The sequence below is a fragment of the Pristiophorus japonicus genome, chromosome 14 (assembly GCF_044704955.1).
Source record: "Pristiophorus japonicus isolate sPriJap1 chromosome 14, sPriJap1.hap1, whole genome shotgun sequence".
Taxonomy (NCBI): Eukaryota; Metazoa; Chordata; class Chondrichthyes; family Pristiophoridae; genus Pristiophorus; species Pristiophorus japonicus.
This window is the reverse complement of record NC_091990.1, coordinates 82,658,803-83,812,235: the sequence shown is the minus strand read 5'-3', so window position 1 is coordinate 83,812,235 and position 1,153,433 is coordinate 82,658,803. Positions and strand designations below refer to the sequence as shown.

General features: G+C 47.1%; 2 protein-coding genes, 1 non-coding gene and 1 pseudogene across 12 annotated transcripts in view; 1 reads left to right on the top strand and 3 right to left on the bottom strand.

Annotated features, from left to right (window-relative positions):
- Positions 1-20,182, bottom strand: part of LOC139279959 (tetraspanin-18-like) — a 358,844-nt gene extending 338,662 nt beyond the window's left edge. For both annotated transcript variants that reach the window (XM_070899320.1, XM_070899321.1), the window contains exon 1: positions 19,980-20,182. The gene's annotated coding sequence lies outside the window, so the exon portion shown is untranslated. The remainder of the gene's footprint in view (positions 1-19,979) is intronic.
- Positions 20,183-384,755: 364,573 nt separating this feature from the next.
- Positions 384,756-384,996, bottom strand: LOC139279424 (splicing factor 3B subunit 5-like; annotated as a pseudogene).
- Positions 384,997-386,224: 1,228 nt separating this feature from the next.
- LOC139279957 (low choriolytic enzyme-like) lies at positions 386,225-1,016,815 on the top strand. Of its 9 annotated transcripts, none has more exons than XM_070899314.1 (15): positions 386,288-386,304; positions 409,085-409,129; positions 425,176-425,272; positions 425,360-425,387; positions 445,727-445,804; positions 549,018-549,173; positions 681,261-681,381; positions 738,470-738,648; positions 773,687-773,768; positions 802,745-802,869; positions 939,582-939,700; positions 971,536-971,758; positions 971,862-971,971; positions 1,005,908-1,006,139; positions 1,015,215-1,016,815. In XM_070899314.1, the coding sequence occupies exons 3-15, from the start codon at positions 425,213-425,215 to the stop codon at positions 1,015,331-1,015,333; spliced, it is 1,632 nt and encodes a 543-aa protein (XP_070755415.1). In that variant the 5' UTR covers positions 386,288-386,304; positions 409,085-409,129; positions 425,176-425,212; the 3' UTR covers positions 1,015,334-1,016,815. The 9 variants fall into 9 exon arrangements, with proteins under 9 accessions (XP_070755413.1, XP_070755412.1, XP_070755418.1 ...); XM_070899313.1 differs by lacking the exons at positions 386,288-386,304; positions 409,085-409,129 and adding exons at positions 410,678-410,709; positions 421,698-421,741; XM_070899312.1 differs by lacking the exons at positions 409,085-409,129; positions 425,176-425,272 and adding an exon at positions 421,698-421,741 and having other exon boundaries at positions 386,225-386,304; positions 1,005,908-1,006,135.
- Positions 573,895-574,086, bottom strand: LOC139280350 (U2 spliceosomal RNA). The gene has a single exon (XR_011596658.1). It is a non-coding gene; the product is annotated as a U2 spliceosomal RNA (small nuclear RNA).
- Positions 1,016,816-1,153,433: the final 136,618 nt, after the last annotated feature.

Sequence of the window (1,153,433 nt, the reverse complement as noted above, 5' to 3'; positions counted from 1 at the left end):
AGGACATTCTGAAAAGGGAGGGTGAACAGCCAGGTGTCATAGAAACATAGAAACATAGAAAATAGGTGCAGGAGTAGGCCAGTCAGCCCTTCTAGCCTGCACCGCCATTCAATGAGTTCATGGCTGAACATGAAACCTCAGTACCCCCCTCCCGCTTTCTTGCCATACCCCTTGATCCCCCGAGTAGTAAGGACTTCATCGAACTCCCTTTTGAATATATTTAGTCAATTGGCCCCAACCACTTTCTGTGGCAGAGAATTCCACAGGTTCACCACTCTCTGGATGAAGAAGTCGCTCCTCATCTCGGTCCTAAATGGCTTACCCCTTATCCTTAGACTGTGACCCCTGGTTCTGGACTTCCCCAACATTGGGAACATTCTTCCTGCATCTAACCTGTCTAAACCCGTCAGAATTTTAAACGTTTCTATGAGGTCCCCTCTCATTCTTCTGAACTCCAGTGAATACAAGCCCAGTTGATCCAGTCTTTCTTGATAGGTCAGTCCCACCATCCCGGGAATCAGTCTGGTGAATCTTCGCTGCACTCCCTCAATAGCAAGAATGTCCTTCCTCAAGTTAGGAGACCAAAATTGTACACAATACTCCAGGTGTGGCCTCACGAAGGCCCTGTACAACTGTAGCAACACCTCCCTACCCCTGTACTCAAATCCCCTCGCTATGAAGGCCAACATGCCATTTGCTTTCTTAACCGCCTGCTGTACCTGCATGCCAACCTTCAATGACTGATGTACCATGACACCCAGGTCTCGTTGCACCTTCCCTTTTCCTAATCTGTCACCATTCAGATAATAGTCTGTCTCTCTGTTTTTACCACCAAAGTGGATAACCTCACATTTATCCACATTATACTTCATCTGCCATGCATTTGCCCACTCACCTAACCTATCCAAGTCACTCTGCAGCCTCATAGCATCCTCCTCGCAGCTCACACTGCCACCCAACTTAGTGTCATCCACAAATTTGGAGATACTACATTTAATCCCCTCGTCTAAATCATTAATGTACAATGTAAACAGCTGGGGTCCCAGCACAGAACCTTGCGGTACCCCACTAGTCACTGCCTGCCATTCTGAAAAGTACCCGTTTACTCCTACTCTTTGCTTCCTGTCTGACAACCAGTTCTCAATCCACGTCAGCACACTACCCCCAATCCCATGTGCTTTAACTTTGCACATTAATCTCTTGTGTGGGACCTTGTCGAAAGCCTTCTGAAAGTCCAAATATACCACATCAACTGGTTCTCCTTTGTCCACTTTACTGGAAACATCCTCAAAAAATTCCAGAAGATTTGTCAAGCATGATTTCCCCTTCACAAATCCATGCTGACTTGGACCTAATCATGTCACCATTTTCCAAATGCGCTGCTATGACATCCTTAATAATTGATTCCATCATTTTACCCACTACCGATGTCAGGCTGACCGGTCTATAATTCCCTGTTTTCTCTCTCCCTCCTTTTTTAAAAAGTGGGGTTACATTGGCTACCCTCCACTCCATAGGAACTGATCCAGAGTCAATTGAATGTTGGGAATTGACTGTCAATGCATCCGCTATTTCCAAGGCCACCTCCTTAAGTACTCTGGGATGCAGTCCATCAGGCCCTGGGGATTTATCGGCCTTCAATCCCATCAATTTCCCCAACACAATTTCCCGACTAATAAAGATTTCCCTCAGTTCCTCCTCCCTACTAGACCCTCTGACCCCTTTTATATCCGGAAGGTTGTTTGTGTCCTCCTTAGTGAATACTGAACCAAAGTACTTGTTCAATTGGTCTGCCATTTCTTTGTTCCCCATTATGACTTCCCCTGATTCTGACTGCAGGGGACCTACGTTTGTCTTTACTAACCTTTTTCTCTTTACATACCTATAGAAAGTTTTGCAATCCGCCTTAATGTTCCCTGCAAGCTTCTTCTCGTACTCCATTTTCCCTGCCCTAATCAAACCCTTTGTCCTCCTCTGCTGAGTTCTAAATTTCTCCCAGTCCCCAGGTTCACTGCTATTTCTGGCCAATTTGTATGCCACTTCCTTGGCTTTAATACTATCCCTGATTTCCCTAGATAGCCACGGTTGAGCCACCTTCCCTTTTTTATTTTTACGCCAGACAGGAATGTACAATTGTTGTAATTCATCCATGCGGTCTCTAAATGTCTGCCATTGCCCATCCACAGTCAACCCCTTAAGTATCATTCGCCAATCTATCCTAGCCAATTCATGCCTCATACCTTCAAAGTTACCCTTCTTTAAGTTCTGGACCATGGTCTCTGAATTAACTGTATCATTCTCCATCCTAATGCAGAATTCCACCATATTATGGTCACTCTGCCCCAAGGGGCCTCGCACAATGAGATTGCTAATTAGTCTTCTCTCATTACACAACATCCAGTCTAAGATGGCCTCCCCCCTAGTTGGTTCCTCGACATAATGGTCTAGAAAACCATCCCTTATGCACTTCAGGAAATCATCCTCCACCGTATTGCTTCCAGTTTGGCTAGCCCAATCTATGTGCATATTAAAGTCACCCATTATAACTGCTGCACCTTTATTGCATGCACCCCTAATTTCCTGTTTGATGCCCTCCCCAACATCACTACTACTGTTTGGAGGTCTGTACACAACTCCCACTAACGTTTTTTGTCATGGTGCACATTGGTACCAACGATATCGGTAAAAAAAGGGATGAGGTCCTACGAGATGAATTTAAGGAGCTAGGAGCTAAATTAAAACAAAGGACCTCAAAAGTAGTAATCTCGGGATTGCTACCAGTGCCATGTGCTAGTCAGAGTAGGAATCGCAGGATAGCTCAGGTGAATACGTGGCTTGAGCAGTGGTGCACCAGGGAGGAATTCAAATTCCTGGGGCATTGGAACCGGTTCTGTGGGAGGTGATACCAGTACAAACCGGACGGTCTGCACCTGCGCAGGACCGGAACCAATGTCCTAGGGGGAGTGTTTGCTAGTGCTGTTGGGGAAGAGTTAAACGAATATGGCAGGGGGATGGGAACCAATGCAGGGAGATAGAGGGAAACAAAATGGAGACAGAAGCAAAAGACAGAAAGGAGATGAGTAAAAGTGGAGGGCAGAGAAACCCAAGGTAAAAAACAAAAAGGGCCACTGTACAGCAAAATTCTAAAGGGTCAAAGTGTAATAAAAAGGCAAGCCTGAAAGCTCGGTGCCTCAATGCGAGGAATATTCGGAACCCAGGAGAGGGCTCTGAGCTGGTTAGAGTGGGTGAGAGCTCAGATGAACAGGACCCCAAGAAACAATGCAAAAGTCAGGAGGCAACAGAGCAGAGTAGCACTGGGGTTAGTGTAAACCACAAGGTGATAGGAAGGGACAAGATGTATGAATATAAAGGGGCTGCAGGATGAGTCAAAACTAAAAATCATGGTTTAAAAGCTAGTATTAAAACACTCTACCTAAACGCACGCAGCATTCAAAATAAAGTAAATGAGTTGACGGCACAAATCATTTCAAATGGGTATGATTTGATGGCCATTACAGAAAAGTGGTTGCAGGGTTGCCAAGACTGGGAATTAAACATACAGGGGTATCTGACAATTTGGAAAGATAGACAAGAAGGGAAAGGAGGTGGGGTAGCTCTGTTAATAAAGGATGATATCAGGGCAGTTGTGAGAGACGATATTGGCTCTCATGAACAAAATGTTGAATCATTGTGGGTGGAGATTAGAGATAGTAAGGGGAAAAAGTCACTGGTGGGCGTAGTTTATAGGCCCCCAAATAATAACTTCACGGTGGGGCGGACAATAATCAAGGGAATAATGGAGGCGTGTGAAAAAGGAAGGGCAGTAACCATGGGGGATTTTAACCTGCGTATCGATTGGTCAAATCAAATCGCACGGGGTAGTCTTGAGGAGGAATTCATAGAATGCATACAGGATTGTTTCTTAGAACAGTATGTTACAGAACCTACAAGGGAGCAAGCTATGAGAGATCTGGTCCTGTGTAATGAGACAGGAATAATAAACGATCTCCTAGTAAAAGATCCTCTCGGAATGAGTGATCACAGTATGGTTGAATTTGTAATACAGATTGAGGGTGAGGAAGTAGTGTCTCAAACGAGCGTACTATGCTTAAACAAAGGGGACTACAGTGGGTTGAGGGCAGAGTTGGCTAAAGTAGACTGGGAACACAGACTCAACGGTGGCACAATTGAGGAACAGTGGAGGACTTTTAAGGAGCTCTTTCATAGTGCTCAACAAAAATATATTCCAGTGAAAAAGAAGGGCGGTAAGAGAAGGGATAACCAGCCATGGATAAACAAGGAAATAAAGGAAAGTATCAAATTAAAAACCAATGCATATAAGGTGGCCAAGGTTAGTGGAAAACTCGAAGATTGGGAAAATTTTAAACGCCAGCAAAGAATGACGAAGAAAGCAATAAAGAAAGGAAAGATAGATTACGAAAGTAAACTTGTGCAAAACATAAAAACAGATAGTAAAAGCTTTTACCGATATATAAAACATAAAAGAGTGACTAAAGTAAATGTTGGTCCCTTCGAAGATGAGAAGGGGGATTTAATAATGGGAAATGTGGAAATGGCTGAGACCTTAAACAATTATTTTGCTTCAGTCTTCACAGTGGAAGACACAAAAACCATGCCAAAAATTGCTGGTCACGGGAATGTGGGAAGGGAGGACCTTGAGACAATCACTATCACTGGCGGGGTAGTGCTGGACAGGCTAATGGGACTCAAGGTAGACAAATCCCCTGGTCCTGATGAAATGCATCCCAGGGTATTAAAAGAGATGGCGGAAGTTATAGCAGATGCATTTGTTATAATCTACCAAAATTCTCTGGACTCTGGGGAGGTACCAGCGGATTGGAAAGCAGCTAATGTAACGCCTCTGTTTAAAAAAGGGGGTAGACAAAAGGCAGGTGATTATAGGCTGGTTAGTTTAACATCTGTAGTGGGGAAAATGCTTGAAGCTATCATTAAGGAAGAAGTAGCGGGACATCTAGATAAGAATAGTACAATCAAGCAGACGCAACATGGATTCATGAAGGGGAAATCATGTTTAACTAATTTACTGGAATTCTTTGAGGATATAACGAGCATGGTGGATAGAGGTGTACCAATGGATGTGGTGTATTAGATTTCCAAAAGGCATTCGATAAGGTGCCTTACTGCAGAAGATAAAGGTACGTGGAGTCAGAAGAAATGTATTAGCATGGATCGAGAATTGGCTGGCTAACAGAAAGCAGAGAGTCGGGATAAATGGGTCCTTTTCAGGTTGAAAATCGGTGGTTAGTGGTGTGCCACAGGGATCGGTGCTGGGACCACAACTGTTTACAATATACATAGATGACCTGGAAGAGGGGACAGAGTGTAGTATAACAAAATTTGCAGATGACACAAAGATTAGTGGGAAAGCGGGTTGTGTCGAGGACACAGAGAGGCTGCAAAGAGATTTAGATAGGTTAAGCGAATGGGCTAAGGTTTGGCAAATGGAATACTATGTCGGAAAATGTGAGGTCATCCACCTTGGGAAAAAAACACAGTAAAAGGGAATATTATTTGAATGGGGAGAAATTATAACATGCTGCGGTGCAGAGGGACCTGGGGGTCCTTGTGCATGAATCCCAAAAAGTTAGTTTGCAGGTGCAGCAGTTAATCAGGAAGGCGAATGGAATATTGGCCTTCATTGCGAGAGGGATGGAGTACAAAAGCAGGGAGGTCCTGCTGCAACTGTACAGGATATTGGTGAGGCCGCACCTGGAGTACTGTGTGCAGTTTTGGTCACCTTACTTAAGGAAGGATATACTAGCTTTGGAGGGGGTACAGAGACGATTCACAAGTCTGATTCTGGAGATGAGAGGGTTAGATTGAGTAGACTGGGTCTTTACTCATTGGAGTTTAGAAGGATGAGGGGTGATCTTATAGAAACATTTAAAATAATGAAAAGGATAGACAAGATCGAGCCAGAGAGGTTGTTTCCACTGGTCAGGGAGACTAGAACTAGGGGGCACAGCCTCAAAATACGGGAGAGCCAATTTAAAACCGAGTTGAGAAGGAATTTCTTCTCCCAGAGGGTTGTGAATCTATGGAATTCTCTGCCCAAGGAAGCAGTTGAGGCTAGCTCATTGAATGTATTCAAATCACAGATAGATAGATTTTTAACCAATAAGGGAATTAAGGGTTATGGGGAGCGGGCGGGTAAGTGGAGCTGAGTCCACGGCCAGATCAGCCATGATCTTGTTGAATGGGGAGCAGGCTCGAGGGGCTAGATGGCCTACTCCTGTTCCTAATTTTTATGTTCTTATGTTCTTATGACATAGTCTACGTATTTACCGAGGTGTATGAAAGCATGGGTCTTACGCTAAACATTAGTAAGACAAAGATCCTCCACCAGCCTGTACTCGCTGCCCGACAGACATCAAAATCCACGGCGTGGCCCTGGACAACGTGGACCACTTCCCCTATCTCGGGAGCCTCCTATCAACAAGAGCAGGCATTGACAACGAGATCCAACACCACCTCCAGTGCGCCAGTGCAGCCTTCGGCTGCCTGAGGAAAAGAGTGTTTGAAGACCAGTCCCTCAAAACTGTCACCAAGCTCATGGTCTACAGGGCTGTCATAATACCCACTCTCCTATATGGCTCAGAGACGTGGACCATGTATAGTAGACACCTCAAGTCGCTGGAGAAATACCACCAGCGATGTCTCCGCAAGATCCTGCAAATCCGTTGGGAGGACAGACGCACAAACATTAGCGTCCTCGTCCAGGCCAACATCGCCAGCTTTGAAACACTGATCACACATGATCAGCTTTGCTGGGCAGGTCACATTGTTCGCATGGCAGACACGAGACTCCCAAAGCAAGCGCTCTACTCGGAACTCGTCCACGGCAAATGAGCCAAAGGCGGGCAGAGGAAACGTTACAAGGACATCCACAAAGCCTCCCTGATAAAGTGCGACATCCCCACCGACACCTGTGAGTTCTTGGCCATAGACCGCCCTAATTGGAGGAAGTGCATTCGGGAGGGTGCTGAGCTCCTCGAGTATCGTCGCCGAGAGCATGCAGAAATCAAGCGCAGGCAGCGGAAGGAGCGTGCGGCAAACCAGACTCCCTGCCCACCCTTTCCCTCAACGACTCTCTGTCCCACCTGTGACAGAGACTGTGGTTCTCGTATTGGACTGTGCAGCCAGCTAAGAACTCATGCTAAGAGTGGAAGCAAGTCTTCCTCGATTCCGAGGGATTGCCTATGATGATGATGTAGGAATACAGCTCAATATTGAAGTTACATTCTGCTGAAAGTGAGAGAGGTTTGAAATGAAAAGGGAAAAGGCAAAACTGCTTAAGTGAACAGAGATGGAAGCTGGTGTGTAGGAGGAGGATTTTGTAAACATATAAACACACAATCTGCGTTTTTCTCTAACGCATGACAGATCTGGCAGCAGGGCGGAATTATCACAATCAACTTTATACATTCATTGAATAGAGCCTGACCTATTTGTATATGTGACGTGAAAATATTATGGGGGTGATTTTAAGCAGCGTATTTTGCCACTAAATATCCTCCGAAGTGGAACGCTGGTTTAGCCCGTGGTTAGCACAAGATGGAATCTTGGTAAAGGAGTTGAAGCCTACACGCGGAGGCATGTTAACAGGCTGATTGCCACTGCCTGCAAGCACTCATTAAGGAGGCTGCACGGCAGTTTGGTGGCGAGTACTTGTCCTAACGCCCTCTCCTAACACCAACCAGCTGGTTGAGAGTGAACAGGGCGTTTATGTGGATTTCAAGCATCACTTAAAGGGATACTCACCATTTCATGTTCATTTGCTGATAGAGTAGTCATTGTGAGATTTTCTGGGACACTTTACCAACACTGGAGCAACATTTATTCTGGAAATTCTCTGAGGCGACCTTACCTGTAAAGAGTCAATGCTGTGCTGCTCCACCTTATTGGACACCTTATACGAGCCGACAGGAGAAAGAGAGTGCTTGGTCATAGGTATCTTGCTAGGGGTCCCCTTAGGTCTGGACAAGGAATGGGAGGAGGACACGAGGCCAGGCAGAGCAGCATCAGCTGCTGCAACAAAGAGGGACAGGAGGGTGAGGTGGAGTACTTCGCCCCTGTGGGTACAGAACATCCCTCCTCGTCTGGACTTCCTCCACCAGGACCTCCAGTGCCGAGTCCGAGAACTTGTGTGCCCTCTCCCTCGGTCCCTGTGCCATCCTGCAAGGTGCCGCTGTGTGCCAGCCAGCGCACCCCACACCTTCAGTGGCAGTGGGTGTGTGGAGCCCATATATACTGCTCCACAGAAACTGCGTGTCATCAGCACCTGAGTGCTAAACCTGCATGTCTCTCGTTAGCGCCTCTAGGCAAGTTCAAACTTTGGTAATCAGCATTTAGGACTAAAATTGTGTGCTAAATCCAAACTTTCAAACAGGCATATCTTATCAGCACAGCACTTATTTAAAGCCTGTTTTCACCTTTTGCCAAAACAACCTCCTATATTTTGGTACAACTATTTTGGTGTAAAACGATAAATCAAGAGCCCTCTTATTAAAGGGGCACTGGAACCGACAAATTAACCAATAACACGTTTTACATTATATAAATTAAAATTTGGTTGCCGGGGTGATGATGTACTCCAGTCCCTCCAGCGTCCACATCTCGCGGAAGGCCGCGAGCGTACCAGTGGACACCACATGCTCCATCTCCAGGGACACTCTGGGTTTTGGTACAATTTTTCGTTTCGCTTCTGCATAATAATCTGCTGCCTTTCATTTTGTAATGAAACGTACTTTCCTGTCCTAATTAAAGAACGGAACTTAAGGGGATTGCTTGCTAATGAACACTGTCACAAATATTGAATGTAATATATTCTTAAAATTGGACACCACACCATTGCACAAAACAAACAATGAAATATTTCTGCATCTGTTCCCTATTTTCCTTCACACAGTAATCCTCTTTAACTCTTAACCGGTCCTTTAATTGCTCTGCTCTTGTGACTGACGAACGAAGTCATAGGAGCTGATAATCCACACATTTTCTGCCTTGTCCCTCACAGTAGGGTCTCTGCACAGGGAGTTTGAAAGGTGTCAGATCCTCGAGCAAGAACACAAATTGCTGAAGTCCCTCAGTACTGGTGAGCACAACTTGATTAAAGCCATGCTGCATCCACTCCAGCTCACTCACTCCATTCTGCTTTTGCCTGGTGAATACACAGTGCAGCTTTAAAACTTCACATACTTCCACAATGGACCACCCGCAACAACAGTTTTTTGGACACTTCCACTGCGAACATTGCAAAGCAAAATTCGACAATGTAGAAATGTAAATCAGGCAATTCTGGTGGAATTTCAGGTGGAGGCGTGGGGAAAACAGGCAGAACCCAGATCCATTATGTTTCAGTCCCCTTTAAACTAAACGTTCCAGTTAATTCAGCAGGGTAAGGATTAATGACTGTAACTGTACAGAGTTCTTATTTATTCTGTAAGGGAAGCATTAATCTGTGTAACTGTACAGAATGCTTGTTTATTCAGTAAGGTAAGGATTAATCTGTGTAACTGTGCAGCGTTCTTGTTTATTCAGCAGGGTAAGAGTTAACAACTGTGGCCTAGAAATTGAATAGCGCTAAATAACGGGTGTGGCCATCGCAATGCAAGATATGCCCACGTCGGAACAAAAAGCGGAGGCAGCACGTCAACTTGGTGCTGCCTGCCAATTAAAATGATTGCAGTGCACAGCCTTGTGTTGAACACACTGCTGGCAGGCTGTGCACTCAGCCGGGGGCCAAAGTTTATGTTGTTCAAGCAAGGCTAGCTTTACTTATGTACAGTAGACACCTCAAGTCGCTGGAGAAATACCACCAACGATGTCTCCGCAAGATCCTGCAAATCTCCTGGGATGACAGATGCACCAACGTTAGCGTCCTCGACCAGGCCAACATCCCCAGCATTGAAGCACTGACTACACTTGATCGGCTCCGCTGGGCAGGCCACATTGTTCGCACGCCAGACACAAGACTCCCAAAGCAAGCGCTCTACTCGAAACTCCTTCACGGCAAACAAGCTAAAGGTGGGCAGAGGAAACGTTACAAGGACACACTAAAAGCCTCCCTGATAAACATAAGAACATAAGAAATAGGAGCAGGAGTAGGCCATATGGCCCCTCGAGCCTGCTCCGCCATTCAATAAGATCATGGCTGATCTGATCATGGACTCAGTTCCACTTCCCTGCCCACCCCCCATAATCCCATACCCCTTATCGTTTAAGAAACTGTCTATTTCTGTCTTAAATTTATTCAATATACCAGCTTCCACAGCTCTCTGTGGCAGCGAATTCCACAGATTTACAACCCTCAGAGAAGAAATTTCTCCTCATCTCAGTTTTAAATGGGCGGCCCCTTATTCTAAGATTATGCCCTCTAGTTCTAGTCTCCCCCATCAGTGTAAACATCCTCTCTGCATCCACCTTGTCAAGCCCCCTCATAATCTTATACATTTTGATAAGATCACCTCTCATTCTTCTGAATTCCAATGAGTAGAGGCCCAACGTACTCAACTTTTCCTCATAAGTCAACCCCCTCATCCCCGGAATCAAGCTAGTGAACTTTCACTGAACTGCCTTCAAAGCAAGTATGTCCTTTCGTAAATATGGAAACCAAAACTGCACGCAGTATTCCAGGTGTGGCCTCACCAAAACCATGTATAGCTGCAGCAAGACTTCCCTGCTTTTATACTCCATCCCTTTTGCAATAAAGGCCAAGATACCATTGGCCTTCCTGATCACTTGCTGTACCTGCATACTAACCTTTTGTATTTCATGCACAAGTACTCCCAGGTCCCGCTGTACTGTGGCACTTTGCAATCTTTCTCCATTTAAATAATAACTTGTTCTTTGATTTTTTTCTGCCAAAGTGCATGACCTCACACATAAACTCTCTGTGGGTAATGGATTGACACAGACTCTCTGTGGGTGAAGGATTGACACAAACTCTCTGTGGGTCATGGATTGACACAGACTCTCTCTGGGTGAAGGATTGACACAGACTCTCTGTGGGTGAAGGATTGACACAGACTCTCTGTGGGTGATGGATTGACACAAACTCTGTGGATGATGGATTGACACAAACTCTGTGGGTAATGGATTGACACAGACTCTGTGGGTAATGGATTGACAGATTCTGTGGGTGATGGATTGACACAGACTCTGTGGGTGATGGATTGACACAGACTCTGTGGGTAATGGTTTGACACAGACTCTGTGGCTAATGGATTGACACAGACTCTGCATGTGATGGATTGACACAGACTCTGTGGGTGATGGATGACACAGACTCTGTGGGTGAAGGATTGTCACAGACTCTATGGGTGAAGGATTGACACAGACTCTGTGGGTGAAGGATTAACACAGACTCTGTGGATGAAGGATTGACACAGACTCTGTGGGTGATGGATGACAGACTCTGTGGGTGATGGACTGACACAGACGCTCTGGGTGATGGATTGACACAGACTCTGTGGGTGAAGGATTGACACAGACTCTGTGGGTGAAGGATTGACACAGACTCTGTGGGTGATGGACTGACACAGACTGTCATGTATTCAACCAGCATTGTAACCCATGTATAATCTGACCGAAGTTGTACACTGTGAGAACAATGACCACTAGGTGGTGAACTTGTGGGAGACACTCCTAACCTGGACCTTCAGATATAAAAGGGGAAGCTCCACCCACTTCCATCACTTGAGTGCTATGGAATAAAGGACAGGTCACAGACTGACCTTCTCTCAAGCATGGGCCTCGTGTGCATTTATACTGTATAGTTAGGACCTATCAATGGCGACGGGAAACTAGAATTTAAACCACGCGAGCATGGCCACGAGCAGAACAGACGAGAGGTACTGTGTTAAGGAATGGTTGGGACAGAGATTCAACATTGTTAAAGCAGCACGCAGTTCTCCAGGCAGACAAGGGCAATCGGGCATGCCCCAACATGTAGTCGAACCCAGAGGGGGAGTTCGACAGAGACAATGGCAAGCTGAACGGCGATTCACGCCTTTGCAAGGGACAATGCGGCCAGTAATGGGGCCATCAACACCTGTTAATGGCGCACTTAAGGACAATAACAGGGGCAGTCAGGGACGATCGACTGGCAAGGGACGTTTTGTTTCAAACAGCAGCTCATGTTGGAGGCGTGGAGGCACACACTCAGCCGGAGTTTGCAGAGATGAGCAAAATACCTGCAGAAATTGCAGAAATGAACGCTGGGGGAAATCGCTGGAAGCTGAAGTTCAGCGAGTTCATGTGGAGCACGTATAAAGTTCATACACCAGGACGCCACCAATAATGATGAAAGTGCACCTCAATGGCATCCCAGTATCAACGGGGGCCAGCCAGTCCCTGATGGGTATCAAACAGTTTGAAAAGTTGTGGGCGTCTAAGGCCAGGAGGCCAAAATTATCGCTGATTGACACACAGCTACAGACATACACAAAGGAGATAATTCCAGTGCTAGGCAGCGCCACGGTAGTCGTGACCCACAAAGATTCTGAGAACAGGTTGCCACTCTGGGTTGTCCCGGGGGACGGTCCCGCACTACTGGGGAGGAGTTGGCTTGCTGTCATGAACTGGAAATGGGGCAATGTCAATGCAATTTCCTCTGTGGAGCGAGTATCATGCTCACAGGTCCTGGATAAATTTAACTCATTATTTCAACTCGGCATTGGCACTTTCATGGGGGCCAAGGCAGTGACTCACATAAACCCGACGCCAGGCCAGTACACCACAAGGCCAGAGCGGTGCTGTATGTGATGCGGGAAAAGATAGAAGGCAAATTGGACCGCCTGCTGAGGGAAGACATCATCTCGCCAGTCAAATTCAGTGACTGGGCGAGCCCGATTGTGCCGGTGCTCAAGGCAGATGGGTCGGTCAGAATATGTGGCGATTACAAGGCCACCGTCAATCGGGTGTCACTCCAAGACCAGTACCCGCTACCGAGAGCGGAGGACCTCTTTTCAATGCTAACCGGTGGCAAACTTTATTCAAAATTGGACCTGACCTCAGCTTACATGACCCAGGAGCTGGCGAGTGAGTCGAAGAAGCTGACCACTATCACGACACACAAGGTGTTGTTTGAGTACAACAGATGTCGGTTCGGGATTCGCTCGGCCGCCGCGATCTTCCAACGAAATATGGAAAGCCTCTTCAAGTCGATTCCAGGGACAGTGGTTTTTCAGAACGACATCCTCATCACAGGTTACGATACTGAAGAACACCTCCACAACCTGGAGGAGGTGCTACGCAGACTGAACCGGGTGGGCTGCGACTGAAAAAGGCAAAGTGCGTCTTCCTAGCTCCAGAGGTAGAATTCCTGGGGATGAGGGTAGCAGCAGATGGGATCAGCCCTACTGCGTCCAAGACGGAAGCGATCCAGAGAGCACCCAGACCCATAACACGACGGAGCTGTGTTCATTCCTGGGGCTCCTGAACTATTTTGGTAACTTTCTTCCCAAATTGAGCATGCTGCAAGAGCTGCTACACGTGCTCCTCGGCAAAGGTCGCGAATGGGTCTGGGGGGATAGCCAGGAAAGGGCTTTTAATAGAGCACGCAATTTGTTATGTTCCAACAATCTGATAACGCTTTATGACCCATGTAAGAAACTTGTGTTAACATGCGATGCGTCGTCCTATGGTGTCGGGTGTGTGTTGCAGCATGTCAATGCCAAGGGTCAGTTACAGCCGGTAGCTTATGCCTCCAGAAGTCTGTCCCAGGCAGAAAGGGGCTACGGGATGGTAGAAAAGGAGGCGCTCGCATGTGTATATGAGGTAAAGAAAATGCACCAGTACCTATTTGGCAGGAAATTTGAGCTGGAGACAGATCACAAACCCCTAACGTCCCTTTTGGCCGACAACAAGGCCATAAATGCAAACGCATCGGCCCGCATACAGAGGTGGGCACTCACGTTAGCCGCCTATGACTACACAATTCGGCACAGACCGGGCACCGAAAACTGCGCTGATGCACTCAGCAAGCTCCACTAGCCACCACTGAGGGGGCTACCGAACATGCTGCTGAGATGGTCATGGCTGTTGAAGCTTTTGGAAGCGAAGGCTCACCCGTGACAGCCCATCAGATTAAAGTCTGGACAAATGGAGACCCGCTATTGTCTTTAGTCAAGAAATGTGTCCTGAATGGGGACTGGGCAGCCACGTACAGGGCATGCCCTGAGGAATTTAAACCATTTCACAAGCGCAGGGATGAACTCTCGATTCAGGCCGATTGCCTACTGTGGGGAAACCGCCTAGTCATGCCCCAGATGGGCAGAGAGGTGTTCATCAGAGAACTCCACAATGGGCACTCGGGCATTGTCACGATGAAGGCAATTGCCAGGTCACACGTTTGGTGGCCAGGGATAGACGCAGATCTGGAACTTTGTGTTCGCAGGTGCAACACGTGTGCCCAGCTGGGCCATGCGCCCAGGGAAGCCCCCCTTAGCCCCTGGCCATGGCCCGCCAAGCCATGGTCACGCATCCATGTGGACTACGCAGGTCCTTTCATGGGAAAAATGTTTTTGGTTGTTGTAGTCCAAATGGATTGAGTGTGACATTTTAAATTCAAGCACATCCTCTGCCACGGTAGAAAGTGTATGGGCAATGTTCGCCGCCCACGGTCTACCGGACGTCTTGGTCAGCGACAATGGCCCATGCTTCACAAGCACTGAATTCCAGAACTTCATGGCAGGCAATGGAATTAACCATGTCAGAACGGCACCATTCAAGCCGGCCTCAAACGGCCAGGCAGAGCGAGCAGTGCAGATAATCAAACAGGGGATGCTCAGAATCCAAGGGGGTTCCCTACAAAGCTGTTTATCACGCCTCTTGTTGGCCTACAGATCCTGACCACACTCGCTGACAGGGGATCCACCCGCAGAGCTGCTAATGAAAAGGACGCTCAAAACCCAGTTATCCCTTATACACCCCACCATGAAAGAAATTGTCGAGAGCAGGCGCCAGTCACAATATGACTACCATGACAGGAATGCGAGGGCACGATGTATTGATGTAAATGACCCTGTTTTTGTCCTCAACTACGCTGCAGGGCCCAAATGGCTCGCAGGCACTGTGGTTGCCAAAGAGGGAAATAGGATTCTGGTAGTTAAACTTACCAATGGACAAATCTGCCGCAAACATGTGGATCAAACAAAAAGGAGGTTCAGCAACCTCATAGAAGAAGCAGAGGAAGAACATGATATAGAGTTCACTCCTCCACAGGTGACCGAACACAGGAACCAAAGGGAGGAGAGCCCAGTCACTGTGGGCAGTCCGGACAAGCCTGAGGCACCGCAAACAGCAGACATTCAAGCCAGCGCCCAACAACCGGAGCCCCAACTCAGGCGCTCTGCCAGAGAGACTCAACCTGTGATCCCAATAAGACTTTGGGGGGGGAGGTGATGTCATGTATTCAACCAGCATTGTAACTCATGTATAATCTGACCTAAGTTGTACACTGTGAGAACAATGACCACTAGGTGGTGAACTTGTGGGAGATACTCCTAACCTGGACCTTCTGATATAAAAGAGGAAGCTCCACCCACTTCCATCACTTGAGTGCTATGGAATAAAGGACAGGTCACAGACTGACCTTCTCTCAAGCATGGACCTCGTGTGCATTTATACTGTATAGTAAGGACGTATCACAAACGCTCTGCGTGTGATGGATTGACACAGACTCTATGGGTGAAGGATTGACACAGACTCTCTGTGGGTGATGGATTGACACAGATGCTCTGTGGGTGAAGGATTGACACAGACTCTCTGCGTGTGATGGATTGACACAGACTCTCTGTGGGTGAAGGATTGACACAGACTCTCTGTGTGTTATGGATTGACACAAACTCTCTGTGTGTTATGGATTGACACAGACTCTCTGTGTGTTATGGATTGACACAAACTCTCTGTGGGTGAAGGATTGACACAGACTCTCTGCGTGTGATGGATTGACACAGACTCACTGTGGGTGATGGATTGACACAGATGCTCTGTGGGTGAAGGATTGACACAGACTCTCTGCGTGTGATGGATTGACACAGACTCTATGGGTGAAGGATTGACACAGACTCTCTGTGTGTTATGGATTGACACAGACTCTCTGTGGGTGAAGGATTGACACAAACTCTCTGCGTGTGATGGATTGACACAGACTCTCTGTGGGTGAAGGATTGACACAAACTCTCTGTGGATGAAGGATTGACACAAACTCTCTGTGGGTGAAAGATTAACCCAGACGCTCAGTGGGTGAAGGATTCTCACAGTGGGGTCGAAATTCAGTTACGCCCCGTTTTGGGGCAGTAGCCAAGACGAGGCGGGACTTTGTGCACCCGACGTGGAAGTCCCACCCTGGCCGCGAAATTCCAGTTACTGCCCCTCACAGCGGAGTGCAATGTCGAGGGCTCCACTTCATTTTGGGGCGAGGACAGAGGCACTATGCGGGTGCATCATGGAGTACATGACCTCTTCACATCGTGCTGATACATTTCATCGCCCCTCCCCTTCCGTTAAAGGGGAGGGGGGCCTCTGCAGGCCCTTTGAAGGCCTCCACTGGGCCACCAGGGTTAAGGGGTGTCATGGACGCAGCACGACACTGGGACAGTCTGCCGGGCTGCACGATCACGGCCCGCGAAAGGAGCGGCGAATGATACAACCAGTAAGGGAAGGGGGGGGGGATAAAAGATGATGGCGTGCGCTGCAGCACACCTCCCCTTAAGGTTTGCCCCTCGATGGGTAACCAGCCCGGTTCATGGTCCATGAGGCTGGCTTGAACATGGCCCACAGCTGCCTCACGGGGCGCTGGTCAATTTCCGCCGCAGGGCAAAAAGGGGTGCAATGGGTCTGGGCACTACCAGTGGGGCACGATGCTAATGCAGTTGCACCTCCGCTAACTCATGCACAATTTTGCGGGAGCCGGTAGTGTCCAACCCCCCCTTGGGGCGATAGCAGTTCCGTGCCCCATTAGTGCACCCCCACCCCCTCCCCCCCCCCCCCCCCCGGGAGGCCCTAATAGGAGGCACAGAACAGGGAAAGTTCGGCCCCAGACACTTTGTGAATGGAGGATTGGTGACCAACGATGACCAATTTCTATCCTCTCTGTCTGCAAGATCCCTTAAGTACCCAAAATTGGCTGAACCGTGATGTCACAGAATAGATCCAAGTGTTTTCTAATGTAGTTTGTACACCGCGATGGTGACACCTTCCAATACACGCCGAAGTCTTGAGCTGAAACAGCACAATGCACTGCGGAGAATGCATCGAGCTCCTCCTCAACACTGACACCCCCACACTTCATTCACTTAAAGCTGAAAACCGGATGCTTTGACATATCCATTAAGAAATTTACAAATGTGACAGAAGAATTCTGAGGGAATCCAGGGGATAGGACAGGGAAGATGGTGTTGAGGTAAAAGATCAGCCATGATTTATTAAATGGCGGAGAAGGCTCAAAGGACTAAATGGCCTACTCCTGTTCCTGTTCCTATTTCTTATGTTCTGAGAATCTCTTCACTTGAAGTGCTGCCATTTAAAACCTGTCTCCTAAAAACTGACCTTCGCACTGCTCCTGGAGATGAACCCAGATAAGAATGGAATGGCGAGGGGTTGCCTTGATTTAAAGAGACCACAGTGCTCACTGAACATATGTCCAGCAGGGTTTCCCAGAGTAACCCGCATTCTCCCTGAGTTATTTCAACATTGAAATCAACACGAAATGACGACAATCACAACTTCTTCCAAACCAGGCTTTCACAACAACCATTTACATTTATAGAATTGCTTTAACAGAGGAAAGCATCCCAAGGCACTGTACAGCAGCATAATCAAACATTGACAAAGAAGCAAAATGACCAAAAGCTTGGTCAAAGAGGGAGGTTTTAAGAAGGGTCTTAAAGGAACGGTGTAGGGAATAAATGGCAGAGCTTTGGGCCTTGTTTAAATCCGGGATTTAAATCTGCTCCGAGCTTTATAAGAAATTACATTTAGAAGTTTGTTGAATAGAATGGATGCGTTTTATTCTTTCTGCTCACTCTGAGCCTAGGCTTGTCAGGGATTAAATTGATAATCGTTTACTTTTTAAACTCCAATGCCAATTCATTCTGTCATCGCAGTGGCGGAACTAAGTGACTGACAGCAACTGCCGGTTGAAGAATATTAAATGAATTGAAAGCACTCTTTTTGCACATTCCTCTGCCCCCAACATTTTTTTAAATGTTTTTCAATTTTCTTTTTGTACATTTAATATCAGTTTTTGCTGTGAATAAATCTGCTTCAATAGCTAACAGGGAAACCGTGGAAAGCTGGAGGATATCTGACTAACAGATTTCATAGCGAGGGTCTGTGACACCATGTCAGGACTATATCAAGTAAAATCTGTAAAGGGTAAGAGGTTCTTATGAATCGGTCTGATTGTGAGCCCTCTTCGAGATCAGAATGAACACAGGTACTGAGCAGTTGCAGGTGCTGAGGACTGGTGACCTGTACTGAAGTGGACTGGATGGGTGTCCCATGGGTGCCTCTGCTCACACGTGGATTATCTGAGCAGAGACGGAGGGAGGGAGAAAGAAATGGCAGTTTGAAGACATGCCAACCCACAGCAGCTCCTTGTGGGTGTTTACAAGGCCCCGGGAAAAACCTTTGACACAGGGGCTCCGAAAAAGCAGGAAGCACAAGGTATAAATTAGAAATGAAATGATCCTGACAGAGACTATCGGAATCCCTTTAAAGAAAGTCTTAACGCTGCTGATGAGACCCAGCCAAACCACAAAAAAGATACAACACCAGCGAAAACCAGAAACATTCGACTCCAGCTCCCACAGACTCTGCTGTACCGCCAGTGAGGTGCTGCCCCTCAGGTTTACACTTCTCTCTTTGTGACTGGAATTACCTGGCTCCTACACTTCTTACTGAAGAATATATGACAAGGAAGACATGAAGTAAATCAGTTTGTACTGATTGACCTGTACTGAAGTCCTGCTCTGCCAGCTAAATCGGGCTTACCGCCCCCGAGCCCAAGTGTAACGCAAAATCTCGCGCTCCACTTCCTCTCGGGGGCGAGACCGGGGCGCTCACCATCGCAAATTTTCCAGCGCTACACGGAGAGGCATGTAGCGCTGGTGGGAGCACAGGACCCTCCCCTTCCATTAAAGCAGAGTGCCGGGCAGCAACATCGCGGCATGGAGCTCGCGATGTGAAGTCGAGAAGGCCGCGACCAGCAAGTCGGCCATTTGAAACATTTTCAGCGCCGCACCTCCCCATTAATGTCCACCCCACAAGCGGACTAAAGCCCAATACACGCCCGGTGAAGCTGCCGTGGTTATCGCCCACCGCAGCCTCACGGGGCGCTATCGAATTTTCTCTCCGGGGCGCGGTGATGGCGGCGTCGTTGTTAGAGCAGCGGAGCGGGGCGCTACCGGTTACTGCCACCGCTAAACCCCCACAGAACTTCAGTACTGCTACGTCTGGGCGAAAAGTCATGACCTGAATATTTCCCCCACATTGTCTCATCAAACCAAACAACACAGATAATGTTGATGAATTTGTAATCTCCCTTGCTCAACAGGCTGATAAAGTCTCCCTCCTGCTGTTATCAGCAGTTCAGTGTGTATACAATACAGAATTTAAGGAGCCTCCGCTCAGTCTACAACTACAATCTCCTTATCTCTGCCTTCGAACCAGAAATGCAAATGCTAACTTTGGACTGCACGGAGTTGTAGCACAATCAGAGGAGCTGCTTGTAAGTGTTAGACTGTATTTGCCAAATAATTTCTGCAGTGGGATTCATCTTCAACAAGAAAGTGAAACCGTAAGCACCACAAGCACCTCAGTCAAAACCTGCCTCGGTGAGCAAGCATATCATTCAGTAAAGCAGACTGAGATACATCAGGGTGAGAATTAAAACAATAGCAAAATATGTAATCACTGTCATTTCGACTTACCTGTGTTCGAATTACTTCAGCACTCAGGAGCCTCAGTGAAATCTCAATTATTCCTGTCAGCTTCGATCTTTGTAAAACATTTACAATTTAGATGTGTTAGCAGGACCTACAAGTGCAGCGTGTTGAGCAAGAGCTAACGGTTCAATGCTCGTCCTCGTGAGAAAAGTCTGTGTCCTTTCCTCTCAGTCACAGGATTGAGCTGCTTTGTGCGCTGACAGCTCAGCTCATTCACATACTCAGAATCCAGCAGCTTGAGCAGTAGCCCTGCCTCCTGGCAGGAAGCTGTATGTCACGATTTCTAACTAATCTCACATGACTGCCTGAGAGGGAAAGAGTGCGAGCCGACTGTAGCTCAGATGTGCCGTGAAGGAGGAGAGGAGGATGCCTCCAGACCCATAAAAGCAGCGCACACTTCCAAAACCATGTGGCTCTGTCAGAACAATCATGGTTGTGTGTGTACGAGAGAGACAGAAGATCATTTAATTATAGGCTTCCTGTGGTCTTACAGTGCTGGCCTGGTCACTGTGCCATTATTAATTTCAGCCAGCGAACAAATCTGCCAACCACTTTTAAATGTCCTGGGGCTCACTGTGATCATGGAACTTTAACATTTAGGATGGAGTCCAGCGCGAACTGAGTTTGTAAATCAATAGGAGTTCCGACAGTGCAGCCAGGCCCATGATTTTGCTGCCCACTCTGAACTGCTGCCAAGGCAATATACTTTTGTCTGTGGCCCACGAAATGTGGCAAAGAGCAAAATACTGTCAGCATAGGTGTAATGGATGTATGCCTAGGTTTACCTGCCACCAGGGGGAGCGACCGTCGGAGGTCATTGGGCCACAGACACACACGTGCAGCCCTTGTATATAAAGAAAGCCTCCATGTTTAATCCTCACTTGGAGAGCTAATAAAGTAGAGTTCACGATAATAAGTCTATTGAGTTATTGCATATGCAACATTTGGCGACGAGGCACAATCCGAACTTTCACGTACAAAAAAAATGAACACCGTTGGAATCCTGGAGCGATTCATGGAGGGAGAAGACTGGGATGATTTTACAGATCGCCTCAACCAGTAGTTCGTGGCCAACAAGATGGATGAAGACGCTGACAGAGTTAGGCGCAGGGCGGTTTTCCTCACGATTTGTGGTCCAAAAATCTATGGCCTCACAAAGAATCTGCTCTCAACTGCACGTCCAATGGAAAAGACCGATGAGGAATTGTGTGCTCTGATTCGGGACCATCTCAAACCACCATTATCTCGAGATATCGCTTTTACAAGCATGTTCGTTCTAAGGGCCAGGATGTGGTGGAATTTGTTGCCAACCTGAGACGTCTCGCTGGGCCGTGTAAGTTTGGAACCGCGTTGGAAGACATGCTGAGCGACGTCTTTGTAATAGGCATAAACCACGAGGTGATCCTGCGGAAGCTGCTGGCTGCGGAGACGCTGGATCTGAGCAGGGCCATCACGATTGCCCAGGCTTGCCTGACCACGGTCGATAGTACAAAGTAGATATCCTCGCAGAATCAGAACTCCACGGCAAGTACTGTGCACCAGATTGTGTTGTCGGTTGGCAGAGCTGCGCCTGGCAGGGCCGACCCGACTGTGTTTGTGAAACCTGTAGCTACTCGAAGTCCGCCATTTGGCACGAATCCGATTTCACCCGGTTGGCATTGTGGGGGCGATCATCGGCCTCATCAGTGCCGTTTCAGGCAGTACATTTGTAGAGGCTGTGCAAAAATGGGGCACCTTCAGCGGATGTGTCCGCAGCTCAGCAAGTGTGCTGCGACACACCACGTGGATGATGATGACCGATCCGGAACGGATCTGGCAATGCAACCCGAGATACCCGAGGAGGAAGTGTATAGTGTACATTCATTCCTGACAAAGAGTCAACCGATAATGATTGAAGTAAAATTGAACGGCGTGCAGGTATCTATGGAATTAGACACGGGTACGAGTTAGTCAATTATGAGCCAGAGGACTTTCGAAAAGCTGTGGGACACTGAGGCCGTGAAACGAAAGCTGAGTGCAGTAAATGCAAAACTGTGCACCTACACCAAAGAGCTCATACCAGTGATTGGCAGTGTAGCAGTCAAGTTGTCATACGAAGGGGCGGTTCATGATCTATCGCTGTGGATCATTCCAGGCAATGATCCAACGCTATTCGTCAGGAGTTGGCTCGAAAAAATAAAGTGGAACTGGAACTTAAGCACACGAAGCGTCATCTATCGATGACAAAGCTTTAATATTAAAGCTTTGTCATCGGTGGATAACGCTTCATGTGCTCAAGTGCTGAGCAAATTTCCCTCGCTATTTGAACCTGGCATCGGCAACTTCACGGGAGCCAAGGTGCAGATCCATCTGGACTTGGATGCAAGACCCGTCCATCACAAAGCTCGGGCGGTCCCATACATGATGAGGGAGAAGGTCGAAATTGAACTGGACAGACAGCAACGTGAAGGGGTCATTTCACCGATCGAATTTAACGAATGGGCTAGTCCCATTGTTCCTGTGCTGAAGAGTGATGGCACTGTCAGGATTTGTGGAAACTACAAGGGTACGATCAACCGAGTTTCGAAACAGGAACAGTACCCGTTACCAAAGGCTGATGACCTGTTTGCTACGCTTGCCGAGGGAAAGTCGTTCACCAAATTGGATCTGACGTCGGCCTATATGACACAGGAGCTTGTCGAATCATCGAAGAAACTTATGTGCATCAATACACATAAAGGGCTGCTCATTTATAACAGGTGTCCTTTCGGACTTCGCTCGGCTGCAGCCATATTTCAGAGAAACATGGAGAGTTTACTGAAGTCCATCCCCAGAACCATGGTGTTCCAAGATGACATTCTGGTCACAGGTCGTGACACTGCCAAACACCTGCACAACCTGGAAGAGATTCTACGTCGTCTGGACAAAGTGGGGCTCAGGCTGAAACGTGCAAAGTCCGTTTTTATGGAACTGGAAGTCAAATTCCTTATAAGGAAGATTGCTGCAGACGGCATCAGGCCTACGGACTCGAAAACAGAAGCCATCAAAAATGCACACAGACCCCAGAATGTGACAGAGCTGCGTTCGTTCCTTGGTCTTCTCAACTACTTCGGTAATTTCTTATTTAAATTGAGCACATAATTAGAACCATTGCACATGCTGCTCAGAAAAGGCGACAACAGGGTTTGGGGTGTATCTCAACACAGGGCCTTTGAGAAGGCTAGAAATCTGCTTTGTTCCAACAAATTGCTGGTGCATTATGACCCATGCAAGCGTTTAGTATTGGCCTGTGATGCTTCATCGCATGGGGTTGGTTGCGTGCTCCAACAATCCAATGAGTCGGGCAAACTACAACCCGTTGCTTATGCATCGAGAAGCATGTTTAAAGCAGAAAGAGCCTACGGCATGGTAGAGAAAAAAGCTTTAGCCTGCGTATATGGGGTTAAAAAGATGCATCAGTATCTGTTTGGGCTTCATTTTGAGCTTGAAACGATCACAAGCCGCTCATATCTTTGTTTTCAGAGCACAGAGGTATCAATACCAACGCGCCGTCCCGCATCCAGAGGTGGGCGCTGACATTATCTGCCTATGATTATTTCATTCACCATAGACTTGGCACCGAGAATTGTGCCGATGCATTGAGCCGTTTACTGTTGCCCACGCCGGAGGTGGAAATGCCACAGCCCGCTGACCTACTGTTGGTCATGGATGCCTTTGAGATGAAGGGTCGCTGTCACTGCTCAACAAGTTAGGACCTGGCCCAGCCAGGATCCGATCTTATCGGTTGTAAAACGTTATGTCCTTAGTGGTGATTTGTCAGCCATTCCCAGGGAAGTGTGTGATGAGACCAAACATTGCAACCATCGCAAAGACGAACTATCCATTCAATCTGATTGTTTGCTATGGGGTAATCATGTTCTTCTGCCCGAGAAAGGCAGGGAGAGATTTATTTGGGATTTACAGAGTATCCATCCCGGTATTGTGATGAAGAAGGCCATTGCCAGGTCTCACGTTTGGTGGCCTGACATTGACTCTGATTTGGAGTCATGTGTGCATCAGTGCAACACTTGCATGCAGTTAAGCAATGCACCAGTGGAATCTCGCTAAGTCTGTGGTCGTGGCCATACAAACCATGGTCGAGGATCCACATCAACTATGTGGGTCCTTTCCTGGGCAAAATGTTTTTGGTGTTGGTGGATGCATATTCCAAATGGATGGAATGTGTAATCATGTCATCCAGCACATCCACAGCCACCATTGAAAGCCTTCGTGCCATGTTCGCCACTCATGGCCTGCCCGACATCATTGTAAGCGACAACGGATCGTGCTTCATGAGTTTGGAGTTTCAAGAGTTTATGAGACTCAATGGTATCAAGCACATAAGGTCAGCACCATTCAAACCCACGTCCAATGGTCAGGCGGAGCGGGCCGTTCAAACCATCAATCAGAGCCTGAAACAGTTAACTCACGGTTCTTTGCAGACTCGCTTGCCACGCATACTGCTTAGTTACAGGACGAGACCCCACCCATTTACTGGGGTCCCCCCTGCTGAGCTGTTGATGAAGAGAGGTCTCAAGACCAGGCTCTCGCTTGTCCACCCTGATCTTAATGATCACGTCGAAAACAGACGTCAACATCCACAGTGGTATCATGATCGCACTGCCGTGTCACGCGACATCTCTATTAATGATCCTGTGTATGTGCTAAATTATGGTCAAGGCCCCAAGTGGGTCACTGGCACTGTTACGGCCAAGAAGGGTAACAGGGTGCTTACTGTCAGGTTCACTAATGGGCAAACATGCAGGAGGCACACTGATCAGACGAAATTGCGGCACACAGACGAACCTGAACAGCTTGAAGAAGACACCATCAATGACCAACCAATTCATATTCAGCCATCAGAAGACCCTGCTGTTATCAATGAATCTGGACCTTCAATCCCTGACATGGACACTGCCACTCCCATTAAATCGGCGACCAAGCCTCAAGTCATGAATCACTCGGAGAGCTCATCCAGATCTGGAATTGAACGGAGACGATCAACTAGGGAGCAGAAAGCCCCGGACCATCTCAATTTATAAATAGGACTGATACCAAGATCTTGGGAGGGGAATGATGTAATTTATGTATGCCTGAATTTACCTGTCGTCATCATCATTGGCAGTTCCTCGGAATCGAGGAGGACTTGCTTCCACTCCCAAAGTGAGTTCTTTGATGGCTGAACAGTCCGATACAAGAGCCACAGACCCTGTTACAGGTGGGACAGACATTCGTTGGGGGAAGGGGTCGGTGGGGCTGGTTTGCCGCACGCTCCTTCCGCTGCCTGCGCCTGGCCTCTTCATGCTCCTTGCGTCGAGACTCAAAGAGCTCATCGCCCTCCCGGATGCACTTTCTCCACCTCAGGTGGTCTGTGGCCAGGGTCCCCCAGATGTCAGTGGTGATGTCGCACTTTACCAGGGAGGCTTTGAGGGTGTCCTTATAACATTTCCGCTGGCTTCCTTTGGCACGTTTACCATGAAGGAGCTCCGCATAAAGCATTTGCTTAGGGAGTCTCGTATCTGGCATGCATACTATGTGGCCTACCCAGCGAAGCTGATCAAGTGTGGTCAGTGCTCCAATACTGGGGATGTTAGCCTGGTCGAGGACACTGATGTTGGTGCGCTTGTCCTCCCAGGAGATTTGCAGGATCTTGCGGAGACATCGTTTGTGATATATCTCCAGCGATTTGAGGTGCCTTCTTTACATTGTCCATGCCTCAGACCCATACAGGAGGGAGGGTATTACTACAGCCCTGTGGACCATGAGTTTGGTGGTAGATTTAAGGGCCTGGTCTTCAACCACTCTTTTCCACAGGCGGCTGCAAGGCTGCGCTAGCGCACTGGAGGCGATGCTGAATCTCTACATCAATGTCTGCCTTTGTTGATAAGAGGCTCCCGAGGTATGGGAAATGGTCCACGTTGTCCAGGGCCGTGCCGTGGATCTTGATGATTGAAGGGCAGTGCTGTGCGGCGATGACAGGCTGATGAAGGACCTTTGTCTTAAGGAAGTTAAGCATAAGGCCTATGCTTTCATATGAGTCAATGAATACATTGACTACATCCTGAATTTCAGCCTCCGAATGTGCACAGACGCAGGCATTGTCCGCATACTGCAGCTCAATGACAGAGGTTGGGGTGATCTTGGACCTGGCCTGGAGGCGGCGTAGGTTAAACAGCTTCCCACTGGTTCTGTAGTTTAGTTCCACTCCAGCGGGGAGCTTGTTGATGGTGAGGTGGAGCATGGCGGCGAGGAAGATTGAGAAGAGGGTTGGAGTGATAACGCAGCCCTGTTTGACCCCGGTCCGGACGTGGATTGGGTCTGTAATGGATCTGTTGATAAGGATCACGGCCTGTATGTCTTCGTGAAGCAGGCGAAGGATGTTGACAAATTTTTTGGGGGCATCCGAAATGGAGGACGCTCCATAGACCCTCACGGTTGATAGTGTCAAAGGCCTTTGTAAGATCAAAAAAGGCCATGTATAAGGGCTGGTGCTGTTCCCTGCATTTTTCCTGCAACTGGCACGCTGCAAAGATCATATCTGTTGTGCCCCGTAGGGGACGAAATCCGCATTGTAATTCCGGGAGGAGCTCCTCGGCCACAGGGAGAAGACGATTGAGGAGAACTCGAGCAACAACTTTCCCAGTGGCTGAAAGCAGGGAGATTCCCCTGTAGTTGCCATAGTCGGACTTGTCCCCCTTTTTAAAAATGGTCACAATCACTGCATCTCTCAGATCTCCCGGCATGCTCTCCTCCCTCCAGATGAGAGAGATGAGGTCATGTATCCGCGCCAACAGCGCCTCTTCACCATATTTTAGTGCCTCAGCAGCGATTCCATCCGCACCCATAGCCTTGTTATTCTTAAGCTGTTTTATGGCTTTGCCTACCTCGTGCAACGTTGGAGTTTCACTGAGTTGATGGCGGGTCGCATGCTGCGGGATGGAATTGAGAATACTCGAGTCAAAGGCAGAGTCTTGATTGAGGAGATCTTCAAAGTGCTCCTTCCATCGGGCCCTGACAGCCTTGGTGTTCTTGATGAGTGTTTCCCCGTTCTTGGTCAGGAGTCGGGTGGGGCCTTGGGAGTTTGAACCATAGGTGGCCTTGACTGCAGTGAAGAATCCTCGCATATCATGGCTGTCGGCCAGTTGTTGTATCTCCTGTGCTTTCTCCATCCACCACCACCTGTTCTTTAGGTCCCGAGTTTTTTGTTGGACCTGAGCTTTGAGCCATCTGTAATGTTGTTTTGCAGCTCCTGAGTTGGGCTGTTGCTTGAGGCTCAGAAATGTTTTGCGCTTGCGATCTATTAGTTCTTCGATCTCCTGATCATTTTCATCAAACCAGTCCTGATGTTTTCTGGTTGAGTGACCAAGTGTCTCTTCACAGGCACTGGTTATAGAGGCCTGGAGGGCAGACCAAGCGTTATGGGGATTCAGCATCTCAGGGTCATCAAGGCACGCCAGATTAGCTGTGAGGCGCTGGCTGTATAGGGCTCTCTTAGCTGGGTCTCTAAGTGCCCCGGCATTAACTTTTTTGCAGAACTACTTCTGCTGTCCCCTCTGCTTTGGGACAATGTTAATGTTGATGATGGATCGGATTAGGTGGTGATCCGTCCAGCAGTTGTCAGCTCATGTCATAGCGCCAGTGATGCGGACATCCTTGCGATCCCTGGCTCGGACGATGACATAGTCAAGCAGGTGCCAATGTTTGGAGCGAGGGTGTTGCCATGATGCCTTGTATTTGTCCCTCTGGCGGATAAGGGTAATGAGGAGCTCATGTTCGAGACATTTTGTCAGGAGTAGGGTACCGCTGGAATTGGCTTTCCCTATCCCCTCTCTGCCAATCATGCCTCCCCAGAGGGCTGTGCCTTTGCCAACCCTGGCATTAAAATCACCCTGGAGGATCAATTTGTCGCCCATGGGGACACAGGACAAGGCTGTCTTGAGGTTGGAATAAAAATCCTCTTTTGCCTCATCCGTTGCATCGAGTATGGGGCCGTACACACTGATGATTGTGGCATATTGGTTCCGAGATGTGGTTAAAACGGAGAGTCACGAGGCGTTCGTTAACCCCACAGGGGGGAATCTTTGAGGCGATCGACCAGCTTATTATTGACGGCAAAGCCAACTCCATGAAGGCGGCGTTCTGCCTCTGGTTTCCCTTTCCAGAAGGTGGTGTAACCTTCACCATGTTCAACTAGCCTTCCCCTGCCCACCAGGTCTCGCTTAAGGCAGCGATGTCGATGTCAAAACGTCTGAGTTCCAGAGCAACTATGGCAGTGCGGCGTTCTGGCCTGTTGCTGTTGGGATTGTCCATGAGGGTCCTGACATTCCAGGTCCCGAACTTCATCCTGACGGAGTGGAAGATGCCTGTCCGTGAGTTCTTTTAACGGGGGTGGCTGCTGCACACCGGCAACCACACGGGCTTAGCTGAACAAGGTCTTGGTCCAGTGGCAAGGGGGTCCAAGACAACTAGAGACCAGGCACAGATCGATAAGCTAATTGCCTATAGCGAAGTGTTGGCCGCAAGCTCAGCGCTGGGTATCGCCATTGATGGTAGATGGCCCGAGGCTAGGTTGGGGGGCAGGCATTAGGAAGGTGATTTCCAAAGTTATTTTAAAAGATTAAAAGTTGATAAAAATTCCCAATTTATTTCAAAAGTTTCTAAGAGTTGTTAAAACGTTTTAAGAAGTTTCTAAGAGTTGTTAGAATAAATCTAAGATGTAAATCAATAATAGATTATAAAAGTTTCCCAATTTAAAAAGTTTCTAAAAGTTGTTAAAAGTCAAAGATGTAAGTTAATAATAAATGTTTAAAAGTATTTCGATTGAGAGTCTGAAATGTAAGTTTTAAAAGTTCTCCCAGATTGTTTAATAAGTTTAAAAGTTGGCTAAATGTTAAAAATTAATTAAAAGTTGGTTGGGAGTATGAGACGACACCACGCCTCGGTCCCTTCAGCCATTTACCTTCCACCAGGGGGAGCAACCGTCGGAGGTCATTGGGCCACAGATACACACGTGCAGCTCTTGTATATAAAGAAAGCCTCCACGTTTAATCCTCACTTGGAGAGCTAATAAAGTAGTCAGGTCGTACCTGATTGAGTTCACGGTAATCAACCTATTGAATTATATTGCATATGCGTCAATAAGTTACCTGCAAGTTCAGAGACTCACATAAAGTAAGGACTGGATCATACACTGAGATGGCACACACTTTGCCTCATATTTCTCATTCCAACACTCGTTCTTTTTCTATCTACTTGCAGGAGCAGGCTCCACATAACAGAACCAACACAAGAGAATAACCTACTTGACCTCATCCTAATCAATGTGCCTGTCGCAGATGCGCCTGTTCTTAAGAGCTTTGGTAGGAATCACCACAGCACAGTCATTGTGCGGACCAAGTCTCATCTTCACACTGAGGACATCCTGCATCGTATTGTGTGGCACTACCACCGTGCTAACTGGGATATGTAAGGGGTTCTGGGGAGTGTTGTGCCATGGGTGTCTCTCTCTGGGCTTCTGCCCTCACAGCTTATGCCTGGCCTGTGAGGTACCGAGTGCTGCAAGAGCACTCCTGCAGAGACTGTGTCCACAGCTTATGAAGGAGGTTTTGAGACTCGTGCGTCCCTACAGCTTATGACTAGCCTGTGAGGCACCTGTGAGTGTCAAACACTCCTAATCCCTTTCTTCCCTAGCCTGTGGCACACAGTTGAGCGTTTTCGAGGCGCTCCTGGCTTCCCTTACACTGTTCTGACACAAGACTCACGATCAGGAGACATAATATAACAGAACTGAGATGAGTCGATTCCAAGAGGAACTTTAAGCTTCCAATTTATTTGACAAGGTGTATCTCAACAAACAGCAATACACCAACAAAACAATCCCCCTAAATCCCACTAAACGGACACAACGAAAGTTTAACAGCAGTGCAATGCCCAACCTCCCACCTTCCTAACCTAACTGAGTTGGGAGTTCTGGGGACCAGAGATTATACTCACCACAGCCTTTACAGTCTTTCCAGGTCAAAACGCGGTTTCGGGGTTCTGTTTTTGCTATCTTCAGGATCTTGAAGTTACTTTTTCGGTTGTGATTTTCTTGAAAACTTGGTTGCTGTTGCGTCTTGTTGTTGCTGTGGATCTACCTGAGTCCAGCTCTCAGGGGAAGATCCTTGTGGAAAAAGAAAAGGTTCAGTCTTCAGTAGAGAAAGGAGGCTGAACTGATGCTGTCTCGGGATGGTGGTTTGCTTCTTCTGTCTTCGGTGTCTTCGGACACTGGTCTTCCTTCTGTGTCGAAAGGCTGACTGCTTGCTGGAACACGAGAACGGAACCAGTTGTCGGGGCAGAAACCCCTTCTTATATCCAGTTATCCAGCCAGACTTTCGTGCTGAAATAAGTCCTTCCCATTGGGCTTGTGATTTTTGACAAATGCAGCAGTGTTGGATTTCGCGGGGGTTTTTCCACTGGCCATCCCTGATGTTAACCTAATCAAGGGTTGAGTAGGTGTTAATTGGATTGGCAGGGTGTGGGTCTCCTGTAGCCATTGTGTAGGCTCTCGGTTTGTTTTGGGTTCCCTAGTTTTCTTAAGGCCTGCATAATATCCCTCCATAGTGTAAATGTGGGGAGACAATAGCCCGGTATCGGTGATGAGTCAGTCTCGAGTTTTTGAACAAGGGCACTCCCATTGGCTTGGAGTCCCTTGCTTCGGGCTGACTCTGTCCCACCATTGGCCCTCCAGTGTCCTCCCCCATCCAATCACTGCCGTGCCAAGGCCACACCATCTCGGTTTCAATCCACATCTGGTTCTGGGTTTCCTGTTCCTTCCAGGACACTGACCTGCTGTTTTATTGTAGCACAGACAGATCCCACAGCTCTTTTCCTTCTGGGTAAAATGAGGGGTTTTCGTCCTCCCCTACATAATCCCCCAGCTGACACAGTCAGACACCACTCGAGTGTGTCAAAGTTCAGGTTGGTGAGAAAACCCCTGGTCTCCCAAATTGCCCAACTTTCCCCAGTTTAACTCTAAACCTGTCCTAGTCCATATACATCGTAATCCCTGTTTAACACAGTGCAGAACACAGAATCCAACAGGTTACAATATTTACAACAGCAATATATACATGTGCCTAAGATTACAGCAGTATTTGTCCATTGAGTCTCATTCTGGCTGCCCCAGACATTGTCATTTCAGTCTTAACCACAAAACAAACAAACCTGCTCTGTAAACTCCCCAGGGGCCATGTATGAAAACATGGTAATCCCTTGGAATAACAAACAGCCTGAGTGTTGCGGTCAAGCTTTGTTTACATGCCTTGAGTGTTTAGCAACGGCTCTCCGCTCTGTGTAGCAGCCTTAGGAACTGATTTATTTTCCTTTTTCTCCTGAGCTTACAACTTGTAACTAACAGATATGCTACAATCAGGAGTTGGCCGATCACCAAGGCGTGCGATCCCACCCGGATCCACGCAGGTATGTCTGTCCATATCCCCAAATCCCACCATGGTGGGCAATCTCCCCTGCTAGAATTTCAGTTTTCTGCTCCATGGTGTAAAAATGTTTTTGAGACAAATCCACTGCCTGCAGGAGGGCTGTAAGTTTCTCAGGTAGCGGGGCAATGGGATAGCCAAAATGGGCGACATATTGTTGTAGGTGGCTGAGGTTGTTTTGTACTGTGAGGTGAATCGTGGAAGGTTCTGGGATGGGTGTGATTCTGGTATGTGCCAATTGAACCTCTGCCCTGGGTTTAAAGCAAAAGCTGCTGTACAGTATTGGACACCACCTTCCCGGTCCGTGTTCATACTGTTGGGCACTTGTGGTGACACAATAGGTCCCACCGCCTACATATGCTACCTGTGGAGGCATGTGGTTAGGGGCCATTACCTTCATTGTGCAGTTGATAGGCTCTGCCCCAGCAAGTCTGAACCCGCACTGTGGCCTTGCAAAAGCGTTCAAGTGCTGGGGGCACAGGATTACCTCTGCTCCCCTGCTCCGACAACCTGAGTGGTCTGTACCTGTCACAGCGTGCTCCCACATTGTGACATAAGGTGGGACCTCTTGGAATTGAACATGCGCCCCTCCACGAATGACTCCCACATTCGCCACTCGGTACAGGGGTGCTGGTCGTGGGGATGCCCCCATCACGGGCATCCTGACCACCACACCCATGATGGTATGGTTTGACTTTCCACAGTCCACCGGTGCCGGGTAGGCTTCCGACGCTACGCGAAGTTGGCAAGGACTCAAAACATTATCCGAAGGGTGCAGTGCTGCTAAGTGCTGGTTGCTGATCCAGGAGGGGACCTGTCCCTGTCTCAGATCCTCCTGGTTACTCTGTCCCTCTCCCAGCAACCAGGCCCCATAGAGCACGCACACCTCATTTTGGGCGGCTTGATCGGAGGCGTTTCTATCCTCCCGTATCAAAGCGTTTACAGCCCTGGCCTGTGCCTCCAATTAAGAAATAATCTCCTTTAAGTGAACCGTCATTGCCACCTCTTCGTAGAGCGCGGATCCCACTACGGTATTCTCGTCCCCCAGGATTTTGCACAGCTCGTTCTTCAACCCATTCATCTGGGGGTCAGCTGCACATTATCCAAACTGTTTATGGCGGATGCCCCGGTGTTAAACCCTGTGAAAATGTCATTTAAAGTCCCTCGCCTCTGCCTGCCCGGTTCGGCCCTCGCCCACTGTTTATACAGGTCTGCCACACTAACATCCCCGAAGTCCAGTTCATAGAACTTCCGGAACATCTCCCGCAGCAGTGACTGATACAACAGCTCGGTTTCCTGGGACACCACGTAGGTAGGTGGACTTCTGTCAGATTTAGCATCACTGATGCCACCGCGTAGTGTATCCCCTGATAAAGTCGTTTCTCGGTGGGGACCAACACTAAACCATTCCCCGGCCCCCTGGTTGTTGTCGGGCTCCCGTGTGGGATGGTGGGCTTGGCCGTGGTGGGGGCTTCCTTTCCTGAACTACTAGTTCGGTGGCATTTACTGGTACCCAGGGATTGGGGGTCACACACGCCTCCCCGCTGTGATCCCATTCCACCCCATCCCCGACATCCTGCCACCACCTATAGAAAGCAATGGAGACCCCCTCTGAACACACGCGAGTGGATCCCCAGATACACAAATAAATCCCTTGGTCGTACGCACACCATTTCTCCCAGCGCACCGTGACCCCGCCAGATGACCCCGTGATGGTTCGGTAGGTATCATTATCCAGACGTTCCCAGTCCGAGTGTTGGTCTCCCACGTCCCTCTTGAGCTTTCTGAGCCACCACCACCGTCCCAGAGGTATGTCCCCTTGGCAAGTTAGGCATACCTTCCTGCCTTCTGTCACTCTCACTCTAGAAGTGGCCACAGTGATCTCCGGGCAGGGGATTGACGCCTCTCCGTAGTTGGAGTATTTGGTGGAGTTCGATCCCAACCACCCAGGCCATCTCCCCTCGTGGGAGTAGGTGACCCGGCCATCCACCGCCGGAGTCCCTTCTCCTGTGTTCACTGTCGGCGCTCTGCCCCCGGAGCATCCGAAAACCAGCGAGTCCTCGGTGTCCCCTCGGTGCCTGGTGCAGATCCTTAGCGATACCAGCATCACTAACGTCCAGTAGGGAGGGGTTGACATCTGAAAGGCAAGAAGAACATGGCCTTGCCTTGAGAGACCTCTCCAGGCTCGGCCCGCGTAACATGTTCCAAACGTAAAATGCTGTACCCAACAGTCACTGCCTTACCTAAACACATATGCACACAACACAAAGTAAAAAAACAGGAAGGGAAAATATATACACCACCACCCGTCCCCGGGTGGCCAAGCTACATCCTGTCACTGTACAGGCGTCGTCGACCACTTGGCTGACCGTACCCTGGGGACCAGGATGCCCTCCGCTGAGGGGCTCGTATAGTCCCCCTTAATGAGTCTGGTGCTGCCCTCCAAGGCCCTCCCGAGCCCCGGATAATCGGTGGGAGACCCTTGCTGGCACAACAGAGCACCCTTCCTGTTGTCTTTCGCCTTCTTGGTCTGGGGCGGGGAGCTAAGTAAACAGGGGACCACGGCGTCCTGGGCTGTGGCACTCTGTCACTCCTCCTTACTGTCGGTGCAGAGTCCCTTGTTATGGGCTGCAACGCCATCTCCTCCACCTCTTAGGCTAACCCCAGCTGATCCACCATGGGAGGTTCAGCTTCCTCTTGGACCTTGCTAGTGGTAGAGCCTTTCTCCCCACTTCTGTTAGTGGGCTGGGAATCCCTACCCAGTGGTGGGATAGCCTTACTGGAGCAGTGAACCATCCCCGGCTGTAAAGCTTCGGGGCCCGCTGCCTCCTCCGGAACCTCCACATCCACCTGGGTCTGTTCTTCCTCCAGTGCCTGGTTCCCTTCCCTTGCTTGTCTCCTCTGTTTGTTATCCCTTTTGGGGTCAAACAACTTACACTGGTTAATGTGATACCACTTCACTCGGCGAGGCAATTGAACTGCATAGACCATAGAGCTAGCCTTGTCGACTATGCTGTATGGTCCCATATACAGTGGTTCAAATACCCCGACCCGGGCGAAGCTTCTCACCATCACCTGGTTGGCCACCTCCCAATCATGGTGACTGCAGGGTTCCAGCAGCAGCCGATTGGCACGGTGCTGTTTACCCGTATTGTTGGTCGCCTGCCAGTGAATCTGTTGAAGCTGTTCGAACAGATTCCTGACGAAGCGGTCCCGGTTCACCTCTCGAAGCTGCCCTTCGGTGAAAACCGGCGCCAACACATGCACTGGGGTTCTCATGATCCGGCCAGTCATCAGCTCATGGGGTGAGTACCCTGTGCTCTTTGACTGACTGGCCCAGATTCCCATGAGGACCAACAGTAAGACCTCCATCCACTTGTTAGGTGAGTCTCCCGTATCTTTGCGCAGCCTTTCCTTTATGGTCTGATTCAGGTGTTCTGCGGGGCCTGAGGACTGAGGGTTGTAGACGACATGCCATTTGGCTCTTATCCCCAGCACCTTTAGGGTGGCCTGCATCACCTGGCCGGTGAAGTGGCTTCCCCGGTCGGACTCCACAATTTGAAGTAGACCCCACCGAGAGAACACCTCCCTCACCAGGATTTTAGCAGTCCCCACCGCGGTAGCTGTTCGGCAAGGGAAGGCTTCCACCCACTTGAAAAACACATCCACCAGGACGAGGCAGTATTTATAAAATCCCTGGGCGGCCGGTAGGGGTCCGATGTAATTGATCTGGATCGACTGCCATGGTCCCTCTACCCACCTGACGTATCCCATGGACACCTTCCTTTTCTAAGGGTCTGGGTTGTTTACAGCGCAAACCAGACAGCCTGCACAGAAGTCGCGGACGTCTTCCTGGAGGCCTGGCCACCACCCTGCCTTTTCTACCCGTTGCCAGGTAGACTCCGGCCCAAGATGTTCCACACCTGGACCCTCATGGGCCAGCTGAAGGAATTCCCTCCGGTGTTGTGGCAGCACTCAGCCTTTTCCCCCTTTTTGATAGCAGCCAAGGCAGCCTTCAGGACCGGATCCTGCATCTGGACTACTTTAAGGTCCAGGGCCACCACACCCCTACGCTCCCTTGTTTTCTCTGGCTTGCTTCTTGCTGCTGCTATCCTGCCTGCCTCGTATGGGTCCGATAGGCGACCTGTATGAGCTCCTTCCTTTGCCAACAGGTCTGCCTGCTAGTTACCTTCCCCCCGTGGCTCAGTTTTGGAGTGGGCCTTCACCTTATGGATATACACATCCCCAGTTTCTCCCACTGCAGCCACGATCTTTTCTAGCAGGGATTTGGTCACAAGGGGCTTCCCATCCGCAGAGGTGCACCCCCGGCGTGACCAAATCGGCAGATATTCGGTACATGAATTGCAAGTGAACATGCTGTCCGAGCAAATCGTGTATGGGGTAGGGAATTCCTCGGGGTGTGTGACCACATACATCACCGCCGAGAGTTCCGCCTGCTGGGCACTCAGGGTACATGGGAGTTTAAGAGCCAAGGCAATCCCTGCCTTGGGATCCCAAACTCCGCAGCCAGTGAGTCTTGTACCCGCGGACACAGAACTGGAACCACCAACGTAGATCTCGCGGCCTGTGGGGTGTATCCCTGCCCGAAATCCAAAGTTGATGTCCTATACCCCCTCCGCAGAGCATATATGTGGCTGCCCTGGATAGATTAGATTTGCTGCGAGCCTGGGCTCGCAGAGGCCCTTAACTTTTAATGCCATTTGGGAGAGGTTGAGGGTCCAGCGAGTTATCCTAGAACTGCTCACATCCCGTCCTTAATCCTCTCGTCCAACAGCATCTGCGTCGGGGTATGATGGGTGAGGAGTGTAATGGGGGATATTCCGGTAAAGATCTGAGCTCTTTTTACTACCCAGTGAGTGGCAAGCAAGTGCCTCTCACAATTAGAGTATCCCTTTTCTACCTCCGTGAGGATCCTGGAGGAGTACACCACCGGTCTCAGTTGGCCGTTTCGCTCCTGGAGCAACACTGCATTTAAGCTGTCGCCACTGGCTGCCACCTCCAGGAAGAATTCCTCTCCCCCATCAATTGCCCCAGGGCCGGTGCTACCTGCAGGTCTCCATTCAGATGGACAAATGCTGCCTCACAGCCCTTGTCCCATTCCCACTCGACCCCCTTGTGTAGGAGTCTGAGCAGAGGGGCGGCAGTGGCTGCATAGTCTTCTATGAAGTCCCTATAGTAGCCAGTGATTCCCAGGAAAGACCTTACCCCCGGCACATTCCTAGGGACAGGGAGTTCCTGTACTGCCTTTCTTCTAGCCTCATCAATGGCCCTTTCTCCTGTCCTTATCGTCAGGCCCAGGAATTTTACTTCCCCTAAACCTATCTGGGCTTTCTCGGGGTTAACTTTAAAACCCCCTTCCTTTCGTAAGACCAGCAGCTCGGCCAGCAGTGGACCGTGTTCCTCACTGCTGTCTGTGAACAGCAGCAGGTCGACCACATACTGGACCAGCTGGTGTGGTTGGCTGAAGCCTTTTAAGCAGTTTGCCATGCATTGGTGAAAAATGCTGGGACTGTTATTCAAGCCCTGTGGGAGGCAGCTCCATGTATACTGCTGTGCCCGGAAGGTGAAGGCAAACTTGTACTGGTCTTCCCTCTGTACAGGGATAGACCAGAACCCGTTGGATATGTCCAACACTGTGAACGTGGTTGCGGATGCAGGGATTTCCCCTATCAGATCCGCAACCACCGCTACTGTGGGGGCACAAGCTGGGATGTTTTTATTGAGCACCCTATAATCCACCGTAGCCCTCCAAGAATTGTCTGGTTTCCTAACCGGCCAAAGCGGGGAGTTGATATGTGTGGCTGTGGGTCTCAAAACATCCTGCTCAACAAGTGAGCTTAAAGCTGTCTCCAAGTCTGCTTCTGCCTCTTGGGAAAAGCCATACTGCTTTTGTGGGTGGGACATGGGATCCCCATCTATTCTAACCTCCACTCCTGTAACTCTCCCACAATCGTGTTTATGGGTGGCAAATGCTGCAAGATTTGCTTGCACATCGGCCCGGTACTGTGCCGGGGTGTTACCGACCAGAACCTCCAGGTCGTAACCCCCTTTTGGCTTCACGGTACATAGAGTCCCTTTTCCCTGTTTCTTATCAATAACCATGACTTCTCCCTCTGCTCCCGTGTCCACTGTGCCCCATAGATAGTGATTCCTCAAGTCTACTAGGATCGAGCGAGCGATGATAAAATCGGCCCCCAAGATCCCTTTTCCCACTTGCTCCCAGTTCATCAGGACGCACTTCCATTGTGTTTGTAGTGCTCCTAAATGAACTGCGAGCGGGACTGAGAAAAACCCAGCCTTCTCATTACCTGTGAACCCAACTAGTTGATACGGCACCCCGTTTGATAGAGGTGAGGTTGCAGGGTCTTCCGAATGGACTATGGTGCTGGAAGCACCGGTGTCCAGTAGGTAAGTATCCTGCACACCCTCCATCTTGACCCAGGGTCGTCCCCAGGGGTCGTATTCTAGTGGGCACAGGTATGCAGGCTGGGTCTGGGCTAGTCACGGCCTCTGTACTGGCAGGGTTGCTGGTGCTTCCCTGCCTGTTGCCGTGGCTACCTTCCCAGTCCCCTCCAGCGCTGTCCTTACTGCAGCTATTAGCTCGTCAAGGGATGGTGAGGAGCTCCCTCCACCTCCCCTACTCTGGGCGGCCCCTGAAGGAGTTCCTCCCCCATATCTCTTTGCTGGGCTCCTGCAATCCCTTTTAAAATGCCCAGCTTTCCCGTACCCGTAGCACACTCCCTCCTTATCAGATGAGCGGCCACCCTCCTGGTGCCATTCCCTTTTGGGAATCGAGTTGGGTTTTACTTCATTTACCCGACCTTTGGAGGTTTTCTCCTCCTCCCCTCCTCCATTCCGTTGGATCAGTGCCAGTAGACTGACCACTGCTTCCTCAGTGAGGTTGGGGTCCCGGGAATCGAACCACAGTTCTGCCCTGGCCTTGAGCCGGGGCATCCTCAGCCAATGGCTGGTCTGCACCGCGGAAAGATTCGTCCGGTCAAGGAGCTCCCCATAGGCTGCGTGGTATACCACCCACAGCCTGTCCGCAAACGCCTGTGGGGTTTCCCCTGCAAGCTGCCTTGCCCTTTTGAACCGTTCGAAAGGACTGCCGTCATCGAAGCCCATAGCCTCAAGGATGGCTCTTTGGACCTCAGCAAATGTGTGCTGCCCCCTCTGGCATTCTGCCAGGAGGGCCTGGTACAATTTGCTGTCCAGAGAAAAGAGCAGCAGCTTGGCTGTCTCTTCTTCCTTGTTGTTTCCCCTGCCTGCATCACCTCCATGAAGTGGATCGACGAGTCCCCGGTGCGAGTGAGTTTGGCCAAATGGGCCACCATGGCCCTGAGTGATTGAACTCCATGGGAAATAATAAAGTCGCTCTCCAGCGCTCCCCAACCTTGGCCACCTGCCTGTGGAGGACCGTACTTGCACTGCCTGACTGGGCACATCTGCCCGAGTTCAGGATCTTTCTGCACTGGTCCCTCTACCTCCGGCTGTCCCACCATACCCGGTGCAGCAGACAGTGCCTGGTCCTGCCCCCAGCCCTGGGTATGCTACTACCTGCGCGCCCCGTTCCTCCTGGTACCCCACCGGACAAACCACCGGTGCCTCAGGAGGTGGTCGGGCGTCCCTTGCCTTTGGATTCTCCTCTAACCCCCAATACTCTCCTTTGTCCCCTGTGGACCCTCCAGGTCCTATCAGGGCGACCATCCCCTTTGCCTGGGATAGAGCGTGGGTGAGAGTTTTAATCCTCTCCTGGCAGGGACCGTGATCTGCCTTTTGAAACTCACTGCTGCTGGCAACCTTATAAGCTGCCTGCACGTCTTTTAATTTATTCTCCAGTTCCCTAATTTTCTGGGCGTACCGAGAGTTCCGTTCCCAGAGGGACCCCTTACTACCCTTGGCCTCAGTGACCTGACACTGAAGATAGTCCAGGCTATTTCGGAAGGTTTCCTCGAACTGCCTCTTCCTTTGCTGCTCCTCAGCTAATTCGGCCAGCAGGTTGTCCCCAACCGCAGCCCGGATAGCAGAGAGCTCCTCTGATTTCTGAAAATTCTGTTCCAAGTCCTTCACCCACTGGTCGAGCTTTCGGACCTGGCGGGTGAGGCAGATAAGCCAGATGGCCTTTTCCACACTGCGGTTATAGTCCTTCCCTGCTGTCCACTGAGCAGCAGCATCCACTGGGCGCTCTGCCCGTGTGAGGGCTTGCACTCAAGGTTTGGTGAGGTTCACCTTGCCAAAAATGTATGATGAAATTCTCTCCTCCATTTTAGTTTCCTCTCTTATCACCTCATCTGTTATATTAACATCTCCTGTTTGCTTGTGTCCTGTCGCGGTCACCATGTTCTGTGAGGGGTTCTGGGGAGTGTTGTGCTTTGGGTGTCTCTCTCTGGGCTTCTGCCCTCACAGCTTATGTCTAGCCTGTGAGGTACCCTGAGTGCTGCAAGAGCACTCCTGGAGAGACTGTGTCCACAGCTTATGAAGGATGTTTTGAGACTCGTGTCCCCCCACAGCTTATGACTAGCCTGTGAGGCACCTATGAGTGTTAAACACTCTTAACCCTTTTCTTCCCTAGCCTGTGGCACATAGTTGAGCATTTTCAAGGCGCTCCTGGCTTCCCTTACACTGTTCTGACTCCATATTACTTCGCCCTATCTCGCTGCATAGGTTCCCATCCCCCTGCCATATTAGTTTAAACACTCCCGAACTGCATTAGCAAATGTTACCCCTAGGACATCAGTTCCAGTCCTGCCCAAGTGCAGACCGTCCCTTTTGTACAGGTCCCACTTCCCCCAGAACTGGTTCCAATGTCCCAGGAATTTGAATCCCTCCCTCTTGCCCCACTGCTCAAGTCACGTATTTATTCTAACTATCCTGCTCCCTCTACTCTGATTAGCACGTGGCATGGGTAGCAATCCAGAGATTACTAACTTTGAGGTCCTACTTTTTAATTTAACTCCTAGCTCCCTAAATTCAGCTTGTAGGACCTCTTCCCGCTTCTTACCTATATCGTTGGTACCTACATGTACCACGACAACTGGCTGTTCACCCCCCCTCTCCAAAATGCTCTGCAGCCGCTCCGAGACATCCTTGACCCTTGCACCAGGGAGGCAACATACCATCCTGGAGTCTCGGTTGCGGCCGCAGAAACTCCTATCTATTCCCCTTACAATTGAATCCCCTATTACTATCGCTCTCCCACTCTTTTTCCTGCCCTCCTGTGCAGCAGAGCCAGCCACGGTGCCATGAACTTGGCTGCTACTGCCCTCCCTTGATGAGTCATCCTCCTCAACAGTACCCAAAGCAGTGTATCTGTTTTGCAGGGGGATGACCGCAGGGGACCCCTGCACTACCTTCCTTGCACTGCTCTTCCTGCTGGTCTTCCATTCCCTAGCTGGCTGTGGACCCTTCACCTGCGGTAAGACCAACTCGCTACACGTGCTACTCACGTCATTCTTAGCATCGTGGATGCTCCAGAGTGAATCCACCCTCAGCTCCAACTCCGCAACGCGGTCTGTCAGGAGCTGGAGGCGGATACACTTCCCGCACACGTCATCGTCAGAGACACCAGAAGTGTCCCTGAGTTCCCACATGGTACAGGAGGAGCATATCACGTGACCGAGCTTTCCTGTCATGACTTAGCCCTTAGATTAACTTAAATTGGCAACAACAATGTTAAAGTTTACTCACTGTTATAGAAGAGAAAAAAGAAAAACTACTTACCAATCACTAGCCAATCACTTACCCCCTTGGCTGTGACATCACCTTTCTTTTTCTTTCTACATTTTTGCCCTCTCTCTGTAGCTGCACCGGCTCGCCTCTCGCCAACCCCGGACTCACATCTCTCCACGCACCTCCCGACGTCTCTTGCAGCCTTTTGTAGGCCTCTCACCAAGCCCGCACTCACATCTCTCCGACGCACCTCCCGACGCCTCTCGCGGCCTTTTGCAGGCCTCTCTCCTGGAGTCAGAAACAGATGGTAGAAAGGTAAAAAGCAATAGTGGAAGGCCGAGTAAAAAAAGGCAAGAAACAAAAAGGGCCACACTACATCAGAATTCTAAAAGGACAAAGGGTGTTAAAAAAACAAGCCTGAAGGCTTTGTGTCTTAATGCAAGGAGTATCCGTAATAAGGTGGATGAATTAACTGTGCAAATAGATGTTAACAGATATGATGTGATTGGGATTACAGAGACGTGGTTCCAGGATGATCAGGGCTGGGAACTCAACATCCATTGGTATTCAACATTCAGGAAGGATAGAATAAAAGGAAAAGGAGGTGGGGTAGCATTGCTGGTTAAAGAGGAGATTAATGCAATAGTTAGGAAGGACATTAGCTTGGATGATGTGGAATCTATATGGGTAGAGCTGCAGAACACCAAAGGGCAAAAAACATTAGTGGGAGTTGTGTACAGACCTCCAAACAGTAGTAGTGATGTTGGGGAGGGCATCAAACAGGAAATTAGGGGTGCATGCAATAAAGGTATAGCAGTTATCATGGGTGACTTTAATATGCATACAGATTGGGCTAACCAAACTGGAAGCAATATGGTGGAGGAGGATTTCCTGGAGTGCATAAGGGATGGTTTTCTTGACCAATATGTTGAGGAACCAACTAGGGGGGGGAGGCCATCTTAGACTGGGTGTTGTGTAATAAGAGAGGATTAATTAGCAATCTTGTTGTGCGAGGCCCCTTGGGGAAGAGTGACCATAATATGGTGGAATTCTACATTAGGATGGAGAATGAAACAGTTAATTCAGAGACCATGGTCCAGAACTTAAAGAAGGGTAACTTTGAAGGTATGAGGCGTGAATTGGCTAGGATAGATTGGCGAATGATACTTAAGGGGTTGACTGTGGATGGGCAATGGCAGACATTTAGAGACCGCATGGATGAACTACAACAATTGTACATTCCTGTCTGGCGTAAAAATAAAAAAAGGGAAGGTGGCTCAACCGTGGCTATCAAGGGAAATCAGGAATCATATTAAAGCCAAGGAAGTGGCATACAAATTGGCCAGAAATAGCAGTGAACCTGGGGACTGGGAGAAATTTAGAACTCAGCAGAGGAGGTCAAAGGGTTTGATTAGGGCAGGGAAAATGGAGTACGAGAAGAAGCTTGCAGGGAACATTAAGACGGATTGCAAAAGTTTCTATAGATATGTAAAGAGAAAAAGGTTAGTAAAGACAAACGTAGGTCCCCTGCAGTCAGAATCAGGGGAAGTCATAACGGGGAACAAAGAAATGGCGGACCAATTGAACAAGTACTTTGGTTCGGTATTCACTAAGGAGGACACAAACAACCTTCCGGATATAAAAGGGGTCTAGTAAGGAGGAGGAACTGAGGGAAATCTTTATTAGTCGGGAAATTGTGTTAGGGAAATTGATGGGATTGAAGGCTGATAAATCCCCAGGGCCTGATGGACTGCATCCCAGAGTACTTAAGGAGGTGGCCTTGGAAATAGCGGATGCATTGACAGTCATTTTCCAACATTCCATTGACTCTGGATCAGTTCCTAGCGAGTGGAAGGTAGCCAATGTAACCCCATTTTTAAAAAAAGGAGGGAGAGAGAAAACAGGGAATTATAGACCGGTCAGCCTGACCTCAGTAGTGGGTAAAATGATGGAATCAATTATTAAGGATGTCATAGTAGTGCATTTGGAAAGAGGTGACATGATAGGTCCAAGTCAGCATGGATTTGTGAAAGGGAAATCATGCTTGACAAATCTGGAATTTTTTGAGGATGTTTCCAGTTGAGTGGACAAGGGAGAACCAGTTGATGTGGTGTATTTGGACTTTCAGAAGGCTTTCGACAAGGTCCCACACAAGAGATTAATGTGCAAAGTTAAAGCACATGGGATTGGGGGTAGTGTGCTGACGTGGATTGAGAACTGGTTGTCAGACAGGAAGCAAAGAGTAGGAGTAAATGGGTACTTTTCAGAATGGCAGGCAGTGACTAGTGGGATACCGCAAGGTTCTGTGCTGGGGCCCCAGCTGTTTACACTGTACATTAATGATTTGGACGGGGGGATTAAATGTAGTATCTCCAAATTTGCGGATGACACTAAGTTGTATGGCAGTGTGAGCTGCGAGGAGGATGCTATGAAGCTGCAGAGTGACTTGGATAGGTTAGGTGAGTGGGCAAATGCATGGCACATGAAGTATAATATGGATAAATGTGAGGTTATCCACTTTGGTGATAAAAACAGAGAGACAGACTATTATCTGAATGGTGACAGATTAGGAAAAGGGGAGGTGCAACGAGACCTGAGTGTCATGGTACATCAGGCATTGAAGGTTGGCATGCAAGTACAGCAGGCGGTTAAGAAAGCAAATGGCATGTTGGACTTCATAGCAAGGGGATTTGAGTACAGGGGCAGGGAGGTGTTGCTACAGTTGTACAGGGCCTTGGTGAGGCCACACCTGGAGTATTGTGTACAGTTTTGGTCTCCTAACTTGAGAAAGAACATTCTTGCTATTGAGTGAGTGCAGCGAAGGTTCACCAGACTGATTCCCGGGATGGCGGGACTGACACATCAAGAAAGACTGGATCAACTGGGCTTGTATTCACTGGAGTTCAGAAGAATGAGAGGGGATCTCATATAAACGTTTAAAATTCTGATGGGTTTAGACAGGTTAGATGCAGGAAGAATGTTCCCAATGTTGGGGAAGTCCAGAACCAGGGGTCACAGTCTAAGGATAAGGGGTAAGCCATTTAGGACAGAGATGAGGAGAAACTTCTTCACCCAGAGAGTGGTGAACCTGTGGAATTCTCTACCACAGAAAGTAGTTGAGGCCAATTCACTAAATATATTCAAAAAGGAGTTAGATGTAGTCCTTACTTCTAGTGGGATCAAGGGGTATGGCGAGAAAGCAGGAATGGGGTACTGAAGTTGCATGTTCAGCCATGAACTCATTGAATGGCGGTGCTGGCTTGAAGGGCCGAATGGCTGACTCCTGCACCTATTTTCTATGTTTCTATGTTCTGACACAAGACTCACGATCAGGAGATGTAATACAACAGAACTGAGATGAGGCGATTCCAAGAGGAACTTTCAGCTTCCAATTTATTTGACAAGGTGTATCTCAACAAACAGCAATACACCAACAAAACAATCCCCCAAAATCCCACTAAACGACACAACGAAAATTTTTACACAAATTTAATAGCAGTGCAATGCCCAACCTCCCACCTTCCTGACCTAACTGAGTTGGGAGTTCTGGGGACCAGAGATTATACTCGCCACAGACTTTACAGTCTTTCCAGGTCAAAATGCAGTTTCGGGGTTCTCTTTTTGCTATCTTCAGGAACTTGAAGTTTCTTTTTCGGTTGTGATTTTCTTGGAAACTTGGTTGTTGTTGCGTCTTGTTGTTGCTGTGGATCTACCGGAGTCCAGCTCTCAGGGGAAGATCCTTGTGGAAAAAGGAAACGGTTCAGTCTCCAGTAGCGAAAGGAAGCTGAACCGATGCTGTCTCGGGATGGTGGTTTGCTTCTTCTGTCTTCGGTGTCTTCGGACACTGGTCTTCCTTCTGTGTCGAAAGGCTGACTGCTTGCTGGAACATGAGAATGGAACAACTTGTCGGGGCAGAAACCCCTTCTTATATCCAGTTATCCAGCCAGACTTTCATGTTGAAATAAATCCTTCCCATTTATTGATTTTTGAAAAATGCAGCAGTGTTGGATTTCGCGGGGGTTTTTCCACTGGCCATCCCTGATGTTAACCTAATCAAGGGTTGAGTAGGTGTTAATTGGGTTGGCAGGTTGTGGACCTCCCGTAGCCATTGTGTAGGCCCTCGGTTTGTTTTGGGTTCCCTAGTTTTCTTAAGGCCTGCATAATATCCCTCCATAGTGTAAACGTGGGGAGACAATAGCCCGGTATCGGTGATGAGTCAGTCTTGAGTTTTCGAGCAAGGGCACTCCCACTAGCTAGGAGTCCCTTGCTTCGGGCTGACTCTGTCCCACCATTGACTTTCCAGTGTCCTTCCCCGTCCAATCACTGCCCTGCTAAGGCCACACCGTCTCGGTTTCAAACCGCATTTGGTTCTGAGTTTCCTGTTTCTTTCAGGACACTGGCCTGCTGTTTTATTGCAGCACAGACAGATCCCACAGCTCTTTTCCTTCTGGGTAAAATGAGTGGTTTTCATCCTCCTCTACAGATAGATTTAGAACCGATCTACAATCGCAAAATTGGTATCCATGGAGCACTGTGGGCCATCAGCAGCAGCAGAATTGTATCCCACCGCAACCTGTAACCTCATGACCCGGCATGTCCCTCACTCTACCATTACCATCAAGCCAGGAGATCAACCCTGGTTCAATGAGGAGTGCAGAAAAGCATGCGAGGAGCAACACCAAGCATGCCTGAAAATGAGGCGCCAACCTGGGGAAGCATGCTAAATAGCAGAAACAACAGGCTTTTGACAAAGCTAAATGATCCCACAACCAACAGATCAGATCAAAACTCTGCAGTCTTGCCACATCCAGTCGTTAATGGTGGTGGACAATTAAACAACTAATGGGAGAAGGTGGCTCCATGAACATCCCCATCATCAACTATGGCAGAGCACAGCATATGAATGTAAAAGAAAAGGCTGAAGCATTTGTAACCATCGTTAACCCGAAGTGCCAAGTGAATGATCCTTCACAGCCTGGTGGTCCTCACCATCACAGATGCGCGTCTTCAGCCAAATGGATTCATTCCAGGTGATATCAAGAAATGGCAGAGTGCGCTGGCTACAGCAAAGGCTGTGGGCACCAACAACATCATCGTGTTGAAGACTTGTGCTCCAGAACTAGCTGCACCTCTAACCAAGCTGTTCCATTGCAGCTTCAACACTGACATCTACCCAACAATGTGGCAAATTGCCCAGAGCTATGCTGACAGCAATAAGCAGGACGAATCCAACCCGGCCAATTACTGCCCCGTCAGCCTACTCCCAATCATCAACAAACTGATGGAAGAGGTTGTTACATTGCTATCAAATGGCACTTACTCACTGATGCTCAATTTGGGTTCCGCCAAGACAACTTGGCTCCGGATCTTATTGCAGCCTTGGTCCAAAAATGGGCAAAAGAGCTGAATTCTAGAGGTGAGCTGAGAGTGACTGCCTTTGACATCAAGGCTTCATGTGATCAATTGTGACACCGAGGAGTCCTAGTAAAACTGAAGTCAATGGATTTCATGGGAAAAACACTCCACTGACTTGAATCATACCTAGCACAAAGGATGGTTGTTGGAGGTCAATCATCTCAGCTCCAGGACATCACTGCAGAGGTTCCTCAGGTCAAATTATCTTTAGGTACTTCATCAATGACCTTCCCTCCATCGTAAGGTTAGAAGTGGGGATGTTGGCTTATGATTGCACAGTGTTCAGTTCCATTCGTAATTCAATGACAGAGGTTGGAACAACCTTGGTTCTGGACTGGAGGCGACGGAGATTGAACAATTTCCCGTTCATCCTGTAGATTAGCTCCACTCCAGCGGGGAGCTTGTTGAAGGTTAGATGAAGTATTGCAATGAGAAAGATTGAGAAGAGCGTTGGTGCGAGGACACAGATTTGCTTGACCCCAGTCTGCACTTGTATTGGGTCTGTGGTGGATCCGTTGGTCAGGATCACAGCTTGCATATCATCGTGAAGCAGGCGGAGGATGATGACGATTTTTGAGGACAGACGAATTTGAGAAGGGCACACTGTTGTGTATCTGTAAAGCATGCACTCCCATGTTCCGCCACCAGGGAGTGCATCCCCTGAAGTCCCAAGGGATCCCAGCATCCCTTGTGAGCACTGTAAATAAGCTGGTCGTTAAGGCCTGTTCCTCACTCTGGAGTGTCTTAATAAAGACTGAAGTCACTGTTACTTTAACCTCCCTGTGTGCAGTCTCATGCGTGTTTGGAACACAATAACTGGCGACGAGAATACGAATCCAACGCAAAGATGCAGCAAACTGTGGGAATCCTGGAGAAGTTCTCGGAGGGTGAGGACTGGGAAGCCCATGTCGAATGGCTAGACCAGTACTTTGTAGCCAACGAGCTGGACGGAGAAGGAAGCGCTGCAAAATGGAGAGCGGTCCTCCGCACGGTCTGCGGGGCACCGACCTACAGCCTCATGAAGAATCTTCTGGCTCCAGTGAAACCCACAGATAAGATGTATGAGGAGCTGTATACACTGGTTTGGGAGCATCTTAACCCGAGGGAGAGCGTGCTGATGGCGAGGTATCGGTTCTACATGTGCCAGCGATCTGAAGGTCAGGAAGTGGCGAGCTACGTCGCTGAGCTAAGGCAACTTGCAGGGCAATGTGAGTTTGATGGCTACCTGGAGCAGATGCTCAGAGACTTTTTTGTCCTGGGCATTGGCCACGAGACCATCCTACGAAAACGTTTGACTGCAGAGACACCGACCCTCAATAAGGCCATTGCAATAGCACAGGCGTTTATGTCCACTAGTGATAACACCAAACAAATCTCTCAGCACACAAATGCTAGCAATGTCCATAAAATAATTGGAACTCGAGCAGAAATGTACAGGGCAGAAACCACGAGTCTGCAACTGCCAGCAGACCTCAGGTGACCCAGATAAATCAGAGTCCGCAACAAAGGATGAATGCAAGGCAATTCACACCTTGTTCGTGTTGTGGAGGCTTCCATTCAGTCTATTCATGCCATTGCAAAGGGTATGTTTGCAAGAGCTGTGAAACAATGGGGCACCTCCAACTAGTTTGCAGATGAGCTGCAAGCTCTGCAAAACCTGCTAACCACCATGTGGCAGAGGAAGATCGGTCCATGGTGGATCAAAGCAATTTCGAGAGAGGAGGCAGATGCTGAAGTACACGGGGTGCATACATTTTCGACAAAATGTCCACCTATAATGCTAAATGTAAAATTAAATGGCTTACCCGTGGCCATGGAACTGGACACTGGCGCTAGCCAATCCATCATGAGTAAAAAGATGTTTGCGAAACTGTGGTGCAACAAGGCACTCAGACCAGCCCTGAGCCCCATCCACACGAAACTGAGAACATACACCAAAGAGCTCATCACTGTCCTGGGCAGCGCCATGGTCAAGGTCACCTACGAGGGCACGGTGCTCGAACTGCCACTCTGGATTGTCCCGGACGATGGCCCCACACTGCTTGGAAAGAGCTGGCTGGACAAAATCCGCTGCAACTGGGATGACATCCGAGCGCTATCACATGCCGATGAGGCCTCATGTACCTATGTTCTTCCCTTTTTGAGCCAGGCATTGGAAACTTTTCCGGGGCGAAGGTGCGGATCCACTTGATCCCAGAGGCACGACACATTCACCACAAGGCGCGAGCGGTACCTCACATGATGAGGGAGAGATTGGAAATCGAGCTGGACAGGCTGCAACGCAAGGGCATCATATCCCCAGTGGAATTCAGCAAGTGGGCCAGCCCGATTGTTCCAGTACTCAAAACTGATGGCACGGTCAGGATTTGCGGCAATTATAAAGTAACTATTAATCGTTTCTCGCGACAGGACCAATACCCACTACCTGAGGCAGACGACCTATTTGCGACACTGGCAGGAGGCAAGACGTTCACCAAGCTCGACCTGACTTTGGCCTACATGACACAGGAGCTGGAGGAGTCTTTGAAGGGCCTCACCTGCATCAACATGCACAAGGGACTGTTCATCTACAACAGCTGCCCATTTGGAATTCGGTCGGCTGCAGCGATCTTCCAGAGAAACATGGAGAGCCTACTCAAGTCGGGGTACCACGCATGGTGGTTTTTCAGGACGACATATTGGTCACGGGTCGGGACACCATTGAGCACCTACAAAACCTGGAGAAGGTCCTCTAGTGACTGGATCGCATAGGGCTGCGGCTGAAGAGATCGAAATGCGTCTTCATGGCAACAGAAGTGCAGTTTTTGGGGAGAAAGATAGCGGCGGACGGCATTCGACCCACTGACGCCAAGACAGAGGCTGTCAGGAATGCGCCCAGGCCACATAATGTCACAGAGCTGCGGTCGTTCCTGGAACTCCTCAACTATTTTGGTAACTTCCTACCGGGGTTAAGCACCCTACATGTGTTATTGCGTAAAGATGAGAACTGGGGAAAAAAACCTGCATGATCAGGTAGAGAGCAGGCGGCAGCAACAAAATGTAAACGATGGTCGTGCCACTGTGTCACGGGAAATTGATCTGAATGACCCTGTGTATGTGCTAAACTATGGACATGGTCCCAAGTGGATCGCGGGCACGGTGATAGCTAAAGAAGGGAGTAGGGTGTTTGTAGTCAAACTAGACAATGGACAAATTTGCAGAAAGCACCTGGACCAAACGAGGCTGTGGTTCCAGACTGCCCTGAACAACCCACAGCAGACACCACCTTTTTCGAGCCCACAACACACACCCAAAGGATCAACGACACCACCCCAGACCAGGAAATTGAACCCATCACGCCCAACAGCCCAGCAAGGCCTGGCTCACCCAGCAGCCCTGCAGGGCCAACAACTCGCCAGCCCAGCGAGGGCACAGCCAACACACTAGAACAGACATTTGTACCAAGGCGGTCCACCAGGGAAAGAAGGCTCCCGACTGCCTCACCTTGTAAATAGTTTTCACTTTGACTTTGCGGGAGAGTGATGTTGTGTATCTATAAAGCATGCACTCCCATGTTCCACCACCAGGGAGTGCATCCCCTGAAGTCCCAAGGGATCCCAGCATCCATTGGGAGCACTGTATATAAGCCAACCCCTAAGGCCTGTTCCTCATTCTGGAGTGTCTTAATAAAGACTGAGGTCACTGTTACTTTAACCTCCCTGTGTGCAGTCTCATCTGTGTTAGGAACACAATACACACCATAATGCCTCTCGGTTGACAGAGTTGAAGGCCTTTGTGAGGTCAAAAAAGGCCATGTACAGAGGTTGATGCTGCTTTCTGCATTTTTGAATTTGTGTCTTACTGACAGTATTATGTATATGTTCTTCTTCTAATCCTATTAATTCCCGAAGTATAATGTGCATCCCAGAACATGTATCTCACATCGCCATGCATTGCATGGCAAGCATCAACCCAAATACATTCACATCAGGAATGGATGGTAATGGGAATGTTCAGTCTGTGAGCTGCAGGAGGGAACATTTGGTGAAACATGAGTGAGGAAGAGCCAGTGCAGGTGGACTTGGAGGAGCCACAATCTTCTTGCCAGCTTAGACGCTGAGTCCAGGGATTTGGGCATCACAGGGTCTATGTATAAAAGTAGTTTGGTAGCAGTTTGCTATCTGACTGCGATGCAGATCACCATGGAGAGCATGGGCACTCCAAGGTCTTCTGCGAATGCAACTCCCTTTGGCTGAGGTTCTAAGCTCAGGCATAGCTTCCATAAATAATGCTATGACAGGCATCCTAAAGACACTGGACTTCAAACTACAACAGCACCCCGTCTTGTTCTGGATTCACCATGTTGACGAACAGATAATGGAGGATTTCAGCAAGCTCCCTGCTGCCCTCCACCCTCACATATCTGTAGCTGTGCTAAGGGAATATTCTGCATCCATGGCTGCAATGGATAACTTTGTCTCCCCAGCAGCGAGTGGCCCTTCAAATGATAGATCTGTGGACTGGCATAAAATGAATGCATTATGGCATCTGCCAGCGTAACGAGTATCTAAATGAATTATTCTTTACCTATTCTCACAGACCAGCTGCATATTCATGGCATGGAACTCCTTCCTACTTATAACGCTGGGGCAGGGGCCTGAATGACCCATGTGTGCCATCAATAATACCCTGCGCTTTGGGGGAATGAGAACATGTGAATTAAGAGCAGGAGTAGACCATACGGCCCTTCGAGCCTGCTCTTTGACCTCAACTCCACTTTCCTGCCCGATCCCCATATTTCTTAATTCCCCCAGAATCCACAAAATCTATCTATCTGAGCCTTGAATCTCGCCAGGGGAGCAGGGAGCTTGTTGAAATCCTTCTTCTTTCAAGCTGCTGCATGTTTTTCTGCGATTCTCATGACAGAGGTTGGGAGATTTAGCAAATATCTCCTGCTGCTGCCTGGAAGGACCCAGTGGGTATCCACCTCTGGGTTTGTAGTGTGCAGAGTTCTGTAACGGCCTTTCTTGAGGAATTCTTAATCCCAACATGCAGGTTTCAACAGATATGCCCAGGTATAATTGTTAGATCCTGTCATCACAAGTAGCAGCATAAGAACAGGCTGTAATTTATTGCTTAAGTTGCAAATACAGTGGTCTGACATGCTATCTCTGATTCACCTCCTCTTCCTCAACTTGAAAATAGAAAAGAATGCCCACATGGTTACACATAGCTCCTGTATAGGGCTCACACAATGAAATATCTCTTTTTGAAATAGGCAGAGATAAAAGATGAGGTCCAGATTTAAGCGGGGAAAAATTCAGTACCAGGGACAGTAACACTCACGATACATGAGACTTTGCGCCAGGCGCAGAAGTCTCGCCTCTCATGAGAAATTGGGATACCGCCCCTGAAAGGACGTGGAGCACTAAATGAGGCGCTTCACTTTCTTTATGGGACGCTAGTGGGGGCGGACGCCGAGGGAGCTGGGTGCAACGTTACGCACTGGGTCACGTCACACTGCCATGTAGGAGGGGCTCTTGCCTGAAATACTTTGCAGCAAAAAAGGGTCCTGCCTGGACCAGCGGGGAGCAGGGGTGCTGTACCAACAGCCCAGCACCCAAGCAAAGAGCCAGGCTGACCGATCCTGGCATGAACCGCACCTTCAAAGTGCCAACGGGCGCACAAAAACAGTCGTGGATTTTTAAATAAAATGCAGCACGCCTCCCCTTTAAATTTCATCCCGCGAGCGCCCGACCACCCAGTATGCATCCCCTGAAGCTGCCGCTGTCATCGCCCAGTGCAGCTTCAGTGGGCGGTATCCAATTTATGGTCCTGGGCGCTAATGGGGTGCTGCACATGGTGGGAACCTATGCAGCGAGATAGGGCGAAGTAATATGTAGTCAGAAACAGATGGTAGAAAGGCAAAAAGCAATTGTGGAAGGCCGAGTAAACAAAGGCAAGAAATAAAAAGGGCCATACTACATCATAATTCTGAAAGGACAAAGGGTGTTAAAAAAACAAGCTTGAAGGCTTTGTGTCTTAATGCAAGGAGTATCCGTAATAAGGTGGATGAATTAACTGTGCAAATAGATGTTAACAGATATGATGTGATTGGGATTACGGAGACGTGGCTCCAGGATGATCAGGGCTGGGAACTCAACATCCATTGGTATTCAACATTCAGGAAGGATAGAATAAAAGGAAAAGGAGGTGGGGTAGCATTGCTGGTTAAAGAGGAGATTAATGCAATAGTTAGGAAGGACATTAGCTTGGATGATGTGGAATCTATATGGGTAGAGCTACAGAACACCAAAGGGCAAAAAACGTTAGTGGGAGTTGTGTACAGACCTCCAAACAGTAGTAGTGATGTTGGGGAGGGCATCAAACAGGAAATTAGGGGTGTATGCAATAAAGGTGCAGCAGTTATCATGGTGACTTTAATATGCATATAGATTGGGCTAACCAAACTGGAAGCAATACGGTGGAGGAGGATTTTCTGGAGTGCATAAGGGATGGTTTTCTAGACCAAGATGTTGAAAAACCAACTAGGGGGGAGGCCATCTTAGACTGGGTGATGTGTAATGAGAGAGGATTAATTAGCAATCTCGTTGTGCGAGTCCCCTTGGAGAAGAGTGACCATAATATGGTGGAATTCTACATTAGGATGGAGAATGAAACAGTTAATTCAGAGACCATGGTCCAGAACTTAAAGAAGGGTAACTTTGAAGGTATGAGGCGTGAATTGGCAAGGATAGATTGGCAAATGATACTTAAGGGTTTGACTGTGGATGGGCAATGGCAGACATTTAGACATGGCATGGATGAACTACAATAATTGTACATCCCTGTCTGGCGTAAAAATAAAAAAGGGAAGGTGGCTCAACCGTGGCTATCAAGGGAAATCAGGGATAGTATTAAAGCCAAGGAAGTGGCATACAAATTGGCCAGAAATAGCAGTGAACCCAGGTACTGAGAGAAATTTAGAACTCAGCATAGGAGGACAAAGGGTTTGATTAGGGCAGGGAAAATAGAGCACGAGAGGAAGCTTGCAGGGAACTGCAAAAGTTTCTATAGATATGTAAAGAGAAAAAGGTTAGTAAAGACAAACGTAGGTCCCCTGCAGTCAAAATCAGGGGAAGTCATAATGGGGAACAAAGAAATGGCAGACCAACTGAACAAGTACTTTGGTTCGGTATTCACTAAGGAGGACACAAACAACCTTCCGGATATAAAAGGGGTCAGAGGGTCTAGTAAGAAGGAAGAACTGACAGAAATCCTTATTAGTCGGGAAATTGTGTTGGGGAAATTGATGGGATTGAAGGTCGATAAATCCCCAGGGCCTGATGGACTGCATCCCAGAGTACTTAAGGAGGTGGCCTTGGAAATAGCGGATGCATTGACAGTCATTTTCCAACATTCCATAGACTCTGGATCAGTTTCTATGGAGTGGAGGGTAGCCAATGTAACCCCACTTTTTAAAAAAGGAGGGAGAGAGAAAACAGGGAATTATAGACCGGTCAGCCTGACATCGGTTGTGGGTAAAATGATAGAATCAATTATTAAGGATGTCATAGCAGCGCATTTGGAAAGAGGTGACATGATAGGTCCAAGTCAGCATGGATTTGTGAAAGGAAAATCATGCTTGACAAATCTTTTGGAATTTTTTGAGGATGTTTCCAGTAGAGTGGACAAGGGAGAACCAGTTGATGTGGTGTATTTGGACTTTCAGAAGGCTTTCGACAAGATCCCACACAAGAGATTAATGTGCAAAATTAAAGCACATGGGCATTGGGGGTAGTGTGCTGACGTGGATTGAGAACTGGTTGGCAGACAGGAAGCAAAGAGTAGGAGTAAATGGGTACTTTTCAGAATGGCAGGCAGTGACTAGTGGGGTACCTCAAGGTTCTGTTTACATTGTACATTAATGATTTAGACGAGGGGATTAAATGTAGTATCTCCAAATTTGCGGATGACACTAAGTTGGGTGGCAGTGTGAGCTGTGAGGAGGATGCTATGAGGCTGCAGATTGACTTGGATAGGTTACGTGAGTGGGCAAATGCATGGCAGATTAAGTATAATGTGGATAAATGTGAGGTTATCCACTTTGGTCGTAAAAACAGAGAGACAGACTATTATCTGAATGGTGACAGATTAGGAAAAGGGGAGGTGCAACGAGACCTGGGTATCATGGTATATCAGTCATTGAAGGTTGGCATGCAGGTACAGCAAGCGGTTAAGAAAGCATGTTGGCCTTCATAGCGAGGTGATTTGAGTATAGGGGCAGGGAGGTGTTACTACAGTTGTACAGGGCCTTGGTGAGGCCACATCTGGAGTATTGTGTACAGTTTTGGTCTCCTAACTTGAGGAAGGACATTCTTGCTATTGAGAGAGTGCAGCAAAGATTCACCAGACTGATTCCCAGGATGGCGGGACTGACATATCAAGACAGACTTGATCAACTGGGCTTGTATTCACTGGAGTTCAGAAGAATGAGAGGGGATCTCATATAAACGTTTAAAATTCTGATGTGTTTAGACAGGTTAGATGCAGGAAGAATGTTCCCAATGTTGGGGAAGTCCAGAACCAGGGGTCACAGTCTAAGGATAAGGAGTAAGCCATTTAGGACCGAGAGGAGCAGAAACTTCTTCACCCAGAGAGTGGTGAACCTGTGGAATTCTCTGCCACAGAAAGTTGTTGAAGCCAATTCACTAAATATATTCAAAAAGGAGTTAGATGTAGTCCTTACTACTCGGGGGATCAAGGGGTATGACGAGAAAGCAGGAATGGGGTACTGAAGTTGCATGTTCAGCCATGAACTCATTGAATGGCGGTGCAGGCTCGAAGGGCCGAATGGCCTACTCCTGCACCTATTTTCTCTGTTTCTATGTAACATCCAGTTTGTTGGCGCAGCGGTGCAGGGCGCTAAGGGTTACCGCTGCCGCTGAACTCTCGACGAATACATGAATACTGTCATGTATTCAACTACCATTGCCCCGGAGACGCTAACGGGAGGTGCAAATGAGCTTAATTTCTAGGCCAGGAACTTCTCAGTAAGTCCTCCTTTGGCAAAGTGAGTAAAGCAGCAGAACAGTTAAACGACTAGCCAGCAAAAAACACTGAAATAGTGAAACAAACACAGCAACTATTTGCAACAAGTCCAACCAATAACAGAAAAGACTCAATGAAGAGCATTCTCATGCACCAGCCGTTTTATATGGGCACAGGGTGTCTGGAACATGCTTCAGACACTTCATTTACATTATGGAGCTACGGTCTCTACTGGTTTTGGCAACCATAATAAGCACAACAGAGCTAACTTCATGCTTTCAGTCTGGATCCCTGCAGGTCAGAGAATTGGGGCTACAATGGCCTCTCCAACCTACACTCCTTTCAAACACAGCATTGTCGTTAGGATTTTGGGGCTGGAACTAGCCCTAATATGTTCAGGCTCTCTGGACCACAGGCACTTCCCCACTACACGAGGGCATCTTTTATGCATCAGGTACCGAAAAGGCCTTTGCCTTTGAATAAGGGATAAATGTTGGCCGGGACATCTGGAGAACTCCCTACTTATAGGACGTGGTCTCCAGTAGGTAGTGTGTGTGGCGATGCAGTCACTCTAGGCCAGAGACTCTCAAAGTTTTTTGATTGAAGGATCCCTTTTCAAATTGATTAGTGATCACAGGCACCCCAACTAAATGATAATACTATACAACACTCAGACTATGAAAGGGCTGCATGTAAAGAGTGTTTCAACCATGCTTTTAAGAAAACAGGTAAATAGTTACAGATATCAGTGAGATGGGTGTGCCACACTATTATTGATCAACCATTTGGGGCCCACCACCAGTCTTGGTAACTGCGGGTCAACCTGGTGATCTCCGTGCCGTTCCAAGCATTTCTCCACGTGCGCTCTTGTCCGAGGTGAGGCAGCCTCCGGCTGATGCTCATTCGCTTGCTCTTGACCATGCGCCCCTCCCCCGCCCCCATCCCCCCCACGCCCCCCCAGCCGTAAGTCCAGTCCTGCTTGGTCCATTATTTCGCAGACCCCCCCTGGAAGAACCCCAGTTTGTGAAACACTGCTCCAGCAAAGTGACATGAGAACTAACTAAAAGCATGAAGGCCCTACTGCTGAAATGTAATAACCAATTCCTGCCAACACAGGCAGGACTGTGACTTGTGTATATGGACTCTCAAAGTGTTTGATAAAGTATCACATAATAAACTTGTTAACAACTTTAGCAAATTGAAGCCCATGGGATTAAAGGGACAGCGGCTGCATGGATACAACCGCTAGGTGAAGATGTTGACGATGGCTTGGAGTTCAGCCTCTGAGTGTGCGCAGGCACAAGCATCATCCGTGTACTGTAGTTCAATGAAGAGGATGGGACGACATTGGATCTGGCCTGGAGACGACGTAGGTTGAACAGGCTCCCATTGGTTCTATAGTTTAGTTCCACTCCAGTGGGAAGCTTGTTGATAGTGAGATGGAGCATTGCAGCAAGGAAGATTGAGAAGAGCATTGGGGAAATGACACAGCCTTGCTTGACCCCGGTCTGGACATGGATTGGGTCTGTGGTGGATCCGTTGGTCAGGATCACGGCAGAGGAAATGCTTCAATGACACCCTCAAAGCCTCCTTGATAAAGTGCAACGTCCCCACTGGCACCTGGGAATCCCTGGCCCAAGACTGCCCTAAGTGAAGGAAGAGCATCTGGGAGGGCACTGAACACCTCGAGTCTCGTCGCCGAGAGCATGCAGAAACCAAGCGCAGGCAGCGGAAGGAGCGTGCGGCAAACCAGACTCCCCACCCACCTTTTCCTTCAACCACTGTCTGTCCCACATGTTACAGAGACTGTAATTCCCACTTTGGACTGTTCAGTCACCTGAGAACTCACTTTTAGAGTGGAGGCAAGTCTTTTTCGATTTCGAGGGACTGCCTATGATGATGACAACCGCTGAGGGAAAGCAGAGAGTAGTGTTTAATGGTTGTTTTTCATTAATATAGTGGTGTCCCCCAGGGGTCAGCGTTGGGACCAGTGCTCTTTTTGATATTTGTTAATGAATGGACTTAGGTACAATTTCAAATAATTTCAAATTTTGCAGATGAAACAAAACTTGTAGACATGGTAAACAGCGAGGAGGGAGGAGGATAGTAACAGACTGCAGGAGAACATAGACAGACTGGTGAATCGGGCAGACAAATGGCAGAGGAAACTTAACACAGAGAAACGTGAAGTGATTCATTTTGGTGGGAAGAATGCAGAGAGGCAATATAAACTAAATGCTACAATTTTAAAGGAGGTGCAGGAACAGAGAGACCTGGGGGTGTACATACACAAATCGTTGAAGGTGACAGGGCAAGTTGTAAAGGCTGTTAAAAAAGCATATGGGATCCTGGGCTTTATAAATAGAGGCATAAAGTACAAAAGCAAGGAAATTATGCAAAAGCTTTATAAATCACGTGTTAGGCCTCAGCTGGATTATTGTGGGTAATTCTGGGCACCGCAGTTCAGGAAGGATGTCAAGGCCTTGGAGAGGGTCCGGTGTAGATTTACTAGAATTGTACCAGGGAAGCGAGACTTCAGTTACATGGAGACTGTCATGTATTCAAACTACCATTGTAACCCATGTATAAGCTGACCTAAGTGTACACCTTGAGAACATTGACCACAAGGGGGTGAACTTGTGGGAGACACTCCAAACCTGGACTTTCAAGTAAAAAAGGGGACACTCCACCCATCTTCATCACTTGAGGTCTTGGTAATAAAGGCAACTGGTCACAGAGTGACCTTCTCTCAAGTATGGGCCTCGTGTGCATCTATACTGTATAGTAAGGACATATCATTGGTGACGAGAAACTGGGATTTAAACCACGCGAGCATGGCCACTAGCAGCACAGAAGAGAGGTACTGTGTTGGTGATGATTAGGACGACTTTATTGAGAGACTACAGCAAAGTTTTGTCACTAAGGAATGGTTGGGACAGGATTCGGCCGACAAACGCAGGGCTCATCTCCTGGCGGTTTGTGGATCCAGAATGTACTCCCTGATGAAGGATCTTCTAGCGCCAGAGAAGCCAGCGGACAAGACGTTCGAAGAGCTCAGTAAATTGATCAGGGAACACCTTAAACCGGCGAGCAGCATGCACATGGCGAGACACCGGTTTTATACGCACTGGCGGCAAGAAGGGCAAAGCGTACCAGACTTCGTGGCAGATGTCCGGCGACTGGCGAGCCTTTGTAAGTTCCCAGATGCATGCAGAGTGGAGATGCAGCGAGACTTTTTTTATTGAGGGCATCGGGAATGCTGGGGTTTTCAGGAAACTGATTGAGACCAAAGACTTGAACTTGGAAGCGGCAGCTCTGATAGCCCAGACATTTATCTCAGGGGAGGAAGAGACCAGAATGATGTATGACAAAAATCTCGGCTCAAATGCAGCAAATGATCAGGGAGTCAACATTGTTAACACGGCACACAGTTCTCTAGGCAGACAAGGGCAATTGGACATGCCCCAGCATGTAGTTGAACCCAAAGGGGGAATTCAAAAGAGACAATGGCTAGCTGAACGGCGATTCATGCTATCGCAATGGACAATGCGGCCAGTAATGGGGCCATCAACACCTGTTAATGGTGCGCTTAAGGACAGTTACAGAGACAGTCAGAGATGATCTAATGTAATGGACCTTTTGTTTCCAACAACTACGGGGTCTCCAGCTCATGCTGGAGGTGTGGAGGCAAACACCCAGCCAGAGCTTACAGGTATCAGCAATATACCTGCAGAAACTGCAACGTCAGCGGTCACTTGGCATGTATATGCAGGAAAGCTGCAACCAGGTTGATGTACGAGGAGGATGGGCCCGATGTAAGCCCTACGAGGCCAATTGAAAACTGGGGGAAATCGCTGGAAGCTGAAGTTCAGCAAGTTCATGTGGAGCACAAACACAGTTCATACACCAGGACGCCACCGATAATGATGAAAGTGCTCCTCAATGGCATCCCAGTATTAATGGAGCTAGACACGGGGGCCAACTAGTCCCTGATGAGTATCAAACAGTTCGAAAGGTTGTGGATGTCCAAGGCCAGGAGGCCAAAATTATTGCCGATTGATGCACAGCTACGGACATATACAAAGGAGATCATTCCGGTGCTAGGCAGCGCCACGGTAGTCGTGACCCACAAAGATTCGGAGAACAGGTTGGCACTCTGGATTGTCCCAGGGGACGGTCCCGCACTACTGGGGAGGAGTTGGTTTGCTGTCATGAACTGGAAATGGGGCGATGTCAATGCAATTTCTTCTGTGGAGCCAGTATCATTCTCACAGGTCCTGGACAAATTTGACTCATTATTTCAACCCAGCAGCAGCACTTTCATGGGGGCCAAGGTAGTGTTTCGCATAAACCCGGACGCCAGGCCAGTAAACCACAAGGCCAGAGCGGTGCCGTGCGTGATGCGGGAAAAGATAGAATGCGAATTGGACCACCTGCTGAGGGAAGGCATCATCTCGCCAGTCGAATTCAGTGACTGGGCAAGCCCGATTGTGCCGGTGCTCAAGGCGGATGGGTCGGTCAGGATATGTGGTGATTACAAGGCCACCATCAATCGGGTGTCACTCCAAGACCAGTACCTGCTACCAAGAGCAGAGGACCTCTTTGCGACGCTATCCAGTGGCAAACTTTTTTCAAAGTTGGACCTGACCTCAGCTTACATGACCCAGGAGCTGGCGAGTGAGTCAAAGAAGCTGACCACCATCACGACACACAAGGGGTTGTTTGAGTATAACAGATGTCTGTTCGGGATTCGTTCGGCCGCCGCGATCTTTCAGCGAAATATGGAAAGCCTCCTCAAGTCGATTTCAAGGATGGTGGTTTTTCAAGACGACATCCTCATCACGGGTCACGATACTGAAGAACACCTCCACAACCTGGAGGAGGTGCTACGCAGACTGGACCGGGTAGGGCTGCGACTGAAAAAGGCGAAGTGCGTCTTCTTAGCTCCAGAGGTAGAATTCCTGGGGAGGAGGGTAGCAGCAGACGGGATCAGCCCTACTGCATCCAAGACGGAAGCGATCGAGAGAGCACCTAGACCCCGTAACACGACGGAGCTGCGTTCGTTCCTGGGGCTCCTGAACTATTTTGGTAACTTTCTTCCCAAATTGAGCATGCTGCTAGAGCCGCTACACGTGCTCCTACGCAAAGGTCGCGAATGGGTCTGGGGGGACAGCCAGGAAAGGGCTTTTAATAGAGCACGCAATTTGTTATGTTCCAACAATCTGTTAACGCTATATGACCCATGTAAGAAACTTGTGTTAACATGCGATGCATCATCCTATGGTGTCGGGTGTGTGTTGCAACATGTCAATGCCAAGGGTCAGTTACAACCGGTAGCTTATGCCTCCAGGAGTCTGTCCCAGGCAGAAAGGGGCTACGGGATGGTAGAAAAGGAGGTGCTCGCATGTGTATATGCAGTAAAGAAAATGCACCAGTACCTGTTTGGCAGGAAATTTGAGCTGGAGACAGATCACAAACCCCTAACGTCCCTTTTGGCCGACAACAAGGCCATAAATGCAAACGCATCGGCCCGCATACAGAGGTGGGCACTCACGTTAGCTGCCTATGACTACACAATTCGGCACAGACCGGGCACCGAAAACTGCGCCGATGCACTCAGCAGGCTCCCACGAGCCACCACTGAGGGGGCTACCGAGCATGGTGCTGAGATGGTCATGGCTGTTGAAGCTTTCAGAAGCGAAGGCTCACCCGTGACAGCCCGTCAGATTAAAGTCTGGACAAATAGAGACCCGCTATTGTCTCTAGTCAAGAAATATGTCCTGAATGGGGACTGGGCAGCCACGTACAGGGCATGCCCTGAGAAATTTTAACCATTTCACAGGCGCAAGGATGAACTCTCGATTCAGGCCGATTGCCTACTGTGGGGAAACAGCGTAGTCATGCCCCAAATGGGCAGAGAGGTGTTCATCAAAAAACTCCACAATGGACACCTGAAGGCAATTGCCAGGTCACACGTTTGGTGGCCAGGGATAGACACAGATCTGGAACTTTGTGTTCGCAGGTGCAACACGTGTGCCCAGCTGGGCCATGCGCCCAGGGAAGCCCCCCTTAGCCCCTGGCCATGGCCTGCCAAGCCTTGGTCACGCATCCATGTGGACTACGCAGGTCCTTTCATGGGGAAAATGTTTTTGGTTGTAGTAGACGCCTACTCCAAATGGATCGAGTGTGACATTTTAAATTCAAGCACATCCTCTGCCACGGTAGAAAGTCTACGGGCAATGTTCGCCGCCCACGGTCTACCGGACATCTTGGTCAGCGACAATGGCCCGTGCTTCACAAGCACTGAATTCCAGGACTTCATGGCAGGCAATGGAATTAACCATGTTAGAACGGCACCGTTCAAGCCGGCCTCAAACGGCCAGGCAGAACGAGCAGTGCAGATAATCAAACAGGAGATGCTCAGATTCCAAGGGGGTTCCCTACAAACCCACTTATCACGCCTCCTGTTGGCCTATAGATCCCGACCACACTCGCTCACAGGGGTTCCACCCGCAGAGCTACTAATGAAAAGGACGCTCAAAACCCGATTATCCCTTATACACCCCACCATGAAAGAAATTGTCGAGAGCAGGCCCCAGTCACAATATCACTACCATGACAGGAATGCGAGGGCGCAATGTATTGATGTAAAGGATCCTGTTTTTGTCCTCAACTACGCTGCAGGGCCCAAATGGCTCACAGGCACTGTGGTTGCCAAAGAGGGAAATAGGATTCTGGTAGTTAAACTTACCAATGGACAAATCTGCCGCAAACATGTGGATCAAACAAAAAGGAGGTTCAGCAACCCCATAGAAGAAGCAGAGGAAGAACACGATATAGAGTTCACTCCACCACAGGTGACTGAACACCGGAACCAAAGGGAGGAGAGCCCAGTCACTGTGGGCAGTCCGGACAGGCCTGAGGCACTGCAAACAGCAGACACTCAGGCCAGCGCCCAACAACCAGAGCCCCAACTCAGGCACAGAGAGACTCAACCTGTGATCCCAATAAGACTTTGGCGGGGGAGGTGATGTCATGTATTCAACCAGCATTGTAACCCATGTATAAACTGACCTAAGTTGTACACCGTGAGAACACTGACCACTAGGTGGGAGACACTCCTAACCTGGACCTTCAGGTATAAACGGGGAAGCTCCACCCACCTTCATCACTTGAGTTCTAAGGAATAAAGGACAGGTCACAGACTGACCTTCTCTCAAGCATGGGCCTCGTGTGCATTTATACTGTATAGTAAGGACGTATCAACCAGGTGAGGAGTGTCTCCCACAAGTTCACCCCCTGTGGTCAAGGTGTGCATTTCTTGGATGTATACAGTGTACAGTGTTGTTACATGAAGGTTACATACATGACAATTTGTATTACTGACAACTTCATGCAGTGCACTAAAATGGCTGAATATAAATGGCAGGCCTGAAAATGAACAGGCTTTCCACCTTATGTTGCGTGGAAGGGCACCAGAAGACTTGTGAATTTAAGCTAGAATCCTCATCATCATAGGCAGTCCCTTGGAATCGAGGAAGACTTGCTTCCGCTATTAGCATGAATTCTTAGGTGGCTGTGCAGTCCAAGATGAGAACCACAGTCTCTGTCACAGGTGGTTTATAGAAACATAGAAAAAGGTGCAGGAGTAGGCCATTCGGTCCTTCGAGCCTGCACCATCATTCAATAAGATCATGGCTGATCATTCCCTCAGTACCCCTTTCCTGCTTTCTCTCCATACTCCTTGACCCCCTTAGCCGTAAGGGCCATATCTAACTCCCTCTTGAATATATCCATTGAACTGGCATCAACAACTCTCTGCAGCATTGAATTCCACAGGTTAACAACTCTCTGAGTGAAGAAGTTTCTCCTCATCTCAGTCCTAAATGGCCTACCCCTTATCCTACGACTGTGTCCCCTGGTTCTGGACTTCCCCAACATCGGGAACATTCTACCTGCATCTAACCTGTCCAGTCCCATCAGAATCTTATATGTTTCTATGAGATCCTCCCTCATCCTTCTAAACTCCAGTGTATAAAGGCCCAATTGATCCAGTCTCTCCTCATATGTCAGTCCAGCCATCCCGGGAATCAGACTGGTGAACCTTTGCTGCACTCCCTCAATAGCAAGAACGTCCTTCCTCAGATTAGGAGACCAAAACTGAATGCAATATTCCAGGTGAGGTCTCACCAAGGCCCTAGACAACTGCAGTAAGACCTTCCTGCTCCTATACTGAAATCCCCTAGCTATGAAGGCCAACATACCACTTGTCTTCCTCACCGCCTGCTGTACCTGCATGCCAACTTTCAATGACTGATGAATCATGACACCCAGGTCTCGTTGCACCTCCCCTTTTCCTAATCTGCCGCCATTCAGACAATATTCTGCCTTCGTGTTTTTGCCCCCAAAGTGGATAACCTCACATTTATCCACATTATACTTCATCTGCCATGCATTTGCCCATTCACATAACCTGTCCAAGTCACCCTGCAGCCTCTTAGCATCCTCCTCACAGCTCACCCCGCCACCCAGTTTAGTGTCATCTGCAACTTGGAGATATTACACTCAATTCCTTCATCGAAATCATTGATGTATATTGTAAAGAGCTGGGGTCCCAGCACTGAGCCCTGCAGCATTCTGAAAACGACCTGTTTATCCCGACTCTCTGCTTCCTGCCTGCCAACCAGTTCTCTATCCATGTCAGTACATTACCCACAATACCACATGCTTTGATTATGCACACCAATCTCTTGTGTGGGACCTTGTCAAAAGCCTTTTGAAAGTTTAAATACACCACATCCACTGGTTCTCCCTTGTTCACTCTACTAGTTACATCCTCAAAAGATTTGTCAAGCATGATTTCCCTTTCATAAATCCATGCTGATTTGGACCGATCCTGTCACTGCTTTCCAAATGCGCTGCTATTTATCCTTAATAACTGATTCCATAGAGACAGTGGTTGAAGGAAAGGGTGGGCAGGGAGCCTGGTTTGCCGCACGCTCCTTCCGCTGCCTGCGCTTGATTTCTGAATGCTCTCTGTTGTGTATGCATGCCTGTTTACTGTGTGATGTCTGTAACACTGTTATGGCACGCTGAATGTACCCTTATACTGTACACACCTTACCCGTACACCAGAGGGTGCTGCTGCTGGAGACCTAAGGATTACCTGCACACTGCAGGTAACCCAGTATAAAAAGGAACTCACAGCTTGTTGTCCTCACTCAGGAGCTGCAAATAAAGGACTACACGTCTACACAGTTTAAGTATCATACCCTGCCTCGTGGAGTCATTACTAAAGGTGCCTACATGCACTACAATTGGCGACGAGGATGGGATACGAGGTCACGAACCACATGCTCAGCATTTCGAATCTCAGCATCTTTCAGCAATTTACCGATGGGGAAGATTGGGACGCTTTTGTAGAGAATGGAACACTTAAGAAGACTGGCTGCACCATGCGACTTTGGCAACCACCTAAATGAAGTACTAAAGGACTCTAAACCGACGAGAGCAGTGCACCACATTGATACTTCTAAGGGCAGAAACGCTGCCCCAAGTCCCGCAACCCTGAGTCCGCCACATGGGGCAAACCGGCTAGTCCCGTGCTCGCATTGTGGAGGAAACCACAGGGCCTACCAGTGCCGCTACAAAGATTATGCATGCAAAGAGAAAAGACACCTTCAAAGGATGTGCAGAAAAAGTTTTACTCACCACGTCTCTGATGAGTTGGCTGGTCACCGGTTCTCTGACACAGATGAAGGTGAAATTGCTCAACCCCTGGAAGAAGAATATGGAACTCATACTTGCTCCACCGAAAGTTCTCCGTGGACGATGAAAGTATACATCGACGGGGTCCCAGTCTCCATGGAGATCGACACAGGGGTGAGCCAGTCTGTGATGAGCCAAATGACCTTTGAAAAAATTTGGATAAATCCTGCCAATTGACCAAAACTGTCTCCTGTCCAGGCGAAGCTGCTCACCTATACCAAAGGTAAAATCCAAATTGTTGGCAGCGTAGATGTCCAGGTCTCCCAGGGCGGCGTGTTGAACAAACTTCCCCTGTGAATTGTAGCCGGCGACGGTCCCACGCTGCTGGGCAGGAATTGGATGAACCCGGTCCACACCAGGTGAAGTGGCCCTGTGGAAGAAAAGACCACCACAGCCCACCTACAGGAAAGCCAGGAAATGGCTGCAAAACTAGCAGCACAAGGAGAAACACTTGTAATCAAAATGGTCGTGGCCATAGCACGAGGAGCATTGGAGGAGCATCACGTGACACCGATTGGCCAATCAGATTTGAAGGTTCCCTTAAAGGAGACCGGTCACCAAAAAAATTTAAAGGGGAAGTTTCAACTATTTGAGTACATGGACTTTAAAGCTAAAGATGTAATTAATGGGTGCAAGTATGAAAATGTATGTAATGTAACCATGAATTGTGATGCTAGTTTAACTAATGTGACTAATGAGATGAATGCAGGTGTCAGTAAGGTTAAGAACAAGTTTATTATGCTTAACAATAATGATAGAGAATGTGAAATGCCTAATGTAACCATGTCTGTTGAAGCCAGGACACCCAAAAGTGATGCAAATGCTCGAATGTATAATGCAGGCTCGACTATGTGTGATCAGAGCCAAGGTGTCATGTATACGCGTAGGACACTGCCAAAGGACATTGGGTCCTACAGGGACCATGCTGATGCCAATGGAATCCCCCTGTGGGAGACCCCCAGGTCCAGCAGGCTACCTGACCATGTAGCCTGGACCTTTGGAACGAATGTGATGCCCCTTGCAGAACACACACACAGGCAGTGGGAGCAGACCCACTACAGGGACAGTGGTCAATGGGCAGCCCAGCCACCACCAATGGAAACCTGCACCAGACCAGCACTACAACCCCTGGCCACCAGGGCCAACACCAGGAGCATGAGGCCAATACCCTCCAGCTTCCCTGGCAAACCCTGGGATGACCTGACCCTCATCCCAATTGGTGGACAAGGAGCCCACCCAGTTTTGTTGCCCTGCCCATGACCCCACAACTACCCACATCACAGAGTATACACACCACCCACTGTTGCCGTGGCTACCTCCCCGAGGGATCCCACAACAGTGACACCCACTTGGTTTGTGTGTGATGGAGGGGAAATGTACGAGGCCAGCCTCAAGCACAGGGGTCACACCTGGCAACCACACAACCCTCACCACAACCTCCCATAGCCCACCACTGATCACCTCCCCCGGTCATGACAATAAGGATATGAAAAATGTTTAGGGGGGAGTATTGTTGTGTATGCATGCCTGTTTACTGTGTGATTTCTGTAACACTGTTATGGCACACAGAAAGGGTTACCTGCACACTGCCATACCCTGCCTCGTGGAGTCATTACTAAAGGTGCCTACATACACTACACTCTCGGCATGCTCAAAGCTAGAATGCAGCTATGCTGAGTCCTGGGCCCGGCCTGTGCAATTGTTTCCCTCGGGGACTATTTGAGGTAGTACCTCTTTCTGCCCAAGCACAACCCCCTACATCAGAGAGTCATGGTCTGGGAGAGGCTCCAGTGTGGGATCTACTGGACAGCTGGTAAACCAGGAGAAAAGAAATGTCGCAGCCCAGAGTCAGTGGAATTAGGTTACACCTGGGGATCCAAGCCTGGATCCTAGTCTGGATGCAGAGGGAGCTGACAGGGTGGACTTGATATTTTAAAGTTGTCACGGAGCTGCCAGCATAATGAAGAGTTCCACCGATCTCCTGCTGGAGAACCCCATGAAGAGTCCAGTTAGTAATGTAATCTTACCCTAAACTGATAAAGTGCGCTACTGTTTTTGCTTGACTATACTTACTCTATAAAGGCAGACTGGTCATTTAAAAAGTAACTTATCTGTCCCCAACAGTTGATAGCAATGCTGGAGAGTAGGGATACAGGCCCCTATTTTGCCCAGGACTGGATGCTGATTTTTCGCCGCCCAGCGATTTTTTTGGTGTTGAAGGTCAGTTAAATGTTTTCCCAAGGTTGGGGTGCCGGCACTGACTACCAGCGGCAGAATATTTGGTGCTGGTATACGCTAAAAAGCAGTTTGCATGTCCTTTCTGGCCATAAGGCCATTTTCCCCAATAAAGTTTTTTTTTGAAACCGCACACAGACACCTTTTGAAATATCCTCACCTACACTTAAAGAAATCAGCGCTGGGCCGCTCCCAGCCCTGGCCGAAGGGCCTCCATGGCTATTCTCGATCAACTTAATGCAGTTAGAAAATAATGCAGCTTAAATAAAACTGGCATTTAATGCTCCTCCTTGTTTGAGAGAACAGCAGGCTGGCAAATAAAACAGAAATCTTTTTTAATTGCCTTTTCCATCGAAGTTCCAAGTGGCTAAAAATTTCCAAAGATATTCCAAACATGCAGCGAAGCCTTCTTATTGCAAACGGCAGCCAAAATCAGCACATCAACAGGAGGTATCCTTCAACAAGCACCCAGGGCAGCCTTTTCCAATTCTTCTACGCAGCCGACTCGGAGTGCTTCTCGTTGTTTTTAAGTGCATGCGCGGTGCACTTTAGGCGCACACTGCGAGCTCCACCCCCCCTCCCCCCTCCCCCCTCCCTCCCAGGTGGACTCGGGTAGTGCCAGTGTTACATTTCGGTTTCGTTTACCGGAAGCTTAGGTTTTTTTTCAGCGCTAACGGGTTTGAAAGAAACAGGTAAGTGGTTGCATAATTTTTGATTGGGGAAAATAGGGGCCACAGGCCCCTGATATTTACTCGGAAATGCGTTGGAGTGCGGGTGGTCCAATATCGCGTGGGAAACCGGGAAGTAAGTTCAGCGAGTCTGTCTGTTGGCTTTTTAACGCAGCCACCTTATTAGCAATTTACTTCTGAGCTTGGCATCAATTGGGCTGCAGCCGGCATGATGAGGACCCTCATGACGCAAACTCAACTCCAGTCTTTAAAGGGTTGATCCAATGATGGAATTTGCAGGAGCTTGCAGCTGGAAGTAACACAGGAAGAAAGCTCAGTATGGATTCAGGGCAATCAATAGCTGTGTTGTGCTTTAACGATCTCATTTGCTGTGCTGCTGGGGGCTGTGAGGAGTGGGAGAGAGATACCCTTCCCCAGCAACGGGAGGAGGAAACTTGCTGCTGCCACAAAGAAGGCGTGGCTGGTGATGGCCCAGGAGCAGGAGCATTGTGCCACGCTCCTGGATTCTGTGCAATAACCAAACCAGGTCAGGAAAGCTGCATACCGTTTCTCATTCACCTACGTCCTGATGTGCGCATCACCCCACTCCCTCACTCTGCCCTGTCCAGCACATCACTCCTCACACCCACTTACCTTGCAAGTGCCTCCACCCTTCTCTTTCTAAGCACTCCCTCAAATCCCCATCTGTCCATTCACCACTGCCACTCACCCTCATCCTCCTGCAATTTTATGCATCTCCTTGATAGTCTCCCTCACCAAATGCACTGCATCCATCAGGTGAACACAAGCCATTATAGTCACTCACAGGTTTGTTCTTTCCTCCATTGCAGGAGAAGAGAGCACAGAACACCAGGGCAAGGGAAAGAACCAGAGGTGGATGTCTACAAAGTTTGCAGCTCACAGCTGCAGAGGAGGAGGTGCTGAAGATCAGTGCTGTTTTGGCCTCCCTGGTCATTGGGAGACAGGGACCTCGCAGCTACCTGGTGACAAAATTAAATATCACTGACCCTCATATCATACAGCACTCAGTCATGCTGACCAGATTTCAGCAACAAGTGAAACATGATCATTTTCAGAATGATAACTTGCAACATTCTTACCTTGCCAGTAAAAATTCGGGTTACTGCCCTCGCAAAGGAAATGGAGAACAAAACCAAGCTCCGCTTCCTTCCCGGAGCACGAACAGGGCGGACACCTCAGCAGCGCTGGACATTGGGTCGTGCAGCGCTGCCGCTCTGCAAATTAAAAAGGAACTTACCTGGACCACCATGGAGCGAGGGAGCTGTGTGATCAGCCCGGCACTGAAGCCTAGTGCTGGGCTGAGCAATCGCAACCAGGACGCTGCGAAGAAAGCAGCAAAAAGCAAGGTAAGTGTTTCTTTTAGTTTTCCATCGGCCATCTCGCTTTTAATTTTTGCCCTGGTAACGGCCGGCCTCCCGGCAGCTGCCGGCGTTTCCGCCCGATGCTGCTGCAAGGGGTGAGCTTTGCACCTTGTTCCTTGCTCCTCCAGGGCACCTCCAGATCTGTCTGGGCTCCTGAAGCACATCTTCAGCATGCTGATGGTTTGTTCTGGTGGTGATATGGCATTCATTATAGCGCTGTTAGGCTTCATTGGTCGTATTTCTGATGGGTATCATCAGCCAAGTTTGAAGTGGGTATCCCTTGTCTCCGAGCGTGCTTGCAGGTCCAAAGATGTCAGGGAGCTTGGGCTGCCACAGGACAAAAGCATCATGGCAGCTGCCCAGGAATTTGGCAGACACCTGCAGAAATATCTTTTTGTGGTTGCACACGAGCTGCACATTGATGAAGTGGAAGCCCTTGCGGTTCACGAATTCTCCTGGTTGATCTTGAGGTGCCCAGATTGCCACATGTGTGCAATCAGTGACACCCTGAACCTGTGGAAAACCACCAGAGATGGAACCCCGAGTGCTCCGTCATTCTGACTGGCATGTTTGCAGGTGCTGGGAAGCAAGCCATCCCTCCGAGATACCCTGGTCCATTCCGCAGTCACCCCCAGCAGCCCCTCCCCTTCCCACGGCACCTTCCTGTGCAAGCGCAGGAGATGTAACCGCTGCCCTTTTACCTCCTCCCTTCCCGCTATCCAGGGCCCCAAATACTCCTTCCAGGTGAAACAGCGATTTACTTGTCCTTCTTTCAGTTTAGTATACTGTATTCTCTGCTCACGATGCGGTATCCTCTACATTGGGGAGACCAAGCGTAGATTGGGTGACCGCTTTGCTGAACATCTCCGTTCAGTCCGCAAGTGTGACCCTGAGCTTCCAGTCTCCTGTCACTTTAATTCCCCACTGCATTCCCACTCCGACCTCTCCGTCCTCGGTCTCCTACACTGATCCAACGAAGCTTAATGCAAGCTCGAGGAACAGCACCTCATTTTTCGTTTAGACACTTTACAGCGTTCTGGACTCAACATCGAGTTCAACAATTTCAGAGCGTAACCGCTGCCAATCTTTGGCTCCCTTTCCCCCCAACCTCCCCTTCCCTCGCCCCGCCACCTCCCCCCGCCCACCCCCTCTGCCTCTTTCTTTTTTTCTCCTTGTCTCTAATGGCAGCTGGTCATTATCCCACCATTCACATCCTATCTTGACGAATGTTTTTCCAACTCCTGGCATTACCATTTGAATGTGGCCCATCATTCCTTTTGTCTCTAATCTCTCCTGCCTTCCACCCTATCACAGACCTTCCCTTTTGTTCTTCCTTCCCCTCCCCCTTCAGTGCTTGTTAAGAATCTGTTCTTTCTGAACACACTCCAGTTCTGACAAAGGGTCATCGACCTGAAACATCAACTCTGTTTCTCTCCACAGATGCTGCCTGACCTGCTGAGATTTCCAGCATTTTCTGTTTATATTCCAGATTCCAGCATCTGGTGTTTTGCTTTTGAGGTGCAGCTGCACCTCCCTTCCAGGGTTGCAATGGGGACAACGCCTCATAGCTCTGGGGCGACAGAGATCCTCCTCCTCCTCCTCCTCCCCACTAGCTGGTGCTGCTGGCTCAACCTCTGGCCAGGTTGTGCAGCATGCAGCAGACCATGACGATTATGGAGACCCATTGAGGAGAGTACTGCAAGGCGCCACCAGAGCGGTCCAGGCACCAAAACCTCTGCTTAAGGATGCCTATGCACTGCTCGATGATGCACCTGGTGGCACAATGAGCGCCATTGTATGGATGCTCTGGCGCTGTCCTGGGGTTCCGCAGTGGAGTGAGCAGCCAAGTGGATAGGGGATATCCCTTGTCCCCAAGCAGCCAACAGCAATCCTGATTCGGGCCGGTGAAGACGGCAGGCACACTGGTCTGGCGCAGAATGAACAAATCATTGCTGCTGCCTGGGTATCTCGCATCAACTGCCAGGATCCGTGCTGGTGGTCACACACAAGCTGCACATTCAGCAAGTGGAAGCCTTTGTGAACCTTGCGAGTGGTTAACAAAGATCTCAGGGTGATGGTGTGGTGCCCTCAGCCCAACGTGTGTGCAGGCAATGGCACCCTGCACCCTCGGGAACCTGCCATTCAGGCAAATCCGGCCTGCTACTCCACCTGTTTGTCCCTTGTCATGTGGAATGATATGTATTGGACCCTTTTCCTGCACACTGCATCTGTGCCCTGCCGGATGCACCGATGTGCTAAGAATTGTGAGATGTTGCCAATGTCTGCAGTGGCAGACTGGAAAGACCCTGTGGTGTAAAAATTCAAGACGATGGTGACCTTGGTCTCCACGGTGAGGGCAGTCCTGAGGCGTGTTTGAGGCTGCAGATCTTCTAGCAGGATAGTGCAGAGATCCCTGAGTACTTCTGACTGAAATCCCAGCCTTCGCAGGCATTGCTCATCAATGAACTGGAGGAAGGAGAACTGAGATCTGTACACCCTTTGAGGGTATGGCCTCCTTCGCCCATGTCTGCGTTGGCCACCTCCCCTGGCAGCTGCCTGCTGGCCATCTCCCTGGTCCTCCTAATTCTCGGGTTCCTGTGGAGGCTCTTGCTGGAAAGGCTCCTCTCCCAGTATTTGGCGGGGGGGATGGGACAGCATTTCTCACCCTCTCCTGATGGCATCTCCCTCCTGGCCACCCTCGCTAGCTTCAGGTCTACGCACATCTGCACGCCCTTCTCTCGGTTGTGCAGCCATGGCAGCTGCCTCCCTTACCCACTGCCTCTCTGCAATGTGCTGATGGCGACACCTTCTCCTGCATGCCACCCTGCTTCTCACCAGGTTTACAAGGTGCTGCCCTCCCAACACTCCTCCCATCCTTATGAACTTAAGGAAAGGTAACTTCGATGGTATGAGGTGTGAATTGGCTAGAATAGACTGGCAAAGGATACTTAAAGGGTTGATGGTGGATAAGCAATGGCAAACATTTAAAGATCACATGGATGAACTTCAGCAATTGTACATCCTTGTCTGGAGTAAAAATAAAACGGGGAAGGTGGCTCAACTGTGGCTAACAAGGGAAATTAAGGATGACCAAGGCTGGGAACTCAACATCCAAGGGTAGTCAGCATTTAGGGAGGATAGACAAAAAGGAAAAGGAGGCGGAGGTGACGTTGCTGGTGAAAGAGGAAATTAATGCAATTGTAAGGAAGGACATTAGCTTGGATGATGTGGAATCGGTATGGGTGGAGCTACGGAATACCAAAGGGCAGAAAACACGAGTGAGAGTTGTGTACAGGTCACGAAACAGTCGTAGTGAGATTGGGGACAGCATCAAACAAGAAATAAGGGATGTGTACAATAAAGGTACAGCAGTAATCATGGGCGACTTTAAACTACATAATGATTGGGCAAACCTAACTGGTAGCAATGCGGTGGAGGAGGATTTCCTGGAGTATATTAGGGATGGTTTTCGAGACCAATATGTCGAGGAACCAACCAGACAGCTGGCCATCCTAGACTGGGTGATGTGTAATAAGAAGGGACTAATTAGCAATCTTGTTGTACGAGGACCCTTGGGGAAGAGTGACTATAAGAACATAAACATAAGAACATAAGAATTAGGAACAGGAGTAGGCCATCTAGCCCCTTGAGCCTTTTCCGCCATTCAACAAGATCATGGCTGATCTGGCCGTGGACTCAGCTCCACTTATCCGCCCGCTCCCCATAACCCTTAATTCCCTTATTGGTTAAAAATCTATCTATCTGTGATTTGAATACATTCAATGAGCTAGCCTCAACTGCTTCCTTGGGCAGAGAATTCCACAGATTCACAACCCTCTGGAAGAAGAAATTCCTTCTCAACACGGTTTTAAATTGGCTCCCCCGTATTTTGAGTCTGTGCCCCCAAGTTCAAGTCTCCCCGACCAGTGGAAACAACCTCTCTGCCTCTATCTTGTCTATCCCTTTCATTATTTTAAATGTTTCTATAAGATCACCCCTCATCCTTCTGAACTCCAATGAGTAAAGACCCAGTCTACTCAATCTATCATAAGCTAATCCCCTCATCTCCGAAATCAGCCTAGTGAATCGTCTCTGTACCCACTCCAAAGCTAGTATATCCTTCCTGAAGTAAGGTGACCAAAACTGCACGCAGTACTCCAGGTACGTCCTCACCAATACCCTGTACAGTTGCAGCAGGACCTCCCTGCTTTTCTACTCCATCCCTCTCGCAATGAAGGCCAACATTCCATTCGCCTTCCTGATTACCTGCTGCACCTGCAAACTAACTTTTTGGGATTCACGCACAAGGACCCCCAGGTCCCTCTGCACCGCAGCATGTTGTAATTTCTCCCCATTCAAATAATATTCTCTTTTACTGTTTTTTTTCCAAGGTGGATGACCTCACATTTTCCGACATTGTATTCCATCTGCCAAACCTTAGCCCATTCGCTTAACCTATCTAAATCTCTTTGCAGCCTCTCTGTGTCCTCTACACAACCCGCTTTCCCACTAATCTTTGTGTCATCTGCAAATTTTGTTACACTCTGTCCCCTCTTCCAGGTCATCTATGTATATTGTAAACAGTTGTGGTCCCAGCACCGATCCCTGTGGCACACCACTAACCATCGATTTCCAACTCGAAAAGGACCCATTTATCCCGACTCTCTGCTTTCTGTTAGCCAGCCAATTCTCGATCCATGCTAATACAATTCCTCTGACTCCGCGTACCTTTATCTTCTACAGTAACCTTTTGTGTGGCACCTTATCGAATGCCTTTTGGAAATCTAAATACACCACATCCATCGATACACCTCTATCCACCATGCTCGTTATATCCTCAAAGAATTCCAGTAAATTAGTTAAACATGATTTCCCCTTCATGAATCCATGTTGCGTCTGCTTGATTGCACTATTCCTATCTAGATGTCTCGCTATTTCTTCCTTAATGATAGCTTCAAGCATTTTCCCCACTACAGATGTTAAACTAACCGGCCTATAGTTACCTGCCTTTTGTCTGCCCCCTTTTTTAAACAGAGGCGTTACATTAGCTGCTTTCCAATCCGCTGGTACCTCCCCAGAGTCCAGAGAATGTTGGTAGATTATAACGAATGCATCTGCTATAACTTCCGCCATCTCTTTTAATATCCTGGGATGCATTTCATCAGGACCAGGGGACTTGTCTACCTTGAGTCCCATTAGCCTGTCCAGCACTACCCATCTAGTGATAGTGATTATCTCAAGGTCCTCCCTGCCCACATTCCCGTGACCAGCAATTTTTGGCATGGTTTTTGTGTCTTCCACTGTGAAGACCGAAGCAAAATAATTGTTTAAGGTCTCAGCCATTTCCACATTTCCCATTATTAAATCCCCCTTCTCATCTTCTAAGGGACCAACATTTACTTTAGTCACTCTTTTCCGTTTTATATATCGATAAAAGCTTTTACTATCTGTTTTTACGTTTTGCGCAAGTTTACTTTCGTAATCTATCTTTCCTTTCTTTATTGCTTTCTTCATCAGTCTTTGCTGTCGTTTAAAATTTTCCCAATCTTCTAGTTTCCCACTAACCTTGGCCACCTTATATGCATTGGTTTTTAATTTGATACTCTCCTTTATTTCCTTGGTTATCCACGGCTGGTTATCCCTTCTCTTACCGCCCTTCTTTTTCACTGGAATATATTTTTGTTGAGCAGTATGAAAGAGCTCATTAAAACTCCTCCACTGTTCCTCAATTGTGCCACCGTTTAGTCTGTGCTCCCAGTCTACTTTAGCCAACTCTGCCCTCATCCCACTGTAGTCCCCTTTGTTTAAGCATAATATGCTCGTTTGAGACACTACTTCCTCACCTTCAATCTGTATTACAAATTCAATCATACTGTGATCACTCATTCCGAGAGGATCTTTTACTAGGAGATCGTTTATTATTCCTGTCTCATTACACAGGACCAGATCTAAGATAGCTTGCTCCCTTGTAGGTTCTGCAACATACTGTGCTAAGATACAATCCCGTATGCATTCTTTGAATTCCTCCTCAAGGCTACCCCGTGCGATTTGATTTGACCAATCGATAAGTAGGTTAAAATCCCCCATGATTACTGCTGTTCCTTTTTCACATGCCTCCATTATTCCCTTGATTATTGCCCATCCCACCGTGAAGTTATTATTTTGGGGCCTATAAACTACGCCCACCAGTGACATTTTCCCCTTACTATCTCTAATCTCTACCCACAATGATTCAACATTTTGTTCATTAGAGCCAATATCATCTCTCACAACTGCCATGATATCATCCTTTATGAACAGAGCAACCCCACCTCCTTTCCCTTCTTGTCTATCTTTCCGAATTGTCAGATACCCCTGTATGTTTAATTCCCAGTCTTGGCCACCCTGCAACCACGTTTCTGTAATGGCCAATTCTGCAATGGTAGAATTCTTTATTAAGATGGAGAGTGACAAAGTTAATTTGGAAACTAGGGTCCTGAACTTAAGGAAAGGTAACTTTGACGGTATGAGGCATGAAGTGGCTAGAATAGACTGGCAAAGGATACTTAAAGTGTTGATGGTGGATAGGCAATGGCAAACATTTAAAGATCACATGAATAAACTTCAGCAATTGTACATCTCTGTCTGGAGTAAAAACTAAACAGGGAAAGTGGCACAACCATGGCTAACAAGGGAAATTAAGGATAGTGTTAAATCCAAGGAAGAGGCATATAAATTGGCCAGAAAAAGCAACAAACCTGACGACTGGGAGAAATTTAGAATTCAGCAGAGGAGGACTAAAGGTTTAATGAAGAGGGGAAAAATAGAGTACGAGAGGAAGCTTGCAGGGAGCATAAAAACTGACTGCAAAAGCTTCTACAAGTGTGTGAAGAGAAAAAGATTAGTGAAGACAAACATAGGTCACTTGCAGTCGGATTCAGGTGAATTTATAATGGGGAACAAAGAAATGGCAGACCAATTGAACCAATACTTCGGTTCTGTCTTCACGAAGGAAGACATAAATAACCTTCCAAATGTACTAGGGGACAGTGGGTCTAGTGAGAAGGAAGAACTGAAGGATATCCTTATTAGGTGGGAAATTGTGTTAGGGAAATTGATGGAATTGAAGGCCGATAAATGCCTGGGGCCTGATAGTCTGCATCCCAGAGTACTTAAGGAAGTGGCCCTGGAAAAAGTGGATGCATTGGTGATCATTTTCCAACAGTTTATCGACTCTGGATCAGTTCCTATGGACTAGAAGGTAGCTAATGTAACACCACTTTTTAAAAAAGGAGGGAGAGAGAAAATGGGTAATTATAGACCAGTTAGCCTGACATCAGTAGTGGGAAAAATGTTGGAATCAATCATTAAGAATGAAATAGCAGCCCATTTGGAAAGCAGTGACAGGATCGGACCAAGTCAGCATGGATTTATGAAAGGGAAATCATGCTTGACAAATCTTCTGGAATTTTTTGAGGATGTAACTAGCAGAGTGGCAAGGGAGAACCAGTAGATGTGGTGTATTTCGACTTTCAAAAGGCTTTTGACAAGGTCCCGCACAAGAGATTGGTGTGCAAAATCAAAGTGCATAGTATTGGGGGTAATGTACTGATGTGGATAGAGAACTGGTTGTCAGACAGGAAGCAGAGAGTCAGGATAAACGGGTCCTTTTCAGAATGGCAGGCAGTGACTTGTGGTGTGCCGCAGAGCTCAGTTCTGGGACCCCAGCTCTTTACAATATACATTAACGATTTCGATGAAGGAATTGAGTGTAATATCTTCAAATTTATGGATGACACTAAACTGGGTGGCGGTGTGAGCTGTGAGGAGGATGCTCAGAGGCTGCAGGGTGACTTGGACAGGTTAGGTGAGTGGGCAAATGCATGGCAGATGCAGTATAATGTGGATAAATGTTAGGTTATCCATTTTGGGGGCAAAAGCATGAAGGCAGAATATTATCTGAATGGCGGCAGAATAGGAAAAGGGGAGGTGTAACGAGATCTGGGTGTCATGGTTCATCAGTCACTGAAAGTGGGCACGCAGGTACAGCAGGCGGTAAAGAAGGCAAATGATATGTTGTCCTTCATAGCTAGGGGATTTGAGTATCGGAGCAGGGAGGTCTTACTGCAGTTGTGCAGGGCCTTAGTGAGGCCTCACCTGGAATATTGTGTTCAGTTTTTGTCTCCTAATCTGAGGAAGGACGTACTTGCTATTGAGGGAGTGCAGCGAAGGTTCACCAGACTGATTCTCGGGATGGCTGGGCTGTCATATGAGGAGAGACTGGATCAACTGGGCCTTTATTCACTGGAGTTTAGAAGGATGAGAGGGGATCTCATAGAAACATATTAGATTCTGACGGGACTGGACAGGTTAGATGCGGGAAGAATGTTCCCGATGTGGGGGAAGTCCTGAATCGGGGATATAGTCTTAGGATAACAGGTAGGCCATTTAGGACTGAGATGAGGAGAAACTTCTTCACTCAGAGAGTTGTTGACCTATGGAATTTTCTGCCGCAGAGAGTTGTTGTTGCCAGTTCAATGGATATATTCAAGAGGGAGTTAGATATGGCCCTTAATGCTAAGGGGATCAAGGGGTATGGAGAGAAAGCAGGAAAGGAGTACTGAGGTTGAATGATCAGCCATGATCTTATTGAATGGCGGTGAAGGCTCGAAGGGCTGAATGGCCTACTCCTGCACCTATTTTCTATGTTTCTATGTTTCCTCAGGGTGAACCCCTGTCAAGCAGGTCTCTGCAGTCCAGAATGTGGCCTTCAGGCCCCCACTAAAGAGTCAGACCTGAAAGTGCTCCAAAAGTCTGTGAGTACCTCTGAGCAGCACTTGGCAGGTTTAATGTGGCCAAAATAATAACAAACTATTTACCTAAGAAACGGATCTGATCGCGGCAAAACTCCAGCGGTGTCGCGTTTGTGCACCGACTGGAAAACCTCACGGGGACACGGCCTGAAAAATCCTTTATTTTTTACCTGAACATCGCGGGCGTGCCTGTTTTTCAGTGGCTCGTCCGCTGATGAGGTCACCGCGCCACTAATTTCTTTACAGCGGCTTCACCCCGCTAATTCCGGCAGATGTACGCACTGCTCAAATCCCCCCCCCGAGCTGAATATGGCTCAGCGAGGGTAAAATACCCGACCGCGCCGGCCCAACGATTTTTCCGAATGGCCGCCCAAACCCCACGGTAACAGTCCCTTCGGGGACACTGAATTTCGGCCCCGATATGTTCTTCCATGGATAAAGCAGCCAGTGCTGTGGAATGTCAAATGCTCCAATCAAATGCCTCCATGCACTCCTTCACCACCATCGTGCAGACTCTGGATGGCAGCATGTCTGCCACCTTAACTAGGTTGAGGGATAGCTTAGCCTTGGCCTTACTGATCTGCACCAAAGTCAGCACCAGCACAGTGGTAGCAGTGAAGTGCAGCTGTACCATGAGAGATGATGGCGAAAAGGGACGTGGAAGTGAGGACTCCACTCAAAGCGCTTCCACATCTCACCCACTGCCCTCACTCGCAATCTGTAGCCCACATGCTGTAGGCTGCCTGCAAATTTCCTCTGAGGGCAGTGCTCAGTGATGTGCTCCAGGGTCTGATTAGGAGCTCCACAGTCGCAAGATAGGGATGCTTTAATCTTCCACCTATGGAGAAAGTTCTGAGGCGGTTGATGGTTGTCCACTGTTTGCGAGGAAGGTTTGATCCTTCAGGTTGTACTGTGGGGTCCTCTTTAAGGAATCCATTCCGTATGTCACAGTTCTTCCAAGCATTTCGCCATTGATCATCAAGACTAAGGGGAGATTGCTGAAGGGCTTTGGTGACGGTCCAAAATGGCCTTCTAGATTTGAGACGGTTGGTGGTAGGTTGTTCAAATTGGCCTGGATCGGCATTTCTTTGTTGGTGTAGCAATTGTATTCTCTGGAGACTATATATTCACGGCGTAGGTGTGGTGGTATGATGTTTGCAAGCATGGGCAGCCAAGGTGTTGGTGTCGATAAAAGCGTACCGGTGATAGTTCTCATAGAATTCAGGTGGACATCAATGGACTTGGCATGCGAACTTGATGGCCATGCTGGAGAGCAGTACTCCACTGTAAAGTACACCAGGGCGAGTGCTGCCATATGTTTGAGTGTCTGCTCTCCATGGGGGTCCGGCGAGTTTCTGGATCAAGTTGACCCTACTCTTTAGTTTCTTCCCAAGGTTCTGGAGATTGTCTATATGACAACATGCGATCAAGCGTGACTCCTAAATAGGAGGGTTTTTTGGCATGGTTTACCTCTGTGCTGCAAAAGGAGACTTTCAAAGCTTGGATGGCATGATGAGTGTTGGGGTGGAATATCGAGGTAACGATCTTCCTTATGTGGCTCGGTGTCAAATTTTTTGTCTCATAATACTCCTGTGAAGCGCCTTGGGATGTTTCACCACATTAAAGGTGCTATATAAATACAATGTCATCAGCGTATACGAACCTGCGGAACTCTGTTTCAGGCAGGTCGCTGGTGTAAAGGTTGAATAATATGGGTGCCAGGACACCTTGGCTGCCCGTGCATGCAAATATGCGCGTTATGTAGATCTTAGATCACAACCAATGTCGTCTCTAAGGACACCGAACCTGCTGTTAAATTGACCTCCCAGACCAAACCAAGCAAATCAAACAGTCCTCTCTAGGACCAAAGAAAACTACATGCAGGCCCAACCATCCGAATATGCCAACTTAACATCTGGTGGTAATATGGCATTCACTGTAGCGCTGCTGGGCTTCAATGGTCAGGTTTCTGATGGGTGTCACCAGCCTAGTTTTAAGTGGTTATCCCTTGTCGCCTAGCAACCCCCCCTTAAGCCTGCTTGAAGGTCCAAAGACATCAGGGAGCTTGGATTGCTGCAGAACAAAAGCATCACGACAGCTCCCCGGGAATCTTACGCACTTCTCATAAAGACCTTGTTGTTGCACACCGGCTGCACATTGAAGTGGTGGTGCTTGCAGTTGACCGAAGACTGCTGGTTGTTCGAGGGGTGCCCGAATTGCCACATGTGTACAGCCGATGACGCCCTGCACCTGTGGGAAGCCAGCCAGAGACGTGGAGCGGAGCACCCGCTCAGGCTGACTGGCATCATCGCAGGTAAAGTTGACATAATTGCCGGCCCTGGCAAATAAGCCTTCAATCACCTGTCTTATGCATTTGTGGGGCACCGACTGGGAAATCCGGGATATGTCTCCGGCAGAGCCTTGGAAGTATGCAGAGGCAAAAAGGTAGAGTGCGGTGGTGACATTGTTAGCCATTGGTAACGCATGGCCACCAGGTCCAGGAGGGAATAGGTCTTCTTCCAGGAGGCTGCAGATGTCTGAGACCACCTGACGTGACAACCTGAGCCTCCTGAGACACTGCTGTTCAGACATGTCAAGGAAACTCAGCCTCTGCCTCTGTGGTGTGCAGGTAAAGGACTGTGACCAGCAAGCTGCTGGTGTTGATGCTTCTGCTGCTCATGTTGCTCCTTATTGAGGTTCAATCTAAGGCAGCTTAAGCGGCACCCATCCTGATCTGATAATTCAAACCTCCACAGTGTAGACCAAACCTCCAAAGTGCAGAAAGTCAACTCTCAGCAAAAGTACTGTGAACAAACCCTTTCCCACTAGCAGGTATGAAAGCAGCTGTGAGTACTGAGTATGCAGTGCCATATTACCCTGAGATTGATTCTGTAGTGTCCCTGCACCTTACTACAAACTCACATGAGGCATGGATATATCAGACACAGTCACTCTGTGACCTTCACCTTTATTTCCAGGACCAAGGAGTCCTGACCCTGGGTGGGACCTCCCCTTTTATGCCTGAAAACCGAGGTGAGGAGTGTCTCCCGCAAGTTCGCTCCCTGTGATCAGGGTGTGCATTTCTATGGTACAAGTACAGTGTACATGAGTTACAGTTGCATGACTATGTCATTGCAAGATGGTTAAATACATGATATCACCTCCCCCCTTAAGTCTTTTTGTTTCAGAGGTTAAGTCTGTCAGGTGGTCGATGCTCTCTCGTGGAGCGCCGCAGTTGTGGCTCTGGTGGCTGAGTCTCGGCACGCGTCTCTGTCACTTGAGGTGATTCCGGCCTGTCCGGGCTGGCCGCAGGGACTGTGCATGCTGAGGACTGTCCTCGTTGCTCATCCACTGGCAGTGGTGTGGGTGCCATCTCATGCTCTTCTTCAGGTTCCTCCGTGTCTATGCTGAACCTTCTCTTTACTTGGTCCAAGTGTTTGCGGCATATCTGCCCATTGTTTAGTCGGACCACCGTGACTCTATTTCCTTCTTTGCCAATTACGGTGCCCTCAAGCCACTTGGGTCCCAAAACATGGTTAACAACAAATACCGGGTCATCTATTTCTATACACCTCCCCCTTGAGCCTCGATCATGGAGCTCGGTTTGGGACTGGCGCTTGCCCTCAACAATGTCTGCCAGGGCTGGGTGAATGAGGGACAGCCGCGGCTTAAGCATGCGTTTCATGAGGAGTTCCGCTGGCGGGACTCCCGTGAGCGAGTGCGGGCGGGACCTGTAGGCCAGCAGGAGGTGCGATAGGCGGTACTGAAGGGAGGGTCCTTGGATGCGTAGCATGCCCTGTTTTATGACTTGGACCGCCCGTTCTGCAAGGTAATGCCGCCCAAAAATCAAGCATTAGTTAATGTCAAAATGACAATGCAATCATCCACAATAAGGCTGTGGATTGCAAGGGCCTTGTTTGTGAGCGGACGGAGATTTAGGAAGGAAATATGGAGCGGGCAGCAATTTTTGAAAAAGAATCGAAGACTTTCTAATACACTGGGTGCAATGTGCTTTTTGATTTCTGAGACAGGCTAAAAAATTGCTTATTTACACTCCACGATGAAACAACATCAAATAAATGCATTAGCGTTTGAACCACCTATCACCCGCACTTTAAAAAAAAATTGTCTGAACTCACTTGGCTGAATTTTAATCTGCAGAAGCACATGGGTTTGGAAATGGGTGTGGGATTAAAACCTGCAAAATTGACAACACATCAGGAAGCAGGCTCCAACCCACCAACAACCGCATTTCATTCCAAAGCGTTAGGCTGCGAGCGGACAACCCCCTCGGGAGAGGCGGGTCACCACTGAGGTTATGTTAATTACTCAATTAGAATGATATTGAAATGGGATTTTGTTATGTATCAATGCTTGGGGGTCACCAGACACCAGAGGGCGCTGCGGTCGGAGGTCATCGGGCTGTACACATGTGGCATGTGTGCTTGGTCACCTGTATATAAACTGGGTGTCTTTGTCATGCAGGCACTCTTGGGCTGGAATAAAGATGGCTCAGGTTGCTTCTGAGTGAGTTTACAGTAACCAGACTCTTGAGTCATTACAATTGGCGACGAGATAATTTAAGAACCTTCGCATGTACAATGGGCATGGTTGGAATTCTGGAGAGATTCGTGGAGGGCGAAGACTTGGCGGATTTTGTCGACTGCCTGGATCAGTATTTTGTGGCCAACGGCATAGAGGCAGAGGCCTACGCAGTTAAGCGCAGGGCAGTTCTCCTCACAGTTTGTGGTTCGAAAATTTATGGCCTCATGAAGAATCTTCTCTCGCCTGTACGTCCGGTGGAAAAGGGGTACAAGAAATTGTGTACATTGGTGGGTAATCATCTGAAGCCACAAGAGGGGATCATCATATCACACTACCGTTTCTACACGCATGTTCATACTGAGGGCCAGGTCATGTCGGGATTTGTCGCTGACCTGCGACGTCTTGCTGAGCCATGTAAATTCGGGAACATGCTGGAAGACATGCTGCGTGATCTCTTCGTGATAGGCATCAGTCATGATGCGATCCTCAGGAAGCTGTTGACTGCAGAGACGCTGGATTTGAAAAAGGCCATCGCGACTGCCCAGGCATGCATGACGACGGATGATAATTTGAGGCAGATATCATCGACGAGTCGGAGTTTCACGGCAAGTATTGTAAACAAGATGGCGTCGTCTTTGGGCAGAGCTGCTTACGTGAAACCTGCGGCTGCTCAGAGCCTACCAACTGGTTTGATCCAGATTTCACCCTGTTAGCGTTTTGGGGGCAATCATCTGCCTCATCAGTGTTGGTTTAAACAATACTCATGCAATGGATGTTCGAAAGTGGGGCATCTTCACAGGATATGTCCACAACGGAGCAAGCGTGGTGCAGCTCACCATGTGGTTGATGAGGACCAGTTCAGTGATTGCCTGGATACGCAACCTGAGGAGGAAATTAATGAACTGTATTCGTTCCTGACCAAGAGCCAGCCGATAGTCGTTAATGTGAAGCTGAATGGCGTGCCTGTATCAATGGAGCTGAACATGGGTGCAAGCCAGTTGATAATGAGCCAAAGGACATTCGACAAGCTGTGGGAACTAAGGCTGTGAAACCGAAGCTGAGTCCAGTCAATGCCAGGTTGCGTACTTACACTAAGGAACTCATACCTGTGCTCGGCAGTGCAGCAATCGAGGTGTCACATGACGGTGTGATCCATTATGGATCGTCCCAGGTAATGGTCAAATGCTGTTCGGCAGGAATTGGCTCGAGAAAATCAAGCAGAACTGGAATGTTGTCAAGATGCTCTCCTCGGTGGATGATACTTCGTGTGCTCAAGTATTGAAAAAGTTTCCTTCTTTGTTTGAACCAAGCATTGGTAATTTTATGGGAGCCAAGGTGCAGATTCACCTGGACTCCAATGCAAGGCCTGTCTATCACAAAGCTCAATCTGTTCCATATATGGTGAGGGAGAAGGTTGAAATTGAGCTTGACAGGCTCCAGCATGAAGGGATCATATCACCGGTCAAGTTTAATGAATGGGCTAGTCCCATTGTTCCTGTATTGAAGAGTGATGGCACTGTCAGGATTTGTGGAAACTACAAGATTAACTGATTGATTTTCGAAACAGGATCAGTATCCGTTACCGAGGGCTGATGACCTGTTCGCCATTATGCCGGTGGAAAGTCGTTCACGAAACTGGATCTGACGTCGGCCTATATGATCCAGGAGCTTATCGACACTTTGAAGAAACTCATCTGCATCAACACCCATAAAGGACTGTTCGTCTACAACAGGTGTCCTTTTGGGATTTGTTCGGCTGCAGCCATATTTCAGAGGAATAAGCAGAGTTTACTGAAGTCCGTTCCTAGAACTGTCGTGTTTCAAGATGACATTCTGGTCAACGGTCACGACACTGCTGAACATCTGAACAATCTTGAAGAAGTCCGACAGCGTCTGGACAAAGTGGGACTCAGGCTGAAACACTCGAAGTGTGTATTCATGGCACCTGACGTCAAATTCCTCGGGAGGAAGATTGTTGCTGATGGCATCAGGCCCTCTGATTCGAAAACAGAGGCCATCAAAAATGCACCCAGGCCTCAGAATGTGACAGAGCTGCATTCGTTCCTTGGGCGACTCAACTTCTTTGGTAATTTCTTACCAGATTGAGCACTTTACTAGAGCCACTGCATGTGTTACTAAGAAAAGGCGACAACTGGGTCTGGGGTGCATCTCAAGATAGAGCCTTTAAGAAAACCAAGAATCTGCTATGTTCAAACAAGTTGCTTGTTCATTATGATCCTTGTAAACAGCTTGTATTGGCCTGTGATGCTTCATCATATGGGGTTGGCTGCTTACTCCAACAAGCAAATGAATCGGGCAAGCTACAACCTGTTGCGTATGCTTCTAGAAGTCTGTCTAAAGTGGAAAGAGCTTATAGCACAGTATAGAAAGAAGCTTTGGCCTGTGTGTATGGGGTAAAAAAAATGCACCAGTATCTGTTTGGTCACAAGCCACTCATTTCATTGTTTGTGGAAAACAAAGGTATTCATACCAATGCATCGTCCCGCATTCAAAGGTGGGCGCTGACATTTTCTGCCTATGATTACGTCATCCGTCATAGACCTGGTACTGAGAATTGTGCCGATGCATTGAGTCATCTGCCCTTACCCACAACTGAGATGGAGATACCTCAACCTGCAGATCTACTGTTAGTAATGGCTGCTTTTGAGAGTGAAGGAACCCCTGTCACTGCTCCAGAAGTTTGGATCTGGACTTATTTTATCGGTTGTGAAATGGTGTGTACTCAATGGTGATTGGTCTGCCATACCTATGGAGATGCATGGGAAGACCGAAGAAAGGTCGAGAAAAATTTGTACGTGAACTTCATAGCACTCATCCTGGTATTGTCATGATGAAGTCCATTGCTAGGTCTCAGGTATGGTGGCCTGGAATTGACTCTGATCTCGAATCATGCGTGCATCAGTGCAAAACTTGCATGCAGCTAAGTAAAGTACCAGCGGAATCTCTGCTGAGTCTTTGGTCGCGGCCATCCAAACCATGGTCGAGGATCCACATTGATTTTGCAGGCCCATTCCTAGGAATGATGTCAAGAATGGGCAAACATGCAGGAAACACGTTGACCAGGTTAAACTGCGGCACACAGATGAACTGGAACAAAGTGAGGAAGATGCAGTCAGTGACCAACCAACCATTGTTCACTCATCAGAGGACTCTGCTGACATTACTGACTCTGAACCTTCAGTCTCTGATGTGGTCATGACCACTCCCATCAGATCGGCTACTCAGCCCTCAGCCTCAACGGTCTCAGAATGCTCGCCCAGAGCCAAAGTTGAACTGAGACGATCAACTCGTGAGAGGAAAGCCTCAGACCGTATTAATTTGTAAAAAGACTGTTGTTAAGATTTTAAAAGAGGGATGTTATGTATTAATGCTTGGGGGTCACCAGACACCAGAGGGTGCCGCGGTCGGAGGTCATCGGGCTGTACACATGTGGCATGTGTGCTTGGTTACCTGTATATAAGCTGGGTGTCTTTGTCACGCAGGCACTCTTGGGCTGGAATAAAGATGGATCAGGTTGCACCTGAGTGAGTTTACAGTAACCAGACTCTTTACAGATTTCTACTTTAACTTTGGGTTCACGGGTTTCCCAGGCTTCCTGGAACTTACCGGTGAAAGCAAGGCAAGCACACAGCGGCAATTAAGGGGCTGAAGATATGTGATAAACTTTTGAGAGTAGCCAAATCTGAGGAGGATGTTCCATAATCCCTCATCATTGATCCCATCCTCCACCTGCTCTACGATTACATGAAAGCTATGATCCTGACCAACGGATACATCGCAGACCCATTCCACTTTTGGACCGGGGTCAAGCAAGGCTGTGTCATTGCACCAACGCTCTTCTCGATCTTCCTTGTTACAATGCTCCATCTCGCCCTCAGCAAGCTCCCCGCTGGAGTGGAGCTAAATTACAGATCAAATGGGAAACTGTTCAACCTCCACCGCCTCCAGACCAGATCCAAGGTCGTCCCATCCTCCATCATCGAGCAACAGTACGCAGACGACACACACTCGAAGGCTGAACTCCAAGCCATCGTCAACATTTTCACCGAGGCATACGAGGGCATGGGCCTTACACTAAACATCCATAAGATAAAGGTCCTCTACCAAGCTGCACCTGCCACACAGCACTGCTCCCCGATTATCAAAATCCACGATGAGGCCTTGGACAACGCGAACCATTTTCCATACCTCAGGAGCCTACTGTCAACAAGGGCAGACATCGACGATAACATCCAACACCGCCTTCAGTGTACCAGTGCAGCCTTCGGTCACCTGAGGAAGAGAGTGTTTGAAGATTAGGACCTCAAACCTGGCACCAAGCTCATGGTCTACAGAGCAGTGGTGATACCCGCCCTCCTATATGGCTCAGAGACATGGACTATTTACAGCAGGCACCTCTAATGCTGCCTCTGCAAGATCCTGAAAATCCATTGGCAGGATAGGTGCACCAATGTCAGTGTCCTCGCTCAGGCCAACATCCCCAGCATCGAAGCACTGACCACGCTCGATCAGCTCTGCTGGACGGGTCACATCGCCTGCATGCCTGACACGAGACTCCCAAAACAAGCGCTCTACTCAGAGCTCCAACACGGCAAGCAAGCCCCAGGTGGACAGAGGAAATGCTTCAAGGACACCCTCAAAACCTCCTTGAAAAAATGTAGCATCCCCACCAACACCTGGGAATCTCTGGCCCAAGTCTGCCTAAAGTGGAGGAAAAGCATTTGGGAAGGCGCCGAGAGCAAGCTGAAGCCAAGAGTTGACAGCGGAAGGAGCGCATGGCACCAAGCACCCCACCCACCCGTTCCTTCAACCAACGTCTGACTCCATATGTGACAGAGACGATAGGTCCCGCATTGGACTCTTCAGTCACCTGAGAACTCAGTTTTAGTTTGGAAGGAAGTCATTCTTGACTCCAATGGACTGCCTATGATGATGATGAAGACATGTCAGGGAAATGTGCCAATAGATATTCAGTACTCACAACTTTCTTACTGACTTATGGGAAAGAGTTTGTTCACAGAACTTGTGCTGAGAGATTACTCTACACACTTTGGAAGTTTCTTCTACATGTTGGAGGTTACTTCAACACTTTGCAGAAGTCATCTTCACTTTGGGGATTTTGAGGTTTGATCTGCACGATGGAGCTCGGATCTATCATTTCAGCATGGGTGCCACTTACGCTGCCTTAGTTTTGACCTCAGACGAGGACGAGGATAACCAGCACCAGCACCAGCCCGCTGCTCACAGACCTGTAGCTCCACAGGAGAGAGCGGGGCAGCAGTGAGGTGCAGCTCACAGGAGGCCATACCCGGCACACAGGGTCTGCAGGCAGAGGGTCAGCTTCCTCGACATGTCTGAACACCAGTGTTGCAGGAGGCTCAGGGTGTTGTGTCAGGTGGTGACAGACATTTGCAGCCTGCTGGAGTAAGGCCGGCTGTCAGCTGGACCAGGTGGCCACACTTTACCAGTGGCTGTCAAAGTCACCTCCACTCTCAACTTTTTTGCTTGTGAATCCTAACAGGGCTCTGCCGGGAACATTTGCAGGATTTCGCAGTTGGCAAAACACAAATGCAAGTGATTGCGGCGTTGTTTGCCAGGACTGCCAATTATCTCAACTTTTCCTGTGATGACAGCAGTCAGAATAAGCGGGCGCTTGGATTTGTGGCTCTGGCTGGCTTTCCACAAGTTAAAGGTATTATCGACTGTGTTATGTCTTGAATAAAGAGTCAGACTTTATACTGCAAGCTCAAAGTAAGTGTGACCGTAGTCCTTTATTACAGATCTCAGAGCATCTCTCCAGCCTGTGAGGCCTCCTTATATACAGGTGCTCCCAAGGGATTGTGGGATCCCTTGGGACTCCAGGAGCTAAGCCCTCTGGTGGTTAGATATGGCAATTACAGGTTTACATTCATAATAACACTCCCGCCCCTCGCCCCCCCGAAGTCAATAGTGTAACTATTTAAAATGTGAGTTGATCTGGGGCCTTCCTTTCCCTGGTTGATCATTTTGGTGCAAATGCTGGTGTTGGTGAGTCATCTGTTGGGCCTTTGCTGGGCGGCTCCGTAGCTGGCCTTGCTGGACTGCTGGGGATGGTGAGTCCTGCTGGGCTGCTGCGGGTGATGGGTTTTACTTCGTGGTCAACCGCTGGGTTGGTTGCCACTTGTGTTTGTGTTGGAGGGTTGAAAAAGATAATCTATTGTGGGTTGTTCTGGATAGTCCGTAAATCTGAGTTTGGTTTGGTCCAAGTGTTTTCTGCAGGTGAGTCCATTTGCGAGTTTGACCACAGACACCCTACTCCCCTCTTTGGCTAAAACAGTGCCAGCAATCCACTTGTCCATAGTTCAACACAAATACAGGATCATTTACTTCAGTTTTGCGTGACACATTTGCGCGATCATGATGTGTATTTTGTTGAAGCCGCCTGCTCTCTACCTGTTCGTGTAGATCAGGGTAGACTAACGAGAGCCTTGTCTTAAGTGCCCTTTTCATGAGCAGTTCAGTGGGAGGGACCCCGGTGAGCGAGTGGGGTCTTGTGCGTTAACTAAGCAGGACTCGGGATAAGCGAGTCTGCAGTGAGTCTTCAGTTACCCTTTTCAAGCTCTGTTTGATTGTTTGAACTGCTCGTTCTGCCTGACCGTTGGATGCTGGCTTAAACGGGGCAGACGTGACATGTTTGACCCCATTGCGGTTCATGAATTCCTTGAATTCGGCACTGGTAAAGCACGGCCCATTGTCACTTACAAGGACATCAGGCAGGCCGTGTGTGGCAAACATGGCCTGTAGGCTTTCAATGGTGGCAGATGACGTGTTTGTCAAAATTATCACACAATCAATCCATTTGGAGTGTGCATCTACAACCACTAAGAACACTTTTCCCAATAATGGGCCTGCATAGTCAACATGAACCCTAGACCACGGTTTGAAGGGCCAAGACCATAACCTTAGTGGCGCCTCCTTGGGTGCATTGCTTAACTGGGAACATTTATTACAGTTGTGCACGCAGGACTCTAAGTCTGCATCGATACCCGGCCACCACACGTGGGATCTGGCTATCGCTTTCATCATTAGAATGATTGGGTGGATACTGTGGAGTTCACGACTGAACGTGTCCCTGCCCTTTTTTGGCACAACTACCCAATTACCCCATAGGAGGCAGTCTGCCTGTATAGACATTTCATCTTTGCGCCGCTGGTACGGCTTTATTTCTTCCTGCATCTCTAACGGAATACTAGACCAACTCCCGTGAAGCACACAGTCTTTTACTAAGGACAGTTAGGGGTCCTGGCTCGTCCAGGTTCTAATCTGTCGGGCGGTAACAGGTGATTGCTCACTCTCGAATGCTTCCATTACCATAACTAAATCTGCGGGCTGTGCCATCTCCACCCTGGCGGTGGGCAATGGTAGCCTACTGAGAGCATCGGCGCAGTTTTCTGTGCCTGGCCTGTGGCAGACAACGTGAGCGCCTATCTCTGGATGCGGGCCGATGCATTCGTATTTATCCCCTTACTTTCAGAAAAGAGCGATATAAGCAGCTTATGGTCGGTTTCCATTTCAAATTTGAGCCCGAGCAGATATTGATGCATTTTCTTTACCCCGCAAACACACACTAACACTTCTTTTTTGATCATACTGTAGGCCCTCTCAGCCTTAGACAGACTTCTGGATGCATAGGCAACCGGTTGCAGTTTCCCAAATTCATTGACTTGTTGCAATACACACCCGACTTCTTATGACGACACATCACATGCTAATACCAAACATTTACATGGATCGTACAACAAGAAGCAATTTGTTTGAACATAGCAGCTTCCTAGCTTTCTCAAAGACATTTTCTTGGCTTTTACCCCATACCCATTCATCTCCCTTATGCAGTAAAGACTGCAGGGGTTCTAACAATGTGCTAAGACCCAGTAAGATGTTACCAAAATGGTTCAGGAGTCCTAGAAACGACCGCAGCATCGTCACCTTCTGTGGTCTCGATGCGTTCTTGATTGCCTCCGTCTTCGAGTCGGTGGGCCTGATGCCATCCGCCGCGATTCTTCTCCCCAGGAACTCCACTTCAAGCACCAGGAAAACGCACTTCAAGCATTTTAGCCTGAGCTGCACATGATTAAGCCGACTAAGAACCTCCTCAAGGTTCTGTAGGTGCTCGACGGTGTCCCGACCTGTAACCAAGATGTCGTGCTGGAACACCACGGTGCACGGGACTGACTTCAGAAAGCTTTCCATGTTCCTCTGGAATATCGCCGCGGCCGATCGAATCCCAAACGGGCATCTGTTGTAAATGAAGACACCTTTGTGCGTGTTGATGCAGGTGAGGCCTCTCGAGGATTCCTCCAGCACCAGCGTCATGTAGGCTGAGGTCAAGTCCAGCTTCATGAACGTCTTTCCTCCTACTAGCGTTGCAAAGAGATCATCGGCCTTTGGTAGTGGGTATTGATCCTGCAGTGAGAAATGATTGATCGTTACTTTGTAATCACCATAGATTCTGACGGTGCCATCTCCCTTGAGGACTGGAATGATCGGACTGGCCCACTCATTGAATTCGATCGGCGAAATGATGTCCTCTCGTTGCAGCCTGTCCAGCTCGATCTCCACCCTTTCTCTCATCATATTAGGTACCGTTCTCAACTTGTGATGGATGGGTCGCGCCCCCGGAATCAAATGGATCTGCACTTTTGCTCCTTGGAACTTCCCGATGTCTGGTTCGATCAGCAAGGCGAACTTGCTTAGGACCTAGGCACATGAGGTATCGTCGACGGACGAAAGTGCTCGGACGTCGTCCCAGTTCCAGCATATCTTTCCCAGCCAGCTCCTGCTGAACAGTGTGGGGCCATTGCCCGGTACCACCTAGAGTGGTAAATCGTGCACCGCTCAATCGTAGGAGACCTTTACGGTAGCACTGCCAATTACGGGAATCAGTTCCTTTGTGTACGTTCTAAGTTTGGTGCAAATGGGAGTAAGGACTGGCCTTGAAGTCTTGCTGTACCACAACATATCGAAAGTCTTTTTACTCATTATAGACTGACTTGCGCCTATGTCCAGCTCCATGGACACTGGGAGTCCATTAAATTCAACCTTCAGCATTATTCGGGGACACTTTGTGGTAAATGTGTGCACCCCATATACCCCAGTCTGAGGCTCTGGTTCATCATGATCCACCGTGGATCTGTCCTCCTCTGCAACATGGTGGTTTGCAGGATTAGCAGGTTTACAGCTCGCCTGCACATACGTTGGAGGTGTCCCATTGTTCCACAGCCCTTGCAAACGTATCCTTTGAAGCAGCATGAATGGAATCAATGATCACCCCCGCAGTGCCAACAAGGTGTTAATTGTCTTGTATTCACCACCCTTGAAGCGGACTCTGAGTCATCTGCGGACGTGCAGCTGCAGGCGTGTAAGTCCTGCCTTGTACGTTTCGATTCGAAAACAACGTTACTTTGTTCACAGTATTTGCAGCAGGACTAGTGTGCTGGGAAATTTGTTTGGTATTGTCACTGGTGGCGATAAACGCCTGGGCTATCGCTATGGCCTTACTCAAGGTTGGGGTCTCTACAGTCAAAAGTTTGTAAAGTATTACCTCATGGCCAATGCCAAGTACAAAGAAGTCCCTGAGCATGTGCTCCAAGTGTCCTTCAAATTCGCAATGGCCTGTAAGGCGCTTTAGCTCGGCGACATAGCTCGCCACTTCCTGGCCTTCAGACCTCTTGTATGTGTAGAACCGGTACCTCGCCATCAGAACACTTTCCTTCGGGTTTTGATGCTCCCGGACCAGTGTGCATAGCTCATCGTATGACTTGTCTATGGATTTTGCTGGAGCGAGCAGGTTTTTCATGAGGCCATACGTTGATGCCCCGCAAACGGTGAGGAGGATCGCCCTTCATTTGGCAGCATTCCCTTCTCCTTCCAGTTCGTTGACCACGACGTATTGGTCAAGTCACTCCACAAAGGTGTCCCAATCATCTCCTTCCAAAAATTTCTCCAGGATGCCCACAGTTCTCTGCATTGTTGCAGCGGGGTTCATTATATGTATCTCGTCACCAGTTGTTATGTCTTGAATAAAGAGTAGACTAGATACTGCAAGCTCAAAGTAAGTGTGACCATAGTCCTTTATTACAGATCTCAGAGTGCCTCTCCAGCCTGTGAGGCCTCCTAATATACAGGTGCTCCCAAGGGATTGTGGGATCTCTTGGGACTCCAGGGGATAAGCCCTCTGGTGATTAGAGATGGCAATTACAGGTTTACATACATAACAGACTGCACATATGTGGCAATTAAGGCACCCACAGATCACCCAGGGGTATTCATCAACTGCAAGGGAAATCGCTCCATCAATGTGCAGCTGGTGTGCAACCACAAAAAGATTTTTATGCAGGTATGCGCAAGATTCCTGGGCAGCTGCCATGATGCTTTGTCCACCTTCCCAATCATCTTCACACCTGGAAGCAAAGTTAGCGGGTGGCTGCTGTGAGATAGGGGCTAATGATCTCTCAGAAACCTGAGGAATGAGGCCCAGAAGTGCTACAATAAATGCCATATGACCAACAGCTGTGTCATCGAAGAAACCACCTGCATACTGAACATGTGCTTCAGGTGCTTGGACAGATCTATGGCACCTTTCAGTACGCACCAGCCAGGGTCTCCAGAATGGTTGTAATGTGCTGTGCTCTGCACAACATTGCACAGCAGCGAGGTTTGGACCTGGAAAAGGAACAAGGCAAAGAGCTCAGAGTCTCTTCAGAGGATTCCGAGGAGGAAGTCGTGAAGGAGGAGGAAGACGAGGAGACGGAAAGTGATGCGGGAATTCACCACCATGGTGTTCATTGCTGCCTGGAATGCCCTCATTATTGTAAGATTCGCTTAGGTTCCACCAGTGCACCCATCTAACAACGCCGCTTTTGTACCCCCGAGTGCCACGAAGACAAAGCAGACCTGAAAGCATCCCTTTTGTAAGGTTACTAATCTTCAGAGAAGCAGCTCAGGAGACCACGAGGAGACCAGCAGGAGACCATGAGGAGACCACAAGGAGATCAGTTCCATCTGTCAAGCCAGAAGTAGCTCAGAGATTACTCCACCAGTCATCCAGCATTGTTCGGCGGGAAACGGAAGAGGGGTACGAAAGCGGTGAGGTACGGAACGTACACGGAAGGAACAGCACTGCAGAGAACGGCCAGAAGAAGAACCAACTGGTCACGGAACCAATGACCACCAACCTACAAAAGCTACAGCCAGGAAGGGTGATTGTATGTTTTCAGTCCATTTCTTTCAGAAGTCTAGTCCTGTAGTTTTTAGTCGGTTTTTGTGCATAATAAAACTGACACTGGGTTAAGCCTAAATTTTGTGCCGCGAGTTGTCCATTCCCACTATAAGTTCCGAAGCCTAAGAATGAGAGTAGAGTGAAAAACAAACACCCTACACTTTCACAGTCCCCCATTGCTCAGCGTCAGCTCATGTCTTGCCATTCATCATCACACAACTGAAAAGGTCACAACCAAGATGGGCAAGACGGGATAGTGATGCACAAGAATAATATTTATGTAGATCAAATATACAACGGAAACGTAACAATATAACAATGTCTGCAACTACAAATCCTTACACTTCCTTTTCCTAGTGCTTCTACATGGTGCAGCCCCTGTGTCTTCAGCAGAGGGAGAGGCAAGCTGCTCAGGTCCCTGCTGTGACTGTTGATTTTGTTATGTTCAGAATAACTCCACAAGACTGAATACTGTAAGCTCAGACTGTTGTGACCTTGGTCTCTTTAATGTAACTCCAGAGTGAGCAAGCAGCATGGTAGACTGCCTTTTATACCTGCTTGCCCGGGGTGTGCAGGTGACCCTTGGGTCTCCGACAGGTGCGCCCCCTCGTGGCAAGTCTTACACACTAGTCAAGTTTACATACATAACATCACTCCACCCCAAAGTCTTATTTACAAGTTGAGGCGATCCGGGGCTCTACGTTCCCGGGTTAATGGCCTGAGTTGAAGTCCTGGCATGGGTGAGTTGGTCGGATCATTGTTGCACTGCAGCGTGGCTGGTCTGATCGGACTGTCGGGCATGGTGGGTTCATCCTCGTGGTTGACCGCGAGGTCGATTGCTGGTTGGGTGTGTGTTGGTGGATCAATGATGGTAATGTCCTCTTCAAACTGTTCTTGGTTGTCAGTGAATCGCAATTTGGTCTGATCCAAGTGCTTTCTGCTCGTTTGTCCATTCAAAAGTTTGATAACAAACACTCTATTCCCCTCCTTGGCTAAAACAGTGCCAGCAACCCATTTGGGACCATGACCGTAATTAAGAACAAACACAGGGTCATTAACCTCAATGTCACGCGATAGAGCCGCGCGATTGTGGTACACATTATGCCGGTGATGCTGTGTTTCTACATGATCATTGAGATCCGGGTGGACTAAGGAGAGCCTGGTTTTGAGTGCTCTCTTCATTAACAATTCTGCAGGGGGAACACCAGTAAGCAAGTGGGGTCGCGTCCGGTAGCTGAGCAGAATCCGAGATAACCGGGTCTGCAGGGAACCGTCCGTCATGAGTTTCAAGCTCTGCTTGATAGTTTGGACTGCCCGTTCCGCTTGACCATTAGATGTGGGCTTAAACGGGGCAGACTTAACATGCTTGATGCCATGAACTCGTTGAATTCTGAGCTGGTGAAACATGGTCCATTGTCACTAACAAGGACATTAGGCAAACCATGGGTGGCGAAGATGGCCCGGAGGCTTTCAATGGTGGCAGTGGACATACATGATGACATTATTATACATTCAATCCATTTAGAGTAAGTGTCCACTGCTGCTAAGAACATCTTTCTTAGAAAGGGGCCAGCAAAATCTACATTGACCCTGGACCACGGTTTGGAGGGACATGACTACAGAGTCAGTGGGGCCCCCCTTGGTGCATTGCTCAACTGTGAGCAAGTGTTACATTGGTGTACGCATAACTCTAATTCTGAGTCAATGCCGGGCCACCAAACGTGCGACCTGGCGATAGCCTTCATCATGACTATGCCTGGGTGGGTACTGTGTAGGTTGTGTATAAATGTTTCCCTGCCTTTTTTTGACAAAACCACGGAATTCTCCCATAGAAGACAATCCGAATGGATGGACATTTCATCCTTACGTCGGTAAAAGGGCTTAATTTCGTCTTGCATTTCCTCGGGAACCCCCGACCAGCTCCCACTAAGGATGCAGCTTTTTACTAGTGATAGCACAGGGTCCTGGCTAGTCCAGGTCCTTATCTGGCAAGCCGTGATGGTGACCCTTCGCTCTCAAAAACATCCATTACAAGAAGCAAGTCTGCGGGTTGCGCCATTTCCACCCCGGTGCTGGGCAATGTTGGCCGACTGAGGGCATCAGCACAGTTCTCAGTGCCTGGTCTGTGGCGGATTACATAGTAATACATAGATAATGTTCATGCCCATCTTTGGATACGGGACAAAGCATTCGTGTTAATACCTTTGCTTTCTGAGAACAACAAAATGAGCAGTTTATGGTCAGTTTCGAGCTTGAACCGGAGTCCAAATAGATATCGGTGCATTTTCTTAACCCCGTATACGCATGCTAATGCTTGTTTCTCAACCATACTGTAGGCTCTTTCAGCCTTAGATAAGCTTCTGGATGCATGTGCAACCGGTTGCAGTCTGCCTGACACATTGGCTTGCTGTAACATACAACCGACCTCGTAAAAGATGCATCAAAAGCTAGTACTAAACGTTTACACAGGTCATACAATACAAGTAATTTGTTAGAACATAGAAGGTTTCTGGCCTTATTAAAGGCTGTCTCTTGAGATTTACTCCAAACCTAGTCGTCACTCTTGCGTAGCAATAAATGCAAAGGTTCCAGCAAAGTGCTCAAACCCGGTAGAAAGTTAGCAAAATAGTTGAGGAATCCCAGGAACGACACAGCTCTGTCACATTCTGTGGTCTGGGTGCATTCTTGATGGCCTCCGTCTTGGAGTCTGTGGGTCTGATGCCGTCTGCCGCAATTTTTCTCCTAAAAAATTCGACCTCTGGCATCAGGAAAACACACTTGGAGCGTTTCAGCCTGTGTTCCACTCTGTCCAGTCGCTTTAGAACCTCTTCCAGGTTGTGCAAGTGTTTGGTAGCGTTGCGACCAGTGATCAGGATGTCATCTTGAAACACCACGGTGCGCGGAACCGATTTCAGCAGACTCTCCATGTTCCTCTGGAAGATGGCAGCAGCCGAGCGAATCCCAAAAGGGCACCTGTGGTATATGAACAGTCCTTTGTTGATGCACATCAATTTTTTTTGAAGATTCAGCCAGCTCCTGTGTCATGTAAGCAGAGTTAGATCCAGCTTGGTGAACGACTACCCCCCTGCTAACATTGCGAACAGGTCATCCATTTTGGGTAGTGGGTACTGGTCCTGTAATAAGACTCGGTTGATCGTTACCGTGTAGTTCCCGCAGATTCTGACCGTCCCATCGCTTTTCAACACCAAAACAATAGGACTGGCCCACTTATTGAATTCGACTGGCAATATGATTCCCTCTCGTTGAAGTCTGTCTAGCTCGATCTCGACTTTCTCTTGCATCATATATGGAACTGCGCAGGCCTTGTGATGAACGGGCCACGCTACAGGGACTAGATGGATCTGCACTTTGGTGCTGGTGAAGTTGCTGATGCCTGGCTCAAATAATGATGGGAATTTGTTTTTCACTCGGGCACACGAGGCATTGCTTTGACCGAAGACAGTGCTTTGATGTCGTCCCAGTTCCATCGGAGCTTCCGCCGAATAGCGTTGGGCCATCGCCTGGTACAATCCACAGTGATAACTCATGCACAGTTCCATCGTATGATACCTTCACTGCCGCATTGCCAATGACTGGTATGAGCTCTTTGGTGTAAGTGCGCAGCTTTGTGTATATCGGGCTTAGTTTTGGCCTTTGTGCCTTGTTGCCTCACAGTTTCTCAAAAGCCTCTGGCTCATAATTGACTGATTCGCCCCCCGTGTCCAATTCCATGGAAACTGGAATGCCGTTTAATTTGACTTTCAACATTATCGGAGGGCTTTCGGTGGTGAAGGTGTGTACCCCATACACCATCTTCAGCCTCGGGTTGAGTTGCCTCTCTTATTCGTTCATCATGATCCGCGCCGGATCGGTCATCTTTTGCTGACTCTGCCACGTGGTGAGTTGCTGTACGTTTGCACATTCACTGGAGGTGTCCTATTGTTCCACAGCCCTTGCACACGTAGTGTTTGAATCGATAGTGATGGGCTCTATGATTGCCCCTGTAGCGCCAACACAGTACAAATGGATTCGCATTCACGCCCCACAGCTGACTCTGAGTCATCCTAGGTCTGGCCTCTGCAGGCGTGTAGGCCCTGCCATGTACAGTTCTGCCTGTTGAAGGCGTTATTTTATGCACAGTGCTTGCCAGTGAGCTTCGATGTTGCAAAGATATCTGTTTAGTGTTATCGTTCGTGGACATGAAAGCCTGGGCTATCGTGATGGCCTTGCTCAGATCTGAGATTCGGCAGACAGCATTTTGCGAAGAATGACCTCATGGCCGATTCCAAGCACGAAAAAGTCCCACAACATTTCCCCCAAAAATCCAGCAAATTCGCATGGTCCCGCAAGGCATCTTAGGTCGCCGTCATAGCTCGCCCCGTTCTGGCCCTAGGAGCGATGGTACGTATAAAAGCGATACCTGGCCATTAAGATGCTCTGCTTCAGCTTGAGGTTTTCCCGAACCAACGTGCACAACTCGACATATGTCTTGTCTGTTGGTTTCATCGGTGCTAGAAGATTTTTGACGAGGCCATATATCGTGGACCCACAATCGGTGAGGAGAATCGCCCTGCGCTTGACTTCCATATCCAGCTCGTTGGCCACTAAGTACTGGTCAAGATGCTCAACAAAGGCTTCCCAATAATCACCCTCAACAAATCTCTCAAGAATACCAACGGCAGCCATAACCGCATGAAAGTTCGTGATTTGTTACTCGTAGCCAATTGCTATGTTCAGAATAACTCCACAAGACTGTATACTATAAGTTCAAACTGTTGTGACCTTGGTCTCTTTAATATAACTCCAGAGTGAGCAAGCAGCATGGTAGACTACCTTTTATACCTGCTTGCCCGGGGTGTGCAGGTGACCCTTGGGTCTCTGACAGGTGCGCCCCCTGGTGGCAAGTCTTACACACTATTAAAGTTTACATACATAACAGATTTGCTCTTGGCTAACATCCTCTGGGTTTTGGGGCCTGTGAGAGCTCCCTACAAGACTGCTCCACTTGCACCTGTGCAGGAGCAGAGTCAGCCATTGGGACATGAGGCAGCATTTTGAGTACCAACTGAGCAGAGGGCAACGGTTGAGAAGTGGAAGCACTTTAAACCGAGGCCCCACTTCTATGTCTCCTTTCACCATCATCTCTCTCACGGCCCAGCTGCAATTCCCTGCTAGCAATGAGCTGAAGGACATTTTGCTGCAGGTCCACTTAGATTTCCAAAAAGCTTTTGACAAGGTACCACACAAGAGGTTTCTCTTTAAGATTGGAGCCTCTGGTATTAGTGGAAATATATTGAGCTGGATACAGAACTGGCTGGCAGGATGCAGGCAAAGAGCAGTTATCGATGGACTTGGATCTGTTTGGAGACCGGTCACCATGGTGTCCCGCAGGGATCAGTGTTGGGACCGTTGCTTTTGACTTTTTATAATGATCTGGATTCAGGGGTTGGCAGCACAATTTGCAAATTTGCAGATGATACCAAGATCTGTGAGAGTGCTCGAACTGTAGAAGAGGCTCGTCTGATTCAGGCAGATCTTAATGTGTTGGGAGACTGGGCTCATGACTGGAAAATGATGTATAACTTAGATAAGTGCAGTGTTATACATGTGGGCAGGGCAAATGCTCAACATTCATACACCCTCCAGGGAAAGGCATTAAAGATGGTGGCGATAGAAAGAGATTTGGCCATTCTAGTGCATACATCCTTAAAGGTACACGAGCAATGCCGTGCAGTGATAGCTAGAGCAAGTAGGGTGTTGGGGTGTATCCATAGGACAATGGAGTACAAGATGAGGTGTACTGTTTTGTCTGAGTACAAGACCTTAGTCAGGCCTCGCTTGGAATACTGTGCCCAGTTTTGGTCTCCTCACATGGTGGGTGATATTGAGGCTCTGGAAACGGTGCAGAAGAGGGCCACTAGACTCATTCCAAATCGATCTTAGTTATCAATACAGGTTAAAAGATTTGGGACTCTTTTCCTTAGAGCAGTGTAGACTTAGGGAAGATATGATTGAGGTTTATAAGATAATGAAGGGAATAGACAGTGTTCCAGCTGACCGTTTATTTCAAGTAAATAGGCTAGGCAGGACCAGGGGGCACAAATGTAAGTTGTATAAGGCTAGATTTAGGTTAGATGTTAGGAGCTGGATCTTTTCACAGAGAATAGTAGACCTCTGGAACCAGCTGTCGTTTTATGTGGTGGATGCAGACTCACTGAATTCCTTCAAGCGAACGCTAGATTTGTTTGTGGCTGCGGCGGAGATTACCTCTTACAGAAGGTAGGTACTGCAGGGAATACAATGGCCAGAGTGATCTCCTGGACTAGTTTCGATCATCTAGATCATCAGAGAGGAATTTTCCAGTTTTTTTCCCAAGTTGGCCTGGGGTTTTAATGTTTTTTTGCCTCTCCCAGGAGATCACATAGTTTGGGGTGGGGTGGAGTGTATATATTGTGATGCACAAGGTATCGCCATTGTGTGGGACAGGCTCAATAGACCAGATGGTCTTTACCTGTCCGTCATTGTTCGTTCATTCGTAGGTCAGGGCGATGAAAGGCCAAGGCTAGAGTATCAGTCATCCTATTTAAGGTGGCCTTCATGGTGAGCAAGCCATTGGTGAAGGACTGCGTGCACGCGTATGATTGCCGTGTTTCATGCTCCGTGCAGTTGGCCGCTCTGTCCATGGAAGAAGACATCATCGCAAAAGCCCTCGACATCCTGCCAATCATGCCTGAGATGGTCCTCCAATCTCCCTGCAATTGTGCACAGTGTGCTTAAAATGCCTGGCAGTACATTGCACATTCTCTGCTGCTGCTCAAGTAGTACCTTTCATCGATGGCCCCGGGGTACAGCATCTGCATCCAGCTGAGCAGAGCTTGGAGAGTCCGTACCCTCCGACGTGGACTCTCTACTGCTGCCCCTGACTCCACCAACTGCTCTTGCTCACTTGTGCGAGTCTCCATGTGAAAACCCAGCTCTCGCTCTAACTTGTCACCAAAGTACGAGAATCTGAGCTGGAGCATGGTCTGCATCAATCCTGTGACGGTGCTCCCTCAGATGGAGTGAGCTGCTCTGGGGAGTCTTCATGGTCATGTGACCTTGACCAGTCCCTGATGGACACATGAAGACCCTTTGGGATATAAAAGACATGAATGAGTAGTGTCAGGATAAGAATGCTTGAAGTTACCATTAGGCACATGATCATATTTCAGTCGCTGTTGATAACAAGTCAGCATGCCTGAGGGTTGTATGCCATGTGGCTGCCTGATATTTAATTCTGTCACCGGGTATCTGGCAGGCCCCCATCTCCCCATCTCCGATGGCCAGGCATGCCAAAACTCCACTGATGTCCAGCACCTCCTTCTCTGCAGCTGTTAGTTGCAATGAGCTGGAGAGCCACCTCTGGTTTTCTGCCTCTCCCTCGTGCTCTGGGCTCTCTTCTCCTGCAAGGAGGGAAAGAAGAGACCTAAGAGTGAGAGTAATGGTATGTGTTCACCCAATGGATGGAGAGGATTTGCTGAGGGTGACTGTGAGAGAGAGAGGCATGACATTGCATAAGGGTGAGTGTGTGTGTCACTGGTAGATGGATAGATCGGAATGCGAGTAAGTGCATAGACAGAGAAGGATGGGTGCACTGGCAAGGTAAGTTGGTGTGAGGAGTGATCTGCTGCTGTAGGCTTGAGAAGGTAGAGTGAGGGGGTTAGGGTGATGTTGGTGAATGTGCCATTGCTCTCACCTTTCCTGCCCTCCTTGGGTCAGTAATGCACTTCCTGCGTTGGATCCAGGAGCGTGGCACAAGGCTCCCACTGCTGACCCCCTGGGCAACCTCAACCATGCTGCCTTTATGTCAGCAGTAGGCTTCTTCCTCACATAACTAGGGAACAGTATCTCCCTCCAGATCCTTACAGTCCTGAGCAGCACATCCAGGGAGGGGTCAGTCAAGCAGGGGGGTGGGGGACAGCCTTTGTCTGTCTCGACTCTTTTGCAATCGTGCTTTGTGTCTCCATGGCAACTCCAACTGCAGTTCAGATCGCGTCATGCAAGTTGTCATCACACCCGCTGACGCTAATTGGACGGGAAACCCGGAAATAAAAGGATAATGAGGTGGCTGAGTTAAAAAGACACTGCCTTACTTCTGGGTTTCCCATGCGCTATTAGACGCCTCGCCCCACAACCCGACTCCCAGCGTGCCCATGAATTAAAATCAAGCTCACCATGTTTTTATCAACATTAAAAGTAACTTTTTATCCCGAGTTCTTGAAAATTGGTCCAAATCCAGCATTGCTGATTCTGGGATATTGCTGTGTGCAAATTGGCTGCTGTGTTTCTTATGTTACAACAGTGACTACACTTCAAAAGTACTCAATGGCTGTCAAGTGCTTTGGAACCTCTTGAGGCCATAAATACAAGTCTTCCAAGTCTTTCTTTGAGCCTCTGCGCCACTAACAATTTAATACTAGCTTGGGAATAGAGGAGAAATGTAAAAAAAACAGCAGCAAACTTGCCTGGAATGAATAAATTCAATAAAAGCCCCGTGAGATTTTGCAGCCTACAATTACCAGAAACTTTGGGTTAAGTTTGCAGTCATTTTTAGTTCCATTGTTCCCGCTCAGATCTTAAAGCCTCACAGCTGCAGGCCCCAACATCACTTTAATGAGAAAATGAGTTGATTGCATTGAACATTAGCCAGATTTAAATTCTGTCACCAGCACTGACTGTTGTATCTGTGAAAACTTGGAGATCCCACAAGACAAAACATGAGTGAATGAGTTCCTGTTCCGACAGTCTCCGCAGGAATTGGAGCACTGGTGGAAATTGGAAGGAAACAGGCTTTGTACAACTTGGATGGAGTTTTGCTCCAGGTGGAAGAATAGCAGGAAGAGCAGCTTCTCTGCCAGCATACGTGCCATTAAAATAAGAACTGTTTCTTCATGTGCAGACGTAGGGCTGGATTTTAGGCTGTTCGGTTCTCAGGGCGAAAATGGAGGCGGGGGGAGGGGAAAGTTTCCGGCTGGGAATAGGTTGTGCTTTAATAAGGAATTTTCACCATCTGGGCCCTGTGTTAGGGGGTGCAGCGCGAAAGGAGGTGTTGTACAATTTTCAATACATAAAAATGGGAAACTCACAAACTAATGTGCTGGGCCATGTGCACTCCAAGAGAGGCTTTGGGGGAGGGGAGGAAAACCTAAAAAAAACCCACAAAGACATTCCCAAAACGTTGCCTACGCCACCACAACACAAATCGCTAATAAAATTAAAAGAACAAACACTTGCACTAACCTTTACAGCACATTACCTTCCTCACCGGTGCCGGCATGGCTGGGCCGCATTGATTTCCCAGGCGCTCATTGCGAGGCGCGATTCCAGGCGTATGGGTCGGGGTCGAGTCAAAACTCGGACGGTGTCACAACCAGAGGCATTGCACATCTGCCGCAGCTCTTCCCGGCGATGCTGCCAAGTGGAGCCACAAAACCCGATGCGAGGATCGCGACAGGACACAGGAGACCTCGCCGCCCCATTTCACGCCGCTCCGGGGCGAAACCCAGAGCACAAAGGACCAGAAAATGCAGCCCATAATGTGGAATTGTTGCAAGTCACTGTGTGTGCAATTGCATTTTAGATGTTACTGCACAATACAACCTTGATTGGTAACATTCTGCACTGCTATATAGCTTTATAAGCTCTGAATTTACAGTCAGTATGACAGCGTATGCCGTGATACTGCCTTTGAAACTGACCACAACTTTGGCATTTGGCGCATGTGGAAATCACAAAGTTGTGATCTGTTAATGATAGCTCCAAAACTGGTTGCACTGTGCAACCCCCCCCCCCACCCCGGCCCGCCCAACACACACACAGAGCCGGAAATCAGTGAAAATTTCATAAATTATTGACACAGATGAAAACTTTGGCCAGTGCTTACGCTGTTAAATTCCCCACTAAAATTTAGACCCAAAGGAATTAGATGTAACTGGGGTTTTAACAACATATTGACTGCTGAACAAATGTTAAGGGGCTGGAAACTAATTTTAATTTTGTGCAGTGTGAAGTTTGTCTATTTTAATAAAACTTAACAGTTTTAAGAAACTCTTCAAAAGAAAATTAAAATTATGTTTTAAAATTTGTGCATCTTTATTTTAGAATTGGCTTTCCCCCTGTGAGAACCCCAATCGTTCTTTTCCTCTCTGTAACTATTTTCAAAAGTTATAATTTTAAGGGCTTACCCCTTCCATGTTTGCCATCTGTGAGAACTCTGCCTTTTGATTGGCTGCGTGACATCACAGCACTTCGCATAAGTGGATCCCAATAAGTTCTGTTGAATTTAATTCAAGTTTGGAAAACTCAAAGTTCTCGTCATAGGGATTGCGAGATCCTCGTGCAGAGCGAAATTCGGAGCCAGCAGTCAACACCTTCGCTTCGCTGCTGACCTCAAATTCAGGGCCAGAAAGATATATTTAGAATAGCTGTATGGTAACTCAAATTCATGGAGAAAATGGCAGCTTACGGCTGGGGAGGAAGATAAGAGGGATTATTCATTGCTGTTTAAATAATTGACATGCCTCTAAATAAATGTTCTGATCTTATTTTCAGACAGACTGTCTTGAGTAGAAAATCAAAGCCATTCTACGATCTCAGCAGTGAGTGTTCTGCTGTCTGTAATGCTAAATATTACAAAGTAGAAACTGAACATATTCGTGGTCACTGGCTTGATATCATTTTATACAAGAACACATATATCACACAGGAAAAATCACATGATGTTATGTCAACCTGGGTGTGACAGAGGCATGGATTGGGACAGACAGCTTATACAATTGAACTGAGTAGCATTTCTATGTTAAGATAAAATACAAAGCAACACTATACCGTGAAAATAGTGACATTGTACATGTGAGGAACATAGCAACACTGTGTAGTAAATGTTCCAAGAAGAGACAGCAGCACATTTAGTAAAGGATGTAGCAACACTATATTAGGAACATAGCAACAGCATAGAAGAACAAAGCTTGAAATTATAGTAAAGTATGCAGCATAAATATAATGAAGAACTTAGCAACACCGTACAGTGAACATAGCAACAAAGCAGAACGTAGTAACGCCATACAGTGAAAACAGCAAATGCTTCAGTGAATATAGCAATGGAGTACAATTAAGAGGACAGCAACTCGATACAGTGAGAAATAAGGCAATGCTGTCGAGAAAAAAAACAGCTACAGCTAGCGATGGAGTACAAAGAAGCATACTGCAAACTGTACATTGAAGATGGCAACACAGTGCATGGTGACATTGAACAGTTAATATAGGAATGCAGTATAAAGAAAACACAACACGGTGAATAACATCGGAACAGACATTAGTGGGGAAAATAGTTATATAGCACTGTAAATAAAAACATGCTAACACTGAACAATGAAAAATATAGAACAAGTACAGTGAAAATCACAGGAACTGGAGTAGGGCATTCAGCCCCTCAAGCCTGTTTCGCCATTCAAGCAGAACATGGCTGAACTGTATCTCATTTCATTTACCCATCTTTGCTCCATAGCCCCGATACCCTAACCAAACAAATATCTATTGATCTGAGTCTTGAAAGTTTCAATTGCCCAACATCCATAGCCTTTTGGAGAGAGAGTTCCAAATTTCCACTATGCTAAGTGTGAAAAAGTGCTTTCTGATTTTACTCTTAAATAGCCAAGCTCTCATTTTAGAGTGATGTTCCCTATTCTGGATCCTCCCACCAGAGGAAGTGGTTTCACTCCATCTACCCTGTTAACTACCTTTATCATTTTAAACATCACAATTAGATATTCCCTTACACTTCTAAACTCAAGGGAATATGAGGCAAGTTTATACAAACTGTCCTAATAATTTTACCCGTTAAAGCCCTGGGATCATTCTGGTGAATCTGCACTGCACCACCTCAAAGGCCGTCCTGAGGTGCGGTGCTCAGAACTGAATGTAGTACTCCATGTGGGGTCTGACAAAGCTCTGCACCACTAAAACATAATCCCTTCCTGTTTGTAATCCAGCCTCCTTGAGATAAAGGCCAACACTCTATTAGCCTGTTCGATTACTCTTGCACCTGTGCACCAAGTCCTGCTCACCCATCACCCCTGTGCTCGCTCACCTACATTGGCTCCTGATTAAGCAACACCTCAATTTTAAAATTTGTATCCTTGTTTTCAAATCCCTCTATGGCCTCGCCCCTCCCTATCTCTGTAATCTCCTACAGCCCCACAACCCCCCGAGATGTTTGTATTCCTCAAATTTTACCCTCTTAGAGCATCCCTGATTTTAATCGCTCGACCATTGGTGGCCGTGTCTTCAGCTGCCAAAGCCCTAAGCTCTGGAATTCCTTTCCTAAACCTTGCTGACTCTCTTTGATCAGCGCGTACTTGTCCAAGTTGTCAGTCACTCTGGCCCGGCTATTTACGGGGAGGCGAGGAGGGTGTGGGTGAGGTCAAAATTGGCCGAAGAACCCGAAAAGGCTGAGGAAGGGTGAGTGACCTGAAACGTTAACTCTGTTTCTCTCTCCACAGATGCTGCCTGATCTGCTGAGTATTTCCAGCATTTTCTGTTTTTATATTGGGGCGCAGAAGTCCTGCTGAACTTAGTGGCAGGAGTTCATTAACAACTTTTAGCTCTGATTCCCACCTGGCCATTGGCCAAATGGACAGCCAGGCTGGAGGGTATGAGGGAGAATGAGTGGTGGGGAATCATGGGGTTTGTCACCAGCAATGAAGAGGTTGGAGATACCCATCGATCGGGAGGGGGGAGATAGATTGCGATTGGGAGGGAGGAGAGAACCCATGATCGGGAGGGGGAGCGAGAGCCTGTGATAGAGAGGGGGGGAGGGAGCCTGCGATAGGGAGGGGGGGAGAGAGCCTGTGATAGGGGGGAGGGGGGAGAGAGCTTGCGATAGGGGGTAGTGGGGGAGAGAGCCTGTGATATGAGGGGGGAGAGACCCTGCGATAGGGAGGGGGGGAGAGAGCCTGTGATAGGGGGGAGGGGGGAGAGAGCTTGCTATTGGGAGGAGGGGGGAGAGAGCTTGCCATAGGGCGAGGGAGGAGAGAGCTTGGGATAGGGGGGAGGGGGGAGAGAGCTTGCCATAGCGGGGAGGGGGGGGGAGAGAGCTTGCAATAGGGGTGTGAGAGAGAGCCTGTGATAGGGGGGAGGGGGGAGAGAGCCTGCGATAGGGAGGAGGGGGGAGAGAGCCTGCAATAGGGGGGAGGGGGGAGAGAGCTTGCGATAGGGGGGAGGGGGGAGAGAACCTGCGATAGGGAGGGGGAAGTGAGCCTGTGCTCGGGGGAGGGGGGAGAGAGCTTGCGATAGGGGGGTGAGAGAGAGCCAGTGATAGGGAGGGGGGAGAGAGCTTGTGATAGGGGGGAGGGGGGAGAGAGCTTGCGATAGGGGGGTGAGAGAGAGCCTGTGATAGGGAGGGTGGAGAGAGCCTGTGATAGGGGGGTGAGAGAGAGCCTGTGATATGGAGGGGGGAGAGAGCTTGCGATAGGGGGGAGGGGGGAGAGAGCTTGCAATAGGGGTTGAGAGAGAGCCTGTGATAGGGAGGGGGGAGAGAGCCTGTGTTAGGGAGGGGGAGAGAGCCTGCGATAGGGGGGTGAGAGAGAGCCTGTGATAGCGAGGGGGGAGAGAGTTTGCGATAGGGGGGAGGGAGGAGAGAGCTTGCAATAGGGAGGGGGGAGAGAACCTGCGATAGGGAGGGGGGAGAGAACCTGCGATAGGGAGGGGGGAGAGAACCTGTGATAGAGACGGCTGGGGGAGGTCAACATTCGGGATGCCTGGGATGAGTGTTGTGTCCTTGGATGCTCTAACAATGACTCCATAAGGCAATGTGTTGTACTTGAACTGTAGTGACCTTAGTCCTGTAGTGAGGATCACACCTGGTGGCTGCCTTTTATACTCGGCCAGGCACACCTGTACAGGTAGCCTACAAGTCTCCCACTGCTGTGCCCTCTGGTGGCACACCTTGTGATAGTACCAACAGTAGCCATGTAGGATACATGACATCACTCTCCCCTGAGCCTTTAGTGCAAATCGCCTCTGCATTGACTGTGCTCTGGGCTTAGCTCTATGTGGGCTCTATCTGGTTGACCCTTGGCAGGCCTTTTCAATCTTGGGTGAGTGGTTGGTGCAATCGAGTGCTGGTGGTTGCTGTTTATGTGTGTCCCTGGCCACTCCATTCACCCCCCACCCCCCCCCACATATACATTCAAGTTCAGGAAAACAGGTTTGCATTACATTTGTGGTTCCGTTGTGAGACAAGTACGTAAGGCTGGTGCGATACCTTATAGTTGCAGTGACCGGTGTGTAAGGACAAACTAGTGCCAGAACTGCTGGATTGTGTCCCGGCAGTCTGTTAGCGGCTCAGTGCCTGGTGCTGGCAGGGATAACCCGGTTGGCTCGAGTTGCCTGCTCTTGGGGCTGTTGCCATGGTCCCTAGTGTCGGGCTGGTTCACAGATGCCTGTGACCTCCCTGTCCTTTCTTTGCACCCTGGGGTCACTACTGCTCCCTGAGGAGTTGTTGCTTAGCAGTGCAGGGGACTGCTGACTCGCTGGCCTGGGCGTTGTTTGGTTTGGGATCCTGGCTGGTCCCGGTCCCCTTTGAGGGAACTGTGGCGGGTAACCCTTCGTTTACAGGTATGGCCTTGGTGGCGATGGGGTCTGGGGACTGCGCCTTAGCACAGTCAGCTCTTTCAGGCTCGTGGCAGTTGGTGCCATCAGGTGCATGAGAGGTGGAGCCGATCAGGGGCAGGGTATCGATACCGGTGCGGTTACCCTGCTGAGGTCACTTGCTCTGCAGCTCGTGTGTGTTGGCTGCTTGTGGCCACACTCCATGGTGCATGACTTTGGTCCCCAGGATGCAGGCTGCAGTATTGGGTAGCTCGCTGGGCCTGTGTGCTCCCGATGGATGTTTGCCTGCTGCATTGGCTGCATGCAGTTGAAAGCCTGCATCGCACAACTTTTCATTACTCATGATGGACACACTGTGGGTCCGATCGCGATCGCGTGACTTCTCACTGGTTGCATGTACACAATTCAGGTTATCAATTACACATTTTACATGATCGTAGAACTTGTCCTTGCTCATTGCATGTACACAACTCTGATCATCACTTACACATTTTACATGATCAATTACACATTTTGCCTCTGACTTACAGTTACTCTTACATTGCTTGAGTGTGTGGAACTGTCCCTTTAATTGTAGAGGGTTGCAGGCCTCCTTTAAGAGAGCCTTGCTTGCTTTACCCCAATCCTCTTCTCCCTTTGGTGCCACGTGTAGCTCCATCAGCGCTGCACCTCGTGGTCTGGCCGCGGAATCTTTTTCTTCAGCACCTCACCTCGTGGTTTGGGTGCCATCTTTCCTCCATCCACGATGTCGACTGCATTGATTCTCTTCTCCCCGGGTTCTGCCACCAAAGCTGGGAAGTTGCCTTTGGATCCAATTTTCTTCCTCCGGAGTCCTGCCACTGGAGCCTGGGAGGTGCGTTTGGGTCGTCTCAGCTGGATCATCTCCACGCAGTCGTGCTGAGCAGTCTATGCCTCGGGTGCTGTACTGTTCTGCTCTCTGGTTCCGGGTCCACCCTCAAGTGAGGGCTTGCTTTGCCTCTGAGCACAGAGGATGTCGATCGCTGGAGGGGTGAAGTCTTCCCACTTCCAATGGATCTTCTCCATCCACTTTCTGCTGAGTAGCGTTGGTCCATCACCTGCAACAATCCACAGAGGTAACTTGTGCACCGTGCCATCATGGAGTACCTTTACGTTCGTGCTACCAACGACTGAGATAATTTAATCAGTGTGGGTGCGCAGCTTTGCCTGAACCGGGACCAACTTGGGTCGTTCAGATTGATTGTCCCATAGCCTCTCAAAGGCTTCTTGATTCATCACTGACTGGCTCGCTCCCGTGTCCACTTCCATGAAGACTGGAATGCCATCTATCTCGACTTCCATCTTCAGTGAGGAACACTCGGTGGTGCAGGTAAACATGCTATGTACCTCATCGTGCGGCTGGGCTGTCTCTCTGCCTATTGATTCATAATCCGTGCTGGATTCCTAGCCATCTGCAGACTTTTCATCGATGCAGTGAGTCATATTTCTCTTACACATTCGCTGGAGGTGGCCCTTTGTGCTGCAGCCTTTACACACATAGTCTTTAAAGCGGCACCAGTGAGCCCTGTGATTCCCTCCGCAACACCAGCATGGAGCTACTCGAGTAGCCCCCCTCGGCAGACTCTGAGTTAAAGGACTCAGAGGCCTGTTCTCTCTTCCCTGAGAGGGTTTGCGCTCTATAGTCTAGCCTCTAAACGGCACCACTCTGTGCACAGTACTTGCCGGGTTTGAGTCCTGAGGGTGAGACATCTGCCTAGAGCCACAGGTCGAGGTCATGAATGACCGGCTCACAGAGATGTCCTTCTGCAGTGTGACTGTGGTATCCGCCGACAGTAGCTTATGAAGAAGGCCCTCATGGCCAATTCCAATGACAAATATGTCCCGCAGCGCTTCGTTGAGGTTATTGTCGAACTCGCACGATGTCGTCAGCCTCCTGAGGTCTGCGGCGTATTTTGCGATTTCCTGGCCTTCGGGCCGTCGGTGGGTGTAGAACCGGTGTCTGGCTGTGAGGATGCTCTCCTCGGGCTTGAATTGTTCTTGGATCAACATTACAAGCTCCTTATACACCTTGGTCGTTGTCTTTGCTGGTGCCAGCAAGTCCCTAACGAGGCCATTGACGGTGGGCCCACAACTGGTTAGCCAGTGTGACCGGGTCATCTCCTGCCAGGTCGTTTGTTGTGAAGAAATGTTCGAGCCTCTTCACAAAAACGTCCCAATCATCACCATCGGCAAACTGCTGCAACATACCAAGGGTAGCCATTTTTGTGTGGAAGTTCGAAATCTCGTTGTCAATTGTGTCCTTAGATGCTCTATTAATGACTCTACGAGGCAATGTGTTGTACTTGAACTGTAGTGACCTTAGTCCTTTATTTGTTAATGCCAGAGTGCGGATCACACCTGGTGCCCTACCTTTTATACTCGGCCAGGCACACCTGTACAGGTAACCTACAAGTCTCCCACTGCTGTGCCCTCTGGTGGCACACCTTGTGATAGTACCAACAGTAGCCATGTAGGATACATGACAATGAGCAAGGTGGAATCTGGTGATAGGGGAATGGGGATACCAAAAGCTTCCTTGAGGGACCGGGGGAGCACTTCTGCTCCTCTAGGCCCAGGAAGTGGGCTGAAATTTTGTCCTCCTCCTCCTCTGAGAATACGGATACAAAGTACAAATTTAACAGTCTACTATTTCCTTATTATTCATTATAGTCTCACCTGTGTTCGTCGTTAATGAGCTCATAATTTCCCTTTACCGCTCTCATTCTCTTAATTCTATTTATAAAATTGATCGATGTTAGCTTTGATATCCTTTGTGCTTTTTTCATATTCCATTTTTTGCACCTCTAAGTACTTTCTTTGTATCCCTTTTGTTGCTTTTTATAACTCTGCCAGTCTGGTGGATTTCCACTTTCCTTGCATTTATGTAAGCTTTGTCTCTGTCAGTGAGACACTGTCCTTGACTTCATTTATTGACCATGGTTATATAACTACAAAAATGAAACATTTGCCTTGTAGGGGTATGCATTGGTTTTGAATCATGCCAAATTTGTTGGTTTACCAATTAACAGATCAGCCTGGCAGCATCTATGATGATAGAAACAGCTAATGTTTCAGGTCCTGAAACATTCAGTGGCCGAACTTGGTGAAGGCCAAGTGCAGCCCAAAAGGCCGCCGAGAGACCGGGCAGCACTTTGGATGGGAAATTGCTGAAAAATAATTTCAAAGTTGGGCCAGCCGTCAAACTGGGCGAGAGCGGGCGGGAGCTCCCAATCTTGGTGGCAAAGGCTCATGCTGCCGAAGTGCCGCCGAGGATGGAATTGGGCCCACGGAGGGTCAAAGACATTCAAATAAAAATAATTGGAAAAAAAAATGACGCGGAAGACCTTCAGGGGAACCCATTAAGGTAAGTTGCTGTGAAAAAATATTTATTAAAACCTTTTTGTCAGTTTTTTAAACTTACTATTGGGGTTAGACCAGCCTCCTCGCAGCGTTCCTCCCCCCTGCTGGCACCGACTCCCGCCGACTCTCGCCCGCACCAATCTGGCATCTCAGCGGGCGGGAGGTCACTTGCACCACTCAGCCGTCCGCTGATGTTAGCAGGCGGTTCCCGGCAGTTCTCCCCTCCCCCCGCCCCAGACCAAGTGCAAACTGACACTGGGCACAACCCGGAGAGGAGTATCGGCGGCAGTGGGCGGTAAGGCCAATTTCAGCCCCTAACTGTTTCTCTCACCACAGATGCTGCCTGGCCTGCTCGTGTTTCCAGCATTTTCAATTTTAGTTTCAGATTCCAGCATCCGCAGTATTTTGCTATTGAACAGATCAAGCCAGTATATTGTAATCAATTCTTCCTCCAAAGTTTGCCAACTTAAATTTAAAACCTTGGTTGGTGACCCTCCTTTCTCCCTCTCAAACCTAATATCAAATTCAATCATCTGATGATCACTATTTCCAAGATGTTTCCTTACAGACAGGGCTGGATTTTAAGCTTTTAGGATTTCGGGACGTTAATGGTACCGCCTGGAAAATGTTTGGGCCTCAGTCAGTGAAATTGGGTAGCTGTGCCCTGAGTGTAGTCCAGCTTTGCAAGCGGAAATCCTGAGCTAGAGAGCCGGCGTCAGAACGCTCCAAGAGAGGTGTGCCTGGGGGAAAACAAACAACCTGAGAAAAAACACCTCAAAGATTCCCCAAAAATAACTCACCACATTAATCGCAAAAAAAATCAAATAAAAAACAATCGCGCTCCCTGAGGTTGACATTACTTACCTCACTGCAGACGCTACAGCTCAGAATACCCGTTTTCACAGGTGGTCCCAGCAGGGGACGATGTGGGGAGCTACTGGTCGGTCGGGAGGCAAAAATCGATCCGGTGTCGCAACCCCAGGGGCATTGCACACCGGCTCACCTCTTCCCGGCGGTAATGCTCTGCGCCCCGCCGAAACCGGCCCCAAAAACCCCGGCGGGGCACCAGAAGCTGTCCCGCCCCGCCAGGACAGGAAAATCCAGCCCAGTGGTTATTAACTATAACATATGGTAATACTGAGCAGTGAAGAACTCTGACAAAGCTCTATAGCCTAGATCAACAAATAGGGTTGATAGTCAGGTGGTGTGTGCCCACATGAACACATCATCATCATTATCATCATAGGCAGTCCCTCGAAGCAAGGATGACTTGCTTCCACGCCAAAAATAGATGAGTTCACAGGTGTTTCAATGAAGGACCTAATATTCTAGATCCCGAATTAGATTGTGAAGGGAGGAAGATGCCCGTGCTCAACACAATGATGCAACTCAATGCCCAGTAACTTGGAAGCATTCATTATGTGGCAGTCCATGGTGCCTGACTGATTTGAAGGTTCAGATGGACTGGGCAAACAGCTGCTTGGAGATCAGGGCTATCCTCTCCAAGTCTAGCTGATAATCCTGAACAATAGCATAACATAAGTACAAGACGAATTACTGTGCGGTGCATCATTTGATGTTCAAGCAACGGTTCGGCTGTTTGCACCACTCAGATGGGCTGCTCTGTGTAGCCCAGCGAAGGCGCCTAAAGTATTCTGCTGCATGCTAAATAATTTCACAATGAGGAGTGAGCATGCAGCAGGATACAGAGGAGGCCCGTGGTCTATTTAATGGATGATCTGAAGGAAACCAAATGGCAGGCAAGACGATTGGTGAGGCAGGCATTGCTTCCAGAAATCCCAAATTTGCAAGAATATTCCAGATCAATTGATAACTTCATAAACACCATGCTATACATTTCCATTTATGGTACATATTACACTATCCTGCCCTTTGTCGATAACCTAAAATGGCTTTTCCCACAAAAGACCAGCCAGGTGTGCTTGCATAACAGGCTAGCAAACTTGAACTCACAAACCGAGCTATCATTTGTTCTGTGGCAGGAATCAAGAACAGGGGTTTTTCACTGCCATGCTTGCCAGCAGCAATTTTTTACCCATTAATGTGAATGAGAGAAAAATCATGAGCTTGTGAAGCAGGAATCTCCAGGCAGTGTTCATGATTCTTGAATTCGACCAGTTGCTCTCAGCCCGCCCCTGTTTTGTTTAGTCCTCTTAAAGGGCTTGCATAGCTTCTGGTTTTCAATTCTGACAAAGGGCCTGAAATTCCTGGGCTTGAGAGGGTAATATGGCTGTGGAATTGGACCTCCTCCACTATTTTCTTAAAGTCAGCAGATTCCACCAGCTTCTTGTACCCGCCTATCCTCTGGGAGGACATCATCAGAAGAGGTGGGACTGGCGGGATGATTGCATCTGTCAGAAATGCTGCCAGTTCTACCATTAGTGGTCTCAACACAAAGTGCGAATCTATGACACAGATGCATTGGCATAGAAAGATCAGATCTTGCGTGGTCGACAAACAGTTTTAGGACAGTCGAATCTGTGTGGGCGTCATATTGGGACCTCCTCCACCATTTCAAATCTGCTGTTAGAGATGAGTCCGAAGTTGGATGTGAATGAAAGTAGAATGAATTGCCTGCCTTGCAAGGCCAGAGTTCCAGAATGTGGTATTGGACTATTTTACAATGTGCTGCAGGATCTGCCCACCTGTAACAGGAGCTGCAGACTCAGTCCATGACCTTGCCCCTTGCGGAGCACTTAATTAGAAAGACTGTGAATCTTGAGAAGTCTCTGAAAGCTACGGTCTCAGGGAAGTTCAAGCTCTGTGCCTCTCGGTCTAAATTGGAGGCGAAGGAGCATTCATGCTGTACCGCTGTTGCAGTCTTATAAACAACACAGAGCAGCACTGTCTGCCATTAGTACTGTCCACACTGAGCAGACCTGAGTGTACTGGACTCCAGCAAATAACATTCTGTCCCAAGCACCCGACACAGCGAGAAGGAAGCGCACCATCAAACCAAGATGCCCTAAGCCCATCTGAAATGTCCAACTGCAGCCCCAGGTGAGATCAACCACTTTCAACATTCTGGTCTGTCTTACTTCATGCTGCATCCGCTGGTGTCTTTACTCACAAGGCCAGTGAGGGTTTGATCCATATTCACAAGGAGGAACCTCGTATGCAGTGAATGATAAACATGTGTCGAGCATGTGCTTTCAGTGGGTAGACTGACCCAGATTATTAAATTAACTGCTCTGACATCCCAGTGATAAAGAGTGCACTCAAAGACAGCACTTCAACACAAAGGGAAGCTTGGTTGTGAGGAATCGCAGTCTTATCATAGCATCTCTCACTGTGAGTGCCTTTTCTGCCTTTTTACATTAGCAAAGCTTACTTTATTGGCAAAGGAAATGCAAATACTTAAACACAGAGGAGCATTTTCTTTTGTGCCCGCTGCCATGTATTGGACACAGCTGTGAATCCAAAGGAAGGTCTCAGAAACTCGCCAATCCCAAAACATGACTGATCTCTGAGTTACATTGTGGAATCTCAACATAAATACCTCACAATGTGGCCACATAAAAACATACAGAAAAGTCTGAGAAGCACAGGGTTTGATTTTCTCAAAAACTCCAATCAGAAGTTTTAAAACTTTAGGAATACTCCATTTATTATTAATTTTTCAAGAAAAATATATTTTGCAGCAAAATAGGAATTGAGAGTCTGTTTGTTGATCAGTTTTTGAATTCAGCAGAATTTTCTGTGATGAGATGGTTGTGCCTAGCTATGTGGTGGCAGAGGTAGATTTGGCACATGCAAGCTTACATTGCTCTGTATTTTTATACATTTCCATCAAACACTACCAGGAGATTGCAGGTGGGGAAGGAAAATATATTTGCAGTCAATATACAGTTATGACAAATGCTTTGACCCTGGAGACTCTGTTGCATTCAGTACAAGAGCGAAACCTCAAGATGGTGAAGCAATTAAGGAGGGTGTCCATCGAGAACCAAGTATGTTTACAACAGCACACACAATCTCTCCCGAACTAACATCAGATCAAGTTCGGATAATAGTGATAACAACCTGCACAGTTAATGGAGAGGGCTTCATCTTAGAGCAAGATCAATTATTTGCTGACTACTTGTGTATGAAAAAGAGAGTGATTTCCACCTACAGCTATAGAAGGGCTCAATGCATAGCGTACTTGTCTCGGAGTCAGAAAGCTGTGGGTTCAAGTCGCACTCCAAGAACTTGAGCACATAAATCTAGGCTGACACTCCAGTGCAGTGCTGAGGAAGTGTTGCACTGTCGGAGGTGCCGTCTTTCAGATGAGACGTTAAACTGAGGCCCGGTCTGCAGACTCAGGTGGATGTAAACGATCCCATGCACAATTTCGAAGAAGAGCAGAGGAGTTAACCCCAGTGTCCTGGCCAATATTTGTCCCTCAATCTACATAACAAAAACAGATTATCTGGTCATCATCACATTGATGTTTGTGGGAGCTTGCTGTGCTCAAATTGGCTGCCACCTTTCCCACATTACAACAGTGACTGCACTTCAAAAGTTCTTTGGTTGTAAAGCACTTTGAGGCATCCAGTGGTCATGAACGACACTATATAAATGTAAGACTTTCTTTCCTTTCTTCAGATCCCCATTGCCCCATCGCTGCTGGCAGATTTCCAATTGCAAGAGATGGATCAGCATTTCCCTCCTCCACTGCCAGATTGAGGCAATGGGCGAAATGCACTGATCCGGATCCTGCCTGTTTCACTTGGAGCCACTATCAAGCAGAATCTCCCTTAATGGGAGAGGAGCAGGAACCACTCCAGTGGTGACCTCTCTACACTGTGTAACAGGCATTAGGATCATTGCCTTTGCCTGAGATGAAGAGAATTCACTTACTTTTCCTCCCCTGGACCATTTTCCTGACCATGGGAGACTCCCACTTCCACTCCACTCTCACCCCCACCCGCAATCGCTGGGCCTTGAACCTAGAAAATAGGTTTACTTTGATCCCTCTCACACCTGCAGCTGTGTCTCAGGCCCCTGAGATTGGGACCTTCTGGCTGCTGATAGAGAGGAGGAGGCCTTGATTGCCTCAAACCAACTTACATGCCTGTCTTCGGTCTACCCCTGGGATTCCTGCTAATGTCCCAGAACCTAAGATCATGGACCTGAGACATTAACGCTGCATTCCTCTCTCCACAGATGCTGCCTCACCTGCTGACTCTTTCCAGAAGATTTTGTTTTGACTTAGAGGGAGTTTGGTTTTGAACAGAAATTTAGTGCTGAGCATCGATTAAACTTTAGTGCTGAGAAACAAAAAGACCAGCAGAAAGTAAACCTGCAAACGCTAAACCTGAAACTGAATGACTGACTTCTAGGTGTTAATTGCATAACTGGGGGAGCAGCAGATAGATCGCGGGTATTTTACAAAGCCTCGAAAGAAGTAAACGAGTGACAGTCACATCAGCTGTGGGAGGACCTGAGTGAGAGACAATAGAGTGAGATTGACTCAAGGTGCACGAACATTGCAGGTACCAGTCTTGGCCAGTAGCTGTAATTCAGGCTTCAATGCTTGGGGTCGAAATTGCCCTCCTTCATTAAGCTCCATTACCACTTCTAAGAGGCAGGAATGGAGCGGAGAGGCCTTACCGAACAGGGATGGACGGATGAGCCCACCCGAATGAAATTGCCCCCGGGCCGGAAGTGGCGGGAATGGTATACCGCACCGCCCGTGTTCCCACCGCGACGAGCACGCGCCGACCCCTTCCTGACCAGCGGCGACCCCCTTCTCGACCCCCGCGTGGAATTGCCCGACAGGAGCGCCGCCGCCGGTCGGTGCCACTTTCCTCGGCGAGGAGCTGTCTGTGGCTGTGTGGTGCAGCCTCACTTAAAGGGGAGGTCGGCTGCCGATGACTCCGTGTTCTTTTTCATTGTCGGCCGAGTCGGGTGCCAGGCTGCGAGTCCGGCTGAAATCCTTCCTGGTGGCCCAGTGTTTGCCACTAAAGTGGCTGTATACTCCTTTCCAGCAGTTACAAATGCAATTATTTAGAGAGTGTGAAGAGGGGAATCTCTGGTGTCTTAACATTTAAATTGAGGTAATGTCATTTTCAAAGTGCTCAAGAGCTCCAATCGACTTGACCCCTTGAATACTTTTGTACTTTGAAAAGCAGGTTTGATACCACATCAGATATATCCTGCAGCTGGTGCGAAACCGAAATGTCCCCACCAACCCGCCCCATTTCCCACCACTCCATCGTTAGATTAAGCCTGCGTACTCTGGATAAATCCACAATCACACTGGAGTTTAGTGGTAGTACGAAGCAGAAGTCATTTCACACCAGTGCTGTTGTGTATGGAGAAAGAGTCAGATTGAAGACTGTAAGCTCAAAGTAAAGTGTGACCTTAGTATTTTATTGCAGGTCTCCAGAGTGCCTCTCCAACCTGTGAAGCCTCCTTAAATAGCTGTGATCCCAAGGGATTATGCGATCCCTTGGGACTCCAGGGGATGAGCCCTCTGGTGGCTGTACAGAGTAAATACAAGTCTACATATATAACAACACTCCTCCCCAAAGTCAATAGTGTAACCATTTGCAATGTGAGTCGATTTGGGGCCCTTCTTACCCTGGTTAATCGTCTTGGTGTGAAAGCTGGTGTTGTTGAATCATTTGTTGGGCCCTCGCTGGGCTGCTGTGCAACTGGCCTTGCTGGGCTGCCTCGTGCGTTGGGCCCTGCTGGGGTTCTGTGGATGATGGGTTCTGCTTCATGGTCAACCGTGGTGCCGGTTGCCACTGGTGTGTATATTGGGGGATCAAAAAAGGTAGGGTCCAAGGTAGGTTGCTCAGGATAGTCCGTAAATCTAAGTTTGATTTGGTCCAAGTGTTTTTGGTGAATGAGTCCATTTGAAAGTTTGACCCGAAACACCCTGCTCCCCTCTTTGGTCACGACAGTGCCGGGAAGCCACTTGGGACCTTGTCCATAATTTAATACAAATACAGGATCATTGATTTCAATCTCACGTGATACATTTGCCCTATCATGGTATGTACTTTGTTGAAGCCGCCTGCTCTCTACCTGTTCATGTAGATCAGGGTGAACTAACGAGAGCCTTGTCTTAAGTGCTCTTTTCATGAGGAGTTCAGCAGGTGGGATCCCAGTGAGTGAATGTGGTCTCGTGCGGTAGCTAAGCAGGACTCAGGATAGGCGAGTCTGCAGTGAGCCTTCAGTTACCCTCTTCAAGCCTTGCTTGATGGTTTGCACTGCTCTCTCTGCCTGACCATTGGGGCAGATGTGACATGTTTGATCCCGTTGCGGGTCATGAATTCTTTGAACTCAGCACTGATAAAACATGGCCCGTTGTCGCTCACCAGGACATCAGATAAGCCATGAGTGGCAAACATGGCCCGCAGGCTTTCAGTAGTGGCAGCGGACGTGCTAGCCGACATTATCTCACATTCAATCCACTTGGAGTACGCGTCTACAACCACAAGGAACATTTTACCCAAGAATGGGCCTGCATAGTCAACGTCTACCCTAGACCAGGGTTTGGAGGGTCAAGACCATAAACTTAGCGGCGCTGGGTACATTGCTTAACTGCAAGCATGTATTACATCTGTGAACGCAGGACTCTAAGTCCGCATCGATGCCGGGCCACCACACGTGGGATCTGGCTATCACTTTCATCATTACAATGCCTGGGTGGGTACTGTGGAGATCATTGATGAAAGTGTCTCTGCCCTTCTTGGGAACCACTACTCGATTGCCCCACAGAAGGCAGTCTGCCTGTATAGACATTTCATCTTTGTGCCGCTGGAAAGGCTTTATTTCTTCTTGCATTTCCACTGTGACACTGGACCAGCTCCCGTGAAGCACACAGCTTTTGACTAGAGATAATGAGTCCTGGCTTGTCCAGGTTTTGATCTGCTGGGCAGTGACGGGTGATTGCTCACTCTCAAATGCTTCCATAACCATGGCTAGATCTGCGGGCTGCACCATTTCCACCCCCATGGTGGGCAATGGCAGCCTACTGAGAGCATTGGCACAGTTATGTGTGCCTGGCCTGTGGCGGATGGCATAGTTGTCCGTGGACAATGTGAGCGCCCATCTCTGGATGTGGGCCGATGCATTGGTATTGATCCCTTTAATCTCGGAAAACAGGGATATAAGTGCCTTATGGTCAGTTTCCAATTCGAATTTTAGCCCAAACAGGTATTGATGCATTTTCTTTATCCCATAGACACACGCTAACGCTTCTTTTTCAATCATGCTGTAGGCTCTCTCAGCCTTAGATAGACTCCTGGATGAATAAGCAACCGGTTGCAGTTTCCCAAAATCATCAGCTTGTTGCATTACACACCCGATGCCATATGACGATGCATCACATGCTAGTACCAAACACTTACATGGATCATATAACACAAGCAATTTGTTTGTGCATAACAATTTTCTCGCTTTTACAAAGGCATTTTCTTGGCTTTTGCCCCAAACCCATTCGCCCCCATTTCATAGTAAGACATGTTGTGGTTCTAGCAGGGTGCTGAGACCTGGTAAGAAGTTACCAAAGTAGTTCAAGAGTCCCAGAAACGACTGCAGCTCCGTCACGTTCTGTGGCCTTGGTGCGTTCTCGATTGCCTCCATCTTCGCATTGGTGGGCCTGATGCCGTCCAACGTAATCTTCCTTCCCAAGAACTCCACTTCAGGTGCCAGAAAAACGCACTTCGAGCATTTTAACCTGATCCCTACGCGGTTGAGTTGACTAAGAACCTCCTCCAGTTTCTGTAGGTGCTTGACTGTGTTCCGACCTGTGACCAAGATGTCGTCCTGGAAGACCATGGTGTGCGGGACCGACTTCAGTAAACTTTCCATGTTTCTCTGGAATATCGCTGCTGCTGATTGGATTCCAAATGGGCATCTGTTATAAACAAAAAGACCTTTGTGCATGTTGATGCAGGTGAGGGCCTTCGATGATTCCTCCAGTTCCTGTGTTATATAGGTTGAAGTCAGATCCAGCTTCATGAACGTCTTTCCTCCTGCCAGCATTGCAAAGAGGTCGTCGGCCTTTGGTAGTGGGTATTGGTCCTGCAGGGAGAAACGATTGATCGTTACTTTGTAATCGCCACAGATTCTGATGGTGCTGTCTCCTTTGAGGACTGGGACAATAGGACTGGCCCACTCGCTGAACTCGATTGGTGAAATGATGCCCTCTCTTTGCAGCCGGTCTAGCTCGATCTCTACCCTTTCTCTCATCATGTACGGTACTGCTCTCGTCTTGTGATGGATGGGTCGTGCCCCCGGAATTAAGTGGATCTGCACTTTTGCTCCTTGGAATTTCCCGATGCCTGGTTCGAACAACGAAGGAAATTTATTTAAGATCAGGGAACAGGAAGTGTCGTCAGCGGGCGATAGTGCTCGGGCGTCATCCCAGTTCCAGCGTATCTTTCCCAGCCAGCTCCTTCTGAGCAGCGTGGGACCATCGCCTGGTACCACACAGAGTGGTAGATTGTGCACCGCTCCATCATAGGAGACCTTTACAGTAGCACTACCAATTACAGGAATCAGTTCTTTCGTGTAAGTTCATAGTTTCATGCGAACTGGAGTTAAGACTGGCCTTGAGGCCTTGTTGCACAACAACCTTTCCAAAGTTTTTTTGCCCATGATGGACTGGCTCGCACCCATGTCCAGCTCCATTGACACCGGGAGTCCATTTAGTTCAACATTCAGCATTATCGGGGGACAATTCGTGGTGCTTGTGTGCACCCCATGTACCTCTGCCTCCTCTATCTGAGGCTCTGTTTTGTCATGATCTTCCATGGATCTGTCCTCCTCTGCAACATGGTGGTTTGCAGGTTTAACAGGCTTTGCAGCTCGCCTTCACACTCGTTGGAGGTGTCGCATTGTTCCATAACCTTTGCAAACGTACTCTTTGAATCGGCATGAATGGAAACGATGATCAACACCGCAGCGCCAACAAGGTGTTAATGGCCTTGCATTCATCACCCTTGATGGTGGACTCTGAGTCATCTGCAGATGTGTAGCTGCAGGTATGTGTGACCTGCCCTGTACGTTATGATTCATAAACAACATTACTTTGTTCACAGTACTTGTAGCAGCACTTGTGTGCTGAGAGATTTGCTTCGTATTGTCACTGGTGGTAATGAATGCCTGGGCTATCGCTATGGCTTTACTCAAGGTTGGGGTCTCTACAGTCAAAAGTTTGCGAAGTATGGTTTCGTGGCCAATGCCAAGTACGAAAAAGTCTCTGAGCATGTGCTCCAAATATCCTTCAAATTCGCAATGTCCTGAAAGGCGTCTTAGCTCGGCGACATAACTTGCCACTTCCTGGCCATCAGACCTTTTGTAGGTGTAGAACAGGTACCTCACCATCAGAACGCTTTCCTTCAGGTTCAAATGCTCTCGGACCAGTGTGCACAAATCGGCGTACGATTTGTCTGTGGGTTTCACTGGAGTGAGCAGATTCTTCATGAGGCCATACACTGGTGCCCCACAGACGGTGAGGAGGATCGTCCTTCATTTGGCAGTGCTGTCTTCCCCATCTAGCTCGTTGGCCATGAAGTATTGGTCGAGTCGCTCCACAAATGTTTCCCAATCATCTCCCTCTGAAAATTTCTCCAGGATGCCCACTGTTCTCTGCATCTTTGGGTTCGCTATCTCTATCTCATTGCCAGTTGTTGTGTATGGAGAAAGAGTCAGACTGAACACTGTGAGCTCGAAACAAAGTGTGACCGTAGTCTTTTATTGCAGGTCTCCAGAATGCCTCTACAACCTGTGAAGCCTCCTTAAATACATGTGCTCCCAAGGGATTATGTGATCCCTCGGGACTCCCGGGGATGAGCCCTCTGGTGACTGTACAGAATAAATACAAGTATACATATATGACAAGTGCCAAACCTGCAGTGTACATGCACCCTAAAAGAGGATTTGAACCAAAATTCGGTCATGAGCTGGCTGATGCGTCAAATAAAGATCAGATAGCAGTGACAAATACTTGCAGCATCTCCAGGTGCACTCACGCGAACTTAAAATGACTGAGCTTGAGAAATAGATGGTTACACTCTGCAATAGATGGTAGGAGAAGAGTTCCTGAACTGAGCAATGTAGGAGGTAGTCAATTCACAGCTGGAAAAGAATAGTGAGGCAGAAGAAGGGTCAGAGGGACGTAGTGCAAGAAACTCCTGACAGGGCCAGTGCTAGGGTAATTGCCGCCCTCGGCAAACTGTTCACCCAGCGCCCCGCCAATCCCCTCCACCTCAACCAATCCCAATATAAAGGAACAAAACATTGCAAGATGTCTTACATGTACTGGTTTATTATCATATCCAAAGTAAAATTATTAATGATAATGATAATCACTACTTATTTCAATTTTCACTCCCTGTCGCTGGGAGGCCGGCTGGGCTACACTGGGCGGGGAGGGGGGGAGGAGGGGAACAGACAGTCCGGCGGCTCACGGGGTGCACCGTGTAAACAGTAAAACACAAACCCCACTCTCCACAAGCGAAGAAAATCACATGAAAATTAAATAAAAGGGAAAGCTGGGAACCCACTGCTAACTTTGATGCTCTCCCGTTGCTCAGCAACCAGCAGCGCCTGTCTACATCTTTTTTCCGGTTCCAAATCTTTCCACTTTGCCCTGATCTTCAAACATGTCAAGGTGTTTAAATGAAAGAACAGCGCAGGGCAGCATCAGATTAACGAGCTAGGAAGAAAGAGGGCGATATCACGTGGGTACCTTTATTTCCTCCCCCGCACCGCCCCCACCCCCGGGATCTCGGTGCATTCTATAAATGCATCGCCGTTCGCGCACTAGTTACAAAATACAAAATACTCAAGGCAGGTTCATTATTAAGGGCTCTAGTTAGGAGAATTCCCGCTGGATTTGAACCCATTTCCCAGCGCGTCCCTTGGAGAGATTCGTTTATTTCCTTTTTTTCGCGCCCCCCAAATTTTGTCACCCTAGGCGATTGCCTAGTTCACCTAATGGTTGCGCTGGCCCTGACTCCTGATAGTTTGAAGCTGTCTGATCGGTGCCCAAGGTTGGATCCTTATAATGCAGACAAGGATGGACTCTGGGGAATGAAATCACCAGCAGCACCACAGCCCCATGGATTCAGGCAGGAAGAGGTAATAGGATCGAGAAAAGTGAAGTGGTAGTTATAGAGAATTTTACCATTAGGAGATCGAGAGCCTTTTCTGTAGCTGTGACTACCAGTCCGGAATGATCTGTTGCCTCCTAGGTGTCAAGTGAAGGGAGGTAGCACAAAGAGTGGAGAAAATTTTGGAAAGGCAGTTTAACTTCTCTCCCACTGCCCTGTTTACCCTCTCTCAGCCATTAGTACTCGTCCGTTTATGTGACGCCTGTCCAATCGGCAGAACTTCCCCCGTCCCAGAACTTGTCCCATTGCCCTTCAACACCAACCATCAAGCCAAGGGTCGATGTACCTACCATGAAGTAATTGTTCATGTTTTGACTGATGATATAATGAAGAACATGATGGAGTTGGAAGAGTTAGATGTTACATTAAAAAGCAGTGCTTGAAGAATAATAATCTCACGTTTACTCCAAGGCCTCGAGCTGGGCCAGTTAGGGAGGAACAGGGTAGATACATCAATGCTTGGCTTGACATTGGCGTGGAAGGGCAATGGGGCAAGTTCTGGGATGGGGAAATTGTGCCGATTGGACAGGCTTCACATAAACGAACTAGTACTAATGCTTGAGGGTAAACAGGACAGTGGGAGAGAAGTTAAACTGTCTCGGGGAGAAATTCAGTCGCATTTCATTTGGGGCGGTAACTCATGCAGACCGGTATTTTTAGCGACTTGAAAGAGCTTGCACCCTCTGCCCAGAAATTTGTCAGAATCAGGCAAGGAGCTGGCAGGATTGTTAATTCAGCTATTGCACACCAGAGCTGGGGGTGGGGGTGGGGGAGGCGATAACGAAAGTTCGGTCGGTAAATTTGGCGGACTCATCGCGCATGCGTCGAACTCCGAGTCAGACCCCGGCAACAGCCGAGTGTTAAAGGCACGGCACAGTTATGCACTCATTAAAGTTTTCAGAATCACTTGTTTTCAACCTGCACTGTTATGTCTGTCTGCCACTGTACACTCGGAGGCTCACGCACCATGCTCTGTGTAAACGTTGCACTGACTGCGACCTCCGAGGGAAGCGATTCCTCATCCCTTTAAGTAGCCACCAGTTAATGACGCTACAAGCCTGTACCGACTGTTTTTCCAGACATTGTTCTTGGCGGCCGTTAAATGAGGCGGCTGCACCTAATTTTCCAACCGGGGTGCAAGCGTGGGTGTTGCATCAGGAATATGTCATGATCGGGGTGATCGTCAACAGCCAGGCACTGATGGTTTGCACCCCCACTGAGCCTCGAATGAATTTTCCGTCGGGGCGCTAAATACTGCGCTCCCAGTCGGTAACCTCTTAGCCTCCCATTAACGCCCCCTCTGGCCACTAACTGAGGCTTTAGACAACAGAAAATCCAGCCCTCTGAATTGAAATTCAGCATAGTGCATTGCAAAATTAAATGTGAGTCGTTCAGCCTGCTCTCTGTCTGTCCCGGCCACTTCTGGCAATTCCCACTGGAAGTGATGGAGGTGTACAATATAGCTGCCAAATAATGAGTGAGCATAATCAAACACTATGCAACTTGTAGAAATGCATCATACAATGTCATTTTGATAATTTCCACCTTAGCAGGTCCTAAAGGCCCGATCATCCTGTTCATCCAGAGCTGCGAAGGGTAACAGAGTGATCAATTTCATTGCCATTTTAAAAAATGTCCAACTTCTTTTTAAATCTTAACCAGGCAGCACGGAGACCACCCACGCTGCCCCTCCGAGGCCTGCCGCAGCCAACCTTTGCTGCCAGCCCCAGGTGGACCTCCCAGCACAGCTCACCAAAGTACTTGGACCCAAGTAAGTACAGTTGAACTCTTCAGTGTTGTGGCTGCACCTTCTACTATCGGCAGATCCTCTTTACCCATGAATTCTGAATTGCCCATTACTGGCCTGGTGATTATGGAGCTCAGTTTCTCTTCCTAATGCACAGAGTTCTTGAAATAGACAAAAGATTGATCTTGTCTTCGACACTAAAATTCCTGCCATTGATGATAAGTGGTTCCACCTCCCCCATCCCACACCCCCTCCCCCCCACCCCCTCCACCCCACCCCATCGCCCCCTCCCACACCCCATCCCCCTCCGCCCCCCCGCCCCCTCCCACACCCCTCCCCCCACCCTCCTCCACCCCACCCGCTTCCCTCCCACACCCCCTCCACCCCACCCCCCTCCACCCCTCCCACACCCTTCCTCCGCCCCACCCTCCATGCCCCCTGCCCTGCTCGCCCCCACATCCTCCCCCCACCACCCCACTCTGCCCCGCCCTCCCCCTCCGCCCCACCACCCCACTCTGCCCCGCGCCCTCCCCCTCTGCCCCCTCCGCCCCGCCCCCTCCCCCTCTACCCCACCCCCCCTCTGCCCCCACTCTGCCACACCCAGCCCCCTCCCCCCCACACCCCTCCGCCCCATACCCCTCCACCCCACCCACCTCCCCTCCCCCCGCGCCCTCTCTCCCCTTGCCCCTGCTCCATTCTGCCCCACCGTCCTCCGCCCCCCCCTCCCCACGCCCCTCTCTCCTCTCACCCCCGCTCCACTCTGCCCCACCACTGCCACCACCCAAGTCCACAGGATTATCCTTGTCTTCTTGTGCACATAACTTTTATTTGGGAGATGAGCCCATCATTTACTCACTTGCTTCAGTTATTTTTCAACATTGATCAACTTTAATGAGTTACTTTTAACAGTTGGGCTGCCAACCTCACCAGGATGTGAGCTCGTCCATTGACTTAAAGGGGAATGCAGTCAATTTCAAAACCATTTTGCTGCAATGTGAAATCATATGTTGGTCCTTTAATTGCAGCTGCAGGCAAATGCTAAAACTGTCATCAAATAATACCTCAGGTACACGTGTTCATGAAGAATGCTCCAAAGTTAAAATCCTACACTGCTGATGCACAGGAGGATAAAGTGTTGGGGTTTACCGTCAGTTTGTGCCTATAACTCGGGAGAGTGAAATCAGCTCCTGTACATTTGGGAGGACTGGCAAACATTTCAAGATGCTCTGTTTATAAAGGTCTAAGATTATTCAACCAGTCCAGTAGGATTTTCAAAACCAAACCTCGAGCCTCTTGCATTTCTATTTGCTAAAAATAGAGATGAACATGTGTGGGTCATTTTATTTTTAAACAAACAGAATCTTGTTTTCTGAGCTTCTTGGTATTTGTCAGTTCTCAAAGCGCGATCAGCAACACTGCACCAGGACCTGCACTGAATGGAACTTGACCCGAGGAACTCAATGATGCTTTTGTGCAGTCTGCAATCTTGAGGTAGCAAGGAATGACAACTATGGGGGAATCTAGAGGTCTTCAAATTGACCAACACTTCCTTTAGAATGTTTACAAAGGATTTTTCACCACCAGAACCTATTCCCATAAAGATCCCCATTTATTGCTGAAATAATGGGCACATGCATTTTAGCATAACGAGTTCACTTTCCTTATTTGTCTATTTCAGATCGTTCAACTGGAGGTTTTCCAGCAGTATGTGCTTTATTCATAGCACATGACTCCTTCGGCTGGATTTTCGGTTGTCTAAAGCCTCAGTTCGTGGCCAGAGGGGATGATAATGGGAGTATTCCGACCAGGAGCGCAGCTCTTAGCACCCCAACAGGAAATTAATTAAAGGCTCACCAGGGGGTGCAAGCCATTAGCTCCTAGCTGCTGACGATCACTCCGATCATGATGTATTCCTGATGCAATGCCCACACTTGCGCCCCGGTCATAAAATTAGATGCGGCTGCCTCATTTAACGGCCGCCAAGAACAACGTCTGGAAAAACAGTTGGTACAGGCTTGTAGCGTCAGTAACTGGTGGCTACTTAAAGGGATGAGGAAGCGCTTCTCTCGGAGGTCACAGTCAGTACAACGTTTACATACAGCACGGTGCGTGAGCCTCCGAGTTTGCAGCGGCAAACAGACATAGCAGTACAGCTTGAGAGAAACTCCTTTGTGAAACTTTAATGGAGGCATTACTTGTTCGCCAGCATTGCATTCTACATGCTCTAGCATCATCATCATCATCATCATAGGCAGTCCCTATGGACGAGGATGACTTGCTTCCACGCCAAAAAGGGATGAGTTCACAGGTGTTTTAATGAAGGCCAGTATTCCAGATCCCGAACTACATCCTGAAGGGTGGAAGATGCCTGTGCTTGGATGTTTTTAACGTGTGATGGCCGTTGCACATCAGCCACCACACGGGCTTGACACAGCCTTGGTCCAGTGGCAAGGACTACCCAAGACCAACTGGAGACCAGCTCTGCTGCACAGACCGAGCACGCACACATATTGCAGTGTGGGTTGGCCTGTGCTGCCCCTGGGTCCTTGCCTCTTCTGGGCCCCAGATTCACGCCTCTCTTGGGCCCCGGTCACTTCCCTCTATGCAAGACCATCAGCAGGCTGGGTCCATTGGAGGGAGCAGTGTGCGGCGACAGACCACTGCAGGGAGCAGTGCATGGTGCTGCAGGAGGGCAACGGATGCTCTAGCAAGGCGCCGGCAACAGAGAAGAGCTGTTGGGCATGTTGGTAGCTGAAAGAGAAGAGCCCCTAGACGTCGGGGCAGGAGGCCTTAACCCCCACGGCTTTAACGGCGGCAACACTCATATCGGGACCTGTCTGATGAGCAGTTTGTCAAAACGATGTGCCTCCGAAAGGAAGTTGTTACAGAGATATGCCGTCTCCTGCAGGAAGACCTGCAGCCTCACATCGGCACAAGGGCTGCGTTGCCCACAGGAGTGAAGGTCACGTTAGCACTCACCTTCTATCCCTCCAGCTCCTTCCAGGCTGCATCAGGGGACATATGCAGCATATCACAAGTCGCAGCACATCGCTACATCCGCAATGTCACACAATCTCTCTACACATGCAGAATGGACTTCATTACCGTCCCGATGAGCAGAGAGAAACAGGATGAGCGCACATGTGGGTTTGTCAGGATAGCGGATTTCCCGAGAGTGCAAGAAGCAATTGACTGCATGCACGTGGCTTTGCGAGCACCATTCCAGAATGCAGAGGTATTCAGAAACAGAAAGGGATACCACTCCCTAACTGTGCTGCTGGTGTGTGACCACATGCAGCCATCCTCGCAGTCAATGCTCGCTATCATGGAAATGCACATGACGCCTTTATCCTGCAGGAGAGCACTGTTCCAGAGCTGGAGGAGTGCAACAATGAGAGGCATGCTGTCACATGCAACATCATAGAACAGACAATAGGGGTGCTGAAGCAGCGATTCTGATGCCTGGACTGCCCTGGAGGCAGCCTTCAATACTCCCCTCAACAGGTCTCACTATTCGTTGTGGTGTGCTGAATGCTGCACAACTTGGCCACCATGAGGGCCCAGGCCTTGCCATTGGGCATTGCAGACCCAGCTCAGGAGGAGGAGGAGGAGGAGGAGGAACCTGGCAATACCCTTAATGTCCAGTGATGGGGACCAGCAGCAGCTACGGAGGAGGCAGCCTGCCAATTTAGGAGGTGCCATGAATCTTCGGCTGTGACTCATAAGAGAGCGCTTCGTTTAAATAGAGGGAGCTGAGCGATGCAGCTAATAATGAGCGTGCATTGTGCCACAATAATGCTACATCTCCGTTACAGCTGAACAGTCAGACTCCAGAAGCTGAAGGAAACGGTTCAACTAAAATTTTATTTAACAAACATTCCTCAAACAACCCCAAAAATCCCGCGCCCTCCAATAAAACAACATGAAGCATCCGCCCCTTCAAAAAACACAACAGATACTGAAACATCCCAACATATATACAAAGGTCCCATGAGGGCACATTTATTCAGCGCATCTTCCGTTGACATTTCCCACCCCTGTGCCTGGCCCCCTCACTCGCCTACTGCACCTCCTCAATGGGTCCACAGCGCCTGCAGCAAGGCCGCTTGAGGGCTGCTATGTGTCTGAGGGACACAAGACAGATGGGCTAGCATGACGCCCTGGACCAGCTCTGGGCCTGGAAGAACCGGCGGCTGACAGCACTGCCTGAGAAAGGGGGGCAGCATTGTGGGATGGCTGGGGTGCAGGTGCAAAGGCAGACTGGCAGTGGTGGGAGCAGAAATGATGTGCTCCTGAGAGAGGACATCAGTTTCCATCTCGACCGAATGGCTGCCACTCCCGAGGGGCAGAGACTCAGTATCTGGAGCAATCTGATGGAGAATTACCTCCCCATTGGACTGATGGGGACCCAGACACAATGGCAGCTGTTAGTGCTTGCGAGGCATCAATTTGACTCTGCATCAGAGCACACAACGCATTGATTCCTCCATGCACTGATGACATGGCAGAATGCAGGAGTAGCATGGTACATAAGAACATAAGAAATAGGAACAAGAGTAGGCCATTTGGCCCCTCGAACCAGCTCCGCCATTCAATAAGATCATGGCTGATCTGATCTTGGCCTCACCTCCACTTCCCTGGCCGCTCCCCATAACCCTTGACTCCCTTATCATTCAAAAATCTGTCGATCTCCACCTTAAATATATTCAATGACCAAACCTCCACAGCTCTCTGGGGGTAAAGAATCCCAAAGATTCACAACCCTCTGAGAGAAGAAATTCCTCCTTTATCTGTTTTAAATGGGTGACCCATTATTATGAAACTATGGCCCCTAGTTCTAGATTCGCCCACAAGGGGAAACATCCTCTCTGCATCTACCCTATCAAGCCACCTCAGAATCTTATACGATTCAATAAGATCATCTCTCATTTTTCTACACTCCAACCGGTATAGGCCCAACCTGCTCAACCTTTCTTCATAAGACAGGAATCATCCTAATGAACCTTCTCTGAATTGCCTCCAATGCAAGTATATCCTTCCTTAAATACGGAGACCAAAACCAACAGTTGCAGCAGGACTTCCCTACTTTTATATTCTATCCCCCTTGCAATAAAGGCCAACATTCCATTTGCCTTCCTGATTAATTGCTGTATCTGCATACTAACATTTTTTGTTTCAGGTTCCTCGATACCACAGCATTTTGTAATTTCTCTCCATTTAAATAATAATTTGCTTTTTTATTTTTCCTACCAAAGTGGATAACCTCACATTTTCCCACATTATACTCCATCTATCAAATTTTGTCCACCCACTCAGCCTGTCTATATCCCTTTTCAGATTATTTGTGTCCTCCTCACAACTTGCTTTCCCACCTATCTTTGTCTCATCAACAAATATGGCTACATTACACTCAGTTCCTTCATCCAAGTCATTAATATAGATTGTAAATAGTTGAGGCCCCAGCACTGATCCCTGTGGCACCTCACTAGTTACAGTTTGCCAACCTCAAAATGACCCATTTATCCTGACTCTCTGACGGGGTTGACTTATGAAGAGGAAGGACGTCCTAATCTGAGGAAGGACGTTCTTGTTATTGAGGGAGTGCAGCGAAGATTCACCAAACTGATTCCAGGAATGGCTGAACTGTCATATGAGGAGAGACTGGATCAACTGGGCCTTTATTCACTGGAGTTTAGAAGGATGAGAGTGGATCTCATAGAAACATATAAGATTCTGATGGGATTGGACAGGTTAGATGCGGGAAGAATGTTCCCGATGTTGGGGAAGTCCAGAACCAGGGCTTATAGTCTTAGGATAAGGAGTAGGCCATTTAGGACTGAGATAAGGAGAAACTTCTTCACTCAGAGAGTTGTTAACCTGTGGAATTCCCTGCCGCAGAGAGTTGTTGATGCCAATTCATTGGATATATTCAAGATGGAGTTAGATATGACCCTTACGGCTAAGGGGATCAAGGGGTATGGAGAGAAAGCAGGAAAGGGATACTGAGGGAATGATCAGCCATCATCTTATTGAATGGTGGTGCAGGCTCGAAGGGCCGAATGGCCTACTCCTGCACCTATTTTCTATGTTTCTATGTTTCTATAGGTTGAGTAGGTTGGGACTATACTCATTGGAGTTCAGAAGAATGAGAGGTGATCTTATCGAAACTTATAAGATAATGGGAGGGCTCGACAAGTTGGATGCAGAGAGGATATTTCCACTAATAGGGGAAACTAAAACTAGGGGACTTGGGGACCGAAATTGGTGGAGGTTGCGCCACTGAAATGTCATTTTTCTGGTCGATTCTTCTGGAATCGCCCAGCTGCTGTACACGTTCTGCCGGGCGGGAGATTGGTCGCGGAGAGATCCACCGGCGTGACGTCATGCCGCCCGCCCATGCCGGATGATGCAAATCGGCCATTTTGGTCAGGGATGCTGGCCTCAGATCGACCTGCCGCCTGCCAGAAGGACCGCTGGCAAAAAGCAGGTGTGAGCTGGCCGTGGGTCGGGTGGCAGGGAGAAGGGCTCCGAGTGCTGCAGCGCTGCACATCCCGGCTATGGTGCAGATGCTGGACCATCAGGAGTGGGACTGCTGGAAAAATGTTAGGTGGATGTTGCTTTACTTTATTGCTGATGGTCAGGTTTAATTGGTATGTGATAAAAGCAACTGAAATGTGTCTAGGCTGATGGAAACTTTTTTTTACCTTCATTTAGAACCAGAATGCCCAAGGCCAAATAATTATCAATAAGTGAAAAGTATGCAGCATCTCACACTTTGTACGGCCAAGCTCATTAAGTATTTCTGTGACACAGTCCTTCTAGTTAGAATAAATACGTGGCTTGAGCAGTGGTGCAAGAGGGAGGGATTCAAATTCCTGGGACATTGGAAACAGTTCTGGGGGAAGTGGGACCTGTACAAAAGGGACGGTCTGCACTTGGGCAGGACTGAAACTGATGTCCTGGGGGTAACATTTGCTAATGCAGTTTGGGAGTGTTTAAATTAATAAGGCAGGGGGATGGGAACCTATGCAGCGAGATAGGGCGAAGTAATATGGAGTCAGAAACAGATGGTAGAAAGGTAAAAAGCAATAGTGGAAGGCCGAGTAAAAAAAGGCAAGAAACAAAAAGGGCCACACTACATCATAATTCTAAAAGGACAAAGGGTGTTAAAAAAACAAGCTTGAAGACTTTGTGTCTTAATGCAAGGAGTATCCGTAATAAGGTGGATGAATTAACTGTGCAAATAGATGTTAACGGATATGATGTGATTGGGATTACGGAGACATGGCTCCAGGATGATCAGGGCTGGGAACTCAACATCCATTGGTATTCAACATTCAGGAAGGATAGAATAAAAGGAAAAGGAGGTGGGTTAGCATTGTTGGTTAAAGAGGAGATTAATGCAATAGTTAGGAAGGACATTAGTTTGGAGGATGTGCAATCTATATGGGTAGAGCTGCAGAACACCAAAGGGCAAAAAACGTTAGTGGGAGTTGTGTACAGACATCCAAACAGCAGTAGTGATGTTGGGGAGGGCATCAAACAGGAAATTAGGGGTGTATGCAATAAAGGTGCAGCAGTTATCATGGGTGACTTTAATATGCATATAGATTGGGCTAACCAAACTGGAAGCAATACGGTGGAGGAGGATTTCATGGAGTGCACAAGGGATGGTTTTCTAGACCAATATGTCGAGGATCCAACTGGGGGGAGGCCATCTTAGACTGGGTGCTGTGTAATGAGAGAGGATTAATTAGTAATCACATTGTGCGAGGCCCCTTGGGGCAGAGTGACCATAATATGGTGGAATTCTACATTAGGATGGAGAATGAAACAGTTAATTCAGAGACCATGGTCCAGAACTTCAAGAAGGGTAACTTTGAAGGTATGAGGCGTGAATTGGCTAGGATAGATTGGCGAATGATACTTAAGGGGTTGACAGTGGATGGGCAATGGCAAACATTTAGAGACTGCATGGATGAACTACAACAATTGTACATCCCTGTCTGGCGTAAAAATAAAAAAGGGAAGATGGCTCAACCGTGGCTATCAAGGGAAATCAGGGATAGTATTAAAGCCAAGGAAGTGGCATACAAATTGGCCAGAAATAGCAGTGAACCTGGGGACTGGGAGAAATTTAGAACTCAGCAGAGGAGGACAAAGGGTTTGTTTAGAGTAGGGAAAATAGAGTACGAGAGGAAGCTTGCAGGGAACATTAAGACGGTCTGCAAAAGTTTCTAGAGATATGTAAAAGAAAAAGGTTAGTAAAGACAAACATAGGTCCCCTGCAGTCAGAATCAGGGGAAGTCATAATGGGGAACAAAGAAATGGCAGACCAATTGAACAAGTACTTTGATTCGGTAGTCACTAAGGAGGACACAAACAACCTTCCGGCTATAAAAGGGGTCAGAGGGTCCAGTAAGAAGGAGGAACTGAGAGAAATCCTTATTATTCGGGAAATTGTGTTGGGGAAATTGATGGAATTGAAGGCCGATAAATCCCCAGGGCCTGATGGACTGCATCCCAGAGTACTTAAGGAGGTGGCCTTGGAAATAGCAGATGCATTGACAGTCATTTTCCAACATTCCATAGACTCTGGATCAGTTCCTATCGAGTGGAGGGTAGCCAATGTAACCCCACTTTTTAAAAAAGGAGGGAGAGAGAAAACAGGGAATTATAGACTGGTCAGCCTGACCTCACTAGTGGGTAAAATTATGGAATCAATTATTAAGGATGTCATAGCAGTGCATTTGGAAAGAGGTGACATGATAGGTCCAAGTCAGCATGGATTTGTGAAAGGGAAATCACGCTTGACAAATCTTCTGGAATTTTTTGAGGATGTTTCCAGTAGAGTGGACAAGGGAGAACCAGTTGATGTGGTATATTTGGACTTTCAGAAGGCTTTCGACAAGGTCCCACACAAGAGATTAATGTGCAAAGTTAAAGTACATGGGATTGGAGATAGTGTGCTGACATGGATTGAGAATTGGTTGTCAGACAGGAAGCAAAGAGTCGGAGTAAATGGATACTTTTCAGAATGGCAGGCAGTGACTAGTGGGATACCGCAAGGTTCTGTGCTGGGGCTCCAGCTGTTTACATTGTACATTAATGATTTGGACGAGGGGATTAAATGCAATATCTCCAAATTTGCGGATGACACTAAGTTGGGTGGCAGTGTGAGCTGCGAGGAGGATGTTATGAGGCTGCAGAGTGACTTGGATAGGTTCGGTGAGTGGGCAAATGCATGGCAGATGAAATATAATGTGGATAAATGTGAGTTTATCCACTTTGGTGGTAAAAACAGAGAGACAGACTATTATCTGAATGGTGACAGATTAGGAAAAGGGGAGGTGCAACGAGACCTGGGTATCATGGTACATCAGTCATTGAAGGTTGGCATGCAGGTACAGCAGGCGGTTAAGAAAGCAAATGGCATGTTGGCCTTCATAGCGAGGGGATTTGAGTGCAGGGGCGGGGAGGTATTGCTACAGTTGTACAGGGCCTTGGTGTATTGTGTACAGTTTTGGTCTCCTAACTTGAGGAAGGACATTCTTGCTATTGAGGGAGTGCAGCGAAGATTCACCAGACTGATTCCCGGGATGGCGGGACTGACATGTCAAGAAAGACTGGATCAACTGGGCTTGTATTCACTGGAGTTCAGAAGAATGAGAGGGGATCTCATAGAAACGTTTAAAATTCTGACGAGTTTAGACATGTTAGATGCAGGAAGAATGTTCCCAATGTTGGGGAAGTCCAGAACCAGGGATCACAGTCTAAGGATAAGGGGTAAGCCATTTAGGACTGAGATGAGGAGAAACTTCTTCACCCAGAGAGTGGTGAACCTGTGGAATTCTCTATGACAGAAAGTTGTTGAGGCCAATTCACTAAATATATTCAAAAAGGAGTTAGACATAGTCCTTACTCCTAGGGGGATCAAGGGGTATGGCGAGAAAGCAGGAATGGGGTACTGAAGTTGCATGTTCAGCCATGAACTCATTGAATGGCGGTGCAGGCTCGAAGGGCTGAATGGCCTACACCTGCATCTATTTTCTATGTTTCTATGTTAAACGTTCTCAGAGAAGATCGAGAGATGCTATAGAAGTTCAGAGGCACAGACTTAGAATGATCTATTGTAAGCCTGAGACAGCTGCAGGCTCTGACAATATTTGTATGGAAGTTAAAGGGTATAAAGTGACAGCTATTCGACTTTAGGGGCAGTGCAATTACAGACCAAACTGAGGAAGGACTATGGGCAATAGAAGACACAGCAAGAGACAAGCGCCATGGTGACTCAGTGGCCGACCATTGAGGTTTCAACAACTAGACTGTCACTATCGCTTAGTTAATGTGTTTTTCTTTGTACCTCAAGCAAACTACTTCATAAAATCTGTTCTGCTTAATTACAAAATACCTGTACCCAGCGTGCCTTGTTTTGGTGATGGACATAAGTCTATTCTGAGAGATGTAATAAATCTGACAGATCGAATAACGCTCACAGCACATAAAGAGTAATGTGATGGACCTTAACCCGAACAGAGAGAGTTCAGATATGTAATTCCATATGACTCCGTTGAAGGGAAGGTGTGGTGGACAAAGCGGCAACGAGTAGTGAAAATGGTAAAGGCTCAGTGGAGATGCCCTTCAAGAGCTTTGAGAGCATTTAATGCGGAACATATTCAGGTGCATATTGTGACTGTGCAGACGGTATGGGATTATGGCAGGCTGAATAAGCAAGAGGTTGAAGATGTTAAGAAATGGTGCATCGCTGCAACTGATAGCGGAGCATTACATGAGGTATCCCTTTCTGTGGCTCTCGTATTGGACTGTTCTGCCACCGAAGAACTCATTTTAAGAGTGGAAGCAAGTCTTCCTCGATTCCAAGTGACTGCCTATGATGATGATGATGAAATGATGACATGAGGTATGGAACACGGGAAAAGACATTTAATGTACTGGAATGTAACTGATGACCATGTCACCTCAGGGGTGGCACTCCGACATGTTTGACCTCGGAAAACGAGGGTTGAAGTGCAAGCCTTAAGGTCTGTCCTGCAAGTAGGTAACGTGAGTGTCATTGAATGGCAGCCTTCCTGCATTGGTGACCGTTCCTTGTCGTGTTTCGATGGCCTGATGACAGCACCCATTATACAGTGCAGTCATATGTGGATGGGAAGATATTCCTAATAAAGCAGAAGACCTGAGGGACAGATGTGTGTTTCTCACAAGGCACCCCACATGATGTTAAAATCAGACACTCACCAAGAGAGGGTCAACAATGTGAGTGTATTTACAAGTGCACAATAACAAAGATTACATAACATTATTACATTTACAAACATTTACACCACCAACACCCACTCCTCCACCCAGCACCACCACCTCTCTTCCCCCCCCTGCCCCTTGAAACGATGCACAAGCTCCACTTCCTCGCCCCGCCTGCACCATGGCCTCCCACTCCCCTGCCCCTCACTGCCTCTGGTTGACGAGGTTGTGCGGGATGTCTGCAGACGTGTGCGTCTTGGTGAGAAGGCAGGGGGCGTGACCAAAGGCGCCAGGATCTCCTTCTCCTCCGGATCTGTCTGCCTTGAGGGTGTGGGCTCAGGGGCTTGCACTACACGTCCAGAAACCATCTCTTGCCTCATTGCCTCAATGGTCTCGGTTGTGCGCTCCAACACATTGATGCTGCTGGGTGAAGGTGGCGATGCTGCTAGCGATCCCAGCCATGGTCTGGAGCATATCACAGCCTATCTACATGCTCGTCCATGATAGCTGGACCATCTCCAGATTTGCAGAGAGCAGTGCTGCATCCTCAGGTGGTTGCTGGCTGCCGGTGGGTGGGTCTGGTGCCTTGCTTGCCTTCGTGCCACGGCCTCTGCGCTTGGTAGAGCTTGCCAGTGTAGCGTCTGTTCCAAACCCCAGGAACTCGGAGCCCAACGCCAGGTTCTGCTGACACCTGGCTCACATGGCAGGAGGCTGCTGTCATCCTGTTCTGGCTCCTCGAGCTCAAGGGCCACAAAGACGGGCCCTTCTCCCTCCTCTCTTCTTCGTGGCTCTGGGTGGCGGAGGTGGGAGCCATGGAAATGGGTGATCTGGGGGGGAGGGGGGAGGGGGGCGGTGGAGGAAGGATCTGTTGTCTTGGGCTTGGGACAACGTCGGGGTGGGAGATGTTGCATTCTAACGGCTTCTCTGAAGGCCAGAGGTCGATGGTGTGCCTTGATCCGTGCTGTCCAAGTCATCATCTGCAAGTAGAGGACAACATTTCAGTCTGTAGGGGGGTGGGGGGTGCTGGTCAAGATGAGATGTGCCATCTCACCTTGTGCCAGCAAGGAGTTCCATCTCTACATGGGCACACCAATAATAGGTGACAAAGTGTGCGGTAAACTGCAAGTGCCTGAACATTGCATGACCATTAATGCCATGAGCGTGGCTCAGACCGGAGATTAGTATAACCTTACCATGCTGTAGCACCGGATCTGCATCAACCGTTGTGGTTGCATGGCGGCGGTCACCCACCAATGCTAACGCACGCCACTCCAGCCTGCTCCATTCGACCACCTCTGCTGGTCCCCCTCCCGTCCCACGCAGGCTTGGATGCGTTTTTGTCCTGCACAAAGAAACGTTGCAGCCTTTAGCCCCTTTGCTGATACCCCCCACACACACACACACATCTAGCGTACTACCTTTTTGGCATTGGACAGGAGGGGACGAATACATTTTTACTCACTCTTGCTGCCGCCACCAAGTCGTTCCAATGTTTCCGGCATTGGTTTGCATCCTGCCCATTGCGGATACAATCTCAACGATCTCCCTCCAAATGCATTGGTATTGGGGTGGTGGAGGCTTGCCACGACCATCCCGGGTGAGGTCTTTGTACCTGCACTCCAAGTCCATTACTAGCTCCTTCAATTCCTCTTCATTAAACCAGGGAACTCTGGGTCTGACAGTCTTCATGGCAGAATTTTGCCCACTCATCCTCAATGATTAAAGGAATCTCCTCCGGGCTGGAGAAGAACTTGGAGTGGGAGGGGGAGGATCCAGTTGTCGTGGTACACATAGGTACCAATGACATACTTGGATGAAGAAAGAGGTTCTGCTGAGGTACTAAATTGAAAAGCAGAACCACAAAGGTAATAATCACTGCATTATTACCTGAGCCACGAGCAAATTAGCATAGGGTTAATAGAATCAGGGAGATGAATGCGTGGCTCAGAGGTTGGTGTGGGAGAAGTGGGTTTCGATTCGTGGGGCACTGGCACCAATACTCGGGAAAGAGAGACTGTTCTGTGGGGACGGACTACACCTGAACTGTGCTGGGACCAGAGTTCGAGTGAATCAAATAACTAGGGAGGTAGACAGGGCTTTTAACTAAATAAGAGGTGGGGTGTGGAGGGGGAGGGCAGTCACAGTAGAGAGCAATCTAGAATGCTAAAGAGAAAAGAAAAGGAGGCAATGCAGGAAAGTGACTGTGGTAAGGATAACCAGATTATGTCAGGAAGGGACATTGCATTCAAACAAAAGAGTGCACAAACAAATAGGGTCCAGGTTAAAAAAAATAGCGATAAGACAAATAGGGCTATAGTACAAAGTAATGTTAAGATGTCTAGTAATGTTAAAAAGACAAATTTAAAAGCATTGTATCTGAATGCACAAAGCATCTGTAATAAGGTAGACGAATTAACAGCACAAATAGATGTAAACGGATACGATATAGTTGCAATTACGGAGACATGGTTGCAGGGTGACCAGGGTTGGGAACTGAATATCCAAGGATATTCGATATTTCAGAAGGACAGACAAAAAGGAATAGGGGGTGGTATGGCATTGTTAGTAAAGGGTGAAATTAGACCAATAGTGAGAAAGGATATTGGCTCAGAAAATCAAGATGTAGAGTCAGTTTGGGTGGAGCTAAGGAACAAGGGGCAGAAAACATTGGTGGGAGTTGTATATAGGCCTCCAAACAGTCGTGGTAGTGTAGGGGATGGCATCAAACAGGAAATTAGAGATGCATGTAGCAAGGGTACTACAGTAATCGTAGGTGACTTTAATCTACAAATAGACTGGCCAAACCAAATTAGTAATAATACTGTGGCAGATGAATTCCTGGAGTATGTACAGGATGGATTTTTAGACCAGTATGTTGAGGAGCCTACTCAGGAACAGGCTATCCTAGATTGGGTATTGTGCAATGAGAAGGGGTTAATTAACAGTCTTGTTGTGCGGGGTCCTTGATGGAAGAGTGACCATAACATGATTGAATTTCTTATTAAGATGGAAAGTGAAGTAGTCCAATCCAAAACTAGAGTCCAAAAACTAAACAAAGGAAACTATGAAGGTATGAGGAATGAATTGGCTATGATAGATTAAAAGGCATGATAGTGGATAGGCAATGGCTAATATTTAAGGAACGAATGCATGAATTGCAACAGTTATACATTCCTTTCTGGCGTAAAAACACAAAAAGAAAAGTGGCCCAACCATGGCTAACAAAAAAATTAAGGATAGTATTAGATCCAAAGAGGAGTTATACAAAGTTGCCAGAAAAAGTTACAAACCTGAGGATTGGGAGCAGTTTAGAATTCAGCAAAAAAGGACCAAGAGATTGATTAAGAGGGGGAAAATAGAGTATGAGAGTAAACTTGCAAGGAAACTGACTGTAAAAGTTTCTACAAGTATGTAAAAAGAAAAAGATTAGTGAAGACAAATGTAGGTCCTTTACAGACAGAAACAGGAGAATTTGTAATGGGGAACATGGAAATGGCGGAACAATGAAATAAATACTTCGGTTCTGTCTTCACAGAAGAGGACACAAATAACGACCCAGAAATGCTAGGGAACGAAGGGTCTAGTGAGCAAGAGGAATTAAAGGAAATTATTATTAGTAAGAAAATAGTGCTGGAGAAACTAATGGGACTGAAGGCTGGTAAATTCCCAGGGCTTGATGATCTGCATCCCAGAGTACTAAAAGAGGTAGCCATTGAAATAGTAGATGCATTAGTTGTCATCTTCCAAAATTCTCTAGCTTATGGAACAGTTCCTGCAGATTGGTGGGTGGCAAATGTAACCCCACTATTTAAAAAAGGAGGGAAAGAGAAAACGGTGAACTACAGACCGGTTAGCCTGACATCAGTAGTAGGGATTATAAAGTATGTGATAATGGCACACTTAGATAATATCAACAGGATTAAACAAAGTCAACATGGATTTATGAAAAGAAAATCATGTTTGACAAACCTACTTGCATTTTTTGAAGATGTAACTGATAAAATAGATAAGGGAAAGCCAGTGATCTGGTCTATTTGGATTTTTGGAAGGTCTTTGCTAAAGTCCCACATAAGAGGTTAGTGTGCAAAATTAAAGCACATAGGATTGGGGGTAATATATTGGCATGGATTGAAAATTGGTTAACTGACAGGAAACAGAAAGTAAACCCCAGCTATTCACAATATATATATAACTGATTTGGATGAGGGAATCAAATGTAATATTTCCAAGTTTGCTGATGACACAAATCTAGGTGGGATTGTGAGTTGTGAGGAGGATGCAAAGACGCTGCAAGGCGATTTAGATAGATTGAATGAGTGGGCAAACACATGGCAGATGCAGTATAATGTGGATAAATGTGAAGTTATCCACTTTGGTAGGAAAAACATAAGGACAAAGTATTATTTAAATGGTGATGGCTTGGGAAGTGTTGATGTACAGAGGGACCTGGGTGTCATTGTACACCAGTCATTGAAAGCAAACATGCAGGTGCAGCAAGCAGTTAGGAAGGCAAATGGTATGTTAGCCTTCAATGCAAGAGGATTTGAGTACAAGAGCAAGGATGCCTTACTACAGTTATACAGGGCCTTGGTGAGACCACACCTGGAGTATTGTGTGCAGTTTTGGTCTCCTTACCTAAGAAAGGATATACTTGCCATAGAAGGAGTGCAGTGAAGGTTCACCAGACTGCTTCCTGGGATGGCAGGACTGTCGTATGAGGAGAGATTGGGTCAACTAGGTCTGTAGTCACTAGAGTTTAGAACAATGAGAGGGGATCTCATTGAAACATACAAAATTCTGACTGGGTTGGATAGAATGGATGCAGGGAGGATGTTTCCCCTGGCTGGGAAGTCTAGAACAAGGGGGTCACAGTCTCAGGATACAGGGTAGGAAATTTAGGACCGAGATGAGGAGAATTTTTTTCACTCAGAGGGTGGTGAACCTGTGAAATTCTCTACCACAGAAGGCTGTGGAGGCCAAGTCACTGAATATATTTAAGAGAGAGATAGATAGATTTCTAGAAACAAAAGGCACCAAGGGGTATGGGGGAAAAAGCGGGAATATGGTATTGAGATAGAGGATCAGCCATGATCATATTGAATGGTGGTGCAGACTCGAAGGGCCGAATGGCCTGCTATTGCTCCTATTTTCTATGTCTCTATGTTTCTATGAATGGCTGCTTAACACTTTGTGGCTCTCAATTTACAAGACTGTCCCCTCTCCAACTCAGACTTCCCCCTCTGCAACTCAGACTGCCCCCTCTCCAACCTCCAACTCACAGCTGCAAGAGAGTGCTGTGCCTTTAAGCGCATGCGCAGATGTCCCATCAGCCTCAAACATGGCCAAAATGACGTCAGGTGGGTGAAAAGACAAAAAGAACCTCACCAAGTCTCGCGCGTGTGCATTCCAGGCCCTCCGAAGTTCTCTGAGTGGAGAGGCCTGCTCCTACCGCCCACTGATGACGCAGCCTGCCGACTCCCACTGCCTGCCGCTGCCGCCCACACAACATACCCAAAACAGGCTCCCGATGGGACCCAGCGGCAGCGGGCGCCAAACAGGTAGGTGCCGCCCGGGGTCCGCAGAAAAATGGGCTGGATTTACCGGTGACCAATTTTGGCCTCAGAATAAGATGCTGCCTGAGATGAGGAGGAATTTCTTCTCTCAGAGGGTTATAAATCTGTGAGATTCACTGCCCCAGAGAGCTGTGGGGGCTGGGTCATTGAATATATTTAAGGTGGAGATAGACAGATTTTTGAGCGATAAGGGAATAAAGGGTTATGGGGAGCGGGCAGAGAAGTTTAGCTGAGTCATGATCAGATCAACCATAGTCTTATTGAATGGCGGAGCAGGATCAAGGAGTCAAATGGCCTACTGCTGCTCCTATTTCTTGTGTTCTTGAGTTTCTGTTAGTTTGCCAATCCTCTATCCATGCTGATATATTACCCCCAACCCCGTGAGCTCTTATCTTGTGCAGCAACCTTTTATGTTATCGAATGCCTTCTGGAAATCCAAACCCATGACAACTACTGGTTCCTCATTATCCACCCTGCTCATTACATCCTCAAAGAACTCCAGCAAATTTGTCAAACATGATTTCCCTTTCACAAAACCATGCTGACTCTGCTTGACTGTATTATGATTTTCTAAATGTCCTGCTGCTGCCTCCTTAAGAATGAACTCCAGCATTTTTCCAATGACAGATGTTGGGCTAAGTGGTCTATAGTTTCCTGCTTTCTGTCTCCCTTTCTTAAATAGGGGTTTCTGAAAGAGTGCCCACTGCTCCTCAGCCCCAGCCATTGATTCCTTAATAGAGACTATTGAGAGGAGGTGGAATGTGCTGCAGTCTTCAGATGGAGGGAGGCCTGTTCCACGAGTGTTCCAAAAGACTTTAGAGGGAGGCGCCCCAGTACGTTTCTGCCAGGAATACGGTGGCCAGAACCGTGAAACAATGTCACAAGAAGTTCAACAACCTCATTAGAGTTGTCAGTGTGAGTACCCTTTCTACTAACGTTGCAATGCCATAATGTGAGCCTCACTGTCTCACATAATGTAATGTCTTTCCAGTACCTGCTCCTTCTCTATGTGTACCTGGTGATGATCTTCGTTGGTGAAGCCACCATAAAAGTTCAGCCTCAGTTCAGCAGCCATGCCCTGCCCATCCAAGCGTCACTTCCCTTCTTGTTCCCCATTAAGCTTCACCACTCCCAGCACTACCATTTCACTGTTGATATGCATTCACAATAATTCAGCCTCATCCTTAATCTTAGGTGGTTGTCCCCTAATCCCACCGGTCACACAGCCATTCTGCACAGCCATGCATATTCAAATGGAGATCTGCACACTTCCAGACAGTAGCAGCTATTCAACTATGCAAGGCACATGTGGCCAGGGCCAGTGCTAGGGTAATTGGTGCCCTCGGCAAACTGTTCACCCGGCACCCCGCCAATCCCCTCCACCTCAACCAATCCCAATATAAAGGAACAAAACATTGCAAGATGTCTTACATGTACTGGTTTATTATTATATCCAAAGTAAAATGATTAATGATGATGATAATCACTACTTATTTCAATTTTCACTCCTTGTCTCTGGGAGGCCAGCTGGGCTACACTGGGCGGGGAGGGGGGGAGGAGGGGAACAGACAGTCCGGCGGCTCACGGGGTGCACCGTGTAAACAGTAAAACACAAACCCCACTCTCCACAAGCGAAGAAAATCACATGAAAATTAAATAAAAGGGAAAGCTGGGAACCCACTGCTAACTTTGATGCTCTCCCGTTGCTCAGCAACCAGCAGCGCCTGGCTACATCTTTTTTCCGGTTCCAAATCTTCCCACTTTGCCCTGATCTTCAAACATGTCAAGGTGTTTAAATGAAAGAACAGCGCAGGGCAGCATCAGATTAACGAGCTAGGAAGAAAGAGGGCGCTATCACGTGGGTACCTTTATTTCCTCCCCCATCCCCCACCCCCCAACCTGCCCCTTTTTAGTTCTGCGGGATCTCGGTGTTCTATATAACACTAAATGCACTGCTGTTCGCGCCCTAGTTACAAAATACTCAAAATACTCAAGGCAGGTTCATTATTAAGGGCTCTAGTTAGGAGAATTCCCGCTAGATTCAAACCCATTTACCAGCGCATTCCTTGGAAAGATTCGTTTAATTCCATTTTTTGCCGCCCCTAAATTTTGGTGCCCTAGGCGACCGCCTAGTTCGCCTAATGGTTGTGCCAGCCCTGCATGTGGCACACGATGAGCTGCACACTCACTCACCGTCTTGTGTTTTTTATTGTAGTCGAAACTGGCTCACAGGTTCAGGTGAGCGAAAATTTAAAAAGTCAAAGAATAAGGAGAAGGCAATAGAGCAGGGTAGCACTGGGGGAAATGAAAACCAGAGCGTGAGAGGAAGGGACAGAATGTACAAGCATAAAGGCGAATCGGAAAGTGGGGTCAAAGCGGGAAAAAATGGGAAAAGAACAAATTTAAAAGCTCTTTATCTGAATACACGTAGCATTCGTAACAAAATAGATGAGTTGACGGCACAAATAGATACAAATGAGTATGATCTGATAGCCATTACAGAGACATGGTTGCTTTGTCCAATCAATATGAAGGATATTCAGGATTGGGAAATAAATATTCAGGAGTATTTGACAATTCAGAAAGACAGACAGAAAGGGAAAGGAAGTGAGGTAGCTCTGTTAATAAAGGATGAGATCAGTGTGTTACTGAGAAACGATATTGGCTCAGAAGATGGAGACGTTGAATCAGTTTGGGTGGAGATAAGGAATAATAAGGGGTAAAAGCCATTGGTGGGCGTAGACTATAGGCCCCCTAACAGTAGCTACACTGTTGGGTGGAGTATAAATGAAGAAATAATGGAGGCTTGTAAAAGTGGAACGGCAATAATCATGGACAATTTTAACCTTCATATTGATTGGACAAAGCAAATTGTCCAGGGTCACCTTGAGGATGAGTTCATAGAGTGTATCCGGCATAGTTTCCTTGAACAGTACGTTGCAGAACCAACCAGGGAGCAGGCTATCTTAGATCTGGTACTGTGTAATGAGACAGGATTAATAAATGATCTCCGAGTAAAGGATCCTCCAGGAAAGAGTGACCATAGCACTGTTACAAACATCCAGCACTTGCTTGTGTTTCTGATATCCATTTTTTCTTTATGTACAGCCAGAAAGGGATCAATTAATTTTCAACACAATGGGTGGGAAGTGTCTTTTGATTGCCAATACAAGAAAATTAATTGCGTATTATTTCCACTCTATGTGGAAACAAAATCAAAGCTAGCTCACGAGTATCACCGCGGATCTGCCATGGCATACTGCCACACCTATTGTCACTATTGCACAACAATACTGCATGGGTGGCCCAGGTCCCCTGCGAGGCATCTCGCTGCTTCAGCCATCCCACTGCTGCCGTACACCCACATCAGCATGATCGCTGATCTGAGTGGCGTCCCAGCCTGAAGGCTCTCTCAATCTAAGCACCCAGCACGTGAACGCCAGACTGGGCAGCCTCGTGTCGATTGGAGCCCAATCCCTCGATAGCAATAAATGACATTCCAGTGTGCTTAAGTCCTATGACGTTGGAAACACTGGTGCGGACAGCTCCGGATTTCCACACCTTCTGTGGTAGGCTCCTGTGCAGACAGTCTTTCATCTATCACCGCACAGATCCACTGAGCAGACTCCTCCCTCGACCTTGCAGCATATTGAAGTGACATCTGTTCAGATAGTAACTCTAATTTAGAAATGTAGGGTTAGAATCTCTGGGCAGAGACCTGAGCCGTACCGGTCATCCAGGCAGCAGGTGGCTGCTCTTCAGCTGCCAACATCACTTGCTCCGACTGAACCATTTGCACTGCAATTCCCCTCCTCATACTCAAAGTCTACATCCTCTGGAATTGTGTATAGCTGAGCTGGTGCTTGGGGAAAGTGCTGAGTGTGCAGACAACTATACTAGCGCTGGGATTTCTCTGGCTTCACTCTCCCCTTTCCATCAATGTGAATGCATCCCGTGACGTCCATTATGGCCTCTTCAATTAAAGACAAGGGCTTGCAATACTTGATAACTAACTTTGAGATTGTCCCAGTTTAGATCCCAACAACAGTGACATGCAGGTCCTCTGTTTTCTGCTAACATCAGACTCTCTGCAGTTTGTTCTTAAATCTGCTGGATTAAGCACTTTGGGGAGTGAAGAGTGGGGTGGGGGGGGGCCCAGTGTGGTGGAACGTACCATAGAAGAGAGACTCATTTCCTTCACGTTATGAATGAGTACCTCCAGCGTTTGGTCACCTAAATGCATTATGTCTCCTCCAACCTGCCTATTCCAAGAATATTGTTGTATAGACTCTTGGCCTGTCCTACTCTGTGCAAGTCCAAGGGTTTTAATGCCTCCTTAACCATTTAACTGCTGCCCCATTGATCCAATGTGTAGCCACCAGATCTTATGACTCAATACTCCTACGTTAAATATAGTACATTCAGGAGGTAAGAGGCAGGAGAAATGCCTCCCAAGTACTTCCAGTGATGCAGTTAATCCCAAATAGGCTTAAGTGTTTCTTTTTTCATTATTGTTATGTACAAGGCCACTTTTTACATTAAGTTTGCATTAGAAAGTATTGACTACAAGCAATAACCAGCCTTCACCATTTACCTTTATTAATGAGAAGTCCATGGGCTAGATTTTACACTTTTGTGCAGATCGCCAAAAAATGGGCGTTATTTCCAGCATAGGTGGTAAAAATGGGTTTTCAGATCGCCAGCTTATCGCCCATTCGCAAAGCCCCGAGTCTCCACTTTTGAAATTGGGCGTTACCGCAAGCGATATGAAATGGGCATTAACGTTAAATCTCTCTGACCTTCTGCCGTAAAGTGTCACCATCCTTAGCAACGGCATAGCAATGCTCGTTTCCTGTGATTTAGGAGGTCAAGGGTCATCATGACATGCGCATAAGAGGAGACAGAGAGAGTGGGAGCTGAGAGGGAGTGAAGGCGTGTGTGGTTGTGGTGTGGCTGCTTTGGGAGGAAGGAGGGAGAGTTTCGAGCTTTATAGCAAATTGGGAAAAAAATTTAGCTGTTACCAGCCAGATATTTGCCCAAATTTGGTGCCTATAATGGAGGGAGAGGAGGAGGCAACATAGCATGCTGTGGAGACTGATGCTGGCAAGAGCAATGAGCTGGGAGAGGAACACATTGGAGGTCGCAAAAGAGCCAGGAGGTTCTTGGACAAGGTAAATGCCTCCCTCCTGCAGGAGGTCGAGTAATGCTGGAGTGATTTGACACAGAGAGGGCGTGGGAAGCCCATCCCAAAGGCCTACCAGAAGATATGGGCCGAGATAGCAGAGGTAATCTCATCGGCGACCAACGAGATGCGTGAGGGCAACCAATGCCATAAGCAATGGAACAACTTGTTGGATCTGCAAGAGTAAGTATTACATTTATTTACATGTACTTATGTATTTATATAATTTGAGTTGTAAGATTCATGAGTGACTATCATCAGATGTGAGGTGTTTCACTTTTACTGCGAACGTTGTACTCAAAGCCTGCGGAAACGGTGCACGTCTTTAGGTAAAGAATGATAATTATCATAATAATCATGATTACATCTGTCGATTATGTGTTGTATCAGTCTCTGTGACAGTACCTAGCAATGATATCACGTAATGATCTCATGTCATGTCATCCTGTTACATTTTACAGATGAAGCTATTGACGATGAGTTCTGTGCAGAGACGAACGGGTGGGGGGCCACCAGTCACCATCGACATCAATGACATGGAGGAGCATGTGCTCGCATTTGTGGGGAAGCACCCCCGGACAGCTACGAATGCAGCTGCAGACCCTGAAGTGATGCCACATGAGTAAAGTATACACCATTGCATGATCTAAAATAAATTGATGCCACACCCACTCATGTCTGAACAATAATATATGAAAGATGGTTTCTAAAATTGTCCTATAAATAATGCTGGCCTAATGAAAATCATTGCAATGCACAATATGTTGATGGTCATGAATCGTGATGTCTGTGATGATTTTGATAATGTTGGTGCTTTTGTCGTGCACATGGTGTATGTAGCGCTGGACTCACCTTGTGACCCTAGTACCCACTTCTCCTCTAATAACCTCATTTGTGTTTTGCAGTTCAGCCAGCAGCATGGCTCCAGGCAAGACCATAGAGGTCAGAAGGTGGGGGCGCGGGGCCGGACTCAGCGGACGATCCTACATCTGGTGCTGAGGAGCTCCGATTGTCGCCCGTCAATCCGCTGGGTCTGCTCTCTACGGATGAGAACGCAAAAAAAGTGGGCGGGCAGTATTTTTTTTGCCCGCCGTTACGTACATGCCGAAAGTAATACTCAGTGATAAGTGTCCAAAAAATGGGTATCAGTTTCCATTTTGGCGCTAAATGGGTGATATCTGGGCGTTACACATCATTTCAGCGGTAAAATGGACGTTAAGTGGGTATTATGCATGCAAAAATAATGGAAACTCTAGCCCCATGTATGCAATATATTTAATGTGATGTAGCACTGTCGATTGTGCTTATGAGGATATCAGTACCGATACATCCTGGGGCCAAAACTCAGGCCCACCAGAAAGCTGGCACACCTACCTTTTCTACCTTTTATTTGATGTTTTTACTGTCAGGCCCGATGAGGCGGATTCTTAATCCATTTTCATCTCTTTAGCAATTTTTGGGGGAGCAGACCGGAAGTCGGTCATAATGGGGGCGGAGGTGCGGAGGTAAGTACTGGTGAGGGGTGGTAGTGGAGCAGGATAGAGTCTCTGCCGCTGTCACTCAGCGGCAAAGCGGTGGTGACATCAGTGCGCATGTGCGTCACCATATATTGCCCCTCATTTAAAGGGGAGAGAATCGCCGATTACTTAGGTTCGGTCACTGGGCCACCAGGGAGGGCTTTGGCCGGGCCACCACCTGGCACCCAAGAAAATGTGCCAGGCTGCCTGTTGGCGGCCTGGCCGAACCCGGGGCCATAATTGTCTGGCCAATCAGGAAATCGGCCGGCAACAAAAAACATGGTGGCCGCGGCAATGCGCCCTCCCCTTGAAGGGCCGCCGCGCTGCTATGGCTCACACACAAAAAATAAGGTGCTGTCGGGGACACCACACGGCGGCTTGTGGATTTGCTTAGGTAAATTTTGAGCGGAGTTGGATGCAGGTGTGGGAGAGCAGCGGTGTGCTCTGATGACACCATTGGGGCAGTCTGCAATGGGACAGAAGTGGGGACCGCCCGAAAAATCCACGAGGTGGATTTGGATCGTGGCGGCCATTGGACTGCGACACAGTGGCCACTCGATTCCGCCTCCTGGCCGCCGCTAAACGACGGTAATGGGCCTGATCCAGACCCTGAATTTAGGCCCACCCCGCCGTTCCTTACTACGTATTACTGCTGTACTAAGTGATCATCCTTTGGAAGCATTACGTTCAGAGAATGTCCAAAAGGCCACCCGAGGGCCTGCTTGTGATTGTACTGGCATCTACCTCTACAAAGTCATAGAATCACAGGGCAGAAGGCGACCAATTAACACATCATGCCTGTGTGAGTTCTTTGGTAGAGCTCTCCAATTAGTCCCACTCCCCGCTCTTTCCCCATGGCCCTGTAAGTTGTTCCCCTTCATGTATTTATCCAATTCCCTTCTGAAAGTTACAATTCACTCTGCTTCCAGCACCCTTTCAGGAAGTGCATTCCAGATCACAACAGCTCGCGGGAGACAATTTTTTCCCCCATGTCACCGCTGGTTCTTTTGCAATTACCTTCAATCTGTGTCCTCTTGCAACCGAACTTTGTGACACTGGAAACTGTTTCTCCTTATTTATTCTATCAAAACCCTTCATGATTTTGAATACCTGTGTCAAATCTCCCCTTAACTTTCTCTGCTCTAAGGAGAAGAGAATAATCCCAGCTTCTTTAGTGTCTCTGATATGTCCTTACTATACAGTATAGATGCACACGAGGCCCATACTTGAGAGAAGGTCACTCTGTGACCAGTTGCCTTTATTACCAAGACCTCAAGTGATGAAGGTGGGTGGAGCTTCCCCTTTTATACCTGAAAGTCCAGGTTAGGCGTGTCTCCCACAAGTTCACCCCATTGTGGTCAATGTTCTCAAGGTGTACAACTTAGGTCAGCTTATACATGGGTTACAATGATAGTGGAATACATGACATCACCTCCCCCCAAAGTCTTATTGGGATCACAGGTTAAGTCTCTCTGGTGGTTTACGCTCCCTTGTAGAGCGCCTGAGTTGGGGCTCCGGTTGTTGGACGCTGGTCTGAGTGTCTGCTGTTTGCGGTGCCTCAGGCCTGTCCGGACTGCCCACAGTGACTGGGCTGTCCTCCACTTGGTTCCAATGTTCGGTCACCTGTGGTGGAGTAAACTCTACGTCGTGTTCTTCCTCTGCTTCTTTTATGGGGTTGCTGAACCTCCTTTTAGTTTGATCCACGTGTTTGCGGCAGATTTGTCCATTGGTAAGTTTAACTACCAAAACCCTATTCCCCTGCAAGTGCCCTATTCCCAGTGCCTGCAAGCCCTTTGGGCCCTGCAGCGTAATTAAGGACAAAAACAGGGTCATTGACAACAATACATCGCGCCCTCGCATTCCTGTCATGGTAGTCACATTGTGACTGATGCCTGCTCTCAACAATTTCTTTCATAGAAGGGTGTATAAGGGATAACCTGGTTATGAGCGTCCTTTTCATTCGCAGCTCTGTGGGTGGAACCCCTGTGAGCGAGTGTGGTCGGGTTCTATTGGCCAATAGGAGGCATGATAAGCGGCTTTGTAGGGAACCCCCTTGGATTCTGAGCATCCCCTGTTTGATTATCTGTACTGCTCGTTCCGCCTGGCCATTTGAGGCCGGCTTGAATGGTGCCATTCTGACATGGTTGATTCCATTGCCTGCCATGAAGTCCTGGAATTCAGTGCTTGTGAAGCACGGGCCATTATCGCTGACCAATACATCCGGTAGACCATGGGCGGTGAACGTTGCCCATAGACTTTCTACCGTGGCCGAGGATGTGCTTTAATTTAAAATGGCGCACTCAATCCATTTGGAGTAGGCGTCTACTACAACCAAAAACATTTTTCCCATGAAAGGACCTGCGTAATCCACATGGATCCGTGACCATGGCTTGGCGGGCCAGGACCAGGGGCTAAGGGAGGCTTCCTTGGGTGTATTGCCCAGCTGGGCACACGTGTTGCACCTGCGAACACAAAGTTCCAGGTCTGCATCTATCCCTGGCCACCAAACGTGTGACCTGGCAATTGCTTTCATCATGATAATGCCTGGGTGCTCATTGTGAAGTTCTCTGATAAGCATCTCTCTGCCATCTGGGGCATGACTACTCAGTTTCCCCACAGTAGGCAATGGGCCTGAATCGAGAGTTCATCCTTGCGCCTATGAAATGGTTTAAATTCCTCAGGGCATGCCCCATACGTGGCTGCCCAGTCCCCATTCAAGACACATTTCTTAACTAAAGACAGTAGCGGGTCTTTGTTTGTCCAGACTTTAATCTGACGGCTGTCACAGGTGAGCCTTCGCTTTCGAAAGCTTCAACAGCCATGACCATCTCAACATCATGCTCAGTTGCCCCTTCAGTGGTGGCTAGTTGGAGCCTGCTGAGTACATCGGTGCAGTTTTCAGTGCCCGGTCTGTGCCGAATTGTGTAGTCATAGGCAGCTAACGTGAGTGCCCACCTCTGTATGCGGGCTGATGCATTCGCATTTATGGCCTTGTTGTCGGCCAAAAGGGACGTTAGGGGTTTGCAATCTGCCAACCTCAAATTTCCTGCCAAACAGGCACTGGTGCATTTTTTTTACTGCATATACACATGCTAGCGCTTCCTTTTCTACCATCCCGTAGCCCTTTTCTGCCTGGGACAGACTTCTGGAGGCATAAGCTACTGGCTGTAACTGACCATTGGTATTCACATCTGTAACACACAACCGACCCCATAGGACAACGCATCGCATGTTCAATCAAGTTTCTTACACGGGTCATATAACGTTAACAGTTTGTTGGAGCATAACAAATTGCATGCTCTATCAAAAGCCCTTTCCTGGCTGTCCCCCCAGACTCAATCGCGACCTTTGCGCAGGAGCACGTGTAGCGGCTCTAACAGCGTGCTCAATTTGGGAAGAAAGTTCCCAAAATAGTTCAGGAACCCAGGAACAAATGCAACTCTGTAGTGTTACGGGGTCTGGGTGCTCTCGAGATCACTTCCGTTTTGGACGCAGTAGGTCTGATCCCATCTTCTGCTACCCTCCTCCCCAGGAATTCTACCTCTGGAGCTAAGAAGACGCACTTCGCCTTTTTCAGTTGCAGCCCTACCCGGTCCAGTCTGCGTAGCACCTCCTCCAGGTTGTGGAGGTGTTCTTCAGTATCGCGACCCGTGATGAGGATGTTGTCTTGAAAAACCACCATCCTTGGAATCGACTTGAGGAGGCTTTCCATATTTCGCTGAAAGATCGCGGTGGCCGAACGAATCCCGAACAGACATCTGTTATACTCAAACAACCCCTTGTGTGTCGTGATGGTGGTCAGCTTCTTTGACTCACTCGCCAGCTCCTGGGTCATGTAAGCTGAGGTCAGGTCCAACTTTGAAATAAGTTTGCCACTGGATAGCGTCGCAAAGAGGTCCTCTGCTCTTGGTAGCGGGTACTGGTCTTGGAGTGACACTCGATTGATGGTGGCCTTGTAATCACCACATATCCTGACCGACCCATCCGCCTTGAGCACCGGCACAATCGGGCTCGCCCAGTCACTGAATTCGACTGGCAAGATGATGCCTTCCCTCAACAGGCGGTCCAATCATGTACGGCACCGCTCTGGCCTTGTGGTGTACTGGTCTGGCATCCAGGTTTATGTGAATCACTACCTTGGCCCCCATGAAAGTGCCAATGCCGGGTTCAAATAATGAGTCAAATTTGTCCAGGACCTGTGAGTATGATACTCGCTCCACAGAGGAAATTGCATTGACATCACCCCATTTCCAGTTCATGACAGCAAGCCAACTCCTCCCCAGTAGTGCGGGACAGTCCCTTGGGACAATCCAGAGTGGCAACCTGTTCTCCGAATCTTTGTGGGTCACGACTACCGTGACGCTGCCTAGCACCGGAATGATCTGCTTTGTGTAAGTCCGTAGCTGTGCATCAATCAGCGATAATTTTGGCCTCCTGGCCTTGGATGGCCACAACTTTTCGAACTGTTTGATACCCATCAGGGACTGGCTGGCACCCGTGTCTAACTCCATTGATAGTGGGATGCCATTGAGGAGCACTTTCATCATTATCGGTGGCGTCCTGGTGTATGAACTGTATACGTGCTCCACATGAACTCGCTGAACTTCAGCTTCCAGCGATTTCCCCGTGTCCATCTCTGCAATTTCTGCAGATATTTTGCTCATCTCTGCAAACTCTGGCTGAATGTATGCCTCCACGCCTCCACGCCTCCAGCATGAGTTGCGGTTTGAAACAAAAGGTCCCTTGCCAGTCGATCGTCCCTGACTGCCCCTGTTATTGTCCTTGAGTGCACCATTAACAGGTGTTGATGGCCCCATTACTGGCCGCATTGTCCCTTGCAATAGCGTGAATCGCTGTTCAGCTTGCCATTGTCTCTGTCGAACTCCCCCTCTGGGTTCGACTACATGTTGGGGCATGCCTGACTGCCCTTGTCTGCCTGGAGAACTGTGTGCTGCTTTAACAATGTTGAATCTCTGTCCCAACCATTCCTTAACACAGTACCTCTCGTCTGTTCTGCTAGTGGCCATGCTCGCGTGGTTTAAATCCCAGTTTCTTGTCGCCATTGATACGTCCTTACTACACAGTATAAATGCACACGAGGCCCATGCTTGAGAGAAGGTCAGTCTGTGACCTGTCCTTTATTCCTTAGCACTCAAGTGATGAAGGTGGGTGGAGCTTCCCCTTTTATACCTGAAGGTCCAGGTTAGGAGTGTCTCCCACCTAGTGGTCAGTGTTCTCACGGTGTACAACTTAGGTCAGTTTATACATGGGTTACAATGCTGGTTGAATACATGACACTGGTCATCCAGGTATATAAAGAGAGGTCCCACGCAGGGTCATCACTTCTTGGTCCTGTGAATAAAGGTACAGGTCACAGAGTGACCTTGTCTCCAGTATGTGCCTCGTGTTGATTTACAGTAGAGTGTAAGGACACAACAGAAATATTGAAGCAGAGGACGGAATCCTGTACTTAACTATGAATACAACAATATTGATACCACACTAAATACAGCTGTGATACAGGGAGAGTGGAGAGGTAGCTCACCGACAGAATGTGTTATAAAAACTTAACAGTCGGTGGCATATTGTAGGGAGACTCAAGACCAGTCACTAAAATTCCTTCTTCCCAGCTCCTGGGGAAGCTGTTGTTGATCTGCAGTGACTGTGCGTTTGGAAGGTACACTTCAGAAAACATGAGGGGAGCAGACACTCAGCGACAAAGTCAGCACCCATCTTTTAACACATTTATATATTTAGTATAAACTATTGAAGCAGAGGCTATCGGATATGCAGTTCAGCGTTGGCTCCAGCACTAATTGCACAGTCTCTTTGGAGATAAGTGTATTTGCTGATTAATCGCAAATCTTTCTCCTTAAAGTGGCTCAAATCTGCACTGGAATGACTGGAGCTGAGAAAGTGATTGGATTGTTTGCACTTGCCAAACAGAAACTTCAACCATGAGTTTGACTTTAGGATGAGGAGATGTGCCAGGGGCCCAAGGGGGTGGGTTTGATTAGGTCCTGGAGGAAGGATTTGCTAACAAGAGGCTAGTTTAACCAAATTGAATCTTGACACAAAGAGCAATTTCAACTGTAGATAGTTTTGCTCCAATCTGCTCTTTTCAGTTTTGTTATCTGAGGAAGGACGTTCCAGGTGAGGCCTCACCAAGGCCCTGTATAACTGCAGTAAGACCTCCCTGCTCCTATACTCAAGTCCCCTAGCTATGAAGGCCAACATACCATTTGCCTTCTTCACCGCCTGCTGTACCTGCATGCCAACTTTCAATGACTGATGAACCATGACACCGAGGTCTCGTTGTACCTCCCCTTTTCCTAATCTGCCGCCCTTCAGATAATATTCTGCCTTTGTGTTTTTGCCCCCAAAGTGGATAACCTCACATTTATCCACATTATACTGCATCTGCCATGTATTTGCCCACTCACCTAACCTGTCCAAGTCACCCTGCAGCCTCTTGGCACCCTCCTCACAGCTCACACCACCACCCAGTTTAGTGTCATCTGTAAACTTGGAGATATTACACTCAATTCATTCATCTAAATCATTAATGTATATTGTAAAGAGCTGGGGTCTCAGCACTGAGCCTTGCGGTACCCCACTAGTCACTGCCTGTCATTCTGAAAAGGACCTGTTTATCCCAACTCTCTGCTTCCTGTCAGACAACCAGTTCTCTATCCACGTCAGTACATTACCTCCAATACCATGTGCTTTGATTTTGCACACCAATCTCTTGTGTGGGACCTTTGTCAAAGGAAGGACGTTCTTGCTATTGAGGGAGTGCAGCGAAGATTCACCAGACTGATACCAGGGATGGCTGGACTGACATATGAGGAGAGAGTGGATCGACTGGGCCTTTATTCACTGGAGTTTAGAAGGATGAGAGGGGATCTCAGAGAAACATATAAAATTCTGACGGGACTGGACAGGTTAGATGTGGGAAGAATGTTCCCGATGTTAGGGAAGTCTAGAACCAGGGGACACAGTCTTAGGATAAGAGGTAGGCCATTTAGGACTGAGATGAGGAGAAACTTGTTCACTCAGAGTTGTTAACCTGTGGAATTCCCTACCGCAGAGAGTTGTTGATGCCAGTTCATTGGATATATTCAAGAGGGAGTTAGATATGGCCCTTACGGCTAAAGGGATCAAGGGGTATTGAGAGAAAGCAGGAAAGGGGTACTGAGGGAATGATCAGCCATGATCTTATTGAATGGTGGTGCAGGCTCGAAGGACCGAATGGCCTACTCCTGCACTATTTTCTATGTTTCTATGTTTCTATGTTATGTATGCAATAAAGGTTCAAACTGAGTACTGTTTAACTAAGCAAGGTACGATCTTGCCAGTGCTTTATTTAGTCCCAAAGTGCCTGACTGACAAAATGGCTGGCCTTTTATACCAGAGCAGCACCATGTGCATGCTGCTCAGTGGCCTCCAACAATGACACCATCTGGTGGCTACAAACAGCATGTACATACATGACAATACCCTCCTCTGAGATCTTATCACAGTCTTTCACATGTTGAGATGGTCCAGTGCTTTACACTCACAGGTTGACGGTCTCAGTTCGATTCCAGCCTTGGGTGAGTGTGCGGAGTCTGTTGTGGCTGGTGGCTGGATGGCTGACTTGATGGGGGTGGCAGTGGCCATGTCAGGAATTGCAAGTCCATTTTTATTGAACAAGTCCGTGATGGAAATTCCGGGTTCACTGATGACCCTCGAGTTCACTGAAGGCTGCTGGTAGGTTGGTTGGTCGTCGACGGTTTCTTCGTCCGACTGGCTCGTCTGTGTGCCTCAGCTTTGTTTGAGCTATGTGTTTCCTGCAAGTTTGCCCATTCTTGAGCTTAATAACAAATACTCTGTTGTCCTCCTTGGCCATGACCGTACCAGCGATCCATTTGGGACCCTGACCATAATTCAACACATATACAGGATCATTCACAGAAATCTCACGTGACACAGTTGCATGATCGTGGTACCCTTGTTGACTCTGTCTTCTGTATTCAACATGATTACTTAAATCCGGGTGTACAAAAGATAACTTGGTCTTAAGACCTCTTTTCATCATGAGTTCAGCAGGCGAGACTCCTGTGAGTGTGTGGGGTCTTGTCCTGTAACTCAGCAGTATGCAAGACAAGCGGGTTACTCTCCTCATGCTTTGCTGATAATTTGTACTGCACGTTCTGCTTGCCTGTTGGACACAGGTTTGAATGGTACTGACCTTACATGTTTTATGCCATTAAGTTTGACAAACTCCTGAAACTCCTGACTGGTGAAGCACGAGCCATTGTCGCTCACCACTATGTCAGGCAGACCATGTGTCGCGAACATGACATTGAGATTCTCTAGTTGCCGTGGACGTACTGGATGACATGATTATGCATTCTATCCATTCAAATAAGCATCCACCACCACTAAAAACATCTTGCCCAGGAAAGGATCTGCAAAATCTGCATGGATCCTGGACCAAGGTTTGGATGGCCACGACCACAGACTCAGCGGCGATTCCGCTGGTGCTTTGCTGAGCTGCATGCAGGTGTTGCACTGATGCACGCATGCTTCCAGCTCAGAATCAATTCCTGGCCACCACTATACGTGGGACCTGGCGATGGCCTTCATCATCACTATACTAGGATGTGTGCTGTGTAACTCACGCACAAACTTCTCTCTCCCTTTCTTGGGCATTACAACGCGATTGCCCACAATATGAAATCTGCTTGAATAGACAGTTCATCCTTGCGACAAATGTACAGCTTGGCCTCCTCACACATTTGCTTAGGTATGGCAGACCAATCCCCTTTGAGGATGGAACCCTTTACCACCGATAATATCGGGTCCTGGCTGGTCCAGGTCTTAACTTGTTGAGCCGTGACAGGGGTACCTTCACTCTCAAAAGCATCCATGATTAACATTAAATCTGCCGGTTGTGGCGTTTCCACCTCCGGTGTGGGCAACGGCAACCGGCTCAAAGCATCGACACAATTCTCTGTGCCAGGTCTGTGGCGAATGACATAATCATAGGCAGATAATGTCAGCGCCTACCTTTGGATGCGGGATGAAGCATTGGTATTGATACCTTTGCTCTCGGAAAACAACAAAATGAGCGGCTTGTGGTCAGTCTCTAATTCGAATCTCAAACCGAACAGGTATTGATGCATCTTTTTAACACCGTACACACACGCTAAAGCTTCTTTTTCTACCATACTGTGGGCTCTTTCTGTTTTAGACAAACTTTTGGATGCATACGCGACAGGTTAACGTTTCCCCGACTCATTGGCTTGTTGCAACACGCAACCAATTCCATATGACAATGCGTCACAGGCCAAAACTAAAGGTTTACATGGGTCATAATGTACCAGCAGCTTGTTCGAGCAAAGCAGATTGGTGGCTTTCTTGAAAGCTCTGTCTTGTAATTCGTGCCACACCCAGTTGTTGCCTTTTCTCAATAGCATGTTCAGTGGTTCAAGTAAGGTGCTCAATTTAGGTAGGAAGTTACTAAAGTAGTTGAGTAGACACAGGAACGAATGCAGCTCCATCACGTTCTGCGGCTTGGGTGCATTCTTGATGGCTTTGGTTTTCACGTCAGTAGGTCTGCTGCCATCAACAGAGATTTTCCTCCTGAGGAATTCGACCTCCGGTGCCGTGAGCATTTAAGTCTGAGTCCCACTCTGTCTAAACGCAGTAGAACCTCTTCCAGGTTGTTCAGATGTTCCTTGGAGTCATGATTGGAGATCAGGATGTCATCTTGGAACACGGCAGTTCTGGGAACGGACTTCAGTAGACTTTCCATATTCCTTTGGAATATTGCTGCAGCCGAGCGAATTCCAAATGAGCACCTGTGATAAATAAATAGTCCTTTTTGCGTGTTAATGCACGTAAGTCTCTTCAACGTCTCGACCTACTCCTGCGTAACATAGGCCGACGTCAAGTCCAGTTTTGTGAACAACTTCCCTCCGGCTAGCATCGCAAACAAGTCAGCAGCCTTCTGTAATGGGTACTGATCTTGTTTCGAAACCCTGTTGATCGTAGCCTTGTAGTCACCACAGATTCTGACTGTGCCATCACTTTTCAGCACAGGAACAATGGAGCTGGCCCATTCATTAAATTCGACTGGTGATATGATCCCTTCATGCTGGAGTCTATCCAGTTCAATTTCGACCTGCTCCCTCATCATATATGGCACCGCCCGAGCTTTATGATGAACGGGTCTTGCATATGAGTCCACGTGAATCTGCACCTTGGCTCCCGTGAAGTTGCAGATACCCGATTCAAACAGCGACGGGAACTTGCTCAATACTTGGGCACATGTATCTTCCTCCGATGACAATGCTCTTATGTCGTTCCAGTCACATCTGATTTTCTCCAACCAGCTCCTGCCGAGCAGCATCGGGCCATTGCCTAGAACAATCCACAGCGGTAACTCATGAACTGCATTGTTATGCGACACATTAATATGTGCACTGCCAATCACCTTTATCAGTTCTTTGGTGTACGTGCGCAGCTTGACGTTAACAGGGCTCAGCCTGGACCTCGCAGTCTTAGTATCCCATAAATGCCCTCTCATTCATGATTGATTGACTCGCCCCTGTCTCCAGTTCCATCGATACCGGTATCCCGTTAAACTTCACGTTAATCAAAATTGGTTTACTCTTGGATATGAAAGAGTACAGTCCATACACTTCCTCCTCTGGCATCTCGAATTGCATACCCGGATCCGCGCTAGTCTGACTCTCATCCTCCACGTGATGTGTCGCAGCTCGCTGCTCATCTGCGGACACTTGCGCTGGAGATGACCCACTCTCAGACAGTTTTTGCAACTATATTGCTTAAATCAGCACTGCTGGAGCCGATGATTTCCCCCACAACGCCGACACAGAGAAGTCGGATACATTCCGCTGGCGGACTTTGGGCAGCCACAGGTTTCGCGAACGCAGCTGGATAGGCCCTGTCATGTGCCGCTCTGCCGAAAGCCAAATCATTCACGAACGCAGACGGATAGGCCCTGCCATGTGCCACTCTGCCGAAAGCCAAATCATTCACGAACGCAGCCGGATAGGCCCTGCCATGTGCCGTTCTGCCGAACGCCGAATCAATCGCATTTACAGTACTTGCCGACGTTCGGTTCTTCACCGACATTTGCTTTAAACTCCTGTCCGTCGTCATACATGATTGAGCGATCTGGATGACCCTTTTTTAAATCCAACTCCTCCACCAGCAGAAGTTTGCGCAGGTTGATACCGATAACAAAAATGTTCCGCAACATGTCTGCCAAACCCTTCCCGAACTTGCACGGTCCCTCTAAACGTCTCAGGTCAGCAACGAATTCCGCCGCGCTCTGGCCTTCCGATCGAACGCGTGTATAAAACTTGTATCTCAAGATGATGGTGCCATCATCTGGCTTGAGGTGCTCCAATGTACACAACTCCTTGTACGTTTTCTCTGTTGGATCACTAGGCAAGAGTAGATTCTTTATCAGACCGTAGATCTTTGAACCGCCAACAGTGAAGAACACGGCCCGTTGCTGATCTGCATCGTCGACCCCCTTCATTTTGTTGGCCATGAAGTATTGGTTCAAACGGCTCACAAAGTCTGCCCAATCTTCCCCCTCCATCGCTCTAAAAATCCAGTCGTGCTCATTTTGCAAACAGAGGTTCTTGTATTCTCATCGCCAAATGTTAGGTATGCAATAAAGTTTCAAACTGAGTACTGTTTAACTAAGCAAGGTACGACCTTGCCTGTGCTTTATTTAGTCCCAAAGTTCCTGACTCACAAAATGGCTGGCCTTTTATACCCAAGCAGCACCATGTGCGTGGTGCTCAGTGGGCTCCAGAAATGACACCATCTGGTGGCTACAAACAGCATGTACATACAAGTTTTAAAGAGGAATTGTAACAAAACCCCTTTGAAAAAAAATCCCTCCCTGTTCAAGCCACTGGCATCACCATTCCTCCAAGCAGCTATGGATTTCTTTCAGCGGATCTCCTTCTGTTCACCATACTTCCCGCCACAAACTGCGTTCCCGAACCACTGACTCCATCACTCTCCCTAGCATCTATCTGAGGCGAAACCAGACTATTCGCAACGTAGAGGTGATCCAAAACTCAGCAGCATATGTCCTAACGCGCACCAAGTCACGATCACCCATCACCCCTGTACTCGCTGATCTACATTGGCTCCCGGTTAAGCAACGCTTCAATTTCAAATTTCTCATCTTTGTTTACAAATCCTTCCATGGCCTTGCCCCTCTCTATCGTTGTACTCTCTTTCAGCCTTACAACCCTATGAGCTGTCTGCGCTCCTCTAATTCTGCTCCCTTGAATATCCCTGATTATAACTGCTCATCCATCGGTGTCTGTGCCTTCAGCTGCTTAGGCCTTAAGCTCTGGAACTCCCTCCCGAACCCTCTCCGCCTCTCTACCTCTCTTTCCTCCTTTAAGATGCTCCTTAAAACCTACAAGCCTTTGGTCATCTGCTGTAATTTCTTCTTCTGTGGCTCGGTGTCAAATTTATCTGTTTTGTCTTATCTCACTACTGTGAAGCCCCTTGGAATGTTTTACCATGTTAAAGACACTATATAAATCAAAGTTGTTGTTGTTTTCTTCAAAGAACTGGTTACACCATAATACCAGTGTGAGCAGTATATGGTAAAGCAGATTAGATTTCTACCGAGACCGTTTTGGCATTCTTTATTTTTAATTTGCTATCTTATTTGTCAATATTTGGCAATGATCAAAGGAGCTATTTATTAAACATTTAACACACTGGAATCTTCAAGCTCATAAATTTTTCATCCATTAATATGAACTCTGGAATCTCCCTCATGCAGGCTGGCTAATTTCAGGAATGCCTAAGTGTCTCACTATGATTGCACAACTAATAACTTTACAAATAAGCTTTGTGACATCATGTTGTAGAATGTTGTGACAGGGGCAGGCTGGGCTCTAAGGAATGCCAGTATAATAAAACACTGCTTGAACCTTGTCATATTGGCCAGGGAGTAGGATTGAGCTGCTGCACACACAGTAACTGCTGCAGCCGAAACTTTTATACAGACTCTGTTTAAACAAAATCTTCTCAATTTGAACTGAAAGTGAAAAGTATTGTAGGTGGGAGTAAGGCAATGAAATTTTTGCCCATGGCCTTGTTTACAAGGTTGCTAAAGGATCGTATGAGTTAGTGCACACGCTGAAGGTATAAGCAGCGTGTTTTTAGTGTCACCGTAACAGTTGACAATATGATTTTAAGTATAACGATGGACCCAATTATGATCACTGGCCTGTGCTGAGTTAGCTAGGATCATATCAGTGCCTTACAACAGGCCTCAGTACCCCTGAGTTAGGGAGGAGATAAGCAGACAGGGTTTCTGTTTCTGATCATTATCCAGTGAGCCCCCCATTAGAAACAGTGAGACCATGATTTCGCCAACCATGGTGGGTCTGGAGCGGCCAGGATTGGTGACAGTTTGCGACCCCGCTCCTGGCTCCAGCCTGCGCTGTGAAAACAATCTTCCCCAGATTGGGCTTGTTAAGCCTGCCATGTGAGGTTCCCAGCCAATTAAAAGGAAGAGGGTCTTTTGCCGTCTTTTGCACGGCTGTACTCAGGCTCTCCCTGCGTGCTGTGACTCCCTCCTTATGCTTATGGAGGGAGTCACAGCACACAGGGAGGTTATTTTCTCTTCCTATGGGAGGAAGAGTCCTCCCCAGTGTTACGCTCATAATAAAGTGATACAACTGAGTACTGTATGCAATGAGTAAGTGTGACCTTAGCTCCTTTAATTGAACTCCAGAGTGTTGGTACAGCATGCGAGGCCTGTTTATATACAGTGCTCCCAGGAGATGCTGGGATCCCTTGGGACTCCAACAGGTAGGCCCTCTGGTGGTAGTGTGATACAGGTTGCCAAGGGTTACATACAAAACATCACTCACTCCCAAAGTTAATAGTACATTTATTTACAGGGTGAGATGATCTGGGGCTTTTCCTCCTTTGTCAATCGTCTCGGTACAAAAGCGGGTGTGGGTGAATTGGTTGGTTCTTCACTGGGCTGCTGGGCAGCTGGCCTTGCTGGGCTGCTGGGGATGGTGAGTTCAGCTTCGTGGTCAACCATGATGTTGGTTGCCACTTGTGTGTTTGTTGGAGGGTCGAAGTTGGTGGTGTCCTCTTCGGGTTGCTCGTGGCTGTTTGTGAATCGCAATTTGGTTTGGTCCAAATGCTTTCTGCACGTTAGTCCATTGGCCAATTTAACCTGAAACATCCTACTCCCTTCTTTGGCTATGACCATTCCAGCAAGCCATTTGGGACCATGTCCATAGTTGAGTACAAATACAGGGTCATTGATTTCAATATCGTGTGACAAGTTTGTACGATCATGGTACATGCTTTGTTGATGCCGCCTGCCCTCAACGTGATCATCGAGATCAGGGTGGACGAGAGAGAGCTTTGTATTGAGCATCCTTTTCATGAGCAGCTCGGCTGGGGGAACCCCAGTGAGCGAGTGTGGTCTGGTGCGGTAGCTGAGCAGGACTCGGGACAAGTGGGTCTGCAGGGAGCCTTCCGACACGCGTTTCAAGCTTTGCTTGATGGTTTGGACTGCCCATTCCACCTGGCCGTTGGATGCGTGCTTGAACGGGGCAGATGTGACGTGCTTGATCCCATTGCGGGTCATGAATTCCTTAAATTCAGCACTGGTGAAACACGGCACTTTGTCGCTGACAAGGGCATCAGGCAGGCAAACATGGCTCATAGGCTTTCGATGGTGGCAGTGGACGTGCTTACAGACATTATTACACATTCAATCCATTTTGAATAAGCATCCACAACAACCAAGAACATAGAAAACATAGAAAATAGGTGCAGGAGTAGGCCATTCGGCCCTTCGAGCCTGCACCACCATTCAATGAGTTCATGGATGAACATGCAACTTCAGTACCCCATTCCTGCTTTCTCGCCATATCCCTTGATCCCCCTAGTAGTAAGGACTTCATCTAACTCCTTTTTGAATATATTTAGTGAATTGGCCTCAACAACTTTCTGTAGTAGAGAATTCCACAGGTTCACCACTCTCTGGGTGAAGAAGTTTCTCCTCATCTCGGTCCTAAATGGCTTACCCCTTATCCTTAGACTGTGACCCCTGGTTCTGGACTTCCCCAACATTGGGAATATTCTTCCTGCATCTAACCTGTCTAAACCCGTCAGAATTTTAAATGTTTCTATGAGATCCCCTTTCATTCTTCTGAACTCCAGTGAATACAAGTCCAGTTGATCCAGTCTTTCTTGATACATCAGTCCCACCATCCCGGGAATCAGTCTGGTGAACCTTTTCCACACTCCCTCAATAGCAAGAATGTCCTTCCTCAAGTTAGGAGACCAAAACTGTACACAATACTCCAGGTGTGGCCTCACCAAGGCCCTGTACAACTGTAGTAACACCTCCCTGCCCCTGTACTCAAATCCTCTTGCTATGAAGGCCAACATTCCATTTGCTTTCTTAACTGCCTGCTGTATCTGCATGCCAACCTTCAGTGACTGATGTACCATGACACCCAGGTCTCGTTGCACCTCCCCTTTTCCTAATCTGTCATCTTTTGCCTCGGAATGGCCTGCAAAATCAATATGGATTCAAGACCACAGTTTGGAAGGCCATGACCACAAACTTAGCGGTGCCTCTCTAGATGCATTGCTCAGTTGAGAGCAATTGTTGCATTGGCGCACACATGACTCTAAGTCTGAGTCGATGACGGGCCAACACACATGGGATCTGGCTATGGCTTTCATCATTACACTATGCCTGGGTGGTACTGTGTAGGTCGCGTACGAACGTTTCTCTGCCCTTCTTAGGCAAAACCACACGATTACCTCATAAAAGACAGTCCGCCTGTATGGACATTTCGTCTTTGCGCCTCTGGAACGGCTTGATCGCTTCATGCATCTCCGCTGGGACACTGGACCAACTCCCATGGAGGACACAGTTTTTTTTAACCAGGGACAATAAAGGATCCTGGCTGCTCCAGGTCCTTATCTGGTGGGCCGTAACAGGTGACTTTTTGTTTTCGAATGCATCCATCACCAAGAGCATGTCTGCAGGTTATGCCATTTCCACCCCGGTAGTGGGCAATGGTAGCCGACTGAGAGCACCAGCGCAGTTCTCTGTGTCTGGTCTGTGGCGGATTACATAGTTGTATGCAGATAGTGTGAGCGCCCATCTTTGGATGTGGGCAGAGGCATTGGTGTTAATCCCTTTGCTCTCTGAGAATAGCGATGTGAGCGGCTTATGGTCAGTTTCTAGCTCAAACTTGAGACCAAACAGATACTGGTGCATTTTTTTCACCCCATAAACGCCGCCAGAGCTTCTTTTTCAATCATGCTGTAAGCCCTTTCGGCCTTGGACAGACTCCTGGACACATAAGTGACCGTTTGCAATGTTCTCGATTCATTAGCTTGTTGTAACACGCACCCGACCCCGTATGACGACGCATCGCAAGCTAGCACTAATCGTTTACATGGGTTTTACAGAACATGCAGTTTGTTGGAACTTAACAGATTTCTGACTTTCTCAAAGGCAGCCTCTTGTGATTTCCCCCATAGCCAGTCGTCTCCCTTGCGCAGTAGCACATGTAGCGGTTCTAGCAAGGTGCTTAACCTGGGTAGGAAATTACCAAAATAGTTGAGGAGTCCCATAACGACTGCAGCTCTGTCACGTTCTGTGGTCTTGGCGCATTCTTGATGGCCTCCGTCTTGTCGTCGGTGAGTTTGATGCCATCTGCCGCGATGCTTCTTCCTAAGAATTCAACCTCTGGTGCCAGGAAAACACACTTCGAGTGTTTCAACCTGAGTCCCACACGATCTAGCCGACTTAGAACCTCTTCCAGGTTCTGCAAGTGTTCGATGGTGTCCCGACCTGTGACCAGTATATCGTCCTGGAAAACCACGGTGCGCAGAACCGACTTTAGCAGGCTCTCCATGTTCCGTTGGAAAATTGCCCCGGCCGAACGAATCCCAACCTTTGTGCGTGTTGATGCATGTGAGGCCTTTTGAAGATTCCTCCAGCTCCTGCGTCATGTAGGCCGAGGTCAAGTCCAACTTGGTGAACGTCTTTCCTCCAGCCAGGGTCGCAAATAGGTCATCTGCCTTGGGTAGCGGGTACTGGTCCTGTAGCGAAAAACGGTTAATCGTTACTTTATAGTCCCCACAAATTCTGACCGTGCTGTTGCCTTTGAGAACCGGAACAATCGGACTGGCCCACTCGTTGAACTCCACCGGCATGATGATGCCTTCTCGCTGCAGCCTGTCCAGCTTAATTTCCACTTTCTCTCGCATCATATATGGCACCGCCTGTGCCTTGTGGTGTACCGGGAACCAAATGGATCTGCACCTTTGCCCCAGAGAAACTTCCGATGCCTGGCTCAAACAACGATGGAAATCTGCTCAGAACCTGGGCACGAGGCATCGTCAACGGACAAAAGTGTTCGGATGTCGTCCCATTTCCAGCAGATTTTTCCCAGCCAGCTTCTGCCGAACAGTGTAGGGCCATCCCCTGGCACAATCCATAGTGGGAGTTCGTGCACTGCTCCATCATAGGAGACTTTTACTTCTGCATGGCCAATAACAGGGTTCAGCTCTTTGGTGTAAGTTCTTAGCTTGGTGTGAATGGGGCTAAGCTTGGGCCTGTGTGCCTTGTTGCACCACAATCTGTCAAAGGCCTTTTTGCTCATTATAGACTGACTCGCACCCATGTCCAGTTCCATTGATACTGGAATTCCATTCAATTCAATTTTTAACATGATCAGTGGACATTTCATGGTGAAGGTGTGTACCCCGTACACTTCTGCCTCCTCGGTTCGAGTCTCTAGTTCAGCTTGATCCACCATGGATCGATCTTCCTCTGCATCGTGGTGGTTTGCAGGGTTTGCAGGGTTTGCAGATCGTCTACACATTCCCTGGAGGTGTCCCATTGTTCCACAGCCTTTGCAGGCATAGTGTTTGAAGCGGCATTGATGGGCCTGATGATTACCTCCACAGCGGCAACAGGGTGTTAACTGCCTCGCATTAACGATTCATGGTGGACTCTGGGTCATCTGAGGTAATGCAGCTGCCGGCGTGTACATTCTGCCATATGCATTCCTGCTGGAAAATGATGTTACTTTGTGTACAGTACTAGCCGAAACCTCTCTATGCTGTGAAATTTGTTTGGTGTTATTGCTGGTGGACATAAATGCCTGGGCTATCGTTATGGCTTTGCTCAGATTCGGTGTTTCAACAGTCAATAGTTTGCGAAGGATTACCTCATGGCCAATGCCAAGCACAAAAAGTCTCTTAGCATTTGTTCAAGGAATCCATCAAATTCGCAATTCCTGCAAGGCGCCTTAGTTCGACGACTTAGCTCACCAATTCTTGGCCATCCGACCGTTGACACATCTAGAACCGATACCTCGCCATCAAAATGCTTTCCTTCGGATTTAGATGCTCCCGGACCAGCGTACACAGTTCTTCATAGGATTTAGTTGTTGGTTTCACCGGGGCCAAGAGATTCTTCATGCCATAGGTTGTTGCCCCACAGACAGTGAGGAGGATCACCCTTCGTTTGGCAGCGTTCTCGTCCCCTTTCAACTCGTTGGACACAAAATATTGGTCGAGTCTCTCCATGAAGGCCTCCCAATCGTCCCCTTCTGAGAATTTCTCCAGGATACCAACAGTTCTTTGCTTTTTCGCGCAATTGTTCATTATCTCATCGCCAAGTGTTACACTCTTAATAAAGTGATACAACTGAGTACTGTATGCAATGAATAAGTGTGACCTTAGCTCCTTTAATTGAACTCCAGAGTGTTGGTACAGCATGGGAAGCCTGTTTATATACAGTGCTCCCAAGGGATGCTGGGATCCCTTGGGACTCCAACAGTTAGGCCCTCTGGTGGTGGTGTGATACAGGTTGCCAAGGGTTACGTACATAACACCCAGGACACCAACGCAGCCTGGTTTCACATTGCACAGGAGAACACAAGCAGGGATGTCATCAGGAGTAGCTGACTACAGTAGCGCAAACCTTTCAATGATCTCAGTAGATCATTTCCCACATTACAACAGTGACTACACTCCAAAAGTACTTCATTGGCTGTAAAGCGCTTTGAGACATCCGATGGTCATGAAATCCAAGTCTTTTTTTAGATCACGAAACTTAACTTCAACACCACACTCAATCTCATCCAGCTGTGCCACTCATCATATGCCCATCCCTCTGCTTTCCCTACACTACTCCTGAACATCTTTACTCACACCAACTTACCTTGCACCTCCACCCATCTATCTCGCTATACACTATCACATCTCCATCTCACTAGCTACACCTCACAGCAACCTTCATCCTTGTCCAATCAGACCAACTAACAACACACAAGGGTAGGCACTTGGGTCTTTTAGTTAATGTTCATGTAGAGTTTCTGCTAATGTGTTGTCAAACATTGAAATCTTTATTTTGAACACTTTGTGTTCTTGGGCAGATTTGTGTGCATCTTTGGAAGTGGCTTAGTGAGTTGTAGTGAATGGTGAGACTTAATGGTAAAGCCCCCCACCCACAATGGTGATGAATGAGAATGGAATGGCTTGGGCCTTGTAGGGATGCTTTATGATGGTGGTGGGGGGGGGTGGTGCCAACCCGGCGCATCATGTGACAGCCAGGGCGTACAGCATCAAATAAAGTAAATCTGGCCAGTGTGAGGCCATCCCTGGCATCCCGGGCAGCAATGTAGTCAAGTGCTGATACCCTCTGTCCTGTGCAGCATCAGGTGATTGCGTAGAAGGTTGGTGTTGTTGTTTGTGATGTTGGTGTGTTTAGTGGTGTTGGTGTTGGGACTGATCATGGTGTGATTCTAAGGACCATGATGAGATTTTTTCAAAGGCACCGACACTAATGGAATAGATGGCAGGTGAAGTTGAGATGACAGAAGCGATCTGTCAATGGTGAGAGAGGTTGCTCCAAGGAGGTGACCGTGGATAGAAAGTTCACTGCAAACACTTCCAACCTGCATACAGCTCAAAAGTGTAGTCCAAATCCTGAAAGCTTCAGCTTCTGAGAGTGTAAAGTAAACAGCTATGAAATGGTAGCTTTTATACCACTTCTGCAGCTGTCAACTAGTCAAAGCAATGGAGAGTCATTGAGAACCCGACACACTTACCTGACTTTTTCCCCAAGGGACATGAACCTCGTAAAAAAACTTGGAAAAATAGTAAGTGCCTGGTAAAATTATTTTGAAGGACTTCTCAATGACGTTACTTGACTGGCTCACCACTTGGTGTCGGGTCTGTGAACCGCAGGCAGACCTGGCACTTTGGAAACTTACAAGGAGGCGGGTTCAGAGCGGGATCCCGTCCCACTGTCAATCATGGGCATTTTGACAGCAGGGCCGCCTCCAAACCCATACTCAAAGGACTAGTAAGATATCAGCCTCTGTGTGGTTGTCTGGGGAGGACAATATTCGGCTCAGATGTGAGTCACCAGAACAACAACAACAACAACAAAACTTGTATTTATATAGCACCTTTTAAAGTAGTGAATCTTCCCAGGGCGCTCTACAGGAGTATTATGCGATAAAAATTTGATACCGAGCCGCATAAGTAGAAATTAGCGCAGGTGACCAAAAGCTTAGTCAAAGAGGTATGTTTTAAGGAGCATCTTGAAGGAGGAAAGAGAGGCAGAAAGGCGGAGAGGTTGAATAGTGAACAGTTGAATAGTGTGTTGACTCTCACTGCCAAGGCTCACACATGGATAATGGTTGCTTAAGTGAGGTCCTGAAGGGTGACAGGTGCCTGCGGGACAGCAACCCAGCAAGCAACCATCACCTTCAGGAGAGGAGAGGTGAGGAGGATGACAATTTGAACAAATAGAAACAGTTTATTAAAAGCTAGTATGGTAGCCATGTAAGGAACATCGCCCAGAATTTATTTCATGACAGAAGCAGGAAAGTTCTGGGACCGTACAGTATGGATCTGATAACCACAATCAGAAAAGGAACAGCTGTCACATCCGCAGATTTGAGAAACTGCAAAAACTTGGAAAAAAATAGGAGTTAATCAAAGTGACACGCTTCAAGGGGAAGCATAAATTCAAAGCGACAGTGCAGATATTACCCAGTGTCATGATTAAAATGAAATTTGAAAGGCCGAAGCTTCATACAACATATTAATCTTCATTTAGCTGAGTAGGGCAATTACAGAGGATGATTTAATGAGATCACTTTCCTGCAGATAATATCTCCCTTGTTAAATGTTACATTTTTATATGAAATGAGATTGTCCACTTACAAAACAGGAGCAGTTGTTTACTGTAAGGCTGATAGCCATTCGGAATGAGATTGAGACAACAGTCTTTCACATAGGACTATTACAGCGATCAGAGTGATGGGACATACTCTCATCTATCGGCTGAATCTAAACACCGATCCAAGGTGTTAGACATCAGAGTCCAGTCACCAGTTTACTCAGTTCCATTTATTCAGAAGTTAAATTAAAACCATAAATCACTTTTGTATGACTTATCACAATGATAACTAGAAACAAAAGACAAATTTAATGAAATGTATCTCTCGGACTGAATAATGTAAGTTTTAAAAGGGCACACGCCTATTTTGATTTTTACACTTTCTGGCAACTATTGTACTTCTCCATTTTAAACCAAAAATAATTTCACCTAAAGCAGAGAAACGATGGAGAAGGAAATGGCGTAAATTCGAGTCAAATTAGATGCAGAAAGATAAATAAATTGAGGAAAAGAAAGATAGATTAAGAATAGATAGAAGAGAGACAGAAAGGCAAAATACGATTTAAAATTTTAAAGATCTCCAGGTACAATTTATTACCTGCAGGAGTGAAACTCCACAGTTTCAATTGGTGTTTTTCTGGGACTTCGATATTGAGTGACATTCCAGGAACATAAATCTCATCATTAAAAGCATCCTTAAGTTGTTAAATACTCACCCTAACTTTAAAGAAAAACTTGGATTTATATGGCGCTTTTCACGACCACCAGATGTCCCAAAGCACTTTGCAGCCAATGAAGTACTTTTTGAAGTGTAGTCACTGTTGTAATGTAAGAAACGCTGCAGCCAATTTGCACACAGGAAGCTCCCATAAACAGCAATATGATAACGATCAGATAATCTGCTTTTTTTAGTGATGTTGATTGAGGTATAAATATTGGCCAGGGTAACTTTGTGATGAGTTTAATTCATTTTAACACACAAAAACAGCACTATGTTGAAATTCATGGGGAGGTTGAGGATGGGCTCCCGTTTTTACAAGCCTAACGTTGGAGCAGCACCAATCGTCCAGGAATTTGTAGCGATTCAGAACTCATGACTTATCCCTATCTCACCACAAATTGCTGGGAGTTTTACACACTATAACAGCATGGGCATTTAATTCACTGTTACTTTTGCAGCAAAGTTTAGGCCAATATTTCTCAGGCCTCTCTAATTTCTGCCCCCATTTCCCTCATGATCCTATAAAACTTTCCTTAGACAGCACCCAAACATGATGCAGAAAGTTCCTTTGAGCAATATATTTGGGGTTCAATTGGATAACCCTAAAAATGGGCGCCGGGATGGCACTGCGCAATTAACCCACGCCCATTCATTAAAATGCAGGCAGGTTGCCTGCTCAATTTCATGATTCCTGCATGCAGCCAGTGCTCTCCGCACCGTTCATTGGCTTCACGCATCAGCAGGTGGCCCAATATCGTTAATGCCTCACACTACTTAAAGCTAGCCTGCACCTCTTAAAAAGGTTAGGTGCATTGTGGCTGCTGGTGGTGCTGAGATCATTCAGAATATTGTGCTGTGGAAGAATCAATAATGGCTGACCATGGGAGAGAGCATGCACCAAGGACTTTGGATGCTGCATTGGAGATCTTGGTGGAAGAGGTTGAAAGGAGAGATGTCCTATATCCTCAGAGGGGCTGGAGACTCTCCAGATACATGCTCAGAAGGCACTAGCAAAAGATAACGGTGGAGGTCAATGCTAGGAATGCAACCCCAAGGACCTGGATGCAGTACAGGAAGAAGTTTAATGATCTTATATGAGTTGTCAAAGTCAGTGAGTGCATCTTCAAATGCCATATCCTACCAACTGCACCACTAGCCTCATTCATCGCTCAATTCACTTCATCCCCATTACTTACCTATTAACAATTTCTTATCAAACAGGACTCATACCTAACATTCATACATTTTACCTCACCCTCACACACTTAGCACTGTTGCAAGCCTTGCACTCACATCTCTTGCACACACGGGAAGCTATTCAACTACAGCAACCACATCAACCAAACATATTGCCTGAGACTCACTGACACACTTCCCTCTTGTGTGACAACAGGAGGCAACTAACTGGATCAAGATAGGTGTGCCTGCATGTTTTAACCCCATGGGGAGACAGTACTGGCCATTATGGGAAGAGCCATTGCTGAAGCTATGGCCACTGGTGATAATGAAACCATTATGCAAATTGGCATATGGTCAAGCAGATCAGAAAGTTAAATGCGTGGCTCAAAGAGTGGCGTGGGAAGAAGGGGTTTCAATTCATGGAGCACTGGCACCAGCACTGGGGAAAGAGGGAGCTGTTCATTGGGCCTGCTCCATTTAAACCGGGCTGGGACCAGCGTCCTGGCGAATCAAATAACTAGGGCTGTAATAGGGCTTTAAACTAGAAAATGAGGGTGGGGGGTTCAGATAAGGGGAAATTTAGAAAGTAAAAGAGAAAAGATAAGGCAATAGTGCAGGGTAGCGATATGGGTAATGATAACCAGGGGTGTGACAGGAAAGGACAGAACATACAAACATAAGATTGCACCAACAAGTGGGGTCAGAGTAGGGAACAATGGTAATGGTAAAAAGACAATATTAAAGTCTCTTTATCTGAATGAATGCAGCAGAAAGGCAAAAGGAGGTGGGGTAGCTCTGTTCATAAAGGATGAGATCAGTACAGTAGTGAGAAGTGATCTTGGCTCAGAAGATCAAGACGTAGAATCAGTTTGGGTGGAGATAAGAAATAGCAAGGGAAATAAGTCACTGGTGGGAGTAATCTATAGGCCCCCTAACAGTAGCTACACTGTAGGACAGAGTATAAATCAAGAAATAATGGGGGTTTGTAGGAGAGGTACTGCGATAAATGTGGGCAACATTAATCTTCACATAGATTGGAAAATTCAAATTAACAAAGATAGCCTTGAGGACGAGTTCATAGAGAGTATACGGGACAATTTCTTCGAACAAAATGCTGTACCACCAGGGAACAGTCTATTTTAGATCTGGAAATGTGTAATGAGATAGGACTAATTAATGATCTCATAGTAAAGGATCCTCTAGGGAAGAGTAATCATAACATGATAGAATTTCACATTCAGTTTGAGGGTGAGAAACTTGGGTCTGAAACTAGCGTCATAAACTGAAATAAAGGCAACTACAAAGGTATGACGACAGAGTTGGCTAAAGTGGACTCGGAAAATAGATTAAAAGGTCAGATGGTAGATAAGCAGTGGGAGATATTTAAGGAGATATTTCATAATTCTCAACAAAGATATATTCCATTGAGAAAGAAAGCCTTTATGAGAAGGATGAACCATCCGTGGCTAACTAAGGAAGTTAAGGATGGGATCAATTTGAAAGAACAGGCATACAATGTTGCGAAGATTAGTGGCAGGCTAGAAGATTGGGGAAATTTTAGAAACCAACAAAGGATGACCAAAAAAATAATAAAAAGGGAGAACATAGATTATGAGAGTAAACTAGCAAGAAATATAAAAAGAGACAGTGAGAGAGTAGCTAATGTAAATGTTGAGAGGATGAGACTGGGGAATTAATAATGGGAAACAAGGAAATGGCAGAAACTTTGAGCAAATATTTTATATCTGTCTTCATTGGATATATTCAAGAGGGGGTTAGATATGGCCCTTATGGCTAAAGGGATTAAGGGGTATGGAGAGAAAGCAGGAAAGGGGTACTGAGGGAATGATCAGCCATGATCTTATTGAATGATGGTGCAGGCTCGAAGGGCCAAATGCCCTACTCCTGCACCTATTTTCTATGTTTCTATGCTTCTATGTAAGACACTAAAAGCATCCCAATAATAGTAGAAAATCAAGGGGCAAAAGGGAGGGAGGAAATTAAAACAATCATTATTAGAGAAAAAGTACTAGGCAAACTAATGGGACTAAAGGCTAACAAGTCCACTGGACCCAATGGCCTGCATCCTAGGATCATAAAAAGTGGCTGAAGAGATAGTACATGCATTAGTTATAATCTTCCAAAATTCATTAGATTCTGGAAATGTCCCAGCAGATTGGAAAACCATAATTGTAAAGCCCCTATTCGAGAAAGGAGGGAGAAAGAAAGCAGTAAACTATATGCCAGTTAGTCTAATATCTGTCATTGGGAAAATGCTGGAATCCATTATTAAGGAAGTAGTAGCAGGACATTTAAAAAATCATAATACATTCAAGCAGAGTCAAGATGGTTTTATGAAAGGGAAATCGTGTTTGACAAATTTATTAGAGTTATTTGAGGATGTAATGAGTAGGGTGGATAAAGGGGAACCAGTAGATGTAGTGCATTTGGATTTCCAAAAGGCATTTGATAAGGTGCCACATAAAAGGTTACGGCACAAGATAAGAGCTCATGATGTTGGGGGTAATATTAATATGGATAATCAACAGAAAACATAGAGTCAGGATGAATGGGTCATTTTAGTTTGGCAAACTGTATCAGTGCTGGGGCCTCAACTATTTACAATCTATATTAATGACTTGGATGAAGGGACCAAGTGTATTGTAGTCACATTTGCTGACGAATAAAAAGATAGGTGGGAAAACAAGTTGTGAGGAAAGTACCACCCATTTTGAGGCGCTAATGACAGCAGGGTGGTAAATTTTGCTAACCCCTTTACAAATATGATGTATATCACACTTCGAAGTGTGCGTGCATGATGTGAATGCCATTTTGGTAGTTTAAGAGGCCCCGTAGTGCCCAAAAAGCGGATTTTACAGAGCCCAATTTCGCCCACAAAAAGTTTTAAAAGCTACATTTTGGCAGTTTGTGATATATAACTTCTTTGGGGACAATATACCTGATACCTGTGACTCTTAGACACCATCATCATCATCATCATCATCATTATAGGTGGTCCCTCAAACGAGGATGACTTGCTTCCACATGAGTTCACAGATGTTTCAATGAAGGACCTGATGTTCCAGTCCTGAACTCCAGTTGAGGGGGTGGAAGATGTCTGTGCGTAGATTTTTTTAACATGTGGTGACCGTTGCACATCAGCCACCACATGGGCTTGACAGAACGAGGCCTTTATCCAGTGGCAATGGATTAACCAGGACGACTGGAGACCTGCTCTGCTGCACAGACATATCGCAGTGTGGGCTGGTCCATGCTGCCCCTGGGCCCTCGGCTCTTCTGGGCCCTGTACCCTAATTCGGCGTACCTCTGCCACGATCTCTTGCCGCTCCCCAGCCACAAATATTCGCCGCACTTTCATCACGATCTCTCACCGCTCCTCCACCAAGAAAACACTCGCCGCACCTCCGCCATGATCTCCCTCCGCACCAAACATTTGCCGAACTTCTGTCAAGATCATCCATCAAATCGCAGCCACAATCCCTCATCGCTCCTCCGCCCCGATCACTCGTCGCAAGTCCACCATGACCTTCCATGCTCCTCTGCCTTACCAGGGCCCAGCCGATTTCTCTGCCCATGCTCCAAACGGCGACCTGCGTCCTGGTCATTATCAACCACACAGCCAATTTTAGTGTCGACTGCAAACTTCTTAGTCATACTCCCTATATTCAAATCTAAATCGTTGATATGTACCACAAAAAGCAAGGGACCCAGTACTGAGCCCTGCGGAACCCCACTGGAAACATCCTTCCAGTCACAAAAGCATCCATCCACCATTATCCTTTGCTTCCTACCTCCAAGCCAAGGTTTCTTAGAAACCATCAACTACATAAACAACAACTTGTATTTATATATCTTTAATGTTGAAAAAAGTCTCAAGGCGAAATTCAAAAAATGGATGCCAAGGGACGAGGTAGAAGAAGGAGTGACCAAAAGCTTTGTAAAATTAATGGGTTTTAAGGAGGGTCTTAAAGGAAGCAATGGAGGTGCAGAGTCAGAGGGGTATAGGGAGGGATTCTAGAGTATGGGGCCGAGACTTCTGAAGGCACGGCTGCCAATGATAGGCGAAGGGGGGATGCACAAGAGGTCGGATTTGGTTAGAGAAATGTAAAATCTGGATCAGATGGTTATATGGTTATAGCAGGCTACAGAGATAGGGAGAGGTGAGGCCACGAGGATGAAAATATTACATTTGAGGCACTGGAGGACCAGGAGCCAATGTAGGTTGAACGAGGACAGGATGATGGGTGAGCGGAACTTGGTGCGAGATAGGATACAGGCAGCAGAGTTTTGGATGAGATGAAGTTTCCAGAGGGTGGAAGATGGGAATCAGGCCAGAAGAGCATTGGAATAGTTGAGTATGGAGGCAACAAAGTCATGGATAAGATTTTCAGCTGCAGATTGGCTGAGGCAGGGGCTCAGGCTAGCGGAACTATAGAAGTAGCCAGTTTTGGGATGAAGAGGATTATGAGGTCAGAAGTTCAATTCGGGTTTCAATGATGAGGTTGTAAACAGCCTGTTTCAGCTTGAGACACTGGCCGCGAGGAGTATGACAAGGCTACTGAGTTTGCGATGGAGCTGAATACAATGGCTTCCATCTTTCCAATGTTTAGCTGGAGGAAGTTGCAGCTCATTCAAGATAGGCAGTGCAACTGCACAGAGGCAGCAGATTGGTGGTGGCGAGTTAGTGCTGGATGTCATCAGCATACATGTGGAAGGTGACCTCAATGTCTATAAATTGCTTTTATTTTTACACTGTGGTCAAGCAGACGCTGTGATAGGCAATAATAGAGGGCAGGTAAGGTATGGGACTATTGGTGAATGGGGAATTGGGGTTGCATTTACTAGTATCACAATCAGATGAGTTATTCAGACAGCCAGAAAGGGGCTGCCGAGGTTGCCCCTTCAAGGGGCAAGGGCTGTGCCCTCATGATAGTACGACTGTGTAGCATGCAGCAGACCATGACAAATCTTGACACCCATTCTGCCGAGTACTGCAGGGCTCTTCCTGAGCAGGTATGAGGTGTGAATTGGCTTGAATAGACTGGCAGTAGATACTAAAAGGGTTGACGGTGGATAAGCAATGGCAAACATTTAAAGATCACATGAATGAACTTCAGCAATTGTACATCCCTGTCTGGAGTAAAAGTAAAACTTAGAAGGTGGCTCAACCATGGCTAACAAGGGAAATTAAGGATAATGTTAAAATCAAGGAAGAGGCATATAAATTGGTTAGAAAAACCAACAAACCTGAGGACTGCGAGGAATTTAGAATTCAACAGAGGAGGACTAAGGGTTTAATTAAGAAGGGGAAAATAGAGTGCGAGAGGAAGCTTGCAGGGAACATAAAAACTGACTGCAAAAGCTTCTATAAATATGTGAAGAGAAAAAGATTAGTAAAGACAAACGTAGGTCCCTTGCAGTCAGATTCAGGTGAATTTATAATGAGGAACAAAGAAATGGCAGACCAATTGAACCAATACTTTGGTTTTGTCTTCACAAAGGAAGATACAAATAACCTTCCGAATGTACGAGGGTCTACTGAGAATGAGGAACTGAAAGATATCCTTATTAGGCGGGAAATTGTGTTAGGGAAATTGATGGAACTAAAGGCCAATAAATCCCCGGGTCCTGATAGTCTGCATCCCAGAGTACTTAAGGAAGTGGCCCGAGAAATAGTGGATGCATTGGTGATCATTTTCCAACAATCTATCAAATCTGGATCAGTTCCTATGGACTGGAGGGTAACTAATGTAACGCCACTTTTTAAAAAAGGAGGGAGAGAGAAAGCGGGTAATTATGGACCAGTTAGCCTGACATCAGTAGTGGGGAAAATGTTGGAATCAATCATTAAACATAGAAACATCGAAAATAGGTGCAGGAGTAGGCCATTCGGCCCTTCTAGCCTGCACCGCTATTCAATGAGTTCATGGCTGAACATGCAACTTCAGTACCCCATTCCTGCTTTCTCGCCACACCCCTTGATCCCCCTAGTAGTAAGGACTACATCTAACTCCTTTTTGAATATATTTAGTGAACTGGCTTCAACAACTTTCTGTGGTAGAGAATTCCACAGGTTCACCACTCTCTGGGAGAAGACGTTTCTCCTCATCTCGGTCCTAAATGGCTTACCCCTTATCCTTAGACAGTGACCCCGGATTCTGGACTTCCCCAACATTGGGAACATTCCTCCTGCATCTAACCTGTCTGAACCCGTCAGAATTTTAAACGTTTCTATGAGGTCCCCTCTCATTCTTCTGAACTCCAGTGAATACAAGCCCAGTTGATCCAGTCTTTCTTGATAGGTCAGTCCCGCCATCCCGGGAATCAGTCGGGTGAACCTTCGCTGCACTCCCTCAATAGCAAGAATGTCCTTCCTCAAGTTAGGAGATCAAAAGTGTACACAATACTCCAGGTGTGGCTTCACCAAGGCCCGGTACAACTGTAGCAACACCTCCCTGCCCCTGTACTCAAATTCCCTCGCTATGAAGGCCAACATGCCATTTGCTTTCTGAACCGCCTGCTGTACCTGCATGCCAACCTTCAATGACTGATGTACCATGACACCCAGGTCTCGTTGCACCTCCCCTTTTCCTAATCTGTCACCATTCAGATAATAGTCTGTTTCTCTGTTTTTACCACCAAAGTGGATAACTTCACATTTATCCACATTATACTTCATCTGCCATGCATTTGCCTACTCACCTAATCTATCCAAGTCACTCTGCAGCCTCATAGCATCCTCCTCCCAGCTCACACTGCCACCCAACTTAGTGTCATCCGCAAATTTGGAGATACTACATTTAATCCCTTCGTCTAAATCATTAATGTACAATGTAAACAGCTGGGGCCCCAGCATAGAACCTTGCGGTACCCCACTAGTCACTGCCTGCCATTCTGAAAAGTACCCATTTACACCTACTCTTTGCTTCCTGTCTGACAACCAGTTCTCAATCCATGTCAGCACACTACCCCCAATCCCATGTGCTTTAACTTTGCACATTAATCTCTTGTGTGGAACCTTGTCGAAAGCCTTCTGAAAGTCCAAATATACCACATCAACTGGTTCTCCCTTGTCCACTCAACTGGAAACATCCTCAAAAAATTCCAGAAGATTTTTCAAGCATGATTTCCCTTTCACAAATCCATGCTGACTTGGACCTATCATGTCACCTCTTTCCAAATGCACTGCTATGACATCCTTAATAATTGATTCCATCATTTTACCCACTACCGATGTCAGGCTGACCGGTCTATAATTCCCTGTTTTCTCTCTCCCTCCTTTTTTAAAAAGTGTGGTTACATTGGCTACCCTCCACTCGATAGGAACTGATCCAGAGTCAATGGAATGTTGGAAAATGACTGTCAATGCATCCGCTATTTCCAAGGCCACCTCCTTAAGTACTCTGGGATGCAGTCCATCAGGCCCTGGGGATTTATCGGCCTTCAATCCCATCAATTTCCCCAACACAATTTCCCGACTAATAAGGATTTCCCTCAGTTCCTCCTCCTTACTAGACCCTCTGACCCCTTTTATATCCGGAAGGTTGTTTGTGTCCTCCTTAGTGAATACCGACCCAAAGAACTTGTTCAATTGGTCTGCCATTTCTTTGTTCCCCGTTATGACTTCCCCTGATTCTGACTGCAGGGGACCTACATTTGTCTTTACGAACCTTTTTCTCTTTACATATCTATAGAAACTTTTGTAATCTGTCTTAATGTTCCCTGCAAGCTTCTTCTCGTACTCCGTTTTCCCTGCCCTAATCAAACCCTTTGTCCTCCTCTGCTGAGTTCTAAATTTCTCCCAGTCCCCAGGTTCGCTGCTATTTCTGGCCAATTTGTATGCCACTTCCTTGGCTTTAATACTATCCCTGATTTCCCTTGACAGCCACGGTTGAGCCACCTTCCCTTTTTTATTTTTATGCCAGACAGGAATGTACAATTGTTGTAGTTCATCCATGCGGTCTCTAAATGTCTGCCATTGCCCATCCACAGTCAACCCCTGTTAAGGATGAAATAGCAGCCCATTTGGAAAGCAGTGACAGCATCGGACCAAGTCAGCATGGATTTATGAAAGGGAAATCATGCTTGATGAATCTTCTGGAATTTTTTGAGGATGTAACCAGTAGAGTGGACAAGGGAGAACCAGTGGATGTGGTGTATTTGGACTTTCAAAAGGCTTTTGACAAGGTCCCGCACAAGAGATTGGTGCACAAAATCAAAGCGCATGGTATTGGGGGTAATGTACTGACATGGATCGAGAACTGGTTGGCAGACAGGAAGCAGAGAGTCGGGATAAACGGGTCCTTTTCGGAATGTCAGGCAATTACTAGTTGGGTGCTGCAGGGCTCAGTGCTGGGACCCCAGCTCTTTATAATATACATTAACGGTTTGGATGAAGGAATTGAGTGTAATATCTCCAAGTTTGCGGATGACACTAAACTGGATGGCGGTGTGAGCTGTGAGGAGGACGCAAAGAGGTTGCAGGATGACTTGGACAGATTAGGTGAGTGGGCAAATACATGGCAGATGCAGTATAATGTGGATAAATGTGAGGTTATCCATTTTGGGGGCAAAAACACGAAGGCAGAATATTATCTGAATGGCGGCAGACTAGAAAAAGGGGAGGTGCAACGAGACCTGGATGTAGGCATGCAGGTACAGCAGGCGGTAAAGAAGGCAAATGGTATGTTGGCCTTCATAGCTAGGGGATTTGAATATAGGAGCAGGGATGTCTTGTTGCAGTTGTGCAGGGCCTTAGTGAGGCCTCACCTGGAATATTGTGTTCAGTTTTGGTCTCCTAGTCTGAGGAAGAACATTCTTGCTATTGAGGGAGTGCAGCGAAGGTTCACCAGACTGATTACAGGAATGGCTGGGCTGTCATATGAGAAGAGACTGGATCAACTGGGCCTTTATTCACTGGCGTTTAGAAGGATGAGAGGGAATCTCATAGAAACATATAAGATTCTGACGGGACTGGACAAGTTAGATGCGGGAAGAATGTTCTAGATGTTGGGGAAGTCCAGAACCAGGGGACATAGGCTTAGGATTAGGGGTAGGCCATTTAGGACTGAGATGAGGAGAAATTTCTTCAGTCAGAGAGTTGCTGACCTGTGGAATTCCCTGCCGCAGAGAGTTATTGATGCCAGTTCATTGGATATATTCAAGAGGGAGTTAGATATGGCCCTTACGGTTAAGGGGATCAAGGGGTATGGAGAGAAAGCAGGGAAGGGGTACTGAAGGAATGATCAGCCATGATCTTATTGAATGGTGGTGCAGGCTCGAAGGGCCGAATGGCCTACTCCTGCATCTATTTTCTATGTTTCTATGTTTCTATGTCCAGGCAGCGCAAGTGTAGTTTCAGCACACCAATTGTGCGCCCTATCGTGGGACACTCCGACCTGTGTGAGAACACCACCGTAGGTCGGGGCTATAAATAGAGTTGGAGCGCCAGGCCCTGGAACATCGCGGGCGGAGGTGCGGCGAATGAGAGTATGGGGCCCAGAAGAGCCGAGGGCCCAGGGGCAGCACAGACCAGCCCACACTGCGATATGTGCGCGCACTAGGTCCGTGCAGCAGAACAGGTCTCCAGTCGTCCTGGTTAACCCTTGCCACTGGATAAAGGCCGAGCTCTGTCAAGCCCGTGTGGTGGCTGGTGTGCAACGGTCACCACGCGTTAAAAAAATTCATGCACGGGCATCTTCCACCCGCTCAACTGGAGTTCAGGACTGGAACATCGGGTCCTTCATTGAAACATCTGTGAATTCTCGAAGAATGAAGTCATCCTCATTTGAGGGACCGCCTATGATGATGATGATGTGTGCTCTATCACACTGGCAGCATGGCTTTTGCTGTAGGCATGCTGCACACGTGTGCATGGATTGCGCACTGGAGTCACCCACCATGTCATCAGCAGATAGCCCTTGTCGCCCAGTAGCCACCCTCTGGTTTGTCAAGGTGGCTCAAATGCAGAATGTACAGTGGACTACCGCAGAATGAAGGCATCATAACTGCTGCCAGAACACTGGGCATTGACCTGCATGATGAGCTGCCAATGGTCGCACATCACCTGGGCGTTGAGTGGAATACCTTTCAGTTGCGGTACATGGCAGATTTGACTTGCAGTCAATGGCACCCTGTAATATGGAGAAGCCTGCATTCCTTGCAAAGCTGCATGCTCGCTCCGTCTGCTGCTCTCTGGCAAGAGAGAATGAAATATAGTCCGCTCTCTTCGAATAGGGAGCGTCAGTGACCTCCTTTACACAACAGTGGATGGCAAACTGCGAGATGTTGCAAATATCTGCAGCACCAACCAGCAAGGAGCTCGATGCATAAAAGTTCATGGTCACAGTCACCTTCACAACCACTGACACTGCAGTCCCCGCCCTGCTCTGAGGTTGGAGTTGTGGCTGCAGCAGCTGGCAGATTTCAGTGAGGACGACCTTACTGAAGTGCAGATATCTCATACACTTTTTCTCACTGAGGTTCAGGTAGGAGAATTTCTCCCTGAACACCTTCTCCCACCCCCCAACCTCCTCCCTCTTCTAGCAGCTTGGCCTGCTATGTGTCGCCTCTGCTCGTTCTCCCAGTCAAGCTGTATTCCAAGGGGAAGGCCTATTCGTGCGCCCATATCTTGGAGCAACTGGTTTGTCTAGAAGCTTTGAAGTCAGATCAATGCCCTTCATCACCCCCTGTAGACTTTAGCAACTTTTAAGAACTCTAGAAAGAACCAAACACTTGTACAATTGTAGCAACAGCCAATAGAAATGAATTAGCTACCAACTGAAGATAGTTGATGATCCCTTTAAATAACGCTGTCGGTAGGTCCCTCCTGCTGCTGAACGCATGTTCAGCTATGCTAGTTTAAGAGAGGGCATTAGCTGGAGTGTTGAGCTCCAAAATGGCAGCACAGGTGTTAAATAAACATTACACGCTGATTGACATCACAATCTGCCTACTCTGCATACTTCTGGCAGACGGTCACTGCGCACGCGCTAATGTCCTCACCAATATGGCGTCTGGCGCAACTCATGCCAGAAGTGTGCACATATGGCAGGAAGCCATTTTGGACCCCGAAGGGCCCTCGTAGTGCCCAAAACACAGGTGCTATGGATCCAAATTTGTGCCCAAATTGTTTAATTCAAGCCCGAGGTGAACAGATGGGAAGAGAAGTATTGTTGGAGGTGCTCTGGCTACGATTAGATAGATCTGGACAACAGAGGAGAGGTGTTGGAGGAGGATGATGTCATTGACCGTGTCATCGGCTGCAGAGAGGTTGAGAAGGGATAATGCACCATGGTCACAGATATAGAAAATGTTATTCATGACTTTGGTTTGGGTTAATTCAGTGCTATGGGAGGGATGAAAACCTGATTAAAGAACTAAAGGAAATCCTTATTAGTCAGGAAATTGTGTTAGGGAAATTGATGGGATTGAAGGCCGATAAATCCCCAGGGCCTGATAGGCTGCATCCTAGAGTACTTAAGGAAGTGGCTCTAGAAATAGTGCATGCATTGGTCATCATTTTCCAACATTCTATTGACTCTGGATCAGTTCCTATGCACTGGAGGGTAGCTAATGTAACACCACTTTTTAAAAAAGGAGGGAGAGAGAAAACAGGGAATTATAGACCGGTTAGCCTGACATCGGTGGTGGGGAAAATGTTGGAATCAATTATTAAAGATGAAATCGCAGCGCATTTGGAAAGCAGTGATAGGATCTGTCCCAGCATGGATTTATGAAAGGGAAATCATGCTTGAAAAATCTTCGAGAATTTTTTGAGGATGTAACTAGTAGAGTGGACAAGGGAGAAGCAGTGGATGTGGTGTATTTGGACTTGCAAAAGGCTTTTGACAAGGTCCCACACAAGAGATCAATGTGCAAAACTAAAGCACATGGTATTGGGGGTAATGTATTGATGTGGATAGAAAACTCGTTGGCAGACAGGAAACAGAGAGTCGGAATAAACAGGTACTTTTCAGAATGGCAGGCAGTGATCAGTGGGGTACCACAGGGCTCAATGCTGGGACCCCAGCTATTTACAATATACATCAATGATTTAGATGAAGGAATTGAATGTAATATCTCCAAGTTTGCAGATGACACTAAGCTGGGTGGCGGTGTGAGCTATGAGGAGGATGCTAAGAGGCTGCAGGGTGACTTGGACAGCTTAGGTGAGTGGGTAAATGCATAGCAGATGCAGTATAATGTGGATAAATGTGAGGTTATCCACTTTGGTGGCAAAAACAGGAAGACAGAATATTATCTGAATGGTGACAGATTAGGAAAAGGGGAGGTGCAACGAGACCTGGGTGTCATGGTACATCAGTCATTGAAGGTTGGCATGCAGGTACAGCAGGCGGTGAAGAAGGCAATTGGCATGTTGGCCATCACAGCTAGAGGATTTAAATATAGGAGCAGGGAGGTCTTACTGCAGTTGTACAGGGCCTTGGTGAGGCCACACCTTGAATATTGTGAACAGTTTTGGTCTCCTAATCTGAGGAAGGACATTCTTGCTGTTGAGGGAGTACAGCAAATGTTCACCAGACTGATTCCCAGGATGGCAGGACTGACATATGAGGAGAGACTGGATCAACTGGGCTTGTATCCACTGGAGTTTAGAAGAATGAGAGGGGATCTCATAGAAACATTTGAAATTCTGACGGGATTGGACAGGTTAGAGTCAGGAAGAATGTTCCCGTTGCTAGGGAGTTCCAGAACCAGGGGTCACAGTCTAAGAATAAGGGGTAAGCAATTTAGGACCGAGATGAGGAGAAACTTCTTCACTTCGAGAGTGGTTAACCTGTGGAATTCTCTACCACAGAAAGTTGTTGAGGCCAGTTCATTAGATATATTCAAAAGGGAGTTAGATATGGCCCTTACGGCCAAAGAGATCAAGGGGTATGGAGAGAAAGCAGGAAAGGGGTACTGAGGTTGAATGATCAGCCATGATCTTATTGAATGGCAGTGCAGGCTCGAAGGGCCGAATGGCCTGCTCCTGCACCTAATTTCTATGTTTCTATGTTTCTATGTTTCTAAACATGGTGTTGCAGGAATGATGGGCATGGGTTCGGGAGGTGACAACCAATGTTCTCGGTAATTTTTTTGGCGGCCATGCAGCTTAAAGAGAACATTGATGACAACACGTTCAAGGAATTTGGATCGGAAAGGAATTTTGGCCATAGTTTGAAAGGAGTTGAGGGTATTTTTTTTTTCAATGGGAGTGACGACGGCAGTTTCGAAAGGAAGGGGGGGACAGCACCTGAGGAAAGGGAACGATTTTTAATATCAGCTAGCACGGGGGCTAGGATGGGAAGTTGCGTGGTCAGTAGTTTAGTGGGAATGGGATCACTGGAAGAGGAGCTGCGTGATGAGATGAACTTGGGGAGGGCATAGCAGGAGGTGGGTCAAAAAAAAAAGAGACAGGGGTTCAGGGCTGGGGTGGGGCATGTGGGTGGGATGTGCTGAAAGATTGCAAGAACCACATGGGGGTAGATTTTGAACTCAATGCCCTGGTGTAAAACTGGGATTGTGGATTGGTCGCCCATTATCGACACCAGCCAATGAAATGAAAATCAGATGTTTCTATAATGGACTGTGGATCCCCAATTCCACCATTGCACCTGGGCAGTAATTTGGATTAAGATCACAAAGAGGCCAAAGTCATGGGCAGAGATTTTGATTCACCAAACTTCTGGTGGCTCAATGGTGCCACTGCAATTACTACCCTGTGTTTTTCTGGGAGTGGCAGGTGAACCAATGGAATTTCAGAAAACACTTATTTTGATGTTAATAAGTTTGGATATCCTGGCAATTATTTTTTAACTTTTCAGGAGAACAATTTTGCTGTATTAATAATACAACTTGTGATGGTGCAAATCCACACTGATTTAGAATGACATTATAGTTGCAGTGTAAAAACAGCCTTAATTTGATTCTAATGTTTTTAAATACAGACATTCCAGTGGCTGTATCAGGAGGAATGGCTGATGCAGGTAGGTCAGGCTGCAAAACATTCATTCCCATGCTTAACTCACAAATCACTGAAACATTGATTTAAAAACACACCACAATACTGCAGTCAATTTTGTTAATTGGGCTTTGTACACAACAAGGCACGAGCTAAGCCATAGTTCTGAAACCCAAGCCAGGCTGTCACTAAATGCAATCAAAACTCTAAATCAGCCATCAGAATCCAGCTGAGGGCCAAGGATGGGGCAGAAGATGGCCATGAAACTAATGTGTGTGACACGATGAGGGGAAAGGGAAGAGAAAATAATTTATTGGAATGTTTGAACAGCTGGATTAAATAAGCATAAAATGGTGCCAAGCAGAAATGGCAAAAGTCCCAATCATAGAAACATAGAAATATATAAAATAGGTGCAGGAGAAGGCCATTTGGCCCTTCTAGCCTGCACCGCCATTCAATGAGTTCATGGCTGAACATGCAACTTCAGTACCCCATTCCTGCTTTCTCGCCATACCCTTTGATCCCTCTAGTAGTAAGGACTACATCTAACTCCTTTTTGAATATATTTAGTGAATTGGCTCAACAACGTTCTGTGGTAGAGAATTCCACAGGTGCACCACTCTCTGGGTGAAGAAGTTTCTCCTCATCTCAGTCCTAAATGGCTTATCCCTTATCCTTAGACTGTGACCCCTGGTTCTGGACTTCCCCAACATTGGGAACATTCTTCCTGCATCTAACCTGTCTAAACCCGTCAGAATTTTAAACGTTTCTATGAGATCCCCTCTCATTCTTCTGAACTCCAGTGAATACAAGCCCAGTTGATCCAGTCTTTCTTGATATGTCAGTCCCGCCATCCCGGGAATTAGTCTGGTGAACCTTCGCTGCACTCCCTCAATAGCAAGAATGTCCTTCCTCAAGTTAGGAGACCAAAACTGTACACAATACTCCAGGTGTGGCCTCACCAAGGCCCTGTACAACTGTAGCAACACCTCCCTACCCCTATACCCAAATCCCCTCGCTATGAAGGCCAACATGCCATTTGCTTTCTTAACCGCCTGCTGTACCTGTATGCCAACCTTCAATGACTGATGTACCATGACACCCAAGTCTCGTTGCACCTCCCCTTTTCCTAATCTGTCACCATTCAGATAATAGACTGTCTCTCTGTTTTTACCACCAAAGTGGATGACCTCACATTTATCCACATGTTTTCTCAACATGTTTTATACATTTTCTGTTTCTTCCAATTGAACCAAAGTATTATTTTACAATAATTAAAACTCATAATGTGCATAAAATCAAGAGTTGTCTGTGGAGATGGAGCATTATTGTATTAATGTGCTGTGTTGTGGAGAAATAAGCTGCGGCGTTATACCTGCGATTGTTGCTCCTCCACACCCGTATGCACTCTCTTCCTGATCCCAGCCTGCCAATTTGAGAGGTGTGGGAAGATGCTAAGGTGAGTAACCAGCTTCAGTTGTATTTTCAAAATGGAGTCTTAGCTTAGAAGTGGCCACACAATGTGAAATCAGTATTAAAGTGACGCTGGGAAATGGCTCGGAAATCCAAACTCAGATATTAAAATCCTGAAGATGTTTATTCAAACAAGACCTTCTTTACCAATGATAAGACAGTTAACATTGAGGACTGAGCTCCAGGATAGCTCCACGTGCATATGCCATACCTTATCTGGACCTGTGTAAGATCCTTTATTAAAAGGAAGATTGAAAATTGGGGAATGAAAAAGTAGAAGTAGATGTCCTTGCCTCGTTAATTTTGACATACTCCAGAACCAATATGTAACTGTTAGAATTGATTGACACCAAAAGAAATGCACCCTTTTAGACACATGTCCCAACCAGATAGGTCAATTGAATGAAGGTGGTTTGTGTAAAATCCTGTCTCCTCAGTACAGATTCACACGAGGCATGTAGTGAAGTCAAGGTCACTCTGGACCTGCACCTTTATTTCACAGCTCTGGAATGCTGCACTTGCCTGATACCTGTCCTTATATACCTGTCTCTTGCAAGTGCACCCCTGGTGGTAAGGTATGCTGGTGGTTACAGGTCATATCTTATTACAGTCATGTATAGCATGTTAGGATACAGTTATATATAATAATGTAAGATACATACCCTCCCCCAAGGTCTTATTGTCTTTATAGGTTCAGTCTCTCAGGTGGTCTACGCTCTCGCATGGAGCATCTGAGTTGTGGTTCAGTTGTTTGCCTTGGTGTCTGTTTTTCTTTGGGTGTGGTTGCTGGTATCTCGCCTGGGCTGTCTGTTTTGATTGGTGTGATTGTTGTTGACTCGCCTGGGCTGTCTGTTGGGATTGCCCTTTCCTCAGGTTGTTCCCTCTGTCTGTCCACCAGGTGTGGTGCGAGTTCCACATTGTAGTCTGCCTCTGATTCCTCAGTGTTGTTGGTAAATCTGCTTTTGACTTGGTCTATATGCCTCGGGCAGGTTTGGCCATTGTCCATTTGTACTACTAGTAGCCTGTTTGTTTCCTTGCCCGTACTGCCCCTGCAAGCCATTTGGGACCCCTGCCGTAGTTTAGTACAAACACTTTGTCCCCTATCTCATTCCATCTCCCCCTCGAATTTCTGTCATGGTACTCAGTCAGCTTACGGCGCTTTGCCTCAACGATTTCGTGCATGTCTGGGAGGATTAATGAGAGCCTTGTTTTTAAAGTCCTTTTCATCAACAGTTGCACGGGGGGGATCCCAGTCAGTGAGTGCGGATGAGATCTGTATACCAGCAGCAGTCGTGACAGGTGACCCTGCAGCGTGGGACCTTGGATTTTAAGCATGCCTTGTTTAATGATTTGCACTGCCCTCTCCACCTGGCTGTTGGAGGCCGGCTTGAACGGTGCAGTCTTGATGTGATTTATGCCGTGGTCAATTATAAAGTCTTGGAATTCTGCGCTGGTGAAGCACAGACCATTGTCACTGACCAATGTGTCAGGGATTCCGTGTGTTGCAAACATGATTGCGAGGCTCTCCACAGTGATGGAGGTTGTGCTCGAGTTTAAAATGGTGCATTCGATCCACTTTGAAAATGCATCTACAACTACGAGGAACATTTTGCCCATGAATGGGCCCGCATAGTCTACGTGCACCCGCGACCATGGTTTGGTAGACCAGGGCCAGGGGCTCAGTGGAGCCTCCCTGGGGGCATTGCTGAGTTGGGCACAAATGGTGCACCTTCGGACGCAGAGCTCCAAGTCCGCGTCAATACCAGGCCACCAGACGTGGGATCTGGCTATGGCCTTCATGAGAACGATCCCTGGGTGCTCGCGGTGAAGCTCCCGGACAAATGTCTCTCTGCCTCACAGAGGCATGACTACTCGGCTGCCACACATCAGGCAGTCTGCTTGTAGTGATAGCTCATGCATGCGCCTGTGAAAGGGTTTTAATTCCTCGGGGCAGGCACCGCGAGCCTCTGCCCAGTCACCGGTTAGAACACATCTTTTTACTAAGGATAACGTGGGGTCGCTGGCCGTCCAGGCTCTGATTTGGCGAGCCGTCATGGGCGAACCTGTGGACTCAAAGGCATTGATTGTCATGACTATCTCACAGTCCTGTTCGTCAGACCCTTCCGTGATCGCCAGGGGTAGCCTGCTGAGCGCGTCGGCACAGTTGTCTGTGCCTGGTCTGTGCCTTATTGTGTAGTCCTAGGACGCCAGCATGAGCGCTCACCGTTGAATTCGCGCCGAGGCGTTGGCGTTTATTGCCTTGCTCTCGGATAGGAGGGACATGAGGGGCTTGTGGTCGGTTTCTAATGCGAACTTGGCCCCGAAAAGGTATTGGTGCATCTTTTTGACACCATACACACACGCGAGCACCTCCTTCTCTACCATTCCGTACCCACACTCCGCCCGCGAAAGTGACCTGGAGGCATAAGCTATGGGTTGTAATTTACCCGCACTATTGACATGTTGCAAAACGCACCCGACCTCATAAGCTGACGCATCGCATGTGAGAACTAGCTTTTTACCTGGGTCAAAGAAAGTCAAAACACTGTTAGAACACAGAAGGTTGCGTGCCTTATTGAAGCCACTTTCCTGGGCGTCCCCCAAAATCAATCGCACCCCTTCCTGAGTAACATGTGGAGAGGCTCCAGCAGCGTGCTTAAGTTCTGCATAAAGTTCCCAAAGTAATTGAGTGGCTCGAGAAAGGCACGCAGTTCTGAGACATTCCGTGGCCTGGGTGCCAGGCGAATTGCTTCTCTATTGGACTCTGTTGGGCGGATTCCATCAGCGGCAATTCTTCTGCCCAAAAATTCAACCTCAGGTGCGAGAAACAGGCATTTGGATTTCTTGACTCGTAGGCCTACCCGATCCAACCGCTTTAGTACTTCCTCCAAATTACGGAGATGGGAGTCGGTGTCCCTGCCCGTGATAAGTATGTTGCCTTGAAATACAACCGTCCCCGGGATGGACTTGAGCAGACTCTCCATGTTGCGCTGGAATATGGCAGCTGCCGACCTGATACCAAATGGGCATCGATTGTACATGAAAAGGCCTCGATATGTGTTGATGGTGGTGAGTAGCTTGGATTCCTCGGTCAATTCTTGCGTCATATACGCAGATGTGAGGTCTAATTTTGAGAAAAGTTTACCTCCAGCCAATGTGGCAAATAAGTCCTCCGTTCTGGGCAGCAGGTACTGATCCTGTAGGGAGACTCTGTTTATGGTAGATTTGTAGTCCCCACAGATTCGTACGGATCCATCAGGCTTCATGACTGGGACGATGGGACTTGCCCAGTCACTAAATTCCACAGGTGATATAATGCCTTCCCACAGAAGTCTGTCTAGTTCGTGTTCAATCTTTTCCCTCATCACCTCGGGTACAGCTCTGGCCTTGTGATGGACTGGTCTAGCATCCTGTGTGATGTAGATTTTGACTTTGACCCCTTTGAAAGTGCCCACACCTGGCTGAAAGAGATGTTGAAATCGCTTTAGAACTGTTGAGCAGGAGGTCCGTTCCTCTCATGACATGGCATGGACATCATCCCATTTCCAGTTTAGTTTTGCCAGCCAGCTTCTCCCCAGCAGTGCTGGGGGGTCTCCAGGGACAATCCACAGCGGAAGTCGGTTCACTGTCCCTTTGTGTGTGACAGAGAGCATGTCGCTGCCGAGGACTGGTACGATTTCTTTGGTATAGGTCCTTAGTGTGGTGTCGGCCCTTGTGAGTTTTGGTCTGTCTCTTTTATGCGGCCACAGTTGTTCAAATTGTTGAGCACGCATGAGAGATTGACTCGCTCCCGTATCCAGCTCCATGTTGACAGATACCCTGTTGAGTAGGACCCTCATCATTATAGGAGGCGTCCTGTTGTAAGAGCAGCGGCCATTGATCGTGTTGACTCGCTGTACACCGGTGTCCCGGGTACTGACCCCACCATCTTCTGGTCCGCTTTACGACACATCCGATTCGTATACCAGCCGAGCTGCCCTTTTTTTGCACATGCGGGCCAAATGCCCTTTATATTCACAATTTCTGCAAACAGCCTGCTGAAATCGACATCCCCTTGACGAGTGCCCACCCCCACACCTCCAGCACAGACCTGTTCCATTGTTCAAAGAGTTCCCAAAGAATGAGCTGGCTGATCTCTCTTGAGCTTCTCTCAGTTTGTAGTTGATTTTTCGCATTGTGGGTTGATGAGGTGTGAACGGCCATTCCTGAGGCCCTTGATGGCTTCTGCCTGCTGTCGCGAGCCTGGTCTCCCGGTTTTGTCTGTGTGTGGGGGTAGCAGCTTGTTTAGTGCTGTGAACTTCTTGTTCCGATATTTCGCTAGTTGTTGTACCAGCATTGTAAATTAACCTCGTTTCTTCTTCCCCTGCCAAGAATATCTTTGCAACCAGTGCTACTGCTCTAAGGTCAGGTTCTTGGTCTCTATGTGTGTGACAGACACACATGTGTGGCCTATTCCTTCAATGAAAAAGTCTCTCAGCATTTCACTCCTCAGTTCATCGGAGAACTCACATAAACTAGCCAACCTCCAAAGTTCCGCCATAAAGTCGGGTATGCTCTGGCCCACACAGTGTCTGTAGTTGTAGAACCTGTGTCTGGCCATGTGTAGGCTGCTCGCTGGCTTCAGGTTGTCTCTTACCAGTGTGCTCAATTCTTCAAACAACTTGCTTGCTGGTTTCTCGGGTGCCAACAGATCCTTCATTAAAGCGTATGTTTTCGAGCCACAGCTGGTCAAGAGATGGGCTCTTCTCTTGTCTGCCTTATCATCGCCTAACCAGTCTTTGGTTTCAAAACTTTGCTGGAGCCTTTCTATAAAGTCCTCCCAATCGTCTCCCGCATTGTACTTTTCATCTGATCCGTTGTTCGCCATTCTGTAGATTCTGTAATCCCGTAACCCGTCGCCACTGTAAAGTCCTGTCCCCTCAGTACAGATTCACACGAGGCATGTAATGAAGTCAAGGTCACTCTGGACCTGCACCTTTATTTCACAGCTCTGGAATGCTGCATTTGCCTGAGACCTGTCCTTACATACCTGTCTCTTGCAAGTGCACCCCTGGTGGTAAGGTATGCTGGTGGTTATAGGTCATATCTTATTACAGTCATGTATAGCATGTTAGGATACAGTTATATATAATAATGTAAGATACATGACAGCTTGCTCTGAATTTAACGTATTAAAGGGGGTTGCTTCGAAAATTCTCTTTGTCTTTATCTCTTTCTGTTGTAATCTTTCCCAAGCAGATGTAGATGGCAGTCCATGCCCGCATGCAACAAGACCCGGATGACATTTCAGGCTTGAGCAGATAAGTGGCAAGTAACATCGGCTCCACACAAGTGCCAGGCAATGATTATCTCCAACAAACGAGAGTCTAACCCCTGACATTCAATGGCATTACTATCGCCGAATCCCCCACCATCAAAATCCTGGGGGGGGTCACCATTGACCAGAAACTTAACTTGACCAGCCACATAAATATTGTGGCTACAAGAGCGGATTAGAGGCTGGTTATTTTTCAGTGAGTGTCTCACCTCCTGACTCCACAAAGCCTTTCCACATCTACAAGGCACAAGTCAGGAGTGCGATGGTATACTCTTCACTTGCCTGGATGAGTGCAGCTCCAACAACACTCAAGAAACTCGATACCATCCAAGATAAAACAGCCTGCTTGATTGGCACTCCATCCACCACCTTAAACATTCACTCCATCCACCACAAGAGCACCATGGCTGCAGTGTTTACTGATATGTCCTTACTGTACAGTACAAATGCACACGAGGCCTATACTTGAGAGAAGGTCACTCTGTGACCAGTAACCTTTATTCCAGCACTGAATTGGTGAAGGTGGGTGGAGCTTCTCCTTTTGTACCTGAAACTCCAGGTTAGGAGTGTCTCCCACAAGTTCACCACCTAGTGGTCAGTGTTCTCACGGTGCACAACTTAGGTCAGTTTATACATGGATTACAATGACAGTTGAATACATGACATCACCTCCCCTGCAAAGTCTTATTGGGATCACAGGTTAAGTCCCTCTGGTGGTTTACGCTTCCTTGCAGAGCGCCTGAGTTGGGGCTCCAGTTGCAGAGTGCTGGCCTGAGTGTCTGCTGTTTGCGGTGCCTCAGGCCTGTCCAGACTGCCCACAGTGACTGGGCTCTCCGCCACTTGGTTCGGGTGTTCGGTCACCTATGGTGGAGTGAACTCTACATCGTGTTCTTCCTCTGCTTCTACTATGGGGTTGCTGAACCTCCTTTTTGTTTGATCCACGTGTTTGCGGCAGATTTGTCCATTGGTAAGTTTAACTACCAGAATCCTATTCCCCTCTTTTGCAATCACAGTGCCTGCAAGCCAATTGGACCCTGCAGTGTAGTTGAGGACAAAGACAGGGTCATTGACATCAATACATTGCGCCCTCGCATTCCCGTCATGGTAGTCACATTGTGACCGGCGTCTGCTCTCAACAATTTCTTTCATGGTGGGTTGTACAAGGGATAACCTGGTTTTGAGCATCCTTTTCATTAGCAGCTCTGTGGATGGAACCCCCGTGAGCGAGTGTGGTCGGGATCTATTGGCCAACAGGAGGCGTGATAAGTGGCTTTGTAGGGAACCCCCTTTGATTCTGAGCTTCCCCTGTTTGATTATCCACACTCGATTCCCCCATAGTAGGCAATCGACCTGAATCGAGAGTTCATTCTTGCGTCTGTGAAATGGTTTAAATTCCTCAGGGCATGCCCCCTACATGGCTGCCCAGTCCCCATTCAGGACACATTTCTTGACTAAAGACAGTAACAGGTCTCGATTAGTCCAGACTTTGATCTGACGGGCTGTCAGGGATGAGTCTTCGATTTGAAAAGCTTCAACAGCCATGACCATCTCAGCAGCATGCTCAGTTGCCCCCTCAGTGGTGGCTAGTGGGAGCCTGCTGAGTGCATCGGCGCAGTTTTCAGTGCCCAGTCTGTGCTGAATTGTGTAGTCATAGGCGGCTAACGTGAGTGCCCACTTCTGTATGCGGGCCGACGCATTTGCATTTATGGCCTTGTTGTCGGCTAAAAGGGAGGTAAGGGGTTTGTGATCTGTCTCCAGCTCAAATTTCCTGCCAAACAGGTTCTGGTGCATTTTTTTTAATGCAGATACACATGCAAGCGCTTCCTTTTCTACCATCCCCGAGCCCCTTTCTGCCTGGGACAGACTTCTGGAGGCATAAGCTACCGGCTGTAACTGACCCTTGGCATTAACATGCTGCAGCACACACCCGACCCCATAGGACGACGCATCGCACGTTAAAACAAGTTTCTTACATGGGTCATATAGCGTTAACAGATTGTTGAAACAGAACAAATTGCGTGCTCTATTAAAAGCCCTTTCCTGGTTGTCCCCCCAGACCCATTCGCGACCTTTGCGTAGCAGCACGTGTAGCGGCTCGAGCAGCATGCTCAATTTGGGAAGAAAGTTACCAAAATAGTTCAGGAGCCTCAGGAACGAACGCAGCTCCGTCATGTTACGGGGTCTGGGTGCTCTCTGGATCACTTCCGTTTTGGACGCAGTCGGTCTGATCCTGTCTGCTGCCACCCTCATCCCCAGGAATTCTATCTCTGGAGCTAGGAAGACGCACTTCGCCTTTTTCAGTCGCAGACCTACCCGATCCAGTCTGCGTAGCACCTCCTCCAGGTTGTGGAGGTGTTCTTCAGTATCGCAACCTGTGATGAGGATGTTGTCTTGAAAAACCACCGTCCTTGGAATCGACTTGAGGAGACTTTCCATGTTTCGTTGAAAGATCGCGGCGGCCGAGTGAATCCTGAACGGACATCTGTTCTACTCAAACATCGCCTTTTGTGTCGTGATGGTGGTCACCTTCTTCGACTCACTCGCCAGGGTCATGTAAGCTGAGGTCAGGTCCAATTTTGAAAAAGGTTTGCCACCGGATAGTGTCGCAAAGAGGTCCTCCGCTCTCGGTAACGGGTACTGGTCTTGGAGTGACACCCGATTGATGGTGGCCTTGTAATCACTACATATCCTGACCGACCCATCCGCCTTGAGCACCGGCACAATCGGGCTTGCCCAGTCACTGAATTCCCTCAACAGGCGGTCCAATTCGCCTTCTATCTTTTCCCGCATCACGTACGGCACCGCTCTGGCCTTGTGGTGTACTGGTCTGGCGTCCGGGTTTATGTGAATCACTACCTTGGCCCCCATGAAAGTGCCAATGCCGGGTTGAAATAATGAATCAAATTTGTCCAGGACCTGTGAGCATGATATTCGCTCCACAGAGGAAATTGCATTGACATCGCCCCATTTCCAGTTCATGACAGCAAGCCAACTCCTCCCCAGTAGTGCGGGACCGTCCCCTGGGACAATCCAGAGTGGCAACCTGTTCTCCGAATCTTTGTGGGTCACGACTACCGTGGCGCTGCCTAGCACCGGAATGATCTGCTTTGTGTAAGTCCGTAGCTGTGCGTCAATCGGCGATAATTTTGGCCTCCTGGCCTTGGATGCCCACAACTTTTCGAACTGTTTGATACCCATCAGGGACTGGCTGGCACCCGTGTCTAACTCCATTGATTCTGGGATGCCATTGAGGAGCACTTTCATCATTATTGGTGGCGTCCTGGTATATGAACTGTTTACGTGCTCCACATGAACTCGCTGAACTTCAGCTTCCAGCGATTTCCCCCAGTGTCCATTTCTGCAATTTCTGCAGGTATTTTGCTCATCTCTGCAAACTCCGGCTGAATGTATGCCTCCACGCCTCCAGCATGAGTTGCGGTTTGAAACAAAAGGTCCCTTGCCAGTCGATCGTCCCTGACTGCCCCTGTTATTGTCCTTGAGTGCACCTTTAACAGGTGTTGATGGCCCCATTACTGGCCGCATTGTCCCTTGCAATGGCGTGAATCGTTGTTCAGCTTGCCATTGTCTCTGTCGAACTCCCCCTCTGGGTTCGACTACATGTTGGGGCATGCCTGACTGCCCTTGTCTGCCTGGAAACTGTGTGCTGCTTTAACGATGTTGAATCTCTGTCCCAACCATTCCTTAACACAGTACCTCTCGTCTGTTCTGCTAGTGGCCATGCTCACGTGGTTTAAATCCCAGTTACTTGTCGCCATTGATACGTCCTTACTACACAATATAAATGCACACGAGGCCCATGCTTGAGAGAAGGTCAGTCTGTGACCTGTCCTTTATTCCTTAGCACTCAAGTGATGAAGGTGGGTGGAGCTTCCCCTTTTATACCTGAAGGTCCAGGTTAGGAGTGTCTCCCACCTAGTGGTCAGTGTTCTCACGGTGTACAACTTAGGTCAGTTTATACATGGGTTACAATGCTGGTTGAAGACATGATAGCCCCATTTCCAGTTCATGACAGCAAGCCAACTCCTCCCCAGCAGTGTGGGACCGTCCCCCAGGACAATCCAGAGTGGCAACCTGTTCTCCGAATCTTTGTGGGTCACAACGACCGTGGCGCTGCCTACCACCGGAATGATCTCTTTTGTATATGTCCATAGCTGTGCGTCAATCAGCAATAATTTTGGCCTCCTGGCCTTGGACACCCACAACTTGTCGAACTATTTGATACTCATCAGGGACTGGCTGGCCCCCGTGTCTAGCTCCATTAATACTGGGATGCCATTGAGGAGCACTTTCATCATTATCGGTGGCGTCCTGGTGTATGAACTGTATATGTGCTCCACATGAACTCGTTGAACTTCAGCTTCCAGCGTTTTCTCCCAGTGTCCATTTGGCCTCGTAGGGCTTACATCAGGCCCATCCTCCTCGTACACCAACCTGGCTGCAGGCTTCCTGCACATACGCACCAAGTGACCGCTGACGTTGCAATTTCTGCAGATATATTGCTGATACCTGCAAGCTCTGGTTGTGTGTTTGCCTCCACCCCTCCAACATGAGCTGCTGTTGGAAATAAAAGGTCCATTACCAGTCGATTATCTCTGACTGTCTATGTAACTGTCCTTAAACGCACCATTGACAAGTGTTGATGGCCCCATTACTGGCCACATTGTCCCTTGCGATGGCATGAATCGCCGTTCAGCTAGCCATTGTCGCTGTTGAATTTCCCTTTTGGGTTTGACTACATGCTCGGATATTCCCTTGCCGAACAACCACCGCACTAGGGACAGCTAAGATTCTAGTGAAGGAAGTGTTCTCCCGGTGGGGACTCCCAGAGTATGTGGAGTCGGACCAGGGGAGCCATTTCACCGGGCAGGTAATGCAGGCAACCCTTAAGGTGCTCGGCATTGAGGGGAAATGGCACATTGCCGACAGTCATCGGGTATTGTGGAGCGTTTAAACCGCACCATTAAAGAAAGGCTGCGGAAGGAAACGGGAAACTCACCCCAAAAGTGTTTGCAGGTCTTACCGTTGGTCCTAATGGGGATCTGAGCCAGCCAGTCAAAGAGCACGGGGTATCTCCTCGTAAAAGATCCTCTCGGAATGAGTGATCACAGTATGGTTGAATTTGTAATACAGATTGAGGGTGAGGAAGTAGTGTCTCAACGAGCGTACTATGCTTAAACAAAGGGGACTACAGTGGGATGAGGGCAGAGTTGACTAAAGTAGACTGGGAACACAGACTAAACGGTGGCACAATTGAGGAACAATGGAGGACTTTTAAGGAGCTCTTACATAGTGCTCAACAAAAATATATTCCAATGAAAAAGAAGGGCGATAAGAGAAGGGATAGCCAGCCGTGGATAACCAAGGAAATAAAGGAGAGTATCAAATTAAAAACCAATGCGTATAAGGTGGCCAAGGTTAGTGGGAAACTGGAAGATTGGAAAAATTTTAAACGGCAGTAAAGAATGACTAAGAAAGCAATAAAGAAAGGAAAGATAGATTATGAAAGTAAACTTGCGCAAAGCATAAAAACAGAGAGTAAAAGCTTTTACCGATATATAAAACGGAAAAGAGTGACTAAAGTAAATGTTGGTCCCTTAGAAGATGAGAAGGGGAATTTAATAACGGGAAATGTGGAAATGGCTGAGACCTTAAACAATTATTTTGCTTTGGTCTTCACAGTGGAAGACACAAAAACCATGCCAAAAATTGTTGGTCACGGGAATATGGGAAGGGAAGACCTTGAGACAATCACTATCACTAGGGAGGTAGTGCTGGACAGGCTAATGGGACTCAAGATAGACAAGTCCCCAGGTCCTGATGAAATGCATCCCAGGGTAATAAAAGAGATGGTGGAAGTTATAGCCGATGCATTTGTTATAATCTACCAAAATTATCTGGACTCTGGGGGTACCATCGGATTGGAAAGTAACTAATGTAACGCCTCTGTTTAAAAAAGGGGGCAGACAAAAGTCAGGTAATGATAGGCCGGTTAGTTTAACATCTGTAGTGGGGAAAATGCTTGAAGCTATCATTAAGGAAGAAATAGCGGGACATCTAGATCGGAATAATGCAATCAAGCAGACGCAATATGGATTCATGAAGGGGAAATCATTTTTAACTAATTTACTGGAATTCTTTGAGGATATAACGAGCATGGTGGATAGAGGTGTACTGATGGATGTGGTGTATTTGGATTTCCAAAAGGCAGCCGATAAGGTGCCAAACGTTACTGCAGAAGATAAAGGGACGCGGAGTCAGAGGAAATGTATTAGCATGGACAGAGAATTGGCTAACTAACAGAAAGCAGAGAGTAGGGATAAATGGGTCCTTTTCAGGTTGGAAATCGGTGGTCAGTGGTGTGCCACAGGGATCGGTGCTGGGACCACAACTGTTTACAATATACATAGATGACCTGGAAGAGGGGACAGAGTGCAGTGTAACAAAATTTGCAGATGACACAAAGATTAGTGGGAAAGCGGGTTGTGTAGAGGACACAGAGAGGCTGCAAAGAGATTTAAATAGGTTAAGCGAATGGGCTAAGGTTGGGCAGATGGAATACAATGTCGGAAAATGTGAGGTCATCCACCTTGGAAAAAAAACAGTAAAACGGAATATTATTTGAATGGGGAGAAATTACAACATGCTGGGGTCCTTGTGCATGAATCTCAAAAAGTTAGTTTGCAGGTGCAGCAGGTAATCAGGAAGGCGAATGGAATGTTGGCCTTCATTGCGAGAGGGATGGAGTACAAAAGCAGGGAGGTCCTGCTGCAACTGTACCGGGTATTGGTGAGGCCGCACCTGGAGTACTGCATGCAGTTTTGGTCACCTTACTTAAGGAAGGATATACTAGCTTTGGATGGGGTACAGAGACGATTCACTAGGCTGATTCTGGAGATGAGGGGGTTACCTTATGATGATAGATTGAGTAGACTGGGTCTTTACTCGTTGGAGTTCAGAAGGATGAGGGGTGATCTTATAGAAACATTTAAAATAATGAAAGGGATAGACAAGATAGAGGGAGAGAGGTTGTTTCCACTGGTCGGGGAGACTAGAACTAGGGGGCACAGCCTCAAAATATGGGGGAGCCAATTTAAAACTGAGTTGAGAAGGAATTTCTTCTCCCAGTGGGTTGTGAATCTGTGGAATTCTCTGCCCAAGGAAGCAGTTGAGGCTAGCTCATTGAATGTATTCAAATCACAGATATATAGATTTTTAACCAATAAGGGAATTAAGGGTTCTGGGGAGCGGGCGGGTAAGTGGAGCTGAGTCCATGGCCAGATCAGCGATGATCTTGTTGAATGGCGGAGCAGGCTCGAGGGTCTAGATGGCCTACTCCTGTTCCTAATTCTGATGTTCTTATGTTCTTATGTTCTTATGATCATGCGGACCCCCACCCATGTCCTAGCCCCGGTGCTCACAGAAGGTCAGCTCAGAGAGGTGAACCAGGACCAGTTTGTCAGGAACCTGTCTGAACACCTCAGACAGATTCACTGGCAGGCTGCTAGTAACATGGGCAGACAGCATCAGAGTAACCGATTGCTGCTAGAACCCAGCAAACACCACGAATGGGAGATAGGGGACCAGGTCATGGTGAGGAACTATGCTTGGTAGGGGTTTTTGAAGCATTATATATGGGACCATACAGCATTGTCGACAAGGCATCCCAATAGTCCATGCCATAAAGCTGGCTCGTCGTACTAAGTGGTTCCACATCAACCAGTGCAAGCTGTACAACCCAGGGTCAGCCAAGCACAGAGGGCAGCTGGGAGGAGTGAACCATCCTCAGGACGGGGACCCTCCGTTGGCCACCCCTGACGGTGGAGGACCCACAGGGAATGTGGCAGGCTCAGAAACCGTGCCTATAGGGGCGCGGTGAATTGCACTACTGGAGGGGCGATCCCACCCATCGTTTGGGATTCAGACACACCCCCAGTAACCGAAGCCCTGAGAAGGACCCTCCGTACATCACAGCCAAAGATACCGTGGTCACCGGCATCTGAGCCTCAGCGATTCTACCCTAGGAGAAGGGCAGCCCGACAGGGAAGGCCAAACGTCAGAAGTACAGAGGCCGCTCAGAGTAGGGACCCCCAGCCAACCGCCTCCAGCGGTGAGGGTCTCACAGGAGCAGTAGCAACGAGCTGTCCCAGAGACAAGGGTCTCCAGCTCACCGGCTGCGGGGAAACCCTAGCATCCAGGCGGCTATCAGGCCGCACAAGGCATGGGCCTGACAGGGATTAACCAGGCCACCCGGAGACGGGTGGCGGTTGTACATAGCTCTAATTTTTAGCTTAAGGCAGATGACTGCACCATTTTACATTTTAAGGTTTAGTTTAGAATTGAGGGTAATGTTGCAGTAATGTTTAGGTGATTGTTTTGAGTTTGTCTTGTGTGTCAGCCAGCCTGAGAGCAGTTCTCAAGGGCAGGATCCAGACATTACCGGGTGACGGACAAACCTCGGGAGACCAATTGATGTTGTTTAATTTTAATCTATGTTCTTCCTTCTGTAATGTGGTGTACGTTGCCTATATGCTGGTAAATATAATGTAATTAAAATGAAATGTAACTGTGCTGAAATGCAATTGTAGTGATTGAACCCCCCTCCAAGCTGGGAGGGTGTAAATGTAAAAAGTTTGTACCTGTAAAGGTAAAAGCATGTATCAATGGTGATGTTACACAAGTGTAATGCATATTTTGGGTATTATTTTGGTTAATTTACGGGGAAGGTTATCTCTTGGGAGTCAGGAACTTTGCTCACCTGGAAGATGATACCATAAGTGATATGGTATCACAGGGGGGAATGTAGAATTTACCAATATTTCGCAAAGATTCCTTGTACCTTTCCCCTGCAGAGGAGAAGAAGCCCTTTCTGGACTTTTAAAATGGAAGGAAAAAACTTCGGGACACAAATGAATTTAAAGGGGGAGACAAAGCCTGCAGGGGATAAAATGGGATGCATTCATGGAGCCCCCCCCCCCCCCCCAGTGTTTGGACTCATAGGAAAGGGAATTTAATTTGGAACTATCTACCAGAAAGTCTGAAATCCTAAAGTGCACATGGAAGAAACTACGAACTTTAATCAAATTTGGGATTTTTAAAAGATGAATGTTGGGTCTGCAAGAAAAGGGTTGGGGTCCATCTCTAAAGGGCCAGTTTGGACATTGGAGCTAATCAAATTGTCTGGGAACTGTTTACTCTCGAAAACTTGCCCCTAGAAAACATTAGCATTCAAACAATCGACCATGGAAGAAAGAGTATCACCCCACCCAGAGGACCCAAATGTCACATACATATTCCAACACCTTTTCAACAGGCATAGAAATATCTGGCTCAGGCCAGACTAGCACAATGGACGAGAGCTTACCAACTTCGAAAAGCCTATTAACGCCAGATTAAAACCACTTAATCAAGTTTCAGTTAGCTGGGCTGCAAAATCGAAACAAAGAGCTGAGCTAGATTTGATGGAAGATAAGGAAGCCTGTTTTAGTATAATTGAAGCCTGTTCTGGCGGTTAGGTGTGCTTCTAGGGACACTATTAAGTTAGCAGTCTCGTTGCATAAGTTCTACACCAGCCTCGAAAAGTGGGACCCCGAAACATCGGCGAAAGGAATCTCTAAAACCCAGGACAGCACCACGACTATCGGAAAGTTTCGGACCATCGCGACCAATCAAACAGTCAACCGGAATGAACCCGACAAAACCGAAGAAAAAACGAAGATTTTTCCACTCTACAAGCTGGTCCTACGCTACCAAGGGGTACAGACTACAGAACGTGGACAACTGAGGCGAACCCCAGGGACAACTAAGGCGAACCCCGGAGTTGGAACTGTCAAAAGGGGATTGGTGCGCATAGCCCCTGAACCCCCAGAGCTATAACTTAGTTAGTTAGGGGAATTGGGAGGGGGGAGGCTGGGATAACTTGTGTAACTGTATCTGCATTCTCCTCTTTATCCCATTTAGAGTTTAAGCTGTATTCTTTTCCCCACAGACTGTAATTTGACATTTTATTCAATGTGTTGTACCCCTCAGTGTGTATTGGTATTAATATTGTGTGTGTGTTATTAAAGGTGTGCCTTTTTACTTCTTGAACACAATAAGGCCATACTTGCTTCCGACCTTGAAACCGATTGTCTGTCCAAGTCTGTCACAGTCCCTTCATAACTCCAGTGTCTAGAACCAAGGGTGTGGGTGCAATTCGGAACCGCTCATATAAGGTCAGAAGGGAAAGCTGACCCCCTGAAAACCACCCCTTACACCTTTGGGAGTTTCCGCTAATTGCACTAGTTTGCGGGCTTTCGAGGCAGATGCAGAAAGTAAGCTGGATCTTTTGGGTGCAAGGACTTTAATAGGTACGTTTTGAAAGGTTTTGTATGAATTTTTTTTTTAATTCTTCATCATCATCATCATCATAGGCAGTCCCTCGGAATCGAGGAAGACTTGCTTCCACTCCTGAAGTGAGTTCTCTGGTGGCTGAACAGTCCAATACGAGAGCCACAGACTCTGTCACAGGTGGGACAGATATTCGTCGAGGGAAGGGGTGTGTGGGGCTGGTTTGCCACATGCTCCTTCTGCTGTCTGCGCTTGACCTCTTCATGCTCTTTGCGTTGAGACTCGAAGAACTCAACGCCCTCCCGGATGCACTTTCTCCACCACGGGCGGTCTTCGGTCATGGTCTCCCAGGTGTCAGTGATGATGTCGCACTTTACCAGGGAGGCTTTGATGGTGTCCTTGTAACACTTCCGCTGCCCACCTTTGGCTCGTTTACCATGAAGGAGCTCCGCATAAAGCATTTGCTTGGGGAGTCTCGTATCTGGCATGCAAACTATGTGGCCTGCCCAGCGAAGCTGATCGAATGTGGTCAGTGCTTCGATACTGGGGATGTTAGCCTGGACGAGGACACTGATGTTGGTGCGCCTGTCCTCCCAGGGGATTTGTAATCCCAATTACTAAGGAACTGACTACTATACCTTAATCTAACAAAAATAGTTTTGTATATTTTTTTAAGTCATTTTCAATCATTTAAAAGGTGTTTGGGGCAGTAGTTCTGTTTTATGTATAACTGGAAAATCAGTGATTTTTGCTGGCTTGTTGCTTGTCATTGCTGTTTTGCTCAGTGATGCTGTGTAATGTTCGAATGTACTAATTAAAATGGAACAGTTGAAAGGTGTGGTTAGGGAACTCGTGATGTACTGGAGTTGGGAGCAGATGATGTAGTGACTGGGTGAATTTAAATATTTCTTTCCCCAGCAGACATTTTGATGATAAGGATCTCTCCACAGCGCAGTAAACACATTTCCTAAATATAAATCTCCTGTCACGTTCGTCAGTCGAGACAAACGGGCAGCGAATCTTCACAGTCAGTAAGTTTTATGTTAGGAAGTGAGTCCTTTGAGGGCCAATTATTAAGATTCCTCTAGTCCTAGTTTAGTCAAAACTTCTTGACCAATGCTATAAATAATAAAGGTCATGAAATTGGCCCCGATAGAGTCTCAACATAGTGCTGAGGAATAAAATAATAAAAGTAAGTCATGAAATTATCCAGAGACGCTGTGCAGTCTCATTGGATTTGAGAAGATTTGTGAGGCAGTCAGCTGTTTAAAATACTCAATCCAGCACCTTTCCAAAGAAGGAATTCCAAGGGGCAATCAACCTATCAGCTTAATCTATTACTGCAACAGGGAAGAGCGGAAATATTTTACATCTCCAGTTTTAACCTAACAAGTAGCCTTATTAGGGCAAGACTAATATGTATGAGAACCGATCAGTGCTTTAACTGAGTAGATTATGTCTGGGTCTGAGATCCGGGACACTTCAGTCGCACTAGGAATAGGAATTTGACACACAGCAGAAAATTTAAATAAAGGAAAGTTAGAACACAATCAGGATGAGCAAATCAATCAGACTGACACCAACAATAAGAAGTGAACATATCCCAAGGGAGCTCATTCTTCCTCTGCCACCTAGTCTCCACATCACTGATGTGATGCTAAAATGTAGCTCTGCAGAGAAGCACTATAGATGGGAATATTTATGAAACAAACTGCTTAAAAAGCTTAAAATATATTAAACCAAGGCCGCTTCTATAATTAGGTGCTTTGCCTTCATAGAACTGACCCCTATTCTAGACTGCATTTTAAAAGGGCAGGAGATTCCCTTATCATGCAGATCAAAGGCTTATTTGCATCCACTAGTACTTTGGTCAATAATTGCCCAGATTTTGCAGTCGGGGCGCGCGAACACACTTGTCGTTCATTGCACTTACATACTCAGAGACTTTGTGTGTGTTTTGGGGTAATTAGAGAGCTGAAACAGCATAGAGTCCTCTACAGGGGATCTGGGACTTGTGTGAAAAGGGCAAGCAATGGCATGATTCCTTAACCAATCAGACTGAAGAATCCTTACTGAGACACGTAGGGGGCTAAATTGGATAACACCCGAAACCGGGCACTGGGAGCACATTTGCCAGATTAACCTGTGCCCGTTGATTGCACTGCAGGCAGGACTTCAACTGCGTGCTATCTGCATTTTGCATGATTTCTTCCTACAGCCAGTGATCCCCGTGCTGTTCATTGGCTGCATGAAGCAGCAGGGAGCCCAATATCGTGAGTGCCGAGCACTAAAGCTAATTTGCATTATTTAAAGCTAGCCTGCACCTCTTAAAGGGGAGGTGGATTGTGGCTGGTGGTGGTGCTGAGATCATTTTGAATATTGTTCTGTGGAAGAATCAACTATGGCTGACCATGGGAGAGAGCATGCAGCAAGGTTTTCGAACACTGCACTGGTGGTCTTGGTGAAATAGGTATAAAGGAGAGATGTTCTATATCCTTGGGGGGGTGGCACAGACCATCCAGACATACTCAGAAAGCAGTGGCAAGAGATGGCGACGGAGATCGATGCCTGGAGTGTAGCCCCAAGGACCAGGATGAAGTGCAGAAAGAAGTTTAATGATCTTACACGAGTTGTCATGGTCAGTGAGTGCATCTTCAAATGCCATGTCCTTCTAACTGGCCACTAACCACTAGCCTCATCGACTATTCAATTCATGACATCCCCATCACTTAGCTACCAACAATCTCTATCAATCAGGACTCATACCTAATATTTATATGCTTTACCTCACCCTCACACAATTAGCACTGTAACAAGCCTCGCACCCACATCTCTTGCACACACTGGCAGCTATTCAACCATGACAGCCACAGCCCCAGGACATCACTGCAGGAGTGCCCCAGGGCAGTGTCCTAGTCCCAACCATCTTCAGCTGCTTCATCAATGACCTTCCCTCTATCATAAGGTCAGCAGTTTGCTGTTGATTGCAGTGTTCAGTTCCATTCACAACTCCTCAGATAATGGAGCAGTCCATGCCCACATGCAACAAGATCTGGATGACATTCAGGCTTGAGCTGATAACTGGCAAGTAACATTCGTGCCACACAAGTGACAGGCAATGATTACCTCCAACAAGAGAGAGTGTAGCCACCTCCGCTTAACTTGCAACGGCATTACCATCACTGAATGCTCCACAATTCAGATCCTGTGGGGTCACCATTGACCAGATACTTAACTGGACCAGCCACATAAATACTGTGGCTACAAGAGCAGGTCAGAGGCTGGGTATTCTGTGGCAAGTGTTTCAGCTCCTGGCTCCCCAAAGCCTTTCCACCATCTACAAGGCACAAGTCAGGAGTGTGATGGAATACTCTCCACTTGCCTGGATGAGTGCAGTTTTAACAACACTCAAGAAGCTCGACACCATCCAGGACAAAGTAGCCCGCTTGATTGACGCCCCATCCACCACCTAAAACATTCACTCCCTCCAACATTGGCACACCGTGGCTGCAGTACCATCTACAAGATGCACTGCAACAACTTGCCAAGGCTTCTTTGACAGCAACTCCCAAATGCCTGCCACCTAGAAGGACAAAGGCGCATGGGAACAAATGACACAACATGTTGACTTAGAAATATATCGTCCTTCTTTCATCATCGTTGGCTCAAAATCTTGCAGCTCCTTCCCTAACAGCACTGTGGGAATAGCGTAATCTTACAGACTGCAACGGTTCAAGAAGGTGGCTCAGCACCACCTACTCCAGGGCAATTAGGAATGGGCAATAAATGTGATCCACACATCCAATGAATGAATAAAAAAGTCACCAAAAAAAGTACTTAAGCCACACCACTCCCTGTAGACTACGTAACTTTTAACAAGTATGGAAAAATATCCAAAATGTGTAGAATTGCAGCAACAACCATAGGATATAATCCAGCAACTAACCTGTAATTAGTTCGTAATCCCATTAAATAGTGCTGGTGTGGGGTCCTTCAGCCGTTGAACTTGTGTTTAACCATGCGAGGTTAAGAGAGGGCGGAGAGGCAGTGTGGAGCTCCAAAATGGCAGTGCTGACATCAAATCAGCGTTATACACTGATTTACATCATGACCTACCTGCTCTACATGGCTGTTGGTAGGTGCACGGACACACAAACCCCTTTACAAATTTGGATACGTGTGCGGGCATGTCATGGACCCGGTTTCCGTAGTTTAACAGGGCTTGTAACATCCAAAAAAGCGGGTGCTGCAGAGTCCAATTTCATCCACGCAGAGTCTAAACCAGGAAGTGTAAGTAAGAAGAGTTAATTAAATATAAAACCATGTATAGAAAGCAAATAAAGAGAGGGAAAAAAGGATGGAATTAAAAGAGAGAGATAAAAGAGACAGAAAGAAAAAATAAGAAACAAAATTTATTCAAAATATTTTACTTAAAAAAAATCTCCAACCATAATTCAAATCTGAAGGAATAAAACTCCACACTTGTAAAAGTTTATTTTTAGTGCCAGAGCGATTGTTTCGCAGTAATCTTTTCTGGCATGTTTAGTGGGTATTTAGTGAGTAAGTACCCCAACTTCATGCCGTTGGACATAGGGGAATAGTGAGTCTCTCGGTGAGATACTGTTATAGCGAAGCTTGTAGAGGAGCAGGGCAGCAACTTCCTGATTTCTGTGTTTAACTGCGCTTGTGTGAATGCCAGAAGTTGCTGTCTGATTTACTCCTTAATACTGCTGAGTGCTCTTAGCCTCACTGTCATGTATCTCACACTACTGTATATAATTGTATCTTACCATGCTATACATGACTGTAACTAGATATGACCTGTAACCATAAGCATACTTTACCACCAGGGGTGCACTTGCAGGAGACACTGCATACCTGTTCCACACAGGTATATAAAGGCAGGTCTCAGGCAAGTGTGGCACTCGAGAGCTGTGAAATAAAGGTGCAGGTCCAGAGTGATCTTGACTTCAGCATGTGCCTCGTGTAAGTCTGTACTGCAGGATCGGGACTTTACAGTGGCGACGAGTTACGGGATCACAGAATCCACAGAATGGCTACCAATGGCTCAGATGAGAAATACAATGCTGGAGACAATTGGGAGGACTTTATAGAAAGGCTCCAGCAAAGCTTTGTAACCAAAGACTGGTTGGGCGACGATAAGGCAGACAAGAGAAGAGCCCATCTCTTGACCAGCTGTGGCTCGAAAACATACGCCTTAATGAAGGACCTGCTGGCACCCGAGAAACCAGCAAACAAGTCATTTGAGGAGTTGAGCACACTGGTGAGAGACCACCTGAAGCCAGTGAGCAGCCTACACATGGCCAGACATAGGTTCTACAACCACAGACGCTGTGTGGGACAGAGCATACTCGACTTTGTGACGGAACTTCGGAGGCTGGCTAGTTTATGTGAGTTCTCCAATGAACTAAGGAGAGAAGAACTGATATACTTTTTTATTGAAGGAATAGGCCGCACAGGCATATTCTGAAAGCTTATAGAGACCAAGAACCTGACCTTAGAGGCAGCAGCACTGGTCACACAGACATTCTTGGCAGGAGAAGAAGAAACGAGGTTGATCTATACTGCGGGTACGACAAATAACGAAACATCGGAACAAGGGGTTCACAGCGTGAAACAAGCCGCTACCCCCACACACAGACAAAGGCAGGAGAGCAGGCCTTCAACAGCAGGCAGTGGCACCAGAAGCCATTAAGGGCCACATGAACAGCCGTTCACACCTCAGCAACCCACAATGCGAGCAATCAACTACAGACTGAGAGAAGCTCAAGGGAGATCAGCCAGACGCAGCTCATCCTTCGGAAATAATGGAAGCGGTCTGTGCTGGAGATGTGGGGGAAGGCACTCAACAAGGGGGTGTCGATTTCAGCATGTTGTTTGCAGAAACTGCAACTATACAGGGCCTCTGGCTCGCATGTGCAGAAAAATAGCAGCTCGGCTGGTATACGAATTGGAAGGTCGGAAAGCGAACCAGAAGATGCTGGGGACAGTGCCCGGGACGCCGAGGTACAGCGGGTCAACACGATCAATGTCCACTGTTCTTACAACAAGACGCCTCCAATAATAATGAGGGTCCGACTCAACGGGATACCCGTCAACATGGAACTGGACACGGGAGCTAGTCAATCTCTCATGAGTGTCCAACAATTTGAATAACTGTGGCTGCACAAAAGCAACAGACCAAAACTCACAAGGATCGACACCAAACTAAGGACCTAAACCAAAGAAATCGTCCCAGTCCTTGGCAGCGCCATACTCTCAGTCACACACAAAGAGACGGTGAACCGACTTCCCCTGTGGATTGTCCCCGGAGATCTCCCAGCACTGTTGGGGAGAAGCTGGCTGGCAAAACTATATTGGAAATGGGTTGATGTTCACGCCATGTCGTCAGAGGAACGGACCTCCTGCTCAACAGTTCGAAGTCGTTTCGAACATCTCTTTCAGCCAGGTGTGGGCATCTTCAAAGGGGCTAAAGTTAAAATCTACATCACACAGGATGCCAGACCGGTCCATCACAAGGCCAGAGCTGTGCCTTATGTGATGAGGGAAAAGATTGAACACGAACTGGACCGGCTTCTGCGGGAAGGCATTATCTCACCCGTGGAATTTAGCGACTGGGCAAGTCCCATCGTCCCCGTCATGAAGCCTGATGGATCCGTATGAATCTGTGGGGATTACAAGTCTACCATAAACAGAGTCTCCCTACAGGACCAATACCCGCTGCCCAGGGCGGAGGACCTATTTGCCACATTGGCTGGAGGAAAACCTTTCTCGAAACTAGATCTCACATCTGCATATATGATGCAAGAACTGACCAAAGAGTCTAAGCTACTCACCACCATCAACACACTTTGAGACCTTCTTATGTACAATCGATGCCCATTCAGCATCAGGTCGGCAGCTGATATATTCCAGCGCAACATGGAGAGTATGCTCAAGTTCATCCCGGGGACGGTTGTGTTTCAAGATGACATACTCATCAAGAGCAGGGACACCGACTCCCATCTCCGCAATTTGGAGGAAGTACTAAGTCGATTGGATCGGGTAGGCCTAAGAGTTAAGAAATCGAAGTGTCTGTTTTTCGCGCCCGAGGTTGAATTTTTGGGCAGAAGGATTGCCGCTGATGGAATCCGCCCAACAGAGTCCAAAACAGAAGCAATTCGCCTGGCACCCAGGCCCCAGAATGTCTCGGAACTGCGTGCCTTTCTCGGGCTACTCAATTACTTTGGGAACTTTATGCAGAACTTGAGCACTCTGCTGGAGCCTCTCCACGTGCTACTCAGAAAGGGGTGCGATTGGTTTTGGGGGGATGACCAAGAACGCGCCTTCAATAAGGCACGCAACCTTCTATGTTCCAACAGTGTTTTAGCCTTTTTTGACCCAGGTAAAAAGCTAGTTCTTACATGTGATGCGTCAGCGTACCGAGTCAGGTGCGTTTTACAGCATGTCAATGATGCGAGTAAATTACAATCCATTGCTTATGCCTCCAGGTCACTTTCGCGGGCGGAGCGCGGGTACGGTATGGTTGAGAAGGAGGCGCTCGCGTGCGTCTATGGTGTCAAAAAGATGCACCAATACCTTTTCGGGGGCAAGTTCGCATTAGAAACCGACCACAAACCCCTCACGTCCCTGCTATCCGAGAGCAAGGCAATAAACGGCAACGCCTCGGCGCGCATTCAGTGGTGGGCACTCATGCTGGCATCTTAGGACTGTACCAGGCACAGACAACTGTGCCGACGCGCTTAGCAGGCTACCCCTGGCGACCATGGAAGGGTCCGATGAACAGGACTGTGAGATGTTCATGGCAATCAATGCCTTTGAATCCATGGTTCGCCCATGACGGCTCACCAAATCAGAGCCTGGACGACCAGCGACCCCACGTTATCCTTAGTCAAAAGATGTGTTTGAACTGGTGACTGGGCAGAGGCTGGCGATGCGTGCCCCAAGGAGATCAAACCTTTCCATAGGCGCATGCATGAACTATCACTACAGACAGACTGCTTGATGTGGGGCAGCCGAGTAGTTATGCCCTTGCGAGGCAGAGAGGCGTTTGTCCGGGAGCTCCACCGCGAGCACCCGGGGATCGTCCTTATGAAGGCCATAACCAGATCCCACGTCTGGTGGCCTGGCATTGACGCGGACTTGGAGCTCTGCGTCCGGCGGTGCACCATTTGTGCCCAATTCAGTAATGCCACCAGGGAGGGCCCCCTAAGCCCCTGGCCCTGGCCCACCAAACCGTGGTCGCAGGTGCATGTAGATTATGCGGGTCCATTCATGGGCAAAATGTTCCTCGTAGTTGTCGATGCATTTTCAAAGTGGATCGAGTACACCATTTTAAACTCAAACACCACCTCCACCACTGTCGATAGCCTTAGAACCATGTTGGCAATGCACGGAATTCCTGACATATTGGTCAGTGATAATAGTCCGTGCTTCACCAGCGCAGAATTTCAAGATTTTATAGTTGACCATGGCATAGAAACATAGAAACATAGAAAATAGGTGCAGGAGTAGGCCATTCGGCCCTTCTAGCCTGCACCGCCATTCAATGAGTTCATGGCTGAACATTCAACTTCAGTACCCCATTCCTGCTTTCTCGCCATAAATCACGTTAAGACGGCACCGTTCAAGCCAGCCTCCAATGGCCAGGCAGAGTGAGCAGTGCAAATCGTTAAACAAGGCATGTTAAAAATCCAAGGTCCCACGTTGCAGAGCCGCCTGTCGCGACTGCTGCTGGCATACAGATCTCGTCCGCATTCGTTGACTGGGGCTCCCCCCCCGCAATTATTGATGAAACGGACCTTAAAGACTCGGCTCTCGTTAATCCTCCCAGACATGCATGAAATTGTTGAGGCAAAGCGCCGGAAGCTAACTGAATACTATGACTGAAATTCGAGGGGGAGGTGGAATGAGATAGGGGACAAAGTGTTTGTGCTAAACTATGGCAGGGGTCCCAAATGGCTTGCAGGGACAGTAACAGGCAAGGAAGGAAACAGGCTACTGGTTGTACAAATGGAGAATGGTCAAACCTGCCGGAGGCATGTAGATCAAGTAAAAAGTAGATTCACCAACAACACTGCAGAACCAGAGGCAGACTACAATGTGGAACTCACACCACACCTGGTGGACAGACAGAGGGAACAACCTGAGGAAAGGACAGTCTCAACAGATAGCTCAGGCGAGATACCAGCAATCATACTGAATGAAACGGACATCCCAGGCGAGATACCAGCAATCACACCGAAAGAAAAACAGGCACCAAGGCAAACAACTGAACCACAACTAAGACGCTCCACGCGAGAGCGTAGACCACCTGAGAGACTGAATCTATAAAGACAATAAGACCTTGGGGGAGGGTGATGTCATGTATCTCACACTACTGTATATAACTGTATCTTACCATGCTATACATGACTGTAACTAGATATGACCTGTAACCACAACCATACTTTACCACCAGGGGTGCACTTGAAGGAGACACTGCATACCTGTTCCACACAGGTATATAAAGGCAGGTCTCAGGCAAGTGTGGCACAGGAGAGCTGTGAAATAAAGGTGCAGGTCCAGAGTGACCTTGACTTCAGCATGTGCCTCGTGTAAGTCTGTACTGCAGGGTCGGGACTTTACACTCACCATTGTTATTACCGCAACACCCGGGCCATTATGCTTTGCCCGTAATGAATACAATTTGCAAATAGTCAGTGGGAGAACCTAGTTTATCTCCTCAATAGTGCAAAAAGCTTTAAATTCAGTCACAAGATAATTTGTTTTGAGTCAGGCAGTCTCCTTAGATGGATCCCTTCTCATCACCACATAAATAATGGGAGAAAGTACTTGGCTTCGCTTTTTTTGCCATTTTTAAAGATTTGTTGAAGCAACTATGTGTTCATGAAAAAATGTTTCTCATTTCTTTCCAAAAGAATGATAACATCACTGAAGTCAAAGAGAAAAAGATAACTAGGGCTGTATATAAGACTTTTAAGTAATAACATGGGAGGAGGGAACTGCTAGAAATTACAGAAACCTAACAATAAAAAAATAAGGAAAACAGAATACAGGACAAACTAAAGGAAGGAATAAGGATAACATGAATAGCCAGAGATCGAATGAAGTCATGGAGTGGAAATTCGGGCCCGCCTCTGTTGCAGCGTTAATGCAGCCGGAGCGGTAATTATAGCATTTGAAAACTTACAAAATATATTTCAGCAAAACTGGAGAACAAATGTCATTGCACTTGTCCTTCCAGAAGGTTCTAGAGGAACACAAATGTGACCTATTGAGAAAGAGGTCCCGCCGAGAAATTTGTTGGAATCAGACCAAGAGTTAAAGGGGGCACAGAATCAGTCATAACACATGTAACCTGGGGGAGAGTGGGGGGGGGCGGTGGGCGCTAACTTTTGCGGAACCATTGAGCATGCTCCGAAGTCCAATTCACATCCCGAGAAAAGCTGATCTTAAAGCAAGGTAAGTATGCGCATGCGCAGTTCCACCTTCCAACTGACCTGAGAGCGAGAAAATGGAGGAGCAGGGAGGAAGGCAGAGAGTGTGCTGTTTCTCGGCCAAGGCCCTTGAGGCTGTTCAGAGGCGTTACAATCTGGAGGGGGATGAAGGCCATCTCCACGAGTGTTCCGGAGGCTGTGGAGGGACGTGGCCCAGCACGCTTCTGCCCAAGACACTGTGGTCAGGAGAGCAACTCAATTTCACAAGACATACAATGACCTCATTAGGGTCGATAGGATGAGTACCCTTTACATTAACCTTGCAATGTGTTTATGTGTGCTTCACTGTCTCACACGATGTAAAGGCTTTACACTGCCCACCCTCTCTCCATGTCTACCAGGCCATGCTCCTCAACACCCTAAAAGCTCTCTATCGCCTTATCAGACATGCCCTGCCCATTCAAGCATCTCTCACCTTCTAGCTTCTGACTCAGCCTGAGTACACCCACGAACACCTTTTAACTCTTCATATGTGGTCATAGACCTTCAGCTTCATACTTACTCGTAGCTCTTTGTCCCCAAATCACACCCATGACACATCCACTGTGCGCTGCCATGCAGGCTGAGAAGGCCGAGGCTAGCTGCTCGGGGCCACCTGGCTAATGACCCCCCTCTGCAGAACTGGAGGAGTGCGACAATGACCATCATGCCACCACCCGCAACATCATAGAACAGACAATAGGGCTGCTGAAGCAGCGATTCCAATGCCTGGACCGCTCTGGAGGCAGCCTTCAATACTCCCCTCAACAGGTCTCACTATTCATTGTGGTGTGCTGCATGCTGCACAACTTGGCCACCATGAGGGCCCAGGCATTGCCAGGATCGCAGGCTTACCTCAGGAGTTGGAGGAAGAGGGGGAGGAGGAGGGAGTTGAGGAAGAGACTGGCGACACCCCGAATGTCCAGCAAGACAACGAGGACCAGCAGCTGCCACGGAGGAGACAACATGCCAATGTTGGTGGCGTCACGGCTATTCGGTGGCAGTTGAAAAATGATCAGTTTAATTAAATGGAGGGAGCTGAAGGATGCAACTAATAATGACTGCGCATTGTGCCACGATGATGCCACATCTCCATCACCAGTCCACAGTCATACACTAGAGACTGAGGGAGATGGTCAAAGTAACAGCTTATTTTTCACACATCGCTGAAATATCCCCAAAAATCCCACACCCTCCAATAAAACAAAATGGAGCGCCCGTCCCTTCAAAGAACACAAAGAAAGATCAGACATCATTACATTTCTGCAGCTGTCCCATGGGGAGACATTTGCTCAGTGGGCTTTACAATGGCATTTCCCACCACTCTGCCTCACCCCTCTCCCATGCCGACTGCTCCTCCTCAATTTGGCCTCAGTGCCTGCAGCAAGGCTGCTCGAGGGCTGCTGTGTGTCTGAGGCAGTCAGGACAGATGACCTAAGTGGACGTCCTGGAACAGCTGCGGCCATAGAAGGCTCAGCTGCTGACTGCATCGCCTCAGGATGAGCAGCAGCAGTGTGGGATGGCTGGAGTGCAGGCTGTGTCGGGTGCAAAGGAGGACTGGCAGTGGCAGGAGTCGGAATGCTGTCATCGTGAGGAAAGACAGCACCTTCCATTTCCTGCAGTACTCTGCCAGTCCTCCGGGGGAGTGCCAGAGCATCAGGAGCAATATGCACTACCACAGATTGCTGACCTTCTGCGGCACCATCTGTTCCCCGTCCGACTGTGGGGTTGACTGAGAGGATAGCGGCAGACACTGCTTGCATGGCATCGCTCTGAGACAGCATCAACGCAGGGAGCGCTTGAAACACTGCAATCTGAGATTGTATGCCAGCAACCAGTGTCTGCATGACATCACGAAGACCTTGCGTGGCTTCGCCCTGTGATGTTATGGCTGCTGCCATGTCTGCCATGGCACGGCTATCACTTCTGTCGTGTGGGGACTCTGCCTCGCCCGCTGCCACCGCCCCGACTGGTACGTCAATGAGGGCGGACACTCGCTCTTCGATGGTGGTAAGGTCCTGGAGGTCCGGCTCCTACCTCCTGTCCGCTCCTGCTCTCGTCTGTTGTGGGCGAGTTTGACCTGCAACGACCACAGCAAGAAGTTGTCAGTGGGCCTGTAGCTAATTGTGTGCCACATGTGTCTGCAATAAGTGACTCGATACTAATGTCATGAGGTGTGAATCTCTGCATGTGGCAGCACACAGTGGATGTGTCAAAGGTGGGATTTGGGACAAAGAGCTTTGAGTAAGTATGAGGCTGAAGGCCTGTGACCGAATATGGAGAGTTAAAAGGTGTTGGTGACTCAGGCTGAGTTGGGAGCCAGAAGTTGAGAGATGCTTGGACGGGCGGGGCATGCCTGCTGAAGCGATAGAGTGTGTTTAGGGTGTCTCCAGCACTGAGGAGCAAGGCCTGGTACACATAGAGAAGGGGTGGGCAGTGTAAAGCCTTTGCATCATGTAAGACAGCGAGGCTCACATTAACGCATTGCCAAGTTAATGTAAAGGGTACTCACCCTGACGACCCGAGTGAGGTCATTGTATTTCTTGCGACATTGAATCGCTCTCCTAACCACCGTGTCATGGGCAGAGACGTGCTGGGCCACCTCCCTCCACAGCCTCCTGAACATCCGTGGAGATGGCCTTCATCCCCCTCTAGGATGCAGCGCATTGTTGCGCCTCTCCACAGCCTCCAACAAGGCCTCAAGCGCCGTGGATGAGAAGCGGTGCACTCTCTGCCTTCCTCCCTGCTGCTCCATTTTCCCATTCTAAGGTCAGTGAGGATGTAGAGCTGTGCATGCGCGTACTTAACCTGCCGCGCTTTTAAGACTCGGCTTTTCCCGGGATTGGCATAGGAGATTGGAGCATGCGCAATGGCTGGAAAAATCTAGCACCGGCATTTTCGTTAGCGCTCCCTCAAGTGTGTAACAGCTGATTTTGCGCCTCCTTCAGCTCTTTATCCGATTCCAGCCAATTTCTGGGCGAGATGCGCAAACCTTTTCAAGGCGCTAAAATTACCGTTCCACCTGGGTTAATGCCACAACAGAGGCGGGACTGAATTTTCACCCCAATTGAGTTTCAAAATGCCTTTGATAAGGTACTATATGGTAGGCTCGTGCTGAAGGTTAGAGCATGTAGAATCAGAGGACAAGTAGCATAATGGCTAACAAATTGGCTAACAATAGAAAGCAGCGAGTAAGGGTAAAGGGTAGTTATTCAGATTGAAGGAAGATAGAAAGCGGTGTTCCATAAAGATCAATTCTGGACCACTGCCATTTATAATTTACATTCATGATCTGGACTTAGAAATAAGTCATTCAATATCAAAATTTGCAGCGGATACCAAATTGGGGGCCATAACTAACACAGAGGAAGAATGCAACATAATATAAGAAGACATTAGAAAACTTGCAAACTGGGCAGTTAAGTGACAAATTAATTTTAACAGATAAATGTGAGGGGATGCGCTTTGGTAGGAAGAACATAAACATCACTCACACATTAGAAAGTAAGGGCCCAAGTTTCAGGCCGCGCCTAGAACGGCACAGCCCTGACCTGGACGTCCGTTTTTCGCGCCACAAAGTGCGCCTAAAAAAAACTTCCAGATTCTCCAGCTCCCTGCTGGTCCTCTTGAGCCGGGTGCGGCGCAGTACGAGCTGTAGGGGGCGGAGCTAGGTCCCTGCGCTGAAAAAAATGCCGGGACCTCTGCACATGCGCGCTACAGTGGGCGCGCATGTGCAGTAGCTCCAGTTGCCCAAAACTGTGTGGGAGGGGCCCCCGAAGCACGCAGCCCCTAGCCCTGGCCGAATAGCCTCACTGGGGCTTGCGTGCATAAGGCTCCTCCCACGCCCAGCTCCTGCTTCCTCCCGACCCGACTCGACTCACGCTCCTCCCCCCCCCCTCCGCCCCCGGACCGGACTGGACCCGACCCCCCGGACTGGACCCGACCCGCGCTTCCCACCCGACCTGACCTCCCTCTCCCTCCCCCCTGACCCGAACCGATCTCCCTCCCACCACCCCCCCGACCCGACCCGCGCTCCAGACCCCCCCCCCCCCCGGACCGGACCCAACCTGACCTCCCTCCCCCCGCCCCCGACACGAACCGACCCGTGCTCCCTCCCTCCCCGGACTGGACCCGACCCGCGCTCCCAACCCCAAACCCCGGACCCGACCCGACCCAACGCCACCTACCTGTAAATCTGGTGGCACCTTCTCCTTCCTTCCTCCCCCCACTTCTCCTTTCCCCTTCTCTCTCCACCCCTTTCCCCTTCTCCTCTCCCCCCCTTTCCCCTTCTCCTCTCCCCCCATTCTCCTTTCCCCTTCTCCTCTCCTCTACCCCTTTCCCCTTCTCCTCTCCTCTCCCCCCTTCTCCTTTCCCCTTCTCCTCTCCCCCCTTCCCCTCCCCCTTCCCCTTTCCTTCCCTCCTCCCCCCCTTCTCCTCCTCCCCCTTCCCCTCCTCCTTTCTCTCCCCCCCCTTCTCCTCCTCCTTTCTCTCCCCGCCTTCCCCTCCTTCTTCTCCCCCCCCCTCCCCCTGCCCCCCGCCCTCTCTCCCTCTACCCCCCTCGCTGTCAGGAACACAGACACTGACAGACAGAGAGTGAGAGACGCACACAGACAGAGAGATAGAGACACTGACGGAGACACACTGTGGGGGGGCATCCCAGCACGCTGTTGGAGGGCTCCCGGTGCTACAGTCGGTAAGTAGAAAATGTTTTATTGATTGATTTAAAAAAATATATATTTATTAATTTTTTTTGATTGATTTATTGGTTGATTTATTGATGTTTTTATCATTTATTATTGATGATGGCTCTTTATTTGTAAAACTGAAGTGTTTAATGTTTGTAAACTTCCCTTTAAACCCCCCCCCCCCATTCCCTAGGCCTGATTTGTAACCTACGCCTGATTTTCTAAAGTGTAGACAAGGTTTTTTCCAGCGTACAAAAATCTTCACTTACTCCATTCTAAGTTAGTTTGGAGTAAGTTTTCACTGCCAAAACTTTGAAAACAGGCATAAGTGGCCGGACACGCCCCCTTTTGAGAAAAAAATTCTGTTCCAAAGTGAAACTGTTCTAACTGACTAGAACTGGAGCAAACTAATGGCGAGAATTTGAATTTCTAAGATACTCCGTTCTACACCAGTTGCTCCAAAAAATCAGGAGCAACTGAGGCCGAAACTTGGGCCCTAAGAAACCGAATTGAGTAGATGAGCAAAGGGATCTAGGGATACAGGTGAACAAATCATTATAAGCAGCATCGCAGGTCAGCATACCAATTAAAAATGCTAACAAAGTACTGGGATTTATTTCCAAGGGTATAGAATTTAAAAGTAGTGCAGTTATGTAAAGGATCCTGGTCAGGCTGCACTTAGAGTACTGAACATAGAAAGAAAGAAAGAAAAACTTGCATTTATATAGCACCTTTCATGACCACCGGATGTCTCAAAACGATTTACAGCCAATGAAGTACTTTTGGAGTATAGTCACTGTTGTAATGTGGGAAATGCGGCAGCCAATTTGCACACAGCAAGCTCCCACAAACAGCAATGTGATAATGACCAGATAATCTGTTTCTTTGTTATGTTGATTGAGAGATAAATATTGACCAGGACACCAGGGAGAACTCCCCTGCTCTTCTTCGAAATAGTGCCATGGGATCTTTTACGCCCACTTGAGAGAGCAGACGGGACCTCGGTTTAACCTCTCATCCGAAAGACGGCAAGAAATAGGAAATATATAAGAAATATAATGAAATATAAATAAAAATATATTTCTTATCATAAGAAATAGGAGCAGGAGTGAGCCATCCTTCCCTTTGCACCTGCTCCACTATTCAATATCATGGCTGATCTTCTACCTCAACTCCACCTTTAAAAGGATATCAAGGCCTTGGAGAGGTACCAGGGATGAGGGACTTCAGTTATGTGGAGAAACTGAAGAAACTGGGTTTTGGTTTGTTTCCTTTGCAGCAGAGATGGTTAAGAGGGGGTTTGATAGTGGTGTTAAAAATCAAGAATAATTTCGATAGAGTAAATAAGGAAAAACTGTTTCCAGCAGCAGAAGGATCGGTAACCAGTGGACACAGATTTAAGGTGATAGGCAAAAGCACCTGAGCCGATGTGAGGAAACAGTTTTTCACAAAGCAAGTAATTATGATTGGAATACACTGCCTGAAAAGGTGATGGAAGCAGATTCAACAGTAACATTTAAAGATAATTGGATAAATACTTGAATGGAAAAAAAATACAGGGCTGTGGGGAAAGAGCAGGGCAGTGGAATTAATTGGATAGCTCTACTAAAGAGCTGGCACAAGCATGGTGGGCCAAATGGCCTCTTTCTGTGTTGTATAATTCTATGATTCTACCTCATCTACCTCATCTCAGCCTTTCCGCATAGCTTTCTATTCCCTTTCCTCTCATGTACTCGTCTGGTTTCCTTTTGAAAGCATCTAAGTCACAGGCCAGGAGCAGTTAGGGAGCCTGCAGCTGGGTTAGTGTGCAGTGGGTGGGATGAACCTAAGACATGTCCGAGTTTAAATAAATTTGTCTGTTTGTGAATTAAAGCTAAATGATCACTCTGGGTATTCGAGGTCACTTCAAATTCTGAGTTTGATTGGATTTTATAACACCAATCAGGAAGGCAATATTTTGGCATGTGGAGTAACTGTGCGACACGTGAGGGTGAATTCCCTCCTACACCCCAACCCCCAGTCATCAAAATCCTTCCTGAGTAAAGGTTGAAATTAAGTCCTCGTAAGATCTCCTCTCCTTAAATTTGCAGGATTTTCTGTTTTTATTTTAGGGGCTAGAACCTCGACTTTTTTTGCCTGCTTAACACCCAATTAACACCCACTTTACTGGTGTATAACGGCCATATAATCACCCATTTTGGCACAAAATGGAAACTGGCGGGCATTTTTCGGAAACTTATCACCGAGTGTTACTTTCCCCATGTGCTTAACGCCAGGAAAAAATATTACCGCCCGCCCACTATTTTTTGGGCGGAATCAGCAGAATGGGCGATTTCAACGCCCATAATATCGCCCAACGTTACTTTCCGCATGGAATTAACGCCAAGATTCAATATTAACGCCCGCTCGCTATTTCTTGTCGTAAAGAGCATATTTACCCACATGAGCGGCCATGGATATCGCCCATCATCAATTTCACCACCTCGCACACATATCGGCCACAATATCGCTCGCTCAAAAAATCACCCACAAAAAGCGGAACTAACCAGAACGAATCACAGCGTTATGGACGTCATGTTGCAGATCACATGTCGCATCCTTTAAAAGGCTGCTGTGCTTCAACCTCAGTGGAGTTTGGATGTACTCTGCAGGTCGTTGGAGTTGATGTGAACATCTCTAAAAACATCTTGACCACACTGTGACCGATTGGAATTGAAGAGGTGTGTTCGTCGGGACATTCCTTGTTTGTGAGCAATCGGTGGAAAACAGAGAGCTGCTGCAGTGGGGCCTGTCCTTTCTCACCCTCTCGGTGGCCAAATACATACAGCAGACTCGACATCATCGAAGGAATGCTCCTCTGCATTATGTGCCCAATGTACGAAGTGACAGACAGATGAGGAGGACCAGATTTTATATCCCCCGCAAGTACAAGGAGAAGCACTCTTACCTTGACTTGCCCGACACCACCTGCCTTTGGAGACTGCGCTTACACAAGAGGTTATCACTGAGGTATGCCAGCTGATAGGGGCAGATCTTCAGTCTGCCAGCACCATCAGAACTGCACTGTCCGTCGAGGTCAAAGTCACCGCAGCACTGTCGTTCTATGCCTTGGATTCTTTTCAGGCCACAGCTGGTGACATTTGTGGACTTTCTCAGCATGTCACACATCACTGCATTAGACAGGTCACTGAAGCCTTGTACATACGACTTGATCAGCTTCCCTATGACCAGGGAGGCACAAGAGTGAGAGGGCTCTATGATTCTCCAGAAGTGCAAACTTCCCCAAGGTGCAGGGAGCAATAGACTGTATGCATATCACGATGTGGGCACCTTTTCAGGATGCTGAGGTTTTCAGGAACCTCAAGGGATTCTACTACCTGAATGTCCAACTGTTTGTTGACCACCAGAAAATTAGACTGGCAGTGAATGCTCAATTTCCGGGCAGCATCCATGATTCTCACATCCTGTGTGAGAGCACTGTATCTGACTTGTTTAACAATGAGCCACAAGGTCAATGCTGGATGCTTGAAATAAAGGATATGGCCTCGCCACCTGGCTGATGACCCTCCCCCTTCGTGACACCCACACCGAGGCCGAGAGGCGATACAATGAGAGCCACAGAGCAACTCGCAATACTGTGGAGAAAGCCATTGGACTGCTGAAGTAGCACTTTAGATGCCTGAACCACTCAGGAGGCGAGCTCCAATACCACCCTGAGCAGGGAGCTCAATTCTTGGTGGTCTGCTCCATGCTACACAAATTGGCTATCAGGAGGGACAAGAATTGCCTGTTGAGTCTGACAGTCCACCTCACCAGAGAGAGGAAGAGGAGGACGAGGAAGCGGACACTGACATCAGCCCAGACAATCATGCTGAAGCCATGACCCTGCCCCACTGTAGACTGCATGAAAGGGCCCATGGTGGCATGATAGCTGCAAGAGCCTTACGTCAGGAGATCATCAATGATCGCTTTGCCGGAAAGAACGTTGGTGTTATTTACAAGGCTGACACACTACTGGGTGTGCAGGTCATACATCAATGGTAGGCATCACCTTGGTGACAGTTAAAGTTTAAGTTGATTGAAGTTAAGTGTGATTATACCTTTTGATGTTAAGGAATCACCAGCGTGTAATGGTGCAGCTATCTGGGCCAATGTGCTACAAGGTTTTGTTAAATAAAAAACATTTAAACCGAACATTAGTCTGAAATCATCAGTATTTCTGTACTAACCAACCTTTCCCCGCACCCCTCCCCCCGCCCCGCTTCTCCTCCCCACCTCTACCCCTTCCCCTTCCCCTCCTGACTCCAAGCCGCCTGGCCAAGACAGTCCTCAGGCGATGCTTCATTGGGGGGGACGGGGGGGAACAGGATGGTGGCCAAAGCGCTGCTTGGATGGATATGGGAGAGGATGGTCCCAAGGTGGGAATGTGCTCCGAGCCATAAGCAAGATGCATGCTCTCATGTGTGATTGGCAATGGGGGTGCGTCACCTTGGGGTGCAGTGCGGCGCTCCAGGGACCACTGGGAGCCCTCTGCCACCAGCTGGCTACCATATCCAGGGCCTCCTCCATCCCTTCCATGTTATTTCTTATTTGTTGGACAAAAACTCAGCGCCAACTATGTTCATGGTGCTTAGTTGGCTTTTTGCTGCTGGTGAATCTCTGTCGTTCCTCCCACAATAGCCAAACAAGCACACACCACAGCCACACACGCTTTCAGTGTCTCTGAGCTCCCTCTCTCTCTGTCTCCTCTTCTGCGCATGTCATGATGGCCCTTGACCTCCTGAATCGCAGGAAGCGAGCGTTGCTATGCCGTTGCTAAGGACGGCCACACTTTACAGCATAAGGTCAAAAAATTTAACGCTAACACCCATTTGATATTGCTCGCGGTAACGCCCATTTTCAAAAATGTAAACTAGGTGTTTTGAGAATGGGCGAGAAACCGGTGATCTGAAAACCCTTTTTTAACACTCACGTTGGAAATAACGCCCATTTTTGGCCAATGAGCTCAAAAGTGGAGGTTCTAGCCCATGGTCTTTCTTTTTATGTTTTCTCTTCTCAAAGGATTAGATTATAAGGAGAGATTACATAAGCAAGGGTTGTATTCACTATCATATTGAAGGTAATAGGTTGATTTGATTATGGTTTTTAGTATTTTAAAAGGAATTGATAAGGTAGATCGAGATAAACTTTTTCCACTAGGACTAGTGACAAGGGGACATAACCATAAAATCAGGGTCAGGCCATTCAGGAGAGGAGTTAGGAAACACATCTTGACACAGAGTGTAGAATTGTGGCACCCTTGCCCACAAAAAGCAGTAGGTTCTATCCATAGCTTTAAATCTGAGATCGATAGATATTGGCTCAATAAGGGAGTAAAAGGATATGGAGCCAAGCTAGGTGGATGGAGTTAAGATATAGATCAGCCATGATTTTTTTGAATGGCAGAACAGGCTTGAGGGGCTGAATGGTATCACCACCCACCCTTTCCTTCAACGACTGTCTGTCCCACCTGTGACAGAGACTGTAATTCCCGTATTGGACTGTACAGACACCTGAGAACTCACTTTTTTAGAGTGGAAGCAAGTCTCCCTCGATTTCGAGGACTGCTTATGATAATGACTAACTGAGTTAAGCAGGAAAGAATGTAAAACTAGATCTCAGACGAGTGTCAGTGATTGGGACTGCTGCTTAACTGCATAAAAGTTCACTGGCAGTTCTGAAGGTCTTTCTCCTGAGGCTGAATCATCCTAATGCAATGTCACCGTAAACCTCTAAGTTATGAGTGCAACCTCTTGAATTATTCAATCCTACATTCTCAATATGCTAGTGGTACACCAAAGGAACTGTCCACTCCTCACTAGTGGCTTAATCTGTGTTTTTAGTTATCACATTGAGTTTTCAATCAAGAGCAATGAAAACTAACCTTGCCAAGCATGCATTATTGTAAATAGCTATCAATACAATCAATCCTTAAAAACAATTATTAAAGAATACTTTTGTTGGCTGAAGGAGGCTTTTTGCAGGAAAGCACGTCTTTGCATTTCCATTATTATGCCATGATTTGGGCAGAGCAGTCATCAATGGACAAATGCTAGCAGTGAAATTTATTTTTACTCAGTATTCAGCTGACAATGGCATGAAAATTATGGGCGGAGGTTTCCTGCGGGCAGATGCCTTTGACAAAATTGTTTTAAACGAAAATATCTGATGGTCCCAGAGGAATGTAGACTTGCGCTGCGAGGCCTAGCTGCGCAGTCCAGCATACGGGCCCATTTCTTCCAGGATCGGATGCGTATCCTGGGATCATGTGGGCCTGGACCTCCAATCACAATGCAGTATTCTCATTCATACTAATGGGTGCTCCAAGTGTAAGGGGGGTGGTCTCGATGAGGGGGTCAGGTTCCCTTCTGACCAACTTGAGCGGTTCGAATCGCTCCCACTCCCTTGGGTTCTAGACTCTGGATTTATTTGGCGGGGTGTGACAAACATGCAAAAGACACTGGTTTGATGCAAAAGAACTTTGTTTTTATTACAGTCAAGGAAATACAAGCTTATTACTCTAGTAAGAGAATACAAGGCCAAACTTACAATCGTTCTGATAAGGGACAATATAAGGAAAGGTACAAGGTCAAACTTATAATCACTCTAATAAAGAACCATACACTACACATTCAAAGGGGGTTACAGTAAAATTATACCTCCCACCTCCCAATGCCTAGTTCTAGCTAGGTTGGACTCCAGGGCAGGCAGGGACTATGCTTACCAATCCTTTTGACAGCTAACGGTAGATCGCGGTTTTGGGGTTTGCTGGATGCGGTAGGGTATGCTTGCCATACCCCGAACATCAGAGAAGATTTCTAACTGCGTAATCTTCAGTTGGATTGAGTCCGCTGATGCGGTGAGGTGCGTTTTGGATCTGTGGGATAAGTACCCGTTTTCTTTGGTTAGAAATAGGTTTCTACAATCTTTTAGGTAATGTTTTACCCGTTGGTAGGTCAGGATTAGATTGTAGAGTGGAAACTTGTTGATTCTTCGTTTTTCCCCCTTGGAGTTTGTTCAAGTTTGGTCGATTGCGGTGGTTTTTCCGTTGATACCACGTTGACTGTGGTCGGTTGCCGCCACGATGGTGATGTTCTTCCTTCCTTCAGGACTTCAGGACTTCGAGGCTGGAGAAGTTAGTTTACAACTGTTGTGTTGGTTTCTCTCCTTGTCGTGATGACACAGCGTAGTGTGGTACTAGTCTGCCAGTCAAAGTGTGTCAACTGTGGTAGTAGCAACCTTGCAGCTACTTAGCAACCTAACCTCTCTGAAAACAGGGGCCAGTTATACGATTTCAGTGGTTCTAATCTTGGTGCCAAATCAGTTCAAAATCCTTTGTATAAATTTGGCGAGCTTGGCTCTTCTTTGTAATATTTTGGTGGGCTCGTTAAAAGTTGATACGTTTTGGGTGAGTTGATGATCGAAAACTGTTTCCTGATGGAAGTATTAGTTTGGTAATTGCAATGTCCTTTTGTGCTTAGTTTTCGCATACAGGCTGGATTGGGCCTCTTTGTGATGTATATGCTGAAATGGTTTTCCAGACCTATGTTGATGGGTAGCAATCTCTGGGTGAGTTTGTGATGTTAATATCTCTTGTGGAGAAGGATTCTCGAGACAGGTTAACTTAGTCCTCACACCCAGGTAGCCTCACTTAATCAGACTATCTCCTGCTAGTTCCTTAGCTCCGCCCACAGCCTTGAATTTGTCTTTTAAAAAACAAAATTCTATTAAAGTTCGTAGTTTCTTCTGAAAGCACTTTAGAGTTCCAAACTTTTCGGGAGATAGTCCCAAATTAAGTTTCCTTTCGAATGAGCCCAAACACTGGGGGAGTTCTTGTGAATTTTGCACCTGCTTCAATCCCCACTGTTGACACTCCACACTTTTGAGTGTCAATCAAGGTAAACAAAATTCCTGCTCCCGAGAGTCAACCTTCCCTGCATTTATACTAGCTAAACATTAATGTGCATCCCCCGTTGAAATGCAGTGCAATTTACAAGTGAATACAATCATTACAATTCGGTTGCAGTATAGAGGGGGTATGATGTCCCTCTTTTACTCGGTTTTTCACAGTAAAAATAACGGTACACAGTCAAACACAACTTTAAGTAAAGTAAAAGCACATAGTCAAACACATTCTCAAGTAACATAAAGGTCCATAGTCAAACACATTTCACGTTCAGTAAAATAAAGGTACGTAGTCAAACATTTTTAAGTAACACGTTTACAGCACTCGCGATGTTGTGGTTTACAACAGGTAAAATCAAATTAAACATGGTATTATGGTGTCACCCCTCCTTGCGCGATTCCCAAGTTCGGCCAAGGGGCATACAGCACCCTTTGGTGTCTGACCTGACGGCCTCTGCGTTTCACTCGGCAAGTGCGACATCATAAGTAAAGAATAATTGCGAGTTGACAGATAACTAAAGTTTGGGAAGTGATTCGGATCCAGACTGGGACTTCTATATTTCTAAAAAGGTCCCACCAAGGCGGAATTGTGATCTCAGGAAGCTTTTTCCCTATCTCAATTGTTTTTTGTTCTAGAGTATAGAAGTGTTTTTTTTGTGAGATGATTACAGCTTTTAGCAGAGCAGTAAGATGTTCAGGTGGAGGACGAATTGCATAGCCAAAATGTACAACATAATCCTGCAGGTTTGTAATGTTTTCCTTCACAGTGAGGTGGACAGTGGAGGGTTCAGGAATGGGGACAATCCGTTCCTGGGCCACTTGAACTGATGCCTCAGGTTTGAAGCAAAAACTGCTGTCACTTACCGGACACCAGAAGTGTCCCTGTTGGTAGTGGGGCACACTGGTGGTGACACAATATGTCCCACCCCTTATGTATGCTACCTGTGGAGGGACGTGGTCTCGTGCCATTACCTCCATGGTGCAGTTAATAGGCTGTGCGCCAGCAGCTTTAAACCTACACTGAGACTTTGAATGGGCACTCAAGTCCTGGGGGCACAGTATTACGTGTGCACCCCGGCTCCGGCACCCGGAGAGGTCAGTACCCGTTACAGCATGCTCCCACTTTATGACATAGGGTGGGACCACTGCGAAACGAATGTGTGCACCTCCCTGAATGTTCTCCACCCGGTATACCGGTGCGGGTCGGGCTGTCCCACCCATGACCAGCATCCTTAGTACTATCCCCATAATGGTGTGGTTAGATTTCCCACAGTCTACTGGGACAGGGTAGGCTTCAGAGGCTAGGCGGAGCTGGCACGGGCTTAGTGAATTGCTGTACGGGTGGAGGGCTGCGAGGTGCTTGTTCCTGACCCAAGAGGGGACTACACCTTTTTTTAAATCCTCCAGGTTGTTGCGACCTTCGCCCAACAACCATGCCCCATATAGTACGCACACCTCGATCTGTGCAGCCTGGTCAGAAGCGTTTCTATCCTCCTGTATGAGTGCATTCACTGTCTGTGCATGTTTTTCCAGCTCGGCCACTATTTCTTTTAAATGGACAGTCATAGCCTGGTCCTCGTGTAGTTCTGATCCTACTACGGTATTCTCCTGTTTCAGGATTTTTCTCAATTGGGTCTTTAAACTGTTTATCTGTGTTTGCAGTTCTATGTCATCTAGGCTATTTATTACAGAGGATGCTGTATTGTAGGTAGTGAAAAAGTCATTTATGATTCCCCTTCTAGGTCTCCCTGAGTCCATGGTGTCCCTTGAGTTTAGAGTGTATAGGTATGCTTTGTCTACATTTCCAAAGTCTAACTCATAAAATTTCTTGAACATGTCTCTAAGTGGGGCCTGGTATAGCAGCTCTGTTTCCTTCGGGCACCATGCAGGTAGGTGTATCTTGGTAAGGTTTAATATTACTGAAGCTGCTGCATAATGTACCCCCTGGTACAACATCTTTTCAGTCGGTACCAATACTAATCCATTTCCAGGTCCCTTGGTGGTGGTAGGACACCTTTCTATTACTCTGCGTATTGGCGGGGTTGTGGGCAGGGGTTTCTTAATGTGTGCTCTTAGTTCGGTGGCGTTAATTGGGAGTGGGGAGTGTGGGACCGTACACCTGTGTAGGCTAGAATCCCACCCCATCACTTTCCCTTCATCTTGCCATTGCCTGGCGAAGGCGATCGATATGCCTACGGGACAAATACTCTCTGATCCCCACATGCAAACGTAAATTCCTGGTTCAGATTCCCACCATTTGTCCCAACACACCTTTACTCCTCCCCGTGTCCCTGTGATGGTGCGGTACGTATCATTACCGAGTCTTTCCCAGTCCGGTTCCTGGTCCCATGCGTCCTTGCTGAGTTTTCTGAGCCACCACTATCTTCCCAGGGGAATGTTCCCTTTGCAAGTCAAACATACACGTTTTCCCTCTGTAATACTGACTCAGGCAGCAATGACCCGCATCCAGGAGCTTGGAACTGAGGCCACCCCGTAGGTAAAACCTTCCTGGATGGACTAGCGGGTAGAGTTAGATCCCAGCCATCCTGGCCATCTTACCTCGTGGGTGTAAACGGTGAGTTCTTCTACGCCTGGGGTGCCACCCCTGGTGGTTACGATCGGTGCTCTTTCTCCTGAACACCCGTAAATGAGGGATTCTTCCACATTTCCTCAGTCGCTGCTGCTCATCCTTATCAGGCCGAGCAGGAACAGGATCCTTCTCATGTTGACCTCTTTTCTGTAGGGGCACATAAAACAGATTGTCTAGCCCCGAGAAAGCTCTCTGGCTTGACAAAGATGACTGAGTTCCAAATTGGGCTCTCTTCCTTTCAGACATAGTACGGTCTTTAATCGACTGGCCGTCTTATTCAGTTCCTGTGGACTGATGTCTGCTTCTAACTTTATCTCACAGCTGTCTTACTTTTATCCTACCGGTGTTTCCTTAATAGCCATACTGATAGATTCTTCTTACTCCCGGGTATTACCCGGTCTGTGTCTCTTTTAGCAGCTGCACAGGTAGATTCTTTTCCTTACCCCAGTTAACTAATACATATATACTTATCATTACACATATATCTTACACTATTCTAACTTATTGACTAAACACGCTTACATTCATATTATACTATATATGTACATCTGCCACCCGTCTCTGGGTGGCCAGGTTAATTCCTGCCTTCTTTCTTTCTTCTTCTCCCGCTGGCTGTCCAGCGAGGTCGCTAATAGGTCAGTCTGCACCGCCGGACCCGGAGTGTCCTGACCGGACATGGGTTTGAGTCCCACACTATCGGGGGAACGTCCCCTCCGGTGCTACAGCATACCGCTCCTTTGGGGGTGACTGCTTGGTTCGTTTCTTCCCCTGAGGGTTCTGCCTGATTGAGGGCTATGGGCTGGGGACTCCCACTTGGTGGCTGGTCCACCGCTATCTCTTTTGGGGGTCCCTCGTTGTCCGAGGCTACCGGCTGGGTGTCCCTGCTCGCGGGCTGGTCTCTGGCCTTAGGTACCCTTTTGCGGCTGGTTCCTTTCCCGGGGCTGAACCATTTAAATTGGAACGTTGGTGACCACGGTGTCTTTGGCCATGGTGTGCGGGGAGTCCTTCTTAAGGCTCTGGCTGCTGGGGGTGCGTCCGAGTCCTACATGATTGGGGGTTCAGCTCCTCCAGTAACACAGTCCACCGCCCCTCTTGGTACAGTTTTTGGGTCTGCCACGTCCCCTGTGGGAATTCCACAGTCGGGGGCTGCTGGCTGGAGGTCCCTGTCTTTTGCACGGTTTACAGTTTTTGGCTGTCCCTTACGTTTAGCTGCTGTTGCCCCTGGGTTGAAAAGTTTGCACTGATTTATGTGGAACCACTTTGTTCGGCGGGACAATTTTATGGCATAGACCATGGGGCTTGCCTTGTGGACAATGTGGTACGGTCCCATTTACAGTGCCTCAAAGACCCCTACTCCAGCGTAGTTCCTTACCATAACCTGGTCCCCTATCTCCCACTCGTGGTGCTTGCGGGCTTCTAGCAGCAGTCGGTTATTCCAATGTTGTTTTCCCATGTTGTTAGCAGCCTGCCAGTGAATCTGTTTAAGGTGTTCAAACAGATTCCTGACAAAGCTGTCCCAGTTCGCCTCCCTAAGCTGACCTTCCGTGAGTACCGGGGCTAACACATGAGTGGGGGTTCGCATGGCTCTGCCGGTCATGAGCTCGTACGGGGAGTACCCCGTGCTCTTTGACTGGCTGGCCCAGATCCCCATGAGGACCAGTGGTAGGACCTCTACCCACCCTTTGGGTGTGTCCCCTGTCTCTTTGTGCAGCCTTTCTTTGATAGTGCGGTTTAAACGCTCCACAGGCCCGGATGACTGCGGTTTGTGGGCGACATGCCATTTCCTTTTGATGCTGAGTACCTTAAGGGTCTCCTGCATCACCTGCCCGGTGAAGTGACTCCCTTGGTCAGACTCCACATATTGTGGTAGTCTCCATCGAGAGAACACTTCTCTGACCAGGAACCTGGCTGTTCCCAGGGCAGTGGCTGTTCGGCATGGGAAGGCTTGCACTCATTTGGTGAATACATCCACCAAGACTAGCCAGTACTTGTAACCTCCCTGGGCAGTGGGTAGGGGCCCGATGTAATCGATTTGGATCGACTGCCAGGGTCCCTCTACCCTCCTGATATATCCCATAGACAACTTTCTTTTCTGGGGGTCGGGGTTGTTGGCCGAGCACACCAGACAGCTAGCACAGAATTCGCGGACATATTCCCTGAGTCCTGGCCACCATCCTGCCTGTTCCACTCGTTGCCAAGTGGTCTCAGGTCCGGGGTGTCCTGCTCATGGACCCTCGTGGGCCAACTGGAGGAATTCTCTCTGGTGTTGTTGCGGTACTACCCACTGCTCCCCCCTGAACAGCATGACTTCTTTAATGGCAATTGCTGCGGTGCCGTATGGGCCGTCTACCTTTTCCCCTTTAGCTAGCACGTTCAGGACAGTTTTGAGGACGGGGTCTTGGGTCTGAACCGTTTTTAGATCTGGAGGCAAAGCTATCCCTGCCTTCCCTGCCGTCCCTATCCTGCCCCTGACTGCTGCAATGGGTCCTGGATTGTACAGATCCCAGAGCTTGCCCGTGTGGGCCCCCTTCTTAGCTAACATGTCAGCCTGCTGGTTTCCCTCGCTACGGGGTTCAGTGGTGGAATGTGCCTTCACCTTATGTATATAGATAGTCCCTTCCTCCCCTACGGCTTTCATGATCTTTTCCTGTAGGGGCTTAATTGCCAGGGGTCTCCCGTCTGCGGATGTATATCTGCGGCGGGACCAAATAGCCAGGTACTCCGTACACAAATTGCATGTGAACATGCTGTCCGAGCAAATCGTGTGTGGAGTAGGGAATTCTTCGGGGTGTGTGACTACATACACCACCGCAGATAGTTCAGCGTGCTGGGCGCTCATTGTACTGGGGAGTTTAATCGCCAGGGCAATGCCTGCCTCGGGGTCATAAACTCCGCAGCCTGTGAGTCATTCACCCGCAGATACCGTGCTTGAACCGTCCACATAGATCTCTCGGCCTGTGGTGTGTAACCCAGCCCGAAAGCCTATGTTAATTTCCCATACCCCTTCTACAGAACACCGGTGGGCTGTCCCTGGATAGATCATGTTGGCTGTGAGTATTGGCTCGCAGAGACCCTTTACCCTTAGGTCCATTTGAGAGAGGAGCAGGGTCCAGCAAGCAATGCGGGCACTGCTCACTGACCTGTCCTTGATTCTCCCATCTAGGAGCATTTTGGTGGGCGTACGGTAGGTAAGGGGTGTGATAGGGGACCCCCCTGTGAAGATCAGTGATCTTTTCTCAGCCCAGTGAGTGGCTAGGAGGTGCCTCTCACAGTTGGAATATCCCTTCTCCACATCCGTGAGTATCCTGGAGGAGTAGACCACTGGTCTCAGCCGGTCGTGCCGCTCTTGGAGCAGTACTGCGCTCAGGCTGTTCCCACTGGCTGCTACCTCCAAGAAAAACTCTTTACCCCCATCGATGGCCCCTAGAGCTGGCGCGGTCTGCAGGTCTTTCTTGAGTTGGATAAATGCTGCCTCGCAACCTTTGTCCTATTCCCATTCCACTCCCTTGTGTAGAAGTCAGAGCAGAGGGGCTGCGGTGGCTGCATAATCCTCAATGAAATCTCTGCAGTACCCGGTTAGCCCAAGGAAAGATCTTACTCCTGTTACTGTGTTGGGGGCGGGTAACTTCTGTACTGCTTCCCTTCTAGCTTTGTCAGTGGCTCTTTCCCCTGCGCGCACAGCCAGTCCCAGGAATTTTACTTCCTTCAGGCCGATCTGTGCCTTCTAGGGATTTACTTTAAATCCTTCTTTCAGCAGCTCCAGCAGTTCAGCCAGCAATAGGCCATGCTCCTCCCCCTCATTGGTGAACAGGAGCATGTCATCCACATACTGTACTAATTGCTGGGGTCTGCTGACATTCCTTAAACAGTTGGCCATATACTGATGGAAAATACTAGGGCTGTTGTGGAAGCCCTGAGGGAAGCAGTTCTAAGTGTATTGCTGTCCTTTAAAGTTAAAAGCAAACTTGTACTGATCTTCCCTTCTTAAAGGTATGGACCAGAACCCGTTGGAAATGTCCAGCACCGTGAAGGTGGTCGCGGAGGCTGGGATACTTCGAATGAGGTCGGCAACGGCAGCAACGGTGGGTGCACAGGCGGGGATGTTACGGTTGAGTACTCAAAAGTCCACCGTGGCTCTCCAGGAGTTGTCCGGTTTCTTAACCGGCCACAATGGAGAGTTCACATGGGTAGCTATTGGTCTCAATACCTACTATTTAACCAGAGAACCCAAGGCTGTTTCCATGTCTGCCTCCGCCTCCCTGGGGAAGTTGTACTGTTTCTGTGGTCGGGTCACGGGATCCCCATCTATGCGAACCTCGACCCCGTTTATTCTCCCACAGTCCTGTTTGTGAGTGGCAAAAGCTGCAAGGTTTTTCCTCACATACTCTTGATATTCTACAGAGGTGTTACTGACTAGTGATTCAAGGTCGTAACCCTCCTTTGGTTTCATGGTGCACATCGTCCCTTTTCCCTGTTTTCCCGGGATAACCATCACCTCACTCTTCTGTCCCATACAGACTGACCCCCAAAGACAGTGGCTTCTTAAATCCACCAGGATCCCATGGCCTAGGATGAAGTCAGCCCCCAGGATCCCTCTCCCTTCCTGCTCCCACTTCATCAGGACACAAGTCCATTTAGTGTGGAGTGTACCTAAATGAATGGAGAGCGGAACAGAGAATGAGCCAGTCTGTTCAGTGCCTGTGAAACCCACCAAGCTGTAGGGGACCCCGTTAGACAGAGGTGAGACGACGGGGTTAGCTACATAGATAAGGGTGCTTGAGGCACCGATGTCCAGCAGGTAAATCCCTTTCACCTTTTCCACCTCCATCTGTATGGTCGGTCTCCCCCAGGCATCATACTCGAGGGCACACAGGTGGACAGGCTGTGCTGTCCTAGTCACGGTTTTGGTTGGGAGGGGGCAGATGGGATCTTGGTACCGGTGGCGATGGCTACTTTCCCAGGGCCATCTAACATGGTTCGGAGCGCAGTTAAAAAGGTCTCAAATGAGTGGGGAGGGACTGGCTTATCTGTCTCGGTCTTTTGGATAGGGGCTGAAGAACTCTTTCCTGCGCTATTCTTCCAAGGATTTCTACAATCCTTTCTCCAGTGTCCACTCTTTCCGACCCGAAGCAGGTACGTTTTGTATCGGAGGGGTTGCCTCCCTCGTGGCGCCATTCCCTCTTGTTTTGGTTAGGTCGGATTTCGTGAACCCTTCCCTTTTGTGGGTGCTCTTCTGTCCCTCTGCAGTTTCTGTAATCTAGGGTCAGCTATCTAAGCACTCCCTGTTCTGTGGCTTGGGGATCTCTTGGGTCGAACCAGGCCTCAGCTTTAGTTCTTATTTGGGGTAAACTGTTAGCTACTAGGCTTCGGAGCCAGTGTGCTAATTTATCCGGGCTTAGGTGATCTCTGTCTATGTCCCCACTACAGCCGCTTTTGTACACCGGCCACAGTCGGTCTGCGAAAGCCTGTGGAATTTCTCCTGTGAGCTGCACCGTTTTCTCTACTCTAGAGAAGGGACTCCCGTCATTGCAGCCCATAGCTTCTAAAATGTCTTTCTGGACGGCAGCAAGTGTTTTCTGTCCTCTTTTGCTCTCAGTAGAGAGGGACTGGTACAGTTTGCTGTCTAGGGATAGGAGAAGCATCTTTGCCATTTCTGCATCATCGCACCCATTAATATCCCCTGCCTGTTCCACTTCCACAAAGTGAACCGAAGGGTCTCCCTTTAGAGTTAGCTTTCCCAGGTGGCTTATCATAGCCCTAAGCTGGTGGGGAGTGTGGGAGTCCACAAACTGACTTTCCAGGGGCCCTGGACCCCTGGCACTGGTGGGCACATCGGCCCTGGTTCTGGCTCTCCCTGTTCTGGCTCGCCTCCCTCTCCTCCCTGCTACCAAGCCGAGCTGAAACTCGGTGCTACAGGTGGTTCACTATCCCTGTCTGCCCTGCAACTGATTTGCCCTCCCTCCTGCTGCTGAACTGGTGCCACAGTGGCCGGGTGGTTTCCTCCTTCTCTTCCAGGTTTACCTGGGGCGTACCTGGGCTTATTAGGCATACCATGCCTTTTGCCTTGGACAGAGCAAGGTTTAAACTTTTAATTTGTTGCTGGCACAACCGTGGTCTCCCGATTCAAACCCATTAGTGCTAGCTACTTTATACGCTGCTTGCACATCTTTTAATTTTTCCTGGAGCTCTTTTACTTGTAGGGGAGGCGAGTGCTTTCCTCCTTCAGTGACTTTTCATTACTTTTGCCCTCGGTAACCTGACATTGAAAATAGTCCTGAATGTTTTTAAACCTTTCCATTATTTGGGTCCTTTCCTGTTTTAGCTTACGGAGTTCTCCCGATAATCTTTCTTCTGACATAACCCTTTCCAGGTAGTTTTCTGCGCATTCCCATAACTCTGCCTATAATGTTTCATTCATTCTGTCTAGGATTTGGATCTGTCGCTGTAGATAGACCAACCAAATTGCTTTCTCTACTGCTTCTTTGTGGTCTTTGCTTGCTGTCCACTGGGCTGCAGCGTCAGCTAGACGCTCAGCGCGCAATTAAGTAAGCACCCATTCCTTAGTGACATTCACTTTCTTATGCACATAGGAGGAAATCCTCTCTTCCATCTTGGTTCTTTGCCCCAAACCAGCACTCTCCACATCACACCCTTTGCACCTGAGTCCTGCCGCGGTCGCCATTTTGTAAGGGGGTAGTCTCTATGAGGGGGTCAGGTTCCCTTCTGACCAACTTGAGCGGTTCGAATCGCTCCCATTCCCTTGGGTTCTAGACTCTGGATTTATTTGAGGGGTGTGACAAAAGTGCAAAGGACACTGGTTTGATGCAAAAGAACTTTGTTTTTATTACAGTCAAGAAAATACAAGCTTATTACTCTAGTAAGAGAATACAAGGCCAATCTTACAATTGTTCTGATAAGGGACAATATAAGGAAAGGTACAAGGTCAAACTTATAAACTTATAATCACTCGAATAAAGGACCATACACTACACATTCAAAGGGGGTTACAGTAAAATTATATCTCCCACCTCCCAGTGCCTAATTCTAGCTAGGTTGGACTCCAGGGCAGGCAGGGACTGTGCTTACCAATCCTTTTGACAGTTAATGGTAGATCATGGTTTCAGGGTTCGCTGGATGCGGTAGGGTATGCTTGCTGTACCCCAAATGTCGGAGAAGACTTCTAACTGCACAATCTTCAATTGGGTTGAATCCGCTGATGCGGTCAGGTGCGTTTTGGATCTGTGGGGTAAGTACCCATTTTCTTTGGTTAGAAATAGGTTTCTAGTCTTTTAGGTAATGTTTTACCCATTGGTAGGTCAGGATTAGATGTAGAGTGGAAACTTTTCGATTCTTTGTTTTTTTCCCGTTGGAGTTTGTTCGAGTTTGGTCGATCGCCGTGGTTTTCTCGTTGATATCACGTTGACTGTGGTCGGTTGCCGCTGCGATGGTGATGTTCTTCCTTCCTTCAGGACTTCAGGACTTCGAGGCTGGAGAAGTTAGTTTACAACTGTTGTGTTGGTTTCTCTTCTTGTCGTGATGACACAGCGTAGTGTGGTACTAGTCTGTCAGTCAAAGTGTGTCATCTGAGGTAGTAGCAACCTTGCAGCTACTTAGCAACCTAACCTCTCTTGAAAACAGGGGCCAGTTGTACGATTTCAGTGGTTCTAATCTTGGCGCCAAATCAGTTCAAAATCCTTTGTATAAATTTGGCGGGCTTGGCTCTTCTTTGTAATATTTTGGCAGGCTCGTTAAAAGTTGATATGTTTTGGGTGAGTTGATGTACGAAAACTGTTTCCTAATGGAAATATTAGTTTGGCAATTGCAATGTCCTTTTGTGCTTAGTTTTCGCATACAGGCTGGATTGGGCCTCTTTGTGATTTATATGCTGAAATGATTTTCCAGACCTATGTTGATGGGTAGCTATCTCTGGGTGATTTTGTGATGTTAATATCTCTTATGGAGAAGGATTTTCGAATACTCATTCCTCCAGACAGGTTAACTTAGTCCTCACACCCATGTAGCCTCACTTAATCAGACTGTCTCCTGCTAGTTCCTTAGGCCGCCCACAGCCTTGAATTTGTCTTTTAAAAATACAAAATTCTATTAATGTATTTAGTTTCTTCCATAAACACTTTAGAGTTCCAAACTTTTCGGGAGATAGTCCCAAATTAAATTTCCTTTCGAATGAGCCCAAACACGGGGGTGGGGGGGTTCTTGTGAATTTTGCACCTCCTTCACGAGCTCTCATTACTATCAATGAGATTACCACTAAAATCAATTAAAACACAAACATACATTAAAAAAAAACCTCTCCACCTTCGTCTAGCTGGGTGGGACTACACTCGCCTGTGTCCATTCTTATTTATCTAATTGTAGCCAGAAAATCACCTGCAATGGCTTCTCTTCCCACTCCCGCACAGTTAACTCTGGGGTGCCCCAAGGATCTATCCCTGGCCCCCCTCCTATTTCTCATCCAAGTGCTGTCCCGTAGCGACATCATCTGAAAACACGGCGTCAGTTTCTACATGTACACTGACGACACCCAGCTCTCCCTCACTACCACTTCTCTCTGTTAGTGGTAGTGAGGTAGAGCTGGGTGTCGTCAGCGTACATGTGGCTGACAACACCAGTCGTCAGCCCTCCAGTCTCTAAATTGTCAGACTGCTTGTGCGACATTCAGTACTGGATGAGCAGAAATTTTCTCCAATCAATTATTGGGAAGACCAAAACCACTGTCTTTGGTCCCCGCCACGAACTGCGTTCCCTAGCCACAAACTTCATCCCTCTCCCTAGCATCTGTCTGAGGCTGAACCAGACTGTTTGCAATCTTGGTGTTATATTTAACCCTGAAATGAGCTTCCGACCAAATCCGTTGCATAACTAAGACCGCCTATTTCCATCTCCGTAACGTTGCCCATCTCTGCCCCTGCCTCAGCTCATCTGCTGCTGAAACCCTCATCCTTTGTTACCTCTAGACTTGACTATTCCAACACACTCCTGGCTGGCCTCCCACATTCTATCCTACATAAATTTGAGGTCATCCAAAACTCAGCTGCCCATGTCCAAATCCGCATCAAGTCAGGATCACCCATCACCCCTGTGCACGCTGACCGACATTGGCTTCCGGTTAAGCAATGCCTCGATTTCAAAATCCTCATCCTTGATTTCAAATCCCTCCATGGCCTCGCCCCTTCCTATCTCTGTAATCTCCTTCAGCCCCACAACCCCCCCCCCCCCCCAAGATAGCTACACCCCTCAAATTCTGCCCTCTTGAGCATTCCTGATTTCAATTGCTGAACCATTGGTGGCCGTTCCTTCAGCTGCCGAGGCCCTAAGCTCTGGAACTCCCTCCCTAAACCTTTCCTCCTCTCTACCTCTCTTTCTCTCTTTCCTCCTTTATGACGTTCCTTAAAGCCTACATCTTTGACCAAGCTTTTGGTCATCTGCCCCAATTTCTTCTTATGTGGCTCAATGTCAAATTTTTGTCTTATAACACTTCCGTGAAGTGCCTTGGGCATTTTACTACGTTAAAGGTGCTATATAAATACAAGTTGTTGTTGTTGTTGTTCAATGGGAGGCCACCACATATATATCTCTAATGCCCTATGACTGCTGAAAAATTTGGCACACTTGAGGGCATTACCCAGCATCTCAAACAGAAGTTCCACCCCTAAAACAGGCACAAAGCCCCTAAGTATGTAACTCGGAGGCCTAATTCCTGTTGAAGTACCCAATCAAAAATTAATTGGCGAAGAGCAGTGCAGGTGTCAGCTCTACCATGCTCAGGCTGCTTCAGCATCCACGGCAATGGAAGGTAAGATCTGTGGAACCAGGAGTAGCAATTATTCCGCCCCCCCCCCCACCCCCCAATCCATAGCCTACTCCAATTTCCCTTCGCAGGACTTACCCGAAGGCCACTGTAGGCGAGGCAGGCACCCCAACATTGATGTCTCCGCTCGTGCAAGCTGTCTGTGTGGTGCCACAACCAGTGACACCACAACCAGTGACAGCAGCTCATGCCAAGTACGCTGATTAGGCTCGAGGTCCGGTTTCCATCAATTCTCGGCCCCTTGGTTCAGGCAGGTGCTCCCCAAGCAATGCCGAGATTGAGCATGAAGATGGGACCAAACTAAAATCTATCTCACTGTATGGAATTCCAATGGACCAAACATCTTTCCATTCATTCCTGGTGTATAAATACCCAACGGAAAAAACTCCTTTTGATTCAATCCCATTGTATTGAATGTCATAGGCCAAAACATTTCCATCTGATTCATTGTATAGAATTGTAATCGAAGAAACTCCTTTCCTTTTACTCACATTGGATAGGATTTACATGCACAATTTTTCATTCAGAATGCTCCCTTTTAAATTTGTGGAAGAGGGAAAAAAACATCTAATCTCTGACAGCTGGTAAGGATCTTAATGGACATGTTTGGTAAGCTTAGTCCTCGCCCCAGTGGGTATTAACTCAATACTTCTACAAACATCATTAAAATATGTCTGACATTTTGCATATGGGACAGACTTTATTATTGTATTGTATCTTGCTAACCCCATAACATCTAAAAGGCCACATGATATAATATTTCAAACTATTTTGTAATTAGAGCAGCTTGATTTCTCAGGAAGCAGAATTAAGACATTTCTTTTTCCAGAATTGCCAGAAAATACACTTCGTCCAGTATCCTAGCGAGAAAAGCATCACACACGACACGGTTACTATGGAGCAAACGCAACTTAAAACTTTGGTATTTCATATATTTGACCTCTTTGATTCAACTTTATACTTTCAATAAATCATCTCTTGCCCTCTGATTCAACGCACAGCAGCCTGCTCTTGCTGCTATGTCCAAAAACTTAATAATTACAAAAGATTGAAATTTGTAAATGTTTAGAACTCCAGTCCCATCCCTTCCTTAAACACACAAAGCAAAGTAAATTTATGTCTGGTCCTTTGTCCTAGATGTTCAAAAAATGCCTTGAATTTATTAATTATATATTCAGCATTACAAATTTTCTGTTTAATGAATGTGGTAAACAAACATTAGTACTGAACAATGTTAATAGTTCACTGTGATTCTTAATTTAAAGGTTTGCAGCATTTATAATGACATTCCTATTTAGAGGGTACTGTGGAGGAGTCCATTGCCCAGCTTTTTTTCCTTAAATCACATGGCAAGACCAAGAGTAGTGACAGAAATGGGCAAGAGCCATGGGAACCAACAGTGGAGTTTATGAGAACTGGCAAGGGAGCGTCAATCATGTTTGACAAATTTGCTGGAGTTCTTTGAGGATGTCATGAGCTGGGTGGATAAAGGAGAACTAGTAGATGTCATATATTTGGATTTCCAGAAGGCAATCGATAAGGTGTCACATAAAAGGTTACTGCACAAGATAAGAGCTCATGAGGTTGGGGGTAATATATTAGCAGGATAGAGGATTAGCTAACTAACAGAAAACAGGGTCAGGATAAATGGGTCATTTTCAGATTGGCAAATGGTAACTAGTGGGGTGCTACGGGGATCAGTGCTGGGGCCTCAAATATTTACAATCTATATTAATGACTTAGATGGAAGGACAGAGTGTAATATAGCCAAATTTGCTAAAGATAGGTGGGAAAGCAAGTTGTGAGGAGGATGCAAAGAATCTGCAAAGGTTTATAGGTAGGCTAAGTGAGTGTGCAAAAATTTGGCGGATGCAGTATAATGTGGAAAAATGTGAGGTTATCCACTTTGGCAGGAAAAATGAAAAAGCAATTTTTCATTTAAATGGGGAGAGATTACAAAATGCTGCGGTACAGAACGATCTGGTGGTCCTTATACATGAAACACAAAAAGTTAATGTGCAGGTACAGCAAGTAGTTAGGAAGGCAAAAGGAATGGTGGCCTTTATTGCAAGGGGAGTGGAGTATAAAATTAGGGAAGTCCTGCTACAACTGTACAGGGCATTGGTGAGACTACATCTGGAGTACTGTGTACAGTTCTTGTCTCCTTATTTAAGGAGGGATATACTTGTATTGGAGGAAGTTCAGAGAAGGTTCACTAGGTTGATTCCTGAGATGAGGGAGTTAGCTTATGAAGAAAGGTTGAGCTGGGCCTATACTCATTGGAGTTTAGAAGAATGAGAGGTGATCTTATTGAGACATATAAGATTATGAGGGGGCTCGACAAGGTATAAGCAGAGAGGATGTTTCCCCTTGTAGGGGAATTTAGAACTAGGGGGAATAGTTTTAGAATAAGGGGTCATCCAGTTAAAACTGAAATGAGGAGGAATTTCTTCTCTCAGAGGATTATGAATCTTTGGAATTCTCTACCCCAGAGGGTTGTGGAGGCTGATTAATTGAAAGTATAAAGTTGAATCAAAGAGGTCAAATATATGAAATACCAAAGTTTTAAGTTGCGTTTACTCCATAGTAACCGTGTCGTGTGTGATGCTTTTCTCCCTAGGATACTGGACGAAGTGTATTTTCTGGCAATTCTAGAAAAAGAAATGTCTTAATTCTGCTTCCTGAGAAATCAAGCTGCTCTAATTCTAAAATAGTTTGAAATATTATATTATATTTGAATATATTTCAGGTGGTGATAGACAGATTTTTGAATGATAGGGGAGTCAAGGGTTATGGGGAGTGAGCAGGGAAGTGTAGTTGTGGCCAAGATCAGATCAGCCATGATCTTATTGAATAGTGAAGCAGACTAGAGGGGCCGTATGGCCTACTCCTGCTCCTATTTCATATATTCTTATGTTCTTATGATACCATTGGGACCTAGCAGTGGTGGGAGCACCAGAGGCTGAGTGGAAAATAAATCATTTTTCAAATAAGATCAGCTGAAGCCCAATGTTCCCTTTAATATTTTGGGGGTGCGCGGTCCCTTTAAGGAACTGCGCGACTCATTCAAAATATCACGGATGCCTGGTTTTTCCTTTTTAAAAGTCGGTGCGCCAGCTGCGCGGGAACTGCAGAGCGCTGTGCGGCCGTGTGGCGGCTTACAGATATAATTGCTGAAGATTACCAAAGCCTCAAGTTGGTCTCCACAGCTCGAACCTCTCTAGAGGCAGACCAAAGAAGTCTCAAAAATGAGTAGGTCTACATTGGAGACTCAGGACTGGATATTAACTCGGAGGAGGGGAGGGAGTGAGGGGCAGGGGTGTGTGGGGGAGATGCTTTCAGGTCAGGAAACCTGGTAGAATGGATTTCCCGAAGGGCCTGCTGAATTTAATGGTAGGTCCTGATTATCAGGTTTTTTTCTGCATTTCCCAGCCTCAGCCAGCCAGATTGAGAGGCTGACTAGCTGTCAGGCAGGTCACAGCATCAGGCCACAGCCGGGGAGTGGAGAGGAGGGAGAGAGGGATTGCAAAGGCTGTGTGGGTCGGGGCAGGAGATCGGAGGCCAACCTATGAGAATAGTAGGGCACTTGGGTGAGTTACATCATGACAGAGGGACTTTCAGAGCATATGTGGAACGGCTAGAAATGTTTTTCACTGCAAATAGTATCGTCGAAGTCGCGGACAATGAAAATCATAACCGTTAGTTTTAGATAGGAAATGGGCAATTTGCTTGACTGAAGCAGGCCCCGAGGTGTATGAAACACTGAAAAATGTGCTGGTTCCTGTCAAGCCAAAGGACACGCCACTGATGAAGGTTCTACAGAACTACAGTTCTGAGTCCCTGAAAATTGCTGAAAGTTATCGTTTTGGAATACAAAATCAATTAACTGATGCGAGTATCAGTGAATACTTTGTAGCTTTAAAAAAGCTATCCATGCACTGTAAATTTGGAAACTTTCAGGACCGAGTATTGCGTGACCACTTTTTTTGTAGGATGAAAAAGAAGCAATCAGAAGAAAGTTGTTGACAACCCCTAACTTGACTTTTGATGTAACTTGTCAGACAGCTGTCAATAGACATGGCTAACCAATACTCACAAGAATTTCGATCCATTAACAGTCGTCAGGCAATCGAGGTGAATCGTCTGCAGGTTAAAAGTAAAAGGTAGTTGGGCCCCACGGCCTCAGCAACTGGACAAGTTAATAGCACATTGAAATAAATTGAAGTCGTGCTATCGGTGCCTGGAACAACACAGTGCTCAAAGTTGTTCATATGTGAAGGCAGATTGTTTCTTCTGAAAGAAAACTGGACATCTTGCGAAGGCATGCCAACTGAAGAATAAACCGATGTTCAATGTTAGAAGTAGAAATCGCCAGAAATTACATAGCATTGATAGAAACAACAGGACGAGGAGGTTCTGGAGATACACATGATCAGGAGCACGAGGGTACCCAACAATGATTCGCGAAGTATCGTCATCCAAGTAGACGTTGCAGGAACCAGGATACCCGTGGAAATCGACACTGGTGCATCCGTGAGCATAGTACCAAAATCGCTGTATCTCGACAAGTTGAGTGATTTTCCACTGGAAAAGTCGAAGATAGAGCTACAAGGCTACTCAGGAGCAAATCCCTGTGGGAGGACATATCACAGTACTGGTGAAATACAGAGATCAGTTTCAGAGCTTGCCTCTATTAGTAGTGGCAGGAGACAAGCCTGCCTTAATAGGTAGAAATTGGTTGGGATCACTGAAGCTGGATTGTATTGAGATTTTTCATGTTGAAACATAATTTGCATCGCAGGATGATGTCATCAAGCAGTATCCAAAGGTGTTCCGCGAAGCGGGCAGTCTGATCCAAGGCTTCAAGGCGAGTGTCAGGGTACAGAAGGATGCTAGATCAGTTTACTGTAAGCCACATCCCATAACATACGCACTCAAGGAGAAAGTTGAGCAAGAACTCAAAAGACTAGAGACTGAGAACATTATTTCTGAGATAGATCTAAGTAATTGGGCTACACCCATTATTGTTGTACCTAAGTCAGATGGTCAGGTAAGGATGTGTGGTGATTCATCATAGGCAGTCCCTCGGGATCGAGGAAGACTTGCTTCCACTCTTAGCATGAGTTCTTAGGTGGCTGTACAGTCCAATACGAGAACCACAGTCTCTGTCACAGGTGGGACAGATAGTCGTTGAGGGAAAGAGTGGGCAGGGAGCCTGGTTTGCCACATGCTCCTTCCGCTGCCTGCGCTTGATTTCTGCATGCTCTCGGCGACGATACTCGCGGAGCTCAGCGAATGCACTACCGAATGCACTACCTCCACTTAGGGCGATCTATGGCCAAGGACTCCCAGGTGTCAGTGGGGATGTCGCACTTTATCAGGGAGGCTTTGAGGGTGTCCTTGTAACGTTTCCTCTGGCCGCCTTTGGCTCGTTTGCCGTGGACGAGTTCTGAGTAGAGCGCTTGCTTTGGGAGTCTCGTGTCTGGCATGCGAACTATGTGGCCTGCCCAGCAGGGCTGGTCAAGTGTGGTCAGTGTTTCAATGCTGGGGATGTTGGCCTGGACGAGGACGCTAATGTTTGTGCGTCTGTCCTCCCAGGGGATTTGCAGGATCTTGCGGAGACATCGCTGGTGGTATTTCTCCAGCGACTTGAGGTGTCTACTGTACATGGTCCACGTCTCTGAGCCATACAGGAGGGTGGGTATTACTACGGCCTTGTAGACCATGAGCTTGGTGACAGTTTTGAGGGACTGATCTTCAAACACTCTTTTCCTCAGGCGGCTGAAGGCTGCACTGCCGCGCTGAAGGCGGTGTTGGATCTCATCATCAATACCTGCTGTTGTTGATAGGAGGCTCCCGAGATAGGGGAAGTGGTCCACGTTGTCCAGGGCCATGCCATGGATCTTGATGTTTGGGGGGCAGTGCTGTGCGGTGAGGACAGGCTGGTGGGAGACCTTTGTCTTACTAATGTTTAGCGTAAGGCCCATGCTTTCATACGCCTCGGTAAATACGTCGACTATGTGCTGGAGTTCAGCCTTTGTGTGCGCACAGGCGCAGGCGTGTCCGCGTACTGTAGCTCGACGACAGAGGTTGGAGTGGTTTTGGACCTGGCCTGGAGGCGGCGAAGGTTGAACAGGTTCCCACTGGTTCTGTAGTTTAGCTCCACTCCAGCGGGGAGCTTGTTGAGTGTGAGGTGGAGCGTAACAGCGAGGAAGATTGAAAAGAGGGTTGGGGGCGTTGACGCAGCCCTGCTTGACCCCGGTCCGGACATGAATTGGGTCTGTGATGGATCCGTTGGTAAGGATCACGGCTTGCATGTCGTCTTGGAGCAGGCGGAGTATGGTGACGTACTTTTGGGGGCATCCGAAACGGAGGAGGACGCTCCATTGACCCTCGTGGTTGACAGTGTCAAAGGCCTTTGCAAGGTTGAAGGCGGCCAGGTATAAGGGCTGGCACTGTTTCCTGCAATTTTCCTGCAGCTGTCACACTGCAAAAATCATGTCTGTTGTGCCCCGGAGGGGATGAAATCCGCACTGCGACTCCGGGAGAAGCTTCTCGGCCACGGGGAGAAGACGATTGAGGAGGACTCTAGCGACGACTTTCCCAGTGGCTGATAACAGGGAGATTCCTCTGTAGTTGCCGCAGTCGGACTTGTCCCCTTTTTTAAAGATGGTAACGATCACTGCATCTCTAAGATCTACCGGCATGCTCTCCTCCCTCCAGATGAGAGAGATGAGGTCGTGTATTCGCACCAGTAGTGCCTCTCTGCCATACTTCAGTGCCTCAGCAGGGATTCCATCCGCTCCCGTAGCCTTGTTGCTTTTTAGCTATGCTATAGCCTTTTCTACCTCATGCAGTGTTGGGGTCTCACTGAGGTGGTGGCGGGTAGCATGCTGCGGAATGGAGTCAAGAACACTCGAGTCAAAGGCAGAGTCTCGGTTGAGGAGATCTTCAAAGTGTTCCTTCCAGCGGGCCCTTACTGCCTCGGTGTCCTTGATGAGCATTTCCCTGTTCTTGGCCAGGAGTGGGGTGGGGCCTTGGGAGTTTGGTCCGTATGTGGCCTTGACTGCGGTGAAGAATCCTCGCACATCATGGCTGAAGGCCAGCTGCTGTATCTCCTGTGCTTTCTCCATCCACCACCTGTTCTTTAGGTCCCGGGTTTTTTGTTGGACCTTAGCCTTTAGCCGTCTGTAATTCTGCTTTGCTGCTTCCAAGTTGCGTTGCTGTTCTTGAATCTCCTGATCATTCTCATCAAACCAGTCCTGGTGGTTCCTGGTTGAGTGACCGAGCGTCTCCTTGCAGACACTGGTTATGGAGGCCTGGAGGGTAGACCAAGCGCTGTGGGCATTCTGCGTCTCGGGGTCATCAAGGCATGCCAGGCTGTGAGGCGCTGACTGTCAAGGGCTCTCTTAGCTGGGTCCTTAAATGCCCCGGCATTGACTTTTTGCGGCACTGCTTCTGCTGCCCCCTTCGCTTTGGGGTTATGTTAATGTCAATGATAGATCGGATTAGGCGGTAGTCCGTCCTGGCGTGGGTGATGCGCACATCCTTGCGATCCCTAGCTTGGACGATGACATAGTCGAGCAGGTGCCAGTGCTTGGAGCGAGGGTGTTGCCACGATGCCTTGTATTTGTCCCTCTGGCGGAACAAGGTGTTGGTGATCACAAGTTCATGCTCTAGACATTTTGTCAGGAGTAGGGTACCGCTGGAGTTGGCTTTCCCTGCCCCCTCTCTGCCAATCACGCCTCCCCAGAGGTCTGTGTCGCTGCCGACCCTGGTGTTGAAGTCGCCGAGGAGGATCAGTTTGTCGCCCGCGGGAACGCATCTCAGGGATTTTCTGAGGTTGGAGTAAAAACCCTCTTTGGCCTCATCTGTTGCATCGAGTGTTGGGGTGTAAGCACTGATGACTGTGGCGCACTGGTTCCGGGATAGGGTGAGTCGAAGCGACATGAGGCATTTGTTAGTCCCGCAGGGGGAGTCTTTGAGGCGGCCGACCAGCTCGTTTTTGATGACGAAGCCGACTCCGTGGAGGCAGCATTCTGCCTCTAGTTTCCCTTTCCAGAAGAAGGTGTAACCTCCACCTTGTTCTTTGAGTTGGCCTTCCCCTGCCCGCCGGGTCTCACTTAGGGCTGCAATGTCGATATCAAAGCGCCTAAGTTCCCTGGCAATTATGTCGGTGCGGCGTCCCAGTCTGTCGCAGTTGGGGTTGTCCATGAGGGTCCTGACGTTCCAGGCCCCGAACTTCATGTTAGAGGAGTGGAAGATGCCTGTGCGTGATTTCTTTTAATGTGGGGTGATCATTGCGCGCCGGCTACCACACAGGCTTCGCTGAGCGAGGTCTTAGTCCAGTAGCAAGGGGGTCTAGGATGACTGGAGACCAGGCACTGCTATATGGGCCTAATTGCCTACGGCAAGGTGTTGGCCGCAGGCTCGGCGCTGGGTAGCGCCTTTGGTGGTAGATGGTCCAAGGTTTGTTTGGGGACAGGCATTGGGGGGGCCAGCGGTGCACTGGGGTTCAGAATGGGGGGGGCAGGAGGGTCACAGCCATTGTACTCACCAGGTGCTGGAGGAGGAGAGAAGACCAGGCCATCAGTGGGGAAGGAGAGGTCCAGGGGAAGGAGGTGGAGGCCCGATAGCCAGGTCCAGCCGCCCAGCCGCCGCAGGAGGTCCAGCTGGGAGGTGCAAGTCACGTAGAGTCGTCCAGCCACTGTAGGAGGTCCAGCCGGGGGGCCCAAGTCGTGCCGAGTCACCGCAGGAGGTCCAGCCGGGAGGTCCAGGTCACGTAGAGTCGCTGCAGGAGGTCCAGCCAGGAGGTCCAGGTCGCGTAGAGTTGCTGCAGGAGGTCCAGCCGGGTAACGCCGATTTGCGGTGTGGCGGGAGGCTTGAGGTTGGCCTGAACTTTTGGGAATCGCGGGGTTGGGTTTAGGGTGGGGATTTAAGTCTTTAAGACTCCCTATTGGGGTCTATTAAGGCTAGGGCTGGTGCTTGGAGAAATTTAAGCAGTGGGAGTGGGGAGGTTGAAGGCCGAGGAGCTGCTTAGCAGGGGAGCTCCCTATGGAGCTGCTACCCCGACTTCCATCAAATGTTACATCATAATCCTTCATCCCCCTAACCACAATGAAAACTGTTCATCTGCTCGAGTGCAAGTGACCAGGAGTCAGGCAGAGGAAGTGGCCACTCATTAGCAGAGCTGAGAGATCACTGCAAGAGCACATGCAACTGTTGAAAGCTCAGTATCTGTGGTGATTATAAAATAACCGTAAACCAGATTCTAAAAGGCAATCTCCCCAATACATTGCCGAATGTAGAAGATTTGTTCACCACGCTGACATTTTCTCAAAGTTGGATCTTACGAATGCCTACTTACAACTTAAACTCAGTGAGGATCGAAGTCAAGCTTGACTATAAATACTCATCTCAGCCTATATCGGGTTAATAGGCTACCACCTGGAGTGTTTTCTGCCCCCGCCATATTCCAAGGGCTGATGAAGTAGATTTTGCAAGGTATTGAATGGGTAGTTTGCTATTTAGATGACATACTCATTTCAGCACCAAATAGGAAAATCCATAATAACATATTGAATGAACTGCTCAAACGGCTAGAGAAGCAGAGTACGAATGACTGCTCGCAAGTGTGAGTTATTTCAAAACTTAGTGGAGTACTTAGGGCACAGAGTAGACAAAGATGGTTTATATCTAACCAAGGGAAAGCTGGATGCAATCAGAAATGTACCCACTCCCAAGAATATCACGGAACTTCGATCCTTTTTGGGTCTTTTGAACTATTATTATTATTAATAATAACTTTTATGTATATAGAACCTTTAACCTAGTAAAATGTCCCAAGGTGATTAAATTATGGGAAGATCCTACCAAATTTGGCTACAGTGTTACATCCACTGAATGAGCTGTTGAAAAAACAGGTCCAGTGGAAGTGGTCAGAAGAATGCGACCAGCATTCAATGAGTGTAAAAGCCAGTTGGTAGAGAGTAGCATGTTAGTTCACTGTAACATATTTAAGGAGATCAAACTAGCATGTGATGCCTCTCTATATGGAGTTGGGGCAGTAACCTCTCATGTACTACATAGTGTGGAGGAGAGACCAATTGCTTTTGCTTCACTAACTCTCAGTGCCAGCGAGTGTAATTATGCGCAGATCGAAAGGGAAGCTTTGGCATTAATTTTTGGGGTCAAGAAGTTCCACAAATTCTTGTATGGTCGTAAGTTTACCATCGTTACAGACCATAAGCCCCTGACAGCAATTCTTCTCCAAAGTCCCCAGTTCCAACTTTAGCTGCAGCCTGAATGCAGAGATGTGCTTTTATTTTATCAGCATATACATATGACATTGAGTACAGACGATCAGCTGATCACAGTAATGCTGATGCTATGTCCAGGTTGCCAACCCCATCATAAATTACACCCAATTGGAAGAAATGTTCTATTTTTCATACAGTGATGAACTGCCAGTCACAGCTGAAGAGATTGGTAGAGCAACCATACGTGACCCAGTTTTATATCAAAGGTGTATGATTACATAGCAAATGGCTGGCCAAACCAGGTAACAGAGAATGGTCTTCATCCATACTTCGTTCATAGGAATGAATTGTCCGTGGATAAAGATTATATTATGTGGGGTGCAAGAGTAGTTATTCCAAATAAATTCAGGTCCAAATTATTAGGAGAGCTCCATGACCAGCACCTGGGAATGTGCTTGACCAAGAGTTTTGCATGCAGTTATTTATGGTGGCCAGGTCTAGATAAAGATATAGAGTACATCGTTAGTCAGTGTACTACATGTCAATCGGTAAGCAAGAAACCACCATCAGTACCATTACAGCCATGGAAATGGCCTCCCAGGGTGTGGCAAAGGTTACGTGTAGATTTTGCTGAGCTAGAAGAACAGCAATTGTTCATTGCAATTGATAATCATTCGAAATGGATAGAGGTGTTTCCGATGCGAAAAATAACAAGTAAAACACGAGACAAATTTCAAAGATTGTTTTCTTCATATGACCTCCCAGAAGAAATTGTGTCTGATAATGGGTTGGGAACGGGAATCAGATTTTTAACATTTTAACATCCCACCTGACCCAAATCTGCTCGATTTTGGAGGTCACAATTTAGTCTTCTCTCTTGGTATTTCCTGGAGACTATAGTGAAATAAATGGGACCAATCTGCATGCCGTTTTGTGTTTTCCTACAGCAAAAGAGGACATGTCATCCAGCAGTGAGTAATATTGGGCTTAAAATTGAGGTCAGAGGCTTCGTTCGTATGAATGCCTCTGGCCTGAAAAAAATCTACGAAAGTACCTGGTGGTCTTGGAGGAACGTAAGATCACGGTCAGAGGCCTAGATTCGCTGCGCATCGCATGGGGGCCTGTCTTCGAGGTACATAAGTCCAAGCTGGAGTCACGTGGGTCTGGACAACCAATCACGATGCAATATTCTCATTGATAATAATGGGAACTCCATTTGTGTGAGTTCCCATTACTATCAATGAGAATAATCCCCTAAAACACCCAAACACAGCATAATAAATAAATAAAACAACTCGCATATTTAAAATGAATTGAAGTTAAATGTAATTAAATGTTTTAGAAAACATTTTTTGGGGGAATTTTTTTAAATGTGTTTTAATAGTGTTAAAAATAAACTTACTGTAATGGAGAGGGTTTTTACTATAAAATGTGTATTTAAATTTATTTTTTATATGTTTTAAAACTCTTACGCTGGTAAAAGTAGGCTATGTGCCTGCTTTCACCAGACATAAAAGTTTGAAGAAGATTCTCTGGGCAAGAGTTGGGCAAATAGCCCATTTTCTCCCGCGCGAATGTCCTTCTCCGGGGATGCAGAGGATCTGTCAAGAGAAACCTTGACAGATTGGAAAAGCCGTTTTTCAGCACATGCGCATTGCTCCCTGAAAACCGGCTTTTGCAAGGCCTCGCCGGGTCCGTCCGCACTTCGTATGGACCTGGCGAGACCGGAATTTTATGCCCATTTACTTGACATTCACGCTCACTGAGACCTGAAGAAATTGGCCGATGTGGACATCTGGAAATGTGAGTTTGAGATTGAGGCACTTTCTAAAAAGAATGAATGTTAAATTTGTAGCGACTGTGAGGGTGAAATTTGGCATGTTAGCATCCAGTAGCAGGCCCCTTTAAGTTCCAAAATAGAGTCCACAGCATGCGCGCTCACTTCTGATGTGAAGTGCGCTGGACGCCATATTGATAAAGGAGTTAGCATACGCGCACCTAATGACTGCTGGAATTTGCAGAGCAGGCAGATTATGACGACAATCACTGTGCAACGCTGATTTGATGCCAACGCTGCCATTTTGGAGCTCCATGCACCAGTCTACGCCTCTGTTACCTTGCACAGCTGAACATGACGTTAAACAGTATTTAAAGACTAAGTACTAACTTAACAGAGAAAAAAAAACATTCACCAATCAGCAACTTCCCTTGTGCAGACATCATTGTTAAACTCTGAAGTCCCTTTCGAATGTCCCCCAACCCACCAACCAGCTTATTTAAAGGGTTCTACGACTTAAAGGTTAGTTGCTGATTTATTTCTTCCTGCTGTTGCTACAATTCTGCACATCTTTGGTGCTTTCTGTAGTTGTTTTAAGTTTCAAAAGTCTACAGGGAGTGTTGTGGTAAGTGTTGAAGAACGTTTTGCTGACTTCAAGGCTCGTACACAAACCAGTTGCTCCCTGACATTGATGCACTAGTAGGCCTTCCTCTTGGAACCAAGCATGACTGGGAGAATGAGCAGAGACACACAGAGCAGGACAAGCTGCTAGAAGAGGGAGGAGTAGGAGGGGTGAAGGCTCTCAGCAGGAGGCCATATCTGCCCGGGTGTTCAGGGAGCAATTCTCCAAACTGAAATTAAGTGACAACCAATGTTTGAAATATCTGTGCTTCAATAAGGAGGTCATCACTGACATCTGCCACCTGCTGCAGTCACAACTCCAACTTCAGAGCAGGACAAGGACGATTGCCAGTGCTGGGAAGGTAACCGTGGCCATGAACCTTTATGCATCTGGCTCCTTCTGCATGGAGAGGTCTTAAACGGAGTGGAATTAAACAAAGTGGTTTATTCGGGAACTTGGAAAGAGTGGGAATTTGGAGAAGAGGGGAAGGTTAATTTCAAAATTAAAAATAGCTGAGCGATATTTCACAGAGACAGTGGACCTGTGTGGGAGCAGCAGCGGGAGCTGAGACGGAGACTTAAACGGCAAGGCTCAACAGGCAACATTCGAAAGGGACGTCAGAGTTTAACAATGACATCAGCACAAGGGAAGTTGCTGATTGGTGAATGTTTTTTTTTCTCTGTTAAGTTAGTACTTAGTCTTTAAATAAAGTTTAGTTAAATCAGCTGATTGCTGAATAGTTGCTGGGTGTGCTTTGCTAAGGTTTAGAGTTTATTTTTGCTTGATCGTTCCGAATCTAACTAGAGAGATGGCAGGGCAGCTCTGTCCCATGGATTGCACATCCTGTGGCATGTGGGAAGTCCTGGACACTTCGCGCAGCAGGGATGACCACGTGTGCAGGAGGTGTCTCCAGCTGCACCAACTCGAGCTCGGTGTTTTGGAGCTTGAACAGCAGCTGGGGTCACTGCGGTGCATCCGCGAGACTGAGAGCTACTGAGATAGCACATTTCTGGAGGTGGTCACCCAACAGCTTAAGAGTGTGAAGGCAGAGAGGGAGTGGGTGACTGCCAGACAGAAGAGGAGGACTAGGCAGGAGTCCCCGAGTCCATCTCGCTCTCCAACCGGTATTCTCTTCTGTGTACTGGTGGGGGTGACGGTGCCTGAGAGTACAGCCAGAGCCAAGACCACAACACCACGGGTGGCTCAGCTGCACAGCGGGGGAGGAAGAAGAATGGAAGAGCTATAGTGGTAGGGGATTCAATAGTCAGGGGAGCAGATAGGCGTTTCTGCAGCAGCAGACGTGACTTCAGGATGGCATGTTGACTCTCTGATGCCAGTGTCAAGGATGTCACTGAGCAGCTGCAGGGCATTCTGGGGGGAGAGGGTGACAGCCAGAGGTTGTGGTCCATATCGGGACCAATGACATAAGTAGAAAGTGGGATGAGGTCCTGCAGGCAGAGTTTAGGGAGCTAGGAGAGAGATTAAAAAGCAGGATCTCAAAGGTAGTAACCTCCAGATTACTCCCGGTGCCAGGTCAGGTCCAAGACCACCCCAACCTCTGTCGTCGAGCTACAGTACGCGGACAACGCCTGCGTCTGCACACATTCAGAGGATGAACTCCAGGACATAGTCGACGTATTTACTGAGGCGTACGAAAGCATGGGTCTTATGCTAAACATCCGTAAGAAAAAGGTCCTCCACCAGCCTGTCCTCACTGCACAGCACTGGCCCCCAGTCATCAAGATCCACAGCGAGGCCCTGGACAATGTGAACCATTTCCCATACCTCTGGAGTCTTTTATCAACAAACATAAACATTTATGAGGAGATTCAACACCGCCTCCAGTGCGCCAGCTTGAGTGTTCGAAGACCAGGCCCTCAAATCTACCACAAAGTTCATGGTCTACAGGGCTGTAGTAATACCTGCCCTCCTGTATGGCTCAAAGACATGGAACATGTACAAGTCGCTGGAGAAATACCACCAACGATGCCGCCGCAAGGTCCTACAAATCCACTGGGAGGACAGACGCATCAACATCAGTGTCCTCGTCCAGGCTAACATCCGCAACATTGAAGCACTGACCACACTTGATTAGCTCCGCTGGGCAGGCCACATTGTCCACATGCCAGACACTCCCAAAGCAAGCGCTCGACTCGGAACTCCTTCATGGTAAATGAGCCAAAGGTGGACAGAGGAAACATTACAAGGACACACACAAAGCTACCCTGATAACGTGCAACATTCCCACCATCACCTGGGAGTCCCTGGCCAAAGACCCCCCTAAGTGGAGGAAGTGCGTCCGGGAGGGCGCTGAGCACCTCGAGTCTCATCGCCGACTGCATGCAGAATAGAAGCGCAGGCAGCGGAAAGAATGTGCAGCAAACCTATCCCACCCTCCCTTTTCCTCAATGGCTGTCTGTTCCACCTGTGGCAGGAACTGTGGTTCTCATATTGGACTGTTCAGGCACCAAAGGACTCATTCTAAAAGTGGAAGCAAATCTTCCTCTATTCCGAGGGACTGCCTATGATGATGATGACTCCTGGTGCCACGAGCTAGTGAGTACAGAAATAGGAGGATAGAACAGATGACTACGTGGCTGGAGAGATGGTGCAGGAGGGAAGGCTTTAGATTCCTGAGGCAGTGAGACGGCTTCTGGGGGAGGTGGGACCTGTACACGCTGGACGGGTTGCACCTTAACAGAGCCGGGACCCATATCCTCACTGCTAGTGCTGTTGGAAAGGGTTTAAATTAGCTTGGCAGAGGGATGGGAACCTGAGAATAGATTCAGTAGGGAGGGGAGTAAAGCTGGAATTAGAAAGTAAAAATACAGAAAGTGAGTTTGAAGGACAGAGGAAACAAGCAGAAAAAAAGGATATGAAAACAAATTTAAAAGCTCTTTGTCTAAATGCACGTAGTATTCGTAACAAAATAGATGAGTTGACGGCACAAATAGATACAAATGGGTATGATCTGATAGCCATTACAGAGACATGGTTGCAAGGTGACCAGGATTGGGAACTAAATATTCAGGGGTATTTGACAATTTGGAAGGACAGACAGAAAGGAAAAGGAGGTCGAGCAGCTCTATTAATAAAGGATGGGATCAGTGCATTAGTGAGAAACGATATTGGCTCAGGGGATCAAGACGTTGAATCAGTTAGGGTGGAGGTAAGGAATAATAAAGGGAAAAAGTCACTGGTGGGCATAGTCTATAGGCCCCCTAATAGTAGCTACATTGTTGGACAAGTATAAATCAAGAAATAATGGATTGTAATAAAGGAACAGCAATAATCATGGGTGATTTTTGTTATGTATGTAATAACTCGATAGACTGAATACTATAAACTAACATAGGTACAAACCTGGCTCTGTTTTATTAGGGCCCAAAGTGATTACATTACATGATGATTTGCCTGTTATACCTGGGCCGCACACACGTGCTTACAGCCCAATGACCTCCGATAGTGCCGCCACCTGGTGGCTAGTAACCCCAAGCATACATACATGACAATATCTCCCTTTAGGATATTAGCAACAGTCTTTTTACAAATTGAGACAGTCCGGAGCTTTCTGCTCCCGAGTTGATTGTCTCAGCTCAACTCCAGCCTTGGACGAGCGTTCCGAGTCTGTTATGGCTGGGGGCTGGGTAGCCGATCTGATGGGAGTGGCAATGACCATGTCAGGGATTGAAAGTCCAGATTCATTGATGACAGCGGAGTCCTCTGATGACTGAGGATAGGTTGGTTGGTCACTGATTGTGTCTTCCTCAGACTGTTCCGGTTCATCCGTGTGCCGCAGCTTTATCTGATCAACATGTTTCCTGCATGTTTACCCATTCTTGAGCTTGACAATAAACACTCTGTTACTCTCCTTGGCCATAAAAGTACTGGCGATCCACTTGGGACCTTGACCATAATTTAGTACATACACAGGATCGTTAACAGAAATGTCGCATGACACAGCAGCGCGATCATGATACCACTGCTGATTTTGACGTCTGTATTCAACATGATCGTTCAAGTCAGGGTGGACAAGAAAGAGCTTGATCTTGAACCTTTCTTCATCAATAGTTCAGCAAGGGGGATCCTGGTAAGCGTGTGGGGTCTTGTCTTGTAACTAAGCAATATGCATGACAAGCGAGTCTGCAGTGAATCTTGAGTTACACGTTTCATACTCTGCTTGATGATTTGGACCGCACGCTCTACTTGACCATTAGATGCGGGTTTGAATGGTGCTGACCTCACATGTTTGATACCAATGAATTTCATAAACTCTTGAAACTCCAGACTTCTGAAGCAAGGTCCGTTGTCGCTTACAACGATGTCGGGCAGACCATGAGTGGCAAACATGACACGAAGACTCTCAATGGTAGCTGTGGATGTACTGGATGACATGATTATTCACTCTATCCACTTGGAATATGCATCCACCACAACTAAAAACATCTTTCCCAGGAAGGGACCTGCAAAGTCGATGTGGATCCTGGACCATGGTTTAAATGGCCACAACCACAGAATCAGCGGCGATTCCGCTGGTGCTTTACTTAGCTGCATGCAAGTGTTGCACTAATGCATACATGATTCCAGATCAGAGTCAATTCCAGGCCACCATACATGAGACCTGGCAATGGCTTTCATTATGGCAATACCGTGATGAGTGCTATGTAGATCATGTACAAATTTCTCTCTGCCTTTCTTAGGCATAACAACACGATTACCCCATAGTAAACAATCTAACTGAATGGATAGTTCGTCTTTGTCACGGTTGTAAGGTTTGGTCTCACCACCCATTTGGTTGGCTATGGCAGACTAATCACCACTAAGGACACAACGTTTCACAACTGATAATATCGGGTCCTGGTTGGTCCAGGTCTTAACTTGTTGAGCCGTGACAGGGATTCCTTCACTTTCAAAAGCATCCATAACTAACAGTAGGTTTGCAGGTTGTTGTGTCTCCACAGTATGTTGTGGAACCAACCAACTAGTACTGTGTAATGAGGCAGGATTAATAAACAATCTCCAAGTAAAAGAGCCTCTCGAAATGAGTGAACATAATATGGTTGAATTTCAAATTCAGTTCGAGGGTGAGAAAGTTGGTTCTCAAACCAGGGTCCGAAGCTTAAATAAAGGAGACTGTGAAGATATGAGGGCAGAGTTGGCTAAAGTGGACTGGGAAAATAGACTAAAAAAATGGGACGTTTGATGAGCAGTGGCAGACATTTAAGGAGATATTTCATAACTCTCAACAAAAATATATCCCAATGAGAAGGAAAGTCTGTAAGAGAAGGGATAATCATCCATGGCTAATAAAGGAAATAAGGGATGGTATCAAATTGAAAACAAAGGCATACAATGTGGCCAAGACTAGTGGGAGACCAGAGGATTGGGAAACTTTTAAAAACCAGTAGAGAACAACTACAAAAATGATTGAGAGGGAAGATAGATTATGAAAGTAAACTAACACGAAAATATAAAAACAGATAGTAAGAGTTTCTACAGGTGCATAAAAAGGAAAAGAGTGGCTAAAGTAAATGTTGGTACCCTGGAGGTTGAGACTGGGGAATTAATAATGGAGAACAGGGAAATGGCAGAGACTTTGAATGAATATTTTGTATCGGTCTTCACGGTAGAAGTCACTAAAAACATCCCAATATTGGATAATCAAGGGCTATTGGTAGGGAGGAAATTAATACGATCACTATCGCTAATGAGGTAGTACTAGGTAAAATAATGAGACTAAAGGCGGACAAGTCCCCTGAACCTGGTGCTTTACATCCTAGGGTCTTAAAAGAAGTGCCTGCAGAGATAGTGGATACATTGGTTGTAATCTGGATTTTGGGGCTGTCCCAGCAGATTGGAAAACCGCAAATGTAACGCCCCTATTTAAAAAAGGAGTCAGACAAAAAGCAGGAAACTATAAACCAGTTAGCCTAACATCTGTCGTTGGGAAAATGCTGCAGTCCATTATTAAGGAAGCAGTAGCGGGACATTTGGAAAAGCATGATTCAATCAAGCAGAGTCAGCATGGTTTTATGAAAGGGAAATCATGTTTGACAAATTTTCTGGAGTTCTTTGAGGATGTAACGAGCAGGGTGGATAAGGGGGACCCAGTGGATGTGGTGTATTTGGATTTCCAGAAGGCATTCGATAAGGTGCCACATAAAAGGTTACTGCACAAGAAAAAAGTTCACGGGGTTGGGGTAATATAATAGCATGGATAGGGGATTGGCTAACTAACAGAAAACAGAGCATTGGGATAAATGCGTCATTTTCCGGTTGGCAAACAGTGATCAGTGCTGGGTCCTCAACTATTTATAATCTATATTAATGACTTGGATGAAGGGACTGAGTGTAATGTAGCCAAATTTGCTGATGATACAAAAATGGGTGGGAAAGCAAATTGTGAGGAGGATATCAAAAAATCTGCAAAGGTATATAGATAAGCTAAGTGAGTGGCAAAAATTTGGCAGATGGAGTATAATGTGGGAAAATGTGAGGTTATCCACTTTGGCAGAAAAAATAGGGAGCAGCAGTCGGGAGGCGGAGCAGCGAGCTGCGAGGGGTGAGAGGCCTACTAAAGGCCCAGCAGCGTTGGGAGCAGCAGCCGGGAGGTGGAGCAGTGAGCGGCAAGAGGTAAGAGGCCTACTAAAGGCCCAGCAGCAAGCTACTGCAGAGAGAAAAGGCAAAAAAGTAAAAAAAAATAGAAAGGTGACGTCACAGCCAAGCGGGTAAGTGAGTAGCTGGTGATTGGTCAGTAGTTTTTCCTTATCTTTATCTTATTCTTTTTCTTATCAGTAAGCAACCTTTGGCATAGTTGCCAAATTAAATTAATTTAAGGGTTAAGTCATGGCAGGAAAGCCCAGTCCTGTGTCATGCTCCTCCTGTGTCCCTGACGACTATGTATGCAGGAAGTGTATCCAGCTGCAGATCCTGACAGACATTGTGGCACTGGAGCTGCGCATGGATTCACTCTGGAGCATCCGTGATGCTGAGGATGTCATGAACAGCACATTTAGTGAGTTGGTCACACCGCAGGTAAAGGGTACACAGCCAGCCATGGAATGAGTGACCATCAGGCAGAGCAGTGGAAGGAAAGTAGTGCAAGGATCCTCTGCGGTCAACTCTCTCCAAAACAGATACATCATTTTGGGTACTGTTGGGGAGATATCTCATCAGGGGAAGGCAGCAGCAGCCAAGTTCATGGCACCGTGGGTGGCTCTGCTGCACAGAAGGGCAGGATAAAGAATGGGAGAGCTATAGTGGTAGGGGATTCTATTGTAAGAGGAATAGATAGGCATTTCTACGGTCGCAACCGAGATTCCAGGATGGTATGTTGCATCCCTGGTGCAAGGGTCACGAATGTCTCGGAGCGGCTGCAGGACATTTTGGAGGGGGAGAGTGAACAGCCAGTTGTCATGATGCATTTAGGTACCAACGATATAGGTAAAAAGCAGGGATGAGGTCCTACAAGCTGAATTTAGGGAGTCAGGAGTTAAATTAAAAAGTAGGACCTCAAAGGTAGTAATCTCAGGATTGCTGCCAGTGGCACGTGCTAGTCAGAGTAGAAATAGCAGGATACCTCAGATGAATACGTGGCTTTAGGGATGATGCGGGAGGGAGGGATTCAAATTCCTGGGACATTGGAACCGGTTCTGGGGGAGGTGGGACCAGTACAAAGTGGACGGACTGCACCTGGGCAGGACCGGAACAAATGTCCTGGGGGGAGTGTTTGCTAATGCTGTTGGGGAGGAGTTAAACTAATATGGCAGGGGGATGGGAACCTATGCAGGGAGACAGAGGAAAGTAAAATGGGGGCAGAAGCAAAAGATAGAAAGAAGAAAAGTAAAAGTAGACGGCAGAGAAACCCAAGGCAAAAATCAAAAAGGGCCACATTGCAGCAAAATTCTAAAAGGGTAAATTATGTTAAAAAGACAAGCCTGAAGGCTCTGTGCCTCAATGCGAGGAGTATTCATAATAAGGTGGACAAATTAACTGCGCTGGCAGCTGTTAATATGATATAATTGGCATTACGGAGACATGGCTCCAGGGTGACCAAGGCTGGGACCTCAACATCCAGGGGTATTCAACGTTTAGGAAGGACAGACAGTGACAGGATCGGTCCAAGTCAGCATGGTTTTATGAAAGGGAAATCATGCTTGACATAAAAACATAAGAACATAAGAATTAGGAACAGGAGTAGGCCATCTAGCCCCTCGAGCCTGCCCCGCCATTCAATAAGATCATGGCTGATCTGGTCGTGGACTCAGCTCCACTTACCCGCCCTCTCCCCATAACCCTTAATTCCCTTATTGGTTAAAAATTTATCTATCTTTGACTTGAAAACATTCAATGAGCTAGCCTCAACTGCTTCCTTGGGCAGAGCTTCACAACCCTCTGGGAGAAGTTTTTTCTCAACTCGGTTTTAAATTGGCTCCTCTGTATTTTGAGGCTGTGCCCCCTAGTTCTAGTCTCCCCCACCAATGGAAATAACCTCTCTGCCTCTATCTTGTCTATCCCTTTCATCATTTTAAATGTTTCTATAAGATCACCCCTCATCCTTCTGAACTCCAAGGAGTAAAGACCCAGTCTACTCAATCTATCATCATAAGGTAACCCCCTCATTTCTGGAATCAGCCTAGTGAATCGTCTCTGTACCCCTTCCAAAGCTAGTATATCCTTCCTTAAGTAAGGTGACCAAAACTGCACGCAGTACTCCAGGTGCGGCCTTACCAATACCTTATACAGTTGCAGCAAGACCTCCCTGCTTTTGTACTCCATCCCTTTCGCAATGAAGGCCAATATTCCATTTGCCTTCCTGATTACCTGCTGCACCTGCAAACTAACCTTTTGGGATTCATGCACAAGGGCCCCCAGGTCCCTTTGCACTACAGCATGTTGTAATTTCTCCCCATTCAAATAATATTCCCTTTTACTGTTTTTTTTCCCCAAGGTGGATGACCTCACACTTTCTGACATTGTATTCCATCTGCCAAACCTTAGCCCATTCGCTTAACCTATCCAAATCTCCTTGCAGTCTCTCTGAGTCCTCTACACAACCCGCTTTCCCACTAATCTTAGTGTCATCTGCAAATTTTGTTGCACTACACTCTGTCCCCTCTTCTAGGTCATCTATGTATATTGTAAACAGTTGTGGTCCCAGCACTGATCCCTGTGGCACACCACTAACCACTGATTTCCAACCGGAAAAGGACCCATTTATCCCGACTCTCTGCTTTCTGTTCGCCAGCCAATTCTCTATCCATGCTAATACATTTCCTCTGACTCCGCATACCTTTATCTTCTGTAGTAACCTTTTGTGTGGCACCTTATCGAATGCCTTTTGGAAACCTAAATACACCACATCCATCGGTACACCTCTATCCACCATGCTCATTATATCCTCAAAGAATTCCAGTAAGTTAGTTAAACATGATTTCCCTTTCATGAATCCATGCTGCGTTTGCTTGATTGCACTATTCCTATCCAGATGTCCCGCTATTTCTTCCTTAATGATAGCTTTAAGCATTTTCCCCACTACAGATGTTAAACTAACTGGCCTATAGTTACCTGCCTTTTGCCTGCCCCCTTTTTTAAACAGAGGCGTTACATTAGCTGCTCTCCAATCCGCTGGTACCTCCCCAGAGTCCAGAGAATTTTGGTAGATTATAACGAATGCATCTGCTATAACTTCCGCCATCTCTTTTAATACCCTGGGATGTATTTAATCAGGACCAGGGGACTTGTCTACCTTCAGTCCCATTAGCCTGTCCAGCACTACTCCCCTAGTGATAGTGATTGTCTCAAGGTCCTCCCTTCCCACATTCCTGTGGCCTGCAAATTTTGGCATTGTTTTTGTGTCTTCCACTGTGAAGATGGAAGCAAAATAATTGTTTAAGGTCTCAGCCATTTCCACATTTCCCATTATTAAATCTCCCTTCTCATCTTCTAAGGGACCAACATTTACTTTAGTCACTCTCTTCCGTTTTATATATCGGTAAAAGCTTTTACTATCTGTTTTTATGTTTTGCTCCAGTTTACTTTCGTAATCTATCTTTCCTTTCTTTATTGCTTTCTTAGTCATTCTTTGCTGTCGTTTAAAATTTTCCCAATCTTCTCGTTTCCCACTAACCTTGGCCACCTTATTATACGCATTGGTTTTTAATTTGATACTCTCCTTTATTTCCTTGGTTATCCACGGCTGGTTATCACTTCTCTTGCCGCCCTTCTTTTTCACTGGAATATATATTTGACAAATCTTCTAAACATTTTTGAGGATGTAACTAGTAGAGTGGATAAGGGAGAACCAGTGGATGTGGTGTATTTGGACTTTCAAAAGGCTTTTGACAAGGTCCCACATAAGAGATTAGTGTGCAAAATTAAAGCACATGGTATTGGGGGTAATGTATTGACGTGAATAGAGAACTGGTAGGCAGATAGGAAGCCAGAGAGTTGGGATAAACGGGTCCTTTTCAGAATGGCAGGCAGTGACTAGTGGGGTGCCGCAAGGTTCAGTGCTGGGACCCCAGCTATTTACAATATACATCAATGATTTAGATGAAGGAATTGAGTGTAATATCTCCAAGTTTGCAGCTGACACTAAGCTGAGTGGTGGTGTGAGCTGTGAGGAGGATGCTAAGAGGCTGCAGGATGACTTGGACAGGTTAGGTGAGTGGGCAAATACATGGCAGATGCAGTATAATGAGGTTATCCACGTTGGTGGCAAAAATAGGAAGGTAGAATATTATCTGAATGGCAACAGATTAGGAAAAGGGGAGGTGCAATGAGACCTGGGTGTCATTGAAAGTTGGCATGCAGGTACAGCAGGCGGTGAAGGCGGCAAATGGCATATTGGCCTTGATAGCTAGGGAATTTGAGTATAGGAGAAAGGAGGTCTTACTGCAGTGAGGGAGGCCTCACCTGGAATATTGTGTTCAGTTTTGGTCTCCTAATCTGGGGAAGGACGTTCTTGCTATTGAGGGAGTGCAACGAAGGTTCACCAGACTGATTCCCGGGATATCAGGACTGACATATGAGGAGAGACTAGATTGACTGGGCCTGTATTCACTGGAGTTTAGAAGAATAAGAGGGGATCTCATAGAAACAGATAAAATTCTGACAGGATTGGACAGGTTAGAGGCAGGAAGAATCTTCCCGATACTGGGGATGTCCAAAACCAGGGGTCACGGTCTAAGAATAAGGGGTAAGCCATTTAGGACTGAGATGAGGAGAAACTTCTTCACTCAAAGAGTTGTTAACCTGTGGAATTCTCCACCGCAGAAAGTTGTTGAGGCCAGTTCGTTAGATATATTCAAGAGGGAGTTAGATATGGCCCTTATGGCTAAAGGGATCAAGGGGTATGGAGAGAAAGCAGGAAAGGGTTAATGAGGTGAATGATCAGCCATGATCTTATTGAAAGGTGGTGCAGGCTCGAAGGGCCGAATGGCCTACTCCTGCACCTATTTTCTATGTTTCCATGTGTTATGTATGTAAACCTGAAATTACAATGTCTAACCATCTTGGGAGCACCTGTATATAAGGAGGCCTCACAGTCTGGAAAGGCACTCTGAGATCTGTAATAAAGGACTACAGTCACACTTAATTTGAGCTTGCAGTACCTCGTCTGACTCTTTATCCAAGACATAACAACTGGCGACAAGATACAGATGACGAACGCCAATGCAACAATGCAGAGAACTGTGGACATCCTGGAGAAATTTTCAGAGGGAGATGATTGGGAAACTTTCGTGGAGCGACTTGACCAATACGTCGTGGCCAATGAGCTGGAAGGAGAAGGGAATGCTGCCAAACGAAAGGAGATCCTCCTCACTGTTTGCGGGGCACCAATATATGCCTCATGAAAAACCTGTTCGCTCCAGCAAAACCCACAGACAAGTCGTACGATGAGTTGTGCACACTGGCCCGGGAGCATCTTAACCCGAAGGAAAGCGTTCTGATGGTGAGATATCGGTTCTACACATACAAGAGATCTGAAGTCCAGGAAGTGGTAAGCTGTGTCGCCGAGCTAAGGCGCCTTGCAGAACATTGCGAATTTGGAGGACACTTGGAGCACATGCTCAGGGACTTATTTGTACTTGGCTTTGGCCATGAAGTAATACTTCGCAAACTTTTGACTGTAGAGATCCTAACCTTGAGTAAAGCCACAGCAATAGCCCAAGTGTTTATCTCCACCAGGGACAATACCAAACAAATTTCCCAGCACACTAGTGCTGCTGAAAGTAATGTGAACAAAGTAACGTTGTTTTCGAATCGAAATGTACAAGGCAGGACTTACACGCCTGCAGCTGCATTTCCGCAGATGACTCAGAGTCCGCCATCAAGGGTGGTGAATACAAGGCAATTAACATTTTGTTTGCACTGCGGGGGTGATCATCGATTCCATTCATGCAGCTTCAAAGGATGCGTTTGCAAGGGCTGTGGAACAATGGGACACCTCCAATGTATGTGCAGGCGAGCTGCAAACCCTGCTAATCCTGCAAACCACCATGTTGCAGAGGCGGACAGATCATGATGAACCAGTGCCTCAGATCAAGGAGGCAGAGTTATATGGGGTGCACACATTTACCACAAAGTGTCCCCCGATAATGTTGAAGGTTGAATTAAATGGACTCCTGGTGTCCATGGAGCTGGACATGGGTGCAAGCGAGTCCATAATGAGTAAAAAGAGATTCGATAAGTTGTGGTGCAACAAGGCTTCAAGGCTCGTCCTGACTCCCATTCGTACCAAACTTAGAACATACACAAAGGAACTGATTCCCGTAATTGGCAGTACTACCGTAAAGGTCTCCTACGCTGGAGCAGTGCACAATTACCACTCTGGGTGGTACCGTGTGATGGCCCCACGCTGTTCGGCAGGAGCTGGCTGGGAAAGATACGCTGGAACTGGGACGACGTCCAAGCACTTTCGTCCATCGACGATACCTCATGTGTCCAGGTCCGAAGCAAGTTCCCCTCGCTGTTCGAACCGAGCATCGGGAAGTTCCAAGGAGCAAAAGTGCAGATCCATTTGATTCCGGGGGCGCGACCCATCCATCACAAGGTGAGAGCGGTATCTGACATGATGAGAGAGAGGGTGGAGATGGAGCTGGACAAGCTGCAACGAGAGGGTATCATTTCGCCGATCGAATTCAATGAGTGGGCCAGTCCAATTGTTCCAATCCTCAAGGGAGACAGCACCATCAGGTGATTACTAGTAACTATCAATCATTTCTCGCTGCAGGATCAATACCCGCTACCAAAGGCAGACGACCTATTTGCGACGCTGGCGGGAGGGAAAACATTCACGAAGCTGGACTTGACCTCGGCATACATGACGCTGGTGCTGGAGGAATCATCGAAAGGCCTCACCTGCATCAACACACATAAAGGTTTTTTTCGTTTACAACAGATGCCCGTTTGGGATTCGATCGGCCGTGGCGATATTCCAGAGGATCATGGAAAGCTTGCTGAAGTCGGTCCTGCGCACCGTGGTCTTCCAGGACGACATCTTGGTTACAGATCGGGACACCGTCGAGCACCTGCAGAACCTGGAGGAGGTTCTTATTTGGCTTAATCGTGTGGGGCCCAGGCTAAAACGCTCGAAGTGCGTTTTCCTGGCACCTGAAGTGGAGTTCCTGGGGAGAAGATTCGCAGTGGACGGCATCAGGTCCGATTCGAAGACAGAGGCAATCAAAAACACAGCGAGACCACAGAACATGACAGAGATGCGGTCGTTTCTAGGACATCTGAACTATTTTGGTATCTTCTTACCGGGTCTTAGCACATTATTAGAACCACTGCACTCTTTACTGCGAAAAGGAGATGAATGGGTATGGGGTAAAAGCCAAGAAAATGCCTTTTGAGAAAGCTAGGAAGCTGTTAAGTTCAAACAAATTGCTTGTGTTGTACGATCCATGTAAACGTTTCGTACAAGCATGTGATTCGTCGTCGTACGGGGTCGGGTGTGTATTGCAACATGCTAATGAATTTGGGAAATTGCAACCGGTTGCTTATGCATCCAGAAGTCTGTCTAAGGCCGAGACGGCCTACAGTATGATCGAAAAAGAAGCATTAGCGTGTGTTTGCGGGGTAAAGAAAATGCATCAATATCTGTTCGGGCTCAAATTTGAATTGGAAACCGACTATAAGCGGCTTATATCCCTCTTTTCTGAAAATAAGGCGATAAATACGAATGCATTGGCCCGCATCCAGAGATGGCTGCCCACATTGTCCACATACAACTACGCCATCCACCACAGGCCAGGCACAGAAAACTGGGCTGATGCTCTCAGTCGGCTACCATTGCCCACCATCGGGGTGGAGATGGCACAGCCTGCAGATCTAGTTATGGTAATGGAAGCATTCGGGAATGAGCAATCACCTGTTACCGCCCGACAATAGAACCTGGACGAGCCAGGACCACTTACTGTCCTTAGTAAAAAACTGTGTGCTCCACGGGAGTTGGTTTAGTGTCCCGTTAGAGATGTAGGAAGAAATAAAGCCGTACCAGCGGCACAAAGATGAAATGTCTATACAGGCAGACTGCCTCCTATGGGTAATTGGGTAATTGTGCCAAAAAAGGGCAGGGACACTTTCATTAGTGATCTCCACAGTACCCACCCATGCATTATAATGATGAAAGTGATAGCCAGATCCCACATGTGGTGGCCCGGTATCGATGCAGACTTAGAGTCCTGTGTGAACAAATGTAATATATGTTCCCAGTTAAGTAATGCACCGAGGGAGGCGCCATTAAGTTTATGGCCTTGGCCCTCCAAACCGTGGTCTAGGGTTCATGTCGACTATGCAGGCCCATTCTTGGGAAAAATGTTCTTCATGGTTGTAGATGCGTACTTCAAGTGGATTGAATGTGTGATAATGTCGGCAAGCATGTCCGCTGCCACCATTGAAAGTCTACGGGCCATGTTTGCCACACACGGCCAGCCTGATGTCCTTGTAAGTGACAATGGGCCGTGCTTTACCAGTGCCGAATTCAAGGAATTCATGACCCGCAATGGGGTCAAACATGTCACGTCTGCCCCGTTTAAGCCAGCATCCAACGGTCAGGCAGAACGAGCAGTTCAAACAATCAAGCAGAGCTTGAAAAAGGTAACTGAAGGCTCACTGCAGACTTGCTTATCCCGAGTCCTGCTTCGTACCGCACAAGACCTCACTCGCTCACTGGGGTCCCTTCCGCTGAACCGCTCATGAAAAAGGCACTTAAGACAAGGCTCTCATTAGTCCACCCTGATCTACACAAACAGGTAGAGAGCAGACGGTTTCAACAGAATACATATCATGATCACGCAAATGTGTCATGCGAAATTGAAGTAAATGCCAAATGGATTGCTGGCACTGTTTGACCAAAGAGGGGAGTATGGTGTTTGTGGTCAAACTCGTAAATGGACTCACCTGCAGAAAACACTTGGACCAAACCAAACTCAGATTTACAGACTATCCAGAACAACCCACAATAGACTCTTACCTTTTTCAACCCTCCAACACACACACACAAGTGGCAACCGACCTAGCGGTTGACCACGAAACAGAACCCATCACCCGCAGCAGCCCAGCAAGATTCACCACCCCTGGAGTCCAGTAAGGCCAGCTGCACAGCAGCTCAGCGAAGGCCCAACAAACGACTCACCAACACCAGTATTTGCACCGAGATGATCAACCAGGGAAAGGAAGGCCCCAGATCAACTTACACGGTAAACAGTTACACTATTGACTTTGCGGGGGAGTGTTATGTATATAAACCTGTAATTACCATGTCTAACCACCAGAGGGCTTATCCCCTGGAGTCCTAAGGGCTCCCACAATCCCTTGGGAGCACCTGTATATAAGGAGGCCTCACAGGCTGGAGAGGCACTCTGAGATCTGAAATAATAGACTACGGTCACACTTACTTTGAGCTTGCAGTATCTAGTCTGACTCTTTATCCAAGACATAACACCATGTTTCTATGTTTCTATAGAAAAGCAAATTATAATTTAAATGGAGAAAAATTGCAAAGTGCTGCAGTACAGAGACCTGGGGGTCCATGTGCATGAAACACAATAAGTTAGTATGCAGGTACAGCAAATAATCAGGAAGGCAAATGGAATGTTGGTCTTTATTGCCACGGGGATAGAATATAAAAGCAGATAAGTCCTGCTATAACTGTACAGGGTATTGCTGAGGCCACACCTGGAGTACTGCATACAGTTTTGGTCTCCGTATTTAAGGAAGGATATATTTGCATTGGAGGCTGGTCAGAGAATGTTCACTAGGTTGATTCCGGAGATGAGTGGGTTGACTTATGAGGATAGGTTGAGTAGTTTGGGCCTATACACATTGGAGTTTAGAAGAATGAGAGGTGATGATATTGAAACTTATAAGATAATGAGGAGGCTCGATAAGGTGGATGCAGAGAGGATATTTCCACTCATAGGGGAAATTAAAACTAGGGGACTTAGTCTTAGAATAAGGGGCTACCCATTTAAAACTGAGATGAGGAGAAATTTCTTCTTTCAGAGGGTTGTAAATCTATGGAATTCTCTGCCCCAGAGAGCTGTGGAGGCTGGGCCATTGAATATATTTAAGGCAAAGATAGACAGATTTCTGAGCGATAAGGGAGTAAAGGGTTATGGGGAGCGGGAAAGGAAGTGGAATTGGATCAGATCAGCCATGATCTTATTGAATGGGGAGCAAACTCGAGAGGTCAAATGGCCTACTCCTGCTCCTATTTCTGATGTTCTTATGTTCTTCCAGGCTGCTGCCGGAGATATTAGCAACATCTTGTATTTTGCAGTGCACTATTGTATAAGGAGGTTCCATGCAATGAAAGCTAGCTACGTTTCATTCCCTCTTGCCAGAGAGAAGTAGGCAGAGTGAGCACAAGGGTCTGCAAGGATTGCAGACATCCCCATTGTGCAGGGTGCCATTGACTGCATGCATAATCGCTTGGGGTGCGTCGCATGTCAACTCTGCCATGTAGCTGAACTGAAAGGGATTTCACACCCTCAATATGCAGCTGGTGTGTGATCATAGGCAGCACATCATGCTCGGTATCCTGGCAGCTTTCATGATGCCTTCATTCCTTGGTAGTCCTCTGTGCCAGCTGTATTTCAGCCACCAAAGCAAAACAAAGGGTGGTTCCTGGGTGACATAGGCTATCCGTTGACAACATGGCATATGACACCAGTTCAGAATCCGCGCATTCGTGTGCAGCCTGCATACAATGAGAGCCATGCTACCAAGAGAATCTGATAGGGTAGACCATTGGCATCTTGAAGCAATGATTCTGTTGTTGGGACCACTCTGAAGGAACCCTGCTGTGCTCAGCTGAGTTGGTATCAGGGTTAATGGTGGTATGCTGCATTGTGCACAATCTTGCCATCATGAAGGAACACCCCATGCCACTACCTATCAGGCAAGAAGCTGAGGTGCAGGAGCTCAAGGAGGAGGAGGAAGAGGAAGAGGAGGACGAGGAAGAGAGGCTGAAATGTAAACAGCCCCTTTCTGGCCTGCCTGTACATATTCAAGTGTGATACCAGTAACCTCAACCCCAATTCTCCATTCACCAACAGTCCCTCATTCCTACCTTTTCTATCACATCGTCCTCTTGGCTACAATGCAAAAATAAAAGCCAACAAAAAATACACATTCCAATCCAAATTTTTAAATGAAATCATATTGCATACTCAAGTCCTCGTCTACTGTGTGGTGTCCCTGCACCGTACTACAAACTCACACGAGGCATGTACTGCAAATACAGTCACTACGTGACCTTAACCTTTATTCCCCGAACCAAGGAGTGCTGACCCTGGGTGGGACCTCCCCTTTTATACCTGGAAACCCAGGTGAGGAATGTCTCCCACAAGTTCACTCCCTGTGGTCAGGGTGTGCATTTCTAGGGTATAAGTAAAGTGTACAGGAGTTGCATGAAGGTTATAGTTACATGAAGATTACCGTTGCATGATGGTTGCATCCATGACATACTGCATGCAGCCAATGAACAGCACAGTTGGCACTGACTTTGCGCAGAAATTATTACAATGAGCAGGCAGCATGAAGTTTGCAGGCTGCCTGTATTTCACTGAATGGGTGAAGATTAATAGCTCATTAAGATCCTTTTGCCCATTTCTGGAGGCTATCTAATTTGTTTGTCATTTGTCATTTTTTTATTAGCAAACAAGCAAGATCATTCCTAAGCTCCCAGTGGCTTATCTGATTAAAGCAGTGAATAGCTAAACCATACAGATCAAGAAGGTCCCAGGTTTAAGCCATAGTATGTGTTGATCTCAGATGATGGAGATGTGGGGTGGAGAGCCCTTCAATCTGTCTCATCCAGAATCAATGCTCTTGATTGCTATTCAGTGAGTCCTGCTGAAGTGTGTGTGAGCCCAAGATGCTAAAAACCAGCCATTGGCATACCTAATTACCAATGACCACGGGAGATTGTGGGTCAGCAGAGAGCCTGGTGCAGAGCTGCGCCATCTGCACCATATGTTTGGCACTGCTAGTGACAGTAATAGTCAGCTATGTCCTCAAACCTGCCCTCAGCTCCTTCCAGGCATGTTGCAATGCTGACCATAGCAGAGCATTATTGTGGAGTGACCAGCAGTTCAGCCTCCTTTCAAACATGTCATGAAGCACCACCACCACTTCAACAACAGCAGTCTCATACCTCCTAATAATGGAGTAGATTTTGGTTTGGTCCAGTGTTTGTGCCCAGACTCAGTGCAATGCAGAGTTTCTAAAAGAACATTTTTTTTAAAACTTACCGTAGCTGAAGAACCCTGAGCAGGACAAGCACAACGGCTGTCCCGCTCTTCATCCAACAATTATGAAAAGGGTTCCTTTAACAGGCCCTAATTTATATGTTTAAGCGGCTTAATGACTATTTTAGGCATCCACCTGGGATGCCCTAAAAAAGAATCCCACAAATTTAGCAGTGGGACCAACGCCTGTGCAGATTGTTCATCGGCTGTCCCATTGCTAAGTTATTGGCCCTGAAATCCCGGTGGTTTCTTCGCGCGGGCATTCGACTCAATTCTAGAGAAAAGATGCGCACTTACCTTTTGCTGCTGCGTCCACCAGAAATCCCGGTCCTGAGGCTTCCTTGCCCTGCGCATCGGAGCGCGTGCACGTCTGGACGGATGTAGAGCTGGAGGTAAAGTATTTTCTCATTCATAATAATGGGAACTCCGTAAGTAGAAGTTTTCATTATTATGATTGAGAAACACCCCCACCCAAACACCAAAACACCAAAAAAATTCGGGAAAAAAATCACATATTTAACATTAATTTAAATTAAAGTTAATAAATGTCTTCGAAAAAAATATATTTTTCTGACTTTTGAAAAAGTTTTAAAATTCTGGTTTAAAATAAACTTACCTTAGTGGACAGGTTATTTAACATTAAATTGAGTTTTTAAAATGTTATTTTTATATGTTTTTGTATGTTTTAAAATTCTTGCACTGGCACAATAGTTTTAAGGACATTCGCTGGGCAAGAAATGGCCAAATAGCGCAATCTTGCCATGCATATGTCCTCGCTACCGAGATGTGTGCGATCTGTCAAACCAGAATTTGACATCAGAAAAGCCGTTTTTTGGCACATGCGCATCTCGCGCCGAGAACCGGCTTTTGCGATGCCTTCCTGGGTCCGTACATACTCCGTACGGACCCAGGGAGGCCGGGATTTTAGGGCTACTATGTTTTGTGCCCATTTTACACCCCAAAAACAGGCACAATGTATACCACTTTCTAGCCCAAGACTTCTTTGTTTTAATGTATTCCTGTTAACTTCTTAGACCTCTCCCAATGAGCCTTGGCAAAGGTTATCATTGGATGTGTTTTATCCTTTCCAGAGGCTGCACGGAAATTTGGCTCCTTTGCTACCACTTCTCGTTAATTGTCTGCATCTCTTTGAATTTCATCTGAATTGTTATTTTCTGATTCTATCAACAGGTTTCTTCTCTACACAAGTCCAAATATGCAGTTAAAGCTGCAAATACTGTTAGAAATGAGCTGAATCATGGAAAATGTATGTTATTAACAATTTGTTAACATTCAGTACTGATTTACTCTTGTACATGAAAATTGGGCCAATTACTGCGAAGGCTGAGTCAGAAAAGGGATGAAATTGGACATGAATGGTGACACAGATTAGGTGGCCCATTAAAACACGCACCCAATATTCAGCTCTATTGGAGTCTTCCTAGCATAGCAAACAGTCATCACATCATCATAGGCAGTCCCTCGAAATCGAGGAAGACTCACTTCCACACTAAAAGTGAGTTCTCAGGTGGATATACAGTCCAATGTGGGAATTACAGTCTCTGTAACGGGGAGGCAGACAGTGATTGAAGAAAAAGCTGGGTGGGACTGGTTTGCCGCACGCTCCTTTTGCTGTCTGCACTTGATTTCTACATGCTCTCGGCGACGAGCCTCAAGGTGCTCAGCGCCCTCCTGGATGCACTTCCTCCATTTTGGGCGGTCTTGGACCAGGGATTCCCAGGTGTCGTTGGGGATGTTACACTTTATCAAGGAGGCTTTGAGGGTGTCCTTGAAATGTTTCCTCTGCCCACCTGGGGCTTGGTTGCCGTGTAGGAGTTCCGAGTAGAGCACTTGCTTAGGGAGTATCGTGTCGGGCATGCAGATAATGTGGCCTGCCCAACAGAGCTGGTCGAGTGTGGTCAATGCTTCAATGCTGGGGATGTTGGCCTGATCGAGAACACTGACTTTGGTGCGTCTATCCTCCCAGTAGATCTGCAGGATCTTGCGGAGGCAGCGTTGGTGGTACTTCTCCAGCGCTTTGAGGTGTCTGTTGTATATGGTCCGCATCTCTGAGCCATATAGGCGGGCAGGTATCACTACTGCCCTGCAGACCATAAGCTTGGTGACAAATTTGAGGTCCTGATCTTCAAACACTCTCTTCCTCAGGCGACCGAAGGCTGCGCTGGCACACTGGAGGCAGTGCTGGACCTCGTCATCAATGTCTGTCCTTGCTAGTAGTAGACTCCCGAGGTATGGAAAGTGGTCCAGGTTATCCAAGGCCGAGCCATGGATTTTGATGACCAGGGAGCAGTGCTGTGTGGCGGGGCCAGGTTGGTGGAGGACCTTTGTCTTACGGATGTTTAGCTTAAGGCTAAAGTATATCAAAAGCATGTTGAATATATATCTGACAACTTCTATCAGAAGGGTGCTGAAGAGAATATCTCAATCACTACATTACAGGGTACTAAAGGCTTCAATTTGTTTTAAGCACATTATGCATGAGTCAATGCAAACAAAACCCTGCATATGCATTTCCCTGATGGTTTATAAGCTGATATCTGCTTTTCATATGAAGGTCACAGAATGTGCTGAAAGAAATTCTAGTACCTCAATCTCTGATGTCTATTGATTACCTTTGGCTTGAATTAAGAATACCAACACTGAGGTAGATTTATATACATATACAATAGGGAATAAGTAGATTAGATAATTTTTGGAGTCAGGAGTCTGACATGTGAAGAGATTCATCACCTGCTCAAGAGTCTCCAAATCAAACAGTTAGAAAATCCAAACAGGTGGAGTTTATGTTTCTTTGATAACAGAGTGCATAGTCTCACCCTATATGGGCACATCCTACCTTACTAAATTCACAAAGTTTAGGTTCAGGTTCACAAATGCCAAGGTTTAGGGATCCCCAAATGCACAATCTTCCATCAGCAAATTCAGCCCCCAAAAGATTCTGCAGACACTCTGCAGCTCTCCCCCCACCCCCACCATCCTAAAGAAGATAGGAACTAATTGGTCATTACAGACTGGACTTTCTAAAATCTGCAGATGGATCCAGTCCAGGCTGAAAAGAACAAGAGTCTTCTCCTTGTGCTGTCTGTAAGGGTACTACGTGAAATGAGTTTGGGCAGTCTCAATCAAGTTCCTAGTGAGCTTGGGCACTGGCCCTAATTTGTCACTAAATTTGCAGTCTCACTCAGAAAGGTCATAGGTTGACTGGTGATGAAAATGTCAGACTGATACAGTGGAGGGTTGGTCATGAAGCAAATTGTTAGTTTACAGCTGGAAGAGCTCTACACTGTGCATAATTCTGCTATACCTGATCTAGAAGTGTTTGATCCTTATATTGGGTGTCCAACATTTTCCATTCGCAGCATTAACATTGATAAGCTCAACAGTCACAAAACGTTTGTCGGGTATTAACTGAGGGTGGGGGGGGGGGTGGTGGGGAACAATGGGTGAGAAGTGGGAGCACATTGAGTGAGTCCCCACTTCCATATCCACTTTCGACATAATTTCTCACATGCCGAACTTCACTACAACCATTGTGCTGGAGAACAGCTTGCTGCAGACCAGTGATGCATTGTAAGGCCAAGGCAAAGGTATCTGTCATCCGATTTAAGGTGTCAGTCATGTTGATGTCCAGAGTCTGGATGGCCGTGGTCAAAGACTGCATGGACACATTTGATTGCTGTTCCATGGGGTTGGCCAATCTATCTATGGAAGAAGATATCCTCGCAATGCCTTGCGCCAGCTACCCACTCATGATTGAGGTGGATTCCTCCATTCACTCTACAAATGTGGACAGTGTGCGTGGAATCCTGTCAGTACGTCACAGCTTTTTTGCTGCCCCTCAATGATTATCCTTTTCATCTTTGCCCTGCTGAGCAGAGCTTGGAGAGTGCTACGCCCTCCAACGCAGACACTCTGTAGCTGTCCCTGCCATCACTGACTGATCTTGCTCACTTGTAAATTATGATTCACCTGATGAAAACCCAACTATCTGTCCAACTGGACTCACCAAAGAGTAAGTATCTAAACTGGTGCATGGCAAGCATGAGTCCTGTGATGATGCACCCTCAGAAAGAAGCAGCACCTCTGAGGAGTCATCGTTCACGAGGTCCAGTGACTGCAGCTGCACGCATGAATGCTCTAGTGGAGAGTAACAATAGAAATGAGGTAAGAATGTTGCAATTTATCATTATGAAGATGATCAAATTCCACTTATTAAGAAGATCATATTTCACTTGCAGCTGAAATCAAGTCCCCATGACTGAGTGTTATATGACATGTGGGTTAATGATATTCTGCCACAAGTTACTGGGAGGTTCCCATCTTCAATGGCCAGACGTGCCGAGAGGCCACTGATCTCCAGCGCTTCCTCCTCAGCAAGTGTCAGCTGTGAAATCTGTGCAGGACCACCTCTGGTTCTCTACCTCCCCCTAGTGTTCTATTTACTTTTCTCCTGTAACAGGGGAAAGAACGTGACTGCGTTCACTTGATGGATGCAGTGACTTGAAATGCTAAGATTCGAATGATCAGATAATGTGAAATAAGTGACTTGGATTAAGAGGAGTACAGTGTATCCATAAAAAGGCATGATCTTAAAATACTTAGGAGTGAAATCAGCAAGCACTTCTTCACACAATGGGTCATGGAAATCTGGAACTCTCTTGCCCAAAAGGCTGTGGATGCTGGGGATCAATTGAAAATGTAAAGACTAAAATCTAGGGATTTTTGTTGGGTAAGGGAATCAAGGGATATGGAGCAAAGACGGGTAAATGATGGAACAGGCTCAAGGGGCTGAATGAGAGGTGATCTTATTGAACCCGAGAAGAATGAGAGGTGATCTTATTGAAACACATAAGAGACTGAGGGGGCTTGACAAGGTAGATGCAGAGAGGATGTTTCCACTCGTAAGAGAATCTAGAAATAAGCAACATAGTTTAAGAATAAGAGGTCACCCATTTAGAACTGAGATGAGGAGGAGTTTCTTCTCTCAGAGGATCGTAAATCTGTGGAATTCTCTGCCCCAGAGAGCTGTGGAGGCTGGGTCATTGAATATAAGTAAGGTGGAGCTAGACAGATTTTTGAATGATAAGGGAGTAAAGGATTATGGGGAGCGGGCAGGGAAGTGGAGCTGAGTGCATGATCAGATCAGCCATGTTCTTATTAAATGGCGGAGCAGACTCGAGGGACCAAATGGCCTACTCGTGCTCCTATTTCTTATGTTATGTTCTTATGAAATGCTCAGATATGCATGCAATCAGAGTTTCTGCCAAAGTTACAATGGCAGAGTCGGAAACTCCCCATGCAAATTCCTGGAGATTATTTTTCCTGTAACAGGAATAATCTATCCTTCAAAATGAATTTATGTGTTATTGTGCTCCTCTTCAGTAGATCTCCGTTGCTACATATCAGTGTCAAGTTATCGGCATGATATATAACTGCACTATAGATGAGGTTTTACAGATCTTGATAACAGAAACACAATCCCAGGACACAATCACATCTGAACAAGCAGGCTTTGATGCAATTGGTCAACAAGACATCATGATTTTTTCATTTCTCACCAACATTCTTCCTTCTCTCCTCTCCTGAAGATGTTAACATCTTGCTGGTGTACAATTGCACAGGAGCTGATTATCTTTGGTACCTTATCCTGGTGCCCATTATTCATGTATAAGTCTTGACAGTGAATAGCAACAGGCTGTTTGACCCAGAGGAGCTATCATAGTTAAGTCTTCTAACCAAACTGGAAGCAATACGGTGGAGGAGGATTTCCTGGAGTGCATAAAGGATGGTTTTCTAGACCAATATGTCGAGGAACCAACTAGCGGGGAGGCCATCTCAGACTGGATGTTGTGTAATGAGAGAGGATTAATTAGCAATCTCGTTGTACGAGGCCACTTCGGGAAGAGTGACCATAATATGGTGGAATTCTACATTAGGATGGAGAATGAAACAGTTAATTCAGAGACCATGGTCCAGAACTTAAAGAAGGGTAACTTTGAAGGTATGAGGCGTGAATTGGCTAGGATAGATTGGCGAATGATACTTAAGGGGTTGACAGTGGATGGGCAATGGCAGACATTTAGACATGGCATGGATGAACTACAACAATTGTACATCCCTGTCTAACATAAAAATAAAAAAGGGAAGGTGGCTCAACCGTGGCTATCAAGGGAAATCAGGGATAGTATTAAAGCCAAGGAAGTGCCATACAAATTGGCCAGAAATAGCAGCGAACGCGGGGACTGGGAGAAATTTAGAACTCAGCAGAGGAGGACGAAGGGTTTGATTAGGGCAGGGAAAATAGAGTACGAGAGGAAGCTTGCAGGGAACATTAAGACGGACTGCAAAAGCTTCTATAGATATGTAAAGAGAAAAAGGTTAGTAAAGATAAACGTAGGTCCCCTGCAGTCAGAATCAGGGGAAGTCATAACGGGGAACAAAGAAATGGCAGACCAATTGAACAAGTACTTTGGTTCGGTATTCACTAAGGAGGACACAAACAACCTTCCGGATATAAAAGGGGTCAGAGGGTCGAGTAAGAAGGAGGAACTGAGGGAAATCCTTATTAGTCGGGAAATTGTGTTGGGGAAATTGATGGGATTGAAGGCCGATAAATCCCCAGGGCCTGATGGACTGCATCCCAGAGTACTTAAGGAGGTAGCCTTGGAAATAACGGATGCATTGACAGTCATTTTCCAACATTCCATAGACTCTGGATCAGTTCCTATGGAGTGGAGGATAGCCAATGTAACCCCACTTTTTAAAAAAGGAGGGAGAGAGAAAACAGGGAATTATAGACCGGTCAGCCTGACCTCAGTAGTGGGTAAAATGATGGAGTCAATTATTAAGGATGTCATAGCAACGCATTTGGAAAGAGGTGACTCGATAGGTCCAAGTCAACATGGATTTGTGAAAGGGAAATCATGCTTGACAAATCCTCTCGAATTTTTTGAGGATGTTTCCAGTAGAGTGAACAAGGGAGAACCAGTTGATGTGGTGTATTTGGACTTTCAGAAGGCTTTCGACAAGGTCCCACACAAGAGATGAATGTGCAACGGTAAAGCACATGGGATTGGGGGTAGTGTGCTGATGTGGATTGAGAACTGGTTGGCAGACAGGAAGTAAATGGGTACTTTTCAGAATGGCAGGCAATGACTAGTGGGGTACTGCAAGGTTCTGTGCTGGGGCCCCAGCTGTTTACATTGTACATTAATGATTTAGACGAGGGGATTAAATGTAGTATCACCAAATTTGCGGATGACACGAAGTTGGCTGGCAGTGTGAGCTGCGAGGAGGATGCTATGAGGCTGCAGAGTGACTTGGATAGGTTAGGTGAGTGGGCAAATGCATGGCAGATGAAGTATAATGTGGATAAATGTGAGGTTATCCACTTTGGTGGTAAAAACAGAGAGACAGACTATTATCTGAATGGTGACAGATTAGGAAACGAGGAGGTGCAACGAGACCTGGGTGTCATGGTACATCAGTCATTGAAGGTTGGCATGCAAGTACAGCAGGCGGTTAAGAAAGCAAATAGCATGTTGGCCTTCATAGCGAGGGGATTTGAGTACGGGGCAGGGAGGTGTTACTACAGTTGTACAGGGCCTTGGTGAGGTCACACCTGGAGTATTGTGTACAGTTTTGGTCTCCTAACTTGAGGAAGGACATTCTTGCTTTTGAGGGAGTGCAGCGAAGGTTCACCAGACTGATTCCTGGGATGGCGGGACTGACATATCAAGAAAGACTGGATCAACTGGGCTTGTATTCACTGGAGTTCAGAAGAATGAAAGGAGATCTCATAGAAACGTTTAAAATTCTGATGGGTTTAGACAGGTTAGATGCAGGAAGAATGTTCCCAATGTTGGAGAAGTCCAGAACCAGGATAAGGGGTAAGCCATTTAGGATCGAGACGAGGAGAAACGTCTTCACCCAGAGAGTGGTGAACCTGTGGAATTCTCTACCACAGAAAGTTGTTGAGCCTAATTTACTAAATATATTCAAAAAGGAGTTAGATGTAGTCCTTACTACTAGGGGGATCAAGGGGTGTGGCAAGAAACAAGAATGGGGTACAGAAGTTGCATGTTCAGCCATGAACTCATTGAATGGTGGTGCAGGCTCGAAGGGCCGAATGGCCTACTCCTGCACCTATTTTCTATGTTTCTATGTTTCTCTTGTTGTCACTTGCATCCACATGCGCACACTTCCAGTGGACAGCAATCGAGATGAAATTCAAATAGAATTTTTCTTTCCTAATCATCGAGGTGATGAGTTCAATTCTGGAGCTCAGCTGCTGCCCAGCTGGGGTCAGCTAACTCAGCAAAGACAAGGGGTTAATTGTAAGATTCTCCTGGCCTCGAATACTCAGATGTTGCTTACTGTATAAGCTTATGAGTCATTGGGGAACATTGTCATGTTCAATAACCATCTCCTTCTCAAGTTCAGAGTTGGAACTGGTCTGGTCTTTGCAGTAACAAATATCATTCTTTAGCTCTTCAATTATAATGTATCAAAGCAATTTGAATCACACTCATAATTTCAATTACTTACTTTTGATGTGGATGCATTATTAACGCCAGTTGTAATTATTCAAATGCAGCACTATCAATAACAGAGTGAGTCTCCTGTTGAAGAGGTCGCATCATCAAGATCGTAGACAGCACTGATGGCACCATTACGAAGCCTGAACTCCTTGATAAATTGCAAAATCCCCACTGGCACTTGGGAATCCCTGGCCCAAGACCGCCCAAAGTGGAGGAAGAGCATCCGGGAGGCCGCTGAACACTTCGAGTCTCGTCGCCGAGAGCATGCAGAAAACAAGCGCAGACAGCGGAAGGAACGTGAGGCAAACCAGACTCCCGACCCACCCTTTCCTTCAACCACTGTGTGTCCCACCTGTTACAGAGACTGTAATTCCCGTATTGGACTTTTCAGTCACCTGAGAACTCACTTTTAGAGTGGAAGCAAGTCTTCCTCGATTTCGAGGGACTGCCTATGATGAAGCCTGAATGGGAACAGTTACTGAGTGTGTCACTGTGATTTGCCCATCAGTCGAAACATCTCAAAAAAGCAGGATTGATTCTTACTGACTAATGCAAAGATAGTGCGGTTGAATTGCTGCGAGTGCTCTCTCGATTGTCCGCCGTAACTCTGGCAGAATATCCATGGAAACCCTGGAGAAACTGCGGAAATATTGTTCTCGGGAATCTTCTGATGAAGTTCTGTCAGACAATTGGGAGAATCCCCAGGAAATTACTATTGTGCCAATTATACATGTGTGCAGTGTCTCTGGTGGCTGAGGTACTGGAAGCTGGCACTGTCTATCACTGGGATTGATGCCAGATCACGGATAATTCTCACCATTGTTCATAAGACCTAAATTAGGATCTGCTACTACAACAACAATAAGAACTATTTGCATTTTGATAGCACCTTTAATGTAGAAAAAACATCCAAAGGCAATTTTCAGATAGAAAAATAACAGAAACAATAAATGCTGAACCATCGTGGGAGAGTTCGGAGAGCTGACCGGAAGCATGGTTGAAAAGATGGGTTTTAAGTAGGCCTTTAAAGGTGGAAAGAGAAGAGCAGTGGAGGAGTTGAGGGAGGCATTCCAGAGAGTGAGGCTGAGGTCCACTGAAGGTCAGGTGAAAGGCTAGGGGGGAGAAATTGGGTTACTTTGCACTTCCCATTAGCTGGGGCTGACAGCATAAATTAGCTTACGACCGGGTGCGGCGAGAACAGTGCCTCCTGCTAAATTCGGTGGGGGTTTTGCGATGGCGGTAACACGTAGCGCCATGCGCAGCGTCCCGGTAGTGCCCCGGAACAAAAATTGGCACTCACCCCCTGGTCTACCGCCTGTCGCTGACAACGACAGCTTTAGCAGTCAGTTTTCAGTTGGATGTCGGCTGAAGGAGCGCTATTTAAAGGCACCAGCATCTGGTGAAACTTTAGTCGGCCAATATTGTTTCCTTCTTAGTTTCAAATAGGCAGTCAGGCAGTTTGACTGATTGGAGCGATTTGCAGTTGATGAAGTGTTGTGGCTCTTAAAGATTCGCGACTTTCATTGAGGGCAGATTTGAAAGTCCAACAATTATATAGTTCCATGGGGGCTGTGCTGGCAAGGACAGCGCGCTTTGGAGCATCACCGTCACCATCAGAGGCAACTGAGGCACAATGAAAGACAGCAAAATGTGGCCAGAGGGAGGAGGCCTAACAGGGCTCTCAACAGGAGGCCTTCCTCTCCAGAGTATTCCGGTAACAGTTCCCCTATATCAATTTCACTGAGTGACAGTGTGTTCGAAGGCTGCGCTTCAGCAAGAATGTGATCACAGAGCTCTGCCACCTTCTGCAACCAGACCTCGTGCCTTAGACCAGGGTGAGGACGGCTCTCTCGCTGCAGTGAAGGTCACCATCGCTCTCAATTTCTACACCAGTGGATCTTTCCAGTGTGCAACAGGAGATATCTTCAACATCTCCAGTTTGCCGTCCATTGCTGCATCCGCGAGGTCACAGATGCTCTCTACAGAAGGAGGAGGGACTACATTTCCTTCCCCATCACCAGACAGAATCAGCCAAGTGTGCATCCTCACCAACATTGTCCGTTATCCTGGCAGGAGCCACAACGCATCTATCCTGCACCAGACCGATGTGCTAGCTCTCTTTCAGCCACCTTATCAAGCTCACAGCTGGCTGCTCAGAGACAAGGGCTATCCTCTCTCCACCTAGCTCATGACTCCCCTCCCCAACCCCAACACTCATATAATGAGAGCCATGCTGCCACCAGGAACATAATTGAGCAGATCATTGGAGTGCTCAAGCAACGGTTTCGTTGCCTTGACCACTTGGAAGGAGTCCTCCAGTCCCCGGCTGAGCGGGTGTCCCTTTTTGTCATTGTCTGCTGCATGCTGCACAACTTGGCCAACCTGAGGATGCAGCCATTCCCACCAGGCATAGCTCCACCACCTCAGGAGGAGGCAGAGGACGAGGATGAGGAGAATGAGGAGGAACAGGAGCAGCAGTTTTGATGAAGGAGACATGCACTCAATCGGCCTTCTACAAGGGCGGTCCGCGAGTACCTTATCAGACTTCTATTCCAATGAATTCCATGCCAATTCTCAATTACTCTGCACGTCCCCATCAGCACATCAATTTCTCATCCATACCAGAGCCTCAAAACTAAAATGACAGCACCAAATATGCAACATTGCAATAAAATTTTTATGAAAAAACATTAACCACATGTATATACAACAAGTAAAGTTACTATTCACCCTTGTGCTAAACCTTATATGCTCCGAGCAGGCCCAGGAGCGTAAGGAGCACCGTGGCGGCCTGGCCCAGCAGGCTGAGCGGCCCCGGCCTGTGAGCACCATCGGAGCAGGCCTGGGAGCAGAAGGAGCAGTGTGGCGGCATGCCACTCCAGGGAGCAGCACATGCTGGAGCAGGAGAGCAGTGAAGAGGGACGTCACCAAGGTCCAAGTCGGTGATTGGAGCGTGGGCAGGTACAGCAGGAGCGGCGAGGTCGGGGCGAAGGAGCGGCGAGAGATTGCAGAGCGATGTGATCGGGGCCCAGGAGAGGCGTGAGTTCGGGGTCCAGAAGAAGCGAGGGCCCAGGGGCAGCACAGGCCAACCCACACTGCAATATGTGTGCACACTAGGTCCGTGCAGCAGAGCTGGTCTCCAGTTGCCTTAGTTAATCCTTGCCACTGGACCAAGACCTAGCTCTGTCAAGCCCGTGTGATGGCAGTTGTATTGGGGAGGACGAAAACCCCCTCATTTTACCCAGAAGGAAAAGAGCTGTGGGATCAGTCTGTGCTGTGAATTGAAACCGATACAGTTTGACCGTGGCAGAGCAGTGATTGGACGGGGGAGGACACCGGAGGGCCAATGGTGAGACAGAGTCAGCCCGAAGTATGGGGCTTTCAAGCCAATGGGAGAGCACTTGCTCGAAAACTGGGACTGACTCACAGCCATTATCGGACTATTGTCTTCCCCATGTTTACACTATGGAAGGAAATTATGAAGATCTTCAGAAAACTAGGGAACCCAAAACAAACCAAGGACCTACACAATGGCTACAGGAGGCCAACCCAACTAACACCTACTCAAACCTTGAGTAGGTTAGAAAAACTGAATTGGAGGAAAATTATGCAGACCTTAGAAACCAGGGAACCCAAAACAACCCAAGGGCCTATACAATGGCTACAGGAGGCCAATGCAATCAACACCCACTCAAACCTTGAGTAGGTTAACATCAGTGGAAAAAAAACCCCGCAATAATCTAAAACTGCTGCATTTTTCAAAATCACAAAGTCCACCAATGAGAAGAATCGACTTCAGCAGGAGAGGCGGACTGGATAATCTGGCTATAAAAAGGGGTTTCTGATGCAGTGTGGGTGGTTCCCTGCCCTCGTCATCCAACAACCACAACCAGCAAGACTCTCGACACTGAAGAAAAACCAGTGTCCGAAGACACCGAAGATAGAAGAACCAAACCACTAGACTGCAGAAGGCACAGTAGTGAGTATAACCTCTGGTCCCCAGAACTCCCAACTCAGTTAGGCCAGGAAAGGTGGGAGGTTGGGCATTGTACTGCTAAACTTGTGTAAAGATTTTCGTTGTGTCCGTTTAGTGGGATTTAGGGGGATTGTTTTGTTGGTGTATTGCTGTTTGTTGAGATACACCTTGTTAAATAAATTGGAAGCTAAAGTTCCTCTTGGAATCACCTTGTCTCAGTTCTATTGCATTACATCTCCTGATCGTGAGTCTTATGTCAGAACAGTGTAAGGGAAGCTAGGAGCGCCTCGAAAACGCTCAACTGTGTGTCACAGGCTAGGGAAGAAGGGGTTAGGAGTGTTTGACACTCACAGGTGCCTCACAGGCTAGGCATAAGCTGTGGGGACGCACGAGTCTCAAAACCCCCTTCATAAGCTGTGGACACAGTCTCTCCAGGGGTGCTCTTGCAGCACTCAGGGTACCTCACAGGCCAGGCATAAGCTGTGAGGGCAGAAGCCCAGAGAGAGACACCCAAGGCACAACAACACTCCCTGTGAAAACCCCTTACAGAACATGGTGACCGTGGCAGGACATAAGCAAACAGGAGATGTTAATATAACAGATGAGGTGATAAGTGAGGAGACTAAAATGGAGGAGAGAATTCCCTTATACATTTTTGGCAAGGTGAACCTCACCAAACCTTGGGTGAAAGCCCTCACTCGGGCAGAGCGCCCAGTGGATGCTGCTGTCCAGTGGACAGTAGGGAAGGACCACAACCACAGGGTGGAAAAGGCCATCCGGCTTATCTGCTTCACCCGCCAAGTCCAAAAGCTCGACCAGCGGGTGAAGGACTTGGAACAGAGTCTTCAGAAATTGCTGTGCGGGAAGGCATGTTGTTTAAAGGGGATAAATGGGTAGTGCCGCCACAACACCGGAGGGAATTCCTTCAGCTGGCCCATGAGGGTCCAGGTGCGGGACACCCTGGGCCGGAATCTACCTGGCAACGGGTAGAAAAGGCAGGGTGGTGGCCAGGCCTCCGGGAAGACGTCCGTGACTTCTGTGCAGGCTGTCTGGTTTGCGCTGCAAACAACCCAGACCCTCAGAAAAGGAAGGTGTCTATGGGACACGTCAGGCGGGTAGAGGGACCATGGCAGTCGATCCAGATCGACTACATCGGACCCCTACCGGCCGCCCAGGGAGGTTATAAATACTGCCTCGTCCTGGTGGATGTGTTTTCCAAGTGGGTGGAAGCCTTCCCTTGCCGAACAGCTACCGCGATGGGGACTGCAAAAATCCTGGTGAGGGAGGTGTTCTCTCAGTGGAGTCTACCTCAAATCATGGAGTCCGACCGGGGAAGCCACTTCACCGGCCAGGTGATGCAGACCACCCTAAAGGTGCTGGGGATAAGAGCCAAATGGCATGTCGCCTACAACCCTCAGTCCTCAGGCCCCGTAGAACGCCTGAACCGGACCCTAAAGGAAAGGCTGCGCAAGGAGACAGGAGACTCACCGAACAAGTGGGTGGAGGTCTTACCGTTGGTCCTCATGGGAATCTGGGCCAGTCAGTCAAAGAGCACAGGGTACTCACCCCATGAGCTGATGACTGGCTGGATCATGAGAACCCCAGTGCATGTGTTGGCGCCGGTTCTCACCGAAGGGCAGCTTCGAGAGGTGAACCGGGACCGCTTCGTCAGGAATCTGTTTGAACAGCTTCAACAGATTCACTGGCAGGCGGCCAACAACATGGGAAAACAGCACCGTGCCAATCGGCTGCTGCTGGAACCCCGCAGTCACCATGATTGGGAGGTGGGCGACCAGGTGATGGTGAGAAGCTTCGCCCGGGTCGGGGTATTTGAACCACTGTATATGGGACCATACAGCATAGTCGACAAGGCTAGCCCTATGGGCTATGCAGTTCAATTGCCTCGCCGAGTGAAGTGGTATCACATTAATCAGTGTAAATTGTTTGACCCCAAAAGAGGTAAAAAAACAGAGGGGATGAGCAAGGGAAGGGAATCAGGCACTGGGGGAAGAACAGGCCCCGGTGGATTTGGAGGCTCCGGAGGAGGCAGCGGGCCCCGAAGCTCTACAGCCAGGGCTGGTTCATTGCTCCTGTAAGGCTATCCCACCACTGGGTAGAGGTTCCCAGCCCACTAACAGAAGTAGGGAGAAAGGCTCTACCATTAGCAAGGTCCAAGGGGAAGCTGAACCTCCCATGGTGGATCAGCTGGGGCTAGCCCAAGAGGTGGAGGAGATAGCATTGCAGCCCATAACGTGGGACTCTGCACCGACAGTAAGGAGGAGTAACAGAGTGCCACAGCCCAGGGCGCCGTGGTCCCCTGTTTACTTAGCTCTCCGCCCCAGACCAAGAAGGCGAAAGACAACAGGGAGGGTGCTCTGTTGTGCCAGTAAAGGTCTCCCACCGATTATCCGGGACTCGGGACGGCCTTGGAGGGCAGCACAAGACTCATTAAGGGGGACTATATGAGCCCCTCAACGGAGGACATCCTGGTCCCCAGGGTACGGTCAGCCGAGTGGTCGACGACGCCTGTACAGTGACAGGATGTAGCCTGGCCACCGGAGGACGGGTGGCAGTGTATATATTTTCCCTTCCTGTTTTGTTACTTTGTGTTGTGTGCATATGTGTTTAGGTAAGGCAGTGACTGTTGGGTACAGCATTTTTGTGTTTGGAACATGTTACGCGGGCCGAGCCTGGAGAGGTCTCTCAAGACAAGGCCATGTTCTTCTTGCCAATCAGATGTCAACACCTCCCTACTGGACGTTAGTGATGCTGGTATCGCTAAGGATCTGCACCGGGCACCGAGGGGACACCGAGGACTCCCTGGTTTTCGGATGCTCCGGGGGCAGAGCGCCGACAGTGACCACAGGAGAACGGACTCCGGCGGCGGATGGCCGGGTCACCTACTCCCACGAGGGGAGATGGCCTGGGTGGTTGGGATCGAACTCCACCAAGTACTCCAACCATAAGGACTTTACCTACGGAGAGGCCTCCATCCCCTGCCCGGAGATCACTGTGGCCACTTCCAGAGTGAGAGTGACAGAAGGCAGGAAGGTATGCCTAACTTGCCAAGGGGACATACCTCTGGGACGGTGGTGGTGGCTCAGAAAGCTCAAGAGGGACGTGGGAGACCGACACTCGAGCTGGGAACGTGTGGATAATGATATCTACCGAACCATCATGGGGTCATCTGGCGGGGTAATGGTGTGCTGGGAGAAATGGTGGGCGTACGACCAAGGAATTTATTTGTGTATGTGGGGATCCACTCGCGTGTGTTCAGAGGGGGTCTCCATTGCTTTCTATGGATGTGGTGGTCAGGATGCCCGAGATGGGGGCGTCCCCATGACCAGCACCCCTGTACCGAGTTGAGAATGTGGGAGTCATTCGTGGAGGGGTGCATGTTCGATTCCAAGAAGTCCCACCTTATGTCACAATGTGGGAGCACACTGTGACAGGTACAGACCTCTCGGGTTGTCGGAGCAGGGGAGCACAGGTAATCCTGTGCCCCCAGCACTTGAACGCTTTTGCAAGGCCACAATGCGGGTTCAGCACTGCTGGGGCAGAGCCCATCAATTGCACAATGGAGGTAATGGCCCCTAACCACATGCCTCCACAGGTAGCATATGTAGGCGGTGGGACATATTGTGTCACCACAAGTGCCCAACGGTATGAACACGGACCGGGAAGGTGGTGTCCAATACCATACAGCAGCTTTTGCTTTAAACCCAGGGCAGAGGCTCAAGTGGCACACACCAGAATCACACCCATCCCTGAACCTTCTACGATTCACCTCACGGTACAAAACAACCTCAGCCACCTACAACAATATGTTGCCCAGTTTGGCTATCCCATTGTCCCACTACCTGAGAAACTTACAGCCCTCCTCCAGGCAGTGGATTTGTCTCAAAAACATTTTTACACCATGGAGCAGAAAACTGAAATTCTAGCAGGAGAGATTGCCCAGATTAAACCCCCAGCATGGTGGGATTTGGGGATATGGGCAGACATACCTGCGTGGATCCGGGTGGGATCGCATGCCTTAGTAATCGGCCAACTCCTGATTGTAGCATATCTGCTAGTTACAAGCTGTAAGCTCAGGAGAAAAAGAAAAAGAAAGCAGTTCCTCAGGCTACTACACAGACAGGAGAGCCGTTGCTAAACACTCAAGGCGTGTAACCAAAGCTTGACCGCGACACTTAGGCGGTTTTGTTATTCCCAGGGATGACTGCGTTTTCATACATGGCCCCTGGGGAGTTTGCAGGGCAGGTTTCTTTGTTTTACGGTTTAGACTGAAATAAGACTCAATGTACAATTGCTGCTGTAACCTTAAGTACATATATGTATATTGCTGTCGTATATTGTAACCTGTTGGATTCTGTGTTTTGTACCGTGTTAAAAGGAATTACGATATATATCGACGGGATCAGTTTAGAGTTAAACTGGGGAAAGTTGGGCAATTTGGGAGACCTAGGGTTTTCTCAGCACCCTGAACTTTGACACACTCGAGTGGTGTCTGACTGTGTCAGATGGGGGATTATGTAGGGGAGGACGAAAACTCCCTCATTTTACCCAGAAGGAAAAGGGCTGTGGGATCAGTCTGTGCTGTGAATTGAAACCGATACAGTTTGACCGTGGCAGAGCAGTGATTGGACGGGGGAGGACACCGGAGGGCCAATGGTGAGACAGAGTCAGCCTGAAGTATGGGGCTTTCAAGCCAATGGGAGAGCACTTGCTTGAAAACTGGGACTGACTCACAGCCATTATCGGACTATTGTCTTCCCCATGTTTACACTATGGAAGGAAATTATGCAGATCATCAGAAAACTAGGGAACCCAAAACAAACCAAGGACCTACACAATGGCTACAGGAGGCCAACCCAACTAACACCGACTCAAACCTTGAGTAGGTTAACATCAGTGGAAAAAAAAACCCCGTAATAATCTAAAACTGCTGCATTTTTCAAAATCACAAAGTCCACCAATGAGAAGAATCGACTTCAGCAGGAGAGGCAGACTGGATAATCTGGCTATAAAAAGGGATTTCTGACGCAGTGTGGGTGGTTCCCTGCCCTCGTCATCCAACAACCACAACCAGCAAGACTCTCGACACTGAAGAAAAACCAGTGTCCGAAGACACCGAAGATAGAAGAAACAAATCACTAGACTGCAGAAGGCACAGTAGTGAGTATAACCTCTGGTCCCCAGAACTCCCAACTCAGTTAGGCCAGGAAAGGTGGGAGGTTGGGCATTGTACTGCTAAACTTGTGTAAAGATTTTCGTTGTGTCCGTTTAGTGGGATTTAGGGGGATTGTTTTGTTGGTGTATTGCTGTTTGTTGAGATACACCTTGCCAAATAAATTGGAAGCCTAAAGTTCCTCTTGGAATCATCTTGTCTCAGTTCTATTGCATTACATCTCCTGATCGTGAGTCTTATGTCAGAACAGTGTAAGGGAAGCTAGGAGCGCCTCGAAAACGCTCAACTATGTGTCACAGGCTAGGGAAGAAGGGGTTAGGAGTGTTTGACACTCACAGGTGCCTCACAGGCTAGGCATAAGCTATGGGAACGCACAAGTCTCAAAACCCCCTTCATAAGCTGTGGACACAGTCTCTCCAGGGGTGCTCTTGCAGCACTCAGGGTACCTCACAGGCCAGGCATAAGCTGTGAGGGCAGAAGCCCAGAGAGAGACACCCAAGGCACAACAACACTCCCTGTGAAAACCCCTTACAGTTGTGCAATAGCCACCACATGTTAAAAAAATCCACGCACAAGGGGTGGGTGGGACTGGTTTGCCGCATGCTTTTTCCGCTGCCTGCGCTTGGTTTCTGCACGCTCTCGGCGACGAGACTCGAGGTGCTCAGCGTCCCCCCTGGATGCGTTTCCTACACTTAGGCCGGTCTTTGGCCAGGGTCTCCCAGGTGTCAGTGGGGATGTTGCACTTTATCAGGGAGGCTTTGAGGATGTCCTTGTAACGTTTCCACTGCCCACCTTTGGCTCGTTTGCCGTGAAGGTGTTCCGAGTAGAGCACTTGCTTTGGGAGTCTTGTGTCTGGCATGCGAACAATGTGGCCTGCCCAGCGGAGCTGATCAAGTGTGGTCAGTGCTTCAATTCTGGGGATGTTGGCTTGGACAAGGATGCTAATGTTGGTGCGTCTGTCCTCCCAGGAGATTTGTAGGATCTTGCGGAGACATCATTGGTGGTATTTCTCCAGTGACTTGAGGTGTCTACTGTACATGGCCCATGTTTCTGAGCCATACAGGAGGGAGGGTATTATTACATCCCTGTAGACCATGAGCTTGGTGGCAGTTTTGAGGGCCTGGTCTTCAAACACTCTTTTCCTCAGGCGGCCGAAGGCTGCATTGGTGCACTGGAGGCAGTGTTGGATCTCGTCGTCAATGCCTGTTCTTGTTGATAGGAGGCTCCCAAGATATAGGAAGTGGTCCACGTTGTCCAGGGCCGCACCATGGATCTTGGTGATTGGGGAGCAGTGCTGTGCGGCAAGGACAGGCTGGTGGAGGACCTTCGTCTTGCTGATCTTTAGCGTAAGGCCCATGCTTTCGTATGCCTCAGTAAATATGTCGACTATGTCCTGGAGTTCAGCCTCTGTATGCGCGCAGACGCAGGCGTCGTCTGCGTACTGTTGCTTGACCACAGAGGTTGGGATAGTCTTGGACCTGGCCTGGAGACGGCATAGGTTGAACAGTTTCCCACTGGTTCTGTAGTTTAGTTACACTTCAGCGGGGAGCTTGTCAACTGTGAGATGGAGCATGGTAGCGAGGAAGATTGAGAAGAGCGTTGGGGCGATGACACAGCCCTGTTTGACCCTGGTCCGGACGTGGATTGGGTCTGTAATGGATCTGTTGGTAAGGATCACGGCTTGCATGTGGTCGTGGAGTAGGCGGAGGATGGTGAAGAACTTTTGGCGGCATCCGAAACAGAGGAGGACGGTTCATAGACCCTCGCGGTTGACAGTGTCAAAGGCTATGTATAAAGGCTGGTGCTGTGCCCTGCATTTTTCCTGCGCTGCAAAAATCATATCCGTTGTACCCCGTAGGGGACGAAATCCACACTGTGACTCCGGGAGCAGCTCCTCAGCCACGGGGAGAAGACGGTTTAGGAGGACTCTAGCGACAACCTTCCCAGTGGTTGACAGCAGGGAGATTCCTCTGTAGATGCCGCAGTCGGACTTGTCCTCTTTTTTAAAGATGGTCACGATCACTGCATCTCTGAGATCTCCAGGCATGCTCTCCTCCCTCCAGCTGAGAGAGATGAGGTCATGTATTCACGCCATTAGTGCCTCTCCACTATACTTCAGTGCCTCAGCAGGGATTCCATCTGCTCCCGAAGCCTTGTTGTTCTTTAGCTGCCTTATGGCTTTTTCTACCTCGTGCAGTTCCACTAATTCACAGCCTCTCCCCCGGGGCAGCATCTCAGCATCCCTACCAATCTGCTGTGCCACCATCTGACTGTGGTGGACCCAGCGACGATGGCAGCTGCCGGAGCTTGCGTGGCATCCAGCTGAGACTGCATGAGAGCAGTTTGAGACTGGATGCCAGCAGTCACTGACTGCATTATAGCACTAAGACAACACGTGGCATGCAGCTGAGACTGCATGAGAGCAGCCTGAGCTTCGATGCCAGCAACCATCCGCTGCATTACAGCACTAAGACATTGGCCCTGAAATTGCGGCCTCCCCGGGTCCGTATGGAGTGTGTACAGACCTGGGAAGGCATCGCAAAAGCCGGTTTTCAGTGCACAATGCGCATGCGCTGAAAAACGGCTTTTCCAATCTGTCAAGCTGGAGCTTAACAGATCCTTTGTATCTCGGGAGAAGGGCATTTGCAAGAGCAAGATTGTGGTATTTACCCATATCTTGCCCAGCAAATGTCCTCAAAACTCTTGCGCTTGATAAAAGCAGGTGTATAGCCTACTTTTATAAGTGTAAAAGTTTTAAAACGCACTTATTAAACATAAAAAAATGAAATTCAAAGAACACATTTTATTTTTAAAAACCCTGCCCACTACGTTAAATTTATTTTAAACCATAATGAAAAAAACTTTTTAAAAACTTGGGAAAAATTTTTTTCTCTAAGGTATTTATTAACTTTAATTTCAATTACTTTTAATTATGTGAGGTGTGTTTTTTATTTTTTATTTGCTGTGATTGTGTATGTTTTTTTTCTCAATTAATAGCAATGAGAACTCATAGATACGGAGTTCCCATTGCTATTAATTGAGAATACTTTACCTGATTGGCTGAGCAGTCACACGTGACTGCATCTTCTGCGTGGGAACCTGGAGGACGGGAGCCCGCTTCGCAGTGCGGGAAGAGAAGACCTCCCCAGCGGAATTCCATACTCCTCTGGGCCCACAGGGTACTTTCGGAAAAATTCTCAGGTCGTAGGCATTCATCTGAAAGAAGCCTCCTTCTGGGCCATTGTGCTGCTTCCGCCTGTGCTGCAATGGAAGCTGCCACATCGCCCATGACACATGTCATGAGGTTTGGATCCACACCGTCTCTCTGGGATCCACCATCGTCTGCAGACTGGAAATGATGGGCTCTATGGTGTGTGCAGAGTTCTGTGCAATGCTGGAGGTGGACTCCACCACACTCATTACCATAGTGATGAGGTTCTCGGGCATCCTTGCCATTGCCCCATCGTCTCAGAGTGCATGGCAATCACCTTTATTGTGAACATCTCCCCATCGATGTCCTCATCTGAGTCCTGTGCAGCAGAACTCATGCGCGAACTCTCCCTCCGGGGAGCTGGCCCCAGAGCTTCCCTTTCCCCTTGGCCTTGCTGCAGTCTGATCGTGTCCAATGCATCACCCAGTGCAGACCCTTCTACTAAGTTTGCCCCTAATGAATGGGTGGTGTCTGCGGGTGAGAGATGCAGTGATGTGGTGCTTGGGTCCTTCTCCTCTTTTTCTTTGGCACTCTCATTGGGGTCTCAGGGACAGGCTGGTTTTCTGCTGACTGATTATGTGAAAGCATACAGACACAAGACTTATATTAAGGTGATGGCAGGGGGCAGAAATAGAGCAGGGAATGCAGACAATATCAGGAGCTGGAAAGTGATAAAACCTTCTGATTTGAGGGGGATGAGAAAAGGAGAGGGGATGGATATACTATTGTTTCCCCCAGCGAGATCAATGTCGCCGGCATCCATGGCGCCTCCCACCTGCTGCCCAATGAGCCTCAGCACTCGCTCCTCCAGGTCTGAGAGCTGCTGGAGCTGAGGTTCACCCATGATTGTCCTCTGCTACTCCCTCCTATTGTGTGCCATCTTGGCCTGCAAAAGAAAGGCATGTGTGTGAGTCAGAGTCCAGCTATGTGTCGTTGAATAGCTGTAAATGTAGACAAGGTATGAGATGAGGATGTGAGTTTGAATAGTTGTAGATGTTTGGTGGGTGAGTGGTGCTTTGCGCAGTGTGCACAGACAGAGGTTCAGATGTTGGTATATAGGACCTGTTGAAGCATTTAATCACTTGACTACCTGACTGAGGTCTTTGAACTTTTTATGACACTGTGTCAGGTTGCGGTGCACCACACTACTGGTCAAGACCTCCAGTGCCACTTCCCTCCACATTGCCCTGAAGACCTGGGGCAATGGCTTCCTTCCACTGAGCAGGAACAGCGCTTCCCTCCTTTGTTCGACTGCCATCACCAATGCCTCCAATGTGGCTTCATTGAACCGACTAGCTCTCTCTCTTCAATTTGGATTGGGAGCAGCCATAGCCATAAGGTCTTTCAGGTCCACTTCAGTTACAGGAAGGGTGAAAATGAGCAGCTGCAGATTGATATAACCTCCCCTTTAAGAGCTGGAATGAGCCAGTTTGAAGGATTGAAGGATAATTGCTGAATGCAAGTAACCTGAAATTTGGTAGTGCACTGGTGGTAGCGCCCCTGTAGCGCCCCACTGAGGTCATTAGCACTTGATTAACCACCACCTTCCTTCCGGGGGCACTAAAGCCCAATTTAGAAGAACTTCAGAATCCTTTGCACCTGGCTCTACATTTTAAAAGTTTAAAAAGTTAATGCCGCAAATGGGCGCTAGCGAATTTCTCCCCCAAGAGTCAGATGACTGAAGGTTGTGATAGGTGATGTAATCTTGGAGAAGGTTACAAAGTTACGGCTGTAAATCTGAATCTGAAGATGTAGACGAATTCAATATACGATTGTATTTATTCATTAAAGTTTTAACTTTAAAATGTAGACTCACCCTAACGGAAAAATCATTTACCCGGAATAGCCCAATCCCCGAGGGACCCGGATAATCGAGAGTTGCTTATACTACAAAAAGGTTGGATTCTGTGCCTGTTGATAGTTTATCCCAGTTTTACAGATTGGGGAGGACATGGGGAAATTTGTTTCAACTACACAAAAGTAGGAATTTTAGGCAGTTCTTCTTTTCCCAGAGAGCATGCCTTCAAGACGGTACTGGACCGGTTCTCAACTGGACAGAGATTGCATCATATAGAAGGTGAGAAAATTAACAAATACCAAACACATGGTCCATGTGATCCCTTGGATTAGTTTTGATTGCCTGTGCTTTTTTTCCCCCTATATTGGCCCTGGATTTTTCTGTTTTTTTGTCACTCCCAGGAGATTACATGGCTTTGGTGCAGTATGAAGTGTCTAGTCAGGATGCTCCAGCCATTGTGAGTGTGGGACAGGCTTTATTGACCAACTGGTATTTTCCTGCCCATCATTTTCATATAAGAAAAAAAGATCTTGCATTTATATAGCGCCTTTCACCACCTCAGCACGTCCCAAAGTGCTTTACAGCCAATAATATACTTTTGAAGTGCAGTCAATGTTGTAATGCATGTTTGTAAAAGGCCTGATGTCTGGGTTTATGCCATGATGGACTTCTTAATTTCGAGCTTAGGTGCAGGATTGTCTTTGTACTGTTATGCTGGCAATTTCAGAATTGTGTTCGTTATGGTTTAAGCTTTCTCTCAAAATGTAAACATTCGCACCTTCAATTTACGCGTGGGTTCTTCCGATCTCCCACTGTATCTTTATTGGAAGATCAGCGGGACCCCAGAGAAATGACACACAAAAGTTAACTACGGCCACTTATGACATTTCTCCAGGGTTTCTGCTGATCCTCCGCTTAAATTACGGCAGGAGGTTGGGAGAAGCCTGCAGAAATTCCATCCCTTGTATTTTCAAATAGAAGTCTATTTATCCTTTATTTCTTTATCTAATGATATTAAGCCTTTCAATAAATAGTTGTCGTTAACAAAGGAAACATCAGGACTTAAACCATGGTGATTCCCTCCTCCCATTTTGCTCCTCAGCAAAATTTGGCGGCCCTCTTAACCCCACCATACAAATGCAGAAAGAGAATATCAAGAAGGAATTCCTCATGTTTTAGTTTAGTTTTAAAAGATAGGATATTAAAGGGAGCAGAGGAGCACAGAGACCTTGATGTGCCAATACACTGCTCTTTAAAAGTGGATACGGCCAACAGAATCCTTGGTTTTGTACCTAAATACAAAGAATATGATTGTCATCTATTTACCACGCCGCTTCAACTGAATAATGGGGCGGTCGGCAAATAAAAATTGTAAAAAATAAATTCTTACCCACTGGTCATGCAAGGACCAGCCAACTCAATTTCTGAGTGGCCCACAAAATGGACAGCCAGTATGCCTGCTCTAAACAGGTGGAAGTCTTATTTCAACAGTTACATCTGGGTCTACGCCAGTTGTAAGACCCTGATGCTATTTTCAGGTATAAGTGGGTGGAGTGTGTGCCATGGACGCACTACCCAATGGTACTTGAGGTGGAACAGTCGAACCGGTAGTCCTCAAACCAGTGGTCCTCAGTAACAGCACTGGGAAGTTTTCTAAATTATTTTTGTGTGGCCAGGAGGAGGAAGAGAAGAACAGGAGTAGGTCATTCAGCGACTTGGGCCTGCAATTCAATTAGATCATAGCTGATCAGTACCTCAACTCTATTTACCCACCTTTGCTTCAAAGCCTTTGCTACCCTTACCTAACCAAAGTCTGTCAGTCTCTGTCTTGAGAATTTCAATTATCCAGCATCCTCAGCCATTGTTCCTTTGGGAACATAGTTCCAGATTTCCACTACCCTTTGCATGAAAAAGTGCTTCCTGATTTCACTCCTAAATGGCCTACCTCCAATTTTATGCCCTTTATTCTGGAATTCCCCACCAGTGGAAATAGTTTATCTGTATCTACTCTATCGAATCCTTTTATAATTTTATAGACCTAGATTAGATCACCCATCAACCTTCTAAACTCAAGAGAATACAAGCTAAGTTTATGCAACCAGTCCATCTGTTCAGCTGCGTCTGCTTCTTCCCCTTTCTCCTTGCTCACCTCGCTGATATTGTATAGCTCGTTAAGAATCTGTTCTTTCCAAACACTCTCCAGTTCTGACGAAGGATCATTGACCCAAAACATTAACTCTACTTTCTCTCCACAGATGCTGCCTGACCTGCTGAGATTTCCAGCATTTTCTTTTTCTATTGCTGATATTGTAAATGGTTCCCTTTCCTTAGATATTGTCCCCTCCCTTTCATACCTCAATCATCAACTCCTTCTCAAAAAACCGATCCTCTAACCTTCTGTCCTTGTAAACAACATCCACTCTCTAACCAATTTCTCTATAAAATTCCTTGAACATATTTTTGTCTAACAAATCCATACCTATCTTTATTCCATTTTTAAATTTCTCCAATCAGGTTTCCATCCCTGCCAAAGCACTGAAATAACCATAACCAAGTTATAAATTGCATCCTGTCTGACTGTAACTGTGCATTATCCTTCCATCTTCCCCCTTGACCTCCCTGCAGCCTTTGACATGATAAGTTACTCCCTCCATCCTCTTCAATGTCTTTCCTCTGTTGTCTCGAGGGGCTAGATGGCCTACTCCTGTTCCTAATTCTTATGTCCAGCTCAGTGGGACTTGGTTCCACTCTTGCCTATCCAATTGTAGCCAGAGCAATTCTAGCATTGGCTTTACTTTCTATCTCCACACATTGGGCCCAATTTTCCCCAACCCCTTTTTTCGGCGCACTTACCTTAAATGCACCGACTTTGCGCGCTGGAAATGGCGCCAAAGAAAAGGGGCCTCATCCTGCCCACTCTGCCAACTCTCCGATGTCCCAGCGTGGTGTAGCTAGTGAAGCGGGGGGTGGAGCAACAGGCCAGCGCAGAAAACACTACTGGTAGCTGCGCGCATGCGCAGTGAAGTCTGCGCGCATGCTCTTGCCCTCCCAGCGTGTCCTGCAGGCTGTGAGCAGGACCCGATGCTCGCAGACTCTATCCCCGGCCGAAGGGACGCCCCAATCTTCGCCGCACCCTATCCCCGGCCGAGTGGCCTCCCGCACCGGCCATCCCGGGCCGAGGTAGGACTAAAGTTTTATTTTTTATTTATTGATGGTTGTGCTTGAGAGTTTTGATTGGGGGGGGGGGCGGGGGTGGGGGAGCAGGAGAGTTTTGGTGGTGGGGGGGAGAAAGAGTGTTTTGATGGGGGGGGGGGAAGGAAGAGTGTTTTGATGGCAGGGGAGAAACAGTGTTTTGATGGGGGGTGGGGAAACTATTAAAAAACTTGATTCTGGTATAAAAGTAGGACTTCTATTTTTTATTTGACATTGATTGATTGCTTATTACATTTTGTGGTTTGTTTAGTGCTTTGTAAGTCTTGGTGCAGGTCCTCTCAGCTTCCTTCTATTTTTTATTTGTTATTGAAGGCGTATTTTTGTGCTTTGTTTAGTGCTTTCTAAGTCTTGGTGCTTTAAATGTACTAAACTGTGCCAATTTCTTAACTGCCCACAAGGTTTTTCAGAGCTGGGCACATACGTTGACCAAGTCGATTTGGAGTAAGTTTTAGCTGGCCAAAGTGACATAAATGGCCAAAACTAGCATAAGTGGCTGTGAACGCCCCCTTTGTAAAAAAAAACTGAAATAAAAAAAATCGTACCTAACTGACTTACTCTGGAGCAAATTTTGGGGGAAAATGGCATTTTTTAACTTACGCCAGAAAAAACAACTTACTCCAAAAAAACTGATGCAAGTAATTGCCAAAATTGGGCCCATTACCTCTAGAGTTCTCTAAGGATGTATCTTTAACTCTCTCCTCTTTCTCATCTACATGATGACCCTTGGCAACATCATCTAACAGAAATGGGATCAGTTTCCACATGTACGCTGATGAGACCCAGCTCTACCACCTCTTTCAATTTTCCACTGCCTCTGTGCTATCAAACTGCTTATCTAACAGTTTGGATGAGCTGCAATTTTCTCCCGTTAAACACTGAGAAACAATAGACAACATTTATAGCCTCCACCTCTAATTCCATACTCTTGCCACTGACTCCAAGGGGCTGAAATTGGTGAAGGCCAAGGCCTGCCCAAGTGCCGCCCAAAGGACCATCGATGGCTGCCGAGAGACCGGGTGGTACTTTGCCTGGAAGATTCCTCTAAAAGAGGTGGCAGTACCGCCCGGCAGCCAAACAACGAGTTACGCTGTCAATCTGGACGGCAGCGGGCGGGAGGTCTCAATCTCGACGGCAAAAGCTCTTGTCACCCAAGTGCCACCAAGGATGGAGTCGGGTCCAGGGAGGGTGGAAGACTTGCAAATAAAAATCATAAGAACCAAACAAAAACACCAGAACGCCTTCTGGGGACCCCATCTAGGTAAGTCGCTGTAAAAAAAAACATTTAAAATATTTTCATTAACCTTTTTTTCCCTTCTTCATACCTACCGTCAGAGATAGAACAACCTCCACACAGCGGTCCTTCCCCCTGCTGGCGCCGACTCCGGCCGACTCCCGCCCGCACCAATCTGGCATCTCGGTGTGCGGGAGACCACTTGTACTACTTGGCCACCAGAGGACATCAGCGGGCGGTTCCCAGCGGTACTCCCCTCCCACCCGCTCCCAAACTGGGAGAGAGAGGAAACCGGAGGTAAAACTCGGCAGCAGTCGGCAGTGGGCAATAAAGTCACCAATATCGGGCCCCATCTCTCTTCCTAGCTAATATTGTCTCTGATTGAACCAGACTGTTTGCAGCCTCGATGTCCCATTTGATGCTAAGCTGAGCTCTCAACTCCATATCCTTTCCATCACAAAGACCATATACTTCCACATCCATAATATTGCCCACCTGGACTCTTACTCCAGCTCATTCATGCCTTTGTTACCTCAAGACGCAACTATTCCAATGCTCTCTTTGCCGGCCTCCATCCCCCACCTTCTGTAAACTTCAGCTTATCCAAACCTCTGCTGCGATATCCTATCATGCACCAAGTTCCGCTCGCCCATCATCCCTGTCCTTGTTGACCTATATTAACTTCTGGTGCCCAATGCCTTCAATTGAAAATGTTCATCCTACACCGGGAATTTCATCAGGTGTTCTTCCAATTGGCCCCTGTAACTTTGGCATCATGTTTACACATCTAGCCGGGACTTCTGGCAATGTACCGCTGGAAGTTACAGCAACCAATTAACAGAACTCCCTGCCCTCGCAGACCTAAATTGGCTCCCAATCCCCCAAAGCCTCAAATTATTTCCCTTCTGTTTCAATCACTTTGTGGCCTCTGTCTACAACATCCTCCAGCACTACAACCCCACCAGAGCTATTGGTGGGGGGGGGGGGGGCGAAATTCGGTATCCCCCCATTTGGGGATGGTAACCGAGGCAAGGCGAGACTTCCAACCACCAAATTGGGGAAATGTCGGGCGCTCCACTTCCTCTCGAGGGCGGTATCGGGGCGGTAAGCACGAGAATTTTCCAGTTCTACACGGCCTCTCCGCATAGCGCTGGCGCGAGCAAGTGACCTTCTCCTTCCATTGAAAGGGTGGGCACGCTGTGAGCTCCACAGTGGGGCGAGGGTCCTCCACTAAGCCACCGGGGATACAGAGTGCCATGGCCACAGCCCGGCACAGAAGCAGAGTGCTGCACAGCTCCCCTTTACTTTGCACCCCGCGAGTGGGTTAGCATCCCACGAGGCTGGCGTTGACATTGTCCACGGTGACCTCACAGGGTGCCAGCCAATTTCCATTACGGGGAGAAATCGAGTCGCTGTGCATGCCTATAGAAACATAGAAACATAGAAATTAACAGCGCAGAAGGAGGGCATTTCGGCCCATTGTGTCGGCGCCGGCCGACAAAGAGCCACGCGGCCCTCGGTCAGCAACCCTGAAGGTTACATATAAACCTATGAACAATGAATAATGGTGGACAGGTAAAGAGCACCCGGCACAACCAATCTGCCCCACACAACTGTGATAACCCAAGTATCGCAACATTTTACACTCCAGCCCTCCCGGAGCCATGCGATCTCCTGGGAGAGGCAAAATAACAGATAAAAACCCAGGCCAATTGGGGAAAAAAATCTGGGAAAATTCCTCTCTGACCCATCCAGGCAATTGAAACTAGACCAGGAGATCACTCTGGCTGTATTAGATTCCATGAGGTACTTACATTCGTGTCTGCGCCAGCCAACAAGAGGTTATCCAGTCTAATTCCACTTACCAGCTCTAGGCCCATAACCCTGCAGGTTATGGCACTTCAAGTGCCCATCCAAGCACCTTTTAAATGTGATGAGGGTTTCTGCCTCCACCACCCTTCCAGGCAGCGAGTTCCTGACCCCCAAAACCCTCTGCGTGAAGAAGCTTCCTCTCAAATCCCCTCTAAATCTTCCACCAACCACCTTAAACCTATGGCCCCTCGTAATTCACCCCTCCACCAAGGGAAATAAGCCCTTGTTATCCACTATATCCAAGCCCCTCAAAATTTTATACACCTCAATGAGGTCTCCCCTCAGCCTCCTCTGTTCCAAGGAGAACAAACCCAGCCTATCCAATCTGTCCTCATAGCTAAGATTCTCCATTCCAGGCAGCAGCCGAGTAAATCTCCTCTGCACCCTCTCTAGTGCAATCAAGTCCTTCCTATAATATGCGACCAGAACTGTATGTAGTACTCCAGCTGTGGCCTAACCAGTGTATTATACAATTTAAGCATAACCTCCCTGCTCTTATATTCTACGCCTCGGCCAATAAAGGCAAACATTCTATATGCCTTCTTAACCACCTAATCCACCTGGCTTGCTACTTTCAGGGATCTTTAGACAAGCATTCCAAGGTCCCTTTGTTCATCTACACTTCTAAGTGGCCTATCGTTTAATGTGTATGCTCTTTCCTTATTAGCCCTACCCACCTCACACTTCTCCGAATTAGATTCCATTTGCCACTATTCTGCCCACCTGACCAGTCGATTGATATCATCCTGCAGTCCATGAAGTTCCTCTTCATTATTAACTACACAGCCAATTTTAGTGTCATCTGCAAATTTTTGAATGGTGGATCAGGCTCGAGGGGATGAATGGCTTACTCCTCCTGTTCATCGCTGGCGCAGCAACCCGAGGCACACGGCGGGAGCGGGCGCTGTCGGTTTGCGTCTCCGCAAACTTCCGCGCAATTTCGTGGGAGGCAGTAGGCCCCCCCCACCCCCAGTCGAGAAATAATTTGCGCCCTGTTAGAGGCACAAATGATGCAAATTTGTCCCCCTTCATTTCACCAACCCTGGCCTTTTGTACTTACTCTCACTGTTTGGTCCACCAACAGCAGTCATGCCTTCAGTCGCCTACATCTCACGCTCTGGAATTTCCTCCCTAAGCCCCTCCACCTCTCCACATCCCTCTCCTTCTTTAAGACCCTCCTTAGATGCCACTTCCTTGACCAAGCTTTTAGTGAGCCTTCCAAATATTAATTTCTTTGGCTTGATATGCATTTATTTCTGTTTATGCTTCTGCAAAGTTGCTTGGGACATTTTTCTACATGAAAGATTCTATGTAAATGCAAGTGGTTGTCATTGCCATCATAGCAACAGTAGTAATAATAAAGGTACATTTGAACCCAGATCCAGGCGGATCTATTCCAAAGAGATGTTCTTGCATTTGAAATTTTCTGCTCCCACTGAGAGTATCAAGTAATCCTACATCAGCTATAAGAACTGTCATAAGAACATAGGAACATAGGAACAGGAGTAAACCATTCAGCCCCTCGAGCCTGATCCGTCATTCAATTAGATCATGACTGATCTGTAACCTATCTCCATATACCCACTTTTGGCCCATATCTCTTAATACTTTTGGTTAACAAAAAGCTATCAATTGCCATTTGCAGAAGAGAGTTCCAAACTTCTACCACCCTTTGTGTGTAGAATTGTTTCCTAATTTCAATCCTGAAAGGTTTGGCTCTAATTTTAGACTATGCACCCGAGTGCTAGAATTCCCAACCAGCAGAAATAGTTTATTTCTATCTACCCTATTAATTCCACTTAATATCCTGAAAACTTCAATCAGATCACTCCTTACACTTCTAAATTCTAGGAAATACAACTCTAATTTGTGTAATCACTCCTTATAACTTAACCCTTGATGCTCGGGTATCATTCCAGTAAATCTAGGCTGAGCTCCCTCCAAGGCCAATATATCCTTCGTGAAGTGTGGTGCCCAGAACTGCTCACAGTGCTCCAGGTCTGGTCTAACCAGGGCTTTCTATAGCGGCAGCATAACTTCTACCCCCTTGTACTCTAGTCCTCTAGATATAAAGGCCAGCATTCCATTAGCACTCTTTGATTATTTTCTGCACCTGATTCTGACATTTTAATGATCTATGTACCTGGACCCCCAAGTCTCTTTGAACATCCACTCTTATTTTGGCTTTTCAACATTTAGAAAGTGCCCTGTTCTATTCTTTTTAAGCCCAAAGTGGATGACCTCACATTTGCCTACATTGAAATCCATTTGCCACAGTTTTTCCCATTCATTTAATCTATCAATGGCCCTTTGTAATTTTATGCTTTCATCTACACTGCCCACAATGTTGCCTATCTTTGTGTCAACAACAAAGTTTGATATATGACTTTCTATGCCATCATTTATGTCATTAATAAATATTGTGAATAGTTGAGGCCCCAACACAGATCCATGTGGAACACCACTAGTCACATCCTGCCAATTTCAATATCTACCCATTTCCCTGTATGTCTCCTGCCGCTCAGCCAATTTCCTAACCAGATAAATAATTTTCCCTCAATTCTGTGGGCTTCTACCTTAGATAAAAAATCCCTTATGTGGGACTTTATCAAATGCTTTCTGGAAGTCCATATAAATAACATCCATAGACATTCCCCTATCCATTACTTTAGTCACCTCTTCAAAAAATTCAATCAGGTTTGTCAGGCAAGACCTACCTTTCAGAAATCCATGCTGGCTCTCTCTGATCGGCTGAAAATGTTCAAGGTGTTCAGTCACAATATCCTTAAGTATAGACTCTACAATTTTCAGACAACAAATGTTAGGCTAAGTGGTCCATAATTCCCTGATTTCCCTCTCTCGCCATTCTTAATAAGCGGAGTGACACATGCAATTTTCCAATCTAAAAAGGGTCAGTTCCTGAATCGAGGGAAATTTGTAAGATTACAGTTAGAGCATCTGTAATGTGTTCACCTATTTCCTTTAAAGTCCTGGGATGAAAACCATCTGGCCCTGGGGATTTGTCACCCTTTAGTGCCATTATTTTCTTCATTACTGTTATTTTATTTACATTAATTTTATTGAGTCCCTGTTCCCGATTCAATATTATTTTCTTCGGAATTTCCGGCATGCTATCCTCTTCTTCTACTGTAAATACTGACACAAAGTAATTATTCAACATGTCTGCCATTTCCCCATTGTCATTGACACTACTTTCAGTTTTTAAGGGGCCAACATTGCTCTTGACCACACTCTTTTTTGTAATGTAACTGTAATGATTCTTCGTATTGATTTTGATATCTTTTGCAAATTTCTTTTCATACTTCCTTTTTCAGATACAATACAAAGCCCTATACTAACCTGACAGTGACATGTCAGTGCAGTCTTTGCTTCCCAGAGCACATTGCCAAATTGGTCACAATGAGATCTGAATCTGTAGACTCAACTCTTTGGTGAAACACATTTCACTTAAGACTATTCCCAGCTTCCCAGGTCTCTCATGCTTTTCTAGCTGTACAAATTATATCTTCCAATTTGAATTTCACTTCATTAAATGTTACTTTATCTTAAATATAAGATGAAATCTTCAAGTAATGGGAAGGAAAAAATATGAGCTCCATGCAGTATTTTGTTATACTAAGTACACACTTTTATATTTTTCTTAAATGTTTATAAAATTTTGCCAATAAGAGCTACTATTAATATTATATTTTTTCGAGGATGAAGATATTTGCATTAGAAAATGCTCTGATTGAACATAACAACATAAGAACATAAGAATTAGGAACAGGAGTAGGCCATCTAGCACCTCGAGCCTGCTCCGCCATTCAACAAGATCATGGCTGATCTGGCCATGGACTCAGCTCCACTTACCCGCCCGCTCCCCATAACCTTTAATTCCCTTATTGGTTAAAAATCTATCGATCTGTGATTTGAATAAATTCAATTAGCTAGCCTCAACTGCTTCCTTGGGAAGAGAATTCCACAGATTCACAACCCTCTGGGAGAAGAAATTCCTTCTCAACTCAGTTTTAAATTGGCTCCCCCGTATTTTGAGGCTGTGCCCCCTAGTTCTAGTCTCCCCGACCAGTGGAAACAACCTCTCTCCCTCTATCTTGTCTATCCCTTTCATTATTTTAAATGTTTCGATAAGATCACCCCTCATCCTTCTGAACTCCAACGAGTAAAGACCCAGTCTACTCAATCTATCATCATAAGGTAACCCCCTCATCTCCGGAATCAGCCTAGTGAATCGTCTCTGTACCCCCTCCAAGGCTAGTATATCTTTCCTTAAGTAAGGTGACCAAAACTGCACACAGTACTCCAGGTGCGGCCTCACCAATACCCTGTACAGTTGCAGCAGGACCTCCCTGCTTTTGTACTCCATCCCTCTCGCAATGAAGGTCAACATTCCATTCGCCTTCCTGATTACCTGCTGCACCTGCAAACTAACTTTTTGGGATTCATGCACAAGGACTCCCAGGTCCCTCTGCACCGCAGCATGTTGTAATTTCTCCCCATTCAAATAATATTCCCTTTAACTGTTTTTTTTTCCAAGGTGGATGACCTCACATTTTCCGACATTGTATTCCATCTGCCAAACCTTAGCTCATTCGCTTAACCTATCTAAATCTCTTTGCAGCCTCTCTGTGTCCTCTACACAACCCGCTTTCCCACTAATTTTTGTGTCATCTGCAAATTTTGTTACACTACACTCTGTCCCCTCTTCCAGGTCATCTATGTATATTGTAAACAAGTTGTGGTCCCAGCACCGATCCCTGTGGCACACCACTAACCACCGATTTCCAACCCGAAAAGGACCCATTTATCCCGACTCTCTACTTTTTGTTAGTTAGCCAATTCTCTATCCATGCTAATACATTTCCTCTGACTCTGCGTACCTTTATCTTCTGCAGTAACCTTTTGTGTGGCACCTTATTGAATGCCTTTTGGAAATCTAAATACACCACATCCATCGGTACACCTCTATCCACCATGCTCGTTATATCCTCAAAGAATTCCAGTAAATTAGTTAAACATGATTTCCCCTTCATGAATCCATGTTGCATCTGCTTGATTGCACTATTCCTATCTAGATGTCCCACTATTTCTTCCTTAATGATAGCTTCAAGCATTTTCGCCACTACAGATGTTAAACTAACCGGCCTATAGTTACCTGCCTTTTGTCTGCCCCCTTTTTTAAACAGAGGCGTTACATTAGCGGATGTATTGACAGTCATTTTCCAACATTCCATTGACTCTGGATCAGTTCCTATCGAGTGGAGGGTAGCCAATGTAACCCCACTTTTTAAAAAAGGAGGGAGAGAGAAAGCAGGGAATTATAGACCGGTCAGCCTGACCTCAGTAGTGCGTAAAATGATGGAATCAATTATTAAGGATGTCATAGCAGCGCATTTGGAAAATGGTGACATGATAGGTCCAAGTCAGCATGGATTTGTGAAAGGGAGATCATGCTTGACAAATCTTCTGGAATTTTTTGAGGATGTTTCCAATAAAGTGGACAAAGGAGAACCAGTTGATGTGGTATATTTGGACTTTCAGAAGGCTTTCGACAAGGTCCCACACAGGAGATTAATGTGCAAAGTTAAAGCACATGGGATTGGGGGTAGTGTACTGACGTGGATTGAGAACTGGTTGTCAGACAGGAAGCAAAGAGTAGGAGTAAATGGGTACTTTTCAGAATGGCAGGCAGTGACTAGTGGGGTACCGCAAGGTTCTGTGCTGGAGCCCCAGCTGTTTACATTGTACATTAATGATTTAGACGAGGGGATTAAATGTAGTATCTCCAAATTTGCGGATGACACTAAGTTGGGTGGCAGTGTGAGCTGCGAGGAGGATGCTATGAGGCTGCAGAGTGACTTGGATAGGTTAGGTGAGTGGGCAAATGCGTGGCAGATGAAGTATAATGTGGATAAATGTGAGGTTATCCACTTTGGTCGTAAAAACAGAGAGACAGACTATTATCTGAATGGTGACAGATTAGGAAGGGGGAAGGTGCAGCGAGACCTAGGTGTCATGGTACATCAGTAATTGAAGGTTGGCATGCAGGTACAGCAGGCGGTTAAGAAAGCAAATGGCATGTTGGCCTTCATAGCGAGGGGATTTGAGTACAGGGGCAGGGAGGTGTTGCTACAGTTGTATAGGGCCTTGGTGAGGCCACACCTGGAGTATTGTGTACAGTTTTGGTCTCCTAACTTGAGGAAGGACGTTCTTGCTATTGAGGGAGTGCAGCGAAGATTCACCAGACTGATTCCCGGGATGGTGGGACTGACCTATCAAGAAAGACTGGATCAACTGGGCTTGTATTCACTGGAGTTCAGAAGAGTGAGAGGGGACCTCATAGAAACGTTTAAAATTCCGACGGGTTTGGACAGGTTGGATGCAGGAAGAATGTTCCCAATGTTGGGGAAGTCCAGAACCAGGAGTCACAGTCTAAGGATAAGGGGCAAGCCATTTAGGACCGAGATGAGGAGAAACCTCTTCACCCAGAGAGTGGTGAACCTGTGGAATTCTCTACCACAGAAAGTAGTTGAGGCCAATTCACTAAATATATTCAAAAGGGAGTTAGATGAAGTCCTTACTACTCGGGGGATCAAGGGGTATGGCGAGAAAGCAGGAAGGGGGTACTGAAGTTTCATGTTCAGCCATGAACTCATTGAATGGCGGTGCAGGCTGGAAGGGCTGAATGGCCTGCTCCTGCACCTATTTTCTATGTTTCTATGTTTCCAATCCGCTGGTACCTCCCCAGAGTCCAGAGAATTTTGGTAGATTATAACGAATGCATCTGCTATAACCTCCGCCATCTCTTTTAATACCCTGGGATGCCCAGGAGACTTGTCTACCTTGAGTCCCATTAGCTTGTTCAGCACTACCTCCCTAGTGATAGTGATTGTCTCAAGGTCATCCCTTCCCACATTCCCGTGACCAACAATTTTTGGCATGATTTTTGTGTCTTCCACTGTGAAAACCAAAGCAAAATAATTGTTTAAGGTCTCAGCCATTTCCACATTTGCCATTATTAAATCTCCTGTCTCACCTTCTAAGGGACCAACATTTACTTTAGTCACTCTCTTCCGTTTTTCATATCGGTAAAAGCTTTTACTATCTGTTTTTATGTTTTGCGCAAGTTTACTTTCGTAATCTATCTTTCCTTTCTTTGTTGCTTTCTTAGTCATTTTTTGCTGTCGTTTAAAATTTTTCCCAATCTTCTCGTTTCCCACTAACCTTGGCCACCTTATACGCATTGATTTTTAATTTGATACTCTCCTTTATTTCCTTGGTTATCCACGGCGGGTTATCCCTCTCTTACCGCCCTTCTTTTTCACTGGGATATATTTTTGTTGAGCACTATGAAAGAGCTCCTTAAAAGTCCTCTACTGTTCCTCAATTGTGCCACCGTTTAGTCTATGTTCCCAGTCTACTTTAGCTAACACTGCCCTCATCCCACTGTAGTCCCCTTTGTTTAAGCATTGTACGCTTGTTTGAGACACTACTTCCTCACCCTCAATCTGTATTACAAATTCAACCATACTGTGATCACTCATTCCGAGAGGATCTTTTACTAGGAGACCGTTTATATTCCTGTCTCATTACACAGGACCAGATCTAAGATAGCTTGCTCCCTTGTAGGTTCTGTAACATACTGTTCTAAGAAACAATCCCATATGCATTCTATGAATTCCTCCTCCAGGCTACCCCGTGCGATTTGATTTGACTAATCGATATGTACCTAGGTTAAAATCCACCATGATTACTGCCGTTCCTTTTTCACAAGCCTCTATTATTCCCTTGATTATTGTCCGCCCCACCATGAGGTTATTATTTGGGGGCCTATAAACTACGCCCACCTGTGACTTTTTCCCCTTACTATCTCTAATCTCCACCCACCATAATTCAACATTTTGTTCATTAGAGCCAATATCGTCTCTCACAACTGCCTTGATATCATCCTTTATTTACAGAGCTATCCCACCTCCTTTCCCTTCTTGTCTATCCTTCCGAATTGTCAGATACCCCTGTATGTTTAATTCCCAGTGTTGGCCACCCTGCAACCACGTTTCTGTAATGGCAACCAAATCATACCCATTTGTAATGATTTGTGCCGTCAACTCATTTACTTTATTTCGAATGTTGCGTGCGTTTCGGTACAGTGTTTTAATTCTAGTTTTTAAACCATGATTTTTAGTTTTGACGCCTCCTGCAGCCCCTTTATATTCATACATATTGTCCCTTCCTATCACCTTGTGGTTTACACTTACCTCAGTGCTACTTTGCTCTGTTGCATCCTGCCTTTTGCATTCTTTCTTGGGGTCCTGTTCATCTGCGCTCTCACCCACTCTAACGAGCTCAGAGCCCTCTCCTGGGTTCCGAATAATTCTCGCATTGAGGCACCGAGCTTTCAGGCTTGCCTTTTTATTACACTTTGACCCATTAGAATTTTCCTGTACATTGACTCTTTTTGTTTTTTGCCTTGGGTTTCTCTGCCCTCCACTTTTACTCATCTCCTTTCTGTCTTTTGCTTCTGACTCCATTTTGTTTCGCTCTGTCTCCCTGCATTGGTTCCCACCTCCCTACCATATTAGTTTAACTCTTCCCCAACAGCACTAGCAAACACTCCCCCTAGGACATTCGTTCCGATCCTGCCCAGGTGCAGACCATCCGGTTTGTACTGGTCCCACCTCCCCCAGAACCAGTTCCAATGCCCCAGGAATTTGAATCCCTCCCTGCTGCACCACTGCTCAAGCCACATACTCATCTGCGCTATCCTACGATTCCTACTCTGACTAGCACGTGGCACTGGTAGTAATCCCGAGATTACTACTTTTGAGGTCCTACTTTTTAATTTAGCTCCTAGCTCCATAAATTCGTCTCGTAGGACCTCATCCTTTTTTTTACCAATGTCGTTGGTACCAATGTGCACCACATGGCTTTCTATGATCACATGACCTGGTTGCTGATTGGAGAATAAGCCACACCCAGACGTTTCTCAGGAATGTGTAATTGGAACCGCCCAGCCCAGGTTCTGGGTGACTTTGCAGAGTGTAATTCGAGCCATTCTGACTTCAGACCCCAGGCAGGATAGAGCTCCCCCATCCCAGCACAAGTTACGAACAACCCCAGTCCAAGTTCCTGACTCTCCTCAGCCTAAGTTCATGCCCCTCCAGCCTAAGATCCTTAAACCCCCAGCCCTAATTCTTTACCCCCCCGAGCTCAAGTTCCTTACCCCCCCAGCCCAAGTTAATGCCCCCCCCCAGCCAAAGTTCCTTACCCCCTAGCCTAGGTTCTTCCTTCCCCACCATCCCAAGTTCATGCCTCACCCAGCCGAAGTTCCTTACCCTCCCCAGCCCAAGTTCTTTACCCCCACCAGCCCAAGTACATGCTGCCCCAGCCAAAGTTCCTGACCCATCCTAGCCCAAGTCCTTGACCTTACCATCCGCCATAGATGGGGCATTGTGTGTGGGTCACAGATGGTTAACACGTTTACTGGTTATGAAGTGAATAGTGACAGTGTTGTAACTTCCGGATTTCACCCACTCCAATGATGTCCCTTGTCACACACACACCGATCTTTCCGAGAATTTGGGTGTGGTTGTAAAGGGGGTTGGGAGAACGTGATCTGTCTTCCCTAAGTTCCCTCTCTCCCCTCCGATCCCCTCTCCCACATCCCCTCTCTCTCCCCCAGTCTCTGTCTCTCTCTCTCCCCCCCGCATGTCTCTCTCTCTCTCTCTCTCTCCCCCTGCCGTGTCTCTCTCTCTCTTCCCCCCCCCCACATGTCCCTTGCTCTTCTCCCACCCATATCTCTCTCTCTTCCCCCCATGTGTCTCTTTTTTTTCCTCCCTCCCATCTCTCTCTCTCCCCCCTCATGTCTCTCTCTCTCCCCCGTGTTTCTCACTCTCTCTCCCCCGTGTCGCTCTCTCTCTCACCCCCATCTCTCTCTCTCTCTCCCACTGTCTCTCTCTCTCCCCTCCACCCCGCTTTCTCTCTGTCTTTCTCTCCCCGTTCCCCATCCCGTCTCCCATCTTAGTCTCTCCCTCCCCATCTCTCTCTCTCCCCCGTATCTCTCTCTCTCTCCCCCCTGGGTCTCTCTCCCTCCCCCATCCCGTCTCCCCCCTCCATCTCTCTCCGCCCCCCCCACTCCAGGCCTCTCTCTTCCCCCCACATCTTCAGCTGCTTCATCAATGACCTTCCCTCCATCATAAGGTCAGATTCATCATCATCATAGGCAGTCCCTCGGAATCGAGGAAGATTTGCTTCCACTCCCAAAGTGAGTTATTTGATGGCCTTACAGTCCGACACGAGAGCTACAGACCCTGTTACAGGTGGGACAGACATTCATCGAGGGAACGGGTCAGTGGGACTGGTTTGCCGCAGGGCTCCTTCCACTGCCTGCACTTGGCCTCTTCACACTCTTTTCGTTGTGACTCAAAGAGCTCAATGCCCTTCCGGATGCATTTTCTCCACCACGGGCGGTCTTCGGCCAGGGTCTCCCACGTGTCAGTGGTAATGTCACACTTTACCAGGGAGGCTTTGAGGTTGTCCTTATAATGTTTCTGCTATCCTCCTTTGGCTCGTTTACCATGAAGGAGCTCCGCATAAAGCATTTGCTTAGGGGGTTTCGTACCTGGCATGCGAACTATGTGGCCTGCCCAGCGAAGCTGATCGAGTGTGGTCAGTGCTTCAATACTGGGATGTTAGCTTGGTCGAGGACACTGATGTTGGTGCGCCTGTCCTCCCAGGGGATTTGCAAGATCTTGCGGAGACATCGTTGGTGATATATCTCCAGCGAATTGAGGTGCCTTCTATATATCGTTCATGCCTCAGATCCATACAGCATTGCGGGTATTACTACAGCCCTGTAGACCATGAAATTGGTGGTAGATTTGAGGGCCTGGTCTTCAAACACTCTTTTCCTCAGGCGGCCAAAGGCTGCACTGGCACACTGGAGGCATTGTTGAATCGCCGCATCAATGTTTGCCTTTGTTGATAAGAGGCTCCCGAGATATGGGAAATGGTCCACGTTGTTGTGGGCCGTGTCATGAATCTTGATGATTGGAGGGCAGTGCTGTGCTTCCTCGCCACCATGCTCCACCTCACAATCAACAAGCTCCCCACTGGAGTGGAACTAAACTACAGAACCAGTGGGAAGCTGTTTAACCTATGCCGCCTCCAGGCCAGGTCCAAGATCACCCCAACCTCTGTCATTCAGCTGCCTGCGGACAATGCCTGCATCTGCGCACATTCAGAGGCTGAACTCCAGGATATAGTCAATGTATTCACTGAGGCATATGAAAGCATGTGCCTTACGCTTAACATCCATAAGACAAAGGTCCTCCACCAGCCTGTCACCGTTGCACAGCATTAGGTCAGAAGTAGGGATGTTCGCTGATGACTACACGGTGTTCAGTGCCATTTGCAATTCCTCAGATAATGGCGCAATCCATGCCCGCATGCAGCAAGACCTGGACGACATTCAGGCATGTGTTGATAAGTGCCAAGTAACATTCAGCCCACACAAGGGCCAGGCAATGACTATCTCCAACAAGCGAGAGTCTAACCACTAGCCCTTGATATTCAACGGCATTATCATCGCTGAATTCACCACCATCAACATCTGGGGGTCACCTTTGATCAGAAACTTAACTGGACCAGCCACATACATACTGTGGCAACAAGAACAGGTCATAGGCTGGGTATTCTGCGGCGAGTGTCTCACCTCCTGACTCCCCAAAGTCTTTCCACCATCTACAAGGCACAAGTCAGGAGTGTGATGGAATACTCTCCACTTGCTTGGATGAGTGCAGCTCCAACAGCACTTAAGAAGCTCGACACCATCCAAGACAAAGCAGCCTGCTTGATTGGAACTCCATCCACCACCTTAAACAATCACTCCCTCTATCACCGATGTACCGTGGCTGCAGTGTGTACCATCTACCACAAGATGCTCTGCAGCAACTCACCAAGATTTCTTCGGCGGCACCACCCAAACCCGCGACCTCTACCACCGAAAAGGACAAGGGCACATCATCCTGACTTGGAAGTATATCACCATTTCTTCATCATCACTGGGTCAATAGCCTGGAACTCCCTCCCTAACAGCAATGTGGGTGTACTTTCACTACACGAAATGCAGCAGTTCAAGAAGGCGGCTCACCACCGTCTTCTCAAGAGCAATTGGGGATAGGCAATAAATGCTGGCTTTGCCAGCGATGCCCACATCCCATGAATGAATAAAAAATATATATATATAATTAGGGCCATTGATGGATAAATCAAATTCTGTTTTCATTACATGTGCTGGTGCTTTAGGAATTCTGTTCATTATTCTGTGAAAATGTGCAGCCTTTATTATTTTTCTACATATTCCTTTACCTGTATGTATTTAATTATTATTCCTTGCCCTTTTTAAAGCCGAGTTTACACAGCAAGGTGGCATACAAGATGTGCCAGGTTGGAGGTAGTACTTTAGCAGTACTGGGAGCAGGAGTAAGATTGTCGGATTTATAATCATTGGTGGATGAGTTTTCAAATTTGGTAGCATTGGGGAAGATGTTCTTGGGGTTTGGCAACCCTGGGGTTTGGTAGAACTAGAAGGAGGAATGTGGTGTTTAGTTCACTGCCGGAATCCTGATGTATGTTATAGTGACACGGAATGTGGTGGGGTGAGCTAATTATGGAGCAATTCATTAGTAAGTTTCTAAGCAATCTACATTTTTACATTTTTGGTTTATTTTTCTCTTTACTCTAATTTATGCATTTCTGTTTAGTGTTGTAGGTGAGCCCTAGCTCCTTAGGTCCTCGAGTGTTTTCACTTACTCCAATGTCTAGGTAATGCCTAGATTAATCTAGCTATTGTTTCTATCTCAAGCTTCACTGGATTCTTCTCGTCTTCAAGAGGTAACAGAGTAACTCTAACACTAGACCTTATTTTAGGCTTTAAATGTGCAACAGATTTATTAAAACAGTAAATCAACAAGAGAATTGTAGAAATAACAAAACAGATATTTTATATTTGTAACTAAGAACATAAAATCCAAGTTGGCACACTGGACAGAAGATTACCAGGTTTTTGGTTTTATGGGCTCAAATGTCCACAGCCCCTTTTTCTGATGCCCTCACCTGAGGTGCGCCGTTTTAGTCCGCCTCCAAGTGTACCGAAAATCTTCCTCCCGATTCTGGTCACTCCCCAGCCTCTCCTCAGTGGTGGGCTTAGCATGGCCCAGTGGATTAGGGGCGGAGCCAGGTCCCAGCGCTGAAAACAGTGCCGGGACCTCTACACATGCGCGCTAGAGTCTGCGCGCATGTGCAGTAGCTCCTGGCAAGCCGAATCTGTGAGTGCGTGCTGCAGGCTGTGTGGGAGGGGCCCGAAGCACGCCGTCCCTAGCCCTGGCCGAATGGGCTCCCTCATCGGCGGCCTGCTCCGTTCCCTAAGGTATTTTTTGTTATTTATTGATTGATTGATTGCTTATTACTTTCGTCTTGGTACTTTAGGTGCAGGGTTCCTTCTATTTTTTACTTGTTAATTAATTGTTTATTACTTTTTGTGCTTGGTGCAAATGTACTGCTTTGTTTAGTGCTTGGTGCTTTAAATATATTTATGCTTATTTAATGTTGTTGTGAAGGTGTCTAGTGCTTTGTAAGGTCCCCTTCCACCACCCACCACCGCCCCCCCCCCATCTCTGGCTGCCTGCGCTGATTTCTTAAGTCACCGCAAGTTTTTTCTGAACCTACAAGAGTGCCCACTTATGCTGGCCTGTTAGTTTGGAGTAACTCTTAGCTGGCTAAACTTGCTTAAATGGCCAAAACAGGCATAATTGGCTGGTAATGCCCCCTTTTGGAAAAAAACGAAACTAAAAAAAAAAAGTAACGAACTCACTTACATTAGCACAAATTAAATGGCCAGAATTGCCATTAAAAAGATACTACAGAAAAATCAAGTTGCTCAAAAAAAAACAGAGCAACTCCTGGGGAAATTTGGGCCCTATATACCAAAAAAATAAATGAGACCTTTAACACAATAGGGCCAATTTTCATCTGCATGGCAACCAGGGAATCCTCATTTAGAACAACATAAGAAATAGTTTGCTGGAAATCTCAGTGGGTCAGGCAACATCTGTGGAGAGAAAAAAGTTTCAGGTCGATGATCCTTCGTCAGAACTGGCGAATGTTCGAAATGATCAAGATAAAAGAGCCAAATGGAAATCCTGTCTGAGGGAAGAGCAGAACTTCTTCAAGGTGGGCATTCCTAGAAGAGAAGTGGCAGTGAATTAAACACAAATACAAAAGCAAAATACTGCGCATGCTTGAATCTTTAATTAAGATTAAATGAGATTTCCAGCATTTTCTGGTTTTATTTCAGATTCCAGCATTCGCAGTATTTTGCTTTTGTATAAGAAATAGTTTGCAACTCTAGTGGAAAAATTATGATTGGAATTAACTGTTAGAATTTTTGCAGGGTTTCTCCAGCAGGAGATTGGAGGATCCCCTGGAAAAACAGCATAAATGACTAATAATAATTGTTTACAGAATTTCTCCATGCTGTTTGCCAAACTTCCACCAAAGCCATGGTGAGAAATTGGATGAACTCTGTTTAAATTCTTCCCCAATATTTCTTATGTCATGATTGTTTCCCTTTATTCATCAACTACAGGGGTAATTTACCTCAACTAACTTTGTTCAGAAGTTGCAAACAGACGAGGTAAAAATTCATCTGGGTCTGGGTCATGCACAATAATTAAAATTGGGTGGGGAGGATCACTTTCAGTAACAGAACCCTACTGATTTTTCTGTCATGGAAATTAATTTCCTAATCTGTCACCATTCAGATAATAGTCTGTCTCTCTGTTTTTACCACCAAAGTGGATAACCTCACATTTATCCACATTATACTTCATCTGCCATGCATTTGCCTACTCACCTAACCTATCCAAGTCACTCTACAGCCTTATAGCATCCTCCTCGCAGCTCACACTGCCACCCAACTTCATGTCATCCGCAAATTTGGAGATATTACATTTAATCCCCTTGTCCAAATCATTAATGTACAAGGTAAACAGCTGGGGCCCCAGCACAGAACCTTGCGGTACCCCACTAATCACTGCCTGCCATTCTGAAAAGTACCCATTTACTCCTACTCTTTGCTTCCTGTCTGACAACCAGTTCTCAATCCATGTCAGCACACTACCCCCAATCTCATGTGCTTTAACTTTGCACATTAATCTCTTGTGTGGGACCTTGACAAAAGCCTTCTGAAAGTCGAAATATACCACATCAACTGGTTCTCCCTTGTCCACTCTACTGGAAACATCCTCAAAAAGTTCAAGAAGATTTGTCAAGCATGATTTCCCTTTCACAAATCCATGCTGACTTGGACCTATCATGTCACCTCTTTCCAAATGCGCTGCTATGACATCCTTAATAATTGATTTCATCATTTTACCCACTACTGATGTCAGGCTGATCAGTCTATAATTCCCTGTTTTCTCTCTCCCTCCTTTTTTAAAAAGTGGGGTTACATTGGCTACCCTCCACTCGATAGGAACTGATCCAGAGTCTATGGAATGTTGGAAAATGACTGTCAATACATCCGCTATTTCCAAGGCCACCTCCTTAAGTACTCTGGGATGCAGTCCATCAGGTCCTGGGGATTTATCGGCCTTCAATCCCATCAATTTCCCCAACACAATTTCCCGACTAATAAGGATTTCCCTCAGTTCCTCCTTCTTACTAGACCCTCTGACCCCTTTTATATCCGGAAGGTTGTTTGTGTCCTCCTTAGTGAATACCGAAAACCAAAGCTACACGACCGAATAAGCGCAGGGCCATCCTGCTTAGCAGTTGTGGGCCCACCATCCATTGTCTCGTCAGGGACTTACTAGCCCCAGCGAAGACAACCACCAAAAGCTATGAGGAACTTGTAACACTTATACAGGAGCAACTAAAACCAAAAGAAAGCATCCTGATAGCCAGGCACCGGTGCTACACTTACCGGCGACCTGAAGGCCAAGAAAGTATGCTGCACATTTAAGAAGACTAGCTATACCGTGTGCTTTTGGACCTTAATGAAGCACTAAGGGACATATTTGTCATTGGAATCGGCCACGAGGGCCTCCTGCACAAATTGCTCTATGCCGACATCACAGTCACCCTGCAGAAAGCAATTCAAGTGAGCCAGGCCTACATGGTTTCGGCTGGTGACTCCAAGCGAATACTGACCCAGGACTCTAAACCGGCGAAAGCAGTGCACCACATGGATACTTCTAAAGGCAGAAATATTGCCCGAGTCCAGCAACGCTGAGTCCGTCACATGGGGCAAACTGGATGGCCCGTGCTGGCGCTGTGGGGGCAATCACAGGGCCGCTACAAAGACTATGCAAGCAAAGGCTGCAAAGAGAAAGGGCACCTTCAAAGAATGTGCAGAAAAAGCTGTACTCACCGCGTCTCTGATGACTTGGCTGATCACCAGGGCTCCGACACAGATGAAGGTGAAGCTGCTCAACCCCTGGAAGAAGAGTATGGAATTTATACCTGCTCCACCGAAAGTTCTCCGTTGACGATGGAAGTAGACATCGATGGGGTTGCCCAGTTTTTATAGAGATTGACACAGGGGCGAGCCAATCTGTGATGAGCCAAACGACCTTTGAAAAACTTTGGATAAATCCCGTCAATCGACTAAAACTGCATCCTATCCAAGCGAAGCTGCTCGCCTACACCAAAGGTAAAATTCCAGTCGTTGGCAACGTGGATGTCCAGGTCTCCTAGGGCAGCATGGAGAACAAACTCCCCCAGTGGATGGTAGCCAGCGACAGTCCCACGCTGCTGGGAAGGAATTGGATATACCCGGTCCAAGTCGGTCGAAGTGGTGACAGCCTCTGGGCTCCAGCAATCGACATCAAACATGGATCCACCGCTGCATCCAGAGACCCAACCGTCCAGCTCGACTGCGCGGCGATGACTCCACAACATCGCGGCGAAATCTCCAGGACTGAAAACTTCACAAACTCCACCTTCCGGGCTGGGACAGGACTCCAAGAGGTGAACATCGTCGAAAGCAGTAGATTCCTGATGCCCATGGCCGAACCTGAGGAAGAAAAGACCATCACAGCCTACCTGGAGGAGAGCCAGAAGATGGTGGCCGCACCACGAGGAGAAGAACCTGCAAACAAAATGGCCACGGCCAGACCACAAGGGGCAGCGTTGGAGGAGTGACACGTGGCACCGAGCGGCCAATCGGATTGGAAGGCTCCCTTAAAGGAGACCGGGAACCAAAAAAATTTAAAGGGACAGTTTCAACTAAATGAGGACAAGGACTTTAATGCAAAAGATGCAATAAAAGGGTGCAAGTATGATAATGTAACCATGAATTGTGGTGTAACTAATGTGACAAATGAGATGAATGCTTGAGTAAGTAAGGTTAAGAACAAGCTTGTTACGTTTGATGATTATGACAGAGAGTTTGAAATGCCTAATGTAACCATGTCTGGTGAGACCATGACCCCAAAGAGTGATGCAAATGCTGTAATTTATAATGTAGGCTCGACTATGTGTGATCAGAGCCAAGGTGTCATGTATACAGGTAGGACACTGCTAAAGGGCATTCGGTTCTACAGGGACCATGCAAATGCTAGAGGAATCCCCCTGTGGGAGATCCCCAGGTCCAGCTGGCTACCGGACCATGTAGCCTGAACCTTTGGACCAAGTGTGATGCCCCAGGAAGAGCTCACACACGCCCAGTGGGAGTCGACCCACTACAGGGACAGTAGTCAATGGGCAGCACAGCCACCACCACTGACAACCTGCCCCAGACCAGCCCTACACCCCCGGCCACCAGGAGCAAGAGGCCAATACCCGCCTGCATCCCTGGCAAACCCTGGGATGACCAGACCCTCATCCCAATTGGAGGACAAGGAGCCCACCCAGTCCTGTGGCCCTGCCCATGACCACACAATTACACACATCACAGAGTATACACCCTACCTACTGCTGCTGTGGCTACTCCCCTGAGGGATCCCATAACAGTGACACCCACATGGTCTGTGTGTGAGGGGGAGAAACGTATGAGGCCAGCCTCAAATACAGGGATAACACCTGGCACCCACACAACCCTCACCACAACCTCCCATAGCCCTACTGATGACCTCCCCAGGTCATGACAATATGGATATTAAAAATGCTTAGGGGGGTAGTGTTGTTATACATGTGATGTCTGTAACACTGAATGTACCCTTACACTGTACACAACTTACCTGTACACCAGAGGGTGCTGCTGCTGGAGACCTAAGGGTTAACTGCACACTGCAGGTAACCCAGTATAAAAGGAAGCTCATAGCTTGGTGTTCTTATTCGAGGAGCTGAAAATAAAGGACTTCATTCTACACAGTTTAAGTACCATACCCTGCTGTGTGGAGTCATTGCAAAAGGTGCCTACATACACCACACTTCCTCAGCGGTTCGACTCCATGGCCCTATGCTTGCCTGAAACATGTGAGATCCAGGTTGAAGTTGAAATCCGTCGGTTTGGAGAAGCAAGGCTTCGCTCTCGGTCCTTATCCTCGAGGGGTGGGCCAACGTGCCTTCACGTAGGATGCGACAGAACAAAGATCGAGTTTCCAAAACGCTCAACAGTTATACTCCTGTAATCCACAATTCTGGGTGGGCTTGGATGGTTCTGTTGCCTCCAGGGAACCTTTCTGGCTTCTTCAGGTCTTATTTTGCGCTGAAATATGCTGGGGTCGAAACAAAACCAGCCAATCGATGTCCGAAGGTATTGTGTTCCTAACACAGATGAGGCTGCACAGGGAGGTTAAAGTAACAGTGACCTCAATCTTTAATTAGACACCCCAGAGTGAGGAACAAGTCTTAGAGGCCGGCTTATATACAGTGCTCCCAAGGGATGCTGGGATCCTTTGGGACTTCAGGGGATGAGCTCCCTGGTGGCCGAACATGGGAGTGCATGCTTTACAGATACACAACATCACTCCCCCCCAAAGTCAAAGTAAAAACTATTTACAAGGTGAGGTGGTCGGGAGCCTTTCTTTCCCTAGTGGACCGCCTCGGTACAAATGTCTGTTATGGTATGTTGGCTGTGCCCTCGTTGGGCTGGCGTGTTGTTGCCCCTGCAGGGCTGCTAGGTGAGCCTGGCCTTGCTGGGCTTTTGGGCATGATGGGTTCGATTTCCTGGTCCGGCGTGGTGTCGTTGATCTTTGGGAATGTGTTGTGGGCTCGAAAAAGGTGGTGTCTGCTGTGGGTTGTTCAGGGCAGTCTGTGAACCGCAGCCTCGTTTGGTCCAGGTGCTTTCTACAAATTTGTCCATTGTCTAGTTTGACGACAAACACCCTATTCCCTTCTTTAGCTATCACCGTGCCCACGATCCACTTGGGACCATGTCCATACTTTAGCTCATACACAGGGTCATTCAGATCAATTTTCCGTGACACAGTGGCGTGACCATCGTTTACATTTTGTTGCTGCAGCCTGCTCTCTACCTGATCATGCAGGTTGGGGTGAACCAGCGAGAGTCTGGTTTTCAGTGTCCTTTTCATGAGTAGCTCAGCCGGGGGCACCGCTGTGAGCGAGTGGGGTCTCGTGCGTTAGCTGAGCAGTATTCGGGACAGGCGGGTTTGGAGTGAGCCTTCTGTGACTCGTTTAAGGCTCTGTTTGATTGTTTGTACTGCCCGCTCTGCCTGCCCATTGGAGGCTGGTTTAAAGGGGGCCGAGGTGACATGTTTGATCCCATTGCAGGTCATGAATTCATTAAATTCGGCACTGGTGAAACATGGCCCGTTGTCACTGACCAGTTTGTCAGGCAGGCCGTGGGTGGCAAACATGGCCCTCAGGCTTTCAATGGTGGCGGTGGCGGTGCTTCCCGGCATTATTTCACATTCAATCCATTTTGAAAAAGCATCCACCACCACCAGGAACTTTTACCAAGAAATGGGCCCGCATAGTCGACATGGATCCTCGACCATGGTCTGGAGGGCCAGGACCACAAACTTAGTGGTGCCTCTCTGGGCGCGTTGCTCAACTTAGCACATACGCTGCATTGCCGTACACAGGACTCTAAGTCAGAGTCGATACCGGGCCACCACACGTGGGATCTGGCTATCGCTTTCATCATTTCTATACCCGGGTTTGTGCTGTGGAGATCCGAGATGAACGCCTCCTTCTTGGTAGCACTACGCGGTTACCCCACAACAGGCAGTCTGCCTAAATGGACAGCTCATCCTTTCGCCGCTGGAACGGCTTGATTGGCTCTTGCATTTCAACGGGGATGCTGGCCCAGCTCCCATGCAGTACACAGTTTTTTACTCAAGACAGCAGAGGATCTTGGCTGGTCCAGGTCCTAATCTGGCGGGCAGTGACAGGTGATTTATCATTTTCAAATGCTTCCATGACCATCAACAAGTCAGCAGGCTACGCCACCATCAACAAGGTGGCGGATGGTATAGTTATACGCTGATCGCGCGAGTGCCCATCTTTGTATGCGGGTTGAGGCATCAGTATTTATCCCCTTGTTTTCAGTGAACAGGGCTGTGAGGGGCTTGTGATCGGTTTCCAGCTCAAATTTGAGGCCAAACAGGTACTGATGCATTTTCTTTACCCCGAACACACACTCTAATGCCTCTTTCTCAATCATGCTGTCGGCCCTCTCGGCCTTAGACAAGCTCCTGGAAGCATAGGCGACAGGTTGCAACTTCCCCGCAACGTTAGCTTGTTGTAATACATACCCGACTCCATACGACGATGTGTCGCATCTAGCACAAGTCTTTTACACGGGTTATACAATACAAGCAGCTTGTTGGAGCATAAAATGTTTCTGGCTTTCCCCATACCCAGTTTGCACCTTTGCGCAATAACACATGTAGAGGTTCTAAAGGGTGCTTAACCCCGGTAGGAAGTCACCAAAATAGTTGAGGAGTCCCAGGAACGACCGCAGCTCTGTGACGTTCTGTGGCCTGGGCGCATTCCTGATAGTCTCTGCCTTGGCGTCTGTGGGCCGAATGCCGTCCGCTGCAATCTTTCTCCCCAAAAACTCCACTTCTGTTGCTATGAAGACGAATTTTGACCTCTTCAGCCACAGCCCGACGCGATCCAGTCGCTCGAGGACCTCCTCCAGGTTTTGTAGGTGCTCGGCGGTGTCCCGACCTGTGACCAATATGTCGTCCTGAAAGACCACCGTGTGAAGCAATCTTCCTAGTGGTGCCGTGGCTATTATTGTACCTGTTCTGCTCAGACATGGTGGAGTTGTGTGGGCTGTCATCAGCCCAGTTTCTAGTGGGTATCCCTTGTCACCTAGCAGCCAACCTCTGAAATTTCTGGAGGGTGGAATAGTGGGGAGATGGATAAGTATCTCAAGATAAAAGCATTGTGGCAGCTGCCAATGAAACTGCACAGACATGCATGGTCCTTCAGTGGTGATCACATACCATTTAGACATTGATGGAATGAAGGCCTTATTCTGTTAAGAAAAAGCTTCTGGCTTGTCCTCTGATGCCCTTATGGCAGCCAATGCTGTCTTGTACATGACGGAAGCCAGCCACTGCAGATAATCTCCAGGCTCTCTTTCTAGCTGTTGGGAGTCAATTGGGAAAGTGATACACCATTTGGTTTTGGTTGAGTAGACATTGGTAACCTGCTTAATGCAGCTGTGCACTGCAGACTTGGACATGTGGGTGAAGTCTCCTGTAGTGGTACGGAACAAACCTGAGAGAAAAAGACTTCAGAGCAGTGACTTTCACAGCCACTGATAAAGCATGGCCCCTGTCCAGCAGGCAGCAGATCCTGCTGAAGGAAGCTGTACAGATATGCAAAGCCTTCTGACACAGCTCCTCGGAGATGTCCAGGAAAGTGACTCTAGTCTTTTTGACCCTGTGTGCTTAGCAAGGCCTTCGACAAGCAGACTTCCTCACCTGCTGTTTTCTTCCAACTGCTCCTCTGTCCAGAATAAAGAGGCAAAAATGGCAACCATGAATCACTGAAAATGCTTAGTCAGGTTGAGCGAGGCAAACAGATGAAGAAGCAGCAATCTCCAAGCTCTGAAATTGTAAAGTCCTGTCCCCTCAGTACAGATTCACACGAGGCATGTAGTTAAGTTAAGGTCACTCTGGACCTGCACCTTTATTTCACAGCTCTGGAATGCTGCACTTGCCTGAAACCTGTCCTTACATACCTGTCTCTTGCAAGTGCACCCTTGGTGGTAAGTTATGCTGGTGGCTACAGGTCATATCTTATTACAGTCATGTATAGCATGTTAGGATACAGTTATATATAATAATGTAAGATACATGACATCACCCTCCCGCAAGGTCTTATTGTCTTTATAGGTTCAGTCTCTCAGGTGGCCTACGCTCTCGCGTGGAGCGTCTGAGTTGTGGTTCAGTTGTTTGCCTTGGTGTCTGTTTTACTTTGGGTGTGGTTGCTGGTATCTCGCTTGGGCTGTCTGTTTCGATTGGTGTGATTGTTGTTGACTCGCCTGGGCTGTCAGTTGGGATTGCCCTTTCCTCAGGTTGCTCCCTCTGTCTGTCCACCAGGTGTGGTGCGAGTTCCACATTGTAGTCTGCCTCTGTTTCCGCAGTGTTGTTGGTAAATCTGCTTTTGACTTGGTCTACATGCCTCCGGCAGGTTTGGCCATTGTCCATTTGTACTACCAGTAGCTTGTTTCTTTCCTTACCCGTTACTGTCCCTACAAGCCATTTGGGACCCCTGCCATAGTTTAGTACAAATACTTTGTCCCTTATTTCATTCCATCTCCCCCTCGAATTTCTGTCATGGTACTCAGTCAGCTTACGGCGCTTTAGCTCAACGATTTCGTGCATGTCTGGGAGGATTAATGAGAGCCTTGTTTTTAAAGTCCTTTTCATCAACAATTGCGCGGGGGCGGGATCCCAGTCAATGAGTGCGGACGAGATCTGTATGCCAGCAGCAGTCGCGACAGGCGACCCTGCAGTGTGGGCCCTTGGATTTTAAGCATGCCTTGTTTAATGATTTGCACTGCTCTCTCTGCCTGGCCGTTGGAAACCTGCTTGAACGGTGCCATCTTGACGTGATTTATGCCGTGGTTAATTATAAAATCTTGGAATTTTGCGCTGGTGAAGCACGGACCATTGTCACTGAACAATATGTCAGGGATTCCGTGCGTTGCAAACATGGTTGCGAGGCTCTCCACAGTGGTGGAGGTTGTGCTCAAGTTTAAAATGGTGCATTCGATCCACTTTGAAAATGCATCTACAACTACGAGGAACATTTTGCCTATGAATGGGCCCATATAGTCTACATGCACCCGCGACCACGGTTTGGTAGGCCAGGGGCTCAGGAGAGCCTCCCTGGGGGCAGTGCTGAGTTGGGCACAAATGGTGCACCTTCGGACGCAGAGCTCCAAGTCCGCGTCAATACCAGGCCACCAGACGTGGGATCTGGCTATGGCCTTCATGAGAATGATCCCCAGGTGCTCATGGTGGAGCTCCCGGACAAATGCCTCTCTTCCTCGCAGAGGCATGACTACTCAGCTGCCCCACATCAGGCAGTCTGCTTGTAGTGATAGCTCATGCATGCGCCTGTGAAAGGCTTTTAATTCCTTGGGGCAGGCATCGCGAGCCTCTGCCCAGTCACCGGTTAGGACATATCTTTTTACTAAGGATAACGTGGGGTCGCTGGCTGTCCAGGCTCTGATTTGGCGAGCCATCATGGGTGAACCTGTGGACTCAAAGGCATTCATTGCCATGACTATCTCACAGTCCTGTTCGTCAGACCCTTCCATGGTCACCAGGGGTCGCCTGCTGAGCGAGTCAGCACAGTTGTCTGTGCCTGGTCTGTGCCTTATGGTATAGTCGTAGGACGCCAGAATGAGTGCCCACTGTTGAATTTGCGTCGAGGCATTGGCGTTTATTGCCTTGCTCTCAGATAGGAGGGACGTGAGGGGCTTGTGGTCAGTTTCTAACGTGAACTTGGCCCCGAAAAGGTATTGGTGCATCTTTTTGACACCGTACAGTCACGCGAGCGCCTCCTTCTCTACCATTCCGTACCCGCACTCCGCCCACGAAAGTGACCTGGAGGCATAAGCAATGGGTTGTAATTTGCCCGCACTATTGACATGTTGCAAAACGCACCTGACCCCATACGCTGACGCATCGCATGTGAGAACTAGCTTTTTACCTGGGCCAAAGAAAGTCAAAACACTGTTGGAACACAGAAGGTTGTGTGCCTTATTGAAGGCGTGTTCCTAGGCGTCCCCCCAAAACCAATCGCACCCCTTCCTGAGTAGTACGTGGAGAGGCTCCAGCAGCGTGCTTAAGTTCTGCATAAAGTTCCCAAAGTAATTGAGTAGCCCGAGAAAGCGCGCAGTTCTGAGACATTCCGGGGCCTGGGTGCCAGGCGAATTGCTTCTGTTTTGGACTCTGTTGTGCGGATTCCATCAGCGGCAATCCTTCTGCCCAAAAATTCAACCTCGGGTGCAAGAAACAGGCACTTGCATTTCTTGACTCGTAGGCCTACCTGATCCAACCGCTTTCGTACTTCCTCCAAATTACGGAGATGGGAGTCGGTGTCCCTGCCCGTGATAAGTATGTCGTATTGAAATACAACCGTCCCCAGGATGGACTTGAGCAGACTCTCCATGTTGCGCTGGAATATGGCAGCTGCCGACCTGATGCCGAATGGGCATCGATTGTACATGAAAAGACCTCGATGTGTGTTGATGGTGGTGAGTAGCTTGGATTCCTTGGTCAATTCTTGCATCATATACGCAGATGTGAGGTCTAGTTTTGAGAAAAGTTTACCTCCAGCCAATGTGGCAAATAAGTCCTCCGCTCTGGGCAGCGGGTACTGGTTCTGTAGGGAGACTCTGTTTATGGTAGATTTGTAGTCCCCACAGATTCATATGGATCCATCAGGCTTCATGACTGGGACGATAGGACTTGCTCAGTCGCTAAATTCCACAGGTGATATAATGTCTTCCCGCAGAAGCCTGTCTAGTTCGTGTTCAATCTTTTCCCTCATCACCTTGGGTACAGCTCTGGCCTTGTGATGGACCGGTCTAGCATCCTGTATGATGTAGATTTTGACTTTGGCCCCTTTGAAAGTGCCCACACCTGGCTGAAAGAGATGTTCAAATCGCTTTATAACTGTTGAGCAGGAGGTCCGTTCCTCTAATGACATGGCATGGACATCATCCCATTTACAGTTTAGTTTTGCCAGCCAGCTTCTCCCCAGCAGTGCACGGGGGTCTCCGGGGACAATCCACAGGGGAAATCGGTTCACTGTCCCTTTGTGTGTGACAGAGAGCATGGCGCTGCCGAGGACTGGTACGATTTCTTTGGTTTAGGTCCTTAGTTTGGTGTCAACCCTTGTGAGTTTTGGTCTGTCTCTTTTATGCGGCCACAGTTGTTCAAATTGTTGAGCGCCCATGAGAGATTGACTCGCTCCCGTATCCAGCTCCATGTTGACAGGTAAATCGTTGAGTAGGACCCTCATCATTATAGGAGGCGTCCTGTTGTAGGAGCAGCGGCCATTGATTTTGTTGACCCGCTGTACATCGGTGTCCCGGGTACTGTCCCCACCGTCTTCTGGTCCACTTTCCGACCAATCCGATTCGTATACCAGCCGAGCTGCCGTTTCTTTGCACATGCGGGCCAAATGCCCTGTGTATTCACAGTTCCTGCAAACAGCCTGCTGAAATCGACATCCCCTTGGCGAGTGCCCACCCCCACACCTCCAGCGCAGACTGCTTCTATTGTTCCCAAAGAATGAGCTGCGTCTGGCTGATTTCTCTTGAGCTTCTCTCAGTTTGTAGTTGATTGCTCGCATTGTGGGTTGATGAGGTGTGAACGGCCTTTCCTATGGCCCTTGATGACTTCTGGTGCCACTGCCTGCTGTCGAGAGCCTGTTCTCCTGGTTTTGTCTGTGTGTGGGGGTAGCAGCTTGTTTAATGCAGTGAACTTCTTGTTCCGATATTTCGTTAGTTGTCGTACCTGCATTGTAAATCAACCTCGTTTCTTCCCCGACCAAGAATGTCTGTGCAACCAGTGCTGCTGCCTCTAAGGTCAGGTTCTTGGTCTCTATGAGCTTTCGGAATATGCCTGCTTGGCCTATTCCTTCAATGAAAAAGTCTCTCAGCATTTCTCTCCTCAGTTCATCGGAGAACTGACATAAACTAGCCAACCTCCAAAGTTCCACCACGAAGTCGGGTATGCTCTGGCCCACACAGCGTCTGTAGTTGTAGAACCTGTGTCTGGCCATGTGTAGGCTGCTCGCTTGCTTCAGGCGGTCTCTTCCCAGTGTGCTCAATTCTTCAAACGACTTGCTTGCTGGTTTCTCGGGTGCCAGCAGATCCTTCATTAAAGCTTATGTTTTCGAGCCACAGCTGGTCAAGAGATGGGCTCTTCTCTTGTCTGCCTTGTCGTCTCCTAAGCTTTGCTGGAGCCTTTCTATAAAGTCCTCCCAATTGTCTCCAGCATTGTACTTTTCATCTGATCCATTGTTCGCCATTCTGTGGATTCTGTAATTCCGTAACTCGTCGCCACTGTAAAGTCCTGTCCCCTCAGTACAGATTCACATGAGGCATGTAGTGAAGTCAAGGTCACTCTGGACCTGCACCTTTATTTCACAGCTTTGGAATGCTGCACTTGCCTGAGACCTGTCCTTATATACCTGTCTCTTGCAAGTGCACCCCTGATGATAAGATATGCTGGTGGTTACAGGTCATATCTTATTACAGTCATGTATAGCATGTTAGGATACAGTTATATATAATAATGTAAGATACATGACAGAAATGATTTGCAATCTATTAATCACAAAAACACACAAATCCTAATGATCCAAATGTCTGCAGGTGAGTTCCCCTTTAAATAATTCTTCCAATCATGTCAGTCAGTTTGAAATAGCACTGGGGGGCAAAGGTAGGTGAGAATTCAACTAAACAGCTTTTTAATTTGCCATTGCAGAGCAAATAAAGTCAGATTTATAGTTAAGCATTGCAAGGAATTGGGAGAGGGAGGATACAGTTTGTATACTGTTGGCTACCTTCCAAGAAGTGCCTTGTGTAGCAGTTATTGGAGAAGGTGGTTGAAAGCAGATAGGACCAGCCCTTTACCACATGCAGCTCTTCCTCTCCTCCTCCCTCTCAAGGTGTTGATTCAGTAGGGCTCCTGTTTGTCTCTTGGAGACTCACTGTCCCTCTTGTTGCAGGCAGGCAGGCAGAAAGCAGTTGCAGCTCCTTCCTCCACAGGCTCAACTCCTAAGTGGCTAAGCCACTCTCACTTAACAGCTCTACAACTATTTTGTTGTATCTGTAAAACAATAAAACGTTAATCCAAGTGCTCCCTGGCTAAAAGGCGGGCGGGGGGGGGGGGGGCACTAAAGCCGACAAACTTAATCAAATTAAACTTTAGATTAAACTTTAAACTGGTTCAAATTAAAATTTGGTTGCCGGCGGTGATGATGAACTCCAGTCCCTCCGGTGCCCACCTCTCGCGGAAGGCCGCGAGAGCACGGTGTGCTCCATCTCCAGGGACACCCTGGCTCGGATGTACCCATGGAAGAGAGGCAGGCAGTTGGGCTGAACGACCCCCTCGACCGCCCGCTGCCTGGACCGGGTGATGGCCCCCTTGGCCATGCCCAGGAGCAGCCCTACGAGGAGGCCTTGCGACCTGCCCGCTCCCCTCCGCACAGGGTGTCCAAAGATCAGGAGCGTGGGACTGAAGTGCAACCAGAATTTGAGGAGCAGCCCCTTCAAATATTGAAAGAGGGGCTGCAACCTCACTCATTCGACATACACATGGAACACAGACTCCTCTAGACCGCAGAAATTACAAGCGGCCTGGGAGTCCGTGAACCAACTTAAAAACCGATTGCATGGGACTGCTCCGTGCAACACCCTTGAGGCCACGTCTCCAATAAATAGAGGGAGGACTCCCACATAGAGTGCACTCCATTGGGGAACCCCGCCTCCTCCGGATGGCAAGATGGTACGCCATGGCATGTCCGGATGGCAGATGAGGATGGCAAAGTGGAGAGTGTGCAAGAACAGCCCGTACAGGAATCCCCTCCACACAGAACTGAAAGGTACGGAGGGGATTTCCTGGAGAAGGCTCAAAATGTGAGGCACCGGCTCCCGAGAGAAGTTTCCGGGCTTGGCGCCGATGAGGAATTCCGTCCGGATGGGGGTCAGTTCAGACGGGATCGCCGCACGTGCTTGAGCCTCCTCGACACACCAAATGGAGTCAGGGCCCAGTGCTGTTTTTAGCGACTCGACGGCATTGGCCGCACACCAGATGTCGGCCCAGAACAGGCGCCGTGCCAGTTCTTCAGTCGCCATCCAGGCCGCTCCTCCGCTAGCGAGTAGGTCCCTGACCCTGATCACCTTGCCAAGCACAGCCCTCTCGCCCACCTGCCACCTAAAACTGTGCTCGTGGAGGTATGGATTCCCGAGCAGCGGCTCCCTAAGGACAGGGGGAGAATTGCGTTTGGTGGCGACTTTGTTCCGGATCCTGATGAGTACCTGGTAAAAGACAGGCAGCCCCCGCATGGCTGTCCAGATGCCCCCCAGGTTCACAAACAGGAGCTGCGTGTCATAATTGAGGCAGTACTGCTGGCGGAAGAAATACGTCGCCATCACACACCACCGAGGAGGGGGCTCAATATAGAGGCCTGACCGCCCTCCCTAAGCGGGAGACTCAGAACCGCAGCAGAGACCCAATGCTTCCTGTTGTTCCAGATGAAGTCGACCAGCTTCTTCTGTATCTTAGTGACAAACGCAGTGGGAGGGGTCAAAGTGACCAACTGGTACCACAGCATAGCGGTCACCAGCTGGTTTATGACTAGCACCCAATCCCTGTAGGACAGCACTCGGAGCAGTCCTGTCCAGCAACCTAGGCGAGCGACGACTTTGCCTCCAGCTCTTGCCAGTTCACCAGCCATGCTTACTCAGCAGGGCTAAGTTAGACTCCCAGATGGAGGAGATGGGATGTGCTCTCGGCAAAAGGCCTGAACTCCTCTGACAGGGAGTCCACCCGCCACTGATTCACCAGGAGTCCGGAACATTTCTCCCAGTTGATCCTGGCGGAGGATGCAGCTGAATAAATCTTCTGGCACCACGCATCCTCCGCAGGTCAACGGGATCATCGACCATGAGGAGCACGTCATCGGCATATGCCGAGAGAACGACCTCCACACCTGGCCCTTGCAGAGCCAGTCCCGTCAACCGCTTCCACAAGATGCGCAGGAAAGGCTCCATGCATATGACATATAACTGGCCGGACATGGAGCATCCCTGGGGCACACCTCTCCCAAAGCGAAGGGGCGCCGTCAAAGATCTGTTAACCTTAATCAGACACTCCGTGGCAGCCTACAAAAGTCAGATCCAGGCAATGAAATGTGTCCCGAACCTGAAAGCACGCAGAGTCCCAAAAAGATACTCGTGATCCATCTTGTCAAACGCCTTCTCCTGGTCTAGGGAAAGGAAGACAGACCAACCCTCTGGGAATGGTGGACCAGGTCCCGGGCCAGATGGATGTTATCGTGGATTGTCCAGCCTGGGACCGTGTAGGACTGGTCAGGGTGGATCATGTGGTCCAGCACGGTGCTAAGGCGAGCAGACATGGCCCTGGCAAAAATGTTGCAAACCGTGCTGAGGAAGGAGACCGGGCGCCAGTTCTTAAGTAGGCGGAGATCGCCCTTCTTAGGCAGCAGGACGATGACTGCCCTACGCATAGAGAGGGGCATCTCCCTGGTCGTCAGACTTCCCCCAGGACCCGTGCTTAGTCGCCCCCCCCCCCACCCCCCACCCCCAGGATGTCCCAGAATGCCCTGTGGAACTCCACGGTCAGCCCGTCCAGCTCCGGCGACTTTTTCCTCGTGAGCTCATCAAGGGCACCGGTCAGCTCCGCCAGGCCTAGCGGAGCGTCCAGATTTTCGGCACCCTCTGGGCCGACCTTTAGCAGGTCCTCCCACAAAACTCTGCGCGCTTCCTCGCTGGACGGATCCGGAGAGAACAGAGCCCCGTAATAGTCTCGGGCTCTGTTACTGATGCCCTCCGGATCCGAGACCAGAGATCCGTCATTGGCCAGCAGCGTCAAGAGCTGCTCATGGACCCCCTGTCTTCTTTCCAGCAAATAGAAGGAGGGAGAGCTACGGTCCAGGTCCCGGAGGAACTGAATGCGCGACCTCACGAACGTGCCTCAGGACCCGACAAGCTGCATGTCCTTCAGCGCGCCCTTCGTACACCATTCGCAGGGCTGGGTCCTCGATGACTTGACCGAGACGGGACTCCAGATTAAGCAACTCCTGATCACATGCAGGGCCCTCTGACATGCACAGCCCAAGGAAATCTAAGGCCCCCAGAATCCCAGAAGGCTGTCAGAATTTGTGGAGAGGAGATGAGTTAATGTTTTAGATTTTAAGTGGCCGAAATTGTCCTGTGCTGGGTTTGAGATGCATAATTTGAATTAAGTGAAAACTTAGCGCCAGCCAAGATGGGTGAGAGGAAGCTTATAAATTCAGCACGTTGTTGGAGTGCTAAATGGCCTCCGCGTGGCGCTAGAGGGATACTGCAGGGGCGGTGGTGGAAATGTACAGCCAAGTTCAGGTGAGTTTCATTCACTCATAGCGAGTCACCTGGTCATTCGGCTTTTTAAAGGGGATGCCTTGCAGGTTTGTTCTGCTGACTCTCTTGTTCTTCACAGTTGAGTAGCTGCTTAGTGAGGTCTGTCATGGCAGCTGGGAGAGGCAGCACAAGGGTCAGCTATTTCTCAGATGCCAATTTTCGAGACACTGGTGGGGGCAATGGAGGACAGGAGGCGCATCCTTTTCCTTCCAGCTGGGAGGTCCGCTCTACAGCTTCTCAGAGCTATCTGGGCAGAGGTGGCTGCCGAGGTGTCGGACACTTCCGTTGTTGACCGCACGCCCACACAGTGTCGCAAGAAGTTCTGTAACCTCATTCGTCTGGTCAAAGTGAGTACATGTTCCCCCAACTCTTGCCAATGAACCTGTGAGCCTGTCTGTTCCCACAACTTTTACAAGGCAGCCTCTTTGCAGACTCAGCAAACCAGCATTTAACTTAAGGATGTGTGCCTACTCACAGTTATTGCCTCATTTGCTTAGAATCACAACTGCTTAAGCTGCTCTTGCATTTCTTTCACATACATAACTGCACTGTTACTCACCAAGCTTCCTTTCTTTTGCAGGCCAAGATAACACATAACAGGTTGCAGCAGCAGCAAACAGGAGAGGGCTGCCTGAACTGCGTCAGCTCACAGTCCTGGAGGAGCGAGTACTTCGCCTTATGGGTCTGCAGGTGGCCATCCCCATGGCAGTGAGGATCGCCGAGCCTGCTGGGGCCAACATTGGTAAGTGAAAGCCTTCCTCTTATCCCCCCTTCCATTTAAAGCAGCAGAAGGCCTTATCATTTAGCTGCACCACATTCTGACCACCTTTCCTCCTGCAGACCTGCCCCCTTCCCTCACCTTAACACCACTCTTGTGCCATTTGTGCTTTCAGACAATGTCACGCCTATAGCCCAGCCTCTGCTTGAGCCACCCCAGTCTACAGGGAGAAGAAATGGGGGAGGAGGAGGTGGAGGACAATCGAAGCATTGCAACACTGCTTCTCACACTCGCACGCACCAGTGCAGATACTGGGTGTATGCAGTCATTGCAGTTGAGCTTAGGAGAGAGGTCTGCACTGGGTGATGTACTGGGGCCTAGCAAGCTGCAGGCCAGCTCCCTGGAGAGTGAGTTCGTGTGCGGGATCTGCTGCACAGGACTCAGATGAGGACCACGTTGGGGAAGTATTAGAACAAAGGGTGATGGCCTTGCACTCCAACATGATAGGGGCAATGGCAAGGGTGCCCGAGAGCCTGTCGCAAGTGCTAAGGAATCTGTCTCCCGCATTGTAGACAGCTCTGCACAAACCATGAAGCCATCATTGCCAGTGTGCAGACGATGGTGGACTCCCAGGTGGATCCAGACCCCATGAGGCATCTCATGGGCAATGTGGCAGCTTCTGTTGGGGCACAGGCGGAATCAACGCAATGTCTTGGTGCTGCAGTAGAGTCAATGGTTGCTCGCTTGGATGCTCAGACTGCTCTCATGCAGTCTCAGCATGATGCCACGCAATGTCTTGGTGATTTACTGCAGTCTCAGCTGCATACCACGCAAGCCCTGACTGCTGCCATCATTGCTGAGTCTGTCACGGTCCATCGGGGATCACACGGAGCCGCAGCAGCCCAGCAATCTGTGCTCCATCAAATTGGTGGGGATACTGAGGTGCTACCCCGGGGGAGTGGCAGTGGGTCAGTGGAACAGGAACCTGCTGTCCTCACTCAGGACGACAGCATTTCTGATCCCACCACTGCTACTCTGTAATTGCAACTATCCACGGCTGTCACCCAATCAGTCCAGACTGCTGCCGCCCAGCCTGTGGTGCTTCGGTCTGCAGCCGGACCTTCCAAGCCCAGAGCTGGTTGAGGGCATCCTAGAAGGTCATCTGTAGTCTCTGGCCCAGAAACACAGCAGCCTTCTACCAGCCATGCTTCAGCCACAGGGGACACACTGCGCATAATAGTAGAGGAGGTTTATGCAAAAGGGGATATGAGGAGATGCACAAGGGTGAATGATATATGTTATGGTAATGTTGCACTTTTTACACATAAATGTTGATTTTACTGTTTGGTCTTGTCTCTCATTTCAGTGTTGGCCATGTGGTATGGAAGCAAGAGCTCACTGATGTGTTTATGAGGAGGCACAAATGAAGCGATAAGTGGCAAGGACCTATTGGAACCAAGATCTTATGAGAAAGTCTCAGACCTCCCTTGCAGGATCAGGACAGTCTCAGCACATCCTGTCTGCCATCTGTGCCTCCTCCTGCAGCTCCTTGTTCTCTTCCTGCAGTTTCTCCTCCTCCTGGTCCTGCTGCTCCTCCTCCTCCCGAGCTGCAACAGCTATGTCTTTGGGCAATGGCTGTGCCCTCATGATTGCCAGGTTGTGAAGCATGCAGCAGATGACGATGAATAGGGACACCCGGTCAGGCGAGAATGGCAGGACTCCTCCTGAGCGGTCAAGGCAGCAGAACAGTTGCTGTCGTTGGCATCAGCAAACGTTAGGTAGAGGGACCAGGGGCAATTTAACTTCCGCGGCGGTCACGAGGCGATGCACACAGTGATGACGTTGTTTGAGCACACTTCATAATAAAAAAAAAAGATTTGCATTTAGATAGCACCTTTCATGACCTCAGGGCACCGCAAAGCAGTACTTTTGAAGTATAGTCACTGTTGGAATTATAATGGGTGCCCACCTGACATTGATACAGGGCAATGAGGCAGGGGCCACCCTTGCATCCCTTCCATCTGTTGTACTGAATTTCCATATTTGCACCTGCTGTAGGTGCAAGTACTCCTCTCCACCTTGGGGAGATTCTCAAGAAATCCGTGCAAGAGAGAGGAGATCCAACATTAGTGGTACCACCTTGGTTTCCATTGTTTTGTGCTCGGATAATAAGAGTTCCCTGGGCACGAAGTAGAAGAAAAATGCTCCTATTGTGTTAGAAATATCATTCACATTTTCCGTTAATTGTAAACCAAACTCCTGGCAACCCTCTATCCAGTGTGTATCCTTGGGTTTTATGTCTTTGTGAAATAGCTGAATAAAGCTGTTAATATTAAATGTGTTGTGAAGCACAGGAAGTGGGTTTCTATAGATGTTTGTGCACTGACCCTTACTTCCAGCCTTCCACAATTAGCTGTCAATACTCAGAAAGGAAATGTCTGTCATAATTCCTGACGGAAATAACTCCAATTAATCCAAGGCCAATTCATTAATGTGTGGGCAGACTGCTGAAGAATCAAGTCGGCAAATTGACCTAAGTTTATTCCCTTAGCTTCCTGTTAGCATGAAATAGCAATTAAGCAAAAATAATTTAAACTTCAATTAGTCACTCTTATGTCAGTCAGCTGTGTTAAAGCAGCATCAACTTAGCCTGCTAGCATTGGCATTATTTTATTAATTTCTCAACCAGTTAGTTAATGGGTTTGAGTTCCACTTTCGGCAGTCACTTGCATTAACTACACCAGCTGCACTTCTCATGATTTTTGGCATTCTCCAAAACCAGATCATCATGTTGAGTTTCACAAGAAAAGAATGCTTCATGGGAAGTGATGAAAAATAGCACTGGTTTATTTACCTCACTGAAAATATCAAGCAATCGGAGGATCATTGGCAACTATCCTAAAGAACCCCAACTGGGCTTTGTGCACTTCAGAAAAAGAGGGATAAGAGGAGTCTGTAGTCTTACTACTTAGGATCTCACTATTTTCCACGCTGAAGGTGCCTGTGTGGATCACACTGCTTTCATAATTAAAGGCTGGTGTGTGGTTAGCACTCCACCCAGTGGACCAGTTGAGAAGTAACAGAACTCATTTCCCAGCAGCAGAAATGTATTTCGATTAATCTGATACCCCATTGAATTTCATACAGCTGTTATCAGTCCCCATTAAATACAAGCAGACAGGAGCATTGAAACAGCATGGAGTCTTTTCAGGTACAAAACACTTTAAAAAAAAATGTACACTTGTAAAATTAGCTTCTTTAACAGTTTCATTGAGGCAGAAAGTTGTGAGTTTGAACCATGCCCTGCTACATCAAATATTGTGCCATATTACAGCACAATATTCATATACTGAGAAAATACTCAGAAAATTAAGAAATGTTCCATAGTTCCTTAAAATTTTGTGATTCTATATCACAATTTTAAACAGTGGAACTGGCATCTTGTGGATGCCTGCCAAACTGCATTACTAAATCACCAAAGGGTGTTTATTGCGACTCCACTTTCAATAGGTGTGCGCATCTGAAAGAAAGAAACATAGGTCCTGAACTTAAGATCAGAATGGGCGAAACCAACGCCCATAATATCGCCCAGCGTTACTTTCGGCACATAATTAACACCGATATTTAATAATGCCGCCCGGCCATTGTTTTTTATCATAAAGTTCACATTTGCCGAAACTACCTCCCACAAAATCACCCAGCATGACTTTCAGCACCTTGCACACATCTCGGCGACAAAATCGCTCGCCGAAAAAAACGCTGTGAAAAAGTTGCTCTCACCTGAACAAATCAAAGCGGTATGGACGCCATGTTCTAAATCGCAGGTCACTTCATTTAAAAGAATGCTCGGCTTCAACTTCGGGGAGTTTGGATGTACTTTGGAGGTCTTTTCAGATGATGTGAACATCTGAACTGTCATGCATTCAACCAGCATTGTAACCCATGTATAAACTGACCTAAGTTGTACACTGTGCGAACACTGACCACGAGGTGGGAGACACTCCTAACCTGGACCTTCAGGTATAAAAGGGGAAGCTCCACCCACCTTCATCACTTGAGTGCTAAGGAATAAAGGACAGGTCACAGACTGACCTCTCAAGCATGGGCCTCGTGTGCATTTATACTGTGTGGTAAGGACGTATCAGGGGCGATGTCAATGCAATTTCTTCTGTGGAGCGAATATCATGCTCACAGGTCCTGGACAAATTTGACTCGCTATTTCAACCCGGCATTGGCACTTTCATGGGGACCAAGGTAGTGATTCACATAAACCCGGTCGCCAGGCCAGTACACCACAAGGCCAGAGCGGTGCCGTATGTAATGCGGAAAAGATAGAAGGCGAATTGGACCGCCTGCTGAGGGAATGCATCATCTCGCCAGTCAAATTCAATGATTGGGTGAGCCCGATTGTGCCGGTGCTCAAGGCGGATGGGTCGGTCAGGATATGTGATGATTACAAGGCCACCATCAATCGGGTGTCACTCCAAGACCAGTACCCATAACCGAGAGCGGAGGACCTCTTTGCGACGCTATCCGGTGGCAAACTTTTTTCAAGATTGGACCTGACCTCAGCTTACATGACGCTGGCGAGTGAGTCGAAGAAGGTGACCACCATCACGACACACAAGGGGATGTTTGAGTAGAACAGATGTCCGTTCAGGATTCACTCGGCCGCCGCGATCTTTCAACGAAACATGGAAAGTCTCCTCAAGTCGATTCCAAGGACGGTGGTTTTTCAAGACGACATCCTCATTACAGGTTACAATACTGAAGAACACCTCCACAACCTGGAGGAGGTGCTACGCAGACTGGACCGGGTAGATCTGCGACTGAAAAAGGCGAAGTGCGTCTTCCTAGCTCCAGAGGTAGAATTCCTGGGGATGAGGGTAGCAGCAGACGGGATCAGCCCTACTGCATCCAAGACGGAAGCGATCCAGAGAGCACCCAGACCCCGTAACACGACGGAGCTGCGTTCGTTCCTGGGGCTCCTGAACTATTTTGGTAACTTTCTTCCCAAATTGAGCACGCTGCTAGAGCCGCTACACGTGCTCCTACGCAAAGGTCATGAATGGGTCTGGGGGGACAGCCAGGAAAGGGCTTTTAATAGAGCACGCAATTTGTTATGTTCCAACAATCTGTTAACGCTATATGACCCATGTAAGAAACTTGTGTTAACGTGCGATGCGTCGTCCTATGGTGTCGGGTGTGTGTTGCAGCATGTCAATGCCAAGGGTCGGTTACAGCCGGTAGCTTATGCCTCCAGGAGTCTGTCCCAGGCAGAAAGGGGCTACGGGATGGTAGAAAAGGAGGCGCTCGCATGTGTATATGCGGTAAAGAAAATGCACCAGTACCTGTTTGGCAGGAAATTTGAGCTGGAGACAGATCACAAACCCCTAACGTCCCTTTTGGCCGACAACAAGGCCATAAATGTAAACGCATCGGCCCGCATACAGAGGTGGGCACTCACGTTAGCTGCCTATGACTACACAATTCGGCACAGACCGGGCACCAAAAACTGCGCCGATGCACTCAGCAGGCTCCCACTAGCCATCACTGAGGGGGCTACCGAGCATGGTGCTGAGATGGTCATGGCTGTTGAAGCTTTCGGAAGCGAAGGCTCACCTGTGACAGCCCGTCAGATTAAAGTCTGGACAAATAGAGACCCGCTATTGTCTCTAGTCAAGAAACGTGTCCTGAATGGGGACTGGGCAGCCACGTACAGGGCATGCCCTGAGAAATTTAAACCATTTCACAGGCACAAGGATGAACTCTCGATTCAGGCCGATTGCCTACTGTGGGGAAACCGCGTAGTCATGCCCCAGATGGGCAGAGAGGTGTTCATCAGATAACTCCACAATGGGCACCCAGGCATTGTCACGATGAAGGCAATTGCCAGGTCACACGTTTGGTGGCCAGAGATAGACGCAGATCTGGAACTTTGTGTTCGCAGGTGCAACACGTGTGCCCAGCTGGGCCATGCGCCCAGGGAAGCCCCCCTTAGCCCCTGGCCATGGCCCGCCAAGCCTTGGTCACGCATCCATGTGGACTACGCAGGTCCTTTCATGGGGAAAATGTTTTTGGTTGTAGTAGACGCCTACTCCAAATGGATCGAGTGTGACATTTTAAATTCAAGCACGTCCTCTGCCACGGTAGAAAGTCTACGGGCACTGTTCGCCGCCCACGGTCTACCAGACATCTTGGTCAGCGACAATAGCCCGTGCTTCACAAGCACTGAATTCCAGGACTTCATGGCAGGCAAAGAACGGCACCGTTCAAGCCGGCCTCAAACGGCCACGCAGAACGAGCAGTGCAGATAATCAAACAGCGGATGCTCAGATTCCAAGGGGGTTCCCTACAAACCCGCTTATCACGCCTCCTGTTGGCCTATAGATCCCGACCACACTCGCTCACAGGTGTTCCACCCGCAGAGCTACTAATGAAAAGGACGCTCAAAACCCGATTATCCCTTATACACCCCACCATGAAAGAAATTGTCGCGAGCAGGCGCCAGTCACAATATCACTACCATGACAGGAATGCGAGGGCGCGATGTATTGATGTAAATGATCCTGTTTTTGTCCTCAACTACGCTGTAGGGCCCAAATGGCTCGCAGGCACTGTGGTTGCCAAAGAGGGAAATAGGATTCTGGTAGTTAAACTTACCAATGGACAAATCTGCCGCAAACATGTGGATCAAACAAAAAGGAGGTTCAGCAACCCCATAGAAGAAGCAGAGGAAGAACACGATATAGAGTTCACTCCACCACAGGTGACCGAACACCGGAACCAAAGGGAGGAGAGCCCAGTCACTGTGGGCAGTCCGGACAGGCCTGAGGCACTGCAAACAGCAGACACTCATGCCAGCGCCCAACAACCGGAGCCCCAACTCAGGCACAGAGAGACTCAACCTGTGATCCCAATAAGACTTTGGCGGGGGAGGTGATGTCATGTATTCAACCAGCATTGTAACCCATGTATAAACTGACCTAAGTTGTACACCGTGAGAACACTGACCACTAGGTGGGAGACACTCCTAACCTGGACCTTCAGGTATAAAAGGGGAAGCTCCACCCACCTTCATCACTTGAGTGCTGAGGAATAAAGGACAGGTCACACACTGACCTTCTCTCAAGCATGGGCCTCATGTGCATTTATACTGTGTTGTAAGGACATATCAGTGGCAACAAGAAACTGGGATTTAAACCACGCAAGCATGGCTACTAGCAGAACAGACGAGAGGTACTGTGTTAAGGAATGGTTGGGACAGAGATTCAACATTGTTAAAGCAGCACACAGTTCTCCAGGCAGACAAGGGCAGTCAGGCATGCCCCAACATGTAGTCGAACCCAGAGGGGGAGTTCGACAGAGACAATGGCAAGCTGAACAGTGATTCACGCTATTGCAAGGGACAATGCGGCCAGTAATGGGGCCATCAACACCTATTAATGGTGCACTCAAGGACAATAACAGGGGCAGTCAGGGACGATCGACTGGCACGGGACCTTTTGTTTCAAACCGCAACTCATGCTGGAGGCATGGAGGCATACAGTCAGCCGGAGTTTGCAGAGATGAGCAAAATACCTGCAGAAATTGCAGAAATGGACACTGGGGGAAATCGCTGGAAGTTGAAGTTCAGCGAGTTCATGTGGAGCACGTATACAGTTCATACACCGGACGCCACCGATAATGATGAAATTGCTCCTCAATGGCATCCCAGTATCAATGGAGTTAGAGACGGGTGCCAGCCAGTCCCTGATGGGTATCAAACAGTTCGAAAAGTTGTGGGCATCCAAGGCCAGGAGGCCAAAATTATCGCTGATTGACGCACAGCTACGGACTGACACAAAGCAGATCATTCCGGTGCTAGGTAGCGCCACGGTAGTCGTGACCCACAAAGATTCGGAGAACAGGTTGCCACTCTGGATTGTCCCAGGGGACGGTCCCGCACTACTGGGGAGGAGTTGACTTGCTGTCATGAATTGGAAATGGGGCGATGTCAATGCAATTTCCTCTGTGGAGCGAGTATCATGCTCACAGGTCCTGGACAAATTTGACTCATTATTTCAACCCGGCATTGGCACTTTCATGTGGGACAAGGTAGTGATTCACATAAACCCGGACGCCAGACCAGTACACCACAAGGCCAGAGCGGTGCCGTATGTAATGCGGGAAAAGATAGAAGGCGAATTGGACCGCCTGTTGAGGGAAGGCATCATCTCGCCAGTCAAATTCAGTGACTGGGCGAGCCCGATTGTGCCGGTGCTCAAGGCGGATGGGTCGGTCAGGATATGTGGCGATTACAAGGCCACCATCAATCGGGTGTCACTCCAAGACCAGTACCCGCGACCGAGAGCGGAGGACCTCTTTGCGATGCTATCCGGTGGCAAACTTTTTTCAAAATTGGACCTGACCTCAGCTTACATGACCCAGGAGCTGGCGAGTGAGTCGAAGAAGCTGACCACCATCACGACACACAAGGGGTTGTTTGAGTACAACAGATGTGCGTTCGGGATTCGCTCGGCCGCCGTGATCTTCCAACGAAATATGGAAAGCCTCCTCAAGTCGATTCCAGGGACGGTGGTTTTTCAGGACGACATCCTCATTACAGGTTCCAATACTGAAGAACACCTCCACAACCTGGAGGAGGTGCTACGCAGACTGGACCGGGTAGATCTGCGACTGAAAAAGGCGAAGTGCGTCTTCCTCGCTCCAGAGGTAGAATTCCTGGGGATGAGGGTAGCAGCAGACGGGATCAGCCCTACTGCATCCAAGACGGAAGCGATCCAGAGAGCACCCAGACCCCGTAACACGACGGAGCTGCGTTCGTTCCTGGGGCTCCTGAACTATTTTGGTAACTTTCTTCCCAAATTGAGCACGCTGCTAGAGCCGCTACACGTGCTCCTACGCAAAGGTCATGAATGGGTCTGGGGGGACAGCCAGGAAAGGGCTTTTAATAGAGCACGCAATTTGTTATGTTCCAACAATCTGTTAACGCTATATGACCCATGTAAGAAACTTGTGTTAACGTGCGATGCGTCGTCCTATGGTGTCGGGTGTGTGTTGCAGCATGTCAATGCCAAGGGTCGGTTACAGCCGGTAGCTTATGCCTCCAGGAGTCTGTCCCAGGCAGAAAGGGGCTACGGGATGGTAGAAAAGGAGGCGCTCGCATGTGTATATGCGGTAAAGAAAATGCACCAGTACCTGTTTGGCAGGAAATTTGAGCTGGAGACAGATCACAAACCCCTAACGTCCCTTTTGGCCGACAACAAGGCCATAAATGTAAACGCATCGGCCCGCATACAGAGGTGGGCACTCACGTTAGCTGCCTATGACTACACAATTCGGCACAGACCGGGCACCGAAAACTGCGCCGATGCACTCAGCAGGCTCCCACTAGCCATCACTGAGGGGGCTACCGAGCATGGTGCTGAGATGGTCATGGCTGTTGAAGCTTTCGGAAGCGAAGGCTCACCCGTGACAGCCCGTCAGATTAAAGTCTGGACAAATAGAGACCCGCTATTGTCTCTAGTCAAGAAACGTGTCCTGAATGGGGACTGGGCAGCCACGTACAGGGCATGCCCTGAGAAATTTAAACCATTTCACAGGCACAAGGATGAACTCTCGATTCAGGCCGATTGCCTACTGTGGGAAACCGCGTAGTCATGCCCCAGATGGGCAGAGAGGTGTTCATCAGAGAACTCCACAATGGGCACCTGGGCATTGTCACGATGAAGGCAATTGCCAGGTCACACGTTTGGTGGCCAGGGATAGACGCAGATCTGGAACTTTGTGTTCGCAGGTGCAACACGTGTGCCCAGCTGGGCCATGCGCCCAGGGAAGCCCCCCTCAGCCCCTGGCCATGGCCCGCCAAGCCTTGGTCACGCATCCATGTGGACTACGCAGGTCCTTTCATGGGGAAAATGTTTTTGGTTGTAGTAGACGCCTACTCTAAATAGATTGAATGTGACATTTTAAATTCAAGCACGTCCCCTGCCACGGTAGAAAGTCTACGGGCAATGTTCGCCGCCCACGGTCTACCGGACATCTTGGTCAGCGACAATGGCCCGTGCTTCACAAGCACTGAATTCCAGGACTTCATGGCAGGCAATGGAATTAACCATGTTAGAACGGCACCGTTCAAACCGGCCTCAAACGGCCAGGCAGAACGAGCAGTGCAGATAATCAAACAGGGGATGCTCAGATTCCAAGGGGGTTCCCTACAAACCCGCTTATCATGCCTCCTGTTGGCCTATAGATCCCGATCACACTCGCTCACAGGGGTTCCACCCGCAGAGCTACTAATGAAAAGGACGCTCAAAACCCGATTATTCCTTGTACACCCCACCATGAAAGAAATTGTCGAGAGCAGGCGCCAGTCACAATATCACTACCATGACAGGAATGCGAGGACACGATGTATTGATGTAAATGATCCTGTTTTTGTCCTCAACTACGCTGCAGGGCCCAAATGGCTCGCAGGCACTGTGGTTGCCAAAGAGGGAAATAGGATTCTGGCAGTTAAACTTACCAATGGACAAATCTGCCGCAAACATGTGGATCAAACAAAAAGGAGGTTCAGCAACCCCATAGAAGAAGCAGAGGAAGAACACGATATAGAGTTCACTCCACCACAGGTGACCGAACACCGGAACCAAAGGGAGGAGAGCCCAGTCACTGTGGGCAGTCCGGTCAGGTCTGAGGCACTGCAAACAGCAGACACTCAGGCCAGCGCCCAACAACCGGAGCCCCAACTCAGGCGCTCTACAAGGGAGCATATACCACCAGAGAGACTCAACATGTGATCCCAATAAGACTTTGGGGGGGGGAGGTGATGTCATGTATTCAACCAGCATTGTAACCCATGTATAAACTGACCTAAGTTGTACACCGTGAGAACACTGACCACTAGGTGGGAGACAATCCTAACCTGGACCTTCAGGTTCAAAGGGGAAGCTTCACCCACCTTCATCACTTGAGTGCTGAGGAATAAAGGACAGGTCACACACTGACCTTCTCTCAAGCATGGGCGTCGTGTGCATTTATACTGTGTAGTAAGGACATATCATGAACAAACTTCTTATCACACTGTGGACGATTGGAATTTACTTTAGGTGTCTTAGTTGTTTGTGAACAATCGGTGTAATACTGATAGTTATTGGAATGGGGCCTGTCATTTCACAGCCTGTCTTGATGAGTACACACATGCTGCAGACTAGGGGTGGCAGAAGATATATTCGACAGCATCATGTGCCCAATCTAAGACATGCCAGACTGATGAGGAGGACCAGACGTTACAGGGAGAAGCGGTCTTACCTCGACTTGTCCTATAACACCCGCATTAGGACACTGCGCTTCCACAAGGAGGTTATGTGAGATTTGCCAGCTCATCAGGGGAGATCTATAGCCTGCCAGCATCATTTGGACTGCACTGTCTGTCGAGGTCAAGATCACCGCGGCATTTTCGTTCTACGCGTTGGGTTCCTTTCAGGCCTCAGCTGGCGACATTTGCGCTATATCTCAGCATGCCACACATTGCTGCATTAGACAAGTCACTGAAGCTCTTTACACACACAGGGTGGACTTTATCTGCTTCCCCATGACCAGGGAGGCTCAGACTGAGAGGGCTTTAGGATTTTACCAAATTGCTAACTTCCCAAAGGTGCAGGGAGCAATAGACTGTACGCACATCGCGATGTGGGCACCTTTTCAGGATGCAGAGGTTTTTACGAACCGCAAGAGATTTCACTCCCTGAATGTGCAACTCATTGTCGACCACCAGCAAATAATTATGGCAGTAAATGCCAAATTTATGGGCAGCATCCATGATGCTCACATCCTGCGTGAGAGCGCTGTATCTGCCATGTTTACCAGTCAGCCACAGGTCAATGCTGGATGCTTGGTGAAAAAGGATATGGCCTCGTCACCTGGCTGATGACCCCCCTGATTGAAACCCACACTGAAGCCGAGAAGCGATTCAATGAGAGCCACAGAGCCATTCGCAATATTTTCGAGAAAATCATTGGAGTGCTTAAGCAGCACTTCAGATGCCTGGACCACTTCGGAGGAGAGCTCCAATACCACCCTGAGCAGGTAGCTCAATTCATGGTGGTGTGCTCAATGCAGCACAACTTGGCTAACAGAAGGGGACAAGAATTGCCAGAAGGGTCTGACGGTCCACCTCAGGAGAGAGAGGAAGCGGAGGATGAGGAGGAGGATGCTGACCTCGGGCCAGACAATCAGGCTGACACTGAAACCATGCCCCCGCCCCCTCTAGACTGCAGGAAAGGTGGCTACATAGCTGCAAGACTCTTACGTCAGGAGCTCATAAATGAGCGCTTTGTTTGAAAGAACGTTGTTGTTATTTACAAAGCTGCAACACTGCTGGGTGTGCAGGTCATACATCAATGGTGTGCATTACCTTGGTGACAGTTAATGTTTAAGTTGATTCGTTAAGTATAATTATACCCTTTCATGTTAAGGAATCGCCAGTGTGTAACAGTGCAGCTATCTGAGACAATGCGCATCAAGGTTATGTTAAATAAAAAACATTTAATCCAACCATTTGTGTGAAATCATAATTATAACAGTAAAATACACCCAACCACACCCCCACCCCATCTCATAACAAATTAATCACATTTACATCATTTGATTGATCATCATTTCCAGCAACACAGAAAACAAATGTAAACAAGCAAGGTAGCCCCATCGCCCCTTCCCCCGACTCTCCCACCAAAATATCACCAACAACCAAGTGTACCATGTCCCCACTCAGATCTGCCACTTGTGGAGCAGACCTAATGCATCGAACCAACCTCTGCTTGGTCAGCGCCGTTCTGGAGACACCTGGGGTGCCCTGTGGCAAGGTGCTTGGGCCCGGTACCTCCACGGTGGATGTGGGAATGGCCGCAGGAGCACTCGATGTCATCGGTGTTGAATGGATTATGGAGGTTGGGGTTGCAGGCTGCTCGAAGTCATCGATGTCATTCGTTGAGAAGGGATCCAGCAGATGAGAATCGGTGCTCCTCAGCACCTGATGGAGGATCGTCTGGTGAGTCCGTGCCCCCAGCTTCTGGGTCTTGGTGTTCTTGCATGGGTCACGCTGCTGGCTGAGCTCCAAAACATAAATGAGGTTATTCGAGGAGAAGGGGGTGCTAGGGTCACAAGGTGAGTCCTGTGCTACACACAGCATATGCATGACAAAAGCATCACTGCTATCAAGATCATCACAGACATCACATTTCATGAACATCACCAAATTCTGCATTGCAATGATTCTCATGAGAACATCATTATTTATCAAAGAATGTTATGATTCATCTATCATATAATATTGGTCGGATATGAGTGGGTGTAGCATCTATTGACTTTACATCACGCAATGGTGTATACTTTACTCACGTGGCATCATCACCTCAGGCTCTGCTGCTGCTTGTGTGACTGACCGGGGTGGGTCCCCACGAGTGCCAGAACCCGCTCCTCGATGTCGGTGAGGTCGCTGATGACTGGTGGCCCCCCCTCTGCTCGACCCTATTCCTCGAAAGCTTTTTCTGTAAAACGTAACAACAGCACGACATGGCATGAGGTCTTTGCATGATATCATTGCTAGGTACTGTCACAGAGACTGATACAACACATAACCGACAGATGTAATCATGATTATAATGAAAATGATCATTCTTTACCTAAAGACGTACACCGTGACCGCAGGCTTTGAGTACAATCTTCCCAGTATAAATGCAAGACATCACATACATCTGATTTTAATCACTCATTACACTTACAATTCCAATTATATAAATATATAAGTACATGTAAATAAATGTAATACTTACTCTGGCGGATCCGACAAGGTCGTTCCATCGCTTGCGGCATTGGTTGCCCTCACTCACCTCGTTAGTTGCCAACGAGACCACCTCGGCTATCTCAGCCCATATCTTTGGTAGGCCTTTGGGGTGGGTTTCCCCAGTGTGACTCGACCTCCTGCATGAGGGAGGCATTTGCCTCGTCCGAGAACCTCCTCGCTCTTATGCGTCCTCCCAATTGTTCCTCTCCCAGCTTACTGCTTTCGTCAGCATCCTCAGTCTCTACAGCGTGTTGGGTCACCTCCTCCATCCCTTCCATGTTAAATATTATTTTTTCCATGAAAACTCAGTGCCAACTATCTTCTTTTTGCTGCTGGTGAATCTCCCTCTTGCCTCTCACAAAAGCCAAAGAAGCACACACCACACCCACACACGCGTTCAGTCCCTCTCTGCTCCCTGTCTCTCTGTCTCGTCTTCTGCACATGTAATGATAAGCCCTGAACTCTTGAAATGCGGAAAACGAACGTTGCCATGCCATTGCTCTGGTCGGTGACTTTACGGCAGAAAGTCAAAAAAATTTTACGCTAATGTCCATTTCAGATTGCTTGTGGTAATGCCCATTTTCAAAAATGGAAAGTTAGGGTTTTGAAAATGGCCGATACTCGGGCAATCCCAAAACCACCCACGCTGGAAATAACGCCCATTTTTGGCTGATCTGCATAAAAGTGGAAAGTCTAGTCGAGTTAGTTAACAACATTCAGAATAAACTAGTTAACAAAATAAATGTCGAAAAATGTCGCAAGACACTTTAGAGGTACAAGACAAAAATGGATACTGAGCCAGTGAAACTGAGATTATGATGCATGACCAAAAGCTTGATCGAAGAGGTAGCTTTTAAGAAGTCTTAAAGGAGGCGAGGGAGCTGGAGGGGCAGAGGGCTTTCGGCAGGGAATTCCAAAAGATCGAGCCTAGGCACTTGAAGTCACAGTCCCCAATTGTGGGGTGAAGGGAGGGTTCATATATGAGGCCAGAATCAGAGGAAGTGAGATTTAGGGGGGATTGGGGTGGTGGGGGGGGGGGGCGGATTGGCAGCTACTGTAGTGCTGGAGTAAATTACAGAGATAGGAAGTGGTGAGGCCATGGATGGATTTAAACAAGAGGATGAGGATTTCCACCAGGACTCTCAGGGCATCACATAAACTGTTTCATGCATGACCATGGCAGATTGCAGTGTTCATAGCCACAGTGCACCTCCCCTTTAAGAGGTTAAGGCTGTCTTTAAATGACATTGCAGGCATGTCATTTTCAGGGCACCAATTTAATGAGTGGCCATGAACAGCAAAACTGGCAGCCCATTAATTCAATATTAATTAGAGTTTCACGACTTAACGGCGCCCATCAGTTCAGGCACTAATTCAATGTCAGAAAACATGCAGGGACCAATTTCTACCCCACAATCTGGATAGAATGAAATTATGAAGTGCAGTTCATAATAAAGCCCACAGGCCAGCAGAGGAATTATATTTGGCCATGAAAAAGCAGATTTCCACCCAGAACCCAAGTAAAACTAAGCCCATTGGAGTATAGTCCGGGGCCCAGTAGATGACAACAGTAGATCGGGAATGACGATGGTTTGGAGTTCATCCTCAGAGTGAGCGCAGACGCAAGTGTCATCTGCATATTGTAATTCGATGACAGAGGATGGCACGACCTTGGATCTGGACTGAAGGCGACGGAGGTTGAACAGTTTCCCGTTTATTCTGTAGATTATCTCCACTCCAGCGGGAAGTTTGCTGACAATGAGATGTAGCATTGCAGCAAGGAAGATTGAGAAGGGCATTGGTGCAATGACACAGCCTTGCTCCACCCCGGTTCGTACATGAATTGGGTCTGTGGTGAATCCATTGGTCACGATCACGGCTTGCATGTTATCATGAAGCAAGCGGGGGATGGGAACACATTTTTGAGGACAGACACATTTGAAGAGTACACTGTATAATCCCACAAGGTTGATGGTGTCAAAGGCCTTTGTCAGGTCAAAGAAGACCATGTTGGTGTTGTTCCCTGCATTTTTCTTGAATTCGTCATCGGTGAAGATCATGTCCATTGTGCCCCTTAGTGGGCGGAATCTGCATTGCGACTCTGGGAGGAGCTCTTCAGCCAGTGGAAGAAGACAGTTGAGGAGGATTCTTGCGATGACTTTTGTAAAGTCCTGACCCTGCAGTACAGACTTACACAAGGCACATGCTGAAATCAAGGTCACTCTGGACCTGCAACTTTATTTCACAGGTCTCCAGTGCCACACTTGCCTGAGACCTGCCTTTATATGCCTGTGTGGAACAGGTATGCAGTGTCTCCTGCAAGTGCACCCTTGGTGGTAAAGTATGCTTGTGGTTACAGGTCATATCTAGTTACAGTCATGTATAGCATGGTAAGATACAGTTATATACAGGAGTGTGAGATACATGACATTTCCCTCCCCCAAGGTCTTATTGTCTTCATAGATTCAATCTCTCAGGTGGTCTACGCTCTCGCATGGAGCGTCTTCGTTGTGGTTCAGTTGTTTGCCTTGATGCCTGTTTTTCTTTCCGTGTGATTGCTGGTACCTCAGCTGGGCTGTCTGCTTCGTTCAGTATGATTGCTGGTATCTCGCCTGGGCTGTCTGTTGAGACTGCCCTTTCCTCAGGTTGTACTCTCTGTCTGTCCACCAGGTGTGATTTGAGTTCCACATTGTAGTCTGCCTCTGGTTCTGCAGTGTTGTTGGTGAATCAACTTTTTACTTGGTCTATATGCCTCCGGCAGGTTTGGCTATTGGCCATTTGTACAAGCAGTAGCCTGTTTCCTTCCTTGCCTGTTACTGTCCCTGCAAGCCATTTGGGACCCCTGCAATAGTTTAGCACAAACACTTTGTCCCCTATCTCATTCCACCTCCCCCTCGAATTTCGGTCATGGTACTCAGTTAGCTTCCGGCGCTTTGCCTCAACAATTTCATGCATGTCTGGAAGGATTAACGAGAGCCTAGTCTTTAAGGTCCGTTTCATTAATAGTTGCGCGGGGGGAACCCCGGTCAAAGAATGCAGACGAGATCTGTATGCCAGCAGCAGTCACGACAGGCGGCTCTGCAGTGTGGGACCTTGGATTTTTAGCATGCCTTGTTTAACGATTTGCACTTCTCGCTCCACCTGGCCATTGGAGGCTGGCTTGAACGGTGCCGTCTTAACGTGATTTATGCCATGGTTAACTATAAAATCTTGAAGCACGGACCATTATCACTGACCAATATGTCAGGAATTCCGTGCGTTGCAAACATGGTTCTAAGGCTCTCCACAATGGTGGAAGTGGTGCTCGAGATTAAAATGGTGCACTCGATCCACTTTGAAAATGCATCGACGACTACGAGGAACATTTTGCCCATGAATGGGTCCGCATAGTCTATGTGCACCCGCGACCACGGTTTGGTGGGCCAGGGGCTTAGGGGGCACTCCCTGGAGGCATTAATGAGTTGGGCACAAATGGTGCACCGCCGGATGCAGAGCTCCAAGTCCGCGTCAATGCCAGGCCCCCAGACGTGGAATCTGGTTATGGCCTTCATAAGGACGATCCCCGGGTACTCACGGTGAAGCTCCCGGACAAACGCCTCTCTGCCTCGCAAGGGCATAACTACTCAGGCAGTCTGCCTGTAGTGATAGTTCATGCATGCGCTGATGGAAAGGTTTGATCTCCTCGGGGCAGGCATCGCGGGCCTCTGCCCAGTCACCAGTTAAAACACATCTTTTGACTAAGGATAATGTGGGGTCGCAGGTCGTCCAGGCTCTGATTTGGCGAGCTGTCATGGGCAAACCTGTGGATTCAAAGGCATTGATTGCCATGCCCATCTCACAGTCCTGTTCGTCGGACCCTTCTGTGGTCACCAGGGGTTGCCTGCTAAGCGCGTCGGCACAGTTATCTGTGCCTAGTCTATGCCTTACTGTGCAGTCGTAAGACGCCAGTATGAGTGCCCACCGCTGAATGCGTGCCGAGGCGTTGGCGTTTATTGCCTTGCTCTCGGATAGCAGGGACGTGAGGGGTTTGTGGTCGGTTTCTAACGTGAACTTGGCCCCGAAAAGGTATTGGTGCATCTTTTTGACAACGTACACGCACTCGAGCGCCTCCTTCTCAATCATACCATACCCGTGCTCCGCCCGCGAAAGTGACCTGGAAGCATAAGCAATGGGCTGTAATTTACCCGCATCATTGACATGCTGTAAAATGCACCCGACCCCGTACGCTGACGCATCACATGTAAGAACTAGCTTTTTACCAGGGTCAAAAAAGGCTAAAACACTTTTGGAACATAGAAGATTGCGTGCCTTATTAAAGGCGCGTTCTAGGGCATCCCCCCAAAACCAATCGCACCCCTTTCTGAGTAGCACGTGGAGAGGCTCCAGCAGCGTGCTCAAGTTCTGCATAAAGTTCCCAAAATAATTGAGTAGCCTGAGAAAGGCGTGCAGTTCCGAGACATTCCGGGGCCCTGGGTGCCAGACGAATTGCTTCGGTTTTGGATTCTGTTGGGCGGATTCCATCAGCGGCAATCCTTCTGCCCAAAAATTCAACCTCGGGCGCGAGAAACAGACACTTGGATTTCTTAACTCTTAGGCCTACCCGATCCAATCGACTTAGTACTTCCTCCAAATTGCGGAGATGGGAGTCGGTGTCCCTGCCCGTGATGAGTATGTCATCTTGAAACACAACCGTCCCTGGGATGGACTTGAGCACACTCTCCATGTTGCGCTGGAATATAGCAGCTGCCAACCTGATGCCGAATGGGCATCGATTGTACATAAAAAGGCCTCGATGTGTGTTGATGGTGTTGAGTAGCTTAGGCTCTTCGGTCAGTTCTTGCGTCATATACGCAGATGTGAGATCTAGTTTCGAGAAAAGTTTTCCTTCAGCTAATGTGGCAAATAGGTCCTCCGCTCTGGGCAGCGGGTATTGGTCCTGTAGGGAGACTCTGTTTATGGTAGACTTGTAATCCCCACAGATTCGTACGGATCCATCAGGCTTCATGACGGGGATGATGGAACTTGCCCAGTCGCTAAATTCCACGGGTGAGATAATGCCTTCCCGCAGAAGCCGGTCCAGTTCGTGTTCAATCTTTTCCCTCATCACATAAGGCACAGCTCTAGCCTTGTGATGGACCGGTGTGGCGTCCTGTGTGATGTAGATTTTAACTTTAGCCCCTTTGAAGGTGCCCACACCTGGCTGAAAGAGATGTTCAAAACGATTTAGAACTGTTGAGCAGGAGGTCCGTTCCTCTGACGACATGGCATGAACATCATCCCATTTCCAATTTAGTTTTGCCAGCCAGCTTCTCCCCAACAGTGCTGGGAGATCTCCGGGGACAATCCACAGGGGAAGTCGGTTCACCATCCCTTTGTGTGTGACTGAGAGCATGGCGCTGCCAAGGACTGGGACGATTTCTTTGCTATAGGTACTTAATTTGGTGTCGACCTTGTGAGTTTTGGTTGTTGCTTTTGTGCGGCCACAGCTGTTCAAATTGTTGGATGCTCATGAGAGATTGACTAGCTCCCGTGTCCAGTTCCATGTTGACGGTATCCCGTTGCGAAGGACCCTCATCATTATTGGAGGCGTCTTGTTGTAAGAACAGTGGACATTGATCATGTTGACCCGCTGTACCCCGGCGTCCCGGGCACTGTCCCCACCGTCTTCTGGTCCGCTTTCCGACCCTTCCGATTCGTATACCAGCCAAACTGCTGTTTTTCTGCACATGCGAGCCAGATGCCCTGGATCGTTGCAGTTTCTGCAAACAGCATGCTGAAATCGACAACCCCTTGTTGAGTGCCTTCTCCCACATCTCCAGCACAGACTGCTTCCATCGTTTCCGAAGGATGAGCTGCGTCTGGCTGATCTCTGTTGAGCTTCTCTCAGTCTGTAGTTGATTGCTCGCATTGTGGGTTGCTGAGGTGTGAACGGCTGTTCATGTGGCCCTTGATGGCTTCTGGTGCCACTGCCTGCTGTTGAACGCCTGCTCTCCTGCCTTTGTCTGTGTGTGGGGGTAATGGCTCGTTTCACGCTGTGAGCCCGTTGTTCCGATGTTTCGTTAGTTGTCGTACCTGCAGTATAGATCAACCTCGTTTCTTCTTCTCCTGCCAAGAATGTCTGTGCAACCAGTGCTGCTGCCTCTAGGGTCAAATTCTTGGTCTCTATAAGCTTTTGGAATATGCCTGCGTGGCCTATTCCTTCAATAAAAAAGTCTCTCAGTACTTCTCTCCTTAGTTCATCGGAGAACTCACATAAACTAGCCAGCCTCTGAAGTTCCGCCACAAAGTTAGGTAAGCTCTGGCCCGCACAGCGTCTGTAGTTGTACAACCTGTGTCTGGCCATGTATAGGCTGCTCACTGGTTTCAGGTGGTCTCTCACCAATGTGCTCAACTCCTCAAATGACTTGCTTGCTGGTTTCTCGGGTGCCAGCAGGTCCTTCATTAAGGCGTATGTTTTCGAGCCACAGCTGGTCAAGAGATGGGCTCTTCTCTTGTCTGCCTTATCGTCGCCCAACCAGTCTTTGGTTACAAAGCTTTGCTGGAGCCTTTCTATAAAGTCCTCACAATTGTCTCCAGCATTGTATTTCTCATCTGAGCCGTTGGTAGCCATTCTGTGGATTCTGTGATCCCGTAACTCGTCGGTACTGTAAAGTCCTGACCCTGCAGTACAGACTTACACGAGGCACATGCTGAAGTCAAGGTCACTCTGGACATGCACCTTTATTTCACAGCTCTTCAGTGCCACACTTGCCTGAAACCTGCCTTTATATACCTGTGTGGAACAGGTATGCAGTGTCTCCTGCAAGTGCACCCCTGGTGGTAACGTATGCTTGTGGTTACAGGTCATATCTAGTTACAGTCATGTATAGCATGGTAAGGTACAGTTATATACAGTAGTGTGAGATACATGACAACTTTCCCTGTGGTAGACAGCAAGGAAATTCCTCTGTAGTTACCACAATCGGACTTATCTCCTTTCTTGAAGATGGTCACGATTACGGTGTCTCTGAGATCCCCTGGCATGCTCTCCTCCTTCCAAATATGAGAAATAATGTAATGTATTCATGCCAATAGTGCTTCTCCGCCATGTTTTAGTGCTTCGGCGGTTATTGCATCTGCTCCTGAGGCCTTGTTGTTCTTCAGTTGTTGAATGGCCTTTCCAACCTCATGTAGGGTTGTGGTTGTACTGAGATGGTGACGTGTAGCATGCTGTGGGATGGAGTCGAGTACACTCACATCGAAGACAGAATCTTGGTTAACGAGATCTGCAAAATGCTCCCTCCAGCGAGCACGGACTGCCTCTCTGTCCTTGATTAAAACTTTCATTTTGCCAACATGTTCAATGTAGCGTATGACAGCACGGACCTTACACTAAACATCCGTAAAACAAAAGTGCTCTATCTACCTGCCCCCGCCACACAGCACTGCGCCCCCGATTATCAAAATCCACGATGAGGCCTTGGACAACGTGGATCATTTTCCATATCTCGGGAACGTACTGTCAATAAGGGCAGACATCAGTGACGAGTTCCAACACCGCCTTCAGTGTGCCAGCGCAGCCTTTGGTCACCTAAGGAAGAGTGTTTGAAGACGAGAACCTTAAAACCGGCACAAAGCTAATAGTTTACAGAGCAGTAGTGATACCTGCCTTTCTATATGCTTCTGAGACATGGACTATATACAGCAGGCACATCAAAGCACTGGAGAAGTACCATCGATGCTACCTCAGGAAGATCCTGCAAATCCATTGGCAGGATAGGTGCATCAACGTCAGTGTTCTCGCACTGGCCAACATCCTCAGTATCGAAGCATTGACAACGCTCAATCAGTTACGATGGACAGGCCACATCGTCTGCATGCCCAATACGAGACTCCCAAATCAAGCGCTCTATTCGGAGCTCTGACAGGGCAAACAAACCCCAGGTGGGCAGGGGAAACGCTTCAAGGACACCCTCAAGGCCCCCTTGAAGAAGTTCAACAGCCCCACCGACACCTGGGAATCCCTGGCACAAGATCGTTCTCACTGGAAGAGAATAATCCGTGAGGGTGTCGAGCACTTCGAGTCTCTTTTCCAGGAGCAAGCGGAGACCAAGCGCATACGGCGGAAGGAGGGCATGACAACCCAAGCACTTCAAAAAAATGGCACTTCAACCAATGTACTTTCAACCAACGTGAGTCCAACCTGCAACAGAGACTGTGGCTCCCGCATTGGACTGAACAGTCACCTGAGAACTCATTTTTAATGTGGAAGCAAGTCATCCTCGACTCTGAGGGACTGCCTATGATGATGAGATGGGGAATTGCACTATAGGTTCGAACAGATTACTTTAAACTGAAAGCTATCGGAGGGCCACTCATTTATATGATTTCTGAGTGTTGCCAGAGCTAACCGTACTGTTCATTAGCTGCACGCTTCAGCAGAGGGACTAGAATCGTGCGTTGTTTAAAGCCAGACTGGACCTCTAAAGAGGAGGTACATTGTGGCTGGACCAGGTGGTGAATGATGTTCAACAACTGATTCTGACCTGGGAAATACTCAATAATGGCACAACATGGGAGAAAGCATGCTCCAAGGTTTTCTAATGCTGCACTGGAAGCCTTGGTGGAGGAGATAAAAAGGAGAGATGAGCTGTATCCACAGGGGACCAGATGCTCTTTCCTTCACATGCTCAGAATGCAGTGGGAGCAGATAGTTGTGGCAGTCAATGCCAGAAGTCAGACCCTAAGGACTTGGATGCAGTGCCGTAAGAAGTTCAATGACCCCACACACAAATGGTCAAATGCCAAATCCCACCATCTGCACCACTAGCCTCAGCCACTGCTCTATGCACCACAACCCATCACTCTCTTCATCAATCAGGACTCATACCTAACATTAATAGCTTCACCTACTTAGCACATACTTACCAATGCTACAAGCCTCACACTGACATCTCAAGAATTGAACACACTGACAGCTATTCAATCATGGCAGCCACTTCGCCCAACAGATTGCATGTCACTCACTGACACACTTCCTCTCTATTGCAGGACAAGTTGGCACACAACCAGAGGCAGTAGGGAATAACCATTATTGGAATGGCCATTGCTGAGGCAGTGGCTAGTGGCAGGGCTGAAACAATAGAAGATGAAGGTATCCTCATTCGCACACCCCGCTTCTCCCACATCCAACAACCTCTTCTGACTTACAAGTTGCAGATGGTGTAAGTATAAATGTTTTGCTTTCCACCCCTTCCCCTCACAACCTTACCCTTGTGCCTTTCTCCTTTCAAATACCTAAGAATTGCAACCTGGCCAGGCAGTAGAAGAGAAGGAAGATAGTTAAGATGAAGACACACCGTCACTCAATTTAACACTTGCAGCCACCCCATAGCAACTGATACTGTGTGTAATTTAGAGGATAGCATGGAGGCAGAATCTGCACATGTTGAGATACTGGGCATGAGTGGCCTGAAGCCAGGGCAGGGGGCAAGGATAGCGCAGGTGCCAGCTCACCAGAGGCCAAGGTCGCACATGAATTCTGCTGCAGAGCACTCAGATGAGAACTTCGATGGGGCAGGCTACAGAAGAAGGCTGATGGGTATATACAATTAAATGCTTGCTGCATTGCGAAGCCTGCCAGATAGCCTGCGTGCAATGCCAAGGAGCATGGAGGAGTCCGGCACCAACTTGGCACAGGACTTTGCGCAGAGGTTGGAGCCTACCCTTTCCAGCATGGAAGTAGTGGCCAACTCCATTAGTTCTGATGAAAGGTCAACGGTCTGAAACATTAACTCTGTTTCTCTCTCCACAAATGTTGCCTGACCTGCTAAGTATTTCCAGCATTTTGTTTTTATGCCATTAGCACATTTGTGGAGCCAACCATGATGCAATGCTTGAGGGCCAATGTCTCAGCATCCATTGCAACACAAGCAGCAGCCACCCAAGTCCGAATCCTACAGTGGAAGCTCAGACTACTGCCATCATGGCAGTAATTAAAACAATTACTCTCGCTCACCCTGGCCGTTCCCCCTGGTAGAGCCCTAATCTTCACTCCCTTAAGTCCAAGGGATGTAGGCTTGAACGGATATGGCAGAAAGCTGGTTTAGTCATTCACCACCAGAGTTGGCTGGACCACATAAAGCACTATCGGGTCCTGCTCTCCTCCATCAAAATCGATCACTATTCCAGAATCATTCTGTAATTTAAAGATTAATCCCGGCATCTATTCTCCACTGCAAACCGCCTTTTTAAACCCATCTCCCCAGTCTCCACCCTCACTTCCAACAATAAGTGTGAGGAGCTCATGGACTTCTTTGCCTCTAAGATTGAGACCATTGGTTCGGCCGTCCATGCCTCTTCCCTTCCTTCCCCTAGCTCACCGGGTCAAACTTCTTCTAAGGATTCCTCTTGCTCTAGCCCTGACCTCATACCTTTCTCCAGTTTCTCTCCGATCTCCTCTCATGACTTTTCCGAGCTCATCCTGTCTATGAGACCCATTTCCTGCTCCTTTGACCCTATTCCCACCAAACTGCTGACCACCCAATTTCCTTTTCTGGCCCCCATGTTAGCTGATGTTGTTAACGGTTCTCTCTCCTCAGGTACTGTCCCCCCTTTCCCTTAAATTTGCTGTCATCAACCCTCTCCTCAAAAAAAAACTCTCGACCCCTCCATCTTTGCAAACTACCGCCCCATCTCCAACCTCACCTTCCTCTGCAAAGTCCTTGAATGTGTTGTTGCCTCCCAAATCCGTGCCCATCTTTCCCGCAATTCCATGTTTAAATCCCTCCAATCCAGATTCCGTGATGGCCACAATATCGAAACGGCTCTCATAAAGTCATCCGTTGTGACTGTGACAAAGGCAAATTATCCCTCCTTGTCCTTCTTGATTTTTCTGAAGCCTTTGACATGGTTGACCACTCTATCCTTCTCCAACGCCTCTCTACCGTCATCCAGCTGGGTGGGACTGCACTTGCCTGGTTCCATTCTTACCTATCTAACCGTAGCCAGAGAATCACCTGCTACGGTCTTAAAGAAATCCAAGATGTTTACAACATATGCATTAAGAATGATTAGCAAAACAAACTGTAATCCAGAAGTCAGTTGCTTTAAGCTGGTTCCTGTTAAATTGACTTGTAGTTTGTGTCTCTGTGTTCCATTTGGGAAAAAGACTCTGTTATCATACGGGGAAGAAGGTTGGTCTGTGGGGAAGTGGTGTTAGTGTTAGGGGTGGGGGGATGGAACTCTGAACAGCAGCAGCTCAGGCTCATTTTGCGAAGCCTGGAGGAACACTTTTGTTCCTCCTGTCCCTATAAAAGTACAACAAATTTACCTTGGGGCTCCTCTTTGGTGGGATGGCCAGTTGACACTCTGCCCGGTAATGTCCTAAAATGGCAAACGAGGTCTTATGTACATCATAGGATCTCGATTTACATATTAAAAGGGCATATCACCTGACTCAGTGGAGCACTCTGGCAGCCCAGGTTAAGACTGCAATGGCCACAGCCATATCAAGATAACATAAAGGATGCTGGACTTTAAGATTAACTGAAAAATCCTGAACCTGAGTTCGTATCAGAGCTCAGATGTAATATGGACAAAATGGCTTCCTTTTTTTTATTCGTTCATGGGATGTGGGTGTCACTGGCAAGGCTAGCATTTATTGGTCAGCCCTAATTGCCCCTGAGAAGATGGTGGTGAGCTGCCTTCTTGAACTGCTGCAGTCCTTGTGGTGAAGGTACGCCCACAGTGCTGTTAGGGAGGGAGTTCCACGATTTTGACCCAGCGACGATGAAGGAATGACGATATACTTTCAAGTCAGGATGGTCTGTGACTTGGAGGGGAAAGTGGAAATGGTGGTGTTCCCATGCGCCTGTTGCCCTTGTCCATCTAGGTGGTATAGGTCGCAGGTTTGGGAGGTGCTGCCGAAGAAGCCTTGGTGAGTTGCTGCAGTGCATCTTGTTGTAGATGGTACACACTGCAGCCACGGTATGTCGGTGATGGAGGGAGTGAATGTTTAAGGTGGTGGATGGGGTGCCAATCAAGCAGGCTACTTTATCCTGGATGGTGTTGAGCTTCTTGAGTGTCGTTGGAGCTGCACTCATCCAGGCAAGTGGAGAGTATTCCATCACACTCCTGATTTGTGTCTTGTAGATGGTGGAAAGGCTTTGTGGAATCAGAAAGTGAGACACTCGTCACAGAATACCCAGCCTCTGACCTGCTCTTGTTGCTAGTCCAATTATGTGGCTAATCCAGTTAAGTTTCTGGTCAATGGTGACCCTCATGATGTTGATGATGGGGGATTCAGCGATGGTAATACTGTTGAATGTCAAGGGACGGTGGTTAGATTCTCGCTTGTTGGAGATAGTCATTGCCTGGCACTTGTGTGGCACGAATGTTACTTGCCACTTATCAGCCAAAGCCTGAATGTCGTCCAGGTCTTGTTGCATGTGGGAATGGACTACTCCATTATCTGAGGAGTTGGGAATGGCACTGAACACTGTGCAGTCATCAGCGAACATCCCCACTTCTGACCTTGTGATGGAAGGAACGTCATTGATGAAGCAGCTGAAGATGGTTAAGCCTAGGACCAACCATGCTGTGTTGTATCATTCTATAATTCATAATAAAAACATATTATATCTTACGACTGAAAATCCTTGCAAAATCAAATGGTAAATAATCCCAGTTATAACAGAAGGGAAGGGAATAAACAGAAGAGCAAGTTGTTTGAGACACATTGGTAACAGGAGTGGTGTATAGGACATTTGGCACCTCAAAGCATTTTAAATATAATAGCCGGAAAATTGCGGTCGACAGCATGACTATTGAGTTCGCTGCCGACCTCTGAAAAGATTCACTTACATTGAGCAATGCCGCACAGGTATACTTGCTGTTCGGTGCTGCAGAGTTGTGCGCAGTGTATTGCAACACTAAACCACTCGGCTCCAGACCTCATTACATCCTTGGTCCAAACATGGATAAAAGAGCTGAATTCCAGAAATGAGGTGAGAGTGACTGCCCTTGACATCAAGGCAGCATTTGACTGAGTATGGCATCAAGGAGCCTTAGTAAAACTGAAGTCAATGGGAATCAGGGGGAAACTCTCCACTGGCTGGAGTCATACCTAGAACAAAGGAAGATGGTTGTGGTTGTTGGAGGTCAATCATCTCAGCCCCAGGACATCGCTGCAGGAGTTCCTCAGGGCAGTATCCTAAGCCCAACCATCATCAATGACCTTCCCTCCATCATAAGGTCAGAAGTGGGAATGTTCGTTGTTGATTGCTGTGTTCAGTTCCATTCGCAACTCCTCAGATAATGAAGCAGTCCGAATGCAGCAAAATCTGGATGACATGCAGGCTTGGGCTGATAAGTGGCAAGTAACATTCACACCACACAAGCAAGTACCAGACAATGACTATCCATAAATACTGTGGCTACAAGAGCAAGTCAGAGGGGGGCTTTCTACGACGAGTGTCTCACCTCCTGACTCCCCAAAACCTTTCCGCCATCTACAAGGCACAAGTCAGGAGTGTGATTGAATATGCTCCCCTTTCCTGGATGAATGCAGCTCCAATAACACTCAAGAAACTTGACGTCATCCAGGACAAAACAGCCCGCTTGATTGGCACCCCATCCTTCACCTTAAACATTCACTGCCTCCACCAGCAGCGCACGTGGCTGCAGTGTGTACCATATACAAGGTGCACTGCAGCAACTCGCCAAGGCTTTTTCAATAGTACCTCCCAAACCCACGACCTCTACCACCTAGGACAAGAGCAGCAGGCATTAGGCAACACTATCACCTGCAAGTTCCCCTCCAAGTCACACACCATCCGAAATATAATGTCGTTCCTTCATCGTTGCTGGGTCACAATCCTGCAACACCCTCCCTAACAGCACTGTGGGAATATCTTCACCACATGGACTGTAGCGGTTCAAAAGGGTGCCTCACCACCACCATTAATGGCAATTAGGGGTGGACAATAAATGTTGGCCTTGCCAGCAACGCCCACATCCCATGAATAAAAAAAACAGCCCAGAAGTACAGCGTACAGCCTCTGCGTAAAAGACATGCCGACAAAGTCTGTCAAAGCTAAGCTTCGCCTACAGAAATGTCTTTCAGTCTGTAGCATTGAAATTACCTTTTAAAAATGTTTAGAAACTTTTAAAGACTATTAAAGACTTTTAATGAAATGGCAAATTGTTCCTTAATATTAAATTTAGATCCAAGTATTTTAGAGAACATTTATCTTACTTATTTTATTGCGATAGTTGCTAATGTATTAAATGGAAACAAAAAGAGAAGATAGAATTAATGGCAAAATACATAGAACTGCAGTTACCTAAACTGGTACTTGTGGCTAGAACCTCCACTTTTTTTGCATGCTTAACGCCCACTTAACGCCCGTTTTACCACTGAAATGACGTATCACGCCCATATATAGCCCATTTTGGCACAAAATGGAAACTGGCGGGCATTTTTCGGAAACTTAGCGCCGAGCATTACTTTCCCCATGCTGGGAAAAAAATATTTCTGGCTGCCCACTTTTTTTGGGCAGAACCAGCAGAATGGGCAAATCAATGCCCTTAATATTGCCCAGCGTTACTTTCGCACGGAATTAATGCCGAGATTCAATATTAACACCTGCCCACTGTTTTTTGTCGTAGAGAGCATATTTACCCAAACTAGCGGCCATGGAGATCGCCCATCAACAATTTCACCACCTCGTATACATATCGCCCACAATATCGCTCGCCCAAAAAACCGCCCACAAAAAGTGGAACTAACCGGAACGAACGCCAGCAGTGTGACTGACATTTATTAAATCTCACTCTTACGTGAGGAGTTCACATCTGAACGAATTGCCTGAAAGAGCGCTGATGTGAGTGACAATGCTGACACACTGCTGTCGGTGTGCAGCTCATCATCAATGGTGCCCATCATCTTGGTGCCAGTTAAAGTTTACGTGATTGATGTTAAGTTGTATTTAACCCTTTCATGGTAAGGAAATACCAGTGTGCAACGGTCCAGCTATCTGAGACAATGCGCAACAAGGTTATGTTCAATAACAAAAATTTAATACCAACATTGGTCTGAAATCATAAGTATCAAAGCCAATAACACCCAACCCCCGACCACACTCCACTTTTTCCACCATTGACATAAATCAATGTTCAACATGTCCAGCAACACAGAATACTCAGGCAAAGCAGGACCGTGATCCCCAGCCCCCATACATTGCAACAAATTGCATATACCTAGATGGAGATATAACACAACCATCACCTGCACACATTTTCCTTTCCCCCCTCCCCTTCTACTCTCCACCTCTAGCCCTTCCCCTCCTTGCTCCACGGCGCCTAGCCGAGGAGCTCCTCAGGCAGTGCCTCATTGCGGGGGGGTGAAGGCAGATGCGGTGATTGCATGGGTACGGGAGCGGGGGCTGCTGAGGGGGCAACATTCTTTGATGCAGATGCAGGATCTTAGTCCTTGCTCTCATCTGTTGTTCACAGTGGTGGTGCGGAACCTAGGGGTGGAGTGCCGCGCTCGGGGACCACTGGGAGGCCTGTGGCAGCAGTGTTCCTGGCCATGCACGGAATGTACTCGGTCATGGTAGCCAGCTGTCGGGATATGCCCCCCAATGCTTCAATGAGCTGGTCGCCAATGTCTACAGTCCTCCTGGACAACTGTACCATCTCTCCATTCTCATGTCGAGCTCGTGGAACAGACCTGATAAGTCCTTGAGACCTCCGCGGGGACAATTGGGGTGCCCTGTGGCAAGGTGCTTGGGGCCGGTACCTCCAGAGTGGAGGCGGGAATGACCAGAGGACCACTAGATGGCCTTGGGGTGGAATGGTTTCTGGAGTGTGGCGATGCAGGTTCTTCGAAATCTGTGCTCTCATCCGTGGAGAAGAGACCCAGTGGATTGACCGACGAGAATCGGAGCTCCTCAGTACCAGATGTAGTAGTATCATCCACCGACTCCTGCCCTGTGCCCCCACCTTCTGGCCTCTGTGGCCTTGCCTGGGGCAGCACTGCTGGCTGAGCTGCGAAACACAAATGAGGTTATTAGAGGAGAAGGGGGTGCTAGGGTGACAAGGTGAGTCAAGCGCTAAACACAGCATACACACGACAAAAGTACCACCGCTATCAAATTCAGACATCACATTTCATGACCATCAACACATTGTGCATTGCAATGCTTTTCATTAGGCCAGCATTATTTCAATGACAATTTTAGAAATCATCAATCATATATGATTGTTCAGATATGAGTGGGTGTGGCATCTATTGACTTTACATGATGCAATGGTGTAAGCTTTGCTCATGTGGCATCACTTCAGGGTCTGCAGATGTGTTCGTGGCTGTCCGGGGGTACTTCCCCACGAGTGCGAGCACACGCTCCTCCATATCAGTGATATCGCTGGGGACTGGTGGGCCCCTACCCGTTTGCCTCTGCACGGACCTCATCGTCAATAGGGTCTCCTGTAAAAGGTGACAGGACGACATGGCATGAGATTATTGCGTGATATCATTGCTAGGTACTGTCACAGAGACTGATACAACATATAACCAACAGAAGTAGTCATGATTATTATGATAATTATCATTCTTTACCTAAAGACGTACACCGTGACCGCAGGCTTTGAGTAAAACATTCCCGGTAAAAGTGCAAGACCTCACATCTGCTGATAGTCACTCAAGACTGTTACAAACCAAATTATATAAATACATAAGTACATGTAAATCAATGTAATACTTACTCTTGCGGATCCCACAAGATCGTTCCATTGTTTGCAGCATTGGTTGCCCTCACGCACCTCGTTGGTTGCCGACGAGACCGCCTCTGCTATCTCAGTCCCGATCCTCTGGTAGGCCTTTGGGATGGGCTTCCCACGCCCTCCCTGTGTCAAATCACTCCAGCATAACTCGATCTCCTGCAGGAGGGAGGCATTTGTCTCGTCCGAGAACCTCCTGGCTCTTTTGCACCCTTTAATGTGCTCCTCTCCCACCTCACTGCTCTCTCCAGCGTCAGTCTCAACAGCGTGCTGTGATGCCTCCTCCTCTCTCTCCATTATAGGCCAAATTCAGTCCAATATGTGGCTGGTAACATGCACTTTTTGTTTGCCTACTTGCTTTGAAGCTCTAAAGTCTCCCTCCTTCCTCCCAAAGCAGCCACACCACACCCAGCCACGCATTCAGTCCCTCTGAGCTCCCTCTCTCTCTGTCTCCTCTTCTGCACATGTCATGGTGACCCTTGACCTCCAGAATCACGGGAATCGAGCACTGCCATGCCGCTCCTAAGGAGGGCCACACTTTATGGCAGAAGGTCAAAAAAATGTAATGCTACTGCCCATTTTATATCGCTCGCGGTAACGCCCATTTTCAAAATTGGAGACTTGGTGGTTTGAGAATGGACGAGAAGCCGGCGATCTGAAAACCCTTTTTTACTACCCACGCCGGAAATATCGCCCATTACCACAAAAGTGGAGGTTCTAGCCTTTGGACTTTTTTCATACATACCCAGCATTTTGTTAAAATTATGTAACAAAAAACCAAGATGTTGATTTTTGAAATACAATATCTGTGTAGAAAGCCTTTGTCCTTTAAAGAGTCTTGTACACAATTGTGTTTCACAGACAATATCAACATTTAAAGTTTCTTTATCGGCATTTCACTGCTTAAAATTTTTAAAGTTCTTATATTTTTATTTAAAATATGAATTCCCAAATTCTTTGAAACGGAGCATGTATGTAACTTGCACGACTATAGTTAGTGAAAACATGTGAATGTACATCATTCATAATGTAAATTTATGAAAGAAGAAAAAATGGATAAAAAAACAAATTTAAAAGCTCTTTATCTGAAAGCACGCAGCATTTGCAACAAAATAAATGATGGAACAAATAGATACAAATGTGTATGATCTGAAAGCCATTACAGAGACGTGGTTACAAGGTGGCCAAGACTGGGAACTAAATATTCAAGGGTATTTGACAATTCAGAAGGACAGTCAGAAAGGAAACGGAGGTGGGGTAGCACTGTTAATAAAGGATGAGATCAGTGCGTTAATGAGAAAAGGTGCGGATTCTGTTCACTACAGGGTACAATGGACATGATCTTCATGGTGCGACAACTGCAAGAGAAATGCAAGGAACAGCACCAACCCTTGTACATCGCCTTCATTGACCTTACAAAGGCCTTTGACACTGTTAACTGCGAGGGACGATGGAGCATCCTCCTGCATTTTGGCTGCCCCCAAAGGTTTGTCGCCGTTCTCCGCCTGCTCCACGACGGCATGCAAGCCATGATCCTGAACAACGGATCCATCACAGGCCCAATCCACATCCGGACCGGGGTCAAGTAGGGCTGCGTCATTGCGCCAACACTCTTCTCGATCTTCCTCGCTGCAATGCTCCATCTCACACTCAACAAGCTCCCCGCTGGAGTGAAACCAATCTATAGAACCAGTGGGAACCTGTTTAACCTTCGTCACCTCCAGGCTAGATCCAAGACCGTCCTATCCTCTGTCGTCGAACTACAGTACGCGGATGACGCTTGCGTCTGCGCACATTCAGAGGCTGAACTCCAAGCCATCGTCAACATCTTCATTGAGGCATACAAAAGCATGGGCCTGACACCAAACATCAGTAAGACAAAAGTCCTTCATCAACCTAACTCCGCCACACAGCACTGCCACCCGGTCATCAAAATCTATGGTGCGGCCTTGGACAACATGGACCATTTTCCATAACTCGGGAGCCTACTATCAGCAAGGGCAGATATCGACGACGAAGTCCAACACTGCCTCCAGTGTGCCAGTGCTGCCTGTGGTCAGAGGAAGAGAGTGTTCGAAGATCAGGCCTTCAAATCTGGCACCAAGCTTATGGTCTACAAGGCAGTACTGATACCCGCCCTCCTGTATGGCTCAGAGGCGCAGACCATATACAGTAGACACCTCAAATCGCTGGAAAAATACCACCAACGATGCCTCCGCAAGATCCTGCAAATCCCCTGGGAGGATAGACGCACCCCTGTCAGTTTTCTGGATCAGGCCAACATCTCAAGCACTGACCACATTCGACCAGCTCTGTTGGGCAGGCCACAATGTCTGCATGCCCGACACAAGACTCCTAAAGCAAGCGCTCGACTTGGAAGTCATACACGGCAGGCGATCCCCAGGTGGGCAGAGGAAACGTTTTAAGGACACCTTCAAAGCCTCCTTGATAAAGTGCAACATCCCCACCGACACCTGGGAATCCCTGGCTAAAGACCACCCTAAGTGGAGGAAGAACATCCGGGAGGGTGCTGAGCACCTCGAATCTCATCACCGAGAGCATGCAGAAAACAAGCACAGGCAGCGGAATGATATTGGCTCAGAAGATCAAGATGTTGAATCAGGGATAATGAGGAGAAAAAGTCGCTGGTGGGGGTAGTCTATAGGCCCCCTAACATTAACTACACTGTTGTACGGAGTATAAATCAAGAATTAATGGAGGCTTGTAAAAAAGTAATAGCAATAATCATAGGTGCTTTTGATTAGACAAAGCAAATTGGCCAGAGTAGACTTGAGAAAGAGTACATAGGGTGTATCCGGGAAAGTTTCCTTGAACAGTATGTTGCAGAACCAACCAGGGAGCAGGCTATCTTAGATCTGGTGGTGCTGTGAAATGAGACAGGTTTAATAAATGATCTCTTAGTAAAGGATCTTATAGGAGTGAACACAACATGATTGAATTTCAAATTCAGTTGGAGGGTGAGAAAGTTGGCTCTCAAACCAGCTTCCTAAGCTTAAATAAAGCAGACTACAAAGGTATGAAGGCAGAGTTGGCTAAAGTAGACTGGGAAAATATATTAAAGTATGGGACGGTTGATTAGCAGTGTCAGACATTTAAGGAGATATTTCATAACTCGCAACAAAAATATGTCCCAATGAGAAGGAAAGACTGTAAGAGAAGGGATAACCATCCGTGGCTAACTAAGGAAATTAGGGATGGTATCAAATTGAAAACAAGGGCATACAATGTGGCCAAGACAAGTGGGAGGACAGAGGATTAGGAAACTTTTAAAAACCAGCAAAGAACAACTCAAAAAATGATAAAGAGAGGGAAGATAGATCATGAAAGTAAACTAGCACAAAATATAAAAACAGATAGTAAGAGGTTCTACAGGTACAGAAAAAAGAAAAAAGTGGCTAAAGTAAATGTTGGTCCCCTAGAGGATGAGACTGGGGAATTAATAATGGGGAACAGGGAAATCGCAAAGATGTTGAACAAATATTTTGTACCGGTCTTCAAGGTACAAGATACTAAAAACATCCCAACTGTTGTGTATCTGTAAAGCATGCACTCCCATGTTCCGCCACCAGGGAGTGCATCCCCTGAAGTCCCAAGGGATCCCAGCATCCCTTGAGAGCACTGTATATAAGCCAGCCCCTAAGGCCTGTTTCTCACTCTGGAGTGTCTTAATAAAGACTGAGGTCATTGTTACTGTAACCTCTCTTTATGCAGTCTCATCTGTGTTAGGAACACAATAACTGGTGACAAGGATATGAATCCAACGCAAAGATGCAGCAAACTGTGGGCATCCTGGAGAAGTTCTCGGAGGGTGAGGACTGGGAAGCCTATGTCAAACGGCTAGACCAGTACTTTGTAGCCAACGAGCTGGACGGAGAAGGAAGCGCTGCAAAAAGGAGAGCGGTCCTCCTCACAGTCTGCGGGGCATCTACCTACAGCCTCATGAAGAATCTTCTGGTTCCGGTGAAACCCACAGATAATTCATATGAGGAGCTGTGTACACTGGTTCGGGAGCATCTTAACCCGAGGGAGAGCTTGCTGATGGCGAGGTATCGGTTCGACTCGTGCCAGCGATCTGAAGGTCAGAAAGTGTCGAGTTACATTGCTGAGCTAAGACGACTTGCAAGATAATGTGAGTTTGATGGCTACCTGGAGAAAATGCTCAGAGAATTGTTTGTACTGGGCATTGGCCACAAGACCATCCTATGAAAACTTTTGACTGTAGAGACACCGACCCTCAGCACGGCCATTGCGATAGCACAGGTGTTTATGTCCACCAGTGATAACACCAAACAAATCTCTCAGCACGCAAGTGCTAGCCATGTTCATAAATTAACTGGAACTGTGTTTGCGAGCAGAAATGTAGAGGGCAGAACCCACGAGTCTGCAACTGCCAGCAGGCCTCAGGTGACCCAGATGACTCAGATTCCGAACAAAGGATAAATGCAAGGCAATTCACAGCTTGTTGGCATTGTGGAGGCTTCCATTCACCCTATTCATGCTGCTTCAAAGGGCATGTTTGCAAGAGCTGTGGAACAATGGGGCATCTCCAAAGAGCTTGCAATCGAGCTGCAAGCTCTGCAAAACCTGCTAACAACCACATGGCAGAGGAAGATCTGTCCATCGTGGATCAATGCAATTTTGAGCCTCTGAGAGAGGACGCAGATGCTGAAGTACACGGGGTGCACACATTTTCGATGAAATGTCCACCTATAATGCTAAATGTAAAATTGAAAGGCTTACCCGTAGCCATGGAACTGGACACTGGTGCTAGCCAATCCATCATGAGTAAAAGGATGTTTGAGAGACTGTGATGCAACAAGGCACTCAGACCAGCCCTGAGCCCCATCCACACGAAACTGAGAACGTACACCAAAGAGTTTATCACTGTCCTGGGCAACGCCATGGTCAAGGTCACCTATGAGGGCATGGTGCACAAACTGCCACTCTGGATTGTCCCAGGCGATGGCCCCACACTGCTTGGAAGGAGCTGGCTGGGCAAAATCCGCTGGAACTGGGATGACATCCGAGCGCTATCACATGTCGATGAGGCCTCATGTACCCAGGTTCTTAACAAATTTCCTTCCCTTTTTGAGCTAGGCATTGGAAACTTTTCCGGGGCGAAGGTGCGGATCCACTTGGTCCCAGAGGCGCAACCCATTCACTATAAGGCGCGAGCGGTACCTCACGTGATGAGGGAGAGAGTGGAAATCGAGCTGGACAGGCTGCAATGTGTGGGCATCATCTCCCCAGTGGAATTCAAAAGTGATGGCACGGTCAGGATTTGAGGCGATTATAAAGTAACTATTAATTGTTTCTTGCTACAGGACTTCGGCCTACATGACGCAGGAGCTGGAGGAGTCTTCGAAGGGCCTCACCTGCATCAACACGCACAAGGGACTGTTCATCTACAACAGTTTAGAATTCGGTTGGCTGCAGCGATCTTCCATAAATACATGGAGAGCCGACTCAAGTCGGTACCATGCATGGTGATTTTTCAGGACGACATATTGGTCACGGGTCGGGACACCGTCGAGCAACTACAAAACCTGGAGGAGATCCTCCAGCGACTGGATTGCGCAGGGCTGCGGCTGAAGAGATCGAAATGCGTCTTCATGGCAACAAAAGTGGAGTTTTTGGGGAGAAAGATCGCGGCGGGCGGCATTCGGCCAAGACAGGAACGTGCCTAGGCCACAGAACATCACGGAGCTGCTGTCATTCCTGGGACTCCTCAAATATTTTAGTACTTCCTACTGGGGTTAAGCACTCTCTTAGAGCCCCTACATATGTTATTGCGTAAAGGTGAGAACTGGGTATTGGGAAAAAAACAAGTAATTGATTTTGAGAAAGCCAGAAACATTTTATGCTTCAACAAGCTGCTTGTATTGTATAACCCGTGTAAAAGACTTGTGTTAGCATGTGATGCGTTGTTGTACGGAGTCGAATGTGTATTACAACAAGCTAACGTTGTGGGGAAGTTGCAACCTGTCCCCTATGCCTCCAGGAGCTTGCCTAAGGCCGAGAGGGCCTACAGCATGATTGAAAAAGAGGCATTAGCATGTGTGTTCGGGGTAAAGAAAATGCATCAGTACCTGTTTGGCCTCAAATTTGAGCTGGTAACCGATCACAAGCCCCTCATATCCCTGTTCGCTAAAAGCAAGGGGATAAATACTAATGCCTCAGCCTGCATACAAAGGTGGGCACTCGTGCTATCAGCATTTAACTATACCATCCGCCACAGGCCTGGCACCGAGAACTGTGCGGATGCTCTCAGTCGGCTACCATTGCCCACCACGGAGGTGGAAATGGCGCAGCCTGCAAACTTGTTGATGGTGGCGCAGCCCACAGACATGTTGATGGTCATGGAAGCGTTTGAAAATGATAAATCACCTGTCACGACCCGCCAGATTAGGTCTTGGACCAGCCAAGATCCTCTGCTGTCCCTAGTAAAAAACTGCGTACTGCATGGGAGCTGGGCCAGCATTCCCGTTGAAATGCAAGAGCTAATCAAGGCGTTCCAGCGGCGAAAGGACAAGCTGTCCATTCAGGCAGACTGCCTGTTGTGGGGTAACCGCATAGTGCTACCCAAAAAAGGCAGGGAGACGTTCATCTCGGATCTCCACAGCACACACCCGGTATAGTAATGATGAAAGTGATAGCCAGATCCCACGTGTGGTGGCCCGGTATCGATTCTGAGTTAGAGTTCTGTGCATGGCAATGCAGCGTGTGTGCTCAGTTGAGCAACGCCCCCAGAGGGGCACCATTACGTTTGTGGTCCTAGCCCTCCAGACCATGGTCGAGGATCCATGTCGACTATGTGGGCCCGTTTCTCGGTAAAATGTTCCTGGTGGTGGTGGATGCTTTTTCAAAATGGATTGAATGTGAAATAACGTCGGGAAGCACCACCACTGCCACCATTGAAAGCCTGAGGGCCATGTTTTCCACCCACGGCCTGCCTGACATACTGGCCAGTGACAACGGGCCATGTTTCACCAGTGCCGAATTTAAAGAATTCATGACCCGCAATGCGATCCAACATGTCACCTCGGCCCCATTTAAACCAGCCTCCAATGGGCAGGCAAAGCGGGCAGTACAAACAATCAAACAGAGCCTCAAAAGAGTCACAGAAGGCTCACTCCAAACCCGCCTGTCCCGAGTACTGCTCAGCTACCGCACGAGATCCCACTCGCTCACAGAGGTGCCCCCAGCTGAGCTACTCCTGCATGATCAGGTAGAGAGCAGGCGGCAGCAACAAAATGTAAACGATGGTCGCACCACTGTGTCACGGAAAATTGATCTGAATGACCCTGTGTATGTGCTAAACATGGTCCCAGGTGGATCACGGGCACGGTGATAGCTAAAGAAGGGAGTAGGGTGTTTGTCGTCAAACTAGACAATGGACAAATTTGTAGAAAGCACCTGGACCAAACGAGTCTGCAGTTCACAGACTGCCCTGAACATCCCACAGCAGACACCACCTTTTTCAAGCCCACAACACACACCCAAAGGATCAACAACACCATCCCGGACCAGGAAATCGAACCCATCACGCCCAAAAGCCCAGCAAGGCCAGGCTCACCCAGCAGCCCTGTAGGGCCAACAACACGCCAGCCCAGTGAGGGCACAGCCAACACACCAGAACAGACATTTGTACCGAGGCGGTCCACCAGGGAAAGAAAGGCTCCTGACCGCCTCACCTTGTAAATAGTTTTCACTTTGACTTTGTGGGGGAGTGTGTTGTGTATAGATAAAGCATGCACTCCCATGTTCCGCCACCAGGGAGTGCATCCCCTGAAGTCCCAAGGGATCCCAGCATCCCTTGGGAGCACTGTATATAAGCCGACCCCTAAGGCCTGTTCCTCACTCTGGAGTGTCTTAATAAAGACTGAGGTCACTGTTGCTTTAACCTCCCTGTGTGCAGTCTCATCTGTGTTAGGAACACAATACCAACATAGTGGATAATCAAGGGGCTATAGGGAGGGAGTAACTTAATACAATCACTATCACTAAAGAAGTAGTACTCAGTAAAATAATGGGACTAAAGATGGACAAGTCCCCTAGACCTGATGGCTTACATCCTCGGGTCTTAAAAAAAGTGGCTGCAGAGATAGTGGATGCATTGGTTGTAATCTATCAAAATTCCCTGGGTACTGGGGCACTCCAAGCGGATTGGAAAACCGCAAATTTAACGTCCCAATTAAAAAAGGAGGCAGACAAAAAGCAGGAAACCATAGACCAATTATCCTAACATATGTCTTTGGGAAAATGCAGGAGTCCATTTTTCAGGAAGCAGTAGCAGGATCTTAGGAAAAGCATAATTCAATCAAGCAGAGTCAGCCTGATTTTATGAAAGCAAAATCATGTTTGACAAATTTGATGGAGTTCATTGAGGATGTAACAAGCAGGGTTGATAAGGGGAAAGCCGTGGATGTGGTGTATTTGGATTTCCAGAAGGCACTTGATAAGGTACCACATAAAAGGTTTGCACAAGATAACAGTTCACGGGGTTGGGGATAATATATTAGCATGGATAGAGGATTGGCTAACTAACAGAAGACAGAGAGTTGGGATAAATGGGTCATTTCCCGGTTTGCAAACAGTATCTAGTGGGGTGCTGCGGGGATTGGTGCTGGGGTCCCAACTATTTACAATCTATATTAATGACTTGGACGAAGAAACTGAGTGTAATGTAGCCAAGTTTGCTGATGATACAAAGATGGGTGGGAAAGCAAATTGTGAAGAGGACACAAACAATCTGCAAAGTGATATAGACAGGCTGAGTGAGTGGGCAAAGAATTGACAGATAGAGTGGTAAAATGTGAGGTTATCCACTTTGGCAGAAAAAAATCAAAAAGCAAGTTACTATTTAAATGGAGAAAGATTGCAAAGTGCCTCAGTACAGCGGGACCTGGGGGTTCTTGTGCATGAAACATAAAAGGATAGTATGCAGATACAGCAAGTGATCAGGAAGGCCAATGGTATCTTGGCCTTTATTGTAAAGGGGATGGATTATAAAAGCAGGGAAGTCTTGCTACAGCTTTACAAGATATTGGTGAGGCCACACCTGGAATACTGCGTGTAGTTTTGGGGTTTCCATATTTACGAAAGGATATACTTGCTTTGGAGGCAGTTCAGAGAAGGTTCACTAGGTTGATTCCGGGGATGAGGGGGTTGACTTATGAGGAAAGGTTGAGTAGGTTGGCCTCTACTCATTGGAATTCAGAAGAATGAGAGGTGATCTTATCGAACCGTATTAGATTATGAGGGTGCAGAGAGGATTTTTCCACTGATGGGGGAGACTGGAACTAAAGGGCATAATCTTAGAATAAGGAGCTGCCCATTTAAAACAGAGATGAGGAGAAATTTCTTCTCTCAGAGGGTTGTAAATCTGTGGAATTCACTGCCTCTGAGAGCTGTGGAAGCTGGGACATTGAATAAATTTATGACAGAAATAAACAGTTTGTTAAAAGATAAGGGGATAAGGGGTTATTGTGAACGGGCGGGGAAGTGGAGCTGAGACCATGATCAGATCAGCCATGATCTTATTGAATGGCGGAGCAGGCTTGAGGGGCCAAATGGCCTACTCCTGTTCCTATTTGTTATGTTCTTATGTAATCAGGAAGGCAAATAGAGTATTGGCCTTTATTGCAAGGGGGATAGAGTATAAAAGCAGAGTAATCCTGCTACAACTGTACAGGTTATTGGTGAGGCCCCACCTAGAGTACTGCGTACAGTTTAGGTCTCTGTATTTAAAGAAGGATATACTGGCATTGGAGGCTGTTCAGAGAAGGTGCACAAGGTTGATTCCAGATCTGAGGGGGCTGACTAATGAAGATAGGTTGACTAGGTTGGGCCTATACTCATTGGACTTCAGAAGAATCAGAGGTGATCTTATTGAAACATATAAGATAATAAGAGGGCTCAACAAGGTGTATGCAGAAAGGATATTTCCATTCAAAGGAAAAACTAAAACTTGGGGACATACGGCTCAATTTTCCCCAAAGCCATTTTTTGCCGTATTGCCAGAGTTACGCCCATTTTTCTAGGCCACAACTGCTCCAAAAATAAATGTGTCAAGTTTCCCCGTTCTATTTTTTGAAATTGGCGCCTGTCCTGTAGCCTCAGAGGGGTGGAGCCTAATAACTGTACCGAAAAAACGCTGCCGCCCCTTCTGCTCATGCGCGGGAAAAAAGTAGGTTTTTGATGTGATTCCTATGGGCGCGCATGCGTAGTACAGCTCCCGGTCTGCAATCGGTCATTTTTAAATAGCAAGCTGTGTGTGTGAGAACTTTGTGTGCTGTGTGAGATCTTTAATTATCATTGGAAAAATCAGAGCTGCAGTACAAGATGCAACGCAGTGCAAGGACCAAGAATTTCTTACAGGATGAAGTGGAGGCACTAGGTACTGCAATTGAGGGCAAATGGCAGGAGCTGGACACCAGCAGAGGTCACATTAAAGTTCCACCCAAAGAAATGAAGAAACGCTGGAACCAACTTGCAAAAAATTACTGTGTAATGGTGACCACCCCGAGGTCTGGAGGCCAGTGCAAAAAGTGGCAGGACCTTGGTCAAGTAGTTAGTGTCAGTAATATTTTCATTTTTCAATGGATTTGCAATTGTAAATGTGACCATCTATATATGTCCCACAGCAGAAAGACACCCTCTCTAAAAAGTTACATTTTCTTCTTTGCAGAGGAAGGTGGCAACACTCTCACGAAAAATGGGAATGTTGACCAGGAACGTGAGGGAGGGAATATTTCAGTCAGCAGAAATAAGGTCGGTGCACATGAGGGAGGGAAGGTCGCAGGTCGCTGATGCGTTGTCAGTGAACATGAGGGAGGGCATGTCGCAGGTAGGTGAGACACTGTCGGCGAACATGAGGAAGGGAATGTTGGAGTTAGCTGCTGCAATAAGTGAACACGCCCAAACTCCACTCCCACTCCAATCCCCAGACCAGCCTCTGAAGTGGCCCAAGCCAGGCCTTTCACATTAATGGCTGAACCCCCCACCACCCACCCCCCCGCCCCATCAAAAAGTGCGCATTACCCGAGATGTTCGAAAGAATAAGCTTGGTACCAACCCGAGAAACGCTGTGCCACTGCCTGCGGGCAGGGGTGGTGGATTCACCAAAACCAAGCGCAGTGGGCGGTCTTCGAATAAGGTGGAGGAGAGATGGGTGCAGCCTTCCTTTGCTGCTGTTGTTGTTGTTATTATTATTGTTGTTACTGTTGCAACTGTTCTCAAATTAAAAGTTTTTTGTAAGTTATGTAAATTTACAAGTTTAAAAGTTAGTCAGTGATCTTGGAGTTTGTAAATGATCTTAAGTGAAAACTTTAAAGTTAGAGACAAGAATATTTTTATTAAAGTTAAGATAAGTACAAACAAATGTTTGTTAAACTTTTGAATAAAATATATTTTAAATTATAACCGAAACTGTTACATTATTTGTTTCATTATTAACACAATTTTTGAATTCAAGAAGAATCATTTCCATTATTTGTTCCATTAACAAAGCACAAAATTATGGAACAGGTCTGTCATGTATTGATGTTTGAGGTTACTAGACACCAGGGGGCGCCAATGTTGGAGGTCATCAGGCTGTACGCGGGTGTGTGCGGACCCTGGTATATAGGTGCTGGTACCATGTCTTGCAATAACTTTGGGCACGAATAAAGTGGACCAGGTTTACACCCGAGTGAGTTTACAGTAATAAGTCATTATATACTTAACATTTGGTGACGAGGTAACTTAAGAACCATCGCATACACAATGGGCACTATTGGAATTCTGGAGAGATTTGAGGATGGCGAGGATTGGGCGGATTTTATCGACTGCCTGGATCAGTATTTTGTGGTCAACAACATGGCGGGAGACGATGATGCAGTTAAGCGCCGGGTGGTTTTCCTCACTGTTTGTGGTTCAAGAATATATGGCCTCATGAAGAATCTGCTCTTGCCTGCACGTCCAATGGACAAAGAATACAAAGATTTGTGTGCTTTGGTACATGACCATCTCAAGCCAAACAAGGGGATAATCATATCACACTATTGCTTCTACACACATGTTCGTGCTGAGGGCCAGGATGTGTCGGGATTCGTTGCCGACCTGCAACTTCTTGCTGAGCCGTGTAAGTTTGGGACCATGTTGGAAGACATGCTGCGAGATTTCTTTGTGATAGGCATCAACCATGATGTGATTCTCCAGAAGTTATTGGCTGCAGAGACGCTGGATTTGAGCAAGGCCATCGTGACTGCCCAGGCATGCATGATGACTGATGATAATTTGAGGCAGATATCATCGAAAAGTCGGAGCTCCACGGCAAGTACTGTAAACAAGATTGTGTCGTCATCTGGCAGAGCTGCTATGGCAGGGCCTACTGGACTGCTTACATGAAACCTGTAGCTGCTCAAAGTCCGCCAACTGGTACAAATCCTATTTCACCCTGTTGGTGTTGTGGGGGCAATCATCGGCCTCATCAGTGTCGGTTTAGGCAGTACATCTGTAACGGCTGTTCCAAAGTGGGGCATCTTCAGAGAATGTGCCCACAACTGAGCAAGCATTGGTGATGATGACCAGTCTAGTGCTGGCCCGGATGCACAACCCGAGGAGGAAGTGTATGGTCTGTATTCGTTCTTGGGAAAGAGCCAGCTGATAATGGTTAAAGTGAAACTAAATGGAGCTGGACACGGATGCGAGTCAAATAATGAGCCAAACAAGCTGTGGGACACTGAGGTGGTGAAGCCTAAGCTGAGTCCAGTCAATGCCAAGTTGCATACTTACAGTAAGGAACTCATACCGGTGATTGGCAGTGCAGTCGTCAAGGTGTCATATGATAGTGTGGTTCATGATCTTCTGTTATGGATTGTACCAGGCAATGGTCCAATGCTGTTCGTTAGGAATTGGCTCAAGAAAATCAAGTGGAATTGGAACGATATCAAAACATTGTCATCGGTGGATGACACTTCATGTGCTCAAGTGTTGAAGAAGTTTCCTTCTTTGCTTGGAAATTTTACGGGAGCCAAGGTGCAGATTCATCTGGATTCTTATGCAAGGTCTGTCTATCATAAAGCCTGGTCTGTTCCCTATATGATGAGGGAGAAGGTTGAAATTGAGTTTGACAGACTCTAACGTGAAGGGGTCTTATTACCGGTTGAGTTTAACGAGTGGGCCAGTCCTATTGTTCCTGTGTTGAGGAGTGATGGCACTGTCAGGATTTGTGGAGACTACAAGATTACGATTAACCGATTTTCGAAACAGGATCAGTATCGGTTACTGAGAGTTGATGACCTGTTCGTCATGCTAGCTGATGAAAAGTCGTTCACTAAATTGGATCTGACAGCGGCCTATATGACCCAGGAGCTTGTCGACACATCGAAGAAAGTCACCTGCACCAACATCCATAAAGGACTGTTTGTCTACAACAGGTATCCTTTTGGAATTTGTTCAGCTGCAGCCATATTTCAGAGGAATATGGAAAATCTACTAAAGTCCATCCCCAGAACTGTCGTGTTTCAAGATGACACTCTGGTCACAGGTCACAACACTGCTGAACATCTGAACAACCTTGAGGAAGTTCTACATCGACTGGACAAAGTGGGACTCAGGCTGAAACGTTCAAAGTGTGTCTTCATGGCACCCGAAGTTGAATTCCTGGGGAGGGAGATTGCTGCTGATGGCATCAGGCCTCCGGATTCGAAAACCAAGGCCATCAAAAATGCACCCAGGCCTCAGAATGTGACGGAGCTGCATTCATTCCTTGGGCTACGCAACTACTTCGGTAATTTTTTTTACCCGATTTGAGCACTTTACGAGAGCCATTGCACATGCTGCTCAGAAAAGGCGACAACTGGGTCTGGGTCAAGATAGAGCTTTTGAGAAAGCTAAGAATCTGCTCTGTTCAAACAAGCTGCTGGTTCACTATGATCCGTGTAAGCGTCTTGGATTGGCCTCTGATGTTTCATCATATAGGGTTGGATGTGTACTCCAACAAGCAAATGAGTCGGGTAAACTACAACCTGTTGCGTATGCTTCAAGAAGTTTGTCAAAAGCGGAAAGAGTTTACAGCATAGTAAAAAAAGAAGCTTTGGCCTATGTCTATGGGGTAAAAAAAATGCATCAGCATCAGAACCTGTTTGGTCTTCGCTTTCAACTAGAAGTGGATCACAAGCCACTCATTTCATTGTTTTCAGAAAGCAAAGGTATTAATACCAATGCATCGTCCCGCATTCAGAGGTGGGCATTGACGCTGTCTGCCTATGATTATATTATTCGTCACAGACCGGGCACTGAGAATTGTGCCGATGCACTGAGTCGTCTGCCTTTGCCCACATCAAATATGGAGATGCCTCAACCTGCAGATCTACTATTAGTAATGGAGTCTTTTGAGAGTGCAGATACCCCTGTCACTGCTCAACAAGTTAGGATCTGACCCTATTTTATCGGTTGTAAAACGTTGTGTCCTCAGTGGTGATTGGTCTGCAATACCCATGGAGATGTGTGATGAGACCAAATCTTACAACCGTCACAAAGATAAACTGTCCATTCAGTCAGATTGTCTACTGTGGGGCAATCATGTTGTCATGCCCAGAGAAAAATTTGTACATGAACTATATAGCACTCATCCAGGGCTCATGTTTGGTGGCCTGGAATTGACTCTGATCTGGAATCATGTGTGCATCAGTGCAATACTTGCATGCAGCTAAGTAAAGTACCAGCGGAATCTCCGCTGAGTCTTTGGTTGTGACCATGGTCGAGGATACACATTGATTTTGTGGCCGCTTTCCAGGGAAAGATGTTTTTTGTTGTGGTGGATGCATATTCAAAGTGGATAGAGTGTCATCCAGTACGTCCACAGCTACCATTGAGAGCATTCATGTCATGCTACTCTTGGTTTTCCTGACATTGTTGTGAGTGACAACGGATCTTGCTTCACAAGTCTCGAGTTTCAAGAGTTCATGAAACTCAATGGTATTAAACATGTGAGGTCAGCCCCATTCAAACCTGCTTCTGTTCAAACGATCATGCAGAGCATGAAACGTGTAACTCAGGGTTCACTGTAGACTCGTTTGTCACACATATTGCTTAGTTACAGGACAAGACCTCACACGCTTACCGGGATCTCCCCTGCTGAACTACTGATGAACAGAAGTCTCAAGACCAAGCTCTCTCTTGTTCATCCCGATTTGAATGATCATGTTGAAAACAGATGTCAAAGTCAGCAATTGTATCATGATCATGCTGCTGTGTCACGTGATACTTCTGTCAATGATCCGGTTTATGTATTGAACTATGGTCAAGGTCCAAAGTGGATCGCCGGTACTGTCACAGCCAAAGAGGGTAACAGAGTGTTTATTGTCATGCTCAAGAATGGGCAAACATGCAGGAAAAATGTAAATCAAGTGAAACTGCAGCACACGGATGAACTGGAACCGCTTGAGGAAGATGCCGTCAGTGACCAACCAACCAATGATCATTCATCAGAGGACTTTGCTATCATTACTGAACCTGGACTTTCGTTCTCTGACAGGGTCATTACCACTCCCATCAGATCGGCTACTAAGCTTCCAGTCATAACTGAATCAGAACGCTTGCCCAGAACTGGAGTTGAACTGAGACGATCAACTCATGAGCGGAAAGCCCCAGAACACCTTAATTTGTAAAGAGACTGATACTAAGATCTTGAAGGGAGAAGTTGTCATGTATTGATGGTTTGGATCACTAGACACCAGGGGGCACCACTGTCGGAGGTCATTGGGCTGTACACGTGTGTGTGCAGGTCCTGGTAAATAAGTGCTGGTACCATATCTTGCAGTCACTTTGGGCGCGAATAAAGTGGACCAGTTTACACCTGAGTGAGTTTACAGTAACAAGACTTTTGAGTCATAATATACTTAACAATCTCCAAACAGTAAATATGGTCCATGTGGAATAGTTGCCGCTGAGCCTTCAGGCAGCAAAGCATTCACAGATGAGCTGCTGGCGCAAGGCTCGAGCAATTGTTAAAGAGGCATGACAGCCCGCCCTCCTCCTCTGTCGTGCTCTGGGTTCAGGTAGCTGCATGGCTTCCTCGTCCTCTTCCTTATCATCAGCCACTCTCACCTCAGGTGGTCTTCTACTACTAGCTCCCGCTGCCTCATGATGGCTAAGTTATGCAGCATGCAGCACACAACAGTGAACTGACCGACAATCTCAGGGGAGTATTGCAAGTAGCCTCCAGAATGGTCTAGGCATCAGAAACGCTGTTTCAAGATGCCATTGGTCTTCTCTATTATGCTGCATGTCGCTATGTGTGAGAGGCAGTGTGGGGAGGCCTATAAATAGGCCCAGCGGCAGTTGGTGAGTCAGAGAGGCAGTTGGTGAGTCGGAGAGGCGTGCTTGTGCAGCTGCAGTAGGGGCAGAAGGCAAAAAAGTAGAAAGAAATTGAAAGGTGACGTCACAGCTAAGGGGGTAAGTGATTGGCTGGTGATTGGTAAGTAGTTTTTCAATTTCTTTCTTTATCAGTAAGCAACCTTTGAACATTATTGTTACCCAATTAAGTTAATCCAAGGGTTAAGTCATGGCAGGAGATCTCGGACATGTGTTATGTTCCTCCTGTACTATGTGGGAACTCAGGGACGCTTCTGGTGTCCCTAACGACGACATGTGCGGGAAGTGCATCCACCTGCAGGTCCTGATGGACCGCATTGCGGCACTGGAGCTGCGGGTGGATTCACTCTGAAGCATGCACGATGCTGAGAATGACGTGAATAGCATGTTTAGCGAGTTGGTCTCACCGCAGGTAAACAGTACACAGCCAGATAGTAAATGGGTGACCAACAGGAAGAGCAGTGCAAGGAAGGTAGTGCAGGGGTCCCCTGTGGTCATCCCCCTGCAAAACAGATACACCGCTTTGGGTACTGTTGGGGGGCAATGACTCTTCAGGGGAAGATGGCAGCGGCCAAGTTCATGGCACCATGGGTGGCTCTGCTGCACAGGAGGGCAGGATAAAGAGTGGGAGAGCTATAATGATAGGGGATTCAATTGTAAGGGTAATAGATAGGTGTTTCTGCGGCCGCAACCGAGTCTCCAGGATGGTATGTTGCCTGCCTGATGCAAGGGTCAAGGATGTCTCTGAGCGGATGCAGGACATTCTAAAAAGGGAGGGTAAACAGCCAATTGTCGTGGTGCATATAGGTACCAATGATATCGGTAAAAAACGGGATGAGGTCCTACGAGAAGAATTTAGGGAGCTTGGAGCCAAATTAAAAAGTAGGACCTCAAAAGCAGTAATCTCAGGATTGCAACCAGTGCCACGTGCTAGTCAGAATAGGAATTGCAGGATAGCTCAGATGAATGCGTGGCTTGAGGAGTGGTGCAGAAGGGAGGCATTCAAATTCCTGGGACATTGGAACCGGTTCTGGGGTAGGTGGGACCAGTACAAACCGGAGCGTCTGCACCTGGGCAGAACTGGAACCAATGTCCTCGGGGGAGTGTTTGCTCGTGCTGTTGGGGAGGAATTAAACTAATATGGCGGGGGGATGGAAACCTATTCAGGGAGGCAGAGGGAAATAAAAGGGAGACAGAGGCAATAGATAGAAAGGAGAATAGTAAAAGTGGAGGGCAGAGATACCCAAGGCAAAAAATAAAAAGGGCCACATTACAGCAAAATTCTAAAGGGGCAAATTGTGTTGAAAAGACAAGCCTGAAGACTCTGTGCCTCAATGCGTGGAGTATTCGGAATAAAGTAGACGAATTAACTGCACAAATAGCAGTTAATGGATATGATGTAATTAGCATTACAGAGACATGGCTCCAGGATGACCAAGGCTGGGAACTTAACATCCAGGGGTATTCAACATTTAGGAAGGATAGGCAGAAGGGAAAAGGAGGCGGGGTGGTGTTACTGGTTAAAGAGGAAATTAATGCAACAGTAAGGAAGGACATTGGCTTGGATAATGTCGAATCGGTATGGGTGGAGCTACGGAATACCAAAGGGCAGAAAACGCTGGTGGGAGTTGTGTACAGACCACCAAACAGTAGAAGTGAGGTTGGGGACAGCATCAAACAAGAAATAAGGGTTGTGTGCAATAAAGGTACAGCAGTTATCATGGCGACTTTAATTTACATATAGATTGGGCTAACCAAACTGGTAGCATTGCGGTGGAGGAGGATTTCCTGGAGTGTATTAGGGATCGTTATCTTGACCAATATGTCGAGGAACCAACTAGAGAGCTGGCCATCCTAGAATGGGTGATGTGTAATGAGAAGGGACTAATTAGCAATCGTGTTGTGCGAGGGCCCTTGGGGAAGAGTGACTATAATATGGTAGAATTCTTTATTAAGATGGAGAGTGGCACAGTTAATTCAGAAACTAGGGTCCTGAACTTAAGGAAAGCTAACTTCGACAGCATGAGGCGTAAATTGGCTAGAATAGACTGGCAAATGATACTTAAAGGATTGACAGTGGATAGGCAATGGCAAACATTCATAGATCCCATGGATGAACTTCAACAATTGTACATCCCTGTCTGGAGTAAAAATAAAACAGGGAAGGTGGCTCAACCGTGGCTAACAAGAGAAATTGAGGATAGTGTTAGATCCAAGGAAGAGGCATATAAATTGGCCAAAAAAAGTAGCATACCTGAGGACTGGGAGAACTTTAGAATTCAGCAGAGGAGGACAAAGGGTTTGATTAGGAGGGGAAAAATAGAGTACGAGAGGAAGCTTGCCGGGAACATAAAAACTGACTGCAAAAGCTTCTATAGATATGTGAAGAGAAAAAGATTAGTGAAGACAAACGTAGGTCCCTTGCAGTCGGATTCAGGTGAATTTATAATGGGGAACAAAGAAATGGCAGACCAACTGAACAAATACTTTGGTTCTGTCTTCACAAAGGAAGACACAAATAACCTTCCGGATGTACCAGGGGACCGAGGGTCTAGAGAGAAGGAGGAACTGAAGGATATCCTTATTAGGCGGGAAATTGTGTTAGGGAAATTGATGGGATTGAAGGCCGATAAATCCCCAGGGCCTGATTGTCTGCATCCCAGAGAACTTAAGGAAGTGGTCCTTGAAATAATGGATGCATTGGTGATCATTTTCTAACAGTTTATCAACTCGGGATCAGTTCCTATGGACTGGAGGGTAGCTAATGTAACATCACTTTTTTAAAAAAGAGGGAGAGAGAAAATGGGTAATTATAGACCGGTTAGCCTGATATCAGTAGTGGGGAAAATGTTGGAATCAATTATTAAGAATGAAATAGCAGCGCATTTGGAAAGCAGGGACAGGATCGGTCCAAGTCAGCATGGATTTATGAAGCGGAAATCATGCTTGACAAATCTTCTGGAATTTTTTGAGGATGTAACTAGTAGAGTGGATAAGGGAGAACCAGTGGATGTGGTGTATTTGGACTTTCAAAAGGACTTTGACAAGATCCCACATTAGAGATTGGTGTGCAAAATCAAAGCATATTGTACTGGGGGTAATGTACTGGCGTGGATAGAGAATTGGTTGGCAGACAGGAAGCAGAGAGTTGGGATAAACGGGTCCTTTTCGAATGGGCAGCAGTGACTAGTGGAGTGCCGCAGGGCTCAGTGCTGGGACCCCAGCTCTTTACAATATACATTAATGATTTGGATGAAGGAATTGAATGTACTATCTCCAAGTTTGCAGATGACACTAAACTGGGTAGCGGTGTGAGCTGTGAGGAGAATGCTTAGAGGCTGCAGGGTGATTTGGATAGGTTAGGTGAGTCGACAAATGCATGGCAAATGCAGTATAATGTGGATAAATGTGAGGTTATCCACTTTGGAGGCAATAACACGAAGGCAGAATATTACCTGAATGGTGGCAGATTAGGAAAAGGGGAGGTGCAATGAGACCTGGGTGTCATGGTTCATCAGTCATTGAAAGTTGACATGCAGGTACAGCAGGCGGTGAAGAAGGCAAATGGCGTGTTGGCCTTCATAGCTAGGGGATTTGAGTATCAGAGCAGGGAGGTCTTACTGCAATTGTACACTGCCTTGGTGAGGCCTCACCTGGAATATTGTGTTCAGTTTTGGTCTCCTAATCTGAGGAAGGACGTTCTTGCTATTGAGGGAGTGCAGCGAAGGTTCACCAGACTGATTCCAGGGATGGCTGGACTGACTTATGAGGAGAGACTGGATTAACTGGGTCTTTATACACTGGAGTTTGGAAGGATGAGAGGGGATCTCATAGAAATGTATAAGATTCTGACTGGACGGGACAGGTTAGATGCGGGAAGAATGTTCCCGATGTTGGGGAAGTCCAGAACCAGGGGACACAATTTTAGGATAAGGGGTAGGCCATTTAGGACTGAGATGAGGAGAAACTTCTTCACTCAGAGAATTCCCTGCCGCAGAGAGTTGTTAATGTCAGTTCATTGGATAGATTGAAGAGGGAGTTAGATATGGCCCTTATGGCTAAAGGGATCGAGGTGTATGAAGAGAAAGCAGGAAAGGGGTACTGAGGTGAATGATCAGCCATGATGTTATTGAATGGAGGTGGAGGCTCGAAGGGCCGAATGGCCTACTCCTGCACCTATTTTCTATGTTTCTATGTTGTATTCCCGTTCAGCTCCCATCCGGGTTACGCGTAGGGGCGTCATTAGCAAGGTGGCGAGGCCATACCCTTTGTCTCCCAGTATCCAGCTCTGTCCTTCTGCCTGTTGCTGAAACATGGTAGATATAACCATCGGACGAACACATCATGGCTGCTCCCAGGGTAACTTGCAGCAACTGACATGATGTGATGCACGTCATCACTCATGAACTGCACATTAATGAAGTGGAAGCCTTTTCTGTTCCTGTACATCTCGGAATCCTCCAAAGGTGCTCATAAGGCGATGTCGGTACAATCAATGCAGCCCTGTACCTTAGGGAAGCCAGCAATCCTGGAAAAGCCAACAGCCCTGTCATGCATTGCTTGGGCAGTTATGGGGAAATTTATGTCGTCATTCCTCGAGTCATTTAGTGAACAGTCACCTGCCGAATGCAGATATGAGTTGCATGTTGAGAAATGGCGCACACATCCCCAGTTGTAGCTTGGAATGATCCAGATGCATAGAATGAAAGTGCAGCTGTAACCTTCACTTCAACTGACAAAGCAGTCCTCCTGACGCTTCTCGGTTGCAGTACTGCTTTTACTAACTCACAGATCTCAGTTATTTTCTTTGTGGAAACGCAGCCTTCTGACAGTCTGTATCACTCAGGTGCAGGTACGAAAGCTTGTCTCGATATACCCAACGTGGGTAAGACCTCCTGCCCATCCCCCTACGTGCTCTGAGGTTCCTCATGCAATGATATCGAATCAATTGTCTCCTCCATAGCACAATCATGCAGAAGGCTTGCACATGGTATGGCACTGTCAGTATTGCCCCCATGATTAAATTTTAGCTTTGCAAGAGGCTCAAAACGGCAGGCAGGCAGAACAAGGTTCTTTGTTCTCTCTCCCCACAAGGTCTGTATGGGCCACACCCAGGTCTGAGCAGGTGCAGTGATTGGGAACTCCGCACCCTCTCCCCCGCCGGGTTGCATTTGATGTATAGTGCAGGCTTATGATGCCTTGCATATGCCTTCCACAGCCACCCCGCCCCCACCTCCCCACCCACCTGGGCTTGAGTTGATGGGTAGTGCAGGCTTCTGATGCCTTCTGTATGCCTTCCACAGACCCCCATTTCCCCCTTGGGCTCCTTTTGAAGCTGAGCCCCGAGCCTCTGTGTGCGGGCGAGTATCAGATTCTGCTGGCTGATGCTTCGACCCTCGAGCCCTGTTTGCAGATTTTCGGTGGTGGCGTATCAGTTTAAAAAAAATTAAAACTTACAGAATTCCATCAAACATCCATTTCCTGCATTTTAAGGTTAAAAAAATAATCTTTATTGTGCATATTTAAGTGTTCTTCGCTCCCTCCAAAATTTTGCTGAAAAATGGGGTATTTCTGCACCGGTTTTTCAATGCGCGCTGGTTTTTCTTAACTCACCAGAACGTTTTTTGGGAGTGGTCACATACGCCGGCCTAGGAGAATTTTTTGGGGGGCAAACTTATATAATTGAGAAAAACTGGTGCAGACATCAGGTTACGCCCTCATGACACAAAAAAAACTAAGCTAGAAAAATCGTAACTGAGTTACATTGGTGCACATTCATTGGGGAAACTTACATTTTTTTAACTTATGCCAAAAAAAGCGGCGTGCATGGCAAAAAAACAGCGCAAATCACTGGGGAAAATTGAGCCCATTAATAAATGTCTCAGAATAAGGGGCCATCCATTTAAAACCGAGATGAGGAGGAATTTCTTCTCTCAGAGGGTTGTAAATCTATGGAATTCTCTGCCCCAGAGAGCTATGGAGGCTGTGTTGAATATATTTAAGGCGGAGATAGGCAGATTTTTGAGCGATAAGGGAATAAAGGGTTATGGGGAGCGGGCAGGGAAGTGGAGCTGAGTCCATGATCAGATCAGCCATGATCTTATTAAATGGAGGAGCAGGCTTGAGGGGCCATATGACCTACTCCTGCTCCTATTTCTTATGTTCTTATGAAAAGCGCCTTTCACAACCACTGGATGTCTCAAAGTGCTTTGCAGCCAATGAAGCACTTTTGGAGTGTAGTCACTGTTGTAATGTGGGAACTATCTCCTCTCCCCTATACCCTCCCCTCTAGACCCTCTCCTCTTCCCCTAGACACCCCTCTACCTCTCTTCTCCTCCGGGGCCCCCTCCGAAGACCCGTCCCTCTCCCTCTCAGGCCTCCTTGCTCTTGTTGCATGGCGGGCCGCAGCATCTTCTCCATGAGGTTGTTGAAGCGGACGTGGGCCTTGGTCTCTTTCTCAGCCATGGCGAAGTAGTTGAGCAGGTCGAAGTGGCCCATGTAGGCGAACGAGTCGTAATGCTACTCCCACTTGGTGGTGTCGGTGTGGCCTGTGCCGGTGTACTTGGACTGCAGGTGGTCCAACTGGCTGTGGATGTTGTAACGATCTGTCATGGCGCCCCGGACCCCGGCTCAGACCGACAATAGAACACGAGGCCTTGACGACTAGGTCAGGCCGCTAACTGCAATCCAACCCAACATGGCCGCCTGAAGCCACAGCACAGAAAACCAACATGGCCACTTGAAGCCACAGAGCAGAAAACCCAACATGGCCACCTAAACCCACAAGGCGGAAAACCCAACATGGCTGCTGCCTGAAGCTGCAGCGCGGAAACTTTTTTGTGCAAAGTTTTCCGGTAACTTTCAAAGTGCACCCGCTGTCAGGAACCACAGAAAATGCCTGCAAGGTCTTCCGAGTTCCTTTCGCTGTGAAACAGGCTCCTGCGCCTGCTTTCATTAACTGTCACATTTTCGTCCATAATTGCTGGGCAGTTGGTAGGCAATTAGCCCAACTCTGCACCAGCAGTAAGTATGGGATTTAGCGCATGTGCTTTGAACTTGCTCTTCGTTCTCTCAGAGTACGCTGTCATAAACACCGCAAATCTGCCCCAAAGATTTAGATTGACAAGCAGTTACTATTGTCATGCAGCAAATGCAGCAACAATTTCACATACAGCAAGATCTCACAAGCAACAATGAGATACATTACTATTTCACTGTTTCTTGTTGATGTTGGTTAAGGAAAGAGTGTAGACCATGATAACAGGAGAACTCCTGCTCATCTCCGAATACAACTGTGGGATATTTTGCATTTGAATAACCAAACATCAAATCCTCAGTTTAATGTCTCATTTAAAAGAATCATAGCTGGAATAAAAAGCAAAACATAAAGTACTTTGCGCCAGTCCCGCAGACCTTGATTACTAACTCTGCTCTGGGGTAGGCTGCCCCATCTCCCGACGCTGCCTTATAATATGCAATAGTAACTAGACATATATTTCTATATACATCAAGTATGCAGTCTGTGATGACACCGCTATACATGCATGAGCAAGAATCATTAAACTGTATATAAAATGTCATACATTTATTAATACATCTTGTGTGAACTTGTCCCCAGACTGGCGGTTCATGTTTCCAGCAGCCCTGTTTTTACACATTTCTATAATGTCGCTAATACTTGTTTTCTGGATTGAATTCCCGAAGTCAGCTCATCCCTCCTCCCCGCTCTGCTCAGCTCCGCGGCCATTTTCCGGGCTATTGAGGTGGGAGCGGTTGAGCCCACGCGCCGGCGCTGACGGCGGTTTTTTCTTGTTAAAAAAAGCGGGAAACGGTCGTGAGCGAGACGGCGCGAAATGGTGGGAGGAGCGAGCGCGAGCGCGGGCCTGAAGGAGGCGCCGGCGGAGGACGAGGAAAGCAAGTGTGAGTCCATCGCAGTCAGCCTGAAACCCCGGGCCGTGGTGGGGGGTTTTCTCAGCTCTGTAGGGCCATCAGCAGCTTGAGCCCAACCGGCTTCTTTTGTCAGCGGGGTCTGGTTTTAAAGTTTGTTTGGTTTGTCTCCGAGCCTTTCTGGAATCAAAAAAAAACAACCGGCGCGGTCCCAGCTGCTTCACGGTCTCATGTTTCTGCCCGCCCCATTGCTCAGTCACTATAAAAGATGGCAGGATTTACCTTCTCAGGGATTCCTTCAGGCAGGATTTACCTTCTCGGGTATTTCTGCCTATCCCACCCTCCGTTTCGCATAACATCCAATCTTAGGCAGTACCAGCGACAAGATGTGACACCAGCCTCAGGTTCCCTTCTGTCGCTTCAAGGTGAATCTGAGGCAGCAGAGCCTGAGAATCCCCTCCTCCCTGGCTCTGAGGCTGTTGTAGCTACAGGTCCAGGTCCGCCTGTCTGGAGATTCTCTGGAAATCCCAAGACAACGTTAAGTTTCTAATTAGAATGGAAGGATAGTTGTGACTCATAGCCTGCAATTCTTGCACCATGTGGAAACCTTCAGTGTGTCTTGGAGGCCCATGTATGCAGGAAGTGCTTCCAGCTGTTTAAACTGATGCTGAGCGTTTGAGCTGGAGGGGCAGCTGGATTCACTGCAGGGCATACGGGTGGCTGAATGTTTCCTGGATCGCAGATTCCAGCAGGTGGTCACTCACAGCCAGAGTTCAAATAGCAAGTGGATGTCAATGCGGAAGGGTGATGCAAAGGACTGCACGGGGGATACACCAATGTGTGGGAATGTAGCAGCAATTGGAGATTCGATAGTCAGGGGGACAGACAGATGGGTAGTTCTGCTAGTCGATGTGAGACCCCTGTGGAGTGCACCCCACTCTCCTGTCCTGTGACAGTTGGAACTGGTGCTCTCCACTCTCTCTCCTGCGACAGTTGGAACTGGTGCTTTCCACTCTCTCTCCTGCGACAGTTGGAACTGACGCTCTCCACTCTCTCCTTATATATATCAGTAATTAACTTTTAGCATTGTTGTTGCCAATTTAAGTGTATCTAAGGGTTAAGTCATGGCAGGAGAGCTCGGACACATGTTATGCTCCTCCTGTACGATGTGGGAAGTCAGGAACACTTCCGGTTTCCCTGACGACTACGTGTGTGGGAAGTGTGTCCGCCTCCAGCTCCTGACGGACCGCATTGCGGAGCTGGAGCTGCAGGTGGATTCACTCTGGAGCATGCACGATTCTGAGAATGACGTGAATAGCACGTTTAGTGAGTTGGTCTTACCACAGGTAAAGGGTCCACAGCCAGATAGGGAATGGAAGACCAACAGGAAGAGCAGTGCAGGGAGGGTAGTGCAGGGGTCCCCTGCGGTCATCCCCCTGCAAAACAGATACACCGCATTGGGTACTGTTAAGGGGGATGACTCATTAGGGGAGAGCGGCAGCAGCCAAGTTCATGGCACCGTGGCTGGCTCTGCTGCACATGAGGGCAGGAAAAAGAGTGGGAGAACGATAGTGATAGGGGATTCAATTGTCAGGCGAATAGATAGGCGTTTCTGCGGCCGCAACTGAGACTCCAGGATGGTATGTTGCCTCCCTGGTGCAAGGATCAAGGATGTCTCGGAGCGGGTGCAGGACCATTCTGAAAAGGGAGGGTGAACAGCCAGTTGTCGTGGTGCATATAGGTGCGATATAGGTAAAAAATGGGATGAGGTCTTGCGAGACGAATTTAGGGAGCTAGGAGTTAAATTAAAAAGTAGGACCTCAAAAGTAGTAATCTCAGGATTGCTATCAGTGCCACGTGCTAGTTAGAGTAGGAATCGCAGGATAGCTCAGATGAATACATGGCTTGAGAAATGGTGGAGAAGGGAGGAATTCAAATTCCTGGGACATTGGAACTGGCTCTGGGGGAGGTGGGACCAGTACAAACCGGACGGTCTGCACCTGGGCAGGATCGGAACCAATTTCCGAGGGAGAATGTTTGCTAGTGCTGTTGGGGAGGTGTTAAACTAATATCGAGGGGATGGGAACCTATGCAGGGAGACAGAGGGAAATAGAAGGGGGGCAGAAGCAAAAGATAGAAAGGAGAATAGTAAAAGTGGAGGACAGAGAAACCCAAAGCAAAAAGGGCCGCATTACATCAAGATTCAAAAGGGGCAAAGTGTGTTAAAAAGACAAGCCTGAAGGCTCTGTGCCTCAATGCGAGGAGTATTCAGAATAAGGTGGATGAATTAACTGCGTAGATAGCAGTTAACGGATACGATGTGATTGGCATCAGGGAGACATGGCTCCAGGGTGACCAAGGCTGGGAACTCAACATCTAAGGGTATTCAGCATTTAGGAAGGATAGATAGAAAGGAAAAGGAGGCAAGGTGGCGTTGCTGGTTAAAGAGGAAATCAATGCAATTGTAAGGAAGGACATTAGCCTGGATGATGTGGAATCGATATGGGTGGAGCTGCGGAATTCCAAAGGGCAGAAAACGCTAGTGGGAGTTGTGTATAGACCACCAAATAGTAGTAGTGAGGTTGGGGACAGCATCAAACAAGAAATAAGGGATGTGTACAATAAAGGTACAGCAGTCATCATGGGCGAATTTAATCTACATATAGATTGGGCTAACCTAACTGGTAGCAATGCGGTGGAGGAGGATTTCCTGGAGTGTATTCGGGATGGTTTTCTAGACCAATATGTCGAGGAACCAACCAGGGAGCTGGCCATCTTAGACTGGGTGATGTGTAATGAGAAGGGACTAATTAGCAATCGTGTTGAGCGAGGCCCTGTGGGGAAAAGTGACCATAATATGGTAGAATTCCTTATTAAGATAGAGAGTGACAAAGTTAATTCGGAAACTAGGGTCCTGAACTTAAGGAAAGGTAACTTCGACGGTATGAGGTGTAAATTGGCTGGAATAGACTGGCAGAGGATACTTAAAGGGTTGACGGTGGATAAGCAATGGCAAACATTTAAAGATCACATGGATGAACTTCAGCAATTGTACATCCCTGTCTGGAGTAAAAATATAACTGGCTCAACCGTGGCTAACAAGGGAAAGTAAGGATATTGTTAAAACCAAGAAAGAGGCATATAAATTGGCGAGAAAAAGCAACAAACCTGAGGACTGGGAAAATTTAGAATTCAACAGAGGAGGACTAAGGGTTTAATTAAGAAGGGGAAAATAGAGTGCGAGAGAAAGCTTGCAGGAAACATAAAAACTGACTGCAAAAGCTTCTATAAATATGTGAAGAGAAAAAGATTAGTAAAGACAAACGCAGGCCCCTTGCAGTCGATTTCAGGTGAATTTATAATGAGGAACAAAGAAATGGCAGACCAATTGAACCAATACTTCGGTTCTGTCTTCGCAAAGGAAGATACAAATAACCTTCCGAATGTACTAGGGGACAGTGGGTCTCGTGAGAATGAGGAACTGAAAGATATCCTTATTAGGCGGGAAATTGTGTTAGGGAAATTGATGGGATTAAAGGCCGATAAATCCTCGGGGCTGATAGTCTGCATCCCAGAGTACTTAAGGAAGTGGCTCTCGAAATAGTGGATGCATTGGTGATCATTTTCCAACAATCTGTCGACTCTGGATCAGTTCCTATGGACTGGAGGGTAGCTAATGTAATGACACTTTTTAAAAAAAGAGGGAAAGAGAAAGCGGGTAATTATAGACCGGTTAGCCTGACATCAGTAGTGGGGAAAATGTTGGAATCAATCATTAAGGACGAAATAGCAGCCCATTTGGAAAGCAGTGACAGGATCGGACCGAGTCAGCATGGATTTATGAAAGGGAAATCATGCTTGATGAATCTTCTGGAATTTTTTGAGGATGTAACTAGTAGAGTGGACAAGGGAGAACCAGTGGATGTGGTGTATTTGGACTTTCAAAAGGCGTTTGACAAGGTCCCGAACAAGAGATTTGTGTACAAAATCAAAGCGCATGGTATTGGGGGTAATGTACTGACGTGGATAGAGAACTGGTTGGCAGACAGGAAGCAGAGAGTCGGGATAAATGGGTCCTTTTCAGAATGGCAGGCAATTACTAGTGGGGTGCCGCAGGGCTCAGTGCTGGGACCCCAGCTCTTTACAATATACATTAACGATTTGGATGAAGGAATAGAGTGTAATATCTCCAAGTTTGCGGATGACACTAAACTGGGTGGCGGTGTGAGCTGTGAGGAGGACGCTAAGAGGCTGCAGGGTGACTTGGACAGGTTAGGTGAGTGGGCAAATACATGGCAGATGCAGTATAATGTGGATAAATGTGAGGTTATCCATTTTGGGGGCAAAAACACGAAAGCAGAATATTATCTGAATAGCGGCAGACTAAAAAATGGGAAGGTGCAATGACACCCTGGTGTCATGGTTCATCAGTCATTGAAAGTGGGCACGCAGGTACAGCAGGCGGTAAAGAAGGCAAATGGTATGTTGGCCTTCATAGCTAGGAGATTTGAATATAGGAGCAGGGAGGTCTTACTGCAGTTGTACAGGGCCTTAGTGAGGCCTCACCTGGAATATTGTGTTCAGTTTTGGTCTCCTAGTCTGAGGAAGGATGTTCTTGCTATTGAGGGAGTGCAGCGAAGGTTCACCAGACTGATTCCAGGGATGGCTGGGCTGTCATATGAGGAGAGGCTGGATTAACTGGGTCTTCATTCACTAGCGTTTAGAAGGATGAGAGGGGATCTCATAGAAACATATAAGATTCTGACGGGACTGGACAGGTTAGATGCGGGAAGAATGTTCTCGATGTTGGGGAAGTCCAGAACAGGGGACATAGTCTTAGTATAAGAGTTAGGCCATTTAGGACTGAGATGAGGTGAAACTTCTTCACTCAAAGAGTTGTTGACCTGTGGAATTCCCTGCCACAGAGAGTTGTTGACGCCAGTTCATTGGATATATTCAAGAGGAAGTTAGATATGGCCCTTACGGTTAAGGGGATCAAGGGGTATGGAGAGAAAGGAGGAAAGGGGTACTGAAGGAATGATCAGCCATGATCTTATTGAATGGCGGTGCAGGCTCGAAGGGCCGAATGGCCTACTCCTGCACCTATTTTCCATGTTTCTATGTTTATTCGATATGGGGACAGACAGGCAGTTCTGCTACCGTCGATGTGAGACCCCTATGGTATGTTGCATCCTTGGTGCCAGGGTAAGGAGTATCACGGAGAGTGCAGAATATTGTGTGGGGAGATGTGGAAGAGCGAGAAGTCAATGTCCATGTTGCAATTAACTACATAGGGAGGAAGAAGGTTGAGGTCTTGCAGTCAGTTAAGGAGCTCGGGAGGAAGATAAAAAGCAAGATTTTAAAGGTAATAACCTCTAGATTGCTCCCTGTACCACGAGCTAGTGAGAATAGAAATAGGAGGATAAGGCAAGTTAATGTGTAGCTCGAGCCATGGTACAGGAGTGAAGGCTTCAGATTCCTAGAACATTGAGATAAATTCTGTGGTAAGGGAGGAACTTGTTCAAGATGAACAGGATGCACCTGAACAGAGCTGGGACCAATATTCTCCTTGGCAGCTTAATTAGCGCTGTGTGGCAGGGTTTAATGTATTTCGGGAGGGGGTTGGGTGCCAAGACGTAGTATTAAAAGGTAGAAACATGTTGCACAGATGACTGGGAGAGACAGAGTTACAAAATTATGCAGGGTCATAGGAAATACAAAGGTGGAAGTTAGGTTTGGAGTGCATGTGTGTAAATGCTAAAGTGTGGTTAATAAGATTGTTGAGCTGCAGGGTCAAATATGATGTATGATTGATAACTGAGACCTGGCTCAAAAGCGGGGAGGATTGGATGCTTAATATTCCTGGGACAAGGTATTCAGGAAATATTACACAGGATAAACGGCACAGAAACAGGCCACTTAGCCTAACCAGTCCATGCCAACATTCATGCTCCACTCGAGCCTTTTCCTGTCTTTCCTCATCTAAATCTGTAAGCATAACCCTCTATTCCCTTCTCCCTCATATGCTTGTCTAATCTCCCCTTAAATGCATCGATACTATTCGCTTCAACCACTCCCTGTGGTAGCGAATTCCACATTCTCGCCACTCTTTGTGTAAAGAAGTTTCTTCTGAATTCCCTAATTGATTTCTTGGTGACGATTTTATATTGATGGCCTCTAGTTGTGCTCTTTCCCACAAGGAAACATTCTCCCTGTATCCACTCTATCAAAACCTTTCGCAATTTTAAAGACCTCTAATAGGTCACCCCTCAGCCTTTTTTCAAGGGAAAAGAGACCCAGCCTGTTCATCTTTCCTGATTTGTAGACACTTGCATTTCTGATATCATCCTCGTAAATCTTCTCTGCACCATCTCCAATGCTACATCCTATTTATAATATGGTGACCAGAACTGTATACAGTGTGGTCTAACCAAGGTTCAATGGAGGTTTAGCATCATTCAAGATGGGGAAGGACAAAAAGGAAGGGGGTAGCAGTTTTGATTAAAGAAAATATTAGTGTTAGAACGAGAAAATGTCGTTGCGGGGTCCTAGATAGAATCTATTTGGTTGGAGTTAAGAAACAGCAGAGGAGCTATTCTATCAATTGGTGCATTTTATAGGCCAGCAAATAGTGGGAAGAAGATAGAGGAGCTGATTTGCAGGGAAATTTAGATGTACCATAGAGTAGTAATAATGGGCCCAAGTTTCCACAGGATAAAAAAACGGGCGCCCCTCCGAGCTGGGCGCCCGTTTTTCGCGCCTAAAACGGTGCCTAAAAAAAACCTCGCAATTCTGGAGTGTTCTGCAGCTCCTTGTCTGCTTGGCGCGGAGCCTACACTCGCGCCGATTTTGTAAGTGGGAGGGGGCGGGTACTGTTTAAATTAGTTTTTTTTCCTGCCGGCAATGCTGCGCATGCGCATTGGAGCGTTCGCGCATGCTCAGTGTGAAGGAAACATTGGCACTTGGCCATTTTTGTAGTTCTTTGTAGCTGTTTAATTTTTGAACATTTTTTTAATAAAAGCACATTAGCACTTGCAGCCTTCTCACTGTCTCCTTCCCCCCTCCCCCGCGGGAATGAAACGGCTGTTCCCTTCCCCCCCCTCCCCTCCACGGGAACGAAGCGGCTGTTTAATTCCCCCCCCTCTCCCCTCCGCGGGAACGAAGCGGCTGTTCCCTTCCCCCGCCCCCTCCCCTCCACAGGAACGAAGCGGCTGTTCCCTTCTTCCCCCCCCCGCGGGAACGAACGCCTGCAGAATTCTCTGCCTGAAGCACTTTCACACAGGTAGGAAGATGGCTTATTTAAATTTTTCTTTGCTTATAAATGTTTATTCAGGTTGGATTTATTTGTATAATATTTGTAGAAGTATAAATAAGGATTTATTGTAGAATTTAATGAGTTCCCCTCCCCCCCACCTCGTTCTGGACGCCTAATTTGTAACCTGCGCCTGATTTTTTAAATGTGTAGAACAGGTTTTTTCAGTTCTACAAAAATCTTCACTTGCTCCATTCTACTTTAGTTTGGAGTACGTTTTCACTGTGGAAACTTTCAAATCAGGCGTCAGTGGCCAGACACGCCCCCTTTTGAAGAAAAAATTCTGTTCCAAAGTAGAACTGTTCTACCTGACTAGAACTGCAGAAAAAAAAATGTGGAGAATTGCGATTTCTAAGATAGTCCGTTCTCCACCAGTTGCTCCTAAAAATCAGGCGCAAATCACGTGGAAACTTGGGCCCAATGGGATACTTTAACTACCCAATATTGAAATGGGGGCAGTGATTGTGTTCAGGGCAGAGGTGGGGAGGAATTTCTGAAGTGTGTTCAGGACACCTTTCTTGATCAGTATGTTTCCTGCCAAACCAAAGAGTTGGTGTAGGATGAAGCAGTTAAAGGGGATGTAAGGCTGATGTTAGCTTGATAATACAATGGAGTATCAAGCTGAACATTATAAAGTATAGAGGGGAAGTGAAAAAGGAAATAAGAAAGGCAGAGAGACAGTATGAGAATAAGATTGGCAGCTAACATAAAAGGGAATCCAAAGGTCTTCTATAGGCATATTAACAGTAAAAGGTTTGTCAGAGAAATGGTGGGTCTGATTATGGACCAAAATGGAGATCTATATGTGGAGGCTGAGGTACTAAGTGAGTACTTTGCATCGGTGTTTACCAAGGAAGAGGAATTTGCCGAAGTTAAGGTAAATTAAGTGGCTGTCGAGATACTGGATGAGATTAAAAAATAGATAAAGAGAAGGTACTTGACAGGCTGACAGCACTTAAAGTGGATAAGTCAGCCAATTCAGATGGAATGAATCCTCGGTTGCTGAGGGAATTAAGGGTAGAAATTGTGGAGGTGCTGCCACAATCTTTCCATCCTGCTTACATACAGGGTGATGCCAGAGGACTGGAGGATAGCAAATGTTGCAACTCTTGTTCAAAAAAGGAGAGAAGGATAAACCTGGCAATTACAGGCCAATCAGTTTAACGTCAGTGGTGGGGAAGCTGTTCGAAACAGTAATCCATGGGAAAATTAATAGCCACTTGGACAAGCAAGGACTAATAAAGGAGAGCCAGCACAGATTTGTTGAAGTCAAATCATATTTGACAAAGCTGATTGAGTTTTTTGATGAGGTAACAGAAAGGGTGGGTGAGGGCAGTGCAGTTGATGTTGTGCATAGGGACTTTCAAAAGTCATTTTATAAAGTACCACATATTGGGCCTAAGTTTCCACAGGATAAAAAACGGGCGCCCCTCCGAGCTGGGCGCCCGTTTTTCGCGCCTAAAACGGCGCCAGAAAAAAAACGCGCTATTCTCGAGCGCTTTGCAGCTCCTTGTCTGTTTGGCGCGGCACCCAGGGGGGGGCGGAGCCTACACTCGCGCCGATTTTGTAAGTGGGAGGGGGCGGGTACTATTTAAATGAGTTTTTTTCCTGCCGGCAACGCTGCGTGTGCGCGTTGGAGCGTTCGCGCACGCGCAGTGTGAAGGAAACATTGACACTCGGCCATTTTTGTAGTTCTTTGTAGCTGTTTAATTTTTGAAAATTTTTTAATAAAAGCACATTGCCATCAGCACATCAGCACTGAGGCTACCCTTCTCACTGTCTCCTTCCCCTCCCTCCCCTCCACGGCAACAAACGGCGGTTTCCTCCCCCTCCCTCCCCTCCACGGCAACAAACCGCTGTCTCCTTCCCCTCCCTCCCCTCCGCGGCGGCAACAAACCGCTGTCTCCTTCCCCTCCCTCCCCTCCACGGCAACAAACGGCGGTTTCCTCCCCCTCTTTCCCCTCCACGGCAACAAACCGCTGTCTCCTTCCCCTCCCTCCCCTCCGTGGCGGCAACAAACCGCTGTCTCCTTCCCCTCCCTCCCCTCTGCGGCGGCAACAAACCGCTGTCTCCTTCCCTTCCCTCCCCTCCACGGCAACAAACGGCGGTTTCCTCCCCCTCCCTCCCCTCCGCAGCGGCAACAAACCGCTGTCTCCTTCCCCTCCTCCCCTCCACGGCAACAAACGGCGGTTTCCTTCCCCACCCCACATGGGCATGAACGATGGCTGCAGCACTTTCACACAGGTAGGAAGATGGTTTATTTAATCTTTTCTTTGCTTATAAATGTTTATTCAGGTTGGATTTATTTGTATAATATTTGTAGAAGTATAAATAAGGATTGATTGTAGAATTTAATGACTTCCCTTCCCCCCCCCCACCTCGTTCTGGGCGCCTAATTTGTAACCTGCGCCTGATTTTTTAATGTGTAGAACAGGTTTTTTCAGTTCTACAAAAATCTTCACTTGCTCCATTCTACTTTAGTTTGGAGTACGTTTTCACTGTGGAAACTTTGAAATCAGGCGTCAGTGGCCGGACACACCCCCTTTTGAAGAAAAAATTCTGTTCCAAAGTAGAACTGTTCTACATCACTAGAACTGCAGAAAAAAAAATGTGGAGAATTGCGATTTCTAAGATAGTCCGTTCTCCACCAGTTGCTCCTAAAAATCAGGCGCAAATCATGTGGAAACTTGGGCCCATTAGGTTTGTTAGAAAAGTTGAAGCCCATGTGATAAAAGGGGCAGCAGCACTTTGCTGATGGATGTAACATTTGCTAAGAGATAGAAAACAGCACATTGTGGTGAATGGCCGTTTTTCAGACTGGAGGAAGGTATACCGTGGTGTTCCCCAAGGTTCAATACGAGGACCACTGCTGTATTTGATGTATATTAACGACTTGGACTTAGGGGGTGCTATGTACACTTTTGAAATTTGCAGATTACATGAAACTTGGAAGTGCAGTAAATAGTAAGGAAGATAGTGATAGACTTCAAGAGGGCATAGGCAGGCTGGTGGAATGGGCTGACACATGGCAGATGAAATTCAACACAGAAAAGTGAGTTGATACATTTTGGTAGGAAGAATGAAGAGAGATATTACAAGCTAAATGATGCAATTTTTAAGTGGATTCAAGTTAAAAAAGAGACCTGGGGGTGTTTGTGTACAAAACTTTGAAGGTGGCAGGACGGGTTAACAAAGCAATTAATAAAGCATATGAGCTCCTGGGCTTTATAAATAGAGGCATAGAGCACAAAAGCCAAGAAGTTATGTTAAATCTATATAAAACACTCGTTCGACCGCAGCTGGAGTATTGGGTCCAATTCTGGGCACCACAGTTCAAGAAGGACGTGAAGGCTTTATGGAGGATACAGAAGAGATTTACTAGAATGGTTCCAAGGATGAGGGATTACAATTACGTAGATAGGCTGGAGAAAGTGGAGGTGTTCTCTTTAGAAGAGAAGGCTAAGAGGAGAGCTAATAGATGTGTTGAGAAATCATGAAGGGTTTAGATAGAATAAATAAAGATAAACTGTTTCCAATGGCTGAAGGGCCGAAAACGAGAGGGTACAGATTTAAGGTGATTTGCAAAAGAAAATCAGAAGTAACATGAGGAAAAACTTTTTAACGCAATAAGTGGTTCGGATTTTGAATGCATTGTCAGGGTGGTTGAAACAAATTCAGTACAGGTACAACGTCTTAAATCTGACAACCTCGGCACCGAGACCATGCCAGGTTTCGGCTTTTACCGGATTTCGGGCAAGAAAATCAATACGTCTAAAAACTGGCAACTTCGGGACCGAGACTGTGCCGGTTTTAGGATTTTTCTGGATTTCGGACCTCGCTGATGGCGCTCCTTGGTGCCTGCCAATCCACCATTCCTCGTCGCCCACCGATCCTTGCCGCCCGCCACTCCTCGCCGTCTGCCGATTCTCGCCGCCCGCGGTCCCCTGGCGCTGGGTTTTTTACTGGTTTCCTCATCCCTCGCTGCCCGATGTCGGCATCTTGGCTGTTTCAAAAATGTCCGGTTTTCGGACAATTCCGGTTTTCGGACAGCCGGATTCCAGATGTTGTACCTATAGTAGCTTACAAAAGGCAATTGGATAAATACTTGGAGAAAAACATTGCCGGGTAATGCAGAAAAAGCTGGTGAATGAGACTAACTGAATTGCTCTTCAAAAGAGCCAAAGGACTCCTGAATGATCTCCTTCTGTGTTGCATTTTTCGATGGTTCTGCAGGGTGGAGGAGTCTCCAAAATCATTGTGCTCATGCAGGCAGACAAGAAGCTCCGGAAATTACTGGCTCAGGCACAGTTAAGAGCATCAGTGAAGGACAGGCTGGTGATATACCCTAGCAGGGTACCTACATAATACTTGTATCCCTGCTGTCAACTCAGCAGAGATGCAGCAAGCTTAGCAACTTCAATGTGCATTCTCAAGACTGTCACCTGATCACGGACATCATCTCCTCTCATTCTAACTCTTAATTTTAGGGCCTTCTCATCACAGATTCCGAACAGACCTTGGAGGAGGATAATCCTTCTGCAGATTCACTTTCGGCATTCCACCCCGTCCAGATAGCAACTCAGATATTGGCTCTCTGCATGGACTAGATAGTCAGCTGAAAGGGTCTGCATGTGATGTAACACCCAGCACGAATGGGCAGGGACTGCCCAGGAGAGACCTTGCCAGTGGGCGAGGCCCTCTCCCAGCTCTACTAAGGAAGAGAAAGATAAAAACTTCAAGAGCCCAAACATAAGAAAACTGATGGTCTCACATAAAAAGCTGTATTGGAACCATGACAAGAAGTTATACCACTGTGGCTGAGATTGTGTAGTCTGCATCCAGCCTCTGGTGCTATTTTGTATGACATCACCACTGTGCAATCTACCCTGGATACTGCAGTAAGCAAGGATGCTGCAGCTGGACTTCACTGCAGGAATCCATCCGAGCATACTTTGCAGCTTTGGTGGAAGTTTAAACCACTGGCATTCAGACTCTGGGCTCCACAATGGAAAGATTAATGGATGGAATCGATATGGGCTTTGAAGTGGTCGGTTTCCTTCAGCAATCTGCTCTCTTACAGATCAGCAGATGTGATGTGCCACAGTCCCAAGACGTGATGGGAGCAGTGTGTGCTGCTCTAACTTGGGACATGTGCACATTTGCCCACCACAACCAATACCCACCATAGTGCCAGCAAGTGAGCTGTGATAGACTGCCCCGGTAGCAGTCAAGTTACAGCAGTCTGCGGCTGGGGCCTCACATGCTCAAGCACCCAAAAGTCACTGGCCGCAAGCATCCCAAGGGTTCTCACATGAGGAATAGCAGCCTTTTATCATCGCTGCTCAGGCCTCTAAGGATGCACCTTTTAGGAGTAATAGTGTTAGGAAACCCTCTTTAAAGTAAAACACTATATGGGGGAGAAATTCGTATGTTTGGCGCCACAAGATGATGCTAAAATGGTGTTCAGAGCTCTGTTGCCAGCTGATGGCAGTTCCTGCACCGCACGCCATATCTGTCTTGCCAGAAGCACTGCCAGTAAACTCAATCACCACGGAGATCATGACGTCAGTGAGTGTGCAACGCTCATTTAACGCCTGATCTCCCAACTTCATTTTAGCCATTGAATTTGCCGTCTGGAGAACAACAGGTTGAAGTGGTGTGCAGCAGCACGAAGCTGGCTCCAGCAACACTATTTAAAAGGATCTTCACCGATCAGTCGCACCTGACAGGATTTTGAAGTTTGAGTGGCTGTGTGTTAGTTCCTGCTCTTGCAAGAGTTTTCTGAAGTAATTTCAAGGCTATTTAGTATCAGGGGGTGTTCTGGCAAGGACAAAGCTCCCTCATTAATTTTGAAATGCTTCAAACTATAACACTTGCTAAAAGTCATGCAGGCTTTACTGGCAGTCAACCTGTCCCTCCAGGATCTACGGCGGAGGAGCGAAGGCAGTGACAAAGACAAGAACATATGTGCAGAGGGAAGAGGAGGGCCATCAGTGCTCTCAACAGGGGGCCTTGCTCTCCGAGGGTCTTCCGTCAGCACTTCTCCTACCTTCAATTAAGCGAGGAGCAGTATATTAGGAGGCTTCACTTCACCAAGGAGCTGGTCACAGAACTCTGCCACCTCTTGCAACCAGACCTGCAGTATGAGACCAGGGCAACCACAGCTCTCCCAGTGGCTGTCAAGGTCACCGTGGATTTCACTATCTTCGCCAGCGCATCCTTCCAGTCTGCAGCAGGAGACATAGCTAACATCTTACAGTTTGCTGTCGGTCACTGCATCTGGGACGTCACTGAGGCTCTCTGCACCAGGAGAAGAGACCACATTGGCTTCCCTATCACCAGACGAGTATACATGTGGCTTTGCCAGGATTGCAGGCATTTCCCTTGGTGCAGGGCGCCATTGACTGCACTCGTGTCTTTGCGGGCACTGCATAACAATCCTGATATTTCTGTAACAGCAAAGGCTACCACTCACTTAATGTGCAGTTGGTGTGTGATCACACACAGCGAATCCCCAATGTCAATGCCCGCTATCCTGGCAGCAGCTGTGATGCCTTCATTCTGTGCCAGACCGGTGTGCCAGCACTCTTTCACCCATCACGTCAAGCTTGAGTGAGGCTGCTCAGAGAAAAGGGCTATCGGCTCTCCACCTGGCTCATGACACCCCTCCACAATCCCAACACTCGGACTCATATAAGAAACCATGCTGCCACCAGGAACATCCTCGAGCAGACCATCAGCCTACTGAAGCAATGGTTCCGCTGCCTTGACAGTTCAAAAGGAGCCCTCCATTACTCGCCAGAGCCAGTACCCCACGTCATGATAATCTGCTGCATGCGCCACAACTTGGCCATCATGAGGGCTCAATCCTTGCCACCTGGGATTGCGGGATCACCTTAGGAGCAGGACCGGCTCATCAGACTCTGATTTGAATGAATGAAACCCCAGATCTCTATTGCTTACAACATTCCCATTGTTATATATGTAAACTTGTATATACTCTGTACAGCCACCAGAGGGCTCATCCGCTGGAGTTCCAAGTAATCTCATAATCCCTTGGGAGCACAGGTATTTAAGGAGGCCTCACAGGTTGGAGAGGCACTCTGGAGACCTGCAATAAAAGACTAAGGTCACAGTTTACTTTGAGCTCACAGTATTCAGTCTGACTCTTTCTTCATACATAACAACTGTCGACGAGATACAGATAGCGAACCCAACGATGCAGAGAACAGTGGGCATCCTGGAGAAATTCTCAGAGGGAGATGATTGGGAAACCTTTGTGGAGCGACTCGACCAATACTTCGTAGCCAACGAACTGGATGGAGAAGCGAATGCTGCCAAACGAAGGGTGATTCTCCTTACCGTCTGCAGGGCACCAACGTATGGCCTCATGATAAATCTGCTTGTTCCAGCGAAACCCATGGAGAAATCATACGATGATTTGTGCACACTGGTCTGGGAGCATTTGAACCCGAAGGAAAGCGTTCTGATGGCGAGGTACCTGTTCTACACCTACAAAAGGTCTGAAGGCCAGGAAGTGGCGAGTTTTGTCGCCGAGATAAGATGCCTTACAGGACATTGCGAATTTGAAGGACATTTGGAGCACATGCTCACAGACTTTTTCGTGCTTGGCATTGGCCACGAAACAATACTTCGCAAACTTTTGACTGTAGAGACCCCAACTTGAGTAAGGCCATAGCGATAGCTCCGGCGTTCATTGCCACCAGTGACAATACGAAGCAAATCTCTCAGCTCACAAGTGCTGCTACAAGTACTGTGAACAAAGTGATGATGTTTTCAAATTGCAACGTACAGGGCAGGTCACACATGCCTGCAGCTGCACGTCCGCAGATGTCTCAGAGCCCACCATCAAGGGTGATGAATGCAAGGCCATTAACACCTTGTTGGCGCTGCGGGGGTGATTTCATTCATGCCACTTCAAAGGGTACATTTGCAAGGGCTGTGGAACAATGGGACACCTCCAACGTATGTGCAGGTGAGCTACACATCCTGTTAATCCTGCAAATCACCATGTTGCAGAGGAGAACAGATCCACGGTGGATCACGATGAACCAGAGCCTCAGACCGAGGAGGCAGAGGTACATAGGGTGCACACATTCACCACGAATTGTCTCCCGATAATGCTGAATATTGAACTAAATGGACTCCCAGTGTCAATGGAGCTGGACACGGGCGTGAGCCAGTCCATCATGAGCAAAAAGACTTTCGAGAAACTGTGGTGCAGCAAGGCCTCAAGGCCAGTCTTAACTCCAATCCACACAAAACTAAGAACTTTTACAAAGGAACTGACTCCCGTAATCGGCAGTGCTACTGTAAAGGTCTCCTACACTGGAGCAGTGCACAAGCTACCACTCTGGGTGGTACCGGGCGATGGTCCTAAGCTGCTCGGCAGGAGCTGGCTGGGAAAGACACGCTGGAACTGGGACGACATCTGAGCGCTATCGCCCGCTGACGACACTTCGTGTGTCCAGGTCTTGAACAAGTTCCCTTCACTGTTCGAACCAGGCATTGGGAAATTCCAAAGAAGCAAAAGTGCAGATCCACCAAGGCGAGATGATGATGAGAGAGAGGCTAGAGATCCAGCTAGTCTGGCTGCAATGAAAGTGCATCATCTCACCGATCGAATTCAATGAGTGGGCCAGCCCGATCGTCCCAGTCCTCAAGGGAGATGGCACCGTCAGAATCTGTGGCGATTACAAAGTAACTATTAATCATTTCTTCCTGCAGGATCAGTACCCACTACCAAAGGCTGATGACCTCTTTGCAACACTGGCAGGAGGAAAGACGTTCACGAAGCTGGATTTGACCTCGAGCTACATGACGCAGGAGCTGGAGGAATCATCGAAGGACCTCACGTGCATCAACATGCACAAAGGTCTCTTCATTTATAACAGATGTCCGTTTGGAATTCGATCAGCGGCGGCGATATTCTAGAGAAACATGGAAAGCTTACTGAAGTCAGTCCCGCGTACGGTGGTCTTCCAGGACGACATCGTGGTTGCAGGTCGGGACACAGTCGAGCGTCTGCAGAACCTGGAGGAGGTTCTTAGTCGATTCAACCGTGTGGGGCTCAGGTTAAAACGCTCAAAGTGTGTTTTCCTGGCACCAGAATTGGAGTTCCTGGGAAGGAGGATCGTGGCGGATGGCATCAGGCCCACCGATTCGAAGACTGAGGCAATCAAGAACGCATTGAGGTCACAGAACGTGATGGAGCTGCGGTCGTTTCTTGGACTCTTGAACTACTTTGGTAACTTCTTACCGGGTCTCAGCACACTGTTAGAACCACTGATAAGCTTGGTGTCTTTGTCATGCAGGTACTCTCGGGCTGGAATAAAGATGGATCAGGTTGCATCTGAGTGAGTTTACAGTAACCAGACTCTTGAGTCATTACAATTGGTGACAAGGTAATTTAAGAACCTTCGCATGCACAATGGGCATGGTTGGAATCCTGGAGAGATTTGTGGAGGGCGAGGATTGGGCACTGGGTGCTGCCGTCCATGATGAGGTGGCGCAGTCTGCTCGAGGTCGTCCTAGCTAATGTAACACCACTTTTTAAAAAAGGAGGGAGAGAGAAAACGGGTAATTATAGACCGGTTAGCCTGACATCAGTAGTGGGGAAAATGTTGAAATCAATCATTAAGGATGAAATAGCAGCGCATTTGGAAAGCAGTGACAGGATCAGTCCAAGTCAGCATGGATTTATGAAAGGGAAATCATGCTTGACGAATCTTCTGGAATTTTTTGAGGATGTAACTAGCAGAGTGGACAACGGAGAACCAGTGGATGTGGTGTATTTGGACTTTCAAAAGGCTTTTGACAAGGTCCCGCATAAGAGATTGGTGTGCAAAATCAAAGCACATAGTATTGGGGGGTAATGTACTGACGTGGATAGAGAACTGGTTGGCAGATAGGAAGCAGAGAGTCGGGATAAATGGGTCCTTTTCAGAATGGCAGGCAGTGACCAGTGGAGTGCCACAGAGCTCAGTGCTGGGCTCCCAGCTCTTTACAATATACGTTAACGACTTAGATGAAGGAATTGAGTGTAATATCTCCAAGTTTGCAGATGACACTAAACTGGGTAGCGGTGTGAGCTCTTGAGGAGGATGCTAAGAGGCTGCAGGGTGACTTGGACAGGTTAGGTGAGTGGGCAAATGCATGGCAGATGCAGTATAATGTGAATAAATGTGAGGTTATCCATTTTGGGGGCAAAAACACGAAGGCAGAATATTATCTGAATGGCGGCAGATTAGGAAAAGGGGAGGTGCAACGAGACCTGGGTGTCATGGTTCATCAGTCATTGAAAGTTGGCATGCAGGTACAGCAGGCGGTGAAGAAGGCAAATGTTATGTTGGCCTTCATAGCTAGCGGATTTGAGTATAGGAGCAGGGAGGTCTTACTGCAGTTGTACAGGGTCTTGGTGAGGCCTCACCTGGAATATTGTGTTCAGTTTTGGTCTCCTAATCTGAGGAAGGACGTTGTTGCTATTGAGGGAGTGTAGCGAAGGTTCACCAGACTGATTCCAGGGATGGCTAGACTGACGTTTTAGGAGTGACTGGATCAACTGGGCCTTTATTCACTAGAGATTAGAAGGATGAGAGGGGATCTCATAGAAACGTATAAGATTCTGACGGGACTGGACAGGTTAGATACGGGAAGAATGTTCCCGATGTTGGGGAAGTCCAGAACAAGGGGACATAGTTACTGATCCAGAGTCGATAGACTGTTGGAAAATGATCACCAATGCATCCACTATTTCTAGGGCCACTTCCTTAAGTACTCTGGGATGCAGACTATCAGGCCCCGGAAATTTATCGGCCTTCAATCCCATCAGTTTCCCTAACACAATTTCCCGCCTAATAAGGATATCCTTCAGTTCCTCCTTCTCACTAGACCCACTATCCCCTAGTACATTCGGAAGGTTATTTGTGTCTTCCTTCGTGAAGACAGAACTGAAATATTTGTTCAGTTGGTCTGCCATTTCTTTGTTCCCCATTATAAATTCACCTGAATCCGACTGCAAAGGACCTACATTTGTCTTCATTAATCTTTTTCTCTTCACATACTTATAAAAGCTTTTGCAGTCAGTTTTTATGTTCCCTGCAAGTTTTCTCTCGTACTCTATTTTCCCCCTCTTAATTAAACCCTTTGTCTTCCTCTATTGAATTATAAATTTCCCCCAGTCCTCAGGTTTGTTGCTTTTTCTAGCCAATTTATATGCCTCTTCCTTGGTTTTAACACTATACTAAATTTCCCTTGTTAGCCACGGTTGAGCCACCTTCCCCGTTTTATTTTTACTCCAGACAGGGATGTACAAAAGAGTACGAGGAATTATGTACTTTGGTGGGTAACCATCTGAAGCTACAAGAGAGGACCATCATATCACGCTACCGTTTCTACACGCATGTTCGTGCTCGGGCCAGGTCGTGTCGGGATTTGTCGCCGACCTGCAACGTCTTGCTGAGCCGTGTAAGTTCGGGAACATGCTGGAAGACATGCTGCGTGATGTCTTTGTGATGCGCATCAGCCATGATGCGATCCTCAGGAAGCTGTTGGCTGCAGAGATGTTGGATTTGAAAAAGGCCATCGCGACTGCCCAGGCATGCATGACGACAGATGATAATTTGAGGCAGATATCATCGACGAGCCGGAGTTCCACGGCAAGTACTCTAAACAGGATGACGTAGTTTTCAGGCAGAGCTGCTTACACGAAACCTGCCGCTGCTCAGAGCCCGCCAACGGGTTTGAACCAGATTTCACGTTGTTGGCATTATGGGGGCAATCATCAGCCTCATCAGTATCAGTTTAGACAATACTCATGCAATGGATGGTTGAAAGTGGGACATCTTCACAGGATGTGTCCACAATGGAGCAAGCATGGTACGGCTCACCACGTGGTTGATGAGGACCAGTTCAGTGATGGTCCGGATATGCAACCCGAGGAGGAAGTGAATGGACTGTATTCATTTCTGAGCAAGAGCCAGCCGATAGTCATTAATGTGAAGCTGAATGGCGTGCCTGTATCAATGGAGCTGGACACGAGTGCGAGCTAGTCGATAATGAGCCAAAGGACATTCGACAAGCTGTGGGACACGAAGGCTGCGAAACTGAAGCTGAGTCCAGTCAATGCCAGATTGCGTACTTACACTAAGGAAGTGCAGCAATTGAGGTGTCATATGACAGAGTGGTTCACGAGCTACCATTATGGATCGTCCCAGGTAATGGTCTAACGCTGTTCTGCAGGAATTGACTCGAGAAAATCAAGCTGAACTGGAATGATGTCAAGATGTTGTCCTTGGTGGATGATACTTTGTGTGCTCAAGTATTGAAAAAGTTTCCTTCTTTGTTTGAACCGGGCATTGGTAATTTTACGGGAGCCAAGGTGCAGATTCACCTGGATTCCAATGCAAGGCCTGTCTATCACAAAGCTCAATCTGTTCCGTACGATGAGGGAGAAGGTTGAAATTGAGCTTGACAGACTCCAGCGTGAAGGGATCATATCACTGGTCGAGTCCCATTGTCCCATTGTTTCTGTGTTGAAGAGTGATGGTATTGTCAGGATTTGTGGAGAATAAAAGGTTATGATTAACCGATTTTCGAAACAGGATCAGTATCCGTTACTGAGGGCTGATGACCTGTTTGCCATGCTAGCTGGTGGAAAGTCATTCACGAAACTGGATCTGACGTCGGCCTATATGACTCAGGAGCTTGTCGACACTTCGAAGAAACTCACTTGCATCAGCATCCATAAAGGACTGTTCGTCGACAACAGGTGTCCTTTTGGGATTTGTTCGGCTGCAGCCATATTTCAGAGGAATATGGAGACTTTAGTGAAGTCCGTTTCTAGAACTGTCGTGTTTCAAGATGACATTCTGGTCACAGGTCACGACACCGCTGAACATCTGAACAATCTTGAAGATGTCCTACAGCGTCTGGCCAAAGTGGGACTCAGGCTGAAATGCGTATTCATGGCAACTGAAGTTGAATTCCTCGGGAGGAAAATTGCTGCTGATGGCATCAGGCCCACTGATTCGAAAACCGAAGCCATCAAAAATGCACCCAGGCCTCAGAATGTGATGGAGCTGCATTCGTTCTTTGGGCTACTCAACTACTTTGGTAATTTCTTACCCAGATTGAGCACTTTACTAGAGCCACTGCATATGTTACTAAGAAAAGGTGACAACCGGGTCTGGGGTACGTCTCAAGATAGAGCCTTTGAGAAAGCCAAAAATCTGCTATGTTCAAACAACTTGCTTGTTCATTATGATCCGTGTAAGCGTCTTGTATTGGCCTATGATGCTTCATCATATGGGGTTGGCTGCGTACTCCAACAAGCAAATGAATCTGGCATGTTGCGTATGCTTCGAGAAGTCTCTCTAAAGCGGAAAGAGCTTACAGTATGTTAGAGAAAGAAGCTTTGGCCTGTGTGTATGGGGTTAAAAAAAATGCACCAGTACCTGTTTGGGCTTCGTTTTGAACTAGAAACGGATCACAAGCCACTCATTTCATTGTTTGTGGAAAACAAAGGTATTAATACCAATGCATCGTCCCGCATTCAAAGGTGGGCGCTGACATTGTCTGCCTATGATCCTATGATTACGTCATCCGTCATTGACCTGGTACTGAGAATTGTGCCGATGCACTGAGTCGTCTGCTTTTACCCACAACTGAGATGGAGACACCTCAACCTGCAGATCTACTGTTAGTAATGGATGCTTTTGAGAGTGAAGGAACCCCTGTCACTGCTCAACAAGTTAGGATCGGGACCAGCCATGACCCTATTTTATCGGTTGTGAAACGGTGTGTACTCAGTGGTGATTGGTTTGCCATACCTATGGAGATGCGTGAGGAGACCAAACCTTACAACCGTCGCAAGGATGAGCTGTTCGTTCAGTCAGATTGTTCACTGTGGGGTAATCATGTACTCATGCCTAAGAAAGGTCGAGAAAAATGTGTACGTGAACTTCATAGCATTCATCCTGGTATTGTCATGATGAAGTCCATTGCTAGGTCTCATGTATGGTGGCCTGGAATTGACTCTGATCTGGAATCATGCGTGCATCAGTGTAATACTTGCATGCAGCTAAGTAAAGTACCAGCAGAATCTCTGCTGAGTCTTTGGTCGTGGCCATCCAAACCATGGTCGAGGATCCACATTGATTTTGCGGGCCCATTCCTAGGAAAGATGTTTTTTGTCATTGTAGATGCATATTCTAAGTGGATAGAGTGTGTTATGTCATCTAGCACGTCTACAGCTACCATTGAGACCCTTCGTACCATGTTTGCTACTCATGGTTTGCCTGACATTGTTGTGAGCGACAACGGACCTTGCTTCACAAGTCTTGAGTTCCAGGAGTTCATGAAACTCGATGGCATCAGACATGTGAGATCAGCTTCATTCAAGCCTGCTTCTAAAGATCAAGCAGAGCGTGCCGTTCAAACGATCAAGCAAAGTATGAAACGTGTAACTCCGGGCTCACTGCAGAGACGGTTGTCATGTATATTGCTCAGTTACAGATCAAGACCTCATACGCTTACTGGGGTTCCTCCTGCTGAACTACTGATGAAGAGAAATCTCAAGAGCAGTTTTTCTCTTGTTCATCCTCATTTGAATGATCGTATTGAAAACAGACGTCAAAGTCAGCAATGGTGTCATGATCGTGTTGCCGTATCACGTGACATCTCGATCAATGATCCGGTTTATGTACTGAACTACGGTCAAGATCCAAAGTGGATCGCCGGCACTGTTACAGCCAAGGAGGGTAACAGAGTGTTTATTGTTGTGCTTAAGAATGGGCAAACATGCAGGAAACACCTTGACCAGGTTAAACTGTGGCACACGGATGAACTGGAACCGAGTGAGGAAGATGCAGTCAGTGACCAACCAACCATTGTTCACTCATCAGAGGACTCTGCTGACATTACTGACTCTGAACCTTCAGTCTCTGATGAGGTCATGACCACTCCCATCAGATCGGCTACTCAGCCCTCAGTCTCAACGGACTCAGAATGCTCGCCCAGAGCCAAAGTTGAACTGAGATGATCAACTCGTGAGAGGAAAGCCCCAGACCGTATTAATTTGTAAAAAAAGACTGTTGTTAAGATTTTAAAAGGGGGATGTTGTTATGTATTAATGCTTGGGGGTCACCAGACACCAGAGGGCACCGCGGTCGGAGGTCATCGGGCTGTACACATGTGACATGTATGCTTGGTCACCTGTATACAAGCTGGGTGTCTTTGTCACACAGGCACTCTCCGACTAGAATAAAGATGGATCAGCTTGCACCTGAGTGAGTTTACAGTAACCATACTCTTGAGTCACTACAGAACAGTAACTGTATATATCTTTAAAATCACATAATATGTATGCTTTGGAGTTAGATGACAAAAATGTGCAACATTTATATCAAGGTATGCTGGGATAAGATTCTGACTGCAACTGTTTTTTAAATGTTTCATGAGGCTCCTGTCTCTTTCCGACAGGAGCTCCGGCAGCCAGGATTGAGGTCTGCCTAAAAGCTGGAACAGGTGAGACCTTCAACGATATTAACCCAGCTTGCATCCTGATTTTAGGGGCAAATAAGGTGATAGAGACAGGAAAATTGCCCCTCTGATTTTGCACAGTAGTAAAAGGAAGGCTAAGAGTAACCAAAATACTTTACTTTTTCCTATATGCTAAGAATAGTGTGTTTTACAACATCATAGTGTCTGCTGGGTCAACACAAGTAAAAGCTGAAGGTGCTTTACCACTAAACAATATTTGACTTGCCCATATACCCTTCTGGTTGCTTGCTAATAATTCAAAAATGTAAATAAAGATATAAGCTGCAATATTAATCTGATGGTCATTTGCGAGATAGGGTTGGGGGCAGGGGTTTGGAATCTGCGATCGTAACTAAATTTGAATCTCCAAGCTGCGCAATGGCCATGTTGCGACCTCAGCTGTATTTAAAGGGACAAGGAACAGATGGAAATTGGATGTGTTCATGATGGATATAGCACATAGAGCATAGGCAGCACGCAGATTCACTGTGCAACATTTGAATTACTGATGGATGCAGTTAGGAGCAGGAGACACATTTTCGCCCATAGCTGGAAGGATGAAACCTATGGCTCTCATCACATAGGCATGGTTGAAGGTAACTGAGGAGGTGAGCAGCAGGTTCATTGTGCCTAGGTCTTGGATGCAATGTAGGAAGCGATTGAATGACCTAATCAGGTCAGAAAAATTAGTACATTTTTCTGATTCAACTGCATCCTGTGTTTTCAGACCCTGCCCCCTTTCACTATGGCCTGCTAAGCATTCTCCATCACATCACTCCTCTTTCAGCAGTACCTAGCTTTCCTTTTGTATGCACTTCATCACCATCCCATTTATTCATCCACCATTGACATTCACCCCAATCCTTATGCAATGTGATGCACCTGTCTCATAGTCACCCTCCCCAAATATACTGCATCCAGTGAGCATATATCTGACCTTATTCACTCACAGGACTGTTATTTGCCCTTTATAGGAGAAGACAACTCAAGAGGGAGAGGTGGCCAGCTAAAAATAACTGCAGATGCAATGGAGGAGGCCCTGAAGATAAGTGGTGCATTTGCGTCCCTCTCAGTCAGAGATGAAGAGATGGGGAACTCTCGGATAGCTGGTGGCAGAATTACAAATATCACTGACACACTTTTGCTGACTTTATTTCATCAATGATTGAACTATGAGAAGATGCAGTATGGTGATTATCAAGATTGTGACTTTGGCATGATACATCATAAACCATTCTTTTACCTTCCAGAGCCTTCACACATACAGCAAGTGTTGCAGGTCGTCCATAAGGACACTTTCTCAGGACTTCATTCCTTCTGATTGTACGCCTGATCTAGCCATGCACCAGTGCAAATGCTCCACTTGGACAGTTAGTTTGGTTTTCACTGGTGATTCACACCTCACATGTGAGCACGAGCAGACACCGGTGGCAGGGATAGCTGTGAAAAGTTCACGTTGGGTGGTGCAATCCTTTTCAAGCTCTGCTCAGTTAGACACAGAGGCTGAACCTCAGGAGCTACTTTTCAGGAGGAGATTGCTAGAGGTGCATCAGCAGTTTAGCCAGGTACTGACAGACATACCATGCACACACTCCACAATAGTGGAAATTATGGAGGAGTTCAACTTGATCACGAGGGTAGTGGTAGAGCAGGGAATTGCGAGAATGTCTGCCATGGAGAGAGTGGCAACCTCCATGGAGCCTCAAGAAAGGCGCTCAAATGTGTCCATGCAGGCCATGACTACGACCTTCCAGGAGATGCTTGCCACCTTAAACAGGATCTTGGCTTCACAATGCCTGGTAAAGAATTTCGAGTGGGAGGCTGAGGTTCCAGATGTTGTGGTCCACTAGGAACCAATGACATAGGTAGAACTAGGAATAAGGTTCTACAGGGAGCGTTTGAGGAGCTAGGGTACAACTTAAAATGCAGAAGATCATAACCTGAGCCATGTGCAAATTGGCATAGATATCAGAGAGTTAAATGTGTGGTGGTGTGGGAGGAAGGGATGTTGATTCATGGGCACTGGCAGCAGTACTGGGGAAAGAGGAAACTGTTCCATTGGGCCAGGCTCCATTTAAACCGGGCTGGGGCCAGTGTATTGGCAAATTGAATAACTACGGCTATGTCAATCTTCACGGTAGAAGACACTAAAAACATCCCAATAGTGCATAATCAAGAGGCTATAGGGAGGGACGAACTTAAAACAATCACTATCACTAAAGAAGTAGTATTCGGAAAAATAATGGGACTAAAGGTGGACAAGTCCCCCGGACCTGATGGCTTGCATCCTCGGGTCTTAAAAGAAGCGGCTGCAGTGATGCATTGGTTGTAATTTATCAAAATTTCTTGGATTCTGGGGAGGTCCCAGCGGATTGGAAAACGCCCCTATTTAAAAAAGGAGGAAGACAGAAAGCAGGAAACGATAGACCAGTTATCCTAGCATCTGTCGTGGGAAAATGCTGGAGTCCATTATTAAGGAAGTAGTAGCAGGACATTTGGAAAATCATAGTTCAATCAAGCAGAGTCAGCATGGTTTTATGAAAGGGGAAATCATGTTTGACAAATTTGGAGTTCTTTGAGGATGTAATGAGCAGGTGGATACGGGGGATCCAGTGGATGTGGTGTATTTGGATTTCCAGAAAGCATTCGATAAGGTGCCATATAAAAGGTTATTGCGCAAGATAAAAGTTCACGGGGTTGATGGTAATAGAAACATAGAAATATATATTAGTAATACATTTGTATGGATATAGGATTGGCTAACTAATAGAAAACAGAGAGTTGAGATAAATGGGTCATTTTCCGGTTGGCAAACAGTAACTAATGGGGTGCCGCAGGGATCGGTGCTGGGGCCTCAACTATTTACAATCTACATTAATGACTTGGATGAAGGGACCGAGTGTAATGTAGCCACGTTTGCTGATGATACAAAGATGGGTGGGAAAGCAAATTGTGAGGAGGACACAAACAATTTGCAAAGGGATGTAGACAGGCTAAGTGAGTGAGCAAAAAGTTGGCAGATGGAGTATAATGTGGGAAAATGTGAGGTCATCCACTTTGGCAGAAAGAATGGAAAATAAAATTATTTTTTAAATGGAGAAAAATTGCAAAGTGCTTCAGTACGGAAGGACCTGGTGACCTTGTGCATGAAAGACAAAAAGTTAGTATGCAGGTACAGCAAGCAATCAGGAAGGCAAATGAAATGTTGGCCTTTATTGCAAGGGGGATAGAGTATAAAAGCAGAGAAGTCCTGCTACAACTATACAGGGTACCGGTGACCACACCTAGAGTATTGCGTACAGTTTTGGTCTCCATATGTACTTGCATTGCAGGTTGTTCAGAGACGGTTCACCAGGTTGATTCCGGAGATGAGGGGGTTGACTTATGAAGATAGGTAGGGCCTATACTCATTGGGGTTCAGAAAATAGAGAGGTGATCTTATTGAAACATTTTAGATAATGAGGGGGCTCGACAAGGTGGATGCAGTGAGGATATTTCCACTCATAGAAGAAACTAAAACTAGGGGGCATGGTCTCCATTTAAAACTGAGGAATTTCTTCTCTCCGAGGGTTGTAAATCTGTGGAATTCTCTGCCCCAGAGAGCTGTGGAGGCTGGATCATTGAATATATTTAAGATGGAGATAGACAAATTTTTGAGCGATAAGGGAATAAAGGGTTATGGGGTGCGGTCAGGGAAGTGGAGCTGAATCCATGATCAGATCAGCCATGATCTTATTAAATGGCGGAGCAGGCTCGAGGGGCCAAATGACTTACTCCTGCTCCTATTTCTTATGTTCTTATGTGTATAGAGCTTTAAACTAAAAAAGGGGTGAGCAGTCAGGTGAGCGGAAATTCAGAAATCTAAGGGGCAAAGTCAAGGAAATGGTGCAATGCCGTGATTTGGGTAAAAACAAGCAGAGTATGAAAGGAAGGGACAGAGAGTTTAATGGTAGTAGTACAGCAGCAGATAACATGAAAGCAGGGAATAATGGGTAAAAATTTAAATCGAACGCTCTTTATTTGAATGCACAAAGCATTTGTAACAAGGTAGATGAATTAATGGCACAAATAGAGATAAATGGCTTTGATCTAATAGCCGTTACAGAGATGTGGTTGCAAGGTGACCAAGTTTACAAACTAAACATTCTAGGGTACTTGACGTTTCAAAAAGACAGGCAGAATGGAAAAGGACGTGGGTAGCCCTGGTAATAAATGATGAGATAAGGACAGTAATGAGAAAGGATCTTGGCTCAGAAGATCACAAAGTAGAATCAATATGGGTGGAGATAAGAAATAACAAGAGGCAAAAATCACTGATGGGAGTAGTTTACGGACCCCAAACAGTAGCTATACCATTGCACAGAGTATTAAATCAATAAATAATAGGAGCTTGTTATGGAGGTAATACAATAATAATGGGGGACTTTAATCTTCATGCAGACTGGGGAAATCGGATTGGTGAAGGTAGTCTGTAAGATGAGTTCAGAGAATGCATTTGAGACAGTTTCCTATAACAATACCTCAAGGAACCAACCAGGGAACAGGCTATTTTAGATCTCCTATTGTGGAGTGAGACAGGATTAATTAGTAATCTCCCAGTAAAGGATCCTCTGGGGAAGAGTGAACAGATAGAGAGTGAAATACTAAAATCCAAAACCATAGTCTTGAACTTAAATAAAGCCAAATACATAGGTATGAGGGTGAGTTGGCCAAGGTAGATTGGGAAATTAGATTAAAAGGTATGATGGTAGATAAGCAGTGGCAGACATTTAAGAAATATTCCATAATTCTCAATGAATTTACACTCCATTGAGAAATTAAGAATTCCAGGAAAAATGCGATCTATCTGTGGCTAACTAAATAAGTTAAGGATAATTATCTCATTACTAATCTCATCGTCCGAAGTAGAAGATTAGCCATGATCTTATTGAATGGCGGAGCAGGCTCGAAGGGCTGAATGACTACTCCTGCTCCCATATCTTATGATCTTCGGTTCAAAAGAAAGGTTCATGTAGGTCTATGTTAGGTTCTCTGGGAGCTGACATGATGTATTCATACTAGCTAACATGAGGTATTACATTTTGGAAAGAAGAATTGGGAGGTCACATTACTTGGAGGGCAAGAATCTAGGTGGGGCACTAGGGTTTATTTCTAGAGGTATGGAATTGAAAAGTAGAGATGTTATGCTTAACCTGTATTGAACCTTAGACCACAGAGTACTGCGTGCAGTCTGGCGGTAGAGAATTCCACAGGTTAACAACTCTGAGTGAAGAAGTTTCTCCTCATCTCGGTCCTAAATGGCTTACCCCTTATCCTTAGACTGTGTCCCCTGGCCATATTATAAAAAGGATATCGAGGTTCTGGAGATGGTGCAGGGAAGATTTACAAGGATGATACCAGAAATGCGAGGTGTATACATATCGGAAAGGATGAACAGGCTGGGTCTTTTTTCTCTTGAAAAAAGTAGGCTGAGGGTTTATCTAATCAAGATCTTTAAAATTATGAAATGTTTAGATAGAGTGAATACAGAGAGATTGTTTCCACTTGTGGGGAAGAGCTTAACTAGAGGCCATCAATATAAGTCACCAAGAAATCCAGTAGGGAATTCAGAAGAAACTTCCTTGCCCAAAAAATGGTGAGAATGTGGAACTTGCTACCACAGTGGGTGATGGAAGCGAATAATACAGATGCATTTAAGGGGAGGCTAGACTAGCATTTAATGGAGAAGGGGATAGAGGATTACACAGAGAGATTTAGATGAGGAAAGACTGCAGGAGGCTTGACTAGAGCATAAATGCCTGCATTAACTGATTGGACTGAATGGCCTGTTTCTGTGCTGTATATCCTATGTAATCCTATGTACATCAATTCCACTTTCCCGTCTGATCCCTATATCTCTTGATTCCTCTGGTATCCAAAAATCTATTGATCTCTGTCTTGAATATACTTAACGACTGAGCATCCACAGCCCTCTGGAGTAGAGAATTCCAAATATTCACAACCCTTTGAGGTTACACACCAGCTGTGCATTGCTGGACTGATATCCCTTGCAATTTATAAAAACTCCTGGTTTCTGTGGCAGTGCTTGGATTGCCACATGTGCTGTTGATGGCACCCTGTACCTGTGGGAATCCAGCCAGAGAGGCACATCCATGCACTTATCTTTTGTAGACCTCCCTCCTGCGCTCACCACCCTCCTGCACGCCTCCCTCCTGCGCGCCTCCCTCCTGCGCACATGCTGATCTCATGAAAGCACATCATCACTGCTGCAGATGGTTTTCCACTGCTGATGTGCTGTCAAACATATACATCACCTACCCCATCCTGATCTTATCAGTTTGAAAGCCTTCAAAGTTGAGAAAAAGCTGTATTCATGCATGTACTCTCTGCCAAATGTTTGCCAGAAAAAACGGAGACATCAGCTGGAATAAGTGAGCTTTTATTCAGATTGGGCTTAAATACCAACTGAACTGTGGCTCAATCTCGCTTCCATTTCAAAAACACCTCATAAACATCTCCTATGGTTATTAATTGCACCAAATCACTACCCACCTATCTGCACTAATTAAAGCTCCGACTTCGGTGAGTAGGTTCCTCGCTGGCATCCAAACGCACCTCTATTAAAACAGGAAATTGGAGCTGGGTTGTAGTTGCAATCAAAATACCAATTATTTTAGTTCCACGTCAGCCCCCAGCCCACCCATTCTTGGGGTTTAAAATGTCTCGCATCGTATCATCTTTTTCTTCTTTAAAAATTGGAGTTAATTTAAGCCCTCGCCTGCTGCACTCTCAATATGCATTTCTCTGCCAGTTCATGCTCCTCGACGGCTTCATTCTGGCAATTTTTTTTTCTCATCTTACTAGCGCTGTTATCTTTTTGGCTTTGAAATTATAGCTTTTTGCATCACTCCAATTCTAATTGTAACTCTAGTTCTTATAGTTGAAAACTTTGTTCTTTTAGTTCAGACTCATTCTTTTGCAGCCAACCAAGTCAGAAAGTTCTCTAGGCCTTTTTGTACTTGTCATTTTTAAGTATCACTATTTGTTACTCTTCATTTTATTTTCAATTTCATTTGAATTACTTTCGATCTACGAATGTAGATCTCCAAAGTCCTCCCCAGTCCTTAAACGTGTTGCCTCCCAAATCCGTTCCCATCTTTCCCGCAATTCCATGTTTGAATCCCTCCAATCCGGTTTTCCCGCCTGCCACAGTACCGAAACGGCTCTCATCAAAATTACAAATGACATCCTTTGTGACTGTGGCAAAGGCAAACTATCCCTCCATGTCCTTCTTGACATGTCTGCAGCCTTTGACACAGTTGACCACTCTATCCTTCTCCAACACCTCTTCACCTTCATCCAGCTGGGTGGGACTGCACTTGCCTGGTTCCATTCTTATCTATCTAATCGTAGCCAGAGAATCATCTGCAATGGCTTCTCCTCCCAGCCCCGCATCGTTACCTCTGGGGTCCCCACAAGGATCTATCCTTGTCCTCCTCCTATTTCTCATCTATATGTTACCCCTTGGCGACATCATCTGAAAACAGCGTCAGTTTCCACATGTATGCTGATGACACCCAGCTCTACCTCACGATCACTTCTCCCGACCCCTCCACGGTCTCTAAATTGTCAGACTGCGTGTCCGACATCTAGTTCTGGATGAGTAGAAACTTTCTCCAATTGAAAATTGGGAAGGCCGAAGCCATTGTTTTCGGTCTCCGCTTCAAACTCTGTTCTCCAGCCACTGATTCCATCCCTCTCCCCAACTTCTGTCTGAAGCTGAACCAGACATGTTTTCAAATTTGGTCATATTTGACCCTGAAATGAGCTTTTAACCACATCCGAAGCATAACTAAGACTGCCTATTTCCACCTCCGTAACATGGCCTGTCTCCGTCCTTGCCTAAGCTCATCCGCTGCTGAAACCCTCAATCATGTCTTTGTTACCTCTAGACTTGACTATACCAACGCACTCCTGGCTGGCCTCACACATTCTACCCTATGTAAACTAGAGGTGATCCAAAACCCGGCTGCCCATGTCTTAACTTGCACCAAGTCCCACTCACCCATCACCCCTGTGCTCGCTGACCTACATTGGCTTCCGGTTAAGCAATGCCTCAATTTCTAAATTCTCCTCCTTATTTTCAAATCCTTCCATGGCCTCACCCCTCCCTATCTCTGTAATCTTCAGCCCCACAACCCTCCGAGATATCTGCGTTTCTCTAATTCGGTCCTCTCGAGTATCCCTGATTATAATCGTTCAACCATTGGTGGCTGTGCCTTCTGTTGCCTCGGCCCAAAGCTCTGGAACTCCCTGCCTAAACCTCGCCACCTCTCTACCTTTCTTTCCTCCTTCAAGACGCTCTGTATAACATACCTCTTTGACCAAGCTTTTGGCTACCTGCGCTACTTATGCGGCTCAAATTTTTTTAACTCATACTTCTTTGATGCGCCTTGGGACGTTTCTACATTAAAGGCGCAATGTAAATACAATGTTATCCAGATCCTGGGGCGGTGTTTGTCTTTGGCAATTCTATGCAAACTTTTGGCTTGGGGTCTCTATATTTTACTAGACAGTGATGTTAGGAACTACCTACTTAATCTGGTGTCAAATGCCACATGTACGGTTTTGAAAAGGCATGTTTGCAATAGGTATCCTAAGCATAGTTAACAAAGTGATAAATAATTGATAACATAAGAGTAATGGAGCGTAAAATGGACAGTGTTCACAACCTGCCAGAGTATGGCTGTGAGTTTAACAGCTTTCATTAGTTGTGCATACATTCAATGCATTTTGGTGATTTTTCACTTTTGCTGCTGGACAGAAAACACGTAGGAGTGGATTAGTTGTTTTTACACCTTGCTGATTTTCGTTTCGAAAATTGTGTAGGTTGGCACATATTTAACTTAGTAGAAAGAAATAGGTTAATGCCCCAGTTAAACTAGCAGACATTAAGAGGTATATTTTAACTGTTCCCCTGGGTGGGAAACGGGTGGTTGATGGTCGGCTGCCTGTTTTACACCTCAACCAATTTTCCTTCCCAAGGAGACAGAAATACTCTGCACCAGAAGCCTCGGCTCATTAAGACAACACCTGTGAATAGCACTGTTCTACTTTGTTTTGCAGGTAGACTCTAAAAGAGTTTCTTTCTTGACAATTAGAAAACAAAACTATTTTCTTCGAGAATGTACTCTGGAGAGTTTTCCGGAACAGTGGCTTAGAAATTCAACTGTGACACGAAAGTTGCAGTTCTCACCACAACCGGGGGATAACGGCCGCTGAAAAGGTTGTGCCGGTAGAAGAGAAAAAGTCACATAGGGGCTAAAGATTAGTAGCCCAGCACTAAACTGACCATGTAACACCCTCCTGACGGCGTTATCCTGGCATCAGTCCCAAAAATGGCGTCCAGAAGTGGCGTTGCATCTTCTACGAGGCTAGGATTTTGCGAGGCATTATGGGATGTTCAAAGGGAAATGCATTGTTGTTTGTTTAAAAGGGCAACGTCTTCTGAACTGATTAAAAATAAAAGTGAAGTTTAAAAGTGTAGTTTACAGCCCTTGCAGTTCCACTGCCTTTAAAAAAATTAACATGAAAAAATATTTCTAAATGTGAGTCTTCAGCTCTTAAAGCTGAATTCACTTCTGCACCTCAAAAAATGGGAAAAGTGCTTCAGCACTAACACAAATGGCTAATCAAGAAAGAGAAGGGGCATGCAGGATCTCACACACGGCACTCTTGCTTTGTGCAGGGGGAACAATACTGCAAGAGAGGTTCTCTACCCACAGGGATTAGAAAGAATGATATTGGACCACATCACCAAGGCCATCATTACCAGCAGTATCAACCCCACGACCTGGCTCCAGTGCTCAAAGAAAGTTCATGACCTCAGTGAATGCATCTATGCATCTTTAAAAGCTGTCTCCTACCAACTGCATCACTAGCCTCACACACTTTTAAATGCACGACCTCCACCCCCAAACACTCGCCTACAAAATATCTGTACCAATCACGAGGCACACCTCCCATTCCTAGCTTCACCTCACCTTCTTAGAGGGGACGATGCTGGCCATTCTTGGCAGGGGCAAGGCTGGTATCCTCATATGCTATCCTCCTTCTGGCATGCACCTCTTGCTTTCCTGCTTCCCCCCACCACAACTCCACCCTTGTGCCTTCCTCATTTCACACACCTAAGAAATGTAGCCCAGCCAGTGGTTGACCAAGAAGAGGGGGAGGAGAGTGAAGAAGAAGAAGAAGGAGAAACACCGTCACTCGATTTGACACTCCAGATTACCAGCTCCTTAAGGTTGACCAACTAAACCATTTGCAGTATCCCCCACAAAGTCAGCAGCCTTCCACCAGCCATGCTGCAGCAGCTGGGATAGCACAGCGTGACATCAGTAGGATAAGCAAAGGCACATACAAGACAGTCACTAAGGGGATGCATAAGGGTGATGAGTTGATTTCTTGATGTCATAGTGGATAGATGTATAAAGTTGGATTGGAAAGTTTGCTTTATGGTGGCTCTTACTTCAGCATTGTGGTGAAGAGGGCACTGTGCTGATCAGTAACAGAGGGAAGGTAAGATATAGGACAAATATTGAAAGGTGAATTGGGGTTGTCACTGGTACCACAGGCAGATCATTCCATCCCGAATATCCCATCCAGAAAGGGGCTGCCTGGGTTGCATCTTTCCTTCTACTTCCTCCTCTTCAGCTTCTTCCTCTTTGGTATCTTCCTCTTCTGCATCTTCCTATTCTACGCCTTCCTCTTCCCTCTGTGAGTGGATGGTGTAAATCTGAAATAAATGCATAAACTGCTGGAAATACTCATTGGGTCAGGCAGCATTTCAACCAGAGATGTGAACTTTTTTTTCTCGCTCCACCAATATTGCCTGTGTATTTTCAGCATTTTCTGTCTTAGAGGCCTTTCTTTACCACCTGAGGCCTTGCAAGTGTCCAGTAGCACTCCCTGCAGGCTTAAATAAATCTTTTAACATGTATTGCAGCAAGATACTACTTCAATAAAATCAAAATCCAGTCCAAAAACGTCCATACAAATTTACCTGAAAGATATGTGTCTCCCTTTTCTGTGAGTCTGCTGACCACTGGGTTATCATGGCAAGCTTAGGACCCAGCGCTGAACTCCGTGCTAAGGTCCAAGTTCGCTGAGGTAATGTTTAGCTGGCGTTGCACGTCGACTGTTGTCACCTCGCCTTAATTTAAATTTCCAGAGGCATTACTCTTACTGGCAGCACCGCCAGACCTTGAAAAATGGTGGGTGCTGCAGGACCCACCGCCAGCTGGCGAAAGCGCGGCACCACTGTCTTTTTGCTAAATTTTGATGGTAATGGCGGTGTAAATCACCCGAATTTTTAGCCCAATATGTTTTAGAACTGATAGGGATAATGAAACGAGGAAACTGCAGACCTGTCAGTTTAATATCAGTTGTAGAAATGTTCCTGGAATTTATAATCAGGGACAGAGTGACTGAGCATTTGAATAAGTATTAGCTGATCAACGAGAGACAACATGGATTTGTGAAGGGTAGGTCATGGTGACTAATCTAGTTACATTTTTGAGGAGGTCTAACCAGGTGAACAGGAAAGTGTCTAGATGTTGTCCATATGGACTTGCAGAAGACATTTGATAAGGTTCACTTATTGGCGAAAATAAGATTGAATGGAATTGGAAATAATCTTAAGACATGGGTTCATCATTGGTTGGAAGGTAAGAGACAGAGAGTAGGGATAAAAGGAATGCACTCTGATCAGTGGACTGTGTCTTCAGTGGTGTTCCCCAGGGATTTATACTCCGGCCTATAGCTTTTCACTATATATATCAATGACTTGGATGTAGCAATAGAGAGTTGTATATCCAAGTTTGTAGATGAAATTAAATTAGGAGGAAGAGTAAGTTGGGTAGATGGGATTAGAAAGTTAGGAAGGACCAAACACAGATTAAATGAGTGAACAAAGCTGTGCCAAGAAGAGTTCATTGTAGAGCAATGTGAGGCAATGCTTTTTGGATGCAAGGAAGACAAATTGGAATATTTTCTTTATCTCGAGGGCTGAAATATAATGGAGAGCAAGTAATGCCGAAGAGCCTTAGTCAGACCCATATATGGAGTATTGCATTCAGTTATGGGCAGCACACCTCAGGAATGAAAAATTGGCCAAGGAGAGTGTACAGTGAAGATTCACCAGAACGATATTGGGGATTCAAGGGTTAAATTAGAAAGCATAACAATTTTGCTGAGAATATATTTATTTTTGTTAGTCAAGAATGTAGTTAAAAAATGTTCTTCTGAATCAAGGGTATTTATTTTCATATAAAACCTGGCAAACTACGTAAAGACAACCTTTATTGTACAAGCAACTTGCCATTTTGGCTACAGAATTCACATCTGTCCTTTTATCAGTGCTTCATGTTGTTAGGTTACGTTATTACTTTTGGCACAAGCCATTAAACCCAATCTGTAATTTTATTGTTGGCATGTGCCCAGCCTCGGTGATGTTGACTCCTGCTGACTGTAAAAGAACTTCTTTCCTTTCCAGCATCACATTTGGACAGTGAGCTATCCATGAACAGAATCTTCCTGGTACGTGGCTAAGACGTGGTATCCTTGAAATTACGCTCGCTTCTGTTGTGTTAATGTTGGCAATTTAGATTTTAAATAATGAAATGCCTGTTCAGCTTTTTGAGAAATGTGAAACAGGCTATATGACTGGCAAGGCGTGATTAGTCTAATTTCTGGCAGGAAAATGAACGCCACTGTGATAAGAATTTTCTGATTAGAAAACATGTGAAATTCCACTGCATTCATTTAAAAAGCTATTACTGCTCAAACACAAAAATAGAAAACATACGAATAGGTGAATCAAGAGATTATGATCCAGAATTTCCTTGATGTGATTTACACTGATGTTGCACCTTTAAAAAATGATATCCATCACTGGTCTCTAGAGGGAGATACATTGATGTTTCTTGGTCCTGTTCATCTGCGTATCAATTAGTGTAAAATCTGTGTAAAACCAGTGGAAACAATGAACCGGCAGGAAAGTTCTGTGTAACCTTTTAAATGCACTGTTCAGCCTGAGCTATTCAGCAGAACACTGGGGACAAAAAAGTAAAGCAGGAACACTGCTTGGCTCTTTCATATCTCTCTCAAATTATTTAACTGCACATTTTACCAAAATTTTTATTATACGTGGCACTTAAATATTCACCATTCTCTCCGTCTGTGTCCAGAGAGCAGCAGGGCATAGCACAAAGCCAGAGAAGAAGAATGCACAACTTTGCTCAATCAGACCTCTACACTCTCCAGGTGGCATTGAAGGCAGGATGAACAGATTCCTAAGTTTGGATGCCACCAAATCCTTCATGAATCACCCTGTGCCACCTGGAGGGAGGTGGCATTGGCACTGACTGCCAACTTCTTCACTCCCAGGACTTTGGAACAGTGCCACAAGAAATTCTATATCCTCAGCAAGGCAGGCAACGTAATATGTTACACACCTCTCACTTTTCTTCCTTGCCTAAACTGGGCACCAATGCTCTATTCATCCTCTTAAAGGAATATTTTCACAACTATCCCTTCAAAAAGCACTCCAGTTAAGGATGCCTGCATTATCTTGAATTATAGCTACACAACTCTCCTAGCACACAGCAGCTGGCTTGTACAACCTCAAAATGCCTTCCGCCACTTTAAATTTGCCACATTTCTAACTATACCTTTCCCATACCACTTGCCTTACAGTTAGCTGCCAGCCTTGCCCTCATTTACTTATCTCTTTACATGAGAAATTTACACAAAATTACTGCCAAAGTCAGGTCACAGAATGGGGCTTCTCCACCTTTAAACTCATCGTCCCCATCGATAATAAGGTCAGACAGCTTTTGTGGCGGTACACAACTCTTGTGGTTGGAGATGCTGAGGTCGGTAGCATTTTGTTGATGCCAGATTACTGACTGAGCACATGGACTGTTGCCCTGCTCTGATCCCTGCTCTGACTTTTGAGATTCTCTTCGCTGATGACTTCGGACTGTTGGAGCCTGTGAGGGCCCCGGAAAAGATTGTTCCATTTGCAACTGTGCAGGAGCATACTCTGTCATCGAGAGAAGAGGCAGTGGGTCGGGTACTTATTGAAGGGTCAACGGGTGAGACGTGGGAGATTTGAGTGGAATTTCCACTTCCATGTCCCTTTTCACCATCATTCCTCTCCTGGGCCAGAGGCACATTATTCCTACCTCTCTGTGGGAAGCAGCTTGGTGCAGATCAGTGACGCATTGCAAGGCCACGGATCAGGTATATGCTGGCATCCATAGTCTGTACAGCTGTGCTCAGAACCTGCAGGGACTGATTAGATTGACGTAACTGAAGTTCCACGGAGGAGGCCGCTCATGGAAGATATCCATGCAATCGACTGAGACATCAATCCACAAATTATTTACGTGGACACCTCCATCCTCTCTGCTGTTGTGGACAGGGCAGGTGGTATTTGCTGCTGACCCTATATGATTATCCTTTTCATTAATGTCCAGCATCTATGTCCAGCTGAGCAGAGCTTTGAGAGGAGTGCGCCCTCTGATGAGGACTCTCCACAGTTGTCCCTGCCACCACTCTCTGCTCGTGCTCACTTGTAAATTGTGAATCAGCAGGTGAAAACCCACCTAATAGTCTTATGAGGATCCACCAAAGTGCTTCTCTCTGCTTTGGTGCCTGCTAAACATGTGGCCTGTGATGGTGCACCCTCAGAAGGAATCATCTCCTCTGAGGAAACGCATACAGAAGAAACACAGGCTGCTATTTCTTTGCTTGATGGCCTTGGAGGAGGGAAGAGTTGATTATGAATTATTAATAGCCATTAAAAATATTGCTACTTAGCATATTTCACTTGGTGACTGAGTTTTGTATGAGCTGCAGCTTGGAGATAGTTAATGCTGTCATCATGCAGCTGCAAAGTTCCAATCTCTCCATCTCCGAAAATCACTGATGCTGATATCCATGGCCCCTTCCCTGCAGATATCAGCTGCGTTCTGTGGTGAGCCATCTTTGGTTCTCGCCCTTGTATTTTGTGTTCACTTCTCCTGCAAGGGGCAACAACAGACCTATGATTGTCAGTAAGGCATGTGTTCACCCGATGGATGCAGTGCATTCAGTGAGGGTGAATATAAGCCAGCTGTATCACGATTGCCACTGGCAGCATTTGAGGGCAAGTATTTCCAATCGGGTGAGCTAACTGAAGTGGGATTACATTGCATAAGCATTGGAGTGAGTGGCAGTGGTGGATGGATAAGTGTGGAAGTGCATTGAAAGTGAATGATCGTTGCTGTTGAAACCTAAGTGGCTGTGAGGAGTGATGTGATGGAATACGCTTCACAAGGCAGGGTGGGTGGGTGGGGGGGGCAGGCACCAAAAGATGTAAGTGAATCTACAACTTTTCCTGATCTGGTTAGGTCATTAAACTGCTTCCTGTACTGAATCCAGGTATAGGGCACTATACTTCTGCTTCTGACTTGCTCGGCCTCCTCTAACCATGCCTTCTTGGGGACAGCAGAAGGTTTCTTCGTGCCATTGCTTTGAATATTACCTCCTTCCTGCTCCTTACTGCTCCTAACAGTACATCAAGTGATGCGTCACTGAAACAGAGTACAGCCTTTAACACTCCCGACTCCATGTTTGAATTTCTATGTCTCTGTGCACCTCCAACACCTTCAAATTCCATCTTTGCATTGGCCTTTTAAATGGTCAAGTTGAGACTGCATCATGCGGATGTGCATCACGCTCGCTCACGCGCTTTGGAGATGCGAAACCCAGAAGTAAAATGATAATGAGTTATCCATAGTGAAATTGGACATTCAGATGTATCCAAACATCTTCCAGGTTTTTCACCCATCATCACCATGCTCCTCCCACTTATAACGCTTTGCCTTATTATTGGGTCCCAAGTAGTTATTTGTATTTCATGTAAATTACATTAGGAACTTTATTGTCTACAATATTTAACAAACTCCGTCTTTCACTATGTTCAGCTAAGGCTATAGGCTCATGTAGCACTAAGAAAAGAAGATGGACTTCACTATTGCAGTGCTGTTGACCTTATCCCTGACGTGCAACCATTTAGTTTCGGTAAGAGATGAGCAAGATAAAATATTGTTTACTTATACATATTTACTTACCCTTATAACAGAAATGTACCCTTTTCTTTTCATATAGATGGACAATATGAATTCAACCTTACAAGGTTTGTTTCTTGTATAGATTCTCACTTCTACTCATTGTCAAATTCAAAAACAAAATTAACAGAATGTATGAATTAATTGAAAAGCGAAGATAAAAGGAGACAGAGTGGTACTGTTAATTAGACATTGGACTTTGACCTCTGAGACCTACGTTCCAATCCACCTACACTACTGGAATGACAATTGTTTGCTTCCTGTAAGTGCCTCAGATTTTGTAGTCTTAATAGTACGGATGGTCCCAGGACAAATGGATCCACAATTGCCACAAAATTAGCAATCAGAGAAGCTTGGGATGGGGGTTTGTGTGGGAAATGGAAAATGCTCTTCTGAGGTTGGAGCTGAGTGATGTTGGGAAAAATTAAGTGGTTTTACTGGCTTAACTATGACCTGGGGGTATTTGCTGTGGATGCTGAGTAACTGAAATGGACAGTGTCCCAATCGCAATATTAATATCCCCTCACCTTGAATACATTCATATTTGTTTTTAAAAGTTCATCAGTGAAAATAGAAGAACTTCTCAATCAGGAGGGTCGATGAGGGTAGTGCGTTTGATGTAGTCTATATGGATTTTAGCAAGCCTTTTGATAAGGTCTTATATGGCAGACTGGTCGCAGAACTAAAAGCCCATGGGATCCAAGACAAAGTGGCAAGTTTTATCCACAATTGGCTCAGAGGCAGGAAGCAAAGGGTAATGGTTGATGGGTGTTTTTGTGACTGGAATGCGGTTTCTAGTGGGGTTCCGCAGGGCTCAGTACTAGGTCCCTTGTTTTTAGTGGTATATTTCAATGATTTAGATTTGAATGTAGGCGGTATGATTAAAAAGTTTGCAGATGACACAAAAATTGGCAGTTGGTTGATAGTGAATAAAAAAGCTGTAGACTGCAGGAAGATATCAGTTAACTGGTCAGGTGGGCAGAGCAGTGGCAAATGGAATTCAATCCTGATAAGTGTGAGGTAATGCATTTGGGGAGGGCTAACGAGGCAAGGGAATACACAATAAATGGTAGGACACTGAGAAGTGCAGAGGAACAAAGGGACCTTGGAGTGCATGTCCACAGATGCTTGAAGGTAGCAGGACAGGTAGATAAGATGATTAAGAAGGGGATACTTGCCTTTATTCGATGAGGCATAGAATACAAGAGCAGGGAGGTTATGCTTGAGCTGTATAATACACTAGTTAGGCCACAGCTAGAGTACTGCGTGCAGTTCTGGTCACCACATTATAGGAAATATGTGATTGCATTAGAGGGTATAGAGATTTACGAGGATGTTGCCTGGACTGGAGAATTTTAGCTATGAGGAAAGATTGGATAGGCTGGGGTTGTTTTCTTTGGAACTGAGGAGGCTGAGGGGAGATCTTATTGAGCTGTATAAAATTATGAGAGGCCAAGATAGGGTGGAAAGAAGGACCTATTTTTCTTAGCAGAGAGGTCAACAAACAGAGGGTATAGATTTGAAGTAATTGGTAGGAGGTTTAGAGGGGATTTGAGAGGATATTTTTTTACCCAGAGGTTGGTGGGATCTGGAACTAACTGCCTGAAAGGGTGATAATGGCAGAAATCCTCACCACATTTAAAAAGTACCTAGATATGCACTTGAAGTGCCGTAAGCTACAAGGAAAGTGGGATTAGGCTTGATTGCTCTTTGTTGGCTGGCACGGACGCGATGGGCCGAAATGGCCTCCTTCCGTGCTGTAAATTTCTATGATCCAAACTCCTAATACAAATAGGAAATTACTAACATTTGGGGACGAGGGGAAAATCTTAGGACACTTTCTCTTAACAAAATTAATACTATGGGGGAGAAACTCGGGAGTGCCCCATTTGGGGTGTTAACATTTGAAAGCTGTAAAAATTAGTGCTAGGTGCTAATGTTTTTCAGCTTTCTGTAAATTCGCTGTTAATGCTCCAGGAAGGAAGTGGAATGCTAAATCAAGTGTTCCACTTCCTTCCTGGAGTGCTGAAGTACGCCAGTAGGGCGGGAGTTGTGCAGCGCTGCACAATCCGAGACTCCTTCCCTCCCAAAGTTCGGGTCTGGAGCGCTACCGGGGCGATGCGCACTGCAGTGACATCACGATTTACGGACGCAGGAGATTGTGGCACAGCATCTTACTGCCGCCGCAAACCTCCCGGCCAAGTTAGTGGGAGTCGTTCATCTCGCTACTCCCGGTCGGTAAGTCATTAGTGCCCCGTTGTCGCCCCCTGGAGGCAATAACAGGAGGCGCTAAGTAGGCCAATTTCTAGGCCAAAGTATGTCTGGTGGTAGTTCCTTCACTAAGTTATACATGAGGACCCATTCTGGTCATAATCTTAATGCTGTTTCCCCTTCATCAGCAACAATATGCAAAAATATAAGTTTATGAAGGTAGTTAGAGGGATTAGACATTGCAAGAGTTTAATGACCCTCAGCTTGTTGCTCGAGCTACTGTTCTGCTTTGGACTGTCTGCTGACTTCTGGCAGGTACAGTATCGCAAGTGGCCTTTTTATTGCAAAAACTAATTGTTATTGCTAGACTAGAGGGACACTACATGGTGAGACTTAAAGCTGTCTACTGTGTGGTATCTCATCTCGTTTTTTGTCTATGGGAATACTTAAACTTTTGTAATTTGTTGAATTATAATCCCATTTTAGTAGTATTCAGTATTAAGCATTGCTAAATTGTAGTTTAATGTTAGCATTTCTAGTTTATAGTTTTATTAATTTAGTCTTAGTTCTCCTCTGTTAAAATCAGGAATTTTCACCATCTGGGCCCTGTGCCAGGGTGCGCAGCACGAAGGGAAGTGTTGTACAACTTTCGAGGTGCAAAAATGGAAAACTTGTGAACTCACCATCATAGGCAATCCCTTGGAATCGAGGAAGACTTGCTTCCACTCTTAAAATGAATCCTTAGGTGACTGAACAGTCCAATACGAGAACCACAGTCCCTGTCACAGGTGGGACAGGTTTGACGCACGCTAGTTCCACTGTCTGCGCTTGGATTCTGCATGCTCTTGGTGATGAGACTCGGAGGTGCTCAGCGCCCTCCCGGATGTACTTCTTCCACTTAGGGCGATCTTTGGCCAGGGACTCCCAGGTATCAGTGGGGATGTTGCACTTTATCAGGGAGGCTTTGAGGGTGTCCTTGTAATATTTCCTCTGCCCACCTTTGGCTCATTTGCCGTGAAGGAGTTCCGAATAGAGAGCTTGCTTTTGGAGTCTCGTGTCTGGCATGTGAACAATGTGGCCTGCCCAGCGGAGCTGATCAAGTGTGGTCAGTGCTTCAATGCTGGGGATATTAGCCTGGTCGAGGACGCTAACGTTGGAGCGTCTGTCCTCCCAGGGGATTTGTAGGATCTTGCGGAGACATCGTTGGTGGTATTTCTCCAACGACTGGAGGTGTCTACTGTGCATGGTCCATGTCTCTGAGCCATACAGGAGAGTAGGTATTACTACAGCCCTGTCGACCATGAGCTTCCTGCTCATTCCAATTCTTACAAGGGATGTAATTTCAGGCAGCACCCGGTGATTTTCATCATTGCTGGAATTCACTGAACGCTGGAAGGAAGGTCTGAGATGGCTGTTCCAATCCCTCTTAGGTCGTTGAACCGTGTGGCTCTTCTGTCATTGGAGACATTGGTGGGGGGCAGTGGAGAGAAGGAGGGATGCACTGTTCCCTCCATCTGCGAGAAGGAAAATGCCACAGAATTTTAGGGTCATGTGGGCAGAGGTGGCCGCGGAGGTATAGGCCAGCACCGTGGTCAAAAGAAGTCCAACACAGTGCTGGAAGAAATTCAACAACCTCAGTTGGGTGGTCAAGGTGAGTACATGTTTGTGCAACTCTTACATACCAGCGTCTGAGCTTCTGCCTTCATGGAAGAAGACACGAAAGACCTCTCGGAAATAGTAGAGTATCAAGGGTCTAGCGAGAATGAGGAACTGAAAGAAATTATTATTCGTGAAAAAATAGTACTGGAGAAATTAACGGGACTGCAAGCCGATAAATCCCCTGGACCTGATGGCCTACATCCTAGGGTTTTGAAAGAGGTGGCTATAGAGATAGTGGATGCATTGGTTGTCATCTTCCAAAATTCCATAGATTCTAGAACAATTCCTGGAGATTGGAAGGTGGCTAATGTAATCCTGCTATTTAAAAAAGGAGGGAGAGAAAAAACGGGAAACTACAGACCAGTAGCCTGACATCAGTAGCAGGGAAAATGCTAGAATCTAATATTAAGGTAACAGGGCACTGAGAAAATAATAATAGGATTGGGCAGAATCAACATGGATTTATGAAAGGGAAATCATGTTTGACAAATTTGTTAAGAGTTTTTTGAGGTTGTAACTAACAGAATAGATAAGCGGGGACCCGTGAGTGCAGTGTATTTGGATTTTCAAAAGGCTTTTGATAAAGGTGCCACTCAAGAGGTTATTGAACAAAATTAGGGCTCATGGGATTGGGGGTAATACACTAGCATGGATTGAGGATTTGGTTAACAGACAGAAAACAGAAAGTAGGAATAAACGGGTCATTTTCGGGTTGGCAGGCTGCAACTAGTGGAGTGCCAAAAGGATCGGTGCTCGGACCCCAGCTATTCACAAGCTCTATCAATGATTTGGATGAGGGGACCAAAAGTAATATATCCAAGTTTGCTGATGATACAAAGCTAGGTGGGAATGTAAGCTGTGAGGAGGATGCAAAGAGATTTCAAGGGGATATAGACAGGCTATGTGAGTGGGCAAGAACATGGCAAATGGAATATAATGTGGAAAAATGTCAAGTTATCCACCTTGGTAGGAAAAATAGATAAAAGCATATGTTCTTATGTCTGTGCGCACTCTGCAAACCAGCACTTCACCCAACAGGCAACCACCAACCATCTGTACCTACTTACAGTCACATCCTCATTTCACACCTTGCCTCCATTCACAGCTGTTTAACCACCGCAGGCATATCTTCCACATACATAACTGGACTCTTACTCACACAGGTTTATTTCTTTTGCAGGCCAAAATGGCACACAACTGAAGGGGGCAGCATCAGACTGGAGGTGGGGGAGCAGCTGAACTGCACCAGGTGACTGACATGGAGGAGCAAGTGCTGCGGCTCATGGGCCCACAGGTAGTGGGCACCGTGGCCGGTGGAGACGTCAAGCCCCCTGGGGAAAACAATTGTATTTTTATCACCTCTTCTCATCTCACTTCCTACCGTTAAACCAGAAGGCCTTATCACATTCCAGCTCCTCATACTGTCTGCCTTCCTTGCTCTATTCCGGCCCCACCTGCTCTCACCTTAACGTGACTGTTCTGCCATTTATGTTTTCAGATAACCATACAGCAGATGAGCAGCATGTGCCTGAGGCCCCACCAACTGAGTCACGAGGGAGAAGAAGAGGGGGATAAGAATGAGGATGGGGAGGAGGAGAAGCCAAGCACTTCGCCACTGCTTCTCTCACCCGCAGGCACCAGTTTAGATACTGGCACTACATAATTTCTGGAGGATAAGTTAATAAAGGTTTGTGCACTGGGTGATGCACTGAGGCCTAGTGGGCTGCAGCACGGTCAAGGGGAAAGGGAACCTTGGTAGCCCTCTCCCCGTAGGGTGAGTTCACACACGAGTTCTGCTGCACAGGACTCAGATGAGGACCTCAATGGGAGATGTTCATGCACAGGGTGATGGCCATGCACTCCGACATGATAAGTGCAATGGCAAGGGTGTCCGAGAGCCTGTTGGCAGTGGTAAGGAGCGTGGAGGAATCTGCCTCCTGCATTGTACACTGCTCTGCGCACACCATGGAGCCTATCATTGCCAGTGTGTAGACGATGGTGGCCTTCCAGAGAGATAGTGCGGATCCAGACCTTATGATGCATGTCATGGATGATGTGGCAGCTTCCATTGCGGCATAGGCGGAAGCAACGCAACGTCTTGGTGGTGTAATGGAATCATTGGTTGCTCGCATGGAAACTCAGACTGCTCTCATGCAGGCTTAGCTTGATGCCACACAAAGTCTTGGTGCTGTCATGCAGTCTCAGCTTCATGCCACACAAACTCTTGACTGCTGCCATCACCGACAGTTGACCGGCGACCTCACAGCGTCGCAACAGCACAGCAATCTGTCCTGTAGCAGATTGGTGGGGCTGCTGAGGTGTAGCCCCGGGGGAGTGGCAGTGGGTCAGCAGAGCAGGAACCTCTCAGGATGACAGCATTCTGATCCCATCACTGCCACTCCACCATTGCACTTGTCGCTGCCTGTCACCCAGCCAGCCCAGACTGCTGCCGAGGGAGAAGAAGAGGGGGATAAGAATGAGGATGGGGAGGAGGAGGGGCCAAGCACTTCGCCATTGCTTCTCTCACCCGCAGGCACCAGTTCAGGCACTACACGGTTCCTGGAGGATAGGTTAATAAAGGGTTGTGCACTGGGTGATGCAGTCCACAGCCGGGCCTTCCAGGCTCAGTGCTGGTCAAGGGCGTCTTGCAAGACCATCTGTAGTCTCTAGCCCTGACACACAGCAGCCTTCCACCAGCCATACTGTGGACACAGGGGACACATTGCAGAGGAGTATTAGAATGGGTCAACGAAAGAGGGGTTATAAGGAAATGAACAAGAGTGATGAATTAATACACATTTATACATTTTATTGTTGTTTGATAAATGCTGATTGGAATGCTTAATGTTTTCTGTTGTCTCTCATTTCACTCTTGTGGCTTTGATATGGAAGAGCAAATTGATGTGGTGATGGGGACGTCCAGAGAAACTGGGATGGAAATCAGTGGAAGCGAGCTCTGATGAGACAGTCGCGGACCTCCCTTGCAGGATCGTGATGGAGTCGCTGCCTCCTCCATCGTGAGTGTGGCTGCTCCTCGTCCTCCTGCTGTTGCTCCTCCTGGTCCTCCTCCTCCTCCTGCTGAGGTGGTGGGGCTATACCTGGTGGCAATGGCTATACCCTCATGATGGCCAGGTTCTGCAGCATGCAGCAGATGATAACGAATAGGGATACACGCTCAGCCGAGTACTGCAGGATGCCTCCCAAGCGGTCAAGGCAGCAAAACCATTGCTTCAGCACTCCGATGGTCTGCTCATTGCTGTTCTTAGTGGCGGCATGGCTGTCATTGGACAAGTGCTGGGCAGGAGTGGTGGGGTTGTGGAGGGGAGTCATGAACCAGGTGGATAGTGGATAGACCTTGTCTCCGAGCACCCAGCCACGAGCTTCATTTGGGGGACTGGAACAGAGCTGGCACACCGGTATGGCGCAGGATGAAGGCATCGTGGCTGCTGCCAGGCTAGCAGGTATTGACGGTAAGTATTCTGCGTGTGTGGTCGCACACCAACTGGATATTCAGTGATTGGTAGCCTTTGCGGTTATGGAAGATCTTAGGATTTTGATGCGGTGCCCTCAAAGCAATTTGGGTGCAGTCAGTGGCACCCTGCACCATGGGAAAGCCTGTTATCCTGGCATAGCCACCTGCACGCTTGTGCTGCTTATCTCTGCTCATGGGGAAGGAGATGTAGTCCCTCCTCCATCAGTACAGAGCATCTGTGACCTCACAGATGGAGCAATGGGCAGCAAACTGGGAGATGTTGCAGAGCTCATGGCTGAGCTCTGTGACCACGTCCTTGCTGAAACGCAGCTTTTGCACACACGGCTCTTCAGTGAAATTGATATGGAAGAACTGCTGCTGAAATACCCAGGGAGTGTGAGGCCTCCTGTTAGCCCAGTGGCGCCGCCTTCCTCTGGCAACATGTTGCTGTGGTTCTCCCTGTCCTGCTGCCTCTGGTTCTCCCTGTCCTGCTGCCTGTCTTATTCTGGGGCCTCAGCTATTTATAATCTATATTAATGACCTAGATGAAGGGACCGAGTGTAATGTATCCAAGTTTGCTGATGATACAAAGCTAGGTGGTACAGTAAGCTGTGAGGAGAACACAAAGCGTCTGCAAAGGGATATCGATAGACTGAGTGAATGGGCAGTAAGGTGGCAGATGGAGTATAATGTAGGGAAATCTAAGGTTATTCAATTTGGTAGGAAGAATAGAAAAAACAGAATATTTTTTAAATGGTGAGAAACTTTTAAATGTTGGTGTTCAGAAGGATTTGGGTGTCCTTGTGCAAGAAATACAGAACGCTAGCATGCTGGTACAGCAAGCAATAAGGAAGGCAAATGGCATGTTGTCCTTTATTACAAGGGGTTTGAGTATAAGATTAAGAAAGTTTTGCTCCAATTGTACAGGGCCTTGGTGAGACCACACTTGGAAAAACTGCATAGTTTTGGTCTCCTTATCTAAGGAAGAAGCAGTGCAATGGAGGTTCATTCCAGGAGATTGATTCCTGGAATGAAAGAGTTGTCTTATGATGAGTGATTGTGTAGAATGGGCCTATATTCTCCAGAGTTTAGCAGAATGAGAGGTAATCTCATTGAAACATGCAAGAGGATCTGAAGGGGATTGACAGTGTAGATGCTGAGAGGTTGTTTCCCCTGGCTAGAGTATCTAGAACTAGGGAGCACAGTCTCAGGATAAGGAGTCAGCCTTTTAAGACCGAGATGAGGAGGAATTTCTTCACTCAGTGCATTGTGAACCTTTGGAATTCTCTGTCCCAGAGGGCAGTGGATGCTGAGTCTCTGAATATATTCAAGGTTGAGATAAGTAGATTTTTAGAGTCTAGGGGAGTCGAGGGATATGGAAATCTGGCGGGAAAGTGGAGTTGAGGTCGATGATCGTGATCTTATTGAATGGTGGAGTAGGCTTGAGGGGCTGTATGACCTACTCGTGCTCCTATTTCTTATGTTTTTATGTTCTTTGTTCACCCTTTGTCTCTCCTTGTGCCTTGTTCCATGGGCCTCTCCCTGTGGCGCTCCCTCTCTTTGGCTTTGCCTTTCTCTCTCCTCTCTATGCCTTTCTGTAATTGGCGTTGCTTTGTCTACATCTAAGCATTCTCTGACGGTGATGTCGAGCAGGTCAAGTGCCAGCACAACACCCATGAAGCGACATAAATGTTTAAAGTTCAAAGTGCTGTGAGATATATAGGGGAAAAGGCAGAAGACTCCTTGAGGTAAAAATCGCTGCTATCTGTCCACCTACCACTCTGCCTATCTGTTGAAAAGCAGAAAAAGGTAATGGCCGACAGAAAATAGTTTTCAAGATGGCACCTTTAAATAGCGCTACTCCATCTGGTTCCCGACTGCAACTTGATAGTTGAGGCTGTTGTCATCACGAGGCACTAAGATAGTTTGCACGGGCACTTTTACTTCCGGGGTAGCAAGGGGGCGATGCGCAAGGCGATGACATCATCATCGCCGCAGCAGCCCAGCAGGGCGCTCCCGGCAGGAGTGTGGTGCTGCACCTCCGCAAAACCCCCAGCCAATTACACAGGGGGGTGCCGCGTGGTTTTCGCCCGTTAGTGCCCAATTTGTGTTTACTGATTCATTAGTTGCATGGAAAAGTTGATGGAGCCGAAATTCAGCCTCTCAATAAGGCCTCTCGCCATCTGAAAGCGGCATCCACGGGCGCCGGTGGCCTGGCTGACACTCGCTAAATTCACCTTGGGGCTTTTTGTTGTGGTGTGACAATCTGCCCCGCTCCTGATATGTCTTAAAGACGTCATCAGAGTGCGCACCGCAATGGAGCCACCCCAGGAGGGAAATTCACCTGCAAAAGTCTCCCGACAGCTTTTTGTTTCGGTGCACTCCTTATTGGGCCTTGTTGGTTGGGGGCGCGGCTGCCCTTAAAGTGGAGGTGGCGCTGCTGGCAATGCCATTTTATTTTTTTTGTCGGCTGACTGCTAGGTCAGCCTCTTGGGTGCCAGGTCACTGGCCCAGCCAAAACCCTCCCTGGTGGGCCAGTAAACCTAACTGAAAAAGTTGCAGAGCTCGCAGCGACTCTCCCCTTTAATTGAAGGGGTGAGATGTGTTGACGTGCCAGTGCGATGACATTATTGACGTGGCGCTGATGACTGACAGCGGCGGAGACTCCGTTCCGCCCCCAGTTCTGGTCCGCTGGTGACGCCCGCATCGCTCCTCCTCCACTTCCGCACCCATGATGAGGCCATTTCCGCCCCGCTTGAAAAAAAAGTTTGAGGAGCTGAATTTCTCCGAATAGGCCGCCGCACCATTGTGGCGGCCAGAAAACTTGTAAACGGTAGGTTCGCGCCATTTCGGGTGGAGGTGAATTTCGGCCCCAGTGAATTCACTATGTCCAGCAAACAAAACATTGATCACTTGAAGAATGTCACATTGATCACTATGTCGAGGAAACAACTAGGGGGGAGGCCATCTTAGACTGGGTGTTGTGTAATGAGAGAGGATTAATTAACAATCTCATTGTGCGAGGCCCCTTGGGGAAGAGTGACCATAATATGGTGGAATTCTGCATTAGGATGGAGAATGAAACAGTTAATTCAGAGACCATGGTCCAGAACTTAAAGAAGGGTAACTTTGAAGGTATGCGGCGTGAATTGGCTAAGATAGATTGGCGAATGATGCTTAAGAGGTTGACTGTGGATGGGCAATGGCAGACATTTAGAGACCGCATGGATGAATTACAACAATTATACATTCTTGTCTAGCGTAAAAATAAAAAAGGGAAGGTGGCTCAACCGTGGCTATCAAGGGAAATCAGGGATAGTATTAAAGCCAAGGAAGTGGCATACAAATTGGCCAGAAATAGCAGCGAACCTGGGGACTGGGAGATATTTAGAACTCAGCAGAGGAGGGTTTGACAAAGGGTTTGATTAGGGCAGGGAAAATGGAGTATGAGAAGAAGCTTGCAGGGAACATTAAGGCGGATTGCAAAAGTTTCTATAGGTATGTAAAGAGAAAAAGGTTAGTAAAGACAAACGTAGGTCCCCTGCAGTCAGAATCAGGGGAAGTCATAACGGGGAACAAAGAAATGGCAGACCAATTGAACAAGTACTTTGGTTCAGTATTCACTAAGGAGGACACAAACAACCTTCCGGATATAAAAGGGGTCAGAGGGTCTAGTAAGGAGGAGGAACTGAGGGAAATCTTTATTAGTCGGGAAATTGTGTTGGGGAAATTGATGAGATTGAAGGCCGATAAATCCCAGGGCCTGATGGACTGCATCCCAGAGTACTTAAGGAGATGGCTTTGGAAATAGCGGATGCATTGACAGTCATTTTCCAACATTCCATTGACTCTGGATCAGTTCCTATCGAGTGGAGGGTAGCCAATGTAACCCCACTTTTTAAAAAAGGAGGGAGAGAGAAAGCAGAGAATTATAGACCGGTCAGCCTGACCTCAGTAGTGGGTAAAATGATGGAATCAATTATTAAGGATGTCATAGCAGCGCATTTGGAAAATGGTGACATGATAGGTCCAAGTCAGCATGGATTTGTGAAAGGGAGATCATGCTTGACAAATCTTCTGGAATTTTTTGAGGATGTTTCCAGTAAAGTGGACAAAGGAGAATCAGTTGATGTGGTATATTTGGACTTTCAGAAGGCTTTCGACAAGGTCCCACACAGGAGATTAATGTGCAAAGTTAAAGCACATGGGATTGGGGGTAGTGTGCTGACGTGGATTGAGAACTGGTTGTCAGACAGGAAGCAAAGAGTAGGAGTAACTGGGTACTTTTCAGAATGGCAGGCAGTGACTAGTGGGGTACCGCAAGGTTCTGTGCTGGGGCCCCAGCTGTTTACATTGTACATTAATGATTTAGACGAGGGGATTAAATGTATCTCCAAATTTGCGGATGACACTAAGTTGGGTGGCAGTGTGAGCTGCGAGGAGGATGCTATGAGGCTGCAGAGTGACTTGGATAGGTTAGGTGAGTGGGCAAATGCGTGGCAGATGAAGTATAATGTGGATAAATGTGAGGTTATCCACTTTGGTGGTAAAAACAGAGAGACAGACTATTATCTGAATGGTAACAGATTAGGAAGGGGGAAGGTGCAGCGAGATCTGGGTGTCATGGTACATCAGTCATTGAAGGTTGGCATGCAGGTACAGCAGGCGGTTAAGAAAGCAAATGGCATGTTGGCCTTCATAGCGAGGGGATTTGAGTACAGGGGCAGGGAGGTGTTGCTACAGTTGTATAGGGCCTTGGTGAGGCCACACCTGGAGTATTGTGTTCAGTTTTGGTCTCCTAACTTGAGGAAGGACATTCTTGCTATTGAGGGAGTGCAGCGAAGATTCACCAGACTGATTCCCGGGATGGCGGGACTGACCTATCAAGAAAGACTGGATCAACTGGGCTTGTATTCACTGGAGTTCAGAAGAGTGAGAGGGGACCTCATAGAAACGTTTAAAATTCTGATGGGTTTGGACAGGTTGGATGCAGGAAGAATGTTCCCAATGTTGGGGAAGTCCAGAACCAGGGGTCACAGTCTAAGGATAAGGGGTAAGCCATTTAGGACCGAGATGAGGAGAAACTTCTTCACCCAGAGAGTGGTGAACCTGTGGAATTCTCTACCACAGAAAGTAGTTGAGGCCAATTCACTAAATATATTCAAAAGGGAGTTAGATGAAGTCCTTACTACTCGGGGGATCAAGGGGTATGGCGAGAAAGCAGGAAGGGGGTACTGAAGTTTCATGTTCAGCCATGAACTCATTGAATGGCGGTGCAGGCTAGAAGGGCTGAATGGCCTGCTCCTGCACCTATTTTCTATGTTTCTATGTTTCTAATGCACCAATGCACTGACTGGCTACTGTTGACTGGTCCTCTTGAAACCCCAGCCCTGCTCCCTCCAAAAAAGAAATTCAAGATCCAAGGCCACCTTCACTGTGACTGGCAATGTCATGTCAGCCCTGCACCATGGCTCTAATTCCGCCTGCAGCAGGTCACATAACTCCTGCATGTTGTCACGGTGAACCTGAGTGTCTGTACACACTGCTGGTCTGTAAGATCCAGGTGACTGCTGCAGAGGCACTAAATGTAGCCAGCAGGATATGATCAGATAGTTATACTGTTCTTCCTCAGGTTCTGAAAGTTGCTGGCAAGCTAGTCTTTACTGTCCATCTTAGTTGCCCTGAGAAGGTGGTGATGGACCATCTCCTTGAGTGGCTGCAGTCCATGGTTAAGTAGTTTGATACAACTGAGTGGCTTGCTCAGCCAGTTAAGAGTCAATCTTGTGGGTGTGAGACTGGCGTCACAGGTAGGCCAGATTGGGTTTTAATGACAATCCAACAGTGTTATGGTTACTGTTATATATGTAAGCTTGTATATGCCTTGTAGAGCCACCAGAGGGCTCATCCCCTAGAGTCCCAAGGGATCCCACAATCCCTTGGGAGCACAGGTACTTAAGGAGGCCTCACAGGCTGGAGAGGCACTCTGGAGACCTGCAATAAAAGACTATGGTCACACTTTACTTTGAGCTCACAGTATCTGCTCAGACTCTTTATTCATACACCACAACTGGCGACGAGATACAGATGACGAACTCAACGATGAAGAGAACAGTGGGCATCCTGGAGAAATTTTCAGAGAGAGATGATTAGGAAACCTTCGTGGGGCGACTCGACTAATACTTCGTGGCCAACAAGCTGGAAGGAGAAGCGAACGCTGCCAAACGAAGGGCACCAACGTATGGCCTCATGAAAAATCTGCTTGCTCCAGCGAAAACCACAGAGAAATCGTACGATGATTTGTGCACACTGATCCTGGAGCATCTGAACCCGAAGGAAAGTGTTCTGATGGTGAGGTACCGGTTCTACACCTACAAAAAGTCTGAAGGCCAGGAAGTGGCGAGTTATGTCACCGAGCTAAGACGCCTTGCAGGACCTTGCGAATTTGAAGGACATTTGGAGCACATGCTCACAGACTTTTTCGTACTTGACATTGGTCATGAAGTGATACTTCGCAAACTTTTGACTATAGAGACCACAACCTTGAGTAAAGCCATAGCGAAAGCCCAGGCATTCATTGCCACCAGTGACAATACTAAGCAAATCTCTCAGCACACAAGTGCTACTACAAGTACTGTGAACAAAGTGATGTTGTTTTCAAATTGCAACATACAGGGCAATCCCCACTTGCCTGCAGCTGCATATCCGCAGATGTCTCAGGGTCCACCATCAAGGGTGATGAATGCAAGGCCACTAACATTTTGTTGGCACCGGGGGGGGGGGTGATCATCGTTTCCATTCATGGTGCTTCAAAGGATATGTTTGCAAGGGCTGCGGAACAAAGGGACACCTCCAACATATGTGCAGGTGAGCTGCAAACCCTGTTAATCATGCAAACCACCATGTTGCAGAAGTGAACAGATCCAAGGCGGATCACGATGAACCAGAGCCTCAGACCGAGGAGGCAGAGGTATTTGGGGTGCACACATTTACCACAAAGTGTCCCCCGATAATGCTGAAGGTTGAATTAAATGGACACCCGGTGTCAATGGAGCTGGACACAGGCGCGGGCCAGTTCATTATGAGCAAAAAGACTTGAAAAATTGTAGTGCAGAAAGGCCTCAAGGCCAGTCTTGACTCCCATTCACACGAAACTGAGAACTTACATAAAGGAACTGATTCCCATAATCGGCAGTGCTACTGTAAAGGTCTCCTACGATGCTACCACTCTGGGTGGTACCAGGCGATGGTCCCATGCTACTCGGCAGCAGCTAGCTGGGAAAGATACGCTGGAATTGGGATGAAATCCGAGCACTCTCGCCTGCTGATGACACTTCGTGTGCCCAGGTCTTAAACAAGTTCCCCTCGCTGTTCTAACCAGGCATCGGGAAGTTCCAAGGAGCAAAAGTGCAGATCCACCTGATTCCGGGGGCACGACCCATCCATCACAAGGCGAGAGCAGTACCGTACATGACGAGAGAAAGGGTGGAGATTGAGCTGGACAGACTGCAACGAGAGGGCATCATTTCGCCGATCGAATTCAACGAATGGGCCAGTCCGATTGTCCCAGTCCTCAAGGGAGACGGCACCGTCAGAATCTGTAGTGATTACAAAGTAACCATCAATCATTTCTCCCTGCAGGATCAATACCCACTACCAAAGGCTGATGACCTTTTTGCTATGCTGGCAGGAGGAAAGACGTTCACGAAGCTGGACTTGACCTCGGCCTACATGACGCAGGAGGTGGAGGAATCATCGAAGGGCCTCACCTGCATCAACACGCACAAAGGTCTCTTAATTTATAACAGATGCCTGTTTGGAATTCGATCAGCCACGGCGATATTCCAGAGAAACATGGAAAGCTTACTGAAGTCGTTCCCACGCATGGTGGTCTTCCAGGACGACATCTTGGTTACAGGTCGGGACACAGTCGAGCATTTGCAGAACCTGGAGGAGGTTCTTAGTCGACTTAACCGCTTGGGGCTCAGGTTGAAATACTCAAAGTGTATTTTCCTGCTGCCTGAAGTGGAGTTCCTGGGGAGAAGAATGACGGCGGTTGGCATCAGGCCTATCGATTCGAATACGGAGGCAATTGAGAACACATAGGCCACAGAACGTGACGGAGCTGTGGTCGTTTCTCGGACTCCTGATCTACTTTGGTAACTTCTTACCGGGTCTCAGCACACTGTTAGAACCACTGCATGCCTTACTGCATAAAGGAGACGAATGGGTATGGGGCCAAAGCCAAGAAAATGCCTTTGTAAAAGCTAGAAAATTGTTGTGCTCAAACAAATTGCTTGTGTTGTATGATCCATGTAAGCGTTTGGTATAGAATGTGATGCGTCGTCGTATGACGTCGGGTGTGTATTGCAACAAGCTAATGAATCTGGGAAATTGCAACCAGTTGCTTATGCATCCAGTAGTCTGAGAGAGGTTACAGCATGATTGAAAAAAAAGCATTAGCGTGTGTCTATGGGGTAAAGAAAATGCATCAATATCTGTTTGGGCTAAAATTTGAATTGGAAACGGACCATAAGCCACTAATATCCCTGTTTTCCGAGAGTAAGGGGATAAATACGAATGCATCAGCCCGCATCCAGAGATGGGCACTCCCATTGTCTGCATACAACTACGCCATCCGCCAGAGGCCACGCACAGAAAATTGTATCGATGCTTTTAGTAGGCTGACATTGCCCACCACGGGGGTGGAAATGGCGCAGCCTGCAGATTTAGTCATGGTTATTGAAGCACTTGAGAGTGAGCAATCACCCGTCGCAGCCCGACAGATTAGAACCTGGATGAGCCAGGACCCCTTATTATCCCTAGTAAAAAATTGTGTGCTTCACGGGAGCTGGTCCAGTGTCCCAGTGGAAATGCAGGAAGAGATAAAGCCGTACCAGCGGCGCAAAGATGAAATGTTTATACAATCGGGTAGTTGTCCCAAAGAAGGGTAGACACGTTTTCATCAGTGACCTCCACAGTACTCACCCAGGCATCGTAATTATGAAATCGATAGCCAGATCCCACGTGTGGTTGCCCGGTATCGATGCGGACTTAGAGTCCTGCATGCATAGATGTAACACATGCTTGCAGTTAAGCAATGCACCCAGGGAGGCGCCACTAGGTTTATGGTCTTGGCCTTCCAAACCTTGGTCCAGGGTCCATGTCGACTATGCAGGCCCATTTTTGGGTAAAATGTTCCTTGTGGTTGTAGATACGTACTCTAAATGGATTGTATGTGAGATAATGTCGACAAGCACGTCCGCTGGCAGCACTGAAAGCCTGCGAGCCATGTTTGCCACACACGGACTACCTGATGTCTTGTGAGCGACAACGGGCCATGTTTTACCAGTGCCGAGTTCAAAGAGTTCATGACCCGTAACGGGCTCAAACATGTTACATCTGCCCCGTTCAAACCAGCATCCAACGGTCAGGCAGAGAGTGCAGTGCAAACTATCAAGCAGGGCTTGAAGAGGGTAACTGAAGGCTCACTGCAGACTCGCCTATGCCTAGTTTTGCTTAGCTACCGCACGAGACCCCACTCGCTCACTGGGATTCCACCTGCTGAACTGCTCATGAAAAGGGCACTTAAAACAAGGCTCTCGTTAGTTCACCCTGATCTACATGAACACTTAGAGAGCAGGTGGCTTCAACAAAGTACATATCATGGTAGCGCAAATGTGTCACTCGAAATTGAAATCAATGATCCTGTATTTGTATTGAATTATGGACATGGTCCCAAGTGGCTTCCTGGCACTATTGTGGCCAAAGAGGGGAGCAGGGTGTTTCGGATCAAACTTTCAAATGGACTCATTCACCGGAAACACTTGGACCAAATCAAACTCAGATTTACGGACTATCCTGAGCAACCCACTTTGGACCCTCCCTTCTTTGACCCCCTGACATACACACCAGTGGCAACCGACACCGTGGTTGGCCACAAAGCAGAACCCATCACCCGCAGCAGCCAAGCAGGACTCACCACACCAGGCAACCCAGCAAGGCGCTGCACAGCAGCCCAGCGAGGGCCCAACAAACGATTCACCAAAACCAGCATTTGCACCGAGATGATCAACCAGGGAAAGAAGGGCCCCAGATCGACTCATCTTGTAAATAATTACACTGTTGACTTTGGGGAGGCGGGTTATATATGTAAACTTGTATATACCTGTACAGCCACTAGAGGGCTCATCCCCTGGAGTCCCAAGGGATCCCACAATCCCTTGGGAGCACAGTTACTTAAGGAGGCCTCACAGGCTGCAGAGGCACTCTAGAGACCTGCAATAAAAGACTAAGGTCACACTTTACTTTGAGCTCACAGTATCTGGTCAGACTCTTTATTCATACTCCACAATTACTAGTTTTAAATTCCGGATTTTATTAACTGAATTGAGGTACTGCCATGGTGAGATTTGAATTCATGTTCTCCGGGTTATTACTCCAGACCTCTGGATTACTAGGCCAGTAACATAACCACTACCGCACTGCATTAGTCATCCAGAAAGCCTTCATTTAAGTCTTCGTTGTCTTATATGCAAAATATAAGGGGATTCTTAATGAAATATCTATTCTGCAGTCAGAGATAGGAGTATTGCAGCATGCGCCAGCAGTTATACCAACAATTAAAATGTTCCTATTGCTGTCGAGAAGTCAGTAATACTCTCAGAAAGTAGTAAAGGCAAAATCTCACTCTGGAACCAGGTGCTGCAGTTTTTTTCAAAAACGCACCCTCTCTCAGTTTTCTGAGTTGGTTAAATCTGGTCACGGACATGTTTTACATCATTCTGGCTGTGTGCCCATTTTTCCTTTCAGTTGTGCCCAAATCTTAAGAATATAAACAGGAGTAGGACTAGCCCCCTTGAGCTTGCTCCGCCATTCAATAAGGTCATGGCCGGTCTTTGACCTCAACTCCACTTTCCAGCCCGATTCCCATATCCTTTGATTCCCTTAGAGTCCAAAAATCTATCAACCTCTGCCTTGAATGTACTCAGCGACTGAGCATCCACTGCCCTCTGGTGTGGAGAATTTGTAAACCTCCAAGTGAAGAAATTCCTCCTTAGGGCCAACCCCCTATCCTGAGACTATGGGGGAGAAATTGCGCAGCACCATGTTTGTGCGATAACTTTTCTATAGTGCAAAAGTATCAGCAGATGCTACGTGAGGTACGCCGACATGAACTTTCGGTTTGGTGCTCCAGGAGAGCTAAAGTCGACAAGGTAGTGGTGCAGTGCTGCCCAATGTTGAGGGCAATGCTGCTTGGAATGGAGGCTCCTCCTCCTTGAATGGGAAGGGCAGTTGCTGCAGGCTCTGCATTTCAACGATGTCCCTCATCGCTGATGGCAGCCACGACCCCTGATGATCAGCCCCAAGCACTCAAACAGAGTGCAGGCTGATCAATCGCGGCACATCAAGATGTTCAAAACACAACCTAAGGGGTAAAAACATTTTATTGATGGACACAAACAGCCTTACCTCTAAATACCACTCCCCAAGTGTCCAGCCTCCCTAACAATGCCTCCTGCAGCTGCCGGTGTTGATGTCCGGCGATGCTGCAAGGGCATAACTGAAGTTCGGGTCCAGGGTGCTACTGGGGTGATGCGCAGCACAATGACGTCACGATCTCCGAGAGATTGTGGCGCTAGGGGTTACCGCCACCGTAAACCTCGACGGGAATTTTGCTGGTGTCGGTACTTTTGTCGCGCCCAGTCGCAAAGCCGGTAGCACCCTGTTATTGCCCCCCGGAGGCGCTAAGGCAAGTCACAAAGGAGACAATTTCTAGCCCCATGTCCCCTAATTCTAGACTCTCCTGCCAGGGGAAACAGCTTTTCAGCATCTACCCCGTCAAGACCTCTCAGAATGTTATGTGTTTCAATAAGATTGCCTCTCATTCTTCCAAACTCCAGAGAGTATAGGCCCATTCTACTCAATCTCTCCTCCTAGGACAACCCTCTCATCCCATGGATCAACCTTGTGAACCACCATTGCACCCGCTCTAAGGCAAGTGTATCCTTCCTTAGGTATGGAGACCAAAACTGTACACAGTACGCAAGGTGTGTTCTCACAAAAGCCCTGTATAATTTCAGCAAGACTTCCTTACTCTTGTATTCCAACCCCATTGTCATAAAGGCCAACATACTATTTGCATTCCTAATTGCTTGCTGTACCTGCATGTTAACTTTCCCTGTTTTGTGTACAAGGGCACCCACAGCCCTCTGAACACCAACATTTAATAGTTCTAATAATATCTTGTCACTTGTTTTTCTATTATTCCGAGCAAAGTGAAAAACCTCACACTTCCCCACATTATACTCTACCTGCCACCTTCTTGCACTCATTTAACCTGTCAATATCCCATTGCAGCCTATTTGTGTCCTCTCAGCAAACTTGGATACATTACATGGGTGCAAATTAGAATATCAGTGCCTGTTTCCTCTTCAAAGATACTTCTATTGACATTGGTGTAACATTGTATCCATTGTCAATTATAGAAAGTTCTCAGTGTTAGTTAAAAATGACTGAGCAGTAAAGACCACGGCCAAGAGTTTCCATCACATTTGCGCCCAGATACACACGTACATCGGTGATTGGTTGAGCTGGAAGGGTGGGGTTGGAGATCGGGGTTGGGGAAGCTAAAGACTTCATTGAGGCACTCCTGCTCTTCCTGGCCCACAAGAAGTGCTAACAGAGTCACTTACCTTGGGGAGTTGATAGTTGCTGTCTTGATCATCTGCTGGGAGTCCTAAAGCTTAGGCCACCCCTCACTTGCTATGAAATTTAAGTTGCGGTGCCAATGATGTCATCAGATCTTCACTTGGCTGTGTGTGCTTAACTTTAGCTCTCTCCTTTAAGGAGCTCTTTAAAACCTACTTTGACTATGTTTTTGATTCCCTGTCCTAATATCAGTATATGTGGCCCGCTGTCGAAATTTGTTTGATAACACTCTTAAACACCTTGGGACATTTTACTACATAAAAGGCACTATATAAATGCAAGTTGTGTGTAAACAGTGTAAAATTTGAGATTAATTAATAAAATTAAATGACATTTTAACCTTCGATTCATTTACAGGTGGCTTGAAAAGGGAAAACAAAGACACGAGTGAATCAGATGTGTTTAGTATCATTTTGGAAGCCAACAAAGAACTGTGTAAGAAAAGTTTTGGATTAATGTTTTTAGCAATTTATGAAGTATTTAGATAAAGTATTTGCTATTTGAACGATCCAATGGATTGAAAGTCATTGTGGTATAAGTTTGTTTTTGTAGCACTCAACTTTAGGAATGATGTCAAGGCCATGGAAAGGGTTACAAAAGTGATTCAGTGACATAATAATGATGAGAAGAAACTAAAGGAACTGGGGTTGTTTTCATTAGAGGAGAGAAGGTTGAGTGGAGATCTGAAGAAGTATTAAAAATGAAGGGTTTTAATAAGGTAATTACCACTTTCACTAGTTGGTAAATGAGCAACTAGAAGGCATATATTTAAGATCATCACCAAAAGAATCAAGATTAGGAGATTTTTTTTATAATATAGAGGAATTTTGGTACATGGAATGCCCTACAGTGGCAGAAGCAGAATCTAATAGTTTTAAAAAGGAAGTGGACAGATAGTGAAAAACATAATTTAGTGGGGGTTTGGGGAGAGGCAGAAGAATGGCACTAAATAAACAGCTCTTTCAGAGAGCTAGCACAGGACAATAGAGCAAAATGGCTTCTTTCTATGGCCTGAGTTTCCGTTCGATTGCTTTTTTCGGGGCAATTCCCCTGATATCGGCGTACCGGCGCAAAGTATTGTGGAATTTTCATTGTAACTCGAGTTTTCACGATCTTTTGTACTAGTTTTGAAAATGTCACTCTAGAAGCTGGCCCCATCCATAAAACGGTCCACCTCCCCAGGATGAATTAATCACCTTTGGGAGTTTAGGCTAATTTTGCTCATTTGAAGGCCTTTGAGGAGGCTCCAAAAGTTAAGCTGGATCTTTCAGGTGCAAGGACACTAATATGTACACTTTGAAAGATTTTGAATGGATTTTAAAAAATGTACTAAGGAATTGTCGACTATACCCCAACCTGACTCTAAAATAGTTTTGTCTACTTTTTTAAAGTATACAAAACTATTATATACTTTAAAACTGAGCAACGCTCATACCTCGACCTGTCGGAGGAGCAGTGTGTCAGAAGGCTACGTTTCTGAAAGGAGGTTGTGACAAAGATATGCCATCTCCTACTGGCAGACCTGTAGCCTCACATCGGCACCAGGACTGCGCTGCTCGTCGTAGTGAAGGTCAGTGTGGCGCTGGCCTTCTTTGCCTCTGGCTCCTTCCAGGCTGCATCAGGGGACAGGTGCAGCATCTCTCAATTTGCTGCACATTGCTGCATCCTCGAAGTGACACAGGCTCTGTAGACATGCAAAATAGAGTTCATAACGTTCCCAATGACCAAGGATAAACAGAATGAGCGGTCATGTGGGGTTGCCAGGATTGCGGGCTTCCCAAGGGTGCAAGGAGCCATTGATTGCACACACCTAGCCTTGTGAGCACCATTTGAGAATGCCGAGATATTCCGAAACCAGAAGAGACACCACTCCCTGAATGTGCAGCTGGTGTACAATCACATGCAGCGCATCCTCGCAATGAATGTTCGCTATCCTGGAAGCGCACTTGATGCATTCAACCTGCTTGAGAGCACTGTGCCACGAATGTTAGCTACCACGGGAAAGGCACAGCTGGCTACTCGGGGACAAAGAATACGGCCTAGCCATATGGCTAATAACCCCTCCTTTGCAACCCCATCACACAAGTGAAGCATCGCTGCAATGAGAGTCAGGCGGCCACCTGCAATATCATCGAGCAGACAGTAGGGGTGCTGAAGCAGCGTTTCCAATGCCTGCACTGCTCTGGAGGCAGCCTTCAGTACTCCACTCAACAAGTGTTGCTATTTGTTGTGGTGCGCTGCATGCTGCACAACTGGCCATAATGAAGACCCAGGCATTGTCAGTGGGGATTGCAGCCCCTCCTCAGGAGGAGGAGGAAGAGGAACAGGAGCCTGCCGAGGCCCTGAATGGCCAGCAAGATGAGGAGAAGGAGCAGCAGCCATGGTTGATGCAACATGCCAATGTTGCTGGTGCAAGGGCCACGCATCACGGCTCATAATGCATCGGTTCTCTTGAATGGAGGAAGCTGAGGGATGCAGCGAACAATGATCTCGCTATGTGCTATGATAATGGCACATCTCGGTGAGAATTCCACATTCATACACGAGATGGCAATGCAAACGTTCAAATGAACATTTTATTAACCATCAAAAGTTTGGCCTCAAATAGCACAACAAAACCCCTCACCAGCAACTAATAAATGTAACAAAGGCCAACTTCAACAATATTTACAAACACCCCTGCCATTTGTCATGCTACACCAGCATCCATGTGCCATATTAGGCACACATCCTTACAACAGAAACAACAACTTGTTTTTATATTGCACCTTTAACATCATAGTGAAACGTCCCAAGGCGCTTCACAGGAGTATTATGAGATAAACAATTTGACACCGAGCCACATAAGCAGAAATTAGCACAGGTGACAAAACGCTTGGTCAAAGTGGTAGGTTTTAAGGAGCTTCTTGAAGCAGGAAAGAAAGGGAGAGAGGCAGAGAGGTTTAGGCAGGGAGTTCCTGAGCTTGGGACCTGGGCAACAGAAGGCACGGCCACCAATGGTTGAGCAATTATACTCAGGGATGCTCAAGAGGGCAGAATTAGAGGAATGCAGATATCTCAGGGGGATGTGGAGCAGGAGGAGATTATAGAGATAGGGAGGAGTGAGGCATGGAGGGATTTGAAAATAAGGATGAGAATTTTGAAATCGAGGCGTTGCTTAACTGGAAGCCAATGTAGGCCAGTGAGTACAGAGGTGATGGGTGAAGGGGTCTTAGTGCGAGTTATGACACGGGCAGCCAAGTTTTGGATTACCTCTAGTTTATGTAGGGTACAATATGGGAGGCCAGCCCAGAATAGTCAAGTCGACACAATAGCAGGTGCCAAACAACAGCAACGAGATCGCTACAACATTTTTACAGGATGAGGATATCTGTCCATGGTGGGAAAAGTCTTTATTCATATTTTCTCAGGGATTTGCCACCAATTACCTTAATCCCCCTACCATATCCACTGCTCCTCCTTAATGATGCCTCAGTGTCTGCAGCAAGGCTGCTTGAAGGCTGCTGTGTGTGTAGGGGAAACAGTACAGATGGCCTAGCAGGATGCCCTGGACCCCCAGCTCTGGATCTGGAAGGCCTGGCTGTGGACTCCACCGCCTCAGCATCGGCGGCAGCAGTCTCGGATGGCTATGGTTTTGACAAGTGTATCGGCAGAGTGGCAGTGGTGGGAGCCGGAATGCTGTCACCTTGAGCAAGGATTCCATTTCCAGCGGCCCACTGCCACTTCCCTGGGGCGGAGCTTCAGCATTTGGAGCAATATTTGGGAGCACAGAGTGCTGGCCTGCTTTGGCATCATCGCTTCGCCGTTGGACTGTGGGGAATACAGGGAGGATGGCAGCAGTCACTGTTTGCATGGCATCGCTCAGAGACTGACTCAGGCCAGACTGAGTCTGGAATGCAGCAGTCTGAGAGTTGATGTCCGCAATCAGTGACTGCATCACATCATGAAGGCCTTGTGGGCACATGATGTGATAGCTGCTGCCATGCCAACAAAGGCATGCGCCAACATCTCTGGGACTCCTCTATCACTCGTTGAGTCCATTTCCCTCTGTAAGTGGGCAAGGATGGGTTCGTTGGACTGCTGAGAGTCACAGGCAATGCTTGAGGTGGCCTCGTCCAACCTCAGAGCAAGTACATCCATGTTCTGCGGGACCTTTTCCAGTGCATCCATAAGCTCATGGTGCATTTGCATGGACTCTCTGGACTTAGCCTCCAAGTCTCTAATTATCTCTGAGCAGGACTCATGGGCCGACTCACCCTCCGGGGAGCTGGCACCCGAGCTTCCCCTCGCGCTGGGTGTTGCTGCATACCACTGTGGCTAGGAGCCTCAGGATTCTCAAAGCCCAGGAAAGGCATGTCTTCCACCAAGGTGGTGTCCCCATACTTTCATCCCCTTCCTCCTCGTGTACCCTGTTGTTCGATGTGAAGGGCTCACGGGCAGGCTGCCGCGCTTCTGGCTCATCATTTGGAAGCACAAAGCAACAGGAAAGGAAGAAGGAGATGGCATTGGACATTGATATATAAAGGGGGTAAGGCATGTGGTATGAAGGTAAAGGGGCTCAGAGAAAACGCAAAGTACAATAACATACCGTCACTGTGCACAGGGGGCTCGGATTCGCCGACCCTACCGCACCAACTAGTGTGCCCATGAGGACGGACACTTGCTCCTTCACCTCCATGAGGTCCTGGATTTCAGGCTCCCCTCCTTTGGTGCGCTACTGCTCTTGCCTTTTGTGTGTGAGTTTCGACTGCAGTAAAAAACACAGGAAGGTATGAGTGAGTGTGCAGCTCATTGTGTGCCACATATGCCTTCAATAGTTGAATAGCTGCTACTGTCTGGAAGTGTGCAGATCTCCATTGGAACTTGTGTGGCTGTGCAGAGTGGATGTATGAGTGATGGGATTAGGGGACAAACAGCTAAGATTAAGGATGAGGCTGAAGTTTTGTGACCATATATCAACAGTGAAACGGTAGTGCTGGGAAGGTTGAGGCTGAGTGGGGAACAAGAAGGTGAGCGACGCTTGGGTGGGCAGGACATGGCTGCTGAGCCGAGACTGAACTTTTATGGTAGCTTCAGCAATGAACACCATGACCCTGGTACACATAGAGAAGGAGCAGGTACTGCAAACACATTATATTGTGTGACATAGTGAGGTTCATGTTGTGTATGGAGAAAGAGTCAGACTGAACACTGAGAGCTCAAAGTAAAGTGCGACCGTAGTCTTTTATTGCAGGTCTCCAACCTGTGAAGCCTCTTTAAATACCTGTGCTCCCAAGGGATTATGGGATCCCTTGGGACTCCCGGGGATGAGCCCTCTGGTGGTTGTACAGAGTAAATACAAGTTTACATATATAACAGTTCACATGATCACATTGTAACCTGAATAGAATGGGTACTCAGCATGATGACTCGAGTGAGGTCATTGAATTTTTTGTGACATTGTGTTGCAGTTCTCGCCATCATGTTTCTTGAGGAAATGTGCTGGGCCACCTCCCTCGAAAGCCTTCTAAAGACCCTCAGCACTGGCCACCTTCCACCTAGAGGTTGCAGTGCATTCCAGCGCCTCTCCACAGTCTTGATTAAGGCGTCAATGGTCATGGCCGAGAAGCTGTGAGCACACTGGCAACCTTCTTGCTCCTCCATTTTCCCGTTCTGATCAGAGTGAAAAGTTGAAACTGTGCAGGCGCATACTTATCTTACCATGCTTTTAAGAATTGGCTGCCCCTGGGATGTCTAGCGGCCTTCGGAGCATGCACATTGCTTTTTCAAATTTAGCACTGAGATTTTCGGTTCCACTGCCCTAGGAGAAATGTGCAATGACTGATTAGCGCTCCCTTTCCCTCTTGGTGCGATTACACCTAATTTCGCGGTAAGCGGCGCTAACTTTCTGAGAGTGTTACAGTTACCACCCCAACAGGAATAACACCTCAAAATGGGCCATACTGAATTTCCAGCCCTTGGATTTAGATAGCGCTTTTCCCGACCACCGGATGTCTCAAAGTACTTTACAGCCAATTAAGTACTTTTGGAGTGCAGTCACTGTTGTAATGTAGGAAACATGGCAGCCCATTTGGCCACAGCATGCTCCCACAAATAACAATTTGATAATGACCAAATGATCTGTTTTTGTTATGTTTGTTAATGGGGTCGCAGTCTGGTGGCTGGTAACATCTTTTGAATATGGATGTTCTCAAGGTGATGTAGTGAGTTGCGCCAACGTGTCCATCTCGAGAGATATTCCTCTGGGACTGGCCTGTCCCAAAGATCTTGGGGGATTTTCAGCTCCTTCTTCATGGCTGTCATAAGTTCTCATAGGATGAACTTTCCTTTGATGGTGATCAGTGCAGCTAGACCGATTGGGTAATAGATCGAGCTTGCTACTGACAGGACTCCCCGCCGTGAGAATGGTTTGTCTTGTAGGCTGACTTGGAAAGTGAAAGCATCCCACTCGAGAGACCAGTACACACCAAGGAACTTTTGGGTAGGTAACTTGTCTCGGCTGAGATCTAGACACTTCAGATCTTTGGATTGTTCTTCCTGGGTTGGAGCATTCATGATCTCCTTGCTGTTTGATACAGTCTTTTGGAAGCGTAGCTTCTTTGTGGCTTGGGCATCTTTGCTGCGTTTGATGAGACTTATCATTGTTGGAGCTTAGATATGAGGATGTCATCGACATAAAAGTCATGATGAATGAACTGTGCCACATCCTCTCCGTGAGTGGATCTACGTTCATCTGACACCATTCTAAGGCCAAATGTTGCAACCGCAGGAGACGAGATGCTGCCAAAGAGGCGAACATCATCCTGTACTCAACAATGGGCTTTGTCGGATCGTTGTCCTCGAACCACAAGAAGCGCAGAAAGTCACGGTGTTCCGGGTTTACATAGAAGTTGTGAAACATCTGCTCCATATCTCCCATCACAGCCACTTCACCCAGCTGGAGCCTGAGGAGGATCCCAAGTAGACTGTTCATTTGGTCTGGACCTTGAAGAAGTGCTTTGTTGAAAGAAGTTCCGCTGAACTCTGCACTGGCATCAAAGACCACTCTGATGTCGTTCTTTTTTGGGTGGCATACTGCGAAGTGAGGAACATACCATACCATTCTGGGTTGGGTGATTAGCTCATTCTCTGACATGATTTCTGGTCAGGATTTTTTCAGAAGAAAGTAACATAGTCTGACATCATCTTCGGTTTATGCTAGAGAGTACTCAGGAGGCCTTTGAGTCTGGGAATAGTTGTTCGGAAGGGTCATCTGGTCCTTACTGAGGGGTAGAGGGAACTCCAAGTTTCATTCTGAGTTGGTGTGAGCACTTTCTGTCAAGGGGCTAGAACCTCTACTTTTGTGCTTATCGCCCAAATATGGGCGTTATTTCCAGCGTGGGCGTTAAAAAAGAGTTTTCAAATCGCCGGCTTCTTGCCTATTCTCAAAACACCGAGTTTCCATTTTTGAAAATGGGCGTTACTGTGAGCGATATCAAATGGGCGGTAGCATTACATTTTTTTGATCTGCCGTAAATTGTGGCCGTCCTGAGCAATGGCATCGATTCCCACGATTCAGGAGGTTAAGGGACATCATGACATGCGCAGAAGAGGAGACAGAGAGAGAAGAAGCTGAGAGGCACTGAAAGCATGTCTGGCTGTTGTGGGAGGAATGATGGAGATTCACCAGTAGCAAAAAGCCTACTCAGCACCAAGAACATAGTTGGCACCGAGTTTTTGTCCAACAAATAAGATATAACATCGAAGGGATGGAGGAGGCCCTGGAGTTGGTAGCCAGGAACATTGGTGGCAGAGGGCTCTCAGTGCTCCCGGAGCGCCGCACTGCACCCCAAGGTACCGCACCCCCATTGCCAACCACACGAGAGCCAGCAGCAACATCTTGCTTCTGGCTCGGAACACGTTCCCACCTTGGGACTGTCCTCTCCTAAATCCGTCCAAGCAGCGCTTCGGCCATCACCCACCCCAATGAAGCAGCACCTGAGGAGCTCCTGGGCCAGGAGGCTTGGAGTCAGGAGGGGAAGGGGGAGAGATGGGGAGGAGAAGCAGGGGGGGGAGGGGGGTTGGGGAAAGGGTTGGTTTGTACAGAAACACTGCTGAGTTTGGGCTCAGATAGCTACACCATTACACGTTGGTGATTCCATTGCATCAAAGGGTATAATCACACTGAACTTCAATCAACTTAAACTTTAACTGTCATCAAGATGCCCACCAGTGATATATGACCTGCACACCCAGCAGAGTATCAACTTTGTAAATAACACCAACGTTCTTTCAGGCAAAGCAATCATTGATGAGCTCCTGACGTAAGGCTTTTTATAGCTATCATGTCACAATGGGCCCTTTCATGTGGTCTACAGGGGGGCGAGGGCATGGCTTCAGCGTCAGCCTGATTGTCTGGGCCGATGTCAGTGTCCGCCTCCTCGTCCTCCTCTTCCTCTCTCTGGTGAGGTGGACTGTCAGACTCATCAGGCAATTCTTGTCCCCTCCTGATAGATAAGTTGTGCAGCATGGAGCACATCACCACGAATTTAGCTACCTGCTCAGGGTGGTATTGGAGCTCGCCTCCTGAGTGGTCCAGCATCTAAAGCGCTGCTTCAGCACTCCAATGGTTTTCTCTACGATATTTTGAGTTGCTCTGTGGCTCGCGTTGTATCGCCTCTCGGCTTTGGTGTGGGTGTCACGCAGTGGGGTCATCAGCCAGATAGCGAGGCCATATCCTTTGTCACCAAGCATCCAGCATTGACCTTGTGGCTCATTGTTAAACAAGTCAGCTACAGTGCTTTCACACAGGATGTGAGAACCAGTGGATGTGGTGTATTTGGACTTTCAAAAGGCTTTTGACAAGGTCCCGCACAAGAGATTGGTGTGCAAAATCAAAGTGCATGGTATTGGGGGTAATGTACTGAAGTGGATAGAGAACTGGTTGGCAGACAGGAAGCAAAGAGTCAGATAAACGGGTCCTTTTCAAAATGGCAGGCAGTGACTAGTGGAGTGCTGCAGGGCTCAGTGCTGGGCCCACAGCTCTTAACAATATACATTAACGATTTAGATGAAGGAATTGAGTGTAATATCTCCAAGTTTGTGGATGACACTAAACTGGGTGGCGGTATGAGCTGTGAGGAGGACGCTAAGAGGCTGCAGGGTGACTTGGACAGGTTAGGTGAGTGGGCAAATGCATGGCAGATGCAGTATAATGTGGATGAATGTGAGGTTATCCATTTTGGGGGCAAAAACACAAAGGCAGAATATTATCTGAATGGCGGCAGAATAGGAAAAGGGGAGGTACGACAAGACTTGGGTGTCATGGTTCATCAGTCACTGAAAGTTGGCATGCAGGTACAGCAGGTGGTGAAGAAGGCAAATGGTATGTTGGCCTTCATAGCTAGGGGATTTGAGTATAGGAGCAGGGAGGTCTTACTGCAATTGTACAGGGCCTAAGTGAGGCCTCACCTGGAATATTGTGTTCAGTTTTGATCTCCTAATCTGAGGAAGGACGTTCATGCTATTGAGGGAGTGCAGCGAAGGTTCACCAGACTGATTCCAGGGATGGTTGAACTGTCATATGAGGAGAGACTGGATCAACTGGGCCTTTATTCACTGGAGTTTAGAAGGATGAGAGGGGATCTCAGAAACGTATAAGATTCTGACGGGACTGGACAGGTTAGATGCAGGAAGAATGTTCCCGATGTTGGGGAAGTCCAGAACCAGGGGACATAGGCTTAGGATAAGGGGTAGGCTATTTAGGACTGAGATGAGGAGAAACTTCTTCACTCAGAGAGTTGTTAACCTATGGAATTCCCTGCCACAGAGAGTTGTTGATGCCAGTTCATTGGATATATTCAAGAGGGAGTTAGATATGGCCCTTACGGCTAAGGGGATCAAGGGGTATGGAGAGAAAGCAGGAAACGGGTACTGAGGGAATGATCAGCCATGATCTTATTGAATGGCGGTGCAGGCTCAAAGGGCCGAATGGCCTACTCCTGCACCTATTTTCTATGTTTCTATGGGCCCAAGTTTCCACACGCGCCTAGAACGGCGCAGTCCCGACCCGGACGCCCGTTTTTCGCGCCACAAAGTGCGCCTAAAAAAATCCTCGGTATTCTCCACCTACCTGCAGGTCCTCTGGCCCTCGGCGCAGCCAGCACGAGCTGTGGGGGGGCGAAGCCAGGTCCCTGCGCTGAAAACAGTGCCGGGACCTCTGCACATGCACGCTACAGTGGGCACGCAAGTGCAGTAGCTCCAGGCGCCGAACTGTGTGGGAGGGGCCCGAAGCACGCAGCCCCTAGCCCTGGCTGAATGGCCTCACTGGGGCTGCGTGAATAAGGCTCCTCCCACGGCCAACTCCTGCTTCCCCCCCCGGACCAGACCCGACACCCTACCCCCCCCACCCTGCCTCCGGACCAGACCCGACACCCGCACCCCCCCCCGCGACTGACCCGACCCGACCCGCGCTCCTGTTCCCGCTCCCCGCCTCCCCGACTGGACCCGACCCGACCCGAGCTCCTGTTCCCGCTCCCCGCCCCTCCGACTGGACCCGACCCGACCCGCGCTCCTGTTCCCGCTCCCCGCCTCCCCGACTAGACCTGACCCGACCCGCACTACTGTTCCCACTCCCCGCCCCCCCGACTGGACCCGACCCAACCCGCGCTCCTGCCCTCCGACCCGACCCCCCCCCCCCCCCCCACCGACCCGACCCCCCCCCCCCCGCACTGGACCCGACCCGACTTCCGCTCCCGGACTGGATCCGACCTGACCTCCCCCGCTCTCTCTATCTCTCTCTCTCCCTCCCTCTCTCCCTCCCTCTCTCTCTCCCTCCCTCCCTCTCTCTCACCCCCTCTCTCTCCCCCGCCCCCCCCCCCGACCCGAACCGAACCGAACCTCCCCGACCTGACCCAACCCAACCCAACGCCACCTACCTGTAAATCTGGTGCTGGGGACAGGCCCTGCCCGAAGTCTCGGGCCAGCCCGTTCAGCCTTCGGTCCCGAAAGGCCTGTCTGAAGCACTTTCACACAGGTATGAAGATGGCTTATTTAATCTTTTCTTTGCTTATAAATGTTTATTCAGGTTGGATTTATTTGTATAATATTTGTATGAGTATAAGTAAGGATTTATTATAGAATTTAATGACTTCCCTTCCCCCCCCCCCCCACCCCCCCCCCCCCACCTCATTCTGGACGCCTAATTTGTAACCTGCGCCTGATTTTTTAATGTGTAGAACAGGTTTTTTCAGTTCTACAAAATCTTCACTTGCTCCATTCTACTTTAGTTTGGAGTACGTTTTCACTGTGGAAACTTTCAAATCAGGCGTCAGTGGCCGGACACGCCCCCTTTTGAAGAAAAAATTTTGTTACAAAGTAGAACTGTTCTACCTGACTAGAACTGCAGAAAAAAAAATGTGGAGAATTGCGATTTCTAAGATAGTCCGTTCTCCACCAGTTGCTCCGAAAAATCAGGCGCAAATCATGTGGAAGCTTGGGCCCTATGTTACTATGTATCATGGATGCTGTCTGGAAATTGAGCATTCATTGCCAGTATAATTTGCTGGTGGTCGACAACCAGTTGGACATTCAGGGATTGGAATCCCTTGTGGTTCCTGAAAACCTCAGCATCTTGAAAAGGTGCCCGCATCACAATGTGCGTACAGTCTATTGCTCCTTGCACCTTGGGGAAGTTTGCAATTCTGGAGAATCCTAGCACCCTCTCACTCTGTGCCTCCCTGGTCATCGGGAAGCTGATCAAGTCCCTCCTGCGTGCGTACAGGGCTTCAGTGACCTGTCTAATGCAGTGATGTGTGGCATGCTGAGAAAGTCCACAAATGTCTCCAGCTGTGACCTGAAAAGAACACGAGGCGTAGAACGTCAGTGCTGCGGTGACTTCGACCTCGACGGACAGTGCAGTACTGATGGTGCTGGCAGGCTGCAGATCTGCCCTTATCAGCAGGCATTCCTCTGTGATAAGCTCTTTGTGGAAGTGCAGTGTCCGAAGGCAGGTGGTGTCAGGCAAGTCGAGGTAAGAATGCTTCTCCTTGTAATTGCGGGGGATGTAATATCAGGTGCTCCTCATCTGTCTGTCATGTCTTACATTGAGCACATAATGCAGTGGAGTGTTCCTTCGGCGATGTCGAGTCTGCTGCATGTTCAAAGGAGGGTGAGAAAGGACAGGCCCCATTTCAGTAGCTCACTGTTTTCCACCGATTGGTCACAAACAAGGAATGGGGTATGTAAAGCTGTAGTTACCATGTCTAACCACTTTCGATAAGTTGTGGTGCAACAAGGCTTCAAGGCCAGTCCTGACTTCCATTCGTACCAAACTTAGAATGTACAGAAAGGAACTGATTCCCATAATGGGCAGTGCTACCATAAAGGTCTCCTATGATGGAGCAGTGCATGATTTACCACTCTGGGTGGTACCGGGCGATGGCCCCACGCTGTTCGGCAGGAGCCGGCTGGGAAAGATACGCTGGAACTGGGACGACGTCCGAGCGTTTTCGTCCGTCAACAACACCTCATGTGCCCAGGTCCTAAGCAATTTTTCCTCGCTGTTAGAACCAAACTGCATCGGGAAGTTCCAAGGAGCAAAAGTGCAGATCCATTTGATTCCAGGGGCGCGACCCATCCATCACAAGGCGAGAGCGGTACCTTACATGATGAGAGAGAGGGTGGCGATTGAGCTGGACTGGCTGCAACGAGAGGGCATCATTTCGCCGATCGAATTCATGAAGTAGTCCAGTCCGATTGTTCCAAGGGAGATGGCACCATCAGAAACTGTGGTGATTACAAAGTAACTATCAATCGTTTCATGCTGCAGGATCAATACCCGCTACCAAAGGCAGATGGCCTATTTGCGATGCTGGCGGGAGGGAAAATGTTCACGAAGCTGGACTTGATCTCGGCCTACATGACGCAGGAGCTGGAGGAATTTTCGAAAGGCCTCACCTGCATCAACACGCAAAAAGGTCTTTTCGTTTACAACAGATGCCCATTTGGGATTCGATCGGCCGCGGCGATATTCCAGAGGAACATGGAAAGCTTGTGAAGTCGGTCCCACACACTGTGGTCTTCCAGGACGACATCTTGGTTAGAGGTCGGGACGCCATCGAGCATCTGCAGAACCTGGAGAAGGTTCTTAGTCGGCTTAATCATGCGGGGCTCAGGCTAAAACGCTCGAAGTGCGTTTTCCTGGCACCTGAAGTGGAGTTCCTGAGGAGAAGAATCGCGGCGGACGGTATCAGGCCCACCGATTCGAAGACGGAGACAATCAAGAACGCACTGAAACCACAGAACGTGACGGAGCTGCAGTCGTTTCTCGGACTCCTGAACCATTTTGGTAATTTCTCCCGGATCTTAGAACATTGTTAGAATCCCTGCACTCCTTACTGCATAAGTGAGTTGAATGGGTATGGGGTAAAAGCCAAGAAAATGCCTTAGGAAGTTGTTCTGTTCAAACAAATTGCTTATGTTATACGATCCATGTAAACGTTTGGTACTAGCACATGATGTGTCGTCGTACGGGGTCAGGTGTGTATTGCAACAAGCTAATGAATTTTGGAAATTGCAACCGGTTGCTTATGCATCCAGAAGTCTGTCTAAGGCCGAGAGGGCCTACAGTATGATCGAAAAAGAAGCGTTAGCGTGTGTTTACGGGGTAAAGAAAATGCATCAATATCTGTTCAGGCTCAAATTTGAATTGGAAACCGACCATAAGCCGCTTATAGCTCTCTTTTCTGAAAATAAGGAGATAAATACGAATGCACGGCTCGCATCCAGAGCAGCCAGAGATGGGCACTCACGTTTTCCGCATACAACTACGCCATCTACCACAGGCCAGGCACAGAAAACTGTGCCGATGCCCTCAGTAGGCTACCATTGCCCACCACCGGGTTGGAGATGGCAGAGCCTGCAGATTTAGTTATTGTAATGGAAGCATTCGAGAGTGAGCAATCGCCAGTTACCGCCCAACAGATTAGAACCTAGATGAGCCAGGACCCCTTACTGTCCTCAGTAAAAAAACTGTGTGCTCCATGGGAGTTGGTCTCGTGTCCCGTTAGAGATGCAGGAAGAAATAAAGCCATACCAGTGGCGCAAAGATGAAATGTTTATACATGCAGACTACCTCCTATGGGGTAATTGGGGAGTTGTGCCAAAAAAGGGCAGGGACACTTTCATTAGTGATCTCCACAGTACCCACCCAGGCATTGTAATGATGAAAGCGATAGCCAGATCCCACGTGTGGTGGCCCGGTATCGATGCAGACTTAGAATCCTGTGTGCACAAATGTAATACATGTTCCCAGTTAAGCAATGCACCCAGGGAGGCGCCACTGAGTTTATGGCCTTGGCCCTCCAAACCGTGGTATAGGGGTCATGTCAACTATGCAGGCCCATTCTTGGGAAAAATGTTTTTAGTGCATGTAGATGCGTACTCCAAATGGATTGAATGTGGATAATGTCGGCAAGCACATCCGCTGCCACCATTGAAAGCCTATGGGTCATGTTTGCCACGCACGGCCTGCCTGATGTCCTTGTAAGTAACAATGGGCCGTGCTTTACCAGTGCTGAATTCAAGGAATTCATGACCCGCAATGGGGTCAAACATGTCACGTCTGCCCAGTTTAAGCCGGCATCCAACAGTCAGGCAGAACGAGCAGTTCAAACAATCAAGCAGTGCTTGAAAAGGGTAACTGAAGGCTCACTGCAGACGCGCTTATCCCGAGTCCTGCTTATTTACTGCACAAGACCCCATTCGCTCACCGGGGACCCTCCCACTGGACTGCTCATGAAAAGGGCACTGCAGACAAGGCTCTCATTAGTCCACCCTGATCTACACGAACAGGTAGAGAGCAGGCGGCTTCAACAGAATACATATCATGATCGTGCAAATATGTCACGCGAAATTGAAGTAAATGATCCAGTATTTGTGTTGAACTATGGACAAGGTCCCAAGTGGATTGCTGGCACTATATTGGCCAAAGAGGGGAGTAGGGTGTTTGTGGTCAAACTCGCAAATGGACTCACCTGCCGAAAACACTTGGACCAATCCAAACTCAGATTTACGGACTATCCAGAACAACCTACAATAGACTCTACCTCCAACACACACACAAGTGGCAACCGACCCAGTGGTTGACCACGAAGCAGAACCCATCATCCGCAGCAGCCCAGCAAGGCTCACCATCCCCTGGAGTCCAGCAAGGTCAGCTGTGCAGCAGCCTAATGAAGGCCCAACAAACAACTCACCAACACCAGCATTTGCACCGAGACGATCAACCAGAGAAAGGAAGGCCCCAGATCGACTCACATTGTAAATAGTTACACTATTGACTTTTGGGGGTGGCAGGGGTGGGTAGTGCTGTTATGTATGTAAGCCTGTAATTACCTAGTCTAACCGCCAGAGGGCTTATCCCCTGGAGTCCCAAGGGATCCCACAATTCCTTGGGAGCACCTGTATATAAGGAGGCCTCACAGGCTGGAGAGGCACTCTGAGATCTGCAATTAAGAACTATGGTCACACTTACTTTGAGCTTGCAGTATCTAGTTTGACTCTTTATCGAAGACATAACAGAAAGCTCATATGGCAAAGCTGGACCTGGGAGATCTAGAGCATTGAAGATTTCAGGGTCTCCCAAACAGGCATTAGACTGGTCATCCAGCACACGTAGCCAATGATAAGTTTTGAGGGATGATCCTTGTGGTAGATTTTGCATACAACGATCTAAGAGCAAGATCATGCAGAAGGGCAAGCCAAGTATCAGATGCACCTTGTGTTGGCCTCTATGACCTTGTGGTCGTCTACTGGCTTCTCATTCTGGGTATCCCTGCCATTCTGTCTCAGCACCACGTGCATGAAGGAGGTATGCTCTGTGCCTTTGCATTTCTTACATAGCATCTTGGTTTCGCAGTCTTTTATTCTGTGATTGTTGCCACATTTGAAACACAGGCCTTTGGCTTTGCAGAATTCTCTTCTCTCTTGAATGGGCTTTCTGCTGAAGGCAGTGCATTCCGACAGATGATGGCCTTGCCTATCATGGCATTTCTCTGAGGTTTGCAGCGTAGGCGCTGACTTCGTGGGTGTAGATGTTGCCAAGACGCGAAGAGAAGAGCTGTGACTTCTCTTTATTCTTGTCCTCTCCGAGGTTGGTTGATGGACCTGGCTTGATGGGTAAAGCTTGGCGTCATTGCGCAGTCTGGCTTCATCTTTCAGGAATATTTTGAGTTATTATCCTAGGGTTTTGAAAGAAGTGTCTATAGAGACAGTGGATGCATTGGTTGACATCTTTCAAAATCCCACAGACTCTAGAACAATTCCCACAGATTGGAAGGTAGGTAATGTAACCCCGCAGTTTAAGAAAGGAGGGAGAGAGAAAACAGGGAACAACAGATCAGTTAGCCTGACATCAGTCGTAGAGAAAATGCTAGCATCTATTTATTAAGAATGTGGGGCTGGATTCGGGAAAGAGTAAATTTAAAAGCAGCAAGAGAAATGTCAAGGCTCTAGAGCAGAGCAGAGTTAATAAGCACTGAGAAAATAATAATAGGATTGGGCAGAGTCAGCATGGATTTATGAAAGGGAAATCATGTTTGACAAATCTGAGTTTTTTGAGGTAACTTGCAGAATAGATAAGTGGGGAACCAGTGGATGTGATGTATTTGGATTTTTAAAAGACATTCGATAAGGTGCAACAACAAGAGGTTATTAAACAAAATGAAAGGCTCATGGAATTGGGGGTAATATACTAGCATGGAATGAGGATTGGTTAACGGACAGAAAAAAGAGAGTAGGAATAAACTAATCATTTTCGGGTTGGCAGGCAGTAACTAGTGGGATGTCACAAGGATCGATGCTTGGGACACAGCTATTCACAATCTATATCAATGAGTGGGATGAGGGGACCAAATGTAATATATCCAAGTTTGCTGATGAGACAAAGCTAGGTGGGAATGTAAGTTGTGAAGAGAATGCAAAGAGGCATCCTCCTCACAAAAGGAGCCTGAAAACAGCACGAAACCATACCTCAATGGGAACTACAAAAAGAGCTAGCTCAGAGAGGTGCCAACCGACATGGGAGGGTAAGAAGTAAAAAGAATCAAAGTGTGACATCACAGGAAAGCAGGGAAGTGATTGGTTGGTCAGTATTTCTTCTGCTTGGGCATTGTTTTGAATTGGAAGCCAGGATTAAAAACTAAAAGTTCAAAACTTGAAAACGTAATTAATTAATTAAATACATTAGCGATGTCAAGGGAGGCGATTGTGTTACTGCTGCAGCATGTGGGACCTGGTGGACACCATTGAGATCCATGGTGACCACATCTGCAGTAAGTGTTGGCTGCCCAAGGATCTTTGGCTCTGTGTTGATGAACTGGAGGCCAAGCTTCAAACACTGCGACACATCAAGGAGGGGGAGAGTTACATGGATGCTGTGTTCCAGCAGAGAGTCCCTTCAAGATCTCGACTTGAATATAGTGAGTATGATTAAGAAGTTTGCAGATGATACTAAAATTGGCTGTGTGGTTGATAATGAAGATGAAAGCTGTGGCCTGCAGGAAGATGTCAATCAACTGGTCAGATGGGCAGAACAGTGGCAAATGGAATTTAATCCGGAGAAGTGTGAGGTAATGCATTTGGGGAAGGCTAACTTGGAAAGGGAATACACATTAAATGATAGGACACTGAGAAGTGTAGAGGAGCAAAGGGACCTGGGCGTGCATGTCCACAGATCCCTGAAGGTAGCAGGACAGGTAGATAAGGTAGTTAAGAAGGCATATGGAATGCTTGCCTTTATTAGCCGAGGCATAGAATACAAGAGCAGGAGGGTTATGCTTGAACTGTATAAAACACTGGTTAGGCCACAGCTGGAGTACTACGTGCAGTTCTGGTCACCACATTACAGGAAGGACGTGATTGCACTGGAGAGGGTACAAAGATTTATGAGGATGTTGCCGGGAGTGGAGAATCTTGGCTATGACGCCAGATTGGATTTGTTTTCCTTGGAATAGAGGAGGCTGAGGGGAGATCTCATTGGGATGTATAAAATTATTAGGGGTCTAGATATAGTGGATAGAAAGGGCCTATTTCCCTTAGCAGAGGGGTCAAAAACCAGGTATGGCATAAATTTAAAGTAATTGGTAGAAGGTTTAGAGGGGATTTGAGGGGAAATTTCTTCATGCAGAGAGTTGTGGGGGTCTGGAACTCACTGTCTGAAAGGGTGATAGAGGCAGAAACCCTCATCACATTTAAAAAGTACTTGGATGTGCACTTGAAGTGCCGTAACCTGCAGGGTTACGGACCTAGAGCTGGAAAGTGTGATTAGGCTGGATTGCCTCTTGTTGGCTGGCACGGACATAATGGGCCGAAATGGCCTCCTTCCGTGCTGTAAACTTCTATTGTCATGTAGGTAACCTTTATGTAACAACACTGCAATACCGTATATACGTAAGAAATACACACCTTGACCACAGGGGGTGAACTTGTGGGAGACACTCCTCTGCTGGTTACCCAGGTATATAAAGGGAGGTCCCACGCAGGGTCATCACTTCTGAGTCCTGTGAATAAAGGTTCAGGTCATGGAGTGACCTTGTCCACAAAATGTGCCTCGTGTGGATTTGTGGTATTGTGTAAGGACTTTACATTGGCGAGGAGAAACGGGAATCAACGACCCACGAAAATGGCCACCGGCAGCACAGATGAATGGTACTGTGTTGGTGAGGATTGGGACGATTTCATTGAGAGGCTCCAGCAGAGGTTTGTCACGAAGGACTGGCTGGGAGACGCAGTGGTCGACAAGCGAAGGGCTCATCTGCTGACCAGCTGTGGACCTAAGACTTACGCACTCATGAAAGACCTGCTAGCACCCGACAAAACCTTCGAAGAGCTCAGCAAACTAATCGGTGAGCACCTCAAACTGATGAGCAGCGTACACATGGCCCAACACAGATTCTATACACACCGACGTCGGGAAGGACAGAGCATACCGGATTTCGTTACGGACCTCCGGCGCATGGCCAGCCTCTCTTAAGTTCACAGACGCCTGCAGGGGGGAGATGCTAAGGGATTTCTTTATTGAGGGCATCGGTCATGCTGGGATTTTCAGAAAGCTAATTGAGACCAAGGACTTGACCGTGGAAGCGGCGGTGTTGATGGCTCAGACTTTTATGGTGGGGGAGGAGGAAACCAAGATAATATATGCGTGCAATTCTGCCTCCAACGTGGCGATGGATCAGGAAGTCAATATCATAAACGCGACACAGAGCCCTGCAGGCAGGCAAGGGCAGTTCGAGACACCCCAGGCAGCAATACACCCAAGAGTAAGTCTCCAACAGAGACAATGGCAGGCTGAACGAACATTTACACCCCCCCAGTGGCCAATGCGGCCCGGGAGGGGCCATTGACACCCACTAACAGGGTGCTCAAGAGCAGTCAAAGGGACAATCAGCGAGGAATGCCTTGCAACAGCTCTTTTGTTCACAATGGGAATCTCAGTTCATGCTGGAGGTGTGGGGGCAGACATGCTGCCAGGACTTGCAGGTTTCAACAATTCGTCTGCAGAAATTGTAACCTCAGTGGCCATTTAGCCAGAATGTGCAGAAAACCTGTAACCAGGCTAATATACGAGGCGGATGAACCAGATGAGGGGTCTGCGAGGCAGGATGACGCTTGGGACAAATCAATGGATGCTGAAGTTCAGCGGGTTCATGTGGCAAACATTCACAGCTCATATACCAAAACACCACCAATGATGATGAAAGTCCTATTAAACGGCATCCCTGTACGCATGGAGCTGGACACGGGGGCCAGCCAGTCACTCATGAATGTTCAACAATTCGAAAAGCTGTGGCCACTCACAGCCAGCAGACCCAAACTAGAATGCATTGAGTCGCAATTACGGACGTACACCAAAGAAATCATTCCAGTGCTTGGCAGTGCAATGTTGGCGGTCACACACAATAGATCGGTGAACTGGCTGCCGCTCTTGATTGTCCCGGGCAATGGTCCCGCACTGTTGGGGAGGAGCTGGTTAGCTGAGATGAACTGGAAATGGGGGGATGTGCACGCCATGTCATCTGTGGAGCGAAGTTCATGCTCACAGGTCCGACAGCAATTTGAGTCACTATTTCAACCTAGCGCCGGGACGTTCAAAGGTACCAAAGTGGTGATACGTATCACCCCGGACGCCAGACCAGTGTACCACAAAGCCAGAGCTGTGCCGTATGTGATGCAGGAGAAAATTGAGAGCGAGCTGGACCGGTTGCTGAGAGAGGGCATCATCTCGCCTGTTGAATTCAGCGACTGGGCAAGCCCCATCATTCCCGTCCTAAAAGTGGATGGCTCGGTCAGGATCTGTGGCGACTACAAGGTCACTATCAACCGGGTGTCCCTACAAGATCAATACCTGCTCCCGAGAGCGGAGGACCTTTTTGCCACGCTGGCAGGCGGCAAGCTGTTCACCAAGTTGGACCTCACTTCAACCTACATGATCCAAGAACTAGCCGACGAATCTAAACTACTGACCACCATCACCACGCACAAGGGACTGTTTGTTTACAACACGTGTCCGTTTGGCATTCGATCAGCGGCTGCGATTTTTCAAAGAAACAAGGAAAGCCTACTCAAATCCATTCCTGGAACAATCGTATTTCAGGACGCCATCCTCATCACGGGTCGTGACACTGAGGAACACCTCCACAACTTGAGGAGGTGCTACGCTAACTGGACCATGTAGGCCTGCGACTCAAGAAGTCGAAGTGTGTGTTTTTAGCTCCCGAGGTCGAGTTTCTGGGCAGGAGGGTTGCTGCAGATGGGATTCAGCCCACCGAATCCAAAACGGAGGCAATTCGACGAGCGCCCAGGCCCTGCAACAGATCGGAGTTGCGTTCATTTCTGGGACTCTTGAACTATTTCGGGAACTTTCTGCCAAACTTAAACACATTGTTAGAGCCGCTACAAGTGCTCCTGCGTAAGGATTGTAATTGGTTTTGGGGGGATTATCAGGAACGGGCTTTCAATCTGGCGCGGAACCTACTTTGTTCAAATAAGTTGTTGACCCTGTACGACCCCCGTAAGAAATTGGTTCTGACATGTGATGCATCGTCTTATGGGGTTGGGGGCGTGTTGCAGCAGGGTAATGCTGAGGGCCAACTGCAACCTGTGGCTTATGCCTCCAGTTCGCTCTCTCAAGCGAACGGGGTTATGGGATGGTTGAGAAGGAAGCACTCGCATGTGTCTATAGGGTGAAAAAGATGCATCAATACCTTTTTGGCAGGAGGTTCGAATTAGAAATGGACCACAAGCCGTTAACATCCCTGCTGTTCGACAGCAAGGCCGTCAATGCCAGTGCGTCAGCTCGCATACAGCGATGGGCTCTCATGCTCGCTGCATATGACTACACCATCCGGTACCGGCCCGGCACTGAAAATTGCACTGACGCGCTCAGCAGGTTTCCACTGGCCACCACCGAGGGGGCAGCGGAGCAAAGCGCTGAGATGGACATGGCTGTCGATGCCTTTGATAGTGCAGGCTCCCCCATCACAGCCCGCCAGATCAAAATCTGGACCAACAGAGATCCCCTCCTATCCTTGATTAAGAAATGTGTCCTGACTGGGGATTGTGCGCCCGCACACGGAGCATGCCCTGAGGAACTCTGTTGGATGGATGGGCTTTCTTTCCAAGCCGACTGCCTACTCTGGGGCAGCCGGGTAGTTATGCCCCAGAGGGGCAGGGAAGCATTCATCAGGGAACTCCACAGCGAGCACCCGGGCATCGTGCTGATGAAGGCCATTGCCCGGTCACATGTGTGGTGGCTGGGAATTGATTCAGACCTGGAACACAACGTGTGCTCAGCTAGGTAATGCCCCCAGGGAGGCCCCGCTCAGCCCGTGGCCCTGGTCACGTATTCACGTAGACTATGCGGGCCCGTTCATGGGAAAAATGTTTCTCATTGTGGTTGATGCGTACTCGAAATGGATCGAGTGCATCATTTTGAATTTGTGCACGACATCCACCACCATGGAGAGTCTGCGCGCGGTCTTTGCGATCCACGGCTTGCCGGACATCCTTGTTAATGATAATGGCCCGTGTTTCACAAGCTACGAATTCCGGGAGTTCATGTCGGATAATGGCATTAACCATGTCAGGACAGCACCGTTCAAGCCGGCCTCCAATGGCCAGGTGGAACATGCGGTCCAAATCATAAAGCAAGGCATGCTCCGGATTCAAGGACCCTCCCTTCAATGCCGCCTATACCTCCTGCTGGCCTATAGGTCCCGACCGCACTCGCTCACGGGGGTCCTGCATATGGAGCTACTCATGAAACCAACACTGAAAACTCGGCTGTCCCTCATTCATCCAGTCCTGTCCGACATTGTTGAGGGCAAGCGCCAGTCCCAAAATGAGTACCATGACCGAAATTCAAGGGGGATATGTATAGAAATTGATAACCCCGTATTTGTTCTCAATCACGCTTTGGGGCCCAAATGTCTTGAGGGTACTGTAATAGACAAAGAGGAGAATAGGGTCACAGTGGTTAAACTTAACAATGGGCAGATATGCCGCAAGCATCTGGACCAAGTAAAAAAAAAAGGTTCAGCATGGACACTGAGGAACCTGAGGAAGATCATGTGATGGTACTCACACCACCGCCAGTGAATGAGCAACAAGAACATTCAGCAGCATGCACAGTCCCTGCGGACAGGCCGTAATCACCACAGGTGACAGACACGCATACCAAGGCTCAACAACCAGGGCCTCAACTGCAGCGCTCCACGAGAGAGCGCAGGCCACCCGAGAGACTTACCCTATGATCCCAATAAGATGTTGAGGGGGAGGTGATGTCATGCATGTAACCTTTATGTAACAACACTGCAATATTATATATACGTAAGAAATGCACACCTTGACCACAGGGGGTGAACTTGTGGGAGACACTCCTCACCTGGTCACCCAGGTATATAAAGGGAGGTCCCACGCAGGGTCATCACTTCTTGTTCCTGTGAATAAAGGTTCAGGTCATGGCGTGACCTTGTCCATAGAATGTGCCTCGTGTGGATTTGTGGTATTGTGTCAGGACTTTACATCTATGATTCTATGATTCACTTCTGTCAACTAATTCAAATTTGGTTTTGGTCAGGGACAAGAAGGTGTGACTGCGAGTGAGGCAGATATGGGGACTCTGGAGGTAGTGATAGAGGAGTGTAAAGGGAAAGATTCAGTTGTCGTGGTCCATGTAGGTACCAATGACATAGGTAGGACAAAGAAAGAGGTTCTGCTGAGGGAGTATGAGTAGCTAGGGGCTAAATTAAAAAGCAGAACCACAAAGGTTAATAATCTCTGGATTACTGCCTGAGCCACAAGCAACTTTGCATAGGGTAAATAGGATCAGAGATTGGTGTGGGAGGATTTTGATTCATGGGTCACTGGCACCAATACTGGGATAGGAGGGAGCTGTACCGTCGGCAGACTTCACTTGAACCAGGCTGGAGCCAGTGTCCTGGCGAATCGAATAACTAGGGCTGTAGATAGGGCTTTAAACTAAATAGTGGAGGGGGAGAGAGATCCGATGAGCGGAAATTTTAAAAGTCTCAAAGAGAAAGGAGAAGGCAAAAGTGCAGGGTAACAATAGGGATAATGATTGAACCAGAGTGTGACAGGAAGGAACAGAGCGTATGCACATAAGACAGCATTAAAATCTCTGTATCTGAACGCATGCAGAATTCGTAACAAGATAGATGAGTTGACGGCACAAATAGAAATAAATGAGTCTGATCTGATTGCCATTACAGAGACATGGTTGCAAGGTGACCAAGAATGGGAACTGAATATTCAGGGGTATTTGTTATTTCGTAAGGATAGGCAGAAAGGAAAAGGAGGTGGGGTAGCTCTGTTAATAGGGGATGAGATCAGTGCAATAGTGAGAAATGATATTGGCTCAGAAGATTAAGATATCGAGTCAGTTTGGGTGGAGATAAGAAATACTGGCCCAGAAATTGCGGTCGGAGGATTCCCGCGGGCAGATGCCACTGACCTGATAAATTTCTACGAAAGTATCTGGTGGTCCCAGAGGAGCGTGGGATTCCGTTGGGGAGGCCTTCTCTTCCAACGTTGCGAAGCGTGCTCCTGTCGTCGAGGTTCCCACACAAAAGGTGCGGTCACGTGTGACTGCTCAGCCAATCAGGTACAGTATTCCACAGCTTTCTCATTAATAGCAATGAGAACTCTGTATCTACGAATTCTCATTGCTATTAATGATAAACAAAAACACGCTAAACACCTTAATAAAAAATAAAAAATACGCCTCACATAATTAAAATTAATTGAAATTAAAATTAATAAATGCCTTAGAAAAAAAAATATTTTTCCGATTTTTAAAAAAGTTTTGTAATTAGGGTTAAAAATAAATTTACCTTATTGGGCAGGGTTTTTAACAATAAAATGTGTTTTTTTAAATTAATTTAATTATATTTTTGTATGTTTTAAAACTCTGGAGCATGTCAAAGTAGGCTATGCGCCTGCTTTTATCAAGCGCAAGAGTTTTGAGGACATTTGCTGGGCAAGATATGGGTAAATCCCGCAATCTTGCTCTTGCAAATGTCCTCGCTCCCGATATGCCTTGGATCTGTCAAGCCTATCGCAAAAGCTGGTTTTCAGCCCCTGCGCATTGTACGCTGAAAACCGGCTTTTGCGATGCCTACCCGGGTCTGTAGACACTCAGTACGGACCTGGCGAGGCTCGGATTTCCAGGCCAATAAGGGAAATAAGTCACTGGTGGGAATGATCTATAGGCCCCCAAACAGTAACCACACTGTAGGACAGAGTATAAATCAAGAAATAATGGAGGCTTATAAGAACGGTCATTATCATAGGCAGTCCTTCGGAATCGAGGAAGATTTGCTTCCACTCTAAAAATGAGTCCTTAGGTGGCTGAACAGTCCAATACGAGAACCACAGTCCCTGTCACAGGTTGGACAGATAGTCATTGAGGGAAAGTGGGGATGGGACAGGTTTGCCGCACGCTCTTTCCGCTTGATTTCTGCATGCTCTCGGCGATGAGACTCGAGGTGCTCAGCACTCTCCCGGATGCACTTCCTCCACTTAGGGTGGTCTTTGGCCAGGGACTCCAAGGAATCAGTGGAGATGTTGCACTTTATCAGGGAGGCTTTGAGGTTGTCCTTGTAATGTTTCCTCTGCCCACCTTTGGCTTGTTTGTTGTGAAGGAGTTCCAAGCAGAGCACTTGCTTTGGGAGTCTTGTGTCTGGCATGCGAACTATGTGGCCTGCCCAACGGAACTGATCAAGTGTGGTCAGTGCTTCAATGCTGGGGATGTTGGCCTGGTTGAGGACGTTAACGTTGGTGCGTCTGTCTCCCAGGGGATTTGTAGGATCTTGCGGAGACATCGTTGGTGGTATTTCTCCAGTGATTTGAAGTGTCTACTGTATATGGCCTGCATCTCTGAGCCACACAGCAGGGCGGGTATCCCTGTAGACCATGAGCTTGGTGGCAGGTCTTCAAACATTCTTTTCCTCAAGGGGCCGAAGGCTGCACTGGCGCACTGGAGGCGGTGTTGAATCTTGTCGTCAATGTCTGCTCTTGTTGATAAGAGGCACTCAAGGTATGCGAAATGGTCCACGTTGCCCAGGGCCGCGCCATGGATCTTGATGACTGGCAGGCAGTGCTGTGCGGCAGGGACAGGCTGGTGGAGGACTTTTGTCTTATGGATATTTAGCGTAATATTTTTCCTAGGCTAAGCCAGTGGGCATTTGTATGACAATGTAAGTCCTGGTTTTCGGCATCAGTGTCTTCAAGAAGGGAAATGAATTGGCAATGATTAAGTTCCTCTTATGTAGTTCGCTATTTTTACTACATTGCGAACAACATGATCGATGACCAGGACATTTTTGCAGAGGGCCTCCTGATGTATAACACAATGCAAAAAAATAACCTCTTTCTCTGGATCTTCTTTTACTTTGTTCTTAATTCTTTCTAAACGTCCAACAATGTTTCCAGTTAAATTTGGCGATCCTTCTTGGTCACATTTGCCAGCTTACTCCAGGAGAGCTCCAGACGTTCAATGCATCCAGACACCCTCGCGTACAAATCTGATTCCTCTGTTGTGCCTTTCATTGATTCAATTTCAAATTTGTCGTTAATTCCTCTGAAAAAAATCAAGAGCTAAAAAAAATCATGCATCCTTTCAAAAAACCCTTCAGCAAAAGGCTTATTTTGTTTAGCGATTTTAAATGTCAGAACATAACTTGCCATTGTAGTGGCTCCCTGAACTGTAGTTTGTCACACAAAAATGTTTTGCTGAGCTTTTAAGTTAGTAGCGATTTTCTCAGCTTTCCTCAGTTGCTAAGGTGCTGCCATAATTAGGATGTTTCATTGAAAAATGGCCATTTAAATTGTACTCCTTGTACACCGTGATGCTCTCCTGACAAATCAGGCATACAGCCTTTGAGTCCACATTTGTGAAAAAATATTTTGCTGTCCATTCTTTGTTGAAAACCTGACACAAACTGTTATATATATAAACTTGTATTTACTCTGTACAGCCACCAGAGAGCTCATCCCATGGAGTCCCAAGGGATCCCATAATCCAGATATTTAAGGAGGCTTCACAGGTTGAAGAGGCACTCTGAAGACCTGCAATAAAAGACTAAGGTCACACTTTACTTTGAGCTCACAGTGTTCAGTCTGACTCTTTTGCCATATACAACAACTGGCCACAAGATACAGATAGCGAACCCAAAGATGCAGAGAACAGTGGGCATCCTGGAGAAATTCTCAGAGGAAGATGATTGGGAAACTTTTGTGGAGCAACTCGACTAATATTTCGTGGCCAGCAAGCTAGATGGGGAAGAAAACGCTGCCAAACGAAGGACGATCCTCCTCACCGTCTGTGGAGCACCAACATATGGCCTCATGAAGAATCTGCTCACTCCAGCGAAACCCATGGAGAAATCGTACGATGATTTGTGCACACTGGTCCAAGAGCATTTGAACCCGAAGGAAAGCGCTCTGATGGCGAGGTACCGGTTCTACACCTACAAAAGGTCTGAAGGCCAGGAAGTAGCGAGTTATGTTGCTGAGCTAAGACGCCTTGCAGGACTTTGCGAATTTGAAGGACATTTCGAGCACATACTCAGAGACATTTTCGTATTTGGCATTGGCCACGAAACCATACTTCGCAAACTTTTGACTGCAGAGACCCCAACCTTGAGTAAGGCCACAGCGGTAGCCCAGGCGTTCATTGCCACCAGTGACAATACGAAGCAAATCTCTCAGCACACAAGTGCTGCTACAAGTACTGTGAATAAAATGCTGTTGTTTTCGAATCGTAACGTACAGGGCAGGTCACACATACCTGCAGCTACACATCTGCAAATGTCTCAGAGTCCACCATCAAAGGTGATGAATGCAAGGCCATTAACACCTTGTTGGCGTTGCGGGATTGATCATCGTTTCCATTCATGCCGATTCAAAGAGTACGTTTGCAAGGGCTGTGGAACAATGGGACACCTCCAATGAGTGTGCGGGCGAGCTGCAAAGCCTGATAAACCTGCAAACTACCATGCTGCAGAGTAGGACAGATCCACGGAGGATCATGACGCACCAGAGCCTCAGACCGAGGAGGCAGAGGTACATACGGTGCACACATTCACCACGAATTGTCCCCCTATAATGATGAATGTTGAACTAAATGGACTCCCGGTGTCAATGGAGCTGGACATCGGCGCGAGCCAGTCCATCATGGGCAAAAAGACTTTCGAAAGGTTGTGGTAAAACAAGGCGTCGAGGCCAGTCTTGACTCCAGTTCGCACAAAACTAAGAACTTACATGAAAGAACTGATATCTGTAATCGTCAGTGCTACCGTAAAGGTCTCCTATGATGGAGCGGTGCACAAGCTACCACTCTGGGTGGTACTGGGCGATGGTCCCATGCTGCTCGGCAGGAGCTGGCTGGGAAAGATATGCTGGAACTGGGACGACGTCCGAGCGCTTTCGCCCGCATTGACACTTTGTATGCCCAGGTCCCCAGGTCTTTAACAAATTTCCCTTCGCTGCTCGAACCAGGCATCGGGAAATTCCAAGGAGCAAAAGTGCAGATCCGCCTAATTCCTGGGGCGCGACCCATCCATCACAAGGTGAGAGCAGTATCGTACATGATGAGAGCAAAGGTAGAGATTGAACTAGACTGGCTGCAACGAGAGGACATCATTTCCCCGATCGAGTTCCAACGAGTGGGCCATTCCTATCATCCCAGTCCTCAAGGGAAACGGCACCGTCAGAATCTGTGGCGATTACCAAGTAACTTTTCAATTGTTTTTCCCTGCAGGACTAATACCCACAACCAAAGATCGATGACCTCTTTGCAATGTTGGCGGGAGGAAAGACATTCACGAAGCTGGATCTGACTTCAGAAGCTGGATCTGACTTCAGCCTGCATGACGCAGGAACTGGAGGCCCTCACCTGCATCAACACACACAAAGGTCTTTTTGTTTATAACAGATGCCCGTTTGGAATCCGATCAGCGGCGGTGATATTCCAGAGAAACATGGAAAGCTTACTGAAGTCAGTCCCGCACACCGTGGTCTTCCAGGACGACATCTTGGTCACAGGTCGGAACACAGCCGAGCATCTGCAGAACCTGGAGGAGGTTCTTAGTCGACTCAACCGCGTGGGGCTCAGGTTAAAATGCTTGAAGTGTGTTTTCCTGGCGCCTGAAATGGAATTCCAGAGAAGGAGGATTGCGGCGGACGCATCAGGCCCACTAACGCGAAGATGGTGGCAATTGAGAATGTGACGGAGCTGCGGTCGTTTCTGGGACTCCTGAACTACTTTGGCAACTTCTTACCGGGTCTCAGCACACTGTTAGAACCACTACATGTCTTACTAAGAAAAAGGGACGAATGGGTTTGGGGCAAAAGCCAAGAAAATGCCTTTGTAAAAGCGAGAAAATTGTTATGCTCAAACAAATTGCTTGTGTTGTATGATCCATGCAAGCGTTTGGTACTAGCATGTGATGCGTCATCATATGGCGTCGGGTGTGTATTGCAACAAGCTAATAATTTCGGGAAACTGCAACCGGTTGCTTATGCATCCAGGGGTCTGTCTAAGGCTGAGAGAGCCTACAGCATGATTGAGAAAGAAGCGTTAGCATGTGTTTATGGGGTAAAGAAAATGCATCAATTCCTTTTTGGGCTAAAATTCGAATTGGAAACTGACCATAAGCCACTTATATTCCTGTTCTCCGAGAGTAAAGGGATAAATACCAATGCATCGGCCCGCATCCAGAGATGGGTGCTCACGTCTGCATACAACTGCGCCATCCGCCACAGGCTAGGCACAGAAAACTGCGCCGATGCTCTCAGTAGGCTGCCATTGCCCATCACGGGGGTGGAAATGGCACAGCCCGCAGATCTAGCCATGGTTATGGAAACATTTGAGAGTGAGCAATCACCCATCACTGCCCGGCAGATCAAAACCTGGACAAGTCAGGACCCCTTTAGTCAAAAACTGTGTGCTTCATGGGAACTGGTCCAGTGTCCCAGTGGAAATGCAGGAAGAGATAAAGCTGTTCCAGCGGCGCAAAGATGAAATGTCTATACAGGCAGACTGCCTTCTGTGGGGCAATCGAGTAGTGGTCCCCAAGAAGGGCAGAGACACCTTAATCAATGACCTCCACAGTACCCACCCAGGCATCGTTATGATGAAAGCAATAGCCAGATCCCACGTGTGGTGGTCTGGTATCGATGCGGTCTTAGAGTCCTGTGTTCACAGATGTAATACATGCTCACAGTTAGCAATGTACCCAGGGAGGCGCAGCTAAGTTTATGGTCTTGGCCCTCCAAACCGTGGTCTAGGGTACACCTCGACTATGCAGACCTGTTCTTTGGTAAAATGTTCCTTGTGGTTGTAGATGCATACTCCAAGTGGACTGAATGTGAGATAATGTCGGTTAGCACATCCGCTGCCACTACCGAAAGCCTGCGGGCCATGTTTGCCACAAAAGGCCATGTTTTACCAGTGCTGAATTCAAAGAATTCATGACCCATAACGGGATCAAACATGTCACATCTGCCTCGTTTAAATCAGCGTCCAATGGTCAGGCAGAGAGAGCAGTGCAAACCATCAAGCAAGGCTTGAAGAGGGTAACTGAACGCTCACTGCAGACTCGCCTATCCCGAGTCCTGCTTAGCTACCGTACGAGACCCCACTCACTCATTGGGATCCCACCTGCTGAACTGCTCATGAAAAGAGCTCTTAAGACAAGGCTCTCATTAGTTCACCCTGATCTACATGAACAGGTGGAGAACAGGCGGCTTCAACAAAGTGCATACCATGATAGCGCAAATGTGTCACGCGTGATTGAAATCAATGATCCTGTATTTGTATTAAATTATGTACAAGGTCCCAAGTGGCTTCCCGGTACTGTCATGGCCAAAGAGGGGAGCCGGGTGTTTTGGGTCAAACTTTCAAATGAACTCATTCACCGGAAACACTTGGACCAAATCAAACTCAGATTCACGGACTAGTCTGAGCAACCCACCTTGGACCCTGCCTTTTTTGATCCCCCAACATACACACCAGTGGCAACCGGCACCACGGTTGACCACGAAGCAGAACCTATCATCCACAGCAGCCCAGCAGGGCCCAACACACCAGGCCCAGCAAGGCCAGCTTCATAGCAGCTCAGTGAGGGCCCAACAAATGATTCAACAACAGCAGCTTTCACACCAAGACGATCAACCAGGGCAAGAAGGGCCCCAGATCGACTACATTGTAAATAGTTACACTATTGACTTTGCGGGGGGGGGTGGTGGGGTGTTGTTATATGTGTAAACTTGTATTTACTCTGTACACCAGAGGGCTCATCCCCTGGAGTCCCAAGGGATCCCACAGGCTTCACAGGTTGGAGAGGCACTCTGGAGACCTGCAATAAAAGACTAAGGTCACACTTTACTTTGAGCTCACAGTGTTCAATCTGACTTTTTCTCTGTACACAACACAAACTATCCAGTTTTCTTTTTTATGCAGCGCTCATTTTTCAAAGGGAAAAGAAAAACCTAACTGCCCAACTTTTTTCAAATAGCTGTATTTTAAAAAGAACGGATTACTCACATTTGCCACTTATTGCCTTCCATTTGCATTGTTTAAAGATTGAGTGATCAGTACAGATGTGACGCAAGGTTTTTTATGTAACAGAATGTTTTGCTGTTTACTCTTTCATTGGATCAATAATTTGTGGAGGATTGTTTATACATAAAGGCGCAACGTGTCTTTCAGCGGTAAAACTAATAAGAGTCGTCGAGATGAGCAGCAATGATTCGACGGGGGAAGAGCATCCAATCCACCCGCGCCTCCACCAGCATATATTGAGTGTCGGATTTGGCGGAATTTTGAAAAGCGGTTGACGCAGTCAGAGTGTGGGAAAACTGCAAAAGGATGTTGGGCCAGCTCCCAGACACAAACGGAAGTAAATCTGCATCAGGCAGTCTTGGTAGCTTTATTGTTTTAATTGCCCTGGTTCAGGGTCGCAGCCTCCTCCCACGCCGCAGTAACCATGAGCGAGCTCACCCCTCTGGGGGGGCCCTCGCAAGATTGGACGATTGCATAGCTCGAGCGGCTGTAGGCTGGATAGAATGTAATTGAGGGCCGGATATGCCCCGCGGGCCGTATTTTGCACACTCCTGCCTTAGGGGATGAGCCTGGGGAATTAATAATGGGAAACACGGAAATGACGGAGACTTTGAACAAATATTTTGTATCGGTTTTCATGGTAAAAGACACTAAAAGCATCCCAATTATTGATAATCAAGGGGCTATTGGGGGGGCAGAATTTAAAACAATCACTTTCACTAGACAAAAAGTAGCAACAAACTAATAGGACTAAAGGTGGACATGTCCCCTGGACCTGATGGCTTGCATCCTAGGGTCTTAACAGAGGTGGCTACAGAGATAGTGCATTGGTTGTTATCTTCTAAAATTCCATGGATTCTGGAGAGGTCCCAGTGGACTGGAAAAACATAAATGTAACGCCGTATTTACGAAAGGAGGGAGACAGCAAGCAGGAAACTATAGATCAGTTAGCCTAACATCAGTCATTGGGAAAATGCTGGAGTCCATCATTAAGGAAGTAGTAGCAGGACACTTAGAAAATCATAATACAGTCAAGGAGAGTCAGCATGGTTTTATGAAAGGGAAATCATTTTTGACAAATTTGCTGGAGTTCTTTGAGGATGTAATGAGCAGGGTGGATAATGGGGAACCAGTAGATGTTGTGTATTTGGATTTTCAGAAAGCATTCAATAAGGTGCCACATAAAAGGTTACTGCACAAGATAAGAGCTCACTGGGTTGGTGGCAATATATTAGCATAGCTAACTAACAGAAAACAGTGAGTTGGGATAAATGGGTAATTTTGAAGTTGGAAAACTGTAACTAGTGGGGTTCCACAGGGATCAGTGCTGGGGCCTCAACTATTTCCAATTTATATTAATGACTTGGATGTAGGGACCAAGTGTAATGTAGCCAAATTTGCTGATGAGGCAAAGATAGGTGGGAAAGCAATTTGTGAGGAGGATGCAAAGAATCTGCAAAGGGATATAGATAGACTGAGTGGGCAAAAATTTGACGGATGGAGTATAATGTGGGATAATGTGAGGTTATCCACTTTGGTAGGAAAAATATAAAAGCAAATTAGTATTTAAATGGGGAGAGATTACAAAATGCTGCGGTACAGAGGAATCTGGGGGCCCTTATGCATGAAACACAAAAAGTTAACATGCAGGTACAGCAAGTAATTAGGAAAGCAAATGGAATGTTGGCCTTTATTGCAATGGGGATGGCATATCAAAGTAACTGTACAAGACCTGGAGTACTGTGTACAGTTTAGGTCTCCTTATTTAAGAAAGGATCATCATCATCATAGGCAGTCGATTGGAATCGAGGAAGACTTGCTTCCACTCCTAAAGTGAGTCCTTTGGTGGCTGAACAGTCCAATACGAGAGCCACAGACCCTGTCACAGGTGGGACAGACATTCATCGGGGGAAGGGAGGGGTGGGACTGAGTTGTCGCACGCACCTTCCGCTGCCTGCGCCTGACCTCTTCACGCTCGTGGCGTTGAGATTCAAAGAGCTCAATGCCCTCCCAGATGCACTTTCTCCACCTAGGGCGGTCTTCGGCCAGGGACTCCCAGGTGTCATTGGTGATGCCGCACTTTACCAGGGAGGCTTGTAACGTTTCCGCTGACCTTCGGCTCGTTTGCCGTGAAGGAGCTCTGCATAGAGCAATTGCTTCGAGAGTCTCGTGTCTGGCATGTGAACTATGTGGCCTGCCCAGCGAAGTTGATCCAGTGTGGTCAATACTTCAATGCTGGGGATGTTAGCCTGGGCGAGGACACTGATGTTGGTGCGTCTGTCCTCCCAGGGGATTTGCAGGATCTTGCGGAGACATAGTTGGTGATATATCTCCAGCGACTTGAGATGTCTTCTGTACATCGTCCATGCCTCTGATCCATACAGGAGCATGGGTATTACTACAGCCCTGTAGACCATGACGTTGGTGGTAGATTTGAGGGCCTGGTCTTCGAACACTCTTTTCCTGAGGCGGCCAAAGACTGCACTGGCGCACTGGAGGCGATGTTGAATTTCCGCATCGATGTCTGCCTTTTTTGATAAGAGGCTCCCGAGGTATGGGAAGTGGTTCACATTGTCGAGGGCCGCGCTGTGAATCTTGATGACTGGGGGGCCAGTGCTGTGCAGCGAGGACAGGCTGGTGGAGAACCTTTGTCTTCGGATGTTAAATGTAAGGCCCATGCTTTCATATGCTTCGGTGAATACATCGACTTTATCCTGGAGTTCAGCCTCGGAATGTGCGCAGACGCAGGCGTCGTCTGTGTACTGCAGCTCAACAACAGAGGTTGGACCTGGCCTGGAGGCGTCGTAGGTTAAACAGCTTCCCACTGGTTCTGTAGATCATTTCCATTCCAGCGGGAAGCTTGTTGACTGTGAGAGGGAGTGAGGAAGATTGAGAAAAGAGATGGAGCATTGACGCAGCCTTATTTGACCCAGGTCCGGACGTGGATTGGGTCTAGTAATGGAACCGCTGGTAAGGATCACGGCCTGCATGTCGTCGTGGAGCAGGCGAAGGATGTTGACAAAATGTTGGGGGCATCCAAAATGGAGGAGGACCCTCCATAAGCCCTCATGGTTGACAGTGTCAAAGTCATTTGTAAGATTGAAAAAGGCCATGTATAAGGGCTGGCACTGCTCCCTGCATTTTTCCTGCAGCTGTCACGCTGCAAAAATCATGTCTGTTGTGACCCGTAGGGGACGAAATCCACACTGTGATTCCGTGAGGAGCTCCTCAGCCACAGGGAGAAAACGGTTGAGGAGAATTCTAGCGACAACCTTCCCAGTGGCTGATAGCAGGGAGATTCCCCTGTAGTTGCTGCAGTCGGACTTGTCCCCCTTTTTAAAGATGGTCACGATCAGTGCATCTCTATCTCCCAGCGTGCTCTCCTCCCTCCAAATGAGAGAGATGAGGTCATGTATCCGCGCCAACAGCGCCTCTGCGCCATGCTTTAGCGGCTCAGCAGGAGGCACGAAGGAAGGATATACTTGCATTGGAAGCAGTTCACAGAAGGTTCACAAGGTTGATTCCTGAGAAGAAGGGATTGTCATATAAAGAAAGGTTGAGCATGTTGGATCTATACGCATTGGAGTTTAGAAGATTGAGATGTGATCTTGTTGAAACGTATAAGATTCTGAGGGGGCTTGAGAGGTTAGATGCAGAGAGGATGCTTCATCTCGTGGGGGAATCTAGAACTGGGGGCTTGGTTTCAGCATAAAGGATCGCCCATTTAAAACAGAAATGAGCAGGAATTTCTTCTCTCAGAGGGTCGTGAATCTTTGGAATTCTCTATCCCAGAGAGCTGTGGAAGCTGGGTAATTGAATATATTTAAGGTGGAGATGGACAGATTTTTGAACAATAAGGGAGTCAAGGGTTATGGGGAGCGGGCGGGGAAGTGGAGTTCAGGCCGGGATCAGATCAACCATGATCTTATTGAATGGTTGAGTTGGCTCGAGGGGCCAAATGGCCTACTGCTGCTCCTATTTCTTATGTTCTTATGTTGTTCTTAGGCTTCAAGGGGATATAGACAGGCTAAGTAAATGGGCAAGAACATAGCAAATGGAATATAATGTGGAGAAATGTGGTTATCCACACATAAGAGAAATAGAAAAGCAGTGTATTTTATAAATGGTGAGAGATTTGGAAATGTTGATTTTCAGCGGGAGCTGGGTGTCCTTGTACAATAATCATTGAAAGGTAACATGCAGGTACAGTAAGTAATTAAGAAAGCAAATGGTATGTCGACCTTTATTGCAAGCGGATTTGAGTATAAGAGTAAAGACATCTTATTGCAATTATATATATGGGCTCGACTTTCAGCATTTCACCCATTTAGCGCCCATATAAAAGCTGAGATGCAGGCTATCGCCCACTTTTGCTGAAAAAAGTGGAAACTAGCGCCCGATTATTGCCCATTTATCGCCAGCCCAACTTTCGGCACACATGAATGTGCTGCATCGCCTGGCCTCAGTTTAAAAAAAAATATGACGTCATCCGCGTGCAAGGCCAAGAATAGTGCTGAAAATGGAAACTTGCACCCAATTATCGCCCAGATTATCAATGACCTCAACTTTCGGCTTTCGTCCACATTCGCCGAAATGATCACTGGCCGAAAAAGTCGCTGAAAAAAAGCTGCACTCACCTGACCGTAAGTCAGCACTACTCGGCCCTACGGACGCCATTTTGAAAGTTGGAACATCTGTACTGAAAGGCTGCTTCAATTGCTTCTGAGGAGAAGCAAGTTGTGAGTGATTTTTAGGGCCTTTTTGACTCTTGCCAAACATCTAATCACATTTGTATTAAGGCCATTTATCGTGATGGGGCCTGTAATTTCTCAACCAGAATTGGTCACGAATCACATGCTGCAGACTAGAGATGGGAGAAGATATATTGAAACATAGAAAATAGGTGCAGGAGTAGGCCATTCGGCCCTTCGAACCTGCACCACCATTCAATAAGATCATGGCTGATCATTCACCTCAGTACCCCTTTCCTGCTTTCTCTCCATACTCCTTGATCCCTTTAGCCGTAAGGGTCATATCTAACTCTCCCATGAATATATCCAATGAACTGGCATCAACAACTCTCTGCGGTAGGGAATTCCACAGGTTAACAACTCTCTGAGTAAAGAAGTTTCTCCTCATCTCAGTCCTAAATGGCTTACCCCTTATCCTTAGACTATGTCCCCTGGTTCTGGACTTCCCCAATTTCAGGAACATTTTTCCTGCATCTAACCTGTCCTGTCCTGTCAGAATTTTATATGTTTCTATGAGATTCCCTCTCATCCTTCTAACCTCCAGTGAATACAGGCCCAGTCAATCCAGTCTCTCCTCATATGTCAGTCCTGCCATCCCGGGAATCAGTCTGGTGAACTCCCTCAATAGCAAGAATGTCTTTCCTCAGATTTGGAGACCAAAACTGAACACAATATTCCAGGTGAGGCCTCACTAAGGTCCTGTACAACTGCAGTAAGACCTCCCTGCTCCTATACTCAAATCCCCTAGCTATGAAGGCCAACATGCCATTTGCCTTCTTCACCACCTGCTGTACCAGCATGCCAACTTTCAATGACTGATGTACCATGATACCCAGATCTCACTGCACCTCCTTTTCCTAATCTGCCGCCATTCAGATAATATTCTGCCTTTGTGTTTTTCCCACCAAAGTGGATAACTTCACATTTATCCACATTATACTGCATCTGCCACGCGTTTGCCCACTCACCTAACCTGTCCAAGTCACCCTACAGCCTTTTAGCATCCTCACAGCTCACACTGCCACCCAGCTTAGTGTCATCTGCTAACCTGGAGATATTACACTCAATTCCCTCATCCAAATCATTAATGTATATTGTTAAGAGCTGGGGTCCCAGCACTGAGCCCTGTGGTACCCCACTAGTCACTGCCTGCCATTCTGAAAAGGACCCATTAATCCCGACTCTCTGCTTCCTGTCTGCCAACCAGTTCTCTATCCACGTCAGTACATTACCCCCAATACCATGTGCTTTAATTTTGCACACCAATCTCTTGTGTGGGACCTTGTCAAAAGCCTTTTGAAAGTCCAAATACACCACATCTACTGGCTCTCCCTTCTCCACTCTACCAGTTACATCCTCAAAAAATTCCAGAAGATTTGTCAAACAGGATTTCACTTTCATAAATCTATGCTGATTGGGCCGATCCCGCAACTGCTTTCCAAATGTGCTGCTATTTCATCTTTAATAATTGATTCCAACATTTTCCCCACTACTGATGTCAGGCTAACCGGTCTATAATTACCAGTTTTCTCTCTCCCTCCTTTCTTAAAAAGTAGTGTTACATTAGCTACCCTCCAGTCCATAGGAACTGATCCAGAGTCGATAGACTGTTGGAAAATGATCACCAATGCATCCACTATTTCGAGGGCCACTTCCTTAAATAGTCTGGGATGCAGACTATCAGACCCCGGGGATTTATCGGCCTTCAATCCCATCAATTTCCCTAACACCATTTCCCGCCTAATAAGGATTTGCTTCAGTTCCTCCTCACTAGACCCTCCGTCCCCTAGTATTTCCAGAAGGTTATTTGTGTCTTCCTTCGTGAAGACAGAACCAAAGTACTTGTTTGACTGGTTCCCCATTATAAATTCACCTGAATCTGACTGCAAGGGACTTACGTTTGTTTTCACTAATCTTTTTCTTTTCACATATCTATAGAAGCTTTTGCAGTCAGTTTTTATGTTCCCAGCAAGCTTCCTCTCATACTCTGTTTTCCCCCTCCTAATTAAACCCTTTGTCCTCCTCTGCTGTATTACAAAATTCTCCCGGTCCTCAGGTTTGCTGCTTTTTCTGGCCAATTTATATGCCTCTTCTTTGGATTTAACACTATCTTTATTTTCCCTTGTTAGCAACGGTTGAGCCACCTTCCCCGTTTTTACTCCAGACAGGGATGTACAATTGTTGAAGTTCATCCATGTGATCTTTAAATGTTTGCCATTGCCTTTCCACCGTCAACCCTTTAAGTATCACTCGCCAGTCTATTCTAGCCAATTCACGTCTCATACCATCAAAGTTACCTTTCCTTAAGTTCAGGAACCTAGTCTCTGAATTAACTGTGTCACTCTCCATCTTAATAAAGAATTCTACCATATTATGGTCACTCTTCTCCAAGGGGCCTCGCATAACAAGATTGCTAATTACTCCTTTCTCATTACACATCACCCAGTCTAGGATGGCCAGCCCTCTAGTTGGTTCCTCGACATATTGGTCTCGAAAACTATCCCTAATGCACTCCAGGAAATCCTCCTCCACCGCATTGCTACTAGTTTGGCTCAATCAATATGTAGATTAAAGTCGCCCATGATAACTGCTGTACCTTTATTGCACGCATCCCTAATTTCTTGTTTGATGCTGTCCCCAACCTTACTACTACTGTTTGGTGGTCTGTACACAACTCCCACTAGCGTTTACTGCCCTTTGGTATTCCGTAGTTCCACCCATACCGATTCCATATCATCCAAGCTAATGTCCTTCCTTACTATTGCATTAATTTCCTCTTTAACCAGCAATGCCACCCCACCTCCTTTTCCTTTCTGTCTATCCTTCCAAAATGTTGACCACCCTCTCTCTTCAAAATGTCCTGCATCCGCTCCGAGACATCCTTGACCCTTGCACCAGGGAGGCAACATACCATCCTGGAGTCTCGGTTGCAGCCGCAGAGACGTCTACCTATTCCCCTTACAATAGAATCCTCTACCGCTATAGCTCTCCCACTCTTTTCCAGCCCTCCTGTACCGCAGAGCCACCCACAGTGCCATGAACTTGGCTGCTGCTGCTCTCCCCTGATGAGTCATCCCCCTCAACAGTATCCAAAGCAATGTATCTGTTTTGCAGGGGGATGACCGCAGCGGACCCCTGCAATACCTTCCTTCCACTGCTCTTCCTGTTGGTCACCCATCCCCTATCTGGCTGTGTACCCTTTACCTGCGGTGTGGCTAACTCACTAAACATGCTATTCACGATATTCTCAGCATCGTAGATGCTCCAGAGTAAATCCAGCACAGCTCCAGTGCCGCAACGCGGTCTGTCAGGTGCTGCAGGCGGATGCACTTCCCGCAAATGTATTCGTCAGGGACACTGGAGTTCTCCTGCCATGACTTAACTCTTAGATTAACTTAATTTGGCCACAACAGTGCTTAAAGTTTACTTACTGATAAAGAAAAGAAAAAGAAAAACTACTCACCAATCACCAGCCAATCACTTACCCCCTTGGCTGTGACGTCACCTTTTGATTTCTTTCTACTTCGTTTTAGCCTCCCTACTGCAGCTGCACCGGCCGGCCTCTTGTAGGCCTTACCACGCTGCCGCTCTGCCTCCTCGACCTCCCGCTGGCTTCCGACACCTTTTGGGCCTCTGGTAGGCCTCACCACCCTGCCTCTCCGCCTCCTCGACCTCCCGCTGGCTCCCGACGCCTGTTGGGACTCTTGTAGGCCTCACCACGCTGCTGCTCCGCTTCCTTGCTCTCCCGCTGGCTCCCGACACCTGTTTGGCCTCTTGTATGCCTTACCACACTGCTGCTCCACTTCCTCGACCTCCCGCTGTCTCCCGACGCCTGTGAGCGTTATTGAAGAGCATTATGTGCCCAATCAAAGAGATGGCAGACTGCTGTGGAGAAGGAGACATTACACCCAACGCATTTACAAGGAAAAGCGATTATATCTAAACTTATCCGATAACATGTGCGTTAGGAGGCTGTGCTTCCAAATGGAGGTAATCGCTGAGATATGGCAGCTCATCAAGGGAGATCTGCAACCTACCAGCATCATCAGGACAGCACTGTCTATTGAGTTTAAGGTTTCCGTGGCACTTTCCTTCGACACATTGGGCTCCATTCAGGCATCAGCTGGTGACATTTGCGGTATCTCTCAGCATGCCACACATTGCTCCATTCGACAGGTGACTGAAGCCCTTTATGCACGCAGAATAGACTTTATAAACTTCCCTATGACCAGCGAGGCACACACTGAGAGGGCTTTGTATTTCTTGCCAATAGCAAACTTCCCCAAGATGCAGGGAGCAATAAACTGTACACACATCACTCTGCGAGCACCTTTACAGCATGCAGAGGTGTTTCGGAACCGAAAGGGATCCCTGAATGTGCAGCTCGTTGTAGACCACAAGCAAATAATCATGGCAGTAAATGCAAAATTTCCAGGCAGCCTCCATGATGTGCACATCTTGCGTGAGAGCACTGTCTCTGACCTGTTTAAGAGTCAGCCAGAAGGTCATGGTTGGATGCTGGGGGATAAAGGATATGGCCGTGCCAGCTGGCTCATGACACCCCCCCTGCGTAAGTCCCAGAAGAAGCCGAGAAGCTCTACAATGAAAGCCATATAGCTACATGCAATGTCATCGAAAGACAATTGGAGTGCTTAAGCAGCACTTCAAATGCCTGGACCACTCAAGAGGCAACCTACAATACCACCCTGAGCAGGTCGCTGAGTTTATTGTGCTTTGCTGCATGTTGCATAACCTAACTATGAGGAGAGGACAACAATTGCCAAATGGGACTGCCGGTCCACCTCAGGAGGGGAGGTGGATGAGGAGGAGGATGCCGAGGACCTCGAGAGGACAATTAGCCTGGCAATGAACCCATGCCCCCATGCCCCCCCCCGGTAAGACTGGAAAAGCCCTGTGGTAGTTACGCAGCTGCAAAACTCTTGCATCAGTAGCTCATAAATGAACGCTTTGCACGAAATTACATTGGTGACAGTTGCGTTTCATTTCATCCTTGCCTGGCCTGGCCTGGCCATGGCCATGGCTATTGTTTCGAAGCATTGTATTGATGTTTTACCTTACGTTATTAGAAGACACTTCAGGACAATTGTAAAGTTAAATAAAAATATTTAATAGTTAAATACAAATCTGAAAATTTTTACAACAGGCATATATAACCTCCCCTCACCCCAACCCCGAACGTTCAACAATATTTTTAACAGACCAACAACATAACAGTGAACATTTAACAAAAATGTATTTAAAAAAAAAAGTTAACAACTATATACAACACCGCCCCCCCCCCCCCCCCCACCCCTGCGCCACCTACCTGCGGCCACGCTTCCTTCCTGAACCTTGACCCCCCCACCCTTCTAATAAGCCTCCTTTTCAATCCCCGAGTAACGGGACCAATACATCTTTCAGCAGGGGACCTCAAGGCCTGCTGCTGTGGTGGGGTGGGGGGGATGACGTTGGCAGAATCTTCTCAGTGGATGGAGGAGAAAACGTTTCGGAAGAAACGTCTTCCGAGTCAGAAGGAAGTTCTTCCTCCTGACTCGCATCTGTCCTGGTGCTTGGTAGGACGGCACCTTGGGGTACCTTGGGGTACAGTGCATGGACAATGTCGGTCGTTCAGCCCATTGTCACAACTATCCACTCCATGCCCTCCGTTATTCGTGCGGATATTGCGGCAATGTTTCCAGTCAACCCACCATCGCCTAGAGGAGCTCTCGCCCTATGTCGACGCTCGCCTTTGACAGTGCTACCATGTCCTTGTTAGAATCTGCCTGTCGTTGTGCATGCCTACCTCGCCAACTGAACCTCCGTGGGGTCGGTGTGGTCACTGTACGCCTTGGAGTCGCCTGCTGCAAGCCGCTTGGCCCTGCTACTTCATTTGTCGATGAAGACGTGGCCGCAGGTACAACTGATGACAATTGGTCATCTTCTTCCTTCTCAGTAGTCTCCTCTGCACCCATGGTGATGACCACCTGCAATGGCACAGGCCTTCATGGAGGTGCCTCCCTTTGCGCATCGGGAGCCTTGGGACATGCAAAACATAATTGAGGTTACTCGAACAGAAGGGTAGACATGAGAATGCTTGCGCTGTGCTGGCATATGAACAAGGAGCAACACTACTGCAATAAATGTGAAGGTTACATATGATTACATCATCTGGTTGGACATCTATGGAATTCTCTGCTCCAGAGAGCTGTGGAGGCTGGGTCATTGAATATATTTAAGGCAGAGAAAGACAGATTTTTGAGTGATGAGGGAGTAAAGGGTTATCGGGAGCAGGCAGGGAAGTGGAGCTGGGTCCATGATCAGATCAGCCATGATCTTATTGAATGGTGGAGCAGGCTCGATGGGACCAAATGGCCTACTCCTTCTATTTCTTATGTTCTTATGTTGTTAACCTGAGAGTAGTACAGAAGCTGCATGCATAACATGACATCATTCATATATCAAAATGAAATGCCGTTACATTACTTTAAATTACCACTGATTTATCACTGCTTTACACATTACCCACGTGGCACAACAACGGGATCTGCACCACCACGGGTGGCAGAGTGACTGGCTGCCCACTAGTGCTGCTGCACGTTCCTCCAAGTCAGTCAGGGTTTCTATATCAGCAGGGCCTCCTCCAGTTCGCCTTTGCTCCGCCTGATTCTTCGATATGTTCCTCTGCAAACGTAACAAGAGCGTGGCATAAGCTAATTGATTAGATACTATTACGGAAAGACAACAGATTCAAACATTATATGCTAATGCAGTTTGTATCCACAATGGATGCATAGTTATAACATCTACATTTAGAGAAAATATTGAATAATAATTGACACCAAACATCCCGCGTACAATCTCCAGGAAGGGCCCCATCCACGGGCCGTTGCATTCAGCGCCTGAGGGGAGGTAGGCGGTTTATTTGACCCGATGTGGAGATCCCCAGCGGGGGGGAAATCAGGATCGCTGGTGAGCTTGCAAATGACAGGAGTGTAATGGCAGGAGGCACCGTGTCCATGGGCTGTGCTCAGAGACCTCCGTGTGGCTGGAGCTAATGTGCCAAAGTGTCCCAGGGCAGACCGTGAGCCAGGGCAGCTTTCCCCCACTTCAGACTGGGTCACTGTGTGAGTGACAGCAGCCGGAGAGACTGACACGGTCTGGGTAAAGGTGACCGGACCACTCATTGCTCAGTCGTGCCCCATCCGCCAATGTAACCCAAAAGGAGGCGGTGCCCAAATTAGACTTAAAGGGCGCAGGTTCCGACCCCAGTCCAAATCTTAGCAGGGAAGCCATGCAAGATTACCCAGCTTCATTATAATCTTGCAGATTTACATATTCAGTGGATCATTACAATTTAAAATCTATTTCATACTTACTCTTGCAGAAGCAACCAGGCTGTTCCACCTCTTGCGGCACTGGTCAGATTCACGCTTATCGTGGGACACTGATAACACCACATCGACGATCTCGCCCCGTATTTTCTGATACATCCGGGTGGAGGTTTCCCATGCCCACCCCGGGTTTATTGGCCCCATCGCGTCTCGACTTCATTTACCAATGAATCATTTGCTTCATCAGAAAAGGGTTTTCTCTCCTTCTCCCTACAACCTCCTGCAGACTCTCTCCTGAGTCCTCGTGCGACATCACCACAATTTTTATCTTTCTAACAATTTACAACAATCTTTTTACTTTATAACTAACTCCTTCACAACTAAAGCATTTGAAAAATCAGCAATCCTTCACTCCTTCAAAAATCAGCAATCCTTCATGTAGTGTCCCTGCACCTTACTACAAACTCACACGAGGCATTGATATATCAGACACGGTCACTCTGTGACCTTCACCTTTATTGCCAGGACCAAGGAGTGCTGACCCTGGGTGGGACCCCCCCTTTTATACCTGGAAACCCAGGTGAGGATTGTCTCCCGCAAGTTCACCCACTGTGATCAGGGTGTGCATTTCTAGGGTACAGGTACAGTGTACATGAGTTACAGTTACATGACTATGTCATTGCAAGATGGTTAAATACATGACATCACCTCCCCCTTAAGTCTTTTTGTTTCAGAAGTTAAGTCTATCAGGTGGTCGACGCTCTCTTGTGAAGCGGCGCAGTTGTGGCTCTGGTGGCTGAGCCTCCGCACGAATCTCTGTCACTTGAGGTGATTCCGGCCTGTCTGGGCTGGCCGCAGGGACTGTGCATGCTGAGGACTGTCTTTGTTGCTCGTCCGCTGGCAGTGGTGTGGGTGCCATCTCATGCTCTTCTTCAGGTTCCTCCGTGTCTATGCTGAACCTTTCCTTTACTTGGTCCAAGTGTTTGCGGCATATCTGCCCATTGTTTAGTCGGACCACCATGACTCTATTTCCTTCTTTGCCAATTACGGTGCCCTCAAGCCACTTGGGTCCCAAAGCATGGTTAAGAACAAATACCGGGTCATCTATTTCTATACACCTCCCCCTTGAGTTTCGATCATGGAGCTCGTTTGGGACTGACGCTTGCCCTCAACAATGTCTGCCAGGGCTGGGTGAATGAGGGACAGCCGCGTTTGACCGTGCGTTTCATGAGGAGTTCCGCTGGCGGGACTCCCATGAGCGAGTGTGGACGGGACCTGTAGGCCAGCAGAAGGCGCGATAGACGGTACTGAAGGGAGGGTCCTTGGATGCGTAGCATGCCCTGTTTTATGACTTGGACCACCCGTACCGCCTGGCCATTGGAGGCCGGTTTGAACGGCGCTGTCCGGACGTGCTTGATATCATTGCCCGACATAAACTCCTGGAATTCATGGCTGGTGAAACACAGGCCATTGTCGCTGACCAGGATGTCCGGCAAGCCAAGGGTCGCGAAAACCGTACGCAGACTCTCCACTGTGATCGATGTCGTGCACGAGTTCAATATGATGCACTCGATCCACTTCGAGTATGCATCGACCACGATCAGGAACATTTTCCCCATGAATGGGCCCGCATAGTCTATGTGAATATGTGACCATGGTCTGGTGAGCCAGAGCCACGGGCTGAGTGGGGCCTCCCTGGGGGCATTGCCCAGCTGGGCACACGTCGAGTACCTGTGAACCCAGTGTTCCAGGTCTGAATCAATCCCCGGCCACCATACATGTGACCAGACAATGGCCTTCATTAATACGATGCCAGGGTGCTCGCTGTGGAGTTCCCTGATGAATGCTTCCCTTCCTTTCTGGGGCATGACTACCCGGCTGCCCCATAGCAGGCAGTCGGCTTGGATGGAGAGCTCATCCATCCATCTCTGAAATGGTCTGACTTCCTCGGGGCACACCCTGTGTGCGGGCGCCCAATCCCCAGTCAGGACACATTTCTTTATCATGGATAGGAGGGGGTCCCTGTTGGTCCAGAGTTTGATCTGGCGGTCTGTGATGGGGGAGCCCGCAGTGTCAAAAGCCTCAACGGTCATGACCATCTCGGCGCTCTGCTCCGGCGCCCCCTCGGTGGTGACCAGTGGGAGCCTGCTGAGCGCGTCAGTGCAATTTTCGGTGCCTGGCCGGTGCCGTATGGTGTAGTCATACGCAGCCAGCGTGAGGGCCCAGCGCTGTATGCGAGCTGACGCATTGGCGTTGACAGCCTTGCTGTCGGACAATAAGGATGTTAACGGCTTGTGGTCTGTCTCTAACTCGAACTGTCTACCAAAAAGGTACTGATGCATCTTTTTCACATCGTAAACACACGCGAGTGCTTCCTTCTTGACCATGCCGTATCCACGCTCTGCCTGGGAGAGCGACCTGGAGGCGTAAGCCACTGGTTGGAATCGGCCGTCATCGTTACCCTGCTGCAGCACACACTCAACCCCGTAGGATGACGCATTGCATGTTAAGACCAGTTTTTTACAGGGGTCATACAAAGTCAACTGTTTGTTGGAACACAGCAGGTTCCTCGCCTTATTAAAAGCCCGTTCTTGACAGTCCCCCCCAAAACCATTCACAACCTTTACGCAGGAACATGTGTAATGGCTCCAACAATGTGCTTAAGTTCGGCAAAAAGTTCCCAAAATAGTTCAAAAGTTCCAGGAATGATCGCAACTCCAACGTGTTGCCGGGCCTGGGCACCCGGTGGTTCGCCTCCGTTTTTGATTCAGTGGGCCGGATCCCGTCTGCGGCAACCCACCTGCCTAAAAACTCGACCTCTGTGGCCAAAAACACACACTTGGCCTTTTTCAGCCGTAAGCCTACCTGATCCAATCGGCGTAGCACCTCCTCCAGGTTGTGGAGGTGTTCATCGGTGTCTCGACCCGTTATGAGAATGTCGTCTTGGAATACGATCATTCCAGGAATGGATTTGAGCAAGCTTTCCATGTTTCTTTGAAAGATGGCTGCTGCCGAACGAATGCCAAACGGACACCTGTTGTAGACAAATAATCCCTTGTGCGTCGTGATGGTGGTCAGAAGCTTGGATTCTTCAGCCAGTTCCTGAGTCATGTAGGCCGAAGTGAGGTCCAACTTCATGAACAGCTTGCCACCTGCCAGCGTGGCAAAAAGGTCCTTCGCTCTCGGAAGCAGGTATTGGTCTTGCAGTGATACTCGGTTGATGGTGGCTTTGTAGTCACCACAAATCCTAACTGAGCCATCTGCTTTGAGGACGGGAACGATGGGACTTGCCCAGTCGCTGAATTCAACGACCAAAATTATGCCCTCTCTGAGCAGCTTGTCCAGTTCACATTCAATTTTTTCACGCATCACGTACGGCACTGCTCTGGCTTTGTGGTGCACTGGTCTGGTGTCCGGGGTGATGCCTATCACTACTTTAGTGCCCTTGAACGTTCCGACACCAGGTTGAAACAGTGACCCGAATTTTTGCAGAACCCCCCATTTCCAATTCATCTCAGCTAGCCAACTCCTCCCCAAAAGCGCGGGGCCATTTCCCGGAATGATCCAGAGTGGCAGCCGGTTCTGTAATCCATTATGTGTTACCACCAAGTTTGCACTGCCCAGCACTGGGATGATCTCTTTGGTGTACGTCCGTAGCTGCATCTCAATGCGTTCCAGTTTGGGCCTGCTAGCTCTGTATGGCCATAGTCCCTCAAATTGTTGGGCGCTCATGAGTGATTGGCTAGCTCTCATCCAGCTCCATGTGCACTGGGATGCCATTCAGTAAGACTTTCATTATCATGGGTGGCGTTTTAGTTTATGAGCTGTGGACGTCAGCCACATGAACCCGCTGAACTTCAGCATCTATAGCTCTACCCCAGGCCTCATCCTGCATTGCAGACCCCTCGTCTGGTTCCCCCGTCTCGCAGATTAGCCTCGCTACTGCCTTTTTGCACATCCTGGCCAAGTGTCCACTGAGATTACAAATCCTACAGGTATATTGCTGGAACCTGCGGCTTTTCGCAGTGTCTACCCCTGCACCTCCAGCATGAGCTGAGATTGAGATTGCTGTTAACAAAAGGACTATTACCAGGCATTCCCCTCTGATTGCCCATTTGGCTGTTTCTAAGTACTCTGATGGTGGGTGTTAATGGTCCCATCGCAGGACGCATTGTTCTTCGAGCTGGCGTGAATTGCCGATCCCCTTTCCATTGTCCTTGTTGCGGGCCCACCCGAGAGCCTGTTGCTGCCTGGGCGGTTTCAAAATGCCCTTGCCTGCCTGCGGGGTCCCGAGCCGCGTTCACCATGTTAACTCCCTGGTCCGTCGCCACATTTGGACCAGGGCTGTGCGTAAATTAACTTGTTCTCCTCTTCCCCTGCCATAAAGATCTGAGCTATCAACGCCGCCCCTTCTAAAATCAAGTCCTTAGTCTTTATGAGCTTCCTGAAAATGCCGGCATGATTAATGCCCTCGATGAAAAAGTCCCTTAACACCTCCCCCCCCGCAGGCATCGGAGAACTTACAGAGACTACCAAGCGCCGCAGTTCTGCCACGAAGTCCGAGTCGTTTTGTCCCTCCCGACGCCGGTGAGAATAGAACCGGTGCCGGGCCATGTGTACGCTACTCGCCGGCTTGAGATGCTCACTGATCAGCTGGCTGAGCTCGTCAGAGGACTTGTCCACCGGCTTTTCGGGTGCGAGCAGGTCTTTCATCAGCGCATACGTCTGTGGTCCGCTGCTGGTCAGTAGATGCGCCCTCCGCTTGTCAGCCACTGTCTCTTCCAGCCAGTCCTTTGTGACAAAGGAGTCTTTCCGCGAAGTCGTCCCAGTCCTCACCCACACAGTAACGTTCCTCTGTGCCACCAGTGGCCATCCTCGTGGTTCGGTGATTCCCGTTTCTCGTCGTCAAATGTAGTGTCCCTGCACCTTACTACAAACTCACACGAGGCATAGATATATCAGACACGGTTACTCTGTGACCTTCACCTTTATTGCCAGGACCAAGGAATGCTGACCCTGGGTGGGACCTTCCCTTTTATACCTGGAAACCCAGATGAGGAGTGTCTCCCGCAAGTTCATCCCCTGTGGTCAGGGTGTGCATTTCTAGGGTACAGGTACGGTGTACATGAGTTACAGTTACATGACTATGTCATTGCAAGATGGTTAAATACATGACACTTCACTCCTTCACAGAAGCACTTCTCTCTCTCCACAACAAACACTCTTTCTCCCTCCCTTTGTCTTCTGAGCATGCGCAGATGACCCTTGACCTCCCGAATCGCAGGAAAAGTTCTTTGCTAAAAAAAAAGCGCATGCTCAAGAACGGACGTTGCTATGGACGCCAGCCTTGCACGACTGAATACATTGCTAAGGCCCATTTCACATCGATAAGGTCCATTTCACATCGCTAAGGCTATTGCCCAAAATAAAAAGCCGAAACTAGCGATCAAAAAAATGGGTGATATTTCAGTGATGCTGAAAAATAAAAAATCACTAAGGCTGGAAATATTGCCCATTTTTGGGGCGATAGCAATCTTAGTGGAAAGTCTAGCCCTAGGGCCCCTAGTGAGACCGCACCTGGAGTATTGTGTACAGTTTTGGTCTCCTTACCTAAGGAAGGATATACTTGCCATAGAGGGATTGCAACGAAGGATCACCAGACTGATTCCTGCGATGGGGGATTGCCTTCTGAGGAGAGATTGAGCAGACTAGGTCTATATTCTCTAGAGTTAAGAAGAATAAAAGGTGATCTCATTGAAACATACAAAATTCTTACAGAGCTAGATAGGGTAGATGCAGGGAAAATGTTTGCTCTGGCTGGGGAGTCTAGAACCACAGTCTCAGAATGAGGGGTTGGCCATTTAGGATCGAGATGAGGAGAAATTTCTTCACTCAGAGAGTGGTGAATCTTTGGAATTCTCTACCCCAGTGGGCTGTGGAGGCTCAGCCTTTGAGTATATTCAAGTACAGAGCTCGATAGATTTTTGAATATTAAGGAATCAAGGGATATGGGGACAGTGCAGGAAAGTAAGAGGTAGAAGATTAGCCATGATCTTATCGAATGGCGTGCAGGCTCAAGGGGGCGAATGGCCTACTCCTGCTCCTAATTCTTATATTGAAAATTGGGTTAAAGACAAACAAAGAAACTCATTCAATGGGAAAAAAGAAGCCTCTGATTTTGGGGGGGGCGGGGGGAAAGCCACTGATGTGCTTTAACCAGAGAATTGAAATCAGGCATCATCTCCGTTGTTGGAATGCGGAGCACTGCTGCAAGGTGGTCATTGCTCATCGAAGGTCTATATCTTGATTTATTGAATTTCATCACAGAAAATGTCTGCTCGCGTATGTATGTTGATCCAAACAGCACAAGCATCTTCCGGACATGAGCCTTGATCGTTGGCAAACTCTGTGAGTTTGGCAAATTGAGTGAGGTATAAAACTCTAGAAGCAGCACTGATTTTTATTGCTCTGCAAGCAATACGTCACAAGCAATGCTCGATCAGCTCTGTTGAGCGGGCCACATCGTCCACATGCCCGACACGAGACTCTCAAAGCAAGCACTCCACGTGCAGCTTCGACACGGCAAGTGGGCCCCAGGTGGGCAGAGGAAACACTTCAAGGACACCCTTCAAGTCTCCTTGACAAAATGCAACATCCCCACCGACTCCTGGAAATCCCTGGCCCAAGACTGCCCAAAGTGGAGGAAGAGCATCTGGGAGGGCGCTGAGCATCTCAAGTCCCATCGCCGACAACAAGCAGAAATCAAGCCTAAACAGCGGAAGGAGCCTGCATCAACCCAGGCTCCATGACCACCTTTTCCTTCAACCACTGTCTGTCCCACCTGTGACAGACTGTAGGTCCCGCATTGGATTTTCCAGTCACCTGAGAACTGTTAGAGTGGAAGCAAGTCATCCTCGACTCCGAGGGAGTGCTTATGCTGATGATGACGGCACATTGCAGATCGATAAGCTCGAGTTGGAGTCTGGAGGTCACATAGAGCATTGTCAACATCAAATTTGAACGGTGAAGATACCAAACACAGGTAATTTTCTATTATGTTAAAATCCTGGTATTGGTGAGAAAATTTAGCATGCAAGTCGAGTTGTGATGACGAGTACTTTTTCTGCTTTTCATCGCAAACTGTTGCAAAGTGGGAAAATGGCTGAACTGCTTGTTTTCTATCTGACGGGGAAAAAAAGGAGTACCTCTGTCATAAATGACGACACTGAATTGAAAATCATGAGCAAAAAGCCTCTTCCCTTTCAGTCTTCAATTCAGTTTGTTCAATTGGCCCATGACATCAACGGTGAATGAAAAATCAGAGAGCCAATCCGCTTTGTTCAACTGTGGGAAATGCAAATCTTTTTCATTCGTTTTCAAAAACAAAAACAATCTCAGTTCCTATACTCTTATCAAAGCTTTACCCAAACTAAGCCATCTTACATTGGTATGATATAGAATATCCATCAGCTCATATTCAGATTCCTCAAGCAGATTAACAAATTGCTTGTAATTTATACCTTTAGCTCAATTGTAGTTGACCACTTTTGTAACTGTGTCCATAACATTGCTTAGTTTTCGAGCACTTTTACAGAGAACCTGATGAATAATGCAATATAGAAAAATAATTTTCTATTCTGGATTCTTTTCTGTGACTTGATCTTGAATTCTTTTCATTAATCCAACACGTTTACCTGCCAGATTTGGGCTTCCCTCAGAGGTAACACTCGCCAATTTTTTCCATTCCACTCTGACATTCATTGATTTACAGCCTCCAATAAATCTTTTCCTGTTGTCGCATCTTTCATTGCCTGTATTGATGCCAATTCTTCTTAGATCTCAAAATTTTTGGTGATACCGCGAATGAAAATCAACTACTGGGCTGTGTCTTTGGCATCATAACTCTCATCGAGTGTCAATGCAAAATAGGAGAAATTGTTCACCTCACTTTTCAACTGCAGGTCCAGGTTCTCAGAGATATCCTCGACACATCTCACAATAGTTCGCCTCGACAAGTATTTGTTCCTGAACTGCTATTTCTTGCCTGGGCACAAAACTGTGGCAAATTCAACCTTACATTCCTTAATAAATTCTCTTTCAGAGATTAGGTTTCTGTTGTTGACGATATTGTTGTTAGTTTATTTCCTAAATTTTAAAATGCAAAGGTTTATAGATATACAGCTTACAATCCCTTAAAATATAATAAATTATAATAGAGATTGCAGATCACATTAGATTACTACCTGCTTAAAACTGCAAAACATGTTTTCCTTCTCAAGACCTTTAATCAGTTTCAAATACACTAAACTGGCCATTCTGCTACCTGTAGGTGACAAAGGATTGCTGCAGGCCCAGAGACTGCAGTCTCTTTCTACCAATCTTCCCCCACACCCTCCCCCCACCCCCCATCCCTCCCGTCCCCCCCCCCCCTTCCAGAGCCATGTGGCGCGCACACTCTCCATTGGTGGCACTGCAAGGCTACAGCATCAAATTGATAACAGCCAAAGAAGGCAGGCATTGATGCACCTCACCATCTTACCCTCCCCCCCTTACCCTTAACATCATAGCTATATGAGGCACTGAGGTCAGATGTCATTTTCAGCAACATCAGGGAGATTTCTACTCAATTTGATCTGGCAGCATTACTGAAATCTGGAGCAGAACTCCAGCTAAGGTGTAGGCAGGGACAAGCCTGAGCCTTCATATTCATAGCAACTCTGAAAGCAGTACTGGAGAGATTAGATAGTACCCTGTGCTTCATTCAGACCCTGGGATGCAGGATGCTGTCTTTGGGAATTCAAGATCTAATAATAGCCCAGATCTGGGCACCACAGGAAGGATATTTTGGCCTTGGAGTGAGTACAGAGTAGGTTTAAGAACATTAAGAAATAGGAGCAGGAGTAGACCATTTGGTCCCTCGAGCCTGCTCTGCCATTTAATAAGATCACGACTGATCTGATCATGGTCTCAACTCCACTTCTCTGCCCGTTCCCCATAACCCATTATTCCCTTATCGCTCAAAAATCTGTCTACCTCCGCCTTAAATATATTCAATGACCCAGCCTCCACAGCTATCTGGGACAGAGAATTCCATAGATTTACAACGCTCTGAAAAAAAAATTCCTCTTCATCTCAGTTTTAAATAGGCGGCCCCTTATTCTGAGACTATGTCCCCTAGTTTTAGTTTCCCCTTTGAATGGAAATATCCACTCTGCATCCACCTTGTCGAGCCCCGTCATTATCTCATATGTTTCGATAAGATCACCTCTCATTCTTCTGAACTCCAATGTGTATAGGCCCAACTTATTCAACTTATCTTCATAAGTCAACCCCCTCATCTCCAGAATCAACCTAGCGACCTTCTCTGAACAGCCTCCACTGCAAGTATATCCTTCCTTAAATACGGAGACCAAAACTGTATGCAGTACTCTAGGTGTGGCCTCACCAATACTCTGTACAGTTGCAGCAGGACTTCTCTGCTTTTATACTCTATCCCCCTTGCAATAAAGGACAACACTCCATTTGCCTTCCTTCCTTACTTGCTGTACCTGCATACTAACATTTTGTATTTCATGCACAAGGACCCCCAGGTCCCTGTATACTGCAGCATTTTGCAATTTTTCTCCATTTAAATTATAATTTGCTTTTCTATTATTTCTGACAAAGTGGATAACCTCACATTTTCCCACATTATACTCTATCTGCCAAATTTTTGCCCACTCACTTAGCTTTTCTATATCCTTTTGCAGATTTTTTGTGTCCTCACAATTTGCTTTCCCACCCATCTTTGCATCATCAGCAAACTTCGCTACATTACACTCGGTCCCATCATCCAAGTCATTAATATAGATTGTATATAGTTGGAAAAGCATAATTCAATCAAGCAGATTCAACACGGTTTTATGAAAGGGAAATCATATTTGACAAATTTGATGGAGTTCTTTGAGGATGTAATGAGCAGGGTGCATAAGGGGGAACTAGTGGATGTGGTGTATTTGGATACACCACATCCACTGGTTCCCCCTTATGCACCCTGCTCATTGCATGTGAGGCCCCAGCACCGATCCCTGCTGCACCTCACTAGTTACTGTTTGCCAATGGAAAATGACTCATTTATCCCGACTCTTTTTTCTAATAGTTAGCCAATCCTCTACCCATGCTAATATATTACCCCTAACCCCATGAATTTTTATCTTGTGCAGTAACCTTTTATGTAGAACCTTATCGAATGCCTTCTGGAAATCCAAATACACCACATCCACTGGTTCCCCTTTATGCACCCTGCTCGTTACATCCTCAAAGAACTCCATCAAATTTGTCAAACATGATTTCCCTTTCATCAAACCGTGCTGAATCCGCTTGATTGAATTATGCTTTTCCAAATGTCCTGCTACTGCTTCCTTAATAATGGACTCCAGCATTTTCTCAACGACAGATGTTAGTCTAACTGGTCTATAGTTTCCTGCTTTCTGTCTGCCTCGTTTTTTAAATAGGTGCTTTACATTTGCAGTTTTTAAATCCGCTGGGATCTCCCCAAAATGCAGAGAATTTTGGTAGATTAAAACCAATACATCGATTATCTCTGCAGCCACTTTTTTTTAAGAACCTAGGATGTAAGCCATCAGGTCCAGGGGACTTGTCCATCTTTAATCTAATTATTTTACCAAGTACTACTTCTTCAGTGAAAGTGATTGTATTAAGTTCCTCCCTCCCTATAGCCCCTTGATTATCTACTATTGGGATGTTTTTAGTGTCCTTTACCGTGAAGACTAGTACAAAATATTTGTTGAACATCTTTGCCATTTCCCTGTTCCCCATTATTAATTCTGCAGTTATCCTCTAGGGGACCAACATTTACTTTAGCCACTCTTTTCCTTTTTATGTACCTGTACAAACTCTTACTATCTGTTTTTATGTTTCGTGTTAGTTTACTTTCATAATCTATCTTCCTTGTCTTTATATTTTTTTAGTCGTTCTTTGCTGGCTTTTAACATTTTCCAATCCTCTGGCCTCCCACTAGTCATGGCCACATTGTATGCCCTTGTTTTCAATTTGATACTATCCCTTATTTCCTTAGTTAGCCACTGATGGCTATCCTTCTTTTACAGTTTTTCCTTCTCATTGGGATATATTTTTGTTGCGAGTTATGAAATATCTCCTTAAATGTCTGCCACTGCTCATCAACCGTCCCATACTTTAATCTATTTTCCCAATCCACTTTAGCCAACTCTGCCTTAACAGCTTTGCATTCTGCTTTGTTTAAGCTTAGGACACTGGTTTGAGATCCAACTTTCTCACCCTCCAACTGAATTTGAAATTCAACCATGTTATGGTCACTCATTCCTAAAGAATCCTTTACTACAAGATCATTTATTAATCCTGTCTCATTGCACAGAACCAGATCAACGTTAGCCTGCTCCCTGGTTGGTTCCGCTACGTACTGTTCAAGGAAACTATCCCAGATACACTCTATGCTCTCTTCCTCAAGGCCATCTTGGCCAATTTGCTTTGTCCAATCAATATGAACGTTAAAATCAGCTTGATTATTGCCGTTGCTTTTTTACAAGCCTCCATTATTTCTTGACTTACACTCCGTCCCACAGTGTAGCTACTGTTAGGTGGCCTATAGACTGCGCCCACCAGCGACTTTCCCCCCTTATTATTCCTTATCTCCACCCAAACTGATTCAACATCTTGATCTTCTGAGCCAATATTGTTTCTCACTAAAGTACTGATCTCATCCTTTATTAACAGTGCTACCCCACCTCCTTTTCCTTTCTATCTGTCCTTACGAATTGTCAAATACCCCTGAATATTTCGTTCCCAGCCTTGGTCAGCTTGCAACCACGTCTCTGTAATGGCTATCAGATCATACGCATTTGTATCTATTTGTGCCGTCAACTCATCTATTTTGCTACGAATGCTGCGTGCATTCAGATAAAGAGCTTTTAAATTTGTTTTTTTTACCATTTTTTCCTGCTGTTTACCAGAATGATACCCGGACTTAAAGGGTTAAGATACGAGGAGAGATTACACAAATTAGCGTTGTATTCACTAGAATTTAGAAGGTTAAGGGGTAATCTGGTCAAAGTTTTTAAGATATTAAGGGGAACAGATCAGGTCGATAGAGTGAAACTATTTCTGCTGGATGGGGATTCTCGGACAAGGGGACATAATTTAAAAATTAGAGCCAGACTTTTCAGGAGTGAAATTAAGAAACACTTTAAAACAACAACTTGTATTTATATAGCACTTTTAACATAGTGAAATGCCCCAAGGCGCTTCACAGGAGTATTATGCGATAAAAATTTGACACCGAGCATGCATATGTAGAAATTAGTGATGGTGACCAAAAGCTTGGTTAAAGAGGCATGTTTTAAGGAGCCTCTTGAAGGAGGAAAGTGAGGTAGCAAGGTGGACAGGTTTAGGCAGGGAGTTCCAGAGCTTGGGACCTAGGCAACAGAAGACACGGCCACCAATGGTTGAGCGATTACAATCAAGAAATGCTCAAGAGGGCAGAATTAGAGGAGCACAGACATCTCGGGGGCTGGTGGGGCTGGTGGGGCTGGATAAGATTACAGAGATAGGGAGTGGCGAGGCCATAGAGGGATTTGAAAATAAGTATGAGAATTTTGAAATCGAGGCATTACTTAACCAGAAGCGAATGTAGGGGTGATGGGTGAGCGGGACTTCGTGCGAGTTAGGACACGGGCAGCTGAGTTTTGGATCACCTCTAGTTTATGTAGGGTAGAATGTGGGAGGCCAGCCAGGTGTGTGTTGGAATAGTCAAGTCTAGAGGTAACAAAGGCATGGATGAGGGCTTCAGCAGCAGATGAGCTGGGGCAAGGGCAGAGATGGGCGATGTTATGGAGGTGGAAATAGGTGGTCTTATTTATGGTGCAGATAAGTGGTCGAAAGGTCATTTCAGGGTCAAAAATGATACCAAGGTTGCAAACTGTCTAGTTCAGCTTCAGACAGGAGTTGGGGAGAGGGGTGGAGTGAGTGTCTAGGGAACGGAGGAACGGCGGGGACCGAAAACAATGGCTTCGGCCTTCCCAATATTCAGTTGAAGAAAATTTATGCTCATCCAGAACTGGATGTCAGACAAGCAGTTTGACAATTTAGAGACCGTGGAGGGTCGAGAGAATTGGTAGTGAGGTAGAGCTGGGTGTTATCAGCGTACATGTGGAAACTTACGCTGTGTTTCCGGATGAAGGTGCAACATGTAGATGAGAAATAGGAGGGGGCCTTGGGGGACACCAGAGATAATGATGCAGGGGCCAGAAAATAAGCTGTTGCAGGTGATTCTCTGATTAGACAGATAAGAATGGAACCAGGCAAGTACAGCTGGATGACAGTGGAGAGATGTTGGAGAAGGATAGAGTGGTCAACAGAGTCAAAGGCTACAGACAAGTCAAGACAGATTGGGGGAAAAGTTTGCCTTTGTCACAGTCACAAAGGATGTCATTTGTAACTTATACACAAGAAGGGTGGTGTTTGGAACTCTCTTCAGCAAATGGCAATTGATGCTCGATCAGTTGTTAATTTTAAATTTCAAATTGGTGGCTTTTTGTTAAACAAAGGTATTAAGGGATATGGGGCAAAAGACGGGTACAGCAAAGCTATGGGCCCTGTCAACATCCCAGCTGTCGTACTGAAGACTAGTGCTCCAGAACGAGCCATGCCTCTAGCCAAGCTGTTCTTGTACAGCTACAACGCTGGCATCTTCTCAACAATGTGGAAAACTGCCCAGGTGTGTCCTGTCCACAAAAAACAGGACAATTCAATCCAGCCAATTACCGCCCCAGTAGTCCACTCTCAAATCATCCGCAAAGTGACAGAAAGGTGTCGAAGACAGCGTTAAAAAGCCGCACTTATTCATCATTAACCTCCCCACCGATACTCAGTTTGGGTTCTGCCGGGACCACTCGGCTCTAGACCTCATTGCAGCCTTTGTTCCAAACATGGTCAAAAGAGCTGAATTCCAAAGGTGAAATGAGAGTGATTGCCCTTGACATCAAGGCAGCATTTGACTGAGTGTGGTACCAAGAAGCCCAAGAAAAATTGAAGTCAATGAGAATCAGGGGAAAAATCTCCACTAGCCGGAATCTTATCTCGCATAAAGAAAGATGGTTGTGGTTGTTGGTGGCCAATTTATCTCAGCCCCAGGCCATTGTTGCAGGAGTTCCTCAGGGCAGTGTCCTCAGCCCAACCTTCTTCAGCGGGTTCATCAATTACCTTCCCTCTATCATAAGGTCAGAAGTGGTGTTGTTTGCTGATGATTACACAATATTCAGTTCCATTCGCAACTCCTCAGATAATGAAGCAGTCCATGTCTGTAATAGCATTATTTAGTGACTGCTGATGTATGTAATAATAAAGCACACGGACAGTAAGTTCTTACTGGAAGCCATGTTGTGCTGTTCTATATTTATGCTGTGCCTTCGGATCTCACACAATCGGCGACAAGGATGGGAATACGGATTCCCTCGTTGAAATTTTTGTCAGAGTTTAATTTTGGCAAACCATGGAGGAACTGTTGGATGTTCTTCATTTTGCAGAAAATCTTTTGAGTACACATGGCTGAACTGTTAATGTTGCCAGAGTGCAGATGGCCATGTCTATGGGAATAATAGGATGCTTTGGTGAGTTCAGTTGTGACCAAGAGACTTTCAGAGCATATGTGGAGTAGCTAGGAATGTTTTTCCCTGCAAAAAGTATCATCAAAGTCCCCAAAGTAAACCGTAACCGGGTGGTTTTAGAAAGGAATTAAGCTATCTTTATTTGACTGAGGGAAGTTCCGAGGTGTATGAAACCCTAAAGAATTTGCTTGTTCCCGTCAAGCCGAAGGCCACACCACTGAAGGAGATTCTAACCAAGTGAGGACATCACTACAGTCCCAAGCCCCTGGAAATTGCTAAAAGTTATAATTCTAGAACACGCAATTAATTAAATGACGAGTCATTTTGGAAACTTTCAGGACCAAGCTTTGTGACCATGCTTTGTTTGTGGGTTGAAAAATGAATGTCTCAGAAGTAAATTATTGACAATCCCTAATTTGCATTTTGATTTCGCTTGTCAAGTGGCTATGTCGATGGATATTGCCAACCGATACTCCCGAGAATTTCGCGCCATTTCCAGTCATCAGACAATCGAGGTGAGTCGGCTGCAGGCTAAAAGTAAAAGGCAGTTGGGCCCCAAGGTCTTAGCAGCCACCAGAAATTGTCAGACACTACATCATCATCATCAGGCAGTCCCTTGGAATCGTGGAAGACTTGCTTCCACTCTTAATGAGTCCTTAGGTGGCTGAACAGTCCAATACAAGAACCACAGTCCCTATCACAGGTGGGACAGATAGTTGTTGAGGGGAAGGGTGGGTGGGACAGGTTTGCCGCACACTCTTTCCGCTGCCTGCGGTTGATTTCTGAATGCTCTCGGTGATGAGACTCGAGGTGCGAAGCGCCCTTCCGGATGCACTTCCTCCACTTAGGGCAGTCTTTGGCCAGGGGCTCCCAGGTGTCAGTGGGGATGTTGCACTTTATCAGGGAGGCTTTGAGAGTGTCCTTGTAACATTTCCACCGCCCACCTTTGGCTTGTTTGCCATGAAGGAGTTCCGAGTAGAGCGCTTGCTTTGGGAGTCTCATGTCTGGCATGTGGACAATGTGGCCTGCCCAGCGAAGCTGATCAAGTGTGGTCAGTGCTTCGATGCTAGGGATGTCGGCCTGGTTGAGGACGCTAATGTTGGTGCGTCTGTCCTCCCAGGAGATTTGTAGGATCTTGAGGAGACATCGTTGGTGGCATTTCTCCAGCGACTTGAGGTCTCTACTGTACATGGTCCATGTCTCTGAGCCATACAGGAGGGCGGGTATTACTACAGCCCTGTAGACCATGAGCTTTATGGCAGTTTTAAGGTCCTGGTCTTTAAACACTCTTTTCCTCAGGCGGCCGAAGGCTGCACTGGCGTACTGGAGGCGGTGTTGAATCTCGCCGTCAATGTCTGTTCTTGTTGATAAGAGGCTCCCGAGGTATGGGAAATGGTCCACGTTGTTGAGGGCCACGCTAAACTACATACCGTTGAAGAGAAGCAACATGATGAGGAATTTCAGGAGCACAATGGTATCTAACAGCAATTTGAAAATTATCGTCGTCCAAGTTTTTGTTGCAGGAACCCATGAAAATCGACACTGGTGCATCAATGAGCATGGTACCGGAATCGCTATATTGTGACAAGTTGTGTGATTATTGATTACAGGAATCAAAGGTAGAGCTGCGAGGCTACTTTGGAGAGCAAATCCCTGTAGTACAAAGTGTCACCACACCAGTGAAATACAGGAATCAGTATCAGAGATTGCCTCTTATAGTAGTGGCAGGAGAGAAGCCTGCCTTGATAGGTAGAAATTAGTTGGGATCACTGAAGCTGGATTGGAATGAGATTTTTCGTGTGGAAGTGAAATTTGCATCGAGATGATTTCATCAAGCAGTATCGAAGGTGTTCCGCGAACAGGCAGTCCGATCCAAGATTCAAGGCAAGTATCAGAGTGCAGAAGGACGCAAGACCAGTTTACTGCAAGCCACGTCCCATACCATAGACACTCAAGGAGAAAGTTGAGCAAGAACTCAAAAGACTATAAACTGAGAACATTATCTCTACAGTAGATCTGAGTAATTGGGCTATACTCATTGTTGTTGTATCGAAGTCAGATGGTAAGGTGTGGTGATTATAAGGTAACTCTAAATCAGGTTCTAGAGTGTAATCTACCCAATACGTTGACAAATGTGGAAGATGTGTTCAGATCTTTTAAAAGTTAGATCTAACAATGCCTTCCTACAACTTGAGTTCGATGAAGAATCCAAATCATGCTTGACTATAAATACTCACCTAGGTCTATGTCAGTCAACAGGCTACCATTTGAAGTGTCTTTCGCCCCTGACATATTCCAGGAGGTGATGAACCAAATTTTGCAAGGGATTGAAGGGATAGTGTATTATTTGGATGACATACTCATTTCAGCACCAAACAGTTGTTCAGTGAAGTGCTCAAATGGCTAGAGAAGCACAGAGTATGAGTGACTTGCTCACAAGTGTGAGATGTTTCAAAACTCAGTGGAGTACTTAGGCCACAGAGTAGACAAAGATGGTTTACATCTAACCAAAGGAAAGCTGGATGCAATCAGAAATTAACCCACTGCCAAGAATGTCTCTGAACTTTTTTGTGTCCTTTGAATTATTATGGAAAGTTCCTCCCAAACTTGGCTACATTGTTACATCCACTAAATGCGCTGTTGAGAAAACAGGTCCCATGGAAGTGGTCAAAAAAATGCAACACAGCATTCAAAGAGTGTAAAAGCAAGTTAGAGAGTACCATGTTAGTTCATTATGATGTATCTAAGGAGATCAAGCTAGCGTGTGACACCTCTCTGTATGGAGTTGGGGCAGTGATCTCTCATGTACTAGATCGTGGGGAGGAGAGAACATTGCTTTTGCTTTACTCACACTAGTGAGCAGAATTATTCGCTGATCGAAATTGAATCTTTGGCATTAATTTTTGGGGTGAAGATGATTCACAAATCCTTGTTTGGTCGTAAGTTTACCATAGTTACTGACCATAAGCCCCTGAAAGCAATCCTCCATCCAAAGTCCCCAGTTACAACCTTACCTGCAGCCCGAATGCAGAGATGGGCTTTGATTTTGTCAGTATAAATGTATGACAATGAGTACAGACAATCAGCGGATCACAGTAATGCTGATGATGTTATGTATTTAACCCTTTGTAACCTGCATGACACCTGACCACAACAGGGCCCACCTGTTGGAGTCCCAAGGGATCCCAGCATCCCTTGGGAGCACAGTATATAAGCAGGCCACCCACGAGGTACCTGCACTCTGGAGTCTTATTAACAGGGCTTAAGTCACACTTGCTCATTGTACACAGTACTCAGTTTCATCCTTTATTATAAGTGTATCAATTGATGACGAGGTAACGAACAACCGTGCAAAAATGCAAAGAACAGTCGGTATCCTGGAGAAGTTCTCAGAAGGGGACGATTGGAAGGCCTTTGTGGAGAGACTTGACCAATACTTCGTGGCCAACGAGCTGGAAGGGGACGAGAACGCTACCAAACGAAGGGCGATCCTCCTAACTGTCTGTGGGGCAACAACCTATGGCCTCATAAAGAATCTCCTGGCCCTGGCAAAACCAACAGAGAAATCCTACGAAGAATTGTGTACGCTGGTCCGCGGGTACCTAAATCCTAAGGAAAGCGTTTTGATGGCAAAATATCGGTTCTACATGTGTCAACGATCGGAGGGCCAGGAAGTGGCGAGCCATGTTGCCGCACTAAGGCGCCTCGCAGGACATTGTGTGTTTGAGAGATTCTGAGAACAAATGCTCAGAGACTTTTTTGCACTGGGCAGTGGACATGAGACAATCCTTCGCAAACTGTTGACTATAGAAACTCCGAATCTAAGTAAAGCCATAACGATAGCCCAGGCATTTATGTCCACCAGCGACAACACCAAACAGATTTCGCAGAGTAAAGAAGTTTCGGCCAGTATTGTGCATAAAGTAACGTCGGTCTCAAGCAAAAATGTACATGGCAGAACGTACATGCCGGCTGCTGTGGCTCAACCTCAGTTGACCCAGAGTCCGCCATCAATCGTTAATGCGAGGCAGTTAACACCTTGTTGGCGCTGCGGAGGTGATCATCGCCCCCATCAATCCCGCTTTCAGCACTATGCGTGCAATGGTTGCAGAACAATGGGACACCTCCAACAAATGTGCAGGTGATCTGCAAACCCTGTGAGGAGCTGGAGCTGAGGGTGGATTTACTCTGGAGCATCCACGATGCTGAGAATGACGTGAGTAGCACGTGTAGCGAGTTGGTCTTACCGCAGCTGAAGGGTCCACAGCCAGGAAGGGAATGGAAGACCAGCAGGAAGAGCAGTGCAAGGAAGGTAGTGCAGGGGTCCCCTGCAGTCATCCCCCTGCAAAACAGATACACCGTTTTGGGTATTGTTGAGGAGGATGACTCATCAGGGGAGGACAGCAGCAGCCAAGTTCATGGCACCGTGGCTGGCTCTGCTGCACAGAAGGGTGGGAAAAAGAGTGGGAGAGCTATACTGATAGGGGACACTATTGTAAGGGGAATAGATAGGAGTTTCTGCGGCCGCAACCGAGACTCCAGGATGGTATGTTGCCTTCCTGGTGCAAGGGTCAAGGATGTCTCGGAGCGGCTGCAGAGCATTCTGGAGAGGGAGGGAGAACAGCCAGTTGTCGTGGTACATGTAAGTACCAACGATATAGGTAAGAAGCGGGAAGAGGTCCTACAAGCTGAATTTAGGGAGCTCGGAGTTAAATTAAAAAGTAGGACCTCAAAGGTAGTAATCTACTAGTGCCATGTGCTAATCAGAGTCGAGGGAGCAGGATAGTTAGAATAAATACGTGGCTTGAGCAGTGGTGCAAGAGGGAGGGATTCAAATTCCTGGGACATTGGAACCAGTTCTGGGGGACGTGGGACCTGTACAAAAGGGACGGTCTGCACTTGGGCAGGACTGGAACTGATGTCCGAGGGGTAACATTTGCTAATGCAGTTCTGGAGTGTTTAAACTAATATGGCAGGGGGTTGGGTACCTATGCAGCGAGATAGGGCGAAGTAATATGGAGTCAGAAACAGATGATAGAAAGGTAAAAAGCAACAGTGGAAGGTCGAGTAAACAAAGGCAAGAAACAAAAAGGGTCACACTACATCATAATTCTAAAAGGACAAAGGATGTTAAAAAAACAAGCCTGAAGGCTTTGTGTCTTAATGCAAGGAGTATCCGTAATAAGGTGGATGAATTAACTGTGCAAATAGATGTTAACAGATATGATGTGATCGGATTACAGAGACGTGGCTCCAAGATGATCAGGGCTGGGAACTCAACATCCATGGGTATTCAACATTCAGGAAGGATAGAATAAAAGGAAAAGGAGGTGGGGTAGCATTGCTGGTTAAAGAGGAGATTAATGCAATAGTTAGGAAGGACATTCGCTTGGATGATGTGGAATCTATATGGGTAGAGCTGCAGAACACCAAAGGGCAAAAAACGTTAGTGGGAGTTGTGTACAGACCTCCAGCAGTAGTAGTGATGTTGGGGAGGGCATCAAACAGAAAATTAGGGGTGCATGCAATAAAGGTGCAGCAGTTATCATGGGTGACTTTAATATGCATATAGATTGGGCTAACCAAACTGGAAGCAATACGGTGGAGGAGGATTTCCTGGAGTACATAAGGGATGGTTTTCTAGACCAATATGTCAAGGAACCAACTAGGGGGAAGCCATCTTAGACTGGGTGTTGTGTAATGAGAGAGGATTAATTAGCGATCTCGTTGTGCGAGGCCCCTTGGGGAAGAGTGACCATAATATGGTGGAATTCTACATTAAGATGGAGAATGAAACAGTTAATTCAGAGACCATGGTCCAGAACTTAAAGAAGGGTAACTTTGAAGGTATGAGGCGTGAATTGGCTAGGATAGATTGGCGAATGATACTTAAGGGGTTGACTGTGGATGGGCAATGGCAGACATTTAGAGACCGCATGGGTGAACTACAACAATTGTACATCCCTGTCTGGCGTAAAAATAAAAAAGGGAAGGTGGCTCAACCGTGGCTATCAAGGGAAATCAGGGCTAGTATTAAAGCCAAGGAAGTGGCATACAAATTGGCCAGAAATAGCAGTGAACCTGGGGACTGGGAGAAATTTAGAATCAGCAGAGGAGGACAAAGGATTTGATTAGGGCAGGGAAAATAGAGTACGTGAGGAAGCTTTCAGGGAACATTAAGACGGACTGCAAAAGTTTCTATAGATATGTAAAGAGAAAAAGGTTAGTAAAGACAAACGTAGGTGCCCTGCAGTCAGAATCAGGGGAAGTCATAACGGGGAACAAAGAAATGGCAGACCAATTGAACAAGTACTTTGGTTCGGTATTCACTAAGGAGGACACAAACAACCTTCCGGATATAAAAGGGGTCAGAGGGTCTAGTAAGAAGGAGGAACTGAGGGAAATCCTTATTAGTCGGGAAATTGTGTTGGGGAAATTGATGGGATTAAAGGCTGATAAATCCCCAGGGCCTGATGGACTGCATCCCTGAGTACTTAAGGAGGTGGCCTTGGAAATAGCGGATGCATTGACAGTCATTTTCCTGCATTCCATAGACTCTGGATCAGTTCCTATGGAGTGGAGGGTAGCCAATATAACCCCACTTTTTAAAAAAGGAGGGAGAGAGAAAACAGGGAATTATAGACCGGTCAGCCTGAAATCAGTAGTGGGTAAAATGATGGAATCAATTATTAAGGATGTCATAGCAGCGCATTTGGAAAGACATGATAGGTCCAAGTCAGCATGGATTTGTGAAAGGGAAATCATGCTTGACAAATCTTCTGGAATTTTTTGAGGATGTTTCCAGTTGAGTGGACAAGGGAGAACCAGTTGATGTGGTATATTTGGACTTTCAGAAAGCTTTCGACAAGGTCCCACACAAGAGATTAATGTGCAAAGTTAAAGCACATGGGATTGGGAGTAGTGTGCTGACGTGGATTGAGAACTGGTTGGCAGACAGGAAGCAAAGAGTAGGAGTAAATGGGTACTTTTCAGAATGGCAGGCAGTGACTAGTGGGGTACCGCAAGGTTCTGTGCTGGGGCCCCAGCTGTTTACATTGTACATTAATGATTTGGATGAGGGGATTAAATGTAGTATCTCCAAATTTGCGGATGACACGAAGTTGGGTGGCAGTGTGAGCTGCGAGGAGGATGCTATGAGGCTGCAGAGTGACTTGGATAGGTTAGGTGAGTGGGCAAATGCATGGCAGATGAAGTATAATGTGGATAAATGTGAGGTTATCCACTTTGGTGGTAAAAACAGAGAGACAGACTATTATCTGAATGGTGACAGATTAAGAAAAGGGGTGGTGTAATGAGACCTGGGTGTCATGGTACATCAGTCATTGAAGGTTGGCATGCAGGTACAGCAGGCGGTTAAGAAAGCAAATGGCATGTTGGCCTTCATAGCGAGGGGATTTGAGTACAGGGGCAGGGAGGTGTTGCTACAGTTGTACAGGGCCTTGGTGAGGCCACACCTGGAGTATTGTGTACAATTTTGGTCTCCTAACTTGAGGAAAGACATTCTTGCTATTGAGGGAGTGCAGCGAAGGTTCACCAGACTGATTCCCGGGATGGCGGGACTGACATATCAAGAAAGACTGGATCAACTGGGCTTATATTCACTGGAGTTCAGAAGAATGAGAGGGGATCTCATAGAAACGTTTAAAATTCTGACGGGTTTAGACAGGTTAGATGCAGGAAGAATGTTCCCAATGTTGGGGAAGTCCAGAACCAGGGGTCACAGTCTAAGGATAAGGGGTAAGCCATTTAGGACTGAGATGAGGAGAAACTTCTTCACCCAGAGAGTGGTGAACCTGTGGAATTCTCTACCACACAAAGTTGTTGAGGCCAATTCACTAAATATATCTTACTACTAGGGGGATCAAGGGGTATGGCGAGAAAGCATGAATGGGGTACTGAAGTTGCATGTTCAGCCATGAACTCATTGAATGGTGGTGCAGGCTCGAAGCGTCGAATGTCCTACTCCTACACCTATTTTCTATGTTTCTATGTTTCTAAACCAGCATGCTGCAGAGGAAGATTGATTTACCGTGGTTTCGGCTGAATTGGAGACTCGCACTGAGGATTACACTCATTCACTACGAAATGTCCACCAGTAATGTTGAAAGTTGAACTGAACGGTATTCCAGTATCTATGGAACTGGACGGGGGCAAGTCAGTTTTGCCGGGGCCAGGAGATTCTTCATGAGGTCATAGGTTGTTGTCACTCAGACAGTTAGGAGGATCGCCCTTCGTTTGGTAGCGTTCTCGTCCCCTTCCAGCTCGTAGGCCACGAAGTATTGGTCGAGTCTCTCCACGAAGGCCTCCCAATTGTCCCATTCTGAGAACTTCGACAGGCTGTGGGGCAAAAAGGCACACAGGCCCAAGCTCAGCCCTATTCACACCAAACTAAGGACTTACACCAAGGAACTAATACCTGTAATTGGCAGTGCAGAAGTCAAAGTCTCCTATGACGGAGCAGTACACGAACTCCCGCTGTGGATTGTGCCTGGGGATAGCACACGTTGTTTGGCAGAAGCTGGCTGGGATAAGTCAGCTGGAACTGGGACGACATCCGAGCGCTTTCGTCCGTTGACGACGTCTCATTTACCCAGGTTCTGAGCAAGTTCCCATCGTTGTTCGAGCCAGGCATTGGAAGCTTCTCGGGGGAAAAAGTGCAGATCCATTTGATTCCCGGTACGCGACCCATCCACCATAAGGCACGGGCGATACCGTACATGATGCGTGAAAAAGTGGAAATTGAGCTGGACAAGCTGCAACGTGAAAGCATCATTGCACCGGTGGAACTCTGCGACGGGGCCAGTCCAATTGTCCCGGTACTTAAGGAGGACGGCACGTTAGAATTTGTGCGGACTATAAAGTAACGATTAACCGTTTTTCGTTGCAGGACCGGTATCCACAACCCAAGGCAGATGACCTATTTGCGACCCTGGCTGTAGGGAAGACGTTCACCAAGCTGGACCTGACCTTGGCCGACATGACACTGGAGGAGTCTTCAAAAGGCTTCACCTGCATCAACACGCACAAAGGTCTGTTCATCTATAACAGATGCCCGTTTGGTATTTGGTCGGCCACGGCTATCTTCCAGCGGAACATGAAGAGCCTGCTAAAGTCGGTTCCTTGCACTGTGGTTTTCCAGGACGACATATTGGTTGCAGGTCGGGACACTTTGGAGCACTTAAAGAATCTGGAAGAGGTTCTTTGTCGGTTGGATCACGTGAGGCTCAGGTTGAAACACTCAAAGTGTGTTTTCCTGGCACAGGACGTTGAGTTCTTGGGAAGAAGAATTGCAGCAGACGGCATCAGACCCACCGACGCCAAGACAGAGGCCATCAAGAACGCGCCGCGACCACAGAACGTGATGGAGCTGCGGTCGTTCCTGGGACTCCTTAACTATTTTGGTAATTTCCTACCTGGGTTAAGCACCCTGCTACAACCCCTACAAGCGCTACTGCGCAAGGGAGACGACTGGGTATGGGGGAATTCACAAAAGGCTGCCTTTAAGAAAGCCAAAAATCTGTTGTGTTCAAACAAACTGCTTGTCCTGTATAACCCTTGTAAACGATTAGTGCTAGCTTGCGATGCGTCGTCATACAGGGTCGGGTGTGTGTTACAACAGGCAAATGATTCGGGGATTTTGCAACCGGCCACTTATGCGTCCAGGAGTTTGTCCAAGGCCGAAAGGACCCACAGCATGATTGAAAAATACGCTCTGGCCTGCATTTATGGGGTAAAAAAAATGCACCAGTACTTATTTAGCCTCGAATTTGAGCTTGAAACTGACCATAAGCAGCTCATATCGCTGTTCTCTGAGAGCAAAGGGATTAATACCAATGCCTCTGCCCGCATCCAAAGATGGGCACTCACGCTGTCGGTATGCAACTATGTGATCCGCCACAGACTGGACACATAGAACCGTGCAGATGCTCTCAGTCAGCTGCCAATGCCCACCACCGGGGTGGAAATGGCACAGCCAGCGGACTTGCTCATGGTCATGGAGGCATTCGAGAACGAGAAGTCCCCCGTTATGGCCCGCCAGATCAGGACCTGGACCAGCCAGGATCCTTTACTATCCTTGGTAAAAAACTGTGTCCTCCATGAGAGTTGGTCCGGTGTCCCAGCGGAGCTGCAGGAGGCGATTAAGCCGTTCCACAGACGCAAAGACGAGTTGTCCCTGCAGGTGGACTATTTATTGTGGGGCAATCGCGTGGTCTTGCCCAAGAAAGGCACAGATACGTTCACATGTGAACTGCACAGCACACATCCAGGCATCGTATGATGAAAGCCATAGCCAGATCCCATGTGTGGTGGTCTGACATCGACTCAGATTTAGAGTCATGCGTGCGCCAGTGCAACACTTACTCTCAGCTGAGCAATGCACCCAGAGAGGCACTGCTAAGTTTGTGATCATGGCCCTCCAAACCGTGGTCGAGGATCCACGTTGACGATGAGGGCCCATTTCTAGGAAAAATGTTTTTGATTGTCATGGACGCTTACTCAAAATTGATTGAATGTGCAATAATGTCTGTAAGCACATTCACGGCCACTATTGAAAGCCGACAAGCCTTGTCACGCACAGCTTGCCTGATGTCCGAGTCAACGACAATGGGCCATGCTTCACCAGTGCTGAATTCAAGGAATTCATGACCCGCAACAGGATCAAACACATCACATCTGCCCCGTTTAAGCCCGCATCCAGTGACCAGGCAGAACGGGTAGTTCAGACCATCAAGCAAAGCTTGAAACGTGTGTCGGAAGGCTCTTTGCAGACCCGGCTGTCGCGAGTGCTGCTCAGCTACCGCACCGGACCCCACTCATTCACCGGGGTTCCCCCAGCCGAGCTGCTCATGAAAAGGGCGCTTAAAACAAGGCTCTCTCTTGTCCACCCTGATCTCCATGATCACGTGAAGTGCAAGCGGCATCAACAAAGTGTGTACCATGACCACGCAAATTAGTCACGCGATATTGAAATCAATGATCCTGTCTTTGTGCTCAATTATGGACATGGTCCCAAATGGCTCGCTGGCATGGTCACAGCCAAAGAGGCGAGTAGGGTGTTTCAGGTCAAATTGGCCAATGGACAAACGCACAGAAAACATTTGGACCAAATCAAATTGCGGTTCACCAACAGCTACGAACAACCCGAAGAGGACACCACCAACTTTGACTCTCCAACACACACACACAAGTGGCAACTGACATCATAGTTGACCACAAAGCCGAACTCATCATCCCCAGCAGCCCAGCAAGTATGGCTGCCCAACAGCCCAGTGAAGAACTGACCAACTCACCCACACCTGCATTTGTACCGAGACGATCGACAAGGAAGCGTAAAGCCCCAGATTGTCTCACCTTGTAAATAATTGTACTGTTGACTTCACGGGGGAGTGATGTTACATATTTAACCCTTTTTAACCTGCATGACACCTGCCCATTAGAGGGCCCACCTGTTGGAGTCCAAAGGGATCCCAGCATCCCTTGGGAGCACAGTATATAAGCAGGCCACCCATGAGGTACCTGCACTCTGGAGTCTTATTAAAAGAGCTAAGGTCACATTTGCTCATTGTACACAGTACTCAGTTTCATCCTTTATTATGAGTGTATCAGATGCTATGTCCAGGTTGCCATCCCCATCACACGTTACACTCAAAGGGAAAAAGTGTAATATTTCTCAAACATTGATGACCTGCCAGTCACAGCTGAAGAGATTGGTATGGCAACCAAACGTGACCCAGTTATGTCAAAGTGTATGATTACATAGCAAATGGATGGTCAAACCAGGTATCAGAGGAAGATACTCATCCATACTTCGTTGGTAGGAATGAATTATCAGTGGATAAGATTGTATCATGTGGGGAGCAACAGTGTTATTCCAAATAGGTTCAGGGATAAATTGTTGGGAGATCTTCATGACCAGCACCTAGGAATGTGCTTGACCAAGAGTTTTGTACGTAGTTCCATATGGTGGCCAGGCTTAGATAAAGCATACATCATCAGTCAGTGTATAACATGTCAATCGGTGAGAAAGAAACCACCATCAGTACTGTTACAGCTATGGAAATGGCCTCCCATGGTGCAGTGAAGGTCACAGGTAGATTTTGCAGAGATCAAAGGACAGCAATTGTTCATAGTGACAGATAGTCACTCAAAGTGGGTAGAGTCTTTTCTGATGTGGATAATCACAGCAAGCAAAACACGAGACAATTTGCGAAGATTGTTTTCTTCATATGTCCTCCAAGAAGAAATTGTGTCTAATAATGGGCTGCAATTGTGTTCAGAAGAGTTCACACAGTTCATGAGCAGAAACGATGTTGAATACAAGTAATTTTCACCGTACCACCCTGCTTCAAACGTTGCAGCAGAGCGCACAGTACAAATGATCAAATATGCCTTCATCAAGCAAATTTTGGATCCAAATCCAAAGAAATGGCAGTGGACCACAAACTGGTAAATCTTCTGATTACCTATCAGAATTCTTCTCATACCACTTCTGGTAGAATACCAGCAGATTTGTTTCTCAAACGACAGCCATGAACCAGGTTCTCGTTGTTAAAGCCAAACTTGGCACAGTCAGTAGAAGAAAAACAATCAAGACAGAAATAAAGTCATGATAAAGGTAGAGTAAGAGAGAAACGTAGAAAACATAGAAAAATAGGTGCAGGAGTAGGCCATTCGGCCCTTCAAGCCTGCACCGCCATTCAATAAGATCATGGCTGATCATTCCTTCAGTACCCCTCTCCTGCTTTCTCGCCATACCCCTTGATCCCCTTAAGCGTAAGAGCCATATCGAACTCCCTCTTGAATATATCCAGTGAACTGGCATCAACATCTCTCTGCGGCAGGGAATTGCACAGAAAACACCTCTCTGACTGAAGAAGTTTCTCCTCATCTCAGTCCTAAATGGCCTACCCCTTATCCTAAGACTGTGTCCCCTGGTTCTGGACTTCCCCAACATCGGGAACATTCTTCCCGCATCTAACCTGTCCAGTCCCGTCATAATCTTATATGTTTCTATGAGATCCCCTCTCATCCTTTTAAACTCCAGTGAATAAAGGCCCAGTTGATCCAATGAACAGCCAGCTTTGAAATCAGTCTGGTGAACCTTCGCTGCACTCCCTCAATAGCAAGAACGTCCTTCCTCAGATAGGAGACCAAAACTGAACACAATATTGCAGGTGAGGTCTCACTAAGGCCCTGTACAACTGTAGTAAGATTTCCCTGCTTCTATATTCAAATCCCCGAGCTATGAAGGCCAACATACGATTTGCCTTCTTCACCGCCTGCTGTACCTGTGTGCCCACTTTCAGTGACTGATAAACCATGACACCCAGGTCTCGTTGCACCTCCCCTTTTCCTAGTCTGCCGTCATTCAGATAATATTCTGCCTTCGTGTTTTTGCCCCCAAAATGGATAACCTCACATTTATCCACATTATACTGCATCTGCCAAGCATTTGCCCACTCACCTAACCTGTCCAAGTCGCCCTGCAGCCTCTTAGCGTCCTTCTCCCAGCTCACACCGCCACCCAGTTTAGTGTAATCTGCAAATTTGGAGATATTACACTCTATTCCTTCATCCAAATCATTAATGTATATTGTAAAGAGCTGGGGACCCAGCACTGAGCCCTGCGGCACTCCACTAGTCACTGCCTGCCATTCTGAAAAGTACCCGTTTATCCCGACTCTCTGCTTCCTGTTTGCCAACCAGTTCCCTATCCACGTCAGTATATTACCCCCAATACCATATGCTTTGACTTTGCACAACAATCTCTTGTGCGGTACCTTGTCAAAAGCCTTCTGAAAGTCCAAATACACCACATCCACTGGTTCTCCCTTGTCCACTCTGCTAGTTACATCCTCAAAAAATTCCAGAAGATTCGTCAAGCATGATTTCCCTTTCATAAATCCATGCTGACTTGATCTGATTTTGTTACTGCTTTCCAAATGCACTGATATTTCGTCGTTCATGATCGATTCCAACATTTTCCCCTCTACTGATGTCAAGCTAACTGGTCTATAATTACCCGTTTTCTCTCTCCCTCCTTTTTTAAAAAGTGGTGTTACATTAGCCAGCCTCCAGTCCATGGTAACTGAACCAGAGTCGATAGACTGTTGGAAAAAAATGATCACCAATGCATCCACTCTTTCTAGGGCCACTTCCTTGAGCACTCTGGGATGCAGACTATCAAGCCCCGTGGATTTATCGGCCTTCAATCCCATCAATTTCCCTAACACAATTTTCCGCCTAATAAGGATATCCTTCAGTTCCTCCTTCTCACTAGACCCACTGTCCCCTAGTACCTTCGGAAGGTTATTTGTATCTTCCTTCGTGAAGACAGAACCGAAGTATTGGTTCAATTGGTCTGCCATTTCTTTGTTCCCCATTATAATTTCACCTGAATCCGACTGCAAGGGACCTGCGTTTGTCTTTACTAATCTTTTTCTCTTCACATATTTATAGAAGCATTTGCAGTCAGTTTTTATATTCCCTGCACGCTTCCACTCGTACTCTATTTTCCCCCTCTTAATTAAATCCTTAGTCCTCCTCTGTTGAATTCTAAATTTCTCCCAGTCCTCAGGTTTGTTGCTTTTTCTAGCCAATTTATATGCTTCTTCCTTGGCTTAAACACGATCCTTAATTTCCTTTGTTAGCCAAGGTTGAGCCACCTTCCCAGTTTTATTTTTACTCCAAACAGGGATGTACAATTGCTGAAGTTCATCCATGTGATCTTTAAATGTTTGCCATTGCTTATCCACCATCAACCCTTTTAGTATCGTTTGCCAGTCTATTCTAGCCGATTCACGCCTCATACCGTCGAAGTTACTTTTCCTTAAGTTCAGGACCCTAGTTTCTGAATTAACTTTGTCACTCTCCATCTTAATAAGGAATTCTACCATATTATGGTCACTTTTCCCCAAGGGGCCTCGCACAACAAGATTGCTAATTAGTCCCTTCTCATTACACAATACCCAGCATAGGATGGCCAGCTCCCTGGTTGGTTCCTCGACATATTGGTCTAGAAAACCATCTCTAATACACTCCAGGAAATCCTCCTCCACCGCATTGCTACCAGTTAGGTTAGCCCAATCAATGTGTAGATTAAAGTCACCCATGATTACTGCTGTACCTTTATTGCACACATCCCTTATTTCTTGCTTGATGTTGTCCCCAACCTCACTACTACTATTTGGTGGTCTATATACAACACCCACTAGCGTTTTCAGCCCTTTGATATTCCACAGCTCCACCCATACCGATTCCACATCATCCAGGCTAATGTCCTTCCTTACAATTGCATTGATTTCCTCTTTAACCAGCAACGCCACCCTGCCTCCTTTTCCTTTCTGTCTATCCTTCCTAAATGCTGAATACCCTTGCATGTTGAGTTCCCAGCCTTGGTCCCCCTGGAGCCATGTCTCCGTGATGCCAATCACATCGTATCTGTTAACTGCTATCTGCGCAGTTAATTCATCCACCTTATTCCGAATACTCCTCGCATTGAGGCACAGAGCCTTCAGGCTTGTTTTTTTAACACACTTTGCCCCTTTAGAATTTTGCTGTAATGTGGCCCTTTTTGTTTTTTGCCTTGGGTTTCTCTGCCCTCCACTTTTACTATTCTCCTTTCTATATTTTGCTTCTGCCTCTTTTTTATTTCCCTCTGTCTCCCTGCATAGGTTCCCATCCCCCTGCCATATTAGTTTAACTCCTCCCCAACAGCACTAGCAAACACTCCCCCTAGGATATTGGTTCCGGTCCTGCCCAGGTACAGACCATCTGGTTTGTACTGGTCCCACCTCCCCCAGAACCGGTTCCAATGTCCAGGAATTTGAATCGCTCCCTTCTGCACCACTCCTCAAGCCACGTATTCATCTGAGCTATCCTGCGATTCCTACTCTGACTAGCACGTGGCACTGGTAGCAATCCTGAGATTACTACTTTTGAGGTCCTACTTTTAATTTAGCTCCTTGCTCCCTAAATTGGCCTCGTAGGACCTCATCCCGTTTTTTTACCTATGTCATTGGTACCTATATGCACACGACAACTGACTGTTCATCCTCTCTTTTCAGAATGTCCTGCACCCACTCCGAGACATCCTTGACCCTTGCACCAGGGAGGCAACATACCATCCTGGAGTCTCGGTTGCGGCCGCAGAAACGCCTATCTATTTCCCTTACAACTGAATCCCCTATCACTATCACTCTCCCACTCTTTTTCCTGCCCTTCTGTGCAGCAGAGCCAGCCACGGAGCCATGAACTTGGCTGCTGCTGCTCCCCTCGATGAGTCATCCCCCTCAACAGTACTCAAAGCGGTGTATCTGTTTTGCAGGGGGTTGACCGCAGGGGATCCCTGCACTACTTTCCTTGCACTGCTCTTCCTGTTGGTCTTCCATTCTCTATCTGGCTGTGGACCCTTTACCTGCGGTAAGACCAACTCTCTACACGTGCTATTCACGTCATTCTCAGCAGCGTGGATGCTCCAGAGTGAATCCACCTTCAGCTGCAATTCCGCAACGCCGTCCGTCAGGAGCTGGAGGTGGATACACTTCCCGCACATGTAGTCGTCAGGGACACCAGAGGCGTCCCTGATTTCCCACATAGTACAGGAGGAGCATAACATGTGTCCGAGCTCTCCTGCCATGTCTTAACCCTTAGATACATTTAAATTGGCAACAACAGTGCTAAAAGTTACTCACTGATATAGAAGAGAAAAAAGGATAACTACTTACCAATCACCAGACAATCACTTACCCGCTTAGCTGTGACGTCACCTTCCTATTTCTTTCTACTTCTTTTTTGCCTTCTTCCTGTAGCTGCATAAGCTGGGCTTTTATAGGCCTCTCGCTGACCCCGGACTCACGCCTCTCAACGCACCTCCCGACTGCTGAACTCGCGGCCTTTTATATGCCTCTGCCGAGAGAAGTGTTAAGTTAAACCAGAAGGTTAGAGTGAAGAACCATCACCATAAATGGTTAAAGTGGTTACCAGGAAGAATAGTGAAGATAGGTGGCCCTCACACATATTTGGCCAAGATGTTTGATCATGGAAAGTTTCAGTTTGTTCACATTGATCATATCTTACCTACAGATGTGGAAGGAGTTGAATGTTAGGATGATTCAATTTAATATGATGAGTCAGATAGTCTTGTTACAAGTCGAGTACCTATAGCAAATCCTTCATCAGATGTACCAGAAACAAGTCCAAGAGAAAGTCAGTATTTAAGTCTTGAGACTGAGTGAGTCAAACAAATAGTCTGAAAGTTTAGAGAGTCCAAATGTAGATCAAGGTCAGTCCTTGTAGAAAAATCACCTAGTGACTACTGATGTATATAATAATAAAGCACATGGGCAGTATAGTTCTTACCGGAAGCTATGTTGTGCAGTTCTATATATATGCTGTGTCTTAAGATATCACATTGCCCATTTTCAGAAAGACCTGGATGGCATTCAGGCTTAGCCTGATATGTGGCAAGTGCCATGCAATGACCATCTCCAAGAAGAGAATCTAGCCACTTCCCCTTAATTTTCAACAGGATTACCATTGCTGAATCCCCCACATCTACATCTTGGGGTCTCCATTGACCAGAAACTGAACTGGACCAGCCACATAAATACTGTGGCTACAAGAGCTGGTCAGAGACTGGCTATTCTGTGGGGAGTGCCTTATCTCCGAGTTCTAACTCATCAAAGCCTTTCCACCATCTACAAGGCACAAGTCAGGAGTGTGATGTAATACTCTCCACTTGCCTGGATGAGTGCAACTACAACAACACTCAAGAAGCTCGACACCATCCAGGACTAAGCAGCCCTCTTGATTGGTACCCCATCCACCACCTTAAACATTGACTTCCTGGCACAACGTTGCTGCAGTATGTACCATCTACAGGATGCACTGCAGCAACTTGCCAAGGCTTCTTTGACAGCACCTCCCAAACCCATGACCTCTGCCATCAAGAAGGACAAGGGCAGCAGGTGCATGGGAACACCACGGCCTGCAATTTTCCCTCCCAAGTCACAAACCATCCTGACTTGGAAATATATCGCCGTTCCATCATCATTGCTGGATTAAAATCCTGGAACTCCCTCCCTAACAGCACTGTTGTAGTACCTTAAACTCATGGACTCAAGCAGTTTAAGAAGATGGCTCACCACCAATTAGAGCTGGGGAATAAGTGCTGGCCTTAACAGTGATGCCCACATCCCACGAACCAATAATAATGAAAACAAAATGACTTGCTATTGAGATCCTTTATTATCAATTCGGTGAAACAATCAGATTTTGCACCTGGAGAAATCCAGGCACTGTAAAGAAGTTGATTGCTGTGCCTCTGCTGGGACAATGATAAAGTTAATGAACTTAACGGTGTGCTTAATAGAGGCATATATCACCTGTGTATTATGATATCAATCATTTATCATCTATCACTGATGCATTGCTAATTGATTGATGCCAGTGATGTGAAGAACATTTTGTGGGGAATGGGGAAGACCATGTCGGAACCAATGCCATAGGGAGGTAAAGAGTTGAGGTCATGCAGTCAGAGTTTAAAGAGCTGAGGAAGAAGTTAAAAAGCAGGACCTCAAAGGTAGTAATCCAAAGTGTCAGCTGTGGCTCAGTGGGTAGCACACTCACGTCTGAGTCAGAAGGTTGTGGGTTTAAGTTCCATTCTGGAGACTTGAACACATAAATCTAGGCTGATACTCCAGTGCAGTGCTGAGGGAGTGCTGCACTGTCGGAGGTGCCGTCTTTTGGATGAGACATTAAACTGAGGTCCCGTCAGCTTTCTCTGGTAGATGTAAATGATCCCGCGGCACTATTTTGAAGAAGAGCAGGGGAGTTAACCCTGATGTCCTGGCCAATATTTATCACTCAATCAATAGAACAAAAATAGATTACCTGGTCATTATCACATTGTTGGTGTGGGGGCTTGCTGTGCACAAATTGGCTGTGGTGTTTCCCACATTACAACAGTGACTACACTCCAAAAGTAATTAATTGGCTGTAAAGCGCTTTGATACATCGTTCATGAAATATATAAATGCAAGTCTTTTCTTTCACATGCGAGTGAGTGTAGAAATAGGTGGATATGGCAGATTAATGCATGGCTAGATACATGGTGCAGGCGGGAAGGCTTCAGATTCCTTGGGCAGATTGCCAGTGAGCTTGCAAATGCAATGGGCGCAATGCTGACATGGAACGCCATGTGCACACTCTGCGTGGTAGGGAGACACACAGGAGAAGGCGGCGCCGTCAGCAATGACTCCAGAGGCAGTGGGCAAGGGAGACAGCGGACATGGATGGCAAACATAGAGAAGAGCGTGGAAATGGCAACAGACCTCAAGGTAGAGAGTGTGGCCAGCAACTGAGCACCCTCCCTGCACCAAAGAAGGAAGGATGCAGACGAGGCAGATGCTTGCCAGCAGCAGGCTGCAGGTGCTGAGGAGCATGAACAAGAGGAGAGAGAAGGCAGTCAGCCAGCTGCCATAGGAGGAGCCCAACATAGAGTTGGGGGAAGAATGCCCTATCGTGCAAGGGTCTACAAGCAGCAGTTTTCCTTAATGGAGCTCACAGATGATCTCTGCAGGCTCCGATTCAAGAAGGACATCCTCAGCGAGATGTGCAATCTCGTGCGGCCAGATCTACAGCCTCAGACAAGGCTGAGGAAAGCTCTGAGCGTGGAAACCAAAGTGACCACTGCCCTAAACTTTTATGCACTGGCTCTTTCCAATCTGCCATTGCAGACATCTCTAACATTTCTCCGTTCTCTGCTCATCGCTCCATCCAACAAGTTACAGATACTCTCTATAAGAGAAGGCTCGAATACAATTTTTTCCTGATGAGCAGGGAGAAGCTTATTGAGCGTCAGACCGGATTTGTGCACATTGCGGGATTCCCCAGGGTGCAGGGCGCCATTGACTGCACACACATCGCATTGAGGATGCCACAAACCAGTGCGGAGATGTTCATGAACCGAAAGGGATTCCACTCCCTCAACGTGCAGTTGGTGTGCGACCACCAGCACAAGTTCATTGCAGTTGATGCTTGGTATCCAGGCAGCAGCCACGATGCCTTCATCTTGCGCCAGACCACTGTGCCCTCCGTGTTTTCGGGCCCAAACCAAGATTGCAGATGGCTGCTTGGTGACAGGCGATATCTACTGTGCATTTGGCTGCAGACTTCCCTTCGCAACCCCAAGACTGCTGCACAGCATGCCTACAACTCTTTTTGGGGGACAAAAATAAACATTAAATCAAGTGCCCCCTGATCTGGGGGGCACTTCAAATATTCTTCAGGCCCTTTTTTGTGTTTTTTTTTTGTATTTTTTTGTAGGTTTTTTGGGGGGGTTTTTTTGGGCACTAAAATCATGATTTTTACAAGTGTCCCCATAAAAGGGCAGGGGGTTTCTAAAACCGGCAATTAAAACAAATTAAACTTTAAAACATATAAAATCAAATTAAAATTTGGTTGCTAGGGGTAACGATGCACTCCAGTCCCTCCGGCGCCCACCTCTCGCGGAAGGCCGCGAGCGTACCCAGCATGCCTACAACTCTTTTGGGGGGGGAACAAATAAACATTAGATCGAATGCCCCCCGATCTGGGGGGCACTCCAAACACTATTAACTGCCCTCTTTTTTTTGTTGTTTTTTTTGTTTTTTTTGGGGGGGGGGGGTTTTGTGATTTGTTTGGGGGCATTAAAACCATATAATTTACAAGTGCCCCCTATAAAAGGGGAGGGGGACACTAAAATCGGCAAATAAAACAAATTAAACTTTAAAACATATAAAATCAAATTAAAATTTGGTTGCCAGGGGTAACGATGCATTCCAGTCCCTCCGGCGCCCACCTCTCGCGGAATGCCACGAGCGTACCCAGCATGCCTACAACAACTCTCATTCAACCACCAGGTGCATAATTGAGCACTGCATCCGGATCCTTAAGCAGAGGTTCTGTTGCGTGTAATGCTCTGGTGGTGTGTTGCAGTACTGCTGCGTGCTTCACAACCTAGCAATGATGAGGGGCCAGCCGCTGGAGGCTGAGCCAGCAGCAGCACCTCAGGAGGAGGCACAGCAGGAGGATGTGCATGAGGAGGAGGAGGAGGAGGAGGTGGACCAGGAAGCGTGTTGCCAGCCACCCAGGAGGCGTCGTCGCTACCCCAACCCTGCAAGGGAAGTGCAGATCCATCTCATTGCTGCTCATTTCCGATGAGTTAATGCTCACTTCACCCTTCATCTTTGCATTTCCATGGCCATCCCAATGAGTCCTTTCACACATCATTGCCCACAGTCAAATGATACACCATCCCAGATATGGGTACATAAAATAAAGATTTATTACAGAATAAAGAAAGGTGCAAAAAACATGCACGTATCATTTGTCATCCCTGTGTATCTCCTTATAATCCCTCTTACGCAAATATATTATGTGACTATGCCGCAGTGTCTCCCCTGTGGCTGCCTCATGGGTCTGGGAAGGCTGGTGTCTTTCAGGTGCAAAAGCCACAGATGTCTGAAGATGTCCTCAACCAGCTCTGACCCTGGAAGGGCCGGCTGCAGACTGGTCAGCACCCTCCTGGGAGGATTCAGTCATCCTTGGCTTGGGCGACTCCATGCTTGGAGACAATGGTGGAATGACAGGTCTGGGATCAGGGATGTTGTGATCCTGAGAGAGCACATCAGCATCACCCTGGTCCGAGGAGCCTGCACCACTCCTCGGGGGTAGCACACCACTTCCGGCACCAATCTGAGGGAGCTCAGGTCGGCGAAGGCAATACTGAGGTCTCGTGTGGCATCCAGCTGAGACTGCATGAGAGCAGCGACAGTGTCAAAATCACCAGAGGTGACAGCAGTAAGACGCTTTGGCTTGTTGCCCAGATTGCATAAGAGCATTCTGAGCTTCCAGGGCTGTGGCCATCCTCTCCAAAGCAGCACTGATGTGCTCGTTTACTTGCACCTGTACTGTAATGGCAGCTGCTACATCCCCAATGAGTTGCGGCATCACAGCTGGATCCGTACGGTCAATCTGAGAGTCCACCATCACCTGCACACTGGCAATGATGGGCTCCATGGTGTGCGCAGAGCTGCCGACAATAAGAACGTAAGAAATAGGAGCAGGAGTAGGCCATTTGGCCCCTCGAGCCTGATACGCCATTTAATAAGATTATGGCTGATCTGATTCTGGGCTCAGCTCCACTTCCCTGCCTGCTCCCCATAACCCTTCACTCACTTATCGCTCAAAAATCTGTCAATCTCCACCTTCGAAAAATTCAATGACCCAGCCTCCACAGCTCTCTGGGGCAGAGAATTCCATAGATTTACAACCCTCTGAGAAATTCCCCCTCATCTCAGTTTTAAATGGGCGGTGACTGATTTTGAGACTATGGGCTAGACTTTCCATTATTTTTGCATGCATACCGCCCACTTAATGTCCATTTTAACACTCTATATCGCCCATTTAGCCACAAAATGGAAACTAACACCTATTTTCAGTCACTTATTGCCGAGCATTACTTTCGGCATGAACTTACCGGCGATAAAAAATAATACCGTCCACCCACTTTTTTGGGGCGGAAAGATCAAAATGGGCGAAACCAACGCCCATAATATCGGCCAACGTTACTTTCGGCATGGAATTAACGCAGAGATTTAATAATACCACCCGCCCATTTTTTTTTGTCGTAAAGATCACATTTTCCAAAACTAACGCCCAGAAAATCACCAAGCGTTACTTTAGGCACCTCGCACACATATCGGCGACAATATCGCTCACCGAAAAAAACCGCAATGAAAAAGTTGCTCTCACCTGAACTAATCACAGCAGTATGGATGCCATTTTCTAAATCGCAGGTCGCTTCATTTAAAAGGCTGCTTCAACTTCGGGGGAGTTTGGATGTACTCTGGAGTTCTTTTAAGGTGATGTGAACACCTGAACGAACATCTTATTATACTGTGGACGATTGGAATTTAGTTTAGGTGTCTTAGTGGGGACATTTATTGTTTGTGAACAATCGGTGTAATACTGATAGTTATTGGAATGGAGCAAGTCATTTCTCAGCCTGTCTTGTTGAGTACGCACATGCTGCAGACGAGAGATGGCAGAAGGTATATTCGACAGCATTATGTACCCAATGTAAGACATGCCAGACCTTACACCCTCCGCACTTACAGGCAGAAGCGGTCTTATCTCAACTTGTCCGATAACACCTGGCTTAGGAGACTGCGCTTCCACAAAGAGGTTATCAGTGAGATATGCCAGCTCATCAGTGGAGATCTGCAGCCTGTCAGCACCATCAGGACTGCACTGTCCGTCGAGGTCAGGATCACCGTGGCACATTCGTTCTATGCGTCAGGTTCCTTTCAGGCCTCAACTGCCGACATTTGCGCTATATCTGAGCATGCCACACATTGCTGCATTCACTGAAGCTCTTTATGCACGCAGAATTGACTTTATCAGCTTCCCTATGACCAGGGAGGCTCAGACTGAGAGGGTTTTAGGATTCTACCAAATAGCTATCTTCCCCCAGGTGCAGGGAGCAATAGACATACGCACATCGTGATGCGGGCACCTTTTCAGGATGCAGAGTTTTTTTGGAACAGAAAGGGATTCCACTCCCTGAATGTGCAACTCGTTGTCGACCACCAGCAAATTATTGCGGCAGTGAATGCCAAAAATCCGGGCAGCATCCATGATGGTCACATCCTGTGTGAGAGCGCTGTATCTGACATGTTTACCAGTCAGCCACAAGATCAATGCTGGATGCTTGGTGACCAAGGATATGGCTCGCCACCTGGCTGATGGCCCTCATGCATGACACCCACGCCGAAGCCGAGAAGCGATGAAACGAGAGCCACAGAGCCTCATGCAATATCGTCGAGAAAACCATTGGAGTGCTTAAGCAGTGCTTTAGATGCCTGGACCACTCAGGAGGTAAGCTTCAATACCACCCTAAGCAGGAAACTCAATTCGTGTTGATGTGCTCCATGCTGCACAACATGGCTATCAGGAGGGGACAAGAATTGCCAGAAGAGACTGCTGGTGCACCTCAGGAGAGCGAGGAAGAGGAGGACGAGGAGGTGGACACCGACCTCGGGCCAGACAGTCAGTCTGACGCTGAAACCTTGCCCCCGCCCCCCTCTAGACCGCAGGAAATGCCCCATGGTGGCTACATAGCTGCAAGAACCTTACGTCAGCAGCTCATAAATGTTATTTACAAAGCTGCAACACTGCTGGATGGCTCATACATCAATGGTGCGCATCAGCTTGGTGTCAGTTAAAGTTTATGTTGATTCAAATTAAATTTAATTATACCCTTTCATGTTAAGGAATCACCAGTGTGTAACGGTGCAGCTATCTGAGACAATGCGCAACAAGGTAATGTTAAATAAAAAACATTTAATCCGAACATTTGTGTGAAATCATAATTATAACTATATAAAACACCGCAACCCACTGCACAACAAATTTATCACATTTACATCATTCAAATGGTCACCATTTCCAGCAACACAGAACACAAATGCAAACCAACAAGGTAGCTCCCTCACCCCTTCCTCCAACCCTCCCAACAAAATAGCACCAACAACATAAACATAGGCCCAAGGCAACATCTGCGGCCATGCACCTCACTTTCCTTTCCCTGCCCCGCATCTCCTCCCCACCTCTACCCCTTCCCCTTCCCCTCCTGACTTCAAATCAGCTCCTCAGGCGCTGCTTCATTCGGGGGGATGATGGCAGAACTGCTGCTTGGACGTATACGGGAGAGGACGGTCCCAGGGAACGTGCTCCGAGCCAGAAACAAGATCCTCCTGGCTCTCGTGTCATTGGCAATGGGGGTGTGGCACCTTGAGTTGCAGTGCCGCGCTCTGGGACCACTGGGAGCCCTCTGCCACCAGTGTTCCTGGCTATCAGCTCCTGGGCCTCCGCCATCCGCGGCACGTACTCCGTCATGGTGGCGGACATGCTGGCCAGCTGGTGGGATATGCCCCACATTGTCTGGAGGATCTGCTAACCTATGTCAACATGCCTCCTGGACAAGTGTACCATGTCCCCGCTCAGATCTGCTGCTCGTGGAGCAGACCTGCCACGTGGAACCAACCTCCGCTTGGTCAACGCAGTCCTGGAGACACCTGGGGTGTCCTGTGGCATGGTGCTTGGGCCCAGAGGTGGGAATGGCTACAGGAGCACTAGCTGTCATTGGTGTCGAATGGATTAGGGAGCTTGGCGATGCAGGCTCCTTAAAGTCAGCACTGTCATCCGTTGAGAAGGGACCCAGCAGATCCACGGGTGAGAATCGGGGCTCCTCAGCACCAGATGGAGGATTGTCCGGCGAATCCGTCCCCACGCCCCCACCTTCTGAGCTCAGTGTTCTTGCATGGGGCCGTGTTGCTGGCTGAGCTGCAAAACATAAATGAGGTTATTAGAGGAGAAGGGGGTGCTAGGATCATAAAGTTTGAGATCCAACTTTCTCACCCTCCAACTGAATTTGAAATTCAACCATGTTATGGTCACTCATTCCTAGAGGATCCTTTACTGGGAGATTGTTTATTAATCCTGTTTTATTACACAGTACCAGATGTAAGATAGCCTGCTCCCTGGTTGGTTCCGCAACGTACTGTTCATGGAAACTATCCCAGATACACTCTATGAACGCTTCCTCAAAGCTACCCTGGCCAATTTGCTTTGTCCAATTAATATGAAGGTTAAAATCGGCCATGATTATTGCCGTTTCTTTTTTACAAGCCTCCATTATTTCTTGATTTATGTTCCGTCCAACAGTGTCGCTACTGTTAAGGGGCCTATAGACTGTGCCCACCAGCAACTTTTTCCCCTTATTATTCCTTATCTGCACCCAAACTGATTCAGCATCTTGATCTTCTGAGCCAGTATCATTTCTCACTAACACACTGATCTCATCCTTTATTATCAGTGCTACCCCACCTCCTTTTCTTTTCTGTCTGTCCTTCCGAATTGTCAAATACCCCTGAATATTTAGTGCCCAGCCTTGGTCAGCTTGTAACCACGTCTCTGTAATGGCTATCAGATCATACCCATTTGTATTTATTTGTGACGTTAACTCATTTGTTACGAATGCTGCGTGCATTCAGATAAAGAGCTTTTACATTTTTTTTTTTTACCATTTTTTCCTGCTTTGACCCCACTTTCTGATTCACTTTTATGTTTATACATTCTGTCCCTTCCTGTCACATTCTGTTTTTCATTTCCCCCAGTGCTACCTTGCTCTATTGCCTTCACATTATTCTTTGACTTTTAACATTTTTGCTCACCTGGACCCTCCCCATACCACCCACCCCCCCCCCCCCAACTAGTTAGTTTAAAGCCCTCTCTGCAGCCCTAGTTATTTGATTTGCCAGGATCCTAGTCCCAGCACGGTCTAAGTGGAGCCCGTCCCACTTACCCCAGTACTGGTGTCAGTTTCCCACAAACAGAAACCCATTTCTCCCACACCAGTCTTTGAGCCACGTGTTTTACTCTCTGATCTTATTTACGCTATGCAAATTTGCTCGTTGGTTTAGGTAGTAATCCAGAAATTATCACCTTTGTGGTTCTGCTTTTTAATTTGGCCCCTAGCTGCTCATACTCCCTCAGCAGAACCTCTTTGTTTGTCCTACCTATGTCATTGGTATCTCCCCCTCCCACTCCAATTTTATCTCCAGCCCAGAGATGTCCTTACCTCCTGGCACCGGGCAAGCAACAAAGCCTTTGGGTCTCACGCTCTCAGCTGCAGAGAACCTTAACTATCCCCCTAATGATACTGTTCCCTATCACTACAACATTTCTTTTTACTCCCCCCATTTGAATGACCCCCTGTACCATGGTGCTGTGTTCAGTTTGCTCATCTTCCCTGCAGTCCCTGCTCTCGTCCACACAGGGAGTAAGAGCCTCAAATCTGTTAAACAAAGGCCTTCACTTACCCATACTAGCCACAGTGCGATCAGCAGTACCGGAGGCCACAGGGAAGGCAGCATGTCTGCCCACTAGCGTCTCGATCCTCTCTTCCAATGGAGTGAGCTGTATGTTAGGCTCGCCACCACCAGTCCTCCTTTGCTGCATTCGTTTGGAGCAAACTTGGCCTGTAAAACAAAGAATGCTTGCTGAGTAGCAGTGTCATGAGGCATCAGAAATGAGTGCACATTAGTGTATCCCTGATGTGCAGCTGTAACTGTGACATGAAAGGGAGCCTCAATTGCCGTTACATACCAGCCACCATACGGGCTTGACAGAGCTAGGTCTTGGTCCAGTGGCAAGGATTAACCAAGGCAACTGGAGACCAGCTCTGCTGCACGGTCCTAGTGTGCACACATATTGCAGTGTGGGCTGCCCCTGGGCCCTTGCCTCTTCTGGGCCCCGAACTCACGCCTCTCCTGGGCCCCCATCACGTCACTCCACGATCACATGCTGCTCCTGTGCCCCAACCTTTCCGCTCCTGCTGTCACCTTCGTGACGTCCAATCCGGTTGGCCTCCAGCACGTTCTGTACCTTGAAGTGGTATGGTTCTTTGAAGGCCCCGACCTGCAGATGGTCCTTGCAGGTCGGGGCCACCCAGCACATTTTATCACTATTGCAGTGTACACAAACATATTACCCCCAAATCCTCTTGTGTTTTCTGCTGTTCTGTTATTAACTTATAGGGCAGATTGCACTGAATGCAATGATATAGAATTTGCTTTACTTTGTTTGAAATAAATGGGTCTCCTAAAAGTTAGTTGATGCTTCTAAAATATACAATATGCTGGGTTACCAGCACTATTTAAAACCTTCAATTTTTCTTTTAAAAATGATAGTAACATTGAGGGGGAAGGGAGCCCATACAATGTGTCCTCTTCAGCATATTTGGAGTATTAGACCTTAAGAGAGGAATTTAGAAATGGAGTTTGTTGATGAGGACAGAGGTCTTTTCAAGGAGGTGGGTATTGATCGCTGTTCTGAAGGAGGAGGGAATGATGCCTGTGCAGAAGGAATTGAAGGAGCAGAAAGTGGGTCTTCTAGAAGATATAAGCATAATGAGGCTGGGGGAGGGGAACATGCTTCAGTGATTAGTGAAGGTGGGAAATAAGAGAATGGTTAACAAGAGGCTCACAGATGAAAGGTTAGCAGTTGGTGGAACAGATACTCACTTTCATCAGACGAATGATGTCGTTCATCCTTTTGCGGCATTGGGTGGGGGTGCAGTCATGAATGGAGATCCCTGACACCTCCATAGTTATCTCTCTCCAGACATTAGTGAAAACTTCCGGAGTCAGTCTGCCTGCATCGGGATACAGGACTCTCCTCCTTCCCTCCAAAGCATCCATAAGTGTCTCCAGTTCTGCATCCGAAAATCTGGTTGCCCTCCTTGCTACTGCTGCATTATTCATGGCATCCATTCAAATGCCTTCCCTGCTCAGAGCCTAGCTGCAAACCCTGGCCTTTAAGAAGGCCAGGGACCAGCTAGCTCATTAGGAGTAAACCAGTAGTAGGTGAAGTTTGCGGTCCAAACGGCACACCCCACTCAGACCGCTGCAAACTGCCGATTCACGCCAGACAATACCGCTGGGTGCCATTTTCTGTTTCAAGATGCTGAATATCGATCTAATGGCGGTTATGGCTGTCAAAAAGCAGTAAGTGCGCCCCATTTCGGGTGGACCTAAATTTTGGCTCTGATGTGTACAAATTGTGGTTGATGAGGTTAGAGAGTTGCAGGCACAAATAGCCATGTGGGAATATGATGTAGTGGCGATAACTGAGACCTGAATCAAAAAAGGATATTTAATATTCCTGGGTAGAAGTTATTCAGGAAAGATAGGAAAGGATAAAATGGAGAGGTAGTATTTTCATTAAAGAAAATGTTACAGTGCTAGAGAGAGAGAATAGAATTGAGGAACAGATGCAGGATCTACACGTGGAGAGACACTTGACATGAGTGACCTGCAACCAGGGCATGGCGAAAGGGTTGCTCAGGTGCCAGCTCTCCAAAGGGGCGAGATCGCACACGAGTTCTGCTGCACAGGACCTCGATGGGGTAGCCTACAGAAGAATGCTGATGGGCATGCACAATGAAATGCTTGGTAAATTGGCAGGCCTGCCAGAAAGCCTGAATGCAATGTCAAGGGGCATGGAGAAGTCCAGCTCCAGCCTTGCACAGGGCTTTGAGCAGAGCTGGAGCTCATTCTTTCCAGCAAGGAGGGGCTGGGCAGATCCGTTAATGCACTTGTGGACCCAACCATCATGCTACGTCTGATGGCCGAAGTCTCAGCTTCCATTGCAGCAGAAGCACAAGCCACTCAATGACTGAGTACTGCAATGGAAGCTCAGACTGAATTCATGCAAACACAGACTGCTGCCATCATGGCTGGGTTTACCAGTGTTGAAAGAAGCTTGCAGGGTGACATGGCAGTCCAGCATCTGTACCCTATCAGATTAGTAGGATTGCTGAGTCGCTGCTCCTGGGGACTAACAATGGATCTGTGGAGGACGATCCTGCTGTCCTCTCAGAATTACAGCATTTGTCTTCCCACCACTGCCACTCTGCCAGTGCCCTAGTTGGGGCCTGTCTTTTATTGCAGGTCTCCAGAGTGCCTCTCCAAACTGTGAGGCCTCTTTAAATATCTGTGCTCCCAAGGGATTATGGGATCCCTTGGGACTCGAGGGGATGAGCCCTCTGGTGGCTGTACAGAGTATATACAAGTTTACATCTATACCAACACTCCCCCCCCGCAAAGTCAATAGTGCAACTATTTACAATGTGAGTCGATCTGGGGCCCTTCTTGTCCTGGTTGATCGTCTCGGTGTGAAAGTTGGTATTGTTAAATCAATTGTTGGTCCCTCGCTGGGCTGTTGTGCAGCTGGTCTTGCCTGGCTGCCTGGTGTGGTGGGTCCTGCTGGGTTGCTGTGGATTATGGGTTCTGCTTCGTGGTCAACTGGGGGGTCAAAGAAGGTAGGGTCCCAGGTGGGTTGCTCAGGATAGTCCGTGAATCTGAGTTTGATTTGGTCCAAGTGTTTCCGGTGAATAAGTCCATTTGAAAGTTTGACCCTGCTCCCCTCTTTGGCCCCAATAGTGCCGGGAAGCCACTTGGGACCTTCTCCATAATTCAATACAAATACAGGATCATTGATTTCAATCTCGCCTGACACATTTGTGCTATCATGGTATGTACTTTGTTGAAGCCGCCTGCTCTCTACCTGTTCATGTAGATCAGGGTGAACTAACGAGAGCCTTGTCTTAAGTGCTCTTTTCGTGAGCAGTTCAGCAGGTGGGATCCCAGTGAGCGAGTAGGGTCTCGTGCAGTAGCTAAGCAGGAATCGGGATAGGCGAGTCTGCCGGTACCCTCTTCAAGCCCTGCTTGATGGGGTTTGCACTGCCCACTCTGCCTGACCATTGGACACTGGTTTAAATGGGGCAGATGTGACATGTTTGATCCCCTTGCGGGTCATGAATTCTTTAAACTCAGCACTGGTAAAACATGGCCTGTTATCGCTCACCAGAACATTAGGTAAGCCGTGTGTGGCAAACATGGCCCGCAAGCTTTCAGTAGTGACAGCGGACGTGCTAGCCAACATTATCTCACATTCAATCCACTTGGAGTACGCAACTACAACCACAAGGAACATTTCACCCAAGAATGATTCTGCATAGTCGATGTGTACCCTAGACCATGGATTGGAGGGTTAAACTTAGCGGCGCCTCCCTGGGTACATTGCTTAACTGTGAGCATGTATTACATCTGTGAACACAGGACTCTAAGTCCGCATCGGTACCGGGCCACCACACAAGGGATCTGGCTATCACTTTCATCATTACAATGCCTGGGTGGGTACTGTGGAGGTCACTGATGAAGGTGTCTCTGCCCTTCTTGGGAACCACTACTCGATTGCCCCACAGAAGGCGGTCTGCCTGTCGAGACATTTCATCTTTGCGCCGCTGCAACGGCTTTATCTCTCCCTGCATTTCCACTGGGACACTGGACCAGCTCCCATGAAGCACGCAGTTTTTGACGAGGGACAATAAGGGATCCTGGCTCGTCCATGTTTTGATCTGCCGGGCAGTGACGAGTGATTGCTCACTCTCAAATGCTTCCATAACCATAGCTAAATCTGCAGGCTGCGCCATTTCCATCCCCGTGGTGGACAATGGCAGCCTACTCAGAGCATCGGCGCAGTTTTCTGTGCCTGGCCTGTGGCGGATGGCATAATTGTATGCGGACAACATGATGCGTCTGGATGCGGACGGATGATTTGGTATTTATCCCTTTACTCTCGGAAAACAGGGATATAAGTGGCTTATGGTCAATTTCCAATTCGAATTTTAGCCCAAACAGATATTGATGGACTTAGACAGACTCGTGGATGTGTAAGCAACTGGTTGCAGTTTCCCAAAATCATTAGCTTGTTGCAAGATACACCCGACGCCATATGACGACGCATCACATGCTAGTACCATACGCTTACATGGATCATACAACACAAGCAATTTGTTTGAGCATAACAATTTTCTAGCTTTTACAAAGGCATTTTCTTGGTTTTACCCCATACCCATTCATCTCCCTTACGCAGTAAGACATGCAGTGGTTCTAGCAGTGTGCTGATTCCCGGTAAGAAGTTACCAAAGTAGTTCAGGAGTCCTAGAAATGACCGCAGCTGCGTCACGTTCTGTGGCCTTGGTGCATTCTCGATTTCCTCCGTCTTCGAATTGGTGGGCCTGATGCCGTCCGCTGCGATTCTTCACCCCAGGAACTCCACTTCAGGCACCAGGAAAACACACTTCGAGCGTTTTAGCCTGAGCCCCGCACGATTAAGCCGACTAAGAACCTTCTCCAGGTTCTGCAGGTGCTCGATGGAGTCCCGACCTGTAACCAAGATGTCGTCCTGGAAGACCACGGTGCGTGGAACTGACTTCAGCAAGCTTTCCATGTTCCTCTGGAATATCGCCATGGCCGATCGAATCCCCATGGCCCAGGGCATCTGTTGTAAGCGAAAAGACCTTTGTGCGTGTTGATGAAGGTGAGGTCTTTCGAAGATTCCTCCAGCTCCTACGTCATGTATGCCGAGGTCAAGTCTAGCTTCGTGAACGTTTTCCCTCCCGCCAGCGTTGCAAATAGGTGTCTGCCTTTGGTAGCGGGTATCGATCCTGCAGCGAGAAATGATTGATAGTTACTTTGTAATCACCACAGATTCTGACAGTGTCGTCTCCCTTGAGGACTGGAACGATCGGATGGTCCACTCATTGAATTCGATCGGCGAAATGATGCCCTCTCATTGCAGCCTGTCCAGCTCGATCACCACCCTCTCTCTCACCATGTAAGGGAGTGCTCTTGCCTTGTGATGGATGGGTCGCGCCCCGGAATCAAATGAATCTGTACTTTTGCTCCTTGGAACGTCCCGATGCCTGGTTCAAACTGCGAGGGGAACTTGCTTAGGACCTGGGCACATGAGGAGTCGTTGACGGACGAAAGCGCTCGGACGTCATCCCAGTTCCAGCGTATCTTTCCCAGCCAGCTCTTGCCGAACAGCATGGGGCCATCGCCCAGTACCACCCAGAGTGTTAAATCGTGCATCGCTCCATTGTGGGAGACCTTTACAGTAGCACTGCCAATTACGGGAATCAGTTCCTTTGTGGACATTGGAACCAGTTCTGGGGGAAATGGGACCTGTACAAAAGGGACGGTCTGCACTTGGGCAGGATTGGAACTGATGTCCTAGGGGTAACATTTGCTGATGCAGCTCGGAAATGTTTAAACTAATATGGCAGGGGGATGGGAACCTATGCAGCGGGACAGGGCAAAGTAATATGGAGTCAGAAACAGATGGTAGAAAGGTAAAAAACAATAGTGGAAGGCCGAGTAAACAAAGGCATGAAACAAAAAGGGCCACACTACATCATAATTCTAAAAGGACAAAGGGTGTTAAAAAAACAAGCCTGAAGGCTTTTTGTCTTAGTGCAAGGAGTATCCGTAATAAGGTGGATTAATTAGCTGTGCAAATAGATGTTAACAGATATGATGTGATTGGGATTACAGAGACGTGGCTCCAGGATGATCAGGGCTGGGAACTCAACATCCAAGGGTATTCAACATTCAGGAAGGATAGAATAAAAGGAAAAGGAGGTGGGGTAGCATTGCTGGTTAAAGAGGAGATTAATGCAATAGGTGGAAGGACATTAGCTTGGATGATGTGGAATCTCTATGGGTAGAGCTGCAGAACACCAAAGGCAAAAAACATTAGTGGGAGTTGTATACAGACTTCCAAAAAGTAGTAGTGATGTTGGGGAGGGCATCAAACAGGAAATTAGGGGTGCATGCAATAAAGGTGCAGCAGTTATCATGGGTGACTTTAATATGCATATAGATTGGGCTAACCAAACTGGAAGCAATACGGTGGAGGAGGATTTCCTGGAGTACATAAGGGATGATTTTCGAGACCAATATGTCGAGGAACCAACTAGGGGGAGGCCATCTTATATTGAGCGTTGTGTAATGAGAGAGGATTAATTAACAATCTCGTTGTGCGAGGCCCCTTGGGGCAGAGTGACCATAATATGGTGGAATTCTACATTAGGATGGAGAATGAAACAGTTAATTCAGAGACCATGGTCCAGAACTTAAAGAAGGGTAACTTTGAAGGTATGAGGCGTGAATTGGCTAGGATAGATTGGCGAATGATACTGAAGGGGTTGACAGTGGATGGGCAATGGCAGACATTTAGAGACCGCATGGATGAACTACAACAATTGTACATCCCTGTCAGGCGTAAAAATAAAAAGGAAGGTGGCTCAACTGTGGCTATCAAGGGAAATCAGGGATAGTATTAAAGCCAAGGAAGTGGCATACAAATTGGCCAGAAATAGCAGTGAACCTGGGGACTGGGAGAAATTTAGAACTCAGCAGAAGAGGACAAAGTGTTTGATTAGGGCAGGGTAATTAGAGTACGAGAGGAAGCTTGCAGGGAACATTAAGACGGACTACAAAAGCTTCTATAGATATGTAAAGAGAAAAAGGTTAGTAAAGACAAACGTAGATCCCCTGCAGTCAGAATCAGGGGAAGTCATAACGGAGAACAAAGAAATGGCAGACCAATTGAACAAGTACTTTGGTTCAGTATTCATTAAGGAGGACACAAACAACCTTCCGGATATAAAAGGGGTCAGAGGGTCGAGTAAGAAGGAGGAACTGAGGGAAATCCTTATTAGTCGGGAAATTGTGTTGGGGAAGTTGATGGGATTGAAGGCCGATAAATCCCCAGGGCCTGATGGACTGCATCCCAGAGTACTTAAGGAGGTGGCCTTGGAAATAGCGGATGCATTGACAGTCATTTTCCAACATTCCATGGACTCTGGATCAATTCCTATGGAGTGGAGGGGAGCCAATGTAACCACACTTTTTAAAAAAGGAGGGAGAGAGAAAACAGGGAATTATAGACCGGTCAGCCTGACATCGGTAGTGGGTAAAATGATGGAATCAATTATTAAGGATGTCATAGCAGCGCATTTGGAAAGAGGTGACATGATAAGTCCAAGTCAGCATGGATTTGTGAAAAGGAAATCATGCTTGACAAATCTTCTGGAATTTTTTGAGGATGTTTCCAGTAGAGTGGACAAGGGAGAACAAGTTGATGTGGTGTATTAGGACTTGCAGAAGGCTTTCGACAAGGTCCCACACAAGAGATTAATGTGCAAAGTTAAAGCACATGGGATTGGGGGTAGTGTGCTGATGTGGATTGAGAACTGGTTGGCATTCAGGAAGCAAAGAGTAGGAGCAACTGGGTACTTTTCAGAATGGCAGGCAGTGACTAGTTGGGTACCGCAAGGTTCTGTGCTGGAGCCCCAGCTGTTTACATTGTACATTAATGATTTAGACGAGTAGATTAAATGTAGTATCTCCAAATTTGCGGATGATACTAAGTTGGGTGGCAATGTGAGCTGCTATGGGGCTGCAGAATGACTTGGGTAGGTTAGGTGAGTGGGCAAATGCATGGCAGATGAAGTATAATGTGGATAAATGTGAGATTATTCACTTTGGTGGTAAAAACAGGGAGACAGACTATTATCTGAATGGTGACAGATTAGGAAAAGGGGAGGTGCAACGAGACCTGTGTGTCATGGTACATCAGTCATTGAAGATTGGCATGCAGGTACAGCAGGCGGTTAAGAAAGCAAATGGCATGTTGGCCTTCATACCGAGAGGATTTGCGTACAGGGGCAGGGAGGTGTTACTACAGTTGTACAGGGCCTTGGTGAGGCCACACCTGGAGTATTGTGTACAATTTTGGTCTCCTAACTTGAGGAAAGATATTCTTGCTATTGAGGGAGTGCAGCGAAGGTTCACCAGACTGATTCCCGGGATGGCTGGGCTGTCATATGAGGAGAGACTGAATCAACTGAGCCTTTATTTACTGGAGTTTTGAAGGACGAGAGGGGATCGCATAGAAACATATAAGATTCTGACGGGACTGGACAGGTTAGATTCAGGAAGAATGTTCCCAATGATGGGGAAGTCCAGAACCAGGGGTCACAGTCTAAGGATAAGGGGTAAGCCATTTGGGACCGAGATGAGGAGAAACTTCTTCACCCAGAGAGTGGTGAACCTGTGGAATTCTCTACGACAGAAAGTTGTTGAGGCCAATTCAATAACTATATTCAAAAAGGAGTTAGATGCAGCCCTTACTACTCGGTGGATCAAGGGGTTTGGTGAGAAAGCAGGAATTGGGTACTGAAGTTGCATGTTCAGCCATGAACTCATTGAATGGCGGTGCAGGCTCGAATGGCCGAATGGCCTACTCCTGCACCTATTTTCTATGTTTCTATGTTTCCATGTTTCTGAGTTGGGTACGAACGGGAGTTGGGACTGGCCTTGAAGCCTTGTTGCACCACAACTTATTGAAAGTCTTTTTACTCATTATGCACTCATCCAGTATCCCTTCTCCCGTTCGTACCCAACTCAGAAACATGGAAACATAGAAACATAGAAAATAGGTGCAGGAGTAGGCCATTCAGCCCTTCTAGCCTGCACCGCCATTCAATGAGTTCATGGCTGAACATGCAACTTCAGTACCCCCTTCCTGCTTTCTCGCCATACCCCTTGATCCCCCGAGTAGTAAGGACTTCATCGAACTCCCTTTTGAATATATTTAGTGAATTGGCCTCAACTACTTTCTGTGGTAGAGAATTCCACAGGTTCACCACTCTCTGGGTGAAGAAGTTTCTCCTCATCTCGGTCCTAAATGGCTTACCCCTTAACCTTCGACTGTGACACCTGGTTCTGGACTTCCCCAACATGGGGAACATTCTTCCTGCATCTAACCTGTCTAAACCCGTCAGAATTTTAAACGTTTCTATGAGGTCCCCTCTCATTCTTCTGAACTCCAGTGAATACAAGCCCAGTTGATCCAGTCTTTCTTGATAGGTCAGTCCCACCATCCCGGGAATCAGTCTGGTGAATCTTCACTGCACTCCCTCAATAGCAAGAATGTCCTTCCTCAAGTTAGGAGACCAAAACTGTACACAATACTCCAGGTGTGGCCTCACCAAGGCCCTGTACAACTGTAGCAACACCTCCCTGCCCCTGTACTCAAATCCCCTCGCTATGAAGGCCAACATGCCATTTGCTTTCTTAACTGCCTGCTGTACATGCATGCCAACCTTCAATGACTGATGTACCATGACACCCAGGTCTCGTTGCACCTCCCCTTTTCCGAATCTGTCACCATTCAGATAATAGTCTGTCTCTCTGTTTTTACCACCAAAGTGGATAATCTCACATTTATCCACATTATACTTCATCTGCCATGCATTTGCCCACTCACCTAACCTATTCAAGTCACTCTGCAGCCTCATAGCATCCTCCTCGCAGCTCACACTGCCACCCAACTTAGTGTCATCCGCAAATTTGGAGATACTACATTTAATCCCCTCGTCTAAATCATTAATGTACAATGTAAACAGCTGGGGCCCCAGCACAGAACCTTGCGGTACCCCACTAGTCACTGCCTGCCATTCTGAAAAGTACCCATTTACTCCTACGCTTTGCTTCCTGTCACCCAACCAGTTCTCAATCCACGTCAGCACACTACCCCCCAATCCCATGTGCTTTAACTTTGCACATTAATCTCTTGTGTGGGACCTTGTCGAAAGCCTTCTGAAAGTCCAAATATACCACATCAACTGGTTCTCCCTTGTCCACTTTACTGGAAACATCCTCAAAAAATTCCAGAAGGTTTGTCAAGCATGATTTCCCTTTCACAAATCCATGCTGACTTGGACCTATCATGTCACCATTTTCCAAATGCACTGCTATGACATCCTTAATAATTGATTCCATCATTTTACCCACTACTGAGGTCAGGCTGACCGGTCTATAGTTCCCTGTTTTCTCTCTCCCTCCTTTTTTAAAAAGTGGGGTTACATTGGCTACCCTCCACTCGATAGGAACTGATCCAGAGTCAATCCAGAGTTTAGATGCTCCCGGACCAATGTCCACAACTCATCGTATGACTTGTCTGTGGGTTTTGCTGGAGCGAGCAAGTTTTTCATGAGGCCATACGTTGATGCCCTGCAAATGGTGATGAGGATCACCCTTCGTTTGGCAGCGTTCACTTCTCCTCCCAGCTCGTTGGGCATGAAGTATTGGTCAAGTCACTCCACGAAGATTTCCCAATCATCTCCCTCCGAAAATTTCTCCAGGATGCCCACAGTTCTCTGCATTTTTGCGTTGGGGTTCATTGTCTGTATCTCGTCACCAGTTGTTATGTCTTGGATAAAGAGTCAGACTAGATACTGCAAGTTCAAAGTAAGTGTGACCGTCGTCCTTTATTGCAGATCTCAGAGTGCCTCTCCAGCCTGTGAGGCCTCTTTATATACAGGTGCTCCCAAGGGATTGTGGGATCCCTTGGGACTCCAGGGGACAAGCCCTCTGGTGGTCAGACATAGTAATTACAGGTTTACATACATAACAGTCATAGTCAGCAACAGAGGGAAGGTAAGAGTGGGACTGTTGTTGAATGGGGAATTGGGGTTGCTTACACTGGTACTGCAGGCAGATGATTCAATCCCATCCAGAAATGGGCTGTCTGGATTGCCTCCCTCCTACCACTTCTGCTTCTTACTTTTCCGTCTCCTTCTGTTCCGCCTCCTCCTCCTCTTCCTCCTTCTTCATCTGCTCCTTAACTGGTAGCCATATCCCTGGTGCAAGGGTTATGCCCTCATGATGGCCAAGTTATGGAGGATAAAGCAGACCGTGATGAATCAGGACACATGGGACCATCGTGAGTACTGTCTGTCTCCTTCAGGGTGGTCCAGGCAGTGGAAATGTTGTTTTAGGATGCCATTTTTCTGCTCTATGATGTTTTGTGTGGCAGAGTGGCTGGGTTGTGGAGTGGAGTCATGAGCTAGGTGCTCAAGGGATAGCCCTCCTCAATCCTCCATCTGAAGTAATGGCCAAGAGCTGGGACAGGAACCCCCATTTCACCTGCTAATGCATCTGCTATCTCTGCAACTGCTACTTTTTAATCCCTAGGATGTAGACCATCAGGTGGCAGGCAAGATCCAAGCACACTCCACCTGGCGCAAGCACCATCACAGATTCAAGCACCTGGAAATTTAGGTCATGAGGTTGCACCAGATGAAGCACCTATCACAAGTGTTGAGGAGCAAGTGCAGGCAGCCGTCACAAAACCTAGCAGCTTATTAGAGTCATAGCTCAAGGGATGCGTCTTATGTATGGGCAAGAGATTGGAACTCCATTGAACCAATCTTCAGAAGCAAAGTTAATCAATGAGCAAAAGGCCTTTGTGACATCCTTTGACACTATGCCTTTGGAGAATGTATCGCAGTGTATGTCCAATTTCTCAGTAGTAAAACAAAAGAGATTTACACAATCACAGTGCACCATGGAGTGCATAGAAACTTTATAGTCTTCTACAGGCGAGCCCTAGATCAGAGAGAGACCAAGCATAGACACAGTTTCGCTCAATAATGCTGTGACCGTAGCTGTGGAGACCTTGAGCTCCAACTTACAGCAGTCTATGTTGCAAGATTTGTTAGACTGGGAGCTTGTCTCAAAAATAAAACACAATGATGGACTTAACTCTTCACCCTATTGTCTATTCTCATACAGATTGCAGGCCATTTACATGAGTAATAATGGGGAACAGGGAAATGGCAGAGACATTGAACAAATATTTTGTATCGGTCTTCATGTCTGAAGACATTAAAAACATCCCAATAATGCATAATCAAGGGGCCATAGGGAGGGGGGATTTTAAAACAATCACTGTCATTAAAGAAGAAGTACTCGGTAAAATAATGGGACTAAAGGTGGACAAGCCCCCTGAACCTGATGGCTTGCATCCTAGGATCTTAAAAGAAGTGACTGCGGAGATAGTGGATGCATTGGTTGTAATCTATCAACATTACCTGGATTCTGGCGAGGTTGCAGCGGATTGGAAAACCGCAAATGTAACGTACCTATTTAAAACAGGAGGCAGACAGAAAGGAGGAAACTATAGACCAGTTAGCTGAACATTTGTTGTTGGGAAAATGCTGGAATCCATTCTTAAGGAAGCAGTAGCAGGACATTTGGAAAAGCATAATTTAGTCAAGCAGAGTCAGCATGGTTTTATGAAAGGGAAATCATGTTTGACAAATTTGCTGGAGTTCTTTGAAGATGTAACGAGCAGAGTGGATAAGGGGAACCAATGGATGTGGTGTATTTGGATTTCCAGAAAGCATTTGATAAGGTGCCACATAAAAGGTTACTGCACACGATGAAAGTTCACGGGGTTGGGGGTAATATATTAGCATGGATATAAGATTAGCTAACTAACAGAAAGTAGAGAGTCGGGATAAATGGGTCATTTTCCGGTTGGTAACCAGTAACCAGTGGAATGCCACAGAGATCGGTGCTGGGGCCTCAACTATTTACAATCTATATTAATGATTTGGATGAAGGGACTGAGTTTAATGTGGCCAGTTTGCTGATGATACAAAGATGGGTGGGAAAGCATGTTGTGAGGAGGATACAAAAAATCTGCAAAGAGATATAGACAGGCTAAGTGAGTGGGCAAAAATTTGGCAGATGGATTATAATGTGAGAAAGTGTGAGGTTATCCACTATGCAGCAAAATTAAAAAAAGCTAATTATTATCTAAATGGAGAAAAAATACAAAATGCTTCAGTACAGAGGGACCTGGGTGTCCTTGTGCATGAAACACAAAAAGTTAGTATGCAGGTACAGTAAGTGATCAGGAAGGGAAATGGAATGGTGGCTTTTATTGCAAGGAGGATGGAGTGTAAAGGCAGATAAGTCCTGGTACAACTGTACAGGGTATTGGTGAGGCCACACCTAGAGTACTACATATCGTTTAGATCTCCTTATTTAAGGAAGGATATACTTGCATTGGAGGCAGTTCAGAGAAGGTTCATTCGGTTGATTCCTGAGATGAAGGGGTTGACTTCTGAAGAAAGGTTGAGCAGGTTGGGCCGATACTCATTGGAGTTCAGAAGAATGAGAGGTAATCTTATTGAGATATAAGATAATGATGAGGGTCGACAAGGTGGATGCATAGAGGATGTTTCCACTCATGGGGGAATCTAGAATTAGGGGGCATAGTTTTAAAATAAGGGGTCGCCCATTTAAAACTGAGTTGCGGAGGAATTTCTTCACTCAGAGGGTTGTACATCTGCGGAACTCCCTGCTCCAGAGAGCAGTGGAAGCTGGGTCATTGAATATATTTGAGGCAGAGATAGACAGATTTTTGAGCGAAAAGGAAGTAATGGGTTAAGGGGAGCGGGCAGGGAAATGGAGCTGAGCATATGATCAGATCAGCCGTGATCTTATTGAATGGAAGAGCAGGCTCGAGGGGCCAAATGGCCTACTCCTGCTCCTACTTCTTATGTTCATATGTGCCCAGCACCCACTGCAAAGCAGAAAAATAAATAGATGAGGCAGGTTCCTTATACAATGATCACACATTGATTCAACCCAGTCCAGCTCCTGAAAGGAAGTGCCAATTAAAACAACAGGGAGACCTCAAAATCTGTAAGACACCTTGAATCTCCAGGTTAAACAGAAAACTGGGCCCCTTAATGGTGCCAACTTGTATAGTGAGGAAGAATGTGGTCGGAATTTCCACGATCCACAACACTTCCATCGGCATTGATCACAGATTGTCTTTACCTTTGTGTATAGCCATTCAGCCTATGCAACCCAGTTTTTCTGATCCACTACCATGGCACTGTGCCAATATTACAAAGTGGTACAATTACTAGCATATTATGGACACTCCCAGATCTTTTATTAAGGCTTACTAAATTTGGTCGTGCAAACCTCTTGTTTCCCTAGCATAGAACTAAAACAAAATCCAGGATGGGTGCAGACATGGTGCAGGGATAAAATTACAGATTTTCTGGTCCTTCTGCACTTCACCTGAGCGAGCAAAACAAGATAAAGCAGTTTGATGCCCAATATTGGTCAAAGGTTTTGTAAAGTCCTGTCCTCTCAGTACAGATTCACACGAGGCATGTAGTGAAGTCAAGGTCACTCTGGACCTGCACCTTTATTTCACAGCTCTGGAATGCTGCACTTGCCTGAGACCTGTCCTTATATACCTGTCTCTTGCAAGTGCACCCCTGATGATAAGGTATGCTGGTGGTTACAGGTCATATCTTAATACAGTCATGTATAGCATGTTAGGATACAGTTATATATAATAATGTAAGATACATGACAGGTTTGACATGGTATCAGTCAATGAAGAGGATGTTCTTGTTGCACCCCATGAAGGAGATGCTGGTGCCTAGCTGAGTCACTTGAGCATAATGTCCATTTCACTGAGGTACAGCAACAACAACAACTTGTATTTATATAGTAAAATGTCCCAAGGTGCTTCACAGGAGTGTTATCAGACAAAACAAATAAATTTGACACCGAGCCACATAAGAAGAAATTAGGGCAGGTTGGTCAATGAGCTAGGTTTTAAGCAGCGTCTTAAAGGAGGAAAGAGAGGTAGAGGGTCGGAGAGGTTTAGGGAGGGAGTTCCAGAGCTTTGGGCCCAGGCAGCTGAAGGCACAGCCACCAATGTTTGAACAGTTATAATCAGGGATGCTCAAGAGGGCAGAATTTGCGGAGCACAAGGGATTGTGATGCTGAAGGAGATTACAGAGATAGGGAGGGGCGAGGCCATGGAGGGATTTGTAAACAAGGATTAGAATTTTGAAATCGAGGCATTGCTTAACCGGGAGCCAATGTAGTTCAGCGAGCACGGGGTGATGGGTGAGCGGGACTTGTTGCGAGTTAGGACACGGGCTGCCGCATTTTGGATGACCTCCAGTTTACATAGGGTAGAATGTGGGAGGCCAGCTAGGAGTGCGTTGGAGTAGTCGAATCTAGAGGTAACAAAGGCATGGATGAGGGTTTCAACAGCAGATGAGCTGAGGCAGGGGTGAAGTTGGGCAATCTAATTACTGTTTTTTCTCTAAAGAGAAAAAAATTTCCTTCGGGGCGGAAAAGGTATAATCCAATTATTGTTTTTTCTCTGAAGATTATGAAGAAAGAAAAAAATGACTTGGATTTATATAGCGCCTCTCATGACCATCAGACATCTCAAAGCACTTTACAGCCAATTTTGGAGTCACTGTTTTGTAATGTAGGAAACACAACAGCCAATTTGCACACAAACAAGTTGTCACAAACAGCAATGTGGTAATGACCAGATAATCTTTATTTGTCATGTTGATTGAGGGATAAATATTGGCCAGGGTACCAAGGATAACTCCCCTGCTCTTATTTGAAATAGTACCATGGGATCTTTTACATCCACTTAAGAGAGCAGACGGGGCCACGGGTTAATGTTTCATCTGAAAGACAGCACCTCCGACAGTGCAGCACTCCCTCAGCACTGCACTGGAGTGTCAGTCTAGATTTTTTGCACTTAAGTCCCTGGAGTGGGACTTGAATCCACAACCTTCTGACTCAGAGGCGAGAGTGCTACCCATGGAGCCACAGCTGACTCTGATGGAGAATCCGTTGCCTTAAGAATATTTGATACTCCACGAGAAGTTCAAGGACCGTAGCTGTCTTACCATACACATCTTGAAAGGTATAATTTCCAAAGGGGTTCAAGCTCTAGCAGAACAATGGACACAAACTAAAGCTTTAAGAACAAGAACATAAAAAATAGGAGCAGGAGTAGGCCATACGGCCCCTCGAGCCTGCTTCACCATTTAATACGATCATGGCTGATCCGATTATGGACTCAGGTTCACTTCCCTGCCTGCTCCCCATAACCCCTTATTCCCTTATCGGTTAAGAAACTGTCTATCTCTGTCTTAAATTTATTCAATGACCCAGCTTCCACAGCTCTCTGAGGCAGCAAATTCCACAGATTTACAGCCTTCTGAGAGAAGAAATTCCTCCTCATCTCAGTTTTAAATGGGCAGCTCCTTATTCTATTATGCCCCCTAATTCTAGTCTCCCCTATCAGCAGAAACATCCTTGTCAAGCCCTCTCATAATCTTATACGTTATAATATCACCTCTCATTCTTCTGAATTCCAATAGAGGCCCAACCTACTCAACCTTTCCTCATAAGTCAACCCCCTCATCTTCGGAATCAACCTAGTGAACCTTCACTGAACTGCCTCCATAGCAAGTATATCTATTCTTAAATATGGAAACCAAAACTGCATGCAGTATTCCAGGTATGGCCTCACCAATACGCTGTATAACTGTAGCAAGACTTTCCTGCTTTTATACTTCATCCCCTTTGTAATAAAGGCCAAGATTCCATTGGCCTTCCTGATCACTTGCTGTACCTGCATACTATCCTTTTGTGTTTCATACACCAGGTCCTGCTGTACTGCAGCACTTTGCAATTTTTCTCCATTTAAATAATAACTTGCTCTTTGATTTTTTTTTCTGCCAAAGTGCATGACCTCACGCTTTCCAACGTTATACTCCATCTGCTAAATTTTTTCCCACTCACTTAGCCGGTTTATGTCCTTTTGCAGGTTTTTTGTGTCCTCCTCACACATTGTTTTTCCTCCCATCTTTGTGTCGTCAGCAAACTTGGCTACGATACACTCAGTCCTTTCTTCCAAGTCGTTAATATAGATTGTAAATAGATGGGGTCCCAGCACTGATCCCTGCGGCACCTCACTAGTTACTGATTGCCAACCTAAGAATGAACCATTTATCCCGATTCTCTGTTTTCTGTTAATTAGCCAATCGTCTATCCATGCTAATATATTACCCCCAACCCCGTGAACTTTTATCTTGTGCAGTAACCTTTTATGTGGCACCTTGTCAAATGCCTTTTGGAAGTCCAAATACACCACATCCACTGGTTCCCCTTTATCCACCCTGTTTGTTACACCCTCAAAGGATTCCAGCAAATTTGTCAAACATGACTTCCTCTTCATAAATCCATGCTGACTCTGCCTGACTGAATTACGTTTTTCCAACTGTCCTGCTACTGCTTCTTTAATAATGGACTCCAACATCTTCCCAACCACAAATGTTAGGCTAACTGGTCGATAGATTCCTGCTTTTTGTCTGCCTCCTTTTTTAAATAGGGGCATTACATTTGCAGTTTTCCAATCTGCTGGGACCTCCCCACAATCCAGGGAATTTTGGTGAATTATAACCAATGCATCCACTATCCCTGCTGCTACTTCTCCCTAGGATGCAAGCCATCAGGTCCAGTGGATTTATCCACCTTTAGTCCCATTATCTTACTGAGTGCCACCTGCTTAGTGATTGTAATTGTGTTAAGTTCCTCCCCGCGATAGCCCCTAGACTATCCACTGTTGGGATATTGTTAGTGTCCTCTACCGTAAAGACTGATACAAAATATTTGTTCAGAGTTTCTGCCATCTCCATGTTCCCCGATCTCGTCCTCTAAGGGACCAACATTTACTTTAGCCACTCTTTTCCTTTTCATATACCTATAGAAACTCTTGTTATCTGTTTTTATATTTCGTGCAAGTTTACTTTCATAGTCTATCTTCCCTTTCTTAATCGTTTTTTTAGCCATTCTTTGCTGGCTTTTAAAAGCTTTCCAATCTTAAGGCCTTCTCAACCATTTTGTGGACTGCAACGAAAATTGTCTGAAAAAAATCTGTTGAGGGCTGGTGGGATTCCTTTTGAAAAAGCTGTACCATGCCCTCAAATTGAAGAATGGAAGCTATTAGTACAGATTTCACCTAATTCATCTGTAGTTTTTAATGTGTAGCTCAACCATGGCAAATCCTATTATAGAGTGAAAAGCCTGAATTCTGTCTAAAGAGCAGTCATAACAACTGAATACATCGGATGAGAAATCTACTCAGCGAACATTCCAGATGTCCTCATGCTAGTCATATTGGGTAAAAAAGGAATCCAAGTCTAGCGAGAAGAACATAATCATTTTACAAATTGATAACTGTTGAGCGATGAATGAGGTTGCATTTGTACAGATTCTTTCTGGACAGTTTCAGAACAGTTTAATTTCACAAATCATAAAATGATGTATATTTTTTCTGTGAGGAATATCTCACTATTAATATTTAAACTATGGAAACTAACTAGTGCTACCATGTAATTTCTTTCCATTTTGGAGACAAGACGCACAGATCGAATATTAATCATTTTTAGATGACATTGTTTGGAAGGTTGGAATAACCTGCTAAATAAATGGTGCATTCTAATACAAAGTTAGTTATTACTTCATAACTTGAATAAGAAGTATTGAATGTTTAATATGGATTTAACAGCTGTAGATATTTTTAACTTAAGATTTTGTCTTTCTCATTTTGCAGTAAAGCGTACAGGAAAAAAAATAATTCAATATGGAGACGTTCTAGTTGGTACTACCAGAAATGCTATGATATGTAACAATGAACCAAGAAGCTGCTTATGGCCTTCTTCAGACGATGGGAATGTTTATGTACCATATATGTTCGAGGCAGACTACAGTAAGTTACTTTCATTAATATTTGTTCCTGATGATAAACAAATATAACAACTTATAGAAGCTTATCGTGGAACTTGGTGCACTCATGATTATTTATGTATCTTATCAAGGAGCTGGATAAAGGGCTTCTCTGATGATCCAGTTAAGCCACTGAGTTACTACAGCATGCAGACCAAGAAGGCTTCCAGTTTTGAACTCTAGTTTGTATGAATTAGATACCTTCAGTTGGGACTGTGGTAGAGAGTCTACACATTCCTTTTGTTGCCTTGATTCAAGTAGGGAAAAATTGAGCAGGGATTCTGTTCCCGATTACTGTCCAGCAACTTCTGCTGGAAGAGTGAACATTGGCTGAGTGGAGGATTAGGGTTTGACTGTGATGCCTCTTCCTCGAGAGAAAAATAACCTACAACTCACATTTGAGGAATAGCTAGTTGGGTGAGATACTGGAGGGTGACTAGTGTCCATGGAACTCTATTCCTTCAAACAATCATGTTTCAAGAGAGCACAGAAAAATGGCAGGAAAATATAGAGGAAAAAATAGTTAATTTAAATATTAAATACATCTATATACCACATATTATTGTACATTGTCCATTGCTGCTTTGTGTTTATTTGTCATAAAAGCACATAGAGGTCATCATCCTGCCTAACCATTGGGGCTGGTTGACTTACGTCGAATGTCATAGGCTAGAATTTTCCGGGAGGGGTCAACGGGTGGGATCGGTGGCAACGCACCTTTCCAAATGTCAGGTCCAACAGGCACGGGTGGGTGACCCAGTTAAACTCATTACCATCTAGTTGATAGGTCATTAAGAGGCTTTTTTAACTTAGCTTTTCATTTTAACTTCATGGTCATAGGAACTACAATGTTCGGGGACCACGGCTGTCAACCTGAGGTGGGTGTTTAGTGGCCATTGCTTGAGCTGATTATTTGACAGCTTCACATGTATAGTAAATGCTCCCACCCGACAGATCATCAATTTCCTCAGCCACAAGCTGTTTCTCAGTCCATTCTGCAGGTCTTCAACTCTCCAGTCACTCTCACCTCATTGGAAGAACTCTCACCATTGACAGAATGCTTCTGTTATCTCTACTTCACCTGCCTCTATTCCATCAACATGGGTGCCCATTATACTGTCTCACCTTGGATATGTATTTAACCCCTTGCAACCTCTATTACACTACCACCAGAGAGCCTACCTGTTGGAGTCCTAAGGGATCCCAGCATCCCTTGGGAGCACGGTATATAAGCAGGCCACCCACAAGGTACCTGCACTCGGGAGTCTTATTAAAGGAACTAAGGTCACACTTGCTCATTGTACACAGTACTCAGTTTCATCCTTTATTATGAACACATCAATTGGCGATGAGGTAATGAACAACCGCGCGAAAATGCAAAGAACAGTTGGTATCCTGGAGAAGTTCTCAGAAGGGGACGAATTGGGAGGCCTTCATAGAGAGACTCGACCAATACTTTGTGGCCAACGAGCTGAAAGGGGATGAGAAGGGTGATCCTCCTAACTGTCTGTGGGGCAAACAACCAATGGCCTCATGAAGAATCTCCTAGCTCCGGTAAAACCAACAGCTAAATCCTATGAAGAATTGTGTACGCTGGTCCAGGAGCACCTAAATCCTAAGGAAAGCATTTTGATGGCGAGATATTGGTTCTACACGTGTCAACGGTCGGAGGGCCAGGAAGTGCCGAGCTATGTCGCCAAACTAAGGCGCCACGCAGGATATTGCGAATTTGAGGGATTCCTAGAACAAATGCTTCGAGACTTTTTTGTACTGGGCTTGGCCATGAGGTAATCCTTCGCAAACTCCGAAACTAAGTAAAGCCATAACGATAGCCCAGGCATTTATGTCCACCAGCGACAACACCAAACAGATTTTGAAGAAGAAAGAATTTTCGGCCAGTACTGTGCACAAAATAACGTCGTTTTCAAGAAAGAATATACATGGCAGAATGTACACGCCGGCTGCTGCTCCCCGACCTCAGATGACCCAGAGTCCGCCATTAATCGTTAATGTGAGGCAGTTAACACCTTGTTGGCACTGTGGAAGTGATCATCGACCCCATCAATGCCGCTTCAAGCACTATGCGTGCAATGGTTGCAGAACAATGGGACACCTCCAGCGAATGTGCAGACGAGCTGCAAACCCTGCAAAGCACCACTTTGCAGAGAAAGATCGATCCACTGTGAATCAGGCTGAATTGGAGACTCGTACCGAGGAGGCAGAAGTGTACGGGGTACACACATTCACCACGAAATGTCCACCAATAATGTTGAAAGTTGAACTGAACGGAATTCCAGTATCTATGGAACTGGACACGGGTGCGAGTCAGTCCATAATGAGTAAAAAGGCCTCCGACAGGCTGTGGGGCAAAAAGGCCCAAGCTCAGCGCCATTCACACCAAACTAAGGACTTATACCAAGGAACGAATCCCTGTAATTGACAGTGCAGAAGTCAAGGTCTCCAGTGATGGAGCAGTACCCGAACTCCCGCTGCGGATTGTGCCAGGGGATGACCCCACATTGTTTGGCAGAAGTTGGCTGGGAAAAATTCGCTAGAACTGGGACGACATCCGAGTGCTTTCATCCATCGACGACGCTTCATGTGTCCAGTTTCTGAGCAGGTTTCCATCGTTGTTCGAGCCAGGCATTGGAAGCTTCTCGGGGGAGAAAATACAGATCCATTTGGTTCCGATCAATCCACCGCAAGGCATGGGCGGTACCATATATGATGCGTGAGAAAGTGGAAATTGAGCTGGATAGGCTGCGGCAAGAAGGCATCATCGCGCCGGTGGAATTCAACGAGTGGGCCAGTCCGATTGTCCCGGTACTTAAACAGGACGGCACGGTCAGAATTTGTGGGGACTATAAATTAACGGTTAACCGGTTTTCGCGACAGGATCAGTACCCACTAACAAAGGCAGATGACTTATTTGCGACTCTGGCTGGAAGGAAGACATTCACCAAGCTGGTACTGACCTCGGCCTATTTGACGCAGAAGCTGGAGGAGTCTATTGTGTTCCTAACACAGATGAGACTGCACACAGGGAGGTTAAAGTAACAGTGACCTCAGTCTTTATTAAGACACTCCAGAGTGAGGAACAGGTTTGGGGGCCGGCTTATATACAGTGCTCCCAAGGGATGCTGGGATCACTTGGGACTTCAGGGGATGCACTCCCTGGTGGCGGAACATGGGAGTACATGCTTTACAGATACACAACATCACTCCCCCCCCCAAGTCAAAGTGAAAACTATTTACAAGGTGAGGCGGTCGGGAGCCTTTCTTTCCCTGGTAGACCGTCTCGGTACAACTGTGTGTTCTGGTGTGTTGGCTGTGCCCTCGCTGGGTTGGCGTGTTGTTGGCCCTGCCGGGCTGCTGGGTGAGCCTGGCCTTGCTGGGCTGTTGGGCGGGATGGGTTCGATTTCCTGGTCCGGAGTGGTGTCGTTGATCCTTTGGGTGTGTGTTGTGGGCTCGAAAAAGGTGGTGTCTGCTGTGCGTTGTTCAGGGCAGTCTGTGAACCGCAGCCTCGTTTGGTCCAGGTGCTTTCTGCAAATTTGTCCATTGTCTAGTTTGACTGCAAACACCCTAGTCCCTTCTTTAGCTATCACCATGGGATCTGGCTATTGCATTCATTATTACTATACTCGGGTGTGACAACGGGCCATGTTTTACCAGTGCTGAATTTAAAGAATTCACGACCCGCAATAGGATTAAACATGTCACCTTGGCCTCGTTTAAACCAGCCTCCAATGGGCAGGCAGACAGTACAAACAATCAAACAGAGCCTCAAACGAGTCACAGAAGGCTCACTCCAAACCCGCCTGTCCCGAGTACTGCTCAGCTACCGCACGAGACCCCACTCGTTCACAGGGGTGCCCCCGGCTGAGCTACTCATGAAAACGACACTTAAAACCAGACTCTCACTGGTTCACCCCAACCTGCATGATCAGGTAGAGAGCAGGCAGCAGCAACAAAATGTAAACGATAGTTGCGCCACTGTGTCACAGGAAATTGAACTGAATGACCCTGTGTATGTGCTAAACTATGGACATGGTCCCAAATGGATCGCGGGCACGGTGATAGCTGGGTCCTTTACTGTCCTTGGTAAAAAACTGTGTCCTCCATGGGAGCTGGTCCAGCATCCCAGCGGAAATGCAGGAGACAATTAAGCCGTTCCAGAGGCGCAAAGACGAAATTTCCCTGTAGGCGGACTGTCTGTTGTGGGGCAATGGTGTGGTCTTGCCCAAGAAAGGCAGAGATACGTTCATTTGTGAACTGCATAGCACTCACCCAGGCATTGTAATGATGAAAGCCATAGCCAGATCCCATGTGTGGTGGCCCAGCATCGACTCAGATTTAGAGTCATGCGTGTGCCAGTGCAAGCTGAGCAATGCACCCAGAGAGGCACCGCTACGTTTGTGGTCGTGGCCCTCCAAACCGTGGTCGAGGATCCATGTGGACTATGCGGGCCCATTTCTAGGCAAAATGTTTTTGGTTGTCGTGGATGCTTACTCAAAATGGATTGAATATGCAATAATGTCTGTAAGCACATCCATGGCCACTGTTGAAAGCCTACGAGCCATGTTTGCCACGTACGGCCTGCCTGATGTCCTAGTCAGCGACAATGGGCTGTGTTTCACCAGTGCTGAATTCAAGGAATTCATGACCTGCAACGGGATCAAGCATATCACATCTGCCCCGTTCAAGCCTGCATCCAATGGCCAGGCAGAAAGGACAGTTGAGACCATCAAGCAAAGCCTAAAACGTGTGTCGGAATGTTTGACAGCACAGAAATTTTACATGAACATTGGATAAAACACCCAACTGGCTACCTTGTGTGTTGTTAGTTGTTATGATTGCACTAGGATGAGGGTGAATGTGAGAGGTGGCTAGTAAGATGGGGATCTGATAATATAGATTGAGAGAGAGGGATGGGTGGAGGTACAAAGTAAGTTGATGTGAGTAAGGATGTGCAGGAGTAGGATAGGTAAGGTGGAGTGATGGGGATGTGATGAGAGGCACAGCTTGATGAAAGTTAGTGTGTCGTTGTAATAATATTTCATGATATAATGAGAACATTGAAAGGTTAGCGCCACTGCACCCAGATCCTCCTGACGACATCCCTGAATGTGTCCTCCTCTGCACTGTGCAACCAGGCTGTGTTTGTCTCTTGGGGAAGTGTCTTCTGCCCATTGGAAGGGAAAAGGACCTCCCTGTGTGCTGTGATTCTCTCCATAAGCATATGGAGGGATTCATGGGAGAGCCTGGGTGTAGCCCTGCACTTTAGTGCAGTCATTGTCAGTGTTTGCAACATTTCAATGATGCAGAGCACCGACAGGACAAATGTTAAAAGAAAGTTGGCCATGGTCCGTTAAAGGAAACTGGCTGATAACATGTAAATGATGTCACCAGACCCTCTTCCTCTAATTGACTCAGAAAATATGCTGGGTTGGCTTGTCAAGCCCTATCAACGGAAAATCATTTTCCAGAATGGGATGGAGCCAAAAGCAGAGTCAGGTCCGCCACTGACAACGCCCACCCTGGACCCGCCAAGGTGGGGATAATCTCGGTTATAGATTATATAGCACAAACCAAAATGGCTTCCAAGCAGCACGCGCACACTTCTGGAACCTGCCTCACCAGACGCCATCTTGTTGAGGGAGGTAGGGTGGCCATTGGAGCGCGAGTTAAAAGTATGGTAAGTAGGTAGATCGTGACTTCAGTCAGTGTGCAAAGCATTTTCAACATCATTGCTGGAGCTAACACACTCTCCGAACCTAGTGTGGTAATGAGGGTTCATATTTCCTAGGTACCTCGCTATTCTTTCTGTGAAACCAGCACATGATGAGTTAAAACTTACAATAACCTTCTGCTGAACAAGGGTTGTGCAAGGGGATTTTAAAGCAAGAGTATCTTCAAAGGAAAGTAAAATAGTAGAGTGTGTAAGCATCATTCAGCCATATCTGTTATAAGTTGGAATTTGTCAGATTGTGTTTAGGGAGGTGGAAAGTTTATGACATCAGGTCGTTGTGTTTATGGAAATATATGTTTGTTTAGTTCATGCGTTATTCTGTTGTCATTTGTATGTATCTTTGATGTACTATGATTTCTTGGCTGGTATGTATAGAATCTAGTAATCAAATATGGTATAAGATTGTGAGTGAGTCTGTGTCATAGCAGCTCATACTGGAATCAGGAGAGTAGGATGTCTCAAGAGCTCATACTGGAATCGGAGAGCATAACATCTCAACAGCAGCTCGCTTTTATACTGGAATGGTGTAGCATGGAAAGACCTGAGCTCTCATACTGGTTTTGTAAAGTATGAAAATATCTGTGTACTCATAATGGCTGTGGATTGTAGGGGGTTTTTGACCCCCAATTACGGGGGTCTTTGGTGGCTGTTGGTGTATTGGCCCTCTCTGTCCCTTCCAGGGGACGGTCCAGCAGCTTATGGCTCGCTGACCACTAAACTGGCGGTTGCGAAGTGCCCTAGCACTCCTATCTGGTTCTAAGCTCAGAATTTTGGTAGATTATGAGCTTGCACAAGGGAAAACAAAACACTCAGAGACAAGTGGTACTTGGAACAAAAAAACAGGTAAGTCCAATTTATTAACCACGGTAAGTTTCCAACAAGGTCAAACTTCATCAAAACACATATCTGACACACACTTATAAACTATGAAAATCTATGGGAAGAAACGGACAAAACGAAAACCTTACACAATTTTATCTTTACAAGACAGCTCCAACACCACCCCCACCACCCCCCTTTTTACCTGACTGACCTAAGCTGGCAGTTGGGCAAAGAAAACCCCAGGATAATACTTAAGATCCCTTTTGACAGTTATCTTTTTAGCCTTAGGATGGTTGGTTTACGGGGTAGCTGGAGTGAATGTTGCCTCTCCCAGTTACTTCGGTCTCCAGTTGTTCAGCTGGTTGGCCTTGGAGCATTGTTCGGTGTGCGGCTCGGCTTCTTGAGACAATGTTGGGTCTCTCGGTAGTTGGGTTGTATATTCTGCACACAAGTCGAGTCCAGGGCCCATACGATGGTATGTTTCACAGCCGGTAACAGTCTGTCTCCGTTCTCTCTCAGTTACTGTCTTGCTGCTCCTCGACTCCTTCTCCGACTGCCCCAGCTGCTTTCTCTCTGTTGTTTGTCTGTGGTTCTGTAGGTCCTACTCCTCCAGCTGCTTTTCCTACTATATTCAAACTGAGCCGGGTAGTGCCTATTGGTTGAGGATTTCCCCGCTTCAGGCCCGACTTGACCCCTGATTGGCCTGCCAGAATGCACTTTCCCCCCATTGGCCAGTGCCTCTGTCTCACTTTTGAACCAGACTCCACAATGTAATCAGAAGATGTCACAGGTAGGTATGAGGACCGGTGTATTGTTTCAGTGCACATTGGTGCCTCAGCATCTGTTGGTCCATTGTAACGTCCCGGGAGTCAATTACCACAGTAATCGCTGGGCTATTGTCCATTGTCCATATTAATTAGGTAGATAATGGTCCACATTGATAATTTGATTATGGGTGAGTCATATTTTCAAACTGGGCCGGGTAGCCCCATTGGTTGAGGATTTCCCCGCTTCAGGCCCGACTCGACCCTTGATTGGCCTGCCAGAATGCACTTTTCCCCCATTGGCCAATGCCTCTGTCTCGCTTGTGAGCCAGACTCCACAATGTCTGTATCCGCTCACACGTTTCCCAGCCTGCCTGGTTTGAGGGTTTGACTTGGCCAAAAATGTTCATTTAAAATACATAGAGTTAAAACAACAGTGCACTACTTGGCCAAAAATGTACATTTTAAAATGTATAGGACGATCCCTTTTAGTTTTCTTGTCCTTAGGGTGTTCCAATAAAATGCTACCGTGGATTTTCGAACCTTACACTCCCCCATCTTGACACAACCGGATATAGACGGAATGTGTCAAAAGGTTTGCAAGAAAATCCTAGAGCTCCCCAAGTGTCAGCCATCCCCATAATTACTCTAAACTATAGACCCGCATAAACGAATGTGCACAAACAATATTTCTATCCATAATTGGTGCACTACCCATGCTCCTTTTCAGGTAAACTACAAACAAGGTACCATTTTTGCTTTTAGTTACATAGAGTTAAGTACATAATTATGACGCATCATGCCGCGTGTTCCTTGAGTTCCTTGAAAGATTATTCCGCCATCACAATATATCGAACAGATGTATTTACACTGTGCAAATGTCTATCTGTGATAAGTAAGTCCTTATTGTGTTCTGTCATAGTCGACAGTGCCAGTCAGTTTCCAGGTACGAGGTTTCATGGTGTTACGGTAAACCAGAATGTTCCCTTTTGTTTAAACCACCTGGAAACAAAAATGTCATTCTTGTGTGTTAGACTGGGCTATCTTTCTGTTGTTTCTGGAATATTTTAAGATAACTCCGTGCTATTCGGGCTCTTTTGGATCTGCAGGCGTTGATGAGGAGATATAGGACAATGACCAGTTGTACAATCGTCAGTGTGTGGGAGGCCATGCGAAGCCAAACCGGGATATCTACTCTCGTACCCCATTCCCACCATGCTGGTGACTGTATGTCCGCAATTTCGAGGGCTATGTCTTTGGTCTTTTGATGTCGGGTGTAATAATGTTTTTGGCTGAGATCCACTGCCTTCAACAGGGCGGTGAGTTTCTCAGGTAGTAAGGGTATGGGGTACCCAAAATGGACAACATAGTTCTGCAGATCACTCGCGTTATACTGTACCGTAAGATGGACCGTGGAGGGTTCTGGGATCGGGATGATCCTTTCCTGGGCCACTTGAACTTCTGCCCTAGGTTTAAAGCAAAAACTGCTGTCCGGAATATCACACCACTTACTCGGGCCGTGTCTATACCGGTGGGCAGTCGTGGTGACACAATATGTCCCACCACCTACATATGCTATCTGTGGAGGTATATGGCCAGATGCCATCACCTCCATCGTGCAATTTATAGGTTCTGCCCCAGCAATGCTAAACCCGAAGGCGTTCAAGTGCTGGGGACACAGGATGACCTGTGCTCACCGGCTACGGCAGCCAGATAGGTCTGTACCCCTCATTGCGCGCTCCCACACAATGACATAGGGTGGGACCATTGCGAAACAGACGTATACCCCCCCGCGAATGACTCCAATGTTCTCTACACGGTACAGGGGTGCTGGCTTGGCGGATAGCCCCATTGCTGGCATCCGCACAACTACACCCATAATAATATGGTTGGATTTCCCACAGTCAACAGGGACAGGATAGGCTTCCAACGCCACGCGGAGTTGGCAGGGACTGAGGATGCTGCTGTATGGGTGTAGTGCCTCCAGGTGCTTGTTGCTGATCCAGGAGGGGACCCGACCTTACCTAAGGTCTTCCAAATTGCTCCGTTCCTCTCCCAGCAACCAGGCCCCATAGAGTACACACACCTCGTTCTGTGCAACCTGATCCGAGGCCAACCAGTCCTCCTTGATCAAGGTGTTTATTGTCCGGGCGTGAGCGTCTAGCTGGGCAATAATTTCTTTCAGATGCACCGTCATAGCCACCCCCTGAAGCGTGTAACCCAACACGTTATTCTCTTTCCCAAGGATGCTGCGCAGCTGTGACTTTAACCCATTGATCTGTAGGGCTAGCTGCACATCATCCAGGCTGTTCATGACGGATGTCCCAGTGAATCCGGTGAATCCAGTGAAAACGTCATTCATGACCCCCCTGCGTTGTCTGCCCCGCTCGATTGTATCTTCTTGTCTATACAGGTCTGCCACATTGACGTCCCCAAAGTCCAGCTCGTAGAAGCTCCTGAATATTTCCTTCAGTAGACCTTGGTACATCAACTCGGTTTCTCTGGGGCAGAAGGCGGGTGGGCGAACTTTTGTCAGGTTTAGAATTACTGAAGCAACTGCATAGTGTACCCCCTGGTATACTAACTTACCTTCGGTACTAACACTAACCCATTCCCAGGTCCCCCAGTGGTGGGGAGACATCCATAACTGTCAATGGACTTGGGCGTGGGCAGGGGTTCCTTCACCTGAGCCAGCAGCTCGGTGACATTGACTGGTACCCGGAAGCGAGGGAGCACATAGTCTTCCCTGCTGCGATCCCATTCCATCCCCTTCCCCGCGTCCTTCCACCATCTGGCAAAGGCAATGGACCAACCCGCTGGGCACACCTGGGCCGACCCCCATAGGCATGTATAGATCCCCTGATCATAGGCCCACCATTTCTCCCAACACACAGTGATCCCCCCCGGTGACCCCGTGACCATTCGGTAGGTGCCATTGCTCAGATGTCCCCAGTCTGAGCTGCTGTCCTCGATGTCCGCGCTCAGTTTTCTGAGCCACCACCAACGTCCCAAAGGTATGTCCCCAACACACGTTAAACACACTCTCCTTCCCTCTGTCACCCTAACCTGGGACGTAGCCATCTCGATTTCGGGGCAAGGGATGGAGGCCTCCCCATAGGTAAAAGTCTCGTGGCTCGAATACCGGGTGGAATTTGAACCCATCCACCAGGCCATCTCCCTTTGTGGAAGTAGGTGGCCTGGCCTTCTGCCTCCATTATCCCTTTTCCCGTGGTCATGATTGGCGCCCTGCCCCCGGAGCACCCATATGTCAAAGACATCTCGATGTCGAGTTTCTGTCCGGTGCAGGTCCCCAGGTAGGTAAATAACATCACGGTCCGGAGCATCTTCTGGAACACAAGATTGAACACAGTCTTGCCTGAGACTTCTTCAGGCGCGACTGGAGTAACATCACAAAATAAAAACACCATCACTTCACTTTAAAATCTCCCTAAACTATATACAGAACACCGGGCTATATACAATGCCACCCGTCTCCGGGTGGCCAGGTCAGTCTTTGATACTGACTTGGCTTTGTCGGCCATCTTGCTGACCTTGCCCCAGGAGCCGGACTGCCCCCTTTTGTAGGGCTTGCAGGAGGACTTCTTTTAAATGTCCTGCTTCCATTTCTGTGAGCTCTTCGGTGTCTGGGATCTTTCCCAGGTATTTCGGTGGTGTCCCTTTTACCACACAGTCTGCCACTCTTGTGCTTCTTTTCTTGTTTGACTCTGGGATGGGCGGGAAGGTATACAGGGGACCAAGGCATCCTAGGCTGCCTCACTCTGGAACTACGCCTAACCAGGGGCGCGGAGTCCCATGTTACGGGCTGCACCCCTTGGTCCTCCCACTGGTCTATCCCTTCCTCGACCTGCCCTGTCGTTATACTGCACAACTTCTACTGTGCTAAGTCCCTTTCCTGCCTATCAGGCTGTGTCACTTCACTCTACTGTGTGATGGTCTTACTGCGGTAGTGGACTATTCCGGGTTGTGGGCTTCGGGGCCGGGGTTGACCTCTGCTACAGCCTCCATATCCACCGGAATGATCTCTGCCTCCCGTGCGGTTTCTTTACCTGTGGGAGCCTTCCTTTTCCCTGCCCTAGTAGGGTCGAACCGCTTGCATTGGTTTATGTGGTACCACTTTACCCAGCGGGGTAATTGGACCGCATAAACCATAGGGCTTGCCTTGTCCACTATACTGTAGGGCCCCATGTACAGTGGCTCGAACACCCCCACCCTGTCAAAGCTGCGTACCATGACCTGGTCGCTTATTTCCCAGTCGTGGTGGCTACGGGGTTCCAGCAGCAGCTTGTTACTAAAGTGCTGTCTTCCCATGTTGGTGGCTGCCTGCCAGTGAATCTGCTGCAGCTGTTCCAGCAGATTCCTAGCAAAGCGGTCTCGGTTAGCTTTCTGAAGCTGTCCTTCGATGAGACCCGGCACCAATGTGTGTACTTTGGTCCCCATGAGTCTCCCAGTCATCAGCTCGTGGGGTGAATACCTTATGCTTTTCGACTGACTGGCTTGGATCCCCATAAGGACCAGTGGTAAGACCTCTACTCATCTGTTGGGTGAATTCCCTGTCTCCTTGCGGAGCCTTTCTTTGATGGTGCGGTTGAGGCGCTCTACAGGGCCTGAGGACTTGGGGTTATATGCCACATGCCACCGTGCTTTAATCCCCAGCACTTTTAAGGTGGCCGTCATCATCTGGCCGGTGAAGTGGCTTCCCTGGTCGGACTCCACAAACTGCGGCAGACCCTACCTTGAGAACACTTCCCTGACCAGGATCTTGGCCGTCCCCAATGCAGTAGCTGTTCGGCAAGGGAAGGCTTCCACCCATTTGGAGAATACATCCACCAGCACTAGACAGTACTTGTACCCCCCCTGGGCGGTTGGCAGGGGCCCTATGTGGTCAATTTGGATTGACTGCCATGGTCCCTCTACCCATGGATGCCTTTCTTTTCTGGGGGTCTGGGTTGTTGGCTGCACACTCCAGACAGGCTGCGCAGAAATCATGGACATTGTTCCGGAGCTCTGGCCACCATGCTGCCTGTTCCACCTTCTGCCAGGTGGACTCTGGCCCGGGGTGTCCCGCACCTGGACCCTCATGGGCCAGTTGTAGGAACTTCCGTTGGTGTTGTGCTGGAACCACCCACTTATACCCTTTGAACAGCATCCCTTCCTTGACAGCTATATCTGCGGCACTGTATGGGCTCTCTGCCTTTCCTCCACTTAGGATGGTTGCGATGGCAGCCTTGAGGACGGGGTCCTGCGCCTGAACCGTTCTCAGGTCCGAGGCCACTGCTACCCCTGCGCTCCCTTGTTTCCTTGGCTTGCCTCTAGCTGCTATCACCTTGCCTTTCTCATACTGGTCCCAGAAGCGACCTGTCTTGGCTCCTTCTCTGGCCAGGAGGTCCGCCCTCTAGTTACCCTCTGCCCTGGGCTCTGTCTTAGAATGTGCCTTAACCTTGTGGATGTAGACGTCCCTATTGTTCCCTAGGGCTGCCACTATCCTTACTAGCAGGGGTTTGGTTACCAGGGGCTTCCAATCTGCGGCTGTGTACCCGCTGTGTGACCAAATAGCCAGATACTCTGTACACGAATTGCAAGTAAACATACTGTCTGACCAAATCATGTACGGGGTGGGGAATTCCTCGGGGTGAGTCACCACATACATCACCGCTGACAGTTCAGCCTGCTGGGCGCTCAGGGTGCTGGGGAGTTTAAACGCCAAGGCTATGCCTGTCTCGGGGTCCCAAACTCCGCAACCCGTGAGTCTTGTACCCGCGGACACTGAACTGGATGCATCGGCGTAGATCTCGCGGCCTGGGCTCGCAGAGGCCCCTGACCCTGATGGCCATTTGGGAGAGGAGGAGGGTCCACCGAGTGATCCTGGCACTGCTGACTGTTCCATCCTTTATTCTCCCATCTAACAACATCTGGGTCGGGGTGTGATGGGTGAGGAGTGTGATAGGGGATACTCCTGTGAAAACCTGTGCTCTTTTCACAGCCCAGTGAGTGGCTAACAGATGCCTTTCACAGTTGGAGTACCCCTTCTCCACCTCTGCAAGGACTCTAGAGGAGTACACCACCGGTCTCAGCTGTCCGTGCCTTTCCTGTAAAAGCACTGCACTCAGACTGTCCTCGCTGGCTGCTACTTCTAAATAGAAATCCTTTCCCCCATCAATAGCCCCCAGTGCAGGTGCCTTCTGCAGGTTCTGTTTCAACTGAAGAAATGCAGCTTGGCAGCCTTGGTCCCACTCTCACTTGACCCCTTTGTGTAGGAGCCTGAGTAGAGGGGCTGCGGTTGCTGAATAATCTTCTGTGAAATCTCTGCAGTGGCCTGTGACCCCTAAAAAAGATCTGACTCCGGATACGGTGGTCGGTACCGGGAGTTCCTGCACTGCTTGCCTTCGGGCCTCATCTATACCTCGTTCCCCTGCTCTGAGTGTTAGACCCAGGAATTTTACTTCCTTTAACCCTATCTGGGCCTTCTTGGGGTTGACCTTAAAACCCCCCTCCTTAAGCACAGCCAACAGTTCTGCCAGCAGGGGACCATGCTCTTTACTGTTGTCAGTGAAAAGGAGCAGGTCATCCAAATACTGCACCAACTGTTGTGGTTGGCTGAAGCTCTTCAAACAGTTCACCATGCACTGGTGGAAGATGTTTGGACTGTTGTAAAATCCCTGAGGGAGACAGCTCCAAGTATATTGCTGTTCCTTAAAGGTGAAAGCAAACTTGTACTGGTCCTCTCTCCTCACAGGGATAGACCAGAAGCCATTTGAAATGTCTAGGACTGTGAAGGTGGTTGCAGATGCAGGGATTTCCCTGATCAGGTCTGCCACTGCTACCACTGTAGGAGCACAAGCCGGGATGTTTCTGTTGAGCCCCCGGTAGTCCACGGTGGCCCTCCACGAGTTGTCCGGTTTTCTGACCAGCCACAGAGAGATCATGTGCATGGCTATGGGTCTCACACACCCTGCTCCACCAGTGAGCTCAGTGCCACTTCCAAGTCGGCTTCTGCCTCTCTTGGGAAGTTATATTGCCTCTGAGGTCGGGACATGGGATCCCCATCTATCCTGACCTCTACTCTGGTGACTCTCCCACAGTCATGTTTGTGGGTGGCAAATGCTGCGAGACTGGCTCGCACATAGGTCCTGTACTCTGCCGGGGTGTTCCTGACCAGAAGCTCTAAGTCATAACCCCCTTTTGGCTTCACAGTACACAGAGCCCCTTTGTCTTGTATTCTTTCTATAAGCATCACCTCGTTGTTTGTACCTGGGTCCACTGTTCCCCATAAGCAGTGATTTCGCAGATCCACCAGGATCTGGTGGGCTATAATGAAGTCTGCCCTCAATATACCTTCGTTAGCCTGCTCCCACCTTATTAGGGCACACTTCCATTTGGTGGTCAGTGCTCCCAACTTAAGGGTCAGTGGGATCGAAAAATACCCTCTTCTTTCGTCCCCCGTGAAGCCGACCAGCTCGTAGCGCACACCGCTGGACAGGGGCGAGGATGCCGAGTCCTCTGTGTGGACAAGGGTGCTTGAAGCCCCCGTGTCCAACAAGTAAGTTCCCTGGTTCCCCTCCACCTCCATTTTTACCCACGGTCTTTCCCACGAGTCATAGTCCAGCGGACACAGGTCGGCAGGCTTGGTGGGTGCTAGTCATAGTTCCTGCCGTATGGGAGCTGTGGGGATCTCTCTACCCAACGCTACATTGATGCGGCTGGAACCTGTCAGCAGCTGCCTGAGGGTTTCTACAGTGGTTTCAAACACTGTTATGGCACCCACTTTCTCATTACCCGGTTTCACCTCCGTGGATGTTTTTACTTCTTTCACGCGGTAGGGGTTGGCCCTGCAGTTGCTGCGGTAGTGGCCAGGCTTACCGCACCCGTAACACAACCCCCTTCTATCGGGAGGATGTCCACCCTCCTCATACCACTCTCTCCTGGGGGTTTGGTTGGGTTGCACCGCATGCACCCGGCCTTTTACTGTTTTCTCTGACTTCCCCTCTTCCTCCCCATCCCGCCGCTGTGTGGTAGCCAGTCTGCCTATCATGATGGCTTCGGTGAGATTGGGATCTCCCGGGGTGAACCAAGATCTGCCCTTTCCCTGACATTGGGCAGGCTGTTCGCAATTATGGTGCGAAACCATGCTTCCCTTTGGTCCGCTGTAAGGTTGTTTCTGACAAGCCGGCCCCTACATGCTGTGCTGTAGACCAGCCATAACCATTCCACATATATCTGTGGGGTCTCCCCTACTAATTGGCGTGTTTTTGCTATCCTTTCAAAGGGACTCCCATGGCCTCTAGGATACCCCTTTGTAATGCTGCAAGGGTGCTTTGTCCCCCGTGACAATCTGGGGGAAGAGCCTGGTAGATCTTCCCATCAATGGAAAAAAGGAGCACTTTAACTGCTTCCGCGTTATCGCATGTGTTCATGTCCACTGCCTGCGCTATCTCCAGGAAGTGAGCATACGGATCTCCCAGCCTAGTGAGCTTTGGGATATGTGACACCATGGCCTTTAATGCAGCAACTGAATGCGGAATGATAAACTCGCTGTCCAGCGGTCCTTGGGGTTGTGCACCTTGTGGGGGACCGTACTTCCTCTGCACAGCCGGGCACATCAGTCCCGCGGCAGACACCACCACTGGCTCCCCGCTTTCCTCAGCCTCAACTGCCTTGAATTTAAATCTGCAGACTCGACCCTTTCTGCGGGTGTCCCATACCCCTTTGGCTGGACCGGCTCTACCTGGCCGATCCCATGCCCTGTGGGTTTCTTGGGCTGCACCCTCTGATCCTCCGTAAGGCCTGCCGGACACACTGCCGGCGCCTCAGGAGGCGGTCGACTGTCCTCTGCCGCCGGATCCTCTTCCATTCCCCAATACCCTGGATCGTTGGTTGCCTCCCTGGGCCCCAACAGACAGACTGCCCCCATTACCTGGGACAGAGCCTGGAGAAGGGATTGGATTCGCTTATGGCAGGGCGCATGATCTGCCTTCTCATGGCTTATTTCGGTGTTAACTTTATAGGCTGTGCGCAGATCCCTTAATTGGACCTGAAGCTCTGGGACCTGCTGGGCAGAAGCTGTGCTTTGCTCCCTGTACTTCTGTTCCGTAGCCCGTGACACCGTAACCTGACTCTGCAGGTACTCCTGATTGTTGCGGAACATTTCCTCTAACTGTGCCCTTCTATTCCTTTCCTCTATTAGCTCTTCTGTGACCTTAGTACCCGCCGCCCCCCTGGCTGCTGAGGTTATAACAGCATCTTTTAATTCCTCCTGTAATTTTCCTACCTGGAGGTCTAACTCCCGAACCTGCCTAGTTAAATATATCAGCCAAATTGCCTTTTCTACCTTTTTGTTATGTGTAGGCCCTTCTGTCCACTGGGCTGCCGTGTCCGCTGGACGTGGTGCCCTGGTCAGGTTCTGAACCCATGTTTTGGCAAAATTGACCTTGGAGAAAACATAGTCCGTGATTCTCTCCTACATTTTAGATTTTCCAGTACCACCTTCTCTGAGGTTGTAAGCTCATTCTCCCACTGAGCTCCTACCTGGCTCGCCATGAGTGTAGGGGGTTTTTGCTCTGCCCAATTACAGGGGTCTTTGGTGGCTGTTGGTGTATTGGCCCTCTCTGTCCCTTCCAAGGGACAGTGCAGCAGTTTATGGCTCGCTGACCACTAAACTGGCGGTTGCGAAGCACCCTAGCTCCCCTATCTGGTTCTAAGCTCAGAATTTTGGTGGATTATGAGCTTCCACAAGGGAAAACAAAACACTCAAGGACAAGCGGTACTTGGAACAAAAAAACAGGTAAATCCAATTTATTAACCACGATAAGTTTCCAACAAGGTCAAACCTCATTAAAACACATATCTGACACACAATCAAAAACTATGAAAATCTATGGGAAGAAACGGACACAACGAAAACCTTACACAATTTTATCTTTACAAGACAGTTCCAACACCACCCCCACCACCCCCCTTTTTACCTGACTGACCTAGGCTGACGTTGGGAAAAGAAAACCCCAGGATAATACTTACGATCCCTTTTGACAGTTATCTTTTTAGCCTTAGGATGGTTGGTTTACGGGGTAGCTGGAGTGAATGTTGCCTCTCCCAGTTACTTTGGTCTCCGGTTGTTCAGCTGGTTGGCCTTGGAGCGTTGTTCGGTGTGCAGCTCGGCTTCTTGAGACAATGTTGGGTCTCTCGGTAGTTGGGTTGTATATTCTGCACACAAGTCGAGTCCAGGGCCCATACGATGGTATGTTTCACAGCCGGTAACAGTCTGTCTCCGTTTTCTCTCAGTTACTGTCTTGCTGCTCCTCGACTCCTTCTCCGACTGCCCCAGCTGCTTTCTCTCTGTTGTTTGTCTGTGGTTCTGTATTTCTACTCCTCCAGCTACTTTTCCTACTGTACTCAAACTGGGCCGGGTAGTGCCTATTGGTTGAGGATTTCCCCGCTTCAGGCCCGACTTGACCCCTGATTGGCCTGCCAGAATGCACTTTTCCCCCATTGGCCAGTGCCTCTGTCTCGCTTTTGAGCCAGACTCCACAATGTAATCAGAAGATGTCACATGTAGGTGTGAGGACCGGGGTATTGTTTCAGTGCACATTGGTGCCTCAGCGTCTGTTGGTCCATTGTAACGTCCCGGGAGTCAATTACCACAGTGATGGCTGGGCTATTGTCCATTGTCCATATTAATTAGGTAGATAATGGTCCACATTGATAATTTGATTATGGGTGAGTCATATTTTCAAACTGGGCCGGGTAGCCCCATTGGTTGAGGATTTCCCCGCTTCAGGCCCGACTCGACCCCTAATTGGCCTGCCAGAAAGCACTTTTCCCCCATTGGCCAATGCCTCTGTCTCGCTTGTGAGCCAGACTCCACAATGTCTGTATCCGCCCACATGTTTCCCAGCCTGCCTGGTTTGAGGGTTTGACTTAGCCAAAAATATTCATTTAAAATGTATATGACGATTCCTTTTAGTTTTTTTGTCCTTAGGGTGTTCCAATAAAATGCAGCCGTAGATTTTCGAACCTTACAGGATAGTATGAGGTTTCAATTGAGTCCTGATCCTGCATTGCGACAACTGTCTGTTTGTGTAATCTGACATTTAAAGTAACAAGATGAAAAAGAACAGGAAAGCAGTTCAACATCTTTGTGACCCCGACATGATATTTTCAAATTTTGTTAGTCAGAGTTGATCTGATGTGATTTTTATTCAAATTTCATTGTCTGAGTTGGTCCAATGCGATATTTTGTGAAATTTGTTAAGTTGAAGTTGGCCTAATGTGACTTTTTCAAATTTCGTTAAAGTTGGAGTAGGTTTGAGGGTGTGTTTCCCACACATCAGTTCGAGAGGTGAGTATTCTCTTAGTTATCGTGATTTAAAAGGATCTCCAGTTAGCAAAAGAAGGTACAGGGAATATTCCGGACATGGTTTGGTCATTTCTTAATAAATGGATTGAGTCTAAAGTGGGGCCCTACAGGATAGTTCGGGAAACAATGACAGGAGGATGGTGAGAGACACGGCAGTCTTTAGTGGAGTGTGTCTGGTTAAAGAGGTTGAAGGTGTTAAGGCTATAAAGCGATAAAAAGAGAAAGGTGTCAGTGTTACAGTGTCTAATGCTGGGAATTCGGAAAAGAGGCTGAGGCCAGAGATGGAGAAGTCTTAGAACTTATACAGCAGTGAGCGGAACGTAAGAGCAGCTAGCAGCAGCCAGGCAAGAGTTAGAAAACTGGCAATTACAGGCACTAGGAGCAGCCAGGACTATTCTGACGCTGGATCAACACCTTACAAACATACAAACAATGGGTAAAGACCATCTGGTCCATCGAGCCTGTCCCACACAATGGCGATACCTTGTGCATCACAACATATACACTCCACCCCATCAGAAACCATGTGATCTCCTGGGAGAGGCAAAAAAAACAGATTTTAAAAACCCAGGCTAATTTGGAAAAAAAATCTGGGAAATTCCTCTCCGACTCATCTAAGTGATCGAAATTAGTCCAGGAGATCACTCTGGCTTTGAATTCCCTGCAGTACTTATCATCTGTAAGAGGTGATCTCTGCCATAGCCAGAAACAAATCCAGCTTTTGCTTGAAGGAATTCAGCGAGTCTGCATCCACCATAGGAAATGGCAGCTTGTTCTAGAGGCCTGTTAGTCTCTGGGAAAGGAACCACCTCCTGACGTCTATAAGTAGGTGAACCCGCATCTTCCCTTTTATACTTTAATTCCAGAATCTGACCTGAACCCTTCCGGTTGGGGTAAAATGGTCAAGGCTCACAACTCAATAAAACTCAGTATTCATTTACCTGTTTATTGTACTATGGATAACAAACGCCAATTCCCTGTTCTCTTTAACTTCAAACAGTACTCACATACACTGTTCCATTTAACTTCCTTTAACTTCAAACATCAGTCACTCCGACGATCATTCAGAGGAGCATGTTTCCATCTGAAAAGTTGTTATGTATGTAACTATGTAATACTTGCCACCAGAGAGCACTGTTGGAGTCCTAATGGTTACCTGCACACACGTGCAGGGACAGTATAAAAGGTTGGCTGCCATGTTGTTTAGGCACTCTGGAGTTGTAATAAAGAAGACTAAGGGCACACTAAGTTTAGTTCACAGTACTCAACCTCGTGGAGTTCTTCTACACACAACAACTGGTGATGAGTAACAGAATACGAACCTTCACGCAATCATGGCTGCCGTTGGAATATTAGAGAGAGTCGTAGAGGGTGATGATTGGGACGCCTTTGTTGAGTGTCTCGACCAGTACTTCGTGGCCAATGAGCTGGAAGGAGACATTAACGTGACCAAGCACAGGGCGGTTCTCCTCACTGTTTGTGGACCTAAAATAGACGGCCTCATCAAGAATCTGCTCGCACCGACAAAACCAACGGAGAAGGAACATACAGAGTTGTGCATGCTGGTTCAGGACCACCTCAAACTGAAGGAGAGTATCCTCATTGCCAGATATCGTTTTTACACGCACCATTGCTCCGGGGGCAGGACATGGCGGATTATGTCACCGACCTGAGACGCCTCACAGGACCTTGCGATTTTGGAGTTGCGTTGGGGCAAATGCTGTGGGACTTTTATGTGCTCGGCATCAGCCATGAGGTAATTATTCGAAAGCTGCTGGCTGCTGAAATCCTAGACCTGAGCAGGGCCATCACGGTCGCCCAAGCATGCATGGCACGGACGATAACACCAAACAGATGTCTTCTCAGCATCAAAGCTCACCGGCAAGTATTGTGCATAAAATGATGTTGCTAGCAGGCCAAACTGCATATGGCAGGGCCTATACATCTGCGGCTGCAAGACCTGTGATGACTCAGAGTCCGCCATCGGGGGTGAATGTGATTCCATTAGCACCGCGTTGGCGCTGCGGGGATAAACATCGGGCCCATCAATGTCGATTCAAGCACTACGTGTGCAAAGGCTGCGCAACGATGGGGCATTTCCAGCGAATGTGCAAACGTGCTACGACATACCACGTGGCAGAAGATGATCGATCTGGCGCGGATCACGCAGCACAGGCAACTCAACCCGAGGAAGAAGTGTATGGGGTACATACCTTCACCACCAAGCGCCCTCCTATAATGCTGAAAGTCAAATTAAATGGAGTTCCAGTATCCATGGAGTTGGACATGGGTGCGAGTCAGTCAATAATGAGCCAGAAGGCTTTTGAGAAACTGTGGGGCAATAAAGCACAAAGGCCCAAACCAAGCCCGATTAATACAAAGCTGCGTTCTGTAGGGGGTGGTCTCGGGGTCAGGTTCACTTCTGACCTTCTGAGTGGTTTCAATCGCTCCCACTCCCTGGGTTCTAGACTTTGGATTTATTTGGGGATGTGACAAAGTGCAAGAGACAACTGGTTTTGGTGCAAGAAACTTCGATTTATTAAGGAAAAGAAAGTACAATGTCAAAACTTACAATTACTAGAATAAGGAACACTTTATCACACGTTCAAAAGAAAATAATACACATCCCACCTCCCAATCTCTAACTCTGACTAGGTTGAACTCTAGGGCAAACAGGGATAATGCTCACCAATCCTCTTATAGTCAGTTAGCGGTGGTTCGCGGTTTCGGGGTTCGCTGGACTCTGTAGGTTCTGCTTGCCATACCCCGAACGTCGTGGAAGACTTCTTACTGCGTAGTCTTCAGTTGGGTGATGTCCGCTGATGCGGTAGGGCGCGTATTGGATTTATGGGGTGAGTACCCACTTTCTTCCGTCAGCAGTAGGTTTTAAAGTTCTTTTAGGTAATGTTTCACCTGTTGATAGCTAGGAACAGATTGTAGAGTGGAAACTTTCGAATCTTCGGTTTCTTCTTAAGGAGTTTTGTTCTTAGAATTTGTCGATCGCGGTGGTCTGATGTTACCACGTTGGCTGTGGTCAGTTGCTGTTGCGATGATGATGTCCGAAGTTACTGGGAACTGTTTTTCTCTGCCTTGGTGATGTTCTTCCTTCTTCTTCGGTAGCAGAGCAGTGTAGCCCAGGAATGTCGTCGAGGCTGAAGATGTTGATGCTCAGAGGGCTGCATAGAAGGCTGTGTAGTAAGCAGTCTGGAAGACTGCCTTAACCCGTAAAACATGGCCTCAGTTATACTTTGGGAGCTGTGCTAATCTGCGCGCCAAACCAACACCGATTCATTTTCTTAATTTTGGCGGGCTTAGTAATTCTTTGTCATATTTTGGCGGGCTCGTTAATGATAATTCGTATCGGATGTGTCGATCTGTTGAATTTGTTTTTCGATTGGGAAAAATTAGGTTGGTATTTATGTTGTCTGCCTAGGCCTGGGTTTTCCATGTGGGCTGGATGGGCTATTAACATTATGCATGCGCTGGATGGGTTTCATGCTTCGAGCTATGACTGGCTATCTCTGGGTCGATTGTTGCTTTGTTAATGTCTCCTGGAGAGTAGGGTTTTTGAGTTTACACAATTGTCCAGACAATTTGTTTAGCTTCAATACCCCAGACAGCTTCAATACCCAAAGACTGGCTTCTTTAGAGGCTAGTTGTCCCCTGATTTTTGCAGCCTTTTTCCTCATTGACCAACATGCCTTTTAAAATCCCAAACTTGGTTAAAACTTGTAGTTTCTTCCATATGCATTTTAGGATCCCAAACTTTCTGGTTGATAGTCCCAAATCGAATTTCCTTTTCAATGAGTCCAAATAGTGGGGGGGTCGTTCCACGAATTTTGCAATCTTACAGTACCTACACCAAAGAGCTCATACCAGTCATTGGAAGTGCGACAGTGAAGGTATCATATGATGGAGCTGTGCATGACCTGTGGATTGTTCCAGGCAATGGCCCAATGCTGTTCGACAGAAGCTGGCTAGAAAAGATTAGATGGAATTGGGACGACATCAAAGCACTATCTTCAGTCGATGACGCCTCGTGTGCTCAAGTGCTGAGCAAGTTTCCCTCACTATTCAAACCAGGCATCGGCAACTTCACAGGCGCCAAGGTACAAATCCATCTCGGCCCCAATGCATGGCCCATCCATCACAAGGCTAAGGCGGTTCCATACATGATGAGGGAGAAAATTGAGATCGAACTGGACAGACTCCAATGCAAAGGAATCATATCGCCAGTCGAGTTCAACGAGTGGGCCAGTCCAATTGTTCCGGTGTTGAAAAGCGATGGCATGGTCAGAATCTGCAGAGACTACAAGGTAACGATTAACCAAGTCTCACTACAGGACCAATACCTACTGCCCAAGGCGGATGACCTGTTCGCAAAGTTAGCGAGGGGGAAATCGTTCACCAAGTTGCACCTAATCTCTGCCTACTTGACACAGGAGCTGGCTGAATCTTCGAAAAGATTCAACACACACAAAAGGCTGTTTATATACCACAAGTACCCTTTCGGATTCACTTAGCTGCAGCCATTTTCCAGAGAAACATGGAGAGTTTGCTGAAATCTGTTCTGCGCACCGTTGTGATTCAAGACGACATCCTGATCACTGGTCGTGACACCATTAAACATCTACACAACCTAGAAGAGGTTCAAAGTCGCCGAGACAGAGTGGGACTCAAGCTGAAATGCTCCAAGTGTGTTTTTCTGGTGCCAGAAGTCGAATTTTGGGGGAGAAAGATTGCAGCAGATGGCATCAGGCCCACGGACTCAAAGACACAGGCCATCAAGAATGCACCCAGACCATAGAATGTGACGTAGCTGCGTTCGTTACTGGGACTCCTCAACTATTTTGGTAACTTTCTACCTGGGTTGAGCATGTTGTTAGAACCTGTGCACATGTTGTTACTTAAGGGTGATGACTGGGTTTGGGGCAAATCTCAAGACACAGCCTTTGAGAAGGCCAGGAACCTGCTATGTTCAAATAAGTTACTTGTACACTATGACCCATGTAAACGCTTAGTGCTAGCTTGTGACGCCTCATCGTATGGGATCGGCTGTGTGTTACAGCAAGCCAATGTATCGGGCAACCTCCAACCGGTTGCATATGCGTCTAGAAGTCTGTCTAAGGCTGAGAGAGCCTATAGTATGGTTGAGAAAGAGGCGTTAGCATGTGCATATGGGGTTAAGAAAATGCACCAATACCTATTTGGACTTCGGTTTGAGCTTGAAACTGACCACAAGCCACTCATTTCACTGTTTTCAGAGAGCAATGGTATAAATACCAATGCTTTGACCCGCAGCCAAAGATGGGCACTAACATTATCCGCTTATAGCTATGTTATTCGCCACAGACCAGGCACTGAAAACTGCCGATGCTCTCAGCCGGCTACCATTACCCACCACTGGGGTTGAAATGGCGCAGCCGCAGACTTGTTACTGGTCATGGATGCTTTTGTGAGCGAGGGGTCACCCGTCACAGCTCGCCAGATCAGGACCTGGACCAGCCAGGATCCTGTGCTATCATTAGTAAAGAGTTGTGTCCTAAGTGGGAACTGGTTGGCCATTCCCGGGGAAATGCAAGATGAAATTAAGCCGTTTCACCAACGCAAAGATGAAGCGTCCATCCAGTCGGATTGTTTCTGATGGGGTAATCCTGTGGTTTTGCCAAAAAAAAGGCAGGGAAACTTTAATATGCAACCTACACAGTACCCATCCAGCATTGTCATGATGAAGGCAATTGCCAGGTCGCATGTTTGGTGGCCCGGCATTGACTCTGACTTGGAATCATGCACGCATCAGTGCAACACTTGCTCGCAACTGAGCAATTTTTTTTTAAATTTTTTTTTTTTAATTCGTAGCCAATCGTTCCAATTCTTTGTCAAATCACAAACGCCAGAGGTCACCTTGCATATGCCAAGGATCACTCTGCGCCAATGCTCTTAGCCAAAAGGCCTAGAGCCACTGCACCGTTCCTGGAAGTACTGCAATACCAGGTTCGTGCCATGGAGGTGGATGGGTCAAGCCACCCCACACACCTCCGTGGAGGTGGATGGGTCAAGCCACCCCACCCACCTCCTGTTTCCAAAAAAGCAAGCATATACCTTCCTGACCAGGGAGAAACCACCCGGAGGTCATGGTGGCTGGTCAGGTCAGTTACGCATGATCTTAGCCAAAAGGCCGAGAAGCGAACCAAGGGAGGCTCCACTGAGTCTGTGGTCATGGCCCTCCAAACCGTGGTCCAGGATCCACATAGATTTTGCCGGCCCCTTTCTAGGAAAGATGTTTTTAGTAGTTGTGGTCGCTTACTCAAAATGGATTGAATGCGTAATCATGTCATCCAGCACATCCGAGGCCACTATTGAAAGCCTCCGGGCCATGTTCGCACCCATGGCTTGCTCGACGTCCTTGTCAGTGACAATGGACCGTATTTCACCAGCTCGGAATTCGAGGTTATGACCCGCAATGGCTCCATTTAAGCCCGCATCTAATGGTCAAGCAGAGCGGGCAGTCCAATCAATCAAGCAGAGCATGAAACAAGTGACAGACGGCTCCCTGCAGACCCGCTTGTCTCGCATTCTGCTCAGTTACCGGACGTGACCCCACTCGCTCACCGGAGTTCCCCCGGCAGAATTGTTAATGAAGAGAGGCCTCAAAACCATGTATTTGTCTTTAATTATGGTCATGGTCCCAAGTGGGTTGCTGACACTGTTTTGGCCAAGGAAGGGAATAGGGTGTTCATAATCAAACTGTTAAATGGCCAAACGTACAGAAAGCATTTAGATCAGACCAAATTGCGATTTACTGACAACCAGGAACGACTTGAAGAGGACATCACCATCGACAATCCACCAACACACACCCAACCAGCAGTCGACCTTGCTGTCAATCACGAGGATGAACCCACTGTTCCTGATAGTTCGGTCAGACCAGCCGCAGTGCAGTGCAGCAATGGTCCGGCCAACTCACACACGCCAGGATTTGAACTTAGACGATCAACCAGGGAGCGAAGGGTTCCAGATCGCCTCAATTTGTACCAAAAACTTTGGGGGGAGTGATGTTATGTATGTAACTATGTAATACTTGCTACCAGAGGGCATGACGGTTGGAGTCCTAATGGTCACTTGCACACATGTGCACGGTCAATGTAAAAGGTTGGCTGCCATGTTGTTTAGGCACTCTGGAGTTGTTATTAAGAAGACTATGGTCACACTAAGTTTAGCTCACAGTACGCAGCCTCTTGGAGTTCTTCGATACAAAACAAAAGTGATCAAATCCGTCCAAAGTTCCCTTGCAAGTTGCTGAAGTTTGTCCTTAAAAACACCCCTTTTATAATAAAGTTTAATGATTGACGCTCCCCCTCCCCTCCCCCTTTTGTTTGTACCATCTTAATCTTCTCTGTTTCTGCAAATCCATAGAGTACTTGGCTTGATCATTTCTGCATCCTGGGTCAGAGAATAGTCCATTTTCGCACAAAGGTGTTTTGATGGGAAAAGTCCCGGGTTGAAGGTTGGCAAATGGGTTTTTCTCCAGCAACAATTTTGATATTAACATCTCCAAAGGATGAGAGAATCTATCCAGACTCGGCGGAGCCATGGTCGTTACCTGTCATGTTGATTTGCAAGTCTTGTTAACAGCCTGACCACAGGAGTTCAATGGACTGGACAGTCAGTTACATTTAAACAAACACATGTCATTGTGTGGTCTGATCACTCCAGCTACTTCCTTGGTTAGCATATTTGTTAAGTCAATCAATCATGTCTGCATTCAGTTCAGCTCAGACAGCTTGTTTTAAAAAGTCCCATCGGTTCCTTGAGGCATTGGCCAATTTACAAAACTGCCGTTACAGTACAGCCACTTAAACCTTTCAATGTCGGTTTACTTTAAGTTAAGTGCATTCTTCTCATTATCATCATAGGCAGTCCCTCGGAATTGAGGAAGAATTGCTTCCACTCTTAATTTGAGTCCTTAGGTGGCTGAACAGTCCAATAAGAGAACCACAGTCCCTGTCACAGGTGGGACAGATAGTTGTTGAGGGAAAGGTTGGATGCGACAGGTTTGCCGCACACTCTTTCCGCTGCCTGCGATTGATTTCTGCATGCTCTCGGCGATGAGACTCGAGTGCTCAGCGCTCTCCCTGATGCACTTCCTTCACTTTGGACGGTCTTTGGCCAGGGACTCCCAGATGTCAGTGGAGATGTTGCACTTTATCAGAGAGGCTTTGAGGATGTCATTGTAATGTTTCCTCTGCCCACCTTTGGCTCGTTTGCTTTGAAGGAGTTCCGAGTAGAGCACTTGCTTTGGGAGTCTCGTGTCTGGCATGCGGACAATATGGCCTGCTGAGCGCATCAGCGCAATTTTCGGCGCCGGGCCAGTGCCGGATGGTGTAGTCATACGCAGCGAGCGTGAGAGCCTATCGCTGTATGCGAGCTGAAGCATTGGCATTGACGGCCTTGCTGTCTGACAGCAGGGATGTTAACGGCTTGTGGTCCGTTTCTAATTCGAACCTCCTGCCAAAAAGGTACTCATGCATCTTTTTCACCTCATAGACACATGCGAGTGCTTCTTTCTCAACCATGCCATATCCCCGTTCAGCTTGAGAGAGCGACCTGGAGGCATAAGCCACAGGTTGTAGTTGGCCCTCAGCGTTACCCTGCCGCAACACGCACCCAACCCCATAGGACGATGCATCACATGTCAGAACCAATTTCTTACGGGGGTCGTACAGGGTCAATAACTTATTTGAACAAAGTAGGTTTCGCGCCCAAATAAAAGCCCATTCCTGACAGTCCCCCCAAAATCAATCACAACCCTTACGCAGGAGCACGTGTAGTGGCTCCAACCATGTGCTTAAGTTCGGCAGAAAGTTCTCGAAATATTTCAAAAGTCCCAGAAATGAACGCAACTCCGATGTGTTGCAGGGCCTGGGCGTTCGTCGAATCGCCTCCGTTTTGGATTCGGTAGCGTAGCACCGCCTCCAGGTTGTGGAGGTGTTCTTCGGTGTCACGACCCGTGATGAGGATGTCATCCTGAAATACAATTGTTCCAGGAATGGATTTGAGCAGGCTTTCCATGTTTCTTTGAAAAATCGCGGCCGCTGATCGAATGCCAAACGTAAACCTGTTGTAAACAAACAGTCCCTTGTGTGTGGTGTTGGTGGTCAGCAGTTTAGGTTTGTCGGCCAGTTCTTGGGTCATGTAGGCTGAAGTGAGGTCCAACTTGGTGAACAGCTTACCGCCTGTCAGCATGGCAAAAAGGTCCTCCGCTCTCGGGAGCGGGTATTGGTCTTGTAGGGACACCCGGTTGATAGTGGCCTTGTAGTCGCCACAGATCCTGACCGAACCATCCGCTTTTAGGACAGGAACGATGGGGCTTGCCCAGTCGCTGAATTCAATGGGCGAGATGATGCCCTCTCTCAGCAATCGGTCCAAATCGCTCTCAATTTTCTCCCGCATCACATATGGCTTTGTGGTGCACCGGTCTGGTGTCCGGGGTGATACGTATCACTATTTTGGTACCTTTGAACGTCCTGATGCCAGATTGAAATAGTGACTCAAATTGCTGTAGGACGTGTGAGCATGAACTTCACTCATAGATGACATGGCGTGCTCATCCCCCCATTTCCAGTTCATCTCAGCTAACCAGCTCCTCCCTAACAGTGTGGGACCATTGCCCAGGACAATCCAGAGTGGCAGCCGGTTCACCGATCCATTATGTATGACCGCCAACATTGCACTGCCTAGCACTGGAATTATTTCTTTGGTGTACGTCCGTAATTGCGTCTCAATGCATTCTAGTTTGGGTCTGCTGGCTGTGAGTGGCCACAGCTTTTCGAATTGTTGAACACTCATAAGTGACTGGCTGGCCCCCGTGTCCATGCGTACAGGGATGCTGTTTAATAGAACTTTCATCATCATACGTGGCGTTTTGGTATATGAGCTGTGAATGTTTGCCACATGAACCCACTGAACTTCAGCGTCCATTGATTTGCCCCAAGCGTGATCCTGCCTTGCAGACCCCTCATCTGGTTCATCTGTCTTGTATATTAGCCTGGTTACAGGCTTTCTGCACATTCTGGCTAAATGGCCACTGAGATTACAATTTCTGCAGACGAACTGTTGAAACCTGCAAGTCCTGGCAGCATGTCTGCCCCCACACCTCCAGCATGAACTGAGATTTCCATTGTTGTGAACAAAAGAGCTGTTGCAAGGCATTCCTCACTGATTGTCCCTTTGACTGCAATGGCCCCATCCTGGGCTGCATTGACCACTGCGGGGGCATAAATGTCCATTCAGCCTGCCATTGTCTCTGTTGGAGACTTACTCTTGGGTCTATTGCTGCCTGGGGTGTCTCGAACTGCCGTTGCCTGCCTGCGGGGCTCTGTGTCGCGTTAATGATATTGACTCCCTGATCCATCGCCACATTGGAGGCAGAATTGCATGCGTATATTATCGTAGTTTCCTCCACCCCCGCCATAAAAGTCTGAGCCATCAATGCCGCCGCTTCCAAGGTCAAGTCCTTGGTCTCAATTAGCTTTCAGAAAATCCCAGCATGACCGATGCCCTCAATAAAGAAATCCCTTAGCATCTCCCCCCTGCAGGCGTCTGTGAACTTACAGAGGCTGGCCAAGCGCCGGAGGTCCGCAACGAAATCCGGTATGCTCTGTCCTTCCTGACGTGTATAGGATCTGTGTTGGGCTATGTGTACGCTGCTCGCCAGTTTGAGGCGCTCACCGATTAGTTTGCTGAACTCTTCAAAGGTTTTGTCTGCTGGCTTCTCGGGTGCTAGCAGGTCTTTCATGAACGCGTAAGTCTTCGGTCCACAGCTGGTCAGCAGATGAGCCCTTCGCTTGTCGACCGCTGCGTCTCCCAGCCAGTCCTTCGTGACAAAACTCTGCTGGAGCTTCAATGAAATTGTCCCAGTCCTCACCAACACAGTACCGTTCATCTGTGCTACCGGTGGTTACTCTCGTGGGTCCCGTTTCTCCTCACCAATGTAAAGTCCTTACACAATACCACAAATCCACACGAGGTACATTCTATGGACAAGGTCACTCTATGACCTGAACCTTTATTCACAGGACCCAGAAGTGATGACCCTGCATGGGACCTCCCTTTATATACCTGGGTGACCAGGTGAGGAGTGTCTCCCACAAGTTCACCCCCTGTGTTCAAGGTGTGCATTTCTTACGTATATACAGTATTGCAGTGTTGTTACATAAAGGTTACATACATGATAGGAACCATTCCAGAGCGCAGTGAGCTATTAAAAATACAGGCCAGGGGCTTGCACATCACATGTCCCATCTCCCGGAAGACCCTCGGATGGATATCAATGTCCTCGGGGGAGTGTTTGCTAGTGCTGTTGGGGAGGAGTTAAACTAATATGGCAGGGGGATGGGAACCAATGCAGGGAGATAGAGGGAAACAAAAAGGAGGCAAAAACAAAAGACAGAAAGGAGATGAGGAAAAGTGGAGGGCAGAGAAACCCAAGGCAAAGAACAAAAAGGGCCATTGTACAGCAAAATTCTAAAAGGACAGAGGGTGTTAAAAAAACAAGCCTAAAGGCTTTGTGTCTTAATGCAAGGAGTATCCGCAATAAGGTGGATGAATTAACTGTGCAAATAGATGTTAACAAATATGATATGATTGGGATTACGGAGACGTGGCTCCAGGATGAGCAGGGCTGGGAACTCAACATCCAGGGGTATTCAACATTCAGGAAGGATAGAATAAAAGGAAAAGGAGGTGGGGTAGCATTGCTGGTTAAGGAGGAGATTAAGGCAATAGTTAGGAAGGACATTAGCTTGGATGATGTGGAATCTATATGGGTAGAGCTGCAGAACACCAAAGGGCAAAAAACGTTAGTGGGAGTTGTGTACAGACCTCCAAACAGTAGTAGTGATGTTGGGGAGGGCATCAAACAGGAAATTAGGGGTGCGTGCAATAAAGGTGCAGCAGTTATAATGGGTGACTTTAATATGCACATAGATTGGGCTAACCAAACTGGAAGCAATACGGTGGAGGAGGATTTTCTGGAGTGCATAAGGGATGGTTTTTTAGACCAATATGTCGAGGAACCAACTAGGGGGGAGGCCATCTTAGACTGGGTGTTATGTAATGAGAAAGGATTAATTAGCAATCTCGTTGTGCGAGGCCCCTTGGGGAAGAGTGACCATAATATGGTGGAATTCTGCATTAGGATGGAGAATGAAACAGTTAATTCAGAGACCATGGTCCAGAACTTAAAGAAGGCTAACTTTGAAGGTATGAGGCGTGAATTGGCTGAGATGGATTGGCGAATGATACTTAAGGGGTTGACTGTGGATGGGCAATGGCAGACATTTAGAGACCGCATGGATGAACTACAACAATTGTACATTCCTGTCTGGCATAGAAATAAAAAAGGGAAGGTGGCTCAACCGTGGCTATCAAGGGAAATCAGGGATAGTATTAAAGCCAAGGAAGTGGCATACAAATTGGCCAGAAATAGCAGCGAACCTGGGGACTGGGAGAAATTTAGAACTCAGCAGAGGAGGACAAAGGGTTTGATTAGGGCAGGGAAAATGGAGTATGAGAAGAAGCTTGCAGGGAACATTAAGACGGATTGCAAAAGTTTCTATAGATATGTAAAGAGAAAAAGGTTAGTAAAGACAAATGTAGGTCCCCTGCAGTCAGAATCAGGGGAAGTCATAACGGGGAACAAAGAAATGGCGGACCAATTGAACAAGTACTTTGGTTCGGTATTCACGAAGGAGGACACGAACAACCTTCCGGTTATAAAAGGGGTCGGGGGGTCTAGTAAGGAGGAGGAACTGAGGGAAATCCTTATTAGCCGGGAAATTGTGTTGGGGAAATTGATGGGATTGAAGGCCGATAAATCCCCAGGGCCTGATGGACTGCATCCCAGAGTACTTAAGGAGGTGGCCTTGGAAATAGTGGATGCGTTGACAGTCATTTTCCAACATTCCATTGACTCTGGATCAGTTCCTATGGAGTGGAGGGTAGCCAATGTAACCCCACTTTTTAAAAAAGGAGGGAGAGAGAAAACAGGGAATTATAGACCGGTCAGCCTGACATCGGTAGTGGGTAAAATGATGGAATCAATTATTAAGGATGTCATAGCAGTGCATTTGGAAAGAGGTGACATGATAGGTCCAAGTCAGCATGGATTTGTGAAAGGGAAATCATGCTTGACAAATCTTCTGGAATTTTTTGAGGATGTTTCCAGTAGAGTGGATAAGGGAGAACCAGTTGATGTGGTATATTTGGACTTTCAGAAGGCGTTCGACAAGGTCCCACACAAGAGATTGATGTGCAAAGTTAGAGCACATGGGATTGGGGGTAGTGTACTGACATGGATTGAGAACTGGTTGTCAGACAGGAAGCAAAGAGTAGGAGTAAATGGGTACTTTTCAGAATGGCAGGCAGTGACTAGTGGGGTACCGCAAGGTTCTGTGCTGGGGCCCCAGCTGTTTACACTGTACATTAATGATTTAGATGAGGGGATTAAATGTAGTATCTCCAAATTTGCAGATGACACTAAGTTGGGTGGCAGTGTGAGCTGCGAGGAGGATGCTGTGAGGCTGCAGAGCGACTTGGATAGGTTGGGTGAGTGGGCAAATGCATGGCAGATGAAGTATAATGTGGATAAATGTGAGGTTATCCACTTTGGTGGTAAAAACAGAGAGACAGACTATTATCTGAATGGTGACAGATTAGGAAAAGGGGAGGTGCAAAGAGACCTGGGTGTCATGGTACATCAGTCATTGAAGGTTGGCATGCAGGTGCAGCAGGCGGTTAAGAAAGCAAATGGCATGTTGGCCTTCATAGCAAGGGGATTTGAGTACAGGGGCAGGGAGGTGTTGCTACAGTTGTACAGGGCATTGGTGAGGCCACACCTGGAGTATTGTGTACAGTTTTGGTCTCCTAACCTGAGGAAGGACATTCTTGCTATTGAGGGAGTGCAGCGAAGGTTCACCAGACTGATTCCCGGGATGGCGGGACTGACCTATCAAGAAAGACTGGATCAACTGGGCTTGTATTCACTGGAGTTCAGAAGAATGAGAGGGGACCTCATAGAAACATATAAAATTCTGACAGGGTTAGACAGGTTAGATGCAGGAAGAATGTTCCCAATGTTGGGGAAGTCCAGAACCAGGGGTCACAGTCTTAGGATAAGGGGTAAGCCATTTAGGACCGAGATGCGGAGGAACTTCTTCACCCAGAGAGTGGTGAACCTGTGGAATTCTCTACCACAGAAAGTTGTTGAGGCCAATTCACTAAATATATTCAAAAAGGAGTTAGATGAGGTCCTTACTGCTAGGGGGATCAAGGGGTATGGCGAGAAAGCAGGAATGGGGTACTGAAGTTGAATGTTCAGCCATGAACTCATTGAATGGCGGTGCAGGCTAGAAGGGCCGAATGGCCTACTCCTGCACCTATTTTCTATGTTTCTATGTTTCTATGTTTCTATATCATACAGCCCGACTGCTCTATCTATTTTCAAGTTCTGAATTTGTTCTATAACAAAACTAGCATTATTCGATTCTAAGATTCGAGCATCATCTTCAAGGATGAAAACAGATGCAAAGTACTCATTTAATATTTTCACCATACTTAGTGAGTCCTTTGTAACCTATCCTTGAACACTCTTCAGTGGCCCAATGCAGTCTTTGTCAGTTCTCTGACTCTTCATATTCCCATCACTGCCACAGTTGTCTGCAATCCTTTTTTCCATCAGCCATTTTGCTGATCTAATAGCAGCCTTTGTTTTCTTTAGTTTAGCTTGTATTCAACCCTGTTTATTTTGGTATTAAATGTTTTTAATTTATAGAAACATTTCTGTTTACACCTTATTTGTTTTTGTATAGAGCCAGTCAGTCACCTTGGCTTTTTCTTACCACTTTCCCCTCTTTTGATTTTGGGTACATATTTGTTTTCCACATTTTTTATCTTGTTCTTGAAAACTTTACATTTATACTCAACATCGGTCTCAACACCACCGAGGAGGGTTGGCCAATTTACCCGTTCCAAATCATCTGCCATTTTGGAGAAGTTGCTCTTCTGAAATCCGGTATGAGTTGCAGGTTCTCAGTATTGTATTTGTATTGTATTAGGCAATCCCTTGGGGTCGAGGATGACCTGCATCCACACCAAAAAATGAGCTCTCAGGTGTTTCCATGAGGGACCTGAAGTTCCAGGTGCCGAACTTCATTCTGAAGGGTGGAAGATGCCTGTGCGTGAATTATTTTAACATGGGATGGCCGTTGCAAACCAGCCACCAGATGGGCTTGGCAGAGCAAGGTCTTGGTCCAGTGGCAAGGGGATCCAAGATGACTGGAGACCAAGCTTCGCTGCACAGGCCTAGTACACACACATACTCCTATGGGATTCATAAGATGTAGTGTGGGCCTCACAGTCTCGCTGCTGGCCCATGCTGCACCTTCCCTGGGCCTTGACCACCTCATTGATACACTCTGCGGCATTCCTGGGCCTCGATCTTGCCACTGACTCCAGCTCGCTCCTGGCCCCTTACCTCGCCGCTCCTGGACCTCGACCCCACCACTCCTGTGTCACAACCTTGCTTCTCCTGGGCCCCGACCTTGCCGCTACTGGGCCCCGATCTCGCTCTGTTCCTGGGTCCCGACCTTGCCACTCCTAGGTCCCGACCTTGCCACACCTGGGCTCCAACTTCGTTGTTCCTCCGTTGCTCGCCGCTTCCAATCGGCACTCCCTGCCATTCCCAACCTCTGCTCCATGCTGCCTCTGATTGCTGTTTCCCAACGGTCCTGACCTCTGCTCCACGCTGCCTCCGATTGCCGTCGGTCCTGACCTCCGCTTCACACCGCCTCCGATCGGCGCTCCCTCCCAGTCCCGACCGCTGCTGTACAATCACCTCTGATCGCCGGTCCCGACCTCTGCTCCACACCACCTCCGATCGTCGCTCCCCACCGGTCTCGATCTCTGGGCCTCAGATCGACGTCACTTGGGTCCAGGTAGCCGATTGGAGCGTGGACAAAACTAGCGGTGGGGTTGGGACCCAGGTGCGGGAGAAGGTTTTCATTACGTTTATTTTTACTAGCCAATTGGAATCGTATAATGTTGTGGTCATTGTTGCCCAGGTGTTCCCCCACATAGAGGCCTGATACGAGGTTATACTCACTACTAAACACCAGACCCAATATATGGTTATCCTTAGTTGCTTCATTAACATGTTGAGTCAGGAAACAGTCTTGTATATTTTCAATAAACTTTTCAGCTGTACTTCCTAGCACAACCATCGTGCCACTGAATGCCAGGAAAATTAAAATCACCCACCAGACAAAGGTGGCTTTTTATATTAAAAGCTTTAGTGATCTGTTTCCATAATAACTCACCACGTTCAAGTGTCTGACCCGGGGGCCTATAACAATTTCCGATAATTAATCGCTGCCCGAGAGTTGGGTCCACTTGAACCCACATAGCTTCAGCTGTACCTGATGAGGCAATATCAAGTCTCCTTCTAGCTGTTAGATTCTCACTGATAAAAATAGCAACCCCACCTCCCCTTTAACCTACCCTATTCTTTCTGAAACCCGTGTAGCTCTTTAGGTGAATTTCTGTGCCATAATTTTCATCTAGCCATGTCTCAGAAATGCACAATGGGATCGAAATTCGGTTGTTAACACCTGTTGATAACACCGGTGTTAGATGTTAACTGGGAGTTAGGCAGTTGGGAGTGACGCTGGGTGCTGGTCACTCCTGGTGTGAAATTCAGTGGTCCTTTTTTAAGGGCGCAAAAACGTTACGCCATGCCGGCGAACGCCATGGAAATCATGATGTCAGTACGCGTGCAACAACCTAGCCATCTCTGTTGACGATGAAGCAAGCGTTTGGTGGGTCATACAAATATTATTAGTTTTAAAACCTGATGGGCTAGACTTTCCACTTTTGTGCAGATCGGCCAAAAATGGGCGTTATTTTCAGTCTGGGCGGCAAAAATGGGTTTTGAGATCACTGGTGTATCGCCCATTTTCAAAACCTTAACTTTGCGTTTCTGAAAATGGGTGTTACCGTGGGCGATCTGAAATGGGAGTTGGCGTTACATTTTTTTGACCTTCTGCCATAAAGTGTCGCCGACCAAAGCAATGGCATGGCAACGCTCGTTTCCCACGGTTCAGGAGGTCAGGGGTCATCATTACATTCGCATAAGAGGAGACAGAGAAAGAGGGAGCAAAGAGGGACTGAAAGCGTGTGTGGGTGTGGTGTGTGCTTCTTTGGCTGTTGTGGGAGGCAGGAGGGAGATTCACCAGCAGCAAAAAGCCCACTAAGCACAAAGAAGGTAGTTGGCACTGAGTTTTTGTGGAAAAATATTTAACATGCACGGGATGGAGGAGGCGACCCAGCACGCTGTGGAGACTGAGGTCGCTGGCGAAAGCAGTGAGCTGGGAGAGGAACAATTGGGAGGACACAAAAGAGCAAGGAGGTTCTTGGACGAGGCAAATGCCTCCCTCATGCAGGAAGTCGAGTCATGCTGGGGTCAATTGACCCAGGGAAGTGTGGAAAGCACACCCCAAAGGCCTACCAGAAGATATGGGCCGACATAGCCGAGGTGGTCTAGTTGGCGACCAACGAGGTGAGTGAGGGCAACCAATGCCGCAAGCGATGGAACGACCTTGTCGGATCCGCCAGAGTAAGTATTACATTTATTTACATGTACTTATATATTTATATAATTGGAATTGTAAGTGTAATGAGTGATTAAAATCAGATGTAATGCCTTACACTTATACTGGGAAGGTTGTACTCAAAGCCTGCGTTCACGGTGTTGTCTTTAGGTAAAGAATGATAATTTTCATTATAATCATGATTACATCTGTCGGTTATGTGTTGTATCAGTCCCTGTGACAGTACCCAGCAATTATATCATGCAATGATCTCATGCCATGTCATGCTGTTGTTACCTTTTACAGAAGAAGCTTTCGAGGAATTGGGCCGAGCAGAGGCGAACGGGTGGAGGGCCACCAGTCATCATCAACCTCACCGAAATCGAGGAGCAGGTGCTGGAACTAGTGGGGATCCACGTCCGGTCGGCCACACAAACAGCAGCAGAGCCTGAGGTGATGATATGTGAGTAAAGTATCCACCATTGCGTGATGTAATGTCAATAGATGCCACACCCACTCATTTCCAACCAATATTATATGCTAGATGAATCATAAAATTCTTCTCTCAATAATGATATCCTCATGAGAATCATTGCAATGCAGAATTTGGTGATGGTCATGAAATGTGGTCTCTGATGATCTTGATAGCGGTGTTGCTTTTTTCGTGCATATGCTCTGTGTAGCGTGGGACACACCTTGTGACCCCAGCACCTCCTTCTCCTCTAATAACCTCATTTGTGTTTTGCAGCTCAGCCAGCAGCACGGCCCCATGCAAGACCATCGAGCCCAGAAGGTTGGGGCATGGGGACGGACTCGCTTGACTCTCCTCCATCAGGTGCTGAGGAGCACCGATTCTCGCCCGTGCATCTGCTGGTTCCCTTCTCAAAGGATGACAGTACCGACTTTGAGGAGCCTGCAACCCCAACCTCCATAATCCATTCGACACTGATGACATCTAGTGCTCCTGCGGCCAGTCCCACATCCACTGTGGAGATACCGGAACCAAGCACCTTGTCAAGGGCACCCCAGGTGTCTCCTGGATGGCGTTGACCAAGCGGAGGTTGGTTCGACACGGCAGATCTGCTCCACAAGCGGCAGATCTGAGCGGGGCATGCTGCACTTGTCCAGGAGGAGTGTTGATATAGGTCAGCAGATCCAACAGACAATCGGGGGCGTATCCCTCCAGCTGGCCAGCATGTCCGCCACCATGACGGAGTACGTGCCGCGGATGGCGGAGGCCCTGGAGCTGATAGCCAGGAACACTGGTGGTCGAGGTCGCCCAGTGGTCCCGGAGCACGGCACTACACCCCAAGGTGCCATATCACCATTGCCAATGACACATGAGAGCCAGTAAGAAGATCTTGCTTCTGGCTCGGAGCACGTTCCCACCTCGGGACCATCCTCTCCCGTATTCGTCCAAGCAGCGGTTCTGCCGTCATCCCCCTCAATGAAGCAGCGCCTGAGGACCTCCTCAGCCAGGCGGCTTGGAATCAGGAGGGGACTGGGAAGGGGTAGAGGTCGGGAGGAGAAGCAGGGGTGTGGAAGGAAAGTGAGGTGCATGGCCGCAGGTGTTATCTTGGGCTTATTTTTATGTTGTTTGTGCTATTTTGGTGGGAGGGTCGGGGGAAGGGGTGAGGGGGCTACCTTGCTGGTTTGCAATTGTGTTCTGTGTTGCTGGAAATGGTGACCAATCGATTGATGTAAATGTGATAAATTTGTTGTGGGGTGAAGTGGGGATGGGGCGGGGTTGTTTTTATAATGATGATATCACACAAATGGTTAGATTAAATGTTTTTTATTTCACATAATCTTGTTGTGTATTGTCTCAGATAGCTGCACCGTTACACACTGGTGATTCCTTAACATGAAAGGGTATAATTACACTTAACTTGAATTAACTTAAAGTTTAACTGTCACCAAGGTTATACACATCCAGCAGTGTTGCAGTTTTGTAAATAACAACAACGTTCTTTCAAGCAAAGCGCTTATTTATGAGCTGCTGACGTAAGAGTCTTGCAGCTATGTAGCCACCACGGGCCCTTTCCTGTGGTCTAGAGGAGGGTGGGGGCATGGTTTCATCGTCAGCCTGATTGTCTGGCCCGAGGTCAGCATCCACCTCCTTATCCTCCTCTTCCGATCTCTCCTGAGGTGGACCGTCAGTCCCTTCTGGCAATTCTTGTCCCCTCCTGACAGCCAAGTTGTGCAGCATGGAGCACACCAACACAAATTGAGTTACCTGCTCAGGGTGGTCTTGGAGCTCTCCTCCTGAGTAGTCCAGGCATCTAAAGCGCTGCTTAAGCACGCCAATGGTTTTCTTGATAATATTGTGAGTGGCTCTGTGGCTCTCGTATCCCTTCTCGGCTTCGGTGTGGGTGTCACGCAGGGGGCTCATCAGCCAGGTGGCAAGGCCATATCCTTTGTCACCAAGCATCCAGCATTGACCTTGTGGCTGACTGGTAAACATGTCAGATACAGCGCTGTCACGCGGGATGTGAGCGTCATGGATGCTGCCCGGAAATTTGGCATTCACTGCCATAATACTTTGCTGGTGGTCGACAACGAGTTGCACACTCAGGGAGTGGAATCTCTTGCAGTTCCTATAAACCTCTGCATCCTGAAAAGGTGCGTGCATCGCGATGTGCGTACAGTCTATTGCTCCCTGCACCTTGAGGAAGTTAGCAATTCAGTAGAATCTTAAAGCCTTCTCAGTCTGAGCCTCCCTGGTCATGGGGAAAGTCCATCCTGCTTGTGTAAAGGGCTTCAGTGACCTGTCTAATGCAGCAATGTGTTGCATGCTGAGATATAGTGTAATTGTCACCAGCTGAGGCCTGAAAGGAACCTGACGCGTAGAACGAAAGTGCCGTGGTGACCTTGACTTCGACGGACGGTGCAGTCCTGATGGTGCTGGCAGGCTGCAGATCTCCCCCGATGAGCTGGCATATCTCACTGATAACCGCCTTGTGGAAGCGCAGTCTCTTAATGCAGGTGTTATCGGACAAGTTGAGGTAAGACCGCTTTTCCCTGTAAGTGCGGGGGGTGTAAGGTCTGGTCCTCCTCATCAGTTTGGCATGTCTTACCTTGGGCACATAATGTTGTTGAATATATCTTTTGCCATCTGTAGTCTGCAGCATGTGCATACTCATCAAGATAGGCTGCGAAATGACAGTCCACTTTCCGATAACAATCAGTACTGCATCGATTGTTCACTAACAATAAATGTCCCCACTAAGACACCTAAAGTAAATTCCAATCATCCACAGTATAATAAGATGTTTGTTCAGATGTTCACATCACCTTAAAAGACCTCCAGAGTACATCCAAGCTCCCCCGAAGTTGAAGTTGAGCATTCTTTTAAATGAAGCGACCTGCAATTTAGAAAATGGCGTCCATACCGCTGTGATTAGTTCCGGTCAGAGCAACGTTTTCACAGCGTTTTTTTCGGCAAGCGATTTTGTCGGCAACATGTGTGCGAGGTGCCAAAAGTAACGCTGGCCGATTTTCTGGACATTAGTTTCACCCATTCTGATCTTTCCGCGCAAAAAAAAGTGGGCGGGCGGTATTATTTTTTATCAGCGTTACGTACGTGCCGAATGTAATGGTCGCTGATAAGTGACCGAGAAATGCGCGTTACATAGAAACATAGAAACATAGAAAATAGGTGCAGGAGTAGGCCATTCGGCCCTTCGAGCCTGCACCACCATTCAATATGATCATGGCTGATCATTCACCTCAGTACCCCTTTCCCGCTTTCTCTCCATACCCCTTGATCCCTTTAGCCGTAAGGGCCATATCTAACTCCCTCTTGAATATATCCAATGAACTGGCATCAACGACTCTCTGCGGCAGGGAATTTCACAGGTTAACAACTCTCTGAGTGAAGAAGTTCCTCCTCATCTTAGTCCTAAATGGCCTACCCCTTATTCTAAGACTGTGTCCACTGGTTCTGGACTTCCCCAACATCGGGAACATTCTTCCCGCATCTAACCTGTCCAGTCCCGTCAGAATGTTATACGTTTCTATGAGATCCCCTCTCATCCTTCTAAACTCCAGTGTATAAAGGCCCAGTTGATCCAGCCTTTCCTCATATGTCAGACCAGCCATCCCTGGAATCAGTCTGGTGAACCTTCGTTGCATCCATCAATAGCAAGAACGTCCTTCCTCAGATTAGGAGTCAAAAACTGAACACAATATTCCAGGTGAGGCCTCACCAAGGCCCTGTACAATTGCAGTAAGACCTCCCTGCTCCGATACTCAAATCCCCTAGCTATGAAGGCCAACATGCCATTTGCCTTCTTCACCGCCTGCTGCACCTGCATGCCAACTTTCAATGACTGATGAACCATGACACCCAGATCTCGTTGCACCTCCCCTTTTCCTAATCTGCAGATAATACTCTGCCCTCGTGTTTCTGCCACCAAAGTGGATAACCTCACATTTATCCACATTATACTGTATCTGCCATGCATTTGCCCACACACCAACCTGTCCAAATTACCCTGCAGCCTCTTAGCATCCTTCTCACAGCTCACACCGCCACCCAGTTTAGTGTCATCTGCAAACTTGGAGATATTACACTCAATTCCTTCATCCAAATCATTAATGTATAAGGTAAAGAGCTGGGGTCCCAGCACTGAGCCCTGTGGCACTCCACTAGTCACTGCCTCCCATTCCAAAAATGACCCGTTTATCCCGACTCTCTGCTTCCTGTCTGCCAACCAATTCTCTATCCACGCCAGTACATTACCCCCAATACCATGTGCTTTGATTTTGCACACCAATCTCTTATGTGGGACCTTGTCAAATGCCTTTTGAAAGTCCAAATATACCACATCCACTGATTCTCCCTTGTCCACTCTACTCGTTACATCTTCAAAAAATTCCAGAAGATTTGTCAAGCATGATTTCCCTTTCACAAATTCATGCTGACTTGGACCGATTCTGTCACTGCTCTCCAAATGCGCTGCAATTTCATCCTTAATTTCCATTTTTAGGCTATATGGGCGTTACACCTCATTTCAGCGTTAAAATGGACGTTAAGTGGGCGGTATGCATGCAAAAATATTGGAAAATCTAGCTCCATATCTTCACAAGACGAGCATATGTGGCCACCTTCACACAAGTCTTTACTTTGTCTTAAAGAGGGCTTTACCACCTGTTATGTATGTATGTAAACATTACCAAAATGAAAGACTTGCCACTAGCGGGCACACCTGTGGGAGACCTAAGGGTCACTTGTGCACCCTGGGGCAAGCAGGTGTAAACGATGATTCACCATGCTGCTCCCTCATTCTGGAGTCTGAATAAAGAAACCAAGGTCACAACAGTTTGAGCTCGCGATATAGTCCTGTGGATTTATTCTGATCATAACAAATTGGCGATGGGTTACGAATCACGAACTTTCATGCGGTAATGGCTGCTGTTGGTATGCTTGAGAGATTTGTTGACGGTGATGATTGGGAAGACTTTGTTGTGTGCCTCGACCAGTACTTTGTGGTCAACGAATTGGACACGGCTGAAACAGCGATCAAGCGCAGGGCGATTCTCCTCACCGTATGTGGGTCATCGATACATGGCCTCTTAAAAATTTGCTGGCACCGGTCAAACCAACGGACAAATCTTACACAGAGCTGTGCACGCTGGCTAGGGAACGCCTCAAGCCAAAGGAGAGCATCCTGATGGTCAGGTACCACTTTTACACGCACCGTTGTTCCGAGGGCCAGAACATGGCGAGTCTTGTCGCCGACCTAAGACGCCTTGTGGGTCAGTGCGAATTTGCAGGATCCTTGGGGAAATGTTGTGGGACCTTTTCGTGCTTGGAATTGGCCACGAGGTCATTCTTCGCAAACTGCTGTCTGCCGAATCCCTTGATCTGAGCAAGACTATCACGATAGCCCAAGCTTTCATGTCCACGAGCAATAACACGAAACAGATATCTTCACAGAATCGAAGCTCACCGGCAAGTACTGTGCATAAAAGAATGTTTTCAGCAGGCAGATCTGCACAGGGCAGGGCCCACAAGACTGCAGAGGCCAGACCGAAGCCTAAAGTGACTCAGAGTCTGCCGTGGGGCGTGAATGCGTATCCATTAGCACCATGTTGGCGCTGTGGGGGCAGCCATTGAGCTCATCAATGTCGATTCAAGTCCTATGTGTGCAAGGGCTGTGGAACAATGGGGCACCTCCAGCGAATGTGTAAACGATCTCTGACTCACCACGTGGCAGAGTCAGGAAAGGACCACCAATCCTGCGAGGATCACGATGAACGAGCAGGAGAGGCAACTGAACCTGAGAATAAAGAGGAAGTATGTGGGATATGCATCTTCACCACTTAAAGCCCTCCGATAATGTTAAAAGTTGAATTTAACGGCACTCCAATCTCCATGGAACTAGACACGGGAGCGAGTCAATCAGTTATGAGCCAGAAGGCATTTGAGAGGCTGTGGGCGATCCCAATTCAGGCAAAGCTGCACACCTACACCAAGGAACTGATACCAGTTATTGGTAGTGCAGACATAAGAGTATTCCATGAGGGAGCAGTGCACAATTAACCACTGTGGATTGTTTCAGGTAATGGGCCAATTCTGCTTGGCAGGAGGTGAATGGGGAAGATTCGATGGAACTGGGAAGATCTCTGCGTACCTTCTCTGGCGAACGACGTCTCCCCTTCTCAAAGGCTGAGCAAACCCCCACCTTCAGCTGAACCAGGTATCGAAGTGCAGATCAATTTGCGGATCCCCGAGGCACAAGGCCGCTCATCACAACCACGAGAAGGTGAAGTTCAACCGAGCAGCGGTACAGGCGCGGTACCCACCACCCGAAGCTGACGACCTCTTCGCAGCGATGGAAGAGGCTCCAGGTCGACCATGCGGAGTGGGACTCCGGCCGAAACGATCTGAATGCATCTCCCTGATGCTAGAGGCCAAATCGCTGGGGAGGAAGATTGCGGCAGTCGGCATCACGGTCACGGACGAAAGTGCGTCCAGACAACGGGACGAGAGAGCGTCCAGACCATGGGATGAGAGAACGTCCAGCCCATGGGACGAGAGAGTATCCAGACCACGGGTGGTCGCCGCTACGGAACGGAGGAATGTGTCGCCCAGCAAGGAAGATGACTGGGTTTGGGGCAAAGGTAAAGGGGCGGCCGCTGAGAAGGCCAGGAACCCACTACCCTCCAATAAATTGTGTGCACTATGTAACCCTTGTGTGCTGTCTTTCGTGGCCAATGATGTACCATTATATGGGGTTGGGGGTACCTTACAACAAGCCAAAGTAGTGGGCAAACATCAACCGGTCGTATATGTATCTGACAAAGTACTTGTAACAAGTGATTTGTTCTCACACGGGGTCGGATGTGTTGTACAGCAAGCCAAAGTAGCGGGCAAACCTCAACCAGTTGTATATGTATACAACAAAGTATTGTAGCAAGTGAGATGTTACCGCAAGGGGTCGGGAGTGTTGTGCAGCAAGCAAAAGTAGCGGGCGAGCCCCAAACGATTGAACATGTGAAAGAAAGCAGCAGCCTGTATTCACGGGACTAAAGAGATGTACCAAAGAGTGTCCTAATATGTGCTCGAGTCAGACAAGCTGCTCATCCCACAAGCTTGGGAGAGCAGAGGCACCATTATCGATGCGTTATTTCGAGAATGTCTAACACTGTCTGTGCACTGTAACATAATCCGCCATGGGCCAGGCACTGAGATTGGCACTAATGCCCTCAGTTGGCTACCGTTGCCCACCACCGGAGTGGAAATGGCGCAGCCTGCAGACCCACTCGCGGTCGTGGAAGTGCTAGAAAGCGAGGGGCCAACAGTAATGGCCCCCCAGCTTCGGACCTGGACCAGCCAGGATCCCACGTTACCACCTGCCAAAGGTGAACTGCTACACGGGATATGGAACCTATCCGTCGCAGAGACGAAAGACCCATCCCAACGTTGCAAAGTAAAGGCAGGGCGGCTACACACAGTCGGTGGTCCGGAGCCCCCATCCTATGGCCCAAGATCCACAGGGACCACGAGGCCTCCCGCCACTACCGAAAGTCTCAAGGCCATTGTGGCCATCTGGGCTTCCTAGACCTCAGGGTCAGCGGCAATAGCCCGGAGCAGGCAGCCCAAATCACTAAACCTAGCACCACGAGTGTCATGGTGGATTCCCTACAGACCCGGCTATCCTGGGTGCTATGCAGTCACCAGACAGAATCCGTCAGAACTTAGCCTTCCGTATGCCATCAGCAGAGAATGCACCATAATTGCACGGCCCCTCCATGTGACATCAGAATAAGTCATGTAGACCATGATCAGGGTCCCAGTTGGGCCACGAGCACAGCATTAGCCAAGAAGGGAACGGAGTGTATGTGATGAAAACGGAGTGTTTTTTTGTGAAACCATGTACTGGGTGTAAAGTCCTGACCGTGCAGTACAGACTTACACGAGGCACATGCTGAAGTCAAGGTCACTCTGGACCTGCACCTTTATTTCACAGCTATCGAGTGCCACACTTGCCTGAGACCTGCCTTTATATACCTGTGTGGAACAGGTATGCAGTGTCTCCTGCAAGTGCACCCCTGGTGGTAAAGTATGCTTATGGTTACAGATCATATCTAGTTACAGTCATGTATAGCATGGTAGGATACAGTTATATACAGTAGTGTGAGATACATGACATCACCCTCCCCCAAGGGCTTATTGTCTTTATAGATTCAGTCTCTTAGGTGGTCTACGCTCTCACATGGAGCGTCTTAGTTGTGATTCGGTTGTTTGCCTTGGTGCCTGTTTTTCTTTTGGTGTGATTGCTGGTATCTTGCCTGGGCTGTCTGTTTCGTTCAATATGATTGTTGGTATCTCGCCTTGGCTGTCTGTTGAGACTGCCCTTTCCTCAGGCTGTTCCCTCTGTCTGTCCACCAGGTGTGGTGTGAGTTCCACATTGCAGTCTGCCTCTGGTTCTGCAGTGTTGTTGGTGAATCTACTTTTTACTTGGTCTACATGCCTCTGGCAGGTTTGGCCATTGTCCATTTGTACAACCAGTAGCCTGTTTCCTTCCTTGCCTGTTACTGTCCCTGCAAGCCATTTGGGACCCCTGCCATAGTTTAGCACAAACACTTTGTTCCCAATCTCATTCCACCTCCCCCTCGAATTTCGGTCATGTTAGCTTCCAGTGCTTTGCCTCAACAATTTCATGCATGTCTGGGAGGATTAACGAGAGCCTGGTCTTTAAGGTTCGTTTCATCAATAGTTGCACAGGGGGAACCCCAGTCAACGAATGCGGACGAGATCTGTATGCCAGCAGCAGTCACGACAGGCGCCTCTGCAGCGTGGGACCTTGGATTTTTAGCATGCCTTGTTTAACGATTTGCACTGCTCGCTCCACCTGGCCATGGAGGCCGGCTTGAACGGTGCCGTCTTAACGTGATTTTTGCCGTGGTCAACTATAAAATCTTGAAATTCTGCGCTGGTGAAGCACGGACCATTATTACTGACCAATATGTCAAAAATTCCGTGTGTTGCAAACATGGTCCTAAGGCTCTCCACAGTAGTGGAGGTGGTGCTCGAGTTTAAAATGGTGCACTCGATCCACTTTGAAAATGCATCGACGACCTCGAGGAACATTTTGTCCATGAATGGGCCCGCATAGTCTATATGCACCCGCGACCACGGTTTGGTGGGCCAGGGCCAGGGGTTTAGGGAGGCCTCCCTGGGGGCATTACTGAGTTGGGCACAAATGGTGCACCGCCGGACGCAGAGCTCCAAGTCCACGTCAATGCCAGGCCACCAGACGTGGGATCTGGTTATGGCCTTCATAAGGACGATCCCCGGATGCTCGCGGTGGAGCTCCCGGACAAACGCTTCTCTGCCTCGCAAGAGCATAACTACACGGCTGCCCCACATCAGGCAGTCTGCCTGTAGTGATAGTTCATGCATGCGCCCATGGAAAGGTTTGATCTCCTCGGGGCAGGCATCGCCAGCCTCTGCCCAGTCACCAGTTAAAACACATCTTTTGATTAAGGATAACGTGGGATCGCTGGTCGTCCAAGCTCTGATTTGGCGAACCTGTAGATTCAAAGGCATTGATTGCCATGACCATCTCACAGTCCTGTTCGTCGGACCCTTCTGTGGTTGCTAGGGGTAGCCTGCTAAGCGCGTCGGCACAGTTGTCTGTGCCTGGTCTTTGCCTTATTGTGTAGTCGTAAGACGCCAGCATGAGTGCCCACCACTGAATGCGTGCCAAGGCGTTGGCGTTTATTGCCTTGCACTCGGATAGCAGGGACGTGAGGAGTTTGTGGTCGGTTTCTAACGCGAACTTGGCCCCGAAAAGGTATTGTTGCATCTTTTGGCACCGTACACGCACGCGAGCGCCTCCTTCTCAACCATACCATACCCGCGCTCCGCCCGCGAAAGTGACCTGGAGGCATAAGCAATGGGTTGTAATTTACCTGCATCATTGACATGCTGTAAAATGCACCCGACCCCATATGCTGACACATCACATGTAAAAACTAGCTTTTTACCTGGGTCAAAAAAGGCGAAAACACTGTTGGAACATAGAAGGTTGCGTGCCTTATTGAAGGCGCGTTCTTGGGCGTCCCCCAAAACCAATCGCACCCCTTTCTGAGTAGCATGTGGAGAGGCTCCAGCAGCGTGCTCAAGTTCTGCATTAAGTTCCCAAAGTAATTGAGTAGCCCGAGATAGGCGCGCAGTTCCGAGACTTTCCGGGGCCTGGGTGCCAGATGAATTGCTTCGGTTTTGAATTCTGTTGGGCGGATTCCATCAGCGGCAATCCTTCTGCCCAAAAATTCAACCTCGGGTGCGAGAAACAGACACTTGGATTTCTTAACTCTTAGGCCTACCCGATCCAATCGACTTAGTACTTTCTCCAAATTGCGGAGATGGGAGTCGGTGTCCCTGCCCGTGATGAGTATGTCATCTTGAAACACAACCGTCCCCGGGATGGACTTGAGCACACTCTCCATGTTGCGCTGGAATATAGCAGCTGCCAACCTGATGCCGAATGGGCATCGATTGTACATAAAAAGGCCTCGATGTGTGTTGATGGTGGTGGGTACCTTCGACTCTTCGGTCAGTTCTTGCATCATATACGCAGATGTGAGATCTAGTTTCGAGAAAATTTTTCCTCCAGCCAATGTGGCAAATAGGTCCTCCGCTCTAGGCAGCGGGTATTGGTCCTGTAGGGAGATTCTGTTTATGGTAGACTTGTAATCCCCACAGATTCGTACGGATCCATCAGGCTTCATGATGGGGACGATGGAACTTGCCCAGTCACTAAATTCCACGGGTGAGATAATGCCTTCCCGCAGAAGCCGGTCCAGTTCGTGTTCAATCTTTTCCCTCATCACATAAGGCACAGCTCTAGCCTTGTGAAGGACCGGTCTGGTATCCTGTGTGATGTAGATTTTAACTTTAGCCCCTTTGAAGGTGCCCACACCTGGCTGAAAGAGATGTTCAAAACGATTTAGAACTGTTGAGCAGGCGGTCCGTTCCTCTGACGACATGGCGAGAACATCATCCCATTTCCAATTTAGTTTTGCCAGCTAGCTTCTCCCCAACAGTGCTGGGAGATCTCCGGGGACAATCCACAGGGGAAGTCGGTTCACCGTCCCTTTGTGTGTGACAGAGAGCATGGCGCTGCCAAGGACTGGGACGATTTCTTTGGTACAGGTGCTTAGTTTGGTGTCGATCCTTGTGAGTTTTGGTCTGTAGCTTTTGTGCAGCCACAGCTGTTCAAATTGTTGTACGCTCATGAGAGATTGACTAGCTCCCGTGTCCAGTTCCATGTTGACGGGTGTCCTGTTGAGTGGGACCCTCATCATTATTGGAGGCGTCTTGTTGTAAGAACAGTGGACATTGATCATGTTGACCCGCTGTACCTCGGTGTCCCGGGCATCGTCTTCTGGTCCGCTTTCCGACCCTTCAGATTCGTATACCAGCCGAGCTGCTGTTTTTCTTCACATGCGAGCCAGATGCCCTGTATAGTTGCAGTTTCTGCAAACGGCATGCTGAATTTGACACCCCCTTGTTGAGTGCCTTCCCCCACATCTCCAGCACAGACCGCTTCCATTGTTTCTGAAGGATGAGCTGCGATCTGGCTGATCTCTCTTGAGCTTCTCTCAGTCTGCAGTTGATTGCTTCCATTGTGGATTGATGAGGTGTGAACGGCTGTTCATGTGGCCCTTGATGGCTTCTGGTGCCACTGCCTGCTGTTGAACGCCTGCTCTCCTGCCTTTGTCTGTGTGTGGGGGTAGCGGCTTGTTTCACGCTGTGAATCCCTTGTTCCGATGTTTCGTTAGTTGTCGTACCCGCAGTATAGATCAACCTCGTTTCTTCTTCTCCTGCCAAGAATGTCTGTGCGACCAGTGCTGCTGCTTCTCGGGTCAAGTTCTTAGTCTCTATAAGCTTTCGGAATATGCCTGCGTGGCCTATTCCTTCAATAAAAAAGTCTCTCAGTACTTCTCTCCTTCGTTCATCGGAGAACTCACAAAAACTAGCCAGCCTCTGAAGTTCCGCCACAAACTCGGGTATGCTCTGGCCCACACAGCGTCTGTAGTTGTAGAACCTGTGTCTGGCCATGTGTAGGCTGCTCTCTGGCTTCAGGTGGTCTCTCATCAGTGTGCTCAACTCCTCAAACAACTTGCTTGCTGGTTTCTCGGGTGCCAGCAGATCCTTCATTCAGGCGTATGTTTTCGAGCCACAGCTGGTCAAGAGATGGGCTCTTCTCTTGTCTGCCTTATCGTCGCCCAACCAGTCTTTGGTTACAAAGCTTTGCTGGAGCCTTTCTATAAAGTCCTCCCAATTATCTCCAGCATTGTATTGCTCATCTGAGCCGTTGGTAGCCATTCTGTGGATTCTGTGATCTCATCCTCGTCGTCACTGTAAAGTCCTCACCCTGCAGTACAGACTTACACAAGGCACGTGCTGAAGTCAAGGTCACTCTGGACCTTCACCTTTATTTCACAGCTCTCGAGTGCCACACTGGCCTGAGACCTGCCTTTATATACCTGTGTGGAACAGGTATGCAGTCTCTCCTGCAAGTGCACCCCTGGTGGTAAAGTATGCTTGTGGTTATAGGTCATATCTAGTTACAGTCATGTGTACCATGGTAAGATATAGTTATATACAGTCGTGTGAGATACATGGCACCAGGCTCACGAGTAAAGCATTTGGACAAGATCAAACTGCGAACTACAGATAACCAGGAACCACTGTGAAAGGACCTGGCCCTCATCGACCCACTAACACGATCAACTTTGCCATCAACCACGAGGATGAACCCAGCACATCAGGACTTCAACCAGGCGATCGACCCGGGAACGTGGGGTGCCAGATCGCCTCAACTTGCAAATAACTTGCATGTCAGACTTTGCGGGGGGGTGATGTTATGTATGTATGTAAACCTTACCAAAATGTAAGACTTGCCACTTAGGGGACACCTGTTGGAGACCTAAGGATCACTTGTGCACCCTGGGGCAAGCAGGTATAAAAGATGATTCACCATGCTGCTTCCCCACTTTGGAGTCTGAATAAAGAGACCAAGGTCACAACAGTTTGAGCTCGCGATATGGTCCTGTGGATTTATTCTGAACATAACACCACCCTTTCCCTTCTCCCCTGCCCCTGCCATGCCTACTGCTCCTCCTCTATGGCGTCTCAAGGCCTTCAGCAAGGCTGGTAGTTGGTTGCTGACTTGGAGCCACAACTACACATGATGACCGACCAGCGCTGGCCCTGGAAGACCCAGCTTGCGGACTGCATAACCTCAGCATTGGCGGAAGCACTCTATTGTGGATAGGTTGCAGAGAGCAGCAGCATCGAAGGCAGAATGATGTCGTCGTGAGAAACGACGACATTCTAGTTGGCTCAATAGGCTGATACTCCCCTGGGGCAGAGCATCATCGTCTGCAGAAATCTGAGCGAGGTCAGATTTGTTAGTCTCAAATAAAGCAATGTGACTGAGTACTGTAGACTTGAGTAAGTGTGACCTTAATCTCTTTATTCTGACTCCAGTGTGCAGGCACAGCATGGGAGGCCTGCTTATTTGCAGTGCTCCCAAGGGATGCTGGGATCCCTTAGGACTCCAACAGATGCGCCCTCTGGTGGCAGTAGAATGCTGGTTACAAGGTGTTGCATACATAACATCACCACCCCCCCCAAGTCAATAGTATACTTATTTATAGGGTGAGACGATCTGGGGCTTTCCACTCCCTAGTCGATCGTCTCGGTACAAACACAGGTGCAGGTGAGTTGATTGGGCCTTTGCTGGGCTGCTGCACAGCTGGCCTTGCTGGGGTTGATGAGTTAGGCTTCAGGGTCAACCGTGATGTCGGTTGCCACTTGTGTGTATATCGGAGGGTCGAAGTTGGTGGTGTCCTCTTCAGGTTGCTCATGGCTGTCTGTGAATCATAGTTGGTTTGGTCCAAATGCTTTCTGTAAGTTAGGCCATTTGCAAGTTTGACCTCAAACACGCTACTCCCTTCTTTGGCTACAACAGTGCCAGCAAGCCATTTGGGACCATGTCCATAGTTGAGTACAAATACAGGGTCCTTGACTACAATATTGCGTGACAAATTTGCGCGATCATGGTACATGCTTTGTTGATGCCTCGACATGAACATGGAGATCAGGGTGGACCAGAGAGAGCCTTGTTTTGAGTGCCCTTTTCATGAGCAGTTCGGCAGGGGGAACCCTGGTGAGCGAGTGGGGTCTTGTGCAATAGCTGAGCAAGACTCGGGCCAGGCAGGTCTGCAGGGAGCCTTCCAACACGCGTTTCAAGCTTTGCTTGATGGTTTGGATTCCCCGTTCTGCCTGGCAGTTAGATGCGGGCTTGAACGGGGCAGATGTGATGTACTTGATCCCATTACGGGTCATGAATTCCTTGAATTCAGCGCTGGTGAAGCACGGCTCATTGTCGCTGACAAGGACATCAGGCAGGCCGTCTGTGGCAAACATGGCTCACAGGCTTTCGATGCATCCAGTGGACGTGCTTACTGTTGTGTCCTTAGATGGTCTAACAATGACTCCACGAGGCAGTGTGTTGTACTTGAACTGTAGTGACTTTGTCCTTTATTAGTTAACTCCAGAGTGAGGATTACACCTGGTGGCCTGCCTTTTATACTCGGCCAGGCACACCTGTACAGGTAACCTACGCATCTCCCACTGCTGTTCCCTCTGGTGGCACACCTTGATATATGTAGAGGGTTTTTGCTCTGCCCAATTACGGGGGCCTTTGGTGGCTGTTGGTGTATTGGCCCTCACTGTCCCTTCCAGGGGACGGTCCAACAGCTTATGGCTCGCTGACCACTAAACTGGCAGTTGCGAAGCGCCCTAGCATCCCTATCTGGTTCTAAACTCAGAATTTTGGTGGATTATGAGCTTCCACAAGGGAAAACAAAACACTCAGAGACAAATGGTCCTTGGGACAAAAAAAAACCGGGTAAATCCAATTTATTAACCAACAAGGTCAAACTTCAAGAAAACACATATCTGACACACACTTATAAACTATGAATATCTATGGAAAAAAACGGACACAACGAAAACCTTACACAATTTTACCTTTACAAGACAGTTCTAACACCACCCCTACCCCCCTTTTTACCTGACTGACCTCGGCTGATATTTTGGAAAAGAAAACCCCAGGATAATACTTACGATCCCTTTTTGACAATTATTCCTTTTTGACTTAGGATGGTTGGTTTACGGGGTAGCTGGAGTGAATGTTGCCTCTCCCAGTTACTTCGGTCTCTGGTTGTTCAGCTGGTTGGCCTCGGAGCATTGTTCGGTGTGTGGCTCGGCTTCTTGAGACAATATTGGGCCTCTCGGTAGTTGGGTTGTATATTCTGCACACAAGTCGAGTCCAGGGCCCATTCGATAGTAGGTTTCCCAGCCGGTAACAGTCCTTCTCCGTTCTCTCGGTTTCTGTCGATCTGTGACTGCTACTGCTTCTCGACTCCTTCTCCTACTGCTCCAGTGGTGCCTCGTGTGGTTTCATGCTGTAGAGTAAGGACTTTACATTGGCGACGAAAAACGGGAATTCAGGACCCACGAGAATGGCCACCGGTAGCACAGAGGAACGGTACTGTGTTGGGGAAGACTGGGACGATTTTGTCGAGAGGCTTCAGCAAAGCTTTGTTATGAAAGAATGGCTGGGGACGCAGTGGCCGAAAGCGAAGGACCCATCTTTTGACCAGCTGCGGACCAAAGGCTTATGCGCTTATGAAGGGCTTACTGGCACCTGAAAAGCCAGCATACAAAACCTTTGAAGAACTTACCAAATTGATCGGGGAGCACCTCAAACCGGCGAGTAGCATACACATGGCCCGACACAGATTCTACACTCAGCGACGTCGTGAGGTCAGAGCATACCGGACTTTGCAGCGGACCTCCAGCGTTTGGCCAGCCTCCGTAAGTTCACAGATGCCTGCAGGGGGAGATGCTAAAGGACTTCTTTATCGAGGGCATTTATAATGGGGAACAAAGAAATGGCAGACCAATTCAACCAATACTTCGGTCTGTCTTCACAAAGGAAGATACAAATAACCTTCCGAATGTACTAGGGGACAGTGGGTCTAGGGAGAATGAGGATCTGAAAGATATCCTTATTAGGCGGGAAATTGTGTTAGGGAAATTGATGGGATTAAAGGCCGATAAATCCCCGGATCCTGATAGTTTGCATCCCAGAGAACTTAAGGAAGTAGCCCTAGAAATAGTGGATGCATTGGTGATCATTTTCCAACAATCTGACTCTGGATCAGTTCCTATGGACTGGAGGGTAGATAATGAAACGCCACTTTTTAAAAAAGGAGGGAGAGAGAAAGTGGGTAATTATAGACCAGTTAGCCTGACATCAGTAGTGGGGAAAATGTTGGAATCAATCATTAAGGATGAATAGCAGCCCATTTGGAAAGCAGTGACAGGATCGGACCGAGTCAGCATGGATTTATGAAAGAGAAATCATGCTTGACGAATCTTCTGGAATTTTTTGAGGATGTAACCAGCAGAGTGGACAAGGGAGAAGCAGTGGATGTGGTGTATTTGGACTTTCAAAAGGCTTTTGACAAGGTCCCGCACAAGAGATTGGTGTACAAAATCAAAGCGCATAGTATTGGGGGTAATGTACTGACGTGGATCGAGAACTAGTTGGCAGACAGGAAGCAGAGAGTCGAGTTAAACGGGTCCTTTTCAGAATGGCAGACAGTTACTAATGGGGTGCCGCAGGGCTCAGTGCTGGGACCCCAGCTCTTTACAATATACATTAACTATTTAGATGAAGGAATTGAGTGTAATATCTCCAAGTTTGCAGATGACACTAAACTGGGTGGCGGTGTGAGCTGTGAGGAGGACGCTAAGAGGCTGCAGGGTGACTTGGACAGATTAGGTGAGTGGGAAAATACATGGCAGATGCAGTATAATGTGGATAAATGTGAGGTTATCCATTTTGGGGGCAAAAACACGCAGGCAGAATATTATCTGAATGGCGGCAGACGAGAAAAAGTTGAGGTGCAACGAGACCTGGGTGTCATGGTTCATCAGTCACTGAAAGTGGGCACGCAGGTACAGCAGGCGGTAAAGAAGGCAAATGGTATGTTGGCCTTCATAGCTAGGAGATTTGAATATCGGAGCAGGGAGGTCTTACTGCAGTTTTACAGGGCCTTGGTGAGGCCTCAACTGGAATATTGTGTTCAGTTTTGGCCTCCTAGTGTGAGGAAGGGCGTCCTTGCTATTGAGGGAGTGCAGCGAAGGTTCACCAGACTGATTCCAGGGATGGCTGGGCTGTCATATGAGGAGAGACTGGATCAACTGGGCCTTTATTCACTGTCGTTTAGAAGGATGAGAGGGAATCTCATCGAAACATATAAGATTCTGACGGGACTGGACAGGTTAGATGCGGGTAGAATTTTCTCGATGTTGGGGAAGTCCATAACCAGTGGACATAGTCTTAGGATAAGGGATAGGCCATTTAGGACTGAGATGAGGAGAAACTTCTTCAGTCAGAGAGTTGTTGACCTGTGCAATTCCCTGCCACAGAGAGTTGTTGATGCCAGTTCATTGGATATATTCAAGACGGAGTTAGATATGGCCCTTACGGTTAAGGGGATCAAGGGGTATGGAGAGAAAGCAGGAAAGGGGTACTGAAGGAATTATCAGCCATGATCTTATTGAATGGTGGTGCAGGCTCGAAGGGCCAAATGGCCTACTCCTGCACCTATTTTCTATGTTTCTATGCATCGGTCATGCGGGAATTTTCCGCAAATTAATTGAGACCACGGATTTAACCTTGGAAGCGGCGGCGTTGATGGCTCAAACTTTCATGGTGGGGGAGGAAGAGACGAAAATAATATACGCGCGCAATTCTGCCTTTAACGCGGCGACAGATCAGGGAGTCAACATCATCAAGACTCACAGAGCCCCACAGGCAGGCAGGGGCAGTCCGACATTCCCCAGGTAGCAATAGACCCCAGAGTAGGATTGCAACAGAGACAATGGCAGGCTGAACGGACATTCACGCCATCACAGTGGACAATGCGGCCTGGGATGGGACCATTGACACCCACTAATAGGGTACTTAAGAGCACTCAAAGGGACAGTCAGCGCGGAATGCCTGGCCATAGTCCCTTTGTTCCCAACAATGGAAACTTTAACGCATGCTGGAGATGTGGGGAAAAACACCCAGCTAGAGCTTGCAGATTTCAACAGTTTGTCTGCAGGACCTGCAATCTCAATTGCCATTTAGCTTGAATGTGCAGGAAGCCTTCAGCCAGACTAATATATGAGGCGGATGGACCAGAAGAGGGTTCTTTGAGGCAGGATGACTTTTGGGGCAAATCGATGGACGCCGAGGTTCAGCGGGTCCATGTGGCGAACATTCACAGTTCATACACCAGAGCACCACCAATGATGATGAGGGTTTTATGAAATGGTATCTCTGTACGCATGGAGCTGGACACTGGGGCCAGCCAGTCACTCATGGGAGTTCAGTAATTTGAGAAGCTATGACCACTTAAAGCCAGTCGACCCAAATTAGCACGTATCGACACACAATTACGGACTTACACTAAAGAAATAATTCCGGTGCTAGGCAGTGCAATGTTGGCTATCACACACAATGGATTAATGAATTGGCTGCCGCTCTGGGTTGTCCCTTGCAATGGTCCCGCACTGTTGGAGAGGAGCTGGTTAGCCGAGATGAACTGAAAATGGGAGGATGTTCACGCAATGTCATCTGTGGAGCGAATTGCGTGCTCACAATTCCTAAAACAATTCAATTCATTATTCCAACCTGGTGTCGGGACTTTCAAAGGCACGAAGGTAGTGATACACATCACCCCGGACGCCAGGCCAGTGCATCACAAAGCCAGAGCGGTGCCATATGTGATGCGAGAAAAGATCGTATGCGAATTGGACCGCCTGTTGAGAGAGGGCATCATCTCGCCTGTTGAATTCAGCGACTGGGCGAGCCCCATCGTTCCCGTACTAAAAGAGGATGGCTCTGTCAGAATCTGTGGTGACTACAAGGCCACATCAATTGGGTGTCCCTTCAAGATCAATACCCGCTTCCGAGAGTGGAGGACCGCTTTGCCACGCTGGCAGGCGGCAAGCTGTTCACCAAGTTGGACTTCACTTCAGCCTATATGACCCAGGAACTGGCCAACGAATCTAAACTACTGACCACCATCACCACGCACCACGGACTGTTAGTTTATAACAGGTGCCTGTTTGACATTCGATCAGCGGCCGCAATTTTTCAACGAAACATAGAAAGCCTGCTTAAATCCATTCCTGGGACAATCGTATTCCAGGACGACATCCTCATCACGGGGATACCGAGGAACACCTCCACAACCTGGAGGAGGTGCTACGCTGACTGGACCGGGTAGGCCTGCGACTCAAGATGTCCAAATGTGTATTTTTAGCTCCTGAGGTTGAGTTTCTGGGCAGGAGGGTTGCTGCAGATGGGATTCGGCCCACCGAATCCAAAACAGGCGATTCGACGAGCACCCAGGCCCTGCAACACATCGGAGCTGCGTTCATTCCTGGGACTGTGAACTATTTTGGGAACTTTCTGCCAAACATGAGCACGTTGTTGGAGCCGCTATACGTGCTCCTGCGTAAGTGTTGTGATTGGTTTTGGGGGGACTGTCAGGAACGGGCTTTTAATCGGGCGCGAAACCTACTTTGTTCAAACAAGTTGTTGACCCTGTACGATCCCCGTAAAAAGTTGGTTCTGACATGTGATGCATCGTCCTATGGGGTTGGGTGCGTGTTGCAGCAGGGTAATGCTGAGGGTCAGCTACAACCTGTGGCTTATGCCTCCAGGTCGCTCTCTCAAGCAGAACGGGGATATGGGATGGTCGAGAAAGAAGCACTTGCATGTGTCTATGGTGTAAAAAAAATGCATCAGTATCTCTGTGGCAGGAAGTTTGAATTAGAAACGGACCACAAGCCACTAACATCCCTGTTGTCAGACAGCAAGGCTATCAATGTCAACGCATCAGCTCGCATACAGCGATGGGCTCTCACGGTGGCTGCTTATGACTACTCCATCCGACACTGGCCCAGCACTGAAAATTGCATTGACGCGCTCAGCAGGCTTCCACTGGCCACCACTGAGGGGGCAGCAGAGCAAAGCGCCGAGATGGTCATGGCTGTCGATGCCTTTGACAGCGCAGGCTCCCCCATCACAGCCCATCAAAATCTGAACAAACAGAGATCCCCTACTATCCCTGATTAAGAAATGTGTCCTGACTGGAGATTGGGCGCCCGCACACGGAGCATGCCCTGAGGAGATTAGACTGTTCCACAGACGGATGGATGAGCTCTCCATCCAAGCCGACTGCCTACTATGGGGCAGCCGGGTAGTTATGCCCCAGAAGGGCAGGGAGGCATTCATCAGGGAACTTCACAGCGAGCACCCAGGCATTGTGCTGATGAAGGCCATTGCCCGGTCACACGTTTGGTGGCCTGGAATTGATTCAGACTTGGAACACTATGTTCGCAGGTGCACGACATGTGCCCAGTTGGGCAATGCCCCCAGGGAGGCCCCACTCAGCCCGTGGCCCTGGCCCACCAGGCCATGGTCACGCATTCATGTTGACTACGCGGGCCCGTTCATGAGGAAGATGTTCCTTATTGTGGTAGATGCGTACTCAAAATGGATCGAGTGCATCATTCTGAATTCATGCACATCATCCACTACCGTGGAAAGCCTACGTGCGATCTTTGCAACCCATGGCTTGCCGGACATCATGGTTAGTGATAACAGCCCACGTTTCACAAGTTACGAATTTCAAGAGTTTATGTCGGGCAATGGCATCAACCATGTCAGGACTGCGCCGTTCAAGCAGGCCAGGCCAGGCGGAACGTGCGGTCCAAATCATTAAGCAAGGGTTGCTCAGGATCCAAGGACTCTTCCTACAGGGCCTCCTGCTGGCCTATAGAGCCCGACCGCACTCGCTCATGGGGGTCCTGCCTGCAGAGCTACTATTGAAAGGGACACTCAAAACTTGGTTGTCCCTCATTCACCCAGTCCTGACCGACATAGTTGAGGGCAAGCGCAAATCACAAAACGAGTACCTTGGCCGTAATTTGAGAGGGAGATGTACAGAAATAAATGATCCTGTATTCGTCCTCAATCACGCCATGGGGCCCAAATGGCTTGAGGGCATTGTAATTGACAAAGAGGGGAATAGGGTCATCGTGGTAAAACTCAACAATTGTCAGATATGCCGTAACCATCTGGACCAAGTCAAAAAAAAGGTTCAGCACTGACACGGAGCCTGAAGAAGACCATGAGATGGATTTCACAACACCGCCAGTGAATGAGCAACAAGAGCAATCAGAAGAATGTACAGTCCCTGTGGTCAGCCCTGACAGGCCGGAATCACCACAGATGACAGACACTCACGTCAGTGTCCAACAACCAGAGCCCCAGCTGCGGCGCTCCATGAGGGAGCGTAGACCACCTGAAAGACTAAACCTATGATCCCAATAAGACTTTGGAGGGGGAAGGTGATGTCATGTATGTAACACCACTGTATTACTGTAGACACTCAACCTTGATGCACACCTTGACCACAAGGGGTGAACTTGTGGGAGACACTCCTTACCTGGTCACACAGGTATAAAAAGGGAGCTCCCTCGCAGGGTCATTGTCTTTGGAGTCCTGTAATTAAAGAGAGTAGGTCACAGACTGACCTTGTTCCCAGAATGTGCCTCGTGTGGTTTCATGCTGTAGAGTAAGGACTTTACAGGCGACTTCCGGCTGGACTTCCTGCGGCGACTCTACGTGACTTGGGTCTCCCAGCTGGACCTCCTGCAGTGGCTGGACGACTTGACGCGACCTGGACCTCCCGGCTGGACCTTCTGCCGCAACTCGGCGTGACTTGGGCCTCCCGGCTGGAATCCTGCAGCGGCTGGACGACTCGACGCAACCTGGACCTCCTGACTGGATCTCCTGCCGCAACTCGGCGCGACTTGGGCCTTCCGGCTGGACATCCTGCAGCGGCTAGATGACTCAATGCGATCTGGACCTCCCGGCTGGACCTCCTGCAGCGGCTGGATGACTCGACGTGACCTGGACCTCCCGGCTGGACATCCTGCAGTGACTCAGCGCGACTTGGGCCTCCCGGCTGGACCTTCTGCAGCGGCTAGATGATTCGACGTGACCTGGACCTCTCGGCTGGACCTCCTGTGGTTACTGGGTGGCTGGACCTGGCTATCGGGCCTGCACCTCCTCCCCTGGACCTCTCCTTCCCCACTGATAGCCTGGCCTCCTCTCCTCCAGCACATGGTGAGTACAATGGCTGTGACCCCACCGCCCCCCCCCATTCTGAACCCCAGTGCACTGCTGGCCCCCCCAATGCCTGCCCCCAAACAAACCTTGGACCACCTACCACCAAGGGCGCTACCTAGCGCCGAGCCTGCGGCCAACACCTCGCCGTAGGCAATCAGGCCCATATAGCAGTGCCTGGTCTCCAGTCATACTGGACCCCCTTGCCACTGGACTAAGACCTCGCTCAGCTAAACCCGTGTGGTAGCCGGCGCGCAACGATCATCCCACGTTAAAAGAAATCACGCACAGGCATCTTCCACTCCTCTAACATGAAGCTCGGGACCTGGAACGTCAGGACCCTCATGGACAACCCCAACAGTAACAAACCGGAACACCGCACCGCCATAATTGCCCGGGAACTTAGACGCTTTGATATTGACATCGCAACCCAAAGCGAGACCCTGTGGGCAGGGGAAGGCCAGCTCAAGGAACAAGATGGAGGTTACACCTTCTTCTGGAAAGGGAAACCAGAGTTAGAACACCGCCTCCACGGAGTCGGCTTCGCCATCAAAAATGAGCTGGTCGGCCACCTGAAAGACTCCCCCTGCGGGACTAACGAATGCCTCATGTCGCTTCGACTCACCCTATCCCGGAACCAGTGCACCACAGTCATCAGTGCTTACACCCCAACACTCGATGCAACAGATGAGGCCAAAGAGGGTTTTTACTCCAACCTCAAAAAATCCCTGACCTGCGTCCCCGCGGACGACAAACTGATCCTCCTCGGCGACTTCAACATCAGGGTCGGCAGGAACACAGACCTCTGGGGAGGCGTGATTGGCAGAGAGTGGGTAGGGAAAGCCAACACCAGCGGTACCCTACTCCTGACAAAATATCGAGAGCATGAACTTGTCATCACCAACACCTTGTTCCTCCAGAGAGACAAATACAAGTCACCGTGGCAACGCCGTCGCTCTAAGCACTGGCACCTGCTCGACTTTGTCATCGTCCGAACCAGGGATCGCAAGGATGTGCGCATCACCCGTGCCATGACAGGAGCTGACGACTGCTGGACGGACCACCGCCGAATCAGATCCATCATTGACATCAACGTGGCTCCAAAGTGAAGGGGGCAGCAGAAGCAGTGCCGCAAAAAAGTCAATGCCGGGGCACTTAAAGACCCAGCTAAGAGAGTCATTTACGGGAGCATGGTGCAGTAGCATGCTGGTGGTTGCTGTTTGTGTGTATGTGTGTTCCTGACCACTCCATTCTCCCCCCCTCCCACATTGATGTGGCAGGGGCTTCTGGCATTCATGTACGTTCAAGTTCAGGTAAGTGGGTTTTGCATTTTTTTTTGTGTGTGGTTCCATGGTGCGACAAGAGCGTTATGTGCTTTGTCGATGCGGTGACCGGTGCGTGAGGACAAGCTATTTCCGGAGCTGCAGGGTGGTGTCCCTGCAGTCTGGTGGTGGTTCAGTGCCCGGTGCTGGCAGTGGTAAGCCGGTTGGCTCGCGTAGCCTGCTCTCGGGGCTGTTACCGTGGTCCCTAGCTTCAGGCAGGTTCACAGATGTCTGTGACCCCCCCCCGTACCTTCTTTACGCCCTGGGTCCCAGCTGCTCCCTGAGAAGCTGTTGTACAGCAGTGCACAGGGAACCGCTGACTCGCTGGCCTGAGCGTCGCTTGGTTTGAGATCCTGGCTGGTGCTGGTTTCCTCTGGGGAAACAGTGGCGGATGACCCGACATCGAGGGGTTTGGCCTTAGTGCAGTTTGCTCCTTTAGGCTCGTGGCAGTTGGTGCTATCAATTGCCTGAGAGATGGAGCTGACCCAGGACATGGTATCACTACCAGTGCCTTTGCCCTGCTGAGGCTGCTCGCTCTGCAGCTCGTGTGTGTTGGCTGCTTGTGGCCACACTTCGTGGTGCATGACTCTGGTCCCTGGGATGCAGGCTACAGCATTGGGTAGCTTGCTGGACCTGTGTGTACCCGATGGGTGTCTGCATTGGCTGCGAGCGGTGGGAGTCCTGCATCGCACAGCTTTTCCTTGCTTATGATGTGCACTCTAGGGGTCCGATCACTATTGTGCGACTTTTCCTCGCTGGTTGCATATGCATCGTTCAAATCATCAATTACACATTGTACGTAATTGCACAACTTTTCCTCGCTGGTTGCATGTGTACAATTCCGTTTATCAGTTACACATTTTACATGGTTAGTTATACACTTTATATGGTCCATTACACTTTTAGTCTCTAACTTACAATTCTTGTTACATTGCTTAAACTGTCCCTTTAATTTTAGTGGGTTGCTGGCTTCCTTTAAGAGAGCCTTGCTTGCTTTACCCCAATCCACTTCTCCGTTTGGTGCCACGTGTTGCTCCATTAGCGCTGCACTGCGTGGTCTGGCCGCGGCCATCTTTGTCGTGGTGCGAGCACCATCTTTTTTTCGTCCACGCTGTCGACTGTGGTGATCTTCTTCTCCCCGGGTTCTGCCTCCACAGTTGGGAAGTTGCTGCTGGATCCGATTTTCTCCCTCCTGAGTCCTGCCACTGGAGCCTGGAAGGTGCGTTCAGGTAGTCTCAGTTGGATCATCTCCACACAGTCGTGCTGAGCAATCTGTGTCTGGAGTGCCATGCTGGTCAGCTCACCGGTGCTGGGTCCACCCTCAGGTGAGGGCTTGCTTTGCCTCTTAGCACAGAGGGCTTCGATCGCTGGAGGGGTGAAATCTTCCCACTTCCACAGGATCTTCTCCAACCATCTTCTACCGAGCAGCGTTGATCCATCACCTGGAACAGTCCACAGAGATAACTTGTGCACTGCGCCATCATGGAGTACCTTTACATTCAGACTACCAACGACTGGGATGATTTCATTGGTGTAGGTGCGCAGTTTTACCTGAACCGGTGCCAACTCCGGTTGTTCAGCCAGATTGTTCCATAGCCTCTCAAAGGCTTCTTGAATCATCACTGACTGGCTTGCCTCTGTGTCTACTTTCATGAAGACTGGACTTCCCTCTATCTCAGCGGGAAGCACTCGTTGGTGCAGGTAAGCATGCTATGTACCTCCCCGTGGGACTGGGCTGCCTCTCTATCTAACAAGTCATAATCCACGGATTCATGGCCATCTGCGGACTCCTCATCGACACAGTGAATCCTGTTTCTCTTACACATTCGCTGGAGATGGCCCTTTGGTCCGCAGCCTTTGCAAACATCGTCTTTAAAATGGCACTGGTGAGCCCTGTGATTCCCTCCGCAATGCCAGCATGGTGCTACTTGATTAGCCCCCCTCGGCGGACTCTGAATTAAGCGACTCGTGGGCCTGTTCTCTCTTCCTTGGGAGGACTCGTGCTCTACAGTCCAGCTCATCAACGGCGCCACTCTGTGCACAGTACCTGCCGGGTTTGAGTCCTGAGGGTGAGACATCTGCCTAGAGCCGCAGGTCGAGGTCATGAATGATGGCTCAAAGAGATGGCCTCTGCAAGGTGACTGCGATATCCGGCGACAGTAGCTTGTGAAGAAGGCCCGCATGGCCAATTCCAATGACTAAAATGTCCAGCAGCGCTTCGTTAAGGTGGGTGCCGAACACACACAGTGCCGTCAGCCTCCTGAGGTCTGTGGCGTACTTCGCGACTTCCTGGCCTTCGGGCCGTGGGTGGGTGTAGAACCGGTATCTGGCTGTGAGGATGCTCTCCTTGGGCTTGAATTGCTCCTGGATCAGGGTTACGAGTTCCTTGTATGACTTGGTCGTTGTCTTCGCTGGTGCCAGCAAGTCCCTGACGAGGCAATAGACGTTGGGCCCACAACTGGTTAGCAGGATGGCGCGGCGCTTATCAGCCAGTGCGGCCGGGTCATCTCCTGCCAGGTTGTTTGCTGTGAAAAAGTTTTCTAGCATCTCCACAAAGGCTTCCTAATCAACACATACCAAGGATAGCCATTTCTGCGTGAAAGTTCGTACTCTCGTCGCCAGTTATTGTGTCCTTAGATGCTCTAACAATGACTCCACGAGGTAGTGTGTTGTACTTGAACTGTAGTGACCTGAGTCCATTATTAGTTAACTCCAGAGTGAGGATCACACCTGGTGGCCTGCCTTTTATACTCGGCCAGGCACATCTGTACGGGTAACCTACGAGTTTCCCATTGTTGTGCCCTCTGGTGGCACACCTTGATATAGGACCAACAGTGACCATGTAAGATACATGACACTTACAGACATTATTACATACTCAATCCATTTTGAATAAGCATCCACAACAACCAAAAACATTTTGCCTAGAAACAGGCCAGCAAAGCCAACGTGGATCCTAGACCACGGTTTGGAGGGCCATGACCACAAATTTAGCGGTGCCTCCCTGGGTGCATTGCTCAGTTGAGAGCAAGTGTTGCATTGGTGCATGCAAGACTCCAAATCTGAGTCGATGCTGGGCCACCACACATGGGATCTGGCTATAGCTTTCATCATTACTATGCCTGGGTGGGTACTGTGTAGGTCGCATATGAACGTTTCCCTGCCTTTCTTCGGTAAAACCACGCGATTACCCCACAAAAGACAGCCCGCCTGTATGGACATTTCGTCTTTGCGCCACTGGAATGGCTTGATCTCTTCATGTATCTCTGCTGGGACGCTGGACCAGCTCCCATTGAGGACGCAGTTTTTTACAAGGGACAGTAAAAGATCCTGGTTAGTCCAGGTCCTGATCTGGCAGGCCGTAACGGGTGACTTTTCGTTTTCAAACACATCCATCACCAAGAGCAAGTCTGCAGACTGTGCCATTTCTACCCCGGTGGTAGGCAATGGTAGCCGACTGAGAGTATCAGCGCAGTTCTGTGTGCCTGGCCTGTGGCGAGTTATATGCAGACAGCGTGAGCGCCCATCTTTGGATGCGAGCAGAGACATTGGTATTAATACCTTTGCTCTCTGAGAATAGCAATATGAGTGGCTTATGGTCAGTTTCTAACTTGAACTTAAGCCCAAACAGATACTGGTGCATTTTTTTCACCCCATAAATGCATGCCAGAGCTTCTTTTTCAATCATGCTATCGGCCCCATCGGCCTTGGACAAACTCCTGGATGCATAAGCGACCGGTTGCAATGTTCCCAATTCGTTTGCTTGTTGTAACACACATCCAACCCCGTACGAAGACACATCACAAGCTTGCACTAAACGTTTACATGGGTCATACAGAACAAGCAGTTTGTTGGAACATAAAAGATTTCTGGCTTTCTCAATAGCAGTCTCTTGTGATTTCCCCCAAACCCAGTCATCTCCCTGACGTAGCAACATATGCAGAGATTCTAGCAAGGTGCTTAACCCGGGTAGGAAATTACCAAAATAATTGAGGAGTCCCAGGAACGACCGCAGCTCCGTCACGTTCTGTGGTCTCGGTGCGTTCTTGATGACTTCTGTCTTGGCGTCGCTGGGTCTGATACCGTCTGCCACGATTCTTCTCCCCAGGAATTCGACCTCTGGCGCCAGGAAAACACACTTCGAGCGTTTCAACCTGAGTCCCACATGATCAGGCCAACTTAGAACCTCTTCCAGGTTCTGCAAATGTTCGATGGTGTCCTGACATATGATCAATATGTCGTCCTGGATAACCATAGTGCGCGGAACCAACTTTAGCAGACTCTCCGTGTTCCTTTGAAAAATAGCCGCGGCCGATCGAATCCCAAACGGGAATCTATTGTAGATGAACAGACCTTTGTGTGTTGATGCAGGTGAGGTCTTTCGAAGATTCTGCCAGCTCCTGCGTCATGTAGGCTCATGTCAGGTCCAACTTGGTGAACGTCTTCCCTCTGGCCAGAGTTGCAAATAGGTCGTTTGCCTTGGGTAGTGGGTAGTGGTCCTGCAGCGAAAAATGGTTAATCGTTACTTTATAGTCCCCACAAGTTCTGACCCTGCCATTGCCCTTGAGAACCAGAACAATCGGACTGGCCCACTCGTTGAACTCAACCGGCGCGATGATGCCCTCTCGTTGCAGCCTGTCCAGTTCGATCTCCACTTTCTCTCGCATCATGTATGGCACCACACATGCCTTGTGGTGGATGGGTCGTGTACCGGGAACCAAATGGATCTGCACCTTCGCCCCAAAGAAATTTACGATGCCTGGCTCAAACAACGACGGAAACTTGCTCAAAACCTAGGCACATGAGGCGTCATCGACGGACGAAAGCGCTCAAATGTCGTCCCAGTTTCAGCGGATTTTTCCCAGCCAGCTTCTGCCGAACAGTGTAGGGCCATCTCCTGGTACAATCCATAGCAGTAGTTTGTGCACCGTTCCATCATAGGAGACTTTTACTGCTGCACTGCCAATTACAGAGATCAGCTCTTTAAGTTCTCAGCTTGGTATGAATAGGGCTCAGCTTGGGCCTTTGTGCCTTGTTGCATCACAGCCTCTCGAAGGGCTTTTTGCTCATGATAGACTGACTCGCACCTGTGCCCAATTCCATGGATACTGGAATTCTGTTCAGTTCAACTTTTAACATGATTGGTGGACATTTCAAGGTGAAGGTGTGTACCCTGTACACTTCTGCCTCCTCGGTTCGAGTCTCTAGTTCAGTTAGATCCGCCATCGATCGGTCTTCCTCTGCAATGTGGTGGTCTGCAGGGTTTGTAGCTCGTCTGCACATTCTCTGGAGGTGTCCCATTGTTCCACAGCCTTTGCATGCATAGTGTTTGAAGCGGCATTGATGGGCTCGATGATCACCTCCGCAGCACCAACAAGGTGTTAATTGCCTCACATTCACATTTGATGGCGGACTCTGAGTCATCTGAGGTCATGCAGCTGCAGGCATGTACTTTCTGTCATATGCATTCCTGCCTGAAAACGAAGTTACTTTGTGTACAGTACTTGCCGATGCATCTTTATGCTGCAAAATTTGTTTGGTGTTATCACTGGTGGACATAAATGCCTGGGCTATCGTTATGGCTTTGCTCAGGTTCGATGTTTCAACAGTCAATAGTTTACGAAGAATAACCTCATGGTCAATTCCAAGCACAAAAAAGTCTCTGAGCATTTGCTCCAGGAATCCACCGAATTCGCAATGTCCTGCAAGGCGCCTTAGTTCGGCGACGTAGCTCGCCACTTCCTGGCCTTCAGACCATTGACATGTATAAAATCGATACCTTGCCATCAGAACACTCTCCTTCGGATTTAGGTGCTCCCGGACCAGCATACACAGTTCTTCATATGATTTGGTTGTTGGTTTCACCGGAGCAAGAAGATTCTTCATGAGGCCATAGGTTGTTGCCCTGCAGACGGTGAAGAGGATCGCCCTTCGTTTGTCAGCGTTCTCATTCTCTTTCAGCTCGTTGGCCACGAAGTATTGGTCGATTCGCTCCACGAAGGCTTCCCAATCATCACCTTCTGAGAATTTCTCCAGGATACCAACATTTCTCTGCATTTTCACGTGATGGTTCGTTATCTATTACTTGTCGGCAGTTGTTATGTCTCAAATAAAGCAATGTAACTGAGTACTGTAGACTTGAGTAAGTGTGACCTCAGTCTTTTTATTCTGACTCCAGAGTGCAGGCACAGCATGGGAGGCCTGCTTATATGCAGTGCTCCCAAGGGATGCTGGGATCCCTTAGGACTCCAACAGATGTGCCCTCTGGTAGTGGTAGAATGCTGGTTACGAGGTGTTGCACACATAACAAGATTCATGCCTTGGTTCGGCACGGATAGGTCCCCGTTGAATTGATAGGGCCCCAGACTGGATGGCAGTGGTCAGTGCTTACGTTGAATCTATCTGTCTCTGCATCAAGGATGTCTGCGACGACAGTACACCAGAGAGCTGCCTCAGGACACCACACACTGATGACATTTGAGTATGCAGGCCTACAATAGCATCCCTGGTACTCAATGGCCACTGTAATGTCAGCCATAGCCCATGCCACCATGTCTGGGACCCCATAGTCACTGTTTGCATCCAGCATTCATTGGTATCTACCAAAGATGGGCTCAATGGGCTGCTGAGAGCCATGAGTAATAGTTGAGGCGGACTCCTCCATCTTTACAGCTAGTGTATCGAGGCATAAGAACATAAGAAATATGAGCAGGAGTAGGCCATTTGGCTCCTCGAGCCTGCTCCTCCATTCAATATGATCATGATTGATCTGATAATGCACTCAGCTCCACTTCCCTGCCCGCTCGCCATTACCCTTTACTCCCTTATCACTCAAAAATCTGTTTATCTCCACCTTAAATATATTCAAGGACCCAGCCTCCACAGCTCTCTGGGGCATCCTTGCTATTGCACCCAGCAAATCGCTGTGCAGCTGCAGGGATTGTCTTGCGACAACGTCTAGGTCGGGCTCATTGTCGGAGTGCTGCTGAGCATCACTCAGGCGCGCAATCACCTTCCGGGGAGCTGACCCCCTGGCTTCCCCTCCCCCATGGCGTTGCTGGAGGCCACTGGGTCCCGGAGCATTACCTACTTCCGCCAACCTCACCACCCCTTCATCAACTCCAGCCATTGGAGAGTTTTTTCCCTGATTCCCATTGACTCCATTTTACGAGTGCTCCTTGATGACACACTCAGTCAAATGATGCATTGATGTCCAGGGCAGTCTCTCTCACCTCTGGAATTCAGCTATTTGGTCCATGTTTGGACTAAGGTTGTAATGAGGTCTGGAGCCAAGTGGTCCTGGCGGAACCCAACTGAGCATCGACGAGCAGGCTATTGGTGAGTAAGTGCTATTTGATAGAACTGTCGACGACACCTTCCATCACTTTGCTGATAATTGAGAGTAGATGATTGTGTGGTAATTGGCCGAATTGGATTTGTCCTGCTTTTTGTAGGCAGGACATACCTGAGCATTTTTCCACATTGTTGAGTAGATGCCAGTTGCCAATGTTCTAGCTGTACTGGAACAGCTTACCTAGAGGCACGGCTAATTCTAGAGCACAAATCTTCAACATGACAGCTGGCATGTTGTCGGAGCGCTTAGCCTTTACTGTATCCAGTGCACTCAGCCGTTTCTTGATATCACATGCAGTGAATCAAATTGACTGAAGGCTGGCTTTCTGTGATGGTGGGGATCTTAGGAGGAGGCTGATATGGATCATCTACTTGGCACTTCTGGCTGAAGATGGTTGTAAACGCTTCAGCCTTGTCTTTTGCACTCACATGCTGGTCTCCACCATCATTGAGGATGGGGATATTCATGGAACCTTCTCTTCCTGTTAGTTGTTTAATGGTCATGATAAAGGTAGAGTTAGAGAGAAGTGTGAAATTGAACCAGAGGTTAGAGTGAACAACCATCACCATAAATAATTAAAGTGGTTACCAGGAAGAGTAGTGAATATAATCACACATATTTGGACAAGTGTTTGATCATGGAAAGATTAGGTTTGTTCACATTGAACATATCTTAACTACAGATGTGGAAGGAGTACTGGAACAGCTTGACCAGAGGCACGGCTATTTCATGAGCACAACTCTTCAGCATGACAGCCAGATGTTGTCAGGGCCCATATAGCCTTTACTATATCAAATGTGCTCAGCCATTTCTTGATATCACGTGGAGTGAATCAAATTGGCTGAAGACTAACTATAGTGATGGCAGGGACCTCAGGAGGAGGCCGAGATGGATCATCCACTTGGCACTTCCGTCTGAAGATGGTGCAAACACATTAGCATTGTCTTTTACATTTGCATGCTGGACTCCGCCATCATTGAGCATGGGGATATTCATGGAGCCTCCACCTCCCGTTAGTTGTTTAATGATCCATCTCCATTCATGACTGGATGTGGCAGGATTGCCGAGTTTTGATCTGATTCATTGATTGTGGCATCGCTTTGCTCTGTATATAGCATGTTGCTTCCAATGTTTAGCATGTACGTAGTCCTGTGTTGCAACTTTCCAAGGTTGGTACCTCATTTTTATGTATGCCTGATGCTGCTCCTGGCATGCTCTTCTGCACTCCTCATTGAACCAGGGTTGGTCATCTGGCTTGACAGTAATTTTAGGGTGAGGGACATGGTGGATTACAATTCTGTTACTGCTGATGACCCATAATGCCTCATAGCTGCACCATGCTGCCAAGTGGGATAGATCTGTTCTGAATCTATCCCACTTAGCACCATGGTAGTGCCATACAAGGCAATGGAGGGTGTTCTTAATGAAGATGGGACTTTGTCTCCACAGTGACTGTGTGGTGGTCACTGCTACCAATGCTGTCATACATCTGCGACAAGTGGATTGGTGAGGATGAGGTCAAGTAGGTTTTTCCCTCGTGTTGGTTCTCTCACCACCTGACGCAGGTCCAGTCTGGCAGCTGAGTCCTTCAGACTCAGCCAGCTCAGTCAATGGTGGTGCTACCGAGCCACTCTTAATGAAGTCCCCCACCCAGAGTACATTCTGTGCCCTTGCTACTGTCAGTGCTTCTTCCAAGTGGTGTTTACATGGAGGGGTACTGATTCATCAGCTGAGGGAGGGCGGTAGGTTGTAATCAGCGGAAGGTTTCCTTGCCCATGTTTGACTTGAGCCATGAGACTTCATGAGGTCCAGAGTTAATGTTGAGGACTCTCAAGACCACTCCCTCCTGACTGTGTACTACTGTGCCGCCATCGCTGGTCTGTCTTACCAGTGGGATAGATCATATCCAGGGATGGTGATGGAGGAGTCTGGGACATTGCCCTGCAGGTATGATTCTATAAGTACAACCATGTCCGGCTATTGCTAGTCTGTGGGACAGCTCTCCCAATTTTGATACAAATCCCCAGACGTTAGTGAGGATGACTTTGCAGCTATGACTGGGCTGGGAGTGCCCTTGTGTAGTGTCCTAAGCCGGTGCCTAGTTCAATGCCGGTGCCTAGTTCAATGCAGGGTGGCCTGTCCAGTTTTATTCTTATTGTGTTTTTTGTAGTGGTTTATTCCAACTGACTGGCTTGATGGGCCATTTTGGAGGGCAGTTAGGAGTCAGTCACATTGCTGTCTGTCTGGACCCAGATCAGGTAAGGATGCAGAATTTCTTTCCTAAAGGTCGTTAGTGAACCAGATGGGATTTTACGACAATCCGGTAGTTTCATCGTCACCATTACTGATACTAGCTTTTTATTCCAGATTTTAAAAATTATCTACATTTAAATTCCCCAGGTGCCATGGTGGGATTTGAACACATGTCACTCGATCAATAGTCCAGGCCTTTGGATTATTAGTCCAGAAGCATAACTGTTCCCTTAGTGAGTAACTTATCTGAACGTGCTTCACCTAAAGCATCCCTCCCATCCCCAATACACCAACAATGCCGCATTCCTTATCACTACCATCCAATTGCTTTCCTTCAGTCCAGCCTAAAGGTCTTACTTTCATTTGACTACAAATATTAATACCAACACCAAATCCAGAAATAAAATTACTTCAACAGCTCTATAATAGTTATCAGGAATAATTAAAAATCACCTTTGTGCAACCGCTTAGTTCCTGTCTTCTGTGCTTATTTGCCTATAGTACTGCTACTATGGAGTGTATCTCCCATGGCTACAGTTTGCAAGGTAGAAGGCTTTTGACTTTCCATTGAGGACGCTTCAGGTGGCTGTACTGGGCAAACTCAAGCTGCTCTGTCCTTGAGAGCCTGGTTTCAGACATGTTGCATGGCCCGGGCGGTCCAGCTGTGTGGCACTGACAAGGGGGCTGACAGAGTGGATGGCAGGGACACTCTCATACTGTTGTTCTAAGAAAGGACAGCAAGTGACTCTCCCATGAAGCCAAGGCCACTCTCCTGGGACCCTGCCTCAGCGGTTCCCACGGCTCTGCCTGAGAACAGAATGCAGGACTGCTGAGATGTTCTGGAAGCCCTTGTCAACAAGGGCAACCATAGCCTTGATAATAGCCATTTGAGCTTCCATGGCAGAAACATAGAAACATAGAAAATAGGTGCAGGAGTAGGCCACTGGGCCCTTGGAGCCTGCACCACCATTCAATAAGGTCATGGCTGATCATTCACCTCAGTACCCCTTTCCTGCTTTCTCTCCATACCCCTTGATCCCTTTAGCCATAAGGGCCATATCTAACTCCCTCTTGAATATATCCAATGAACTGGTATCAACAACTCTCTGGTAGGAAATTCCACAGGTTAACAACTCTCTGAGTGAAGAAGTTTCTCCTCATCTTAGTAGTGTGAACTGCCAAAGAAGCTGTCAGAGCTGTCAGCAGAGATTCAATCATGGGGGAGTGCTACTGCCGTGTTGATAAAGGTGACCATTCAGTTCAGATTGGACAGAATGATCTCCATGCTTTGCAGAAATCCTTGAGAAAAGATGAAGTTGGGCTCTCCGTGCTCTGTGACATTATGCCTAAGTTCGCTGGCAGACTGCCCAGTGCATCTAGTATTTTCTGCTATAACCCTTTCAGTCTTCTTCGGTAACGTAGGCCCATGAAGTCAGCATCTGAGTCCTCTGCAGCAGAACTAGTATGCGACCTTGCCCCTCCAGCGAGCTGACATCTGTGGTATCCTATCCTCCTGCCTTTGATCCTGCACACATGCTCGTTGATTCATCAGGTATAAACCCCAATTCTAACTGAGCCTTTAAAGTATGCATGGTGCTTAAGTGGGTGAGATCAAGTGACAGTGCATTTCTGAAAGGCTGGCATCCTCGTACTCGATTGGCATAGGAGTACTGCTTTTTCAGCACTTGAAAGAGAGGGACAAGGGTCAGATTGTGGTGTGAAAGATGAGCAGAGAGAATGAAACTGGTGGTGAAAGCATCTGCAGCTTGTTATGCAGAGTGCGTGGGGTAAAATAGAAGTCAAAGGGGATGAAGAGGATTAGACATGAAGAAACCTTGCATGACATCTCTTCCAGCATTAGCAGTCACCATGGCCACGACTCTCTGCTTACCCATGATTATTCGCACATTTTCTTCGAGGGGGAAAATGATGTGCAGATGGGTTCTTCCTTCTTTGGTGGCAGCCTGCTGTCTGGATTAATGTGTGACCTTCCCCTGCAAGATAGAAGGGAGTGTGTTTGTGCGGGTCTTATGAGATGTGTAGAAAATGTGTTTGTCATGGTAAAATAGCTGGTGCGGAGTGTTTCAGATGTGAATTGTGGATAAGTGAGGGTTATAATAATGGTGAGTGTGTGAGTATAAGAAAGAGGTGTAGTGAAGTGTGGTGCAGTGATTGTAGGAGGGAGTAAGGATACGGGGAGGGGAGTTTTGTGAGTGCTGTGAATCTTGAGAGTAGTGAGGCTGTAGGTGATGAAAGTGTGAGAAAAGATCAAGAGTATTCTTACTTGGACTAATGTGGTAATTGAATTTCTTCTGGCATTGTAGCCATGTTCGAGGTGCTAAACGCCTGTCATTGACATGTTCTGCAAACTCGTCCCAGTGGAGTTGATGTCTGAAAGTCTTCCTGTCCCCTGAGAACAAGAGGATGCTGGGCCCTTTGATGGGCCCACCTGCATGTGCAAGTATCTTTAAAAATGTTGACTAAGGTGATAAAAAACGTAATTCTCTATGAGGTTTCTTTTGCTTTTGCTCAGATTTAGCAGTTTTAATTATAACACTCAATTAAAAGTTAGCAGCCTAGAAATCCAATCTGCTGCCGTAAATAGTGGTGCTAGCAGGTCTGAAAAATTGAGGGTGGGGACTAATTATCATTATCCCAGCGCTAAATTCAGAGTGTAACTCTATCCTGGTGTCGTTCATCCTGACAATAGGCCTCAATATGGTGTGCCAAGTGGCGTTGCTGCTTCAACAGCCTCTGAAAGCAAGACTGTGATTTCACAAAGCATTGTGGTATTTAAAAAGGCAAAGCATTTTTGTTTTCTGAAACGGGCAATGCCTTCTGAAATAAGAAAAATAAAACATAAGAAATAGGAGCAGGAGTAGGTCACTTGGCCCCTCGAGCTGGCTCCGCCATTCAAGGAGACCATCTATCTCAACTCCACTTGCCTGCACTATCCCCATATCCCTTGATTTCCTTACTATCTCAAAGCCTATCAATCTCTGTCTTGAACATACCCAAAGACTGAGTTTCCACAACCCTCTGGGGTAGAGAATTCCAAATATTCACAAGCATCTGAGTGAAGAAATTTCTCCTCATCTCAGTCCTAAATGGCCGACCTTTTATTCTGAGACTGTGACCCCTGGTTCTAGACTCCCCAGCCAGAGGAAACATCCTCCCTGCATCTACCTTGTCAAGCCCTGTAAGATATTTGTATATTTCAATGAGAGCACCTCTCATTCTTCTAAACTCTAGAGAATATAGGCCTAGTCTACTTAATCTTACCTCATAGGACAATCCCCCATTCCAGGAATCAGACTAGTGAATCTTTGTTGCACTCCCTCTATGGCAAGTAAGGTGACCACAACTGTACGCAATACTCCAGGTGTGGTCTCACCAGGGCCCAATATAATTGCAGTAAGATGTCTTTGCTCTTATACTAAAATCCTCTTATAATAAAAGCCAACAAACCATTTGCTCTCTTAATTGCGTGCTATAACTGCATGTTAACTTTTAGTGATTTGTGTACAAATACACCCAGATCCCTCTGAACACCAACATTTCCCAATCTCTCACCATTTAAAAAATACTCTGCTTTTCTATTTTTCCTACCAAAGTGGATAACTTCACATTTTTCCACGTTATATTCCATTTGCCATGTTCTTGCCCATTCACTTAGCCTGCCTATATCCCCTTGAAGCCTCATTACATCATCCTCACAATTTACATTCCCACCTAGCTTTGTATCATCAGCAAACTTGGATATATTACATTTGGTCCCCTCATCCAAATTATTGATATATATTGTGAATAGCTGAGGCCCAAGCACCGATCCTTGTGGTACCCCACTAGTCACAGCCTGCCAACCTGAAAATGACCCTTTTATTCCTACTCTCTGTTTTCTCTTCGTTAACCAATCCTCAATCCATACTAATATATTACCCCCCAATCCCATTGGCCCTAATTTTGTTTAATAACCTCTTGTGAGTCATCTTATTGAATGCCTTCTGAAAATCCAAATACACCACACCCACTGGTTCCCCCTTGTCTATTAAGCTAGTTAAAACCTCAAAAAACTCTTAACAGATTTGTGTTGACTCTTCCAAATCTTATTATTATTTTCAAAGTGCCCTGTCAACACGTCCTCAGTAATAATAGATTTGAGTATTTTCCCTACTACTGATGTCAGGCTAACTGGACTGTAATTCCCCATTTTCTCTCTCCCTCCTTTCTTAAATAGTGGGTTTACATTTGCTACCTTTCAATCTGTGGAAACTGTTCTAGAATCTATGGAATTTTGGAAGATGACAACCAATGCATCCACTATTTCTATAGTTGCCTCTTTCAAAACCCTAGGATGTAGGCCATCATGCCCAGGGGATTTATTGGTTTTCATTCCCATTAATTGCCATTTTTTTACTCAAACTAATATCTTTCAGTTCCTCATTCCCACCAGACCGTTTTTCCACTATTCACCACTATTTCTAGCAAGTTTTTTGCCTCTTCTTCCATGAAGATAGCACTAAGTATTTGTTTAATTTCTTTGCCATTTCCTTATTCCTCATTATAATTTCTCTTGTCTCAGCCTGTAAGGGATCCACATTTACTTTTGTTAATCTTTTCCTTTTTACATACCTATAGAAGCTGTTACATGTCTCTTGCTAGTTTATTCTCAAATTCTATTTGTCCTTTCTTTAACAATTTGTTGGTCCTCCTTTGCTGAATTGTAAAATCCTCCCAATCCTCAGGCTTACTACTCTTTTGGCAACATTATAAGCCACTTCCTTTGATCTAATACTATTTTTAACTTCTCTTGTTAGCCATGGTTGGGCCAGGTTTGGGTTTTTGTGCTTTAAAGGAATGTATATTTGTTGTAAATTATGAATTAATTATTTAAATGCTATCCATTGCTTGTCCACCATCATACCTTTTAATATAGTTTCCCAATCTACCTTAACCAACTCGCCCCTCATACCTATGTAGTTTGCGTTGTTTAGATTTAAGATCCTAGATTTAAGATCTGCGGCTGCAATCGAGACTCCAGGATGGTATGTTGCCTCCCTAGTGCAAGGGTCAAGCATGTCTCAGAGTGGCTGCAGGGTATTCTGGAGGGGGAGGGTGAACAGCCAGTTGTCGAGGTGCATATAGGTATGGATATAGGTAAAAAATGGGATGAGGTCCTATAAGCTGAATTTAGGGAGCTAGGTGTTAAATTAAAAAGTAGGACCTCAAAGGTAGTAATCTCAGGATTGCTACCAGTGCCACATGCTAGATGAATACGTGGCTTGAGGAATGGTGCAAGAGGGAGGGATTCAAATTCCTGGGACATTGGAACCGGTTCTGGGGGAGGTGGAACCAGTACAAACCGGCCTGTCTGCACCTGGGCAGTACTGGAACCGATGTCCTAGGGGGAATGTTTGCTAGTGCTGTTGGGGAGGGTTTAAACTAATATGGCAGGGGGATGGGAAACTATGCAGGGAGACAGAGGGAAGTAAAATGGGAGCAGAAGCAAAAGGTAGAAAGGCGATAAGGAAAAGTGGAGGGAGAAGAAATCAAAGACAAAAATCAATAAGGGTCACATTACAACATAATTCTAAAAGGACGAAGAATGTTTAAAAAAACAAGCCTGAAGGCTCTGTGTCTCAATGTGAGGAGCATTCGTAATAAAATTAACTGTGCAGATAGCTGTTATAGGATATGATGTAATTGGGATTACGGAGACATGGTTCCAGGGTCACCAAGTCTGGGAACTCAACATCCAGGAGTATTCAATAATCAGGAAGGATAGACAGAAAGGAAAAGGAGGAGGGGTAGCTTTGCTGGTTAAAGAGGAGATTAACGCAAGAGTAGGGAAGGATATTAGCTTGGATGATGTGGAATCTGTATGGGTATAGCTGCGGAACACCAAAGGGCAGAAAACACTAGTGGGAGTTGTGTACAGACCACCAAACAATAATAGTGAGGTTGGGGATGGCATCAAGCAGGAAATTAGGGATGCGTGCAATAAAGGTACAGCAGTTATCCTGGGTGACTTTAATCTACATATAGATTGGGCTAACCAAACTGGTAGCAATACGGTGGAGGAGGATTTCCTGGAGTGTATAAGGGATGGTTTTCTAGACCACGATGTCGAGGAACCAACGAGAGAGTTGGCCATCCTAGACTGGGTGTTGTGTAATGAGAGAAGATTAATGAGCAATCTTGTTGTGCGAGGCCCCTTCGGGAAGAGTGACCATAATATGGTAGAATTCTTCATTAAGATGGAGAGTGACAGTGTTAATTCAGAGACTAGGGTCCTGAACTTAAAGAAAGCTAACTTCGATGGTTTGAGATGTGAATTGGCTAGGATAGACTGGCGAATGATACTTAAAAAGTTGATGGTGGATCACATGGATGAACTTCAACAATTGTACATCCCTGTCTGGCGTAAAAATAAAACGGGGAAGGTGGCTCAATCGTGGCTAACAAGGGAAATTAGGGATATCCAAGGAAGAGGCATATAAATTGGCCAGAAAAGGCAGAAAACCTGAGGACTGGGAGAAATTTAGCATTCAGCAGAGGAGGACAAGGGGTTTAATTAGGAGGGGGAAAGTGGAGTATGAGAGTAAGCTTGCAGGGAACATAAAAACTGACTGCAAAAGCTTCGATAGATATGTGAAGAGAAAAAGATTAGTGAAGACAAATGTAGGTCCCTTGCAGTCAGAATCAGGTGAATTTATAATGGGGAACAAAGAAATGGCAGACCAATTGAACAAATACTTTGGTTCTGTCTTCACTAAGGAAGACACAAATAACCTTCCGGAAATACTAGGGGACCAAGGGTCGAGCGAAAAGGAGGAACTGAACTGAAGGAAATCCTTATTAGTCAGGAAATGGTGTTAGGGAAATTGATGGGATTGAAGGCCAATAAATCCCCAGGGCCTGATAGTCTGCATCCCAGAGTACTTAAGGAAGTGGCCCTAGAAATAGTGGATGCATTGGTGGTCATTTTCCAACATTCTATTGACTCTGGACCAGTTCCTATAGGTTGGAGGGTAACTAATGTAACCCCACTTTTTAAAAAAGGATGAAGAGAGAAAACAGGGAATTGTAGACCAGTTAGCCTGACATTGGTAGTGGGGAAAATGTTGGAATCATTTATTAAGGATGTAATAGCAGCGCATTTTGGAAAGCAGTGACAGGATCGGTAAAACAGTAAAAGGAAATATTATTTGAATGGGGAGAAATTACAACATGCTGCGGTGCAGAGGGACCTGGGGATCCTTGTGCATGAAACTCTTTTAGGAGCAAACAAAAAACATTAAACCGTGCCCCCCGATCTGGGGGAAACACCAACATTTACAAGGCCCTTTTTTTATTTTTTTAAAAAATTTTTTTGGGCACAGAATCGAATTTTTTCTCCAAGTGCCCCCTATAAAAGGGGAGGGGGGCACTAAAAGCACCGGCAATTAAAACAAATTAACTTAAAAACATAAAATCAAATTAAAATTTGGTTGCCGGGCGTGATGATGCACTCCAGTCCCTCCGGTGCCCACCTCTCGCGGAAGGCTGCGAGCGTACTGTTGGACACCGCGTGCTCCATCTCCAAGGACACCCTGGACTGGATGTATGCGCGGAAGAGAGGCAGGCAGTCTGGCTGAACGACCCCCTCGACCGCCCGCTGCCTGGAACGGCTGATGGCACCCTTGGCCGTGCCCAGGAGCAGTCCTACGAGGAGGCCCTCGGACCTACCCGCTCTCCTCCGCACAGGGTGCCCGAAGATCAGGAGTGTGGGACTGAAGTGCAGCCAGAATTTCAGGAGCAGCCCCTTTAAATAACAAAACAGGGGCTGCAACCTCGTGCACTCAATAAAAACATGGAACACGGACTCTTCCAGACCGCAGAAATTGCAGGCGGCCTGGGAGCCCGTGAACCGGCTTAAAAATTTATTGCACGGCACTGCTCCGTGCACCACCCTCCAGGCCAAGTCCCCGATAAATAGTGGGAGGACCCCTGCGTAGAGTGCCCTCCATCGGGGACCCCCGCCTCCTCCGGATGGCAAGATGGTACGCCATGGCGTGTCCGGACGGCAGGCGAGGATGGCAAAGTTGAGAGTGAAAGTTAGTTTGCAGGTGCAGCAGGTAATCAGGAAGGCGAATGGAATGTTGGCCTTCATTACGAGGGGAATGGAGTACAAAAGCAGGGAGTCCTGCTGCAACTGTACAGGGTATTGGTGAGGCCGCACCTGGAGTACTGCATGCAGTTTTGGTCACCTTACTTAAGGAAGGATAGACTAACTTGGAGGGTCTACAGAGACGATTCACTAGGCCGATTCCGGAGATGAGGGGGTTGCCTTATGATGATAGATTGAGTAGATTGGGTCTTTACTCGTTGGAGTTCAGAAGGATGAGAGGTGATCTTATAGAAACATTTAAAATAATGAAAGCGATAGACAAGATAGAGGCAGAGAGGTTGTTTCCACTGGTCGGGGAGACTAGAACTAGGGGCCGCAGCCTCAAAATACGGGGGAGCCAATTTAAAACCGAGTTGAGAAGGAATTTCTTCTCCCAGAAGGTTGTGAATCTGTGGAATTCTCTGCCCAAGGAAGCAGTTGAGGCTAGCTCATTGAATGTATTCAAATCACAGATAAATAGATTTTTAACCAATAAGGGAATTAAGGCTTATGGGGAGCGGGTGGGTAAGTGGAGCTGGGTCCACGGCCAGATCAGCCATGATCTTGTTGAGTGGCGGAGCAGGCTCGAGGGGCTAGATGGCCTAATCCTGTTCCAAATTTTTATGTTCTAAGTCAGCATGGATTTATGAAAGGGAAATCATGCTTGACAAATCTAGAATTTTTTGAGGATGTAACTAGTAGAGTGGACAAGGAAGAACCAATGGATGTGGTATATTTGGACTTTCAAAAGGCTTTTGACAAGGACCTGTACAAGAGATTAGTGTGCAAAATTAAAGCACATGGTATTTGGGGTAATGTACTGATGTGGATAGAGAACTGGTTGGCAGACAGGAAGCAGAGAGTCGGAATAAACGGGTCCTTTTCAAAATGGCAGGCAGTAAGGTACCGCAAGGTTCAGTGCTGGGACCCCAGCTATTTACAGTATACATTAATGATTTAGATAAAGGACTTGACTGTAATATCTCCAAGTTTGCAGATGACACTAAGCTGGGTGGCAGTGTGAACTGTGAAGAGGATGCTAAGAGGCTGCAGGGTGACTTGGACAGGTTAGGTGAGTGGGCAAATGCATGGCAGATGCAGTATAATGTAGATAAATGTGAGTTTATCCACTTTGGTGGCAAAAACAGGAATGCAGAATATTATCTAAATGGTGACAGATTTGGAAAAGGGGAGGTGCAACGAGACTTGGGCGTCATGGTACATCAGTCATTGAAAGTTGGCATGCAGGTACAGCAGGTGGTGAAGAAGGCAAATGGCATGCTGCCCTTCATAGCTAGGGGATTTGAGTATAGGAGCAGGGAGGTCTTACTGCAGTTGTACAGGGCCTTGGTGAGGCCACACCTTGAATATTGTGTACAGTTTTGGTCTCCTAATCTGAGGAAGGACATTCTTGCTATTGAGGGAGTGCAGCGAAGGTTCACCAGACTGATTTCTGGAATGGTTGGACTGACATATGAAGAAAGACTGGATCGACTAGGCTTATATTCACTGGAATTTAGAAGAATGAGAGGGGATCTCATAGAAACATATAAAATTCTGACAGGACTGGACAGATTAGATGCAGGAAGAATGTTCCTGGTGTTGGGGAAGTCCAGAAACAGGGGTCACAGTCTAAGGATAAGGGGTAAGCCATTTAGGACCGAGATGAGGAGAAACTTCTTTACTCAGAGGATTGTGAACCTGTACAATTCTCTACCACAGAAAGTTGTTGAGGCCAGGTGGTTAGATATATTCAAAAGGAAGTTAGATGTGGCCCTTATGGTTAAAGGGATCAAGGGGTATGGAGAGAAAGCAGGAATGGGATACTAATGTTGCATGATCAGCCATGAACATATTGAATGATGGTGCAGGCTCAAAGGGCTGAATGGCCTACTCCTGCACCTATTTTCTAGGTTTCTAGTTTCTGAATTAACAAATTCACTTTCAAACTCAACATAAAATGTTATCATATTATGGTCACTCTTCCCCAAAGGCCCCTTTACTACAAGTTTATTAATTAACCTTTTCTTCTTGCACAATACTAGATCTAAAATCGCCTGTTCCCTAGTTGGTTCCTCAAGATACTGATCTAGAAAACTATCTTGTATACATTCCATTAATTCGTCCTCTGCACTATTACTGCAAAATAATTTAAGAATATGCAATTTTGAGCCTTTACAGCTGAACTGTTTTATGAAAAAAAAAAATAACATTAAAAGGGATTCCCAAATGGTAGTCTTCAGGTCTTCATGCTGAATTGCCTTCTGCACCCCCAAAAAAAATCAGAAAATTGCTTCAGCACTAACACAAATGGTTCATCAAGCCAGGGAAGGAGTGCCCAGGGTCTCACTCGCAGCATTCTAGCTTTGTGCAGGGAGTCAACACTGCAAGAAAGGTACTCTACCCACAGGGGCCAGTAGCCCCTCCATAAAGAACACATCACCGAGGCCGTCACTGGCAGCAGTGTCACTGCCAACCCCTGGCTCCAGCTTCATAACCTCAGACAAGTAGCCAAGGTCAGTGAATGCATCTTCAAAAGCCATCTGCTACTAACTGCATCACTAGCCTCACACACTTCTCAATGCACGACTCCTCCCCACCAATCACTAAAATACCAACAATCTGTACCAATCACAAGGCACACCTCCCTTTCCTAGCTTTACCTCACCCCCTTGGAGGAAATGGTGCTGCCCATTCTTGGCAGGGCCATGGCTGAGCCTTGGCCAGTAGTGGGGCTACAAGATGCTGGTATCCTCATACGTTATCCTCCTTTTCGTATGCATGTCTTGCTCTCCCGCCCTGGAATTGCTGGAAATACTCAGCAAGTTAGGTAGCATTTTGACGTGATTAAAAAGCAGGACCTGAGATGTGAACTCCCACAGGTGTTGCCTGACCTGCTGAGTATTTCCAGCATTTTCTGTCTTCTCAGAGGACTTCCTTTACCAATATGGCTTTGCAAGCATCCAGCAGACATGATCTTTATGGCACGACAACTGCAAGAGAAATTCAGGGCATAACACCAACCCTTGTACATGGCCTTCTTTGACCTTATAAAGGCCTTCGACACTGTTAACCGTGAGGGACTATGGAGCATTCTCTTCCGTTTCGGCTGCCCCCAAAAATTTGTCGCCATCCTCCACCTGCTCCACGACAATATGCATGCCATGATCCTGACCAACGGATCCACCACAGACCCATTCCACGTCCGGACCAGGGTCAAGCAGGGCTGCGTCATCGCGCCAACCCTCTTCTCGATCTTCCTTGCTGCAATGCTCCACCTCACACTCAGCAAGCTGGAGTGGAACTAAACTACAGAACCAGTGGGAACCTGTTCAACCTTCGTCTTCTCTCGGCCAGATCCAAGACCGTCCCATTCTCTGTCGTCGAGCTACAGTACATGGATGATGCTCGCGTCTGCGCACATTCAGAGACTGAACTCCAAGTCATAGTCAACATCTTTACTGAGGCGTACGAAAGCATGGGCCTTACACTAAACATACCTAACACAAAGGTCCTCCACCAACCTGACCCCATCACACAGCACTGCCCCCAGTCATCAAGATCCACGGCACAGCCCTGGAAAACATGAACCACTTTCCATACCTTGGGAGCCTATTATTAGCAAGATCAGACGTCAACGACGAGGTTCAACACTGCCTCCAGTGTGTCAGTACAGCTTTCAGCGGCTTGAGGAAGAGTTTTCGAAGATCATGGCCTCAAATCTGGCACCAGGCTCATGATCTACAAGGCTGCAGTGTTACCTGCCCTCCTGTATGGCTCAGAGACGTGGACCATATACAGTAGACGCCTCAAATCACTGGAGAAATATCACCAACGATGTCTCCGCAAGATCCTGCAAATTCCCTGGGAGGACAGGTGCACCAACGTTAGTGTCCTCGATCAGGTCAACATCCCCAGCATTGAAGCACTGAGCATACTCGACCAGTTCCGTTGGACGGGTCACATTGTCCGCACGCCCGACACAAGACTCCAAAAGCAAGCGCTTTACTCGGAACTCCTATATGGCAAGCGAGCCCCAGGTGGGCAGAGGAAACGTTTCAAGGACACCCTCAAAGCCTCCTTGAAAAATACAACATCCCCACCGGCACCTGGGAGTCCCTGGCCAAAGACCGCCCTAAGTGGAGGAAGAGCTTCCGGAGAGCGCTGAGCACCTTGAGTCTCGTCGCCCAGAGCATGCAGAAACCAAGCGCAGGCAACGGAAGGAGCGTGTGGTAAACTAGACTCACCACCCACCCTTTCCTTCAACGACTGTCTGTACCACCTGTGACAGAGACTGTAATTCCCAAATTGGACTGTTCAGTCACCTAATAGCTCACTTTTAGAGTGTAAGCAAGTCTTCCTCGATTTCGAGGGGCTGCCTATGATGGTGATGAGGCCTCCCTGCACCCTCAGCATAATTCAAAAGCCTTTAAACGTGCACTGCAATAAGCCACTACTTCAATAAAATAAAAAATATTGAGTCCAAAAGCTTAAATGCATACTTACATGAAAAATGTGTGTGTCCCTTTAAGGCAGTGTCTCTGTCAGTCTGCTGAACATTGGGTTTTCATGGCAAGCTTAAGACTCGGCGCTGAACTCAGCATTAAGATCGAAGTTCACTGAGGTAACGTTAAGTCAGTGTTGCATGCTAACTGATTTCACCCTCTCTTAATTTATATGTCCTAGGCCAGTGTTGCTGTCGGCAGCGCTAAGGCACTCACCAATTTCCGCGCCAGAGAAGGGCGCTAGAGGGGAGGCTGCCATTTTTAGACCAGATTGAAATGAGAACTCGTGGCATTACGTGGGCCAATTACTAGGTCCCTATTTTGCATTCAGCACAAGTTACATTTATTTTTATTTTCAAATGAATTTTGCTGTACAGGGATAACTTATGAAGACACTGGCCTGGAAATCCCGGCCTCCCCGGGTCCGTACGGAGTGTGTAGGGACCCGGGAAAGCATCGCAAAAGCCGGTTTTCAGCGCACAATGCGCATCTTGGGAGCCAGGATGTTCGCATGGGCAAGATTGCGGTATTTACCCATATCTTACACAGGAAATCTCCTGAAAACTCTTGCGCCTGATAAAAACAGGCACATAGCCTACTTTTACAGGTGTAAGAGTTTTAAAACACACAAAAACATTGTAAAATAACATTTTAAAACACATTTTATTGTTAAAAACCCTGCCCACTAAGGTAAGTTTATTTTAAACCATAATTTTAAAACCTTTTTAAAAAATCAGAAAAGTATATATTTTTTATAAGACATAAATAACTTTAATTTAAATTAATGTTAAATATGTGGTGTATTTTTTCTATATTTTATTTTTATTTTTGGGTGTTTGGGTGCTGTTTCTCAATCATAATAATGGGAACTCCAACTTACGGAGTTCCCATTAGTATGAATGAGTATATACTTTACCTGGATTGGCTGCCCAGAGCCATGTGACTGCAGCCCCAACTTATGGACGTCCTGACGTGCATGTGCTCTGACGCCAGTGAGTGGAGGCCTCATAACCGGAATCTCTCGTGGGCGCAGCAGGAACAGGTAAGTGCGCATCTTTTTTAACTTTTTCAGTCAATTGCCTGCGGAAGCAGCTGACCCGGATTTCAAGGGCACTGTAATATAAACTTAAAAAGCAGCTGGGATGTTAGTTAATTTTTTTTTGTCAGTTGCACAGTACCTTAACAATGTCCAGCTAAGAATTGTACTTCTTGACCTATAAATCTGATGATGATACCTGATTTTTGGTTACAAAACAGGCACGTGCCAGAAGTGTGCTGCCTGCCATATTGCTATAGGCAAAAGAAAGGCGTCCAGGGCACATGACTGAAACAGACATGTGCAAATAGGGTGCCTTAACACCTCTTTGCCTCCCTCCGATTCCTGATTGCTGAATCCTCTACACTCAAGCTCGTCCCCTCCCCCGATTTCTACCTTTCCCTCCCTCTTGATCACATACCCACTCTCCTGGTTACCTCCCCTTCCTCTCGATTGCATGCTCAGTCTCCCGGTCGCCCCCTTCAGATCACATTCCCGATTCTCCGATTGTCTTTTTTCAGGACCTACCTGAAGACTGCTGCTGGCAATGCAGTGGTCCAAAATTCAAATTGTATTTGTCGCCGAGCTGCCTGCCGATTTCCACTAGGTGTCCATAACTCGCCGGTTTCATTTAAATGAAACCCGAGGACCAAAATTGGTTGAACTTTGGGACTACCTGATCATAGGCAGTCCCTCGGAATCGAGGAAGACTTGCTTCCACTCTTAGCATGAGTTTTTAGGTGGCTGTACCGTCCAATACGAGAACCACAGTCTCTGTCACTGATGGGACAGAAAGTCATTGAGGGAAAGGGTGGGCAGGGAGCCTGGTTTGCCGCACGCTCCTTCCGCTGCCTGCGCTTGATTTCTGCATGCTCTCGGCGACGATACGAGGAGCTTAGCGCCCTCCCGAATGTACTTCCTCCACTTAGGGTGGTCTACGGCCAAGGACTCCCAGGTGTCAGTGGGGATGTCGCACTTTATCAGGGAGGCTTTGAGGGTGTCCTTGTAACATTTTCTCTGTCTGTCTTTGGCTCATTTGCCGTGGACGAGTTCCGAGTAGAGTGCTTGCTTTGGGAGTCTCGTGTCTGGCATGCGAACTATGTGGCCTGCCCAGTAGAGCTGATCAAGTGTGGTCAGTGTTTCAATGCTGGGGATGTTGGCCTGGACGAGGACGCTAATGTTTGTGCGTCTGTCCTCCCAGGGGTTTTGCAGGATCTTGCTGAGACATCGCTGGTGGTATTTCTCCAGCGACTTGCGGTGTCTACTGTACATGGTCCATGTCTCTGAGCCATAAAGGAAGGCGGGTATTACTACGGCCCTGTAGACCATGAGCTTGGTGACAGTTTTGAGGGACTGATCTTCAAACACTCTTTTCCTCAGGCTGCCGAAGGCTGCACTGGCGCACTGGAGGCGGTGTTGGATCTCATCATCAGTGCCTGCTCTTGTTGATAGGAGGCTCCCGAGATAGGGGAAGTGGTCCACGTTGTCCAGGGCCACGTAGTGGATCTTGATGTTTGGGGGGCAGTGCTGTGCGGCGAGAACAGGCTGGTGGAGGACCTTTGTTTACGGATGTTTAGCGAAAGGCCCATGCTTTCATACACCTCGGTAAATAGGTTGACTATGTCCTGGAGTTCAGCCTCTGTGTGTGCACAGACACAGGCGTCGTCCGCGTACTGTAGCTCGATGACAGACATTGGAGTGGTCTTGGACCTGGACTGGAGATGGCGAAGGTTGAACAGCTTCCCACTGGTTCTGTAGTTTAGTTCCCCTCCAGTGGGGAGCTTATATACTGTGAGATGGAGCATGGCAGTGAGGAAGATTGAGAAGAGGGTTGGGGCGATGACGCAACCCTGCTTGACCCCAGTCCGGACATGAATTGGGTCTATGATGGATCCGTTGGTAAGGATCACGGCTTGCTTGTCGTCGTGGAGCAGGCGAAGTATGGTGACGTACTTTTAGGGGCATCCAAAATGGAGCAGGACGCTTCATAGACCCTTGCGGTTGACACTGTCAAAGGCCTTTGCAAGGTCGAAGAAGGCCATGTATAAGGGCTGGCACTGTTCCCTGCATTTTTCCTGCAGCTGTCGTGCTGCAAAAATCATGTCTGTTGTGCCTCGGAGGGGACGAAATCCACACTGCGACTCTGGAAGGAGCTCCTCGGCCACGGGGAGAAGACAGTTGAGAAGGACTCTAGCGACAACTTTCCCAGTGGTTGATAGCAGGGAGATTCCTCTGTAGTTGCTGCAGTCGAACTTGTCCCCCATTTTAAAGATGGTCACAATCACTGCATCTCTAAGATTTCCTGGCATGCTCTTCTCCCTCCAGATGAGTGAGATGAGGTCGTGTATTCGCACCAGTAGTGCCTCTCCACCATACTTAAGTGCCTCAGCAGGGATTCCATCCGCTCCCATAGCCTTGTTGTCATTTAGCTGTCTTCTGGCCTTTTGGCCTTTTCGACCTCATGCAGTGTTGGGGTCTTACTGAGGTGGTGGCAGGTAGCATGCTGTGGAATGGAGTCGACAACACTCGAGTCAAAAGCAGAGTCTCGGTTGAGGAGATCTTCGAAGTGTTCCTTCCAGCGGGCCCTGACTGCCTCAGTGGCCTTGATGAGTGTTTCCCAGTTCTTGGCCAGGAGTGGGGTGGGGCCTTGGGAGTTTGGTCCGTATGTGGCCTTGACTGCGGTGAAGAATCCTCGCATATCATGGCAGTCAGCCATCTGCTATATCTCCTGTGCTTTCTCCATCCACCACCTGTTCTTTAGGACCCGGGTTTTTGTTGGACCTTAGTCTTTAGCCGTCTGTAATGCTGCTTTGCTGTTCCCGAGTTGGGTTGCTGTTTAAGGCTCAGAAATGCCCTGCGCTTGCAGTCTATTAGTTTTGGAATCTCCTGATCATTCTCATCAACCCAGTCCTGGTGTTTCCTGGTTGAGTGACTGAGCGTCTCCTTGCAGACACTGGTTATGAAGGCCTGGAGGGCAGACCAAGCGCTGTGGGCATTCTGCATCGCGGGGTCATCAAGGCATGCCAGGTTAGCTGTGAGGCGCTGACTGTCAAGGGCTCTCTTAGCTGGGTCCTGAAGTGCCCCGGCATTGACTTTTTTGCGACACTGCTTCTGCTGCCCCCTTCGCTTTGGGGCTACGTTGATGTCAATGATCGATCGGATTAGGCGGTGGTCCTTCCAGCAGTCGTCAGCTCCTGTCATGGCACAGGTGATGCACACATCCTTGCGACCCCTGGCTCGGACGATGAGATGGTCGAGCAGGTGCCAGTGCTTAGAGCGAGGGCGTTGCCACCGTCATGTATTCAACCAGCATTGTAACCCATGTATAAACTGACAAGTTGTACACTGTGAGAACAATGACCACTAGGTGGCAAACTTTTGGGAGACACTCCTAACCTGGATCTTCAGGTATAAAAGGGGAAGCTCCACCCACCTTCATCACTTGAGTGCTATGGAATAAAGGACAGGTCACAAACTGACCTTCTCTCAAGTATGGGCCTTGGGTGCATTTATACTGTATAGTAAGGACGTATCAATGGCGACGAGAAACTGGTATTTAAACCACGTGAGCATGGCCACTAGCAGAGCAGACGAGAGGTACTGTGTTAAGGAATGGTTGGGACAGAGAATCAACAGTTCGCCAGGCAGACAAGGGCAATTGGGCATGCCCCATCATGTAGTCGAGCCCAGAGGAGGAGTTCGACAGAGACAATGGCTAGCCGAACGGCGATTCATGCCATTGCAAGGGACAATGCGGCCAGTAATGGGGCCATCAACACCTGTTAATGGCGCACTTAAGGACAGTCACAGAGGCAGTCAGAGACGATCGACTGGCAAGGGACCTTTTGTTTCCATTATCAGCTCATGTTGTAGGTGTGGAGGCACACAATCAGCCGGAGTTTGCAGAGATGAGCAAAATACCTGCAGAAATTGCAGAAATAAACGCTGGGGGAAATCGCTGGAAGCTGAAGTTCAGCAAGTTCATGTGGAGCACATATACAGTTCATACACCAGGACGCCACCGATAATGATGAAAGTGCTCCTCAATGGCATCCCAGCATCAATGGAGCTAGACACGGGGGCCAGCCAGTCCCTGATGAGTATCAAACAGTTTGAAAAGTTGTGGGCGTCCGAGGCCAGGAGGCCAAAATTATTGCTGATTGACGCACAGCTACGGACATATACAAAGGAGATTATTCCGGTGCTAGGCACCGCCACGGTAGTCATGACCCACAAAGGTTCGGAGAACAGGTTGCCACTCTGGATTGTCCTGGGGGACGGTCCCGCACTACTTGGCTTGCTGTCATGAACTGGAAATGGGGTGATGTCAATGCAATTTCCTCTGTGGAGCGAGTATCATGCTCACAGATCCTGGACAAATTTGACTCACTGTTTCAACCCGGCATTGGCACTTTCATGGGGGCCAAGGTAGTGATTCACATAAACCCGGACGCCAGGCCAGTACACCACAAGGCCAGAGCGGTGCCGTACGTGATGCGGGAAAAGATAGAAGGCAAATTGGACCGCCTGCTGAGTGAAGGCATCATCTCGCCAGTCGAATTCAGTGACTGGGCGAGCCCGATTGTGCCGGTGCTCAAGGCGGATGGGGTCGGTCAGGATATGTGGTGATTACAAGGCCACCATCAATCGAGTGTCACTCCAAGACCAGTATCCGCTACCGAGAATGGAGGACCTCTTTACGACGCTATCCGGTGGCAAACCTTTTTCAAAATTGGACCTTACCTCAGCTTACATTACCCAGGAGCTGGCGAGTGAGTCAAAGAAGCTGACCACCATCACGACACACAAGGCGTTGTTTGAGTACAACAGATGTCCGTTCGGGATTTGCTCCGCCGCCGCGATCTTCCAACGAAATATGGACAGCCTCCTCAAGTCGATTCCAGGGACGGTGGTTTTTCAAGACGACACCCTCATCACGGGTTGTGATACTGGAGGAGGTGCTACGCAGACTGGACCAGGTAAGGCTGCGACTGAAAAAGGCGAAGTGCGTCTTCCTAGCTCCAGAGGTAGAATTCCTGGGGATGAGGGTAGCAGCAGACGGGATCAGCCCTACTGCGTCCAAGATGGAAGCGATCCAGAGAGCACCCAGACGCCATAACACGATGGAGCTGCGTTCGTTCCTGGGGCTCCTGAACTAGTTTGGTAACTTTCTTCCCAAATTGAGCACGCTGTTAAAGCTGCTACACGTGCTCCTACGCAAAGATCGCGAATGGGTCTGGGGGGACAGCCAGGAAAGGACTTTTAATAGAGCACGCAATTTGTTATGTTCCAACAATCTGTTAACGCTATATGACCCAGGTAAGAAACTTGTGTTAACGTGCGATGCGTCATCCTATGGTGTCGGGTGTGTGTTGCAGCATGTCAGTGCCAAGGGTCAGTTACAGCCGGTAGCTTATGCTTTCAGAAGTCTGTCCCAGGCAGAAAGGGGCTATGGGATGGTAGAAAAGGAGGCGCTTGCATGTGTATATGTGGTAAAGAAAATGCACCAGTACCTGTTTGGCAAGAAATTTGAGCTGGAGACAGATCACAAACCCCTAACGTCCCTTTTGACCAACAACAAGGCCATAAATGCAAACGCATCGGCCCGCATACAGAGGTGGGCACTCACATTAGCCGCCTATGACTATACAATTCGGCACAGACCGGGCACCGAAAACTGCGCCGATGCACTCTGCAGGCTCCCACTAGCCACCACTGAGGAGGCTACCGAGCATGCTGCTGAGATGGTCATGGCTGTTGAAGCTTTCAGAAGCGAAGGCTCACCTGTGACAGCCCGTCAGATTAAAGTCTGGACAAATAGAGACCCGCTATTGTCTTTAGTCAAGAAATGTGTCCTGAATGGGGACTGGGCAGCCACGTACAGGACATGCCCTGAGAAATTTAAACCATTTCACAGGCGCAGTGATGAACTCTCAATTCAGGCCGATTGCCTACTGTGGGGAAAGCGCCTAGTCATGCCCCAGATGGGCAGAGAGGTGTTCATCAGAGAACTCCACAATGAGCACCCTGGTATTGTCATGATGAAGGCAATTGCCAGGTCACACGTTTGGTGGCCAGGGATAGACGCAGATCTGGAACTTTGTGTTCATAGGTGCAACATGTGTGCCCAGTTGGGCAATGCGCCGAGGGAAGCCCCGCTTAGCCCCTGGTCCTGGCCCGCCAAGCCTTGGTCACGCATCCATGTGGACTATGCAGGTCCTTTCATGGGAAAAATGTTTTTGGCTGTAGTAGACACCTACTCCAAATGGATCGAGTGTGACATTTTAAATTCAAGCACATCCTCTGCCAGGGTCGATAGTCTAGGGCAATGTTCGCCGCCCATGGTCTACCGGATATCTTGGTCAGTGACAATGGCCCGTGCTTCACAAGCACTGAATTCCAGGACTTCATGGCAGGCAATGGAACTAACCATGTCAGAACGGCACCGTTCAAGCCGGCCTCAAACGGCCAGGCAGAACGAGCAATGCAGCTAATCAAACAGGGGATGCTCAGAATCCAAGTGGATTCCCTACAAAGCCGCTTATCACGCTTCCTGTTGGCCTACAGATCCCGACCACACTCGATCACAGGGGTTCCACCCGCAGAGCTGCTAATGAAAAGGATGCTCAAAACCAGGTTATCCCTTATACACCCCACCATGAAAGAAATTGTCGAGAGCAAGCGCCAGTCACAATGTGACTACCATGACAGGAATGCGAGGGCGTGATGTATTGATGTAAATGACCCTGTCTTTGTCCTCAACTACGCTGCAGGGCCCAAATGGCTCACAGGTGCCGTGATTGCAAAAGAGGGGAATAGGATTCTGGTAGTTAAACTTACCAATGGACAAATCTGCCGCAAACACGTGGACCAAACAAAAAGGAGGTTCAGCAACCCCATAGAAGAAGCAGAGGAAGAACATGATGTAGAGTTCACTCCACCATAGGTGACCGAACACCGGAACCAAAGGGAGGAGAGCCCAGTCACTGTGGGCAGTCCGGACAGGCCTGAGGCACCACAAACAGCAGACACTCAGGCCAGCGCCCAACAACCAGAGCCCCAACTCAGGCGCTCTACAAGAGAGCGTAAACCACCAGAGAGACTCAACCTGTGATCCCAATAAGACTTTGGGGGGGGAGATGATGTCATGTATTCAACCAGCATTGTAACCCATGTATAAACTTAGAAGTTGTACACTGTGAGAATAATGACCACTAGGTGGTGAACTTTTGGGAGACACTCCTAACCTGGACCTTCAGGTATAACAGGGGAAGCTCCACCCACTTTCATCACTTGAGTGCTATGGAATAAAGGACAGGTCACAGACTGACCTCTCAAGCATGGACCTCATGTGCATTTATACTGTATAGTAAGGACGTATCAGCCACGATGCCTTGTATTTGTCTCTCTGGCGGAACAAGGTGTTGGTGATGACAAGTTCATGCTCTCGACATTTTGTCAGGAGCATGGTACTGTTGGAGTTGGCTTTTCCTACCCCCTCTCTGCCAATCACGCCTCCCCAGAGGTCTCTGTCGCTGCCGACCCTGGTGTTGAAGTCGCCGAGGAGGATCAGTTTGTCGCCCGCGGGGACAAAGGTCAGGGATTTTTTGAGGTTGGAGTAAAAACCCTCTTTGGCCTCATCTATTGCATCGAGTGTTGGAGTGTAAGCACTGATGACTGTGGCGCACTGGTTCTGGGATAGGGTGAGTCGAAGCGACATGAGACGTTCGTTAATCCCGCAGGAGGAATCTTTGAGGTGGCCGACCAGCTCGTTTTTGTTGACGAAACCGACTCCGTGGAGGCGGCATTCTGCCTCTGGTTCCCCTTTCCAGAAGAAGGTATAACCTCCACCTTGTTCCTTGAACTGACCTTCCCGTGCCCGCCGGGTCTCGCTTAGGGCTGCGATGTCAATATCAAAGCGTCTATGCTTCCGGGCAACTATGGCGGTGCGGCGTTCCGGTCTGTCGCTGTTGGGGTTGTCCATGAGGGTCCTGAAGTTCTAGATCCCGAACTTCATGTTAGAGGAGTGGAAGATGCCTGTGCATGATTTCTTTTAACGTGGGGTGATCGTTGCACGCCAGCTACCACACGGGATTAGCTGAGTTAGGGCTTCATCCAGTGGCAAGGCGGTCCAGGATGATTGGAGACCAGGCACTGCCAAATGGGCCTAATAGCCTGCAGCGATGTGTTAGCTGCAAGCTCGGCACTGGGTAGCGCCTTTGATGATAGGTGGTCCAAGGTTTGTTTGGGGGCAGGCACTGGGGGGGGCCCGCGATGCACTGGGGTTTAGAATGGGGGGCGGGGGGGTCACAGCCATTGTACTCACCACGTGCTGGAGGAGGAGAGGAGACCAGACCATCAGAGGGGAAGTAGAAGTCCAGATTGGCGGGGGGTGGTGGGGGGAGGTGGTGGAGGCCCGATAGCCAGGTCCAGCTGCTGAGTTATCACAGGAGGTCCAACCGGAAGATCCAGGTCGCATCGAGTCAGCAGTAGGTCCAGCTGGGAGGTCCGGGTCGCGTCGAGTCGCCACAGGAGGTCCAGCCGGGAGGCCCAACTCCCGTCGAGTCACCGCAGGACATCCAGCCGGGGGGCCCAAGTCGCGTCGAGTCAGCAGGAGGTCTAGTCGGGAAACGCCGATGTGCAGTGTGGCGAAAGGCCTGAGGTAGGCCCGAACTTTTGGGAATCGCGGGATTGGGGTTCGGGTGGGGATTTAAGTCTTTATGACCCCCTATTGAGGCCTATTAGGGCTAGGGCTAGGGCTGGGGCTTGGGGAAGTTTAGACAGAGCGAGGCGGGTGTTTGAGGGACGAGGAGCTGTTTAGCAGGGGAGCTCCCTAGGGAGCTGCTACCCTCATGGTTCCATGGCACTACACATTGCAGAAATCGTTCCCTGCACCCAGTTCAAGCTGACATGCCAGTGTCAACCAATTTTCAGGGTCATGCATTCAAGTAATTGATTCTCTCCCAACAAATAGCAATTTGACAAAGTTTGAATTTTGTTTAAAGTCTTAAATGATCATTGCCCATGCATAGCACTTTACTTCAGAGGTTGATAGTAGAGAGGATGTACCAAGGAATGGATGTTATTTGAGGAAATTTGGCTCCGTAGTGCACGATTTTTTGACACTGTGGGTGCCTTTTGATGTCGAAACTGGCATCCGTGCTGCGCAAGGACACTTCTAGTGCCAGATGTCATTTTGGTGAGGTCATTGTATTGTCGCAGGGAGTCTGCGGCGGAAGTATGCAGAGTTTACAGATTGCAATGTCAATTATCGTGCAGCACTAATTTGAAGCCAGCGCTACCATTTTTGTCCTCGATGCTGGCGATGATGCCCTCTCTTAACCTCCCATAGCTGAACATGCATTCAGCTGCAGGAAGGAAAGCCCGTCAACGCTATTTAATGGGATCATCAGCTGCTTTCAGGTTAATTGCTGGTTCTTGGTGAGTTTGTAGTGGTGTTTCTTGTTCTCGTGTCTTATTTCAAGTTGCTGATGTCTCAAGAGAGTGGTGAGGCAGGTTACTTGAAGACTTCTGCTTAAACCAATTGCTCCCATACATGGGTGTTGTAGTTTGTATGGCCTGCAGTGTGACAGGGAGAATGAGCAAAGGCGACACAGAGGAGGACAAGCTGTTCGAAGAGGAAGGAGGAGGAGGGGAGAAGGGTTCTCAGCAGGAGACCATATCCACCTAGGATTGTTTGGGCACAATTATCCTACCTCAACCTCAGCGAGGAACAGTGCATGTGACATCTCCGTTTCACTAGGAGGTGCTCATTGAAATCTGCAACCTGTTGCAGGCAGATCTGCAGCCTCAGAGCAGGTCGAGGACGGCATTGTCATTGGCTACGAAGGTGAGTATTACCATGAATCTTTATGCATCAGGCTCATTCTGGGCTGGAGCAGGCGACATTTCCAACATCTCACAGTTCACCCATTCACTGTTGCATAAGGGAGGTCGTTGAGGCACTATATGCAAAGAGAAGTGAATAAATGTCATTCTTTCTTGCCAGCGAGAAGCACGATGAGTGAGTACTTCCTCAATGTCCACCTGGTGAGCGACCATACTCAGCGCATCATGCAAGTCAATGGTCAGTGTCCTGGCAGTAGCCATGATGCCTTTATTTTGCAGCAGTCCACTGCACCACCTGAATTTGATCCAACACAACAAACTAAAGAGTGACTACTGGGCAAAAAGGACAATCTACTGACTACATGGGAAACATGCTTATAACAAAAGCCATGCTGCCACACAACATGTGATCGAGCAGACCATTGGGGGTCCTTAAACAATGCATCGGCTGCATGGAACGTTCTGCAGGATCCATGCAGTATTTGCCAGAGCACGTCTCAAAATTCGTCATGATCTGCTGCACAACCTTGCCATCATGAAGGCACAGCCCTCACCACCAGGTAAAAAGCAAAGAACTGATGAGGAGGAGGAGGAGTAAATGGAGGAGGAGAAGGAACGGAGGAGGCAACCATGACAGCCCCTTTCTAGCCAAGCTGACCATGATCAAATGATCTGAATGCGGTACTAGTGAACGCAGCCGCGATTCTCGGTCCACCCTCAGTCTCACGCCTTACCTTCCCTCTGTTACGGACGATCACAGTGTCCTCTTGGCCTCAATGCTGCAGCAAAAGACATCACTAAACAAACATTCCAAACCAACTTTTATCATCAATCCATCTAATATTACATAACAACATCAACTAATCACCCTTGTGCATTCCCTTAGTGCCTGACTTCTGTGTGCCTTTGCCTGTCCTAGTGCTCCTACGTAGTGCTACCCCAGTGACTGCTGACTTTCAGTGGGGAAAACTGCAGATGGCCTTGCAGGACAGCCCCGGAACAGCACTGAGCCTAGAAGGCCCAACTTTGGACTGCACTATCTCGGGATGGATGGTAGCAGTCTGGGTTGGCTGGCAGAGTGGCAGTGGTGGGAGTACAAATGATGTTATCCTGAGAGTGAAAAGCAGGTTTGTGCTCCACAAAGCCACTGCCACTCCCCCAGGACAGCACCTCAGAAATCCTATTAATCTGTTGGAGGACAGATTGCTGGAGTGCTGTGACATCCTGCAAGTCCCTTTTAATATTGATAAATGTAGCCATGAAGACAGCAGTCTGCGATTGTATGGCTTCTGCTTGTGCTGCAATGGAAGCTGAAACTTCAGCCATAGAGAGGCAGAGAGGATTAGGGAGGGAGTTCCAGAGTTCAGGGCTACACAGTTGAAGGCACGGCCACCGATGGTTGAGCAATTATAATCAGAGATGCTCAAGAGGGCAGAACTTGAGGAGTGCAAATATCTTGGGTGGGGCAGGGGGATGGTTGTGGGTCTGAAGGAGATTACAGAGATGATGAAGGACGAGGCCATGGTGGGATTTGATGACAAGGATGAGAAGTTTAAAATTGACACGTTGCTTAACCGGGAGCCTATGGAGTTCAGCAAGCACAGGGTGATGGGTGAACGGAACTTGGTGTGAGTTAGGACATGCGCAGCCAAGTTTTGGATGACCTCAAGTTTACGTAGGGTGGAATGTGGGAGACCAGCCAGGAGTGCTTTGGAATAGTCAAGTCTAGAGGTAACAAAGGCATGGATGAGGGTTTCAGCAGCAGAGGAACTGAGGCAGGGGCGGAGACGGGTGTAATAGCACCACTTGGTGACTACTGAAGTATATAATAATAAAGCACATGCGTTGTGCAGTTCTTACCGGAATGTTGTGTAGTTCTATATATATGCTGTGACTCAAGATATCACAGAATTGGTGACGAGGATGTAATTGCGGATTCTGTAGTTGATATTTTTGTTGGATGATCCTACCAACCGACGGAGGGACTGTTAGATGTTCTTCATTTTGCAGAAAATCTTAAAAATCCGAGGTAGATTTTGTGCACTCATGGCTGAACTGTCGACGTTGTCAGAGTCCAGATGGCCTCGCCAATGGAAATAATCACAGAATCAAAGAATAGAATTACAGCACGGAAGAAGGCCATTCGGTCCGGCGAGCAGGTGCCGGCTCTCTGCAAGAGAACCTCCGCTAGTCCCACGTCCCCACCCTTTCCCCATAGCTCTGCAAATTTCTTTCCTTCAAGTACTTACCCAGCTCCTTTTTGAAAGCTTTGATTGAATCTGCCTCCACCACCCTTTCAGGCAGTGACAGATGCATTCCAGATCCTAACCACTCGCTGTGTAAAAAGGTTTTTACTTATGTTGCCTTTGGTTCTTTTGCCAATCACCGTAAATTTGTGTCCTCTGGTTCGTGACCCTTCTGCTAATGGGAACAGTTTCTCTCTACTCTATCTGGATCCTGCATGATCTTGAACACCTCAATCAAATCTCCTCTCAATCTTCTCTGCTCAAAGGACAACAATTACAGCTTCTGCAGTCTATCCATGTAACTGAAGTCCCTCATCCTCAGAAACATTCTCGTAAATCTTTTCTGCACCCTCTCGAAGGCCTTCACAGTTTTCCTAAAATACGGTGCCCAGAGTTGAGCACAGTACTCCAGCTGAGGCCAAACCAGTGTTTTATACAGTTTCATCTTAATTTCCATGCTTTTATACTCTATACCTCGATTCAAGCCCAGGATCCCGTAAGCTTTTTTAACTGCTTTCTCAACCTGCCCTGCCACCTTCAACGATTTGTGCACATATACCCCAAGTCTCTCTGTTCATGCACCTACTTTAGGATTGTACCCTTTAGTTTATATTTCCTCTCCTCATTCTTTCTACCAAAATTGATCACTTCACATTTTTCTGCATTAAATTTAATCTGCCACATGTCCACCCATTCCACCATCCTGTCTATGTCCTCTTGAAGTTTATCATTATCCTCCTCACTATTCAGTATTCTTCCAAGTTTTGTGACAACTGCAAATTTTGAAATTGTGCCCTGTACACCCACATCCAAGTCATTAATACATATCAAGAAAAGCAGTGGCCTGAGCACCAACCCCTGATGTAAAGTCCTGTCCCCTCAGTACAGATTCACACGAGACATGTAGTGAAGTCAAGGTCAATCTGGACCTGCACCTTTATTTCACAGCTCTGGAATGCTGCCCTTGTCTGAGACCTGGGCTTATATACCTGTCTCTTGCAAGTGCACCCCTGGTGGTAAGGTATGCTGGTGGTTACAGGTGATATCTTATTACAGTCATGTATAGCAAGTTAGGATACAGTTATACATAATAATGTAAGATACATGACATCACCCTCCCCCAAGGTCTTATTGTCTTTATAGGTTCAGTCTCTCAGGTGGTCTATGCTCTTGCGTGGAGCGTTTGAGTTGTGGTTCAGTTGTTTGCCTTGGTGTCTGTTTTTCTTTGGGTGTGGTTGCTGGTATCTCGCCTGGGCTGTCTGTTTTGATTGGTGTGATTGTTGTTGACTCGCCTGGGCTGTCTGTTGGGATTGCCCTTTCCTCAGGTTGTTCCCTTTGTCTGTCCACCAGGTGTGGTGCGAGTTCCACATTGTAGTCTGCCTCTGGTTCCTCAGTGTTGTTGGTAAATCTGCTTTTGACTTGGTCTACATGCCTCGGGCAGGTTTGGCCATTGTCCATTTGTACTACTAGTAGCCTGTTTGTTTCCTTGCCCGTACTGCCCCTGCAAGCCATTTGGGACCCCTGCCATAGTTTAGTACAAACACTTTGTCCCCTATCTCATTTCATCTCCCCCTCGAATTTCTGTCATGGTACTCAGTCAGCTTACGGCGCTTTGCCTCAACGATTTCGTGCATGTCTGGGAGGATTAATGAGAGCCTTGTTTTTAAAATTCTTTTCATCAACAGTTGGGCGGGGGGGATCCCAGTCAATGAGTGTGGACGAGATCTGTATGCCAGCAGCAGTCGTGACAGGCGACCCTGTAGCATGGGACCTTGGACTTTAAGCATGCCTTGTTTAATGATTTGCACTGCTCTCTCCGCTTGGCCGTTGGAGGCCGGCTTGAACGGTGCCATCTTGACGTGATTTATGCCGTGGTCAATTATAAAGTCTTGGAATTCTGCGCTGATGAAGCACGGACCATTGTCACTGACCAATGTGTCAGGGATTCCATGCGTTGCAAACATGGTTGCGAGGCTCTCCACAGTGGTGGAGGTTGTGCTCGAGTTTAAAATGGTGCATTCGATCCACTTTGAAAATGCATCTACAACTACGAGGAACATTTTGCCCATGAATGGGCCTGCATAGTCTACGTGCACCCGCGACCACGGTTTGGTAGGCCAGGGCCAGGGGCTCAGTGGAGCCTCCCTGGGGGCATTGCTGAGTTGGGCACAAATGGTGCACCTTCGGACGCAGAGCTCCAAGTCCGCGTCAATACCAGGCCATCAGACGTGGGATCTGGCTATGGCCTTCATGAGAACGATCCCCAGGTGCTCGTGGTGGAGCTCCCGGACAAATGCCTCTCTGGGTCGCAGAGGCATGACTACTCGGCTGCCCCACATCAGGCAGTCTGCTTGTAGTGATAGCTCATGCATGCGCCTGTGAAAGGGTTTTAATTCCTCGGGGCAGACATCGCGAGCCTCTGCCCAGTCACCGGTTAGGACACATCTTTTTACTAAGGATAACGTGGGGTCGCTGGCCGTCCAGGTTTTGATTTGGCGAGCCGTCATGGGCAAACCTGTGGACTCAAAGGCATTGATTGCCATGACTATCTCACAGTTCTGTTTGTCAGATCCTTCCGTGGTCGCCAGCGGTAGCCTGCTGAGCGCGTCGGCACAGTTGTCTGTGCCTGGTCTGTGCCTTATTGTGTAGTCGTAGGACGCCAGCATGAGTGCCCACCGTTCAATTCGCGCCGAGGCGTTGGCGTTTATTGCCTTGCTCTCGGATAGGAGGACGTGAGGGGCTTGTGGTCGGTTTCTGTTGTGAACTTGGCCCCGTAAAGTTATTGTGCATCTTTTTGACACCATACATGCACGCGAGCGCCTCCTTCTCCACCATTCCGTACCCGTGCTCCGCCCGCGAAAGTGACCTGGAGGCATAAGCTATGGGATGTAATTTGCCCGCACTATTGACATGTTGCAAAACGCACCCGACCCCATATGCTGACGCATCGTATGTGAGAACTAGCTTTTTACCTGGGTCAAAGAAAGTCAAAACACTGTTGGAACACAGAAGGTTGCGTGCCTTATTGAAGGCGCGTTCCTGGGCGTTCCCCCAAAACCAATCGCACCCCTTCCTGAGTAGCACGTGAGAGGCTCCAGCAGCGTGCTTAAGTTCTGCATAAAGTTCCCAAAGTAATTGAGTAGCCCGAGAAAGGCGCGCAGTTCTGAGACATTCCGGGGCCTGGGTGCCAGGGGAATTGCTTCTGTTTTGGACTCTGTTGGGCGGATTCCATCAGCGGCAATCCTTCTGCCCAAAAATTCAACCTCTGGTGCATGAAACAGGCACTTGGATTTCTTGACTCGTAAGCCTACCCGATCCAACCGCTTTAGTACTTCCTCCAAATTACGGAGATGGGAGTCAGTGTCCCTGCCCGTGATAAGTATGTCATCTTGAAATACAACCGTCCCCGGGATGAGCAGACTCTCCATGTTGCGCTGAAATATAGCAGCTGCCGACCGGATGCCGAATGGGCATCGATTGTACATGAAAAGGCCTCGATGTGTGTTGATGGTGGCGAGTAGCTTGGATTCCTCGGTCAATTCTTGCGTCATATACGCAGATGTGAGGTCTAATTTTGAGAAAAGTTTACCTCCAGCCAATGTTGGAAATAAGTCCTCCGCTCTGGGCAGTGGTTTCTGGTCCTGTCGGGAGACTCTGTTTATGGTAGATTTGTAGAACATATGAACACAAGAATTAGGAACAGGAGTAGGCCATATAGCCCCTCGAGTCTGCTCCGCCATTCAACAAGATCATGGCTGATCTGGCCGTGGACCCGAAAAGGACCCATTTATCCCGACTCTCTGCTTTCTGTTCGGCAGCCAATTCTCTATCCATGCTAATACATTTCCTCCGACTCCGTGTACCTTTATCTTCTGCAGTAACCTTTTGTGTGGCACCTTATCGAATGCCTTTTGAAAATCTAAATACACCACATCCATCGGTACACCTCTATCCACCATGCTCGTTATATCCTCAAAGAATTCCACTAAATTAGTTAAACATGATTTCCCCTTCATGAATCCATGCGGCGTCTGCTTGATTGCACTATTCCGATCTAGATGTCCCGCTATTTCTTCCTTAATGATAGTTTCAAGCATTTTCCCCACTACAGATGTTAAACTAACCGGCCTATAGTTACCTGCCTTTTGTCTGCCCCCTTTTTTAAACAGAGGCGTTACATTAGCTGCTTTCCAATCCACTGGTACCTCCCCAGAGTCCAGAGAATTTTGGTAGATTATAACGAATGCATCTGCTATAACTTCCGCCATCTCTTTTAATATCCTGGGATGCATTTCATCGGGACCAGGGGACTTGTCTACCTTGAGTCCCATTAACCTGTCCAGCATTACCCCACGAGTGATAGTGATTGTCTCAAGGTCCTCCCTTCCCACATTCCTGTGACCAGCAATTTTTGGCATGGTTTTTGTGTCTTTCACTGTGAAGACCGAAACAAAATAATTGTTTAAGGTCTCAGCCATTTCCACATTTCCCATTATTAAATCCCCCTTCTCATCTTCTAAGGGACCAACATTTACTTTAGTCACTCTTTTCCATTTTATATATCTGTAAAAGCTTTTACTATCCGTTTTTATGTTTTGCGCAAGTTTACCTTCGTAATCTATCTTTCCTTTCTTTATTGCTTTCTTAGTCATTCTTTGCTGTCGTTTAAAATGTTCCCAATCTTCTAGTTTCCCACTAACCTTGGCCACCTTATACGCATAGGTTTTTAATTTGATACTCTCCTTTATTTCCTTGGTTATCCACGGCTGGTTATCCCTTCTCTTACCGCCCTTCTTTTTCACTGGAATATATTTTTGTTGAGCACTATGAAAGAGCTCCTTAAAAGTTCTCCACTGTTCCTCAATTGTGCCACCGTTTTGTCTGTGTTTCCAGTCTACTTTAGCCAACTCTGCCCTCATCCCACTGTAGTCCCCTTTGTTTAAGCATAGTACGCTCGTTTGAGACACTACTTCCCATCCTCAATCTGTATTACAAATTCAACCATACTGTGATCACTCATTCCGAGAGGATCTTTTACTCGGAGATCGTTTATTATTCCTGTCTCATTACACAGGACCAGATCTAAGATAGCTTGCTCCCTTGTAGGTTCTGTAACATACTGTTCTAAGAAACAATCCCGTATGCATTCTATGAATTCCTCCTCCAGGCTACCCCGTGCGATTTGATTTGACCAATCGATATGTAGCCCCCACAGATTCGTACGGATCCATCAGGCTTCATGACTGGGACGATGGGACTTGCCAAATCGCTAAATTCCACAGGTGATATAATGCCTTCCCGCAGAAGGCTGTCTAGTTCGTGTTCAATCTTTTCCTCATCACATAGAGTACAGCTCTGGCCTTGTGATGGACCGGTCTAGCATCCTGTGTGATGTAGATTTTGACTTTGGCCCCTTTGAAAGTGCCCACACCTGGCTGAAAGAGATGTTCAAATCGCTTTATAACTGTTGAGCAGGATGTCTGTTCCTCTAATGACATGGCATGGACATCATCCCATTTCCAATTTAGTTTTGCCAGCCAGCTTCTCCCCAGCAGTGCTGGGGGTCTCCTGGGACAATCCACAGGGGAAGTCGGTTCACTGTCCCTTTGTGTGTGACAGAGAGCATGGCGCTGGCGAGGACTGGTACAATTTCTTTGGTATAGGTCCTTAGTGTGGTGTCGACCCTTGTGAGTTTTGGTCTGTCTCTTTTATGCAGCCACAGTTGTTCAAATTGTTGAGCGCCCATGTGAGATTGACTCGCTCCCGTATCCAGCTCCCTGTTGACAAGTATCCCGTTGAGTAGGACCCTCATCATTATAGGAGGCATCCTATTGTAGGAGCAGCGGCCATTGATCGTGTTGACCCGCTGTCCATCGGTGTCCCGGGTTCTGTCCCCACCATCTTTTGATCCGCTTTCCGACCAATCCGATTCATATACCAGCCGAGCTGCCGTTTTTTTGCACATGCGGGCCAAATGTCCTGTATATTCACAATTTCTGCAAACAGCCTGCTGAAATCGACATCCCCTTGACGAGTGCCCACCCCGACACCTCTAGCACAGACCCGTTCTATTATTTAAAGTGTTCCCAAAGAATGAGCTGCGTCTGGCTGATCTCTCTTGAGCTTCTCTCAGTTTGTGGTTGATTGCTCGCATTGTGGGTTGATAAGGTGTGAACGGCCATTCCTGTGGCCCTTGATGGCTTCTGCCTGCTGTCGAGAGCCTGTTCTCCCGGTTTTGTCTGTGTGTGGGTGTAGCAGCTTGTTTAGTGCTGCGAACTTCTTGTTCCAATATTTCGTTAGTTGTCGTACCTGCATTGTAAATCAACCTCGTTTTTTCTTCCCCTACCAAGAATGTCTGTGCAACCAGTGCTGCTGCCTCTAAGGTCAGGTTCTTGGTCTGTATGAGCTTTCGGAATATGCCTGCGTGGCCTATTCCTTCAATCAAAAAGTCTCTCAGCATTTCTCTCCTCAGTTCATTGGAGAACTCACATAAACTAGCCAACCTCCGAAGTTCCGCCACGAAGTCGGGTATGCTCTGGCCCACACAGCATCTGTAGTTGTAGAACCTGTGTCTGGCCATGTATAGGCTGCTCGCTGGCTTCAGGTGGTCTCTTACCAGTGTTCTCAATTCTTCAAACGACTTGCTTGCTGGTTTCTCAGGTGCCAACAGATCCTTCATTAAAGCGTATATTTTCGAGCCACAACTGGTCAAGAGATGGGCTCTTCACTTGTCTGCCTTATCGTCGCCTAACCAGTCTTTGGTTACAAAGCTTTGCTGGAGCTTTTCTATAAAGTCCTCCCAATTGTCTCCCGCATTGTACTTTTCATCTGATCCGTTGTTCACCATTCTGTGGATTCTGTAATCCCGTAACCCGTCGCCACTGTAAAGTCCTGTCCCCTCAGTACAGATTCACACGAGGCATGTAGTGAAGTCAAGGTCACCCTGGACCTGCACCTTTATTTCACAGCTCTGGAATGCTGCACTTGCCTGAGACCTGTCCTTATATACCTGTCTCTTGCAAGTGCACTCCTGGTGGTAAGGTATGCTGGTGGTTACAGGTCATATCTTATTCCAGTCATGTATAGCATGTTAGGATACAGTTATATATAATAATGTAAGATACATGACACCTGAGGAATACCACTGTGTACCATCCTCCAGTCCGAAAAACATCCATTCACCACTACTCTCCGTTTCCTGTAACTTAGACAATTTCATATCCATGCTGCCACTGCCCCTTTTATTCCACGAGCTTCAACTTTTCTGGCAGGCCTATTATGTGGCACTTTGTCGAACACCTTTTGGAAGTCCGTGTACACCACGTCAACCGCATTGCCCTCATCAACCCTCTCTGTTATCTCATTAAAAAACTCAATCAAGTTAGTTATGCATAATTTGCCTTTAACAAATTGGTCCTGGCTATCCTTAATGAATCCACACATGTCTAAGTGACTGTTAATTTTGTCCCTGATTATTGTTTCTAAAAGATTCCCGACTACCGATTTTAAACTGACTGGCCTATAGTTGCTGGGTTTATCTTCACATGCTTTTTTGAACAAGGGTGTAACATTTGCAATTCTCCAGTTTTCTGGCACCACCCCCGTTTCTAAGGAGGATTGGAAGATTATGGCTGGTACCTATGCAATTTCATCCTTCATTTACCTCAGTGTCCTAGGATTGCATCCCATCCGGTCCTGGTGACTTATCTACTTTAAATACAGCCAGCCTTTCTAGTACCTCGTTTTTATCAATTCTTATGCCATCCAGTATCTCCTCTACCTCCTCCTTTACCATGTCTGTTGGCAACATCTTCTTCCTTGGTGACGACAAATGCAAAGTACTCAGTTCGTACCTCAGCCATACCCTCTGCCTCCATGCCTCCTTTTTGGTCCCGAATCAGCCCCACCCGTTTATAATGCATATGTCTGTCGAAGTTTTTGGATTACCTTTTATGTTAGTTACCATTCTCTTCTCATACCCTCTCTTTGCTCCTCATATTTCCTTTTTCACTTCTCCTCTGAATTTTCTATATTTAGCCTGATTCTCAGATGTATTCTCGACCTGATATCTGTCATATGTACTCTTTTTCCGCTTCATCTTACTCTCTATCTCCTTCGTCATCCAGGAAGCTCTGACTTTAATCGCCATATATTTCCCCCTCGTGGAAATCTACTTCAACTGTACCCGAACTGCAACTCACCAACCTTGTTTAATATGCTTTGTGCGTTCACATACATACACTGTAAACCTATCTTAGACTATCCTATGTTCTCTCTTAGTCTGACCCTACATAATATTTTACTGGTTCTTGCTTTAGTGCTATCCATCTTTCCCAATCCTTTGTACTCTTTGTTTCTCCTTGCTAATGCTACATCCTGATGCCCATCCCCCTGCCAACTTAGTTTAAAACCTCCCCAATAGCACTAGCAAACTACACCATGAGGATGTTGGTACTGGCTCTGATGAGGTGCAACCTGCCTGGCCTGTACAGGTCCCACCTTCCCCAGAACTGGCCGCAATGCCCCAGGAATCTGAAGCCCACCCTCCTGCACCATCTCTCCAGCCACACATTCATCTGCTCTATACTCCTAATTCTATTCTCATTCGCGCGTGGCACCGGGAGTAATCCAGAAATTATGACTTTTGTGTTCCTGCTTTTTAATCCCTTCCCTAGTTCCATAAAATCTGCCTGTAGCACCTCATCCCTCTTTCTACCTATGTTGTTGGTACCAATATGGACCACGACCTCTAGCTGTTCACATTCCCCCCTCAGAATGTCCTGCAGCCCCTGGAACTAGGGGGGCACCTTACCATCCTGGAGTCACGTCTGCAGTCGCAGAAATACCTGTCTGCTCCTCTAATTATCGGATCCCCTAAGACTATTGCTTTCCCGATCTTCCTCCTTTCCCCCATTGTACAGCTGAGCCACTGTGGTGTTGTGGACTTGGCTCTGGCTGTACTCCCAAGAGGAACCATCGCCCTCACCAGTACTCAGAATAGAATACTGGTTGGAGAGCGAGATACACTCAAGAGACTCTGCACTACCTGCCTGGCCCTCCTCTTCTGTCTGGTGGTCACCCATTCCCTCCCTGCCTGCGCTCTCCTTAGCTGTGGGGTGACCATCTCCTGAAACGTGCTATCCATGTAGCTCTCAGCCTTGCTGATGCAACCCGGAGCTCGAGCTCCTCCAGCTGATGACACCTTCTGCACATGTTGTTGTCCATGGCATGGAAAGGATCCTGTATTTTCCACATGGCACAGGATATGTATTCCGCTGGACCGAGCTGCCCTGCCATGCCTTTATTTATTCGACTATTGAGTAACTTAGAAGAACTTAAGACTAAGATGTATCTGTTTCAATTTATTAATACAGTATAGTATTACAGTTACAAACTTAATATGGTATTAACAGTTCCTAATTTAATGTCGTATTAACAGTTAAAATCTGCTAGCTCCAGCTTTATCTCTAATCAGCTATTTAACCCTAACCCTTAACTTAAAGAGACAAAATAAAACAGTGTTACCTTTACCAACAAATCAGTTACCACCAATCCTGTGATGTCACTCCTGCATTTTTTTCTCTTAGCCTCCCGCTCGGATTACATTCTGCTACCTCCTCACTGCTATCTCCTCTCAGGTCCTTGCAGTCCTCGGCCTCCCGCTCGGTTTATATTCTGCTGCCTCCTCGCTGCCGACTCTGCTCAGATCCGTGCAGTTGGCATAATAGGGCAGTTGAGTGAGTTCTATCATGCTCGAGAGACTTTCAGAGCATGTGTAGGGAGGCTAGGAATGTTTTTCACCACAAATAGTATCCTCAAAGTTCCTGATGATTTATACAGTAACCGGGCAGTTTTAGAAAAGGAATGGGCTGTTTTTTGACTGAAGCAGGCCCCGAGGGTACGAAAAACTGAAAAATGTGCTTGTTCCCACCAAGCCAAAGGACACGCCACTAAATGAAATTCTAATCAAATTAGATCAGCACCACAGTACTGATTCCCTAAAAATTGCTGAAAGTTATTGGGCTAGAACCTCCACTTTTTTTGCATGCTTAACGCCCACTTAATGCCCATTTTTCTGCTGAAATGACGTATAATGCCCATATAGCGCCCATTTTCCACAAAATGGAAACTGGCAAGCATTTTTAGGAAATTTAACAGCGAGTGTTACTTTCCCCACGTGCTTAATGCCGGGAAAAAATATTACCGCCAGCCCACTCTTTTTGGGCGGAATCAGCAGAATGGGCGAAATCAACACCCATAATATCACCCAGCGTTACTTTCCGCACGGAATTAACGCCAAGATCAAATATTAACGCCTGCCCACTGTTTTTTTCCGTAAAGAGCATATTTACCCAAACTAGCGGCCATGAAGATCGGCCATCATCAATTTCACCACCTTGCACATATATCGCCCACAATATTGCTCGTTCAAAAAACCACCCACAAAAAGTGGAACTAACCGGGACGAACGCCAGTGGTGTGGCTGGCATTTGTTAAATCCCACTCTTACGTGAGGACCTGATATCTGAAAGATTTGCCTGAAAGAGCGCTGATGTGAGTGACAACGCTGACACACTGATGTGTGTGTGCAGCTCAGACATCAATGGTGTCCATCACTTTGGTGCCAGTTAAAGTTTACGTTGATTGATGTTAAGTAGTATTTAACCCTTTCATGATAAGGAATCACCAGGGTGTAACGGCCCAGCTATCTGAGACAATATGCAACAAGGTTATGTTCAATAACAAAAATTTATTACCAACATTGATCTGAAATTATAAGTATCACAGCCAATAACACCTAACCCCCGCCTACACACCACTTTTTCCACCATTGACATAAATCACATGTTCAACATGTCCAGCAACACAGAATACAAAGGCAAAGCAGGAGCATGGTCCCCAGCCCCATACATTGCAACAAATTGCATACACCCAGATGGAGATATAACACAGCCATCACCGGCGCACATGCACCTCACTTTCCTTCCCCCCTCTCCTTCTCCCCACCTCTACCCCTTCCCCTCCTTGCTCCATGGCGCCTGGCCGAGGAGCTCCTCAGGCAGTGCCTCACTGGGGAGGGGATGAAGGCAGATGCGGTCGTTGTCTGGGTACGGGAGCGTGGGGTGCAGAGGGGGCAACATTCTCTGATGCAGAAGCAGGATCTTGGTTCTTGCTCTCATCTGCCGTTCGCAGTAGTGGTGCAGAACCAATGGGTGGAGCTCCACGCTCGGGGACCATTGGGAGGCCTGTGGCAGCAGTGGACCTGGCTATCGCATCCAGGGACTCTGCCATGCGCGGAATGTACTCGGCCATGGTGGCCAGCTGTCGGGATATGCCTCCCCAATGCTTCGAAGGGCTGAGGGACAAATGGGGTGCCCTGTGGAGAAGTACTTGGAGCCAGTACCCTCAGATTGGAGGCGGGAATGACCGGAGGACCACTAGATGGCCTTGGGGTGGAATGGCTTCTGGAACGTGGTGATGCAGGTTCTTTAAAGTCCGCGCTCTCATCTGTGGAGAACAGACTCAGCAGATTGATGGGCGAGAATCGGAGCTCCTTAGCACCAGATGTAGTAGGATCATCCGTCGACTCCTGCCATGCGCCCCCACCTTCTGGCCTCTGGTGTTGCCTGGGACCGTGCTGCTGGCTGAGCTGCAAAACACAAATGAGGTTATTAGAGGAGAAGTGGGTGCTCGGGTGACAAGGTGAGTACAACGCTACATATGCACGACAAAAGCACCACCGCTATCAAAATCATCACAGACATCACATTTCATGACCATCAACACATTGTGCATTGCATTGATTTTCATTAGGCCAGCATTATTTCTATGACACTTTTAGAAATCATCTATCATATGATTGTTTGGATATGAGTGGGTGTGGCATCTATAGACTTTACATGATGCAATGGTGTAAGCTTTACTCACGTGGCATCACTTCAGGATCTGCAGATGCGTCCGTGGCTGTCCGGGGGTGCTTCCCCACGAGTGCGAGCACTCACTCCTCCATCTCTGTGATGTTGCTGGGGACTGATGGCCCCCCACCCGTTCACCTCTGCATGGACCTCATCATCGATAGCTTCTTCTGTAAAAGGTAACATTGCGTGATATCATTGCTAGGTACTGTCACAGACACTGACAACACACAACAGACAGATGTAATCTTGATTATTATCATTATTTACCTAAAGACGTACTCCGTGACCGCAAGCTTTGAGTAAAACATTCGCGGTTAAAGTGCAAAACCTCACATCTGCTGATAGTCACTCATGACTGTTACAAATCAAATTATATAAATACATAAGTACATGTAAATCAATGTAATACTCTTGCGGATCCCACAAGGTCATTTCATCGTTTGCGGCAATGGTTGCCCTCACGCACCTCGTTGGTCACCAACAAGACTACCTTTGCTATGTCGGTCCATATCCTCTGGTAGGCTTTTGCAGTAGGCTTCCCACACCCTCTCTGTGTCAAATCACCCCAGCATAACTCAACCTCCCACAGGAGGGAGGCATTTGCCTCCTCCAAGAACCTCCTGGCTCTTTTGCGGCCTCCAATATGCTCCTCTCGCAGCTCACTGCTGTTTCCAGCGTCAGTCTCCACAGCATGCTATGATACCTCCTCCTCTCTCTCCATTATAGGCCAAATTCGGTCAAATATGTGGCTGGTGACACCTACTTTTTGTTTGCCTACTTGCTGTGAGCTCTAAAGTTTCCCTCCTTCCTCCCAAAGCAGCCACACCACATCCACACCACACCCAGCCACGCCTTCAGTCCCTCTGAACTCCCTCTCTGTCTCCTCTTCTGCACATGTCATGGTGAACCTTGACCTCCTGAATCGCAGAAATCGAGCGTTGCCATGCCTTTGCTAAGGATGGCCACACTTTACGGCAGAAGGTCAAAAAAATGTAATGCTACTGCTCATTTTATATCGCTCGCGGTAATACCCATTTTTAAGAGTGACAACTAGGTGGTTTGAGAACGGGCGAGAAACCGGCGATCTGAAAACACTTTTTTACCACCCATGCCGGAAATATCACCTATTTTTGACCTGTAACTATGGTAAACTTATGACCAAACAAGTAATTGTGAAACTTCTTGACCTCAAAAATTAATGCGAAAGCTTCCCTTTCGATCTGCACATATTCCACTCATTGGCACTGAGTGTGAGTAAAGCAAAAGCAATTGGTCTCTGCTTCCCACTATCTAGTACATGAGAGATGGCTGCCCCAACTCTGTACTAATAGGCGTCAAAAGCTAGCTTGATCTGTTTAGATACATCATAGTGAATTAACATGGTACTCTCTACTAGCTGGCTTTTACACTCTTTGAATGCCGTGTCTCATTCTTTTGACTGCATCCAAGGGACATGTTTCCTCAACGGCATATTCAGTGGATATAACACTGTAGCCAAGTTTGGGAGGAATAATTCAAAAGACCCAAAAATGATCGAAATTCAGAGACATTCTTGGGAGTGGGTGCATTTCTGATTACATCCAGCTTTCCCTTGGTTGGATGTAAACCATCTTCGTCTACTCTGTGGCCTAAGTACTCCACTGAGTTTTGAAACATCTCACACTTGTGAGCAGTCACTCCTACTCGATGCTTCCCCAGTGTTTGAGCACTTCATTCATCACCTCATCATGGGTTTGACTGGTGCTGAAATTCAAATAACACACTACCCCTTCAATCCCTTACAAAATGTGGTTCCTCATCCCCTGGTTCCTCACTCCAAATGGTAGCGTATTGAACTGATATAGGCCTAGGTGAGAATTTATAGTCAAACATGACTTGGACTCTTCATCTAACTCAAGTTGTAGGTAATCATTTGTTAGAGCTAACTTGAAAAAGATCTGACCACCTGTCAGCATTGTGAACAAATCTTCCACATTTCGCAATGTATTGGGTATATTACACTCAAGAAACTGGCTTCGTTACCTTATAATCATCACACAACCTTATTTTACCATCTGACTTCGGTACAACAACATTGGGTGTAGCACAATTACTCAGATCAACTGTGGAGATAATGTTCTCAGTTTCTAGTCTTTTGAGTTCTTGCTCAACTTTCTCCTTGAGTATGTATGGTACGGGACGTGGCTTGCAGTAAACTGGTCTTGCGTCTAACTCTGACACTTTCCTTGAAATCTTGGATTGGATTGCCTGTTTTGCGGAACACCTTCGGATACTGCTTGATGACATCAACTTTCAATGCAAATTTCGCTTCCACATGAAAAATCTAATTCCAGTCCAGCTTCAGTGATCTCACCGATTTCTACCAATCGATGCAGACTTGCCTCCCGCCATGACTATGAGAAGCAAGCTGTTACTGATTCTTGTATTTCACTCGTATGGTGACACTTCCTACTATAGGGATTTGCTCTCCTGAATAACCTCGCAGCTCTACCTTCAATTTCTCTAGTTGATAACTTGTCATGATATAGCAATTCTAGTATTACGGATGCACCAGTGTGGATTTCCACGAGTATCCTGGTTCCTGCGACATCTACATGGATGAGGATACCTCGCGAATATTTGTTAGATACTTTCATGTTCCTGATGACGTGTAACTCCAGAAATTCCTCATCCTGCTGCTTCTCTTCAAAGTTATGTAGTGTCTGCTGATTTCTACTTCGAGCATAGCCAGTCGATTTACTCTTCTGTCTGCATGCCTTCTCAAGATGCCCAGTAGAAACCTTCACACATGGTCAGTTTGAGCGATGTGTTGTTCCAGGCAATGATAGCATGACTTCAGTGCACTGTTACCTTGGCCAGTTGGGGCTCAACTGCTTTTTACTTTTAGCATGCAGCCGATTCACATCGGTTGTCTGACAAGTGGAAATTGCACGGAATATCGGTCGGCCATATCTATCGCCATAGCTGTCTGACAAGCTAAATCAAAAGTCAAGTTAGAGATTGCCAACAATTTACTGATTATATGTTCATCTTTCCCACAACCAAAGCGGTCCTGCAAAGCTCGGTTATGAAAGTTACCAAAATGAGAGTGAATGGATAGCTTTTTTAAAGCTACAGTGTACTCATTGATAGCCTCATCATTTAATTGATCGTGTGATCCAAAACGATGGGCTAGAACCTCTACTTTTGTGGTTCTCACCCAAAAGTGGGCAATATTTTCGGCGTGGGCAGTAAAAAAGGGTTTTCAGATTGCTGGCTTCTTGCCCATTCTCAAACCACCAAGTCTCCACTTTTGAAAATGGGTGTTACCGTGAGCGATATAAAATGGGCGATAGCGTTAAATTTTTTTGACCTTCTGCCGTAAAGTGTGGCCGTCCTTAGCAACGGCATGGCAACGCTCGATTCCTGCGATTCTGGAGGTCAAGGGTCACCATGACATGCGCAGAAGAGGAGACAGAGAGAGAGGGAGCTCAGAGGGACTGAAGGCATGGCTGGGTGTGGTGTGGCTGCTTTGGGAGGAAGGAGGGAGATTTTACAGCTTCACAGCAAGTAGGCAATTAAAAAGTAGCTGTTACCAGCCACATATTTGACCGAATTTGGCCTATAATGGAGAGAGAGGAGGAGGAATCACAGCACGCTGTGGAGACTGATGCTGGAGAGAGCAGTGAGCTGGGAGAGGAGCACATTGGAGGCCGCAAAAGAGCCAGGAGGTTCTCGGATGAGGCAAATGCCTCCCTCCTGCAGGAGGTCGAGTTACGCTGGGATGACTTGACACAGAGAGGGCATGGGAAGCCCACCCCAAAGGCCTACCAGATGATATGGACCGAGATAGCAGAGGTGGTCTTGTCGGAGACCAACGAGGTGCATGAGGGCAACCAATGCTGCAAACGATGGGACGACCTTGTGGGATCTGTAGGAGTAAGTATTATATTGATTTACATGTACTTATGTATTTATATAATTTGATTTGTAACAGTCATGTGTGACTATCAGCAGATGTGAGGTCTTGCACTTTAATCGGAAATGATTTACTCAAAGCTTGTGGTCACGGTGTACGTCTTTAGGTAAAGAATAATAATAATCATAATAATCATGATTACATCTGTCAGTTATGTGTTGGATCAATGTTTGTGACAGTACCTAGCAATGATATCATGCAATGATCTCATGCCATGTCATCCTAGCACCTTTTACAGAAGAAGCTATTGACGATGAGGTCCGTGCAGAGGCAAACGGGTGGGGGGGCCACCAGTCGCAGCGACATCACTGAGATGAAGGAGCGGGTGTTCGCACTCATGGGGAAGCACCCCCGGACAGCCACGAACGCATCTGCAGACCCTGAAGTGATGCTACATGAGTAAAGCTTTCACCATTGTGCCACGTAAAGTCTATAGATGCCACACCAACTCATTTCCGACCAATCATATATGATAGATGATTTCTAAAAGTGTCATAGAAATAATGCTGGCCGAATGAAAATCATTGCAATGCACAATACGTTGATGGTCATGAAATTTGATATCTGTGATGATTTTGATAGCAGTGGTGCTTTTGTCATGCATATGCTGTGTGTAGTGCTGGACTCACCTTGTCACCCGAGCACCACCTTCTCCTCAAATAACCTCATTTGTGTTTTGAAGCTTAGCCAGTAGTGCGGCCCCAGACAAGACCACAGAGGCCAGAAGGTGGGGGCGTGGGGCAGGAGTCTGCAGACGATCCTACTACATCTGGTGCTGAGGAGTTCCGATTCTTGCCCGTCAATCCGCTGCGTCTGTTCTCCATGGATGAGAGCGCGGACTTCAAAGAGCCTGCATCACCACGCTCCAGAAGCCATTCCACCCCAAGGCCATCTAGTGCTGCTCCGGTCATTCCCACCTCCACTCTGGAGGTACCGGCCCCAAGCACCTCGCCACAGGGCTTCCCATTTGTCCCCAGGACAGCACCGACCCCACAGAGGCCTCGTGGACATGGCAGGTCTGTTCCACGAGCGCGACATAACAGCGGAGAGATGGTACAGTTGTCCAGGAGGACTGTAGACATTGGTGACCAGCTCATCGAAGCATTGTGGGGCATATCTCGACAGCTGGCCACCATAACTGAGTACATTCCACGCATGGCAGAGTCCCTGGATGCGATAGCCAGGTACACTGCTGCCACAGGCCTCCCAGTGGTCCCCGAGCATGGCACTCTACCCCTAGGTTCCACACCACCACTGCGAACGGCAGATGAGAGCAAGGACCAAGATCCTGCTTCTGCATCAGAGAATGTTGCCCCCTCGGCACCCCACGCTCCCGTACCCATGCAACGACTGCATCTGCCTTCATTCCCCCCACCCCCCCCCCCCAGTGAGGCACCGCCTGAGGAGCTCCTCGGGCAGACGCCATGGAGTGAGGAGGGGAAGGGGTAGAGGTGGGGAGAAGAAGAGGGGGGAAGGAAAGTGAGGTGCATGTGTGCCGGTGATGGCTGTGTTATAGCTCCATCTGGGTGTATGCAATTTGTTGCAATGTATGGGGGCTGGGGACCAAGCTCCTGCTTTGCCTTTGTATCCTGTGTTGCTGGACATGTTGAACATGTGATTTATGTCTATGGTGGAAAAAGTGGGATGTGGTTTAGGTGTTATTGGCTGTGATACTTATGATTTCAAACCAATGTTGGTAATAAATTTTGTTATTGAACTCAGATAGCTGGGTCGTTACACACTGGTGATTCCTTACCATGAAAGGGTTAAATACAACTTAACATCAATCGACGTAAACTTTAACTGGCACCAAGGTGATGGGCACCATTGATGTCTGAGTTGCACACACACAGCAGTATGTCAGCGTTGTCACTCACATCAGCGCTCTTTCAAGCAAATCTTTCAGATATCAGCTCCTCACGAAAGAGTGGGATTTAACAAATTCCAGCCACACCACTGGCGTTCGTCCCGGGTTCCACTTTTTGTGGGTGGTTTTTTGAGCGAGCGATATTGTGGTGATATGTATGCGAGGTGGTGAAATTGACGATGGGTGATCTCCATGGCCGTTAGTTTGGGTAAGTATGCTCTTAACGACAAAAAACATTGGGCGGGGGTTAATATTGAATCTCGGCGTTAATTCCGCGCGGAAAGTAATGTTGGGCAATATTATGGGCGTTGATTTCGCCCATTCTGCTGATTCCGCCCAAAAAAAGTGGGCGGGAGGTAATATTTTTTCCCAGCGTGAAGTACACGGGGAAAGTAATGTTCGCCGATAAGTTTCCTAAAATTGCCCGCCAGTTTCCATTTTGTGCCAAATTGGGTATATGGATTGTTATACATAATTTCAGCGGTAAAATGGACATTAAGTGGGCGTTAAGCATGCAAAAAAAGTGGAGGCTCTAGCCCATAGAGTACGTCGTCAGTCAGTGTACGGCAAGTCAATCAGTAAACAAGAAACTACCATCACTACCATTACAACCATGGAAATGGCCTTCCAGCAAGTGGCAAAGGTTACATGTAGATTTTGCTGAGCTAGAAGGACAGCAGTTGTTCATAGTGATAGATAATCACTCGAAATGGGTAGAGGTGTTTCCGATGCAGAAATAACAAGCAATTTGCGAAGATTGTTTCCTTCATAGAGCGTCCCAGGAGAAATTTTGTCTGATAGTGGGCCACAATTTTTTTCACAAGGGTTCACACAGTTCATGTGCAGAAATGGCGTGAAACATACCAGTGTTCCACCGTATCACTCTGCTTCAAATGGTGCAGCAGAGCGCATGGTACAAATTGTCAAACGTGCCCTCATCAAGCAAATGTAGAATCCAAATCCAAAGAAATGTCAGTTGTCTTTGGACCACAAAGTGGCAAATTTACTGATTACCTATCAGAATACGCCTCATACCACTACTCGTAGAAACCAGCAGAGTTGTTTCTCAAACGACAGCCATGAACCAGGTTCTCGTTGTTAAAGCCAAACCTGGCACAGTAATTAGAATAGTAACAATTAAGGCAGAAAGTGTCATTTTTAAAAATTTTGTTCATGGCATGTGGGCATTGCTGGTAAGGCCAGCATTTATTACCCATCCCTAATTTCCTTGAGAAAATGGTGCTGAGCCACCTTCTTGCACCGCTGCTGTCCGTGTGGTGAAGGTACTCCCCCACAGTGCTTTTGGGGAGGAAGTTCTAAGATTTTGACCCAGCAACAATGAAGGAACGGCGATATAATTCCAAGTCAGGATGGTATATGACTTGGAGGGGAACGTGGAGGTGGTGGTGTTCCCACATGCCTGCTGCCCTTCTAGGTCGCGTGTTTGGGAGGTGCTGCCGAAGAAGCCTTGGTGAGTTGCTACAGTGCATTTTGTAGATAGTACACACTGCAGCCACAGTATGCCGGTGATGGAGGGAGTGAATGTTTAAGGTAGTGGATGGAGTGCCAATCAAATGGGCTGCTTTGTCATGGATGATATCGAGCTTCTTGACTGTTGTTGGAGCTGCACTCATCCAGGCAAGTGGAGAGTATTCCATCACACTCCAGACTTGTACCTTGTAAATGGTGGAAAGGCTTTTGGGAGTCAGGAGGTGAGACACTCGCCTTAGAATACTCAGCCTCTGACCTGCTCTTGTTGCCACAGTATTTATGTGGCTGGTCCAGTTAAGTTTCTGGTCAATGGTGACGCCCACCCCCCCCCCCCCCCCCAGAATGTTGACAGTGGGGGATTCAGCGATGGTAATGCCGTTGAATGTCAAGGGGCAGTGATTAGACTCTCGTTTGTTGTAGATAGTCATTGTCTGGCACTTGTGTGACGCAAATGTTATTTGCCACTTATCAGCCCGAGCCTGAATGCCGTACAGATCTTTCTGTATGCGGGCATGGACTGCTCCATTATCTGAGGAGTTGCAAATGGCACTGAACATCGTGCAGTCATCAGCAAACATCCCCACTTCTGACCTTATGATAAAGACAAGGTCATTGATGAAGCAGCTGAAGATGGTTGAGCCTAGGACACTGCCCTAAGGAACACCTGTAGTGATGTCCTGGGGCTGTGATGATTGACCTCCAACCACACAGCCATCTTTCTTTGTGCTTGTTATGACTCCAACCAGTGGAGAGTTTTCCCCTGATTCCCATTGACATCAGTTTTACTAGAGTTCCTTGATGCCACACTTGGTGCAATGCTGCCTTGATGTCAAGGTTAGTCACTCTCACCTCACCTCTGGAATTCAACTCTTTTGTCCATGTTTGGACCAAGGCCAAATTGAGGTCTGAAGCCAAGTGGTCCTGGTGGAACCCAAACTGGACATCGGTGAGCATGTTATTGATGAATAAATTACGTTTGATAGCACTGTCGACAACATCTTTCTTCTCTTTGCTGATGATTGTAAGTGGACTGATGCGGCGGTAATTGGCCGGATTGCATTTGTCCAGCTTTATGGGGACAGGCCATCCCTCTGCAGTTTTCCACATTGTTGGATAGATGCCAGTGTTGTAGCTGTACTGGAACAGCTTGGCTAGAGGTACGGCTAGTTCTATGGCACAAATCTTCAGCACAACAACCGGGATGTTGTCGGGGCCTATAGCCTTTGTTGTGTCCAGTGTGCTGAGCCATTTCTTGATACCACGTGGAGTTAACTGAATTGGTTGAAGGCTGGCTTCTGTCGTGGTGGCGACCTCAGGGGAGACCAATATGGATCATCCATTCGGCACCTCTGGCTGGAGATGGTTATAAACGCTGCAGTTTTGTATTTTGCACTCACGTGCTGGGCTCTGTCATCATTGAGGATGGGGATATTCATGAAGCCTGCTCCTCCCATTAGTTGTTTAATAGGCATCATAAAGTAAGAGTTAGAGAGAGAAGTGTGAAGTTTAACGAGAAGGTTAGAGTGAAGAACCATCACCATAAATGGTTAAAATGATTACCAGGAAAAGTAGTGAATATATGTGGCCCTCGCACATATTTGGTCAAGTGTTTGATCATGCAAAGGTTAGGTTTGTTCACATTGATTATATATTACCTACAGATGTGGCAGGAGTTAAAAGTTGGGCTGATTCACTTTATACTGATGAGTCCAAGTAGAGTACCAGTCGTGAATCCTACATCACTTGCACCAGAAACAAATTCAAGACAAAGTCAAAATGTAAGTCTGAGTCAGGCAGACAAACAATCTTAAAGTGTACAGAATCCAAATGTAGATAAAGGTCAGCCCTTGGAGATTAGAGTATAGGAGCAGGAAGGTCTTACTGCAGTTGTACAGAGCCTTGGTGAGGCTTCACCTGGAATATTGGGTTCAGTTTTTGTCTCCTAATCTGAGGAAGGACATTCTTGCTATTGAGGGAGTGCAGCGGAGGTTCACCAGACAGATTCCCGGGATGGCAGGACTGACATATGAGGAGAAACTGGATCGACTGCCTGTATTCATGGCGTTTAGAAGGATGAGAGGGGATCTCATAGAATCATATAAAATTCTGACGGGACTGGACAGGTTAGATGCAGGAAGAATGTTCCCGATGTTGGGGAAGTCTAGAACCAGGGGTCACAGTCTAAGGATAAGGGGTAAGCCATTTAGGACTGAGATGAGGAGAAACTTCTTCACTCAGAGAGTTGTTAACCTATGGAATGCTCTACCACAGAGTTGTTGATGCCAGTTCGTTGGATATATTCAAGAGGGAGTTAGATATGGCCCTGATGGCTAAAGGGATCAAGGGGTATGGAGAGAAAGAAGGAAAGGGGTACTGAGGTGAATGATCAGTCATGATCATATTGAATGGTGGTGCAGGCTCATAGGGCCGAATGGCCTACTCCTGCACCTATTTTTCTATGTTTCTAAAAGCACTCCTCAGGCTTAACTGAGAATGAGTCTAAGTCCTAAACAAGAATTGAAAGTTCTGTTCAAGACAGATGTTTCCTCATCAAAACATAAAACCAGTGGTTAAGTTTAATCGGTAAATATAGAAAATAAGTTCATATCTTTTGTTTGTGTTACAGAATTCTATTGTAGAATTTGTAAAGATAAAATGGATTCCACTTGAGAAATATATATCAACTGGGCGAAATTTCCCTCACTACGATTTGGGGCGGTAACCCTCCGGGGCCGGGACTTCCTGCGCCCAGCCTGGAAGTCCCGCCCCGACGTGGAATTCAGCCCTTCCACCCCTCCAGTCCAATCCAGTGCAGTGCTGAGGGAGTGCTGCACTGTCGGAGGTGCCGGCTTTCGGATGAGATGTTAAACAGAGATCTCAGATGGACGTAAAAGATCCCATCGAAGACGAGTAGGGGAGCTGACTCCAGTATCCTGGCCAATATTTATTCCTCAATCAGCATAACAAAAACAGATTATCTGGTCGTTATCACATTGCTGTTTGTGGGAAAGGTGATATATAAATGCAAGTATTTCTTTTTTACTTTCAACGGATGTGGAGCACTATTGGAGGCGCTGCACATCCATGGAGAGTCGTCCCCGGGGCAGGAGCCGAACGCCCCTCTCTTTCAATTAAAGGGGTGGACCGCTGTATGCTCTGCAGCCTTTTGGCGGCTGCCACTGAGCCACCAGGGATGCCGTCAACCTGGCCAACAGCTCAGCACCCATAACGGAATGCCTGGCAATTTCTACCGTCATTGTCGGGGCGGTAGAAAAGTGGGCGAACAGAAAAATATGGCGGTGTATGACACAAATGGCCTCCCCTTTAAGGGTTGCCCCGTTGGAGGATTTCCACCAGCTTTGTGACCCGCAAAGCTGTCAGTGACATCGGCTGATGCCATTCTCGCCGCCTGTGGGGCAACTTCCCCCGCGGGGCACAAAGAGATCGGCGTGGGACGGTGAAGGTTTGGCACACACGGTAATGACGTCATCACCGTGCATGTGCCAGCCAGGGCACAAATCGCGGGGTACGACACTAATGGCACAATGCCCCCCAAACTTCTGGGGCAATTTCCCCAGAGGCACTATCGACCGCTTCCCCCAGACGAAAACCTCATTGCGCCCCATTTGTGCCCCCTGAGGCCTTAATGGGGCTATAAATGCCAGAAAATTTCACCCTTCAAGAGTTGTGTATAGCATCAAGTCATGTACACTTATTATTTGATATGATTAACTTCTTCATTAAGGATGGAGAAACGTAACCTGGTGACTACTGATGTATATAATAATAAAGCACCAGGGCAGTGCAGTTCTTATTGGATGCTATGTTGTGCAGTTCTATATAAACTGTGTCTCAAGATATCACAATGGGCAATGTTACGGAGGTGGAAATAGGCGGCCTTAGTTATTCCGTAGATACGTGGTCGAAAGGTCATTTCAACAACAACAACAACTTGTATTTATATAGCGCCTTTAACGTAATAAAACGTCCCAAGGCGCTTCACAGCAGTGTTATAAGACAAAACAGATAAATTTGAAACTGAGCCACATAAGAAGAAATTATGGCAGATGACCAAAAACTTGGTCAAAGGTAGGTTTTAAGGAATGTCTTAAAAGAGGAACGAGAGGTAGAGAGGCAGAGAGGTTTAGAGAGGGAGTTCCAGAGCTTAGGGCCCAGACAGCTGAAAGCATGGCCACCGAAAGTTGAGCAGTTATAATCAGGGATGCTCAAGAGGGCAGAATCTGAGGAACGCAGACATCTCGTGGGGTTGTGAGGCTGAAAGAGATTACAGAGGTAGGGAGGGGCAAGGCCATGGAGTAATTTATAAACAAGGATGAGAATTTTGAAATTGAGAGGTTCCTTCACTGGGAGCCAATGTAGGTCAGCGAGCACGGGGTGATGGGTAATCGGAACTTAGTGCAAGTTAGGACATGGGCTGCCGAGTTTTGGATGACCTCAAGGGTAGAATTTGGGAGGCCAGCCAGGAGTGCATTGGTGTAGTCAAGTCTAGAGGTAACAAAGGCATGGATGACAGTTTCAGGAGCAGATGAGCTGAGGCAGGGGCAGAGGCAGGCTACAGAAGTGGAAATAGGCGGTTTTAGTTATGCCGCGGATATGTGGCCAGATGCTCATTTCAGGGTCAAATATGATGACTCAGTTGCGAGCAGTCTGGATTAGCCTCAGCTAAATGCTAGAGAGAGGAATGGAGTCGGTGGTTAGTCAATGTAGTTTGTGGTGGGGACCAATGGTTTCGGTCTTCCCAATATTTAATTGGAGAAAATTTCTGCTCATCCAGAACTGGATGTCAGAAAAGCAGTCTGACAATTTAGAGCTCATCAAAAGAAAGAAAAGAAAGACTTGGATTTCTATCGTGCTTTTCACGACCACCGGATGTCTCAAAGTACTTTACAGCCTATGGAGGAGTCGAGAGAAGTGGTGGAGAGGTAGAGTTGGGTGTCGTCAGCATACATGTGGGAACTGACTCCGTGTTTTTGGATGATATCGCCAAGGGGCAGTATATAGATGAGAAATAAGAGGGGGCCAAGGATAGATTGTGATATGGACCAAAAACTATGGAGTAGAAATTCCATCAATTAGGGCCCATGGAAAGTGTTGTGTATGGATAAAGATTCAGACGGAACACTGTGAGCTCAAAGAAAAGTGTGACAGTCTTTTATTGCAGGTCTCCAGAGAGCCTCTCCAACCTGTGAAGCCTCCTTAAATACCTGTGCTCCTAAGGGATTATGGGATTCCTTGGGACTCCAGGGGATGAGCCCCCTGGTGGCTGTACAGAGTAAATACACGTATACATATGTAACAACACTCCCCGCCAAAGTCAATAGTGTAACTATTTACAATGTGAGTCGAACTAGGGCTCTTCTTGCCCTGGTTGATTGTCTCGGTGTGAAAGCTGGTGTTGTTGAATCATTTGTTGGGCCCTCGCTGGGCTGCTGTGCAACTGGCCTTGCTGGGCTGACTGGTGTGTTGGGCCCTGCTGGGCTGCTGTGGATGATGGGTTCTGCTTCGTGGTCAACCGTGGTGCCGGTTGCCACTGGTGTGTATGTTGGGGGATCCAAAAAGGTAGGGTCCAAGGTGGGTTGCTCAGGATAGTCCGTGAAGCTGAGTTTGATTTGGCCCAAGTGTTTCCGGCAAATGAGGCCATTTGAAAGTTTGACCCAAAACACCCTGCCCCCCTCTTTGGCCACGACAGTGCCGGGAAGCCACTTGGGACCTTGTCCATAATTTAATACAAATACAGGATCATTGATTTCAATCTCGCATGACACATTTGCGCTATCATGGTATGCACTTTGTTGAAGCCGCCTGCTCTCTACCTGTTCATGTAGATCAGGGTGAACTAACGAGAGCCTTGTCTGAAGAGCTCTTTTCATGAGCAGTTCAGCAGGTGGGATCCCAGTGAGTGAGTGGGGTCTCGTGCGGTAGCTAAGCAGGACTCGGGATAGGCAAGTCTGCAGTGATCATTCAGTTACCCTCTTCAAGCCTTGCTTGATGATTGGCACTGCTCTCTCTGCCTGACCATTGGACGCTGGGCATCTGGCCTGGTTTAAACAGGGCAGATGTGACATGTTTGATCCCGTTGCGGGTCATGAATTCTTTGAGCTCAGCACTGGTAAAACATGGCCCGTTGTCGCTCACCAGGACATCGGGTAGGCCGTGTGTGGCAAACATGGCCCGAAGGCTTTCAGTAGTGGCAGCGGACGTGCTAGCCGACATTATCTCACATTCAGTCCACTTGGAGTACACGTCTACAACCAGAAGGAACATCTTACCCAAGAACGGGCCTGCATAGTCGACCGTGTACCCGAGACCACAGATTGGAGAGCCAAGACCATAAACTTAGCGGCGACTCCCTGGGTACTTTGCTTAACTGCGAGCATGTATTACATCTGTGAATGGAGGCCTCTAAGTCTGCAGCGATACCGGGCCACCACACGTGGGATCTGGCTATCGCTTTCATCATTACGATGCCTGGATGGGTACTGTGGAGATCATTGATGAAGGTGTCTCTGCCCTTCTTGGGGACCACTATGCGATTGCCTCACAGAAGGCAGTCTGCCTGTACAGACATTTCATCTTTGCGCCACTGGAACGGCTTTATCTCTTCCTGCATTTCCACTGGGACACTGGACCAGCTCCCGTGAAGCACACAGCTTTTGACTAGAGATAATGAGGGGCCCTGGCTTGTCCAGGTTTTGATCTGCCAGGCAGTGATGGGTGATTGCTCACTCTCAAATGCTTCCATAATCATGGCTAGATCTGCGGGCTACGCCATTTCCACCCCCGTGGTGGGCAACGGCAGCCTACTGAGAGCATCGACGCAGTATTCTGTGCCTGGCCTGTGGCGGATGGCGCAGTTGTATGCGGACAACATGAGCGCCCATCTCTGGATGTGGGCCAATACGTTGATATTTATCCCTTTACTCTCGGAGAACAGGGATATAAGTGGCTTATGGTCAGTTTCCAATTCGAATTTTAGCCCAAACAGGAATTGATGCATTTTCTTTACCCCATAGACACACCCTAACACTTCTTTTTCAATCATGCTGTCGGCTCTCTTGGCCTTAGACAGACTCCTGGATGCATAAGCAACTGGTTGCAGTTTCCCGAAATCATTAGCTTGTTGCAATACACACCCGACGCCATATGATGACACATCACATGCTAGTACCAAACGCGCACATGGATCATACAACACAAGCAATTTGTTTGAACATAACAATTTTCTTGCTTTTACAAAGGCATTTTCTTGGCTTTTGCCCCAAACCCATTCGTCTCCTTTTCATAGTAAGACATGCAGTGGTTCTAACAGTGTGCTGAGACCCAGTAAGAAGTTACCAAAGTAGTTCAGGAGTCCCAGAAATGACCCTCGGTGCGCTCTCGATTGCCTCCGTCTTCGCATTGGTGGGCTTGATGCCATCCGCCGTAATCCTCCTTCCCAGGAACTCCACTTCAGGCACCAGGAAAACGTACTTCGAGCGTTTTAACCTGAGCCCCACGCGGTTGAGTCGACTAAGAACCTCCTCCAGGTTCTGCAGATGCTCGACTGTGTTGCGACCTGTGACCAAAATGTCCTGGAAGACCACGGTGTGCAGGACCGACTTCAGTAAGCTTTCCATATTTCTCTGGAATATCGCCGCCGCCGCCGATCGGATTCCAAACGGGCATCTGTTATAAACAAAAAGACCTTTGTGCGTGTTGATGCAGGTGAGGGTCTTCGATGATTCCTCCAGTTCCTGCGTCATGTCGGCTGAAGTCAGATCCAGCTTCGTGAACGTCTTTCCTCCCGCCAGTGTTGCAAAGAGGTCGTTGGCTTTTGGTAGTGGGTATTGGTCCTGCAGGGTGAAACGATGGATAGTTACTTTGTAATCGCCACAGATTCTGATGGTGCCATCTCCCTTGAGTACTGGGATGACAGGACTGGCCCACTCATTGATCTGGATCGGGGAAATGATGCCCTCTCTTTGCAGCTGGTCTAGCTCGATCTCTACCCTTTCTCTCATCATGTACGGTGCTTCTCTCGCCTTGTAATGGATGGGTCACGCCCCCGGAATTAGGTGGATCTGCACTTTTGCTCCTTGGAATTTCCTGATGCCTGGTTCGAACAGCGAAGGAAATTTGTTTAAGACTTGAGCACACAAAGTGTCGTCGGCAGGCAATAGCGCTCGGACGTCGTCCCAGTTCCAGCGTATCTTTTCCAGCCAGCTCCTGCCAAGCAGCGTGGGACCATCTCCCGGTACCACCCAGAGTGGTAGCTTGTGCACCACTCCATCGTAGGAGACCTTTATGGTAGCACTGCCAATTACAGGAATCGGTTCTTTCGTGTAAGTTCTTAGTTTCGTGCAAACTGAAGTTAAGACGGGCCTTGAGGCCTTGTTGCACCACAACCTTTCGAAAGTTTGTTTGCCGATGATGTTTTGGCTCGCGCCCGTGTCCAGCTCCATTGACACTGGGAGTCCATTTAGTTCAGCTTTCAGCATTATCAGCGGACAATTTGTGGTGAATGTGTGCACCCCATGTATCTCTGCCTCCTCGATCTGAGGCTCTCGTTCATCGTGATCCTCCGTGGTTCTGTCCTCCTCTGCAACATGGTGGTTTGCAGGTTTAACAGGCTTTGCAGCTCACCTGCACACTCTTTGGAGATGTCCCGTTGTTCCACAGCCCTTGCAAACATACTCTTTGAACCTGCATGAATGGAAACAATGATCACCCCCGCAACACCAACAAGGTGTTAATGGCCTTGCATTCATCACCCTAGATGGTGAACGCTGAGACATCTGCGGACGTGTAGCTTCAGGTATGTGTGACCTGCCCAGTATGTTGTTCACAGTGTTTGTAGCAGCACTTGTGTGCTGAGAGATTTGCTTCGTATTGTCACTGGTGGCAATGAACACCTGGGCTATCGCAATGGCCTGACTCAAGGTTGGGGTCTCTGCAGTCAAAAGTTTGCGAAGTATGGTTTCGTGGCCAATGCCAAGTACTAAAAAGTCTCTGAGCATGTGCTCCAAATGTCCATCAAATTCACAATGTCCTGTAAGGCGTCTTAGCTCAGCAACATAACTCGCCACTTCCTGGCCTTCAGATCTTATGTAGGTGCAGAACCGGTACCTCGCCATCAGAGCGCTTTCCTTCGGGTTCAAATTCCCTCAGACCAGTGTGCACAAATTGTCGTACGATTTCTCTGTGGGTTTCGCTGGAGTGAGCAGATTCTTCATGAGGCCATATTTGATGCCCCACAGATGGTGAGGAGGATCGCCCTTCGTTTGGCAGTGCTCTCTTCCCCATCTCGCTCATTGGCCACGAAGTATTGGTTGAGTCGCTCCACAAAGGTTTCCCAATCATCTCCCTCTGATAATTTCTCCAGGATGCCCACTGTTCTCTGCATCTTTGTGTTCACTTTCTGTATCTCATCATCAGTTGTTTGTTGGAGAAAGAGTCAGACTGAACACTGTGAGCTCAAAGAAAAGTGTGACCTGAGTCTTTTATTGCAGATCTCCAGAGAACCTCTACAACCTGTGAAGCCTCCTTAAATACCCATGCTCTCAAGGGATTATGGGATCCCTTGGGACTCCAGGGAATGAGCTCTCTGGTGGCTGTACAGAGTAAATACAAGTATACATATATAACAGAAAGGGTCAGAACAGGGGCTCTAAAGAGCTTATAGTCACATTCAGTGTGCCACTGCCAGCAGCACTGACCAATACTGCCCGGGCACATTGATCCAGTGTGCAATGCCCCCAGTTTCAACAGCATTTGATTTTTACATAAGAACATAAGAACGTAAGAATTAGGAACAGGAGTAGGCCATCTAGCCCCTCGAGCCTGCTCCGCCATTCAACAAGATCATGGCTGATCTGGCCGTGGACTCAGCTCCACTTACCCGCCCGCTCCCCGTAACCCTTAATTCCCTTATTGGTTAAAAATCTATCTATCTGTGACTTGAATACATTCAATGAGCTAGCCTCGACTGCTTCCTTGGGCAGAGAATTCCACAGATTCACAACCCTCTGGGAGAAGAAATTCCTTCTCAACTCGGTTTTAAATTGGCTCCCCCGTATTTTGAGACTGTGCCCCCTAGTTCTAGTCTCCCCGACCTGTGGAAACAACCTCTCTGCCTCTATCTTGTCTTTCCCTTTCATTATTTTAAATGTTTCTATTAGATCACCCCTCATCCTTCTGAACTCCAACGAGTAAAGACCCAGTCTACTCAATCTATCATCATAAGATAACCCCCTCATCTCCGGAATCAGCCTCGTGAATCATCTCTGTACCCCCTCCAAAGTTAGTATATCCTTCCTTAAGTAAGGTGACCAAAACTGCATGCAGTACTCCAGGTGCGGCCTCACCAATACCCTATACAGTTGCAGAAGGACCTCCCTGCTTTTGTACTCCATCCCTCTCGCAATGAAGGCCAACATTCCATTCGCCTTCCTGATTACCTGCTGCACCTGCAAACTAACTTTTTGGGATTCTTGCACAAGGACCCCCAGGTCCCTCTGCACCGCAGCATGTTGTAATTTCTCCTCATTTAAATAATATTCCCTTTTACTGTTTTTTTTCCCCAAGGTGGATGACCTCACACTTTCCGACATTGTATGCCATCTGCCAAACCTTAGCCCATTCGCTTAACCTATCTAAATCTCTTTGCAGCCTTTCTGTGTCCTCTACACAACCCGCTTTCCTACTAATCTTTGTGTCATCTGCAAATTTTGTTACACGACACTCTGTCCCCTCTTTCAGTTCATCTATGTATATTGTAAACAGTTGTGCTCCCAGCACCGATCCCTGTGGCACACCACTAACCACCGATTTCCAACCCGAAAAGGACCTATTTATCCCGACTCTCTGCTTTCTGTTCGCCAGCCAATTCTCGATCCATGCTAATACATTTCCTCTGACTCCGCGTCGCCTTATCTTCTGCAGTAACCTTTTGTGTGGCACCTTATCGAATGCCTTTTGAAAATCTAAATGCACCACATCCATCAGTACACCTCTATCCACCATGCTTGTTATATCCTCAAAGAATTCCAGTAAATTAGTTAAACATGATTTCCCCTTCATGAATCCATGTTGCGTCTGCTTGATTGCACTGTTCCTATCTAGATGTCCCGCTATTTCTTCCTTAATGATAGTTTCAAGCATTTTCCCCATTACAGATGTTAAACTAACCGGCCTATAGTTACCTGTCTTTTGTCTGCTCCCTTTTTTAAACAGAGGCGTTACATTAGCTGCTTTCCAATCCGCTGGTACCTCCCCAGAGTCCAGAGACTTTTGGTAGATTATAACGAATGCATCTGCTATGACTTCCGCCATTTCTTTTCTGGGATGCATTTCATCAGGACCAGGGGACTTGTCTACCTTGAGTCCCATTAGCCTGTCCAGCACTACCCCCCTAGTGATAGTGATTGTCTCAAGGTCCTCCCTTCCCACATTCCTGTGACCAGCAATTTTTGGCATGGTTTTTGTGTCTTCCATTGTGAAGACCGAAGCAAAATAATTGTTTAAGGTCTCAGCCATTTCCACATTTCCCATTATTAAATCCCCCTTCTCATCTTCTAAGGGACCAACATTTACTTTAGTCACTCTTTTCCATTTTATATATCTGTAAAAGCTTTTACTATCCGTTTTTATGTTTTGCACAAGTTTACCTTCGTAATCTATCTTTCCTTTCTTTATTGCTTTCTTAGTCATTCTTTGCTGTCGTTTAACATTTTCCCAATCTTCTATTTTCCCACTAACCTTGGCCACCTTATACGCATTGGTTTTTAATTTGATACTCTCCTTTATTTCCTTGGTTATCCATGGCTGGTTATCCCTTCTCTTACCGCCCTTCTTTTTCACTGGAATATATTTTTGTTGAGCACTATGAAAGAGCTCCTTAAAAGTCCTCCACTGTTCCTCAATTGTGCCACCGTTTAGTCTGTGTTTCCAGTCTATTTTAGCCAACCCTGCCCTCATCCCACTGTAGTCCCCTTTGTTTAAGCATAGTACGCTCGTTTGAGACACTACTTCCTCATCCTCAATCTGTATTACAAATTCAACCATACTGTGATCACTCATTCCGAGAGGATCTTTTATTTGGAAATTTTTGATTTGCACTGACCCTGTAGTGCCCCGTAGTGGGACCACCTGAAAAACCAGGTGGTCAAAGCTGTCCTGATGGTGGTGAGGGAAGGAATTACTGAATGAGGCAAGTGAGATTGTTTTTTTAATTTTGCGATTTATGTTTATGTGGGGTGAGCAAGGTATTGGGAATGTTTTTTGTGTTTTCTTTGCCGAATTTTTATTTTCCAGGAAGGCCTCACTAAGGGCGCTCTGAGGCCGGCTCATTAGCTTGAGATTTTCAGTTGCTCAGCCGGCCTAGCGCACTAAGAGAGATGTGGAATGACTCCCTTCGTGCTCCCTCAGGGCCCAGCTGTTGAAATTTCTGGCTGCAGACGTAAACCATTTCCCGGCAAAAAATTTACCGTCCAAACCGTGGAGGGGCCGAGTGGTGGTGAGGTAGAGCTGGGTGTCGTCAGCGTACAAGTGGAAACTGATGCTACGTTTTCAGATGATGTCATCCTATGGGTAGCATGTAGATGAGAAATCGGAGGGGGCCAAGTAGAGATACTTGGAGGATAGCAGAGATAACGATGCGGGAGTGAGATGAGAAGCCATTGCAGGTGGGGATTTTTTGGTACGATTAAATAGATAGGATTGGAACCAGGCGAGTGCAGTCCCAGCTAGCTGGAGGAGGGTGGAGAGGCTTGGAGGAGGATGGAGTGGTCAACCATGACAAAGGCTGCAGACAGGTCAAGAAGGACGAGGAGGGTTAGTTTACCATTGTCACAGTCACAAAGAATGTCATTTGTAACGTTAATGAGAGCCATTTCGGTATTGTGAGGGGCAGAAACCAGATTGGAGGGATTCACACATGTAGTTGAGGGAAAGATGGGCATGGATTTTGGAGATGAAACCACATTCAAGGACTTTGGAGAGGAAAGGGAGGTTTGAGATTGGGCGGTAGTTTGCAAGGACAGAGGGGTCAAGGATTGCTTTTTTTGAGGAGAGGAGTGATGGTGACAGAATTGAAGGAGAGGGGGACAGTACCTGAAGAAAGTGAACTATTAACAATGTTAGCTGATATGGAAGCCAGAAAAGAAAGTTGGGTGCTCAGCAGATTAGTTGGAATAGGGTCGAAGGAACAGAAAGTGGGTCTCATGGACAAGATGAGCGTGGATAATTCAAGAGGGGACATCAGAGAGAAACTGGAGAAAGATGCGAGTTCAGGGCTAGGGCAGGTGGGAATCTTCGAAGAAGTTTGGCCCGATGGGCTGGGGAAGGAATGGAAGTGGCAGAGGCAGCTGATCGGATGGTCTCAATCTTAGAGACAAAGTAGTCCATGAGCTCCTCGCCTTTGTTGTTGGAGGTGAGTGTGGAGGAGACATGGGAACAGGGTTTAAGATGATGTTAAGCAGTAGAGAATAGAAACCAGGGATTATCTTTGCATTCCAGAATGATCTTGGAATAGTGAGCAATTTTGGCAGACAAGCATAGGACCCGATAATGCTTTATGTGCTCCAGCCACATTGGCTGAGCATGGCTAAACCAATGGTCCGCCATATATGTTCAAACCTGTGTCTCTTGGACTTGAGGGACAAAGACGAGGGCTGTACCACGGGGAATAGCCAGGGTAAGAGAGAATAATGGTTTTAATAGGGTCTAGGGCATCAAAGGGTATAGTTGAGCAGATTGGTAGCTGCAGAAATGTCATGGTGAATGGAGGGCCAAAAGTTGGACAGTTGGTATAACATAAGTCCAGTTGTAAGAGAGTTGGGAGAGAGTTTTTTCCAGGCGTGGACACAGAAGGAAATAGGGTTGGGTGGGGGAAGGGAGTTGTGGGTGGAGAGCGATACAAGGAAATGGTCAGAGATGGCTTTATCTGTGATTGACGCAGTGGGAGTAGCGAGGCCACGAGAGATGGCAAGGTCAAGGGGATAGCTGTGAATATGAATTGAGGAGCTCACAGAGTGAGATGAAGGGAGGATAGAAGGAAAGTATGATGAATTGAGATGATGGTTGAAATCACCACAGATGAGAAGTTTCTCGGTGCAAAGGCTGAGGGAGGAAAGCAGTGAAGATATTATGGAGATAACATTTTTATGGTACTTGGGTGAATACTTAACCCTTAACTCCCCAAGATGTTCAACATATAACTCGCCAGGATGTCCAACATATCTGCCACTTTTTATTTCTCCTTCTAATGCTTGCTCATATAACAAGGTAGATTATTTATCTTTATAATTCTAGTCCATAGGTGCTAAACTATGTTTTAAACTTTCATCCACCTTTCATGATTTCCAAAGGTAGATGTCCCTCTTTCAATGCCAGCATTACATCATAATACATTGTACAGAACACTACAGTTTAACACATGATCAAATAATTATAGACTTAAAAGATTCTTCATCTCTCTTTTTACATGCATCATGTGGATATTCTCACTATTTATCATCAGTTATTCCAATTTCATTGTGATCGCTACCTGGAATTTTAGAAATCCAAATTCTATGTCCCTCTCTACTTTAATGTAAATCCCTCTGATCGGTACCAATGTGTTTAACTCTATATTGTTTCATTAAAAAGGTCAGTTTTTCGTGGAAGTATATCTCAGTGCCTTCCCTGCTGAGCCACAGGCGCCATTTCATGTCGTGCTGTTGTCAAATAACTCAGCATGTCTGAGACCCATTCTTAGTGCATCTTCACCATATGCTGGTTGCCTCATGGGCAACATATCACATTTGCACAAACACCGGTATCTCAATACAGCTCTCCAGGATGTCCGACATCTGGATGCAGCTCACTCGTGCCCTGTGTTCTGCCTCTATGCTACTCTCTAAAGTACGCGCAAAACCAGTATCTGAGCTTGTAGCTGCGAGTGTTAGATCAAGTGATGGTGTTTCTTCTTCATCATTGTCTTCTTCCTCTTCCACCGCTGCCTACCCAGATTGAAGTTGTTGGATGTCTGAAAGGAGAAAGGCACAAGAGAAGGGTTATGCTGAGCGGAGAGGGGCAAAGCAAAATGCGTCTGCTTACACCATGAACAGCTTGTAAACCAGAAGACATTGTGGGATGGGGAGGAAGTGGGATGTGAGAAAGAGGATTAGGTATGAGCATACCATCATCTTCAATGGTTTCAGCCCCATCGCTGGCCACTGGCTCAATCACGGCCACTCTAATAATGCAAAGCATCGTCTTCTCCATCAGGGTTAGGATATGTAGGCATGTCTGTTCCCCTCCGGTTAACTGCTGTTGCCTGCGGTTATGTGCCACCTTCTGCAAAAGAGAGGGAAGTGTGTCAGTGAGTGTGATGCAATGTGTTTGGTTGATGTGGCTGTCATGGTTGAATAGCTGGCACTGTATGCAAGCTGTGAGATGTTGTTGTGAGGCTTGCAGCAGTGGTAAATGTGTAAGGTGGAACATATGAATGTGAGGTTTGAGTCGTGATTGATAGACATTGTTGGTAGGTGCGTGATGGGGCTGTGGTGCATTCAGCAGTGTGTGATGCTAGTGGTGCAGTTCCTGGGATATTGCTTTTGAAGATGACCTTGACCATCCGTGTGAGGTCATTGAGCTTCTTTCAGCACTACACCAGGTCCTCGGGGCAACACTGATGGCATTTACCTCCACTGCTATTTGCTCCCACTGCCTTCACAGTATCTGTCTGGAGGATCTCCTGGCCTCTTGTATATACAGGACCTTTCTCTTCCTATACACCTCCTGCAGTAAGGCCACCAGTGCTTCGTTGGAAAACCTTGGAGCCCTCCCTCTGGCATGTTATGCAATTCCTGTGTTTCCCAAGTGGAACACCCTTCTGCAATGACTTCCTGCACTTCCCCTTTAAGAGGTGCAGTCTGGATTTAAGAATTGCAGCCTAGCTTTAATTGGTGCTAGCCTCGCACAAACTTAGGCCCCCTGCTGAATATGCAGCCACTCAGCAGCGTGTTCAGCACTGGGCGGCACACTGCAACCATGTAAATTACCAGGGAGCTCGTAGTTTGCGTGCTACCTGCGTTGGAATGAATAGGCATGGTTTGATCATGCATTGAGATCCCCGTGCCTGATTTTGGCGGCAATAACATTTTTAGCCCTCAATGTTTGACAAGGTAAATAATTTGTGCTCTTCTATTCTATGTTGTACCAGCAATGGATGCAGTCACATTCATTATATTCATTACCTTACACTATAATACATAAATATTGAGGTGGTAGATTTGAATAATAGCAACTAGGTTCCAGTGCAGGTCATTTTTATTTCCAGTGACCATTTAAAAAAATTATTTGCAGGAATTGCTACCATCACATCTGAGTGGGAACTTTAATCCATTACTAACTTGTTGGCATTTTAAAATCTTTAAAAACTGCAATGCAGGGTGTAATCCACATTGTAAACAAAAGAAAAAGCTTGCATTTATCTAGTGCTTTTCATGATCTCAGCATGTTCCAAAGCACTTCACAACCAAAAAGAACTTTTGAAGAGTAGTCACTATTGTAGTGTAGGGAATTGCAGCATATTTGCACACACCAATTACCATAAACAGCAACACGACAAATCTGTTTTTAGTTATGTTGGTTGAGGAATAAATGTTTACCAAGATACTGGTAGAATTCTCTTGCTCTTCTTTGAATAATGCCATGGGATTTTTTATGTGCTAATGAAAAGGCAGATGGGGCTTAGGTTTAACAGTTCATCTGAAAATCAGCACCTCTGGCAGTGCAGCACTCACTAACTACATATAGGTTTGAAACAAAAGTTCTACATTTCTTCACACAGCTTTTTCTAGTTGCTTTAGTTTCATTTTTGTAAATTACCTTGTAGATTGTGAGATGTCTGTATATCTGTTTAGTCAAGGTTATGGTGGTGTTGTGAATTTAAATGCACTCTATTGCTTCATTTTGTTTTCTTCTTTAATTGTAGCTGAATCGCAGAAACAGGCAATAAAAAAATCTCTGGACGAGATTAGTTCTGTAACATGCGTAAAGTTTTACCATAGGCGAAAAAGTGAACCCGCCTATATTTCAATTATATCAGGAGCTGGGTGAGTAGTTCAATGCAGGTATGTAGTTAGCTTTTAATGAAGTCAGTGAACTATTATATGCTTGATCGGATGGTATATGTGCTCTTGCTCTCTCTACAGTCCAGCCAGAAAGCAGGTTTAGGTTAAAACAGGGTGAAATAAAACTGCACAGATGCAATTTACTTGCTAATGCCCAGTGCATCAGTGTCTGCTTTCAACAGGGAACAGGCAAATCAAATATCAAGTGATCTGGATAATTTGGAAGGGTGGGCGGATGAGTGATAAGTGCATTTTAATGTGGACAAATGCAAAGTAATGAGACTAAGGAAGGAAAATAAATCGTGGGAATTTAAATTAAATGACATTAGGCTGCAAGATATAGCACCATAGATTGATCTGAAAGACCAACCACACATTGCGGAGCAGAAATAACAAAACCTAACTGGATTTTTGGATGTATAGCCAGAGGGATAGAGCATAAATCCTAGAAGCTGATAAAGGGGTAACACAGGTTGAACTTCTTTTATCCAGGACTCCCTTATCCAGCACCACCCCTCGTCCGGCACCATTTCCAGACGCCGGGTGGCACATGCGCAGAACGTGGCCGGTCAAAATCCTTCCTTGCCGACTCCTGCGATTATGATTATCTATTTTTCTAAATGATTATCTATTTTACTGTAGTTTATCATTTTGTTGCAGATCTGTGGGCTAGATTTTCCAATATTTTTCATGCATACCACTCACTTAATGTCCATTTCAACGCTGAAATGAGGTGTAACACCCACATATCGCCCATTTAGGCACAAAATGGAAACTGATGCCCATTTCGCGGAAACTTAGCGGCGAGCGTTACTTTCGGCATGTACGTAACGCCAAGAAAAAATATAACCGCCCACCCACTTTTTTGGGGCGGAATCATCAGAATGGGCAAACCCAACGGCCATAATATCGCCCAGCATTACTTTCGGCACGTAATTAACGCCGTGATTCAATAATACCGACCGCCCACTTTTTTTTGTCATAAAGATCACATTTGCCGAAACTAACGCCCAGCATCACTTTCAGCACCTCGCACACATCTTGTCCACAATCTCGCTCACCGAAAAAAACGCTATGAGAAAGTTGAACTGAACTAATCACAGCGGTGTGGACGCCATTTTGTAAATAACAGGTCGCTTCATTGAAAAGGCTGTTTCAACTTCGGGGGAGTTTGGATGTACTCTGGAGTTCTTCTCAGGTGATGTGACCATCTCAACAGACATCTTATACTGTGGATGATTGGATTTTACTGTAGGTGTCTTAGTGGGGAAATTTATTGCTTGTGAACAATCGGCATTATACTTTTATTGGAATGGAGCCAGCCATTTCTCAGCCTGCATCGATTACAACGCAGATGCTGCAGAGTGCAAATGGCACAACGTCTACTCCACAGCAATATGTGCCCAATCTAAGAAGTGCCAGACTGATGAGGAGGACCAGACCATATATCCCCTGCACTTACAGGGAGAAGCGGTCTTACCTCGACTTATCCGAGAACACCTGCCTTCGGAGACTGCGCTTCCACAAAGTGGTTATCAGAGAGATATGCTAGCTCATCAGGGCAGATCTGCAGCCTGCCAGGAACTTCAGGACATCACTGTACGTCGAGGTCAAGGTCACTGTGGCACTATCGTTCGACGTGTCGGGTTCCTTTCAGGCCTCCGCGGTTGACAGTTGCGCTGTATCTCAGCATGCCTCATATTGCTGCATTAGACATGTCACTGAAGCACTGTACATGCGTAGGATGGACTTTATCAGCTTCCCTATGACCATGGGGGCACAGACTGACAGGGCTTGAGCATTCTACCGAATTGCTAACTTCCCCAAGGTGCAGGGAGCAATACGCACATCGCCATGCGGGCACCTTCTCGGGATACAGAGGTTTTTTGCAACAGAAAAAGGATTTCACTCCCTGAAAGTCCAACTAGTTGTCGATCACAACCAGATAATTCTGGCAGTGAATGCCAAATTTCTGGGCAACTTCGATGAGGCTCACATCCTGCGTGAGAGCACTGTCTCTGACATGTATACCAGTCAGTCACAAGGTCAATGCTGGATGCTTGGTGACAAACGACATGGCCTAGCCACCTGGCTGATGACCCCCTTGCGTGACACCTATACTGAGGCTGAGAAGCGATACAATGAGAGCCACAAAGCCACACGCAATGTGGCCCAGAAAACCATTAGTGTGCTTAAGCAGCACTTTAGATGCCTGGAGCACTCAGGAGGGGAGCTACAATACCACACTGAGCTTGAAGTTCAATTCGTGGTGGTGTGCTCCTTGCTGCACAACTTGGCTATCAGGAGGGGACAAGAATTGCCAGAAGGGACTGACGGTCCACTTCAAGAGAGAAAGGAAGAGGAGGAAGAGGAGGTGGACGCTGACCTCGGGCCAGACAATCAGGCTGACGCTGAAACCATGCCTCTGCCCCCCTCTAGACCGCAGGAAAGGGCCCGTGGTGGCTACATAGCTGCAAGACTCTTACCGTCAGTAGCTGAGAAATAAGTGATTTGCCTGAAAGAATTTTGCTATTATTGACAAAGCTAACACACTGCTGTGTGTGCAGCTCAGACATCAATGGTGGGCATCACCTTGGTGCCAGTTAAAGTTTAAGTTGATTAAAGTTAAGTTTAATTATATCCTTTCATGTTAAGGAATCACCAGTGTGTAAGGGTCCAGCTATCTGAGACAATGCGCAACAAGGTTATATTAGATAAAAAACATTTAATATGACCACTGGTCTGAAATCATAAGTATCATGGGAAAAAACATCCCACCCCCACCCCACTTTTTAGAACATTGACATCAATCAAATGGTCAACATGTCCCGCAACACAGAATACAAATGCAAACCAACAGGGTGGCCCCCCTCTCCCCATACCTTACAACAAATTGCGTACACCGAGATGGAGATATAACAAAGCCATCATCTGCGGACCTGCACCTCACTTTCCTTCCCCCCTCCCCTTCTTCTCCCCACCTCTACCCCTTTCCCTCCTCGCACCACGCTGCCCTCAGGCGGTGCCTCATTGTGGGGGATGAAGGCAGAGCCAGTGGTTGCATGGAAAAGGGAGTGGGGGGTACCGAGGTGGGAACATTCTTGGATCCAGAAGCAGGATCTTGCTCCTGCCTCTCATCTGTCATTGGCACTGGGGGTGAGGAGCTTAGGGGTGGAGTACCATAGGCCTGTACCACCAGTGTTCCTGGCTATTGCCTCCAGGGCCTCCGCCATCCACGGAACATACTCCATCATAGTGCCGGAGATGCTGGCCAGCTGTCGGGATATGCCCCCCAATCACTGTAGGATCTGGTCACCTATGTCTACAGTCCTCCTGGACAACTCTACCATGTCGCTCCTCTCATCTGGCGCTTGGGGACAGACCTGCCGCATCCACGAAAACTCCGCGGGTTCGGCACCATCCTTGGGACACCTGGGGTGTCCTGTGGCGAGGGTGCTTCGGTCTGGTACCTCCAGAGTGGAGATGGGAATGGCCAGAGGAGCACTAGATTGCCTTGGGGTCGAATGCCTTCTGGAGTCTGGAGATGCAGGCTCTTCAAAGTCCGCGCTCTCATCTGTTGAGAATAGACCCAGTAGATTGACGGGCGAGAATCGGAGCTCCTCAGCACCAGATGTAGGACCGTCTGGCAAGTCCGGCCCCGCGTGACAAAAGCACCACCACTATCAAAATCATCACAGACATCACATTTCATGCCCATCAACACATTCTGCATTACAATGGTTCTCATGAGGCCAGCATTATTTATAGGACACTTTTAGAAATCATTTATCATACATTGATGTTCGGATATGAGTGGGTGTGGCATCTATTGACTGCATCATGCAATGGTGTATACTTTACTCACGTGGCATCACTTCAGGGTCTGCAGCTGACGGCCTGACTGTCCGGAGGTGGGTCCCCACTAGTGTGAGCACATGCTCCTCCACGTCAGTGAGGTCGCTGATGACTGGTGACCCCCCCAACCTGTTCGCCTCTGCTCAGCCCTATTCCTCGATAGTTTCTCCTGTAAAAGGTAACATGATGATATGGCATGAGATCATTGCGTGATATCATTGCTAGGTGCTGTCACAGAGACTGGTACAACACATAACCGACAGATGTAATCATGATTATTATCATTGTTGTGTATCAGTAAAGTATGCACTCCCATGTTCCGCCACCAGTCAGCTCATCCCCTGAAGTCCCAAGAGATCCCAACATCCCTTGGAAGCAATGTATATAAGCCGGCCCCTAAGGCCTGTTCCTCACTCTGGAGTGTCTTATTAAAGACTGAGGTCACTGTTATTTTAACCTCCCTGTGTGCAGCCTCATCTGTGTTAGGAACACAATAACTGTCGACGAGTACACGAATCCAACGCAAAGATGCAGAAAACTGTGGGCATCCTGGAGAAGTTCTCGGAGGGTGAGGACTGAGAAGCCTATGTCAAACGGCTAGACCAGTACTTGGTAGCCAACGAGCTGGACGGAGAAGGAAGCGCTGCAAAAAGGAGAGCGGTCCTCCTCACAGTCTGCGGGGCACCGACCTACAGCCTCATGAAGAATCTTCTGGCTCCGGTGAAACCCACAGATAAGTCATATGAGGAGCTGTGTACACTGGTTCGGGAGCATCTTAACCCGAGGGGGAGTGTGCTGATGGCAAGGTATCGGTTCTACACGTGCCAGCGATCTGAAGGTCAGGAAGTGGCGAGCTACGTTGCCGAGCTAAGGCGACTTGCAGGACAATGTGAGTTTGATGGCTCCCTGGAGCAAATGCTCAGAAACTTTTTTGTACTGGGCATTGGCCACGAGACCATCCTACGAAAACTTTTGACTGTAGAGACACCGACCCTCAGTCAGGCCATTGCGATAGCACAGGCGTTTATGTCCACCAGTGATAACACCAAACAAATCTCTCAGCACACAAGTGCTAGCAATGTTCATAAATTAACTGGAACTGTGTTTGCGAGCAGAAATGTACAGGCAGAACCCACGAGTCTGCAACTGCCAGCAGGCCTCAGCTGTCCAGATGGCTCAGAGTCCCCAACAAAGGATGAATGCAAGGCAATTCACACCTTGTTGGCGTTATGGAGGCTTCCATTCAGCCTATTCATGCCGCTTCAAAGGGTATGTTTGCAAGAGCTGTGGAACATTGGGGCACCTCTACCGAGCTTGCAAACAAGCTGCAAGCTCTGCAAAACCTGCTAACCACCACGTGGCAGAGGAAGATCGGTCCATGGTGGATCAAAGCAACTTCGAGCCTCAGAGATGAAGGCAGATGCTGAAGCACACATGGTGCACACATTTTCTACGAAATGTCCACCTATAATGCTAAATGTAAAATTGAATGGCTTATCTGTAGCCATGGAACTGGACACTGGCGCTAGCCAATCCATCATGAGTAAAAAGATGTTTGAGAGACTGTGGTGCATTCAGACCAGCTCTGAGCCCCATACACACGAAACTGGGCGTGTACACCAAAGAGCTTATCACTGTCCTGGGCAGCGCCATGGTCAAGGTCACCTACGACAGCACGGTGCATGAACTGCCACTCTGGATTGTCCGGGCGATGGCCCCACACTGCTTGGAAGGAGCTGGCTGGGTAAAAGCCGCTGGAACTGGGATGACATCCGAGCGCTATCAAATGTCGATGAGGCCTCATGTACCCAGGTTCTTAACAAATTTCCTTCCATTTTTGAGGCAGGCATTGGAAACATTTCCAGGGCGAAGGTGCGGATCCCCTTGGTCCCAGAGGCACGACCCATTCACCACAAGGCACGAGCGGTACCTCACATGATGAGGGAGAGAGTGGAAATCGAGCTGAACAGGCTGTAACGCGAGGGCATCATCTCCACAGTGGAATTCAGTGAGTGGGCCAGCCCGATGGTTCCAGTACTCAAAAGTGATGGCACGGTCAGGATTTGCGGCGATTATAAAGTAACTATTAATCGTTTCTCGCTACAGGACCAATACCCGCTACCTAAGGCAGACGATCTATTTGCGACGCTGGCAGGAGGCAAGATGTTCACCAAGCTCGACCTGACTTTGGCCAACATGACGCAGGAGCTGGAGGAGTCTTCGAAGGGCCTCACCTGCATCAACACGCACAAGGGACTGTTCATCTACAATAGATGCCCGTTTGGAATTCGATCGGCTGCAGCGATCTTCCAGAGAAACATGGAGAGCCTACTCAAGTCGGTACCACACACGGTGGTCTTTCAGGACAACATATTGATCACGGGTTGGGACACCATCGAGGACCTACAAAACATGGAGGAGGTCCTCCAGCGACCAGCTGAAGAGGTCGAAATGCATCTTCATGGCAACAGAAGTGGTGTTTTTGGGGAGAAAGATCGCGGCGGATGGCATTCAGCCCACAGACGCCAAGACAGAGGCTATCAGGAACGCGCCCAGTCCACAGAACGTCACGGAGCTGCGGTCGTTCCTGGGACTCCTCAACTATTTTGGTAACTTCCTACCGGGGTTAAGCACCCTCTTAGAGCCCCTACATGTGTTATTGCGCAAAGGTGAGAACTGGCTATGGGGAAAAAGCCAAGTAATTGCTTTTGACAAAGCCAGAAACATTTTATGCTCCCAACAAGCTGCTTCTATTGTAAAAAACTTGTGCTAGCATGTGACGCGTCGTCGTACGGAGTCGGGTGTGTATTACAACGTTGCGGGGAAGTTGCAACCTGTCGCCGATGGTTCCAGGAGCTTGTCTAAGGCCGAGAGAGCCTACAGCATGATCGAGAAAGAGGCATTAGCATTTGTGTTCAGGGTAAAGAAAATGCATCAGTACCTGTTTGGCCTCAAATTTGAGCTGGAAACCGATCACAAGACCCTCACATCCCTGTTCACTGAAAACAAGGGGATAAATACTAATGCCTCAGCCTGCATACAAAGGTGGGCACTCGCGCTATCAGCATATAACTATACCATCCGCCACAGGCCAGGCACCGAGAACTGTGCAGATGCTCTCAGTCGGCTACCATTGCCCACCATGGGGGTGGAAATGGCGCAGCCGGCAAACTTGTTGATGGTGGCGCAGCCCGCAGACTTGTTGATGGTCATGGAAGCATTTGAAAATGATAAATCAACTGTCATGGCCCGCCAGATTAGGACTTGGACAAGCCAAGATCCTCTGCTGTCCCTCGTAAAAAACTGTGTACTGCATGGGAGCTGGGCCAGCATCCCCGTTGAAATGCAAGAGCCAATCAAGCCGTTCCAGCGGTGAAAGGACGAGCTGTCCATTCAGGCAGACTACCTGTTGTGGGGTAACCGTGTAGTGCTACCCAAAAAGGGCAGGAAGACGTTCATCTCGGATCTCCACAGCACACACCCGGGTATAGTAATGATGAAAGCGATAGCCAGATCCCAAGTGTGGGGGCCCGGTATCGACTCTGACTTAGAGTGCAGTGTACAGCAATGCAGCGTATGTGCTCAGTTGAGCAACGTGCCCAGAGAGGCAGCACTAAGTTTGTGGTCCTGGCCCTCCAGACCATGGTCGAGCATCCATGTCGACTATGCAGGCCCGTTTCTCGGTAAAATGTTCCTGGTGGTGGTGGATGCTTTTTCAAAATGGATTGAATGTGAAATAATGTTGGGAAGTACCGCCACTGCCACCATTGTAAGCCTGAGGGCCATGTTTGCCACCCACGGCTTGCCTGTCTTACTGGTCAGTGACAACGGGCCATTTTCACCAATGCTGAATTTAAAGAATTCATGACCCGCAATGGGATCAAACATGTCACCTCAGCCCTGTTTAAACCAGCCTCCAATGGGCAGGCAGAGCGGGCAGTGCAAACCATCAAACAGAGCCTTAAACGAGTCACAGAAGGCTCACTCCAAATCTGCCTGTCCCGAGTACTGCTCAGCTACCGCACGAGACCCCACTCGCTCACAGGGGTGCCCCCGGCTGAGCTACTCATGAAAAGGATACTTAAAACCAGACTCTCATTGATTCACCCCAACCTGCATGATCAGGTAGAGAGCAGGCGGCAGCAACAAAATGTAGACGATGGTCGCGCCACTGTGTCACAGGAAGCTGATCTGAATGACCCTGTGTATGTGCTAAATTATGGACATGGTCCCAAGTGGATCGCGGGCACGGTGATAGCTAAAGAAGGGAATAGGGTGTTTGTAGTCAAACTAGACAATGGACAAATTTGCAGAAAGCACCTGGACCAAATGAGGTTGCGGTTCACAGACTGCCCACAGCAGACACCACCTTTTTCGAGCTCACAACATACACCCAAAGGATCAACGACATTACGCCGGACCAGGAAATCGAACCCATCACGCCCAACAGCCCAGCAAGGCCAGGCTCACCTAGCAGCCCTGCAGGGCCAACAACACGTCAGCCCAGCAAGGGCACAGCCAACACAGCAGAACTGACATTTGTACCGAGGCGGTCCACCAGGGAAAGAAAGGCTCCAGACTGCCTCACCTTGTGAGTAGTTTTCACTTTCACTTTGGGCGGGAGTGATGTTGTGTATCTGTAAAGCATGCAGTCCCATGTTCCGCCACCAGGGAGCTCATCCCCTGAAGTCCCAAGGGCTCCCAGCATCCTAGGGCCTGTTCCTCACTCTGGAGTGTCTTATTTAAGACTGAGGTCACTGTTACTTTAACCTCCCTTCGTGCAACCTCATCTGTGTTAGGAACAAAATAATGATAATTATCATTCTTTACCTAAAGACGTGCACCGTGACCTCAGGCTTTGAGTACAACATTCCCAGTAAACGTGAAAGACCTCACATCTGATTATAGTCACTCATGACTCTTACAAATCAAATTATTTAAATATATAATTACATGTAAATCAATGTAATACTTACTCTTGCGGATCCGACAAGGTCGTTCCATCGCTTTTGGCATTGGTTGCCCTCAGGTTCCTCGTTGGTCGCCGACGAGACCACCTCTGCTATCTCGGCACATATCTTCTGGTAGGCCTTTGGGGTGGGCTTTCCACACCCTCCCTGTGTCAAATTACCCCAGCGTGACTCGACCTCCTGCATAAGGGAGACATTTGCCTCATCTGAGAACCTCCTCGCTCTCTTTCGTCCTCCCAATTGTTCCTCTCCCACCTCACTGCTCTCGCCAGTGCCAGTCTCCACAATGTGCTGTGTCACCTCCTCCACTCCCTCCATTATAGGCACCAAATTTGTGAATATATCTGGCTGGAAAGAGCTAACTTTTTTCGCACAATTTTCTATAAAGCTCGAAACTCTCCCTCCTACCTCCCAAAGCAGCCAAACAGGCACCCACACCACACCCACACACGCCTTCACTCCCTCTCTCTCTCTCTGTCTCCTCTTATGCACATGTAATAATGACCCTTGACCTCCTGAATCGCGGGAAACGAGCATTGCCATGCCGTTGCTAAGGACGGTGACACTTAACGGCAGACGGTCAGAGAGATTTAACGCTAACGTCCATTTCAGATCGCTCGCGGTAATGCCAAATTTTTAAAATGGAGACTAGGGGCTTTGAAACTGGGCGACAATTTGGCAATATGAAAACCCATATTTAGCGCCCATGCCAGAAATAATGCCCATTTTTGGGCGGTCTGCACAAAAGTGTAAAATCTAGCCCTGTTGCAGATCCCCCCCTCTGCAGCCTTCCTCGCTGCTGCACTTCCAGCGCCCAACCTGCCAGCCAGCCCCGAAACACTGGCGGACTCCTGCGACCGTTCTCGAACATACATTAAAAAAATTTGTCAATATAATTTTTCTCCTTGGATGCCTCCTCCTCAACGCCCTGCTGGAACTCCTGCAGCCACAGTCCTCGGGCAGCCGTTCCTCCACTCAGCACTCCTTCTGGGGAGTCAGGCCGCGTGCTCGGGCCGCGCCGACTTTTCAGGCCACGCCGACCTCCCGCTGGTGCTGCCTACACTTCGGGGCCCGCCGACATTTTGGGGCCCACTGACACTTCGGGGCCTACTGAACGCCGATACTTCAGGGCCTCCCGGCCCCCTGACACTTTGAGCCCGCTGACCTCCCTGCCCCGACCTCGGGCCGCCTTCCCCCCTTCCCGACCTCGGGACGCATCCCTTCCTCCCCCCTCCCCCGGCCGCTGACCTCCCCTCATCCGTCAAAATCCCTTAGTAGGCACAGGCCAGGTCCCGAGAGTGCCGGATATGGGAGGTTCAACCTGTTTTAACATTGTACGATAGTATAAAACAGGTGATTGTGAAACGGCAGCCCATTTTACATCGCCTCCAATGTTGTCCTTTGAGCCATGGTCAAATGACTGGTTCAATTGAACTCAATGGAAATAAAAATTGAAAGATTCTACCCAAATGAGATTACTTAGATTACTGTGTATAATTCTGGTTGTCATTCTACAGCAAAAATATACAGGCATTGTAGCCAGTGCCGAAAAAGGCAACCAAACTGATACCTAGCTTTAGGCATCTGGGTTATGAGAAGAGATTAAAGAGCATTGGATTGTGTACTTCTTTGTTGGACTTCTTTGTCACTAAGAGTGAGACCACCGATCATAGGAACATAGAAACAGGAGTAGGTCATTTAGCCCCTCGAGCCTGTTCCGCAATTCATTGAGATTGTGGCTGATCTCCATGTACCTGCCTTGGCTCCATATCCCTTAATACCTTTGGCTAACAAAAAGCTATCAATCTCAGATTTAAAATTAACAATTGATCTAGCATCAATTGCAGTTCACGGAAGAGAGTTCCAAACTTCTTTGTTTGTAGAAATGTTTCCTAATTTCACTCTAACGGTTTGGCTCTAATTTTTAGTCTATGTCCCTTAATCGTACCCTCCCCAACCAGCGGGAATAGTTTCTCTCTATCTACCCTATCTCTACCCTGTAATATCTTGAAAACTTTGATCAGATTATCCCTTAACCTTCTAAATTCCAAGGAATACAGCTCCTCCTTTCCTCATAATTTAACACTTGGAATCCGGGTAGCATTCTGTTAAATCTATGCTGCATTCATTCCAAGGTCAATATATCCTTCCTAATGTGTGGTGCCCAGAGCTGCTCACAGTACTCTAGGTCTAACTAGGGTTTTGTATAGCTGCAGCAAGGCTTCTATCCCCTAGTATTCTAGTCCTCTAGATATAAAGTCCAGCATTCCATTAGCCTTTTTGATTATTTTCTGTACCTGCCATTTTAATAATCCATGTACTTGGACCCCCAAGTCTCTTTGGACCTCCACTGATTTTTGCTTTTCACCATTTAGAAAGTAACCTGTTCTATTCTTTTCAGGTCCAAAGTGGATGACCTCACATTTGCCTACATTGAAATCCATTTGCTGCTTCGGCCTCTTCCCTCCCTTTCCCTCGCCCACTGGGCCAAACTTCCCCCCCTGCTCTAGCCCTAAACCTGCATCTTTCTCTACTTCTTTCCTTTCTCCCTTCCATCTTGTTCATGAGACCCACATTCTGCTACCTCGACCTCATTCCCATTAAACTGCTGATCACCCAACTTCCCTTCCTAGCTCCCACGTTAGCTGATATAGTTCACAATTCTCTCTCCTCAGGTACTGTCCCCCTCTCCTTCAAATCTGCCATCATCACCGCTCTCTTCAAAAAAAATTAGCTCCTCTGTCCTTGCAAACTATCACCCCATCTTCAACCTCCCTTTTCTTTCCAAATTCTTTGAATGTTTTGCCACTTCCCAAATCCATGCCTATCCTTCCCAGAACTACATATTTGAATCTCTCAATCAGGTTTCCACCCCTTCCACAGTGGTTGATGTGGTGTACATGCATTTCCAAAAGGCGTTTGATAAAGTACCACATAATAGGCTTGCCAGCAAAGTTGAAGCCTATGGAATAAAAGGGACAGTGGCAGCGTGGATACAAAATTGGCTAAGTGACAGGAAACAGAGAGTAGTGGTGAACGGCTGTTTTTTGGACTGGAGGAAGTGTTCCCCAGGAGTCGGTACTAGGACCACTGCTTTTCTTGATATATATTAATTACTTAAACTTGGGTGTACAGGGCACAATTTCAAAATTTATAGATGACACAAAAGCAGGAAGTATAGTGAACAGTAAGAAGGATAGACTTCAAGAAGACATGGACAGACTGGTGTAATGAGCAGATGAAATTTAACGTAGAAATGTGCATAGTGATATATTTTGGTAGGAAGAACAAGGAGAGTCAATATAATCTAAAAGGTACAATTCTAAAGGGTTGCATGAAGAGAGAGACCTGGGGGGTATCTGTGCACAAATCGTTGAAGGTGGCACAGCAGGTTGAGAAAGTGATTAAAGAAGCATACGAAATCCTGGGCTTCAAGAAAGTTATGATGAAACTTTATAAAACACTGGTTTGGCCTCAACTGGAGTATTGTGTCCAATTCTAGACACCACACTTTAAGGATGTGAAGGCCTTAGAGAAGGTGCAGAAGAGATTTATGAGAATGGTTCCAGGAATTGAGGGACTTCAGTTACGTGGATAGACTGGAGAAACTGGGGTTGTTCTCCTTAGAGCAAAAGAGGTTGAGAGCAGATTTGATAGAGGTGTTCAAAATCACGAGGGGTCTGGACAGAGTAGAGAGAAACTGTTTCAATTGGCGGTAGAGTCGAGGACACAGGTTTAAGGTGATTGGCAGAAGAACCAAAGGCGACATCAGGAAATACTTTCTCACAAAGCGACTAGTTATGACCTGGAATGCCCTGCCTGAAAGGGTAGAACAGGCAGACTCAATCGTGACTTTCAAAAGGGAATTGGATAAGGAACTGAAGGAAAAAAATTTGCAGGGCTACAGGGAACGGGCAGGGGAGTAGAACTAGCTGAAGTGCTCGTGCAGAGAGCCAGCACGGGCTGATTGGCCTTCATCTATGCTGTAACCATTCTATGATTCTATGTGACTGTGACAAAGGTAAATTATGACTCCTTGTCTTTCTTGACCTGTCTGCAGCCTTTGAAACGGTTGACCACTCCAGCCTCCTCCACAGTCTCTCCACTGTCATCCAGCTGACTGGAACTGCACTCACCTGATTCTATTTATATCTATCCAGTTGAAGCCAGAGAATCACCTGCAATGGCTTCATAGAAACATAGAAAATAGGTGCAGGAGTAGGCCATTCGGCCCTTCGAGCCTGCACCATCATTCAATAAGATCATGGCTGATCATTGACCTCAGTACCCCTTTCTTGCTTTCTCTTCATACCCCTTGATCTCTTTAGGCATTAGGGCCACATCTAACTCCCTCTTGAATATATCCAACGAACTAGCATCAACAACTCTCTGAGTGAAGAAATTTCTCCTCATCTCAGTCTTAAATGGCTTACTCCTTATCCTTAGACTGCGTCCCCTGGTTCTGGACTTCCCCAACATTCTTCCTGCATCTAACCTGTCCAGTCCCGTCAGAATTTTATATGTTTCTATGAGATCCCCTCTCATTCTTCTAAACTCCAGTGAATAAAGGCCCAATCGATCCAGTCTCTCCTCATATGTCAGTCCAGCCATCCCGGGAATCAGTCTGGTGAACCTTCACTGCACTCCCTCAATAGCAAGAATATCCTTCCTCAGATTAGGAGACCAAAACTGAACACAATATTCCAGGTGAGGCCTCACCAAGGCCCTGTACAACTGCAGTAAGACCTCCCTGCTCCTATACTCAAAACCCCGAGCTATGAAGGCCAACATACCATTTGTCTTCTTCACCACCTGCTGTACATAAATGCTAACTATCAATGACTGATGAACCATGACACCCAGGTCTCGTTGCACCTCTGCTTTTCCTAATCTGCCGCCATTCAGATAATATTCTGCCTTCATGTTTTTGCCACAAAAGTGTCACATTTATCCACATTATACTGCATCTGCCATGCATTTTCCCACTCACCTAACCTGTCCAAGTTACCCTGCCACCTCTTGGCATCCTCCTCACAGCTCACACCGCCACCCAGCTTAGTGTCATCTGCAAACTTGGAGATATTACACTCAATTCCTTCATCTAAATCATCGATGTATATTGTAAATAGCTGGGGTCCCAGCACTGAGCCCTGTGGCACCCCACTAGTCACTGTCTGCCATTCTGAGAAGGACCCGTTTATCCCTACTTTCTGCTTCCTGTCTGCCAACCAGTTCTCCATCCACATCAATACATTACCCCCAATACCATGTGCTTTAATTTTGCACACTAATCTCTTGTGTGGGACCTTGTCAAACGCCTTTTGAAAGTCCAAATACACCACATCCACTGGTTCTCCCTTGTCCACTCTACTAGTTACATCCTCAAAAAATTCTGGACGATTTGTCAAGCATGATTTCCCTTTCATAAATCCATGCTGACTTGGACCGATCCTGTCACTGCTTTCCAAATGCGCGACGATTTCATCTTTAATAATTGATTCCAACATTTTCCCCACTACTGACAGATTTAGATGAAAGAATTGAGTGCTACAGACAGAGCAGCCTTGCTGCAGGCACTGCGGCCACATTAAGGAAGAGCAGTCGGTGTAGGAGGAGTGTTAAGGGAAGGGGTGGGAAATCAGAGAGCAAGTCGCAATAAGGACTTTGCCCACCATGGACAGATGTCTACATCCTGTAAATATCATTGTAAATATCTCATTGCTGTTGTTTGATGCCTTATTGGTGGAAGGATCTGGACCTAATATATCACATGGAAGCTGGTGTGGAATTACAAATGGCAGGGGCGTTTGTACAGATATTGCTGAAGTTGATTGTTAAGTTGTTTCAAGGGGCATTTGTTACATTCTTTATTCGTTACTGGTGAGGGATTTTGGTGTGCTGCTTGAGGCCACACTTTTGATGGAATTAATAAAATGTTCATTTGACCGTTTGCATTGCTGTCATGTATATTAAATGTAGAATTTCACGGAGCTGAGCTATTAGCCTAGCACATAGCGAGATGACTATCAGCTGCATTGCAGTCATTATCTTCTTGATTTCATGTGAATCGATGTATTATGAGGCGCAGACGTATGGCCCTTGCACCGGCAGCATTGCCACAGTGCCCCTCCATGGCTGCTGATCCTCCTCGTCTGGATTGCCATATGCGGCATCGGCATGCTCCTCTTCCTCTTCCTCCTCCCAATATGGTGCTGCAATCCCCACTGGCAATGCCTGGGCTCTCATTATGGCCAAGTTATGCAGAATGCAGCACACCACAATCAACAACGAGGCCTGTGAGGGGAGTACTGAAGGCTGCTTCCGGAGCAGTCCAGGCATTGGAAACGCTGCTTTAGCACCTCGATTGTCGGTTCAATGCTGTTGTGGGTGGCTGTATCGCTGGCATTGTAATGGGTGGTGGGGTTGCGGAGGGGTGCCGTCAGCCAGGTGGTTAAACTGTATCCTTTGTTGCCGAGCAACCATCTGCGCCCTTCATGTGGTGGCACAAAGAGTCGTGGCACAGTGCTCTCACGCAGGATGAATGTATCATGTGCGCTTCCGGGATAGTGGGCATTCACAGAGAGGATGCGCTGAGTGTGGTCACAGAGCAGCTCTACATTTAGGGAATCATATTCCTTTCGGTTGCGGAACATCTCTGCATTCTGGTATGGTGCTTGCAAGGCAACATGTGTGCAATCAGTTGTTCCCTGCACCATTATTCTGGCAAACCCACATGACCATTCCTCCTGTTTCTCCCTGGTCACGGGGAATATTATGTATTTCATTCTCCAGTGGTACAGGGCCTCTGTCACCTTGCGAATGCAGCAATGTGCAGCGAATTACAAGAAGCTGCAGATGTCCTCTGCTGCAGCCTAGAAGGAGCTGAAGGCATAGAAAGTCAGCACCACAGTAATCTTCACTGCGACGGACAGGGCAATCCTGATTCTGATGTGAGTCTACAGGTCTACCTGAGTTGCTCTGTCACTAATACGAAAGCAAAATATTGCGGATGCTGGAATCTGAAATAAAAACAGAAAATGCTGTAAATCTCAGCGGGTCAAGCAGCATCTGTGGAGAGAAAAAGAGAGTTAACGTTTCAAGTTGATGACCCTTCGGCAGAACTGGCGAACGTTCAAAAAGAACAGATCTGAAGGAGCACTGAAAGGGGGAGGGGAAGGAAAAACAAGAGGCAAGGTCTGTGATAGGGTGAAAGACAGGAGAGATTAGAGAGACAAAAGGGATGACGGGCTGAATTGAAATTGTAATGACAGAAGTTAGAAAAACGTTAAACTGGATAGGGAGCGAATGGCAGAATAATGACCAGCTGCCATTGGAGACAAAGAGAAAAAACACATAAGATCGGCAGGTGGGAGGGGCGGGGAGGGAGCCGCAAATGTGCAGAGGTTATGTTTTTAAATTGTTGAATTCGATATTGAGTCCAGAAGGCTGTAAAGTGTCTAAACGAAAGATGAGGTGTTGATCCTCGAGCTTCCGTTGAGCTTCATTGGAACAATGCAGGAGGCCGAGAACAGAGATGTTAGAGTGGGAGTGGAGCAGGGAATTAAAGTGACAGGCGACTGGAAACTCAGCATCATGCTTACGAACTGAACGGAGGTGCTCTGCAAAGCAGTCACCCAATTTGCATTTGCTCTTCCCAATGTAGAGGAGGCTACATCGTGAGCAGCAAATATAGTATACTAAATTGAAAGAAGTACAAGTAAATTGTTGTTTCACCTGGAAGGAGTATTTGGGGCCCTGGATAGTGGGAACTCTTTTGGAGTTTACCTGAAAAAACATAAACATTAAACCGTGCCACCCGCCCTGGATGACACACCAGACATTTACAAGGCCCTTTTTTTTCCTTTTTTGTGTTTTTTTTTGTGTTTTTCTTTTCTTTTTTTTTTTTTTTTTTTGGCATTAAAATCAAATTTTTTCCTCCAGTGCCCCCTATAAAAGGGGAGGGGGACACTAAAAGCACCGGCAATTAAAACAAATTAAACTTTAAAACATAAAATCAAATAAAAATTTGGTTGCCGGGCGTGACGATGCACTCCAGTCCCTCCGGTGCCCACCTCTCGCGGAAGGCCGCGAGCGTACCGGTGGACACCGCGTGCTCCATCTCCAAGGACACCCTGGCGCGGATGTACGCGCGGAAGAGAGGCAGGCAGTCAGGTTGAACAACCCCCTCGACTGCCCGCTGCCTGGACCGGCTGATGGCACCCTTGGCTGTGCCCAGGAGCAGTCCTACGAGGAGGCCCTCGGACCTACCCGCTCCCCTCCGCACAGGGTGCCCAAAGATCAGGAGAGTGGGACTGAAGTGCAGCCAGAATTTCAGGAGCAGCCCCTTTAAATAACAAAACAGGGCTGCAACCTCGTGCATTCCATAAAAACATGGAACACGGACTCTTCCAGACCGCAGAATTGCAGGTGGCCTGGGAGTCCGTGAACCGGCTTAAAAATTTGTTGCACGGCACTGCTCCGTGCACCACCCTCCAGGCCAAGTCCCCGATGAATAGTGGGAGGACTCCCGCATAGAGTGCCCTCCATCGGGGACCCCCGCCTCCTCCGGACGGCAAGATGGTACGCCATGGCGTGTCCGGACGGCCGGCGAGGATGGCAAAGTTGAGAGTGTGCAGGAGCAGCCCGTACAGGAAACCTCTCCGCGCGGCCTGGATAGTGGGAAGGGAGGAGGTAAAAGGACAGGTGTTGCATCTCCTGCGCTTGCACAGGAAGGTGTCGTGGAAAGGGGAGGATATGCTCGGGGTGACTGCAGAATGGACCAGGGTGTTGTGGAGGGAGCAGTCCCTTCGGAATGCTGAGAGGGGATGGAAGGGAAGATGTGATTGGTGGTGGGATCCTTCTTCTTAGGTGGTCCCTCGTATCGAGGATGACTTGCTTCCACACCAAAAAGGGATGAGTTCACAGGTGTTTCAATGAAGGACCTAATATTCCAGGTCCAGAATTACATGTTGGAAGGGTGGAAGATGCCGGTGCGTGGATTTTTTTAACGTGTGGTGGCCGTTGCACCACCCGGGCTTGACAGAGCTAGGTCTTGATCCAGTGGCAAGGATTAACCAAGATGACTGGAGACCAGCTCTGCTCAACAGACCTACTGCGCACACATATCACAGTGTGGGCTGGCCTGCTATGCCACTGGGCCCTCACCTCGTCTGGGCCCCGAACTCATGCCTCTCCTGGGCCCTGATCACGTCGATCTGCAATCTCTCACCACTTCCTTGTCCCGACCTCGCCGCTCCTGCTGCATCGACCCACGCTCCAATCACCGATCTAGGTTATGGTGACGTCCAATCCAGTCGCCCTTTTCACTGCCGTCGCCCTCCTGCACCAGCTCGAGCTGCTCCCTGGAGTGGCATACCTCCACATTGCTCCTTTTAAGGCTGCGACCTACTGCAGATGTTCCTCATAGGTCCGGGTCGCACTGAGTACCGGGCCGCCTCCCCACCACTCCTTTTAAGACCCCAACCTGCCGCAGATGTTCCTCACAGGTCAGGGCCACGCTGGAGATGGCGGAAATTGCGGTGGATCATCCGTTGAACGTGGAGGCTGGTGGGATGAAAGGTGTAGACAAGAGGAACCCTGTCGTGATTTTGAGAGGGAGGGGAGAGCAGAGGTGCGGGGAATAAAATGGACACAGTCGAGAGCCATGTTAATCGTGGCAGAGGGGAATCCTTGGTTGTGGAAAAAGGAAGGCATGTCAGAGGCACTGTTTAAAAGGTGGCACCATCAGAGCAGATGAGATGGAGACAGAGAAACTGGGAGAATGGAGTCCTTACAGGATGCGGGCTGGGAGAAAGTGTAGTCCAGGTAGCTGTGGGAGTCAGTGGACTTATAGTGGATACTGGTCGATAGCCTATCCCCAGAAATGGAGACAGAGAAGTTGAGGATGGGAAGGGAAGAGTCGGAGATGGATCATGTGAAGGTGAGGGAAAGGTGGAAATTGAATAACATTTTCTAGTTCTGGGCTAAAGCAGGAAATGGCACCGAAGGGACCTGAACAGCATTAGAACAAAGAATGTTCCACATATCCCACAAAAAGGCAGGCATAGCTAGGACCCATGCGGATTCCTATAGCAACACCTTTAATTTGGAGAAAATGAGTTGAGTTCTTGGAGCTGTTAAATGTGAGAACAAGTTCAGCCAGGTGGAGAAGGGTCGAGGTGGATGGGGACTGGTTGGGCCTCTGCTCAAGGAAGAAGCAGAGCGCCCTCAGGCCATCCTGGTGAGGGATGGAAGTGTAGAGGGATTGGACGTCCATGGTGAAAAGGAGGCGGTTGGGGACAGGAAACTGTTAAAGTGACGGAGGCCATCGGAGGAGTCGTGGATGTAGGCGGGAAGAACGTAGACAAGGGGAGAAAAAAAATAGAGTCGAGATAGGAAGAAATAAGTTCTGTGGGGCAAGAACAGGCAGAAGGAGCACGAAGATCTCCTCAATCGAGACTCTGCCTTTGACTCGAGTGTTCTCAACTTGACCCGCCACCACCTCAGTGAAACCGCAACGTTGCACAAGGTAGGAAAGGCCATAAAACACCTCAAGAACAACAAGGCTATGGGAGTGGGTGGAATCCCTGCTGAGGCGCTAAAGTATGACGGAGAGGCGCTGTTGGCATGGATACATGACCTCATCTCTCTCATCTGGAGGGGGGACAGCATGCTGGGAGATCTCAGAGATGCAGTGATCGTAACCATCTTTAAAAAAGGGGACAAGTCCGACTGCGGCAATTACAGGGGAATCTCCCTGCTCCCAGTTGTCGCTAGATTTCTCCTCAACCGCCTTCTCCCTATGGCTGAGGAGCTCCTCCCGGGGTCACAGTACGGATTTCATCCCCTTCGGGGCACAACGGACATGATCTTTGCAGCGTGACAGCTGCAGAAAAAATGCAGGGAGCAGCACCAGCCCTTATACATGGCCTTTTTCGATCTTACAAAGGCCTTTGACACCGTAAACCTCGAGGGTCTATGGAGCGCCCTACTCCATTTCGAATGCCCACAAAAGTTTGTCAACATCCTTCGCCTGCTCCACGACGACATGCAGACCGTGATCCTTGCCAACGGATCCATTACAGACCCGATCCACATCCTGACCAAGGTCAAACAGGGCTGCGTCATCGCTCCAACCCTCTTCTCAATCTTCCTCGCTGCCATGCTCCACCTCACAGTCAACAAGCTCCCCGCTGGAGTGGAACTAAACTACAGAACCATTGGGAAGCTGTTTAACCTACGCCGCCTCCAGGCCAGGTCCAAGATCATTCCAACCTCTGTCATTGAGCTATAGTACGCGGAATACGCCTGCATCTGCGCACATTCTGAGGCTGAACTCCAGGATATAGTTGATGTATTTACTGAGGCATACGAAAGCATGGGCCTTATGCTAAACATCCATAAGACAAAAAGGTCCTCCACCAGCTTGTCCTCGCTGCACAGCACTGCCACCAAGTCATCAAGATCCATGGCGCGGCCATCAACAATGTGGACCATTTCCCATACCTCGGGAGCCTCTTATCAACAAAAGTAGACTTTGATGCGGAGATTGAACACCGTCTCCAGTGCCCCAGTGCAGCCTTTGGCCGCCTGAGGAAAAGAATGTTCGAAGACCAGGCCCTCAATTCTACCACCAAACTCATGGTCTACAGGGCTGTAGTAATAACCGCCCTCCTGTATGGCTCAGAGGCATGGACGATGTACAGAAGACACCTCAAGTCACTGGAGATATATCACCAACAATGTCTCCGCAAGATCCTGCAAATCTCCTGTGAGGACAAGCGCACCATCACTGTCCTCATCCAGGCTAACATCCCCAGGATTGAAGCACTGACCACACTCGATCAGCTTCACTGGGCAGGCCACATAGTTCGCATGCCAGACACGAGACTCCCAAAGCAAGTGCTCTTTGCAGAGCTCCTTCATGGCAAATGAGCCAAAGGTGGGCAGCGGAAATATTACAAGGACACCCTCAAAGCCTCCCTGATAAAGTGCGACACCACCACTGACAACTGGGAGTCCCTGGCCAAAGACCGCCCTAAATGGAGAAAGTGCATCCGGAGGGCGTTGAGCACTTTGAGTCTTACCGCCGAGAGAGTGCAGAAATCAAGCGCAGGCAGTGGAATGAGCATACGGCAAATCTGTCCCACCCACCTCTTCCCTCAACGACTATCTGTCCCACCTGTGACAGAGTCTGTGACTCTCGTATTGGACTGTTCAGCCACCAAAGAACTCACATCAGGAGTGGAAGCAAGTCTTCCTCGATTCCGAGGGACTGTCTATGATGATGATGATGACACTCCCTGTGACCTCTGAAATCTCGGTTGCTCATCCTTTTAAATAGCCTCCAGATATCGGGGAAAGAATTTGGGACCGCATGTTCAGCAGCGGATGCTAAGTGTGGCGAACACAGCTAATTTTGCGACCGGGGTGCTAGTGGGTCGTTGCAGCGTACTGACGTCATGATCTGGATGTAGTTAGATGGTGAGGCGATATCATTTTGCGCCACCGGTAGCCTGGAACCATATTTCCCGGGGGATGCTAAAATCTGTGTGACCAGACAGTAAGCAATGAGAGATGCATTAACGCCCCTTTGGGGCGCTCACGGGAGGCGACACACAACCACATTTCTCACCTCAAGTCTCTAAAGGAGATGGAGTGTTGTCACTGTGATGAGTTCAGTAGGGTCAAATGTACCTAATGTTTCTTGCTTTTAAGAAACTTAGGCCAGAATTTGCATCTTTACATCAGGCTGGGTGCGTGCGGGCAGCGTAGTGGGACTGGAACAGGGTGTTCTGGGCAATGAGCTGCTCAGAGCAACTTTCACTTAATGGCCCCAATTGAAAGAGTCCTGCGCGTTTCCAAGCCCTATTAAATGGTGCGGTACTGATGACGTCGTCGATGACATGTTGCCAGCGCCCATATTTAAGGCAGCCTTGCACTCAGCTCACTTGAAGGTTGCCAGAGGAGGGTGGAAAGAAAGGTAACAATACAGCTAAAGCTTTTGCAGGATGGATAGCCAAAGAGAGGGCTGTACCATGGTTATCTAATTCTTTGTTGCATACTCTTGTGGCGTCTGTTAGAGTACACAGGGAGGTTCTCTTCTCTACTGACAAGCAAAGGAGACCTCCACAAGCAACAAAAAGAACCTGGCTGGATATAGCTGAGGAGGTCAGCAGCAGGAATGTGGTCAGGAGGACCTGGCTATAGTGCAGGAAGTGCTTCCATGATATCATGAAGTCAGGAAAGATGAGTGCAATGCCACACTCACACTCATCCTGAAGTGCCTGTTAACACAACCCCATCACTCTGCCTTTCCAAGCCTACTCCTGCACACCAATATACCTTGCACATCCATTACTCACACCAATATACCTTGCACATCCACCCATCCCTCTCTCTATATGTACATACTCTCTTCCCTGTCTGACTAACCACCCCTCACACTCGCCCTCCTCCTCATGTAATCATAACAAGTAACAACACAGAAGGAGCCCATTTGGCATTGGTATCCCCCTCTCTTTACAGATATGACCCATCCATTCCTTACACTGATTGGGGGTGAAATTGGGTATCTCCCCGTTTGGGGCATTAACTTTTAAAAGTTTAAAAAATTAGCTCCAGGCGCTAATCATTTCAAGCTTTTAAAAAATTCAGCATTTGCATTCCAAGAAGGAAGTAGAGCGCTAAATCAAATGCTCCACTTCCTTCCTGGAGCGCAATTGGTAACAGGTGGGGCAGTGAGTTCAGCAGCACTGCACATTGGGCCGTACAGCGCTGCCGCGTTGAAAGATCCCTTCTCTCCCTCAAAGGGAAGGGCCATCGCTACAGGCTCTGAAAAGGAAAAACAACTTCTCCACGACCGCAGCCATGATTTCGCTCAATCAGTCTGGCACTCAAGCAGAATGCTGGGCAGATCGACTGCAAGCAGGAACCGCTAAAAAAGCTGCAAGAGAGATGGTAAGTTATTTTTTTACTTATCTCGGCCACCTTGTCTTTAAGCATCATCCCTGAAGCGGCCAGCCCTCCGATGTATGCCTCTTGCAGCTGTCGGTGTTTTCGCCCAGTGGTGCTGCAGGGGGATTAATATATTTGCATGTCTGGGGAGCTACCAGGGCGATGCGCATAGCGATGACGTTACGATCCCCGGGTGAGAGAGATCAGGATGTACCCCCTCCACAAAACTCCCGCCGAATTTAGTAGGTGTCGCTGATCTCGCCGCGGACGGTCGTAAAACCATTTGCTAACGGGAGGCACAAAGGAATCCAATTTCACCCCCATTCCATCACTCTCACTCAAGCTTCTTTTCTTTCACTTCTTGCAGCAGAAGGGAGCTCACAACAGGAGGGAGAAGGAGAGAATCGGAGGTGGCTTTCCAGTAATTGGATATCTCTCAGCAGCGAGTAGATGGCGCTGGATGTTCTGGGAGCTTGAGAGATGCTGGCGGTGGGAAACAGAGAGAGGGGGACACCCCAGCAATATGGTGACTGAATCATAAGCCACATGGCATACCACAGTCACCCATATGGTGACTGATGTTAGCAGTCAGTGAAATGTCATTATGTGCATAATGGTAATGTTACTCATATTATAATAGTTCTAATTCATCTCTTTATTCTCCCACAGGTCCACCCAAGCGCAGCCAGCACCAGGGCAGATAACACACCTTGGTGGGCCCTTTGCGCCATAGGGTAGAGTTGTCACCTGGTGTTTCACAATTCATAAGTGAGCAAGAGCAGGTGATGTTGACAGGGACAGCAGTGGAGATTTCTCGCCGAGGGTGCAGCACGCTCCAAGCTCTGCTGAGTTTCTGGCAGATGCTGAGCCTCGAGAGCGATGATGTTCTCTGCCATGGAAAGAATGGACACCTGCATGGAGCTGCAATTGCGCCCCTCACATAAGCACATACTAGCCTGGACAACAGATGGCAGGCACTCATAGACTTTCTCTCAAGGAGGAATATAATTGTGAGTTTCCCTTGCTAGCAGGGAAATGCAGATGGCCCATAAGAGGGATGATGGTGAGAGGAGACATGGAAGTGGGGGCTCTTCGCAAAGCATTCCCACTTCTCCCCCATTGCCACCCTCTCAGTCAACCCGACATGCTTCCTCAATCCCAATGGCCAAGTCTGCCCCTGCACTGTCGTGGGGCCATCACAGACTCCAAAAACGCAGAGGACGTCCGCCAAAAATGTCTAACTTGTCGCAGCAGGGAAGTGAGCAACCTGACACTATCTCTGCTGAAGCCACAGGGGTTGAATGTCATAGAAATCGCAAAAGAAAAATGACACAAATGTAGATGCAGATAGGTGTAACAAAAAATGTTAGTGATAAATTTCAGTTGTTTTGATAACACACACATATGCACCTCTTTCGGGTCTTGTCGCATTTTGCCTCAAACCTTGGAAGTGGCTTTGGCCGGATTCTTCCGGGGAATCAGCAGGCTGGATTGGTGGTGGGTTGGATGGGGAAAATTTTTTTTTTTGACTGCGGGTTGGGAGTTCAGTGACCATTGCTCCATCTGATTACTTGACAGCTTCAAATGTACAGTAAAAGCTCCCACCTGATAGAGATCATTTTCCTCAGCCATAAGCTTTTCCTCATTGCATTTCTGCAACAGATTCAGCATGCTACAAATATTTCCACAAGTCTCCATCCAGTCTCACCTCATTACCTCTCTCACCATTGACAAATCACTTCTGTCATCTGTACTTCAGCTGCCATCTATTCTATCAGCATGGGTGCCATTTATACTCTCTCACCCTGGTCCTCAGAAGCCACCAACAACAACATCCATCTTATCCGCAATCACAGGATAGAGGACATCAGCACCCGACCACATTGCTGCCCGGGAGGCCAGGGATATCCTCATCATGGCCAGATTTACTTAACTTTACGCTGTACACCCTGGCTGCCACATGATGCGCCAGGTTGGCACCACCCCACACCAACACCATAAAGCATCCCTACAATGACAAACCCATTCCTTTCACATTCATCACCATTGCAGGGCTACTGTTCTGTCTCACCATTCACTGCATCTCACTAAGCCACACAAATCTGACTAAGACAAGAAAGTGTTGAAAATTAGGATTTCAATGTTTGACAGCACATTATTAGAAACTTTACATAAACATCGGATTAAACACCCAAGTGGCTACCCTTGTGTGTTAGTTGGTATGATTGCACTAGGATGAGGGCAAGTGTGAGGGGTGACTAGTGAGATGGGAATGTGATAATGTAGATAGAGAGGGATGGGTGGAGGTGCAAGATAAGTTGGTGTGAGTAAGGATGTGCAGGAGTAGGGTAGAAAAGGCAGAGAGATGGGGATGTGATGAGGCACAGCAGGATGAGATTGAGTATGACTTTGTACTAACGTTTCATGATCTAATCAGATTATTGAAAGATTTGCACCACTGTAGCCAGCTCCTCCTGACCACATTTCTGATTGTGCCCTCCTGTGCAATGTGCAACCAGGCTGTTTTGGTCTCCTGGGGAGGTGTCTTTGACCCATCGGACGGGAAGAGAACTTCCCAGTATGCTCTGACTCCCTCCATAAGCATATGGAGGGAGTCATGGGAGAACCTGGGTGCAGCCCTCTGCCTCTGTGCAGTCATTGTCAGTGTTTGCAGCACTTCAATGCTGTAGAACACTGACACCACAATAGTCAAAAGAAAGTTGGTCATGGTCCCTCTAACGAAACTGGCTGATGATGCATCACGAATAATGTCACCAGTCCCGCTCCATTTAATTGGGCTGGGAAATGCACTGGATGAGCTTAACAAGCCCCATTAACATAAATTCATTTTAGACAGTGGGATGGAGCCAGCAGCAGGGCCGTGACCCGCCACGGCCCTGCTGAGGTGAGCAATATCCCGGCCATTATTTAATCTTGAGCACTGGGGCTTTGGGTGAGAGCAATGGATTGATTATTGTAGGGATGCTTTATGGTGTTGTTTGGGTGAGGGCAGGGTGGCAGGAGGGGGTGGGGAGGGGGGGGGGGGCGGGGAACTTAATACAGCATGTGGTTGAATTGGAACAAATTAAGTAAATCTGGCCATGAGGAGGCTATCCTGGGCCTCACGGGCAGCAGTGGGTGCCGTTGCTGGTGACATCTGCAGCTTAGGTTCCTCCTCCTCATCTTCTACCTGCTCATCCTCCTCTGAATAGACTGTGCCATGCTCCTTTTGCAACTCTAATCCTCACTGCAGTGTTATGTTGTGAAACGCGAGCATACAATGATCATTCTGGAGACCCTGGCTAGTGCGTACTGAAGTGCTCCTCCAAATCTGTCAAGGCATCTGATACGCATCTTCAGCATGCCTATTGCTTGTTCTATACACAGCTGGTGGAGATGTGGCTTTCATTATAATGCTCTTCGGCTTCAGTACTTGGCCTCCTCAGGGGTGTCAGGAGCTACATCTTCGTGGATAGCCCTTGTCTCCAAGCAGCCAGCTGGTTAGTCTGGTGTAGGATGTTCGTTTTCCACTCTACTTTGATTCATAGACCTCAGGAATTACATGAAGGGCTCGACATAACGCAAAGTTTAGGCTTAAACCCAACTGTTTGTTTATTACACAAAAAACAACAAAAAATTACAGGACAAGGATTGCCCAAAGACATACAAACACCCATCCAACCAGTTGCTGCTGCTGTCGATTGTAAGCTCAAGAAGCTAGGGTAGATGTAGGGTTCTAGCTGCTTGCTTCGTGGTCGTTGTTTCTTTGACCTGTTGTTCTGAGGTGTTTCTTCAACCTTTTCTGCGGTGGTGTTCTAAGCCTTTTTACTTCTGTGAGCTCCTTCATATATATCCATTCGATTATACAAGTCTCCTGCTGGGCTGCTTTCAGTTAATGTGTCTGGATGAGTCTCGATGGCTGTGATGATGGGTCTGGATCTGTTTGGATAGTCACAATTTACACCTTGTACTATGCACGGAATCGGCAGGGCAAAAGATAACTCCTTATCTTTTGTGCCCCGCTATCCAAAAATGCATGCCTTGTGGGATCCTTTGTGGTTCTGGATTTTCACAGACCAGTAGTCTCCATAGGGAACTGGCTTTCCCCTCTGGCCAATTAATCCATGGGCTTCTCTGCTTGATTGGATCAAAACCCTTTGTCTTGATGTTAATCGGGTCCCGCTCCTGACCACATTATTCAGTTATGAGAGACTGTGGTGCAACAAGGCACTCAGACCAGCCCTGAGCCCCATCCACACGAAACTGTGAACGGACACCAAAGAGCTTATCACTGTCCTGGGCAGCGCCATGGTCAAGGTCACCTACGAGGGCACAGTGCACGAACTGCCACGCTGATTGTCACACCCTGCTTGGAAGGAGGTGGCTGGGAAAAATCCGCTGGAACTGGGATGACATCCAAGTGCTATCACATGTCGATGAGGCCTCGTGTACCCAGTTTCTTAACAAATTTCCTTCCCTTTTTAAGCCAGGCATTGGATACTTTTCTGGGGCAAAGGTGCGATTCCACTTGGTCCCGGAGTCACGACCCATTCATCACAAGGTGCGAGTGGTACCTCACATGATGAGGGAGAGAGTGAAAATCGTGCTGGACAGGCTGCCACGCGAGGGCATCATCTCCCCAGTGGAATTCAGGCCAGCCCAATTGTTCCAGTACTCAAAAGTGATGGCACGGTCAGGATTTGCGGCGATTATAAAATAACTATTAATCGTTTCGCACTACAGGACCAATACCCGCTACCTAAGACAGACGACCCATTTGCGACGCTGGCAATAGGCAAGACGTTCACCAAGCTCGATCTGACTTCTGCCTACATGACGCAGGAGCTGGAGGAGTCTTCGAAGGGCCTCACCTGCATCAACACGCACAAGGGACTGTTCATCTACAACAGATGCCCGTTTGGAATTTGGTCGGCTGCAACGATCTTCCAGAGAAACATGGAGAGCCTACTCAAGTCGGTACCAAGCACGGTGGTTTTTCAGGGCGACATATTGGTCACGGGTCGGGACACCATCGAGCAACTACAAAACCTGGAGGAGGTCCTCCAGTGACTGGATTGCATAGGGCTGCAGCTGAAGAGATCAAAATATGTCTTCATGGCAACAGAAGTGGAGTTTTTGGGGAGAAAGATCGCGGCGGACGGCATTCGGCCCACAGACGCCAAGACAGAGGCTATCAGGAACGCGCCCAGGCCACAGAACGTCACGGAACAGCGGTCGTTCCTGGGACTCCTCAACTATTTTGGTAACTTCCTACCAGGCTTAAGCACCCTCTTAGAGCCTCTACATGTGTTATTGCGTAAAGGTGAGAACTGGGCATGGGGAAAAAAAACAAGTAATTGCTTTTGAGAAAGCCAGGAACATTTTATGCTCCAACAAGCTGCTTGTATTGTATAACCCGTGTAAAAGACTTGTGCTCGCATTTGATGCATCGTCGTACGGAGTCGGGTGTGTATTACAACAAGCTAACGTTGCGGGGAAGTTGCAATCTGTCGCCTATGCCTCCAGGAGCTTATCTAAGTCCGAGAGAGCCTACAGCATGATTGAGAAAGAGCATTAGCATGTGTGTTCGGGGTTAAGAAAATGCATCAATACCTGTTTGGCCTCAAATTTGAGCTGGAAACCGATCACAAGCCCCTCAAAAACCTGTTTGCTGAAAACAAGGGGATAAATACTAATGCCTCAATACAAAGGTGGGCCCTCGCGCTATCAGCGTATAACTTTACCATCCGCCACAGGCCAGGCACCGAGAACTGTGCGGATGCTCTGAGTCGGCTACCATTACCCACCACGGGGGTGGAAATGGCGCAACCTGCAAACTTGTTGATGGTGGCGCAGCCCGCAGACTTGTTGATGGTCATGGAAGCGTTTGAAAATGATAAATCACCTGTCATGGCCCGCAAGATTAGGACTTGGACCAGCCAAGATCCTCTGCTGTCCCTAGTAAAAAACTGTGTACTGCATGGGAGCTGGGCCAGCATCCCCGTTGAAATGCAATAGCTAATCAAGCCATTCCAGCGGCAAAAGGACGAGCTGTCCATTCAGGCAGACTGCCTGTTGTGGGAAACGTTCAACTCGGATCTCCACAGCACACACTCGAGTATAGTAATGATGAAAGCGATAGCCAGATCCGACGTGTGGTGGCCCGGTATCAACTCTGACTTTGAGTCCTGTGTACGGCAATGCAGCGTGTGTGCTCAGTTGAGCAACGCACCCTGAGAGGCACTACTAAGTTTCTGGTCCTGGCCCTCCAGACCATGGTCAAGGATCCATGTCGACTATGCGAGCCCATTTCTCGGTAAAATGTTCCTGGTGGTGGTGGATGCTTTTTCAAAATGGATTGAATGTGAAATAATGTTGGGAAGCACTGCCACCTCCACCATTGAAAGCCTGAGGGCCATGTTTGCCACCCACGGCCTGCCTGACATACTAATCGGTGACAACGGGCCATGTTTCACCAGTGCCGAATTTCAAGAATTCATGACCCGCAATGGGATCAAACATGTCACCTCGGCCCTGTTTAAACCAGCCTCCAATGGGCAGGCAGAGCAGGCAGTACAAACAAACAGAGTCTTAAACGAGTCACAAAAGGCTCACTCCAAACCCGCCTGTCCCGAGTACTGCTCAGCTACCGCACGAGACCCCACTTGCTCACAGGGGTGCTCCCGGCTGAGCTACTAATGAAAAGGACATTAAAAACCAGACTCTTGCTGGTTCACCTCCACCTGCATGATCAGGTAGAGAGTAGGCGGCAGCAACAAATTGTAAACGATGGTCGCGCCACTGTGTCACGGGAAATTGATCTTAATTACCTTGTGTGTGTGCTAAACTGTGGACATGATCCCAAGTGGATCACGGGCACGGTGATAGCTAAAGAAGGGAGTAGGGTGTTTGTAGTCAAACTAGACAATGGACAAATTTGCAGAAAGCACCTGGACCAAACGAGGCTGTGGTTCACAGACTGTTCTGAACAACTCACAGCAGACACCACCTTTTTCGAGCTCACAACACACACCCAAAGGATCAACACCACCACCCTGGACCAGGAAATCGAACCCATCACGCCCAACAGCCCAGCAAGGCCAAGCTCACCCAGCAACCCTGCAGGGCCAACAACACGCCAGCCCAGCGAGGGCACAGCCAACACACCAGAACAGACATTTGTACCGAGGCAGTCCACCAGGGAAAGAAAGGCTCTCGACCGCCTCACCTTGTAAATAGTTTTCACCTAGACTTTGGGCGGGCGGAGTGATGTTGTGTATCTGTAAAGCATGCACTCCCATGTTCTGCCACCAGGGAGTGCATCCCCTGAAGTCCCAAGGGATCCCAGCATCCCTTGGGAGCACTGTATATAAGCCAGCCCCTAAGGCCTGTTCCTCACTCTGGAGTGTCTTAATAAAGACTGAGGTCACTGTTACTTTAACCTCCCTGTGTGCAGTCTCATCTGAGTTAGGAACACAATAAAATGGGGTCAGCAACAGTCTTTCCCTTGGGTAACTAATGAGGTGTATGGTGTGTGTATTAATGTGTTATTCCCAGCTGTCAATTAATGCCCTCACACAATATCCACTAAGCTTCCACCTCCTCTTCGCAGGCGAGGTTCCTGAGCTGCATGTTTCCCGTGCTCATGCCGTTAAATTCAGAAGCTGCAGTTTAAAACCCCCGTAAGGGTCTGATAACAAGCATTTAATGAGTAGAATTAGATCTCCTGCCTCTGCCGATCGGTTCCGTGGCGCACTGGGAAGCGCGCCCGAGTTACAGGTTAACGGCAGATTCCCAACGAGCTGCCTATTACCGTAATTTTTACAGCCGACCTGCCTCCAAACCTACACGCACAGCAATGGGAAAATTCTGGCTTTAGTATTCATTGTGCATAAATATGTGTGACAGTCTTCCACAATATGTCCTCTAGGTTCCTGACGTATCGAGAAGACTCCTGAGAATTCCCTCGGGTTTTTACCTTCCGAATGTGATCATGATTCATCGGAACAGGAGTAGATTATTCAGCTGAAGCTCGTTCCTCCATTCAGTTAGAACAAGGCTGATCTGTACCTCAAATCCATTTCCCTGCCTTTGCTCCATATCCGTTGATACATTTACCTGACAAAAAACGAGCGTTCGCTGTCTTGAAATATTCAGTTGACCCGTCATCCACAGCCTTTTGGGAGCAAGTTCCAGACATCCAGTACCCTTTGTGTGAAAAAGTGTATCCTGATTTTACTTCTAAATGGCCAAGCTTTACTTTTTGCCCGTAGGGAGGGGTGGGGGGGCCGGTGTGAGGGCGCTACCAGCTCCCAGGAAATTGTCCGTGAGTTTGTGGAGGTGCTACCGCGCCATCACCGTATGTGGCGACCCCTCAGCGCCACGTGCCAACCCCTTTCCGCTCCATGGGGGAAATTGCCCTGCGGCTCACGAAGCTGGCGCGAGCACGTGTCAACACCAGCTTCGTGCGCCGCGAAGCTGCCCGTTATCCACTCCCGGGACAGAAGTTACAGGGGAGGTCACCAGGCTCCGCTCCTCCATCTTTAAACTTTAACAGATTTGTAAAGCTAGAGACAGTAATATATCTGAAAATTTACTTCATTTATTATTGTTTGAAAATATTGATCTTAACATTTTATGCAGAATGGTACACATTTGGCCTTATGAGAATCGTGAAAATGTTTCCTCTAATTTTTTTTTGGTGCATGGTAACTTTAATTTTGCTGTGCAATAACGTTTCCAGCGACAGCAACTGCTTAGCGGCTTGTGCGGGACCTACCGATTGGTGAGTGGCCATGCAGTCGTGCACCTTCCGGGAGCATTGATTGTGAAGCGTTGCTTATCCAAGCCTGTTCACGCTACCTGGTCTTGAAAGTAGTAAAAAAGTTTGTAATGTGTGAAACGTTGAATCTTTTTTTATACGATTTTCTTTCATTACCTGGCTTCCTGCTGGATTTTATGACCCTTATATCATTGAACAGGTTTCTGGACAAGGATGTCAGTTCTTATGCTTGCTCTTCCTGACCATAGGTTTGCTGTACAAGTCTTTGATGTCTTGTCTCTTACAATCTCTATAGTAAAAGGAACCCATTGCCTTATTTATACAGCAAAAATTTTCTTCTTTTACACTCATCCTCCTATGATGAAAAACTTGTTTTTTTTTCAAAAGCTTGTGTTTCAGCCTAGCAACTCTTTTAGCTCTATATTATCTAATTGATGCCAACTAACTTATTTATTTAATAATCAATGTGTGCCTATCCTTACAGCACAAAGTCTTCGGCCCTGTAATTCACAGTAGAATTTGCGAGTTTAAATCAATCTGTCCACATCAATTGCTCTGTTCTGTTCTGTATTAAAGTAATGAAAAACATATCTACATTCTTACAGTTCTCTCTCCTCAGTTACTGACAACCTGCCTTTCAAATCTACTGTCATCAACCCCTTCTCAAGAAACCCCAAGCATGACCCCTCTATCCTTGCAAACTACCATCCCATCTCCTACCTCCCTTTCCTCTGCAAAGTCCTTGAACGTGTTGTTGCCTCCCAAATCTGTGCCCGTCTTTCCTGCAACTCCATGCTTGATCCTCTCCAATCAGATTTCCATCCCTGTCACAACACTGAAATGGCCCTAATGAAAATCATCCATCACTGGCTGACGACACCGAGCTCTACCTCAACATTTCACTTGAGCACTCCACTGCCTCTGTCATGTCAAACTGCTTGTCCGACATCCGGTGCAGTATGAGCAGAAATTTTCTTCAATAAAACATTGGAAAGACCAAAGTCAATCTTTTTGGCCCCTACACAGAAACAGGCCATTCAACCCAACCATGCCATACTGGCATTTATGCTCTACTTGAGCCTCCTTCCGTCTTTCTTCATCTAAATCTATCATCACCTTCTACTTCCTTCTCCCTCATATGCTTGTCTAGCCTTTCCTTAAATACTTCTGTACCATGTACTTCCACCACTCACTGTGGTAGCGGTTTCCACATTCTCACACTTTTTGGGGACAAAAGTTTCTTCTGAATTCCCTATTGGATTTCTTGGTGACTATCTTATATTGATGCCCTCGAGTTATGCTCTTCCCCACAAGTGGAAATATGCTCTCTGCATCCATTTTATCAAATCCTTTCATAATTTTAAAGACCTCCATTAGGCCTTTTTTCAAGAGAAATGAGACCCAGCCTGTTCATCCTTTCCTGATATATATACCCTCGCATTTCTAGTATCATCCTTGTAAATCTTCTCTGCACCTTCTCCAGTGCCTCTTTATTTTATAATATGGTGACCAGAACTGTACACAGTACTCTAACCAAGATTCAATAGAGGTTCAGCATAACTTCCCGACTTTTCAATTCTATACATCTAGAAATAAACCCTAGTGTTTGGTTTGCTTTTTTATGGCCTTCTAAATCTGTGTATTTGTACTCTGAGATCCCTTTGTTCCTCTACACCATCTAGACTTATACCCTCCAAGTAATAATTCTTCCTACCAAAATGTAAGTATAATGTGGATAAATGTGAGGTTATCCACTTTGGTGGTAAAAACAGAGAGACAGACTATTATCTGAATGGTGACAGATTAGGAAAAGGGAAGGTGCAACGAGACCTGGGTGTCATGGTGCATCAGTCATTGAAGGTTGGCATGCAGGTACAGCAGGCGGTTAAGAAAGCAAATGGCATGTTGGCCTTCATAGCGAGGGGATTTGAATACAGGGGCAGGGAGGTGTTGCTACAGTTGTACAGGGCCTTGGTGAGGCCACACCTGGAGTATTGTGTACAGTTTTGGTCTCCTAACTTGAGGAAGGACATTCTTGCTATTGAGGGAGTGCAGCGAAGGTTCACCAGACTGATTCCCGGGATGGCGGGACTGACCTATCAAGAAAGATTGGATCAACTGGGCTTGTATTCACTGGAGTTCAGAAGAATGAGAGGGGACCTCATAGAAACGTTTAAAATTCTGACGGGTTTAGACAGGTTAGATGCAGAAAGAATGTTCCCAATGTTGGGGAAGTCCAGAACCAGGGGTCACAGTCTGAGGATAAGGGGTAAGTCATTTAGGACCGAGATGAGGAGAAACTTCTTCACCCAGAGAGTGGTGAACCTGTGGAATTCTCTACCACAGAAAGTAGTTGAGGCCAATTCACTAAATATATTCAAAAGGGAGTTAGATGAAGTCCTTACTACTCGGGGGATCAAGGGTTATGGCGAGAAAGCAGGAAGGGGGTACTGAAGTTTCATGTTCAGCCATGAACTCATTGAATGGCGGTGCAGGCTAGAAGGGCTGAATGGCCTGCTCCTGCACCTATTTTCTATGTTTCTATGTAACACTTCACATTTATCTGTGTTGAACTTCATTTGCCAATTATATGCCCATTCTGCAATTTTATTAATGTCCTCCTGTAAATTATTGCAGTCCTCCTCAGTATTGACTATCTCCCTCCCCCTCCCCCGCCCGCCCCCCGGCAATTTGGTGTCATCCGCAAATTTAGAAATTATGTTTTTGATTCCAAAGTCTAAATCATTAATATAAATTGTGAACAACAATGGTCCCAGCACTGATCCTTGTGGAACACCATTACCCACCTTCTACCACTGTCAATAGCTACCTTTTTACATCTACTCTCTGCTTTCTGTCTTGAAGCCAGCTAGCTATTCATTCTACTACTTGTCCCCTGACTCCGCATTCCCTGACTTTGTTCATTAGTCTATGATGGGGTAACTTATCGAAAGGCTTTTGAAAATCGAGATAAATTACATCTACTGCATTACTATTGTCTACTCTCTGTGTTACCTCTTCAAAAAATTCAATGAGGTTGGTCAAGCAAGACTTTCCCTTTTGAAATCCATGCTGACTATTCATTATTATATTATTGGTTTCTGGATGTTCTTCGATTTGCTCCTTTAGTAGAGATTCCATTATTTTTCCAACCACCGATGTTAAGCTGACTGGTCTATAATTCCCTGGACATGTTCTGTCCCCCTTCTTAAATATAAGTATTATGTTGGCTATCCACCAGTCCTTTGGCACTACACCTTTTTTCCAAAGAATTATTAAATATGTGTAGTAATGCCTCTGCTATCTCTTCCCTAGATTATTTTAAAATGCATGGATGCAATCTATCTGGACCAGTGGTTTTACCCTCGGAGTTTGATTAGTTTATTTAATATATGCCCTCTTTTTATTTCAAATGAACTTATCTAATTACCAATCTCATCCAATATCATGTCCACTTGTTCTATCTCCCTGGTAAATACTGAAGCAAAATAATTATTTAATATTTCTGCCATCTTTCTATCATCTGTGGCATTATTCTGTCTGTCCCTTAATGGCCCTATTCCCATCCCAGCCTTCCTCTTTATTGATGTGAAATATTTTACAATTTTGTTTTATGTTCCTTGATAATTTAATTTCATAGTTCCTCTTTGCCTTCCTAATTATTTTTTTGACTTCTCTCCTAATCTTTTCATAGTCTCCCTTATCATGCACCCCCTGCTGACTTAATGTATGCCTCTTTCCTTACCCTCAATTGTTCCCTTATGGCTTTATTCATCCATGAAGTTTCATTATTATTTAGTTTGTTTTTTCCTTTTAATGGAATATATTGTTCCTGCACTCTGTTGAACACTGTTTTAAATGTTTCCCATTGTTGTTCTACAACATTTTTGCCTATATTGTTGCCCATTTTATTTTCCCCTGTTTTAGTCTCAGCCCCTCAAAATCAGCTTTTCTCCAATCTATTACCTTGGCTTTCGTCATACTTATGTCCTTCTCAATCATCATCTTAAAGCATGTTATATATATTATGGTCACTATTGCCTAGATGTTCTCCTACTTTTACTTCTCTAATCTACTCTGGTTCATTCCCATTACAAGATCCAAAAGCAAATCCTCCCTTGTTCGGCTTTTTACATTTTGGGTTAGAAAGAATTCTTGTACACATTGTCAAACCCACATTCCCTTATCCTCTTTAGCTACCTTTTCTGTCCAATTAATATTGGGTGTTGAAATCCTCCATGATTATTACTCGATGTTTTTTACTCATTTCCCTAATTTGTCTGCATATTTTTTCCTCCAGCTCCCTTCCACTATTTGGTGGTCTGTAGATTACACCTATTAGTGTGATTGATCGTTTATTATCTTTTATCTCAATACATATGGGTTCTCTTTTTGACCTGCTGATATCTGCTATTGTGTTCATAATACACACTGCACACAGGGAGGTTAAAGTAACAGTGACCTCAGTCTTTATTAAGACACTCCAGAGTGAGGAACAGGCTTTAGGGGCCGGTTTATATACAGTGCTCCCAAGGGATGCTGGGATCCCTTGGGACTTCAGGGGATGCACTCCCTGGTGGCGGAACATGGGAGTGCATGCTTTACAGATACACAACATCACTCCCCCACAAAGTTAAAGTGAAAACTATTTACAAGTTGAGGCGGTCGGGAGCCTTTCCCTGGTGGACCGCCTCAAACAAATGTCTGTTCTAGTGTGTTGGCTGTGCCCTCGCTGGGCTGGTGTATTGTTGGCCCTGCAGGGCTGCTGGGTAAGCCTGGCCTTGCTGGGCTGTTGGGCGTGATGGGTTCGATTTCCTGGTCCAGGGTGGTGTCGTTGAGCCTTTGGGTGTGTGTTGTGGACTCGAAAAAGGTGGTGTCTGCTGTGGGTTGTTCAGGGCAGTCTGTGAACCGCAGCCTCGTTTGGTCCAGGTGCTTTCTGCAAATTTGTCCATTGTCTAGTTTGACTACAAACACCCTACTCCCTTCTTTAGCTAACACCGTGCCCACGATCCACTTGGGACCATGTCCATAGTTTAGCACATACACAGGGTCATTCAGATCAACTTCCCGTGACACAGTGGCACGACCATCATTTAAATTTTGTTGCTGCCGCCTGCTCTCTACCTGATCCAGCGAGAGTCTGGTATTAAGTGTCCTTTTCATGAGTAGCTCAGCCGGGGGCATCCCTGTGAGCGAGTGGGGTCTCGTGCGGTAGCTGAGCGAGTTTGGAGTGAGCCTTCTGCGACTCGTTTAAGGCTCTGTTTGATTGTTTGTACTGCCCGCTCTGCCTGCCCATTGGAGGCTGGTTTAAATGGGGTCAAGGTGACATGTTTGATCCCATTGCGAGTCATGAATTCTTGAAATTCGGCACTGGTGAAACATGGCCCATTGTCACTGACCAGTATGTCAGGCAGGCCGTGGGTGGCAAACATGGCCCTCAGGCTTTCAATGGTGGAGGTGGCAGTGCTGCCCGACATTATTTCACATTCAATCCATTTTGAAAAAGCATCCACCACCACCAGGATCATTTTACCGAGAAACGGGCTCGCATAGTCGACATGGATCCTCGACCATGGTCTAGAGGGCTAGGACCACAAACTTAGTGGTGCCTCTCTGGGCGCGTTGCTCAACTGAGCACATACGCTGCATTGCCGTACACAGGACTCTAAGTCAGAGTCGATACCGGCCCACCACACATGGGATCTGGCTATCGCTTTCATCATTACTATAGCTGGGTGTGTGCTGTGGAGATCCGTGATGAACGTCTCCCTGCCCTTTTTTGGTAGCACTACGCGGTTACCCCACAACAGGCAGTCTACCTGAATGGACAGCTCGTCCTTTCGCCACTGGAACGGCTTGATTGACTCTTGTATTTCAATGGGGATGCTGGCCCAGCTCCCATGCAGCACACAGTTTTTTTACTCGGGACAGCAGAGGATCTTGGCTGGTCCAAGTCCTAATCTGGCGGGCCGTGACAGGCGATTTATCATTTTCAAACGCTTCCATGACCATCAACAAGTCTGCGGGCTACGCCACCATCAACAAGTTTGCAGGCAGCACCATTTCCACCCCCGTGCTGGACAATGTAGCCGACTGAGAGCATCCGCACAGTTCTCGGTGTCTGGCCTGTGGCGGATGGTATAGTTATACGCTGATAGCGCGAGTGCCCACCTTTGTATGCGGGCTGAGGCATTAGTATTTATCCCCTTGTTTTCAGCAAACAGGGATGTGAGCGGCTTCCAGCTCAAATTTGAGGCCAAAGAGGCACTGATGCATTTTCTTTACCCCAAACACACACACTAATGCCTCTTTCTCAATCATGCTGTCGGCCCTCTCGGCCTTAGACAAGCTCCTGGAGGCATAGGCGACAGGTTGCAACATTCCCGCAATGTTAGTTTGTTGAAATACACACCCAACTCCGTACGACGACACATCACATGCTAGCACAAGTCTTTTACACGGGTTATACAATACAAGCAGCTTGTTGGAGCATAAAATGTTTCTGGCTTTCTCAAAAGCAATTACTTGATTTTTTTCTCCATACCCAGTTCTCACTTTTATGCAAGAACACATGTCGGGGCTCTAAGAGGGTGCTTAACTCCGGTAGGAAGTTGCAAAATAGTTGAGGAGTCCCAGGAATAACCGCAGCTCGGTGACATTCTGTGGCCTGGGCGCGTTCCTGATAGCCTCTGTCTTGGCGTCTGTGGGCCGAATGCCGTCAGCCGCGATCTTTGTCCCCAAAAACTCCAATTCTGTTGCCAAGAAGACGGATTTCGACCTCTTCAGCTGCAGCCCTACGCGATCCAGTCATTGGAGGACCTCCTCCAGGTTTTGTATGTGCTCGACGGTGTCCCGACCCATGACCAATATGTCGTCCTGAAAAACCACCGTGCATGGTACCGACTTGTGTAGGCTCTCCATGTTTCTCTGGAAGATCGCTGCAGCCGACCGAATTCCAAACGGGCATCGGTTGTAGATGAACAGTCCCTTGTGCGTGTTGATGCAGGTCAGGCCCTTCGAAGACTCCTGCGAGCAGCTCCTGCGTCATGTAAGCCGAAGTCAGGTTGAGCTCGGTGAACGTCTTGCCTCCTGCCAGCGTCGCAAATAGGTCATCTGCCTTAGGTAGCGGGTATTGGTCCTGTGGGGAGAAACAATTAATAGTTACTTTATAATCGCCACATATCCTGACCGTACCATCACTTTTGAGTACTGGAACAATTGGGCTGGCCCACTCGCTGAATTCCACTGTGGAGATGATGGCCTCGCGCTGCAGCCTGTCTAGCTCGATTTCCACTCTCTCCCTCATCATGCGAGGTACCGCTCGCGCCTTGTGGTGAATGGGTCGTGCCTCTGGGACCAAGTGGATCCACACGTTTGCCCCGAAAAAGGTTCCAATGCCTGGCTCAAAAAGGGAAGGAAATTTGTTAAGAACCTGAGTACATGAGGCCTCATTGACATGTGATACTGCTCGGATGTCATCCCAGTTCCAGTGGATTTTGCCCAGTCAGCTCCTTCCAAGCAGTGTGGGGCCATCGCCCAGGACAATCCAGAGTGGCAGTTCATGCACCGTACCTTCATAGGTGACCTTGACAATGCCGCTGCCCAGGTCAGTGATAAGCTTTTTGGTGTACGTTCTCAGTTTCGTGTGGATGGGGCTCAGGGCTGGTCTGAGTGCCTTGTTGCACCACAGTCTCTCAAACATCTTTTTACTCATGATGGATTGGCTAGCGCCAGTATCCAGTTCCATGGCTACGGGTAATCCATTCAATTTTACATTTAGCATTATAGGTGGACATTTCGTCGAAAATGTGTGCACCCCGTGTACTTCAGCATCTGCCTCCTCTCCCTGAGGCTCAAAATTGCTTTGATCCATCATGGACCGATCTTCCTCTGTACATTTCTGCTCACAAGCACAGTTCCAGTTAATTTATGAACATTGCTAGCATTTGTGTGCTGAGAGATTTGTTTGATGTTATCACTGGTGGACATAAACGCCTGTGCTATCGCAATGGCCTTACTGAGGGTCGGTGTCTCTGCAGTCAAAAGTTTTCGTAGGATGGTCTCGTGGCCAATGCCCAGTACAAAAAAGTCTCTGAGCATTTGTTTCAGGTAGCCATCAAACTCACATTGTCCTGCAAGTCGCCTTAGCTCGGCGGCATAGCTCGCCACTTCCTGACCTTAAGATCGCTGGCACGTGTAGAACCGATACCTCGTCATCAGCACGCTCTCCCTTGGGTTAAGATGCTCCCAAACCAGTTTACACAGCTCCTCATATGACTTATCTGTGGGTTTCACCAGAACCAGTAGATTGTTCATGAGGCTGTAGGTCGGTGCCCCGCAGACAGTGAGGATGACCGCTCTCCTTTTTGCAGCGCTTCCTTCTCTGTCCAGCTCATTGGCTACAAAGTACTAGTCTAGCCGTTCGACATAGGCTTCCCAGTCCTCACCCTCCAAGAACTTCTCCAGGATGCCCACAGTTTGCTACATCTTTGCGTTGGATTTGTATACTCATCGCCAGTTATTGTGTTCCTAACACAGATGAGACTGCACACAGGGAGGTTAAAGTAACAGTGACCTCAGTATTTATTAAGACACTCCAGAGTGAGGAAGAGGCCTTAGGGGCCGGCTTATATACAGTGCTCCCAAGGGATGCTGGGATCCCTTGGGACTTCAGGGGATGCGCGCCCTGGTGGCGGAACATGGGAGTGCATACTTTACAGATACACAACAGTTGCGTCACTTTTTTCGACTGCCATTATGATATCCCTGATAAGTACAGCTACTGCACTTCCTCCTTTTCCCTCTATCGTTTCTAAATATGTTATACCCTGCAATGTTTAATTTCCAGTCCTGATTTTCCTGTAGTTATGTGTCAGTAATCCCTACTATGTCTGGTTCCTCGCAACGCACGATTGCCTCCAGCTCCCGTTTTAATGCGGACACTGTGTGCATTGCTGTACAGACAGTTTAACTCATTTTAAATAGGATTTCATCTCACTTTATGTTTAACCATCTTTTTAGTCTCCTGTTCTATAACTCTATTCCCTTGCCATCAATTTATTCTTTCCTATTCCCTCTTTTCCTGTTTGGTTCATATTTAGGCTGGCTTTGTTTCTTGTAGATCCCGCCCCCCATCTTACCAGTTTAAATCTTTGCCACCTCCCTATTTACCCTTTCCGCTCGGACGTGGAACCTATCCTATGTTTCATGCAACTTGTCCTCATACTTTAACCCTTTAGGTCCTAGTGTCATTCTGGTGACTCTGTGATGTACCACTACCAAAGATAATACATCTTTCCTGAGGTTTGGGCCCACAACTGAACACAGTAGCCGAGATGCCATCTTACCAAGACCAAGGTTCTGTACAACTGAAGCATCACGCCTCACTTTTGTATTCCTTGAGGCCAACATTTCATTATTGTTTTTGATTACTTTTTGCATGTGTGCACTGGCTTTAAGTGATCTGTATAAATATATAATCTATTCTACTAAAAACTCATAGTTCGTCACCATTAAGCACATATTCCAATTCGTCTTTTTCAGTTCCAAATGGATGACCTCACATTTCTGCACATTGAACACCATCAACCATGGTTTTTCCTATTCAGATTGTTTCTGTCCTTTTGTAACTTCTACTCCCATCTACACAACTTACGAGACATAAAAGATCCCATAGCACTATTCGAATATGAGCAGGGAAATTTCCCCTAGTGTCCTCGGCATTATTCATTCCTCAACCAACATCAATAAAACAGATTATCTGATGATTACCTCATTGATGCTAGTGGGACCTTGTGTGAAAATTGGCACTATGTTTCCTACAATATACCAGTCACTACATTTTAAAAGTACTTCAGTGGCTGTAAAGTGCTTTGAGATATCCTGAGGTCATGAAAGGTGCTATATAAATGCAAGTTCTTTCTTTTACTAGGCCTCTTAACTTAGTGCTATCGCCAAACTTGGATATACAATTCTCTGGGCCAGACTTTCCACATTGATAAATAGCTGTTTTTTGGCGTTATTTCCGATTAACGGCCGTTTTTTTAGGCCGAAATAATGCCAAAAAAGTAAGGCCTAATTCAGCCAAAAGTTTTAAAAATTTTGACGTAGCCTTAAAATATCTCCGTTTTTAAGGATGGAACTAAATTTTTTTGCCTTAAAAATAATGCCCATTCTGTACATGCCCAACACTCGAAGCATTTAGTTTTCCAGGGTAACGTTGTTCAATGAAATGCGAGGCACAATTGCAACTTGGCGAGTTTGTTCGCAAAAGACGGGGTTCTCGGCAATCTTAACATATCCTTACATTGCATTTTCTGTTTGCATTTTGCCGCAGCTCCTTAAACTAATAACAGCTGTAGTAGCCTGAATTAAACAGGAGGAATTTGTTCACAAAACCCCGAGTTGGAAGGATTCCCACAGACCCGATAATGGATGGGAGAGATTTCGGCCACTATCGAACTGCTCACGTCCCGTCTGAGGGTGGATTCACTCTGGAGCATCCACGATGCTGAGAATGACATAAGTGGCACGTGTAGTGAGTTGGTCTTACCGCCTGAGAAGGATCCACAGCCAGCTAGGGAATGGAAGACCAGCAGGAAGAGTAGTACAAAGAAGGTAGTGCAGGGGTCCCACCTGGTCATCCCCCTGCAAAACAGATACACTTTTTTGAGTGCTGTTGAGGGAGATGACTCATTAGGGGAGAGCAACAGCAGCCAAGTTCATGGCACCGTGGCTGGCTCTGTTGTACAGAAGGGCATAAAAAAGAATGGGAGAACGATAGTGATAGGGGATTCAATCATAAGGGGAATAGATAGGCGTTTCTGCGGCCGCAATCGAGACTCCAGGATGATATGTTGCCTCCCTGGTGCAAGGGTCAAGGATGTCTCCGAGCAAGTGCAGGACATTCTGAAAAGGGAGGGAGAACAGCCAGTTGTCGTGGTGCACATTGGTACCAACGACATAGGTAAAAAAAGGGATAAGGTCCTACGAGACGAATTTAAGGAGCTAGGAGTTAAATTAAAAAGTAGGACCTCAAAAGTAGTAATCTCGGGATTGCTACCAGTGCCACGTGCTAGTCAGAGTAGGAATCGCAGGGTAGCACAGATGAATACATGGCTTGAGCAGTGGTGCAGCAGGGAGGGATTCAAAATCGTGGGGCACTGGAACAGGTTCTGGGGGACGGTCTGCACTTGGGCAGGAATGGAACCAATGTCCTAGGGGGAGTGTTTGCTAGTGCTGTTGGTGAGGAGTTAAACTAATATGGCAGGGGGATGGGAACCAATACAGGGAGACAGAGGGAAACAAAAAGGAGACAAAAACAAAAGACAGAAAAGAGATGAGTAAAAGTGGAGGGCAGAGAAACCAAAGGTAAGAAACAAAAAGGGCCACTGAATATAAAAGGGCTGCAGGAGGGGTAAAAACTAAAAATCATGGTTTAAAAACTAGGATGAAAACACTCTACCTAAATGCATGCAGCATTAGAAATAAAGTAAATGAGTTGACGGCTACAATCATTACAAATGGGTATGATTTGGTGGCCATTACAGAGACATGGTTGCAAGGTGGCCAGGACTGGGAATTAAACGTACAGGGGTATCTGACGATTCAGAAAGATAGGCAAGAAGGGAAGGGAGGTGGGGTAGCTCTGTTAATAAGGGATGATATCAGGGCAGTTGTGAGGGATGATATTGGCTCCAATGAACAAAATGTTGAATCATTGTGGGTGGAGATTAGAGATAGTAAGGGGAAAAAGTCACTGGTCGGCGTAGTTTATAGGCCCCCAAATAATAACTTCATGGTGGGGTGGGCAATAATCAAGGGAATAATGGAGGCATGTGAAAAAGGAACGGCAGTAGTTATGGGGGATTTTAACCTAAATATCGATTGGTCAAATCAAATCGCAGTGGGTAGCCTGGAGGAGGAATTCATAGAATGCATACTGGATTGTTTCTTAGAACAGTATGTAACAGAGCCTACAAGGGAGCAAGCCATTTTGGATCTGGTCCTGTGTAACGAGACAGGAAAAATAAACGATCTCCTTGTAAAAGATCCTCTCGGAATGAGTGATCACAATATGGTTGAATTTGTAATACAGATTGAGGATGAGGAAGTTGTGTCAGAAACGAGCGTACTATGCTTAAACAAAGGGGACTACAGTGGGATGAGGGCAGAGTTGGCTAAAGTAGACTGGAAACAAGGACTAAACGGTGGCACAATTGAGGAACAGTGGAGGACTTTTAAGGAGCTCTTTCATAATGCGCAACAAAATTATATTCCAGTGAAAAAGAAGGGCAGCAAGAGAAGCGATAACCAGCCATGGATAACCAAGGAAATGAAGGAAAGTATCAAATCAAAGACCAATGCATATAAGGTGGCCAAGGTTAGTGGGAAACTAGAGGATTGGGAAGATTTTAAGCAACAGCAAAGAATGACTAAAAAAGCAATAAAGAAAGGGAAGATAGATTACGAAGGTAAACTTGCGCAAAACATAAAAACAGATAGTAAAAGCTTTTACAGATATATAAAATGGAAAAGAGTGACTAAAGTAAATGTTGGTCCCTTAGAAGATGAGAAGGGGGATTTAATAATGGGAAATGTGGAAATGGCTGAGACCTTAAACAATTATTTTGCTTCCGTCTTCACAGTGGAAGACACAAAAAGATGCCAAAAATTGCTGGTCATAGGAATGTGGGAAGGGAGGACCTTGAGATGATCACTATCACTAGGGAGGTAGTGCTGGACAGACTAATGGGACTGAAGGTAGACAAGTCCCCTGGTCCTGATGAAATGCATCCCAGGGTATTAAAAGAGATGGCGGAAGTTATAGCAGATGCATTTGTTATAATCTACCAAAATTCTCTGGACTCTGGGGAGGTACCAGCGGATTGGAGAGCAGCTAATGTAACGCCTCTGTTTAAAAAATGGGGCAGGCAAAAGGCAGGTAACTATAGGCTGGTTAATTTAACATCTGTAGTGGGGAAAATGCTTGAAACTATCATTAAGGAAGAAATAGCGGGACATCTGGATAGGGATAGTGCAATCAAGCAGACGCAACATGGATTCATGAAAGGGAAATCATGTTTAACTAACTTACTGGAATTCTTTGAGGATATAACGAGCATGGTGGATAGAGGTGTACCGATGGATGTGGTGTATTTAAATTTCCAAAAGGCATTCGATAAGGTGCCACACAAAATGTTACTGCAGAAGATAAAGGTACGCGGAGTCAGAGGAAATCTATTAGCATGGATAGAGAATTGGCTGGCGAACAGAAAGCAGAGAGTAGGGATAAATGGGTCCTTTTCCGGTTGGAAATCAGTGGTTAGTGGTGTGCCACAGGGATCAGTGCTGGGACCACAACTGTTTACAATATACATAGATGACCTAGAGGAGGGGACAGAGTGTAGTGCAACAAAATTTGCAGATGACACTAAGATTAGTGGGAAAGCGGGTTGTGTAGAAGACTCAGAGAGGCTGCAAGGAGATTTGGATAGGTTAAGCGAATGGGCTAAGGTTTGGCAGATGGAATACAATGTCGGAAAGTGTGAAGTCATCCACCTTGGGAAAAAAAACAGTAAAAGGGAATATTATTTGAATGGGGAGAAATTACAACATGCTGTGGTGCAGAGGGACCTGGGGGTCCTTGTGCATGAATCCCAAAAGGTTAGTTTGCAGGTGCAGCAGGTAATCAGGAAGGCAAATGGAATGTTGGCCTTCATTGCGAAAGGGATGGAGTACAAAAGCAGGGAGGTGTTGCTGCAACTGTATAAGGTATTGGTAAGGCCGCACCTGGAGTGCTGCGTGCAGTTTTGGTCACCTTACTTAAGGAAGGATATACTAGCTTTGGAAGGGGTACAGAGACGATTCACTAGGCTGATTCGAGAAATGAGGGGGTTACCTTATGATGATAGATTGAGTAGACTGGGTCTTTACTCCTTGGAGTTCAGAAGGATGAGGGGTTGATCTTATAGAAACATTTAAAATCATGAAAGGGATAGACAAGATAGAGGCAGAGAGGTTGTTTCCATTGGTGGGGGAGACTAGAACTAGGGGGCACAGCCTCAAAATACGGAGGAGCCAATTTAAAACCGAGTTGAGAAAGAATTTCTTCTCCCAGAGGGTTGTGAATCTGTGGAATTCTCTGTCCAAAGAAGCAGTTGAGGCTGGCTCATTGAATGTTTTCAAGTTAAAGATAGATAGATTTTTAAGCAGTAAGGGAATTAAGGGTTACGGGGAGAGGGCGGGTAAGTGGAGCTGAGTCCACGACCAGATCAGCCATGATCTTATTGAATGGCGGAGCAGGCTCGAGGGGCTAGATGGCCTACTCCTGTTCCTAATTCTTATGTTCTTATGTCTCCGAAACTTTTAATTGTGTTTTACTATTTCTAAACGACCTCTATATATTGGTTATACCTTTTGAATTAATTTGCTCCAGCAGTTATAATGGTTGACCGATGGATCAATTAATAATCAGATACAGGTCACGATTAACTGACTGCACTATTCATTAATTATCACATCTCTAAATGTCAACACATAGCATCTGGGGAAGAATATAGGCTGAACCTTGACGATTTCATTAGATGCAGAATAGTTCAGTCTTTGCATAAGCAAAAGTGACAGTCCCCGGCATGTTTAAAGATTTCTGATTTTCTTATGTTTTTTCAGTGTATCAAATCTACTTTTTTTTTTATCACAGACTGGTACAAAATATTGGATTTCAAATGAACTTAAGATCTTTTCCACCTATATCGTGGGATCATTGGTTTTCAAAAAGAGTTGCGTTTAAATGTATGACAAATATGCTTTTGATCTCAAGAGCTAAGCTCCAGTGTCTGTTTTATTTCAAAGTTGCAATTTTCTCCTGATGCTGGTCTTGGGTGATCAATTTGCAATCCGCTAAACATTGATTTTCAAAGAATCGCGCTTTAGTGGTCCTCCATAATGTCTCAAGCAGATCCAGCATTCATAAACACAATAACAGTATTTAAATACTAGAATCTACAAGCATGTCTCTCTTTAGTTCCGTGCTGTACCATTCACTCCCTCTCAATAAGGAGCAGCAACTATCTAGAATGCTGGATATACATTTGTAGGAAATACTGTAAACATTTTTAAATAGTTTTTATGTAAAATATAGTTTTTTTTCCCTCCGAAAGCTTTAACTTTTAGCTTCGTTTCCCAAGATGGCCCCATGGTCCGATTTCAATTGGACTCGACTAGGTAAGGCAAGCTTTTTAAAAATGGTATTTAGCCATTTAGTATTTAAAAATATCCTTATTGGAGAAACTCGCAAAAACGGCGTTATCATTGGATTTGACCTCGGGCGATGTCACAAAAACGGTTCTTAACGACGGTGTTATACCATTGGCGAAACTAGCAAAATCGCCCTAAATTTATTTAGCTCCCAAAAAAAACATTTAGTTCCAAAAAATGGAGCCAAATCGATCGTTACGGTGGTGAATTTCTGACCCTTTATTTCTTCATCCAAGTCATTAATATATATGGTGAAAAGCAGCAATCCCAGTACAGATCTCTGAGGAACACCACTTGTCACAACCCACCAATCAGAGAATTAACCCTTTATCCCTACTTTCTGTCCCCTACCTCCCAATCAATTTTCAATCCATGTCACAACCTTAGCTTCAATTCCAAGTACTCTCATTTTTGCTAATTATTTCTTGTGCCGAATCTTATCAAAAACATCCTGGAAATTCATGTAGACAAGATCAATAGACACTCCCCTATCCATCAAGCTAGTCACCTCCTTAAAACATCTATTCAGATTAGTCAGACATGACCTACCCTTCATAAATCCATGCTGACTCTCTTTGATCAGCTGGTACCTGTTCAAGTACTCAGCCACTCTGGCCGGAATTTTCCCAATCCTGAGTGTTTGGGGGCGGGACAGCAGGAAAAGTCGCTGAAATTGCCAGCGAGTCGGCAACTGGCCGTCATCCCGCCGAATTCTGCATTTAACTCGGGGGCATTTCCCAGCATGTCACGGACCCACTCATTGAAGTACTTAAATGCTTGTTAAAAAACTCTTAAAAATAATTTTAACAGTAGGTTTTGGCTTTAACTTCTTGAGCACGGGATTCACGCACCTCAGGAACCTTGCCTATGGAGGTGAGGCGGAAGCCCAGTGACCATTGTGCGAGTTCATTAATTGATAACTGGGAAAAACACATAAATGCTCCCACATTACACCTGCTTACCTGGCTAATGGAAAGACTCTTGTTGACTCCATGTTGTGCAGAGATTTAACTGTCAGAAGTTTTCAGGTTATTTCTGCAACCTTGGAAGTCACTCTCACCGCATTGCTTGTCACTATCATGACATTGATGGATGGGCCTCTGATCTGCACTTTACCTGCTATCTATTACATCAGCATGGGTACCGCTTATGCTGTCTGAGAATCGGACCAAGATGAGCCCCAGCATCAACTACACTACCAGCAGCAGCAACCCCAGCAGCAGCAACCACAACAGCAGCCTTCTCCTCAATGACCTGATGCTCCACAAGAGAGTGGGGGTCAGCACAATGCTGCAATATGCTGGAGGTGAAACCCCAACACAGGGTCTACAGGCAGAGGATGATCCTCCTCAACATGACTGAGCAGGTGAAGGAGGCTCAGGTTATCACTCTAGGTCATCGCGACCTTTGCAGCTTGCTGAACAAGACCCGCTACTCAGCGGTGGACTCGTCTTACCAGTGACTCTCAAAGTCACCACCGCCCTCAACTTTTTCACCTCAGACTCATTCCAGAAATCTGCAGCAGAGATTTGCAGGATCTTGCAGATAGCCGCCCACAGATGCATCACCAGGGGGCTGACCTGAGAACTCACTTTTTCGAGGGACTGCCTATGATGATGATGATGCAATGTTTGATAAGTCAGCCAATTATTTCAACTTTGCCACTGATGAAGCCAGTGTTTCTGAGCAGACACTTGAATTTGTGGCTCTGGCTGACTTCCCACAGGTGGAGGGCATCTTCAACTGCACACACGTGGCCATCAAGGCACCCCTATGTCACCAAGTACTGTTTGTGAACCGCAAGAGCTTCCACTCCCTCAATCTGCAGCTCGTCTGCAACCATAAAAAGATATCATGCATTTGTGCACCAGATTCCCTGGCAGCTGTCATGTCTCTTTCATGCTGCACCAGTTCACCCTCCCTCAGCACTTCAAACCTCCAAACAGACTTACCGGCTCGCTGCTTGAAGATGAGCTATCCACTGAAGAAGTGGCTCATGACACTCTTGAGGCAGTCAAGTACAGGAGCGTAATAATGAGAGCCACATGTCCACCAGATGTGTCCAAGAGCAATAGGCATGCTGAAGATGCACTTCAGATGTCTTGGCAGATCTGGCAGAGCCCTTCAGTATACACCAGCCAGAGTCTCCAGAATCATCGTTGTTTGCTGCACACTGCACAACAAAGTGCAGCCATGAGGATTGGAGCTGTAGGAGGAGCAAGGCACAGAGTGCACAGCCTCTTCAGAGGAGGAGGAGGAGGAGAAACCTGAGGTGGAGATGGCACCAGCAGCTATGCATATTGCTGCCCGGGAGGGCCAAGATGGCTCATAATGGCCCGATGCTGTACTAAGACCCCCTCCCCAACAACACCATAAAGCAGCTCTACAATGACCAAGCCATTCCTCTCACCCGAATCCCCATTGCTCGAGGTAAAGTAATGTCTCACCATTCACTCCAAGTGACAGAGCCACTTCCCAGATAGCGTGTAAAAATGGACGAGACCGGAATTTGGTGCAAAAAAATGCATTTATCTGTGCCTTGAATATAATTAAAACTTATCACTAACATTTGTTCTTATGCCCATGTGCGTACCCTAGTGCATCTAGGATTGTGTCTTTTTTTCTTTTCCGCATGCTTCTACGAGGTGCACCCCCTGTGGCTTCAGCAGAAGTAGAAGCAGGATGCTCACTTCCCTGCTGCGACTACTTAGACACTTTTGGTGAATAGCCTCTGGATTTTCGAGCCTGTGATGCCCCCACCAAAGTCTTCTCCTCCTGCAACTGTGCAGGGGCAGATTCGGCCATTGGGATCCAAGGAAGCATGTGGGGCTGTGACTGAGGGGGAGGAAATGGGGGAGAACTGTGAGTGCTTTGAGAAGAGCTCCCACTTGTATACCCCCTCTCAACATCCCTCTCATGGCCACCTGCACTTCCATGCTAGCAAGGAGCTGGAGAGCAGCTTACTGCACATCAGTGGGGTGATGAATGTTCAAGTCTATGTTTATATCATTCCTCGAGATGGGGTCTATGAACGTCTGCCATCTGTTGTCCACAGCAAGCACGTTCTCATGTGACTGGCCCATTTGCTGCTCCATGCAGGTGGCCATCCTTTCCATGGAACAGTACATCATTTGCATCACCTGCGAGATAGTGGTGCTCATGTTGGACTCCTCTATTCTCTGCACATTTGCAGACATCACAGCTGCACAAGCTACCAGAGCCTCATGCATTTGTTGCTGCCGCTCCAAGATCACCCTCGTTCTCGATGGCCCTTGAGGTTCAGTATCTGCATGTAGCTCAGCAGAGCTTGCAGCGGCTTGCGCCCTCCAATGAAGAATCTCCACTGCTGTCCCTGTTAACACCATCTGCACTTTCTCACTTGTGATGTGAGTGACACTATCCTGCACAGTGCTGTGTGGCGGGGGCAGGTTGGTAGAAGACCTTTGTCTTACAGATGTTTAGTGTAAGGTCCATGCTCTCGTACGCCTTGGTGAAGGTGTTGATGATGGCTTGGAGTTCGACCTCCGAGTGCGAGCAGGCGCAGGCATCGTTTGCATACTGTAGTTCGATGATGGAGGATGAGACGACCTTGGATCTGGCCTGGAGACGGTGGAGGTTGAACAGATTCCTGGTTTGTCCTGTAATTTAGCTCCACTCCAGCGAGGAGCTTGCTGAGGATAAAAAAGAAGCATTGCAGCAAGGAAGATCGAGAAGAGCGTTGGTGTGAAGACACAGCCTTGCTTGACCCTGGTCCGAACGTGGAATGGGTCTGTGGTGTATCCGTTGGTCAGGATCACAGCTTGCATGTCATCGTGGAGCTTGCGGAGAATGGTGACAAACTTTTGAGGGCAGCTGAATCTGAGGAGGACGCTCCATAATCCCTCACGGTTGACAGTGTCAAAGGCTTTTGTGAAGTTGAAGAAAGCCATGTACAAGGGTTGGTGCTGTTTCCTGCATTTCTCTTGTATCTGCCGCGCGGTGAAGATTATGTCCATTGTGTCCCTTAGTGGGTGGAATCCGCATTGCAACTTTGGGAGGAGTTCCTCAGCCACCGGAAGAAGGCGATTCAGGAGGATTCTTGCAATGACTTTCCTCTGTAGTTACTGCAGTCGGATTTGTCACCTTTCTTGAAGATGGTCATGATGACAGCATCTCTGAGATCTCCTGGAAGATAAGAGAGATGAGGTCATGGATCCATGCCACAGTGCTTCTCCGCCATGTTTTAGTGCTTTGGCGGAAATTCCGTCTGCTCCTGATGACTTCTTGTTCTTCAGTTGTCAGATGGCCTTTTCAACCTCGTGCCGGGCTGAGGCTGTGTTGAGATGGTGGCTGGTGGCATGCTGTGGGATGGAGTCGAGGATGCTCACGTCGAAGACAGATTCTCGGTTGAGGAGATCCTCGAAGTGCTTCTTCCAGCGGGCACTGACTGCCTCTCTGTCCATGATGAGCACCTCTCCATTCTTGGCCAGTAGTGGGGTAGGGCCTTGGGTGCTTGAGCCATAGGTCTTCTTGATTGCGCTGAAGAATCCTCGCACGTCGTGGTTGTCGGCTAGCTGCTGGATTTCTTGAGCTTTCTCCACCCACCATCTGTTCTTTAGATCACGGGTTTTCTGTTGGACCTCAGCCTTCAGACATCTGTAGAGCTGTTTTCTTGCCCTTGAGTTGTGTTGCTGCTTCCAGTCCAAGAATGCCTTGCGCTTGCGGCATATTAACTCCTGGATCTCCTGGTCATTCTTGTCAAATCAGTCTTGGCGTTTCCTGGTCGAGTAACCGAGCGTCTCTTCGCAGGTGCTGATTATGGAAGCCTTGAGGGTTGACCAGGCACTATGGACACTCTGGGTCACTGGGAGTCGTCAGGTTGGTAGCGAGGCGCTGGCTGAATAGGGTTTTCTTAGCAGGGTCTTTGAATGCACCGGCGTTGATTTTCCTGTGGCATTGTTTCTGCTTCTGTCACATGACAAAAGAGGCATGGCAATGCCCCAGCTATCTGTCATTAACTTGTATGATCAGATGATTAACATTGCACATAATGAGAACCACAAATTGCACCCTGTACTTGTGGGAAAGCAGACAGCCTACAGAACTAGGTCGCTCTTTCTCTTTAATAAAAACAGAAAATGCTGGAAATCTCAGCAGGTCAGGCAAAGGGTCACAGATCCGAAGCATTAACTCTGTTTCTCTCCAAAGATGTTGCCTAACCTGCTGAGATTTCCTGCATTTTCTGTTTTTATTTCAGATTCCAGCATCCACAGTATTTGGCTTTTGTGTTATTGTAGCTCTTTCTCTTTGCTCCTATTGTTCCATTGAAAGGCAACAAATTGTGCCAGCTTCCTGAAGAGAGCATCTCTGACCTTCTTGATGCAGCATTGACTGGCTAATGTGGCACAGTTCACCTGATGTTATCTGGAAGGATCTGGATGCAAAGATGGTAAAGGCAGTGGTGACCTGGTCCAATACAAACAAAGCTGTTCTCCTGGTGAAAAAGAGCTTCAGGCCTTCAGCCACAAGTTGAGCTATTTCCCCAATAGCCTTCGAGAAGAGAGCAGCTATCTGAGGCACATAAGTTCAGGAGGTCTAAGTAAGCCCATCTTGGGCTATAGACCCTGGTGACTGTTAATGTGCACGGAAGAGATACCCTATGATGCCTGACTGTTAAGAGTTCCTAAACTGGCTTCTTGCCAGGTGATCAGGTGATTAGCATTGAACACAGCAGAACATACAAGTATTCCAATAGGAAAATCCATGTCTAGAGTGCTAAGTAGGAATGGAAGTGTCTGATTAGGTGGCATAAATGGTAGGCAGCTCAATTATTTCTGAATTTCTGCCCATTCATTTTGAGAAATGGATAGATGTAGATAGGACTGTCAATGCAAAGGACAGAATTGTAAATCAAGAAACGGCCTCTTATTTCAGACTGGCCTGACTATCTCTTGCTTTTGCTCTTGTGCCTAAATCCCATGAATCACTTATACACCTTCCTTGTATTTCCTCTTTGCAAGACTAAGTGTGCAGCATGCAGCATATTAGCATGATCCTTGAGACCCTAGTCAGATTCTATTGCAGAGCTCAACGAGTATTCTGGGAATGACACAGCTGTCAATAGCCATGGCTATAGAGGATAGCCAGGATCTCCTCAGAGTGATCAACCCAGAGACTGGCTTTCCTTATTCAAAGAGTGACTTTAAATGAAGACATGGCAGTCACCGGGGAATTAAGAATTAAGTGCTGTTGGTCATAAATGAGCTCTATGTTGCGACTGATGAAGACAACATGTTTGGCCACATGGGTAAAATTTATGACCTAGTATTTTGGGGATTCTTGATACTGTCTAAAAATACATATCTTAACATTCCTTCTCTTCTTCCATATATTGTAGCTATAGGGATATTCCTGTTAAAAAAGCAATACAGGGTAGTTCTCCATGTTGAATGTGATTACAAAAGAGTTATTGGGGGTGGGGGTGGAGGGAAGTAAATCCTGAATTGGTGAAATGTGAAATGAAATATATTGTAATAAATAGAAGGAAAGCAATTGAGAGATTATTTAAATTAACAAAGAACAAAGTGCTGGAAACTGTCATGGTCCTGTCTGCCCTCGGTTGGATGTAAAAGATTCCATGGCACTATTTCGAAGAAGAGCAGAGGAGTTATCCCCGGTGTCCTGGCTAATATTTATCCCATAATCAACATAACAAAAACAGATTATCTGGTCATTACCACGTTGCTGTTTGTGGGAGTTTGTTGTGCACAAGTTGGCTGCCATGTTTCGCACATTAAAACTGTGACTACACTCCAAAAAGTACTTCATTGGCTGTAAAGTGCTTTAAGACGTCCGGTGATCATGAAAGGCGCTATAAAAAATGCAAGTCTTTCTTTCTTTCTATACCATTCCTCTGTTGTGGAACATCCTCCTGGGCACAAAGCTGAATTAAGAGCTACTGCAAAACACATATTCCAAGCACACATTTATCAGAATACAATCAATGTTACAATATCAACTAATCATCCTTGTGCTTCCCCCTTAGTGCTTGTTGTTCATATGCCATTACCTACTCTAGTGCTTCTATACAGTGCTCCCCAGTGGCTGCAACTCGACTGGTAGAAGACTGCTGACTTTCAGCTTTCAGTGGGGAGACTACAGATGGCCTTGCATGATGACCTCAACCAGCTGTGGCCCTAGAAGGCCTGGTTGTAGTATGCACCATCCTGGCATGGGTGGTAACAGTAGTCTGGGCTGGCTAGTTGATAGTGGCAAGGGCAGTGGCAGAGTGGCAGTGGTGGGAGCAGGAATGCTGCATCCTGAGAGATGACAGCAGGTTCTTCCTCCACCGATCCACTGCTACTCCCCCAGGGCAGGCCACAGCATTCCTATCAATATGTTGGAGGACAGATTGCTGGCCTGCTGTGACACCCTACAAGCTGTTTTCAACACTCGTAAACCCAGCAATGATGGCAGCAGTCTGAGCTAGTCTCGCAGCAAGCTGAGCCTGCAAGAGAGCAGTCTGCACTTCCACTGCAGGCTGGCCTCCCATATTGTACCCTACATAAACTAGAGGTGCTCCAAAACTCGGCAGCCCGTGTTCTAACTTACATCACGTCTCGCTCACCCATCACCCCTGTGCTCGCTTCCAGTTAAGCAATGCCTCGCTTTCAAAATTCTCATCATTATTTTGAAATCCCTCCATGGTCTTGCCCCACCCTATCTCTGTAATCTCCTCCAGCCCCACAACCCCCCCGAGTTGTCTGTGCTCCTCTAATTCTGCCCTCTTGAGCATCCCTGATTATAATCGCTCAACCATTGGTGGCCGTGACTTCTGTTGCCTCGGCCCCAAGCTCTGGAACTCTCTGCCTAAATCTTTCCGCCTCTCTTTTCTCCTTCAAGACGTTCTTTAAAACATACCTCTTTGACCAAGCTTTTGGTCACCAGCGCTCATTTCTACTTATGCTGCTCAGTATCAAATTTTAGCTCATAATACTCTTGTCAAGCACCTTGGGACGTTTCACTACATTAAAGGTGCTATATAAATACAAGTTGTTGTTGTTGTTGCAGCACTGAGATTTTGGTCACTTCCACCAGTGCTGCAATGGAATCTGCAACATTGCCCATCACATGCAATATCATGGTTAGGTTCACAAGGTCTCTCCTGGATTTGTCCATCATTTCAATCCTGGAAATCATGGGCTCCAAGGTCTGCACAAAGCCCCTTCCAATGTTGGAGCCGAACTCTTCCATGCTGCTTTACATTGGCAAGAGGCTCTCTGGCAGGCTTGCCATTGCACCTAGCATTTCCCTGTGCATGCCCATCACCCTTTTCTGAAGGCCACTCCATCGATGTCACCATCGGAGTTGTGTGTAACAAAACCCGTGCGCGAACCCGTCCTCTGAGGAGATGGCTCCCGACCTACCCTATCCCCCTGGCCTTGCTGAAGCTCATTCATACCCAGTGTCTCACCATGTGAAGATCCCGCCTCTATATTACCCTCTTAATTCCACGCAGTGTATTCCCTGAGCTAGTGTCTCTGAGTGCCAGATGCACTGATGCAGTGTCTTCTCATTCTCCAGAACTCTCTTCCAGAACTTCAGTGACAGGCTGTGCTGGTGGCACTTTTTTGTTATCTGAAAGCAGAAAGGCACAAGGGTCGGGTTGTGATGAGGGAAGTGGGGGAAGAAACAAGAGATCAATGCATACACCATCAGCAGCTTGTAAATGAGAAGGGATTGTGGGATGAGGAGAAAGTGGGATGTGAGAAGCAGGATTAGGTCATTATCACAATGGATTGAACTTCTCCCATTGCCATGGCCTCCATCACTGTTGCTCCAATCATGTCAAGCACGGATTTCTCCACTGAGATCACTGAGGTTCTGCATAGTGGTTTGGCCGCCTCCCACCTGCCACTACTCTCTTGTTCTGCGCCACCTTTGCCTGCAAGAGAAAGGGAAATGCGTCATTGAGTGTAGGGCAATTTATTAGGGTGATGTGCTTGCCAAAGTTGAATAGCTGTCAGGGTGTGCAAGGTGTGAGATGTGGGTGTGCTGCTATGGCAGTGGTATGGTTGTAAAGGTGAAGTAAAGCCATGATTGTGAGGTATGAGTTGTGATATGTAGAGATTGTTGGTAAGTGAGTGAGAGGGGCGTAGTGCGTTGAGCAGCGTGTGAGGCTTGTGGTGAAGATGGTGGGATTATGGCATTTGCTGAAGCCTTCACTCACCTTGGTCTGCTGTATGAGGTCATTAAACCTTTTTCCACACTGGATCCACATCCTTGGGACCACACTGGTCACCTCCTAGAGACTTCTGCAAGTAGCCTTGGTGGCTCCCTGGCACCCTGAGGGAACAGTATAGCCTGCCTTCTTTGTATAGCCACAACCAAGGGCTCAAGTGCAGTATCCGAGATCCTTCATGCTCGCTGCTTTGATTGCTGAACCATGTCTTCAGCTAGACTGACAATGAGATGCTGCTGTAACATAGCATGTTACCTTTAAGTTGTGCAGAGAGTCTAGGCCAGACATTACTGGCCATTAGACTGCCCCCGATATTGGCTACCTCTCCCACCCCTCCATTGAGCGCTAAGCCAATCAGCAGTATGTTTAGTGCTGGGATAAGTATTCCAATCATTATACTGAGCAGGAAGCAGGAATGCATGCTGCCTGAAACACTTTCAATGGACACAGGCAAATGGTGCTGTCCCTTGACACTGCCCATTTTCGGGCCTAATCTAATTTCTAGCCCCATGTATTTTCAAAAGGAAACTAGACAAGTACATGAGAAAAAAAGGAATAGGAAGGTATGCTGAAGGGCTGAGATGAGGCAGATGAAATGGGAGAAGGCTCATTTGGAGTATAACCACCAGCACAACTTTTTGGGTCAAATGTCCTGTTTCTGTGCTGTACATTCGATATAATTCAATGTAACCTGATTCTATCCTTACCTGATATCCATAGATACATGCTTTCCAGAATGAATTACAGCTAACAATCAAGAACAGGAACCACAGCTGGTATTTTTCTTTTGTACTCAGGGATTCTGAAACCAATTGTAATGCCCCATCTTTGTTCAAGCTGAGATCAGTTTACTAAATCAGAAATACAACAAAGACCCCATGATTTGTGGATCGGTTCCACAACATTCTGTACATTTATCCATATGCCTATCAGAGATCCACAGATTGATTTTTTTTATCAGATTTTGGTATTCTTTTAATTTAGAGTAGAGAAGAATTAATTTTTGTTTTTAACTCTTTATTTTCATAGGTGCTATTCATATGTAGGATATGCAAAAAGTAAACGAAAATTATCACTGCAAATATCATCTTGTTTGAACTTTGGTGTGATAGCACATGAATTTCTACATGCAATTGGTTTTCAGCATGAGCACTGCAGGAGTGACCGTGATAAATATGTCAAGATCATGTTGGAAAATGTTGAAGAAAGTAAGAAGATTGAAAATATCGATTTTGGTTGTCAGTGTATATGTATTGAAATTTTCATTCATTTATTTGATGTATTTTAAGTTAAATTTCCTTTAATTCACTTCATTTTAGCTGTTCAATACGGGGAGCTGCTTAAACTTGGTGGTGTCTTAACTATGGACTGGTTTGATCTGTTAATAGGTAATTAATTGAATAAATAGGTTGTGTGATTAGCTGTTCTCTTGTTGGCTGTTTTTTTTCATGTGACAGTTTCCCTTTATAAATTTAAACAGAGTAATGTGAAATCAAGTTTAAGCTGTGTGAAGTTAGGAGGGAGTGTGAGAGGTCAGCTTTGGTGAGAGGTCAGGATTAGAGGGTGTTCTGGTTTGAAGTGAAGTGGGACAGAATTTTTGTAAAGTAAATGAGCAGAGTTTGATTCTTGTAAGATTTTGAAGTGGGTGTTTAGGCTAATAATATCTATATTTTTAAGTTGACATATAGATATGTCAGTACAGATGTGTGTAGAGTATGATATGTAGGCCATTATGGATCCCCAGTGTATCCAGGACTCTGTGCTTAAGGAACAATTGGCCACACTTTAGTGTCTGTGAAAATGATGGGTTTCTGGATCATGCATTCCAGAATTTCATCACACTCAAGAGTTGGTGCTTTTTGCTTGGGAATAAGGATAGTATAAAGAGAGACGTGGTTGACAGTCTGGAAGGGCAGCAGAGGGAGATAGGCCTCATAGGTGTGGGTGACCTCTTAATTACTGGAATAGTCCAATAGATGCATAGTTTTAGATGACTGAGATGGACAGTAACAATTGCTCAAAGGAGGGTGCTTCTGAGCAACATTTCTTTTTTGCAGTCATGACATGGGAGTCATGTATGGTGTGCTGCTTCACTGATGCTAGTGAAGGATACTGCCGAGTGGATGGTAACATTTCTGAATAAAGTAGAATTGCCGGCAAAATTGATTGGTACCAATTATAGATTTGAGATTGTGATGCATTCTTATGACTTCACTAAAGTGCACCCAAAAGATGGCTCTATTATATCATGTGACTTTTATTGTATTTACAGCAGCAGTTGCATTACCAAAGTAGTCCACTAGGTGGCGCTCTATTACATTTCTCCCTCCTTTTTTAATGAAGTAATTATAACAAAATAATCATTAGACACAACAAAAGATATGGACTTATTTTGTCATCTTTACAAATCAAACTTAACACTGGTTTTCTGTCTTGAAGAGGATGCCTTCACTCTTGAACAGAACTTTCCAAACTTGATGTCAAACCTAGACTCATTCTAGGCTGAGCCTAAAGAGAGTTTTCCTCCAAAAGTAGCCTTTATCTACATTTGACCTCTCTAGAACTTCACAATGTTTGTCTGCCTGACTTGGACTTAAATTCTGACTTTCTCTTGGACTTTTTTCTAGTACATCTGATGTAGGATTTGCTACTGGTACTCTACTTGTAACAAGACTATCTGACTCATCAGAAATAATCTAATCATTCCAACTTTCAACTCCTTCCACATCTGTAGGTAAAATATAATTACTGAACAAACCTAACCTTTCCATGATCAAATATGTGTGAGGGCCACATATCTACACTATTCTTCCTGGTAACCACTTTAACCATTTATGGTGATGGTTCTTCACTCTAACCTTCTGATTCAATTTCACACTTCTTTCTCTTACTCTATTCTCTTTCTGTCTTAATTATTTCTCTTCTGACAAAGCCAAACTTGGCACAAACAAGAGCCTGGTTTGTGACTGTCATTTGAGGAAAAAACTCTGCTGATGTTCTACCTGTAGTTTTATGAGGAGTATTATGATAAGTAATCAGAAAATTTGCTAGTTTCTGGCCCAATGACAACTGCCTTTTCTTTGGATTTGGATCCAACATTTGCTTAATGAGGACACTTTTTACAATTTGTACTGTGCTCTGCTGCATCATTTGAAGCAAGGTGGTACGGTGGAACTTTGTTATGTTTCTCACCATTTCTGCTCATGAACAGTGCAAATTCTTCTGAACAAAATTGTGGCCCATTATTGGACATAATTTCTTCTGGGAGGCCACATGAAGAAAACAATCTTCGCAAATTGTCTGGTGTTTTACCTGTTGTTTTCCATATCAAACACCTTATTGGGGTAAAACGAAGACTTTGCCTCTTCAAGGTGGCTATAAGGAATCGAGACCCACCCGTTAATGTGACCACAGAATCACTCAGATGAAACCTCGGTTCAACCAGTCTTTATTCAAGCATGCAGGGGAAGAGTTCACGAATGAACCTTCAAAGAATGATGGTTTCACCCACAGTTATACAGTTTCTGAGGTGTGCAACCGTACTGCAAAACCTTCTATGATCATCGGTTGGTTTACAGTTGATTTATGAAGTTCTATTGATTCATTAACCTTTATCAGACTGGCTGCTGAGTGGTTTTGCAACCTCTCCATCTCCACCTTGGTTGTAATGTGTTGTTCCATAGCCTTAACCTTGCTCTGGCATTTCCAGCTTGGTCTGCAGTTTTTAAAGTTTAGCACATGAGCAAAGCTATTCCCTTTAACCTGATACCATGCCATTTTCTATCATTCTGTGCCAAAGTTCAACACATTAAGGTTTGCTTCTTCGCTTCTCTCCATTTTAAAACCCATTTGTAAGTGAGTTTTGCATACAATCTGTCAATAGGCGATATATTGCAATCCCTACCATGAGGTGGAAGAACTCCTGACTCCTCACAACCTCCAATGCTGATAAGCCCTTTAACCTGGACCATTTTATGTGTCTGATCAATTCACTACCTTCAGTATCCACTTTAGTGACCATCTGTCTGTCTACTTCCACTCTGGTAACATCTTTATCCCCTTACAATACTCTACCCCCTTACACACCTTTACCCACTTCGAATGGCTATCAGTCACAAACAATTGTTGTCCTTCTAGCTCAGCAAAATCTACATATAACCTTTGCTACACCTTGGGAGGCCATTTCCATGACTTTAATGGTATGGATGGTGTTTTTTGCCGACCGATTGACATGTTGTACATTGACTAACGATGTACTCTATATCTTTATCTAAACCTCGCCATTATAAGTAACTGCATGCAAAACTCTTGGTCCAGCACGTTCCCAAGTGCTGCTTATGAAGATGATCTAACAATTTGGACCTGAACTTATTTGGGATAACTACTCTTGCACACCACATGATATAATCTTTATCCACAGGCAATTCATTCCAACAAATGAAGAATGGATCAATATCTTTCTCTTGTACCTGGTTTGGCCAGCCATTTGCTATGTAATCATATACCTTTGACATAACTGGGTCACGTTTGCTTGCTCTACCAATCTCTGCAGCTGTGACTGGCAGCTCATCAATGTATGAAAAATAGAACACTTCTTCCTTATTGATTGTAATAGGGATGGCAACCTGGACATAGCATCAGCATTAACATCTGACTTGGGTACAATGACAATGGGTGTAACCCAATTACTTAGATCTACCTTAGAGATAATGTTCTCAGTTTCTAGTCTTTTGAGTTCTTGCTCAACTTTCTCCTTCAGTACCTATGGTATGAGACGTGGCTTGCAGTAAACTGGTCTTGTGTCCCTCTGCACTCTGACACTCTTTTTGAAGCCTATTTCGCCGAACACCTTCAGATATTACTTGATGACATCATCATTCAATGTAAATCTCGTTTCAACCTGAAAAATCTCATTCCAATTCAGCTTCAGTGATCCCAACCAATTTCTACATAGTAAGGCAGGCTTGGCTCCTGACACTACTAAGAGAGGCAAGCTCTGAAACTGATCCTTGCATTTCACCAGCACAGTGATACGTCCTACAACAGGAATTTGCTCTCCTGAGTAGCCTCGCAGCTCTATCTTTCATTTTCCACTGGAAAAATGAATTCAACTTGTTGAGATATTGCGATTCTGGTACTATGCTCATGGATGCGCCAGTGTCGATTTCCATGGGTATCTTGGTTCCTGCAATGTGCATTTGGATGACCGTATATTGTGAATCGTTGTTAGATACCCTTGTGCTCCTGATGACGTGTATCCTTAGAACCTCCTCGTCCTGTTGCTTCTCTTTAATGCTATGTCGTTTCTGCCGATTTCTACTTATGACATTGAACATCAGTTTACTTTTCACTGACTGGCCTGGGAGTCTCAGGCCAAAGACTGCCCTAAGTGGAGGAAGTGCATCAGGGAGGGTGCTGAGCACCTCGAGTCTCGTCGCAGAAATCAAGCGCAGGTAGCGGAAAGAATGTGCGGCAAGCCAGTCCCATCCACCCTTTCCCTCAACGACTATCTGTCCCACCTGTGATTGGACAGCCACCTAAGAACTCATGTTAAGAGTGGAAGCAAGTCTTGCTCGATTGCGAGGGACTGCCTATAATGATGATGATGATGACTTTTCAGTCAGCATGTCTTCACAAGATGCCCTCTTTTCTTGCAGAAGAAACACATTGCTCAAAGCTGTCCATATGTGAAGGCAATGTATTGTCCCAAGCACCAATAGCACGACTTCAATGTGCTGTTACCATGGCCAGTTGCTGAGGCCTTGGGGCTCAACTGCCTTTTACTTTTAACCTGCAGGCAATTCACCTCGGTTGTTTGACGACTGAAAATGGCACAAAATTCTCGGGAGTATTGGTCGACCATATCCATCGACATAGCTGTCTGACAAGCTAAATCAAAAGTCAAGTTAGGGGTTGTTAACAACATTCTTCTGATTGCTTCATTTTTCATCCCACAAACAAAGCAGTCACGCAATGCTCGGTCCTGATAATTCACTGTCTTTCAGAAACTAAAAGCTTTTTTTAATTCCTCAATGTACGCACTGATTCCCTCATCAATGAATTGATCTCTTATTCTAAAACGATAAGTTTTAGCAATTTCTAGAGTCTCAGCACTCTAATGCTGTTATAACTTGGTTAGAATCTCCGACAGTGGCATGTCCTTCGGCTTGACGGAAACGAGCACATTTTTCATGGCTTTATACATCTCGGGACCTGCTTCAGTCAATAAAATAGCCCGTTTTCTTTCTAAAACCACTCATTTTCATCATCGGGGACTTTGACAATACTATTTGTTGTGAAAAAATGTTCTAGCCACTTTATATATACTCACAGTCTCTCAGTCACGATGGAACTCACCCAAGCACCCTATTATTCCCATAGGCATAGCCATCTGGACTCTTCAGTTCAGCCAAGTGTGCTTGTAATTTACCTTGGATTGTTAACTGTGCTGCAAAACAAAGAATCTCTCAAAGTCACTCTGTTAGTTGGCTGGATCATTTGCCAAAAAAAATTGAGCTAGGGTATCCATCCTATCCTGTGTCTCCAATGTGATATATTCTTACGACACACACAAGAGGGCTCCGTTACATCATGTGACTTTTATTGTATTTATAGCAGCTGTTGTATTACCGCAGTAATCCACTAGGTGGAGCTCTATTACAGATTTCTTGCCAATGGAGTTGAAGGAGTTTGGCACTAGACTGAGAAACAAGGGCCCCAATATTAATTTGGAGACCTGCTGGGAGGTCCATGTGGGATGGGTTCTGATACCGTGTGGAAAAGACGAAAGTAAGTTCAGTGCATCCATCTGGCTTTTTAATACAGCCACCTTTATCATTTTACTTCCACGTTTCCCATCCAATCAGCAGCAGTGGGCCTGTTGTAGGCCTGCATGATGTGACTTCAGCTCCAGTATTTAAAGGGACAATTCATCGATGCAAGTTGAAGGAATTTGCAGTAGGAAGCAAGGCAAGATGAAGTCCAGACTGGCAAAGGCTGCACCCTGTTTCTTTGACTCCTCCTTTGAACTGCTACGAAGGGCTGTGAGGAATAGGAGAAATATTTTTTTCCCTAGTAATGGGAGAAAGAAGCCTACAGCTGAGACCAAGAAGGCATGTTTGGAAGCTGCAGAAGTGGGTCACACTCGTGGATTCAGTCTGGAAAGATGTGTACAGTGACAGATTCATCTACATCCTGCCATGCATATCACCCCAACCCATCACTCTTTCTTCTAAGTCTATTCCATCACATCACTCCTCACAGCATTTACCTTGCAGGTGCACGCATCCTTTTTGCACTTCCTCACATCCCTACCTATCCATCCTCCACTCCTGAGGTGAGTCCGGGGTTAGAGAGGCCTATAAAGGCCGCGAGTTCAGCAGTCGGGAGGTGCGTCGCTGAGGCGTGAGTCCAGGGTTGGAGAGGCCTATAAAAGCCGCAAGTTCAGCAGTCGGGAGGTGCGTCGCTGAGGCGTAAGTCCTATAAAGGCCGCAAGTTCAGCAGTCAGGAGATACGTCGCTGAGGCGTGAGTCCGGGGTCGGCGAGAGGCCTATAAAGGCCCAGCTTGTGCAGCTACAGGGAGAAGGCAAAAAAGAAGTAGAAAGAAACAGAAAGGTGACGTCACAGCCAAGGGGGTAAGTGATTGGCTGGTGATTGGTAAGTAGTTTTTCTTTTTTTTCTTCTATAACAGTGAGTAAACTTTAGCATTGTTGTTGCCAATTTAAGTGTATCGAAGGGTTAAGTCATGGCAGGCGAGCTCGGTCATGTGATATGCTCCTCCTGTGCCATGTGGGAACTCGGACACTTCCGGTGTCCTTGATGACTACGTGTGCGGGAAGTGTATCCGCCTCCAGCTCCTGACTGTCCGCGTTGCAGAATTGAAGCTGAGGGTGGATTTACTCTGCAGCATCCACGATGCTGAGAATGAAGTGAGTAGCATGTGTAGCTACTTGGTCTTGCCGCAGGTGAAGGGTCCACAGCCAGATAGGGAATGGAAGACCAGCAGGAAGAGCAGTGCAAGGAAGGCAGTGCAGGGGTCCCCTGCGGTCATCCCCTTGCAAAACAGATACACAACTTTGAGTACTGTTGAAGGGGATGACAGCAGCAGCCAAGTTCATGACACCGTGGCTGGCTCTGCTGCACAGGAGGGCAGGCAAAAGAGTGGGAGAGCGATAGGGGAATAGATAGGCATTTCTGTGGCCGCAACAGAGACTCCAGGATGGTATGTTGCTTCCCTGGTGCAAGGGTCAAGGATGTCTCGGAGCGGGTGCAGGACATTCTGAAAAGGGAGGGTGAACAGCCAGTTGTCGTGGTGCACCTTGGTACCAAAAAAAGGGATGAGGTCCTACGAGACGAATTTAAGGAGCTAGGAGCTAAATTAAAACGTAGGACCTCAAAAGTAGTAATTTCTGGATTGCTACCAGTGCCACGAGCTAGTCAGAGTAGGAATCGCAGGATAGCTCAGATGAATACGTGGCTTGAGCACTGGTGCAGCAGGGAGGTATTCAAATTCCTGGGGCATTGGAACCGGATCTGGGGGAGGTGGGACCAGTACAAACCTGACGGTCTGCACCTGGGCAGGACCGGAACCAATGTCCGAGGGGGAGTGTTTGCTAGTGCTGTTGGGGAGGAGTTAAACTAATATGGCAGGGGGATGGGAACCAATGCAGGGAGACAGAGGGAAACAAAATGGAGACAAAAGCAAAAGACACAAAGGAGATGAGTAAAAGTGGAGGGCAGAGAAACCCAAGGCAAAAAACAAAAAGGGCCACTATACAGCAAAATTCTAAAGGGTCAAAGTGTTATCAAAAGACAAGCATGAAAGCTCGGTGCCTCAATGCAAGGAGTATTCGGAATCCAGGAGAGGGCTCTGAGCTAGTTAGAGTGGGTGAGAGCTCAGATGAACAGGACCCCAAGAAAGAATGCAAAAGGCAGGAGGCAACAGAGCAGAGTAGCACTGGGGTAAGTGTAAACCACAAGGTGATAGGAAGGGACAATATGTATGAATATAAAGGGGCTGCAGGAGGGGTCAAAACTAAAAATCATGGTTTAAAAACTAGTATTAAAACACTCTACCTAAACGCACGCAGCATTCGAAATAAAGTAAATGAGTTGATGGCACAAATCATTACAAATGGGTATGATTTGGTGGCCATTACAGAAACATGGTTGCAGGGGGACCAAGACTGGAATTAAACATACAGGGGTATCTGACAATTCGGAAAGATGGACAAGAAGGGAAAGGAGGTGGGGTAGCTCTGTTAATAAACGATGATATTAGGGCAATTGAGAGACGATATTGGCTCTAATGAATAAAATGTTGAATCATTGTGGGTGGAGATTAGAGATAGTAAGGGGAAAAAGTCACAGGTGGGCGTGGTTTATAGGCCCCCAAATAATAACTTCATGGTGGGGCGGGCACTTATCAAAGAAATACTGGAGGCATGTGAAAAAGGAACGGCAGTAATCATGGGGGATTTTAACCTTCATGTCGATTGGTCAAATCAAATTGCAAGGGGTAGCCTTGAGGAGGAATTCATAGAATGCATACGGGATTGTTTCTTAGAACAGTATGTTACAGAACCTACAAGGGAGCAAGCTATCTTAGATCTGGTCCTGTGTGATGAGACAGGAATAATAAACGATCTCCTAGTAAAAGATCCTCTCGGAATGAGTGATCACAGTATGGTTAAATTTGTAATACAGATTGAGGGTGAGGAAGTAGTGTCTCAAACGAGCGTACTATGCTTAAAGAAAGGGGACTACAGTGGGATGAGGGCAGAGTTGGCTAAAGTAGACTGGAAACACAGACTAAACGGTGGCACAATTGAGGAACAGTGGAGGACTTTTAAGAAGCTCTTTCATTGTGCTCAACAAAAATATATTCCAGTGAAAAAGAAAGGCGGTATGAGAAGGGATAACCAGCCGTGGATAACCAAGGAAATAAAGGAGAGTATCAAATTAAAAATCAATGCGTATAAGGTGGCCAAGGCTAGTGGGAAACTAGAAGATTGGGAAAATTTTAAACGACAGCAAAGAATGACTAAGAAAGCAATAAAGAAAGGAAAGATAGATTACAAAAGTAAATTTGCACAAAACATAAAAACAGATAGTAAAAGCTTTTACCGATATGTAAAACGGAAAAGAGTGACTAAAATAAATGTTGGTCCCTTAGAAGATGAAAAGGGGGATTTAATAATGGGAAATGTGGAAATGGCTGAGACCTTAAACAATTATTTTGCTTCAGTCTTCACAGTGGAAGACACAAAAACCATGCCAAAAATTGCTGGTCAGGGGAATGTGGGAAGTGAGGACCTTGAGATAATCACTATCACTAGGGGGGTAGTGTTGGACAGGCTAATGGGACTCAAGGTAGACAAGTCCCCTGGTCCTGATGAAATGCATCCCAGGGTATTAAAAGAGATGGCGGAAGTTATAGCGGATGCATTCGTTATAATCTACCAAAATTCTCTGGACTCTGGGGAGGTACCAGCGGATTGGAAAGCAGCTAATGTAACGCCTCTGTTTAAAAAAATGGGGCAGACAAAAGGCAGGTAACTGTAGGCCGGTTAGTTTAACATCTGTAGTGGGGAAAATGCTTGAAGCTATCATTAAGGAAGAAATAGCGGGACATCTAGATAGGAATAGCGCAATCCAGCAGACGCAACATGAATTCATGAAGGGGAAATCATATTTAACTAATTTACTGGAATTCTTTGAAGATATAACGAGCATGGTGGATAGAGGTGTACCGATGGATGTGGTGTATTTAGATTTTCAAAAGGCATTCGATAAGGTGCCACACAAAGGTTACTGCAGAAGATAAAGGTACGTGGAGTCAGAGGAAATGTATTAGCATGGATAGAGAATTGGCTGGCGAACAGAAAGCAGAGAGTCGGGATAAATGGGTCCTTTTCGGGTTGGAAATTGGTGGTCAGTGGTGTGCCACAGGGATCGGTGCTGGGACCACAACTGTTTACAATATACGTAGATGACCTGGAAGAGGGGACAGAGTGTCGTGTAACAAAATTTGCAGATGACACAAAGATTAGTGGGAATGCGGGTTGTGTAGAGGACACAGAGGCTGCAAAGAGTTTTATTTAGATTAAGCGAATGGGCTAAGGTTTGGCAGATGGAATACAATGTCGGAAAATGTGAGGTCATCCACCTTGGGAAAAAACAACAGTAAAAGGGAATATTATTTGAATGGGGAGAAATTACAACATGCTGGGGTCCTTGTGCATGAATCCCAAAAAGTTAGTTTGCAGGTGCAGCAGGTAATCAGGAAGGCGAATGGAATGTTGGCCTTTATTGCAAGAGGGATGGAGTACAAAAGCAGGGAGGTCCTGCTGCAACTGTATAGGGTATTGGTGAGCCCGCACCTGGAGTACTGCATGCAGTTTTGGTCACCTTACTTAAGGAAGGATATACTAACTTGGAGGGGGTACAGAGACGATTCACTCGGCTGATTCCGGAGATGAGGGGGTTACCTCATGATGATAGATTCAGTAGACTGGGTCTTTACTCGTTGGAGTTCAGAAGGATGAGGGGTGATCTTATAGAAACATTTAAAATCATGAAAGGGATAGCCAAGATAGAGGCAGAGAGGTTGTTTCCACTGATCGGGGAGACTAGAACTAAGGGGCACAGCCTCAAAATACGGGGAGCCAATTTAAAACAGAGTTGAGAAGGAATTTCTTCTCCCAGAGGGTTGTGAATCTGTGAAATTCTCTGCCCAAGGAAGCAGTTGAGGCTAGCTCATTGAATGTATTCAAATCACAGATAGATAGATTTTTAACCAATAAGGGAATTAAGGGTTAGGGGGAGCGGGCGGGTAAGTGGAGCTGAGTCCACGGCCAGATCAGCCATGATGTTGTTGAATGGCGGAGCAGGCTCAAGGGGCTTGATGGCCTACTCCTGTTCCTAATTCTTATGTTCTTATGTTCCCACTCACCCATCCGTTTTGTACTGTGGCGACAAGAACTGAACACTATTATCAGTGTGATCGCACAAATGATTGATAATATTGAGATAATCATGCCATTTTAACTTGATGCATTCTAACATCTGATTTGCTTTACTCTCTCTCACTGAGCATTTAGTGATCGCTTTAATTTATTGTCAATCAGGACACTCCAATCTCATTGTCCATATGCATTATTTTAATTCCATTTAGGTAATCGTCCCTTTTTGGATTGTTTGTTCCCATATGAAGCACATTTAATTTAATCTACTCACTGACTGCCCAATTCCCAAGTATATTCAATTCCAACTGTTCGACTCTAGAGTTGACCACCTTCATTAGCTTTGTATCATCTTCAAATCTAGTTATTCTGCTTGTGACTCGTAGCTCCAAATCAATTAGATATTAAACAGAAGAGGTCCTAAAGAAGACCCTTGTGGGACCCCACTGGTAACATGCTCCCATGCTGTGAACATCTCTGACTGATCAGTCAACCAATTGTGTATACATTGTAAAATATTTCCCCTGACTTCTGCTTCCTTTATTTTTAATACCAGTCTCTCGAGAGGAACTGTATCAAAGACCTTACTAAAATCCAAGTACACATCCACTGCCTCACAACTCATCATAGGCAGTCCCTCGAAATCGAGGAAGACTTGCTTCCACTGTAAAAATGAGTTCTTTAGGTGACTGAACAGTCCAATATGGAAATTACAGTCTCTGTCACAACTGGGACAGACAGTCGTTGAAGGAAAGGGAGGGTGGGACACGTTTGCTGCACGCTCCTTCCGCTGCCTGCGCTTGTATTCTGCATGCCCTCGGCAATGAGACTAGGTGCTCAGCGCCCTACCGGATGCACTTCCTCCACTTAGGGCGATCTTTGACCAGGGACTCCCAGGTGTCGATGGGGTGTTGCAATTTATCAAGGAGGCTTTGAGGGAATCCTTGAAACGTTTCCTCTGCCCACCTTGGACTCGCTTGCCGTGTACAAGTTCCAAGCAGAGCGCTTGCTTTGGGAGTCTTGTGTCAGGCATGCGAACAATGTGGCCCGCTAAGCGGAGCTGGTTGAGTGTGGTCAGTGCTTCAATGCTGGGGATGTTGGCCTGGTTGAGGACGCTAACGTTGGTGCAGCTGGCCTCCGAGGGGATTTGCAGGATCTTGTGGAGACATAGTTGGTGGTATTTCTCCAACGATTTGAGATGTCTACTGTATATGGTCCATGTCTCTGAGCCAAAAAGGAGGGCGGGTATCACTACAGCCCTGTAGACCATGAGCTTGGTGGCAGGTTTGAGGGCCTGATCTTCGAACACACTTTTCCTCAGGCGACCGAAGGCTGCGCTGTCACATTGGAGGCAGTGTTGAATCTCGTCGTTGATGTCTGCCCTTGTTGATAATAGGCTCCCGAGATATGGAAAGTGGTCCATGTTGTCCAGGGCCACGCCTTGGATCTTGATGACTAGGGGGCAGTGTTGTGTAGTGGGGTCAGGCTGGTGGAGGACATTTGTCTTACGGATGTTTAGTGTAAGGCCCATGCTTTTGTACGCCTCAGTGAAGATGTTTACTATGACTTGGAGTTCAGTCTCTGTGCGTAGACACATGCATCGTCCGCGTACTGTAGTTCGACGAAAGAGGTTGGGACGGTCTTGGATCTGGCCTGGAGACAACGGAGGTTGAACAGGTTCCCACTGGTTCTGTAGTTTAGTTCCACTTGTTGAGTGTGAGGTGGAGCATTACAGCGAGAAAGATTGAGAAGAGGGTTGGCGCGATGACGCAACCCTGCTTGACCCCGGTCCAGACGTGGATTGGGTCTGTAGTGGATCCATTGGTCAGGATCATGGCTTGCATGTTGTCGTGGAGCAGGTGGAGGATGGTGATGAACTTTTGGGGGCAGCCGAAACAGAGGAAGGCACTCCATAGTCCCTCGCAGTTGAGTGTCAAAGACCTTTGTGAGGTCAAAGAAGGCCATGTGCAAGGGTTGGTGCTGTTCCCTGCATTTTTCTTGCAGCTGTCGCGCTGTAAAAATCATGTCCGCTGTACCCCGAAGAGGACGAAATCTGCACCGTGACTCCGGGAGGAGCTCCTCAGCCACAGGGAGAAGATAGTTGAGGAGGATTCTAGCGGCGACTTTCCCAGTGGCCGATAACAGGGAGATTCCTCTGTAGTTGCTGCAGTCGGACTTGTCCCTATTTTTAAAGATGGTCACGCTTACTGCATCTCTAAGATCTCCCGGCATGCTCTCCCCCTTTCGTATGAGAGAGACGTAGTCATGCATTCGTGCCAATAGTGCCTCTCCGCCATTCTTTAGTGCCTCAGCGGGGATTCCATGCACTCCTGTTGCCTTGTTGTTCTTAAGCTGGTGGATGGCCTTTTCTACCTCGTGCAGGGCTGGGGTTTTGCTGAGATGGTGGAGGGTAGCATGTGGGATGGAGTCAAGGACACTCGAGTCAAAGGAGATCTTTAAAGTGCTCCTTCCAGCAGGTCCTGACTGCCTTGGTGTCCCCGTTCTTGGCCAACAGTGGGGTGGGGCCTTGGGTGCTTGGGCTGTAGATGGACTTGATTGTGGTGAAGAATCCTCACACATCATGACTGTCGGCCAGCTGCTAAATCTCCTATGCTTTCTCCACCCACCATCTATTCTTTAGGTCGTGGGTTTTTTGTTGGACCTCAGCTTTAAGCCGTCTGTAATGCTGTTTGCTGCTCCCGAATTGGGTTGTTGTTTTAGGCTCAGAAATGCCCTGCGCTTGTGATTTATTCACTCTTGGATCTCCTGGTCATTTCCATCAAACCAGTCCTGGTTGAGTGACCAAACGTCTCTTCGCAGGCACTGGTTATGGTGGCCTGGAGGGCAGACGAAGCACTGTGGGCATTCTGCATCTCAGGATCATCAAGGGACACCAGGTTAGTAGTGAGGCGCTGGCTGTATAGGGTTCTCTTAGCTGGGTTTTTGAGTGCCCCGGCTTTGACATTTTTGCAGCACTGCTTCTGCTGCCGTTGCCGCTTTGGGGCTATGTTGATAATGATGGAACGAATTAGGCGGTGGTCTGTCCAGCAGTCGTCAGCTCCTGTCATGGCGCGGGTGATGCGCATATCCTTGCGATCCCTGGCTCGGACGATGACATAGTCGAGCAGGTGCCAGCATTTGGAGCGAGGGTATTGCCACGATGTCTTGTACTTGCCCCTCTGGCGGAACAAGGTATTGATGATGACAAGGCCATGCTCCAGGCATTTTGTCAGGCGCAGTGTACTGCTAGAATTGGTTTACAACTATTAACCTCCTTTGTAACACCCTCAATCGAAAACCAGTATGTTAGATTGGCAAGACCTTCTCTTCTTTAACCCATATTGGTTATCTCTTATGGTTTTATTTCTATCCAGATGCTCCATAATCTTTTATTTAATAAGGGTTTACTCACAATGAGCATCAAACTCACTGGTCTACAGTTTCCTGGGTCACTTTTCTTCTTTTAGGGGTAACATCTACCTTTCTACAAGCTCCAGCCACCACTCGACTATTCAGTGATTTCTAGAAGCTGTGTTTCAGAGTTTAAATCTTGCAGCACAGAAGGAGGCCATTCTTTGAGTTTCTGCAATGTCCATCCTTATTTTCTTAAGAATCCTTGGATGCATCAAGCCTGACTCCTGTTATTTATTCATCTTAAGTTTGCACAGCTGTTCAGTAACCAAGCTGGCAGTACCTGTAATGTGAATAGTGTCACATCGTATCTCTGAAACACCTTCTCGTTCCCTTTCTAGATCAAATAAGTTACCTGTCTCCTCCTTGTTAAAAAATGAGGTGAAAAACTTATTTAGCAATTTTGCAACCTGTGCTGCAACAATTATCATGCCCTCAGCTGATCCCACTTTGTGGCCCCACTTTGCGACCCCACTCCATCCCTCACTTTTTGTTTTCACTTAATATAACAAACACTTTTTATTATTCTCTTTCACTTCTCTTCCATATTCAATTCAAAATGTTTCTTTGCCATTCTGATGCCTTTTTTATACTCCTGACACGCCTTTTTATATTGAATCTATCTTAATTCTGTGCCATCTTCCTTCAGGGCCTTAAATGCCTAGAAGTCTCATTTAATTAGACAGAAATACCATCATCTTGGTACTGTCTTGCGGATGAGACGTTAAACCGAAGTTCTGTCGCGCTCTCAAGTGGACATAAAAGATCCCATGGCACTATTTCGAAAGAGAGCAGGGGAGTTATCCCCAATGTCCTGGCCAATATTTATCACTCAATCAACATCACAAAAACAGATTATCTGGTTATTATCACATTGCTGTTTGTAGGAGTTTGCTTGTGTGCAAATTGACTGCCATGTTTCCCATATTACAACAGTGACTACACTCCAAAAGCTGGTGGGATGGAGTCGAGGACACTCGTGTCAAAGGCAGAATCTTGTTTGAGGAGATCTTCGAAGTGCGCCTTCCAGCGGACCCTGACTGCCTTGGTGTCTTCAATGAGTACCTGTCCGTTCTTGGCGGCCTTGGGCTCTTGGACCATAGGTGGCCTTGACTGCGCTGCGGAATCCTTGCACATCATGGTTGTCGGCCAGCTGCTAGATCTCCTGTGCTTTCTCCACCCACCATCTATTCTTAGGTCGCGGGATTTTTGTTGGACCACGGCCTTCAGCCACCTGTAGAGCTGCTTTGCTGCTCCAGAGTTGGGTTGCTGCTTTAAGTTCAGAAACGCCTTGGGAGTCGACTATCAGCAAGGACAGACATCGATGACGAGGGCCAACACCATCTCCAGTGTGCCAGCGCAGCCTTCAGTCACCTGAGGAAGAGAGTGTTTGAAGACCAGGACCACAAATCTGGCACCAAACTTATGGTCTACAGGATAGTAGTGATACCTGCCCTCCTATGTGGCTGAGATGTGGACCATATACAGCAGACACTTCAAAGAGCTGGAGAAGTACCACCAGCGCTGCCTCCGCAAGATCCTGCAAATCCACTGGGAGGATAGATGCACCGACGTCTATGGTCTCGCTCAGGCTAACATCCCTAGCATTGAAGCACTGACCACACTCGACTGGTTCCGTTGGGCAGGCCACATCGTCCGCATGCCCGATACAAGATTCCCTAAGCAAGTGCTTTGTTCGGAACTCCTACACGGCAAGCAAGCCCCAGGTGGGCAGAGGAAACACTTCAAGCACACCCTCAAAGCCTCCTTGATAAAGTGTAATATCCCCACCGGCACCTGGGAATCCCTGGCCCAAGACCGCCCAAAGTGGAGGAAGAGCATCCAGGAGGGCGCCGAGCACTTCGATTCTCGTCGCTGAGAGCATGCAGAAATCAAGCGCAGACAGCGGAAGGAGCGTGATTCAAACCAGGCTCCCCACCCACCCTTTCCTTCAACCACCTGTTAGAGACTTTAATTCCCGCATAGGACTGTACAGCCACCTGAGAACTCACTTTGAGTGGAAGCAAGTCTTCCTCGATTTCAAGGGACTGCCCTTGATGATGACAGTCTAAAAGTACTTCATTGGCTCTAAAGCACTTTTGAGTTAACCGAGGGTTGTGAAAGATGCTATATAAATCCAAGTCTTCCTTTATTGTCACTATTATGGGTGGTAATGTCGCAGAGTGGATGAGAAGGGTTCTACAATGAATGGGTGATCTACTCTGCGATATTACCACCCAGAGGTGAAGTTGAAAAATACTCTCGTAGTCCAGCATGCTTGACAACCATCAACTTTATAGATTGACAGTATTTTAATGAAAAATCTGCTGCTTTTGCACTGAGATTGGAGGTTTGAAATATTAATCAATCACATTGGTTGGATGGTACGACTGAGGCACGGCACCTTCCCGTGCAAGCGTAGGAGATGCAACACCTGCCCTTTTACCTCCTCCCTTCCCACTGTCCAGGGCCCCAAACACTCCTTCCAGATGAAATAGCGATTTACTTGTACTTCTTTCAATTTAGTACACTGTATTCGCTGTTCACGATGTGGTCTCCTACATTAGGGAGACCAAACGCAGATTGAGTGACCACTTTGAGGAACACCTCCGTTCAGTCCGTAAGCATGACCCTGAGCTTCCGGTCGCCTTTCACTTTAATTCCCCACTCCACTCCCACCCTGACTTCTTCGTCCTTAGCCTCCTATACTGTTCCACTGAAGGTCAATGAAAGATCAAGGAACAGCACCTCTTTCTTTTAGGCACATTACAGTTTTCTAAACTCGACATCAAGTTCAACAATTTCAGACTATAACCTCTGCCCATATTTTGCTCCCTTTGCTCTTTTTTTCAAAACAACCCCCCACCGCCCCCCCTCCCCGATCTTAGGTATTTTTTTCCTCTGTTTCCCAAGGCAGCTGGTAATCCGCCATTCACACCCTATCTAGACTCATCTTTTTCTAACTTCTGCCATTACCATCTCAAGTTGGCCTATCATCCCTTTTGTCTTTCCTGTCTTCCACCCTGTCAGACCTTCCCTATTGTTCTATCCTCCCCTCCCCCTTTCAGTGTTCATTATGAATCTTTTAATTTCAAACATTCATCAGTTCTGATGATGGGTCATTGACCTGAAACATTAACTCTGTTTCTTTCTCCACAGATGCTGCCTGACCCACTGAGATTTCCAGCATTTTCTGTTTTTATTTCGGATTCCAGCATCCGCAGTATTTTGCTTTTGTAGAACTAAGCAAGTGGACAAAACAGTGCCATGAAGTTCAGTTGGAGGGGGTGGGGAGATATAGATTCATCTGCTTTGGATCCAAGAAAAACAAATTGAATATTTTCTTAATGGTGAGAAACCAGGAGCTATAGAAGAGCAAAGTGAATTCGGTGTCTACGTACACAAATCAGTTACAAACATAATCAAAAAGGCTAAAGGAATATTGACCTTTATCTTAAAGATTTTTGGATACAAAAATGAAGGATGGTTCAAATAATGCCAATTCATATACTTGCAGTAAGCAGGAAAACCCTCATCATTTGAACAATTAATCTCAAATAAATCAACCCGGATAACTGTCAGGCATGTCCTGCAAGTTACTTGAATGAGAGTGTTTATTTTAAAGCTCCAGTTTACTTATTAATGTCTTTAAAACACAAAATAAACACACCTGTAATTGCATCTCAGTAACCAGCATATCATCTGAAAAAATTATTGTCTCAAATTCATAGTAGATAACAGGGGGAAAGGGATCAAAGCATCATCTAATTGTTTCTACAAAAGTAAAATACTGTGGATGCTGTAATTTTAAATAAAAACAGAAAATGCTGGAAATCACAACGGGTCAGGCAGCATCTGTGGAGAGAGAAACATTTCAGATCGATGACCCTTCGTCAGAACTGACGAAAGTTTGAAATTAACGGATTTCTTGAGGTTTTCTGAGCAGCCACCAATGCCAAGCACCATTGGTACTTCAAAATTGTATCAAGGTCCTATTGACATCACAGGATCCCGATTTGCATGGGTTAACGAGGTACCCAACTGTTGATAGTGGTGCCAGGGCCAACCAAGTCAATGCCCCAACTAACATTGGTAGGAATGAGGATAAAGAAGGAAAGAGTAGGGCCTATTAGGAACAAAAATAGTGATCTATGTATGGAGGCAGTGGGTAAGGTACTAAATGAATACTTTGTGGCTGTCTTCACAAAAGAGAGGGACGATGCCGATGTTGAATTTCAAGAGGAAAATAGTGAAATATTGGACAGGATAAACATAGTAAGAGAGGAAGTTTTAAGGGGTTTAGTGTCCTTGAAAGTAGATAAATTGCCAGAACTGGATGAAATATATCCGAGGCTACTAAAAGAAGCAAGGAAGGAAATTGTGGAGGCTCTGACCATCATTTTTTCAATCCTCCCTGGATACTGGAGTTGTGCCAGAGAATTGGAGAACTGTTAAACGTTGCATCATTGTTTAAAAAGGGAGGATGGGATAAACCAAGCAATTGCGGGCCAGTTAGTTTAAACTTGGTGGTGAGAAAATTACTGGAATTGATTCTGAGGGACAGTATGAACCTTCATTTAGAAAGCCACATTAATCAAAGTTAGTCAGCATGGATTTGTTCAGGGATTGAGTTCCTTGAGGTGGTAACAACGAGGGTCGATGAGGGCAGTGCATTTGATGTAGTTTACATGGATTTTAGCAAGGCTTTTGACAAGATCCCACATGGTAGGCTGATCAGAAAAATAAAAGCCCATGGGATCCAAGGGAGTGTGGCAAATTGGATCCAAAATTGACTCTGTGACAGGAAGCAAAGGGTAATGGTTGAGGGAAGCTTTTGTGATTGGAAGGCTGTTTCCAATGCGGTTCCACAGGGCTCAGTACACGGTCCCTTACGTTTTGTAGTATACATTAATGATTTGGATTTAAATGTAGGGGGCATGATGAAGAAATTTGCAGATGATACAAAAAATGGCTGTGTGGTTGACAGTGAGGAGGAAAGCTCCCGACTGCAGGAAGATATCGATGGACTGGTCAGTTGGGCAGAAAAGTGGCAAATGGAATTCAATCTGGAAAAGTGTGAGGTGATACATTTGGGGTGAAGCATCAAGGCAAGGGAATACACAATACATGGGAGGATACTGAGAGGCGTGGAGGAACAGAGGGACCTTGGAGTATATGTCCACAGATCCTGAAAGGTAGGACAGGTCGATAAGGTAGTTAAAAGGGCTTACAGATTGCTTTCCTTTATTAGCCGAGGAAATTATGCTATAACTGTATACAACATTAGTTAGGCCACAGCTTGAATACTGCGTGCAGTTCTAGTCACCACATTACTGGAAGGATGTGATTGGAGCAGAAACATAAAAAATAGGTGCAGGAGTAGGCCATTCGGCCCTTCGAGCCTGCACCGCCATTCAATAAGATTATGGCTGATCATTCCTTCAGTACCCCTTTCCTGCTTTCTCTCCATACCCCTTGATCCCCTTAACCGTAAGGGCCATATCTAACTCCCTCTTGAATATATCCAATGAACTGGCATCAACAACTCTCTGTGGCATGGAATTCCACAGGTGAACAACTCTCTGAGTGAAGAAGTTTCTCCTCATCTCAGTCCGAAATGTAATACTCCTTATCCTAAGACTATATCCCCTGGTTCTGGACTTCACCAACGTCGAGAACATTCTTCCCGCCTCTAACCTGTCCAGTCCCGTCAAAATCTTATATGTTTCTATGAGATCCCCTCTCATCCTTCTAAACTCCAGTTAATAAAGGCCCAGTTGATCCAGTCTCTCCTCATATGACAGCCCAGCCATCCCTGGAATCAGTCTGGTGAACCTTCGCTGCACTCCCTCAATAGCAAGAACGTCCTTCCTCAGACTAGGAGACCAAAACTGAACACGATATTCCAGGTTAGGCCTCACTAAGGCCCTGTACAACTGCAGTAAGACCTCCCTGCTCCTATATTCAAATCCCCTAGCTATGAAGGCCAACATACCATTTGCCTTCTTTACTGCCTGCTGTACCTGCGTGCCCACTTTCAGTGACTAATGAACCATGACACCCAGGTCTCGTTGCATCTCCCCTTTTTCTCGTCTGCCGCCATTCAGATAATATTCTGCCTTCGTGTTTTTGCCCCCAAAATGGATAACCTCACATTTATCCACATTATACTGCATCTGCCATGTATTTGCCCACTCACCTAATCTGCCCAAGTCACCCTGCAGCCTCTGAGCATCCTCCTCATAGCTCACACCACCACCCAGTTTAGTGTCATCCGCAAACTTGGAGATATTACACGCTATTCCTTCATCCAAATCGTTCATGTATATTGTCAAGAGCTGGGGTCCCAGCACTGAGCCCTGCGGCATCCCACTAGTAAATGCCTGCCATTCTGAAAAGGACCCGTTTATCCCAACTCTCTGCTTCCTATCTGCCAACCAGTCTCTATCCACGCCAGTACATTACCCCCAATACCATGTGCTTTAATTTTGCACTCCAATCTCTTGTGTGGGACCTTGTCAAAAGCCTTTTGAAAGTCCAAATACACCACATGCACTGGTTCTCCCTTGTCCACTCTACTAGTTACATCCTCAAAAAATTCTAGAAGATTTGTCAAGCACCATTTCCCTTTCATAAATCCATGCTGACTTGGACCGATCCTGTCACTGCTTTCCAAATGCTCTGCTAGTTCATCTTTAATGATTGATTCCAACATGTTCCCCACTACTGATGTCAGGCTAACTGGTCTAATTACCCGCTTTCTCTCTCCCTCCTTCTTTAAAAAGTGCCGTTACATTAGCTACCCTCCAGTCCATAGGAACTGATCCAGATTCGATAGATTGTTGGAAAATGATCACCAATGCATCCACTATTTGTAGGGCCACTTCCTTAATGCAGACTAGCAGGACCCGGGGATTTATCAGCCTTTAATCCCATCAATTTCCTGAACACAATTTCCCGCCTAATAAGGATATCTTTCAGTTCCTCATTCTCACGAGACCCACTGTCCCCTAGTACATTCGGAAGGTTATTTGTATCTTCCTTTGTGAAGACAGAAACGAAGAATTGGTTCAGTTGGTCTGCCATTTCTTTGTTCCCCATTATAAATTCACCTGAATCCGACTGCAAGGGACCTACATTTTCTTTACTAATCTTTTTCTCTCCACATATTTATAGAAGCTTTTGCAGTCAGTTTTTATGTTCCCTGCAAGCTTCCTCTCTTACTCTATTTTCCCCTTCTTAATTAAACCCTTAATCCTCCTCTGTTGAATTCTAAATTTCTCCCAGTCCTCAGGTTTTTCTAGCCAATTTATATGCCTCTTCCTTGGTTTTAACACTATCCTCAATTTCCCTTGTTAGCCATGGTTGAGCCACCTTCCCAGTTTTATTTTTACTCCAAACAGGGATGTACAATTGCTGAAGTTCATCTATGTGATCTTTGAATGTTTGCCATTGCTTATCCACCATCAACCCTTTAAGTATCCTCTGCAAGTCTATTCTAGCCAATTCACACCTCATACCGTCAAAGTTACCTTTCCTTAAGTTCAGGACCCTAGTTTCTGAATTAACTTTGTCACTCTCCATCTTAATAAAGAATTCTACCATAATATGGTCACTTTTCCCCAAAGGGCCTCGCACAACAAGATTGCTAATTAGTCCCTTCTCATTACACATCACCCAGTCTAGGATGGCCAGCTCCCTGGTTGGTTCCTCGACATATTGGTCGAGAAAATCATCCCTAATAAACTCCAGGAAATCATCCTCCACCGCATTGCTACCAGTTAGGTTAGCCCAATCTATATGTAGATTAAAGTCGCCCATGATTAGTGCTGTACCTTTATTGCACACATCCCTTATTTCTTGTTTGATGCTGTCCCCAACCTCACTACTACTATTTGGTGGTCTATACACAACTCCCACTTGCGTTTTCTGTCCTTTGGAATTCCGCAGCTTCACCCATACCGATTCCACATCATAGAAAAATAGAAAATAGGTGCAGGAGAAGGGCATTCGGCCCTTCGAGCCTACACCACCATTCAATGAGTTCATGGCTGAACATGCAACTTCAGTACCCCATTCCTGCTTTGTCGCCATACCCCTTGATCCCCTAGTAGTAAGGACGACATCTAATTCCTTTTTGAATATATTTAGTGAATTGGCCTCAACAACTTTCTGTGGTAGAGAATTCCACAGGTTCACCACTCTCTGGGTGAAGAAGTTTCTCCTCATCTCAGTCCGAAATGGCTTACCCCTTATCCTTTAGTGTAAAGTCCTGTCCCCTCAGTACAGGTTCACATGAGGCATGTAGTGAAGTCAAGGTCACTCTGGACCTACACCTTTATTTCACAGCTCTGGAATGCTGCACTTGCCTGAGACCTGTCCTTGTATACCTGTCTCTTGCAAGTGCACCCCTGGTGGTAAGGTATGCTGGTGGTTACAGGTCATATCTTATTACAGTCATGCATAGCATGTTAGGATACAGTTATATATAATAATGTAAGATACATGACATCACCCTCCCCCAAGGTCTTATTGTCTTTATAGGTTCAGTCTCCGGTGGTCTATGCTCTCGCGTGGAGCGTCTGAGTTGTGGTTCAGTTATTTGCCTTGGTGCCTGTTTTTCTTTGGCTGTGGTTGCTGGTATCTCACCTGGGCTGTCTGTTTCGATTTGTGTGATTGTTGTTGACTCGCCTGGGCTGTCTGTTGGGATTGTCCTTTCCTCCGGTTGTTCCCTCTGTCTGTCCACCAGGTGTGGTGCGAGTTCCACATTGTAGTCTGCCTCTGGTTCCGCAGTGTTGTTGGTAAGTCTGCTTTTGACTTGGTCTACATGCCTCGGGCAGGTTTGGCCATTGTCCATTTGTACTACCAGTAGCCTGTTTCCTTCTTTGCCCGTTACTGTCCCTGCAAGCCATTTGGGACCCCTGCCATAGTTTAGTACAAACACTTTGTCCCCTATCTCATTCCATCTCCACCTCGAATTTCTGTCATGGTATTCAGTCAGCTTACGGTGCTTTGCCTCAACGATTTCGTGCATGTCTGGGAGGATTAATGAGAGCCTTGTTTTTAAAGTCCTTTTCATCAACAATTGCACGGGGGGGATCCCAGTCAATGAGTGCGGACGAGATCTGTATGCCAGTAGCAGTCGCGACAGGCGACCCTGCAGCGTGGGACATTTGATTTTAAGCATGCCTTGTTTAATGATTTGCACTGCTCTCTCTGCTGGCCGTTGGAGGCCGGCTTGAACGGTGCCGTCTTGACGTGATTTATGCCGTGGTCAATTATAAAGTCTTGGAATTCTGCTCTGGTGAAGCACGGACTATTGTCACTGACCAATGTTGTCACGGATTCCGTGCGTTGCAAACATAGTTGCGAGGCTCTCCACAGTGGTGGAGGTTGTGCTCAAGTTTAAAATGGTGCATTCGATCCACTTTGAAAATGCATCTACAACTACGAGGAACATTTTGCCCATGAATGGGCCCGCATAGTCTACGTGCACACACGACCACGGTTTGGTAGGCCAGGGCCAAGGGCTCAGGGGAGCCTCACTGGGGGCATTGCTGAGTTGGGCACAAATGGTGAACCTTCGGACGCAGAGCTCCAAGTCCGCGTCAATACCAGGCCACCAGACGTGGGATCTGGCTATGGCCTTCATGACAACGATCCCCGGGTGCTCGCGGTGGAGCTCCCGGACAAATGCCTCTCTGCCTCGCAGAAGCATGACTACTTGGCTGCCCCACATCAGGCAGTCTGCTTGTAGTAATAGTTCATGTATGCGCCTGTGAAAGGGTTTTACTTCCTCGAGGCAGGCATCGCGAGCCTCTGGCCAGTCACCGGTTAGGACACATCTTTTTACTAAGGATAACGTGGGGTCGCTGGCCGTCCAGGCTCTGATTTGGCGAGCCGTCATGGGCGAACCTGTGGACTCAAAGGCATTAATTGCCATGATTATCTCACAGTTCTGTTAGTCAGATCCTTCCGTGGTCGCCAAGGGTAGCCTGTTGAGCGCGTCGGCACAGTTGTCTGTGCCTGGCCTATGCCTTATGGTATAGTCGAAGAACTCCAGCATGAGTGCCCACCGTTGAATTCGCGCCGAGGCGTTGGTGTTTATTGCCTTGCTCTTGGATAGGAGGGACATGAGGGGCTTGTGGTCAGTTTCCAATGCGAACTTGGCCCCGAAAAGGTATTGGTGCATCTTTTTGACACCGTACACGCACGCGAGTGTCTCCTTCTCTACCATTCCGTACCCGCGCTCCGCCCGCGAAAGTGACCTGGAGGCATAAGCTTTGGGTTGTAATTTGCCCGCACTATTGGCATGTTGCAAAACCACCCGACCCATCGCTTGTGAGAACTAGCTTTTTACCTCGATCAAAGAAAGTCAAAACACTGTTGGAACACAGAAGGTTGCGTGCCTTATTGAAGGCACGTTCCTGGGCGTCCCCCCAAAACCAATCGCACCCCTTCCTGATTCGCACGGGGAGAGGCTCCAGCAGCGTGCTTAAGTTCTGCATAAAGTTCCTAAAGTAATTGAGTTGCCCGAGAAAAGCGCGCAGTTCTGAGACATTCCGGGGCCTGGGTGCCAGGCGAATTGCTTCTGTTTTGGACTCTGTTAGGCGGATTCCATCAGCAGCAATCCTTCTGCCCAAGAATTCAACCTCGGGTGCGAGAAACAGGCACTTGGATTTCTTGACTCGTAGGCCTACCCGATCCAACCGCTTTAGTACTTCCTCCAAATTATGGAGATGGGAGTCGGTGTCCCTGCCCGTGATAAGTATGTCGTCTTTAAATACAACCGTCCCCGGGATGGACTTGAGCAGACTCTCCATGTTGCGCTGGTATATGGCAGCTGCCGACCTGATGCCGAATGGGCATCGATTGTACATGAAAAGGCCTCGATGTGTGTTGATGGTGGTGAGTAGCTTGGATTCCTCGGTCATTCTTGCGTCATATACGCAGATGTGAGGTCTAATTTTGAGAAAAGTTTACCTCCAGCCAATGTGGTAAATAAGTCCTCCGCTCTGGGCAGCGGGTACTGGTCCTGTAGGGAGACTCTGTTTATCGTAGATTTATAGGGCCCAAGTTTAGAGCCGCGCCTAGAACGGCGCAGTCCCGACCTGGACGCCCGTTTTTCGTGCCACAAAGTGCGCCTAAAAAAACCTCCATATTTTCCACCTCCCTGCAGGTCCTCTGGCCCTCGGCGCAGCGCAGCACGAGCTGTGGGGAGGCGGAGCCAGGTCCCTGCGCTGAAAACAGTGCCGGGACCTCTGCACATGCGCGCTACAGTGGGCACGCAAGTGCAGTAGCTCCAGGCGCCCGAAACTGTGTGGGAGGGGCCCGAAGCACGCAGCCCCGAGCCCTGGCCGAATGGCCTCACTGGGGCTGTGTGAATAAGACTCCTCCCACGGCCAGCTCCTGCTTCCTCCCGGACCAGACGCGACACCCGCTCCCCCCGGACCCGACCTGACTCCCGCTCCAGCTTTCCCCCCCCCCCCCCGCCGACTGTACCCGACCCGACTCCCGCTCCCCCGACTGGACCCGACCGACTCCCGCTCCCCCCCACTCCCAACTGGACCCGACCCGACTCCCGCTCCCGCTCCCCCCCCGACCCCCCCGACCCGACCCGACTCCCGCTCCCCGACTGGACCCGACCCAACTCCCGCTCCAGCTCTCCCCCCCCCCCCCCCCCCTCGACTGTACCCGACCCGACTCCCGCTCCCGCTCCCCCCCTCCCCCGACTGGACCTGACCCGACTCCCGCTCCCCCCCCCCCATGACTGGACCCGACTCCCGCTCCCGCTCCCCCCCACCCCCAACTGGACCCGTCCCGACCCAACTCCCGCTCCCGCTCCCCCCCCCCCACCGACTGGACCCAACCCGACTCCCGCTCCCCCCCCACCCAACCCTGACTGGACCCGACCTGACTCCCGCTCCCACCCCCCGCCCCCGGACTGGATCCGACCTGACCTCCCTCTCCCCGACCTGACCTCCTCCTCCCTCCCTCCCCCCGACCCGAACCGAACCTCCCTCACCCGACCCGAACCGAACCTCCCTCCCCGACCCGACCCGACGCCACCTACCTGTAAATCTGGTGCTGGGGACGGGCCCTGCCCGAAGTCTCTGGCCCGGCCCGTTCAGCCTTCGTTCCCGACGGCAAACCGCTGTCTGAAAGGCCTGCCTGAAGCACTTTCACACAGGTAGGAACATGGTTTATTTAATCTTTTCTTTGCTTATAAATTTTTATTCAGGTTGGATTTATTTGTATAATATTTGTATAAGTATAACTAAGGATTGATTGTAGAATTTAATGAGCTCCCTTCCCCTCCCACCCTTGTTCCCGATGCCTAATTTGTAACCTGCGCCTGATTTTTTAATGTGTAAACAAGGTTTTTTTAGGCGTACAAAAATCTTCACTTACTCCATTCTAAGTTAGTTTGGAGTACGTTTTCACTGTGGAAACTTTGAAATCAGGCATCAGTGGCCGGACACGCCCCCTTTTGAAAATAAAATTCTGTTCCAAAGTGAAACTGTTCTACCTGACTAGAACTGCAGAAAACTAAATGTGGAGAATTCCGATTTCTAAGATACTCCATTCTACACCAGTTGCTCCTAAAAATCAGGAGCAAATCATGTGGAAACTTGGGCAGATAGTCCCCACAGATTCGTACGTATCCATCAGGCTTCATGACTGGGACGATGGAACTTGCCCAGTCGCTAAATTCCACAGGTGATATAATGCCTTCCCGCAGAAGCCTGTCTATTTCATGTTCAATCTTTTCCCTCATCACATAGGGTACAGCTCTGGCCTTGTGATGGACCAGTCTAGCATCCTGTCTGATATAGATTTTGACTTTGGCCCATTGAAAGTGCCCACACCTGGCTGAAAGAGATGTTCAAATTGCTTTATAACTGTTGAGCAGGAGGTCCGTTCCTCTAATGACATGGCATGGACATCATCCCGTTTCCAGTTTAGTTTTGCCAGCCAGCTTCTCCCCAACAGTGCTGAGGGGTCTCCGGGGACAATCCACAGGGGAAGTCGGTTCACACTGTCCCTTTGTGTGTGACAGAGAGCATGGCGCTGCCGAGGACTGGTACGATTTCTTTGGTATAGGTCCTTAGTTTGGTGTCGACCCTTGTGAGTTTTAGTCTGTGTCTTTTATGCGGCCACAGTTGTTCAAATTTTTGAGCGCCCATGAGAGATTGACTCACTCCCATATCCAGCTCCATGTTGACCGGTATCCCATTGAGTAGGACACCCGTCATTATCGGAGGCGTCCTGTTCTAGGAGCAGCGGCCACTGATCGTGTTGACCCGCTGTGCATCGGTGTCCCGGATACTGTCCCCACCGTCTTCTGGTCCGCTTTCCGACCCATCCAATTCGTATACCAGCCGAGCTGCCGTTTTTTTGCATGTGCGGGCCAAATGGCCTGTATATATTCACAGTTTCTGCAAACAACCTGCTGAAATCGACATCCCCTTGACGAGTGCCCACCCCCACACCTCCAGCACAGACTGCTTCCATTGTTCCCAAAGAATGAGCTGTGTCTGGCTGATCTCTCTTGAGCTTCTCTCAGTTTGTAGTTGATTACTCGCATTGTGTGTTGATGATGCGTTCCTGTGGCCCTTGATGACTTGTGGCGCCACTGTCTGCTGTCGAGAGCCTGTTCTCCCGGTTTTGTCTATGTGTGGGGGTAGCAGCTTGTTTAATGCTGTGAACTTCTTGTTCCGATATTTCGTTAGTTGTCGTACCTGCATTGTAAATCAACCTCGTTTCTTCTACCCCTACCAAGAATGTCTGTGCAACCAGTGCTGCTGCCTCTAAGGTCAGGTTCTTGGTCTCTATGAGCTTTCGGAATATGCCTGCATGGCCTATTCCTTCAATGAAAAAGTCTCTCAGCATTTCTCTCTTCAGTTCATCGGAGAACTCACATAAACTAGCCAACCTCCGAAGTTCCGCCACGAAGTCGGGTATGCTCTGGCCCACACAGCATCTGTAGTTGTAGAACCTGTGACTGGCCATGTGTAGGCTGCTCACTGGATTCAGGTGGTCTCTTACCAGTGTGCACAATTCTTCAAACGACTTGCTTGCTGGTTTCTCGTGTGCCAGCAGATGCTTCATTAAAGCGTATGTTTTCGAGCCACAGCTGGTCAAGAGATGGGCTCTTCTCTTGTCTGCTTTGTCGTCTCCTAACCAGTCTTTGGTTACAAAGCTTTGCTGGAGCCTTTCTATAAAGTCCTCCCAATTGTCTCCAGCATTGTACTTTTCATCTGATCCATTGTTCGCCATTCTGTGGATTCAGTAATCCCATAACTCGTCGCCACTGTAAAGTCCTGTCCCGTCAGTACAGATTCACACGAGGCATGTAGTGAAGTAAAGGTCACCCTGGACCTGCACCTTTATTTCACAGCTCTGGAATGCTGCACTTGCTTGAGACCTGTCCTTATATACCTGTCTCTTGCAAGTGCACCCTTGGTGGTAAGGTATGCTGGTGGTTACAGGTCATATCTTATTACACTCATGTATAGCATGTTAGGATACAGTTATATATAATAATGTAAGATACATGACACTTAGACTGTGACCCTTGGTTCTGGACTTCCCCAACATTGGGAACATTCTTCCTGCATCTAACCTGTCTAAACCAATCAGAATTTTAAATGTTTCTGTGAGATCCCCTCTCATTCTTCTGAACTCCAGTGAATACAAGCCCAGTTGATCCAGTCTTTCTTGATATGTCAGTTCCCATCCCGGGAATCAATCTGGTGAACCTTCGCTGCACTCCCTCAAAAGCAAGAATGTCCTTCCTCAAGTTAGGAGACCAAAACTGTACACAATACTCCAGGTGTGGCCTCACCAAGGCCCAGTACAACTGTAGTAACACCTCCCTGCCCCTGTACTCAAATCCCCTCATATGAAGGCCAACATGCCATTTGCTTTCTTAACCGCCTGCTGTACCTGCATGCCAACCTTCAATGACTGACGTACCGTGTCACCCAGGTCTCGTTGCACCTCCCCTTTTCCTAATCTGTCACCATTCAGATAATAGTCTGTCTCTCTGTTTTTACCACCAAAGTGGATAACCTCACATTTATCCACATTATATTTCATCTGCCATGTATTTGCCCACTCACCTAACTTATCCAAGTCACACTGCCACCCAACTTAGTGTCATCCGCAAATTTGGAGATACTACATTTAATCCCCTCGTCTAAATCATTTGTGTACAATGTAAACAGCTGGGGCCCCAGCACAGAACTTTGCGGTACCCCACTAGTCACTGCCTGCCATTCTGAAAAGTACCCATTTCCTCCTACTCTTTGCTTCCTGTCTGCCAACCAGTTCTCAAACCACGTCAGCACACCACCCCCAATCCCATGTGCTAATGTCCTTCCTTACAATTGCATTGATTTCCTCTTTAACCAGCAATGTCACCCCGTCTCCTTTTCCTTTCTGTCTATCCTTCCTAAATGCTGAATACCCTTGGATGTTGAATTCCCAGTCTTGGTCACCCTGGAGCCATGTCTCCGTGATACCAATCACATCGTATCCGTTGACTGCTGTCTGCGCAGTTAATTCATCCACCTTATTCCGAATACTCTTCGCATTGAGGCACAGAGCCTTCAGGCTTGTCTTTTTACCACACTTTGCCCCTTTTGAATCCTGCTGTGTAATGTTGCCCTTTTTGCTTTTGGCCTTGGGTTTCTCTGCCTTCCACTTTTACTATTCTCCTTTCTATCTTTTGCTTCTGCTCCCCTTCTATTTCCCTCTGTACCCCTGCATAGGTTCCCATCCCCCTGCCGTATTAGTTTAACTCCTCCCCAACAGCACTAGCAAACACTCCCCCTCGGACATTGGTTCCGCTCCTGCCCAGGTGCAGACTATCCGGTTTGTACTGGTCCCACCTCCCCCAGAACCGGTTCCAATGTCCCAGGAATTTGAATCCCTCCCTTCTGCACCATTTCTCAAGCCACGTATTCATCGGGTGCAGAGGAGATTTACGAGGATGTTGCCAGGACTGGAAAACTTTAGCTATGAGGCTATTGGATAGGCGGAGGTGTTTTCCTTGGAACAGAGGAGGCTGATGGGAGATTTAATTGAGGTGTATAAAATTCTGAGGGGCCTAGATAGGTCCTTCCAATCCACTCTATTTCCCTTAGCAAAGGGGTCAATAATCAGGGGGCCTAGATTTAAAGTTATTGATAAGAGGATTAGAGGGGAGCTGAGGAAACATTTTTTCACCCAGAGGGTGAAGGGAGTCTGGAACTCACTGCCTGAAAGGGTGGTGGAGGCAGAAACCCTCATCACATTTAAAAGGTACTTGGATGTGCACTTAAAGAGCCATAACCTGCAGGTCTACGGACCTGGTGCCAGAAGGTGGGATTAGGCTGGGTAACTCTTTTTCGACCAGTACAGACACGATGGGCAGAATAGCCTCCTTCTGTGTCATCATTTTCTGATTCTATGAATGGGACAATCACTGCTGCTCTGCTATTTAAATCGCGCTACTACCTTGTTCATGCCCAGCAGAGGGGATGAAAATCAGCCCCTATGTTTTTCTGCATTTTATTCTTTTTAGTAATTGGAGTGTGCATTGAGTTTTATTTTCAGTACAGACAATAAAGAGCCATAATGGCTAGAAATTACTCTGGATGATAGACAAATGCTTAACACATTCACATGACTATTCTGTGTCGGCTATTTTAAAGCTGTTTATCCATTTATTTTAAATGGGTTAATCTCTGTTAATATAGAGGAATATTGTATGAACATGTTATATTATCACCAACAGTAATTTCTAACTTCCCATGCTAGATTAATGTTTGGATGTGACCCTTCATCAGAACTCTCTTTTGATTTAAGGATATTGACTGAGCTTTATCCATCCTTTAATTCCTTAAAAATAAAAGTTGTTTATTTGAAATAATTAAATCAGCAAACGCTCAATGCATGTAACCCCTCCCCTCCTGCATTTGGCTGCCTTGTGATTGGGCAAGGGGCAATGTATAGCGAGCCAGTATTGTGCATGTAGAAAGCAGAGTTGTTTGGGATTATTGTGGATCTAAAAGATTTCAGTTCACAAATTAACATCTGATCAGATTTACTGGACCATGGAAAATAATATACTACTTTTATTTTCATATTTAAAATACCTTAAACCTTTCCAGGATAAATTAATTTTAACTTGAAAGACAAAATTACAGAAGGATTCAATGCCAAAAAACGCACTAGATGAAGTGCCAAAATCAACATTTTCTAGCGATTCCTCTTAGAAAATAGATCCCATGCCTTCAGCGTGCCTCTCCCACCAGTAACTTCTAAATTCACTCCTTTTGCATACTTGCACTTTGTGTTTTTGTTCGGCAATAAGTGATGGAATGTTGGGTGAATCTGCAGTTTATGACAATCCTGCACTTTCAATCTAACACTTCTTTGCCAAGAATTTATTCAGGGCTTTGTGATATATTCTCTACGACATCACAACACACTCGGACTACAAGATGGCTCCATTCCTTTTATTATTGTAATCAGTAGTGGCTGCATTACCACAGTAGTCCACTAGGTGGAGCTATATATTACACTTCTCCCTCCTTTAATGAAGAAATAATTATAACAAAATAATCATCATACATAACTTGTATGGTTATACATAACAAAGATATGGAATTATTTTGCCGTATTTACAAATCAAACTTAACCACTTGTGTTCTGTTTCGAAGAGGATACCTTTCCTCCCGAACAGAACTTTCCAAACATGGAGTTCTCCTCAGGTAATACTTGAATTACATTTGGACTCTCTACAACTTCAAACTGTTTGTCTGCCTGACTTGGACTCGGACTTAAATTCTGACTTTCTCTTGGACTTTTTTCTAGTACATCCGATGTAGGATTTGCTACTAGTACTCTATTTGTAACAAGACTATCTGACTCATCAGAAATAATTGAATCATTCCAACTTTGAACTCCTTCCACATCTGTAGGTAAAATATGATCAATGTGAACAAACCTAACCTATCCGTGATCAAACATCTTGACCAAATATGTGCGAGGACCACATATGTTCACTACTATTCCTCGTAACCACTTTAACCATTTGTGGTGATGGTTCTTCACTCTCACCTTCTGATTTAATTTCATACTTTTCTCTCTTGCTCTACCTCTATCATGATTCTCTTTCTGTCTTAATTGTTTCTATTCTACTGACACTGCCAAGTTTGGCTTTAACAATGAGAACCTAGTTCGTGGCTGTTGTTTGAGAAGCAACTCTGCTGGTTTTCTACTAGTGGTTGTATGAGGAGTATTACGATAAGTAATCGGAAAATTAGCCAATTTGTGGTCCAATGACAACTGCCATTTCTTTGGATTTGGATGTAAGCCATCTTTATCTACTCTGTACCCCAAGTACTCTACTGAGTTTTGAAATAACTCACACTTGCGAGCAGTCACTCATACTCTGTGCTATTCTCGGCATTTGAGCACTTCATTCTTTACATCATTATGGATTTTCCTGTTTGATGCTGAAATGAGTATGTCATCTAAATAACATACGACCTCTTCAATGCCTTGCAAAATCTGGTTCATCACCCCTTGGAATATGGCAGGAGCGGAAGACACTCCAAATGGCAGTCTATTAAATTGAGATATGCCTAGATGAGTATTTATCATAAAGCATGACTTGGGCTCCTCATCTAGTTCATGTTATAGGTAGGCATTATTGAGATCTAACTTTAAGAAGATCTGACCACCTGTCAGTGTTGCGAGCAAATCTTCTACACTAGGCAATCTATTGGGGCGATTACCCTCAAGAACCTGGTTTACGGTTACTTTATAATCACCACACAACCTTACCTTACCATCTGATTTAGGTACAACAGTGGGTGTAGCCCAATTACATAGATCTAGCTTGTAGATAATGTTCTCAGTCTCTAGTCTTTTGAGTTCTTGCTCAACTTTCTCCTCGAGTGCATAAGGTACAGGCTTGCAGCAAACTAGTCAAGCATCCTTCTGTACTCTAACACTAGCCTTGAAACCTTGGATCGGACTGCCTGTTTCATAGAACACCTTCAGATATTTCTTGAAGACATCATCCTTCGATGCAAATCTTGTTTTAACACAAAATCTCATTCCAATCCAGCTTCAGTGATCCCAACCAATTTCTACCTGGTAAGACAGGCTTGTCTCCTGCCACTACTAAGAGAGGCAAGCTCTGAAATTGATCCTTGTATTTCACCGGAATGGTGATGCGTCCTACCACAGGGATTTGCTCTTCTGAGTAGCTTCACAGCTCTATCTTTGACTTCTCCTGTGGAAAATCACTCAACTCATCGAGATATAGCGATTGCAGTACTACAAACATGGATGCACCAATGTTGATTTCCGTGGGTATCTTGGTTCCTGCAATGTTTACTTGGATGGCGATACATCATGAATCGTTGTTGGATACACTCGTGTTCCTGATGATGTGTATCTCCTCATCCTGGTGCTTTTCTTCCAGGCTATGTATTCTCTGGTGATTTCTACTTATAGCCTTGAAAGTTGGTTTACTCTTCAGTTGGCAAGCCATTGCAAGATGCCCAGTTTTCTTGCAAAAGAAACACTGCCTTCACTTATGGACAATTTTGAGCAATATGTTGTCCCAGACACTGGTAGCACGACTTCAATGCTCTGTTACCTTGGCCAGTTGCTGAGGTCTTGAGGCCCAACTGCCTTTCACTTTTAACCTGCAAGCAATTCACCCCGGTTTTCTGACGACTGGAAATGGCGCAAAGTTCTCGGGAGTATTGGTCGGCCATATCCATCGATGTTACTGTCTGACAAGCTAAATCAAAAGTCAAGTTAGGAGTTGTTGTCAACATTCTTCTGATTGCTTCATTTTTCATCCCACAAACAAAACAGTCACGCAATGCTCGGTCCTGAAAATTTCAGAAATGACAGTGAATGGATAGCTTTTTTTAATGCTACAATGTACTCACTGATACTCTCCGGTTAACTGATTGTTTATTCCAAAACTTTCAGCAATTTCCAGGAGCTCCGAACTAGTGTTGTTCTAACTTGCTTAGAATCTCTTCCAGTGGTTTGTCCTTCGGCTTGATAGGAACAAGCACATTTTCCAGGCTTTCATACACTTCTGAGCCTGCTTCAGTCAAGAAAATAGCCTGTTTTTTCTAACAGCACCCGGTTACGGTTTTCATCATTGGGGACTTTGATACTATTTGCTGTGAAAAACATTTCTAGTTGCTCCACATACTCTCCGAAAGTCTTTCAGTCACGTTGGAACTCGCCCAAGCATCCTATTATCTCCATAGGCACGGCCATCTGGACTCTGGCAATGCCAACAGTGTGCTTGAAATTTACTTTGGATTTTTACCTGTTCTGCAAAACAAAGGACCTCTGCAAGTCTCTCTGTTGTTTGGCTGGAACATCCACCAACAAAAATTTCAGTGAGGGTATCCAGAAATCCAATCTTATGTTGCCAACCTGTCATCACAACACACTCAGACTACAAGATGGCTCCACTCCTTTTATTATTGTCAACAATAGGGCTGCAATACCACAGTAGTCCATTAGGTGAAGCAGTAGACCACTAGGTGGAGCTATATATTACAGGCTTCTCCCAAATAATTTGCATAATTTTGCAGAAGAGCAGCGGAATTCCTCTTTACATGTGTAGCCAGGGTTTCCACCATACCTGCGCCAAAGTTATGGTGGCAGAACAGGAGAAGCTACAAGGAAATTCCAGGAAATTGTCTTCACCTGTCATCAGGCCGATAGTTGGGGCTGTTATTTATCAATATGCTTTTTTAGGACGGTGTCTGCTTTTTATAAGGACTAATCCAAAACCAGTTTGTTTGAATTAATTCTGGATGTGTTATCTTTACAGAGCTACAATTTAATTTTAATCTAATGCAGACAAATAATCTGGGAACAACATATGATTACGGCTCAGTCATGCATTATGGCAAGTAAGTCTGAAAATAGCTGAGATATTTATATTTATATTTAATTGTTACATCTTGCACAGGATTGATCAGTGTGCCAAGAATTTGGCTATTAGTGTAGTTATCAGGGACAGTCTCCAGGCTCTAGTTCAATTATTCCTCTGCAGCCAGTTTTCTAGGTCAGACCCAGTCTTTGCTGCTTCCCATGCCATGTGCGGCTGTGTTTCAGTCATTAACAAATGTTCAAGACTTCAGAGCAGATTAAATATTATTTTATTTCAATTTATTATTATAAAGCACCACCCAATGAATACTGAAGAACTCAGAATTAAGTATTACTTTTAATTCAGTATTAATGCATAGGGCCAGGTCTGGAATCAACCAGGTCAAAGGCCTTGGGCAGACACACTGACTTTATTGTTCCTTGCTTGGTTTCACACAGATCCACTACAACTGTTTTCACTCCAAACATCTAAATTTGCTGCTCAAGATTGGGGCAGCCCCATCTTGAGTCCTGGATTACACTATTTCTGACACCACAAGCAGGACTTTCAGGAGCTCCTTTTATGTTGCTGTCCCCAGCCAGGCCTCTCCATATATTTGTTGGCAATTGCTGATGAGCCACAACCTCTGCACTCTATTTCTACTGGTCCCAACCTTTTGAACAACTTCTTCGTCCTCCTTGTTCATTCCTCCCCGCACCAAATTCCCCACTGGCATGTTTGTTTCTGTCTGGAGCAATTGACCTCAGCACATCACCGAGATCACTATTTCCTCCCAGGTTAGATTCTGACAAGAATCTGAAGAGACAAGATAGTTTTCCTGGCTAGTAGAGGGTTAAAGTTCTGAAATTGGCTTCAGGTCTTCAGATAAGGTAAGAGGTAAAGGAGAGTGCAACACATACAAAAAGAGACAAAGAAAAGAAACATTTTGCATTTATATAGCACCTTTTGCATCTTCAGAAGACCAACTAGCATTTATATAGCATATATTTTTTTTTATTCATTCATGGTATGTGTCACTGTCAAGGCCAGCATTTATTGCCCATCCCTAATTATCCTTTGAGAAGATGGTGGTCAGCTGCCTTCTAGAACCGCTGCAGTCTGTGTAGTGAAGGTATTCCAAGAGCGCTATTGAGGAGAGAGTTCCAGGATTTTGATCCAGTGACGATGAAGGACAGATGATATATTTCCGAGTCAGGGTGGTGTGTAACTTTAGAGGAACTATCGGGTGGTGTTCCCATATACTTGCTGCCCTTCTCCTTCTGGTTGGTAGAGATCGTGGGTTTGGGAGGTGCTGTCTAAGAAGCCTTGGCAAGTTGTTGCAGTCTATATTGTCGATGGTACACACTGCAGCCACGCTGGTAGTGAAAGGAGTGAATGTTGAAGGTGGTGAATGGTGTCGAGCTTCTTGAGTGTTGTTGCTGCAAACATCCAGGCAATTGGAGAGTATTCCATCACGCTCTTGACTTGTGCCTTGTAAATGGTTCAAAAGCTTAGTGGAGTTAGGAGGGGAATCACTAGCTGTAGAATACCCAGCATCTGACCTGCTTTTGTAGGCACAATATTAATGTGGCTGCTCCAGTTAAGTTTCTGGTCAATAGTGACCCCAGGATGTTGGTGTGGGGTTCGGCGATGGTAATTGAATATCAAGGAGAGGTGACTAGACTTTCTCTTGTTGAAGATGGCCATTGCCTGGCACTTGTGTGGTGTGAATGTTACTTGCCACTTATCAGCCCAAGCTTGAATATTGTCAGGTCCTGCCGCATGTGGGCATGGACTGCTTCATTTTCTGAGGAGTTGCGAATGGAACTGAACACTACAAACATCAGTGAACATCCCCACTTCTGACCTTATAATGCAGAGAAGGTCATTGCTGAAGATGGTTGGGCCTAGGACACAGTCCTGAGGAACTCGTGCAGTGATGTCCTAGAGCTGAGATAATTGGCCTTCAACAACCACAACCATCTCACTTTGTGCTTGGTATGACTCCAGCCAGTGTAGAGTTTTATCCCTCATTCTCATTTACTTCAGTTTTATTAGGGCTTCTTGATGCCACACTCAGTCAAGTGCTGCCCTGATGTCGAGGGTAGTCACTCTCATCTCATCTCTAATTCAGCTCTTTTGTGCATATTTGGACTAAGACTGTTGTGTATCTGTAAAGCATGCACTCCCACTATCTGCCACCAGGGAGCGCATCCCCTGAAGTCCCAAGGGATCCCAGCATCCCTTGGGAGCACTGTATATAAGCCGGCCCCTAAGACCTGTTCCTGACTCTGCAGTGTCTTAATAAAGACTGAGGTCACTTACTTTAACCTCCCCTGTGTGCAGTCTCATCTGTTAGGAACACTAACTGGCGACGAGTATACGAATCCAATGCAAAGATGCAGCAAACTGGACATCCTGGAGAAGTTCTCAGAGGGTGAGGACTGGGAAGCCTATGTCGAATGGCTAGACCAGTACTTTGTAGCCAACGAGCTGGAGGCGAAGGAAGTGCTGCAAAAAGGAGAATGTTCCTCCTCACGGTCTGTGGGGCACCGACCTACAGCCTCATGAAGAATCTTCTGGCTCCGGTGCAACCCACAGATAAGTCGTATAAGGAGCTGTGCACAATGGTTCTGGAGCATCTTAACCCGAGGGAGAGCGTACTGATGGTGAGGTATCGGTTCTATACGTGCCAGCGATCTTAAGGTCAGGAAGTGGGGAGCTATGTCGCCGAGCTAAGGCGACTTGCAGGACAATGTGAGTTTGATGGCTACCTGAAGCAAATGCTCAGAGACTTTTTTGTACTGGGCATTGGCCACGAGACCATCCTACGAAAACTTTTGACTGTAGAGACACCGACCCTCAGTAAGGCCATTGCGATAGCACAGGCGTTTATGTCCACCAATGATAACACCAAACAAATCTCTCAGCACACAAGTGCAAGCAATGTTCATAAATTAACTGGAACTGTGTTTGCGAGCAGAAATGTACAGGGCAGAAACCGCGAGTCTGCAACTGCCAGCAGGCCTCAGGTGACCCAGATGACTGAGTCCGCAACAAAGGATGAATGCAAGGCAATTCATACCTTGTTGGCATTGTGGAGGCTTCCATTCAGCCTATTCATGCCCTTCAAAGGGTATGTTTGCAAGAGCTGTGGAACAACAGGGCACCTCCAATGAGCTTGCAGACGAGCTGCAAGCTCTGCAAAACCTGCTAACCACCACGTGGCAGAGGAAGATCGGTCCATGGTGGATCAAAGCAATTTCGAACCTCAGCAAGGAGGCAGATGTTGAAGTACACTGGGTGCACACATTTTCGACGAAATGTCCACCTATAATGCTAAATGTAAAATTGAATGGCTTACCCATAGCCATGGAACTGGACACTGGTGCTAGCCAATCCATCATGAGTAAAAAGCTGTTTGAGAGACGGTGGTGCAACAAGGCACGCAGACCAGCCCTGAGCCCCATCCACACACAACTGAGAACGTACACCAAAGAGTTTACCACTGTCCTGGGCAACGCCATGGTCAAGGTCACCTACGAGGGCATGGTGCACAAACTGCCATTCTGGATTGTCCCGGGCGATGGCCCCACACTGCTTGGAAGGAGCTGGCTGGGCAAAATCCACTGGTACTGGGATGACATCCGAGCACTATCACATGTCGATGAGGCCTCATGTACCCAGGTTCTTAACACATTTCCTTCCCTTTTTGAGCCAGGCATCGGAAACTTTTCCAGGATGAAAGTGCGCATCCACTTGGTCCCAGAGGCATGACCCATTCACCACAAGGCGCGAGCGGTACCTCATGTGATGAGAGAGAGAGTGGAAAACGAGCTGGGCAGACTGCAACACGAGGGCATCATCTCCCCAGTGGAAGTCAGTGAGTGGGCCAGCCGAATTGTTCCAGTACTCAAAAGTGATGGCACGGTCAGGATTTGCGACGAATATGAAGTAACTATTAATCGTTTCTCGCTATAGGATCAATACCCGCTACCTAAGGCAGACGACCTATTTGCGACGCTGGCAGGAGGCAAGACGTTCAGCAAGCTCGATCTGACTTCGGCCTACATTACGCAGGAGCTTGAGGAGTCTTCGAAAGGCCTGTCGTGCATCAACACGCACAAGGGACTGTTCATCTACAACCGATGCCCTTTTGCAAATCGGTTGGCTGCAGCGATCTTCCAGAGAAACATGGAGAGCCTACTCAAGTCGGTACCACGCACGGTGGTTTTTCAGGACGACACATTGGTCACGGGTCGGGACACCGGTGAGCACCTACAAAACCTGGAGGAAGTCCTCCAGCGACTGGATCGCATAGGGCTATGGCTGAAGAGGTTGAAATGCGTCTTCTTGACAACAGAAGTGGAGTTTTTGAGGAGAAAGATCACGGCAGATGGCATTCGGCCCACAGACGCCAAACAGAGGCTATCAGGAACGCGCCCAGGCCACAGAACGTCACGGAGCTGCGGTCGTTCCTGGGACTCTGCAACTATTTTGGTAACTTCTTACCGGGATTAAGCATCCTCTCAGAGCCCCTACATGCGTTATTGCGTAAAGGTGAGAACTGGGTATGGGGAAAAAAAAACAAGTAATTGCTTTTGAAAAAGCCAGAAACATTTTATGCTCCAGCAAGCTGCTTGTATTCTATAACCCGTGTAAAAGACTTGTGCTAGCATGTGATGCGTCGTCGTACGGAGTCGGATGTGTATTACAACAAGCTAATGTTACGGGGAATTTGCAACCTGTTGTCTCTGCCTCCAGGAGCTTGTCTAAGGCCGATGGAGAAAGAGGCATTAGCGTTTGTGTTCGGGGTGAAGAAAATGCATCAGTACCTGTTTGGCCTCAAGTTTGAGCTGGAAACCGATCACAAGCCTCTAACATCCCTGTTCACTGAAAACAAGGGGATAAATACTAATGCCTCAGCCCGCATACAAAAGTGGGCACTCGCGCTATCAGCGTATAACTATACCATCCGCCAAAGGCCAGGCACCGAGAACTGTGGGGATGCTCTGAGTCGGCTACCATTGCACACCACGAAGATGGAAATGACGCAGCCATCAAACTTGTTGATGGTGGCACAGCCCGCAGACTTGTTAATGGTCATGGAAGCGTTTGAAAATGATAAATCACCTGTCACGGCCCGCCAGATGAGGACTTGGACCAGCCAAGATCCTTTGCTGTCCCGAGTAAAAAAAACTGTACTGCAGCATCCCCGTTGAAATGCAAGAGCTAATCAAGCCATTCCAGCGGCAAAAGGATGAACTGTCCATTCAGGCAGACTGCCTGTTGTGGGGTAACCGTGTACTGCTACCAAAAAAGGGCAGGGAGACGTTCATCTCGGATCTCCACAGCACACACCCGGGTATAGTAATGATGAAAGCGATAGCCAGATCCCACGTGTGGTGGCCCGGTATCGACTCTGACTTAGAGTCCTGCGTATGGCAATGCAGCATGTGTGCTCAATTGAGCAACGCGCACAGAGAGGCACCACTAAGTTTGTGGTCCTGGCCCTCCAGACCATGGTCGAGGATCCATATTGACTATGCGGGCCTGTTTCTCGGAAAAATTTTGCTGGTGGTGGTGGATGCTCGTTCAAAATGGATTGAATGTGAAATAATGTCGGGAAACAGCGCCACCGTCACCATTGAACGCCTGAGGGCCATGTTTGCCACCCACGGCCTGCCTGACATACTGGTCAGTGAAAAAGGGCCTTGTTTCACCAGTGCCGAATTTAAAGAATTCACGACCCGCAATGGGATCAAACATGTCACCTCAGCCCTGTTTAAACCAGCCTCCAATGGGCAGGCAGAGCGGGCAGTACAAACAATCAAACGGAGCCTTAAACGAGTCCCAGAAGGCTCACTCCAAACCCGCCTGTCCCGAGTACTGCTCAGCTATCGCACGAGACTCCACTCGCTGACAGGGGTGCCCCTGGCTGAGCTACTCATGAAAACGACACTTAAAACCAGACTGTCGCTGGTTCACCACAACCTGCATGATCAGGTAGAGAGTAGGCGGCAGCAACAAAATGTAAACGATGGTCACGCCACTGTGTCACGGCAAGTTGATCTGAATGACCCTGTGTATGTGCTAAACTATGGACATGGTCCCAAGTGGATCGCGGGCACGGTGATAGCTAAAGAAGGGAGTAGGGTGTTTGTAGTCAAACTAGACAATGGACAAATTTGCAGAAAGCACCTGGACCAAACGAGGCTGCAGTTCACAGACTGCCCTGAACAACCCACAGCAGACACCACCTTATTTGAGCCCATAACACATATACAAAGGATCAATGACACCACCCCGGACCAGGAAATCAAACCCATCACGCCCACAGCCCAGCAAGGCCAGGCTCACCCAGCAGCCATGCAGGGCCAACAACACGCCAGCCCAGTGAGGACACAGCCAACACACCAGAACAGACATTTGTACTGAGGCGGTCCATCAGGGAAAGGAAGGCTCCAACTGCCTCACCTTGTAAATAGTTTTCACTTTGACTTTGGGGGGTGTGATGTTGTGTTTCTGTGAAGCATGCACCCCCATGTTAAGGAGGAGATTAATGCAATAGTTAGGAAGGACATTAGCTTGGATGATGTGGAATCTATATGGGTAGAGCTGCAGAACACCAAAGGGCAAAAAACGTTAGTGGGAGTTGTGTACAGACCTCCAAACAGCAGTAGTGATGTTGGGGAGGGCATCAAACAGGAAATTAGGCGTGCATGCAATAAAGGTGCAGCAGTTATCATGGGTGACTTTAATATGCACATAGATTGGGCTAACCAAACTGGAAGCAATACGGTGGAGGAGGATTTCCTGGAGTGCATAAGGGATGGTTTTCTAGACCAATATGTCGAGGAACCAACTAGGGGGGAAGCCATCTTAGACTGGGTGTTGTGTAATGAGAGAGGATTAATTAGCAATCTCGTTGTGCGAGGCCCTTTGGGGAAGAGTGACCATAATATGGTGGAATTCTACATTAGGATGGAGAATGAAACAGTTAATTCAGAGACCATGGTCCAGAACTTAAAGAAGGCTAACTTTGAAGGTATGAGGCGTGAATTGGCAAGGATAGATTGGCGAATGATACGTAAGGGGTTGACTGTGGATGGGCAATGGCAGATATTTAGAGACCGCATGGATGAAATACAACAATTGTACATTCCTGTCTGTCGTAAAAATAAAAAAGAGAAGGTGGCTCAACCGTGGCTATCAAGGGAAATCAGGGATAGTATTAAAGCCAAGGAAGTGGCATACAAATTGGCCAGAAATAGCAGCGAACCCGGGGACTGGGAGAAATTTAGAACTCAGCAGAGGAGGACAAAGGGTTTGATTAGTGCAGGGAAAATGGAGTACGAGAAGAAGCTTGCAGGGAACATTAAGACGGATTGCAAAACTTTCTATAAATATGTAAAGAGAAAAAGGTTAGTAAAGACAAACGTAGGTCCCCTGCAGTCAGAATCAGGGGAAGTCATAACGGGGAACAAAGAAATGGCAGATCCATTGAACAAGTACTTTGGTTCGGTATTCACCAAAGAGGACACAAACAACCTTCTGGATATAAAAGGGGTCAGAGGGTCTCGTCAGGAGGAGGAACTGAGGGAAATCCTTATTAGTCGGGAAATTGATGGGATTGAAGGCCGATAAATCCCCAGGGCCTGATGGACTGCATCCCAGAGTACTTAAGGAGGTGGCCTTGGAAATAGCGGATGCATTGACAGTCATTTTCCAACATTCCATTGACTCTGGATTAGTTCCTATTGAGTGGAGGGTAGCCAATGTAACCCCACTTTTTAAAAAAGGAGGGAGAGAGAAAACAGGGAATTATAGACCGGTCAGCCTGAAATCAGTAGTGGGTAAAATGATGGAATCAATTATTAAGGATGTCATAGCAGCGCATTTGGAAAGACATGATAGGTCCAAGTCAGCATGGATTTGTGAAAGGGAAATCATGCTTGACAAATCTTCTGGAATTTTTTGAGGATGTTTCCAGTAGAGTGGACAAGGGAGAACCAGTTGATGTGGTGTATTTGGACTTTCAGAAGGCTTTCGACAAGGTCCCACACAAGAGATTAATGTGCAAAGTTAAAGCACATGGGATTGGGGGTAGTGTGCTGACATGGATTAAGAACTGGGTGTCAGACAGGAAACATAGAAACATAGAAAATAGGTGCAGGAGTAGGCCATTCGGCCCTTCTAGCCTGCACCGCCATTCAATGAGTTCATGGCTGAACATTCAACTTCAGTACCCCATTCCTGCTTTCTCGCCATACCCCTTGATCCCCCTAGTAGTAAGGACCTCATCTAACTCCTTTTTGAATATATTTAGTGAATTGGCCTCAACAACTTTCTGTGGTAGAGAATTCCACAGGTTCACCACTCTCTGGGTGAAGAAGTTCCTCCGCATCTCGGTCCTAAATGGCTTACCCCTTATCCTTAGACTGTGACCTCTGGTTCTGGACTTCCCCAACATTGGGAACATTCTTCCTGCATCTAACCTGTCTAACCCCGTCAGAATTTTAAATGTTTCTATGAGGTCCCCTCTCATTCTTCTGAACTCCAGTGAATACAAGCCCAGTTGATCCAGTCTTTCTTGATAGGTCAGTCCCGCCATCCCGGGAATCAGTCTGGTGAACCTTCGCTGCACTCCCTCAATAGCAAGAATGTCCATCCTCAGGTTAGGAGACCAAAACTGCACACAATACTCCAGGTGTGGCCTCACCAATGCCCTGTACAACTGTAGCAACACCTCCCTGCCCCTGTACTCAAATCCCCTTGCTATGAAGGCCAACATGCCATTTGCTTTCTTAACCGCCTGCTGCACCTGCATGCCAACCTTCAATGACTGATGTACCATGACACCCAGGTCTCTTTGCACCTCCCCTTTTCCTAATCTGTCACCATTCAGATAATAGTCTGTCTCTCTGTTTTTACCACCAAAGTGGATAACCTCACATTTATCCACATTATACTTCATCTGCCATGCATTTGCCCACTCACCTAACCTATCCAAGTCGCTCTGCAGCCTCACAGCATCCTCCTCGCAGCTCACACTGCCACCCAACTTAGTGTCATCCGCAAATTTGGAGATACTACATTTAATCCCCTCATCTAAATCATTAATGTACAGTGTAAACAGCTGGGGCCCCAGCACAGAACCTTGCGGTACCCCACTAGTCACTGCCTGCCATTCTGAAAAGTACCCATTTACTCCTACTCTTTGCTTCCTGTCTGACAACCAGTTCTCAATCCATGTCAGTACACTACCCCCAATCCCATGTGCTCTAACTTTGCACATCAATCTCTTGTGTGGGACCTTGTCGAACGCCTTCTGAAAGTCCAAATATACCACATCAACTGGTTCTCCCTTATCCACTCTACTGGAAACATCCTCAAAAAATTCCAGAAGATTTGTCAAGCATGATTTCCCTTTCACAAATCCATGCTGACTTGGACCTATCATGTCACCTCTTTCCAAATGCACTGCTATGACATCCTTAATAATTGATTCCATCATTTTACCCACTACCGATGTCAGGCTGACCGGTCTATAATTCCCTGTTTTCTCTCTCCCTCCTTTTTTAAAAAGTGGGGTTACATTGGCTACCCTCCACTCCATAGGAACTGATCCAGAGTCAATGGAATGTTGGAAAATGACTCAACGCATCCACTATTTCCAAGGCCACCTCCTTAAGTACTCTGGGATGCAGTCCATCAGGCCCTGGGGATTTATCGGCCTTCAATCCCATCAATTTCCCCAACACAATTTCCCGGCTAATAAGGATTTCCCTCAGTTCCTCCTCCTTACTAGACCCCCCGACCCCTTTTATAACCGGAAGGTTGTTCGTGTCCTCCTTCGTGAATACGGAACCAAAGTACTTGTTCAATTGGTCCGCCATTTCTTTGTTCCCCGTTATGACTTCCCCTGATTCTGACTGCAGGGGACCTACGTTTGTCTTTACTAACCTTTTTCTCTTTACATATCTATAGAAACTTTTGCAATCCGTCTTAATGTTCCCTGCAAGCTTCTTCTCATACTCCATTTTCCCTGTCCCAATCAAACCCTTTGTCCTCCTCTGCTGAGTTCTAAATTTCTCCCAGTCCCCAGGTTCGCTGCTATTTCTGGCCAATTTGTATGCCACTTCCTTGGCTTTAATACTATCCCTGATTTCCCTTGATAGCCACGGTTGAGCCACCTTCCCTTTTTTTATTTCTATGCCAGACAGGAATGTACAATTGTTGTAGTTCATCCATGCGGTCTCTAAATGTCTGCCATTGCCCATCCACAGTCAACCCCTTAAGTATCATTCGCCAATCCATCCCAGCCAATTCACGCCTCATACCTTCAAAGTTAGCCTTCTTTAAGTTCTGGACCATGGTCTCTGAATTAACTGTTTCATTCTCCATCCCAATGCAGAATTCCACCATATTATGATCACTCTTCCCCAAGGGGCCTCGCACAACGAGATTGCTAATTAATCCTCTCTCATTACATAACACCCAGTCTAAGATGGCCTCCCCCCTAAATGGTTCCTCGACATATTGGTCTAAAAAACCATCCCTTATGCACTCCAGAAAATCCTCCTCCACCGTATTGCTTCCAGTTTGGTTAGCCCAATCTATGTGCATATTAAAGTCACCCATTATAACTGCTGCACCTTTATTGCACGCACCCCTAATTTCCTGTTTGATGCCCTCCCCAACATCACTACTACTGTTTGGAGGTCTGTACACAACTCCCACTAACGTTTTTTGCTCTTTGGTGTTCTGCAGCTCTACCCATATAGATTCCACATCATCCAAGCTAATGTCCTTCCTAACTATTGCCTTAATCTCCTCCTTAACCAGCAATGCTACCCCACCTCCTTTTCCTTTTATTCTATCCTTCCTGAATGTTGAATACCCCTGGATGTTGAGTTCCCAGCCCTGCTCATCCTGGAGCCACGTCTCCGTAATCCCAATCACTTCATATTTGTTAACATCTATTTGCACAGTTAATTCATCCACCTTATTGCGGATACTCCTTGCATTAAGACACAAAGCCTTTAGGCTTGTTTTTTTAACACCCTCTGTCCTTTTAGAATTTTGCTGTACAATGGCCCTTTTTGTTCTTTGCCTTGGGTTTCTCTGCCCTCCACTTTTCCTCATCTCCTTTCTGTCTTTTGTTTTTGCCTCCTTTTTGTTTCCCTCTATCTCCCTGCATTGGTTCCCATCCCCCTGCCATATTAGTTTAACTCCTCCCCAACAGCACTAGCAAACACTCCCCCGAGGACATTGGTTCCGATTCTGCCCAGGTGCAGACCGTCCGGATTGTACTGGTCCCACCTCCCCCAGAACCGGTTCCAATGCCCCAGGAATTTGAATCCCTCCCTGCTGCACCATTGCTCAAGCCACGTATTCATCTGAGCTATCCTGCGATTCCTACTCTGACTAGCACGTGGCACTGGTAGCAATCCCGAGATTACTACTTTTGAGGTCCTACTTTTTAATTTAGCTCCTAGCTCCTTAAATTTATTTCGTAGGAACTCATCCCTTTTTTTACCTATGTCATTGGTACCAACGTGCACCACGACAACTGGCTGTTCTCCCTCCCTTTTTAGAATGTCCTGCACCCGCTCCGAGACATCCTTGACCCTTGCACCAGGGAGGCAACATACCATCCTGGAGTCTCGGTTGCGGCCGCAGAAACGCCTATCTATTCCCCTTACAATTGAATCCCCTATCACTATCGCTCGCCCACTCTTTTTCCTGCCCTCCTGTGCAACAGAGCCAGCCACGGTGCCATGAACTTGGCTGCTGCTGCCCACTCCTGATGAGTCATCCCCCTCAACAGCACTCAAAGCAGTGTATCTGTTTTGAAGTGGGATGACCACAGGGGACCCCTGCACTACCTTCCTTGCACTACTCTTCCTGCTGGTCTTCCATTCCCTCGCTGGCTGTGGACCCTTCTCCTGCGGTAAGACCAACTCGCTACACGTGATACTCACGTCATTCTCAGCATCGTGGATGCTCCAGAGTGAATCCACCTTCAGCTCCAACTCCGCAACGCGGACCGTCAGTAGCCAGAGGTGGACACACTTCCCGCACATGTAGTCGTCAGGGACACTGGTGTTGTCCCCGTGTTCCCACATGGTACAGGAGGAGCATATCACATGACCGAGCTGTCCTGCCATGACTTAACCCTTAGATACACTTAAATTGCCGACAACAATGTTAAAAGTTACTGACTAATAAAGAAAAAGAAAAACTACTCACCAATCAGCAACCAATCACTTACCACGTTGGCTGTGACGTCACCTTTTGATTTCTTTCTACTTCTTTTTTGACTTCTCTCAGCTGGAGCTGCACAAGTACGCCTCTCTCGACTCCCGCCTCTCTCGACGCTCCCCGGACTGCTGAGCCTTTTATAGGCCGCTGCCTCTCTCGACTCCCACCTCTCTCGACACTCCCCGGACTGATGAGCCTTTTATAGGCCGCTGCCTCTCTCGACTCCCGCCTCTCTCGACGCTCCCCGGACTGCTAGGAGTAGGAGTAAATGGGGACTTTTCAGAATGGCAGGCAGTGACTAGTGGGGTCCCGCAAGGTTCTGTGCTGGGGCCCCAGCTGTTTACACTGTACATTAATGATTTAGACGAGGTGATTAAATGTAGTATCTCCAAATTTGCGGATGACACTAAGTTGGGTGGCAGTGTGAGCTGCGAGGAGGATGCTATGAGGCTGCAGAGTGACTTGGATAGGTTAGGTGAGTGGGCAAATGCATGGCAGATGAAGTATAATGTGGATAAATGTGAGGTTATCCACTTTGGTGGTAAAAACAGATCGACAGACTATTATCTGAATGGTGACAGATTAGGAAAAGGGGAGGTGCAACGAGACCTGGGTGTCATGGTACATCAGTCATTGAAGGTTGGCATGCATGTACAGCAGGCGGTTAAGAAAGCAAATGGCATGTTGGACTTCATAGCGAGGGGATTTGAGTACAGGGGCAGAGAGGTGTTGCTACAGTTGTACAGGGCCTTGGTGAGGCCACACCTGGAGTATTGTGTACAGTTTTGGTCTCCTAACCTGAGGAAGGACATTCTTGCTATTGAGGGAGTGCAGCGAAGGTTCACCAGACTGATTCCCGGGATGGCGGGACTGACCTATCAAGAAAGACTGGATCAACTGGGCTTGTATTCACTGGAGTTCAGAAGAATGAGAGGGGATCTCATAGAAACGTTTAAAATTCTGATGGGTTTAGACAGGTTAGATGCAGGAAGAATGTTCCCAATGTTGGGGAAGTCCAGAACCAGGGGACACAGTCTGAGGATAAGGGGTAAGCCATTTAGGACTGAGATGAGGAGAAACTTCTTCACCCAGAGAGTGGTGAACCTGTGGAATTCTCCACCACAGAAAGTTGTTGAGGCCAATTCACTAAATATATTCAAAAAGGAGTTAGATGAAGTCCTTACTACTAGGGGGATCAAGGGGTATGGCGAGAAAGCAGGAATGGGGTACTGAAGTTGCATGTTCAGCCATGAACTCATTGAATGGCGGTGCAGGCTAGAAGGGCCGAATGGCTATTCCTGCACCTATTTTCTATGTTCCACCACCAGGGAGTGCGTCCCCTGAAGTCCCAAAGGATCCCAGCATCCCTTGGGAGCACTGTATATAAGCCGGCCCCTAAGGCCTGCTCCTCACTCTGGAGTGTCTTAATAAAGACTGAGGTCACTGTTACTTTAACCTCCCTGTGTGCAGCCTCATCTGTGTTAGGAACACAGTAAAGACTATAATCAGATCCAGAGCCGAGTGGTTCTGGTGGCAGCCAATCTGAGCATTGGTGAGCAGATTATTGGTGAGTAAATGTCATTTAATAGCACAGTCGATGATCCCTTCTATCACTTTGCTGATGATTGAGAGTAGACTGATAGGGCGGTAATTGGCTGGATTGGATTTGTCTTGCTTTTGGTGGCTGGGACATAGCTTTGAAATTTGCCACTTTGCAATTTGACACAGTCTAAGGATTAGGGGTAAGCCATTTAGGAGAAACTTCTTCACTCAGAGTTTTAACCTGTGGAATTCTCTACCGCAGAGAGTTGTTGATGCCAGTTCATTGGATATGTTCAAGAGGGAGTTAGATATGGCCCTTATGGCTAAAGGGATCAAAGGGTAAAGAGAGAAAGCAGGAAAGGAGTACTGAGGTGAATGATCAGCCATGATCTTATTGAATGGTGGTGCAGGCTTGAAAGGCCGAATGGCCTACTCCTGCACCTATTTTCTATGTTTCTATGTCAGGTAGATGCCAGTGATGTAGCTATACTTGAACAGCTTGGCTAGCTCTGGAGCACAAATCTTCAGCACTTCAGCCGCAATGTTGCCGGTGACCATAGTCTTTGCTGTTCAAATGCTCTCAGCCATTTCTTTATCACGTAGATAAAGAAAGACTTGCATTTATATAGCGCCTTTCACAACCACTGGACGTCTCAAAACGTTTTACAGCCAATGAGTGTAGTCACTGTTATAGTGTGCGAAACGCGGCAGCCAATTTGCACACAACAAGCTCCCACAAACAAATATGTTAATGACCAGATAATCTGATTTTGTTGATGTTGATTGGGGATAAATCTTGGCCAAGTCACCGGGATAACTCCCCTGCTCTTATTCGAAATACTGCCATTGGATCTTTTCTGACGACCTGAGAGAGCAAACGAGGCCTTGGTTTAATGTCTTAACCGAAAGACGGCACCTCTGACAGTGCAGTGCTCCCTCAGCACTGCACTGCCGTGTTGGCCTAGATTTATGTGCTCAGGTCTCTGTAGTGGGACTTGAACCCACAACCTTCTGACTCGAGAGGCAAGGTGCTACCCACTGAGCCACAGCTGAAACGTAGCGTGAACTGAATTGGCTGAAGACTGGCTTCTGTGATGGTGGGGATGTCGGGAAGAGGCGAAGATGGATCATTCACACTCTGCACTTCTGGCTGAAGATAGTTGCAAACGCTTCAGACATTTCTTTTGCACTCATGTTGGGCTCTACTATTGTTCAGGATAGGAATGTTCATGGAACCTCCTCCTCTCATTAATGTTTAATTGTCTACCATCATTTAAACCTAGTAAAATGTCCCAAGGCGTTTCACAAGAGCATAAGAAGATAATTGGCACCGAGCCAAAGGAGGAGACATTAGAACTACCAGCTTGTTCAAAGATGTTTTATGGAGCATCTTGAAGGACATGTCAATGTGCTACACATCTAATAAAGTACTTTTTAGTCACTGTTGGGTAGGTAAACATGACAACTAATTTCCACACAAAGGTACCACAAACACCAATGGTATAAATGATTGTGCTGTTGGTTGAGGGATAGATGTTGGCCAGGAGAGCAGGTGGATCGGGCCTCAATTCAACATCTCTTCTGAAACATCACCTCCAGCATTGCAGCACTCTCAGGCCTACTGATCCTGAAGTCACTTCCTAGAGATTTTGTTTTTTAGTTTTTTTAACTTGTTACTATTTTGAAATCATTTTTAAATGTTTCTATTTGTAGAACAAATTCCCATCTCACTGGTGAAAATATGTATATAAATTAAGCTTTTTTTCAAATTAACAGAGCTACCCCATCTCCTTTTCCTTTCTCTTTGTGTTCTTCTGAACTATCAAATACCCCTGAATATTTAGTTCCCAGTCCTGGTCACCTTGCAACCACGTCTCTGTAATGGCTATCAGATCATGCCCATTTGTATCTATTTGTGCCGTCAACTCATCTATTTTGTTATAAATGCTACATGTATTCAGATAAAGAGCTTTTAAATTTGGTTTTTTTACCATTTTTTTCCTGCTTTGACTCCACTTTCTGATTCACCTTTATGTTTATATATTCTGCCCCTTCCTGGCACATTCTGGTTTTCATTTTCCCCAGTGCGATCCTGATCTATTGCCTTCTCCTTTTGACTTTTTAAATTTTTGCTCATTTCAACCCTTCTCCTCCCCGCGCCCCCCCCACCCCTGCCCCCTCACTAATTAGTTTAAAGCCCTCGCTACAGCCCTAGTTATTTGATTCGCCAGGACCGTAGTCCTAGCACAATCTAAATGGAGCCTGGCCGAACAGAACAGCTCTCTCTTACCCCAGTACTGGTGCCAGTGTCCCATGAACCAAAACCTATTTCTCCCACACCAGTCTTTGAGCCACGTGTTTAACTCTCTGATCTTCTTTACCCTATGCAAATTTGCTTGTGGCTCGGGTAGTAATCCAGAGATTATTACTTTTGTGATTTTGCATTTTAATTTGGCCCTTAGCTGCTCATACACTCTCAGCAGAACCTCTCTTTATCCTACCCACGCGGAAGGTAAATGGGGGAGGGGGGGGTGGAAAGGGACTGGGGGTGGAAAGGGACTGAGGGTAACAGGGGGAGAAACTGAGGGCTTCCTTCCAGCCCACCCCTCTCCCCTGCCAGTAAGGTAACGCTGCACCAGGTTCCCGATTCGGCATGGCGGCCTCGACATGCAAGGACCATCAGCAGGTCGGGGCCTTCAAAGGAGCAACGTGGTGCATACCATCTCAAGGTACAGCGTATGCTGGAGAGCAATGGCTGTGAAGAAAGCGACTGGATTGGACATCACCAAGGTCCAGGTTGCTGATTGGAGCGTGGGCAGGTACAGCAGGAGCAGCGTGGTTGGGGCACAGGTGCAGCGACGCGATCGAGGCCCAGGAGAGGCATGAGTGAGCCCAGGAGCAGCACAGGCAGCCCACACTGCGATATGTGTGTAAACTAAGTCCATACAGCAGAGCTAGTCTCTAGTCGTCTTGGTTAATCCTTGCCACTGGACCTAGCTCTGTCAAGCCCGTGTGGTGGCTGGGGTGCACCGGCTACCACACATTAAAAAAATCCACGCACAGACATCTTCCACCCTTCAGGATGTAGTTCGGGACCTGGAATAATAGGTCCTTCAGTGAAACACCTGTGAACTCATACCTTTTTGGTGTGGAAGCAAGTCATCCTCGATACAAGGGACCGCCTAAGATGATGAATCACAACAACTGGATCTTCCTCCTCCCACTCCAAGTTCCTCTCCAGTCCTGAGGAAATGTCCTTAACCCTGGCACCAGGCAGGCAACACAGCCTTCGGGACTCGCACTCTCGGCTGCAGAGAACCTTATTGATCCGCCAAATGATACTGTCCCCTACCGCTACAACGTTTCTTTTTACTCCCCCCACTTGAATGCTCCCCTGAACAACGGTGCTGTGGTCAGTTTACTCATCCTCCCTGCAGTCCCTGCTCTCGTCAACACAGGGAGTAAGAACCTCGAACCTGTTGGACAAGAGCAAGAGCTGAGACTCCTATCACTCCATCATGAGTCCCCATACCTTCCTAGTCCCTGACCATGGATCGAATTTGAATGAATTACTCTAATTGGTGTGACTAGCTCCTGGATCGTGGCGTCCAGGTAACTCTTCCCCCTTCCTGATGTGTCGTAGTGTCTCCAGCTTGGATTCCAGGTAGTCAACACGGAGCCGAAGTTCCTCGAGCTGCAGACACTTAGAAGGGCCATTCAGCCCTTCTAGCCTGCACCGCCATTCAATGAGTTCATGGCTGAACATGCAACTTCAGTACCCCCTTCCTGCTTTCTCGCCATACCCCTTGATCCCCCTGGTAGTAAGGACTTCATCTAACTCCCTTTTGAATATATTTAGTGAATTGGCCTCAACTACTTTCTGTGCTAGAGAATTCCACAGGTTCACCACTCTCTGAGTGAAGAAGTTTCTCCTCATCTCAGTCCTAAATGGCTTACCCCTTATCCTTAGACTGTGACCCCTGGTTCTGGACTTCCCCAACATTGGGAACATTCTTCCTGCATCTAACCTGTCTAAACCCGTCAGAATTTTAAACGTTTCTATGAGGTCCCATCTCATTCTTCTGAACTCCAGTGGATACAAGCCCAGTTGATCCAGTCTTTCTTGATAGGTCAGTCCCACCATCCCGGGAATCAGTCTGGTGAATCTTCGCTGCACTCCCTCAATAGCAAGAATGTCCTTCCTCAAGTTAGGAGAACAAAACTGTACATAATACTCCAGGTGTGGCCTCACCAAGGCCCTATACAACTGTAGCAACACCTCTCTGCCCCTGTACTCAAATCCCCTCGCTATGAAGTCCAACATGCCATTTGCTTTCTTAACCGCCTGCTGTACATGCATGCCAACCTTCAATGACTGATGTACCATGACACCCAGGTCTCGTTGCACCTCCCCTTTTCCTAATCTGTCACCATTCAGATAATAGTCTGTCTCTCTGTTTTTACCACCAAAGTGGATAAACTCACATTTATCCACATTATATTTCATCTGCCATGCATTTGCCCACTCACCTAACCTATCCAAGTCACTCTGCAGCCTAATAGCATCCTCCTCGCAGCTCACACTGCCACCCAACTTAGTGTCATCCGCAAATTTGGAGATACTACATTTAATCCCCTCGTCTAAATCATTAATGTACAATGTAAACAGCTGGGGCCCCAGCACAGAACCTTGCGGTACCCCACTAGTCACTGCCTGCCATTCTGAAAAGTACCCATTTACTCCTACTCTTTCCTTCCTGTCTGACAACCAGTTCTCAATCCACGTCAGCACACTACCCCCAATCCCATGTGCTTTAACTTTGCACATTAATCTCTTGTGTGGGACCTTGTCGAAAGCCTTCTGAAAGTCCAAATATACCACATCAACTGGTTCTCCTTTGTCCACTTTACTGGAAACATCCTCAAAAAATTCCAGAAGATTTGTCAAGCATGATTTCCCTTTCACAAATCCATGCTGACTTGGACCTATCATGTCACCATTTTCCAAATGCACTGCTATGACATCCTTAATAATTGATTCCATCATTTTACCCACTACTGAGGTCAGGCTGACCGGTCTATAATTCCCTGTTTTCTCTCTCCCTCCTTTTTTAAAAAGTGGGGTTACATTGGCTACCCTCTACTCGATAGGAACTGATCCAGAGTCAATGGAATGTTGGAAAATGACTGTCAATGCATCCGCTATTTCCAAGGCCACTTCCTTAAGTACTCTGTGATGCAGTCCATCAGGCCCTGGGGATTTATCGGCCTTCAATCCCATCAATTTCCCCAACACAATTTCCCGACTAATAAAGATTTCCCTCAGTTCCTCCTCCTTACTAGACCCTCTGACCCCTTTTATATCTGGAAGGTTGTTTGTGTCCTCCTTAGTGAATACCGAACCAAAGTACTTGTTCAATTGGTCTGCCATTTCTTTGTTCTTCGTTATGACTTCCCCTGAATCTGACTGCAGGGGACCTACGTTTGTCTTTACTAACCTTTTTCTCTTTACATACCTATAGAAACTTTTGCAATCCGTCTTAATGTTCCCTGCAAGCTTCTTCTCGTACTCCATTTTCCCTGCGCTAATCAAACCCTTTGTCCTCCTCTGCTGAGTTCTAAATTTCTCCCAGTCCCCGGGTTCGCTGCTATTTCTGGCCAATTTGTATGCCACTTCCTTGGCTTTAATACTATCCCTGATTTCCCTTGATAGCCACGGTTGAGCCACCTTCCCTTTTTTATTTTTACGACAGACAGGAATGTACAATTGTTGTATTTCATCCATGCGGTCTCTAAATGTCTGCCATTGCCCATCCACAGTCAACCCCTTAAGTATCATTCGCCAATCTATCCTAGCCAATTCACGCCTCATACCTTCAAAGTTAGCCTTCTTTAAGTTCTGGACCATGGTCTCTGAATTAACTGTTTCATTCTCCATCCTAATGCAGAATTCCACCATATTATGGTCACTCTTCCCCAAGGGGCCTCGCACAATGAGATTGCTAATTAATCCTCTCTCATTACACAACACTCAGTCTAAGATGGCCTCTCCCCTAGTTGGTTCCTCAACATATTAGTCTAGAAAACCATCCCTTATGCACTCCAGGAAATCCTCCTCCACCGTATTGCTTCCAGTTTGGCTAGCCCAATCTATGAGCATATTAAAGTCACCCATTATAACTGCTGCACCTTTATTGCATGCACCCCTAATTTCCTGTTTGATGCCCTCCCCAACATCACTACTACTGTTTGGAGGTCTGTACACAACTCCCACTAACGTTTTTTGCCCTTTGGTGTTCTGCAGCTCTACCCATATAGATTCCACATCATCCAAGCTAATGTCTTTCCTAACTATTGCATTAATCTCCTCTTTAACCAGCAATGCTACCCCACCTCCTTTTCCTTTTATTCTATCCTTCCTGAATGTTGAATACCCCTGGATGTTGAGTTCCCAGCCCTGATCATCCTGGAGCCACGTCTCCGTAATCCCAATCACATCGTATTTGTTGACATCTATTTGCACAGTTAATTCATCCACTTTATTGTGGATACTCCTTGCATTAAGACACAAAGTCTTCAGGCTTGTTTTTTTAACACCCTTTGTCCTTTTAGAATTTTGCTGTACAGTGGCCCTTTTTGTTCTTTGCCTTGGGTTTCTCTGCCCTCCACTTTTCCTCATCTCCTTTCTGTCTTTTGCTTTTGTCTCCCTCTGTCTCCCTGCATTGGTTCCCATCCCCCTGCCATATTAGTTTAACTCCTCCCCAACAGCACTAGCAAACATTCCCCCTAGGACATTGGTTCCGGTCCTGCCCAGGTGCAGACCGTCCGGTTTGTACTAGTCCCACCTCCCCCAGAACCGGTTCCAATGCCCCAGGAATTTGAATCCCTTGCTGCAGATGTGGTCATGATGGATCTCAATGGGGTCAACCAGCTCACACATGTTGCAGCAGTGACACATCGCCCGGCCTGCCATCTCTAATGTATTTAATTAATTAGATTTTGTTTTTAGTTATTAATCCTGGCCCCTAATCTAAGGCCCTTAATTTAAAGCAAGAAAAGAGAGAGAAAAACTCACCAACCAATCACTCCCTGCCTTCCTGTGATGTCGAATGTAATCGCCCTGTTTTCCTCTGTCGCCCTCTCTTACCTGCTCGTGCTGCTCCCTGTGGTGGCTGCTCGCTGCTTTTGTGCTCCATTGCTGATGTGGTGCTCCCTCACAGGTCCGGTGAGTCGGCACTCTGTGCTGGGTCCGGGCTGCTCGTTGCTTTTATGCTCTGCTGCTGGTGTTGTGCTCCCTCACAGGTCTGGGTAGATGACATTCCTCCCAGTCAGCCCTGGATAACTCTACAAGCTAAGCACAAACTTCATGGTCCTTGATTTTAATAAAAATATCAGAGATTTAAACCTAGATTTTCCTCGGCCCATTAGAAAAATGATGGGGCCAGAATCTGTCCTAATTAAGCCTACAGGGTGGGACAAAGGGAGGAATTTCGATGAGTTGTTCTTCACTGCTGAGAGACAGAAATTCATTTTAGCTGCGGCAGAAGATATTGCAAGGAGAATAGCAGCTGAGACAGCATTGGTGGTATCTGTTGTGCTCAAGCCCAAGCAGGTAGTTTGGAGGTCTCGCTGCAGTCCATGCCACATCAGCTACCCCATGAACAGCAATGCAGTGTTAGGATGCATTTTAATAACCTTGCCACGGCAAGTGATGGCATACATTCAGCACGTATGCATTCACATCCTACAATAATGCTGGAAGCATGACTCCCCTCCACACTATCCATGTCCACATAGTTTAAATGAAGAGATGAATTATAGTTAAAATGTACTAGATGCTCATCAATCCCTCTACCCTACAGCCATACATCCCCCTCCAACCATTCCACTGTTCCTTATCCCATCTCTGAGATTAAATGTTAATGTCTGAGTGGAAATTGAAGGGATTTCTGCAAAGTCTGCTCTTGAAAGCTTGATCACAATGGCATGCCTACAGACAATGTGGTGACATGCACTTTTGAATGAATCCCCATCCTTCCTAAATTTTCATGTTCTTTGCAAAGAAAATGATTTACAATGAGTGACAACATGTGGAGGAAGGGCAGCCATCAAGTCCTTAATTAGGAATGAAAAAGTAGATCTTCTGAGCAGACACTCTGTGCATGGGAGATGGAGAACTTTGAGGAGAGCTATCAGGTTCAGGTTGGCAATGGGATGGCTGCCCACACGACTGTGCAATCTTCAGATGTTCTGATCATTGCTCAGTAACTTCTGAATCAAAATGAGAGTGCACCCTCCTAAAATAAATGATCTTTTGTGTCCAAAGTGCTGGCCCTTTCAGAAAGAAGGATTTTGTGGGCAGTCTGGCAGCTCCAAATTTGAAATATACTTGACTTATTCCAGCACCAACCGTTACTTGAGAGGATGTAACTAGGGAGACAGAAGATCTATCACAGGCTGAAGCACAGAGCACCAGGAGGTAGGAGAAATTCAGAGGGATGATGGACCCAACCGTCTCTTCCCAGTAAAGGCAGAAACAGCTGCTCTTGGTTGAGCTCACTAAACAAAATCTCGGACCCCGTCTTGAAAGGATCTATGATTTGGAAGCATAGATCTCATGTGCATCAGTGGAAACATTCTCCTTTCATAAGTTGCAGACAGTGCATAGGTTGGCATCCCATGAGTCTTTTTATTTGTTCATGAAGGTTTATTCTGAGTTCTGGTTATTTGTCAGCATGGCAATGGGGGCCTCTGGCAATGGTTTTATTTAATTTCTACAAGAAAACGTCATTCATAATTTCCTGCTGAATTGCATGTGCTCTTGGCAGCTGTGCCAGCTCCACTCTTTGGGGCCCTCATCATAATGATAGAAATGAGGGCCTCCATCTCCTTCCTCTTTTTATGTGAACAGAAAGTCCAATCCCTTCCAACATGCTATTATAATTCTTGAGACCCTGCCAGGCTATACCGGAGGGTTCCTCCCAACCTATCCAGAAAACCTAAGCGGGAATTCAGAAAACTGCTGCATTGTTCAATAACGAAACAAGTAACACTCGAGGCTTCACTAAACCTGTTGTTGCTCTCAATCTCTGGCTGATGCAGTGGTATTATTAGCCATGGTTGAAGTGGTTAATCCTGATCTCCAAGCAACCTTCTTACACATTGCATGGCGAGTAATGTGGCTGACATCACTTACAAGCTCCACGCTCAAAGAATGAAAACCCTTTTGATGAAATTTAGGACCATTGACTTTTTCTCCCAGCATATTTCAGGCTGGAGTCAGTTAATTTCCCATTCACCCATGCTAATTGTAACAGCCAGGACTCATTAACATTCCACCGGATGATATCGGCACCAAACGGACAGGAAGTTGCTGGGAAGTGGCTGCCAGCCTGTGGTAAATTGGTCAGGTCCTTGGCAGCACATCGGAACTCATGCAAGTGTGGGAACGGGAGTTTCTGGAGCATCTAGTAGTGGGTAGGTAATCCGGGAAGGGGAGGTCGAAACGTTCCTTGTGGGAGCCAGAGGAACACTCCTGCTCCTACTGGACCCACAAAGGAAAGTTAAAACGGGTGGATAGGGCCTCAATCTCCATATTTAAAGTGCCTACCACCTTTGGTTGGTGGTTTAGCTGCCTGTCAAGAAGTGTCAGTAAAAATCAGCAATGGGGTATCCAGGTAGCACAGTGGCATGCAGTTGAGGTTGTGGGTAGGTGAGCAGAGGGAAATCTGAGCAGCAGCCATATTTTGGGCCAGGTGATCAGTGCCTTGCTCTATTTCCCTTGCAGGACCATCTCTATACCACCTGAAATTATGTAATTTCACCAAGGAAATCCAGGCCTTAGGGTTTCAGCTACACAACTCCTTAAAAGTGAGGGGTAAGTTGATTAAACTGTAAACATTCATGTTGGTTCCAAGGTTTTATAAATAGGAGCATTGAGTAAAAAAGGGAAGAATAAACTTCTGCAAATCATTGACTAGGCCACAGTTAGCATATTGTGGATGAAATTTTTTACAATTTTCAGCATATTAGCTGTGTATAAATAGTGTAGCAAATAGGTGCAAGTCATTTCCAACCAATGTGCACCTTTTAAAAGACTCCCCAGTTCCTCTTCTTTCTGAGCCTTCTTGCAAAGTGTCAGCCTAGTCCCAACTAGCTTCATTTGCATGTCAGAACCAATGGCATAACAGCTGTGTTTCCTGCTAATGGTTTGTGTTGCTAATGCATTCACTGTGGATTAGACTGAGATATGAAGCCCAGCAGCTGCCAGAATTAAATGATCAAGGCAGAAGTGAGGAGTTTCTGTCTGAAGAGTCTGTAGTTTAATTACTGATTTCTGCAACTTGGAAGTGCTTTTATGAAACTATTTCCTTTTGCATTTATCACTACAAATACGTGAATATGCTTCTGATTGCATCCTGCAGGTTCAGCACAGTAAGATTTGTGGACCACTATCTCCCACCATCAGGGCATCTTGTGAGACAGTATGGCTTTCACTATGTGCAACTTACGATTCCTTTTTATTATGGAGAAGGTGTTGCACAGGATGGAGCTAACAGGAGCTAGGTACCTTTTTTGAGGAGGATGCAGCCCACCAGATATTCTCCCCCACAACCGAATATACAGGCAACACAGGTCTTGAGGGCCTTTCTAAGGAGTTGAACAAATAGAGTGCACCTCATCAAAGAAACAAAAGGGCATCTTTCATCAGAAGGCGAAGCCACACTCATCTGCCTACACTGCCCTCCCTGTGGCTATGAAGTTGACCATTGCTCTCAACTTCTATGGCATTAGGTCTTTTCAGGCTGCCATGAGGAATCTCTAACATCAACCAGTGTGCAGTTGAGGCATACATTTATCCTGTTTCTCTCTCCACAAATGCTGCCTGACCTGCTGAGTATTTCCAGCATTTTCTGTTTTTATTTCAAAAATATCCGGCATCCGCAATATTTTGCTTCTGTATACAACGCATCAGCCCTGTTTGTCCAACATGACCATACCAGTATTCTTACTTGACACTGATTCATCTGAGCACCAACATGTACCTTTCTATTCTGTTCTATTGTTCCTTCTCCGTGTTATCTGAAGGCCTGAATTAGAGTTCCTCATGCTGTACAGGAGGGTCATGGGACTAAGATGAAACTCATTTCATGGCAGCTGGCTTCTGCCATGGAGCTGCTACTGGCTGTATCTCTACAGGGTCCTCCTGGGGAGCCTGGTCTCACTTCCCACGTTCCACTGGCATGGTGCTCTGAGGGGAGGGGGAGGGACGGAAGCCGGAAGATACCCTGAAAGAAGTCCGTATCGTTCAGATGGCTCCAGCCCCAATGATTAATGGGATAGCTGGTCTAATGACACCTATCATTGGATTCTGAAAGTCCTACATTATGCGGGTTGCCATGATTTAGTAGCCACAATGCATGCTGTGTTCCATTATGTCCCTGTTGCCTCCAGGAGCAGTCTGTGCTTTCATGGAGGTGGAGGTACCAACTGGTTACTTCTTAGCTATGGCCATTCTGCCACACATTCTACTGGTGGAGAGAGAGAAAACTTTTGTGATGTTGCCACCAAAGACAGCCATATACTTGAAAATCATATCTATCAATTGCTGCAAATTCTCAGAGATTTACCTCAGGATCAGCACATAGCTGATATTCCTCAAACAGTCACCTTTTAAGGTATGTGCACATAAGTTCTGGGTCTCATTACTCTGAAGCCATTGGCAGCTTCCATTAGGAAGATGGCATTTCCTCACTTTCCCCATCTCGAATTGAACTTCCATTCTATCAGTAAGACCACCCATTACCATCTTCGTAATATCGCCCATCTCAACCCTTACCTCAACTTACCTGCTGCCAAAATCCTCGTCCATGTGTTTATCACCTCTAGACATAACAATTTCAATGCACTGCTGGCCGGCCTCCCTAGTTCTACCCTCCATAAACTTGAAGTCATCCAAAACTCTACTGCATGCTAATTCGCACCAAGTCCCATTCGCCCATTTTCCCTGTACTTGCTGAACTAAATTGACTACAAGTTAAGCAACGCCTCAATTTTAAAATTCTCATCCTTGTTTTCAAATACCTCCATGGCCTCGCCCATCCTTATCACTGTAATCTCCTCCAGCTGAATAATTCCCCAAGATCTCTGTGCTCTGCCTATTCTGGCCTTTTGAACATCGACCCAACATCATCTTGTAAGGCTCGGTGTCTTTTTTTTATCACACTCCTGTGAAGCGTTTTGGGATATTTTATTACATTAAAGGGGCATATAAATATAAACTGTTGCTGTACATGCAAGGAATTGATGTTCGCAAAGCTGTGTAGTCCCAATGCAGGATACTGAGTTAGAGACTCCCATAACCAGCGTGCACTGTGAAGGATTAGTTGTGCAAGTATTGCTTTAAGAAGGTAGAATGTGGTAGTGCCCAGGGTGGCCAAGGAAGAAAAGAAGTGCTCAGTGTGTTATGTTTCCAGCCCTGGTGAGGTTGTTAAACTTTTTGTGGCGCTGTTCTGCCATCCTGGGGATGAGTGAGTTGGCAGTCAGTGCCAGTGCCAAAATCCTGCACAATGAAGTCTATTTTCCCTGTCATTATTGAACTTCTAAAAGTTGAAAGCAGAGACCAAAATTAACTCCCAAATCTATATGATCATGACATTCAGATTTATCTGGGGGCTGGCAGACACAATGGCAAGAGTGAAATTGAACAAGTTTGACAATGGCCTAATTCTTCTCTAAATTACCATCCGTTTTTGAGTGGTAAACCAAGGAAAATCCATTACAAAAATACTCACTCTTGAATTTTGGGACTTCATTAAGTAGGTAAAATGTGTGTATTTTCAATTGCTGTACCTTGGGTTCCATAGGGGACATTCCATATTGGTTGGCCCTCCTAAAGAAAGATTTGTATTTATATAGTGTCTTTCCTGATCGCAGGATGTCTCAAAGCATTTAAACAGACAATGAAGTAATTTTGACGTGTAGTCACTGTTTTAATGTAGGAAATGTGGCAGCCAATTTTCACATAGCAAGTGCCCACAAACAGCAATGTGATAATGACCAGATAATCTGCTTTTGTTAATGTTGATTGAGGTATAAATATTGGGAGGACACTGGGGATAACTCCCCTGCTCTTTGAAATAGTGCCATGGGATCTTTTATGTACACCTAAGAGGGCTGATGGGCCTCAGTTTAATGTCTCATTCAAAAGGCCCCACCTGTGACAGTGCAGTACTCCCACAGTATTGCACTGGAGCGTCAGCCTAGATTTTTGTGCTCGAGTCTCTAGAGTCTCTGGGATTAATCGCAAAACCTTCTGACTCCGAGCCGAGAGTGCTATTAACTGAGCCACGGCTGACACAAGCTGCACAGCCATGACCTGGTGAATGCACAATATACTTCAGACTGGCTTATGTGAGCAATGTCATTGGAAGCCCCCTGCAACACAACAGAGGCATAAAAATATAACACCATTGTGATCTCAACAAGTATGTGAACAGCCATGCTAGTACAAATGTATAGATGTAGGTCATCCCACAGCAGGGTCACACAACTCCAATACAACTTTCCTGCTGAACTAAAGGCGCTGCAAATATTTCTCTTTACTCATGAACAGCTGCTTATCTTGTTGGAGCTCTCCTATTCTGGGGCTGCCTAACCTCGCATACATTCAACAAAACTTCTTGCTCATCCTCCTCCTCCACAGAAGATAGTGGGCTCTCAAAAGAGGTCCCCATTATGATTGATTTTTGTACCCTGTCTACCAGCTTTCAATGATTTGTGTGTTGGACTCCCAAATCTCTTTGCCACGCTAGGATTCCTAGTTTCTCATTTCCCACATTACAACAGTGATTACACTCCAAACGTACTTCATTGGTTGTAAAGCGCTTAGGGACATCCAGTGGTCATGAAAGATGCTATCTAAAAGGTTACTAAACAAGATAAGGAATCATGGGATTGGAGGTAATAGCGTGCATAGAGGATAGGTTAACAGACAGAAAATAGAGCGTAGGGATAAACGGGTCTTTTTCAGGTTGGCAGGCTATAACTATTGGGGTACCGCAAGGATCAGTGCTGGGGCCTCAGCTATTTACAATCTATATTAATGACCTAGATGAAGGGACCGAGTGTAATGCATCCAAGTTTGCTGACGATGCAAAGCTAGATGAGACAGTAAGCTGTGAGGAGAACACAAAACGTCTGCAAAGTGATATAGACAGACTAAGTGAGTGGGCAGTTTGGTGGTAGATGGAATATAATGTGGGGAAATGTGAGGTTATTCATTTTGGTAGGAAGAATAGAAAATCAGAATATTTTTAAAATGGTGAGAAACTTTTAAATGTTGGTGTTCAGAGAGATTTAGGTGTCCTTGTGCAAGAAACACATGTAGGTACAGCAAGCAATAAGGAAGGCAAATGGCATGTTGCTCTTTATTGCAAGGGGGTTTGAGTATAAGAATAAGGAAGTCTTGCTACAATTGTACAGGGCTTAGTGAGACCACACCTGGAGTACAATGTACGGTTTTGGTCTCCTTATCTAAGGAAGGATATACTTGCCTGGGATGAAAGATTGTGTAGAATGGGCCTATACAATCTGGAATTTAGAAGAATGAAAAGTGATCTCATTGAAACATACAAGATTCTGAAGGGACTTGACAGGGTAGATGCTGAGAGGTTGTTTCCCCTGGAGTGTCTATAACTAGGGAGCACAGTCTCTGGATGAGGGGTAGGCCATTTAAGACAGATGAGGAGGAGTTTCTTCACTCAGAGGGTTGTGAATTTTTGGAATTCTCTGCCTCAGAAGGCTGTGGATGCTGAGTCTCTGAATATATTCAAGGCTGAGATAGATAGATTTTTGGAGTTTAGGGGGATCAAGGGATATGGAGATTGGGTGGGAAAGTGGAGTTGAGGTCGATGATCAGCTATGATCTTATTGAATGGCAGAGCAGGCTCGAGGGGCCGTATGGCCTATTCCTGCTCCTATTTCTTATGTTCTAAGTCTTTCTATATAAATGCAAGTCTTTCTTTAGAAAATACTCAGATGTATCTTTCTTGAGTCCATAATGAATGACCTCACATTTGCCCACATTGAACTCCATTTCCCATAGTTTTGTCCACTAACACCCAAAAATGAAAAATGTATCCATTGAGAATCAAACTAAAAACATAAACAGTGATATGTAAATAACTTTATTATTCTTTATTGCAGAACGGCTTTTACCAAAAATGGGCTTATTACTATGCTACCAATACCAGATCCAAATGTAGAACTTGGACAACGTCGAGGGCTTTCCACCAAAGATGTTCTTAAGATTAACAAATTGTATAACTGCGGTATGTATAAAATATATACCCATTAGAATAGATTTACTGTGGGGACTCCATAACTGGTGAAACTTCCATATTACGAACTATAAAGGTCTCTGAAATCAAGCAGAGTTGACCATACCCTATTTTACAAAGTCAGTTTACTTAAATAAATATTCAGAGCTCCCTGCAAGGGTCTAACTTTATGCAGGGAGCTTTGCTAAAGGGAGGGGGATCAAGAGAGAGAGAGAGAGAGAGAGAGAGGGAGGGCTATAGCTCAAATGTAATGGGATGCAGCCACATAAAGTGAAATATGTGAAGACATAAATTCTGTGAGCTTTTACAAAGGATGAAAATTAATTTAGAAGATTTTGCAAAGGCTGTCAACTCACTGTTTCAAGACTGGTGAAATGGATGTCCTGCTGCATAGGTAGGTGTGAAGAGAGTTGGCCTGTTGGCATTTAAGGATACTCTCCTCAGAGGGTGGCAATGCACTATGCCTCAGCAGGCGATGGACAGGTTCTTCATTGTGTACAGTACCTTTAAGATCTGGTTATAGATGAAGGAGATGTCAGCACGCTTGAAGGAATCTGACAAAGTAAGACTACCCAACAAAACCATGTATTCCGGAGATGTTCCAAGACTACATGCTTAAAAGTTTGCCTCTCAACCTGTTCTACATTTACTGTTTACCCAAACTTGATACAACTCTTTTCATTTTGGCTGAGCACAAAATTGAAAACACCAAGGGTTTCAGATGTCAAATCATTGTTACAACAATGCTGCTTATTGCATGTACTGATACCCTGGATGGCCTGCAGCATGGGAACATGACTGACACTAAGTAGTGCTCTTTCATCATGCAAGAGCTGAGGTTTTCTGATTGGTGTAAACCCATCAAAAATCAGATGGTGCACACATCACTCCTGTCGAACCCATAGTGCATTGACCCACGGACCTGGGAACATAAAGAAAGAAAGACTTGCAATTACATAGCGCCTTTCACAACCTCAGGATGTCCCAAAGTGTTTTACAGCGGATGAAGTACTTTTAAAGTATAATTACTGTTATAATGTAGGAAACGCAACAGCAAATTTGCACACATGAAACTCCCACAAAGAGCAATGTGATAATGACCTGATAATCTGTTTTATAAAGTGATGTAGAAAAATGTCCATAGCACTTCATGAGTGTTATAAAACAAAATTTTACACTGAGCATAATAAGGAAATAGGGCAAATGATGAAAAACTTGATCAAAGACGAAGGTTTTAAGAAGTGTCTTAAAGGAGGAAAGAGAGGCGGAGAGGTTTAGGGAGGTAATTCCAGAGCTTAGGGCCTAGGCAGCTGCAGGCACGGCCACCAAATGTTGAGCGATTAAAATCGAGGCTGCCCAAGAAGACAGAATTATAGGAGCGTATATATTTCAGAGGGTTGTGGGGGTGGAGGAGATTATAGATAGGGAGGGGCGAGGCCATGGAAGGATTTGAAAACATGGATGAGAATTTTTAAATTGAGGCGCTGATATCAAAGGTTGATATCAGCGCAGAGAGGAAAGAGCGGCAGAACCCAAGGGAACGAAGATAAATTTTGAGGATAAGTAATAAGGAAAGGATCTAAGAGCTAAGGTAAAGAACTAGAATAATTAAACTAGGTTTAAAAAAAGCATGAGATTTTCCATAGCGTCCATTCGGCTGAGGTAAATAACTCCTGGACACTCTGACATCACAGGACAGCAGGTTGGTGATTGGTTGGTAAGTAATAGATCTTTATACTCTCTCTAAGCTAAAGGAGTGGTTTAAATGAGGAACTAGGAACCTATAACTTTCTAATAAATTAATAATTTAACTATATAAATTAGTTTTTAAAAAATTGACAATAAATCAAGTGAATGAATTACATAAAACACTTTTTTGTTTATTAAATAAATAAAAACAAGGTCAGGTAGGGATGGTAGTAAACGAGCTGTGCCATATCTGCAGCATGTGGGAGTTTGTGAAGAGCACTGTGATCACAGGTAACCACATCTGCAGTAAGTGTCTGTAACTGTGGGTGCCGACATTGCAATGCATGACGGAGAGGGAGAGTTACCTGGACATTTTGATCCAGAAGGCAGTTAAGTTATGTAGTGGTTTAGAGTTGATTAGTGGTCAGGGACAGGAGGATGTCACTACGAGTCAGGCAGGTAAGGGGACCCTAGATACAGTGATGGAAGGATCCTCAGCCTTTGCCCTTGTCTTACTACTGGTGTGGATGAGAACAAAGACTGTAGGGAGGATTGCAAATTGAACACGAAACACTATGGTAGAGGAGGCTATTCAAGTAGAGGTGTGAAAAAGAATGTGGGGATAGTAGTCAGGTGGATAGGTACTGTTCTCTGCTGCCGCGACCAAGTATCCCGAAGGCAGTGTTGCCTGCCCAGTACCAGGATTAAGGACATCACCTTGTGGCTGGAGAAGAACTTGGAGCAGGAGGGGGAGGATCCAGTTGTTGTGATCAACGTAGGAACCAACACCATAGGTGGAACTAGGAATGAGGTTCTGCTGTAGGAGTTTGAGGAGCTACGGTACAAATTAAAAAGCAAAACCCTAAATATTACGGCTAAGCCATGTGCAAATTGGCATGGGGACAAACAGATTGGAGGTTTAAATATGTGGCAGAAAGAGTGGGTGCAGGAGGCAATTCAAGGACCATTGTCCCAGTACTGGGGAAAGAGGCAGCAGTTCCGTTCTGATGGAGTCTATTAAAACGGGGCTAGGACCAGTGTCCTGGTGAATCGAATTACTAGGGCAGTAGATAGGGCTTTAAACTAATAAGGGGGAGCGGGGGGGTGGCAGTTCATGTAAGGGTAAATTTATGTCTGAAGAGAAAAGTCAAGGCTGTAGAGCAGAGGAGCCATTTGGATAAAATCAAAGGGGGGGAAATTCGTGTCGTTTGCGCCTCTCATTAATGCCCCCGGGGGGACTAACAGACCACGAATAACTTTTTACCTGGATGCGGCGCTGTTAGCGCTAATGGGTTTAGTGGCACCGGTAATCAGTAGTGCTCCGTTCCGCTGCACCGGGTCATCACCGTATGCAGCGACCCTTTTTCACCCAGGATCGAAAATTTGGTATCTCCCATTCAAACTGCGCTGGTTGATGCCAGTGTCCACTTCAGAGGGTGCGCACCGGACTGTAAGCCGCTCACGGGCGATACTTAAAGGGGAGGTGTCTGCCATTATCATTAAATATCGGAGGATTTTTTTGCAGCACCCCATTGGTGCTTCAACCGCGGGGCCCGTGCCGCGATCTTGCAGCCCAGCACTCCGCTTGAGTGTTGGGCTGATGCCACGGCATCCCACTACCCGGTAGTCCAGGTAAAGACCTGCAGAGTCATCAGCTTGGCCCTCCCCTTTAATGAAGGGATGGGCCAAAATAACGCTCTCCCTGTGGAGCATGTTATTTTGTGCTCCACTGGCTCTCTGAGGCGGTAACCCCAATATCACGAGCGGGACAGGACTTCCGCGCCTGGCGCAGGAACTCCCACCTCGCTCCTGTTACCACTCCCAAATGGGGTGCTATGCAATTGCGCCCCAAAGTATGTAAGGAAGGGACTGAGTTTAACTGGTAATTGGGCATTAGCCACTAAGCCACATCCAGGTAAAATAGTTGAAAGTTAAATTAAAGGCGTTGTATCGGAATGCACCAAGCGTTTGTAACAAGATAGATGAATTAAAGGCACAAATAGAGATAAATGGACCGAATGGCCTACTCCTGCACCTATTTTCTATGTTTCTTTGATCTAGTAACCATTACTGAGATGTGTTTGCAGGTTGACCAAGTTTGGGAACAGTTTGAAAAGATAAGCGAAATGAAAGAAAGAGATAAAGACAATAGTGAGAAAGGATGTTGACGCAGGAAATCAGGATGTTGAATCAGTATGGGCGGAGCGAAGAAATAACAAAGGGGCAAAAACACTGGTGGGAGTTGATTATACTCCCTGTACCCTGTCTAACACTATAAGTAGATTAAACACCAGGAAATTAGAGGAGTATATAAAAGAATAATAAGCCTAAGGATTTTAAAAATCAGCAAAGGATGACCAAGAAATTGATAGAGGGAGAAAATAGAAGAAATATAAAAACACTTAACAGCTTCCAAGAGTAGGTGAAAAGGAAGAGATTTTCAAAATTAAGCATTGGTGCCTTAGAGGCAGAAATAGGACAAATTATAATGGGGAATAAGGACAAGGCAGAGACTCAACAAATGATTGTATAAGAAGACAGAAAAAAATAGTAGGGAAGTAAGGGTCAACTAAGAGTGAAGAGCTTAAAGTAATTAAAGTAGTAAAGAGCATGGGCCCACTTACGCCAAAATTCCTCCTCGGGTTCCGCCCAGTGCCAGTTTCGATCAGGTCTGGAGCGGATGGGAAGGGAGAGCCGCCAGGAACCACCCGCTGCTGTCAGCGGATGGCCGAGTGGCGTAAGTGGACTCCCGCCCGCCAAGATGCCAGATTGGTGCGGGCAGGAATTGGCACCAGAACGGGGGTGAACCACTGCGAGGAGGCTTTGGAAGAATGCATCATGGAGACCCAGGGCCTGGACTTTGAGGAAGAGCTGTGATCCCTGAAGCCCTCCCCACCCTGAGTGGTCACCTTCCACTAGCTCTTCGGTAGCTGGATGGTGAGGAGGCGATGGACCAGCAGCTAGTGGAAAGGACCATGGATCAGTCAGGAAAAGGGCATACCATATGGACAACACTTTGAACAGCAGCGTGACCTAAGACAAAGATTTACACAGAGGCACTTGAGTCATTGCCCCTTGCAATCATGTTCTTGGATCTGGTATGCCCTGGCCAGGCACACTAACACAATGTGTGCTGGACCCTCACTATCTTCAGCCACCTTCACTGTACAGCCAGGTATACAGTGCAGCATAAAGAGCAGCGCCCTCCTAACACAAACAACGATATTAGTTGCAACCATGCCCAGTTACTTGTGTGGTATGGTCTTTTTTTTTCTCCACTGCTCAGTTGATGACATTGAGCCTGAAATATAGGTTGAAAAAAGTCTCATTCTCAAGCAAGGTCTTCTTCAGGCAACACTGAAGAACTACAAAAAGTAACAGGAAAAGCTGAGTGGTTAACCAATACTGCTGGGTGAGTTTAAACTAATTTTGTGGGGGAAGGGGAACAGAAAATAGCATAGAGGAGCAGAAATGAGATCAGAGGACAGAGAGATATACATAGCAGTAAATTTAGAAACATCCCAAAAACTGCAGGGACCAGATTGAGGAAAATAGCAAGTGACAAAGGAGATATTAAATTATGTGTACGTCAATGTCCATAGTGTAACTAATGAGGTTGGTGAGCTACAGGCACAAATTGCTACACGGGATTATGACGAGGTTGCATTAATAGAGATATGGTTTAAACAAGGACCGAAATGGAATCTTAATATTCCTGGTTACCAAGTATTCAGGAATTATAAAGAAGGAAAAAGAGGAGCTGGTGTGGCAGTATTGATTAAGAATGATGTTCTAGTTCTAAATAGAAAGGATTTATTATACGGTTCTAAGACTGAGGGGCCGAAATTTAGGGTCTCAAAGAGACCCGTTAATGCCTGTTTGCGGCGGTCATTCCTAAAAATCGAAAGGCCAGCGCTCTGGGGTCAATAGGCCCGATCTAAATTCAGGTCAGGGATTTTTCAGCCTCCATCCCATCCTGCCCAAGTAGATGCACCGCCAAATTAAAATAAAATAAATACTTACCTATCGATGTTCAGCTCGATCCGTCGATCCCCCAATACGCGGTGCCCAGGCAAGTTTTTCTGCCTATGCACCCTCTGAAGACTGTGTACAGCCTCCAAGGGGAGAGTCCACTGCCACAGCCGTAACGCAAAACTTTTTGCCGGCTGACTTGCTGATGCACCTGAATTTCGGACCCTAAATCTATTTGGCTTGAATTGAGGAACAGAGGGGGATTTTTTTTTTTATAAAGCTCCAAACAGTGAGAAGGAGATAGATGAGCAAATTTTGTCAGCAAATTTCAAAGGTGTGTAACAAAAATAGAGCATTAATATTAGGAGACTTTAATTACCCTAATATCGACTGGGAAAAACATTGTGCTAAGGATAAGGAAGGAGAAGAATTTCTGATATGTGTACTGGAGAACTTTCTCGAGCAATATGTCTGCAGTCCAACAAGGAAGTAAGCAGTGCTGGATCTGGTTCTGGAAATTATGTAGGTCAAGTGCTACAGTTAGAAATCATCTAGCTAACAGTGACCATAATGTAATAACCATTTCAAACAAAAGAAAGCTCAACCATCTACCCCTGACATTTGTTGATGTCACCATCTTGAGGATGTAACGAGCAAGACAGTGCTTCGATGCTGGGGATGTTGGCCTGATCGAGGACGTTAACATTGGTGCGTCTGTCCTCCCAGGGGATTTGCAGGATCTTACGGAGACATCATTGGTGGTATTTCTACAGTGATTTGAGGTGTCTACTGTACATGAAGGAGGGCGTGTATTTCTACAGCCCTGTAGACCATGAGCTTGGTGGTAGATTTGAGGGCCTGATCTTCAAACACTCTTCCTCAGGCAGCCGAAGGCTGCGCTGGCGCACTGGAGGCAGTGTTCAACCTCGTCGTTAATGTCTACCTTTGCTGATAATAGGCTTGCGAGGTATGGAAAGTGGTCCACGTTGTCCAGGGCCGCGCCGTGGATCTCGATGATTGGGAGGCAATGTTGTGTGGCGGGGTCAGGTTGGTGGAGGACCTTTGTCTTATGGATATTTAGTGTAAGGCCCATGCTTTCATACGTCTCAGTGAAGATGTTGACTGACTACACTCGACCAGCTCCGTTGAGCAGGCTACATTGTTCGCATGCCTAACACAAGACTGCCAAAGCAAGCGCTCTATTCAGAACTCCTACACACAAAGCAATCCCCAGGTGGGCAGAGGAAACTCTTCAAGGACACCCTCAAAGCCTCCTTGATAAAATGCAACATCCCCACCGATACCTGGGAGTCTCTGGCCAAAGACCACCCGAAGTGGAGGAAGTCCATCCGGAAGGGCGCTGAGCACCTTACCGAGAGCATGCAGAAAACAAGTGCCGGCAGCGGAAGGAGCATGTGGCAAACCAGTCACACCCACCCTTTCCTTCAACAACTGTCTGTCCCATCTGTGACAGAGACTGTAATTCCCATATTGGATTGTTCAGTCACTTAAGAATTCACTTTTAGAGTGGAAGCAAGTCCTCCTCGATTTTGAGGGACTGCCTATGATGATGATGTAACAAGCAGGGTGAATAAAGGGGAACCAGTAGATGTAGTGTATTTGGATTTGCAGAAAGCATTCGATAAGGTACCACATATAAGGTTACTGTAAGATAAGAGCTCACAGGGTTGGAGGTAATATATTAACATGGATAGAGGATTGGCTAACTGACAGAAAACAGGGATAAATAGTCGATTTTCAGGTTGGGAAACTAACTAGTGGGGTGCCACAGGGATCCGTGCTGGGGCCTCGACTATTTACAATCTATATTAATGATTTGGATGAAGGGACCAAATGTAATGTAGCCAAATTTGCTGATGATAGGTAGGAAAGCAAGTTATGAGGAGGACGCAAAGAATCTGCAAAGGGATATAGATAGGTTAAATGAGGAGGCAAAAATTTGGCAGATGGGAAAATGTGAGATTATCCACTTTGGTAGGAAAAATAAAAAAGCAAATTATTGGCTTAGAGGGATCGGGGGGTCCTTGTACATGAAGCACAAAAAAATTGTATGCAGGTACAGCAAGTAATTAGGAAGGCAAATGGAATTTTGGCTTTTATTGCAAGGGGGATGGAGTATAAAAGTAGGGAAGTCCTGGTACAACTGTAGAACGGGTTGGTAAGACAACACCTGGAGAAACATAGAAATTTACAGCGCAGAAAGGAGGCCATTTTGGGCCATCGTGTCCACGCCGACCGACAAAGAGCCACACGGCCCTTGGTCAGCAGCCCTAAAGCTTACATATAAACCTATGAACAATGATGGAAAGGCAAAGAGCACCCAGCCCAACCAGTCCACTTCACCACAACTGCGACACCCCTTATGCTAAAACATTCTACACTCCACCCCAACCAGAGCCATATGATCTCCTGGGAGAGGCAAAAAACAGATTAAAAACCCAGGCCAATTTAGGGAGAAGAAATATGGGAGAATTCCTCTCCGACCCATCCAGGCTACCGAAACTAGTCCAGGAGATCAACCTGGCCGTATTCTATTCCCTGCAGTACTTACCATTATAGCTGCGCCGTACAACAAAACGTCATCCAGTCTAATTCCAATTACCAGCTCTAGGTCCATAACGTTGTAGGTTACTGCACTTTAAGTGCCCATCCAACCATCTCTTAAAAGTGGTGAGGGTTTCTGCATCCATCACTCTTCCAGGCAGCGAGTTCCAGAACCCCACAACCTCTGCGTAAAAAAGCCCCCCTCAAATCCCCTCTAAACCTTCCACCAACCACCTTAATTCTATGTCCCCTCGTAATAGACCCCTCCACCAATGGAAATAGACCCTTACTATCCACTATGTCCAGGCCCCTCAATATTTTGTACACCTCAAAGAGGTCTCCTCTCAACCTCATCTGTTCCAATGAGAACAAACCCAGCCTGTCCTCATAACTAAGTTTCTCCATTCCAGGCAACATCATAGTAAATCTCCTCTGCACCCTCTCCAGTGCAATCACATCCTTCCTATAATACAGTGACCAGAACTGCACGCAATACTCCAGCTGTGGCTAACCAAAGTATGATACAATTTAAGCATAATCTCCCTGCTCTTATATTCTATGCCTCAGCTAATAAAGGCAAGCATTCTGTATGCCTTCTTAACCATCTTATCCACCTGGCCTGCTACTTTCAGGGATCTGTGGACAAGCACTCCAAGGTCCCTTTGTTCATCTACACTATTAAGTGGCCTACCGCTCAATGTGTACACCATTTCCTTATTAGCCCTCCCAAAGTGCTTTTCATCTGATCCGTTGTTCGTCATTCTGTGGATTCTGTAATCCCGTAACCCGTCGCCACTGTAAAGTCCTGTCCCCTCAGTACAGATTCACACGAGGCATGTAGTGAAGTCAAGGTCACTCTGGACCTGCACCTTTATTTCACAGCTCTGGAATGCTGCACTTTCCTGAGACCTGTCCTTATATACCTGTCTCTTGCAAGTGCACCCCTGGTGGTAAGGTATACTGGTGGTTACAGGTCATATCTTATTACAGTCATGTATAGCATGTTGGGATACAGTTATATATAATAATGTAAGATACATGACATCACCCTCCCCCAAGGTCTTATTGTCTTTATAGGTTCAGTCTCTCAGGTGGTCTACGCTCTCGCGTGGAGCGTCTGAGTTGTGGTTCAGTTGTTTGCCTTGGTATCTGTTTTTCTTTGGCTGTGGTTGCTGGTATCTCGCCTGGGCTGTCTGTTTCGATTGGTGTGATTGTTGTTGACTCGCCTGGGCTGTCTGTTTGGATTGCCCTTTCCTCAGGTTGTTCCCTCTGTCTGTCCACCAGGTGTGGTGCGAGTTCCACATTGTAGTCTGCCTCTGGTTCCGCAGTGTTGTTGGTAAATCTGCTTTTGACTTCGTCTACATGCCTCGGGCAGGTTTGGCCATTGTCCATTTGTACTACCAGTAGCCTGTTTCCTTCCTTGCCCGTTACTGTCCCTGCAAGCCATTTGGGACCCCTGCCATAGTTTAGTACAAACCCTTTTTCCCCATCTCATTCCATCTCCCCCTCGAATTTCTGTCATGGTACTCAGTCAGCTTACGGCGCTTTGCCTCAACGATTTTGTGTCTGGGAGGATTAATGAGAGCCTTGTTTTTAAAATCCTTTTCATCAACAGTTGCGCGGGGTGAGGGGGATCCCAGTCAATCAGTGCGGACGAGATCTGTATGCCAGCAACAGTCGCGACAGGCGACCCTGCAGCGTGGGACCTTGGATTTTAAGCATGCCTTGTTGAATGATTTGCACTGCTCTCTCCGCTTAGCCGTTGGAGGCCGGCTTGAACGGTGCCGTCTTGACGTGATTTATGCCGTGGTCAATTATAAAGTCTTGGAATTCTACGCTGGTGAAGCACGGACCATTGTCATTGACCAATATGTCAGGGATTCCGTGCGTTGCAAACATGGTTGTGAGGCTCTCCACAGTGTTGAAGGTTGTGCTCGAGTTTAAAATGGTGCATTCGATCCACTTTGAAAATACATCTACAACTACGAGGAACATTTTGCCCATGAATGGGCCCGCATAGTCTACGTGCACCCGCGACCACGGTTTGGTAGGCCAGCGCCAGGGGCTCAGTAGAGCCTCCCTGGTGGCATTGCTGAGTTGGGCACAAATGGTGCACCTTCAGACGCAGAGCTCCAAGTCCGCGTCAATACCAGGCCACCAGACGTGGGATCTGGCTATGGCCTTCATGAGAATGATCCCCGTGGTGCTCATGGTGGAGCTCCCAGACAAATGCCTCTCTGCCTTGCAGAGGCATGACTACTCGGCTGCCCCACATCAGGCAGTCCGCTTGTAGTGATAGCTCATGCATGCGCGTCTGAAAGGGTTTTAATTCCTCGGGGCAGGCATCGCGAGCCTCTGCCCAGTCACCAGTTAGGACTCATCTTTTTACTAAGGATAACGTGGGGTCGCTGGCCGTCCAGGCTCTGATTTGGCGAGCCATCATGGGCGAACCTGTGGACTCAAAGGCATTGATTGCCATGACTATCTCACAGTCCTGTTCGTCGGACCCTTCCGTGGTCGCCAGGGGTAGCCTGCTGAGCGCGTCAGCACAGTTGTCTGTGCCTGGTCTGTGCTTTATGGTATAGTCGGAGGACTCCAGCATGAGTGCCCAGCGTTGAATTCGCGCTGAGGCGTTGCCGTTTATTGCCTTGTTCTCGGATAGGAGGGACGTGAGAAGCTTGTGGTCGGTTTCGAACGTGAACTTGGCCCCGAAAAGGTATTGATGCATCTTTTTGACACCATATACGTACGCAAGCGCCTCCTTCTCTACCATTCCGTACCCGCGCTCCGCCCGTGAAAGTGACCTGGAGGCATAAGCTATGGGTTGTAATTTGCCCGCACTATTGACATGTTGCAAAACGCACCCGACCCCATACGCTGACGCAACGCATGTGAGAACTAGCTTTTTACCTCGATCAAAGAAAGTCAAAACACTGTTGGAACACAGAAGGTCGCGTGCCAGATTGAAGGCGCATTCCTGGGCGTCCCCCCAAAACCAATCGCACCCCTTCCTGAGTAGCACGTGGAGAGGCTCCAGCAGCGTGCTTAAGTTCTGCATAAAGTTCCCAAAGTAATTGAGTAGCCCGAGAAAGGCGCACAGTTCTGAGACATTCTGGGGCTTGGGTGCCAAGCGAATTGCTTCTGTTTTGGACTCTGTTGGGTGGATTCCATCAGCGGCAATCCTTCTGCCCAAAAATTCAACCTCGGGTGCGAGAAACAGGCACTTGGATTTCTTGACTCGTAGGCCTACCCGATCCAACCGCTTTAGTACTTCCTCCAAATTACGGAGATGGGAGTCGGTGTTCCTGCCCGTGATAAGTATGTCGTCTTGAAATACAACCATCCCTGGGATGGACTTGAGCAGACTCTCCATGTTGCGCTGGAATATGGCAGCTGCCGACCTGATGCCGAATGGGCATCGATTGAACATGAAAAGGCCTCGATGTGTGTTGATGGTGGTGAGTAGCTTGTGTTCCTCGGTCAATTCTTGCGTCATATATGCAGATGTGAGGTCTAATTTTGAGAAAAGTTTACCTCCAGCCAATGTGGCAAATAAGTTCTCCGTTCTGGGCAGCGGGTACTGGTCTTTAGGGAGACTCTGTTTATGGTAGATTTGTAGTCCCCACAGATTCGTACGGATCCATCAGGCTTCATGACTGGGACAATGGGACTTGCCCAGTCGCTAAGTTCCACAGGTGATATAATGCCTTCCCGCAGAAGCCTGTCTAATTTGTGTTCAATCTTTTCCCTCATCATATAGGGTACAGCTCTGGCCTTGTGATGGACCGGTCTAGCATCCTGTGTGATGTAGATTTTGACTTTGGCCCCTTTGAAAGTGCCCACACCTGGCTGAAAGAGATGTTCAAATCGCTTTATTACTGTTGAGCAGGAGTCCGTTCCTCTAATGACATGGCATGGACATCATCCCGTTTCCAGTTCAGTTTTGCCAGCCAGCTTCTCCCCAACAGTGCTGAGGGATCTCCGGGGACAATCCACAGGGAAAGTCGGTTCACTGTCCCTTTGTGTGTGACAGAGAGCATGGCGCTGCCGAGGACTGGTACGATTTCTTTGGTATAGGTCCTTAGTTTGGTGTCGACCCTTGTGAGTTTTGGTCTGTCTCTTTTATGCGGCCACTGTTGTTCAAATTGTTGAGCGCCCATGAGAGATTGACTCGCTCCCGTATCCAGCTCCATGTTGACAGATATTCCGTTGAGTAGGACCCTCATCATTATAGGAAGCGTCCTGTTGTAAGAGCAGCGGCCATTGATCGTGTTGACCCGCTGTACATCGGTGTCCCAGGTACTGTCCCCACCATCTTCTGGTCCGCTTTCCGACCCATCCGATTCGTCTACCAGCCGAGCTGCCGTTTTTTTGCACATGCGGGCCAAATGCCCTGTATTTTCACAATTTCTGCAAACAGCCTGCTGAAATCGACATCCCCTTGACGAGTGCCCACCCCCACACCACCAGTACAGACCTGTTCCATTGATCAACGTGTTCCCAAAGAATGAGCTGCGTCTGGCTGATCTCTCTTGAGCTTCTCTCAGTTTGTAGTTGATTGCTCGCATTGTGGGTTGATGAGGTGTGAACAGCCATTCCTGTGGCCCTTGATGGCTTCTGCCTACTGTCGAGAGCCTGTTCTCCCAGTTTTGTCTGTGTGTGGGGGTAGCAGCTTGTTTAGTGCTGTGAACTTCTTGTCCCGATATTTCGTTAATTATCATACCTGCATTGTAAATCAACCTCGTTTCTTCTTCCCCTGCCAAGAATGTCTGTGCAACCAGTGCTGCTGCCTCTAAGGTCAGGTTCTTGGTCTCTGTGAGCTTTCGGAATATGCCTGTGTGGCCTATTCCTTCAATGAAAAAGTCTCTCATCATTCCTCTCCTCAGTTCATCGGAGAACTCACATAAACTAGCCAACCTCCGAAGTTCCGCCACGAAGTCGGGTATGCTCTGGCCCACACAGCGTCTGTAGTTGTAGAACCTGTGTCTGGCCATGTGTAGGCTGCTCGCTGGCTTCAGGTGGTCTCTTACCAGTGTGCTCAATTCTTCAAACAACTTGCTTGATGGTTTCTTGGGTTCCAACAGATCCTTCATTAAAGCGTATGTTTTCGAGCCACAGCTGGTCAAGAGATGGGCTCTTCTCTTGTCTGTCTTATCATCGCCTAACCAGTCTTTGGTTACAAAGCTTTGCTGGAGCCTTTCTATAAAGTCCTCCCAATTGTCTCCCGCATTGTACTTTTCATCTGATCCGTTGTTCGCCATTCTGTGGATTCTGTAATCCTGTAACTCGTCGCCACTGTAAAGTCCTGTCCCCTCAGTACAGATTAACACGAGGCATGTAGTTAAGTCAAGGTCACTCTGGACCTGCACCTTTATTTCACAGCTCTGGAATGCTGCACTTGCCTGAGACCTCGCTTTATATACCTGACTCTTGCAAGAGCACCCCTGGTGGTAAGGTATGCTGGTGGTTACAGGTCATATCTTATTACAGTCATGTATAGCATGTTAGGATACAGTTATATATAATAATGTAAGATACATGACAGTATTCACTGGAGTTTAGAAAGATGAGAGTTGATCTCATAGAAACATATAAAATTCTGACGGGACTGGACAGGTTAGATGCAGGAAGAATGATCCCGATGTTGGGCAAGTCCAGAACCAGGGGACATAATCTTAGGATAAGTGGTCGGCCATTTAGGACTGAGATGAGGAGGAACTTCTTCACTCAGAGAGTTGTTAACCTGTGGAATTCCCTACCGCAGAGAGTTGTTGATGCCAGTTCATTGGATATATTGAAGAGGGAGTTAGATATGGCCCTTGCGGCTAAAGGGATCAAGGGGTATGAAGAGAAAGCAGGAACGGGGTAATGAAGTAATGATCAGCCATGATCTTATTGAAAGGCGGTGCAGGCTCGAAGGGCCGGATGGCCTACTCCTGCACCTATTTTCTATGTTTCTATGTTTCAGGCGGGCTCCACTTAGATCATGCTGCAACTCGGGTCCTGGCGAATCAAATAACTAAAGCTGTAGAGAGGGCTTTAAACTAATTAGTGGAGGTGAGGATTCAGGTGAGCAAAAATTCAAAAAGTCAATAAATAAGGAGAAGGTAATAGAGCAGTGTAGCACTGGGGGAAATGAAAACCAGATCTTGCCAGGAATGGACAGAATGTATAAACATGAAGGTGAATCAGAAAGAGGGGTCAAAGCAGGAAAAAATGGTATAAAAACAAATTTAAAAGCTCTTTATCTGAATGCACGCAGCATTCGTAACAAAATAGATCAGTTGACTGCTCAAATAGATACAAATTGGTATGATCTGATAGCCATTACATAGACGTGGTTGCAAGGTGACCAGGACTGGGCACTAAATATTCTGGGGTATTTGACAATTTAGAAGGACAGACAGAAAGGAAAAGGTGGTGGGGTAGCACTGTTAATAAAGGATGAGATCAGTGCGTTAGTGAGAAGCGATATTGGCCTGGTAATCCCGGAATACGTACGGACCTGGCGATGCCTCGCAAAAGCCGGGTTTTGGCGTGCAACGCGCATGCGCCGAAAACCGGCTTTTCCAATCTTTCAAGATATCTCTTGACAGATCCTCCGCATCCCTGGGAGAAGGACATCCGCGCGGGCAAGATTGGGCTAATTGGCCATCTCTTACTCAGCAGATGTCCTTCAAACCTTTACGCCTGGTAAAAGCAGGCGCATGGCCTAATGTTACCAGTATACGAGTTTTAAAACATTTAAAAATAAAATTTAAATACCCATTTTTATTGTAAAAACCCTGTCCACTAAGTTTATTTTAACCCTACTAAAACACATTAAAAAAAAATCCCCAAAATATATATTTTTTCTAAAACATTTAGTTAACTTTAATTTCAATTAATTTTAAATATGTGTGTTTTTTTTATTTATTATGTTGTGTTTGGGTGTTTTATGGGGTTATTCTCATTGATAGTAATGGGAACTCATAAATTCGGAGTTCCCATTCCTATCAATGAGAATACTGCTTCGTGATTGGTGGTCCAGGCCCATGTAACTCCAACTTCTCCGTCATATCTAGAAGGCGTGGACGTGTTGCGAAGCGCATGGAAATAAGGGTTCCGACCGGAATCCAAGGCGCCTCCGGCACCACCAGGTACATTCGTCAAAATATTTCAAGTCGTAAGCATCCGCTCGCAGAAAGCCTCCGACCGCATTTCTTGGTCATTGGCTCAGAAAACCAAGATGTTGAATCTGTTTGAGTGGAGATAAGGAATAATAAGGGGAAAAAGTCACTGGTAATGTAGTCAAGTTAGCTGATGATACAAAGATGGGTGGGAAAGCAAATTGTGAGGAGGACACAAAAAATCTGGAAAGGGATATAGACAGACTAAGTGCGTGGGAAAAATTTGGTAGTTGGAGTGGGAAAATGTGAGGGTATCCACTTTGGCAGTAAAAATTGAAAATCAAATTATAATTTAAATAGAGAAAAATTGCAAAGTGCTGCAGTACGGAGGGACCTGGGGGTCCTTGTGCATGAATCACAAAAAGTTAGTATGCACGTACAGCAAGTGATCAAGAAGGCAAATGGAATGTTGGCCTTTATTGCAAGGGGGATAGAATATAAAAGCAGAGAAGTCTTGCTAAACTGTACAGGGTATTGGTGAGGTCACACCTAGAGTAGTGTGTACAGTTTTGATCTCCGTATTTAAGGAAGCATATACTTGCATTGGAGGCTGTTCAGAGAAGGTTCACTAGGTTAATTCCGGAGATGAGGGGGTTGACTTATGAAGATAGGTTGAGGACGTTGGGCCTATAGTCATTGGAGTTCAGAACAATGAGAGGTGACCTTATCAAAACATATAAGATAATGGGGAGGCTTGACAAGGTGGATGCAGAGAGGATATTTCCACTCATAGTAACAAATTAGATGAGCTGTCGGCACAAATAGTTACAAATGGGTATGATCTGGTAGCCATAACAGAGATGTGGTTACAAGGTGACCAAGACTGGGAACTAACCACTCAGGGGTACTTGAAAATTGGGAAGGACAGACAGAAAGGAAAAGGAGGTGGGGTAGCTCTGTAAATAAAGCATGGAATCACTGCAATGGTGAGAAACGATATTGGCTCAAATGATCAGGGTGTTGAAACAGATTGGGTGGGGATAAGGAATAATAAAGGGAAAAAGTCACTGGCGGGTATAGTTTATAGGCCTCTAACAGTAGCAACTCTGTTGGTCGGAGCATAAACCAAGAAATAGTGGGGGCTTGTAAAAAGGGAACAACAATAATCATGGTTGATTTTATGCTCCATATTGATTGGATAAATCAAATTGGTCAGTGTAGCCTTGAGAAAGAGTTCATAGAGTGCATAAGGGATGGGTTCTTTGAGCAGTATGTAACGGAACCAACCAGGGGGCAGGCTATCTTAGATCTGGTCCTGTGTAATGACACAGGATTAATAAACAATATCCACTTGTAAAGGATCCCCTTGGAATGAGTGACCACAGCATGGTTGAATTTTAAATTCAGATGGAGGGCGAGAAAGTTGGATCTCAAACCAGTGTACTTAGCTTTAATAAAGGAGATTACAAAGGTATGAGGGCAGAGTTGTGGACTGGGAAAATAGATTAAAGTGTCGGACGGTAGTGGCATACATTTAAGGAGATATTTCATAACTCTCAAGAAAAATATATTCCAGTGAGGAGGAAAAGGTGCAAAAGAAAAGACAGCCATCTGTGGCTAACTAAAGAAATAAAGGATGGTATCCCATTAAAAACAAGGACATACAAAGTGGCCAAAACTAGTGGGAGGACAGAAGATTGGGAAGCTTTTAATAGCCAGCAAAGTATGACTAAAAAAATGATTAAGAAAGGGAATATAGGCTACGAAAGTAAAATAGCACAAAATTTAAAATCAGATAGCAAGCGTTTCTACAGGTATATTAAAATGAAAAGATAAATTTTGCATCTTTAGAGGATGAGACCAGGGAATTAGTGAGGGGAACATGGAGATAGCAGAAACTCTGAACAAATATTTTGTATCAGGCTTTACGGTAGAGGACACTAAAAATATCCCAACAGTGGATAGTCAAGGGGCTATGGGGGAGGCGGGGCGGGGGGGCTGCGCAGAGGAACTTAACACATTCACAATCACTAAGGAGGTGATACTCAGTAAGATAATGGGACTAAAGGCGAATAATTCCCTTGGACCTGATCGCTTGCATCCTAGGGTCTTAAGAGAAGTAGTGGCAGGGATAGTGGATGCATTGGTTGTAATTTACGAAAATTGCCTGGATTCTGGGGAGGTCCCAGCAGATTGCAAATGTAATGCCCCTATTTAAAAAAGGAGGCAGACAAAAAGCAGGAAACTATAGACCAGTTTGCCTAAAATCTGTGGTTGGGAAAATGTTAGGGTGCATTATTAAAGAAGCAGTAGCAGGACATTTGGAAAAGCATAATTCAGTTAGGCAGAGTCAGCATGGATTTATGAAGGAGAAGTCATGTTTGACAAATTTGCTGGAATTCTTTGAGGATGTAACAAATGGTGGCTAAAGGAGAACCAGTGAATGTGGTGTATTTGGACTTCCAGAAGGCAGTTGACAAGGTGCCACATAAAAAGGTACTGCACAAGATAAAAGTTAATGGGATTGGGGATAATATATTAGCATGGATAGAGGATTGGCTAACTAACAGAAAACAGAGTGTCAGGATAAGTAGTACATTCTCGGGTTGGTAATCAGTAACTAGTGGAATGCCGCAGGGATCAGTGCTGGGACCCCAACTATTTACAATCTGTATTAACGACTTGGATGAAGGAACCGAGTGTAATGTAGCCAAATTTGATGATGATACAAAGATGGGAGGAAAAGCAACGCGTGAGGAGGACACAAAAAACCTGCAAAAGGACATAGACAGGCTAAGTGAGTGGGCAAAAATTTGGCAGATGGAGTATAATGTTGGAAAGCATGAGGTTATGCACTCTGGCAGAAAAAAAATCGAAGAGCAAGTTATTATTTAAATGGAGAAAGAATGCAAACTGCTGCAGTATAGCGGGACCTGGGGGTCCTGCTGCATGAAGCACAAAAAATTAGTATGCAGGTGCAGCAAGTGGTCAGGAAGGCCAATGGAATCATGGCCTTTATTGCAAAGGGGATGGAGTATAAAAGCAGGGAAGTCTTGCTACACTTGTACAGGGTATTGGTGAGGCCACACCGAGAATACTGCATACAGTTTTGGTTTCCATATTTAAGAAAGTATACATTTGCTTTGGAGGCAATTCAGAGAAGATTCACTAGGTTGATTCCAGAGATGAGGGGTTGACTTATGAGGAAAGGTTGATTATGTTGGGCCTCTACTCACTGGAATTCAGAAGAATGTGAGGTAATCTTATCGAAACATATAAGATTATGAGGGGGCTTGACAAGGTGGATGCAGGGAGGATGCTTCCATTGATAGGGGAGACTAGAATTAGAGGGCATAATCTTAGAATAAGGGGCTGCCCATTTAAAACTGAGATGAGAGAAATTTCTTCTCTCAAGGTTGTAAATCTTTGAAATTCGCTGCCTCAGAGAGCTGTGGCAGCTGGGTCATTGAATAAATTTAATGCCAAGATAGACAGTTTCTTAACTGATAAGGGAATAATGGGTTATGGTGAGTGGGCAGGAAAGTTGACCTGAATCCATGATCGGATCGGCCATCGTCATATTAAATGGCAGAGCAGACTCGAGAGGCCGTATGGCCTATTCCTGCTCCTATTTCTTAGGTTCTTATGTCGGGGAAACTAAAACTAGGGGACCAATGGCCCAAAATTGGTGAAGACCAAGGCCCGCCCAAAGGACGGCCAATGACTGCCGAGAGACCAGATGGTAATTTGCCAGGAAAATTCTTCTAAAAGAGGTAGCAGTACCGCCCGGTGGCAAAATAATGGCGTACGCTGTCAATCTGGGCAGCAACGAGCGGAAGCTCTCAATCTCAGCGGCAAATGTGCTTGCCGCCAAGCGCCGCTGAGGATGGAGTCGGGCCCAGGGAGGATGGAAGACCTGAACATAAAAACCATTTCCATAAAAAAAAATACACCAGAACACCTTCAGGGGACCCCATCCAGGTAAGATGCTGTAAAAAATTTTTTTTAAAGATGTTCACTAACCTTTTTTTGCAGATCTTCGTACTTACTGTCGGGGTTCGACCAACCCCCATGCAGCGGTCCTTCCCCCTGCTGCCGCCGACTCTTGCCCGCACCAATCTGGCAGCTCGGCAGGCGGGAGGCCACTTACGTTACTTGGCCACCAGTGGACGTCAACGGGTGGTTCCCGGCGGTACTACCCTCCCGCCTGCAGCAGCCCAAGTAGAAACTCGCACAGAGTGGAGAGCGGAGGCAAAACTCGGCGGAGGTGGGCAGTAAGGCCACCAATTTCAGGGCCTTTGTCTCAGAATAAGGGGCCGCCCATTTAAAATTGAGATGAGGCAGAATTTCTTCTCTCAGAGGGTTGTAAATCTATGGAATTCTCTGACCCAGGAAGCTGTGAAGGCTGGGTCATTGAATATATTTAAGCTGGTGATAGACAGATTTTTGAAGGATAAGAGAGTCGAGGGTTATGGAGAGTGGGCAGGAAAGTGGAGTTCAGGCCAAGATTAGATCAACCATGATCTTATTGAATGGTGGAGCAGGATCGAGGGGCCAAATGGCCTTCTCCTATTCATATTTCTTATGTTCTTATGTAATTCAGTTTAAAGTAATTATGGAAAGAAACCAGAAAATATCGAAAGTAAAAATGCTCAACTGGAAAAGAACTAGTTTCATTTATTTAAGAAGGGGCCTAGCACACAATGATTGGAAAAAGCAATTGCACAGTAAAGGAATGATGTATTGCAGTGGTGACAGACGAACATACAAACAATAATGGACAGGTAAAGAACATCTGATGCATAGTCCCACACAATTGCGATACCTTGTATATGATAATATATACAATCTGCCCCACCCGAAACCATGTGATTTCCTTGGAAAGGCAAAAAAAAGAGAAAAACCCAGACCAATTTCAGAAAAAGAAATCTGGGAAATTCTTCTCTGACCCATCTAGGCAATCAAAACTACTCCAGGAAATCACTTTGGCCTTGAATTCTCTGCAGTACCTACCTTCTGTAAGAGGTGATCTCTGCCACAGCCAGAAACAAATCCAGCTTTAGCTTGAAGTTACACTGACCCCTGCGGGACACCACAACTGACCGGTCTCCAAACAGATCCAAATCCATCTATCACTACTCTTTGTCTGCGCCTGCCAGCCAGTTCTGAATCCAACTCAATATATTTCCATTAATACCAGAGGCTCTGATCTTATAAAGAAGCCTCTTATGTGGTACCTTGTCAAAAGGTTTTTGGAAATCTAAGTACACAATGTCTACTGGGCTTCCCTCATCCACTAACTTTGTAACTTTTTCAAAAAATACAATTGGATTTGTGGGACATGACCCCTTTTTTTATGAAGCCATGTTGGGTGTCCCTCCTTTTCTAAGTATTCATATATTCAGGGAAGAGATAGTTCAGATACATATTTCTTTTAAGGGAAAAGGCAGAACATCCAAAGCTAATGGGTCCTGCATGAACAAGGAAATAAACTTTAAAATAAAACAGAAAAAGGAAGGTTATGATAAATGTCAGGTGCAAGATTCTGTTAATAACCAGGAAGATTCTGGAAAGTTAAAGAAGATAAAACGGGAGGGAAATAGAGGTTGCAAAGAAAGATTAGCAGGTAATATTAAATTGAACCCGAAAACACTTTATAAACAAATAAAGCGTTAATTGTTTGCTAGGGGAAAAGTTGAGCCTATTAAGGCCACAAAGGAAAATCTTCATGCAGAGGCAGAGAAAATGGCAAAACTATTAAATGTGTACTTTGCATCTGACTTCACAAAGGAAGTGGATTATATGAAGGTTACACTAACAGAGGAGAGGGAAGTTATGGATGTCATGCATTCAACTATCATTGTAACCATTGTATAAACTGTCCTACCAATGTACACCTTGAGAACACTGACCACAGGGGGCGAACTTGTGGGAGACACTCCTAACCTGGACTTTCCGGTATAAAAGGGGAAGCTCCACCCGCCGTCTGTCTCTTGAGGCCTTGGTAATAAAGGTAACTGGTCACAGAGTGATCTTCTCTCAAGTTTGGGCCTCGTGTGCATTTGCACTGTATAGTAAGGACATATTATTGGCGATGAAAACTGGGATTTAAACCACGCGAGCATGGCCACGAGCAGCTCAGAAGAGAGGTACTGTGTTGGTGATGATTGGGACGAATTATTGAGAGACTACAGCAAAGTTTTGTCACTAAGGAATGGTTGGGACAGGATTCGACCGACAAACGCAGGGCTCATCTCCTGACGGTTTGTGGATCCAGAACGTACTCCCTGATGAAGGACCTTCTAGTGCCAGAGAAGCCGGCGGACAGGACATTCGAAGAGCTCAGTAAGTTGATCGGGGAACACCTTAATCCGGTAAGCAGCATGCACATGGCGAGACACCGGTTTTACACGCACCGGCAGCGAGAAGGGCAAAGCGTTCCAAACTTCGTGGCAGATCTCTGGCGACTGGCGAGCCTATGTAAGTTCCCAGATGCATGCAGAGCGGAGATACTGCAAGACTTTTTTACTGAGGGCATCGGGCATGCTGGGGTTTTCAGGAAACTGATTGAGACCAAAGACTTGACCTTGAAAGCGGCGACTCTGATAGCCCAGACAATTATCTCAGGGGAGGAAAAGACCAGGAATGATTTATGGCAAAAATCTTGGCTCATATGCGGCAAACGACCAAAGAGTCAACATTGTTAACACGGCACACAGTGCTCTAGGCAGACAAGGGCAATCGGACATGCCCCAGCATGCAGTCGAACCCAAAGGGGGAATTCATCAGCGAAAATGGCTAGCTGAACAGCAATTCATGCCATCGCAATGGAAAATGCGGCCAGTATGGGGCCATCAACACCTGTTAATGGTGCGTTTAAGGACAATTACAGAGACAGTCAGAGACGATCGACTGGTAATGGATCTTTTGTTTCCAACAATGGGGCCTGTAGCTCATGCTGGAGGTGTGGAGCCAAACAGCCAGCCAGAGCTTGCAGTTATCAGCAATATACCTGCAGAAACTGCAACGTCAGCAGTCACTTGGCGTGTATGTGCAGGAAACCTGCAGCCAGGTTGATGTACGAGGAGGACGGGCCCTAGGAGGCCAAATGAATACTGGGGGAAATCTCTGGAAGCTGAAATTTAGCGAGGTCATGTGGAGCACATATACAGTTCATTCACCAGGACGCTACCGATAATGCTGAAAGTGCTCCTCAATGGCATCCCAGTATTAATGGAGCTAGACATGGGGTCCAGCCAGTCCCTGATGAGTATCAAACAGTTCAAAAGGTTGTAGGTGTCCAAGGCCAGGAGGCCAAAATTATTGCCGATTGACGCACTGCTACGGACATATACAAAGAAGATCATTCCGGTGCCAGGCAGCGCCACGGTAGTCGTAACCCACAAAGATTAGGAGAACAGATTGCCACTCTGGATTGTGCCGGGGGACGGTCCCGCACTACTGGGGAGGAGTTGGCTTGCTGTCATGAACTGGAAATGGGGCGATGTCAATGCAATTTCTTCTGTGGAGCGAGTATCATGCTCACAGGTCCTGGACAAATTTGACTCATTATTTCAACCCGGCATTGGCACGTTCATGGGGACCAAGCTCGTGATTCACATAAACCCGGACGCCAGGCCAGTACACCACAAAGCCAGAGCAGTGCCGTACGTGATGCGGGAAAAGATAGAATGCGAATTGGACCGCCTGCTGAGGGAAGGCATCATCTCGCCAGTCGAATTCAGTGACTGGGCGAGCCCGATTGTGCCGGTGCTCAAGGCGGATGGGTCGGTCAGGATATGTGGCGATTACAAGGCCACCATCAATTGGGTGTCACTCCAAGACCACTAACCGCTACCGAAAACGGAGGACCTCTTTGCGAAGCTATCCGGTGGCAAACTTTTTTCAAAATTGGACCTGACCTCAGCTTATATGACCCAGGAGCTGGCGAGTGAGTCGAAGAAGCTGACCACCATCTCGACACACAAGGGGTTGTTTGAGTATAACAGATGTCCATTCGGGATTCGTTCGGCTGCCGCGATCTTTCAGCGAAATATGGAAAGCCTCCTCAAGTCGATTCCAAGGATGGTGGTTTTTCAAGACGACATCCTCATCACGGGTCGAGATACCGAAGAACACCTCCACAACCTGGAGGAGGTGCTATGTAGACTGGACCGGGTAGGGCTGCGACTGAAAAAGGCGAAGTGCGTCTTCTTAGCTCCAGAGGTAGAATTCCTGGGGAGGAGGGTAGCAGCAGATGGGATCAGACCTACTGCGCCCAAAACGGAAGCAATCCAGAGAGCATCCAGACCCCGTAACACGACGGAGCTGCGTTCATTCCTGGGGCTCCTGAACTATTTTGGCAACTTTCTTCCCAAGAGCCGCTACACGTGCTTCTACACAAAGGTCGCGATTGGGTCTGGGTGGCAGCCAGGAAAGAGCTTTTGATAGAGCACGCAATTTGTTATGCTCCAACAAACTGTTAACGTTATATGACCCGTGTAAGAAACTAGTTTTAACGTGTGATGCATTGTCCTATGGGGTCAGGTGTGTGTTGCAGCATATGAATGTCAATGGTCAGTCACAGCCTGTAGCTTGTGCCTCCAGAAGTCTGTCCCGGGCAAAAAGGGGCTACGGGATAGTCGAAAAGGAAGTGCTAGCATCTGTATATGCAGTAAAAAAAAATGCACCAGTACCTGTTTGGCAGGAAATTTGAGCTGGAGACAGATCACAAACCCCTAACGTCTCTTTTGGCTGACAACAAGGCCATAAATGCGAATGCATCGGCCCGCATACAGAGGTGGGCACTCACATTAGCCATCTATGACTACACAATTCGGCACAGACCGGGCACTGAAAACTGTGCCGATGCACACAGCAGGCTACCAATAGCCACCACTGAGGGGGCAGTTGAGCATAATGCTGAGATGGTCATGGCTGTTGATATTTTCAAAAGCGAAGGCTCACCTGTGACAGCCGTCAGATTAAATTCTGGAAAAATAAAGACCCGCTACTGTCTTTAGTTAAGAAATGTGTCCTGAATGGGGACTGGGCAGCCACGTAAGGGGTATGCCCTGAGGAGCTTAAACCTTTCATAGGCGCAAGGATGAACTCTCGATTCAGGCCGATTGCCTACTATGGGGAAACCGAGTAGTCATGCCCCAGAAGGGCAGAGAGGTGTTTATCAGAGAACTTCACAATGAGCACCCGGGCATTGTCATAATGAAGGCAATTGCCAGGTCACACGTTTGGTGGCCCGGGATGGATGCAGACCTGGAACATTGTGTTCGCAGGTGCAACACATGTGCTCAGCTGGGCAACGCACCCAGGGAAGCCCCCCTTAGCACCTGGTCCTGGCCTGTCAAGCCATGGTCACGCATCCATGTGGACTACGCAGGTCCTTTCATGGGAAAAATGTTTTTGGTTGCAGTAGACGCCTATTCCAAATCTATTGAGTGTGCCATTTTAAATTCAAGCATATCCTCTGCCATGGTAGAAAGTCTATGGGCAATGTTTGCCGCCCATGGTCTACCGGACGTCTTGGTCAGCGACAATGGCCCGTGCTTCACAAGCACTGAATTCCAGGACTTCATGGCAGGCAATGGTATCAACGATGTCAGAACGGCACCATTCAAGCCAGCCTCAAATGGCCAGGTGGAACGAGCAGTGCAGATAATCAAACAGGGGATGCTCAGAATCCAAGGGGGTTCCCGACAAAGCCGCTTATCACGCCTCCTGTTGGCCAATAGATCCAACCACACTCGCTCACAGGGGTTTCACCTGCAGAGCTGCTAATGAAAAGGACGCTCAAAACAAGGTTATAAGAACATAAGAATTAGGAACAGGAGTCGGCCATCGAGCTCCTCGAGCCTGCTCCGCCATTCAATAAGATCATGGCTGATCTGGTCGTGGACTCAGCTCCACTTACCCGCCCTCTCCCCATAACCCTTAATTCCCTTATTGCTTAAAAATCTATCTATCTTTGACTTGAAAACATTCAATGAGCCAGCCTCAACTGCTTCCTTGGGCAGAGAATTCCACAGATTCACAACCCTCCGGGAGAAGAAATTCATTCTCAACTCGGTTTTAAATTGGCTCCTCCGTATTTTGAGGCTGTGCCCCCTAGTTCTAGTCTCCCCCACCAATGGAAACAACCTCTCTGCCTCTATCTTGTCTATCCCTTTCATTATTTTAAATGTTTCTATAAGATCACCCCTCATCCTTCTGAAGTCCAACGAGTAAAGACCCAGTCTACTCAATCTATCATCATAAGGTAACCCCCTCATTTCTCGAATCAGCCTAGTGAATCATCTCTGTACCCCTTCCAAAGCTCGTATATCCTTCCTTAAGTCAGGTGACCAAAACTGCACGCAGTACTCCAGGTGCGGCCTTACCAATACCTCATACACCCTAATATGAAAGAAATTGTTGAGAGCAGGCATCAGTCACAATGTGGCTACCATGACAGGAATGCAAGGGCGCGATGTATTGATGTCAATGATCCTGTTTTTGTCCTTAATTACGCAGCAGGGCCCAAATGGCTTGCAGGCACTGTGATTGCCAAAGAGGGGAATAGGCTTTTGATAGTTGAACTTACCAATGAGCAAATCGGCCGCAAACACGTGGATCAAACTAAAAGGAGGTTCAGCAACCCCATAGAAGAAGCAGAGGAAGAACAGAGGAGTCGTGTTTACTCCACCACAGGTGACCGAACACCGGAACCAAGTGGAGGAGAGCCCAGTCACTGTGGGCAGTCCGGACAGGCCTGAGGCACCGCAAACAGCAGACACTCAGGCCAGCGCCCAACAACTGGAGCTCCAACTCAGGTGCTCTACAAGGGAGCGTAAACCACCAGAGCGACTTAACCTGTGATCTCAATAAGACTTTGGGGGGGAGGTGATGTCATGTATTCAACTATCTTTGTAACCCATGTATAAGCTGATCTAAGTTGTACACCTTGAGAACACTGACCACAGGGGGCGAACTTGTGGGAGACACTCCTAACCTGGACTTTCCGGTATAAAAGGGAAAGCTCCACCCACCGTCTGTCTCTTGAGGCCTTGGTAATAAAGGTAATTGGTCACAGAGTGATCTTCTCTCAAGTATGGGCCTCGTGTGCATTTGAACTTATAGTAAGGACATATTAATGGATAGGATAATAATAGATGGAGAAGCTGTACTAAAAGGATTAGCATTACTGAAAGTTGGTAAGTCACCTAGTCCAGATGAATGCACCCTCAGTTGTTAAATGAAGCAAAGGTAGAAATAGTTGAGGCCTTGGTCACAATCATTCAATATCATTGGATACAGGACTAGTGCTGGAGGACTGGAGGGTTGGAAATGTGATGTCACTATTCAAGAAAGGGGAGTGGGATAAACTAAGAAACTACTGGCCGGTCAGCCTAACATCAGTGATGGGGAAGTTATTGGAAACCATTATCCGGGACAAAATAAACTTTCATTTAAAAAGGCATGGGTTAATGAAGGAGAGCCAGCATGGATTTGTTAAAGGAAATTTTTGTTGACTATCATGATTGAATACTTTGATGAGGTTACAGAAAATGTTGATCAAGGTAGTGCAGTAGATGCATATGTGGACTTTCAGAAGGCATTTGACAAAGTGCCACACAGAAGGTATATTTAAAAAGATGGAAGCCCATGGAATTAAGGGGAAATGGCAATATGGATACAAAATTGGCTCGGTGACAGGAAGCAAAGTGTAGTGGTGGATGGATGTTTTTCAGACGGGGAGGTGGTTTGCAGTGGTGTTCCACAAGGGTCAGTTTTGGGTCCATAATTCTTTGTAATTTTCATAAATGACCGATGTCATGTATTCAACCGTCATTGTAACCCATGTATGAACTGATCTAAGTTGTACACTGTGAGAACATTGACCACTAGGTGGTGAACTTGTGGGAGACACTCCTAACCTGGACTTTCATGTATAAAAGGGAAAGCTCCACCCACCTTCATCACTGTATAATAAAGGTTACTGGTCACAGAGTGACCTTCTCACATGTATGGGCCTCGTGTGCATTTATACTGTATAGTAAGGACATATTATTGGCGACGAGGATGGGATTTAAACCACGCGAGCATGGCCACTAGCAGCATAGACAAGAGATACTGTGTTGGTGATGATTGGGACGATTTTATTGAGAGACTACAGCAAAGTTTCGGCACCAAGGAATGGTTGCGGCAGGATTCGGCCGACAAACGCAGGGCTCATCTCCTGATGGTTTGTGAATCCAGGACGTACTCACTGATGAAGGATCTTCTAGCGCCAGAGAAGCCGGCGGAAAAAACTTTTGAAGAGCTCAGTAAGTTGATCGGGGAACACATTAAACTGGCGAGCAGCATGCACATGACGAGACACCGGTTTTACATGCACCAGTGGCGAGAAGGGCAAAGCGTTCCAGATTTCATGGCAGACCTCCGGCGATTGGCGAGCCTATGTAAGTTCCCAGATGCATGCAGAGCGGGGATGCTGCGAAAATTTTTTATTGAGAGCATCTGGCATGCTGGGGGTTTCAGGAAACTGATTGAGACCAAAGACTTGACCCTGGAAACGGTGGCTTTGATGGCCCAGACATTTATCTCAGGGGAGGAAGAGACCAGAATGATGTTTGACAAAACTCTTGGCTAAAATGCAGCAAATGGACAGGGAATCAACATTGTTAACACGTGACACAGTTTGTCATGTATCTTACATTATTATATATAACTGTATCCCAACATGCTATACATGACTGTAATAAGATATGACCTGTAACCACCAGCATACCTTACCACCAGGGGTGCACTTGCAAGAGACAGGTATATAAGGCGAGGTCTCAGGCAAGTGCAGCATTCCAGAGCTGTGAAATAAAGATGCAGGTCCAGAGTAACCTTGACTTCACTACATGCCTCATGTGAATCTGTACTGAGGGGACAGGACTTTACAGTGGCGACGGGTTACGGGATTACATAATCCACAGAATGGCGAACAATGGATCAGATGAAAAGTACAATGCGGGAGACAATTGGGAGGACTTTATAGAAAGGCTCCAGCAAAGCTTTGTAACCAAAGACTGGTTAGGCGACGATAAGGCAGACAAGAGAAGAGCCCATCTCTTGACCAGTTGTGGCTCGAAAACATACGCTTTAATGAAGGATCTGTTGGCACCCAAGAAACTAGCAAGCAAGTCGTTTGAAGAATTGAGCACACTGGTAAGAGACCACCTGAAGCCAGCGCGCAGCCTACATGGCCAGACACAGGTTCTACAACTACAGACGCTGTGTGGGCCAGAGCATATCCGACTTTGTGGCGGAACTTCGGAGGTTGGCTAGTTTATGAGTTCTCCGATGAACTGAGGAGAGAAATGCCCAGAGACTTTTTCATTGAAGGAATAGGCCACGCAGGCTTATTCCGAAAGCTCATAGAGACCAAGAACCTGACCTTAGAGGCAGCAGCACTGGTTGCACAGACATTCTTGGTAGGGGAAGAAGAAACGAGGTTGATTTACAATGCAGGTACAACAGCTAGCGAAATATTGGAACAAGAAGTTCACAGCACTAAACAAGCTGCTACCCCCGCACACAGACAAAACTGGGAGAACAGGCTCGCAACAGCAGGCAGAAGCCATCAAGGGCCACAGGAATGGCCGTTCACACCTCATCAACCCACAATGCGAGCAATCAACTACAAACTGAGAGAAGCTCAAGAGAGATCAGCCAGACGCAGCTCATTCTTTGGGAACTCTTTGAACAATGGAACAGGTCTGCTGGAGGTGTGGGGGTGGGCACTCGTCAAGGGGATGTCGATTTCAGCAGGCTGTTTGCAGAAATTGTGAATATACAGGGCATTTGGCCCGCATGTACAAAAAAACGACAGCTCGGCTGGTAGACGAATCGGATGGGTCGGAAAGCGGACCAGAAGATGGTGGGGACAGTACCCGGGACACCGGTGTACAGCGGGTCAACATGATCAATGGCCGCTGCTCCTACAACAGGACGCCTCGTATAATAATGACAGTTCTACTCAACGGGATATCTGTCAACATGGAGCTGGATATGGGAGCGAGTCAATCTCTCATGTGCGCTCAACAATTTAAACAACAGTGGCCGCATAAAAGAGACAGACCAAAACTCACAAGGGTCGACACCAAACTAAGGACCGATACCAAAGAAATCGTACCAGTCCTCGGCAGCGCCATGCTCTCTGTCACACACAAAGGGACAGTGAACTGACTTCCCCTGTGCATTGTCCCCGGAGACCCCCCAGCACTGCTGGGGAGAAGCAGGCTGGCAAAACTAAACTGGAAATGGGATGATGTCCATGCCATGTCATTAGAGGAACGGACCTCCTGCTCAACAGTTATAAAGCGATTTGAACATCTCTTTCAGCCAGGTCTGGACATTTTCAAAGGGGCCAAAGTCAAAATCTACATCACACAGGATGCTAGACCAGTCCATCACAAGGCCAGAGCTGTACCCTATGTGATGAGGGAAAAGATTGAACACGAACTCAACAGGCTTCTGCGGGAAGGCATTATATCACCTGTGGAATTTAGTGACTGGGCAAGTCCCATCGTCCCAGTCATGAAGCTTGATGGATCCGTTCGAATCTGTGGGGACGACAAATCCACCATAAACAGAGTCTCTCTACAGGACCACTACCCGCTGCCCAGAGCGGAGGACTTATTTGCCACATTGGCTGGAGGTAAACTTTTCTCAAAATTAGACCTCACATCTGCGTATATGATGCAAGAATTGACCGAGGAATCCAAGCTACTCACCATCATCAACACACATCGAGGCCTTTTCATTTACAATCGATGCCCATTCGGTATCAGGTCGGCAGCTGCCATATTCCAGCGCAACATGGAGATCCTGCTCAAGTCCATCCCGGGAACGGTTGTATTTCAAGACGACATACTTATCACGGGCAGGGACACCGACTCCCATCTCCGTAATTTGGAGGAAGTACTAAAGTGATTGGATCAGGTAGGCCTACGAGTCAAGAAATCCAAGTGCCTGTTTCTCACACCCGAGGTTGAATTTTTGGGCAGAAGGATTGCCGCTGATGGAATCCGCCCAACAGAGTCCAAAACAGAAGCAATTCGTCTGACACCCATGCCCCGGAATATCTTAGAACTGCGCGCTTTTCTCGGGCCACTCAATTACTTTGAGAACTTTATGCAGAACTTAAGCATGCTGCTGGAGCCTCTCCACGTGCTACTCAGGAAGGGGTGCAATTGGTTTTGGGGGAACGCCCAGGAACACGCCTTCAATAAGGCATGCAACCTTCTGTGTTCCAACAGTGTTTGACTTTCTTTGATCGAGGTAAAAAGCTCGTTCTCACATGCGATGCGTCAGCGTTTTGAAACATGTCAATAGTGCGGGCAAATTACCACCCATACCTTATGCCTCCAGGTCACTTTCGTGGGCGGAGTGCGGGTACGGAATGGTAGAGAAGGAGGCGCTCGCGTGCGTGTATGGTGTCAAAAAGATGCACCAATACCTTTTTGGGGCCAAGTTCGCATTAGATACCGACCACAAGCCCCTCCTATTCGAGAGCAAGGCAATAAACGCCAACGCCTTGGCGCGAATTCAACGGTGGGCACTCAGGCATCCTACGACTATACCATGAGGCACAGACCAGGCACAGACAACTGTGCCGACGCGCTCAGCAGCCCACCCCTGGCGACAACGGAAGGGTCTGACGAACAGGACTGTGAGATAGTCATGGCAGTCAATGCCTTTGAGTCCACACGTTCGCCCATGACGGCTCGCCAAATCAGAGCCTGGACAGCCAGCGACCCCACGTTATCCTTCGTAAAAAGATCTGTCCTAACCAGTGACTGGGCAGAGGCTCGCGATGCCTGCCCCGAGGAATTAAAACCCTTTCACAGGCGCATGCATGAGCTATCACTACAATCAGACTGCCTGATGTGGGGCAGCCGAGTAGTCATGCCTCTGCAAGGCAGAGAGGCATTTGTCCGGGAGCTCCACTGCGAGCACCCGGGGATCGTTCTCATGAAGGCCATAGCCACATCCCACGTCTGGTGGCCTGGTATTGGAGCTCTGCGTCCGAAGGTGCACCATTTGTGCCCAACTCAGCAATGCCCCCAGGGAGGCTCCCCTGAGCCCTTGGCCCTGGCCTACCAAACCGTGGTCGTGGGTGCACGTAGACTATGCGGGTCCATTCATGGGCAAATCCTCGTCGTTGTTGATGTATTTTCAAAGTGGATCGAATGCACCATTTTAAACTCGAGCACAACCTCCACCACTGTGGAGAGCCTCGCAACCATGTTTGCAACGCACGGAATCCCTGACATATTAGTCAGTGACAAAGGTCCGTGCTTCACCAGCGTAGAATTCCAAGACTTTATAATTGACCACGGCATAAATCACGTCAAGATGGCACCGTTCAAGCCGGCTTCCAACGGCCAGGCGGAGACAGCAGTGCAAATCATTAAACAAGGCATGCTTAAAATCCAAGGTCCCACACTGCAGGGTCGCCTGTCGCGACTGCTGCTGGCATACAGATCTCGTCCGCACTCATTGACTGGGATCCCCCCCCACCGCGCAACTATTGATGAAAAGGATTTTAAAAACAAGGCTCTCATTAATCCTCCCAGACATGCACAAAATCGTTGAGGCAAAGCACCGTAAGCTGACTGAGTACCATGACAGAAATTTGAGGGGGAGATGGAATGAGATAGGGCATAAAGTTTTTGGACTAAACTATGACAGGGGTCCCAAATGGATTGCAGGGACAGTAACGGGCAAGGAAGGAAACAGGCTACTGGTAGTACAAATGGACAATGGCCAAACCTGCCGGAGGCATGTAGACCAAGTCAAAAGCAGATTTACCAACAGCACTGCGGAACCAGAGGCAGACTACAATGTGAAACTCGCACCACACTTGGTGGACAGACAGAGGGAACAACCTGAGGAAAGGGCAATCCCAACAGACAGCTCAGGCGAGTTAACAACAATCACACCACATGAAACAGACAGCCCAGGCGAGATACCAGCAACCACACCCAAAGAAAAACAGACACCAAGGCAAACAACTGAACCACAACTCAGACGCTCCACGCGAGAGCGTAGACCACCTGAGAGACTGAACCTATAAAAACAATAAGACCTTGGGGGAGGGTGATGTCATGTATCTTACATTATTATATATAACTGTATCCCAACATGCTATACATGACTGTAATAAGATATGACCTGTAACCACCAGCATACCTTACCACCAGGAGTGCACTTGCAAGAGACAGGTATATAAGGACAGGTCTCAGGCAAGTGCAGCATTCCAGAGCTGTGAAATAAAGGTGCAGGTCCAGAGTGACCTTGACTTCACTACATGCCTCATGTGAATCTGTACTGAGGGCACAGGACTTTACACAGTTCTCCAGGCAGGCAGGGGCAATTGGACATGACCGAGCATGTAGTCGAACCCAAAGGGGGAATTCAACAGAGACAATGGCTAGCTGAACGCCGATTCATGTCATCGCAAGGGACAATACAGCTAGTAATGGGGCCATCAACACCTGTCAATGGTGTGATTAAGGACTGTTACAGAGACAGTCAGAGACGATCGACTGGTAATGGACCATTTGTTTCCAACAACAGCTCGTGTTGGAGGTGTGGAGGCAAACACCCAGCCAGAGCTTACAGGTATCAGCAATATACCTGCAGAAACTGCAACGTCAGCGGTCACTTGGCGCGTATGTGCAGGAAGCCTGCAGCCAGGTTGATGTACGAGGAGGACAGGCCCGATGTCAGCCCTACGAGGCCAAATGAACACTGGGGGAAATCGCTGGAAGCTGAAGTTCAGCGAGTTCATGTGGAGCACATATACAGTTCTTACACCAGGACGCCACCGATAATGATGAAAGTGCTCCTCAATGGCATCCCAGTATCAATGGAGCTAGACACAAGGGCCAGCCAGTCCCTGATGAGTATCAAACAGTTCAACAAGTTGTGGGCGTCCAAGGCCAGGAGGCCAAAATTAGTGGCGATTGACGAATTGCTCCGGACATATACAAAGGAGATCATTCCGGTGCTCGGCAACGTCACGGTAGTCGTGACCCACAAAGATTCGGAGAACAGGTCGCCACTCTTGATTGTCCTGGGGGTGGTCCCGCACTACTCGGGAGGAGTTGGCTTGCTGTCATGAACTGGAAATGGGGCGATATCAATGCAGTTTCTTCTTTGGAGCGAGTATCTCGCTTACAGGTCCTGGACAAATTTGACTCATTATTTCAACCCGGCATTGGCACGTTCATGGGGACCAAGCTAGTGATTCACATAAACCCGGACGCCAGGCCAGTACACCACAAAGCCAGACCCGTGCCGTACGTGATGCGGGGAAAGATAGAATGTGAATTGGACCACCTGCTGAGGGAAGGCGTCATCTCGCCAGTCGAATTCAGTGACTGGGCGAGCCCGATCGTGCCGGTGCTCAAGGCGGATGGGTCGGTCAGAATATGTAGTGATTACAAGGCTACCATCAATCGGGTGTCACTCCATGAACAGTACCCGCTACCAAGAGCGGAGGACCTCTTTGCGACGCTATCCGGTGGCAAATGTTTTTCAAAATTGGACCTGACTTCAACTTACATGACCCAGGAGCTGGCGAGTGAGTCGAAGAAGCTGACCACCATCATGACACACAAGGGGTTTGAGTACAACAGATGTCCATTCAGGATTCGCTCGGCCGCCGCGATCTTTCAACGAAATATGGAAAGCCTCCTCAAGTCGATTCCAAGGATGGTGGTTTTTCAAGATGACATCCTCATCATGGGTTGCAATACTGAAGTACACCTCCACAGCCTGGAGGAGGTGCTACGCAGACTGGACCGGGTAGGTCTGCGACTGAAAAAGGCGAAGAGCATCTTCCTAGCTCCAGAGGTAGAATTCCTGGGGTTGAGGGTAGCAGCAGACGGGATCAGACCTACTGCGTCCAAAATGGAGGCGGTCCAGAGAGCATCCAGACCCCATAACACGACAGAGCTGCGTTCGTTCCTGGGGATCCTGAACTACTTTGGTAACATTCTTCCCAAATTGAGCACGCTGTCAGAGCCGCTACAAGTGCTCCTACGCAAAGGTCGCGATTGGGTCTGGGGGGACAGCCAGGAAAGGGCACGCAATTTGTTGTGCTCCAACAATCTGTTAACGCTATATGACCCATGTAAGAAACTTTTTTTAAACGTGTGATGCGTCGTCCTAAGGGGTCGGGTATGTGTTGCACATATTAATGCCAAGGGTCAGTTACAGATGGTAGCTTATGCCTCCAGAAGTCTATCCCAGACAGAAAGGGACTACGGGATGGTCGAAAAGGAAGCGCTTGCATATGTGTATGCAGTAAAAAAAATGCACCAGTACCTGTTTGACAGGAAATTTGAGGTGGAGACAGATCACAAACCCCTAACGTCCCTTTTGGCCAACAAGAAGGCCACAAATGCAAATGCATCGGCCCGCATACAGAGGTGGGCACTCACGTTAACTGCCTATGACTACACAATTCGGCACAGACCGGGTACTGAAAACTGCGCCGATGCACTCAGCAGGCTCCCACTAGCCATCACCGAGGGGGCAACCGAGCATGCTGCTGAGATGGTCATGGCTGTTGAAGCTTTCAAAAGCGAAGGCTCACCCGTGACAGCCCGTCAGATCAAAGACTGGACAAATAGAGACCCGCTACTGTCTTTAGTCAAGAAATGTGTCCTGAATGGGGACTGGGCAGCCACGTACGGGGCATGCCCTGAGGAGCTTAAACATTTCATGGGCACAAGGATGAACTCTCGATTCAGGCCGATTGCCTACCATGGGGAAACCGAGTAGTCATGCCCCGGATGGGCAGAGAGGTGTTCATCAGAGAACTCCACAATGAGCAGACGGGCATTGTCATGATGAAGGCAATTGCCAGGTCACACGTTTGGTGGCCAGGGATAGATGCAGACCTGGAACTTTGTGTTTGCAGGTGAAACACATGTGCCCAGCTGGGCAATGCACCCAGTCAAGCCCCCTTTAGCCCCTGGTCCTGGCCCACCAAGCCATGGTCACGCATCCATGTGGACTACGCAGGTCCTTTCATGGGAAAAATGTTTTTGGTTGTAGTAGACGCCTACTCCAAATGGATCGAGTGTGACATTCTTAATTTGAGCACATCCTCTGCCACGGTAGGAAGTCTACGGGCAATGTTCACCGCCCATGGTCTACTGGACGTCTTGGTCAGCGACAATGGCCTGTGCTTTACAAGCATTGAATTCCAGGACTTCATGGCAGGAAATGGTATCAACGATGTCAGAACAGCACCATTCAAGCCGGCCTCAAACGGCCAGGCAGAATGAGCAGTGCAGATAATCAAACAGGGGAAGCTCAGAATCCAAGGGGGTTCCCTGCAAAGCCGCTTATCACGCCTCCTGTTGGCCAATAGATCCCGACCATATTCGCTCACAGGGGTTCCACCCACAGAGCTGCTAATGAAAAGGATGCTCAAAACCAGGTTATCCCTTATACACCCCACCATGAAAGAAATTGTTGAGAGCAGGCGCCAGTCACAATGTGACTACCATGACAGGAATGCGAGGGCGCGATGTATTGATGTCAGTGACCCTGTCTTTTTCCTCAACTACGCTGCAGGGCCCAAATGGCTCACAGGCACTGTGATTGCCAAAGAGGGGAATAGGATTCTGGTAGTTAAACCTACCAATGGACAAATCTGCCGCAAACACGTGGATCAAACAAAAAGGAGGTTCAGCAACCTCATAGAAGAAGCAGAGGAAGAACACGATGTAGAGTTCACTCCACCACAGGTGACCGAACACCCGAACCAAGTAGAGGAGAACCCAGTCACTGTGGGCAGTCTGAACAGGCCTGAGGCACCGCAAACAGCAGACACTCAGGCGAGCGCCAAACAACCGGAGCCCCAACTCAGGCGCTCTACAAGGGAGCATAAACCACCAGAGAGACTTAACCTTGGTGGGGAGGTGATGTCATGTATTCAACTGTCATTATAACCCATGTATAAACTGACCTAAGTTGTACACCGTGAGAACATTGACCACTAAATGGTGAACTTGTGGGAGACACTCCTAACCTGGACTTTCAGGTATAAAAAGGGGAAGCTCCAACCATCTTCATCACTTCAGTGCTGGATAATAAAGGTTACTGGTCACAGAGTGACCTTCTCTCAAGTATGGGCATCGTGTGCATTTATACTGTATAGTAAGGACCTATTAACCTATACTCGGGTATAGTGAGCAGCATTAAGAACATAAGAACATAAGCTGTTGGGGAGGGTTTAAACTAGCTTGGCAGGGGATGGGAACCTGAAAATAGATTCAGTAGGAAGGGGAGTAAAGCTGGAATTAGAAAGCAAAAATAAAGAAAGTGAGTTTGAAGGAGAGAGGAAACAAGCAGGAAAAAAGGGTAAAAAAAAACAAATTTAAAGGCACTTTGTCTAAATGCACGTAGCAGTCGTAACAAAATAGATGAGTTGACGCCACAAATAGATACAAATGGGAATGATCTGATAGCCATTACAGAGATGTGGTTGCAAGGTGACCAGGACTGGGAAATAAATATTCCGGGGTATTTGACAATCCGGAAGGACGGACAGGAAGGAAAAGGAGGTGGGGTAGTTCTAGTGATAAAGGATGGAATCACTGCAATAGTGAGAAATGATATTGGCTCAAATGATCAGGATGTTGAAACAGATTGGGTGGAGATAAGAATAATAAGGGGAAAAAAGTCACTGATGGTCGGAGTATAAACGATTAAATAGTGGGGGCTTGTAAAAAGGGAACAGCAATAATCATGGGTGATTTTAACCTCCATATTGATTGGACAAATCAAATTGGTCAGGGTAGCCTTGAGGAAGAGTTCATAGGGTGCTTGAGGGGATGGGAACCAACCAGGCGACAGGCTATCTTGGATCTGGTCCTGTGTAATGAAACAGGATTAATGAACAATCTCCTAGGAATGAGTGATCATAGCATGGTTGAATTTCAAATTCAGATGGAGGGTGAGAATGTTGGATCTCAAACCAGCATACTAAGCTTAAATAAAGGAGACTATGAAGGTATGAGGGCAGAGTTGGCTAAAGTGGACTGGGAAAATAGATTAAAATGTAGGAAGGTTGATGAACAGTGGCGTACATTCAAGGAGATATTTCACAACTCTCAAGAAAAATGTAATCCAGTGAGGAGGAAAGGGTGCAAGAGAAAAGATAGCTATCCATGGTTAACTAAAGAAATAAAGGCTGGTATCCAATTAAAAACAAGGGCATACAAAGTGGCTAAAACTAGTGAGAGGACAGAAGATTGGGAAGCTTTTAAAAGCCAGCAAAGAATGACTAAAAAAATGATTAAAAAAGGGAAGATAGACTATGAAAGTAAACTAGCACAAAATATAAAAACAGATAGCAAGATTTTCTATAGGTATATAAAATCATCATCATCATCATCATCATAGGCAGTCGTTCGGAATCGAGGAGGACTTGCTTCCATTCCCAAAGTGAGTTCTTTGATGGCTGAACAGTCCGATACGAGAGCCACAGACCCTGTTACAGGTGGGACAGACATTTGTCGAGGGAAGGGGTCGGTGGAGCTGGTTTGCCGCGCGCTCCTTCCGCTGCCTGAGCTTGGCTTCTTCATGCTCTTTGCGTTGAGACTCGAAGAGCTCAATGTCCTTCCGGATGGACTTTCTCCACCTCGGGCAGTCTGTGGCCAGGGTCTCCCAGGTGTCCGTGGCGATGTCGCACTTTACTTTGAGGGTGTCCTTATAACGTTTCCGCTGTCCTCCTTTGCCTCGTTTACCATGAAGGAGCTCCGCATAAAGCATTTGCTTAGGAAATCTCGTATCTGGCATGCGTACTATGTGGCCTGCCCAGCGAAGCTGATCAAGTGTGGTCAGTGCTTCAATGCTGGGGATGTTAGCCTGGTCAAGGACACTGATGTTGGTGCGCCTGTCCTCCCAGGGGATTTGCAGGATCTTGCGGAGACATCGTTGGTGATATATCTCCAGCGACTTGAGGTGCCTTCTATACATCGTCCATGTCTCAGATCCATACAGGAGAGAGGTATTACTACAGCCTTGTAGACCATGAGTTTGGTGGTAGATTTGAGGGCCTGATCTTCAAACACTCTTTTCCTCAGACGGCCGAAGGCTGTGCTGGCGCACTGGAGGCGATGCTGAATCTCCGCATCAATGTCTGCCTTTGTTGATAAGAGGCTCCCAAGATATGGGAAATGGTCCATGTTGTCCAGGGCTGCGCCGTGGATCTTGATGATTGGAGGGCAGTGCTGTGCGGCGGTGACAGGCTGGTGGAGGACCTTTGTCTTATGGATGTTAAGCATAAGGCCCATGCTTTCATGTGCCTCAGTGACAATATCCTGGAGTTCAGCCTCTGAATGTGCACAGACGCAGGCGTCGTCCGCGTACTGCAGCTCAACCACAGAGGTAGGGGTGATCTTGGACCTGGTCTGGAGGCGGTGTAGGTTAAAAAGCTTCCCACTGGTTCTGTAGTTTAGTTCCACTCCAGCAGGGAGCTTGTTGATTGTGAGGTGGAGCATGGTGGCGAGGAAGATTGAGAAGAGGGTTGGAATGATATCGCAGCCCTGTTTGACCCCGGTCCGGATGTGGATTGGGTCTGTAATGGATCCGTTGGTAAGGACCACGGCCTGCATGTCATTGTGAAGCAGGAAAAGGATATTGACAAACTTTTGGGGGCATCCGAAACGGAGGAGGACGCTTCATAGATCCTCACGGTTGACGGTGTCAAAGGCCAATGTAAGATCGAAAAAGGCCATATATAAGGGCTGGCGCTGCTCTCTGCATTTTTCCTGCAAACTATCGCGCTGCAAAACCACGTCTGTTGTGCCCCGTAGGGGATGAAATCCCCATTGTGATTCCGGGAGGAGCTCCTCGGTCACAGGGAGAAAACGATGAGGAGAACTCGAGCGACAACTTTCCCAGTGGCTGAAAGCAGGGAGATTCCCCTGTAGTTGCCATAGTCGGACTTGTCCCCCTTTTTAAAAATGGTCACAATCACTGCATCTCTCAGATCTCTCGGCATGCTCTCCTCCCTCCACATGAGAGAGATGAGGTCATGTATCCATGCCAACAGCGCCTCTCCACCATATTTTAGTGCCTCAGCAGAGATTCCATCCGCACCCATAGCCTTGTTATTCTTAAGCTATGTTATGGCTTTGCCTACCTCGTGCAACGTTGGAGTTTCACTGAATTGATGGCGGGTCGCATGCTGCAGGATGGAATCGAAAATACTCGAGGCAAAGGCAGACTCTCGATTGAGGAGATCTTCAAAGTGCTCCTTCCATCGGGCCCTGACAGCCTCGGTGTCCTTGAGGAGTGTTTCCCCATTCTTGGCCAGGAGTGGGGTGGGGCCTTGGGAGTTTGGACCGTAGGTGGACTGCAGCGAGGAATCCTCACATATTGTGGCTGACGACCAGATGTTATATCTCCTGTGCTTTCTCCATCCACCACCTGTTCTTTAGGTCCCAAGTGTTTTGTTGGACTTGAGCCACCTGTAATGTTGTTTTACAGCTCCTGAGTTGGGCTGTTGCTTGAGGCGCAGAAATGCTTTGCGCTTGCGATCTATTAGTTCTTCGATCTCCTGATCATTTTCATCAAACCAGTCCTGATGTTTTCTGGTTGAATGACCGAGTGTCTCTTCACAGGCACTGGTTATAGAGGCCTGGAGGGCAGACCAAGTGCTGTGGGGATTCAGCATCTCAGGGTCATCAAGGCAGGCCAGATTGGCTGTAAAGCGTTGGCTGTATGGGGCTCTCTTAGCTGGATCTCTAAGTGCCCCGGCATTAACTTTTTTGCGGAACTGCTTCTGCTGTCCCCTCTGCTTTTGGGGCAATGTTAATGTTGATGATGGATCAGATTAGGTGGTGGTTCGTCCAGCAGTCGTCAGCTTCTGTCATGGCGTGGGTGATGCGGGCATCCTTGCGATCCCTGGCTCGGACGATGACATAGTCAAGCAGGTGCCTATGATTGGAGCGAGGGTGTTGCCACGATGCCTTGTATTTGTCCCTCTGACGGAACAGGATGTTGGTGATGAGGAGTTCATGTCCTAGACATTTTGTCAGGAATAGGGTACTGCTGGAGTTGGCTTTCCCTACCCACTCTCTGCCAATCACGTCTCCCCAGAGGACTATGTCTTTGCCAACCCTGGCATTAAAATCACCCAGGAGGATCAGTTTGTCGCTCGTGGGAACGCGAGACAAGAATGTCTTGAGGTTGGAATAAAATCCCTCTTTAGTCTCATCCGTTGCATCGAGTGCAGGGGCGTATGCACTGATGACTGTTGTACATTGGTTCCGAGATAGGGTGATACGGAAAGTCACGAGGCGTTCATTAACCCCACAGGGGGAATCTTTGAGGCAGTAGACCAGCTCATTTTTGATGGCAAAGCCGACTCCATGAAGGCGGCATTCTGCCTCTGGTTTCCCTTTCCAGAAGAAGGTGTAACCTCCACCATGTTCCTTCAATTGGCCTTCCCCTGCCCACCGGGTCTCGCTTAGGGTGGCGATGTCGATGTCAAAACGTCTGAGTTCCCGGGCAACTATGGCGGTGCAGCGTTCCCGCCTGTTGCTGTTAGGATTGTCCATGAGGGTCCTGACGTTCCAGGTCCCGAACTTCATACTGACGAAGTGGAAGATGCCTGTGCGTGAGTTCTTTTAATGTGCGGTGGCCGCTGCACATTGGCAACCACATGGGCTTAGCTGAACAAGGTCTTGGAAGGGGGCCCAAGACAACTGGAGACCAGGCACCGCTCTATAAGTCTAATTGCCCACGGCGAAGTGTTGGCCGCAAGCTCAGCGCTGGGTAGCGCCATTGATGGTAGATGGCCCGAGGCTAGGTTGGGAGGCAGGCATTAGGAAGGTGACTTCCAAAGTTATTTTAAAAGTTAAAAGTTGATAAAAATTCCCAATTTATTTCAAGAGTTTCTAAGGGTTGTTAAAATGTTTTAAAAAGTTTCTGAGAGTAGAAAGAATTGTTAAAAGTCTAAGATGTAAATCAATAATAGATTATAAAAGTTTCCCCAATTAAAAACGTTTCTAAAAGTTGTTAAAAGTCAAAGATGTAGATTAATAATAGATATTTAAAAGTATTTCGATTGGAATCCAAAATGTAAGTTTTAAAAGTTCTCCCAAATTGTTTAATACGTTTAAAAGTTGGTTAAAAGTTTAAAAATTAATTAAAAGTTGGTGAGGGGTATAAGACGACGCCACGCTTCGGAGTCCCTTCAGTCAGTTCCATGTCCTCGGGTCCCATTGGCAGGTCGTTCAGAGTTCCTTCGGCCGGTTAGACGTCCCCTGAATCCAGTGCAGAGTCCTTTTGGCCCAGGATAGAAGCGGCTGGTACAGGGTCCCTTCAATAATAGGTTACAAAAGTTTCCCCAGTTGTTTAAAAGTTTAAGATTGATTAAGAGTCCGAGGAATGTTGTAAAAAGTTTTTCCAGAGTTTCCAAAGTTGTTAAAGGTTTCTCCAAGATTTCCAAATTGTTTAAGAGTTTAAACACTACTCATAACTAAAGTTATTATTTATTTGATTGTATTGCCCTGGAGAGTCGGCAAGGCCCTGAGGCCGATGCAGGGTCCCTTCGGTCTGGGGTAGGTGCGAGCCAGTGCGGGGTCCCTTCGGCCCGGGACAGGTACGACACAGCGCGGCCGGCACACGAAAGAAAGAATTAGAGCCTTACATGGAGTAGGTGTAGGCCCGCAGAAACTCCTCGTGGCTCAGGTTGCTCCTCCGGTCAATGGCGGTGATGTTACTGCTGACCCGGCAGTCCAAGGAGGGGCTGGGGAAGACGGGCAGTCCGACTACACACGGCTCGTTCTCTGCTGACAAGCCGCAGAGCCAGAAGCAGTTTCGTTGCTGCTGAGAGGGACCAGCACCTTGCGAGCGGGTGTCCGGCCAAAGCCACCGCTTGTGTTCAATCTTTACAGAGAAGCTTGAAAGAGAAATGGAGAAAGACAGACACACCCCTCGGGCATCAGTGTGGCCAGGTGGTTGGTCCAGGTTGTAATGCCGCATTCTATATGCTGATTTCTAAAAAGAAAAAGAGTGGTTAAAGTAAATGTTGTTCCCTTAGAGGACGAGAACGGGAAATTAATAATGGGGGACATGGAGATGGCAGAAACTCTGAACAAATATTTTGTATCAGTCTTTATGGTAGAGGACACAAACAATATCCCAACAGTGGATAGTCAAGGGGCTATAAGCGGGGAGGAACTTAACACATCACAATCACTAAGGAGGTGGTACTCAAGGCAGCTAAATCCCCTGGACCTGATGGCTTGCACCCTAGGGTCTTAAGAGAAGTAGCGGCAGGGATATTGGATGCATTGGTTGTAATTTACCAAAATTCCCTGGATTCTGGGGAGGGCACAGAAGATTGGAAAACTGCAAATGTAAAGCCCCTATTTAAAAAAGGAGGCAGACAAAAAGCAGAAAACTATAGACCAGTTAGCTTAACATCTGTGGTTGGGAAAATGTTGGAGTCCATTATTAAAGAAGCAGTAGCAGGACATTTGGAAAAGCAAAATTTGGTCAGGCAGAGTCAGCATGGCTTTATGAAGGGAAGTCATGTTTGAAAAATTTGCTGGAATTCTTTGACGATGTAATGAACAGGGTGGATAAAGGGGAACCAGTGGATGTGGTGTATTTGGACTTCCTGAAGGCACTTGACAAGGTGCCACATAAAAGATTACTGCACAAAATAAAAGTTCACAGGTTTGGGGGTAATATATTGGCATGGAGAGAGGATTGGCTGACAGAAAACAGAGAGTCGGGATAAATGGTTAATTCTTGGGTTGGCAATCAGTAACTAGTGGGGTGCCGCAGGGATCAGTGCTGGGTCCCCAACTTTTTATAATCTATATTAAGAACTTGGAAGAAAGGACCGAGTGTAACATAGCCAAGTGTGCTGACGATACAAAGATAGGAGGAAAATCAATGTGTGAGGAGAGCACAAAAAAATCTGCAGAAAGACAAAGATAGCCTAAGTGAGTGGGCAAAAATTTGGCAGATGGAGTATAATGTTGGAAAGTGTGACGTCAGGTACTTTGGCAGAAAAAAATCAAAGAACAAGTTATTATTTAAATGGACAAAAATTGCATATGGATCGAGGGGCCGTATGTCCTACTCCTGTCCTATTTCTTATGTTCTTATGTTGATAGGACTAATATGGAAAGACAATATGATATAAATGGCATGATTTTAAAAAGTGTAGATGAGCAGAGAGATCTTGGTGTCATAAGAACATAAGAAATAGGGTCAGGAGTAGGTCATCTGACCCTTCGAAACTGCTCTGCCATTCAATAAGCTTATGGCTGATCTTCGACCTCAACTCCACTATCCCCATATCCCTATCTTGACTTTTTTTCTCCCCTTGTCCAGTCTCTTCCCACCTACATCCGCGACTTTTCGGGCACCCACCACCACTTTAACAGTTTCCACTTTCCTGGCATCAACCATTTCCTTTTCCATGACATTAAACTGGGTGGCGGTGTGAACTGTGAAGGGGACGCTAGGAGGCTGCAGGGTGATTTGGACAGGTTAGGTGAGTGGGCAAGTGCATGACAGATGCAGTATAATGTGGATAAATGTGAGGTTATCCACTTTGGGGGCAAAAACGCAAAGACAGAATATTATTTGAATGACGGCAGATTAGGAAAAGGGAAGGTGCAATGAGACCTGGGTGTCATGGTTCATCAGTCATTGAAAGTTGGCATACAGGTACAGCAGGCGATGAAGAAGGCAAATGGTATGTTGGCCTTCATAGCTAGAGGATTTGAGTATAGGAGCAGGGAAGTCTTACTGCAGCTGTACAGGGCCTTGGTGAGGCCTCACCTGGAATATTGTGTTCCGTTTTGGTCTCCTAATCTGAGGAAGGACGTTCTTGCTATTGAGGGAGTGCAGCGAAGGTTCACCAGACTGATTCCCGGGATGGCTGGACTGACATATGAGGAGAGACTGGATCAACTGGGCCTTTATACATTGGAGTTTAGAAAGATGAGAGGGGATCTCATAGAAACGTATAAGATTCTGACGGGACGGGACAGGTTAGATGTGGGTAGAATGTTCCCGATGTTGGGGAAGTCCAGAACCAGGGGACACAGTCTTAGGATAAGGGGTAGGCCATTTAGGACTGAGTTGAGGAGAAACGTCTTCACTCAGAGAGTTGTTAACATGTGGAATTTCCTGCCGCAGAGAGTTGTTGATGCCAGTTTATTGGATATATTCAAGAGGGATATGGCCCTTACAACTAAGGGGATCAAGGGGTATGGAGATAAAGCAGGAAAGGGGTACTGAGGGAATGATCAGCCATGATCTTGTTGAGTGATGGTGCAGGCTCGAAGGGCCAAATGGCCTACTCATGCACCTATTTTCTATATTTCTGAGTAATATCGACGTCCAATCCCTCTAAACTTTCATCTCCCTTCAGAATGGCCTGACAGCGCTCTGTTTCCTTGAACAGAGGCACAACCAGTCCCTGTCCACCACCACCCTCCTCCACCTGCCTGACCCTGTTCTCACATTGAACAACTTCTTCTTTGACTCCACTCACTTCCTCCAAATTAAAGGTGTAGCCATGAGAAGGCGCATGGGTCCTAGCTATGTCTGCTTTTTCGTGGGATATGTGGTACATTCATTATTCCATCCCACTCGGGTCCACTCCCTCACCTCTTTTTTCAATACATCGGTGAATGTATTGGTGCCCTTTCCTGCTCTCGCCCTGAACTAGAAAATGTCATTTACTTTGCTTCCAATTTCCACCCTTCCCTCACCTTCACATGGTCCATCTCTGACTCTTCCCTCCCCTTCCTCGACTTCTCTGTCTCCATTTCTGGGGATAGGCTATTGACAAACATTCAGTAAAAGCCCACTGGCTACTACAGCTACCTGGACTATGATATAAATGGCACGATCTAACTGGCACTTCCTCCCACCCCGCTTCCTGTAAGGACTCCATTCCTATCTCCCAGTTTCTCTGTCTCCATTGCATCTGTTCTGACAATGCCACCTTCCATACTAGTGCTTCTGGTATGTCTTCCTTTCACTCAACCGAGGATTCTCCTCTACCGTGGTCGAAAGGGCCCTTGACCGTGTCCATTCTATTTCCTGCACTTCTGGTCTGACAACTTCCTCTTCCTCCAAGAACTATGATACAGTTCCCCTTGTCTTCACCTTTCACCTCACCAGCCTCCACGTTCAACAGATCATCCTCTGCCACCTGCAGCGTGATCCCACCACCAAACACAGCTTCCCCTCCCCTCCCCTTTCAGCATTCCGAAGGTACAGCTCCCTCCGCAACACCCTGGTCCACTCCTCAATCACCCCAACAACCCCCTCCCCTTCACACGGCACCTTTCCATGCAAGTGCAGAAGGTGGAACACCAGCCCTTTTACCTCCTCCCTTTCCTACTGTCCAGGGCCCCAAACAGCGTTCCAGGTGAAACAACAATTTACTTGTACTTCTTTCAATTTAGCATACTGTATTCGCTGCTCATGATGCGGTCACCTCTACATTTGCAGAACACCTCCGTTGAGTCCACAAGTATGACCCCGAGCTTGGTTGCTTGTCATTTTAATTCTCCGCTCCACTCCCACTCTGATCTTTCTGTTCTTGGCCTCTTACACTGTTCCAACAAAGCTCAAAGTAAGCTGAAGTAACAGCACCTCATCTTTCATTTAGGCACTTTGCATCCTTCTGGATGCAACATCACGTTCAACAATTTCAGACCATAAACCCATGCCCCTATTTTTTTTTCTCTTTCCAATGGCAGCTGTTGATGATTCTGCCATTTCAATTTCCACCCTATCTTTTGTTTCTTGCCCCGTTACTATCTCTTGCCTTGCACCATCATCCCTTTTGTCTCTTAACCTCTTCTGCCTTCAACCTTATCACAGACCTTCCTTTTTGTTCTTTCCTCCCACCTCCCCTTTCCCTGCCCCTACACTTGCTTAAAAACCTGTTACATCTCTAACTTTTTCCAGTTCTGATGAAGGGTCATCAAATGGAAACGTTAACTTTGTTTCTCTCTCCACAGATGCTGCCTGACCTGCTGAGTATTTCCAAGATTTTCTGTTTTTATTTCAGATTTCCAACATCTGCAATATTTTGCTTTTGTGTCCCCATAACCCTTAATGTGCAAAAGTCTATCAATAGCTGACTTGAATATATTAACAACTGAGCATCCACAGCCCTCTGGGATAGAGAATACCAACAATTCACAATCCTTTGAGTAAAGAAATTGCTCCTCATTTCAATCCTAAATGGTCGACCCCTTATTCTGAGACTGTGACCATTTGTTCTAGACTCTGCAGCCAGGAGAATCAGATTTCCAGCATCTATCCTGTCAAGCTCCAAGAATTTTGCATGTTTCATTGAGAACACCTCTCATTCTTCTAAATTCTAGGGAATATAGAGTTAGTCTCTACAATTACTCCTCTTGGGACAATCCACCCATCCCAGGAATCAGTCTGGTGTATCTTTGTTGCACTCCCTCTAAGGCAAGTATATCCTTCCTTGGGTAAGGAGATTAAAACTGGACACAGTTGGTCTCACCAAAGCCCTATATACACAAATCCTTAACGGTGGCATGGCAAGTTGATAAGGTGATTAAAAAGCTATGGGGCTATGGACCAAGAGCTGGAAGGTGGAATTAGGCTGGATGGCTCTTTTTTTGCCAGCACAGACATGATGGGCTAAATGGCCTCCTTCTGTGCCATAAGTTTCTATGATTCTATGAAAGCATAAGGGGTCCTTGGGTTTATGAATAGAAGCAAAGAGATCATGCTAGAACTTTATAAATCAATGGTTAGGCCTTTGCAGGACAATTATAGACAATTCTGTGCCCCAAACCTCAGGAAAGATGAAAAGGTATTTGAAAGCATACAGAGCAGCTTTACCAGGCTGTTACCAGGGATGAGGGACTTCAGTTATGAGGAGAGGTTGGAAAAGTTAGAACTGTTCTCCTTGGAATAGAGAAGGTTAAGAGGTGACTTAATATAGGTTTTCACGGTGATGAAAAGTTTTGATAGAGTAAAGAGGGGAAAACATATTCCCTCTGGCAATTGGGTCAATAATTAGAGGTCATAGATTCAAAATCATTGGAAAAAGATCTGGAGGGAAGATGAGGAAAAATGTTTTCACTCAGCTGTCAGGATCGGAAATGCTTTACCTGAAAAGGTGGTGGAAGCTGATTCCATAAATAATTTTAAAAGAGATTTGGACAGGATGTGGAACCTCCAGGGTTGCGGACAAAAAGCAAGGATCTGGGACAAAGAGCCAGCACAGACACAATGGGCCGAATAGCCTCCTTCTGTGCTGTAAGTTCTATGATTCTATGATAAGATAGTTTACCAAAATTCAGGTTTGCCCTTGATATCTCATGGAAACAAGACCAGAGTTCACTCCAGGAGCTCGAGATAACAATCCTTCCATCCACACTGAGAATGTGACCTAAAAACCAAATAACCTAGGGAGGCTACCAACGGTTCATAAAGAATAGCACTGTCCTATTTCTTCTTTTCTTACAAGTCAGTTCATGCTACTTATCACCATGATAATGCAATTGAGTTTGCAAGCAGCTATTCTTCCAATAGTAGACCTATTTTTCTATTTTACATGAGCAATAAAAAACTATAAAGGAAGGCTTCAAACTGAAGGGAAGGTTTTCTTGCAACAGCCTGAAGATTCTAAGGCCACGATTTTGCCTAACTTGGCAGGTCCAGTGCAGCTGGAGGTCAGTGACAGATCCCACCTTGCTCTGGCTACAGCCCGCTGTGTATAAATGATTTTACACTGATTGGGCTTGTTAAGCCCACCCAGCACGTTTCCTGGCTACTTGAAGGAAGCGGATCTGTATCGAACCTTGGTTAGACTACACAGAGCACTGCATGCAGTTCTGGTCGCCATATTATAAAAAGGATGTAGAGTCACTGAAGAGAGTGCAGAGAAGATTTACAAGGATGATACCAGAAATGTGAGGGTATACAATATCAGGAAAGAATGAAAAGGCTGGGTCTCTTTTCTCTTGAAAAACAAAGGCTGAAGGGTGACCTAATGGAGGTCTTTAAAATTTTAAAAGGTTTTGATAGAGTGGATACAGAGAGAATTCAGGTGTACCAGAAAGCTGGCGCAGGTGAGTTTTTAACTGGTACTCACTGCTGGAACGCTTGGTGCTATGAGTAGAGCCATTTTCAGGACTTTGAATTTTTTTGAGCCTTAGACTTAAATGGGTCGGTTGGGCCATCTGCCGCAATCAACTCGGCGGGGGATCGACGGATGGAGCTGAAAATGGATAGGTAAGTATTTATTTTATTTTAATTTGGCAGTGCATCTACTTGGGCGGGATGGGTTCCAGGCTGAAAAATCCCTGACCTGAATTTAGTTCGGGTCAGCCTGTTGACCCCAGAGCGACGTGGCCACTGCAAACGGGCATTAACAGCTCTCTTTGAGACCCTGAATTTCGGCCCCAATCTTTCTATTTGTGGGGAAGAGCATAACTAGAGGCCATCAATATAAGACAGTCACAAAAAAATCCAATAGGAAATTCAGAAGAAACTTCTTTCCCCAATGCGTGGTGAGAATATGGAACTCGATACCGCAAGTAATGGTTGAAGAAAATAGTATAGGTTTTAAGGAGAGGCTGGACAAGCATATGATTGAGAAGGATTAGAGGGTTACACTGATAGATTTAGATGAGGAAAGATGGGAGGAGGCTCAAGTGGCGCATAAACTGGTTGGGCTGAATGTCCTGATTCTGTGCCGTATATCCTATGTAATCCTATGATGACGTCATTTGATGACGTGTCATTAGTCGGGTTCCTTAAAGTGGTCATGTCCAAATTTACTTTGACAGCTGTGCTGTCAGTGTTTTACAGCATTGAGGTGCTGCAAACACTGACACACACTGCACAAAGGTGCATGGCTGCACCCAGGCTCTCCCATGATTCCCTTCATATGCTTATGGAGGGAGTCACAGCACTCAGGGAGGTTCTCTTCCTGCCCAATAGGCGGAAGACACCTCCCCAGGAGATCAACGCAGCCTGGTTGCACATTGTACAGGTGGACACAAGCAAGAATGTCATCAGCAGGACCAGGCTGCAGTGGCGCAAACCTTTCAATGATCTCAGTGGATCACGAAATGTTACTGCCAGGCCACACTCAACCTCATCCTGCTGTGCCACTCATCACATCCCCATCACTGTGCCTTCCCTACCCTACTCCTGCACAATCTTACTCACACTAACTTACCTTGCACCTCCATTCCTCTCTATCTATATTATCACCTTCCCATCTCACTAGCCACCCTTCATACTCACCCTCACCCTAGTCCAATCATACCAACTAACAACACATACGAGTAGGCACTTGGGTGTTTGAGCCAATGTTCATGTAAAGTTTCTGTTAATGTGCTGTCAAACATTGAAATCTTTATTTTCAAGACATTGCATTGTTGGACAGATTTGTGGCTTAGTGAGTTACAGTGAATTGTGTGATATAACAGTACCCCCCGCATAAGTGATGAGTGTGAAAGGAATGCCTTGAACATTGTAGGGATGCATTATCGTGTTGGTGTGGGGTGGTGTCGACCTGGCGCATCATGTGACAGCCAGGGCATAGACCATCATGTGCAGTAAATCTGGTCATGGTGAGGCCATCCCTGGCATCCCGGGCAGCAATGTGGTCATGTGATGGTGCCCTGTGTACTGTGCAGCATCAGTTGATTGTGGAGAAGATTGGTGCTGCTGGTGTACTTGGTACTGTTGGTATTGATGTTGATTGAGGTGGGATTCTGAGGACCAAGGTGAGGTAGTTTCAAGGACACCGATGCTAATGTAATCGATGGCAGGTGAACTTGAAATGACAGAAATGATCTGTCAGTGGTGAGGGAGGTTGTTCCAATAAGGTGACACGGGACAGAGAGACATTTCCAACCTGCATAAAGCTCAATCTGTCTTCCAAATGCGATAAGCAATACCTTTTGATCTTGGAAAGTGAACAGCTGTGATATGGGAGCTTTTATAGCACAATTGCAGCTGTCAAGTAAATAAATGAATTCATGGTCGCACAACTCCCGACGTCCTTGCCTGATGTGATTCCTGAGCAGCGTGAACCCGCGGACAACCTGGTAAAATGGTAAGTTCAGCTCAAAACTCTTAGGCTCTTTACAAGGTCATTTTGACCTAAATTGTCTTCCCCACTGTTGTGTGTTGGGTCTGTTCAGCACTGTCAGTACTGACATCTAGGAAAGTAGCATGGCGGCGGGTTGACAGCGGGGTCCCAGCGGGGTCAATCATTTCAAATTTAACAGCAGATCCGCCACCATCCTGTCCGCATGATATTCTCATGATATTCTGTCTGATGAAGTGCATTGATAGCTCAGACTATCACACAGCTATTCTTAGGTCAAAAGAACTTCTGCACTTGCTAAATTTGGATTGCAATTCTGGACCTTGAATGTTTAATGTACAAGAAGTAGTACAAGAAGATTACTTTACTCTAGATCATCCAAGCAGGTCAGTCTGGTATTGTTCATCACAGTCAGCCCTCAGCACTTATTCTTCCTTGTAGTGAAAGGAAATGCCTTCTGTTCAATGCTAACAGAGTAAGCTGCCAGTATAAGTATTGCTATGCTTTTCAACACCAGATCCTCGAGTCTTTACCAAGTATTTCTTGGTGGATGTACTAGTCTTTCTGAGCAAGAAGAACCACTAGTATATCCATACAAGGATGACTGGTTGGGGTCTGAGCGCCCACTCAGAGAACAGCCCAAATTATAGGGGTTGAATTTTTATGAAGATTCTCTGCTTGTCCGCTATAACTTCAGTGGAAGAGCTAAAGAAACCTCATAAATATGACAAACACATTTAATGCCATTTTTCTAGTCTTTTCAAGGCTTTTCCCCAAAGTTATAGCAGACAAGTTGGAGACCCCACTCCAAGAGAAATATAATCCATATTATCCACCCTTAAATGCCTAAAGTTTGCCATTACTGTAAGAAGTTCTAGCTGTTGGTAAGACAGAACCTGTCCTTCATAGGAGCCTGGCTCCAGAGAGGAGTGGCTCTTGCACTAGACTGATGAGTTTTGAGAGTGGGTTCAAGGCTCTGAATACAGCAATAACTATCTATATTAAGATTTATGGCAGCAGCTATCTTCATGTGCTCCATGTAGGCGAATATCTTTGAAGGATCTCTGTCATTCTAGTTTTAGATTAGCTCAGTAGTAGCTCTTGCTTGCCTCTAAGTCAGAAGGTTGCTAGTTCAAACTCCAATATGAATATGAGTATGCAATCTAGGCTGACACTTCAGTTCAGTACTGGGCGTATCCTAGGTGTATACCAGGTGCAACAACCCCTAATGCAGGACAATCAATGTGTAGAGAGTAGAATTGTTCATGGTCTTACTTTGCAGTCGATGTACCACTGGCTGAGGACCAAATGGAATACCATTTGTAGTCAGGAGTAAAAGAAGTAGAAGTCTCTATGTTGGTTCCTGTTAACATTTTGCTGGGGAATAATTAGAATGCTAGGAACAGTCTGGCTCATTTACCTAAGGAGGAAAAAGATTTAATGGAAGTCAGACAAAAGCTCTGCAGTTGGTATGAAATAGCAATAGAACTAAACACAGCAATGAGCTCAGCCCACGATAGCTGAGGCAGGAGCCATGTGCCAAACTGAGGAGATTCCTGCTATCAGAATGATGCCGAGCCATTACAAGAGAAAACCAAGAGGCAATCATCCAGAGGAGTTGGGAGGCAATCAAAAATTAGCAGAGTCTAAGGACACTGACCGTACATTAGAGGTGTGTGAGCTCAAGCCACCAGGATTTTTGAGAGACACACAGCCTGAACCGCTGGGATTGTATGGATATGAAGACATAGTTTAGGTTCAACGTTAGAAGTCCACTACTGCTCAAGGATAGGAACTGCAAGAGTTCCATCAGCAGTATCGCAAGAGGGCAATGCCATGGAATTCAACAAAGAAAGAAGTGCTGGAGGAGGATAGTGTGGTAAACTGCATTGAGCAGTGTAGAGAGATTCAAGGACAAGGAAAGATAATGCACCAGGATTATAGTCACAGAGGTATAATTCGTGACATTCAGCAGGTGGTTTTGGTGCTGAGCAGGGCAGAAATTGGACTGCAGCGATTCGAACAGAAAGCTTTGGAAGAGATAGACATGGAGCTGCGATGTGACAATATGTTTGAGGACCTTAGGAAGAGAAGGTTTCAAATTAATCGGTAATTGGAAAGGGCAGATAGGTTGATGTCGGACTTTTTGAAGAGGGGTTTTATAAAAGCAGTTTATATCTGAGAGGAATAGTTCCTCGGGCAAAGAGAGCCATTAACGATGTTGACAAGCATGGGGCCAGAAGTGCTGATTAAGCAATTAGCAGTCGAGTGAATAATGGATCAAGGGAGCAGGAGATGGGCCTATTGTAAAATATAAGATGCATCCTAGGTTGCTGAGGGAAGTAAGGGTAGAAATTGCAGAGATGATGGCCGCAATCTTCCAATCATCCTTAGACACAGGCGTGGTGCCAAAGGACTGGAGGATTGCAAATGTTATACCCTTGTTCAAAATATGGAAGAAGAATAAACCTGGCAATTACAGGCCAGTCAATTTAATGTCCGTGATGGGGACGATTTTAGAAACAATAATCCGAGAGAAAAGTAACAGCCATTTGCACAAGCAGCGACCATTAAAGAAGTGCCAGCATGGATTTGTTAAGAGAAAATCATGTTTGACTAACTTGATTGATATTTTTGATGAGGAGATGAGGTAACAGAGAGGGTGGATGAGGACAGTGTAATTGATGTTGTGTATATGGACTTTCAAAATGTGTTCAAAATAACGTACAACATATAGAAGTGTTAGCAAAATCGAAGCCCATGGGATAAAAGGAGCAGTAGCAGCATGGATACAAAATTGGCTCGAAAACAGAGTTGTGGTGAGTGGCTATTTTTTTCAGTCAGAGGGAGGTATACCATGGCGTTCCCCAATGTTCAGTATGAGGACCATTGCTGTTTTTGATATATATTAATGACTTGGATGTGGGGGTACAGGGCACAATTTCAAAATTTGAATATGATGCAAAACTTGGAAGTGTAGTAAACAGTAAGGAAGATAGTAATAGACTTCAAGAAGACATAGACGGGCTGGTGGAATGAACAGACACATGGCAGATGAATTTCAACGCATGTAAGTGTGAGGTGATACATTTTGGTAGGATGAATGAGGAGACCATACATTCTAAATGTTACAATTTTAAAGGGAATTAAAGAGAGATCTGGGAGTGCTTTTGCACAAATCTTTGAATGTGATAGGACAGGTTAACAAAGCAGTTAATAAAGCATATGGGATCCTGGAGTTTATAAATAGAGGAATAGAGTACAAAAGCCAGGAAGTTATGTTAAACCAATGTAAAACATTGGTTCAGCCCCAATTAGTGTGTTGTGTCCAATTCTGGGCATCACACTTTAGGAAGGAAGTGAAGTCTTTGGAGAGGTTACAGAATGATGAGACTAGAATGGTTTCAGGGATGATGCATTACAGTTACATGGATAGAGAAAGCTAGGGTTATTCTCCTTGAAGCAGAGAAGGCAAAGAGATTTGATAGAGGTATTTAAAATCATGAAGGGTTTAGATAGAGTAAATAAAGAGAAAATATTTCCAATGGTTGATGGGGCAATAACTGGAGGGCACAGATTTAAGTTGATTGGCAAAAGACCCAGAGGCGACATGAAGGAAAACTTTTTTACGCATCGCGTGGTTAGGATTTGAGTTGAGCTGCCTGATGGGGTAGTGGATACAGCTTCAATAGTAGCCTTCAAAAGGGAATTGGATATATACTTGAAGGAAAAAAAATTGCAGGGGAAAGAGCAGGGCAATGAGACTAAATGGATTACTCTTTGATAGAATAGCCTCCTTCTATGATGTACTATTCTATAATTTTATGAAACGACTTGGAAGGGGACCATATGAGAAAGAAGCAGCAGAGTGATGGAAGATTGGTTGGGGAAATGGGAGGAGGTGGTCTCAATTTTAGAGATGAAGAAAACAATGAGCTCTTTGTTATGTATTTAACCCTTGGTAACCTGTATCATACCACCACCAGAGGGCCTACCTGTTGGCGTCCCAAGGGTTCCCAGCATCCCTTGGGAGCACTGTATATAAGCAGACCATCCATGAGGTACCTGCTCTGGAGTTTTATTAAAGGAGCTAAGGTCTCACTTACTCATTGCTCACAGGACTCAGTTTCATCCTTTATTATGAGCGTATCAATTGACGATGAGATAACAAACAACCGTGTGAAAATGCAAAGAACTGTTGGTATCCTGGGAGGCCTTCATGGAGAGACTTGACCAACACTTCGTGGCCAACGAGCTGGAAGGGGACGAGAATGCTGCCAAACGAAGGGCAATCCTCCTTACCGTCTGTGGAGCAACAACCTATGGCCTCATGAAGAATCTTCTAGCTCCGGTAAAACCAACAACTAAATCCTATGAAGAATTGTGTACACTGGTCCGGGAGCACCTAAATCCTAAAGAAAGCATTTTGATGGAGAGGTATCGATTCTACACGTGTCGTCGGTCGGACAGCCAGGAAGTGGCGAGCTACGTCGCCGTACTAAGGTGCCTCGCAGGAGATTGCGAATTTGATGGATTCCTAGAACAAATGCTGAGAGACTTTTTTGTGCTTGGCATTGACCATGAGGTAATCCTTCGCAAACTATTGACTGTTGAAACTCCGAACCTGAGTAAAGCCATAATGATAGCCCAGGCATTTATGTCCACCAGCGACAACACCAAACAAATTTTGCAGCATAAAGAGGTTTCGACCAGTACTGTGCATAAAGTAACATCGTTTTCGAGCAGGAATATACATGGCAGAATATACATGCTAGGTGCTGCATGACCTCAGATGAGCCAGAGTCTGCCATCACTTGTTAATGCGAGGCAGTTAACACCCTGTTGGCGTTGTGGAGGTGATCACCGGGCCCATCAATGCTGCTTCAAGCACTATGCGTGCAACGGTGCAGAACAATGGGACACCTCCTGCGAGTGTGCAGGCAAGCTGCAAACTCTGCAAACCACCACGTTGCAGAGGAAGATCGATCCACTGTGGATCAGACTGAATTGGAGACACGAACCGAGGAGACAGAAGTGTACGGGGTACACAACTTCACCACGAAATGTCCACTAATAATGTTGAAAGTTGAACTGAATGGAATTCCAGTATCCATGGAACTGGACACGGGTGCGAGTCAGTCCGTAATGAAAAAAAGGCCTGCGACAGGCTGTGCTGCAACAAGACACACGGGCCCAAGCTCAGCCCCATTCACACTAAGCTAAGAACTTACACCAAGGAACTGATCCCTGTAATTGGCAGTGCAGAAGTCAATGATGGAGCAGTGCACAAACTCCCACTGCGGATTGTGCCAGAGGATGGCCCCACACTGTTTGGCAGAAGCTGGCTGGGAAAAATCTGCTGCAACAGGGACGACATCCAAGCGCTCTTGTCCATTAACGACGCCTCATGTGCCCAGGTTCTGAGCAGATTTCCATCGTTGTTCGAGCCAGGCATTGGAAGCTACTTGGGGGCGAAAGTGCAGATCCATTTGGTTCCTGGTAAGCGACCCATCCACCACAAGGCACGGGCAGTACTGTATATGATGCGTGAGAAAGTGGAAATTGAGCTGGACAAGCCGCAGTGAGAAGGCATCATCGCACCGGTGGAATTCAACGAATGGGCCAGTTTGATTGTCCCGGTACTTAAAGGTCACAGCACGGTCAGAATTTGTGGGGACTATAAAGTAATGATTAACCATTTTTCACTACAGGACCAGTACCTGTTACCCAAGGCAGACGACCTATTTGCAACCATGGCTGGAGGGAAGACGTTCCACAAGTTGGACCTGACCTCGGCCCACATGACGCAAGAGCTGGTGGAATCTTCGAAAGGCCTCTCCTGCATCAACACGAACAAAGGTCTGTTCATCTATAACAGATGCCCATTCGGGATTCGGTCGGCCGCGGCAATCTTCCAACGGAACATGGAGAGTTTGCTAAAGTCGGTCCCTCGCACCGTAGTTTTCCAGGACGACATACTGGTTACAGGTCGGGACACCATTGAGCACTTGAAGAATCTGGAAGAGGTTCTTAGTTGGTTGGATCGCATGGGACTCAAGTTGAAATGCTCGGTGTGTTTTCCTGGCACTGGAGGTCGATTTCTTGGGAAGAAGAATCGCAGCAGACGGCATCAGACCCACCGACGCCAAGACGGAAGCCATCAAGAACGCGTCAAGACCACAGAATGTGACGGAGCTGCGGTCATTCCTGGGACTCCTCAACTACTTTGGTAATTTCCTACCCGGGTTAAGCACTTTGCCAGAACCCCTACATGCACTACTGTGCAAGGGAGACAACTGGGTATGGGGGAAATCACAAGAGGCTGCCTTTGATTAGTGAAGACAAATGTAAGTCCCTTGCAGTTGGATTCAGGTGAATTTATAATGGGGAACAAAAAAATGGCAGACCACTTGAACAAATACTTCGGTTCTGCCTTCATGAAGGAAGGCACACATAACCTTCCGAATGTACTAGAGGACAGTAGGTCTAGGGAGAAGGAGGAACTGAAGGATGTCCTTATTAGGCAGGAAATTGTGTTAGAGAAATTGATGGAATTGAAGGACGATAAATCCCCGGGGCCTGATAATCTGCATCCCAGAGTACTTAAGGAAGTGGTCCTAGAAATAGTGGATACATTGGTGATCATTTTCCAACAGTCCATCGACTCTGGATTGTTCCTATGGACTGGAGGGTAGCTAATGTAACACCACTTTTTAAAAAATAGGGAGAGAGAAAACGGGTAATTATAGACCGGTTAGCCTGACATCAGCAGTGGGGAAAATGTTGGAATCATTCATTAAGGATGAAATAGCAGCGCAGTTGGAAAGCAGTGATAGGATTGGACCAAGTCAGCATGGATTTATGAAAGGAAAATCAGGCTTGACGAATCTTCTGGAATTTTTTGAGGATGTAACTAGTAGAGTGGATAAGGGAGAACCAGTGGATGTGGTGCATTTGGACTTTCAAAAGGCTTCTGACCAGGTCCCGCACAAGAGATTGCTGTGCAAAATCAAAGCGCATGGTATTGGGCGTATTGGGGGTAATGTACTGACGTGGATAGAGAACTGGTTGGCAGACAGGAAGCAGAGAGTCGGGATAAACGGTTCATTTTCAGAATGGCAGGCAGTGACTAGTGGAGCGCCGCAGGGCTCAGTGCTGGGACCTCAGCTCTTTACAATATACATTAACGATTTAGATGAAGGAATTGAGTGTAATATCTCCAAGATTGTGGATGGCACTAATCAGGGGATCAAGGGGAATGGCGAGAAAACAGGAATGGAGTACTGAAGTTGCATGTTCAGCCATGAACTCATTGAATGGCGGTGCAGGCTCAAAGGGCCGAATGGCCTACTCCTGCACCTATTTTCTATGTTTCTATGTTTCTATGGGTGGCAGTGTGAGCTCTGAGGAAGACGCTAAGAGGCTGCAGGGTGACGTGGACAGGTTAGGTGAGTGGTCAAATGCATGGCAGATGCAGTATAATGTGGATAAATGTGAGGTTATCCATTTTGCGGGCAAAAACATGAAGGCAGAATATTATCTGGATAGCGGCAGATTAGGAAAAGATGAGGTGCAACGAGACCTGGTATCATGGTTCATCAGACTGATTCCAGGGATGGCTGGGCTGTCATATGAGGAGAGACTGGATCAACTGGGCCTTTATTCACCGGAGTTTAGAAGGATGAGAGGGGATGTCATAGAAACGTTTAAGATTCTGACGGGACTGGACAGGTTAGATGCGGGAAGAATGTTCCCGATGTTGGGGAAGTCCAGAACCAGGGGACAAAGTCTTAGAATAAGAGGTAGGCCATTTAGGACTGAGATGAGGAGAAGCTTCTTCACTCAGAGAATTGTTGACCTGTGGAACTCCCTGCCACAGAGAGTTGTTGATGCCAGTTCATTGGACATAATCAAGAGGGAGTTAGATATGGCCTTTACGGCTCAGGGGATCAAGGGGTATGGAGAGAAAGCAGGAAAGGGGTACTGAGGGAATGATCAGCCATGATCTTATTGAATGGCGGTGCAGGCTCGAAAGGCAGACTAGCCTACTCCTGCATCTATTTTCTATGTTTCTATGTTTCTATGTTGAGAAAGCCAGAAATCTGTTCTGTTCAAACAAACTGCTTGTCCTGTATAACCCATGTAAACGATTAGCGCTAGCTTGCGATGCGTAGTCGTACAGGGTCGGGTGCGTGTTACAATAGGCTAACGAATCGGGGATTTTGCAACCGGTCGCTTATGTATCTCGGAGTCTGTCCAGGGCCAAAAGGGCCAACAGCATGTTTGAAAAAGAGGCTCTGGTGTGCGTTTACGGGGTGAAAAAAATGCACCAGTATTTGTTTGGCCTCAAGTTTGAGCTTGAAACTGACCACAAGCCGTTCATATCGCTATTCTCTGAGAGCAAAGGGATTAACACCAATGCCTCTGTCCACATCCAAAGATGGGCGCTCACACTGTCGGCATACAACTATGTAATCCGCCACAGACCGGGCACAGAGAACTGCGCTGATGCTCTCAGTCGGCTACCATTGCCCACCACCGGGGTGGAAATGGCACAACCTGCGGACTTGCTCATGGTAATGGATGCATTCGAAAACGAAAAGTCCCCTGGTATGGCCCACCAGATCAGGACCTGGACCAGCCAGGGATCCTTTAATGTCCTTGGTAAAAAAACTGTCCTCCATGGGTGCTGGTGCAGTGTCCCAGCGGAGATGTAGGAGGCGATTTAAGCTGTTCCACAGGCGCGAAGACGAAATGCCATTGCAGGCAGACTGTCTGTTGTAGGGTAATTGTGTGGTCTTGCCCAAGAAAGGCAGAGAAATATTAATTTGTGACCTACACAGCACCCACCCAGGCATTGTAATGATGAAAGCCATAGCCAGATCCCATGAGTGGTGGCCCGGCATCGACTCAGATTTAAAGTCATGCGTGCGCCAATACAACACTTGCTATCAGCTGAGCAATGGTCCCAGAAAGGCACCGCTAAGTTTGTGGTCGTGGCCCTCCAAACCGTGGTCGAGGATCCACGTGGACCATACGGGCCCATTTCTAGGCAAAATGTTCTTGGTTGTCGTGGATGCTTATTCAAAATGGATTGAATGTGTAATAATGTCTGTAAGCACGTCCACGGCCACCATCGAAAGCCTACGAGCCATGTTTGCCACACTCAGCCTGCCTGATGTCCTAGTCAGTGACAATGGGCCGTGTTTCACCAATGCTGAATTCAAGGAATTCGTTCCCCCTGCCGAGCTGCTCGTGAAAAGGGTGCTCAAAACAAGGCTCTCTCTTGTCCACCCTGATCTCCATGATCAAATGGAGGGCAGGCGGCATCAACAAAGTATGTACCATGACCGTGCAAATTTGTCACGCAATATTGAGGTCAATGATCCTGTGTTTGTACTCAATTATGGACATGGTCCCAAATGGCTCACTGGCACGGTCATAGCCAAAGAAGGGAGTAGGGTGTTTCAGGTAAAATTGGCCAATGGACTAACGTGCAGAAAACATTTGGACCATTCAAATTGTGGTTCACCAACAGCTACGAACAACGCGAAGAAGACACTACCAACTTTGACCCTCCAACACACACACAAGTGGCAACCAACATCATGGTTGACCACGAAGCCAAACTCACCATCCCCAGCAGCCCGGCAAGGCTGGCTGCCCAGCAGCCCAGTGAAGAACTGACCAACTCAACCACACCTGCATTTGTAGCGAGACGATCGACAAGGGAGCAAAAAGCCCCAGATCGCCTCACCCTGTAAATAAGTGTACTATTAACTTCACGGGGGAGTGATGTTATGTATTTAACCCTTGGTAACCTATATCATACCGCCACCAGAGGCCCTACCTGTTGGAGTCCCAAGAGATCCCAGCATCCCTTGGGAGCACTGTATATAAGCAGACCACCCACAGAGGTACCTGCACTCTGGAGTCTTATTAAAGGAGCTAAGGTCACACTTACTCATTGCTCACAGTACTCAGTTTCATCCTTTATCATGAGCGTTTCACTCTTCTAATCGTAGCCAGAAAATCTCCTGCAATGTCTTCTCTTCCCATTCCCACATCGTTACCTCTGGTGTCCACCAAGGATCTGTCCTTGGCCCCCCCTTATTTCTCATCTATATGTTGCCCCTTGACGATATCATCCGAAAACACGGAGTCAGTTTCCATATGTAAATAGACGACACCAGCTCTATCTCTCCATCACTGCTCTCGACCCCTGCTTGGTACCTAAATTGTCAAATTGCTTGTCAGACATCCAGTACTGGATGAGCAGAAATTTTCTCCAATGAAATATTGGGAAGGCCGAAGCCATTATTCTTGGTTCCCGCCACAAACTGCGTTCCCTAATCACTGACTCCATCCCTCTCCCTTGCATCAATCTGTGGGTGAACAAGACTGTTTGCAATCTGGGTATCATATTTGATCCTGAAATGAATTTCCAGCCACATATCCACGGCATAACTTAAACTTTTTCCACCTCCTTAACATTGCCCGCCTCCGCCCCTGCCTTAGCTCTTTTGCTGCTGAAACCCTCATTCATGTTTTTGTTACCTCTAGACTTGACTACTCCAACTCACTCCTGGCTGGCCTCCCACATTCTACACTACGTAAACTTGAGGTCATCTAAAACTCAGCAACCCATGTCCTAACTCGTATCAAGTCACGATCACCCATCACCCCTGTGCTTTCTGACTTACATTGGCTCCCGGTTAAACAACGCCTCAATTTCAAAACTCTCATCCTTGTTTTCAAATCGCTCCATAGCCTTGCACCTTCCTATCTCTGTAATCTTTTTCAGCCTCACAACCTCACAAGATGTCTGTGCTCTTCAAATTGTGCCCTCTTGAACATCTCTCATTATAACTGCTCAACCATTGTGGCCGTGCATTTAGCTGTTTGGGCCCTAAGCTCTGGAACTCCCTCCCTAAACCTCTTCTCCTCTCATTCCTCATTTAAGACACTCCTTAAAACCTACCTCTTTAACCAAGCTTTTGGTCATCTACCGTCATTTCTTTTGTGGCTCGGTGTCAAATTTATCTGTTTTGTCTTGTAACACTGCTGTGAAGTGCCTTGGGATCTTTTATTACGTGCTATATAAATACAAGTTATTATTTATTATTAATAATAATAATAATAATAATAATAGGTACATACACATAGGAACAGGAGTAGGCCATTAAGCCACATGAGCCTGTTCTATTCAATTTGATCATGCCTGATCTGTACCTCAAACCCATTTACCCTCCTTTGCTCCACAACACTTAATACCATTACCTATCTATTACAGTCTTGAAAGTTTCAGTTGACTTGGCATTCACAGCTTTTTGAAGAATTTTCAGATTCCAAGTTTTCACTACCCTGTGTGTAAAAAAAGTGCTTCCTGATTTCACTGCTAAATGGCCTAGCTATAATTTTAAGATTGTGCCCTATTGTTCTGGATTCCCCTCAAAGGCCACACACTCTTCTGGACTTTCCATTGCAAATGCAGAGGACACCATCTATCTCCCAAATGATCAAATCCATTTTAACTGGATTGCAAAAATAATCCCAGACTACTATTCTCTACTGCTAACCGTCTCCTTAAACCCCTCTCCCCTGTCTCCACTACACTCACCTCCAACAACAAGCATGAGAAGCTCATGGATTTCTTTGCATCAGAGATTGAGACCATTTGATCAGCTGCCTCTGCAAGTTCCCTTGTTTCACCTAGCCCACAGAGTCAAACTTCATCTAATGCTCCCACCTGCCTTAGCCCTAAATGCACATCTTTCTCTAGTTTCTCTTTGATCTCCCCTTTTAATCTCTTCAAACTCATCTCATCCATGAGACCCACTTCCTGCTCTCTTGACCCTATTCCCACTAAACTGCTGACCACCCAACTTCCTTTTTTGGCTCTCATGTTAGCTGACATTGTTAACAGTTCTCTGACCTCAGGTACTGTTCCCCTCTCCTTCAAATCTGCTGTCATCACCCCTCTCCTCAAAAAACCAACCCTTGACCCCATTTTGCTTGCTAGCTATCACCCCATCTCCAACCTCCCTTCCTTGGCCAAAATACTTGAACGTGTTGTTGCCTTCCAAATCCGTGATCATCTTTCCATGAATTCAATGCTTGAATCCCTTCAATCTGGCTTTCACCCCTGCCACTGTACCGAAACTGCTCTCATCAAAGTCACAAATGACATCCTTTGTGACTGTGACAAAGGTAAACTATCCCTCCTCATCCTTCTGGACCTGTCTGCAGCCTTTGACACAGTTGACCACTCCATCATCCTCCATCGCCTCTCCACCAATGTCCAGGTAGGTGGGACTGCACTTGCCTGGTTCCATTCTTATCTACCTAATCGTAGCCATAAAATCTCCAGCATTGGCTTCTCTTCCCACTCCCGCATCATTACCTCTCGTGTCCCCAAGGATCTGTCCTTGGTCCCCTCTTATTTCTCATCTATATGCTGCCTCTTAGCGATATCATCCGAAAACACGGAGTCAGTTTCCACGTGTATGCAGATGACACCCAGCTCTACTTCTCCACCACTTCTGTTGACCCCTGCTGGTATCTAAATTGTCAGATTGCTTGTCCGACATCAGCAGAAATTTTATCCAATGAAATATTGGGAAGACCGAAGCCATTATCTTTGGTCCCTGCCACAAACTGTGTTCCCTAACCAATGACTCCATCCCTCTCCCTAGAATAAATCTGAGGGTGAACAAGACTGTTCACAACCTCGGTGTCATATTTGATCCTGAAATGAGTTTCCAGCCACATACCTGTGGCATAACTAAAACCGCCTTCTTCCACCTCCATAAGATTGCCCACCTCCGCCCCTGCCTCAGCTCTTCTGCTGCTGAAACCCTCACTCATGCCTTTGTTACCTCTAGACTTGACTACTCCAACTCACTCCTGGCTGGCCTTCCGCATTCCACATTACGTAAACTTGAAGTCATCCAAAACCCGCGCTGAGTCAAGATCACTCATCACCCCTGTGCGATCTGATGTACATTAGCTCCCAGTTAAACAACGCCTCGATTTCAAAATTCTCATCCTTGTTTACAAATCACTCCATGGAATTGCCCCTCCCTATCTCTGTAATCTTTTTCAGCCTCACAACCCCACAAGCTGTCTGTGCTCCTCAAATTCTGCCCTCTTGAACATCCCTCATTATAACTGCTGAAATATCGGTGGACGTGCCTTCAACTGCCTGGACCCTATGCTCTGGAACTCCCTCACTAAACCTCTACACCTCTCTAGCTCTCTTTCATCCTTTAAGGCACTCCTTAAAACCAACTTCTTTAAACAAGCTTTTGGTTATCTGCCTTAACTTCTTCTGTGGCTCGGTGTCAAATTTATCTGTTTATCTGTAACACTGTTGTAAAGTGCCTTGGGACGTTTTACTGTGTTAAAAGCCCTATATAAATAAAAATTATTATTATTATCTACAACTTTTCTATTCTGCTTTTCCCTCATCACCACTGTCAACCCCCTCACCCCATCCCATGTACACCTGAACTGTCCTCCTGCTACAGACATAGGGAAACCAAGATGGGGATTGTCGCGTATCCTACATGGCTACTGTTTGTACTATCACAAGGTGTGCCACCATAGGGCACAGCAGTGGGAGATTTGTAGGTTACCTGTACAGGTGTGCCTGGCCTAGTATAAAAGGCACGCCACCAGTGTGATTCTCACTCTGGAGTTATCAATAAAGGACTAAGGTCACTACAGTTCAAGTACAACACATTGCCTCGTGGAGTCATTATCAGAGCATCCAAGGACATAACAATTGGTGACGAGATTACGGACTTTCACACGAAACTGGCTACCCTTGGTACGTTGCAGCTGTTCGCCGATGGTGATGATTGGGATGCCGTTGTGGAGAGGCTCAACCATTTCTTCACAGCAAACGACCTGATAGGAGACAACCCGGCCACACTGGTTGGCAAGCGCAGAGCTATCCTGCTAACCAGTTGTGGGCCCACCATCTATGGCTCGTCAGGGACTTGCTGGCACCAGCAAAGACAACGACCAAGACGTACGAGGAGCTCGTAACACTGATCCATGAGCAACTCAAGCCCAAGGAGAGCATCCTCACAGCTAGACACCGGTCCTACACCCACCGACGGCCCGAACGCCAGGAAATCGCAAAATACGCTGCAGACCTCAGGAGGCCGGCGGTACCATGTGATTTCGGCGACCACCTCACCAAAGCGCTGCGGGACATTTTTGTCATTGGAATCAGCCATGAGGGAACTTCTTCATAAGCTACTGTCAGCGAATTCCACAGTCACACTGCAGAAGGCCATCTCTGTGAGCAAGGCATTCATGGCCTCGACCTGTGGCTCTAGGCAGATGACTCACCCTCAGGACTCAAACCTGGCAAGTACTGTACACAGAGTGGCGCCTTTTAGAGGCTGGACTATAGAACGTGAACCTTCTCAGGGAAGAGGGAACAGGCCCCTGAGTCCCTTAACTCAGAGTCCACCGAGGGGGGCTAATCGATTAGCTCCATGCTGGCATTGTGGAGGGAATCACAGGGCTCACCAGTGCCATTTTAAAGACTATGTATGCAAAGGCTGCAGCACAAAGGGCCACCTCCAGCGAATGTGTAAGAGAAATATGACTCACTGTGTCAATGAAGAGTTTGCAGCTGGCCATAAATCCAGCGCGGATTATGAAACAATTGGCACAGAGGCAGCTCAGCCCCACGACGAGGTATATAGCATGTTCACCTGCACCATCGAGTGTTCCCTGTTGAGGATGGAAGTCGAGATAGATGACGTTCCAGTTTTCATGGAAGTGGACACGGGGGTGAGCCAGTCAGTAATGAATCAAGAAGCCTTTGAGAGACTATGGGACAATCAAGCTGAATGACCCAAGTTGGTCCCGGTTCAGGCAAAGCTGCGCACCTACACCAATGAATTTATCCCAGTTGTTGGTGGTGCGGATGGTAAGGTACTCCATGATGGCGCGGTGCACAAGTTATCTCTGGATTGTTGCAGGTGATGGATCAATGCTACTCAGAAGAATGTGGATGGAGAAGATCCATTGGAAACGGGAAGACTTCACCCCTCCAGCGATCGACATCCCCTGCGCTCAGAGGCAAAGCAAGCCCTCACCTGAGGTTGGATCCAGCATCAGAGAGCAGACTAGCACAGCACCCGAGACATAGACCGCTCAGCATGACTGCGTGGAGATGATCCAGCTGGGACGACCCGAGTGCACCTTCCAGGCTCCAGTGGCAGGAGTCCGGAGGAAGAAAATTGGATCCAGAGGCGACTTCCCAGCTTCGGAGGCAGAACCCGGGGAGAAGAGGATCATCGCAGTCGACATCGTGGATGGAGGAAAGATGGTGCCCGAACCACGAGGTGATGCGCTGAAGAAAAAGATGGCGGCGGCCAGACCACGAGATGCAAGACGTGACACCAAATGGAGAAGAGGATTGAGGTAAAGAAAGCAAGGCTCTCTTAAAGGAGGCTTGCAACCCACCACATTTAAAGTGACAGTTCCACACACTCAAGCAATGTAATAGCTACTGTGAGTCAGAGTTAAAATGTGTAACTGATGATCAGAGTTGTGTACATGCAATAAGCAAAGAAAAGTCACGCGATTGCGATCATGTAAAATGTGTTATTGATGATCAGAATTGTATACATGCAACAAGCAAGGAAAAGTTGCGTGATCGCGATCGGAGCTACAGGGTATTCACAATAAGTAATGAAACGTTGTGCGATGTAGGATTTCAACTGCACACAGCCAATGCAACGGGCAAACACCATCGTTGGGAGCACACAGGTCCAGTGAGCTACCCAACGCTGTAGCCTGCATCCCTGGGACCAGAGTTATGCACCATGAAGTGTGGCCACCAGCAGCCAATACACACAAGCTGCAGAGCAAGCAATCTCAGGAGGGCAATGGCACCGGTATCGATACCTTGCCCCTGATCAGCTCCACCTCGCAGGCACCCGATGGCATCAACCGCCATGAGCCTGAAAGAGCAAACAGTGCTAAGGCGCAGCCTCCACACCCCATCTCCACCAAGGCCATACCCAAGAATGCAGGGTCACCCGTAACAGTCCTTCCAAAGGGGACTGGGACTCGCCAGGATCCCAAACCAAACAACGCCCAGGCTAGCGATCTTACAAAGGCCTTTGACAATGTCAACCGTGAGGGTCTATGGAGCGTCCTCCTCCGTTTCGGATGCCCCTAAAAGTTTGTCAACATCCTTCGCCTGCTTCACGATGACATGCAGGCCGTGATCCTTACCAATGGATCCATTACAGACCCAATCCACGTCCGGACTGGGGTCAAACAGGGCTGCGTTATCGCTCCAACCCTCTTCTCAATCTTCCTTGCCGCCATGCTCCACCTCACAATCAACTAGCTCCCCGCTGGAGTGGAACTAAACTACAGAACCAGTGGGAAACTGTTTAACCTACGCTGCCTCCAGCCCAGGCCCAAGATCACCCCAACCTCTGTTGTTGAGCTGCAGTATGTGAATGACGCCTGCGTCTGTAAACATTCAGAGGCTGAACTCCAGGATATAGTCAATGTATTCACTGAGGCTTATGAAAGCATGGGCCTTACGCTTAACATCCGTAAGACAAAGGTCCTCCACCAGCCTGTCACCTGTGCACAGCACTGCTCTCCAATCATCAAGATCCACGGTGCGGCCCTGGACAACATGGACCATTTCCCATATCTCGGGAGCCTCTTATCAACAAAGACAGACATTGATGCGGAGATTCAGCATCGCCTCCAGTGCGCCAGCGCAGCCTTCGGTCGTCTGAGGAAAAGAGTGTTTGAAGACCAGGCCCTCAAATCTACCAACAAACTCATGGTCTACAAGGCTTAGTAATACCTGCCCTCCCGTGTGGATCTGAGGCATGGACGATGTGTCGAAGGCACCTCAAGTCGATGGAGATATATCACCAACGACGTCTCCGCAAGATCCTGCAAATCTCCTGGGAAGACAGGCGCACCAACATCAGTGTCCTTGACCAGGCTAACATCCTCAGTATTGAAGCACTGTCCACACTCGATCATGGTAAACGAGCCAAAGGAGGACAGCGGAAACATTATAAGGACACCCTCAAAGTCTCGCTGGTAAAGTGCGACATCACCACTGACACCTGGGAGACTCTGGCCGCAAACCGCCCGAGGTGGAGAAAGTCCATCTGGGAGGGCGTTGAGCTCTTCGAGTCTCAACGCAAAGAGCATGAAGAGGCCAAGCGCAGGCAGTGGAAGGAGTGCATGGCAAACCAGCCCCACCGACCCCGTCCCACACCGAATGTCTGTCCCACCTGTAACAGGGTCTGTGGCTCTCGTATCGGACTGTTCAGCCATCAGAGAACTCACTTTGGGAGTAGAAGCAAGTCCTCCTTGATTCCGAGGGACTGCCTATAATGATGATGATGAGTTCCCTGTGCACTGCTAGACGACAGCTTCTCAGGGAGCAGCAGCGACCCAGGGCGCAAAGAACGGACAGGGAGGTCACAGGCATTTGTGAACCTGCCCGACGCCAGAGGCAACGGCAACAGTTGCAAGAGCAGGCAACTTGAGCCAAACGGGTTCCCATTGTCAGCACTGGGCACCGTGCCGCCACCAGACTGCCTGGACACCATCCAGCAGTTCTGGAACTAGCTTGTCCTTAGGGTCAACCAGATAGAGCTAAGCCCAGAGCACAGTCAATGCAGAGGCGATTTGCACTAAAGGCTTGGGGGAGAGTGATGTCATATATCCTGCATGGCTACTGTTTGTACTATCACAAGGAGTGCCACCAGAAGGTACAGCAGTGGGAGACTTGTAGGTTACCTGTACAGGTGTGCTGGCCTAGTATAAAAGGCAGGCCACCAGGTGTGATCCTCACTCTGGAGTTATCAATAAAGGACTAAATACAACACATTGCCTCGTGGAGTCATTATCAGAGCATCCAAGGACATAACAGGGATTGAGCATGGGGATTGGCTGGGGAGGAGATGATGAATGATTTAGTGGGAGCTCGGACATTAAAGGTAGAGGTGGGTGGGACACTAAAAAAAGATTGAGGAGGACAAGCAGGGATAATACACCATGGTTCTGAAAGGGAGAGTTTGTCGACAAGATTGAGTGAGGAGAAGGGGACAAAGGACAGGAGATCATGGGAGTTTAGGGCTAGGTTGAAATCACATGAATAGGAATCACAGTGGAGAGATTAAGGAAGGAGATAAGAGAAATGATCTTGCTAAGGAAGTCAGCGTGGGACTTGGGAGTGTGGTGCATAATAGAGTGTGCAGAAATCAAGCGCAGGCAGCGGAAGGAGCATGCTGCAAACCAGTCTCCCCGCCCACCCTTTCCTCCAACCACTGTCTGTCCCACCTGTGACAAAGACTGTGGTTGTCGTATTTGACTGAACAGCTACCTAAGAACTCATGCTAAGAACGGAAGCCAGTCTTCCTCGATTCCGAGGGACTGCCTATGATGAGATGTTTATAGCACTCTTTGTTATTGCTGCTATTATTATTTATGATTCAAGTCGCAGTACTCTTTACTAGATTTGTTGACATTTTCAGTGAGATCTTCTGGTTTTCTGTATGACTTCCCTTTATCTGAGTTCCAAAAAAGCAGAAAAGAATGCTTCAGATGCCTAATAATATTGACTCAGCTATGTTTCCTATGACATTATGATGTCCACTTCCATCTCGGTCAACAGCTTAATAATTGTACAAATGCACCAGCCTATTTGGCAATTCAGACTGATGTTTATATTGCCTGTCACTCAAACATAAAACTGTTGCTTGTCATAGTTGTCTGAGGTTAATGACCTGCACTCAAGAAAATAAGCCAAGTCTCACTTTTATACTAAATTGATCAAAATAAATCATAACTGCCAAAACAAAGATGACTAATCCCATTCAGCCATTTCTGATCAAAATATATCTAACCATTATCATTGGATATTAACAGAGAATTCATTAAAATCGTTTGATGCCAAAGGGCACAAGATGCCAAGGAAATCTAACTTCTCTCAGCTGGCGGCAGTGGAATCTAGTTGGAAATCTTCAGACCCCCCAAATATGGAGACAGTGATAATCAACAGGCACCAACATGCATTATGTGTCAACTAGTCTCAGGCAAGATACCTCATCATTCCAAGCTGGAAATGACCAATACCAGCTGGCACCAATGCGGGCTAGACACCAAATTAATGATACATAAGAATGGCCACTACCAGCCAACATCACTGATATTGCATCAATACAATGCACCAAGTAGGCCCATCTCCATATGTCACCCAAATAAAGCAAAACATCTGCGCTGCATAACTGAATTCATTAGTATTGAAAGTTTGGGCCCTGAGAAATATTATGATGCTCCAGTGTAACAATATGACATCATGATCAATCTCAGCAGCGATAAGGGTATATATTCTAGTCCATGGCCTGATAATATGCAGTAAAGTAGACTGGTTTCTTCACTTTCCTGAACAGACAGAAAACAGCCAATCAGTACCAAGTTGCACTATCCAATTGTGATCCGTTTGAACAAAAAGCACCCCTACTGGTGTCAATTAGAGCTGAATGGGAAAATCTCACAAGCAATGCCATTTTACCTTCCTCAGCCAGTCCCTGGTGGGAGCAAGTGGTGCAGCGCGAAGAGTCTGTGCATGGTACTCTATCCTTTCCAGGCTCTTTTGTTGTGGGCTCAAAAACCCCAGCCTGGAAAACCTTGTCCGGAAGATGGCTTCAACAAATATTGTGACCCTCTCTGACATATTACAAATCCAAATATCCCTCAATACTCTCCATCCTATCTGTTATGTCTGTAATGTACTTATGAATAACTCCACGAGGCAACGTGTTGTATTCAAACTGTAGTGACCTTGGCTCTTTATTCATAACTCCAGAGTGAGGCAGCTGCATGGTGGCTACCCTTTTATACAGCCCCTGCTACCAGGGCAGGAAACCCTGGTCTCCACCAGTTGCACCCTCTAGTGGTGCCAGCATAGTATACAACAGTGTAAACCTTATTGACAGTACATCAGGTAAACAAGTCTCCATCTTATGCAACTATACTGTGACTACACAGAGAGTATATCTATAGTCTGCATATATAACATCATTCTCTCCCAAGTCCTTTTTGCCAATTACCTTTGCACTATGTGCTCTGCCTTAGCTCTCCACAGGCTTAAGTGCCAATAGCCCTTGCACCTTGGCTGTGCTTTGGCTTGGCTCTCTCCCTGTTAACCCCCAAGTCCCTTTGCCACAATATTGGGTAGTAGTTACCAGTTTGGATGGTTTAATGATGCAGTCGAGGTTCCAGAGGTTTCTGGGTGTGATCCATGTGTGTGTCCATGGCTACATACATCCATTTCCCCACCGCCACCTCCCACAACGAGAACATGCAGCCGGCCTGTTACATTAACATACAGGATCAGACACAGTGCAAGTACAGTTACGGTTTGTATCATGACACCTTGGTTCAGTGACTTACATTCATTACGTTTTACGATTGTGCTCCAGGATTGGGTAAATTGCATTCATGGTCAGTGCTGAAGTAGCAGTACAGGTATGCGAGGATGCTCATTCCAGAGCAACCAGACAGGGTCCTACTCGTCTGATGGTGGCGCTGCACCTCCTGCTAGTGGGGTGGGCTTGGTTTGCTCACCTTGCCAGGACTCAGGGCCTTTGCTGTTGCCTAGTGGTGGGCAGAGCTACAGATGTGTGTGGCCTTCCTGTCCTCCTTTGAGGGCTGCAGAATCTTCTGCCTGCTCTCTAATGGTGTTGGGAACCTGGCTTTTCCAGGTCCCGTTTGGAGAAATCGTTGGTTCTGACCTTTCGCTCCCAGACATGGCCGAGGTAGCGACTGGGTCTGGGGGCTGCGCCATCTCCACCCGGGTGGTGGGCAACGGCGGTTGACTACGCGTATTGGGCCGTTTTTGTTTCCAGGTCCATGGCGAATAGTGCTATCGGGTGCCTGCAGCATGGGATAGACCTGGGGCAGGGTATCAGGATCAGTGCCTTCACCCTCCTGAGGTCGCTGGCCTATAACTTGTGGGGACACCTGGGGCAGAGCATCAGGGTCAGCCTTTACCCTCCTGAATTCGCTCGCTTGCTACTTTTGGGGACACTGTATTCATGACATCTCGTAACAACATTTTGTTCTTTCCATTAGGAATAGTATCGACATCTCGCAACAACATTTTGTTCACAATCTTAATTGGCTCGTTACATTAATTGCCATGCATTCAATGTCTCTTTAAGTTCAGTTGGTTGCAGGTCTTCTTTAAGAGAACCCCACTGGCTTTACCCCAATCAAATCCTTTGTTAGACACCACGTGTTGGTCTCTCAGCATTGCACCTTGTGGTATGGCCGCGGCCGTCTTTTTTTTTCAGACACGCTGCGCATCGCTGCAGCAGGGACACCATTTTGCCTCTGTCCTCGAAGTTGACTGCCTTGATCCTTCTCTTCTGCGCTTCTGCCACAAAAGCTGGAAGAGTGCCTGTGAATTCGATCTTCCTCCCCGGGAGTCTTGCCACTGGAGCCGGGAAGGTACTTTTAGGTCATTCCGGTCGGATCATTGCCACGCAATCGTGATGGACAGTCTGTGCCCCAGGTGCTGCGCTGGTCTGTTCTCTGGTGCCTGGCCCAAGCGTAGATGAGGTTTTGCTCTGCCTCTGAGCATGGAGGACATTGATTGCTGGAGTGAAGAGGTCTTCCCATTTCCACTGGATCTTTCCCATCCACCTTCTTCCGAGTAGCGTTGGACCATCACCTGCAACAATCCACAGAGGTAACGTGTGCACCACGTCATTATGGATTACACTTACATCCGCACTACCAAGGACTGGGATCAGCTCCTTGGTGTAGGTACGCAACTTTTCCTGTACTGGAACCAGCTCGGGTCATTTTTCATTCCATAGCCTCTCAAAGGCATCCTGGCTCATCACTGACTGTCTCGCTCCCATGTCCACTTCTACGAAGACTAGGACGCTATTTATCTCAACTTCCATCTTCACTGGAGGACAATCGGTGGTGCAGGTATACACTCCATACGCTTCTTCTTGGGGCTGAGCTGCCTCTCTGGCCAAATCATCACACTCCCCGCTGGATTCAAAGTCATCTACTGACTCCTCTACTAGACGGTGAGTCGTATTTCCTTTACACATACACTGGAGGTGTCCCTTCGTGTTACAGGCTTTGCATACATACTCAGCAAACCGACACTGGTGAGCCCTATGGTTTCCTCCGCAACACCAGCATGGTGCTACTCGATTAGCACCCCTCGGCGGACTCTGAGTTCTGGAACCCTGAGGTCTGTGCTCTCTGCCCTGGGCAGAGCCATGTTCTACAGTCTTGCCTGTGAAAGGCACCATTCTGTGTACAGTACTTGCCAGGTTTGAGTCCACAGGAGGAATAATTTGCTTGGTGCTGTAGGTCGAGGTCATGATAGCCTGACTGATGCTGATGGCCTTCTGCAGGTTGACTGTGGTGTCAGCAGATAATAGCTTGTGAAGGAGGCCCTCGTGGCCAATTCCCATAATGAAGATGTCTCGCAATGCTTCGTTGAGGTACGTGTCAAAATCACATGGTGCCGCAAGCCTCCTGAGGTCGGCAGCATATTTTGCAATCTCCTGGCCCTCAGGTCTGCGATGAGTGTAGGATCTGTGCCTGGCCGTGAGGATGCTCTCTTTTGGTTTTAGTTGGTCGCAAATTAGTTCAGTCAGCTCATCGTATGTCTTATCCTTGGCCTTCATGGGTGCCAGCAAGTCCCTGACGAGGCAGTAGACCTTGGGCCCACAACTGGTCAGCAGTGTTGCCTTGCATTTCTCTGCCAATGTGTCCGTCTCCCCTGCCAGGTCATTTGCCACGAAATATCGCTCAAGCCTTTCTGTGAAGGCATCCCAATTATCACCCTCTGTAAAGTCTTTTGATGCACCAAAGGTAGCCATAATCGCGTGAAAGTCAGTATACTCGTCGCCAGTTGTTATGTCTGTAATGTACTTATGAATGACTCCACGAGGCAATGTGTTGTACTCAAACTATAGTGACCTTGGTCCTTTATTCATAACTCCAGAGTGAGGCTGCCGCATGGCGGCCACCCTTTTATACAGACCCTGCCACCAGTGCAGGAAACCCCGGTTGCACCCTCTAGTGGTGCCAGCATAGTATATACACAGTGTAAACCTTATTGACAGTACATCAGGTAAACAAGTCTCCATCTTATGTAACTATACAGTGATTACACAGAGAGTATATCTATAGTCGGCATATATAGCACTATCTTCAATCCATTTCCTACAATTTGAGTAAGATTCAGATTTACAAGGAATTCATTGCCATGGACTGGGGCCTTTCCAGGACATAGAAAATAGGTGCAGCAGTAGGCCATTCGGCCCTTCAAGCCATTCAATAAGATCATGGCTGATCATTCGCCTCAGTACCCCTTTCCAGCTTTCTCTCCATACTCCTCGATCCCTTTAGCCATAAGGGCCATATCTAACTCCCTCTTGAATATATTCAATGAACTGGCATCAACAACTCTCTGCGATAGGGAATTCCACAGGTTAACAACTCTCTGAGTGAAGAAGTTTCTCCTCATCTCAGTCCTAAATGGCTTCCCCTTATCCTTAGACTGTGTCCCCTGGTTCTGGACTTCCCCAACATGCATACCTGCTTGATAGAATGATGTAGGTCAGGTTCTAGTTTTCTTAATGCTTCTATTCGTAACTTGGCTACTTTAATCATCATTCTGCTATTTACCAATCGGACACAGACCCAGTTATTCTCTAAAGCATTTTCTCAACTAACTCTCCTCCACTTCCCAGGTGGTGAATGGGAGTGAGCTTTCCCTCCAATGAGTGGGGGAATAAAGATAATAAAATAGCTTAACCTAAGGTGGCATGTTTGATTGGAATACTAGGTTTATTGATGCATCCAGTGCTAATTTCTCAGTACCGAAATGCAATAGTCCACATGTCACTGACTGTTGGTTGATCTAAATTTTTCACTGTTCTCACTGTGATGTGATTTTTCATGTTTTCTTACCTTTCGACTCTGGTCCTCGGAATCTGAGGCGCTATGCTTAGACTAACTTGGATCTTGACCAAAGTGTACAAGGCTTATCAGGTCCAGTACATCTGACAAAACTTTATACATCCAATATGCCAATGATTCAGCATTTATTTTATGTGCACTTTTTCATGGTTAAATTGCAGTGAGAGACAAGAATCCTGATTAGTCCAATTGCAAATTAAAATGGTTGATTTATGGATCATCATATTTATCACCAGGGCATTTCTTAGAGCTGGATGCCCTGGTACCTAGTCAATTGGACAGCGTTTTCCCATCAGTGAGCATCTAGCTACAGCTTGTCTGCTAAAATGGATCATGGTTTTCCAAGAAGCACTTCATTGCTGCAGCATGATGAGGTGAATATCATGGACTCAGAGAAACTGATGGTCTGGGGTGAATTTTCACTTTTACCATCAATTGGAAAATGAGTGGTAGCGGATCAGCCGCTGGTTTTACATACCACCCAAACTGGCACGAATCAAATCATGGAGTATCCTTGGCAATCATTAGAGTCAAGAAAACAGGTGCTAAGGTGGACCAAAGTATCTCTAATTTCAGTTTCTTAATTCACTGACTTGATGTGGCATACATGTTAAAAGAACAGTGAAAGAAATGAGATAAAATGACGCAAACTAAAATCTGTGTGCCCAGGTTCAGGGAGTGTTTGAAGACAAAAATAATATGTTTGCCAAGTGATAAAATTTAAAGTAGTAAAATGGCAGTCATATAATGTAGTACTATGTGGAATCTTGGAGATGTCCTGAACAATAGAAATCATTTTCTGTTTGTAAATAAGTTAATTATGGGGACTTGAAATACTTGCGATATATTCCCTGCCTCAGAGCTTTGTGTCTTCCTCATTCTTTCCCTCTGACCATGTCTATTTCTACCTCTTGCCCACATCTTCCTTTCTCTCTGCCCTGATATTTCTAACTCTGCTCCTAATCTCACTGTCTGTCCCTTGATTTGCGTCACAACTTTTAACATCTTCTACACCATGGGAGTCAAACATACAGGCTATGGCATCTGGCTTGTGTAGTACCATGCCTCAGGGGGGTTACACTCTAAATTCTGGTTCATTAGGTTGTGGATTCAAGTCCCACTCCAGAGACTTGAGCACAAAAATCTAGGTTGACACTCCAATGCAGTACTGAGAGAGAGCTGCACTGTCACAGGTACCGTCTTTCAGATGAGACATTAAACCGAGGCCCTGTTGCTTTCAGTTGGATGTAAAAGATCCCATGGCACTATTTTAACGAAGAGAAGGGGAGTTATCTCCGGTGTCGTGGCCAATCCCTCAATCAACATCACTAAACAAAACAGATTATCTGGCAACTATCACATTGCTGTTTGTGGGAGTTTGCAGTGCACAAATTGACTACTGCATTTCCTACATGACAACAGTGACTACACTTCAAAAGTACCTTATTGACTGTAAAGCGCTTTGGTACGTCCTGAGGTTGTGAAAGGCACTATGTAAATGCAAGTCTGTTTCCTTCTTTACCTAAGGTTGTCCTGTGTCCTTTTAAACTTCGTGCAGCAGCAGCCATCCCCAAACCCACTTCCCACCCCCGCTCCGTATCATCACCCCCACTGGCACACGCATGCAGTCGGGTCATTAAGATTAGGACTGGGAATAGAGGGTCATTAAGATTAGGACTGGGGGGGAGTCGGGTCCTTAAGATTGGGACTCGCGGATGGGGGAATTTTCTCCGCCACTAACAAGTAGGTAGGGGCGGATAGAGATTAAAATGAATGAATTCTTGATCGGGACTGCAAGCCATCTCCAATGCACCCATGGGATTAACGAAGACTCATTTGGATGCTGCCGAAAAACTTACTAGCTGAATTTGGGTTTTAATTATTACAAGCGGTCGGGTAGTTATTGACGTCCTGAGGCTGGACTTGGCAGACATGCATTACCAGTGACTGTGATGGTCAACATTGCTCTCACTTTAACGTGTGCAGCACAGCTTTCCTGGTGCTTGGGAAACTGATCTGTAATACTGCGATGAATTTGAGCTGCAGTTCAGGTGGGTATTTAAACTTGTCATTGTTCCATTTGAATAAAAGCTCAGTTAATGCAACTGGTGTTTCAGTTCCCTCAGACAAATGTTTGGCAGAGAGTTCTTGTGTGTATACAGCTTTTTTCATCCTTGGAGATTTACAAACTGACAAGATCAGGATGGGAGATACGTTGAATAATTTTGACAACAAATCAGAAGAGGACATCATCATTCACAGCAGCGACAGCATGCTGTGATTGGATCAGCGCATGCACAGGAGAGAAGTGCACAGGAGAGAAGTGCACATGATAGAGCTGCACAGCAGAGAGGTGCACAGGAGGGAGCTACACGTGAAAGAGGTGCACAAGATGGAGATGCACAGGAGGGAGGTGCACAGGAGAGGTGTCGTGCTCACAGGAGGTAGTCACAGCATTCAAAGACAGAGGGTCAGCTTCCTTGACCTCTTGGTAGGGCAGTGGTTCCGCAAGCTGAGTTTGTCACAAGAGATGGTGGAAGACAACTGCAGTTTCCTAGAAGACTTGGTGGATCTGGCAGACACACATTACCACTGGCTATGAAGGTCACCATCACGCTCTAATTTTTTTGCCTATGGTTCCTTCCAGGGAGTTACCAGATATATATCTGGAGTTATACCTTGTGCAAAGGAAGATGGTTGTAGTGGTTGGAGGTCAATCATCACAGTCCCAGGACATTGTTTCAGGGTTCCTCAGGGCAGTGTCCTAGGCCCAACCATCTTCAGCTGCTTCATCAATGGCCTTTTCTCCATCATGAGGTTAGAAGTGGGGATGTTCGCTGATGACTGCATAATGTTCAGTGACATTTGCAACCCCTCAGATAATGAACCAGTCCACATGCAGCAAGACCTGGATGACATTCAGGCTTGGGCTGATAGGTAGCAAGTAACATTCACACCACAAAAGTGCCAGGCTATGACTGTCTCCAACAAGCGAGAGTCTAACCACCGCCCCTAACATTCAATCGCATTACCATCGCCGAATCCTCCACCATCAACATCCTGGAGGGATCACCATTGACCAGAAACTTAACTGGACCAACCACACAAATACTGTGGCAAGAAGGGCAGGTCAGAGGCTGGATATTCTGTAGCAAGTGTCTCACCTCCTGACTCCCCAAAGCCTTTCCACCATCTACAAGGCACAAGTCAGGAGTGTAATGGAATACTCTCGACTTCCCTGGATTAGTGCAGCTTCAAAAACACTCAAGAATCTCGACACCATCCAAGCCAAAGCAGCCCGCTTCATTGGCACCCGATCCACCATCTTAAACATTGACTCCCTCCACAACGAACCGTATCTGCAGTATATATCATCTACAAATGCACTGCAGCAACTCGCTAAGGCTTCTTTGGCAGCACTTTCCAAACCCACGACCTCAACCACCTAGAAGGACAAGTGCGGCAGGTGCATTGGAACACCATCACCTGAGTACTTTCACCACACAGTTTAAAAAAGACGGCTCACCACCACCTTGTCAAGGGCATTTAGGGATGGGCAATAAATGCTGGCCTTACCACGACACCCACATCCCATTAACGAATAAAAAAAATATATTGAGGGTTCCGCAGTCTGCTGCACATAAATTGCATATTTGCTAGGGCTTACAATTATGTAAATTTCTCCAGTGATGACAATGTCCAGAATGGGCACTTGGCTTCATCTCTCTGGCTGAGTTCCTGTACAGGGTGACATCGACTGCACACATGTGGCGATCCGACCACCGCTGGGAGTTTTTATAAACTGGAAAGAATATTTTTCCATGAATATGCAGCTAATGAAGATTCCAGAGCATTTTGTTCCAGGAAGCAGACTTAAAGGCTGGCTTGTAGGAAACAAGGGAACCCTCTTCAAACTTGGCTCATGACAGTTATGATGAACCACAACAATCAGGCAAAGAAGCACTACAACGAGAGTCATATGACCACCAGGTGCGTCATAGAGCAACAACATTGGAATGTTGAAGATGTGTTTCAGGTGCCTAGATAGGTATGGAGTTGCCCTTCAGTACTTGCCAGCGAGGGTGTTTAGAATGAAAGCGACGTGCTGCGTCCTGCACAACATTGCATAGCAGAGAGGATTGAAGGTGGAGGAAGACGAAGGGGCTCATCATACATCTTTGAATTAAGAGAACACAGAGGATGAGGAGGATGAAGATGAGGCATCCAGCGCCAGACCAGCCACTTACATTGCTGTCCGGGATGCCAGGAATGCACTAATGTCACACAAGTTCATCGAATGTTGAACATTGTAAGGGGTTCTCGGGGAGTGTTGTTGTGCCTGGGGTTCTCTCTCTGGGCTTCTGCCCTCACAGCTTATGCCTGGCCTGTGAGGTATCCTGAGTGCTGCAAGAGCACCCCTGGGGAGACTGTGTCCACAGATTATGAAGGGGGTTTTGAGACTCGTGCGTCCCCACAGCTTATGCCTAGCCTGTGAGGCACCTGTGAGTGTCAAACACTCCTAACCCCTTCATCCCTAGCTTGTGATACACAGTTGAGCGTTTTCAAGGTGCTCCTAGCTACCCTTACACCCTGACATAAGACCCCACGATCAGGAGATGTAATACAATAGAACTGAGACAAGGTGATTCCAAGAGGAACTTAGGCTCCCAATTTATTTGACAAGGTGTATCTCAACAAACAGCAATACACCAACAAAACAATCCCCCTAAATACCACTAAACAGACACAACAAAAATCTTTATACATGTTTAGCCATACAATGCCCAACCTCCCACCTTTCCTGGCCTAACTGAGTTGGGAGTTCTGGGGACCAGAGGTTATACTCACTACTGTGCCTTTTGCAGTCTGGTGGTTTGTTTCTTCTATCTTTGGTGTCTTCGGACACTGGTTTTCCTTCAGTGTCGAGAAGCTTGCTGGTTGTTGGATCACGAGAGCAGAGCAGCACACACATTGCGTCAGAAACCCCTTTTTATAGCCAGATTATCCAGTCCGCCTCTCGTGCTGAAATCGATCCTTCCCATTGGTGGGCTTTGTGATTTTGAAAAATGCAGCAGTTTTAGATTATTGCGGGTTTTTCCCACTGATGTTAAGCTATTCAAGGTTTGAGTAGGTGTTGATTGCGTTGGCCTCCTGTAGCCATTGTGTAGGCCCTTGGGTTGTTTTGGGTTCCCTAGTTTTCTGAAGGTCTGCATAATTTCCCTCCAATTCAGTTTTCTCTAACCTACTCAAGGTTTGAGTCGGGGTTGATTGGGTTGGCCTCCTGTAGCCATTGTGTAGGCCCTTGGTTTGTTTTGGGTTCCCTAGTTTTCTGAAGGTTTGCATAATTTCCCTCCATAGTGTAAACATGGGGAAGACAATAGCCCGATAATGGCGATGAGTCAGTCCCACAGTTTTCGAGCAAGTGCTCTCCCATTGGCTTGAAAGCCCCATGCTTCGGGCTGACTCTGTCCCACCATTGGCCCTCCGGTGTCCTCCCCCATCCAATCACTGCTTTGCCAAGGTCAAACTGTCTCGGTTTCAATTCACATTGCAGCACAGACAGATCCCACAGCCCTTTTCTTTCTGGGTAAAATGAGGGGGTTTTCGTCCTCCCCTACATAATCCCCCATCTGACACAGTCAGACACCACTCGAGTGTGTCAAAGTTCATGGTGGTGAGAAAACCCTAGGTCTCCCAAATTGCCCAGCTTCCCCCAGTTTAACTCTGAACTGATCCCATCGATATATATCGTAATTCCTTTTAACGCGGTACAAAACACAGAATCCAACAGGTTACAATATACGACAGCAATATACATATATGTACTTAAGGTTACAGCAGTAATTGTACATTGAATCTCATTTCAGTCTTAACCATAAAACAAAGAAACCTGCCCTGCAAACTCCACAGTGGCCACGTATGAAAACGCAGTCATCCCTGGGAATAACAAAACCGCCTAAGTGTCGCGGTCAAGCTTTGTTTACACGCCTTGAGTGTTTAGCAACGGCTCTCCTGTCTGTGTAGTAGCCTGAGGAACTGCTTTCTTTTTCTTTTTCTCCTGAGCTTACAGCTTGTAACTAGCAGATATGCTACAATCAGGAGTTGGCCGATTACTAAGGCATGCGGTCCCACCTGGATCTACGCAGGTATGTCTGCCCGTATCCCCAAATCCCACCATGCTGGGGGTTTAATCTGGGCAATCTCTCCTGCTAGAATTTCAGTTTTCTGCTCCATGGCGTAAAAATGTTTTTGAGACAAATCCACTGCCTGGAGGAGGGCTGTAAGTTTCTCAGGTAGTGGGCCAATGGGATAGCCAAAATGGACGACATATTGTTATAGGTGGCTGAGGTTGTTCTGTACCGTGAGGTGAATCGTGGAAGGTTCAGGAATGGGTGTGATTCTGGTGTGTGCCACTTGAACCTCTGCCCTGGGTTTAAAGCAAAAGCTGCTGCACCTTCCCGGTCCGTGTTCATACCGTTGGGCACTTGTGGTGACACAATATGTCCCACCGCCTACATATGCTACTTGTGGAGGCATGTGGTTAGGGGCCATTACCTCCATTGTGCAATTGATAGGCTCTGCCCCAGCAGTGCTGAACCCACATTGTGGCCTTGCAAAAGTGTTCAAGTGCAGGGGGCACAGGATTACCTGTGCTCCCCTGCTCCGACAACCCAAGAGGTCTGTACCTGTCACAGTGTGTTCCCTCATTGTGACATAAGGTGGGACCTCTTGGAATTGAACATGCACCCCTCCACGAATGACTCTCACATTCTCCACTCGGTACATGGGTGCTGGTCGTGGGGATGCCATGATGGTATGGTTTGACTTTCCACAGTCCGCCGGTACCGGGTAGGCTTCCGACGCTACACGAAGTTGGCAAAGACTCAAAACATTATCATAAGGGTGCAGTGCTGCTAAGTGCTGGTTGCTGATCCAGGAGGGGACCTGTCCCTGTCTCAGATCCTTGAGGTTACTCCGTCCCTCTCCCAACAACCAGGCCCCATAGAGCACGCGTCCTCATTTTGGGCGGCTTGATCGGAGGCGTTTCTATCCTCCCGAATCAAAGCGTTTACAGCCCTGGCCTGTGCCTCCAATTGAGAGATAATCTCCTTTAAGTGACTGTCATTGCCACCTCTTCGTGGAGCGCGGATCCCACTACGGTATTCTCGTCCCCCAGGATTTTGAGCAGCTGATTCTTCAAGCCATTTATCTGGAGGGCCAGCTGCACATTATCCAAACTGTATATGGCGGATGCCCCGGTGTTAAACCCTGTGAAAATGTCATTTAATGTGCCACGCCTCTGTCTGTCCGGTTCGGCCCCATCCCACTGTTTATACAAGTCTGTCACTTTGACATCCCCGAAGTCCAGTTCATAGAACTTCCGGAACATCTCCCGCAGCACAGCCTGGTATAACAGCTCGGTTTCCCGGGGACACCACGCAGGTCAGCGTACTTCTGTCAGATTTAGCACCACTGATGCCACCGCAAAGTGTACCCCGTGATAAAGTAGTTTCTCGGTAGGGACCAACACTAAACCATTCCCCGGCCCCCTGGTTGTTGTCGCGCACCCATGTGGGATGGTGGGCTTGGTCATGGGTGGGGGTTTTCTTTCCAGAACTACAAGTTCGGTGGCGTTTACTGGTACCCAGGGATTGGGGGTCACACACGCCTTCCCGCTGTGATCCCATACCACCCCATCCCCGACATCCTGCCACCACCTATAGAAAGCAATGGAGACCCCCCTCTAAACACATGAGTGGATCCCCACATACACAAATAAATTCCTTGGTCGTGCGCCCACCATTTCTCCCAGCACACCGTGACCCCGCCAGATGACCCCATGATGGTTCGGTAGGTATCATTATCCAGATGTTCCCAGTCCGAGTGTCGGTCTCCCACGTCTCTCTTGAGCTTTCTGAGCCACCACCACCATCCAGTTAGGCATACCTTCCTGCCTTCTGTCACTCTCACTCTGGAAGTGGCCACAGTAATCTCTGGGCAGGGGATGGAGGCCTCTCCGTAGATAAAGTCCTTATGGTTGGAGTACTTGGTGGAATTCGATCCCAACCACACAGGCCATCTCCCCTCGTGGGAGTAGGTGACCCGGCTATCCGCCGCCGGAGTCCCTTCTCCTGTGGTCACTGTCGGCGCTCTGCCCCCAGAGCATCCGAAAACCAGGGAGTCCTCAGTGTCCCCTCGGTGCCCGGTGCAGATCCTTAGCGATACCAGCATCACTAATGTCCAATAGGGAGGTGTTGACATCTGAAAGGCAAGAAGAACATGGCCTTGCCTTGAGAGACCTCTCCAGGCTTGGCCCGCGTAACATGTTCCAAACACAAAAATGCTGTACCCAACCGTCACTGCCTTACCTAAACACACATGCACACAACACAAAGTAACAAAACAGGAAGAGAAAATATATACACCGCCACCCGTACCCGGGTGGCCAGGCGACATCCTGTCACTATACAGGCGTTGTCGACCACTCGGCTGACCGTACCCTGGGGACCAGGATGCCCTCCGCTGAGGGGCTTGTACAGTCCTCCTTAATGAGTCTGGTGTTGCCCTCCAAGGCCCTCCCGGGCCCAGGATAATCGATGGGAGACCCTTGCTAGTGCAACAGAGCACCCTCCCTGTTGTCTTTCGCCTTCTCGGTCTGAGGCGGGGAGCTAAGTAAACAGGGGACCACGGTGCCCTGGGCTGTGGCACTCTGTCAGTCCTCCTTACTGTTGGTGCAGAGTCCCACGTTATTGGTTGCAATGCTATCTCCTCCACCTCTTGGGCTAGCCCCAGCTGATCCACCATGGGAGGTTCAGCTTCCTCTTGGACCTTGCTAATGGTAGAGCCTTTCTCCCTACTTCTGTTAGTGGGCTGGGAACCTCTACCCAGTGGTGGGATAGCCTTACTGGAGCAGTGAACCATCCCCGGCTGTAGAGCTTTGCGACCCGCTGCCTCCTCCGGAGCCTCCAAATCCACCGGGGCCTGTTCTTCCCCCAGTGCTTGATTCACCTTCCCTTGCTCGTCCCCTCTGTTTTTTACCTCTTTTGAGGTCAAACAATTTATACTGATTAATGTGATACCACTTCACCCGGCGAGGCAATTGAACCACATAGACCATAGGGCTAGCCTTGTCGACTATGCTGTATGGTCCCATATACAGCGGTTCAAATACCCTGACCCGGGCAAAGCTTCTCACCATCACCTGGTCACCCATCTTCCAATCATGGTGACTGCGGGGTTCTAGCAGCAGCCGATTGGCACGGTGCTGTTTACCCATGTTGTTGGCCGCCTGCCAGTGAATCTGTTGAAGCTGTTCAAACAGATTCCTGACGAAGCGGTCCCGGTTCACCTCTCGAAGCTGCCCTTCGGTGAGAACCGGCGCCAACACATGCACTGGGGTTCTCATGATCCGGCCAGTCATCAGCTCATGGGGTGAGTACCCTGTGCTCTTTGACCGACTGGCCCGGATTCCCATGAGGACCAATGGTAAGACCTCCACCCACTTGTTCGGTGAGTCTCCCGTCTCCTTGCGCAGCCTTTCCTTTAGGGTCTGGTTCAGGCATTCTACGGGGCCTGAGGACTGAGGGTTGTAGGCGATATGCCATTTGGCTCTTATCCCCAGCACCTTTAGGGTGGCCTGCATCACCTGGCCAGTGAAGTGGCTTCCCCGGTCGGACTCCACGATTTGAGGTAAATAAAAACATAGAAACATAGAAAATAGGTGCAGGAGTCGGCCATTCGACCCTTCGAGCCTGCACCGCCATTCAATGAGTTCATGGCTGAACAAGTTAGACCCCACCGAGAGAACACCTCCCTCACCAGGATTTTTGCAGTCCCCACGAAGGTAGCTGTTTGGCAAGGGAAGGCTTCCACCCACTTGGAAAACACATCCACCAGGACAAGGCAGTATTTATAACCTCCCTGGGCGGCCATAAGGGGTCCGATGTAGTCGATCTGGATCGACTGCCATGGTCCCTCTACCCGCCTGACGTGTCCCATAGATACCTTCCTTTTCTAAGGGTCTGGGTTGTTTGCAGCGCAAACCAGACAGCCCGCACAGAAGTCGCGGACGTCTTCCCGGAAGCCTGGCCACCACCCTGCCTTTTCTATCCGTTGCCAGGAAGACTCCGGCCCGGGGTGTCCCGCACCTGGACCTTCATGGGACAGCTGAAGGAATTCCCTCCGGTGTTGTGGCGGCACTTCCCATTTGTCCCCTTTAAACAATATGCCTTCCTGCACAGCAATATCTGCAGCACTGTATGGGTCCTTCGCCTTTTTCCCCCTTTTGATAGCAGCCAAGGCAGCCTTCAGGACCGGATCCTGCATCTGGACTACTTTAAGGTCCAGGGCCGCAGCTGCCCCTACACTCCCTTGTGTCCCTGGCTTGCTTCTTGCTGCTGCTATCCTGCCTGCCTCGTATGGGTCCCATGGGCGACCTGTACGAGCACCTTCCCTTGCCAGCAGGTCTGCCTGCTGGTTACCTTCCCCCCGTGGCTCAGTTTTGGAGTGGGCCTTTACCTTATGGATATATACATCCCCAGTTTCTCCCACTGCAGCCACGATCTTTTCCAGCAGGGGTTTGGTCACAAGGGGCTTCCCATCCGCAGAGGTGTAACCCCAGCATGACCAAATCGGCAGATACTCTGTACACGAATTGCAAGTGAACATGCTGTCCGAGCAAATCGTGTATGGGGTAGGGAATTCCTCGGGGTGTGTGACCACATACATCACCGCCGAGAGTTCCGCTTGCTGGGCGCTCAGGGTGCATGGGAGTTTAAGAGCCAAGACAATCCCTGCCTTGGGATCCCAAACTCCGCAGCCCGTGAGGCTTGTACCCGCGGACACTGGACTGGAGCCATCAACGTAGATCTCACGGACTTTGCGGTGTATCCCTGTCCGAAATCCAAAGTTGATGTCCCATGCCCCCTCCACAGAGCATCTATGTGGCTGCCCTGGATAGATTAAATTTGCTGCGAGCCTGGGCTCGCAGAGGCCCTTGACCTTTAAAGTAAAGGTGCTGGGACTATTATGAAAGCCCTGTGGGAGACAGCTCCTTGTATACTGCTGTTCCCGGAAGGTGAAGGCAAACTTGTACTGGTCTTCCCTCCGTACAGGGATAGACCAGAACCCGTTGGATATGTCCAACACTGTGAACGTGGTTGCGGATGCAGGGATTTCCCCTATCAAATCCGCAACCGATGCTACTGTGGGGGCACAAACTGGGATGTTTTTATTGAGCACCCTATAATCCACCGTAGCCCTCCAAGAATTGTCCGGTTTCCTAACCGGCCAAAGCGGGGAGTTGAAATGGGTGGCTATGAGTCTCAAAACACCCTGTTCGACAAGCAAGCTTAAAACTGTCTCCAAGTCTGCTTCTGCCTCTCGGGGAAAGCCATACTGCTTTTGTGGGTGGGACATGGGATCCCCATCTATTCTAACCTCCACTCCTGTGACTCTCTCACAATCGTGTTTATGGGTGGCAAATGCTGCAAGATTTGCTTGCACATAGGCCCGGTACTCGGCCGGGGTGTTAACGACCAGAACCTCCAGGTCGTAACCCCCTTTTGGCTTCATTGTACACAGAGTCCCTTTTCCCTGTTTCTTATCAATAACCATGACTTCTCTCTCTGCTCCCGTGCACACTGTGACCCATAGACAGTGATCCCTCAAGTCTACTAGGATCTGGCGAGCGATGATGAAATTAGCCCCCAAGATCCCTTTTCCCACCTGCTCCCAGTTCATCAGGACGCACTTCCATTGTGTTTGGAGTGCTCCGAAATGAACTGCGAGCGGGACTGAGAAAAACCCAGTCTTCTTATTTCCTGTGAACCCAACTAGTTGATACGGCACCCCGTTTGATAGAGGTGAGGTTGCGGGGTCCCCCGAAGGGACTATCGTGCTGGAAGCACCAGTGTCCAAAAGGTAAGTACCCAATACGCCCTCAACCTCCATCTTGACCCAGGGTCGTCCCCAGGGTTCGTATTCTCGTGGGCACAGGTATGCAGGCTGGGTCTGGGCTAGTCACAGTCTCTGTACTGGCAGGGTTGCTGGTGCTTCCCTGCCTGTTGCCGTGGCTACCTTCCCAGTCCCCTCCAGCGCTGTCCTCACTGCAGCTACTATCTCGTCAAGGGATGGTGAGGAGCTTCCTCCACTTCCCCCACTCTCTGCGGTTCCTGAAGGACTTCTCCCCCCATATCTCTTTACTGGGCTCCTGCAATCCCTTTTAAAATGCCCAGCTTTCCCGCACCCGTTGCACACTCCTTCCTTATCAGACGAGTGGCCACCCTCCTGGTGCCATTCCTTTTTGGGAATCGAGTTGGGTTTTACTTCATTTACCCGACCTTTGGAGGTTTTCTCCTCCTCCCCTCCTCCATTCCGTTGGACCAGAGCCAGTTGCCTGACCACTGCTTCCTCGGTGAGGTTGGGGTCCTGGGAATCGAACCACAGTTCTGCCCTGGCCTTGAGCCGGGGCAAGCAGTTTGCCATCAGCATCATCAGCCAGCGGCCAGTCTGTACCGCGGAAAGATTCACCCGGTCAAGGAGCTCCCCACAGGCTGTGTGGTATACCACCCACAGCCTGTCCGCAAATGCCTGCGGGGTTTCCCCTGCGAGCTGCCTTGTCCTTTCGACCCGTTCGAATGGACTGCTATCATCAAAGCCCATAGCCTCAAGGAAGGCCCTCTGGACTTCAGTAAATGTGCGCTGCCCCCTCCGGCATTCTGCCAGGAGGGCCTGGTACAATTTGCTGTCCAGGGAAAAGAGCAGCAGCTTGGCTGTCTCTTCCTCGTTGCACCCATTAATTTCCCCTGCCTGCATCACCTCCATGAAGTGGATAGATGGGTCCCCGCTGCAACTGAGTTTGGCCAAATGGGCCACCATGGCCCTGAATGATTGAACTCCATGGGGAATAATAAAGTCGCTCTCCAGCACTCCCTGACCTCCCTGTGGAGGACCGTACTTGCGCTGCCTGACCGGGCACATCCGCCCTGGTTCAGGATCTTTCTGCGCTGGTCCCTCTATCTCCGGCTGTCCCACCATACCTGGTGCAGCAGACAGTGCCTGTTCGCCTGATCCAGCCCTTAAATGACCCTCGGCGGGAGCCTCACATCCCTGCTGCCAAGCGGGACACATTGGTCCTGCCCCCAGCCCTGGGTATGCTACTACCTGCGCGCCCCGCTCCTCCTGGTACCCCACCGGACAAACCACCGGTGCCTCAGGAGGTGGTCGGGCGTCCCTTGCCTTTGGATTCTCCTCTAACCCCCAATATTCTCCTTTGTCCCCTGTGGACCCTCCAGGTCCTATCAGGGCGACCATCCCCTTTGCCTCTGATAGAGCGTGGGTGAGAGTTTTAATCCTCTCCTGGCAGGGGCCGTGATCTGAAAACTCACTGCTACTAGCCACTTTATAGGCTGCCTGTACGTCTTTTAATTTATTCTCTCATTCCCAAATTTTCTGGGTGTATCGAGAGTTCTGTTCCCGGAGGGACCCCTCACTACCCTTGGCCTCAGTGACCTGACACTGAAGATAGTCCCGGCTATTTCGGAAGGTCTCCTCCAACTGCCTCTTCCCTTGCTGCTCCTCAGCTAATTCGGCCAGCAGGTTGTCCCCAACCGCAGCCCGGATAGCAGAGAGCTCCTCTAATTTCTGAAGACTCTGTTCCAAGTCCTTCACCCGCTGGTCGAGCTTTCGGACTTGGCGGGCGAAGCAGATAAGCCAGATGGCCTTTTCCACCCTGCGGTTGTGGTCCTTCCCTGCTGTCCACTGGGCAGCAGCATCCACTGGGCGCTCTGCCCGTGTGAGGGCTTGCACCCAAGGTTTGGTGAGGTTCATCTTGCCAAAAATGTATGAGGAAATTCTCTCCTCCATTTTAGTCTCCTCACTTATCACCTCATCTGTTATATTAACATCTCCTGTTAGCTTATGTCCTGCCACGGTCACCATGTTCTGTTAGGGGTTCTCAGGGAGTGTTGTTGTGCCTTGGGTGTCTCTCTCTGGGCTTCTGCCCTCATAGCTTATGCCTGGCCTGTGAGGTACCCTGAGTGCTGCAAGAGCACCCCTGGAGAGACTGTGTCCACAGCTTATGAAGGGGGTTTTGAGACTTGTGCGTCCCCACAGCTTATGCCTAGCCTGTGAGGCACCTGTGAGTGTCAAACACTCCTAACTCCTTCTTCCCTAGCCTGTGACACACAGTTGAGTGTTTTCGATCTCTCTGGGCTTCTGCCCTCACAGCTTATGCCTGGCCTCTGAGGTACCCTGAGTGCTGCAAGAGCACCCCTGGAGAGACTATGTGCACAGCTTATGAAGGGGGTTTTGAGACTCGTGCATCCCCACAGCTTATGTCTAGCCTGAGAGGCACGTGTGAGTATCAAACATACCTAACCCCTTCATCCCTAGCCTGTAACACACAGTTGAGCGTTTTCGAGGCGCTCCTAGCTTCTCTTACACTGTTCTGACATAAGACCCCACGATCAGAAGATGTAATACAATAGAACTGAGACAAGGTGATTCCAAGAGGAACTTAGGCTTCCAATTTATTTGACAAGGTGTATCTCAACAAACAGCAATACACCAACAAAACAATCCTCCTAAATCCCACTAAACGGACACAATGAAAATCTTTACACAAGTTTAGCCGTACAATGCCCAACCTCCCACCTTTCCTGGCCTAACTGAGTTGGGAGTTCTGGGGACCAGAGGTTATACTCACTACTGTGCCTTTTGCAGTCTGGTGGTTTGTTTCTTCTATCTTTGGTGTCTTCGGACACTGGTTTTCCTTCGGTGTCGAGAAGCTTGCTGGTTGTTGGATCACGAGAGCAGAGCAGCACACACACTGCGTCAGAAACCCCTTTTTATAGCCAGATTATCCTGTCCGCCTCTCGTGCTGAAATCGATCCTTCCCATTGGTGGGCTTTGTGATTTTGAAAAATGCAGCAGTTTTAGATTATTGCGGGTTTTTTCCACTGATGTTAACCTACTCAAGGTTTGAGTAGGTGTTGATTGCGTTGGCCTCCTGTAACCATTGTGTAGGCCCTTGGGTTGTTTTGGGTTCCCTCGTTTTCTGAAGGTCTGCATAATTTCCCTCCAATTCAGTTTCCTCTAACCTACTCAAGGTTTGAGTCGGGGTTGATTGGGTTGGCCTCCTGTAGCCATTGTGTAGGCCCTTGGTTTGTTTTGGGTTCCCTAGTTTTCTGAAGGTCTGCATAATTTCCCTCCATAGTGTAAACATGGGGAAGACAATAGCCCGATAATGGCGATGAGTCAGTCCCACAGTTTTCGAGCAAGTGCTCTCCCATTGGCTTGAAAGCCCCATGCTTCGGGCTGACTCTGTCCCACCATTGGCCCTCTGATGTCCTCCCCCGTCCAATCACTGCTTTGCCAAGGTCAAACCGTCTCGGTTTCAATTCACATTGCAGCACAGACAGATCCCACAGCCCTTTTCTTTCTGGGTAAAATGAGGGGGTTTTCGTCCTCCCCTACAACATAAGAAATGAAATCCTGTGGTCTGCTTCTACCACTAGGACCAACCCCTGCCTCCCTTCTCCCTTTGTACTAAACAGTCCATCAACCACACATCCACCCATTGTACATTCGCCCAATGGGTCCCGTCATGTCTTGACTTTCTTCATGCTACAAGTGAAAGTGTGAGTTTGAACTCGTGACACAATAAGGGACAAGACATAGAAGTGGTACTAATCAATAAACTTTATGTAGCATTATAAAAAAAGAAAACTTAATACCATAACATTTTGTCAAACATCCAAATGCATACCCTTGGTGAATTACAATTTCTGCAATTGCGCTTCCTATGTGGTGCTTCCCATATGACTACAGCAGAGGTAGAGGCAGGCTGCTCAGAATCCTTCCCTGACTGCTGAGATACCTTTAGCCCACACGCTATGGGTTTTGGAGCACCCGAGGGCCCTGCCAAAGATTGCACCACCTGCACCTGTGCAGGGACAAACTTGGGAGACAAGACAGTATGTTGGATACTGACTGAGCAGAGGGGTAATGGTTGAGAAGTGGGAGCATTTTGAGTGAAGTTACCATTTCCATGTCCCTTTTTTGACTCCAGCTATCTGCGAGCTTCCTGTGTCTCCATCTTTGAATGAAAGGGACATAGATATGCTACTTATTTGGGCTATTTATTGTAATCCACCTCTCGTTCTCTCCTTCTCCCTTGCATTTAACAAGGAGCAAAAAAACCGATTGTGAACAAGTGAAGGTCTGGTAGTTACCATATGGATGCAATATAATTGGTGAGTGTGTCTATTAAACGGATACATCACATTGCATAAGCATTGGAGCGACTAGTAATAATAATAACTTTTATTTATATAGCATCTTTAATGTAGTAAAATGTCCCAAGGCGATTCACAACAATTTTACAATATATTAGCTATTGACTATTGAGGGAAAGAGAGAAAAAGTGGGAGAAGGAAGTGTAAAAAGAGGTTTAAGGCTCGGGTCCGAAGCGGCAGCCAAAATGTGCATGCTGATAGACACAAGCGAAAAAACTTTTAAAAAAAGAAATTCAAATTACATTATAAATAATACAATAAGGAGTATACAATAGTAAAATCAGTATAATAAAGATTAATTATAATTAAACAAAATTAAATAATATATACCATAATTATAAATTAAGTTAAAATTAGAAAATAAGCAATTGAAGCAAATTAAATCAGTTATTAGCTTTCTTTAAGATTCATTCCCTGTCCAGTGATTCAATTAATACAGAAGAACCAATCACTGTCCTCCATCCTTGTGATGTCATAATGTTATTACTTTTATTTCTCATTTTGTCCCTTTGACAGGACCTGTAATAGCTAGCTTATGTTTAAAACTCCCTCCAGCTGCTTCAGACACGAGCTGCCTCCATTGTCAGAGAGACACTTATGTTTAATATTCCCTCCAGCTGCTCCAGGCTCAAGCTGCCTCTGGTGATAGGGAGACGCTTATGTTTAAAACTCCCTCCAGCTGCTCCAGGCTTGAACTGCCTCCGTTGTCAGGGAGACACATGTTTAAATGGAAGGTAATGAAGTGCTTAGAGAGTGAAGGCTGGATGTTGCTGAAACATGGATAGGTGTGAGGAGTGATGTGATGGAGAATGCTTAGCAGGCCAGAATGAAAGGGGGCTGGGACTTAAACCATCGGATGTAGTTGATGCAACAAGTGTACTCATTTTTCCTGACCTGGTTAGATAATTAACCCACTTCCTACATTGCAACCAATACCAGGGCACAATGCTCCTGCTTCAACAATGCGTTCTTAGTGAGAGCCACAGTTTTCTGGGAAAAAGTATGCCCCTCCTGCTCGTGACTGCACCCAGCAGTAATTCCAGTGATGGGTCATTGAGTCTGGGTGCTACCATTGCTCTATGTCCACCATCGATCCTGAACACCTTACATTAGGATCGGATCTCCGGGAGTCGGGTCATTAAGATTGGGACTCGGGGGGGTGGTGGGGGAGGGGTTGGGTCATTAAGATACACTTCTGCTCCTTCAGGCTCCACAGAAGAGGAAGTTTAAAAAATCTTTCCAAACAATTTTATCAGTGGCCTCTAACAGTCCCTTTAAACACTGTTGTTTAGGCTGCTATAGAATTGGATAAACTAGTGGAAGCTTGCACAGCACATGGCCCACCTAGAATTTCACACATTTTGCAGAATGGTCCTGAAATAGGTGCAGGACCCTTCATTGCACATTTAACTTGATCCAATGCTGGATTCAGGCAACCACCAGGATCACCTAAAAACAGTAAGGACCAATATGGCACCAGCCCAAGCATAAATTAGGTGCAGAACCTTGTGCCCAGAATTTGGTATACATTGAAACGGTTTCACGTTCATAAATTGGGTGAAACACATACCAATTTCTATCCCTGGTATGTTGAAATAACTTTTGCTGAATGTGGCCCACATCAAGTTCCAGGATGTTGGATTGGGCCCACCATGTAATTTAAGTTTGACACCCTGACTTAAAGGAACTGGTGTCAAAAATTGTAGATGGTACAAAAATAGGAGGTATAGTTAATTCTTCAGAAGACAAAAGGAAGCTGCAAAGAGATATTGACAAGATGGTAGAAAAAACTACAAAGTAGCAGATGGAATTCAATGTCAGTAAGTGTGAGGTGTTGAATTTTGGTTAAAAAATAGCAACGGCAATTATACTCTGAATGGAAGTAAACTTGGTGTTGTGGAATAACAGGGTTTGGCATACAGGTTCACATGCTTTTAAAGTCAGCACCTCAGGTTTAAGTATATTGAGGCATTAGAGAGGGTACAATGAAGATTCACTTGGATGCTGCCTGTTATGAAGATATATAAATACAAAGAAACAATTTCAAAACTGGTTCTTTTACTGAATAATGCAGGTTACAGGATGATAGAATATTAGTGTATAAAATTATGAAAAGGTATGGTAGGTGTATTTATAGACTCTTGAACAATTCTTAAGTTCAATTTAACTCTCTTTATTCTGGAGCTCAGTCAGCAATGTGCAGTCAAAATGGCGATCCTCATACATACACAAAGTTTCACCATATAGATCGAGGGCACTATACCTCCTAGCTAGAGGGCGCTATACATTCTATCGTTACACCTTTCCTTTCATTAGAAACAAAGTGAATTAAAGTGAGTTTCTATACAAACTGGTAATTAACTTCTTATGAATACATGTAGTAAACAACTACAAGTTTAATAAACAACAATAAAAACCTTGTCTTATTGTTTCTTTATCCATGTGTCCAGTGTCCATGATTTTTCATTTCTGTGCATAGTTTTCCAGGTATTTTGGTATTCTGCAGATTATGTTGCTTCGACTTAAACTGGTTGTTTCAGTGGTGTTCTGTGCACTGATCGCTTTAGACCCTTTATCAGTGTCTAAGGGGAAATATCAGACGACATATCCCTGTTTTCGCGTGTTGTCATTGAAGTGCTGTTCACGTGTTAGCTGGCTTCGTTGGCAGCAGATCGTGTGTGGGTGTCACTGAGATCTCTGGAGTTTCAATGAATGTCTCAGCGCCCTTTCTCATATTTTTCCTATTTCGGTGATACTCATGGCCACTTTCTGTAAAGACCTTATATGACCATATGCTGACTTGTTTCTGAACCTGAGCTTTTTGCCACACTTTACTGTCTCGCATTTGTTTGAGTCTCAGTGTTTGTCCTTCCTGCAGTGTTGGAAGTGCTATAGCACCTCTGTCGTAGTAGTGTGCTTGTTTGGCATGGTTCTTTTCTTTATTGATGTTGACGTCCTGCACAATTCTTGGTTTGAGTAGTTCATTTGTGATTGGGATGTTTGTCTTTGTGCGGTGACCAAGTAAGCGTTGTGCTGGCGAACTATCATTGCCTTCAGTTGCTGTGTTTCGCTAGATGAGAAGGTTCATGAAGAAGTCATCGCAATCTTTCTTTATCTTCTTGAATAAACGCTTTGCGAGCTTAATCACGTTCTCAATCTTTCCGTTTCTTTGTGGATATTCTGGTGAGCTTGTTGTGTGATCAAATCCATATTCTGTGGCAAAGTTTGTGAACTGTTGTATGTTGACGGGAGCTCCATTGTTGGATTGAACGGCGTCTGGAATACCATGGTTGGAGAAGTATTTCTTGAGGTATTTGATGATAACAGTGGCATCTTTCTTTCCATGCAGATTGTCTATCTCAAAATAATCCAAGTAATAATCCACTGTGCATAAGTAGTCTTGGCCATCGAGTGTGAATATGTCACAACCAATCTTTTCCCACGGTCTCTGTCTTAGTTTGTGACTTATCAATGGCTCTTTTGGTTGGCTCGATTGATAGGTGTTGCATGTTTCACATTTTGATGTCACTGTTCAGTCCTGGCTAATAAACGGATTCTATGGCACATTGACAATTGCTCTCAACGCCAGTGTGAGCAGCATGAAGACGCTGACGAATGTCATATCTCAGTGTTTTTGGTATGACACAGTGATAGCCTTTGAAGACTATGCCATCCTGTGTTGTGAGTTCGTCACAAACTTTGAAGTATGCATGCGTTTCAGGTGGACATTCATGTGTCATTTCTGGGCATCCCATTGTGATTTGTTGTATGACCAGTTGTAGTGTGGAGTCGCTTGCAGTTGCACGTTGTACGTTAGTCAGTCATTTGGAGAGTGGGAAAAAGACCACCATGTGGATGCATTCCACTGCAATTTCAGTTGGTGATCTCTCCACATTTTTGAGGTATGCGCGTGAGAAGGTGTCTGCTAGCTACATTTCTTTTCCTGGTTGATACTTTATTTCGATGTCATGTTGGTTGAGCCGAATGAGCAGATGTTGTAACCGCTTGGGTGCTGCAAATAATGGCCTGTGTCGTATGGCAACCAAAGGCTTATGGTCTATCCATAGCGTGATTTTGCGACCGTATACATATTGATGGTTTTGTTCCATTCTGAAAACTTGAGCGAGCAGCTCCTTTTCGATATGAGAGTATCGTGTTTCTGTTGGAGTGAGCGCTTGGCTCGCATATGCGTTTGGTTGATTCTATTGCAGAAGGACAAACCAAGACCCTTGTTCGAAGCATCTCCTTGATCTTTGGTTGCAAGTTTGGGGTCAAAATGCTTCAGCACCGGAGAATCTGTCACGTGTTGTTTGATAGCTTCAAATGCTTTGTCCAGACCGTGTCTTTATGAGTAAGCTGTCGCAAAGGTTCGCTGTGGTCTGAAAGATCTGGCAAGAATTTTGCAAGGTACACCTGCGATATCCTTCAGTTTCTGCATTTCGTTGATTGTGACCACTTTGATTGGGTTGGCTTTGAGTCCATCACGAGACAGTATGTGTCCCATGTATTTCACTTGGGAGCTCTTGTATTCAAACTTATCGAAGTTTAGTTTGATGTTTCGCTATCTGCATCTCTGCATGAATTTGTGTACGTTTGCGTCATGCTCATGATTGGCCTCTTTAAGTGCCTCACTGCATCCAGTGATCAAAATAGCATCTGTATTTTGTAGACTCCATCTAGACCCTCAAGGTTGTGGTCTAATTTCTGCTGGAAGATTTCCGGGGCAGGACTGATGCCAAATGATATTTTATTATATTGATATCATCCCCATGGAATCTGGAAGGTCGTGAGGTAGGAGGACTCTGTGCCTAGTTCATATTACAAGAAACTCTCCTTGCAGTCTGCTTTAGTGAAGACCTTTACATTTGACACCTGTGGCAAGATGTCATCCATCACAGGAAGTGGATATGGTCCACGTTTCAGGGCATTGTTCAGAAATTGAGGGTCAATACATACTCATATCTTTCCATTTGGCTTTTGTACAGTCACTAGATTGGATACCCAGTCCGTCGGTTCAACAGCTTTCGTGACGATTTGTTGTTCTTCCAAATGATTGAGTTCCTCTTTCAGCATTTGTTTGATCGCTATAGGCACCCATCTGGGTGGTATTACAGCTGGTGTCACTGATTCATTAAGTTCAAGGTGAACTGTCCCTGGCATGTGTCCAAGTCCCTTAAACACATTCGGAAACACATTTGGAAACGTATTGTTGACATCAGTTTTTGACGCTAGAGAAATGTTTGCCTTGTTCGTAGTTTGCGATTCGCATAGTTCATTTATCATCGCGGTATTCTGATACTGCAGTTTTATCAGTTGTAGCTGTTGAGCAGTGCACGAGCCAGTCCATGGTGCACTTTGGCACTCAATGATCACAAAGGGCACAACTTACTTTTGCTCGGTCTTTGTATTTTCTAGTGGCACACTACAAGTTCCTACCACAGGAATGGTTGCATGGTTGTCATTTAGTGACAGTGTTGTCTTATATTCTTTTACCTTTATGCCTTTAGGTAAGTATCTGTGAGGTAGCATATTGCATGTGGCTCCACAATCTATTTGCATTTTTACCATTTGACCTTTAATGGAGAAGGTAGCCATAATTTTATTAGGATGTTTCTGTCAGCTTTGTCCTCAATTGTTTGATCAACTTTATCAAGCATCTCTACAGCCATGACTTCAAAATCAGAATCATCACTGTCTTCATATAGTGCATGAACTTTTGATTTGTCCTTATATTTAGGCTTGTGTATAGACTTCTAACTCAATCCATTCTGCTGGCATTTTTGAGAAAATGATTTTGTTTATGTAGGGCTTCCCATATGCTGGGCATTTTATTTTTTGACAGCTCATATCATTTGCCACAATATCTATAATTGTTTGTGAACTTTTTGTCTGTGAATTCTTTCTTTTTGGGGCGGAGTTTCTGTGTGACAACTTTGACATCTTCAGAGTCAAAATTTGATTTAGTGAGCTTCATGCCTTTCATTTGCACAACTGTGGCCTCTGTAGCTTTACAGAGCATCACACATTTATCTAGTGTTGGGCTTGATTCTTGCAACAGCCTCTTACGCAGAGTGCTATCAGATATTCTGCAGACTATGCAGACTCTGATGAAATATCCCTCAAATTGCTGAAATCACATGACAATGCCAGCTCCCTCACTTTCACGAGATATCTGTCAAAATGCTCGTCCCCTTGTATACAGTTGTTAAACTGGTGCTGTTCATAGATGATGTTGGTTTTACCTTTATAGTGCCCTTCCCAGAGCTTCAAAATAATCTCAACTTCCTTTTTGTCTTTCTCTGATTTGTAGGGAAGATAATTAGAAATATCTAGGGCATCTCTGCCAATGGCAGTGATAAATGTTGTAACCCTAATTCTATCTGTTTTTTTCACAATATTCATGATAATTTCATAGCTGTCCCACAGCTATTTGAATTTTTTCCAGTTGGCTTTCAAATCGCCAGTCACCTGCAATGGAGGTGGGAGGGGAATGTGCGTGGGAGTTGGCACTGTGGTGGTCATGATAGCTCACTGCAGTTTAGAACTTTTAGTATGTCACATAAATGCAGTTCAAATAACCAGAGGACAAGAACAAGTCTAATTAGTAAAATATCATGGCCATGTATTTGTAGCAATAAATTTTCAATCCAGACTCTACAGTAGCTTATGCTATCTTAAGTTTACTTATACTTCTAGATTGCTCTACGAGCTTATGACTATTTATTGTCCTTTGAGACTGTTGGTATTGTTCATTTCGCAACCATTCCATCCATAGCGGAATACTTACACACAGTTTCACAGATCCACAAGCGATGTGTACGAAGCACATTCTGCACTGCACTGCTTGAGGTCAATTTTGATCGGCTCGAAAAAGACTAAGGGCTAGAACCTCCACGTTTTTTGCATGCTTAACGCCCACTTAATGCCCATTTTACCGCTGAAATGATCTATAACGCCCATATCGCCCATTTTGGCACAAGATGGAAACTGACGGGCATTTCTAGGAAACTTATTGCCCAGCGTTACTTTCCCCATGTGCTTAACGCTGGGAAAAAATATTACCGCCCGCCCACATTTTTTGGGCGGAATCAGCAGAATGGGTGAAATCAATGCCCATAATATCGCCCAGCGTTACTTTCCACATGGAATTAACACCAAGATTCAATAATACCCCCCGCCCACTTTTTTTTGTGGTAAAGAGCACATTTGGAGAAACTAACGCCCAGGAGATCGCCCACCATCACTTTCACCACCTCACACACATATCGCCCACAATATCGCTCGCCAAAAAAATCGCCCAGAAAAAGTGGAACTGTTCTGAACGAATGCTCGCGGTGTGGCTGCCATTTTTTAAATCGCAGGTTGCTTCATTGAAAAGGCCGCCTCAACTTCGGGGGAGTTTCCATTGACTCTGGAGTTCTTCTCAGGTGAAGTTAACATCTCAATAGACATATTTTCAGACTCTGGACTATTGGGGATTTACTCTAGGTGTAATTTAGTGAGGAAATCATTGCTTCCGATCAATCGCTATTATATTTTCAATGCAATGGGGTCACCAAACAATAACTGTGCTTAAGCAGCACTTCAGATGTCTTGACCACTCAGGAGGGGAGCTACAATCCAATCCTGAGCAGGTAGGTAAATTCGTGGTCGTGTGCTCGATGCTGCACAACCTGGCTATCATGAGGGGCCAAGAATTGCCAGAAGGCACTGATGCTCCACCTCAGGAGAGAGAGGAAGAGGACAACGAGGGGCTGGACGCTGACCTAGGGCCAGACACTCAGGCTGGCTATGCAACCATGCCCACGACCCCCTCCAGACCCCAGGAAAGGGCCTGTGGCGGCTACATAGCTGCAAGACTCTTACATGAGGAGCTGATAGCTGAACGATTTACCTGAAAGAGCAAATGATGTGAATGACAACTCTGACACACTGCTGTGTGTGTGCAGCTCAGACATCAATGGTGCTCATCACCTTGGTGGCAGTTAAAGTTTACGTTGATTGATAAGGTGTATTTAACCCTTTCATGTTAAGGAATCAAAAGTGTGTAATGGTGCAGCTATCTGAGACAATGCACAACAAGATTATGTTCAATAACAAAATTTTTATGCCAATATTGGTCTGAAATCATAAGTATCACAGGCAATAACACCCAACCCCCGCCCACATCCCACTTTTTCCACCATTGACATCAATCAAATGTTCAACATGTCCAGCAACACAAAGGCAAAGCAGGAAGGTGGTCTCCAGCCCCATACATTACAACAAATTGCATACACCCAGATGGAGATATAACACAGCCATCACCTGCAGACATGCAGCTCACTTTCCTTCCCCCCTCCCCTTCTTCTCCCCACCTCTACCCCCTTCCCCTCCTCGCTCCACAGCGCCTGGCCAAGGAGCTCCTCAGGCGGTGCCTCACTGGGGGGGATAAAGGCAGATGTGATCATTGCATGGGTACGGGAGCAGGGGATGCCGAGGGGGCAACATTCTCGGATGCAGAAGCAGAATCTTGGTCCTTGCTCTCATCTGTCGTTCACAGTGGTGGTGCGGAACCTTGGAGTGGAGTGCAGCGCTCGGGGACCACTGGGAGGCCTGTACCAGCAGTGTTCCTGTCTATTGCATCCAGGGCCTCCGCCATCCTCAGAATGTACTCGGTCATGGTGGACAGCTGTCGGGATATGCCCCCCCAATGCTTCGATAAGCTGGTCACCAATGTCTACAGTCCTCCTGGACAACTGTACCATCCCTCCGCTGTCATGTGGCGCTCGTGGAACAGACCTGCCGCGTCCACGAGACCTCAGCAGGGTCGGCGCCATCCTGAGGACAAATGGGGTGCTCTGAGGCGAAGTGCTTGGGGCTGGTCCAGAGTGGAGGCAGGAATGACCGGAGGATCACTAGATAGCCTTGGGGTGGAATGGCTTCTGGAGGGTGGTGATGCAGATTCCTCGAAGTCCGTGCTCTCATCCGTGGAGAACAGACCCAGCGGATTGACGGGCGAGAATCGGAGCGCCTCAGCACCAGATGTTGGATCATCTGGAGAGGCGGGCCCTGCGTCCCCACCTTCTGGCCTCTGTGTTCTTGCCTTGGGACGCGCTGCGGGCTGAGCTGCAAACACAAATGAGGTTATTTGAGGAGAAGCGGGTGCTAGGGTCACAAGGTGAGTCCACCGCTCTCAAAATCATTGCAGAAATCACATTTCATGACTATCAACACATTTGCATTTGCATTCCAATAATTTTCATTAGTCCATCATTATTGTTGTGTATGTATAATACAAGTAATCTCCCTGTACACTCAATGTAAAGTTACATAAGACTACTGAATGTACCTTCACACTGTATACACTATGCTTGTATCACCAGAGGGTGCAACTGGTGGAGACCCAGGGGTCACCTGTACACGACAGGTAACCAGGTATAAAAGGGAGCTCACCATACTGTACCCTCACTCAGGAGCTGTAATAAATGGACTAAGATCACCACAGTTCAAGTACAATATCTCGCCTCATGGAGTCATTACTAGAGTATTTACAGACACAATAACTGGCGACAAAATTACGAATTTCCACGCGAAAAATGGCTAACCTTGGCACGTTTCAACAATTCACCGATGGGGAAGATTGGAAGGCCTTTGTGGAAAGGTTCGAACACTTTTTCATTGCGAACGACCTGGCGGGAGACACACTGACCTGTTGGCTGAGAAGCACAGAGCTATCCTGCTCAGCAGTTGTGGGCCCACTGTCTATGGCCTCGTCAGGAACTTGCTAGACCCAGAGAAGACAACAACCAAAACAGATGCGGAGCTCGTAACGATGATACAGGAACAGCTCTAAAGAGAGCATCCTCACAGCCAGACACCAGTTCAACACCCACCAGCGGCCCGAAGGCCAAGAAATCGCAAAATATGCTGCAGACCTCAGACGATTGGCTGCACCATGTGATTTTGGCGACCACCTCACTGAAGCACTGTGGGACATTTTCGTTATTGGAATCGGCCACGAGAGCCTTCTCCACAAGCTGCTCTCTGTGGACACCACGGTCACCCTGCAGAAGGTAATTAATGTGAGCCAGGCGTTCATGGTCTCAGCCTGCGATTCCAAGTGGATGACTCACCCCCAGGACTCTAACCCGGTAAGTTACGTGAATCGACTGGCACCTTTCAGAGGCAAGGTTGCTGCTAGCAGCCTCTCTCAGGGTAGAGAGAAGAGAATTCCCAGTCCCACAACCCTGAGTCCGCCACATGGGGCCAACCGGCCAACCCCATGCTGGCGTTGTGGAGGAAATCACAGGGCCCACCAGTGCCACTACAAAGACTATACATGCAAAGCTTAACACGAAGGGCCACCTCCAGCGAATGTGCAAGAGAAATTGTACTCACCGAGTCGATGAAGAGTTGGCCAATTATCCGGACTCCAGCGACGATGAAAAGAGAGTCCGAGGCAGCTCAGCTTCACAATGAGGTGTACGGAGTGTTTACCTGCACCACCGAGAGCTCTCCATTGAAAGTGGAAGTCGAAATCAACGCTGTTCCAGTCACAATGGAGGTGGACACAGGGGTGAGGCAATCGCTGATGAATCAGGTGGCCTTTGAGAAATTCTGGGATTATCCAATCGAACGACCTAAAATGATCCCAATCCAAGTGAAGCTGCTCACCTACACAAACGACACCATCCCAGTCGTTGGCAGCATGGATGTCCAGGTGTCCCATGACGGCACAATGCACAAGTTACCTTTGTGGATCGTTGCTGGTGATGGTCCAACGCTGCTAGGAAGAAGATGGATGAAACAAATCCGTTGAAGCTGGGAGAACCTCGAGCCTCCGGTGATCGACGTCCTACGCAGCCCCAAATTTGGATTCAGCATAGCATCTGAGAAACCAGCCGCTCAACTCGACTGCATGGAGATGACACAGACCGCTCAACCCAACAGCAAGATGATCCAGCCGAAACGACCCGACCTCACCTCCCAGGCTCCAGTGGCAGGACTCCGGAGGAAGAGAATTGGCGGAGAAGGCAACTTCCCTGTTTCCGTGGCAGAATCCGGGGGAAAAAGGATCACTGCAACCTACCTCGTGGAGAGAAAGAAAATGGTGCCCGCATCACGAGTTGAATCTCCTGAAGTAAGGATGGCGGCAGCCAAACCACGAGGGGCAATGTTGAGGGAGCAATATGTGATGCCAAATAGCGAACCGGATTGGAGTAAAGATTGCAAGGCCCTGTTAAAGGAGACCGGCAATCCATCACAATTAAAGGAACAGTTCCACTCTTTATACAGCGATGCCGGTGATGCATTTGTCAATTACATTGTTGACATGTGTAAGTATGAAAATGTAACTAACCATATTAAGTCGGGCGATTGCGGTCAGAACCAATGTAATATGACTGTAAATGAAATAATGATGTACGATGCCGGGTTCGACATGAACGGCGACAAAAACAAGGGCAGCCTCCCGTCAGAAGCACCCAGATCCAGCGGGCTACGCGATCGTGTAGCCTGCGCCTCCGGGACCAATGTGATGTCGCAGGGAGCATGGCCACACACAGAGGGAGCATACCAGCTACAGGGCCAGCGATCAGCGGAGGCAAAGGCACCATACCGGTACCCTGCCCCCGATCAGCTCTACCTCTCTGGCCACCAGGGCCAGTACCGGGAGCAAGAGGCTAGCACCCTCCAGCTTTCCCAATGGGACCTGCGATGACCAAGCTCCCAGCATCGCTGAAGGGTAGCAGGGAGACACCGGAGCCCTCAAAGGAGGACAGTGAGGCCACACACCCCTGTGACTCTGCCCACCACTAGGCAATGGCAAAGGCCCTGAAACTCAGTCAGGTGAACGATCTGAGCCCACCCAGCTGGCAGGGGGCACAGTGCCGCCATCAGACAACCTGGACACAGTCCGGGCACTCTAGAACTAGCGTCCTCACCCACCTGCACCTACACAACCCAGGGGCAAAACTGTGATTTCACGTATGTTCCTTACCTGTGAAATGAACTTTTTCCACGACTGCAGAACCCAAACAGTGATGTAATTAATTGTTCTTTCTTTCTGTGTATGTATGCACATGCAGATGTTGAGCCACACACATGGTCTATGTCTGGGGGGGGTGGGAAATGGATGTATGTAGACATGGACACACATGGATCACACCCAGATCCCACTCAACCCCCACTACAACCTCAAACCGTCCACTGCTGACCATTTCCCAATGTTGTGGCAATAAGGACTTGGGGGTCAACAGGGAGAGAGCCAAGCCAAAGATAGACAAGGTGCAAGGGTTTTGGGAACTCAAGTCTAGGGCCAGAGCACACAATGCAAAGGCCAGTGGCACAAGATTTAGGGGAGAGTGATGTTGTGTATGTATAATACAAGTAAACTCCCTGTACACTCAATGTACAGTTACATAAGACTACTGAATGTACCTTCACACTGTACACACTATGTTTGTACCTCCAGACCTAGGGGTCACCTGTACACGACAGGTAACCAGGTATAAAAGGGAGCTCACCATACTGTACCCTCACTCAGGAGCTATAATAAATGGACTAAGGTCACCACAGTTCAAGTACAATACCCCGCCTCGTGGAGTCATTATTAGAGTGCTTACAGACACAATAACTTGGATATGAGTGGGTATGGCATTTATTGATTTCATATCATGCAATGGTATAAGCTTTACTCACGCGGCATCACTTCAGGGTCTGCAAATGCATCCGTGGCTGTCCGGGTGTGCTTCCCCATGAGTACGAGCATCCGCTCCTCCATCTCAGTGATGTCGCTGGGGACTGGTGACCCCTCACTCGTTCGTCTCTGCATGAACCTCATCGATGATAGCTTCTTCTGTAAAAGATGACAGGATGACATGGCATGAGATCTTGCATGATATCATTGCTAGGTACTGTCACAGAGACTGATACAACAATTAACCGATAGATGTAATCATGATTATTATGAAAATTATAATTTTTTACCTAAAAATGTACACCGTGACCGCAGGCTTTGAGTAAAACATTCCTGGTAAATGTGAAAGACCTCACATCTGATGATAGTCACTCATGACTGTTACAAATCAAATTATATAAATACATAAGTGTTATGTCTCAAATAAAGCAATGTAACCGAGTACTGTAGACTTGAGTAAGTGTGACTTTAGTCTCTTTATTCTGACTCCAGAGTGCTGGCACAACATGGGAGGCCTGCTTATATGCAGTGCTCCCAAGGGATGCTGGGATCCCTTGGGACTCCAGCAGATGCGCCCTCTGGTGGCAGTAGAATGCTGGTTACAAGGTGTTGCATACATAACATCACTCCCCCGCAAAGTCAATAGTACACTTATTTACAGGGTGAGACAATCTGGGGCTTTCCGCTCCCTGGTCGATTGTCTCGGTACAAACACAGGTGCAAGTGAGCTGGTTGGGCCTTCGCTGGGCTGCTGCGTAGCTGGCCTTGCTGTGGATGGTGAGTTCATTATCATGGTCAATCGTGATGTCAGTTGCTGCTTGTGTGTGTATCGGAGGGTCGAAGTTGGTGATGTCCTCTTCAGGTTGCGTGTGGCTGTCTGTGAAACGCAGTTTGGTTTGGTCCAAATGCTTTCTGTAAGTCAGTCCATTTGCAAGTTTGACCTCAAACACCCGACTCTCTTCTTTGGCTACGACAGTGCCAGCAAGCCATTTGGGACCATGTCCATAGTTGAGTACAAATACAGGGTCATTGACTTCAATATGGCGTGACAAATTTGCGCGATCATTGTACATGCTTTTTTGATGTCGCCTGCCCTCGACATGATCATGGAGATCAGGGTGGACTAGAGAGAGCCTTATTTTGAGTGCCCGTTTCATGAGCAGTTCGGCAGGGGGAATCCTGGTGAGCGAGTGGGGTCTTGTGCGGTAGCTGAGCAGGACTCGGGACAGGCGGGTCTGCAGGGAATCTTCCGACACATGTTTCAAGCTTTGCTTGATGGTTTGGACTGCCCGTTCTGCCTGGCCGCTAGATGCCGGCTTGAACGGGGCAGATGTGATGTGCTTGATCCTATTGCGGGTCATGAATTCCTTGAATTCAGCGCTGGTGAAGCGCAGCCCATTGTCGCTGATAAGGACATCAGGCAGGCCGTGCGTGGCAAACGTGGCTCGTAGGCTTTCGATGGTGGCAGTGGACGTGCTTACAGACATTATTATACACTCAATCCATTTTGAATACGCATCCACAACCACCAAATACATTTTGCCTAGAATCGGGGCAACGAATTCAACGTGGATCCTAGACCACGGTTTGGAGGGCCATGACCACAAACTTAGCGGTGCCTCCCTGGGTGCATTGCTCAGTTGAGAGCAAGTGTTGCATTGGCGCAAGCAAGACTACAAATCTGAGTCGATGCCAGGCCACCGCACATGGGATCTGGCTATAGCTTTCATCATTACTATGCCTGGGTGGGTATATGTAGATCGCGTATAAACATTTCCCTGCCTTTATTAGGCAAAACTACATGATTACCCCACAAAAGACAGTCCACCTGTATGGACATTTCGTCTTTGCGCCGCTGGAATGGCTTGATGTCTTCATGCATCTCCGCTGGGACGCTGGACCAGCTCTCATGGAGGACACAGTTTTTTAGAAGTGACAGTAAAGGATCCTGGCTGGTCCAGGTCCTGATCTGGCGGGCTGTAACGGGTGACTTTTTGTTTTCAAATGCATCCATCACCAAGAGCAAGTCTGCAGGCTGTGCCATTTCCACTCTGGTGGTGGGTAATGGTAGCCGACTGAGAGCATCAGCGCAGTTCTCTGTGCCTGGCCTGTAGCGAATTACATAGTTATATGCAGACAGTGAGAGTGCCCATCTTTGGATGTGAGCAGAGGCATTGGTATTAATACCTTTGCTCTCTCAGAATAGCAATATAAGCGGCTTATGGTCAGTTTCTAACTCGAACTTAAGCCCAAACTGATACTGGTGCATTTTTTCACCCTGTAAACGCATGCCAGAGCTTTTTCAAACATGCTGTAGGCCCTTTTGGCCTTGGACAAACTCCTGGACGCATAAGCGACTGGTTGCAATGTTCCCAATTCATTTGCTTGCTGTAACACACACCCGACTCCGTACGAAGACGCATCGCAAGCTCGCAATAAACGTTTACATGAGTCATACAGAACAAGCAGTTTGTTGGCACTGGCTTTCTCAAAAGCAGTCTCTTGTGATTTCCCCCTTACCCAGTCATCTCCTTTGCGTAGCAACATATGTAGAGGTTCTAGCAAGGTAGGAAATTACCAAAATAATTGAGGAGTCCCAGGAACGACCGCAGCTTCGTCACGTTCTGTGGTCTCAGTGCGTTCTTGATGGCCTCCGTCTTGGCATCGGTGGGTCTGATGCCGTCTGCCACGATTCTTCTCCCCAAGAACTCGACCTCTGGTGCCAGGAAAAAACACTTCGAGCGTTTCAACCTGAGTCCCACACGATCTAGCGACTTAGAACCTCTTCCAGGTTCTGCAAGTGTTCGATGGTGTCCTGACCTGTGATCAATATGTCGTCCTGGAAAACCACGATGCGTGGAATTGACTTTAGCAGACTCTCCATGTTCCTTTGAAAAATAGCCACGGACGATCGAATCCCAAATGGGCATCTATTGTAGATGAACAGACCTTTGTGCGTGTTGATGCAGGTGAGGCCTTTCGAAGATTCCGCCAGCTCCTGCGTCATGTAGGCCGAGGTCAGGTCCAACTTAGCAAATGCCTTTCCTCCTTCCAGTGTCACAAATAGGTCATCTGCCTTGGGTAGTGGGTACCGGTCCTGCAGCGAAAAACGGTTAATCGTTACTTTGTAGTCCCCACAAATTCTGACCGTGCCATTGCCCTTGAGAACTGGAACAATCGGACTGGCCCACTTGTTGAACACAACCGGCGCGATGATGCCCTCTCGTTGCAGCCTGTCCAGCTCGATCTCCACTTTCTCTCGCATCATGTATGGCACCACACATGCCTTGTGGTGGTTGGGTCGTGTACTGGGAACCAAATGGATCTGCACCATCGTCTCAGAGAAATTTCCGATGCCTGGCTCAAATAACGATGGGAATTTGCCTAAAACCTGGGCACATGAGACATCATCGATGGACGAAAGCGCTCGGATGTTGTCCCTGTTCCAGCGGATTTTTCCCAGCCAGCTTCTGCCAAACAGTGTGGGGCCATCTCCTAGTACAATCCATAGTGGGAATTCGTGCACTGCTCCATCATAGGAGACTTTTACTGCTACACAGCCAATTACAGCGATCAGCTCTTTAGTGTAAGTTCTCAGCTTGATATGAATAAGGCTCAGCTTGGGCCTTTGTGCCTTGTTGCACCACAGCCTCTCAAAGACCTTTTTGCTCATGATAGACTGACTCGCACCCGTGTCCAATTCCATGGATACTGGAATTCCGTTCAGTTCAACTTTCAACATGATCGGTGGACATTTCGTAGTGAAGGTGTGTCCCCGTACACTTCTGCCTTCTTGGTTCAAGTCACTAATTCAGTTTGATCCACCATGGATCGGTCTTCCTCTGCAACGTGGTGGTTTGAAGGGTTTGCAGCTCGTCTACACATTGTTCCACAGCCTTTGCAGGTATAGTGTTTGAAGCGGCATTGATGGGCTCGATGATCACCTCCGCAGCGCCAACAAGGTGTTAAGTGCCTCTCATTCACGCTTGTTGGCGGACTCTGGGTCATCTAAGGTCGTGCAGCTGCAGGCATGTACACTCTGCCATATGCATTCCTGCCTGAAAACGACATTACTTTGTGTACAGTACTTGCTGATGCATCTTTGTGCTGCTAGATATGTTTGGTGTTATCGCTGGTGGACATAAATGCCTGGGCTATCGTTATGGCTTTGCTCAGATTCAGTGTTTCAACAGTCAATAGTTTGCGAAAGATAACCTCATGGCCAATACCAAGTACAAAAATTTCTCTGAGCATTTGCTCCAGAAATCCAGCGAATTCGCAATTTCCTACAAGGCATCTTACTTCGGCGATGTAGCTTGCCACTTCCTGGCCTTTAGACCGTTGACATGTATAAAATCGATACCTTGCCATCAGAACGCTCTCCTTCAGATTTAGGTGCTCCCAGACCAGCGTATACAGTTCTTCATATGATTTGGTTGTTGGTTTCACTGGAGCAAGAAGATTCTTCATGAGGCCATAGGTTGTTGCCCCGCAGATGGTGAGGAGGATCGCCTTCTTTTGGCAGCATTCACATTCCCTTCCAGCTCGTTGGCCACGAAGTATTGGTCGAGTCGCTCCACGAAGGCTTCCCAATCATCACCTTCTGAGAATTTCTCCAGGATACCAACAGTTCTCTGCATTTTCGTATGATGGTTCGTTATCTATTACTCGTCGCCAATTGTTACATCTCAAATAAAGAAATGTGACCGAGTACTGTAGACTTGAGCAAGTGTGATCTTAGTCTCTTTATTCTGACTCCAGAGTGCTGGCACAGCATGGGAGACCTGCTTATATGCAGTGCTCACAAGGGATGCTGGGATCCCTTAGGACTCCAGCAGATGCGCCCTCTTGTGGCGGTAGAATGCTGGTTACAAGGTGTTGCATACATAACAATAAGTACATGTAAATCAATGTAATACTTACTCTTGCGGTCCCACAAGGTCGTTCCATCGTTTGTGGCATTAGTTGCCCTCACGCACCTCGTTGGTCGCTGACGAGGCCACCTCTGCTATCTCGGTCCATATCCTCTGGTAGGCCTTTGGGGTGGGCTTCCCACGCCCTCCTTGTGTCAAATCACCCCAGCGTGATTCGACCTCCTGCAGGAGAGAGGCATTTGCCTCGTCCGAGAATCACCTAGCTCTTTTGCGTCCTCCAATGTGCTCTTCTCCCACCTCACTGCTCTCTCCAGCATGAGTCTCCACAGCATACTGCGATGCCTCCTCCTCTCTCTCCATTATCGACCAAATTCGGGCAAATATGTGGCTGGTAACAGCTCATTTTTGTTTGTCTACTTGCTGTGAAGCTCAAAACTCTCCCTCCTTCCCCCCAAAACAGCCACATCACATTCAACCATGCCTTCAGTCCATCTGAGCTCCCTCTCGCTCTGTCTCCTCTTCTGCGCATGTCATGATGACCCTTGACCTCCTGAATCGCAGGAAACGAGTGTTGCCATGCCATTGCTAAGGATGACCACACTTTACTGCAGAAGGTCAAAAAAATGTTGCGCTACCGCCCATTTCATATCACTCGCAGTAATGCCCATTTTCAAAAATGGAGACTAGGTGCTTTGAGAATGGGCGAGAAGCCGGCGATCTGAAAACCCTTTTTTCCGCACACACCAGAAATAACGCCCATTTTTGAGCGATAAGCGCAAAAGTGGAGGTTCTCGCCCTTACAGTTCCAATATTTCGATCGTAGATGCATTTGACGAAAGTTCAGAAGCATCTCTCTTCTGACACCATGTATTTATAGTCACTTGAACAACTCTTAAGTTCAATTTAACTCTCTTTATTCTGGAGCTCAGTCAGTAAGGTGCAGTTAAAATGCACACACAAGATTTCCCCATACAGATTGAGGGCACTATACCTCCTAGCTAGAGGGCGCTATGCATTTTATCATTACAGTAGGGTAGATAAAAGCAAACTATTTCTAGTAGTCGAAGATCAAGAACAAGGGGCCATGAATACAAGACAACATATAAGAGAGTGAGAACTAAGGACAGAAAAAAAATATTTACACTGAGAGTTCTGATACTGTGGATTTCATTTCCAGGGTTAGTGGTTGAGGCTAAACTATGTCAACATTCAAATTAGAATGGATAGATTGTTGAAGGAAAGGTGGTTCAAGTGATTTATGGATAAATGTGATTTGAACTGTTTGCTCATTTGGAAGGTTAACACCAACACAGACTGGTTGTCTGCTAGCCAGGTCTTGCTGCATTCTCATTTACTTCAATTTTACTTGGGCTGCTTGGTGCCAAACTCGGTCAAATGAGCCTTGATGTCAAGGGCAGTGTCTTGCACCTCACCTCTCGAATTCAGCTCTTTTGTCCATATTTGGACCAAGGCTGTACTGAGATCTGGCACCGAGTGGTGCTGGCGGAACTCAATTTGACTATTAGTAAGCAGATTATTGGTGAGTAAGTGCCGCATGATAGCACTGTTGCGACACCTTCCATCATTTTGCTGATGATTGTGAGTAGGCTGATAGGGTGGTAATTGGGTGGGTTGGATTTGTCCTGCTTTTTGTGGACAGGACATGACATGCACAGACATCCTTTCACATTGTTGGTATGACAGGACATACACAGACATCCTTTCACATTGTTGGGTAGATGCCAGTGTTATTGCTGTGTACCTTCAGCACTACAGCGGGGATGTTGTCGAAATCCGCAGCTTTTGCTGTGTCCAGTGCACCCAGTCGTTTCTTGATTTCACATAGACTGAGTTGAATTGGCTTAAGACCTCAGGAGGAGGTCGAAAAAGCTAATCCACTTGGCACTTGGATGGACCTCAGGAGAAGGCCGAAAAAGATAATCCACTTGGCACTTCTAGCTGAAGATGGTTGCAAGTGCTTCTGTCTTGTCTTTTGCGCTCACATGCTAGGCTCTGCCATCATTGATGATGGGGATGTTCATGGAGCTTTCTCCTCTGCTTAATTGTCCACCACTATTCGCAACTGGATGTGGCAAGAATCCAGTGCTTTGACCTGATCTGTTGGTTCTGCGATTACTTTGCTCTGTCTGTAGCATGCTGCTTCCACTGTTTAGAGTGCATGTCCTGTGTTGTAACTTCACCAGGTTAGCACCTAATTTTCTGGTACACCTGGTGTTGCTCTTCGCATGCTCTTCTACATTCATCATTGAACCAAGGCTGGTCATCTGGCTTGATGGTGATGGAGGAGTGGCAGAATACAATTCTGCTGCTGCCAATTGCCCACAGCACCTCATGGATCCCCAATTTTGAGCTGCTAGTTCTGTTCTTCATCTATTCCACTTAGCTAGCACGGTACTAGTGCCACACAACATGATGGAGGGTGTCCTCTGTGTAAAGATGAGACTTGATCTCCACAAGGACTGAGTGTTGGTCACTCTTACCAATATTGTCATGGACAGATGCATCTGCAGCAGGTAGATTGGTGAGGATGAGGTCAAGTAGTTTATTCTCTTGTGTTGGTTCTCTCACCACCTGTTGCAAGCCCAGTCTGGCAGCTATGTCCTTTGGGACTTGGCCAGCTCATTCAATTGTGGTACTACTGAGCCACTCTTAGTGATGGACATTGATATTCCCTATCCATATTATATTCTGTGCCCTCAGTGCTTCCTCCAAGTATAATCACTGAGGGACGGCAGTAGGTCGTAAAGAGCAGAAGGTTTTGTTTCTATGTTTGACCTAAGGCATGGGGTCCACAGTCAATGTTGAGGATTCCCAGGGACACTCCCACCAGACCGTATATCACTGTATCCCCATCTCTGGTGGATCTATCCTGTCGTTGGGACAGGACATACCCAGGGATGATGAAATAGTAGTCTGGAACATTGGCTGATAGATATGATTCTGTGAGTATGATTATGTTATGAGACCAAATTCTTGCTCTCTCAAACCTAGTCCCACTAAACTGCTGACCATCCAACTTCCTTTTTTGACTCCCATGTTAGCTGGCATTGTTAATGGTTCACTCTCCTAAGGTACTGTCCCCCGTTCCTTCAAATCTGACATCATCACCCCTCTCCTTAAAAAAACAACCCTTGACACCACTGTGCTTGCAAGCTACCACCCCATCTCCAACCTCCCTTTCCTCTCCAAAATCCTTGAACATGTTGTCATCTCCCAAATCTTTCCCTGAACTCCATGTTTGAAATCCTTCAATCGGTTTCCACCCCTGCCACAGTACCGAAACAGCTCTCATCAAAGTCACAAATGACATCCTTTGTGACTGTGACAAAGGTAAACTATCCCTCCTCGACCTTCTCGACCTGTCTGTAGCCTTTGGCACGGTTGACCATTCCATCCTCCTTCAATGCCTCTCCACCATTGTCCAGCTAGGTGGGACTGCACTCGCCTGGTTCCATTCTTCTCTATCTAATGGTACCCAGAAAATCACCTGCAATGGCTTCTCTTCCCACTCATGCATCATTACCTCTGGTGTCCCCCAAGGATCTATCCTTGTCCCCCTCCTATTTCTAACCTATATGCTATCCCTTGGTGACATCATCTGAAACCTCGCCGTCTTTCCACATGTACACTGACGACACCCAGCTCTACCTCACCACCACTTTTCTTGACCCCGCCACAGTCTCTAAATTGTCAGAATGCTTGTCCAACATCCAGTACTGGATGAGTAGAACTTTTCTCCCGTTAAATATTGTGAAGTCTTTAGTCCCTGCCACAAATTCTGTTCCCTAACCACCAACTCCATCCCTCTCTCTTGCATTTGTCTGGGCTGAACCACACTGTTTGCAACCTCGATGTCATATTTGACCCTGAAATGAGCTTCCAACCACATATCCACATAACTAAAATCGCCTATTTCCACCTCTGTAACATTGCCTGTCTCCGTCCCAACTCAGATCATCTGCTGAAACCCTCATCCATGTCTTTGTTATCTCTAGTCTAGTCTTGACTACTCCAATACACTCCTGGTTGGCCTCCCACATTCTACCCTATGTAAACTCGGCTGCCTGTGTCCTAACTCGCACCAAATCCCGTTCACCCATCATCCCTGTGCTCGCTGTCCTCTGTGACTCCCGGTTAAGCAACACCTTGATTTCAAAATTCTCATCCTTGTTTACAAATCCCTCCATGGCCTCACCCCTCCCTATCTCTGTAATCTCCTTCAGCCTCAGAACTGCCCAAGATATCTGTGCTCCTCAAATTCTGCTCTCTTGAGCATCCCTGATTATGGTCGCTCAACCATCGGTGGCCGTGCCTTCAGCTGCCTAGGCCCTAAGCTCTGGAACTCCCTCCCTGAACCTCTCTGCCTCTCTACCTTGCTTTCATTTTTTAAGACATTTTTTAAAACCTACCTCTTTGACCAAGCTTTTGGTCATCTGCTGTAATTTCTTCTTATGTGGCTCGGTCTCAGATTTTTGTTTTATTACACTCCTGTGACATGCCTTGGCATGTTTTACTACATTAAAGGCACTAGTTGTTATTGTTGTTATGTCTGGCTGTTGCTTGACTAGCCTGTGGGACAGCTCTCTCAACTTCGGCCCAATCCCCAGATGTTAGTGAGGAGGACTTTGCTGTGGTCGATTGGGCTGTGTGTGTCTTTATCATGTCCGAATCCAAAGCCTAGGTTGAAGCCGAGTGATCCATCTGGTTTTATTCTTATTCATTCTTGTATCAGTTTGACACAACTGAGTAACTTGCTGGGCAATTTCATTGGGCAGTTTAGTCAATCACATGGATATGGAACTGAATCACATATAGGCCAGACTGGGCAAGGATGACAGGTTTCCTTGCCTAAGGCACATTAGTGAACCTATTGAGTTTTAACGACAATCCAACAGTTTCATGGCCACCATTACTGAAACCAGCTTTATATTCCAGATATAATGGGGGAAAATTGAGGTCCTGGCTATCTGTTGGTCCCGGAGTAACATAGGAATCCGGTCTGAGGCCATCATTCGCTGCGCAGCATACAGAAATCTGTCTTCGATGCATGGACGATTATGTTGCAATCACATGGGCCTGGACCACCAATCACTATCTAGTATTCTCGTTGATAATAATAGGAGCTCCGTTTGTTCAATTTCCCATTACTATCAATGAGAATAATCTTCTAAAATCAAGAAACACTGCACAATAAATAAAAAAACACCTCACATTTAAAATTAATTGAAATTACATGTAATTAAATGTTTTAGAAAAAATACTTTTTGGAATTTTTTTTAATGTGTTTTAATATGGTTAATAATAAACTTACCTTAATGGACAGGGTTTTTAACATAAAAATGAATGATTAAATTAAAATGTTCTATGTTTTAAAACTGTTACACTGGTAAAAGTAAGCGATATGCCTGCTTTTACCAGGTGTAAAAGTTTGAAGGAGATTCGCTGGGCATGAGTTGGGCAAATAGCCCAATCTTTGCTGCGTGGACGTCCTTCCTGTTGGGATGCGTAGAATCTGTCTGAAGAAATTTTGAACAATCGGAAAAAACAGTTTTAGGCGCATGCGCATCGCGCCCCGAGAACCGGCTTTTGCGAGGCCTCGCACTTTGTACGCACCCGGCGAGGCTGCAATTTTCAGCCCATAATGTTTTTTAAACTGAATTCAGTCCATGCCACTGGATTACAAGTCCAGTAACATAACCACTATGCTACTGTACACATGATTACATCAAGAAAACCTAACTTGCAAGCAATATTTAAAGTTTGTGCAGTTTTTGCTTGCACATACACCCTCTGTTTTGCATCTCCACATTGAACAGGCAGGCAATAAGCTAATATCAACTATAGGCCAAATTATCAAGTGGCTACATTCGAAATAAAGTTAATCTTAGGATCATCTCCTATCCTAGATGCTTCTTGAGAGATATCACAGCCAGGCAATTCCAGTACGAATATATGAAAATGCTGGGTATAAATGAATTGAAAATACTTTACAGTATAGCACACTAAAAAAGGTGACCTTACATCAGTGAAAATGTTACACATACGCTGCTAGCTAAAGAAAAAATACCAGAAGGACTAATTTATCAGTTTCACATGATCTGTATTACTACAATAACTTAATGAATGATTGAATGAATGAATGAGACAATGAATGAATGATTGAATGAATTACTTAAAGTATTACTTAAAGCATATACCATTACAATAACCACTTATGGCATGTATTCAACAATGCAAGTAAATAAGGTCCATATTTATTGAACATGACTTACATAATGCTAGAAATTTCTCCCGTCTGTCTTTCGGAAATATGAGCAGGAGTAGTCCATATGGCCCATCGAGCCTGCTCCATCATTCAATAAGATCATGGCTGTTCTGATCTTGGCCTCAACTCTACTTCCCTGCCCTCTCCCCATAATCCTTGACTCCATTATCTTTCAAATTTCTGACTGTCTCTATCTCAAATATATTCAATGAATTACAAAAATTCACGACCCTCTGAGAAAAGAAATTCTTCCTCATTTCAGTTTTAAATGGGTGACCCCTTATTGTGAAACTATGCCTCCTAGTTCTAGATTCCCCCATGAGGGGAAACATCCTCTCTGCATCTACCCTGTCAAGCCCCCTCAGAATCTTATATGTTTCAATAAGATCACCTCTCATCCTTCTAAACTCCAATGAGTATGGCCCAACCTGCTCAACCTTTCTTCATATGACAACCCCTTCATCTCAGGAATCAACCTCGTGAACCTTCTCTGCACTGCCTCCAATGCAAATATATCCCTCCTTAAATAAGGAAACCAAAACTGTACGCAGTACTCCAGGTGTGGTCTCACCAACAGTTGTAGCAGGACTTCCCTACGTTTATACTCCATCCCCTTTGCAATAAAGGCCAACATTCCATTTAATTTCCTAATTACTTGCTGTTACCTGCATGCTAACTTTTTGTGTTTCATGTACAAGGACCCCAGATCCCTCTGTACCGCAGCATTTTATAATCTCTCCATTTAAATAATAACTTGCTTTTTTATTTTTCCTTCCAAAGTTGATAACTTCATATTTTCCTATATTATACTCCATCTGCCAGATTATTTCCCCCTCACTATCTATATCACTTTCCATATTCTTTGTGTCCTCCTCACAACTTGCTGTCCCACCTATCTTTGTAACCTGTGAGTAGGATTTTATCCTCATTAGATAGTCCAAATGCGTAACTTCCAGTCTGTTACAAGACTTGGTTTTGATCTGATTCATTAAACTGAAGCCACGCTCGCAATCAGCACTGGAAGCTTGAAAGGTGCCACATATATCAACACATCCAGCCAAGTCTGTAAACTGTTCTTCTTTCAGGGTGTAAGGTCTCCTGGTAGTCTGTCGTATCCAACAAAGACATTGTTGTGCTAATCATCAATGATATGTGTCTTCAAGTGGCTGTATAGGCCAATTCTGGATGCACATAGTCTCTTGCACACCGGACAAGGGAAGTTTAATGTGCCTGATGCTGACAGTACTGCCACCTGATGTCATCTATCTCTAGTGTCCCGCAGGCGTTGACATCGGCATTCTTCGAAGGTCTGGCAAGCAGTCCGCGTGAGGGTTCGCCACTGGATTTTATTAGCTGCTGCATTCTCGAGGTCCTTTGGTCGGATGCCACAGTACTGGAGGTTAGCCTTAATGCACTCTTTATAGCGCTTGCGGGGGCGCCCCTGGTGTCTTCGGCCTTCACAGAGCTCGCCGTGAAAAAGCTTGACTCATCCAGGCGGATGACATGTCCAGCCCACCGAAACTGGGCTCGCATGATCATCACCTCAATGCTAGTTGATTGTGCTCTCTCCAGAACCTCAAGGTTTGACACCCGGTCTTTCCAGCATATGTGGATGATAGATCTGAGACTGCGCATGTGGAAAGCCAGCTTTTTTGGTGTATCGCTGCAGGGTGTCCAGGTCTCACATCCATAAAGGAGAGATGAGAGAACGACTGCTCTATATACCGACAATTTAGTTGACAGTCGGATATAGTGGTGACTCAGCACCTTGGTGCGCAAGCGACCAAGTGCCTGGCTGGCTTTGCAGATCCTTGCATCAATCTCCTTGTCCAAGGACCCATCACTTGATATGGTGCTGCCAAGGTACTTGAAGCTGTCCACTGTCTTTAGTTGTATACTGCCGATGGAGACTGTATACAGGTGCTGTGGTGCCAAGGACAGACTGATAGAGAACCTCAGTTTTACTAAGGCTGATAGTTAGGCCAAACAGTTCTGTTGCCTCAGCAAATTTGCTGAGTATGAATTGTAGGTCACTCTCCTTGTGTGCCATGAGGGCGCAGTCGTCAGCAAAGAGTGCCTCTAGGATCAGTCGTTCCCGTACTTTGGTCTTTGCAGCAAGGCGGCGGAGGTCGAACAATGAACCATCTAATTGATATTTCAGGTAGACCCCAAACTCCAAGTCTTTTATGGCATAGTTCAAGACGCAGGTAAAGAATAGATTGAACAGAACTGGAGCGAGTACACAACCCTGTTTTACTCCATTTGAGATGGCAAATGGGGCCGTGGTTGTGCTGTCTGAGAGCACTTCACCTGTCATGTTGTCATGAAACAGCTCGATGATGTGGACAAACTTTCTTGGACACCCAAGTTTCATCAAGATTGACCACAGCGTTGCTCTGTTGACAGTATCAAAGGCCTTAGTGAGGTCAATAAATACAGCGTACAGGTCCATATTCTGCTCAATGCACTTCTCCTGCACTTGACTGAGTGCAAAGATCATGTCTGCTGTGCTCCGACCAGGTCGAAAGCCACATTGTGTTTCTGGAAGATTTGCTCCTGAGACACTAGCTATGAGTCGGTTCAGCACTATGCGGGCGATGATCTTCCCAGCAATGGACAGAAGCGATATTCCTCTGTAATTGCCACAGTCTGCTTTGTTGCCCTTGTTCTTGTCGAGGGAAACTATCATAGCGTCACGAAAGTCCTGTGGCATGTCTTCCTCTTCCCAGATGCTGGTTATTATGTCATGAAAGGCCTCGAGAGTTCCTGGACCTACTGCCTTGTAGATTTCGGCAGGGATTCCATTCTTCCCTGGAGCCTTTCCTGTACTCATCTGGCTTTCTTTACTTCGTCCATGCTGGGAGGAAGATCAAGATCTACTTTGATAACTTGCTGGGGTATGGAGTCAAGTGCTTCTTCATTCACCGTTGAAGGTCTATTAAGAGGATTGCTGAATTGTTCTCTCCACCTCTCATTTATGCCAGTCCTGTCTTTGATCAAAGTGCTGCCATCTGTTGAAAGGAGTGGAGTGATGCTGGGTTTTGATGGTCCATAGACTGACTTGATGGCGCTGAAGAACATCTTTGTATTGTGAGTTTCAGCATAATGTTCCATTTCCTCTGCTTTCGTCTGCCACCATTTATCTTGCATCTGGTGAAGGTCTCTTTGTGCTTTGCTCTGCATGTGTCTGTAGCAGTCCCTCTTGGAAATTGAGGAAGGGTCATTTTGCCATTTTAGATATGCTTTTTTCTTTTCATCCAGCGTCTTGCAGATCTCAACGTTGTTTTCATCGAACCAGTCTTGATTTATCTTCTTTTTAAGTCCAAAAGTTGTCTTTGCTGAGTCTGTCACCATCTGTTTCAGCTTTGTCCACTTTTGTGTGGTGTTGCCAGTGAGCTGTCCATGAGACATCAGCCTGTTATCGAGGTCATCCTGGAACTGCTCACGGTAGCACTGATGTTTCAGCCTAGCTGTGTTAAAGGCACTTCTGCTCGGTTTTGGACGCTTACGCTGAAGTGGAGCAATGTGCAGCTGGAGGGTGGATCTGACTAGACGGTGATCTGTCCAGCATTCTGCTCCCCGCATGGCTCTTGTGATCTTTACATCCTTCATGTCTCGCCTTCTTACAATGACATGGTCTATCATGTGCCATTGCTTAGACCTGGGGTGCATCCAAGTTGTTTTGTACTATGTTGGCAAATGTACTAATTGCAGCTGCTTTCATTTTTTCCACAATGATAAATTTATACTTACATTTTCCTCATCGTAATTAAATTCAGCAGAAACCATTGCTTCAATATTGAATGCAGATCACTCTTGCAGCTCATTCTCTGGAAATCGAGCATCTAAATGTTCACATAGTTCTGTAATGAGGCAGAGAATACCTGTTGTATCGATGATAATAGATGGGATTTATTGTTCCACTTTCTCACAACAGTGAGTTTTTTCTTTGAGGTACTTGGTGTGCATTTTTTCCAATTTTGCCCTCTTTATAGCGATAGGTTTCAATGACTGCGAGACTACTTCTTTGAAAAATGTGGCACAGTTCAGACAATTTCTTCAAAACATCATCTAGCAGAGTGCAATACGATACTGCAGATCTGTAAGCTTTATGAGACAGTACTTCGCAATAGGATAATTATTGGCTTCCAATGTGCAGTAGTCTACAAGTACATCATAATTTCTCAGAACGGCATGTATAGCAAATTTACATCAACTTCCAAAACTCTAGCCAGCTCCTCAAACTTAGCTTTCTTCAAAGATGACCTGCCAAATATTGCATATAAAGTTTGTACAGTTAAGTGTTTCCACTTCTTTCATTATTGGTACATGTTTCCAAGCATCATCGATTCCCAGATCTTCTCAATGGGCAACACAGTGTTGCTCTAGTAAGTGTGGTATGCATTCTGTAAGCTAGGCAGCTATACCATTATACCAGCCAAGCATGACAGATGCGCCATCTGAAGTCTGCATCACCATTCTCTGTCGATTCAGATTGTAATCCATGTAGAATTGCTTTTAGTTTTAGTCATTAAGGGGATGTGAGCATTGCTGGCAAGGCCATTATTAATTGCCCATCTCTAATTGCTCTTGAGAAGATGGTGGTGATCCACCTTCTTGAACCGCTGCAGTCCGTGTGATGCAGGTACTCCCACAGTGCTGTTAGGGAGGGATTTCCAGGATTTTAACCCAGCGACGCTGGATGAATGGCAATATACTTCCAAGTCAGGATGGTGTGTGACTTGGAGGGGAATGTGAGTGGTGGTGTTCCCATGTACCTGCTGCCCTTGTCCTTCTAGGTGATAGAGGTCGCTGGTTTGGGAGGTGCCGAAGAAGCCTTGGCAAGTTGCTGCAGTGCATCTTGTAGATGGTACATGTTATGTATTTAACCCCTTGTAACCTGCATGACGCCTGACCACCAGAGGGCCTACCTGTTGGAGTCCCAAGGGATCCCAGCATCCCTTGGAAGCAGGCCACCCACGAGGTACCTGCACTCTGGAGTCTTATTACAGGAGCTAAGGTCACATTTGCTCATTATACTCAGTTTCACGTTTTATTATGAGTGTACCAATTGGCGACGAGGTAACGAACAACCGTGCGAAAATGCAAAGAACAGTCAGTATCCTTGAGAAATTCTCAGAAGGGGACGATTGGGAAGCCTTCGTGGAGAGACTTGACCAATACTTCGTGATCAAAGAGCTGGAAGGGCACAAGAACGCGACCAAATGAAGGGCGATCCTCCTAACTGTCTGTGGGGCAACAACCTATGGCCTCATGAAGAATCTGCTGGCTCGGCAAACCCAACAGAGAATTGTGTACGCTGGTCCAGGAGCACCTAAATCCTAAGGAAAGCGTTTTGATGGAGAGTGTTAGATCTCTTAATTTCCAATGAAATACGAACTCCGGTTGTAGTTTTAATGTAATTTTATTTTGGCAGCAGCAACAAGCTTCTGGCTTTAAGCCAGGCCTTTGTCCTTCTGAGACCACATGGTCAAAATGGCTGTACTTATACCTGTTTCAATTTACAGAAAAGAACTCGCCTTCTTTGACCTTATTGGCTCATTTGATAGTCTTTTAACCTTTAATTGGCTCGCTACCCAAAGGTCCTAAAATGTCAAGTTGATTGATGACTTAATGCAATGTGCTCAGTCGAACGTAGACATGGGAGTCTGTGTTTTCTCAACCTGTCTAAATGCAGCCTGTTTGAATTCTCTATCAATCTCCCCTTTGATTCTTTCACAAACTGAATCATAAAACATCAGGTATCACTGGTTAAACATTCTACAAAATAATTTCATACATGTTAGTAGAGTTTCCTTCTAAAATTTGTTGATGTGTTTTGCCACATGTCTGGACTAGTAGCTTCCACACAAATTTACACCAACCCCAGTTCCATCGTGGCCACAATGGAAGTCTGGTTTTAGTAAGTTAATTAACCTTATTCCAACTTAATCCAAATCAATATCTTAATTCAACCAGTAAACAACCTTCCCTTAAGCATAACATACCCCTGTGCCACGTACAGATGGTCTGCTGGGATCTGCAAGGTGTCTCACATGTGGGACAGCAGCTACAGCCGCCTGGTTGCAACAACATTTAATCAACATAAACAAACAATATAAAAGTAAAATAATTACAACGAATAGAATTAAACCTTCCACCAATGAAGTTCCTATTGAACCGAGCCATTCAGTGCCTCCGCTCCACAAAGTGAATGATGGGGGTTGCTTAAGTTTTTCTACCTCCTTTTGGATATGCTCCGCTAAGTGGGTAATTTCATCGGAGCTATCTGGGATATATGTGCAACACTCAGTTCCGAGTAGGGCGCAAGTACCTCCCTTTTCAGCCAGGATGTAATCAAGGGCCAGTCTATTCTGTAGGGCTACTGTGCGGATTGCTACCATTTCTGCATTGATTTTAACTAGGGCCTCTGAGGTATCATTGGCTACCCGTTCCACAACGGATGCCATGTTAATGGATTCCCTTGCCAGTCTGGCGGTCCCATACCTGGGGATCAGAATGGCAAAGAACCTCTCTGTTTCTGTGATAGCTCTCTAAGGACGGTGTAAATGTTCTGACAGTGACTTTATATGATACATATAAGGCACAATGTAGGCTAAATAGCAGGATCCCGTCCAATTCTGGGGCAGCCAAGGGTAGGCCTTGTGGCCACACACCCAATAGGTGCCATTATAGGCAATGATGGTTAGCTGTTTCTTTGTCAGCAACACTCCGGGGCCTGTCCAGGCTTTTCCATCTGTTTTATTCAGAATCCCTGTTACGTTAAAAATTCTCACCTCGGCCCAGTTTGGACGGTTCCGTGGCTTGATTATATTATAATTCCGGGAGCAGTTACTATACCCCATATTTTGGCCTCCTTTGATGTTTCTAATCAGACAGACCGATTCCCCCGGTCTTCCTATTCCTGTTGTATTAGTGATAACAAAAAATGGGGGCCGTTTGGAATTATTGTAGCACGGTTGGTATCCCCCTTCAAAGGTAGTCAGATTGTAACCTGCTGACTTCCATTTACGTGCCTAGTTTTCCGTATCCTGAAACGCATTGCCTGTTTTGTTTTGATTAATTATCCACTCAGCCATTTCCGAGATATTCAAGGGAACTGGCCTCAAGGGAATCCCTCCCTTTGAGTGAATAGGAATATGCGCACATACACAACAACTAGAAATGTTACCTTGTTTGGCATAAATGTATGACACATATAAAAAGGTATTTACATGTAATTCCCTTGGTACTCTACTATTTCCCTTTGGTGCAGAGGGTCGGCTAGTAAGGAGTAGGCCTATGCCTAGAATGCCTACAATCAGTAATACAGTAAATTTATACATTTTGGCAAAAAGTAATTGTCCTTATTAGATTTCAGCTTCAGTTACGGGTGCTCATTTAACGTGTGAAACGTGGATCCAGGCTTTCTTTCCTTGGACTTTAACAGCTGCCTGGGTGGTCAATAACACTTGATAAGGTCCCTCCCACTTGGCACACAAAGGTTCTTTATGTAACTTTTTCATATACACCCAGACTCCCGGAATGATGTCGTGTCCTCCTTCGGGTGGATTACCCCAAGCTGCCGATACCGGTCGGGAAACAGAACGAATAGCATTGGTTAGGTTCTGACAGTATAACAAAGTATCACTCATTAAGTGAACATCAGCTTTCCTTAAATCAATAGTTTCTGGCAGCGACATGGGTCTTCCTGTTATAATTTCAAATGGGCTTAGACCTGTAGTTCTGTTCGGGGTTGCCCTAATGCTACATAGCACTATTGGTAGTGCCTGGGGCCATGGTGTTCCTTCTTGGTGATATTTGGCAAGCCGTTGTTTCAGTGTTCGATTCATTCGTTCTACTTGTCCTGATGATTGTGGATGATAAGGACAGTGTAAATCCCACGTAATGTTCAGTAACCTACAGACTTCTTGGCAGACAGCACCTGTGAAGTGTGTTCCCTGATCTGAGTCAATGCTACTCAGGACTCCCCATCGGGGAATGTAATCCTTACACAAGACCTTTGCAGTGTGATTGGCTGTGGCTCTTTTAGTTGGAACAGCTTCTACCCATCTAGAGAATCTGTCGACCATGACAAGAATGTTAGTGTATCCTTGGCATGAAGGAAGAGATATATAATCAACCTGCAGATGCTGGAATGGTCCGACAGGGGCAGGGGGCCTCAGTTGGGGCATTACCGTGATGGGTCCAGAATTATTTTTCTGGCAGACCACACAGAGGTCTTCTACCAGCTGGGCATGTTTTTTAAATCCCCGACCCCACCAGCTTTTCTGGAACCGTGCCGTCATCTGTTGTGAGGCCAAGTGTCCCCATGAGTGGATCTGTTGGGCTAAAAAAGGCATAAGCGCTTGTGGCGCGACTGGCTTGTCGGTAACTCTTTGTCTCCAGACACCATCTTTGCATAGCTGATTCCTGCCTCAATCCATGTCCATTTTTCCTCTCGGGAGCACTCGCCTTGCATTGTTTGAAGGTCTCATGTCAGAGTCCTGAGTGCTTTCAATCTGCACATCTGTGTTGGTTCTTCTGGGGGAACGCCCTGTGAGGCGGCATCTTTAGCTGCCTGGTTGGCTAGGGCATTTCCCTGTGCTTCTGTGGTATTTTCCTTGGTATGGGCCTTACACTTCAGGATGGACACTTCCTGAGGTAATTGTATGGTCTCTAGTAAGTCTCGGACTTCTTTTCCATTTCGGATAAGTGTACCAGCAGCAGTGAGGAATCCTCTTTTCGCCATAACAGACCAAAGTCGTAAGCGACTCCAAAAGCATAACGCGAATCTGTGTAGACATTAGCTGTCTGTCCTTCTGCTATTCGACATGCTTCTGACACGGCCCGTAATTCGGCCTGTTGTGCTGACGTTCCTGAGGGTAAACATCCTTTTGCCACTACCTCATATAAGGTTGTAACTGCCCATCCTGCTTTCCTGGTACCATTGTCAACAAAGGAGGAACCATCTGTAAACAGGATGAGGTCTGGGTTGTGCAGAGGCTCCTCTGCTGCTAAGGCTGCTTCTTCTGTTTCTTTTAAAATCTCCACGCAGTCATGCTCTTCACATTCTCCCCCCTCTTGCTCCCTCGATTCTGACATCGGGAGCATAGTTGCGGGATTAACCGGGCTGGCCCGGACGATATGGAGATTAGGAGCATCCAAAACTGCTGTGCAGTGGGTCCATCTAGCTGCCTTCACCTGAGACATTCTATTCATAGACAGCAAAGCATGTACGGTGTAGGGACACTTGACAAGCAGCTTTTGATCGAGGAATAGACCCGCAGTGATCATTACCGCTCGACATGTAGCTTCCATGGCCCTTAGGCAACTTCCCCATCCGAGGGCTACCGCATCCAGTTTTGCCGAATAATAGCCAATAGGTCTTTGCCGATCCCCATGTTCTTGTGTCAGTATAGCTGTCATGTATCCTTCTTTCTCATGGACAAACAGGGTAAATGGCTTATCACTGTCGGGGATTCCCAGAGCCGGTGCCGAACACAAAGCCTTTTTCAAACTCAGGAAGGCCTCTTGCTGTTCCTTAGTGAGGGTGATGGCTTCTTTAGAGGCACGTTTCCCCTTTAAAATATCATTCAGTGGCTGAGCAAGCTGTGTGAAGGAGTCAATCCAATTTCTGTTAAAGTTACACAATCCCAAAAAAGACCTGAGTTCCTGAATAGTGGTGGGTTTTTTAGCAGCCCGAATGGCTGCAGTTCTATCCTGGGTAAGTTCTCTCTTTCCTAGTGAAATCTTTTGTCCCAAGTATATAACCTCTTCTTGGGATATTTGTGCTTTGTCGATGCTGGCTTTATGTCCTTTCAGCCAAAGGTGGTCCAGCAAAGCTCGTAAATCTTGTTCATGCTGTTCTTCCGTGTTGGAAGCTAGCAAGATATCGTCTACATATTGGATGACTGTGGATGACAAGGGAGGTAATTCTCGCAAATGGCTTTGTAAAGCCATATGAAATACCATAGGGCTGTTGTGGAAACCCTACGGTAACCGGGTCCAAGTATACTGTTGTCCTTGGACCGTGAAAGCAAACCACTGTCGAACCTCCAGTGCCAGAGGCACCGACCAAAATCCGTTGGCCATATCTACAACCAAGAAATATTTATGTTCCGGTTTGAGGGCATTAAAAATGGTGGAGGGATCTGCCACCAAAGGAGCTTTTTGATCAATACACTGGTTAGCTTTCCTATAATCGACAGTCAAATGCCAAGTCTCATTCGATTTCTGTACCGGCCACACGGGGCTATTGGAGGAGCTATGCGTTTTAATAAGCACCCCTTGTTTCTCCAATTGCTGAATAACCGGTAAGATTCCCGCGATGACAGTTGGACTGATGGGATACTGTTTAGTGCATGGAGGCTTGATCCCAGCAAATGTCGCAGGCTCCATCTGGAGTAGGCCACAATCATTCTTATCTTTAGCCCATATCGGGTGTTCCTTCAATTCTTCTTTCTTCAAAGTTCTAATTGATCATGTCACCCAACCATCCTCGAAATGCAACGATGAATCTACTTGGATTAGAACGTCCATTCCCAAAAGGGTTTGATCTACTGCGCCTATCCAGACCGGCGTGGTTAGTTCACGTGGACCCAGCCCTATAAGTACCGGTGTTGTCCTTTTAATTTCCATTTTATGGCCCCCAACTCCATAGGCTCTTCGTACCCTACCATCCAACGACAAAAAGTCTCCATATTGTAAGGGTAAGCATGTTAATTCCGCCCCTGTGTCTAAAAGACAGTCCACATCCTTATCGCCCACCCTCACAGTTATATATAGCCCATCTCCCTTTGTTGTATTAGTGCGAGGAGGTGGACCAGAGTGGACTCTAATCGTTTTTTGCTATCCCAAGTAACTCCTTCTGTTGTTGTATTGTCAGTCGCTTTAATGCTTCTTTGAGGTTGTTATCTTGTGACAAGCCTGGTTTGTTGGCTGAATTGTATCCCTGGCTGCGTCCTCTTCCCCGGCCGTGACCTTGCTGTTTTGCCCTGCACGTCTTGGCCCAGTGACCATCTTTCCCACAATAATGACATTTTCCGGGTAATTTTCCTAATCATTGTTTATCGGAATCCTGGGATTTCCATCCTATAGTCTGTACAGCTCGGACTTTAGCTCCCATATCCCGATCTAATTGGTTACATCGATCCATCAATGCTGCAAAGGTAGTTCCTCTACCTTCCCAGTCTGGTAACACTACCTTAAGCATTTTGTACAGTTCTGGCTTTAGACCTGCCATGAAAGCTGCTTTCAGGGGTCCAAACACTTGTTCATCCATTTCCTCATCCGTATTATTCATACCCGAATGTTCTAGCCACGTGCATCTAAACCGCTCGTCATACTCCAGGACCTCCTCTGTTCCTTTCTGTTGGCAGGCTGCAATTTTTCCCCAGTCTGTCTGAGCTGGACTGAAGGCTTGCAGCCAGTGTTTAATCGCCTCCCACCCTGCGTTTAATTCTTGCTCATCCTGCTCCAAAGCTTCTTCTACCTTGTCGTGCAATTTTCTTCCCTGTGTTTTTGGCACCATTATGGTCAAAATTTGCACTCCGTCCCAGGGATGAAGTTGAAATATATTTCTTAAGCGGTCCAATTGGTCCCACGTTTTCACTCACCCTTTCTTTGGATTGGGCAATTCCTTGGACCATTTATCAATTTTCTCTGGGTCTGCCGGATCATGAAATAAGTATTCTGCATACACCCTTTTCCTTGTTTTTTTGGTTCCACCCTCATCCGCAGTCTCTTCTGATTTGACTACAACTCGTCTTTTTTTAAACGGGGCAAAGCGCACCCCTAATTCTTCATCCTCCGACCCTGTATCGTCAGAGGATTCAGAATCCGTATCTATTCCTTGGTCGTGTCTTCGGGTTTGCGCTTTTAATTTATCCAAACATGGGTACCCTGGGAATTGACCGATACATTTTCCTTTTCCAATACTGTCTCTTGACCTAATGATTTTATCCATTCTTTAATTTCACCTTTAAGATCTTTAACTTCCGCTTCCAGCTTTTCAAGTTCAAGCTTTTTCTGTCACAGCTGCGCACAAACAGCTTGCAATTGATCCTTTGTACTGATCAGTTCCCGATCATGTTGGGAATGCATTATAATTTCATTCCGCTTTCGGATCTGGCCCATAACGGCTAGGGACCATCTAGTTCGCTCTTTATTTTTCATACGGGTCGTTTTCCCCAGATCCTTTTAATCTCGTCCAAGGACCGTTGTCCTTTGGAGGTTCCGTACTATTGTTTGATCTTAATACAGGTTTTAGATAAGTTGAATTGTTGTTCTATGTATTCTTTCAACTGTTCGAGGATTTCGTCTATCGAAATCTCAGGTGGTGCCCGCCCACCTTTAACAGTTGTAGGCAATTCTTTGCTCTTATCTCCTACTGCCATAATACTGATTTCTTTACTGGGGTCTCGTGTCGTAGGCTTTCCAGTCGATCAGTGGGTCGGTGATTAATTAACTAACACACCGCCGATGTTAGACATCTATGGGACCTCGAGCCGACTACCAACCGGAGGGTTCGCAAACCGGAGGCTTTCGGAATCACGTAGAAGGAGAGGCGAATTTAGACTTTTGACAGAGGACTTTTATAAAGAGGAGTCCTTACCTCAGTCTGTAGGTCCGATTTCCAAAATTCAGTTTCTTCCCTCAGTGATCGTGTTCGTGACGTCAAAATTGTTAGATCTCTTAATTTCCAATGAGATAGGAACTCCGGTTGTAGTTTTAATGTCACTTTATTTTGGCAGCAGAAACAAGCTTCTGGCTTTAAGCCAGGCCTTTGTCCTTCTGAGACCACATGGTCAAAATGGCTGTACTTATACCTATTTCAATTTACAGAAAAGAACTCGCCTTCTTTGACCTTATTGGCTCATTTGATCATCTTTTAACCTTTAATTGGCTCGCTACCCAAAGGTCCTAAAATGTCAAGTTGATTGATGACTTAATGCAATGTGCTCAGTCGCACGTAGACATGGGAGTCTGTGTTTTCTCAACCTGTCTAAATGCAGCCTGTTTGAATTCTCTATCAGAGAGATATCGGTTCCACATGTGTCAACGATCGGAGGGCCAGGAAGTGGCGAGCTATGTCGCTGACTAAGGCATCTCGCAAGACATTGTGAGTTTGACGGATTCCTGAAACAAATGCTTAGCGACTTTTTTGTACTGGGCATTGGACATGAGACAATCCTTCGCAAACTGTTGGCTGTAGAAACTCCGAATCTACGTAAAGCCATAACGATAGCTCAGTCATTTATGTCCATCAGCAACAACATCAAACAGATTTCGCAGAGTAAAGAAGTTTCGGCCAGTACTGTGCATAAAGTAATGTCAGTTTCGAGCAGAAATCTACATGGTAGAACGTACACACTGGCTGCTGTGGCCCGACCTCAGTTGACTCAGAGTCCACCATCAATCGTTAATGCGAGGCAGTTAATACCTTGTTGGCACTGTGGAGGTGATCATTGGCCCCATCAATGCCGCTTTAAGCACTATGCGTGCAATGGTTACAGAACAATGGAACACCGCCAGCAAATGTGCAGGCGAGCTGCAAACTCTGCAAACCACCACATTGCAGAGGAAGATCGATCAGGCTGAATTAGAGACTCGTACCGAGGAGGCAGACATGTACGGGGTACACACATTCACTACGAAATGTCCACCAATAATGTTGAAAGTTGAACTGAATGGTATTCCAGTATCTATGGAATTGGACTCGGGGGCAAGTCAGTCCATAATGAGTAAAAAGGCCTTCGATCGGTTGTGGGGAAAAAAGGCACACAGGCCCAAACTCAGCCCCATTTACACCAAACTAAGCACTTTCACCAAGGAACTAATCCCTGTAATTGGCAGTTAAAGTCTCCTATGATGGAGCAGTACACGAACTCCTGCCGTGGATTGTGCCAGGGGATATCCCCATGTTGTTTGGCAGAAGCTGGCTGGGAAAAATCCGCTGTAACTGGACGACATCCAAGCGCTTTCGTCCATTGACAACGCCACATGTACCCAGGTTCTGAACAAGTTCCCGTCGTTATTCGAGCCAGGCATTGGAAGCTTCTCAGGGGCAAAAGTGCAGATCTATTTGGTTCCCGGTACACAACCTATCCACCACAAGGCACCGGCGGTACCGTATATGATGCGTCAAAAAGTGGAAATTGAACTGGAAAGGCTGCAACGAGAAGGCATCATCGCGCCGGTGGAATTCAATGACTAGGCCAGTCTGATTGTCCTGGTACTTAAAGAGGATGGCACGGTCAGAATTTGTGGGGATTATAAAGTAACGATTAACCGTTTTTCGCTGCAGGACCAGTACCCGCTACCCAAGGCAGACATAGAAAACATAGAAAACATAGAAAATAGGTGCAGGAGCAGGCCATTCAGCCCTTCTAGCCTGCACCGCCATTCAATGAGTTCATGGCTGAACATGAAACTTCAGTACCCCCTTCCTGCTTTCTCGCCATAACCCTTGATCCCCCGAGTAGTAAGGACTTCATCTAACTCCCTTTTGAATATATTTAGTGAATTGGCCTCAACTACTTTCTGTGGTAGAGAATTCCACAGGTTCACCACTCTCTGGGTGAAGAAGTTTCTCCTCATCTCGGTCCTAAATGGCTTACCCCTTATCCTCAGACTGTGACCCCTGGTTCTGGACTTCCCCAACATTGGGAACATTCTTTCTGCATCTAACCTGTCTAAACCCGTCAGAATTTTAAACGTTTCTATGAGGTCCCCTCTCATTCTTCTGAACTCCAGTGAATACAAGCCCAATTGATCCAATCTTTCTTGATAGGTCAGTCCCGCCATCCCGGGAATCAGATGACCTATTTGCGACCCTGGCTGGAGGGAAGACGTTCACCAAGCTGGATCTGACCTCGGCCTACATGACGCAGGAGCTGGAGGAGTCTTCGAAAGGCCTCACCTGCATCAACATGCACAAAGGTCTGTTCATCTACAACAGGTACCCGTTCGAGATTCGGTCAGCCACAGCTATCTCCCAGCAGAGCATGGAGAGCCTGCTAAAGTCGGTTCCTTGCACCATGGTTTTCCAGGACAACATATTGGTTACAGGTCGGGACACCATTGAGCACTTGAAGAATCTGGAAGAGGTTCTTACTTGGTTGGATCGCATGGGGCTCAGGTTGAAACAGTCGAAGTGTGTTTTCCTGGCACAGGATGTCGAGTTCTTGGGAAGAAGAGTCGCAGCAGACGGCATCAGACCCACCAACGCCAAGATGGAGGCCATCAAGAACGCGCCGCGACCACAGAACGTGATGGAGCTGCGGTCATTCCTGAGACTCCTTAACTATTTTGGTAATTTCCTACCTGGATTAGGCACCCTGCTAGAACCCCTACATGCGCTACTGCGCAAGGGAGATGACTGGGTATGGGGGAAATTCAAAAGAGGCTATCTTTAAGAAAGCCAGAAATCTGTTGTGTTCAAACAAACTGCTTGTCCTGTGTAACCCTTGTAAACGATTAGTGTTAGCTTGCGATGCGTCGTTATACGGGGTCAGGTGTGTGTTACAACAGGCTAATGAATCGGGGATTTTGCAACTGGTCGCTTATGCGTCCAGGAGTTTGTCCGAGGCCGAAAGGGCCTACAGCATGATTGAAAAAGAGGCTCTTGCGTGCATCTGCAGGGTGAAAAAAATGCACCAGTACTTATTTGGCCTCAAGTTTGAGCTTGAAACTGACCACAAGCCACTCATATCGCTGTTCTCTGAGAGCAAAGGGATTAATACCAATGCCTCTGCCTGCATCCAAAAATGGGCGCTCACACTGTCGGCATACAACTATGTAATCCGCCACAGACAGGGCACAAAGAAATGCGCATATGCTCTCACTCGGCTGCCATTGCCCACCACCGGGGTGGAAATGGCACAGCCAGCAGACTTGCTCATGGTCATGGAGGCATTCGAGAACGAGAAGTCCCCCGTTACCGCCCGCCAGATCAGGACCTGGACCAGCCAGGATCCTTTACTCTCCTTGGTAAAAAACTGTGTCCTCTATGGGAGCTGGTCCGATGTCCCAGCGGAGATGCAGGAGGCGATTAATCCGTTCCACAGACGCAAAGACAAGTTGTCCCTGCAGGCGGACTGTCTATTGTGGGGCAATCATGTGGTCTTGCCAAAGAAAGGCAGACATAGCTTCATATGTGAACTGCACAGCACCCACCCAGGCATTGTAATGATGAAAGCCATAGCCAGATCCCATGTGTGGTGGCCTGGCATTGACTCAGATTTAGAGTCATGTGTGCGCCAGTGCAACATTTGCTCTCAGCTAAGCAATGCACCCAGAGAGGCACCGCTAAGTTTGTGTCGTGGCCCTCCAAACCATGGTCGAGGATCCATGTAGACTATGCAGGCCCATTTCTCAGCAAAATGCTTTTGGTTGTCGTGGACGCTTACTCAAAATGGATTGATGTGCAATACTGTCTGTAAGCACGTCCATGGCCACCATTGAAAGCCTACGAGCCATCTTTGCCATGCTCGGTTTGCCTGATGTCCTAGTCAGCGACAATGGGCCGTGCTTCACTAATGCTGAATTCAAGGAATTCATGACCCGCAACGGGATCAAACACGTCACATCTGCCCTGTTCAAGCCCGCATCCAATGGCCAGGCAGAACGGGCAGTTCAGACCCATCAAACAAAGCTTGAAACATGTGTCAGAAAGCTCCCTGCAGACCCGGTTGTGCCAAGTGCTGCTCAGCTACCGTACCAGACCCCATTCACTCACCGGGGTTCCCCCAGCCGAGCTGCTCATGAAAAGGGTGCTTAAAACAAGGCTCTCTCTTATCCACCCTGATCTCCATGATCACGTGGAGGGCAAGCGGCATCAACAAAGTGTGTACCATGATCGCGCAAATTTGTCACGTGATATTCAGATCAATGATCTCGTGTTTGTGCTCAATTATGGACATGGTCCTAAATGGCTCGCTGGCATGGTCACAGCCAAAGAGGGGAGTAGGATGTTTCAAGTTAAATTGGCCAATGGACAAATGCACAGAAATCATTTAGACCAAATCAAATTGCGGTTCACCAACAGCTACGAACAACCCAAAGAAGACACCACCAACTTTGACCCTCCAACACACACACAAGTGGCAAATGACATCATGGTTGACCACGAAGCCGAACTCATCATCCCCAGCAGCCAGGCAAGGCCGGCTGCCCAACAGCCCAGTGAAGAACTGACCAACCCACCAACACCCGCATTTGTACCGAGACGATCGACAAGGGAGCGAAAAGCCCCAGATCGTCTCATCTTGTAAATAAGTGTACTGTTGACTTCACAGGGGAGTGATGTTATATATTTAACTCCTTGTAACCTGCATGACACCTGACCACCAGAGGGCCCACCTGTTGGAGTCTGAACGGATCCCAGCATCCCTTGGGAGCACAGTATATAAGCAGGCCACCCATGAGGTACCTGCACTCTGGAGTCTTATTAAAGGAGCTAAGGTCACACTTGCTCATTGTACACAGTACTCAGTTTCACCCTTTATTGTGAGTGTACCAGTACACAATGCAGCCATGGTAAGTTGGTGATGGAGGGAATGAATGTTTAAGGTGATGGATGGGGTGCCGATCAAACTTGATTGCAAGCCTCTGTAATATTCCAAGCATTATATGCAGTTAACTAGATAATGCCAGCAAATTCAGTCTTGTGGCTGGCATTGTTCTGGTCTTGAAATCTGATATACAGGATTAGCATTTTATGCACAGCAGGGTCGGTACACTCATCGATGATCAGCATATAAACACAGGAATTGCATACAGCTGCCATTACCTCGTTTGGATTACAGCATTAATAGACTTTACAAATTCAAAGGCATAGTTCTTGCTTCTCCAGCTGGTAGGAATATTAACATATTTTGCTACAGGATCATGAATTTTCCGCGCCAACAACATGGATGCATTTATTTTTATAGTAAGGAGCAAATTGTCAATCAGAAATTTTTTGGGGGGCCGGATTTGCTCGCTGACGTTTCCCCATTTCAATGCGTTTCTGTAAATTTTCAGCAGACTCTGCAAATAAATGCTGAATAAACATTGACAGGTGTCTAGTTGTGTATTTCAGATAGTTCAGTTTCCATTCAGTTCATATTTTACTGCTTGTAAATTCTCCATTAGCTTTAACTTCAGAATATAAATTGCACATAACCCCAGCACTCACTGAATACTGAAAAATGTCTCCCAATTTCAGAAGGCACCTACCAGAGACATTGGTTGTTTCATTTTCTGCAATTTCCAAAGAGCAATCCTCTTTAAATGTTGAACAGCATTTTTTCTGAGCCTGGGCTGCTGCCTTAACTTGAACATGGTATTAGGCGAAAATGCAATATCAACAGTTATCAACTAATGAAGTTATTTCAATGCGCGGTAAATTCCAGACTGCTATGCAACCGCACACATGCATATCTTAGAGGAAACTGTTGTGTATGCATGCCTGTTTACTGCGTGATGTCTGTAACACTGTTATGCCATATTGAATGTACCCTTATACTGTACACACCTTACCGGTACATCAGAGGGTGCTGCCGCTGGAGACGGCAGGTAACACAGTATAAAAGGGAACTCACAGCTTGTTGTCGTCACTCAGGAACTGCAAATAAAGGACTACAGGTCTACACAGTTTAAGTATCATATTCTGCCTCGTGGAGTCATTACTAAAGGTGCCGACATACACTACAACTGGCGACGGGAATACGGGGTCACGAACTACACGCTCAACATGTCTAACCTCAGCAACTTTCAGCAATTTACAGAGGGGGAAGATTGGGATGCTTTTGTGGAAAGATTGGAACACTTCTTTATAGCCAACGACCTGGACGGTGACACACCGGCTACACTACCGAACAAACGCAGGGCCATCCTGCTTAGCAGTTGTGGGCCCACCATATACGGTCTCGTCAGGGACTGACTAGCCCTGGAAAAGACAACCACCAAGAGCTATGAACAACTTGTAACAATCATACCGGGACAACTAAAACCGAAAGAAAGCATCCTCACAGCCAGGCACCAGCTCTACACTTACCGGCAACCTGAGGGCCAAGAAATTGCCAAGTATTAAGAAGACTAGCTGCACCGTGTGATTTTGGCGACCACCTTAATGAAGCACTAAGGGACATATTTGTCATCGGACTTGGCAACGAAGGCCTCCTTCACAAATTGCTCTCGGCTGACATCACAGTCACCCTGCAGAAAGCAATTCAAGTGAGCCAGGCCTACATGGTTTCGGCCAGCGACTCCAGGCGAATACTGACCCAGGACTCTAAACCGCCGAGCACAGTGCACCGCATGGATACTTCGAAAGGCAGAAATGCTGCCCCAAGTCCCGCAATCCTGAGTCCGCCACATAGGGCAAACCGGATAGCCCCATGATGACGCTGTGGAGGAAGCCACAGGGCCCACCAGTGCCGCTACAAAGACTATGCATGCAAAGGCTGCAAAGAGAAAGGGCACCTTCAGAGAATGTGCAAAAAAGGCTGTACTCACTGTGGGCCCAAGTTTCCACATGATTTGCGCCTGATTTTTAGGAGCAACTGGTGGAGAACGGACTATCTTAGAAATCGCAATTCTCCACATTTGGATGAACCCTGCCACTCGACCAAAACTGTCTCCTGTCTAGGCAAAGCTGCTCACCTATACCAAAGGTAAAATCCAAATCGTTGGCAGTGTAGATATCCAGGTCTCCCAGGGCGGCGTGTTGAGCAAACTCCCCTGTGGATTGTAGCCGGCGACGGTCCCACGCTGCTGGGCAGGAATTGCATGAACCGGGTCTACATCAGGCAAAGTGGCCCTGTGGAAGAAAAGACCACCACAGCCCTCCTGCAGGAATGCCACGAAATGGCTGCAGCACCAGCAGCACAAGGAGAAACACTTGTAATCAAAATGGCCGCCGCCATGCCAGTGAGCATGGAGGAGCATCACATAACACCGAGCGGCCAATCGGATTTGAAGGCTCCCTTAAAGGAGACCGGTAACCAAAGAAATTTAAAGGGGAAGTTTCAACTATTTGAGTACATGGACTTTAAAGCTAAAGATGCGATTAAAGGGTGCAAGTATGAAAATGTATGCAATGTAACCATGAATTGTGATGCTAGTTTAACTAATATGACTAATGATATGAATGCAGGTGTCAGTAAGGTTAAGAACAAGTTTATTATGCTGAACAGTAATGATAGAGATTGTGAAATGCCTAATGTAACCATGTCTGTTGAAATCAGGACACCCAAAAGTGATGCAAATGCTAGAATGTATAATGCAGGCTCGACTATGTGTGATCAGAGCCAAGGTGTCATGTATACCGGTAGAACACTGCCAAAGGACATTGGGTCCTACAGGGACCATGCTGATGCCAATGGAATCCCCCTGTGCTAGACCCCAGGTCCAGCAGGCTACCTGACCATGTACTCTAGACCTTTGGAACAAATGTGATGCCCCTTGCAGGACACACACACAGGCAGTGGGAGCAGACCCACTACAGGGACAGGGGTCAATGGGCAGCACAGCCACCACGAATGGCAACCTGCACCAGACCAGCCCTACAGCCCCTGGCCACCAGGGCCAATACCAGGAGCATGAGGCCAATACCCTCCAGCTTCCCTGGCAAACCCTGGGATGACCTGACCCTCATCCCAATTGGTGGACAAGGAGTCCACCCAGTCTTGTGGCCCTGCCCACCATCCTACAACTACCTACATCACAGTATATACACCCCACTCACTGCTGCCGTGGCTACCTCCCCGAGGGATCCCACAACAGTGACACCCACTTGGTTTATGTGTGAGGGAGGGGAAAAGTACAAGTCCAGCCTCAAGCACAGGGGTCACATCTGGCAACCACACAACCCTCACCACAACCTCCCATAGCCCACCACTGATCACCTCCCCTGGTCATGACAATAAGGATATGAAAAATGCTCAGAGGGGAGTATTGTTGTGTGCATGCCTGTTTACTGCGTGATGTCTGTAACACTGTTATGCCACATTGAATGTACCCTTATACTGTACACACCTTACCGGTACACCAGAGGGTGCTGCTGCTGGAAACCTAGGGGTTGCCTGCACACGGCAGGTAACCCAGTATAAAAGGGAACTTTGTCATCACTCAGGAGCTGCAAATAAAGGACTACAGGTCTACACAGTTTAAGTATCATACCCTGCCTCATGGAGTCATTACTAAAGGTGCCTACATACACTACAGAAACATTGTTCATGACTAGACATGACTTTTTACTCCCAACACCGTAGCCACGCAATATCATGGGTGCGGCAAGAAAAAGCAAAGGCCAGTTCAGAGATCACATTGACCATTAACTGCTAACTGTTAATCCACTTATCTTCTATATGATGTGATATCTGCTCCAGCCAACAACTGGTCCAGCTCTCTCTTGAAGGCATGCAGAGAGTCAACACTCCCGCACAATCTGACAACACATTCCAGATGCTTAGTGCTCTCTGGGAAAAGAAGAACTGCCTAACACCTAGCCTATTCCTATTTTTTGGTAGTTTAAACCAGTATAAAGCATGCAATCAAGCCTTTTCCTTAATTTATATAGCTCTATCTGTGCCTCTAAGTCTATGTTGCTCTAAAGTAAATAGGTGTGGCTCTTTAAGCCTATCTGAGTAACTAATGTTCATTAAACTGGGAATCATTCTGTAACACCTCTGAACCTTTTCCAAGGCCACCATATCATCCACCATGTGAGGGAACCAAAACTTTGTGCAATACTCTAGATGCAGTCTAGCCAACAGTATGGTTGCATCTGTTTTGTACTGAATGATTCTATTATAGCAACACAATACCCTGTTTCATTTAGCTACTACTTCTCTGCATTAATCGTGATGTGAGCCTTTGGTGATCTGTCCACAATAATACCTAGAACCTTTTCTCTCTCAATAGCTTTCAGTATCATTCCCTGTAAATGATTGTACTGTAGTACACTGTGTAATGCATGTTTATAATATATTGGTGTCATAGATGCCCTTGTTAAATTTCATTTTTTTCAGATGTATGTGGAAACATGTTGGTAGCAAAATCTGGAAGTTTCACTTCTCCAAACTTCCCAGGACATTATCCTAGCAATTCTGACTGCAAGTGGATAATTAGGGCACGTGATTATTTCAAGGTATGTAAAAGCTCAATAGCAATGTCAACAAAATACAAAGTGGCAGTCAGAAGTGGCATTCATTGTTAAAGGAACTAAAGAAAGATGCAGAGGAAATATTCACAGAGATCTTCAAGAAACCTTTCTGTGAATTTGATTGTGCTGGTCACAATGATTACTGGGAAATTGGACTTTCCTTTTACATTTGCACTAAATTTCTCTATTAATCCTTTTCAGATTGGATATATCATCAACTAGAGGCAAAGTAAAGCTTCCATTGCACCAGGAGTTCCCAAATGGCAGAACACAGTCCAATGTTGGACCGTGAAGCTCTTTTACTCAGATAACAATGTAGGGTGAAGCGAATGGTGATGCATAGATTGGCCCTTTGAAAGAGAGTATTTATGGTTCTTGCATTTCTGTTGCAGTTCCAATATTTTTACTGAGATATTTTTGAGATTCTAGAAGATCAGGAAAGCTACAGAATGTAAGGGGAATTATATGTATACGAGTTTGGAGGACAGTGGCAACAGTTGGGAGAGATTATTGGTGAAAAACCCCACAAAATTCATCTTAAAGCACAATGAGCATTCAGAGAAGCCAACATGCAGAGAAGGGGAGAATATAGAGATGGAAGGAGATTAACAGAGGATGAAACAGAGAGAAAAGGGGAAAAGACATATTCAGATCCTCCAGGCTGAACAAGAACAGATGAAACCTCCCCTACCCCTGTCTAACCCCTTCCCTCCTGTGAGACCCTCTAAAAACCCTTTCCGCACTACTTAGCTGGAAGCCGCTGCCACTCTGCACCCTCCTCCCGCCTGTTCAGGGTCAGTGAAATATAAATGAAATGTATAATATAAAACTAGTCATTTAAGTAGCTTTCTGTTCATTTAAATTACTGCAAAGTCCTGCTGTCCTGGATGCCAAATCGAAATGAATGAAATTATGAAAGAGTGAACTTCCAGCATTACAAATGGGAAACTATGGACATCAAAATTACATAATATCTGCAAAAGTAATATATTCGGAACAGAGGAGCAAGAGTAGGTCATTCAGCCCCTCGAGCCTGTTCTGCAATATAAGATGAAGATCCTGCCTATTTTCTCCTGCTAAATCACTGAACAAAAATGCCTATTAAGCATATTATAATCATCAGTTACACTCATTTATGGAAAATCTAAGATATAACCTGGAAGCTAGAACCAGTAAGTTTAACATAATTTGTGGAGAAATCTTTGAAATTAATTTCAGACATATAGGACAAGGCGGGAGAAATTTGTGTTAACCAGTCAAGTTGCTAGTGTCACTGGCAACTGGAGCTAACGGGGCAAAATTCATCTGGGTAGGCTGGAGATTGCTAGTGCAGTGCTTACCTGTCGAGCAACGTCATCCTGGTGGCATTGCTGGAGGTTTCCAACCCAAAGTTCATTTTCAGGTGTGGCGTTTGAGCTTCGCACAGCCTCTGGAAGCAATTGTGTACAATGAAGAGGCCTGTGAATTAAAGGGGCCATGCACACTAAAGAAATACAGATTAAAATGGAGGCAAACAATGAAGTTTTCAGGCCTTCCAGCCTCTAAAAATGTATTTGACATTAAAAAGAAGTCCCAAATATGCATATTCAGTTTTAAAGCTGAATTTCCTTCCTATCCTCAACAAATGGGAAAACTGCCTCAGCACGAACACAAATGGCTCAGAAAGCCATGAAAGGGGTACCCAGGGTCTCGCATGCAGCAATCCAGCTTTGTGCAGTGGGTCAACACCGCAAGAGTGGCCCTCTACCCACAGTGGCCAGGAGGCCCTCCATTAAGAATGATGTGTGAGTACATCTCTGAGGCCGTCACTGCCAGCAGAGTCCCCCGAACTACCTGGCTCCAATGCCCAAAGAAGCTTCATGACCTCAGACCATTGGTCAAGGTCAGTGAATGCATCTTCAAAAGCCGTCTCCTACCAGCCCTCACCCCCAATCACTCACCTACCAACAATCTGCAACAATCATGAGGCACATCTCCCTTTCCTAGCCTCACCTCCTTGGAGGAGATGTAGCATGCCATTCTTGGCAGGGGCATGGCTGAGCCGTTGGCTAGAGGTGGGGCTGAAAGGCTATAAAATTCTGGTATCCTCATACATTATCCTCCTTCTGGCATGCACCTCATGCTTTCCTGCTCTTCCATAACCACTACCCCACCCTTGTGCCTTCCTCATTTCTCACATGCAAGAAATGCAGCCTGCCCAGCCAGTGGGTGACCAAGAAGAGGGAGAGGAGTGTAAAGAAGAAGAAGCAGAGGAAGAAGAAGAAACAGATTGTTATGACACTCCCAGTCACCAACTCCTCAAGGTCAACCAACAAGGCGATTTGCAGTGTCCACCACTGAAAATCAGCTGCCTTCCACCAACCATGCTACAGCCACTAGGGTAGCACTGTGTGACATTAATAGGAAAGGAAATTGACACACACAAGACAGTCACTAAGCGAACACATATGGATGATGAGTTGATTTCTTGATGTCATATTGGATGGATAGACATATATAGGTGGATGAGAAAGTTTGCTTTTGGTGGCTTTTATTTCAGCATTATGACCAAGACATTGTCATGTTAATGTGTGGGACAAATGTTGAAAGGGGAATTGGATTTGTGGACACTGGAAATGCAGGCGGATGATTCCATTCTGGATATTTCTGCCACAAAGGGATTGTCTGGGACGCACTCTTCCATCTGATTCCTCCTCTTCTGCTTCCTCCTCTTTTGCTTCCTCCTCTTCTGTGTCTTCCCCTTCCCTCTATGAGTGGTAAATGTGAAGTGACAGCATAAAACACTGCAAATATTCAGCTGGTCAGGCTGCAAATCAATCTGAGATGTGCACTCCGTTTTTCTCTCCATGGATGTTGCCTGACCTGTTTTGAGTATTTACAGCATTTTCTGTTGTCTCAAAGGCCTTCATTTACCATCCGAACCCTTGCATGTGTCCAGCAGCACTCCCTCCACACGGGAAAAAAAATTTCACTTCTATTGCAGCAAGCCACCACTTCAATAAAATCAAAAAACCCTGTCCAAAACCTTAAATCCAAACTTACCTGAATGATGTGTGTGTCCTTTTAAGAGTTGCTGACATTGCTACAGTCAGCCTGCTTGCACACCAGGTGTGCTTAGGATTCAGCAGAGGTTGAAGTTCGCGCTTGTGATCTAAAGTCGGCGTTGCACGCTTATTGTTGTCACAACGCTGGAAGTTTGTTGGGGATAGTGTTGCCAGTTACCAGCAATGTAAAGGTAGGGACCAAAACGGCGGCTGCTGCGAGACCCGCCACCAGCTGATAATGGTGATGCTACGGAATGGTGTTAAAACAACAAATTTTTTGCCCACTCTATGGTGTTGGTATTTCTATGGTTTTGCTTCTATAGACTTTTTTTGTTTCTCAGAAGCTGAAAAAATATGTCAACCTACATGGTATTTATTCTTTCTGCATCCTCACTATATTGAAATCAAGATTTTTTGTTCTTTATTCTAATTCATTGGCCTAGAAATTGAACAGCTCAGGAAAATATGCAGTTAACCTGCACCAGTTGAAATCTGTGCTGCCTGCTCATTCCGGAGATGAGAGGGTTCACTTATGAAAATAGGTTGAGTAGCTTGGGCCTATACTCATTGGACTTCAGAAGAATGAGAGGTGATCTTATTGAAACATATAAGAAAATGAAGGAGCTCAACAAGTTGGATGCAGAGAAGATATTTCCACTCATAGGGGAAACTAAAATTAGGGGACCAGGGGCTAGATTTTACACTTTTGTGCTTATCACCCAAAAAATGGGAGTTATTTCCGGCGTGAGTGTTAAAAATGGGTTTTCAGATCGCTGGCATCTCGTCCATTCTCAAAGCACCTAGTCTCCATTTTTGAAATTGGGCATTACCGCGAATGATATGAAATGGGAGTTAATGTTAAATCTCTCTGACCTTCTGCTGTAAAGTGTCGCCACCCTTAGCAATGGCATGTCAATGCTCGATTCCCGCGATTCAGGAGGTCAAGGGTCATCATAACATGCGCAGAAGAGGAGACAGGGAGAGGGAGCTGAGAGGGAGTGAAGGCGTGTGTGGGTGTGGTGTGGCTGCTTTGGGAGGAAGGAAGGAGAGTTTAGAGCTTTAGAGCAAATAGGGAAACAAAAATTAGCTGTTACCAGCCAGATATTTGCCCAAATTTGGCCTATAATGGAGGAAGAGGAGGAGGCATCACAGCGCACTGTAGAGACTGATGCTGGCGAGAGCAGTGAGCTTGGAGAGGAGCACATTGGAGGGTGCAAATGAGCGAGTAGGTTCTCAGATGAGGCAAATGCCTCACATCTGCAGGAGGTCGAGTTACACTGGGGTGGTTTGACCCAGGGAGGGGGTGGGAAGCCCACCCCAAAGGCCTACCAGAAGATATGGGCCGAGATAGCAGAGGTGGTCTTGTCGGCGACCAACGAGGTGCGTGAGGACAAGCAATGCCGCAAACGATGGAACGACCCAGTGGGATCCGCAGGAGTAAGTATTACATTTATTTGCATGTACTTATGTATTTATATAATTTGATTTGTAAGAGTCATGAGTGACTATCAGCAGATGTGTGGTCTTGCACTTTTACCGGGAAATTGTAGTCAAAGCTTATGGTCACGATTCACGTCTTTAGGTAAAGAATGATAATTATCATAATAATCATCATTACATCTGTCGATTATGTGTTGTATCAGTCTCTATGACAGTACCTAGCAATGATATCATGCAATGATCTCATGCCATGTCGTCCTGTCACCTTTTACAGAAGAAGCTATCGATGATGAGGTCCGTGCAGAAGCCACCAGACCCCAGCGACATCACTGAGATGGAGGAGCGGGTGATCGCACTTGTGGGGAAGCACACCCGAACAGCCACGGAAGCATCTACAGACCCTGAAATGATACCACGTGAGTAAAGTTTACATCATTGCGTGATATAAAGTCAATAGATGCCACACACACTCATATCCGAACAATCATATATGATAGATGATTTCTAAAATTGTCATAGAAATAATGCTGGCCTAATGAAAATTATTGCAATGCAAATGTGTTGATGGTCATGAAATGTGATGTCTGTGATGATTTTGAGAGCGATGGTGCTTTTGTCGTGCATATGCTGTGTGTAGCGCTGGACTCACTTGTGACGCTAGCACCCCCCTTTTCCTCTAATAACCTCCTTTGTGTTTTGCAGTTCAGCCAGCAGCGTGGCCCCAGGCAAGAGGCTAGAAGGTGGGGGTGCGGGGCCCAACTCTCTGGACGATCCAACATCTGGTGCCGAGGAGCTCCGATTCTTGCCCGTCAATCCGCTGGGTCTGTTCTCCGCGGATGAGAGTGCGGACTTCAAAGAACCTGCATCGCCACGCTCCAGAAGTCATTTCACCCCAAGGCTATCTAGTGGTCCTCCGGTCATTCCCACCTCCACTCTGGAGGTACCAGCCCCAAGCACCTCGCCACAGGATACCCCATTTGTCTCCAGGATGGTGCCGACCCCGCGGAGGCCTCGTGGACGCGGCAGGTCTGGTCCACGAACGCCACATGAGAGCGGAGAGATGGTACAGTTGTCCAGGAGGACTGTAGACATTGGTGAACAGCTTATTAAAGCATTGGGAGGCATATCCCGACAGCTGGCCACCATGACTGAGTATATTCCGCGGATGGCGGAGGCCCTGGATGCGATAGCCAGGAACACTGCTGGCACAGGCCTCCCAGTGGTCCCAGAGCGCGGCACTCCACCCCTGGGTTCCGCACCACCACTGCGAACAACAGATGAGAGCAAGGACCAAGATCCTGCTTCTGCATCAGAGAATTCTGCCCCCTCGGCACCCCCCGCTCCCGTACCCGTGCAACCTTCATCCTTCATCTGCCTTCATCCCCCCAATGAGGCACCGCCTGAGAAGCTCCTTGGCCAGGCACCATGGAGCGAGGAGGGGAAGGGCTAGAGGTGGGGAGAAGAAGGGGACGGGGGAAGGAAAGTGAGGTGCATGTCCGCAGGTGATGGCTGTGTTATATCTCCATCTGGGTGTATACAATTTGTTGTAATGTATGGGGGGGGAGGGGGCCACCTTCCTGCTTTGCCTTTGTATTCTGTGTTGCTGAATATGATGAACATTTGATTGATGTCAATGGTGAAAAAAGTGGAGTATGGGCGGAGTTTAGGTGTTTTTGCCTGTGATACTTATGATTTCAGACCAATGTTCGTATAATTTTTTTTATTGAACATATCCTTGTTGCGCATTGTCTCAGATAGCTCAACCGTTACAACTGGTGATTCCTTAACATGAAAGGGTTAAATAAAACTTAACTTCAATCAACATAAATTTTAACTGGCACCAAAGTGATGGGCACCATTGATGTCTGAGCTGCACACACACAGCAACGTTCTTTCAGGCAAATTGTTCAGATATCAGCTCCTCACGTATGAGTCTTGCAGCTAAGTAGTCACGATGGGCCTTTTCCTGGGGTCTGGATGGGGTCGTGGGTATGGTCGTGGGCAGCCTGATTGTGTGGCCCTAGGTCGGCATCCAGCCCCTCGTCGTCCTCTTCCTCTCTCTCCTGAGGTGGAACATCAGTCCCTTCTGGCAATTCTTGGCCCCTCCTGATAGCCAGATTGTGCAGCATGGACCACATGACCACGAATTTACCTACTTGCTCAGGGTTGTATTGTAGCTCTCCTCCTGAGTGGTCCAGACATCTGCTTAAGCACAGTTATTGTTTTTGGACCACATTGCATGTGTCTCTGTGGCTCTTATTGTATCGCTTCTCGGCCTCGATGTGGGTGTCACGCAGCGGGGCCATCGGCCAGGTGGTGAGGCCATATCGGTTATCACTAAGCATCCAGCATTGTCCTTGTGGCTGACTCTTAAAGATGTTAGAGGCAGCGTTCTCACGCAGGATGTGAGCCTCATTGAAGGTGCCCGGACATTTGACATTCACTGCCATGATGATCTGGTTGTGGTTGACAATTAGTTGGGCCTTCAGGGCGTGAAATCCTTTTCTGTTACGAAAACGCTCTGGGTCCTGAGAAGGTGGCCGCATGGCGATGTGAGTGCACTGTATAGTTCCCTGCACCCCGGGGAACTTAGCAATGCGGTAGAATGCTCCAGTTCTGTCAGTCTGAGCCTCCTTCTCGTGTACAGGGCCTCCATGACCTGTCTAATGCAGCAATGGGTTGCATGGTGAGACAGAGGGCAAATCTCGACCGCGGAGGCCCGAAAGGAACCGGACGCGTAGAAAGACAGTGCTGCAGTGATCTTGACCTCGACTGACACTGATGTCTTGATAGCAGGCTGCATATCTGGCCTGAGGAGCTCGCATATTACATTGATCACCACCTTGTGGAAGCGCAGTCTCCGAAGGCAGGTGTGGTCAGACACGTCGAAGTAAGACCTCTTTTCCCTGTACGTGCGGGGTGTGCATGGTCTGGCCCTCCTCCTCATTCATGCACGTCTTAAATTGGGGATATAATGATGTGCATCACACATTGAGTCATCTGCATTCTGCAGCATCTGCGTATTAATCGATGCAGGCTAAGAAATGGCTGGCCCCATTGCAATGAAAGTATAACAGTGATTGATCAGAAGCAATCATTTCCTCACTAAAGTAAACCCCCAATAGTCCAGAGTCTGAAATTATGTCTGTTGAGATGGTCACTTCACCTGAGAAGAACTCCAGAGTCAATGCAAACTCCCCCGAAGTTGAAGCAGCCTTTTGAATGAAGCGACATGCGATTTTAAAAATGGCAGCCACACCACTGGCTTTAGTTCAGATCAGTTCCACTTTTTCTGGGTGTTTTTTTGGGCGAGTGATATTGTGGGTGATATGTGTGTGAGGTGGTGAAAGTGAAGGTGGGAGATCTCCTGGGTGTTAGTTTCTCCAAATGTGCTCTTTACGACAAAAAAAAATGGGCGGGCGGTATTATTGAATTTCGGCATTAATTCCCTGTGGAAAGTAACGCTGGGCAATATTATGGGCATTGATTTCGTCCATTCTGATGATTCTGCCCCCAAAAAGTGGGCAGGTGGTATTATTTTTTCCTGCCGTTATGCACATGGGGAAAGTAACGCTTGGCGATAAGTTTCCTAAAAATGCTTGTCAGTTTCCATTTTGTGGCTAAATGGGCGATATATGGGCGTTATACGTCATTTCAGCAATAAAATGGACGTTAAGTGGATGTTAAGCATGCAAAAATCGTAGAAAATCTAGCCCATTGTCTGAGAATAAGGGGCCACCCATTTAAAACTGAGATGAGGAGGAACTTCTTCTCTCAGGGTTGTAAATCTATGGAATTCTCTGCCCCAGAGAGCTGTGGAGGTTGAGTCATTGAATATATTTAAAGCAGAGATAGACAGATTTTTGAGCGATAAGGGAATAAAGAGTTGTGGGGAGCGAGCAGGGAAGTGGAGCTGAGTCCATGATCAGATCAGCCATGATCTTATTAAATGGCAGAGCAGGCTCGAGGGGCCAAGTGGCCTATTCCTGCTCCTATTTCTTATATTCTTATGTTCTTATGTTCAGTGATTTCCATGTGCAGCCATTGCTATCCATACTGTTCAGTGGCTGCATTCATGAAGGGGAGGGTCCAATATTGTGAAGGGGCGACGCTACCTAAAAGTAGCCAACATCTCTTAACTGGGAAGTGTATTCTGGATAGAAGAATTGATGTGCTACCTAGTTATTAAATGGCTGAAGGAGGAGAAGAGCAGGCACTAAGAATCTTTGCAGGCCTTGGTACAGGTAGTAGAGAGATTGAGGAATATACTTTATCCATCAGGGGGCAAGAAGTCCTCCAGGCATCTGATGAGGAGGCAGTGGGAGGAGATTGCCAACTAAATCAATGCCAGGGGCATAACTTCCAGCATATGGATGCAGTGCTGGAAGAAGTTTAATGATTTGACTAGACACCATTCACAACATTGTTAATTGCAACACTCACAACCTTCCCGTCTCCCACCACCTTGCCATCAGAAAAACACATTTTATTAAACATTCCTCACCACATATCACGGATTCAACACTATTGCAAACTTCACTTCCACAACTCAGATCTCACATACACTGACAGCTATTCTACCATTACAGCCACATTCCGCAATCACCTTTGAAGACTCTGTATAACACACCTCCCTCTTTCTTGCAGGAGAATGTGATGAATAACATCAGGCAACAGGCTGCCACTGATGGGAAACCAGTGTGTCGACACACTCTTTTCCCCATTGAAGAGACGGTACTGGCAGTCATGGGAAGAGGCAGGGCAGATGCAGTGGCCACTGGCAATGCTGGAAGAGATGCTGAGCAGGGTTTCTTTATACCTCATTCTTGTGATGTCTCTCTCACCCCACACACTCTGCATGACAAACTGCAAATCCCTTCAACCCACACATTTTCCTCCCTGATCTCCCTCACACCACAACCTAACCCTTGATCCTTTTTCATTTCAGCTCATCAGAATGTGGAAACCCTTCAGCCAGCGAAGGAAGAGGAGCAAGGTGAACATGAAAATACCTTGTCATTTGATCTCACTCACGCAGCCACCAGTTTAGATACTGACACAACGCGGAGCTTAGAGATCAGGTTAAAGGAACAATAAGCACGTGATGACTAACCAGGCACAAATAAACCCAGCAACTACAGGCCAGCCAGTATAATCTCAATAGTGGGGAAGCTTTTAGAAATAATAATCCAGGACAAAATTAACAGTAACTTGGACTAGTATGGATTCTTTAAGGAAAGCCAGCACGGATTTGTTAAAAGCAAATCATGTTTAACTAACTTGACTGAGTTTTTGATCACGTAACAGAGAGGGTTGATGAGGGCATCATCATCATCATAGGCAGTCCCTCGAAATCAAGGAAGACTTGGTTCCACTCTAAAAGTGAGTACTCAGGTGACTGAACAGTCCAATACAGGAATTACAGTCTGTGTCACAGGTGGGACAGACAGCCGTTGGAGGAAAGGGTGGGTGGGGAGTCTGGTTTGCTGTGCCTGTGTTTGTTTTCTGCATGCTCTCAGCAATGAAACTCAAGGTGCTCAGTGTCCTCCCTTATGCTTTTCCTCGACTTAGGGCGGTCTTTGGCCAGGTGTTGGTGGAGATTTTGTACTTTATTGGAGACTTTGAGGGTGTCCTTGAAACGTTCCCTCTGCCCACCTGGGGCTCGCTTGCTGTGCAGGAGTTCCAAATATAGAGCGCTTGCTTTGGGAATCTTGTGTCGGGCATGTGAACAATGTGGCCTGCCCAACAGAGCTGGGTGAATGTGGTCAGCGCTTTGATGCTGGGGATGTTGTCCTGACCGAAAACACTGATGTTGGTGCGTTTATTCTCCCAGGGGATTTGCAGGATCTTGTGGGGACATCGTTGGTGGTATTTCTCCAGTGATTTGAGGCGTCTACTGTATATGGTCCACGTCTCTGAGCCATACAGGAGGGCGGGTATCAGTACAGTCCTGAAGACCATAAGCTTGGTGCCAGATTTGAGGGCCTGATCTTCAAACACTCTCTTCCTCAGGCGACCGAATGCTGCTCTGGCACAGTGGAGGCAGTGTTGAATCTCGTCGTCAATGTCTGCCCCTGCTGATAATAGGCTCCCTAGGCATGGAAAATGGTCCAAATTGTCCAAGACCTATGTCTTATGGATGTCTAATGTAAGGCCCATGCTTTCGTACGCCTTGGTGAAGATGTTGACGATGGCATGGAGTTCAGCCTCTGAATGTGCGTAGACACAACATCGTCCACGTACTGTTGTTCAATGACAGAGGATGGGACGGTCTTGGACCTAGCCTGGAGGCGACGAAGTTTGAACAGGTTCCCACTGGTTTTATAGTTTAGTTCCACTCCAGCGGGGAGCTTGTTGAGTGTGAGGTGGAGCATTGCAGCGAGAAAGATTGAGAAGAGGGTTGGCGCGATGACGCAGCCCTGCTTGACCCCGGTCCAGAAGTGGATTGGCTCAGTGGTGGATCCGTTGGTCAGGATCACGACTTGCATGTCGTCATGGAGCAAGCGGAGGATGGCGACAAACCTTTGGGGGCAGCCGAAATGGAGGAGGATACTTCATAGTCCCTTGTGGTTAACAGTGTCAAAGGCCTTTGTAAGGTCAAAGAAGGCCATGTACAAGGGTTGGTGCTGTTCCCTGCATTTCTCTTGCAGTTATTGTGCTGTAAAGATCATGTCGGTTGTACCCCGTAGAGGACGGAATCCGCAATGTGACTCCGGGAGGAGCTCCTCAGCCATGGGGAGAAGACGTTTGAGGAGGATTCTAGAGATGACTTTCCCAGTGGCCAACAACAAGGAGATAGAAACATAGAAACATAGAAATTAGGTGCAGGAGCGGACCATTCGGCCCTTCGGGCCTGCACCACCATTCAATAAGATCATGGCTGATCATTCAACCTCAGTACCCCTTTCCTGCTTTCTCTCCATACCCCTTGATCCCTTTGGCCGTAAGGGCCATATCTAACTCCCTTTTGAATATATCTAACGAACTGGCCTCAACAACTTTCTGCGGTAGAGAATTCCACAGGTTAACCACTCTCTGAGTGAAGACGTTTCTCCTCATCTCGGTCCTAAATGGCTTATCCCTTATTCTTAGACTGTGACCCCTGGTTCTGAAACTCCCCAGCAAAGGGAACATTCTTCCTGCCTTTAATCTGTCCAATCCCGTCAGAATTTTATATGTTTCTCTGAGATCTCCTCTTATTCTTCTAAACTCCAGTGGATACAAGCCCAGTTGATCCAGTCTCTCCTCATATGTCAGTCCTGCATCCCGGGAATCAGTCTGGTGAACTTTCGCTGTACTCCCTCTATATCAAGAATGTCCTTCCTCAGATTAGGAGACCAAAACTGAACACAATATTCTAGGTGTGGCCTCACCAAGGCACTGTACAACTGCAGTAAGACCTCCCTGCTCCTATACTCAAATCCTCTAGCTATCATGGCCAACATGCCATTTGCCTTCTTCACCGCCTGCTGTACCTTCATGCCAACCTTCAATGATTGATGTACCATGACATCCAGGTCTCGTTCCACCTCCCCTTTTCCTAATCTGTCACCATTCAGATAATATTCTGTCTTCCTGTTTTTGCCACCAAAGTGGATAACCTCACATTTATCCACATTATACTGCATCTGCCATGCATTTGCTCAGACACCTCACAGTTCACACCGCCACCCAGCTTAGTGTCATCTGCAAACTTGGAGATATTACATTCAATTCCTTCATCTAAATCATTAATGTATATTGTAAATAGCTGAGGTCCCAGCACTAAGCTCTGCGGCACCCCACTGGTCACTGCCTGCCATTCTGAAAAGGACTCGTTTATTCCGACTCTCTGCTTCCTGTCTGCCAACCAGTTTTCTATCCACATCAATACATTACCCCCAATACCATGTGCTTTAATTTTGCACACTAACCTCTTGTGTGGGACCTTGTCATAAGCCTTTTGAAAGTTCAAATACACCACATCCACTGGTTCTTCCTTGTCCACTCTACTAGTTACATCCTCAAAAAATTCTAGAAGATTTGTCAAGCATGATTTCCCTTTCATAAATCCATGCTGACTTGGACCGATCCTGTCACTGCTTTCCAAATGTGCTGCTATTCATCTTTAATAATTGATTCCAACATTTTCCCCACCACCGATGTCAGGCTAACCAGTCTATAACTTCCTGTTTTCTCTCTCCCTTTTTTCTTTTTTTAAAAGTTGTGTTACATTAGCTACCCTCCAGTGCATAGGAAGTGATCCAGAGTCAATAGAATGTTGGAAAATGATGACCAATGCATCCACTATTTCTAGGGCCACTTCCTTAAGTACTCTGGGATGCAGCCTATCAGGCCCTGGGGATTTATTGGCCTTCAATCCCATCAATTTCCCGAACACAATTTCCTGACTAATAAGGATTTCCTTCAGTTCCACCTTTTCACTAGACCCTCGAACACCTAATATTTCCAGAAGGTTATTTGTGTCTTCCTTAGTGAAGACAGATCCAAGATATTTGTTCAATTGGTCTGCCATTTCTTTGTTCCCCATTATAAATTCACCTGATTCTGACTGCAAAGGACCTATGTTGGTCTTCACTAATCTTTTTCTCTTCACATATCTATTGAAGCTTTTGCAGTCAGTTTTTATGTTCCATGCAAGCTTCCTCTCATACTCTATTTTTCCCCTCCTAATTAGACCCTTTGTCCTCCTCTTGAATTCTAAATTTCTCCCAGTCCTTAGGTTTGCTGCTTTTTCTGGCCAATTTTCTTCCTCTTCCTTGGATTTAACACTATCCCTCATTTCCCTTGTTAGCCACGGTTGAGCTACCTTTCCCGTTTTATTTTTACTCCAGACAGGGATGTATAATTGTTGAAATTCATCCATTTGATCTATAAATGTCGCCATTGCCTATCCACCGTCAACCTTTTAAGTATCATTTGCCAGTCTATCCTAGCCAATTCACGTCTCATACCATCGACGTTACCTTTCCTTAAGTTCAGGACCCTAGTCTCTGAATTAACACTGTCACTCTCCATCTTAATAAAGAATTCTACCATATTATGGTTACCCTTCCCCAGGGGGCCTTGCATAACAAGATTGCTAATTAGTCTTCTCTCATTACACAACACCCAGTCTAGGATGGCCAGCTCTCTAGTTAGTTCCGCGACATATTGATCTAGAAAGCCCATCAATAAATACACTCCAGGAAATTCTCCACCAACGCATTGCTATCAGCTTGGTTCGCCCAATCTATATGTAGATTATTAAAATCGCCCATGATAACTGCTGTACCTTTATTGCATACATCCCTAATTTCTTATTTGATGCCATCCCCAACCTCCCTACTACTGTTTGGTGGTCTGTACACAACTCCCACTGGTGTTTTCTGCCCATTGGTATTCCGCAGCTCTACCCATACAGATTCCACATCATCCAAGCTAATGTCCTTTCTTAATATTGCATTAATTTCCTTTTTAACCAGCAATGCTACCCCACCTTCTTTTCCTTTCTGTCTATCCTTCCTGAATGTTGAATAACCCTGGTTGTTGAGTTCCCAGCCTTGGTCACCCTGGAGCCATGTCTCCGTAATCCCAATTATATCATAATTGTTAATAACTGCCTGCGCAGTTAATTCATCCACCTTATTACGAATACCCCTCGCATTGAGGCACAGAGCCTTCAGGCTTGTCTTTTTAACACTCTCTTTAGAATTTTGCTGTAATGTGGCATTTTTTGATTTTTGCCTTGGGTTTCTCTGCTCTCCACTTTTACTATTCTCCTTTCTATCTTTTGCTTCTGCCCCCATTTTATTTCTCTCTGTCTCCCTGCATAGGTTCCCATCCTCCTGCCATATTAGTTTAAACCCTCCCAACAGCACTAGCAAACACTCTCCCTCGGTTCCGGTCCTGCCCAGGTGGACACCATCCGGTTTGTACTGGTCCCACCTCCCCCAGAACCGGTTCCAATGCCCCAGCAATTTGAATCCCTCCCTCTTGCACCACTCCTAGCTATCCTGCTATTTCTACTCTGACTAACACGTGGCACTGGTAGCAACCCTGAGATTACTATCTTTGAGGTCCTGCTTTTTAATTTAACTCCTAGCTCTCTAAATTCAGCTTGTAGGATCTCATCCCGCTTTTTACCTATATTGTTGGTACCCATGTTTACCCTCACCCTCCAGCATGCCCTGCAGCCACTCTGAGACATCCTTGATCCTTGCACCAGGGAGGCAACATACCGTCCTGGAGTCTCGGTTGCAACTGCAGAAACGCCTATCTATCCCCCTTACAATTGAATCCCCTACCACTATAGCTCTCCCACTCTTTTTCCTGCCTTCCTGTGCAGGAAAGCCACCCACGGTGCCATGAACTTGGCTGCTGCTGCCTTCCCCTAGTGAGCCATCTCATCCAACAATATCCAAAGCGGTATATCTGTTTTGGAGGAAGGTGACCACAGGGGAGTCCTGCACTGTCTTCCTACTCCTGCTCTGTCTAATGGTCACCCTTTCCCTATCTGCCTTTGTAACCTTTACCTGTGGTATGACCAACTCACTGAACGTGCTATCCACGACATCCTCAGCATCACGCATGCTCCAGAGTGAATCCATCTGCCGCTCCACTGCCATCATGCGGTCTAACAGGAGCTGCAGCTGGATACAGTTCCTGCACATATAGTCATCAGGGACACTTGAAGCATCCCTGATTTCCCACATGGCACAGGAGGAGCATGACATGGATCTGGGCTCTCCTGCCATGACTTAACCCTTAAAATAACCTAATTTGGCAATAATGCCAAAGGGTTCTTACTGACAAGATAAGAAAAAAAGAAAAAAAAGAAAAACTACTCACCAATCAACCAGCCAATAACTTACCCTCTTGGCTGTGATGTCACACTTCGTTTTCTTTTCCTGCCAGGTCGGGGGGTCAGCACTGGTGGGGAAAACAAGACAAAGCAACACCTCCCGCTCCCACTTACCCGAACTCTCCCACTTACCAAACTCTTAACTTTGCACTCTGAGCTCCTGTTGCACTCCATGCAGGTCTGCACAAAGCCCTCTCTTTTTATACTGTTTCTAGCTGACTCACCACTGGCCTGTTTCACTGTAGTTGCCGCAGTCGGACTTGTTCCCTTTTTTGTGCCATGATGTGCAAGGATTCTTCACTGCAGTCAAGTCCACCTATGGCCCAAGTACCCAAGGCCTCACCTCTCTGCTGGCCAAGAATGGGGAGACACTCACCAAGGACACCGAGGCAGTCAGAACCCGCTGGAAGGAGCACTTCGAAAATCTCCTTAATCGAGACTCTGCCTTTGACGCGAGTGTCCTCGACTCCATCCTGCATCTCTGAGATCTCCCAGCATGCTCGACTCCTCCCAGATGAGGGGGATGAGGTCATGTATTCGTGCCAATAGTGCCTCTCCACCATACTTTCAGCAGGGATTCCATCTGCTCCCGGTGTCTGTTGGTCTTGAGCTGACAGATGGCCCTTTCCACCTCGTGCAGGGCTGGGATTCTTCTGAGAAGGTGGCAGGTAGCAGGCTGCGGGATGGAGTCGAGGACACTTGTGTCAAAGGCAGAGTCTCGATTAAGGAGATTTTCGAAGTGCTCCTTCCAGCGGGTTCTGACTGCCTCGGTGTCCTTGATGAGTGTCTCCCCATTCTTGGCCAGCAGAGAGGTGGGGTCTTGGGTACTTGGGCCATAGGTGGACTTGACTGCAATAAAGTATCCTCGCACATCATGGCTGTTGGCCAGCTGCTGAATCTCCTGTGCTTTCTCCACCCACCATCTATTCTTTAGGTTGCAGGTTTTTTGTTGGACCTCTTCCATAATCCGTCTGTAAAGCTGCTTTACTGCTCCCAAGTTGGGTTGTTGTTTTAAGTTCAGAAATGCCCTGTGCTTGCAATTCATTAGCTCTTGGATCTCCAGGTCATTCTCATTAAACCAGTCCTGGTGTTTCCTAGTTGAGTGACCGAGCAACTCTTCGCAGGCACTGGTTATGGTGGCCTGGAGGGCACACCAAGCGCGGTGGGCGCGGTGCGTACAGCCCAATGACCTCTGACAGTGGCGCCACCTGGTGTCTAGTAGCCCCAAGCATACATACATGACAATATCCCCCTTTAAGATATTAGTAACTGTCTTTTTACAAATTGAGATGATCTGGGGCTTTCCGCTCCCGAGTTGATTGTCTCAGTTCAACTCCAGCCTTGCGCGAGTGTTCTGGGTCTGTTATGACTGGGGGCTGGGTAGCCGATCTGATGGGAGTGGCAATGACCATGTCAGGGATTGAAAGTCCAGATTCATTGATGACAGCGGAGTCCTCTGATGACTGAGAGTAGGTTGGTTGGTCACTGATTGTGTCTTCCTCAGACTATTCCGGTTCATTCGTGTGCCGCAGCTTTATGTGATCAACATGTTTCCTGCATGTTTGCCCATTCTTGAGCTTGACGATAAACACTCTGTTACTCTCCTTGGCCATAACAGTACCGGCGATCCACTTGGAACCTTGACCATAATTTAGTACATACACAGGATCGTTAACAGAAATGTCGCATGGCACAGCAGCACGATCATGATACCACTGCTGATTTTGACGTCTGTATTCAACATGATTGTTCCAATCAGGGTGGACAAGAGAGAGCTTGGTCTTGAGAGCTCTCTTCATAAATAGTTCAGTAGGGGAGACCCCGGTAAGCGTATGGGGTCTTGTCCTGTAACTAAGCAATATGCATGAGATGCGAGTCAGCAATGAACCTTGAGTTACACGTTTCATACACTGCTTGATGGTTTGGACAGCATGCTCTGCTTGACCATTAGATGTGGGTTTGAATGGTGCTGAAGAGTTCAAACTCCAGACTAGTGAAGCAAGATCTGTTGTCGCTTACAACGATGTCGGGCAGACCATGAATGACAAACATGACACAAAGATTCTCAATGGTAACTGTGGATGTACTGAATGACATGATTATACACTCTATCCACTTGGAATTTGCATCCATCACAACTAAAAACATCTTTCCCAGGAAGGGACCTGCAAAGTCGATGTGGATCCTGGATCATGGTTTAGATGCCATGATCATAGACTCAGCGACGATTCCGCTGGTGCTTTACTTAGCTGCATGCAAGTGTTGCACTGATGCACTCATGATTCCAGATCAGAGTCAATTCCAAGCCACCATACATGAGATCTGGCAATGGCTTTCATCATGACAATACCGGGATGAGTGCCAAGTAGATCATGTACAAATTTCTCTCTGCCATTCTTAGGTATAGCAACACGATTACCCCACAGTAAACAATCTGACTGAATGGATAGTTCGTCTTTGGGATGGTTGTAAGGTTTGGTCTCATCACCCATTTGCTTGGGTATGGAAGACCAATCACCACTAAGGACACAACGTCTCATAACCGATAATATCAGGTCCTGGCTGGTCCAGGTCTTAACTTGTTGAGTTGTAACAGGGGTTCCTTCATTTTAAAAAGCATCCATAACTAACAGTAGGTCTGCAGGTTGTGGTGTCTCCACCTCCGGTGTGGGCAACGGCAGACAGCTCAGTGCATCGGCACAATTCTCAGTGCCAGGTCTATAGCGAATGACATAATCATAGGCAGATAATGTCAGCGGCCACCTCTGGATGTGGGACGATGCATTGGTATTGATACCTTTGTTTTCCGAAAACAATGAAATGAGTGGCTTGTGATCTGTTTCCAGTTCAAACCGAAGACCAAACAGGTACTGATGCATCTTTTTAACCCCTTACACACAGGCTAATGCTTCTTTTTCTACCATGCTGTAGGCGCTTTCTGCCTTGACAAACTTTTAGAAGCATACGCAACAGGTTGCAGTTTACCTGACTCATTAGTTTGTTGGAGCACGCAACCAACTCACGGATCATAATGTATCAGCAGCTTGTTAGAGCAAAGCAGATTAGTAGCTTTCTCAAAAGCTCTATCTTGAAATGCACTCCAAACCCTGTTGTCGCCTTTTCTTAGCAGCATGTGCGGTGGCTCTAATAAAGAGCTCAATCTTGGTAGGAAATGACCAAAGTAGTTGAGTAGACCAAGGAACGAATGCAGCTCCGTCACATTTTGAGACTTGGGTGCATTTTTGATGGCCTTGGTTTTCGAGTTCGTAGGCCTGATGCCGTCAGCAGCAATTTTCCTCCCCAGGAATTTGACTTTCTGTGCCATGAAGATGCACCTCAAACATTTCAGTCTGAGTCCTACTTTGTCCAGACAATGTAGAACCTCTTACAGGTTGTTCAGATGTTCGGCGGTGTCACGACCTGTGACCAGGATGTCATCTTGGAACACGGCGGTTCAAGGGACGGACTTCAGTAGACTCTCCATGTTCCTCTGAAATATGGCTATAGCCGAGCAAATTCCGAAAGGACACCTGTTGTAGATAAACAGTCCTTTGAGTGTTGATGTACGTAAGTTTCTTTGACATCTCGACCAGCTCCTGTGTCATATAGGCCAATGTCAGATCCAGTTTAGTGAACGACATCCCCCCTGCTAGCGTTGTAAACAGGTCATCAGCCTTTGGTAATGGGTATTGATCCTGTTTCGAAACTTGGTTGATCGTAACCTTGTAGTTTCCACAAATCCGACAGTGCCATCACTCTTCAACACAAGAACAATGGGGCTGGCCCATTCATTAAATTCGACTGGTGATATGACCCCTTCATGCTGGAGTCTTTGCAGTTCAATTTCGACCTTCTCCCTCATCATGTACGGAACTGCCCGAGCTTTATGATGGACGGGTCTTGCATCCGAGTCCACGTGGATCGGCACCTTGGCTCTCGTGAAATTGCCGATGCCTGGTTCAAACAGCGAGGGGAACTTGCTTAGCACTTGGGCACATGGAATTTCATTCTCCGACGACAACGCTTTGATATCGTTCCAATTCCATTTGATTTTTTCCAGCCAATTCCTGCCGAACAGTGTTGGACCATTGCCTGGAACAATCCATAATGGTAAATCATGAATCGCACCATCACACGACACCTTGACTACTGCACTGCCAATCACCGTTATGAGTTCTTTAGTGTACGTATGCAACTTGGCATTGACTGGACTCAGCTTAGGCCTCAGCCTTAGTATCCCACAGCTTGTCGAATATCCTCTGGCTCATTATTGATTGACTCACACCCGTGTCCAATTCCATCGGTACTGGCACACCGTTAAGTTTCACATTAATCATTATCGGTTGGCTCTTTGTTCGGAACGAATGCAGTCCAGACACTTCCTTCTCTGGTATCTCAGATTGCATATCCAGATCTGCGCTATACTGGTCATCATCCTCCTTCGTGGTGGGTCACAGCACGCTTGCTCAGTTGCGGACACATGCCCTGGAGATACCCCCATCTCGAACAGCCTTTACAAATGTACTGTTTAAGCTCACACTGATGAGGCCAATGATTGCCCCCACAATGCCAACATGGTGAAATTGGATTCATTACCGTTGGCGGACTTTGAGCAGCCACAGGTTTCACATACGCAGTCGAGTAGGCCCTGCCATATGCAGCTCTGCCAAACGATGATACAATCTTGTTTACAGTACTTGCCGAGTTCCGATTTTTCGATGATATCTGCTTTAAGTTTTTGTCCGTCATCATGGATGCCTGGGCAATCGTGATGGCCTTGCTCAAATCCAGCATCTCTGCCGCCAGTAGGTTACGCAGGATCACCTCGTGGTTGATGCCGATTACAAAGAAGTCACGCAGCATGTCTCCCAACGCATTTTTGAACTTACACGGTCCAGCTAGATGTCTTAGGTCGGCAACGAATTCCTACACATCCTGGCCCTCAGAACAAACGTGCTTGTAGAATCGATATCGTGAGATCATGATGCCTTCTTCTGGTTTGAGATGGTCACATACCAGAGCACACAATTCCTCATAATCTTTGTCCATTGGACTTGCAGGCAAGAGAAGATTCTTTATGAATCCATAGATTTTCGGACCGCAAACCGTGAGGAAGACCGCCCTGCACCTAACTGCATCAGTGAGTTCCTCCATTTTGTTTGCCACCAAGTACTGGTCCAGGCGAGCTACAAAATCTGCCCAGTCCCCTCCCTCCACGACTCTCTCCAGAATTCCAATTGTGCTCATTTTTGCATGCGAAGGTACTTAAATTACCTTGTCTCCAAATGTTATGTATGTAATAACTCGATCGACTGAATACTGTAAACTAACACAGGTACAAACCTGGCTCTGCTTTATTCGTGCCCAAAGTGATAACATTACATGATGGTTTGCCTTTTATACCTGGGCCACGCACACATACGTACAGCCCAATGACCTCAGACAGTGGCGCCACCTGGTGGCTAGTAACCCCAAGCATACATACATGACAGGATTAGGCAGTGGTCCGTCCAGCAGTCGTCGGCTCCTATTATGGCGTGGGTAATGCGCACATCATTGTGATCCCTTGCTTGAACATGAGTTCTTTTAACGTGGGGTGGCCGTTGCACACCGGCTACCACACGGGCTTCGCAGAGCAAGGTCTTGGTCCATGCTGGGGGCAATATGGTCGATGTAGTGTGGTGTGAATGGATTTCCAAAATACATTTGATAAAGTGCCACATAATAGGCTTGCTGGCAGAGTTGAAGCCCATGGAATAAAAGGGACAATGGCAGCAGCTGCCAATACTTGGAGCAAGGGTGTTGCCACAATGCCTTGTACTTGTCCCTCTGGCAGAACAACGTGTTGGTGATGACAAGGTCATGTTCTAGGCATTTTGTCAGGAGTAGGATACCGCTGGAGTTGGTTTTCCCTACCCCCTCTCTGCTGATCACGCCTCCCCAGAGGTCTGTGTCCTTACCGACTCTGGCATTGAAGTCACCAAGGAGGATCAGTTTGTCATCTGTAAGGACATGGGTCAGGGCTTGTTCGAGGCTGGAATAAAATTGCTGTTTGGCTTCATCTGTGGCGGCGAGTGTTGGGGCATACACACTGAAACTGTGGCGCACTGGTTCCGGAATAGGGTGAGCCAGAGAATCATGAGACATTTGCTAATCCCACAGGGAGAGTCTCTGAGGCGGTCGACCAGCTCGTTCTTGATGGTGAAACCGACTCCATGGAGGCGGCGTTCTTCCTCTGGTTTGCCTTTCCAGAAGAAGGTGTAATCTCCACCTTGTTCCTTGAGCTGACCTTCCCCTGTCCACCGGGTCTCGCTTAGGGCAGCGATGTCGACATCAAAGCGTCTAAGTTCTTGGGCAGCAATGTCAGTGCGGCGTTCTGGTCTGTCGCTGTTGGAGTTGTCCATGAGGGTCCTGACGTACTAGCTCCCGAACCTCATTTTGAAAGGTGGAAGATGCCTGTGCGTGAGTTCTTTTAACGTGGGGTGGCCGTTGCACACCGGCTACCACACAGGCTTAGCAGAACAAAGTCTTGGTCCATGCTGGGGGCAATATGGTCGATGTGGTGTGGTGTGAATGGACTTCCAAAATACATTTGATAAAGTTCCACATAATAGGCTTGCCGGCAGAGTTGAAGCCCATGGAATAAAAGGGACAATGGCAGCATAGATACAAAATTGGCTAAGTGACAGGAAACAGAGAGTAGTGGTGAACGGCTGTTTTTCAGACTGGAGGAAGGTACACAGTGGTGTTCCCCAGGGGTTGATACTAAGACCTCTGCTTTTCTTGATATAATTTAATGATTTAGACTTGGGTGTACAGGGCACAATTGCAACATTTGCAGATGGCACAAAACTTGGAAGTATAGTGAACAGTGTGAAGGATTGTGATAGACTTCAAGAAGAAATAGACAAGCTGGTGGAATGGGCAGACATGTGGCAGATGAACTTTAACGCATAAAAGTCCGAAGTGATACATTTTGGTAAGAAGAACAGGAAAGGCAATATAAACTAAAGGGTACAATTCTAAAGGGAGTGCAGGAACAGAGAGACCTTGGGTTTATGTTTACAAATCATTGAAGGTTGCAGGGCAGGTTGAGAAAGCAGTTAAAAAAGCATACTAGGCTTCATAAATAGAGGCATAGAGTACAAAAGCAAGGACGTTATAATGAATCTTTATAAAACACTAGTTCAGCCTCAACTGGAGTATTGTGTCCAATTCTGGGCACTGCACTTTAGAAAGGTTGTGAAGGCCTTGGAGCGGATGCAAAAAATATTTACAAGAATTATTATATGGATGAGGGACTTCAGTTACGTGGATAGACTGGAGAAGCTGGGGTTGTTCTCCTTAGAGCAGTGAAGGTTGAGAGATTTGATAGAAGTGTTCAAAATCATGAGGGGTCTAGACAGAGTAGAGAGAGAGAAACTGTTCCCATTGGCGGAAGGGTCACAGCTTTAAGGTGATTGGCAGAAGAGCCAATGGCGACATGAGGAAAAAATAATTTTGCAGCGAGTGGTTAGAATCTGGAATTCACTGCCAGAAATGGTGGTGGAGGGAGATTCAATTGTGGCTTTGAAAAGGGAATTGGATAAGTGCCTGAAGGAAAACAAATTGCAGGGCTATGGGGAAAGGGCGGGAGAGTGGGACTAGCTGAAGTACTCTTGCAGAGAGCCAGCACAGGCTCGATGGGCCAAATGCCTTCCTTCTGTGTTATAACCATTCTATGATTCTATGAAATGCACAGGAGCTAAGGTATCACAGAATCATAGAAATTTACAGCACGGAAGGAGGCTATTGTGACCTCACCGGCTGACAAACAGCTATGAAGCCTAATCCCACTTTCCAGCTCTTGGTCCATAGCCCTGTTGGTTACGGCACTTCAAGTGCACATCCAAGTACTCTTTAAATGTGGTGAGGGTTTCTGTCTCTACCACCCTTTCAGGCAGTGAGTTTCAGACCCCCACCACTCTCTAGGTAAAGACATTTCCCCTCAAATCCCCTCTAAACCTCCTACCAATTACTTTAAATCTATGCCCCTTGGTTGTTGACCTCTCTGCTAAGGGAAATAGGTCCTTATCCATTCGATCTAGGCCCCTCATAATTTTATACACTTCAATAAAGTCTCCCCTCAGCCTCCTCTATTCAGAAGAAATCTAACCCACCAAATCCAAGCTTTCCTCATAGTTAAAATTCTCCAGTCGAGGCAATATCCTCATAAATCTCCTCTGTATGCTCTCCATTGCAATCACATCTTTCCTGTAATGTGGTGACCAAAACTGCACCAGTACTCTAGCTGTGACCTAACTAGTGTTTTATGCAGTTCAAGCTAACAACCCTGCTCTTGTAGTCTATGCCTTGGCTAATAAAAGCAATTATTCCATATGCCTTCTTAACCACCTTATCTATCTGGCCTGCTACCATCAGGGATCTGTAGACATGCACTCCACAGATCCCTTTGTTCCTTTACATTTCTCAGTGTCCTACCATTTAATGTGTGTTTCCTTGCCTCGTTAACCCTCCCCAAATGCATTACCTCACACTTCTCCAGATGGAATTCCATTTGCCACTGTTGTGTCCACCTGACCACTTCATTGATATCTTCCTGCAGTCTACAGTGTTCTTCTTCATTACCAACCACACAGCCGATTTTAGTATCATCTGCAAACTTCTTAAACATACCCATACATTCAAGTCTAAATCATGGATATGTACCACAAAAAGCAAGAAACCTAGTACTGAGCCCTGCGGAACCCCACTGGAAACAGCCTTCAAGTCACAAAAACACCCAGCAATCATTACCCTTTGCTTCCTGCCTCTGAGCCAATTTTGGATCTAACTTGCTACTTTGCCCTGGATCCCATAGGCTATTACTTTCATGACCAGTCTGACATGTGGGACCTTCTCAAAGCCTTGCTAAAATCCATTTACACTACATCAAACGCACTACCCTCATGAACCCTCCTTGTTACCTCAAAAAATTCAATCAAGTTAGTCATACACGACATTCCCTTAACAAATGCATGCTGACTGTCCTTGATTAATCAGGGTAGGAGGATAGGATATGAATCTGCAAGCTTGTTGGATGTCGAGGCCGCATACTGGTTCTGCTACAGAGCACTCAGATGCAGACTTCGATGGAACAGGCTAACGAAGAAGGGTAATGGGTATACACCAGAAAATGCTTTGTGCACTGGACAGCATGCCAGAGGGCTTGCACATAATGACAGTCAGCATGGAGGAGTCTACCTCCAACTTGGGGCAGAGCATGGAGCCCATTCTTTCTGAAGTGGGATCTATGAGCAATGCAGCGCAACCCACCATGATGGAGCATCTCATTCCATCTTACTTCTGAGAGCTACTGATGAAAGGGCTTTCCAGTGCTTCACATCACTGCAGAGCACTATGAATGCTGAGGCACCACCCCCATAGAGTAGCCATGGCTCCATCAAAGAAGAACCTGCTGTCCTCTCAGGATGACAGTATGCTTGTGCTACGATCAACCACTCCGCCAGTGCCCTAGCTGATGCGATTCACACAGAGGATCCTCACTGCTGCAATCCATGCCAAGATGGTGCTCTAGGCCCAGGGCTGCTCAAGGTCATCTTCCAAGGGCAACTGGAGTGTTCTCAGTGGAAGCTCAATAGCAATCCACCTCCCTAGCTGTTGCCACTGGGGGAAAACCTCATAGGAGCACGCGGGTAGGCAAAGGAACACAAAAGACAGGCACCTCGAATTTGCTTTTGGTATTTATGTTTGTCCGGAAATAAGGCTGAGACTAATAAGCATGGAGTAAAGGAATGCAGTGTAATGGTGGTTATAAGAATAGAGGTAATGATTGTTGGACTTGGTGGATGGGGAATGGGAGATCAGACTTAATTTAACTACTCCTCGATGAACTGGTCTTTGAGAGCTCGGGCAGATAGGGGTAGCTGCCTCTCGTCTTCTTCCTTCCCCTGCTGGGATGGTTTAAAATGGTGATTGTGTCCTGCATGTAGCACGTGACCCAGATGTACAAAATTTTCTGGCTGCTTTGAATCCTGCTGGTGTATGCTCCTGACACAAGTGCTGCTAGGTAATGTATTTGGTGAGACAAGGGAATACACAACAAATGGTAGGATACTGAGAAATGTAAAGGAACAGAGGGAGCATAGAGTACATGTCCACAGATCCTTGAAGGTAGCAGGACAGATAGATAAGGTGGGTAAGAAGGAAAAGGGGATCCTTTCCTTTATTAGCCAAGGCATAGAATACAAGAGCAAGGTTGTTATGCTGTAACTGTATAAAACACTAGTTAGGCTGCAGCTAGAATACTGCATACAGTTCTGGTTACCTCATTAAGGAAGAATGAGATTGCACTAGAAAGCGTACAGAGGAGATTTACAAGGATGTTGCCAGGACTGAATAATTTTAGCTATGAGGCAAGATTAGATAGGCTGGTGTTGTTTTATTTATAACAGAGGAGGCTGAGGGGAAACCTTATTGAGGTGTATAAAATGATGAGGGGTCTGGATAGAGTGGCTAGGAAGGACTTATTTCCCTTAATAGAGAGGTCAATAAGCAAGGCCCATAGATTTAAAGTAATTCGTAGAAGGATTAGAGGGGAGTTGAGGAGAAGTTTTTTTCACATAGACGGTGGAACTCCCTGCCTGAAAGGGTGGTAGAGGCAGAAACTATCACCCCATTTAAAAGGTACTTAGATATGTACTTCAAGTGTCGTAACCTATAAGGCTAGGAACCAAGAGCTGGAAAGTAAGATAGGCTGGATAGCTCTTTCTTGGCCAGCGCAGACACAATGGGCTGAAGGGCCTCCTTCTGTGCCGTAACTTTCTATGATTCTATGATCCTTCTGTGCTTCTACCTCCTAAATCAAAATGACAGACTGTGCACTGCCGTTCGGAAGTGTGCATCCTGCCGCCATTATAGGTCCTTAGGTGGTTGCGTAGTGCCTGAAAAATGGGCATTATGCGGCCCAATTTCTAAGTAAGTATTCCTAAGATCTCAGAACAATGTAATTCTTTACCTCCCTCAGTCTATTCCTTTCCCACGATTCATTGGTTTGTAAAATCTGCCTACTTCATTAATTAGTCGAACTATTTTTCAGCATGCTATTATCCTGCAACAGGGCCCTTCACTTAAGTTTTCCAGTTTCAAAATGACCTAATTTTATGATCCAAATTTGGCTTTGAAGAACCCAACCTATTTAAACAACTTCAATTTTATTTTGGCTACTGAAATGCAAGTTTCAGTTGCTTGTATTTAATTTAGCAAGCTATGTTCTAACAACAGAAATAGCTAAACAAACTGTCATGTATTCAACCAGCATTGTAACCCATGTATAAACTGACCTAAGTTGTAATCCGTGAGAACACTGACCACTAGGTGGAGACACTCCTAACCTGGACCTTCAGGTATAAAAGGGGAAGCTCCACCAACCTTCATCACTTGAGTGCTAAGGAATAAAGGACAGGTCACAGACTGACCTTCTCTCAAGCATGGGCCTCGTGTGCATTTATACTGTGTAGTAAGGACGTATCAATGGCGACAAGAAACTGGGATTTAAACCACGCGAGCATGGCCACTAGCAGAACAGACGAGAGGTACTGTGTTAAGGAATGGTTGGGACAGAGATTCAACATTGTTAAAGCAGCACACAGTTCTCCAGGCAGACAAGGGCAGTCAGGCATGCCCCAACATGTAGTCGAACCCAGAGGGGGAGTTCAACAGAGACAATGGCAAGCTGAACAGCGATTCACGCCATTGCAAGGGACAATGCGGCCAGTAATGGGGCCATCAACAGCTGTTAATGGTGCACTCAAGGACAATAACAGTGGCAGTCAGGGACGATCGACTGGCAAGGGATCTTTTGTTTCAAACCGCAACTCATGCTGCAGGCGTGGAGGCATACATTCAGCCGGAGTTTGCAGAGATGAGCAAAATACCTGCAGAAATTGCAGAAATGGACACTGGGGGAAATCGCTGGAAGCTGAAGTTCAGCGAGTTCATGTGGAGCACGTATAAAGTTCATACACCAGGACGCCACCGATAATGATGAAAGTGCTCCTCAATGGCATCCCAGTATCAATGGAGTTAGACACGGGTGCCAGCCAGTCCCTGATGGGTATCAAACAGTTCGAAAAGTTGTGGGCACCCAAGGCCAGGAGGCCAAAATTATCATCGATTGACGCACAGCTACGGACTTACACAAAGCAGATCATTCCGGTGCTAGGCAGCGCCACGGTAGTCGTGACCCACAAAGATTCGGAGAACAGGTTGCCACTCTGGATTGTCCCAAGGGACGGTCCCGCACTACTGGGGAGGAGTTGGCTTGCTGTCATGAACTGGAAATGGGGCGATGTCAATGCAATTTCCTCTGTGGAGCGAGTATCATGCTCACAGGTCCTGGACAAATTTGACTCATTATTTCAACCCGGCTTAGGCACTTTCATGGGGACCAAGGTAGTGATTCACATAAACCCGGACGCCAGATCAGTGCACCACAAGGCCAGAGCGGTGCCGCACGTGATGTGGGAAAAGATAGAAGGCGAATTGGACCGCCTGTTGAGGGAAGGCATCATCTCGCCAATCGAATTGTGTCGGTGCTCAAGGCGGATGGGTCGGTCAGGATATGTGCCGATTACAAGGCCACCATCAATCGGGTGTCACTCCAAGACCAGTACCCGCTACCGAGAGCGGAGGACCTCTTTGCGACGCTATCCGGTGGCAAACTTTTTTCAAAATTGGACCTGACCTCAGCTTACATGACCCAGGAGCTGGCGAGTGAGTTGAAAAAGGTGACCACCATCATGACACACAAGGGGTTGTTTGAGTACAACAGATGTGCGTTCGGGATTCGCTCGGCCGCCGCGATCTTCCAACGAAATATGGAAAGCCTCCTCAAGTCGATTCCAGGGACGGTGGTTTTTCAGGGCGACATCCTCATTACAGGATACGCTACTGAAGAACACCTCCACAACCTGGAGGAGGTGCTACGCAGACTGGACCGGGTAGGTCTGCGACTGAAAAAGGCGAAGTGCGTCTTCCTAGCTCCAGAGGTAGAATTCCTGGGGATGAGGGTAGGAGCAGACGGGATCAGCCCTACTGCATCTAAGACGGAAGCGATCCAGAGAGCACCCAGACCCCGTAACACGACGGAGCTGCGTTCGTTCCTGAACTGTTTTGGTAACTTCCTTCCCAAATTGAGCACGCTGCTAGAGCCGCTACACGTGCTCCTACGCAAAGGTCGCGAATGGGTCTGGGGAGACAGCCAGGAAAGGGCTTTTAATAGAGCATGCAATTTGTTATGTTCCAACAATCTGTTAACGCTATATGACCCATGTAAGAAATTTGTGTTAATGTGCGATGCGTCGTCCTATGGTGTCGGGTGTGTGTTGCAGCATGTCAATGTCAAGGGTCAGTTACAGCCGGTAGCTTATGCCTCCAGGAGTCTGTCCCAGGCAGAAAGGGGCTACGAGATGGTAGAAAAGGAGGCGCTCGCATGTGTATATGCGGTAAAGAAAATGCATCAGTACCTGTTTGGCAGGAAATTTGAGCTGGAGACAGGTCACAACCCCCTAACGTCCCTTTTGGCCGACAACAAGGCCATAAATGCAAACGCATCGGCCTGCATACAGAGGTGGGCACTCACGTTAGCTGCCTATGACTACACAATTCGGCACAGACCGGGCACCGAAAACTGCGCCGATGCACTCAGCAGGCTCCCACTAGCCACCACTGAGGGGGCTACCGAGCATGGTGCTGAGATGGTCATGGCTGTTGAAGCTTTCAGAAGCGAAGGCTCACCCGTGACAGCCCATCAGATTAAAGTCTGGACAAATAGAGAACCGCTATTGTCTCTAGTCAAGAAATGTGTCCTGAATGGGGACTGGGCAGCCACGTACAGGGCATGCCCTGAGAAATTTAAATCATTTCACAGGCGCAAGGATGAACTCTCGATTCAGGCCGATTGCCTACTGTGGGGAAACCGCGTAGTCATGCCCCAGATGGGCAGAGAGGTGTTCATCAGAGAACTCCACAATGGGCACCCGGGCATTGTCACGATGAAGGCAATTGCCAGGTCACACGTTTGGTGGCCAGGGATAGACGCAGATCTGGAACTTTGTGTTCACAGGACTTCATGGCAGGCAATGGAATTAACCATGTTAGAACGGCACCGTTCAATCCGGCCTCAAACGGCCAGGCAGAACGAGCAGTGCAGCTAATCAAACAGGGGATGCTCAGATTCCAAGGGGGTTCCCTACAAACCCGCTTATCACGCCTCCTGTTGGCCTATAGATCCCGACCACACTCACTCACAGGGGTTCCACCCGCAGAGCTACTAATGAAAAGGACGCTCAAAACCCAATTATCCCTTATACACCCCACCATGAAAGAAATTGTCGAGAGCAGGCCCCAGTCACAATATCACTACCATGACAGGAATGCGAGGACGCGATGTATTGATGTAAATGATCCTGTTTTTGTCCTCAACTACGCTGCAGGGCCCAAATGGCTCGCAGGCACTCTGGTTGCCAAAGAGGGAAATAGGATTCTGGTAGTTAAACTTATCAATGGACAAATCTGCCGCAAACATGTGGATCAAACAAAAAGGAGGTTCAGCAACCCCATAGAAGAAGCAGAGGAAGAACACGATATAGAGTTCACTCCACCACAGGTGACCGGACACCGGAACCAAAGGGAGGAGAGCCCAGTCACTGTGGGCAGTCCGGACAGGCCTGAGGCACTGCAAACAGCAGACACTCAGGCCAGCGCCCAACAACCGGAGCCCCAACTCAGGCGCTCTACAAGGGAGCGTAAACCACCAGAGAGACTCAACCTGTGATCCCAATAAGACTTTGGGGGGGGAGGTGATGTCATGTATTCAACCAGCATTGTAACCCATGTATAAACTGACCTAAGTTGTAATCCGTGAGAACACTGACCACTAGGTGGGAGACACTCCTAACCTGGACCTTCAGGTATAAAAGGGGAAGCTCCACCCACCTTCATCACTTGAGTGCTAAGGAATAAAGGACAGGTCACAGACTGACCTTCTCTCAAGCATGGGCCTCGTGTGCATTTATACTGTGTAGTAAGGACGTATCACAAACGGTTGTCCCGTGGGAGATAAGGGCTCAGGTGGGGGAGAAGAAGACTTTGGAATGAGGATCAGGAGACTGGGGTTCGGGCAGGGGAAAATCGGGAAGGAACAGAAGTCAGGAAATTAGGGCTTCCGTGGGGAAAATAGGGAAACTGAGAACTGGTGATCGATTATTGAGGCATGAGCAGGGTGGGGAGAGGAATCAGGTCGGGTGGAATGGGCTGGCCTAGCATTTCCTGCATGAACAGGAGCAGCAGCAGCAATAGTGGGAGTGGCGCCGAAGGAGGAGCAGCCAGTAAAGATGTGGGTGAAACTTAGAAACCTTGCTGTGGGTAAATAGTGAAAGATTGGTTCCACTGGTGGGTAAATCGGGAACCAGGGGACAAAGACTCAGGATTCTCACCTTGATTTTACATTGCAAGTTCCAATATATGGAGGAGCGAAATGCAGGAGGGCCAAGTATGGCCAGCAGCGGTTCACGTGGTAATGTCGAGCTAAGAGGAGCATCCAGCTCTGCTACACTCCACAGGAGGAGATGTAAAAAAAAAATCTTGACCATTTCTTCAGTGAGCTCCCATGGTTCCTTTAAGGCCCACTGTTCATGTCGCTTTAGAACTGGAAAAACTAGTCTGAGCTTGCACAGTGCATGCTCCACCGAGTTTTTCCACACAGTTTGAAGAGTCCTTAAACAATCATATGATCATTCCGTAGATATTTTAATTGAGCCAACACTGATTTCGGGCAGGCACCAGGTACATCTAAAATTATAGCAGCAGCCAGTGTATTCAAATAATTTTTTGTTGAATGTGGCTTACGCTAAGTGCCAGGATGTCAAATCAGACCCACCATGTAAATTGAGTTTGACACCTAGCATTATGTGATGTGTCAGCCATGGCTCAGTTGTAACACTCTCATTTCTGGCTTATGAAGGTTGTTGGTTCAAGTCCCACTCCAGAGACTTACAGCACAAAAATCTCGGCTGACACTCCAGTGCAGTACTGAGGGAGTTCTGCATTGTTGGAGGTGCCGTCTTGAATGAGACGTTAAACCGAGGCCCTATTTGTTCTCTCAGATGGATGTAAAGATCGCATGACACTCTTTCGATGAAGAGCAAAGGAGTTACCCCGGTGTCCAGGCCAATGTTTATCCTGCAATCAATATCACTAAAACAAATTATCTGGTCATTATCACATTGCTGTTTGTTGGAGCTTGCTGTGCACAAATTGGCTGCTGTATTTCTTACATTACAACAGTGACTATATAAATGCAAGTTTTTTGTTTTCTTTTTATACTAAAACATCACCCTTGTTTCATATATTGTGAAATGTGCCATTGTATGCAGTTATGGCTCCCTGTAGAAATTATTGATTTTGCTTATGTGATCTCATTATTTTTATAGATTCTCTTGGAATTTTCAACATTTAATGTACAAGAATTTGCAGCGTGCATCGGTGATTATTTAACAATTTATGATGGTGCCAATAATCTTGCAAAAATCCTTGATGGACCAAATTGTGGTGCAGAGAATCCAGCTGCGATATCAACGCAAAGGGAATTATTGATCACATTCACCTCCAGCAAGAGAATGGCATCATCTGGTTTCTCTGCCACATATAGATTCAGTAATATTCTTAAAATTAACATTCTTGTATTCTCATTTATAAATGTATTTGTGTACCTCTATACATTTTAACATATTACTTTATACTGTCTTTTATTTTGTAGTTACATGTGGGACTATGCTGTTAACCAGTAAGGGACGAATTGAGAGTAGATCTCAGTACGCCAAAGACTTACACTGTTTCTGGGTCCTGCTGATCAGAAGAAAATATCAGGTCTGAAAATAGTATCGTGAAACGTTTCATAACAAATCACTTTAATATTCAAATACAGATGGGATGGGGTCGGGCGAGATGTAAAAATTCTTAAAATCTCAAATCCGACCCCAACCCACATTCAACCCACCCACTTCCAGGTTTAATGGAGGCCGGACAGGAGTTGGGCAGCCAATCATTTGCAGGAGGTGGGTTAGCTATTTAAATATTATAATGATGCTGGGCGCCTCACGTTTAATCTGTTTTATAGTATTAACCCTGGCCAGCTGGGTTTCCCAGGCCTCGTATAACCCGGCAGCTCAAAGGAGGCAAGGACAGCTTTGGTGAAATATAAGTGCCTTTAGAGCTTTGCTTGTGGGCCGGGAGGAGCAGGAATAATTCCTCCCGGCACCCAAGCTTATCTCCTTCCTTGCCGTCGGACTCTCCCCCACCATCAAACCCCATCCCCACCTCAACATGGTACCATCCCGCCTCTCCAAAGACCCGACCCCACTGGATTGGGGATCGGATTCCCCCCGGGATTGTAGATCCGAGCAACTCGGGGATGGGGATCAGACCACCCATCCCCAGGTGGTTTCTTACATGCTCCTATGGCCTCCGGAGTGTTCCTCTCCTGATAGGGAGCTAAACTTGTCAACCTCGCTGGCTTCCGGATGGAGCTGCTGCAGAATAAAAATGACACACGCTCTGGAGATAAAATACCACAGTAAGCGGGGACTAACCCCACCTCCCCCGACCCCACGCAACCTCCACCCACCCTACCCCCTGCTTACATGCCACTGTCAATATCAGGGCCTACGTGTTTCTTAAATATGGGGGAGGGGGAATTTGAACTCGGAGCACTATTCTGTCAAGTTAATTTTCTGCCTGCCGGTAGTAGCATGAGACCTTTGGCAAATTTGACCACTGGCCTCATCAGAATTAGCAGATCCAGCTTCCAGGTAAGTGATGGGGAGAGGATTTCAGGAGAGTCTCACACTCCTGCTCCTCTAGGATCTAGGCTGACACTTCAGTCATCATCATCATCATAGGCAGTCCCTCAGAATCGAGGAAGACTTGCTTCCACTCTAAAAGTGAGTTCTCAGGTGACTGAACAGTTCAATATGAAAGCCATAGTCCTTGTCACAGGTGGGACAGATAGTTGTTGAGGGTAAGGGAGGTTGGGACAGGTTTGCCGTACGCTCTTTCTGCTGCCTGCACTTGATTTCTGCATGTTGTCGGCGATGAGACTCGAGGTGCTCAGCGCCCTCCCGGATGCACCTGCTCCACTTAGGGCAGTCTTTGGCCAGGGACTTCCAAGGGTCGTTGGGGATGTTGCACTTTATCAGGGAGGCTTTCAGGGTGTCCTTGTAATGTTTCCTCTGTCCAACTTTGGTTCGCTTGCTGTGAAGGAGTTCTGAGTAGAGCGCTTGCTTTGGGTGTCTCGTGTCTGGTATGCGGACAATGTGGCCTGCCCAGCGGAGCTGATCAAGTGTGGTCAGTGCTTCAATGCTGGGGATGTTGGCCTGGTCGAGGTCGCTAATGTTGGTGTGTCTGTCCTCCCAGGGATTTGTAAGAGCTTGCGGAGACATCGTTGGTGGTATTTCTCCAGCGACTTTAGGTGTCTACTGTACATGGTCCATGCCTCACCTTTCACCCCACCAGCTTCCATGTTCAACGGATCATCTTCCACCACCTTCGGCGTGATCCCACCAACAATCACATCTTCCTCTCCCCTCCCCTCTCAGCATTCCGAAGCGACTGCTCTCTCTTTACAGCACTTTACAGCTTTCTGGATTCAACATCGAGTTCAACAATTTCAGACCATAACCTCTGCCCATATTTCTTTCCCATTTCCTTCCTTTTTTTTACAACCCCCCTTTTTTTTCTCTTTCCCATGGTAGCTGGTGATAATGTCACCATTCACACCTCATTTAGCCTCATCTTCTGTTTCCTAACTTTTGTCATTACCATCTCATTTTTGTCCATCATCCCTTCTGTCTCTTAAATTACTCCTTCCTCCCACCCTATCACAGACCTTCCCTTTTGTCCTTTCCTCCCCTCCCCTTTCAGGTGCCCCTGCACTTCCTTATGAATCTGTTACATTGCAAACAGGAGGGCAGCGTATTTACTGAGGCGTACAAAAGCATGGGCCTTACGCTAAACATCCATTAGAAAAAGGTCCTCCACCAGCTTGTCCTCGCCGCCCAGCACTGCCCCTCCCCAGTCATCAACATCCACGGTGCGGCCCTGGACAACGTGGACCATTTCCCATACCTCAGGAGCCTGTTATCAACAACAGCAGACATTGATGACGAGATTCAACACCGCCTCTAGTGCAGTCTTCGGCCGCCTGAGGAAAAGACCAGGCCCTCAAATCTGCCACCAAGCTCATGGGCTACAGGGCTGTAGTAACACTCCTGTGCAGTGCTGAGGGAGTGCTGCACTGTCGGAGGTGCTGACTTTCGGATGAGACGTTAAACCGTGGCCCCGTCTGCCCTCCCAGGTGGACGTAAAAGATATCAAGGCACTATTTTGAAGAAGAGCAGGCGAGTTATTCCTGGTGTCCTGGCCAATATTTATCCCTCAATCAACATAACAAAAACAGTTTATCTGGTCATTATCACATTGCTGTTTGTGGGACCTTGCTGTGTGCAAATTGGCTGCCTTGTTTCCCACATTACAACAGTGACGCCACACCAAAAGTACTTCAATGGCTGTAAATCTCTTGGAGATGTCCGGTGGTCATTAAAAGCACTATATAAATGTAAGCCTTTCTTTCTTTTACTCCTTGTTCCACAAAGGAACGTTTCTGACTTACCTTTTGTCATTCTTTCTTCCTGACAGCTGCCAACATGCATTCACCTGCTCAGTCATGTGTAAAACTGCAGTCGAGGTCCTATTGACATATTAGAACCCAGTTTGCATAAAGTTTTAAGGCCCTTCTTGTATTAGGCAGGCGCCTCAGCCACCTGCAGCACCCTGTAGGTTAAGGTCACGGGTGCAGGTGAGTTCTGAATGGGTAATTAACCTGCTCAGTTTTAATTCCCCACCTGCTTGGTTTCCATGGGACGGGTAGGGTTAAAATAGACCCCAACAATTTAGTGTTTTCTGACCAAAGGAGCATTTGGAGCTGACTTCAGAAGAAATTCAAAGACAGCATCAAATTGATTAGAATTAATGAACAATTTCAAAGACAGGATCTATTTGGTTCAAATTAGGGAACTATAGAGGGGCTGTCACTGGATGTATATTATCAGCCACAAAATAGTGGGAAGGAGATAGAGGAACAAATTTTCATAAAAATTACAGAAAGATGGAATTGTGAAATTTTAGCACCAGGCGCTAATGATTCTGAACTTCTACTAAATTGGATTTTAACTCCCCAGGAAGGAATTGGAGCATTAATTGAAGCGCTAATGTCCTAAACAGGGTGCTACAGAGGCACTACCAGCAGAGTGATAATGAATTTCAGGGGCAATACATTCAGCAATGATCCATCCATCCTTCACACTGGCTCATTCCAGCTCTTAAAGGGGAGGTTGTATCATTGTGCAGCTGCTTATTTTCAGCATTGCTGGCTCTGAAGGTGACCTGTGAGGAAGTGAATCCCATGATGAATAATACCAATCACAGGGAAATAGCTCATCGCTTCACGGACATGGCACGAGAGTCATTGGTGGCTGGAGTGGAGCAAAGGAGGGAAGTGTTGTTCCCGATCAGTGGAAGAAAGCCATTGCCCCAGATCTTCAGGGCAATGTGGAGGGAAGTGGCACAGGACGTCTCGACCATTAGTGTGGTGCAATGCAGCCTGACACAGTATTGGAAAAAATTCAACGACCTCAGTCGGATGGTCAAGGTGAGTACATGCTTCAATAGGTCCTACATACCAGCACACTGCACAAAGCACCAAACACACCACTCACCCACCAAACATCTGCACCTACTCCAACTCATCCACATCTCATGCCTTGCCTACATTCAAAGCTATTCAATGACGGCAAGCATATCTGCCAGGCATATAGCTGTACTCTGACTCATGCACATTTGTTTCTTTTGTAGGCCAAGATTGCCCACAATAGGAGGGAGCAGCAGAGGACAGATGTGAGTGATGCTGAGCGCTAGCAGCTATCAGACCTGGAGGAGCAAGTGCTACGACTCATTGGGCAGCATTTGGTGGGCACTGTGACCAGCGGCCACGTGGGATGTGGAACGAGCGGGCTACAGCAAGGCCAAGGGGAAAATGTACCTTGGGAGCCAGCTCCCCGTGGGGCTGCTGCACAGGACTCAGATGAGAATCTCAATGGGTAGGCAGTCACATGAAGAGTGATGGCCATGCATTCCGAGATGATAGGTGCAATGTCAAGGGTGCCCAAGAGCCTCTCAGCACTGGTAAGGAGTATGAAGGAGTCTGCCTCCAATATTGCACAGAGCTCTGTGCACACCATGGAGCCCATCATTTTCAGTCTGCAGACAATGGTGCACAATCCAAGAGAGCCCGTGTGGATCCACACCTCAAGACACATGTCATGGATGATGTTGCAGCTTCTATAGCAGCACAGGCGGAAGCAACGCAATGTCTTAGTGCTGTAATGCAGACAATGGTTGCTGTATCGAAGCCAAGACTGCTCTCATGTAGTCTCAGCTGGATGCCACGCAAGCTTTCAATGAACGGCAAACTGAGAGATGTTGGACATGCTTCCTGTTACACACTGGAAAGATCCACTGATGTAGAAATTGAGTGCGATGGTGACCCTAACTGCCACTCAGAGAGCCGTCCTCACCCTGGTCTGATACTCGAGGTCTGGTTGCAGGATGTTATGTCTTTAGATGCTCTGATAATGACTCCACGAGGCAATATGTTGTACTTGAACTGTAGTGACCTTAGTCCTTTATTGATAACTCCAGAGTGTGGATCACACCTGGTGGCCTGCCTTTTATACTAGGCCTGACACACCCATACAGGTAACCTACAAGTCTCCCACTGAGGTGCCCCCTGGTGGCACACCTTGTAATAGTCCAAGCAGTAACCATGTAGGATACATGACACAGGATGTGGCAGAGCTCTGTGACCGCATTCTTGCTGAAGCATAGCCTTCAAACAGTGAAATTTACGTAGGAGAACTCCTGCCTTGGAGGGTAAGGCCTGCTGTTGAGAGCCCTGCTGGCCCTCCTACTTCTGGCAACATTTTGCACTCTTTCTCTATGCCTCTGTTGCCTCCGACTTTGACGCTGGAGGGCAAGATCCAGTGCCAGCACAGCCCCCATGAAAGGATACAAATGTTTGGCTTTCAAATCTGCCTTCAATGAAACTGAGGAATCTTTATGAGCCAGAACACCTCTTCAACTGCAAATCACTCAATTTGGTTAAAAGGCCTGTTTGCCTATGTGAAACTAACAAGGTAGCATTATTGACCGACTAAAAGTAAACCGATATCCGACTGAAAGCCATCTCCTCTACCTGTCGTTGTTAACGGCAGGCGCACAAGCAGGGGGCGGGAAGCAATTTAGTATCCTGGGCGCTAACGGGGTGCTGAGTACAGCTACCGCCATCGCTGAACTCCCGCCAAATTTAGCAAGAGTTGATGTTCTCGCCACGCCCGGTCGCAAAGCCATTTCCGCCCCATTAGGCACCCAATTTCACCCCATAGAGATTACAATGAAACAGGAAAAGGAAGCTTATGATAAATGTCAGATTCATAATTCAGTAGATAACCAAGCTGAATACGAAAAGTACGGGTGAGAACTGAAAAGAAAAATAAGAGTAGCAGACTTCAGGAGGACATAGACAGAATGGTGAAATGGGCAGGGACATGATAGATGCAATTTAATGTGATTAATTGTGAAGTGTTGTAAATTGAGAGGAACAACATGGAGAGGCAGTATAATCTAAATGGTATTATTTTGAGGGTGGTCCAAGAGCACAGGGACCTGGGGGTACATATTCACAAAACTTTGAAGGTGGCAAGACAAGTTAATAAGGTGGTTAACAGAGCGTATGTGATACTTTCTTTGTAAATAGGCGCATTAAATACAAAAACAAGGAAGTCATGCTGAACCTTGGACAGAGGGGTTTCACCAGGATTATACCAGGGATGAGGGACTTCAGTTATGTGGAGGGATTGCAAAAGCTGGGATTGTTGTCCTTAGGGCAGAGAAGGTTAAGGGGAGACCTAACAGAGGTATTCCAAATTTTCTGGGACTTTGATAGAGCAAGTAGCAAGAAATTGTTACCTCTGGTAAATTGATTGGTAACCAGAAGATATAGATTTAAAATAATTGGCAAAAGAACCAGATTGTAAATGAGGAGAAATTGTTTCACACAGAGGGTTATTAGGATCTGGAATACACTACCTGAATGTGTAGTGGAAGAAAATTCCATAGGAACTTTCAAAAGGAAATTGGGCATGTACTTGAAGAGGACTGATTTGCAGGGTTATGGGGAAAAAACTGGGGTCTAGGACTAAATTGGACAGTTCTTTCAAAGAACCAGCACAGGCACGAAGGGCTGCATGGCATCCTTCTGTGCAGTAAGTTTCAATGATTCTTGCAGAGGTAGAAGGCATTGCTGAGCTACTAAATGAGTACTTTGCATCTGTCTTCATTAAAGAAAAGGTTGTTGTCAATGTCACAACAAAGGAGGAGGTAGTAGAGAAATTGGATAGGATAAACATAGATAAAGAGGAGGTACTTAAAAGGTTGGTAGCGCTCAATGTAGAAAAGCCACCCAGTCCGTATAGGATGCATGCTAAGTTGCTGAGGTTGGAAATTGTGGAGGCTCTGGCCACAACTTTACAATCCTTAGATATGGGAGTGGTGCCAGAGGACTGGAGGATTGTAAATCTCACACCCTGTTCAAAAAAGGGACCAGGGATAAATCAGGCAACTACATGTTAGTCACCCTAATGCCAGGAAAAAACGAATTGGCATTTGGAAAAGTATGGGGTAATAAATGAAAGTCAGCATGGATTTGTTAAAGGCAAATCAAGTTTGAGCAACTTGATTGAGTTCTTTGATAAAGTAACGGAGAGAGTTGATGAGGGTAGTGCAGATGATGGACTTTCAGAAGACATTTTATAAAGTACCACATTGTAAACTTGTTAGCAAAATTTAAGCCCATAGGATTAAAGGGACAGTGGATACTGGCTAAGGGACAGAAAACGGAGCATAGTGTTGGACGTTTTTTTTTCAGACTGGAGGGAAATATACAATGGTGTTTCCCAGGGATCGGTTTTGGGACCACTGCTCTTTTTGAAATATATTAATGAAGTGGGCTTGGGTGTACAGATATATCAAAGTTTACCAATGACACACATCTCAGAAATGTAGTAAACAGTAAGGAGAATAGTAACAGACTTAAGAGGACATAGACAGACTGGTGACATGAGAAGACACACGACAGATAAAATTTAAAACAGGGAAGTGGTAAGTGATTCAATTTGATAGGATGAATGAGAAGGGGCAATATACACTAAATGGTACAGTTTGAAAGGGGGTGCAGGAACAGAAAGACCTCGGGATATATGTACACAAGTCTTTGAAGGTGGCACGAAACATTAAGAAGGCTGGTGTCAAGGCCCACAGGATCCTTGGGGCGAGAAATTCATCTCTCGAGCGCCACTCCGTAGCACCTTAAAAATGACGATACAACAACGGCCACTACTCTTTCACCAGCTGGTGGTGGGTCCCATGGTGTCCACCATATTCCTCTCCCTCTTTAGGCTGCCGGTAACTGGCAGCGCCCTGGAAAGAAAAATGGCGGTGTAGTGACATGAATCCTAATGCAAGGCCGACTTAAGGTCACCAACACGAACTTTGACCCTAGCACTGACTTCAGCACTGGGTCCTAAAATGAAAGGTCCCACCTGCCGTCCAAGCAGGCTGACAGTGATGATGTCTATAGCTCTTAAAGGGACATACACATCATTCAGGTAAGTTTAAATTTAAGGGTTTGGACTGTTGTTTTTATTTTATTGAAGTAGTGGCTTGCTGCAATAGATGTGAACAGTTTTGTAAGTGTGTAGGGAGTACTGCTGGATGCTTGCAAGGGCTCGGATGGTAAATGAAGACCTTTGAGAAGACAGAACATGCTGCGAATACTCAGCAGGTCATGCAACATCCGTGGAGCGAAAAGCAGAGTTCATGTCTTCGGTCAATATGCAGTCTGCCCAACTGAGTATTTCTAGCATTTTATGCTGTCATTTCGCATTTACAGCATCAGCTTGCAGAGGGCAGAGGAAGATGCAGCAGAGGAAGATGCAGAAGAGAAGGAAACTGAAGAGGAGACATCAGTCAGAACAATGCATTCCAGACAGCGAGTGGGGGAGTGGGACTAGCTGAAGTGTTCTTGCAGAGAGCTGGCATGGGCTCAACCATTCCGTGCTGTAACCATTCCATGATTCTATGATTCTATAGCTGGGATTCTACATCTGTCTGTAGTCCCACTGACTGGGCAGGCTGCCTCTTCCTGTTGACCCACTGGCTGGGCAGGCTCCATTTCTTGGGGGTGAAATGAGGAAGGCACAAAGGTGCAGTTGTGATAACAGGAAGGCGGGAAAGCAAAAGGTGCATGCTATAAGCATGATAACTTATGAGGATACTCGCATCTTGTATTCTTTCAGCCCCGCCGCTGGTTAAGGTCTCAACCATGCCCGTGCCAAGAATAGCCTACATAGTCTCCTCCAAGGAGGTGAGGTGAGGATAGGAATGTGAGATGTGCCTCGTCATTAGTGCAAATTGTTGATAGGTGAGTGATTGGGTGTGAGGGTAGTGTATTGAGTGGTGTGTGAAGCTAGTGGTGTAGTTGGTAGGAGACAGCTTTTGAAGATGCATTCACTGACCTTGACCAGTGGTCTGAGGTCATGAAGCTTCTTTGGGCACTGGATCTAGGTGGTGGGAGTGACACTGCTGGCAGTGATGGCCTTAGTTATGTACTCCCACATTGTTCTTTATGGAGGGCTTCCTAACCCTGCGGGTAGAAGGCCGATTTTGCAGTGCTGACCTCCTGCACAAAGCTGGAGTGCTGTGTTGTGATCCTCGGTGCCCATTCCCTGGCTTGCTGAGCCATTCGTGTTAGTGCTGAGGCAATTTTCTCAGTTGTTGAGGTTAGGAAGATAATTCAGCCTTAACAGCTGAATATTCACATTTGGAACTTCTTTTAAATATAGAATTTTTTTTTAAGTCAGAAAGGGCTGAAAAATATATTGATTCACTGCATTCTATTTAGTATTGCTTCAGTGTGCATGGCCCACTTTAATTGTCAGACCTCTTTATTGCCCACAATTCTCTGCGAGCTCCACAGCTTCGCTCCCAGAGGCTGTGGGAAGTTGCAAAGCCGCACCTAGACAGAAACTTCATCCTAGATCCCTCTAGCAATACCACCAGGATGGCGTTGTATGGAAGCTGAGTGCAGTGCCACCTATTGCCATGCCCCCCAGAACAATTTCACTCAGTTAGTGTTGCGGTTGTTTTTTTCAAGATTATAGGCACTGTCTTTTCAAAGCCTTTCCATCATCTACATGGCACAAGTCAGGAGTGTGATGGAATATTCTCTACTTGCCTGGATGAGTGCAGTTACAACAAGCTTCACACCATCCAGGACATAACAACCCACTTGATGGGCACCCATTCACCTCCGTAAAAATTCACTCCCTCCACCACCGACGCACTGTGGCTGCAGTGTATACAAGGCAACTCGCCAAGGCTTCTTCAACCGCACCTCCCAAACCCGTGACAAGGGCAGCAGGCGCATGGGAACACCATCACCTGCAAGTCGCCATTCCTTCATCATTGCCGTGTCAATATTCTGGAACTCTTTCCCTAACAGCACTGTGGAAGTACCTTCACTCTCATGGACTGCAGCAGTTCAAGAAGGTAGCTCACCACCACCTTCTCAAAAGGGCTATTAGGGCCTTGCCAGCGATGGTCACACCCATGAATGAATAAAAAAATAAATCTGCTGCCACAACCAAGAAAGCATGAATGGAGGTGGCAGAGAAGGTCAGCAGTAGAAGTGTGATACCAAGGCCCTGGTTACAATGTAAGAAATGGTTCAATAACCTGACAATGTCAGGAAAGGTTAGCAAATGTCATTCGTTGCCCATCTCCTGCACATTCTTTGCCCATCCCTTTTCACTTCCTCTTGTCCCATCCTACACCATTCATATCATTCCTCACTCCTGTATCACTTTCCTCAGCACCAAAACACTGCACCACCTCTCATCCTCGCTCCTCACACATGCTCAACTCCTGCTTCCTCCTTCTACTGCTACTTATAACCCCACCCTAATCTCATCTCATCTGAGCTGCTCGACCTACGCCTATTCTTAGCAGACCTCCTTAATTCACACTGTAGCCACTATCCGTAACTGCAGGACATCCCCACTTCAATGACATCTGCCTGATTCTTCCTTTCACTTTATACACTACATCCAGAGGAAGCACACATCCTCACTAAACACATATACTGCTCTCCCACCTCTTTTGCAGGAGAAGAGAATACAGAATTCCAGGGTGTGGGTCAGGACTGGCAGAGGACCCCCAGATTTTGTGACCCCAGTAGAAGAGGAGAGGCCCTTGCAATAAGTGGGACCAGCAGCTCACTGAGCATTGGTAATAGAGAGATTGGTGCTTCCACGGAAGAGGGTGACTGGTTTTATCTTACATTCGCTTGACTCACACAATGAACAGCACATTCAGCGCACTTCAGTGTATGGTTAAGTGCTTCATATGAACATCTACATTTTCTTACTACCATAACTAAATGTTCACTATTTCTTCTTTCCTCACATGAACATCATGAACCCCAGCCCTCAGCAGAACACAATTACTTGGAGAAAATCATCCATCCTGAGAACTAATCATCACAACACAGTATGTAAAAGAATGTGGTAGCTTAAACAGGCTTGCATCATCATTACTCTTTTTGTACAATAAAAGAACTTCACAAATTCCAGAATAGTGTAGTGGTTATGTACTGGACTGGAAATTCAGAAACCTGGACTAATAATCCAGAGAATTTTGCCCTGATAATTTGAAGGTGACTTCTGAATTGGTGGCGGGGAGTGGCGGGGGGGTGGAGCGGGGGGGGCGAGGCAGGGTGGGTGGGCGGCGTGGTATTGTGATGGGTCGAAATCTGAAATCTTAACTCAGTTGAACCAATTAATTTTGACTTACGAGTTTCGCAACTACATGACGCGATCTCAGCTCTATTTTAAGGGACAGAGTACAAATGAAAATTGGAGGTGTTCTAGATGGAAGGTAGACATAGAGCAGGAAAAATTCAGTAACACATCGCTGGAATTACTGCTGGCTGCAGTCAGAAGCAGGCGGGACATACTTTTCCCCAGCAATGGAAGGAAGAAACCTGCAGTTCTCAGCAAGAAGGCATTGTTGGAGGTAGCTGAGGAGATGAGCAGCAGGAGAGTTGTGCCCATGTCTTGGATGCAATGTAGGATGTGTTTACATGATCTAATCCGGTCAGGAAAAGTGAGTACATTTGCTGATTCAATTGCATCCTGTGGTTTAAGTCCTCAGCCCCTTTCACTCTGTCCTGCCAAGCGTTCTCCACCACATCACTTCTCACACCCCCTCAACTTTCAGCAACACGTGCAACACACAGACTTCACTCTGTATCCAATTCATCATCTCCCATTTATCCATCCACCATTGCCACTCATCCAAATCCTTATGCATTGTGATGTATCTGATTCATAGTCACCCTCCCTGCAAGCACTGCATCCATCTGGGGAAGACCTCAGCTTCACTCACTCACAGATCTGTTTTTTCGCCCCTTGGGAGAGAACTAAAGCGGGGCCAGTACACATAGTCAAGATAACAGATGCAGAGGAGGAGGATCTGGAGATAAGTGGCTCATCTACATCCCACTCAGTCAGAGATGGAGATACAGGGAGCTTGCAGCCAGCCGGTGACAGAAAAGGGACATGGAAGTGGTAACTCCACTCAAAGCATACCACTTCCAACCCGTTGCTCCCCCCTTCTCAGCCAGTACCTACTTGCCTCATCTCCTGATGGTCGAGTCTGTCCTGCACAGGTGCAGGTAGAGCAATCTTTGGCAGGACACACAGGGCTCCAAAATCCAGAGGAAATAGGCCACAAGCATCTCAGCAGTCAGGGCAGGGATCTGAACAGCTTTCCTCTATCTCTGCTGAAGCCACAGGGGATACGGCACGTAGAAGTGGTAGGTATTACGCTTACAATAAAAGATGAAACTGAGTACTGTATGCAATGAGTAAGTGTGACCTTAGCTCCTTTAATTGAACTCCCGAGTGTTGGTACAGCGTGGGAGGCAGCTTATATACAGTGCTCCCAAGGGATGCTGGGATCCCTTGGGACTCCAACAGGTAGGCCCTCTGGTGGTGGTGTGATACAGGTTGCCAAGGGTTACATACATAACATCACTCCCTCATAAAGTCAATAGTACACTTATTTACAGGGTGAGACGGTCTGGGTTTTTTTTCTCACTTGTCAATCGTCTCAGTTCAAATGCAGGTGTGGGTGAGTTGGTTGGTTCTTCACTGGGCTACTGGGCTACTGGGCAGCTGGCCTTGCCGGGCTGCTGGGGGTGATGAGTTTGGCTTTGTGGTCAACCGTGATGTCGGTTGCCACTTGTGTGTTTGTTGGAGGGTCAAAGTTGGTGGTGTCCTCTTCGGGTTGCTCGTAGCTGTTAGTGAATCGCAATTTGGTTTGGTCCAAATGCTTTCTGCACATTAGTCCATTGGCTAATTTGACCTGAAACACCCTACTCCCTTCTTTGGCTATGAGCATACCAGCGAGCCATTTGGGACCATGTCCATAATTGATTACAAACACAGGGTCAGTGACCTCAATATCACGTGACAAGTTTGCACGATCATGGTACATGCTTTGTTGATACCGCCTGCCCTCGCCGTGATCATGGAGATCAGGGTGGACAAGAGAGAGCCTTGTTTTGAGCGCCATTTTCATGAGCAGCTCGACTGGGGGAACCCCAGTGAGCGAGTGGGGTCTTGTACGGTAACTGAGCAGGACTTGGGACAGTCGGGTCTGCAGGGAACCTTCCGACACGCGTTTCAAGCTTTGCTTGATGGTTTGAACTGCCCGTTCAGCCTGGCCATTGGATGCGGGCTTGAACGGGGCAGATGTGACATGCTTGATCCCATTGTGGGTCATGAATTCCTTGAATTCAGCACTGGTGAAACACGACCCATTGTTGCTGCCAAAGACATCAGGCAGGCCGTGTGTGGCAAACATGGCTCGTATGCTTTCGATGGTGGCGGTGGACGTGCTTACAAACATTATTACACATTCAATCCATTTTGAATAAGCATCCACAACAACCAAGAACATTTTGCCTAGAAATGGGGCCGCAAAGTCAGCGTGAATCCTAGACCACGGTTTAGAAGGCCACGACCACAAACTTAGTGGTGTCTCTCTGGGTGCATTGCTCAGTTGATAGCAAGTGTTGCACTGGCGCACGCATGACCGCCACCACACATGGGACCTGGCTATGGCTTTCATCATTACTATGCCTGGCTGGGTGCTGTGTAGGTCGTGTATGAACGTTTCTCTGCCTTTCTTGGGTAAGACCACGTGATTGCCCCACAAAAGACAGTCCAACTGTAGGGACATTTCGTCTTTGCGCCTGTGGAACGGCTTGATTTCTTTCTGCATCTCCGCTGGGATGCTGGACCAGCTTCCATGGAGGACCACAGTTTTTTACCAGGGACAGTAAAGGATCCTGGCCGGCCCAGGTCCTGATCTGACAGGCCATAACGGGTGACTTCGTTTTCGAATGCATCCATCACCATGAGCAAGTCTGCAGGCTGTGCCATTTCCACCCCGGTGGTGAGCAATGGTAGCCGACTGAGGGCATCAGCGCAGTTCTCTGTGCCCGGTCTGTGGCAGATTACATAGTTGTATGCCGACAGCGTGCGCACCCATCTTTGGATGCGGGCAGAGGCATTGGTGTTAATCACTTTGCTCTCTGAGAATAGTGATATGAGCGGCTTATGGTCTGTTTCTAGCTCAAACTTGAGACCAAACAAATACTGGTGCATTTTTTTCACCCCGTAAACGCATGCCAGAGCTTCTTTTTCAATCATGCTGTAGGCCCTTTCGGCCTTGGACGGACTCCTGGACGCATAGGCAGCCGGTTGCAAAATCCCTGATTCGTTAGCCTGTTGTAACACACACCCGACCCCGTATGACGACGCATCGCAAGCTAGTACTAATCGTCGACGGACGAAAGCTCTCGGATGTCGTTCCAGTGGATTTTTCCCAGCCAGCTTCTGCCAAGCAGTGTGGGGCCATCCCCTGGCATGATCCATAGTGGGAGTTCGTGCACTGCTCCATCATAGGAGACTTTTATTTCTGCGCTGTGAATTACAGGGATCAGCTCTTTGGTGTAAGTTCTTAGCTTGGTGTGAATGGGGCTAAGCTTGGGCCTGTGTGCCTTGTTGCATCACAGCCTGTCGAAGGCCTTTTTGCTCATTACAGACTGACTTGCACCCGGATACTGGAATTCCATTCAGTTCAACTTTTAACATGATCAGTGGACATTTCGTGGTGAAGGTGTGTACCCCGTACACTTCTGCCTCCTCGGTTCGAGTCTCTAGTTCGGCCTGATCTACCATGGATCGATCTTCCTCTGCAACGTGGTGGTTTGCAGGGTTTGTAGCTCGCCTGCACATTCGCCGGAGGTGTCCCATTGTTCTGCAGCCTTTGCACGCATAGTGTTTGAAGCGGCATTGATAGGCCCTATGATAACCTCCACAACGCCAACAGGGTGTTAACTGCCTCGCATTAACGATTGATGGCGGAATCTGGGTCATCTGAGGTTGTGCAGCAGCCGGCGTGTACGTTCTGCCATATGCATTCCTGCTTGAAAACGACGTTACTTTGTGCACAGTACTAGCCGAAACCTCTTTATGCTGCAAAATTTGTTTGGTGTAATCGCTGGTGGACATAAATGCCTGGGCTATCATTATGGCTTTGCTCAGATTCAGTGTTTCAACAGTCAATAGTTTGCGAAGGATAACCTCATGGTCAATGCCAAGCTCAAAAAAGTCTCTTAGCATTTGTTCAAGGAATCCATTGAATTTGCAGTGTCCTGCAAGGCGCCTTAGTTCGGCGACATAGCTCTCCACTTCCTGACTCTCCGACTGTTGACACGTATAGCACCGATATCTCGCCATCAAAATGCTTTCCTTTGGATTTAGATGCTCCTGGATCAGCATACGCAATTCTTCATAGGATTTCGTTGTTGGTTTCACCGGAGCTAGGAGATTCTTTATGAGGCCATAGGTTGTTGCCCCACAGATGGTAAGGAGGATCGCTCTTCGTTTGGCAGTGTTCTTGTCCCCTTCCAGCTCGTTGACCACGAAGTATTGGTCGAGTCTCTCCACAAAGGCCTCCCAATCGTCCCCTTCTGAGAACTTCTCCAGGATACCAACTGTTCTTTGCATTTTCACGCGGTTGTTCGTTACCTCATCGCCAATTATTATGCTCACAATAAAGGATGAGTAAGTGTGACCTTAGCTCCTTTAATTGAACTCCAGAGTGTTGGTACAGTGTGGGAGGCCTGCTTATATACAGAGCTCCCAAGGGTTGTTGGGATCCCTTGGGGTTCCAACAGGTAGGCCCTCTGGTGGTGGTGTGATACAGGTTGCCAAGGATTACATACATAACAGTCGGAAGCATACGTTTAAGATTCACATAGATATGCACATGGGTGTTCAACAAAATGTTATATTAAGTTTCCTTTTTTTATAATGCTACATAAAATGTATTGATAGTACCACTTCCAAGTTTTGCTTCTAACTGGGTCGCGAGTGCAACTTGCCCTTTCACTTGTTTCACAATGAATGTCAATATGTGATGGGACTCATTGGGTGGATGTGCAATAGGTGGGAGTGGCTCAAGGACTGTTTAGTGCAAAGGGAAACAATTCACCTGCCTTATGCATTAATGTGCAGCAAACTGGGAGATCCTTGATATGTCTCTGGTAGCACCCTGGAAGGATCCTGGGGCAAAAAATGTTGAGGGCATTGATCACTTTCACAGCCACTGGTAATGTGTGGCTATCAGGTCAAGCAGAGAGCAGGTCTTCCTCTAGGAGGCTGCAGATGTCTGCCACCACCTGATGTGACAAATGCTGCTCTTCTGACAGGTCAAGGAAGCTGAGCTTCTGCCTGTAAACTCTGTGATGTACCTGGTGTCTCCCGCAACCTCGGCGCCTCTCCAATGCACTTCCCTCCTGTGCACCTCCTTCCTGTGCACCTCTCTCCTGTGCACCTCTCTCCGTGCACCTCCCTCCTGTGCACCTCCGTCCTGTGCACCTCCCTTCTGTGCACCTCCCTCCTGTGCACCTCTTTCCTATGCACCTCTCTCCTGTGCACCTCCCTCCTGTGCACCTCCGTCCTGTGCACCTCCCTCCTGTGCAGCCTCCTCCTGTGCACCGCTCCCCTGTGCACCTCTCTCCTGTGCAACATTCTCCTGTGCACCTCACTCCTGTGCACCTCCCTCCTGTGCACCTCTCTCCTGTGCAGCTTCCTCTTGTGCACCTCCCACCTATAAGAACATAACAACATAAGAAATAGGAGCAGTAGGCCATACGGCCCCTCGAGCCTGCTCCACCATTCAATACGATCATGGCTGAACCGATCATGGACTCAGGTCCACCTCCCTGCCCGCTCCCCATAACCCCTTATTCCCTCATCGTTTAAGAAACTGTCTATTTCTGTCTTAAATTTAGTCAATGTCCCAGCTTCCACAGCTCTCTGAGGCAGTGAGTTCCATAGATCCACAACCTTCTGAGAGAAGAGATTTCTCCTCATCTCAGTTTTAAATGGGCGGCCGGTGATTCTAAGATTTTGCCCTCTAGTTCGAGTCTCCGCTATCAGTGGAAACATCCTCTCTGCATCCAACTTGTCAAGCCCCCTCATAATCTTATTCATTTTGATAAGATCACCTCTCATTCTTCTAAATTCCATTGAATTCCCATGCACCTCTCTCCTGCACATCTATCTCATGTACACCACTCTACTGTGTACTTGCCACTAAAGTAAGTCATCACTACAGTGGATTGTGCTGATCTTATCCTTCTGATATGCTGTTGAACAAATCCAATGCACCTCCCATCCTGATCTTATCAATTTGAAAGTCTCCAATGTTGAAAAAACCTGTGTTCACACAACCATTCTCTGCCAAATATTTGCCAGAGGGAACGAAGATACCCGATGCAATCAGTGAAGTTTTATTCAGATGGGGCAATGACAAGTTTAAATACTCACCCGAACTGCAGATCAAAGTTACCTCTGTTTCTCTTGTCAGTTTCCTGAGCCTTGGAACTCTGTGCTGCACACGACGGGCCCAAGTTTGGTGAAAGCTAAGTTCTGCCCAAGTACCGATCAAAGGACCGCTAATGGTACTTTGGGTGGAAGTTTCTTGAAAAAATGAGAGAAAGACCACCCGGCGGCAAAAATGGGCCTTGCACGCTGATTCTGGGTGGCAGCGTGCAGTAGGTCCTATTGTGTTCCTAACACAGTTGAGACTGCACACAGGGAGGTTAAAGTAACAGTGACTTCAGTCTTTATTAAGACACTCCAGAGTGAGGAACAGACCTTCGGGGTCGGCTTATATACAGTGCTCCCAAGGGATGCTTGGGACTTCAGGGGATGCGCTCCCTGATGGAGGAACATGGCACAACATCACTCTCCCGCAAAGTCAAAGTGAAAACTATTTACAAGGTAAGGCAGTCGGGAGCCTTTCTTTCCCTGGTGGACTGCCTCGGTATAAATGTCTGTTCTGGTGTGTTGGCTGTGCCCTCGCTGGGCTGGCGTGTTGTTGACCCTGCAGGGCTGCTGGGTGAGCTTGGCCTTGCTGGGCTGTTAGGCATGATGGGTTCGATTTCCTGGTCCGGGGTGGTGTCGTTGATGCTTTGGGTGTGTATTGTGGGCTCGAAAAAGGTGGTGTCTGCTGTGGGTTGTTCAGGGCAGTCTGTGAACCGCAGCCTCATTTGGTCCAGGTGCTTTCTGCAAATTTGTCCATTTTCTAGAGTTTGACTACAAACATCCTACTCCCTTCTTTAGCTATCACCATGCCCGCGATCCACTTGGGACCATGTCCATAGTTTACCACATACACAGGGTCATTCAGATCAATTTCCCGTGACACGGTGGCGCGACCATCATTTACATTTTGTTGCTGCCGCCTGCTCTGTACCTGATCATGCAGGTTGGGGTGAACCAGTGAGAGTCTGGTTTTAAGTGTCCTTTTCATGATTAGCTCAGCCAGGGGCACCCCTGTGAGTGAGTGGGGTCTCGTGCGGTATCTGAACAGTATTCGGGACAAGCGGGTTTGTAGTGAGTCTTCTGTGACTCGCTTAAGGCTCTGTTTGATTGTTTGTACTGCCCGCTCTGCCTGCCCATTGGAGGCTGGTTTAAACGGGGCCGAGATGACATGTTTGATCCCATTGCAAGTCATGAATTCTTTAAATTCGGCACTGGTGAAACATGGACTGTTGTCACTAATAAGTATGTCAGGCAGGCCGTGGGTGGCAAACATGGCCCTCAGGCTTTCAATGGTGGCGGTGGCGGTGCTTCCCGATATTATTTCATATTCAATCCATTTTGAAAAAGCATCCACTACCACCAGGAACATTTTACCGTAGAAACGGACCCGCATAGCCGACATGGATCCTCGACCATGGTCTGAAGGGCCAGGACCACAAAATTAGTGGTGCCTCTCTGGGCGCGTTGCTCAACTGAGCACACACACTGCATTGCCGTACACAGGACTCGAAGTCAGAGTCGATACTGGGCCACCACACGTGGGATCTGGCTATTGCTTTCATCAGTACTATACCCGGGTGTGTGCTATGGAGATCCGAGATGAACGTCTCCCTGCCCTTTTTGGGTAGCACTAAGCGGCTACCCCACAACAGGCAGTCTGCCTGAATGGACAGCTCATCCTTTCGCCGCTGGAACGGCTTGATTAGCTCTTACATTTCAAGAGCTAGCTGGCCCAGCTCCCATGCAGTACACAGTTTTTTATTAGGGACAGCAGAGGATCTTGGCTGGTCCAAGTCCTAATCTGGCAGGCAGTGACAGGTGATTTATCATTTTCAAACGCTTCCATGACCATCAACAAGTCTGCGGGCTGCACCACCATCAACAAATTTGCAGGCTGCGCCATTTCCACCCCCGTGGTGGGCAATGGTAGTTGACTGAGAGCATCCGCACAGTTCTCGGTTCCTGGCCTGTGGCAGATGGTATAGTTATATGCTGATAGCGCAAGTGCCCACTTTTGTATGCGGGCTGAGGCATTAGTATTCATCCCCTTGTTTTCAGCGAACAGGTCTATGAGGGGCTTGTGATCGGTTTCCAGCTCAAATTTGAGGCCAAACAGGTACTGATGCATTTTCTTTACTCCAAACACACACGCTAATGCCTCTTTCGCATTCATGCTGTAGGCCCTCTCGGCCTTAGACAAGCTCCTGCAGGCATAGGCGACAGGTTGCAACTTCCCCGCAGCGTTAGCTTGTTGTAATACATACACAATTCCGTACAGCGATGCATCACATGTTAGCAAAAGTCCTTTACACTGGTTATACAATACAAGCAGCTTGTTGGAGCATAAAATGTTTCTGGCTTTCTCAAAAGCATTTACTACTTCACGCAATATCACATGTAGGGGCTCTAAGAGGGTGCTTAAACCTGGTAGGAAGTTACCAAAATAGTTAAGGAGTCCCAGGAATGACCGCAGCTCCGTGACATTCTGTGGCCTGGGCGCATTCCTGATAGCCTCTGTCTTGGTGTCTGTGGGCCGAATGCCGTCTGCCGCGATCTTTCTCCCCAAAAACTCCACTTCTGTTGCCATGAAGACGCTTTTCGACCTCTTCAGCCACAGCCCTATGCGATCCAGTCGCTGGAGGACCTCCTCCAGATTTTGTAGGTGCTCAACGGTGTCTTGACCCATGACCAATATGTCGTCCTGAAAAACTACTGTGCGTGGTACCAACTTGAGTAGGCTCTCCATGTTTCTCTGGAAGATCGCTGCAGCCAACCTAATTCCAAACGGGCATCTGTTGTAGATGAACAGTCCCTTGTTCGTGTTGATGCAGGTGAGGCCCTTCGAAGACTCCTCCAGCTCCTGCGTCATGTAGGCCGAAGTCAGGTCGAGCTTGGTGAACGTCTTGCCTCCTGTCAGCGTCGCAAATAGGTCATCTGCCTCAGGTAGTGGGTATTGGTCCTGTCGCGAGAAACGATTAATAGTTACTTTATAATCGCCGTAAATCCTGACTGTGCCATCACTTTTGAGTACTGGAACAATTGGGCTGGCCCACTTGCTGAATTCCACTGGGCAGATGATTCCCTCGCGTTGCAGCCTGCCCAGCTTGATTTCCACTCTCTCCCTCATCATGTGAGGTACCGCTCGCGCCTTGTGGTGAATGGGTCGTGCCTCTGGGACCAAGTGGATCCGCACCTTCGCCCCAGAAAAGTTTCCAATGCCTGGCTCAAAAAGTGAAGGAAATTTGTTCAGAACCTGGGTACATGAGGCCTCATCGACATGTGATAGTGCTCGGGTGTTATCCCAGTTCCAGCGGATTTTGCCCAGCCAGCTCCTTTCAAGCAGTGTGGGGCCATCGCCCGGGACAATCCAGAGAGGCAGTTCGTGCATCATGCCCTCGTAGGTGACCTTGACCATGGCGCTGCCCAGGACAACGATGAGATCTTTGGTGTACGTTCTCAGTTTCGTGTTCATGGGGATCAGGACTGGTCTGAGTGCCTTGTGGCACCACAGTCTCTCAAACATCTTTTTACTCATGATGGATTGGCTAGCGCCAGTGTCCAGTTCCATGGCTACGCGTGAGCCATTCAATTTTACATTTAGCATTATAGGTGGACATTTCGTCAAAAATGTGTGCACCCCATGTACTTCAGCATCTGCCTCTGCTCTCTGAGGCTCGAAATTGCTCTGATCCACCATGGGCCGATCTTCCTCTGCCACGTGGTGGTTAGCAGGTTTTGCAGAGTGTGCAGCTCATCTGCAAGCTCGTTGGAGGTGCCCTATTATTCCACAGCTCTTGCAAACATACCCTTTGAAGCGGCATGAATAGGCTGAATGGAAGCCTCCACAATGCCAACAAGGTGTGAATTGCCTTGCATTCATCCTTTGTTGCGGACTCTGATTCATCTGGGTCACCTGAAGCCTGCTGGCAGTTGCAGACTCGTTGTTTCTGCCCTGTACATTTCTGCTCGCAAACACAGTTCCAGTTAATTTATGAACATTGCTAGCACTTGTGTGCTGAGAGATTTGTTTGGTGTTATCACTGGTGGACATAAACGCCTGTGCTATCACAATGGCCTTATTGAGGGTCAGTTTCTCTACAGTCAGAAGTTTTCGTAGGATGGTCTCGTGTCCAATGCCCAGTACAAAAAAGTCTCTGAGCATTTTCTCCAGGCAGCCATCAAACTCACATAGTCCTGCAAATCGCCTTGGCTCGCTGACGTAGCTCGCCACTTCCTGACCTTCAGATCGCTGGCTCGTGTAGAACCGATACATCGCCATCAGCATGCTCTCCCTTAGGTTAAGATGCTCCCGAACCAGCTCCTCATACGACTTATCTGTGGGTTTCACTGGAGCCAGAATATTCTTCATAATGCTGTAGGTTTCGTGCCCCGCAGACCGTGAGGAGGACCGCTCTCCTTTTTGCAGCGCTTCCTTCTCCGTCCAGCTCGTTGGCTACAAAGTACTGGTCTAGCCGTTCAACATAAGCTTCCCAGTCTTCACCCTCCGAGAACTTCTCCAGGATGCCCACAGTTTGCTGCATCTTTGCGTTGGACTTGTATACTCGTCGCCAGTTATTGTGTTCCTAACACAGATGAGACTGCACACAGGGACAAGTAATAGTGACCTCAGTCCTTATTAAGACACTCCAGAGTGAGGAACAGGCCTTAGGGGCCAGCTTGTATACAGTGCTCCCAAGGAATGCTGGGATCCCTTGGGACTTCAGGGGATGCGCTCCCTGATGGAGGAACATGGCACAACATCACTCTCCCGCAAAGTCAAAGTGAAAACTATTTACAAGGTAAGGCAGTCGGGAGCCTTTCTTTCCCTGGTGGACTGCCTCGGTATAAATGTCTGTTCTGGTGTGTTGGCTGTGCCCTCGCTGGGCTGGCGTGTTGTTGACCCTGCAGGGCTGCTGGGTGAGCCTGGCCTTGCTGGGCTGTTAGGCGTGATGGGTTCGATTTCCTGGTCCGGGGTGGTTTCGTTGATGCTTTGGGTGTGTATTGTGGGCTCGAAAAAGGTGGTGTCTGCTGTGGGTTGTTCAGGGCAGTCTGTGAACCGCAGCCTCATTTGGTCCAGGTGCTTTCTGCAAATTTGTCCATTTTCTAGAGTTTGACTACAAACATCCTACTCCCTTCTTTAGCTATCACCATGCCCGCGATCCACTTGGGACCATGTCCATAGTTTACCACATACACAGGGTCATTCAGATCAATTTCCCGTGACACGGTGGCGCGACCATCATTTACATTTTCTTGCTGCCGCCTGCTCTGTACCTGATCATGCAGGTTGGGGTGAACCAGTGAGAGTCTGGTTTTAAGTGTCCTTTTCATGATTAGCTCAGCCAGGGGCACCCCTGTGAGTGAGTGGGGTCTCGTGCGGTATCTGAACAGTATTCTGGACAAGCGGGTTTGTAGTGAGTCTTCTGTGACTCGCTTAAGGCTCTGTTTGATTGTTTGTACTGCCCGCTCTGCCTGCCTATTGGAGGCTGGTTTAAACGGGGCCGAGATGACATGTTTGATCCCATTGCAGGTCATGAATTCTTTAAATTCGGCACTGGTGAAACATGGCCTGTTGTCACTAATAAGTATGTCAGGCAGGCCGTGGGTGGCAAACATGGCCCTCAGGCTTTCAATGGTGGCGGTGGCGGTGCTTCCCGATATTATTTCATATTCAATCCATTTTGAAAAAGCATCCACTACCACCAGGAACATTTTACCGGAGAAATGGACCCGCATAGCCGACATGGATCCTCGACCATGGCCTGGAGGGCCAGGACCACAAAATTAGTGGTGCCTCTCTGGGCGCGTTGCTCAACTGAGCACACACACTGCATTGCCGTACACAGGACTCGAAGTCAGAGTCGATACTGGGCCACCACACGTGGGATCTGGCTATTGCTTTCATCAGTACTATACCCGGGTGTGTGCTATGGAGATCCGAGATGAACGTCTCCCTGCCCTTTTTGGGTAGCACTAAGCGGCTACCCCACAACAGGCAGTCTGCCTGAATGGACAGCTCATCCTTTCGCCGCTGGAACGGCTTGATTAGCTCTTACATTTCAAGAGCTAGCTGGCCCAGCTCCCATGCAGTACACAGTTTTTTATTAGGGACAGCAGAGGATCTTGGCTGGTCCAAGTCCTAATCTGGCAGGCAGTGACAGGTGATTTATCATTTTCAAACGTTTCCATGACCATCAACAAGTCTGCGGGCTGCACCACCATCAACAAATTTGCAGGCTGCGCCATTTCCACCCCCGTGGTGGGCAATGGTAGTTGACTGAGAGCATCCACACAGTTCTCGGTTCCTGGCCTGTGGCAGATGGTATAGTTATATGCTGATAGCGCAAGTGCCCACTTTTGTATGCGGGCTGAGGCATTAGTATTCATCCCCTTGTTTTCAGCGAACAGGTCTATGAGGGGCTTGTGATCGCTTTCCAGCTCAAATTTGAGGCCAAACAGGTACTGATGCATTTTCTTTACTCCAAACACACACGCTAATGCCTCTTTCGCATTCATGCTGTAGGCCCTCTCGGCCTTAGACAAGCTCCTGCAGGCATAGGCGACAGGTTGCAACTTCCCCGCAGCGTTAGCTTGTTGTAATACATACACAATTCCGTACAGCGATGCATCACATGTTAGCAAAAGTCCTTTACACTGGTTATACAATACAAGCAGCTTGTTGGAGCATAAAATGTTTCTGGCTTTCTCAAAAGCATTTACTACTTCACGCAATATCACATGTAGGGGCTCTAAGAGGGCGCTTAAACCTGGTAGGAAGTTACCAAAATAGTTAAGGAGTCCCAGAAATTACCGCAGCTCCGTGACATTCTGTGGCCTGGGCGCATTCCTGATAGCCTCTGTCTTGGTGTCTGTGGGCCGAATGCCGTCTGCCGCGATCTTTCTCCCCAAAAACTCCACTTCTGTTGCTTTTCGACCTCTTCAGCCACAGCCCTATGCGATCCAGTCGCTGGAGGACCTCCTCCAGATTTTGTAGGTGCTCAACGGTGTCTTGACCCATAGTTTCAAGCATTTTCCCCACTACAGATGTTAAACTAACCGGCCTATAGTTACCTGCCTTTTGTCTGCCCCCTTTTTTAAACAGAGGCGTTACATTAGCTGCTTTCCAATCCACTGGTACCTCCCCAGAGTCCAGAGAATTTTGGTAGATTATAACGAATGCATCTGCTATAACTTCCGCCATCTCTTTTAATACCCTGGGATGCATTTCATCAGGACCAGGGGACTTGTCTACCTTGAGTCCCATTAGCCTGTCCAGCACTACCCCGCTCGTGATAGTGATTGTCTCAAGGTCCTCCCTCAAGATGACCAGCAATGTTTGGCATGGTTTTTGTGTCTTCCACTGTGAAGACCGAAGCAAAATAATTGTTTAAGGTCTCAGCCATTTCCACATTTCCCATTATTAAATCCCCCTTCTCATCTTCTAAGGGACCAACATTTATGTTAGTCACTCTTTTCCGTTTTATATATCTGTAAAAGCTTTTGCTATCTGTTTTTATGTTTTGCGCAAGTTTACCTTCGAAATCTATCTTTCCTTTCTTTAATGCTTTTTTAGTCATTCTTTGCTGTTGTTTAAAATTTTCCCAATCCTCTAGTTTCCCACTAACCTTGGCCACCTTATACGCATTGGTCTTTGATTTAATACTCTCCTTTATTTCCTTGGTTGTCCACGGCTGGTTATCCCTTCTCTTACCGCCCTTCTTTTTCACTGGAATATATTTTTGTTGCGCACTATGAAAGAGCTCCTTAAAAGTCCTCCACTGTTCCTCAATTGTGCCACCGTTTAGTCTGATTTTCCAGTCTACTTTAGCCAACTCTGCCCTCATCCCACTGTAGTCCCCTTTGTTTAAGCATAGTACGCTCATTTTTGACACAACTTCCTCACCCTCAATCTGGATTACAAATTCAATCATTCCGAGAGGATCTTTGACTCGGAGATTGTTTATTTTTTCTGTCTCATTACACAGGACCAGATCTAAGATAGCTTGCTCCCTTGTAGGTTCTGTTACATACTGTTCTAAGAAACAATCCCGTATGCATTCTATGAATTCCTCCTCCAGGCTACCCCGTGCGATTTGAGTTGACCAATCGATATGTAGGTTAAAATCCCCCATGACTGCTGCCGTTACTTTTTCAACAGCAGAAATAAATCCCCACCAGTGCTAGTTCAAGCGATCAGCAAAACTTGCAGCTGGCTTGCTTTTTGATTTCTACTGGCGCTGTGTAAGTTTGTGGAACTGTTTGGAGCTCTTTACAGTTATTTAAAGTTGATGAGTTGGCAGGGAGTGTTGTTGCAAGTGGAGCCTTTCTTCTTATTTAACGGATTCTGCTCACAACACTTGCTCCCAGTCATAGGGGCTGCACTTGCAGTCCCCTTTGTGCTTGAGTATGACAAGGAGATGGGTTGGAGACAGTGAAGAAGAGGACAAGATGCTCGCAAAGGGAGGAGGAGGAAGGGCAGGTGGGCTCACAGCAAGAGGCCTTACACACCGAGGGTTTTCCGAGAGCACTTTTCCTACCTGCACTTAAGCAAGAAACAGTGTATTAGGAGGTTCCACTTCACTAAGGAGTTGGTCGGAGAACTCTTCCACCTCCTGCAACCAGACCTGCAGCCTCAGAGCACAGTGACGATGGTGCTGTCAGTGGCCCTCAAGGTGACCGCGGTCCTCAATATTTTCACTACTGGATCCTTCCAGTCTGGGGCAGGATACATAGCTAGCATCTCCCAGTTCGCCATCCATTGCTGCATCCGGGAGGTCACAGAGGCTCTGTACTCCAGGAGAATGAACTTCATTGAGAGATGCAGGAGGAGCGCGCATGTGGTTTTGCCAGGATTTCATGCTTCCCCATGGTGCAGGGCACCATCGACTGTACACACCTGGCTTTGCAGGTGCCGCATGCTAATCCTGAGATGTTCCACAACCACAAAGGCTATCGCTCAGTTATTGTGCAACTGATATATGACCACGCCCAGCATATCATGATGGTAAATGCCATGTGTACTGGCAGCAGTCATGATGCCTTCATCCTGTGCCAGTCCGGTGTGCCAGTAATCTTCTCGGCACCACGTCGAACCCGGCGGTGGCTGCTTGGAGATAAGGCCTATCCACTCTACACCTGGCTGATGACTCCTCTCTGCAATCCCACCACTCCTGGCCAGCACTCATATAATGAGAGCCATGCTGCCATGAGGAACCTCATTGAGTAGACCAATAGGGTGCTAAAACAATGGTTCCGCTGCTCGGGAGGAACCCTCCAGTACAGGCCAGAATAGGTGTCTCATTTCAAGGTGGTCTGCTGTATGCTCCACAACTTGGCCATCATGAGGGCGCAGCCCTTGCCACCACGTCTTCTGGGACCACCTCAAGAGGATGAGGAAGAGTAGGAGGAAGGGAGGAGGCTGGCAGCAGATCCCCATTCTGACAGGCTCTCCATGAGCATGTCATCAAACTCCGGTTCCAATGAATGAAACCCCAGATTCCTGTTGCTCACCACTTCCCCATCTTACCATTCCTCTGGTATGGAGCATAACAACATCCTTCTGGAACAAAGCTGAAATGAGAGCCACCAAAACAAACATTCCAAAACTAATTTATAAATTTAGCAATTCCAATTCACACAACAATGTCACAACTAATCACATTTGTGCATTCCCTGAGTGTCTGTCTTTCATCTTCCTTTTCCTACTCTATGCAGTGCTACCCTGTGGCTGCAGCATGGCGGGTGGAAGGATGCTGACTTTCAGTGGGGGCGACTGCAGATGGCCTTGCAGGACAACCTTGAGCAGCTCTGGGCTTGGAAGATCCAGCTGTAGACGGCATCACCTGAGATCATGCTATTGCTAGAATGGCTGTACCAAAGCCTTATACAGGCTTTATCTCACCACCATCTCTCTCGACCCATCCACTGTCTATGATTTGAGACACTCCTTGCCCAACATCCAGTACTGGATAAGCAGAAATTTCTCCATCTCCATTTGGAAGACTGCAGCCATTGTTCTCAGTTCCCACCACAAATTCCATTCTACAGTTACTGACTCCATCTTTCTCCCTGGCAACTGTCTGAGGCGGAACCAGACTGTTCACAATCTTGGTGTCGTATTTGACACCAAGATGAGCGTTCAATCACATATAGAATCATGGAATAATCAAAATTTACAACACAGAAGGAGGCCATTCATTCATCGTGTTTGTGCCGGCCGAAAAAGAGCTATCCAACCTACTCACACTTTCCAGCTTTTGGTCCGTAGCCTTGTAGATTACGGCACCTCAACTAATAAAGGCAAGTATACCATATGCCTTCTTAAACATCTTATCTACCTGTCATGCAACCTTCAGGGATCTGTGGACATGCACTCCAAGGCCCCTGTGCTCCTCTACACTTCTCAGTGTCCTATCATTTATTGTGTATTCCATTGCCTTAGTAGCCTTCCCCAAATGCATTATCTCACATTTCTACGGATTAAATTACATTTGCCACTTTTCTGACCAGCTGACCAGTTAATTGATATCTTCCTACAGTCATCAGTTTTCTTCTTCATTATCAACCAGATGGCCAATTTTTGTATCATCTGCAAACTTCTTAATCATACCCCCTACATTCAAGTCTAAATCATTAATATATACCACAAAAAGCAAGAGACCTAGTACCGAGCCCTGTGGAACCCCACTGGAAACAGCCTTCCAGTCACATAAATGCCCATCGACCATTACCCTTTGCTTCATGCCTCTGAGCCAATTTTGGATCCAACTGACCACTTTACCTTGGATCCCATGGGCTTTTATTTCATGACAAAACAAGGATATCTGCTGTACCACCTCCATAACATCATCTGACTCTGCCCCTGCCTCAGCTCATCTGCTGCTGATACGCTCATCCAGCCTTTGTTACCTCTAGAATTGACTATTCCAATCCACTCCTTGCTGGCCTCCCATCTTTCACCCAACATAAACTTCAGCTCCACCAAAACTCGCTATAATCTAACTCGTACCATACCATGTCCCATTCACTTATTAACATCAATAACAATCACAACTTGTATTTATATAGCACATTTAACATAGTAAAAGATTCCAAGGCACTTCCCTTGAGTATTATAAGACAAAAAAAAATTGACACCGAGCCACATAAGGGAAAATCAGGGCGGATGACCCAAAGCTGCCTTGATGTTAAGGGCAGTGGCTCTCAATTCACCTCTGGAATTCATCTCTTTCATCCATGTTTGAACCAAGGCTATAATGAGGTCTGGAGCCGAGTGGTTGTGATGGAATCCAAACTGGGCATTGCTTTTAATTTTTTTTTAATTCATTTATGGGATGTAGGTGTTGCTGGCAAGGCCAGCATTTATTGCTCATCTCTAATTGCCCTTGAAAAGGTGGTGGTGAGCCGCCTTCTTGAACTGTTGCAGTCCATGTGATGAAGGTCCCCCCACAGTGCTGTTAATTAGGGAGTTCCAGGATTTTTACCCAGAGATGATGAAGAAATGGTGATATATTTCCAAGTCAAGATAGTGTGTGACTTGGAGCTGGTGGCATTCCCATGCGCTTGCTTCCCTTGTCCTTCTCGGCGTTAGAGGTTGCGGGTTTGTGAAGTGCTGTCAAAGAAGTCTTGGCAAGTTGCTGCTGTGTATCTAGTAGATGGTAAACACTGGTTAGCAGGTTATTGGTGAGTAAATGCTGCTTGATAACTGTCAACGACATCTTCCATCACCTTGCCTAACGATTGAGTGTCGGCTGATGGTACGGTAATTGAGATTTGTCCTGTTTTTAGTGGACAGGACATATCTAGGGAATTTTCCACTTTTTTGTGTAAATGCCAGTGTTGCAGCTGAAACAGCTTAGCTAGAGGCACAGCTAGTTCTGGAGCACAAGTCTTCAGTACTGCAGTTGTCAGAGTCCATAGTCTTTGTTGCATCCAGTATGCTCAGCCGTTTCTTGATGTCGTGTGGAGTGAATCAAATTGGTTGAAGCCTAGCTTCTGTAATTGTGGTGACCTCAGGAGGAGGCTGAGATGATCTTCCACTTTTGGCTGAATATAGTTGCAAATACTTCAGCCTTGTTTTTTGCGTGCTGGGCTCCACCATAATTTTGAGGATGAGGATGTTCATGGAGCCTCCTCCTCCCGCTAGTTCTTTAATGGTCCACCACCATTCATGACTGGATGTGGCAAGACTACAGAGCTTTGATCTGATCCGTTGGTTGTGAGATCACTTAGCTGCCTATAGCATGCTGCTTCCACTGTTTAGTATGTATGTAGTCCTGTGTTATAGCTTCACCAGGTTGGCACCTAATTTTCAGGTACATATGGTGCTCCTCATTGATCCAAGGTTGCTCCCCTAGCTTGATGGTAATGAGGGCTATGTCGGGCCATGAAGTTACAGATTGTGATATAATACAATTGTGCTGTTGCTGATGGCCCACAGTGTCTCATGGATGTCCAGTTTTGAGCAGCTAAATCTGTTCTGAATTATTTAGCACAATGGTAGTGCCACGCAACACGATGGAGGGTGTGAAGATGGAAATTCGCAGTGGTCAGTTTCACCAATACAGTCATTGATCTGCAACAGGTGATGACAAGGTTAAGTAGGTTTTTCCTTCTTGTTGGTTCTCTCATCCTCTGCTGCAAATCCAGTCTGGCAGCTATGTCCTTCAGGATTCAGCCAGCTCAGTCAGTAGTGGTGCTACCAAACCACTCTTGGTAGAATCCCCAGAGTACATTCTGTGCCCTGTGGGATAGCTCTCTCAATTCTGGCCCAGGATTTTGCAAGATTGACTAGCAGATCCGAATCATGTCAGAATCCGATGCCAGTTTTATTGTTATATTTTTTCGTAGCGGTTTGATACAACTAAGTAGCTGAGTGCTGCCCTTTTCTGAGGTCAGTTAAGGGCAAGAATAGTAGGTTTCCTTCACTAAAGAATCAGATGGGTTTATAAATGATCTGGTTGTAAAATAGTTACCATTACTGATACTAGCTTTTTTATTCCAGATTTACCTAATTAACTTAATTTAAATTCACCATCTGCCATGATGTGATTTGAACTCACATCTCCAGATCACATGTCCAAGCCTTTAGATGACTCATCCAATAACATAACCACTATGCAACTATATCCTACTTGTGCTCAAGTACTTTTTTGGTGATTTAAAGAATGGTGAACAAACCAGTTGCTTGCAGACATGGGAGAACCAGTAAGCCTTCCTCTTGACATTGAGCATGACCAGGAGAATAAGAGGCTATGTGGAGTCGGACAAGCTGCCAGAGGAGGGAAGAAGAGGGGGAGAAAGGCTCTCAGCAGAAGGCCAAATCCGTAGAGGGTGTTTCGGGAGCAATTCTCATACCTGAACTTGACCAACGACTAATGCTTGCGACATCTGCGTATCACTAAAGAGAGCATCACTGAAATCTGACACCTGCTGCAGCCACAACTCCAATCTCAGAGCAGGGCAAGGACAACATTGCCTGTGGCTGTCAAGGTGACTGTGCTTCTGAACTTCCATGCATCTGGCTTCTTCCAGGCTGCTGCTGGAGATGTATGCAACATCTCTCATGGAAAGAGAAACAACTTCAACTCGTTCCCTCTTACCAGAGAAAAGATGGCAGAGCAAGCATAAGGATTTGCAAGCATTGCAGCTTCCCCATGATGCAGGGTGCCATTGACTGCACGCACATTACTTTGTGTGCATCTCATGTCAACTCTGCCATGTACCTGAACTGAAAGGGATTCCACTCCTTCAATGTGCAGCTGGTGTGTGAGCACAGGCAGTGCATCATGCAGGTAAATGCTTGGTAGCTGAGCAGCAGTCACTGCCACTCTCCCGGCGTTGTGCTTCAGCAATTCTAGTACTCTGTTGGAGAGCAGATTGCTGGAATGCTGTGATGCCCTGGAAGCCCCTTTGAACAGTAGTTTCTAAAGCCATGATGGCAGCGGTCTGAGCTTGCATGGCAGCAACCTGAGATTGCATGACAGCAAGCTGTGAATCCATGTCAATAGTCTGAGTTTCCACTGCAACACCCAGATGGTGGATGTTGGGTGGATGCTGCTTGTGCTGCAATAGAAGCTGAGATATTGGCCTTCAGATACTGATGGACGTAGCCACTTGTTCCATGTTGGAAAGGATGGGCTCCATGTTGGAAAGCCCTGTGTCAGATACCTACATGCTCCGTGACATTAAATGCAGGCTTTCTGGCAGAGTTTTCTGTGTACCAAGCATTTGGGTGTGTACACCTATCAGCCTTCTTCTGTAGCCTGGCCCATCAAATATATCATCTGAGTTCTCTGCAGCACAATTAGTGTGTGACCTCGCTCTCTGAGACCTGTACTATCCATCCCCCTGCCTTGGCTGCAGCGTACTGGTGTCTCATCATGTGCAGACCCAGCTTTCTCTATCTATCCTCTAAATTATGCGCAGTGTCAGTATCTGAGTTGGTGACTGCGACTGTGAAATTGCATGACTGTGTCTCTTGATCGTCACTGTCATCGCATTGCCTGGGCAGGTTGCAATTGTTGGGTATCTGAAAGGAAAAAAGGTCAAGGGTAGTGTTGTGATGTAGGAAGAGGAGAAAGTAAGAAGTGCATGATTACACCATCAGCAGCTTCTCAGTCAGAAGTGTTTGTGGAATGAGGGAGAAGTGGGATCAGAGAAGGAGGATTAGGTATGCAGATACCCTCATCTTCAATCACTTCGGCACCACTGGTGACCGCAATGACCCTTCCCATAGACTGGTGCCTTCAGCACCATCTCCTCCATGGGGGTTAGAACATGAGGGATGCCTCTTGCCTTCCACTTAGTTCTTGCTGCCTCCAGTTGTGTGCCATATTCTCCTGGAAGAGAGGGGGAAGTGTATCAGTGAGTGTCATGGGTGATGTGGTGTCATGGTTGAATAGCTGGCAGTGTGTGAAAGATGTCAGATGTGGGTTTGAGGCTGCAATGGTGCTACATGTGTGAAGCTGAGGTATTGAATCCTGATTGATCGAGATTATTGGTAGGTGAGTGATGGGGGTGTGGATTGAGCAATGGCTGAGGCAGTTGATAGGATACAACAGTTGAAGATGCATCCACTGAGCTTCACCACTCATGTGAGATTATTAAACTTCTTTCTGCACAGCATCCATGTTCTTGGGGCTATACTCCTGGCATTGATCTCCTCGGCTATCTCTTGCCACTGCCTCCTGAACAAGTGCCTGGATGCCCCCTTGAGATACAGGACATCTCTCTTCCATTCCACCTCTTCAAACAAGACTTCCAGTGCAGCATCTGAAAATCTTGGTGCATGCTCTGGCCCATGTTCATCAATTGTTGATTGTTGCATAGCACACTATCCCCAATGATTTCAACACCTCCAGCAGCCACAATGCACCTCCCCATTAAGAGGTACAAGCTAGTTTTAAGTACTGCAGGCTAGCTTTAAAAGGTGCAGGCTAGCTTTAAATAGTGCCAGGCTCTCACAATATTGGGCCCCCTGCTGATGCACGCACCCAATGAACAGTGCGGGGCATGCAGAAATCATAGTAATGCGCAGGCAGCACAAATGTTGGTGTTCTGTCTGCATTTCAATCAGTGCATCGTGAGCCCTGCGCCCCTTTCTGGGGGGTTATCCAATTAACAGTGCTTTAGTTTTAACTGTATAAGATAGAAAATACAGGTGTGTCATTTTTAATGAATAAATTAATATGTTTGCATTAAACTCCTGTATTTGCAATGATAAAATTGTGTGTTCCTCATCAGCTCCATTATATAATCTTATATGGAATGTTTTAGCATATTATTAGCACACTTCCCACATCTTTTAACATTCATTTCAATTTCCTCAAATATTTTAAACACCTTGGAGGCAGAACTTGGTCCCGCTCCACGAGCTATATTAGGCTTACCGCCCATGAGAGGAACTACAGCACAAAATATCATGCTGCATTTCCTCTCGGGGCGGGACCGAGGCACAAAGCCACGTGAAGTTTGCAGCGCTATGCGGTGGACTGCGTAGTATTGCCGCATAGACAGGGTCCTTTCCTTCCATTAAAAGCCAAGCTGCCGACTCCGCGGGCGGGAAACGGGGCCATTGCAGGACCAACAAGGAGTGGGGTGCTGTGGCAGCAGCCCGGCACACACGCGGAGTGCCAGGCTGCATCATCGCGGCATGGACCCTGCAATCTTCAAACAAGAAGATTGCAACTGGTAAGTCGGCGATTTCTTTTGGCTGCCACACCTCCCCTTTAATTTTCACCCATGAACGGCATACAGCCTGGTACGCACCCCATGAAGCTGTCGCTGTCATCACCCGCAGCAGTGTCACGAGGCACTAGTGAATTTATTGTTTGGGGTGAAAACGGGTCACTGTAATGGTAATGATGTTGTCATCGCCAGCACAGTGGCGTGGGGCAATACTGATAGGACCGGGGCGCTATCGGTTACCGCTACCACTAAATTCCTGTGGAATTTTGCAGGAGGTGGTAGTGGTGCCGTACCGAGTTGAAAAGTCATTTGCGCCCATTAGGGCACTAATGGGAGGTGCAAACAACCCGAATGTTTCCCCCCTTGACTTAAATTCACTTTAAATTTATCATGCAGTCATGACTGGAAAGAGTTATTCTAAATTAAAATCTATTTGTAAACTGGCATAATGCAGTTAAATTTTCTTATTATTTTATAGATTACCTTGAAACTTGAAGAATTGAAGTTTAAGGACACCAATAACAGTGCAGACAATAAGTTGGTCATTTATGATGCTGCTAAATCTCCTCCTGTTATTCTGGGAAAATATCATGGACAACTGTCATCGCCAGTAGACTTAACCTCCTTTGGACGTACTATTATAATAGAATTTCGGCACAATCGGTCACGACCTGTCTACGGATTTAAAATATCGTATAAAAGTATTGTGAGTAAGTGTTCAAAACACGCAAACTTATAGAAATCAATGTGTCCTCTGTTGTTACAGAAGTCAACCTCTTTGGACAATTTGTTATCCTTTCTACAAGGTTTTTTCATCTAATTTGCCACTAAATTTTCTCCTCTATATCCATCTCCTGAAAGTGTTCATTTTTTACTTGTATACAGTTTTACAAATACCAGGTGTCCTTTGCTCCCAAGTGTTTTTTTCTCAAATATGAGCTTTGATAGCACGTGTCAACAGACCAGATCAACTGTTGGAGAACTTCAGAATCAACCCCTCATCCAGTGTCCTCACACTTCCAGAAGGGATCACTGGATAAGTAATTGGAAGAGGAAATCCTAGGCTAGTTTGCATTTCCTAACTCAACAACGTGGAGACCAATTGTACTGCCAACTGTTGCTTATCTCACTCAGCTCTTATGAGCTGGCCCACCAGGGAATTCAGTAATATGCAGTTCAAAGCATGCAACCTAAAATGAATATGCTAACAGGCACTACCTCCTGGGTATTGATGGTCAGCAATTCAAGAACTTTATCATGATGAGGGTGGTATCATTGTCTGTGGTGGCGACATTTAATAGCGTGCAGCCTTGGAAGGTGCAGCTGGATCTTCTTACCTTGCATCACCCTGGAAGACCATCTAACAATTTTTCAGTACTGCGTGGTCACAGATGGCGTGTTAGAATAGGCACCTATTGCTCTGGTCAGCTTCTATTGCCCTGAGCATTTCTCCTTGGAGGCCTGCATCAGTCTCTTCCAAACAGAGCCTCTCTCCTTTGCTTGACCACCGCCAGCAGCATTTCCATAGCTGTATTCAAGAAGCAGCAGACCCTGTGCCCTCCAGCTGACCTCACAGATACTTTAAACTGCTGCATACCTTTAAATTCTGTATTAGTACATGATTCCACTCCAGCCACCCACCCCACCAAAGGACAAGCTCCCAAGTCAAGATGATTCTAACCTGGAACTCAATATTTTAATGAGGGTAATAAGTAAGAGCAAAATATTAGAGCAGTTAATTAAATTAAAGGAGAACAAAGTGTTGGGACCGAAAGGGATACATTCTAAAATCCTAAATAAAATGTGGAGAGAAATAGCAGAGGCTGAAGAAATTATATTTCAAGGTTCTATTGCAGGTGTATGTGTGCTGAGGGACTGGAGAATAGCCAATATAATATCCATTTTCAAAAAGGGAGACAGAGCCAGCCCAAGCATTACAGGCCAGTTAGTTTAACATCTGTGACAGGAAAACATTTGGAATGTTTAATTAAAGGTGACGTTACTAAATATCTAAATGTAGATAAAATGATTAGAAGCAGCCAACACAGATATCAGAAAGGAAGATCACACTTGACAAACCTAATAGAGTTCTTGGAGGAGATGCCATATGGTGGATGGGAGAAATGCAGTGGATGTGGTGTACAAGGACTTTCAGAAAGCCTTTGACAAAGTGCCACACAGGAGACTATTGGAAAATATTAAAGGTCGGAATTAGAGGGAGGGTACAAAATTGGATGAAAAACTGGTTGAAGGGAGGACACAGGCTAGAAGTGAAGGACAGTTTCTCAGAATGGTTGGAAATGGGTAGTAGTGTCCAACAGAGTTCTGTCTAGGAATGCTTCTGTTCACTGCATATATTAATGATACAGGGCTAGAGAGAGTAGTGCCCAAATTTGCAGACAAAATTAATGTAGGAGGTTTAGTAAATAATTTTGAGGACCAATGGAAGTTCCATTACTGACATGGATTGAGAACTGGTTGTCAGACAGGAAGCAAAGAGTAGGAGTAAATGGGTACTTTTCAGAATGGCAGGCAGTGACTAGTGGGGTACCGCAAGGTTCTGTGCTGGGGCCCCAGCTGTTTACACTGTACATTAATGATTTAGATGAGGGGATTAAACATAGAAACATAGAAAATAGGTGCAGGAGCAGGCCATTCAGCCCTTCTAGCCTGCACCGCCATTCAATGAGTTCATGGCTGAACATGAAACTTCAGTACCTCCTTCCTGCTTTCTCGCCATAACCCTTGATCCCCCGAGTAGTAAGGACTTCATCTAACTCCCTTTTGAATATATTTAGTGAATTGGCCTCAACTACTTTCTGTGGTAGAGAATTCCACAGGTTCACCACTCTCTGGGTGAAGAAGTTTCTCCTCATCTCGGTCCTAAATGGCTTACCCCTTATCCTCAGACTGTGACCCCTGGTTCTGGACTTCCCCAACATTGGGAACATTCTTCCTGCATCTAACCTGTCTAAACCCGTCAGAATTTTAAACGTTTCTATGAGGTCCCCTCTCATTCTTCTGAACTCCAGTGAATACAAGCCCAGTTGATCCAGTCTTTCTTGATAGGTCAGTCCCGCCATTCCGGGAATCAGTCTGGTGAATCTTCGCTGCACTCCCTCAATAGCAAGAATGTCCTTCCTCAAGTTAGGAGACCAAAACTGTACACAATACTCCAGGTGTGGCCTCACCAAGGCCCTGTACAACTGTAGCAACACCTCCCTGCCCCTGTATTCAAATCCCCTCGCTATGAAGGCCAACATGTCATTTGCTTTCTTAACCGCCTGCTGTACCTGCATGCTAACCTTCAATGACTGATGTACCATGACACCCAGGTCTCGTTGCACTTTCCCTTTTCCTAATCTGTCACCATTCAGATGATAGTCTGTCTCTCTGTTTTTACCACCAAAGTGGATAACCTCACATTTATCCACATTATACTTCATCTGCCATGCATTTGCCCACTCACCTAACCTATCCAAGTCACTCTGCAGCCTAATAGCATCCTCCTCGCAGCTCACACTGCCACCCAACTTAGTGTCATCCGCAAATTTGGAGATACTGCATTTAATCCCCTCGTCTAAATCATTAATGTACAATGTAAACAGCTAGGGCCCCAGCACAGAACCTTGCGGTACCACACTAGTCACTGCCTGCCATTCTGAAAAGTACCCGTTTATTCCTACTCTTTGCTTCCTGTCTGACAACCAGTTCTCAATCCACGTCAGCACACTACCCCCAATCCCATGTGCTTTAAATTTGCACATTAATCTCTTGTGTGGGACCTTGTCGAAAGCCTTCTGAAAGTCCAAATATACCACATCAACTGGTTCTCCTTTGTCCACTTTACTGGAAACATCCTCAAAAAATTCCAGAAGATTTGTCAAGCATGATTTCCCTTTCACAAATCCATGCTGACTTGGACCTATCATGTCACCATTTTCCAGATGCACTGCTATGACATCCTTAATAATTGATTCCATCATTTTACCCACTACTGAGGTCAGGCTGACCGGTCTATAATTCCCTGTTTTCTCTCTCCCTCCTTTTTTAAAAAGTGGGGTTACATTGGCTACCCTCCACTTCATAGGAACTGATCCAGAGTCAATAGAATGTTGGAAAATGACTGTCAATGCATCCGCTATTTCCAAGGCCACCTCCTTAAGTACTCTGGGATGCAGTCCATCAGGCCCTGGGGATTTATCGGCCTTCAATCCCATCAATTTCCCCAACACAATTTCCCGACTAATAAAGATTTCCCTCAGTTCCCCCTCCTTACTAGACCCTCTGACCCCTTTTATATCCGGAAGGTTGTTTGTATCCTCCTTAGTGAATACCGAACCAAAGTACTTGTTCAATTGGTCTGCCATTTCTTTGTTCCCCGTTATGACTTCCCCTGATTCTGACTGCAGGGGACCTACGTTTGTCTTTACTAACCTTTTTCTCTTTACATACCTATAGAAACTTTTGCAATCCACCTTAATGTTCCCTGCAAGCTTCTTCTTGTACTCCATTTTCCCTGCCATAATCAAACCCTTTGTCCTCCTCTGCTGAGTTCTAAATTTCTCCCAGTCCCCAGGTTCGCTGCTATTTCTGGCCAATTTGTATGCCACTTCCTTGGCTTTAATACTATCCCTGATTAAATGTAGTATCTCCAAATTTGCGGATGACACTAAGTTGGGTGGCAGTGTGAGCTGCGAGGAGGATGCTGTGAGGCTGCAGAGCAACTTGGATAGGTTAGGTGAGTGGGCAAATGCATGGCAGATGAAGTATAATGTGGATAAATGTGAGGTTATCCACTTTGGTGGTAAAAACAGAGAGACAGACTATTATCTGAATGGTGACAGATTAGGAAAAGGGGAGGTGCAAAGAGACCTGGGTGTCGTGGTACATCAGTCATTGAAGGTTGGCATGCAGGTGCAGCAGGCGGTTAAGAAAGCAAATGGCATGTTGGCCTTCATAGCAAGGGGATTTGAGTACAGGGGCAGGGAGGTGTTGCTACAGTTGTACAGGGCTTTGGTGAGGCCACACCTGGAGTATTGTGTACAGTTTTGGTCTCCTAACCTGAGGAAGGACATTCTTGCTATTGAGGGAGTGCAGCGAAGGTTCACCAGACTGATTCCCGGGATGGCGGGACTGACCTATCAAGAAAGACTGGATCAACTGGGCTTGTATTCACTGGAGTTCAGAAGAATGAGAGGGGATCTCATGGAAACATTTAAAATTCTGACGGGGTTAGACAGGTTAGATGCAGGAAGAATGTTCCCAATGTTGGGGAAGTCCAGAACCAGAGGTCACAGCCTTAGGATAAGGGGTAAGCCATTTAGGACCGAGATGCGGAGGAACTTCTTCACCCAGCGAGTGGTGAACCTGTGGAATTCTCTACCACAGAAAGTTGTTGAGGCCAATTCACTAAATATATTCAAAAAGGAATTAGATGAGGTCCTTACTACTAGGGGGATCAAGGGGTATGGCGATAAAGCAGGAATGGGGTACTGAAGTTGAATGTTCAGCCATGAACTCATTGAATGGCGGTGCAGGCTAGAAGGGCCGAATGGCCTACTCCTGCACCTATTTTCTATGTTTCTATGTTTCTATGTTTCTCTTGTGGCCTAAAATGACTTCCTATTGCATCCTTTTAATTCTTCATTAGGTAAGCATGATGTCTTGCTATCTATTTTTCTCGGCTAAGCTGAATTGATATCCTATTCATGGAGGAGGTTCTCCTGCTGCCCAAAGCTTGTAAGGCTTCAGTTTGAGCATTCAGGGGGCTTGCAAAGACTGGTATAGTGCCTTCTGCCATTAAAAGCTGTCCTGAAGATGTCCCTAGAGCTGCCGTTTGCTCCAAGATGGACTGCAGAATTTGGAAGCCTTGCAATAACACCCCACATATAGAGGAGTTGGACTCCTCTACCCTAGCTGTCACATGTCAGAAACTGGAAAGCACTCTCCAAAAAGACTCCAACTAACTTGCATGCTCAGTGGGCATTTTCTGAAAGGCTAAGCTCAGTTCATCACCTAGTCAGTTGCCTAATAGACTATTTATGTCTCTGGGAAGAGTGATGTTTTTGAATTGGTGCGTAAAAGATCCAGTGGTGTGATGCCAGGTGAGGTGTCTGGGAACTGCCTGCAAAGAACCTGTTGGTTTCTTCATGGGCCATGCCAGTGAATACGCAAAGAAGCAACACGTGAAACTCTGCTGGACTTTAAGTACAGTTACCGAGTGCAAGCAGCAAGTATGCTGCATCATTTTGCAGGTTATAGGGTAGTGCATCTGATCAGAACAATAAGCAAGTAATAAGTTTTGTGCAAAGTATGTGCAGGGATATGTCCTCCTTTACCATCTCCAGCCTTCTGAAGGTCATCATCACCTTGTCCCTCCTGGTAGTAGCTTTAAACATCTACCAACACTACAGCCAAGTTGCGTGTACTGTTCCATTTGCATTAATGTAGGATGCCACTTGTTGCTATGCCGTTCTAGCTGGCCTCACTCACCACTGGCAAAACCACCCACTACACCAGGATACTCCTGGGGAGAAAAGATAACCCTAGCTTCCTATTTCCACTACCAACCATCTCCTATATACCTTTCCCAGGCCCCTCAACTCACCTCCAATGTGCACGGAGCTCATCGAGCTCTTTGTTACTAAGATTCAGACCATTCATTTCACTGCCACTGCTGCTTCCTCGCTCCACCCCCAGAGTCTCCCCAGAGTCTCCCCTGCACTCGCCATGATCACATATTTTTCTTTTGTTACACTCTTATTTCCCTTCATGCTCTCTCCAAGCTCATCTTGTACAAATTACTCACCCCTGCTCCCTTGAACCCATTCTCACCAAACTGCTGTTCGCCCAATTTCCGTTCCTGGCACCCATGCTAGCTGACATTAGAAGTGGTTCCTCCTCCTCAGGTATTTTCTCCCTCCCTTTCAAAATCACCATCATCATCCCCTCTTTAAAAATCCTCTCAGCCCTTTTATCCTTGCAAGTTACAATCCCATCTCCAACTTCCTCTTCCTCTCCAATGGCTTCAATGTGTTGTTGCCTCCCAGATCCATCCCATCTTTCCCACAACTTCATGTTTGAGTATCTCCAATTAGGTTTTTGTGCCTGCCACTGCACTGATGCAGCCCTAATCAAAGTGACTGGTTTAATTCAATATGGTTGCAAATATTCAGGTTTTAGAATTTTCAAAACAATGAGAATACAAGGAAATATACAATTCAGAAGGTTCATGAACCTGGTACTTTCTGTTAGGGATATTTACTCTGTACAAGCAAAATTACACCCTTGCTTCCTTTTAAACTCTTTTTTTTTGATATGGCACACAACACTTTAAGTGTGGGAAGTTAGGAAATACAGCAGAGCTATCTGAATTTCTCAGTGGATCTGCAGCAGGAGCATAAAACTGCTCAAGGACATACCTCATTGTCTCCTTTCTTGGTTCTCATTCTCATTACTTAGGCCCGGTGACATAGAATATGCTCACCCAGGCATATTGAAACAAGATAAAAACGGAGGCCGTATTTTCCATCATTTGAATCTTTGCAACCCTGAATGCCAAGGATGCCTTTTGGTCCAGTTTTTCTATGGCAATGGCACAGAAACATTTATCGGCCATCCCCAGTTACTGTGATCAGGTGGTCGAAACCTTTTTCAACTGCTGTAGTCTTTGTTCTTATGGTGCTCTCAAGGCAGTGTTTGGAAATTCCAGGATTTTTGAGCCAGTGGTGATAAAGAAATAGTAGTATATTTGTCCAAGTTCGGATGGCGGGACTGACATATCAAGAAAGACTGGATCAACTGGGCTTGTATTCACTGGAGTTCAGAAGAATGAGAGGGGATCTCATAGAAGCGTTTAAAATCCTGACGGGTTTAGACAGGTTAGATGCAGGAAGAATGTCCCCGATATTGGAGAAGTCCAGAACCAGGGGTCACAGTCTAAGGATAAGGGGTAAGCCATTTAGGACCGAGATGAGGAGAAACTTCTTCACCCAGAGAGTGGTGAACCTGTGGAATTCTCTACCACAGAAAGTTGTTGAGGCCAATTCACTAAATATATTCAAAAAGGAGTTAGATGTAGTCCTTACTACTAGGGGGATCAAGGGGTATGGCCTGAAAGCAGGAATGGGGTACTGAAGTTGCATGTTCAGCCATGAGCTCATTGAATGGCAGTGCAGGCTCGAAGGGCTGAATGGCCTACTCCTGCACCTATTTTCTATGTCTATGTTTCTATGTTTTGTGATTTGGAAAAGAACTTGGAGGTGATGGTGTTCCCATTATGTTGTTGCACTTTTCCTGCATGGTGTTTCAGTTCACAGGGCTGGGAAGCGCTATGAAAAGAAGTTTCATCAGGTTCTGCAGTGCATCCAGTAAATAGTACCTACTGCAGCCATAGTATGCCGATGGTGGAGGGGTAAATATTGAGTTCAGTGGCAGGAGCACTAATCAACCAAACTTCCCTACCTTGAATAATGCTGGGCTTTGAGTGTTGTTGCAGTTGCAATCATCCAGTTTAGTGCTGAGTATACCATCACTCACCTGATTGAGTCTTGTAGATGGTGGGCAGGCTTTGAGGGGCTATCACAGAGTACCCAGTCTCTGCCCTACTTTTGTAGCGATGATTTTGATTTGACTGGTCCAGTTCAGTTTTGGGTCAGTGGTAACCATCAGGATGTTTATTGCAGAGCTTGTGGGGGTGCTGGGTGGGGTGGGGGGGTGGGGGTGGTGGAAGGGCTCTTGATGATGGTGGTGCCAGTAAAAGTCAAAGGGAGATGATTGGGCTTTTTCTTGTTGGAGATGGTCATTGCTTGGCATATATGTTACCTGCCCTTGTCAACCCAGCCTGGATGTTGTTCAGATCCTGCTGTAGGCTGGGATGGGCTGTCCCATTAGCAGGGCAGTTGTTAAGGGCAAGTAACATCGTACAATCATCAGTAAACAGCACCACTCCTGATCTTATACTACAGGGAAGGTCATTGATGAAGCAGCTGAAGATGGTTGGGCCAAGGATGCTCCCCTGTGGAACTCCTGCAGCAACGTCCTGGGGCAATGTTGATTAGCCTCCAAAAGCCACAACCATCTTCCTCTATGTCAGGTATGATAGCCATGGAACGGTTCTCTCCTAATCAGTTGAATGCTGTCTTGATTCCAAGGACAGAAACGTTCACCTCTCCTGTGGTATTCAGCTCTTATGTTCCTACTGGCAGGGCCTGTGTAACTAACCACAAAGCAATGGATTACACAGGTCAAAGAAGAAACTGAAAATGTCTTAACAGTTTGTCCCTTTTAAAAGCAGTATGGGAGCTGCCTACATCCTTGCACTGTGGCAGGCCTCCAAAGCTTGTCACAGCAAAACTCTGTTCCAATCCAGCCAAGGAGTCCACCTACAATATCGAAATGACCTGAAGACCAGAAGCTCATCCAGGGTTGGGGGCAGGTGGATGTCCTGTCTTGCTGGAGACGGGTCCCAATTCTGCAGGAATTAAAAATCTGGGCTCATTTTCTTTTATAACATTAAGACAAATAAACAGATGTGTGTGCATGTTTGTGTCATAAAAATATTGCTGTAAATACACAGTAGGCCAGTCAATATCTGAAAGGGGACATGGATACATTTTCTCTTTCAGATGTTGACTGACCCGTTGAGTATTTCTATACTTGTTGAAGATTTTCAGCATTCAGTTTTTATTTATCTCTGCTAAAAATATATTATCAAGTTCAATGTATTTAGATCTTGGAAACCTTTGAAAACAATTCCAAAGTTTTGTTTCTTTTTTTTGCAGATAAAAATCCTCCTACAATTTCTGGAGCCTCTCATGAGGGGAGTTACTACAATAATGTTACTTTTGTGCCATGCATCTTTCTGATTTTTTTCATGGAGAATCTAATTTTTGTAAAATGACCAGAATACTGTTTATTATTGCATGTTTCTCGGGTTCTAGGTTATGGAAATTTTACATCTATATGTTTGGCCAACAATTAACATACTGTATTCTTTGTAACTTTATGCAAGTTCACCCATAGCATTTAGAACAACCGCTCTGACAGTGCACAGACAGATACTAAGGATAGGAATACAGCATTTTCATCTGAAATCCATAGTCATCTGAAATCCATATTCATCGGAAATCCATAATCATCTGAAATTGCTCTTGGCTGTTTTAACAAAACCGTTTGCTAATTTATTTCCAGTGGGGTAACAGTTCCATTCAAATTGCCAGGAGTGAAATTTCAGATCAATCTGCCAAGTGTTCCTACACTCTCATCTCACAACATAATTTCAGACTTAATATTTCTTAAGTTTAGAACTCAACCTACTTTTATTATCTATCATAAGGTCAATGGCCTGCAATTTGTGATGGGTAATAACAGTGAACGAATAGCGCTCACTGTTATTACCCCTTTGAAACTGATAGTAATTTCAGGATGTAGCACATGCGCATCCTAACACGGAAATCCTAAAGTTGCGGTCAGTCATTCAATGCACGAGGCACTGACTACGCTGTGGTACCCCATCCCCATAGCCGGCAATCAGTGTAATCAGTGAAACTGACAAAAACTTTGGCTCTTCCCCAGTAATATCGCTGTTAAATATCCCATTGAACGTTAGACCTTTTTGGATTTTTTTACAGCATATTGACTGCTAAACAAACGTTATGGTCCTGAAAAACTAATTTTGATTTTGTGGAGTGTCAAATTTATCCATTTTAAGAAAAATTACCATTTTTAAAACTTAATTAACAAATGGTTTTTTTTAAGTTTGTTCATCTTTATTTCAGATTTACCTTTTCCCCATGAAAAGTCAGAATAAAAGGAGCTTGTTCACTTCCTGGTTCCTTGTCTGTGAGAATTTTGCATTGTGATTAGTTGCTTTGACAGTGTGTTGATGTCACAGCAGCTCGTGCTATGCATTGCCCACTGCACTGCACTGATGTCAATTGAGCGACGAATTCTATAAGGGTTATAACTGCAAATCGTTCTCAGAGCCTATGGCAATATCAAACAAATATACTTGAGAGGGTGTAAAGAAGCTATGTCTCTAAAGTAACTGGGGCTATTCACATAGTGTTTCAAAATCACTTGCCTTTTCTTTAATTGCAATAATTGAAAATTCAAAATATCTAATTTGTAATTAATTATTTGACATTACATTGTTTGTCCTTTTATGTGACTCCCAAGAAAGGGAGGTGAATGAGCCACTTGTTTTCCTTGAGTTCCTTTGACTCCAAAATGAACAGAGTGATTGGCTCCAAGGATTCCACTGTTTGGAATCAAATCAGAAATTCTCAGTTTGCTGGAGCCAACAATGATTTCATATGGAGGTGAAACTGGCTCCATTGCTTTGATTTACTAACATTGTTGTAGTCACTCATTGCCCTACAGAAAACAGTTTATAATATTCTAGTTATAAAGTTATTTGCGAATAAAATGATACTTTAAATAATGATGTTCTCTTATGTTTTAGAGTTTTCAAAGCACACAAGAATGCAAGTAACTAAGGAACAAGTATGAAAATATGGGTTCGGGTCAGATGGCCAATTTACACCCTGTCCAATTTCAATCATAGATGGGGTTAGTTTAGGGGATTTAACAGTAAGCACACTCATGTTTGGAGCAAGTATCAGGCGAAAAAATTACCGAATAGGTGGGAAAACTTCTGGGAAGGGAGGGAGAGCAACCCAAAGACATGGTCCATGTAATAACGTAGATAAAAGTATAAACAGAAAATGTTGGAAATACTCAACAGGTCAGGCAGCATCTGTGGAGAGAGAAACAGAGTTAACGGGAAGGAAATTTAACACCCAAATATGGGTGAATTTGGTTTGGGTGGGAGGTTGAAAAGCTAAGGGGACGCAAGACACTTTTCGCCTGGGGTGGGGGGGGTGGGGGGAGGGGGCGGATGCTACCAGCTCCCGGGAAATTGCCCAAGAGTTTGTGAAGCCACTGACACCACAGCGCTGCGCCCATTGGGTAGCACCCCAGGCCACCGCACAACCAGCGATGGCGTCACCGCCGTGCGCAGCGACCCCTCAGCGCCGCACGCCAATCCCTTTCCGCCTCGTGGGCAAAATTGCCACTCGGACCGCGAGGCTGTTGCAAGCTAGGTTGCGAAGCTGGCCAACATCTGCTCACGGGGCAGAATTTACAGGGGAGGTCACCATCACCCTGCGCATCTTTAATGTTCTGCTGACTCTTGTCATTGTGCAGCCCGGCACTCTGTTTTGGGTGCCAGGCTGCAACATCGGGTGCACCACGCTGCCCTGGTGATCCGGTGGCGGCCATCAGAGGCCTTGCAGAGTGCACAGCGGCCATCCCCTTTAAGGGAAGGGGAGTGGCTTTGATGTATGTCAGTGCTGCGTGGAGCATCCGCGTACCGATGAACAACTCACCCCATCAGCGCCACTGGAACCGCCCCTAAAGGAAGTTGAGCACATTAGAACTTCTGCGCTGGGCGCAGGAAGTCCTGGCCCCAGCTAGTTACCAGCCCCAATATAGATACAGGGCAATTTTGCATCCGAAATATCTAAAACAGGAGCCCAACACACCTCACTTATGGTTTTAACGCAAGCTAGCTGAGGAGCGGTCGACCAATCAGCTCTCAAAGTTGGTCATTTAAATATTTTAAAGAGGCTGCGTGCTTTCATTTTCACCGCGGTTCTATTTTTAACCACAGTTGTCCGGGTTTCACTGGCCTCGGGAATCCTGGCAGATGAAAGGAGGTGAGAAGGGCTGAATCCATGAGGTAAGTCCCTGTGGGTCAGGAGGAGCAGGAGTGTTTCCTCCAGGCCAAACATGCTTAGCTGTAAACCTCTCCCCCAACCACAATTTGCCCCCTTGACAACCATATTATCGCCTCCCCTGCGATCTTCCCCTCGGCCACCATCTGCCCCCAGCCACCATCTGCTCCCGACCACCAGCTGCTCCATGCTGACCACCATCTGTTCCTCCTGACCATATTTCCGCCACCTGCATCGCCACGAGCGGTCAACGGACACCGCCACCACCATCTGTACCTCCGACCACCATCATCCCCCATGAGCTCTCCCACCACCCCCACCCCCACTGGACCTACTTATGGGCCTGTGGGCAGGACACCTACAGAAAAAAAATTAAAGACGTCAGTTTGTGAAAGATGTACTTCCGGATTTCCTGTTCCTAACTCCATTTCCCTGCAATGAACACGCCCCATGTAATATAGATCTCTCCCTAGTGGACTACTGCTGCACTTAGTTGACTACTGTGGTAATGCAACCACTGAGGTACATAATAAAAGGATCATGTTACAAAGTCGCATGACAAATTCCTATAGAGCCATCTTGTGTAAGTGTGTGTTTGTGATGTCGTAAAGTATATATCACTTGGTGACATTTCTGGAATCCTTAGCTGAAATTTTTGTGCATGGATGTTCCAGCCAACCAACAGAGAGACTTTGAGAAGTTCTTTCTTTTGCAGCACAGCTAAAAATCCAAGGTAAATTTCAAACACACTTGGCTGAACAGTCAGAGTCCAGATGGCTGCATCTATGGAAATAATAGGGTGCTTGGGTGAGTTCCATCATGACTGAGACACATTTGGAGTATATGTGGAGTGGCTAGAAATGTTTTTCACCGCGAATAGTATCGTCGAAGTCCCCGACGATGAAAACTGTAACCAAGTGGTTTTAGAAGAAAGCGGGCTATTTTCTTGGCTAAAGCAGGCCCCGAGGTGTATGAAACCCTGAAAAAGGTGCTTGTTTCCATCAAGCCAATGGACACGCAACTGACTGAGACCAGCACTACAGTCCTGAGCCTCTGGAAATTGCTGAAAGTTATCATTTTGGAACACAAAATCAGTTGAATGATGAGAGTATCAATGAGTACATTATAGTTTTAAAAAAAGCTATCCATTCACTGTCATTTCAGAAACATTCAGGACCGAGCAATGTGTGACTGTCAGACAACCTAGGTAAATCGCCTGCAGGTTACAAGTAACAGGCAGTGGGCCCCAAGGCCTCAGCAACTGGCCAGAGTAACAGTAAATTGAAGTCGTGCTATCGGTGTCTGGGACAACACATTGCTGAAAGCTGTCCAGTTGTGAAGGCAGAGTGTTTCTTCTGCAAGAAACTTGGGTCTCTTGCGAAGGCATGCCGACTGAAGAGTAAACTGATGTTCAATGCTAGAAGTAGAAATCGGCACAAACTACACAGCATTGAAGAGAAGGAACAGGACGAGAAGGTTCCGGAGATACACGTCATCAGAAGCACAAGGGTACCTAACATAGAAACATAGAAATTTACAGCGCAGAAGGAGCCCATTTCGGCCCATCATGTCCATGCCGGCCGATAAAGAGCCGCACGGCCCTTGGTCAGCGCCAAAAAGACTACATATAAACCTATGAACAATGATGGAAAGGCAAAGAGGACCCAACCCAAACCCCAGTCCGCCTCACACAACTGCAACACCTCTTATACTGAAAACATTCGACACTCCACCCCAACCGGAGGCAAAAACGAGTTAAAAACCCAGGCCAATTTAGGGAGAAAAAATCTGGGAAAATTCCTCTCCGACCCATCCAGGCAATCGAAACTAGTCCAGGATATCACCCTGGCCATATTCTATTCCCTGCAGTACTTACCATTATATCTGCGCCGTCCAACAAAAGATCATCCAGTCTAATTCCAATTACCAGCTCTAGGTCCATAACCCTGCAGGTTACAGCACTTTAAGTGCTCATCCAATCATTTCTTAAAAGTGGTGAGGGTTTCTGCATCCACCACTCTTCCAGGCAGCAAATTCCAGATCCCCACAACCCTCTGTGTAAAGAAGCCCCTCTCAAATCCCCTCTAAACCTTCCACCGACCACCTTAAAGCTATGCTCCCTCGTAATAGACCCCTCCACCAATGGAAATAAGCCCTTACTATTCACTATGTCCCGACCGCTCAATATTTTGTACATCTCAATGAGGTCTCCTCTCAACCTCCTCTGTTCCAATGAGAACAAACCCAGCCTATCCAATCTGTCCTCATAACTAAGTTTGTCCATTCCAGGCAGCATCCTAGTAACTCTCCTCTGCACCCTCTCTAGTGCAATCACGTCCTTCCTATAATACGGCAACCAGAACTGCACGCGGTACCCCAGCTGTGGCCTAACCAAAGAATTATACAATTTAAGTATAACCTCCCTGCTCTTATATTCTATGCCTCGGCCAATAAAGGCAAGCATTCCGTATGCCTTCTTAACCACCTTATCCACCTGGCCTGTTACTTTCAGGGAATCTATGGACCAATGGTGGAGCTGTTGGAGGCGTGCCCTGATCATTTGGAGCCTGGAGCAGTGAGAGAAGGAGCTTGCTGCTGTTGCTCCTGCCTGGAAGGCCTTTGTGAGACCTGTGAAACAGCCCAGGAAGAGGAGGAAGGGGCTTACTACAATTCCAATTCATCCAGAGGGAGAGGAGGAGGGCAGAAAATTCAACAAACTTTATTACTTTTACAAAGAGTTGGAGAGAGGGGGAAAAAGAACAACAACTATCCAGTGTGGAAGGAGGGAAAGACTTCATCATGAAAAGGAGGGTGTATTTTGGTGCATTCCCCTAAAGACTTTGTTGTATCGGTGGGGGGAGGAAAGAAGAGCATTTCGAGGGCCGGAACATCGCGGGGTGTGTGTGTGTGTGGAAGTGTGTGTGGGGGTCTTGCTTACAGCTAGGCCCCACACACCACTGAAGCACCCCTCCCCCATTGCCTAGCCTGGGATAGCTGGAGCTACCTGGCTGAAGAATCATTAATTACCCTATTTAACATCGTTGGGAGTGTGTGCCTGGGTGGCTCCAGCTGCCCCAGGTGAAGACATCTTCACCTACCCGAAGACCATCTACAAAGACTGTGTTTTTTTTGCCATCTGGGGAGTGCACCCCAAGAAACACCCATCCATCGCTGTGAGGGGAGACCTGCCCTCGCAGCTTCCCTCTTTCCCACCCCTCTCTCTCTTTCTCTGTCACTCTCTCTGTCTCTCCCCTCTCTCCCTGAGAGCCCTTTCCTCCTAATTGGAAAAAACAATTAAGACAACTGAGCAGAGGGAGCAAAGCCCCTCCCCAATTGTCAACTAGGGGAGAGGTGTGCCTCATTGTGAGCTCCTCTGCTCATACACTTAAACAAGGCCAATTAAAGACCATTAAGGCCTGTGACTTTGGGGTGGGTGTAGCCCTTAAAGGGACCCCGTGATGGTGACCCCATCCATGCCGGTGGCAGGGCCAGCTAAGACGTATGCGCAGGCGGCGTCCATATCCACGGCGCCTCCTGCGCCTCCTGCTGCCCTGCCACCATTCAGACTTATAACAAAAAAACACGGGGTCAAGAGCTACACTCACCCCACAATGAGCATCAAGGAGTGCGTGCGGGCAATGGCTGGGATAGTCGGCCCTTCGGCCATTGTCGCAGCCTCCAAGATGTCTGGGAAGGCTGTATTCTTCCTGGGGTCGGAGTGGGCGGTGTCCCTGGACCTTGAAAAGGGGCTCACGGTGGGCGGGACATTCCTGCCGGTGGACCCTCTCGAGGCCACCGCGCAGAGCGTCATCCTTTCTAACGTTCCGCCCTTTGTTCACGCTGGGCTCCTCCTCCCTCACCTACACCCATACCGCTCGGCTTCAGGAAGAGCAGCCTGCGCCACGTCTTCTCCTTCCTCCGCCAGCACTTTGTCCGGCTGGCGCGGGAGGAGACGACAGAGGGTAGTTTTAATGTGGTGCACGAGGGGACTGCGTACCGCGTCTTCTGGACATCGGACGGCATGCGGTGCCATGCCTGTAGGGAGGTGGGGCATGTTCGTAAGAACTGCCCCGCCTCCAATGCCGCCAAACCACCGAGGGCGGCCAAGGGTGGCGCCGCCGCCACCCCTCCCCCTAGTAGCGTCCGCGTGCCGGGAGCTGTGGGTGCGCGGGCATTGTCGGGGGCCTTTGTTTTCACGGCCTCCGGCGGGGGGGAGGGTGAGCGTCCGATCGGAAAGAGGGTGCGGAGGAAGGCGAAACATCTCAAGGCGGGTCCCCTCAGTGCGCCAGACAGTTTGAACACCGCGCTCAGCCCAACCCTGTCATCGGCGAGCGCGGGGTGCCCTGAGCCCGTGCCCGAGCCCGTGACCAATACCGCAGAGGGGCTCAGGCGCGGGCAAGATAAGAAAAAGGGGGGAGTGGAGCGGGAGGCCTCGGCAGACATGGAGGTCTCCCTGCCTCCGCGCACCCCCAGGAACAAAAGGAGGCGCCGCTCCAATGAAGCGGAGGGGGAACAACACCCCTCCGCGGAGGAGTCGGTGCCCGCCGCGTCCCCCGCGTCCCCCACCAGCGCCCCAAACTGCGCCGTAGGTGAGAGGAATCTGTCCCCGGGGAGGGTGGGGCGGTCGAGGCTGCCCAGCCTCTGCCTCCCGGGGATGGCGTGGAAGATCTGCCTGTCATGGGGGGCGCGGGGCCAGTGGAGGGATGCGTTGCCACCGGGTCGAGATTCCCGGGGACTGAGGTGGGCGGGGCCGAAAAGGCCGAACCTGAGCCCGCCCAGCCTTTATCCAACTTCCCCCGGGACTTGCTTGACTCGGCAGAAAATGAAAATTTAAAAAATTTTAACATACATCCACACGCTGGGCCGGGGGGTGGCGGCGGGGAGGGGGAAGAACACCAACCCTCGCCCCCTACTTTGGAGCTGGGGGACTGGGTAGACCTGGAGAATTTCCTAAACCAGGTCTCTCCGTGTTCCCCGGTTCCTGGGGCGGAGGAGGAACACCTTCCGCTGTCGCTTCCTGACCCAGCACCGCTTTTAAAAGAGCCCAGTGGGGACTACTCTGCCGACGATCCTGGGGGTGGGATCGGGGCAGAGCCAGGGCCGGATGGAGCAGCCGGGCCATTTGCCGTACCTCGTGCGGTCGACAGGCCGGCTGCTGGCGGCAACCTCCCGGAGGGGGACGGGGACTCGGTGGGGGACGAGGGAGAAGATCTCGAGTCCATCGCCAGTGAGGCGGTGGATCTCCTCGTGCCCGCTGCTGAGTCCCCCCTCATTCCTGTAAAGGAACTCCAGGACTTTTTGGTCCAGAGCCAGGGTCGCCGCAACCGAGCCCATCTGGCCCTGGAAAAATGGTCCGAGCCGGGGCTGCTCATCGCGTCCGTCCGCGCCGCCGCTAAAGCCATGGCCGCAGGCGGGCCCTTATCAAAGGCGCAAGGCCTTGAGCTGCGCCGGCTCAAAAGCTTCCTCGCTGGGCTGCTGAAGGAGTGGAGGTCAACAAACGACTCCTCTCCCCCCCCCCCCACAATAGGTTAGGTAGAGGTTGCACGATGCTTTTGTCATGAAGATAACCATAGCCAGCCTCAACATCAACGGCGGCAGAGAGGCACGCCGTAGATTTAACAATTTTTCGCTCCTGCGGGAGGGGAAATATGCGGTGTGCTTCCTGCAAGAAACCCACACCGTTCCGGGAGACGAAGCCACGTGGCTCCTGGAATGGCAAGGAGAGGTCCGCATGAGCCACCTCACCGCCACTTCTTGTGGGGTGGCCATCTTGCTGGCCCCGCATTTTCAGCCAGAGATCTTGGGGGTCGAGGAGCCCATGCCAGGCCGCTTGCTGCACGTAACGGTTCGCCTGGGGGACGTGCCGCCCCATCTCGTGAACGTGTACGCCCCTCAGCCCGGCCCGCAGCAAACGCGCTTCTTCGAAGAAGTGTCCGCTCTTCTTGGCTCCGTCGACGTCGGCGACTGCATTGTCCTCGGGGGGGATTTTAACTGCACCCTCGAGGCGAGGGACCGCTCCGGTGCCCCGCAGAGCATGGCGGCGATCGAGAAGTTGAGGGACCTGGTCGGGTCCTTCGACTTGGTGGACGTCTGGCGAAATCTCCACCCCGACTCCAGCGCCTTTACTTGGGTGAGGCCTGGAGTAGGATGGTCCAGAATCGACCGCCTTTACGTGTCTCGGGCATACGTTTCCTGCGTCCCGGCGGCCTCCATGTGGCCAGTGCCGTGTTCGGACCACCACCTGGTGTGGGCGGAGCTCGCTTCGCTCCGCGCGAGGACGGGGTCCGCGTACTGGCATTTTAACAACCAGCTGCTGGAGGACATGCGGTTCCAGGACTCGTTCTGTCGTTTCTGGGCCGACTGGAGAAGGAAGCAGGGGGGCTTCCCCTCCTTGAGGCTATGGTGGGACGTGGGCAAGACTCACGTCCGTGTCTTCTGTCAAGAGTACGCGAGGGGGTCGACCAAGAGGCGGGCGGCCAGGGTCGGGCGCCTAGAAAAAGAGGTGCTCGACCTGGAGTCTTGTCTCGGTCAAGTCGTCGAGGACCCGGCCCTGCGGACGGTGTACGAAGCGAAGAAGGCCGCGCTGAAGGACCTGCAGCTCGTCGGGTCCCGAGGCGCGTTCGTGAGGTCGTGGATCCGGTTCCTGCGGGATCTGGACCGTGGCTCCCCCTTCTTCTACTCGCTGGAGGATGCGTGAGTACCAGGAGATTTACTCGGCTGCATCCTCCGCCAGGATCAACTGGGAGAAATGTTCCGGACTCCTGGTGGGTCAGTGGCAGGTGGACTCCCTGCCGGAAGAGCTCAGGCCTTTTGCCTGGAGCACGACCCATCTCCTCTATCTGGGAGTCTACCTTAGCCCCGACGAGGAAGCCTGGCCGGCAAAGTGGCAAATGCTGGAGGCCAAGGTCGCTGCTCGCCTAGGGCGCTGGACAGGACTGCTCCGAGTGCTGTCCTACAGGGGTCAAGCGCTAGTCATAAACCAGCTGGTGGCCGCCATGCTGTGGTACCGGCTGGTCACTTTGACCCCTCCCCCTGCGTTTGTCACCAAGATACAGAAGAAGCTGGTGGACTTCTTCTGGAACAACAGGAAGCACTGGGTCTCTGCCGCGGTCTTGAGTCTTCCGCTTAGGGAGGGCGGTCAGTCATTGGTGTGCGTCAGCACCCAGCTCGCGAATTTCCGTCTTCAGACCCTGCAGAGATTCCTTTACGTCGAGCCCCCTCCTAGGTAACGTGCTCTGGCGACGTATTTCTTCCGCCAGCAGCATGGCCTCAACTACGACACGCAGCTCCTCTTTGTGAGCTCGGGCGGCGTCAGGACCGCCTTCCAGGAGCTGCCTGTTTTTTACAAGGAACTCATCAGGGTCTGGAACAAAGTCTCCACCAAGCGCAGCTCTCCACCGGCTAGAGTGGCAGCTGTCCTGCAGGAGCCGCTGCTCTGGAATCTGTACCTCCACGACCGAGGTTTTAGGTGGCAGTCGGACGAGAGGGCTGTGGCTGGTGAGGTGACCAGGGTCAGGGACCTGCGGAGGAGCGGGCTGGATAGCGCCAGACACGCTGGCGCGGCGCCTAAATTCGACCGACGTCCGCCGCGCGGCCGATGCCATCGAGTCACTAAAAACAGCTCTGGGCCCTGACTCCGTTAGGTGCATCGAGGAGGCTCAAGCACGTCGGGAAATCCTGTCCGAACTGACCCTCGTCCGGACGGAATTCCTCATCGGCGCCAAACCCCGGAACCTCCCTCGGGAGCCGGCGCCTCACAACTTGAGCCGCCTCGGGGAAATCCCCTCCGTGCCTTTCAGTTCCGTGCGGAGGGGTTTCCTGTACGGGCTGCTCCTGCACACTCTCAACTTTGCCATCCTCGCCTGCCATCCGGACACGCCATGGCGTACCATCTTGCCGTCCGGAGGAGGCGGGGGTCTCCGATGGAGGGCACTCTACGCGGGAGTCCTCCCACTATTTATCGGGGACTTGGCCTGGAGGGTGGTGCACGGGGCAGTGCCGTGCAATAAATTTTTAAGCCGGTTCACGGGCTCCCAGGCCGCCTGCAATTTCTGCGGTCTGGAAGAGTCCGTGTTCCATGTTTTTACCGAATGCACGAGGTTGCAGCCCCTGTTTTATTATTTAAAGGGGCTGCTCCTGAAATTCTGGCTGCACTTCAGTCCCACACTCATGATCTTTGGGCACCCTGTGCGGAGGGGAGCGGGTAGGTCCGAGGGCCTCCTCGTAGGACTGCTCCTGGGCACAGCCAAGGGTGCCATCAGCCGGTCCAGGCAGTGGGCGGTCGACGGGGTCATTCAACCTGACTGCCTGCCTCTCTTCCACGCGTACATCCGCACCAGGGTGTCCTTGGAGATGGAGCACGCGGTGTCCACCGGTACGCTCGCGGCCTTCCACGAGAGGTGGGCACCGGAGGGACTGGAGTGCATCATCACGCCTGGCAACCAAATTTTAATTTGATTTTATGTTTTACGGTTTAATTTGTTTTAATTGCTGGTGTTTTTTAGTGTCCCCTTCCCCTTTTATAGGGGGCACTTGAAGAAAAAAAAATATATGATTTTAGTGCCCCAAAAAAAAACTTTAAAAAAAAAACAAAAACACAAAAAAAACAAAAAAAATAACAAAAAAAAAGGGCCTTGAAAATGTTTGGTGTGTCCCCCAGATCGGGGGGACACGATTTAATGATTTAATGTTTTAGTTTCCTCGCAAAAAGATTTCTGTGGATAAGCACTCCAAGGTCCCTTTGTTCATCTACACTATTAAGTGGCCTACCACTTAATGTGTGTACCCTTTCCTTATTAGCCCTCCCAAGGTGCATCACCTCACACTTCTCTGAATTAAATTCCATTTGCACATCTGATCAGTAGATTTATATCTTCCTGCAACCCATGAATTTCCTCTTCATTATAAACCACACAGCCAATATTAGTGTTGTCTGCAAACTTCTTAATCATACTCCCTATATTCAAAGCTAAATCATTGATATGTACCACAAAAAGCAAGGGACCCAGTACTGAGCCCTGTGGAACCCCACTGGAAACATCCATCCATCAACCATTACCCTTTGCTTCCTGCCTCCAAGCCAATTTTGGATCCAACTTGCCACTTTAAGAACATAAGAACATAAGAATTAGGAACAGGAGTAGGCCATCTAGCCACTCGAGCCTGCTCCACCATTCAACAAGATCATGGCTGATCTGGCCGTGGACTCAGCTCCACTTACCCGCCCGCACCCCAAAACCCTTAATTCCCTTATTGGTTAAAAATCTATCTATCTGTGATTTGAATACATTCAATGAGCTAGCCTCAACTGTCTCCTCGGGCAGAGAATTCCACAGATTCGCAACCCTCTGGGAGAAGAAATTCCTTCTCAACTCGGTTTTAAATTGGCTCCCCGTATTTTGAGGCTGTGCCCCCTAGTTCTAGTCTCACTGACCAGTGGAAACAACCTCTCTGTCTCTATCTTGTCTATCCCTTTCATTATTTTAAATGTTTCTATAAGATCACCCCTCATCCTTCTGAACTCCAACAAGTAAAGACCCAGTCTACTCAATCTATCATCATAAGGTAACCCCCTCATCTCTGGAATCAGCCTAGTGAATCGTCTCTGTACCCCCTCCAAAGCTAGTATATCCTTCCTTAAGTAAGGTGACCAAAACTGCACGCAGTACTCCAGGTGCGGCCTCACCAATACCCTGTAAAGTTGCAGCAGGATACTTTGCCCTGTATCTCATGGGCTTTAACCTTCATGATCAGTCTACCATGTGGGAACTTATCAAAAGCCTTGCTAAAGTCCATATACACTACATCGTATGCACCACCCTCATCGACCCTCTTAGTTACCTCCTCAAAAAAGTCAATCAGGTTAGTCAAACATGATCTTCCCTTAACAGATCTGTGCTGATTATCCCTAATTAATTCTTGCCTTTCCAAATGTAGATTTATCCTGTGTTTCAGGATTTTTTCCAATAATTTTCCCACCACTGAGGTTAGGCTGACAGGCCTGTAATTACTCGAACTGTATTTATTCAAGTAGAGACTGCAGGAACCATCCTATCCATGGAAATCAACACTGATGCATCCATCAATGTAGTAGCGATATCGCTATATCTTGACAAGTTGAGTGATTTTCCACTGGAGAAGAGAGAGCTGCAAGGCTACTCAGGAGGGCTAATCCCTATGATAGGGTGTATCACCGTACCGGTGAAATACAAGGATCAGTTTCAGAGCTTGCCTCTCTTAGTAGTAGTAGTAGGAGCCATGCCTGCCTTAATAGGTAGAAATTGGTTGGGATCACTAAAGCTGGATTGGAATGAGATTTTCGTGTTGAAACGAGATTTACATCGAAAGACAAATGTCATCAAGCAGCATTCAAAGGTTTTCCGCAAAACAGGCAGTCCGATCAAAGGTTTCAAGGCAGGTATCAGGGTACAGAAGGACTCTAGACAGCTTACTGCAAGCCATGTCCCATATCATACGCATTCAAGCAGAAATTTGAGCAAGAACTCAAAAGATGAGAAACTGAGAACATTATCTCTACGATAGATCGAAATAATTGGGCTACACCCACTGTTGTATCTAAGTCAGATGGTAAGAAATGCTTGTGTGATGATTATAAAGTAACTGTAAACCAGGTTCTAGAGGGTAATCTCCCCAATACATTGCCAAATGTAGAAGATTTGGTCACAACGCTGACAGGTGGTCAGATCTTCTCAAAGTTAAATCTCACAAATGCCTAATTACAACTTGAACTAGTTGAGGAGTCCAAGTCATGCTTGACTATAAATATTCATCTAGGTCTAGCGTCATCATAGGCAGTCCCTCGAAATTGAGGAAGACTTGCTTCCACTCTAAAGGTGAGTTTGCAGGTGACTGTACAGTTCAATATGGGAATTCCAGTCTCTGTCACAGGTGGGACAGAAAGTCGTTGAAGGAAAGGGTGGGTGGGGTGTCTAGTTTGCCGCATGCTCCTACCGCTGCCTGCGCTTGTTTTCTGCATGCTCTCGGCGACGAGACTTGAGGTGCTTAGCGCCCTCCCGGATGCACTTCTTCACTTAGGGCGGTCTTTGGCCAGGGATGCCCAGGTGTCGGTGGGGTTGTTGCACTTTATCAAGGAGGCTTTGAGGGTGTCCTTGAAATGTTTCCTCTACCCACCTGGGGCTCGCTTGGCGTGTAGGAGTTCCGAGTAGAGCATTTGCTTAGGAAGTCTTGTGTTGGGCATGTGGACAATGTGGCCCGCCCAACAGAGCTGGTCGAGTGTGGTCAGTGCTTCGATGCTGGGGATGTAGGCCTGATTGTGAACACTGAAGTTGGTGTGTCTATCCTCACAGGGAATTTGCAGGATCTTGCGGAGACATCGTTGGTGGTATTTCTCCAGCGATTTGAGGTATCGCTGAGCCATACAGGAGGGCAGGCATCACTGCAGCCGTGTAGATCATAAGCTTGGTGCCAGATTTGAGGGCCTGATCCTCGAACACTCTCTTCCTCAGGCAACCGAAGACTGCGCTGGTGCACTGGAGGTGATGTTGGACCTCTTCGTCAATGTCTGCCTATGCTGATAGTAGGCTCCCGAGGTATGGAAAGTGGCCCACGTTGTCCAAGGCTGCGCCGTGGATTTTGATGACTGGGGGCATTGCTGTGTGGCGGGATCAGGTTGGTGGAGGACCTTTGTCTTACGGATGTTTAGTGTAAGGCCTATGCTTTCATACGCCTCGGTGAAGATGTTGACGATGGCTTGGAGTTCAGCCTCTGAATGTGCGCAGATGCAAGTGTCATCCGCATACTGTAGTTCGGCGACAGAGGATGGGACAGTCTTGGATCTAGCCTGTAGGCGACAAAGGTTGAACAGGTTCCCACTGGTTCTATAGTTTGGTTCTACTCCAGCAGGGAGCTTGTTAAGCATGAGATGGAGCATTGCAGCGAGGAAGATCAAGAAGAGGGTTGGCGCAATAACGCACCCCTGCTTGACTCCAGTCCGATCGTGGATTTGGTCTGTGGTGGATCCATTGGTCAAGATCATAAGATCAGAGGAATAAAGCCGCCTCCATGTAGTTAATTTTGTAATTTTGCCAGAACGAGCCAGTCGACCACCTCAGAGACTCTCCTTGCGGGATTAGTGAACGCTAATTAATTAGACCACTGCCTAATCTGTTCTGTCATCAACATTAATGTAGCCCCAAAGCGACGATGGCAACAGAAGCAATGCCGCAGAAAAATCAATGTCAGGGCACTCAAAGACCCAGCTAAAAGAGCCCTATACAGCCAACGCCTCGATGACCCCGAGATGCAGAGTGCCCACAGAATTAGGCTATCCTCCAGGCCACCATAACCATTGCCGACGAAGAGACGCTCGGTTAACTCAACCAGGAAACACCAGGACTGGTTTGACGAGAATGATGAGGAGATCCAGGCGCTAATAAACCGCAAGTGCAGGGCATTTCTGAACTTAAAGCCACAATCTAATTCAAGAGCAGCAAAGTAGCTCATCTAGGCCTTTATCAAATTAATAGGCTACAATTTGGAGTGCTGTCCGCATCCTATTCCAAGGGGAGATGAACCATATTTTGCAAGGCATTGAAGGGGTAGTATGTTACTTAGATGGCCTACTCATTTTAGCACCAAACAGGAAAATCCATAATAGTTTGTTGATGAACAAATGGTTAGAGAAGCACAGAGTACAAGTGACTGCTCACAAGTGTGTTATTTCAAAACTCAGTGGCGTACTTAAGGTACAGAGTAGACAAAGATGATTTACATCTAACCAAGGAAAATCTGGATGCAATCAGAAATGCACCCACTCCCAAGAATGTCATTGAACTTTGACCCTTTTTTAGTCTTTTGAACTATTATGTGAAGTTCCTGCCAAATTTGGCTACAGTGTTACATCCACTGAATGAGCTGTTGAAAAAACAGGTTCATTTGAAGTGGTCAAAAGAATGCGACACAACATTCAAAAGTGTATAAAAGCCAGATGATAAGGAGTACCATGTTAGTCCACTATAATGTATCTCAGGAGATCAAGCTAGCATGTGACGCCTCTCTGTATGGAATTGGTGCATTGATATCTCATGTACTACATAGTGGGGAGGAGAGACCAATTGCTTTTGCTTCACGCACTCTCAGTGCCAGTGAGCAGAATTATGTGCAACTCGAAAGGGAAATTTTGGCATTGATTTTTGGGGTCAAAAAGTTCCAAAATTTCTTGTACAGGCGTAATTTTACCATCGTTACTGACCATAAGTCCTTGACAGCAATTCTCTATCCAAAGTCCCCAGTTCAAACCTTAGCTGAAGCCTGAATGGAGAGATCAGCTTTGATTTTGTCAGCATATAAATATAAGAACATAAGAAATAGGAGCAGGAGTAGGCTATTTGGACCCTCGAGCCTGCTCCGCCATTTAATAAAATCATGGCTGATCTGATCAAGGACTCAGCTCCACTTCCCTGCCCGCTCCGCATAACCCTTTATTCCCTTATCACTCAAAAATCTATCAATCTCCGCCTTAAATATATTCAATGATCCAGCCTCCACAGCTCACTGGAGCAGAGAATTCCACACATTTACAAACCTCTGAGAGAAGAAAGTCCTCCTCATCTCAGTTTTAAATGGTCGACCCCTTATTCTGAAACTATGCCTCCTAATTTTAGTTTCCCGTATGAGTGGAAATATCCTCTCTGCATCCACCTTGTCGAGCTCCCTCATTATCTTATATGTTTTGATAAGATCATCTCTCATTCTTCTGAACTCCAATGTGTATAGGCCCAACCTACTCAACCCATCTTCACAAGTCAACCCCCACATCTCCAGAATTAATCTCGCGAACTTTCTCTGAACAGCCTCCAATGCAAGTATATCCTTCCTTAAATATGGAGACCAAAACTGCACGCAGTACTCTAGGTGTGGCTTCACCAATACCCTGTACAGTTGTAGCAGGACTTCTCTGCTTTTATACTCCATCCCCCTTGCAATAAAGGCCACCATTCCATTTGCCTTCCTGATTACATGCTGTACCTGCATACTAACTTTTTGTGTTTCATGCACAAAGACCCCCAGGTCCCTCTGTACAGCAGCACTTTGCAATTTTTCTCCATTTAAATTATAATTTGCTTTTCTATTTTAGCTATCAAAGTGGATAACCTCACATTTTCCCACATTATACTCCATGAGACATTGAGTACATTTGATCAGCTGATCACAGTAATGCTGATAAGAACATAAGAACATAAGGGTAGCCTAGAGGAAGAGTTCATAGAGTGCATAAGGGACGGTTCCTTGAGCAGTATGTAACGGAACCAACTAGGGGGTAGGCTATCTTAAATCTGGTCCTGTGTAATGAGACAGAATAAATAAACAATTTCCTAGTAAAGGATGCCCTTAGAATGAGTGATCATAGCATGGCTGAATTTCGAATTCAGATGGAGGGTGAGAATGTTGGATCTTAAACCAGTGTACTAAGCTTAAATAAAGGAGACTACAAAGGTATGAGGGTGGAGTCGGCTAAAGTGGACTGGGAAAATAGATTAAAGTATAGGACAGTTGATGAACAGTGGCATACATTTAAGGAAATATTTCATAATTCTCAAGAAAAATATATTCCAGTGAGGAGGAAAGGATGTAAAGAAAAAGATAGCCATCCATGGCTAACTAAAGAAATAAAGGAACGTATCAAATTAAAAACAAAACAAGGGCATACAAAGTGGATAAAACTAGTGGGAGGACAGAAGATTGGGAAGCTTTTAAAAGCCAGCGAAGAATGACTAAAAAAATGATTAAGAAAGGGAAGATAGAGTATGAAAGTAAACCAGCACAAAATATAAAAACAGATAGCAAAAGTTTCGAAAGTTACATAAAAAGGAAAAGAGTGGCTGAAGTAAATGTTGGTCCCTTAAAGGATGAGACCGGGGAATTAGTGATGAGGAACATGGAGTTGGCAGACACTCTGAACAAATATTTTGTATCAGTTTCTACTGTAGGGGACACTAAAAATAACCCAACAGTGGATAGTCAAGGGGCTATAGCGGGGGAGGAACTTAACACAATCACAATCACTAAGGAGGTGGTAATCAGTAAGATAATGGGACTGAAAGCGGATAAATCCCTTGGATTTGATGGCTTGCATCCTTGGGTATTACGAGATGTAGTGGCAGAGATAGTGGATGCATTAGTTGTAATTTACCAAAATTCCCTGGATTCTGGGGAAGTCCCAGCAGGCAGGAAAACTGCAAAGATAATGCCCTATTTAAAAAAGGAAGCAGATAAAAAGCAGGAAACTATAGACCAGTTAGCCTAACATATGTGGTTGGGAAAATGTTGGAGTCCATTTTTAAAGAAGCAGTAGCAGGACATTTGGAAAAGCATAATTCAGTCAAGCAGAGTCAGCATGGATTTATGAAGGAGAAGTCATGTTTGACAAACTTGCTGGAATTCTTTGAGGATGTAACGAACAAGGTGGACAAAGGGGAACCAGTGCATGTGGTATATTTGGAATTCCAGAGGCATTTGACAAGGTGCCACATAAAAGGTTACTGCACGAGATATAAGTTCACGGGGTAGGGAGTAATATATTAGCATGGATAGAGAATTGGCTAACGAACAGAAAACAGAGATTCGGGATAAATGATTTGTTCTCGGGTTGGCAATCAGTAACTAATGGGGTGCCGCAGGGATCATTGCTGAGACCCCAACTATTTACAATCTATATTAATGAATTGGAAGAAGGGACTGAGTGTAATGTAGCCAAGTTTGCTGATGATACAAAGATGGGAGGAAAAGCAATGTGTGAGGAGACACAAAATATCTGCAAAAGGACATAGACAGGCTAAGTGAGTGGGCAAAAATTTGGCAGATGGGGTATAATGTTGGAAAGTGTGAGGTCATGCACTTTGGCAGAAAAAAATCAAAGAGCAAGTTATTATTTAAATAGAGAAAAATTGCAAAGTGCCACAGTGCAGCGGGACCTGGGGGGTCTTGTGCATGAAACACAAAAGGATAGTATACAGGTGCAGCAAGTGATCAGGAAGGTCAATGAAATCTTGACCTTTATTGCAAAGGGGATGGAATATAAAAGCAGGGAAGTCTTGCTACAGTTATACAGGGTATTGGTGAGGCTACAACTGGAATACTGCGTATAGTTTCGCTTTCTATATTTACGAAAGGATATACTTGCTTTGGAGGCAGTTCAGAGAATGTTCACTCGGTTGATTCCGGAGATGAGGGGGTTGACATGAGGAAAGGTTGAGTAGGTTGGGCCTCTACTCATTGGAATTCAGAAGAATGAGAGGTGATCTTATCGAAACGTATAAGATTATGAGGATGCAGAAAGGATGTTTCCATGATAGAGGAGGCTAGAACTAGGAGCATAAACTTAGATTAAGGGGCCGCCCATTTAAAACTGAGATGAGGAGGAATTTCTTCTCTCAGAGGATTGTAAATCTGTGGAATTCTCTGCCTCAAAGAACTGTGGAAGCTGGGACATTGAATAAATTTATGACAGAGATAGACAGTTTCGTAACTGATAAGGGAATAAGGGATTATGGGGAGTGGGCAGGGAAGTGGACCTGAGTCCTTGATCGGATCAGCCATGATTGTACTAAATGGCGGAGCATGCTCGAGGGGCCGTATGGTCTACTCGTGCTCCTATTTCTTCTGTTTTTAATTCTTATTAACATAAGAAATAGGAACAGGAGTTGGCCATTTGGCCCCTCGAGCCTGTTCCGCCATTCAATAAGAACATGGCTGATCTGATCATGGGCTCTGATCCACTTCCCTGCCCGCTCCCTATAACCCTTTACTCCTTTATCGCTCAAAAATCTATCTATCTCCCCCTTAAATATATTCAATGACCCAGCCTCCAAAGCTCTTTAGTGCAGAGAATTCTATAGATTTACAACCCTCTGAGAGAAGAAATTTCTCCTCATCTCAGTTTGAAATGGGCGGCCCCTTATCTTAAGACTATGGGCTAGAACCTCCACTTTTTCTGCATGCTTGATGCCCACTTTATGCCCATTTTACCGCTGAAATGACATATAACGCCCATATCGCCCATTTTGCCACAAAATCGAAACTGACGGGCATTTTTAGGAAACCTATCACCGAGCATTACTTTCCACATGTGCTTAACGGTAAGAAAAAATATTACCGTCCGCCCACTTTTTTTAGGCAGAATCAGCAGAATGGGCGATTTCAACACCCATAATATCGCTCAGCGTTACTTTCCGCACAGACTTAACGCCGAGATTCAATATTAACACCCGTCCACTGTTTTTTGTCGTAAAGAACATATTTACCCAAACTAGCGGCCATGGAGATCGACCATCGTCAATTTCACCACCTCGCACACATATCGCCCACAATATTGCTCGCCCAAAAAAAACGCCCATAAAAAGTGGAACTAACCGGAACGAATCACAGCATCTCGTACTTTAAAAGGCTGCTGTGCTTCAACCTCGGTGGAGTTCGGATATACTCTGCAGGTCGTTGGAGTTGATGTGAACATCACTAAAAACATCTTGACCATACTGTGAGCGATAGGACTTGAAGAGGTGTGTTGGTCGGAACAGTCCTTGTTTGTGAACTATCGGTGGAAAACTGAGAGCTACTGCAATGGGGCCTGTCCTTTCTCACCCTCTCTTGGTGACCAAGTACATGCAGCAGACTCAACATCGCCGAAGGAACTGCATTGCATTATGTGCTCAATGTAAGAAGTGACAGACAGATGACGAGGACCAGACGTTACAACCCTCCACAAGTACAAGGAGAAGCATTCTTACCTCGACTTGCCCGACACTACTTGTTTTCGGAGACTGCGCTTGCACAAAGAGGTTAGTACTGAGGTATGCCAGCTGATAAGGACAGATCTGCAGCCTGCCAGCACCTTCAGTACTGCACTCTCCATTGAGGTCAAAGTCACCACAGCACTGTCGTTCTACACCTCGGGATCTTTTCAGGCCAGAGCTGGCGACATTTGCGGACTTTCTCAGCATGCCACACATTGCTGCATTAGACAGGTCACTGAAGCACTGTACGCATGCAGGAGGGACTTCATCAGCTTCCCTATGACCAGGGAAGCACAGAGTGAGAGGGCTCTAGGATTCTCCAGAATTGCAAACTTCCTCAAGGTGCAGGGAGCAATAGACTGTACGTACATTGCTATGTGGGCACCTTTTCAGGATGCTGAGGTTTTCAGGAACCACAAGAGATTCCACTCCCTGAATGTCCAACTGGTTGTTGACCACCAGCAAATTATACTGGCAGTGGATGCCCAATTTCCGGGCAGCATCCTGCATGATAGCACTGTCTCTGACTTTTTTAACAATGAACCACAAGGTCAATGCTGGATGCTTGGGGACAAAGGATATGGCCTCGCTACCTGGCTGATGACCCCCCCCCCCCCCACCCCTGTGTGACACCCACATCGAGGCTGAGAGGCAATATAACGAGAGCCACAGAGCAACTTGCAATATTGTGGAGAAAACCATTGGAGCGCTTTAGATGCCTGGACCACTCAGGAGGTGAGCTCCAATACCACCCTGAGCAGGTAGCTCAATTCGTGGTGATGTGCTCCATGCTGCACAACTTGGCTATCAGGAGGGGACAAGAATTGCCAGATGAGTCTGACAGTTCACTTCACAGTTCAGTTCAGAGGAAGAAGAGGATGAGGAGGCAGATACTGACATCAGCCCAGACAATCAGGCTGGCGCTGAAGCCATTTCCCCTCCCCCCCTGTAGACCACATGGTGGCATGATAGCTGCAAGAGCTTTACATCAGGAGCTCATCAATGATCACTTTGCCTGAAAGAACTTTGCTGTTATTTACAAGGCTGATACACTGCTGGGTGTGCAGGTCATATATCAAAGGTGGGCATCACCTTGGTGACAGTTAAAGTTTAAGTTGATTGAAGTTAAGTGTGATTATATCCTTTGATGTTAAAGAATCACCAGCGTGTAATGGTGCAGCTATCTGAGCCAATGTGCTACAAGGTTTTGTTAAATAAAAAACATTTAAACCGAACATTAGTCTGAAATCATCAGTATTTCTGTACAAACCAACCCTCCCCCACCTCTCCCCTCCCCCCGCTTCTCCTCCCCATCTCTACCCCTTCCCTTTACCCTTCTGACTCCAAGACGCCTGGCCGAGGAGATCCTCAGGCGATGCTTCATTGGGGGGGAAGGGTGACGGCCAAAGCACTGCTTGGACGGATATGGGAGAGGACGGTCCCAAGGCAAGATGTTGCTGCTGACTCTCATATGTGGTTGACAATGGTGGTGCATCACCTTGGGGTGCAGTGCGGCACTCCGGGACCGCTGGGAGCCCTCTGCCACCACTGTTCCTGGCTACCAGCTCCAGGACCTCCTCCATCCCTTCCATGTTGTATCTTATTTGTTAGACAAAAACTCAGTGCCAACTATATTCTTGATGCTTAGTAGGCTTTTTGCTGCTGGTGAATCTCCGTCATTCCTCTCACAACAGCCAAACAAGCACACACCACAGCCACACATGTTTTCAGTGCTTCTGAGCTCCCTCTCTCTCTGTCTCCTCTTTTGTGCATGTCCGTTGACCTCCTGAATCGGTGGAATCGAGCGTTGCCATACCATTGCTCAGGATGGCCACAGTTTACAGCAGAAGGTCAAAAAAAATTTACGCTACTGCCCATTTGATATCGCTCGCGGTAACGCCCATTTTCAAAAATGTAAACTAGGTGTTTTGAGAATGGGCGAGAAGCCGGCGATCTGAAAACCCTTTTTTAACGCCCACGCCAGAAATAACGCCCATTTTTGAGCGATAAGCATAAAAGTGGAGATTCTAGCCACTATGTCCTCTAGTTTTAGTTTTAGTTTCACCATATGAATGGAAATATCCTCTCTGCATTCACCTTGTTGAGCCCCCTCATTGTCTTATATGTTTCAATAAGATCGCCCCTCATTCTTCTGAACTCCAATGTATATAGACCCAACCTACTCAATCTAATGTGCTGGACCAAGAGTTTTGCACGCAGTTACTTATGGGGATCAGGTCTGGATAAGGATATAGAGTACATCATTAGTCAGTGTACCAACCTGTCAACTGGCAAGCAAGAAACCACCATCAGTACCATTACAGCCATGGAAATGGCCTCCCAGGGTGTGGCAAAGGTTACATATAGATTTTGCTGAGATAGAAGGACAATTGTTCATTCTGATTGATAGTCATTTGAAGTTGGAAGAGATGTTTGCAATGCGGAAAATAACAACAAGTAAAACATTAGACAATTTTCAAAGATTGTTTTCTTCATGTGGCCCCCCAGAAGAAATTGTGTCTGTTAATAGGCTAGAATTTTGTTCTGAAGAATTGTTACAGTTGATGAAAATAAATGGTGTGAAACATACCAATGTTGCACCATACCACCCTGCTTCAAATGGTGCAGCAGAGTGCACAGAACTAATTGTAAAACATGCCCTCATCAAACAAATGTTGGATCCAAATCCAAGAAAATGGCAGTTGTTGTTGGATCATAAACTAGCACATTTTCTGATTACTTATGTGGAAGGAGTTGAAAGTTAGAATGATTCGATTATGTCAGATGAGTCAGATAGTCTTGTTACAAGTAGAGTACCAGTAGCAAATCCTCCATCAAATGAACTAGAAACAAGTCTAAAAGAAAGTCAGAATTTAAGTCTGAGTCCGAGCCAGTGAGACAAACATTCTGAAGTTGTAGAGAGTTCAAATGTAGAATTGCCCTTGGAGAAAAACTCTCCTCAGGCTAAGCCTAGAATGAATCTATGTTCAACACCGAGTTTGGAAAATTCTGTTCAAGAGCAAAGGTATCCGCTTTGAAACAGAAAACAAGTGGTTAAGTTTGATTTGTAAATATCGCAAAATAAGTTGATGGGTTAGAAATTGATCAGCCTTCATCCGCTTTGCTCGGCGGTATTTCCTTCTTTTGGGCACTCTTTCATTCATTGGGAATTTCATCAGAGCCTTACGCCAGCAGTTTCGAAATACCGCTGGGGACCAGACCGCCAGCATGCAACACTGGGAAAACTGCTCCCGCCCAAGTTTGGTGGGAGCGGTGATCCATATTTCTGCAAAAATAAAATGCCGAGTCTGAGCAGCCTTTCGATGGATGATAGGTATGATATCCTTCCGAAAAATGGGAAGTGAATGTTTTTTTTTAATTTCTTTTTCAGCGATTTAGTTAAAAAGGTCCTTTGAATGTTTTCCGATGTTTTATTTTTTATTTTTTGAAAAAATATTTTTTGTGTTTCCCCCCTTCCCTTGGCCGACTCGAGTCTCGGACTTAATTTGATCAGGACTGCCGAGAATCCATGTGCAATGCCCATTTTTCCCACTGGACGTTTTTTTTCCTAATTTTTGATCAATTTTCTACCGGCGTTAATCGCAGAATCTTCGCAGTTTTTTGGGCAGTAAACTGGTGGTGGCAGTCTTTGATCAATTTCTAGCCCCATATCTTTTGTTGTGCATGATGATTATTTTGTTATGATTACCTTTTCATTCAGGAGGGAGAAGGGTAATATAGAGCTCCACCTAGTGGACTACTGCTCCACCTAGTGGGCTAATGTGGCAATGCAACTACTGATGTATATAAAAAAAGATCATGTGATAATGTCACATGACAAGTTCCTGCAGAGCCATCTTGTGTATGTGTGTGTTTGTGATGTCGTAAAGAATATATCACACTCCAAAGCTAAGATAATGGCCAACATTGCAGGTCAATGATCTTTTGTCAGAACTGGAGAACGTTACAGCTGCAACAAGTTTTAAGCAAGCATTGAAGCAGGAAAAGGGAAGAGGAGAGAAAATAATAAAAGGGAGGGCCTGTGATAGTGTTGAAGGCAGGGTTGATTTAAATGAATGATAATGCAAGGCAAAACGAGGTGGTAATGGGACAAGCAAAGAAGCAAAAGATGGGTCTAGAGGAGCTGTAAATGGAAACAACAGAATCATTACCAGCACCTGCTGTCCGTTAAAATGGGAGCAGTGGTTATGATCTGAAATGGTTGAACTAGGTTGTTGAGTCCAGAAGGCTGTAAAGTGCCTAATTAAAAGCTTGCATTGAGCTTCATTGGAACAGTGTAGGAGGCTGAGGACAGCGAAGTCAAAGTTGGAGTGGGACGGAGAATTAAAATGGCAAGTGACCAGAAGCTCAGGGTTATGCTTGCAGACTGAACGGAGGTGTTCAGCAAAGCGATCATCCAATCTGCATTTAGTCTCCTCCTGTATGGCTCAGAAACAAGGACCATGTACAGTAGACACCTCAAGTCGCTGAAGAAATACCACCAACGATGTCTCCGCAAGATCCTGCAAATCCCCTGGGAGGACAGATGCACCAATGTTAGTGTCCTTGACCAGGCCAACATCCCCAGCATTGAAGCAATGACCACACTTGATCAGCTCCGCTGCACAGGCCACATTGTTCGCATGCCAGGCACGAGACTCTCAAAACAAGCGCTCTACTCAGAACTCCTTCACGGCAAATGAGCCAAAGGTGGGCAGAGGAAATTTACAAGGACACCCTCAAAGCCTCTCTGATAAAGTGCAACATCCCCACTGACACCTGGGAGTCCCTGAACAAAGACCGCCCCAAGTGGAGGAAATGCATCCGGGAGGGCGCCGAGCACCTCGAATCTCATCTCCAAGAGCATGCAGAACTCAAGCGCAGGCAGCAGAAAGAGTGTGCGGCAAACCTGTCCCACCCACCCCTTCCCTCAACGACTGTCTGTCCCACCTGTGGCAGGGATTGTGGCTCGCATATTGGACTGTTCAGCCACATAAGGACTCATTTTTAGAGTGGAAGTAAGTCTTCCTTGATTCTGAGGAACTGCCTATGATAATGATGAGTCTCCCCAAAGTAGAGGAGACCGCATTGTGAGCAGCGAATACAGTATACTAAATTACAAGAAGTACAAGTAAATCGTTGTTTCACCTGGAAGAATTATTTGGGGCCTGATATGATGGAAAATCATATTTGACAATGATTTTGAAGACATGGACAATTGGATAAAGGGAATGTAAATATAAGTATGTTTGAATTCTTGCACAGAGATTTTAAGGAATAAGGAACTAAATTAGAAAACATGGCCTCAAGTGTCGTAAGCTCAGGATTGCTCTCAGGATGTTGGGTAGGTTGAGGAAAAGATTAGGCAGGTCAATGTAGAGCTGCATGCTGGTGCAAGGAGGGATAGTTCACATTGTTGAGTCATTACGAACAAGTTCTGGAACAAGAGATGGGTATAGAAAGGCACAGACTTCTGCTAATCAAAAATGACAACAGCTAATCAAAAGAGGGCAAATATAGAACTGGGGGGAAGTGTAAACTAATATAGCAAGCGTTGGGTAAATTTGAGGTTCGAGACTAACAAGGGAGTGAAGTATTAATAAAACTGTAGAAGACCAACTGTATCCAAGAGGATAATGAAGGCGGATCCAAAGATGTATCAGAGGCAGATGATAAAACTAGTATACCAATCCTATAGAAAATCACAATGAACTTGCAAATTATAGTAGAGAAGGAGAGATTAGAAGGGCTAAAATTACTTTTAAAAAAGCCCAGCCTATACATTAAACACTCAATGAAGGTTTTTATAACCATATAAAAAGTTCCGAAAACATAAAGAGAGGGTTAGGTGATTGGTATCAAAGTGGAATCTTGTGGAAGATTAAAATATGGCGAAGATGATAAATAAATATTTAACATCAATTATTTATAGAAATAATAGTAGTGAGAAAGTAAGTGTGAAATTTAGAGGACAGCATGGAGCACTTGTTGGAGATTACTGTAGAAAAGGAACTAATTGTGAAAAAATTAGAAAAACTCAAAGGTGATCAAGCACCAGGCCCTAATGGTATGGGAGGAGATAGCCGAGACTGACCACAATTTTTCAATTCTTTGATATGAAAATTGTATTGGGGGACTGGAGGGTAGCCAATGTGACATCTCTGCTCAAGATGGAGAGAAGAATATACAAGGTAACTCTCAACCAGTTAGTCTGATGTCAATGTGGGAAATCTTGTCAAATCCATTAATTTGCGATAAAATGATTGAGCAATTAGAAATGGAAGTTTTTGAAGATGTGGTCAGTTGGATAAAGATAATGCAGAAGATATGAAGTATATAGATTTTCAGAAGGGGTGTGATAAAATGTCTCACAGAAGGTTTGTTACAAAAATTCAGGATGGAATATAAGTATAAGAGGAAATATAGCAGCATGATTTGAAAGTTGGTTGATGGACAAGAAACAACAGCTGTTGCTGTGCAGAGGTCATTTCATAAAGAATAAACAAATAGTATGGGCTGATGGGCATTGCTCAGATTGGAGATGGGTCAGAAGTGATGTACCCTAGTGGTTAATGTTGGGTCAGCTTTTATTCACAGACCTCTTCACAGCAGCAGTCAATTCTTCTATACCCACCTCCTCTAACACAACTGATCCATGATCAGAAACTCATCCTGTGTGTCCTCTTCAAACTCAAATTCACAGATGGCCCACTGGCGGTGAGCTGACCGGCTGCCAATGGTCCTGACATATGGCCCTGATCAATTTGAGGGCCAGGCTTCATTATCATAAGACTGCGGGATCCGGTTCACCATAAGAAAAGATCGCCCAGCCAGCTTCTGGGCCAGAAGAAAGTAGGGAGGGGGGAAAATTGTTATGTCAGCGACTCAGGTTTTTTTGTGGAGCCTGGAGAAATATTCCTGCTCCTCCCAGCACCACAATAATAATTTTAAAAATTCCTACTGGTCTGCTCTTTGGCTAGATCACCAGCTGATAGTGTGTGGAGTGTGCACAGCTCATACCACGCGCTGTTGATGATTCTAAATTGAAATTGGGATCCTACATACATGCTAGGACCCAGATTTGGACCTGTATATTTGCAAACCCAAAGTTTTGATTGGTCCCCTTGGATGACAAGACCTGATTTCTGATTGGTGCTCTTGTAATCAGTTACTTTACAAAGTGTAATTCGAGCCACTCTAACTGTTGTCTCCAGGCAGAATAGAGCTCATTTGCAACAGACAGGGCTCACCCTCGCACGTTAAGACCTTCTCCCAACTCCCAAACAAATTCCTGACCTTCTAGAACCTCCCAAATTCCTGACCTCCTCCCCACCCAAGTTTCTGATAATCTTCCCCCACTCACCGACTTTCTGACCTCCCCTACACCCAAGTTCCTAAACTGCCAACACCCCCACATTTCTGACCTCCTTCCCCCCTCACCCCCTCATCAGGTCCCTGATCTTCTCACCCTGCCAGGGTTCTGACCTTCTCCCTCTGTCCAAATCACCCCCCCCACCCCAACCGCGCCCCCCCCACCGAGTTCATGACCTCCCCGAACAGATTTATGAGCTTCCCTCCCCCACCCGCCTCCATAGATGGAGCATTGTGCCTGGGTCATGGATTGTTAACAGGTTTATTGGATATGAAGTACATAATGGCCCTGTCCTGATTTCTGGATTTTGTCCAGACCAATGATGTCACTTACCACACACACACACTGAGCTTTCCAAGAATTTCAACTGGATCTAGGGGGAGGAGAGGGAGAAGGTGTTACAGGTGTAAAGGAGTTAGATGAGCGTGATCTGTCTTACTATCTCGATCACGTTCTCGCTCTCATCTCCCCCTGTCCCCCCACCTATGGACCTGAAGCACATTCTTCTCCCATCCCCACAGTGCTCTCTACCATACCCATTCCACCGAGTTCCTGACCTTCTCCCCCGCCGGAGTTCCTGACCTCATCTTCCCTTCGATCCTGTCTCCCTCTCATTTCCCCCTCTCCCCCTTTGATCTTCTCTCAATCCCTCTGCCCCAAGCTTTCACTCTCCCTCCCCGCAGTCTCTCTCCCTCCTCCAGTCTCGTTCTCTCTGCCCTTCTCTCTCCGTCCCTCCAACAGTCTCTCTCTCTTCCTCCCTCAGTCTCTATCCCTAACTCGCCCTGCCTCTTTCTCTCTCCCTCCCCAGTCTCTCTCTTTCCCTGGCCCAGTCTCCCGCTCTCTTTCTTTCACCACCAGTCTCTTTCTGTCTCCCCCAATCTCCCCCTCTCGTTCCCTCCAGCCAGTCTCTCCCTCCCTCCCCCGAGTCTCACTCTCTCTCTCTCAGATCTCTCTCTCTCTCCTTCTCGCCAGTCTGGCTAGCTCTATCCTCCCAGTCTCCCTCCAACTGTCGCTCTCTCTCTCTCTCTCTCCCAGTCTCTCTCTCTCCCCCAGTCTCTCATTCTCCCACTGTCTCTCTCTTTCTCCCTAACCCAGTCTCTCTCTCTCTCCCTCCCCCCATTCTCTCTCTCCATTCCCGTTCTCCCTCTCTCCCACCGTCCCCCCCTCTCTCTCTCCCACAGTCTCTCACCCTCCGCCAGTCTCTCTGCCTCCCTCTCCCAGTTTCTCTCCCTTCACCAGTCTCTCATTCTCCCACTGTCTCCCTCTCTCTCCCTCCCCATATATCTCCTTCCCCCAGTCTCTCTCTCTCCCTCCCGGTCTCTCCCCCTCCCTGCCCCAGTCTCTTGCCCTCTCCTGTTTCTCTCCCACCAGTCTCTCTCTCTCCCCAGTCTCTTCCCCGAGTTGCTGACCTCCCTCACACCAAAGTTCCTAACCTGCCAACCCCCCCCAAGTTTCTGACCTCATTCTCCCCTCGTCCACTCATCAGTTTCCTGACCTTCTCTCCCTCCTCAAGTTTCCCCCCTCAAACTCCTGAGTTCATGATCTTCTCCCCCAATAAGTTCCTGACCTTCCCCTCCCCCCCCCAACCTGCCTCCATAGATGAAGCATTGTGTTGGGTCACAGATTGTTAACAGGTTTATTGGGTATTAAGTGCCCTATCCTGACTTCTGGATTTCATCCAGACCAATGATGTCACTTGCCACACACACCAAGCTTTCCGAGAATTTCAACCAGTTCTAGAGGGTAGAGAGGGAGAAGGTGGTACAGGTGTAAAGGAATTGGAAGAATATGATTTGTCTTACTATCGGGATCACATTCTCACTCTCATCTCCCCCTGTCCCCCACCTATCGAGCTGAATCACGTTCTTCTCCCACCCCCACAGTGCTCTCTACCACGCCCACTACACCGAGTTTCTGATCTTCTCCCCCCATTGGAGTTCCTGACCTCATCTTCTCTTCGATCCTGTCTCCCCCTCCTCTCTCTCTCCTCCTCTGATCTTCTCTCTCTCTCTCTGCTCCAAGCACTCGCTCTCCCTCCCTCAGTCTCTCTCCCACAGTCTTGTTCTCTCTTCCCCAGTCACACGTTCTCCCACCCCAGTCTCTCTCTGGCCCTCCCGCAGTCTCTCTCTCTCTCTCCCCCCCTAGCCTTGCTCTCCGTCTCTCAGTCTCTCTCCCAATCTCCCCCAGTTTCTCTCTCTCCCCAGTCTCTCTCTCTCCACCTTCTCCAGTCTTGCTCTCTCTCCCTCCACCAGTCCCTCTCCGTCCCTTTCCCCAGTCTATCTAATCCCCTTCTCCCCCAGTCTCACTCTCTCTCCCTCCCCCATTCTCTCTCTCTCCCTCCCCCAGTCTCCCTCTCTCCCCCAGTTTTTCGCTCTCCCACCCGAAACTCTCTCCCAGTCAGGCTCTCTCCCTCCCCCAGTCTTGCTCTCCCCACCCAGAGCCTCTGCCTCTCGCTCCAGTATCTCCTTGACTCTATCACCCCAGTCCCTCTATCTTCCTCCTGCCAGTCTCGCTCTCTCCCACCCAGTCACTCTCTTTCCCACCGACTCACTCTCTCTTTCTCTCCCCAGTCTCTCGCACTCATCCAGTCTCTCTATTCCCCCAGTCACTCATTCTCCCACCGTCTCTCTATCTCTCTTTCTCTCTTTCTCTCCCTCCCCATATCTCTCTTTCCCCCAGTCACTCTCTCTCCCCCCCCAGTCTCTCTTTGCCTTCCCATCTCTCTCTCTCACTCACCAGTCTCCCTTTCTCCATGTGATATATTATTTTCAACATCACAAACATATACACAAGATGGCTCCAATACATCATGTGACTTATTGCATTTATATCAGCAGTTGCATTACCATAGTAGCCCACTAGGTGGAGCTCTATATTACACTTCTCCCTCCTTAATGAAGAAGTAAACATAACAAGATAATCATCATACATAACGTGCATGGTATACACAACAAAAGATTTATTTTGCCATATTTACAAATTAAACTTAACCATATTTTTCTGTTTCGAAGAGGATACCTTTGCTCTTGATCAGAACTTTCCAAACTTGGTGTCGAACTTAGACTAATTCAAGGCTGCGCCTGAGGAGAGTTTTATCCAAGGGCAACCCTTGATCTACATTTTGACTCTCTACACCTTCAGACTACTTGGGGCCAAAATTGTCCCTTTCCTTAAGGCCTGTTACCCTGGAAAATTAGTGACCATGTAGAGGAGTGGAGTCGCCGCCGACTTTCATGGAATAGCCGTTGATAGTCCAATTACCCTCCCGAGTTTTCCCAATGATGCCCTGAACCTCCCCTTACCGTTCTGCTGCTGCCGATCCGCAGTAAGCGCGTCATCACCATGCACCGATCTAATGCCCTGACGGTGATATTCTCTATAGAAAATCTTCGGCCCACCCGGCAGTATCAAAGCATGTTTTTTTCCCGGTGCTCCAGTGAGGCTGTGGCCTTCTGTGGCTTTCCTTAAAGGGGAGGGCCTACTGCCACAGCTGCCAAGTTTTTTTTTGTCAGCCGACTGCCAGCCAAAAATTATGCTCCCGGGTTCAGCTGGGCCACCAACAGACAGCCTGGCAGCCTCTCTTGGGTGCCAGGCCACTGGCCTGGCTGAAATGCTCCCTCGTGGCCCAATAGGCCAAAGTTTTAAAAGCATGGAGGCTCTCCCCTTTAAGTGAAGGGTGGAGCCATGGTGATGATGCGCGCCGCGATGACGTCATTGTGGTGGTGACTCCGTACCACCCCCAACTTCCTCAGTTGCTGTCACCGGCATGTTTCTGCCCCTCAGGTGTTGTCACCATCCCCATTAAGATGCACTTCAGGATCAAAACAAAAAAAAACAAAAGAGCCGAATGTCGCTCAAGAGGCGACCTGAACTGCAGCTGCGGTAAAAACATCGAAACGAGGTGCTAGCACCCTGTTTCGGGCAGTGGGAAATTTTGACCCCCTTGTGTGTCAAACTCAGACTCAGAATTAAATTCTGACTTTCGCTTGGATTTGTTTCTCGTACATCTGATGTAGGATTTGCTACTGGTACTCTACTTGTAACAAGGCTATCCGACTCATCAGAAATAACTGAATCATTCCAACTTTCAACTCCTTACACATCTGTAGGTAAAATACGATCAATGTGAACAAACCTAACCTGTTCACGATCAATCATCTTGACCAAATATATGCGAGGGCCACATATCTTCACTACTCTTCCTGGTAACCACTTTAACCATTTATGATGATGGTTCTTCACTCTAACCTTATGATTCACTTTCCCACTTCTCTCTTTTACTGTACCATTATCATGATTCTCTTTCTGTCTTAATAGTTTCTCTTATACTGATTGTACGAATTTTAGCTTTAACGAGAACCTGGTATGTTGCTGTCGTTTGAGAATCAACTCTGCTGGTGTTCTACATTTACTTGATGAGAGCACATTTTATAATTTGGATTGTGTGCTCTGCTGCACCATTCAAAGCAGGGTGTTATGATGAAACTTTAATATGTTTCACACCATGAAGCTGTTGGGGGAGATGGCTCATCAGGGGAAGGCAGCAGCAGCCACGTTCATGGCACCATGGGTGGCTCTGCTGCACAGGAGGGCAGGAAAAAGAGTGGGAGAGCTATAGTGGTAGGGGATTCTATTGTAAGGGGAATAGATAGGCGTTTCTGCGGTCGGAACCGAGACTCCAAGATGATATGTTGCCCCCCTGGTGCAAGGGTCAAGAATGTATCGGAGCAGCTGCAGGGCATTCTGGAGGGGGAGGGTGAACAGCCAGTTGTCGTGGTGCATATAGGTACCAACAATATAGGTAAAAATTGAGATGAGGTCCTACAAGCTGAATTTAGGGAGCTAGGAATTAAATTAAAAAGTAGGACCTCAAAGGTAGTAATCTCAGGATTGTTACCAATGCCACGTGCTAGTCAGAGTAGAAATAGCAGGAGAGTTAAGATGAATACGTGGCTTGAGGAATGGTGCAAGAGGGAGGGATTCAAATTGCTGGGACATTGGAACCGGTTCTGGGGGAGGTGGAACCAGTATAAAACGGATGGTCTGTACCTGGGCAGGACCGGAACCGATGTCCAAGGGGGAGTGTTTCTAGCGCTGTTGGGGAGGGGTTAAACGAATATGGCAGGGGAATGGGAATCTATGCAGGGCAACTATTAACGAATATGATATAATTGGGATTACGGAGACATGGCTCCAGGGTGACCAAGGCTGGGAACTCAACATCCAGGGGTATTCAACATTCAGGAAGGATAGACAGAAAGGAAAAGGAGGTGGGGTAGCGTTGCTAGTAAAAGAGGAAATTAATGCAATAAGGACATTAGCTTGGATGATGTGGAATCTGTATGGGAATACCAAAGGGCAGAAAATGCTAGTGGGAGTTGTGTACAGACCACCAAACAGTAGTAGTGAGGTTAGGGCTGGCATCACACAAGAAATTAGGGTTGAGTGCAATAAAGGTACAGCAGTTATCATGAGCGACTTTAATCTACATATAGATTGGACTAACCAAACTGGTAGCAATACGATGGAAGAGGATTTCCTGGAGTGTATTAGGAATGGTTTTCTAGACCAATCAACCAGAGAGCTGGCCATCCTAGACTGGGTGTTGTGTAATGAGAGAGGACTAATTAGCAATCTTGTTGTGCGAGGCACCTTGGGGAAGAGTGACCATAATATGGTAGAATTCTTTATTAAGATGGAGAGTGACATAGTTAATTCAGAGACTAGGGTCCTGAACTTAAGGAAAGGTAACTTTGATGGTAGGAGATGTGAATTGGCTAGGATAGACTGGCAATGATACTTAAAGGGTTGACGGTGGATAGGCAATGACAGACATTTATAGATCACATGGATGAACTTCAACAATTGTACATCCCTGTCTGGAGTAAAAGTAAAACGGGGAAGGTGGCTCAACCGTGGCTAACAAGGGAAATTAGGGATAGTGTTAAATCCAAGGAAGAGGCATATAAATTGGCCAGAAAAAGCAGCAAACCTGAGGACTGGGAGAAATTTAGAATTCAGCGGAAGAGGACAAAGGGTTTAATTAGAAGGGGGGAAATAGCGTATGAGAGGAAGCTTGCAGGGAACATAAAAACTGACTGCAAAAGCTTCTATAGATATGTGAAGAGAAAAAGGTTAGTAAAGACAAACGTAGGTCCCTTGCAGTCAAAATCAGGTGAATTTATAATAGGGAACAAAGAAATGGCAGACCAATTGAACAAATACTTTGGTTCCGTCTTCACTAAGGAAGACACAAATAACCTTCCAGAAATACTAGGGGTCCGAGGGTCTAGCGAGAAGGAGGAACTGAAGGGTATCCTTATTAGTCAGGAAATTGTGTTAGGGAAATTGATGGAATTGAAGGCTGATAAATCCCCAGGGCCTGATAGTCTGCATCCCAGAGTACTTAAGGAAGTGGCCCTAGAAATAGTAGATGCATTGGTGATCATTTTCCAACAGTCTATCGACTCTGAATCAGTTCCTATGGACTGGTGGGCAGCTAATGTAACACCACTTTTTAAAAAAGGAGGGAGAGAGAAATCAGGGAATTATAGACCTGTTAGCCTGACATCGGTCGGTGGGGGAAATGTTGGAATCAATTATTAAAGATGAAATAGCAGAGCATTTGGAAAGTAGTGACAGGATCAGTCCAATTCAGCATGGATTTATGAAAGGGAAATCATGCTTGACAAATCTTCTAGAATTTTTTGAGGATATAATTAGTAGAGTGGACAAGGGAGAACCAGTGGATGTGGTGTATTTGGACTTTCAAAAGGCTTTTGACAAGGTCCCACACAAGAAATTGGTGTGCAAAATTAAAGCACATGATATTGGGGGTAATGTATTGATGTGGATAGAGAACTGGTTGGCAGACAGGAAGCAGAGAGTCGGAATAAATGGGTCATTTTCAGAATGGCAGGCAGTGACTAGTGGGGTGCCACAGGATTCAGTGCTGGGACCCCGGCTATTTACAATATACATTAACGATTTAGATGAAGGAATTGAACGTAATATCTCCAAGTTTGCAGATGACACTAAGCTGGGTGGTGGTGTGAGCTTTGAGGAGGACACTAAGAGGCTGCAGGGTTACTTGGACAGGTTAGGTGAATGGGCAAATGCATGGCAGTAGCAGTATAATGTGGATAAATGTGAGGTTATCCACTTTGGTGGAAAAAACAGGAAGGCAGAATATTATCTGAATCGTGACAGGTTTGGAAAAGGGGAGGTGCAACAAGACCTGGGTGTCATGGTACATCGGTCAGTGAAAGTTGGCAAGCAGGTACAGCAGGTGATGAAGAAGGCAAATGGAATGTTGGCCTTCATAGCTAGGGGGTTTGAGTATAGGAGTAGCGAGGTCTTATTGCAGTTGTATAGTGCCTTGTGAGGCCTGACCTGGAATGTTGTGTCCAGTTTTAGTCTCGTAATCTGAGGAAGGACATTCTTGTTTTTGAGGGAGTGCAGTGAATGTTCTCCAGACTGATTCCCAGGATGGCAGGACTGACATATGAGGAGAGACTGGATCGACTAAGTTTGTATTCACTGGCGTTTAGAAGAATGAGCAGGGATCTCATAGAAATATAGAAAATTCTGACGGGATTGGACAGGTTAGATGCAGGAAGAATGTTCCCTATGTTGGGGAAGTGCAGAACCAGGGGTCACAGTCTAAGGATAAGGGGTAAGCCATTTAGGACTGAGATGAGGAGAAACTTCTTCACTCAGAGAGTTGTTAATCTGTGGAATTCTCTACTGCAGAGGGTTGTTAAGGCCAGTTCGTTAGATATATTCAAAATAGAATTAGTTATGGCCCTTACAGCTAAAGGGATCAAGAGGTATGGCGAGAAAGCAGAAAAGGGGTACTGAAGTTGAATGATCAGCCATGATCTTATTGAATGGTGGTGCAGGCTCAAAAGGCCAAATTTCCTACTCCTGCACCTAATTTCTATGTTTCTATGTTTCCATGTTTCTGCTCGTCAACTATGCAAATTCTTCTGAACAAAATTGCGGCCCAATTATCAAACACAATTTCTTCTGGAAGGCCATATGAAGAAAACAATCTTCGCAAATTGTTTAGTGATTTACTTGTTGTTATTTTCCACATCGGAAGCACCTCTATGCACTTCAAATGGCTATCAATCACAATGAACAATTGCTGTCCTTGTAGCTCAGCAAAATCTGTATGTAACTTTTGCCACACCCTGGAAGACCATTTCCATGGCTGTAATGGTATTGATGGTGGTTTCTTGCTTACTGATTGACACGTTGTACTCTGACTAACGATATATTCTATATATTTATCTAGACCGGAACACCATAAGTAACTGTGTGCAGAAATATTGGTCAAGCACATTCCAAGGTGCTGGTCATGAAGATCTCCTAACAATTTGGACTGAATTTATTTGGAATATCAACTTTTGCACCCCACATGATATAATCTTTATCCACTGATAATTCGTTTCTGTGAACAAAGTATGGATGAATATTTTTCTCTTATACCTGGTTTGGCCAACCATTTACGATGTAATCATATATCTTTGACATAACTGGGTCATGCTTGGTTGCTCTATAAATCTCTTCAGCTGTGACTGGCAGCTCATCAATATATGAAAAATAGAATACTGCTTCCCTATTAGGTATAACTCGCGTTCGGGATGGCAAACTGGACATAGCATCAGCATTACCATTGGACTTAGGTACAACAACACTGGTTGTAGCCAAATTACTTAGATCTACCTTAGAGGTAATGTTCTCAATTTCTAGTCTTTTGAGTTTTTGCTCGACTTTCTCCTCGAGTGTATATAGTATGGAATGTGGCTTGCAGTAAACTGGTCTAGCATCCTTCTGCACTCTGACACTCGCCTTGAAACCTTAGATCGGATTGCCTGTTTCGTGGTACACCGGATACTGTTTGATAACAACATCCTTCGATGCAAATCTCATTTCAACACGAAAATCTCATTTCAATCCAGCTTCAGTGATCCCAAAAAATTTCCACCTTGCAACGCAGCCTTGTCTCCTAACACTAATAAGAGAGGCAAGCTCTGAAACTGATCCTTGTATTTCACCGGTCCGGTGATATGACCTGTGAGAGACCATCAGCTGCAGGTTGGGGCCATAACATGAGCGGTAAGCAACCCCTGGAGCAGTGTGGCGGCCCTGACCTGCGAGAGACCATCAGCGGCTGGTCGGGGCCATAAATGAAGCGACGAGCGGCACCTGGTCCAGCGTGGCGGCATACCACTGCAAGGTACAGCGCGAGCTGATGCACGAGGGCGACGGCAGTAAAGAGAGCAACTGCATTGGACAACATCAAGGTCTAGGTTGGTGATTGGATCATGGTCAGGTACAGCAGGAGCGGCGAGGTTGGGGCGCAGGAGCGGTGAGTGATTGGTGGAGCGATGCTATCGGGGCCCAGGAGAGGCGTGAGTTTGGGCCAGGAGCAGGACGGGCCAGCCAGCGATTGTGTGTACATAAGGTCCGTGCAGCAGAGCTGGTCTTCAGTAGTCTTAGTTAATCCTTGCCACTGGACTAAGACCTAGCTCTGTCAAGTCCGTGTGGTGGCTGGTGTGCAACGGCCACCACACATTAAAAAAATCCACACACAGGCATCTTCCATCCTTAAGGATGTAATTCAGGACATGGAAGATTATGTCCTTCATTGAAACACCTGTGAAGTACATAAGTACATAAGTAATAGGAGCTGCAGTCGGCCATTTGGCCCCTCGAGCCCATTCCGCCATTCAATAAGATCATCACTGATCTGATTATAGACTCAGCTCCACTTCCCTGCCGCTCCCCATAACCTTTTACTCCCTTATCACTCAAAAATCTGTCTATTTTCGCCTTAAATATATGCAATAACCAAGCCGCCACAGCTCTCTGGGGCAAAGAATTCCATAGACTTACAACCCTGAGAGAACAAATTTCTCCTCATCTCAGTTTTAAATGGGTGGCCCCTAAGACTATGTTCCCTAGTTTTAGTTTCCCTTATGAGTGGAAATATCCTCTCTGCATCCACCTTGTTGAGCTTCCTCATTATCTTATAAGTTTCAATAAGATCATCTTTCAGTAAGATAATGGGATTAAAGGTGGAAAAATCCCCTGTGCCTGGTGGCTTGCATCCTAAGGTCTTAAAAGAAGTAACAGCAGGGATAGTGGATGCATTGGTTGTAAATTACCAAAATTCCCTGGATTCTGGGGAGGTCACAGCAGATTGGAAAACTGCAAAAGTAACGGCCCTAATAAAAGAAGGCGGCAGGTAAAAAGCAGGAAACTATAGACCAGTTAGCCTAACATCTGTGGTTGGGAAAATGTTGGAGTCCATTATTAAAGAAGCAGCAGCAGGACATTTAGAAAATCATAATTCAGTCAGACAGAGTCAGCATGGATTTATGAAGAGTTTGACAAATGTTTGACAAATTTGCTGGAATTCTTTGAGGATATAACGAACAGGGTGGATAAGGGGAACTCATTGATGCGGTGTATTTGGACTTCCAGAAGGCATTTGACAAGGTGCCACAGAAAAGGTTACTGCACAAGATAAAAGTTCACAGGATTGGCTAACTAACAAAAAACAGAGAGTCGGGATAAATGATTCATTCGCGGGTTGGCAATCAGTAACTTATGGGGTGCCGCAGGTGTCCGTGCTGGGACCCCAACTATTTACAATCTATATTAATGACTTGGATGAAGGGACCGAGTGTAACGCAGCCAAGTTTGCTGATGATACAAAGGTGGGAGGAAAAACAATGTGCGAGTAGGACACAAAAAACCTGCAAAACGACATAGACAGGCTAAGTGAGTGGGCAAAAATTTGGCAGATGGAGTATAATGTTGGAAAGTGTGAGGTCATGCACCTTTGCAGAAAAAAATCGAAGAGCAAGTTATTATTTAAATGGAGAAAAATTGCAAAGTGCTGCAGTACAGCGGGACCTGGGGGTCCTGGTGCATGAAACACAAAAGGTTAGTATGCAGGTACATAGAAACAGAGAAAATAAGTGCAGGAGTAGGCCATTCGGCCCTTCGAGCCTGCACCGCCATTCAATGAGTTCATGGCTGAACATGCAACTTCAGTACCCCATTCCTGCTTTCGCGCCATAACCCTTGATCCTCCTAGTAGTAATGACTACATCTAACTCCTTTTTGAATATATTTAGTGAATTGGCCTCAACAACTTTCTGTGGTCGAGAATTCCACAGGTTCACCACTCTCTGGGTGAAGAAGTTTCTCCTCATCTCGGTCCTAAATGGCTTACCCCTTATCCTTAGACTGTGACCTTTGGTTCTGGACTTCCCCAACATTGGGAACATTCTTCCTGCATCTAACCTGTCTAAACCCGTCAGAATTTGAAACGTTTCTATGAGATCCCCTCTCATTCTTCTGAACTCCAGTGAATACATGCCCAGTTGATCCAATCTTTCTTGATATGTCAGTCCCGCCATCCTGGGAATCAGTCTGGTGAACCTTCGCTGCACTCCCTCAATAGCAAGAATGTCCTTCCTCAAGTTAGGAGACCAAAACTGTACACAATACTCCAGGTGTGGCCTCACCAAGTCCAAATACAACTGTAGTAACACCTCCCTGGCCCTGTACTCAAATCCCCTCGTTATGAAGGCAACATGCCATTTGCTTTCTTAACCGCCTGCTGTATCTGCATGCCAACCTTCAATGACTGATGTACCATGACACCCAGGTCTCGTTGCATCTCTCCTTTTCCTAATCTGTCACCATTCAGATAATAGTCTGTCTCTCTGTTTTTACCACCAAAGTGGATAACCTCACATTTATCCACATTATACTTCATCTGCCATGCATTTGCCCACTCACCTAACCTGCAGCCTCATAGCATCCTCCTCGCAGCTCACACTGCCAACCAACTTAGTGTCATCCGCAAATTTGGAGATACTACATTTAATCCCCTCCTCTAAATCATTAATGTACAATGTAAACAGCTGGGGCCCCAGCACAGAACCTTGCAGTACCCCACTACTCACTGCCTGCCATTCTGAAAAGTACCCATTTACTCCTACTCTTTTCTTCCTGTCTGCCAACCAGTTCTCAATCCACATCAGCACACTACCCTCAATCCCACAGCAAATGATCAGGAAGGCCAATGGAATTGTGACATTTATTGCAAAGGGAATGGAGTATAAAAGCAGGGAAGTCTTACTACAATTATACAGGATATTGGTGAGGCCATACCTGGAATACTGCGTACAGTTTTGGTTTCCATATTTAAGAAAGGATATACTTGCTTTGGAGGCAGTTCAGAGAAGATTCACTCGGTTGATTCCGAAGATAAGAAAAGGTTGAGTAGGTTTGCTTCTACTCATTGAGATTCAGAAGAATGAAAGGTGATCTTATCGAAACGTATAAGATTATGAGGGGGCTTGACAAGGTGGATGCAGAGAGGATGTTTCCACTGATAGGGGAGACTAGAACTAGGGAGCATAATCTGAGAATAAGGGGCTGCCCATTTAAAACTGAGATGAGGAGGAATTTCTTCTCTCAGAGGGTTGCAAATCTGTGGAATTCGCAGCCTCAGAGAGCTGTGGAATCTGGGTCATTGAATCAAATTACGGCAGAGATAGACTGTTGATTAACCGATAAGGGAATAAGGGATTATGGGGAGCGGGCAGGGAAGTGGACCATGATCGGATCAGCCATGATCGTATTAAATGGCGGAGCAGGCTCGAGGGTCTATTTGGCCTACTCCTGCTCCTATTTTTTATGTTCTTAAGTTCACCTCTCATTCTTCTGAACTCCACTGTGTATAGGCCCAACCTACTTAACCTATCCTTATAAGTCAACCCCCTCATCTCCGGAATCAACCTAGTGAACCTTCTCTGAACAGCCTCCAATGCAAGTATATCCTTCCTTAAATACGGAGATCAAAACTGCATGCAGTTCTCCAGATGTGGCCTCACCAATACCCTGTACAGTTGTAGCAGGACTTCTCTGCTTTTATATTCTAAACCCTTGAAATAAAGGCCAACATTCCATTTGCCTTTCTGATTACTTGCTGTACCTGCATACTAACTGTTTCATGCACAAGGGCCCCCAGGTCTCTCTGCACTGCAGCACTTTGCAATTTTTCTCCATTTAAATTATAATTTGCTTTTCTATTATTTTTGCCAAAGTGGATAACCTCACATTTTCCAACATTATACTCCATCTGCCAAATTTTTGCCCACACACTCAGCCTGTCTATATCCCTTTGCAGATTTTTTGTGTCCTCCTCACAACTTGCTTTCCCACCCATCTTTCTATCATAAGTAAATTTGGCTACATTACACTCGGTCCCTTCAGCCAAGTCATTAATTTAGATTGTAAATAGTTGAGGATCCAGCACCGATCCCTGCAGCACAGTACTAGTCACTGTTTGCCAACCCTTTTGTTCCGACTCTCTGCTTTCTTTTAGTTAGTCAATCCTCTATTCATATGAATATATTACTCCCAACCCCATGAGCTTTTATCTTGTGCAGTAACCTCTTATGTGGCACTGAAGCAGGAATTAAAGCGTTAAACATGTTTTAGATTAGGAAGGCAAAAACACAATTTGCTGATGTGGCAAAATTGGCAGGTGCAATTGTAAGATAATGGTGCAATTCGTGTTATTCAGAGCTAAAGTCGTAGGCCTGCGAAGTGGCTTCCTGTTGTTATTCAGAACTAAGAAATAAATTCTTGTTAGTGGCAGGAGGCAGGACACATATGCTCATACCCAAGGAGGATGTGAAACAATTAGCAAAGTTGAAATTGAACAATCTGTAACAAGGCGAAAAAAATGTTCATGCTGTAGAAAGACTGACCAATGATAATGTAAATGATGACTTTGCAAAGAATTCTGTAAAAAGAAGCAGCTCCTGAAGTGTTAGATGAGAACGGTTGGGAAGGCATTCAGTTAAGGAACTGGTGTAGACCGTGTTTCCCTTGATCAAGCAATTAAACAATTCTTTTCTCCACAACAGGCCTGTGTTGAGTGTCTTTGTCATACTCCACATCAAATGGCGTAGCCTGGCAGGACGCATCCAGGCGAAAGACAGATGGATGTTTGCAGACCATCATGAGTGAGTATATATTTTAAATACCACTCATAAATCCGAAGTAATCTGCTGCGAAACGTGTTGGTCGCCTGGGGTGTCCGAACTTGTGAGAAAGGTCTGTAATGGTGTAAAAGACTTGAGGGTCGTTAAGAGGTTACAATAGTAATTAGCAAAGTGTGATCGGCTTCATAGGTTTGTAATTGCAGACCCTAGGTTCGAGGGGACAACGAACCGATAGAGGGGTAGATGTACCAAACATAGATGGCATGCAAAGATATGCTAGATTGGGGGCCGGAATGTTTACTGAGTAGGTATTTTGCTGACAATCATAGAAAATTGCTAGTTACTATGTTAAGTGACGGATGGGATTCCAAAGAAGACTTCGCAAAACAAAAATTATGGTGGGAGAAAAAAACCCCAAAAAGACGGACAAAGCGGGTTTGATGGTGATCAGTCAATGTTTGCAATATAAGGCCATGGCCAGGCCTCAGCTAGAAGAATTATGTAGGTTAAGGGTAGAAGTAAGTAGTTTAAAACAGCAGATGGAGGGACGTTTTGGACCCCTACGCAATGACCAGGATGATGAGATGCACAGTAAGACAAATGTCTGGCCCCCGCTGTCATGTATTTAACTATCATTGTAACCCATGTATAAGCTGCTCTAAGTTGTACACCTTGAGAACATTGACCACAAGGGGCGAACTTGTGGGAGACACTCCTAACCTGGACTTTCAGGTATAAAAGGGGAAGCTCCACCCACCTTCATTACTTGAAGTCTTGGTAATAAAGGTAACTGGTCACAGAGTGACCTTCTCTCAAGCATGGGCCTCGTGTGCATTTATACTGTATAGTAAGGACGTATCATTCGTGACGAGAAACTGGGATTTAAACCACGCGAGCATGGCCACTAGCAGCACAGAAGAGAGGTACTGCTTTGGTGATGATTGGGACGACTTTATTGAGAGACTACAGCAAAGTTTTGTCACTAAGGAATGGTTGGGACAGGATTCGGCCGACAAACGCAAGGCTCATCTCCTGACGGTTTGTGGATCCAGAACGTACTCCCTGATGAAGGACCTTCTAGCGCCAGAGAAGCCGGCGGACAAGACGTTCGAAGAGCTCAGTAAATTGATCGGGGAACACCTTAAACCGGCGAGCAGCATGCACATGGCGAGACACCGGTTTTACACGCACCGGCGGTGAGAAGGGCAAAGCATTCCAGACTTCGTGGCAGATCTCCGGCGACTGGCGAGTCTATGTAAGTTCCCAGATGCCTGCAGAGCGGAGATGCTGCGATACTTTTTTATTGAGGGCATCGGGCATGCTGGGGTTTTCAGGAAACTGATTGAGACCGAACACTTGACCTTGGAAGCGGCGGCTCTGATAGCCCAGATATTTATCTCAGGGGAGGAAGAGACCAGGATGATGTATGACAAAAATTTTGGCTCAAGTGCGGCAAACGAGCAGGGAGTCAACATTGTTAACGCGGCACACAGTTCTCTAGGCAGACAAGGGCAATCGGACATGCCCCAGCATGTAGTTAAACCCAAAGGGAGAATTCAACAGAGACAATGGCTAGCTGAACGGCGATTCATGCCATCGCAATGGACAATGCGGTCAGTAATGGGGCCATTAACACCTGTTAATGGTGCGCTTAAGGACAGTTACAGAGACAGTCAGAGACGATCGACTGGTAATGGACCTTTTGTTTCCAACAACGGGGCCTCCAGCTCATGCTGGAGGTGTGGAGGCAAACACACAGCCAGAGCTTGCTGGTATCAGCAATATACCTGCAGAAACTGCAACGTCAGCTGTCACTTGGCGCGTATGTGCAGGAAGCCTGCAGCCAGGTTGATGTACGAGGAGGACGGGCCCGATGAAAGCCCTACGAGTCCAAATGAATACCGGGGGAAATCGCTGGCAGCTGAAGTTCAGCAAGTTCATGTGGAGCACATATACAGTTCATATACCAGGACGCCACCGATAATGATGAAAGTGCTCCTCAATGGCATCCCAGTATTAATGGAGCTAGACACGGGGCCCAGCCAGTCCCTGATGAGTATCAGACAATTCAAAAGGTTGTGGGTGTCCAAGGCCAGGAGGTCAAAATTATTGCCGATTGACGCACAGCTACAGACATATACAAAGGAGATCATTCTGGTGCTAGGCAGCACCACGGTAGTCGTGACCCACAAAGATTCGGAGAACAGGTTGCCACTCTGGATTGTCCTGGGGGACAGTCCTGCACGACTGGGGAGGAGTTGCCTTGCTGTCATGAACTGGAAATGGGGCGATGTCAATGCAATTTCTTCTGTGGAGCGAGTATCATGCTCACAGGCCCTGAACAAATTTCACTCATTATTTCAACCCGGCATCGGCACTTTCATGGGGGCCAAGGTAGTGATTCACATAAACCCGGACGCCAGGCCAGTACACCACAAGGCCAGAGTGGTGCCGTATGTGATGCAGGAAAAGATAGAATGCGAATTGGACCGCCTGCTGAGGGAAGGCATTATCTTGCCAGGCGAGCCCGATCGTGCCGGTGCTCAAGGCGGATGGGTCGGTCAGGATATGTGGCGATTACAAGGCCACCATCAATCGGGTGTCACTCCAAGACTACTACCCGCCACCGAGAGCGGAGGACCTCTTTGCGACGCTATCCGGTGGCAAACTTTTTTCAAAATTGGACCTGACCTCAGCTTACATGTCCCAGGAGCTGGTGAGTGAATCGAAGAAACTGACCACCATCACGACACACAAGTGGTTGTTTGAGTATAACAGATGTACGTTCAGGATTCATTCGGCCGTCGCGATCTTTCAGCGAAATATGGAAAGCCTCCTCAAGTCGATTCCAAGGATGGTGGTTTTTCAAGACGACATCCCCATCACGGGTCGCGATACTGAAGAACACCTCCACAACCTGGAGGAGGTGCTACGCAGACTGGACCGGGTAGGGCTGCGACTGAAAAAGGCGAAGTGCGTCTTCTTAGCTCTAGAGGTAGAATTCCTGGGGAGGAGGGTAGCAGCAGACGGAATCAGACCTACTGCGTCCAAAACGGAAGCGATCCAGAGAGCACCCAGACCCCGTAACACGACAGAGCTGTGTTTGTTCCTGGGCTCCTGAACTATTTTGGTAACTTTCTTCCCAAATTGAGCACGCTGTTAGAGCCGCTACCCGTGCTCCCGCAAAGGCCACAATTGGGTCTGGGGGAACAGCCAGGAAAGGGCTTTTGATAGAGCATGCAATTTGTTCTGCTCCAACAAACTGGTAACGTTATATGACCCATGTAAGAAACTTGTTTTAACATGCGATGCGTCGTCCTATGGGGTCGGGTGTGTGTTGCAGATGTGAATGCCAATGGTCAGTTACAGCCGGTATCTTATGCCTCCAGAAGTCTGTCCCAGGCAGAAATGGATTACGGGATGGTAGAAAAGGAAGTGCTAGCATGTGTATATGCAGTAAAAAAAATGTACCAGTACCTGTTTGACAGGAAATTTGAGCTGGAGACAGATCACAAACCCCTAACGTCCCTTTTGGCCGACAAGAAGGCCATAAATGCAAATGCATCGGTCCGCTTACACAGGTGGGCACTCACGTTAGCCACCTATGACTACACAATTTGGCACAGACTGGGCACTGAAAACTGTGCCAATGCACTCAGCAGGCTCCCACTAGCCACCACTGAGGGGGCAACTGAGCATGATGCTTCGATGGTCATGGCTGTTGAAGCTTTCGAAAGCGAAGGCTCACCTGTGACAGCCCGTTAGATTAAAGTCTGGACAAATAAAGACCCGCTACTGTCTTTAGTCAAGAAATGTGTCCTGAATGGGGACTGGGTAGCCACATACGGGACATGCCCTGAGGAATTTAATCCGTTTCATAGGCACAAGGATGAACTCTCAATTCAGACCGATTGCCTACTGTGGGGAAACTGAGTAGCCATGCCCCAGATGGGCAGAGAGGTGTTTATCAGAGAGCTCCACAATGAGCACCCAGGCATTGTCATGATGAAGGCAATTGCCAGGTCACACGTTTGGTGGCCAGGGATAGATGCAGACCTGGAACTTTGTGTTCGCAGGTGCAACACGTGTGCCCAGCTGGGCAACGCACCCAGGGAAGCCCCCCTTAGCCCCTGGTCCTGGCCCGCCAAGCCATGGTCACGCATCCATGTGGACTACTCAGGTTGTAGTAGACGCCTACTCCAAATGGATTGAGTGTGACATTTTAAATTCAAGCACATCCTCTGCCACGGTCGAAAGTCCACGGGCAATGTTCGCCACCCATGGTCTACCGGATGTCTTGGTCAGCGACAATGGCCTGTGCTTCACAAACACTGAATTCCAGGACTTCATGGCAGGCAATGGAATCAACCATGTCAGAACGGCACCATTCAAGCCGGCCTCAAACGGCCAGGTGGAACGAGCAGTGCAGATAATCAAACAGGGGCTGATCAGAATCCAAGGGAGTTCCCTACAAAGCCGCTTATCACGCCTCCTGATGGCCAATAGATCCTGACCACACTCGCTCACAAGAGTTCCACCCACAGAGCTGCTAATGAAAAGGACGCTCAAAACCAGGTTATTCCTTATACACCATACTATGAAAGAAAAGAGCAGGCGTCAGTCACAATGTCACTACCATGACAGGAATGCGATGGCACGATGTATTGATGTCAATGACCCTGTTTTTGTCCTTAATTGCGCTGCAGGGCCCAAATGGCTTGCAGGCACTGTGATTGCCAAAGACGGGAATAGGGTTTTGGTAGTTAAACTTACCAATGGACAAATCTGCCGCAAACACGTGGATCAAACTAAAAGGAGGTTCAGCAACCCCAAAGAAGAAGCAGACGAAGAACACGATGTAGAGTTTACTCCAGCACAGGTGACCGAACACCGGAACCAAGTGGAGGAGAGCCCAGTCACTGTAGGCAGTCCAGACAGGCCTGAGGCACCGCAAACAGCAGAGACTCAGGCCAGCGCCCAACAACCTGAGCCCCAACTCAGACGCTCTACAAGGGAGCGTAAATCACCAGAGAGACTTAACCTGTGATCCCAATAAGATTTTGGGGGGGGAGGTGATGTCATGTATTCAACTATCATTGTAACCCATGTATAAGCTGACCTAAGTTGCACACCTTGAGAACATTGACTACAAGGGGCGAACTTGTGGGAGACACTCCTAACCTGGACTTTCAGGTATAAAAGGGGATGCTCCACCCACCTTCATTACTTGAGGTCTTGGTAATAAAGGTAACTGGTCACGGAGTGACCTTCTCTCAAGTGTGGGCCTCATGTGTATTTATACTGTATAGTAAGGACATTTCACCTGCCGTATGAGGAAATAGTCCCAACTGCCACGAAAGGGGACAGCAGCGACGACGAAGACGAAACCTCTGTCGCATCACTGACAGTGACAGTAGGGGGTCCCAGTGCAGGGGCAGTCAAATATTGGGCTTTCACTCCCCTGAAAAAACAGGGCATACTTAACGATTTGGCTGTAATAAAACTCCACAACAGAAACATAGAGTTTTGGAAGTCCCTGTAAGAAATGTATGATATTCATGATATGCTTAAATGGGATGTTCATCAACTAGTAAGGGCAAAGTGCCCACGTGACAAATGGAATACACTGGCACAAAATTTTAGGGATAGGACCTGGGTTCCCAACGTAAACGTCACCAGGGCCGTAAGGCAGACTGCATACGACTGATTCAAGATCGCCATGCAGACTGTCTTGGGACCATCACAGCGCAATTGGGGCCTTATAATGTTGGTAAAACAAAAGAAAAACAAGAATTGTAATGAATACGGAGAGTGTTTATGGACAGCATATCAGGAGTCGTCAGGCCAGGCCAACCCAGACCGGAATGATATCCCCTTCTGGAAAATGTTTAAAGATGGGTTGTCGGCACAGCATCAGAAAATTCTCAAAATGGGGGTAATAGCAGCCAATACATATGATGGATTGGTACAATGGGCGTGTCAGGTAGATAGTGAGACAACAAAACAGATAAAGACCGAGGTGGCGGCCGTGAGAGGGGAATAGTTAAGAGTGTTATAATTGTGGAAAGATGGGACATTGAAAAAGCGAGTGTAGATCATCCCCACAGAAATGCCGGAACTGCGGCAGAACCAGCCACCCCAAGGACCGTTGTCGGACAAAAAGAGCGGGGGGGGTGGGGGGGGGGGTGCAGGAAGGACAGGGACCAGATAAGGAAACCCCACGGGCTAATCTAACCGGAGCAACTAAGCAACAACTACTCCAGGCCTTGAAGGAACTGGGATGTGATTGAAGGTCAGCGACCCCCCTAGGGAGTGAAGGTGACCCGCTATTCACGTGACAGCAGTGTTAGAGGGCTGGCAGTGTGATATGTTAGTGAATACTGGGGCTTCGGTCTCTATTACAGACATCCCCTTGCCAACTATCCAAAAAAATCATGACGGTAAGGGTGGTGGAAGGGGCCAATTCGACTACCAAATTAAGCGAGGTTGTATTATTGGAAGTAGCTGGGATCTTACTACTGGCCCAATTTTATGTAATGCCCAACAATGAGGGTACGATACTAGGAATAGATTTATTGGATGCTGGTGGACCCCTGGGGAAAGAAGGTAATTTGGGTAAAGGCCAATGGTCAGAAGACAAATGTGTCAGGGAGGTAAGATAGGTTCGATGGACATGCTAAAGTAGGAAGTACCCATATCATAAAAAGGGATTGGGATGCACTAGGACAGTGGAGATCCATCTGCCGACACGTCAGTGGAGTTTTGGCAATGTCCAAGCAAGACTGCGGTTGGTGGGGGATGACTCTGGGGTGATCCTGTTGATTCCTGGATTCTTTTACCTCAATCTGGTTCAGCAAAATTACTGAAACGAATACCGTTTGTGCTTTAAACAAAGCAAGCTTTTATTTAAAAAGCAAATCCCGATCGGGGACCTTATCAGACAGAAGGTTTACTCTCTTGATAGAGCGTACACACTTCCTACGGACAAGGTGACGTTACATTGTAAAGCGACGACAGTTATACATTTTCGGAAATAGATAACAAGATACAATTAGAGTGACATCCTAGTTCAGCCTATCCCTTTTGATCCTTCCTTTCCTTTGTCCACTCATGAACCAACATCTATATGGGCTGTTTTTACTAAAGCTCAGGCATTGCTTCTAAATGTTACAATTTTACTGGCGTGACTACTAACTGAAACCTTGCAATTCTGCTAATTGTGCTGATGTTGTATTTTCATTTATCCATATATCCATTTCATGTTACAATTTATACTGGCATGATTAGTAACTTAAAACCTTGAGAAAGTCTGTTAATTGTGCTGATGTTGTATTATTTGCAATCTGACATTCTCTTAGTTATTTTTCCATGGCTTATACATTTTCATATATCCAGTTCACTTCACTGTCTTTATTTCCATATATCCAGTTCACATATCCACATTCCCCCCTTTTATCATTCTATGATAACATTTAGGATCATTCTAGGAGTATTGCATTCATCCGTTCACACTCTATTTCCTGAATCATATTGTTGTTATTGTCGAGTAGTTCTTTAGTTCGTTGGATCATAACCCGGGAGCCCTTGACCACAAGAGGGTTTGCTAACCTTGCCATCATTACTTTACAGCAGAGGTTAAGGCAACCAACAATCAGACAACAGATAATTATTACTACGATGAGAATAATTGCCCCATGCATTAGATAGGATGTGATAGTCTGGCTCTGAATCCATCTGACAGTCTCAGTTAGGGTCAGTGGAACAGGGCGCAAAGGAATTCCCCCTTTGGAATGTATAGGGATATGGGAACACACCCAGCATCTAGAAAAGTGCCCATTTTGCGCATAAACATAAGACATATACAAAAAGGTGTTTACATGGAGCTCTCGCCTCTGTTTCCTTTCCCATGTGCCGAAACTGTCATATATCAATATAGACTGTGTCAAACAGACATTGTTTCATCTTACGGCTCAGGATTCAGATAAATAGTCCAATTATTTTGCTGATTAAAAGAGTTCAGTTTTCCCGTCTCTCTTCTTAGGTCACCGTCGGTGTAGCTGGCTGTCTATCACTACGGGTAAAAGTTCAAACTGGTCTCCTCGGGGCCCACTCTTTTAATCAGGATGCCGCTAGAGATGGCCTTGTTCAGCTATGGAGAAGAGGAAATCTGGAACAGAAACAGGAATTAGAATAACCAGTAAAATAGGTTCGTTAGAGGGTGGTGAGCTTGCAGTGGTGCAGGTGAACTTAGGCACTTTTCCCCTCAACCTTGGCTGTAGTGGGGGTAGTGAGTAACACCTGAAAAGGCCCCTCCCATTGTGGCTCTAATCCCTTCCGAATCCATTTCTTAATCAGGACATACTTCCCTGGTGCCACGAGGGACATTTCAGGTAAAACTGGGAGGTCGAGGTGATCCTCTCGAAACTGGTTGTGAGCTAGTCGCAGAGCCTATGTCAGAGAAAGAACATCAGTCGAGCTGGGATACCATATCTAGGAACAATTTCCCTCATTAACACCTTAACAACAGTTTGAGCCTTATTGTCCAGGGTAGGGTAGGCTTCAATCCATTTGCTAAACACATTTACTATTACTAACACATATTTGTAACACTGAACCCTTTGCAACTCAATGTAGTCCAACTGCAAGGTCTCAAAGGGACCTTCTGGTAGGGGCGTTTTACCCCAATCACAGGGGTCTCCCTTCCCTGGATTATACTGTTGGCAAACAAGGCAATGACTACTGATGTTCTGGGTCAACGCCTGGAGTCTAGAGTGCCACCAAGTAGCCAAAAGCGTATCACTTGTTGCCCTTGCTCCACAATGAGTAGCAAAATGCATACATTCAATAACCCATAGAGCCAACTCGTCAGACATGCAAGTCTGTTCCGCGGGAGTGGTCTAGAGTTTAGAAACATTGTCATAAGTACATCCATAATATTTCCACAACAGTTTATCTTTTTCAGGAGCGTCCTCCTGTGCTTTTATAACATCTTGGATGGTTGGCATTGGTTTTTCCGAGGCTAACTTATCCTTCGCAGGATTTTTAGTTTGACTCATCATTCTGGGCACTACCATTTATTGTCCACGAGAAGCCAGTTTGGCCTCTTGGTCAGCACAGTGGTTTCCTATATCAACCGGAGAGTTTCCGGTAGTGTGGATGATACATTTGACAATGGCAAAGTGCTTGGGGAGCATGAGGGCTTGCAACAAATCAGATACTAGCTGCTTATGGGATATCTCATTCCCATTTGAAGTTTGGAATCCTCTATTTTTCCATAATTGTCCGAAATCATGGGCTACCCCAAAGGCATACCCAGAGTCGGTATAGATATTAACCTTGAGGTCTTTAGCCAAGATACAGGCTCGGGTGAGAGCGAATAGTTCAGCTTGTTGGGCGGAATAGGCGGTCTCAAAGGCGGCAGATTCCACGACCTGATTCTCCTGGTTTACTATGGCGTATCCAGAATTTCATCTGCCTTCTGGGTCAATGGAAGAGCTTCCGTCTACATACATAATACAGTCAGGGTCCTCCATTGGTGCATCAACTAGATCCTCCCTGACTGAGTTAACTTCTTGAATTAAAGATAAACAGTCATGACTCGGTTCTTCCTCATCTTGGGTGGCTTGGTCAGAAAACAGGTCGGATTAATGGCAGTACAGTGCCGAAAGGTCAACCTTGGATTATTTAATAGGTAGATCTCATACCTACTTTGCCTGGCCATGGTAAGATGTTGAGTCTGCAGTTGGCCCAGGAGGGCAGCTACGGAGTGAGAGGTGTACAGAACAATATCCTGCTGGAGGGTGATGTTGGCAGCGGATTGGAGGCTATTGTAGATGGCGGTTAATATTTGAGTGAAGAGTAGTAGACAACAGGCCTATGCTTATCCCCGTGTTTCTGAGTTAAGACAGCAGTAGCACTGTCCTTCAGGATTGTACAATACAGTTGAAAGGGCCGGTCATAGAGGGGCTGGCCCAAAGCCGGAGCTTGCAGCAGGGCTGTCTTTAATTCCTTAAAGGCTTGGACGTCTGCGGTTTCTATTTCAAAGCTGCCTTACTTATTTGTATACGGGGTGAGGTGCTTAGTCATCAGGGCAACATTAGGGATCCAGGATCTGCAGTAATTGATCATTCCCAACCACTGTCGCATTGGTTTAGCCATGCTAGGGACTGGAAACTGGCAAATCGGTTTGTCATCCGGGGAGGTTCTCTGTACAATCAAGCTACGTAGTCAATACGAATAATCGGGGGACGGTTGGCCAAAGGGGTTGTTCTGGGAGAAGTTAGTGTAAGATCCTTGCCCCCCTCCTCTTCCTCTTCCTTTTTCATGCTGACGGTAGGGGCAATTTTTATTCCAATGTCCTTCTTGCCCACAAATAAAACATTCATTTCCTCTTACCCAGCCCCGACCTCTTCCCATACCAGGCCGGGGACAATAGGGCGGTCTGTAATTAGCAGCGCCCGGGCCGTTTGGGTGTTTAGTATAACCGTATCCTTGCTTATCCACCCAATCCAGCATGCAACACTGCGGTTCCATCTGGTATCCCCTTGGGTCGGGTTTTGGTCCTTCCACCCGAGGCAGCTCTTCCTTTCTAGTCACGTATTCAGTCTTGACCCGGGTTGGGGGCGCACCTCCCCCCTCTCCTTTCTTTTCCTGCCAATAATATCTAACCGCCCTTTCCATCTGGGCTTTACTGTTATCTGCCCAATTCATATTATTTGTCCGGATAGCGTGAGCAATCGAATAGGGCAGGCACTAAAGTAGAATAGCGCAGAATTGAGGAGAATCCTCTCCCTCCCTGAAGGCATTATCTCCTGATTGACTCCCGTATATTTCAATAAATCTTTCCATAAATTCATCGGCAGTTTCTTCTCGCTTGGGTTTAGTTTCTAATACTGTGGCCATACTGATGGGCTTCTGAAGGGTCATGGTGAGAGCATTAAAGATAGCGTTTAGGCGATCCTGGACATCATTAGGGTGAGCAACCACCAATGCATCATGAGTAGCACATCCTAGGTGAGTTAGAAATCGGGTATGCTCAGTTGTATTTTCAGTTTATAAGTGTGTTCAGTTGGGCTCAGGGTTTGCTTTACCAAGGCCCAATTCTGCATTATAAACTGAAATAGTAGTTCGAAGATGATCTATTGGTTATTTTTTTGATCTGGTATGCTGGCCATAAGAGCCATAATTTCGTTCGGTTTCCAGGGCACATAGTTCTGCCCTTCCGAGTGTGAGATCTGGTCCTCTTGGCTATATTGCCTGTGAACTGGGGATCCGAATCGCTATCAGAGGATGAGGAGTCAGTTTGGGCTTGTTGCTTCATAGGTATGGGGTTACATTTATCTTTAACTCCTCTCGCCGGAGTGTAAGGTGGAGGGTGATGGGAGGAGGACTGGAGCAAGGGGCTAGGGGGTGCGGGAGGCGCCGTTGAGCACCGAGTCAGTGACCATTCATCAATTTCATCATCAGCCTCGGTCAACCCAAAGCCAGCCATTTGACTACGTAGTCGGTCAATACCTTTCTCAGAGGTCCCAGCGGATCTCTTAGTTCGTTTTTCATGCGCGCAATCTTTTTTTAAGACGTCTACCGTTTTAACATGTCCTCCCTCTGTCAATCAGAGTCCTAATTTAATGGCATTTATTTGCCAACTTGACAGAAGTGATGCATCTTTTAATTAAATTCTTGTCCCTTTTCCCTCGCCCCCTTCTCCAAATCAATCCCTGTGCCTTTTTTTTTCTACCTCCATGCTTCTAGTGCCACCTAGGGGCCATGGGTCATCTCCTAATAACTTGTTCAGGGCTCCTGATAATTTTCTAAATTGTTCAGCTCTTTCAGGGAATTCCTCACACAACTTTTGTAGCGGACTACCCGCATCTGTGGTTTTATCTAACTGATTACCCATTTTCACGCCGCCCCTCATATTTAAACTAACTCTAATTCCCACGTCGCCCCACAGTTCGCGTCGCCGCACGATTTAAACTAACTCTAACTTCCGCTTCGCCCCGCGGTTCACGTCGCCATATGATTTAAACTAACTCTAACTTCTGCGTCGACCCGCGGTTCATGTCGCCGCACGATCACGTCGGCCCACGGTTCACATCACCTCGCAATCGCGTCGGCCCGCGGTTCACATCGCTGCGCGATCGCGTCGGCCCACGGTTCACGTCGCTGCGCGATCGCGTCAGCCCGCACTTCACGTCACCTCGCAATCTCACGTCGGCCCGCATCACCACGCAACCTCGCATCGGCCCGCGGTTCACATCACCGCGCAACCTCGCGTCGGCCCGTGGTTCACGTCACCGCGCAACCTCCCGTCGGCCCGCGGTTCGCGTCACCACGCAACCTCGCGTCGGCCCGCGTCATCACACAACCTTGCGTCGGCCCGCGGTTCGCGTTGCTGCGCAATCTTGCGTTACCCCGCGGTTCATGTCGCTGCGTGATCTTGCATTACCCTGTGGTTCACGTCGCTGCACGATCTTGCGTGACCCTGTGGTTCGCGTCGCTGTGCGATTTTGCGTTACCCTATCTAGCCCTACTCTATCTAGCCCTATCTAGCCCTATCTTCCGCGTTGCCGCGCGGATTGCGTCACCCCGCGATTGGATCTAACCTTATCTAGCCCTATTTAAACTAATCCTATCTAATCCTACCTTCCGCGTTGCCGCGCGATTCGAATCCAATCAGTGCCTAGACGGGCCAAGTGATATACAAGGTCGACGTCACACCTGACTTGGATGCTTATCCCCGATAAGCCTTACTTAATTCCCTGTGAGCCTAATTTAATTCCCTATGAGCCTAATTTAATTTGTTCTAGTCTCCAGATTTCCCTATCCTTTTGCGTCACTGTGCAGTTTAAATCCAATCAGTGCCTAGACGGGCCAAGTGATATACAAGGTTGACGTGACACCTGACTTGGACACTTATTTCCTAAGTTTAGAAGGTATCAAATATTGATTCAAACCTATCTTTCCGAGTCGCCGCTTGGTTTGCGTCACCGCGCAACTTCCCTATCTCTATCCCTATTCTAAGTTTGAAAGGTATTCACCAGATTGTCCTGGATCTCGTTCAGACACTACCTGAGAACCAGCGAGTGGCTAAACTTTCCTCAGACTTTTAAAACCGGGGGAAACTGGAGCAGTATTGAAAGTATACTTACTCCAGTGGCCACTTTCCCCTCGTCTCGTCCAAGGCTAGTCTGGCTCTTAATTCGCAAGCTTTCGGCAGTTATCCGTTGAGATCCCACTTCTGACACCAAATGTTGATTCCTGGATTCTTTTACCTCAATCTGGTTCAGCAAAATTACTGAAACGAATACCGTTTGTGCTTTAAACAAAGCAAGCTTTTATTTAAAAAGCAAATCCCGATCGGGGACCTTATCAGACAGAAGGTTTACTCTCTTGATAGAGCGTACACACTTCCTACGGACAAGGTGACGTTACAGTGTAAAGCGACGACAGTTATACATTTTCGGAAATAGATAACAAGATACAATTAGAGTGACATCCTAGTTCAGCCTATCCCTTTTGATCCTTCCTTTCCTTTGTCCACTCATGAACCAACATCTATATGGGCTGTCTTTACTAAAGCTCAGGCATTGCTTCTAAATGTTACAATTTTACTGGCGTGACTACTAACTGAAACCTTGCAATTCTGCTAATTGTGCTGATGTTGTATTTTCATTTATCCATATATCCATTTCATGTTACAATTTATACTGGCATGATTAGTAACTTAAAATCTTGAGAAAGTCTGTTAATTGTGCTGATGTTGTATTATTTGCAATCTGACATTCTCTTAGTTATTTTTCCATGGCTTATACATTTTCATATATCCAGTTCACTTCACTGTCTTTATTTCCATATATCCAGTTCACATATCCACAATCCCAGGACCCGAACATACGTCACATAAACAATGTCCCATTAAACCAGAGGCAATGACCACCGTAAAACAAATAATAAAGGAGTTATTAAATAATGGGATATTTAGAGAAGTGGAAGGAACTACCACCTCCCCGGTGTGGCCAGTAAAGAAGCAAGATGGGCCATACAGGCTGACCACTGACTACACAGCTTTGAATAAGGTAACCCCAAGACAGCATCCCATTGTGGCAAGCCCCACTACCATATTTAATGGGTTGAAGCCCGAACATCAGGTGTTCACAGTGCTAGACATAGCCAACGACTTTTGGTCGATACCCCTGGCAAAAGAATCCCAGGATAAATTTGCCTTTACGTTGGGTGACCACCAGTATACTTGAATGCGGGTCCCACAAGGATTCCATAATAATCCGGCAATATTTCACCGAACCATGAGCAGGGCCATAGAAAAAGTGGACCTGACACCATGCAGAGGTACAATACTGCAGTAAGTAGATGATCTGTTGATAGCCTCAGAAGACGAAAGGGGGCACACAGGTGCACTTATAGAGGTCCTAAAAAGCTTACGAGAAGTGGGGTTTAAGGTAAACCCCAAAAAGGTATAGATTGGACAAGCCACAGTACAGTACTTGGGACACGAGATCTCCTAAGGCACGCGGACAATGTCCAAGAATAGAAGTGAAGCCATTAGAATCATGCCCCATCCAAAAACAGTCCGAGGAGTGTGCAAGGTACTGGAACTCTTTAACTACTGCAGGAATTTTATACCCAACTTCGCAGCAGTTGCGGAACCCGTGCAGAGGTTGGTAAAAAGGGAAAATCGTCCCGAGAGACCATAGAAGGGGTCCCGAGCAAGAGACATCATATGGAAATTTGAAGGAGGTCCTAATGTCTGCACCAGTATTGGGACTCCCGAATATGGACCTTCCTTTCCACATTTACTATGAGAACCAAGAAGGCTTTTATGGAGCCATGGTAACACAAATACATGGGGACAGAATGAGACCCGTAGCTTACTATTCAACTCAACAATCACCAGTAGCCGCGGGCTTGTCCAGATGTGTGGCCGTACTAGACTGTGTCACATGGGCAGTCAAGGTCAGTGAACCTGTTGTGATGACAGGCGAAATTCTCCTCCACACCAAACACACTCTGGTAGAAACGTTGAATACTGGAAAGCTCTGGGCCATCTCCAATGTCCGCCGAGCAAAGTGGGAAGCCGATTTACTGCCCCACGATGAATCAGTAAAGGTAGTCAGAGACACCGGGGAAAACCCGGCAGAAGGAATCCTCACTAGAGGGGAGCCTCACGAGTGTAACACATTAAAATAGGAAGATTCCTCAAGGAATGTAAGTGAGGTAGCTCTTGAAAGGCCAGATATCACATTGTATATGGACAGATCCCGACAGTACTGTGGTGTCCTTACACCTTACTATAGAATCACATGAGGCATGTACTGCAGACAAGGTCACTACGTGACCTGAACCTTTATTCCCAGGACCAAGAAGTGTTGACCCTACATGGGACCTCCCTTTATATACCTGGATGACCAGGTGAGGAGTGTCTCCCACAAGTTCACCCCCTGTGGTCAAGGTGTGCATTACTCAGGTGTATACAAGTGTACAGTGTTGTTACATAAAGGTTACAGTTATGTGAAGGTTACAAACATGGCTTCACCTCCCCCCTACGTCTTTGGGTCAAAGATTGAGTCTTTCATACGGTCGACGCTCTCTCGTGGAGCGCCGCAGTTGGGGCTCTGGTGGTTGGGCCTTGGCATGCGTCTCTGTCGCCTGAGGTGATTCCGGCCTGTCCGGGCTGGCCGCAGGGACTGTGCATGCTGGTGAATGTCCTTGTTGCTCATTCACTGGCAGTGGGATGGGTGACACCTCATGATCTTCCTCAGGTTCCTCAGTGTCCATGCTGAACCTTTTCTTTACTTGGTCCAGATGTTAAGGCATATCTGCCCATTGTTAAGTCTGATCACTATGACCCTATTCCCCTCTTTGCCAATTACAGTACCCTCAAGCCACTTGGGTTCCTGTGAAAGAAAACGATCTATGTCCTATTATAAAAGAAAGGGTTAAGTTCACTTGTTGCTGAGTTTGTAGAATTAGTGGAGCTAGAAAAAACACCCAAACTTCTCAGCCTTGAAATAAAGAATGTCGTAAATACATGACTATCTGGTGTTTATATGAATTTCCAGATACCCTGCTTATCAGGATACGGACAGGGAGAAACTATGCAAGAACAGATAAAGTGTGCCTCCTGGAATGACCTTTTTACAGGATGTATGATTAATGTTCATGTGTGGTGTGTTTTAGATAAAGTTCCTGCTTTGATTGCATTTACAGAATGTATGATTAATGTTCATGTGTGGTGTGTTTTAGATAAAATTCCTGTTTTGACTGTATAAATATAGAGCGGGTTTGCTTGTAAAACTCAGAGTTTTTGCCTCGGTGCGGACTGAGCAAGCTCGCTGAGCTATCTCGTTTGTAAAATAAAATTCTCTCGAAGCACGATTCTGAAAGCCTCCGCCTGAGTTAATTTAACTTAGAAATTTCCTCGACAGACTCTGGCGTAGTCGGCAAGATCTCTAAAAAACAAGATCCAAAAGAACTAAATTTAACTTTTAAAGAGAAAAGAGGAATTTTAAGGACCTTCCTAGCTGAAAGGAGGAAGGTGCCTAGGCCGTCCTCGCTAAAAGGGGGACGAGCCGCCGAGATCCCCTGGGGGGTGAGGCATAATTTAAGGTAGCTACCGCAAAGAAGCTAAAATAACAAAAAGGCAAAAGGAGACCCCGAGCTGAGCGGAAAAGAGAACACCGGTGAGCGCTTTGTAAATTATTGTATATTTTGTAGGATTGTCCTAACTCTCATTTCAGAAAAGATCGCGAGACGTTGCACCCGGAAGAATGGAAAACGGCTCTAGTCGAGCAGGGCGCTCGCGCCCAGCTCCTAGAAAAGGAAAGAAAGACGACCTCTCGACTGAAAGAATGAAAGTACATCCTAAGACCGAGAAAGGAATCCGTAAGGTAGTAGTAAAGCAACGAGAGAAGGTAGGAGATCCCATTGTGCCGCCCGGCTCGCCGGCGGACACTGTAATTAAAGAACCAGGAGATGACAGATATGCGGGAATGTTTAGTAGCGATTTGTACGGTTGGTCTGATGGGGATTGGCCATATGGAGGAAGTTTTAAGTTATCTTTGATTGAGGAATGGAGAAAAATATGGAAAACTGTTTTAAAAAATGGACAGAGGTTGCTAAGAGGCATCAACCCCCCAAAAATAAATCAGAAGAAAAAGAAAGAGGGGAAAATGAAAAACCTCCCTCTTATAGTCCTCCAGGCCTTCCTATCCCCTCAGCACCAGTAGTAGGACTCTACCCCTGTGTAGAACCCCCAAAACAAGATAGTTGGCAGTAAATTATAGAAATAATCGCTGCCCATAGAAATCAAGTTCAGAGGGAACTAGCAGCCCCTCCGGATCAGCCACCTAATGGAGGAGCCGGTGGAGGAGATCCGGGAGCATCAGGATCAGGGGAAGCCGAAGCAGTAGAGGGAGGGGTAGCAAACCAGGACACAGGGAGGAGAGGTCCTCACCAAACAAGGCAACAAACGGCAAAAGAAGCAGCCGACTCTACCGTCCACCAAAATCCTAGGGTAATGATAGGAACTACGACAGTTCTGAAACCCTGGTCCCCTGGAGAAGCCAGAGATATGATCTCAGCCACCCCAAATCCGGTAAAGAAATCGGTAGCATTTCACAACTGGCTTGAGCAAACGTGTACAATTTACAATCCGCTCCCAGGAGATGTTAAATTATTATTGCAAGCGGCCTATGGATCTTCCTGGCAGGGAGTAAAAGATATGTTCCCCATCCCACCAGGGGAAAATGGAGACTGGAGAGTTAATGATGACTTGCTGAATGACGTCAATGAGTCATTAACCCATTGGCTGAAAAACCGAGGAAAGAACGCAATTCTGCAAGGGGCTAAAAAGCATGGGGATAAGGGGGAAGTCACCCGCTGCTTGCAGAAAGCAGAAGAATCAATGATAGATTTTGCAGGCAGATGGAAAAATAGTTGGGACAAACATGCAGGAATACCTATGGATCAAAATGAACCTTTGGCAGTGCAAACCTTGTTAAATTGTATGTTGCCACAACAAGCCAGAACATACAAGATAAAGGTTTTGGACTGGCAAGAAAAAGGTTGGAAACAGACAATTACAGTACTGGCCAATATGGATAGGGAGGGACTATTCACCTATAAAGACAACAAGTTAATAATGAGACTTTGATAGTCTCTAAAACAACACCTCTCCCTTTATTAGGAAGACAGACTTTGTGCAAATGAGGAGCCACAATTTATTGCACAAAGGAAGGGATGTTCATGGAGCTCCCTGCAAATAAAATCCATCAGTTCTTTAATGGGATTGAAGGGGAGAAAAGGGAAGATAACAAAGAAAAGGCTACCCTCTATTGTTGGCAATTGAAGGGCAACTTCTATTCCCCCTTGATACATGAAGTTATACAAAACTTAAAAGCTAAATTTGACTCTAATACTGAAGAATTGATGTATATAATTTTGACAAGCTTTGAGGCAGTTCAGCTTCACTGTACAGCCTGGTACACTCGACAAAAAGCTGAAACTTACCAGTGTTTGGTACAATCCTTTTTAAATAGAGAAGAAATAGTAGAAGCTACGCCCCGCATTTATTTTGGACCAGAAGGATTGGGGGTAGCCATGGATTTGACACCCTTACAGCAGCAGCGGTTTAGAGAAGAGAACTCGACACCCCATCTGACATTGGCTGTAAAACCGCCAGCGAAAACCAAAGATATGGGTCCGATGATTATAGAAATAGAAAAGGAAAAACAGCAACAAGGTTATCAACCTTGGGCAATAATAGAATTGCAGAATGTTCAGATAGAATTTATTACCCGCACCAGGGGGATTCTCCAGTGGAAAGGTAAAAGTCATGCCTCCACTTTTGAAAAACAGCAACCCCCTGGATAGCCAAGCCCTAAGCTGCCAATGGCATTGAATCAAGTATCTTCTGAACTTTGGGCAAAACATAAGAATCATGTTGGGCAAGTACATTCTGCAGTACCCCATCGGGTACAATTGATAAAGAACACCGTGTTACCAAGCATTAGGCAGTACAGACTGCCTCCAGAGGCAGAAGATGGGATAGAGCCAGTAATTTCTGCATTGTTGGAACAAGGAGTTCTAGAAAAGACACAGAGCCCGTGTAACACTCCGATACTGCCCATACCAAAGGTTAATAGGCCGAATGAGTGGAGATTTGTGCAAGATCTGAGAGCTATTAATAAGATAGTAGTCCCTATCACCCCTGTGGTACCGGACACCAACATTATACTATCTGCTATCCCACCAACAGCAACTGTCTTTACTGTGGTAGATCTGTGTTCAGCCTTTTTCTCCATCCCATTAAATCAAGAGAGTCAGTATCTGTTTGCTTTCACCTACAAGAAACAGCAGTACACATGGACCAGGTTGCCCCAAGGATATACCGAAAGCCCCGCAGTATATGCAGCAGCAGTAAAAAGAGACCTCGAAGACTGTTCATTATCGGACCAGTCTGTGCTGTTGCAGTATGCGGACGATTTGCTTGTGGCTTCTAGCCATGGATACAGGTGCATGCAAGATTCCCTGAAACTACTACAACACCTATGTGAAAGAGGGCACCGAGTGTCGTTACAAAAGTTACAATTTTGTCAGACTCAAGTCCAGTACCTGGGTTTTCACATATCTCAAGGGCAGAGGCAGCTAGGACCAGAAAGAATTCAGACAATACAAAGTGCCACCATACCGAAGACAAAGAAGGATATCTTGTCATTTTTGGGGATGGTTGGGGACTGTAGACAATGGATCCCTGATTATCGAGAATGGAATGCGGTCCTAAGATCAGCTGCCCTAAATGATGCCCCACCCAAGGTGGAGTAGACCCCAGAGAGAGAGGAGACATTTAAACAGTTAAAGAAAGCCATTACTAATGCTCAGGCGTTGGGACTTCCGAATTATGGAAAACCTTTTCAGATGTATGTGAATGAGAAAGAAGGATTTGCAACAGCAGTACTAACCCAAGAACATGGTGGGGGAAATAGACCAGTTGCTTATTATTCAGTTTTGCTGCCTCCAGTAGTAAGGGGAATGCCAGCATGTCTACGTGCTGTAGCTGCTACTGCGGTCATGGTGGAGAAGTCGGTAACTATTGTTTTGGACTATCCATGTACTGTCATTACAGCCCATGCTGTGTTATTACTTTTGAATTCAGCTGCCACACAACACTTTACAGCGTCTAGAAGAACAGGTTATGAAGTATTACTGCTGTCACACCCTAACTATACCTTTCGACGTGCACCGGTAGTGAACCCAGCCACCTTTCTTCCTACTAGAGAAGTAGAGGATCCAGACCAGCATGATTGTCTGTTAACAGTGGAAATAGCCACCTCACCAAGACCAGATTTGCTCACAGAGCCAATGGACAATCCTGATCTTATTCTCTATACGGATGGATCATCGTACAGGCCGTCGGATGATTTGCTTTTGGCAGGCTATGCTATTGTAAACCCCCACGAAACTGTTGAAGCATTTGCCCTGCCTTCCGGAACCTCGGCTCAGGCTGCTGAATTGTTTGCCCTCATTAGAGCTTGTATAATAGCTAAAGATCAAACTGCTAATATCTATACTGATTCTAGATATACATTCGGTGTGGTCCATGATTTTGGACAACCGTGGAAAAACAGAGGCTTTATCACCTCTGGTGGAAAGCAGATTAAGCACTCTCAACTGGTGCTTAATCTATTAGACGCCATTCAGTTGCCAAGAAAGGTAGCCGTTATCAAATGTGCAGCTCACACAACTGGTGAGGATGAGGTATCAGTAGGAAATAGGAGGGCTGACGAAGCAGCCGAACAGGCCGCTTCGGCACAGGCAGACTGCCTTCAAGCAGTCTCAGTCTCCCCTCCACAGATACTTGACATCCAACAACTTAAAACAGCCCAACAACAAGTTACTATGCAAGAAAGAAGAACTTGGGAAAACCAGGGTTGTTTTCTCAAAAACGACATTTGGTATCACCTTGATGGGCGAACTGTTTGCCCTAGGTCTCTATTTTTGCCCCTGTCTCGCCTGGCACACGGTCAGGCTCACATGGGCAAAGGAGGGATGATACATGCTATTAATGCACAGTGGTATGCACCAGGAATAACAGTAGTAATTGAAAAAGTTGCTAGAACATGCCAAATTTGTCAACAAAATAACAGAGGTAAAACACCTGCTGAATATGATCATCTACCCCAACCAAGTATGCCCTTTTGAAAATTTGCAAATTGATTTTGTCCACATGCCTCCAGTATCAGGTCTTAAGTACCTATTAGTCATAGTAGATATGGTCACAAGGTGGGTAGAAGCGTACGCCACTAGGAGACGATGCCCGAACAGTAGTAAAAATTCTATTTAAAGAAATAGTACCAAGATATGGGATACCTATGGGAATCAACAGCGACAGGGGAACACACTTCACAGGAAAAATAGTGCAAAATCTTGCAGAAGCATTAGGTTTCCAGTGGAAGTTACATATACCATATCAACCACAGTTCTCGGGAATGGTAGAGAGAGTAAATGGGATAATAAAATCTACCCTCATCAAGGTATGTCAGGAGACAGGACTAAAGTGGCCAGATGCCTTACCATTGGTACTGTATACAATTAGAAACCAAAAAAAACGAAACACTGGTTTGACACCACATGAAGCCTTGTTGGGACGACCAATGCCTACCGGCGTAAAACCACCATTGGTGGCTGAAAAAATAGCATTAATTTGGAATGATGAAAAATCACTAAAGTATGCTCAAGCCATGTGTGAAATAGCGAGGAGTCTGCATGAACAAATAAAGCAGACACAGGTGCCCCCGTCGGAAGGAAATATGCACCCTTTCAGACCTGGAGATCAAGTATTAGTAAAAACATTAAATAAAGAATCCTTTTCTCCTAGGTGGAAAGGACCGTATCAGATAATTCTCACAACACGAACCGCTTTGAAGTTGGAAAAGCACCCGAACTGGGTGCATGCAACCCGCTGTAAATATTATTTCCCCGACGAATTACAGCCAAAAGAAAAGGCATTGAACCAGGACGAGCTACAGTTGCCCGACTAAGAAAACAGCCATCTTCTCGCTGAAGAACTGTACCTGCTCTTATTTTGTGTTCACTCATTGTGTATTTTGGACTTAAAAGTATCTATAGTTACCCAAAAGTCCAGGGACGAATGTCGAAACTCATTTGTATGCCAGTTTGGGCCTTTATTATTTGGGTTACTGTTACTATCGTGCTTGTGTGTTGTTATTGTGACGAATTAGTTCAAGAGTGTTATAGAAGTAAACAGAAAAGGGAAGATGAGGCAGGACTCTTGGAAAAACTATAAGTGGACATTGGGTGTTCTGATCATTTTAGCAGTAAGGAGAGTCAGACAGGAAGAAGAATTATTTGAAGAAGGAAAAGTATGGAAGGGAGATATGGAGTGGGGGAAAAGTGATAAGGCAAGGCAGCAAGATAACTTTACATGCCCAAAAAAAAAAATTTTTTTTTAAATTGTAAGGTAGGGAACTTCACAGTGATGTGTAAGGCTTGTGGAGTAGGGATAGATCAGCGATCAGGAGAAGTGAAAGTGACCAGTGAGGAGGGATTTAATATATCCCTGAACTGGAAGGTAAACATGACTTGCCTAACCAGCACGAACCAAAATGAGAGTCAAGAGACCAATGGCACATTATGTAGACCGGAAGAAGATTGCTACTTTGAAATAGGAAACAGAGAATGGGTAAAGTGTATGAACCTCACGAAAATAATAAATGGAATAACCTATACTAAACAATGGACCCATAATAAAAATAAGCATTCCCCGCGAGATACGGGACACTTGAAACAAATATTGACCACCTGCATCCCAGTGGTAAGGTTCCCAGGTGTATTAAATTTAACAATACGAATTATATATCCCCCAAAGAAAGAAGATGGCTGCAACACAGCCAGTGTTGAGGTATCTCTGGGAAAAGAAAGGTCCCCGAGAAAGAAACGGGATCTATTAGAAACTGTGTTAGGTGGAGTGGAAGCAGGAATAGGAGCATTAAACTCCATGGATATCGAGACCCTACAAAATAAAATCCAGGTCGTCGGAGGACTGATAGGGGAAGGCATAAAAATAAGAAATGCCTGGGATGAAGGATTACAGTAACTGCAGATATCAGGTTACGTCACAGACGAAATGACCTGGAAGCAGAATGAAAGGATAGAGAAGGAAATAGAAAACCTGATGAAGGAACAACAGGGGGTAAACAGGTACATCCATGATCAGACAGTTATTGAGAGCCGAGCTAGAAAGGAAAATATTATCCTTCCATGCTGACACATGGGAAAGGTTGCTGAAAATCAATCAGAAGGATAAGCTTCTTAATTTAACCATTAAACCCCAAGAAAGATATACCAGTTGTGATTCAAAAGTATGTAACATAACAATGGAAATAGTAAATAAGACGAGAAAAGAAATATGGTGTCAGTTCCAAGTAATGCCCCAGTTGTTTGGACAGAACTTTTGGTACCCAGAATTTAAAGGAGATTGGATCGATGAAAATAATTTGACACATCACCATAGGGGATGTGCTAGGTGGCCATTCAGAATGGTATGTCCTTATCAGACTGCCACATATGAACCATGCTCATTACAGCACTCCATTGGAGTATGTAAATGGGAACTAAAGCCAACAAGTGACACTGATATTACGGAAATAGGACAGAATGAGGTCTGTGTGACCGGAAATAAACCTGTCTATCTGGATGGAATTTTGTATAGGCCCCCATTTTTAAATGCGTGAAAGTAGTCTACACCCTGTATGATCCAGAAGAAAAAAGAACTTATACCTTTGGGCAATGGCAAAATGTAGAAAAATATCTGTCTGTGCACAAGATTGAACCCCTAGCCCCTGTAATTAATTTGACCAGACTGCATAATTTGATACAGAATGACAAGCAAATTGAGGAAGCTCTGTCAAAACGAGGCCGAGACATCCACCAATTTAGAGTCGAAATGAGTTACAAGAAGGGGCAACTAGTAAGAATCGCAGATGAAGTCATTTCTTTGACAGTACACCACTGGTGGGATGTGTTTTTCGGATGGTCCCCAAAAGCTTCAGCAGTACTGAAGCTTGTTATACACCCCATAATAATCTTAGGTGTGGTTATGCTTATACTGCTAATAATCATTTGTGGAATGTGGATAAAATTGAAAAAATTAATTAGTCAAGTAATGGGCCTAGTATCCCAAGTAGAAAGGAAAAGTGGGTTCGTGAAAGGAAGGTTAAGTCGCATAGAAGAAAAATTAGATGGTTACAATGAAGAGGAATGTCTTAAAATGCGACCCTACCCTGAGGGGTATGAACCCCCTTTTGAACAAGAAAAGAATATATAAAATACTGTGTTGATCTAGTAAAAGATCAACAAGGAGGGAATTGTGGAAGAAAACGATCTATGTCCTATTATAAAGGAAAGGGTTAAGTTCACTTGTTGCTGAGTTTGTAGAATTAGTGGAGCTAGAAAAAACACCCAAACTTCTCAGCCTTGAAACAAAGAATGTCGTAAATACATGACTATCTGGTGTTTATATGAGTTTCCAGATACCCTGCTTATCAGGATACGGACAGGGAGAAACTATGCAAGAACAGATAAAGTGTGCCTCCTGGAATGACCTTTTTACAGGATGTATGATTAATGTTCATGTGTGGTGTGTTTTAGATAAAGTTCCTGCTTTGATTGCATTTACAGAATGTATGATTAATGTTCATGTGTGGTGTGTTTTAGATAAAATTCCTGTTTTGACTGTATAAATATAGAGCGGGTTTGCTTGTAAAACTCAGAGTTTTTGCCTCGGTGCAGACTGAGCAAGCTCTCCGAGATATCTCGTTTGTAAAATAAAATTCTCTCGAAGCACGACTCTGAAAGCCTCCGCCTGAGTTAATTTAACTTAGAAATTTCCTCGACAGTCCCAAAGCATGATTGAGAATGAATACAGGGTCATCGATTTCTATGCATCTCCCCACTGAGTTGCGATCATGGCACTCGATTTGGGACTGGCGCTTGCCCTCAACAATCTCTGACAGTGCTGAATGAATGAGGGACAGCCGTGTATTAAGCGTGCGTTTCATGAGTAGTTCCGCGATAAGCAGGACCCCCGTGAGCGAATGCAGGCGGGACCTATAGACCAGCAGGAGGCACGATAGGTGGTACTGAAGGGGCGGTCCTTGAATCCGGAGCATGACCAATTTTATGATTTGAACCGCACGCTCCGCCTGGCGATTGGAAGCTGGCTTGAACGGTGCTGTCCTGACGTGTTTGATACCATTACCCGACCTAAACTCCTGGAATTCATAGCTAGTGAAACATGGGCCATTATCGCTAACCAGGATGTCCGGCAAGCCGTGGGTCGCAAAGACCGTATGCAGACTCTCCACAGTGGTGGATGTCGTGCACGAATTCAATATGATGCACTTGATCCATTTCGAGTATGCATCGACAACAATGAGGAACATTTTTCCCATGAACGGGCCCTCGTAGTCTATGTGAATACGTGACCATGGCCTGGTGGGCCAGGTCCACGGGCTGAGTGGGGCCTCCCTGGGGGCATTTCCCAGCTGAGCACACGTCGTGCACCTGCGAACCCAGTGTTTCAGGTCTGAGTCAATTCCCGGCCACCATACATGTGACCGGGCAATGGCCTTCATTAGCACGATGCCTGGGTGCTCGCTGAGGAGTTTCCTGATGAATGCTTCCCTTCCTTTCTGGGGCATGACTACCCGGCTGCCCCATAGCAGGCAGTCGGCTTGGATGGAGAGCTCGTCGATCCGTCTGTGAAACGGCCTGACCTCCTTGGAGCACACTCCGTGTGCGGGCGCCCAATCCCCAGTTAGGACACATTTATTTATCAGGGATAGGAGGAGATCTCTGTTGGTCCAGATTTTGATCTGGCGGGCTGTGATAGGGGAGCCTGCGGTGTCGAAAGCCTCAATGGCCATGACCATCTCAGCATTTTGCTCCGACGCCCCCTCGGTGGTCGCCAGTGGGAGCCTGCTGAGCGCGTCGGCGCAATTTTCGGTGCCTGGCCGGTGCCGTATGATGTAATCATACGCAGCCAGCGTGAGGGCTCATCGCTGTATGCGAGCTGACGCATTGGCATTGACAGCCTTGCTATCGGACAACAGGGATGTTAACGGTTTGTGGTCCGTTTCTAACTCGAACCATCTGCCGAAAAGGTACTGGTGCATCTTTTTCACCCCGTAGCCACATGCGAGTGCTTCTTTATCAACCATCCCATATTCCCGTTCTGCCTGGGAGAGCGACCTGGAGGCATAAACCACAGGTTGGAGTTAGCCCTCATCATTACTCTGCTGCAACACGCACCCAACCCCATAGGATGATGCATCACACGTTAAAACCAGTTTCTTACAAGGTTTGTACAAGGTCAACAGCTTGTTAGAACAAAGCGGATTCCACGCCCGATTGAAAACCCGTTCTTGACAGTCCCCCCAAAACCATTCACAATCCTTACGCAGGAGCACGTGCAGCGGCTCCAACAATGTGCTTAAGTTCGGCAGAAAGTTCGCGAAGTAGTTCAATTGTCCCAGAAATGACCGCAACTCCGATGTGTTGCCAGGCCTGGGCGCATGACGGATCACCTCCGTTTTGGATTCGGTAGGCCGGATCCCATCTGTGGTAACCCTCCTGCCCAAAAACTCGACCTCTGGGGCCAAAAACACACACTTGGATTTCTTTCGTCGCAAGCCTACCCGGTCCAGTAGACGTAGCACCTCCTCCAGGTTGTGGAGGTGTTCCTCGGTGTCTCGACCCATGATTAAGATGTCATCTTGGAATACGATTGTTCCAGGGATGGATTTAAGGAAGCTTTCCATGTTCCTCTGGAAGATAGCGGCCGCTGAACGAATGCCAAACGGAGACCTGTTGTTAAAGAATAGCCCCTTGTGCGTAGTGATGGTGGTCAGAAGCTTGGATTCTTCAGCCAGTTCCTGCATCATGTAGGCTGAAGTGAGGTGCAACTTGGTGAACAGCTTGCCACTTGCCAGCGTGGCAAAAAGATCCTCCGCTCTCGGAAGCGGGTATTGGTCCTGTAGTGACACTCGGTTGATGGTGGCCTTGTAGTCGCCACAAATCCTGACCGAGCCATCCGCTTTAAGGACAGGAACGATGGGGCTTGCCCAGTCACTGAATTCAACAGGCAAAAATATGCCCTCTCTAAGCAGCCTGTCCAACTCACTCTCAATTCTCTCACGCATCACATACGGCATGGCTCTGGCTTTGTGGTGCACTGGTCTGGCGTCCGGGGTGATGCGTATCACGACTTTGGTGCCCTTAAAAGTCCCGACACCTGGTTGAAAAAGTGGCTCGAATTTCTGTAGGACCTGTGAGCATGAACTTCGCTCCACAGATGAAATGGCATGCACATCCCCCCATTTCCAGTTCATCTCGGCTAACCAGCTCCTCCCCAAGAGCGCGGGACCATTCCCCGGGGCAATCCAGAGTGGCAGCCGGTTCTCCGATCCATTGTGTGTGACCACCAAGTTTGTACTGCCTAGCACTGGGATGATCTCTCTGGTGTTCGTCCGTAACTGCGTGTCAATGCATCCCAGTTTGGGCCTGTTAGCTTTGAGTGGCCATAGTTTTTGAAATTGTTGGGCACTCATAAGTGACTGGCTGGCTCCTGTGTCCAGCTCCATGTGCACCGGGATGCCATTTAATAGAACTTTCATTATCATTGGTGGCATTTTGGTATAAGAGCTGTGAACGTCTGCCACATGAACCCGCTGGACTTCAGCGTCCATAGCTTTGCCCCAAGCATCACCCTGCCTTGCAGACCCCTTGTCTGGTTCCTCTGCCTCGTAAACTAGCCTCGCTACGGGCTTTCTGCACATTCTGGCCAGATGTCCACTGAAGTTATAGTTTCTGCAGATAAATTGCTGAAACCTTCAGGTTTTCACCACATGTCTGCCACCGCACCTCCAGCATGAGCTGAGATTGTTGTGAACAAAGGAACTGTTAACAGGCATTCCTCTCTGATTGTCTCTTTGATTACTCCTGAGCACTTTGTTGGTGAGTGTCAATGGTCCCATCCCGGGATGCATTGTCCCTTGTGATGGCGTGAATTGCCGATCCCCCTGCCATTGTCTCTATTGCTGGCCCATCCTAGAGTCTGTTGCTGTCTGGGCAGTATCGAATTGCCCTTGCCTGCCTGCGGGGTTCTGAATCTCGCTTACAATGTTAACTCCCTGGTCCATTGCCACTTTGGAACCAGGGCTGCGCGCGTAAATTATCTTGGTCTCCTGCCATGAAGGTCTGAGCTATCAACATTGCCCTTTCCAAAGTCAAGTCCTTGGTCTCAATAAGCTTCCTGAAAATCCCAGCATGACCAATGCCCTCAATGAAGAAATCCCTTAACATCTCCCCCCTGCAGGCATCTATGAACTTACAGAGGCTGGCCAAACGTCGAAGGTCCGCAACGAACTCCGATATGCTTTGTCCCTCCCGACGCTGGTGTGTGTAGAACCGGTGCCGGGCCATGTGTATACTGCTCGCCGGTTTGAGGTGCTCACCGATCAGAGTGCTGAGCTCTTCAAAGGACTTGTCCGCCGGCTTCTCAGGTGCGAGCAGGTCTTTCATCAGCGCATACGTCTTGGATCCACAGCTGGTCAGGAGATGCACCCTCCGCTTGCCAGCCACTTCCTCTCCCAGCCAGTTCTTCATGAAAAAGCTCTGCTGGAGCCTCTCAACGAAATCGTCCCAGTCCTCACCAATACAGTACCGTTCCTCTGTGCTACCGGTGGCCATCCTCGTGGGTCATTGATTCCCATTTCTCGTCGCCAAATGTGGTGTCCTTACACCTTACTATAGAATCACATGAGGCATGTACTGCAGACAAGGTCACTACATGATCTGAACCTTTATTCCCAGGACCAAGAAGTGCTGACCCTGCGTGGGACCTCCCTTTATATACCTGGATGACCAGGTGAGGAGTGTCTCCCACAAGTTCACCCCCTGTGGTCAAGGTGTGCATTACTCAGGTGTATACAGTATACAGTATTGTTACATAAAGGTTACAGTTATGTGAAGGTTACAAACATGACAGGTACGTCGACGGCCACCCACGTACGGGATGGGCGATATTAAACCAGTATCTTGAGGTAGTGATGCAGGGAGCGCTGGACGGAGGCCTTTTGGCCCAAGTAGCAGAATTAACTGCACGGACGGAAGCCTTATTACTAGCAGAGGGAAAGACAGTGAATATATATACAGATAGCTGGTATGCCTTTGGGGTAGTATACGCCTACATGGTTGCATGGGGAAGGACAGTGTTTGTTACCTCTGGCAGCGAGGCCATCAAACACGATGTATAAAATTACTATTAGAAGCAGCCAGCAAACCAGCTAAAGCAGCAGTGATAAAGGTAAAGGCCCATCAACGAGTAGTGGACAAAATACAGCGTGGAAATGAGGCTGCGGACAATGCCGCTCAGGAAGCGGCCACATCCGCAGATAGAGTCAGTCTGTTGCATTACCACGGAGGAGGACATAAACATAGTTAAACTGCAAGCAGATATGAAGAAGGAAGAAAGAGCAGAATGGAAGAGGAAGGGAGGATCACCTGGTATAGACTCTGTGTGGAGAAAGGGCAGAAAGGTGCTGGACCCTCCCTGCATTCGGCAAATGAACATGGAGTTACACCACGGCATTAACCATGCCGGGCATAACGCCATGATATCCAATATCTCACAGGATTGGTGGTGGTTGGGAATCGGGCGCGACATTGCTAAACATTGTCAGCACTGTGTTACATGCGCCCAACATAATCCGGGAAAAGCGATAAAAATAAGGATGCGCACCAACCCCGCCCACGGGGACCATGGAAAAACATACAGATTGATTTTACTGGGCCCCTAATAAACTCTAGAGTTTTGGAAGTCCCTGCAAGAAATGTATGACATTCATGATATGCATGAATGGGATGTTCATCAACTAGTAAGGGCAAAGTGCCCACGTGACAAATGAAATACACTGGCACAAAACTTTAGGGACGGGGCCTGGGTTCCCAACGTAAACGCCACCCAGGCCGTAAGGCAGACTGCATACGACTGATTCAAGATCGGCGTGCAGACTGTCTTGGGAACATCACAGCCCATTGGGGCCTTATAATGTTGGTAAAACAAAAGAAAAACGAGAATGGTAATGAATACGGAGAGTGTTTATGGACAGCAGATCAGGAGTTGACAGGCCAGGCCAACCCAGACCGGAATGATATCCCCTTCTGGAAAATATTTAAAGATGGGTTGTCGGCACAGCATCAGAAAATTCTCAAAATAGGGTTAATAGCAGCCAATACATATGATGGATTGGTACAATGGGCGTGTCAGGTAGATAGTGAGACAACAAAACAGATAAAGACCGTGAGAGTGGGGAATAGTTAAGAGTGTTATAATTGTGCAAAGATGGGACATCGAAAAAGCGAGTGTAGATCATCTCCACAGAAATGCCGGAACTGCGGCAGAACCGGCCACCCCAAAGACCGTTGTCGGGCAAAAAGGAGGGGCGGCAGGAAGGACAGGGACCAGATAAGGAAACCCCATGGGCTAACCTAACCAGAGCAACTAAGCAACAACTACTCCAGGCCTTGAAGGAACTGGGGCGTGATTGAAGGTCAGCGACCCCCCTACGGAGTGAAGGTGACCCGCTATTCAAGTGACAGCAGTGTTAGAGGGTGGCAGTGTGATATGTTAGTGGATACTGGGGCAGCGGTCTCAATTACAGACATTCCCTTGCCAACTACCTGAGAAATCATGACGGTAAGGGTGGTGGAAGGGACCAATTCGACTACCAAATTAAGCGAGGTTGTATTATTGGAAATAGCTGGGATCTTACTACTGGCCCAATTTTACATAATGCCCAACAATGAGGGTACGATACTAGGAATAGATTTATTGGATCAATTAGAGGTGCTGGTGGACCCCCGGGGAAGGAAGGTAATTTGGGTAAAGGCCAATGGTCTGAAGACGAGTGTGTCAGGGAGGCAAGACAGGTTCGATGGACATGCTAAAGTAGGAAGTACCCATATCATAAAAAGGGATTGGGATGCATTAGGACAGTGGGGAGCTGTCTGCTGGCACGTCAGTGGAGTTTGGGCAACATCCAAGCAAGACTGCGGGTTGGTGGGGGGTGACTCTGTAGTGATCCCAGGACCCGAACATATCTCACAAAAACAATGTCCCATTAAACCAGAGGCAATGACCAACATAAAACAAATCATAAAGGAGTTATTAAATGATGGGATACTTAGAGAAGCGGAAGGATCTACCACCTCCCCGGTGTGGCCAGTAAAGAAGCAAGATGGGCCATACAGGCTGACCACTGACTACACAGCTTGGAATAAGGTAACCCCAAGACAGCATCCCATTGTGGCAAGCCCCGCTACCATATTTAATGGGTTGAAGCCCGAACATCAGGTGTTCACGGTGCTAGACATAGCCAACGGCTTTTGATCCATACCCCTGGCAAAGGAATCCCAGGATAAATTTGCCTTTACGGTAGGTGACCACCAGTATACTTGGATGCGGGTCCCACAAGGATTCCACAATAGTCCGGCAATATTTCACCGAGCCATGAGCCGGGTCATTAAAAAAGTGGACCTGACACACCATACAGAAGTACGATATTGCAGTATGTAGATGACCTGTTGATAGCCTCAGAAGACGAAAGGGGGCACACAGGTGCACTTATAGAGGCCCGAGAAGTCTTACGAGAAGTGGGGTTTAAGGTAAACCCCAAAAAGGCATAGATTGGACAAGCCGCAGTACAGTACTTGGGAGACGAGATCTCCCAAGGCACTTGGACAATGTCCAAGAATAGGAGAGAAGCCATTAGAATCATGACCCATCCAAAAACAGTCCGAGGAGTGTGCAAGATACTGGGACTCTTTAACTACTGCAGGAATTTTATTACCCATTGTATTTCTAACACAGATGAGACAGCCCACAAGGAGATTAAAGTAACAGTGACCTCAGTCTTTATTAAGAAACTCCAGAGTGAGGAACAGGCCTTAGGGGCCAGCTTATATACAGTGCTCCAAAGAGATGCTGGGATCCCTTGGGACTTCAGGGGATGCACTCCCTGGTGGCGGAACATGGGAGTGCATGCTTTGCAGGTACACAACATCACTCCCCCCAAAGTCAAAGTGAAAATTATTTACAAGGTGAGGCGGTCAGGAGCTTTTCTTTCCCTGGTGGGCCACCTCGGTACAAATGTCTGTTCTGTTGTGTTGGCTGTGTCCTCGCTGGTTGGCCCTACAGGGCTGCTGGGTAAGCCTGACCTTGCTGGGCTGTGGGCGCGATGGGTTCAATTTCCTGGTCCGGGGTGGTGTCGTTGATCCTTTGGGCGTGTGTTGTGGGCTCGAAATAGGTGCTGTCTGCTGTGGGTTGTTCAGGGCAGTCTGTGAACCGCAGCCTCGTTTGGTCCAGGTGCTTTCTGCAAATTTGTCCATTGTCTAGTTTGACTACAAACACCCTACTCCCTTCTTTAGCTATTACCGTGCCCGCTATCCACTTGGGACCATGTCCACAGTTTAGCACATACACAGGGTCATTCAGATCAATATCCCGTGACACAGTGGCGCGACCATCGTTTACATTTTGTTGCTGCCGCCTGCTCTCTACCTGATCATGCAGGTTGGGGTGAACCAGCGAGAGTCTGGTTTTAAGTCTCCTTTTCATGAGTAGCTCAGCTGGGGGCACCCCTGTGAGCGAGTGGGGTCTCGTGCGGTAGCTGAGCAGTACTCGGGACAGGCGGGTTTGGAGTATGCCTTCTGTGACTCGTTTAAGGCTCTGTTTGATTGTTTGTAATGCCTGCTCTGCCTGCCCATTGGAGGCTGGTTTAAATGGGGCCGAGGTGACATGTTTGATCCCATTGTGAGTCATGAATTCTTTAAATTCGGCACTGGTGAAACATGGTCCGTTGTCACTGACCAGTGTGTCAGGCAGGCCGTGGGTGGCAAACATGGCCCTCAGGCTTTCAATGGTGGCAGTGGCGGTGCTTCCCGACATTATTTCACATTCAATCCATTTTGAAAAAGCATCCACCACCACCAGGAACATTTTACCAAGAAACGGGCCCGCATCGTCTACATGGATCCTCGACCGTGGTCTGGAGGGCCAGGACCAAAAACTTAGTGGCGCCTCTCTGGGCGGGTTGCTCAACTGAGCACACACACTGCATTGCCGTACACAGGACTCTAAGTCAGAGTCAATACCGGGCCACCACACGTGGGATCTGGCTATCGCTTTCATCATTACTATACCCGGGTGTGTGCTGTGGAGATCCGAGATGAACGTCTCCCTGCCCTTTTTGGGTAGCATTACGCGGTTACCCCACAACAGGCAGTCTGCCTGAATGGACTGCTTGTCCTTTCGCTGCTGGAATGACTTGATTAGCTCTTGCATTTCAACGGGGATGCTGGCCCAGCTCCCATGCAGTACACAGTTTTTTACTAGGGACAGCAGAGGATCTTGGCTGGTCCAAGTCCTAATCTGGCGGGCCGTGAAGGTGATTTATCATTTTCAAATGCTTCCATGACCATCAACAAGTCTGCGGGCTGTGCCACCATCAACAAGTTTGCAGGCTGCACCATTTCCACCACCGTGGTGGGCAACGGTAGCCGACTGAGAGCATCCGCACAGTTCTCGGTGCCTGGCCTGTAGTGGATGGTATAGTTATACGCTGATAGCGCGCATGTCCACCTTTGTATGCGGGCTGAAGCATTGGTATTTATCTCCTTGTTTTCAGCGAACAGGGATATGAGGGGCTTGTGTTCGGTTTCCAGCTCAAATTTGAGGCCAAACAGGTACTGATGCATTTTCTTTATTCCAAACACACACGCTAATGCCTCTTTCTCAATCATGCTGTAGGCCCTCTCAGCCTTAGACAAGCTCCTGGAGGCATCGGCGACAGGTTGCAACTTCCTCACAACGTTAGTTTGTTGTAATACACACCCGACTCCGTACGACGACGCATCACATGCTAGCACAAATCTTTTACACGGGTTACACAATACAAGCAGCTTGTTGGAGCATAAAATGTTTCTGGCTTTCTCAAAAGCAATTACTTGTTTTTTTTCCCATACCCAGTTCTCACCTTTATGCAATAACACATGTAGGGGCTCTAAGAGGGTGCTTAACCCCGGTAGGAAGTTACCAAAATAGTTGAGGAGTTTCAGGAACGACCGCAGCTCCATGACTTTCTGTGGCCTGGGCGCGTTCCTGATAGCCTCTGTCTTGGCATCTGTGGGCCGTATGCCATCCGCCGTGATCTTTCTCCCCAAAAACTCCATTCTGTTGCCATGAAGACGCATTTCGACCTTTTCATGCTTTACAGATACACAACAATACCCAACTACGCAGCAATTGCGGAACCAGTGCAGAGGTTGGTAAAAGGGGGAAAACCGTCCCTAGTGACCATAGAATGGGGTCCCGGGCATATGGAAATCTGAAGGAGGCCCTAATGACCGCCCCAGGATTGGGACTCCCGAATATGGATCTACCTTTCCATGTTTACTGTGAGAACCAAAAAGGCTTATATGAAGCCGTGGTAACACAAATGCATGGGGACAGAATGAGACCCACAGCTTACTATTCAATCCAACAATGTCCAGATGTGTGTCTGCACTAGACTGCGCCACATGGGCAGTCAAGGTCAGTGAACCTGTTATGATGACAGGCAAAATTGTCCTACACACAAAACACACTCTGGTAGAAATGTTGAATACTGGAAAGCACTGCGCCGTCTCCAATGTCTGCCGAGTGAAGTGGGAAGCCGATTTTCTGCCCCACGATGAATCAGTAAAGATAGTCAGAGACACCGGGGAAAACCCGGCAGAAGGAATCCTCACTAGAGGGAAGCCCCACGAGTGTAACACATTAGAATGGGAAGATTCCTCAAGGAATGTAAGTGAGGTAGCTCTTGAAAACCCAGACCTCACATTGTATGTGGACAGTTCCTGACGGTGCGTTGATGGCCACCCACGTACGGGATGGGCGATATTAAACCAGTATCTTGAGGTAGTGATGCAGGGAGCGCTGGACGGAGGCCTTTCGGCCCAAGTAGCAGAATTAACTGCACGGACGGAAGCCTTATTACTGGCAGAGGGAAAGACAGTGAATATATATATAGATAGCTGGCATGCCTTTGGGGTGTATTCGCCTACATGGTAGCATGGGGAAGGAGAGGGTTTGTCACCTCTGGCAGCGAGGCCATCAAACACGATGAACGTATAAAATTACTATTAGAAGCAGCCAGCAAACCAGCTAAAGCAGCAGTGATAAAGGTAAAGGCCCATCAACGAGTAGTGGACGAAATACAGCGTGGAAATGTGGCTGTGGACAATGCCGCTCGAGAAGAGGCCACATCCGCAGACATAAAGATAGAGTCAGTCTGTTGCATTACCACAGAGGAGGACATAAACATAGTTAAACTGAATGAGGAAGAAGGAGCAGAATGGGAGCGGAAGGGAGGATCACCTGATATAGACTCCGTGTGGAGAAAGGACGGAAAGGTGCTGGCCCCTTTCTGCATTCGGCAAATGATCATGGAGTTACACCACAGCATTAACCATGCCGGGCGTAATGCCATGACATCCAATATCTCACGGGATTGATGGTGGCCGGGAATTGGGCGCGCCACTGCTAAACAATGTCAGCACTGTGTTACGTGCGCCCAACATAATCCGGGAAAAGCGATAAAAATAATGGTGGCGCACCATGGGACATGGGAAAACATACAGATTGATTTTACTGGGCCCCTACTAAACTCCAGGGGAAGGAAGTACTGCTTGGTGATTATTGACCAGTTTACACGGTGGGTGGAAGCATTCGCCACCCGCAATTGCACTGCAACCACGGTAGCCCGTATATTAGCGGAAGAGGTAATTCCTAGATGGGGGATTCCCATTCAGATAGATTCGGACCAAGGGACTCATTTAACAGGAATGGTAATGAAGGAAACTTGTAAAATACTGAACATTAAGCAGACATTCCACATCCCCTACCATCCTCAGAGTTTGGGAATGGTAGAAAGAATGAATAGAACCCTCAAAACCTCCCTGAGTAAAGCCAGGGAACCGGACAGGCCTGGTCAGAACTCCTGCCCACCATATTGATGAGACTGCGTGCTACACCAAACTGCACAACAGGACTCACCCCTTATGAACTAATGACTGAACAAGCAATGAAACACCCTGAGGGAATAGTTACAAGAGGAGTAGAGTTAGGACCTTTATGCGATAGAATTAGGAAGTATGTGATAGAACTGAATAGGCAGCTGAAAGGTATGTGACAGGAAGTACAAGATAAGCAAAAAGAGGAAGCTGAGAATAAAGGAACAAAACCCTCTGCAGTAGTACCCGAGGTGGGGCCAAGGGTAATGGTTAGGGTGTTACCAGAAAAACCTGGATTCTCCCCTCGATGGAGTGGACCCAATGAGGTACTGATTAGCGGAGACACGTGTGCATGCATAAATATGAAAAATGGGGGCAGATGGAAACACTGGTCTCAACTGAAAGAATATAAGGGACCTGACCAATGACTGACCTCAAATTTGTACCAATATACCTCTCTGAATGGTATGCAGAGGCATACGACAGTTGGGTAAATGGATTAGTAGGCGGACTAATAGGAGGGATGTGTATCATATTTGTAATGTTAAGCATAGTCGTTGTGATAATCTGGCTGTGGGAAAGGACCCACGAGAGGAATAGGAATGGCCAAGTGTGGATGGTAAGGCTCTGACCCCAGTATGGGCTGTCCAGATTATGTTCCCCCAAACAGGTGACTCGAAAGGATGCGGTTATTGGCCTTGTTGGGCCTGCTGGGACTGGCCAGAGGTGCAGAATACATGGTGTCGTGGTCCAACAGATACGACAGCGAGAGTATGATCCCCGAGGATGAAAAGGGGATCACACACTACTTCAGGAACCAGAAGAAACAATGTTGGGAGTGTCACCCTAATTCTCACCCCGTCTATAAAGGATCAGAGGGTGAGGATGGCGACCAATGCGTTAGTCCACCAGCCCCAGGGTGCTGGAAGGTAGGGTGTGCCCCGGGACATAAGTTGCCAGATTATCCCTGGATAACCAAGGCCGAAAGTGGGGGGGAAACAGACCACCTATACAGACCTCGCGTGCCTGAATAATAGGGCCGTAGCAGATCAGGCAGCGCTTGGATGTTGGAGCTCAGAACTAATCCCTACACCATGCCAGAAACCTCGAATCCCCCACCACCAGATTGTCCACAAAGAGAGGAAAGGGCAAGTGGAGGGCTGGTGATAAAGAAGACAAAGGAAAAGAAACACTTTGGAATACGCCAGAAGATAATCATGATATTTCTAAATCTGACCAATCTAATGATCCCCAGTTTTTGCGGGTCAAAAACAATAAGCATGTATAAAAATCTGACACTGCGGGCTTTAGATGGACCCGAGTCCAAGACCCTGAGGTTTATTACATTAAAAGGGAAGATTAGACGAAAAAAGGGAGATATTAGAAATGATGGGCACGGGAGATGCAACAGACGTAGCCACGGTAAATGCTACAGATCTCCAGATGGTAGAAGAGCAGGTTGACACACTCACCCAAATCCTAAGAGGGTTGCTGAAAAGGGGAAATGATAATGAGAAAATGCAGTCCTAATTGGGAGATGGGGCCGAATGAGAATTGTTACAAATGGCCCACACACTAAGGGATCATGCCAAGACAATTAACTTAATAAACGCGAACCAAAAGTACAATAGCGAAAGCGGACGAAACGCTGCGGTATGCGCCGGGTATGGAACTTGGATGATAAGTGCAGTAGAACATAACTTAGAACAGCTACAAAATGGGGAGGTCCCAGATTGGACAACCAATGATGTATTAAGGGAATGGACCTTGAGAAAAAGGGAAACAGATGCCTATGAAATCAGGCGAAACAGACTTGCATGGGTTCCTAAAACTAAATGTGCAACTGGTCATCAGAATATAATCAGATTTGTACTGTCAGTACCACAATCTGATGTAACCAAGGGAAACCTCCTGTATAAAGTTGACAATATAGAAGAAATAAGAAACCAAACACGGGTCAGATACCACAAACTGCACCAATACGTTATTAAGAAGGGAGATGATAACAAGGATGTGGGCATTGAAGATTGTTATAAGAATAACCAGCTTGTTTTGTGCCAAAAACATCCTAAATTTGATCAAGATGACTGTTGATACATCCGCACAGAAGGATGCGTCCTGAGCATAACCCCGCTGATGCTGGATTTCGAGACAACAGCAGCACCACGAAGTAACGGGCAATGGTGTGTCAGCACCACAGCCACTAACATAACTGTGGGAGGAGTAACGCACTGCCCCATCACTATCACTGAATTTTGCTTTACGACCAGAGAAGAGGTTAATATTCAGGGACATATTAAATACCCAGAATTAAAAGAAGACATTATCAGTGGAATGTTGGTAGACACTATATAGGTGGGGTACGAGGGTTTCGAAGAGCCTCAGGGAAAACCTATTCCCAAATTAAGTGAGGAACAGACAGCATTGGAGAAGAGTGTCCGTGAGCAATGACAAAAATACATCATCCTGATGAAAGAGATTGTTGAGCTGTAAAAGGACACAAAGAAAGAGCTGGCCAATCAACCCTAGTATACACGACTATGGGATTGTGGACATAATATTCATGTACACCTTTGGATAAGAATTATGTCACATGTATTAGTGATATTGCAGATGTTTGGTTATAGTTATGTTACTGTTTAAATGGTGCTTTAGATGTAGGAGGAAAAGGATGAAAGCGCTGGTAAAAGCAGCTCATAAATACGAAACAAAGCCTTTAATGAAAGTAAGTAATAGGGGAGATGAACCAAACCAACACGAGTCGTGAGTGTCCCAATCCTATCGCCTGATCAATAAAATCGGGGCGGGAGACAGATAAGTCTAGTAAGGTAAAACACGGTGGGTTAATAGAATAACCATGTGACCAAAGTGGCAATTGAAGTGGGAATTAAAGTGTTAAACACGTTTTAGATTAGGAAGGCAAAAACACAATTTGCTGATGTGGCAAAATTGGCAGGTGCAACTGTAGGACAAGAGTGCAATTCCTGTTAGTCAGAGCTAATGTCGTAGGCCTACGAAGTGGCTTCCTGTTGTTATTCAGAACTAAGAAATAAATTCCTGTTAGTGGCAGGAGGCAGGATACAGGATACATATGTTCATACCCAAGGAGGATGTGAAACAATTAGCAAAGTTGAAATTGAACAATCTGTAACAAGGCGAAAAAAATTGTCACGCTGTAGAAAGACTGACCAATGATAATGTAAATGATGACTTTGCAAAGAATTCTGTATAAAAGAAGCAGCTCCTGAAGTGTTAGACGAGAACAGTTGGGAAGGCATCCAATTAAGGAACTGGTGTAGACTGCGTCTCCATTGATCAAGCAATTAAACAATTCTTTTCTCCACAACAGGCCGATGTTGAGTGTCTTTGTCATACTCCACATCAGGCACCTTATCGAATGCATTCTGGAAATCCATATACACCACATCCACTGGTTTCCACTTATCCACCTGCTCGTTACATCCTCAAAGGACTCCAGCAAACTCATCCCTTTTTGTCATGGAAACAAGTCATCCTCGATACGAGGGACCGCCTTTGATGATAATGATGACATATCCTACCACAGGAATTTGCTCTCCTGAATAGCCTCACAGCTCTATCTTTGACTTTTCTTGTGTAAAATCACTCAACTTGTCAAGATATAGTGATTCCGGTACTAGGCTCATGGATGCACCAGTGTCGATTTCCATGGGTATCTTGGTTCCTACAATGTCTACTTGGATGATGATACTTCACGAATCGCTGTTATGTACCTTCATGCTCCTGATGATGTGTATCTCCAGAACCTCCTCGTCCTGTTGCTTCTCTTCAATGCTATGTAGTCTATGGTGTTTTCTACTTATAGTATTTTTTAAGGCTACAATGTACTCACTAATACCCTCGTCATTCACTGGATTTCGTATTCCAAAATGATAACTTTCAGCAATTTCCAGGGGCTCAGAACTGTAGTGCTGTTCCTGTAAGTAGGGTATCCTTTGGCTTGAAGGGAACAAACAAACTTTTCAGGGTTTCGTACATGTCAGGGTCTGCTTCAGTCATGAAAATAGCCTCTTTTCTTTCCAACACCATCCGGTTGCGGTTTTCATCATCGGGACTTCAACGATACTATTTACGGTGAAAAACTTTTCTAGCTGCTCCACATACTCTCCAAAAGTCTCTTGATCATGATGGAACTCATCCAAGCTCCCTATTATTTCCATAGGCGTGGCCATTTGGACTCTGGCAATGCCAACAGTGTGCTTGAAATTTACCTTGGATTTTTAGCTGTGCAGCAAAGCAAAGAACCTCTCAAAGTCTCTCTGTTGTTAAGCTGGAATCATTCACCAACAAAAATTTCAGCCAAGGAATCTGATTATCCCATCTTCATTGCCAATGTGATACATTCTTTACGACATCACAAACAACACACTACACAAGATGTGTTCCAATACATCATGTGACTTTTATTGTATTTACATCAGCAGTTACACTACTACTGTAGTCCACTATGTGGAACAATAGTCCACTAGGTGGAACGCTATATTACACTCCAACCCCAGTATGCCAGTATCTCACTCTAGCCCAGTCTCTCACTTTCCCCCGTCTTTCTCTCTCCCACAGTATCTCTCTCCCTCCCCAGTCTCTCTGTCTCCCTTCGTGAGATTCTCTCCCACTCTATCTCTCTCTCTCTGTCTCCCCCATTCTCTCTCTCTCCCTCCCCAGTCTCTCACAGTCTTTCCCCCTGTCTGTTTCTCTCCTTCCCCATCTCTCTCCCTCTCCCCCAGTCTCTCTCTCTCTCTCTCTCTCCTCCCAGTCTCTCTCTCTCCACCAGTCCCTCTCTTTCTTCCTGTGCTCTCTCTCCCTCCCCAGTCTTTTGTCTCGCCCCACTCTCCCTCTCTCTCCCTCCCTCCAATCTCTCCCTCTCCCTGCCCCAGTCTCTCTCCCTCTTCATCCCACAGTCTCTCTGCTCCCACACTCTTCTCTCTCCCTCCCTCCAGTCTCTCTCTTTTTCTTCCCCAGTTTCTTTCTCCCCCGTGTTTCTCTCTCTCTCCGCAGTATATCCCTGACTCTATCTCCCCAGTCTTCCAGTCTCTCCCTCCCCGCACCCTCCACCCCACCCCTCCCCCCAGTCATGATCTCTCTCCCTCACTGTCCCTCTCTCCCTCTCTCAAGTCTCTTTCTCTTCCTCTCCAAAGTCTACATAAGAACATAAGAAATAGGAGCAGGTGTTGGCCATTTAGCCCCTCGAGCCTGCTTTGCCATTAAATAAGATCATGTCTGATCTGATCTCGGGCTCAGCTCCACTTCCCTGCCCACTCCCCATAAACCTTCAGTCTCCTATCACTCAAAAATCTGTCTACCTCCGCCTTAAATATAGTCAATGACCCATCCTCCACAGCACTCTGGGACAGAGAATTCTGCAGATTTACAACCCTCTCTCTCATTCTCTCTCTCCCTCTCCTGTCTCTCTCTCTTCCACCAGTCTCCCTCTCTCCCTCCCCCTGTTTCACTCCCCCTCCTCCAATCTCTCTCTCTCCCCGTCCCTCCCTCTTGCTCACCAGTCTCACTTTCTCAACACCCAGTATCTCATGCTCGCCAGTCTCTCAGTGTCCCCCCATCTCTCTCTCCCACAGTAGCTCTCTCCCTCCCTTCCCAATCTTTCCTTCTCTCCCTTCCTCCACCAGTCTCTCTTTCTCTATTGTTGCTAGTCTCTCACTCTCTCACCCCCTGTCTGTCTCTCTCCCTCCCCATCTCTCTCCCTCTCCCCCGTCACTATCTCTCTCCCTCACTGTCCCTCTCTCCCTCACTCGAGTCTCTTTCTCTCTCCTCCCAAGTCTACATAAGGACATAAGAAATAGTAGCAGGAGTAGGCCATTTGGCCCCTCGAGCCTGCTCCGCCATTAAATAAGATCATGGCTGATCTGATCTTGGGCTCAGTTCCACTTCCCTGTCCGCTCCCCATAAACCTTCACTCCCCTATCACTCAAAAATCTGTCCACCTCCGCCTTAAATATAGTCAATGACACATCCTCCGCAGCACTCTGGGACAGAGAATTCCGCAGATTTACAACCCTCTGAGAGAAGACATTCCTCCTCACCTCACTTTTAAATGGGTGACTCCTTATTCTGAAGCTATGCCCCCTAGTTCTAGATTCCCCACGAGGGAGAACATCCTCCCTGCATTTACCCTGTCAAGCCCCCTCAGTATCTTATATGTTTCAATAAGATCACCTCTCATTCTTCTAAACTCCAATGAGTATAGGCCCAACCTACTCAATCTTTGCTCATAAGTCAACCCCCCTCAACTCAGGGATCAACCGATAGAACCTTCTCTGAACAGCCTCCAATGCAAATATATCCTTCCCTAAATAAGGAGATCTAAACTATACGCAGTACTCTAGGTGCAGCCTCACCAATATCCTGTACAGTTGTAGCAGGACTTCTCTGCTTTTATACTCTCACCCCTTTGCCATGAAGGTCAACATTCTATTTGCCTTCCTGATTACCTGCTGTACCTGCATACTAACTTTTTGTGTTTCATGCACAAGGACCCCAAGGTTTCTCTGTACTGCAGCCTTTTGTAATTTATCTCCATTTAAATAATAATTTACATTTTTTTTCTTGTCACACTTTCCCACATTATACTCCATCTGCCAAATGTTTTCCCACTCACTTAGTCTGTCTATATCCCTTTGAAGATTTTTTGTGTCCTCCCATCATCATCATCTTTGTTTCATCAGCAAATTTGGCCATGTTACATTCGGTCACTTCATCCAAGTCATTACTATAGATTGTAAATAGTTGAGAACCCAGCACCAATCCCTGTGGCACCCTATTAGTTACCATTAGGCAACCGGAAATGAGCCATTTATCCCCACTCTCTGTTTTCTGTTAGTTAGCCAATCCTCTATTCATGCTAATATATTACCCCAAACCCCGTGAGCTTTTATCTTGTGCAGTAACCTTTTATGTGACACCAAATCGAATGCCTTCTGGAAATCCAATGACACCACATCCACTGATTCCCCCTTATCCACACTGCTGATTACATCCTTAGGAACTCCAGAAAATTTGTCAAACATGATTTCCCTTTCATAAAACCATCCTGACTCTGCTTGACTGTATTATGCTTTTCCAAATGTTCTGCTACTGCTTCCTTATAATGGACTGCAGCATTTTCCCAAAGACAGATGTTATGCTAGCTGGTCTATAGTTTTCTGGTTTTTAATCTGCCTTCTATTTTAAATAGGGGCGTTACATTTGCGGTTTTCCAATCCGCTGGGACCTCCCCAGAATCCAGGGACTTTTGGTAGATTACAGCCAATGCATCCACTATCTCTGCAGCCACTTCTTTTAAGAGCCAAGGATGCATGCCATCAGTTCCAGGGGACTTGTCCACCTTTAGTCCTATTATTTTACCGAGTACTTTTTCTTTAGTGATAGTGATTGTTTTAAGGTCCTCCCTCCCTATAGTCCCTTGATTCTGAAGATCATGAGATGTATTCACACCACCGCCAGTGAACGAGCAACAAGAACATTCAGCAGCATGCACAGTCCCTGCGGTCAGCCCGGACAAGTCGGAATCACCACAGATGACAGACACGCATACCAAGGCTCAACAACCACAGCCCCAACTGTGGCGCTCCACAAGAGACCGCAGACCACCCGACAGATGTAACCTATGATCCCAATAAGATGTTGAGGGGGAGGTGATGTCATGTATGTAACCTTTATGTAATAACACTGTAATACTGTATATACGTAAGAAATGCACACCTTGACCACAGGGGCGAACTTGTGGGTGACACTCCTCACCTGGTCACCCAGGTATATAAAGGGAGGTCCCATGCAGGGTCATCACTTCTGGGTCCTGTGAATAAAGGTTCAGGTCATGGAGTGACCTTGTCCATAGAATGTGCCTTGTGTGGATATGTGGTATTGTGTAAGGACTTTACAGTTCCTACAGATTGGAAGGAGGCTAATGTAGTCCGCATTTTTTAAAAAGGTGACAGGACAGACCCGGGTAACTATAGGCCCATCAGTTTAACATCAGTAACAGGTAAGATGCTTGAAGGAATCATAAGGGATGCAATGTATAAAAACTTGAATATGGAGGGACATACCACGGACACTCATCATGGCTTCATAAAAAATAGGTCATGTCTCCCAAATCTATTTGGTGGATGAGGGAAGCCCAGTAGACATTGTCTACTTAAATTTCCAAAAAGCTTTTGACAAGGTAGTGCCTAAGAGGCTTCTCTTTTAGATCGGAGCCTCTGGTATTAGTGGAAATATATTGAGTTAAATTCATAACTGGCTGGCAGGATGCAGGCAAAGAGTAGTTATAGATGGATTTGGATCTGTTTGGTCACTCGTGGTGTCACACAGGGATCAGTGTTGAGACTATTGCTTTTTACTATTTTTATTAAAGATCTGGATTTTGAGGTTGGGGGCACAATTTTCAAATTTGCAAATTATACCAAGATCTGTGCGAGTGTCTTCTTCAGGCAGATCTTAATGTGTTGGGAGATTGGGCTCAAAACTGGAAAATTATGTATAACTTAGATAAGTTCAGCGTTATGCATGTGTGCAGGGAGAATGCTCAAAATTCATACACCCTCCAGGGAAAGTCATTAAAGATGGTGGAGATAGAAAATGATTTGGCCATTCTAGTGCATACATCCTTAAAGATACATTAGCAATGTTGCGCCACTTTAGCTAGAGCAAATAAGGTGTTGGGGTGTATCCATAGGACAATTGAGTACAAGATGAGGTGTACTGTTTTGTCGTTATACAAGACCTTAGTTAGGCCTCACTTGGAATACTGTATCACATGGTGAGTGATATTGAGGCTCTGGGAAGGGTGCAGAAGAAGGCCACTAGACTAATTCCAAATCTAAAGCATCTTAGTTATCAAGATAGGCTAAAAGAATTGGGACTCTATACATTAGACCAGTGTAGAGTTAGGGGGGGAGCTGATTGAGGTTTATAAGATAGTGAAAGGAATAGAATGTGTACCAGCTGAAAGTTTATTTCAATTAAATAGGTTAGGTAGGACCAGGGCTTACAAATGTAAGTTGTACAGGGCTAGATCTAGGTTAGACATGTAGCCAGTCCAGCAGCAAGAATGCACTACAGATGGATCGATTACAGACCCAATCCAGGTCCGGACCGGGGTCAAACAGGGCTGCGGCATCGCCCCAACCCTCTTCTTAATCTTCCTCGCTGCCATGCTCCACCTCACAGTCAACAAGCTCCCCGCTGGAGCGGAACTAAACTACAGAACCAGTGGGAACCTGTTCAACCTTCGCCGTCTCCAGGCCAGGTCCAAGACCACCCCAAACTCTGTCATCGAGCTACAGTATGTGGACAATGCCTGCATCTGCGCACATAGAGGCTGAACTCCAGGACAGAGTCGACGTAGTTACTGAGGCGTACGAAAGCATGGGCCTTACGCTAAACATCCGTAAGACAAAGGTCCTCCACCAGCCTGTCCTCAATGCACAGCACTGTCCCCCAGTCATCAAGATCAATGGTGCGGCCCTGGACAACATGGACCATTTCGCAGACCTCGGGAGCCTCCTATCAACAAGAGCAGACATTGACGGCGAGATTCAACACCGCCTCCAGTGCACCAGCGCAGCCTTCGGCCGCCTAAGGAAAAGAGTGTTTGAAGACCAGGCCCTCAAAACTGCCACCAAGCTCATGGTCTACAGGGCTGTAATAATACTCGCCCTCCTATGTAGCTCAGAGAAATGGACCATGTACAGCAGACACCTCAAGCCGCTGGAGAAATACCACCGATGTCTCTGCAAGATCCTACAAATTCCCTGGGAGGACAGACGCACCAACATTAGCGTCCTCGACCAGGCCAACATCCCAAGCATTGAAGCACTGACCACACTTGATCAGCTCCGCTGGGCAGGCCACATTGTCTGCATGCCAGACACAAGACTCCCAAAGCAAGAGCTCTACTCGGAACTCCTTCAAGGCAAACGAGCCAAAGGTGGGCAGAGGAAACGTTACAATGACATCCTCAAAGCCTCTCTGATAAAGTGCAACATCTCCACTGACACCTGGGAGTCCCTGGCCAAAGACCGTCCGAAGTGGAGGAAGTGCATCAGGGAGGGCGCTGAGCACCTCGAGTCTCATCGCCGAGAGCATGCAGAAATCAATCGCAGGACGCGGAAAGAGCGTGCGGCAAACCTGTCGCATCCACCCTTTCCCTCAACAACTATCTGTCCCACTTGTGACAGGGACTGTGGTTCTCTTATTGGACTGTTCAGCCACCTAAGGACTCAAATTAAGAGTGGAAGCAACTCTTCCTCAATTCCGAGGGACTACCTATGATGATAATGAGAAAAATGCACTTAACTTAAAGTAAACCGACATGGAAAGGTTTAAGTGGCTGTACTGTAACGGCAGTTTTGTAAATTGACCAATGCCTCAAGGAACCAATGGGACTTTTTAAAACAAGCTGTCTGAGCTGAACTGAATGCAGACATGATTGATTGACTTCACAAATATGCTAACCAAGGAAGTAGCTGGAGTGATCAGACCACACAATGATATGTGTTTGTTTAAATGTAACTGACTGTCCAATCCATTGAACTCCTGTGGTCAGGCTGTTAACAAGACTTGCAAATCAACATGACAGGTAATGACCATGGCTCCGCCGAGTCTGGATCGATTACGTCATGCTTTGGAGACGTTAATATCAAAATTGTTGCTGGAGAAAAACCCATTTGCCAACCTTCAACCCGGGACTTTTCCCATCAAAACACCTTTGTGCGAAAATGGACTATTCACTGACCCATGATGCAGAAATGATCAAGCCAAGTACTCTATGGATTTGCAGAAACAGAGAAGATTAAGATGGTACAAACAAAAGGGGGAGGGGAGGGGGAGCGTCAATCATGAAAGTTTATTATAAAAGGGGTGTTTTTAAGAACAAACTTCAGCAACTTGCAAGGGAACTTTGGACGGATTTGATCACTTTTGTTTTGTATAGAAGACCTCCAAGAGGCTGCGTACTGTGAGCTAAACTTAGTGTGACCATAGTCTTCTTAATAACAACTCCAGAGTGCCTAAACAACATGGCAGCCAACCTTTTATATTGACCTTGCACATGTGTGCAAGTGACCATTAGGACTCCAACTGTCATGCTCTCTGGTAGCAAGTATTACATAGTTACATACATAACATCACTCCCCCCAAAGTTTTCGGTACAAGTTATTTACAAGTTAAGGCGATCTGGAACCCTTCGCTCCCTGGTTGATCGTCGAAGTTCAAACCCTGGCGTGTGTGAGTTGGCCAGACCATTGCTGCACTGCACCGCGGCTGGTCTGACCGAACTGTCAGGAACAGTGGGTTCATCCTCGTGATTGACAGCGAGGTCGACTGCTGGTTGGGTGTGTGTTGGTGGATTGTCGATGGTGATGTCCTCTTCAAGTCGTTCCTGGTTGTCAGTAAACCGCAATTTGGTCTGATCTAAATGCTTTCTGCACGTTTGGCCATTTAACAGTTTGATTATAAACACCCTATTCCCTTCCTTGGCCAAAACAGTGTCAGCAACCCACTTGGGACCATGACCATAATTAGACAAATACATGTTCGTTAACGTCAATGTCACGTGAAAGAGCTGCGTGATTATGGTACAGGTTCTGCCGGTGTTTCCAGATTTCCACGTGATCATTAAGATCCGGGTGGACTAGGGACAGCCTGGGTTTGAGGCCTCTCTTCATTAAAAATTCTGCCGGGGGAACCCTGGTGAGCGAGTGGGGTCACGTCCGGTAACTGAGCAGAATGCGAGACAAGCGGGTCTGCAGGGAGCCGTCTGTCACTTGTTTCATGCTCTGCTTGATTATTTGGACTGCCCGCTCTGCTTGACCGTTAGATGCGGGCTTAAATGGAGCCATTGCGGGTCATAAACTCGAATTCCGAGGTGGTGAAACACGGTCCATTGTCACTGACAAGGACGTCGGGCAAGCCATGGGTGCGAACATGGCCCAGAGGCTTTCAATAGTGGCTGCAGATGTGCTGGATGACATGATTACGCATTCAATCCATTTGGAGTAAGCATCCACAACTACTAAAAACATCTTTCCGAGAAAGGGGCCGGCAAACTCTACGAAGATCCTGGACCACGGTTTGGAGGGCCATGACCACAGACTCAGTGGAGCCTCCCTTGGTGCATTGCTCAGTTGCGAGCAAGTGTTGCACTGATGTGTGCATGACTCCAAGTCAGAGTCAATGCCGGGTCACCAAACATGCGACCTGGCAATTGCCTTCATCATGACAATGCTGGATGGGTACTGTGTAGGTTGCATATTAAAGTTTCCCTGTCCTTTTTTTTTGGCAAAACCACAAGATTACCCCATAAGAGACAATCCGACTGGATGGACACTTCATCTTTGCGTTGGTGAAACGGCTTAATTTGATCTTGCATTTCCCCGGGAATGGCCGACCAGTTCCCATTTAGGACGCAACTCTTTACTAATGATAGCACAGGATCCTGACTGGTCCAGGTCCTGATCTGACAAGCTGTGACGGGTGACCCCTCGCTCACAAAAGCATCTATGACCAGTAACAAGTCTGCGGCTGTGCCATTTCAACCCCAGTGGTGGGTAATGGTCGCCGGCTGAGAGCATCGGCACAGTTTTCAGTGCCTGGTCTGTGGCGGATAACATAGCTATAAGCGGATAATGTTCGTGCCCATCTTTAGCTGCGGGTCAAAGCATTGGTATTTATACCTTTGCTCTCTGAAAACAGTGAAATGAGTGGCTTGTAGTCAGTTTCAAGCTCAAACCGAAGTCCAAATAGGTATTGGTGAATTTTCTTAACCCCATATGCATATGCTAACGCCTCATGCTGTATGCCAGCAGCAGTCGCGACAGGCGGCTCTGCAGTATGGGACCTTGGATTTTAAGCAAGCCTTGTTTAATGATTTGCACTGCTCACTCCCCCTGGCCATTGGAGGCCAGCTTGAACGGTGCCGTCTTAACGTGATTTATGCCGGTGTCGGGGAGAGGCGACAGTCCGAGGTGCGTGGAGGCCTACAAAAGGCCGCGTGATAAAGAGTCGGGCAATGTCGGCGAGAGGCGACAGTCCAGGGTGCGTGGAGGCCTACAAAAGGCCGCGAGTGCAGGAGTCGGGCAGCGTCGGCGAGAGGCGACAGTCCGGGGTGCGTGGAGGCCTACAAAAGGCCGCGAGTGCAGGAGTCGGGCAGCGTCGGCGAGAGGCGAGCCGGTGCAGCAACAGGAGGAAGGCAAAAAAGAAGTAGAAAGAAATAGAAAGGTGATGTTACAGCCAAGGGGGTAAGTGATTGGCTGGTGAATAGTAAGTAGTTTTTCTTTTTTCTCTTCTAGATCAATAAGTAACTTTAGTATTGTTGTTGCCAATTTAAGTTAATCTAAGGGCTAAGTCATGGCAGGAGAGCTCGGACACATGATATGCTCCTCCTGTACCATGTGGAACTCAGGGACACTTACGGTGTCCCTGACGACTACGCGTGTGGGAAGTGTATCCGCCTCCAGCTCCTGACGGACCGCGTTGCGGAATTGGAGCTGAGGGTGGATTCACTCTAGAGCATCCACGATGCTGAGAATGACGTGAGTAGCACGTGTAGCGAGTTGGTCTTACCGCATGGTGAAGGGTCCACAGCCAGCTAGGGAATGGAAGACCAGCAGGAAGTGCAGTGCAAGGAAGGTAATGCAGGGGTCCCCTGCGGTCATCCCCCTGCAAAATAGATGCACCGCTTTGAGTACTATTGAGGGGGATGACTCATCAGGGGAGGGCAGCAGCAGCCAAGTTCATAGCACTGTGGGTGGCTCTGCTGCATAGGAGGGCAGGAAAAGAGTGGCAGAGCGATAGTGATAGGGGATTCAATTGTAAGGGGAATAGATAGGCGTTTCTGCGGCCGCAACCGAGACTCCAGGATGGTATGTTGCCTCCCTGGTGCAAGGGTTAAGGATGTCTCGGAGCGGGTGCAGGACATTCTGAAAAGGGAGGGTGAACAGCCAGTTGTTGTGGTGCACATTGGTACCAACGATATAGGTAAAAAAAAGGGATGAGGTCCTACAAGATGAATTTAAGGAGCTAGGAGCTAAATTAAAACGTAGGACCTTAAAAGTAGTAATCTCAGGATTGCGACCAGTACCACGTGCTAGTCAGAGTAGGAATTGCAGGATAGCTCAGATGAATACGTGGCTTGAGAAGTGGTGCAGCAGGGAGGGATTCAAATTCCTGAGGCATTGGAACCGGTTCTGGGGGAGGTGGGAGCAGTACAAACCGGACGGTCTGCACCTGGGCAGGACCGGAACCAATATCCGAGGGGGAATGTTTGCTCGTGCTGCTGGGGAGGAGTTAAACTAATATGGCAGGGGAATGGGAACCAATGCAGGGAGATAGAGGGAGACAAAATGGAGACAGAAGCAAAAGACAGAAAGGAGATGAGAAAAAGTGGAGGGCAGAGAAACCTAAGGCAAAAAACAAAAAGGGCCATTGTACAGCAAAATTCTAAAGGGTCAAAGTGTAATAAAAAGGCAAGCATGAAAGCTCGGTGCCTCAATGCGAGGAGTATTCGGAACCCAGGAGAGGGCTCTGAGCTAGTTAGAGTGGGGGAGAGCTCAGATGAACAGGACCACAAGAAAGAATGCAAAAGGCAACAGAGCAGAGTAGCACTGGGGTCAGTGTAAACCACAAGTTGATAGGAAGGGACAATATGTATGAATATAAAGGGCTGCAGGAGGGGTCAAAACTAAAAATCATGGTTTAAAAACTAGTATTAAAACACTCGACCTAAACGCACGCAACATTCGAAATAAAGTAAATGAGTTGACGCCACAAATCATGACAAATGGGTATGATTTGGTGGTCATTACATAAACGTGGTTGCAGGGTGGCCAAGACTGGGAATTAAACATACAGGGGTATCTGACAATTCGAAAAGATAGACAAGAAGGGAAAGGAGGTGGGGTAGCTCTGTGAATAAAGAATCATATCAGGGCAGTTGTGAGAGATGATATTGGCTCTAATGAACAAAATGTTGAATCATTGTGGGTGGAGATTAGAGATAGTAAAGGGAAAAAGTCACTGGTGGGCGTAGTTTATAGGCCCCAAATAATAACTTCATGGTGGGGCGGACAATAATCAAGGGAATAATGGAGGCATGTGAAAAAGGAACGGCAGTAATCATGGGGGATTTTAACCTACATATCGATTGGTCAAATCAAATCGCACGGGGTAGCCTTGAGGAGGAATTCATAGAATGCATACGGGATTGTTTCTTAGAACAGTATGTTACAGAACCTACAAGGGAGCAAGCTATCTTAGATCTGGTCCTGTGTAATGATACAGGAATAATAAATGATCTCCGAGTAAAAAGTCCTCTCAGAATGAGTGATTACAGTATGGTTGAATTTGTAATACAGATTGAAGGTGAGGAAGTAATGTCTCAAACGAGCGTACTATGCTTAAACAAAGGGGACTACAGTGGGATGAGGGTAGAGTTGGCTAAAGTAGACTGGAAACACAGACTAAACAGTGGCACAATTGAGGAACAGTGGAGGACTTTTAAGGAGCTCTTTCATAGTGCTCAACAAAAATATATTCCAGTGAAAAAGAAGGGCGCTATGAGAAGGGATAACCACCCATGGATAACCAAGGAAATAAAGGAGAGTATCAAATTAAAAACCAATGCGTATAAGGAGGCCAAGGTTAGTGAGAAACTAGAAGATTGGGAAAATTTTAAACGACAGCAAAGGATGACTAAGAAAGCAATAAAGAAAGGAAAGATAGATTACAAAAGTAAACTTGCGCAAAACATAAAAACAGATAGTAAAAGCTTTTACCGATATATAAAACGGAAAAGAGTGACGAAAGTAAATGTTGGTCCCTTAGAAGATGAGAAGGGGGATTTAATAATGGGAAATGTGAAAATGGCTGAGACCTTAAACAATTATTTTGCTTCAGTCTTCACAGTGGAAGACATAACATCTGTAGTGGGGAAAATGCTTGAAGCTATCATTCAGGAAGAAATAGCGAGACATCTTGATAGGAATAGTGCAATCAAGCAGACGCAACATGGATTCATGAAGGGGAAATCATGTTTAACTAATTTACTGGAATTCTTTGAGGATATAACGAGCATGGTGGATAGAGGTGTACCGATGGATGTGGTGTATTTAGATTTCCAAAAGGCATTCGATAAGGTGCCACACAAAAGGTTATTGCAGAAGATAAAGGCACATGGAGTCAGAGGAAATGTATTAGCATGGATAGAGGATTGGCTAGCTAACAGAAAGCAAAGAGTCGGGATAAATGGGTCCTTTTCGGGTTGGAAATCGGTGGTTAGTGGTGTGCCACAGGGATCGATGCTGGGACCACAACTGTTTACAATATACATAGATGACCTGGAAGAGGGGACAGAGTGTAGTGTAACAAAATTTGCAGATGACACTAAGATTAGTGGGAGAGCGGGTTATGTGGAGGACACAGAGAGGCTGCAAAGAGATTTAGATAGGTTAAGCGAATGGGCTAAGGTTTGGCAGATGGAATACAATGTCGGAAAATATGAGGTCATCCACCTTGGTAAAAAAAGACAGTAAAAGGGAATATTATTTGAATGGGGAGAAATTACAACATGCTGCGGTGCAGAGGGACCTGGGGATCCTTGTGCATGAATCCCAAAAAGTTAGTTTGCAGGTGCAGCAGGTAATCAGGAAGGCGAATGGAATGTTGGCCTTCATTGCGAGAGGGATGGAGTACAAAAGCAGGGAGGTCCTGCACCAACTGGAGAGGGTATTGGTGAGGCCGCACCTGGAGTACTGCGTGCAGTTTTGGTCAACTTTCTTAAGGAAGGATATACTAGCTTTAGAGGGAGTACAGAGACGATTCACTAGGCTGATTCTGGAGATGAGGGGGTGACCTGATGATGATAGATTGAGTAGACTGGGTCTTTACTCGTTGGAGTTCAGAAGGATGAGGGGTGATCTTCTAGAAACATTTAAAATAATGAAAGGGATAGACAAGATAGAGGCAGAGAGGTTGTTTCCACTGGTCGGGGAGACTTGAACTAGGGGGCACAGCCTCAAAATATGGGGGAGCCAATTTAAAACCGAGCTGAGAAGGAATTTCTTCTCCCAGAGGGTTGTGAATCTGTGGAATTCTCTGCCCAAGGAAGCAGTTGAGGCTAGCTCATTGAATGTATTCAAATCACAGATCGATAGATTTTTAACCAATAAGGGAATAAAGGGTAATGGGGAGCAGGCGGGTAAGTGGAGCTGAGTCCACGGCCAGATCAGCCATGATCTTGTTGAATGATGGAGCAGGCTCGAGGGGCTAGATGGCCTACTCCTGTTCCTAATTCTTATGTTCTTATACCGGGGTCAACTATAAAATCTTGGAATTCTGCGCTGGTAAAGCAGGGACCAGTACCACTGCCCATTATGTCAGGAATTCCATGCGTTGCAAACATGGTTCTAAGGCTCTCCACTGTGGTGGAGGCGGTGTTCAAGTTTAAAATGGTGCATTCGATCCACTTTGAAAATGCATCGACGATACAAGGAACACTTTGCCCATGAATGGGCTCGCATAGTCTCCGTGCACCCACGACCAAGGTTTGGTGGGCCAGGGCCAGGGGCTCAGGGGGGTCTCCCTGGGGGCATTACTGATTTGCGCACAAATGGCGCACCGTTGGACGCAGAGTTCCAAGTCCGTGTCAATGCCAGGCCACCAGACGTGGGATCTGGCTATGGCTTTCATGAGAACGATCCCCGGGTGCTCGCGGTGGAGCTCCCGGACAAACGCCTCTCTGCCTCGCAGAGGCATAACTACTCGGCTGCCCCACATCAGGCAGTCTGCCTGCAGTGATAGTTCACGCATGCGCCTATGGAAAGGTTTGACCTGCTCAGGGCAGGCATCGTGAGCCTCTGCCCAGTCACCAATTAAAACACATCTTTTGACTAAGGATAACATGGGGGCACTGATCGTTCAGGTTCTGATTTGGCGAGCCGTCATGGGTGAACCTGTGGACTCAAAGGCATTGATTGCCATGACCATCTCACAGTCCTGTTCATCGGACCCTTCCGTGGTCGCCAGGGGTAGCCTGCTAAGCGTGTCGGCACAGTTGTCTGTGCCTGGTCTGTGCCTCATTGTGTAGTCGTAAGACGCCAGCATGAGTGCCCAATGTTGAATGCGCGCCGAGGCGTTGGCGTTTATTGCCTTGCTCTCGGATAGCAGGGACGTGAGGGGTTTGTGGTCGGTTTCTAATGCGAACTTAGCCCCGAAAAGGTATTGGTGCATCTTTTTGACACTGTACACGCACGCAAGCGCCTCCTTCTCCACTAAAACGTATCCGCGCTCCGCCCGCGAAAGTGACCTGGAGGCATAAGCAATGGGTTGTAATTTACCGGCACCATTGACATGCTGTAAAATGCACCCGACCCCATACGCTGACGCATCACATGTAAGAACTAACTTTTTACCTGGGTCAAAAAAAGCCAAAACACTGTTGGAACATAGAAGGTTGCGTGCCTTATTGAAGGCGCGTTCTTGGGCGTCCCCCCAAAACCAATCATACCCCTTTCTGAGTAGCACGTGGATAGGCTTCAGCAGCGTGCTCAAGTTCTGCATAAAGTTCCCAAAGTAATTGAGTAGCCCGAGAAAGGCGCGCAGTTCCGAGACATTCCAGGGCCTGGGCGCCAGACGAATTGCTTCGGTTTTTGATTCTGTTGGGCAGATTCCATCAGCGGTAATCCTTCTGCCCAAAAATTCAACCTCAGGCGCGAGAAACAGACACTTGGATTTCTTAACTCTTAGGCCGACCCGATCCAATCGTTTTAGTACTTCTTCCAAGTTGCGGAGATGGGAGTTGGTGTCCCTGCCAGTGATGATATGTCGTCTTGAAACACAACCGTCCCCGGGATGGACTTGAGCAGACTCTCCATGTTGCGCTGGAATATAGCAGCTGCCGACCTGATGCCGAATGGGCATCGATTGTGCATGAAAAGGCCTCGATGTGTGTTGATGGTGGTGAGTAGCTTGGACTTTTCGGTCAGTTCTTGCGTCATATACGCAGATGTGAGATCTAGTTTCGAGAAAAGTTTTCCTCCAGCCAATGTGGCAAATAGGTCCTCCGCTCTGGGCAGCGGGTATTGGTCCTGTAGGGAGACTCTGTTTATGGTAGATTTGTAATCCCCACAGATTCGTACGGATCCATCAGGCTTCATGATAGGGACAATGGGACTTGCCCAGTCGCTAAATTCCACGGGTGAGATAATGCCTTCCCGCAGAAGCCGGTCCAGTTCATGTTCACTCTTTTCCCTCATCACATAAGGCACTGCTCTAGCATTGTGATGGACCGGTCTAGCATCCTCTGTGATGTAGATTTTAACTTTAGCCCCTTTGAAGGTGCTCACACCTGGCTGAAAGAGATGTTCAAAATGACTTAGAACTGTTGAGCAGGAGGTCCGTTCCTCTGACGACATGGTGTGAACATCATCCCATTTCCAATTTAGTTTTGCCCGCCAGCTTCTCCCCAACAGTGCTGGGAGATCTCCGGGGACAATCCACAGGCGAAGTCGGTTCACTGTCCCTTTGTGTGTGACTGAGAGCATGGCGCTGCCAAGGACTGGGCTGATTTCTTTGGCATAGGTCCTTAGTTTGGTGTCGACCCTTGTGAGTTTTGGTCTGTTGCTTTTGTGCGGCCACAGCTGTTCAAATTGTTGGACGCTCATGAGAGATTGACTTGCTCCCGTGTCCAGTTCCATGTTGATGGGTAACCCGTTGAGTAGGACCCTCATCATTATTGGAGGCGTCTTGTTGTAAGAACAGTGGACATTGATTGTGTTGACCCGCTGTACTTCGGTGTCCCGGGCACTGTCCCCACCGTCTTCTGGTCCGCTTTCCGACCCTTCCGATTCGTATACCAGCCGAGCTGCTGTTTTTCTGCACATGCGGGCCAGATGCCCTGTGTAGTTGCAGTTTCTGCAAACGGCATGCTGAAATCAACACCCCCTTGATGAGTGCCTTCCCCCACATCTCCAGCACAGACCGCTTCCATTGTTTCCGAAGGATGAGCTGCGTCTGGCTGATCGCTCCTGAGCTTCTCTCAGTTTGTAATTGATTGCTCACATTGTGGGTTGATGAGGTGTGAACGGCCGTTCATGTGGCCCTTGATGGCTTCTGGCGCCACTGCCTGCTATTGAAGGCCTGCTCTCCTGCCTTTGTCTGTGTGTGGGGGTAGCGGCTTGTTTCACGCTGTGAACCCCTTGATACGATGTTTCGTTAGTTGTCGTACCCGCAGTATAGATCAACATCGTTTCTTCTTCTCCTGCCAAGAATGTCTGTGCGACCAGTGCTGCTGCCTCTAGGGTCAAGTTCTTTGTCTCTATGAGCTTTCGGAATATGCCTGCGTGGCCTATTCCTTCAATAAAAAAGTCTCTCAGTACTTCTCTCCTTAGTTCATCGGAGAACTCACATAAACTAGCCAGCCTCCGAAGTTCCGCCACAAAGTCGGGTATGCTCTGGCCCACACAGCGTCTGTAGTTGTAGAACCTGTGTCTGGCCATGTGTCGGCTGTTTGCTGGCTTCAGGTGGTCTCTTACCAGTGTGCTCAATTCTTCAAATGACTTGCTTGCTGGTTTCCCGGGTGCCAGCAGGTCCTTCATTAAGGCATATGTTTTCGAGCCACAGCTGGTCAAGAGATGGGCTCTTCTGTTGTCTGCCTTATCGTCGCCCAACCAGTCTTTGGTTACAAAGCTTTGCTGGAAACTTTCTATAAAGTCCTCCCAATTATCTCCAGCATTATATTTTTCATCTGAGCCGTTGGTCGCCATTCTGTGGATTCTGTGATCCCATAACTCGTCGCCACTGTAAAGTCCTGACCCTGCAGCACAAACTTACACGAGGCACATGCTGAAGTCAAGGTCACTCAGGACCTGCTCCTTTATTTCACAGCTCTCGAATGAAGCACTTGCCTGAGACCTGCCTTTATATACCTGTATGGTACAGGTATGCAGTGTCTCCTGTGAGTGCACCCTTGGTGGTAAGGTATGCTTGTGGTTACAGGTCATATCTAGTTACAGTCATGTATAGCATGGTGAGATACAGTTATGTACAGTAGTGTGAGATACATGACAGTCTGGGTTGTTGAAGCCTGCAGAAAGCTGGAGGTTCACTTCTCCAGCCATTCCCTCTGCATTCAGGATTCACGCACCCGCTTGTCCTCTAATCATTGTCAATCCTCGCACTCCACGCCCACTGTTGCTATGCGTTGTCCAAACATCACCCTGAGCTGCTATGCTGCCTGGCTTTCACCTCCTCCCAGATTTTGAAAAACCTCAGTCAACAGCCACACAGATGGCACTGAAACATTTGCACATCCACACAGTGGCAGCTATTGAATTATGGAAGGCACATGTGCCACAAGAGTAGGTGGACACTTACTGAACCCTTCTTCTTGCTCTTATTTCAAGCCAAGCTTTCTCATAATAGAAGGGAGCAACGTCGAATCGGAGGCGGACAGCCGGAACTGCTGAAGCTGACAGAGGTTGTGCAGCTAGCGTCGGTCCTCATGGGCACCCCAGTTTGTGCAGTGGCTGGGGGCGAGTCCGAGCCCTCTTTGGGTAGTGACGGTATTTGAATGCACTTGTGATTGATGTGACATCCTTGACCCCTAATATCAAGTGGCCTAGCCCCTTTACATATAAATGTTGAATGCCACCTTCTGTTATCCCCTTGCCCCCTATCCTGCTGCTAACCACATGTCTGTTGTTTTGTGTTTCCAGATGACCAGCCAGAAGCGTGCCAGCCTTCCCATGGGCAATCGCCATCTGATCACAGGAGATGATGAGCGAAGGGATGATAGTTTGAGCATCAGGATCCACCAGATACACCATGTGGTGACGCAATATCGGGGGACGAAGGTGACTTCGCGGGGTTTGAGGAATCTGAGACTCCTGGCTCCAGTGGCCTACAGCAACACCAAGTGGGAGGGGAAGCTCAGAGGCCAGCTCTCCGGAGGCGAGGCGGCACAGTAGTCCTGCTCAGGAACAGGCAGACATGGACCTGGACTTGGTGGCAATATCCAGGGAGAACACACAAATGCACCATGGGTGCATTGGGTAGGGTTCCCCAGTGCAAAATGCATTTGCTGTGAGTGCGGAGGAGACTTCCTCACACATTGCACGTGCATCTGATGACTCCAGTGAGCCCATCCTTGCTCGCTCACAGAGGTAGATGGGCTCCAGCAGTGACAGAGGCATTCCAGTTAGTGTGGCGCGTGCCATGGGTGACATTGCATCAGCGATCGCATCACTCGAGCTTGGTGATGTCATGCAGTTACTGACTGCTGCCATCCTCTCTGTCTTCCCCACTGTCCAACAAGGAAGTGACGGTGCCGAAGCAGGCCAGCAAGTTGTGCTGACACTTCGTGCTTTGGATGCTGAGGCCCAGCCCCATGTGAGTGTCATTGGTTCCTGGGAAATGGAAGATGCTGTCCTTCCTCAACATGACAGCATTCCGGCTCCCACCACTGACTCTCCCACCATGCACCTTGCGCGGTCCACACCCAAGCCATCAGAGACTGCCGCCGCCGGTGCTGAGGCGCAGCAGTCCACAGCCACGCCTTCCAGGCCTAGAACTGGTCCAAGGTATCCTCCTAGGCCATCTGCATTGTCTGGCCCACCAACACAACAGCCCTCAAGCAGCCTTGCTCTAGACCCTGAGGCCTCATTGAGGAGGAACAGCAAATGTGGGAGGCGGATGAAGGGAAGGGGGGGAAACTTAGGGCAAATCCCATTAAGGGGTGGGACAATGTTGTGGATATGCCCTGATATATTGTTATGATGCATGTAAATAGTTGAGTTGAATTAATCCATGTCATTGTTCTTGAGTGCCTTGCAGCAGAACATTGTTTCTTTTATGGTTTTATTTTAGTGGATGGGTCTGTTTGGTACTTTATTAGAGTAAAATGTCACTTTAACCGTTTGCCAATGGAGTCATGTGTATCATTCCAAAGTTCATCGGAGACGTGCCTTTATGGTGGCACATAGTGCGGCCAGTATTAGCTGCATCCCTCAGCTTCCTCCATTCAAGCAAACCGGTCCATTATGAGCTTGACACATGCGGCTCTAGGTCCGACAACATCTCCACGTGGCCTACCCGTGGCTGGGGTGACTGTCAAATCGGAGCCTCGCCAGGTTCCTCTTCGTCATCCTCCTCCTCCTGAGGTGGGCCTGCAATCCCCACTGGCAATGCCTAGCCCCTCATGATGGCCCAGTTGCAGCACACCACAATTAATTCGGAGACCTGTTGAGGGGAGTATTGAAGGCTGCCTCCGGAATGGTCCAGGCATCGGAAGCGCTGCTTGAGCATCTCAATTGTCTGTTTGATGATGTTGCAGGTGACTGCATGGCTCTCATTTTTGGGCTGCTCCACTTCTGTGGTGGGGTTGTGGAGGGGGGGGTCAAGAGCCAAGTGGCTAGGCTGTATCCTTTGTCCCTGAGCAGCCAGCCATGCCCTTCCCTTTGTCACTGAAACAATCATGAGACACTGCTCTCATGCAAGATGAAAGCATCATGTGCAGTCCCTGGACAGCGGGCATTCACTGCAAGGAAGCGCTGCGTGTGGTCACAGACCAGCTGCACGTATAGGGAGTGGTATCCCTTTCGGTTTCTGAATACCTCTGCGTTGTATATTGGTGCTCACAAGGCCACTTGTGAACAGTCAATGGCTCTTTGAACTCTTGGAAAGCCTGCAATTCTGCCAAACCCACATACCCACTCATTCTGGCTGTCACTGCTCATTGAGAACTTTATGAAGTCTATTCTGCAGGCATGCAGAGCTTTGGTAACGTGGCGAATCCATCGATGTATTGAGTGATGCTGCATATATCCACTGCTACTACCTGGAAGGAGCCGAAGGCATAGAAGGCCAGCGCCACAGTCACTTTCAATGCAACGGGCAGCAGGGGTTGGCATTGTAAGACTGTAGGTCTGCCTGTAGAAGATGGCATTTCTCTGTCAGCACTTCCTTTCGGAAGCACAGCCTTCTCACACACTGCTCCTCAGAGAGTTGGTGGTATGATCGTTAGTGCCTGTAAACCCGTGGGGTTCAGCCCTCCTCCCCAGATGTCTATGGCCTCTCCTCATCCATGGTCTGACATAGCCAAGAGCGCTTCTTCTATCTGCCTAGCAATAGCATGGAGCATGATACGCTGGCGAACTAGTAATGCCCTCATTAAATTCTCTCACTGAAGTTGTAAGGAATATGTAATGGCAGATAAAACTGATGCTTTCAAGTCAGAGCTTCACGCAGCGTGCTGTGTGCAACTGTTGCAGTCAATGTGACCTGTGATATAGGATCCTCCTCCCTCCATTTAAATACGCCGCAAACTCCACCTGCTAGACCATGGGAATGCCTGTTTTTTCAGGCGCTTCCTGGGGTGGCCGTATAATGCGATGTTAAGCCTAATTTTGCATCCAGGGCGCTAGTGGAGCATTGCATGACAATCGATGTCATGATCTTAGTGAAACTAGAGGGTGGGGCGGTAAGTTTTTGCGTTGCTGCAAACCCTGAGCTGAATTTACAGACCAGGCGGTAAAAGCTGCACACCCGCCGTAATGCCTAGAAACACCCTTTACCACCCCTCCGGGGCGCTACCAGAGAAGCAAGGGTGCGGAAAATCTAGCCCTAAGACTATCACTAACCAAGACAAAGAGCTTCTATTCTTGATGCTATAAAGTGGGGGCGGGGGGTGCAAATGCCCTGTACTTCATATATTAATTTCAAAGGGAAGTCTCCTGATATTCATTAACCAATCAGGGTGACAGGAGGTTTGAGGCAGATTTTAAACAGTTTTCCTCTACTCATATTGAAGGCGCCCTTCAGCCAATCTACAGGACATTGTAAATTGCTTTTCGCCATCCTGTTTTCACCCAGTGGGAGTTCTCTATTTTATTCCTTATAAATTTGAAAATAGCTAGTTAAAAAAAAAGCTGTCTTCCCTTAACAAATTTCAAAATAGAACTTTTTAGGAATTTGAATCAGCTTATTTTCTTTAGCTACCAAGATCCCTCCCCTGAATGGAAGAGCCATTGCTGCAGGCTCTACAATTTAGAACTCACCTACCTGGACCACTGAGAGAGCAGCAGACCCACGCGATCAGCCTGATACTCAAGCAGATTGCCGGGCTGAACGATCGTGGGCAGGATTCCGCTAAGGAAACGGAAGAAAACATCAATAGCAAAGGTATGTTTTTTTTTACTTACCTCGGCTACCTCCCCTCTAATCATTGCCCCAGTAGTGGCCGGCCACCCGATCCACACCTCCTGTCAGCTGCCAGTGTTTATCGCCCGGCGCTGCTGCATGGGGCGGATGTGAATTTTGGGTCCGGATGTTAACGGTGCAATGTGCACAGTGATGACGTCATGATCTCTGGGCACAGTAGATCGGGGTACAATGCAATAACGCCACCATTAAACTGCTGCCCAATATGGCGGGAGTCGTTGTCAGCGCCGTGTCCAGTCGCAAAGGAATTTGTGGCCTGTTAGCGCCTCGATAGTAAATGCACCAAACTTTAAAAAGATATATTAATCTTTCCTAGGATGTGGGCTTGGCTGGCAAGACCAGCATTTATTGCAAACCCTAATTGCCCTTGAGAAGGTGAGCCACCTTCTTCAACTGCTACAGTCCATGTGTTGAAGGTGCTCCCACATGCTCTTAGGGAGGGAGTTCCAGGATTTTGACCCAGCGATGCTGAAGGAATGGCGATATATTTCCAAATCAGGTAACTTGGAGGGCAGCTTGTAAGTGATGGTGCACCTTGCGCCTGCTGTCCTTGTCTTTCTGGATGGTAGAGGTTGTGGGTTTGGGAGGTGCAGCCAAAGAAACCTTGGCAAGTTGCTGCAGTGCATCTTGTAGATGGTACACACTGCAGCCACGGTGCACTGGTGGTGGAGGGAGTGAACATTTAATGTGGTGGATGGGGTAGCAGTCAAGCGGGTTACTTTGTCCTGGATGGTGTTGAGCTTCTTGAGTGTTGTTGGAGCTGCACTCATCCAGGCAAGTGGAGAGTATTCCATCCCAATCCTGACTTGTGCCTTGTAGATGGTGGAAAGGCTTTGGGGATTCAGGAGCTGAGCCACTCACCGCAGAATACCCAGCCTCTGACCCACTCTTGTAGTTACGTGGTTGGTCCAGTTAAGTTTCTGGTCAATGGAGATTTTCTTAGGGTGGGGGTGTGCAATATGTATGGCAGGAGGCGGGGGGTGGGGGTTGGGGGTGAGGTACTAGACAGCAAAACCGAGTGAGTGGTCAGTGAATTAGAGTAATACTCCTGAGGGAGGATCAGGGAGTGGACAGGATGCAACCGTGGAAAATCTGCATGTTTCGCAAAAAAGCTCAGTTTTACAAAAGCCGATTGGTGTATTAACCCTTTCCATTCTTACATTTCCAACTCCTCACAATTACACAATTATTTCTTAATTATTGCAGTAAGCTCTAATTCATCTGCTCTTTCATTGAAATGTTTTGTTAAGCGTAGAAAATTTTACACAAAAGCAAAATACTGCAGATACTGGAATCTGAAATAAAAACAGAAAATGCTGGAAATCTCAGTGGGGCAGGCAGCATCTGTGGAGAGAGAAACAGAGTTAACGTTTTAGGTCGATGTCCAAAGTGTCCTGATGAAGGGTCATCGACCTGAAATGTTAAATGATAATTTAATCCAAGTTATTAACACACATTCTACTTGAATTCTAATTGGACTTTTTATTTCCCAAATATGCCAAAGAACAATTTAGTCTGCAAGATGAGGGATATTAGTTACCTTTAACACAACAGTCTCCCCCACCAAACTTTATTTTTAACACACAATTTGGACAGAACTGCAGTAGACTGGACCTTTCCAAAAATAAAATTTGATTAGCCCTTAAATTTCAGATAAACTTTCGTTCCCAAGTGCTTGAACAGCAACTCATATCAATTAATCAATTTTAATTTCACAAACCAATTATGGTCAGGCTCGTGAATTTACAAAAGAAAAGAAAAGTAACAATTGTGTTTTTATGCAAGTCACTTATCTTCCCCCTCGAGCAATGCGTCTCAGAATATAACAATTGGAAAGGAAAAGTACAAAGTTTAATGTTTTGTCACCATGCTGCAACACTCAAAATCCAATCATATGGCCCTCTGCTTAAAAGAAAAACAGAAAGTCCATTGTGGCTTTCCTGCGAACCCAGTGGGTTAATTCGTGAATTCCTGAAACCCTTCCGTCACTGTGGGGAAATCTCCACTCAAATTTGAAATTTAAACATGCCCAAATATATAAAAACAAACAGCTACTTGTGGCATTAACTTCCCTTTTTCATTTCCATAGAAGACAAACCCACACATCATCAATCAATCTCAGCTTGTTTTGCACATCTTCTTGCAGCTTTAAAATAAATTTTAAAATCTTGCCCAATATCAGAAGAAAGTAACAACAGAAGAAGAACATAAGAAATAGGAGCATGAGTAGGCCATTTGACCCCTCGAGCCTGCTCCACCATTTAATAAGTTCATGACTGATCTGATCATGGACTCAGCTCCACTTCCCTGCCCGCTCCCAATAACCCTTTATTCTCTTATTGCTCAAAAATCTGTCTATCTCCACCTTAAATATATTCAATGACCCAGCCTCCACAGCTCTCTGGGGCAGAGAATTCTATAGGTTTACAACCCTCTGAGAGAAGAAATTTGTCCTCATCTCAGTTTTAAATGGGTGGCCCCTTATTCTGAGACTATGGGCTAGATTTTACACTTTTGTGCAGATTGCCCAAAAATGGACGTTATTTCCTGTGTGGGCGGTAAAAATGGGTTTTCAGATTGTCGGCTTCTCGCCCATTCTCAAAGCACCTAGTCTTCATTTTTGAAATTGGGCATTACCGCGAGCGAAATGAAATGGGCGTTTGGTTAAATCTCTCTGACCTTCTGCCGTAAAGTGTCGCCGGCCTTAGCAACAGCATAGCAACGTTCGATTCCCGCGATTCAGGAGGTCAAGGGTCATCATGACATGCGCAGAAGAGAATACAGAGAGAGAGAGAACTGAGAGGGACCGAAAGCATGTGTGGCTGTGGTGTGTGCTTGATGGCTGTTGTGCGATGCACGAGGGAGATTCACCAGCAGCAAAAAGCCTACCAAGAACATAGTTGGCACCGAGTTTTTTGTCCAACAAATAAGATGTAACATGGAAGGGATGGTGGAGGCCCTGGAGCTGGTAGCCAGGAACACTGGTGGCAGAGGGCTCCCAGTGGTCCCAGAGCGCAGCACTGCACCCCAAGGTGACGCACCCCCATTACCAACCACACATGAGAGCCAGGAGCAACATCTTGCTTCTGGCTCGAAGCACGTTCCCACCTCGGGACTATCCTCTTTTGTATTCGTTTAAGTAGTGGTTCGGTTATCGTTTTTTTATTTTCGCTAATGAAGTATCATTTGAAGAGCTTTTCGGTTAGTCGGTTTGGAGTCAGAAGGGGAAGGGGAAGGGATAAAGGTAGGGAGGATAAGTAGGGAGGGGGGGAAGGGTTGGTTTTTACAGAAATAGTGATGATTTCAAACAAATGTTCGGTTTAAATGTTTTTTATTTAACAAAACCTTGTTGCGCATTGGCTCTGATAGCTGCACCGTTACATGCTAATGATTCCTTAATGTCAAAGGGTATAATTACACTTAACTTTAATCAACTTAAACTTTAACTGTTATCAAGGTGATGCCCACCATTGATGTATGACCTGCACACCCAGAAGTGTGTCAGCTTTGTAAATACCACCAACGTTCTTTTAGGCAAAGTACTTATTGATGAGTTTCTGATGTAAGAATCTTGCAACTATCATGCCACCACAGGCCCTGTCATGCAGTCTACTGGGGGGGGAAGGGGCATGGCTTCAGCATCAGCCTGATTGTATGGGCCGATGTCAGCATCCGCCTCCTCGTCCTCCTCTTCCTCTCTCTGGTGAGGTGGACTGTCAGACTCTTCAGGCAATTCTTGTCCCCTCCTGAGCCAGGTTGTGCAGCATGGAGCAGACCACCACGAATTGAGCTACCTGCTCAGGGTGGTATTGGAGCTCGTTTCCTGAGTGGTCCAGGCATCTAAAGCACTGCTTAAGCACTCCAATGGTTTTTTCCATGATATTGCGAGTGGCTCTGTGGCTCTCTTTGTATTGCCTCTCGGCTTCGGTGTGGGTGTCACATAGCGGGGTCTTCAGCCAGGTGGCGAGGCCATATCATTTGTCAGCAAGCATTCAGTATTGACCTTGTGGCTCATTGTTAAACAAGTCAGATACAGTGCTCTCATGCAGGATGTGAGCATCATGGATGCTGCCCGGAAATTGAGCATTCACTGCTATTATAATTTGCTGGTGGTCGACAATGACAATTAGGGAGTGGAATCCCTTGCCATTCCTGAAAACCTCTGCATCCTGAAAAGGTGCCCGCATCGAGACGTGCATACATTCTGTTGTTCCCTGCACCTTGGGGAAGTTTGCAATTCTGGAGAAACCTAGAGCCCTCTCAGTCTGTGCCTCCCTGGTCATAGGGAAGCTGATCAAGTCCCTCCTGCATGCATACAGGGCTTCAGTGACCTGTCTAATGCAGCAAGGTGTGGCATGCTGAGACAGACTGGAAATGCCGCCAGCTGAGGCCTGAAAAGAACCCGCGCGTGGAACAACAGTGCCGCGGTGACTTTTACCTCGACGGACAGTGCAGTCTTGATGGTGCTGGCAGGCTGCAGATCTCCCCTTATGAGCTGGCATATCTCACTGATAACCTCGTTGTGGAAGCACAGTCTCCGAAGGCAGGTGGTGTCGGGCAAGCCGAGATAAGACCGCTTGTCCCTGTACTTGTGGGGAGGGGGTGTAACGTCTGGTCCTCCTCATCACTCTGGTATGTCTTACATTGGGCACATAATGCTGTGGCGCATACCTTCGGCCATCTCAAGTCTGCAGCATGTAATTGGTCATCCAGAGAGGGTAAGAAAGGACAGGTCCCATTGCAATAGCACTCTGTTTTCCACCGATTGGTCACAAAGAATGAATGTCCCGACGAAGGCCCCTATTAAATTCCAATCGTTCACAGTATCATAAAGATGTTTGTACAGATGTTCACATCACCTCCAAAGACCTCCAGAGTACATCCACAATCCCCCGAGGTTGAAGCAGAGCAGACTTTTAAATGATGCGACATGTGATGTAGAACATGGCGTCCATAATGCTGTGATTAGTTCTGGTTGGTTCCACTTTCTCCGGGCGGTTTTATGGACGAGCGATATTGTGGGCGATATGTGTGCGAGGTGGTGAAAGTGACGCTGGGCGATCTCCTGGCCATTAGTTTCGGCAAATGTGATCTTTACGACAAAAAAAAGTGGCCGGTCGGTATTATTGAATTTCGGCGTTGATTCCATGCAGAAACTAATGCTGGGTGATATTATGGCCGTTGATTTCACCCATTCTGATGATTCCACCCAAAAAAAAGTGGACCGGTAGTATTATTTTTTCCCACCGTTATGCACATGGGGAAAGTAACGCTCAGCGATAAGTTTCCAAAAAATGCCCGTCAGTTTCCATTTTGCAGCTAAATGGGCAATATATGGGAGTTATACATCATTGCAGCATTACAATGGACGTTAAGTGGGCGTTAAGCATGCAAAAAAAGTGGAAAATCTGGCCCTATGTCCTCTAGTTTTAGTTTCCCCTATGAGTGGAAATATCCCCTCTGTATCCATCTTGTCGAGCCCACTCAATATCTTATATGTTTTGATAAGATCACCTCTCATTCTTCTGAACTCCAATGAATATAGGCCCAAACTACACAACCTATCTTTATAAGTCAACACCTTCATCCCCGGAATCCACCTAATGAACTTTCTCTGAACGGCCTCCCATGCAATTCCTTAAATACGGAGACCAAAACTGTACGCAGTACTCTTGGTGTGGCCTCACCAATACCCTGGACAGTTGTAGCAGGACTTCTCTGCTTTTATACTGTATCCCCCTTGCAATAAAGGCAAGCATTTCTTTTGTCTTCCTGATTACGTACTGTACCTGCATACTAATTTTTTGTGTTTCATGCACCAGGACCCCCAGGTCCCTCTGTACTGCAGCACTTTGCAATTTTTCTCCATTTAAATTATAATTTGCTATTCTATTTTTTCTGCCAAAATGGATAATCTCACATTTTCCCACATTGTACTCCATCTGCCAAATTTTTGCTCACTCTCTTAGCCTGTCTATATCCCTTTGCAGATTTTCTGTGTCCTCCTCACAATTTGCTTTCCCACCCATCATTGTATCTTAAGTAATCTTGGCTACTTTACACTCGGTCCCTTCATCCAAGTCATCAATGTAAATTGTAAATAGTTGAGGACCCAGCCACTGCAATATACCACTAGTTACTGTTTACCAACCGGAAATTTACCATTGATCCCAACTTTCTGTTAGTTAGCGAATCCTCTATCCATGCTAATATATTGCCCCAACCCAATGAATTTTTAACTTGTGCGGTAACCTTTTATGTGGCACCTTATCGAATGCCTTCTGGAAATCCAAATATACCACATCCACTGGTTCCCCCATAACACCCTACTCGTTACATCCTCAAAGAACTTCAGCAAATTTGTCAAACACAATTTCCCTTTCATAAAGCCATGTTGACTCTGCTTGATTGAATTATGCTTTTCCAAATGTCCTGCTCCTGCTTCCTTAATAATGGACTCCAGCATTTTCCCAATGACTGACTGAGGTTAAGCTAACTGCTCTATAGTTTCCTGCTTTATGTCTGTCTCCTTTTTTAAATAGGGACATTACATTTGCGGTTTTCCAATCCGCTGGGACCTCCTCAGAATCCAGAGAATTTTAGAACATAAGAAATAGGAACAGGAGTAGGCCATATAGCCCCTCGATCCTGCTCCATCATTCAATAAGATCATGGCTGATCTGATCATGGTCTCAGCTCCACTTCCCCGCTCGCTCCCCATAACCCCTTATCGTTTAAGAAACTGTCTATTTCTGTCTTAAATTTATTCCACAGATTTACAACCCTCCGAGAGAAGAAATTTCTCCTCACCTCTGTTTTAAATGGGTGGTCCCTTATTCTAAGATCATGCCCTCTAATTCTAGTCTCCCCCATCAGTGGAAACATCCTCTCTGCATCCACCTTGTCAAGCCCCCTCATAATCTTATACGTTTCGACAAGATCACCTCTCATTCTTCTGAATTCCAATGAGTAGAGGCCCAAACTACTCAACCTTTCCTCATAAGTCAATCCCCTCATCCCCGGAATCAACCTAGTGAATCTTCTCTGAACTACCTCCAAAGCAAGTATGTCCTTTCGTAAATATGGAAACCAAAATTGCACATAGTATTCCAGGTGTGGCCTCACCAATACCTTATATAGCTGTAGTAAGATTTCCCTGCTATTATACTCCATCCCCTTTGCAAGATAGCATTGGCCTTCCTGATCACTTGCTGTACCTGCAAGGTATCCTTTTGTGTTTCATGCACAAGTACCCCCAGGTCCCGCTGTATCGCGGCACTTTGCAATCTTTCTCCATTTAAATAATAACTCGCTCTTTGATTTTTTTTCTACTAAAGTGCGTGACCTCACACTTTCTGACATTATACTCCATCTGCCAAATTTTTGCCCACTCACTTAGCGTGTCTATTTATATCCTTTTGTAGATTTTTTTGTGTCCTTCTCACACATTGCTTTTCCCCCCATCTTTGTATCGAATTTTAGTAGATTACAACCAATGCATCCACTATCTGTGCAGCCACTTGTTTTAGGACCCTAGGATGCAAGCCATCAGGTCCAAGGAACTTGTCCAGCTTTAGTCACATTATTTTAATGAGTACTACTTCTTTAGTATTTTGATTGTATTAAGTTCCTCCCTTCCTTTAGCCACCTGATTATCCACAATTGGGATGTTTTTAGTGTTTTCTACTGTGAAGATCAATACAAAATATTTGTTCAAAGTCTCTGTCATCTCCCTGTTCCCCATTATTAATTCCCCAGTCTCATCTTCGAGGGGACCAACATATACTTTAGCCATTCTTTTCATTTTTATGTACCTATAGAAACTCTTACTATCTGTTTTCATATTTCATGCCAGTTTACTTTCATAATCTATCTTCCCTCTCTATTCTTTTTTTAGTCTATCTTTGCTGGCTTTTAAATATTTCCCAATCCTCTGGTCTCCCTCTAGTCTTGGCCACTCTGTTTTCTTTTTGATACCATCCCTTATTTCATTAGTTAGCCACGGATGGATATCCCTTCTCTTACAGTCTTTCCTTCTCACTGGAATATATTTTTGTTGAGAGTTATGAAATATCTCCTTAAATGTCCGCCACTGCTCATCAACCGTCCCACACTTTAATCTATTTTCCCAGTCCACTTTAGCCAACTCTGCCTTCATACCTTTGCAGTCTCCTTTATTTAAGCTTAGGACACTGATTTGAGATCTAACTTTCTCACCCTCCAACTGAAGTTGAAATTCAACCATGTTATGATCATTCATTCCTAGAGGATTCTTTACTAGGCAATCATTTATTAATCCTGTCTCATTACACAGTATCAGATCTAAGACACCCTGCTCCCTGGTTGGTGCCACAACATACACAGAGCTATAGCAACCCCCCCTTTTCTCTCTTCTGGTCACACATTCCAGTATCACTAAAGTCAGAAATTTTAAAAATACCAATTATTGATGTAAATGACTCATATCTAGAATCAGAGACTTTTACGCAATTTACAACAACAACAAATTCACCGTGGCCACCATAAAAGTCTGTTTTTTCACAATTGAATAGGTAAGTTAAGCTCAATAATGCCAATTTAAATCAGACCAATATCCTAAACTCAACATCCACTGCAGACTGAAAAAGAGGGAGGAACCATCGCCACCATGACATTCACACATGCTTTTAAAAAAAATTACATTAATATTCACACTGACAACAAAAAACTATGAATCGATAGCAGAGACGTAAGATTCCCTTTTCTTCTTTATTCAATCAAAACTATTTTATCCATTTTCCCTTGAACCAATTTTCAATTTCTGATGTTTTCTATTGAATCCCATTCTGTACTGATTCAAAATTTCAAGCTGACAGTCCATGTTCACCTAAGCCTCTTACCTCCTGCACCATGCTGAGGAGATATCGCTCTGGCTTTTTCAGAATCTTTTTCAATGCAAGGAACGGTAAGAGAATATGTTGAATAGATTGTCTCTTTATTCTCCTTGTGACTTTGTCCCCGGGTTTAATAGATCCTTCCTCCCGAGCCAGTGACTCAGTGTCCTGGTGACTCACCGGCATCGTGGCCTCTCGGACTTATATCAGTGTATTTTTGCCATTATAGTGGCGGACACTCATTGTTAAACAGACCCGCGAGTGGTCACGAATTATCAGGCATAAGGAGGGAGCGCAGGGAGAGGTGGGTGGAGTGCTAATCAGGTCTATGATATCGTGGGCCTAGTAAGATTAGGATCACAGGACACTCACAGATACCCAAAGTGTCTTAGGAGTTATAAGGGATTTTATTAAGGGATCAGTAGTTCAAATATAGTCAAATACAACACACAATCAGGATAGACACAGTTGACATACAACCGTGACAAGCAGCTATTAGTAGCCCCGATCGGACAGATGGCTGGTGGCATGAATAGTTCTTATCTTCACCGTCTGCCCTGAAACACCTTCTAGGTCTTTCTTTTATTCTCTTTTTAGGGGTGGGCCTGGTGTGGGATATTGGCAGGAACAATTAACCTTTGTCTCAACTCTTGGGTGAAGCGCTCCTCTTCACATCCTCCCAAGGTTGGAGTTAGTCATGCCATTCTTGGTCTTCAGATGTTTTGAGCTGCCTGTTATCAATTATTTATGTTCACGCTGTTCAAGTCGCTTTAGCTATTGCACCATGGAATGAATCATACTATTCTAACACCAGTCTGAATAGACTTTTTGGTCTCAAGTTATTTCTTCCAGTCCACAATTTCTTACAGTCCCTACTTTGAGAAGGAAGTATCATTATTGACTTCTCACAACCAGCTTTTGACTGCTCTAGCTATTGCAAAGTTATTTGCTTGTTGTTTTCTCCATTTGGGCATGACTTAGTGGGGAGACTCAGAAATGAAGATTTCCTCTTTCTTACAGTCCATTCCTTTGAGAGGGAGGAGCAACCTCCGACCTGTCACTCAATTCATTGTTCCGATGTTCAAATTCTGCCCCACCTAGGATATCCTCTATTTCTTCTATCATTCCTGATCTTACCCCACATGGGGTCTCCTCTAAATTGCTTCAGATCTCCTCTTTCGGTGTGCTTAATTATTTACTTTTTTTAATGCTGGTTAGCCATAGATATATATTAATACACTATCATTGCAAGTTGGAGAACTATCAAAGCATGTGAAATTGAGAATGCACACTGAACATGGATATTAAATGTATACAGACATTAAAGTCGAGAAGTTGAGAACGTGGGAATTATATATGGACAGTATAAGCTAACAAAGAATTCATGGAGGAATAGCCATGACATCTCAGACTCGAGACTGCAAAATGTTACAACACTAACACATTTTGAAACAAAACCCACAGCTTGCAGAAAAACCTCAAGGTCTTAGTAGCTCATAATGGGCCTTTGTGTAAAAACAGACCATACTAAGGTCGGCTTATGAGTGGACAAAGGGAAAGAGGGATCAAAAGGGATAGGATGAACTAGGATGTCACTCTAGCCCTATCTTGTTATCTTTTACCGAAAATGTATAACCGTCGTCCTTTTACAATGTAACGTCACTTTGTCCGTAGGAAGTGAATGCAATCTATCACAGTGCATTCCTTCTGTCTGATAAAGTCCTCGATCGAGACTTGCTTTAAAATAAAAGCTTGCTTTGTTTAAGGCAGAAACGGTATTTGACTCAGTAATTTCACTGAACCAGATTGAGGGAAAAGAATCAACTTTTATCAAAATAATATGAAACCAAAGGTGTGCTTATCGAGTAAGCCCAATATCTGACCAGTATGAGTCACCCCTATGCTGTCAATGGGACAGGTCATGTTAGACCCATAAAGCATGGTAGTAATGACACAGGAGGAGTAAATGTAGATTCTTTTCTCTCAATCTGGTTCAGTAAAATTACTGAGTCGAATACCTCTTGTGCTTTGAACAAAGCAGTCTTTATTTTACCGGCCGGCAAGACCTATCAGACAGAAGATATACTCTCTGGATAGAGCGTACACACTCCCTATGGATAGGTGAAGTTACATCGTAAAGCGACAACAGTTATACATTCTCGGCAAAAGATAACAAGATAGGGCTAGAGTGACATCCTAGTTCAACCTATCTCTTTTGGTCCCTCTTTCCCTTTGTCCACTCATAAGCCGACCTAAGTATGGTCTGATTTTAAACAAAGACCTTCTGTTAATGTTTCAGGTTATAACATGATTTAATAACACCTTGAGGTTTTTCTGCAAGCTATGGGTTTTGTTTCAATATGTGTTAGTGTTGTAACATTTCGCAGTCTCGAGTCCGAGATGTCATGGCTATTCCTCCATTAATTCTTTGTTAGCTTATACTGTCCCTATACAATTCCCACGTTCTTAACTTCAATGTCTCTATACATTTTAAACATTCACATTCCCCCCTTTTATCATTCCATGATAACACTTAGGATCATTCTAGGAGTAAAATGTATAGGGAATGTGAACACACCTAATATCCAGAAAAGTTCCCATTTTGCGCATAAACATAAGACATGTAGCTCTCATCTCTGTCTCCCCTCCCATGCGCCGAAACTGTCATATATCAACACTATTATACAGACTATGGCATACAGACAGTTTCATCTTATGGCTCAGGATTCAGATAAATAGTCCAATTATTTTGCTGATTAAAAGAGTTCAGTTTTCCCGTCTCTCTTCTCAGGTCACCGTCAGTGTAGCTGGCTGTCTATCACTACGGGTAAAAGTTCAAACTGGTCCACGTTCCAATTAGGATGCCAACGGCCTTGTTCAGCTATGGAGAAGAGGAAGTCTGGAACAGAAACAGGAGTTAGAATAACCAGTAAAATAGGTTCGTTAGAGGGTGGTGAGCTTGCAGTGGTGCAGGTGAATCCAGCCACTTTTCCCCTCAACCTTGGCTGCAGTGGGGGTAGTGAGTAACACCTGAAAAGGCCCCTCCCATTGTGGCTCTAATCCCTTCCGAATCCATACTTCCCTGGTGCCACGAGGGACAATTCGGGTAAAACTGGGAGGTCGAGGTGAGCATCTTGAACCTGGTTGTGAACTAGTCGCAGAGCCTGAGTCAGAGAAAGAACATAGGTGGTCATCAGTCGAGCTGAGATCTCATATCTAGGAACAATTTCCCTCATTAACACCTTAACAACAGTTTGAGCCTTATTGTCCAGGTTAGGGTAGGCTTTAATCCATCTGCTGAACACATCTACTATTACTAACACATATTTGTAACACTGAACTTTTTGCAACTCAATGTAGTCCAACTGAAATGTCTCAAAGGGACCTTCGGGTAGGGGCGTTTTACCCCAATCACAGGGGACTCCCTTCCCTGGATTATGTTGCTGGCCAACCAGGCAACGACTACTGATGTTCTGGGTGAGCGCCTGGAGTCTCGGGTGCCACCAAGTAGCCAAAAGTGTGTCACTCGTGGTTCTTGCTCCACAATGAGTAGCAAAATGCATCATTCAATAACCCATAAAGCCAACTTGTCAGACATGCAAGTCTGTTCCGCGGGAGTGGTCCAGAGTTTAGAAACATTGTCATAAGTACATGCATAATATTTCCACAACAGTTTATCTTTTTCAGGAGCGTCCTCCTGTGCTTTTATAACATCTTGGATGGTTGGTATTGGTTTTTCCGAGGCTAACTTATCCTTCGCAGGATTTTTAGTCTGACTCATAATTTTGGGCACTACCATCTGTTGGTCACGAGAGGCCTGTTTAGCCTCTTGGTCAGGACAACGATTCCCTATATCAACCAGAGAATTTCCGGTAGTGTGGGCGGTACATTTGACAATGGCAATGTGTTTGGGGAACATGAGGGCTTGCAACAAATCAGATACTAGCTGTTTATGAGATATCTCATTCCCCTGTGAGGTTAGGAATCCCCTATTTTTCCATAATTGTCCGAAATCATGGGCCACCCCAAAGGCATACCTAGAGTCGGTATACATATTGACTTTGAGATCTTTGGCCAAGATACAGGCTCGGGTGAGGGCGAATAGTTCAGCTTGTTGAGCAGAATAGGCGGTTTCAAAAGCGGCAGATTCCAAGACCTGATTCTCCTGGTTTACTATGGCGTATCCTGAGATTCGTGTATCTTCTGGATTAATAGAAGTACTTCCGTCAACATACATAAACAATCATGACTGGGTTCTTCCTCATCTTGGGGTGGGTCAGTAAGAAAACAGGCCGGATTAATTGCAGTACAGTGCCGAAAGGTCAGTTTAGGATTGCCTGTGATTTCAGTGGGTTCTGTCGGATAGAGGGCCAGTCCACATTGCCCTGCACTGGGATCTCAATCGGATCAATGGGAGTATAACCCACTTGGGAGGGGTCCTCTGCCCACACATGAGGATCCACATAGTCAGGTATGTCCGAGCCAGTATGATGCTGTAGAGTCGTTAAGACCTTCTCGGGGTCCCCATGAAATTGGACTGTTCGGCCATGTTTTATGATTTGCACATCCCGGCTGGTAGGGTCAGCCTCATCTATGGCCTTGCGTACCATAACTCCCAAATCTTTAGCATGGTGAGGGGCTAATACTTCACGAGCAATATGCGGTGCCATTGTTAGGGGCTGTTTCCACAGATTCTTATCCACTTCCACAAAATCTGCTCTCTTTCCAGTCCAGTCACTCTAGCCCTTAATAGAATTCCCTTCACTTCCCCTTCGTGATCCTGATAAAAGTTCTGCAGGTCCTGATTCTTTCCACTGGGATCGTATGCTAGGGTCACGTGATAGGGTGCCTGCGGCAGATCCAGAGACCACCACTGAGGGGTTCTAGTGGTATAATACTGCCGCTTAAGGGTTTCCTGTTTTACAATAATCCCATCATCTCCACACTCCAAATGCAACTGGAATTTGCAGAGGAGGTCTCTAGCCATCAAGTTACAGTCCAGATCGGTTGTGATAACAACTCGATGTTCCACCGATTCTTGCTGGTAACCCATTTTAACTGGTTCTGACACTGGGAATGTCGAGATTTGTCCCAGGAATCCTGAAAGTTCCTGTGTTTCAGTAGAGGCAGGGAGTTTAAGCTTTGATTGTACAGAAGACATGAAGGCTCCCGTATCTATCAAAAAGGGTTGCCACTCATTCAGAATGGCTTCGTCGTCCGGGGAGGATCCCTGCACAATCAAGCTGCGTAGTCAATCGGGGGACAATTGACCAAAGGGGTTGTTCTGGGAGAAGTTAGTGTAAGATCCTCCTCTCCCCCCTTGCCCCCCTCCTCTTCCTTTTCCATGCTGACGGTAGGGGCAATTTTTATTCCAATGTCCTTCCTGCCCACAATTAAAACAGTCAATTCCTCTTACCCAGTCCCGGCCTCTTCCCATACCATGCTGGGGACAATAGGGAGGTTTATTAGCAGGGCTCGAGCCGTTTGGTTGTTTAGTATAACCGTATCCTTGCTTATCCATCCAATCCTGTATGCAACACTGCGGTTCTATTGATCCTTCCTCCCGAGATGGCTCTTCCTTTCTAGTCACGTATTCAGTCTTGACCCGGGTTGGGGGCGCACCTCCCCCCTCCCCTTTCTTTTCCTGCCAAAAATATCTAACTGCCCTTTCCATTTGTCCGGATAGCGTGAGCAATCAAATAGCTGTTCGAAGATCACATAGACATCTATAGTAGGGTGGTCTGCAGCTTGTTGTGCATCAGGGTTTGGCATTGGTCTGACAGGGAATTGGTGTCGGGACTTTGGGATCTTGGAAATCATTTCTAGGTCGGAGGATGTTTCGGAGCTGTCTGACTGCTTGACAGTTCTGCGTCTCGATCGGCGGGGGTGTTTGCTATATCTTTCACAACTTGGACTGGTAGATTGACTAGAAGATTTACGGGACTGTCTATGATGTCGAGATATAGTTCTGCCCTTTCGAGTATGAGATCTGGTTCTTTCGGCTATATTGCTTGTGAACTGGGGATCCGAATCGCTATCAGAGGATGAGGAGTCAGTTTGGGTTTGTTGCTTTGGTGGTATGGGGTTATTTTTAACTCCTCTCGCCGGGGTGTAAGGTGGAGGGTGTTGGGAAGAGGACTGGAGCAAGAGGCCAGGGGGTTCGGGAAGCGCCGTTGGGCGCTGAGTCAGTGACCACTCATCAATTTCATCATCAGCCTCGGTTAACACAAAGCCAGCCATTTTACTACGTAGTTGGTCAATACCTTTCTCAGAGGTTCCAGAGGATCTCTTAGTAAGTTTCTCGTGCGCACATTCTTTTTTTTTAAGGCGTCTACAGTTTTAACATGTGTTCCCTCTGTCAATGAAAGTCCTAATTTAATAGCATTTGTTTACCAACTTGACAGAAGTGATGCATCTTTTAATATATTTTTTTGACAATCCCTGTGCTTTTTTTTTACTACCTCTACGCTTCTAGTGCCACCTAGAGGCCATTGATCATCTCCCAATAATTTGTTCAGGGCTCCTGATAATTTTCTAAAGTCTTCAGCTCTCTCAGGGAATTCTTCACATAACTTTTGTAACGGACTACCCGCATCCGTTGTTTTATCCAATTGATTACCCATTATCGTGTCGTTACGCGTTCACGTAGTCGTGCGATTTAAACAAACTTAAAACGAACAGACTTTACTGAAAAACAGACTTTACTTAAAAACAGACTTTACTGAAAAACAGACTTTACTTAAAAACAGACTTTCTAATCTAACACACAGCCGCGTCGCCCCGTGGCTCGCGTCTCCACGCGATTCCACCGAAACACGCTTGACAAACTCAACACACAGCCGCGTCGCCCCGCGGCTCGCGTCTCCATGCGATTCCACCGAAACACGCTTGACAAACTCAACACACAGCCGCGTCGCCCCGCGGCTCGCGTCTCCACGCGATTCCACCGAAACACGCTTGACAAACTCAACACACAGCCGCGTCACCCAGCGGCTCGCGTCTCCACGCGATTCCACCGAAACACGCTTGACAAACTCAACACACAGCCGCGTCGCCCCGCGGCTCGCGTCTCCACGCGATTCCACCAAAACACGCTTGACAAACTCAACACACAGCGACTTACAGAAATCAGCACTGACTTTCGAGGTTCGCGTTGCTTCGCGTTTGCGTCGGCCCGCGTTTACTCGCGCGCGCGCCCTTGCGCCGCCGCACGTCTCGTGTCACCATGCGTTTACGTTGCCGTGCGTCTGCGTCTGCCTTCCTCCATTCGGCCGCACGCTCGCGCCGCTGCGCGTTCGCGTCGGCCCTACCTTCCGAATTGCTGCGGGATTTAAATTCAATCAGAGCCTAGACGGGCCAAGTGATATACAAGGTCAACGTCGTACCTGAATTGAACACCTATCCTCCATTTAATTCCCCATAAGCCTTATTTTATTCCCTGTGACCCTAATTTTCTAAATTTGATTTCTTATGAGCCTTATTTAATTTCTTTTAGTCTCCAAATTTCCCTATCCTTTCGCGTCACTGCACAGTTTAAATTCAATCAGTCAATGAAAGCCCTAATTTAATGGAGTTTTTCTGCCTACTGGACAGGAGTGATTTATTTTTTTTTAGACTGCAGTGGAATTTTTCTCATAATTTAAAATCTCAGAACATTTTGTTTTCAGCACCTATCAGTGCCTAGACAGGCCAAGTGATATACAAGGTTGATGTGACACCTGACTTGGACACTTATTTCCTAAGTTTAGAAGGTATCAAATATTGATTCTAACCTATCTTTCCGAGTCGCCGCTTGGTTTGCGTCACCGCGCAACTTCCCTATCTCTATCCCTATTCTAAGTTTGAAAGGTATTCACCAGATTGTCCTGGATCTCGTTCAGACACTACCTGAGAACCAGCGAGTGGCTAAACTTTCCTCAGACTTTTAAAACCGGGGGAAACTGGAGCAGTATTGAAAGTATACTTACTCCAGTGGCCACTTTCCCCTCGTCTCGTCCAAGGCTAGTCTGGCTCTTAATTCGCAAGTTTTCGGCAGTCGTCCGTTGAGATCCCACTTCTGACACCAAATGTAAATGTGGATTATTTTCTCTCAAACTGGCTCAGTAAAATTACTGAGTCGAATACCTCTTGTGCTTTGAACAAAGCAGTCTTTATTTTACCGGCCGGCAAGACCTATCAGACAGAAGGTTTACTCTCTTGATAGAGCATACACACTTCCTACGGACAAGGTGACGTTACAGTGTAAAGCGACAAGTTATACATTTTCGGTAAAAGATAACAAGATAGGGCTAGAGTGACATCCTAGTTCAACCTATCTCTTTTGGTCCCTCTTTCCCTTTGTCCACTCATAAGCCAACCTAAGTATCGTCTGATTTTAAACAAAGACCTTCTGTTAATGTTTCAGGTTAATAACATGATTTAATAAGACCTTGAGGTTTTTCTGCAAGCTGCGGGTTTTGTTTCAATATGTGTTAGTGTTGTAACATTTCGCAGTCTCGAGTCCGAGATGTCATGGCTATTCCTCCATGAATTCTTTGTTAGCTTATACTGTCCCTATACAATTCCCACGTTCTCAACTTCAATGTCTCTATACATTTTAAACATTCACAGAGGCACCACCAAAACCACTCCATTCTGGATTCCTACTGGCTTTTCCCACGCTCTGTTGCCGACAAAACACAATTATTGCAGTCACAGTTAAATTCAGTCTCACAATCATTTCAAGTTTATGTTACAGTTTAATGTCTAATCAACAAGTCATGGATTTAAAAGATTCTCCAGATCTCACTTTTCCTCGTATCCATCTTGTGGATAATTCTTGCTAATTTATTTCTTGTTAGCCTTCAATTGTCCGAATTCAAATTCCATGTAACTCTCCACTTCAATTTCAATTCCTCTAACAGGTACCAGTGTGTTTAACTCTATCCTGATTGTTTCATTAATTAGATAGTTTGTTGATAATGTATCAATGCTTTAAAAGCTGTCTCACTCTGCTGAGCCACATTAACCATTTCATGTCTTACTGTTGTCAAGTAACTAAGCATGTCTGAGACTCATTCTTCAGTGCTAATTCATTTGCACACTTGTCCCAGTATCTCATGCCACATGTGCCATCCAATACAAGCCATTCTCGGACTTTCAGGTGATCTTATCAAAAGGTTGTAGTCATCTGCAGATCTTTGCTCATCTTCAACTGCATGGTCCCGATATCTTGGGTAGTGGCAGGCTATCAACTTTTGTTTTCTTAAAAGGTTCATTCTCGGCAGGGAGACAAATGTCTCCATGTGAAAGCTATCAATTTACTATGTGTAACTACACTTTCCTGACTTTCACTTGAATGTTAAGATAATTCAATTCTCCTGTTTCTATCGTATACCTTCATTCACTTCCTCTCTCTATTTAACATATCCCATTAATTACCATTCATATCTCATGCATGATGCCTGGAGGCGCTTTACTGCCTAGTACAATATTAAAGATAGAAGACAAAGATCAAATGTTCCCACTTGGACCAAGACATTAACACTTAAAAAAAAAATTCTTTATAACCCATTACATTGTGCCCACGTCCAGTTTATCATTTCAAACTGATCACAAATCCAAACAGCAGTATTGTTGCACTCACAGGTTGTGTCAATGTTCAATCTTATTTCCCCACAAACGTTCTTCCAGAAACCAACTAGACTGTTCACAACTAGTTTCTTTTAATTTGTCAAATCATAATTTTCCTTCTGGCACGTAGGAAAATATTCACTTAAAATTTAAAAAAAAATAATAATGTCTGACATCTTTGAAATGTAATTCAGCGATACAAAAGTTGTTTGATGTACAAAAAAAAAACAGCTGTTGGTTAACTCCTTTGCAGGTTTGTAAGAAGGGGAGCAAATATTGTCAGATGCATACAATTGCATCCCTTTATATATAATTTCTTGATCGCTGGCCAAAAAGGACACTGAAGAAGGGCTGCAATCACCTGACCTTAACTCGGCACTACTCGGCACTACAGACACGATTTTCTAACTCGGAGGATCTGTAGTAAAAGGTTGCTTCAAGTGGCTTATGAGGAGAATCAATTTGTGAATGATTTTAAGGACCTTTTTGACTCTTGCCAATCATCTAATCACATTTGTATCTGTTGAGGACAAATTAAGGGCATTTATAGCGATTTACAGTGATGAGGCCTATAATTGAGAAATTGATCACTAATCACATGCTACAGAATAGAGATGGAAGAAGGTATATTGAAGAGCATTATGTGCCCAATCAAAGAGATGGCAGACTGCTGCTGCGGAAGTGACGTTACACCCAACGCATTTACAGAGATAAGCGATCAGACCTGGACTTGTCCGATAACATGTGCGTTAGGAGGCTGCACTTCCAAAAGGAGGTCACCAGTGAGATTTGCCAGCTAATTAAGGGAGATCTGCAGCCTACAAGCACCATCAGGAGGTTAAGGTTATTGCGGCACTTTCCTTCTACGCATCGGACTCCTTTCAGGCCTCAGCTGGCAACATTTGCGGTATCTCTCAGCACACCACACATTGCTACATTCGACAGGTGACTGATGCCATTTACGCATGCAGGATGGACTTTATAAGATTCACTATGACTAAGGAGGCACAGACTGAGAGGGCTTTGGGATTCTTGTGAATAGCAAACTTCCCCAAGGTGCAGGGAGCAATAGACTATTAGCACATTGCCCTGCGAGCACACTTTACAGGATGCAGAGGTGTTTCGAAACGGAAAGGGATTCCTCTCCATGAATGTGCAGCTTGTTATCAACCACAAGCAAATAATCATGGCAGCAAATGCTAATTTTCCAGGGAGCATCCATGATATGCACTGTGTCTGATCTGGTTAAGAGTGAGCCACAAGGCCATGGTTGGATAGAAACATAGGCCCCAAGTTTCCACATGATTTGCTCCTGATTTTTAGGAGCAACTGGTGGAGAACGGAGTATCTTAGAAATCGGAATTCTCCACATTTAAGTTTTCTGCAGTTCTAGTCAGGTAGAACAGTTTCACTTTCGAACAGAATTTTTTTTTCAAAAGGGGGCGTGTCCGGCCACTGACGCCTGATTTGAAAGTTTCCACAGTGAAAACGTACTCCAAACTAACTTAGAATGGAGCAAGTGAAGATTTTTGTAGGCTTGAAAAAACCTTGTCTACACATTAAAAAAATCAGGCGCAGGTTACAAATTAGGCGTCCGGAACGAGGTGGGGGGGGGGGGGGGGGGAAGGGGGGAAGGGGGGGGAAGAGAAGTCATTACATTCCACAATAACTCCTTAGTTATACTTATACAAATATTATACAAATAAATCCAACCTGAATAAAAATTTATAAGCAAAGAAAAGATTAAATAAACCATGTTCCTACCTGTGTGAAAGTGCTTCAGGCAGGCCTTTCAGGCAGCGGTTTCCCGACGGCAGGGGCAGGGGGGAGGCAGTGAGAAGGCTGCAGGAAGCCTCAGAAGTTGATGCAGCCATTCCCGACGGCAGGGGGGCGGAGGCAGTGAGAAGGCTGCAGGAAGCCTCAGATGTTGAGGCAGCCGTTCCCGACAGCAGGAGGGGTGGGGAGGCAGTGAGAAGGCTGCAGGAAGCCTCAGAAGTTGAGGCAGCCATTCCCGACGGGCCCGACCGACGACAGTGGGGGGGAGACAGTGAGAAGGCTGCAGGAAGCCTCAGAAGTTGAGGCAGCCGTTCCCGACGGCAGGGGGGGGGGAGGCAGTGAGAAGGCTGCAGGAAGCCTCATTACTTGAGGCAGCCGTTTGCCGTCGGGCCCGACCGACGGCAGGGGGAGAAAGCTGCAAGAAGCCTCAGTGCTGATCATGGAAGGGCAATGTGGTTTTATTAAAAAATGTTAAAAATTGAACAGCTACAAAGAATTTGAATAGTCTCAAACAAGTGCATATGTCCCGTTTATCACAGTCCATCTTTAATTACAGAATGCACTCCCTCACCTTCACACACAGAAATATCAAGAAAATTAAAATACAAGCCTTTGCAAGGGTTCAATAAACAAATTTTCACTTTTTCTGCAGCACTTTTTAAAATGGCCGAGTGCCAATGTTTCCTTCACACTGCGCGTGCGCGAACGCTCCAACGCGCACGCGCAGGGTTGCCGGCACAAAAAAAAGTCATTTAAATGGTACCCGCCCCCTCCTACTTACAAAATCGGCCTGAGTGGTAGGCTCCGCCCCCTGGGTGCCAAGCCAAGCAGACATCGAGCTGCAAAGCGCTCAAGAATAGCGCGTTTTTTTTCAGGCGCTGTTTTCGGTGCGAAAAATGGGCGCCCAGCTTGGAGGGGTGCCTGTTTTGCCACGTGTGGAAACTTGGGGCCATAGAAACATAGAAAATAGGTGCAGGAGTAGGCCATTTTGTCCTTCGAGCCTGCACCACCATTCAATATGATCATGGCTGATCATGCAACTTCAGTATACCATTCCTGCTTTCTCTCCATACCCCTTGATCCCTTTAGCTATAAGGGCCACATCTAACTCCCTTTTGAATATATCTAACAAACAGGCCTCAACAACTTTTTGTGGTAGATGATAGAGAATCCACACAGGCTGCAGACAGACAGGCTGTGAGAATACACAGACCCTCCAGTTAGAGCTTCTACGTGCAACTCAGCACATTACATTAAGTCATCAATCAAATTGACATTTCAGGACCTTTGGCAGTGAGCCAATTAAAGGTTAACAGTATATTAATTGAGCCAATAAGGTCAAAGAAGGAGTGTTCTTTTCTGTAAACTGAGCCAGGTATAAGTACAGCCATGTTTTGCCATGTGTTCTCAAAAGGACAAAGGCCTGGCTTAAAGCCAAGAGCTTGTTGCAGCTGTCAGAATAAAAGTTATGTTAAAACTACAACCGGAGTTCGCATTTCATTGAAAATTAAGAGATCTAACAATTTTGGCGCCACGAACAGGATCGCTGAGGGAAGAAACTGAATTTTGGACATCGGACCTACATACTGAGGTAAGGACTCCTCTTTATAAAAGTCCTCAGTGAAAAGTCTAAATTCGCCTCTCCTTCTACGCGATTCCGAAAGCCTCCGGTTTGCGAACCCTCCGGTTGGTAGTCGGCTCGAGCTCCCATAGATGTCTAACTTTGGCGGTGTGTTAGTTAATTAATCACTGACCCACTGATCGGCTGGAAAGCCTACGACTCAAGACCCCAGTAAAGAAATAAGTATTATGGCAGCAGGAGATAAGAGCAAAGAATTGCCTACAACTGTTAAAGGTGGGCAGGCACCACCTGAGGTTTTGATAGATGAAATCCTCGAACAGTTGAAAGAATACATAGAGCAACAATTCAACTTATCTAAAACCTGTATTAAGATCGAACAAAAGTACGGAACTTCCAAAGGACAATGGTCCTTGGACGAGATTAAAAGGGTCTGGGAAAAAATGACCCGTATGAAAAATAAAGAGTGAACCCAATGGTCCTTAGCTGTTATGAGACAGATCTGACAGCGGAATGAAATTATAACGCATTCCCAACATGATAGGGACCTGACCAGTACAAAGGACGAATTGCAAGCGATTTGTGAACAGCTGCGACAGAAAAAGCTTGAAAATTAAAAGTTGAAAGTGGAAGTTAAAGATCTTAAAGGTGAAATTAAAGAATGGAAAAAAATCATTAGGTCAAGAGACAGTAATAGGAAAAGGAAAATGTATCGGTCAATTCCCAGGGTACCCATGTTTGGATAAATTAAAAGCGCAAACCCGAAGACACGACCGAGGAATAGATACAGATTCTGAGTCCTCCGACAAAAGAAGGTCGGGGGATGAAGAATTAGGGGTGCGCTTTGCCCCGTTTAAAAAAAGACAAGTTGTAGTCAAATCAGAAGAGACTGCGGATGAGGACGGAACCAAAAAAACGAAGAAAAGGGTGTATGCAAAATATTTAGTTCATGAGCCGGCAGACCCAAAGAAAATTGATAAATGGTCCAAGGAGTTGCCCAATCCAAAGAAAGGGGGAGTGATAAAAACGTGGGACCAATTGGACCGTTTAAGAAATATATATCAACTTCATCCCTGGGACGGAGTGCAAATTTTGACCATAATGGTGCCAAAAACACAGGGAAGAAAATTGCATGACAAGGTAGAAGCTTTGGGGCAGGATGAGCAAGAATTAGACGCAGGGTGGGAGACGATTAAACACTGGCTGCAAGCCTTCAGTCCAGCTAAGACAGACTGGGGAAAAATTGAAGACTGCCAACAGAAAGGAACAGAGGAGGTCCTGGAGTATGACGAGCAGTTTAGATGCACGTGGCTAGAACATTCGGGTATGAATAATACGGATGAGGAAATGGATGAACAATTGTTTGGACCCCTGAAAGCAGCTTTTGTGGCAGGTCTAAAGCCAGAGCTGTCCAAAATGCTTAAGGTAGTGTTACCGGACTGGCAAGGCAGAGGAACTACCTTTGCAGCATTGGTGGATCGATGTAACCAATTAGATTGGGATATGGGAGCTAAAGTCCGAGCCCTGCAGGCTGTGGGATGGAAATTCCAGGATTCCGATAAACAGTTATGAGGAAAATTACCCAGAAAATGTCATTATTGTGGGAAAGAGGGTCACTGGGCCAAGACGTGCAGGGCAAAACAGAAAGGTCACGGCCGGGGAAGAGGACGCAGCCAGGGATACAATTCAGCCAACAAACCAGGCTTGTTACAAGATAATGACCTCATAGAAGCATTTAAGCGACAGACAATACAACAACAGAAGGAGTTACTTGGGATAGCAAAAAACGATTAGAGTCCACTCTGGTCCACCTCCTCGCACTAATACAAAAGAGGGGAGATGGGCTATATATAACTGTGAGGGTGGGCGATAAGGATGTGGACTGTCTTTTAGACACAGGGGAGGAATTAACATGCTTACCCCTACAATATGGAGACTTTTTGCCGTTGGATAGTAGGGCACGTACAGGCTATGGAGTTGGGGGCCATAAAATGGAAATTAAAAGGACATCACCGGTACTTATAGGGCTGGGTCCACATGAACTAACCACGACGGTCTGGAGAGGCCCAGTAGATCAACCCCTTTTGGGAATGGACGTTCTAATCCAAGTAGATTCATCGTTGCATTTTGAGGATGATCGGGTGACATGGTCAATTAGAACTTTGAAGAAAGAAGAATTGAAGGAACACCCGATATGGGCTAAAGATAAGAATGATTGTGGCCTACTCCAGATGGAGCCTGCGTCATTTACCGGAACCAAGCCTCCATGCACTAAACAGTATCCCATCAGTCCAATTGCCATCGCGGGAATCTTATCGGTTATTTAGCAATTGAAGAAACAAGGGGTGCTTATTAAAACGAATAGCTCCTCCAATAGCCCCGTGTGGCTGGTACAGAAATCTAATGAGACTTGGCGTTTGACTGTCGATTATAGGAAAGCTAACCAGTGTATTGATCAAAAAGCTCCTTTGGTCGCAGATCCCTCCACCATTTTTAATGCCCTCAAACCGGAACATAAATATTTCTCGGTTATAGATATGGCCAACGGATTTTGGTCGGTGCTTCTGGCTCCAGAGGTTTGACAGTGGTTTGCTTTCACTGTCCAAGGGCAACAGTATACTTGGACCCAGTTATTGCAGGGTTTCCACAACAGCCCTACGGTATTCCACATGGCTTTACAAAGCCATTTGTGAGAATTGCCTCCCCTGTCATCCACAGTCATCCAATATGTAGATGACATCCTGCTAGCTTCAAACACGAAAGAACAGCATGAACAAGATTTATGAGCTTTGCTGGACCACCTTTGGCTGAAAGGACATAAAGCCAGCATCGACAATGCACAAATATCCCAAGAAGAGGTTATATACTTGGGACAAAAGATTTCACAAGGAAAGAGAGAACTTACCCAGGATAGAACTGCAGCCATTCAGGCTGCTAAAAAACCCACCACTATTCAGGAACTAAGGTCTTTTTTGGGATTGTGTAACTTTAACAGAAATTGGATTGACTCCTTCACACAGCTTGCTCAGCCATTGAATGATATCTTAAAGGGGAAACATGCCTCTAAAGAAGCGATCACCCTCACTAAGGAACAGTTTGTCCCGTTTGTCCATGAGAAAGAAGGATACATGACAGCTATACTGACACAAGAACATGGGGATCGGCAAAGACCTATTGGCTATTATCCGGCAAAACTGGATGCGGCAGCCCTCGGATGGGGAAGTTGCCTAAGGGCCATGGAAGCTACATGTCGAGCGGTAATGATCACTGCGGGTCTAGTCCTCGACCAAAAGCTGATTGTCAAGTGTCCCCACACCGTACACGCTTTGCTGTCTATGAATAGAATGTCTCAGGTGACGTCAGCTAGATGGACCCGCTGGACAGCGGTTTTGGAAGCTCCTCATCTCCATATCATCCGGGCCAGCTCAGTTAATCCCACAACTATGCTTCCGATGTCAGAATCGAGGGAGCAAGAGGGGGGAGAATGTGAAGAGCATGACTGCATGGAGATTTTAAAGGAAACAGAAGAAGCAGCCTAAGCAGCAGAGAAGCCTCTGCACAACCCAGATCTCATCCTGTTTACAGACGGTTCCTCCTTTGTTGACAATGGTACCAGAAAAGCAGGATGGGCAGTTACAATCTTATATGAGGTCGTGGCAAAAGGATGTTTACCCTCAGGAACGTCAGCACAACAGGCCGAGTTATGGGCCCTATCAGAAGCATGTCGAATAGCAGGAGGACAGAAAGCTAACGTCTACACAGATTTGCGTTATGCTTTTGGAGTCGCTCGCGACTTTGGTCTGTTATGGCGCAAAAGAGGATTCCTCACTGCTGCTGGTACACTTATCCGAAATGGAAAAGAAGTCCGAGACTTACTGGAGGCCATACAATTACCTCAGGAAGTGTCCATCCTGAAGTGTAAGGCCCATACAAGGAAAATACCATGGAAGCACAGGGAAATTCCCTAGCCGACCAGGCAGCTAAAGATGCCACCTCATAGGGCGTTCCCCCAGAAGAACCAACACAGATGTGCAGATTGAAAGCACTCAGGACTCTGACACGAGACCTTCAAACAATGCAAGGCGAGTGCTCCCGAGAGAAACAATGGACATGGATTGAGGCAGGAATTAAGCGATGTGAAGATGGTGTCTGGAGACAAAGAGTTACCGACAAGCCAGTCGCGCCACAAGCGCTTATGCCTTTTTTAGCCCAACAGATCCACTCAAGGGGACACTTGGCCTCACAACAGATGACGGCATGGTTCCAGAAAAGCTGGTGGGATCGGGGATTTAAAAAACATGCCCAGCTGGTAGCAGACTGGACCCATCACGGTAATGCCCCAACTGAGGCCCCCTGCCCCTGTCGGACCATTCCAGCATCTGCAGGTCGATTATATATCTCTTCCTTCATGCCAAGGATACACTAACATTCTTGTCATGGTCGACAGATTCTCTAGATGGGTAGAAGCTGTCCCAACTAAAAGAGCCACAGCCAATCACACTGCAAAGGTCTTATGTAAAGATTACATTCCCCGATGGGGAGTCCCGAGTAGCATTGACTCAGATCAGGGAACACACTTTACAGGTGCTGTCTGCCAAGAAGTCTGTAGGTTACTGAACATTACATGGGATTTACATTGTCCTTATCACCCACAATCATCAGGACAAGTAGAGCGAATGAATCGAACTCTGAAACAACGGCTTGCCAAATATCACCAAGAAGGAACACCATGGCCCCAGGTATGACCAATAGTGCTATGTAGCATTAGGGCAACCCCAAACAGAACTACAAGTCTAAGCCCATTTGAAATTATAAAAGGAAGACCCATTTCGCTGCCAGGAACTATTGATTTACGGAAAGCTGATGTTCACTTAATGAGTGACACTTTGTTATCATACTGTCAGAACCTAACCAATGCTATTTGTTCTGTTTCCCGACAGGTATCGACAGCTTGGGGTAATCCACCCGAAGAAGGCCACGACATCATCCCGGGAGTCTGGGTGTATGTGAAAAAGTTGCATAAAGAACCTTTGGGTGCCAAGTGGGAGGGACCTTACCAAGTGTTACTGACCGCCCAGGCAGCTGTTAAAGTCCAAGGAAAGAAAGCCTGGATCCACGCTTCACACGTTAAACGAGCACCCGTAACTGAAGCTGAAATCTGATAAGAACAATTACTTTTTGACAAAATGTATAAATTTACAGTATTACTGACTGTAGGTATTCTAGGCATTTGCCTACTTCTTACTAGCCGACCCTCTGCACCAAAGGGAAATAGTAGGGTAGCCAGGGAATTACATGTAAATATCTTTTTATATATGTCATACATTTATGCCAAACAAGCTAACATTTCCAGTTGTTGGGTGTGTGGCCAGAAGGCCTACCCTTGGCTACCCCAGAATTGAATGGGATCCTGCTATTTAGCCTATATTGTGGCATATATGTATCATATAAAGTCACTGTCGGAACATTTACACCGTCCTTAGAGAGCTATCACAGAAACAGAGAGGTTCTTTGCCATTCTGATCCCCAAGTATGGGACCGCCAGACTGGCAAGGGAATCCATTAACATAGCATCCATTGTGGAATGGGTAGCCAATGATACCTCAGAGACCCTAGTTAAAATCAATGCAGAAATGGTAGCAATCCGCACAGTAGCCCTACAGAATAGACTGGCCCTTGACCACATCCTGGCTTAAAAGGGAGGTACTTGCGCCCTACTCGGAACTGAGTGTTGCACATATATCCCAGATAGCTCTGAAGAAATTACCCACTTAGCGGAGCATATCCAAAAGGAGGTAGAAAACCTTAAGCAACCCCCATCATTCACTTTGTGGAGCGGAGCCACTGAATGGCTAGGTTCAATAGGAACTTCATTGGTGGAAGGTTTAATTCTATTTGTTGTAATTATTTTACTTTTATATTGTTTGTTTATGTTGATTAAATGTTGTTGCAACCAGGCGGCTGTAGCTGCTATCCCGCAGGTGAGACACCTTGCAGGTCCCAGCAGACCGTTTGTACATGGCACAGGGGTATGTTATGCTTAAGGGAAGGTTGTTTACTGGTTAAATTAAGTGTTGATTTGGATTAAATTGGAATAAGGTTAATTAACCTACTAAAATCAGACTTCCATTGTGGCCACGATGGAATTCGGGTTGGCGTAAATTTGTGTGGAAGCTACTAGTCCGGAGATGTGGTGAAACACATCAACAAACTTTAGAAGGAAACTCTATTAACATGTATGAAATTATTTTGTAGAATGTTTAACCAGTGATACCTGATGTTTTTTTAATTCAGTTTGTGAAAGAATCAAAGGGGGGATTGATAGAGAATTCAAACAGGCTGCAGACAGACAGGATGTGAGAATACACTGACCCCCCAGTTAGAGCTTCGACGTGCAACTCAGCACATTGCATTAAGTCATCAATCAACTTGACATTTCAGGACCTTTGGCAGCAAGCCAATTAAAGGTTAACAGTATATTAATTGAGCCAATAAGGTAAAAGAAGGCGCGTTCTTTTCTGTAAACTGAGCCAGGTATAAGTACAGCCATGTTTTGCCATGTGTTCTCAGAAGGACAAAGGCCTGGCTTAAAGCCAAGAGCTTGTTGCAGCTGCCAGAATAAAAGTTATGTTAAAATTACAACCGGAGTTTGCATTTCAGTGAAAATTAAGAGATCTAACAGTAGAGAATTACACAGGTTCACAATTCTCTGAGTGAAGAAGTTTCTCCTCATCTCAGTCCTAAATGGCTTACCCCTTATCCTTAGATTGAGACCCCTCGTTCTGGACTTCCTCAACATCGGGAACATTCTTCCTGCATCTAACTTGTCATATCCCGTCAGAATTTTATATGTTTCCATGAGATCCCCTCTTATTCTTATAAATTCCAGCGAATATAAGCCTAGTTGATCCAGTCTTTCTTCATATGTCAGTCCTGCCATCCTGGGAATCAGTCTGGTGAACCTTCGCTGCACTCCCTCAATAGCAAGAATGTCCTTCCTCAGATTAGGAGACCAAAACTGTACACAATATTCAAGGTATGGCCTCACCAAGGCCCTGCACAACTGCAGTAAGACCTCCCTACTCCTTTACTCAAATCCTCTCGCTATGAAGGACAACATGCCATTTGCCTTCTTCACCGCCTGCTGTACCTGCTTGCCAACTTTCAATGACTGATGTACCATGACACCCAGGTCTCATTGCACTTCCCCTTTTCCTAATCTGTCACCATTCAGATAATATTCTGCCTTCCTGGTTTTGCCACCAAAGTGGATAACATCACATTTATCTACATTATACTGCCTCTGCCATGCATTTGCCCACTCACCTAACCTGTCCAATTCACCCTGCAGCCTCTTAGCATCCTCCTCACAGCTCACACTGCCACCCAGCTTAGTGTCACCTGCAAACCTGGAGACATTACATTCAATTCCTTTGTGTAAATCATTAATGTATATTGTAAATAGCTGAGGTCCCAGCACTGAACCTTGCTGTACCCCATTAGTCACTGCCTGCCATTCTGAAAAGGATGCTGGGGGATAAATGAAATGTCGTTGCCAGCTGGCTCATGACCCCCCCCAGCCAGAAGCCAAGAAGCGCTACAATGAAAGCCATATCACTACACCCAAAATCGTCGAAAAGACAATTGGAGTGCTTAAGCAGCACTTCAGATGCCTGGATCACTCAGGAGGCAACCTACAATACCATCCTGAGCAGGTTGTTGAGTTCATTGAGGTGTGCTGCATGTTGCATAACCTAGCTATGAGAAGAGGACAACCATTGCCAGATGGGACCGCCGGTCCATCTCAGGAGAGAGGGGAGGCGGTAGAGGAGGATGAGGAGGAGGAGGAGGACGAGGACCTCGGGGAGGACAATCAGCCTGGTGATGAACCCATGCCTTCATGCAACACTGGAAAGGCACCATGGTAGTTACGCAGCTGCAAAACTCTTGCGTCAGCAGCTCATAAATGAACGCTTTATGTGAACTTACATTGGTAACAGTTACAGTTGCGTTACGTTTTACCCTTGCCTGCCTGGCCTGGTCATGGCCATTGTTTCCAACAATTGTATTAATGTTTTACCTTATCTTATTAGAAGACACTTCAGGACAATTGTAAAGTTAACTAAAAATGTTGAATAATTGATGACGAATGCGAAAAAGCTTTGAACAAACATATATAACACCATCCCCCCCTCAACCCCCAACAGTCAACAACATTTGTAACATAACAATATAACAACACCTTCCCACCATCCCAAACAGTGTACATTCAACAAAAATGTATTATTAACAACAACAACAATACACAGCACCCGCCCCCCCTCCACCAACCTGTGGCCACGCTTCCTTCCTGCACCTTGAACCCACCTTGAATTAACCCCTCATCTCCCAGTAACTCCCTGAGTAATGGAACCAAGGCATCTCAACGCCTGCTGCTGTGGGGTGGGGGCACGGGGGGGCGGGGGGGGGTGGTGGCGGCGGGATAGTGGTGGGGGTCAGAAGGAAGTTCTTCCTCCTGTCTTGCATCTGTCGTGGTGCTTGGTGGACGGCACCTTGGGGTGCAGTGCCGTCTCCCAAAACTATCGCAAGCCATAAGGCATTGACAGAGTCGGTCGTTTGCCCCATTGCCACAACTATCCGCTCAATGCCCTCCGTTATTCATGTGGACAGTGTGACAATGTTGCCAGTCAACCCACCAAATGCCTGGGGGCGCTTTCGACCTATGTCGACGCTTGCCCTTGACTGTGAGACCATGTCCTCATTTGGATCTGCCCGTCGCAGCACATGCCTACCTCACCGGGTCAACCTCCGTGGGGTCGGCGTGGGCACTGGATGCCTTGGAGTGGCCCACTGCAAGCCACTTGGCCCCGCTACTTCATTTGTAGATGATGACATGGCCGCAAGTACCACAGATGAGAACTGGTCATCTTCCTTCTCCTTGGATTCCTGTTCCTCACCATGGTGATGAACACCTGCAGTGACAAAGGAGTTGTTGCAGGGGCCTCCCTTTGAGCCTCGGTGGTCTGGGTAGCTGAAAAACATAATTGAGGTTATTAGAAGAGAAGGGTAGACATGAGAATGCTTGTGGTGCGCTGTCGTCTGTATGAGGAGCAACACTACTGCAATAAATGTGAACGAGAGATGTTACAGATGATTAAATCATATGGTTATAAACCAATGGAATTTTCTGCCCCAGAGAGCTGTGGAGGCTGGGTCATTGAATATATTTAAGGTGGAGATAGACAGATTTTTGAGCAATAAGGGAGTAAAGGGTTATGGGGGGCAGGCAGGGAAGTGGAGCTGAGTCCACGATCAGATCAGCCATGATCTTATTGAATGGTAGAGCAGGCTCGAGGGGCCAAATGGCCTACTCCTGCTCCTATTTCTTATGTTCTTAACCTGAGAGTAGTATGGAAGCTGCATGCATAATATGACATAATTCGTATATTATAATGAAATGCCATTAAATTACTTTAAATTACCACTGGTTTACCACTGCTTTACACATTACTCACATGGCGCACCAACGGGATCTGCACCACCACAGGTGGCAGAAGGATTGTGGATGCCCACTAGTGCTGCAGTACGTTCCTCCAAGTCGGTGAGCAGATGCAGCTCAGCAGGGCCTCCTCCAATGCGCCTCTGCTCTGCTGATTCTTAGATATCTTCCTCTGCAAACTTGACAAGAACATGGCATAAGCTAATTGTCTAGGTACTATTACGGAAAGACAACAGATTCTAACATTATATGCTAATATGGTTTGTATCCACAATGGATATAATACCTACGTTCAGAGAAAATATTTAATGAGATCGTGTTTAGGAACTAATGCTCAACACCAAACATTTCGCGTACAATCTCCAGGAAGGGCCCCATCCACTGGCCGTGCCATTCGGCGCCTGAGGAGAGGTAGATGGTTTATTTGAATCGATGGAGGTCCCCTAGGAGACTGCTGGTGAGCTGGGCAATGACAGGAGTGTAATGGGAGGGGGCACCGTGTCCATGGGCTGTGCTCGGAGACCTACGTGTGGCTGGAGCTAATGTCCCAAAGTGTCCCAGGGCAGACAGTGAGTCAGGGCAGCTCTCCCCCAGTCCAGGCTGGGCCACTGTGTGAGTGAAAGCAGCCTGGAGAGATTCACACAGTCTAGGTAAAGGTGACCGATCCCTATTGCTCAGTCATGCCCCATCCACCAATGTAACCAAAAAGGAGACGATGCCCAAGTTAAAGACTTGCTCACAGCACACAAAAATTCTACTTCTAAACTAACGTGGTACAAATGCCGAATGTTTGCGGTCTGTCTGTTTCCAGTCATTCCTTTAAATAATAATCATTAATACTGTTCATTAAATGTAAGGCATCTGAGCAAAATTAGACTTAAAAGGCGTAGGTTCTGACCCCAGTCTAAAGCTTAGCAGTAAAGCTACGCAAGATTACCCAGCTTAATTACAATCCAGCAGATTTACATTCTAATTAATTCAGTGGACCTTTACTATTTAAAATCTAATAATGCAATACTTACTCTTGTTGATGCAACCAGGCTGTTCTACCTCTTGCAGCACTGGTCTGCCTCATGCCTATCGTGGGCCACTGAGGAAATAATAGCGGCGATATCGACCCATATTTTTTGATAGGTGTGGGTGGGAGGTTTCCCACGCCCGCCCCGGGTTAATGGTCCCCACCGACTTTCCACCTCATTTACGAGGACCTCATTCACTTCATCGGAAAAAGCTTTCACCCTCCTTCTCCCTGGCAGCTCCTCCTGCTGCACACTTATATCGCTCGACGTATTTGAGTAAAAATAATATAAACAACTCCAAGATTTAAGACTCAAGTTTAAAGAACAGAGACAATACTCAAATTACAACTAAATCAATGATCAACTCAGATGATTGCTTGTTTCTTACTCCTTCTCCCTCTCACTCTCTTTGATTCTTCTGAGCATGCGCAGATGACCCCTGAACTCCTGAATCGCGGGGAAGCTTCTTTGCGAAAAAAAAATGTGCATGTGCAGAACGGCCGTTGCTTTGGACACCAGCCTTGCACGACTGAATACATCGCTAAGGCCCATTTCACATCGCTAAGGCTCATTTGACATTGCTAAGGCTATTGCCCAAAATAAAAAGCAAAAACTAGCGGTCTTTAAAATGGGCGATATTCCAACGATCCTGAAAAATAAAAAAAACACTTAGGCCCGAAATATCACCCATTTTTGGGCGATAGCGATCATAGTGGAAAGTCTAGCCCTTGGTTCCTTAGTATTTCTAGCATGCTATCTTCTTCCTCTATTGTAAATACTGAGGCAAGATCATTATTCCAAATGTCTGCAATTTCCTTATTATCATTGACAATATCACTGTTAGCAGTTTTCAAGGGACCAACATTGCTCCTGACTATGCTCTTTTTCCTAATATGATTGTAAGAAATGTTTTTGTTGATTTTGTTATCCCTCGCAAATTTATTTTCATATTTCCTTCTTGCAGCTTGATGTTAGACTGACAGGTCAATAGTTACCTGCAGTGACATTTTAACTTAACTCGCCTGGTGAGAAACCCACAGGATCGATGGAATGCTTGGTTTACACTTCACCCAATAGTACTCTCTATTGACTTCAATGGAGAATAAAATTGGGTGGGTGTAAAGTCAGCTTGGCGTTCACAATTGTCAGGTTAGGTTAGTATGTGCCTTCTGGTTTCTCTTTCTTAAATATCGGAGTTAAGTTACAATTTTCGAATTCATTTGCATAATTTGCAAACCTAGAGAACTTTGGAAGATTATGACTAATGCAGCTACCATTTCCTTACCTACTTCTTTTAATACTATGAGGTAGTAGCCGTCACTTCCTGGAGATTTGTCTATCTTCAATCGCAATATTTTATTCATTACCATTTATTTACTTACATTAAATCCAATTATTAGTTTCCCTTGTACTGCTGCTATTTTGTCCTCTTCCTCTACAATGAAAACGGTTGCAGAGTCTGCAATTTCCTTATTGTTGATTAAAGTATCACCTGCATCTTTCTTACTAGGTCCTCAGCCACTCGCTTTCTCTCAATATATTTATAAAAATGTTTACTGTTAACCTTCATATCTCTTGCAAGTTTTTTTACCTGTTCCCTTTTTGTTGCTTAATACTTTCTTTGTGTCCCTTTGATGCTTTTGAAAGCTCCGACAGTCTTGTGGATTCCCACTTTTCCTTTTATTTTCTATTGTATCTTACCCCATTTGTTGACCATGGTTGCTTAGCCATGAAGCTTTTGCCTTTTAGGGGTATGTACTGGTTGGTATTGGACAAAATATTTATTTGAATATCTTCCACTGTTTGTATGTAAGTTTCCCTGTTACTGTGTTCAATTTATGTCTCACCCCCTTCAAAGTCAGTCTTACATTTTCTGTTTTTATTTTTTAACTTTAAGAAATTGCTTTGTGGCTCTCCATTCTCCCTCTCGAGAGTGTTAACGCTGTGTTATTTTGGACTTTGGGATTATTAACAATGTGCGTTTTCTGAATTTGGTTATGTTATATTTTGAATTGTTTGGTATTGTGAGTGTTAGTATTGTGTATTGTTTGAACTTGGGAGGGTTAGTGCTGTAGATTGTCTGAACTTGGGAATGTTAGCGCTGTGTGTTGTATTAACTTTGAGGGGTTACATTTGCAATGCCACTAGATTAGTGGCTTGAAGACTGCATTGTTTGCCTCCAGTCAGACTAACACTGAGAGGATTAATGAAGACATTGCCCCAGAGTGTCTATATAAACACAAGTTGCTGTTGTTGTTGATGCTGGGTGACTGGTTCTCTGTGTACCAGAGGACTGACTCCA

Bases quoted from the DNA above. Each gene is read 5' to 3' on its own strand.
- LOC139279957 (XM_070899311.1), top strand. From the start codon at position 386,238: ATGGTGGGAGGAGCGAGCGCGAGCGCGGGCCTGAAGGAGGCGCCGGCG. The intron at 971,972-1,005,907 runs GTCTGAAAATAG...ATTATTTTATAG, and splicing joins TGATCAGAAGAAAATATCAG to ATTACCTTGAAACTTGAAGA. The intron at 1,006,140-1,015,214 runs GTAAGTGTTCAA...TTTTTTTTGCAG, and splicing joins ATCGTATAAAAGTATTGTGA to ATAAAAATCCTCCTACAATT.